This window comes from Mirounga angustirostris, unplaced genomic scaffold (genome assembly GCF_029215605.1).
Source record: "Mirounga angustirostris isolate CCGP_5_RB_7025 unplaced genomic scaffold, mMirAng1.0.hap1 SCAF_3, whole genome shotgun sequence".
NCBI lineage: Eukaryota > Metazoa > Chordata > Mammalia > Carnivora > Phocidae > Mirounga > Mirounga angustirostris.
Genome location: NW_026991711.1, coordinates 189845128 through 190921490, shown reverse-complemented (window position 1 = coordinate 190921490; position 1076363 = coordinate 189845128). Strand labels below are relative to the sequence as shown.

General features: G+C 49.2%; 4 protein-coding genes and 1 pseudogene across 26 annotated transcripts; 2 read left to right on the top strand and 3 right to left on the bottom strand.

The window, feature by feature from the left end:
• The first annotated feature begins 52489 nt into the window (after positions 1–52489).
• Positions 52490–113473, top strand: ASB18 (ankyrin repeat and SOCS box containing 18). Of its 2 annotated transcripts, XM_045867670.3 has the most exons (6): positions 52490–52724; positions 72199–72318; positions 76049–76316; positions 94890–95394; positions 111140–111253; positions 111986–113469. In XM_045867670.3, the coding sequence occupies exons 1-6, from the start codon at positions 52517–52519 to the stop codon at positions 112169–112171; spliced, it is 1401 nt and encodes a 466-aa protein (XP_045723626.2). In that variant the 5' UTR covers positions 52490–52516; the 3' UTR covers positions 112172–113469. The 2 variants fall into 2 exon arrangements, with proteins under 2 accessions (XP_045723626.2, XP_045723625.2); XM_045867669.3 differs by lacking the exon at positions 72199–72318 and having other exon boundaries at positions 52490–52721; positions 111986–113473.
• A 16694-nt stretch (positions 113474–130167) lies between these two features.
• GBX2 (gastrulation brain homeobox 2) lies at positions 130168–134474 on the top strand. Its single transcript, XM_045867310.2, has 2 exons — positions 130168–132061; positions 133079–134474. Exons 1-2 carry the CDS (start codon positions 131539–131541, stop codon positions 133600–133602), a joined length of 1047 nt encoding a protein of 348 aa, XP_045723266.1. The 5' UTR covers positions 130168–131538; the 3' UTR covers positions 133603–134474.
• A 34238-nt stretch (positions 134475–168712) lies between these two features.
• AGAP1 (ArfGAP with GTPase domain, ankyrin repeat and PH domain 1) lies at positions 168713–686292 on the bottom strand. 20 transcript variants are annotated; one of them, XM_045867676.3, is made up of 19 exons: positions 686056–686292; positions 506866–506924; positions 500529–500616; positions 479139–479224; positions 475979–476120; positions 471469–471603; positions 431829–431956; positions 430532–430687; positions 423866–423958; positions 362605–362709; positions 341902–342070; positions 323712–323870; positions 292485–292646; positions 259238–259315; positions 240747–240901; positions 237571–237661; positions 228850–229072; positions 170515–170770; positions 168713–169053 (listed from the first exon to the last, which is right to left on the bottom strand). In XM_045867676.3, the coding sequence occupies exons 1-19, from the start codon at positions 686216–686218 to the stop codon at positions 168850–168852; spliced, it is 2652 nt and encodes an 883-aa protein (XP_045723632.1). In that variant the 5' UTR covers positions 686219–686292; the 3' UTR covers positions 168713–168849. The 20 variants fall into 20 exon arrangements, with proteins under 20 accessions (XP_045723632.1, XP_064443363.1, XP_064443364.1 ...); XM_064587293.1 differs by lacking the exon at positions 500529–500616 and adding an exon at positions 647139–647280 and having other exon boundaries at positions 686056–686193; XM_064587294.1 differs by lacking the exons at positions 500529–500616; positions 686056–686292 and adding exons at positions 647139–647280; positions 649931–650093.
• Positions 686293–927741: 241449 nt separating this feature from the next.
• LOC123838455 (large ribosomal subunit protein uL14-like) lies at positions 927742–955287 on the bottom strand (annotated as a pseudogene).
• A 35041-nt stretch (positions 955288–990328) lies between these two features.
• On the bottom strand, positions 990329–1075309 carry SH3BP4 (SH3 domain binding protein 4). Of its 3 annotated transcripts, XM_064587287.1 has the most exons (8): positions 1075127–1075309; positions 1046992–1047122; positions 1043539–1043709; positions 1039075–1039150; positions 1008419–1008664; positions 1001705–1004061; positions 993115–993303; positions 990329–992370 (listed from the first exon to the last, which is right to left on the bottom strand). In XM_064587287.1, the coding sequence occupies exons 5-8, from the start codon at positions 1008534–1008536 to the stop codon at positions 992146–992148; spliced, it is 2889 nt and encodes a 962-aa protein (XP_064443357.1). In that variant the 5' UTR covers positions 1008537–1008664; positions 1039075–1039150; positions 1043539–1043709; positions 1046992–1047122; positions 1075127–1075309; the 3' UTR covers positions 990329–992145. The 3 variants fall into 3 exon arrangements, with proteins under 3 accessions (XP_064443357.1, XP_045723638.1, XP_045723637.1); XM_045867682.3 differs by lacking the exon at positions 1043539–1043709; XM_045867681.3 differs by lacking the exons at positions 1043539–1043709; positions 1046992–1047122.
• Between the last annotated feature and the right edge of the window lie 1054 nt (positions 1075310–1076363).

Below are 1076363 nucleotides of genomic sequence, written 5' to 3'. Positions count from 1 at the left end.
AAGGCCTCCCGCCTGGCCTGGCCCTACTGTTGCTGATCCCAAGAGACTCAGCCCAAGCTCCAATTCCCACAAACATAGCCATGGGCTAGTGTTATTCCGGTAAGAAATGAAGGCCTTTGGTGGCAGAGTCTTTGCAGTGGACAAATCGGACCTTTGTTCTGTCCAGCTCCTCATTAGAAGAGTCTGTCATCTGTCAGGGGAATTAACGGTGCTGAAGAGCATGAATCACTTCCCTGGATAATTCCCAGAACACCTGAGGGTCAGCAAACAGAAGAGCTCCTTGGGTTCCCAAACGTCCTGAGCCATCCCACACAGACAGAGCTGCAGGGGGGTGGGGTGATCACTGAGTGCCTCCTCCAGCTGTACATGGGAAGAGGTGTCCCCGCTCACCCCCCAAGTCCTGCCCCTCAGGCTGCCCCTGCTGCCTTCCTGGAATTCCGGGGTCAGGGCTGGACCACCTCTGGTCTCCTTCCCCACACCCAGCCTCTGACTTAGGCTCTTACCAAGTCCCTCAGCCACCAAGGCCGGAGCTGTCTGGAGCATTGTCCACCTGCCTTCTGAAGGTAGCCACCAAAAGCCAAGGGCAGCACCTGCATCCACAGGTGACAGGAAAGCCGGAGGCATCACAACCAGGTTCTCATTGCTCCCTTGGCCACCCCTGGGAAAGCCAACAGCCTTCCTTCTACCATGGTCCAGCCTCTGTCCCAAAGGTTCCACGATCCCAAAGACACTGAGGCACAGAGAAGAAGGTCCATCTGCAAAGAAACTAGGAGGCTGCCAAGCCCATCACCCACAGCTACAACACAGACCCCCCCCCCCCCCCCCCCCGCCTGCCCTCTGCCACCCCGCAGTGGCTGCCGCCTGCATTGGAGGGATTCCAGAATCTCCCTTTAGGAAAAAAGTCTCACTCACAGTGACTTACTCCCTGCTTGATGCCTCAACCTTTAGGTTAAGGATCCCAAGGTGGTGAAATGTATGAGAATCACCCAGTCATCAGCAGCAAAGCAAGAAAGAAGTCCAGGCTGACCGCGATGGCTACTGAGCTTGGCTCTGCCCTGGGAAGCTGAGCTCCCTGGTGCAGGGACCCCAGGCCCAACACCTAGGACAGTTGTGAAAAGGAAGAGGTTCCCAGGGGTACAACTCCTATCAACTCCTATGTCAAGGAAGCTTCCAGCAACTCTGAGAAGGAAGCCGTTTTCCCCTGTTTTGCACAAGAGGACAGAGGTTCCAAGGGAGCCACAGTGTGTTGGGGATAGTGCTGGGACCCAGAAACAGGTTTGTCTGAATGCAGAGGCCAAGCCCTTCTCCCCATTTGGATGGCGCTCCCAGCTGGGATGCCCTTGAGTGCCAGGCATTCTACCTTCCTGCATGCTTCCACCCACAACGTGGACACCCATATCTGCCCACCACACCTCCTCAACCCCCGGGCCACTCCAGACCACATCCTGAAAACTGCCTGTGGGGCCCTCTGGTCCTAGAGACGAGATGCCCTGCTCCAGAGTTCCCGCACTCCTACCCACACCCTCGTCCTCTCCTGTTGTCCTCCACACCCTGAAAAGTACTTCACCTCTAGAATTTCGGCAATGTCCAAGCTCCCAGCAGGCCCCACCCCGGCCACTCTCAGGAACAGCCGCCCAGACAGACACCTGGACGCAGCCCGCTTCCTTTCTCCTCCTCCTGGGAGCATCTTCTCCACCATCTGCGGCTCACACTCAGCCGGGCAGGTGTCTGTGGACGAGGCGAAGGTAGTAAAGAATGAGACCAGACAGGCTGCGGCGGCATTTTCTGCACCATTACCCTTCGTCACTCCATCGAGCAGGAGCCTTCCCGACGTCGCAACAGGCCTCCCTGAGGGACGCTCCTGCTTTGCTGGAGCTGGCTGCAGTAGGGTTTTGTGGAGGCCGACTGCGGAACAGCAAACGGAAATTGCTGTGTGGATGCTAAGCCCTAATGTGAGACTGCCCCCTGCGGGGACTGGCAGGACCGGCCATAGAGGCGGTGGCTGTGGAGGTCGCCGGGTGACTGTGGGGATGTTGGCTGGTGTGATGGATGGGCGCCAGGGTCTCGTGCATAATGGACAGGCCTCTGAACTGGAACAGGGGTGGCCCGGGTGCAGGGGAGTGCTGATTGAACAGACTCGCCTTTCATTCTCACCCCCTCCTAATGAGACTACGCCTCACCATCAGCAAGGATGTCACCCTAGATGCGGCCCAGGATCAACATTTGTTATCCAAACAGGCTAATTAAGTGCAGGTGTCCCTGCCATTTCAGGACGTGCAGGTAACAATATCACCTGCCTCCGAACAGGCAGACGGCCCTACCATCACCATGGCAACTAGGCTGCTGGGGATGGGCTCAGACCACACAAGCATGTCTCTCACCACACAGAGTGGCAGTCTCCAGCATCACTGGGGCCCTGGGATCAGTCCTGCTTCCACCAGCCTTTGGGCAGCCCCCACATGCGCCCCGCACATCCCAGTCACCCCTGACATCTGCTTTGTTCTCCATCAAGCTTCTTAAAAGACCAATCCGTTGTCACCATCCCCGCTCACTCCTCAACCCACCACCATCTGTTTGCTACCTTCCAACTCCTTAGAAACTGCTCTCAAGGAGTTTTTCTTTGACATCCATTTTGCCAGCAAACACTTTGGTTCACTTGCTCTCCCTTTATGCCACGTTCAAGATGGTTAAATTCCACTATTTCGAAAAATTCTCTCTTCCCTTAACTTCCGTAGCCCTGGCCTCCTCATACCCCACCAACACTTTTTTCTGTGTCTCCTCCTGTGTCTTCTGTATCTCCTTCTGTGTCTTCTGTGTCTTCTTGAGTTTCCATCCCAGGCCTGCGGCCCCTTTCTCTCCCCTTGCCCTCCTTGGGCACCATCTCATGGCTTGAAAAATCACACCCAAACCAGTGACTGCCCCACCCCATCCCCAGCCCAGGGCTCTCCCCTGAGGCTCAGGTGCCTGCATCCTTGGGGAACCTCCCGTACGGTGCTGCAAAGCCCGCCAAACTCTCCTCCCTCACTACCCACCACCCAAACTGCCACTGCTCCTGCATTTGCAAAAGGTTGGTTTTATTTAAAATAACCACTCTTCATAAGAGGGCTTTGGATTCACTCTGGTAAAATGAACCCTGAATATCACCAAACTCTCTAAGCCTCATCCAAATGCAGTAGGATATTTCCTGGCATAGATATAGATATTCCTATGAGGTCTCTTCTTCCAGAATCTCAGCAGAGGGCTTTCTTCAGCAGCATGGAGCCCAAAGGCAGTTTCTCAGAGCTAAGTAGATGAAGAATTATCATTTACCATAATGGAAACCGATGGGAGATTTTTAGACAGTCATTTTGAGCTCTGTTGGCAAATTGCTAGTTTCCTCCAAATAGCAAAGCCCCCAGCTTTTCTGTCTCTTAAAAACCTTGCTCTTCAGTAGAGCAGACCTGGCATTGTTTCCTACCAGCACTTATACTGCAGAATAAGACACCGATTATCCCTTAGTAAGCACTTTGTCAGACAGACACATTATGCCATGCAATCCTCACAGCATCCCTGTCAGCTAGGCTCTATAATTATCCCCATTTCTCAGATGTAGGGACTAAGGCTCAGAGAAATTGAGCAATCTGCTCAAGGTCACACAGCTGTTAAGAGCAGAGCCAAGACTGCGATCAAATATGTCTGAATCAAAATCTATGCATTTAGCTATTTGCCATACCATCTGCCTATTATTATGGAGTTTCTTCCCTGGGTTTTGTTTTGTTTTGTTTTGTTTTTTGTTTTTTTGGTGGGGAGGGGAGGGAGTTTGCACATAGCCTGGCCCCCAGGTTAAGTTCAGCATCAAAGTAAAGGCCCAACAAACACCACTCCCTGGCCCAGGACAGCCCAGAGGCTGAGTCTGAGAGATGGCAGGTTTCTGCAAAGACCTGGGGTGGGGATTAAGGAACAGCCTTTTCATGAGCAAGTCTTCATCCTTATTGTCAGAGCTGTCCATTTCTAGGATTCCAGGAAGTCTCATTCCATTATCCCTCTCCTGTGCTTTCCCCTCTTTTAAGCTCCTCTGTTCTCCTGGGTGGAGTCATACAGGGCCATTGCTTCCTCCTGGTGGAGCTGAAGCAGGCTCCAGATTCCTGTGGGTGCAGGCGGAAATGATAGGAAGATGCCTGGTGGTCTGGCCTCAGGCCCAGCCTCTGGGATTTATTTTGCTGTAAAAATTCCATCTCTTTCTCTGCTGTGAATTACATTATAAAAAGTTTCCTCTAAACTGACTCCAACAACATAGAAAAAGGATTATACACCATGACCAAGTGGGATTTACCCTGGGTTTAACATCCAAAAATCAATTAATGTAATACACTACTATGTCATTAGAAGAAAAGACAAAAACCATCTCATCTCAATGCATGCAGAAAAAGCATTTGACAAAAATCCAGCACCCCTTCATAATAAAAGACTCAACAACATAGGAAGAGAAAGGAACTTCCTCCACCTGATAAAGGGCAACTACAAAAAATCCACAGCTAACAAACAACAAAAGACTGTATGCTTTTCCCTTAACATCACCTCTTCTCCCCCGTATTATATTGGAGGGTCTCACCTGGGCAATTAGGGTAAAAATGAAATAAAAGACATCCACAATGGGAAAAAAAAGGTAAAACTATCTCTATTTGCAGATGGCATGATCTTATATATAGAAAATCCTACAGAATCCACTAAAAAAGCATTAGAACTAATAAACAAGTCCAGCAAGGTTGCAAGATACAAGATCAATACACAAAAAGCAACTTACTTCTATACACTTGCAATGAAAAATCAAAAATTAAAATTAAGGAACAACCGTTTATAATAATGTCAAAAAATAAAATATTTAGGAATAAATTTAACAAAGGAAATATAAGATTTCGACTCTGAAAGCTACAAAAACATTGAAAAAAGCTAAAGAAGACCTAGATAAATGGAAAGATACATCAAGTTCATGGATTTAAAAACTTAATATTGTTAAGATGGCAAGAATTCCCAAACTGACCCGCAGATTCAGTGAAACTCCCATCAAAATGCCATCTGACATACTGGCAGACATTGACAAGCTGATCCTAAAATCCATATGGAAATTCAAGGGACCTTCAATAGCCAGATCAATCCTGAAAAAGAAGAACAGAGTTAGAGTACTTACACTCCCCAGTGTCAAAACTTACCACAAAGCTGCTGCAATCAGGACAGTGTGGGGCTGGCATAAGAAGAGACATATAGAGCAACGGGATAGAATTGAGAGTCCAGAAATAAACCCTCCCTTATGTTTTCAGTCAACTGACTTTTTAACAAAGGTGCCAAGACAATTCAATGGAGGAAGTATAGTATTTTCAAAAAATGGCGCTGGAACAATTGGCTAGCCACCTGCAAAAGAATAAATTTGGACCCTTAACTCACACAGTATTCAAAAATCAACCCCCAATGCATCAAAGACCTACAAGAAAGAGCTAAAACTCTAAAACCCTTAGAAGAAGGTAGAAGCATAAATCATTGTGACCTTAAATAAAGCAATGATGCCTTAGATATGACACCAAAAGCATAAAACAAAAGAAAAAATAAGTTGCACCTCATCAAAACTAAAGACTTTTTGCTGTAAAGGGCATCATCAAGAAAGTGGAAAGATGACCCACAGCATGGAAGAAAATATTTGCAAATCATAGATCCAATAAGGGACTTGTGCCTAGAACATATAAAGAACCCTTACAACTCAATAATAAAAAGAAAAATGACCCAATTTAAAAAGTGGGCAAAGGATCTGAATATGCATTTTTCCAAAGAAGATAACAAATGGCTGATAAACACATGAAAACATGCTGAACATCATGAGCCATCAGAACGACACAAATCAAAACCCCAATGAGATACCCCTTCACATCCACTAAGGTAGTTAAATTTAAAAAAAAAAGGGGGGGGGGAAGAAAGAGAAAAGAAAAACACATAATAACAAGTGTTCACAGGAGGTAGGGAGACGTGAACCTCAGCCACTTTGGAAAGAAGTCTGACATTTCCTCAAAAGGTTAAATATAAAGTAACTCTTTGATCCATAGCGACTCAATTCTTGTGTGTGCCCAAGAGAAATAAATGTTCACGGCAGCACTATTCACAATAGCCAAAAAGTAGAAACAGCACGATACCCATCAACTGATGACTGGATGCCAAAAATGTGGCCTATCTGGACAATGGATATCATGCAGCAAGTAAAGTGAAGTATGAATGCACAACATGGGTGAACCCCGAAAATGTTCTGCGAAATGAAAGAAGCCACCAACACATACAGGCTCACATGCATGCCACATATTGGATGATCCTATTTCTATGGAATATCCAGAATATACAAATCTGTAGAGATAGAAAGTGGATAACTGGTTGCCTAAGTCTGGAGGAAAGGGTTAGGGTGGAAACATTCAGTGACTGCTACTGGGCAGTCTTTTGGGGGTGATGAAAATGTTCTAAAATAGACTATGGCAATGTTTGCACAACTGTGTGAATATACTAAAAGCCACTCAATTATACAGTTTAAATAGATGAATTGTATAGCATGTGAATTCTACCTCAATAAAGCTGATATGGATACATCATAATAATATATATCTAATAATAAAATATGACATAACACAATATAATAATAATAAATATATATTTTAAGTCTCCTTTGCAGCCCTCAAGTGAGATAGGCCCTTACCCAGGAAGGGCGCTGGGGGGGCACGCAAGCTCCCGGCACATCCCCTGTGGGAAGGGGGGACCCCAGCAGAGCAGAGGGAGGAGCGCAAGTCTGGGAGTCCAGGTCATGCTCGTCAACTCTGGGACTCAGGACATCACTCCACCTCTCTGGGCCCCAGGTTCTCATCTCTGAGTGAGGGGAGGACTGTCCCCTCCCAGGGAGGTTCTGAGGACTCAGTGGAGGAATCCATGTCATGGAGAGAAAAGTACCTGGAACCCAGTAAGCCCCCACCAGCTGCTACTTACTAGGATTATTCAGCTGGAAGATGCATAATCAGCCTGGACAAAAGAAGTGGCAAGTGCAGGGTCGACGTTGGAGAGGACCAGCTTCCTGCCTTATCCTTGGATAGCAACGGAAGCCCCTGGCCTCGTGCCGTGTTGGGTCCAGAGCTCCCCATGTTTCTGCAGCTTGCCATCACTCTTTCCTCCTAACGGCCGTGCGGCCTCCGGGCGCCTGCCCTTTCCTACCCAGCCTCCCTCCTGCACCTTGTCAATGCAGACGTGGAACTGGGCCTCCTCGCTGGTCAAAAGAAAGGAAAAAGAAGAATGCCAACCACTGCTGTGGACATGCACGGCCAACAGCCTCACGGTGCAGAGCGGTCACCCCTGGGCTGTGCAGCTCCCCCGGGGCGCCCCTGCCCTCCAGGGTGCTCGATCATACCTGACTCCCCTTCCACTGTGCAGAGAAGTTGGTATGCCCAGCTCTGACTCCCAGCTCTGCTGGGCCCACCCAGGGCCTTCTGCGGAACAGGGTATCATAGCACATGAGTATCCCTGTCCCAGGGGCCCTGCAAACCATCCCCAGCACTGTCACCCCACCCACCAGCTGTGGTTCCAATCCCCTGCTGCTCACTGTTATTCCTGAGCGTTGGGTTTATGAAACACCTGCTCTCCCCCAGGTGTAACGGGCCCTGCCTGCCTGCAGGGTGTCTCTGGGCTGGGCTGGGCTGTGCAGGGACCCATGGGGACACCAGGGCCGGGCAACAGGGGCCGGTCTCTGCAGGATGTTCCAGTGAGCTCAGGCCCGCTCTGCTCCAGGAAAGCCATGCACTGGCTTCTTTCAGTCCTGCTCAACATTCAGATTCTAATTGGCTCAATCACCCCTGAGCCAAGTGGGAGCAAAAACAGCCGAGACCCTCGGGGCTCCTCTGCGGAGGCTCTCTCCATCACCCCAACCATCCTCCTCCCCACACTTCCTCCTCACGAGGCTGTGCCAGTGGAGACTAATTGAAAGCTGGTGCGTTGCCATGGCAATGTGGCCAAATCTGACCCCCATGGGCCAGAAGTCATCTTCCCTGGGGTACCCCGCATCTTGCTCCTCTCCCTCATTGCTCATCTCCCTCAAATAATACAGGTTCAAACTCTTTCCAAACTGCTTCAGAGAGAGAAGCGTCACGCTCTTTTGTAACCAGGTGCTTTTCAGACACGAGAACCAGACCCTCGGAGGCTCGCTGTCAGGGCCGTCGGCGAAGGCAGTCTTGGGTTCACCCTCAGAACAGTTCAGAGGAATTGGGATCACCACCGGCGAGGCCCCGCTCCAGCCAGCTTCCTTCTGCTTGGAAGCCCGCCCTGCTTCCCATTCTGAGGGTTGAGGTGTTAGAAAGATCAGTCAGGTGCTTCCTTCCTTCCTTCCTTCCCCCTTTCCAAATCCGAATGCCAGAGGTAGAGGAAAGGAAGATCATGCAATTCAAACCACCCAGACCAGGATGAACTCTGAGAATCGTGTTTATCTGAGCTTTGAGGTTCACTCTAATACATGCATGCCGCGGTGCCTTCTAAGAAGTATTCTTCCATCCATAATTCTTTTTTCTGTTCATGGGCTCATTTTCCCCCTCTCCCTCTTTCTCCCAGATTGAGCCTAAACGCCTCAAAAAACAGCTTCCCAAAATCCTGAGACTCCTGAAACCGGACGACAGGATTCTGATTGTGGGAACAACACAGCGCCCTTTCGATGCTGAACTTCAATCTTTTTGCAGAGTTTACCAAAAAATTATTTTGGTTCCCAGACCAGACTATGCTTCCAGATTGGGCAAGTACCCCTGGCCCCTTCCCGTGTGTGGTGACGGAGGGTGGGCCGGGTGGCGTCGGCTTGCAGGCATGTGGCGCTGGGGCAAGGACCCCACCAGAAGGCGGTGGACGTAGAGCCCATGCACTGGAGGAGGCACCAGACGTGGGCAGAGCCTGGGCCGTAAATACAAACGACGAGGTTGTAAGAGCAAAACATGCCTGTCTGTTCTGTTGTTAACCTCGTTCGTGTACCCAGGACCAAAGGAAACTGGACAGGGATTATTATTTTGGGCCCTGAAGGTGACCAAAGTCGTTGCGGGTGCTAATTTTTCTTCCGACAGGTGGATTAGGATGAGTTGTCTTGGACCCACAGTGACGGTGCCTCTCTCAGAGAACATCATTCTTTCCACAGGTTGACTTTTTTTTAGTTTTCCAGTCTCAAAGTATTAGTCCAGGAGCATGTTGACTTACTTAAAATAACCATGAAAGATAACAAGAGCTCTTTTTTTAGTTTTTTCCTCTTGACCAGACAAATTCAAAATCTCCTTCTTTTGAAACATATTTTTAAGTGGGACTAACACTAAAAATGTGATTCTGGAGGCAGTGCAATGAAACTGTAAAGAGCCATGAGATACTAGCCCTGAGGAGACGTGGTTCTGAATCCCAGTTCTGCCACAGGATGGCTGGACGACCTTGACAGCTCAGTGGACCTCCTGAGTCCTCTACTGTTTCCTCGGTAAAGAGGACTGTTTAGTCCCCAGGGCTGTCGCTGACCCTTATGTGAGGTGGGCAGCAGAACACCCAGCACCATAGCAGCCCCTGGGAGAGCCCGGGTGGTGCTGGGCAGGGAGGAAGCCAAGATGGTGGCCACGGTTATGGAAAAGGAGTACGTGACCCAGCAGTGAGTGGCCATGGTGGTGCGGTGGTGGTTTCTATTATCTGCTGCCGTGGAACACACCACCCCAGTAGCTTAAAACAAGAAATTATTCCATCTCATGATTCAGAGGGTTCACAGGCTCAGCCAGCAAGTATCTCTGGATGTTGCAGGCGGGTGTCCATTTGGGCTTCATCTGAAGACTCGACAGAGCTGGACATACATGGTCATTCACTCCCGTGACTGGAGTTGATGCTGGGAGCTCAACGGAGGCTGCCAACCAGGTAGCCTACACCTGGCCTTTCCATGGGTCCCACGAGAGAGCATCCTGAGAGCAAACGTTTCAGGAGGTTCAGGCAGAAGCTGGGAAGATTCTCGTGACCCAGCCTCCGAAGTCGCACAAAGTCCCTTTCACCAAACTCTACGGGTCAAGAGCAACTCCCAGGCCAGCCCAGATTCAAGGGAGGTGGACTACACGAGGGTCTGAATACTACAGCGTGGCTCAGTGAGGGGTTGTCTTTACTTCTTGTGGTGGTGGTGATGATGGTCGTGGTAGTCACAGATTCGGTGGTGATGATGGTCGTGGTAGTCACAGATTCGGTATAGATGGGGATGATGGTGTCAGTGTTGCAAATGGCCGTGATGGCGGTGGCCGCCTGGTGCTAAGGAAGAGGAAGGGGGTCACCTGGGCAGGGTGGTGGCAGCGGTGGTGGTGATGGTGGCCGTGGTGCAGGGTGGTCTGGACAGGAAGGTGCTCCCAGTGGAGCAGGGCTAGAGGTGAGACAGCCTATGGTAGCAGTTAACATTAATAAGAGGAATGAGAATGACCAGATCAGACGTGGTTTCTATGCATCCTTCTTCAGTCATAATAGCACCCCCAAAACAGAGTGACTCTGTGACCCTTTCTGGTTGGTTTTAAGTTTCTGGCCCATGCTATCTGCTAGAGAACAACCAGCCACTCCATTAGCAGTGTGAGCTCATTTCTGTCTTGATGAACTGTGATTGTGGCTTCACAAATCCATGTCATACACGAAGTACAGGAGGACGTTGGTTCGATTATTTCTCCATCGTTCTAGTGGCTTCTCCATCTCCTGGAGCCTCCAGGCCCTCCACTGGGTCCTTTGCATTCAGCAAGCACCAAAGGAAAAGAGAGACGACAGTAGAGAGTATCTCACAGGAGATTTTAGGGATAAGACCCAGAAGGGCCAGCTGTTGTCTCATTCATGTTGCATTGGCCAGAATGACTCCCACGGCCTCACTGAAGTTCAAGGGCGTAGGGCTGTGCAGTCCCACCAAGGAAAGGTTTGGCACGGAGCTTGGTGGGTGCCAGCAGTCTGCGCCCACTGGGAGTCCACACAGAGCATCCCCACTCCTGGCTTTCCCGCTCTCATTTCTGTTAGTCAGATTTCTTCTCACGATCCCAGGGCTTGGTTTGGTTTGGGTTTTTTTTGTTGTAGATATGTATTTTAAGCTATCTTAATGGAATAAGGTAGGGTGTTATTTTCAGGGACCAGAGCATTATTCTTGACTTTGGATTGAATAGTTTCTATTGTTTGACAAAACCATAAGCCCTTTAAAAATGAAGTTATTGATGTATAACAAGGACAGTTGTGTTGTTTTGATAAAATGCCAGGCATCTCTAACGACACAGATCACATTACAGATTCCAACCTGAGTCCCCCCGTGGCAGCATCATAGGGGAGGAAGGAGAAAGCATCCCCTCACCTGTGGGCAGATGATAAACCTGCATGCAGGAGTTCTCTTGGGCCCAGGGCGCTGTCCACTAAACCTCATGCTTCTCACATATTTCTTCCATGGTGGGTGATTTGTTTAGGTCGCCATTCCCGCTGACATCATAAATGCTGTCCAGCATTTCCTCCAGTGACCTTGAAGTTTTCATAGCCACAGTGGCTGGGACATCTATCTTAAAAAAAAGACTGTTCCTGTCTTTGCAGTGATCAAAAATAGTCTCTTCCAGCCCATAAAGCATGGGCTGCAAATCCATAACCTGGGCCTCTGCTTGGCCATCTATCTACCAGCCATGGAGCGTGGAAGGTGTTGGGGAACATTCACCATCGGGCTTCTCAAATCCCTCCAGGCAGGGTGGAGGAGTAACAGCACTGAGAAGGGGAGGGTGGGTCAGCCTGAGGAAGCACGATCCTTAAGATTTACCATATAGAATTCAGTATCTACCTTCTTTCCCCAAATCAAGCTGTTTCCTTCAAAATGTCTGCAAAGAAAATCCACCCGCAAGGTTGATTAATGCCTCATCTAGTCCCCAGAAATCCCTCTGGGCCTCCTCTTCCCACATTCCTAATGCTTCCTGCTCTCGCCTCTCTTCTCGGGGGTCTGTTTCGCTAATAGCCCAATTCATCATAGGCCCCCACCCCCAGACCCAGTGTCTGGTCAGATGAGTTCAGTCCACGTCTTCCGATTCTTCTGGAATTCTAGTCTTCAGAGGCCAGAAGCTCATCCAAATCATATTATCATTTCCTGGGCTTTTGTAAAATCACAAACAACAAATGAATTTTAAGAGACTACGTCATCTCCAGAACACAGTTGGAAGCCAGGACAGAATCCATTTGGAACGTCAAAAGCAGAGAAGGAGATCCAAAGACCAGATTCTTTTCGGTCTAAAGAAGGGAAAGAGAAGGCAGAGTAGGCCGAAGAAGTGAGGAGCCTTTGCATCCAAGAGAAGGAAGGTAAAACACAGCACTCAGTCTGGAGAGCACCTCAGCTGCCTTCACCATGTTCCATTCGCTGATCCAGTCCTCCCCACACACCCACAGCCAGCCCTTACGTCTCTTGTGCTCTCGTCCTCTCCACCTGCACTGCTGGGCCAAAGACTCAGAGGCCGTGGCTCCAGAGCTCACTGTGGGGTTCCCACCTCCATGAGCCCTCCAGGCTGTGACTCACTCTGCACCTGACACCCTTCCTAGCCCCACTTTGCAGAAGCAGTAGAAGCTATTCTTTTAAAGGCAAGTCTAGTTCATCAATATGAGAAGTCAAAGTGATTCTCTTTCCCATTCTGGACCTTGAGAAGACTGTGGGCAAGTGGCGAAGTCCCACTGTAGCTGTGACTGCTTTCACCGTTTCCCTTATGGTGCCTCCATTAACAAATGGTGAGCTTTGGGGGAAAATCAATGATGTGTGTATTTTGAGGACCTTTGGCCAAAACTCTACGTAAGTATTAAGTACCATACATTTTAAAGTGTCAATAGTGTGTTCCCAGGTACTTGCTAGACCAGAGTAATTACAGTTTTTTGCTCTGTTTCTAAAGAATCTTTACTTATAGAGAGACCTCTCGTGTTGGGAGGCTGGACGGCCGTGACCGTCATAGCTTAGCAGGGAGGCAGGGATGGGAGCCCTGGCCCTCCCCGTTTGCTTACCCACTGGTCCACTCCGTGCCGTGGGTAAGAAGTGTGCCTGGGATGCACAAGGCTGAAGCTGTCTTGAGTTTCCAGCCTGGGATATCTACTGGGTCCTCAGCTGGAGGAACTGTGCCCTGTGCTTCAGCATAAAGCATTCTCCCTTCACAGCTTCCAGAGTCACCATCCAGATCTGTTCAGGCTTTTTTTCGATGTTATAAATCTGGGCAGGGGCACGCTAGATCCCAAGGGATGATGCTGCCTGGTCATTGTTCTTATTTTTCCCATGGGTTATATTTTCTGATTTCTAAGTCTTCCCCAGTTATACCCAGGTAAGGGTAATCTGTTTTACAGAAATATTCTTTGGTATATTTTGTATTTATGCTTTAATGAGCATTAGGAAACTTCGGTACAAAATGGAATGACTAATGATAATTACAAGAACAACAGTAACACCACTACAAGAAAACAAACTGCCCACCATAAGCTAGATCAGCGCTCTTCCAAGCACTTCCTCTACATTCTTGTATTTATTTCTCACAGCAGCCTTCTCACACAGAAGTAAATCTTTCTACTTGCATTTTATAAGTAAGCCTAAGATGGATTCGAGCTCAAACAGTGCCACTAAGGAAGTAGCCGAGTAGATCTAGGGGATTAGATGTTGCTTTAGGTCAGTTTGGTGGCCCATGTGGCCCTTGATACCCAACCTTACACAGCTGGAAGACACAGTATGGCCCCACGGTAATATGCACCCCTCCCAGCAACTCCGCTCACCACAAGGCCAGGGACCACCCACCCCCCATCACCACCAAAGTCGATGGTGGAGGTGGATTGTTAAAATGACTCATGACCCAAAATCCCACTCTATGATGTGGCTCATAGATATACGGCAGGTCATTCTATTCCTGGGCAATAATTAGACCTTTTCATTTTATCAAGTATTTGTGGATCAATGTATTTGGATGAGCAGTCATTTAACAGACCTGACAGTGTTCAGATTATATAATAATGGTCATTTAAAAAAAAAAAACTGTTTCAAGTATTCCTTGAAGAAGGTCAAAATGGTTGGGAGACATTTGACTAGATCCTCCCAGCACTCCGGCCCTGAGAATGGCTCGGAGACAGGTGGCCTTGGCAAAGTCTCACCTTTCTCACAGTCTGGATACAACGAAACAAGCCATGGTGAATCTCATGTACTTCCCTCTCTTTGTGGAATGGATGTAATTCCTTGAGTGTAATATTATTTCAAATGCTGTGTGGGAGTCCATTCTATCTCTTAAGTTCAGTAATTCCATAATTCATTTTCACGGTATCCCTGTGTTCTAAGAGAAATCTCTCTGTTACCCCAGGTCCCAGTAACCCGAAGAACCACCAGGGATCCACCCACGGGATTTCAGTCAACCTCTGCCTGTTTACAATTGTTGGGGATGGAGAATAAGGGTCAAACTGCACCCAAAGGGAACTGAGCCCGCTGGTGATGAATGGAAATTGGAATCTGCATTCCAATTCCACATGTAAAAATAATGCACAAAAACTTTATAATTAAAAAAAAGTCAGGGGCGCCTGGGTGGCTCAGATGGTTAAGCGTCTGCCTTCGGCTCAGGTCATGATCCCAGGGTCCTGGGATCGAGTCCTGCATCGGGCTCCCTGCTAGGCGGGGAGCCTGCTTCTCTCCCTCTGCCTCTGCCTCTCTCTCTCTGTCTCTGACTTTCATGAATAAATTAAAAAAAAAAAAAGTCAAACTCCTACTCCTACAAACACTTTGGAAAATATAATATTCTGATGAGCAGAGATCTTATATGTACCTTATCTGAATTTCCAATTTTGAAAGATTTTGAACATCTTTGAAGATACCACACTGAAACTATACTGAACATGTTCTTTTTTTTCTTGTTTTGTGGGTCTAGGACCTCAGGGCCATTGACATGTATGTCTTATGGTTGAAAATCACTCAGAGGAAAAAAAGCATTTAGTTACATGGCTTCCTGCTCATTTGAATTGCAATTAAGATGGAGTGTTCCTCCCTGTACATTCCTTTCTTGATGACATGCAACTTTGTACCAAGACTAGATAATATTGCTTTCTCTGTGGTGACCTTTGTTCTCTGTGTCTTTTCCACCATCTTGGATACCACAGTTTTGTGGAGACAGATCATTCAACGCCATGGAGGCATCATTACCAATGCCTTGAATATAAGTTCCCTGGCAAAGGTCACCGATGGCTTCACCCAGGGACACATAGTCGAGGTGGTTCAAGGTGTGCTCACAGACCGCAGAACACGGCAGCAAACTTACAAACCGCTCACAGCTGCGGAGTTTGTTACAATGTTAACCAGCATGAGTCCCGTGTACCAGGAGGAAGAAGACAGCTTTAAGGTAAACGGGTCTTAGGCGCAAACACTTGTCACGTGACCTCCTCCCTCTGGTTCCTGAGTCTCATGAATTTGTTATATACAATGAAATTGGGAAACCTGAAATTTTTAGATCACAAATTCGTCCCAGCCTTGCCAGTAAAGCATGTGCCTTCCAAAATTTAGGAAAAATTGTGATCTGTGACCTCATAAATTAACAGCCAAATTGCAGAATTAAATAGAAGCTTTGAAACCATTGGATCCAAACACACACACACACACACGCATACACATACACACAATATGTACGTGTACACGTGCCTTCCCCTTGGTTCTCACTGGTTTTTACTTCATAGTTCATGTAACGGAACAAGCCCTGCGTGCATAAGGAAAACCAAATAGTGCATTTCAAGCCCATGCTAGTTTTGTCCCAGATTCGCTGTGGCGTGCTTCATTTCTCAGTGCATTTGCAATAGGAAATCACGAGAACTCACCAAAGTGTAATTTTCTAATTTTGCATTATATTCTGTGATGTTCGTGGAATTTTTTAGATCTAGAGGAAACTGAGAACCAGCTCTTCCAAATCCCTCTCTTATAGAAGGAAAAGAAGTTGCAGAAAGCGATGTGTCTTATCCAAGCAAATCAACATGAAAGCCTAGATGCCCAGGCCAGCAGTCATGTCTCACACTCCTTTTAATCAAAATGAATACGGTTGTGTTCACTTTCTAGACCTGGAGGCAGTTTCCTTGGCCAACTGGGAAAAGAAGGGAGAAAAATTATATCCATGCAATTATACCCACCACAACATTGGCCATGCAATCATCAGAAAAAGAATCAGAATTCTCGTCTAAGCCTTGTGTGTCTGGAAGCCTGCTTAAGATTAGGAAAATTTCCCTCTGCAATGTATCACTTTTCCACCAACTCTAAAAACCCTATTTCCCTCCTGATTTGCTACTAATGTTTCAGTACAAGGTGGAAAAGAGTCACAATACTGATTCCCCCCCAAAATCAGCATAGGGATTGGCAAACTTTTCCATAAATGGCCAGAGAGCAAATATTTTAACCTTTGAGAGTTCCGCAGTCTCTGTCACAACCATTCAATCTTGTGTCATAGTACAAAAACATTCATACACAGTATGTAAATGAATGGGCATGGCTGTGTTCTAATAAAACTTTAGTGCAAAAACAGTCAGCAAGCCAGATTTGGACCATCAGCTATAGTTTTGATGACAGGGGTCTAGCAAAACTGCAAAGAAATATTTCCAACTCCAAGCTGGAGTTTTTGTCAAGGATTTGAATTAATGTTCTTGTTAACTGTTTAAACCTTGTTAGAATTAATTGCAAATATTTATCCTCTTCATGTGATAGATCCTATCCTCTTCTGAAATTCCCAGTTTTTTTTTTCCTTTGTAAAATAATCATTTTCCTTCTTATTCTGAGGAGCTAGGTTTAGGGTATTAAAATCTATGCTTTCTCTTAGCTGGGTTTTTAACTTTCCGAAGTGATTTGTTTTTCTGTTATAGGTACTGGAGGCCCAGTAACTACAACTGATCACACTATTCAGGAGAAGGAAATCTTACCATTGTATAACCTGAGATAAGAACACATATGCTTCTCACTTCCATTCTTGGCAAATTTGATCATTTTATTCTTTTTTTTTTTTTTTTGAGCAAACTAAATCATTTTTCCACCATCACTACTAGCCCCCTTCCCCATCAATTTCTGCTTCTTATCGTGGCTCAAGACCTTGGCACAGCACTCGGCCCCAACTAGATGTTCAATAAACGTTTTTAGTGGCAAATTTATTGAGCAGATGGATAGGTGGGCTGCCACTTCTCACCAGTGAATAATGTGATATTATCGCTGTAGTTGCCTGGGATCATGCCAATCATTTCTGCCCTGAGAAATTGGACCTAACCGTGCTTCTGACAGTGTATCAGACTAGGATCTTGCAGAGTCTCCAAACACATCATATCTTGCTCTGTGGACATGATGGAGAAAATATTTAAGGATAAAGATGGTAATAATCATAATAATGTTAGTTGATACTTACTGACTACGTATGTGCCAGGCGCTGTTACAACTCATTTAGACCTCATAATTTCCCTGTTTTACAAATGGAAATTGAGTCATAGACAGGTATGGTAGGCAGAATAATGGCCCTCCAACGATGTCTACATCCCAGTCCCTAGAACCTATAAATATGTTAGGTCACATGGCAAGAGGAGTTAAGGTTGCAGATGGAGTAAGGTTGTTAATCCACTGAACCTAAAACAGATAATCCTTACTTATACTGGTGAGTCCAACATAATCATAAAAAGTAGAAAAGGGAATCAGAAGAGAGCACCAGAAAGTTAGCAGCGTGGGAAGGATCCATTGGTACTCCAAGTAGCCCCGTGTTGCTAGCTTGAAGATGAAGGAGGGGCCTCAAGCCAGGAGAGCAGGTAGTCTCAGGAAAGTGCAAAAGATGAAGGAATAGATTCTCCCCTGGAGTTCCAGAAAGGATTACATCCTGCAGACACCTAGATTTTATCCCAGTGAGATCCATTTTGGACTTTCGACCTTCAGGACCAAAAGATAATAAATGTTCTGTTTTACATCACCAAGTTTGTGGTAATTTGTTGCAACAGGAAAAAAAAAAAAAAGGAGGCAAAGTGACTTGCTCCTAGTTACACAGCTAAAAAGGAGCAGAGCTGAAATTCAAACCACAGTCCAAAGACAATTTTATTACCCATATTCTATACCAGGTCTCAATAAATTAGGAGTTCATCACCTTACATTTAAAACAGAGCCAAAGCAAAAAGAAAGATGAGAATAATCCCCAAGTGCCAGAAACAAAGATAAATCTCAAACAGGGACAACCATGTGCTTGACATGCAGCATAGAGAAAAGTCAAGGCTAGGAAACAAAAAAGAAACCAGGGCCATGGAGGATAAAGTGGCAATACCTGCTGCTTCTGTGACCAGATCTGTGGTATGTCGACATCACCAAGGAGCACTGACTTCAAAGCATCACTACAAGATGTGTTTCTGCATCTGGCTTCCAAGGATTGCGTAGAAGCAGTACTGTGGGGGAGGGAGAAATCATGAGAGAGATGGAGACCACAACAGAGCCTCCTACTCAGAATGAACCTGAAAATAAAAATTCCAAGACATTTTAGGAAATCTAGTGCTAAGTACAGCCTTACAAAGATGTTTAAATTAATATAATTCAGATGTTCAAAAAAATAAATGAAGGCATCATTTCTAATAGAGATGTACACTAAGTTTTGAAACAAAGACAGGCAGAAATGGAATAAGAAGAGATAATTATGGGAAAAGGCACAAAAAGAAAGCTTGGAAATTAAAAATACAATAATTTGAAATGGCAAAAATAAAAGAGGTGTGAACTCTAGACTAGACATGGTCAAAGAGCAAATTTACGGACTGGAGGATACTCCCTCCGGAAGCAGCACAGAAAACCAAAAAGGTAAAATCTATAAACTGCAATTAAGAATCTTTGAAGACATTGACACATAACTTATAGAGGCTCTAAAAGAAAAGAATAGAAGAAATATTAGAGGAACAATTATTTGAAGAAAGATTTGCTGAAAATATTCTTGAATTAAAGACATGAGTTCTTAGATTAAAAATGACCTCCAAGTGATCAGCAGAACAAATTAAAAAAATCCACACACACATACATTATTGTGAGCCTAGGACTAAGATAACAAACTAGTCTTCAAAGATGCCAGATTGCCTACAAAGAAACAACAATGGGGAGGTCCAGCAGCTCTTTGATAGCAATCTGTTCCAGAAGACAGTGTGATCATTTCTGCAAAGTGCTGAGGAACCGTAACTGTGTACCTACATTTATCCCCAACTAAATTACTACCCAAGAGACAGGAAACAATAAAGACATTTAAGACTTAAAAAGACTGAGCTAGCCTCTCACTCAGAGCAATTTAGAAATATCCAGTAAAATTAAAGATGCTCATGCCCTACCCACCCCCCAGGAATTCTATTTCTATGTCTATGCCTTAGAGAAGTTTGCTCATAAGTATACAAGGAGATATGTACAAATTCCTAATGACAAGCTGGAAATGGCCCATATGTCCATTAATAGGAGAATTGATAAACAACTTGTAGTGTAGTCATTCAGTGAAATATTATTACTACTACAAAGTTTATAAATGAAAATGTTTCTCAGCTTTCAAATGAAAAGTGAAAGTTGAGAAAAATGCATTCACGGGGCCAGCTGGAACCACGAGGTGCTCGGTTGGTATGTTGGCTGCAGTATTTCTGCCATGTCTTCAATAGTCCCCCTCCGAGTGTTTGTGTGGCCACCCATGGCTCCCACGTGGCCACCGGTCCAGCTTCTGGTGGCCATGTGTGAACCACAGAGGATCATTCACATTACCAAGCCCACGCCCTCAGGATAGAGTAAGATCCCCCAAAAGATAGGTGACTAGTTGATGGGAAGAGCTGCCGGTTAGATCTGGTCTGTGATTCTCTGAAACTGTTAACTCCTTGAGGTAGAAATTTCAAGTTGTGTCAAAATACAGGTTGGAAAATCCCCCGAAAAAGAATTTGTATTAAATATATATTAAATGTCCAAAGTTTAATGGCTGCTTGTCCCTTCCTTCCTTAGCAAGCTTTTCTTTATTTTTAAGAATATTCCAATGATTCGTGCCATTTTGATATTTTCCTAAACATCTGTTTTATTTCAGGACTGGTATGCCAAAACCCCCATGGGCAAAAAGCGAGCCTCGGCGCTAACAGGAGGGGACACCGAAAAAGAAAAGGATAAAGGGAAAAAGAAGGAAAAGAAGGGGAAAAAGGAGAAGAAAAAGTAATGCCCTTCTGAGGAACCATCCTTGAGTGTCTCAGGGATGGAGCTGGTCCTGACCTGCCGGGAAGAAGGCTCACCATTGCCTATCTAAAGAAGACCCCGGCCGATGCCTTGAACTCATCTGCCCCTGCGTTCACTCAGATCTTGAGTAGGCTGCACACCAAGTTCGATGTCCATCACAATTGTTTCTAGAGCTCATAATTGTTTCTCAGTCTGTGTAAAGTTTGTGTGTAACGGAAATCCACTCCACACACAATCTTTCCATCTCATCAGTACTAGTCACCAAATTTACAATGTGATAGTTAGAAAATACTCTAATTTGACAATTAGTAAGTAATTTGAGTGTGTAACCAACACTCTGGCTTTTTATTAATCCAGATATACTGTATATTATCTTGCACATATTTTAATACAATAATTCTTTGCTCTATTAATCTAGTTTATATAATGGAATAAAAACTGTTGTCTTTGAACAACTCAGTAATTTGGTTGCTGGAGCCAAAAAAGATGTTTAAAATTAGCAAGCTTGGGGGCACAAAGGTGGCTCCATCAGTTGAGCATCTGACTCTTGATCTCAGCTCAGGTTTTGATCTCAGGGTTGTGAGTTCAAGCCTCATGTTGGGCTCCATGCTGGGTGTGAGCCTACTTAAAAAAAAAAAAATTAACGAGTTTAATCTTCTGATTTTGAAGATGGAGGAACCTAAGCCCAGGATCACACAGTGGACATCTGGGACAGAGGGACTGAAATCATCCTCCCTCCCAGCCTGGTGCTCTTGAGAAGCATGGGAATATGAGCAGGCTGAGGGCTAGATGAAAAGTACTACATAAACATAGGGTAAATGTGGAAAAGAGGAAGCCTGCATGAAGAAGCAAGAAATGCTAAATGAGAACAAGACTAAAGAATAGAAAAATAATTGTCAAAGATAAATTTAAATTTTGTATGAATATGAAAGTTTGTTTGGTGGAAGATGGCAAGTAACTGGCTTCTAAGTTGTAGTGAGAATGCCATCAGAGGAAGCATACTGAATTTATTTGAAATTTAATTAATTTATTTATTTAAAGATTTATTTATTCTTTTTTTTTAATTTTATTATGTTATGTTAGTCACCGTACAATACATCATTGGTTTTTTTTTTTTTAAAGATTTTATTTATTTACTTGAGAGAGAGAATGAGAGAGAGAGAGCACATGAGAGGGGGGAGGGTCAGAGGGAGAAGCAGACTCCCTGCCGAGCAGGGAGCCCGATGCGGGACTCGATCCCAGGACTCCAGGATCATGACCCGAGCCGAAGACAGTCACCTAACCAACTGAGCCACCCAAGCGCCCAACATCATTGGTTTTTGATGTGGTGATCCACGATCCATTGTTTTCGTAAAACACCCAGTGCTCCATGCAGTACGTGCCCTCCTTAATACCCATCACCGGGCTAACCAATCCCCCCTCCCCCCTCCCCTCTAAAACCCTATTTGTTTCTCAGAGTCCATAGTCTCTCATGGTTCATCTCTCCCTCCAATTCCCCCCCGCATTTTTCCCTTCCTTCTCCTAATGTCCTCCATGCTATTCCTTATTTATTCATTTGAGAGAGAGAGAGAGAGCACGCACAAGCAGGGGGAGTGCAGAGGGAGAGGGAGAATGTCAAGCAGACTCCCCACTGAGCACAGAGTCCGACATGGGGCTCGATCCCATGACCCTAAGATCATGACCTGAGCTGAAACCAAGAGTCGGAGGCTCAACCAACTACACCACCTAGGTGCCCCAGACTTAAACTGAATTCCATCTCAAATTTAGGAATACCCTATCTGACAGTTTTGGTCACACCAGAGAAGGTTGTAGAATCTCCCTCTCTGTAGACCAAGCTAGCTCTCTGGGTTTTCCTGGATTCCTGGTAGGTTAGCTCTTCAATAACCCCTGCTTTCCGGGTGTCTTCTGGTCCCCAGCACGTCCCCCCCTCAGCTGGTGTCTGCGTGGGAGACAGACACAGATTAGGACAGAGACAGCCATAGGCCCGTGTGCTGGGGACATGCTCTGCACACACCAGAAGGCAGTCTCCCAAATCTGCATTCATAAATGACCTCAGCTTTCTAACTGGCCTCCTGCAGACTTGCCTCCTCTTCCCAAAGGAACCCCGGTCTCCACAGACAGTGGGCCTGCCCCCCACTACCTGCTTCAGACTGCATCTGGCCAAGGCCCAAAGTGGCTTGACAGATGGACAGACTCCCCACCCCAACTTCAGAGAGCAGTTCAACTTTCATGTGTTCTGGACAGTCACCCCAAGACCCTTCCTGTCACATAGCATGGGAACCAGACCGTTGATTATGACCCAAGAACAGACTTGAAGGCTCTAGCATTTGATGCTCATTACAAAAGAGTAGGATCTGCATTGTCAAGAAACGAAAATCATGAGAACCGTAAAGAAATAAACACTGTTAACATGTTACAAGTAGACAAGATCGTGCAACTTGGTCTTGGTTTAACGACAAGCGCCCTTGGTCAGAACTCATACAAATTTGTGTTGGTAAAGCTTAATAAACAATAATTAAATGGCAGGAATATAACGGATACACATGCGTTCCAGCAGCCCCATCCAGGAGGACTACCCACAATGACCAAAATGGTGGTCCAGGTCTGTGCTCTCCCACAGCAATAGCCAACAGTCACACGCGGCTACTAAGCACTTGAAGTGTGGCCAGTCCAACTGAGGAACTGGTTTTTTTATCTAATGCTAATTTAAACAGCCTCATGTGGCTAGGGTGATTACATATTGGATAGTCCGGCTTCAGAGTAATTGGTAAGGTTAGCCTAATAACTATCATCCTGCCGTCCCCTGCTCTTCCTCATGGCACCCCCACACTGAGACAGGATTGTTCCAGGAGACACGGTCTCCTCCCAAACTATGGCCTCCTGCCCCTCACAGTGCTAGATTTTCGCTTGAGTTCCCCACAACTTGACCCGCCCCGCTCCACCTCCTGGTCCCCGAGAACGACGATGTTGCCTCCCACCCCAGCGAGCTTTGCCCTGCTCACAGGAGCCCTCTGCTCTGCACAAGCGGACCCCCCGTGTGTCACTGCCAATCCCACAGGAGCCTGGCACGCTATAGCCCAGCACAAGTGATATTCACACCATGGCTCCTGCTTTGGATGTGTGGCAGGAGATGTGTATGTATGCACGCATGCTCACACATACGTATACTCTACTGTTTTTACACACAGGATTATATATCATAGATATATTGCTTTACCCCCTTGCTCTTTTCACTTAATAATATACCTTGGGTATTGTTTTGTATCAGCACATGCAGATTGGCCTCATTTTATGTCAGCTACATAATGCCCCACTTTATGGATATAGCATAATTTAGATGGATGGATGGATAGATGGATAGATAGATAGATGATAGATAGACCAAATATAGCATAATTATTTATTTATACAGCATAACCAGTCTCTGACAGACATTTAGATTATGTCCACCCTTTTGCTGTTCCATCAGTGCCCAATGGTATTTTTATACATTCTTTTTTCTCGGTAGGTATGGGGGAAAAAAATCTGTGGGATAAATTTTTAGAAGAGATGTTACCAGATCAGATTACCTGTGCATTTAAATCTGAGTAGCTCTCACCAGGTTGCCCTCAGAAGAGGTGCCCAGGGGTGCCTGGGTGGCTCAGTTGTTAAGCGTCTGCCTTCAGTTCAGGTCATGATCAAGCCCTATGTTGGGCTCCCTGATCAGCAGGGGCCTGCTTCTCCCTCTGCCTCTGTCCCTCCCCCCTGCTCGTGCTTGCTCTCTCTCTCTCTCTCTCTCAAATAAATAAAATCTTAAGAAGGAATGGAGAGAGGGAAGGAAGGAAGGAAGGAAAAGGAAGAAGAAAGAAAGGAAGGAAGGAAGGAAGAAAGAAAAGAAAAGAAAGAAAGAAGAAAGAAAGAAAGAAAGAAAGAAAGAAAGAAAGAAAGAAAGAAAGAAAGAAAGAAAGAAGAAAGAAAGAAAGATAGAAAGAAAGAAAGAAAGATAGAAAGAAAGAAAGGAAGGAAGGAAGGAAGGAAGAAAGAAAGAAAGAAAGAAAGAAAGAAAGAAAGAAAGAAAGAAAGAAAGAAAGAAAGAAAGAAAGGAAGGAAGGAAGGAAGAAAGAAAAAGAAAGGAAGGAAGAAAAGGAAAGGGGTGCCCAACTAGCACACCTGTCCTGCAGGAGAATGCCCATTATGTTATCATCCACTGGTGGGCAGGTTACCAAACTATGATCCTGTCAGTGGTCAGTGCAAAAAATCCCCAGTCCCCAGGACAGGTGATGCAGCAATGTGCAACCTTCCATTTCTAACAGACAGAGACATGGGAGAAATGACGGGAGGAAAGCGAAATAGGAGGTGTGTGGGGTGGAGGGCAGTGGGGCTGGAAGAAAGAAGAGCAATAGGCTCTTCTGGGGAGTTCTGCTGGGGCTTGAGCTATTCCTGGGCCATTATGTGACATTTAGCTCCTCTTGAGCATGTTCTTAAGTGAAGGGGACAGTAATTAATGTCATTAACCCTCATTAAGGGAGTGTTCTATGGAATGGAAACTGATTAAAGTGGGATTAAAGCTCTTGGTGGCTCTGCACTCGGCCTGCCCTGAGGAATCAGCAGGTTTCAGGTTCAGAAGCCTAATAACACGGCGTTTCCTATAAGGTGTCCCCGAGACCACTGGGGCTTACACAAACACCTCCATTTAGAACTAGCAAGTTTAGAATGCTCTCATGCTATTCAGAGGCTCTTCCTAAGCCCACGTCCACATGTAACACAAAGGCAGTCATTGAGAAAGTTGTCACAGGGCTATTTCACAAGAGTGACACTATTTTCAGCCACTGATGACCCTAGGGGACCCAAACCTCTGAGAGAAGTGGCTTCCGATGTCCTTGAAAGTCCAGACTAGAAGAGACACATGGGGTGATGCTAACGACAACAGAGGAAGTAAGAGACAGTGGACTTGGAACCAAGGGAGCAGCCACCGAGGCAGCTAGATTTGGAAAACCAGAAGGACCTTGGCCCAAAGCAGTGGCTCCCAGCCCCTGAAATCCCTCTCTTAGAATCGTCCGTGAATGCACGGTCCTGGAACAATTCCGTCTCATTAGAATTCACAGCCCCAGCAAAGCAGCATTCTTTTCTCATCTTGCAAGTCTTGTACTGAGCGCCTTCTATGTGCGGCACTGGGACACAAGGCGAGCGAGCTGCTTTGCAGTCGAGCGGGGGAGGAAGCATGAATAAAATGGTTGTGCAATGAATGTGCAAGGCCAGATTGCACAATGGGGGTGTGTAACCGAGAACCCGAGCTCATCTCCGGGGTCAGGCTTGCGGCTGCCTGGCTTCGTCCCTGCAGGGACCCCTCTCGGTTGGAGAATCTGAGACTCCAGGCAGAAGTGGCAGGTCTGTCTGATGCTATAGCTTTTCCCAAGGGCTGCTCTTTGTGCCTCTGTAATTACCTAAGACAGTATGTTTGGGGGCCCTGGCACCGAATGAGGATGCCCTCAGTAGGGTTTGCTGCCTCGTAGCTGTTCAGGAGTACACTTCTCCCAGTGGGCTCTGGGGAGGGAAATGGGAGCCCAGGAGTCGGAGGGGGGCATTCTGGCCTCCCCCACACTCTGATTTGTTGTCAGATCACTGTCTTTTTGCCTGAAGCAACTAGCCCAGTTCCTCCACATGGCAACCAGGCGCAGTGCCTCACTCTTTCTTTTGGCCTAGGGATTACGATCTTAGAAATTAAATCCCTGCAGTCAATTCTAGTGGTTTAGAGCAAAGGCCCTGGCAGACCCCAGGGCCGAGTCTCATCCCAGCTCTCGCTGTTACAGGCAGTGCACAGTCCGAGTTCCCAGTGGGCATGCGTTCAGTTTCTGCCTCACTGGGCTGCTGGGAGAGGCAACCAGCCATGCCCGATGCACCTGCCACGGTGCCTAGCCCCACCCATGTTCTCCGTGAGCATCGCTTGCTGTTCAGTGACTTCTGATGCCCAAGGTAGATCCTGCCCAGCAGAGCAGGCGCCGTAGTGGAGGTGTCCACATGCGTGAGATAACAGTGCTGTGCTGTGACAAACGAGGGCTGGGGGGGGTGGTTGGGAAGCTCCCCCCTTCTCAGGGCCAGGGTGAAAGGAAGGGTCCTGTGAGAAGCCTGGGACTCTCTGCAGGGTCCCACCACCCCCCTCCATCTCCAATCGTTTCACTCAGCTCTGTTTCCCTTGTTGGGGGCCAGTGTGGGGGTCCGGGGGGCCGCCATGCATTGCCTCTTGGATCCCCGACTCCATCTCTAGGGTCCCTGGCTAGCCGCGCTCCAGCTCTTCCTCAGGCCTCCCCCCAGCCTGCCTGGGAATGCGCGTGGCTTCTTGGGACGCCGTGCAGGCTGGGCGGGGTTGGGTCCAAACTCACAAACCAGCTGAGTGACCTTGGGCCAGTCTAGCCACACACATACATACAAATATACAACACATGTACACACTACACACAAACACACATGACACGCAAACACACACGCAGCTCATGACACATATTAGACATATAAACACACATGCATAGATACATGTATACACACATCCCACACATATCAACACAAACACACACATGCACATACATATACACACACCTCCCACAAGTGCGCATTTCCTCAGCAGGGCTGAGAGAACCACATACCCTTGAGCCTCAGGCTTCGCCCTGGGCTGCAGCAGGGACCGGAAGCAGCAAATGTGGGAGATCCCCAGGCAGGTGCTCCTGGCCCCAGAGGGCGGGGGTGCTGAGCTTACACCGAGTGAGTCTGCCATGAAAACATCCGCTTCCTGCTCCTCACAACAGGAAAGGCTGAGCAGACGTCCCCAGGGCTCCCACTCAGCAGCACCTGGAGCAGGGAAGGGCAGGAAGGACCCACTGCTGCAGGCCAGGAGTTCACCGTGGACGTCACCTGCCGGAAGTGCATCTCCACCGAAAACCAAAACCGTTATCCCCACTTTACAAGCAGGGCTCAGAGAGGCTAATGATCTTCCCAAAGTCACAGAGCTGCTCCCCAATACCACAAGACCATACACGTGACTCAGAGAAGTAGGATGGTGACTGAACATGGGGTGATCTGGGACCCATCCTGTGGGCCCCTGGGGTGCCATGTGTGTTTCCTCATCCATAAAAGACCTGGGGTGAACTCCATAAAAGATAAAGATCCTTCTAGCTCTAAGTTCCTACTGCCCTTAGGACAGAAGCATTCCAGAGATAGTGATTTGTAAACCCTTAACCTGTGACAGTCATCAGGGACAGTTGTGATAAAAGGACCATGGCGAGGTTCACCACGTCTCCCAAACAACTGGGCTCCAGATGCATCCTTGAGAAGACACAGCACAATGTCCTTGGGACACCACCGAATGTTCAGCGTATACACAGCAAATGGCACCAGAGTGCCAAGGTTTTTATCCTAAGAGATGCAAGACCCTGTGCTTACAAATAAGGTGAACAGCGAGAGCTCAGAGCTGCTCACCCCAGAGCATCCTCAAGTGTAGGAGGCAGTCCCAATTTCCCCATGCCACTCCACAACCTTCCCAAACATGGCGTAGCTGGCCCTTTGGGTGTTCACCACTCTGGAGTGGGTGTCCTGGCACCAAACAGTGGCTTTAACTTCCTTCTCCCTGCTGACTGCCAAGGTTGCTCACCTTTTCATATGCTTAGGGACCCATCTGGATCTACTCTTTTGTACAATGCCTGATAAGCCTCTTGCCTGTTTCTCTGCTGAGTTGTCTATCTTTTCCTTAACCAGCCTTAGAGTTCTTCCTAGATGTTCTAGAGAGAAGCTGTTTGCAGGTACGTAGGCTGCAAATACTGTCTCCCACTCTCCAGCTTACCCTTTCACTGCCTTCATGGCATCTTGATGAACAGTTCTTAATGTGAATGTAACTAAGCTTATCAATTTTTTCTTTGTGGTTACACCTTTTTGTGTCCTATGTAACAGCTAGTTGATTCTTTGTGTCCTATGTAACAGCTAGTTGATTCTTTGCGTCCTTTGCTACAGTCTTTCTGTCCCATTTATGTCCTATTGCCACCATGCTATAATTTACTTGTTCTGACTCATGTGTAGTAACTGATGTTTTGAGTGTTAAACCAGCCTTGCATTTTCAAATAAAAGGTTGCATTTGAAGTGTGCTTTTTATAATAATTGTATTATCTTTGTTAATATTTTGCATAGAATATCTCCAGCTATGTTCTTAAATAAAATTGCTCTATAATTTTCTTCTCTCACAATGCTCTTGTTGGCTTTTCATATCAACACCTCATTAAATCAGTAGGAAAGAATTCTTTCTTTTTCTATCTGTCAGAATTTGTGCAAGATTAGCATTACATCTTTAAATTTTTGGTAGCATTACAGGCAAATTGAGTTTTCTTTGTGGAAAGGATTTCAGTTTCCAATTTAACTTCTTAAAGTATTATAAAGCACTTCAGAATCTATTTCTTCTGGTGTCAGTTTGGTAAGTTGTATATTTTAAGGAATTCATTTAATTTATCTAAATGTTCACATGTATTGGCATAAAGTTGTTCCCAGTACCCTCTAACAATCCTTAAATCTGTAGGATGTGAAGTAGAATCCCTAATGTCAGTTATTTATGCATTTTCTCCATTTCCTTGGCTCGTCTCTTCAGGCCTTCATCATTTTCAAGGAGTCGCTTTTGTAATGTTTAAATTGTATTGATTTCTGAGCTTATCTTTACCATTTCTTCCTTTCCACACTTCTTAGGGGTTAATTTGCTCTTCTTTTTCTAACTTTTTGAGGACAATTATCTCATTGATTTTAGCCTTTTTTCTTTTAAATATACACTGTTAGAGCTACAAATTTCCCTCTGAAAATCTCCCTTGGTATTTGCCATGTTTAACAAAACAGCTCCAAGGATGAAATATGATCAGGATGATGCATTTTAGGGTGCACGCACATATACATAGAATGAGAAGAGCAGGCACCTCTAGGAAGTGGTGTACAAGAATGTTTATTTTCCTTGTCATTTGGAGTTTTTCCCAGACTTTTCTCATTTACTGCATACCACAATTAATTAACAAATGCATTTGCAGTTAATTAACTAATGCATTTGCAATTAGAATAAAATATTTTTTTAAAAACTAGGATTTTAAGGAATCAATTGACTATGAGATCAAAGTCTAAAAATGGAGGCTCGGGCCTCTAGCCTGCTCTGTATGAAAGCAGGCTAGAAAGAAAATAGCTCTAAAATGCCATAAATTTAAAAGATTTAGTATAATACATTCTATAGCATCTCTGCCCTGTTGTCAATTTTGATTACAATTTTTGTGCCAAAAACCTTATCTCTGCATATGTCCTTAGGGAGCTCATCTGGAATCCTATGGTATGTTTTTTAAAAGCAGGTAACAGGGGCAGCTGGGTGGCACAGATGGCTCAGCATCAGCTCTTGGTTTCTGCTCAGATCTGATCTCAGGATCTTGGGATCAAGCCCCACATCAAGCCCCACACAGGTCTCCGTGCTCAGCAGGGAGTCTGCTTGGGCATTCTCTCTCTCACTCTCCCTCTGCCCCTCCTCCCCGCACTCTCTCTCACTCTAAAATAAATAAATAAATCTTTTAAAATAAATAAAAATCAGGTCACATTGAACCATGAAAAATGTAAGTTGTAAGGAATCAATTGACAATGAAAAAATTCATGGGAAACAAGCATGCTTTACTCAGCTAAATGGAGGCCCAGGAAGTAAGGGGGCAGAAGCACCTTACAATATCCGAAGAGTAGAAATTCTAGAGGAGAAGAAATAGACACAGGGGGGCTACACAGTTTACTGGTAACCCCCACCTGCATCCCCAGGTAACAGTCACTGCCCCCTCTGGGCCTGGCTTGGCATTGTGTCACACTCCAAGGCCTGTGTGGGTCATCCAAGCATGAGTTGGCCTCAAAGAAGAGACCCAGGGAGCCAAAGGGGAGCCCCAGTTACCATCCCCACACACACATCCCTACCCATCTGCCAACCCCGCAGTCCCTCTGGTCTTCCTCATTCCTTTTGTTCTCTGTGCTATCTTGACTCTGAGTCCAGTAGCCTCATATCTGCTAAACTGTGATGACTGTCACCTGCCACCACAGCCCTTGGGCCTTGGGGACCCCTATGAAAGTGGGAATATTGGATCAAAGTAGTCAGTTCAGCTCTGGTCTGGAGAAATGTGAATGATGTGGGGAAGATGGAGGACAAGCTCGTCCTTGACAAGAAGGCTAGGAGGGAGGGCCAGCCGGGAAGCAGGTGCAAGACACCCACTCTGAGCCCTCTGACCTGGGACAGGGAGAAACTGGGGAGCAACATTTCACCCTAGGTATGAAGTAGCATGGACCACTTTCAACCCATCCTCCGTGAGATGTGGTGCTTCACCCCACCAGCCAGGCTCCAATGTTTATGAGGCTCAGAGGGTGGGGAGCTCTCATTATGCTGCACTCCAGCAGCACCTGGCCTGCGCATAAGCTGATACCAGCCCAACACCCAGGTCTCCCTAGCACACATGGTGGGGCGGGGGAGGGGGGGAGCGGGTCTGTGCTCAGCAGCCCAGACCCACAGGAGTCTTGGGGGCTCCCAGGGCCCTCTGAACACATCATCCCCACAGGTGAGTTGGTGCTTGATCAAACAGCCAGAGAAAGGATGACATCCTCCCTCTTGAAAGGTAGATTTTACTCCCCATGGAAATTAATTGATCCTGTGTGAATTCTGCGACTGGCAGATCAGCTGATGAGGAACGTTACCGTTATACAAAACAGTTAGCCTCCTACTTCAAAGTGTTCTCTAAGGTAAATGCAATTACATCCTCCCCAACAAGACATCTAAAATACCCACATTTAGCTTTTGTGTGTGTATTTATTCTAAGCACAATGCCCACGTCCTGTGACATTAGTATTTCTCTTCACATCATTGAAAATATGAGTACTTTGGAACTAGTTGGAGCAAATTATAATGTACCCAGCCAGGGCCTTTTGTTACGCAGCTCTTCAAAGGGGGGCCTGTGTGGACCTCTGAAAGCTGTGGGTCCACTGGAGTTCATTTGAGAACACTCTTACCCAAGTCGGCCTTGCAAATTATTTCTGCCCTATGCAGAGTTTTTATTTTCCTCATGGCATCAGGTGACTTTGGATCTTGCATAATACATATGCACACATACACAAGGGAAGGATTATTGTGCCATTGGATTAAATAATGCTTATGGAAATGAGCTGATGGAAAATGGAATGACTAAGGTTTTGTGTTTGTCCCTGGAGCATGGTGGTGCCATGTCCAGCGGGCGGAGAACTTCAGGACTGCCGGGGAGCACGTTGCTCCTACAGAGGCTGGCCTGTGCCATCTTCCAAATGTTCAAAACCTGAATTTGGACTACATTTGGCCTTGGTGGGGCCTATTCCTAGTTTTTCTCCTCTCTCCAGGAAGGGAAGGAATGATAGGTCTTCCTGAGCTCAACTGATACTGAGATGACCCCAGGATGACAGGATTCTGCTGCTACTTCAGGCCTGGCTTCTGAGGCTGGACACTCCACCCGGGCACTCGGCCCTGGGAGCAAGGTAGGCCCAGCCCCTCCCCCACCAATCAGAGATCAACCTGGGGTAGCCACCCCTGCATTGGCAGCACCAGAGAACTACCACCCCTGCAGAGATTGGACCAACTCTTCTCACTCACACGGCTCCCCAGTGGCCAAGGACATCCAATGTTGTCTCTGTGCAGAGATACCGGGCATGCCAGTCACCTGCCTCAAGGCCTCCATCCTTGAGGAAAATGGAAAATGCTCTCATTTCTCAACCAGCACATTGAGAGTTTGATGAAGAGGTGGACCAGTTGGCCACCAGCCCAAGGGCCCAGGTGAAGGGGACACCAAAACAATACTGGGATCACAGTGCCCTCAAGTGGAGATTTGTAAGCACTGCCATAGCTCAAGGGGCAGAGGCCTGCACTAACCAGCCTCCACCTTTACCCCTCCCCACTCTCTGGATGGTGCTCTACCTTCCCACCTGCAATTATGACTGGTGCACCATAGGACAGAGAGAGGATGCTGGAGATGGATGCTCTAAAGGGGCTTTTCTTGTGCTAGATGCTTAAGGGGCAAATCCTTAGCACCAAGAATCCAGGAATAGATGAATCCATCTTAATGTCTCCCCTTGAGTCCTGAACACCCTAAGGGACCAGATGCTTCATGTAGGCAGTACCGCATGCACAAGGCTGAAGGAGGACAAGACTCACCTCTGAAAACAAACATTCTGATGGTCAAGTGAAGATTCCATTGCAAGCTCAGTCCCCCATCTTCATAAAGATACCCCACTTTATTACAGGGGCATGTGTCATAATGGCGGAGAGAATGGGCTGTGGGATGAGAGGGGGTTATGCTGTGAGGAAGGGGATATTACCTATTTTAACGTCTATGATAATTTATACACAGGGTAATAGTAGCAAGTTAAGGCTGCAAAGACCCGATATTTCAAGAGATGAATATTAACTGGACAGGCTTAATATTCAGAGTTCGAAGAAATGCCGAAGAATAGAAAACTTGACATCTGCTTTTCTCCTTCTCTCCTTATCAGAACTAGGACTGGATGGGACTTCTCCAGAGCCAAATAATTATGTTTGCCCATGATCTTCTTTTTGTCTTGGCCATTATACTGGAATACGACCGCTGCGTTTACCTTATCATCCCACCATCATTGCCAAATGTAGATGCATGTGCACCTGCATACACATGCACACACATCTCAGCTGACATACATAATTTGGAAGCGCTAAATCCTAATGACTTCCATCAAGTGTGGAGGGATGAGCTTAGGCCCCTGTCATAGGAAACATTTGTCAAAGCCTTCCTCCTGGTTGCCTTGATGAATCCCTATGAAATGGAGGTTGTCTTGGTGATAAGAAGGAAGCCAAACCAGGAGAGTGGAGGGGATATTAGTATATTGGGGCCAATAAAATCTTCTTGAAAAGTTGGCTACTTGGAGACACAAGGGGACCCCATAGTGCTTTCACCTAGGTGTCATGCTGGCATTATTAGGTCAATAAACTCTCCTAAGATTTCTTCCTGCACATCATCCCCAGAGCCCAGGGCCTGACTTCTGTGAAGGGCAGCTGAAACTAGATGCTGGTGGCACGTGGCTGCCCCCAGGGTGCCTTAGGGTGGCTATAGGTCAACAAAATGTCCTCAGATCCTACCCACCAGACCCCATCTCTCCCTGGGGTCTCTGGAATTTTAGGGAACACAGATAGCAAGGTGGGGAGAAGGCCCACTGCACAAAACAGATGCCTACTAAGTAGAAAGAGTTCATAGTGGACCATGGCAGATTTGGAAAGTGTTTATGCAATAGGAAACATACCACCAGGGATGGGAAGAGTAGGGAGGGGTGGTGGGTCATCAAAGTCACCTGAAAGGTAAAGGAGGACTGATCCAGATTGGTCTTAAGGGACTTGCACAGCATGAGAGGGCTCCCAGCATAACCCAATGCAGTTGCTCTGTGTATAGGGTCACCCGCCAACGGGCCTCTTACAGTGGCTAGCACTGCTGCATCCCCGAGCAGCGCCTCTTCATGCTGGTTTGTGCACTTGAATCTCCTATGAATCTTGTTAATATGCAGATTCTTTATCTGCAGGTCAGGATTGGGGCCCAAGATTCTGTATCTATGACAAGCTCTCAGATGATACTGATGCAGCTGGTCCCCAAAAAAGTTATTAGAAATACATCATCTTGGGCTCCACCCCAGACCTACTAAATCAGAATCTGCAGTTTATGACACCCCAGGTGACTCAAATACACATAAAGTTTCAGGAGTTCTGTTCTAGGCACCACTTATGCACTGGGAATCAGAAAGGGGGCAAACCAGAGATCATTGTGGGCATTATTGCCATTAGATAAATAGCCAAATGACCACATGCGTGGGCCACACCCAGGAGCACCTGAGACAAAGTATATAACCAGGTGCCCTGCCTAACCATGTCCAGTTAGACAGCCATCTGCACAGCAGCATCTTCAGGATGATGGACTCACTCCCTGACAGAAGAAATGTCACGATAATGGTCCATATGGTCCCATAGTTTGCTTGTTTCAGAGGGACCAAGTCATGGGTGCTCAGACATTTGCCAGAGTGAAGACAGTAACTGGCACCCAATGGAGATGGATCAGTGGCCAAGAGGAAGTGGGTTCTGCCAAGCTGGGTACCACCTGACATTGAAGACGGGTTTTCCAGGTGGCAGGGCCTGCAGGAAACGGACGTTCTACTCAGAAAGATTCTGACTTTCAAAGATAACCCTCGGAGTGCTCAGATCTTCCCAAAGATCACCACTGTGGGGAATAAAACAGGTGGGGCAGTGTTGCAGGCTGTGACAGGTGACAAGGTGCTAGAGGCCACTGGCCTGTGTGGCCGCGATGACCAAGAGCTTAAAGGAGACTCGGTGATTCTGCCTGGTGGAGCTAAGAGCTGATGATTACTTTCATGATTAAGAAATGTTACAGAGGGGTGCCTGAGTGGCTCAGTTGGTTAAGCGACTGCCTTCGGCTCGGGTCATGATCCTGGAGTCCCGGGATCGAGTCCCGCATCGGGCTCCCTGCTCGGCAGGGAGTCTGCTTCTCCCTCTGACCCTCCTCCCTCTCAAGCTCTCTGTCTCTCATTCTCTCTGTCTCAAATAAATAAATAAGATCTTAAAAAAAAAAAAAAGAAATGTTACAGAATGTGCAAAAGAAATGGGGGAAATGGGTGAAGGGGCTCAAAAGGTACAAACTCCCAGGTATAAATAATACATCTTGGGGATCAGTGCATAGCATGGTGATGCTAGTTAATAATACTACTGTATTGTGTATTTGAAAGTTGCTAAGAAAGTAGATCTTAAAAGTTACCATCAAAAGAAAAAAACTTTCTAACTATGTATGATGACCAATGTTTACTAGTCTTACTGTGGTGATCATTTTGCAAACACCAAGTCATTATGCTACACACCTGAAATTAATAGAATGTTATATGTCACTTATACCTCATGAAGGTATAAGTTCTGCTTGGCCTCCACCCTGGCACAAAAGCTGCAGGGCTGGCAAAATGCCCTGTCCTCTGAGCCCTGGGCTGCCGGCTTAAGGCCGCCTGTCTCCACTCCCACGCACAATATACCTCGTGGCACTTGTTCTTCCCCTGTCTTTCTCCCAGCTGGAAATACATGACGACAAAGGTTTGAAAACAATCTATAGGCTCCTTGTTGAATCTTGATAATGAGCAACACATTTTTTATGATTCAAAACAAGGATACAATCTTAACTTCCATGTGGCTAATTGTCTCTAGGTAACATGAAAAACTATGGAAAACTTCACTGGAAATAAGCCTAAGTTATAAATCTCTTTTTATACACTTCACTCAAAGAGGATACTGTGAAGTTCAAGGAATGGTTATATCTGGAAATTGTGCAATTAAAAACTTATTAGGTTGAACCCTATTCGATGGGCTATCCTCAACCACTTTGACCTATGAAACCGATTTCATAGGACTAGACCGAACACATGCTGTTAGCTGCAGCAGAAACATCTGCTCTTCCCCCTTCCCCTGTCCTCACCAAAGAAGTAAAGTGTCAGAAAAAGGCTAGACTTCCATAATACCACCAATTAGAACATTATATTAAATAAGAAGTAATGAGGCACCGTGGAAGGTAATCACTCTTATATTGTGGTGGCTTTTCTCCCCAATTTTTTCATGATGTTATACTATCATTTATCTATTTATACTAATAAACATATCTCAGTAAAGCTGTTTGTGAAGGAAAGAATGCCACGATATCCCTATATCTATTTTCTATATCTATTTTGAATCGGCATATAACACATAACGAGAAAGGACCCATGTGATGAATGGACAAGTCAAAGAGTTTTCACCATCCGAAGCTCCCTGTGTAAGCAGCATCCAGAAGCCGCTTGTTCCCCTCTCCAGTTACCCCCCTTCCAGGCATAACCGCTGTCATGATTTCTAACCCCGCCACTTACTTTTGCTTTGTTTTGAACCTTATATAAAATCACACTCTGTGTACTCTTGGTTCTGGCTTCTTCTACTCAAACCTTCTGCAGGGTTCATCCATTCTGTGCATGTAGCTGCAGATTGTTCATTCCCACTGCTACAGACTATCCCATTATGGGAACATGTTTATTTAACTATGCTACTGGTGCTATGTGTCTGTGTGATTTCCAGCTCCTTCTTCATGTCACGAAGAGCATTCTCATAGAAGACTTTCGGTTAAAGAGTGTATGTATATAAGATGGACATACACCCAGGAGTAGAATTGCTGGGTGTATGCTTTACTCTATGTTTTCAGTGTCAGTAGATATTGGCCAAACAGTTTTCCAAGGTGGTTATTGCAATTTACACTTGACCAGCAAAGTATCTGAGTTTCGGGTGCTCCGTACTCTTACCTACAGTAGGATTGCATGTGTGTGTGTGTGTGCGCGCGCGTGTGTGTGTTATTTGTTGTTGTCGTTTTGAGCTTGCTATTTGCCATATATATTTTTTTAACCCTGTACTCATCCATCTGGGCTGTTACAATAAAGGTATCACAGATTCAGTGGCTTATAAACAACACCCTTATGAACTAATCACCTCCCAAAGACCCCACCTCCCAATACCATCACATTAGGGGGTAGATCTCAAAACAGGAATTCTGGGGGGACACAGACTTGCAGTCTATGGCCAACCCCATTGATAGAGTATTATAAACAACTTCACCAAGAACATGAAACGATCCCCAAGGTTCTCCAAGATCTTCCTCTGCATTAATTGAGGTCATCAAAAGGCTAAGTAAGTGGACAAAAGGGCTCCAGCCCCTGCAGAAGTGATAAACACAGCCCTCATAAACCTCTGCTTTTGTTACAAGTCCGTTTATGGACAGTTTCGCTGTTTTGCGTAGAACAACAGTAAAGACAACACCCACATTACTGTCTCATATTCTTTCTCTAATGTATTCTCTATCCTTATGTGTCCTCCTTCTGCAATCTTCTTTTGCTCAGGTAACCAGACACATGTTAGAGCTTTGACTGCAAATACAATCGCATGGCTCCACCTGCAAATTAAAATATGTTCAAGACCCTACACACCATTCTTGCAGATAGTTGTGTTTTTCCTTTTCTCCCGAAACATCTGCAAATCCCAGAGAGAAAAGACCTGGTTCCTGGAAGTTTTACCCATTGGTGCAACTTGCCCATAAGTGTTTCCTTGTCTACTAAGTCAATTGCTGATGCTGACCAGGCTTGTCCCCATTCCTTGGTGACTTTACGGGCACCGTAAGCATCAGAATGGGCGGGGGCCACCCTCGGGTGGAGCAAACGTCCATCTTAAAGGTAGTAAACGAAGTCTGACAGCTCAGCCCTCTCCTTTTTTTTTAATTAACCTTTCTACTTTGAGATAATTGTAAGTTCACATGCAGTTGTAATAAATAATACAGACAGATCATGTGCACCCTCCACCGGGTCTCCCCCAGTGGTAACGTCTTGCAAAATTATAGCACAACGTACCATGTCACAGCAAGAACACTGACAAAACACACTCCACTGCTCCTCTTCAGATTTCTCCAGCTTCACTTGTAGTCGTGTGTGTGTGTGTGTGTGTAGTTCTATGTAATTTTTTACATTCACGTTGCTGCGCCCACCACCACACTCAGGACCCAGCACATTTCCATCACGACCATCCTTCGAGTCACCCCAGCCCCCTCCCCACTGCCTCCTCCATACCTAACCCCTGGCAACAATGAATCAAAATTTACGCTACAGTTCATTCCTTTTTATTGCCGAGTAGGGCTCCGTGGTATGGATGTGCTACAGATTGCTTACCACCTACCTGTTGAAGGACATTTAAGTTATTCTATTTGAGGTTATTACCCCGCCCAAAAAAAAAGTTGCTGTGAATATTTGTGCACAGGTTTTTGTGTGAACACAAGTTTTCATTTCTCTGGGATAAACGCCCCAGGAATGAAATCTCTGGGTCTGTGAAAATGTCATGTTTAGTTCTACAGGAAATTGCCATGATGTTTCCCAGAGTGGCTGCATCGTTTTAAATTCTCAGCAGTGATGGCTGAAGGATCCAGCCTCTCTGCAGCCTCGCCAGCATTTGGGGTTGTCATTATTTCTTACTTTAGCCCTCCGGATTACGTGTGCAGCGATATCTCATTGTCATTATAATTTGCGTTTCCCTGATGGCTAATGATGTTGAACCTCTTTTCGTGGGCTTATTTGCCATCTGCATCTCCTCTTCAGGGAAATGTCTGTTTGCATCTTTTGCCCACTTTCCCTCCTTTTAACTAAATTTAATTAACTAAAAAACTCAGTGCTGTTTTTAGAGGAATAGAAAGCATGCATCCCTGCCGGGAAAAAAAAAATCGGGAGATGTGCATCCTCAAACATTCACAGAAAGACCTGCAAAAACAGCCTTTAGAATAAGCTGCACTTACTGGACAACTATTGTCAAGAAGAGCATCCAAACACACAAGCCAAAACCTCAGTTGTTTCTGCCAGATCTCTGAAGGCTCTGGAAGAATATTTCTGTGCAATGCTCTTCAACAGATTAATGTCTGTACTTACTTGAAGGGGGTGGGTGTGTTCATAACGTGGCTAATGTGTCCTGGAGGCTCCATTAGGATGTGGTCCTAATCCTAATACCCCGTGCCGACTCTAACACACGGTGCTATCGCCAGCATATTAAGACTCTATTTTGGTAGAAACGGACCTTAAGGAATTCTTGGCTTACAATTTTCCAGACCACACTCCTTTCTTCTCTGTTCTATGTTGCAGCATTTTGGAAGACACCTGGGTGTTTGAGAAAGTAAACAGATTGGAATCACTTTGTTTGCGAGAAGCCCCAGCTCTGGGGATAGGAACTTTTGCAGCTCCTCTGAGCAGGGGTAAGGGCCCACGGTGAAAGGAAGGAGCAAGACGGGCTCCAGGCATGTCCACACCCGTGTTTACAACAGCGATATTCATGAGAGCTGAGAGGTAGAAGTAATCCAAGTGCCCATCAACAGATGAGTGGGTAAACAAAATGCGGTCTATCCATACAATGGAATAGTATTCAGCCTTACAAAAGGAGGAAATTCTGTCCCATGCTACAATACGGATGGGCCTTGGAGACCTTATACTAAATGAAATAGAAATAAGCCAATCACAAACAGGCAAATATGATTCCACTCATGTGAGATCCTAGCATAGTCAAGGTCACATAGAAAGTAGAAAGGTGGTCACCAAGGGCTGGGGAGGGGCAAGAGGGAGCTAGAGTTTACTGCGTACAGAGTTTCCGTCTGGGAAGTTTCAGTCTGAGAGGGGTGGTGGGGATGGTTGCATTAACAGTGAGAATATACTGAAAGTCACTGAACCATACACTTCAAATTAGTTAAAATGGCAAATTTTATATTGTGTATACTTTACTGTAATTTTTTTAAATGGGCTATTTCCTTTCAAACACACTTCGATCTGCTCTTCTTGGTTACAGCCTTGTGTCCATTCCCCAAACCTCCAGGAGAGAGTATAACAACCTGGCAACCACTTCTCATTGCCTTACAAAGCGAAGCTTGTTCTATTTGCCGGCAGTTGGGTCCAGCTTGGCAAGTTAGGTCCACCTGGCAACACTCCTCTGGCCTTCAGAGCAGCAGAAAAAGCTGGCTTTGGAGCAGGGATTTAACGGAAATTCAGGTCCTGTTGGCAGAGGAGATGTTCACTGATTTTTTATCTTCGTCCTACCTGCCTTGCGAAGTACGAACTTGTTCAGACATCAAGGGCTTCTGAACTAAAATGGACCCTAGAGATCATTTCATCCAAGCCCACCTGGGGAAGCAGACCACACATCCCAGCAAGAGGGGACAGACCCGAGCCACCACCCCGTGTCCTGCAGCCAGCCTTGGATATTTTGTGCTGTTCGTTACACCGTCCCCCCCTCTGCCCTGGTGAGGTTGTCACTACCGTCCAAGAACCCTGGGAGGACAGGGCCTGGACTTCTTACCTGGGGCCGCCCGGGGGTAAGTACGGAGCACTGTCATGCACACGAGCTATGAGCTGAATAGATCCACTGTCCCCTGCAAGGAAGGGGAGAGGCTCCTGTGCCCCTAAAGGTCCTCGTATGCCCACTGTTCACAGAGGGTGTGCGTTCATGCCTCACTGAACAACGTTCACAGAACCATAAAGGAACATTCACTGAGTCCTTGTCATGGGCCAGCACTGTTCGTGTATCAGAACAAGAAAGCACTCCATTCCTCCCATTTTATGGATGAGACAACGAAGGCACAGAAAAATCAGTTAACTGCCCAAGGCACCTGGCTGGTGAACCGTAAACCTGGACTGGCTCTAAAGACTGACTAAGATGGCAAGGGGGTTCTGCCCCATCTCAAGTTGACGGATTTAAATCCCAGGCCCTTGTGGTTCCAACTCCTACAGCCAATCCCACTCCTCCTTCAGACGGACAGACAGTATCCTGCTGAGTGTACCCGGTCTCTCTCCTACCAGGCCTTTGTGCTGAGCCTTCTGAGCCTGGGCGTGAGCCAGGCGATCGGCCGGAACAGCCGAGATTGACGGCTGGCCGCTGGTGCCCCCTGCCGGGAGGCCTGGGCTCAGCAGCCACGACCGCGGGACCCACAGCAGGAGTGAGCGGCTGGATGGAGGCAGGTCTGCGTGTGGCCAGGGATGGGGGAGTCATCTGTCCCCACTGTTGGCCCGAGGCCTGCCAGGGAATGGGTGAAGGAGCTGCGAGCAGATTTCAGAGCACCCTGAAGACATCCTCCCCAGCCCCCCACTGAGGTCTGCCCCTCTCAGGGAGCCCTGGACGGGAGCTCTCGTTCATCCTGGGGAAGGGTTTCCACCTCACGTCTCCTCCGTCTTCCACCTATATTCAGATCCCCAATTCCTGCCATGCCCTCCATTGCCAATGCCCCAGTCCACGCCATCGACTCTCCCCTGGATTGCTGCAGTAAGTTCCTACTTGTCTCCCTGGTTCTACCCTCGTCCCTGCAGCCTGCCCTGAGGTCAGCAACCAAGGCAGTGAGTCACCACTCTGCTCCAGACCCTCCAGCCACATCCCATCGCTCCCCCGCAGAGGAGCCGGCATCCATACAGTGACCACCAAGCCCCTCCAGGACTCAGGCCCTGTTCACTCTTTCGCGGCACTGCAGCCCGCGGAGTCCTGGCTGCTTCTCGCACACACCTAGCGTGTTCCTTGCTCAGGGACCTTCGCACCTGCTGTTCCGCTAGCCTGGGATGCTCTTCCCTCCGCCGTCTGCAAGGCTCTCTCTCCCCCCACCCTCCCTCCGCGTTGCTCAATGTCACCTCATCGAAGGAGCTCTCCTAATCACCCACAGCAAACAGAAACCATCCTGGACACCTGCGCTTCCCACCCTGTTATTTTCCTCCGGGGCACCCTGCACCCTCTGTCTCCCACGTGGTGGACACTCGCGGAGGGTGGTGACCTTGCTGCTTTGGTTCACAGCTGTGCCCCCACCCCCGGGGCTGGACCAGAGGATCACTGGTGGAGTTCATAAATTGATCAGTCAGTCCTGGTCACTCCTTTGCCCTCCACCCTGGCCCTGCTTCTGCCATGGTGTCCCGACCAGGAAGCCCTCCCCTGTCTCTCCAAACCATGCTCTGCTCTAAGGCCAGGTTCACTCTCACCTCCTCCAGGAAGTCCTCAGAATAAATCCCAAAATCACATTAATCTTTCTTCCTATGAACTCCTTCACTTACACATCATCTCTTCCACCTTTCCCTTTGACGTAGTCCATTAAAAACATTCCCTAGATTTATGACTAGTTGTCTAGCTGTCTTGTCGATGGGTTATAAAACCTAGGGAGGAGAGACTCTGTGGTTACTGTCTCCACCCTCTTACAGGGTCAGGAACAGAGAAGGCATTGAGTGCAGACTCATGAAAGGTGGCAACTCTTCTGCCCTGACCTCCACACATGGGTGGGGTCCCAAACTCAGAAGTGTTGGACTCCCACTCAGGGAGAGCTATCCTAGGAAACAAGTGGCCTGGATTGTTGCAACCCCAGACCATCTGGCAGGACACCAAGAGAAAGAGCCCCCTCTTCTTTCCCGGCACACACTTCTCCCTGCAGGGGTAGAACGGGTGAGGCCACAGGATTCCCACTGCATGACAGATTAGCCCCCTGGCCCATCAGTCTGCAGGGAAGCAGCAAATGGGCAGAACCACAAGTTCTCGCATGCACGGGAGGCTCTTGCACATTTATATGAAACCAGTGTCCCCTCCTTGCTGTGTTCCCTCTCTGATTCTACCCAACTTTCCCTTCAGAGAGTCTGAAGCACCCATAGAAGTTCAATGGTGCTGCTCATCCCCCCCACCCCAGCTGGGTGTGGACGTCCCCTCCCTGATGGAAAGATGTCCTAGATGACCCTGGTTGGTGCCTGGAAATACTTCTTGGTGATCCTGGGCTTCTGATTTCCTCCAGACATGGAGACCCCAGAACCCTTCCGCACCACACTCCAGCTGGACTCTGCCATGCTCTCCTCCTGCGCCCTTCTGCCTGCAGACGTGGGGGGAGCGGAGGGAGTTCCGCTAAGAACGCAGTCCATATCCTGGAAAGGCAACCTCTCAAAGAAGGTCAAAATCATCCAGGATGGCAAAGGGCGAGCCCAATTTAAAAGATAAGATACCTGGGGAACGGCTGCATGCCTTCGAGGCTCAGTGGTAGAAAGTACAAACAATTCTGATTGTTGGCTCGTGCTCACTTCCCCTCCGCCCTCCTCCCCTCTTGCCACCAACAGAGAGGGGGCTTCAGGCCAGAATACATTTGAATGGCAAAATAATTTATGCCTAATTAGGGTGCTGGATTTAAAATTAGAAGTTTAAATGCATAATCACATGGATTGTTTAATCTCATTGTTTTGCCACTCATTAGCCACTCTTTAGATGTCGCGACACCGAGGCCTGCCCCCTATTCCGAGGCTCCCCTTCCTCTCTTTCCTATAAACTATGCCAAATTAATCTGCCTAAAGCATCACTCTGGTCATTTTGCAAACATCCTCTAAGTAATTGAAGAACTGCTCATAACAGCCCATCCCTGGCACTTAGGACCCCGCATGCTGACCCACGCCCCCTTCCCGTGACACCATGCCCACACACACCTTCCACCCCTGCTGGCCTGGTCTACACACCAAGTGGTCCCTCCACATCCCTTTGCTCATTCTCTTCCTCCATCTGGGAGGGAACCTTGCTATCTATCAAAAGCTTCCCTGTTCCACAAGAATCCATTCAAATGCCACCTGCCCATAAATTCTCTGACGATTGCAACAAGAAGTCATCTCCCCACCATTACTGGTTGGGCCGATCAAGTTCCATGGTATGCATTCTGTCTACCTGGCCCCAGAACCAGGAGCCTTGCTCTACAAGCCTTTCTGTAGCCTAAAATCGGAGTTCCCTGAGCTGATGGTTTTGGATTAAAGATTACTGAGAGAGAGACCATGTCCCTCCTTAACCCTTCCTGACAGGTAAAAGAAGAGTAAGACATGATGAGCTCAGAGCAGGATGCTTCCTCCACTGTAGGTGCCACTAAAACTCACCGGCTTGCAGTGCCATCCACCAATTTTCCCTTTGCTCCTGACCAACCTCTTCCATTAGCCACAACATATATTTCTAATTTCCACTGCTGTGTTCACACTCCCTTCCCAATCCCCTCTTCCCCCTCTCAGCCACAGACTCTCACTCTTATTTCACGGAAGACAAGACACCATTAGACCTCCTCCCACAAGAATCTGGACTCTCAGGACAAACTTACCTTGTCTTTGGGACACCTGTCCCATCCTCCCTCCCTCAGCATCAGGGATGTTGCTGCTCATCTGCAGCCTGAGCCTTACATTCACTCGTGTCACCAGCCCTTGTGCTCATCACCGGCCCCAACTCAAGCCCCTCACCAGCCCCACTGTTCAGTCACCAGCCCTAATTCCATCACTTTCTTCCCCTTTCCGGAGAATTTTTAATATTTCTCTCTATATAAGGTTTTACCTCCTAGAATATAAAATGCTCAGATCTCTGCATCTCACAATTACAGGTTCATCCTCGTGAAGGTTAATTTTATGTGTCGACTTGATTGGGCCCATTGGAGTGGTTGAGCTGGGATGTTGGTCTTGCCCCCGCCATCAGTCTGGAATTTGCCCCAGTGGTCCTCCTTGTTCTCAGGACTTCAAACAGACTGGAAACACACCATCAGCCTTCCTGGATCTCCAGTTTGCAAACCACAGACTGTGGGGCTTTTCAGTCTCCATAATCATGCGAGTCAACTACCTGCACCAAATCTAGAAAACTAAAGGGGTGATTGGAATGTGTCACAGCACCAGGCTAGGGTGCCCTCAAACTTCCATCTTGAAAAGTAGATGGAATGACCTGTGGGTCTTTACTATTTGGGGTCCAGAGGCCAGAGATCTTCTCCCTTGAGCAGGACTTGGCATTAGCATTTTCCTCTTGTCTTCTGCTGATCAACCCTCTTCTAACTGATTCCTTCTTGGATGTATTTATTCATCCAGTCATTTTAGAGCTGATTCTTGCTGACCGGAGAACAATTCTCCCTTTTTACATTTTTATATAAACTCTATCTACTGTGTGTTCTCTTCTGAAATAGATGCTCATTATACCAAAAAAAAAAAAAAAAAAAAAACGCAATTAAGTGAGCAGAATAAAATATGTTCTTCAAGTCTTTAAATAAATGCGTGTTTTTATAAATATTGGTTCACAATATGCATTGTTTTGAAACAAGATTTTCACTAACAATAAACTTTAAACGAATTTCCATGCCATTAAATATTCTACCATTGCAGCATTTTTATAGCTTTGTACAACTCCACTGAATCAATGTACCATAATTTATTTAGCCAAATCCCTATTGTTGGATATTTGGGTTGTTTCCAATTTGCAGAGGTTCACCAAGTGGACCCTCCCAGAGATAAATCCCACCACAGAAATGGCTTGCAATCATCCCAGTGACAATATTTCAGCTTCAACAATTTTAAGATCTAATATCCACTGAGGACTATTTCTCCACCATCTCCCCCGCTCCGTTGGTCTGTTAATTCCCACACTGCACCACACTTCTAATCACCGTCCCTGTGTACCTTCAGGGGAAGCTCTCGTCTTTTACTCGTTCCTCAAAGTTTCCTAAACTAGAACACATATGTATTCTTTTCTTTAAAAAAATTAGTGTTTTCAGCATGATTACAAAAGTAATCATTTCATCGTGGAAAACAGAAAATACAGATAAAAATCTAAAATACTCATTTAGAGATAACCACTGTTAATATTTGAAATCTGTGTTTCCAATCTTTCTCTAAGCATACTATCACACATACTGTACCAAAACTAAAATCACACTATACATTCTGACCTCCAGAAATTTTATACCCACCAGAAGTGTTTGTAAATGCCCCTTTTCTTACAGTCACTTCAACACACAAATAAACATGTTTTTGAAACCTTGTCAGTTTAATATCTTGTTTTAATTTGCATCGTTCTGAATGTTCATGAAGTTTAACATTACTTAAAGCAATTTATTGGCATGTTAACTTATTTTTTGTGAAACATCCATAAATATTCTTGGCCTTTTTTTTTTTGCCATTGGAGATTTGGAGTTGTGCTTATTGACTATTAAGAAGTCCTTTACAGGGCACCTGGATGGCTCAGTCGTTAAGCGTCTGCCTTCGGCTCAGGTCATGATCTCAGGGTCCTGGGATGGAGTCCCACATCGGGCTCCCTGCTCGGCGGGAAGCCTGCTTCTCCCTCTCCCGCTCCCCCTGCTTGTGTTCCTGCTCTCGCTATCTCTCTCTCTGTCAAATAAATAAATACAATCTTTAAAAAAAAAAAAAAAAGAAGTCCTTTACATATGAAGGTTTGATCATCTTTCCTATTTCTCACAAGTGCTCTTCCCATTTGCTTTTAGGGCTATTGATATTTAAAAGTTTAAACTTATTTGTTTGGGCAAATCTGTCTTCTTTCAGATTCTGCCTTTATTTTAATATTTAGAGAGATCTTTTTCATCCCAAAGTAATGAAAGTATGCATCTATATTCTCCTTTAATGGTTACATGGTTTTATTTTCCTTATTTAAATTTTTAGGGGCAACTGGGTGGCCCAATCAGTTAGGTGGCTGCCTTTGGCTCAGGTCACGATCCTGGGGGCCTGGGATTGAGCCCCACATCGGGCTCCCTGCTCATCCGGGAGTCTGCTTCTCCCTCTCCTCCCTGCTCATGCTCTCTCTCTCTCAAATAAATAAATAAATAAAATCTTTCTTTTAAATAAATAAATAAATAAATTTTTAAATCATCTGGGATTTCTTTTGGTGTATAATATGACAAATTTGACATTTTATTTTTCCAATTATCTCAGCTCTATTTATTGAAATCTTTCCTTTCCTGATGACTTAAATGTCTGATTTCATATTCGAAACCTTATTGGTTCTGTTTCTGAACTTTCTATTCTCTTCCATTGATCTTCCTTAGATTCTTCTGCCACAACCACACTACAAATTACTGTAGCTTCTTGGACATTGGAATGAATTTATTTTTCCAGGATTCCCTCCCCCACACCTTGCCCAGTTTTCTAACTCTGCTGTAATATATAAATAAGTTATTAATTTTTTCATTTGGGGAGGGCAATAGGCCTGCTTACCGAACATTTCTGGAAGTTCAAATGAATATTTTTTTCAGTTAATTCACTTGGGTTTTCCAAAGAGCTGCATCATCTGCAGATAATAATTGGTCATTCTGATTTATTTAAAGATATTTATTGTTCTTATTTCTTTTTCTGCTTATCACACTGGCTAAAACTTCTCGAGGAGCACAGAATACTGTCAGAGGTCCCCTTGGCCTCATGCTGCCATATGTAAAACTTAAACTTTTATAGAGCTCCTGGCCTCCCTCTCATCTCCTATCTTTTCCCTTGGGAACATTTTATTGGTATCTTTGGGAAAAAAGAATTAGCTCCCATGGCTCAACCCCTTCTGGATTCTCTATGGGTCTGCCCATCTGAGAAGGTACTCTGATCTCTCTGCTTCCTGGAAAGAGTCAGTCCTAGTCGGGTGTGGGTGGGGAAAGGAAGGTCAGAGCTGCCGGTGACTATGCATCTTGCCTAATTCAGGGATTGCTAGCCAGCTTCTCTGGCTTCAGATCTGAAACCACCTTCTTCAGTTGGCTTTATCATAATGAAGCTGACCTTTTGGGCTGCATCTGTTTGATGCCTCCACTCAATTGATTCCAAATGAGACAGGGAAGAAGTGATGATGGTGAGCTTGCCTGTTTCGTTCTTGATCATAGTAAAAATATCTCTGTTTCAGCATTAAATATGAAGTTAGTGGTTACCTTTAGAAAGATAACCTCTATCATGTAGGAGAACATTCTTTAATTCTAGCTTACTAGGAGTTTTAATAAGAAATGTCTGTTAGGTGGTGCCTGGCTGACTCCATCGATAGAGCATGTGACTCTTGATCTCAGGGTCCTGAGTTCAAGCCCTGCACTGAGTGTAGAGATTACTTAAAATAAATAAATAAATAAATGAAAGCTTTTTAAAAAAAGAAATGGGTGTTAGATGCCATTAAATGTTATTTTAGCATCTATTGAGATAACGATATTGTTTCTCCTTTGACATATTATGAGATAAAACATATTAGTAAATTTTTTAAAGTTAAATTTTGCAATCCCACAATAAACACTGCTTGGTCACATGTATTATTCTTTCAATACATTGGTGGATTTGATTTGTCGATATTTTACATAGCATTTTTATAATTGTATTTGTAATCGATGTTGGTCTATCTTTGTTGTTCCTGCTATGATTACTATTACTTTCTCTGGAAAAAGTCATCACTGTCTTGACTTCTATCCCTATAGTTTACCTTTGCCTGTTTTAAAATTTTATGTAAATGGTGTCCTACAGCATTTATTCTTTTGTGTCTGGCAACTTTCATTTATTCAACATTATATTTGTGAGAGTCAAGCACTTGTTGCAAGTGACTGTGGTATATTCCTCCTCATTACTCTATCTTTTCCCCTGCAGGAATATACCACATTTTATCTATCCATTCTACTGTTGATGACTTTTGGATTGTTCCTAGTTTGAAATGGCTAATATGGGGCCCCTTTCTGAAACATGCATGACTATCCCCCCGAGAAACTACCTGCCTCTGCCTGCGTGTGCCGGGCACAGGAATGGAATGTGACGGGAGATGCTGGTGTTCTGGAAGCACTGTGGTTCTCGGGGCCCCTCTCTGAACCCGCTGATGAGGCAAGATCAGCCCCATACTCACCCCAGGGCTCCTCTCTGCATTTCCTTCCACTCACGCCCACAGTGAGCTGGTCAGCCCTTTCTCAATCTTGCCTGCGCTATTTCTCACAGAAATTGCTCAGCATTTTTGTCATGGTGATGCCCTCTGCCCTAAGTTCAACCACTGACATAGATTTTCTCCATTTTTCTCCTTTTCCTTTGTTGCTAATATTATCTGAAATGGGAAGAGTTAAAATTTGAAAGCAGATTACTGCCCTCAAACAGTTCTTCTGCATCCCCAAAGACTGCACTATCTGTTGATTTTCACGTTCACTCCTCAGAAGGCAAACTTCTCACCTCCCATCATTGCACTTGATGGATGCTTCGCTGTCTGTCTCCCAGTCAATGGCACTGATACCCATAATTAGCTGGTAAGACTCTTAAAAAGCCATGCCCTGGTGGTCCAGTCTCAACACAATGTCTGGCTTAAGGGAACACCATCCAGCAACCAAAGATTCCTTCTTTCTTTGTCCACTTCCTGCATACATGAAAGTTGCTCCTAGTCCTTTTTCTCCCAAAGTTCCCCCAAATACTCCCAGTCCATACCTTGCCCTTGTGCTTTTCTCCTTCCTCCCACTGTTTCCTCATCTTTCCTCACAAGACTCCATCTCAAAAAAGGCAAAAGAACAGAAGGAAGGATGAGAAAGAAACAGATTACAAGAGAGCAGAATGGGAACTGCAGGGAGGGGTCAGACAGCCGAGAAGCTTGACCCGGAGTTTTAAGGAGAACACTTAGACTGCACGTATTTGCATCTTAGCTTTGCCACTTAGCAGCCATGTGACTGCAAGCAAATTGTCTCCTCACTCAGCTTCTCCCTCTGTCAAGTGGCAATGATAGCGCTACCTCACAAGACTGTTGCGAGGAGAAGATAAGCTTATAGACGCGATACCTCTAGAAGAGTGCCTGGGTTGTGTCATGAACCCTATAATCAGTATGTAGTATAGAGTAGCTTATACTCCTGGCATATGCTCGGGCTCCAGAAGTGTTTATTGAATGAAACTCATTTGTTACTTTGTCTTTGAGGGTTTCATTAATGGAAATGTCTGCATCTCCAATTGTACAACTCCATCCTTGGGCCATCATAAATCATGCCCCAATAGGAAAAAAAAAAAAAAAAAACAACCTTACAAAAGTTGTAAATGGCTTTCATCACATCTCGTTTGTGCCCACAACCCATTGTGTTGTTTCAAGCCTTCGAAAATACAAAGGGAATGAAAGGGGCTTCTGTTTCCTTCTTGCACAAAGAGCTGCCCATAAAGACCACATAACAATGTCACTTCACAAAGTGGCTCCCCGTGGCCCAGTGGGTTGATGGGCAAGCCAGTCCAGCCACACAATGGTAAATACATTCACACAAATGTTCTGGTTGAAACCATCAGGCCTGAAAAGCTATCAGAGACCCATTAAAAACGGATTTAGAGGAAACTTCAGCGAAATTAAAAAGCTTCTGACCACAGGGAGAAGCATCTAGGTTGCTGGAGCAGGGAAGTGGGAGACTCTGGAATCAAGCGGCAGGAACCAGAGAGAGGACAGAATCGTGAGAGATAGGAGCATGGCCTGGGAAGGGAGCCCCAGGGCAGCCCCGAGCTGGAAGCCTCTGCAGCTGGACTTAAAGGTGAGGTCTGAGCTAAGAGCACTTGGGGGCCAATAGTGGGGAACGTATATGTCAAAGGAGCAGCTCTCTAGAATCTCAGGAAATAGCAGGGGCATTTCAGGGTCAAAGAAGAAAATCAGTCTCAGAAATGGATCCTCTTCATGGTCACTTTGAGTTAATCCAAATATGCCCAGTGCTTGTCCCTTACCCTGAGGTCACAATGGGGTATGAGTATTTGGGACTGGCCATTTCTCCCAGACCACGATCCTCCATTGGCAGCTGACTCTCACTGATGGTGTTGAGACTAAATGAGACCCACACTGTACCCATTTATTCAACAAGCTTGTTATTTTGCTGCAAAATAATTCAAAACCAAAAATACTGATTTTTTAAAAAAGCTCTATGGCTGGCAGTCTCTGAAGGCATGCCAGTGGGCTCTGCACAGCTCCACCAATTTCTGTACCAGCCTGATCTCATTTGGATGCAAGCTCAAATGACATTAAAAAAAAAAAAAAAACCCTCTAGATAATGTTTGTGCTTTTCTGTGAGGATCTGTGTTATTAGTTCTCAACTAAACACATTTGTAAACAAATTGACATAAGTCACATAAAATATATCACTGAAAATACGTGAATTATGGTACCCTCTGGTGATTATTTAAACATTAAGGTAGAACAATGAAGCAACCTTTATCTGATTCAGAGAAAGCCAGTGTCTGTCTACCACTGATTGCTTAAATACATTCTGCACCTTTCAAGGACAATCACTGAAGGAGATAGTCATATATAAGATTTCCAAGAAGTCAGGGGGAGGATATTGGTGCTGGGCTCCTTTCTCCTCAAATAAAGGTCAGGTTGTTGGGCACTGAGGCAGGGTGGGCAGTGGAGGGGGCGGTTCACATGGGCTAATCAAAAAAAGGAAAGATAAAGAAATAAAGATTAGAAGATTTCACCCTGAAATAAAAAAACTCATGTTGCCTTAAATATAATTTGTGTTAGTTACATTTCAATTCCTAATTTATACATAGCAGGGTTGATAAAGAATTACATTATAACAAAATTAGCCAGAATAATTAGCATAGTATATGTGCTACTGATTAAACACCCAGCAGATAGCTTGGTAATTAAGATCAGTGAGTGCCATATTTTGAGGCTTTGTCATCTTATTATCTGCCTAACAAGTGCTTCATCTTTACCTCCCTTCTGATTTGAAGTTTGATAGCAATCTCAGTAATTCTTGGGTTTTTTCTTTAAATTACCTTACCCAAATTCCGGTAATTTTCCTATGGCCACTACCCTCCCTCTCTTTGTATTTACACAAATGGTGCTGGTGTTGTTATATTTCTTTCTAAACATAAGGCATTTGATAGTGCCAAGCATTTCTGCATGGAAATTCAGGTTCAAAAATCCCTCTCAAAACATAATTCTTTGGCGGAAGGAAGAATCAGAGGCCAACCACCCTCTCTACAAGTTGATCAGACATCTGAACTGAAGACTGATCCACTGAGTTAAGATCTCAAAAACACATTGCCGAGGATTCCCAGAATGTCTCCAGCAAGGTCCATTTTCAATTCCTGTGACCCTGGAAGGCAGTCCATTAAGTGGCCTTGGCTACTTGCTCATTGATGAGCAAACCCACCATGCCACTGCCCCTCCTTCAAGGACTTTGGGGTTGGCTGCTGTCCAAGCAAGATACAGTGGGATTTTATCTAAGGAAGGCAAGAGTTCAATTGCCAAAGACCAGAAGGCTTGGGGAGATCAACCACATTCTTTATGTCAGGCTGAGCCACTTCCGCTACATCTCTGTAGACTAAACCAGGACATTCCCGTGACTTTAAAGGTAGACTGAATACACTACCTACATCAACCAGGAACACTTTGAGCTGCAAGTCCTTGAAAACTCGTGAACCGTGCTCAAGGAATAAAGACGGGAAGTCTGGTAGTTGGCGGCCCAGAGCTGAAGCAAAGGTCCAGAAATGTTACTGAGAAGCCATCTCTTCCCCTCCTTCTATTCCATTCTCCTCGGTATGTTAATCCTTCACTCTTGACTGTCACCTCATGGCTATAACATGGCTGCCACACCTCCACACATCACGTCCATGTTCAAGGAAAGAAGGAAAGGGGACCTCCAGCTACTACTTCTCCTTTCAATCCGTTTAAGGACGGAATCTCACTTTAGCTAAAAGAAGTCATTGTTCAACAGTACCTATGAGAGTTCTCTTTTAAAATGCTGTCCCCTTTTCTTCTTCCCCCACTTACCACTTGTCTACTGCCCCATGTCTAGAATAATCCTTAACCGAGACCTTCAGGAAGCCGAATTCCCATGTCCCCGTGAAGAAAAAGGCCTCCAGCCAGTGGCCCTCCCCAGCCCCTGAAACGCGAGCCAGGTTTGTCCTATTTATAGCAAGGCCCACAGTGCCCTGCGCGGCACAGCTGCTACCTTTGGACTCCACTGAGAAGAGAAGTGTGGTCAATGCACAAACAGCATCACCATGTCCAGCTCTGACCGCCTTCCGGATTACCCGCTCCACTCAGACTTAGTGAGGAGACTAAAGTCTGCCCTGGACGCCAGGGACGACGAGACAGTGAGCCGCCTGATCTGCACCGAAGTGGGGCACGTGGACGCCACCATAGAACTGGCCAATGACGACTGGATGAAGGACCCCGCGGCTCCGCTGCCCGCCGGCGTGCTCGTAGGTAGTCAGAACGATCTGTCGCGACATTCCCCATCCCGAGCGTGTGTCCGGGGCGGGCCATTCCTGGAGGTGCAAGGGTGAATGGGTGAAAAGGCACCTGCTGGGGGCTTGCCTGTCTGGTTCTGGTTCATATCCGTACACACGTGCGGCATACACTGTGTGTGTCTCTATGTGACCCCTGGCCCGCGCTGCAAACAGCTTGAACAGAGGGAAAGCACCCGCATCCTCCCACAGGCCCTGTTTTCCTTTCCCCACTCCTAATGCATGTGTAAATCCCCCCTGCCCCCCGCCCACAGCCATGCCTTCGATGTAATTTTGTGTTCTGCTCTGTTGAGTTACTATATCTAAAGTATTTTCCATGATGCTACATAGTCTTCTTAATTTCAATCACCTATTGAGGCGATTAATCACAAAATACTTAAACCAAATGCCTACAAGAGAGGAATATTTGTTTACATTTTTACTACTATCAATAATGCCATAATTAGCATCTTTATTAGCATTCGTATGGCTTTTGTTTTTCCTATTCAGGTTATATCCTTAAAATAAATTCCTAAGAGCAGAATTCCAAGGACAAATAAACAAGGACAGAAAAGTTGCCCAACTGTTTTCTGAAAGGGTTTCTATTTCCTCTGACAGTGAGTGTGTGTGTCTCACCACACCCTGAACCTTGCTGGTGAGGAGTATTTATCCTTGAACTGAAAAAGCGTGCACTGGTCCTTGTCCACTGCCTGCCCACCTGTCCTTCCTCTGCTGCTCTGGACAAGGTCTTAGCCACAAGGCTTTGTTTTTCTTTGTAGACCTCTTCACATGGGACCTGTCTATTCAGAAGGGCAATCTCTCCCCATTTCTTTTTTCTTTTTTTTTTTTTTTTGTCAAATTTTTGCGGAACTTCTTTGTATAACAAATGGAACTATTTGCCCTGGTGCAAGATTTACTTTATTTTTTTTTTATTATGTTATGTTAGTCACCATACTACTGTAATGGAGTACTCTTCATTAGGTTTTGATGCCGTGTTCCATGATTCATTGTTTGCGTGTAACACCCAGTGCTCATTGCAATACGTGCGCTCCTTAATACCCATCACCGGGCTAACCCATCCCCCCACCCCCATCCCCTCTGAAACCCTCAGTTTGTTTCTCAGAGTCCCTCGTTTCTCAGGGTTCGTCTCCCCCTCCGATTTCCCCCCCCTTCAGTTTTCCCTTCCTTCTCCTAATGACCTCCGTGCTATTCCTTATGTTCCATATATGAGTGCCGTGTTCTAGCTTGTCAGGTGTGCTTGGCCCGGACAAGGTGTACAGAGGGCTCTTCCCCACCCACTAGACTCAGTCCCTCCTGACATACATGTGTGCGTGCACATACATGTACACCTGCATATACACACACACACAAACACACACATTCTCCCACGTGCAGAAAGTATATCAAAAGGGAGTGTGCCTGGGGCATTGGTGCTAGCCAGTGGGGCTTCCGTGTGATGCAGAGGGAGATCCAGATCCGTCCCGCGAGGGGGTGACAGTCCTTCTGCTCCCTCATGGCGTGTGTGTACCCCCTCTGCTGCCTTTCACTGGGGACTTAAGCAAGTTGCATTAGGTTTTAGGGAGCAACCGTCTCCTGCTTCTTCTTTTCCTTGGTCTTCCTAATATCTGTGGCCACGATCAGGGTGAGGGCCCAGGAGCCACGAGCCCAAAGAACAACACACCTTTGTTCCGACCTTAGCTTTACGCAGACAGGCACTGCAGTCTCGCCAAGCCAGCGCCCGGTACGCTCCCCAGTGCACGAGATTGCACTGGGCTGTGAGGAGGGAGATTGTCATCATAAACTGCAGTTTCGCCAGGAGCATTGAGCTCTATGTCTTGCATTTGCCACCCTCCCCACCGCACACTGCCTGCCCTGTGCCCACCTGTGAAGCTGACCTTATGAACTGTATCACCTGCCGCAAGCGCTCTGACTCTTGTTGGAGGCAGCTAAGGGAAGGTGCTAAGAGGAGCAGGGAAAGTGGGTATTTGCTCCAGATCCCTGCTGGATCTCTGCTGCGATTTGACTTCATCCTTGTGCCAAAGGCTCAGCTCCTGGCTCACAGTTCTCACCTCCCTGCCTGCCCCTTCAGACGCAGGGATGAGGGTGCCCACTTCGGCTGTGCCACCCCTAGTTGGCTTCCCTGAACTGCACCTACCTTTGTTACACCCCGTGGTTAAGCCCTCTGTTTTCTGCTATGCTTAAAAGCAAGTCCCCTCTCTCCACATCCCCCTTTACAAAGCCCCTTTACGAAGCTGGTTGGGGATCTGTGTATTTGAAATCCCCAATTTAAAATATCATTCTTTTCACATGACTAATTGCCCTGCACCATCTTTACTGTCCCCGTGCCGCAACTTTGCTGAACACGTGAAAGCAATGACATTTGTGTTAAGAGAGTTTCATTCCTTCCCACGATGAACCCATTACGTTCTAAATCACATATGTATATACTTTTCCCCGCCGAACTGCACCATTCAGAAGGGCAAGAAAAGTTCATTGCTGGTGACATGTTTTAAGGGCTTGGGTTAGTTCAGGGTTGTTTTCATTTCAGGGCGATCATACCCTGAATGATTAAGGCACACCAATGAGCTGTGTGACCTTAGGAAAGTCACTTCCCCTTTCTGGGCCAGTGACATGAAATTCAATTAGGGCTTCCCAAACAGAGGTCCATGGTGGAATGAGCTTGGAAGATGCTTCCTGCTGAATCACACGCTTGGAGTTCGACACAATCGTATAATCAAGGCTCGTTGTGGTTTTGCCACCACGGGAATTGGTAGGTTGTAGATGCTTTTTTGGGAGACGCTGACTTGATTCACTGTTGAAGTCCCGTCCATCTCTGCGCTCCTCTGAGGCTATGACCCCAAACACTCATTGTCACAGCCTGCAATGCAGCGTGGGTTCCTTTTTGCTGAGTGTGGGAGCAAATGAGCTCTTTCTCAAGGTCACTGTGAGTCCTTGGGGACCGTGCTTGGCAGGAACAAGAACTGTTTGGATTTAAATATACATGTGGGGTCTTTAGAATGCTTGAAGAGTGGTCAGAACTTATGGCAATACCTTGAAATGCAGCCCATACCGGGAATGGATACTGTGAAGAACTGATGGGGATTGGGGCTGGGCAGCGAGGACCAACACGGACCGGGAGAGGGAGGAGCCAAGCAGCATGCTGGCAAGTGCATTTAGGGGAGAGGAGGAAAGTTTCCATCCCAAGGACAACCCTGGTTGACAGGTTCCTGAGTATTGTTCAAAGATGACGATTTGCAGAAAGAAGACAAAGAAAAGTAACCATTCTCTCCTGTGTTCCCGTCACTATGAACACACAAGGACCTTTTATCTTTCAGTGAAATCCCCATGTTCATTGCACTGTGAACTTATTATTCCACCAAAGGGAACACAAAAAATAATAATAATTTATTCTGATGCATCCATGTCAGTGTCATAATAAAAGCATAGAGAAAAAGAGGCACCAGCTGAGGAAACGGTGGGAATGGCTTTTTCTGAAGAAGCCTCCCCAGGTGTACATGTCCCCCCTTGATGAGGGCAGAGGTCAGAGGAACTTGAAATTTTAAGCCCTAGCAGATCACGGGGCAAAGTACAGCATGGATCCTCCCTACACAGTTGGTAGAGAGTCAGAGGAATGGTCATCGACTGGGATTTCGCTAAAGACACAATTCCCATGTCCCCTGAAGAGCCACCTGCCCCTGCAAGGAGGGACTGGGATGGACTGGGAGTGGGGCATGCTGTGTGTGTGTGTGTGTGTGTGTGTGTGTGTGTGTGTGTGTGTGTGTGAGAGAGAGAGAGAGAGAGAGAGAGAGAGATAAGCTGAACAGGGCTGAGCACACAGATCCCCCATGATCAGCTCCCCCATTTATGCCATCCACCCCATTCCAATAGGAACCTTCCCACCAGGGCTGCACCCAAATTCTGAGGCATGTGAGGACCTCCTCTGCTCAGGCCACCCCTTTCTTCCAGACCCTGCTTGGTCGATGGCCTCTGATGGAGACTCTCCTCCCTCCACGAGGACATAATGCCCTCAGTCTCCATTAGTTACTGAAACACATGGCCTTGCTGGGCTAACTGTTATACCCACCAGATATTTAAAACTTAAAAACAACTCCTTGAAGGTGAGATCCTTGCCGAATGCTTATTGGTATCCAGCGCCTAGCACAGGGTCTCTGCCCTGAGAAGGAGCTCAAAATCTGTGCATCCTGCCTGGCACCGACAGGCTAAGCTCCTTTGCTGACATTAGGTGGGTGGGCACAGATTGCTTTCCCATAGATACTACTGGGGTTAGTCTTTCTGCAAAGAAATATTTAATTCTACTTTTGGCTAAAACCTAGTCTCTGCTGTTTAATATTAGTGACATTTGTATCATTTGTCCTTGCCTCTCTTCAATGCCTATCAGCTCACTAACCACTAAGACATGGGAAGGGAGAAAGGATGGCTGGGGGAGGGGTGGCGAGACCCTTCTTGCCCCCAAATGCATCAACTATACAATTTGGTAACTGGCGTAATCAAACTACTTAAGAAACAACTGATTACTAATTGCTATTATTAAGGATGTCAGCATTCCATGATTTTGCTGCTGATATATTATATACAAGTCAAGATGCTACTTGAATTCTTGATTGAAACAGAAAACTAGAGACATTATGTTGTGTTTGGGGTAATGGTATTTAAGCATCTGGAGGCAAGTTAAAGAAATACTAATTGGGTTTTTATTAAGAGATCGCATCCAGCAGCAGGTATATAGGTGGGGAATGAGTGTGGGGAACGTGTGATAGGCATGTGCTACACGTCAAGATGGGGTCTATTTGTGGAATTCAACTTCGCATCCAACCAGCACCCCTGCAGGCTTAACACCGAGTCCACCATCACATTAAGGCCACATCCGCCACCCCTTCCCCACGCATGGAGGAGAATATCACCCAGGACAAACCCAACAGTCAAATGTCAGTTAAATGAGCACAGCCCCTCCCTTGTAGGAGTCATATTTGAACTAATGACAGAAGCATGCATGCTGCTGATGGCTCTGAGACAGGGTGTATTGGGAACGGCAAGAGACTAACAGTGAGATGACCCTGGTTCTTGCCTTGGCTCCATCACTGCCTCTGTGGTCTTGAACTTGTCAGTCCATCTCTCTGAACCTTATATCCTTATATCCTCCCTATCTCTCAGGGTCTTTACAAATTGTGCTAAGGTTTTGAGACCAATGACTTGTGTTTGTGGAGGACATTGACAAAACCCCATTGCCTTTGGAAGTGCAGTGCATCCTAACAGAGGCCAAAGAGATGGCTGATTCCACACCAGTGAGGGAAGGAAGGTATCTCCTGGAGGGCTGGTGGGAGACTGGTTTGTGAACTTGAATGCACCAAATAAGCAGCAGCTTGGCACAGGGCCAGCCCGTTCTAATTGTTAGGGAGAATACGTCTCCAAACCAGAACATGCTAGAACTGGAACCAGCTCTAAGTGGAGGCAAAGAGAGAGGAATCACAGTTAGCAGGGACCTTCATGAAGTATGCATTTCCCAAGGGCTTTTGTCTTTCCCACTTACCCAGCTGAGGAAAACAAGGCTCTAAGAGGTGATGTTACATGCCCGAGGTCCCAAAGCTGTAGGAAGTATCGATCCAATGCTCTTCCCAGCATTCCGTGATGCCTGTAGTTCGTCCGTCTTACAGCTGCATTTTACAGGTGGGGACACTGAGGCTCACATTTGTTCCTCCACTGGTCAATAGCCAGTTAGCAGCAGTGTGTTAACAAGGTATGTTTCCTGAGTTTTTGTCAAGGGCTCTTCATACCCACCCAGACACATTTTGCAGGAAGATCCATGAACAAATTTCCCCACTGAAGCTGCATACAACCCTTTTACTTTACCTTACACACACATATACTCATACCCACACACATCAATAGCATGGAGTCTCTGATTTCAAATAATTCAAATAAGAGTATTGAGAAAAAAACATGGATGAATAAGTGGGGTCTTTGGCTGCCAAATAAAACAGAAATGGAAAGCAGGAGGTCAGCGGCGACAGGGAAGGATAGAGAGGGAAACGCTCCGCCATCTCGGCTGCACACCCTGAGCCGACAGTGTGGGGGCAGGGAGACCCTGCTCGAAGCAAAATGAAATTAAACCTTTCTAAGTACTTATAAATCAGCACCTAATGACACTATCCCACCACCAGCCGGAGCATTGCTCTTATTACTTTGATTCACAAGCCAGGAAAAGATCCGGAATTATGCACAAATTATTGTCCCATCTTCTTAATTAACACTGATTGCAAAATTCTTGCTAAAGTCCTTGCTAACAGACTCAATTATGCGCTGCCTGAATTGATTCACCCAGATCAAGTGGAATTTATTAGAAATACACTTTCCTACAATAACATCAGATTATCTTTGAATATAGTTAAATTATTTAGGAATAAAATGGCTCCAGCTTTTGCCTTAGATACAGAAAAATATCTCCCACCACCTAGAATAAAGATAGTTCTTTGCTTTCAACCAGATACACACCCTAGGCTCTTTTCTTTCCCAGAAGCAGGTTGAATCACTGTGATGAGATGAGATGCATGTCTTAGAGCTAATGGTCCAGCTTCAGAGCATATGGGGCAGGAAGAAGAATCCTACAGGGTCACGTCTCAGCTCCCCCCAGTATGAATTGTCACTGCCTGTGGAACACAGTGAAATTGCAATTAGACTAAATCAGGATATTTTCAGAATCAAAATTGAGAAACAGCCTAATAAAGAAATAATGTATGCTGATGACATACTTCTATTAGCATCACTCCCAAGCACGCTAGAGTTTTGAAAGGACAAAAAGAAATGAGGATGATAGGAACGAGGCTTTTCTCCTTCTCAGGAGGATTATGGTTCCTGCAACGGTGTGCTCTGCTCAGGAAAAACATTCCTAAGGCACTAACTGGAAGTGGCAAATTCACTACCTGGCTCTACTTCTCCGTCCCATTGCCCATTAATTTCCAATACCAAAGTCAGCAACTGGATATGAACAGGGATTGGGTTTGTCCTAGTCACCAAATCCTGGCACACAGTAGGTACATAATAAATATTAATTAGACCAAAAAAGCGTATGGGGGACACTAAAATTCTCTTGGGTTGGCTCTTGATAGATGGACATGTTCTTAACAGGCTATGATCGAAAGGAAGGGAATCCAAATAGAGGGAGCAGAGGGAGCAAACGTGGAGCACACAGGGGCATACCACCCTGTGCAAGGAAGAGGGACCTGCCTGGAAGTGAGGGTGTGTAAATCAGAGCAGAGGGAGAAAAGTCAAGGCAAGTAAGTTGGGACAGTACTTCGTGAGACTACAAATTTTAGACAGGTGTTTACACTTACCTGGAAAGGTAGTGAGGATCCATTCAGCAGTGGAATGAGATCATCTAATTTGGAAAAAACAAAAACTCTTTCTACATAGGAGGGATGGCAGTGGAGAGACTGGTGCCAAGAAGGTGCCTCCTTCTTTACTGAGTCCCTGAGGCAATACAATGCGCCCACCACCCTTGAAGCTAGAGTTGGCCTTGTTCGGCCTTGTTCTAGTCAACAACGGGCTTAACAGAGGAAGGTCTGTGAATTTGAAAATAGATCAACAGAAACTATCCAACCTGATGAACAGCAAGTAAAATGATAGAAAATAAAACGAACAGAGACTGTGGGACAATTGAGAAGATCTAACATATCCAACTGGAGTCCAAGAGAGAGAGAAGGAAGATAATGGAGCAGAAAAAATATTTAAAGAAATAGATACCAAACATTGCCCAAATTTGATGAAAGACATAAATTTACAGATTCAAGAAGTTCAGCAAACCGGAACCAGATATAGGTGAGAGCAATAGGCCAAATGTGTGCCAGGGTATCTGTATGCTCTGCTGACTGTTGTTGAGTCGAGTTGGCCTTGAGAATAGAGAGCAGGTTTGCTGGAGTGAGGGGTGGGAAAGGCACACAGAGAGAAGGGTGCAACGACAGTTTCCTATTTGGAGGTACATGTCTCTCCCCTTCCCACAAACCTGCAGCAGCTCCCTACTGTCTACAGCAAAGGTCAGCAAACTATAGACTGAGGGCTGGCTGCCTGTTTTTACAAGTAAAGTTTGATTGGCCATGCTCATTCATTTACATTTTGTCACTGACTACTTTCATGCTATCATGGCAGAGCTGAATAGTTGCCACAGGGACCATATGACCTACAAAACCAACAATATTTGCTATCTGGCACTTTACAGAAAAAGCCTGGTGACCCCTGTCCAACAGCTTCCCATTGAAATTTTATAGCAAGTGTTCAAGGGCCTGAAAGATGTGCCAGGAGCTAACTTACCCCACAACTTCTGCCAGCACCCTTTCACCCACCCTGTACCCCAGTGAGTGATGGATAACAGCACTAGTCAGAGCACAGCAGGAGGCAGATGATGCTTTGTCAAGTGTTTGCCATGGAAATTGATAGTAAGCTTTTAAAAATATTGACAGCAACTTGACAGTACAACAGTGTGTGATCAATGGACTTTTTTCTATTATATTTTTTCTTGTAATTAAGTTTAATTGTATATTAAAAAAAGAATCAGCCCATGGCAAATTGAGACCAAAAAAAAATCCCAGGTCCTTTACCAGTGGTTAGAAACTGTGGTCAAAACCATACCCGAATGACACCATCAATCCTTTACACCCTTCTTGGCTCTTGGGCAGGCCATCTCTCTGCTCTCCTGTCTTCATCTGCTCTAATAACACACACCCCCCCCCCCCGCATCCTTCCAGGGGGCCCAGGAGCCTCAGGGGCTCACAGTCTGAAGCTGAGTGGAGTTTGCATCACAGGATATTTGCAGGGCATGAACACCTACGAAGAGAGGGAGAAAATCAGACTGACAGAGGAGAAGTTGATCTGTGACATGGACCCCACAGTGCCATGCGTGGCCAGCCCCGGGGGAGCTCTGGAGCTGAGACCCCTGTCACAGTGTATTCTGGAGTGAGGAGGCTCTCTGCAGCTGAGGCAAACCCCGAAGGAGTTACCATCTGGGGCGACAAGTCTTCCCTAACAGTGGGGTCTGGGCGGCCCATCTCCATGCCTGCTGAAGGTCTAGTCCCTGCCACTTACCTCGGCTCTGACCCCCTGGGCCCACTGGCCGCTGCTTCTTTCCTACCCACATCCCCCCCTCTGCCTGACCCCCCCTTCCAGACGGCACCCATGGCCCCATGTGATGCGGTACTGAGGCTACACCTTGCCTCTTGCTCAGCCAAAAATAATAGGATACAGTTCCTCACCCCCACCATAGGCCAAGGAAAGGAAACAGATACCCTCCAGGGGACATGAGCCAGCCTTGTCCCTCAGCCCCCTCTGTGCTTTGCTCAGATGTCACCTGTGGAGAAAGCCTGTCCCATCCCTATTCCCCGTCACTATAATGCTCTGCTTGATGCATTCTCCCCATCGGACCTGTGCCTCTTGTTGGCAGTGATCTCATCCTGCTCACTAGTTACTGGTTGCCTCTCTATCTCGCCCACGAAGTGCAACACTTCCTACAGGCAAGGACTTCTCCTCTTTGCTTCTGTAGTCTGCTAGGCTGCTGGCACCTGAAAAAATCCCCTGTATGTATAAGCTCAACATAGAATACTTCCAAATTGCACAGAAATTTACCCTTCCACCTGCAAACTAAGAAGCATCAGTTTCAGCAAAGTTTTCCAAAATTTGACTTTTAAAAAATCTTATTTTTAACTTGCATTTGAAATTAGTAAAATTCTATATTGTGTATGTCTTTAATAATCATTTACATGTCTTAGAATGTTTTTTTCCTATCTTTCTGTTGGAAGCCCGAAGTTCTCATCTTTTACCAATGGAAGAATAAGTGAAGTCGACTTTAAATCCATTGGGTAAAAACTGGCCCCACTCTGCTCCATGCAGAGTTGCAAAGCAACCAAGCAAGCCCACCAGGAGCCCTCCCTCTTCAACTGCAGGATCAGCCAAGGTCTCATTTCTAGAAGGTATATGAAGGGTGACAGGATATAATGATCAGATCAAAGCAACTTCAAGAGAGAAGTATTTTGCTCCCTGTGTGAGATTCATAAAAAACCGATCAGTCTTAACATGCAATTTGTCTCAAGAGGGCAGGAGCTGCAATTTTATCATGTAATTAAATCCCCATGACAGTCGTAAAGAAACTTTGTCACCTTTATCAGGGAAAGCTTCGATAATATGCTTTCCAGCAACGTCCCCAGAGTCTATAAATGTCCTTCCAGGGCTATTTACTCGTGGCTATGCACGCTGAGGATCCGGCTGTTCGGTCTCACACTCCACCACCGTGGCTTTGCGGCACTCAAGGGCACCTTTGTTTCTGAGCTTCCAAAAAAGCCCTCCTGGGCTATGGATGAAAGCAGCACTTGACCTTTGGATAAGACCACATTCGTAAGGAGAAGTGACTCTGTTGTCTGGCGTGATCCTCGTTGGGCTGGGTAGCAATGTCCGGAAAATAGGTTAGCGAGGTGTTCCCGCTGCACCCCCCCCCCCCCCGCCATATTGTGTTCTTCCACATGATGGGAATGAGATTTCTTAATAATGTGAAATCAGTACAGACAATTTAAGTCATTATTAATAGATATACTTGATCTGAGGAAGTAAAATGTTTTAATGTTTTGTTAAATGAGGTGTGCTGTGCTAACATTGTTATTCAGAGAAAAGGTTGAGATATTTTAACATTTTTTATATTAATGTCTGTGTGACTAACTCTGGTAGATGGGTGAATGTGTCCTGGAGCTCTTAAAAGCAGAGCCTTACACACCCGCCTAGCTTATTATTCTAAAAACTTTTTTTTTTAATTTGAAAAAGCTACAGGGAGTGGGGATGAAGGAGGAGTGGGTTTTAGAAATTAAATGGGAGAGTGGGGACTGAAACAAGAAAAAATGCTTTACAGTGAAAGTAGTTCACTGTAAGACCTTAACTACTGGCCAAGCAGTAGTAATGTGAGTATCCTAGGGTCTGATCGGATTTCATACATGACCATTTATAGAAATGATCCATGTAGGAAGTATGAATTGACCAGGCTAACAATACACATTCGCATATTTGAGAAAGTGCTCAGAATCTCACAATGTCCACCTGGGGAATGACTTGCTGTCCTAGCTTGTCCATTTACTTGGACACTTGATCCCAGAAGGAAGCAGACATTTGCCCAATGGCCCAGGAAAGAATCCATACGTTTGGCTCTCTCCAAGAACACAAAGAAATGGCAGAGCATCTTGCAGCCTGGAAACTCTACCTCGTGGCCTGAACACATGGAAAGTCTCTGTCCTGGAGAAACAACAGCCTGAGCCTGTAATAAAACCCACATTTCAAGCTCAACTAGATTCTTCCACCAACTACCAGCAGAGCTCATCCTCAGATACCTCTGAGCAAAAGAAAATCATTCATCAGTTCAATGGCAGGATACAAAGATCCTGACATCACTTGAGAATAATAACTATAATTCATTCAAACACTTACCATTTGTATATCTCATTATAATTTTAAGGTGGATTTTACTTTTTCATCTCATTTGACCCCGAGGCCAGAACTCCCTCTCATTAGTTACCTACCCTTCAGTTTTTGTGTCTCCTATGGATAAAACATTATGTTTATCATTTAAGTCCCAAAAATATTCTTTGCAAAATTATATTTAAATCCAGTTGACTACCTGGGTAGTTATTAGAGATATTTAGTCCATTCACTGAGTTGTCCAGATAGAAGCTGGGTACCGACCCCTATTTGGATTTTTGTCCTTCTTTTCCCAAGATTACTCCACCATATGCAATAAAAGGCCACCAATCAAGTTTGTTTCGTACTCTAAAGTGGTCCACAGATACAAGTGAAGCTCCTCCATCAAATAGGTACCGTTTGATAGTTCTTCTGAAGAACTAAAACCAATAAGCATACTGATTTGGAGAAGATTATTTTCATCAGAATCCCTCTCTTTCAAGACGGGTGCTGTATTTGCTCAGAAGAATTTCCCTGGACCAGGTCCCTGGAGGAGAAGCTGAAACTGGCAGGTTCTGAGAATGCATGCAACTACAGTGAAGGGGAAGGAGGGAGGGGGGCGGACGTTAGTGGTCGCGCCAGAGACAGAGGAAGTGCCCATGGAGGAGAGAGGAGGGGTAAGACTGTGCACATGGTGCCAGGCCCTTCATATCTTCAGGATAGTCACCAAACTCCCTACATAATGTTGGTAGTGGGCTTAAAAGCAAACAAACCAAACCAAAAAACTAAGGAGCTAATTTTGTGCCCCAGCTTGGGGGCAGGGCAGAGCATACACAGCCTGAGCGGACAGGGAGGTCAAAGAAAAACACAAGGAGGCAAAGTATGGGTTCGGTCAGGGCCCCAGGGAGGAAGGGAACTCAAACTGACACCTGACTGACACAAGTTACTCTGTACCGATATGCTCTCTGAACGGCTTAAAATACCGTCAAATAATTTGCTGCATTTATGTCACCTAAATTTGGGTATAAATATCAACAATAGCACCACTAACCTCTGACCCTAAAATCAAGAGGAAAAGTCTAGTATCATAAACAGGAGCCCCCAGCATCGTGCGAAGGTCTCAGCCACCTGACTCAGAGGACAATGGGATCCTATATGACTGGGATTTTAATGTCACCTTGGGGCATCTATATTCTATATGTTCACTTAAATCATCCATAAGCATATATCCTACGGGATCAGAATGAAAACCTTGTCTGCACATTAGAAGCGCCTGTGGGGTGGGGGGAGGGTGTCTAACAGACCTGCTGGCCAGGCTGCACTCCCCAACCCGTGACACCAGGTCCTCTCAGGTTGGGATTCAGACATCCTTATCTTTTTAATGCCCCCCAGATGGTTCCACTTTACGGCCAAGATTTGAACCATCGCTCTGCACATACCATGTGTATTATTTCTCAAGTTGGAGTTTTTAGCAAGACTTTCCTAAAAGAAGACCCATATTTTTTTCCACCTTCTCTAAAAGGTTTCCAGGAAACTTTCCACTGCAGGTAGAACTATACCCCATGCCTACATCCCCTCTACATATTAATGAATAATTCCATGTCACAAAGGAAAATTCTTTTATCCACGGTGACTTGTTCCTAGTGACCCAGAAAGCTCCAAGGACCCCCACTCCCTTTTCTAAATGTTCCCAGACCATCTTTTTCATCCTTTCTAGGGATCTTGCCCAGCATTGACGTCAATTCAGGCTTTGAGGAAGCAAATTCTTTACTTATCTGAAAACTAAAACTCTAGTCTTTCTGGTCCTTCTGTTATATCACAATTCCTCAAGGATTTTGGTAATTGTTCAGCAACATCATATACAAATTCACTCTTGGAAGAAGTTGAGTTTTCATAAGGACTGAAATAGGCAGAGAAGATAAGGTTCGAGTCATATCTTGAAGCTTATGCATTGGCTCTGACTAAGCTGAGAAGGGTGAGGACAATGAAAATGAAATTAAAATGGCCAGACCCGAGCAAGGTATGGATGGAGAGAACTGTTGTACAATGGGCAAGAAGGAGCCCAGTGCTGGATCAGGAAACAGTGCCGTTCACCTGTCACTTAAGGACATCATTCGGCTGGTGGGAAGGAGGACTAAAAAACTCCTATGTGTTAGGGTCCTGTGGTCACTGCTCTTTCCTGTGTGATCCTTGGGGGCAGGATTATTGTATTTTTTGTCTCTGTATCCCCAAAACCTAACCACACACCCTAGAGCATAATATTCCATGAATGCTTATGGAATGAATAGATGAATGAATGGATTGGTTTATAAGTGTTTGTAGGGTCTTTGGGGTTTTATTTTGTTTTTTTTTTTAATGTAATAATCACACATATGGTTATTATTGCTCTTTAAAAAAACAAAAACAAGACACCTCTGTCATGCTCCTGAAGTAATCTACATGTCCTACTTGTAAAATCAACTCTGTCTCCCACGAGCTATTTTTAAAGCTCTCACAAAGAACCGTGTCTGTTTCTGGACTACTACTCCCTACCCACCGAAATCAAGCTTGGATATTTAGGGCACTATTGACAAATATAATGCATGGAAAGCTAAATTTACCACAGAACACGGGCCAGAATGGCTCTTATCCCTGGACTTACCTCCAATTTTCCCACCCCTTTTAAAAATAACCCATGACAAAACATATCAGGAACAAAGGAATTCTCTGGTTTAAAGTGAAGTCCAAGTTGGATCATTCTATAGTTGTGTGTATTATAGTTGTGTATGAATAAGTCCTTCAGAAATGAATCTAATCACAATCCATCTGAGAAAAATAACATGGCAAAATGGCTAAGCTTATAGAGATGAAAAATCTGAAGAACTAATAGAGTGACTGCATAGTATATGAATGAAGTGGGGAGAGTGGTTGGCTTTATTTTAGCATACAACTGATATGGGATATGGTCTCTGTAGTGTTGCCTTTTGTCATTTTCTGTAGGCACAAGCCTCTTATGTCTGATGGAGGATGTGAGTTCCTTGCAGACGTGGTTATATTCTTTACCACTGCCTTGTCCACAGCACCCAGCAGTGTTTTAGGCACACAGGGGGGCCTTGAAAAAAATCTCAGCTGTTCCATTGATGAAACTGATTCTGTCTTTGCCCCTGCTGATGGAGACGAGGGAGGTAAAATTTAAAACATGTGAAATGAGGTTTTAAAGAGCCCTCGTGGATCCATTCTCATGGGTTGGGAGAACCAATATTGTTAAAATGTCCATACCATCCAAAGCAATCTACAGATTTAATGCAATCCCAATACCAACAACATTTTTTACAGAACTAGAACGAATAATCCTAAAATATAAAGAGAACTGCAAAAAATAAATAAATAAATAACCAAAGAAGTCTTGAAAAAGAAGAACAAAGCTGAAGTGGAGGTATCACAATCCCAGATTTCAAGATACATTAGAAAACTGTAGTAATCAAAACAGTATGGTAGTGGCACAAAAACAGACACATAGATCAATGGAATGGAATAGAGAGTCCAGAAATAAACCCATGCTTATATGGTTAATTAATCTATGACAAAGAAGGCAAGAATATCCAGTGGGAAAGAGACAGTCTCCACCAAATGGTGCTGGGAAAACTGGACAGAAACATGCAAAAGAATGAAACTGGGCGACTTTCTTACACCATACACAAAAATAAACTCAAAATGGATTAAAGACCTAAATGTGAGACCTGAAGCCATAAAATCCCTAGCAGAAAACATAGGCAGTAATTTCTTTGATATCAATCATAGAAACATTTTTCTAGATATGTCTCCTTTGGCAAGGGAAATAAAAGCAAAATTAAACTATTGGGATTACACCAAAATAAAAAGCTTCTGCACAGCAAAGGAAACCATCAATAAACAAAAGGGCAACCTACTGAATGGGAGAAGATATTTGCAAATGATATATCCTATAAGGGGTTAAAATCCAAAATATATAAAAAACTTACACAACTCAACACCAAAAAAATAATAATAATCCAATTAAAAATGAGCAGAGGACCTGAATAGACATTTTTTCAAAGACATACGGATGACCAACAAACACACGAAAAGATGCTCAACATTGCTAATCATTAGGAAATGCAAATTAAAACCACAAAGTAATATCACTTTACACTTGTTAGAATGGCTAAAATCAAAAACACAAAAAATAACAAGTGTTGGCAAGGATGTAAAGAAAAAGCACCATCATACACTGTTGGTGGGAATGCAAATGGGTGCAACCACTGTGGAAAATAGTACGGAGTTTCCTCAAAAAATTAAAAATAGGTTTACCATTTGATCCAGTAATCAATTCCACTACTGGGTATTTACCCAAAGAAAACAAAAATATTAATTCAAGAAGATATATACAACCTTATGTTTATTGCAGCATTATGTACAAAAGATAATGGAAGCAACCCAGGTATCCATTGATGGATGAATGTATAAAGAAGATGAGGTATCTATATACAATGGGATATTAGCTATAAAAAAGACAGAAATCTTGCCATTTACAACAACACAGGTGAACCCAGACAGTATAATGCTAAGTGAATAAGTCAGTTAGAGGAAGATAAATACCACATAATTTCACTCATATGTGGAATTTAAGAAACAAAACAAAGAAAAAAGAGACCCAAAAAAAGACTCTTTTTTTTTCATTTTCAGTATTTTTTATTGTTATGTTAATCACCATACATTACATCATTAGTTTTAGATGAAGTGTTCCATGATTCATTGTTTGTGCATAACACCCAGTGCTCCATGCAGAACGTGCCCTCCTCAATACCCATCACCAGGCTAACCCATCCTCCTACCCCCTCCAAAAAAAGACTCTTAAATACAGAAAACAAAATGGTAGTTGCCAGAGGGAAGGTGGGGGGGGATGGGTGAAATAGATAAAGGGGATTAAGAGTGCACTTACCATGATGAGCACTGAGAAATGTATAGAATTATTGAATCATTGTATTGTACACTGGAAACTAATATAATGCCATGTGTTAATTATACTGGAATAAAAAAATAAAGAGCCCCCATGAAGCATTCAATAGACAGTCCTATGAAATTTGGTAAGGCATCTTTTTTATTTTTTTAAAGATTTTATTTATTTATTTGAGAGAGAATGAGAGACAGAGAGAGCATGAGAGGGGGGAGGGTGAGAGGGAGAAGCAGACCCCCTGCTGAGCAGGGAGCCCGATGCGGGACTCGATCCCGGGACTCCAGGATCATGACCTGAGCCGAAGGCAGTTGCTTAACCAACTGAGCCACCCAGGCGCCCATGGTAAGGCATCTTGACATGTGGGGAAGGGTAGAGTGTACAGTAGAGGTCGCAGATCTGAGGTAGAACCTCAGACCCAGCATCTGAGTCCCTGTCCTTGGCCAGCCAAGGGGCCTGGTTACCATCTAAATTCCCTAAGGGATAAAGGTAGCAGATGGCCAGGAACAAGAGGAATTTCAATGCACTTGAGCAAATTTCAAAGAGATCAATCCATTCATTCTTTCACCATCTGCACTGAGGACCAGACGAGGACCACAGTGACAACACTGTGCTAGGTACTAAGAAGCAGAAGCTCATGGTCAAGTAGGGGCACAGACGAGAGCAGTAACCAACAGTGAGCCAGGTAGCATGGACAAAGTGCCAGGACAGACATCAGGACTAGCCATAGAGGTGAAGGGAATCTAAGCTGAGCGTTGAAGAATGGGTGGCACCAGACAGGGGACAAGGGGAACACCAGAATGCCAGGCATAGGGCACAGCAAATGCATACACCTGGAGGCCTGAGACACCACACACCATCAGGGGACTACCGATCCCTGTGCTAAAATGTGTCATGGTCAACGGCAGCAGTGAGGGCGAGGTAGGAAGTCTTTGTGCTCACAGTGAGGTGTTTGGGTGCTGACCATCTCAGGATCAAGAAACCTTGAGCAAGTTACCTGAATCTCGGAGTCCCGGTTTCCTCTTCTTCATATGGCACCAAGGCTGCCCACCTATGGGGCCCCTGGACAGAGAGCCACTTGCTGGGGATGTTTGGGTAGAAGGAGCCTCCTCCTGCAGCTGCAGCTCACCCCACACCCTAAGAGCTGAACTCAATGGGCCCTTCTGCACCCTCTGTACTGAGCCTGGGCCCAGGCGTCAGACAACCACAGTGAGGATAATAAACCCAGTCCCCATGGCAGCCAGCTCAGGCAGTGACCATTTCCCTCCCATCCCCATGCTGTCTGTCACCAATGAGAGCCCTTCAACTTTGGGGACACAGTCAACACAGCTTATCTGCCTGCATGAAGGCATCAGACAGATGAGCACATCTCCCTCTTCCCAGGAACCCCGCAGCCCTCTTCTGCAGAGGAGATGTGAGTTCTACCATGTGAGGGAAACTCCAGGCCTTGGATCAGTCCATGCATGTACATTTATGCCTGCAGGGTAGGCATATATAACCAGGGTAGAAACATATCTTTATTAAATGATAAATGCAGGCGATTTTGCCTCCACCTTTTACCTCTTCTAAGGAAGATTGAGGGTACTCTGCTGGGCCCCCTATTGTTGTGCAAAGTGTTGGTGAAAGGGGCCCTCCAGAGGCCAAATTACTGTTCAAAACAAAGAGCCAATACGGAGAGCATGCTCAGGCTGGGGGATGGGGGGCGTGCTTAGAAGAACAGAGCAAGTCAAGGGGCACTTTGAGGTACAGAGGAGATCAAGAAACAGGAACATGGGGGAAGAGGGTGCTTAAGAAGTGTGGCTGTGAAGGATGTGCTTCCCCCGTGACCCCTATTCCTTGACTTCAAGTCTTTCTTCCTGTCATCTCTGTCGTTCCTTTGATTGCAACACCATATAGCGACAGGATCCCACAGGTGCATGTCCGACGCTGGTACCCTGTGGGTGGTGGCTCCTGTTCTTACCCTCTCTCAGCAGCTCTGTGCGTAACTGTCCCAGGCACATGCTCCAGCATGTCCCCTTTGGCCCATCCAGGCAGCACCCTCCCTGAGCCTCCGTCCTCCCTCTAGCCTCTGGTCACACGTTTTATCATCACTGACACCAGACATGGCAAAGGATGCGATCACCCAACCACAGTGGCCCATCCCAACTTCCTAGTAGGAGAAAAACAAGAATTGGGAAGAAAAGATGTAAGAATTGTGTATTACCTATATTATGAGAAAAAGATGATTTTATTAATTTTTAGACAATAAAATAAAGCCCTGCACTAAGCTGTAACAAATAACTAGTAAGTTGCTAATAAAAAGCTGTTACCATTCATTTAGGAAACAGAAATTGTGGCATTTCCCATCTTCAGCAAGGGATGCACTTTTGGGGATGAGTTCTCAACAACTGGAAGGAACTCACAGGCCACCAAGGGCCCCAGATGATGCCTTTGGGAATCCCTGGTCTGCCCTATGGAGCCTCCCACGCAGGGACACTTGCGGAGAGCCTGGCCATTTGCAGCATCCAGCTGGGGCTCCCTTATACATGCTCAGGGCTGAAACAGCCCTCAGAACACGCGTCCACCCACCCTTGTTCACAGCAGCAAAGAAAGTGATAGGCCAACTACAAGAAGACACCCTACAGAGCAGGAAAAGAAGCCCCACCCATTTTCGGGTGTCTGCCCTTGTGTGGAGAGCTGTTTTGGAGATAAACAGGTGTGTCCGTCTCTGGAAGCTGAATCTATATAATCACAAGGGGGTGGCTGAGCACTCTGGCATGTCAGTGGTCACATGATGCTGGTCATATCAAGTAACCATGATCACATCAGAGCCCGCAGGAGTTATAAATACACCACCACCGAGCCCCAACTGGATGACAATTGAGTAATGACAATAGAAATAGCTCACACTCCGTAAGACCATCTTTCCCCTTCCTGGAGAACTTTTCTGAAACCAACAGCCTTACAATGGAGAGATGGCCAGAGCCAGTTAGAGGAGAACTTCAAATCTTTCAGAAGATGGAAAAAGAGCCTCAAGCTGGAGCTGGGTCCCCAGTGCTCGAGTACCATGCTGCCTTGGTCATGGGAGATCTGAGCCGTCTGGAGCAGCTCATGAACCGGTTCTTCCAGGATGCCAACGTGGTGTTTGAGATCAAGAAGGATGAGATGGAGTGGCGGGTGAAATCCCCAGCCACATTTGGACTGTCAGGTACCCTTTTTCCTTTAAAGCTCAGCTATTTACGTTTAAGGAGCTACTAACACTCCTCTGGATGTGTAACTCTGGTGTCAGACTGCTCACATAGGCGCCGCATTTAGCGGACGCGAGTGAGGGACATCTATAAATGAAATTTGGTCCGCACAATGTTTTAGATGATGAGATGCGAGAAATCAAATTAGAAAGGCCAAAATGTGGGTGAGAAGGGGCCATCTGAGGCTGGAAGGTTCTTCTGGTCTTTAAAAGAGAACACTGGTTTGGGTGCTGATCTGCTAGGGCCTGTGTCTGCAGCCAGGGAGGCAGGTCCCCTGGCATGCAGCTCTGCTCGAGGTCCTTCTATGAACCTGCGAACACCATGGCTACAGCAGGGTGGCTGGGGGGCACAGCCAACATCAACAGAGGGAGAGCACTCAGCTGGTGCTCCTCTGGGAACCCAGGGGAGCCTGCGAGTGGGGGAGGGAGGGGGAGGGGAAGAAATCAGAGGTCCCTAAGTCATATGTCTGAGTGCCTTCTTGCGGCCTGAACACCACTACGTGCTGGGCTGGCAAGAGAGCCCGCCAAGGAGAGAGACACTCCCCTAACCGCCCCCACACCTGGGATAAAGAGACTTGCTGACCACCAGGCTGCAGCCAGGGCTTTCTCCACTGGCACTCTGCATTGGGCACCCTTTCCCTGGGGTGTCCAGATGCAAGACATTTACCAAGAGGGCTCATGTGTTGGAATCCACTGCAGCTCTGCCAGACCAAAAGGATCTGAGACCCTGTGGTCAGTGGGCCAACGGCCAATGTCCCGTGTCCCGTGTACCTGCCTTGTGGGTTCGGACAGGCAAAGAATGGAAGGTCAGCTTCCAAAGAATGGACATCATCCCTTTTATACCCCCCGTGGGGAGAAGGAAATAAGCCCAAAACTGTCAAAGGGCTAAGCAGCTCAGAGCAACCAGTGAGGCAGTGGGGGCTTCAGGGAAGGCAAGTGTAGTTGTGGTCTGGGCCACACCACCCCCAACTCAGGGGGTCCCGGAGCCTTTCTGGGCCTCCCCTCCTTCATCTGTCCCAGACAGGGGCACACATTCCTCCAAGGAGCTGGGTGGTAGTTCGACCAAGAAAGCCAACAGCTCAAATGCTCGATCAATGGCAATTTTTTTTAATCACATGCCTCCCAGCCCTGGACACACTCACCATGCTCCAATGTTGCCATTTCAAATAGGTATTAATGTTAACCCATGGTCTGAATCCAAAGGCTCCTTCCTTTTTTCCTCCTTACTCTTTCCACTCCTGAGTTCTGCTGATTTTCTACGGCACACCTGAACCACAGAAGTTAGGACATGCTGCCCACCAAGGCGATAAGCTGTTGCCACGGAAGGGGCAGCCCTGAGAGCCAGTGCTGACCTGTGGCCTCCATGGGGACTGGGAAGAGAAGGTGGGTGGTGCTGGGGACTGCTGCATTTCCTGCTCTTTTCTGCTCAGCCACTCCGCTTCCCCGGCAGCTCACCCAAGCCACAGAAATGACCAAACTCGGCTTGGGAACAGCACCCTCTCTCATACGAGAACTTGCTGGTGGCCAGTTACAGCTTCCCCTGAAGGGGGCCGTGGGCAAGGGGGTAACACTAGCAGCCCCCCAGTACCACAGTACATCCAGGATGGGATGCTGGCCTCATCCAGCTGGCAGTCTAAGGAAAGCATTGGCATGAGCAGCTGATGTCTAGAAGGATGTACCACATGGGGAGAATCCTAGGTCTCTGTCCTCCTGGTGGCAGAACCTAGACCAGGGAGTGGGAATTATAGGCAGCAGATTCAAGCTATCTGATCCAGACAGCTGCCTCAGAAGTCAGGTTTTCCTGAAGGCCTTGTGGAAGCTTATCACCATCTCCCAGGACCTGGACAGGGGTGCTGGCCCTACACAGTGGCTGAGCTAAAGGCCCACCCGAGACCCCTTCCATCAGTCCACGGGAAGTCTCAGGAATCCAGGCTGGGTGAACAGGGCTGCTGACATAGGCAGAGTTGGGCTGGGAACTTGATGTGCCCTGGAGAATGGAGCACCTCCTTCCTAGCCCCCCACCCACCCAGTAAGTAGACTTCCTAGCTCAGGAAAATGAGTACAATCAAAACCAGGAGCTGGCCCCTCTAGGAATGTAGACCACTGCTATCACCAAGAACCATATGCATCCATCCCCCTCCAAATCAGCCCCGGGCTTCCCCAGGAAGGGGAGACCAAACCCATGCAGGCCCACATCCCCAGGGCCTCTGGCCACCATCATCCACTACCAGGACAATAGGCCCCACATCCCCCACCGAGTGTGCAACAGGCTGGGCCTTGGGGACACAGGGCAGGCTGGAACTCCGCACCACATGCAGGTAGGTAATTATGAGTGGTCTTTCAAAACCTGCTCAGCATGGGTCCCAGGAAGGAGGTGGCCTGTGAAAAGGGTCTCCTCTGCAGCTCATTACAGCCATGGTATCGATTCTTCCATCATTATCAGAAGGCATTCCTGCCATGTGAAATCCTGTCCCTTGAAGTGTATTCACCGGGGACTGCTTCCCCATTTCCACGAGCGCTCCTGGCCGCTAACAACCTTCCATGGGCCTTTTGAAAGCCCAAAGTTTTCAGACAAGTACAATGTATAGCACCTGCTTCATTCATCCACCAAGAAAGAACAACCTACACACACACACACACACACAACCCTAAAAAGCGCAAAGAAACAAACCAGAATTGTGCTGAATGTGGACACCACATCAAAGAGAGCCTCTGAAACCCAGCGCTTCCAAGAGGACTAAACTTTCTAAGGCCTTTCCTTGAGCAACCTTGGCTCGGCGGGTCAGTTTATTCTGTCTGCTGTCTTCTCCTGTTAATGATAAAGGGATAAGTTTGGGGTTCAATGAGAGAGAGCTGGATTCCAGAAAAATCCACAGCTCACTTCCCTGCCTCAAGCTGTCCCTAATTCAGAGCCTGGAAAACGTGAATTCTTGCCTTACATTCTCCCACCATCCACCCGCTGGGTCAGCCCTTCACTCCTCAAATCCTAGGCAAGTCCCCAGTCACCCCCATATTTGGCAAGACTCTCTTGCTTCTCAATACCCTCCATTCCTTCTGGCTCAGTTGTGGCCCTATCAATCTCTTTTTTATTCCTTTTCTCCCCCTTGCGTCTCCACCTCCCTCCTCAGTGTGCCTCTCGTGGGCCTCCTGACTCTCCTTCTTCCAACTTCATTCCCCGTTTTCCCCCAAGATCTCTCTCTGCCTCTCGGGGCGCCTGGGTGGCTCAGTCGGTTAAGCGACTGCCTTCGGCTCAGGTCATGATCCTGGAGTCCCGGGATCGAGTCCCGCATCGGGCTCCCTGCTCGGCGGGGAGTCTGCTTCTCCCTCTGACCCTCCCCCCATCATGTACTCTCTCTCTCTCTCTCACTCTCACTCTCTCAAATAAATAAATCTTAAAAAAAAAAAAAAATCTCTCTCTGCCTCTCTCTGCCTTTGTCTTCCCACCTCCATCTCCCTGGGGTAGAAGATATCCACCCCCCTCCCTCATTTGTGGAACTCACTGGGTTTCACTGGGTTTCTTGGTCCCAACCCTCCGCATCTTTGTATATCTCTATATGGTCTATGTGTATCTTTATGTATCTACATGCCCACCTGGTAGCTACTTCTAAGAGATGGTTTCACCCTATTTCGGCCTTGACGGACACCGCCCCCCCCCGGTACCCCCACTCACTTTACCACTCCTCTCCCCCAGGCCTCTGGACCCTAGAGTACAAGCGCGAGCTCACCACACCCCTGTGCATCGCTGCGGCCCGTGGCCACACGGCCTGCGTGCGCCACCTGCTCAGCCGCGACGCGGACCCCGACGCCAGCCCCGGCGGCCAGGGAGCCCTGCACGAGGCCTGCCTGGGGGGCCACACGGACTGCGCCCAGCTGCTCCTGCAGCACGGCGCCGACCCCGACCTGCTCAGCGCCGAGGGCCTGGCGCCCCTGCACCTCTGCCGCACGGCCGCCTCGCTCGGGTAAGGACACGCGGCCCGGCCCGGCACCAGACCCGGACCGGACCCGGGCCGCGGCTCCAGAAGCAGGCCACGCCCACCGCCCCTGGCTCCGCCCCCAGGCCCCGCAGGTCCCGCCTCAGGACCCAACGGGTCCCCGCCCCATCCCTGGGCCCCGCACCCAGCCTCGGCCCATGCCCCAGGACACGGGCACACCCCGCGCCCTCACCCTACCCCGACGCCGGACCCGGGCCGCTGTCGCCGTTCCGGGACCCAGCCAGCCCCACCCACCTCCAGACCCCGCCCCAGACCCTGCGGCCCCCACAGCGCAGCAGAACCCAGCTGGTCCCGCGCCCTGGCCGCGGACCTCAGACACCTCCTGCGCCCTGACCCCACCCAGACGCGGGACCCCGCGGCGGCCACATGGCCCGCTCCACCTGGTCACCCGCCCTGACCGCGGACCGCGACCCGCCCTTGGGCGCTACCCCGGCCCCCCCCGCCCCCAGACCCTGAACCCCTGATCCTCGACCGCGGACCCCGGACGGACCTGAGCCCCTACCCCGAACTCCTAAGGCCCCAGACCCAGACCCCGCCACGCCCCGGGACAGTACTGATCCTCCTCCGGCCCAAGGCCCGGGACCCCGGACCCCGGACCCCGGACCCAGACCTCCCGGCCCCCGGCCCCCGGCCCCCGGCCCGCGGGCGGGTGTAATTAGCGCTTGATTGCGAGCGCGAGGCGGGAGGCGCCACACCGAGGTAATGAGCGCGGTGATCACAGGCCTGCAGACGCCGGCGCTGAAGAATGCTAAAAGGCCACTGGCGGGGTTGGAGGCTGAAAAATTAGGGTTTTTAATGATAATTTTATGCAGAATAATTGTCACAGTGTGACATAAATGGTTAGCTCCTCGGGCGGGGCTTCGGAGTCCCACGGGAAGCCGAGCTGTCCCCGGCGTTCGCGGGGGCACCGCAGCGCACCGAGCCCACAGCCTGCCCAGGCGCCGGGGTTCTGCCCGGCCTGCAGCTGCCTGTCCAGCCCCGCGGCTGACCTTGCAGGGTGTCGGTCCCCACGGGGCCCACGAGGGCCCGGGAGAGGCGGCGGGGGGCCACGCGTCCTAGCACAGGACATAATTATGCTTGGGTTGCCCGGCTTGCATTTTGTCATCTTGACACTTCTTTAGTCAAAATGTTCTGGTCCCTGCTCTTGGGGTTATCATTTCTTCTGTCACCGGGGTGAGGATTAAATAAAATCACCGCTGTAAAAGCAGACAGGGAGGGCTATTGGGCTCTCGGTGACCCAAGGAGGGGCACCACCTACCATTGTCACTTTAGAGGAGAACAGGAACTCAGAAAGGTTCGAGGACCCCCAGGTCTTCAGAGCTACTGAAGGAAACAATATTCTAACAATGTATTTTTTTAAGTAACTTTACTCAGGTGTGATTGGCATACAGTAAACTGCACGTTTTAAGTGTGGGATTTGATCAATGTGGACATACATATGCATTCATGAAACCATCCCCACAATCCAGATAGTGCACGCACCTATCCCCATCAGAAGGTTCCCTGTCCCACTGTTATCTCTTCCATTATCCCACTGATCTGCTTTTTGTCACTCTAATTTAGTCTGAGTTTGCCAGACTTTTATATTTTGTCTGGTCTTTCACCCAACATAATTACTTCGCGATCATGTTGCTTCACAGATCCACAGTTCACTCCTTTTCATTGCTCAGTGGTCTTCCGTGGTCTGGGAATACCACAATGTGTTTATCCATTCACATGTTGAAAGACATTTGATTGTTTCCAGTCTGAGGCCATAAGAAATACAGCTGCTATGAACATTTGTGTACTAGCCTTTGTACGGGTGTATGCTTTCCTTTCTTCTGGATGTAGACTTAGGATTGGAATGTCTGAGTCCTATGATATGATTAAAAGGTCACCTTTTAAGAAACTGCCAAACTGATTTCCAAAGTGGCTGGGTCATGTTACATTCCCACCAACGGTGTTCTGGTTCCTTCACATCCTCAGTGGTCCTTGGTATGGTCACTCTTTAATTGTGGACATTTTAATAGGTGTGTAGAAGTACACTATTATAGCTTTGATTTGAAATTCCCTAATGACAAGGGACGTTGAGCCTCTTTTCATGTACCTATTTGACATCCATATATTTGCTTTAATGAAGTATCTGTTTAAACCTTGTGTCCATGTTTTTAAATTGGGCTGTTTTCTTCTTAAATTTCGAGATTTCTTTATATATTCTGGCTGCAAGTCCCTCATCAGACATGTAATTTGTTAATATTATCTTCTGATGTGTGGGTTATATTTTCTTCTCTTAAAAGTGTGTTTTGAAGAACAGCAATTCTTTTTTTTTTTTTAAGATTTTATTTATTTATTTGAGAGAGAGAATGAGAGAGAGCACATGAGACGGGGGGAGGGTCAGAGGGAGAAGCAGACTCCCCGCCGAGCAGGGAGCCCGATGCGGGACTCGATCCAGGGACTCCAGGATCATGACCTGAGCCGAAGGCAGTCGCTTAACCAACTGAGCCACTCAGGCGCCCGAAGAACAGCAATTCTTAATGTTGGTGGAATCCAGCTTATCAATTTTTTCTTTTAGGGATTATCTTGGGTTATTATACGTTAAAAAAAAAATCTTTGCCTAACCCAGGGTCACAAACATTCCCTCCTGCATTTTCCTCTATAAATTTAATAACTGTATATTTTACATTTAAGTCTGTGACCCATTTTTAGTTAATTTCTGGATATGGTGTGAGGTATGGATTGAAGCTTTTTTCTCTGCACGTGGATGTCCGATTGTTCCAGCACCATTTGTCAAAAAGCCTTTCCTTTCTCCACTGAATTGCCTTTGTACTTTTGTCTAAAATCAACCGACTATTTATATGTGTTGGTTTCTTTCTGGACTCTCTTGTCATGTACACACAGGACAGGACAAGGTCTGACTGTTTCAGGTGGTAAAGACCCAAAGAGCCACCCTTAAATTCAGACCATTTATCACCTACAGAAGCAGTGAAGAGAGGAATAGCCAAAGGTGCCAACTCTTCCTCCCACACATCAGGAAGGACAACACCTAAATGAAAGGGGCCAGATGATTAGCAGTGGGAATTGTAGGATATCTAGTTGCTGAGCAGCCAACTATAGACTTGAGCTGAATGGTTCTATAGTCTGTGGCTCCACTCTGAGGAGGCAAGGCAGGAAGTCCATATAAATTTTAAAACCAGTTTGTCAGCTTCTACAAAAAAGGCTGCAGGGTTTTCACTGGGATTGCTATGAATCTGTGGATCAATCTATAGATCTGGGGAGAATTGATATAATAAACACAATAAAGCTCTCCATTTCTTTAGGTCTTTAATTTCTCTCTGCTGTTTCTTAGTTTTCAGTGTATGGGGCTAGCGCATATTTGTCAGATTTATCCCTAAATATTTTTTTTTATTTTTTTTGTGCTTTGTAAATGGTATTTTTTAATTTAAATTTTTAATCATATGTAGCTATTATATAAAATAATAATTTATTTTTTGCATATTGATCTCGTATCTTGCAACCTTGTTAAACTCACTAATTGTTCTCATGACTCATTGTAAATTCCATAAGATTTCTATGTAGGCGGCCATGTGATCTTTGGATAAACAGTTTTACTTCTTTTTCTATTGATGCATTTTATTCCTTTTCTGGCTTTATAGCATTGGCTAGAGCCTCCATTGCAATGATGAATAGAAGTAGTAAAGAGCAGAAAACTTTTCTTATTCCTGATCTTAGAGGAAAGCCTTACGTCTTCCCCCATTAAGTATGATATTAGATGTTGGATTTTATAGCTGAACTTTTTCAGATTGAGAGAGCTCCCTTCTATTCCTAGCTTCCTGAGAGTTTGGATATTTGGATATTGAATTTTCTCAAATGCCTTTTCTGCACATTTAGAGATGTGTGTTTTTTTAGTCTGTTAATATGATGATGATTTACAGTGATTGTTTTTCAAATATTAAACCAACCTTGCCTTCTTGAGATAAACTACAGTCTATCATGAGTATTATCCTTTTTAATAAATTCTTGGGTTTGATTAGATGGAAAAAAATTTAATCTGTATCTATGCTCATGGAAGATATTTGTCCGTAATTTTCTTTTCTTGTAATGTCTTTATCTGGTCTTGGTGTCAGAGTAATGCTGGTCTCAAAAATGAGTTGGAAAGTGTCTCTTCCTTATCTATTTTCTTGAAGAGCTAGCATAAAATTGTTATTTCTTTCTCAAATGTTTAGTAGAATCCATCAGTGAAGCTATCTGGGCCTGGAGTTTTCTTTGTGAGGTTTTTTAACTAATTCAATTTCTTTAATAGCTATAGTGCTACTCAAAATATTTCTTTCTTTTTGAGTGAGCTTTGATAGCTTGCATCTTTGAAAAGATTTAGCTCTTTCATCTACATTGTTGAATTTATTGGCATAAATTGTTCTTATTATCCTTTTAATCTGTAGAATCTATAGTAATATCACCACTCTCATTCATGATATTAGAATTCATTATATTGTTTCTTTTATTTTCTTCCCTGATCAGTCTTGCTTTTGATTTCATTGGTTGGTTGGTTGGTTTTACTGTTTTCTATTTCACTAACTTCCCCGGTGGCCTTTATTACCCTCCATTCTTTGATTATCTTGAATTTCATTTGCTCTCCTTTTTCTAATTTCTGAAGATAGAAACTAATGTCATTGATTCGATGATTTTTTTTTAATTTTCTAATATATGCTTTTGGTGCAATACATGTCCCCCATGTGTTACTTTAGTGAAATCCCACAAATTTTAATGTCATACTTTTCCACTTTCAGTTAGTTTGAAATTCTTTCTAATTTCTCTTTTTATTTTTTTTCTTTGAACCATAATTATGTAGAAGTGTGTTATTTAGTTTTCAAATATTTGGGTATTTTCCAGATATCTAGTATTGATTTCTAATTTAATTCCATGTGATTAGAGAACTTACTTTGTATCACTTTGCTCCTTTTAAATTTGAGTCTTCTTTTATTATACAAAATATATTCAGTCTTAGCAAATGTTCCATGTACACCAGAAAGGAATTGTTGTTGGGAGAAGTAGTCTATAAATGTCAACTGAGTCAAGTTGCCTAGTGTTAAGTCTTCTATATCCTCACTGATTTTCTGCCCACTTATTTTACAAGTTATTGAAAGAGCGGTGTTGAAATCTCTAACTACAATCATGGATTTGTCTGTTTCTCTCTACAGTTCTATCAGTTTTTGCTTCAAATATTTTGAAGCTTTGTTATTAGGTACATGGATGTTCAGCGGTTATGTCCTCTTGAAGAACTGGCCTCCATCATTTTTTTTAGATTTTATTTAAATTCAAGTTAGTTAATATATAGTGTATGATTAGTTTCAGGGGTAGTATTTAGTGATTCATCAGTTGCATATGACACCCAGTAATATTCTTTGCTCTAAAATCTACTTAGTCTTGGGGCACCTGGGTGGCTCAGTCGGTTAGGCGTCCAACTCTGCTCAGGTCGTGATCTCAGGATCATGAGATCGAGGCCCATGTCAGCTCCATGCTTGGTGTGGAGTCTGCTTGAGATTCTTTCTCCCTCTCCCTCTGCCCCTCCCCACCCTGCGCTCTCTCGCTCTCAAATAAATAACCTTTTAAAAATAAAATAAATTAATTTTTTTAAAACTACTTAGTCTCAGGTGCCTGGGTGGCTCAGTCATTAAGCGTCTGCCTTCGGCTCAGGTCATGAACCTGGAGTCCTGGGATCGAGCCCCGCATTGTGCTCCCTACTCCACGGGAGCCTGCTTCTCCCTCTCTCATTCCCCCTGCTTGTGTTCCCTCTCTCACTGTGTCGCTCTCTGTCAAATACATAAAATCTTTAAAAATAATAAAATAAATAAAATAAAAACTACTTAGTCTCATATTAATATATCTAGTCTGATGTTAATATAAATTGCTTCTGAACAGTGTTATCATTAGTATGTCTTTTTCCATCTATATTAGTTCTCTATTGCTGCATAACATCACCACGGGGCGCCAAGGTGGCTCAATCATTTAAGCCCCCAACTCTTGATTTCAGCTCAGGTCTTAATCTCAGGGTCATGAGTTCAAGCCCCATGTTGGACTTGGAGCCTACTTAAAAAAAATTAAAAAAAAAAATCACCACAAACTTAGAGACTTGAAACAACACACATTTATTACCTCAAAGTTTCTGTGGGTGAAAAGTTTGGGAATGGCTTAGCTGGGTTCTCTACTTCAGAGTCACGCACAAGACTGCAATCAAGATGTCACTGAGGCCTGGGGTTTCATCTGAAGAATCAATTGGAAAAGAATCTGCTGCCAAACTCAGAGGGTCATCAGCAGGATTCAGTTCCTCAGGGACTGTGGACTGAAGGTCTCAGGGGTCTTTTTTAAGCTTTATTTATTTATTTTAGAGAGATAGAGTGCTTGGTGAGGGCAGAGCGAGAGGGAGAGAGACACTTAAGTGGACTCTGCATTGAGCAAGAAGCCCAACACAGGGCTCCATCCCACAACCCCAAGATCACAACCTGAGCCGAAACCAAGAGTCCAATGCTTGACCGACTGTGCCACCCGGGCGCCCCTGAAGGTCTCAGTTTCTTGCTGACAATTGACTGAAGGCCAACCTCAGTTTGTGTCTTTATTTTTAAAGTGGATTTCTTGTAGGCAGCTTATAATTGGATCTTTCTTTAAATCCAGTCTGATAGTCTCTGCCTTTTAATGGGATGCTTAAAGTATTTACATCTAATGTGATTTGACATGGCTAGGTTCAAATCAAACATCTTGCTTTTTTTTTTTTTCTACCCATTCTTTGTTCCCTTTATCTTCTTTTTTTTACCTTCTTCTGTATTAATTGAGGATTTTGGGGGGTACCTGAGTGGCTCAGTCGGTTAAGCTCTGTCTTCAGCTCAGGTCATGATCCTGGAGTCCTGGGACCAAGCCCCACATCGGACTCCCTGCTCAGCGGGGAGCCTGCTTTTCCCTCGCCTCTGTCCCTCTCTCCTGCTCATGCTCTCTCTCTCTCTCAAATAAATAAATAAAATCTTTTTTAAAAATTGAGGATGCTTTGTGATTCCATTATATCTCCTGTTTTGGCTTATCCTATACAACATTTTGTTGTGTTATTTTAGTAGTTGCTTTGGTTTACAGCATACATCTTTACCTTTTCAGTCTGCACTCAAGTAATGCCATACTACTTCACATATAGAACAACAGTATACTTCCATTTCTCTTCTCCGAGCCTTTGTGCTATTGGTATCACATAATTTACTTCTACGTAAAAGTCCCACAATAACTTGTTACTGTTTTTGTTCAACTAGTCAATAATTTTTTAAATATATTGAAATAATAAAGAAAAAGTTTTTATGCTTACCCAGGGAGTTCCTATTTCCAGTTTTCTTCATCCTTTTGTATAGATCAAAGATTTCATCTAGTATCATTTTTTTTCTGCTTGAAGGGCTATCTTTAATATTTCTTATAGGGAAGATATGCTGGTGGTGAATCCTTTCAGTGTCTGTATGTTTGAAAAGGTCTTTATTTCCCCTGAGTGTTTGAAAGGTGCTTTTTTAGGTAGAGAATTCTGGGTTGGCAGAGTTTTTTTCCTTCAGTGTTTTAGACACAGCTCCACTATCTTTTAACTTCCATTTTTAAATGAGATATCTGTCTTTTTTATGTTTGTTCTTTTGTAATAATGTCCTTTTCCTAGCTTAACTCTTTTCTCCTTATCACTGATTATAAGCAATTTGATAATAATGTGTTTCGATGTTCATGTTTCTTGTCCTTGAGATTCAGTGAGTTTCTTGCATCTGTGGGCTTATACTTTTGATCAAATTTGGAAAAATTTTGGCAATTATTTCTTCACATGTTTTCTGTACCATCCCCTCCTCTCTTTCGGGGACTCCAATTACATGTATGTGACACCATTCAAAGTTGTTGCACAGCTCACTGATGCTCTGTTCATTTTTTTCTTATGTACTTGGTTTATCTTTTTTTCTAAAATACCTAATCTACCATTATTTCCATCCAGTGTATTTTTCATCTCAGTCATGGTTTCCAACTTTAGAAGTCCAGTGTTAAGTCTCTTATATCTTCCACACATTTACTTAATGTGTTCTGTCTTTCCTCTAGCTCCTCAAATATATGGAAATAATTGTAATGACTGTTTTACCTATCTACTAATTCTATCATCTAGGTCAGTTTTAAGGGACTGAGTTTTTTTTTTTTTTCCCTTTGTTTATTTCACTGGGTGCTGGATATTTTTGTATCCCTATCAATATTCTTGATCTCTGCCCTGGAATGTAAAGTTATTTGGAAATACTTTACAATCTTTTTGGGTCTTGATCAGAGCAGTATTTAGTCTAAGGTTGATTTTTTTCCCCACTACTGAGACAACACCCTTCTTAGTACTCTAATCCATGCCCCATTATTTCTGAGGTTTTACACTCTGGTTGTTGAGAACAGGCACTATTCCTGAACCCATACATGCTATGAGCACAATTCTCTCTAACCCTTTTGGGGGGCTATTTCCCCCAGTCTTGAGCAGTTCCCTCACAGACATACACTAATCAGTACTCAAATGCATACTCAGGGAGACCCTCTGCAAAGTTCTTTCTCTGTGAAGAACACCCCTGCCGGGTACTTTGCCTTGCAAACGCCACCTGCCTTGGCTTCGCCAGACTCCTAGATCCAGCTCCTCAATTCTGAGTCCACTGGGCTCTGTCTAGGACCCCTTCACTGAGCCCCAGTCTGGGAGCCCAGAGGTCCTTTGAGAGGTCAAGCAGTTCAGTGTTTGCCCATTATGTTGGTAAGTTCAAACCCTGTGATCCACTTCTGCCCTCAGCTGCAGGCATTCTCCACTTTCTAGCTTAACTTTAGGGGAAGCTCGGTAAGAGGCATTTGGAAATTCCCTGTGCTACCTTTGCAACTCTTCTATAAATCTAAAATAATTTTAAAATAAGAAGAGTTTTTAAAACCAAGTTGGCTTTACACCGTAGGCTCCAACCTCCCATTTTACAATATTAGAAAAGTATTGCTTTTTACTAAGAAATGAGATAGAAACACCTACTCAGAGTACAAATTATTGTGAATCCCATCAATAGCTCTTCCAACAAGCCACCAAGCTCACATCTGGGGATCATAAAGAGCTGAGACATATGCAGACCACTAGAGCGACAGCTTATACACTGTGTGATAGGAACTAATTTCCTGGCTTCAGTTGGTTTTTCAGAAATCATACAGGTCCAGAAGATGGTTTAATAAGGACTTTTAAAATGCCTCTGTATTAATGTGGAGCTTTTTAAATCTCTTTTCTTTTGTCTTCCTCTTTCTCCTCCTCTCCTTCTCACTTCTCTTCTGCCTCTACGTATCTCTCTATGTGACTATTTCTCCCTGGTGCTTTCATTTGACAGTCTTGACTTATTTAAATCCTGGTTAGTGGGGGAAAGTTTGAAATAAGTGATGAATATACCAGAAGTTCAGGCTGAACTATGCAACAGCTGACTGAGAATCCCTTCGATATCAATGATTATAATGGGAAATGCTGGTGGATTCCATTGAACACCTCTACAATAACATAGCCAACTACCTTGAAGGATAAAAAGCTAATAGATGTCAGAAAGGGCTTGGGGTTTCGACCACAGCTTTTCAGCTCTAAAGAGTCCCCCTAAAGTTAGACTCCGAGGAGGTCTGGCTTCAGGTAGTATAAACATATTATCACTTTGACAAGAAAGAGCTACTTTCTCCAGAATCTTTTTATACATAGTAGATTTTAGGTCATCCTTAATTTTTTTACCTTACAGTAGAGAGGGGGTCGTTGACCTACATACAGAGCCATTTCATTTTCTTACTCTTGATGACAATGGTCTCCACACCTAGGGACCCACTTCTGCTCCAACCCCTTTTAGTCAGCAATTCACCATGGGTGCAGGACTTTAAAACCTTTGAGTCTCTGAGTTCCTGGGATTAAAAAAGAAAAATTATCTGTGCTTCCTTCCAACCAGCAAGCTTCAGAATTCAGAATTCAACACACAAAAAGGGATATCGAAGCTTTAATCTAGGAGCCTTTTGAAGAGATTTTCCCAAAAAGAAAAGTTCCAGTAAAGTTACTCTCTTCACGTTAGTAGCCTGCATGTCAGCCTCGCCCTATTTATTATCAGACTCCTCTCGTGACCCTTTTTTAAATTCTGAAATAATTAAAATGAGAAAAGAATTAGTAGAGTCCTGATTCTTTTTTTCATATAAAGTTATCTTGACTTAAATGGAAGGAAGGACTCGCTTCCTTCACGAACATATGAGTAAAAAGCATGCATGTTTACTTTTTTTTGTCCCAGCTGGATTAATTTAACTTAATAACAAATAATTCATAAGCCAGCATTGGACTTGGGAAAGCAGCTAATTACCTTTAAAATCATTGCAGAAAATCACTGGACAATGCTTTCCTAGTTCAGACCAGGCAGGCTGAAATCTGAGCAGAGAGAAAGAGGGTATTACATTTCCTGAGGCAAGAAAGGCACACTCTGGTCAGGTTCAAGCATGGATAACTGTTCAAAGTCCCCACACCAACCCCAAAAGTCTCCACCAAATAACAGGAAGAGTTACCTGCATAAGAGTTACCAGGCTCTCGGGCATTGATACATAATCCAGAAGACTGTCCACACTTTCCATACCCTAGATGAGTGAGTGATATATTGAGGGGAGAAAACATGGCCTGATCCAACAGGAGTTGGAGGCATCAGAAGGATATTAAAGAGCAAGGTGTCAGAGAGGGGCCGTCCTCATCGGGTGATTTGATTATCTGCAGAACATCACACATTCCTGAGCACTTGCAACTAACTGTCTTACTTCCTACAGTCCTCCAGCACACCGGCAAGGCATTGTTATCCCCAGTCTTCAGATCAGGAAACTGAGGCTCATCGAAGGCCTATGTTTTGCTAGTAAGGTGGCACACAGTGGAAATTGTCAAAAGCCAAGTGTTGTAAGAGAGACCAACGCTGAAAGATCACCTCTCCCTTGAGCCTAAGGCAGACGCTTAACGACTGAGCCACCCAGGCATCCCCACCTAAGTTCTTTTCAAAAACTCTGTTATCTAGCCACCACCTTTCAGACACATACTATCATAGGTGTACTCCCCTCCCCCCAACCCTGGATGGCCTCTCAGGCAGATGTGTCAGCTTTCTTGGTCACTTGCCAAGTCCTATTTGAACATCTACAACTCATTGTCAGGAATGAAAAGAGGTAATGCAGGCCAAATCAAACCTTTACCCTCAGGGCAAAATCTTTGATCAGACACTCGAAGAAAGATATGCAAATGGCCAATAAGCAAATGAAAAGGTGCTCTACACCATTAGTCATCGGGGAAATGCAAATTAAAACCACAAGGAAAAATTCACTGTTTCACACCCATTGGAATGGCTAAAGTCAAAACCCCTGACAAATACTGAACATCAGCAAGAATGCCAAACAACCAGAACTCATGTATACTGTTGTTGGGAGTGTATAATAATATAATCACTTCGAAAAATGTTTGGCAGTTTCTTTTAGAGTTAAATATATACCTGCCAGCAATTCTACGTCTAGATATTTACCCAAGAGAAATCAGAAAATATGTCCTCAAGAAGATTTACACAAAGATGTTCATAGCAGGGCACCTGGGTGGCTCAGTAGGTTAAGCATCTGCCTTAGGCTCCGGTCGTGATTCCAGGGTCCTGGAATCAAGTCCCACATCGGGCTCCCTGCTCAGTGGGGAGTCTGCTTCTCCCTCTCCCTCTGCTCCTCCCCCTGCTTGTGCTCTCTCTCAAATAAATATTTTTTTTAAAACGATGTTCATAGCAGCTTTATTCATAATAGCCAAAAAAACAGAAATGCCCAAATGTCCGTCAATCTCAATAGAAGAGAGAATTTGAAAATTGTGGCATATCCATACAATTACTCCGAAATAAAAATGAATGTTACTCATGCATGCAACAATATGGATGAACGTCACAGACATTATGCTGAGCAAAAGACGTCAGACACCAAAAAGGAGAAAATTCTAGGAAAGACAAAATTAAATCATGAGAGAAATCAGAACAGTGGTTGCCTATGGGGGTGTTGACTGACTGGTAGCAAATACAAGGGAACTTCTTGGAGAAATAGAAACATTCGACATCTTGACCGGGATGTTACTTACACAGGTGTATTCCTTTGTCAAAATTTATACAACTCTAGTCTTAAGTCCTGTGCATTCCTCTGTCTGCAAAGTTTCCCTCACTTTAAAATCCATACACACATGCATTCACACATGCGTACATACATAAAACTTTTCTCTCATCCAATTCAAAGCCCCCCCACCTTATCCCTACACCTGCTTAAAGAAGGAGTCGAGTCTTTCCTTCTTCTTTTGCTCATTCTTCATTTTGCTTATCATTCTGATGCTTCTGGGTCTTCCTCTTCATCCAGTATATTGGGAGGAGAGAGAGGTTGTCCGTTTCTTGTTGATGAAGGGACACTAGTGAAGCTTCTAAAAAGTCAGATACTACTTCAGGGGCAAGGAAGCAGAATTCACAGTTTGTTCCTTAAATCATTTCTCAGTTCACCAAAATGCAGGGTTTCACTTGCAATTTGGGGAGAATTTGCCCAAGATACCATCACCAGCCACAGCCATCATTCACTTCAGAAAAAAATGTGATGGCCATTGCTCCGAGAGAAACCATACGGATGGAAATGGCCGGCCGATTTCTCTCTCAATCTTCCCCCTACCCTGAAGGATTTGTCCATTCACATCAGCCATTTCAACTGTAAACACGTATGCTTGTTTAGTCTCACAGCTTAGCATCCTTGAAGAAAGAGAAAGAGAAGAAAGACCGAACAGAAAAGGGCAGGTGGCAGGTCCCCAAAGGAGAACCTCAGCAGAAGGTCCAGGGAAATAAAGTGGAACTGCTCCTCCATCAAAATCTTGGGGCAGTGGCTTCCCCGTCCCTCATTCGGAGCCAGCTGGGGAGTCTAACCACAGGAGGGAAACTTCCTGCAATGGCTTCATTAGAAAACAGGGCTGTATTTTCCTCCTCAGTCTCTCCCCCATGCCCCCTGCCCCCCACAGGCTGGCTCTTGCCCAGGGCTCAGACGGTGGCTTCCACCCCAGCCTTGGGGCTCCAGCCATCCTGCCCCGGGGACCTGTCTCCAGCCCATCAGCCTGCACGTCAGCTCTGAGGAGGAAACAGAGTAGCAATGATTATCCAAGGAGACGGGTTGATAACACTCACTGTGCACATCATCGAGCGTGAGACCCCTTCTGCCTGTCAGAGGGACTGGGCAGCAGTCGTGTAAGGAGAATGGTGAAGGGCAGTTGGGGTTGTCCAAGGACACTGGCGACCTCCGGCCATAGGACACGCTGCTCAGGAGGCAGATGCTTAACACGCGAACAAAGTGCTTAGGAGCCATGTCTCTGTCCCCACGAAAAAGATGAAGCGAGGTGTCTGAATCTTGAATTTCATGTGATTTTGAATAGTTCTTTCATCTCCCACGTCCCTACCCTTGAGATCATTGCGCAAACCTCAAAAACTGAGTGCAGCTGGGAGGAATGCGATCTCGCGTGCAGAGTTGCTGGCATAACTGGGTGAGAAGCAGGCTGCTGTGGCCTCAGCACCAAGTCCCCAAGGCTGGTGACCTCCCCTGCCTTGTCCCGCCTTCTGGGTCCTGCCGCAAGTCTGTCCAGAAATTCTTAGGAAGTGCTCAGACAAGACACACTTCTCCCTGCCTTGAGGGCAGGACGGAACACAGCACGGACAGCGTCCCCCACTTACTGAATGAACGAGCGAATGCAGGAAGCACTGGCAGAAAAGTCCAGAAATAACTTACGGAAAATGCCTCGCACAGTGCCTTGCTCAGAGAGAGTGCTTAACAGACGATACCAATGGGAAGAGGCAGCAGGTGGGTGGCGTGGCTGAGAGCTTTGGAGTCAGAGGAGGAAAACCTTGGCTGTATGTCCTTATGCAAGTCACTGGCCTTTTTAAGCCTCAGTTTTCCCACCTGCGAATTCCACCCACAATGCAGATTTGTTGCAAAAACCGCAGATAACATTGTTTAAAAATAAATTGAGAAATCAAGTACTGGGAACCTCTCAGCTCAGGTCCAGAGGCTGTGAAATTCCACTGTTGAGGGCTTTGTGTAAACCGAGTAATGAGGAGGAGGGAGGATGGAAGAAGGAAAGCCTGGAGCAGGGATTGCCTCATGGGATGCAGGGAGGCTTGGCAGGTGGTCTCAAACGGTGCAGGAGCGAGGAAACAGCAGAAAAGCCCAGGTGAAGGACTGGTGTGGACTTCTGCACCTAGGAGGTAACTAGGCAGTGCCCCAGGAAGACGTTGGAAGGTAGATGGGAGCGGTGTGTGGGATGTGGGCTCAGAGTCCTACTTCCCCACTTAGAGATAAGTTAAGATGACACTGATTCAACAGCCCCTGATGGGCTCATCTCTATTAACTCCTGCCTTTTGGCTCAAGCTACTTTTTCCGTGTACTGTGAACCTTGGGCCCCTGTAACAGCCTGTCACCACGATCATTATCAAAGATAGTGATGAGGAATGGGGGGTGTTAGTGTTCGCCCCAGCTGCTTTGGATCAGGGGCTGTTCAGACAAAACAGTGTCTCCTGAATTCCTGTAAAACAGAGACAAGTCGGTTCTGACATGCTTAGATGGGAATGTACCCTCGGGTCCTGACAGTGACCATCGGACACTCGCCCCAGGCCTTCCTGATTTGCCCTTCTATCAGGATAGTAGGAAACCTGGTCACAAAACCTGCCCCCAAGGAAAGGACTCAGCCAAAGCTGAGTTGCCCACAGCCTCCTGCAAAAGCTTGGGTGGGGCTTTCCTTGCTTGGCCGTTTCCTCTTCCACTGGAGACCCTGACACCTACAAGGTCAGGTCTAGGAGGTCCCCAAGACTGTTAATCACTTTATCACTCTGCTTCTCACAGCCCCTGCCTGCCTTCAGGCTCACCTTCCCGGGGGTACTGCCATACATAGTTTCTGAGAGCACGGCTTGGACCTGGACAGAGCAGTGGAAACTCTGAGCTCATTCTGGGAACCTGGAAAACTCAGCTGACATTCTTAGAATCCAGGAATTGTTGCAACAGCCGGCGGGGGATGGGTTTGTTATTATCAACCTCTCTTGCTCCCTCTCAAACTGTAACTCTGATTCATTATGGAAATTTTGAAAATACAGGCAAGCAAAAAGGAAATCAAAGCACCCCTCACCCCATCAGCCATAGGTAAACACACATAGGCCTCTCGACTTCTGGGCTTGCTTGCTCTCGATGCCTATACGTCCCTACCCCCCTTTTTTTTTTAAACAAGACGTTCAGTGCTATTTTGTACCTACTCTTTTCACATAACCACTGCAAATAGCTTTCCATGTCATTAAACAGGCTCCCACACCTTCATTTTTGATGACTGCCCAGTGTGCACCCTCAGAGATCTGCCTCCTTGAATTGTTTGTGTTGTTTCTCTCGCGCCTGTGGTCTGCGACTTACATCATTACCTGCTCGAAGGAAGTGCCAAGGTTTAACCAATTAGAGGCTCTTCGTTAAAAACAAAAAAGGGCACCTGCAGCCCTCCGGAGGCTGGGCCGGTGCCCTCGTTCTTCTGAAGGGGTATCCTTGTTGCAAACAGCAACCTGGCCATCCGCCAGTTAGGCTCTGGATGGGGAAAAGAGGCCCAGCTGTATTTCCCAGCGGACTTCTTTGGAGAGGCTGGGCGCTTTTTAAAAAAAAAAATAGTAGAAGAAAATGTTTTGTGATTGTTTGTGAGCACACACAGGCTCAGCGGCAAAATGAGACAGAACCCTTGATTTCTCACCTCCTGCTGCACTGTTCAAAATGCCTCCCAGAGAGGCAAGGAGGAAGCAAATGTGAAGCACTCTGATTGTGAAATTTGCATCCTCTCTTAGCTGGTTATTGTCCCAGAGGACATTTCACATCAAACTGTACTTGTTTGTAAAGATTTTTCCCCCAAGACAGACCACTTCTCCAGATACTGCTATAGGGAGGCTAGAGAAATAGAGAGACAGAATTAAAAATACTGAGAGACCCGGGGTGGAGACATGAACGGATCGAAGGGCAGCAACCACTTCCTGCCTGGACATCCTTGACGGGGGATCTCGTTCGGAGCCCCAGCCAGGTAAATAACAGGAAAAACAGCAGCCGCAGGAAGGAGACCTGAAGGATGTTCATTAGCCAGATGCCTTGGTGCGACGTGCTTTGGGGAACTACCCACGGTGGGCTAGCTTGCCAAAAGGAACAGATGCGCAGAGACCAATAAAACCGCTGCTTCTACCCTCAAGCAGCCACCGGTCTTGAGAGGAGTCAGACGTGCTAGTGAACGTTTCAAATGTGGTGTGATAAATGCGATGCCCGGGCACTTCATGTATGCGGTATAGGACAACCCAGGGGTGTGACACAGGGAAGGCGACACAGAGGAGGAGGAGGGGAAGTTAGGAATGTGTGCACCGCCCTCAGGAAGGAGCGGCCTGCAGAAGGCCTGAGGGCACCACACAGCAGGTGTGTTCTAAGAACCTGGCCAGGCAGGACTGAAGCACAAGGTGGAGCTCCAGGAAATAAAGCCGGAGGCCCACGGGAGCTGGGTCAGGCCGTGTCCCGTGGGGCGGGAGCACGGGCTTTGTGCAGTGGTCAGGAGGAGCCCTCGGGTTTTCAGCTGGCGCATGTCTGAGTCACACTGGAAAGGCTCTTTCTGGGTAGTATGGAGCTCATTAGATTAGAGCAGGGCGCAGAGTACGGGTCCGTGGCCAAGGCTCAGGCTAGAAATGATGTGGGCCTCCGCAAAGGGCAGTGACAGTGGGAGGGGAGGGAGGAGGCATTTCCGGTGACCATTGCCGAGGTGGAGTCCCCGGGGCCGAGTGACCAGTTGAAATACGTACGAGGCAGCTGAGTGACAAGGAAAAGGCAAAGAACAAGTAATTCACAGAACAAGACCCCCAGGGAGGCAGAAGAGGATTGAATCTGGGGGCAGCTGCTGGAGATGGGACCCCCTTCCCCAGACATATGGGGCAAGGACAGAATGCTCGCTGCAGAAACAGATCCTAGTGGGTGTCAGGGTGGACTCGTGGGCAGAAGGCAGGACCGGTGGCCGCTCCTGAGAGAGCCCGAGCTCTGAAGGAAGCAGGACGAGAGGGCGGACAGAGTGGACAGGAGAAATACATAGGGAGCGGAGGCTAATGACCCACGTTTGGAGTCGCTATCAAAGGGCAAGGAGGGAGGAACTGGCCTTCAACAGTGGACTGCCGGGCAAACGCGAGTTCCCCTGGGCCCAGGGAGGCTGGAGGCCAGTGTCCAAGACCCCCGTTTCCTCCAAGGGCACTCAGCAGCCAAGTGGGGAAGAGCAGGTAGATGACCACTGGGCTCCCCATGGAAGACGTGGCCATCTGGCGTGGGGGACGGCCACGTCCCCTCAGTCCCAGGGGCCGCGATGCTAAGAGTGACCACAGTGCCACCCGGGAAGGAAGGATGCCAGGGAGGGCTGAGAGATGAGGGGCCTACAACTCAAGTCCCAACAGGGCGGAGATGAGAAGGGGACCAACGGGTGTGGACGAGCTAGAGGGGCCCGGGGCTCCACGGGTAAGGCAGGCACACTCATGGCTTGTCCAGACGGTGACCCGGGAGCGGGGCTCTGAAGTGGGGCTGGTGTTTTGGCAGTGCCCACGGAGGACAAGGGCTGGCCCCATGGCGGAGGATCTGTGCGGCTGGCCTCCTGCTTTCAGCCTAGAGTTTCCCACTGGGGTCCGAGGCCCAAGGCCCAACGTGAGCCTGGCCTGGTCAGCAGCCTGCCATCTGCGCTTCGGTAGGTGTGTGGGTGTTCTCCCAGGTGTCGAGGCTCTGCGGAAGCCGCTCTCCTGAGAGAGGCACTGGTCTTTGGGATCCAGCTGGTGGACCTGGAGGCAGCAGAAGACTCCCACCTCTGGGGGAGACCACAGGGTCCCATGGGAGTCTGGGACCCCCCCCCCCAGGAGACCACTGGGGTCTGTACCCAGATGGGCCCAGCCAAGATTCACCGTCTCCAAGGGAAGTCCGACTGAAACAAAGGTAGCCCCACAATTAGGCACGGTTGTGTGCTCCACAGAGTCCTCTGCGGGAGCAAGGCAAGCCTTGCCTCATACCATCACCAAAGCCCAACAGTTTACAGCAGAGATCCCTACGGGATTAGGAAGAGCCCGCCGTCCAAGGGCCCCTCTTTAGACTCGCAGGCCTCTGTGACTGCCAGCTACGACACAGAGCCCAGGCAATTAGTGCTGCCATTTGAACATTACCTTGCAAAGTGGCACCAAGCCGTTACAAATTCCTCCTAAGGTCCTACTGGGCACGGGATTCTTAGGAACGTTCCTAGCTACTTCCACCCTTTGCAGCCCCCAGGGTTGGCCATAATCTCATTTTCTCCCCCGCTCAGTCTGAGCTCCCCCAGGCCGGGCACGCAAAAGCTGAACGGAGAGCCGCCCCTGCTCTCCAGGGAGCCAAGTCGCCCCAGGGCTGGAGGGGAGCGGCGGGCGGGGCGGCCGGGCGGGGCTGTCCGGGGGCCACGCCCCCGCCTCCCGGTGACCCGCCTCGGCCTCCCCGCAGGTGCGCGCAGGCGCTGCTGGAGCACGGCGCCTCGGTGCACCGCGCGGGCGGCGCGGGCCGGGACACGCCGCTGCACGTGGCGGCGCAGCGCGGCCTGGACGAGCACGCGCGCCTCTACCTGGGCTGCGGCGCGCGCGTGGACGCGAGGAACGGCCGCGGCGAGACGCCCCTGAGCACGGCGTGCGGCGCGGCGCGGCGGCCCGACGAGCACGCGCGCTGCCTGCGCCTGTGCGCGCTCCTGCTGCGGCGCGGCGCGGAGGCGGGCGCGCGCGACGAGGACGAGCGCAGCCCGCTGCACAAGGCCTGCGGCCGCGCGCGCCCGGAGCTGGCGCGCCTCCTGCTGCGGCACGGCGCCGACGCGGGCGCGCTCGACTACGGCGGGGCCTCGCCGCTGGCCCGCGCGCTGCAGACGGCCGCCTGCGCGCCCGAGGCCGCGCCGCAGCGCACGGTGCAGGCGCTGCTCAACCACGGCTCCCCCGCCGTGTGGCCCGACGCCTTCCCCAAGGTAAGTAGGGGGCCGCAGGGGCGGGCCTGCAGCCGGGGCTCATGCGCTTGCTAAACTTTAAGGGGCCCCGCAGCCCCCCTGGGGACCAGGCAAAGGGCCGCTCCCGATTCCCAGGTGCAGGAGGTGGGGAGTGCAGCTCTCCCAGGTTCCCAGGTGAGGCCGAGGCTGCTGGACCAGACTTGCACGGGCAGGGCCCCGAAGCCTCCTAGCCAGAGTCGCTAGAAAATTCAGTTGCCTGGGCGCCTGGCTGGTGGAGCGTGCGACTCTTAATCCCAGGGGAGTGAGTTCAAGCCCCACGTTGGGTGTGGAGCCGACTTAAATAATAATAATTTTTTACATCAAAAACTAATGATGTGATGTATGGGGATTAACATAACATAAAAATAATAATAATAATAATAATTTTTAAAAGAAAATTAGTTACACTGGGGACCCCGGGCACTTAGTTGGATGACGCCATCATGGCTCAAAGTATTTTGGCAGCTTATCTAATTGGTAAACAATGAAAGTCAGTCCAGTGTTTGATCCGAAACGAAATACCCAATCTGACCACCTACCTTACTAATGACATTAATGAGAGCACTTGACACGTGTGCAGATCTCTGTCATTCAGTACAAACCACACTCCTGCGAAGTACACCAGGCACATGACCCAGGCACGTGAGGTTCTCCTGCCTGGGTTTCAACCAGGTGAAATGCCCAGTTCAGGGTCAGGGCTGTGTTGGGACTTCAGCCCCACTTTGCAGACTTGACTCTGAGCAGCCTGCCACTTTTTCCACGTGTCAGACCTACCCTGAAATGACAAAGATAAAGAGTAAAGATTGCCCAGCAGAGAAAGTACTTAGAAGATGGAAAATATTTCCAAAAGAAAAGTCCCCCAAATATTGGTTGGAATAAGGGCTCGTCCTCCTAAAAAGACTCCATTGAAGGGAAGTCATTCCATTAGGTATAAATTGAGTGTGCTCGACTTAAAAATCATACCCAGACTCACTGATCCTATGCAGGAGACATACTTTGGCTGGGTAAGTTTTGACCAAATAGCTAAAATCTTCTACTTTAAAAGGACAGCACTCTAAGTGGTCTGAAATAGTGAAATCCACACATCTCTCTCAAATGCCAACTTTGCCTTGTAGATGCGTGCCGAGTAATGCTTGTGTCTATTGAAACATGGGTGAAAGGGGGAAAATCCAACCACATAACTCCCTGGGTGTGTCCTTACCTCACAAACACTGTGACAAGATTCTTCCCCTACCTCTCACAGTATCTTTGAATTGTTCTCCATTACACTCTACTACTGCAGGATTTCAATATGGCAGATTCTGGAAAGAGAACACCAGCATTTATATTATATATGATATAATATAAATTACCTTTTATAGTCATCATTTACATTGCAATGTGTCCCAATATTAGCAGTTTTAGTTCATCAGCTGATACAGTGGAAACAGGACACCCCTGCTGCCCCTCCAGGTCACACTATGTTTGCATTACTCACTTCACCCCTCCTGGCATGAAACTGCGTACAGAAGGAACAAGAAACACACAAAACAAATGGCTTTACACAATGGGCCAAAAGTGAAAAATATTTGGGGCAAATCCTTGAAAAGAAAAAAAGTCAATATATTTCCGTAGTTACTAGTCATAATCCGCTGTTAGCCTTGGAGTCATTCGATCTGAGTGATCTTTGTAGGTTTCCAAGTCCTAGGTGCAGCCCCACGGACATCATCCCTGGGGACAGGACCTCTAGCACCTGAACTGTCTTCAGAGCTATAAGAATTACCCTACCTTCACGTTGAGATGCAGGAGAAGGCACAGTGTCTCCCGTCTGGGCCTCCAAGGGCCCTCTCCTGGGATGCCCCCATACTTCAGCCACACGAGACTAGAGCATGGTCACTGGGGGTGCAAGCTGCAGGTAGGTTTGAATTCGGAGGCCGTTTGTTATATAGCAGGGACCAAGAGGCCATGAGAAGCGCCTGGCTCCTAAAAGTGACAATGAATCTCTCAGCAATTTCACACCATTTGGGAAGGGATTGGAGCTTCCTTGAGAAATCTTAATACTAGGAAGCGTTCACAAAAAAGCGTTGCCACCTTGTCACCCACCCCCCACCCCCAGTGCCTGCGCCTGCAATTCCTCAGTCAGTGTTGATGAATGAATGAAGGGGATTCCAGCAACTCTAGGGCCCAGTGGCCTGCAGGTTAAATCTCCGCAAGTGGGGATCTGACTTCTTTACGCCGAGGTCCCCCACACCTCTAGGGGGCACCCCACGGAGGAGTGCTGCTGGGGTCCACAGCCACCAGCCCCTGCCGCTCCAGTCTGGAGCAGGTTGCAAAGGGGAACGCATCTACCACCCCACTGAGAATGCTGTAAACAAAGATACACGCGCCCCTGTTCTAGCCGTGCCCCAGGACAAACAGGGCAAACTCTGGAAATCAGGCAGCAGCATGCCCCTCCCCCCCAGGCCCCTGCACGTGGTCCACCAGGGAACGGGTCTAATCACCACGCAGGACATCAAAGGGACAGGTCCGACTCTGCTCAGCAGACTCGTGGAGTGCGCAGCCAGCGCAGACGAGCCACAAAGATGCTCTGCAGGCAAGACTCAGCGCCATGGCGGGGCGTTCGCAGAGGCACCGGGGAATGTCACAGAGCATGCCATCCGTGGGCAGCAGCCGTGCTTTAAATAGATGTAAAGAGACACCCACGGAGCTCAGAATTACTGAGGCAAAGGTTTCACAGCGAGCTTATGACATAAATCACAGCTCCCCCATGCCCAGACAAAGGCACCGTCACCGCGGCAGGCGGACTCGAAGCATCCATCGGAGCCATGCGCAGTGCTCTGCCCCGAAAATCAAAGTGGTGTCACGGCTTGGGAAGCGAGCATGTTGACAGTGCCAGGCCTTTCTGCCCGGCTGCCCGCTAGTTAACACCGGAGTCAGGCGTCGGGGTGCGAGGGCAGGTGCAGGCGCAGTGGCAGGCTGCAGCCCGGTTTGAATCCTGGAAGTTGTCAGCGTACGCGGGGGGCCCGGCCTGCAGGAGAGCGGGCAGGAGGGCAGGGAAACACACACCTGGGGACCCGAATTTGTTTTGAACTGTCACTAGTTGATTGGGGGTCGGATGCTTGGTCTGGAATAAAGGGTTTTGCCCACGTCTCTTGCTCCTTGTGCCCCTGGCCTGGGCCGTCTGAATGGTTCGGACCCGGTCCAGGAGCGGGGGAAGTGCAGGGACAGCAGCGGCAGTGAGCCTTCGTCCCCGAACCACACCCACGGGCTGTGTGTCCCACCCGCACTTACTTACGCGTTCGGCAGACCTTTCTCGGGACTCCTGTGCTCGGGGCAGGAGTTCGTGTTGGACCGCAGCATGCGTATGTCCTGCCCTCGTGGAGCTGCCTGCCACCTGAGTGGAGGCCAGCCTTGACTCAGACCACCACACACTCAGTGTGAAGTTGCCATGGTCAGAGAGCTGCTCAAACAAGGCCCTCTGCAGCTGGAAAGTGCCAAACAGGGGGCCTGAGCTGGCTGGGGCGGAGGGCGGGGTGAGAGGCTCCTCCAAGCACGGGTGGAGTGAGCCCAGACCTGAAGGCTGAAGACTCAGCCCTGTGAAGAAAGGAAGGACCCTTGCGGGCAGAAGGAACAGCACGGACAAGTGTCTTGGGGCAGAAGGAGCACTGCAATGGGCGCAGTTGGAAGATGCCCCAGTAGCTGGGAGGAATTGGTGAGAGGGGGCCAGAGGAAGGGCCTTCAGGGGTTAAGGGTTTTAGCCTTTGTCTTAAGAACAATGGGGATGTATTACATCATTTGCAGCAGGAGCAGTGACATAATCAAATGAGTACCGGGAATGATTTTCTGCTGAAGTGTAGAGAACGTGCCAGGGCAGGGGACGGGTGGAAAAGCACAGACTGCTGTGGCGATCCAGATGAGGCATGCAGATAGCTTCCGCAAGGGGAAATGAAGGTTGGCGGTGAGAATGACAGGTTCTAGAAACATCTGCAGAGCTCTAGTCTTTCCTCACCTTCTGGGCAGTGACCACGCTGGAAGGATGGACCTCAAGTTTTTGCGATTCTGTTTTACCTACATACAGAAGTAGGTAAAGTGACTTCACGGTACCCCCAATTTCACAAGCTTTTTAGTGGGAGAATCCCGGGGTTGCAGTAGTCAAAAACCAGACTCCAATTCCTGTCTCCGCCCGAGCTGCGTGTGCACCCCTCCCCAGGGGGGAGGAGGGAGGCGAGCCCTCATAAATGGCGCACCTCTGTTTTTCTTGCTCGTTTTATTTCTCCATCTACATATAGAGCAATGTGGCTGTGTGATTTTTTCCCCTTAATTTTCTTTCTGCCGCCTCATTAGCTGAGGAGAGTGTGCATGGACCCTAATGACACCAGGATGTCAGAGTCTGCATCTCTGCAGACAGCAAGGAGGCAGCCGAGATTTTTAAACTGTGTTGGCATAAAAATGATGAAAGCAGCCAGCTGCCTGGCAAACATGAGGGGGCACAGTGCCGGGGGATTGGGGAGGGCCGCGGAGCCCCAGAGAGGTGGAACAGAGGAGAGACAGGAAATGAATTCCCAGAGACAGGCAATAAGACTTGGTCACAGTCTGTGACCCAGGGAGGAGGGGCCCCAGGGAGGAGGGGGCGCATCTGCCGAGGGAGGGCAGCTCTTCCTGGGGGAAAGTGAGGGAGAGGCCTCCTTGTCTCGTGAAGTCCCTGGGGACCACTTAACATTTTTTGCAGAAAGAGGAGAGGGGGCCAACGGCAGGGTCACTGGCCGGGTGAGCGTAGCCGGGGGAAGGTCTGAAGAAGAGGAATGGCTTAGGAGACTAGATCTGGAGGAGTCCAAGGTGAACCGCTCCTCTTCGTGGCCTGGTTTCCTCCCAGCGCACAAGGGGGACAACTGAAATCAGAGACTGCCGTGCTCCAGAATATGGCATGTTAGTGGCGGCTCGTGGAAGCCAGAAATATCCACACGTCGGGGGCACACTGCGGTGGTGAAAGGATAAGGTTGGGCGAGGCTCGGGTGGGAAGACGCTTGCCTGCCTGGCTCTCGCTCTGCCATTCCATCTCTCTCCTGCTCCAAAGCCCGCTTACGTCTGACTTCAAAATAGTAATGGATTGGGACAAAAAACAAAAAAACAAATTTCGGGTAGGGAGGGACCCAGTGGTGATCATTCTTACAGTGGTAATGTGAGTACCAGCTTTTGAAGGGCAGCTGTTCCTGTCTTCCAACTGTCACATCTGCAAAGACAGGCAAGAGGAGGGAAGGGAGATAGGAAGGGAGTGGGGAGAAAGAGCAAATCTGCAGCACCAACACGATGACCTCATGTCTGAGTCAGGGAGCCCCCGCTCCTCTGCCATGCTGCCCTAAGTTTTCAGGCAAGCAGGCAGACATTACAAAAATGTTTTTAAAGTCGACCAGGCCGTAGGGGATGCCTTTGGAGATGCAGTGCATTCTAGGAGATGCAGCAAAGTGCAGAGGTGGAAACCGAGGAACTCAGGTTGCATAGCAACCTGCTAACTCTTCTGGAAAGAGGGTAGGAGAAGAGACCTCCCGGTGGGGCACAGTCACCAGGTGAATGTGGAAGCGGAACAGGGCTGGGCATCGTCCTCGTGAGCCTTCCTCCACGCGGCCCCTCCACAGGCTCCCTAGTGGAATGAGAACGGCACCACCGACTTCTCCTGCATTTTAACAGACCTCATGTCTGATCTTGCCTTAATCACAGATGAATAGGGAGATAAATAAATGGATCCGTGACAGGGAAAGGGGGCCAGAAAAACGAATAACGGGGACAGCATCCAGAGACCAGAAAGGAGATCCATACCTCCCATCAGAAGATCCAGGAGAAAATCTGAGAAACTGTGTGCCATGGGTGCCTCATCTACAGAGTGCAAGACGTAGCCTCTAAGTCCCTAAAACAGAGCCAGTTATGGGGACAAGGCAGTAGAATGGCGTGAAAAGGAAGATGGAGGACGCAAGGTTATACAGTGGGAGGGTGGAGAGCACATGAAAGGAAGCAAAAAGCAGAACTGGTTCATAAAGGGAACAGAGCCAGTGATGTAAGTGAGGGAGCTGTGCTCTTGGCATGTGTGCCTTCAGATCCACTCCCTGGTGTCCCCGCAGTCTACTCTGCATGTTGAGGGGATGGGGACAGCGCAGCTAGACCTTTCAAGCTGAGCTCAAAGTCCCATACCAGCTGGCTTCTGGCCGGCTTCAGCAGAAGGTGACACCGTGGAAAACTAGGTATGGAAGGAAAAAGAAGCCAGGGTGTTTCTCCTCTTTCTCTGCCTTGGTAGCTTTGCCAGCAGCACCTGCATCTCCAAGGCTCTGGCACCCCGACGGCTCCTCCTCATGGTCACAGCCCCCGCTGGGCAGCTCCTGACTTAGTTCCAGCCTCCACTGTATCTCATATAACAAGAAATGGAGAAGCAAGGCAGGCTTTAGGATTGGTTGTTTCTGTGTCCCCATGATGCCATCAAGAAACCAGATTTTTCCAACCTCAGTGAGTCAGCTTTATCCTCAGAATGGCTCATCTCTTGGTCATAAGATGGCTTCCAGCAACAACTGGGCCAGCCAGCTTCAAATCCAATTGCTTTTCTCTGGAAGCCCTGAGGAGGCCCTCATGTGTTTCACTGGCCCAGGCTGACTTAAACATGCACTTTCCCAGACCAGAGATGACAAGGAGAATCCCTGACTGAATTAGACTAATCCTTTGGAGTGTTGGAAAGTCAACCACAATGTGTTCACTACAAGGAGGACTAATGTTAAAAGCTCTTCCTAAGTGCAAAAGAAAAAAAAAATGAATAAATAGAAGAAAAAGTGGTGGTCATGAAAAGCAGAGGGTAGAGAGCCAACCTACAGAAAAGTGATGTTACTGAAGAAGAGCCTAGAGCAAATGGATCAGAAATAGTAATTAAAGACATAATAGAAGAAAACTTAGCTGCACTAGAAGTCTTAACTCCTAGAAGTTGAATGGATATTCTCTGCAAATCAGTGATGGGAGACGCATTCCTTTTTTTTTTTTTAATTTCTTTTTTTTTTTTTTTAGGATTTTATTTTTAAGTAATTTCTATGCCCAACATGGGGCTTGAACTTACCACCCTGAGATCAAGAGTCTCGCACTCTACCGGGAGAGCCAGCAGGGCGTCCTGGGAGACACATTCCTATATACATTCTAGCAAAAGTGTTCTAAAAAAAGCACAGAAAAATCTTGCCACGTATCCGAGCAGAAAACAGTTATTCATAAAGGAATAAAGCTCAGGCTGGACTCTGATTTCTCTGCTGCCAGAGTATCATGAGATAAGGAAATACCATCTTCAGATTTTTAAAGAAAAAGTTTGGATGCTAGAATTTTAGACTCATCCAGGTTGGTTTTCATTTTGATGGCAAAAGTAAAACACTTTTAGATATCAGGGGTTCATAAGATATGCCTTCCTAATGCATCAAAATACTAATATTTATTTGATTATTTAGTCAACAGATATTTATTGAGTACCAGCCATGTGTCAGCAACATACTAGGTGCTTTGGATATATGAGTGAACAGTTCAAGGGGGAAAAAAGTATTCCTGCCTTCGTGGGGCTTACAGTCTAAGGGGAAGACAGTCTTTAAACCATGAGCATAAAAAATGGACCAATAAAATGATAAGGACTAGAGAGAGAGAAAGTGGGGGGAAGGGTGAGCAGTTGCAGTTGTCAGTGCAGTAGCTAGGGTGGGTGACTTTGAGTCAAGACTTGAGAGAGGTGAGGACGTGGGCATTGCAAGTATCTAGGGGGGAAGGGGCCAGCCAACCAGCAGCCAGTATGCAACCTGAGACTAGAGTGGGCCTGACCTGTGTGCAGAATGAGGGGACCAGTGTGGCTGATGGTGGAGAGAGCTGGTGATAGTAGGAGATGAGACCAGAGGTGGAGGAGAGGCTCAGATGGTATGGGGTCTTACAGGGCACTGTCATGACTTTGCCCAGGGGAGGGACTTGAGCAGAGTGGCATGACCCACTAACATTTGATGGGGACACTCTGGCCTCTGTGCTGAGGAAATACATCAGGAGGAGGAGTGCAGAAGTGGAGGGACAAGTTAGGGGGCTGTTGCCAGAATCCACGTGAGGGGCGCTGGCGGCAAGCATGAGGGAGGCGCTCTGATTTTGGATGTATTTTGGAGGTGGAACCACCAAGATATCTTGGCAAATTGGATGTGCAATGTGAGAGAAAGGGAGGGGTCAAAGATGACTCCAAGGCATTCAGCCCGAGAGGCTGGTTAGATGGGTTTGCCATCAGCTGAGGTGGGAAGGTTGTGGGTAGAGTAAGTAACAGAACTCGGGGGTTGTTTTGATACCAAGGAAGCAGTAGGCTGTTACAGTCCAGAGCTTGAGGGAAGGATTTGACTGACCTGGAGATACACTTTTGAGTGCCAGGGGCATGTGGGTGGTATTTATTTATTTTTAGTCAAGTAGAATCAACACCCAGTGTTATATTAGTCTCAGGTGTACAATACAGTGATTCCACAATTCTGTACATTCCTCAGTGCTCAGCACGATGACTGCACTCTTTGTCCCCTTCACCTACTTCACCCATCCCCCCCTCGCGTCCCCTCTGGTAACAACCAGTTTGTTCTCTATAGTTAAGAGTCTGGGGTTTTTTTGTTTGTCTCTTTTCTTCTTTGCTCATTTGGTGTGTTTCTTAAATTCCACATATAAGTGAGATCATATGATATGTGTCTTGCTCTGACTGACTTATTTCACTTAGCATTATACTCTCTAGCTCCATCCACGTTGTTGCCAATGGCAAGACTTCAGTCTTTTTTATGGCTGAGCAACGTTCCATCGTGCATATGTCCCACACCTTCTTTACATACACATGGTATTTAAAGCCAGGAGACTGGATGGGATCACCAGGAAGTGAGAATACACAGAAAACAAAGAGGAACAAGGGCTGAATGCAGGGGTGTGCCAACATCAAGAAGAGGGAGTGATGAGAAGACCGCCAAGGAAACAGAAGGGGCCAGTGAGGGAGGTGGAATGAGAGCACGGGTTCCTGGAAACCAAGTGAAGAACGTATCATAGAGGAGGACTTGACTAACCATGTCAGATGTGGCCAATGCAGCACAAGGCAAGGCAGAGCACTCACCACCGGATGTAGCAGCCCATGGGTGCTCTTAGCAAGGGCAGCTTGTCTGGGGTGCCCTGGGCTGAAGGCCCGTGGGGTGGACATGCTCCGACTGCCAAAAAGATGAGGTGAAAGACCATCTCAGGGATGGGAAACTCAAGTCCACAGATTCCCTCAACTCCACCTCCTAACTGTCTTTCAGGATCTTCCTTCTCCTTCCATCCTGACTGCCACCATCTCTCCTAGCCTGTGGAGATGTCCCCTGAGCTGCACTCTGTGCCTCCAATATGGCCCTTGGAAACTGTTCTCAACATTTTAGCCATGGTGATGCTTTTGAAATTAAAATCTGATCCTGTCACTCCCTGACTTGCAATCCTCCAGGGCTCCCTTGTGTCCTCAAGGTCATGTCCAGCCTCATCACAGTGGTTGGCGCTCCTCCTGCCCATGCCCTGCCTTCGTCCCCAGTCTCCAGCTCACACTTCCCACGTCAGGCTCCATACCCGGCCAACATTTTCAGCTCCTCCTCACCTCCCAGGTTGGTTCACCTGGAACACTCTTATCTTCAGAACTCTCCTTACTTTTGTAACTCCTCCTCCTTAGCCAGGTCTTAGCTCCAATGTCACCTCCTCCAGAAATCTTCCCTGACCAACCAACTCACCACCCACTGCGAATCCAGGTCTGACTTAGGTACCATTTCTAGTACCTTGTGATTCCCCCACCACAGTACCGTGGCACCTGTTTTCTATTGTTTTTTTATTCTTTTATTATTTGGGACTGTAAAATTCCGTGAAGGCAGATCTTGTCACTGTATCACACTGACGTAACACAATCCCCAGCTTCTAGTAGGAGCTTGGGATAGAAATAGAAACAACTTCAGTAATTGAAAAGCAGGTTGTAAAACTAAACGCTAACACCAAAAATTATTTCTGGAGGAGATACATAACATAAAATACGATCTTGTAATAATCATAATCCAGGACTAAAACTCCAGATGTTATTAAGGAAGGAGAAGAATTGATTATGAGAGGAACGGGAGAGTAGAGATAATGGCACATCTAGAACACAAAAGATACAATTTTGATGTTTAGAAAATATAGGCCATCATTTTTTATTTTGAAGGTAAGCACTAGTAGAATTTTAAATAGGATACATACTTCCAAAATATAAAAATAAACACAAGGAAAATACAAATCTGTATAACATAAATCAGACAACAGGGGCGCCTGGGTGGCTCAGTCGGTTGAATGTCTGCCTTCGGCTCAGGTCATGATCCCGGGGTCCTGAGATCGAGCCCCGTGTCGGGCTCCCTGCTCAGTGGGAAATCTGCTTCTCCCTCTCCCTCTGCCTCTCCCCAAGCTTGTGCTCTCTCTCTTGCTCGCTCTCTCTCAAATAAATAAATAAAATCTTTTAAACATTTTTTAAAAAAGAATAAAGTTAAACAAAAGTAAACCCAAATAGACTATTTATAACAATAAATATAAATTTCTTATAAATTTCTTAAACTGCCCTATTACCAATACAGAGACTCTCAAACACTTTAAAACAAAACAAATTTTAAAAAGGTTAAAATTAAAGAGCAGGCAGAGGTAATTGTAGCAAAAACAAATGAAAAATAAAATGATGGATCAATATTAATATGCAACATAGAAGAATTCCTGGGAGATACACAGACTGAAGGGAAGAGAAGATTCACTGACAGATAAAAAATGCAGTCTGCAGTGAAGACGTAACCATTAGCAACCTATCTGCCAAAGAAACATTATGTTAAAATGGAGAAACTAACAAAAAATAATAATTCTGGGTGATTTTTAATTCACATCTCAGTCTTTCACAGATCAAGTGGGCAAAGTAGAAGCTTCAAATGGTAAATGAGACAAGTGCATGTTGAATTTTGAACCTGCAAACAGAATACAACTTTTGGTACTCCAAAAGCAGGCATCATTTAAAGCCGTAATACAATACACCAGAAAATTAATAGCAAACAGCTAATTTTTACAAAATAATCTTTTGAAAATTGCATGGCAAACACCCAAATAATTACTGCATCAATAGGTATTAATCGCAGAATATTTAGGAAAGATAGAACACTGTGCCTCAAAACTTAGGGCTATGACCATACCTATGTTCAAAGGAAAATCCACACCATTTTCGAAGTTGCTTGTATTATGACTCAAGGGGAGAAAAGGTTACTAAATTTTTTTTAAGAGATTTTATTTATTTATTTGACAGAGACACAGAGAGAGAGGGAACACAAGCAGGGGGAGTGGGAGAGGGAGAAGCAGGCTTCCCGCTGAGCAGGGAGCCCAATGCGGGGCTTAATCCCAGGACCCTGGGATCATGACCTGAACCGTAGGCAGACGCTTAATGAATGAGCCACCCAGGCGCCCTGAAAAGGTTACTAAATTAACTGAGCAGTCAATCCAAGGAGTCAGAAAGAGACAAAGGAATTAATAACAATGAACACAATAATCAATGGGTTAGAATATGTTAAAAGAGAACAGCCAAAAGCCAATAGGGGATTCCTTGAAAAAACAAATTAGTGAAATTCCAGCAAGATTAAACAAGGAAGAACATTGGTTCAAATGAAGAAGGGTGCTTATTTCTAGATATAGTGGGGTATCTCCCATCCAGATTTGCTCTCCACCTGCATGGACACATTGACAAGGCTCTGGGCCCTCTGCCTTCCTGGGTTTCACCAGTATAGTCTCCCAGCAGACAGCCAGAGGAGGGTGAGGTCAGAAGATGTCTCTGCTTGGACCTCTCTCTGCCTCAGGCTGGCTATGTGTCCCCAGCCCAAGATCACTACTCTTGCTGGACAGCCCACTTTACTCTCCACTCTTTAGGCCCAGAGGTGGAAATAGCTGTGAAACCAGCTCCACATTAGTGCACTGTCCCTTGACTTCCCCCGTACTCACACCTGGCTGAATAGCCCTTGTATCAATAAAATAAAATAAAATAATAAAATAAAAATCAATAAAAAATAAATTCCTTCCAGAAGGATCCTATATCAACGTGTCATCTATTTCCAATTGGAACCCTGATTGATACATATGCAATGCTAAATTTCTTTAAAATGAAGATTGTTGCCATTTGCAACAACAGGGGTGGAGCTAGAGTATAATGCTAAGTGAAGTAAGTTCAGTTAGAGAAAGACAAATACCATATGATCTAACTCATATGTGGATTTAAGAACTAAGACAAATGAACAAAGAAGAAAAGAGACAAAAAACAAAACCAAACCAAACCAAAAAAAAAAAACAAAAAACCCAGACTCTTAACTATAGAGAACAAACTGGTGGTTACCAGAGGGGCCATGGGGGGGATGGGTGAAGTAGGTGAAGGGGACTAAGGGTGCACTCATCATGATGAGCACTGAGTATAGAATTGTTGAATCACCATACTGTATACCTGAAACTAATATAACACTGTATGTTAACTATACTGGAATTAATTTTTTAAAAAATAAATAAAATAAAATGATTGTTTTTCAGGAAATATACATTAACAAAATTGATTCAAGAAGAAATCAAGGGGCACCTGGCTGGCTCAGTCAGTACAGCATGCAACTCTTGATCTTGGGGTTGTGAGTTCAAGCCCCATGTTGAGTGTAGAGATTACTTAAAAATAAAATATTTTTCAAAAAAAAAAAAATCAAAACAAAGTATACCAAATCACCATGGAAGAGAAAGTGATAATAACTTGATATTACCTGCAGCTTAAGGCCAGGCTTAGACAGTGTTAAATGCAAGATCTGTTGTGCCTTCTTAATAAGTATGTACTTTTAAAATCTTCCAGGGTGTTAAAAAGATAGAAATTTTCTAAATTGACTAAGTTGGCATAAAGTCACATTAAAACCTGACAAAAGTAGGTTAAAAAAGTGAAATGACAAACCATATTTAGTTCTTAAATACAGAAATCTTAGCAAATTGGGGCATCTGGGTGGCTCAGTTGTTAAGCATCTGCCTTCGGTTCAGGTCATGATCTCAGGGTCCTGGGATCGAGCCCCGCGTTGGGCTTCCTGCTCCGCGGGAAGCCTGCTTCTCCCTCTCCCACTCCCCCTGTTTGTGTTCCCTCTCTCGCTGTGTCTCTTTCTGTCAAATAAATAAATAAAATATTTTTTAAAAATTAGGAATAAGATGATGATGCCTGCTATCAGTATTGTTATTTAACATTGAACTTTAGGAGCGCCTGGGTGGCTCATTTGGTTAAGCATCTGACTCTTGGTTTTGGCTCACGTCATGATCTCAGGGTTGTGAGATGGAGCCCCTGGCCACGCTCTGAGCTCAGTGGGGAGTCTGTTTAAAGATTCTCTCCCACTGCCCCTCTCCCTGCCCACACGTGTGCTTGATATATCTGTCTCTCTCTCTCGTAAATAAACAAATCTTTAGCATTGAACTTTAAAGCTCTGGTCAGTGTAATAAGACAAGAAAAATAAATGTGAAATATTTATACTGAGAGGAGAAAATACTGTTATTTGTAAAAATGACTATCTGTGGGGAGCCTGGGTGGCTCAGTTGTTAAGCATCAAAAAAATAAATAAAATCTAAAAAAATATGACTGACTAAAAAATAACCTTAATAAAGTGTATTTACAAATTACTAAAGAAAATGAACATGCTATAGAAAAACTGAGCAAAAGACATAATTTAGCAATTTATAAAGGAAGACAAATGGTCAACAAAAATGTAAATATTCCATATTGTATCTATCAAATTTAAATAATGAGATGATTTGGGTAGGGGAGAAAGAGACACTCTCATACTAATTTCTTCAGAAAGTTGTGATCATTTACAAACTTACAATTTGACAGTATGTTTTAAAAACCATTAAAATGTACATAATCCTTGACCCTACATTTCTACTTCCAGGAATTCAGTGTGAGAAGGGGACAGATTTATCTTGTTATCTAAATAAGAATTGTTGGAGGCAGAAAGAGATAGAATTATATTCAAGAGTGTTCATTGTTTATAACATCCATTTACAATAGTCACTTCATTGAATACATTATAATATATTCATAAAATATATGGCTCCTGAAATGATGTTGAAATGCTCATTTGTAATTTCTGAATTGTTCACAATCGATTTTGAGTGGACAAAAATCAAGTTTCAAAATAATAGGCATAAGTATTAGTCCACTTTTACTGTATATATTAATTTTTTGTCTAAATGTGTAAAACATTAGTATATACAAAATGCTAATAGTGCTTATCTCTAAACAAAGAGATACTAATTTCCTGTTTTGTTTTAATATATTTAAAAAGGGTTTCATATCTGAAGGGAACTCAGCAAGCTGTGAATGGAGCAACCATACTGAGTGATTTAGGTCTGTCTTCTATTTGACTTTGTTCAGAGAGCCCCAGTGAGCTCAGCTGTTGGGCCTGCCTGTTAATTGTCTGCTATAGATATTTGGTGCCTGATCTTAAGAAAATTGCTTAACCTCAGTTTTCTCAATGAAGAAATACTAATTTTACAACACTTGGTAAATCTTAAACCTCAAAAACAGAAGACTATAAAGTTGCCCTGCCCCTCCCCAAAATCAAATCTGAATTTGATCAATCTTCCCAATCCAACTATGAATTTATAAAAAGTAGACAAAGAGCATCATGTTCCAAAACCCTACAGCAATACCAGGAGCAAAATCCCAACACTGAGAAACTGCTGGACAAATAACCCAGTTTCTTCAACAAATAAATAACATGACACAAAAATGAGAGCTCTGATAATACATTGACCAATCTCAACCCTGTTGGCCTTTACTTGGGTTCTTATTCAAACAATTTTTTTTTCATATAATGGCATTTAAGAGAAATTTGTGAATTTAAACACTGGCCATATATTAGAAGATGCTAAGAAACTTGTTAATTTCTTAGGTCTTATATGGGATGTTGTGTTTCTCCTAAAGTGTCCTACAAGAGTCCCACTGAAATATTTACAGATGAAATGACAGGACCCATTGCATTGGCTTTAAAATAGTCCTGGGAGAGGTGACGGGGGTGTGGATGGCACGGGACTGGCCATGGGTTGATGGTGGGTACGTGGAGGTCATCATACCATTGGGTCTACTTTTGTGCTCACTGACATTCACCATCACAAGAAATTTATTTTTTAAAAAAAGCAAATAGTGTTCTCATCTTCATGATGAAACTGATGAGGCTGAATTGTAAAACTTGCTAATAAGAAAACAGGAATCCTTTGCCAGTGGGGACGGAAAATAAAATAGAAAGGCCAAGCGAGGAGAAAATTCAACAGCAAAGCAATTCTTCTCCCTCACTGTCCTGACATATTAGAAAGTTGAGATAAGAAATTACAAACACCATCCTTGGACCAAACTTTCCCCTTTGCTCTGAGCAGCAATGCAGAGGCCAGGAGAGCCCATGGAGCTCTGGGCACTCTGCTTCTGGGCACAGGAATGAGCAAGCCATTCCTAAGCCCAGACTTGGGACGTGCAGCCATCATGGCGCTAAGACAGGGCCCCTCCCAGAGCGCTGCCTTGTGCTTTTTGGGAACTAACTCCCATGGCCCCACTGTCCTCAGTCCCATGGCCAGGAAGTGACAGAAGTGAGACCCAAACACACCGCCATATCTGCTGGCCCTTCCCCCACCTGAACCCAAAACCCAGTCAACGTGAGCTTGGTCTCCCACCACTTCCAACCAGGTGCTGAAGACCTGTGCCCGGGCTCCCACAGTTATTGAGACTCTGTTCAACGCCTACCCTCAGCTCCGCGTGTCCGAGTCCTGGAGGGAAGTGATTCCTGAGGAAGTATCTCAGGTAAGGGAGCCGCCCTTCCTTGCCCTCAGTACAAGAGCCTTGTGCTTCTGCTCACCCCCATGTGCGCCTAGACACTATCCCCAGGGAACCGTAGAGCATCTGAAGAAGGACAGAGAAAGGGAAAGCGTGGAAGCATAGCTGAGCATCGCTGGTTTTCCTCGGGAGGAATCATGCAGCCAAGAGCTGTTGTTACAGTTGGGATGCTATTGGCTGCAAGGAGCAGAAACCTGACCCACCCGGCTCGGCTTGAGGAGCATCAGGTCTTGAGTAACCCCATCCCCCCAGAGAAGGGTGGGTGCCGCCCGAGCCACCTGAATCCACAGACTCTGTTCCTACGTGTCCGCCTCCTCCCCATGAGAGCTTAGATGTGGCCGACACAGCGGCAGGCACCACATATGTACCCAACAGAGTCCACAGTCACCGTCGATTAAGAAACAGGGCATTTTTTTCCCAGAAGCCTCTAGAAGATTTCCTCTCATGTCTCACTGACTTGAGTTCTGTGCACATGGCTCAACAGCAAATGCACTGTGCGGGGGGGAGCAGAGAGGGATGTGAGGAGATTAACCTGTGTTATCTGTCTTACCACCCCAAACGGACTTCCCTCAGACCCCCACAGGAACTGTACCTCCGAAAAATATACACACCCTCTTGGTGGAGGGCACTGCACACGTGGGGTCTTCTGGCTGTCGGGTCCGTGTGCTCGGGTTTATGTTCCATCTGCCTTCCTTCCAGATGCACCAGGCCTTCTACCAGTCTTTCTTCGCCTTGGCCCACACCCCACGCTGTCTGCAGCATCTTGGCCGCAGTGCCATTCGGAAATTACTTGGCAAAAAGTGCTTTCACCTCGTACCCCTGTTACCCTTGCCAAAGTCCCTGCAAAATTACCTCCTTTTGGAACCAGAGGGTGTTTTGCACTGAAAACCAGAGCGTTCGGACTAAGGCTCTAGCTCTCACCGCTGCTATCCGTGGAGGCTGTGTGTTGAGGAGAGCACCACGGGCGAAGAGGGACAGACCCGAATGGCACCTCCCACGTCCCCTGGCCAACGCAGCGGCCTCACTGAGCTTCACTGTCACTTTGGAATGGAACTGGTAATAAAAGGCCTTTCTGCCTCTCTGGGTTGCTTATGAGGATCAAGACTGCAAATATCATAGTATTTGGATCAGAAAGTATTTTTCAACAGAAGTTGAACTAAAAGGTATACATATTTTCCCTGCAAAGTGTTGACAGCATCCATGCTGCCCCTCAGCCTTCAGACTGCCTCATAGGAGCGCCCCACCCTTCCTGAAGCCTGGCCACCTAGAAAGGCTCTGTCCCCAACACGTGACAACATACTGAGAGAGGGCACCTGTTTCTGTACAAGTGTGCCCTTCTGGAGCCCACTGGTGCTTCTCAGCACATTACAGCCCCAGAACTCCCTAAAGGACATGGGAGAGGTGGCGAACCCAACATTGTGATCCCATGTGAGTCTTCTATCTGACACCCTCACCGAACCCCAATGGATTCAGCTGCGGCCAATGGTCCAGGAAGACAGATGCCAGGATAGACGGGTTCGTGGAGGTTGCCATCAGCCTGAGCATCACATAACCAGAGAGACGTTCTAAGGGTCAAAGGTATAAACCCTATCTTTTATTTTCTGTATTCTGGTGCTTTGACATCCGGGGCCTTGCTGACCCTGGAGGGACTGCACCTCCCAGGGTCAGCCAATTCCTAGAGACAGCTCACCCCCAAGCATGCTTTTCAAATGCAAACCAACCAGTCCAGAGGACACACCGCCCCCTTAAGCACCACCTTTACTGGGCTGTCACACTCTGGGCTACCTTCCACCAGGCCTAACTGTCCCAGGGCGAGGTGCCAGAGAGATAGGGACAGCCTTTATACCCCAGAGCCTGCTGAAATTATTCAGACCAGCTGATCCTAGGCCTGTCTATCCTGCCTGGCCTGTTCCATCCATGAAAACCACAATAAAGGCTTCTGACTGCATCCCCTACCCCGACCTCCTGACCAACCCTGGTATGTCCCCATGTGGCCCCCCGTGGTATGATATGCCCCTTCTCTTGGGAATGGTGAGTAATAAACTATCTTTTCCGTGGCAATTGTCTCTTGATCTGTTGGCCTTACTAGACCTCAAATTTTCTATTAATATGCCATATTTTTTGTAGAGAGCACAAGCCGGGAAGGGGCAGAAGGAGAGAGAGAACCTTAAGTAGGCCCCACCTTCAGTGCAGAGCCCAACACGGGGCTCGATCTCATGACCCTGAGATCATGAGCTGCGTCTAAATTAAGAGTCAGACACTTAGCTGACTGAGCCACCCAGGTGCCCCTAAAATGAGAGCTCTTTATGATCATCTCTGTGGATAAGCAGTGAGTCCATTTTTCCCTCTTTGAGCCTGTGCTAGGTGTTGCTGAGACACACCTAGTGGGGCAGGGCGTGCGTCCCACTGCTGCAATCTGGAAAGGAGCGGACAGCCTCGTGAATACCTGCCCCACAGGTGGGACAGTGTGTGCACCATGACAAAGCCTACAGCAGAGCTGGAAAGAAGGCCGGACAGGGCCTACCCAGTGCGGGCAGACATCCCAAAGCGGGTGGCCAGGCTGAGCCTTGATTTCAACACAGTGGGCCAAGGGGGTGATAGGACCACATCCCCCAGCACCTGCAGCTGACCCACCCACATTCCACCCTTTCTATTAAAGATTGTATTTATTTTTATTTGAGAGAGACAGTGGAGTTTGGGCAGAGGGAGAGAGAGAATCCCAAGCAGACTCCCTGCTGAGCATGGAGCCCGATGCGGGCCTTGATCTCATGACCCTGAGATCATGACCTGAGCTGAAACCAAGAGTCGGACGCTTAACGGACTGAGCCACCCAGGCGCGCCCCCCTCCGCCCCACATCCCTAAGACAGACAACTCACCTGACCTAGAAAAGGCCTGTGTGCACATGGCTTCAGGATTCCTCACACCCCTCCTCCCAGGGAGATGGCAGCATGCCAGAAGGTACAGGACATGATGGAAGAAGAGAGATTTGTCCTGGAAGGGAAGGTCCCCACGCTTTGGCAACTAGAAGAAGAAAGGGCTGGGCGCCTGGGTGACTCAGTCAGTTGAGCGGCTGCCTTTGGCTCAGGTCATGATCCCAGGGTCCTGGGATCGAGTCCCACATCGGGCTCCCGGCTCAGCGGGAAGCCTGCTTCTCCCTCTCCCACTCCCCCTGCTTGTGTTCCTGCTCTCACTGTCTCTGTCTCTGTCAAATAAATAAATAAAATCTTAAAAAAAAAAGAAGAAGAAGAAGAAAGGGCTGGACAGCATGGGGGCCGACTAGGAAGGCCTTGGCTTCCAGACTAGGGATTCTGAACTTCACTGGAGAAGCCATTAAGATCCACAGAGCAGGTGAGTAGATGTGGTCACAGTGGGACTCTGGGGAGATGGCTTTGTCCTGGAAAGGCATGCAGCACACTGCAGGACAGGTGGGAGCCCACAGTGACCCCCCAGAGATGGGGCTGCCCCATTGAGCAAGAAGGGTTACTTAACGGAAATCGGATGTGATTTGCTCAGCTGGAAGGTGCAAGTATCTGCACCCCTCTTGTTGGATCAGAATTCCATGAGAGAACTGTTGGAAGGCAGGGCTTCTCCAACTCTAAAATGATCTTGCTGAATTGCAGATTCTGACTCTGGAGGTACGGGGGGGGGGCGGGGGGCCAGGTTGTGTGGGTCATAAGCATGAGTGGCACCCCTGCTCCTGGTGGGCTGCCCCACTGAATACAGAGACCGCAAAGCTCCAGATCCAGAGCCGGCCCAGAGTAGAAACCCAATAAATGGTTCCTTCTGTTATATGATTGCATTATTATTAGAAGAAAATGGCCTGAGAAAGAGATAAAAAGTGGAAAAGCAAAGTCATGTTATTTATAAGAACAAACAGGAAGGACAAGAGTCCAGGGTAAGAAACACAACTACAGCAGCCCCCAGGGAGCCCTGTCCTCACTGGATTTTGCACATGAGAAGCTGAGCAAACATGCTGTCCTTACAGGATGGCTTCTCCAGCCACCCTCCCCAGCCCACCCACCGTAGAAAACAGTTCGGTTGTATTTCTGAAATGCACTAACATTTACAGACGTTTTATCCTGGAACAAAGCAGAACTCCCTTAAAACATACTGACTTTATATTTCTAAAATTCTGATAAATGATGATCAATTATTGGGTTTCCCAAAACATGTTTTTTCCCAAATAACAGCTTAAATGATAACAGGATTCTCACCGGGAAGCCCAGATGGCTTCCTATAGCAGCCTGGAGGAAATTCATCCTTTTTCATTGTTTTCACCTCCAAGAACTTTCTTAGGACATGTAGATGTTCTCAGAAGAGCTAATCCCTAAAGTTCCTCGGGTTTAATTTTTCTGGGGGGTGAGGCACCTGGGTGGCTCAGTCAGTTAAGTGGCTGCCTTCAGCTCTCAGGTCATGATCCCAGGGTCCTGGGATGCAGCCCCGCATGGGGCTCCCTGCTCAGCAGGGAGTCTGCTTCTCCCTCTCCCTCTGCCTGCCGCTCCCCCGCTTGTGTGCTCTCCCTCTCAAATAAATAAATAAAATTTAAAAAAAAAAAAAAAATCCTCCGGTTTAATCATTCACTCACTGAATCAGTCCTTTGCTCATTGCTTTAACCCACCCTGACTGAGCCTGCTCATCTTGGGGCTGAGGGCCCATCATCAACAAGACAGGCTCACGGGCTCCTCCTCCTTGGGCAGCTCACAGCCAAGCAAAGAAGACCCACTTGTCAGCCAGACTGCTGGACAGACCTGGCACATGGTGGGGTGGGCTGTGGAGAGGAAGGGTCCCCTTCTGGGCCACTCCCTCTCTGGCTTTGGCTCTGCACCAAATGAGAGATGCTTATTTAGTCACAGGACAGGTGGAAGCTCAGGCACCTCCCCACCCCTCGCTCTCCCCACTGTGTCCCACACACCATAGGGAAACTTCCTTGAGAAGCATCCTCACCCCACTCCACCAGCCAGTCCCACACTCTTGGTCAGGCTGCACCAGTGCACGACAGGAACCTAGCAACGCTCACCGGGAACATGACATCGCAGCTTCACGAGAAAAGGCAGAAAATACACCGGCACTAGAGATTCATTCAAATCCCCTGGGTTCTAGTGGCCATCCATGGCCATCCATTTGCTCCCGAATGATGGTCATGACTATATGGGACAAAAATGCCTCGTGGGGTTGTTTGGGGCTATCTTAATCATCAAATCCCATGGAAGTCATTCATAGTTTTCCAGAATGCAATTACTGCTAGCAATTTGCTTTGTGTGGCCAAAAATAAAATACCTGTCAAAAAACTTGTTTTGGGACGCCTGGGTGGCTCAGTGGGGCAAGCGTCTGCCTTCGGCTCGGGTCCTGGGATCAAGTCCTGCATGGGGCTCCCTGCTCAGCAGGGGAGTCTGCTTCTCCCTCTCCCTCTGCCGCTCCCCCTGCTTATGCTCTCTCTCTCTCTCTCTGACAAATAAATAAAATCTGTATTTAAAAAAAAAAACTTGTTGTTTTGATGATTGTGTCTAGCATGTGCTACAGGTATTAGGAAATTCTCATATCAAGGGGACTGGGAAAGTCTACATAGATAAGAAAGAGAAATAGGGGGAGGGGGAGGACAGGACTAAGAGGAAGGAGGGAGGGAGAGAAGTAAGCTAGGTGAAATAAATTGTCCAAAAAGACATTCTACTTTACTTTTTTTATTTTTTAAGTAATCTCTACACCCAACGTGGGGCTCCAGTGCACAGCCCTGAGATCAAGAGTCACGTGCTCCTCCGACTGAGCCAGCCAGGTGCCCCAAGACATTCTACTTTAAAGCTAGAATTATCCTGGCTGACTTCTCTTCCAGTGAACAAAATGTACCCTGGTATATTTTTATTAAAGGATCTAAAAATGTTTTCCATTCTTAAGCAGTTCCGATGACATCATTACTTTTCCCTTTGAGTATATTACATAAACTCAATTCCATAAGACCTAAACTGTTTTTTTTCAACTTCATATTTAGTTTTTAATGATGGTTTCACATGGCTCAAGAATCAGAAGGTAACAAAAGAGTAAATGCTGTTTCCACTAAAAAAAAGATAACAGAGGAATAGTTTCCTTCCGCTTTTATTGAGTGTCTTTGACGATACTACTTGTCATCCGACCCCTGAGAGTTCAAAAATACACAAGTGAGGGTCCCCACCAGCAGTGGTCCTGAGGAGGTCCGCCTCCATGCGTCCTGGCTGTGCCCCACACAGGCCGAAGCGTCCACAGCGGGATGGCCAGACACAATCCACAGTCCACAGGCGGCCAGTATGTAGACATGGCACCCTGGGACGTGTCATGTCTAAAATTCTGAACACAGCATTGGGCCGGTCTTTTAGTGTCTTTGTGGCTGTTTAATTTTAAGTTACATGATAATCATCAATGCAGCATGGTTTTTTGTTTTTGTTTTTTTAAAGATTTTATTTATTTATTTGATAGAGAGAACAAGCAGTGGGAGTGGCAGGCAGAGGGAGAGGGAGAAGCAGACTCTCTGCTGAGCAGGGAGCCTGATGCAGGGCTCGATCCCAGGACCCTGGGATCATGACCTGAGCCGAAGGCAGATGCTTAACGACTGAGCCACCCAGGTGCCCCTATGCAGCATGTTTTGAAGAAAATCAAAACCACTGACTCCTTCGGAAGCATTTGCTAATCCCGGTTACTATATACAATTGTCACATTTTCCAATCTCTGAAATAACCCTTTAGACACACATTGATGGGGCAGGCTGTTGAACTTTTGCAAAGAACACTTAACCCTCTACAAAAATGGTATAAAATATAGGCTTGGAGAATGAGCTGGTCTGCTCCAGTGACCTGTCCTGATGCGGGGCAACTGAGGGGAAGCTTAATCACTGCAATCGCAGATATTATTAGCTTGCCAAGTGCTTTCCATCTCTTAAGGGCTGCCCAAGGACCGAGTGATAAGCCAGGAATATTGCACCTTTTATCCCATTATTTCAAGAATAAACCATTCCTTACTCAAATTTTCGATGTGCCCTTGGGATATTCAGAAACCCCAAAGTATCAACTGTGATCAATACCGCATCTTACTTGTGGATGTAAGTATACTTTTCAAACCCCAGGATTTTGTCTTGAAACTGCCAACATCGTTCTATTTTAAAACAAAAACTAATTTCACTGAATTGCTGCAACAAGCCTGAGGTGACATTCCTAGAGCCCCGCGGAGGAGTGCAAGGATTGAAACCCATTTCCATAGAATCCTGCAGGTGGCGCCATAAGCAAACGGTCTTCCCCACGACCACCAACCCACTCCCCCCAAAACTGAAGAGAAGAAAACAAGGTTTTAGCTCACAGGAAAAAGGGGAGGAGAACATAGAAAAGCTACAGAATTTTAACGTATCATATAGAATTGTGCTGCTGTAATAAAAAGCTCAGTAATTAAAATATTGATTATGGAATTGCCTACTTCTTTTGTATTAAATATGCACGTTTTATAGGCAATGTTTTATAAATAAATATAACTTTAAGAGGACTCTATTATGATGCCATAATGACAGCTAATCCTCATTTGTGTGTTAAACGCGTTCTTTAACAAAATTATACATTCACCATGGCAATGGAACGAGCCCGGCTTCAGCCTCCATCTAATCTAACAGAATGGTATTTCTGCAGTCCTAACACTCTGCTTAATCACACCAATAAAAAGAGTAGATTTCTTTGTAATGCAATTTGTAAGCAATAAACATGATTGAGAATGCAGTATTTGCTGTCGACTATGTTTAATGCAGGGTTTTAATTTGGTGTGTAATTATTCATTTAGTAGGTACTTTTTCCATTCACATGTCTTCGCCCTGCTCTAGAGAAACTTGATAAGTTTGCAGAACATTGGGGAAACAGGGTTTCCAGGTACTTTATGCAAACCGGAGTTGGATGTAGATGTTATGGAAAAAGAATTTTTTTTTTTATCTGCTAAAGACAGGAGGTCACATTAACTCGTAATACAGACACATAAAAATGTGATTATGGGTTCTAAACAGAACGCAGTAGGCTCCTAGTTAACACAATGAGATTTCTAGGAAGTGATGCATAAATTCTTCAAAAATGACACATTTCTCAAGTTTCATTCCAATTAAATTACTGAGGCAGCTAACAGCGATGAGCACAAAGTATGGGGGTAAAATGAGGGTTTCTTCTTGTAACTGTATCACTGTGAAAGTATATTTTTATGAGAAGCAGTTAATATTAAGCTGTTATTTTCAACTGTGCTGGAAGGGATGTCTCGAGCTTTCCTTGCCGAGCTCTCCCCAGAAGAGTCTGCTCCTTTGTTTCTTGGGTGTGCTAACAGGAAGAGAGAATTGCTGGGGCCCGCCCCCGCCCTCCTTTCTGGAGTCAAAGGGGTCTGCCAGGAAAGGGATCCCATGTGTCGGTCCCCAGGGTCGGGCCCGATGGCCGCCAAGAGGCCTGCGGCCCCGAGACTCCAAGGTGCCGGGCGCCCCACTCGCTCCCCGCGGCGACCAACCCGGGCACGAGCAGCAGGGCCGGGTACCCACCCACGATCCGCCAGCGCTTGGGGTCCGACCCCCCCGCGCCCCGCTCATGCTTCGGGGGTCCTGAGAGCCCCGCGGCCGCGCGGGGGGCTTGTCGCCCAGCCTTGGGGGTCTCGAAGGCGGGTCTGGGGGGGCGCGGGGGTCCCGCCCGCGGGGCGATGGGGTTCGGGACTGCTCCCCCGTGAAGGAGGACAGAGGGGCGTGGGGGCCGCCCCGGGGGAGGGGGAAGCGGGAGGGGACGTCGGAAGACAAAAGGATGTGCAGCTTTAAATTCAAAAAGATGTTTTTGAAAGCCTCGTCCTGGGGTTTGAAAGGCGCACCGAGGACAGCGGCAGAGCGATCCCAATCAGAAATGCGATTTGAAGTCCTAATGAACTTGATTGCGTGAACATTTATAATCCCCCATGGCCCTAAATGAAATCAGATATAATCAGAAGATACAGGGAAGGGAGTGTTTACAGCCGACGCCGGGCGGCTGCGGACGGGGAGATGCGGCCCCGGTATTGATGTCGAAAATGATGGATAACGCGGGAATGGCAAATATACTATTTGTCTAATGGCTCGGCAATTAAATTCCCCTGTAAATGACCCATGCCTCATTTCATCCTAATCTATGGAATTTTGATTGAATTCGTCAGCTCTAATTGAAAAATACTGCACTTTAATGTCTGCATTGCAGTTTCAGGACGAGAGTGGTTTTAATGAGACGGTGCCCCCCTGACCCGGGAATATTTGAGACTTTTATTCGGAATTTAAAGCCAGAAGATTGCTCAGCTGAGCGCTGCGATTTCCTCTCCTGTATCCACGTCCATCTATCTCCAGACGCGATTTAATAAACGCACTTGGGGATAAATGCGCCCCTGACCCTCGCGCCCTAGTGGCATCCAAAGGGCTGCCCCTCCCTGGGACGGGAGCGGGCGGGGGCCCGGGGGTTGAAGCAGAGGCCGCAGGCGCGGAGCGGGGCGCCCGGAGGAGGGGTTGCCCCCTCCGGGGGGCCTGGATGCCCCGCCCCTCTGCTGCTCTGGTCCCCGGGCCCAATCGCCGACCGCGGCCTCCGCCTTCCCGGGCCAAACCCCGGCGTTCCGCCCCCCTCCCCCCGCCCCGGAGGAGATGGCCCAGCTGCCTGCGACCTGGGCACCCCAAGAGGGGGCCGGCCCCCGACGCGCTTTATATGCAAATGGCGAGGCGAAGCCATCCCGGAGAAATTAGCTACTTGCTGAAGCATATTTACTAGATTGAAATGAGTTAAAGAGAAACATTTTAAGTCGTTTAAACGAGATAATTGGGCCACATTAAAACTGGAGATGTTTGCTCCTTTCCAAAAAAAAAAAAAAAAAAAAAAACCACCCGGGGGAGGGGGTCGGTAAAAGCGCCCCCAGCACACACACCCGAAACGAGGACTCGAGGCCCCTGCTGCTCAGAGACCAGAAGTGCGGGAGTGCGGGGGACTCCAGCCTGCCGGGACCTTGGCGGGGCGCCCCTCCCGTCGGGATAGCCACAGCCGGGCTCCCCCGCTCCGAGGGACCGATCCCGACCGCGGCCCGCAGGGGGCGCCCTCGAGCCAGGGTCCTGCCGCGAAAACGGAGCCCAGGAGAGGAAAGGAGCGGTCAGCCCTTGGTCCTGGTCGCGCACCCGCGTCCGGCCCCCCAGCTTCGTCCACCCCAGTACCCCAGCCACGTTCAAAACTCCGACGGTGAGATCGCGATGGGAGCCCTGAGGACATGGAGTTGGGGGGGGAGCAAGAGGGTAAAGTGCACGGGTTGCCTATTCCCTTCCCCAAAGAGTTGAGGATTTAGGGTCTGTTTGTTTGTTTAGCACGTTAACAGAATTTGCAGAGCTTTTATTTAACATAAAATAGTCTAAAATGACATAGAGGCCATCTCCCTAGGAAGATAGTGCTTTATGCCCTTCTGGTGCTCAATTTGGTGATGAGAGCCCACTGCAGAGGAAGCTCCCAGGGCGGGGAACTGCCTCTGCACGGGTCTCTGCGTGCGGAGGGGCTGACACTGAGCCGACCCGGGGGCGGAGCTCTGGGACCTGCAACCCCCACCCCCGACCCCAGCAGTCGTGCGTGTTAAATACTACACAGTATCCTGTTCCATTGGTGGCCTGTGGTTTGTCTTTAAATGCTCGAGAGTCTTGTGATCAGAGGCTACCCTCAAATTGACACCCTCCCTCTGAGCGCACAGGCTTGCGGCCCTGGCTGCCCCGCATCCATCCAGCACTCTGCGACGCCCCGGGCTGGCGGTCGGGCGCCCAGGGCAGCCACCCTACTGAGCAACCACTCTGGGCCGGGGCCCCTGCCCAGGAGTGCTACGTGATCTAATTCGGTTCCGCGACAACCCGAGGCAGAAGCTGTATACTAATTACCCCCGTTTTAGAAACGCAGTCTGGCCGCTGGTGGGAGAGGGCCGGGCTTCCCGCCCATTACGCAGATGGGGCAACTGAGGCCGCGGTGAGCTCGGCGGTGCGCCCATGCCGGTCAGGCCCAGATGTTAGAGGGCTTCTTATCCATCCACTTCCTGGATGAGGCTGCTCAGGATGAGTCAGAGTCAGGAAAATCTGGGTTTTAAAGAGAGCCCGAGGTGGGGTTTCTATTACCACATCCAAAATCGGATCACATCTCCTAGTACTTTGTGTGTCTGATTTTCCCCCCTCGTTTGTCACAAAGGCTCCTCTTGTGCCCTGGACGTTTATAATGAAAAGAAATTGGGAATCTTTTTCTTATGCAATTGTAGACATGAAAAAAATAGACGTCTCAGGCCTTCTTATCTCTGAGAAGGGGAGCCGGGGATCCGTCTACTCCCCTGGAACCGCGGAGCCCAAACAGGCTCTATAGCAGATGCCATTACTTCCATGGCCTATAGGGGGCGATGCGGATCCCTGAGCGCTCTGCACACCCACGTCTTTTCAGGCTGTTAATCCTTTGGAAATTGTGAAGCCTCAAATAAAAATGTTTCCTGTCATTCCCTCATTAATTTATTAAAATACATAATACACATTTGAGTTCTGTTTACAGATAGGAAATAGCCTTGTTACATCATTAAATTGAAAATGTGCAATGTGAAATTTGTGTTGCAAAATACAAGAACGTATTCAGTTCATTACATTTTAAAGTATTAATTTCCAAATAACATTCAGTGATATGGAATGAACTGAATTTGAATGTTTTGGGGGGTAGAATGAAGTTGAACTTTTAAAAGTCTCTCATTTCTTAAGTGTCCTGAGGTTTTCTTGGGTTTTGTTGTGGTGGTGATGGTGGTGGTGGGTGTTTGTTGCAATTTAAGTGGGTCTGAGAGAAACTTAGAACAGGGGGAAATTATAACAAGCAAAAGATAAGCTAGGACTATCACAGCACAATAACAGATTCTAAAATACTCATCTTCTCAAAAACAAAATTAATGACTAGAAGGAGAGGACATGGTGAGTAAGGGGGGAGGGGAAGTCCCTGAACTCAGTGAATGCATCAAATTGGTCACATGATGTCAATCACCCTCACTCTCTGAGCCATCATGATCAATTTCTGCTAGTTCTGAAGCTTCCCATTCATTATTGTCCCAGACTTCAGAGAACAGAAGGTTTGTCCGGGTGGAGACGAGCAGGATGGCTTCTGGCTTTGGCTCATTTCCCAGCAGAACCTAGTTTTTCACACTTGCCGGGGGGGGGGGGGGGCGGGGGGGGGGGGCAGGCGGTGAGGAGAGCCTGAGGCAGGGCCACCAGCCCTGCCCCTGCCCCATCCTCAGGTCTGTCACTGCGCTGGACCGCTGCTCTGCTGTGGGCTGGTTTGAACAGGCATCGGACACCCACAGGGGCCCCCAGAAGCAGCCTCCGAACCCCTCTCCTGGTGTCTGTGGCAATGTCCCTGAAGGCAGCCGTCACCTTCAGTGTGGACACCCACGTGAATAACTTCCCTTCGAAGGGTGTTTCAAAGTCACTGTGCAGAATAAACACTAGATAGTAAGGTATGAACAGCAGGCTTTCTTTAACTCTCTGTTGGAAGGAAGGAAGGAAGGAAGGAAGGAAGGAAGGAAGGAAGGAAGGAAGGAAGGAAGGAAGAAGGTGGGAGGGACTGAAGGAGGAAAAGAGGGAGGGAAGGACAGAAGGAAAGAGGGAAGGAAGGAAGGAAGGAAGAGGGAGAGGGAGGGAGAGGGAAGGAAGGAAGGAGGGAGGGAGGAAGGAGAGGGAAGAAAGGAAGGAGGGAGGGGGAGGAAAAGCAGGCACTCTCAACACACACACACACACACACACGGACAACATGCCCCACCAAAAAAAAAAAAAAAAAAAGTTTTCATTTCCTACAAAACCCAGAAGTGTCCCCTAGGACAGTATGGGGACAGCATTCGAGTTTTCTGGATTTTTTCCTGCTGGGCCTCAAAGAGCTCCTCTCTCCTCATTCCCCCTTTCTCCTGTGTGATCCACAGGTGCTCTAGCAGGTTGGCCCCTAGCTGAAAATACTTTGGGATGTCAGAGTTTGCTCTCCATTCTTGCTCTTGGTTCCTTCTTTCCCTAAAGTTCCAGAACTCTCCCATAAGGGAGATCACTGTTGGCAGCAAAATCAGGCAAACTCAGTTCCCCTGCATTTTTTCAGATGACAAGCGGGGGGAAATACCAAGATTCTTCTGTTTCCAGGGCCTGGCAGGTCAGCATATCCAATTATTTCTGCGATCACCCCACCAACGAGGGGCTGTATATTTAGGGAACCTGAGACAGCAGGGAATTAAAAGGCCTAAAAACAAGGACGGTCTCCTTCCTGTACCACTGCAAGCTTCTCATGCAGTAGCAGAGAGCAATAGACAGTGAGTGTGTATGATGAAACTAGGGAATGGTTTTTAGATTGTCCCCGCCTGGCAAATGCAGGTGGCTACTTAGATTTTCACTTCTCAAACCTCACTGAAGGAAATCGGCTCACTCCCTTATGGCCAATGGCCTACAGCTAGCCTCAGATCGGTGAGCAAAGGGGATGGGTGAGGCAAGGAGGGTGGGGAGGAGCACTAAGTCCTGTGGCCAGTCTCTACTCCCTGCCCTCCTCACTGACTATGCTGCTCAAGGTCTTTTTGGCCCCTCAAACAAGAGTCAGACATCTACCCTGGGATCCTCCTCCAATGTGGAATGCGTCCATCCCAGGGGCTTGGGAGCAAGCACGTTTCTTTTCCCCGGTTCTGTAAGCTGGGTGCTCTATTGTAAGCCAAGGGTCCCCGCCTGCCTTTTGAGGCGGGGGTGGTATCTATTGTTAGCTTCCTCCAACTGCAGGCTAATAGGAGGGTTCTCCCCAGCCCTCCTTGGCACACATCCCTTCCACCCTCTCCTTGGGAAAGCCTGACATTTAAGGTGGCCCTCCTTGAGTTGCTGTCCCTGCTAGTCACAAGTGTCCTTCTGGGAACCCTCAGCGGAGCTAGGTTGGTCAGGTACACACATATCCACCTGGAGTTTTTCTAGATGAGCCTACTGCTAAGCTCACTTTTACAAAGACCTTTCCCCCGGAAATCCACAGGAGGCACACAGGCCGTTCTCATGCTCCCTCCCCAGTTAGCCAACTTCTCTCCCCTGTGTTTACACCCAATGGCTCGCCCCAGTCTGGAGCCCTCTAGGTTCTGTTTTCCAATCGGAAGGGGCGGTAACCAATGCAAGCGCGGGCTCCGCTTAGCAAGTATTTCTGGAAGAAGGGGAAGCGGAGTTCCGTCTAAAAGCCATGGCTGCTTTTTGTTCGGTCCCCGCAGAAGTTAAAGTGGGAGCGCCGCCCCAGATGCGGGTAGCGGTTGACCCAAACACTCTCTTGCTCCCTCCAGGGTGGGTTCGAAAGGGTTAAATGGATGAAGTCGTGGTAAACCGCGTCTTTTTTAAAAGACAACCCGCCTACAAGGGTCTGGGCTATCGAGGGGCGGCGGCAGGGGCCCTGCTTGGCGAGGGCCGGGGGGGGGGGACGGGGGGACTCCCGACTCCCAGCCATCGGGGAGACGCGCGCGAGTCCTTGGCCGGCCTCTCCCCCGACCCACGGTCTCATCTTGGGAGCTGGAAGCTCGCGGGGCGCACGGCTGAGCCCGACGCTTCCGACTTCAGCATCCATCGGACGCCGGCCGTGTCCAGCCCGGGGCCTTCCAGGAGAAGGCGGGCCGACGGGCCGCGGGGACGGTAGTGGACCCCGGCATCCCAGGAGGCCTGCTCGACAGGCGGCCCCCGAGGCCCCAGTCCGGGCTGCGCCCCTCCTCACCCCTCCGTGCCCTCTGCCCGCCTCCCAGGCCGCCCGTTTCGCGGCCCCCGGATTAGCATATCTGTGAAGTCCCGCAAACAATGCCCGCTGTGCGGGGAGATGAAAGTCGGGCGCCGGGTGGCAGGGGGTCGTTTGAAGTCCCTGAAAGGTGGGGCCGCGGGGATCCGAGAGGGCAGATGCGAGGAGACAGAGCCAGGTGAGAAACGCCCCGCGGCCTGCGCCTCCCTCCCCCAGCGCCCCAGAGCCGGGGTTTCGCAGACCGCTCGGCCTCCCGGACCCCGCGAGCAGCCAGCCCCGGGCCGGACCCAAGTGGACGCTCCTCCTGTGCAGCCCAGCCCGAGCCCTCGCCGTCCCTTTTGTCGTCTGCGCCTCAGCCTCCGTTCTCCAACTGCAGCCCTGGGGCCCCGGCTCGCGCCCGGCCTCCGCCTGACGCGCCCTCTTCCCATGCTGGGAACCCCGGGGCGGCCGGGCTCAATCCCGGCAGAGGATCCCCCTTCTCCGGTTGAGCGCGGGCGCGGGGCTTCCCGGGCCATCCAGTACCCCCAGTGGTCACGCACTCCCCACTCCAACCTGTACGGGTATTCCCAAAAGGGACCCTCGAACGCCTAGGCCCGGGGTCTGCAGCCGAGCCCAGGATAGGGTGCCAGGTCGGCGAGTCCACGCCCGCAGCCCCCAGGTTCCCGGGCGGTGCAGGAACCCCTCACCCCGGCCCCTAAATCCCACGAGGGCACGGCTCGCAGGCCAGGGGGCCGTGGCTCCGCGTGTTGCTCCGCACTGGGGTGGGGAGGGCGGCGCAGGTGTTAAGGGTCAGGTTTCCCGGCCTCAGGCCTGCCGGGAACATTTTCCAACTTCCCCAAGAAAATGCACCAGGGGAAAAAAAAAAAGTCTCCTCCCCTTCACGTTTCTGGTTTGCGGTTTTGTTTCTGCTACTTTGAGGGTGGGGGACAAAAAGCAAAACTTTCTACATAAGAATGTCGCAGCACACACAGTCCCGTAAAGTGTTTCTTCTTCAGGGCGCTTTAGAAAACCCCCCTGTCCTGCTTTCTGCATGGTCAAGGAGGAGGATAATGAAACCAAAGACTTTCATTTTATAAACCACTTGATCTTTGCTTGGGAAACTCTATTAATTGAATGGGTTTGCCTTTTTTGCCAGTCCCCTTTATCATTATTTATGGGCTTTAAATTGTTTAAAGTTCCCTTGACGTTCAATTTACAAGTTTGGGGACTTTTTTTGTTCTGCCTTTTGTCCTGGAGAAAGACATCGTGTTGGAAGTGCTTTGAAAAGCCAAACAGGAGAAGTTGGCAATGAAAGGGAAGCGGGCGAGATCCCTTTTAATTCCGTCCTGTTAGTGAATGGCTCTTTTACATAATTGCAGGAGCTATTTCAAAGCCAGCCAAGGGCTGACTTCACTTAGAACCACATGGAGTCTATTTTGGGCTTTCAGATTAAAAAAAAAAAAAAAAAAAAAGGCTGAATAAAATAGTTAAAAAAGATGAGGCTTCAATGCTTTCTGCTACTTGCAAATTGGTGTGTCTGATGGGGAATTTTACACAAGCACCCCTTTGTAAGTGCGTCTTGGGCTTGGGAGGGACTGTTGTGGGTTTGCTGGGTGTGAATCCCAATTGCCCTTCCATAAATAAAACCCATCCCAAGCTATTTCCCAACGATTGCCAGGAGCAAGAGCTGCTGCAATGACCGAATGATCAGGCCACTCAAAGTCTCTATAAATAAAAACAACACGGTTGCCAGAGAAACCAGCTTGTCTCCTGGGACTGGGCGGCGGGCGGGAGCAGCCGGCCCGCTAGGTCTGCGGGTGTCTCCGCACCCACGGAGACCTGGGGCGCCCATGCTGGCCCTTCTCCACGACCGCCCGCGACCTCCTCCCTGGCGGTGGCGTGAAAAGGCGCGGTTCGCGGTGCTTCCTCCTCGGGGCTGGACTCGGCGGGCCAACGCAAGTTTGCCACATGAATATTCATTTACTTGTGCATTTAGCATTTTATATTCAACCTCCATACACCTGCATGCAAACATTGACTGGGACAGCCCCGAAGCGTGGAGACAACTTAATTACCCTCACTTTTACTGACGTCTGAGGTTTTAAGTGGCTTAATACGATCTTGACACCAGCTTGGCACCGGCCAAGGAAAGTGCCCAGGGGGTGCGCCACCTTCATCCCCGCGGGAGCCTTCCTGGGGGTGGGGGGGAGAAGTTTGCGGAAAGTTAACTAGAGTTGGAGGACCCAGATGTGCCTGAGGTTGTGTCCTTCCTTTTTTCTAATCCCAGGGAGCTGGGGGTGGGGGAACCTCTTAAGGCAAAGTTGCAAAGATCTGCGCGTGGTGGTTTTCCTGCGCAGCCTGGGCTGAGCCGAGTCACCCCAAGGGCTCTGCAGTTTGAGGCAGTTCCGAGGTAAGCAGGTAGGAATCCGAAGGATGGATAAACCATGTACCTGTCGCTCACTACCCATAAATCTCTCTGAGGAGACGAGGAAGAACTCTAGGGGCTTTTATTATCCGCAGTCCCCACGCTCTGAACGCTTTGCAGGTAGCTGAGGTGCCCCGAATGAATCTTGTTAATCACGGCGAAACACAAGAATCCTTTTATGACGCCAACAGTCGTTTTCTGAGCAGTTAAGCATTAGATGAGAAAATATTACTGCATTGCATTCGAGAAAAAGCACACTAGTAAATAAAATTCATATTGATGAGAATTCTCTGAACTCACTAATAAAAGAAGATTAGTATTATAACCCCCGCAGTCAATACTTTCCACAGCAATTTATGGATGCAAATAATATGCCATCAAATTATTTCAAGTGTAGCTATAATTCAACGGACCTGAATCTTCTTGCTGAACTTTAAATGTAGAATTATCACCAAAATAATCAAAGGAATGCCTGTCTCTCTCAGAGGGTAATCAGGCGTCGGAAGTCCCTAGAACAATATTTTTCCGGCGAAATAGCAAAGTGGATGGCAAATCTGCCTAGGTAAAATGAGTAACAGCTTACACAGGCCCAGTGTCAAGCGGCGAAAAGACCCGGCTGTAGCAACGTAAATCAAGCAAGGAGTCGAACATTTTTTCTTAGTATTCAAAAAACAAGGTAACCATACCAGAGACTCTGTGCCTGTTAACTATCTCATAATGAGATGGAGTATTTATTATGCTCATAAAGAAACCAGCCTTTTGCCCTGGGCTTCGATTTTTTTTTTCCTTTTCCTTTTCTTCTTTTGTAGGAGTGGAGAAAGAGGGATAGAGCTTAGAGACCCCACAGACACCTCCTGCCCCGCGGATTCCAACGATTCCCCTCACGCCGCCCAAGCCACCTCGGGGTCTGGGCGTGAAGGGAGTGCAGGCGGTGCAGTCAGAGGCGTCCTAATGAATTCCTTTCAAACCGCCTGCCGCCGGAGCCATCTATTACTGCGGCCTGGAGTGGGGAAACGCGCTCGAGATGTCTTTGTCCGGGTGGCGGTGGCGCGGGGGGGGGGGGGGGGGCGAGCAGGAGGAGGGCGGCTGGCGGCGGGGCCGGCGAGTTTTCCCAGCACTCGGGAGCGCCGGGGATGCACCTTCCTCTCTTTCCTCAGGGGCCCTTTGGGTGGGCAGTGGGTTCCTGGCTGAAGAGGTGGTCTGGAATTAAGACGTCCCCCTGGGGGCCTTGGGGTTAGAGCGGGAGAAAGAAGAGCGAGAAAGAAGAGCTTCAAAGAATAGGGTCGATAAATTCATAAAGATCGATTTATCTTTATCTCCCAATTAAATGTGCTTGTAAGTGATACATAACACACGTCCAACACGGGCCAACTCCCCAACCACTAGCTCCTCGGCGTGAGCTGATTTTTAATGACTGATACAACAATGCCCTTCTCTCCTCTCCTCGCGAGCCAGGTGCTTGTCAGCGGTTCCGGGCGAACGTCTAGACCCGGGAAGTTGGAGCCCAGGCCCTGGAGGCGCGTGGAAGGCCCGCGCGCGCTGGAGCGCATTGCGCGGGCTGCCCTTGCCGCGAACGATTCCGTTTTTAAAGAGAAATTCAAGCACTGGAAGTTTTTGTTTTTGTCATAGAGAAGGGCCTAAGCACCTCCCTAGCTCCCACTCCCTCCCCGCCAGTTCCCTTACTCCCAAATTCTGGGGTTTTGCCATTGTTGAGACAGGGGAAACATCTTGAGGGAATCGGCTCCATCCTGCAGTAGGCAAAGGGGAACCGCGCGCCCTCGAGTCCTCATTCAGGAAACCGGGTGGCGGCGCCGGGGTGAGCGCTCCCTCCGTTCTCAACGTGCTTAATTAGCGCCTATTTACAAAACGCAGCTTTTATTTGAGCAAACATCATAAAGCTTTCATCAGGATAATCTCACGTTATACAGTCTGGAGGCACAGCAACTCCCCCTTCCTCCCCGAGGATGGAGCAGATAAAGGACTGGCTTTATTATCATAATTATCGTGGCTGTTATTTTGGTGCGCGCAGGCAAAGTGTGTAAATAGGTGCGATGATTAAGAATGTCATGAAAAATGAGAAGGGATCGCTCACGGGAGGGCCCAGGTCGGGATGGGGGAACCAGCTCGGGGGGCGCAGCGAGCAACCCGGCCAGCTCCCGCCCGTGTCTGGGGCCTTCCAGCTCCCGGCCAGGGCCCGAGGGGCGGATGTGAAGGGGCAGGACCTTGTTGCCAACTCCGGGAACCTCTTCTGGACCACGGGCGCAGCAGCAGCACCCAGCGGTAGGGTGAGCCGCGGGCAGGTTTGTTCCAGTGCATTTGAGGAAGAAATAAAACGCCCTCGGCCCGGCCGCGGTAGGTCCTGACCCCGGAAGCTGCCCTGGGCGGAGGCCTCGACAAGGCTGTCGGGCCGCGGGGTGCGAGCCGTGGAGCTTTGGAGCCCACAGCCCGCTTTCAAGTTTGCGCGGCGCGGGCCCGGCGCGCAGGTTCCGGCTCTCGGGCCCGCGCGCTCCGCCGGTGGCGCCCGCGGCCGGCTCCACGCCAGCCCCGGTGGAAGGGGCGGAGTCCCGCTTTCGCCCCGCCCCCTCCCGGCTCAGCCAATAGGCGGTGGCGCCCGGCCCCACGTGAGGTAAGCCCGGCCGGGCAGCAGGCAAAATGTGAATGAGAAAGAGGAGCGCGATTTAAAGGTGCTGGCGGCGCCCGCCGAAGACAAGTGCGCCAGCTTCGCGCGCTCCCCAGCGGCCCGCGGGAGGCGACGGACTGCGGATCCGACAGGCGGACGCACCGACGGCTCCGAGCCGGGGCCGAGGGTGGCAGACGAGACGCGCGCGGGCTCCGACGGGCAGGCGGCGGGCAGAGGCTTCAGCGTGCCCGCGGGGCCCGGGTGCCCTCTCCACTCCCGGGCGCACGGCCTCACCCCGCGCACCGCCCACACGCGCTCCCGCCGGGCATGCAACCCGCCCGGGACTGAGGGTCGGCGGCGCCTGCTCTCAGGGTCCCGGCCGGCCCCTGCCCGGCGCACCCGGCTGTGCCCCCGGCGCCCGGCGGGCTTCCTGGCGGCGGCGCGGCGCGGGGACTTTTCGCCTCTCGCTGGCCTCTCCCGAGCGCGTCTATGAGCGCAGCGTTCCCGCCGTCGCTGATGATGATGCAGCGCCCGCTGGGGAGTAGTACCGCCTTCAGCATAGACTCGCTGATCGGCAGCCCGCCGCAGCCCAGCCCTGGCCATTTCGTCTACACCGGCTACCCCATGTTTATGCCCTACCGGCCGGTGGTGCTGCCGCCACCGCCGCCGCCGCCACCCGCGCTGCCCCAGGCCGCGCTGCAGCCCGCGCTGCCGCCCGCGCACCCTCACCACCAGATCCCCAGCCTGCCCACCGGCTTCTGCTCCAGCCTGGCGCAGGGCATGGCGCTCACCTCCACGCTCATGGCTACGCTGCCCGGAGGCTTCTCGGCGTCTCCCCAGCACCAGGAGGCGGCGGCCGCCCGCAAGTTCGCGCCGCAGCCGCTGCCGGGGGGCGGCAACTTCGAGAAGGCGGAGGCGCTGCAAGCCGACGCTGAGGACGGCAAAGGCTTCCTGGCCAAGGAGGGCTCGTTGCTTGCCTTCTCCGCGGCCGAGGCTGTGCAAGCGTCGCTCGGTGAGTCGGCGGCGCGCGCCACCCGGACGCGGGGGCGGGAGGGGGCGGGGGCGAGCCAGCTCCAGGTTCCCGCTGGGGCCGAGGGGGCGAGGCCGAGCCCCCTTCCGACCCCCGCCCCGGCTTCCCCCCTCCTGAGCAGCAGGAGGACGCGGCGGAGCTGTGCCGCGAGGCCTCCGGGGGGCATTTAGAGCCGAGCAACAAGCTAGGGGGTGGGATGGCATTTAGCTCCCGGGGCCAGCTGCTGCGCGGGGCGGCTGATCTGTCTCGCGGCGAATTTGGATGAGTCTATCCCCCCTCCCGCGCGCCGTGACCTGGGATCCCGGATAGGTTTCAGCCCTTAGGGGTGGCGGGTTGGGCTGTGCGTCTCAGCAGTGCGTGTGCTCAGGGGGCGCCCAGACCTATTAAACCCCTTCACTAGGCTTGCCCGAGAGAAGCGGATTCCTGGGAGGTTGTGCGTCTGCGTGTGTGTTGGGGTGTCTGGTGGGAACTTCTCCTAAGGCTACAAAACTTCCCTTTTACCAACATTATCTGTCTCAAAAAAAAAAAAAAAAAAAAAGACACGGTCTGGGATCTGTACCTCCCTGTGTCTCCACTTTGCGATGTAAATTGAGGTTCACTAAATTTTCATTGGGGGGGTAAGATGGATCATGAATTTCCCCCTCCGTCCTCACCCAGCCCCCACCCTGGGGACAAAGAGGACGCTCTCTTGGGCCTCACGCCTCCTGTTACTTATGCCTTAAGCTGCCGGAGGCTGGGAGGGTGCAGACGTGGCCTGGCGGCCCCTTGAGTGATGGTTCTGGGCAAAGGGCCGTCGTCTGTACTGTCTTCTTTCCTCCTTTGAGCTTTCTCACGCCCCCCCCCCCCCTTCTCTGCCCCTCAAAGGCCAGGAAATCACAATGTGTTAATGTCATAGAAAGACAATCCGCTAAGGGGGGAAAAGGCCCAAGTGAGGGTGGGAAGGGGAAAGGAAGGCCAGTGTGCGAAATGTAATAAAACGCCGTTTGGTTTTGCTTTCAGTCGGGGCTGTCAGAGGGCAAGGGAAAGACGAGTCAAAGGTGGAAGACGACCCGAAGGGCAAGGAGGAGAGTTTCTCTCTGGAGAGTGATCTGGACTACAGCTCGGATGACAATCTGACTGGCCAGGCGGCTCACAAGGAGGAAGACCCCGGCCATGCGCTGGAGGAGACCCCGCCGAGCGGCGGGGCCGCGGGCAGCACCACGTCCACGGGCAAGAACCGGCGGCGGCGGACTGCCTTCACCAGTGAGCAGCTGCTCGAGCTGGAGAAGGAGTTCCACTGCAAAAAGTACCTCTCACTGACCGAGCGCTCGCAGATCGCCCACGCCCTCAAACTCAGCGAGGTGCAAGTGAAAATCTGGTTCCAGAACCGCCGGGCCAAGTGGAAACGCGTGAAGGCTGGCAACGCCAATTCCAAGACAGGGGAGCCCTCCAGGAACCCCAAGATCGTCGTCCCCATCCCCGTCCACGTCAGCAGGTTCGCTATCAGAAGTCAGCATCAGCAGCTGGAGCAGGCCCGACCCTGAGGGTCCAGGGAGAGCCAGGGCCTGGACCACCGTGGAGAAGCCATAGCTCTGGAGGGAACCACGGTGGCCTCTGCCATGTTTGAAGCAAAACTCAAAGTCACCCCCCCCCAACTTTGGACATCCCAAGCACATTGAGAGTATATTCATTTAAAAAAAGGCTTAAAAGACTGCTTTTGAAGGGGCTACAGCTACACCTGAAGACACACTAAATATTTATTATACTATCCTACTTTGTACATAGATATCTATATAAACTGGATCTCAGCTGCAGTATTTTGAAAGTTATAGGACCAAACTACCCAGTAACATTCTCCACTCACAGTCCAGAAGAAAACAAAACCTCTGCTGTAATCCGCCACGCATAGCAGCCTCCTTTCCATACTTTTCCAAAGGTAAACATGACACTCAAGAACAAACCATGGGGTTTACGCTCATTTTTGTTTCTATCTTGGTTTGTGTTTTTTTTTTTAGTTGACTGAAAAGCAGATGTTCTGGGGCAGCCTGGAAATTTGCTTTGCTTTGGTTCTGCCTGGCTTTCTTTCCTGGGGTTGCACATCCTGAGCCATGTTTGAATCACGTCTCCGTTGTGTTTAATTTATTTCAATGTAGCTTATTTTCTTATAACTTATGACATTTAAACAATCGCAGTCTTGTGAATAATAAAAAGGAGAGAGAGAGAGAGAAGGGGAAAAAAGGACCAATCTCTGGGTCGCATAAGTGTGTCCAGATTTGACTGTTTAGAGGGTACTATTAGGGTATGGCCAGGCGGCTGGTCTGGGGCCACTACTGGATAAAGGTCCGCTGACCTGGTCTCTGCAGGCTGGCTGGACACGGGCCACCCTGCACCTTACCAGGTTTTTAAGTGGAGAGCAAGAGCTCTACTTGGGTTATAAATTTAAGGAAGCCTAATTTTCATCTTAGAAAGCTGGCATCTCCCCTTTTGCATGGTCTAATCAATACCTAGGAGGCTGGCAAACTTCGGCCAGAGGAGGAGGCGGGCGCCGGGAGGAGGGAAAGCGAGTGCGGGTATTGGCGGCTTTTCACAAACTCCTGGTGTTCTAAACCGACCACTGCCAGGGAGGAAACGCGTTTTCTTAACCAACATCCCCGGTCGGAAAAGGAGCTGTGCTCGCTCCCCAAGCTGGGCCAAACGCCCATAAATCAGGCTCCGGGCCTTATCTTGCGACGGGAGCAGAAACCCACCCAACCGAGCTGGACTTGCCGGCCGCGCTCAGCTCGAAGGAAGAGGCGGGCAGCGAGCGCAGGCGGGCCGGGCACCTCCCTCTCCCGGCGGGGTCGGAGGGGCGGGCCCCGACCACCGCCCCACCCCAAGGGCTCTGGGGCAGTCGGCCGCACAAAGAGGGTGGGGGAGAGGAACGCAGGCGGGGTGGCGGCCGGGTCCGCAGGGGTGCCCGAGAGCTGGGCAGCTCCCCGCCGTGGCGGGGCGGCCCACCGGGCGCGGGAAGGGCCCCCGCCCCCCAAGTCCCACTGCCCTCACCCCCGGGCACCGCGCCCCGGAGCCCGGCCCAGAACGCCCGCTCCTTTCCCGACCCCGAAGCGCGGGGCCAGGCCCACTGGAGATCGTCGTGGACGGGGCCGGGGCGCTCCAGGGGCGTGGAGCGAGCGAGCGAGAGCGAGCGCGGCCCGCTAACCTGCAGCCTGAAGGGCGAAGAGAAAGAAGCCAGAGGCTTCGCCACCCTCGGCCTTCCGCGTGGGGAGCAGGTTCCGAAGCAGCCGCGCGCGGTGCCCACCACGGATCTCAGCCCTAGAAGGGGAGACACGTCGCCCTTGGTCAATACCGGTATTGACTTAATTTACACGGCTTACAGCCCGTCACCTCCCCGCGCCGGAGGGCCATGGGGCCTGAGGCCTCCGCCGGCACTTCACGCACAAGGTGAGGGACCGAGGCGACCGAGGCAGCGTTTCCCGCCGTGTTCCCGAGATTTCCAGGGGCGGAAAATGGCCCAAGACTTGGTTTTCGAGCACAGTAAGACGGAGTGGCCAGTCCTCCGAAGGCCTCAGCCGGCTCTGCGGGGCGCGCAGAGCTTGGGGGCTCCTTGCGGTCCCTCCCCCCAGGGCCCTGGGGCCTGCGGTTGGGGGCTGCGCCGGGTCCGCCAGGCCCGGCCGCTCGCCGGGATCCCGCCAGTGGCCCGCCGGCGAGCGCACCCGGATCGCGCGTTGGCGTCCTGTGCTCGAGGCAGGTTTCCCCGGCCACACGCCGCTACCGCGCACTCGAGGCTAGTGGAGACGCCGCCCGCACCACGTCCCGTTCCCCCACCCCGACCCCACGCCCCGAGCCAGCCGGTCCCGGGGCGGGATGGATAGGCGCCCCCGGCGGAACGGTGGCCGGTGGTGCGGAGTCCCTGCCGAAGGAGCGGCGGCCTCCCGGGCGGGGGCGCCCCCACTCGGCCCTCTGGGCCTGCGGGAAGAACCCTGGGTATGGAGAGCCCGGTACCCGCGGCAGATCCTGGAGTGTCCCCACTTCCCATACACCTTGACACCATAACAGGTGTAACTCCTACTCATCTTCTCCAGAAGCCCAAGGTAGGGATAGAAGGCACAGAGGGACCCAGAGCCTTGGCTACACGGACCCCGCGGGAAAATGAAGCTCCCTAGAAACTGGGGGCCACCTTCAGGAATCCCCACCCGGCTGGGGGGTGTGGGGGGACCAAGTTGCCCGGCCCTCCCGCCCTTTGGAAGCACAAGGAGAGGGCCAGGGCTCCCCCAGCCTGCAGACAGGATGCGGAGCCTCTCTGTGCTCTCGGGAAGCTGTCCCCCCCTCCCCAACCCCTGAATGCCGGGGCGCCCCCGAGAGCCCGGTGCGGAGGCCGAGGCCCCAGAGACAGGCCGAGGGGAGGAAGATAAACAAGCAGCCCTTGATGGCCGCTGTCATCATGGCCGTCATCATGGCTTTCATTTGGCTGCCTAATGAGTCACATCACAGGCAGAGAGAAAAATTGTCAATCGCCCGGGCCCTAATGAATTTTTTTGCAAATTGTAATCAAGCCAGGCCGTCTCAGCTGGCTGATTAATGAGACCCACGAGGCTCGGCCAGCACCTCAGCTTTTTATTCCATCCCGTCCTCCCTGCACTAAATTAACAGCAACTTGTCTGAGCTTCAAATTAACTCCCAATGATTAATTCTGATGGGGGGGCCTGAAGAATAGCTTGTTCTAATAGGCTCTGGCCTGAGATGCTGTTGGAAATTAATACACTTCCCCTTTGGCTGCCGGCTTTAATCCAAGGTTGGGTTTTGACATCACTATATTTGTTGTTACAATAAATTCCACTTACATCTGCAGATCAAATAATTACGCTTGGGAGCTCCCGGCCCTGTGCCCCCAGCCATCCACTAGAGCCCCTCGGGGCTGCCGGCACCCCTTGTCCACCAACCTGGACAGGGGTATGTAGCAGGGGGGGTGAAGGAACAGCCACCCTACCAGGGACCCTCTGCCCTAGCTCCCCAGGGAGTTGGGTGACCCCCCCCCCCCACACACACACACCACCACCCTTTGGAGAACCAAGGGTACTTTGAAAACACATCACTTCCTTGAGCAGAGCCCTCTTGAGATTGGTCTTGGGCCCCCAAGCAACCTCTCCCACCCTCCCCAGCAGGGGCTGGGGATATCCTTGGGGCAGCCTGGGCCACCAGCGTTTGGATCCTCCCCCAACGCTAGTCCAAGGGGAATTTTTGAGATTTAGCACACGCTTCTACATCCAGCTTTTGCCTCCTAGTCTTCAGCCCCCTGGATTGTTCTTTCACAGGAGCTTTTCAGCTAACTGGGGTGGACTGGGGTGGGGTGGGGCCCTCCAGGTCTGCTGTGCCTCCCAAGATCATCCTGAGCCTATGGCTGCCTGAGCCTCAGCAGTTCCCTCTTGGTCTATGGCTGGCCCGAGCACCTGCATTCCAAGACTGCGGTTTCTCTCGGGGTCAAAGCCCGCTTAGCCTAGCGTCTGTTTGTTTGAGCTTAATTGGCTTAACCATTTCAGTTGTGTTGGGCAAGCCTAGCAGAGGGTCCCTGCGGTGGCTCCCTCTGCCTGGGTCTGTCCCAAGTGGAGTTATCCGCTGTCCCCCCCCCCCCCTTGGCAGGGGCTTCTGGATGCACTGGAAGTCAGGAGGGTCACTCTGGTGAACCTCAGGATCTGGTCACCACCTTCCCTGATCCTGAGCCTTCCCAGATCTCATCTGCCATCTGCAGCCCCGGGGGGGGGCGGGGCCCTCCGGCCGCCCAGCAGTAGAGTCCACCTCGACTGGCTCTCCTCTCGCCTGCCTGCGGGATACTGGAGTGACCATGCAGCCAAGTGACCTGCCCTCGCCCAGTTGTGGCCTCCCTGGGAAGGAGGCTCCTGTATGCGTGCCCCTGTTTTCTGTCCCGGGAGACCCCAGGCCTCTGCTCCAGCGTGCACAGCCTGAGCAGGTGGCCTGCTTGGACCCTCTGCAGGGCACGGCTTCCTGGAAGACCCTGAGGCCAGGGCCTCTTTCTCTGGAAGCTTGGCACCCACCGGGGCTCTCGGGGAGCTAGGCTCTGGGGTCGAGGGGGGAAGCTGCGGTCTGGGGTCTACAGGGAGCGGCCCTGGGCGAAGGGAGGAGGCATTAATCTTCATTTTGGGCCCTTATGGTGTAAACAGGAGAAATATGATCTTGGTAACCTAACATGAATGCAAATCACAGCGTCAGAGTAATAAAGCACCTGAAACCCCGACACACAAAAGCAACACCATATGTATGAAGACAACCTGCATAAATTATAAATTACATCATAAAAATTGATTGCCTATTTGAATAGTTCAGAAGTGAGACCTCAGCTGACTTCCGCCCTCCGTGGCTTTGGTCTGAGGTCAGGGAGCGCATGTCCCCCCGACTGGCGGCGGACCCCGTGACTGGGCCTAGAGTCTCCTGCGGGAGCTGCAGACCGGCCTGGTGGCGCCGGGGGCGGGAAGCGCACTTGACGCAGGGCGCCCACTCCAGCTCCGCGCCCTGGGGGGGTGGGGGTGGGGGACAAGCCCGCAACCATGGACGCCCTGCGAGGCGCGGTGCCGGTGGGGCGAGAGGCACTACGGGCGCTGCAGCGGCTCACCGCCCCGTCTGGGTCCCAGGACACCCCCCCACCCCCCCACCCCCGCGCGCGTGCTGCTTTAGCTGCCCTGAGGCCGGTCGGATTTCTAGCTCGGACCCAACGGTCCCTGCGAGCGCTCCCTCCCCACGGAGTGGGCTCTGTGGCGAGCGCAGGTGTGAGTGCGTATGGGTGGGGGCGTGAGCGCGTGGAGTTGTGCAATTCCCTGCTACGTCTCTACCCACCTTGCTGTGTTTCTCCGTTTTCCTGGATCCCCAACGGCCAAGAGAACCACCCCACTGGAGGAACCAGAAACGCCGTTCAGAGGCGCCCATCGAAGTTGAGCACCCACTGTGCGCTTGAGTCTCGCCTCGGGGCTCCTCGGACTCGTGGACCATACCTTCCACCGCCATAAGCCCACTGGAGGGGCCTGCGCCTCTGTGCTCCACCCTATTTCTTTCCTGCTGCATGGAGGCCCAGAGTCTGGTCTCTGGCCCCCCTACCCCGGAGTCCGTGTCCCCTCACTGCATTTGGCCTCTGCCATCTCCCCCCACACCCTTGACCTCCACGGTGCAGGCACCACCCCGCCTTCTAGTCTCTGGGATGACCGCCTCTGAGGTCCATGTCCTGCTCCGTCACACCCCCTCTGGTCTTTGAGCTATCCCCGAGTGTGGCCTCTGGGCTATCCCTCCTTCCCAACCTCGCAGCCCACCACCAACACCCCCACCTGCACCAGTGCGCAGACCCTGGCCTACTCCTTCCCACCGTGCTCTTCCTGGAACAGATCCCAATGACTCCACGTGTCCACCCTGGAGCTGCGCCAGGCGCTGGGCTAAGGAGGGGAAAGCCAAGGCCTGGGCAGCTCAGGGAGGGGTCGTCAGACCACGAGGAGAGCCTGTTCTTCCCGAACCATCCATCGTGCGCCCCATGGTCCCTAAAGGAGAGAGGAGCAGATCTGGTCGCACCGGGGCCCCCGCAGCTCAGAGCTCGATGGAGGCGGGGAGGCCGTCCGTGGGCGCGGCCGCCCATCCCGCGTGCGCTTCTCGTTCTCAACCCTAACCGACCTTGCTGGGGTAACTCTCCTGGGCCCTGCGCCCAATACTGCGGGCCCTGCCCAAAGGCGCGCCCAAGGCTAGAGAGAGCGGCCTGGTGTCCAGGCTAACGCCTGCGGCAGAGCCCAGCCTCGGAGGCGGACGTCACGCTGGGCGCCCACCCTCCCTCCTCCACCCGCCTTCCTCTCCTGATTTCCCGCCACTGGATCCCTCGGGGCCTTTGTCGTGCTGGTCTGTCTCTGGTGTGGCCGCACGTCGTCTTAAAGGGCCCGGCCCCCCAGCTCTGTCTCCGCAGCCGCCTGAACGACAAAGACTGAAATGGGATTACACCAACCTGATCCCATTAAGCCTCCCTCCCCCACCCTCGCCTCCCCAACCCCGCCGGAGGGCCCGGGCTCCGGCGGACTCAGATCCCCTGCCCGTTCCCTCTCTCCCCGCCCCCAGCCCGACTTCTGCCCAAGCCCCTGGTGTGGCGACCCCGCAGGGAGCTGAGCGCCTTGGGGGTTTGGAAGTGGCCGCTTGACCCCTGGGTGGGAGCGCCGGCCCTGGCTTTGAATGACAAAAACCGAGCCCGGCCACGCGGGGGCGGAAGGAAACCAGCGGTGGTGGGGGGGCGGGGGTGACCCCACCAGGCCTTGGACTGGCCTCCCTGCAGGCAGGGTCAGTCCAGCCCAGCCTGTCTGAACCCAAGGTGGGTGGTTCAGCCTCTTAGCTTCCAGGATACCTCTCCCAGGGCTCCAGCCAGGGTAGCTGGGGCCTAGAGTGCAAATAGAATCAGGAATGACACCACCCTGTACTCAGCGCTTTCCCTGCCCACTCAGATCTCACAGCCGCTGGGGGAGGCAGGGGTGAGGCCCCCTGTCTGCAGAGGTAGTAGCTAGGCCACTAGAAAGGCGCCTCCAGCTGGGTGGTGCTTGCAGTGGGGTCTGTCCTGGGATCACTGCAAAACCTGATTTCTGTCTCTGCACAAGACTTGGGCGCTGAGGACAAGGCCGTAGGCCCCCCAGTCAGGGGCGGAGGCAGAGCCATGGGCCTGTTGGGGAAGAGGTGGCAGACGGAGGAGGCCGGTGGAAGGAAAGGGCTTCCAGACAGCATTCTTGCTGGTGGATCTGGGATGGTGGGGTGGGTGCTGGGGGCACTTTGGTCCTGTTTCCTCTTTCCCCTTCTCTTCACAGAGTCCAGCATCTTTCCTTGGGATTGGCTAGATCTTGGGGGAGATGGAGCACAGAACAGTGCAAAGGGCACAGGAAGGGGGGGGGGCAGATCCTTGTAGACACTCCCCTTAGCTAGACTGGATCAAACCAGTTCACCCATCTGAACCGTTGTCTCTTCACCTGATGACCTGGCACAAGGGTGGAACCTTCAAGATGTCTTGGTTTCTGCGGAGGTTAATGATGTAACTCAGATGAGGTGAATGGTAACGTCCTGCCACAGTAGCAGCCCATGGAGGGCCAGGTACACAGCCTCAAATGCAGACCGCCTGGGCTCCCATCCTTGGCCAACGAAGTCTCGGACCTCAACAGGCTGCCTCTTCTGTTAACCCACGGAGACCATCTCAGCATGTGCAGGGATACCTTAGCCCCGCCCAGAGTCAGGAGCCCCCGGGGGAGAGGGGCATGGCTGTCCACGGGAGTCCTGCTCTGGCTTGTTCTCAGTCTTCAGCAGGACACCGGCAGGGGAGGTCTCGGTGGATGTGTAAATCATGACTAATGTCGTGAAGTCTCATTTCAGAAAGGCCTTCATCATCTCTAATATTTGCAGTTACTCCTTTGCATAGACACCCATCTCCCTCCAGAGGTGTCTGGAGGGATTATTTAGAAAGCTGATAGGAGCCTGAGCATTGAAAAACTCAGAATGCAAACGCCATGGTGTCACGATCCTTGGTCAGTGAATCTCCGGTTGTGTACCATCTGGCTAGACTCGTTTTCCAGGAACCTGGCTAGGGCTCTGTGCCGTCCAGAGTGTTGACCTTCATGGGGTCGTCCAGAGCGTCGACCTTCATGGGGTCATTGGAACATACTAAAGCAGTCCTTTCACATGTAGGCATGTGATTTTTGCTTTTAGACTTTAGAGGGTGGATCATTTTTTAAATGTTTATCAATAGTTTCAAAGTGGATTCTTATTTTCCATGACCATGGCTGGAATTTTCTCACCAATAATTTTCATATTTCGGCATTTTGAAAGCTATAAACTGCCAGAAAAGAATGATAATCGCCCATCTTTAAATGAGAAATTGTTAATTTGGGATTTATAAAGGACTTTCCTTAATGAATAATAGTGAAGACAGATTTGTCTTCCTGCCTCATTTTGCAAAGTCACATTTGTAAAGTCAGGAGATTTCCATTCTTCCCCCTAATTCCTCTCTCCCTCCAGAAGGAGTGGAGGCGGCCCGGGGATGAGATGAGGGGACCAAGTAGTGTCCCGGCTTCCTGAGGGCGCCCCGGAGGCTGCACTCTGCCTACCCTGGCGTCACCTGTATGCAGAGCGCCTCCCCCCGGACATTGGCGGCACAACAGTCTTTGCTCGCGGTGGTGTGGGAGTGTGCCAAGGACGCCAGAGGTGTGACCCATCATGTGACAGCCAAAAGTGCCCTCAAGGAGAGGGGAACTGTCCCCGGCTGAGAATACTTCTGTTGGCACTGTGCTAGGCATGGGGGGGCCCGACAGGACTGTCGGGGTGAGCCAAGGGTGAGAAGCAACTTTGACTGTGGGGAGACCAGTGTGCCCTGAGGCTAAAGGCAAGGCCCTCATCCCCAGCCAGCGTGGACAAAAAGGGTACACAGGCTGGGGGAGCCTGGGCAGTGGCTGTGGGATGAGCAGGTATTCACCAGCACCTCTCCCAGCTGCCCGGGCAATGAGTCTGTGCAGCGCAGCTCCAGGCCTCCTGTGGAATCCACAGAGCAGGGCTCGTGTCCAAGCCTCTCCCAGACTCACTGCCGAGAGCTCGGTGCTCTCAGGGGTCACCCAATTCTTCCACGCAGAGGCCCCCAGACGCCCCCTTGGCTCCAGTGTTCCTGCTCTGGATAAGCCGCATCCTGCTTCCGAAGCCATAGGAGTCACGTCTCCCATTTGAGCTGAGCAGCTGGGCCAGCTCCTGTGGAAACACAGCTCTCAGGGCACCTGGGCTTTGAGCTGACAACGAACCCAACCTCAGGGGCGGTCTTTCTCTCTTCAGAGACACTCCTGCTCCCAAAGGTTGAGACACACTTACTTGGTTCAGCATCCCACTTCCTGGGACTTAGGACAGCCATGCCATCAGTGTGTCTTGGGGACATGAGGGCCTCCGTGGTGGTCTGTCCCGGGCAGCCCTGAGCTCTTGGGGGCTGTGCTGGCCCCGCTCCCCACCTGCTCCTAATAACAGTACTACTACTACTAATAATAATGGTCCTTCCACCCCGCATTACCCTGCTCCCGCCACCTGGCAACCAAGTCAATGGAGGGGTTTACAGCCCAATTTGTAGACATTTAGCGAAGTCCTTGGTGAGGTCAGAGCCCACAGATTCCGAGCAATTCAGCACATGAGGCCCGTAGCCGGCCAACATCCCTGCGCCTCCACCAGCCTCAGCGGGAGGAATTCGGTGATGCTTTCAGGAAATTTTCTCATTGACGTGATTTCTCCTTGACAGGGTTGCCTTGGTCTTGAAATAATGATTTAGTAAGATGACCCCCTGTGCCCCCCCCAGCCCTTAGGTCAGATCCACGCCCCACCCCCGGACTCCCTCTCCAGGTGGGAGAGTTCCCAGTGCTTCACCCTATTCCTCCCTCAGCTCTGTGCGGAAACATGGGAGGAGACTGGAGTCAGCTGGAGAGAGACCAGCCCATGGCTGGGGAGAGCACAGGAATCTTAAGGCCGCCAGGGCTCCCCAAATGAACTGATTACCTCCATGCAGTCCCAACCAGAGTCGCAGAAGACTTACGTGAAAGTGAGCAAATGATTCCAATGTACATCTGGAAAAAACAAAAAGATGAATGTGGCTGGGGGATTTTTATTTTATTTTATTTATTTTATTTTTAAAAAAGATTTATTTATTTATTTGAGAGAGAGAGTGCACGAGCATGAGCAGGGACAGAGACAGAGGGAGAGAGAAAGGGAGAAGCAGACTCTCTGCTAAGCAGGGAGCCTGACTCAGGGCTTAATCCCCAGGCCCCTGGGATCATGACCTGAGCTGAAAGCAGATGCTTAACCGCTGAGCCACCCATGTGCCCCAAGACTGGGGAATTTTTAAAGGCAAGCATAATGAGGAGGGGCACTTGCTCTAATAAGAGCAAACAACTGATATCCATGGGTGATGGGCCCTCCTCTGAGCACTTGACATTCATTAATTACTTGAATCCTCACAACAACCTGATGAGGTAGGTATTATGTTTAACCATATGAAATGGTTGGTATTTGCTAGCATTTTGAACTTACAAAGTGGCAATTTTGTATTATTGTCACCCACATTTTGCAGATGGCAAAACCATGGCACAGAGAGGTTAAGTAATGGTCCCAAGTTCACACAGCTAGCAACTGGTAGATTCAGAATATATATCCAAACAGATGGGCTGTAGGGTTAGGGTTCATGAGATTACATTATATAATTGACAGACTAGATACTCAGAAATAGACTCTAGAATATATGAAGATTGAATCTATGATAAAGAAAGTTCCACAAATCTGTGGAAAATGAAGAATTATTACATATATGGTATTTGCTAAAACTGGCTAATTGGGAAAAAAGAGAAGATCTTCACCTCCCACCTTACCATGGATCAATTACAGATGGATTACAGAATTCAATGTATAAAAGGAAACCTTCAAAACCTAGAAAAGAGGATTAGCTAAATAATTATCTGCTGAGTGGGGAGGACACAAGGAAAGAATAGCAAAGCTGTCTACATATAAAAACGGAACCTCCTTTTCATTAAAAAGACAAAACAATTAAAAATATCAGGAGGAACTGGGAAAAATACTTTGTCAGAAACATGTTTCCACATCAATGACTAAAATAAAAGGGAAAGGAAGCTGGGAAGGGGCATGGATGGACCTTTCATGGAAGGTGAAAAGCAAACTCATTGATCCCACAAATATTTATGGGGACACATTACTTGTCAGACACTGTTCTGGTCTTGGGATGTAGCTGGCATTCCAGGGGGTGAGAGTGACATTAAGCAAACCAATAAGTGAATGTCATATAATACCAGGTGTTATGCAGACAAGTAGATGATAGGAAGGAAAACAAGGCTAGGTAAAGAGGTAGGGGGTGGGAGGTGCTATTTTAGATAAGAAAGTCAGGGGCAACCTTGTTGATAAGGTGACAGTGGGTAGCTCCCTGAAAGAAGGGAGCAAGAAATGTACAGATCTGGGGGAAAAACAATCCAGGCAGAGGGACCAGCAATGAGATTACTGTGACTGGAGCAAACTGGCAAAGAGGAGAGTGGTGGGTGGGACACTGGGGTCACAGAGGTAGTAACCAAGCATCTGATCGTGGAAGGCTATGGAGGTCTGGAAAGAAGTTTGGATTTTATTTCAGTGATACAGGAAGCCACTGGAGGGGTTTGGGCAGAGGAATGCATACTTTTTCTTTACTTGCTAATAAACATATAAAATTGGTCAAACTCAGGGGTGCCTGGGTGGCTCAGTCAGTGAAGTGTCAGCCTTTGGCTCAGGTCATGATTCCAGAGTCCTGGGATCAAGCCCCACATTGCGCTCCCTGCTCAGCGGGGAGTCTGCTTCCTCCTCTCCCTCTGCCTCTCCCCCTCTAGCTTGTGCTCTCTCTCTCTCAAATAAATAAATAAATAAATAAATAAATAAATAAATAAAATCTTTAAATTAAAAAAAAATAAGATAAAATAGGTCAAACTCAAAGAGATATAAATTAAGACCAAAATGAAATAACACTTTAATCCTTTAACAAAGTTTATAATATAAAAATAATAGGGGCGACTGGGTGGCTCAGTTGGTTAAGCGACTGCCTTCGGCTCAGGTCACGATCCCGGAGTCCCGGGATCGAGTCCCACATTGGGCTCCCTGCTCGGCGGGGAGTCTGCTTCTCCCTCTAACCCTTCCCCCTCTTGCGCTCTCTCTCTCACTCTCTCTCTAATAAATAAATTTTAAAAAATCTTAAAAAAAAATAATAGAAGAATTTACAATATAAAAAGTTTGTAAGACCAGACACTGATACAGGACAGTGAGGTGCCACTCATTCATGGCTGGAGGAAGCACATCCATTCAATAAATAATGATTGAGCAGCCACCATAAGCCAGACCTCAAGGACTCAGAGAGGTGGCTGTGGGCAAGAGAGACAAGGGATCCAGGCTCAAGAGGTAGGGCAAATTTTTCTCTCAGTCTATTTTAAATTTGTTAAGCAATAAACTTTACTATCAAAAAACGAATAAGAAGGGGCACCTGGTGGCTCAGTCGTTAGGCGTCTGTCTGCCTTTGGCTCAGGTCATGATCCTGGGAGTCCTGGGATCGAGCCCCATGTTGGGCTCCCTGCTCCGCAGGAAGCCTGCTTCTCCTTCTCCCATTCCCTCACTTGTGTTCCCTCTCTCCCTGTGTCTCTTTCTGTCAAATAAATAAATAAAATCTTAAAAAAAAAAGAATAAGAAAACCACCATTAGTACTTTTAGTCAGGATTGTAACTAGAGGTCCTAACCAAAGCAGTAAGATAAGAAAAATTAAAAGGTGTAAAGATGAAGAGGGGGAAATGAAAGCATACATGTAAAAACAATAAAGATATAAGGTAATTGGGGAAAACTACAAATTTTTCTTGAGAGACATTAGAGACTATAAAAATAAATGGAGAGGGGCGCCTGGGTGGCTCAGTCAGTTAAGCGACTGCCTTCGGCTCAGGTCATGATCCTGGAGTCCCGGGATCGAGTCCCACATCGGGCTCCCTGCTCAGCGGGGGGTCTGCTTCTCCCTCTGACCCTCCTCCCTCTCACGCTCTCTGTCTCTCATTCTCTCTCTCGCAAATAAATAAATAAATAAATAAATAAAAAGAAAGAAAAATAAATGGAGAGAGACACCATGATTGTGGATGGAAAGATTCAATGTCATAAATGTGTCAATTTTTCCCAAACTGGTTTTAAGATTCAAAGCCATTCCTATCAAAACCCTAGGAGGATTTTTGAAGAACTTGGGTTAAGAATAACCATGATACACCTGAAGAAGAAAATAGGTGGAGTGGAGGGGTATATCCTATAAGATATCAAGTCTTATAAAGTTCTGGTAATTAAGGAAATGTAGTATTGTCACGGGAGTAGACAAATTGAACAGTGCAACAGAATTGAAGGCCCAGTGCATATAATACTCCATGTATATATGGAAATTTGGTTTATCACAGCATTTTAAATAAATAGTGCTAAAGCAATTGATTATCTCTCCAGAAAAAAATGAAACTGATGCTTCCCTCATACACCACACACACAAACTACAAAGAGATTAAAGATATTGATGTAAAAGACAAAATCTAAAAGAAATTAGAAGCAGGGGCACCTGGCTGGCTCAGTCAGTTAAGTGTCTGACTCTTGATCTCAGCTTAGGTCTTGATCTCAGGGTCATGAGTTCAAGCCCCATGTTAAAAAAAAATTAGAAGCAAAAAGAGAAGAATATTGTTTTCTAAAAGATTTCTTCAACAGTTTACAAAATGTACTGCTCATGAAATGGGAGCATTTTTTAAAAGTCACAAACTACAAGAAAATCTTTGTAAGGAATTGGTATAAGAAACAATAAAAGAGCTGCTACTAGTAAAAAAGGAACAGATTAGTCAGGAAGAAATAAGAAAAGTACATATTTCATAGATGAGAAACATGATTGACAAGCAAACTTATGAGTATATGCTCAATCTAATTTGTAACCAGAGAAATTTAATTAAGGCCACTATGAAATATCATTTTACATCTATCTGATTGCCAAAAATTTAAAAGCCTGACGATACTAAGTGGTAGCAAAGGTGTGGAGACCTGGAGCCCTCACATACAGATGGTGGTGGGAATGTAAATTCATACAACCATGTTGGAAAATGACTTGTCTCTTGTATTGTGAAGTCAAACATGCACACAACCACGTGGCAATTTTACTTTTAGTTATTTATTCTAGAACAGTGGTGCATACAAAGACTTTCCAAGGAGTAATGAGAAACTGATGATTTTAAGGAAACCTATTTAATCAAATTTCCAAATGTCCTCTTTTCTACCCATTCTGCTTTCACCAAGGCACCCTCTTCCACTTTCCCTCCACCAAGCCCGGTCTTAGATGCATTACACCAGGTTGCAGGAACTCTCAAAAACTTGCGCTGGAAAAGTGTACGAGAATATTCTTGGCAGCCTGCTTGGTGATGGCAAAAACTGGAACCTCAAATCAGGAGGAGAATGAATAAATAAACTGTGGTCCATTCACTTTCTGGAACAGTACAAATGGATGAACTTTAGTGACACAGAGCATAGATAAAGCTTAGAAAATCAGTTAAGTGGAAAAAAAATAGGATTTCAGATTTATAAAGCTCAGAAACAAACAAAAGCAACGTGCTATATGACTAAAGTATTTTTTTAAAGCAAGGAAAAGATGAGCACAAAATTCAAGGTAGTGTTTATCTCCAATGGAGGCACTGGGATGGTGGGTTACTTTATTATTCATTTTCATAGCTGATTACATCTACTCCATTCTGTTATCACACCTCATCTAATTACAAATGTTTCCCGGTTTTTATTTTGAAAAGTTATAAACATATAGAAAAGTTAAAAGAACAACATGTGAACATCTGTATACCGTTTGCTTACATTCTCCATTTGTCAGCAACTTATTTTTATTATTTATGGCTGTTGAATCACTCTAAACCTTCATGCATCTTCTGAGAATAAAGACATGGGCCCACATTACTTGAACAATCACTGGCCTAAGAAGGCTAACAGGAATTCTCCAATGCCCAGCCTGTGTTTGGATTTCCTCAACCATCTCACTTCTTTTTTTAAGATTTTATGTATTTATTTATTTGAGAGAGAGAGAGTGAGCACTAGGACCCTGAGATCATGACCTGAGCCAAAGGCAGACACCCAATCAACTGAGCCACCCAGGTGCCTCCCCCACATCTCACATTTGATAGCTTCATGAAAGACCAGCATCCAATCAAGGTTCATAAATTGCACTTGGTTATTATAAATTTTAGTCTCTCTTACTCCAGATTTACACATCTGACAATGACTTTTTTTTTTAAGATTTATTTGTTTATTTTAGAGAGAGAGCACAAGCATGAAGGGCAGAGAGAGAAGGAGAGAGAATTTCAAGCAGGCTCCACATGAGCACAGAGCCCAATGTGGGGCTTGATCTCACGACACTGAGATCACAACCTGAGCCAAAATCAAGAGTCAGATGCTTAACTGCTGAGTCACCCAGGGGACCCTGACATTGACTGTTTGAAGGCTTTAGGCGAATATTCTTACAGAATGCCTTCCTGACTAGAATTGTCCAAATAGTGTTTCTTTCTCTGTCCTGTGTGTTTCTATAGGTAATTAAAGTCCTTGGGGCATGGGATGGCTCTAAGAAAAGAAAAATAATGCATTTTATTGTATAAGAACTTTTCATTTTTATGTAGTCAAACTCTGTCCATTTTTCTAAGCTTTTGGTTTTTATATCTCAATGAGACAAGGCTTCTCCAGGATTATAAAAATATTCTATACACTTCTAGTATTTTTGTACCTTCTGTTTTTATGTTTTGCTTCAATCTATCTGGAATTTATTTTTGCACATGGTGGGGTAAGAGCTGAAGTATACTTGACCTTAAATGCATAGCCAATTGTCCCTCCTCATTTATTAAATGGTTGGTATTTTCCACTGATGTGAAGTGCTACTTTGATCATATTCTAAATTCCCATGTCTCTGGTCCATTTCCTGGAACATAGATAAAACTTTGATCTCTTTGTTACAGGACAAGGAACAGAATGGGAGAGGGGACAGCATGTGCAAAGATGGGAAGGCCATCAAATGACACATTTGAGAAAGAGCAAGACCAGGGCACCTGCAGGAGGGCAGTTTGTGGAGGAGAGGTCAGGGGAGGAGAGGGGCAAGACTGCCTGGGACTTTTGCAGGACAAGGTAAGCAACTGGATTTTATTCTAGGGATGCTAGAAGCCATCAGCATTGAGAACACAAGTGTTTCAGGAGCTGACTTACATTTTAAAAGGGTTATTCTGTGGCTAAAATTAACAAGTCAGGAAATGACAGATGTTGGTGAGGAAGCGGAGAAAGGGGAACCCTCCTCCACTGTTGGTGGGAATGCAAGCTGGTGCAACCACTCTGGAAAACAGTATGGAGGTTCCTCAAAAAGTTGAAAATAGAGCTACTGTATGACCCAGCAATTGCCCTACTGGGTATTTACCCCAAAGATACAAATGTAGGGATCCGAAGGGGCACCTGCACCCCAATGTTTATAGCAGCAGTGTCCACAATAGCCAAACTATGGAAAGAGCCTAGATGTCCATCAACAGATGAATGGATAAAGAAGATGTGGTATATATACACCACATTTATATATAAAATGGAATATTACACAGCCATCAAAAAAAGCAAATCTTGCCATTTGCAACGACGTAGATGGAACTAGAGGGTATTAGGCTAAGCGAAATAAGTCAATCAGAGAAAGACAAGTATCATATGATCTCACTGATATGAGGAATTTGAGAAACAAGACAGAGGATCATAGGGGAAGGGAGGAAAAAATGAAACAAGATGAAACCAGAGAGGGAGACAAACCATAAGAGACTCTTAATCTCAGGAAACAAACTGAGGGTTGCTGGAGTGGAGGGGGATGGGAGGGATGGGGTGGCTGGGTGATAGACATTGGGGAGGGTAAGTACTATGATGAGTGCTGTGAATTGTGTAAGACTGATGAATCACAGACCTGTACCCCTGAAAGAAATAATACATTATATGTTAATAAAAAAATTAAAAAAACTAAAAGGGTTATTCTGGCTTCCAGATGGAGATTCAACAAAGAGGTCAGCAGAAGCTATGGGAGTAACCTGGCGCTTTGATAGGGGTGCCAAGCTGGAGAGAATGAGACGCAGTCAGCGCTAGGTTGTATCTTTGGAGAAGACAGAACAGGCTGATAAAGAAGGAGAGAAGTCCCTGATGGTTCCTGTGCATTTGGGCAAGAGGTGCTGGTGAGAATGAGGTGCTACTTACTAAGATGAGGCATATGTGGGAGGGTTGTGTTGGGAAGGAATACTGGATTTTTGTTTTGGAAACTGCACTTGAGATGACAGATAATAGTCATCTCTATGACTTATTGGCCATACCCAACACCTATTCGCAGCCTCTATTTTCTCTTTCCCACCCACAGAACAGAGGCTGGAAAGAGAGCTCCCATATTTTCTCTTACAATGTCTCTGCGTATGGCTACATGACCAAGTTCTGCCCAGTGAGACTGTCATATAGGGAGAATTTGCTGGAGGATGGTGGAAAATCTGGGAACATCTTTGCTTTCCTGATAAAAAGCATAGATGTGGCTTTTGCCATCCATTTATCCCATGGATGTGAATGCAATGTCTGGAGCTGTGGCAGCCATCTTGCTAACAATAACAGCATGAATGAACCTGATTTTTTTTTTTTTAATAACACTGCTGAGCCACAGCACCAGCCCTGAACTCTCTGCCTCAAAATATTTTATGTGATACAATTCAATCTCTGTAATGTTTAAGCCTCTGTTTACTTGAGTATTCTGTGTAGCCAAAAGCATTCCTAACTATCCAAATATCTACTTAGCAGTGGATAGAAGAGTCTATAACTCAGGAGAGAGGGAAGGCTAGAGATAAATTTGGAAGTTAGGGGCAAATATTGAAAGCCATGGGCCTAAATGAGGTCATTTCGGAGATCCTGAAGGTACAGAATAGCTCAAGGCCTGAGTCCTGGGACTCCAAATATTTGGAAGGCAAAAGAGGAGGAGGAACAGTCAGCAAAGGAGAGCAGGAGGGACAAGAGAGCGTGTTTTGTGTGTGTACGTGTGTACACACAAATACACCTTTGCTTTGGGGGTCACATGCTACGTGTATGTGCACTGCTCTGCAGCCTGAATTTTTGTTTTTCCCTTGTAAGACCTATCTGTCTACCTTATTCTTTTTAACGGCCAATTATTAGTCCATTACATGGAAATTCCATAATTTATGTGTCATTCATTTAATAAGGACTTCCCTCCTGTTGTTTATAAATGGAATTGGTAAAAGAAAAATGAATGGAATTGGTATGATTAGCTAACCATTTGGAGAAACATACAATTTTCACAAACGGAAGAGGGCTGAAAAGTTTAACTGTAACGAAGTACCAGAAAACAACAGGAATGTACTAGAAGAGAAATGGAGGTGAGGAAGGACGTTCTAATTGTAGCACTAAGGCCAAGAATCATAAAAGTAAACGCTGAGTTAAGGTCACAAGTGTCAAAATTCTGCACATTAAAAATTTGCAAAGTTTAAAAGGGAAATAAAACCACGAGAAACATTTTATAACATGTGACATATGAGGGGGTAAGGCCCTTCAAGTTCAAACATCATTAAGAGAAAGATAAATGCCCCAAGAGGAAAGTGAGCAGAGAAGATGCCGGGGGAACAATGACAAAATGCCAGGTGTTATTAAACATACAAAATCGCAACCCAGCAGTGTTGAAATGCAGAAAAACCAAGAGATCCTAATTTTTGCCTTTAAAATTGGAAAAACTTAAATAAAATGTTAGTGCTGGTGCTGGTGAAGTGCCGGGAACCAGGCAGCCTCCTTCCTGGCTGGTGAGTGTTTAAATCATATTAGTTTTTTTTTTTTTTGACATGAAAAGTTGTTCATGCTCATTTAAGTTTAAAGAAGTAGGTTATCGTGACAATTAAGGGCTCTGTGTGATTATTGATTGGATCTTGGATGAGAGGAAAATCAGCTATAAAAGACATTATTGGGACAATTGAGGAGATTTGAATATGGACTGCATATTATATCATATCAATGGTAACTATCTGGGGAGTGATAATGGTCTTGTAGTTACGACAGAGAAAGTCCTTGTGCTTATTTATTTAAGGGTGAAAAATCATGATGTTGGTAATTTACTTTCAAATGGCTCAGCAAGTGTGTGAACTCATTGTCATCTAGGTATCGTCTACGTACCGTCTGTGTATCATCTATCTGTACATCACCAAGATGTGAAAATGTGAATAATTGGTGAATGCAGATGAGGTTTCTCTGAGTGTTCGCTGAAGTATTCCATTCTTCAACTTTTCTGTTGGCTTGAAAACCTTCAAAACCAATATTTGAAGAGAAGAGTCAGCTACAAAATAGTTTGAAGAATGTTATTTTATTTGGTTTGAGAGAGGTGGGGAGAGACAGAGGGAGGGAGAGTGAGAGAATCTTAAGCAGACTCTGCGCTGAGTGTGGAGACCAACACGGGGCTCGATCTCACAACGCTGAGATCATGCTAAGCCGAAATCAAGAGTTGGATGCTCAACTGACTTCGCCACCCAGGTGCCCCTATTTTATGTTTTAAATAAAAGTACACATATATATGAATTTAGAAGGCTGAAAGACACACATTCAAGTGGGGGTGACTATCGGGGGGGATTGGTAATTGTTCACTTCATTTTCTTTTTTTTTTGTTAAAGATTTTATTTATTTATTTGAGAGAGAGACAAAGATAGCAACAGAGAGCACGAGTAAGATGAGCGAGCATGAGTGAGCATGAGCGGGGAGGAGAGGGAGAGATAGGGCTCCATCCCAGGACCCTGAGATCATGACCTGAGCCGGAGGCAGACACTTAACCGACTGAGCCACTCAGGTGCCCCTATTTTATGTTTTAAATAAAAGTACATATATACATGAATTTAGAAGGCTGAAAGACACACATTCAAGTGGGGAGTGACTCTCCAGGGTGGGGGGTGGTGGTAATTGTTCATTTCATTTTCTTTATTTTAAGAATAGTTATGGAAGTCATCGATGTTCAGATGAATCAGAAAATTCAAACAGGCAGAGAACAAATTAAAATCAAGATTAATCTTCGTGAGAACTCCTATTAACACTTGCTGCATGTTCTTCTGGAGGGTCTCTATGTATATAGACATTTACATGTATGTAATTCTATATATTTTCCTGCTAAGAAAGGACTCACACTATCCATGCTGATAACTTGTTTTTGCGCATTCTCCTTCTGCTTTATAAACATTTTTCCATCTTGGATAACTTTTTTTTGCTTGCATATGGATTAGGGAGAATTTTATTTTAATTTTTTAAAAGACTTTATTTATTTGACGGAGAGAGACACAGCGAGAGAGGGAACACAAGCGTGGCAGAGGGAGAGGGAGAAGCAGGCTTCCCACGGAGCAGGGAGCCGATGTGGGGCTCGATCCCAGGACCCTGGGATCACGACCTGAGCCGAAGCCAGATGCTTAACAACTGAGCCACCCAGGCGCCCCTGGATTAGGGAGAATTTCAATGTTATGTATAATGTTCCTTATTTGGATGTTCCAAATTTTCTGTGACAATAATGATGATGATGAGTTTTAATACTTACTGTGAGCTCCTGAAGGACCAAGCATGGTTCTTAGTTCTTTCCATGTATTATTAACTCATTGTCTTCACAAATCACACCCATTTGACAGATGAGCGCTCAGAGGGCCTTGGAAGCCCAGGTTGTCTGGGTGCACAGCTCCCGCCTTCACCAGCCCCGTACGTGGCTTTGGCGATGAGCATGGTATTCCCCCGTTCGAAGGTCATGTCTCTTCCATGCCCAGTAGCTCAGGGGCTGGGACGAGCTGCAGCCCCAGCTCTCTGGGGCACAACCAGGGCACAGGTCCCGGGCCACTCTCCCCAGCCTGCCCGGTGCAGAGTCACCTGGACAGACTGCCCCGAGTCGGCAGCCGCTCTGGTGCCTGATCCGTTGAGTATTTCACGGGAGAGAGCCCTGCACACACGTTAATCACCGAATTCCTCCGCCAGCAGCAGTGCCGAGTTCCCCTCAACCCTGCGTGTGTGTGTGTGTGTGTGAATGTCTGTGTGCTCTGTTTGTATGTGGGTCTGTGGTGTATATGTGTGAACGTGGATGTGGTGTGAGTGTGGTGTGTGCTGTGTGTGGTGTGTGAATGTGTCTGTGCTGTGTGTGTCTGGTGTGTGTCTGGTGTGTATGTGTGTGTACGTCTATGATATGTGTGGAGTGTGTGTGGTGTGTGTGATGTGTGTGTCATGTGTATGTATGTGTGTGATGTGTGGGGTGTGTGTGTGGTGTGTCTGTCCGGCTGTGGGGTGTGTGTGTGTCTGTGTGTGTCTGTGTTGTGTGTGTGTGTGTGGTGTGTGTCCGTCTGGCTGTGGGGTGTGTGTGTGTCTGGGGTGTGTGGTGTGTCTGTGTGTGTCTGTGTTGTGTGTGTCTGTGTTGTGTGTGTGTGTGGTGTGTGTCCGTCTGGCTGTGGGGTGTGTGTCCGTCTGGGGTGTGTGGTGTGTCTGTGTGTGTGTGTTTGTGTGTGTGTGTTTGTCCGTCCGGCTGTGGGGGGTGTGTGTGTCTGGGGTGTGTGGTGTGTGTGTGTGTGTCTGTGTTGTGTGTGTGTGTGTGTCCGTCCGGCTGTGGGGGGTGTGTGTGTCTGGGGTGTGTGGTGTGTCTGTGTGTGTCTGTGTTGTGTGTCTGTGTGTGTGTCTGTGTTGTGTGTGTGTGTGTCCGTCCGGCTGTGGGGGGTGTGTGTGTCTGGAGTGTGTGGTGTGTCTGTGTGTGTCTGTGTTGTGTGTGTGTGTGTACGTCCGGCTGTGGGGTGTGTGTGTGTCTGGGGTGTGTGGTGTGTCTGTGTGTGTCTGTGTTGTGTGTGTGTGTGTGTGTGTGTCCGTCCGGCTGTGGGGGGTGTGTGTCTGGGGTGTGTGGTGTGTCTGTGTGTGTCTGTGTTGTGTGTGTGTGTGTGTGTGTGTGTGTCCGTCCGGCTGTGGGGGGTGTGTGTGTCTGGGGTGTGTGGTGTGTCTGTGTGTGTCTGTGTTGTGTGTGTGTGTGTGTGTGTGTGTGTCCGTCCGGCTGTGGGGGGTGTGTGTCTGGGGTGTGTGGTGTGTCTGTGTGTGTCTGTGTTGTGTGTGTGTGTGTCTGTGTTGTGTGTGTGTGTGTGTGTGTCCGTCCGGCTGTGGGGGGTGTGTGTGTCTGGGGTGTGTGGTGTGTCTGTGTGTGTCTGTGTTGTGTGTGTGTGTGTGTGTATCTGTCCGGCTGTGGGGGGTGTGTGTCTGGGGTGTGTGGTGTGTCTGTGTGTGTCTGTGTTGTGTGTGTCTGTGTTGTGTGTGTGTGTGTGTGTCTGTGTTGTGTGTGTGTGTGTGTGTGTCCGTCCGGCTGTGGGGGGTGTGTGTGTCTGGGGTGTGTGGTGTGTCTGTGTGTGTCTGTGTTGTGTGTGTCTGTGTTGTGTGTGTGTGTGTGTGTGTCCGTCCGGCTGTGGGGGGTGTGTGTCTGGGGTGTGTGGTGTGTCTGTGTGTGTCTGTGTTGTGTGTGTGTGTGTGTCTGTGTTGTGTGTGTGTGTGTGTGTGTCCGTCCGGCTGTGGGGGGTGTGTGTGTCTGGGGTGTGTGGTGTGTCTGTGTGTGTCTGTGTTGTGTGTGTGTGTGTGTATCTGTCCGGCTGTGGGGTGTGTGTGTGTCTGGGGTGTGTGGTGTGTCTGTGTGTGTCTGTGTTGTGTGTGTGTGTGTGTGTCTGTGTTGTGTGTGTGTGTGTGTGTGTCCGTCCGGCTGTGGGGGGTGTGTGTGTCTGGGGTGTGTGGTGTGTCTGTGTGGTGTGTGTGTGTGTGTATCTGTCCGGCTGTGGGGGGTGTGTGTGTCTGGGGTGTGTGGTGTGTCTGTGTGTGTCTGTGTTGTGTGTGTGTGTGTGTGTGTGTGTCCGTCCGGCTGTGGGGGGTGTGTGTGTCTGGGGTGTGTGGTGTGTCTGTGTGTGTCTGTGTTGTGTGTGTCTGTGTTGTGTGTGTGTGTGTGTGTCCGTCCGGCTGTGGGGGGTGTGTGTGTCTGGGGTGTGTGGTGTGTCTGTGTGTGTCTGTGTTGTGTGTGTCTGTGTTGTGTGTGTGTGTGTGTGTCCGTCCGGCTGTGGGGGGTGTGTGTGTCTGGGGTGTGTGGTGTGTCTGTGTGTGTCTGTGTTGTGTGTGTCTGTGTTGTGTGTGTGTGTGTGTGTCCGTCCGGCTGTGGGGGGTGTGTGTCTGGGGTGTGTGGTGTGTCTGTGTGTGTCTGTGTTGTGTGTGTGTGTGTGTATCTGTCCGGCTGTGGGGGGTGTGTGTCTGGGGTGTGTGGTGTGTCTGTGTGTGTCTGTGTTGTGTGTGTGTGTGTGTGTCTGTGTTGTGTGTGTGTGTGTGTGTGTGTCCGTCCGGCTGTGGGGGGTGTGTGTGTCTGGGGTGTGTGGTGTGTCTGTGTGTGTCTGTGTTGTGTGTGTCTGTGTTGTGTGTGTGTGTGTGTGTGTCCGTCCGGCTGTGGGGGGTGTGTGTCTGGGGTGTGTGGTGTGTCTGTGTGTGTCTGTGTTGTGTGTGTGTGTGTGTGTGTGTCCGTCCGGCTGTGGGGGGTGTGTGTGTCTGGGGTGTGTGGCGGACGGGTGTGTGTTGGTAGTGGGCTCTGCCCAGTGCGGTAAATGAGCTTCGTGTCCCTCCAGCTTTGCAAATAAACAGATCTTGAACGTGAGAGGAGCTAGAGATTGGTCAATACCATATGCAAATAAATAAGTGCTAATTGCCTGCAGTGTCTCTGGGTGTCAGGTGCGGTTATTGGGCCACATTTATGGGCCAATTAGGCGCCTTGCTGGACTGGCGCGGTGATAAATGGCGGCTCCGCGGCTTCTGGGAACGTGCCGGGGACGTGGGGCCACTGGAGCTCCGTGCTCACCACGGGCATGCCCGGTGGGCGAGCAAGGCTTTTGTCCCAGTGCGGGCCGCGGCAGAGGGCAGGCCGGGACCCACCAGGGGCATCTCTGGGGGCCTGGTGGGGGGCCTCGTGTGAGGGAGGCCCGAGCGAGCTCCACACATCCAGCCCCGGATGGGGGCCCTGGCCCACCCACCACGATCGAAGTCCCGCCCGGGTGCCTTGGGATGGGGGGGGGGTGCTGTGGGACAGGCCTGGTGGGGAGAGGTCCCGAGAGGCCCCGAGCGTCCAGCAGGGGGCACTCCTCAGACCTTCCACGGTGACGATGAGGCTCAGTTTCCTGAAAAGCAGACCGACCCGAAGAACATGGTCGGTGCAAGTGGACCCCGGGCACCCCGATGCCCAGGCGGGGCAGGCCGTGGGCGGCTGGAGTTTGTTCCTTTCTTCATGCTCGCCTTGGGTCAGGGGATATTTGGCGGGGCCAGTATCCCAGACCCAGACAGACCCAGGGCCCTAGAACCACGGGAGGCGCAGGAGGGGGCTGACTTGTCCCACAGAGAAATGCACAGCGAAGGTCAGGGAGGGTGCCAAGAGCAAGTGCAGGGAGGCCTGACGGAGCCGGGGTTAGGGTGGGGGACGTCTCTCAGGGGCGTTTCACCTGAGACCCCAAAGATGAGAAGGAGCTAGCCACAAACAGTCGGATCTTCCCGGGGGAGGGAAAGGTGGGCCAAGGTCCAGAGCAGGAGAGACCAGGACGCTGGGGCATGGCTGGAGCTGACCTCGAAGGGCAGAGGGGCCCGAGGAAGCAGGTGAGGGGAGACAGGAGGGCAGAGCAAGCAGACGGCGGGGACCACCTTTAGGACTGCGGACTTGCTGTCAGAAGTGGGGAGTTGGGGGGCACCTGGGAGGCTCAGTTGGTTAAGCATCGGGCTCTTGACTTTGACTCGGGTCATGATCTCAAGGTTGTGGGATCCAGCCGAGGGTAAGGCTCCGTGCCCAGTGGGGCGTCTGCTTGTCCCTCTCCCTCGCCCCCTGCTTTCTCTCTAAAATAAATAAATAAATCTTAAAAAAAAAAAAAAGCAAAGCAAAGCAGCGGGGAGCTGTGAAGGGATCTCATGCAGGTAGCAGCGAGATCAGATCCCCAGGATTGTTGGGGGGCGGAAAAGAGCAGGCAGGGGGAGCAGCTGTGGCCCCCTGGGGGCAGGGCTGGGTAGGCTGAGAGCAGAGGGAGAGCACCTGCGAGGGGAGGGGAGGAGGCCAGGGGGCTTGGGTGGCTCGGCCTTCCAGAAGGTTCTATGTGCCGAGTCAGCAGTGAGAGGTCTCTTTGAACTTTGTTCCTCCGGATTCAGTGAATGGTTTGCTCCTAGCCCGAATGCTTCCTAATTTTTAATCAATTTGTTTCAGGCATTTATTAATCAATTAACCAACCATTTCTCCGATTTTAGTATGAGTGAAAAATGTATTAATAAAAAACCCAACCACTTTCTTCACAGTCAATGGCAAACTTTGAGCTTTAAAATGTACCTCAAAATAACTTTTTAAAAATACTTACGGAGAAAAGGTGGACAGTAACTCCCCAGAGAGATGGCACTGCAAAGATTTTGGGTTTTTTTTTTTCTCAATATGAAATAAGGATATAAAAATATCTTTAAGACACCATATACATTACTAATAGAGTATATTCTGTATCCTAATTTTTAATTTACATGGTATCATTTCCCCATGCGAGAAATACATTTGAAATGACTCATCTTTCCATTTATAGATGTACACTGATTTATTTCACTATCCCCCTCCTGTTAAGACTTTGGGCTTGTTTCCCATATTTTATTACCAATACCGTAGTCACGAACATCTCTCATGCAAATGTTGAAGTAGCCACGTTACTCCTCGGGCACATTCCGAGGCATCAAATCCATTCACGTAATCAACACATGTTTCCGGGGTGGAGGTGTTGTGTAGGCCCTGGGCTCCTGGGCCCGAGGGAAGGTTTTCAGGGCCTTTTACACGATTCCATACGGCTTTGCAGAAATGCTGTTCGACTCACGGCGTGTTCGTGTCAGTCCCACCTGAGTCAGGCCAGCGCTGACGATCGCTTTAGAGGAAACTCGGCTGTAAAATCTAGAGCTTCGGTCTTGCATGTGTTCCCTGGCCGGTCTGACAGAGTGCTCCAGGGCCTGGACGGACCCTCTGAGGTCGACTCAGGAGCGCTGGACGGAAGGTGGGGACGGTCTTGGGTGGCGCTGGCCGGCACATGAGGAGCCGCCGAGCAGGAGCAAGACCGGGGCAGGTAGCCCGCTGGGCACGTCTCTGGGTGAGCCACTGTTCTGGCTAGTGATGGAGGGCGTTTCGGGGAACCATAGGGTGGACGGGCAGAGACCATGTGCTTCCTGTGTAACACCCGCTCTCCCCCCTCCGTACCACCAGACCCTGCCCCCCTGAGCCGCCACATCCCCCGGCCTCCTTCACAGCCCCGAGTGACCTCACCCAGTGTGGCCAAGGAATGGGGGGAGGGGCAATGGAGCCACGAGTGGGGCTTTGGGGAACACTGGGTAGGAGAGGCCCGGCCGCTGCCTCTCCCCTTGCCTGTTCTCTCCTTCCCGTGTGGAATGCAAGAGCCTTATGCGAGTGCCCAGAGGGAACACGCAGCCACGGACCACGGTTGACCAGATGGCCGGGAGGAGGCTGGGCCCGGAGGGCCTTTGGGTGCCCATGCCCGCCCTGGCTTGCTGCCCAGTCCCTTACTTCATTTAAGCCACTGGTTACCAGATCCAAGAGAACCAACATGCGTGTAAGTGCAACAGATTCCTCCTCGAGCACTTTTTTGTCCTCCTTTTGCTTTGATTCCCCTGTAAGACAAGGAGCCTTTGTCACATTGTGCATGTGGCCTGCTGGCTGTTGTGGGGCCGCGTTGCCGGGGGCCGTGGGACCTCGTGTGGCCGGGTGGGATGCTGTGGCCCCCCCATGCCGTGAGAAAATCTCCGCAGCAAGTATCAGAACGGACATGTCGTGGGATCATAGAGCTTTATGTTTATGGCCCTGCGAGCGTGGGTGAGGGGGGAGGACACCTGCCTGTCTGCAGAGAGAAGCATCTGGAAGGTGCTCACCAAATTGGTGATGTCTGGGTGGCGGCAGTTGGGTGTTTTAATTTTCTGAGTTCGCTGGTAAAGATACGATGTATTTTATGTGAGAAAAATGTGATTTTTCTCACACTGCGAGTATTGATGAAGGCATTCTGGAACGGTTTTCTTTCCTAGCCACCTGGGAGTCCTTATCACACATCTGGGGCAGTGTGGCCCAGCGAAAAGACACTTCACAAGCATCGGGAACTTCCAGGCCCAGCCAATCCCTGGCTGGGGAGCCACGGCCCCTCGGAGTGGCTTGGAGATGAACAAGTGGGAAGAGATGCTCCTTATCATCCTGACGCCGTGACTACAGCAGCGTGTGCGCCGATTTCCTCTCGAGAGAGGTGGCCTGGGCCTAGCGCCTGCCTTCTGTAAGCACCGCTCCTCTCTGATTCACCGGAGCGCACACACCCAATCAGTCGTGACCAATGACCCACAGGCCCCGCCCCCAAGCCCCCCCACAAAACCTCCACGGAAGCGGTGTAGACGGATTTTCATTTCTTTATTAGAAAGAGGCCTCTATCCTATAGCCACCTCTCTCCTTTACTTTACACATTTGTCTTTTGCTCTTTTTTCCCCCTTAGAATACTGTACAGCTGACACAAAAAAAATCCCAATGCAGGAAAATACAAACCGGCATATTTAATCAAAACAAAATCATATGAAATAATAAGCAAAGTGAAATGTCTGTCAATGGTCTTAATTACAGTACAAACAATATAAATAAAGCATCATTGAGTCATTGTGAAACAAACTTGCTGAATGAGGTAATATAAAAACGACCAAAAAAACCCCCAAAGAAACCAAACCCATCTCTGGATAAACCCCGGGCCACTCTTCCATCTTCTATACACTGTTATTTACAGAAACAGAAAAACGTGCTGAGAGGTGGGCAGAGACTCGGCCGTCCCTGTTCCCTCCGAGAAACGCCTCTCGGGGGTCACCTTTGACCTGCTCGGGCTCCCGTTCAGAAACACACCCCTGACCCCACGAGTACCCCGTTCAAGGTCACGGGCAGGAGAGTGGGGGGCTGTCTGGGGGCAGGAAGTGCTCTCGGAACCCGTGTGGCCGTGCCTGGGGCTGGAGCGGCCAACTCCTCCAGCCCTTCCCAGGGCAGCCAGCTCGTGGCTCCCAAGGCTTTGTGCAGTGCCGTGCCCTTGGTCAAGGCCACACGGCCTCCCCCCAGCACATGGGTGCTCAGACCAGGACAGCGGTTGCAGCCTCAAGAGTTTGATCTATTTCAGACAAAAGCCCAGTTGGAGGAGGACACCGCTGAGGTTTTTCAGGGTTTGGAGAAGGCATTATCTCTAACCTCGAGACGTGCGACGTGCCGTAGAACAGTTTCTAAAGACACCCATCGCCTGTGCACCACGAACAGCCCGATCCTCACTCAGGTCTGCCCGTGCGCCCTGGGGCGGGACGGGGAGGGCGTGATGTGCTCCTGGGAGCGGTCAGTGAGGGCTAACTCCCCGCTCGGGCTCCAGCTCATGCACCCGTGGGCCCCTCTGTCCTCTGACCCTCCAAGAGCCCAGGCAGGATGACCCTTTCCCCCAGGCCACTCAGTGGAATGTCAGCTGCAGAGCTAGGTGCAGTGGTCATCAGCTGGGCTGCCCCCAGGGCCTTTGAAAGAGGCTGGTCACTCAGGCTCTCTACATCCGGGCGCTAGACAAGGGGTGGAAAGCCCTTCGACGTCCTTCGTCAAGCCTGGACACTCACCAGCTTACCCGGGGCATCACCGACTACGTGAGCTTCTAGGGGTGGGTGCCACATCCTGTTACTCGAGTTTGGGCCAACTCAGATATTCGCTTCCCAGGCCATCATGACACCATCTGGCACGGGGAGATCAGGGCACACTCTGATTTGGGGGCGGCTGCTCCCAACACCTGGTTGCTCCGTTTGGAAGATTCCCCAAAGCTCTTACATCTAGGATGGTTCCTTTCTTTCACCTGCGTCTCAAGATGAAGGACGAGGAATTCCCACTGACTGAATTCTAGACTAGACCTCGCTTGGCTTTGACAGGCAAGTCTCTATCCTACGGCGCCATCATGACCCCCAGGGGGCATTCTCTGCAGAAGCCACACACCTGGCCCATGAAATACAAGCCCCGAGCTGACCTGTCGCACCCCGATGAAGGTGGCTTGCCCCGCATGGGCCCCGCAGCCGCTGGGTGCCAGGTGACACCTGGCCAGACCCCTAGCTTGTCTGTCCGCTTGGCAGGAGCGGCTCATGGAGGGTCACTGCTGGGCACGCCTGCCTCACCCTGCCCGCCTCCGGGCACCGCAGGCCCTTTGCATGGGATGAGGCCTCGGACAAGGGCGTTTTTACCAACCAGGTGCGAGCCCCAGAAACCAATGCCGTCCTCTGAGAGCAAAACCAGCCCCCGGCCCCAAATGAAATGCGGAAAGGAGAGGCTTTCAAATCTGTGGTCCTGAATCCTTACTTTGGGAGGATGTTTCCCACACCGATGAAACTGAATTACTTCTAGAACTTGGGCATTTTAAAAATCACGGACTAAAACCCAGACCTTGTGGTCTCACGGAATCCTGTGCTGATGAAATGTCCCTACCTCCCACTCTGGCCCACACCAAAACACTGGAACTGGGAAGAAGCATCACTCTGTGCTCAAAAAGCAGCAGACATCAGAAATGAAATGGGGAATCCATTAATATTGCTTAAAAAAAAACTCTGTAAGGACAGCCTTTCTCCTCTAAGGGGAAGAACATCTGTGTTTTTGAAATACGAGTTCTAAGCTGTCACCTGTCCCTTCTTCCTGGAGGGGGGGAGGGGAGGGCCCGGCGGGGGCCTGCTGACCCTGAGCTGCACGGATGCTCTCTCCTCCCCAGCCGCCTGGCCGTTCTGGCTTCCAGGGATCACTCTGGGCCGCGGTGGAAATAAAAGCCTGACGCTGTTCCTGTCTGCTCGAGGGACTGACCCACTCCTTCTCTCTTCTGAGTAATGAAGCAATTCAACGTTTTGACTGAAAGGCGACCTGGTTGAGATGCTTGAACCACGAAGGACCCATCAGGGTGCAGGGCACGGAGCAGGGCAGGGAGCCCACCCCACCCCTCAGTGGGCCAGGTGGGGAAGCCAGACCCCTGCCCCCGTGAGCCACACACCTGGGGGGCCTGGCCAGGCCACAGCAGGGGCGGGGCCCACACCAAAGACTCACTGACCACAGGCTTCCAGAAGAAAGCCGCTTGGGAATTCAAAAAAGCAACGTGTCGATAATGGCCCGAAGTGAAAAAAATCCAAGTCTGGATGCCAAAGGCCCTTATTTAGCTTTTTGGTGAAGGATGAGGGTGAAAATCACTTGAAGACAGTACTTCACAGTGTGTGAAGCCCACGTTTGAGGAGGCAGTTAGAAATAAATTGTATTTCCTGGGAAAGAAAGATGTGTATCTTCAGCATATTTCTATTTGAATTCCTTCCTGACTGCTTTTCAATTTGTTTGCTTGAAGGACATAAATACAATCCAGGGGAGTTCTAGAAAGTCATGCCGACCTTGTGGGGCGCGTGAGGGATGGAAATAGAGCAGGTGGGGGAGGGGGAAACAGCCCATGGAGGGGTAATGGATTTGCTTGCCCATTATCTTTGCCTTTTGAGAAGTTTGGGAGCCTAGATCACACTTACTTGTAGAAGCTCTGCATTGGTGCAAGGCTTCTGAACCTCCCTAGGTGGCAATGTGGATTTCTTATTTCCAGAACCTTCTAAATGCGAGGAGGAAGGGATGGCAGAGCTGGAGCCACGGTGACCCATGTCACCCTGGAGCACAGCCCGGGCTGGGGGCCGGGCAGGACCCGATGGCCGCCGCCGAGGGGGGAGGATGCGTCCACCAAGCGCAGGCGCAAGACAAGCCGAGCGCCAGCCTCAGAAGGGAGAGTAGCTCAGCGCGGTGCTTGCTCACTGTGCAACCGTCCACGCCAAGCAAGAGGCCGCAGGGCCCAGAGGTCTGCCAGTAAAGCGTGCTCTTCAGCAAGCTCAGCACCCAGTGTGGACAGCAGCTTCCTGGTGGCTTCTGAAGAGTGGGAGGCCTGTCTGAGCCAACAACCCAACAGGGTGTCGGACAGAAGGGGTTTTCTTGGGCCTCAAGTGACCTTAGTGAATGCATGAGGGTAAGACTCAACCTTTCCTTTGCCTCTGGGAAAGCAAACTCAGACTACAAAAATCGGGGATGAACGCCAGGAAGTGGGGTGTGGCTCACCCCTTGGGAGCGGGGCTCTGTGGGCGTCGGGGCTCACAGAGAGCCTCACCCCTCCTCTGACGCTGCTTCCCGCCCGCGGGGGTCGGGGAGGGCCCTGCTGGCTCAGCAGGGGGGAGGGGGGCTGGCGAGCATGTTGTCCCGGGCTCCCCAGGGCGCCGGCTTGAGGAAGCAAGCTCTCCGGGCAGGCGCTCTGGCTTTGGGGCCGTCAGCATTTCTGTTCTTAGTGAACCCTTCCATTTCCTGAGCATCTAGCCCTGGCGGGGTGTCTGGTTGGCAGCGATCACACCAATTGGAAACCAACCGGTCATCGGATGCTGCAAGGCCCCCCCCCCCCAGTTTCACAGCTGAGGAAAGAGCGCCCCAAAGCTGGGTACCTGGCCAGGGCCACCCAGGAGGGGCTGCAAAGCCGAGGCCGGGTCTGCTCAGCCCCAGGGCCGTCCTTGTCATCACTGGATCCTGTTCTCCCCTCATCACGTCAGTGACCGCTCCTTCACAGATGGAGAGAATGACCCTGGGAGGGTGCAGATGTTATGAAACTGGGAAGACTGGTCCTGAGGCCAGATGGCAGAGGCTGGGTGTAAGCCGACCTCACCAGGCTAGACAAAACTTCAAAAGACAGGCGGAACAGCAAGGCCCTGCCTCGGTGCCCAGGCTCACGGGCAGAGAATGGGCTCCTTTTAGGATTCTGGTCAAGAGTAATCCAACAAGAGCCCTCCACAGCCCTGGGATCAGCAAGCACCCCACTGCCTTCCCTTGCTCTCTGGGATAGTCACACAGCGTGCTCTTACAGGGAGACATGGAACCGCGCCTGCTCATGGGGCCCAAGACTCATGAACATGTCACTCACTCACCCTCGAGCTGCTCATCTCCTGGGATGACAGGAGACAGGAGGGGCCGGGGCCCCATGACTGGGGCTCTGGGCTTGGTGAGCCATCTTCTCACCAGACCTGGGAGTCTGCTCTCACAGGATCAGAATCGAGGCTCCTTCCTCTGCAGGGCTTCTGTGGCCAACAGAAGGAATCCGGCCAGATGGGGAAGCCGCCCTCCCCGGTGCCCACGTGCACCTCTGCCTACCCTACCCCAGCAGCTGGTGTCAAGTTCAGGGGCATTTACTTCTGAAGAGAAAAGGCTACGAGGATGATGCAGTGGTGTCTTCCGTGGGAGCAGACAGTGACAACTTGGCCGCCTTCCTGAGCTGGTCATTTCTAACACCAGCCCTTGTGGCTCTTTGCTTCCCTGCCTGAGCGTTAGCAAGGCTTTAAGATGGGAATGAGAGCATTCTGCCGGTGAAGAAAGGCCTTCTGGTGTGACACTGAAATACAGGCAGATCGGCCACCAGCCACCTTTATTTTCGAGGAAAACCCTTGACACCCACCACCGCCCCTGCCCTGCTGCCCAAACTCAGGCTCAGGAAGGCTGGCCGCCTCCTGGTGCAGATCAACATTGCTAAAAGTAGCGGAAGAGGGGTCAAGTTTTCTGAGAAGGAATCAATGAAGTCCCCGTGCCGGAGAGCGTGAAGGGAGAAAAAACAAAAACAAAAACAAAAACACCCCCCCAAACCAATCTGGCATTCAGGTCGTGAAAGGCTAAGTGAAAAAAGAAGTCATTTGGGAAAATATTATATTATAAACACATATAATAATATGTACACACTCATATACATCTCAAAGAGAAGCCTTACAAGGAATTCCGTTTCTTTTCAAAACAAGGCTTCGCTATATGATAGAGCATTCCTATAGTGGGAATTAACTACAGTGAAATAATTTAAGAATTTCATTTATACTATATCTGCGTTCACTACATAAAGTCTATGCTAAAGGCTGTGCGGAGGCGAATGTGGATAGCTGGGTTAGAACAGTAACGCGTTCTTCAAAAATAGGCAGACATTTTTTTTCCTATTCACATTTAAAATAACTACACAGTGATGAAACACAGAATTAAAAGTCGTGGGGGTGGGGGTGGGGAGGGAGGATTAGGGACCTGTTGTCAAGGCTCTCAGCCTCGCGGCTTCTGCACCTGCTGTTCCCGGAGCCTCCTGGCTTCCACGCAGCGGAATCAAGGTTACAAATGTCCATGAAACACTGACCCACATATAAATTCTGTGTAAAGCTTTATTTTTTCCCCACCTACTTAAATTTTTTTTTCTCTTAAAAAGTGAAAGAAGAGGAAAAACTTACAAAATAGAAGGTTTAATGTAGGAGAGTAAGGGACCCGCCTGGAGGCTGCCGGGCAGACGTGGCCGGGCGGACGTGGCCCTGTTCCTGTGCGGCTGCAGGGCCAGGGTCGCCTGCCAGGGGGACGACCCTCTTCTCGCTCGGACTTGTTAAAGGGCTCCAGGCACGGCCCACCCCTTCCTTTTTCACCTAAGGTGTCTCGATCTGGTTTTTACTGCATTTGGCCACCACGCTGAAGGTGGCGGAAGTCTCAAGCCGCCCCACACCTCGGGGACGGCAGGTCAGGTGACCAAGTAAAGGAGACGGAGGGCCTGGCCGCCCAGGCAAGTGTTAGGGATGCCCGCGGGCCAGCCGGTGCCCCCGAGCTGTGGGCGGCCGGTCATGGCCTGCCTCTGCCCAGCTCCCGGGGCCGGGACTCAGAAACTCATCCCGGGCTTCCCCACGGCCCCTTCCTCCAGGCTGGCAGAAGCGGCATCAGATCTAAATAATGCGAAATCACATGCCTCCTCCCCATCCCCTCTTCTCTCACAGGATCTAAGTGTCTTCTTTTTCTTTCTCGATTTTAATAAGCAAACTGTACCACCATCTTCTTCGGGTAGGTTCCTTTTTCAAAGCTGTCGATCACAGTAATGGAAGTGTTTGCTGCTGGGAGCGCTTTCCATGTACGATGATCTGTAACCCTCTTATCTCAACTAGTTGCACGTTATTAGTTCACATCCAGTTCAATTTATAAATTAACAGAGGTGCCATTTGTCTGTACAAAAATCAATGCATATTTATGAACTTCTTTTATTCAAATAGATTTTCACAATCTTAGCTAAAGACATGACACAGAAGCCTGTGGGACACTCTGGTGTGGCCTGGCAGTGACCGAGACCCAAGACATCCACCTTGGCAAAAGGAAGTAAAATATCTCTTAGGTTGGGGGGATGGGGAATAGCCTTTTATGCCTTTACTGAGTTTACGACATGGCCTCAAAATGTTATTAGCTTGAATTCGTGATTTCCTTTTGAATTTCTGACTTACTCTTACTTATTTTTTCCGTTTTGTTTTTGCACCAAGGAGACTCCAGTCAAATGATACTCAGCACCTGATTCCCTCTCTTTGGACTGAAAAATTAAACAGATACTAAATTATGACAGTGAATTTAGAAAGGAGAGCTCCAAGGGCTCGAAAGAACACGTCTGGGATAATATGATGCTTCTAAGAAGTATGGCAATCACATCGTGGCAACCATCAGAGCGTGCCGCGTAACTACCTCCTCGGCTAATGTGCTTTCTTCTCGGTGATGACTAATCATGTTCTATTAAACAGCGGTGATGCTGGAAGAACTCAGCTATACAAGTGTAATGAAGCCGGTATTCTCCGTGGGCAGATTAGCTACAACGGGTTTGACACATACCATCATAGGGGCTGCAAACCTGACAAACTCTGCTTGCTTCTGATTTATGCCGTCAAGCTCCTCGGAGAGGAGATGAAATCGAGTGTTCCGCCTGGTAGAGGTGAAATGTACTGATGTGCTTAAGTGCCAGTTAAGGAGAGTTACCCTCCTCCTCGCTCCTCGCCTCCCCTCCCCCTCTGGTCCCCGGCCCTCGCGCCGCGCTCCGTGTCTCCAGGCCGCGGACGGCCGTGTGCTGTCGTCGGCAAACCAAGGCCCACCGGGCGCTCCTGCTTGTCGTTGGGCAGTTTATGAAAAGCAATCTGCTGGGCAGCCTCCGGGCCCCCTCTTCGCCCCACGAGGACAGTCAGGTTTTGTGACCTCGCGTGGGGGGAGGGCGGGTGACCACCGGGAAGAGGGTGGGGACGGACGGGACTCACGTGTGGCGGCTTCCGCGAGAGAGGGCGCGCGGCCCTCAGATGACGGTGGGCACCCTCCCGCTGCTGTTGTTGCGGTTATTGTTCTTCCGGGACAGGTTGGGCGTGGCCATGAGCACGAAGCGCTCGTCGGGGCAGCCGTACTGCAGCAGGACGTCGGTGCACTCCTGGCTGGAGGCCTGCCGCGCGTAGGCCAGCGCCGTGTTCCCGTGGGCGTCCCGGGCCATGACGTCCACCCCGTACTGCGGAGGCAACAGAGGGCCGTTAGGGCCCCGGTGGGGGGCGGCGCAGCTCGGGCAGGGACGCGGACCCCCGGGGACGGGCTACAGAGGAGCCGGAGGGGAGGCAGACGGCCCGTGCCACAACCCGCCCCACGGCGTGCTCTTTGAGAGAATGTGCTATTCGGGGTGCCCGGGTGGCTCAGTCGGTCAAGCGTCTGCCTTCGGCTCGGGTCATGGTCCCGGGGTCCCGGGATCGAGCCCCGCATCGGGCTCCCTGCTCCGCGGGAAGCCTGCTTCTCCCTCTCCCTCTGCCCCTCCCCTCCTGCTCATGCTCGCTCTCTAATAAATAAAACCTTTAAAAAAAATCATGTGCTCTTTACAAGTAAAAGCCCCTCCTGTCTGCAGCAGACCAAGGATAATTCTCGTGTTGCTATTTCTATTCTGACTTTCCAATTATAAAAACAAAAAATAATCACTTCTTGATCTCAGAGGTGATTCCTTTCCCTTGTAGGAAATACACATGTAACACGTAAGAGCACAGGAAAGTCAGCTACTACCGTGCGATTTGGTCCGACCGCTGGCAAGTGCTTCCCTCCGCGCCCGCCAGGCACCTCGCAGCACCAGCTCTCTGCCGCCTTCCATGGGGACCCGCAGTGGCCGAGCCCCAGAGGTGTGCAGGCTGCCCCCTGTGGCCCAGGCTGTGCCCTGCTCTGCACACTCTCCCTTCCCTGTCCCCATTCAGGCTTTATGACAAATGCTTCCATAGAAATTGAAGAAATAATTTTCCCTAGTAGAAGTTAACCAGAACAGGGCGCCTGGGTGGGTCAGTCGTTAAGCGTCTGCCTTCGGCTCAGGTCATGATCCCAGGGTCCTGGGATTAAGCCCCGCATCGGGCTCCCTGCTCAGCGGGAAGCCTGCTTCTCCCTCTCCGATTCCCCTTGCTTGTGTTCCCTCTCTCGCTATGCCTCTGTCAAATAAATAAATAAAATCTTTAAAAAAAAAAAAAGAAGTTAACCAGAACAGTCTAGAAGAAGCCCTTTGGTAAAGTCCTACCATATCAAACATCGAACTCTGGGTCCAGTATTCCTGTGTCTGGCCAAGGCAAAACCACATAAACTAGCTGTGTCCTCGCTCTCCACCCCGCTCCAAAACAAAGATGCTGGGAGTCTGTTGTAAAAGGAACGAGAGGGACACCTCCAGCCACGCTTGAGCCAGAGGGGTCATGAGAAACACGAACTCTGCAGACACCCTGGCCCCTGGCGGGCAGAGCGTGTCCCGCTCACCTCCTCCCTCCCTTTACTCAGTCCTCGGGGGGGTCCTCGGGCAGGGGAGCCTGAGAGCCGGGGGCCTCCACACCGAAATCCCCCATGCCCTGCCCGCATCGCTCCCCGCCTTCAGACCTGTGACCCTCCACAGGAGAGATGCCCGCAGAGCAGAACAAGGCGCCCCCGGCATCTGAGCACGGTGCGCTGGGTGACCTACCCAGATCAGGAGCTGCGCCAGGACCACGTTGCCCTTCCGGCAGGCCAGGTGCAGCGCTGTGCGGCCGTCCCCCTCCCCGCAGGTCTCGTTCACCTCCTCCCGGGAGCCGTGCGCCAGCAGCAGGATGACGGCCCGCAGGTCCTCGTCGGCGGTGGCCCGCAGCAGGTGCTGGCCCAGGGACAGCTCTGTGCAGGGTGGCGGCGCCAGGAAGAGCTTCTGCTCGTACTTGGCCCGGATCCACCGCTCCTTCTCGTCCCTGCAAGGGCCACCACACGGGCACGATCACCGCCAGAAGGACAACCGGGGCCGAAACCCCCCTCTGCTCCAGAACCTGGTGGTCCGGAGGCCTCAGGGCAGAAATGCATAGTGGGAGAGGAGTGTCCTCACAGAGCACAAGGAAGCCCCCTGAGGGACATGTTTCCCAGATCGGGGTCCCGGCCCAGCAGCATCAGCACCACCCGGAAACTTGTTAGAAATGCAGATCCCCAGGCTCTGCCCCGACCTCCTGAATCAGAACCTCTCGGGGAGGGGGGTTTCTGACGCCTGAAGGTGTGCACAGAGGCCCATGGCCTTAGATTCTCACGTGATTTCTTTTGGTTTTCGTGCAGAAGCCGTGGCCAGAGGAACCCCCTTCCTGCCCGAGGTCCGACGCAAGGCAGGACGGCCCGGAGGCCCGCTCTCCTGTAAGCAATGACAACTTCTGGTTGGGATTAGAGGACCCTGCTGGAGTTCAGGCCAGGGGACCGGATGGCCAGTGGGCTCCCCCCACCTGGGTGTGACCTGGAACTCTTAGCTCTTAACTCATCCGGGCAGGGAGTGTGTGAACTCCCTGGGGTCCCCCAGTGCTTCAGTTAAGGAACATCTTGTTACAGACCCACGTTTGAAACCAGAGACCCCAGTGGGGAGGTCTGGCAAAGACAAGCAAACCAACTCAGTTACGACTGGGTTTTGAAATCTCTCTGGAGACCTGAGGAAGGCTGAAGTGGAGAGCGTCAAGGTGTTTGGGGGTCCAGCCCAGGAGACGAGGCGGGGGGCCTGGGGCCAGAGCTGAGCTAAGGGTGCAGGAGGGGATGACACCAGGGAGGAGAGGGCAAGGGCTTGGAGACACAGACGGCAACGAGCTGCAGCGGGTGCCCCTGCCCCAGGAGCTGCGGCCTGCTAGGAACATGCCTCCTGAACTGGGGGAAGAGGGGTCCACGTGGGACAGGATGCTGCTTATGACATCCGGCAGGAGGGCTGGGCATAAAGAGGAGGGGGCAGAATGGGAAGAGAAGGTAGAGAGAGAAAGGAAGAAACCAACTGCAAGGTGTGTTCGTGGGTTTTGGTTTCTCAAAACGGGGTGCGAGAGACACTGAAAACACCTCAGGAATCCTCGCAGCTCTGCAGCTCGCCTGGGGCAAAGAGGAGGGCAGGAGCCCAAAGGGGGATTTCACTAGTAGCTCTGGAGGCGAGCGAGTCTGGGGGGCGTGCAAGTCTGGGGGGGCGAGCGCGCCGGGGTGGGGGCGGATGGGGCGCCGCTAGCCGGACAGATGCTTTTTGATGAGGACGATGAGAGATGAAAGGACAGCCCTGCAGAGCAGAGTGACTGTCATTACCGAGACTTAAATAACACACTGCTTCACCACTGCCCCCTCCTAAAATCCAGCATCTCCCCGCCCCCGGGAGAAGAATCAGGGTACATAGCTACACACCACACAGAGAATCACTTAGGGCCTCCTCGATACTCTAGAAAGAAAACTCATTAACCGTGACATTTTTCCTTCCGAAGTACAGAAGAAAGGCCTTGTTTACACCTTTTACCCGTGTTTACATTGCTCCTAGTGATCTAGTGTCGGGTTAGCCCTAATCTGTTTTTAAATACTTAGGCAAACAAATTCTTCCAGGAGTAAATCTGGATTAGTTTTGCTTCACTTCCTGGTACATGCGAGCGACCCCACAGTGACCCCCGACCCTTTTCATGGGGAGATTTCCAGGGCAAACACTCGGCTACAGCTGAGAACCCACCCCACACCCACACCCCACCGGGGACTCTGTGGCGGGAGGCAGCCCGCACCCTGTCCCTGTCCCTACTTGGGACAAAATACAAGCACAAAAGCAACGGGCAGGAGAAAGAATACTCCAAACAAATCGTGTTTCTCATGGTATTAAAAAAAACCTTATTTAAAATGTATTTAACATACGTTGATGCATTTCATAAATCACCAAAGAGAAGGAGCAAAACGTGAATGCAATGAAAAGGGACAGTGGGGAAGGATGCGTCCAGATTTTCAAGTTCCAGTTTGCTAACTCTCGTTTTTGGGGGTAGGCATTAAAATCAGAACTGTTTTATTCTGCTCTGCTGGATTTTAATGCTCATTGCCAAATCACCCAGGGATAAAACAGAGAACCGAACACGGTAACTATCATCCTCACTGTAATTATCCAATTCTCTTTTTAATATTCGGATGCTCCAGCCTAAGACAAGACAGACAGCCCGCAGCTTCTGAGCCCCGTCTGGCGGCCGGCGTGTTCTCCCAGGGAAGTGAGGGTGCCTTTCTGGACTGGGGTCGGGTCACCCCACAAACAAGCTCACCTGGCTTCATGGAAATCGACACGTGTCTCAACAATTGTTCTGTTTATTAAACTGTTCCCTGCTTTTCAAAGTTGGTGCTGTTTACAATACGTCACAAGGACCGATGCAGATTTTAGGGAGCTGAATACTATCTTGGGAGCTTCTTCAGGAGGAAGACTCTAATGTTATGTGTGTGAAATTAGGAACAGGCTTTTGGAGAGGGCTCCTGCAAGGGAAGGCCCAAGGCTTGAACTCTTCACGGCTGGTCCACCTGCGACCCCACAGAGCTGCAGCGAGGTGACTATTACCAATAGGGTTTCAGAACCTCCCCCAACTCAAACACAGGGAACAGGCTTGCTACAGGGGGCCGTCCCCGAAGGAGAACTGCAAGGACATGATGGGGACCGCCTCTTCCAGCCCCACTCCACCTGGTCCCCCCAGAGCTGTTTTAACGTGTGGCTTTTGTCGTGTGGTGGAACCAGGGCTCTTCACCAAGACTTCTTTGCCGTTCAAAAACAGAAGCTTCCCACGCTGGCTCCTGGGCCCCGCAGGATTGCAGGGCGCCAGTGTTATTCTGAGACGAAGAGGGACCAGACGGCTAAGGGCTTCGTGCCTGCCCCAGGCGCACGGCAGCTTGTAGGAGCGGGGAGCTCCGACAAGGGCATGTGGGTCTTGCTAATTCAGGAAGCCGTTATCTAGAACCCAGGTCCCCTGGTCACCGCGCACCCTGGCAACCGAGGGGGTAACCTTCGCCCTGGGCGCTTTCCACAGTGGCCAAGGGCGGGACAAGAGAACCGCCAGGACTGCAGGGCCCTGGTTTTCGGCAATGGAGATGTGGCGTCTATGTGCCTGCCTTGTTCCTCCCCCTTGCAGTGTGGACTTCCACACCTTCGGGGACCCCCTGGGCCCTGTTGCCTCGTCTGTAAAGTGGGTAAGTGACGACTGCAGCAGGGCGGGCGCAGGGCCGAGGCCGCCTGTTTGGAGTGTGCGCTGGCCAGAAGTCGGGGCTGTTGGTGCCGTCACGATGGAGCCGTAGAGAGTCTCTAATGATGCACAGCTGCTATCGAGCATCTGGGAGCTCACCCATGGGGGTGACACGTGGGACAAAGGGGGGCCGATGGCACGGGGGCCCGTGGGGGTCAAATCCGGGCTGTCAATGCGCTGGGCAGGGTGAGGTGGGGGCCCTTGGCCACGGGCCCTGACAAACCCATCGGCGCCCTGTGACTCCCCCACAACCTACCACGGGTAGAGGGGCTTGGGACACTGGGCCAGGGGTGCCCGGCTGGTGTGAAGGGCCCCGTGGCTGTCAGGGTGTCTGGGGCCAAGCATGGTTAGCCCCCGTCCACAGCCTTGAGATGTCTGATGTCTTCCCGGGTGCTACGGACTGAACTGTGTCCCCCCAAATTCATATGCCGAAGCCCTAACCCTGATGTGTCCGCATTTGGAGACCAGGACTCTAAGGAGGTCACTGAGGTTCAGTGAAATCATAAAAGTGGGGCCCTACTCCACTGGGACCGGTGTCCTTACGAGATGAGGAAGAGACACAGGGATCTCCGTCCGTGTGACGGCACCCTCTGCAAGCCAAGAAGAGCTCTCACCGGAAACCAACCCTGGCACCTTGACCTTGACCTTGCAGCCCCCAGAGCTGTGAGAAAATACATCTCCGTCATTACAGCCACCTGCTCTATGGTCCTCCGTTTGGGCAGCCCAGTCTGACTAACATCCTGGACGACCACAGTCTCCATCACTGTCATCTGGCTTCCGTGCCCACAGTTAATACATGAAAGACAGACACTCTGGTAATGACTTCTTTGCTACGAGAATATTCTAAACCATTTGCCCCCAGAAACCAGGATGCCAAAGCACAAATACGCTAATTGTTACTCTGATGTCCCAGTCTCACTTCTGGGATCCCCCGCTTGTCTTGGCCGAGCCTTTCATTTTCCCCAAGGAAGGCCAGTTCAAGAGCAGCGTGGCTAGCAACAGATCACTTCACCTCATCCCAATCCCCTGGAGGCCCGCTGCTCACAGCCTCTGTTAGCTAATGAGCTAAAAAATGACTTATTGGCATGGCCGGCCGTCAGCAGAAAGAAGGAGGCCCAGCTCCTCATTTGAGCTCCGTGCTGACACACCTTTAAATAAATCAACCGCATGGGAGCAAGAGAAAATGAGAGAACAGGCAACTCATCAGAAGAAAGACACTGACCCAATCCCCAAAAATAGAAAGAAAACATACAATTGAAGGTGCAGTAGTAAACATTTTCTTCTCTTCCTGCCTGAAATGAAACCCCTTTGTGAGGGGGCCCGCCCCCTCCTCCTGCCCAGGGGCCCAGGAAACTGCCCGGTGCGTGAGCTGAGTCGTGGGCCGGCCAGGTACTGAGCACAGGACTTGGGGATCAGAGGACAGGGAGAGGCCTGGTCCCCGGAGCCGTGTGACCACGGCGTCTTACGGGGTCTGCCGGGCTACGATGTGCTCTGGTCCTGCAGCCTGACAGACAAGGCGCTGCCACACTTGACCTTGACAAGGCCAAGGCTCCACGTGTCCCCCAAAGACGACCCCTGGGACACGTCCCACCTGCAGCCTGCCTACGTAGTACCTGCTAGATGGAAACAACCCCCCGCACCAGTAAGGACCAGTAAGGGTGCGGGGCGGTGGCGATGCTGAGGGTGAAGATGATGATGATGATGATGGAAACTGGCTTTCTTGAGCATTCCCGGTCACACTGGGCGCATGTTACGTGTTTTCACAAAGGAGCTACATTATCAAACCCTGAGCAGAAGGCACGTGTGATGGCAGAGTTGTGGCTATATTTTGAGAAATGACAAAAAGGAAAGGCCATTTCCTAAAAAGCTTCAGGGGTAAAAAGAGATGGGTCAGTTTTGTCCCAAGTTTCAGAAGAGGTCAAAGGGTGGACAGTCTGCGATGGACGGCTCCTCCAGGTAGGAGGAGGTAGGGCGGCTGGGCTGCGAAGACCCGGGGAGCTCGGAGTTGTCCAGGCAGGACGGGACGTGGAAGGAGGACGCTGCCAGCGCGAGGCTGGGCCAGAGCGAGGCCCCCGCAGCAACCCCAGCCTTCCAGGCGGGCTTGAGGGACCCGCTGTGGCCTGGACCTTGGCTGGGCCACAGCCCTGCTCCCTCTGGCCCGTACGGGGACCGGGTGGAGCGGGCAGGGCTTTCCAACCCTCTCCAGCATGGCCCGTGAGCGAGCGCCCGCTGTGCCACCAGTCACTCCCAGGGCCTAGGACTATAAGCCAGGTGATGCATGGGGGGCGGCGGGGGCAGCTTACTCGGCGGACGACACGATCCAGGCTGGAGTCAAGAAAAGGATCCAGAAGGAGGTGGGGCAGGGACACAAATGAGCACTGAGGCTTGCGAAGGAAAATGTGCACGGTCGGGTCGGGGTTGTGGGTCGGGGTAGGGCTTTACCGCGGGGTCTGGGGCCACGACCCAGGGCTGGGGCCACTTAGCGTGTGTGCGTCGCACTAGGCTCCGCCTTAGGTTCCGGGGTCCAGTCGTGGAGTGAGGGCCACCCTGCCTGGTGCTGGCAGGCCACTGCGGTGCTCAGCTCCGGGGAGACATGCGGTCGCTGACGAGCCAGAGGAGACTGGAATAGAAAGTGTCCGGAATCGAAGAATGCTGCCAGGGCGAGACGCAGACGGTGCCAGTGACTATGATGGCAAAGACCTCAGCCGTGAGGGTCACCTGCCCTCGGTAACAGAAGGGTGTCCTGGGAAGGGCCGGGCGTCCCAGCACCTGGAGCTGCCCGATACCGGGCTGGCGCCTTTCCAGCCCCGTGAGCAGAAAGGCTGCCGCGGGAGGCGTCCCGCCTGAATCCGCCAGACCACCGCCCTCCACCTTTGCAGCTATGCACCAAGTCTTGAGCCCCTCATCCTTTCTCCGCCACCGTTTACAAGTCTGCGTGAGCCACGCGGGGGCTTTCGGGGATCGACCCGTGCGCACCTGTTTATACACAGGCCAAGAGTCACTACTCAAATGGCTTGCCTCCGTCACCCGGACTAGGGGCGCGACCACTCATGTCACAGCTACTGTTTGGTAAGGACCTCTGATGTGTCAGCCATTGGGCTGAGCTTTTCATAAATTATCTGGTTCTGACGACACCTGGTGACGTATGTGGGTCTTACCCTGTTTCTTTTTTTTTTTTTTTTTAAGATTTTATTTTATTTATTTGAGAGAGAGAGAATGAGAGAGCACATGAGACGGGGGAGGGTCAGAGGGAGAAGCAGACTCCTCGCCGAGCAGGGAGCCCGATGCGGGACTCGATCCCGGGACTCCAGGATCATGACCTGAGCCGAAGGCAGTCGCTTAACCAACTGAGCCACCCAGGTGCCCGGTCTTACTCTGTTTCTGAAGGGAAGAAGGTGAGCCCCAGAGAGGTGAAGGCAGCTGCTCTGGGTCCCCCGCCGGTGAGGGCCAAGCTGCTGACCCCGGGGGTCACCGCCCGAGCTCCTCCAGGCTCCGCTGCCTCCCAAGCGAGGAGACCTGACGCCAGGTGAGCACCTGGGCAGCGGGTTCCGGCCGGGCCCGCGGCACTGCCCCGCCCGAGTCTCTCTTTGGCCATCTCCACAGCTGCTCCCTCTCCGCGGGGAAGGCTGAATCATGTTACCCAACGGGACAGCGTGAGCCACGCGCTGGCGTGGAAGTGTCATCGGGGTGAAACAGGAGTTCTCTGCTCAGCTCCCCTAGACGCCCTGCACCCGGGCCTGGTACATAGCAGCCACACGCAGCTGGCGGCGGCCGTCTGGGCTGGTGCACGTGGTCTAGAACATTCCCACCGCGGCCCGCACGGGACAGCGCCCTTCCAGACGATCTGTACTTTCTTCCCTCCCATTTTTCTCCTTACCAAAACTATTTGGCATTACAAATACAGAATGAAGAGAAAGGAAACCACACAGAGGTGAGAAAAGTGAGTGCAAGCATCACAGATACCAGGACCCGTGACAGGAGTGTGGTGAGGTGAGGGGCCCGGGGCGCCAGGGCCCCCCAGCAGCTGCGTCCCAGAGGGGCCCTCGGTCACTGTCAGCGAAGAGCCGAGTGCAGGGCAAGTCTCCCGGGCCCATGGGGGGGGGGATCCGGAGAGCGAGGAAGAGCCAGGCTAGCCCCCATCCTCAGAGAAGTGTCATCTTGACGCGGTGCCCCGTCTCCACTCCCCACGCGTCGGAGAGCTGGAGGACGCAGCGCACGCAAACTGAGATTGGCTGCATTTTAAGTCTGGCAAGGAGGGCTCAGCAGGCTGCCAAGGGGGAGCGAGGTTAATGGGTTGGATTCCCAGAAAGGGCAGTTTGTAGCAAATAACCGCAAAGCTTCTGATAGGCTCTCGGCACTGTTCTGCGGAACCCCAGGAGGTGAGTCATGCGGGGCACGGTCACCGGTGTGGTGACCAGATGCCCCGTCGGGTCCTCGAGGACCTGTGAGCCTTGGAGGATCTGGGCCCAGCCTTCCACTCCGCACCCAGACTTTCGCTGGCTGCCTCCATATGACGCGGACCAGCAACGGCCTTTCCTGAAAGCCCCCTCTGTGTCAAGTCTAATGTGTTCATTTTTATGGGAACCCCTCCCCCCAAGTGTTAAAAGGCCAAGAACATTTTTGGGGGGCCTGTCACTTGTCACATTGTTCTTTTCGGAAACATCTCTCTTCCGCCTTCATGGGCTGGGAGAGGATTTGTCAACACTAATTTTAAAGGAGATTCTGGAGCAGAGTATATGGGAGTGAAGGGCTAGCCTTAGCGGTGAGGAGACACGCTCGGCTTACACGGGGCCGGTGACAGTGATGGGAGAGGGAAGACAGGGCTAGCTAGCAGCAAGGAATTTCCAAAGTGTCTTTCTGCCTCAAGCAAAGCAGGAACTGGGAGGGAGGCACAGAAGGGGGGCTGGAACAATATGTTAGGAAAACAGGGGGCTTCCTCTCTCTGCAGGGGAAGACCCCGGCCTGCTGCAGGCCGAGCACTGAGCACTTGGCTGCCCCTGGCATGCATGCCTTCTCCCCCGGCCGCGTTGCTAAGGGAGGACGGCCAACAAAGACCGATGGATATTTATTCCTTAATTACCGAAAGCTTTTAAGAAACTGGCCACTGTAAATCCCGCATGCAGAGAGCAGGAGGCAACGGACGAGGATTTATGCTCACGGGCCAAAGACAAAATAAATATCCCGCCTGACTTCTGATCAATATTATGAGTGTTTTTGCCAACCTGCAGGGTGTTTTATGAGCTCGGAGGAACAGAACAGAATCATTATTAATTAAATAAAGTCAACTGTATTAGGCTTATTACTTCTGTGAGTCACAGGTAAGGGTGGCCAGCTGCAGGTGTTGGGGGCGGGCGGCTCCGTGGGCAGGTGCCACCCCGGGCAGCCCAGGAGGCGGGAGCACGCGCTAAGGTGCTCTGCATGCCCGGTGCACGCTGGCTCAGGCCCGCTTTGACCCAGAGGCCAGTGGATGAGAGTGCTGGTCCCCATGGGCAGAGCAGGGTCTCATCCCCACACCTCAGTCCGGGGTTCAGGCTGAGTCCTGGGGCCCCTGTGGCTTTGCTTTCATTAGCACTGGGCACCTGCCAACACCCATCTGTTCAGAACCCGGCCAGGCTGAGCAGAAGTATACTCTGGGCTACAGGTAACAGGGCAGATACAACATCATCCCTCTCTCTCAAGTTTTGGGACAACTTGCAGGGATTCTCCTTGGAAATCTCAACGTAGGCATAAAGGAGATGTGAGGCCAGGCCACAAGCTCGAGTTGGCCTGGAAAGGGGGAAACATTTGGCTAATTGCAGACCTGACCCAGCTCAATCCTCACAACCTGTTGGTTGTCTACGATGGGCCAGGCAGTCACAAAGAATGGACCCGGGCGTCTCTGGGAGGGCCACGGCTGGCCCTGGAGCCCTTCACCAGGCACCCACCCCCCCGGGCCTCCGTTTCGCCTCTGGAGAGGCTGGGGGATTTAAATGCCTACTGACTCTGAAGTTTAAGGTCCTGCGGTAACATCGGCTCAAGAGATTGTTGTCAGTGATGGGACAGCGGCGGGCATATGTCTCACTGGGTCCACTGGAAGGAGGGCCTCAGCCTAGCTTCCCATTTGGACAAATACGCCTGTGCAACACACGGCCACTCCCTCGGAGCTCTGGACCATCCATGTGGGGCCCAGCACACTCTCACTGCCGTATGCAGCCACCCGTCCGGGGCCTGTCCAGGTCCACTCCTGCGTGACCTGCAGACACCATCCTGCTGCCACCACCACTGTGGCCGGTGAAGGTGGATCACCGGCCCAGCCTGCGGCCCTCCGAGAGTCACCTGAACTGCCTTTTCAGGCCCCATTCACGGGAAATTAATCCCACAATGGGAGAATCTGCTCATGTTTCTGGTCCCTGGAATTACTGCATGGACCCCCAGGGCCCATCCCCCTCCAACCTTTAAGTGCCCACTTAGGAGGCGACCAATTAGAGAGGGTGGGTGTGCCTGGAAGGGGAGGCGGGGCCCGTCCTCCCAGAGCCCTGGACAGGGGAGAACAGGCATGGGGGCAGGTAGCGGGGGCAAGTGGGGGGCACTGACGGCAGCTCAGAGCACGTCTGACTTTCATGAAAATCCTTCTGAAAACTTGGGGTACTATGGAGAAAGGCGAAACGCCCAGACTCTTCCATAAGCAGCCACAGTGTTTTTATTTTCAGGATTTCCCCCCATTTTCTCATCTATTATAAAACAACCCAGCAAAACGTGGGAAGTTAAAGGACAAACCACCGTAGTTACAACCACCTCAACTTGCAAACTCTTTTCGTCTCTGTGCTCCCGTGTCCTGTTCCACTCCCAGACATATAATCTTGTTGGAATTTTAGCAGACACCTTTATTATTCTGTGCAAAGCTCGTTTGGCAAATTCAGTTTGTGACTTAATCTGCACACTGAGTGAGTGTTTTCACATTGTAAGCATGGCTCAGCTACGGTAGCCAGGCACACACTGGATGTTTCCGTACTTCAACATCAGAAAAAATGTCAACAACTGTTTTAGAGCCTAAATCCCGATAAATCTGTGCCAAGCGACAGGGAGCCTGCGCTAGTCAGGTGAGGCGGTCCTCAATCCCGCGTAATGTGGCATGAAACGGGACGCGCCTCGGCAGCCCTCGCGGCAGCCCTGGTGGTAGGACCCCATCACAGCGAATTAAGGTCCCCGTAACAGTGGCTGATGGGATCCGCTTTGCAACATATCGCACCATAAACAGATAAGGGAAGAGAAATGGCCCTTTTCCTCCACTCGGAATCCTGCGGAATGGATAGAAGCCTCTCCTGTGTCTGCTGCAATGGTCTTTAAACACCAGGGAGCAGACACTCCAGGGCTGTTCATCAACGCAAAACCGAGGGACAGGACGGAGTGACTGCAGAGGGCCAAGCATGACCCAGTGGCTTCCCAAAGACCCGTCCACTAAGTGGTCGTTAAACACGGAGACAGGGAAGGCTGCAGGGTCCAGACTGGAGACACGCTTGCAGAGCTCCGAGCAGGTTTCTAGGAAGAAACAGCCAGCTGGCTTTAAGAACTGCACCCTTTAGCGATATGATGTTTTTAAAGACCCAAGACTAATGATTTTGACAGTGAAGAGTCTTCTTAATGTAGTTTTCCTTTTAATTTTGGGGGGAAGGTGGGGATTGGAATAGTCATGTGGTTTCTTAACGGCCACACAAACAAAACAGATTTTACAAGGGGAAATGCATTCCAGAGGGTATGCAAATGGAAAAGGCATTTAAGATGAGTTTGCATGTTAATTTTTTTCAAAATATGAAAACATAAAAACGTGCTGAAAGATCCTACCCAGATCAGCCATCAGCTTGAGTGACACACTCGGGACGGTGGGGCTGGTCTGCCAGCGACCCTTCATACCAGCCAACATGGACTCCATTCCAACGTAACAGCAACTGAAAATCTATTAAAGACTAGATGTCCCTCTTAGAGAAACCCCAACAGATGAATAATGGCTATTTTTTCTTTCTCAACTGATCTTAAATATTGAACATATCAGACCCAATCTCCACCCCCACAAGGTACTTTCTGTTTCTAAGTTTGGTCATGTGTGTGTGTAGAGGTGATCTTGGGAATGATTCACCGCAGCGTATATGTGAATTCTCTAGAGTAAGGAAAGCATGATTCTTTAAGAAGCTAAAGTTAATTCTTTCATGAAAATCACCAAACATCTATCTAACTAACTGGATCAGGAGGCAGGAACTGGCCTGATATTTTATTTTCCACAATTGACACAGCGTTTAACTTGCTCAATGTCATTGTCTTTGATAATGCACTGTGACAATTCTGCCCAGCTTCTTCCTGGAGAGGGAATCCTAGAACAGTGGTACAGAGAAGATGTCAGGGGTTCACTAGCCCAGGCTGGCTTCATGGGGGTGAAAACTCTGCACAGGCCCTTGTCCCAAAAGGGGCCCATGCTTGGTGTAATGTTCCACTGTTTTGAAATTCCTGATGGTTCCTGAACAAAGGCCCCACAAATTCTCTGGTTGGTCCTGGATAGTCTAGTTGCTTTACATTGACTGATTTTAGAGAAAGAGAGTGTGTGAGCAGGGCGGGGGGACAAGGAGAGAGAATCTGAAGCAGAATATACACTGAGCAGTGCTGGACGTGGACTCAATCCCACGACCACGAGGTCATGACCTGAGCAGAAACCAAGAGTTGGATGCTTAACTGACTGAGCCACCTAGGGGCCCCCTGGATAGTCCAGTTGCTTTAAAGTATCAGTTGGTGGGGCTCCTGCGTGGCTCAGTTGGTTAAGCGTCTGCCTTTGGCTCAGGTCATGATCTCAGGCTCTCTGCTCAGCGGGAAGTCTGTTTCTCCCTCTCCTTCTGCCCCTCCCCCTGCACGTGCGCGCTCTCGTTATCTCAACTGAAGAAATAAAACCTTAAAAAAAATAAAGTATCGGGGCGCCTGGGTGGCTCAGTTGTTAAGCGTCTGCCTTCAGCTCAGGTCATGATCCCAGGGTCCTGGGATCGAGCCCCGCATCGGGCTCCCTGCTCGGCAGGGAGCCTGCTTCTCCCTCTGCCCTTCCCCCTGCTTGTGCTCTCTCACTTGTGTGCTAGCTCTCTCAAAATAAATAAAAAATATATATTTAAAAAAAAAAAAAGTATCAGTTGGTGGCAAAGCGATCTCTGGTCCACTGAAAAATGGCAAAACATGAACCACGTAATGGAGTTTTCATAAAGCTAAAGTTACACATTTTGGGGCACTTCCTTTTCTGAGGTTATATCCTTCCTATCTTCTAGATGCTAACGTCCTTTTACGAAATGATGGTGACCACAAACAATTTATTATGTGTCCTTAATATGACAAAGGTAGGAACCAGCTACCCTCCATCTTAACTGGGAAGCCCTGGTCCACCCAGCCCCTCTCTGCGGAGAACAGGGGAGCCCTCTGTTCCCACGACCATGCCCTTCCCTCTTTGTCCTCACGCAGTAGGATGTCTGAGGCCTCTAGAAAAAAGGGTTTCTATCCAACATTCACTATTTAAATGAGTCAAAAATCTAGAATCTGGGAAAACAGTAAGGCAGTTCCTCAAAAGATTAAACATAGTATTACTCCCATGACCCAGCAATGCGACTTCTGGGTATATAGGCAGAAAAACCGAAAGCTGGACACTGAAGAGATATTTGCACACCCATGTTCACAACCAACAGCGTTATTCACAACAGACAAAACATGGAAGCAACCTGAGTGTCCATCAGCAGATGAATGGGTAAGCACGAAGTGGTCTATCCATACAAGGGAATACTATTCAGTCATAAAAGGGAATGGGGTCCCACGCTACAGCACTGATGAACACTGAGGACGTCATGCTGAACAAAATAAGCCAGTCACAGAAAGACGAGTATTGCATGAGTCCTCTTCTGCGAGGTACCCAGAAGAGTCAAACTCAGAGACAAGAGGTGGACGGGTGGGCGCCAGGGGCGGGGGGAGGGGGATGGGAAGTTCATGTTTAATGGGGTCAGAGTCTCAGTTTGGGAAGGTGCAAAAGTTCTGGAGAAGATGGGGGTGATGGTTGCACAACAATGTAGACATATTTAATGCCACAGAACTGTACACCTAAAATTGATTAAAATACTAAATTTTATGTCTATTTTGTCACAATTAAAAACTACTCCAGAACCGGAGTGCTGTCCTGTTCCCCCCACATCCAGACACCACTGTGTGAGACTCAGGTTCTGTGCCTGTATCATGATGGGTCCTACTATTAGACCCAAGTAACTTCACATCAATAGAACGGTGTTACTGACGATATGCGGTCCATACTCCGTTTTCCCCAAGTGACTCCCAACCCGGAGAGCCGAATGTTTCTTCCAGCCCGAAGTCATTCCTGGAGGCCATGCCACATCTGATTGCTCCGCACCTCCATCTCCTTTACTCTGACGGTCCTCCCAAATCCCTTCCCTCTTTCTGGTCTTGAGTTACATGGGGACTTTTGAGGAGTCTGAGCAGTTCAGATTACACACTGTCCCCCAATCTCGTTTTGTCTGATTCAGTTCAGGTCACTTACTTTTGGTGAGGACACTAGACACGTGCCCACTGCTCCCCCCTCCCCCATCACATCGGGAGGTACAAACTGGGGGGTGCTCCCATTACCGAGTCTGAGCACAGGTGAAACAGTGGCCCCCAGACCTGTCCTCTGTCCAGAACCTTCTCCCCTTTATAACTAACAAGTGACCTGGGGCTGATCCCTTGAGACACTGCACCTCCGGTTCCTCAAGACGTTTCCCCAAAGCGCATGGCCTGACGATGCCTACAGAGTCAGCTGTTACGTCCTTGGAGACAAGACAGAGACTTCCCAGTTCTGTCAGTCCTTCTCTGATTATTAGTTGGCATTTTCTATAAAGAAGAGCCACCCCCGCCCCATACCTCCTTTTGGGAGCATCATCACAGACCCACAGGCTTTGAAAAAGTCCCTGTGTCCTCGAATCTATGACGGCCATTATTCTTTCTGAGGCTTATGCTGCTCCAGGGCTGGCCACGGGGCGCCTCCCGGAGCTGCCCCTGTTCTGTACAACAAGCCCCCTCGGTCCCCGACAGTGTCGTGCCTCCTGGCACGGCAGCGCGTCCCAGGCCGACCTCGTACTCTCCCACATCCGGGATGAGCCATTTCCCTAAGGAGTCCTCATCTTGTTACTGAAGCCGCCATTTCTTTTCCTTTACTTATTTTACTTGCATTTTGAGATTCATACGTAGTTTAAGGACATCATGTGGGGAGATCCCAGGCACCCCTTGGCTAGCTTCCCCCCAATGGTACCATCTTGAGAAACTACAGTCCGGTCTAACAACAGGATGTATCTTGACAGCCATACAGTCCAGCCATCTCATTCAGATCTCCCCACTTTTATGTGTAGTCATCTGTATGTGTGAGTGCATCCGCTTAATTCCACGCAATCTTACCCGATTCCTGGGTCACGTTGCTGTATCCCCCCTCACAGTCAAGGTAGGGAATGCTCCCCCTACAGGGGTTCCTCTCGTTTACCCTTCTATAACCACACCCCCCCCATTCCCTCCATCCCTCACCCCTGGCAACCACTAAATCTGTTCCCTCTCTCTGTAATTCTGTCATTTCCAGAATGCGCCATAAATGGAATCATACAGCATGTAATCTTTGGGGATGTGCTGTTTTCATTCAGCATAACTCTGGAGACCGCTCCAGGCTCCTGTGTGTATCAACGGCCCACACCTTTCCTTTGCTGAGCCGCGTTCCGTGGTACGGATGGACCACAGCGTGTTTAACCATCCGGCTGAGGGACACCTGCGCCATTACAAATAAAGCTGCCGTGAGCATTAGTAAAAAAGGTTTTTGTGTGAACTTAAGTTTTTATTTCTCTGGGATAAATGCCCAAGAGTGCAGTTGCTGGGTTGTATGGGACTTGCGTGCTTAGTTTTAGAAGAAGCTGCCAAACTTTTCCAGAGTAGGAGCTACGAGTTTTTAAAAACGCTATTTGACAAAACTAAATTCCATCATGAGAAAGGAACGGAGAGAGCCCTTATGATTGAGAGGAACGTGGCATCGCCTGCGTGGGAACAAGAGCATGGCATGCTGGGTGATCTGGGGCCACTGCAACCTCGGTCCTCAGTCCTCCAAAATTCCTGGACACAGAGCCACAGACGACTCCAGTTTTCTTTCTGCAAGTAGATGAGACCTAAACCTGAGTGCAGGTATGCAGATGTGTGTGTGTGGAAGGCGTGGCTAAAGACACGGGGTACAGGGGCCGGAAGCGTGTTCATCACGTACTTACACGTGAGGACTGCATTTCCAAGTCGGGCCAGCACACACGTGGGAAGCCCTGTCGCTGCTAGATTTTGATGGGGAAAAAAGTGGTGAACACAAAAATCTGGACGATTGAAAACAGAAGGGCCTCCCACACCTCACTGCCCTGAGGTCTTGGCCAAAACAGAGGCCTCGCGCCAGCCTGGCAAAGCTGTGTTTGCTTTTCTACACCTTTCTTCTGTTCCTTCCCAGTCTCTTCGGGGCACATTTGGAAATTATTTAAAAAGATAAAATGCCTCTAATCTGTTACCAATTAGAAGACACATGTGAATATTATTTTCTAATTTGTGACTCTTGAGTGTGTCTCAAACACCAGAGAGAAGTAATTGAAATAATTATGCCTGCTCCTGAATATTTCTATTATGTTCCTGAAATAAGAGGGTAGATGTGTCCTCTTTGCATGATGTGCCCGAGGGTTGCATGTATCAATAAGAACATCAAAGCCCTGGATGTGAACAACCACAAAACTGCAATTTCCAGCCAGCTCATCGGTGGCCTGAGTAGCTGGAGGCCGGTGGGGGTGGTGAGGGGGGCGGTGCTGGCAAACTGGTCAGCAAGACAGCGCCAGCCAGCGGTCTTTGTGGAGAGCTCAAGAGGAGTGCGAGCAGGGTGCAGAGAGGCGGGGGGCTTCCTTGTGAACATGGGCTCTTCCCTGCAACTCCACTGGTCCCAAACTTCCCTGCAACTCCACTGGTCCCAAATTATCCCAGTGATAATTTGCAGCCGGAGGGCTGTGCAGTACGAGGCATAAGCCTGATTTATAACATGAGCGGCGTGCACTTTTTTTTTTAAAACCTAGTTATAGTGCGACTTGAGTGACTAACTCCTGAAAATTGGTAATTTCTTGGTGGCTAACAGTAGAAAGTCCACCAATGACAGGCGAGGCCCGCTAATAAATTTATAGGGCGTTCTATGCCAATTAGACCTCGTCAGCCATTCAAAAGGCAGGGATGCCAATCAGGTCATCATTCCACAAATGCACTCTTTATTGCTGACATTCTTGCAATTCAATCCCCCATTTATATGTTTGAAAAGCAGCATATTAATGCTGACTATACAGGAATCTATAATTTCCAGAGAGCCTTTCTGGTTAAGCCACCTCCCTCTTCTGTGCAAGCTTCTCTTTGTTCTCGAGGGGTAAACAGGGACCGGAGATGACCACGAGATCGATACAGAACAAGATTCACTCCACATTTTGGGTTTCCTCGTCAGGCACCGGCCGGCGGGGAGCCTTCTGGTTTACAGGTACGGCTCACCTTCAGTGAGGCACCACGTCGTCCCCTGCCAGGTCCCGAGGCCCCGGATGTGCTCGTCTCCATCCCAGAGCCGGTGGAAAGCACCTCGGCCTGAGCGGAGCTGGCATCCTGACAACGGCGAGACCCAGAGGCACAGAGAGGTAATATCGCCCTTTCTGGAATAGTGAGGAAACACGTGGATCTGTCCAAGGAAAAAGTGTGGACGTTTGCTCTGTGCATTAAAGCAACTGACTAGGGGAACTTTAATTTTGTATGTTTCCTTTGGGGGGAAAAAAAATCACAAAAGAAGTGCATGATCTTTAAGAAGAAGTCAACTGCAAAGAAATGGGCAATGTGGACTCGGGCGTTAACCACCCGTGTGAGTGGTCTGCCTTCCACCCTTCCCTCCTGGGCATTTCCAGCTCCGCACACAACACCCCAAGTGCAGTCCCCATCCCCCCACTTTGCATTCCATTTCTGCAACTGATGGACGTCCATCCCTTCCACCTCTGGACTTTGAAACATAGAATTCTTTTCTCTTAGTTGGAGTTCTTTGAATTTGATTTGATTACCACCATCATCCAATGCCCTATTAAGCATTCATTCTTTCAAGAAATATCAATTGAGCACTCACTAGGAGTTAGGCACCGTACCAAGTTAGGTTCTGGGCTATAGGGCGAACAGAGGCCGATGGAAAAATAAAAACAGCACGATGGGGAGAGAGCTGTATTTGCCGTAGCCGCTGCTGTTCATTTCACAGGAACAAAACAAACTGAGTAAGAGAGATTCCTTCTCCTCTGGGTTTTTATTACATAGACAGCCCTGGATCTAGTTGACAAAATTTCAAGTGTAGCCGTCCAGGTGAGAAAAGCATACTATTTCTTGCAGATTAAGAACACATAAGGGGGGCGCCTGGCTGGCTCAGTCAGTGGAGTGTGTGACTCCTGATTTCGGGGCCGTGAGTTTGAGCCCCAGCTTGGGTGTAGACATTACTTAAAAATAAAATCTTAAAAAAAAAAACCCCACATAATGCACCAGTCAGTGTTAGCGTATCTACCATTTGAAAGACAGAATGACTAAAACAAATACTTAACTTCACAGAGGCATCAACCTCAAGATACACCTACCATCCGCTAACTTAATAGCAGCCTTTTGGAAATGCCAGCCAACGGACACGTGTCTCATGTTTCAAGATGCTGGTGACAGAGAGGCGACACAGACCGAACCCCACATGTGGGCCCTTCCATTTTCCAGCAGACCTGGAGTCATGAAGCCTCTTCTTCAGGGCGCATGGAAACTCCTTCAAAGCACAGCATGAGAAAACTCCTCCTTTTCTAATTCCAAGGGAATGTGCTTATGGACCCTCAACGTGGTTAACAAAGGACACCACCGTCCAAGGACAAGTGATGCCCTGTGTAGGAATCACGATGAGCAACACAGGCATGAGGGTCATTCTGAGAACCACCAAATGCAGGACTTCTCTGGACCACTCTTAGGTGCCTTCAAACAGGTCTTCCATTCAGAGAACTCAGGTGTGGGAAATCTCTGTCCCAAGAGGCGCATCCGCCAGGGAAGGTGAACCCTTAGCACCGGAGAGGCCAGAGGTCAGCACCATACCCAAACTCTGTCCCAAGGTATCAGGTCTCCCACTATTTTCCTAAGGGCCCCTTGATCCTTTCTAAACATCAGCTGCTCTCCCAGGAGTGGCCTTTCTCCCCTTCCCTTCCCCTGTGAAGACAGCATATAAGCTCTCAAACCTCCCCATCCCTTTGGTATTCGCTTCACTCTCTCATGCCTGCCCCCCACCCCCCAACCGTGCAGGTAAAATTAGAAATCAATAAACTTGTGGGGCGTCTGGATGGCTTGGTCGGTTGAGCGTCTGACTCTTGATTTCAGCTCAGGTGGTGATCTCAGGGTCCTGAGGTTAAGCCCCAAATTGGGCTCTGCACTGGTCACTGGGCGTGGGGTCTGCTTCGGATCGTCTCCCTCTCCCTCTGCCCCTCCCCCTCCCTTTGCCCCTCCTCCCTGAGCTCTCTCCCTCTCTAAAAAAAAAAAAACAGTAAACTTGTATATCTTTTCTCCTGCTTATTGTTGTAAATCTAATTCACAGCAACCCCCCGCTCCCAGCCCACCAACCCCAGCCACTGGACCTAGGAGGGTGGAAAGCCCGCCCCCCCCCTTGGTCCCACTGCTTAGTGGAGTGGCTCTGAGACCTGGCAAGGCTGGGACTGGGACCCAGGAGAGGGAGCATCGCTGGAGTTCCAGGGGTGACCAATAGGGGTGAGGTTCAAAATGAAAGGACAGTAGCAACACTCCCCAGCTTTCTGGAAATGACGATCACGGAGTCTCTCCTGCCCCAGAAGGGAGTCTTGTCAGCCCAGCACATCAACAAACTGGACAACCAGGCCTTTGGGACCCGTCCCTCAGGCCAGGGGACACCGGGCACGTCTTTTCTGCCTTCCCTCACCCTGGCCTGTGCTGATGTTGAATCCGACTGGCCATGTCCGGTCACCTTCCCTGTGGGAATGCTGACCAGCTCAAGGTCTCCTCACACCTCTGAGCAGGTGGAGGGTCTCAAGCACACGGTTGTCACGCCCCTCCCAGCAGAGGTGGCTGGCCTGTCACCTCCCAGGGCCCGTTCTAGAGTCCTGGAAAATGATTAATCCGTCTCACATAACTGAGGCCAACTTGCCCTCAGTGAGGTCCGACGTGGACAAAGGAAACGACCGTCTCTGGTTTTCTAACAGATTTGCCCCTGTAATTGGCCTTCACAAACTAGCCACAGCACCACACACAGAAAAAAGCTTTTTAAAATGCCCACGATCATGTTTTCGACCTCCAGGAGGATCCTGGTCCTGAACATCAAACCGGCCCAGGTGGGTACGAGCCATAAGGCGGCCAGTCCTGGAGAAGCATGCTCGGCGGTCCTGCCTGGTACTGCAACCCGCCGCTTCAGCAGGCTCTCTCGGGAAGACGCTAGGGAAGATTCTGGTAGATTCGTGACGGGTGGCAAGCAGGGTGTGCTGTGATAGAAAAGGGACGTGCTCCTGAAAGATGAGGTTCTCGTTTCTTGTGGTCTTTGCTTGGGGGGGGTTGTGGGGATACAGGCCTCTTTCAGTGAACACAGGACGACCCCCCACCTGGGGCTCTGGCTCCCAGGCTCCCACCTCGGCCCCTCAACAGCACTGAATGCCCCGCCCCCTGATGGGCTCCATAATGAGAAGTGCTGTCAATCACAGCTCCATTAGCCTGGACAGACTTTCACTTCCTGAAACAATTTATTGGATCCCCAGAAGCAAACGGGCCTTCTTCCTTTTCAGCTCTGCTTTTAGGGAGCTATTCAGAGGGAGTGTGTGTCCCTCCTGTTCCTGCTGAGCGGCCTTTGTTTTCCTTCATTTACTCATGAAAACAGTTTCCTGACTTTACCCGGCCCCCTCTGTCCCGGTTTCCGAGTGTTTGCCAAAACGGTGTCCCCCCACTGCTCCCATGCTGCACAAAACCCACCAGCTGTTTCCAGCTACTGAACCAGGGAGGGAGCTGCGGATTTTATCTGCAGATGTTTGCAGGGAGGCAGGGTGGGGGGCGGGGGAGGGGAGAAGCACATACTTGAAGAAATTAAATTCAGGTGAAGAAATACAGAAATGGGGCAGAAGGGTGAACCGCCGAGATGCCCTCCCTGGAGCCAGTCCGGGGTCTGGCCCTCCCGCAGTCCCCTCTTTCTGGACAAGAACTTAACCAGTTCTACAGAAAATCCTTAAAGACGCCCCAGCTAAAGTGTGTCTTCGGCATCGCTAAGATTTTTTGGACTGTCTTCACACTTATAAGGTCTATGGAACGAGCTGAGACGTTTCCAACTATTTGGAAAACCCCATGCAACTTACAAGAGATGCACCGGCCAATATGCTTAAAGGGTCTGTAATACTCTGGATAGAAAAAGATGATCCAAAATTACATAAAATAATATTTTTCCTCTCCAGCTCTTCTTAAAGAATAACATACACCGTGCACCCACACTTGAGCAATAAGGCAATACCCTTTAGGCATAAATCAGTTTAACTCTTAACCTGGGAAAACAGACTGAAGAAGGCAGAGTTATGTCTTGCCTTCTGAGAATTTCAGGTCAACAGCAAACGGGGGTGGGGCGGGGTGGGGGGGCAGACTTTAGGGCCTCAGAGATCTGAGCAGGGTAGAATTATGCAGCCAAGTTAAGAAATAATATCTATTAGGCTAATTTAATCACCGAATACTTTACAGATGAATTAGAATTTAGAATCCAATTATTTCCAACGTTCAGACTGTCAGAGCCTGTTTCTAAGCAGGAGGGAAAAAGGGAAGATTAGCGCAGGTTTTCAAGACTCAGCGAATGGAATGGACCCTCTCCCGCTCCAAGGCAGGAGAACGGAGAAATGACAACAGTGATCAGGGTTTTTGCCATCACCCCACCCCACCGGGCCCAGTGAACCCCGGGCCAGGACACAGGATTTGTTACCCCTGACAGACAGCCATTGTCCCTGCTGGGAGCCCTCCTTGAGGGCTGGTAGGCCCTCACAAAGGAAGGCGGCTGGGCCACATCCTGTGATGGCCCAAGGAGCAGTGCAGCTCCCCAGGCCTGGAAAACCACAGGGTGCCCTCAGGGGCCACCGCAGGGGCCTGGTCATGCCCTGGGCCTGCCTGGCCCTCCTTCAGCAGCCTCCCCTTGGCTCTTTTTAGGGGGGCCTTTCTTTTTAGGGGCAGTAAAGGCCGCCAGGGGATGAGGCCCTAAGAGGTAAGAAGGAAACAGTCAATGTAAAGCCTTCCAGGCCTCTGGGATCTGCAAGAGCTGGTTCCCCCACTGGGGATGGTTTCTCTTGTTCCACGTGTGGGGAAACTGAGGCCCGAGGTTAGCACTACAGACACTGAAGCCAGAACAAAAGTAACCTTGTAGAGTGTTCTTCTGCAAAGAGATTCATCTACCAGCTTGGAGGCGGCGGTGGGAGGGCTGGGGGGTCCTAGAGGAATACAAGGATTTTCTGATTTGTACTCCAGTGTTCCGAAGGGACAGAATCAGGTGTTTTCGGCATCCCTTCCGTTTCTAGGGCTGCTTCAGGCAGTAGTGGAATCGGGCAAAAATTCTTACAATGGATACCCAAGTTATTGCTAGGAAGACAGATTTGTTCCAGGGTTTGTAATTCCTTGAATCCAAAGAGGTTTCTCTAGAAGAAAACGACTGAAAAACATTTTTTTTTTTTTTTGAGAAGAGAAATCCACAGAAGACCTTTGCATTATGGCTGTTTTGCAATTCTCAAGAATCTCCCATGCTCCCAATAGCAGAGTGGGAACGTTAGGGAGGAACCTCCACTTGTAATTCATTCCAGAATAATCTTTACAGCGTGAAATGAATGCATGTACTGTGCATTTAAATTTTAATATGCCAGTGGGTCACGGGGCTGGTCGTCAGGACTGAATACACTTGTTTAAGGACCGTGAGGACCCCGCCTACTCAGGAAGGCACGCCGGAAGTCAGCCACCATCACAGCCATTACTCGCTGGGGCCTCCCCAGCCCCAGTTCCTGGCAGGAGGGAAATCTGGTGTTTACAGGCCACGGGGGTTTTATGATGGGGGTGCTTCCTGTCCAGCTGAACAGACAGGTCCAACCCTACAGACTTTGTGAGTTCTCCTGCACATCTTCTCCCACCTGGCACACAATGCGTCCTTATTATCCCTTTAATTACTGAGCTGGACCGCCCTGCTCCCTCTCGACTAGAACCTTTGTGCGTGCTGTGTGTGCGTGCACGCATTCACATTTGTCTCTTTGATTCATTTAATTGAGGGCAGGGCATTGGATAGGATCTCAGAAGAGGCACTGCTTGTTCTAGGATGATTTATTACAGCTCTGGAAAACACCTGTTCATCAATTTATCCTTTTGTACAAAACTCAGACTTATTAACCAGTTCCTTAAAAAAGATCTTAATATATTAAGTTAAAAAAAACTCACATAATTATAGGAAAAGAAAGTCTATTTAAGAATCATCCTAAGAAAGCCTCCCATATGTGGGGGATTATTTCTCTATGTATGTACGTGCACACACACACACACACACACACACATGATTATGTGGAATTCCAGTGATGATTTCTTAGTAACGGGTATTCTCTACGTAGGAAAGGGAAGCTGGAAACTGCCTGAAAATGAACAGCTCTCCAAAGCAATGGGAGAATCACCTGAATCACTGAAGCATCCATTTCGATGGGTACAGACCAGAAAGTCACTTCCTTATGTTGTAACCAAAACAACCCTTTCATCTTCCCTCCGGGGCAGAAGTCGGCCTCCAAAGTCACAGTATCAGTATCGTGAGCTCGTAAGGAAACCGACACTTCCGCGTCGCAAACTTAGCTCTTCACGGTGACGTCTGCATTATTGGCAGCCCGTAGCCTGGTTGAAAAACCCGAGACCAAAGGTGATCATCAGCTGCCGCTTTTCTCACCTGGTGCCCAGGCCAGTCTAACCAGAAGGGGAGGCCTTTTCTTCTTTCACTGCACCAGCTTTGAAGCCAATCACCACTGTGGGCCAGCTACCTGCCCTGACGGGTCCTTCAGGAGCGGTCTTCCTTTCTGGAGGGGACGGAGCAATGTTTTCCCCACCCCTAATCCTGCCTGGGTGCTCAGGAAGAGCTCTTCTTCCCGGAGAGATCACACGGGCAGCAGCCTGGAAGCGGGACCTGGTCGGTGAGCTACCGCCACATGCCTAATTAATGACCCTGCTGGTCGCAGCTGGAAGAGCTGAGCTGGGGGTGATTAATTAAATTAGCTGGCAGAGGAAATTACAGTGGAAAAGCCAAAGTTTGATTGCTCCATAATTAACCGCAGTGCAAATAATATCTGCATCTATAACTTCCAGCGATGAGATCAGAAGCCAATTGAATTTGGCACTGATTGAAGCTGTAAATATCCTGTGGCGAGAAATGATAGGTTTGTTCTAGAGGGAAAACTTACAGAAATGGACATCTAGCAAATGTGATCAGGGGAAAAGGGCAACAGCGGAAACTGCAGGAAGGAAGCCTTACCTTTCAAGCTGACTCTTTCCAACATGAAAACAACCCACTTTTTTTCATATCTCTTTTGGATTAGTGACGAGGCGTGTACCCTATACATCACATCTCTACGTTTCAGATTTGACTTCCCATGTGTGGAACCTAGGTTAGGGTTCCATTTCCCTTCCTGGTTCCAGGGGTTAAAACTCAGTTCTACAATAATTTCATAGGCTGATACAGGGGGACCACTTTCATCTCCCCCAGAAGAGGAATATTCTATGTAGACCACCAAATGCGGGAGCTATTGCTGCTTTTCTGGATAATGATATTTTTTTCTTCTTTGTAACAATTTCATGTTCAAAATATGGTTTCATTAGCAATAGGATTCTACTTGGAAAAAAAAAAGTATTTTATACAAATAATTGACTGGCAAAAACCTGCAGAACTTCAGGTAGATGGAAACATTACATTTTCTACCAATCATATATTTTCAAGTAAGTTATTCCAAGGTGGAAAGCATGCATCTCTACTAAAGAAGCTTTAACTAATGACTTGGTGGCTTTTGACCAAGAGCTGTGGCATCTGCCTGGCAACTGGTCAACATTTTATCCCACTTTAGACACCCAAAAGCTCGCAGTTAAATGGAGAGAATAGAGCGAGTGGCAACATTTTAAATGCAGTGTAGTTCAGAGATCCATCTCTGGGCATTTTTCTTTTTTTTTTTTAAAGATTTTATTTATTTATTTGAGAGAGAGAAAGCACATGAGGGGGGGAGGGTCAGAGGGAGAAGCAGACTCCCCGCCGAGCAGGGAGCCCGATGCGGGACTCGATCCCGGGACTCCAGGATCATGACCTGAGCCGAAGGCAGTGGCTTAACCAACTGAGCCACCCAGGCGCCCCTGGGCATTTTTCATTTGAGCTTTACAACCATCTAGTAAGTAGACAGGGCAAGTAGGGTTCTTCTTCTTTTTTTTTTTAAGAGAGAGAGAGACCACACATACACGAGTGGTGGTGGGGCAGAGGGAGAGAGAGAATCTTAACCAACTGAGCCACCCAGGCGCCCGAGAGAGAGAATCTTAAGCAGGCTCCACACCTAGCGAGGAGCCCGATGCAGGGCTGGATCTTACAACCCTGAGATCGTGAACTGAGCTGAAATCAGGAGTCAGACCCTTAACCGACTGAGCCACCCAGGTGTCCCTCATTTTTTTTTTTTAATAAGAAAGTTAAGGTAGTCAACAGTATGGAAGAGCCTGACCCAGCTCTCCTGCCTGATGCCCCTGTTCTAGCCTAGGATGCTCCCTGTCCTGATTGTACATGGTCTTCCCTGCAACAGATGGTTCCCTCTGTACCCCAGACTGAGTATGTCCACAAGCGCCACATCTGGGTGGACAGAAACATGCAGACAGGGCCGTGTCTGTGGTGGGGGCTTGATGATGTGGGCCACAGCATCTAGAGAGGACTGGAGAATGTGGGAGACAAAGTCTCCCCAAAGACGTCCATGTGATCATTCCCAGGAATACACTAGCCCACATGGCGATCCCACTGGGAGGCGGGAGGATCAGAGTCAGAGAACAGGGGGATCAGGGCCATGAGGCAGGGGGAGTGGGTGGCCTCCACAAGCAAATGGACTCCCTGGGAGCCTCTACAAGGGACACAGTCATGTCAACCCATGGGCTTCTGGCTTCCAGACTTGCAAGATCATAAAACTGTTACTTCAAGCCACTGAACTCGTGGGAATTTGTCTCAGCGGTGGTGGGCATCCAATTCGCACACTATCAGGAAGAGAAAGTGCGGATGAACCATGTGGAGAGTGCAGGCTGGCTGGCCTCGAGGAGCTCGCTGGGAGTGCGGCCCACTGGACTTGACGTTGGGCAGCAGGAGGCCTCGTGAAACCCTCTGCCTTTGACCTGGGGATTCCACAGAACCCCAACCCTGTCCAGCCACAAGCTGCCCTCACTTGCCCCCTGCTGCCCCTAAGGAGGGTTCTGGACCCTCACAGAATCTAGACTGGAGACGTGATGAGAGAGGCGGTCTGACCCTGTCTCCTTGCCTCTTGTTGGGAAACCAGTCTTCAGAGGTGGCTCACATCTCCACTCGTCTTCCCAGCAGAGGCTCAACCGTCTCTGTTTCCAATTCTCCTTCTAGGAGTGTTTGCAGAGGAAGCTCCTTGCACCACAGAGCATGTCCTTGGAGCCGAGGCCAATGTGCTTTCTGTCCCTCACTGGGTTCTCCGAGCTCAGGGCTCCACTCCTGCAGTGCAGCCCACCGGCATGCCCAGATGTCCCTCGCCTCGTCTCATCACCCTACGGGGACTGGGCAGAGAGGGCTGGGGAACCACACAGGTGCTGATACTTAGGCTACAGATTTTGCTCTAAGCCATAAGCTTTCCTTTGTCTCAGACGCAGGAGCTGCATGTGTTCGACTGGCTCTACGGAGTGGACTCGCCATAGTCAGGACAATTTCAGACCCAAGGCACTCTCTCTCCCAGCTACTCCCTGCCCAGGATGCCAGTCTTCAGCAACCGTGAAACCCATGTTCGTGTGTCCTGTTGGGCCCCTCTTCCACACCTCTGCATGGGCTGCTCCATCTCATCGGCTTCCTGTCTGCCGTTCCCTGCTCTCCTCGGTGAAGCTTCCCTGGACTTCTCCGTTCCCCTCTGCCTGCTTCAGTGTTTCCACGCGTCACATCATCAAACAATTTTTTTTTAAGGGGGGGATGTAGAGGGAGGGGGAGAGACAGAATCTTAAGTACGCTCCACATCCAGTACAGAGCCCCACTCGGGGCTCGATCTCATGACCCTGAGATCATGACCTGAGCCGAAATCAAGAGTTGGATGCTCAACCGAATGAACCACCCAGGCGGCCCTCGTCAAACAATTTTGAGTGTCTGTCTCCCTTCCGGGCTGTGAGACTCTGGAGGGCAGGCATGGTGTGCCTGGGCGGGGGGGCTATGGATCAGGCTCCTGCCCCGTGTCATCCCCTCATGAGGACAGGACTCACTGCTCAAGCCCCAGGTGGAATCCCCAGGTCAAAGTCACCAAATGTAGCCAGACCTCCCGCTAGAAAGAAGTGCAAGGCGTGGGGTGAAGAAGGAAGGGCGGGGGATGTGGTCACTCGTTTGAGCACACAGGATGAGGGGTGCCCCAGGTGGAGAGAAGGACATAACTGGGCCAACGGCAGGAGACAGGGCCAGAACCTCTGCAGAGCCTGAGTGCAGGGTTCCACAGTGAGAAGGGGGCTGGCGGGCTGACGGCATCCAGTCCATAAAAGCACCAAGTCCCAGGAGCCAGAAACGTATGACACCTGTCTGGTATCAGGGGATGCCATTAAGTTGTTCAAGGTGTCATTTAGCGGTCACACTTCTCCAGGGAGATCATCCTTGAAAAGGCGAAAGGGCCCAATAAAGTGCATGGCCCCAGGACAGACAGCGTGTGGCTTCTGCTGGGATGGAATCGTCTGGGCAGCTGGAGCCATGGCAGGTGTCATGGTCACTTTCATGTGTCAAGGTGTCCGCGCTGTGGCGCCTGTGATTTCATCAAACACCTGCCTACGAGTTGCCCTGAATGGTCCCATCATCTCTAATCGGTTGCTGTTAAGCAGCGGAGATCACCCTCAACAACGTGGGCAGGGCCCCATCCACCGGGCCTCAGGCTCGGGAGCCAACACCTGCGGTTTCCAGGAGAGAGGACTGTGCCCCCAGCCTGTGGCATTAACATGTGCCCGCTGCCAGCCTGTCGGCCTGCCCTACCGCTTTGCCAGCGCTTATAACCGTGTAAGCTGACTCCTTAAAAGAAATCCCTGTGCGTGCATGTGTGGACACATGCACACGCATGTGCGCTGTGCGCTCCGTGTCTCTGGAGAAGCCTGACAGACAGAGCAGGTCAGTGAGCGGACAAGCGGCCTGGCCCAAGCGCTGCTGTAGAATCATGAGCCTGGAGGCGATATGCGGGCCGGCTTCACAGGATGAGGGGCATCGGGGAACGGGTAAGGATGGGGGCGTGGCGCCCGGGCACCCCCTTCCTGGAGGGCGAAGCGATGATCCCGTTCCGTCCCCCAACAGGCGCACAGCCCTTGATGGAGCCGGCCTCCTGGGAAGCCACAGGAGAGGACCAGTCGTAAGCCCCTGAGACGCACACACAGGCTGCGCCCCCAGCTGTTCCAGTCCCGCGGGAGGACGACTCCCATGGCCAAAGCCGAATGACTAAAGGACGGCTCAGCCATTGGAAGGATTAGCATGACACCATTAAAGAGTGCTTTAAAAGAAATACATGACACGGAAGGGGGTTCACGATTTAATGCTCGCCTGAAAAGGGCTTTAAAAAAAATTTTTTTTTTTTAAAGATTTTTATTTATTTATTTGACAGAGAGAGGCACAGTGAGAGAGGGAACACAAGCAGGGGAAGTGGGGGAGGGAGAAGCAGGCTTCCCAGCGAGCAGGGAGCCCGATGTGGGGCTCGATCCCAGGACCCCGGGATCATGACCTGAGCCGAAGGCAGACGCTTAACGACTGAGCCACCCAGGCGCCCCCCCAATTTTTTTTTTTTTTAAGATTTTATTTATCTATTTAGAGAGAGTGAGCTGAAACCAAGAGTCAGACGCTCAACCCACTGAACCACCCAGGTGCCCCTGCTTTAAAATGTTTTTTAGGGGCATTTGCCTTCGGCTCAGGTCATGATCCCAGGATCCTGGGATCGATCCCTACATGGGGCTCTCTGCTCAGCAGGGGGTCTGCTTCTCCCTCTCCCTACTGCTCGTGCTCTCTTGCTCTCTCTCTCAAACAAATAAAATCTTAAAAACAACCAAACAAACAGGTTTTTGAAGCATTCTTTAAAAAAAATTTACACAGAAAGACTATATGTAATCCCTAAACCCTGACTGGGGATGGAATCACAGATGTGCTGTGTGTCTGTATTTTCAGCTCTTCACAGAATACAGTCACTTCCCAAAACATGGCCCTTGGCCTTTAATAGGTATCTCTTCTGGAAGTGTTCTGTTGTCGAGTCTGAGAGACACAGCGCTTGGCGGGGATGTCCCGGCGCCGAGCTTCACCCCTCCCTGGTTTGCGAAGTTGCACACGTCAGAAAGCAGTCCCTCAAAGTTCATTTACTTCAGTGCTCAAACACAACTCCTCTTCCAGGAACATCTGTTATCATTTGCTGGAATTAACATTCACAGCCATACATTCTGGAAATCAGGGCTTTGACTTGGCACCCTGGTTCCTTGCTGGGAGGGTCTGGACGATTTATGGACCATGTTTGAAACATTCAGGAAATAGGTATTCTCAAGTCTTGAAAAACAAACAAAAAACCCAAACCACATAATATTCTCCTGAATGTGAAAAGAATCTTATTCCCACTTTCTAGAGCTTCCTGAGACGTGCATGCGAGGGTGGGTCTTGGTGAAAAGCAGAGCTGCCCGCAGTGTCCCAAGGCCTGGGTGTAGAAGTTAGGACACCACCACGTGGTTAACGTGACCCCGCCCGTCCCAGGGCCTCGGCTCTGCTCTTCTCGTTGAGGCTCCCTAGGAATGCTTTTCTTCTCCAAATACATGTCAGATTCTTCTTCTTTTTAAGTTCATTTATTTTTTTAGTAATCTCTACACCCAACACGGGGCTCGCGCTCACAGCCCCGAGATCGAGGTCGCGTGTGCCTGGACGGCACCAGCCAGGCGCCCCGATACGTTGCAGATTCTGAACCACTCACCCCGACACGAGCTTTTAAACCTAGAGCCCGCGGTGGCATCTTCATGACACACCGGACATTTGCACGGCTGCTCCTGGGGGCCGAGGAGATGGAGATGTGCCTGCGAGGCTGAGGAGAGCGTGCGACAGGCCTGCCGCAGGGCCTGAGGATGGGAGTTCCTAGTGGGGGCCCACGGAGGGACCTTAGGCCATTCCCAGGCCTGAAGAGGCCCCCAGCAGGTTCCACATTTGCCCGAAAGGCTTTGAAAACCAGGGAAGAGAGGTCCTGCCTCCTCCTCGCAGGCGGGGGGGAATACCGGTCACTGTTATGGCTGCAGCAGGGGACCCCTTTGTGGCCTCACCCTCATTGATGCCGCCTCTTTGTCTTGTGTTTTCTTCAGTTTTCTTAATAAGCCGGGAGCCCCCCCGGGGTGGGGGAGGGCACTAAGTCTTTTGTTTCCCTCACAGCTTTATTGAGGTATAGTTCACATACCATAAAATTCACCTGTTTTAAGGATACAATTCAACGATTTTTAGTAAACCCAGAGAGCTGAGAGACTATCCCTGCTCTTCGGTTTGAGAACATCTCTGTCGCCCCCAGAAGTTGCCTCACGTGCACCTGCAGCCAGTCCTCGGTCCCACACCCAGGACCCAAGCCACCTCTCATCTGCCCTCGGTCTCTGCAGACCTGCCTCTTCCGGGCATCTCACAGAAATGGAATCATGAGCTAGGTCGGTCTTTTCTGTCTGGCTCCTTGCACTGAGGACTCTTCTTTATGTTCATTCCATACAGGACAGTTAAGTAAATAAAAACAGGAATTGCAAATGAAAAACACATCCGAGAAAATGTGTTGCATCGAAGTCATTTGTGGTTACGGTTCAACTAATTTATGTTTCATAAACTTTCTACAGGTGTACTTTGGCTCAGTATGGTTCACAAACACCTACTGTATTTAGGGGTTAGGTTTGGTGTGATTGTTCTTCAGTAAGAGCAAATGGACTCTTTTGATATTTAAAATGAAATCTCCCAAGTTTAAGCTTTTGAAAATTAGGGACAGCCTGTGTGGTCCCAGAAAAAAAACTAATTGTGAACGTTCCAGAGTGCAGGATGTGAATGAACATCTCAGAGTCTTTACATGTGAACCCCATGAAGCAGCTGTCCCATTCTGAAGGGTTAGCGGAGTCCATGGAGAATTGGAAAGTCGTTCCTATATGGCATCTTAGTCTACACTGTCTAACTCACACCAAAGAAACATCTAAGCCTTCTATAGCTGATTACAAATGGGGAGGGAGAGAAGACAGGTTCACAGATTTTCCAAGCTAAAGGGGCTCCTTGGTGGTCTTCTGCTCAACACCTCCCTTTGCAGAGTGAAACAGGGTGAACTGACCTGCACTGATTTGTGCCCAAGCGGGCCAAGAATCTGGAGATTCTCACCAGAAATCTGGGGTTTCCACATGTCCAGTTGCTCTCTCTCATCAGCTGGTACGGGAGTACTAGTTTGGAAGGACTTACTATCAAGGACGTCTGGGCAAACCTCTAATGAAAACTGTCACTGGATCTTTAATGAGAAGGAGGGTTGTCTATTCTAAAGGACTGTCTGGAAGTCAAAAATCATGGGCTATCTGTTCCCCGGGGAAGTCTATAACCTTCTCCACAATCTCCCTCCGCTTTCTTTGAGCACGGCCCTGAGTTACTCCAGGAAGCTGGTGGCTGTGATTTTCCTGGAAATGAGTCAGCAGATACGTGCAACACCTGGTCAGTACTGGGGCCACGGAGCCAGGTGTGTGTTTGGGGAAGGGGCTGGGGTTTGACGGTGGTGGTCGTCAGGGGCAAACAGACTGAGGGAGGAGGCTCTGCCGGCCCAGGAGAGCTGCGGTCACAGAGAGCTTTGCGTGTGGGTAGGTGGCATTGACACAGAAGGTCTTGGAAGAGGCTGCCGTGTTGACATACATGCACGCCGCTTATTGACCCAGGTATTATGAAAGGGTTTCACACACTTCTGAAGTTTTGAGCAGCCCTGCGAAGCAGACCTTCTCCTCCCTGGAGTACAGACAAGGACACAAGGTTGCGAGAGGCCGACGGACTTGCCCAAAGGGACACAGCTACTGCGCGCGGGAGGCAGCATTCCGACCAGGCACTCGGCAGGGGCAGAATTCTTGCTAACCCTGCCCTGACGGCACCGCTCCCATCGATTTATCCAGAGAGAGCGGGTACAGCTGCTAGGAAATCTCAAATGCGATGGAGCTCACGTTGTACGTCTGGATCGTGTTGGTGGAGACTGTGGTGATGATGGGTGAGAAATTTGAGGGGAAAATGTAAGATGTTTCTTGGATAGAAGAAACCACTTTTTGAGCAATGGAAAACGACAGGTTATAGATTTTTTTTTTCCCTCCTGTGGGTCGGTATTCATTCCCTCCTAGAGATGGCCAGGATACCCATTTGAAAGAGAATCATCATGGCCACGAGCACCGACATTTAGGGACAAGTCTCAGTTCTTGACAACGGTGGAGAATTCCAAAATCTGGCTCGGCGTTTCAAGCTGAGAAGGACTCCGGCTGTGTGCCAGCCCCACAGAGCCGTGACCCCTCCATCCACCTGCTCTGCCCAGAGCTCGCAGGGGACCCAGCAGGGCCAGCAGCAGAAAAGCTCCGCCGGGTCGTTCGGAAACACGCCCCCCATCCCTTGTCAGTTTCTCTTTCGAGTTTTGCTGTTAACACTCTCACCTTTAACTGATCTCTTCCAGACTAGTAAGCCCGCGTGGCCTCACTAGGCGGTTAGAAGTCAGCGGCAGGCAAGGTAGGCGTGTCCCGGTCCCCACACACTGGCTCACAAGCTCCCTGGACCACGGCAGAGCCGCCCATGTTTGCTGAGCTGCTGTCCCCCATGCACACAGGACACATGCTGGGGTTCAGATCACACGGCTCCGGTGCGGGTCGGGGAGGCCACTGCTGAACCAGTGCTCTGGGACGGAAATATCCATCCCGGCCTTGCCCACGGCTGGACTGGCAAACTCCTGCGGGCAGCCTCAGCCTGTCCTTGTGTGGGGACAGTCCCTCCTGCAGAGGCCAGGGTGGGGGGTGCTCCGCGGGAAGCCGCATGGACGCATGTTTGGGTTCTGACTTGGGCATGGCTGTGCGGGGAAGCCCAGGGCCCTCCTGCAGTCCCAAGCCAAACCCTGGGGGACACCTGAGAAATCCCGCATGTTGACCTTGAGTGACTCTCTGATCTTCTGGACACATTCTGCAGGGATAAGGCCACTGAGGTCAAAGGAGGAAGCCATGCTGCCTCCAGAGCTGGATGGCTGGCTGGGCGACCTTGCCTGGTCCTCTGTGTAGGCAACGCCTTGCACTCTGCAAACGCTTACTATTTACCGTGGAAACGTGATTTTTTCAGCTTCACTTAAAACTTCAGAGCCTGCTGCCCGTTCTTTCTCTTGTCACTTAAAACGGGTGGCGTATTTTTTTTTTTTAAATCTCAGTTTTATTGAGATGCAATCCACATATCATACGATTCACTCATTAAAAGTGCACAATTGAATGGTTTTCACATTTTCACAGTTGTGCGACCATCAGCACCATCAAGTTTGGCCCATTGTCATCATCCCAAAAAATAATCACGCTCCCGTCAGCAGAACTGCCCATCTCCGTCTGCATCCCCCTGGCCCTGGCCCCCAGCAGCCTACTGTCTGTCTCTACAGAAACTGCCCTAGTCTGGGTGTTCCACACAAACAGAAGCCGACAATATGGGGTCTTGTGACTGGCTCCTTTGACTCAGCACAGTGTTTTCAAGGTCATTCATGTTGCAGCGCGAGTCAGTACATTGCTCTTTTTAGGGCTGAGAAACAGTCCATCGTATGGACAGACCACATGGTTCCTCGGCTGATGGATGTTTGGTTTGTGTCCACTTTTTGACCACTGTGAACAACGCTGCTGTGAACACCTGCAAACAAGTTTTTCTGTGGACGTATGTTTTCATTTCTCTTGTGCATATGCCTAGGAGTGGAAATCCTGGGTCCTGCGGGAGCTGTGTTTACACTGAACCTTTTGAGGAACTCGTAATGTTATAGACGCTCCTCAGCTGCCAACGATGCTTCAGAATCAGTCTATTTAAATACGGCTCATTCTCATGATTAATCACGTAGGTGGGTGGACGTGGCTGTCTGGATGCCACCCCTCACCACCCACCCTGCCCCCCCCAATCCAGCTCATGGGAACAAAAAGAACAGCCAGGTTCTCCTACAAGAACGGAAACGGAGACCTGGGGAGGGGATGCTTCACGGCTGTGTGGCTCAAGTCCGAGTACCGCGGCCCCCCCAGCTTCACTGCTCCTAGCACCGGGCATACCCAAGGGATGCCGGGGCCCCAGGTGTGGGGGAGACAGCTATCTGAGGGGCTGCCTAGACAGCTGACACCATGACGCCCCTGCTCACACCCAGAGCCTGGACATTTAGAGAAGGACCTGAGCTTAGGATGCCCGTCCTGAGTTCCCGCTTGGCTCTGCCCTGGCACCTTTTAAAATAACCACTTAGAGTTGACCATGAGGAAAATTAGTGACCTCAGCCCCAAACAACTTATGTACCAGGTGCTCGCTACCCTGCTGTCTATTTCCTGCTGCCTTGGGACCTCGGATGGAAAACTGCCCTTCCCCTGGCTCACCGCCACCCCCCCAATTCCTGGGATCTGTAATAACAATATATTTTATGCTCTACTTCCCTTGTTGGGGTGCACTGGAACTGTGCCTTTAATCAAAATGACCTAAGGTTTTCACTTCCCCAAAATGGGAGCTCGGATGCTGAGGGAGCTACCTGCTGACCCTGTGTGAGGGTCTCATCCTCCTCACTCAGCAAGCCTTAATCTGCATATTCTTAATTTAATACACCAGCTACGGGCCTCTGGACACACCAGGAAAGTGTGCCCTTGGGGTGCCAATCTCACACCACCTGAGAAGCACGGTCATCTTCATGATGCTCATGCTAATAATACAAAGCTAGTCCTTCTAATAAGGCTTCAATCTCACAAACCTTTTACAAGAAAGTCAAATTAGCCATTTGGGGTACATTCCAATTTATAAGATGCTTTTAATTTAACATACTGTGACTGCCCCTCTGTGTTACTGTGTTTTTAGTGACACCATTTTTAAAGGTTTCAAAATGCTTCACTGTGTATACCGTGTACTACAATCGTAAATGCACTTTACGTTACGTAAATAGATACCTTATGTGTATACAAAATAAATAACTTATGTAATCACCTATTTTGGAATCCTGCTGTATTTAAAATTTTTAACTTTGCTACAACAATGCAATGAATACCTTTGAATGAAATCGCTCCTTACAGCCTCATCCTTTAGAACAAATGCTGGAAGTACTGCTCAGTCCAAAAGTATGAAGCCTGTTTTGAAGGCTGTTTATACATATTGCCAAGTTCCTTCCAGGAAGATTTGGCAATTCTGCCAGTTTTTACTGCCACTAGTGGGGAAGGGGGGCGGGCATGGGCACATTTCCATGAAACCCTGGATAACACTAAGCATTATTATTTTAAAAAGCATAAGTATTTTTTTTTTTACCCGTAAGTTGTCACATTGATCTGAAGCTAATCATTTGATTTCAGTAAGAGCCACCCCATCTTAGAGGACTACATGCAACCTGCTCTTCCTTTTGCTGGCCCAGGCAGCCTCAGACCAGTGGCTGTGATCTGGAACATCCATGCCCCGGGGGTGGTCCCTGCTCTCCGGCTTCTGTGACCACAGGGGAACATCTCTCGTGGTTCCCGAGTCTTATCTCATGGTTCGGAACATGCAGGCTGCAAAGGATGAGGAGGATGTCTCTCCAAGGGACAAGGCTGCCTCCCCAGAACCGGAGATGAAATATCACTTTATTCTCTTATTCAGATATGTGGCCACATGTAGTCTTAGCCACAGAACTGAACACACAGTAACACAGACTATTTTACATTATGTCATAATAACTGAATTGTCTTTTCAGAAATATTCTTGTCTGTCTCAAAGGGGTTGGCACAGTACTGGGTATTATGATAGATGCTGATGAAATGTGCTTATGACTTGATTCAGGACACTGTAGCAAATAGATGTGTGTATACTATCATTTTTAAATGAGCTTGTTGAACCAGACCCCAAAGTAACTGAACTCTTAGAATTTTTCCCCCTTTCCTAACAAGAGCTAATAGGTGACGTTTACCTAGAATTCTGATTCTTTTTTAGAAGATTTGGTATTCAGGCCTGCATTATATATATTTCTCATTTACTTCTCAAAATCTTCCTATGGGGCAGGTACTGTAATTATCCCTACTTTGCAGATGGGGTGACTGAGGCACAAACAGCCCAGGATACAAGACAAGTCAGTATAAACTAAGAGTCGAACCTGAGTCTGAACTTGAACCTCAGCTTCAGAACCAGATCCATCTAGAGTGTACCTGACATATACTAAGCTCTTAGGTCCTAGTGACTAAAAATTTATAAAATGGGAAAAACAATGGTTGATGAGAAACTATATTCTAGATATTTTTTTTAAAGAATAAGGGATGCAAAAAAATATACCAGTGATAGAACCATAACACTTTTCAATATTTTTTGAGGGACAGAAGTCAGTCATAAAAACTACATATCATATAATACTATTTACGTAAATTTCTAGAAGAGGCAAAACTGATCTGTCCTGATAGAGATCAAATCCATGGCTGCTTAACAGAGAGATGAGCTGGAAGGGGTATGAGAGTGAACTTCTGGGGTGACAGAGGGATACCGACAGAAGTGTGAGTTACACAGATGTATGTGGGACTGCATCTATGTTCAGCACAGATATTGGCCTGTCCTCCTCCTGCTCTTCCTGTGGTGTCTTTATCTGGTTTTGGTATCAGGGTGATATTGGTCTCATGGAATGAATTTGGAAGCTTTCCTTCCTCTTCTATTTTTTGGAATAGTTTGAGAAGAACAGGTATGAATTCTTTTTTAAATGTTTTGTAGAATTTGCCTGTGAAGCTGTCTGGTCCTGGACTTTTGTTTATTGGGAGATTTTTGATGACTGATTCAATCTCCTTGCTGGTTTGCGTCTGTTCAAATTTTCTTTTTCTTCCTGCTTCAGTTTTGGTAGTTTTTTTTTTTTTTTAAACAATTTATTTATTTGACAGAGAGAGACATAGCGAGAGAGGGAACACAAGCAGGGGGAGTGGGAGAGAGAGAAGCAGACTTCCCGCTGAGCCAGGAGCCTGATGCGGGGCTCAATCCCAGGACCCTGGGATCATGACCCGAGCTGAAGGCAGATGCTTAACGACTGAGCCACCCAGGCACCCCAGTTGTGGTAGTTTTTACGTGTCTAGGAATTTATCCATTTCTTCTAGGTTGTCCCAATTTGTTGGTAACAAAATAGGTTTAGAGGGAATATACCTCAACATACTAAAGATCATATATGAAAAACCCACAGTGACCATCATACTTAATGGGGAAAACTGAGAGCTTTTCCCTCTAAGGTCAGGAAAAAGACAAGGAATCCACTCTCACCACTTCTATTCAAAACAGTACTGGAAGTCCTAGCCAAAGCAATCAGACAACAACAAGAAAAAAAAGGCATCCAAATTGGCAAGGAAGAAGTAAAGCTCTGTTTGCAGACGACGTGATATTATATATAGAAAACCATGAAGACTCCACCAAAAAACTACTAGAACTGTTAAGTGAATTCAGTAAAGTTGCAGAATGCAAAAATCAATATGCAGAAATCTGTTGCATTCCTGTACACTAATAACAAAGCAGCAGAAATTAAGAAAACAATCCCATCTATAATTGCATCAGAAACAAAAATATCTAGGAATCAGCTTAACCAAAGAAGTGAAAGACCTGTACTCTGAAAACTATAAAACAGTGATGAAAGAAATTCAAGATGATGCAAAGAAATGGAAAGACATTCCATGCTCACGGGTTGGAAGAACAAATATTGTTAAAATGTCTATACTACCCAAAGCAATCTACAGATTTAATGCAATCCCTATCAAAACACTAACAGCATTTTTCACAGAACTAGAACAAACAATCCTAAAATTTTTATGGAACCACAAAAGATCCCAAATAGCCAAAGCAATCTTTTTTTTTATGTGCCCAAATGTTGATTTTTTTTGTAGTTTTTAATTTTATTATATTATGTTAGTCACCATACAATACATCATTAGTTTTTGATGTAATGATCCACGATCCATTGTTTTTGTATAACACCCAGTGCTCCATGCAGTACATGCCCTCCTTAATACCCATCACCAGGCTAACCAATCCCCCCTCCCCCTTTCCCTCTAAAACCCTGTTTGTTTCTCAGGTCCATAGTCTCTCATGGTTCATCTCTCCCTCCAATTCCTGCCCCCCATTTTTCCCTTCCTTCTACTAATGTCCTCCATGTTATTCCTTATGTTCCACAAATAAGTGAAACCATATGATAATTGACTTTCTCTGCTTGACTTATTTCACTCAGCATGATCTCCTCCAGTCCCATCCATGTTGATGTAAAAGTTGGGTATTCATCTTTTCTGATAGCCAAAGCAATCTTGAAAAAGAAAAGCAAAGCTGGAGGCGTCATGATCCTGGACTTCAAGCAATACTACAAAGCTGTAGTGATCAAGACAGTATGGTACTGGCAAAAAATAGACACAGATCAATGGAACAGAACAGAAAACCCAGAAATAAACTCACAATTATATGGTCAATTATCTTCGACAAAGCAGGGAAGAATATCCAAGTGGAAAAATTCTCTTCAATGAATGGTGTTGGGAAAACTGGACAGCTACACACAGAAGAATGAAACCAGACCACTTCCTTTCACCATATACAAAAATAAACTCAAAATGGATTAGATCTAAATGTGAGACCTGAAACCATAAAAATTCTAGAAGATAGCACAGGCAGAAATGTCTCTGACTCTGGCTGTAGCAACATTTTTTCTAGGGAAACAAAAGCAAAAACAAACTATTGGGACTTCATCAAAATAAAAAGCTTCTGTACAGCAAAGGAAATAATCAACACAACTAAAAGGCAACCTACTGAATGGGAGAAGATATCTGCAAAGACTTATCAGATTAAACGGTTAGTATCCAAAATATATAAAGAACTTACACGACACAACAAAACCAACCAAATAACCCAATTAAAAATGAACAACACAACAAAACCAAATAACCTAATTAAGAATGAACAGACATTTCTCTAAAGAAGACATCCAGATGACCAATAGACACGTGAAAAGATGCTCATCAGGGAAATGCAAATCAAAACCACAATGAGATATCATCTCATACCCGTCAGCATGGCTAAAATCCTCAACACAAAAAAGAAGTGTTGGCAAAGATGTGGAGCCAAAAGAGCCTTTGTGCACTGTTGGTGGGAATGCAAACTGGTGCAGCCCCTGTGGAAAAGGACCCTCCAGCGTCCTCAAAAAGTTAGAATTAGAGCTACCCTATAATGGCATTATTGGGTATTTACCACAAAAATCAGAAACACTAATTCAAAGGGCTACAGGCACCCCTATGTTTACTGAAGCATTATTTACAATAGCCAAGGTATGAATTTATTTGTCCACTGATAGATGAACAAATAAAAAAGATGTGGTACACACACACACACACACGGCTGAATAGTATTCAGCCATGAAAAAGAATAAAATCTTGCCATTTGCAATAACACGGATGGAGCTAGACTATATTATGCTAAGTGAAATAAATCAGAGAAAGACACGTCCCATGTGATTTCACTCATGTGGAATTTAAGAAACAAAACAAACGAGCATAGGGAAAAGAGAGAGAGAGGTGAACCAAGAAGCAGACTCAACTCTAGAGAACACTCTGATGGTTACCAGAGGGGATGGGAAACAGGTGATGGGGATGAAGGAGTGCACCTGTCGTGATGAGCACCAGGTGATGTACGGAAGTGCTGAATCACTATATTGTACACCTGAAACTAATCTAACACTGTATGCTAACTAACTGGAATTTAAATTTAAAAAATGAATTTAGTGAACGAATTTAATTTTTGAAATGAAATTTCAAAAATGAAATGAAATTTCATTAAGGAAATGAATTTAAATTTAAAAAATCCAGTGGGACCAATCACATACCCAAGATGTGTGCAATTCACTGTGTGCAAGGTTTACCTCAAAATAAATTTTTTAAAAATTTCCCCTCCCCTGCCTTACTAAATAATCTAACAATTCCAGGATTTCATGATTCACCTCAACAACCTCCAAAGGAGTCTTTGGGGGGGGGTGTCTCTGGTTTCTACTTGGACCTTTAGAATAAGGCACTCAGATTTCTGGCCTATGGACACTTGCATCAGCCCGCACATCAAAGCTTCTCGTGGTCCCTGCTTTAGTAAATGGATCAGCAACGCGGGTGGCCTCCCTGAGCTTGGGAGGATGGCCGTATGATGACGATGAAGAAGGCAGAGGAGACCCCTTTCCCCAGGGGAGAATGCAACCCTGAGACCTCAAGACCTTCCTTGGACCAGGGAAACAACCAAGGGGAGTGGGGTTTTTCAGGACGCACAGCCAAGCTGCGCTCAGGAGCATATTCCCCCCCACAGTGCTGAAGACGACACCGACATTGCTGGACGCACACCAACCACAGGACAGCCATTCCACAGGATCTCAGCAGAAGAGACACGGGGAAAAGCCCCAGCGACTTGAGAGTTGCTATTTAAGGGCAAAAGGAGTATTGCCGCTGATGAGGAGTTTGAGGGACAGTCTCCAGGCTTTGGTGGGCCATGCCAACCCCACTGCTGGGACGGGGGCCCCAGGGCTCTCCCTGAACAGGCAGCCCAGCTGCTCATGGCAGGGCTCCCAAACTCAACCCGAGGCAACCGTCAAAGATCCCCCCCTTCTAAAAGCATCAGTGAGATGAACCGTTCCAGCAACAACTGGACCCACTCCCCCGCCCTGGGAAACAGGACTTCACGGTCAATATGGACGTCGAAAGGGTTCCTTTCTACTCGCTCTGCAGCCCCTGTGGGCCTCCCTTCCATCACCACCCAATTGCCCACGGGCTGGCCAGACACCATTCCCATTCTTGAGAGCCTGCCCGAGCGTTAGCAACATGTCAGCAAAGGTTTCCAGGCTGTCGGCGAACAGAACATTTAGGGTAGCTTCCTTTGATGGCTGCTTCACAGCCAGATGAAAACCAGCCACGAGGGGAGCGCATTTCAGAAATAAAGTGCAGCCAGTGGACAGCAGAGTAACAAGCAGGCACAACCATAGGGTGGCTGGTGCTGGAGGACCCGTGCCGACACTCCTAACTCAAAGCCGACGCGTGGCCTCCCCGCGCTCGAGTAAGTGATTCAGCCTCACCTGGTTGGACGATTTCCAAACCACACGTGCAAACATCAGGGACAGAGCCTTTTCAACACTGCCGAAGCCAGGGGCTTTTCGGGAAGCCTGTGATTAAGTCGGAATGTTCGCGTCTGTCTCCCCCAAACGTTATCCACCTCGATGAGACGGACCGCCTGACTGTGGGTCTGCAAAGGGAGCCACTGAGGCGCGGCAAGGCGCTTCTGGGTTTACCTGGGGGCCTCCGGACGAGGGCTGGTGTTCCTGCCCCGCCTCGGACCGGGGTGGCCGACGCTCTCTGTGCCCACGGTGTTTCCGGTGTTGAGTGAGTTCCCTGGCCACCCCGAGGGACGCATGGGGGTCGGCGCTTGGCTGGCTCTGAGGCCCTCCCCACGGGGGACCTGCCCAGTGGGTTTTAGGTGAGGGTGAGTGTCCGAGGGACGTTGGGAGTTTTAGGGACAGGTGTAATTGGCATTCAGAGATGAGGGCAGGCAGGGCCCAGGACTGGGGTCCAGCTGTCCCGTTCTGTGGCTGCACAGCGCACCCCTTCACCCACATGAGCTGCCCCAGGGCCAGGGGAGAGCCGGGAAAAGCGGCCCAGCAGCCCCCACCAGCAGTCACCGTCAGGGCTCCGCACGGGCCAAGCTCACCTTTCCCGGGGCACCTGGCCGCGGAGTGAGCAAGGAGAGCAGTGCGCCTCCTGCCTCCCTGGAGAATCCATGGGAAAAAGTGGGAGTTAATCGAGACTCCCCACCTCTTAGCAAACATGGTTCATTCGGCAACATAGCTGGGTTAAAAGGGGCTGTTTAAGGAGGGCGGGAAATGACTCTGGAGCAAAGCTTGGTTTTCCCTTTGCTTGGAAACAACCCTTTTCCATTCACCCTATCCATAACCAGAGCCGCAGCCCCTCCCCTGGGACTTGGCCCATGACCTGGGGGCGGCTTCCACCCTCCTGGCCCTGCTGGGCCACCCTTCAGCCCCTGCAGGGCCCATGCCCATCCCAGAACGGCAGGTCCGCTGGGAGGGGCCGACAGACCCCGACTCCTACCCACTCAAGGTCATCAGGCTGCTCAGTATTTTGGGAGACGGGGCCCAAGGGATGGTCGGGTGGCCTAGACTGACCCCCAGGGGAAAAGCGGGAGGTGACTTCCATCCTTCAACTAACCAAGCCAGACACTAGGGGCTGGAGCTAGGCAGGTAGAGAGACTGGGCTGGAAGGATGTTCAAAGGCGCCTGATCCATCTCTCATCCTGCCTTGATCCCTCTCCTGCTGAGCCCAGTGCCGGTCCTGATCCTGCTCACATGTCCTGGCAGGAACCCTGATCACAGGACGGGCGGGCAGCCTTGAGTCCACAGCAAGCTGTAAGGCAGAGACTCTCCAGGCTCCAAGGGCCAGCTGAGGTGCATGCCTCTTCCCAGCCTTCCACATGCTGCCTGCTTCTATTCCCGCCTCAGGGCTTGGTGGCCTTGGCACGACTGACATTTGGGGCCAGATCACTCTGTGCTGGGGCCCCTCCTGCGTGTTTGTAGGATGTTGGGAGCATCTCTGGCCTCTATTGCTAGATGCCAGAAGCCCATCTCCCCCGCTCCAGCGGTGACAACCGTGAACATCTCCGGACGCTGCCAGATGCCTCCCACTTCGGACCGCCCCTGTTGAGAACCACCGCTCTGATTCCATGGGTCCTCTGACCCATGGCTCCACGTCATGGAGTGTGCTTTGCCGGCATCCTCCCACCCCGGAAAGCTGAGCTGACGTTCCCAGCTACAGATGCCAAGCCTGAGGCGTGGGCCTGGTCCGTGCACCTGCCAGCTCGGGGCAGCTTGCGAACCAGAAGCCAGCCTGGGCTTCTCCCAAAGCTACAGACCGCCTCTGTCCTCTTCCAAGCTGCTGTTTAAAGCTTCTACAACAGAGGAGGAAAGCCATCATGCTTGTTATCTTGGTTTTAACTTTAAAATAAAATTCAGAAAGCACCTTTCCTGATCAAGATACGTTGAGAGACTTCCCTGTCGGGAATCGGTGTTCCTTAAGTCACAGCAATACCGTCTGGGCCCTGGGAGTCGACGCATCCCCTTCCAGAAGCGCCTCCGGCCTTCCCTCGACTCCAGCCTTCCAGGCGGCTTTCGTGATTCGGAGCAAATCACAAAATAGTGATTGGGAGCAAAATCACTATTTCCAATAAGCATCACAAAACGTACCCCCTTGCCCAAAGCAGACATGGGCATCCAAGCAACAGGCAGGCTGTAAGCTTCCAAAAGCTGACCTGCGGTTCTTCAGCCCGAGGAAGGCGGGTACGACCCACCAGGCCTCGGGGGAAATCAGAACCCAGCGACTGAGATGCCGACGTTCAAGATGAACCAGTTGTCTCAGTGTTTGCTACGCCTGAGAAACGAAGTAAGTGTCAGCTACTGTGTTTTCGGCCGTGCGTTCGCCATAGCACTCAGCAGGCATTCCGGTCGCCGAGCACGGGAAAGAAGAGGACGTGCCACGTGGCAGGGGCGGGCGTGGGAAGCGGGGGCCCCCCGCCCCAAGCGGCCTGCTCCGTACGGGTGGGACGACGGGCACAGGCACTGACACACCGACCCCCTGACGTCCCACGTCCTGCAGCCCCTGGCAGCCGCTGCGCCACGTCTCACGGCTGCCCAGTGTCACCCGCAGCAACCTTCAGTCACCAGCCTGGCAGCAAAGCCTCGAGGCGCAGAGCACGGGCTGTGGGTTCCCGGCCACGGACTCCATACCACCAGGTACCTGCTGTGTGACCTTCGGGTCCTCGGTTGTAACACGGGGACAGAGCCTGCACCTCTTCAAAGAGCTGCTGGAGACCTGAGCGGCAGGCCTGTGCCAGACGCAGTCGGCGCATCCCTCCCGCAGGGAGGGCCAGGTGCTGACTGCTGGCACGAGGTGGGGTGGGAGGGGCCCCCGAAGTGTGCAGGCTGGGGATACGTGTGGCCTTTGTAGCATCAGTGGATCTCCCTGCTCCCGGAGGCTGCAGGGCGTAGAGGGAGTGCCCGCCTTGTCTAGTGACTTAGGCAAGTGCCCCTGGCGGCCCCAGGCCCTTGGGACCTGCTCAGCCTATTTCTGGCGTTGATGTCTTCGGGGTGCTGGACATGAGAGGTGAGGTGCCAGGGGCCAAGATGTGTATGTGTGGGGGGATCAAGCCCACCCTCGAAGTCACCTTGCTGTGGGCCATGGGATCTTCCGTCGGGAAGACCTCACATAAGCCCAGTGACCACGGAAGAAGCCGTGGCCTTCATGAATCACCGCACATCTGTGGTCATCACCAAACATGTGGGCCGACAGGGGGCATTTTACATCTTCTTCCAACTGCAGGACAGCATATGGCTTCACAGAACATTCCGGCCCTTCCTGACTTGTGCCCTTTCTCCCCACTGCTTCTTGGCTCTTGGTGCCTCGCCGGCTTGGAAATCGTTTTCCCGGTGTAACCACGATTACATTTCAATCCCTTACCGCTCCCTATCCAGTGGCAGAGACGCGTGTCCCTTTGGCATCGACGTCACCCAGAAAGGGTGCTCTGCTTTGTCCCGACGGAGTCTAGGGGAGGCGTCCTCCCTTCGTTTGGGTGCGTTGGTGACGTCATCCATCCTCAGATGCCGCCTCATGACGTGGCCCAGCCACTGGCTTCTGTCGCACTTTGGAAAACAGGGTTGATCCCAGTGGATTAAAAAAAAGCTCACACATGCTTTGTCAAGATGAAACATGACTGTTAAAGAACGAGACTATCTTGGACAGGAATGAACAAGGGAATGAGAACTTTTAAATCACGAGTAATTTTTTTGAACTACGTGGTTACTAATGACAGAAAATGACATAACAGCCCACCTTTCTTCCTGATGCAAAGTCTACTTTTGATTACGCATTTAAGCAATTTTACCGTTCATCTGTATTCACAATGTAGTACCCCTCAGTCTTGTGTTACCGTAGCCCCGTGGGGTCCGCTGTTCCCACTAGATTAGAGCCCCCTGGATGGGACCTGGATCCCATTTTTACCACCCACTGTCCCGGAAACACTGCTTCATCCACAAGTCTCAAGACACCCCTATGCCTTCCACCTCTCTAAACTGTCTTCTGAGATTTTAAGTGAGTTTGTATGCTACACAGCTCTAAGCGCTGGGGCACACGACGCTGCCTCGTCACCTTCTCCAAGGGCTGGCATTCACACTATTTTGCATATGGAATCTTCCATTGGACGGATACTCCCTGGGGCCTCTGGCCGGCCACTTACTTCCACTTCTTTTTTACTGATCATGTGTCATAGCCCTAACTTTAGTTTTGGGAGAAAAAAAGTAAAAAGTAACGCAGTCTCTCAAATATTTATTGAGCATCTACTGTGGTTCCTCTGGAACTTTATGGAGTGTGATTATCCTCACTTCATCTAATGCATTTAGAAAGGTACACTTTGGCATTCTAGAATGAAAATGTGTTCATCTTTCTGAGTTCATCCACTGCACACACCAAGAAGCAATTTCCCGGGAGAGGTCCTGGCTTCCCAGAGGCCTCTGCTAGAGTCTGTGGGAGGGTGCAGGCAGCTCGCAGGGGAGGGCTGATTCCACTCCGTCCGAGCAGCTCGGGTTTACTTCGTGGTTGGCTCTACTGTGTTCCTCCGCAGGGGTGTTACAGTCACTCTGGGCAAAGCGACTCCTCCTGTCCGGGTGTTAGCATCCCAGGCCCCCAGTCCTACAACCTGCCCCATGGCCCATTCCAAATGTCTCCTGGCTGAAAGCCAATGGAGTGGTGGGAAGGCATGGCTCGAGGCCGTGGTCGTTTGTCGACAGAATTCCATGCCTGCAAACCATGCGGCCGACTTTTCTTAGGGGCCCCTGGATGGTAAGTCCATGAGCTAACCCCGCTCCAAGTCTGGGTTAAATTACAGGCGAGGCATTTTGCCTGCCTGGGGGTCCCCTTCTCTGATTTCAAACAGATACCTCCCAAGCTCATTGAGATCATGAGGACCTGTGTGAAAACACACAGGGCGGCACTTGGGGGTCCTTGAGGAGAAAGTCACGGGTAAGTCATCATGATTATGTATTTGTCCCCGAGGGTCATTTGTATTAGATCATGCACATTAGAGATGCCTTTCATATGCACGAGTCCCTAGCACTGAGTGATGTGTACTCCAGGTAATGTTCAGCTTCTGGACCCAGGTTGATGACATTTTGTATGGGTTACAAATGACATTTAATTATTTGAAGCTTTAATGGCACTGCTGCTGCTGGACCACAACCAGTTTCTCGGAGAGATCAGGGCTCCGCAGTGGGAGAGGCTCGCTCTGCCTGCTGGTTTTGGAGGGTATGGTCCAGAGCTCCTGCTCCGAAGCCATGACAGGATGGCCACGGCCGGGCCACGCCATGCTGGGCAGGCTGCGTCACCACCTCATCAGCTTCCTGTGCAGCTTTTACCTTTACTAACATGCAATCGATCCTTCAGGGTCTTGTGACTTGTTACCTTGTTTGTTCTGCTCATCAGTTAACGGCCCCAGCCATCGTCCAACGGCCCAGGGAAGAACACTCTGAATGACATCGGTTCGTCATGTGGATTCCGTGACACAACGGCTGGGCTGCACCTGGTCTCGCACAGGTTCCCCGAAGGCCCTGGCAGGGATGAGCACTGATTCAGACTCGATCATTCGCCTGGATGTGAGCCATGACCTTCTTCCTGGTCTCACCCTCCTCTGTGCAGGGAGCTCCGGCTAAAGTGCAACCACTGCTCAAAGCATCACACTGGATAAACTCCTCCACTGTCTCCCCACGCCGGACGCCGGACGAGGGGCAGACGTGCTGGCCGGGGCAGCCTTTCCCCACCACACGTGCCTCTGCGCCTTTGCCCAGAATGTTCTCTCTTTGTGGAATGTCCTGCCCCATCTTTCTCCTTGGAAATTCCTGCTGGTGTTTTTTTTGTTTTGTTTTTAATTGACATAATTTATATGCCATAAAATTCATCCTTTAAATTCTACAACTTGTGGCCTCTTGTGTCTGGCTTCCTTCACTCAGCATTTTGTTTTCACCCAAGTTGTAGCATACACGGTACTTCATTCCTTATGTCTGAATAACATTCCATTGTATGGATAGATCCTACTTTGTTTATCGATTCACCAGTTGATGTACCTTTGGTGTTTTCACTTTTTGGCAATTATGAATAGTGCTTCTATGAACACTGCACGTGCAAATTTTTGTACAGAAATGTGTTTTCATTTCTCTTAGGTATATACCTAGGAGGAGAATTGCTTGGTCATATGGTAACTCTATGTTTCACTTTTTGAGAACCTGCCAGGCTGTTTTCCAAGGCACTCTGTCATTTACTATTCCCACCAACAGCGTAGAAGTGTTCTAATTTCTCCACATCCTTGCCAAAACCCACCACTGTCCATCTTCTTGATTACAGCCATGCCAGTGGGTGTAAAGTAGTCTCTCAATATGGGTTTGATTTTCATTTCCCTAGTAAGTAACGATGTTTGGCATCTTTTGGCATGTTTGCTGGCTATCTGTACATCTTGCTTAGAAAAATGTCTCTTCAGAGTCTTTGCACATTTCAAATCTGGGTTATTTGTCTTCTTATTGTTGAGCTGCGAACACTGTTTAGATGATTTGGATACTAGAGCCTTATTAAAGATATGGTTTTTAGATATTATCACCCATTCTGTGTGTTGTCTTTTTTTTTTAATAGTTTTTTAAAAAAAGATTTTATTTATTTGTTTGTCGGGGGGGGGGCGGTGTTGCACACAAGCAGGGGGAGTGGCAGGCAGAGGGAGAAGCAGTCTCCTTGCTCATGTGGGACTTGATCCCAGGATCCTGGGATCATGACCTGAGCCGAAGGCAGATACTTAACCAACTGAGCCACCCAGGCATCCCCTGTGTGTTGTCTTTTCACCTGCTTGGTATTATCCTTTGAAGCACTGAGATTTTTAATTTCCATGAAGTCCAATCTATTTTTCCTTTTGTTGCTTGTGCTCTTGGGTGTCGTATCTAGGTTGAAACCATTACCAAATCCAAGGTCGCAAAGATTTTCCCATGTTTTCTTCTATAAGTATTATCATAAAGTTTCAATCTTTATACTTAAGTCTTTGATTCATTTGGAGCTAATTTTTGTATCTGGTATATACAGATAGGAGCCCAACTTCATTCTTTTGCATGTGGATATCCAGTTGTCCATGCACCCCTGGTTGAAAAGACTGTCCCCCCGCCCCCACTGAATTGTCTTGGCATCATTGTTGAAAATCAATTGACCACAGATGCATGGGTTATTACAGAACTCTCAGCTCTGTTCTGTTGGTCTATATGTCTATTCTTATGCCAATATCACAGAGCCTTAGATTATTATACTTTTGTAGTAAGTTTTGCATGTGGGTCCTCCAACTTTGCTATTCTTTTTCAAGATTGTTTTGCCTGTCTGGGGGGGGGGGGGTCTCTTACATTTCCATAAACGCTAAAAGATCTGCTTATCCATTTCTGCAAAACAAGAAAAAAAGCAGCTGAGATTTTGAAAGAGTGATTTTTGTGTTGAATCTATGCATCAATTTGAGGAGTACTGATATCTTTACAATATTAAGTCTTCCAGTCCATGAACATGGGATGTCTTGTCAATTATTTAGGTCTTCTTTAATCTCTTCCAATGATGTTCTGTAATCGTCAGTACACAGGTTAGTGTATTTCTAAGTATATTATTTTTTTTGATGCTATACTAAATGGAATTTTGTTCTTTATTTTATTTTGGATTGTTCATTGCAAGTATATAGAAATACAATTGAGTTTTGTATGTTATTCTGTACCCTTCAATTTTGCTAAACTCATTTATTAGCTCTAATAAGTCATTGTGGATTCCTGCAGATTTTTGATATAAATATCATGTCATCTGCCAAGAGAGATAGTTTAACTTCTTCCTTTCTAATCTGGATGACTTTGGTTTCTTTTTCTGGCCTAATTCCTTGGCTTGAACTTCCAGTACAATGTTGAACAGAAGTGATGACAGAAGACATCCTTGCTTTGTTCCTGATCTTAGAAGGAAAGCCTTCAGTAGACGTTACCGTTCAGCAGGGTGTTAGCTGTGGGCTTTTCACAGATGCAGGCTAAGTATCCTTTTATTCCCAGTTTGCTGAGCATTTATATCATGAAAGGGTACTGAATTTTGTCCGATTTATTTTCTGCATTTCTTGAGATGATTGTGTACTTTGTGTCCTTCATTCTATTAATGTAGTGTTTTACATGGATTGATTTTTTGGTGTTGAACCAACCTTGCATTCCTGGAGACAATGACATTTGATCATAGTGTATAATCCTCCTGTACTGGGGCAAGACACAGAGATGTCCTCTGTGCATGGTAACACCTGCTGGGTTGGCATACTGGATATGCCAGGCCAGACAAGCGTCTGGTAAACAAAGAGGACAGACACCAGCGTCTCAAAAAATGAGGAGTGAAGTCCAGGGACTTGGGCTAAGATAGGGAGCGGACTCCAGGAAGGGCTGTGGACACTTGCTTATTCTGCCTGGTGTAGAACCAGTGCTTCTCAAATTCTAATGTGCGTAAGGATCACCTAGAGGGTTAAAGCACATTGCTGGGCCCCACCCTAGGAATGCTGACTGGGTAGGTGTGGGGTAGGGCCCGAAAACATGCACCTCTAGGTGATGTTGATGCTGCAATAAGCCACTCTACAGACATAAAGTGAAATAAACAAAACCACATTGTCTACATCAGCAGACTCTTGCCAGCACCTGAGATGGCATGGGCCACTTGTCTCTCTCACCATCAGCCTGCAGGACCCAGGTACACAGCTGATGGTGTCTTCCAGATAAAAAGGAGCCCAGGAGGGGCGCCTGGGGTGGCTCAGTTGGTTGAGCATCTGGCTCTTGATTTCAGCTCAGGTCATGATCTCAGGGCCAGGGTCCTGAGATCGAGCCCTGTGTTGTGCTCTGTGCTCAGTGGGGCGTCTGCTTGAGATTCTCTTTTACCCTCTCCCTCTGCCCGTCCCACCCCCTGCTCTAATAAATCAATCAATCTTAAAAAAAAAAGAACCCAGGAGACTTCATAAATTATTTTCTTTTAGCATTAAATCTACACAATCAAGTGGGTAGAAATAATAGCTAGTTTCATCTTACAAAGGAGAACATACCCTGTTTTTTGTTTTAAATCAAAAACCTCAGAAAATGCTGGTCATGAAACCCAAACTAGAAATGTTCTGGCTTGCCTCTGCATTTCATCATGCAGATAATAAATGTGATTGTGAGGCTTTTTGGAAATAGAAGCCGAATGTTTTCAACAGGCAATGCTAGGTCAGGGACATGGACAGAGGGAGCCTCAGGCAGGACAGGGACATAGTTACATGAAATGTTGGGGCTCGAACCACACACCTGTGATGGCTGATCCAGATACTTAGAGCTCTTAGGATTAGCACCAACTGCAGAGAATTAAGACTTTACAAACATGTCTGCATGACTTAAAAGATCAGGTTTGCCCCATGAGTGCAAACTAAAATGAATGACGCTTTATTATACCTAAGTTACTATGAGCAAGGCCACTGAATTTCACGAATGGAGAGATATGGTGGCTACATGATCCTATATTACCGCTTCACACGAGTAATATATACACGCGGAGACACAGTGCTACCAAGAGTGTGAGCTGGGGCCTCGGGGAGGAGAGGAAGGGGACACTGGTATCTCTAGATGCCACAAGTAACCGCCGGATTTGGCCATGTGAGGCTGAGCAGAGCAAGGACAGGAGCAGCAGAAGGACCAAGAGTAGGTTCCAGGGGTCCGGTCCTGAATTCACATGATCTGACCCATAGTCCTGTGTGTGACCCTGGACAAATAACGCAGGACCTTGACTCTACATTCTTTTTGCTTGGAAAATGGGGATCGTCCTGTGTCGCAGGACGGCTCCGTGCTAAGGAAAAGCTCACAGCACCAAGCAGAAAGGTTCCCCAGAAGAAAGTTTCTGGTGCAAAAGAGTTAAACGACACGGAAAGGAAAGACCCTTTGGAAAATGTTCTACCATCAAAGAAAGCAAAACAGAGGCAGTTGTCTTAGGAAGAATTCATAGGCCCGTTGTTTGGAATGTCTTCCACGATAGGAACCTGAAGCCCCACGAGGTTAATCGTAGCATGACGTTCCCTTATATACGCTCACAAACGGACAGAGGCCCAGGTGTGCCCAGGACACCCAGAGGCCGTCGGCACTGGCCACTGGCTTGCATTTTCATCTTCCAGTGGCAATAAAGATTCTTAGAAATAAAAAAACTCCTTAATTGTCTCCGTTGCTCCATTTCGGAGAGTAAACGAGAGGGATTTTCAACTTAAGACAGCTCCGTGGTAGCCACACTGGCTCCCAGGACACATTGGTTTCCTGCAGGATCAAATGAATCCCGGGGTTCGTGTGCAGCAGGTGGTCACAACACACCAAGAGCACTACATTGTCCATCTGGTTCAAAGGCAAACGGAAGGTACAGTTCTCTTGTAAAAAGCAGATCCCATTTTACTTAACCGTAAGGAGAGAATCTTCTTAAATTCGCTTTTCTTACAATTGGAGTGAGTCTGTTAACGAGAGCTTAATCGGAGACCACTACAGCTGAGCATAAATTCCCGCCAAGCTCCCCGACCGCGGTTTACCAGATGAACCGCCGTATCTGTTGTCAACTGTAATCTGGAGGCATTATTTTTGAGGCGGTGTTAATGCACTTCTCCTTTGTACACTTTCCTAATTGGCTTAATATTTATAGTGGAATATTTCTGATCCGGGAAGAGCCCCGGTAAACTCAAGCAATATTTAGCCATGTGCTGATGAGGACCAGCCAGTCATGGAGGGGGCGCCCCATGAGTTATGGTTCTCGCAGTCTGGTTCCAAGCCGGCCTGCGAGGAGCAGTCGCTAAAACGTCTCAAGTAAAATCCGAGATCCCCAAGCAGCTGTTGGGTCTGCAGAGCCGTGGCCATATGAACTTTATTGGCGGTGAGCGTCAGTCCTGCATGCAGACGGTGCCCTGTGAGCCCGCAGCTCCTCCAGGTCTGCCCGTGCCCGCCTGGCCGGGGGGGGGGGGGGCAGGCCGCTCTGCTGGCTGTGGCCCGGGTGTGCCCGCCGACAGGCACTCCGCCATGACAGAAATTCACTCTGAGTTGCAATTAGTGGTACTGTCATTTTCGGGGGCTCCTGCCAATTAATTAAGCCTGTCAAACAGAAAAACCACAGCGCTCACATGATAATTTATATTGGAAGAGACCAGCGGCTTCCTCCACACACTGAATTCTCCCTCAGAGCGCTCAAATACGTGAGAGAAAATAAATAAAATAAAACAACAAAAAAGCGCGGGTGACTGGGGGGTGGGGGAGCTCCGCACGGGCAAGAAGAAAGTTAAGCTGTCCTTGTTATAATTGTTAACTCTGATCGCCAGAGTAGGAGACAGGCTGATTAAAACTCCAAACGAGCCCCCAGCTCCCTGAACCCTCTGCGTCCGTCCGGGATGACAGAATCAGAGGAGTTTATTCATACCATTAAGCCCCAGAGAACTTAATTGAAAGAAGAGCACAGCCCGGACCTTGACAAGCGGGAGGTCACTGTAATTGCTGCCGGACATATTTAACATTAAGATAATCAGGCCATTAATTACCCTTTGGATCATTAAATCAGCCAGTTGCAAAATGAAATTTCTGCCTCTATTACTCACTTGAGAGACCACAGGGGTGGCCTTTAATTTATCAGTGAGCTTGAGATACAAAGGCTGGGGTTGGGGGAGGGCAGGCGGGGAGGGGGCCCGCGCAGTGGCATGGCGGCGGGGGCAGGGCATCAATCCGCCATGCTTGGTGATCGTGGCAAATTAACTAGGTAAGATAACCTCCGCTTCCAAAGGCAGAAGCTGGGGGTATGTAAATAGATGAGGGCAGACAGGGAGATCAGAGTCTGCACACCACTTAGCAGGATAATAAAGGAAATCATCCTTGATTATCAGTGCTAATTTGGACACTGCCGGTAGCTTGTTATGCGTGTTCTGAGTAGCATTTAATTAATTCAATTGCTTGTTAATGAGGGAAGTGACATGTGGGGAGCAGATGCCACCCAGCTGCAGATGGGTTCTGGTCATCACTGCAAAGTCCTTTCCCCCCCATCCCTCCCCCTGCAAAGTCCTTTCCCCCCCATCCCTCCCCCTGCCCTTTTTTTTTTTTTAAAGAAAGAAAATAGGAAGAGGCGTCAAGCATAGAGGAACACTCAAAAGAGACAAAACACTGACCTCAGCGGGCCAAGAACTGTTGAAAAATAATAAGATGAGATAATCCTGGGGCTGTGTGGGTACTCATGTTCCCTGAGGCCACATTTGGAACAGTGCATCTTTATGCCAGAAATTTGAGCCCGAGATTACTGTATTGTGATCTTATGATCAAACCTAACGAGACAAAGACGTGGCCAAGTGGTACTGCTTTTAATATCTCAGAGTTAACGGTAGGGATCCAATTATTTTCAGTTTGGATACATTTCCCCTTTATCAATATCTCCATGTGCATAAATAAGATGAAAGTGGCGATCCCAAATCAAAAAGGACCGGAACTCATGTCACTGGGCAGACTTGCTCCATCTGGAAGTGCACGGCCAGTCTCTCCCACACAGATTTCTGACGTCCGGCCCCAAATCTTCCTCCCGAAGGTGGCATCTTTTTATAGGTTAAAGACAAGAGGGGAGTTCGGACATGCAGGTGACAATGATAGAAAGAAAAAGAATGCTCAAAGAGGCAGAAGAGTGTATCCTAAATCAGCAACTCGGCTCCCTTCCAAGTGGGATCAGAAGGAAGGGGGATTTTGGTTGGGCTTAGAGCTTCTCCCAAGGGTTCTTTGACAGAATGGAAAACACACGTCCAGGCTCCTTTGATTTCCGAGACCAAACCGGCTGGTTCCCAGATCGCCGGGTAAATAGGATACCTGCCCCGAAATGCCAGCCACGAGGGGTCCCTACAGACCCTCGCGGGCCTGATGCCTCGACGCGGAGACCCAAAGGTGGGAGAAGGGAAGACGAAGCAGGCAGCCGAGCGGAGTCTGGCTTCTGCCAAGAGGAACATGGACTGGAGGGCTCCTCTCAGTCCTGGCAGGAAATAATGGTCACCGCAGGCAATCCCAAAAGCTTCCCAAGTGAACTGGCGACAGGAATGGAGAAGAGCAATGCACCACAGTGACACAGAGAGGAGCCCCCCAAACACCCCTGTGGGGCCCAGGAGGGGAAGAGGTCCGAGGTTTGTCCAGACGGCCTCGCTGCGTGCTGCAAACGTGAGAGCCCCTGATTTCATCCCTGAACACGCGAGCAATCCCCAGGCCCCAAGGCAGCAGGAGTACCTGGCACAGGGGTTCCACACAGCCCCATTCCCGCTTCCCCCCGTCTGCTCACCCCTTCGTCATTCACTCAAGGAGCATGGTCTTCGCAGTTTTGCTTTCTCTGCCTCCGAGCCTGCTATCCCTTGCTGTGAAAGGGGCACCAGAGAGCTCCATGACCTGGCCCTCCAGTCACATGTGTCCTAACACTGGAGCCAGGGCCCCACGTCCAACTGCACAGAACACACTGCATGGGGCGATCCGCACGCTCCCATGCTACGGGTCATGAAGTCCTTGCCCCCCACACAGCCCACTGTCCCTGCATTAGCCCTACCATCTAGCAAGTCCCATCCACTGTCACCACAGCTCTCCTGCTTCAGCATCCCCATTTATAATCAGTATTTTAAGTGTGTGCTTAAATGGTATCAATAGCAATTAGAGAGGGGAATTCGGATTCCACCCCAGATGTAGTTAATTGCTGTACCGGGCTCCTTTCTCTGAATTAAACCTCCATTACTGAGGGGGATGAAGGGTGTCCTCTCCCCTCCTGCGACAATAAATTTAATATCGAATGCACTGGGAAAAAATGGCAGTTGTTGCAGAATCCAGCCAAAAAGATATTTTTTTTCTTCCTGGGAGTAATTAAAAGACGCTTTTCTTGACTAATGATTCCCCAGTTTAGGAATGGGAAGTCAATACTGCTTCACTGCCGTCAGCTTCGATTGATCACAATGCTGCTCAAGTTTGAACGGCAGTTCTCAGGGCAGCTGAGAATCACTGGAACCAATTATGAGCCGTCCGAAGCTGCCCTAATCAGGGCGCAGGGACAACAAGCAGAAGGCCAGCCAGCTAGTCAAAGGCGCCTGTTTTCCTAACTCACCTGCGGGCCTGGGTGACACCAATTCGAGGTGGTTTCCGGGGACTGGTTGTTTCTTTGGAGAAAGACCTGCTGTGTCCCACTTCCCTGTGGTCCTAAATGTGCGTGTGCGTGTGTGCGTGTGTGCATGTGTGTGTTTGGGGGAGGAACGGCACATTTCTAATTACATTCCACTGTCAGAATGAATCTTCTGAACAAGATGGAATGGACCGAGCTTCTCGGGAAAGCAGCTGGGCCCTTTTCCAAAGAATTAGCCTGGATATATTGCACTTGGCCCTTCCTTGGATAGGAATAAAAATTTATTAAAATATTTCTTTTTAGTGTTACCTTAGGGCCACATTAAAAGACCCCTCCAGCTGTTTGTATTAACAATCATAGGTTCTGCGGAGAGACCAGAGGGCGTGGGTTGTGGGGGGGGGGGGGCTCTTTCCTTGTCTCGGAGAGGCAGGATCCAGGCTGCCTACCCATTCTCACGTCGCAGACTGAATTCCACATGGAAATTCTAGCCCAAATTTTGGGTTTCTCATTTCTGTCCGAGGAGAGCACATAAGGCCGTGAAGATGGTGGGTGTCTGAGTTGTCGTTGTGCTATTAGGCTGAGTCGTTTCCTTATATTTTCGACACTGCGTTTTTGGCTTTCCCAGGATCCACCAGGACCACAGCCTTCCAACTGGCTTCCCTGCCTCGTCTCCATCCCTTCCAACAACGCAGCCGGCTGCCTCTAGTCCTCTTGGGAACAGGCAGATCACACATGAATGCATAAACCCCAGAGCTGCTGTTATAATACAGCCCTGGCTCAAAGGCTCACCCAGGCCTTTGCTCTCCTTTGGCCCTACCCCTCCTCATTCAACTGAAGGTCCTGCCCCATGGCTGGCAACTCCCGGTTTCTACTCTTTCCCCCGAGGGCCGGACTTGGCCTAGGCCACGCCCACCCCACACTCCCCACCCCGCAGGCCTGGACTCCGCCCTGCATTTTAAAGTCCAGCTCAGATGCTGTTTCTCCAGTGCCACTTCCCTGGAGCGCACTGGTTGTGAGAACCACCCCCCACACCAGGCGTGAAAATTCTCCGGAGTCCTGGCACACTCGGCTGTGGCCCCGAGAACATTCACCGATGGCTGTGAGGGATAATCACCACGTACCACTTCTTCTCTATGAGGAAGTATTCAGTGAGTATTTGTTGACTATTAATTAAAAACAAAACCCCCCGAGAGAATGACTAAAGGCACAAGGAAACATTCAGTCCTCAAAGGCGTTCATGTTCTTTAGAACTGCTGTGACCCAGCATCACCGTCACCCTTGGGGGGGGGGGCTGCAACTCAGCACGGCCCCTTAGGACAACGAATGTGACCCATTAAGAGCTGGGACTGCGCTGCGGTCACCCCATTTGTGAGACAGGAAGACTGACACATCTCTAAAATATAAAGATGTGATGCACGTAATGCTGGAGAGAAGAGAAAGTTATGCACTCAAGAGCTTAAATCAAATACACAAGTTAGAACAATCAAGTGCCTGGACGCAGGCAACCCTCACTTAGGAATGAAGATGAAATGCATATAAAATATTTACCAGTTAAAAATATCAACCCCTATCTTCGTTACCTAAACGTTCTAAACGGTGGCTAATTATGACAAATGGAAAAACTTTTTTCCAACTCAGGATACTAAAAAATAATATATACACTCCTCTTACACATAAACAGTAAAATGCAGGAATAATTTTTTTCCCTAATTTATTTCAATGTTCTCTGCACTCCTACATGAAACTTGATCCAATTTCCAATCATATTTCATTGTTAGGCCTACACGTCCTCCAAGGAAACGACATCTATGAAAAAAATCGATACTAATATGCAAATTCGTCTTTTAAGAATGCTCCTCGCGGATGGTCTGCTACTTTCTACGCTTGTGTTAAACAGATCAAGATAAAGAATTTAAAGGAGAGTATCATTCCTCCCGTTTGCAGGAAGTCTGCCCACCTGGGTACTGCGTGGTCGAGCTCACCCGGCAAACGGAGGTGATGCCAGACAGACAAGGCTCTGGGCGCCTCTTCCTCCCCTCGCCCCCTCCCCGCAGGACACAGAACACGAAGAGCAGGTTAATAACACGCCAGCTTCATTCTCTAAAGTGAACCGAAGGTGGCACCACAAATTCATTTTTCAGCGTTCATGTAACAAAATCCACCGACTGCTCGCACAGGGTCGTGGCTTAGCGGCAGAAACCGACTTCTTACGGCTCACGTGGGGCCCGCCCACAGACCAGAGGTCTCATCGCCAGCAAAACAGGCCAGAGGAATTTAAAAAAGTGCTAATGATGGGAGACCCCTCCTCTCCCTTCACATCACACACCCGAGAAGCAAAAGCGGAAAGGGAGTCCCCCGGCCCCTCCTCCGGAGGCAGCCGCAGGGACCCGATGGCCCACTCAGTCTCTGTGAAGCAGGCTTTCTCGGAAGACATGCCATTTTATCACCTCTTAGGTACATTAAATATGTATGTGTACTCAAAAACGGTTTATAATAGCTGTAAATGAAAAATGAGAAAATAAATGGGCTCAAAATAAATGCGTTTTTTACACGGGGTAACAATTAACATTAATGAGGAGTCACCATACGTTACTCTGAACTCAGCTGCTTAAATGTGTTGGAAATATATTTTACAAAATAAAATATATTGTGTTACTGTAAGCTGGCTTACTGTAGGTCTGTGGGGGTGGGGAGGGAAACCAACTGAGTAGATGCTTTTCAAAGATAGAAGAATCACAAAATTAAAGAATCAAAAATTCATAATTAGTGTTCGCTGCACATCTTACTCCTATTAGAAATGTATTAATTAAAGTGATATATTCATAAGGTTGGAAGCTTAATACATTCCTAAGAGGGGGAGAGGAATCCCCAAGGTGTAAAAACAAACATAAAAAATCAGGGAGTCTGAATTATCCACGCCTGCTGAAAACCAATTTTAAAAACAGACGTTTCCATGCCGGGCCCCTCGGCATTCCTACAGGTCGCCAGGGCGGCTCCGGGGGAGGCCGTCGTTAAGGTCACTTCCCGTCTGGCAGAAGGCCCCACAGCCACACACCTGCCCACGTCCCTACCTTGTGGAGTCCAGTGAGGGCTTTGTCCGCCCCTGGCTGCTCTCTTCCCAGACGCTGTTGGCCAGCTCATTCCCAATGGATGACATCACCTTGATAAGCTCTATGGGCCAGTCGTCGAGGTCAAGAGAACGGACTCGAGAAAGGTGGGTGCCAAGGTTCCGGTGGATCCCTGAGCATTCGATGCACATGAGGGCTCCCAAGTTCAAACTGGCCCAGTTGGGATCTGTGGGAAGAGAGACGTCAGACCATCATCACTCATGCCAAATGCCCTCAGGATCTCCAGAACAAAAGGCCAGTTACTGGACTTCACATCCGGCTGTCCCTCCCTAGACTCACAGGGCCTACAAATGCCCTCTGGCCAGTCCTGCATGCTGATTTAGGCATCTCAAAAGGTTCGACATGTTGGGGATGCCTTTTAAAAATCTGGCTTTAGCCAAAGCTTAGGAATTTCCCACACAATAAACAGGTGCAGGCACTGGGTTGGACACAGAAATGCACGTTCTAATACCTCAATCGCAGCACCCTTGAGAGCGCAGATGCACATGGAAAAGAACCGTATATGACCTGGCATCCACAGTGGATGGCTGCTGACAGAGGGAAAGTGAGGGAGCGCTCCAGAGTATTTCCAAAGCTACAGTGTCCCTTAAAACCAGCCATTTCTGCAACTCTAGGCACATCTGAGTTTTCATTAGACATACGACCAACATGTTTGCAAAGTTCAAAGACAAAGGCAGGCACGCTACGACAAAGACATGGTTTTCAGTGATCTTACATTAAGGGCAACCACTGGAGCAGCTCCCAGCATCACTGCTGGCAAGATGGAGGGCAGGGTCTACCAGTTAGGTTCCGATCCGGCTGGATCAACCCTGACCTGCAGAATGAATGGCGATGCTTTAGGCTGTGATAACGCACCAAGGACAACAAATGAGTTTAGAGAACCCGGCTGGAACCCTTGAGCTGGGTCATTCCCTGTGTGAAAGTGGCTGGTGGCACCGAAGACAGAGGACTCAGGCCCAAGGTTGGCTTCGTGCCAGAATCCGCAGCTGATCTGCAAAGACGGGGTTCACCTGGACACTCAATGGCTTTAACCACCAACAGACGCAAGGAAGGCTTAAATGATCCAGGGATAACCAATATTTACTCTAGGTACACTTGAAGAGTCAACAAAAACCCAGGAATGGCCTTGTGCTAATTCATCAGAGATCAGCCAGCCATTTCTTTCATATCTAACACAGAGTCTGGGAGGTGGGGATGGATACCATGGGGGGGAACAGGAGAAGAGAGGTCTGTGACTCGGAGATGTTCTGAGTGGGAAGACGAAACATACGTCCCAAATAATAACAATAAATATAAATAGAACGAAGAAATGCAGACTACATGCGGAAGGGTAGAGTCAAAGGGAGAAATGCACAAACAGCGAGGGAAGGAAGAGGCCAGCCATAGCAGGTGCAGGAGGGCTGGCCTGGGCCCTGTGGGGTGGGGTGATCAGAAAAGACGGTGGGGTGGTGAACAGTTTGCAGAACAGCCCCGCCGCACCCCTTCATAGCCCAGCTCCTACACTGGCCACCTCTGAGCCTGCACCTCTCAATCCCACCTGGCCTCTACCCCCACCTGCCCCCTTGGAGCAGGGCAGCCAACGTCATGGGGCCGGGCAAGGTCAGGGCCGTGTTTAGGTATCATTTTACTTGACCTCTGGATACTTCTTCTTACAACACTGCCTTCATGTAGCTTTTTGGTCAATACCCTCCCTGGATTTTTCTAGCACTTGTCTGGCTCCCCAACTAGATTTCCTTCCCAATTCTTCTTCCTGAACCCACCCCTTACCTCAGGGGATTCTGCAGACTCATCTTCTGATGAGCAAACTCTACCCAAGCCATGGATCCCATTACGACCCAGCTGCTCACAACTACCCACAGATACCGCCCGCCTCAGGAGCGAGCACGGATAGACCCCTCTCTCCAAGCAGCTCCTGTAATGACCACTGTACGTCTGCGCTTGGAAATCTTGCAGGTACCTCCCTGTCCACATTTTGCCCTTGAACATCGTCTCTTGCCAGGGACAGCTCCCTGCCAGCGAATGGCACTGATTCACCCAGTTATTCAAGCTGGGATTCTGCGAATCGACCCTGATCCTTCCATCACCCCCAGGCCATCACCAAGTCTTGGTATTCGTCGCCTTCTTGCCCCACCACTCCCGCCCTGGTCCATGCCACGGTCACCAGCAGGACAGGACGGAGCAGCCTCCCATCTGCGGCCTCGCCTTCTAATGCCCGCAGCCTGCGTTCCGCACGGAAATGTGGTCTCCTAGGGGAATCTGACCGCGTCCTGCCCCTTCTCAAAACCCCTCCGTGGCTGCCATTTGCCCTTCGGATCTGACCCACAATCCTGACCAGCAGGATCAGAAGCGAGCCTGTCTTTGTGCACGTGTCTCTCAGGAGCCCTTCGGTTCCCTGACCCCCCAGTACTGCGCCCCTCTGCGTGGCCAGTGGCTCTTCCTGCTGGCCTCAGCACGCAGCTCGCTTCCTCTCAGCAGCTCCCAGCTGCCCCTGGGAGACCGTCACACCATGTGCGTCACTTCGCGTGTCGGGCAGGGCCAGGGGCACCGACCTCTTCTCGTTCGCCACACCCCAGAGCCCGCCTCAGTGAGCACTTTCAGGCAAAGGAACGAATGGCCCCACTAGAGCAGAGGACCCGTCCTGAGGGACCCCGACGACCCTGACCCCTGGGTTTGGGACTCGATGTACCACCGCCCCACCCCGTCCCCCTCCAAGCTTCAGAGACCAGCCTACACAGGACACATTTCAGTGACTGCGTGCAGATCTCCATGGAAATCAGAAATACCGAGGAACTGGGGCCGTGGGCGGGATGGCCTTGCCTCTGCCCCAACAGATGGGAACAACTTGTTGGCAGGTGTCAGCATGCATGTGTTGCCAGGGACACTGCCTGTGTTGCACACGTTGTTCCCTTTCGGACGCATCGGGGCGTCGCGGCCCTGGGCTGCCCCCGCAGGCCGACAGGTGAGTCCAGCGTGGCCTTAAAGCTCTGGATTGTCTCCAGTGTCCCGTCTAGCTTCAGGAGCCCCCGTCCCAGTGCAGAGACCACCTGTCAGCACACGATCCACTGCCTCTCTGCCCCCCCCGCCCCCGCAAGCGTCTTCTGCTCTGCAGGCCTCGTGTGGGACATGAGGCTACTGATGTCCATCCCCGTGGGGCTGTCCTGAGGGTTAAGCGTAGGGCTTCGATCCCACGGGGCAGACCAACGGGGAACAAACGAGATAAACATGCCACGTGTCGGGTAAGTGTGTGCTCTGAGGAAACCCGGCTAGGGAGAAGAGGGACACGGACCCGCGTGTGTCATTTTAACCCCGTGGTGGTCGGGGAAGGCTTCTTTGAGGGGACACGTGGGCAAAGACCCAAGGATGTCTTTATAGATATAGTTACATCATTTGTTTGTAATTTAAAAGTATATAGTTATATAGTTTGCGGTTTCTTTTTATGCCTGTGGGAAAAAGCAAGCAGCGGAAGAGAGAGGCTGAATGTGATCCTGCTACAGGCTTTGCTGGGACATCAAGAGACTGGGGAAGGGAGAGGGGAGGGGCGTGCCCTCCTATGCAGGTCTGGGGTACACAAAGACACGTAAGAGAGGGTCCCAGACATCCAGTGGTACAACGGAAAAGCTGCTTCCACCATTCATACGACCTGGTGCGAGGAGTTCACGCCCGGGAGTTCCATCCGGGCGTCAGGCACCAGCCAGGAGGGAGGGCTCGGCTCTGCCAGGCGAGCAGGAGGGTCTCGTGGACGAGGGGTCTCGGAGCCGTGGAAAGGCTGCATTGCCTCTCCGGGTCTGTTCGTGCAGGGCAGGCTTACCGGCGACAACCACGCCAGGGCTCCAAACTCTTGGGCTCAAGGGCTCTGGAGGATGGACTCTCCCGAACACGTCAGTTATCTCTACGGCCGGATTTCCCAGAAGCAAGATGTCTGAAGGCTGCGACTCCTCAAGGGGCAGACGCTGAGGTTCTCCGAGCTCACTACGGATGGGCACCCCCGAGCTAAGGAAGCTCAGAGCCCGTTCTGGGGCCTACCAGGTGTAGACAGGCGGCTCCCGGCAGTCTGGCACATTCTTAGGAAGAACGATGGGTGGGTGGGGGGGGTCCCTGTTGCTCCAAATCCCATGCGTCATGGAGATGCCCAAGTGCCACTCCCCCCGCCCCATGAGACACAGCTGAATGGCGGGGGCGGCAGAGTTTACAAGCCAGTAGGAATCATCCGGAGAGGGGTCTGTGGCACCCGGAGCCTGAGGTTCCTCCCATGTGACCACCGGACACAGGACCACGAAGCGAAGGGCCCGGCTCTCAGGGGGACAGAAAGCCAATGGAAGGGCCCACATCTTCAAGTTCCCCTCAATCCTCTCTTAAGATCCCTTTATAATGATAAAAGGAATGGGCTCATTTTTTTTTTTTTAAAGATTTTATTTATTTATTTGAGAGAGAGAATGAGAGAGAGAGCACGAGAGGGAGGAGGGTCAGAGGGAGAAGCAGACTCCCCGCCGAGCAGGGAGCCCGATGCGGGACTCGATCCCGGGACTCCAGGATCATGACCTGAGCCAAAGGCAGTCGCTCAACCAACTGAGCCACCCAGGCGCCCAGGAATGGGCTCATTTAAAGATAGGTTTAAGGAGTCGGGAAAGGTGTTCCAAAGAACAAGGACAGAAAATCTTTGGAATTACCACCCACTTGAATCACAGTCAACTTATTTTTTATGTGTGCATAGTTACGTGGAAGAAATGCACCACACACAAGACTTCCTCTTGCTTCTGTTCACTGAACAATCTACATATGCACTTGCTATTAAAAATAATCCTTGGTGTTGGAACACTTCATTTATCGCCTAATTCCTTCACTGCTGGTGTCGGAGCCGACCGCCACCTTTGTCCCCGACAACGCTTCGGAGGACAGGGGCACGTGCTTTGTTCCTGCTTCCGTGCTGTCCACCACGGCCGAGAGAGTGGCCACTGTCCCCTAACTTGATCCCGTCTCCGCAGAGAACACACCAAGCTATCTGGGACCCAAAAACGTCATTTTCTTATTCTCAATTTCTGCTTTCTCAAACGAAACAAAACAAAAAAACCCCCAAAAAGCCAAATAAACAAACCAGAAAACAAATTAAAAGAGGAAGTCCTTTAATCAGTAAAAAGGACAAAAACCCGCCTAGGCTATACACCAGCCAGGGGCCCGGTTCCCAGGCCCCGACGCAGAGGGCAGGATGCACCTCCCTGCGTTTCGGCTTCAGCAGCAGAGTAGGGAAGCCCCGATCCTGCTGGGGCCCAAGCAAGCATCCCACACGTTTGTGGCCTGGCCACCTCCTCCTGCCGGAACCCTCTGGAAGCATGAGCGATGACCCCCCAGCTCTGGTGCTGGGGACCCCCGGGAAGGTGCAGGCAGGACCGGGTCCCCCGGTGAAATCAGGCTTTACCGGCCCCACAGAATGCGGCAACCTCTTCTTGACCAGAAACCAGAGCCTCTCCTTACATTTAATGATTGACTACTGCATGTACGTGCACACACGGAAATACAGGCCACTCAATATCCAATTTCCCAAGACACAGGTGCTCACTATACAATTAGATGACCCGGATCACCAGAGACCCGACCAATTTCAGAAATAGGTGGGGGTCAGCATTCTGGAATACATCCTTACAGACCTTTTCTGCCTAAATTCCTAAAGTGATTCACCACGATCTCCTTGACTCACTGCCTCAATACTTTCTCATTTCCAATGCATTATAAAGTTTCTCCATCTCAATTAATATATTTTTTTACATAACTTACTTTTTAAATTTTTAACATCACTTTTTTTTTTTTAAAGATTTTATTTATTTATTAAAGAGAGAGAGCAGGGGCAGAGGGAGAAGGAGAAGCAGACTCCCTGCTGAGCAGAGAGCCTGATGTGGGGCTTGATCCCAGGACACTGGGATCATGACCTGAGCTGAAGGCAGCCGCTTAACCGACTGAGCCACCCAGGCGCCCTTAACATCACTTTTTAAGGTTGCACATTATTGCACTGAGAAGACATCACTATCAATGGTTCTTCCAGTTTTGCACATTTGGGATGTTCTGATTTTTTGCTCTGTAAACAGCGCTGTGATGAACACCTTTGAAGCTATGTCTCTGGGCCCCTTTGCTCATTCCCATGGGCTTGGTTCCTAGAGGACCCAGCTGGAGGGTAGGGCATCCACTTGCCCAAGGCTTTTTATGTACACTGCCAAACGGCTCGGGGAGGTTTTACAGGTCATCATCAGTGTAGGGGTGGTGCCCTTCCCAGCATTTGCACCAAAATTAAGTATTTTGATTTTAAAAAACAAAAAGTCTTTGCCAACGTGTCCTGGTGTCCTTGATCTCTGTAATACAGCAGAGAGGCAAGGAGCTCCGCTTGCTATTTCTGTGACCCGGGACATATAACTCGAAATATAACTCCCCCCGCAGACTCCGCATTTCCTCCCCTGTAAGTGGGGCCGTGGGGGCGACTGCAGCACCAACATTCAGTCACAAGAACTAAAAAAAACAGTGCCCTGGTGGGTTTGGCACAGGCCTGACGGAGACAAAGTGTTTAAAGAATGGGAGCTTGCGATCTCTTTTTTCTCCGGAATTGTCACACTCGGCCTCTCCCCGCTCCCTTCGTCCCTGCGTATCTGCTCAGGGGCCTCCCTTCCCCACAGCTCCGCACCCCCAACCCCACACCTGGCACTCAAGCGACCCACCTGCTCGCAGAAAGGACTCCTGACCTCCTCGTACCATGTGCCTCGTACCATGAAGCCTGCAAGCCATGGAAATCGTCCCTCTTAAGGGGCTCCGGCTGTATGGTGGAAATTATCGTAGGCACTTCTCCTAATGGAGGCTCTGACAGCTTTAAAAATTCTTACTTTAACAACTTCTTGGTAAAAACGCACACTTAATAAGTACTCTCTTGTAACTTCCTTTCATGACACATTTTGAAAGTAAAATTTAAAACTTCACACAAAAGAAGATACTTTACAGAAGTTCATCAAGACACCTGAAGAAGAGACCCCTCCTCTCCCCTGGGGGCCACAGACACTGGCCTGGTGACCTTCCCCGATCCTGCCCTACAGCACAGTGGCTGCTCAGGGGAGGCTCCCCCCTGCCCTTTACGCTAACAACCTGAGTTAGTGCCTACCTTCTCCTGTTTACCATCCCCCACAGCGGCCTCCTCCTCTCTCCACTGTCCTGTTCCAATCTACAGGAGATGGTAGGGCCAGGCCCATCTTCCCAAGCATAGCTCAGAATCCATCTCACTCCTGCTCTGAAACTCAAAGGAGTTCCCACTGTTTACAGATGAAGAGAAAGGCTCTAATGTTCTCCACTTAGCATCCTCACCTCCACTTAGCATCCTCACCCCTGCCCCCGCACTGAACATCCTCGCCTCCACCCCACTGAGCATCCTCACCTTCCCCCACTGAGCATCCTCACCTCTCTCAGCTCCAACCAGCCTCCAACCTGAGCAGCAGGTGCATGTCCTGCTATTCCCCTAACGCCATGACTCCTTCAGCCCCTCTAAACACCAACTTCTGCACAAAGTCTGCTTGAGTTGCCGTGTGCAATGTAACAGCCCTTCGCCATGGTGGCAGGTTCCGTGGTCTCTGGGTCCCACCTTGCCCACCAGGCTCGGGCTCCAGGATGGCCAGGACCATATCACATGCCTGTGATTCCCAGGTGACACCGAGCCTGGGGCCAGTGACTTTCACCTGGTCTCAACTGGATCTCCCTCTCATCAAAACTTTGTGGGCTTTGTTTGTTCTTTAAAGATTTTTACTGATTTATTTGAGAGAGAGAAGAGAGCATGCACAAGCAGCAGGAAGGGCAGAGGGAGAGGGAGAAGCAGACTCTCTGCTGAGCAGGCAGTGGGATGTGGGGCTCGATCCCAGCACCCTGGGATCATGACCTGAGCCGAAGGCAGGAACTTAACCAATTGAGCCCCCCAGGTGCCCCACATCAAAACTTTGTTTTTTAGTAACAACAACAAAAAATACGACTGGAAAAAGTTTACTGAATGCCGCTAGCATTGGGCTAAGGGCTGGGATGTAGAGAACTAAAAGTCAGTCTTTAACCTCAAGGATGACAACAAGATGACTTTCTCAGAGGGAAGAGAGTATTCCGCATTGCACGGCGGGAAGCACCAAGTAAAACTGGGTCACTCGAAGGCACGAAGCAGTTATGATGAAGTCTATCAGTTCAATAAAAGGCTTTAGTGGACAGCGAATTTCACATTAAAAAAAAGAGAAAGGCCTTTTGATGCCAAAATCCAGAATATATGATTCTGCAATGAAAAATACCAACCCCAGAAATCTCTGGGCAGGAATTAACAATTGTGCTGTATTTTCATGAGAAAGCAAACAAGCATATGATCACTGATGAAGCAAAAGGTTAATTCCTGGGTACGGCACGGAATCTGGGCGTGCGCCCACCCCCCTGGTGTGACGGCTGCTCATCCGGGGGCCGGAGGCAGAAGGCAAACCCATGCTTTCGTGTGCAGGGTACTGTGTTAGGATAAAATCCAAACACGAGTATTTCAATTCTTTAAAAGTCGTCACGTCACATCATAAACCTTACGCGCTGCATGACCGAAGTGGGTCCACTGCACTCTGGGCGTCACCAGACCACCCCACCTCCCGTGTCCCGGGCCCGGCCCCTTCCCCGGCCCACACTTACTCTGGGTCTCGCAGTCCACGCAGTGGGAGTTCCCGCGGATGTTTCGTATCGACTGCAAGGCCATGGCCTCACTCTGGCTCGTCAGTCGGGACTGGGCATAGGAAGACAAAGGCAAGAGGTAAGAACCCCGGGAGACACTGACGCGTCCCCGAGTAACGTCGGGGCAAAATCAAATCATTCGTCAGCAGATACAGGATGAGGACCGTTTAAAGCAGCCACTCCTCTTCTGAGTCTTTGGGGAAAAAGCATGACTGCCCGAGAATGCTTCGAGCCCCGTGTTAAGACCTGTCAGATGAGAGGCCTCGACCTGGAGTGAGGACAGAGGTAGTTCTGGATCATTCGCGAGTGAACACAGACCAAGCACCACCCGGAGAATGGAAGTGGTTAACGGGCCCTGTTGTGTCGGCTTGCTCTGAAGATGGAAGAATGGGAAATAATCTGCTTATGAGCCACGGGTCAGGGCTTAATCGGCGCCACGAGACACGGCTCATGATTCCTCGCCAGGAAGCCACGTCCACACCACGCTTCATGCCTTAGAGATGCACTTTTCACATTAAGAGTATCTCAGTTGCTATGGCAACGAAGTCACTAAGGAGGGTGGAGGGCAGGGAGGGGCATCTGTTCTTAAACTGATACTTAACCCCCTTCTCTCTACAAGTTAAAGAAATACCTAAGGGGAAAAGAACAACGGAAGAATTTATAAGCTATGATGTGATCATCCATACTTAAGTTTTATTGACAGTATGATATCTATTCTTCTAGCCTGTTTTTAAAAGCACATCTGTACACATATGTGTACTTAAAAAAAAGCCAGCCTGTATTGCTCTGGAACGTGCACTTTTAGCCCAGGGACACAGGGTCACTTCTCAATGCACCCCGCATTCTCCCACGTCATCATTTTGAGTGGCTGCACACCCTGCCGCTTAGAAGAACTTCTTTCTGAAGTTTTCTTTGATGGACATCTAGGTGGTTTCCAATTTTTCTCCACTGTAAATAGTGCTGTAAAGAACTCACTTATTGCTAAAACTTTGCCTGCATTTGTCATTACTTACTGATGACAAATTTTTGGAAGCAGAGGTGCCAGGTACAAGGGTATGTGCTGCTTTTAAGCTAACTTTTTTTTTTTAAGTAAGCTCCATGCTCAATGTGGGTCTCAAACTCACGACCTCAAGGTCAAACAAAAGTTGCATGCCCTACTGAACTGAGCCAGCCAGGCGCCCCAGGATACAAACTGCTCCTAAAGGCTGCCGATGCATACCCCCAAATTTCAGAGGACACTTAAAACAAGCTTCATTTTTATGTCGGAATTTATAAACTGAATCATCTCATGTCAAATCGTCTGATGTGGGATGACTGATTGCTTACTGCCTAATAATATAAATTATACTTTGTTTGCTTCCATTCTCTAATTAACATAATGCATTATGAAGATTTTATTCCTTTTGGTCGGATATCCCAGGATTCAAAGTGTATTTAACAATTTATGTTGGCATCTGGAGTATGTGTGTATGTGTGCACAGAGGGATGTGTCTGTCTGTCTACCTGACTTTCACAGCAGATGTACGTATACGTACGCCCCTGCCTGAATTATTCACAGGCAGCCAAAATTTCTTAGAGCTCACTCTCAACTGAGTCTGCATTTTCCCTTCAGCTATTCCTTGGATGGGACTTCCATACTGTGCACTCTGACACCTATTCAGCAAACACCCAAGGTGAACAGGTGGGAGCCTGTCTTCCCTGGTGCTCGTGAGTCCTCCGAGGGAGAGAGCCCCCCACCCCGAGCACACGCGGCTAGTGAAAGGGACAGCATTGTAGGCCAGTGTTTGTGTCAGGCCCAGAAGTGATGCTGAGTCCGGCAAGGGCGTGAAATGGAAACAAGAGACGGGAGATTTAGATCTTCCTGAATCCTGAGGATGTGGCATGGATTCAGGTGTGATGTGAAATACTGTGATTGTGTACAAAATCTGGAGGATGTGTCTGTCTGTTTGGCCACGTGCTCTCCCCACTCCTGTTCTGAAACTAGATTCCCATGCTTTGCGTGTGATGTATGTGGTCAATCCCCGTCCATGAGGAGATCCAGAAGCTTCCTTGCATTTGCTTCAGGAGCCCTGTCTGTGGACGTGAGTTAGTAAAGCCAAGGTTCTCAGAAGGGAGAGGCACTGATTCTCCCCACCTTGGTATAAAACACCTTTAAAGAAAAGAAGCAAATTACATTATAATAATAACGGCTGTGGTCTGGTTTACCCTGGTTAAAGAGGGTAATAAAGTAAGACACTCCATCTTTCTGAAAGATAGACTCCCTTCTTAATGCCGAAGCTGAGCATAAATCATTGGCAGAGGTTTCTTCAAATGGTCACAAATCAGGGTGCAGGTCGGTGGGCAATGCTCTTTCTCTCCTTTTCTAGTTGATCATAGTTTGAAAAATCGACATGCTCTGAGACTTTACAATGTCCCAGAGAAGGGGTTGAGAACATCCAAGCTACTAAGTAATGAATGAGAAAAAAGCCATAATGGGAATATCACTGGCAGTGGTCTAGAAAATGTGGCTTACAGTTTGTTTTGTTTTTCTGGCTGAACAATTGCAAAGAATCACCTCCGATTACTGAATAAAACACTGAGCAGGCTTTATCAGCAGAGTTTAGAGAATGGACACGGTCTCCTCCCCAAACGCCCTGCATGCTCATCTTCGGGCCTCTGCTTTTCCTTTACATCCGTAACAAGACTCAGTGCTGTAACTTGACATGGGTTTGAATTTTGTGCACTTGTGAGGAGAGAACAGTGCATCTTTTAAGCCTCCCTCTCCTCTCCTGAGTGTATGCTGCGTAAAACAAAGTAAATGTCAACGCATACACCACAAGAGTCTAAAAGATCCCATCACCCACCATAAAAAGGTCAATGCTTTCTATGTGGGATTAGTTGAGAGAGTCAAGATCTAAAACGGGATGTTCTGCCATAGGAACACGGTTAGGCTAGGATACTCATACTTGATACGTATCGACACAAAGTGTTTTTATTCTTTTCAATTATTTAGCTTTTCGCTCAGGAAGGATAACTGGGTCTTGTCAATCACACACATCATATGATGCTTCCCCTCCCTCGGGCATTCCTCTGGGCCTCCACTTCCCTTAACGATCAGTGGCTCTTGATTTCGGGGGGCAGCCGGCCAAGGGTCTTACCTTATTCTTGCTGCTCTCACACGACTGTAGGCTGGCTAGGATCTGGCTCTCGATGGCTTGGACCCACGCATCTCGCTCCTCATATGTGCTGCCTTCGAAGTGCCACGTCTGGCCGGTGAGGGACACGATGATAAACTCAAAGTTTTCTTCTTGTTCTGAAACACAGAGTGGTGGAGATGAAGAGTTTAGCTTTCATGAGACCGCAGCCCCTCTGCCCGTCCTCGGTCATAAAAGTGCCTTTGGGTTCAATCGCGCCTGCATGGGGCCGGCGGCACACACAGGACCGGCCGGCTACACAGCGGAGATCTGAATCCGCAGACCTCCCAACACGCAAGATTTGGTTCCTAAAGCCAGCGCGGTTTAGCTGGGTTTCAATCAATGCTCGGGGGATGAGGAAAAATGAAAATCAGTGTGTGATGTCCGTGTCTCTGTGCTGGGCACAGAGGAAGCCACTTGGGAAAAGAACACTGGCACTCACCGCACCATGGAGATATCTGTGGGGGTGAAAATTCAGTTAATAGCACTAATCTCAGAGTAGTCTTGATTTCTTTCAGGCACCTGCATGTAGATCCACAGATACACCAACCGCAAACAGGGATGCCTGGGGGTTTCTGTTCTCTGATGGCAGAAGACCCATTCCCGTGAGGAAGGCTTTCATCTTTCACTCCATCGTCTTCCACCTGGAGAGTGAGTGGGACTCCAGGTGATCTGAGGCGACATCACGGCTGCCACGGGGCGACCGTCTGCACAGGGAAGAGTGGGACCTGCAATCAAATCCTGCTGTACCACTTGCCACTGTGGGGTCGTTGGACGGACTTGACTCCTCCGAGGCGCACTTCCTTACCCTTAACATGGGGGAAAAGGCCGCCTACTCCACAGTGTTATCCACTCGCTCAGTGATGTGTGCCGCTCAGGCTGACACGGCCTGGGCCACGGGAGACCCTCTGCTCTCGTCTAGCCCCACTCCTGCCTCGGAGATGAAAGGGACGGGGCGCCATATATAAACAGCATGACCAGTTACCAATAACCGCGGAGAAATCTCGAGCTGGAGTTTTAGGCACATCTCATTTGAGCCGTAGTTTCCAGTCACTGGGCCATGACGCAGCTGCATTACGATCGCCCCGTGAGCAGCTATTAACCACCTATGACCTGCCAAGTGGAGCCCTGCCTAGGTGACCACTCTGTCACCTGCATGTGGTCACATCTACCGCACCAAGCCCCGATCTTCCACACTCTCGGCTCCCGAGCATCCCTCCCAGCCCCTGCCCTCCAGCCCCTGCCCTTCGCCCAGCTCCCTGCTGTCCAGGTCAGCCCCGCCCTTCTTGAGGCTGCTCGCTCAGAGCCCTGCCCCCCTGGAGCCCCTCAGCCCCGAGACAAGGAGGCTGTTCCGCGCATCATGTCCTTCCCTGCTTCCCTCTGTCTCAGGAGAGGAGCAGCCTCGGCCACTGTGGCTGATGGACCCTCCCACCTGATCCCAGGAACGGGAAGTTTCTTAATGCACAGCCAGCTCTGGGGAACCACTTCCCTAAATGAGCACCAACTGCCTTAGAAATAGGACCACGCTACTTTTACATAAAATCTTTACGCATTCTGATGATAACGGTATTGTGCTCCACGTAAAATCACTATTTTAGAACTTAGTCCCCTGGGGAGCTGTGAACAGTACCCGAAGGAGGGAAGGTGGGTACGTCCATTGGCCAAACCACTGCTGAAGGCCTTCTGTTAATGCACCCGGTCTCAGGGAATGTGAATGACGTTTGTCTGACAAGAGGGTCCAGCGCTTCCATCGGCTTCTCAAAGGTCTATGACAATCCTGGAGTTGTTAAAATCTCCTGTGATGTGGGCGCACTGTGGGGCACAGCTGCCGAGTGTGGGTCAGGCCTGGCCCTGGCTGAACCCCAAAAGGGGCCAAGCTGGGCTTCATGTGGAGAAGACCCGGCAGAGCTCGGGGAAGGGGCTGAAGGAGATGCCCCATGAAGAGCAAGGGCAGGGTCCCCGGAAGGCATTGAGAGACACGGGAGCCTCAGCTGGCGGGGTGGGGGGGTGTCTCCTGCTTGCTTGCAGGGTATGTATGTGTGCATTCCACGCTCCCTGACTCTCTTTGGCTCGAGTTCTGGAGAGATGGTGATAAGAGTTCAGACGTGAGAGGGCATCGGAAATTCTACCCCAATCTATTGTGCTCTTGAGCAGGAGAACAAATGACCCATGTGTTTACACGAAGCAGAGCAGTGCACCTGCTGTGGAACAGGGCGGGGCGGGGGGAAGGCCGGGGGGTGTCTGTCCCCCCATCCAGGGATGCCCTTGGACACCCACGGCCTTGCTGGGATTTTCAACTTAAAAACTGAGGGGGTGCCTGGGTGGCTCAGTTGGCTGAGTGTCCGACTCTCGATCTGGGCGGGGGTCATGATCTCGGGGTCCTGGGATCGAGCCCCACATCGGATTCCTGGCTCAGTGTGGAGTCTGCTTGGGATTCTCTCTCTGCCTCTCCCTCTTTCTAAATGAATAAATAAAATCTTAAAAAATGGGGCGCCTGGGTGGCTCAGATGGTTAAGCGTCTGCCTTCGGCTCAGGTCATGATCCCAGGGTTCTAGGATCGAATCCCGCATCGGGTTCCCTGCTAGGCAGGAAGTCTGCTTCTCCCTCTGCCTCTCTCTCTCTCTCTGACTCTCATGAATAAATAAATAAAACATTAAAAAAAATCTTAAAAAAAAAAAGACCCTTAAAACCTTGCTGTGACTTACAAATAGGTCTCCCCATGACTGACCCACAATTACACCTTGCAATTATTGGCTGAGACACATCTGTGGATTTTTAAAGGCCTAGTTTCTCGATCCATGGGGTTTAATGTCCTAACACTATAAATTACAAATCTCTTCTACACTGAATTTTGTAAGACAGTACCCTGACTTCATGTATTTTATGCAAAACCACCCAGTGAACTGGTAGGCGAGATAAGAAAGAAGGACATAAGTCACAGTCAGGCCATCGGGAAAACTTGCTAATTCGTGGATGCAACGTGACAACTGTTGATTACATCTACCGAACAGGCTCACACTTGTCTTAATCTGTGAAATTCAAATGCACAACAAAAGTCCTTCTGATCAAGAATTTTTGACCTCTCAGTGAAAAAAAAATTTACAACCAGTAGCTTCCCAGTTAAATTTCTGCACAACTGGCCTGCCACAAAGCCTTCCAGCCAGAATCACGAGCTACATGCCCTGGAACTAAGAGAAAGAACTGAGCTTGCCTTCCAATGATGATGTCTCAGGCACGTGGCTACCAGGCCCCAAGCGGCGGCGGGGGGGAAGGGTTCCAGCACTCGGGAGACATCGTCTGGGGGGGACCGGCGCACACATGCCCTCAGATGATTCGGCACAAAGCAGTGAGAATACTGATGGGGGTCTGTGGCCCAGGGGCACCGATATTTTTTGCTTCATTCCAATGCGGTAGCTGTTACGGAGCGTTCTCCACTGAAACACTCGCAAGAGCTCCTGCAAAGACCAGACTTTCGAATTCAACTGCGAGAGCAGAGTTGGCTTCGTCCTATTAATTACGTAAACAGGACTTACCTAGGTATGCAAAATCGACTCATGGGAGTAAATACAGTTAACTGTTGACAGGAACGTCAGACTTCATTTCTTGCAAATCTCCAAATGGGACTCTCCCTACAGCATCTCCTCTGTGGCTTCTCCATCACTTTCAAAGTCAATCCCACCACTTGTCTTCTCCCTCTACTTGGACTGGACGCAAGTTTCCTTTTCTAGCATCTTCTATGCCACCCAACATTCCTGTCTGTATTTGCGCACTATCTGCGGATGCAACAGCCAACTCTGGGACGCCACACCCTTGAGAAGTGAATCCCCCCTAGTGCGTCCTCTTCAGAGGGAGCCTGGAGGAAATTCAGCTTCTCAGAGATGACCCGTAGGCCCTTCCTACTCTGAGACGCTGTGGGAGGGAAGCAGGACAGTTCTCAACGTTTTGTAACAAGAGAGCTTTGAGCAGCTGCCCGGCATCGGTGTGAAGGGTCCCAGGGCTGGCTGCAGGCTCTTGGAGAACGAGTGCTCCACTCAGCTAGCAGTATCTGCCCTAGGGGAACCCGGGATGCACTCGGCACACCTGCCATCACTTTGCCATGCTCAGCCAGAGTTCTCTTTCTAGCTTGTACATCACAGCTGCTGCTTCTCCTTCCTGGCCCTCCTTTGCCGACCACCGGTGAATATATACCCCGGTTTAGTTCATGGCCTCCCCGCCCCCTCACCGCTCCTGAGAGTTCATTTCCTTCCAAAGCGTAGACAGTCACTTCTTTTTTTTTTTTTTTTAAAGATTTTATTTATTTATTTGAGAGAGAGAATGAGAGAGAGAGCACATGAGAGGGGGGAGGGTCAGAGGGAAAAGCAGACCCCCTGCTGAGCAAGGAGCCCGATATGGGACTCGATCCCGGGACTCCAGGATCATGACCTGAGCCGAAGGCAATCGCTTAACCAACTGAGCCACCCAGGCGCCCCAGTCACTTCTGATATACGTGGACAATTCTCAGATCTTTAGCTCTGACCCCCCAGATCCAATCATTTGGGGGATTTAAAAAATGCCCACAGATATTCTTTAAATATTTTGTCCTCGCATCAAATTAATATGCATGAGATAGATCTGCTATAATCTCCAAATGCTCCTCTTTGGTTTTCGCTATTTCTCTTAATGGTTACAATGCTATTTCTAGTCATAAACCTTCAAAAATCACCCAGATCAGCCCTCAGTTAACTGTTTCCCTGGCTCTGGCTCAGCCGGCAGGGTCCCTCAGAGTTTTCCGTGTAACAACTGTGTGCCATGCTCCTCCTAGGGGAGCACAGGCCTGGGTGTGGCTTCCATGGCCTCTTCCAACCATACTGCCCTGCAGTATGGAGGACAGACGTGTGCAGGGCTTCTCCACAAAACGTACTTGTCATCGCACTGATGGCCTAATCTCCCAGCCCCTAGCCTACCCTCTCTCCTCCCTCCTCGAGTCCCCAAGAATTAAGATGCCAGAACAGAGAGCACTGAGTGCTAAATGCCTACAAGTGAACGCCACCCTAGGGGGAAAAAACCTTTGGTGGCACAATAAATAAGGTCATAATAAGGTGGGAGAGAGAAACTTGAGAGACCTCCACCCAGCAATCAGGACGGGAAGGGGATACGGGCCCCAGGTTTGCATAGCCTCCTTGGCTCCTGGCATCTCCTCCCAAGGAAAGCTTTCCACAAAGATCAACCACGTGTGAACTCAAAACCAAGACACTAAACACACAGAAAACAGGACAGTAAATTTAGATCCAAAGGATTACGGATACAGAATTTAAAGTAACTATGCGTGAAATGTATAAAGAAACACAAAAAATGGAATCCTAAATTTTCAAGCAAAAGGAAACCATGAAAATTGATCAGGCAGATCAGAAAAAAGGGTAGCTCTTTTGGAAATTCAAATGATAGCGGTTAACAAAACAAGCCCTGACTCCCCCCCCCCCCCCCCTCCCCGGGGTGAAGGAAGAGCTGTGAGGGGATGGGGTGGGGGAGTGAAGAGCCAGAGGACAGACCTGGAGAGACTGAACAGAGGAAGGAGTGAGGACATTGTGGAACAGAGATGACGGGGTATGTGGAAGGTGTGACGCACGCCAGACCACCGGGCAAATGGTGGGAGCCTCACAGGACTGTGAATGATACAGGGCTCTAGACACGGGAAACAGCACCTACCAGGATGGATCACAGCCATGAAAACCACATCAGAAGCTTATAAAACTGTGGAAAACCAAAGACAAGAAAAGGCCCTTAATAACACAAAGCAAGAAAAGGCAGATTGCTCTTAAAAAAAATGGCAGCCATATGGATGACAGATATCTCAAGAGCAACAATCGAAACTGTAAGACAGAGGGATAATATCCTCGAGTCTTGGGAGAAAATAAAGTCAGTCTAGATGTGGAACCCAGGAAAACCTTCTTTGAAGAAAGAGTGGAATATATTTTATGTAGAAAAATAAAAAAAAGGGCGCCTGGGTGGCTCAGTCGTTAAGCGTCTGCCTTCGGCTCAGGTCATGATCCCAGAGTCCTGGGATCGAGTCCCACATCGGGCTCCCTGCTCTGCAGGAAACCTGCTTCTCCCCCTCCCACTCCCCCTGCTTGTGTTCCCTCTCTCGCTGTGTCTCTCTCTGTCGAATAAATAAATAAAATCTTAAAAAAAAAAAAAAAGAAAAAAAAGAAAAAAAACACAACAATGGGAAGAGTCTATTACCAACAGACCCTTGCTAAAGGAGTTACTAACAAATATGCTTCAAAAGCATCCAGAAAACAAGGTCAGAGCTGGGGAAGGATTGGTGAACAGGTGAACAGATAGAGATGTAGATGCATCTAAGCGAAAATTATGTCAAATACTACTTCTGAGAATAAAGTCTCATTTGAAAGTACCAGAGACAGGCTGGTGGGGTGAGGACATTGGAACCAATGTGTTCTCGGGTGGCGTACTCCTCTGCAAGGGGTGGAGGACGAACATTAGGCACACATGATAGAGTATCAGGGTCAATCTCTACAAGAAAAGAAGTAGAAGGTGCACCTTCCAAATCAGAAGGGGGAAACAGCTAAATAAGAAAAATAAATACTGTATGGTGACTAACGTAATAAAAAATTATTAAAATTTAAAAAATTATTAAAAAATAAAAAGAAATATGACTGAAATCTTTTATCAAACTAGAAGGGAACCCCCCTTACATTGGACAAAGAGTACCTATCGAACACCATAGCATCACTATTCTTTTTTTTTTTTTTTAAAGATTTTATTTATTTGACAGAGAGAGACACAGCGAGAGAGGGAACACAAGCAGGGGGAGTGGTAGAGGGAGAAGCAGGCTTCCCGCAGAGCAGGGAGCCCGATGCGGGGCTCGATCCCAGGACCCTGGAATCATGACCTGAGCTGAAGGCAGACGCTTAACGGCTGAGCCACCCAGGCGCCCCAGCATCACTATTCTTAATGATGAACTGTTAGAAGCAATCACTTCATATCAGTTCAAGGGTGCTCAAGGCAAAGATGCTCACTGTAACAACCTTTGTTCAACCCTGCTGGCCAATGCAATAAGATGAAACAGAAAAATAGAAGATCTAAACTCTAGAAAGAAAAAATTTCATGGATTGCAGGACTGTTTACATAGGAAACCACAAGTAATTTAGATATATGAGAAATAAGAACAACAATTAGTAAACTGACAGTATATAAGACCAATATAAAGAAATGTTAGTTGCATTTCTGTACACTAGAATAAAACAAATCATATAAATATATCTGTTTACAAATATATTTCTTTCCATCTGTGAGATAGGGAAGGATACAAAGAACCATGAATAAGCCCAGTTAACTTCATTGTTAAAGTAACAATATAAAGGATCACTGGAATCTGTAGTCACTCATAACAGGTGTTAAAGAGCAGACCCTACCCTGAGTTTCGAGGTGATGGATGAAGCAGAGTGTGCAAGCGGCCACAGGGCTTCAGGCCTCTCTCCTGGAAGCTGAGACCCTGGCTGGGCGTGCTAATTGTAATGAAACACCAATAAGGTTCAGCAAAGCAAAGAGCAAATGGATGCAAGACATCCTGTGACCCAGCCTGGTGGACACGGGCTCTCGAGCAGAGGTGTGGGGCTGGCAAGGTGAGGTCGAGGGGTAGCCCCAACAACCCTGGAAAGCACAAGTAAGTTTCATGACCCAATGAAGAACCAACGGTGCCAACACTCAAAACTCCAATTCATCGGAGATTCTGTGCTTTGTCCACGGGAAGGCCGGTGGGGTGACTGCCAGCCCGGGAAGGCACACAATTACAGAAATAATGAAGCCACAAATGAGGACGAAGTGTGGTGTCACAGTAAGTGTGGTCACTGTGACATCTGTGGGCGTGCTGTTTCTAAAGTGTCTGGAAGCACGGACAGAAGCCCCGGGAGTCACAGGGCAGGTGGGAGCCCCAGGACTGGCCTCCCACACGACTCACTCCGAGCCATAGCTCGATATGCAGTCAAACACTGACAAAGACTTCTTTGGGCAAGTTTTCTCTTTTAGCTCAACCGCTGGGCCTAGATGTGGCAGAAGATGGGCCCTCTAGTCTTGCCCACATAGGCTCCAGAATGGCCTCCAAATGGAGATGATGGTGCCTTTGGCGCTGGGCTGGCATCTGCCAGGTGGGCCACACTGATGGGGCTCCTTGCTGAACAGCGAACATAAACCTCTGGGCTATGTGGAGGAGAGGGGTCCGGCTCACGTGGAGAAGGCAGACGGAACTCCCGTGCTGTCCCAGAAAAGAGGCACCTCCACTGGGGGTGCCACTCCGAGCCTTCTTTTGGATTTGGGACCCCAGTCGTCTTTATAAGGAGCTGGGCAGCTGGGATGCCTCGCTGCCAAATCAGGGGTTGAGACCCGTGCACGGGGTCTACTTGCGGTCTTCACAGGGGGTCCAGCTGATGCTTACAGCCTCACGTGCTTCCCCAGATAATACTGTCTTTACGTGGCTTTATTTTTTGAAGGGAGGGGGTAATACTTTAACACTCAGAGACACAGAATTTCAGAACTGAATTATATCTGCCATATGACTTTTCCCTGCCTCCCAAGATTAAAACAAAATAAGAACAAGGATTACAGAGCAATTGCATTTTTAGTCATGTGCCGTGTAATTTCCATGAAGGGATACTTTGTTTCTTTGCAAAGAATCTACTGCATGGAGTAATAAATATAAAATGCAGTGTGGTCAGGCTCTGATTCTGTGTCAGGACAGATACTGAGACCCTATTGGCATCATCTCATTACCTTTAATTACTCTTCTCTCTTTAAAGCGGCCGGAAGTGCTCTTTCTTTGTTTCTTGAAAACAAACTTTTAAAGGAAAAGGAACTCTCTCAGGGGGTGTCCAGTGGGAGCTGGAAGGGTCTCCCCTCTTCCTAGCACCCCTTCTGCTACTTTTCCTTGCTACCTGTGTCAGACGAGCAAGGCGGGGGGTCTTTTAAAAGGAATTTCCCAGAAACCTCTACCCAGTTTGTCACGAGGATCCATTCTTTTAAGCTGGTCACGTCTGGAGAATGCCAGGGGATGGGACGACATGCATCTGCCCTGCTGTTGTCACAGCTCCTGTGACAGGATGCCCTGGATGTGGCAGTCACAGGCCAGGGACGGTCCAGCTGCCATCTTCAGTGATGGGTCAGTGCCGGGAGGAAGGACAGTCCCACATACACCAGGACCATCGGAGCATGTGACAGTCTTGGCGGTTGTGCTCTGTTCTAGTGGGGGGGGGGGCATGCGTGAGGGTTTCCGTCTCTGGTTTTCATACCCGGGCAGGGGCCGCAGAGCTCCTTCCTCTCTTACCGGGGACCTGTCTAGATGTGTCCCACAGGTGCGGGCACCTTGCCCCCACCACGCCAAGGAAAAGCTGGGGACGGAGGCGGAGTAGGACGGGTGCCTGATGCCCTCCAGGCTCCTGGGTGCAGGGGTCCCTCTAGCCAGCTGTAGCCACCTGTTTCCAAACCCAGTCCTGACTCATCCTGGGGACAGAAGACCTCGCTCTGGTGGAAGACACCAATCCGCTAACTGGCCCTCCTACTAGGGTCAACACCTAGTAAATCTCTAGACTTAATCCTTGCTTATAGCAGTGACCGTTTACACCCATTAAATAAAGAGCTTTCTAGATTTCTGGACCCAAATATTTCCCCTTCTTCTGTACGGACGTCCACGAATACGTTCCTCCTCATGTCCTGAAATGAATTTGGATCCAACGATATGGCCTTATTCAAATCACCAATGGACCAGCAGGATTCCATCCCATAATGAAGGGGCACGGTGATATTTTAGTTACAGGCAACTAGATAAAAAAATGACAAAAACAATAATTGGCAGTGGGAGGCCAATCAGTCAGAAAGAGACCGAACATTACTCTTCACTGCCACCCTCATTTAAAATGTGAAGAGCGGGCACGTGGACCCCATGAACGTACACTTGCTCTTTTTCCTTTCAAGTGGCTTCCTTTCACTAATACAAACCGACTCTTCACGACAATTACAGCGGCTTATATTTAACTCATCCTGTAGAAATAGAACTCAGGTTGTCAGAAGGCCTGCTGGCATGGACGTCACGAGTGGGCTCCCTCGTTTCGGACGCACACGTCACCGGCAGCCTTCGGTCTGCGGCCCCTGGGCTGGGAAATCAGAGGCGCCACGCACCCGCAGCTCGGGATGAAGAACTGCATTGTCGCACGGCGTGACATTCCAGGGCTGAGCTGTTGAATAAAGTTTTGTGATTGGGCTCGCAGGGATTTGAACAGTTTTCCGTGTTTAACAGTTAGCTGCGGAGAGGTCCACTATAATAGTATTTTAGCGCCATGAACCTGTCGAAATCAACCTGCCCAATTATTCCAAACGACATTAATAACACCGGATATTACACTAATTGCGTCCAGTTTCTATGCAGACGAGGCCCCATGGGGCTAATTTTGCCTCCTTAGGGGCAAGCAACTCAGCCATCAGACTGATTTCACGAGGAATCCCTCCTCATTACCCAAGTCTGGGCTGTCAAACTTTTTTTTTTTTAAAGGTTAATGGGCCAATCAGTCATCAATTATTTTTGCGGGGTCTTAGCAGACAAAGGGTTAACGGACTCAAAGCGGCTGCAACTGTTCTACATTTGGAAGCTGTTTGCAACAGGAGATGGCTTGGACCAGGGGCGCGTTTTGGGCAAGCAGGTGGAAGGGGAAAAGAGCCAGGACAGATGCGTGCATGTCTCCAGGGCTGGATCTGGGGAACAGAGCAACCGCACTGTGCTCTTGCCAAGGCCCAGGCGATCCGGACCCCTGTGCCCAGGGGATGCACGATGGCTCGAAGCTGGGAGAGGCAGGGGTGACATGAGCAAGGATACCTCTTCTGGGTTTGGAAGGACTCAGCATGTCCGTAGCTGTCTTCGCTGGCAGGACGGGGAATCGGAGTTTGTTCTCGTGGGGGCCTCCACTAACCTGGAACCCAGTCCCCCCGTGCTCAGCGCTATCCATGAGGCCGAGCGTCCTTCCGGGCACAGTTCACGACAAACATGGGATGAGAATGTGTCCTCTCAGCTGTGCAGCAGTGAGACGTTCTGCACGGAAGGGAGACATGTGCCCTCGAAGCGGCGGCCGAGGGAGGGGTCCAGGACCCACGGGGCCCGAGGGTTCCCAGGTGCTCACCGTTGAAGAGTGTTCCGACAGTGAAAGAGCCACGACTTGGCAGGGAAGCAGCTGTCTTCTCCACTCCAGACCTCCGCTGGTAAAGAATCAGGGCTTTCGTTTTAGGATATACCACAGTACCCGGATTAACAGGTTAATAGTGACTTCAACGTTTGGCCCAGTCGTTTTTTTCTTCATTATCAAGTGAGTGTAGCAGTGGGTTTCTCCCAGTTTTTGCCTGAAATGCCACGTCGTCTTTTCTTCACATCCTTCCGATTTTGGGGTCCTCTTCAGGAATGTGCTTCCCTCTCCTGCCCTTCCTGCCCTGCCACCTGCCGACTGGGAGCCACCAGCTGCCCATCCCACCCTTTGATCTCAGCTTCAAGTGTGAGGGAGGCACGAGGCTGGACCAGGATGACAGAGGTGTGCTGTCCCTCCCTTTCTTTTGCCAGGAAAGACATCCATAACGGATCCCGAAGAGCCTGACGCAGCCTCAGAATCCTTCCTAACGCAACTCTCCACACAGCCACTGTCAGTTGGCCAAAGTTGGAAACCGGGAGGGGATGCATTTGCCTTTCTGCCCGTCTCCGGGTCTACCATAATCTGCGCACTGTGAGATTACTCGAGGTTATGTTGTGTGCAGCCCCAGGCTTTTATACTAATTTTTTGAGCCATGCATTTTGTAAAATACTAAGATATTTCTGCTTCCAAAGCATGTATTACATAGGCATGTGATCTAGATATTTTACTCCATTACGAAAACCACACGTTTAAGGTTTCAGCCAAACCCACCATAATATAAAAAGTCAGTTTTTATTTATCTTCAATATTTCTCCCATTTTTGTAGGACGCAATAAATGTGAAGGAAAGCCTGAAGAATATGGTCCAGGCTTGTGCAGAACCAAGACCCATGGCCACTAAATAATACATATAAAAACACTCCCTCCTGCTCCAGAAGTCAATTTTAAGCAGAAAGGAAAAAAACAGAACAAAACAAAAAAAAAACCTCACCATTATTTCTGGTCATTATAAACACATGCAGTTTGTGGTTCTCAGGTAAATATTTTTGCAAGCTCTGAATTCGGTAAATATCTTTGTTTAGCCCAGAGTCCAACAGAGGTATTGTTCTGTGGCTTAGTTTAGGACATGAGCAGAATTAATTCTGTGAAGAAGCGAGTCCCGGAGGGAGGTCACAAAGTTAGGGATGTTTATCGCTACTGCCGCGGGAAGATTACATTAGAGAGAGCCGGGCACCACAAAACCCCATTCTATTAGCTTTGGCTTCCAGAGCCATGGGGTGCCAGGCATTTCTTAAATTAGGGAGAGTACCTAAGACAAAGCTCCTGAAAAGTAAATGGTCAGATCCCAAACTGCAAACACTTGAGGATGGAGAAGACGGATGTGCGAGCATCTTCCTGGCACCTGCTCATGGCCCAGGCACCCAGGAAAGCCTGAGGCCCAAGCTCTTGGTTTAGAAAGAGAAAAGAAACCCAGAGGCATCCGTTGTGATTCATCTGGTTCCTAAGCAGTGCTCTGCGCGTTTACCATTTGTTACTCATTCTAACTTGCGTTCATTGCTTTCCAGGGTCCCCGATCTGGTGGATGGAGTGTGCGGGCTCTGCCATGCCCGGGCGGGCCCTGCGCTGGACCCGGGGATGCCCCCAGCTACTGCTCCTCACGGGGCTGGTCGAGTGTCTAGGTCACCCTTTGAAAAGTTGAGGGCTGGAAAGACAAGCAACCTAGTTTCTCTCCCCAGAAAGTCAATTCTGGAGTTAACTTCCCTTGAAAGGGTCTCTCCAATCTTAATTTATCTGCACAAGTTCTTAATCTGTGCCATTCATCACTGACCAGTGCGTGCTTTGGCTGATCCTGCCCTCAACTAATACTAACTCAACCGGCTAGAAAATGGTGCCATGGATACTCTCCGCAGACTGTTCTTGGGAGTTATTTTCCTATTAAATAAGTCTTTCTAACAATTTCACAGTGAGCCCTGTGGTCACCCCGACCATGGGCCCAGCTCTGAGGTCAGGGCTTTGTGCGTGTCCGTTCGCTTTCTCTCCCATCATCCTTCGAGGTAGGTTTCATTGTCTTCATTCTGGGGGAAGAAAACGAGGCAGGGGGAGGAGAGACCCAGCAGGGCATCGGAACCCACACAGCTGGGAACTGGCAGAACTGGGATCGGCTCAGGCGTGTCTGTTCCCAGAGCCAAATGTCTATATTTGGTGACTCCTTTGAGGATGACAGTGAACGGAGTGGGGAGAGGTAGCTTTCAAAGTCTGGAAAAAAGGAGGTTTGATTTCAAATCCCCTCTTGCACTTTCAGGGAAACATCTCTTGCTGAACCTCTGCTCCTCGCCACGTCCGTGTTTCTCAAGCCCTGAGTTTTCCTTGATGACAGGATCCGTGGCGCTCCTGACACGAGGCAGGGACTGGCAGTGTCCGGTGTGGATGCTGAGCGACCTGCCTCCGGGTATGTTAACGCACCGTCTCCCCGGCCTGCAGACAGGGGGCCGAGGTGCCGTGGAGACTCCGGAACTGGACCCAGACCATCTGGCTCACGAGTTGGGGCTCAGAAGCACTGTCCACACTGCCACTCACAAACACAGGGTCTGCAGACTTTCTCATCGAGAATCGCTGTGGGACCGCAAGTATCCGAAGTGACTTAGAGCCGAGAGCCCTGTGTCTGAGTGCTGAAGGCAGCCTCAGACAATGGCGTCCGGGGGTTGGGGCTGGACCCAGAGATCACAGAAGAACACAACAAGAGATCACACCAGCTACAGCACAGCAGCCTCGTTTCCCTCCCTGTGGTGAGGGCTGTCCACGGAGGTCGCGGCCCGAGCAGGGCGTCTACATGTCTACACCTCTCTGCTCGAGCCTCTGTGTGCTCTACGCTTGTTACGGAGCCCCCGTCCGGGGTTCAGGCCCAGTGCAGGGTCCACCTGTCAGGGTGCTTTCTGGGGGCACGGGACTGCCCTTCCCCATGCCTCAGTTTCTCCTTTTGTAAAACGTGGAGGATACGCCCCCCCACCCCCCCGCCCCAGGGTTGCTGGGATGCAGGATGCCAGCAAAGTGTTCAGTGCTGCAGTCCATTGTGGCTCCTGTTGAGTCCCGGAGACCACGAAGCCTTTCCCGACCCCCTCCATCGCATGGAGCTTTGCTCTCCACTAACCCGCAGGGCACCCCGGGCCTCCTCTGGAACGTATCTTCCCTCACTCTGTGCTAGGGTCTTCGTCCAACATCCCTGGCCTGACTGCAAGCCCATCCCCTCTCCCTCTGCCCCAGACCCATGCAGGGCAGGGACCCGAGACCCCGGCAAGCTCGTCACTGTGTTGGGTGTGAGTGCGTAAGCATGCGCTTGTCATCTGTTTGCCTCGACCTGAAGGAGATGGATGTCTCAGCACCACAACCGGGAGCACCGGGTGGTGGACAGGGACTGTCCTGCTCATCCAGGGCAGGAGGGACACAGATGGAGGTCCAAGGCAAGCAGGCGAGCTGGCTGGTACTCTCCAAAAGGCTTGTGTTTCTCTACGTGGGGCCTGTTTGTGACCACAGTGCCGGGGATGCCTCCGTTTGGCCCACTGTGGTGCAGGGAGGCCATGCAAACAGGTTTCACAGGCCCGTCTCTGGGGCAAGTCCCAGATCCACAGAACTGCAACTTGAGACAGGGTTGAACGGGGACTCAGGCTAATACTGAACCTGGCTGGGTCCTGGGCGTGAGCATCACCTATAGTACAAAGTGGCTTGTTCAGCTCACAAAATGTGGGTGGGCCTGGCACCCCAAGAAACACCCCTTGTTCTCCAACACATCTCTCCTTTACCCATTTATGCTTTACCGCATGTCCTGGAAGAGTCCCTCTGGTCCCCCGTCTCGCAGGGGATGATAATCCCACCTGTCTCCGGGTGTGCGGGGAAAGACAGCGCAGGCATTCTGTGTGGCCCCGCTCTGGGGCTGCTTACACACAATCTGACAGGCCTTCCTTCCCTCCTTCCACGTCTCCTGACACAGCGTCCACCTTCTGCTCAGCCCTCTGTTCTTCCTTGGAAAGACGCTGACCATGGACCTGAACATCTACAAGTCTGGCCTCAGCCGACTGACGTGGCGGTCGTTCTCCCTTGGGCTCGGAGGCAGCGACGGACTGGAGAATCCCATCATCAACAGATCTTCCGTCCCATTTCAAAACCTCTGAGGTGGCAGAATGAAAGTTCGTTCTTGTTGAAGAAACTTAAATTTCACCAACCTTGGCAAAGAGTAGAATTTTTATAAAGTAACAGTGATGTAAAAAATAGTCCAATATCAGACATATACATAAAAATCAGGTTTCCATCTTGGGTTTCCGAGATAACTAACCCTGATGGACTGAAAAAAGTGGAAGAGAGCATATTTTTGTTTGTTTTCTAATCTTGTGTGTTTCCGTCATTAGTTCTGGATAATTTGTCTTTTTTTTTTTTTTAAAGATTTTATTTATTTATTCATGAGAGACAGAGGCAGAAGGAGAAGCAGGCTCCCCGCGGAGCAGAGAGCCTGATGCGGGACTCGATCCCAGGACCCTGGGATCATGACCTGAGCCAAAGGCAGACACTTAACCGACTAAGCCACCTAGGTGTCCCTCTGGATAATTTGTCTTATCCGCTCCCAACAACTATCCATTGACCCTTTCCATGAGGATCCAGGAGCAGGTCCTGGAGTTGAGCTATCTGGGCATGCGTTCTGCCTCCCGAACCCCAATTTCCCATCTCCAACAGGATACCTACCAGCAGGGTACTGTGTGGATTTGCTGAAATAATGTAGGCCAGGGATCGGGAAAGAGTAGACACAGGAGAAAAAGGGCTTTGGAGTGAGATCACCAGGTCCAAATCCTGATCCTGATCCTGCCCGTCTCCCGTCAACCTGAGCTTCCAGGCAACACCCCGTAACACCTGAGCTGCACTCCTTGGATCTGGAAAGGGAGGTGTGGGTGCCCCTGTCCTGGGTCATGCTGAGGACTGCTCAGAGGAGTAGACACACTCCTCGCACGGCACCTGGCTCACGGTGTGTGCCCTCCCCTAACGCCCGAAACTCAGGTTCCAACTCTCTCTCCAGGGATCTCGGGAGTCAACTGTACTTTTGGTGTTTTGGGGGCACCTCTGAATACATTACACAAATGGACCGCTTAAAAAAAATACTCCGTCTGGGGATGGGTATGTTTAGCGGAACACTCAAGGCCTCAGGTGACACGAACCTTGGAATGTTCAGGGTGTGAATTTTCATAGAGGATCATTTTACAGACAGAGGACATGTGATGAGATCACATAGCAAAAGACGAGGTCAGAAAGGCATTTTGATAGTTTCTGTAATTATACGGATTCAGGAATACTCGACTAAAAGTGGTATGAAATGAGATTGCGTGCATACAGAATTATCTTAAACCCAAAGTAAATAAAGAATGATCATGTCACTAAATTGAAGATTCACAGACGTAACTCAACGCTGAATGGAAATGAGAGAAAATGGGAGGGAGGATTGGCTCTGTGGTCATTATTTGCTCCAATATCCCTGGGACTGCCTTCAGTAGCTGTTGGCAGTCGACTGAGGGGCCCTGACATGCAGCCTTATCTGTATTGACGGACCCCAGCGAGGAGCACACACCGCTGTCGGTCCCCAGCCAGGGGAGCTGGGCAGGGCAGACGCCGCAGATTACCTGCTTGGTCAAGGTGAGAAGCTCCCACTTCTGCACATCGTCACAGCTGTCGTGGGCTACAGCCCACTACTGTCTCCAGGAAGGGCTGTCAGCAAGTCCCAGGGAACTGTTTCCTCACTGTCCCCCAACTTTGTATACGACCACATGGAAAACCAGACGTCACCTTTTTTTTTTTTCTTAAAGGCCGGAAGTCAATCAACAAATTTGTTGTGACAAATGCATACACACACACAAAAGAAAAACATATTTGAAAAGGACACGGGGAAAAGAAATGATATGCAGCCTAAGTCGAAAAACTAACACTAAATAGTGAACGAATATATTTAACACCCTTAAAAATACGACAAAAAATGATATTGCGTGTGACTGTTCCTCAAATTCTATTATTTTTCCCTCTCGTTTTGTCTTTCTTGACCGAATGCTTTGAAAGAAGATACCAAGGGGGGTCAAGCTCCACTGGTACCTTAACAGATGACAATTTCCCCTTGAGGAATGAAAAAAAAATCATGATTAAAAAATAGGTCTTTAACAAGCCATCGTGAAAATGTAGTTTTGTTTTCCAGATTCATTTTTTCTTTTCCTGGCTGAGAACAGGGCTTTCAGCGGCAAGACAGGAGTAATTGTGGAAGGAAGAAAAAGAGGATGGTGATATAAATCAGCAAAGGTTAATGATCGGGATGTGAAGAGAGGGACTTGTTTACAGAAATAGTGTGCAATTTAAAATTTACAAGAGATTTAATGCCGCTGCTTGGCAATCGCTAAAATCAACAGCCCAGAAAACAGTGACATTAAGAAAAATATTACAGTTATAATCATCCCCAAATAAGTCAATTAGTGTTAGGGCACGAGCTTGCGATTACTTGACCCATTTGGCCTGCACTTAAGTGAAAAAAAAATGTCCCCCTATTATACCAAGATCGCTGGATTGTGACCTATTTTGCATCGTACGCATTGTGCACCAGCCTCCCTTACAAGCGCTTGGGCTGATGGTGGTTTTCCTCTGCCTGGCATCAAAATAATTCTGACCCTTGACATTTGTAATCATAAAAAAAAAAAGGCAATTTATAATTGTGTTGTTCAAATGAAGGTGGGAAAAATTCAATCTGCTATTATACAAAAGCAGTGGTGGCTGTCTCCAGTGGAAAAAGCAACGCAAGTCAATTTGTGAACTTTGGCACCAGACGACCTTTAGAAACACAACAATATACTGAATTTACAACAATAGCAGCCCATGCAAATGACCCGGGCCTGGCTGCCTCTGGATTAGAGCTGCACGGAGCATTATGGAGTATGCGTCCACAAAACAAATTAAGACTGTTACTTAAATGTCACGGCACACTATTGTATTTGGCTACAGATCATTACACCTGATACTCACACTTTTAAAAACTGTAATAACTTGGGAAATATTACACTGAGTGCCCGCATGTATAAAGGGAAAGAAAAAAGAGGAGAAATAGGTTTCTGAAGTAATTTGAACATCGCTATTCTAGGACTGAAGCGAAAGGTCAGGATTTAAGTAAGCTGAAAGGAACATGAATGGCAAGACCAAGCACACGGACGGGAGATGGCGAGACGGCGGGGATGAGTCCGCGGACACAACGAGGGGACATGCGGCTCCGGGCGGCGCGCGGCGTTACCTTCGGTGTTGGTGCTGCCGCTGCTGTAAATATTTCGCAGGCTACCAACACGGTTTAGTTTCCAAGCCTTGCGTTTGGCTGCATCCCGAGAGCAGGGGGAGGGAGCGGGGGGAAAGAGAGAAAACAAAAAGGAAAAGAAAACAAATGAAAAGGGGAGAAAAGAAATGTCAAAGCAGCTTGGGACGTCAGCCCTGAGCTGGCGCGTCCCGGGGGGCAGGTGGGTGTCGGGCCTCGGGGCCTCGGGGCCCCCCCACCCACCCTCGCTGTCCCCCCCCAGCGGAGCTCAGGAGGGGGCGGGGGGCCCCAGCCAGTGTTACTAGGTTTGCACAAAATCAAACCACCAGGCGAGGCAGTCCATGCATCCTTTTCGCCCTGCCGGGCTGGACACGTGGCTCCTCCAGACGGTGCCACGCGGCCTTCTCCTTGGCGACGGGCGGTGCCTTCTGAAGGAGCTATGATACCAGCAGCCATAAGCCCTTTGATTTGGCCAAACACAGGGAGCATGTCAAATCAAGAGACCCCGGTGGTGAGCAGGTCACGCGTATGGTGCAGCCAGTAGGTCTAGAACACCCAGAGCTGCCAACAGTGAAGCGGTTTCTCCCCAGACCTGTTTTGATCTGGACAGTAGCCCGCACCAGCAAAACCGCGAGCATCTTGCTGTCGTCAAAGGGCGGAATCCCTTCTCCTATGGGGGCTGTCGGAGGCTCTGAATGGAGCTCCGAGGAACCCAAAGAGCACGCGCCTCAAGTTTTCAGCTCGCCCAAGGAGAAAAAAAAACGACAAACAGCGAGTTACGCACAGAAGAACCCTGGGTTTGGGAGTGAAATGCAGAAGGAATTTAACCCTGTGTGCAGTGACTGCGGGTGGGTGGGAGGGGTCCCCAGCCTTCTCAGACACTCTTCTCCAGGGACACGTTCTCAGCTCACCTGCCCCCCAAGCCCCCAGGATGGCAGACAGCCGTGGTAGAGACGCTGGTTCCCGCCAGCCCTTCAGAGGAGACATTTCACAAATGGCGAGGCGTTCCCGAGGAAGGGGCATGCCGGACCAGCCCTCTCTCTCCACCGCCACAGCCAAGAAAAGAAAGGGGCCCGACCTGCCAGCAGGCCTTTGGATAACTGCTCAATGCGGGAGGGAAGAAGCGCTCGCTCACCTGGGGAAGGCAGGTGTTTGCACTGCCGCAGGTGTGTCTGAAGCTCACCGTGGAAACCAGGCCGACCCTGTGGCTCACGGACTGAGCCAGAGACAAGGTACACCGAGGCTGGCAGGCGGTCCCTCGCACCCCAGCGCGTTCCTGACTTACGACAGGCGGGCTGTTCTTGCCCAACGTCGTGTCAGAGCCCAAGCGCTCGATCTCAAAGGGTGCGCCAAGTTCTGGCGGCCAGCACGTGACCCACGGTGACGACCAGGTCCTCACCAGGAGCTGCGCTCCGGAGTTGCATCTCAAGCCCTTCCGTGCGTATTGGTTTATTTGGAGGGACGATGTGAGCTACGTGTAAGAAATAGGTTCGTTTAAGGAAGCGAGCGCAACTCTGAAACACACACTGTATATTCAGGATGCAAATTTTATGTTAACGATGAAAGCAAAAGCCAAGCTGTAACTTAGTTGTCACCTGATTTAAAACGAGAAAAGAGCCAGCCATAACTAAACACCTAAGAATGACTTTGTAGCTTGAAAACCAACAAATAATTTAACAAGAAATGTCACCTCTACAGTTGTGGGCATTTAAGGTTGGGGACTCAGGCCCCTCCGCAGTAGATGGGCCTGGATTTAACCTTGCATGCCTGCAGAAGCTCCCCTGCCTTCTACACGCCCAGGTCTGTCCCAGGTAACAGCACGCTCCTCAGAGAAACCTAGCTGCCGGCACCCAGCAGCGCAAATGCCGGACCTTGAGACAAAGGAAACCAAACAGTCACAGTTTTCAAACGTTTACTTTAGAAATGTTCGATGAATATTTATCCACTTCCTCAGGAAGAGCAGGTGCTTTCGTAGAATTAATTGCGTGTTTAATTATTTCAACAGACGAAGCCCTGGTGGCTTGGCCCATGTTTCACAAGTTCCCGAAAGTAGTAGCTGCAAAAGAGGTTCCACTGCTCAGCATAAAACTTACCTCTTTCTCAAACATTTACATATAAATAGGCAGAGTCTAGGCTGGGCACCCCTCTGGAGAGGAGGGGCGCTCCTGTGCAAACCTCTTCCCTCGGCTGCTTTAGACCTTGCATTTTTCATGCTCCGATCTCCCATTATCGTATGGATGTATAAGCAGGAAGTGAGCTCGCACTCTGGTTTTCTATTACCCTATTGATGAAATAATCAATTTTAATGTGTAAAATGTCATGCCTTTTTCTTCCCCTTAAACAAATGGACTTTTTCTGGAGGATACCAAGGTCCTGATGTGGGCATTTGTCTCCTGGGGCATTGACTGCTCTGTGTCCACTTGTTTAGAAGCTTCTCAAAGAGAAAATACAATCGCGCTATCATCGATAAAATCTCCGGGTACGTGCAGTGCTGCTGCCTGGGCTCCCTTCTAAGGGAAAGGGAGACACTGCACGGAGCGGATGTGGGAGCACCGCAGTCCGCCTGCCACCGCCGGCCGGGCCCCGCTCCGCGCCGCCCCCGTGCCACGACCACTCCTTCCGGTGATGCTCGAGGGCTTCCCGTGGACTAGTTCAGACCTCTAAGTGTCCTGGGTTATCTTTATTTTAATGAGAAAATCTACTTTTTTTTCTTTTTTAATTTTTCAGGGATATACTTTCTTCCATTTAAACACAGGCTCACTTATTTTGATTTTGTCACGAGTGTTCCTTCTCACAAAACTACTGTTTTAATATCAGGGTTTCACATTACTGGACAGAAAGGCGGCAGGGTGTGGGCCACCATCGATGATTTCCATTCTGCTGGTGTGCTCACTGGATACGCAAGTCTCTTCTCTAAAGGGTTTTTAGTGCCTCATGCGGCTGTTTAAATGGCATGATGTCTCCGCACGGTCTTAAATGTTGGGAACACAAATGCAAATCTCAAAGGACATACAACCCTACAACATGTAATTTCAGAAGTAATGCAAACTAACGGTCAGCCCGAATGCAGATGGTGAGATTGACCTCTTCTCAGTTTAGCCTGCAAATTAAATGGGACATTCTGAACACCAATCTGGGTCAGAAGGAGAGTTGGCGGGGCCTGGGGAAAGGAAGCCGACGGCAGGACAGCATTCTCCCCATAATGGCATCAAAACGTGAACCGTGAGCTCACGGCGAATACGAGACTGTTACGTGAACACCACAGCAAGAGGCGGTACGAGGGACACGCACTGGTGGTTGAGAATTACAACAGAGAAGGTCACGGAACTCATCACTATACCGGTTGGAATGTATTTCCTAAGGATGAAAATGATCAAAATTTTTAAAAAGACAGGGTAAGAGAGTAGGGACTCATTCTCTGAACTATACGACAGAAAGTTTACTGCCTTTTAATAACAGTGGCATTGTGGACCCCCTAAAATTAACAATGAGCCCTCTGGTATCGGAGCACCGAAGAAGCACTGATTCACATTAGCAAGTGAATTTATAAGGTAATCTTCGAATTACAAAGAAAGGCAAAGAGAGGTGACTGTGGTACCTCTGATACCCAAATCCTGACGATGGCAAGTGTAGGAGCGTATGCACTCCGGAGGGCGAGTAACACGGCCCTTCCTGAAAGCTGCCCCACGGAGATGCACATTCAGAGGTGACTGATTCTCTTCGGTAGTGGGTGACCACATTGGCAGGTGGGGTGGCTGTGACCCAGCCCACCCGGCTCTCGAATGCTGCTTATCCCGAGTCATACATCTAACGAAGGGAGGCTGGCATAAACTTCAATTCACAGGATATTTCTCTAAGGTAAGGTCTGATAGTTATAAATGATGAATTCTGTGTCCGGGTGTCCAAAATGAGGTATGGCACGAAACACTCAACTCGTAATTATTAACAGACAGTCACGATCTTTTCAAAGGAGAGTGAACGAGGGGGAAAATGTGCAAATTATGGCTTTCTACTAAATTAGAGTAGATGGAATCATTTAGAGTTAACAACTCCCAATTATGACACATCTCCTTATTTTTGTAAGCTATACCTTTTCATAGGAGTTCACACGATTACGAGGGACTTAGAAATTTTATTTTAAAGGAAAATTTGTTATTTTGTTTCTCTAAGCAAAAAAAAAAAAAAGAATTCTTGTGTGTATTTTTTTTTTTAACTGCAGCTTGTGAGTGAATGCCTGAGAACTGATCACACGCAGCAGATTTCCAACAGGAGCATCTTCTGACTAGCTTTTTACAAGTGGAATAAAAATACTCCTTAGTCTGTTGGCACGCTCAAACGAGCAGGGCTTTATCCTAAACTCTTCCTCCATCATTGTACCAGGAGACCACAGACTTATATTAATGTCACCTCTGGTCTCCTTCTGACAGCGCTCTTTGTTGATTAGATAAATATTCCTCAGATAGCTGATTAAAAAATGATGCAGCCGTGAGGGTGTATGTCCAAGCCTTGTCAGCCATGTTGGATGTTCAAGTGCGCATGAATTACATCACTGGCATGAACCGAACAGGGCCGGCTAAATGAGGCACGCTGTAGCCCTCAGAATCAATTATGAGAACTAATAGGATCTTTTTACCTACACGGAGGAAGGGCTGGGTCGGAGAAGGTGTGTCAGTCATTTCTAAGAATGTCTTGTCTCCGAATGAAACAAATAACCCCCTCCATTCATACGAGGGACTGTAAACTTGTACCTCTTAGAGAAGCCAAATGATAACCTTGTCAGATAGCACCGCTCCCTGTCCACACCAGATGTATATTTATTTATTTTTCAAGATGCCATCGGTATGAATGCCACTTGTATGGCGGGGGGGGGGGGGGGCGCTCCTCAGAGCCTTCAGGACCGGACGCCGGATAAAGAGCATCCTCTAGGAGCCCCAGCAGGCGGCCGTGGATCTGGCCGGGGTTCTGTGTCACTTCCAGTTTCATGCGCCCGGCACCCCCGTGATCTTTTGTTGGTGGCGATTTCATTGTGAGGTTAGAGATTGGAGATTTCTTTTGTGCTGGTCATTTAAACGTTCATGTGCTCAACAAGACTGTGTAGATGTTCTGTTCTCTTATAAAAAGGTAGTGTTTTGTTTTGTTTTGTTTTTATAAGATGCAATCCCGACGATTCCTACGCAATGGGAACTCACTCCTTGAGCTGTGAAGGGGCTTGACAGAACGGTCGCTTCCTAGACGCTGCCACACAGAGAAGTAGTCATGTTGAAACGTCCATTAAAAGGGCCTTTGAGAGGATTAAACAAAACCGGAGGCCAGGCAAATATAGGACGTATGTTCAGAAAGCAAAAGAACTTCGTCGTTACCACTTTCTAGCAAGACTGGTGTTCTTCTCGTAATTGGGAGCTCCAGAACGCAGAAGATAAAATACCCAACTAAAGGAAACCCTGAAATTAAGTCACTGACCCTTAATTATAAAATTTTAACTCAATTTCCAATAACTCATAATGGCTTCCTTTATAGCAAATACATTTCCATAGTGGTGGCTTCTTTAACACTGCTAGGAGATGCAAGCTGCCGAGGGCCTCTGCATAGTGGCTAATGCAGATGTGCACAGAAAATACCATTAGCCCCAGAAAACAGTGAAAATAAAAACTAAGTGGAAGCTCCAGGATATGCCATAAAACCAGAAGTTCCAATTAGGTAGAGAGCTGGCTTTCCTCGTGGCCTAGAAACACACTGCGTTGCAGAGCCAGGGTTCAAGTGCACCCAAAATTAATTGGGTATTTCAGTACGATGCCGAGAGGATGACTTTTAACAGGGACTAGAATAAAATAAGAGCTGAAGTTCAGCACACCTTCGTGATAAATCTGTGTGTAGATCTTGGGTTTGGCACATTCTCAGATGGAGACTGGAAAACATGTCAATACATAATGTTAACTTCTTTCCCTGTCTTCATGGAGCAGCTGTTCATTTTGAGAAGGAAAGGCTTTTTTGGGAGGGAGGGCGGGGGGGTGACTCGTTAAGATCTTATTGACAATGGGGCCCCGTGGCTTCATGATTGGGCTACGAGAACAGACAACAGGCATGATGCCCACTGCTTGGTCCCCAGCTTTTTCTAGGTCTAGTTACTCTGTGAACGGCACTTCGTATTACAGGATTGGATACTTGGCATTCCAAACAGGAACAAGAAGCAAACCAAATTCTCACTTAAGACAAAATGAGGTTCAAATGAGTTTTGCCAAGCTGCTTGATGTGTGTGCGAAATACACCTTTTGTGAGATGGGTTCAATTGTGTTCACACGGGCAAGCGCGATGGGCCAAGGGTTCTGCCCTGGCCGCATCTCCTGGCCCCTCTCCGAGGGCCAGCCCTGGAGGACTAGCTCAGGGCTCGGGGAAGCCGGGAGCAGGCGAGGGGCCAGCCACCCTGGGAGGGAGGGGGAGGCTGGGCACCGGGTTGCCTGAGCTTCTTACCATGGAAGGAGTGATAATGGGAAACATTCATCCACCCCCCACCCCTGCTTTCCTTTCTTCTTTTTTTCTTCCCAATCTCCTCCAAGAGAATGTATTGCAGGCTTTTCTATGGATTTTTTATTTTTTTACATAAATTCTTTCTCAACAATTCCAGATAAAATAGTTTTTTAATAAAACTTTAAATTGTGCTATCATATTTCAAAGACGATGACCAGTTAAAGCAACTAATCAAAGGCATAATTATTTAATGATAGCTGCTCGCTCTCCCTCACAGGGCTGTAATTGAGGGGCTGTGATCACTGGACCACCAGCCTCCACAATGGCAGACGCCGCATTTGATCTACCATCTTTGTAGTTGACTTCCTACACCTGCCTGAGTGAAACAGGACACTTCAGGGTTATTCTGTCCGTCACAGTCCCCTTAGATGTGGCCATCTGAATCAGAGAAGACTAGTGAAAATATCTTCTAGGAAACGTTTGTAACCCTTGGCATTTCAGGAGAACTTCCCCGGAAATTCCCAACAGAATTCTGATCTGTGGCTTCGGAAACCACGGAAGCTGTGAGATACGTGGGTATTTGTTTAGGTAATGGGGTACAAAGATCAGAGCAGAAAACAGGAGAATTCTAAACTTTTGATTCTTCTTGCTGTCGTGGACATGCATGCCTTGAAACACTAACACACTGCTTTCCGTAAAACTGCTCTGATCAGAACTCTCCGACTTCGCAGCTTGCCCCTTGGCTCCTGTGAGTGAACAAACAAGGTCACGATTATCTCAGGGGGGCCTGGGAGAGGCTGTACTTACACAGAAGAGTAACAACAGAGGTCTCATTTCTTTCTGTAAGAATAATTTAAATACACCCACTTTATTCAGCCTCAAGCAAGAACGTACTGGAACACCGCTTCAATATTATTTCAGAAGCAAAGTTAATTTCATGGTAGTTTAATAATAAGAATAAACCATGAGCCATCTGACTATCCTTCCCATTGTCCTCTTAAAGTTCTTATCTTATACGTGCATAACGACCCCACTTACGAGTATGGCTTCTGCAGAGACCTGTATTACTTCTGAATGCAAGGTGTTAAGTTACCATAGTTTTCAAAATTATCCTTTTTAACAGTTGCATCATGGAGTTATAGCATATTGTAGTTATAACTGATCCTTATTGTTAACCATTTAGTTATTTCCAGTTTCATGCTACTAAAAATACTATCTTGTTTGACTTAATATAGATACAGATGGTCACATATAGAAGTATTTACAGATATGGGTACAGACACGTTAGGATACCCACATACATCTCTCTTCTCTACTGTGTCTGCGGACAGAGCCAAGGAGAAATGACAACCAGTCATAACAAGCAAATCTAGCCCACAGATCTCAGTTTCCAATACCGTTCTCCAACGAAAAGAACCAGGGCTCCTCAAAGTGGCTCATTCTAGGCCTGGGGCAGGAAATGCACAAGATGAGCCTGGGGCATTGTGTGGTCCTAGGAAGTAAGGAAGCACTAAAACAAACAAGCAGACCCATCCTACATTGCTGGGGGCGTGGGGCAGGTGACAAAAGGCACAGGAGCCAATGGGAAGGACTTCCAGTGGCCGAAGCTGGAACAATCTGAGCATGGAAATAAGCAAAAAAGAAATATCCAAGAGTCTGTGCAGATGTAAAGAAATAAGTGAATAAATAAATGGGGAGAAGAGACAAAGCTTCCATGCGGAAGAACCCCAAATAATTTATGTTGATACCCGGCCCCAGAGGAAGAGGAGGGTAACTCCCCACTCCTCAGTGACGGCTGACCAAGAGGCTTCCTCCCCAGGAGGACAGGGTGGGGGTGGGAGGGCGGCAGGGGTAACTTCACAGAGGAGCACCCTACAAACACAACCTCAAGCCAGCGATCAAGGTCAGCACTAGTGGACATAAACGGCGGCAGGAACAGGGGCCCTTGAGAGGGGTGTGATAAAAACAGCACTTAAAAAAAAAGGTTTTATTTACTTGTTTTTACAGAGAGAGAGAGGAGGAGGAGCAGAGGGGGTGGGAGAGGGACAAGCAGACTCTGTACCAAGTACAGAGCCCGATACAGGGCTCAATCTCATGACCGGAGATCACGACCTTAGCTGAAATCAAGAGTGGGATGCTTAACCAACTGAATCATCCAGGCGCCCCCCAAAAATGGTACATTACCTCTGTGGTCTTCCTCCCCAAAACCACAGCCCCAGACTAATCCTAAGAAAAACATCAGATGAATTCCAACAGCAGGGGATCCTGCAGTATACCTGACCAGCACTCCTCAAAACTGTCAAGGTCATCAACAAGAAAAGTCTGAGGAAACGTCCCAGCCCCAGGCGGAGCTTAAGGAGACACGACAGCTACGTGACGTGTGGTATTCTGAACGGCATCCTGGAGCAGAGACAGCAGCAGGTAAAAACGAAGGAAATCCAAAAAAAGTAGACTTAAGTTAATGATAACATATCAATGTTGGCTCATCAATACACCATACTAATTAAAGATGTAAATAATAAGGGAAATTGTGTGCGCACGTGTGTTTGTGCGAGGGTCATTTGGGAATTACCTGCAATAGCTCTTCGTTTTTTCTAGAAGGCTCTCTAGAAACTAAAACTTTTCTAGAAAATAAAGTCTATTAAAATACTGTAATACTATAATAAACATCTGTGGGCAGGAATATGAATATTTTTCTCCCGGCCATTTTAATTGTTTCCTCAGAATGAAATGCGAAGAGTAACATTACCAAGGGAAGGGATTATTCTGTAGCTTGGAATATGTACAGAGGAAACTATTATCTCATTGTAATATATGACTTATTCTCACGAAATCAACTTTTATAAATTAAAGACAATTTGAAATCTTTGTGTGGCACGAACAGTATGTGTCACACGCGCTCTGGAAATTCTTTTTTAAGATTTTATTTATTTGACAGAGAGAGAGAGCACAGCAGGGGGAGTGGGAGAGGGAGAAGCAGATTCCCCTGCGGAGCAGGGAGCCTGATGCGGGGCTCGATCCCAGGACCCTGGGATCATGACCTGACGGCAGATGCTTCATGGACTGAGCCACCCAGGAGCCCCAGCTCTGGAAACCCTTAACAACTTGAAAGCCTGCTCCACCTGGTGGTTGTGCTGAGATGCACTGTTTAATTTCTGATTGTGAACATGAGTTTCGGGGTAAGTTTGTGAACTAATGCTCTCTAGAGGCAGCAATTCACAAGGGCCAGCTCTTATGGATACTACGCTGTCTCCTTGTATTTCATTTGGAATTGCTGACCTGAAATTATGTTTTTTCCCCTTTAGTGAATTACAACCTATATGTAACAAAAGTGTACCATGTTTGAACAATCCTCCAGTGAATTTTCAGGATTAACTTGTAAGAATCAGCAAATGAGTTTGATCCATTGAGAAAAAATGTTTGCCCCCATGCTAAATTTAGATCTTTGCTTGTAATCAGCACAAGAAACTCACCTTTTTAACTAAAAGTGGAAGAGTTTAATAAAATTAAAGACCAGAGTCATGCTAAGCTGGTCTCATGAAATTCAGGGAGGCACAGCTATGTGAAGTTACCTGCTCTGGGAGGCTCTGAACGCAGATTCCCAAGTGTCAGGAGACAAAATCAGCACCTTTTCTTACATAGAGGAATACTGATAGAGTTATGTAGAAAAAACAAATATGTAATCACAAGTACGTCTACAAAATATTGTCCCAAATAGGTATGTTTTACCTGGGCACTAGATATGAGGTGCAATCAGCTATTCTCACAGAAGCCCATTTCATATATAAAAACCCCAAACCGACAGCAAGAAAAAGGAATACTAAAGTGGCTCATTTCCCAGAAGTACTGAGTTCACGGCCTTATGGTTTTCAACCATCAGTTTCATGAACGAATATGAGACATAGGAATCTATACCATATATGCATTCTTTGGGGGTTTTCTTTTATTATTTGTTTTTTTCTAAATTTTTTTGGGAAAAAAGTGATATTTTGTAGAGTATGCAGGATATGCAAACTTCCAAGAAAAAAGTATCAGGATGGCAACAGACTGTTCCCTTCATCGAGGAGATGTGGTCACAGGGTGTGGTGGGTTTCAGTGGGTCAGTGGCCCAACCAACTGGCATGGCGAATCCGCCCCCCCCCAGGGGTGTGGGTGCAAGGTAACGTAACAGACAACAGAGAAAAGGGGTGAGGTGGGAAAGCTGGTGCTCAGGAACCCAGGCAACCCTGTCTGGCAGAGGCACAGGGTGGCCAGGGGGTGACTCGGGGCAGAGTGCCACAGTCCCCTTCGTCCCCCATCCCAGGGCTGCCACGAGGGGTGAAGGGGACACAGCACCAAGAGGGGCACAAAGTCGGCCTCAGTGTGTGCCACCGTCCTCCCCTTCCTGCGTGCACAAGATCGAGACCGAGCAAAGTATGCGGATCCACAGAAAGAAAAGCTCAAACAGCATGAGAGACACGAGTGAGGGAAATGCTGGTTGAAGTGCTATCTGAATAATTTCCTAGTGACCTTCTGTATTAGTTCTCAGAGCCTCCACTGCTTTTTTCCAGTTAGCCACTCATCCACGAAGGACAGGGGAATGCAAGGAGTTCCACCCTCAAAGGCCAAGAACCTCTGATGAAGAGAAAATGAAACTCTTTTTCAACAAGAGCCAGGAACTCCCTCGTAGGGGTGGGGGTGGGTGTGCAAATACAGTGTCTCACACACGCATGTGAGGAAGATGGTAAGGAAGGGCGGAGGAGAGGGATCTCAACAGATGGGAATGGACTGGTACAATCCACAGGGGAGACCAGAAGCTTCTGACTGAGTGGGCCATGAGTGTTCCAGTTAGCAAGTACGGAGGTTTTTACTGGTTATCTTGGAGCCTGATTACACTGGGGAGGCTGGAGAAGTTCTCCAAATTACTTCTTCTTAAGCAATAAGTTGGACAACTTAACAGGTATCAGCATGTGACAAACCACTAATCACATATTGTATGCAGTTATCTTGACTGTTGATGCTACGGGAATCGAAGGCACAGGATACAGTCACAGCCCTCGCAAAAATGTACTACCAAGGAAAAAAATACAGATTAGTCTTAAGATGGTATGGAAATATTTTTGAAAGTAGTAGAAATATAATTCAGAATTACTTCTAAAATTATAGTATTTTAAAAAGTCTTGGGGCACTTGGGTGGCTCAGTTGGTTGAGCATCCAACTCTTGGTTTCAGCTCAGGTCGTGATCTCAGGGTTGTGAGATTGAGCCCCATGTTGGGCTCTGTGCTCAGCGTAGAGTCTGCCTGAGATTCTCTCCCCCTCTGCCCTTCCCACTTGTGCTAACATAAATAAATAAATTAAAAAAAAAAAAGTTCACTATGGGCACCTGGGTGGCTCAGTCGGTTCAGCATCCAACTCTTGATTTCGGCTCAGGTCATGATTCCAGGGTCCTGGGATCGAGCCCCGCATCAGGCTTTCTGCTCAGTGGGGAGCCTGCTTCTCCCTCTCCCTCTTTCTCCTCCCTGCTCATGCTCTCTCTCTCTGTATCTGTGTCTCAAATGAATAAATAAAATCGTTAAAAAAATAAAAAATAAAAAAAAGTCTTCACACATATGTGCGTGCACACACACACACCCCTCCACTCCTGGCCAAGTAGAGCTCCAACAGAATAATCAGGTAGGGTCTCGATGATACATAAATACACTAAGTGGTTTTTTCCCTCTTCGACATTTAGCTAGTGGTAGAATTATATTTTCTGATAGACTAGACTTGAATGAAAAAGCGAAAAAAAAAGGGGGCAAAGATCTTTCTCTCTTAGTAGCCCCCGGATTTTAAAATATTTGCAGGCCCCTTCTGATGACCATGATTTGTCAACATTCTAGAACGCCTTTGCTTCCCACGAACCCCAGTATGAGCATACACTGACTTCTGTCTGGGCGGGCACACATGCGGACCGCAGGCCCCACCCTCCGTCCTCCCTCCAGATGAACTGGGCTCTGGACCAGGCAGCCAAAGGGCTCTATCACATGCTTACACGGACATCAGGGACTCAGATGTGAGCACGAACACCACCACCTCACTTCTCTAATCAAGACGGTTGACACTGAAATGAAGAGGCACAAAGATTTTAAATAAAACACCCCCTGGGAGGCAAAAGAAAAATGCCCACCCGTTTACTGATCTCACAGCCGCAGTAGAAAGCAACTGCATGTCAAAGCCTAAGTTTCGGAAATTAGGGGATGCCCGTCAGACACCTCGCTATCTGTCATCTGTCCGGTGGCGGTGACCAGCAAGAGGATAGGCAGGAGGAAGGGGCCCGCACATCAGGGGCCGGGGACCGGGAGCCATTCGGTGGGTTGACCGAGTGACGACAGCTGGCTGCTAATCGTTGATTGAATAATGAAACTGAAACAACTGATAAAAGGTTTCAATCTTGAGAAAAATGATTTATCGTTTTTCAGTTTACTGGCACTGCTATTTGTGTGACAAACGGCTGGAAAGCCCCCAGTTAATCTCCGCACCCCTGCAAACCCGATGCGGCGGCAGCTTCGGCTCGCGCAGCCAGATAATCAGCAAGAGCTAATAACACCGCTGAGCGGAGGCTGGGAGGGCGACACACCAGTGTTTTATCAAGCCCCATCTCCGAGTCAATGTGCACAATGGAGTTTTTGGGCGATGGGCAAGGGAGAGAAGAGATCAGGGAGAGAGAACGAAGCACAACAAGAACAAACATGGATAAGCCGCGCGGAGAGAGCACGGTCCCGACACAGAGCCACGGCATCGACAGGAGGAGAGCAGAGGGCTTCCCACTGGCTCTGGGCAGCTTACAGATTTTCTCAGTGGCGACGTCTGATCTGCAGCATCCAAGTGCCCTATCGAGGCTGTGTGTCCTCCGACGGCGCGGGGCTGCCTCCTGTCCACGATGCACAGAGAGTGCTGCTTCTTGCAGCAGATCTTCTCTCCTTGCCCCCCAACCCCGCCCCCCATGGGTGGTGGGTAGTGTGGCTTTAAGTAAACTAAAGATTTTACTTAGAAACAACACTGAAAACACATTCATTTCTATGGCACCATATGCTGAATATCATTCTGATTCCAAGTATCCCTTAGTTCTGATTAAAATCAAATCCATTCAATACACTCTCCCTCCCCGAGAAATTCACGTAACATGGAAACCAACACAGCTTGGCATTTTGAGGCCTCTACTCCTGCTTAACGCCTGTCTCATCAGGTCGGGGGTAAAGTCCAGGTTAAAGAAGATAATGCACAGAGTGCAATTAGTGTACAGTTTGGCAGAGAGTAAATAATAAATATTAAATATAAGGAAGATGAGGATTCATTTCTCAACTTTCAAAACAGAAAGAAGCAAGCCTCCATTTATTATATTCTTATGTCCATCGGTAAATTCAAGATGTACAAAAGCACCAGCACTGAAAAACACGTTCTCTCCATCCACTATCACACCGCAATGAAAAAGTCGGAGAACATTCCTAAGTGTAATTAGCTTGCAGGAATACATAAAAACACATGTGTGGAAAAGATGCTAAATGCAAGGGATTCAAGCAGGGATAAGCATTCTCTACGGTTACTTGAAATGAGAAAATGAAAGTACACAGTTATTAAAAAGGACACATAAGGAAAGTGTGTTGTCTAATTTCAGGTGATCTATAATGTGAGCTGTAATTCCGGCCTGGAGCTCTGTGGGAATTGGGGGTCGGGGGCCACGGGGCAGATGTCTGTCCCAGAGCAGTCCCGGGACTGCAGCTTTCCAGAGCTGAACAAACACCCAAGACCTCCATGCCTCTAGGAATGTTCTGGGTTTTCACATGGGTGAAATCCCACGTGCTCACTCACTCTTTCCCAAATTAGCAGTGAGGAGGTTTCAGGACTTCCCACACACTGTTGGATAAGCAATTAAAACACTGTACTCCCAAGGTGCCTGGCTGGCTCAGTTGGTGGAGCATGAGACTCTTGATCTCGGGGTTGTGAGTTCGAGCCCCACGGTGGGTGCAGAGATTATTTAAAAAAATTTAAAAACCTTAAAAAAAACAAAAACAATAACTGTACTCTTTGGTTTAAACACTTCCCAAAATGTGTTCCAGAACAGAATAATGGTCCTGAGGACTGAACTAGAATTTAGATGGGGATGGCCAGGCTTGGTATCACAGTTTAAATAAGTTAAATGAGGATTTCGTTTTCCTTCTTTTAAGTGGAGGGCTTCCAAGAGCCTTCAATGTGCTAAAACTCTCAACAGGGAAACGGACTATGCGACGCTCTCCAAACTTCTCCCCTGTGTGGAATGTTTCCAACAAATGGGTCACAGACACAGGACAAGGTGCCCCAGGCGGAAAGTAACTGTTGACCCAGCAGTGTAGAAACATGAGGAAAAATCAGTGCGTTCTCCTGCCCGCCCTGCAAAGGGTTAGCCTTTTCAGCTGTACGGCTGTGACCTGGGGGGTTCCAGACCTCGCGCTGCCCATGCTGTGGAAAAACAACTCCACTCGAGTCTTGAAGGCAGAGTCTGTTAAAGTCACTGATAGGCTGTACATATAAAAATCCATGCCTGGGGCGCCTGGGTGGCTCAGTTGGTTAAGCGACTGCCTTCGGTTCAGGTCATGATCCTGGAGTCCCGGGATCGAGTCCCGCATCGGGCTCCCTGCTCAGCGGGGAGCCTGCTTCTCCCTCTGACCCTCTTCCCTCTTGTGCTGTCTCTCATTCTCTCTCTCAAATAAATAAATAAAATCTTAAAAAAAAAAAAATCCATGCCTGAACATTCAGCAGTTGTTTTTCTTTGCCTTTAATGCACTTTTGCCACTATTTTAATTAGGGAATTTCCAAAGTTTTTTTTTTTTTTTTTAATTTGTTTTTGTGTTTGTGGTTTTCTTTTTTTGGGGGGGGGGTGTCCAGCGTTAATGGCAGTCACGACAGTGCAGAGTCTCCAGTTCACCTCTGTGGCTGGACAGGCTCCCTGGAGGCGGCCGCGCCCACGGCTGTCATCTGGAGAGCAACCCCAGAGGCTGAGAGGAGTCTGTGGAGTGGGGTTTCCATGTGGGAACCGTTTCTGTCCCCCTCACAGGGCCGTGGGAGAGGCCGCTCTCTGCCACTGCCCACCATGGGCAGGTGCTCTGGGTGTTGAAGAAGCAGCTTGAAAACCTTGGTCAATGCTATTTCGTGGATAATCGCTGATTGTTCCTGCCCACGACATTGGAAAACACACAATTTAGCAACTGACCTCTTAAGTCAGAACATAACAGGGTCCCTGGGCCTTTCTCGGGTGAGTCCGCATCATCTCCAAATACATGGCGAGTAGTCTGGCTCCCAAGAGTACACTGTGGTATGTACGAACCGAATCCCGAGGAAGGAATGAGGGGCAGGTTCTGTCCTGTGTACCCAGAACATAGGAGCTCGGTGACTCCTGACAGCAGGTGGCCAGCAGTCATCTCCTTTTACAGCTAACAGCACTGTGGCGGGAGGGGTGAGGAGCCTGCTCAGGCCATCCTGCCAGTAAGAGGTAGAGCCGGATTCAAACCCAGCACGCATGGCTCCTGAGCCCAAATTCCTAACCGGCTCCTATCTGCCTGGTCGCATGACTTCCACCATCCTAGCCTCTCTTCACGCACGGCCACCTGCCTGTCCGGATTCACCACGCCCTTTGCAAAGAAAGCAAACGCCACAGGTGAGCAGAATGTTGCCAGCACCCGAGGACGAAGAGAGGAATCTGGATACCTGCCATGCCGCCTGTTTCGCCTTCGTGGGCAGTGAGAGTCTAAGCGTTTTTTAAAAGTTTGATTCTATGGAGAATCTTCATTTTTTTTTCCCTCTGACTCACAATCCAATAAGACATTAAGGAGACAATCACAAGTAAAAGGAACATTTTCCAAAGTCGGAGCAATGAGTAGAAATAACGCCCTTACAAGAAATAATTCAGCAAAAGAGAAATTTCTTCTTCATTAGAATAAGGGATTGCAGAGTGAAATGCCTTAATTACCCATGAAGCAAGATAACCTTATGTGATTGCCTTTGTTTTAAGAGCACTAGAAAGGAGAATACCCACTATTAAGTGCTCATGTCTTTCTCCCGCTGTTGGAAAACTCCTAATGCCATTCTCCCAATTCTGAAAATAATTCTATGCAAAATAAAATACTAAAAAACTTTTTCTGTATTTCATCTTCTTTATTTTAAGCGGTTTAAGTGGTATGCAGAAAAATGATCATTTTTCTTGAGCATCCTTTGTATCTGGTGGGTCTCTGGATCACCTTTAAAAACGGCACACGTTCTGGTGCCTAGTGCCACCTGGAAAGGATAAATCCCGTAATACTGGAATACAGTTGTATGTGGGGAAGAGGCTAGAAGATACTGAAATATTTTTATATTGACTCTTCTATTAAAGAATGGAGAAATAAATGTGTAACAACACTTTAAAAGTAAAATGAAATTCTTTCTCCTGTTATTTTGCCACTGAATAATTACAACACTGAAATGAAAGTAAAAGTCAGCAATGCAGTAGAACGTAAACATGCAGAGAGGTCAGCATACTGACTAGGGACAAGTGCTGAGTTTAACGAGGCCCCCGTAGCTCCAGTGAGAACATGATCCGTCTGCCAGGAACATGCCGACCCCAGGACCACCTGCTCCCAGCCTCACCTCCGCTGCATCTCTGCCCCAAGGTCTCCTCAGGGAGCCTTCCCGGCCCCTTCGCCCACCTCAGAAAATAACCTTGCCCTTCCCTGGGGTCCTGAGTCCTCCTGCTCCGCGTCATCTCGTTCCACTGCATCGATCACAACCTGACATATCACATATTTATTTACTACCCGCGGCAATTCTTCCCTAATGGGAACAGCGATGTTTGAGGTTCACACGCTCTTCTAGAACGGTGCCACACTCCAAGCAGGAGACAGAGTCTATTTCCCTGCCTGGCACCGAGGCGGGACTCTGTGACCGTGCTGACAGTTTACGGGAGAAGTGACACTGCGTGTCCCCTGAGGCTCGGGCACAGACGGAAACACGGCTTCCTCCTGGCTATGCGGCTCTCCCACGGTGCTTGGCCACTGCACCGGGAGGAAGCCCTGGCCGTGTGGAGAGGTCACGTGCAGGTGTTTTGGCTGACAGCCCCACAGAGGTCCTCACAGGCACCAACAAGTAACTGACAAACATTCCAGAGGTTTCCAGCCTCTGGACTCAGTCGTCCAGGTGAGGCCCTGGCCAGCGTGGAGCAGAGACGAGCCATCCTAGCGGGTCTCCGTCCTAATGCCCGAGCCACAGAGGCAGCTCTGAGGACCGATACCGCACCTGCTGGCCTGGGTGGCCAGAAGCAGGGGCGGGCGGAGCGGAGAGGGAGGGATGAGGCCTTTTCAAGGGCTGTGACTTGTCCTGAAAACTGCGGCTTCTACTCTAATAGTAACTTTGATTCACAGAACAGATAATATTTGAGCTTTCACGGAGAGAAACATGCAACCATGGAGCTCACAGCAGCCAGACGCATTCCTTGGTCAACCTGGACTGAAGTTTGCGACGACGCGCAGGCGAAGACGCACAGGAACTAGGAGGGCGCCAGCGCCCAGCCCCAAGTCGTCTCGAAAATTAAGTGACGGCTATCAGGGACCAGAACTCGAGTCCTGGGAAGTGCTGTGAGGAGGACAGGGAAGGTGGCGGCCGGGACACCCAACGAGGCACGCAGACAAAGGTGAACGGCCGTGGTCACTAATTCGAAAGGGAAGTGGAAAAGCCCATCTTGGCCAAAGAGGAGTCGGCAGAAGTAAGGACTGGTGATCTCTTGTCTTTCAGGTTTCACGGACCCCCCGGGCCACCCACTATGGAAGTTACAGAGGGCATGCCAGTGTTTCGGAGACAAGGGAGGAAGCTGGCCTCTGCAAATGAGCGACGACCGTGAGCCAGGCTTGTGCCCGGATGGACGGCCGGGTGTGTGGACACAGGAGCGCACCCTCTGGGGACACCGGCCCGCAGCTTCGAGTCCGGGTGGTCGGGAGGGGCCCCCACGTGGGCGCAGGACACTGGGCGGTGTGACCCAGCCGTGCAGCGGGCGTGGGGAGTCCATCAACACTCGCGTACCAGTGCAAGGAGCTTTGAACTAAAAAACATTTAGAGCTTTCTAGAAAGGAAAATAGAAAAGACTCAAACACACAATCAAGTCATATATTTAGGTTTGTGATTAAGAGGGAGACAAAAGTTGATTCACTCAACTGTGGGAGGTCCTTCAAGTCCAAAGTACAGATGAGGAAAAAAAGGAAAGGCAGAGAGCCATGTTAAGGAAAGAGGGACTCAGATATTTTATGCCAACGTTCACTGCGACATTACACAGCAGCCCAGTGGAAACAGTTCAAGTGTCCATCAGCAGGTGAACATGTAAGCCAAATGTGGTCTGTGCTCACACTGAAATGCACACATCAGCCTTAAAAAGGAAATGAGTACTGACACGTGTGCATGGCTGAGCCCTGAAGACAGGCGGAGTGCAAGGAGCCCACAGGAGGGACAAACACTAAATGGTCTCATTTATAGAACATGTCCACCATGGCAGATCCGCAGAGCCGGAGAGTAGGCTAGAGGTCACCCCTGGCGGGGGGAGGGGGCTGGCTATGGGTCTTTTGGGGCGACAAAAAAGTTTTGGAAATCAGCAGTGGTGATGGTTGGACAACACTGTGAATGTGACCGATGTCCATGAACTGTAAGCTTAAAGAGGGCAAATTTTATGTTATGTATTTTCTCATGATAAACAGAAAGTTAAAAAATTAACAAAACGCAAGGAAAGAGAGTAAGAAAGTAAGGGAGAAAAAGAAGTCGATTAAGGTGTACATGGGAAAAGAGGGAAAGAGAAAATGAGAAAAAAAGCAAGAAAAGTCCCAGATAAAGGAAGCTTGAGAAAGAAAGATAAAGAGTGAAATAAGAAGAGAAGCAAGAATGAGGGAAAATGGGAAGAGGAGCTGGAAGCGAAGGATGGGGCCTAATGCCACTCGCCCACGGAGTAGCCCTGCCCAGATGGAGTCCCTCCCGGCCCTGGTCCCCCGACAGCACCTCAGCTGCGGGTCCAGCTTCCCCCCTGTGGCCCCTAGGTCGCCCCCCCCATGCGGCCCCAGCATCCCCGGAGCCCCGAGCCTCCCCCAAGGCACGCTTCCTCTCCCAGCTTCCTTCCCTGGAGACCGCCTGCAAATGGCTTTGCAGTGCTGGGCACCCTTCCTAGACGCAGACCTCGAGCGCTTATGGAATGTTCCATCCCAGTCACACAAGGTACTCGTTGATCTGGACACTGGGGGGGGGGGGGGTTCGGAAAACAATGGGGTTTGGAAAAAAAGTTACACCAAGAACTGGATTGGGCCCATACATGAATGGTTTCAAAGCATGTCGTAGGGCTCTTCAAGCAAAGGAGCTCGGGACAAAGAAGCCTCTTGGGTGAGCTAATCTGATCAGTTGTGATCAGAAGGGGAAGGTATTGGGCGCCTGGGTGGCTCAGTCGTTAAGCGTCTGCCTTCAGCTCAGGTCATGATCTCAGGGTCCTGGGATCGAGCCCCGCATTGGGCTCCCTGCTCAGCGGGAGGCCTGTTTCTCCCTCTCCCACTCCCCCTGCTTGTGTTCCTGCTCTCGCTATCTCTGTCAAATAAATAAATAAAATCTTAAAAAAAAAAAAAAAAAGAAGTAGAAGGTATTGAAGTTACTGACGCCAGCCACCTGTTCATCTTCAAATGTTAAGAAGACCAACGGCTCTTCACCACCACTTTGGGACCATGCACAGTTTGGAGGAGACGGTGGCCGAGGGCCGGCTTCGTTGCCTGCCCTCCGTGAGTGCTCACGGTGGGGGCGTTTCTATGCTGCTCAGAACAAAACGGCCAAACCACGTCTATGTCCCTTCCCACCCCTGCTGGCAGGACTGGGGGGGGGGCGGGTGCCTCCAATCCCTGTCCTTAGCACTCCCGAGAGCCAATGATAATATGGGTTACATTCACTGTTAGGAGCTGTTCAAGAAAATGGTCCCAAACCACCAACCACAAGGTGAATCCTTCCCTCCCTCCCTCTTGCGTCCTAGCTTTAAGACACTGTTCTCCCAACCGTGTGAGGAACCAATGTTTACGGAGAGGGCGGGGAGGAATTCAAGAAAGCAATTGGTCTTAAATTGTTTACACCAATTGATTGGCCTGTTCAGGGTAAATTACACGTTAATTATAAGAGCTATTCTGCACCCACAGATGAAACTGTACCAGTCTTTCTCTTTAAATGTGAACACTAGGTTCACCTGTTCAGGTAAAATTACCGGGTTGAAAGGAGATCATACTGTATGCCACGCTCTTCTAAAGTTATGGCCTTTAAAACTTGCATTATTTGCTAGCTGTGGATTTTATATTTTCCAGTTGTTGTAAAAATACTTTTTTCTCACCTGTTGAAACGTAGCCATGGGTAAGATGACAAAAGTCTTTCACGGCTTGAATAGTAACTTATTAAAATCAAGGAATATCCTTTGATAGCCTGTTATAAAATCCTTTATTTTATATGCATTTATGCCTTAGGAAAAGTCCTAGATAAGCCAAGGTTTGGAGTGAGGATGTGACTGAGATGCACTCGTCCCCACGGGGGCTGACAGGCTGCAAACAGGCTGAATTGCCCACACCATGCACGGGGCAACACTCGGCTGCAATTCTGGCTGTAATTGATGGTCAACTTTGATTTTCTGCTTTGTGGTTTTCTCTTTTCAAGAATCATCACTCAATCTACGTTGAGAGAAAATATGTTATTTTCACCAAACTGAGAAAGGAAAAACCCCTCTGTGTGCATGTGCGCACGTGCACACAGAACATGGAGTTAGGGATTCTGGTAAGTTCTCCTAGGGCTGTTTAGTAACCTTGCCTACAGAGACTCATGGCTTCTGCAGAGAGCCACTGAAGAGGAAAATTATTCCCACCTGCAGAAAGCAAGCAAGCTCTAAATGAAAACCAAGTAAAAGAACAAAGCTACCTATTTACTCAATTAAGAAGAGTAAAGTCAGGTTACTGAGGTATCCCATGGCAAAATGGCACAGTTCCCATTTCCAGTGTCTGTCACCTCAATGGCTGGAGGCGGACTCAGGACAGATTTCTAGAAACATCTACTGACGCCCCACCTTGGCATGTCCAACTCCTCAGTCTTGTACACAACATGTCAAAAAGAACTTTGAGGTGTTCCTATCTGATGATTCTGAGACCATCTACATGCCAAGAACCTGAATTCAGAGGGTAACACAGGGAAGCAAAAATCCTGGTTCATAACCGTGTTCTCTTAGGCATATTATCATTTGCTTAACTGTGTTAACTTCATAATGGCCAATATCAAGTGATCATTCTGGCAGGAAAAATCCCATCCTTTCAAATATCACTAGGCTTCGAGATCGATAACGGGAAGTACACAACTGCATAAACCCCGAGCTAATAGCCCTCTTGGGCATCAGGGAGCAGAACACACCCAGCCCGGCCGTGGCCACGCGTGCCCCACAATTACCTGCGATGAGCCAGTCAACTGTAAGACAAATCTGCCACCTATTTTCCTGCAGACACAAAGCTCTCTAGTAATTTATGCCTTCAGGCCAGGACGGACGCTCACTGACGGAGACCCCTTGGAGCCTGGAGCCGCACCCGGACTGTCCTGGGAACTCGCACGCGGTGGCCACACGCTCCAACCCGCCCTCCACGCTCAACATGTGTGCTTGGCGGCAGAGGACGTGGACTATCTTAACTATGATCAAACGTCGTATCATTAAACAGAAATTAGACAAGAAACAAGGGAAGCCTATGGATTGACTGGGAGTTCAGATGCTCTAAATGGCTAATCCGTCCATTTTTCACCTGAAGCCCTCTCCAAATGCAGTTTTGCTATTAAGCAAAACCCAAAGAAAGGTAATCAATTCCAACTAAAAAGCACTTATCCTGGGATGATGGTGTGCAAGGCACTTCAAACCCCTGGCTGCCTGCCAAAACCCAGACAACAGCCATCAATGTTTCTGACTATCCGAGAGCACAGGGGCCATGCATAATTGACTAGAAGATGGGCTAAAACTGTGCCCAATCAGTGTGTGATCAAAAACGCGTGGAATATTCAGCACCACTTGATTACATGGAGGCTTGTCCTTTCTCTCTCCTCATGAAATCTCTTCAAGGTCCAGAGTACTGTAATAAGATCATTACTGTCAAGCGCTACGAATCGCAGGCAATGAGTCTTGGGATAGGAAGTCATACTTCACAAGCTCCCCTGGTCTCTCTCTCTCTCTCTTTTTTTTTTGTATTTTACTGCATGCAGAGGCAGCAAGGCGACGAGGTGGCAGATAATGATCACATCACTGTGTGGCAACTAGAAAGGCACTTTTAAAGAAAAAGCAGAGAGAAATCAGCTTAAGAGAAACTAAAACATTTTCCCTTCTGCTTTTTCCCCCTTAAAAAAATTAAATAGAATTAAACTGTGTGCAGTTGTCGCTCTTCATGAACTCGGATACAATGTCATTGGATTTAACCATTTGAGAGATTTTCATATTGCAGCCGAGCCCATTACCCCACAGACAAATGGCCAATTTTCTCCATGTCCCGAGTACAAAAGAAGCCCTTGGTAAGTTGTGTGTGTGTGCAAGGCAATGCCTGCTGTGGGGCTCAGGGGCCTCCCTCTTTCATCAGTGATGACACCCGGGCTCGGGCCTGGCGCCTACCGCACAGCTCTGGCGGGAAGGGACACACTTGAAAGCATGAGGGCATTAGTGAAGATCACTAAGCAAACAGTTTACCTCAGACCACACCTGCTCCGGAGCCCCACTAACATGTTGCGCCCACATGGGAGCACGCCACGATCAGACCCCGCAAGCACGTGAGGCACACATTCGATTAATCCTTGAATCCAGCGGGAGGGGGGGTTCAAGCAAATGGTGGGGGGCTTCGTCCACGGCTTCCCTCTACCCTCCACCTTCAAACTGCGTCACTCCCCTCATCCCCCCTAAAAAGGGTATCATCCTCAGAACGAACATAAAAACATGGATTCGTTGCATCCGTGATAGGGAGTTAAACATCCCTAAGTTTTAAAAAATTGCAAGACTGATGTCCCCTTGTCACAGACAGGAGACAGCCTGTCCTCCAGTCCTGCATGTTCCAACTGCCTGCAGAGGGGCTGAAGCACTGACTCCCGAATTTCCCTGGAATGTACCCGAGTGTGTGTGCATACACGGGAGAGAGACTGCCAAGAAGCTGTGCCACCACCGGGGTCCTGAGGAAAGAGGCTGAGGTCAGAAGTGGCAAAGGGATTGCTGCTTCCAAATTCCTTTTTTAAAGATTTATTTTTTATTTTAGAGAGCATATATGCACGAGTGGGGGGAGCGGTGGGGGGGGGAGCAGACCCCCCACCAAGCAGGGAGCCTGAAGCTGGGCTGGATCCCAGGACCCCGGATCTCGACCTGAGCTGAAACCAAGAATCAGAGGCTTAACCAACTGAGCCACCAGGCGCCTTGCTGCTTCTGGGTTCTTACAGGCCATGGTGGGGCATGGCAGGCGTGGCCCTGCCCAGCACTCCTCCTCATGCCCAAGCCCCTGCAGTCCTTGCCAGGTGGCCAGCATGAGCCCTCGAGGCTGGAGGCAGACCCCGAATTCACATCACCTGCAGGACTTCACTGAACCCTGTCCTTCCCCTGCAAAAACGGAGACAACCATGCCACCTGCCGACACCACCGGGGTGTCTGGAGGCTGCGATGAGTCACACGTTCAAGAGCGGGCGCTCAATCAGTCCTGGCTTCCCTCCCTCACACTTGATGACGTATCCTAACGAGGCACCCAGGGCGTGGGGAGGAAGGTGTGCGCTGCGCAGTCGAGTCCCTGGAGTATCTTCCTCCAGCGGCACAAGAGGGCACATCCCAGCCCACGGACAGGAACAGAAGTCACAAGGTTGTGTGGCCTGAATGTTTATGTCCTTCCAAAATTCATCTGTTGAAGCCTGCGGTGCTGGAGATGGAGATGGCGGGAGGTGACCAGGGTTGGTGTGGAGAGGGCTGGGCCCTCGGGACGCACTTAGTGGCCTCACAAGAAGAGGAAGAGCGAGTGTGCACGTGGAGGAAGGGCCATGAGCACACAGTGGGAGGGTGGCCTCTGCAAGCTGGGAACCAGGTGCTCGCCGAGAACCAGACGGGCCTCGCCCTGCTCTTGGACTCGCAGCCCCTGGAACTGGGAGAAATGAATTTCCACCATCTAAGCTGCCCATCTGTGGGTCTGTCCCGGCCCCGGCCGAGGGAGACACACGGTGTATGTGGATTTTATTTGTTCTTCCCGTTAACCAAGTTGTTTCTACATAGACCTAGTTCTGCATTCAGTCGCCGTCTTTATTCCGTTTTGCTTTACATCCTTAGGAATGAAGCCCCCCCGACGTGTGCATCTCATTACCGCCAGCACTGCGAGGGAAGACGCGGCGTCCTCAGCTGGAACCTCCCAAAGGCCAGTCCGTCCTGGGGTCCCCCGGACAGAAGTGTCTGAGGCCCCCAGCAGGCCGACGCTGACTCAGACACATCATCACATCTTCCTTCTGAGCATTACAGTGTCAGTTTGCCTCCGGTACTTTTGCGACAAGATACATGTAGCAAAGCAGAAGTATAAAAAGTGCCCACGCAACCAGAATGGCCAGGAAGGCCCTGCTGGAACCGCGCTGGCCCTGCCCCTCCTGGCTCGGGGGCCCCGGTCAAGCAGAGCACAGCGGGGTCTCCGTGTCGTCGCAGAGATAAGCGATAACCAAAGGTCCTGACAGCTCTGACGTTCTGAGAACGTCAAGAAAAGGACTCTGAGGGATAACCTGCAGGTGACTCGGTGTCCCAGACAGGCAGCATTCCATTCCCAGGGCGCCCAGAAGGAAACGTGCTGTCTCGCGGTCTGCCCCTGGACCCTGGAGACCATGGGCAGCTCATGCCGACTGAGCCCCACTGCAGAACAGCACCCCTAAGTCGAGGGAAAAGAAGAGCCATTGAGGTCTGTCACATCCCTGTCCTCTGGGACAGGCACCTTGAAAGGAGTCTGCATTTTTCACAGGTGAGCCCATCCCTGCTCGTGGACGGCAGGAGACCCTGGGACCCCCATTTATCCCCATTCCCTTTCTGTACTCCCCCTCCTTTCCTGGAGCAGCAGAGATCTCCTCCTCTACAAATGGCTCGCCTCCTCTGCAGAGCCTCCCGCGGGGACCCCAAGGTGCCGGGGTGCCTTGGGGTCCCTGCACAGGCTGCTCGGTGGACGCGGCCTGTTTACGGACGGGCGCGCTCCACCTGACAGCGGGCATCCTGAAGGCAGGGGTCGCCTCCGTCACAGCCAGCAGGTGACCGATGCACTTCCAGGGAACTCAGTCTAACTCTTTAGTTTGTGTGTACTTGAAAAAAAATAGTATCAAACCCACTTCTGTTGTCGTCAGCTCATCGTGATGGGGATCCTCTGTTCTGGGTCTTCCTGCTGTGGCCGACTCAGCTTTGTTTATGTCCGACCCGCCGACTTCCACAAAGGAGCCGCGGGCGCCTCCAGCTCGTGTGTGTCGGGAGGACGGGACCCTGCAGGATGGCTTTGGAGTCCACGGTGCGCCATCTATCCTGTCGACGTCTAGAGTAAACCCGGAGCTACTCAAATCCAGCAAGTCCGTTCTCGGGGGAGCTGGGGTTACAAACTGAGAGCTCGCTTTGGAAAAACGACCTGGTTTGTGGGGAGTAGCAGGTCCCTCCGAAAATGTGGTGCCTCCTCTGACTTTCAGCTCAAGGGCGAAGAAACCCAGCCACCCTGGCTCCCTTCTCCGAGCGGCTGTACTCGAGGAATATCTTCGAGGAAGAAGTTCAAATTCCTGGTTTTTCACATTCATGCTGATTAATTGCTCGACTCAGCAATTCAGATGCACTAACTAGTTTAATAATGAGGGAGTTCAATTATGAAGTCCTTACTGTTCTAAAACATGGCTGGTGATCATGGAGTTTCTGTGGAGTCGATTATGGAGGCTTCTCGTTCCCTCTCTTTTGACTCAAGGCAGCTGCCAAAATTAGAACAAGGAGCAGACGCGAGGGGTGCTGCTGGAAGGTTCTCGAAAATTAAAAGGAGGGAATCCAAGGTGATGTGTGCTAGCGTTGCCTACATGGGTTTCACACCGCCCCCCCCGGCCACCTCCAAATAATACGAAATCAAATGAGAAAACTGCACAGACAGGAGCCAACCGTGAAGGCAGTTCCTTGGCCCTGACCCCAGGCTGGCTGCGTGCACCATCATGGGCAACATGGAGGACCTGGCGTGCCAGCTGAGGCCAAGGAGGAAGGACAAGAGCATCACGGTGATGTAACGCTTCTGTAACAAACGGCCCTCTCTACCACTGAATCATCATGTGCAAAATCCCCATATGACCCAGCGATGCCCCAAACTGCACGAGAGTCAACACAACCCAATGGTCACCGATGAACGGAGCTTCAGTGCCCTCGGGTCTTGCCTTCTTGTAACCCTAAGCGCGCAGGAACAAGACCGGATGATGCGCGTCCATGGTCTTTCCTCTCCAGACTGCCTTCCAAAACCCTGCCACACGAGTAAAACACTGTTTTCCGGAGCTAAAAGGTGAACTAACTGATCAGGCACAGCAACAGCTGTTTCCTTAGCAGAAGCTAAGTGAAGGTGAAGACGGAACTCCGTTTTGCGCCAAATTAAGCACCACTGCTGGTGTTTCAAGTTGTAAACGGAGGACGTATAATGAAAACGCGATGCCTTCTGCAGCGTTTTATTAAATAACCGTATGTACTCAGTCTGCAGAAGATAAAATGAAGCTCTGTGGCATGTTCCCGTCCCCTTTCGTAACTCAACGCTCTTCCGTCCTGTTCACAACTACCCCCCGCACGCCTCATTTAAACATGGGCTGAAAAGGTAGGTGGTCTCTTGTGTATGTCTTAGTTCCAGGTTAAGGCCCTAAGAGAGGAGCTGAGTCTTACTTCTCGTGTCTCCCACGGAGCCAAACACACAGTGCTTCCTATGTGCTGGATGCTTGATACTTGACGAGAGGATAAAATGCTTCGCCATGTCAGGTTCTTCGGTGCAGGAAGGAAGGAAAACTCCATCCGGGCTGACCTTTGCAACTTGGACTTAATGAAATTCGTAAACAAATTTCAGGCTCAGGCCTTGCCTCTGATTGCCTACTGAGTGCAGCTGGGATGGGCAATTCTTTTCTTTTTTCTTCTTTTTAATCCTAACAGAGAGAGGCCATTTGTGACTTTTCCTCCACAGGATAATATTTCAGTATCCATCCAGGATCAACCATACAACGGTTCTATAAAGACCCAGAATGAACAACCAAGGGATCAGGATGAGAAGGATAAAATAAATTCCCTTCTGAGACCTTTGGAACAAAGCACTGTGAACCCAAGGGGAGGCGGGTAACACAACAGGATTTCTGTATATCCTCTTATATAATAAGATTGGGTAAATCCCGACTGGCTCTGCATTTTTAAAGAAAGATCTTTGCTACACAACTTCTAGATGTTATGATTCATATAAAAGTCAGTATCTTTACATGGAATCCGAGAAATATCAAGGAAGCTACTCTGTCTGCCCCACTCCTAGATTCAAAAGCCGCTCCACATACCTCAAAGACTTGCTTTTTGCCTGGTGGAAAGAGTTTGAGGCAGAGAATCAAGAGAAAGTTCTGTCACCTACCAGCAACCTGACCCTGGACAAGAAAGCCACTTAACCTCTCTCTACTTCCACCTTTTCACTGGGGGAACAGGGAAATTAACACTTGATGCAAACTTGCATGAATGTTATAAAACTAACGAGAACCACCAGGTTTGGGGCCACAGAGAATGCAGGACTCTGTTTCATTTCTGCAACGGTAAGCTCACTACTGGACCTGGATAAGAAGATGCCCAGAGAGCATCGAGATTCAGAGACAATGCCAAAACACAGCAAGTCATTAAAGATCTGTATCCTTTCTACTGCCCAGGGGTCTCTGGGCACATGCCCTTCAACTTGGTTCTGGTGACAAATCCAGGGCCCTGGGTGCTAGCGCCTTTCCAGGGTTGAACTCCCCTCCAGCCAGTGCTGTGGCCACCACAGGGGACAAGGTGCCCTGCTTCTTACAAAGTCTGCCTTCTCATATCTGAACCCAAATCCATCTCCTTGAAGCGTCCATCCACCGGTCCCAAAGAAGCCCACCTGGGCCACCCAGGATGTGAGTTCACGTGCCCCCAGGCTCCTGTCCTTCCCTACAGCTCTTCTAGATACTGCAAAGATTCCCTCCACATCATGGGCTTCAGTCCCCACATCCGTGCGTCTTGCCCACATCCAAATTCACCTTCATTGGTCTGTCATCATCGTGGAGTACAGAGCCCAGATGTGAACATACAATGTAATTAACTCTGAGCAAATCAAACCCAGTTTAAAATCAAATCACCGGGGCGCCTGGGTGGCTCAGTCGTTAAGCGTCTGCCTTCGGCTCAGGTCATGATCCCAGGGTCATCGGATCAAGCCCCGCATCGGGCTCCCTGCTCCATGGGAAGCCTGCTTCTCCCTCTCCCACTTCCCCCTGCTTGCGTTCCCTCTCTCGCTGTGTCTCTCTCTGTCAAATAAATAAAATCTTTAAAAAAAAATAAAGTTTAAAAAAAAAATCAAATCACCAATATTTTAATATCCAATGTTCTGAAAGGTCTATTAAATAGGAGTACAGGTAGAAATGGGATACGTGAATTTTTATTTATTTTTTAAACGTAACGACCACCTGCACCTTTTTTATGGTACAGCCAGAGGATGTTGGCTTCTATGAGGCTCGTTCTTCTCAAAGTTAAACTTACTGAGAAAGTGTCCTATTCCTGCCTAAAGTTAGCCTCAGATATCAGCCCTGGGAGCACAAGGAGGCATCCATCACCTTTCTGGGGCACTCTGCTTTCGATGACGTATGAGGTCCCTCTCACAAAGTCAGAGTTCACTGCCCCAGCTTGTACCCCACACTTCCTCCACGGCACAAGGAGGGGCTGGGTTATTTTTAATTTCTGACTTTTTTTTTCCCTAAAGGTCCTTTCATTTATTTTAGAGAAAGAGAGAATGCATGTGAGCAGAGAGAGGGGTGGAGGGAGAGAGAGAATCCTGAAGCAGACTTCCCACTGAGCGTGGAGCCAACTTGGGGCTCAATCCCAGGACCCTGAGATCATGACCTGGGCTAAAATCAAGAGTGGGCTGCTTAACTGACTGAGCCATCCAGGCGCCCCTCATTTTTGACTCTTTAAATGATACTAATCGTTTTAGATAAGCCCAGTGACTGGCTTGAATATCCAAACAAATTCTCCAGCGCTCACACATATACATACATTCCTAATCAAGTTATGACGTTAGAACCCAAAATAGTTATGAAGATAAGGAGTTCTTTTATGTTTATATTTATAAAGATCACAGTTTCTGCTTCTATAATTTACTAGATTCACTCCATTCATTTTAAGTTATACATATAAGCAAATGACTGTTCAACTCAGGTTATAGCATCTTCTGCCATCGGGTGTAGAGTTTAATCGTTTTTCAGAGTAAGAGAACTAGGGCAACGATCATGAATGCTGGTACCGCGAGAGACTGGCTGGACAGGGTGGCCTTATTTCCATCAGGTGCACCAAGAGCCCCCATGTGGACAGAGCGTTTCTGGCTTCTGAGGCAGCACAGACACTGACGATATTATCCTGTTCGCTCGTACTTTCTGGACAAGCATGCGGCCAAGGTAAGAAATAGCTGGCAACAGAATCTTTGCACTTGGCTGAGCGTCTAGGGCTCCTGTGTGGTGGGCTCGGCTGGGGAATGGTACAGAGGGGCATTCAGGAAGCTCTGACCACCCCCTCAGCTGGGCTCAGGCCAGGCCCCCAGGAGACAACGGTGGATAGCATACAGCCCCGCCCTCTCGAGAGGCTTCTGGTCTACTGCACTTACCGAGGTCAGGGCACAGACTTCCCCAGGGATTTCTCAGAGGCACTGTCAAAGGCATGAGCACCACCTTGCTTCTGTTGCTTCATCTCTACCTTCTCTCTGTCTCTGCCTTAGAGGCAGACCCATGTGGCTGGCGCCCTTTGGCTTCTGCTTGGGTTTAGTCAAAGAGGGGGGCAGGCAGGAGATCAGAGGCAGGGAGGGGAATGAAGTTTGGGCGGTCCCCCGGGTCCCTCACCCTCTGGGTTACCATAGGCTAGATAAGTCCCTCTGCTGAAGGCCATAGCTCCTGACTGGAGGCCTTGCCCAAACAGCTCTCTCTCTGGGTCCTGATAACTGGCCCCTCTGCTGCCCATTACACTCCTGGGATTCTGCACCACCCCATAGCTCTTCCCACACCTCTGTAGACAGTCCCATGGTAAATTTCCCTCGATGACCCAGCTTGAGGGTGCCATGTTTTCCCCCAGGACCCTGACTGAAGTAGCTAACTTTCAGTGATACTTTATCTTTCTTAAACTCTGAAGAAGTCTGAATTTGTCATTTGTTCCAATGGGTTATGTCAAAAACCATATAACTCAACTACTTTTCAAACATCTTCTAGAGAACTTTTTATATCTACAATTCCCATTTTTCACAATGAGGTCAGTCTAACACAGAATATAGTGGAAGCAACCAGTCATAGTGCCTTGCAGGAAAGTAAAACAGAAATATTTTCTTATAATTAAAATTAAACAATATCCTCTAAAAATAAAACATACACAACTAGCTTTAATTTCAAGAACAGATGTTTAAATTTAGATGGTTTACGCCATTTACGTAAAGAAGCTAACAGCCGTTAAGACTATTACAAAATATTGTGTATCACTAAATCTAAAATGACCTCAATTGTAGGTTGCCTTACGGCTTCAGAGATGTTAAAATATGAAAAAAAAAAAAATGAGTGCCTTAGAAATAATGAACTATAGTGCGCTTCACAAAAATGACTCATTTACTGTTTTGTATGTAACCTTTCCTAGGGAAAAATGAATCATTTTCTTTTTATAGAGAATCTGTTACCTTATTTCGAACTGGAAAGATGTCATGGCCGTTGGTATTACAGACACAATAATCCGTTAACTAGGAAGTGAGGGGCAGCTTCCCTTCTGATCACTGGTGTTGAATTTCTGAACACACGTCAACCATTACTCATCATCCATGCTTGAGGTACTGTGGCGATTTCTAATTTGGGTGTTTCTATGGTGCCTGGGAGTCTGTCTTTCTGTCTGTGTCACCACCGCGCACTAAGGCCTTTTAATGAAAGGGTCCAAGGTTGTTTTTGCCTGGAGGATCTGTCTCAGCCTTATTATACGCTATTGCTCAGAGCACAGGATACGGTCCCAGTAACTCAGGAAACGGGCTGGGAGCTTCTCGGGTGTCCAACAAGCTCACGGACACCTCTCAAACCTCGTTCAAGTCGCCACTGGCTCACCGGGACACTGGTTTGAAGAAGTAGTTCAATTAAACATGCAACCACTGATTTACCTGAAGGCTGTATCTTACTCACACAGTTTTCACTCTGTCAGGAGGTGGGTAGGATATAATTAGAAAGTGTAAAATATGTGTAATGTACTTACAGGTGGACCCGATAATCAGTTTCTACCAAGTGGTGCTTCTGAACAAAGTTTCAGAAACACGACATACCCAGTAAGATGTTTATCTGTGACACGGACAGGACGCCTTTCCCTACAGCAAATCTCCCTCTCCCCTGGGGTACGTGTGGCGCATGTCACCCACCCTGGTGAGGCGCCAGGCTTCTTCCTGGTTTCTTCCCCAACCTCCCGTTCAGGGGGGCGTGGCGGCCGGTGCATGGCCCACCATCAGCCCTGTTCCTTCCTTGCTAATGTATGCATTGTGGGCTTACAGGCTCACGGCTGGATACTAGGAGGGAAGAAGCCACTCTCTCCAACACTGCAAACTGTAGTTCTGAACAACCAAGTATAGGATTCAGGAAAAGCATGGCAGAAACAGAGAAAGAGAAAGGGTGTAAGTTATAAAAGTATTTCTGGCGCGTGTGTGGAACATGTGTTGAAAACAGACTCTTTTACTATTGATGGTGTCACAAATAACAATTAATGTTGAACAACGATGCTGCGAAATTTTTATTTTCCTTTGACTTATTTTCTTTAGCTTGTTTATTACAACTGCATTAATTTCACCTCTCAATGTGTGGGTATGTGTGTGTGCGTGCGCGCACGCACCTCCACTTTGCATCTGTGAAATAAAAAAATGTAAATCCATCTGAAGGAGCGACTTCAGAAAGACCACATCTGGCCATCACCGAGAATAAAAACTAAGGGCTCAAGAAGTCAAAGGAGGACCAAGACAAACTGTGACAAACTGTGACAACTGGAATATTAATAGAGCCCACAAAACAAAAAGAGCAGAAAGACACTCACAGAAGGAGCATTTATCATAATGTGTTGCTGAAAGCCGGGATTGGGGTAGCTATCTTGTAAGAATTAAGACCAGCCGATATCAGAAAAGATTCCTCGAGGAGGAGAGGCAACCGTCTTTCTTAGAATTAAATACTATGGCGCCCCCCCAGTTGGAGTGGACACTGTTGACCCAGGGTGCGGAGGGAGGGCAAGACCCAGAACCTGCCCAGGCGGGCGACAGGGAAACCGGATTCACCTTCTACCAGAAGACGACTGCCAGAAGGGAAGAGAGCTGATCTGGTGGAATGATCTTGAGAATCAGTCAGTGATGAGCAGCTCCAAGGCCCCTCTAGTGTCGCCTTGTACACAGAAAGCACATGCGGTGACCTGCATTGTGGTGCATGTGTGGTCCGAAGGGTAAGGGAGTTCCCCAGGTTGAAACACAGGACTCAGACTCTCACCCTGAACTCCCCAGGGAAACCTTACCTTCAGCGGTGCCGGAGAGCCCGTCGGCCTTGAAGTTGCTGGTACTTTTCTTCCTTCGGTGCTTCTTTCTGTTGGCGTGAGGGGAGGGGGGCGGGTCGAGCTTGGGGCTGGTGGTGCTGGAGATACTTGGGCTGGAGCACACGGAGTCGCCCAGCCCCGTGTCTGCCATGGGACCGGAAAAGGCAAAAGAACGCAAACGTTAACACTTACAAAGTCGACTTTGCAGAAATACGAAAGCAATGCTCCTCCAATATGCTACCAGGCCCCACAAGTACTATATTAAGCTGAGATCACTGGATTGGAGGCCCCAGAGCATCCAGTATTAAAAGTGCACGGGGCCGTTTCCTCTAACGTACCACCTGCCATTAAAAAAAAAAAAAAGACTTTATTTTTGGATCATCTGTAGGCTGTGGAGCATTTAAAATTCTCTACTTCGCATGATCGGTGCTCTAGAAAAGCAAAGTGAGGAGTCCATGCCTTTTACTAGTTTATTTTTCTCTTCCCACAGTTACCCTGATACATTAGGAGTGAAACCAAGAGGCTGAGGACGCATATGAAGGCGTCTGGCGGCCGCTCCGCTTCTGCGGGTGCGCACAAGAGAGCGGGCGTCCTGGTTCGCTCACTTCCACCCTCAGCGTCACATACGACCGCGGCACCAGTTTATGACGAGTGGAACATGGCCCGCCGTGTCTCTGTCCATAGCAGACCTGCCAATTACTGATTCACTGAAGCTATTTATAAAATTTTAAGACCGTTGCACACACGTGTGAATTCACTGCAAGTGAAACCGATTTAGTACGTCCATCTTTCTCTTTATCCAAGAGAACACGAGAGTCGTGCTTAAAAGAGCAGGGAACAAACATGGACTTCAACCAGAGAGAGTCTTCCCAAAATGTGAAGGAGAGGCACCATCCGACCGCCTGCAGGGCCTGAAGAATTCTTTATTTCACGAGTCGGACTCTCTGTAAACTCGGACGACACCAAGTGCTTTGCGATGCGCTCCATTCGTTCAACGAGTATTTTCTGAGCGCCTACTGTGGGCCACTTTTCTAGGTGCTTGGGCTCCATCACTGAGAAAAACAGGTAAAGATTCCCTCCGAGCGGCCACAGCCCAGACGCAGTAGAAGGCGGTAAAGTGTCAGGGAAACGAGTAGGACGGCGTGGGGGCCCGACCACCCCAAAGTGCCCGCAGGATAACCCAGCGGCACCGGACGGCACCAGACCCTGGAGACTGCTCAGCGGGGTCTAATCTTCTTCTAAAAGTAGCAATTCTCGTACATATTTTAAAAATACTAGATCCCACTGGATAGCAGATGAAAACTGTAAATGTCCCAGAAAAAAAAAAGGCTAATCTAATGAACAGGTGCACATCATTTCTGAGGGCTCAGAGGCCGCCTGGTGTTGCTAAGGGACCTTGGGATCCGAGAGCGTTAGCTGGTCCCGAAGCAACCCTTTTATAGCATTACTCAACGCTCACACTTCAGAAGGGATTATTTTTTGTTCGTTTCAGGTATTTTCTGCCCAGGTGGTAAGCCATCATTCACTCTCTGACCCATCCTCTCTGACTATTCGGGACCTACCCTGTGTCAGGCATGGTTGACAGACGACGGGACCATCACAATGTCACAATGACCGCCCCCCGCCCCCACCCCCGAGGAGCTGAAGCCTCACCATGGAGGAGGGTGAGGAGAACGGGCAAGGACGACCGGCCTCTGAGACAGCAGGCTGGCCTTTTGCTCTTTCAGTCTGTCCCTTGGGCATCCACTCAATTCAATGCACCATTTTCATTCCCAACTGTGTGTCTTGATCCTTAGGCCACTCCACTGCTGTAATGCTCTCTCCCGAAAGAACATTTCTCCTCTCCGCACTGGGCTGTCTGTCAGTCATCTGGATCTAAGCGGCATGCCTGTTCCCCAGGGCAGCTGCAGATGCCCACTTCCCCTGTACGATGCTGAGCACAGAGTGGCGGCACTGTTACCACATAGGCATCCCCAGGTCCCTCCTATCATCCAGTACTTCCTTTTTAAGGCACACACCAACGTCCTTTGCAAGATGTTAAGAATATACCCTTGAGTTACGGATGGTCATGTCACAGCTGCCATCCATGTGGGGTGGCTCTATGTCTGTGCTCTCTATTCCCTTCTGGGATTCCTTCCGTCTGTCTGTCCTGTAACAGCACATGGCCTTGAATGCGACGGCTAAGGCGTCCTGGTGCCTCACACAGCAGGGCACGCCCCCCGACGTTGTAGATCCTTCCCCATTGCCTTGGCTATTCATTCTGAGCACACAACTTGGTATATCCACCCAAGACACCAGAAAAGACATTAAACCGGGAGGAGTCAAAACAGCCTCCAACCTGCAGACGCAGCTGAAAGCGCCGGTGAGCGACCCCGCAACAAGACATCGTCCACGCGTCCCACTACAGATCCGTGGCCTCGCCTACGGAGAAACTGCCACACACTCTCGTCAAATGCTTTGCTGAAGGGCTACACGGCCGCCCCACTGACACACATTTTTGGCCATTTTTAAACAATAAAGGGCAATCCACTTCATGTTTTCTCTCCTTTATGAGCTATCCTGTTTACCACTGTTTCCTTTTCTGTATTCACCCAAAGCACTTCTCTAACATCCTAATTTAGGATCTGACTTGGGAATGACCTTAAACTCCCTGGAATACTAGTCATAATTCACCTTCCTGGGGAACAAAACGACATGTGTCTGTGTCCAGGGATCTCCCTCCATTCCAGATGCAGAAAACTGTTCCTAAAGTCATTAACAGGGACTCGGGCGATTTCATTCCCAAGTTTTCTGGATACCTTGGAATATCTGTAATTCAGGGAGAAATCTCTGATTCACTTGAAGCAAATGGCTGAGCAGCAGCCTTGAGGTAGGAGTGACACCTGCCTTCCCCCGACGGCCCATCAGCAGCCTCTCCAGCCTTCCTTTCCGTGGGCACCCTTCCACACCAGGGCACCCATCCACCTGTGGCTCCCGAGTCCCACTAAGCCACTGGCTCTCAACTGGAAACCCCTGCCCAGGGACACCAGATAATGTCCACAGATATTTCTGGTTATCAGACTAAGACAGGTGGAGGTGTACCAGCATCAAGTAGGCAGAAGCCAGAGATGCTGAGAAATATCCCACAACACACAGGACAGCTCCCACCACAGAAAACCAACAGGTCTAAAATGGCACCAGGGAGACCTGCAGGATCGGAATTGCTCCACTCCTCGTCACCTGCTCAGTCTCCTCCTGGTCTGTCTGTGCAAACGCCCTCACGAGAGCGAGAGCAAACCTCTCAGAATATTCCCTTCACCTGCTATGACCTGGCTCTCCCCGGGGCGGGGGGACACATACCTCCCACCCCCAGGGAGCACACAGGTGGGGGCAGGTGTCCTTCCTGCCCCCTCTGCTGCTTGCAGACCACTCCCCCTGCCCTCCAGCCCCATCCCCTTGAAGCGATGCCCTCCCGTAAGCCCACTCACACCCACGGACCCCTGGCGTCTGCCCCTTCTTCGCTCACTGACTGTTTCAGCAGCAGCTCACCCCATCCTCACTCAGGAGTGATTACGTCCAGTTCCTCCTACATGCTCACTTCAGCGTCCTGGCCTCTCATGCCTCCGCCTCGCTAAGCTCCTTCCTTCTCTCTAGCCTTCATGGTCCTGACCCAGGCCTGCTGTGGGGAACCAGCTCCTCGGAGTCTTATTTTTGTCTCCCGGCTCACTTACACCAGGACCCACACTCTGAGGGTTAATCTAGTGGCGCTCTTCTCCCTCTACCTTTCCTGATCATTCGTCCAACTTGACTTCCACCTGTACTCAGGTCCTGCTGGAGGAACAGAGCCTCATGCTCACCGGGGCTGGACCTCTGGACTGCCCTTCCATTCACTACGTTCCCAGAGTAAAGCTGCTCCCCGCTCTCCAAGAGGCTGTATCACACCTCCTCTGTTCTCCTCAAATGCCCCACACCTCACTCCCTCCCCCACAAAGACATCATTTTTCATTTTGCTGAAGATAAAAAAACCCCCAAAAGCAGCAATTAGAAGACAGCATCCTCCTTCCTGTCCCTGGTTCCCATGGACCCGGGGCCTCCTCGTCCTGGGAACTGGATTCTGCCCCATTTTGCCCCCAGAGCGACTTTGCCCCCTGCCTTTCATACCTTCTCCAGCCTGCATCAAACGTGCTGTATTATTATACCGTCTCCCGTTTCTAACAAAACCCTCCGTGACCCCATGCCCTTGCCCAGCCACCACCTGATTTCTGATCCTCTTTAAAGCAGAGCCCCCTGAGCCTCTCCCCTCTTTGCTGCTTGTGTCTGGTCACAGCTGACCCTGCTCCAGTCAAGGTCGCCCCACCAGCTGCTGCCATGCCCTCGCGGTGGCCGCCAGCACTGCCACCAGCCCCATCGGTGGACAAGCCCCGGTGGGACTGCGGAGCACCCCACACAGCTCACAGCCTCCTCCTTTGTGGGGAAGGCAGAGTGAGCTCGACGCTCGTCAGATCACAGGGAAACTAGGAGGGTGTGGGTCTAAGAAGCCAAAGGAGAGGCCCCCAGAGAGGCTTTCCCCACTCTGGCCGCTGCCCATGGCTGCCTGGCATCCAGTCCCACTGCCTTGCGGGGCAGGCGGCGCTCCCCACGTGTGACGCCCCGCCCCCCGTGTGTTTGTGTCCCTGCTGACGACGAACATCCTCCTGGCGAGATGTGATCCTTATGGAGGCAGGGACTTGCTTCAGCCTCTTCACCAGGACACAGCCTGGAACACAGCTGGAATGAAAATGGGAGCTGCATGCATATTTGTGGCATTAAGTTTTATAAAGAGTTGAGCTCCCATCGAGAAGTGCTCCCACAGGTGGACGGCGCGGCTTTCTGTTGCCTAACAGAGAAGCACTTGGTGAGTTCATCCTAAAACCACGAGCACGTGAGTTTCCAGCTGTCCAGAACCTGCTTTAAGGTGAACATCTAACTCCGTGAATGAGTCTGTTTATGTTGAGAGTCTTCCCCCTAAAGAAGCCTTAAGTGCGCCACACATAGTGCATGAGCGCGGAGTACTCCACGAGCCGGCTCTCCTAGGCACCGGGGCTTCATCACAGAGAGAAGGGCAAAACCCCCGCCCCACGGAGCCGCTTTCTAGGAGTGAAGGAACGCCTATCTACTTTCTTGCTCGATGCCTTCAGGAAAGCCTTTTTTTCTGGAGCCATGTTACCTGAACAGAGAAGGAAGGGGGGGTCATGTGTATAGTGAGCACATCAGCTGCACGCATGTGACTCGATATTCACGGCAAGCGCCCCCGCACACAGAAGGAACTAAGGCAAGGCGCCGTCTGTATGCCCACCTTCCTGCGTCGAGCAGGCCGGCCGGCCAGCCCCATGGCCCCCCTGAGAAACAGAAATGTGACTTGGGACCACTGGTTGGGCCACAAGGACTCAGAATGCGAGTGTGAGAGTGACAGGGAGACAAAGTACCACTGAGTCAGGAGAAGGCCCTGGGGTGGGAGGGTGTGTGGGGGGGAGAAACAGAACACATGAGCCCTAACCAGCCACTGGAGGGAGGGATGGAGATGAGCTTTTAAGATGACACAGGGTTGTCATAATGAAAACAGAAAAGCAGGATCAGCATTTGTAAGCCCCGTAAATTCTATTTCAGATACGGAGGAAGATGAATTAGTAACCGATGGGCACAAAGCACTTTGGAATCCACGACTCACTTCCCACCCACTGCCCGATGCGCCGCGCATAGGGCCCAGGTCCCACCGACAGAACCATCCTTGCTGGAGTTTAGAGGTGACGAGCTGGGGCAGTGACTTTCCAGGTCGCCTGCAGGGGAAGGTGGAGCCCATCTTTCGTGTCTTCTCCCCGCTCGCGCCCATGTCCCCAAACCCCCTGGCCCCAGCCCTAGGAATTTACTTCCCCAGGTAGCAACACTGTGGCCACCTAGAGGCTGGGTGTCTAGGGTGGGGGGATTGTCGGGGGTGGGGGCCCCAGGACGGTGACACAAGTATTTGGAAAAACCAGATGCCCCGGGCTGGGGTCAGTGGAAGCAGGGAGAGCTCAGGAGTGCATGGCCGGGCGAGGAGGCTGTGTGTGCGGGGACCAGGTGGCCTGGCTGTGGGAAGGGCCTGCTGCAGCACAGAGACCCCCACTGCTCGGCACAGAGAAGGCGATGGGGCCAGAGGGCAAGGATGGGCAGGACCTTTGGTTGGGGGGGGTGGGGGGTGGGTCAGGGGGGCCCTGGCAGGAGACAGGACTCCGGCAGGCTGGACTGCTCCAGAGGCCAGGGGTGGGTCATGCGGAGAAAGCTACGTTTCGAGTTAGCTGGGTCCTGAGCTGCCGTATGAACGCCCCTGGCTTCTAGATCTTGAGAACTCCCTTTTAAGAGGAGTTGTTTAAATTCCTCTGGTTTAAAATATGAGCAATCGAAATGTACTAGGCTTCCATGCTGTGCTTTTCCATTTCCGATGACTCCTCTTGCCTGACAAGGTATCCCTCAAAGTGAAGAGGCCCAGAAAGCCCGGCCTCAGACGCTGTAAATGAGCTCCAGCCGCAGCCCACGGAATGCAATCTGCTCCTCCTGGCTGAATACAAATAATGCATTTTATTTTGTATCAATTACGGGGAGCCGGGACAGCTGACGACCGTCGACAGGGCTAAGTACGGGAGGGTGGACGCGAAGAGAAGAGAGGCATGCCAAATTAAAAAAGCAAGCGCCTCATTACTCCACATCGAAACCGGTTTTGACGGAGGGACTCGGAGGCCCCCGGACACGTGGCGCCAAGCCGGGATGGGCCGGTCTGCTGCCATCCCGTGCGCTCAATGTCAGCCATTAGTTCTTCCCAATCGGGCATCAATGTTCAACGCACACCCCAAAAAATATATAATATGAGCAATAATGATAACAATCTGCAGTCTCTCCAGGCTCCGGTACGTGAAGTATGAGTCAAAGACGCGCCTCACTTTTCACTCGGAGAGCTGACAAGCATGACCAGAGGGGAATAAAATAACATTCCATTCGCATAAATATCAAGCAGCCTGCTTGAGACGGATGGCCAGGAATGTATTCTTAGCTATCATTCCGGCAGACAGGCCCAAGGACACTCATAACTTATTTTACAATCATTTAGTTTCAGCTCAAGTGGAAAACGTGACAACTTATCTCTGCTGACAAGATGCCATATCGAACCTTACAATTAACTCTCCTCCGATTATCTGCCCAGCCGATCATTATCTGGCCCATTTCTGATGAACTGTTGCAGGGAGCTTGCCTCGGTGAGAGCTGTCACTGCCAGGTGTGTAGATAGGTTTTTGATATCTCAGCTGATATTCAAATCCGCGGGGCTCTATGCATGTGACTCTCAAGACCCTGCTGCTCCCAAGGGTCTGGAAATGCGTCTGCCGGGGAAGGCGTCCTTCGGCCCCGCACTGGGAAGGGGTGGTGCACCCCCACTCCCCACCATATCCCAACAACAGCAACGGTTCTTCCTGCGGCGGCAGGGCTGGCTGTCCCAGCGCACATCCCCGGCCCCCGGCCCAGACTCTGGAGGGAGCACCTCCCACCACTCTTGCTCATGGGCTGGGTTTGAGAGAGGGGACATCAAGAAGTTGCTGCGGGGAGCCACCCACATGACCCGAGGAGCTGCTAATGGTCCCCAGGGCTGGCTGGCTGTTAATGTCCGATGTGTCGAAGACAATACGAAAACCTTCAAATGTATGTTCATAGGAAGTACGCATCTATATAAAAACAAAGAAAGCAGGAAAAAGGAGGACAGGTGTGTGCATACCAGCCCTCCCCTTCTCCTGCTTTCACATACTCCCTAACTTACTCATTTGGCAGTATAAGGTAGCATATATTCCTAGAAATCCTTTTTTTGGGGGGGGGGGTATTAAAAAAATACAAAATGATCAAAGACAGGGCTATTTGTCGCTGCTGGGTTGGGGGCAGGGGGCATCAGTCGAGGGCTAAGACCTTCTAAAAACCCAAGATGAAGTCATGTAGGAGCCAGTGAATTAAAACACATTTCCTTCGAGACAAGGCCAACCATATAAAGCTCATTTGGATCTTTAAGAAGGGCTCTGTTCTTTCTGAAGCTCAGAGACATGTGCGGGCTGGTAAATAAAGAACAGGCCACCTCTGCCATCCAAGGAAATCACAACATCCCGGCCTCTGTTAAAAGGTGAGTGTGAAGTGAAGTTCAAAACCTCGCCCCTTCTCACAGTCCTTTTGACGGGAGCTTTCAACAGGAGGAGGTTTACTTAAATCCCAATCTCTGAAGATGTTTCAGAGCCTGGTATATTGTCCGGTTCCCTTTGCCGCTCGCGGTGCTCACACAGAGGTACACGGTGTCAGAAGAAGGGGCAGCAGGGGCACGATGGGGGTTCGAGGAAGATGACAGGTGTTGGGGGAAGGAAGAGACACCACAGTGTTAGACTGAGTTACAAAGTGGGGAGGAAAGGAAGACAATAGGAGGGGCCAGAATGGAGAGAAAATGTGGGGGAGAACCATCTCCTACCTGGGCCGCGTTTAGTCGCACCAAGATGTCTCTGTAAATAAAACTCAAGTATTGGGATTGATCTTCATTTACGTGAAGCCCTTACTTACTGAAACGTGTCTGTGATGGCCTTAAAAATAGAGGCACAAATGCTGATCACGAATCAGGGTGCAGGATTTTTCTTTTTTTTTGAGGTGATGGAAACGTTCTAAAAAGGACTGTGGTGATGGCTGCACATCTCTGTGAATCCGCTAAAACTCCTGAATTGTATACTTTGAGTGAGAGAGACGTACTGCTATGTGAATTTTATCTCAATGAAGCTGTTAAAAAAAAAAAGAAAGAAAGAAAAAAGGGGGGATGGTCATTGTGTTAAATGCTACGAAGCAATCAAATAAGGAAGACCAAGTCAACGTCACAGTCTAACAAGATGCAGGGATGGTATCAGAGTGAGGGTCAGAAAGGGGCCTGGGTACAGTCACAAAGTTCAGCTGAAGCTGCCGAGCGCGGGGTGGGGGATCCATGGCACTGACGGTCTGGGCCTCCAGCCACCTGCCAGGACCTGGCTCTATGCTTTGGGTGAATGGCAGACCCCGGAATGTTCCACCCTCCTCTGAGGGAGCCATCCCAGTCTCCCCTCCTCCTGCAGAGCACAGCATATGGCTGCAGCCAGAATGGCCTTGTTCCTCTCAAGTCTCTCTAGTTTTCTTTCAGGCCGGATGGCCAGCTTGCATTGACGACCATGATCTGATCTCAGGGGATGAAAGGTAGAACGTGTTGTGGTTGAGTGAGGCCGAGAGCCTGAGGAAGGCAATGTGGGAACATGCTGGGAAGGTACATATTAGGGAACGCACGTCAGGATTTTACACCTGAGGGTCAAAAATCAAATTGTTCTCTAGTTGATTTTTAGCTGAATTAGTCCAGCATACTCCGAAAAATGCAAAGACGCTCAGAGCAGGGCCGTTAGGTAGAAATGAAATCACTTCAAGAGATGTCTGTTTCTTTCCAGCCTTCTCTCTTTTTACATAATCAGCCACAACCTTTTCTCAAGTTTGGTGCTTATGACTAGCAGCTGACAAAGAGATCCTGGTTCATGTGGGAGGCTCCGCGGTGGAGCAGGCTGGGGAAGGACTGAGCATGTCTAGAAGAAAACTCAATTACAGAAGTTAATTAAATGTACGCTCTCTCTTTGATAATGTAAATTTCCCATCTTTAGGAATTTAGCTGTTTCTATTAAAAGTCACATGGAGTCAAATTACCAACTGCTGCACAAGAAAGCGTCAGGTCTGAGGCAGGACAATCGAGCTTGTTAGGTAGGCGGGGTCATGGAGGGCTCTGTCCAGGGTCCTGCACACATTCACTCAGGGCATTCTGTTCAAGGCACGGAAATACACCAAAATAAGGCTGCTTCTTCATGACACATCCCTGTTCTTAACCTGCTGACATCATGTGGTTTGAAGAAGTAGAGTGCTGGTGTCCTCAGCTTTAAGAAAACCTGATACACAGAAACCCGGACTGAAAAAAGAGGTAATTTGGTCGTGACATATCCCACTGCTCCAGGGTCAATTACAGGTTTCAAACAAACAAACCAACCTCAGAAAGAACAGAATATGTCTCTCACTTTGCTTAATTATTATTTTTTTTAAGATTTTATTTATTTATTTGAGAGAGAGAGAGAGAGAGCACATGAGACGGGGGGAAGGTCAGAGGGAGAAGCAGACTCCCTGCTGAGCAGGGAGCCTGATGCGGGACTCGATCCCGGGACTCCAGGATCATGACCTGAGCCGAAGGCAGTCGCTTAACCAACTGAGCCACCCAGGCGCCCATCACTTTGCTTAATTATTTCTCTCCTGCTTAGGATGGATTTCAAAATTTTGACCAAAACCATCACTTCTGCATATATTTTTAATATCCGGAATTATGGCATTAAGACAGTTTTTGAGGTATGGGTACAAGAAAATAAGTATTTGTGGGGTTCTGGATCCATGCTGCTCAGCCGCTTCTGGAAACTCTATGCCTGTCTCACCAGCAGGGTGTGAAGCCATCCAAGCCACTAAGTCCCTGAAGCCTGCATGCTGGCCACTGGCCAATTTGCACTTCAGCTCCTCCCCTGCCCACCTCCATGAAGCGGCCCGTTGTCCTCGGAATGGCCTTCGGCATGTAGCATAAGATGGAAGCGTATCGAGGGCAGGGAGAGAACCATGATGTGTGCCATGAAGAGGAACCAGCACAGCTGTAGAATCAGAAAGGCAGTTCAAAATCCTAGCCTGGCCAATTGGCTGTATGACTTGGGGGAATTCATGTCTGTCAGCCTCAATCTCTTCACAGCTAAACTGGGCAAAACAGCCATCCTGAACATCTGCCCTTGGCCTGCCATGCCCCAACATGCTCCTTCTCCATCTCAGTCAACAGCAACTGAGCCTTCCTGCTGCTCAGGCCAGAGGCCCTGGGCCGTCCTGACTACCCCCTTCCTCTCACACGCTACCCCCATCTACGAGGACACAGAGATGCCAGACAAACGGACAGAGAGGCAGAATGGCTCACCAGCAACCAGCTCTCTTCCAGACTTGGAACAATGCAAGTACACAAAACACGGCTCCTGTCCTAACTGGCTTCCATTCTAGTGCAAAAATATTAACAACAGACACACAGAGAACATTCGCAGCATCCGAGGAAGGATGGTGCATGCTGTGGACAGACATGAAGCACAGAGGGCGGAGTGTGGATCCTGAACACCATGCACACACGGCCACAAAGGGTAGGCAGGTTTTCTAAAACAATAATCATCCAGTAAGTCGAAACTGAGGACTCTCAACACAGAAAACCACACGACTGATACCAAAACATTAGAAACATCGGGGGAGTCTGGTAACTATTAGAAAGGGTCCTGGGAGATTTACTTTGAGATATGCCACGACTACGGCTAGACAGACACAGTGCTGCTGACAGGCTGCTCGAGGGATCCTCAGCGGTGGGAGCGCGAGCACCACACGACCTTCACCGTGACATCTGGGCCCCTCTTCGCGCTCCCTCTCAACACAGGGCTCCTATCACCGTCTTCCTTCCCAGTGCTGTGATTTCGTCTGGGGGTGTTTCTCTTACATGGCAGTGTCCCTCCAGTAGGCACCCACCAGCAAAAATAGGTGCTCAGTAAAAAGGTCTTTCTCCCAAGACTTAACTGGCAGCACAAAGAACATAAACGTAAGATTTTTTTTTTGAACGCCAGAGGAAACAATCATCCAGTGTATCTAGAATTGTACATTTAAGACCCGGAGACTTTAAATATTATTTAAACGCCAGCTGAAAATCTGTATTAAATTTCCTCACAGTTTTGAGCACTTTGTAGAATAAATTATTACCACATGAAGGTGATAAATTTTATCTTTTTAAAAAGACCTCAATTTCCCCCAGGCATCCCATGTAACATTTTGTTATGTTTCAAGTCAATGGTGGTTATTTTCGTTTTGAATGAAATCAAATGCTAATTTGAAAAGTCAGAGAAATAATGTCTTGTCCTTAAAAATAATACTTGAAAAACTCCTTGTTCCATATGATTTCACGGCTCTCTCCCAAGCCGTGGGACACGCAGCTTGATTATGAAAAGGGACCTTTGAGCTTCCCAAGCCCTTACTGCTGGTGGGTGGCATGCCCCCATCGGGGAGCGAGAGCACCGTGGCGTCAGGTGCTTCCAACGGAAGGCCCGGCCACTTCAAAGAGAGGCCCCGCTGGCCTCCGAAACTCCATTCCCTTCCGCCACACCTGGGCCCTAACAATAGCCCCGGTCAGTGGGCTTGAGGTTACTAAGCGGGACTCCCTTGCTCCCTGAGCCACTCGGCCCGTGAGGGAACTCTGAACAGTTGGGTTCCATGGGTAATCCATCCACAGGAAGCCTGGAGCTGATGGAGGGCAACGTGCAACCACTCAGGACTACAGGTGATGAAGCTCAGCACTCAGAGGAGCACGACCTTGACTATATGTGCATGTGTGTGTGCAGACACCAGGTATTTACTGCTTCAACAAATAACTACCCAGGGCCCGCTTCGCGGGGTATACTGTTCTAGGCCCTGGGGAAAGAGCAGTGAAGAAAACAGAAAGATATGATGGGTTTAAGACACGGAAACGGCTAATAGTGCAACACCCGAACAGACTAATCCAACTGTGAATCCACACAGCTTTAGACTGATTTGTGCGGATGCTGAAGCTACCAAAATACATGAGCCTAAATCTGCATCACGAGCTGCCTTGGGTACCTGTTCTGTATCTGAACAACCTTTTAACAAAATAAACATCTTTGGGAAAAATATAGAAACACGCCCCCCCCCATTTTAAGATTTGTCCAATGAATTCTTTTTTTTGAAAAGCGTGAAATGACTCCTTTAACGGCAACTGAAAAGACAGTATTTCTCTTTCCTGCTGTTTCAGAATTTTGCTAACCTGCTGCTAATGACTAATGACTGTGCTACACATTTTATGTAGATTCCAAGGCTGGGGTTGACCTCTAACTCTTCTGCCTGCAAACTAGATATTATCAACCCACTCATGTCTCTAACTAGTGGCAGGTGAGCGGTGGCAGCACCCTCATTTGAATAAGGAAGTTGAGACAGTAAGGTCATCTGTTCAGTGAGCACTGGAATCAATCTGGTGTGACATTAATAAGAAGATGAGGTTAATGACTTCTTACTTTTGACACACTATTAAAACACTGTATTTAAAATATTTACTGGGTCACAAATAGGTAGCAGGTCCACATGGCAAATGAGTAGCTCAGGGTGGGCTGTTTGGTTCCCCTCCGAGATCTGTAGTGAAGATTCCTCCTTGTTGCAAAGGAAGCCTAATGATTTCCTACATTTGGCAAGCTCTAAGTTCTAGGGGTGCAAATACAGCCCAGTCCACGAAGGGGCTGGTGGGCTGGCGTGGCGTGATGCATCTCAAGGCCAAGATTCTGATCGTGTGACGTAAGAGGACACTGTGGATTTTGTGCTAGCATAAAGTGAGTGATTCCCATGGGTACTCTCCCTGAGAAACTAAGGCTGCCCCCACGCTTACCCAGGGTGACGTTCATCCTGCTTTCCCTGGGACAATCCCAGTTTATGCCTGTTTCCCGCCGTAAGTATTAACACATGGGCACCTCAATCTTTTTTTTTTCTCTTTTAAGATTGTATTTATTTGAGAGGGAGAGAGAGAGAGCTCGAGCACACACGAGCAGGGGGAGGAGCAGAGGGGGAAGGAGGGAAAAGAGCGTCAAGCAGACTCTGCGCTTAGTCTGGAGCCCGATGTGGGGCTCGATCCTATGACCCTGAGATCGTGACCTGAGCCGCCCAGGGGCACCCCCATCTTAATCCCACTCTGCGATTCTTTCCAAAGAACAAAGCTCAAAGGAAATCTAATGATTACGACTATTAAGATTTGGGCATGTAAGAGGTTTAGTGAAAATGGGAGAGCCCCTCTGAAACCCTGCCCTCGATTTCTGTGTTCTGTGCGGCTGGGTCTCATGACAACCTTGTGTCAATCTCAAATCAAGAATCCCGCCCGGACTGCTAAGTGCAGGAAAAGTTTGTAGCATGACAGATAATTTTAACCTGACTGAAAATCTGTCAAATTTTATACTCGGGATAACTGTCTCCACCAATAACCCCATGGATAAAGATACGAGTAATATCTTTGTTCAGAACTGCGGCCCAGAGATCATTTCATTTCTGAAACGCAGTTGAAAGTACAGACTTCTTCAACAGAATTGGTCAAGTGAGTGGCTCTTAGTTTGTCTTCTCCACAAAAATGACAAATGGCTGTCATCTCTAAAATTAATGATGGTGTGTAAAAACTCAGATTCAACTCGCTTCTGACAAAAAGCAGTTAATAATTCAGCATTAATTCTAGAACATTCTTTTAAAGAGAAGAACAGACTTCACTGCTACTACAACAGTTTTATCCTATCACTTCCAGCACTGTCTTAGAACTTGCGCTTTGTCCTGGCAAAAATAAAATAAAATGTAACACGATAAAATAAAGTGTTTGGAGAGTCTGAGTGGGATCTGCTTTGAGTTTAAAGCATTTTCTTTAACGTGGCTAAAAAATTTTGTCAATATGGTTCAATCAGACACTACGGTTGATCTCTGGGGAAATTGCTGTAAAATAAAATGAAAGATAAGATTGTGTTCCCAAACATAATAACTGACATTTTTCTCTTTTTCCTTAAGCAGAAGCCCAGCCCCCTGTGGCTGACGGCAGGGTCAGGGGAGGGTGCAGCAGCCCAGCGCCAGAAGTGGAATCTGCCGCTCGCTATTCATCAAAGAATCGCTCATTCCCATTCTTCCCTACTGCTGTCTTTTATCCCCTGGGGTGAGGTTAAAAGAAGCAACTGCCCACCAGCCTCCCCAACCAGGATGTGGGCCTCCTCCCTGCCTCCGTGCCTCTGCCCGCCCCTTTCCTCAGAAATAGATTTCTTTTCCTCTTCTCCCCCCACTTCGGCAGAAGGTTCCTGACGAATCCACAGTTTTCTCCTGAATACACTCTTGCCAGTCATCCCTGCCCACACACCCTGGGATGGTCCACCGTCCAGCTAGTGGCCGGGGCCGGCTGTCTCCAGTCCTTGGGATTCTATGGCTCACAGGCTACAGGAAACTCTGAGCGGACCCCAGGAAGTGAGGCCTTCCAGGTCATCTGGGTGTGAGACGGAAAGGGTCTCTTACTCCACTTGTATGCAGACCCCGGCATTAACCCCACTTCCACGGTCTCAAGCTCTGGCCCCAACTGGCTTTTACCAGTAAATACCTCCCTCTCCACTCCTGGCGGCCCAGGGCTCTCAGGAGCGGCCCCCATTGCTACTTCCGGTGTCCTCTCTGACTCCCTGGCTCTGGCCACAGAAAAGGAAGAAATGGATCTATGTATGTTCTTCTGTGAAATTCAAGTTTGTTTTCTCATTCTAGACCCAGGGGCACTTCTTCACAGGGGAAGCTGTCTCCCTCTTTCGAGCACACCTTGTCATTTGGCTTGACCTGAGACCCTGACCTTCAGAGGTGCGGCTGTTGGAGGGATGAGGACACCCCAAGGGCTAGGAGGGGCAGCCTGGCCGGGGCAGCTCGGCTCTGCACGCGTGCTGTGCGTGCAGCTAGAGTGACTACAGAGATTTTGCTCTTACGAGGATGAGTGGGAAAAAGAGAAAAGGAGATGCTGGTATTAGTGAAGAGAGCACGCATGTACAAGCTTCATGCAAAATGGGCACAAAAATGGAATTCACTACGTATGCTCAAAGTAACAGATCTAGATAGCCTTGGCTACGTGGGGGATTTAAGTGGATCTGCTCAATTGTGAAGAAAGAACAAAATGATGACATGGAGACAGCGCGCAGAACAGGCTGAGATGAGGCGTAATTAGGACTTTCACAGTATTTTCTAGTTCCTCTGGGAAAGCACCGCCCTCTTGTCAAGTGTTACAGTCACGATTCTTATGAATCCAACCTCAATACACATTTGCAGGAAGAAATTAAAAACGAGATCACACACGGAAGTAGGGGTCTGTTTATACCTGACTTCACGTCTGGTACTTCTCAGAAAAAGGCCTACTTGGTTCAAGGTGTGCTTCGTGGCCGAGAGAGGATGGGGCTGGCAAGAGCAGGATTCAGAGCCTTGCTCCCTGTCCGGGCAGACGAGGATATGCACAGACTATGAAACCCTGTAATTTGCTCAATATAATTAAACTCTAAGCTGAGACGCACCCTACTGTAGCCACTTGATGTTTGCAAACAATTCCACTTACTGCTGGAATGATGTCTGCCCTCCAGGAGACGGGGCAGGCTCTGCACAGTGTCCCCACGATTTGACCCAGTTGCTCTGTCTTCGGTTAGGTCCTTCCATATCTCTAATTTTCCTCACTGTGTGGCAAGCGGCAGAATGGGGGCAGGGACGCAGGTGTCCCGGCTCTCCCATGGCTGCCCCCCAGGGCCCCAAACGCCCACCCCTAGCTCTTCTCCCTTCCATAGCCAGACAAGGACCACTTCCTATTACCACAAAGAAAGACTCACTGTTCTTGGTTTTGGGATAAATTAAGGTTTCGAATTGAATATATCTACTGACAAGTGGAAATTCGCAAATGTTTACCTCTTACTTTGTGTTTTCTAACTACAGAATTCCTATTTGAACTAACTTTATTTAACACATTTTTCCATAAATAGTATGTATTTATTGCTGAAAGATGAAAAGAGAACAGGGAAAAACACTTCTGATCCTGGAGAAGTCTGTACTCTTTCCATTCAGGCGGTTTTTGCACACAGGCACACAGGTGGCCCCGCCCACAGCCCCGGGTTTCCACCTGTGGGTCACACCTGCCTCACACATGACCCTTGGCAGCTATGTGACCCTGGGCAAAGTATTCAAACTCTCTAAGACTCCGTTTTCTCACTTAAAAATGAGGATAACAGTGCCACTTCACAGAGCTGTACAGTAAATTTAATAAGCAATATAAAGAAAGCACCCAATCCAGGGCGACGACGTGGCAGATAATAACCTTCAGCTGTTCATCCCATTACATAAAACCTGACTGAACTGGGCGGATACTGACCGAGGCAGCAGACCCTGTTCTAGGCCTGGGAAACTTGGCGGAGTCTTCCCCCTCACATTCTGGTGGTGGAAGATGACAAATTAAACAGTAAAGGAGGAAATCACAAAGGTGATTAGGGGTACAGAGGAGGTAAGTCAGGGAAGAGGGGTGGGGGCACTTTTAGGTGGGGGTCACCAGGGCCTTATGGATAAGGTGGTCTCTGCTGGGACACAAGGTGGGGAGGCCACATGCACAAGGGGGGAGGTCTCTCAGCCCAGCAGGTGAAAAGGCGCTGGAGTGGTAGGGGCATGGCTGGGGTGGGCTACAGGAGAGCAAGGCTCAAGCCCCTCCATAGGACAAGGACACCTAGGAACGTCTGTCCAGAGGGAGAGACATTTTCATGGCTGCATAGTATCTCCTTGCAGGGGTTTACCATGATTTATTTAACTAGTCCCCTACTGCTGGTCATAGAGGCTGTTTCCAATTTCCAAACTGTTTTTAGAGAGTGGAAAGTTAACATATTTATAAAGTCAGTTACGATATAATCCAACTTTGGAAATAAATAAGAATACAGATACAACTGGAAGGGTGTATACCCCCCAAACTGAAAACTTAGAGTAGGGAGTTTGTTTTTAAAGCAAAAAGCTTCCCTGCATTTTCAATTTTTCTAAACTACGATGTTTTATAATTAGGGAAAAATGCAAAGTTATTATTGCAAAAATTAACAAAGGGAAATGGTAGTTAGCCACGTGCCAGAGGGAAGGCCACAGGCTTACCAGAATGGGGTGACAGGCGCATAACCAACACCACCGTGATACCACGTTCTAGCCACAGGACAGACAGCACATCCATTTACTGGTAGCACTTTTATACTAGTGCATCTGTTATCCACATGTCTAGAAATCAAAGAATCTTTTAAATGAGAAACAGACTATCAGTAACACAATTTTAAGGAAAAAAAGGAATATTGTATGGAATAATTTCTTTTTTGAAACAATTACTTGTCCAGGAACTGGTATTAATGTGACATGGTTGCTAACACTGTGGTTTACAGTTTGCTGGTGCCCCCAGAAAGTCGTGTATAAAAACCAGGTGCTGGCTCAGGTAATAACCCACACCTTGACTCCTTTAGATGATATCACATGATGATAATTTTTCTAGAATGCGTGCTCTGGATGGATGCCGCTGAAGTACAAATCTCATCTGGGGGCCTGACCCACATGTCTGGTGGGCGCTTCCACCGCCTTCTGATTGATAGGGGCTGACGTGCCCCCAGACTTCAATTTCCTCTGTATCCCCACCATAAAGGCATCTCGCGTGGATGCTGCAGTAGTGTTTCTGGACACAGGCTTTCCCAGACATTTTGATGTCAAAGGAAAGCAGTCACAAGATTTCTGAGGTCCTGTGTTTTGGGGAGCAGAGATGTTTATTTGACTTTTCGCACTAATGAAAAGCTGGATATGAAATGGGAGTCAACAGCTGGCTGGAAACGGAGTTTCTGATCTTGGAAAAACGAGCTCGATGTTTTGAAATACATTAGGTAATTCTGATTCTCATTACACTGCAGACAGAAAACATTTCTAAAGTAGTAATGCTTATCTCAGTTACGATTCGAGTCCAGCTGGGGCCTACTTATTTACAAACACTGTGAGAAAGACAGTGCCCATCTGAAAACTGGCAAGGCTGTGAGCTCAACCACAGGCTGCAGACCAGCTAGTCGGTGAGAGCAGAACTCCCGAACCTCACCAGATGGCAAGCTGGGGTGGGGGAACCGCATACCACGTTCATCGACAATGCCTGCCCCCACACTGGATCTCAAATGCAATTACAATGATTTTCCTGTAAATAAGTATACATTTTAAGAAACTCTGCAATATACATAGAAACTTTCCCCCCCGCAACTGTAGTAAGATTTTAAAAACCCCACTGCAAAAATAATGTAGCAATTAAAATAGCATTTATAACTACATTTGTTTAAAGTGTTTCTTCGTATAAAAGAATAAAATTTTAAGTCATTTAAAATAACCATCTGTTTCCTCATGATATAAAATTTTTAGTATCATTGTATAATTAATATCACTTTCTGTTAATAATCTTTTCTGTCAGATAATAAAGCAAAGATGTAACAAAAGATATATTCATTGAAAGAAGTTTAAGAATGCAAAACCAAAGCAATATACAAAAGCTAAAGGAGGAAATACAGAGGGTTTGAGGATGGCACTGATCAACCACTACACAGCTGTCAACTGAATCTATCATCTATCTACCTACCTACCTACCATCTATCACCCTACTTACTACCTACTCATCTCATCCTTCCACCCAACCACTCTATTTATCTTTATCTATCTATCTATCTATCTATCTATCTATCTATCTATCTATCATCTATCAATCTACCTACCTACCTACCTCATCCATCCACCCACCCATCTGCCCACCAGTCCATCTGTCCGTCCGTCCATCCATCCATCCATCCATCCATCCACTCTATCACTCTATCTACCTGATCCATCTCCTTCTAACCAACTCACAATTACTTATATTTTATAACCACTCCTTCCCCACTCTTACTTCCACTCCTTTCTTTCTTCTTGGCACCTAAAATGTTTTAAGCCTTTTAGGTCTTTCCGTTTTTGCATGTACTTATAAATCCTATAGTAGGGAGCATGGAAGACACTGAAACAGATTTGACCAAGTTTTATTCTGATAATGAACAAAGTCACCAAGAAGACAGTATCACTGAAGTTTTTTAAGCTACTTGATTCATGGGCTGAGAACCTGAGCAAAACACAGAAATACAAAATGAGTATTTTCCTGGCTTAAGGGTGATATAAAACCATGAGAAATAGCCCTAGACTGCTTAAAAATATACAATGTTAGAAAATCAGATGTTTTAATGTGGCCAAAAAAAAAAAAGATCACTGAAAGTTATCTTTCTAGTTGGAGTAACAGCATATCTTTTTGACAAATCTTTTTATATTGCTCTATTTTTATATATGATTGGATGCTGGGGTAGTAAATGCTGCCTTTTTTTTTTTTTTTTTAAAGAATACCCTAGAATTAAGAGTTCACAAATAAAACTACAGGGACTAATAAACAAAAATAATAAAACACTAAATAATTTCACAAAATTTTAGACTTCTATATTTTAGGAAGCTTTAAAATTTTAACAACAGCTTGTTGTGTTGAGGCCAATGTGAAATGATGTTACTAAAAATACCCAGGGGATGAGAAACGCACATCTCAGTGTCACTTCCAGAGAAGACTTCTAGACTTCCTGGAGAATCGTGACCTGCCTGGACTTGGATGTCCCTCTCCTAGCACAGCTCTGCCCTACTTCCCCATGAGTGGGGTGAGGACCCCTGCTGGCCTGAGAGGCAGCTCGTAAAATCACGTCCCTCTCCTCCTGAAAACCCACCGGGGCGCCCAACGGCCCAGGGTCAGTTCCAAGCCTTGTAGGATCCTTGCTCTTATCCTTCATGACTGAACTTGAACTCTCCTTCCAACCTCGATGCCTCACCCCCCGCTCTTCCTCTTTGTCATCCCACAGCGCTCCCTGACGCCTTGTACCTCCTCGGACTTTGCACACACTCTTGCTTCCGCACCAATGCACACACACCCTCTAGCCTCCTGGTTCTTATTAGCATTTAAGGTCCAATGAATGAATCTATCTTCCTTGGGGTCACTTCCAAATACATGTGGGGGCACTGACCCCCCACATGGTAAAGTGCTTATTGTGTATTTGCTAAATGAGTGAATGAACGAATGCATAATCTGCTTTCATAGTTTCCGTTGGAAAAATACTTAGTAATTTACACATTTAACGCCAGACCTGATTTCAGAACCCAAACATGCATGTCTTATCCGCCCCTTACCCTCAATCTACTTCTCACCACTTGACGAAGCATATTTCAATGTGTTCACTCAATGATTACCTGCCTCTTTTCCCTTCCCCTCCATAGACCAGGAATTGTGTGTGGATCCCTGCTCTCCCACCAGGGCCGGTACAAAGTAAGTGGTCAATAAGTATTTGTGAAATATATGAAGTTAAATAGAAAATGAAATAATTGCTGTGAAGTACACCTAATTTAGATTATTCCTCAATTCAGCACTGACTTTGCTTGTGATTCCCATATGGGTTGAGATAACTGAAGGCAGGAAACTCAGTTGTAAACTCTAACTGGTCACTGTACAAACATGCACATGCTTCTGACGGTCCACCGTGAATGTTCCCTGCTAGCGCCGGGATACATCTTGGCAACATACTCTGTCCTAGGTGAGGGGCATCAGCTCTGTTAGCCAACAGTTTCTGGAGCACCATGCCAAGCATCTTGTTTAAGAAGAGAAATCTTAAAAACTCAACTAATCTTATCACAGGGGATGGACAGAGGCCTTGGAGCTCCTGCAAGCCCACCACGCCGCCCCGTCACGTGGGGCCCGTTCTACTCTGGCGGTGTTCTGGTGCCATCCATGTGTGCTCATTCAAGGATCATGAGCAAGACCAGCAGTTTGGGGAGCAAACACTGGGACAGCGTGCAGGGCGTGGCCCCTGGCACCCGAGGATGGAGACAGTAAGACTCTGAAGACTCTCCTTGTGGAGTTAACTTTCTTGCAAGAGAAGTCAAACAAGAAGACAAGACGGGATGACTTCACACAATCCCACATGGTGACTGGCTAGAAAGTGGCAGGGGCAGGGAGACAAACAAGCAAGTACACGCTGTGAGCTAGGTCCCAAGAAAGCCAAGAGGAGAAGGAAGTCTGGGCAGGGGCTTGAAAGGGAAACAGGAGCCGTTGGGGGGACATGGACATGCAGGGCTCACCCAGCTCTGAGCAGAGCCGCGGGCTGGAGCCAAGGACAGGGAGACGGGAGGGGCCGGGGGGACATGGGATAAAGACACATCAGGGGCCAGACCAGCTGGGGCCTTGTCGGCCAGAAATAAAACATCAGGAACACAGCCTGTGTGCAGGGAGGAGGCCACGGCAGTGTCATGTGGGGGGCGTGGCAATCTGATTCATGTTTGTTTTCTTTAGAAGATGAGTCTGGCCAACCTCAGGGAAGCAAAGACACACGGCGGGAGACGAAACAGGGCGGACAAGGCCGAGCCCCAGTGGGAGCTGTGGGCAGAGGAGGGGCAGGTCAGTGGGCAGCCTGGTGTGCACTCAGGAAGAGGGCGCAGAGAACTAGCCGTATGAGTGGATTCAGCGAGGTGAGGGTACGAGAAACTGTGAGTGTGGCCTGAGCCCCCGGGAGGATGAGATGGTGGGTGGCAGACTGAAATCTGGAGTCCCCTTTGGAATTGCTAAGGGTGAGCTGGTCACCAGCTCTTCGAGCAGGTGGCTGGTTACACGTGTTCAATGGAGGAGAGCGTGGTCCAGCGGGGCATACGAACTTGGGCATCCTCCGTGTCTAGATAGATGGCTAGGCCCACTTGGGGAGATGGGGGCATGCAGTGAGGAGAGAAGACTGTGTCCAGAGCAACGTCAAGGATCTGAGGTCTGAAGTAGAAGACGATGATTCTGAGACAAAACCAAGAAAACAGCAGGAAAACACAGAGACCGTGTCATGGGAGAAGCCAAGAGAAGAGTTTCCAGCAAGGAGATTATGAAGGGGACCAAGGAGCACCCCGGGGCTGGCAGGGGAAGGGTCTGGCCACAGATGAGAGCAGTGTTCCAGAAGGGCTGGGATGGAGGATGACTGGGACGGGTCAGAGAGAACATGGCTGGGAGTAACTGGGCATGGGGAGTATAGACAGCTGTCCTGGGCAGGTGTGCTCAGAAGGAGAGCGGACCAAGGCGGGAGCTGCTGAGGGCCGTGGCTGGGGCCAGGAGGAGAGATGTCAGGGCAGGTGTGCACGCTCCCAGGCAGGATCTGACAACGGGGGATGGCCTAGGGGCATAGGAAGGAGACAGGAGGAACACAGGAGCAGAGTCCTCTGGACGTGGAGAGCTGATGGGTCCAGAGGTGGAAGGGAAGACACCGGCCAAGGGCAGGGGCACCTCGTCCCTCGTGCAAGCAGGAAGCAGAGCAGTCTCGGCAGCCGCAGGTGCAGCTGGGGTGGGTCTGGGCATGGGCAGTGACCCAGTGCCTTCCCCTATTTCCCTGGTAAAGGGAAAACAGGGTCATCAGGTGAGTAAGCAAGTAAAAGAGACGAAAAGAAAAAGTTGGAAACAATCATTTTGAATTATGCTGTGTCATGTTATGCTACTTTGTGTCAAAACTGTCACAATGATCCTTCCTGCAACACGGAGTCACTGCCCCTAGTTCAACAGGCTCGTCCACAGAGTAAGGCTCCCATCTCTGATCGCGGCCATGGTTCATGCATACCTGTTCACACCCCTGTTGCAGAGTGGATCTCAACTTCGGATGCACGTTAGAAACCCCTGGGGAACATTCTGGTGCTCAGGTGCACCCCTGGCCAGAGGAAGCACATCGCCAGCCCTCGGCCCCAAGAACTGGGATTTCCAAAAAGCATCCTCAAGCCTAAGATGTGCAGCCAGGTTTGTGAGGTTCCTGCCCTCCCAGTTCCTCAGTCCCTCTCTATCTGATGTGGGTTTCAGACTCCTCTCTACATCCCCATCCACAGCTCTGGACACCTCCCAAAGGTGGCCCCACAACAGCACCCAGCAGGTCCAGTGAAGTTTGGGGAGAGGTGAGCACAGGAGGTGGTCCGAAGCCTCCCGTTCTCTCAGGACACAGCTACGTCGACGAGCACCGTCTGGGTCAGCCCCACTAAGGCTGGATACCCCGCCGCACCCCTGAATTCGGGTGATCAGCTGTTTCACTCTGTGGTCTCTCAATCTGGAGGGTACCAACATGACGCCTGCCAACAGCCAAGGCCAACCCGGGCTTGCTGGGGCCTTCCCTCCCTCTCACAGTGCTCTCAGTGCCTGAGACGTAGTCCAGCCCCGGCCAGCTGGGTGGGGATCATTCTAGGTCCCCGTCTCGTGGGGCCCTTGTGCCCGGCAAGCGGCGAGTGTTTGCCGGATGCCAGGGAACATCAGAGCTGTTGAGGGCAGCAAGGCAGAGAGGAAGGGACTAGCCTCCAGCTTCTGTGGGGGGGCAGGCTGGGGGAGCAGGTCTGAGCGGAAGCCCAAAGTCTCACAGGGAGGAGACACTGCCTGGGGCTGGTGGCAGGAATTCCCTCCAGGAAGGAAGCGAGCAGGCTTCCTTCTCTCTGGGAAGGATTATTTAATTCACGAGGGAGTGCAGCGCCAGAGGCTGTGAGAAGGGACCAGAGACCGGAAGTTGTCACTGCCTAGATCAGAGTTTGTCAGCCTTGGCACTACTGATATTTTGGGTGGGATCACTTTTTGGGGCGGGAGGCTGTCCCGTGGGTTGAAGTTAGCAGCCTCTCTGATCCCAGAAATGAGCAGCACACCCCTCTGCCCCTTAGCTGTGACAACCCCAAATGTCTCCAGACATGGCCAAATGCTCCCGGGGTGTGGGGAGAGGGGACAAAACTACCCCTGGTGGAGAACCAGCGATCCAGAAGAAGATACTGAGGGCCCGAGAGGGCTGAGAGGCTCTACAGCAACTGCCAACAGTATCCCTCTCTGCCATCCGTTTACAGTGATTTCTAGACTTCTGCTGGGCAAAATGAGAGCTGCTGGCCTTCAAGCATGAAATCCACAGCTCCCTGTTCTGATATTGGGGGCAGTGTTTTCTCTGGTCAGCACCTGCTGCTAGAAATAGCTTGCAGGAAGGAACTAAGGAGATAAAGTACAAAGTAACAACGTTTTGATTGAGAGGGGAAAAAAAAATACACCTTTTCCCCCCTGTGGCCAGTTACCCTAGGAAGCTTCTGCTTTCTCCTTGGCCACATGCAGAGAAAGGAAAGCAGGCTCTGAGCACAGAGGGAACCGGGGTCATCCCTTTAATTAGGCCGACCGGTCCAGTGAGGGGAGCAGACCTCAGCCGCTGAGACAGGGTGTCCAGCTTTGAGAGATGAGAGCCCACGGGCCCTTTAACACTGCGCAAAGCTGAAGGTTGATGACAAACCCCAGGGAATGGTTTTTGAATGCCAGCCAGGATCGGGGAGGAACTGATGATAAAGGGAAAAGTTCAGGAGAAACCAGAGAAGGGAAAACGTTACTTCCTTTAAAAGCAAGCTTTATAAAGATAAACAACTTTTATGATACAATGTTTTAATATTAAGCATTCATGTCCTCTTTAAAAAAATGGCAGAGAGGGAAAGTACAAGCTTTGGCATCAGAAAGACCTGGGTTTGAATTTTGGCTAATTATTAAGAGTCTTGGGTTTCTCAGCCTTTCTGAACCTCAGTTATCAAATAGCGACAGTGATTCTCAGAAAATGAACATTAGATGTCAAGCTCCCGACACAGAGAGGCCGCTGACAACAAAGGCAGTCCCCACCTTGACCTTCTTTCCTCCTTCACAAAAACCCTCCTACAAATTAAGCCGCATGGTCTGTATCACACTACCACCACCTGCCGGCGACACGCCAAAATTGTCAGCATAATATCCAAGGAGAGAAAAAAGAGCTCAGACTTGTAAACATCCCCGCAGCCGGTCCCAGCACCCTCTCTGACCATCCCCGGGCCGGCCCCCTCCTGCACCCAGGACAGGAAAAACAGAGGAAGTGCGGAGCGCACAAGCAGGAGGGCTGAAACGTGTGTGTCCAGCCTTTATCATTAACACAGCCATGCAAAAAAAAATGTTCCGAGTGAGAAAAACTATTGAAAAGTTTAAAAAGTTCAAAGGCTTCAGATTCAGGACCAACGGTCCAATAACAGGCTCTGGTAGATGCCAGCGGGAAGACGCAGGATGAAACTGTTGGGAGATGCCCACGCACACGCACCTTCATGGAGAAAGCTGAGCGTGGTGTGTGCGCTTGGCAGCCACAAGGCTATCCGCTGGCCAGGGGTGGAGGCAGGCTGAGGGAGGGTCGAAGAGAGACGCTTTAGTCATCTGAAGCAGTGCAATATTCACGGTGATGGCCAGCCAGGGCAGCAAGGATGAACTGTTGGAGTGGGGCCATCAGGACGACCTGACAGCCGAGGCGGGGGTGGGGTGTGGGGGGAGCGGGGCTGCCGCGGCAACACCCAACCAGTTGACGCTGGCACGGGAGGCAGACGGGGTGGCAGGCCTGCCTGGCTCGCTGAGATGCTCAGGAGCGTGCCTGCACTGACACACAGGTCCGCAGCATCAGCTCTCGCCCTTGGCACAGGTGTTGCTGCATCTAAAAACGCATTTTGCCTTGGAGCAAGATAGGACAACCAAGTACCTACAAACGGCCCCCTGGGGTCCCCTGCTATACCCACAGCAATGCGAACTCTTGGCTAACGCTTCTAGAGAAAATTACCTATAGAGAAAATGATTAATCAAAAAAAAAAAAAAATTACAGGCTCCCAATAAGACTCACGAAAACTCTCAGCCAATAGTTGTTGCAGAGATAATTGTTCTGAATCTGTCAATAAAGCTAAGCTGCCCCTTCATTGACTGCAAACAACAATTTCTTTCACCCGGGATTATAAGTTGATGTTCACAGGCTCACAGCTGCCATTATGGTGATAAACAGTTTAAACCACAACAGGGTCTGACGTGTAGATCAATTCTGGGTCCATAAAGAATCTACACAAGAGGTTGCAGGACAGGAATTTACAGCCACCAGTTTTTATTCCCTCTTGCTGCAAAAATTACTTCTGTCAAACACTTAGGAGAGTGAGGAAAAATGTAAAAAAATTAATTTTTCATGTACTACGGGAACAGCCTATTCCAATGCAGAAGCCGAAGATGAATATGTTTCTGCATTTAAAAAATTATGCCGAGCAGCATGTGGTGCTTAGCCGAGGAGGGACCCAACCCTCCGTGCTGCTCGAGAGCCAGCAGACAGCAATTTAAAACCCTGAACTGAGCTGTCTGGATTTCCTCTAAGGGCAGATGCGGGTCTCATGTTAGCAACGCCAAATTATATTAGACATTTAATTTTAAACCTCAGGTACTTAATGTAAAACCTTATAACAGTAATAGTCATAAAGCAGTGGGGCATTCCATTTCACAGAATGGATTCTTCTTCTCCTCCCCTCCTTAATTTAACCAGAACCTCCTGTTTTGTAGTTTTTCACACTACAAAGTAATCTATCTAATTAGAAGTTGCCCACAGCTGCTTTAAAGAGATAACCCCCCCCCCCCCCCAGAGTACCTGTGCGTAGAGAGGGGAAGGAAGCCTTTCAAAAGTTCTCTGGAGCCTCTCTCAAAAGTCTTTAGTGTGGACGAAGGGGCAGAGAAAAAATTGAGTCCCGATGTTTTTATTATTATGTTTTCTAATAAAAGTGTATGACAATGGGAAGGCAAATTCACCAATTCAGGGACATCTGGATTCAAAAGCGGCTTAGCTTCTCCCTGTCCCTGCTGCTGGCACAGTGTAAGCTTTTATGATTCCGACATCCAAACCAGCTACTTGCGGCGGGGTGGGGGGTGGGGATAAAATGATTAAAAAAAAAAAAAGAGGGTGCGATTTGTATCAACTGCAACTTGAAAAGAAAAAAAGCATGACAGAAAGCTCTTAATCATGTTTGTTTCTTTTGTGATTATTTTCCAGCACAGCAGGGGATGTTGATGCCCAAGTTGAGGTCCGGAAATCCATTCATAAATGCGTTTTCTTGAAGTCGCCTGTCAGATCCGATGCCCTGATGTTCATTAAAAATTGCTCTGGATGGGGCGCCTGGGTGGCTCAATTGGTTAAGCGACTGCCTTCAGCTCAGGTCATGATCCCGGAGTCCCTGGATCGAGTCCCGCATCGGGCTCCCTGCTCGGCGGGGAGTCTGCTTCTCCCTCTGACCCTCCCCCCTCTCATGTGCTCTCTCTCATTCTCTCTCTCACAAATAAATAAATAAAATCTTTAAAAAAAAAAATTGCTCTGGTCTGGCGACTTGATGGATCACGGAAGGCACGGATGGTGCTAAGCAGCAGGAAGCCAGGATGTTACCCTCACTGTAGGTGGGGACAAGGCTTCTCAATGCCCAGGTGGACCAGAGTACCGGGGGGGTCCCGGTAACATGCGGCTCCCACCGAGCAAGTCTTGGCACAGCCTGGGTGGCTGCATTTCTAGCCAACTCCCAGGGGCTGCCAGATGCCAGAGCCGTGCTTCTCACACGTCAGCATGCAACATCGTCGCACGGAGGGCTTGTTCACACACAGGTTGTTGGGGCCCAGCCCTGAGTTTCAGGGTCAGTGGGTCTGCGATGAGACTAGCAATGTGCACCTGTAACCAGCTTCCGCAGCAGCGGCGGCAGCTACTGCTGGTCTGGGAAGCACATCTCGAGAAGCACTGACGTGTTCTCAGGTTTGCATTCCAGCCCCTCCCGGAGGGTGACTTTAGACAAGCGATATGTACGCGCGTCTCCCCACCCCATCAAGCTAACATCAGTTATCTACTCCCTGAAGATCAAATGAGATCATCCACATGAAGCCCTCCGTAAATATTAGCTCCCATTATTATTACCGCTGTTGTTTCCCTTTTCAACCATACCTTGGTTGTGATGTACCATCAACCCTCAGAAAAGAGAGGAACAAAGAAGGATCATGGAAAACTATAGGAATCCTCCTCCTGTGCAGCGCTCTGCTGTCTTTCCAGATCTTTGCTATTTAAGCAAGGCCAGCTCTAAGCCTTAAAATTAAGATGCTAATTCATGTTGCCATTCTGCACTCTCCCCGTCTGCCACGCACACTCCCATCGGCCCCTTCAGGTCACCTCCACTCCCTGACTGTTGCATTTCCCCTTTCCTTCCTCCCCAAGCCCTTGTCCAAATTGCCTCAATGGTTATAATTCCTCTTGTGGTTTGGCACCAAAAAAAAAAAAAAATCTATCCGGGTCTGTAAGCATTGCTCAAATTTGATTCTCTTTGGGAAGTTTTCCTTGATGGACTGTCCATCCCTCAACTACCTGCACCATCTCAGCCCGGGCTTCCCCACAAGTTCTCGGTCCTTGTCCCATGGCATGGGGCTGACATGGGGCCAGAATGGAGCTCCTCACCTCCCGTGTTCGGGGCTCAGGCTCTGTGGCGTCAGGGAGCCTAACTAGTTTCTACTGAGCGAACTATATGAATGAAGAATGGACACTCGAGGGTGTGAACAGATGAGAAATCACTGGGTAAATATAAAAACAGCATTCGTATGTAGGCAAGTGGAGTCTCTTATAGGAACTTTATAAATGTGTGTGTAGAGACCAATGCAAACATCTTCTGTGGAATGCCACTTCCAACCAAACCATGGGTCTGGAAGTAATGGAGTCCCAAGCTTTGGTGCTGTGGAGTCCCCATCGCACACATGCCTAGCTGGGCACAGAGCTGTGATGTGGGGTGGAGGCATGGTTGCCTAGCGAGTCTGTATCAAAGAGGTAAGTGTGCAGAAGGAAGGTTTGCACAGAACGGATTTAGATGAATATGCCACTTCCCATGCCTTTTCTATAAAATATTCTATTTTTTTTTAAAGTAGGCTCCACCCCCGGCGTGGAGCCCAACGCGGGGCTTGCACTCATGAGCCTGAGATCAAGACGTGAGCTGAGATCAGGAGTCAGACGCTTAAGCAATGAGACACCCAAGTACTCCCAAAAATATTCTGAGTAGAGCGGAGGCAAAGATTGGGGGTGATGGTCTCTCTCAGAAACTTCCTTTTATATCCCCCTTCTCCCCAAATAAAACTCCCACAGCACAAAAGGAGCAGAACTCCAACCCTGTCGGCCTCCTCAGGCTGGTGGCTCCATGATGCACTGGGAGGAGAAAAGTTCTAGAAGGCCCCTGCTTGACAAGGGGGGGGGGCAAGGCCGTGTGCACAACGGACTCTGGAAACACCTCCACAGAAAGGCGGCCACAGGATAAGCCCGGCTGGCTAGTGGTACTGACTGAAGAAGCACCTCGATGCGGTAATTACGTGAACTGCTCGTTTCTCCTAAAACGACAACAGCTACAGAGGCCTCCCCGAGCAGGTCCTGTGCTCACACCCAAACCACACAAGGAGGGAAGCAAGCACACCCATGCCTCAGGCCACCGGGCTGGGGGTGCAGGTGCTGACTGAGCACAGGGGCTTCCAGGCCAGGCGACAGCTGTGAACACTCAGACATCACCTTCCAAGGGACCACACTCTGGGTGCTTCGTGTCAGGGAGCCAGAACCCGCTTCGCTGGGGTTCTCAGGGCATCCCCAGGACCTCAGACAACGGGCGTAAAGCCCAGAAGAGTTGGAGGGGGACACCGGCTGCCAAGCATCCTCCTCTGGGTGGGGAAGGGGCCCCGGAGGTGGGCGCGTGCCGGGCACGGGGGCCGTGCTCTGTCCATGCACGCCGTGCCACGCGCCTGCAGACCCGCACTGCCGTGGCGCCCCTGGGTGCCGCCTGGACGGACTCCGTTTCTCCTCCGCCCCCAGTCTGGAGCCGTCCTCGTGAAAGCCCGCACTTGGCAGGGTCTGCCAGAGGGATGGGAGCAACTAGAAATAAGGATTCTGTTTACCCACAGCAAACGTCCTGCTGCAGCAGCTGGTGGGTCTACAGGGAAGACCTGATGCTCAATCTTTCAATTAGAACAAATTATGCTGAAATTACTCTAAAACCCTGTCTGATAGATGACATACAACAGTGGGCATTCCATTAAATACCGGTGAACAGGCCGCAGACAGAACCCCACAGCACAGCATGCCGCCTCGAGAGCAAGTCGTTCACGACTCCACACAAACACCCAGGCGGCTTCCGACGTCCGCACGCGTCTCCCCAAAGGCTGCCCACGCTCACCGAAAAGGGGTGACAGGGGAACTCTCCAAATTTGGAAGGTGCATCGGGAATTTTGGAAAACTGGTAAGGAGAATGAATTGTGTTTTCCTTGGATGGAAAAAGCAGAGACACGCACCCCAAGACCAGGTAACACGTGCACTGCCGGTGGAGGTGTGGGCGTGGCCCCCAGGGAAGCGTGACCGGGACACGGGCTCTGCGTTGTTTCTCGCCTCCCTGTCACGGGACCGTGGGTGTGCAGCCTCGCTTCCCACATCTGGCAGGCAACCTGCTCCTCCCTGACCGCAGGGCCACATGGGAGGATGCGAGTGAAACCTCGGTCAAGGACCAAACGCTCCGCAGATGAAAGGTGACACGCGCCCTGCTCACGCGGCTGCAGAGTGAGCCCAGTGAGGGCGCCGCATCCGGGCCCTGGCTCACACCGAGGACCGCGAGGGGGCCACGGGTCCGGGGGGCTGCGCCCTCTCTTACCACTGCTGATGGCCGAGTTTGCAATGACCGTAGCCTCACTCCACTGGTCGGCACTGGAGACAGAGTAGGAGCGCTGCTGCATGCCGTCCTGCCGGCTGCCGAAGGAGCCCAGGCTGATGCCGCTGGCCGTCTGAGACCCAGACACACTAGTGACATTCCCTAGGAATAAACAAGTCAGGTGAACACCACCTCGGACTGCGGACCCCAGAAGCCAGCATGAGTTAGTCTAGACGCCCACGTGCTTGCGCGCGGTGGCCCTCAGCACCGAGAGCAGCTAGCTGGTGCCTTGCTACGCGGAAGACGGAGCACCCTACAAAACAATACGCAAGAGGAAACGAGGGTGGAGCAGATCCTTGGGAGCCACGCAACACAACCCTAAACAGACGCTGACGCGACACCGTCTCTAGGTGGGGCAGAGGTGAAGACGGAAGACCCGCTTTTGGGAAAAGCCTCAGTCCCAGCAAGATGGACCGTACAGGAGCCACCGCTGGTAACACATCCACAGAAGGGAAAAACGACCACAAATGGCAGCCAAGCGTCATGGTGAAGCTCTACGATCAACACAGAGCAAAGCTTCTCGACGAGACATCGGAGGGCGTGCCGACCCCTGAAGAGGCCCAGCAGAGGAAGGGTGGCCTTCACCACTGCACAGGACACGGGGCCGCAATGGAACAGTCCCATCGTGTACCGGATGATACGGATCAGCTGCTCAACATCAGAATTAGTGATTTCCTGGTCATACCAATTTTAGACTCAAAATCATGATTCAGCGCCTTTCTCTAAAGCGCGGCCCATCCAACTTCTGTGAGTGAATTCGTTTGTTGGATGCAGATCTTCAGAGAGATCGGGTTTGTTTTAAACTTTCCTCTAGTTATTTTAGTTTAGAACCAATTAAGTTCAAATTGTTTTAATAGAAGGTGTTCATAGCACAAGATTTTAAATGCACAGACCGGATTCGGCCAAATTGACCAAATCTGGCCGATTACCAGCATCGCCCATGGAGCTTTTTAAAAACAGAGGGTTCAAAATATTTGCATTTTGATTCTGAAAGCTGGGGCTGGGGCTTGAGAGAATGCACCTTTCCCACAGCACTCCAGGGGTCCTGCGGAGCCCACCAGAGGTAGGAACCGGGGCTCTGCTACCAACAACCGACCTGACCCTGATCCCACAAGCATGGGGCAGTCCCAAGATCATCTGCTGAAACGCGTAAGTGAGCCACGCAACAAACAAGTGGTCCACAGGGATGAGAGATTTCGCTTCAGAAAACATATTTCTACCTTAAAAGATGATACCGACTTTATGCTATTATCCGAACTGGGCATACTTTGAATGTCATAAAGGAAAACTATTCCCAGGCTGCTCTACCCAATTCCAGAAAAAAGCCCAAAGTGACATCGCAGGAGCTGAAGTGTGGAGGGACACAGATCCTCCTGAGTGTGGTTCTCAGACCAACAGCAGCATGGCCCAGGAGCTCACTAGGAATGCAGACTCCCAGGCCCCACCCTAGCACCTGCTTTTTCAGAAGCTCCTCAGGTAATGTGGGCACACACGAATTCCGAGTGCACCTGCTAAAGCTCAGATACCCAGAAATCACTACGAACTTGGGACAGGAACACGTGAAATGTTCTAACGGAGGTATCGGACCAAGAGCTCATCTTAGGTCGAAAACTCTTCATCTCCAGGCCGAACAGCCACTGTGGAAGGAGGAGAATAGGTTCCTTAATGTACACACTGAAGTAAATCCACGTGATGGAGCTGGTCACGTATCTGCTGCTGGTCCACTGGTTCTCAAACTTCTAGCTCTTTGTCAAATGAAAATTTAAGCACAGCGAGTTCAATGTATAAAGCTGCTGGGGGAGGAGCTCTGGGGTTGGGCTCCTGAGGGGATCCCCAAGGAAACCCACTGGGACCTATGGATTGAAGAACCTTCTGGCAAGACTGTGTGCCCTGGTGTGTGACTGCCGAATCAGTGCAAGACCCAAAACCAGTACGAAGAATTCTTCAGAAAGCCGAACCTCAGGGCCCCGCAGCATGAGGGTCTCCTTCTCACAACCACACCCAACCCCCCACCGTGGACTCGATACACTACGTGACTGAGCTCTGGCCACGTGAATGTGGGTATATGGACACACAGTCACAAAAGACTCGAGGCCTGGAGTCTGGGTTGAGCTCACAGATGCATTTTTCCTGAGTAGACAATGACTTCTTTTTTAAGGTAGAATCTGGGAGAGGTCTTCTAAAAGCCTGTGGTTTCTGGCATTATTTGAAAAATAAGAGTATCTGACAGCAGTGGGCTTGCGTCTGGGACTCTCCGAATGGACAGTGGTTCGGCCAGAGCCCACACCTGCCTGCCCGGCCCACTTCACTCACCTGCACGCCTGCCCGGTTCTCATCTTTGCTAACTGCGAGTCACAAAATCTTTAAAAAATATGCTTAAGAAGAATCTTGTTTCAGAAGTAAAATGTTTCTGATTTACTCTCAAGAGAGCAAACCTCCCTTTCATATATACTCACTTTATTTTAATGTCAAATTTTTCCAAATGCCAAACAATAAAAGATCAACTAACTGCGACAGAACAAAAAAATTATGAAGGACAAAAAATCCTGTTTTTGCCCTAAATATATAGCTTGGGGATCCACACAGACAGGCACTTGCCTTTAAATGTAAACACATGAAGACACAGGTTTTAACTTTGAGGCAAACCAGTGGTCCACAGATGCGGCCACGGCCCCGTGAAAGCAGTCTCAGTGGCTTGTTGGGGCCCGCGGAGCATCTCGCTCCACAGGGGAGCAGTCCTGGGCCAGTGGTCACACTCTGAGGCATTTCGACTTGCTCAGAGTGAATCCATTAGTCAAAGAAACCAACTACGCCCAAATGTTTCATGAATATCTTAAATAACTATACAGATCTAATTACAGTATTTTATGTCAATTTCTGATGCTTATTTTTACACACATAGACGCACACACCATCCAACAAAAGCTAATGCATAATTTCATTTCTATTTCTGAATAAAGTCACGAATTGTCACCTGTCAAGCAACACCGGCCCTGCTCCTAGACTGTACGTGGACGCACCCAGCCCTGTCTGCCCTACGTGAGACACGCTGCGAGTTGTTCTCACCACTTCTGATAATGCCTCTAAAGCAGGTTAAGGGAGGTGCTGAGCTTAAACTCACTTTATTTTCTCTCAACGTTCTCTAGGCCTGCATCTTCCAATGAATGGTACTGTATTTCACGTTAACAAGTTATTAATTAAGGTTGAGGATCTGGGGTTCTCATCTGTAAAAGGAGCCACGACTGATCTGATTTCCTGGCAGCCAAGCACTGGAAGGCCAAGACCACGGAGGCAACACGGGGGGCCTGAACACTATTCTCAACGTGGCTGAGCCCAGGCAGAGGGGCCTCCGCTCCTGGCCGTCGGGCCCAACGGCTCCAGCAGGTGCCCACCCTGAACGCATGTCCGTCTTGCTGCAGAATTTCATTCGTGTGGCTGAGAACCAAGATACGGCACGGAGGTCTATGCGACTGGGGAAGAAAGAACTTGGCACGCGGCTGGAAACCACTTTCTTTGTAGGCATGCCTGTCTCTCCCTAGAGAGAAGAGCTTCTAAAAGCTGGATTGGAACGTCCTCGCTCTCGGGGACGAGGAGGAAGATCCAACGCTTAGTCTAACTCACTAAGCTCTAAGCCAGGGTCCACAGACAAGAGGCCTTAAAAGGAAGCCAATGGGACACCTGTTCCCCCCAGGGCCGTGACCTCCCGGAGGGTGGGAAGAGGGGTACCTTCTATTCTTCCTGCCCTTCCTCCTCTCCAGCCCTGCCTTCCATTCCCCGTGCCCCACCAGATGCCCACGGCACCACTGCCGATGGACTGCCGCATGGGTCTCGTGCTTGTTCGTGTCGTGAGGCATGCACACTGGCGTCCTTTTGTTCTGGATGGCCTTTTCCGGACTGTCTGTACGGTGAATAGGCTTGGATGAGAGAGAAAGTTCCTCCTCCTCCGGAGGGCAGATCCGTGTACCGCCTGGGATAACAACATTGTCTTCCATGGCACAGCTCGGGCAGGTTTGTGTGCATCCCATTAGGAAAGACGGGGTTTCCTAAACTTGGGGTTCCTCTTCCTTAATGCAGCCCAGTGTGTGTGCTGGTGTCCCTGGCCTTGGGGGAACGGGTGCGCGACCAGACTCACACTCTGGCACTGGTACAGCTGTCAGTAATGACCTGCCATTTGTCCCGACACCAGGCTCTCATCATCTAGGGCCTGGCAGGCTGGCTTGTCACCTTGCTAGCAAAGTGGAAGCAGGCCCTCCACAGGCCCACCACCTCCTCGAACACAGACCTCCTGCCCCTCCCCGTCTCCCGACACTGAACCCACAGCACGTGTGTGCTGGGCAGACTGAAGGAAACAGTCTGTGCCCTTAAGGGAGCTCCCATCTCGTCCAGCAGAAGGTATCGGACAAGCCCACATGCGGCCAGAACACAAGAGCCGTAAGGAGGTCTGAGAGGCAGGAAGAACAGCCCCTGGAAGGTTCAGGAGACGCTTCACACAACACTGCAGATTTATTTTAGACTTCGGAAATGGATGCCCCTCTCTCCAGAATAGTATGCAAAGTCTCATGCTATCCCAGGACAACCCAAACTCTCTTCTGACTGACTCACCTGCGTGAAGTGTTCCCTGAACAGTCCGATACGAGCCTCTCTCTCCAGATTCCCGTCTTCCTTCCACATCAGTCCAGTCGGAAGTCACACAGACGTGCCCAACAGTGGTGCCAGAAAGCCTGGACGAGAACGCTCGCAGCGGATTCCTCGGGGGAGCCCCGAACCAGAAATGGCGGATGTCTCCCCACCACGGGCGCCCCGTGGCAAGTCCATACGGTGGAATGCCACACACCGGGAAGGACGGACAGATGCTGACGCGGCCACAGCAGGACGAACTTCACAGACAGGATGTGCGGAGACCAACCCAAGCACCAACGGCCGTGACCCACCCAACCGTTCACCACCCACAGGTCCTGGGAGTGAGCGATCGGATGGCGACCACCCTCAGGCGTGTGCGTGTGTGTGTGTGTGTGTGTGTATGGACAGTGGGGACAGGTGGGGGCTGGTGGCCACCTGCTGCTTCCCAATCTGAGGCCGGGCCACCTGCACGCTTGGCTATCGGGATTTTGCACCTTCTTTGTGTGTGTTCTGTTGATACAACTTATCTCACCCCCCAAAAAAGCTAAAAATGGGTCATCTGAATAGTCTGTGGATACAGAGGTCAGGTCAGCAAGTGTGAGGGACAGAGCTGCGGGGGGGGGGGGGGCGAGGAGACGGGGGCACCATCTCTGCGTCTCAAAGAGGGGCCCAGCCCGTCACAGCAGGAAGTACTGCTTTCATCACAAGGGGTCATGAAAAGACCTGTTTGTTATTTGTCTCAGGATGTTTTCCCCAAATATTATCAGGAAAAAAACGGTCGACTACCTGGCCTGTTCTGAACTCAGAAGGAGGGTTTCCTCAAATACCACATCTCTGGATCAGCTGGGCCCCTGGCCTTGATTAGCAGGGGGCGGCTACATTACCATGCTAATCCACCGAGTCTCAGCGCCATCTCCTTGATATGGATATGTGTGTGCTTAGGCCGCCCTGATTAGCGCAAGCTTCCATGTGTCAAAAGCGCCAGATTCTTCCCAAAGAATAATTTTAGCTTTACTTATATCCCTAAAGTGTAAGAGTTGATTTGAAAAGGTACTTACCTCCACCATATGCTATTTTTCTTAAAACAATTTGCATTTCAAAGCGACTCTGGCATTTATATCTGAATGAATATCAGTATGTTGCCTGAACTGATCTCAAACGAACATAAAAAAGATGCTGGTTTTCTATTGAACGCGAATGTTTTCATCCACCAAATGACATCAAAGACAGAATTCTTCTTTTAAGCTACAGGCTTATTACATAAAAAATAGCTTGCTCTGATTTTTAAAAATATACTCTGAAATAAAGCTTTTCATAGCATTCAAATAAAGATTCATCAACGATCATTTCTTTTAAAATACAAAATTTTGCTCACTGCACTTTCCGCGTTGGTTCATCTTTGCAAACATAGCTTGGCCTTCTCAAAGGCCTAAAGTAGAAAAGGAATATTTGGCATTTGAATTATTGGTGAAGTAGCTTGCAGAAGAGGAGCAGTGCCTGGCAATAGGTGACAGGCCCCTAAGTTTTCAGGGCCTTGTGCGAGGGGGGCGCGACCCAGAGAGGGTCTATGAGTGCCCCAGTACAACGCGGACGTTGGTTTCCACTGTGGAATTTTATACCTTTCTAAAAACAAATTGTAATTACAGCACAGGATTGACAAGAGCTCCCCCTTCCCCTCGGAGGCCTCCCCCTGAGAAACACACAGAGATCGCTTTTGGGGGTCGGTTCTCAGTCCTACCTGGCCTCCGATGTTAGAGAAGTCTGGGGTGCAAGGCCGCCTTGCAAACCTCCAGGAGCACAGACCCCGCTGAGCGTGTGCAGGAAGACCAGTTTTCTGGAATCAGAGCAAGGCGACTGAGGCTACTCTAACGGCCACACCACGTCCAAATAGGCCTTCGCCATCTGTTCGTCCTCTAATTATAAACCCAAAAAGAATATAATTCACAACACTACCATAAAAAGTGAGATACGGATGATTTAAGTGCCTATGAGCAGGGCCGTTCAGGCACTATTTGCATTGGAAATCTGCCCTCCTTTTTGGCAATCAGGACTTGAGGCTAAGAGGATTTTTTCCAAGGACACAGTATCTTAAAGATGTAGGCGTCCAGGATCCTGCATTGTTATAAAATGACACTTGTTCTGTTAGAGTGCGTTTAACACATCTACTATGGAGATAGGCATCGTGGTGCATCTCTTCATTGGGATGTATTTCCACCCGTGCTATCCAGACAGGAGAGAATGTACGGAGTCCAGACCCGGCGGTAACAGCGGATGTGATCACCACTACATACAACAGCGTGGCCGCGCTCAGGACTATAGTCCTGCGATCAGTTCCCACTTATTTCCTAAAATGCAGAAATAGCTCATTTTGTTCAGATTTCTCCCTGCTCTGATTATGATGTCCAAGTAAAAAACCAATGAATCGTTCTTGTTGTACACCGTCTTTAAAACTTACCTTGCACAAATGACATCAATTAGAAGACTTTCAAAATCTCATGTAACACATCAACTCATTATTGAACATGAGCATCAATTCTTCCTAGTGATGGCCACAGAAATGATGTAATTTTATATTACACTTCTTTCTTATGACTTCCTAACCCTCTTCACATCTTGTTCCATAATCTTTATAATAATTTTAGATACGTGACATCTTGCTGATTCAATGCAGACAATTCATACTGCTATTTTCCTACTTTTGGATAGTTTCGTTTCCAATTCTCATTAGAGTAAACAATACTGCAAAGGACATCTTCTATTTAGACTCTTCCTTAGGATAAAATCCCAGGAGAGTCATTACTCAAACAGCATTAACGTCTTTCTGACTTGTGATGTATGTTGCTGATTTTCTGAGGCCATTGGCCAAAAGAAGATGAAACCGGGCATCTTGAAAACAATTCAGTTCGTGATTTGTAAAATGGATATAACACTAATGATGAGGACAATAATATGCCCCATGTGGCTGATTGGTATAAACATCCAATTGCATAAAGCACTTTGTAAACCACAAAGCCTCTGTGGATATTAGCTGTTATTAATTTCACCAATGCTGAGTTTACCTTTTCTCTCTAGTTTATTTTTTAATAAAAGCTTAAAATGGCGATAATGCTAATTTTGTTTGTCTTTAAAATCAAAGGGTCTGAATGTCACCCTTATGTTTTTCTCATGCTGGGGTTTCTTCGTGTTACCTGCTCACATCTGTGCTTAGCTATTGTAGAGGTCCTCGCGATGCGTGAGCCTACATGCACGTTCTCGAAGGTATCCTGAGCACCTACTGTACGGACCTGGACAGTGCTTAGCACTGGGACAATGTGATGACACTCCTACCTCTCCAGGTCTTGCAAAATTCCAAGGTATTACGACCAGTTCCGACCAAGCTGTGAGAGGCACAATTTAATAAAGGGAAAGAAAGAAATGAAAACGTGGTCTTGGGACGTGGCGCGACCAGATGGCGGAGAAAGAAAGGGGAGCCGGAGAAGCCGTGGGCCTGCTCACGCCCTGCTGCATCCTGGACATGGATATAATCTCGTGTTCAGGACAATTCAAGATGAAAATATGAAGCACATCAGAAGGTAGGCTCTCACTTAAGCGATTATATTTAGAAATCAGTCCAAATATTTATTCCAAAGTCTGTGTTTCCCCAGTTATCCAGTGCAACTCTCATCACTGTGAAAACCATGCCTGCTCTTTGCATCCTGCCCACTTTTACCTGAGTCAGGACACCTGCTCCTACGGACTCTGACGTGCTCATGCACACAGTGCGTGCATCGGGCTCACCTGCCTACCACCGGTTACTTGTATGGGCTACGCGAACCAGTTTATACGGAATGCAGTGGTAACAAGGCATGGCAACATTACACAAAAGGAAAATAAAACTAAGGATTTTCTTTTAAGGGATGCCTGGGTGGCTCAGTCGGTTAAGCGTCTGCCTTTGGGTCAGGTCATATCCCTGGGTCCTGGGATCGAGCCCCACTTTTGGCTCCCTGCTCAGCGGGGAGCCTGCTTCTCCCTCTCCCTCTCCCTGCCGCTCCCCCTGCTCTCTTTCTCCTTCTCTCTGACAGATAAATAATAAAATCTTAAAAAAAAAGGATTTTCTTTTAAGCAACAAAATATGATTATAGTGTTCACATAGTCATGTTTTGTAAAACATAAAGCCCGAGGCATCCAAATCTTATCCTCTAGTTTCGTAATTTGGTCCTATACTCGCAACAACTACATCCAACAAATGCTGAGTTTCTTCCTTTGCTTTAGACGACAGTTCCAGCTTTAAAAGGTTTTTTCTCCTTTATATGATACACAAAATAGGTGTTTTGCCCAAAATCCATTTTGAGAGCAGTACCTTCATTATCCCCTTCAGGGAGGAGACCGCGGTGGTCACGTGGGCCTACGCTCAGAAGTGCTCACTTCTTTCTCTCCCTTCAGGTCCTACGAGGTCAGCTCTTACAGAGAAACTGCAGCCGTGGTGTGGAGGTGGGCTGCCTGACTGTGGTCAGGATGGCCTTGCCTTTTACCACTCCCCGGAATATTCCAGAAAGACAAATGTTCTCTATACACGTGGTGACTACCAAACACCAGGCCACAAGGTTTGGACATGGTGAACGCCACGCCTACTCTGAAAATTCTCCTCTGCCAGTGTGGGAGCGGGAACGCAGCAAGGAGGCCAATCGTGGGCTTGGCTCTTCACAGAATGGTTCTTTCCCGAGGCCCGTGATGGCACTCAGCCGTTCTCCTGAAGGCCGAGGTCCTCCTCAGGGCCCCTCTCTCTCCTCTAGCTCTTCCCATGCTGACCAGTTGTTGGTCCTGAAAGCATCGCGTGAACAGCTGAAACACTACTCTTCACCAAGTATGTTTCTGAAAGGGGGAACAAAGTTTCTAAAGCAACTTTTATTTACTTAACCTGGATATCTGTCCCCACAGTGACAGACAGCTCAGTGTCCTTAGTGTTTTAAATGGAAATCACCAAGATCAAGGTGCTTTTGTCAGTCTTTACAGAAAAGAACACCCCACTTAGGGTTCAAACAGTTGAAGGTTTCCTTAAACTGGAAAGCAGGCTTCTGATTTATCCCTGAACTCTTCCCCAACGGTCCTGCCCATGGAGTGCTGGTCGGAGGAAAGCAAACTGTGCTTACCCTCAACGGTCGTCCCTTAGAATTTCACTTGGGGGGCGATGCTCAGTAGCACTGACTTAACGATAAAATAATTGTGAGGTCACAAAACTAGGAGAGGGTAACAAAGAAAGGGAAGTAATGGCCTCCACCTCAAAGAGCTCACAGTTTCAGGATGGAAACAACAGAACAGAAATCTGCCTAAACCTCAGTGGGAGAAACACAGAAACACAGAAACAGCAAAGCAATCAGAATGCGTTTCTCACAAAAGCTGAAGACGTTGCAACTCTTCTAAAGAATAATAACTTTAGTGTCTTTTAGTTTCAGATGTAGCGAACTTCCTGATGTTTTGGGTCTGAAAGAAACCCCCCAAAATGTTTCTTCCTTTCCCTAAAAATAGTAAGTTATTAAACAGCCATCAAAACTACTCCAAGTAGACCCTGGTTCGTGGAAGCAGATTATCACGGGATACTGATTTTTGATCCTTTTTTAGCAAAATAATTCTCACCCAGAGAATTTGCAAGCGTTCTACCGAGTGGCTAGAAGGGTGTTTAGCAGGAGCACCCAATCTATGAAGCAGACGATTAACGTGGCAAACAAAGTCCGAAGTGTGCCAAGTGTGTGACAGGAAGGGGTGACCGAGGCAGAAACGCAGTGAGAAGCAAGGCCCGGGGTGGGGGGGTCCCCTGCCCAGTGGCCCACAACCCCGGAGGCGCACGTGAGCCACGCGTCTCATTCCGTGCCCGGAACAGACTCTGGAGTTATTAAAGTTGTTTTCTAGACCGCTTGAAACTAAACAAAGAAAAACTTTGTTTCTAGGAGACAACGGATCCAGTTTTGATGTCGCGTTTCTTATTTATTTATTTTTTAATAGCTATTACCACTGTAACAGCAGCTTAGCGGCTCGGCGTCTGCAGTGTGAGCAGTTTTGATAAACAGCCTCTGTGGGCCACACAACGGGGATAATGTATCCTTAAGTACCGCCAATGAGCTGCCATTCTGCACAGCCAATTACTTCTGTGCGTCTGTCACTCAAAGGAGAAATGGCTGAGCCCATTAGATCAAACCTTTGTCACGGTTCCTAATGCACTCTTAGGCCTCATTAATCTCCGGGACGAGCAACAGAACCACTGGTGTCTCATTGCCCCCCCCGAACAGGCCCACGTGAAGCCTCTCATCTCTCCCCCAAGTGCACCGCGTTAATCAAGCTCTCCTTATTACCCCAGTCCCTGTCACGGCGGAGAGCGCGCTCCCTCTTAAATGCTCTCATTATGACCCATCTTTAGAGCCGGCTAAGTGGAAAAAAAGAGAGAGGGAGAGAGGGAGAAAGAGGACGGGAGAGAAAGAGGAGAGGAAAAAGCAAGTCCGATCACATTAATATTCATGACAATAATTAGTATTCTAGGTCACTGAATATTCATGCTATTAGTTTGGTTTTTTATGGGTTTGCTGGATGTCCTGATTACTGAAGTGTGGAGGAAAACAGCATGGTTGAGACTTTAGATGTCAACGGCAGTTCAATACTCAAAACACATCGAGATCCCCGCCCCCACCCCCGGAAAATCAGCCTCAACCCTCCCGGCGGCTTTAATATTTTTAAACCGCTGGGGGCCCAAAGCACAGGGAGGGAGGGAGAGGAGGGGGCAAGGTTTCCCGCTACAAAGGCCTACGCATGGCTCTGCTGAGGATAAAAACACAGTCACCGTTCCAAATACCCAACAAAGACACACTTTCGGGACAGGGAGGTATCTGGCATCTCAGAACAAAATGGGGCAGTCGGGGAATAAAGAGTCGGGGGGACATGGACCGGGAGCCCGGTGCCCACGGAGACCCCGGTTGGTCCTGCAGAACGCTGCTCTGCCTGCCGCTCCCACCACCGCAGGGGGGATGCTGGGGGGGGGGGCGGGTTTACTGTTGCTGACCCACGAGGGCCGCACACAGGCGAGAGAAACAACAGTGCTTGGCATGAAAACGATTCATGCAAAATTTCTGTCCCCTCTTGCTTCCTTTTCTTCATCAGTGACAAGCACAACTAAAACGATGGATTCCCAATAGAATCCAGAGACTTGCCCTGGGCCGCCGGGCTTTGCAAAGGTGCGCTCACAGAGCGAGGTAGGTCCATCAGGCCACCGTAGCAAGGAGGATGCGGACGTTCATCCACACAAGGTTCTAAGATGGGGAAGGTGGGATTCAATTTAGGGTTTCTGCCTCTCAAGGCCCTTCTGTGGACCAATATGTTTTCCTGTTACTTAAATGTCAGCATAACGTTCAGACCTGACACAACTCGGCATTCCATCATGGGTGGATACAATTCTAAACCAGCCTGGCTGACAACGTCAGAAGATACTGTGGGACATCTGACTGTCTTCTCCGCAACTATGCCTGAAATTACAACCAGGTGGATTCTCTAAAATGTTGCCTTTTTTTTCTTATATATATTTTTTAAAAGATTATTTATTTATTTATTTGACAGAGAGAGAGAGACAGCGAGAGAGGGAACACAAGCAGGGGGAGTGGGAAAGGGAGAAGCAGGCTTCCCGCTGAGCAAGGAGCCTGATGCGGGGCTCGATCCTAGGATGCTGGGATCCTGACCTGAGCCAAAGGCAGATGCTTGACATTTTAGGGGCGTCACCCAGGCGCCCCTAAAATGTGGCTTCTGATTAGAATGGCGATGTAGGTTCCAAGCCAAAGCAGGGGGAGTGGCAGATATGCGGCAGATACCTCCATGGACATCCTGAGTGAGTGACCTTGGAAGAAGCGGGAACTGAACCAGGCCTGAATAAATATCCCCCGGATTATTCTTCTTCCTCCTCTTTCTTGCTGGAGTAGATGCTTAAGTAAATTTTTCAAAAAGTTGTTTGTTTCTGCATTCTTGTACATCACCTAAAAAAAAATTTTTTTTTTTCCTATCTTCATACTTGATTGATATTAGTTTGGCCCTGCATAGACTTCTGGGTTCAAAATGATTTGTCCTTAGAAAGGCATTCTTCCATTGTCTTTAACATGTGGTGTTTGCTCTGAAGTCCACAGGCCGGAAGAGTTCCCTCTCGGTAGGTAAGCATGCTCTCCTCTTTACTGGGATGCTTTCCGGGATTCTGTCTGTGTTTCCAGAGCCTCCTCTCCCCTGAACTTGACACTGAGCTCTTCAGATGGGAAGACATCAGCATGTCCTTCATCACCTCCAGCGTGCTTTCCTTTGTCACAGGTATGATCACCAACAGTATCCTTGGCCGTGTTCTTTATAGCACTGAACCTAGCTACTGAATTAAAAATTTTTTTAATTTTTTCTTTTTTTTAAACAATTTTTCTTTAATTTTCAAGGACTCTTTCTCCCCAGGTTTTTCATGTCACCTTCGTTTCATTTTATGAACACAATAATTAGCCTCTTAAGTCTTCCTCCTTCCTCCCCACCTCTCACTCTTTCTTATAGGATCAGTGTTGCTTATCTTTGTTCCTCTCATTTTTACTGTTGGTTTCCACAAACGTCTTGGCTGCGTATTTGTGAACGAGTGCCTGCAGGTCCATCAGGCAGAGGCAGGGGCTGGCCCTGCAGCCTTTGGAAGGCGTGTGGTCCATGCTGATGGGGAGGTTTGGTTTACGTCAACAGTGCAGAGCTTGTGGGCAGGCTGGTGCACTTCAGTGACGTCCCTCACGGTCAGAACTGCCTTTCCTTGCCATTTCTTTCGGTCTCTCTGACTGTGTGGAGGTCTGAGCTCCCCAGGCTGCTCCCTTCTCTTTCAAGCATCAGCATCCACATGGGATTGGAGGCGGGGACGCCAATGGCCGGCTCCTCCTGAACGCGTCCCTCAGCTCGCCGTGCCTGCCTGTCACAGCTGCCCGATGGAGCGTGGGGCCGCCCCACCTTCACTGCGGCTCTTCTGCTCTGCATAACTTGTGGGCCCCAAAGGGAGACCCGGGCTCAGTTATCAGTACACAAGGCAGCTACTTGGACAATGTGTTTTTCCTCCTCTTCCCCAAGCCCAGGGCAAAACCTGACATGTAGATCATCACACTTCTAGCATTTCAATGTATGAAATGTAGTCAACATTCCAAGACTGGTGAAGCAAGGCCCCTGAAGGGAGGACCTCGTACCCCCCCCGAAACTCCAGAGCACTAATCGGGGCTGGACATACATACAGCTGACCCAGTAATGATGGTTCATGAGCAGTACAAGAAGCAAAGCAGTAAGGTATCCAAAAGTCAACACTGACATACATTTAGGTATTGTCATATTTGAAATGTGAGATGCATTATGAGCATATACTAGAAAATCAAGAGAAACATCTGAATAAATATTCCCACTAACAAGAGTTCAGTACGATGACTGGATATAAAAAATATAAAAATCACGAGCTTTCTTATTTCTTGCGAAGTAGATGAGATAATAGACAGCCCCCTTCTCCCCCGCCCCTCTCCCAAAAAAGATTAGCCTCACATTTCATCAAAAATTATAAACTAACAGAATGGATTGGCACGATACATCTAAATGAAGAAAAGTGTTAAAATTTTACTGAGGAATATATATATTAGGTTTGAATAAATTGGACAAGACTTGTGTTCCATGACAAGAAGCTCAATATAGTAAAGATGTTAGTTCCTCCACAATTAACTGATAGATTAAAAGCATTGCCAATTAGTCACAATGTGATTATTTTTTGGGGGAAGGAGGTTTCAAATTACTCTGAAGTTTATTGGAAAAAATAAATGAGTGGCAATAGCCAAGAACAACAAGAAAAAGAGAGTAATATTACTACCAGATATAAACTGAATCATAAATCTAAGACACTGTGGTAAATCCATATATGGTAACACAATGTGGAGACAGTAGGTCAACTGAATAGATTCTCAAGCCCAGAAACAGTGATTTCGATTAAATGAGTTAGGTGTATAATAAAGGTGCCACACACAGTCATAAGTAAACAGTTCGACAGAGAAAGGACAATTAGTAATCTATTTGAAAAAGGAGTTTAATTAGATTTCCTATTGTGCATAATTGACCCAAACAAATTAAAGGTAGATTAAAGGCTAAATATTCTTAAGAAAGAAACAATAATAAAAATGTAAAACTCAGAAATACATATATATGAATTGTGATCTGTTTTCAGGATTATTAAAGGCCTTCTAAATATCTAAAGTAGAAACTGCAGAACACTTATGATTTGATTATATGTATATATTCTTGATTACATATTAAAAAGGGGAAAACCTCTATATGTAAATAAGACCATAAACTTTAAAAAGCAAATAATAAACTGGGAAAATACCTGCAGAACATATTATAAAGTGTTAATATCCTTAACATATAAAGAGTTCTTATATACCAATAAGAAAAAGATAAACACCCCTAGTACAAAAATGGGAAAAGATACATCTAAACAATTGCAATGTGAGAAATACCTGTGATCAACAAGCATGAGATGGTCAACTTTAGCATTAACTGAAAAAATCCAAATAAACAAAGTGTGAGGTATTTTTAGTATAGATTCCAAAAACAATAACAGCAATGCTAGCAAGTGTGTGTGGGTGAAATGGGTACTCACTTTAGAGATGGAAGGGCATTTGTATAACAAAACCCCTCTAGGAATTAATTTGGAAATGTGTACCAAGAATCTTATAAATGTTTATATCCACTGACTGAATCACTTCACTTACAGACATTTATTCTAAGACAGTAATAAGTGTTATACACAAGGATTTAGGTACATGCACGTTATCATGTCTATGTAAATGAAAAAGTTACTAAAAGGGAAGGCACAGAACATTGATCTAGTCCAGTAACTGAGATAAGAAAACAAATAAAAACGAAGAGCATAAAAAGAAACATCTCCATGTTAACTTAGACCTCCAGAACAAAACAGCAGAATTCAAATGAGCTGAGAAAGAAGAATACAGTTAAGTAGCATTTGGCAAACAGCTCTAAAATAGCTAAAATAATACCTAGTTTTAGGTCAAAGTCCACCACTTAAAATAACATCAATGTACTTCAGGTTAAATTTGCTGGGTTGGAATTCTTCATGTGAGTGAGCACCTACGAACAAGCGGACAGGGGGTCACCAGCCCATGACATCACCTGCACGCAGAGACGAGGATGCCATGTCCCTGAGCACCGCCACGACCACGAGGCACTTTCTTTCCCCAAAGTGGCACTGTGCTCCTGTGGTCATACCTCCGTTTCCCTACTTGTGATCTAAAGAAGATGAAAAATCCAGCAAGCTCCCTTTAAGAGGAATTAACTTGGCTGAGGGTTGGAAGAACGTGCCGTAATCAGCTGAGCGTGGGAGCAGGGAAAGGGATTCGGCACTGCCCCAAACCCTCCCACCCACCCAATGCGAGGGCATTCAAGAGAAAGAAATGGGCACTAAAGGAATGTTCCTTTAGCTGAGGCCCAGGACATGAGCTACTCCACGCATATGGTAAGGTTACATGGCATTTTGTATTTTCTGTTTACCAAACGTTACATTTTCCTGAGGAAAACAGGGGGCAGTTCAGCACCAAAGAACATAAGTCTCAAGATTAAAAAACTCAAACTCCAAACATTACATCTGCAAAACTCCTTCAAATCACTGAGGCTCTTCCCTCATTCTCGTGCCTGGCAGACTCCCATCCTTTCTTTACACCCAGCAAAGCACCCCCCCCCAAGCCCTGAGCCTTGCCCCACCTCCTAGGGGAGACTGGACTCATCACCCCTGGGCCTTCAGGCTCCCTTATGTATTCGTACCATGACCTGCTGCAAAGCCCTGCCTTTACCTGTCTGCTGGTCTTTCTTCCCCACCAGAGGGTGATATTCTCGAGAGTAGAGATGGGGTCTTAATCTTCCGTGTCCCCAGGGCCCAGGACCATGGGCATACATCAGAAATGCCATAAATGTTTATTGACGTGAATAAATAAATGGATGGATTTGGCATGGTGGGTTAGAAGGAGAAGTGGAAAATTAGCTGGTTTTAAGGTGATGGCCTTGTGTATAAGTTCTGGAGATCAGGGTCTCCACATCCACAGCATACACAGTTCCTGGCATAGGACAGGTGCTCACTAAATATTTTTTGAATAATTAATAAATAGAAAGTAATGAAGACATCAGCTTTTCATTCAATACAGAACTCCCCCCACCCCCCGACCTACCCCGGGCACTTCTTTTCTCTCTTCCTATTTAGCACAACCATCCTGAAAAGGGAAATTTGATGTATGTCTTGGAAGGAAGGTCAGCAGGTCGTGGGAGACCTTATCACCATTCTGGAATGAACTGATGTCTCCCTTAGCAGAAAGCCCAGTTTTCTTTGGATTTTTAATAACAGCTGATGTTTGTATTATACTTTATGAGCTTCCCAAAACTTTCATATGTGTTATCTTACCTGTCATCACATCTCTGTGAGGTAGGCAGGTCAGGCAAGATCGGCCTAACTGACCGAGTTAGTGGTCCAACGCCACTTGGTATCATGCAGTAGAGCCCCAGTGGACCCCAATTCTGGCCCCTTTCTACTACCCTGCTTTCACCAATCAACGCTGTGTATGGCACAGAGCCATGGGGTCAGCACCATCCCTCTTTGAAAGCACCTGACACCTCAGAAGGGGAAAAATGCAGCAAAGACCTATCCCAGAAAGTACCAAAGGACAGTAATTTATTTTGAGAAGACTGATGTATGTCAAAGAGAAGAAAGGGACTTTTTGCTGGAGAAAACAAATCCGTGTGTGGAAGTGTGTTAGAAGGAGGACTCAGGCCTTTTCTCTGATAAGTAATCACTCGAAGGTCAAAGCCAGAGGGCAACCATTTGCAAAGATTCTTTAACAAAAACGAACCATGACATTTTGAATGGCCTGCAATTGCACACCAATGGCCAGAAATTTCTAAACACATCTAGATTTGAGAAAACACTTTTCTCTGATCCTGAATTAAAGAGCAAATTCTCCTTTCAAAAGAGAATAAAGAAAACTAAAGTTCTGTCAAAGAATGACATAAAAGTTACAATATAAAACCGAGAGAATTTAAAGTTGAGGTCCGACAGTTTCCTTTCAATCTTGCTCCAAATAGCTCTTCCACTTTCATCCACCACTTGGTCACTACAGATACACACGAGCCTGTGATACTCTCACAACTCATTTACATACTTTAGATGGCTCTTAAATCCTCAATCATATGCAAAACTCTACTTCCAACTACACAGCTCTGGGAAGACCTCGTGGTTGGTTTGAGACCGTGACTCAAGATGGCGCCACATGCTACCAGGCGGTCCCGGAACCACAGGCAGAGGGGAAACGACCACCCACAGAAGAGAAGAGGTTTCTAAACCTTAATGTACAATGTTAATGGTTCCAACCGCACTTCACCTCCGAGGCTCCACACTGTCCTGCAACCAGCCGCATCTACTGCTGCCATCACACTGGATTCTTGCGCGGGTCTGCCATAAGCTTACCTGAATTTGGTGAGATGTGTAAACTGCTCATGTCCTTGGACAGGCCGTTAGTTTTAGGGCTGGAGATGGGCGCGCAGGCCGACGTGGCTCGGGGTGGCCTCTTCCCTGGGACTTTCACAGTGGTTCTCAGAAGATCAATCTCTTTACCATGAACGTTCTGCATGTAATCCTGTTCAAAATGTTAAACATCCAAGAGAGATTAAAAAGAAAACCTCGTACAATCTAGGACACAAGGTTCTATCAGACACCACAAGCTGCAATCCTATGACCCTTCCACTGTGGCAAGCACTTTAAAAATAATGAGGTTTTGATCTGTCAAGGATGGTGGCATCATCAATATACTGAAATCACAGCCTCTGTGTCCTGAACTAGCCCAGACCCTGGAAATACAAGGAGACACAGGAAATGCTTCCATCGGGGGGATGACACACCAGCTGGAGAAAATAAGTATCCATATGAAATCGTATTTTTTTAAACTGCTGCTTATTACAGGGCACACTAGGACCCCAGGATCTTCCTCTAAGTTTCAGGTAAAATTCCATGCAATAGGAATATTTTGTAACAACTGTTCTGTCTCAGATGCCAATACCACTAAGTGCCTAGACAAGAATGAAGCTCAGGTGGAAACTAAGTAAAAGGTCAAGCATTTCACTAAGGACCAGGAAAATGTCCGAGAGGTTGGTGGTATGGTGTTGAGAAAACACGGAGCTCACGGATGGATGTGTAATAGCTGGGTGTGTGAAAAAGAAAGAACATTGAGTAAGTCTCGTACTCGAGCATTGTGTTTCTCCAAGTGGTTCACTATACTCAGAAAAAGTATCTTGCTGTTCTCTTCATGCTGGAGGTGAATGACCAGCAGCTAACAGGGAACCACAGGGAAGCTAAGACAGTGATAGTCTCTGTGGAGGTCACCTGACAACATTTAAGTGTGGAGTAAAACAACACCCAAGGATTGGTTGCTGGGTGGGGGAATGGAGGAGGCAAAGGACAGCCAGGGTAAGGGGCCTAGTGGTGAATTAGGAATTACTGGACCTCCAAATACAATTTTTGGGCAAGGTGCCCTCTTGCCTCTGTAGACATATTAAATGGACCTCACACATTAAGAAAGGACGTATTCGAAAACACTCTTGGGTAAGTAACATCTCAAGTGTTTTAAGACTAAGCATGAAATGAAATAAACACATTCCTTCCTTGGCAGAATACTGGTAGATTCCTTTTAGAACACAAAGGAAAAAAGCCAATAAATGTGTAGTTAGTATAAACAATTAAGTTCTTAGTCCATGTAATTTCAGAACTGCCAAATGAACCAGCCTGTGGGCTGCAAGGGACCCAGGGAGGCTGGAAAATTGAGCTGTTTGCTTGTAAATGCTAACCAACAGTCAAGAGATGCAGAGAGAGCCAGAGAAAGTTCTAGAAGCAAAGTGTAAGGGACAGAAGCCCCAGCCTGTGGGATGAGGAATGTCAGCCTTAGTGTATCAAGGAAGCCTGAGGGGCCAAGAGAGTGGCAGGGAAGCCGAGATGAGGATCCCAGTGGCTTCTGGGAAGTAGGCTGAGGATCTTTTAATTGTAGGAGAATGTTCACGTTCCAGCAGGTGAAGGGGTTGGGAATCAATTTCGGGTTCATCAAACAGCAGGACGACTGCTGACAGAAGCAACGATACAAAAAGGAAGCAGAAGCACAAGATTCCAACACAGGGGAAGGAACCCAAAGGTGGGACCTCAGGACGGAGAGTGTAAGAAGAGGTGTCTTCTCTCTGCCATCAAAACCCGCTACATAAGCACTTGGGGGAGGGGGTCACATGGGATCCAACCCAGACTCAGGAAAGAGGGTGCAGGAATTCTCAGCAGTGGAGGAGGGCAAAAAGAGAAACTCCAGAATGTGAGTGGCCACGGTGGGGGAGATGTTCTGATGGAGAAACACACAACTATAGAAGATTCGAAAATCACCAGCCCAGGAGGAAAAGACGCTACAGGGTCTCTAGTGACTTCCTAAGGAGAGAACTCAAATGGCCAATTCTTGGTGCAGAATGAACGCTAAAAAGCCCACGCAAGGCTGGAGCCAGGAGGAACATGGGACCAAAGACCACTGGAGAAAGGATCCGGGGCTGCACCTAAGGGTGGGCAGATACAGATCAGCTCTTCACTGGGAGTGGGGAGGCCACTGTCAGCAGTTGATAAACCATCCAGAGAGATATAGTGGGGTCCACAAATCTGCTGTCAGCCATGGCAGCCAGGAGCAGAGGCCCCAGTGCACCCTGACCCCACAGGACAGGCTAGCTGGCGTTCGTCTCTGCCATCTTGACAGACCCAAGACTCCACATGGAAGTCAAGGTGCTTGGGAAGCTCCCCAAAATATAATCGACCGTGAAAGAGCTACAGTTCTGAAAGGATGTGGACCAAAGACAGAAAGTTATTACCATTAAATTAGACTGAAAGATAAGACAGACTGGAAAAATTACAGGGAACCTCATGAATGAGCTTGGGGTGTTGAGGACGGTGAACGAAAAGCACAAGGGAAGTGATCCTTGGTTACTGTAGGGCTGAGGGTCAAGGTCATTTACAGAGAAAAAAAAAAAAAGGTTGTTCTTAAACATATTTAACTTACTTCCATTAATATCCCCCGAAAATAGGCCAACCTAAGCTTCGTCACCGAAGTTAAGGCTTGTAAATAATAAATTCATTCTCGCATAGTAACTCTTTCAAAAATATCAACTTGCTATAACTTTCTTCTTTAATGCCAATTCTTAACAAATTAAAATACAATAACAGGAGTGTAATTGAGCATTTATTGCTTATGGGCTCTAAAATGAGGCTAATCAGATAGTGACTAAAGCCTCAGCATGGGCTCTTTTAATAGGCATGTTTTAACATACAATAACCAGGATATTTTATTCAAAATTATTATAGAAATTGTACCAAGTGTCTGCTCTTTGGATTTGAATGCGGCAAGGGAACACATTTATCTTTGGCTCAGCATGGGCCAGGGAATCTGTTTTCTCGCTTGAGTTAGGCGCCGAAACTTCAGAGGAACTAGATCTAAAAAAACCAGGATATAAACTTGGCAATTCTTACAGTGCAAGCCACTAACATTTTTATAAATCTTACAAAATGCACTTCCTAATCCATAAAAGCCCTTCAACGTGGTGCTTCAGAAACAGGTGGAATGCAAAGGCGCGCGTATGCAGCTTCAGGTTTCCCCCAAGAGAAACGACGCTGAGTTTTCTGTTTTTGAAAGAATCCAGCCTTTTCATCTCTCCCCAGCTTGGTACTTGAGGAATTAAAGCTAGGACCACTAACCAATGTTGCCTCCTCAGAAGTGGGACGTGCCGCCCTACGGGTCTGAGGTAGGGACCTCGCTGGGTGAAGTAAAGACAGCAAGCTTGATTTTGATATGCAAATGTTACAGATAGTACCCTTCTCCTGTTCCTTGTAGAAAATGCTGATCGATGATAAAAGGGGAAAAAACCCTTTAACAAGGCATGAGGGTAATTCAAAGCCAAGTACTTTTAAACAGCACTTAACAAGTCCCTGGGGCCCACTCAAGAGCCAGGCCCCCCAGAGGTGTCATCTCCTGCCCCTCAACAGCTTGAAAAAGTAGTAATTGCAAACCTATTTGCATTTTTCTTCTCAAGTTGTCCGAGCTCGTCGTGCGGATTATTTTTTCCAAGCAGGTGCTGGAGCAAAGGGACCCGTTGCTGAACGTGCCGATGGCTCGGGAGCCGTGCACGGCGTCCCCCTGCAAGCCCACTCCTGCACCTTTGCATCCCTTGTTTTTTACCTCTCTCTCCTAATTATGTTGCATCTATTGCCGTACACTTAATTAGCTGCATTAATGTGATTTCTTTTCACATAGTCAAGCAATTAAGAGCTATGATTGAGTTTCATTCAATTAGCCTCAACAAACATGCTAATTGATGTCCCAGATGCAAATGAGGTGCAATGAGAGAAACCTGCTAGCAATTGAGAGCCCTGTCAGAGACCCACAGCAGCTTCCAGCTTGCTGACAGTAGCATGGCTTAACGCGGCTCCCACCTTCTGGGGGGCTGCCTTCAGAGAGGGCCATGGAGTCATTAGTGCCGTGGTGTACGGGATCTCTCCGGATACGGAGAATTAATTGATTTGCGGCTGTACAATCTAGTCCTCGAGTCTCACGGTCCTGCGTTACCAGGACCTGGAGGCCATCAACTGGCTAACACGGTGCTTGGGCAGGGAGAGTAAGCCCTCACCCAAATACCAATGAGGCTACTGGAGCAACCCAGGAGTTCTCCCCAAAACTGCAGAAGGAAGGGTGTGGAGGTCTTGGCTTGGCCATCCCAGAGCCCTCTCCGTGCGTGATGGCCTTACGGTTCTCAGTAAATGGTGAGTTCATCTTAGTCAGCTCTGGGGCATCTGGCGCTTGGACTTAAGCTCAAAATACAGCAATCCATCAATAGTCCCTAAAAATACTCTTACTATATTGATTCTCACTGCCTCCCATCCCGGCGTTACCTTTGGCTGTCTGCTGAAAGATGGGTTTGCTTGATGTGTTCACGGGGGTACCAAAAGCAGTTAACAAGATCTTAAAGCCAACCCCAAATGCAGAAATGGTATGACTGGCACCTCGGAATGAGAGCATCTGAATAAAACACACGGCTTTGCAACTCTACTTTCTTCTAAGTATAGATAACGCAATCAACACCGCTGTGATTTTACACAGACTTTTTAAACAGTATGAAGACTCTTCATTTCATCATTAAATGATGGAAAAAAAATCACAGAAATTTTTGTTCCAATTAGGTTTTGTTCCAGTTAAGTCCTGGTTTCTAATTGTACATAAGTGCTTAGAAATGTAATATATTAACACGTAACACATTTTGTCTAGGTTAGATAATCATTAGCACAAACTGATACTTGCCATGGCCAATATATTGGATTTTTCCTCTTTGCATGACCTAGCTTGGCAGTCCTCAAGGTGTGGTCCCTGATACCCTATCCAGGGGTTCACACGTTCAGGGCTATTTTCAAAACATCCCAAGACACTGGTTTGCCTTTTCCAGACTTGAAATTTGTTTTTATGGTGACTAAAACTGCTAGTTCCAGAGCATATACCCAGGCAGTGGAACCAAACTGTACTAGTCCCTATTGTCAGTATTCATTGCCATGCTCTCTAAATAAAAACAAAGTTTCATTTAAGAATGTTCTTGGGGCTCCTGGGTGGCTCAGTCGGTTAAGCGTCTGCCTTCGGCTCAGGTCATGATCCCGGGGTCCTGGGATCGAGCCCCAGGCCGGGCTCCCTGCTCAGCGGGAAGCCTGCCTCTCCCTCTCCCTCTGCCGCTCCCCCTGCTTTTCTCTGTCGCTCTGTCAAATAAATAAATAAATAAAATCTTTAAAAAAAGCAGTTATTAATTCTTAAACATTTCAACCCCGAGTACATACATGTCTTCTTAATTTTCCGGGTAATGACACGGCAAGCACGCGTGAGTGTTGGTGTCACATGCGGAAGGGGATGGGTGTCCCACAGAAACACACTTCTGCAGTTGTCTGAGTTGCAAGTCGAACTAGCGCGTTTTTGGTGGGACCCATTTTTACTTGAAAGAATGATTACGTCAGCCATTAACTATGACTATTCTGTTTTGGGCCCTCGGCAGGTATTTTCTTGAAAATGACCAATGTGAGCACTGCAGGGGAAACAGTGGACAGTATCTGTGGCTAGTGTATAATCTGAGCTTCTAGTGAGGATGAGAATCTTGGCAACTTGTATCTCTCACCATGAGCTTGACACTTTCCAAATACTGATGTTCTTTCCTGACAAGATGGGCGGTGATATAAATGAAAACAGTTTCTGGATATTATATGATGAAAAGTGTTACCATTAGGAAAGCTGCATACCTCAGTTAAACAAATTTTTTTCAATTATTTATTTATTTATTTGAGAGAGAGCGAGCATACACATAAACACACAGGGGGAGGTAGAGGGAGAGAGAGAGAGGGAAAGGGAGAGAATCTCAAGCTGACTCCATGCCGAGCATGGAGCCCAATGCAGGATTCTGGATCTCACAATCCTGAGATCAAGACCTGAGTTGAAATCAAGAGTTGGATGCTTCACCGAATGAGCCACCCAGGCACCCCTAAGCAATGTTTTTGAAATGACACATGCATGGTGTCACATGGAAGGATGAAAGGTCATTCAACAAGCAAGACAGTACAATGGATCTTCACTGAGCAGAGAAGGAAACAGTGAGTGATACTCTTTCAGATTCCTTGCTGCATTCCTAAGCTATAATCAATTGTCACATGTTGCATTTCGATAGAATACCCAAAAGGAACATCCACGATGACTTGAATGGTTATTAGAATATTAGAATTAGAATACTTAGAATTAGAATTAGAATTCTCCTCCCGCTTCCAGCTAAATAGCTATATAAGGTGAGGTTCTTGATACACTTCAATCAAAACAATGTACCTCAGAAGACTGAAGGCAGATGGCAGCTCTCTTTTATTAAGCCAGGTATCAAAGAGCTTTGGAAACAGTAAGACAATCCTACTGTTCTCAAGATTTCCTTTCATTGTGGAAAATGTGTTTTTCATAAAAAGGTTATTTATGTAATAATACCACATAGGGCGGTGTATTATTCTTTTAAATAAATTACGTGAATATTTCAAAGTTTTCTTAGTTTTGATTTCTAACGTGTTAAGTATCAATTAGATATAACCCACAGATAGGGTGCCTGGCTGGTTCAGTCGGAAGAGCATGCGACTCTTGATCTCATGGTCGTGAGTTTGAGCCCCACTCTGGGTGTAGAGAAGACTTAAATAAATAAAACTTAAAAAAGAAAAGATATAACCCCCAGAAAGAAAAGCCCTTTAGGATTCCTCAGTTATTTTTAAGTAAAGGAGTCTTGAGGCCAAAAGGCTCAAGAACCACTTGCCCAGTTCAGTATTCACAAGATGGCCAAGGGCCATGAGCACGCGACAGCTTCACGCACACAACTGGGGGAAGGGAATGAGAGCCGGGCTTCTGCAGAGATATCAGAAATGTTCTTCAGATTTGTTTGTCTTTTCCTGGAGGAAAGGATTGACTCATTCTCCCGATTTTCACTGTACTTCATGAATGTCCAGGTTCAAAGAGGAACAGTAGTTTGTATAAGTTCTATTTTTAAAAAATCCTTACTTCTGGGCTTGGGGGAAAAAAAAAAAGTATGTAAGAGAAGCCATTGTTAGATGCACTGCTATTCCCAACTCCATGTAATACTGTTTTCAAAGGAAACTAATCTATAAAGACACACATGATACCGTCCATTCAAAGAGACCTAAGCAAATGTGCCAGTCCAACATTTCTGAATAATAAACAACAGGCTCATATACAGCCCCAGGCGTGGACGAAACTGACACCCTAAAAATACTATGAAAATATCCTAAAACTAGGAGAAATCTTCTGGCCACGACCTTTCAGATCACATAACTCAGAGAGGACAATTTCTCCTTCTCTGCAAAGGACCAGTCACAATAGCAAGGCAGGAGGCACAGCTTCAAAGTGGAAAACCCAGGAGAGATGATTTTTGTTTCCCCAGACAGCCGACAGAATTCCAGGGTTTCACTTTCGGGGCTGCCTTTGTCAGGACCACTCGACCAACGCTTGCACGCGCACGCCGACGTGACGCATGGCGGTCGCCCCAGGAAGAAGGTACCCGCTGCCTGGGACACACGCAACAGTTAAGACAGCAGACGCTTTAGTGAAGAAAGGCTTTACTGGGCCCGGTGATCATGGAAGACCAGGTAGATGGGAAGGCCGGGGAAGCAGCACGGGGCCGGGCGGGGCACGCTTCACGCACCATGGACAGCTCCCACGCAGAGCCAGGGCCAACCTCCTGAGGCCCCTCTGCCGGGGAGCATCCAACACGTGTGGGCTGAAGTCCAACATCAGCCCTGGGGGATAGGTCATTATAATATAAATCAAAACAGCACAAAACTCCAGATTGAATTATGAATATACCTCTTGCTTCCTGATTGTATCTGTCTTGACTGACCTAGGATATCGAGCTTTACACTGCAAGAAAGATTTTCCTCATTTTAGGTTCAAATTGAGTATTACCCAGTTGTAACCCATTCGTGCTCAAACCCAGCCCGTACAAAATGAATGTCGGGTATGAAAATGGCTTCCTGTCTTCCCAGTCACTGTAGGCCCCTTCCAAAGGCAAGCATGAGTGAGATTTCACTGCGATGAACTTCAAGGAGCTGGCACTGTTCCCTGGCTGAGTACTTTCATAATTAATTATGGCCTGAAACAACTGGACCAGCAGTTAAACCTGGGAAGTTTTGAGTGAGATAAGAATGTTTGGCACAGCAATATTAGAGACCTGAAGCTCTTTAAAACTTCAGACTCCTTGGGGTGAATTCGCTAGAATACACAGCTCTGGAAGAAGCAGGTTTTTAAGACAGAAGAGCACACACAGTCTGTCCTTGGGGGGCACTGATGATCACTACGCCTTTTTCTCTGCCATTTGACCCATGCAGGACAGAAGTCTCCCTTATCCATTGTTGTCCACCAGCGCTGAAGGATTTCTCCTCATGCTGAATGCTCACCACAGCTGTTTGGTTTTTTTTCTGAGACACTGCTTTTCCAGGAGTAATTCTGTCTCCCTGATGCCTACTGCTGCCAAGGTGGTTTGATCAGCTTCATGTTCAATGAAGAGCAGTCAGCTGACGTTCTGATTTCCTCAACCTAAGAAGTATGCAGAGGACCAAGTCAGCTTCCTTTGGGCCAGAGGACGGCCTCGGGGACCATGCCCAGGACCCAACCTCAGGGTTTCAGGAGTTGTGTGCTCGGCGCATGCTACTTAATCATTCCTGGTCCCCGTTTCCACATCTTTAAAGACAGGGAGATGAACAGCTCCCGCCTTGTGGGGTGGCTCTGAGGATGGACGGAGACCATATGCCAACTGTTTACAAGAGTGCCAGAGTCCTCCCCAAACGACAGCTCTTCTTACCGCTGTCCAGTCTTTGCCCTCTGACTTGATGTGGGTGTGAGGGGTGACCTGCCAAGCGACCTTTCACTTCCCAGCACAGGAAAAAAGAAATCGTGTCTCCGCAGACGTCTGATATGTTCTACTTTTTATTTTTCTCCCCCTCCTCTTTCCTTCCTTTCTTTTTTCTTTTCTTCTTCTTCTTCTTTTTTTTTTTTTGGTGGGGGAGGCATGTATATGGTAGTCAGACATTTTTATTGCAAAATGCCGTCTGGAAAAGATGCAAAACAAAATTGCTAAAATGCAAGGGAGAAAAATACGGGGGAAAAACAAAAGGCGCCCTTCCCTTTGCTTATTGAGTTCAAAGGCATAACACGCAGTTCCCTGCAGCAAACGGGAAGCTACACTAATTTTAAAGCCGTAAAACGCTATCAAGTGCCCTGCGGGGCAGGACTACACTGAAGCTAGTGGTACCTAAATAAGACACGGTTCATTTACTCCGCAGCTTAGCCTAATGTAATCATCAGCGGATTTTCGCCTAGAGTTGTAACAGGCAGAGAGCCGACGCGGCCGAGGTGGCACTCCCAGCCATCGAGGGGGCCGCCGCTAGATTGCTGTTGATTAGAAAATTTTTCAGTTTTGACAAGCACTTAATGAACATAAATCGCACCTTGATTGGTTTCCATTTGGGGCCACAGGCACACCTGAGAAGAGGCAGACCCTCCACCTCCACCTCTCTCTTCCTAGCAAGACCTTCGCAACAAGCCAGCAATTGGGTTATGAGCCACAGAGGAAAATATTTATAAAATATAATAATGGAATTCAATCTCTTGGTAGAAGTGAAAGAAGATTTCCTTGCAACCCCCCACATCCATCCTCTCCCGCAGAGAGTTCTCAGTAGTGACTTACTGTCTGGGAAGAAAACCAATGGGTTTGATTTATTTACCTTTTTGCAAGAACTCTGGCTACAGTTAGGAAAACTAAAAAGACCAAAAATGGAAAACAAAATGATACAGATTGGGTCAAGGGACGAACTATCATGCTGTGTCCTGATAAGACTATGTCCCATCGACTCTACCAGAAGCTTTAAGACTCAAATCCGCAAGCTACATGGTTAAATCTGCATATTTACAGAAACACACGAATACACTATACTATTTTTTTTTTTTTTTAGAAAAGAAGGCAGAGGGATTTTTTTCAATGTAGAAAAAAATAGGTTAGGTAGGATCTAGGGTATTTGATGGTTTAGTTTTTATAGAAACATGAAGACTTTTTTTGGTCTGGTCACGCCCTACTCACACACACACTGTGTGATCAACGTGGAGACAACTCGTAACACAGTGAGCTGGCATTCTGGCCATTTTATTTGAAAATCTAAACACTTTACAAACCCTGAGGTTCTATAAAATAAACAAGAATCTCCTTAGGCAGAAATAAGACTTTGATGAAGAATCTAAGTTTTTTTGTGTATGTGCAAAAGATATGAGTTAGTAGTCATTCTTTCTAACCAAAGTTGTATGTAATTCCCCGAAAATATTTACACTACCTTGCTGGGATCATTCCATGGACTTGACAGCACTAATATTCATCACACTGTCTGAAACTGGGCGAATGCCAGAGAGAGCTCCCAGGCCGCCTGGAACACAGACGGGACAGCCTCCCCAACGCTCGGAGGGCTCCTGACAAACCCGGGGCAGTCTATGGAAACGGGGCCGGGTGACTGCTCTCATACCACATGGGCTCCTCCCTAATTCGCTCTGCTCGGGACCGCGCCCAGCAAATTCCCCACTGGGTCCTGGTGAAGGTTGGGCATCTTTAAAATTCAGTTATTCTCTATAGTTCTCTATAGTTGTAGTTTGGACAATAAAACCTCAAGATTCTAAGGGGCATCTGCACACCCGTGTTCGCAGCAGGAGTCACAACAGCCAAGAGCAGGAAGTGATCCAAATGTCCACCCACAGATGAATGGATAAACAAAATGTGGTGTAGACACAGAACAGAATATGATTCAGCCTTCAAAAGGAAGGAAACCCCATCCTGTGCTACAACACGGCAGGACGTCAAGGACATTATGCTGAGTGAAATAAGTCAGTAAAAAAAAGACAAATACTATGATTCCACACACCTGAGGAACTTAGAGCAGACAGATTCACAGACGGTGCTCCCCAGTGGCTGTGGGGAAGGGGTGGAGACTTAGTGTTTCAAGGGGACAATCTCAGCTTTGCAAGACGAGAACGTTTGGATAAGAATACACTTCACACCACTGGACTGTACACTTAAAAGTGGTTAAGATGGTCAATTTTATGTTGTGTGTGTTTTACCACAATCAAAAAGACAAAACCAAAACCTTGAATTCCTCTCCCACCTTGGAGACCTTTCCTTTAATCTTTTCTTAGAGTGAGCCTGGATATGGCTGTGACATAGTTCAGTGTTAAAGCAGCAGGAGGTGGCTTCCTCCTCCTATGATTTTGGGAACTGCAGGCCTGCAGGTGTGAGGACAGCCCAAGCATGTGGCCAAATCGTGCCTCATTCTTTGTTCAGCAAGATCTTGCCAATGCGAAGGACATGCAGCTGACAGGATCCCCGGAGGTGTCTGCTCCAAGGGACTCCTGGTCTCGTGGGTGACTCGGGCCATAGGATATGCCGAGAGAACAGAGAAATAATGGACACAGCAAGGGGAGGGGAGGGCACGCACGGCAGGTGCACCCCAACAGGCCCGGTGGAGAAAACCCCACAGAAACGTGCCCTTCTCAAGACTTTGGGGGAAGGACGAGCAGAGTCAGTCTGGCAAGGAGGAGGAACAGGAGAGGGCATTCTTGGTGGAAGAAGCTGCCAAGTGTTAGGGCCTGGAGGCCGGAGAGCATGGCAGGTGTGAGCAGCTAGAAGGGAAGTCCAGCCAGGGAGGGACATGGCGGGTTAGAGGCAGTGCGCGGGGCGGCAGATGGCGAGACCTGGCAGGTCCTGTGAAGGGGTGAGGGCCCCATCCTAAGCACGGTGGGGATCTTCTCCATCATCGACACATTTAAAAGAATCAAGTGGAGAGAAGTAAGTAACAATAGGATGAAAAGTATATGGAGAAGGGAAAAGAACCACAGGAAGAACTGCCCTTCTCTGCACAGCGGACAATTGCTGAGTTTTGGAAAACCTGGTGGGCAGGGCGCCACACCCGCTGAACGGAGCAGACAAGCAGGCCTGAGGTCAGGGAAGGGGGTGCTGGGAAATCACCTGTGTCAGCGGGACTTCTGAGGTCCTCCTGGATGAGTTCCCATGGAGGACGGAAGGCGGAGACCATCGCTACGGCAGAGGAAGAGAAGCAGCCCACAGAGCACCCGGAGCCACGGACCTCGAAGGCGCTTGGTGATCCCCACAGTGGGCTGCCAAATCCCGACGCCACTGGGCTCCATCCTGGCCACCGCGGTGCGGAAGGGCCCTGCCAGGCCCGGAAGTCACGAGTGCGGGGTCCCCCTGAGCATCAGAAAGAATCAGCACAGGACGCTGATGGAACCCGTCAGACATGAAGGAAGGAACGAGTTTTTAGATGGATGGAGGTGAGGATGTGCTGGAGGCCACAGAGATCCACAGTGTGACTTCCTTCTCTACATAAGACAAAGTAGATGGAGTTCTGTGCATGTACACGGATGGCCTAGGTTCTCACGTGACTACACAGAGGCGTGTTTTTAATTCACTCTCACGTCCGCTGTTACAAGATGCCTGAACGCCTCTCCTGGGAAGAGACAGAGCATCAAGTGCGATTGGAAGCCAACGAGATCCGGACACGGAGCTCCTGGAGGGGCTGCTCCCCCCGTGGGCCCGGGAAACCACTCTGGTGGGACAACTGGACAGCGGTTATTCCTGGGGCAGGCCGAGAACACGCGCAGACTCGGGGACAAGGCTTCTACCCCAAACTTCCCAAAGCCCCACCATATCCCCCTACACAGTCCCCATCACAACAAACTCAGGGTTTTTCTGCTGCCCCAGGGCTGACGCCGGCCACTCTAGGAACTCCCACACTGTTTTCAAACTCAGTCCCATCTGCCTGAAACAGGCGGTCAGACCAGAACAGAAAGGTTCACTTGTAGCCAGAGTTCCAGATTTCTGCTCCTCAGTATTGACATATTTTCCTAATCCACTTTAAAATGGATTATTTGGGGATTTCAGCAGTGGTTTAAGACTTTATGGCCTTTGTGTAATACCGCGTGTGTATGTTCTCCCCTACCCGACGTAAGTGGATCTGTACCCAGGGAGGTCTAGATGTGCAACGGGGTTCATTTCCTCCACCCCAGTGTCACTGGAATTTTCAAAATAGAGCCAGGATCGTCCCCCATGAGGGTCCTAGCCCAGGCAGTGCAGGAGCAAAGACACTGCAGGAACCACATGACTTGACTGCATGTGACCCACAGGTGCTGGCCTGGGTGCCTAGCCTACACCAGCCCTGGGCAAACTGGGGAACAGGGCATGGTCCTTGCTAGACGGGGTGGTACAGAGATGCTGGAGGGTACCAGGAGAAGGGCTGGTGTGCCACGCAATCAGGGAGGACTTCTCATGGAGGAAGGCCATGAAAGTCTACCCACAGGATGGACAGCAGACTGGAAGTACAAGCAGCCAGGCTGGAAAAGAACGTACAGACCAAAGGAGGAGAGCCTGCAGCACTGTGGCTTATAAAGGGGAAGCAAGATCCAATAATTGCTCATCATAAAACTAATTACGCTTCCTGCAGTAGGGTGTCAGACAGACGTCTGACATCATTCTGCTCGGTAAAAAAGCCGGTGGGGGGGGCGCTGAAATCTCAAGGTCATCAGTCAGCCCATGACTCAAACGTTCTACATCTAGAAATCTGGGCTTCGAAGTTACCTGCCTAGCCATCTAGACTCAAGCTAGTCTGACTTCTGCAATGTTTTGGGGAAACCAATGAAGAGTTTCTCTGGGTATAACTCAGTGATCACTATCTGAAGAAATCTGAGGTCTATCTTAGCAGGTATGCAAAGCTCGCTGAAGGGATTGATCACAGATTCACAGCGAATCATCAAGTAAAATGTCCTGATCTTATGTGAAGATTGCATGTATCTTAAATGATGATTACCAACAGTGGGTACGGGCAAGAGTTGTTCTCACAAGAGAAGTATCTCCCTTTTTTTCCCTGATGTTATTTCTTTTGAGATAAATACCCACTCAGGGAATCATCCCAGATCTTTTCATCATTTTTGCATCGGTAAAGGGGTAGATTTTCTGTCTGATTTTGAACCCGAAAATTAACTGAAATCAGCATTCTGATAGGACAATTCAGAGAGTCCAAGTTTGACTCTAGGACATGGGAAAAAACAAGCAAACGTCAGCAGCATCTAGAAGCAGAGATGCCGTGCAGCGGGAGCATCTCCTCCGCCCAGGCCGGAGGCGCCGTGGGAAGGAGAGGTCCAGCTCTGCAGGTCAGGGAGAAAGGACAGAACCACGGCTGTTTCCAACTCGGGCCACGTGCAGAAAGGGAGAGACATCCAAGAAGGAGGTCTTCAACAGTGTGAGCAATTCGAGCCTGTACCAGGCAGGTGGGCTCTGCCCGGGTGCCCCGCGTCCTCGTGAGGACGCCCGGGACAGCCGTCCTGGCCAGGGCCCCATGAAGCCGCCGGCCCGACCGCCAGGCCACGAGCTCCCGCTCCGGAAGCGCAGTGCACACACCTCTGTCAGCTGTGCCTTCGACAGCGCCCTCCCGACACAGAAGATGAATAGGTGGGGACACTGGACTGTGAAGCCCCCAGGTCTGAGTTCTTTCTCATTATCCCCTCCATTTTTCCATCAAGGTGCTCCCTGCGGCTCGTAGTGAAGTCCACAGAACAGGCTGCCCTTCGCCCACCCTGACTGTGATCCAGCGAGGTGTCATCAATGAGACACTCAGACCTATCTCCCCCAAGAACGGGACGCAGGGAGGGCTTTTTAAAGGTCTTCCAGACGTACAAATTCCCCGAGAAACAGAGACCCAGACCACAGAGCAGCCTCAGAGGTCCGCTCGAATACTTGAATCTTGCTAGTTTAGGGTTGTGTTTGCAGAACGCCAAGTGGAGATGGAGGCCCCGGAGTGTGGGTGACCAGCTCATCCCAGGAGGCCTCGGCCTCCCCCAGTGTTGGCACCGTCAGTCCTGCGTCCTGGGCTAAGCAGTGTGGCCAGCCGCCCGACCGGCCCCAAACCCCAAGCAGCTTCCTTAGGTTGGCTGAGCCACCTGTTACCTAAAGTGGGCTATAGTTCAACTTACTCAAAAACAGCATCTTGAGAAAGAGGCACCAAGTGACCTGGGTTCCCCAGACCGCGAGGCACGCAGTGGGCCTCACCTTCCCGTGTGACTAAGGGATCCCGCCCAGCGGCCCCGACCCCGGGATGGGCTTCTCCTCACTAGTGTCAGCCTCCGTTTTGGAGGTGCTGGCTAAGCCTCTGAAGTGAACACACGATCCTCAGACTTCCCACCCAAAGGACTCTTCTTCCAGATTTCCAGAGTGGACGCCATCCAGCCAGTTGCTCGGTGTCCACTGTGAGATGCCCCCCACCCCAAAGGAACGCTGCAGACTACGGATGTGTGCCCCAAAGGACAGGCTCCAGCTTGTGTTTAAAAGGCAGGACGGCCCCCAGGCCCAGGGTGGGGCTGTGCACCCTCTCGGCCACCCCCCAACGGGCCAGGGCCTCTCCTCGGCTACCCTGCTGCCCCCACCGCACCGGCGATGGCCAGTGTGGCGACCACCCATCCTGAGGAACAGCCAGGGCTGAGACCGTCACCTCCGCTTCCTCCTGCTCCCCCCACAGTGGGGGGACCCGTCCGCCGGAGGCCGGCCCTGCTGGCGGCCCCCGAGCCCCCGGGGACCAGCTGAAGCGGATGAGTTGCGCAGAGTGAGCACATCCGGGGTTGGGAGGCACCACCACCACCAACGTTCAGGAAACTTTCTCAGTCTGGGTTACGGTGGTCAGTCTTTTCCCTCTTTCCTCCTGGTTCCCAGAGAGACCATCACCTCCTGTGATCTGGTCACGCATGGGCCACTCCATCCCAGGCTTAGAGACAGACGTTCTCTCCTCCGTGAGAAAAATGTGTAAGGTTTCCAACAGCAGGAAACATGGCTGGGGTGAGAGGCTTCCTTCCACAACTTCCCTCTGGCGCGGAGAAAGCCTGCACTCTACAGACGACGGAGCGAGGCCAGGCTGAGTTGTCACAGCGACCGAGGACGGCTGGTCTAATTCATCTGTGCGTGCGCTTGGGGCTCAGGAGGAACCACAGACCCTGCTGGGGATGAGGCCACCAAACTGGGAAGAATGAAGCCTTGGAAGAAGATGGGGCTGGGAAAGGGTGGGAAGGAAGGAAGAGGGATCGGAAGCAAGGAGCCCAGTGGGAAGTGACATCCTGGGGCTACCACCCAGCAGAGCTCCCTGGCCTGCAGAAGTGAGTTCTGAGACAGGCGGGCTGTCCTCGGAGACCAACTTCGGGGAGCATCCCTGGCAGCCGACCCATCCCAAGCACACGGCGAGCTTGCCAGCCTCATGCCAACTCCATCGCATGCTGCGGAGCCGGGTCCCCCAGCTCATGCCCGGCAGCCTGCTTCCGAAGCCACCGTTTCAAAGCACGTGGCCCTCCGCTGGGAGCCCGGGAGCCCGGCCTGCAGCCGGGGCCACACACCGATGGTCTGGGTTGTGAAGAGGCTGCTTTCCGCCACAGCAAAGTGCACAAAGCTTATGCTAGGGCTTGAAACTTGGGGTTCGTGTCTGCAGGATGACTGTTTACATAAACATGTCCACGGACACCTGTGTAATAAGGAAACCGTACTGGTTTCTCAAGGATCACAACTCAACTCTTCTGGGAGATCTTCTTTACTTTAAACGTATCCAATGGAGACATTTAAAAACTTCCAAGATTTTTTTTTTTTTATGTGTGGCAAATTTAGGAAACGGTCCATCTCCTGCTTCCACAGTGTCCAAAGTAAGCTAATGCCGGAGTCTGTTGGTGCTCCAGCATCTTTTCCAAGCAAAGGTCTCAGGAGACTGCAGTGCCCAGGGGCTGCAGGAGCCAAGGCATCGATCTGGCAGGAGTGGGAAAGGGAGAGGCTGGCGGGGGCGGCACGCTCTGTACCTGTCCCGATACCCTCTTGGCCTGGCCTGTCGGCCTGTCCAGGAGCACTGGCTGGGGCGCTCAGCCGGGAAACCTAATTCGGCTAATGAACACTGGAGGCATCTGGAGCAGCCCCACGAACCGTGCCCTCCAATGCTGGCCACACTCCAGTGGCCGATACGCCGAGGCAATCTCAACTTTGAACGAAATGACTAAGGGCCCTCGCCATGCCAGCCTATTTCCCTCTGAACTTGATTCGATCTCTTACTCTGCCCTGTGTGCAAGAACTGGGCCCAGCTCCCTGGGTTCAGCACGATCCCCAAGCTGAAGGTGGCTGCTGGTGGAGTCTGGGTCCAGCCTCAGCGGGACTGTGAGCAGCCCACACGTGCCCAAGAAACTCACGTTTGCGCTCATGACAAGGTCCAAACAGCAACATGCTGGTTTGGAAAGGGGCCGCCGCACAGCTCTGCCTAGTGTCCGTTCCAATCCTACATGGTTCATGCCTTCTCAAGCCCGGCGCTCTCAATCCCCCACCACTCACCCCGATATAGAAGCACTGTTGTTAGACTCCCATCCTCAGAAAAGCACGCCAGGTTCCTTTTTGGTAAATACATTACCTAGTCATCGAAAGTTAGTGGTAGGCACCACAGCTGGCCCAGTTACTCCACTACTGAGAAACACTTAGTCTTTGTGGAACACTCTATCTACAGATATCAGATTATTTAGCCAGATTCTTTCCCTTCGCTCCCTGGAGAGACATGAGCTGTAGGCTATGCTATTTCAGATCAGCGCAGATGGCCATTAACAGTGATGGCCAACAGTAATGAAACCCAAAGCCACCAATCTGGGCAGATTTCCCCAATAATTAAGCACTCACAACCAACGCACGCTCGTGGGCTTCCAGCCATAACACAGCCTGGAGACCATCAAGAAAGTGGGCGTCACAGGGCAATCAGTCTAACTGATATCATTGGGTTCTACCATCTTTTGAAATTTCCTGGACTAAAATAATTGGAACATTCTTCATGGTATAGAATTTTAAGGCTTGAATTTACAACACATTTGTATGCTCCCGAATTTGTACTAAGATAAGTCTGCACTCTGCCCATGGGCATCCCTTTGACGTGTCTTCCCATTTTGAGCCAAAGAATGCCAGACTAACTCCGAGGTTAGGGATCTGTAGCTCTCTATCATCTTGGAAGAGAACACATACCTGGAACTCACTTCTTCTCCAAACTTTCATCCAAAGCTTGGTTGTGGAAATAAAGTCAAAGGAGGATTACAGTGAAGGCCATGCCATCTCTCCGTGCTCTAGTAATTAAAATCCATCCCTACATTACACCACTCCTTTAGGGAGGGGTATACCTGCATCAATAAGAGACTGTCATTCATTGAAAAGCACTTTAAAATGATATTGGCTCTTGCCTGCTATATAATTATATAGCAAAGCCCTGCTGTGCTCCTTTTGTGTACTCAAACAATATCCATGCATACGTGTGTGTGTGTGTGTGTAAAGGAACTGGCAAGCACTGAGGGGCATCACAAGAAGAAGCCCATGTGGGAGAATTTTCGAAAAACTGACTGTGATTCTATTAATTGAGGGGCTGGGATGGGAAGTAAGTGGCATTACCCCTCCTATGGGAACTTTCTGGGACATACTGATGTCACACCTTTTCCCCTTGGCAAGAAACAGCAGACGTCTCTCCGATCAAGCCTGGGCTTACCAGGAGAGTGTAAGGTGGTCCGAAATGCTCATCAGTTGGACCCCATTTTTTCCTGGTCAGTGAGTCCTAGCAAGAAGAGTATTGATTACACTTCTCTCTCTAAACAACCTCTCTCTACACAACACAAAGCAATGGGGTCAATAATCCGACCCGTGTTCCCTGACGTGGTTTTAAGAGGATGTGAGCCAGCAAGAGGGCAGCTGATGGGGCAGGGCTGGGGAGAGAACCCACCGGAGAGCCAGCCCTGCTTCGGCGTCCTGATGGAGGCTGTCCGTGGCTGCAGATGACGTGGGAACATCCACAGGCAGGCCTCCTGGAGAAGCAACCTGACTCTATTCCCAAGTCAGCCAAAATAAACCAAGCACAGAGAAGTTTTCTCAGTACACTGTACAACTGACATCGCAGAAGTCTACTTCCTGGTAAAGCATGGGAGGCATTCCCATCAACATCAGAAACAAGTCAGGGATGCCTAATGAAACACTTGTGTTGTAACACGGTTCTGAAGGGGAAGGCCATCGCTGCAGGACGCAGAGAAGAAGGGCAATTCGCCCCAGGAAGCAAATGAAACAGTAATGATACCACTTGTTACCTGTTATATTGGAAAATGATAGATACGTTACTCTGAAGGTGAATGCTCATGGGAATGAAGGTGTAAGCCCTCTGGCATGTTGCCGGCGGATAAAAACCGATACACTCTTTTCAGGAATCCGGCAAATATATCCAAAGCCATGAGCGCACAAGCACTCTTCAACTCCGGAAGCGACTGCTAGGAATCAGTCCCAGGGAAATGGAGGAGGGCACAGGGATGTCAACAGAGGACACTGATTAGTGACTTAAAACATTAAAAATAATTCAAAGTAAATTTATTTGAGAAACGTCCATTTTGGAGACACTGTTACACCAATCAGGGCATATCTGCACGATGAGTGTTACATAACCATTAACAATGGCGGCGCACAAGCATATTCTTGGGCACGGGCAGGTGCATGTGACCTGTCATCATCTAGGGAAGTGGGCACAGACAGCGAGAACGGGCTGACCCCGTGCTCGTGGGAGGAAAAAGCACCTACTCTCAGAAATGGCTGGGAGCACACACCCCAAAATGCTATCAGTCCTGTTCCACAGGTGGTCCTGTGGGAATGATTTTTCTTCAATATCCTTATGTGTAACTTCTTGTTCCTAACTGTAATTTTTAAAGTACTTAAACATCTTTAAGTTAAAAGCTTACCACAGTGATACAATCAGATGAGCAGCTAACACTATATATTCTAATCTGTACCTTTATGTACATCAAGACCAATAAATATCAAGCAAGATCCATGGAATGTGTTGTTAGAGAACTGTCATTAACACCCCATTTTCAGATTTTACTTCCTAAGACAACTCACGATGGGTACAATGTCTGCATTTTCCCCCAAAATAAAATTAATTCCGCTCTTAAATCTACCTTCTATAAATCACCAATATATCTCATTTTATGAACACATGCAGAGAAGCTTCTCTTACCTTACGAACGATTTGTGTTCTTATCTGACAATAAAAGCTGAGTCACCAACTGCTTTTAACTTTCCTGTTTGTCTCAGCTGCTCAGAGCGGAGTCCTGGGTTCTGATGTAATTGTTCAGATTTTGTTCTAGATTCTCAGGTATATGATCACTTTCTTTTTCTTTTGCTACCTGCTCTTGTCTTTTTACTTTCATTGAAAATTTTACTTCATCTGTTCCCTTTATTGTAAGTCCTTGCAGAATTAGAGAACCAGAAATGGGTGTCAGGGAGGGGAAGGGAGAGACACGTGGTCTGACGGAGAGTGAGGGGCGAATGATTTATCTCGTGATGGAGGAGACCCAAGACTACTTTAACCTCAGAGACGAGAGGCCTGATGCTCTTAGGACCCCCACCCCCGCCACACACAGCGTGGGAGCTGAGCTCCGGGCCTGTCACCTGTGTACGGGGCCACACTCACATGTAAACTTGGGTGGTACGTCAGCACGCCATTGTCACACAGGGTGACGTATTTCTTTTTCCACTCCTTGTTCAGCGATTTGCCGCTCCGCTTCAGCAGCATGCCCTAGGAGGGAAAAGGAGCCACATATTCATTCGTAAATACAAATTATAAAGCCTGCCATAAGTTTTCTTAAAAAGTAGGCACATAGGTAATTCAAGAAATTTTAAACGTTCATTTTTCTCTTGTCATTGTAAAATGGAAATCACACTTGTTTTTAGCTTGGTAATTCGGCTTTTCTCTTCTATTTTATGCATAACGTATACATTCAACCAATTTCCGTGTGTGTGTGTTTGGACTGAACGATGTGCTGTTGGTTCGACAAATGCAATACACCAGCCTCCATGACGCGCCACGTACCTTTCCTTTAACTGAGCAAGCACCTGGAACTAAAGGTATGACGCTTTAATAAAGGAAACCTAAATTTCCTTTTCTAAAAACCACTCATTAACGGAACACTGAAACTCCTGGTATTTACAAATAAGAGCATTTTGCTTCACAGTTTTTCATTCCGGATTTTTAATTTACTGAACGTGAAATTCCATTTGTAAATTTAGTAACAGCATCTAACAGACAAATCGTGGATAATGTGACCCATCTTCAATGGAACCGTGTTGGGGCTTCTTGAAAACCACTCAGCATTTGAAACCAGCTCGCTTGAGCACGTTGGACCCCGGCTTCCCTTGACACCGGGTGGGAGCTTACTCCTGCTTGAACTACTCATTCCCAGCAAACCTCCCACATCGCCTCCTTGCTTTCCTGGGGTGGAAATCCATGGCCGGCACTGAGCTCAGCCTTGACTTGGGGTTTTCCTTCCCTGGAGGGTGGGGGGAGGCTCCACGCCCTCAGGAAACAAGGGGAAGCAAAGCATCTCCTGGCCTGTTCTTGTTCTTCCTCTCACTGCCCGTTTAGAAACTCACAGGATGGTAAGGATGACTGAGAAGGCACAAGAAGAATGCACGCTAGTTAGTGCACCCGGGCCGAGGCCGAGCTAAGTTCTGAGTGTGAGAAAGAGTGTTACAGAAGCAGAGGTGCCCGTGTGTGTCCTCGTGAACTTGTAGAGCTTCGTCTGAACTCCTAATTCTGCTGTCCCCCAGGAACCACAACACGAGCTAAGAGAAAGGAAGCACTTTGGGGATAATTAGGTTCAAGTTCCAAATACCATGACAATACTGCTTTCTACACCAATTTTCACGCATATAACGGATGACGAGCCAGCTGGGAAGCCTGACTCAACCCCTGAAACGTTTCTGGGGGAAAATATTTCTAAGGTTGAAGAAACTCACAAGTGAACCTTTGGAAGGTCATCCCTTTGCATGTTCTTATTACACGAAGAAAACACACGGCCATTACTCAACATACCTTGATTTCTGAGAACCTAAGAAAAAACAATCTAAACCAAATATGGCACGGAGACCAACAGAGTCAGGCAGGCCCAGAGGAAAATGCTGGTTACAAACCCAGGTGATCTGAGGTCCCCCTGCAGAGTAAGAACTAGGGAGAGGGGCCGTCACTGCTGGTGATTCAACAGTAAATAAGTGATCACTTAAAATCGTAACATTTCCCTCTCTGGCAGATTTCTAAGATTTTTAAACTTAGCTTAACAAAACTTCACAGATGTTCTCCTGTGGGCTCATTTTCCACCATCCATTTCAGATGGAATTCCAACAATACCCAGGGGCCAGGGGTCACCTTGGTGTCACCGGTAGCTGAGAGCTGCTCCAGGCCTCAGAAAGCTTTGTCCGTCTGCACTCAGACAAAAATGCAGGCTGCACCCTCACCCAGCCCTGGGGCTCCATGCAGTTGGCCCTACACAGCTCCTGGCTAGACTGTGGGTACTTTCACAAGCAAATCCCATATGCACAATTATCCTCTCCCCAGTGGGGGCTGTCAGGACTCACTCCTAAGGAGATAGAGGGAAACAGTCCAACCAGGAGGCAACGAGAGGAGATGACATTGTCGGGGAACTGAAATAGGCTGACTTATCTTGGTGCTGGGAAAACTGAATGTCCAAATCTTGACAATCTTAAATAAAGTCTATGGTTCACCTTGCAGGATAATCTCTGATTATGATTCAAATGCTGTACAAGTCAGCAGGGCTGAAGAACACCCCGGCGTCCTAGGAGCCATGCCTCTGCTCTCTGGCCCGGGTCCCCGCTGGGTTCATTACCCAACCACCCAAGATTTCTGTGCCGATGGAGCCGCTCGGCTGCCCTGCTCCCCGCCTTGGCGCGGCACCCAAGTTAGGGCCCGCCAGCTGCACCCGCCGCTCCGTGACTGATAAAAGAGCCCATATCCTCAGAGGCATCGTGAAGAGACGCATGAGCCCCAATGAGAAGCCGAAGCAGCCACGAGGTGAAGTTCTGTAATCAGACGCTCAATCAGATGACAAATGACAAGACTCAGCAAACAGCTTCTGCGGATTAAAAACGTGTTCTCTTTTAGTTTCTTTTTCTTTTTTTGCTGAAGTTCATTCAAAAAACTGATTTTTTTTCAGAGTGTTTGTACCAAGTGAGAACCAGGGGGTTTGAGAGTCTAAAAAGAACCCAGGGGATGCCTGGGTGGCTCAGTCGGTTAAGCGTCTGCCTTCAGCTCAGGTCACGACCCCAGGGTCCTGGGATCGAGTCCCGCGTCCAGCTCCCTGCTCAGTGGGTGTCTGTTTCTCCCTCTGCTTCTGCCTCTCTCTCTGTCTCTCATGAATAAATAAATAAAATCTTTAAAAAAAAAATAAAAAGACCCCAGAGCTTAAACCACTCAGTCCCGACTCTGCTAGACTAGCATTTTTTCACGATTCGTGCCCAGAGTCACCTAGTCCTGCCTGGGCAGCCATATGCCAGGGAGCCCCTGGGTCTGGACAGCTGGAGCTGCGGGAGCAGTGGTCTGCTGCCAGAGGGGTGAGGATGAGCCTGGGTCGTAATTCTGGAGCCACACGGAGAGAGGAGGCCCCCTCTAATGTGCCCTCATTGGGAGGAACCGAGGAGCTACCACAAAGCCCCAGTGAGACATCCCACCACGTGGTTACATATCAGGAGCCCCTTCTTAGTCCCAGACTCTTCCAGAAGTACAAGGTCCCAATTGCTCTGCCACGGTGGGGCCCCCCTCTGAACAGAGTCCCCCAACATGCTCAAGAAGGAGAGAAAACCCACTGTGCCCCTTTGGGACAGACTTCTATCAGTGCCATGAGAAGCCTAGTGTCCTGGCAGCCCCTCGCTGCATCAGGCTGAGCCCCTCGGACTTCATCTACGATGCTTCTGCCATCCCGAACTTACACACTGTCTACTTAAGGACCAAGAAAATGGAAAATCTGGAAACAGTTCATTTTCAGCTTTTAAAGGCCATGAAGTCATGGTCCCGCTTGCCAGAGGATGAGAGAGGCCGGAAGGCTCCCTGCCAGAGACACACATGGGCGGGCAGTTCCCGTCAGCGGGTGCAAATGGGCCTTATGATCCTAAGTCTCTTTGATTCTGTGTTACCCAGGGCGAAACTGTGAGGGTGGATGTCACAACGCATACTTTGTCTATCTTTCAGATACCACCTCTGTACACACGAAAACAATCTCTCGCTTCAGACCGCTTCTCACTGACCAGCTACCACAGTGTGGACATCACTGTGGTTAGGGTTTTATTTAACTCATAAGTGGCTTATGCATCTATTTTTTAAAAATTTTCCGTTTCAAAACAGTATTGGGCTCACTGCTCTAAGAGCCTTACAACTATTAACCCACAGAGAGCTCACAACCCAACGTAAGCAGTTACTACGATTATCCCCATTTTGCAGGTGAGGCCACTGAGGCACCGAGAGTTTACGTAACTTCCCCCACACAGCCAGCACGGCAGCTGGTCCCCAGGGATGGCTGCCCGTGCACCCCGCCTCTAGGGATTCGTGCCCCCGTGGAAATCATCGCACACGGACTTGGAGATGCCTCTGGCTCACTTGAACCAACAGAAGCAGTGGAAGGGATGCTATCTACATGGAGTTTAAATGTTAAGATTTGGCAGCTTCTGTGCTTTGGGGAGGTCTGAGCGAGAAGCCATGCTGTGCTCTGTCTGTGGTCCTGAGCCACCGAAGCACGAGAAACAGTGACTGTTTTCTGAAATCACTAAGTAGATTAAGTAGATAGATCCTCAAGGCAGTGACAGATAAGAAACTCAGAATTAGCACCCTATGCTGCAGTAATAAAATCCGCAGACCCGTGCCACTGGCTTGGCACCAGGCAGCTGGCTGAGGCTGCAGGACCTGAACAGCTGTTGAAGGAGGCAAGAAGGACAGGGAGGAAGACGCTACCTGGGTTTGGACAAAGGGCGCCCCAGCGGAGCAAGGGCAGAGCCATCAGCCGACCTGCTGTCTGCAGGAACGTGAGGCACAGCCGGCTGGCCTGGGGAGCCCGGGAGAGGAGATTTCCGAGCAGAACGCTCACCGTGCTACTGGCTCTTAAGGGGTGGGGGGTGGGGGGTGGGGGGGAATCAGGGATGTTCAGCTTTTCAGCAGAATTAGAGAAAATATTCCCAGTTTAAACACCAACATAAGAAAAATCGTTTCTCATTCCCAGCTTCTCCTGCCAGCAGAAAACTCAGGGTAAGAACTGGCCTCAGAACAAAGATCCAATCCAGGGGATGCCAGGAGATGTGATCTCAGAATGAGGACCCAGCAAGGTTGCAGCATTTGGACCCTCGTCTTGAGAACTCAAAGATTTAAGGCACGGCCTCACGGACCCTTCCAATTAGAGAGCATGTGTGGACCAGAGACAAGGACCTGTGGGTTGGCTTTTGTCTAATGGAATAAATTACCATTTGATACAAAGGACACCCACAAGGGTTTTAAAGGAATTGTATTCTGTTGGACTAAAAGGCGCAGCGCAAGTCTAAAATGGAAAGAGGCCTCTGACCCTCAAACTAAGACCAGCAGGAAGCAGGCTGAGGGAGCCACACAGCTGCAAAACCAGGCCACTTCTTAGGGAAAAGGAAGGTCGGCTGAGACAGCAGAGCCCCGGGCGCAGGAGGGTGTCCTGGGGAGAGAACACCCCCTCCCCGCCCTGTGCCCTGAGCAGGGTGATTAGCAACATGTGCCTGGCTGGGTTCGGAGCTGCTATGGACTAGACTAGTAACTGCTACAGGCTGCGCACCCCCCTTTCCGGCTGAAGGGTTCTGTCTCGTGTGTGTGCATGTGTGTGTGTCAGGTGACTCGTCTCTGGAGTCCCCTGGTCTTCAGGTGGCAAGGATCACATCCAAGGAGGCTCATCCACATGCACCTGATGCAGATGACAATCCCGGGCTTCCAAAGCCTGAGCTGGATGCCACCATGGGATGACACTTTGAGAATCCGAGGGCAGGGGGAGGGTGCTTTGCATGTGCGAGGGCAGACTGAAGTAGCTAGTCTCCAAAGATTACCCTCAAAAAAAATCTGCTCCTATGTGGTCCCTGGGGGCCTTCTGAACCCATTTAGCCCACAGAATGTGGTGGAGACGAGGCTGGGCCCGCTCTAGCTAAGGTAAAAGTCCGACAGCTCCTGTTTTTCTGCCCCTAGGAGCCCTCAGTGGCCTCATGAGGATTCCGACTCTCCTGCTGGGGAGACTGTGAAGAGGGAGACCCCAAGGCTACGTGGAGGACAGCCCCGGTGCCAGCTACGGGATGGCCACTGAGCTGCTGGCTCGACACCCAGGAGTCTGAGCCACGTCTGTCAAGGCACTGAAGGCAGGACTGAAGGAAGGATCCTGGCTGCCCCAGCCCTGGAAGGCTTCTGTGGGGCAGAGATGTCTCCATGATGCCTGGCCGAAATGCCTGACCTTCGGACTCATGAGAAATAAAATGGGATGGTTTTAAATCACTGTGATTGGGGGTAATTACCAGCAACAGGTAACCAGCGCAGCAGGACGAGCCAGGGGTGACGGGTCTATACCCGTGAATCACTTTGCCCTCCAGACCAATTTTAAAGCTTTGAGATCTTTTACTTGTTTGCATAGTAAGAAACAGAAGGGCTTTGTGACCTCTCCTATGTTCCTCTGATCTTACTTGGAAATGGCACATGTTGATCTAATTGCTACCACCTAGTTAATTTACTGGTGCATCAGAAAGACTGCGATTTTAATGATCTACAACCAGAAGAACAGGATTTCAAGCAGGCGCTTCCTGCTTTTTTTGCTCAAGGAACTTTTCCTGTGGTGGAGCAAAGGGGAGAATTGTCTTTTGGCTGCAATCTCTTTATTAGTCGTGTGTATTCTCTGCTGAGTCCCAAGAGGTCACAGAAAGCCAAAAGCAATGTTAAGTGTACAAGCTTTAAATAACTCACAAAGTTAATGTAACGCATGTAAGTGCTATCTGAAATTCATCACTCAGTGCTTGCTGCAGCCCCAAGCTGTGATAAAACACCACTCATAAATTTATATTAAAACTCTGCTCGATAGCAATTATTTACCAACAAAGATTTACTGACTGCATTAGAGACTGGGGGTCTTAACCAGGCCAATCAGTCTTTGAGTTTGTGGGACCGAGCGGCAGTGTTGTCTGCCAGCACGGAGTTCATCGCGACCCAGGGGGACATTTAATGGCCACGGTCCTCTGTAGCGAGGGGGTACCAGCCAGCGGCGGCAGGCTGCTCCACGTGACGATCAGACCACCTTTGCTCCTGAGGGAGCATCTCTCATCGGCTCGGACAGTGGCCCGAGGCCGTGCGCGCACAGGACTGAACGTACCCCGCTGCACTGGAGTTTAAAAACAAGTTTTTCCATGGCTTAAACACATCCACACAAGCTCAGCGAGGTTCAGTGTCTCTATACTTCTAAAAAAAAAAAAAGCGATGTTTGAGTACTTCTTTGGTTCTGTAATAAACACCTGTTACGGTTCCTCCGTGTTTTATGATTCACAGTCTTCATAGTTTGGAACAGATTCTCATTACAGCAGTTAAAGTATCCAGGTATTTCTAAAACATTGTGGCGAAATGGTGGCATCTTTAACAGAGATCCAAAGAGTATGAACTCCGATCAGTCTTCACATTTGTGTTTATTACTTTTATTCTAATCAAGATTTTTCCTGTGACATGTATTAAAACTTGTGGTTTACTTAAAAAAAAAAAAAAAAAACCACCTAGAGGGGCGCCTGGCTGGCTCAGTTGGTAGAGCATGCAACTCTTGATCTTGGGGTCGTGAGATCGAGCCCCACGTTGGGTATGGAGCTGACAAAAACAAAACAACGAACCCCCCTCCCCAAAAAAAACCACAAAAAAGCACCTAGAAAAGCATGTTTATGTGGGTGGAAGGTGACAGAAGCTCATCATTAGAAACTGGGGAATGCAAAGGGGTGGTACCAGGAGCAGGGACAGTCTTTTCCCATGTCACAGGCTCCCTGTTGTCCCTCCTAATGTCCTGCTCTTCCAGAACGAAAACTACCCGTCCTGCCCCAGCTCTCCCCCCACGCTAAGCTCTCCCTTGTGAACAACAAATGCACACTTCCCAGGAGCGCACCTGGACTCGCGTGAGTGGCAAGGGACACACTGCAACACCTCTTGTGGGGGTCAAGTCTGCACAGGCCTCGCCCCCACGGCCCTCCATCGCTGACACATGATGTCCCGTCCAGTGCACTTGAATATGGACCGTTGGTGCTGGGAATCCCACAGGACTGGGGCTGGCCTAGGGGCCAAATCTAACCTTCTGCCTCTTGTAAATAAGGTCTACTGGGAATGCAGCTACTCTCACTCATAAGCATTGCCGCCTCCACCCTGCACTGGCTGAGCTCAGGAGTTGCAGGGAAGCCCAAAGTGCTTGCTACGGGGCCCTTTACAGAAAGTGGGTGTGGAGCCCAGCTCCAGGAGAGGAAACTGCAAAAGCAGCCCAGCAGACATCAATTTTATTTAAAAGTGCAAATTCTATTCTATCTCCCTGGAATGCCCTGCTCGAATCGTCCCCTTCCTCCCTGCCATCCCGGTGAACACCCCTACCCTTCAGCCCTGAGCAGCAGGGCTGTGGGCTCCAGGCTTCCATAACCTCTCCTGAAACAAGCATCATCCAGACCTTTAGATACTGGCTGTTGGGGGCGGAATTATGTCCTCCTCAAATTCGAATGTGGAAATCCTGGCCCCCATGCTTCACGATAGGACTGCATGTGCAGACAGGTCTTTAAAGAGGTGAGTAAGGTTAAATGGGGCCGTGAGACGGGCCCTCTCCCAATCTGACTGGTGTCCTTGTGAGAAGAGGGAGTGAGGACACAGACAGACACAGAGACAAGGCCATGGGGAGACAAAGAGAAGGCACCATCCCCACGCCAAGGAGACAGGCCTCTGAGGAAAACCACCCTGAGGACACCTTGATCTCGGATTCTGGTCTCCAGAACTGTGAGGAAATAAAGTCGTTGTCGGAGGCACCAGGTCCTCAGCACCTGGTCTTGGCAGCCCCAGCAGATGAACGCGGTGGCGTGTGAGCGTGCGCCTAGGCTGGGAGCTGCTGCAGGGCTGAGAAGCTCTCTTCCCCGCCAGCACACCCCACAGCAGAGGGCACAGTGCCCCACGGGCCCCTGGTCACACCTGTCCTTGCAGCGGTCACCTCCCTACTCAGGGAGTCTCACTTTTCAGTCCCAACTGGATGTCCTTCCCTGAGGGTCTATCAGGCACCTCGAACGCCCAGTCCCCAAGGGGACACATGGGTCATCTCCATCCGGGACTGGGAATTCTGTGGGGGGTGGGGGGCTGGGCTGTCCAGGCTGGCTTGGGCTCCCAGATTCCCTTATCAGTACCTGGTGCATGGTTAGTCCCGATAATAATTACCCTAATGTAGAGCCATTCCTCGTACTAAAATATCTCCAAATGTGCAAGCGCTCCATCAAAAACCTAAAACCAAAATTAAAACATGGGGAAGGAGGGGCACCTGGGTGGCTCAGTTGTTAAACATCTGCCTTCGGCTCAGGTCATGATCCCGGGTCCTGGGATCAAGTCCCATATCGGGCTCCCCGCTTGGCGGGGAGCCTGCTTCTCCCTCTCCCTCAGCCTGCTGCTCCCCCTACTTGTGCTCTATCAAAGAAATAAATGAAATAAAAAAAAAAAAACCCAAAAAACAAAAACCATGGGGAAGGAGTAGCATCTTGCCACTCAATTAAAATGCCATCGAGTCAAATCTGGATGAGCGAATCCCATGTTACAGGGTTTAAGAGAAAAAAAAAACCAAGTGTGACAAAAATGACCAAGACTACAGACACACCGTGGGTCAGAACGGCTTGTCGTTCAAGGTGTAAAAAACGCTCTTAAGTGTAAGCAGTAAATCAATAACGTAATCATTCACTGTGCGCGAGGAAGTAATAATCCCAATTAACTGGTTTCCCCAGATCCTCCTCAAATGGAAAACTTGCGGCAAATTCACCAACGTGATGCTTGGATGTAAGCTTTGGCAGAAGAGGCCGGACCAATTTGAGCTCAGCACATGTGAGCTCGGCCACAATCAGACCGTCTTAACTTTCTTCCCAGTTTAAAGTGTTTTCACAGAAACAACAGGGAGCCCCCCCCCCACCCCCCGGTCCCCAGCTTAACTGAATTCTTTTTTTTTTTTAAGTAATATTTGTCTCCCTCTCCCTCCTCCAGAGGATCTATTATACCGCAAATGGAGGCTTTTCTCCCAGCTTGTTCTGTGCCGGGAGGGAGTGGGGGAGGGGGCCGAGGAGCCGATTCTGGATCTTTCCCTGGCTCCCTCGTGGCCCCCTCCCCTCTCTGGTTAGTAATATTTCTGTTATTCTGCCAGGCTGTAGGGTACAAAGGGTTACACTTTAATTGAGCTGTCAGCATCTCCGACAATCCTAGAAAGCCCCGATTATGCACGGCAGGGTTAGTGCCACACTTGCTATTGTGGATGCCCTATTTGCGAAACCCAAACCTGCGCCACACACAGGTCAGCTCACCCGCGCGACCTTGCTGTCATTAGCCGCGTCTATTCCTACCTCACTGCTGAGAAAATCACACGGCACGGGCTTCAAAGCGCCGGCCGGGACTGGATTCGACCAGGAGCTAATCACCCACAAATCCAGCTCAAATGGCAATAATTGGCTAAACCGGTCCCCTCTCCAGAGCTCAGCAGTAATTTGGGATAATAAAGAAAGGAATTATTCAGCTAACTGCCCCGAAATGTATGCTTTGTGACCGACACACTTCACATTTTAATAATGATGGACACAGAATCTGATTTAATACCGTGTCCACTGAGTAACAAGCCCGAGAACAATGATGGCGAAGGGAGAAAAGTTTGTTGGGTTTCTCACCCCTTCCGCCACCGTGTGGGCAGGCAGGAAGGCCACGGAGATTTCCGCTTCCCGTTGGCTCGGCCTGGAATCATTAAGTCCCGACGAGAACTGAATGAATTCTAAACACGCGTGCAGAAAAACCCACCGAAGCTGCTCCATGTTGGGCCACTTACAGAGAAACACTTCCTTCGGCCAAAGACAAGCAGAGGACGCCAAGAAAGAAATGTTTTTCCACCCAGGCTGACAGATCCCGTCTTGATTTTTCCGGTTAATATCATCTCTTGAGCACCTCGTTTTTCTTGCCTTTCATCCTGCCCCTTCTGTCACCGGGTGTTCAGCAGCAGGGGTGACAGTATCTGTACTTAATGTCTGCGGGGTGACACCCCTGTGGGAGGCCCCCCGACACGGACCGGGACGCGGGGCTCCTCGGGGCTCCTCCTTGGCGGCGACCTCCCCTCCCGCCCGGCCAGCCCTGGGGGCTGGCACACCACCATCTGCAAAGGGCTCCGCGCCGCTGGGAGGGTTCTCCTCTAGCAACACGAAATGAACCTGAACTCAATCGCCTGCCCAGGGAGCCAGCGCGTCCAGGTGTCCAGGCGGTCAGAGTGAGGCTGGGGTCGTAGGGGCCCCATCGCTTCCTGCCAGGGTGGACGGGCATAGCACAAAACCGGGTCCGTGCCCCTGCACAGTGACTCAGGCACGCGGCAGAGAGGAACCCCCGTATAAGCAATAATAAGAAACCTGCAGCTGCTTCTCTGTTCAGGTAAACGATCCCTGAGCCCATCGTCACCGAAGACGCCACACGGGCCCCCGGCAACTGTTCATTAAAGTGCCTCAGAGTGCCAGGCTTGTGTGCTGAAGTCGGATCGAGTAAGAGTCCAACGCTCAGGTAAGCTGTGGAGAAGATTTCACGTCTACAGAAGCTATTTGGGAGTCTTCTGCCTGGGAGACCTGTCTTTTCTCCCCCCACCGACACCTGGAAACATGTTCTCCTTGAAATGCTCCTGTTCTTGCTCCAAGTTTCTCTCCTGTGTTCCTGCCCCTTGCTCGCCCGCTTGACTCTTTAAGGCTGCCACCCTCGGAGCTGGTTTCTCTACCAGTTACACTCTTGCCCTGTAAAATCTTACCCCACCGCGGACAGCACTAGCTGGTGCCCCACAGGTAGAGCGATCTCAACCCGCTGACACTTGAGACCAGAGCTCCCCGCCAGCGTGCTCGCTCGTGTGCCTGAGTGCCCCCCGAGCCCAGACCACCTGCCTCACTCTGCCTCCCCACTTCCTCAGCTGGTGCCGCCCCGCCCACTTCGTGCCCCCTCGCTCTGGGGGGGTGCCCCCTCGCGCCCCACGTCACCACTGCAGATTCCGCCCGGGGTCAGTTCTCAGATGTGCTGTTCCAACTGTAAACACTTCCGAAAGCTCAGGAAGAGAAGAGAACTTTCTATGTGGATTACACGTTGATACGGATACATTTTTAGATACACTTGCTGAAACAACAAATTAAAATTCATTTCACTTCTTTTTCCCTCCCTTTCTTAATGTGGCTACCAGAAGAAAACTAAGAGTTGAAACTGGACCGGTGGATCCCGTTCTGTTTGTCTGATGATGCCGTGCAGGCCGTGCCCACTCCTGCCCCGTCTGGCTCCCTAGCTTCTGCTTCACCGGCTGATCCATGGCAGAGACCATTCTTATCTTGCCCATTTCTGTTTCCTATAACCTGGCAAAGAACAAATGATCCAAAAACGCCTGTTGAATGAATGAACAAAACAGTGGAGTGGTTATAACCACTGCCGTGAATGATAAAAGCTTCCAAAAGTTAGTAACTGAGCAGGGCGACAAGACCAGTGAGGAGTGAAACCCAAATCTGATCTGTGTCATCTGGAGGGCTCCAGTCCTATTATTGTAACCACATGCATATGCCCCATGCTACATGGAAAAACTGATTTGAATGATGTTCAGTCAGAGATCTCAGCAGAGCCCAAATCAACACAAACAGTCTTACTGCACAGATTGTAAATGTAAACCGTGACTCTGGATATGGGGGGACATACACAGAGAAACGCTATCCGGGACCTGGTCCTCAGGATTCATCTATTTGTTACAGAAATGAAGGTATGGGCAGAGGAAGGCAGTTCAAGCCTGGAATAGAGTTTCTACTGGAGAAATCCAGGGAAAGAACGATTACTCACCCTCTCCCTGGTTAGGATAAGAGAAAGGTTGGTGCAAACAGCCAAGTTTCAATTTTAGGCCAGTACTTAAACAGGCATGGCAAACACTTGGCAAATGGGCTCCCTCTTCCCTCCCCTAAACTGACAGCCGACAGCACTGGCCGTGAGAGCCTCGAAGCTGTCTTAGCACAGCCCGCCAGCCAGCCTCTACTACACGTGAGAGCCGGACAGAAGAGGAGACCCAGGCGGTCCCTGGTCTGCAGAAATAGCCCACGGGCATCTGAGCAGCACAGATCCTTCCTTCCGCTGCGACTACTGACCCAAGAACAACAACGATGACCACCACCATCACTGCTGCTTAATTTCCTGGAAACTGAATACCATCACACACTCATTTAAAAAAACAATGAGACTGTGCTTCTGGAAAAACAAAGCGGATCTAGTCAGTGTCCTGTTCTGGGGTTGTGTGTGCGTGGAACTATCAGCAAACACGCAGGACAGCAGGGTCCCTGGTGGTCTGAAGACACTACAGTGGTCGTTTCCTTTATTTTCTCTCTTTTTAAAGATTTTTTTTTTTTTGAGAGAGAGAGAGTGTGTGCAAGCATTGGGGAGGGTCAGAGGGAGAGGGAGAATCTCAAGCTGACTCCCTGCTGAGAGAAGAGCCCAACGCGGGGCTCAATCCCAGGGCCCTAAGATCACGACCTGAGCTGAAATCAAGAGTCGGATGCTTAAACTGACTGAGCCACCCAGGCGCCCCATAGTCTGAGCTGAAGGGGGCATCCGTGCTCTTGGTCTTTTGCCTGAGTTCAAGCAAAGAACAGGGCAGGGTTCAAAATGGTCCTCTTCCCCCAAAAGGCCCATTTTAAGTTGTGTTATGGCAAAGATGTCAGGTAGAATTATTCTACGATTCCAAAGTCTTCCCAACCATTTTCATTTGAGGAAACGTCAGGTTGCTGGAAACTGTAATAAAATGGATATGGATATACGTGCTTATGAATACAGATATGCATAAAGAAGGTAAAGGGTCATTCGTAGAAGCATTCCCTTGGTGAGTAAGAACCGGTGTTCCTACCAGGCCCCCAGCTGCCCACAGGGGACACCAGTGGGTCTTTTTACAGACAACAACTAGCTGGCGTGTGTGGTATCTGGAACCAAGGAGAGGGAAGAGAGCCGTCAGCATGCACACCCCAAGCACAGGCAGAGGCTACCCTGCCGATTATACGCAGTGTATGCAGGTGACAGACGTGATGTTGAATGTGGGAGAACTTGGATGAAGTTCTTGTCTACCAAACATCCTCCACGATTGTCTTCTCTGCTCCAACTTAGAGGCCTTGAGAAAGATGGGACTGTTTTGCCATCAACAAGGAACACATTCTCAAATTAAGGAGTAAAATCGAATGGTGCTTAGGACAGCTTATCAATATAAAGAGTCTGGATAAAATTTCTCAGCAGTGGTCAAAAACGCAGCTATGGAAATGTCCACGTAAAACAAACGAAACCTTATTTCACTCCCAAGTCCTCAAATGTCAAAATTTAAAATACAGGGGCGCCTGGGTGGCTCAGTTGGTTAAGCGGCTGCCTTCGGCTTGGGTCATGATTCCAGGGTCCTGGGATTGAGCCCCATTGCAGGCTCCCTGCTCAGCAGGGAGTCTGCTTCTCCCTCTGCCTCTGCCTCTCCCCCTGCTTGTGCTCTCTCTCTGTCAAATAAAGAAATAAAATCTAAAAAAAAAAAAAAAAAAAAAATTTAAAATATAAAAGAGGATAAAGTCGTGTTCAACAAATCTGATTCATCACATTAAAAAAAATTACTCTATTGGTCCCACTATAGAAGTTGATTGTTAATCAGGACAATTTAATGATGAAACACTGCAAACATTGTGTCAGCAAGTTAAAAATGGCCTTGTTGTTTCAATATAAGAATCACTTAGTATATACTATATATAAAGTGTTGTATTTCATGCCCCATTTACTGTAACATATTAGTGGGTTCAGTCATCAAGTAACAATTGTTTCCTTGCGGGGTTCAGATATTGGGGAGGGGGGTCTGCAGTGGGAGAATAGCCCTTGGAGTTGCAGATGGCTGTATACATATACAGAGATTTGGTACTGTTCCTTTCATAGGCCCATCAACAATATTAAATCATCGCACATCTACATTTTAGCAAACAATACAATCTTTAATGAATACTTTTTTTTTTTAAATGCAACTAATTGAAACATTATCTGACATGTTGCTCTTCCTTTAAATTTTTAAGATGATTCAAAAAGACTGGCTAGTGGAGCCTTCCTGCAATTAATCACCTGATTGATTCGCTTCACTATTAAAATGTCAGAAATATTTACTAGAAAAAAACAGATTGCAACAACCACCACCTCTCTGCAAAGCAAAAATGCATCCAGTCTTCAATTATAAACTGTCTGGAGTCTCAGTCACTTCTTACATTAACAAAGAAAATCCAAAATTGAGAATAAGACAGGATGCTTCGCCTGCTGGAATTCTCATTTATTTAACACTACCCTAGATACTGCTAATATTTGTCTATGATGGGAGAGGAGAGGGTACAAGGAGACAGTGGTGACTGGACACCTGTGCAATCAGAAAATGTTAACTCATATATTTCTCCTTGAGGTGGGGGGGGGGGAAGTAATTGCAATCCATGGTTTCAAGTCAGTTAAGACGCAGTTGAGGGAATGCAGAAAGCTCTGTGTAGGCAATGACTTCCAGCAGAGCTCAAAACTATGGCTTCCTTTTTGCCTCCTGTGCCAGGATGCTCAGAGATCAGTTGTTTTTCTGAGTGCAGGGTTTCTAGCATAATGCCTTTTCCTTTGTTGCCTGGCACTTAACTCTGTTGTTTTAAGGAGTATCTGGGGTTTCTTTCAGTGTAAGGTACAAGTTGAAAGGAGGAGGAGGAGGAGGAGAACAATGCAGAGGCAGGCTGAGCCCCTCAGCTTAGCATGACTCAGGGCCTGAGAAAGCAATTAGGACGCTGGTTGGAGAGGGGAAGTTGACCTGTGTGGTTGGTGATCCCAGCCCAGTGCCTTCCCGAGAGCCGTCCACAGCAGCCACACGACCTCTGCTCGGTGGTGGTGGACGGCGTCAGTGCGCAGGCAAGACCCGTGCTGTCCTAGAACCCGAGCTGTTTGTGACTTCTTGCTGCCCGAAGAGGCGACGCTCCGGGGCGGAGGCATTTCAGGCTTTTGAACTGCTTGCAGCGCTGTGAAGGGCAGGCAACAGCTTTTCAGACAATAGTTGAGAACTTGTTCAGCAAAGCTTGGTTTTTTTTTCCTTCAAAGGTTGAAATTTGTTCTACAGATAAAAGTAATGCCTTTGGGGAAAATAACTCTAAGGTATTCGTGACAAATGCAAGTCTCTCCAAGCGTCAACCTCCTATTGTGTCAATGCACAGTCAGCTACAGAAATATAGTGGAAACGGATGCCAGAACTTACAAAAAAAAAAAAAAAAAAAACGTGCTGGGGGGGGGGAAAGTCCGAAACTAGAATAGGCTGTTCCTATCTGAAAGCCTGGCAGACCCCAAGAAGTTTGTGTTTCGAGGTAATGTGCTCCCATTTTAAAAGAAGGGGGAACAAAAAACGGGGGGTTTGTAGGTTTCAGGATGCAGGCTCTAATAAAACAGCCACTCTTTCCTGGGGACACAGAATGGTTCCCTGGCCTTGGCAAATAACTCCTCCCATTTAACTTCTTTTGAAACTTCTCATGGGTGGACAGGGAGTTAATAAAAGAAACAGTATGTATAAGAAAATGCAAGGTGCCCAGAGTACGGCTAATGGAATTTGATGCTGGCTTTAATTTTAATGAAGAAAGTTGCCAGTAGCAACAAAGCTGTCAGCCGCCGCCGAGCGCCATTAATAAAGATGGAGACGACATTAGCACCCAGCATCAGTACAAAAGGTCCCCCTCGCTTCATGCTGTGCTAAATTGGCTGCCCGATTTTTCTTAAGTGTCCATTCTATTTAGAAGACAATTTTTAATTTTTGCCATTCATTGTCAGTTGACAGGCCATCATTTTGTGGCCCGAATTTTAGATGAAAACTAATTGAAAAGACTGGCAGTATTTATGAGGGGTATTATTTGTCAATTACAGCGGCAAATACTCCTTGCTACCACCAACTTTGATGCCCCTGTTCTCTGGGTGTGAGGACTGCTACTGTTGGCATTAAAATATGAGTAAGTCTCTCCCGGCTCATCAGCTCATCAATTTCATAGGCATGGAAGGAAACCACCTTTCATGTTATATGGACCTTTCACGGTAGATGGATATGTTATAACGTTTGACAAAGGGGAAGTACACATCACGTAATGAGCACATATGATTGTGAACACAAAATATAATTCATTGTGAAATAATTCCAATTCATTACTTTGTAGCGTCTCTGGGGTAGGAGTCTTAAGAACTCCTCGAAAGGTCTGCTTTCTAAATTTTGTATAGTTTTAAAATAATTCCCTTCTAAATTACTCTATCTTAAATAAAATCAAGTAGATGGATATATTCTGAGTGTCAATCTTCCAACTTGAGGGCTTGATGTCTTTTGAAAAAGAAATAACAAGCCTTATGTTTTATAAGGAAAAACACTTTTTGTTGGTGAAAAGCCCTCTAGAACTTGGCAGCTATAAAGTTAGATAAATACGTTTCTCCAAAAATGCTATGTTCATATTCTATAGCAGTATCTTTCCATTTCTGAACTGCTACCAAAATGCTGGATAACATGCATCGGAGCCAATGAACAGTTGTTATGTGCTTACCAGCTGAAGCACATACTAAGTTTTCTGCCCTACTAAGTTTCCTTTCCATAGTCATGTTGATGACAGAATTTGTTAAAGATTGCTATAGAACCTGAGTTATATTCATTTTGAACTTATACAAAGTTAAAGGTCTTAGCCGAAGAGACACAACACTTGCCCCAAATGGCAAAGCCAAAGGTAAGCCTGAACAGCCATGCACCTCGTCAGTGAAAACCCCTGAGGTCACCCAGGCAGCAGTGGGGCCCGGCCGCACCTACACTCACCTAACGCATTCAAACAGTCTAACAAAAACATGCACAGGGGCACAGATCAAAAGGCGTATTTCAGGAGGAACTTCAGCAGACTTCTGGGTTCTTCAGTGCTTTTAACTGGAAAACCTGTCTTTATACTCAATTGATTCCCAAATGACTTCCGTGCTGAGTTCCTGGAAATCAGTTACAGACATACATAGAAAATGCTTGTCTATTCGTCTTTCTTTATCACTAACCGACCTTGTGTTTGCTGCTATCTGAAAGCTAGCAGGCAAACCGACATGGTGCTCTTCGGTGTCCTTCGTGCAGGGTGCATGCGTGGAGAAACACAAGGTCTGTTGTTGTTTCTGTTTGAAAAGAAATGTCGGTAAGAAGGGTGCATGCTCCTCAAAGGATGTGCTCTGGGCAACCCAGGAGGGTGGGGAGCGGGGGGGAAGGACACCGTGTCTTGAGGTCTCCTTGTGATGCTCGGGAAGGCTCCAAAGAGCAGATTCCCGTGAACATACTGCCTTTCCAGTGAGCTACTGACCGCTGAGTCGGAATCTGGGGGGCTCCCAATGACGGCACGCCACTAGGAATGCCTGGCTCCCACATAAATCTGGGCCCGTTAAATAAGGTACGACTGAGCTTGTGTATTTCTCTGCTTACCTACAGCCATGTCCTCTCAGGCACTGATGATGCCCAACCAGACTGCAGAGACCAAGCGGATTATCAGATGCCAAAGCTCATGAGCTGACCCTTAGCAAACGGTCTTCAGGGTTCAGCCTCAGGCAGGCAGCACTACCTTATGTTTTGATGTTTTGGTGGTAACTCTGGGCAGGGGACATTTTTTGGTGGCTGTCCTGCACCCTACCCCGAATTCACATGGCTGTAGGTATCCAACTTTGCGTGCAAAGTTAACCCTTTCCCATCTTGGCCTGTGTACTCTGGGCCAACACGCGGTCTTACATCAAAGTCATCGCCTTGCCACTGCATATTTCATCCCCAAAGTCACAGGGACTGGGTCAGCGTTAGGCCGCAAGGTGGCCCACGTGGGGCTGCTCACAACTAGAGAGTCATTTCTGGGACTTCTGGTTGGGTCTACTGCTGGCTTAGATGTGGAACGAGTATAGAACTGCAAGTGCCCGGGTTTCACACACGGAGAATGTGCAGGGCCCAAACCCCACAAGATCAGAGCCAAGAGGTGCCTCCTGTTGCCATTATTTGGGGTGGCCCTTCCACTTCATTGAGTCAATAAGCCCCTTCCTTGCTGACACCAGGTAAGCTGCATTTTCTTACACACACAACCATGATAATGCTGCATGAGCCAATGGGGATCCGAACAAACCGAAGAGAAGGAGCTACAGCCTCAGGAATGCTAAATTAAGATGAAAATTCTCAGTGTCGTTGGTACTTCTGAGACAAGGATGACTTCCTGGAAATGCAGCATCCTCTAACCATCAAGAGACCCCCAAAGAGTAAAGAACCCCATGTCTCTACGGCATGATGGTCAAGGAAGTCTCCTCCATACCCAGATGCATGATCATCCATTTACAACCCCACGTCTCCACTTCAGCTGGGCATCCTCAGACCTGAATTGAGAGAGGAGGCTCAGCTCTCCCGGTGGCCCCAGCGTTATGGAGGCAAGAGAATGGGGTACGAGCAGACATGTACTCACAATGCAGAAACCCACAGTTCAGGGCAATGAATCTAAAGGAAAAGAAGACAGAATTTATATCTAAATCTGGAATCACTCTATTTTTAATTTAGTATAACTCAAAGGCTTCAAAAATATATATCTGAGATAAAATAAGCTTAGAAGTAGGTTTGAAGAGTGATAAATCTGTAACTGATTTAATAACTATGTCTAAAACATATTGATGCTATTTAAATGAAGAGTAGTAAAGAGAATTTAGAATTTCAGGTGACATCTACTTTTGAATCGAACCTATTAATGGCTGAATTTGAATGCCTGCCACACTGCCATTAATTCTTGACACGTCCAAGCCACCGTTTTGCAGGTAGGCCTTTTGCAACCTGCCCGCGAGGGGCCAGAACCCGTCCCCCCACCCTGGTGCAGTGCCAACGAACAGCAACACGAGCTTCAAGCAACATCAGCCTTCCAGGTGGCCGGCCTGAGAACGCCACAAAGGGCTACCTTCACCTTTTCTCCCTTTAAACCTTTTCTGCTTTTCCTTCACAGGGTTGGAAGGGTCCATTAGCCACCCTAGATCAAAATAAGGAAGGTTGAGATTTTGGAAGTGACGACCATGGAAAGCAAGACTGAAAGGCAGGGCCTCCTCTGAGCCACCCAATCCCGCTGAGCACATCCCGAGGGGAGAGCTGACCACGGGGGCTTTGGCCGTGGAAGTGACCTACACTCTCAGGGAGGCTTCACAGAACACGGGCTCCAAACATAAGGGTGTCTCAAGAATTGCTTCTTGTCATTTGTTTCATTAACTTTAGATGGGAAAGGGGGAAAAGTAAGGCAGGGGGGAATGCAGCCATTTTTGAGACCCCACCACGAGACTGCCCATCATTCCACCAGGTCGATGGAGGATGCAGGTGAAGCTCGGACAGGGGATGGGACTTCCCTAACTCGTGGCTAATATGTGGAAGTGGCAGGACTGGGCATCAGGCTGGCGGGGTCAAAGCCCTTGTTCCCGCTGGTCTCTAGGCCCCGCTGCATCCCAATCGGCTGGTCACCTTGCATCAACTACAGCAGTTGAAGGCAGAACAAGGAGTCTGACGGTCGGCACGTCTCTGTGAGGAAGGGCAGAGCAGCCAGCTGGGAGGGGACATTCCCAGGGCGGGGACATTCCCAGTGGCTGACTCCACTGAGAACAGGCCTCACGTGCCATGAGGGGATGAGAGCGGGGCAGGACGTGGGGGAGCTCTCTGCTTTGCACCATGTGGTGTGCATGGGGCCACGAGAAGGACCACGGATGGGCTCCTGTACGCAGTGCTCTTGATCTTTTGGACTGGAACAAGGAACTGGGTCTACACTGTCCCAGCTGGGACAGCAGCTGACAGGGCTGGATCCCTGGTTTTCCCACTGGGTGTCCTGGAGGGGACCCCAAGAAGTCTGGTCAATAGGGCAGTGCCACTTTCTCCAGCTGAGTAATTTGGATTCCACATCTTGGTGTCAATCATTCCACAAGCCTACGCATCTAACACTTTTTCCTTCTTCCACAGAACCGGCAGATTCACCGTATCTGCTTCACTTAAAAACTGGAGTCATGAGGTGTGGCTCAAGGATAGCTTCCAGCATCTCTATACTGGGAGCTGATGAAGAGAGTCTGCATTTCTAACCAAACCCAACACGAACCACCTACCGCCCTCTCCCCATTGAATTAACCGTGCATCAGTCTGCAGGTTTCTCATCTTCTTCCCCACAAAAGGGAACTCGTTTGTTCTATAAATTTCAGCACTTGTAAATGCACTTATCATACTTTACTCCCTAAATGAGGTTGAATAATATATTCAGTCTGATTAAATTTTCATTAACATTCAAAATCATTACTCAGTCATATTGTCTGGTAAAACATTCTGGCTTCTCAGTCCCCAAATAATTGTCACAGGGTCTCAAGAAGTGATCCCTAGTTCTGCTAACAGCGAAACAGAGGGCTGTCTCCTGAACTGTCTACAAGGGACAGGAAAAGAAGTGTCACACCCTCTCACTTGCCACACCCCGGGGTGTCGAGGGACTTATCTGGACCTGCCTGGGGATTAATCAGAAAGAAACAACTAAAATCACAAGGAAGTTGGCATTGTAAGCCCCAAGTTTCTCTGACTCAGTATCATCAGCAGTAAGGGGGTCACGGGCTTGTTCTGTGAAAAATTCCTCACTTAACTTGTCCAAACACAAGATTTCCAATCTTCAAACAGAGAAGGCAGAGAGGTATCCTTCTCCGCGCAGTCTGTCAAATGCAGTGAAGACAGACCCCCTTACACAGTCCCGAGTTTAATGCCTTCCATGTTTATCGCTGCTCGTACCCCAAACACGCAAAGCTCCAATAAATGCGATTAAAAAAAAAGGGCTCCTCAAAGAAAGAGGGCAAATTCTCATTGATTTCCTTCCTTTGTGGCGTGAATTGCCGGGCCATAGAAATTAAGGGGTCTTTTGTAAGTCGCCCAACTTTCTGGCGAGCCCTCTATTCTTGCAGCTCTACCTTCTTTAACCTCTTTGTTGGGAGGTGTCAAAGGTCTATCAGAGATGCGCCGAAGTCGGCCGAACAGCGGCAGCCGGCGAGCTATCGGCCGATCTGGAGTCCACCTCTGTGTGACTCCCCCCGCTCATTCATCACGGCCCGGACAGCTGGGCTGATTGCGGCCCGCCAGCACAATGCGGCCCGCTGCCCACCCGCGGCCCTGGCCAGGGGAGGGCGGGCCCCACGGGCGGCCACGGCCTGAGATAAGTGCTGGCTGTCAGCGCAAGGACAAAGAAGGGCAGGCCCTGGGGAGAGAAAGGAGATAAAAAAAAAAAAATTCTTCGCAACTGCTTTATCTGATGAGGGTTATGGCTAATTAATTATAAACTCAATTACCTAACCCTTACTTCAGCAGTCTCTACTCATTAAGAGATAAAACTTGACTGACGGCTAACTTTCGCTTTGCACACGGACGCGCCCGCACCCACAGGCTCCCACCCCGGCACCCCGCCTCCTACCAGCACCCCCGGAGGCAGGGGGCGCTCCCCTGCGCGCGCTGCACCCCGGCAGGACGCAGTGGCACCCGGACACGACACAGCGGCCAGGACGCGCCTGCCCCTCGGCGCGGCTCCCCCTGGCCCCGCGGCGTTTTGAGCGGATCTTTCCGTGTGGGTGCCACCACCGGGTGGCAGGCTGCAGGGGAGCTCTCCTCTTCCTGACGACAGCTCCTGATCAGGAGGAGGGAGGAAGGAGCACGCGGGCAGGTAATATTTTTAAATACAAATTTCCATTTCCCCTCGAAATTCTGGACAGGCCTGACCTCCTTTTTCAGTTCCTAGCACCTTGTCTCAGAGCCGGCGGCAGCCCACAGGCCTGTCTCATCAATAGGCTCTATTCAGCAAAGGCTGTTAATCTCTCTCGCCCTCTCCGCTTTGCCCCTTTAATGTATTTTCATGTCTATAAGTTCTTTTAATAAGCTGGGAGGGTCCGGGAGAGAAATACTCCAGGTCTCCTTACTGCTTGTCGCCAAAACCGCCTCTGGCATAGTGCCGGCGAGGCGTGCTGGGTGCGCATCCGAACCCCCGGGCTTCTTCCTCGTCCCACCGGGAGGCCGCCGGGACCCCTGGCTTGCATCTCAGCGCGATTATTTTTATGGCGCGCTCGGGAAGCGCCTGCCACCCCCTTCCTTCCTCTGGTCACTCGCTCCTGCACTTGCATTTCCCCGGGCGGCCTCCCAGGTGGCTCCTGGCATGGACATGGCTGCCGACCGTCTGGGTTCAGAGCCCCACGCACGGAGAACCAGGGCCGATCTGGCCAACGCTGCCCGGGAGCCCTTTGGCCAAGGTTGTGTCGGGAAGAAGATGGACACAGTGCCCAGTGAAGGAGGCCGTGGGGGCAGAAGACCCTGGGTCAGGGCCCAGCACTGCCAGTGAGCTGCTAAACACCCCTGGGCAGGTCAGGCCACGGCCCCCACGTGGGCGCAGACCTGCAAGCCCACGGAACCTCAGGAATGGGCTTGACAGGAGTGGCCGGGGAGGACCCGACTCTGCAGGGAGAGCGAGAAGGCAAGGGTGGTCACGGACAGGCGTACTCAGCCACGTTGTCACGAATACACGGCGGCTGTCCCGAGTGGCCCCGAAGTGCTTCTGTGCAAAGCCCTCCCCGCCCGCAGCCTCCAGCAAAGGAAAACCTCAGCGTCATTTTTCAAATGCGGTCTCTGGCAGGAAGGCTGCCTGGAATGGGTCCCCTGCTAGCGTGATGTGTGACGTGGGGAGTTGTGTGCGGAGCCACGATGCACCTGTGCTGGGGGCCCACGGAAGCAGGTCATCGCCCCCAGGCAGGTGATTACTCTTAGAACGTGAGAAATGTCACTCATCTGGAAGTGTGATTACAAGACAGGCAGCAGTGAATAACTCGTGGTTGTTGATGTTTGTATTGTACTTAAATAAAACACAGAATTTCTCACGTCCGTATCCGACTGCTTTCTGCGCAGGTGAGAAGGGGCGGCTCCACTCCTCTGGCTCACGTGCAGCCACCTGTGTCTTCTCCGTGGTCACCGTACCCACTCCCGTCTGGCTTGTGTTCCCTGCGCCTGATGGCAGCAGCCCAGGAGTGGGGACGGGTGTCTCTGCGGGCCGGGGCTGGGGTGGCACGGAAGCCCGGGTGTTCTCAGAGTGTCAGCTCGTCTTCCTTTCTCCTCCGAGGCCTCTACTGAAGAGGACCGAAGGGAGAAGTGAAGGCAGGGCAGGAAAGGTGCTCACGAGCAGGTGAGTGGGTGCACTGGGTGCCAAGAACACATCTTCTCCCCCAACCCCAGGGGCTGGGAGTGGGCTGGAACGAGAGGCAGGAAGGGCCACGTGTCCTGGAGGAGGGCGGGGCGAGAGATCAGGTGGCGGCAGAAGCTCCAACCCTGACAGGTAACAAGCAGCAGCGGTCATTCCCCCCCGCCCCCCCCAGCCTGGAACAGGCGGGGCAAAGGAGGGCCTTGTTTCAGTGTATTCAGGGAAACTTCCGCCGTCCAGCACTGAAAACCTGCCACCCACGGGTGACGCCACGGGAGGAAAGCCCGCGAATGCAAAACGTCACGTCAGCTTGTTTACATCATCGACGCCACTCCAGCAGAGGAATCACTTTTAAATCTGATTGGAAACGATGAATACTTGGAGAGACATTCAGAAAAAACCAGTTAATTATAGTCATATGTGTGGTCATAATTGGCCCTTGTTGGCCAATAGAAGGAAGACATTTGCAACTTTTCCCAGGAAATTATATTCTAAATCCTTCACGAGGCGGACCTCGTCCTTTTTCTGAGAAAACTTGATGGCAGTCTTTAGTATTCACTGGCATAATTAGGACTGCAGTTAATTTCATTAAATTCTCTTGCTGCTAAATGAAGCAGATTATGAGACATCTTTTACTGCAAGGCGTGAAATTACAGCCTGTCAGCTGCCAATGGTGGGGTGAAACTAATGAATTACAGGGTAAATAACACCAGAATTAACCAGCCAATTTAACATAGCGCCATGGAACAAAGTCATTTTTACTTAGAGCTTCAAGGAACAACATGGTCAGGGTACCCCTAAACCATACACGTGAAGGGAGGTTTGGTCCACTGAAGACCCCAAGCCAAGGGGCAGGCGGGGGTGAGGAGAAATCAGCCATGTACACAACTCAAAACCCTCTCCAAAACTGGAAAAGCATTAGGAGAGAAACGCCTCCAAATACTTACAAGAAGGGGCAAAAAGTTCAATGAATTACCAAAATGCGACCGTGAGTTCCCACTCTGTTTGTTAGAAGACTGGTACAACTTTATCTGCTCTCGGCATGTGATTGCGCGTCTATACGCACAGTTGGGGGGGGGGTGGGTGTAAGAGCTTTGAGAAGAGCACTTCACAAGTGGACTACATTATCGGTATCACGCTCATGAGCAACGATCTCATCGTGGTCATCACAATCAATGGACTATAATGTTCACTATGAATGATTTTTCCCTTTTGCTAAATCCAAATCTTAGTTGAGACAATGATTACTTTCCTCCTTCTCTTTTTTTTTTTTTTAAGATTTTATTTATTTATTTTGAGAGAGAGAGAGAGAGAAAGAGCACAAGAGGGGGGAGCGGGAGAGGGAGAAGCAGACTCCCTGCTGAGCAGGGAGCCCGATGCGGGACTCGATCCCAGGACTCCAGGATCATGACCTGAGCCGAAGGCAGTCGTTTAACCAACTGAACCACCCAGGCGCCCACTTTCCTCCTTTTCTTAACCACGTTCTGATACGGCATAGACAGGGTACCAGCTCCAGGATAAGAACGCAACTATGTGCCTATGAGTAGGGCTTTGCCCACCAATCATCACCAAGTGCAGACTCTGTCCCAGGTGCTCTGCTGGGGAGAGGGGGTGGACATATGGCACCAGCCACTCTGAGAGGTGAGCACTCAGTGCAGATCTTACAGGATTGACCAGAAATTGTTTTAGGTCAAAGGTTTTAACACTCCCTCCCCATTGCACTGACCATACTGTGAAACTTTGAGACCTTACTATCCTGGGATGGGAATTAGCTTTAAAGGCTCCTGGTGAGGTCCAACTTCTCATACTGACCATGTAAAATGTATGCTGGGAAAAAGTGACTTTGCGGGGTTTTGCTCTACCTGGTAGAAAAAACAAAAGGAAGAGCCCCAGGGAGGCATGCTCAGGCTACCCCTGAGATGAGATGCCACAGGTCAGGTGTAGTGTTCAAAGGTCACTGTCTAGGGGCACCTGGGTGGCTCAGTGGGAAGCTCAGTGGGAAGCCTGCTTCTCCCTCTCCCACTCGCCCTGCCTGTGTTCCCTCTTTCGCTGTGTCTCTGTCAAATAAATAAAATCTTTAAAAAAAAAAAAAAAAAGGTCACTTTCTTGGAAAACAAACCCAGAAGGGCACATCTCAGGATCTGGAAACAGACTGCATGGTAGAAATGATCCCTTTAAAGGGCTAGCTGTGCTACTTCAGTTAGGAGTATTCAAAAACACTGAGAATGTTTCTTTGATAAAATGACAAATTAAATTGCTATGGTTAGAACAGTTTTATGGTAAATCTGATTCATTTTAACGCTGCCGTATCTTTTCACAGATGGAATGTGCTACGGAGAGTGGACTTCAAGCTAACGTATGAAGAGGTTCGTGCTACGCGTGAGCTTAATACAGGAACGCACACAGTGCAACACCACTATCTCCACTATGACTCATTGTCCTTCCGGACAAAACTGAAAGCCTGAGTTGTGTGAATAGAAAGAGGGCTCTGAATTTTTGGGATTGTGTGAAGAACCAGCAGGGCACTCCTGAGAGCAAACAAAAGATGATCATATGTTTTTTGGTTCCTTTCAAAAGCAGTTATTTTTTTCTGAATGGAATCCTCTTTTCACTTGATCTCAGTCCAATCCAAAAGGCCGAGAGACTATCTGAACTCTCTTTTCTTCCTTGGTTTCCAATTCTGTGAACAGAACCACCACCCTTTTGGGCACCTGGTCTCCCGAGCTGCTCCTTATTCCAACCTGAGACTCACGATGCTGCTGAGTTCTGGGGCGCTGGTCGGTCCAGAGGGGTTTGCGGCCGACACAACAGCCGCCCTCTCATTTGGCTGCACGTGGTCAGCTTGGGGAATGCCAGCCGGTCTGTGGTTCTCGGGTTCTGGGGAGGGCACAGCCCGCTGGGAAGCAGTGGGATTCCTTCTGAGAAAAGACACGCCAACTCCTACGTTCCATCTGGGCTTCAGGGGGTCTGTGCACTTCAGGCTAGGAACCTACAAATGGCCGCCTTCAAGACCTTTTTCCTCTGAGTCCTAGACCCAAATCTCCAACCATCCAGTAAAGCGTTTAACAGGATGCCTCTTTAAACTCAGATAGAAACCCTCTGCCTGGCACGTACCCGAATTCCAGCCTCAACCATGCTGTGTGCATACCGTGTGGGCACAGCGAGCCACTCTCCTCAGTCCTGGGGATGCTGGGAGGCTCCCAAAGCTCCCAGACACCAGCCAAGGGCCACCTCCCAAGCAGGCTTTCCTAGGGACAGCAGTCAGGTCAAAAAGTGGGCCAGACGTGGTGAATGTCCAGGAATGAGGGGGGAAGGACAATATGAAAAACCAAGAAGACCCTAGTTCCTGACTTGGGCAACTCCATGGATGTCACCGATAGGGAAGATGCAAAGACAAGCAGGCTCAGGAAAAGAGGTATGAGAAGGGAAGGTCATGGTAAGATCAGCAGGGCCAGAGGTGACCCATGGCTAGGAACAGGGCATCCTCGGCAAGCCCAGGCCGAGGGTTTGCCTGGCTCCCCAAGCTTCTCCCACGTGCCATTTTCCTGTTCAGGAGTGTCAGGCATAACCTGATTTTCTGCGTCCATGTCTGTAAACACCTGCATTCAGAGAGGTGGGCACCAAGCCTGTTTTGGCTTCAGGTGAACACATCCTAAATGTGGTCTGAGCTGCACTGACGACAGAAATAGCCTCATGGCCTGGTCTGACTCAGGACATGGCTGGGGTCTGGGGGTTACCCTGTGCTCCCTGCTGGCCCTCTTCCTGAGATCCTGGGACAGCCTCACTCTTCAATGCCCCCAAGGCCCCCCAACATGCCTGGTTCTTGGGATGAAGCTTCAGCTTGGTGCACATTTCTGTTCCTGGTCAGGTAACCTGCTTGGCATAAAGCCAAGCAGGGCCCATGGCTTGAAAGCTTGAAAGCTCCTTGTTGATTGTTCAACAACGGAGCCCAGCTGCCAGGCCAGGTCCTCACTAGGTCCGGGGGACACCCCAGACAGTACGCTGTAATTGGTGCCCAAACAAGAATCACAGTCTGGTGGGGGAGGCAGGAAAGACCGTGAGTTGTCATCATGCTATGTGACAAGTGCTATGGTGTTTGTGTGCAGAGGGCCACTGAGGGAATTAAGGGATGGGGCACAAAAAAGGGCATCTCCTTGGGCCATGGAGAGGCAGGCCAGGTGGAGGAGCGGCGGTCAGCGGTGAGGCAGCAGAGAGACTGGGATGCGGGTGGTGGCTGCGACGGAGCCAGAGTGGGAGGGCAGAGACAGGGCAAGCCGGCCTCATGCTGTGTGAGAGGCACGAGATCCTCGGGAAGGCGCAAGGACCTGCAGCTGAGATCCAGTCCTGGCAGCCTGGGGGCTGTTTCCACTCTCCAGTAGTGCCTCCATTAATCCCTACGAGGGCTTGCCATTTTTTGGAATCAGTTGCCAACATTTAAAAAGGACAAGATTTGATATGCCAACCCAGATTCTTGGCTTCCCTTAAACACTAGCACCATCTGGAAACATGGGTCACAAAATAGGGGGTGTGGGAGTGACTGCTGCCTTCGTAGTAGGAGCCGCCCTCCCCGTGAACCAAATCCTTAAACCCCACCCCCAGAACGCACTCGTCCAAAGTGCATCTGCCTGGCCCTATAGTGCATTGTGTCCGCCACTCCGGCGTTGGATATTTTTATTCATTGGGCCACAGACAACCCAAGTCCAAGCTGTCCACTGACATCCTGGGGTCAAGTGGAAAAGTTGTGCAGGAAACAGGACTTATGGGATCAGGAGGATCTCGAAAGGCTATGGATCCTGGAATGGGCAGGCTTAAAACAGAGGTCCCTGATTTAGGGCAGAGAGGCGCCAAGGGCTGGGAGCCCAGCGACGATGCGGTGTACTGGGTAAGACAGGGCAGGGGAAGGCTGCCCCAGAGATGGGCAGCACAGGCTCTGGGAGGGACGTGGAGGAGGAGGGGTAGCAACGCCACGTGGGGAGGAGATCCGATGCCGCCGTCACATGCTAGAGAGGTCGGGCCTCAGAAGGAAGGAGGAGCATCCTTTTCTGGAAATGGGACGGTCACCCACTGGCCCCAGCAAGAACACTTCCACGTGGGAGAGTGGGGCGTGAGCAGCAATTCTGAAACACCCACGAGGAGAGGTCAGGAGAGACAGTCTGGGGAGGGATGGGAGATACTGGGCGGGACAGGCTGGGAGGGGTGGGCAGGTGCTGGAGCCAAGGGGCAGGACCCACCCCTTTGGCTTGGAAGGGCTCCACGGGGAAAAGTGAGAAGGGGCAGAACAGAACGACAAACATCTGCATTTAGCTTTGAACACCCATAACCCTAATTTTACATGAAGCTTTATATATAAGATGAAAACATTTTCAGTTTACTCAATTGACGGGGTAGGAAAACACTGATCCACCGGGAGGTTTGCTCCCAGATGGCTGAGTCTTTGTAGGTTCGTCCCAAAGGACCTCTTCTACGAAGAGCATCTTTAAATTCACTAGAATACAAAAGACCCAACTAAATTGAAACATAGTAATCCAAATATAAAAAATATACCTGTGGTAAGTAAACAACATGCTCCTTCATTTACACTTTAGGAGCCAGCGGCAGACCTGCCATTCTTCCAAACACCGAGAGTACAAGGGACCCAGTCAAACAACCTATGACAACGACATGTGAGGTGAAATGTTCTCCACGTCCGTGGGGAACAAAGTCACAGGCTCTGCTATCGCTACTGTGGGTCGCTGCCGACACGTGGAGGAAATGCTAATTCCTTAGAGGCTGGCAGACAGAACGATGAGCCCCCCGCCCCCCATCCCACATTCTCAGGTCCCTGAATTCTCTGCAGAGCGCACATTAAGAACTCTGGCGCCCGGGCACCTAGCGTGTCCTCTGCAACTAAGCAATCACGCTAAGCACTTTCGAGCCGCAGTGGCCAGCAAGGCGCCAGGACTTCCTTGCTCTCCTACGGGTAGTCTTTGCTCCTGAACTCTGACACAAAGAACAGAAGGGAAGGGCTGCCTGGGTGGCTCAGGCTAAACATCCGACTCTTCTGCTCAGGTCATGATCTTGGGGTCATGGGTTCGGGGCTCATGTCCGGGTCCACGCTCAGCACAGAGACTGCTTGAGTCTCTCTCTCCCTCTGCCCCTTCCCCCGCCTGTGTGCATGCTCTCTAAATAAATAAGTAAATAATAAATAAATAAATAAATAAATAAATAAATAAAATCTTAAAAAAACAAAAACAGAAGGGAAGCCAAAACCAGGAGAACATGGAGGAGGCCCAACCATTGGGCGGGCTCCCACTTCCAGAGAGAGGGCCCCCTCCCCACGAGTGGCACCTTGTAGAAGTAGGTACGTCTTATCTGCCATCATCATGGAACGGGGACCACAAGATTTCTTTTTTTGTTGTTTTTAAAGATTTATTTATTTATTTGAGAGAGCGAGAATGAGAGAGAGAGAGTACATGAGACGGGGGGAGGGTTAGAGGGAGAAGCAGGCTCCTTGCCGAGCAGGGAGCCCGATGCGGGACTCGATCCAGGGACTCCAGGATCATGACCTGAGCCGAAGGCAGTCGCTTAACCAACTGAGCCACCCAGGCACCCCACAAGATTTCTTTTAAATATGTAGATGCTTCCTAATGCAGGGCTCGGCGTTCTTCACCTCACGGACAGGCGCGCAGGTGAGACCACTAGTAAAGGGCGCCTGGGGGGAAGGGAGAGGGCGGCGGGTGTGTGGGTGGGGACGGGACTCATCGAGGGGCGAGGAACGACCAGGGTGAGGCTGTGGGAAGGGGGCACATGCCTGGAATCACTGATTCTTCCAGCAACGACAGAAGTTGACAGAAACTCGCAGCTGTCGGGGAGAGTCTGGTCCGCTGTATCACAACGACTCGCCCAAGGTGCATGCTTCATCAACACTGGTAATTATTCATCAACTGCTAAGTGGTAAGCAAGTAACTATTTAAAAATACATGGGTGTCTATTCAAGAGATTCGGAAGGAGACCGCTGGTAACTCTTCTGAGCAGAAACTCACGACGGTTTCGTGTCACGTGTTCATCGAGAGCTTCTAGACTTATTTTTCTCTTCTTCACTGGTCAGGCTGCTTGTAAGTGTTGTCTACACTCACTGCCCCGCATCTCCCCCCCTGCACACTAGCGTCACTGACAGCACCGATGGCCCGGCATCCCCCCAACAGGCAGCTCTCCGTCCCCTCCCTGTCTTCAGAAGCCAAGCCAAGCTCCGTTCTCCCTCTTAGACTCCCTCCCACTTCTCTGCTCCTGTTTCCCAGTTTGGGTCTCCCTCACGTGCCCGTTCTTACCACCCTCGTGTTCCTCAGACCCCACCACCCCAGCCCTCTGCTCTCGCTCTGTGCGTATCCTCTCCCATCTACAGTCGCCACGTCTACACTAACGGTCCCCGAATGTGTACCTTCAGCCCGGGATTCCCCTGGCTGTAAAAAACATCCACCAGATGGCTTGCTGGGCTATTCCACGGGCCCCTCAGACGCAAGATGTCTAAACCACATGACACTCACTGCTTCTTCTGGGGTCCCACCCCTCCTGCCGTCTCTCATCTGGTGAATGGACCATCTTCTGTGATGCTGACCAAGCCAGAAATCTCAACACCATCCTCCTCCCTTTTTTCCCTCATCCTGCACACTTATCAACGGCTGCCATAAAATCTCCCAGGTTCGTCCCCTTCCCTCCACTCCTGCAGCCATGACCTTTATGAGCCCTGTCCAGGCCCCACCAGACTCACCTAGATCATTGCCCCGCCTGCGTTCTACCTGCGCTCCTGCTCCCCCTGATCAGCCTCCATTCTGCAGCCAGAAGGGCATTGCTAAAGGACATCAGGCTGGAATACCAGCCAGTGAAACCCAGGCCGATGAATGTTGAATTCTGACCCATCGTTTGCAAGGCTTCCAAAGGGAGGAGTTAGAAAAGGAGCCGAGAGGGAGGCCAGGAGAAAAAGGGGAGGTTTCCAGCTCTTTCTGGGCCAAGGGAAAAGGGAGGGTGGAGGACCAGCATTGTTTTCTCTCTCCCTGGGTAAATGTCACTGTGCTTACATCTCTAAGCCATTTCTTTTCTTAAATGGATGCACAGTGGTTGAAGCCAGTGGACAGCGGCGTATCGTCATGAAAGACTGGCCATCAACAGGTGAGTCACCCTGGGGAGTCTGCTTGATGCTTCCCTAACTGTAAGTCCACAAGGAGAAAGACTGACACCGTGGGCTGCAGGGTGATCATGAATTCCCCAAAGATCACAATGTGGTCTGATTCCAAACATTCCTCTCAAATGTTTTGAGTAAACAGCTAATATACTCTTAGCTGGAAAATTATTTTGCTCATAAATTATTTCAGATTTTAATTTTCCCCTTTTCTGGTTATGCCGCCTCCCTTCATTGACTTTCTCATTTTAAAAAGAAGTTCATAATTCTTTCTAAGTTTCTCTCATCCTGCGTTGGTGACATCTATTTCTGAGTGGAAATCAAGCTACAAAAATATCTTTCAAATGATGATAATCTGCAAATCAGGAATGATTGCATGTGTGAAAGCACAAATACCCCTTTCTCTAGGAATCCCAGATAGAAGGCACCAAGCAGCCTTTAGGTTTCCCTAAAGCGGTGGTTCTTAATGGGGTAGGATGGCTGTGAAAACTGATTAGCAACGAACCTCCCTCCCCACAAGCCCCCTCACAAAGCCCAGGCTCTGGCCCCTCCACCATCTCGCCGATGGAGTATACTGCATGTATGTGCACACAGATATGTCCCCAAGATCGAAAACAACCGGTCCAAGGGCTTTTCCGAGTCCCTTGTGCAATATTTAAATGGAAAAGAACTACCTTGTGTTCTCAGACACTTCACTCCAAACTCATCCTATTGTCTGTAAGCTTTTTCTACATAAGATTGCTTCATGCTAAGTGTAGATTAAGGTCCCTGGGAGAGAGAGAAATACCCACGGGCACATCTTCTGGCATCTAGACCGGTATCACATTAAATACCCGGCCCTGGTAATTTGTTCAGTACCGAACCGTCAACAACATGCCTCCTGAACAAATCCCACGTTCACTAGAGGTAGCTTAAAGGTGACTTTATATGTCAAACTTACATGCCTGCATGGCAAAATTTACCCAGAAAGTCTCAGAAACTAGATTTCTACTATAAATCCAAAAACAGTACCTATTTCTAGTTTATGCTTTAAAAACCAAGTCTTTATCAATTACGTTCGGAGAGAAAAGGCTTTCTGTTCATGAACTGTCATCTGCAGTAAACACTCGAAAGCTAAGGACAGTGCGTATAAAAAGCAGAACCAGAGGGGATGCTCCCTCTGGGTTCCCCGGTGCTTCTGTTACAGTAGCCGGGAGAGTCCGATACGTACCGCAGCGACCGGGACAGGCTGCCTTCCCTGCTAGGTTGTCACCGCCTGGACTCGCTCTCTCATTCGGGTCCCTTTCCTGGTAATTGGTGACGGTAGCTAATACACGCCCAGCCAGCAAATGCCGCCTGAAATTACCTGTAGCTAACGTAACATTTCATAATATTTTGGAGCCGACTATTTTGAATTAATTAAGTTTTCTAAACTTAACTTCTCCATGGGAAAAAACGCAAGAATGAATACTTCAGAAAGCACAGCTTTCCTAATATATGAAACGTTGCAGCAAATAATCTCTTTTTCACTTTTAACGAAATTATTTTGAAGGCGCAATCGTGACCAGTGGCGGCCTATTCTTTGCCAGTGGTGCCATTTAAAGACACTCGTCAGATGTTTCGGCTGTCCACTGGACACATTTTCAGCTTTGTAAAATAACTTTGCCCCTCCGTCCTACCACTCCCCCGAAGCTTGTACTCCCCAGTTTCCGTGTTCATGCTCGCTTAAACTTTTTTTCATTTATCTGAAATTAAAAGTAATAAATTTATCGATGAGAAAGAAGACTCTCCTACCACAGGTAATTACTACGATCTAATAAAGTTGAGTATATGGTGTTTACACGTATGTACTTTCATATGAATGGAGAGATGAGGGGGATGGTAACTGCTCTTTCCAGATCACTCTGGGCCACCTGCCATACAGAGGTTACCTATTCTCTTTCTAATGCACCCAACAACCCTGCAAGGGGGGTGTCCTCTCATCCCCATTCTACAGAGGAGTTGCGTCTGGTTCAGAGGGGTGGGGGGCATTTGCCCGAGGTGCACAGCGGGGCTGCGGGGTCTCCCTGCAAGCCTGGACTGGGGCACCCCCTAAGCGACAGTGTCCAGGCTCATGCTAGCATTGTGCATTGCCATCTCTGTAAATACTTACTAGAGCTGCTACTTCTTCTTCTTTCATGTAATGCTGTTATATTTACCCTGAGCTATTCTCAAAACCCTTGAACCCACTATCCATCCGCCTGCCTGGTTCATGACCTCCAGCTTTATACCAGCATTCTGAAATATTTGGAGAGGTAACCGTGAAAATAAATGGTCACCGGTGCAACACATTTCCCCCCTTCTTTTTCTGTTCACATCTCTCTTGCCTTCGTTCTATTTTTCTGTCCCTCAGCTCTAACCAAGGAGGCAACTGTAGAGAAAACCCCAAGGGGCTAGATTCTTCTGGAGCTGTTGGGATGCAAAAAGGCCCGCTGCACCAGCGAGGCAGGGGGCTGCCTTCATCCTCTCCCTGCAAAGTCGATGAGCCCTGAACTGCCGGAATCAGCCATCTAAACTGGTTAGTTTTAAATGCCTGCTTTTAAAAACATGCTGTGCATCCATGGGGTCTGGAACTGGGAGAATCCAAGAGAAGGGAAAAAATGTGATGGACAACAGATTTCACATTTCCGGCCGGGCGCCTTGCTGCATGGTGGACTAAGCGTCTACTCTGCTACTTTGACATGAAGTATTGTCAGTTCTGATGTGAGTTTTCTGAGGGACTGGAACGCACTTCCCGTGGGCCCGCTTCCGTGGGACTTCTCCCCCGTGGCATCCCCACCAGGTTCCCCTGGGTCACCGTCCCTTGGGGCCCCCTGCTGCGGGGCCCCAATGTGCCGATGACTCAAGGAGTGTCGCTTTTGATCACTGTCCCTTTACCAAAGAATTAAGGGAACAGGAAATTTACAACAAAATTCGTAGCGTCAGAAGTTTCCTTCGTTCAGAGAGCGGCTGAAGGGCTTTAGATGCTCGCTGTTCAGTTTACTCTTTTGATCGCTTTGCCACAATGTAAATCAATTTGTTAATGTTCTTTACAAAATGCATGAGCCAGTTACACTGACAAACACACAAAGCTCGTTCGTAATTAGCAGTTAATTAGTAAGAAGGAACAGATGCTGTTGGAGTTTCAGCAGGCGAACAGGTTCTGTAAACAATGCTTATAAATCTAAATGAATTTATTAACCACAATACAACTGTCAACATTTTGTTGGCAACCATACAAAATACGGCGGAATCCCCAAAATGTCTTTACAATGTATTAATAATCGCAGTGACAGCCAGGACCTCTCCAGTCACTGGCTGGCTCTTCTCAGCCGCTCCTCCTTTGTCTCCCTGAGACATGGTGGCTCAGTCATTCCTTTCTACCTTGATCGTCTACACGCACTGAGGAGTAAACCATAGGAACGTTGTGTGTGGTGTAAACTTTCTGCATTTTCGACATACCAGCTGCTGCAGAAGCCAAGGACCCCCAGTCCTCTGGGAACTCCCGGTCCGTCGGGAGAGCCCAACACGCACTCCCCACGGTCTCCCCAAGAGAAAGTTGATCCAATGTGCCAGGTAATTTAATAAAGGAACAAAGTGCTAAGAGGAACGGGGTGGGGGTGGGTGGGTGGGGGTATCCATGTCTTGGATAAATATGGAAGGTTTCAAAGGAGAGGGGCTTTACGGACGGCATCTTACAGATGTGAAGTTCAGGTGATGGATAAGGCTGAAGGAGCTCAAGACCCTCTCCATGGAAGGTGCAGAGGCCCGTCTGAAACCACATCAGGGCTGGGTGGTGGAGGGGGGCTCTGGACACCTTGGGGCAGGCAGGGAGGAGCCACAGAAGATTCTAAGCTAAGTGGTGACGGGATCAAATTGGCATTTTCTGAAAGCAAGCTTTGACCTCAGTGTGGGACTCCGGGGCAGGGGGGACATGGGGGCAGGCTGTCCCCCCAGGAAGTCTGTCCTGAAGCTGGGAGGGTATAGCAGAGCGAATGGGGAGAAGGTGGGGAGGCCGTGTGAAGCATTCCCTGTTGAGGTGTGAAGAATGGTCACGGCTGGCTGGGGCGGGGGTGTGGGGCCATGGTGACACCAAGATCTGAACTGATCTTCTCCACGGAGCTTCTCAGAGTTTGGCCACAATGAATGAATCAAAGGCTCTCATGCGATTATGCCATGACTCAGAGTCTGTTCTGCTTGCTTCAAGTGATTTCCACGGGGCCCCTGATGGAGACACTGCACCCTGCCCCACGGCAGAACCTCAGCTCCTGCCAAGGCCCTGAGAGTGAAGCCTCCCCCACCAGCCTGCTCGCCCCACCAGTGCCTGTCTGATTTCGGAGCTTTTCCTTCTCAGGTGACCTTTTCTTTAAATGGTGTTTTCCTGTCATCTCGTGGAGATCTCCTTTACAACATGTAATTGGTGAGAATGAACTCCAACTCCAGCAGACAGTGCCCCCCAAAACTGATGCTCCAGATAAGGCAGGTGCACAATTAAGAGTTGTTGTGATGGTGGCCTAGGAGAAATGTGGGAACTCCGCCCGCCCCCACATGGTGCTCACTGACTCGGTGCCGCTCAGCTAGGTCAACCAGCCCTGCGACCAGCCTGCAGCTGTTCCAGTGAGGTGAAATCAGAAGTCAACGTCGAGTGTGGATCCAACACGGAAAGACCTCACCACGCTTACCCAGGCCATTAGGACAGTGTTTGCAAAAAATGTGAGTTATGCCAACAGCGGGCCATGAAACCACCGTCGTGAGCTGCAACCAGCCCTTTTTATAAAGCAGGACAGAAGGGAACAGACTGGAGTACAATGCACCTAATAACTATTATTTCACAGAACTTTCAATTATACATACGTGTATGCATATATATCCTGATACAGTCACACAGAAGATCTATTTCTTAGTGGGCGTTGTGGTCACTGAAGCCTGAAACATCAGGTAAACAGAGGGCTAGCTTTGTGGTGACTTTTGTAACTATCACAACATAGGAACATGGCCAAAATGAGCTTATATAGTTACCTGCTCTAATTGCACATAAAAATGCGACGCGACCATCAAGTCACTGATTCGCTCTGAATCAGTGTGGAACTCATTTGAAAAGGCAAAGGGATGTGGTACCAGCAGGCCCACCCCCCACATAGCTCCTCTAGCACCTGCCTCCCCAGGAAACCTGGCCATTAGTTAGCCCCGGCACCCCGCGGTGCTTGGCTCTCAGGGCTGTGGTGCTAGCTCTCGAGACCGCAGGCCTTTCTGCCTGGCCCCCGGACGAGGGCTTCATGGGACCATGGGGCACAGGCAGTCACCTCCCTATGCAAGGCCACTGTCCCCTCTGCTAGACAGCCCCTAGCGTTCGTTCAGCCACCAGACTCCTAGAGACCAGGTTTCTGCGGCCTCTGCCCAAGGATCATTTCAGCCAAGGGGTGGAGAGACCCTGGAAGACCAAGGCCACAGGGACTGTCTGGACCATGACCCCAAGAGGGGCCCAGAAGACCCCAGCTTCACACAGCCCCGTTATCTTGGCCATTTCCCACAGCATGAGCTCACAGTGCTGGCCCCCAGGTGCCTGAGCTGGCGCGTCTGAGCTGGGGGACCTCGGGCAAGGGACCTCGCCTCGTATGGGCGCCTCAGGGCGCTGCAAGACCACACAACAGAAGTATAGTGGTGCTAGCCTCTGGCCTACAGCGAGTTCTCCACGAGTGCTAGTGAGAAGTGTGACCTCTAGCTGTCTCACGTTCTCCTCATTTTACCCCTTGGAAACTGACTGCCTTCCTGATCACCGGCACGTCCCATTCCTTGGGGACAGAAGGAAGGGGTGGGGCAGCACGGCTTCACTCTCCAAGGTAACCCACAAATCATTCCTCCCCACTCCTCTGTAAAAGTCCTTCTCCTGCCACATTTTGAAGCTTTAGTTCAAAACCTGCAGAAGTAACCTGAGGGAGTATGGCACAGATCCCACCAACAGAACAGAAGACAAAGTTCCCAAGATGCTACAAGTTTACCGAACACAAAAAAGGTGGCATTCGGATCAGCAGAAAATGGCTGAACTTCTCAATCGATGAAAGCCTAACTAGCTGAAAGCGTCAAACCGCTCAGGAGTAAAAGGATGTAGCTCTAGAACTTGGGAGAAGAGAAGACCTTTAAAGCATAATTAATAAAGGGGAAAACATAAGATTAAGAGGGTGTGACTCCAAAATTTTGGAAAAACTTGTCCATGCCAAAAATTACTGCAAATTGAAGCCAAAAGGTAAATGAGGAAAATGTGTAATGTATATAAAAGCGAATGGCCAATATGCCTACTGAATTTTTCTATACCAGTAGAAAAATTAGCTAACAATTCAACAGGTACTTCACACACACAAAATACAGGCAGCCGATAAAAATAATTTTTAAATTGATAATAAAGGAAGTGTGTATTTTTTAAACAGGAAAATGTAATTCTAAAAAACTGCATAAAGCTCATTAAGATTAAAAAACACATACATAAAATACCCAAATGTAGATGAAAGTATGTAGAAATATCACTTGTAAAAGAGTGAATTTTTTTTTTCTTCTGAAGAACAACTTGGAAATGTATCTAAAGACTCAAAATTCCTATGCCCTTTGACTAAGCGAGGCTGTGGTTGGAGACTTAGGCTAGGGAAGACGGGGAGAGTGAGCATGAACGTGACCTGGCTGCCGGATGTCCCTGCATCCCATACCAGGAACCAGGGGTGCGAATGGATCTATGGAGAATGTGCCTCAAAGATGCCCCGAGGCTCAAAGGCTGGAAACCAGAAGCAGGTTCCAAATGGCCTACAGAGCATGCTCTCATTTTATAAATATACGTAGACACACCAGTTACTATTCCAACCATTCATTCAAGAAACGTTTATTGAGCATCTATCATGGTATTAACCATAATCAAGAATCAAGATTCCTTCCCTGATGGGGCCCAGAGCAGATGGCACCAAGCAAGGTGACAGAGGTGTTCTGTGTGGGCCGGGGTGACAGGAGGGAGTCTGCACACGCACAGGGGATGGGGAACAAGGGGAGCTTTGGGGACTGGGGGTGGACGGGAAGGAGAAAGGTTCCAGAGACCGTGAACTAGAACAGGAGTCTGAAAGAATGTGATAACCACCGTTAGCTCAAGAGTTAGTATCATGGGTGACTTCGAATTTTTTTTTTTTGGTCCATGTACGTTTTCTAATTTTGATACAGTGAGCATGTACTACCTTTGGGTTTTTTTGTAGTTTGCCAAACAATTCCATCCAGCCCCTCCCAAACCACCCCATCCTGGCCATCTGTGGCTCCTCCCCATGCTGAGGGGAGCCTCTTCGTCGCCCCCCTCCCCAGGCATCAGGTCCTCCTTGTAGCTCCGAGTCCTGCCCTGCAACCCCCCACACTTCCTGGCCCCCCTCAGTCTTTGAGGCTCACATGGTGCTCCTGCTGACACCCCACCCTGGCTGCAGGCCAAGGGTCCGTCTGCAGCGCTGCCCCAGCTGAGACTCCCCGCACCCAGCGGCCTGACTGCTGAACGCAGCAATCCCTCCTCCCCTCTCCAAAGACCCCTGCTCTCAGTCTTCTGGTTCCCTTCCACTCAGTTCCCTAGCCCACTGGCACCCCTAGCCTCACTACCTTGTGACCATGTCCATGCCTCAAGAACCAGATGGAACATCGTCTCAGCCAAAGAAGATCCTGTCTTTTGGGGAGGGGCAATTTCCCACACTACGGGCATGAAAAAGTGGGGAGAGCCAGCTCCCCCCAAGGCTCAGATAGGCTTGGTCTGCACATGGTTACTCTCTACAATGAGCACAGAAGCAAAGAGGCAACTGGTTACTCCCCCAGCTATTACAGATGTTGACAGTAACACAAGATAGGGAGAATTATTACTCAGAAGAACTTTTACACATTCCTGAATGCTCATTAATTAGAATTAAGTTTAGAATGCCTACAATACATAACTTAGAAAATGTTTTACCTATTCTAAATGTAACATAATATATAAAGTACTTTTAAGAATTACACATGCTTCCGAGCAATTATGTAATCAAGAGTTGATGATTTTGAGGATGCATTTACATACAGTGTATACTGGCTGAAATGTATGCAAGAATTCTAACCTCTAAAGAAAAGACTAACAAAACATTACAGGCAGACCAAACAAGCCCAACATCTCAGTGAAAGGGGCACATCCATACTGAGGGCCAGGAACACTACAGGGTAGTTATTAGAAGGGAGAGCAGAAACGATCGAGAGAATGAGAAGGCAAGCCACAGGCTGGGAGAAAGTACCTGTGTCAGACACGCGTGGTAAAGGAACGTCATCCAAAATGTACAAAGAATTCCTAAAATCAACAATAAGAGGATCACCCGAATGAAAAGTGAGCAGATCGGAACAGAAACCTCACCAAGAATGATACATAGACAGCAAACAAGCATAAAAAAGGGTGCCCAGCATGATGGGTCACTAAGGAATTGCGAATTAAAACCATGAGACACTGCTCCACACCTCCTAGAATAGCCAAAATCTGAAACGCTGACACCACCAAATGCTGGGGAGGATGTGGAACAACAGGAACCTTCACTGACTGCTGGTGGGGATGCAGCATGGTGTGGACACATGGGAAGACCGGCTGGCAGTTTCTGACTAAACTAAAAATATTCTTACCATGCAATCTAGCAACCACACCCTGGTATTTCCACAAGTGACTGACAACTTATATCCACACCCAAGTCTGCACACAAATGCTTATCAAAGCAGCTTTACTGAAGGTGCTGAAACTTGGAAGCAAACAAGACATCCCTCAACAGGTGAATGGATCAACAGACTGTTATGTCCAGGCAATGCAATACTTTTTAGCACTAAAAAGAAATGAGCTATCAAGCCATAAAAAGACATGGAGGAACCTTAAATGGGTATTACTAACTGAAATAAGCAACTTTGAAAAGCAACATGCTTTATGTTCTGGACACACAGTTCTGGAAAAGGCAAAAGTACAGTCACAATAAAAAGGTCAGTGGTTTACAGCGGTGGGGAAGGAAGGAGGGACGAGCAGGCAGAGCACAGAGGATCTTCAGGGCAGTGAAACCATTCGGCAGGACGGATGCACGTCACTGTACATTTGTCCAAACCCACAGAACGCGCACACCAAGAGAGAGACCCTAACGGAAGCTGGGAACTCGGGTGGTGACGAAGGGCCAGGGCAGCCTGCACCGCTGTGGCTTGTGGTGCTGGAGGAGGCTGTGCGAGCTCGGGGAGGGCCCGGCGGAACTTCCCGTCCTTCCTGCTTGATTCTGCTGTGACTCTAAAACTGTCCTAAGAGTGAAGATCTATTGGTGAGGATGATAAGGAGGAGGAGGAGGAGGAGAAGAGTAACATGCTCAGGACCAATCAAGTTAAAGCCGGGCTGTGAGCCCCCACGAGCTCTAACCACGACGAGGAGCGTCCAAGAGGTGCCAGCACCCCCGGGGGTCCTGCGGCGGGCTCCCGGGCCTCGAGACATCCTGTGAATGGACACTACACCAGCCGCGCACAAACGCGTCGGGACTCACCTACCGCGGACACCTGGGGACGACATCACGCCCCACTGACATCTCGAGTCCCCAGCCCTATGTGGTTGTGGACAGTGACACTGAGGGGTGTGTCTGACAAGCAAGGGACTGTTACCGGCATCCGACGGAAGGCACTGGATGAAAACTCCCAAGGAAGAAATGATCTGTAGGCACGTTGCTGACCTGCCGCGAGGTGCGTGGTGAGGTGCAGATTGTGAACGCGGGGGTGACACCCATCTGCGCCAGCACACCCTCAGGCTTACCTGGGACCTGACCCCGGCCCAGAACAGCCCCCCCAGAAGGAAGCCCGAGTTCCCCTGACCTCCAAAGCATCTGGGGAAGAACATCCATCTTTCTGAACGGTCAGCTTCCCCGGTCTGCGCCACCCTGAGCGGAGGAGACTCTTTATCAGGGGCTTTCCGAATTACGGGACCTTCAGTGAAAGGAATCCTTCAAGAGGAAAACAATGAGCGTGTCTGCTGCCCCAGTGCCCCCCCAGCCAGAGGACTCCCCGGCTTGCTCCGACGGGGCCTGGCGGCAACGGTTCCTCACAGGGATTACTAATGTGCAGAGAAAAAGTCAACCCACTACACAACTGAGTGGCCTGGTTCAATACAACTCATTTACTGAGCAAACCAATCTGCCCTGCCCACCAAAATGGCCCAGTCCAGTCCCACCCGCCTGACGTCATCAAGGAAAGCTCCAGAGCCAAAGTCTCTCCCGCCCGCGTCTTCCATGGGCCTCCCCACTCGGATCTCCCTGCTCTCTCCTGCATCACGTCCTTTCTTTGGAAACTCCTGCCCCAGCTCCCTGCCTCTGTCTTCAGCAATGGCGCTCTGCCTGCTGTCCAGGCTCTGCATTACCCACTCCGAGCCCTTCCTGCTGTTTCCAGAGTGTCCAGGTAGCAGTCTGTCAGCATAAATTTGTCATTTCCTGCAGCCCCTTCCTCCTCCCCCAGCACACATCCCCACTCCACGGCACGCTGTTCACACTGCCCCTCCCGCCTCTCCCCTCCTGGCAGAGCGGGTCCCTCTGTCCCATGTCCCACACACACAGGTCTTCCTACCCACCACACTGCAAACTCTCTGGGCCCAAGGGAGCCTCCTGTCCAGCCTGCATCTGCCGCAGAGCCCAGCACAAAGCCGCTACCCAGCAAGGCAAGGACAAAAGTCGTCATCATGCTCCAACACCAAACCCTCATGTGGCTGATTTCCCCCAAAGAAAAGGATGCAGAAATTACATATAGGGTCTAAAAAATTAAAAAGCATTTATCATCAACATTGAAAAAAAAAAATCTCTTTACAATACATAAAAAGCTAATGTCATGATTCATCTTCGTGGAAGGGTAGGAAAACCACCAAACTGGCCCCACATGGAACGTCAATGAATTCTCTGGGGGCAAACAAGTACCTGTTGGGCCAACATTAACTCAGATGTCCAATCGTGGCCCTTTTCTTACTCAGAGTTCTTATTCAAGTTAGAACTTGGTTAACACAGCACAGTATCTCCGTCCTAAAAAGACCTCTGCCTTTGGAAATCAAGGTGACAGACAGCCCAGGCTGCCCCTGTGATATAAAGGACACGAAGAAAATTAATCCTTGACCAATAAAATGGAATTCTGACGAAGGTCACGAGTGGCCCAGCTCCCCCTCTTCAGGAAATAAAATGCACCATCAGTAAGAGCCACGCCAGGAACGCGGGCGACAGAAGGCGGTCATCGCGAGCCCTACAGACAATACTGGCCAAGGACGGCCAGGCTCTGGGGGGCAAGCTCCGGGGCACAATGAACCCCTGTGAAAACCCAGGCTGCAGAGAACGTCCTGACGGAACCCCCGCTGCCCACTCCCTGTCCCAGATGTTGAAACACTATGGGAACCAAAGAAAGATCGCCTCACACTGGCCTCTTCACACCAGCCCAGGAAACCGCCTCCTGAAACACTAACACCTCATCTCCAAAACCGAGGACCGGGGGCCTTGGAGTAATGGAGTCCCAAGAGATGGTCTTGCAAATGAGGACACACGCTCCGCCCTTTCTCGGAGGCTCCAGTGCCAGGAAGAACAGCAAAGGTGTTAGGAGTCCTGAAAAAAGGTACCTGTTATCCTGGTCCAGGATATCCTGGCCCAGCCCCGCTCAGCGGTTCATCACCCGGTGACGCCTGCGTCACACGTGGACTCGACTGTCCTGGTATGCCCTTTGGGAAACTTGCTTAGGTGAGCAGAAGCTCCCAGAATCCTCTCCTTGACCTTCCACCACTCTTAGGGCAACACGTGCCAAAGGAAACTCGTGCCCGAATCCTACCTTGGACTATCCCAACCCTCCAGCTCCAGACGTGTATCAGCTAAGGCACACATTCCACTGAGCCTCCCCGGGTCCTTCCAGAACAAACGTGACTCTTGAGAAGTCACATAATGCCTCAGCCCCAGCAATACCATTTCCAAGCCGTGTGACATTGAGTAAGTGGCTTAATTTCTCCGAGCACTTGTTCTGTCTGTAAAATGGGAAACACACTATCATCCACATGAGGTGGTTGTAAGAATTGAGATTTTTTTCCATTCAATAAATATTTACTAAGCGCCTACTGGTCTAGAGGCTTGGGATACACCAGTTGCCAAAGAGATTAAAAACAACAAAAAAAATTCCTGACCGTGTGATGTTGATGTTCCAGTGGGCTAACCCGTGGGCGGGTAAGCCCCAGGGCCTGGCGTGGGGAACAGCACCGGTAGGCTCTGATCTCATCATCCTCAAAGTGTTTCCACTTCTGGCAAATCTTGTGCCCAAGAAGGTACCTGAGTTTTGCCCATTACTTCCAAGAAACCCAAGAACAAACCAGAAAACACCTGTCCCCCGAAAGTCAAAATTCAGGATGGTTATCCGCACTGACCTTTCCTTGGGATACTTGTCATAATGCTGCCAAAACGCCCCCCACCCCATCATCGGGCCCCACAGTGGCCCAGGCCAGCATCAGTCCCAGGGAGGCCTCCCGCCCCCAGCAGGAATCTCACTGAGCCTACCTGCTCCAAACCGCCAGCATTTTCAACTCCTGAAGCTTCTCCTTATGGCCCCTCCTTCCATACACACCAGCAATTCCCTAGCTGGCCCTCTGCCTCCCGGCGCGGGACACGACCACTGCTGAACACTGCCCAACTGTTCCTGAGGCTTACGCTTCTAGAGGATTTGGACAGATCTTTTAGTACAGGCGAATGACTTTTAAGGGAGCTCCTCCATGACAAACCTTGGAAGTGTAACTCAACGCCTCTGACAGGGTGTAGTGATGGACTTATTTTCAAAGCTGGCAGCTGGTGTGACACCCACTACTCACAGCTCACAGACAGCAGAGATGGGGGGTCACGACTCTGGACGCTCCATTCTCACCCTTCCTTTGGGGGGCTGTGACAAAGCATCGTGGCAGAGTAGAGAACTTTTAAAAGTCATTGATAAGGCTCATTAATGTATCAAAATGTCACCTACTCAGTGTGAACCATTAAAAATTATTAGTACAAGTATTAGTAGAAATAGTCATTAAAGTGCAGAAATATGGAGAAATACGCATCACCTTGGCGCTTCACGGCCAGCCCTCACTTCCTGCTCCCAATCTCTCGGTCCTGCATGGCAGGAGATGCAGCCTACGGTCTACACCTGGGGCGCTCGGGTCAGGGTCCTGGTAAACAAGCAAGGCGAGCTTCAGTGGAACACCAACTTGGCTCAAATATTTGGAGACACTCAGCAATTGAACTAATAACAGAAAACATATTCCAGCATAAGGTATGCTTATGAAGCAGAAGACAAAAGTCACATATATACAAAATAAAATGTTTAAAGCTGTGTCCTTCCAACCTCTCAAGAGGATGCATTTCCTCTCCTCTGCAGTTTGGGGAGAAGCACAATTCAAGACCACAAAGCTGCCCAGGGTTGTGAAATCCCCCAAAGGCCCACTTTAGGGTCAGTGATGGGATCTGGTGCTGGATTCTCTAAGAAGGGAACCAATCATCCATGCCACCTGGAAACTGAAAGCAGGTTGGTCTAACTCCATCAAGGCTGGTGGCGTTGGGTGAGGAGGGTTATAAAACCATTGCTTCTGGGATTGTTAAGCTAAATTTGGGTCATTCTGAAATAATCGGTGGATGAAAGTGACACAGATAGATACCTCTCCAGGAGCCTTCATGAAGTAATTTTCAAGATAGCTAGTTCTATGAGAAAACCTTTAAAATAAGGTAGAGGGGAGTGAAGCAATGGGTATGGAATCGGAAATAAAATCGCAGTGTATGATGATGAGGCTGGAAATGCACCTGTTAGCCGTGGTCAGGTACCATGTCTGCCCAAGCAGCATCTCCCGGCAGAGACTGAGCTGCGTCTCAGGGGCCCCAAATAAACCATGAGAATGAGGAAAACGCCAGCCACCCCATTTAAGGGCAGCGAAAAGGAATGTGTCTAGAGCACAGAGCACACAGAGTATTCCTTCTCTGTCCACTGAAGCCAACAACTAGCCAGGCAGCTCTTTCATCAAAGGGCATGCTTGACAGTGGCCCGATAGAGCATGCGTCTTCGGTTCCCGGGTGAAGCTAAATTTGGGATGGCTTTCATATTTCAGGATAAACATGACTTTTTACTGGCACAACTTTGTACTTTTTAATAGAGACAAGGCTAAATGCAAACATTTTCCACTTTTCCTAAATGAATATAAATCATTACCGTACATTTTTAAGAGCAGACACCGAAATGCACATCGACTGCCTTGAACTTAGCAAAAGCATAATGATGCTTATACAGGTTGGGGATGGTGGGGGAGGGCAACAGAAAATATAACAGACTGGCCTAAAACTGGATAATGATATTTTCCAAAAAGTCTTTGAGGTTCCCTTTTGGGCCACAGGCACATCCACAAGATGAGAAATGTGTGCTTCATGCTGAAGATGGGGCCAGCATGCTGGCAGCTGTCCAAAAGGGAGTCAGTTTCTTCTCTCAAAAATCCAAAAGGACAACAGTTTCTGCCTCCTGCACAGAAGCAGCAGAAATACGTGCGTGGATCCCAATGTCATTTCCCGTCCGTCAGCCAGCAGGTGGGGAGGGGCTGCCCCCACGCAGGGAGCGGGCCCTAGAGGCTCCCCCTGCCAGCCTGGGGTTCACAGTGCTCCTGTCTGACCCACACTCAATCTCGACAGGAGAAAGAGGTCTCATCCTCTTCCAATATCATTTCTAGGAGCAATCTGCACTTTTCTACAAATGGTCTTTTGTATGGTTATTCTTGCTGAATTGCAAACAATAAGACTTCCATAAATCAAGCCTGCCAAATCTCCTCCACTGCTAATAAAATGAGGGCTTTACCATTAGGGGGAAAAAAAATCAGAGAAACATCCTCAAACACAAGACATAAAAACACACTTCCTTTTTGCTGAAATTACCAGTCCCACGAATGCACGCACCGGTTACCTTGATGAGTACACATGAAACAACAATATGCTGGGTGTAGTTAAGGCAGATATTTTTTGGTTCTGCAAATATGAATGTGAGCAGTCTGATGCAAGGACGTATCTAATCTAAGTGTGAAAAATATTTTCATTGCTCTGGGAACAGTCACTGTTAAATGAATGCAACAACAAAAAGGGGGGAAAAAAGAGCATGCAGACCCAAGGGAATTACCAAATCAATTAACAAGTAATTCAGGAACTAATTTCTATATTGCCTCTTAGCACAAAATTGTATCTTTAATTTCTCCTGCAATAAGCATCTCTATGATGGTCCTAACACACACACCGCTGTAAATGAGTTTACAAGGATCTCTTTTTGATTGGCTGTACAACATTATTTCTTCACAGTTCAATGCTACTGTAGCCAAGTGCTCTGAAATATTTAATTATACTGGTAGCTACCAGTTACCAATTTGCAAGACCCAGAGTGAGTACAGTACATTTTAAAGAACTAGTAATCAACTAATTAAAACCACAGTGAATTCCAGGTACTCCAATTACAAGCAACTACTGTGGAATACACTTAGCGGGTCTCTGAAATGGGGGAGGGAGCTCTGGGGAGGCCTGGCTGTGCCGTGGAGCTTGGGTGCCACCAACCGAAGACCCCTCGGCGCGGGCGTCCTTTGTAGCAGGGTCTGCAGCAGCCTCCGGGTGTTTGCCCTGTGCCTGAATTTTTACCGTAACCGCGGAAGTCACTCTGGAGGCTCGGCGGCAGATGAGGCCATTAAATGCCAAGACTGTGCATTTTGGAAAGAGGCAGACATGGGTTTGAATCCTGTCTCTGCCTCTCCCCGGCTTTATGAAATCGGGCACCTGAGCCTCAGCTCTCTCATCTGTAAGATATAAAGGAGAGCCCACAGAGTCTCAGGGGGCTGCTGGGGCCTCAGTGAGGCCGCAGGACAAGGAAATGCCCCCCAAAGGGATTCACCCACCCTTAGGACCCAGATCCTTCCAAATGCAGTAATTTTTCTTTATTCTCTTCCTCATTTTTACAATAGCAGGATCAAACAGTAGGGAGCTTAAGGGTTCCACTTAGAAAAAAAAAAAGGCCAGTCACAATACAGTCAAGATAGGTGCACACATTATTTCTTTCTATGTATTTTTTACGTCCAAGGGAGAAGAAAATGCCCAGGATGTTGGTATTAATAGTGGAAGGAGCACAGGAGTGAGCATCAGAGAAGATGGGACCTGGATCCCGTCACATGAGGTGCAACCCTGGGCAAGTCACGTCACCTTCCCGGGATTCCATTTCCCCATGTACAAAATGGGGACCTCCTCCAGCTTTAGAAACAGCACGTTTGCTCTGCTAGGGCTGCTGTAAGTCCAGTCTAAGCACTAACAGAGCATGCGGTTGTCTGGGCAAAAATGGGATGCTCAGAGGGAAAACCAAACCAAACCAAACCAAACCCTCTTATGGTCAATACATGGATTTTGCATATATTAATACATCACATACACATACACGTGTACAAATACAAACATACACGTGTACCCATGTATATTCTCCATTCTCTAAAATAAATTAGTTAAGAAAAATAGGTGAAATCTCAAGTAGACTTCAATTTTCATGCAAAAAAAAAAAAAAATCTGAGACCAAACCCAAGAGACCTTGGTTTGCAGAACCTCTGTGAAGCTTCCTTCCCGCTTTACCTCAACCTGACACAGCACCGGGGCCACAGCGGTGCTCTGAGCATTCATCGCTCTTAGATCTGCCAAGAACCTACCTTGTGCCCACCCTTCAAGGCCCACAGCCTCTGGTTCCCCTTGAGTTTGCAAACTGCCTCTCCATTCTCACCAGGTCCACTCACACTCCCCATGCTCTGGCTCCTCCTCACCCCTGGGGCTCCTCCTCACAACCCCCACCTTCAAGACTCCACCTCACGTCCAACCCCCTGTACACTTCTCAGGGCTCCCCCCCCCCGGGCTCCTCCTCACATCCCCCACCCCTGCCTCGGCTCCTCCCCACCCCCCCTTCATACTCCACCTCACCTCCTCCACCCCCCCAGGCTCCTCACCTCCTCCACGCCCCCTTCAGACTCCTCACCTCCTCCACACCCCCTTCAGACTCCTCACCTCCTCAACCCCCCTTCAGACTCCTCCTCACTTCCACCCCCCCAGGCTCCTCCTCAACCCCCCTTCAGACTCCACCTCACCTCCTCCACGCCCCCTTCAGACTCCTCACCTCCTCAACCCCCCTTCAGACTCTGCCTCACCTCCCCCACCCCACCCTTAGGCTCCTCCTCAAAGGCCCAGCAAGTTTCAAATTTATCCTCACTTGCCCCTTCCCTCCAACATAGGAAGGAGGAAAGAAGTACTTACTTGTTCTTAGATGGCATATCAATGGAAGATCAAAAAAAGAAAGAAAATTGCTGGGGGGGGGGGCGGAGGGATGGGGTGACTGGGTGATGGAATGAGCACTGGGTGTTGTATGCAACTGATGAATCATGGAATTCTACCTCTGAAACTAGGAATACACTATATGTTAACTAAACTCAATTTAAACAAAAATTTTTTAAAAAATTAAGAAAGAAAAAAGAACATTGGGACAATCTTAGTGATCCTTTCAGGCTGTGAAATATTTTTGCATTGTAGATATTACTAAAAGGCCAATAAGTATTTAAAAGTACCAAGTGTACATATAACTACTGCTCTTGAAATTTCCTTGATTAGAAGAGGCATTTCGTGGTATTTAGACTTCTAACTCAGTATAAAGGAGGGAAAATTTAGCTTTCCACACACACACACCCACACAGCACCCAGGGCATTTTATTCAAGATAATGCACATTTATCAGAAGGAAATCGTTTTCATTTAAAACCTACTTATTGAATACAATTTATATCATTAAAAATATTTTTACAGACTATCAGCATAGTCTTTAAGTATTTCCCCAAGATATTCATCAATTCATTGTCATCAAAGGGAAAAATAATCACTTCCGACAGAGAAGCCTGGCAGACCCCACTTGAGCCAAATGGCCACGGTTAATGCTACCAACGGTAAGATACACACGCGGCTACCTTGAGGGCGCCAAGAAGGACGGAACACCCCTGTGGTCCTCCAGCCCCAAATGCATCACCTCAACCCGGGCACAAACAGCAGGCAGTGCACACGGAGGGGCATGCCGCAGTCTTCCTGCAGCACCCCTCAAACAGCATCAAGGTCTGGGAAGGTAAGACAGACCGCAGAGCAGCCTCAGGGTGGAGGTGACCAAGGGCTGAAGTGACCCCACACACTCAGGGACCCTGGGCTGCACCGGGAGACGGAGTCGGAGTGAGGTCTGTGGCGGCACTCGGGTGTCCCGGCTACCAGCACTGTGCTGTGCTCTCGGGGACGGCTGGTGTCAGGGCGGGGGCGGGCGCACTGGAGCCCTGCGCTGGTTCTGCAGTGTGTGCAAGATTATTTCACAACAGAGAGTTAAAAACAGTAAAGCTCGGGGCGCCTGGGTGGCTCAGTTGGTTAAGTGACTGCCTTCGGCTCAGGTCAGGATCCTGGAGTCCTGGGATCGAGTCCCACATCGGGCTCCCTGCTCAGCGGGGAGCCTGCTTCTCCCTCTGACCCTCCCCCCTCTCATGTGCTCTCTCTCACTCTCTCTCTCAAATAAATAAATAAAATCTTTAAAAAAAAAAAGAAAGAAAGAAACGTGTTGGGCGCCTGGGTGGCTCAGTTGGTTAAGCGACTGCCTTCGGCTCAGGTCATGATCCTGGAGTCCCGGGATCGAGTCCTGCATCGGGCTCCCTGCTCAGCGGGGAGTCTGCTTCTCCCTCTGACCCTCCCCCATCTCAAGCTCGCTCTCTCTCTCTCATTCTCTCTCAAATGAATAAATAAAATCTTAAAAAAAACAAAAACAAAAACAAAAAAACCCAAAAAAACAGTAAAGCTCTCCTTCAATCCCCACCCCATGTCTTGTGTTCCTATTCATCCAACTTTAAACCAAATACATGATTATTTTCATGTTCTGATTATTATAAAGTTTTACACTTTCACTTATTACTTTATAAACACTTCTCACACCTCGAGACCGTCTCCAAAATGAAAGTTCTAGAGGCTGCCAGTCCCAGCACGATTCAGTGACCATCACTATTTAATTCCTTGCTCGCTGGACATCAGTAGCTCCCAGGATTTGGATATTCTAAATAATTCTGTTACAAACATTTTTGTACACTTAAGATTTTTTTCCCTTTCTCTTGGTGAATTATTCCTTGGGGATAAATTTCTAGCAGAGAGGTTAATGGGAAAAAGTGAATAACATTTTTTATACCTCCAAGAAGACCAGCAATCCATTTCTAGAACTTTCTTTTTAAACTAATTTTTACTAAAAGGACTTTATTATGCTTTGTTAGTTATAAAGCTAAGTATAAAATGATCTCTCATTGTTTTAAGTTTCCAATACTTTAGAAACCCACAAAGAAAGGCCAAATATCCATCCATGTTTATTTGCTTCCTGTGGTTTTTCATTTCCAAATCATCTCTTGCAAGTTACTTATAGCCCCAGTAGTATATTTTCATAAATTTTAATGTATATTAAAAATAATATGAATTATTTTTCTACAGGATAACTTTGTGAGGATAAACATATTCTTGTTTTTAGCACTAATTACAATCACAAAGGCTCTGGTTGATGCAGAATGAAGAATGGGGTAAAAATCCGGCAATTATAAAAACAGTCCACTGTTACTAAACTTTGCAGGTTTGACATAAAACAATTCTTATAAAGAAAAATACATAATGAAGGTATTTACTTAGATGGAATTTCTTCTGTATGAATACTGAAAAGTAGCAGAGAAGTTTTAGAAGAAACCAGTTTTCACAAATGATTTTGGTCACTGACAATGGTTTGATTCTTTGATGGTTAAAAAATGTACATTTTGTCTTTTACCTAAATATAGTATTCTATGTACCTGAAACAGAATTAAGTGTAAAGAACATTGAATTAAAATGTATTCCATTTTTTAAAAGTTGCACGTTGGGTGCAACTTCTCCAATGGAACACACTCTTTACAACAAATATGAAATTATACACTAGTGAGCTACTCCGTCTACAACCACTGCTTGCTTCCCTGCTCGACACGGCAAGGCAGGAGCTCTGCCAGGGAGCACCCCTCCTGAAGCGTGAGAGCACACGGCGGGAGCGGACGCACGAAGGATGCACATGCTGATGAGCATCAGACAAGATGGCAGCAGGATCCCAAGACCTGAGGAAGTGTCCTGGGAGGGAGGAGGGGGAAAGATGCCACATCTCCTTGAGGACAAGGTAAGTTTTTCTGGAACAGAAGGCATTCGACTTGGGCCCCAAAGACAGGAAGACTGTGACAAGCACAGGTTAAAGGGACCAGTGCCAGCCAAAGCTAGGAGCCATGCATGCCCCATGTGCCTAGGTCAGGTCAAAATCTCTCACAAGCCAGCCCTGACCTCACAGGTCAACCTCCGGGCCATGAGGCATGCTGCCACGTGGGTACCACGTCAGTCACGGGTGCTGGACAGCACACGCTTTTGAGGATGGCCCCACATGACACGTGGAACCCTATGAAGAGAAGATACCATGTACTTGATTTTTGATGTGGTTTAGAAAAGATGGTCCTTTAAGCACGTATTAAATCAGGGGGGATGGGGCATGGAAGACTTCCCTAGAAACATATTCTCCGAGACTCTTGGATTTGAATCCCAGCTCTGACACTGGTTGGTGCGGGAACCTCATCTGCTGTAGGACTTAACCCCCTGAGCCTTGGATTTCCCATCTGCTGTTGGCAAAAGCTGTGCCCTAGCTTGACAGAGAATTAAAGGTTGTAGGATCGAAGCATCTAATAGTAACTGATTCACAACAGGCATCAGTTGAGGAAGGGGGGCCAGCATTGCTGTGATAAATCTAACACAGTCATCTGGTTCATCGCGTGGACTTTTTAAGCAGGTGGAAATGTGAGCAAGTAAATACAGTGGGGTATAGGTCTCCCTGAATTGGGGAAAACAAGGTTTGGGAAGGCCCTGAGGTGTTAGTAGTATTTCTTTTTAATGTGTCTCTTTTGCCAGTCTACAAACATAATTATGATATTAGGTCCAGCAGCCAAACGCCCCACAGAGTTCCACTGCTGTTTTTATAGGAAACATGGATTTCTGACGGCCGGTGTGATTCTCCCTGCCAGGAGGAGAGGCATTCACTTGTTTTCTAAACTTTTATTCACACAGGACAAAAGCCAGCTTGGGAGAAGTCCTAGTCCACGTTCTGTGTTCTTACATGTGGAGAAATGGAGCCTTCCATCAGGAACGGCTCAACGAAGCGGAACTGAAATGAGATTGTGATGCTGTGATTTTCTCAGGCGTCTTGGCAGACATGGGTTTGCAGGTAGTATCTGCAAACGTGTGGGCCATGGTTGAGGGCTTACAGCCCCTCATCACCTTCACAGTGAGGCCCCTGTGCTCCCGCCTCACCTTCCCCTCAATAATGATGTGTCCTCTGGGCATTCTACCTGCGATAAACTGATAAAAAACACACGGCACTGTGTCTTTACCACAGTGACAGGTTAGGTAACTTGTGGACATGATGGATTTTTTTTGTTTTTTTGGAAGGGGAGCCATGTGTAAGATGAACCCCAGGACGGCAGGCACTTGCTGAATCAACACGCTTTCCCTGGCCATTCCCAGCTACAGGCCTGACATGTGCCCACGGTCCCGAGGAGCCACCTTGGGAAAGGACCCACTGAAACCACTGATTATTGCAGCTTTTCCTTTTAAAACCGACCTGAAGGGTCTCCACTGCCCCAACGATTATAAAACGTACTGCACAGAGAGGGAGCTTCATGCTTCGTGAAAGGATGTGTTCCCACCAGGCTTATTTCAAATTCTCACTTTACTGCAACTTAGGAGGATTTATGTTAAAACCTTCAAATCATAATATTTTGACTACTGTATGTTTATTATCCAGTATATGGAGCCTCACAAAGTAGGTTTTTTTGATTCCCAAAAGTATGGACAGGAACACAGTGGCCTTACCTTGTAACATTAGGAAGTCCTAAGGCAGAAGACTATTATAGGAGAGATGGCTGCAGGTGTCCCTTGTGGTCACACACACCTGGGCTCCTGTTATTAATCAGCCCCATGTTACAGGCTGAATTATGCGCCCCCCAAATCCAGATGCTGGAGCTCTAACTCCCAGTGTGACCATACTTGGAGATAGGGCCCTCAGAGAGGTAATTAAGGTTAACTGAGGTCAGAAGGGCGGGGCCCTCCTCCAGGATGACTGGTGGCCAGGAGGAGAGGAACAGACACCAGGACTCCATGCACAGGGGAGAGGCCATGTGAGGACAGAGCGGGGAGGCAGCCACACGCAAGCCAGGGAGAGTCCTCACCGGAAACTGATCCTGCTAGCCTCCTGACCCTGGACTTCCAGTCTCTAGAAATCACTGTTGCTGAAGCCCCTCGTCTGCGGTTCTTTGTTAGGGCAGCCCTTGCAGACGGATGCACCGTGTGATGCTGGGCAAGTTACTTTTTCCTTGAACCTTCCTTCCTCATCTGCCAAATGGAGACAGTCTCTGGCACTCAGAAATACTAAGTGTTGGCGACTGCTGATACTCTGGCGGATCATAATTACCCGTCATCATAAACCCTACGGGATAAATAGCAGGAGGGAAGAAACCCTCGGATTAGGGAGAACAGCAGCCAAGCGTCACTCAGTGGCACTACCCTGCAGGCGCTGTCCCCTGGGGGGGGGTCCTGGAGCCCTACGGGGATCCCAGAGCCCTAAGCTCTATACTGTCCTCAGTCTCACGACCCCACATTGCCGGGTCATGGAGACATGGCATGGCGCCCCCCCAGCTGACACGGGGAAACCAACACCCCTCCCAGCATCCCCTCAAGGCTGGTCAGAGCCTTTTGCCATGGGGTTGCCCTCCTCACACCCTCTCCCGGCACCCCTCCTTCCTGCCACTCTGCTCATTCTGCCCTCCTCCTGCCTCTGGCTGCAGCCTCCGCCTCTCCCCCACCTCCACTTCCCTCTCCCTCCTCACCCCCACACCTTTCCAGCTCAGGGGAATCCATCGTTCCTCAGCTCCTGGGGCTCCCAGGGTCCCTGCCACACAGTTCCATCCCAACACTCATCCGCCAGTCCTGGAGGGCACGGGGTGGGGTCTGAGCCCAGGCTGGCTCGTAGACTCTTCTGTTGCCCTGAGTTGTGAGCAGGGTACCCAGAGCAAGTCTGCACAGGATGGGCATGTGACTGTTCCAAGCTGACTGTGTCTGATAAGAAATAACGCCTGGAACAAATACCTTACTGATTCATCCGGACAAAAATAAACTCTAGTTATTCACACCAGCGTTGGCTTTGGGGAACTTTCCTCTATTCGTGCGTGAGCTTGCGTTACTGAGCTTGTGGGGAATTGGGCTTCACTGTCACTGCTGAACTTTTAAAGAAAATAAACATTTTGCTGAAATGAATCACTTAGTCAGATATTATCCCAGCTCCTGGATTACGGATCCACAGAGGACACACTGAGTCTCACTGGGAAGAACATCATGTCTGCATGGCAGTTTACAGCGTACAAAGCACCTGAGTGCACGCAGCTCTGTGTCCCCCTCCTATAGCCCGCAGGACTAAGGGGAGTCCCATTTTAAATTGCTTCGCAGATTTATATTTAAATGATGGATTCTGTATCTTGGTTAATGTAATTTCTTCAGGCATTTTGTTTAGACCATCCTGTCGTCCACCCATGCTGCCAAAGGGGTCTGGGGGTGGTGGGGGGTGTGTCCTCTTTAGTCCAAGACGGACGACTGTCAATTCCTAGCCAGGCATCCAGATAGTCTGAATGGTTTTTCCAATGACAGTCTGATATTTGAGGAGTCAGATTAAAAGCATGTGATGCACCCACCTGACCCATTAAATTAATAATCGTAATTGGCTAAGTCTGTCGTGAACCAGGCCAGATATGCAATACTCTCAGGGAGTTGTTCACCCAAGTGAGGTAAATTAGCTTTCAGGGCACTGGGGTCCACGTCAGTAAATTATCTGCTTCTGGGGAACTAAATGGGCCCCCGATGCCCAGGCAGAGCTGATTTGCCACATGGGTGAACAGCATATTCTCAGGGCGCCTCTCGCTCACCTTGGTTCCTCTGTGGTCAGGCCTGACAGACAGGAGCCGCGATGCTGACACCCCGCAGAGCACGAGACGGACCCTGGGACGTAGCTCCTGCTGAGCTCCTGGGAGGAAGAGCACGCCCCCCCTTCCAGGCCCCCCCAAAGTTTCAGCCTGCTCTTCAATTTTGTTTCCTCTGCAGAAGTGCTGGCTGGCAGTTGACGGGTGTCCAAGTTGGAGATGTTAAAGTGAGCGTCATTAGGTGGCTTTTATTCTGCCCGCGCCACACAATCCACCACCCCCCGCCCAGGCCGATCCCAGGTACCGGACAACACGGGTCGGTGACCTGCAGCAGGCTGGCCGAGGGGATTAACTCCAGAGGTGCCTTTCGCTTAATTGACAACTGCTTCTTTCTACTCAGCTGAGAATCAAAACTGCGCACTGCTTCAATCCGATCCCAAGCCCAGTGGCGGAGTGCTACCGGAAAGTTCCACGCAGGTCGGCCCTTCGGCTGAGGGCTTGGGGATGGTTTTCTGGTAGCTTCAGGTGGCTGTTGGAAAGTGCTCTCCTCCAGAGGGGACCATGACATCCAGGTTCAAGGTCAAAAGTAAGACTTCAAGACAGGTGTTCTGAGGACATTTCACGCCTTTGCTTGTCTCCCTGGGGCATCCATCCCAAAACTGTGTGCTGACCTCGGCCTGCAGCGCGACCTCACAGGCCCGCACACCGGCAAAGTGCTCAGCTGGACCCTCACCGTGAGAACCAACGGCCCGGGGACTCCTGAGTGACCACCACAGTGGCCACAGAGGACAGGCTGCCCACACATGCCCCTCGGCCTGCCTCTCTTCAAAGTCCACGGAGACTCGTTTCTCTCAAAATATCATCCAGTTGATGAAACAGATAAAAAAAAAAAACTTCTGAAAGCAGGAAGTACATGTTTTGCCCATAAATCTCTAAAAGTTCACAGGGAGGCCTGTTGGCAGTTGGAGCTTTAAAACACAAACCAGCAGGCAAGGGACCCCTAGTGATGACTGAGACGGCCTGAGGGGGCCCGCCTGAGGGGTCCGCACTGACGGGCGGGGGTCTCTGCCACAGTCTGACTCCGAGAGCACCCGTCCGCTTCCAGAACCTCTCATTCCCGACCAACCCTGGGAGGCCTGCCCGCTCAGGCCCACGGCACACGTGCAAAGGGGGGTTAAACACTGCTGGCCTGTCTCAAGGGGGAAGACCAGACTCCCACACGGAAGCATAATGAGACCAAGACAGCATTTCTTACTCGTTTTCATTCTTCGAAGTCTTGCAGGAGACAACATACTCTCTCCAAGTATTTAGTGAGGAGCTCGCGTATTTGTCCCACCAAGTGAAATATGTACTCTCAGTTGTGGAAGCATGACAAGACAAGCTGACCAAGATTTTAAAGATTCAAATACATCCTAGTGCTTGTTAGGAAGCGGGAGGCGAGGTGAGGCCATCGGGGCTGTTTCTGCAAGCGCGGCGGGGGCGGGAGGAGGCCGGGCTCTGGCCGGGAGTCTGCTGGGAAGGGGAGAGGCCAGGGCTGAGGCTGTGTATCTGTACTGTAATATAGAGATTAAAAAATGCCAAAGGGAAAGAAAGAAAGGAGAGCACACAGCTGCCGTCCCCCAAACAGACCTCCCATCTGCCACCCACGATTTGCATGTCACCTTCTCCGGGCTCATTTGTACTTCATTAACTGCCATTGACTTAACAAGATTTATGCAAATGACACCATAGGAGCTCCCTAACTCCCACTGCAATCAAGTGATTATGTATGTACAACTCTCCACAGCAATGAAAAATTAATACGTGACAAGCCCACTCGCCGCTGAGCTGGGCCTCTGGCTTTTTTTATTTTTCTTGCTTTGCTTTTTAATTTTTATTCGAACAGACCTTATCTTACTGGTTAAAAAAAAAAAAGAAGGAAAAATAGAACTGTCTGAATTAATTCTCCTCTAAGGCCCCATAAAGGACAAAAAAAGAGAGGTGGGCCCATGTTCTCAAAAAATGAAGTTATTTTGCAGAAAATCAGTCTCATTCTCAATGAGGAATCTTTAACTGGGGCAAAGGGAAGAGAGAAATCCTCGTCCAGCATGCTCCAGCTAGTTCCCACACTGGGGGAAGAGGTCTCTGTTCTCAAAATGAACAAGCTGCAGAACGTGAGCAAAGCATGGTTAAAATAATCCGCTGGAACACATTCAAACTGGACCAACACGAATCTGGTGGCAGAGCGTGGTGAAGACCACCTTGCTTGTGTCCTAAACCAGCTGCCACAAGATTCCTGTGAGGAGGGGGAAGAAAGAGTCTGCGATGGTCAAAAACACTGGCTGGTCCCAAACCCGTCACCATCACCAGCCCCAGGGAGTTTGCCGAGGTTCCAGGAGGGTCTCTCTGCCATGGGGGGACGGGCCCAGGAGCTGGGGTATGGGGCTCCCACGTGCAGACCAAGTCTTGAACGTGGCTGTGCGAGAAGGCCAAGGGCCAGTGCTGGGGAGAAGGGCGGGGTAGCAAACGAAACCGTGGCGGGTTGAGGCGAGCCCTCCCACGCCTGGAGGAGATGAGCACAGTGGCGTGGTCCCCGGAGAAACGTGTCGCGGCTGGCTGTCTTGGAAGTTTCTTCTACATAGGCAGAAGGTATCTGTCTGAGGTCAGAGCTCACTTGTTTACTTTAAAACACATAACTTCGCTTTCTAAGCTTTCTGAAGGCTTTTCCCCAACCGAGAGCACAGGCGCTGGGGCGAGGGGCTGGCGTCCGGATCTCGGCCCCATCGCTTCCCTAAGCGGCCTGGTCTGGAGTGCTCACCCTGCCCGGGTTTCATTTAAAGCAAGGATACCACAGCCACCTCACCTGTGGCAGTGGGGGGGGGTTCGAGGGGATGCTATATGAAAAGCTCTTAACCAATATTAAGCACTCATCTAACTGTTCATTTCCTCGACAACAGGTCTAGCGAGTGTCTAGAAAGAACATGGGCTCCTTCCTCTGCAGTCCTGCTCCTCATTTCCGCTGGCTGAAGTCACGGCACGGGGAGGGTTGGAATTCAGACTGTCTCTAATGATCTCAGATCCTTTACAAATGCGGCACACACGGGCATGTGATATAAATCTGTAGGACCGTCTATAAACTCACATCAATCCCTGCGACCCACAGAAAGGCTCCAACAAAGGTGCCCTGAGCATGACTAATTGGAAAATCCAGTTTTGCTGGAATTTAAAAAAAATTCTCTCTGGAATCTCCACATCCGGTGTTTCAAGGGACTCTGATTATCATCCAGGGCCCATTTCACAGATGGGGAATCTGAGGCCTGGAAGGTTCTGCCATGGGGGACTCTGATCCGACAGGTGTGCACTTCTTGGAAGGAGTCTGCCCGTGGCTGCACGTGGGGGGCAGCCACGAGGGACAAGGATCTGAGCATGCTCCTGAACCACGACTCATCGGGAAACCAGACCATGATTTAGATTTCATCGAGATTATTTTGAACATTCATAATCGAAAGGCTTCCGAAGACTGGATAATACTCATTTTACGCTTGATGGTCAACTCCAATCGACACACATATTGAAAACCTAGTCTGTATGGCAGGCCCCCGCTGCAGATGAGCAGGGTACAAATTGAGTGAAGGTTCCAATTACGCCAGGGGCCTGCCCAGCCCGTGTGTAGGGCAGCACCCCCCAATCGACAATAGGCATGAATCAAGGAAATGGTCGAGAATTAAGTTTTAATATTCCCAAAAGGAAATGTCCCAGGACCAATTTTTTAAATGAGAGAAAAGGAGTTAAATCATTTTCATAATTCTTTCTAGTTGAAACAGAATCAATAGAAAAATCACACATTAAAATCACCTCCTGTAGACAGCTCGGTGTATAAATAAAGGCACACAAAGAAAAGAATAAGCAATGACGTGTGTGGACTTCGACAGTAACAAAACCATTTTAGAGCAAAGACGTCACCCCCGAGAGCAAAGAGGAGGGAAGAGGATTTTTCTCAATGGCACCAGGAGCCAGTCCGCAAGTTGGTGGCCTGGGATCTGAATGTTTCTGGAGCCCCTGCTCGAGCCCTGTCCAATCTGTTCCCGTCCGTCCATGCTGAAACTGCCCAGCCCCGGCTAACGCCGCCTTCCTGCCGGTTCCAGATGGGTGAAGTTGTATTTGGGCACCGGCGCCAGCCTCTGTAAGGGCGGCCGGAGCCAACCAGAGTTGCGGAAGGGCACGGGAAACTGGGTGCCTGCCTGCAGAAGAGGGTGGCAGAGAGCAATCACCCAGAGGGACAAACTGGTCACAGCCCTGTTCTTAAGAGGCAGAGCTATTCTCCTGCCCGCAGATTTTTTTTCCCCCTTTCTCAAGCAGAATGCACTCTAAATCAACTGGACTTCTTTCACAAAGTAAAAGATGCTATTTCCAGGAGCCACAGTGCTGGGTCGAAGTCTTTATTTTTATTTTCCTCGGAACTATAACAGCAAAATACGTCACGTGAATTCCCATTTTACTTGAGACATAAAGTAATTTGGTACCCGGTTTCTGGGCTAATGAAAACCTATTCCAGGCTAGCAACATAGGCCAAAACAAATGCTTGAATTCAGGTCCTGTTGTGTAATGAGGAAGTTTAATTAAGGCCCCACATTACAGCTGTAAATGTTCCTTTATATAATAAGGTCTAAATGAAACCGAACCTAATCAAAGTTACAATTCCTTCATTAGCAAATTACAAACAAGAGTGCGCAGCTGACACACCGGCTATGATTATCACAACTAATTGCCTCGTTGTTACAAACCAGCCTGAAACAGTGTTCAGATGTCCGTCTGCGAGAGCAAATTAGGGCCACATCGGGCTATTCCTGTGATCACAAGGGGCTCTTGTACGGTGATCTGATTTACCCCTGTCGACTGGCGGCAGCGGCCCAATCAAAGCCGAGCTACAAAGGCAGCCTTTGAAGCTAGCTCAGCCTCGAAACACACTCCATATGCAGCGGGCAGACTGCACTTCATTAGATCTGTTGTCACATTTTTCCCTCTTCTTATTCTAATGATCCTATTTTAATACACACAGGAACCTCTTCTAATTGATGTCAAGTGAGTGACTTCTACATTCATCAACAGAGCACATCAAACAAACCTTGGTGCACGAGCCAGCATCATAGCAAGGAGAGACCTGAGGTGTGTCTCCAGCTCCAGGAAGGGAGAAAAGGGGAAAGCAGCGTACCTGTTTAATTGGGATGGCTCGACCGCTCCCGATGCTGTCCGCGCGGCTCTCCAGGCCTTTCTTCTCTTTGTCTGGGTCACTCCCTTTCCGAGACTGCAAAGCAAAAATAAAGTTAGCGTCTGGGTAAGGGCTGCGGCTCATGGATCTGCAGGCCTGCCCTCATCCGGACAGTGTCTGCGAATCCCTACCCAGAAGCCATGGATGATGCAGGCGCGTGCGCACGCACACACCCGAGAAGCGAGCTGTCGAGTACTTCGTTCCACTGACCCATCGTTTTACGGAGAATTCTCTAAACTTTCCCCCCTGCTTTTCCTCCGCAAAATTACCTTTTAGTTCTTTTTTTTACAGAGCTCAAAATTCAATCACTAGAAACCAATGGACCATATAGGAAAGTAACGCCCAACAGGAAAGCGCATTCTCAGGCTGCAGCTAATCCAGCCGAGGAGAAAAGGCCTCTTTGCGGCTTGTTGGGGAAACCTACCCCATAAAGGTGTATGTTGAGTTAACGTCTAAAGGATTTTTAAATTCTATGATGACGGAGAGGAGCAATTTAACCGTGCACTCTTCATTCGTATCAAGGTGCCGTGAACATTGTTTTTCTTTTTTTAAGTGCTTCTGGATGGTTAGAGTCAAACTAGTGTTAACCACACCACAAAAAAATAACAAAGGGGAAAAAAGTTGAAAAATCTCTTTTTTGACAACACAACAGTACTTGGGGGAAAATGAGCAGCTCCGTCTGCCAAGTTCGCAGAACAGTCTTCTAGGCAGTGTTGTTGACATTGTGTGACCTGCCCAGGGGCGGGCACGTGCCACCCAGGGAAGCCACGACCCAGAGCGCACGGCGACTTCAGGAAGCGGAAGGAGCACCCCAGCTCAGTCTCCATCTCTGGATGGCATGAGGAAGTGTGAGCACAGTGATTTTCTGACAGATTTATTTTATTATGAGAGAAAGATCTGAAACTCGTCCTCCTTAATAACTGTGCTGACAAGTGACAACTTCACTCCATTACTTTTCATTGGGAACATTACTCACGCAATATTGAAAATGGAGAAATATTTTCATGTGCTTTTCAAATCTGAGATGATATATGAAATGCACAGATGTCGTGGTGTCCAGTGCTGCAGTGAAGAGCTAATGAAATCCAGTTTCAAAGGGGTGTGAGACGGAGCAGCCGGTTTTTCTTTTTTTTTTTTTTAATATTAAAAGGGGCAGCGTCACCGGGTGTGAGAGAGAAAAGTCCCCATGATGTAAACTCAGATGTGGCACTTCAAGGAGCACGTATGCTCATTAGGCACCAGGCCCCTTTGATGAGTGTGAGAGCCAACACTTACTGAACACCTACTATGTGTCAGGCACTGTGCACTTTTTTTCTTTAGGCGGCAGAAAAGCCTGGAACGAGGTAATGGGAAATGAAAAAGCAACAAACCGAAAGTTGCAGAAAAATGTAAGGCAGAGTTTGTCCGTCTGGGCTGGGAGGAAATGGGAGGGACTGATTCCTTGTCATGAATTTCAGCTATAGGGTAGGGGCTCACTTTTCTCTTTAATTAATTCTTTAATTAATAATGTTCAGTCAGAGCTACGCAATAGCCCTCAATTCTCTTTTTGCCATATCTTACTGCAAATGGGCACCTGAGGTTTCCCTTTGTAAAAGAAGACTCAAGCCTCCCAATACTATAAAAAAAAAATTTTTTTTAATTAACACAGATCATTAATAGGACTGTGGGAATTTGATGAATTCCAAATTTCCCAAATTTGAAAATCCACCTTCATTATGCTCTGTTAACCAGAATAATTAACAAAACAAACATAAAAAAATGAACATCTTCCTCAAGGCAGCACATCTGTCCCCCAGTCCCTCTGTTCTCTGAGCAGGACTCCCAGATTCCAGGGGAACAGGCTGCCGGAGAGCCCACCTCTGTCTGTCCACACACGCTGCCTGAAAGTTAGGAAGACTTCACCGCCCAAGTGGCACAGAAATTCCCTGACGACTCTAAGGTTGGGCCAGCTGCTGGGCAGAGGCCCGCCACACCCCCGCCCCTCGATTACTTCTCCCCGCGCCCCAGGCTGCAGTGCCCAACAACCGCACCGAGACAAACCCCTGGACAGGAAACGCCGCGGCACGCAGGGATCTGCAGTGGGGTCTCCCGAGTCTTCCGGCAGCCCGGAGACCACATCGCCCACGGCACATGCCACGGCTCTGCTGAAACCGCTCCGTGGAATCCTCCCGCACGCAGTGGCGCTGGGCGGCAGCTGCGTGGGGCACAAGTGACAGTGCGCGGGGACCAGCCAGACGCGCGCGACTGGAAGCTACAAGGGTGGACCACGCTCAGCGCAGGGGTCAGCGGCGAGCCAGGGGAGAGACGGCGACCCTCGCCAGCCCCGGATACGGAAGAAAGAACGGTTAAAGTCAGCCTCGTTATCACCTCCTCCTTTGCACGAAGGTTTGCCTTCTCCCACGTGACACAAGAAGCCACGGAGGGACACATCGTCAACTACCTGCGTATGGGGGCAGGAAGCCACGCTGCCAGGAGCCCACACTATCACACAGAAGCCTGCCTTCCCCCTTCAACCCCCGGCGAGCCTTCGACTCGGACACCCTGTGGCAGGACCCGCGCTCTCCTCCACAACAGACAAAACACAGACGGTGCGGTGCATACCATCAGCTTTGCTGCCTTGTCTTTACGGTGGGCTTCTAGGGCTCTTTGCACAGGGTGCTTACTGGGTATGCTTGGCTCTGTCTACTGGGATTGGCGGGCATGACGGGGGGGAGCTTCTCAAAGGATCATGTAAATGACACTGCTTTTTTAAAGTCTGAAAAGAAGGCGGTGCCCAGTGACTAGAGTAAGCTTAAGATGGGCAGATGGATGACAAACACCAAATTCAAGGTGATACTGATCCTCAGGCAGGGAGCCGGGCAGGGGAGGGGGGGTGCCTATGTTTAGGAGGCACACCTGGAGGGCTTCGACTTTTACCCAAGATGTGTTATTTCTTAGCAGCAGCAGCAGCTGCGGCAAAATGCGTGCGTTTGATGAGCCCCATGTAAGTACGTGCCTGTGTTTTTTATTCCTGTCTCTTCATGAAAATATTTTCTAACAAAACCATTTAACCACGTGTACATTAGGACAACTACACTAAATTAACTGTCCTAAGAACCCACACTACAAAACCAAAAAGGATGTAGCTTTTTATTACTTCTTTTCTCAAAACAATGGTTTTTTTCCAAAGAAATGAGCAAAATAAGATAGAATTTAGATTTTGATTAATTCCTACTGCAAACAGAACATAATTTGCTACTACGGGAGCAATCTGAAGTTTATTCTAATTTGTGAAGAGTGCATGTGATTTTTGTCTAAAAATGTGCACATATGCAAATAAACATCTGGGACTGCAAAACGTGAGCCCAGAATGGTACATTACAGGTCTATTTTATAAAACTTATAAGTGCAGTATTTGAAAAATGATGTGTGTACTACTTAATTAACTCTGGCCTCTTTATGACGGTCTAATAAATAAGGTGGATAGTGCTCCTTCATCTGGGTGTTACAGTCCCAGTCTGCATGGATTTTTTACTAAGATTGTTCGGCCTAGAGCACATCTGTCCTCCTACTAGACGCTTTTGAATAAATACACGTTTCCCCAATTTAAGCCAGTAATTACCAACAATTGCCAGGGATGAAGAGTCGACGAATTTTACATATTTAAGAATAGGAGCAAACTGGAAATAATGAGAATTTAGTTTCTTAATTGCTACAATCTCAAAACTAATTTGCCTCTTCTCATTCCTTGGATGACACTGACATCTAGTGGAGTTCCTATTTCTAAGATCTTGAACTTAAAAATACCCACACGTCACCATCAACATCACCACCACTGTTTTGTTCAACGTCAAGCCCAGCAGTGATCCACATTTGGGTCCCGCCCCGGGATTTTAGCCTTCTTCCTTAAATGCCATGATGCAAACCCACTGTAGTGTTTGCTTCTTTCATAACCCCAAATTTCTATTCCCTTTAAGAACGGCTGCACGGCTGGACTCAATTCTAAAATGCTTTACTCTCAAGCTGTTTTCCAACATTGAAAGAGAAAGAGAGTAAGCAGTGAGAATGCACACGTTCACGGGGAGGTTTTTGCATTATTAGACACATTAATCACATAATTAATGGGGATTTTCAGTGACCGTAAGGATGAGTTTTTATTGGCTCCGCACCTACCCCGCCCGGCCCGGGCTACTGGGGGTCCCGGGCTCTTCTCGGATGCCTGCCCGCCACACACGCACCCATGCTCGGCCTGGAGAAGCCGGGGGGAGGGGAGGCCCTTATGCCTCACTTCCATCCTCTTGCCCCTCCTTCTTCTCCAACACACTTTGTCTTGAATATGGGTTGACTCTGGTAAGAACTACTCCTGACAAACAAGAAAACGTCTCCACAGACAGCAGTGGGGAGATATTGATTAACAGAGTTACTATTACTTTTGATTCTTCTTGCCTTAAAGTTTCTCCTTGGTATGCAACCTGGGTTGTCATGGTTACCTAGTGGGCAGGGTCCAGGATAATGTTTTCTGGCACATTCCAATTCCAGAGCCACTTTATAAAGAGTAGGAATGGCTATGTGCTACAGCTCTTTCCAAACAGCCCTATTTTTAAAGAGACTTCCTGGCTTCTCACCTCTTCCTCAGAATAGAAACCAAAGCTGATGACCAGTACATGCGGCCCCTGGCAGGTGTGGTGAGCCTGCACGTTCTCTCTCCCTGCCAGGCCCTAACGGGTGTGGCAAAGATAAAGGCGGCTCCTGGCCCATGTCGGGAGCCCTCCCTCCTCCCCAGTACGCTGGCGTCCTGCTCACCGCCAACCATCTCCGCGCCTCCGCGAGTCAGTTCCCCAGGTCGGCGAGTCACGAGTGAGCTTGCAGCCCGTTCTGCGGGTCACACCGGCCCAGCCGCAAGGCCCGGCCTGGGTGCACACAAGCGCGGCCAGTGTTGGGCGAGCTGGGAGCTGTTGCTACTCTTGGTGTGTGAATCATTTCACAAGAAAGCCTCTTACATCAGGTACCAGTTTATAACCACATCACGCACTCCCCTGCGTTTTGTAGAAAGCTGAACACCTCCCTCCCAGTGGGTCACACGGTCCTACAACTGCTTTTGCTTATTAGCACGGTCAGAAATCCTTTCCATGGTTGCAACGGTGGTGACACAAAATTGAAATCCATGCCACAAAGACCCTTCGCCCCCACGGGGGATTCTTCCAGCAGCACCACACAGAGAATGCTGCCGTTTCCGGCCCAGAGAGGCTAAGCAACTTGGGGGCTGGGGGCTGGGTCTGGTCTGTCTGCTCTGCACCCCCAGCAGCAGCGTCCGTCTGACCCGACGTGGCAGAGGACAGTCAGCAAAGGAAAGGGACGGTCCGCAGGCAGCAGATCTTGGCAATTACGACTCTCCGGTGGGAAAACCGCCTCGAACACGGTAGGACCGGCGCGGGGCTCCACTGCGCTCGGCAGCCACATACCACCCCAGGGATGCCATCTCCAAATAAGGCAGCAGGTCAGCTGAGGCTCCCAGTCACCCCTGCAGAGCCCTCCCTTAGTTCAACACAGGAAATCCTGGACTCGTCTGCATCTGAGTCAGCGGTAATCACTCCAAAGTGGAAGTCCAATGGTTTAAAACGGGGCGCGACATAACTGTGCTGCATTGCTGACCTCAGCTTGTAGGGTACTTAGCGGCACCCCCGTTGCTACCCCTGACTCAACCTGGCTCCCAGCTGTAACAACTCAGAATTTCTCCAAAACTGCCAGGTGTCCCCAGGGAGCAAAAGCACTGGTTGAAAAGCAAATCCTTGTAATGCACAGGCCTGGGCCCAGGAGGGAAAACGTTCCTCTGAGGTCAAACGACTCCAGTCACAGGCCAGCAGTCCTGCCTGCAGCTCTGGGCTCAGCGCAGAGCGTCTCGTGGTTGATTAGTAATGTCTGCTGGGTGCACAGGAAGGGATGCGGTCAGAGCACTTTTGCCTCACTAGTTTAGGGGTTCTCTGCATCCCCAATTGCCCAGGGAGCTTTTAAAAACTACACATGCCTGGGGCCCATGTATAGATTCTGAGTTAATAAACCTAAGCCCAGGGAGAGGACCTACAGGTTTAAAATGCTCCATAAACGACTCTGAAGAAAAGTCCAGTGGAGAGCCCCGTGTCGAGGAGCGTCTGAGAAACACTGAAGGCTCCTGGTGCCAAGTCCACCCTCCCCCCTCTCCGTGATAAATCCTCAGGCGCCCCAGCCCGAGAAGAGGGGGGTCCGTGCACCGAAGCGGCTGATGCCTCCCATGGGGAGGGTTAGGGGCACACGTCTGGGAATTCTGGCACAGTTTTGTAATCTTGGACCCAGAGTAACAAGGCTGTCGCTAGAGACCGGGACAATCACGAGATAATAAATACCTTCGTAAGGCCCTCACTCTTCATTCTGACACACGTATCTGGACTCCCTGCGCACAGAGAAATTCACGTTTTCCTCAGTGCCCACACCTTTGCTTCTCAGAGTTTTGCTAGACTTCCACAGAAGTCAGGGCTATTCTCGTTAACTGAATCTGGATTCTACAAGTAACACTAAACCATCTGGCAACGAGTAGATGGACAGTGCCTGAAATTCTCCGAAATCACTCAGATTTCTTCCAGGGAAGACACTCACGGTGAAAAGGTTGGAGCGGCGCTTGGACTGCTTCCGGACAGGTGTTGGCGTGTTGGCAGTGGGAGGGACGTCGATTCGCAGCTCCTTCTGGCTGGTGCTTGGCGTCGATGGGACGGAGGAGGAGTAGTCGCTTAAGCTCCCGCCTCCGTTACTGGTCTGAAACGATGGAAAACCAAAGTTTTATTAACGATACACCCCAGGAACCTGATGCCACCACCTCTGCAGGGTCATAAGTGACAAGTTAGCAAGTCACACTGAAGAGAGGCCCGCAGGACAGGTCGGGTAGCTTCTCTGACTTGGCTAGTTGATTAGCTCAAGCAGAACATGGCCTCATTCTAGAACATACCAATCATCTTGTAAAGTTGACTTGAGAAAGAGAGGTCTCTCATTTGATTTAAAAATTGGGGGGAGGGAGTTAAAATGTAATTATGTTCTATTTCTTCTGAAAAATTCAGGGGTTGGCTGAACTAAATGGGCTCTCAGGCTCCCTCACGGCTCTAGATTGGATGCGGAAAGAGTGCTGTTTGTCTCAACAGAACCTAATGCAAACTCTGAAAATCTGAATACTTTTGAAGACATTTAAAGGTTCACAGAAAATGAGATGCCTATAGGGGAGACATCCACATCCTTGCGTCTACCTTCACAGGCCCCTACCGGGAATGCCATCACTTACTGACCTCCCCAAGGAAAATGGAAGCGCCATACCAAACTGTCTTGCTGTAGCCTTTTAAAAAGTCCAATATAACGCCTGCCTGAGAAATGTTAATTAAAAACACACACTCAGGCAAACCAAGTCAATGGTTTCCTTAGCAGGCTGTGGGTTTGGTTCCTTAAAGTGACAATTATTTTGTTTGCTTCCAAGTAAATAATTTGCCAGACTGTGACTCTGGAAAGATGTAACCTAAGGGAGATGGTAATTATACTTGAGGGCTGCTACCGAATTTAAGCACACAGTGGGATTAGCCGCTGAGGTTTACCCACAACCATTCAACCCCTGAGCAGACCCGAACCAGGACCGACGCAGGGTAATATAAATCAACAGCAAAGACAGTGGTGCACACCTCGAGCCTCTGCCCAAACCAGCATGCCTCATAACCCAGGCAGCATGAAGACGGAAACGCTGAAGAATGATTCCCATAAAATCCACTTGGCTACAGCAGTTTCTCAAGGAAATGTGAAGTCAATTACCAACATGCTGTTATTTATAAAGTTGAAAAGAAAAAAAAAAGAGAGATCCAGCTTAGAACTGGCTGAGGGCACCCTTGGGAGCGGCCTGCCCCGGATCCGCCCCACGTACCTGGCTTATGTGAACGGCGGACACCTGGGCAGAACACACAGACGAGTGGCTGGGGGAGTTGGGCAGCGACTTGCAGGGCCCGATGGACAGCTGCTGCTTCTTCCTTGTGGCCACAATCTTCTGGGCAACTAGTGGACGGGAGACAAAAGGGATCCATGTGAGGCTGGTTCCAAACACAGGGAATGTGGCAGAGACTGCTAGCTGTCCCCGCGGTCCACTACTCCCTTCCTCCACAGTAACAGAGCTCCTGACTCTGGGCTGGGCACAGGACCACCAGAATAAACATGGCATTTCCCGGAGCCGCCTCCACCTTGTTCTCCTGCCCCCCGGCTAAGTGCGGCCATGCAGGCGAGCGCCGCCCGGGGGGATGCCAGTCGAGGGCTCACGTGGCAGTTTCCAGGAACCTTCCTGGAGAGGGCCCTTGGCCCATTTCTTCCTTCCACCTTTTCCTTTCTTGCTGCTGGAAAGGCACAGGTGTGAGCCACGCCTCTGCAGCTGTGTTGGGGACAGAAGCCACACGGGGTGGGGCACACGCAGGAAGGAGCGGCCCTCCGGCTCCACCAATGGCCTCCGCAGCCCTGCCCAGACCACCTCAGAAGCCTTGACCATCAAACAAAACAAAAATACACACCTGTCCTGTTCAAATTATTCTAACGTTATGATTTTTTCCAGTTACTTGCAGCAAAAATAATCTGAAATGAGATAGGGTAATTTACCCAACCCCCTCCCCCTTGAAAATCAAAAATCTATCTTTTGCACAGCCTAAAGAATTACTCTTAACTTTATAAGCTGCTGCATAGAATTATAGCCAAGGACATGTAATTATAACAAAGACTTTATTTAAATATATTACTACACACATTGGAAGTTTATCTTAATCAATACAAATCTAAATTCAACCAGCCATAACTTCTCTTGGCAAATGGGCTCGCTGATAAAGCACGCTGCATTTAATTGGAAAGGAAGTCCACAATAAGAAAACTCTTCCCACACCAATAGGTGTCACTGCAGAAGGACTGCAGCTTTTGTCTGAAGAGATGTGTGTCTCTGGGGACCAGCTGTAATGAAGTTCAACAGTATTCAATCCTTGTCTTGGTCCCGAGAGCCGCTATTTTAAAGACGTCGTGCAAAGAACACACCGTTGTCCCCGGTGATAGGCCCTAACACAGAGGCAGTGCACACAATGTCCGCAGTTTCTTTTCCAAATGAACAAAATTTTAATAGGGAACCGGTCTGTCCACAGCTTATGGCTTTCCTATAAATGAATGATCATGTAAATATGATGAAGCGAAAATGCAGGATGTAAAAAATGGCTCTCAGAGATGAAGCGGCAGCTTCATTAGTTACATCCCGCCTCCAATGGGCCTCTGATCCTGAAAGGATGATATCAATTAATTTATCTTCCCGCAGTGTATTGATCACAAGCTTCATCAGCTAATCATGTTTAAATTACAGAGGAATATCGCAGCATTCTGTCATTTCAAAACCATTGGCGTATCGATCTGGGGTCTTTGAAGACGTATATTAGAACATTTTAAAAATCATTATGTGAACTCAGAAATAAAATCTAAGCTCAGATTCCAACAGCTGCAAAACATGGGCCATGCAGGCGAAGTGAAATCCGAAGACCAAAGTCACGACTGTGGGGGTGACTGCCAATGTACTTCTTCTTTTTATTGAGGGGAGGGAGCGAAATGGGGTTTCTGATGATCAACGCAGAGGCATTTTTGTTTTACTCCCAGCCTCAGAGCTGCTATTCTGCTGGATGACCAGGCTCACTAGAGTCCTCAAGCTTGCAGAGAGCACCAAGAGCCAGAATGGAACACGGCCAGGCTGTTCGGAGAGTTCTGCAGAAACATCTATAGATGTTTTCTACACGAAGGGGAGACTTGAGAAACTTTCTAGGACAAGTCAAATGTGTTATAAAATCCTCATTTTATGAAATTCCAAGTGCAAGTGAGCATTCCACCTCTCCTGGTCGGAGGCTGGAGGGAGTGAGCTCATGGCCAAAGAGAACGATTTTACAGTGAGGCTTCTCCCTGAGCGACAAACAGCTGTATGAAGCATGAGCCGCACATTAAGTACTAAAATTCTAATTGTTCTACCACATTAATTACATAAACCGAAGTGACAATTTCTAAGAACTGTAGTATCTTGCTTTTACTTTATTAGAACTTTTATTCATGTTTGTTCCATTTTCCCATCTCCCCCATAATTTTTGTCTTCCTGACTCGATAAACAATTGGCAAAAGAAAATAATTTACAAATATTTTGTTCTAAAATACATAGACTGCTGGGCTCTGCGCTGGGCATGGAGTCTGCTTAAGAGTCTCTCCCTCCCCCTCTGTCACTCACCCCACTCACATTTTCTCTCTCTCTCTCAAATAAAATAAATAAATAAATACATCTTAAAAACAAAACAAAACATAGACTGCTTTAGAGCCATAGGATAACCCATAAAAGTAGGGGAAAACTTAATGATGAGCAATGAAAGCATGTGACTCAAGAATAAGAACAGCAAGAGGGGAAAGGGAAGACGAAGTGATTGTCTTATAAGGTGTGGCCATCCTCCCCACCAGAGTGAAAAACAGTGTCTCCCCTCCAGTTAACTGCTGCGTTGTTACTTGCTGAATGCCCCAAGGATGTGACCTGAGGGCTGGCATCTGTGTGCCTCACTTTAACACCTTCCAAGATGAATCGTTCAGGTGTGCAAAGGCTAGAATGACCACTGCCTGCTAAGATGGTGCCATGGTCCATCCCTCGGATGACCCTGTTAAAGCCAGGGTGAATTCAAAGGAGCCAGCCCCCAGGATAGCTAGAATGGATGGATGGATGGATGGATACAGGGATGGATGGATGGAGGAAGGGATGGATGGAGGGATGGAGGGAGGGAGGGATGGAGGGAGGGAGGGAGGGAGGGAGGGAGGGATGGGCGGATGGACAGATGGACAGAGGGATGGATAGATGGATGGAGGGAGGGATGGATGGATGAAGGGAGGGAGGGAGGGAGGGAGGGAGCGATGGAGGGAGGGAGGGAGGGAGGGAGGGACAAATGGAGGGACGGATGGATGAGTCTCCCTCCCCCACAACAACTTGCAGGCAGTGGGATGTCAGAGGGAGGCACTGCTCTCCTGAACTAAAATCATTAAGTACTCATGATGTTTACAACACTGAAATGTTAACAAGATTTAAAACATGTATTACCCCAGATTATAGTGGTTGGGCAATTTTTAACTATCGAGTTCTTATCTACATTTGCTCATTCAACAAGTAAAATATCTTACATGTTTTAAATAAATACATGGATGTAAATAAATGAATAACACACAATCACTTGAGCTGAGAATCTGGAATCGTTATCACTGGGAGGTGCTGTTTTCTCAATTTTGGTGACATGAGCTTCACCTAAGTCCTAAATAGTGTCACCACCATACAGTGAAACGTTCGCTCTTTCACCCAACACTGCTAACCAATTTCATTAGCATCCAGATATTTTGTACTAATGCTCCATGTTGTTTTAAAAGTCACTTCTTCCACAAAATGGGAAATTTTACTTGGATAACAGAAGATCTATCTACAATCAGGGCATAAGGGGCTTCTGGGCGGCTGGTGGTGGCCCCTACTTGATGTGAGTGATGACTTTGGGATCATTTTTTAAACCAGTCTTAATTATACTTTCATATACGTATTTCCGTCCTTCCACTAAAAAGTTTATTCAAGAACTTCAGCAACAAGAAAAGTGAGTTGCACATTTCCTTTCTCCACGAATTTAAGATTTCCTATTGTAAATGGCCCCCTTTAATTAGTGATAAAAATAAGATTCTCCGATTGTCCCAAATAAGACTTCATCAAACCCTGGCATGATGCCCAATTTCTGCTCTATTTTTTAAATCATTCACGCTGAACAAGAAGAACAACGTCTGGTGACAGTGGGAGTCAGGCCTGCCTCCCCCCCCCGTCCGTACCCTCCTTGTTGCGGCTACACCTGGACCACGGGCCACTCAGTCCCATCTGGTAACTCACTTTACCCGCACAGCTCCCGGTGCCACGGACGAGGTCGACAGAGCAGACCGGACTGGGATTCAGGTGCCGTCGGCATAGCTCTGCCATGGGGATAGCCACACCACGTGGCAACGGAACAGATCTCCCCACCAGCCTCCCCACAAGCTTCTACCTCTTCCAGAACAGGGACCATGTATCCTTTTGCTTTGTACCCTCACTCTCTCCACGATCTTCACGTTCTCTTTGGGTAACAGGTTAAGAGAGCCAGGGTGGTGACCGGCACCCAGGAGATGCTCGGCCAACGCTGCTTCGGTCAAGCTGTTGGCCAACCTCCATTTCCAGTGGGTCCCAGGAGGGACTCTCTGGACTGTTCCTCCATTCTCCTGACCACTGCAACCTGGCTCCATCGCCAGCCCCGGGCGGAAGCTGCCACTGCCCAGGCCACCATCTAACTTGACCTCTGGGCAGCATCTGGCATCGCTGATGGTTCCTTCCTTTCCTAACTCATCCATCCGTCCGTGACACCGACTTCTGGTTTGCCTCCTCTAGTTGGAACGTCTGGTCCTCAGCCTCCTTCACTGGCTCTTTACGTGTGGGTGCTTCCAGACGGCCCTCCTCAGCTTCCCTTTACCTCCATGCCCTCCACCTGGGCAGTCTCCTCCTCCCCAATGCCAATGGCTCCCAGATCTCTAGGGCAGCCTTGCTCTGAAGACTCTTTCATTCTAGAACCACGTATCTCCCCCCGGGAAGTACTTCAGAGTCCACGTGGCCCAAGCTGAGGCTTACCCTTCTGCCACCGAACTCCATGACTGGACCCCCACCAGGGATGGCCAGAGGGGACATGACAGATGACTGATCCTACCACCAGAATCTCAAATTCTTCTGCACGGCCACTGCCTTGGTCCAAGACCTCATTCTTCCATGGCTGGTTACTGAAACAGCTTCAAAGCAATCCCGTTCACCGCAGCCCCCAAAACCCAGTCCACTGCAGGCCAATCTTACCATGGCTCTGTTCTGCTTACAGCTCAGCAGCTGCCAGCAGGCAGACAACGCACCTGAAATTCCGTAGCGACATGGACCGTCCACTCCTATTATTTCCTTCCACAAAGAGAGACTCCCACTGCCCGAACACTCCTGCCTGTTTACAAGCCCCCCCTGCAAAGGTGCCAGACCCCACTGGGGACCCCACAGGGAGAAGGGATTTCCATCCGGCAACAGGCTGTCCCTTCTCAACCCTGCAATCTGGGGGCCAGTGTGCTTGGAGCTCAGGGGAGGAGTGGGGGACTCCTGCGCTGCCTGGAACCTGGTGGCAAGACCCTCTGACTCTGGTTTCCCCAGAAGGAAGCCCAGATAAGCTTTATTCTCCAGTACAGATTTACCAACAGAAAGCAGTAATTTGATCTTCCAGGGGCCCAAGCGTCTCATTTCTTAGTCGGTTCAGAACCCCAGGGAGGACAAGGATCCCTTCCAAACCCAACGCTGCTGCCTCCCCAGCCTCACGGCCAGGCCACACACAGCTCGCCACAGACGTCAGGAGGCGCTGTCGCCCGGAAGCCCGGGGCGCGTTGTCACGGCCGTCCAGAGCACGCCCCCTCCTCCTCCCATCCCTTCTCAGAAGCCACACCCGGATACCACCTCCCCTCACAGTCCAGATCCTCAGCGGAGGCCCCGCACCCCCAGGACTCCTCCGTGCGGCTACCGCGGAGTCTCCCCACGCCGGGCCGGGACACACACGCGCACGCACGCGCACGCGGTCGGGGCCGTGGTGAAGGGCTGCGGCTCTGGATCCCTAGCACCTGGCGAGCGGGAATCACTCAGTAGGCAACAATGTAACAAGTACCCCCAGCCCCACGTGAGACAGTTCCCGGCGGGCCTGGCCTCCCACTCTCCTGCACAAAGACGCCGGGGGCCAGCGGCTGCCTTTGAGGTGTGTTTACACGGCACCACCCGGCTTCTGCAACATCCAAAATTAAGCTTTTGTATTTCATTAAGGATGATAACATTTTTGGCAGAGTCCAATAAATGTTAGTAAATTTAATCAGCGAAGTACCTTCTCTGGTTTAAATGATCTGCTTGAATTAATCAATTAACAAGAACCTCAGATGTGGCAGCTGGGAGGCAGCAAAGACAGGGACAGAAGCAGGGGAAGAGGAGGGGAGGAGGACCTGGTCACCGAGCTCCCACCCCAGCCGCGGGATCCTCTTCACCCCACACCAGGGGCTCCAATGTTTCCACCGGAGATCGCGGGGCCACCGATGGAACGGCTCAACTGCTCCCTGGGCCGCCCTCCTCCCCAGTCCCTCCTTCACTCCCGATTAGCTCAGATGCCCTGACGGGTCCTGGGTGACCAGGCTCCGAGGTGGCCTGTCCCTTCAGCTCCCCTCACCCCAACTCAACGCACAGCGCAAGAGAGGTAACTAGCTGACGGATTCTGCCGTGTTTTGCTATTCAATATTCCACGTTATTACATCCTTTCCACGGTCAACTTCCTCTACCTCAGCACAGCCTCTTCTGGAGTCAGTGGGGTTCTGGGCTGAGCCCTGCACACTCAGGCTGCGCTGGGGGGCAGAGGCCTGGCAGGGAGCGGGGAGAAGCCAAGGACGGCGCCCTGAAAGCACACTGATCTGACACTGAAGAGCCGCAATTAGATGCCAAGTGGACGTTTGGTGTAAACGGAGCCAAATTTGAGGAAGATGATTCTTTAGCTGCTGCGGGAAGCTGTATGCAGCAGGCTGAGGCCGATAACAGGGGGTGGGGGGGGTGGGGGGGAAGGGAGATGAAAGGATGGAAAGCCCAGTCCGAGTAAGCGAGAGAGACAGGAATTTAAGTATGAATAAATCTAATAAAATAGTACTGAACATGTTTACAACAGACCCACTTGTAAAAACCAACTAGCATGAGCCTCTAATTTTACTCCACAGAAGTATCTTAAAAGCATGGACTGAGGAGGAGGCTGTGGCCCGGTCACCTGTCTCTGGTTGCCCCCGAAGGTACTGGCCGGGCGCCTCTCACAGAACGGCCCTTCCACTGGAACTACGGGGAGAAATCCCATAAATAACGGAAGCCACCAGGGGTTGTAAATCTTCCAGTAACAAATAAAAGATCTTCTAACGTCTCAACTCAGTTTTAAATTACAGTTCAGTGATCATTAAACTATCTTACTAATTAAGAAATTAATTACCAAATTATCTATGTAGTTCTGAATTTGTGACTTCGTGAGGAATGAAAAGAAATCCGAGGTGGCACTTTCCTCACGGTGAGCAGCTCAGTGAGCTGGTGTGAATGGAGGCGCATTCGGCACTGCTGGAACCCCTACCCCACCTCTTAGATTTGTTCTCATATTATCTCAGTTTTGAGTAGAGAGGGAGCTATGCCAGAAAAATAAGTAAAATAAAAAAGAGAGAGGGAGAGAGAGGAGGGCAGTGAGGAGAGGTGCGCTCAGAAAGGTCTCTCGGGGTCGTCTGGCGCTTGATGGCGTTAGTGAACCGGAGGGTCTACCATGTCCCACACACCTGTGGGGACCCTGCCGACTGGAAAATACAGTTTGCTCATCTTCTAAGACGATGGGTCAATTCCAGAGAGCTCCAAGCCATTCTGGAAATGCTAGATACCAAGCTTTATTTACCTTCCTGGGACCGACGTGGGCCTGACACTCAGCAAGTCCTGGCCAGCTGGGCACACGAGTGACCAGATGAATCTGCAGTGCGGACGGGGGAGGTTTTGAGAGAAGGCAGTGGGAGAGGCAGCTTAAAAGGGCAACTGGAAACCCATTTTTAAGGATCTCGTATGCAAAGAGGGGTGGCCAGCCTGGGCTTGATCCTTGAGGCAATAGGGGCCAGCAAAACTACTCAGGGACTGGTGTGACAAGACCTAGGCTTCAGAAGGACACGTGGTGTGGCATGGGAGCTGCAGGTCCTCTCCATCTGGACGGGGAGAGAGCGTGGTGGGGAGTTGTACCAGAGCCCCTGTGGCCTGGCTCACGGCTTGGAGAAGCGCATGGACCTTTTGAGACTCATCTCTAGAACTGCTGTTGCCCTGCCTTCGTACCTGACGAATATTCCACAGGGTAGAATTCTAGGCTGACCATGCATCACTGTACGATTCAAAGTGACCAGAAGGCATTCTTCTAAAGTGACTGAACCTGAGTGATGGGATTTAGATAAACCTCCACAGTTTAAAAACGTTCCAAGCAAATGTGGACACTTGAACTAGTCAAGTGTTCAAGTGCAGTTCCCAAAACCTGAGTATGTTGATCCTCTTGAGAAAGACAGCCTGGACCCTGTTCCTGTTCTCCAGCTACCTTAGTCTTCCCAGCAGCATGGGTGACCCACAAGGAGAAGCTCCTGATCCCGGATCTAGCGAGGCTCTCACCTTCTCTGCCACCAGCTGTGACCTCACCCCATTGCTCTCCGAAGTGGACGTGTCCCACCCCAATCCCACTGTTCGCACCAACGCTACATTTATCGTTCTATAAACAGGCCTGCTCGTTTCCATAAACCACCATAAACCATAAACCACCAGAACAGTTTCCTAATTATGACAAATATTAATTAAAAAAAGGATGGTTGCACTGTAACTGAACAAGTCATAAAGATAACTTAGAGGTGGATACAAAGGCAATGTTCTATGCATCTGCTTTCTGTTTCATCAGTGAAAACCTGACAGGCTTTGGACAAGAATCAAGTGAGCCCTCAGGAGAGCGGGTTGGGGGTGGGGGGTGCAGGGAAATCCTTTGATGACTTACCTTACATGTACCTAAGCACAAACCATGACAATCTTTCTATTATATTAAAAAAAAACACAAAAAAACACAAAAAAACACACCTCAAATCCAAAACAGGCCCTGGTTAAAAACCCAAGCTCACTTTTGTTTCTTCTGGGGACGCGCTCAAGTTTTCCATGAACTAATGAAGTCTGAATTCTTAATCTGAGCACAGTTCTTGTCTGTATTCTTTTTATCTCGTTGTATTAAAACAAATTTATCTTCATTTATGTCGCAATTACCTATTAGGGTTGTTAATTTGCTGGAAATGAAGCTATTGTTTAATTGCTCCTATTAATCGGGGGATTTAAATGCCGACTGTAATAAACAGTTACCTTCAGGATGGAGCAAAGTCATGGCTGCTGACATTAATTTCAGAATGAGGGGAAGTTTCTACCATGTCCAAGGCAGCTGGGTTTCCCATTTCACATAAAGTGAAAGAATATAAAATTTAGAGAAACCCAAGCTGAAATAAATATGGTCAATTTGATGTTTTTATACACACACCTAATTTTCACATAACGTTATTATCTGTGGCTGAGGGGGGCTGTCAAATCCTCCCGCAGGAAAAGCACACCTTTCTTTCAGGCGTCTCGTCACAACACAGTTGCCCCCTAAAGTCGAGTCCCAAGAGCAGCCGCCAACGAGAATGTGGGTCCCACAGTCGCTGAGGACACTGGGCTAGTGGGTGGCGGGAACCACAATGCTGACCGCTTGCTGGGTTCTAGGCTCCGAAGGACACAAGGTCCCCAGGTCCACAGAATGGCAAACATTCACGTCTCTGAAAAGTAAGGGTCTACATATCCCAACACCATACTGTCAAGTGTCCTTCAGCTGGTGCTGCCCACAGCCAGTCTGAGCACGGGGCTGCTGGGGCTCAAATCTGCTTCAACCAGCATCTCTCCCCTAGGAGGAAAGGAAGGCATTGCAAATGGCACGGCCTGGCGTCCCCCGCAGGACTGCATCTCAGGCTCCGGTCTGCCCCATGCGCCAAGAGGACAGGATGGTCAGTCCTGGACCTTCTGGGGGATCCTCCAGCCGCTCTGTCCTCCCCTCGCCATGTGCCATCTGGTCTTCCCCCGGCTCCACACTCACAGCCACGTTCTCTGCAGCTGACAGGCCCCACCAGCACCCTGTCCGAGACCTTCACCATGTCATCCCTCCTTACTGTGCAGGCTCTTGGCTGGTCTTCCTCTCTGTGCACTTCCCCAGTTTAAATCTCCTCCAGGTCTGCACTATGCTCGGGGACACGAGGTGTATTCATCCAAGTCCCTCTCCAGCTGGAAGGACCTCTTCTGTCTCTGGCTGGCTGTCCAGGACAGGAGGTCTAGAACGCACACCAGCACACCCAGTCTCTGGTGTAAATGTGAAGCTCGGTGCATGCCCGGAGAAGAGCGGGGCACCAGGCTGGGACAGGCTCGGGCTCCTGAAAGCTCCAACCACCCACAGTATACTTGTGCCTGCCGTGCTGCTTAAGGGCCCCCTGGCTCTCCAAACAGGAATGGGCACCAAGGACCTGAGTGGGGACTCTCCGGAGGAAACAGAGGGGAGGAAGGAGGCATCCCAGCTCTGTCCCCCCAACACAGGTGAGGCTGGGATAAAACCCACGAGAGGGTGCGGCACGGACACCAAGGGCCCCGAACACTCCTGGTCATGCCTGAGCGCTGCTCATTCTATGTCCACTATGTGGGGTTGGCCGCTTTTACCTTCCGTGTGTTGGGAAGGTGTCCTCACCAGCTTCATGGCATCCCTGCTCACTCCCTGCTTGTTCTTTCCTGATGTCATGGAGCGGCTGGTGTGTGCCAGGCAAGCCGCTGGGTAGGGGGGAGATCGCGAGAAGCTGCTGTCCCAGCACAGCTTCTGCCCTCTGTCAGGGCGTCCCATGGAGGAGACAATTCAGGCAACTTCCCATGACGTTTGACTAGGGGGTCAGGAAGCAGTGCTCATTGGCCTAGAACCCCCGAGCCCCTCACTCCTCGTCACAGAATCCAGCAAGATGTTCTGGGCACCGGTGTGGCAGATCCGTGACCAGCTGTGGGAGCATGAATAGCTTTAAAGGAAGGCACGTGTTTATTTTAAAGGAAGCCATATGTTTACGGTGGAAACAAAGTCGGGATAATTCTCAAAAGGGAAATACTGAAAAATTACAAATCTTGCGGGAACACTGAAGAATCCTTAAAAGCAGGAAGCACTTGGAAAAGATGTCCAGGGATACATGAAACACGAGAAGTGTCATGCCCGTGGAGTGGGCAATGAGCAGTACACGATGCGCACACCTTCCAAGGAACTCGAGTCCGGCACGGGGCCTGCGCTCAGCTCTGAGCACATACAAGCCGGGGGGAGTGATATGCTGGGTGATAGGAGCCGGTCCCTCTGGCCGGTGTGGAGACCTGGACGGGGGCTGGGATGCCGGCTGGTCCCCTGGACCTACGCACAGAGGACGTCTCCTTCAGGGGCTCGCCAGCTCAGAAGTCAGAGCGCTTCGCTCTCGTCTTAATAGGCTGCCGTACGATGACAAGACCGGGCAGCGTTTCACTCAGTGTCCATGTAGCATCCAGTGTGATTATTTCACTTAATTGAATAAATAATCATTAACTCGGCAGAGCTAGAAAGTAGCTAATGTGGGTTAGGTTAATCTAAAATGGAGAAAGATGTGCAGAAAGCGTAAATTAAAGACCTTGCAAAGAGGGACACTTTCCGGACTGGGTCACTAGGATACTCCCACCAAGACCCAGGTTAACATGGAGCTGAACACAGACCCTGAGTAGCGAACGTTCCAAATGCTACAATTAAACCCCGTGCACATCCGTTCAGAAGGCCAAGAGATGATTAACTTTCTCCCTCACTTATTCTCAAGTTGGATGCAAATCAGTGTCTTTCAAGATGAGGCACGCGAATATCCCAATAAATTGGCAATACAACTTAGATGGCAGGCAGGATCTGAAAGATAAATGGCTTAAACAAAGAAGGGAAAAATGAGCCTGTCACTTCTTCTCAATTCATCAAGCTGTCTTGCGGAGAAAGTTGATGATTCCAGAGCAGAAATGTCTCTGACACCCCCTGAAGGTGAAAGCTCATCCTGGGATTCTTCCCCGTGCCTGGCGAGGCTCCGCGCCCTTCCTGCCTTGCCTGTGGACTCACCGTGTACGTCCGTTCTTGCTTAGAAGGTGAAATCCTGGGCCATGGAACGTACGAACCCAGCTCATGGGCGGGGGGGGAGGAGACAGACACGCTCCGCTCGGGGCAAGTGTGCAGAGCGCGGGGACCCCGCAGGACACACAATCCCACAAACAGAACTGACGGAATGATCTTCAAACATGCAAACGGGGAAGGTACCTCAAAAAAAATGACAGACGCACAAAACTGATTATGCTAAGTTATTCAGGCCAAAGAAATTGCACAAAAATTTAAAGCAGGATGAGATGAGGATCAGCGAGGAACAGACAGAAAGGGCCCAAAATAAGAAGATGGGTGAGCTGTCAGGTCCTAAAACCAGGGCACCGGGCATGGATACAGTGAGGTGCCATCACCGGGTTTCCTTGTTTTTAAAAGTTAACAGACTTTGATTAATATTGGTTTAGCCCAATTCATCGGGCCTAATTTGCTTCCTATTTGAAGATACACGTTTAAGGAAAAAAGGAGCTTAGAAATGTGTCTAATCTCCCCGTTTGCCACAAGCACATTCTCCTTCAGAGATCCTGTAACTTTCGAGAAAAATGGACTTATCTATCACAACGGAAGCTGTTTTCCTATTTCCAGAAATAATTACCCTTACAACAATCTCCATAAAAAAGACATTTCCCTCTTAAAGTGGGAGAGAAGATGTCTTGGTTGGAACCGGAGAAAATTATTCCTCTCCCCCGGCTCCGTTAGTAATGAGCCAGTGGTGGTGGCCCCAGCACGAGAGGCCTTCCAGCAAGTGACAGTGACACACAGGCTGAATTATACAATGTAGTGTGATGCAATTAGGAAGAAGGATGACATGACAAAACAGATTTCCACTCGGTCTTCAGCGGGGCTCCGTGCATTAAGTCATTGTAACGCTCTCCCCGCCGCCCATCAATTATTATTATATAACCAGCACCACCACCCAGAAACCCACCCTTTCAAACACGCAAGATTCCTCTGGGCAAGTCTTGCCTTTTGTGATTATTAGGGCGACGTGAGGCATTGCAGTTACATGCATTCGAGGGCCCGAGTAAAGAAATGATGTAATAATTCTATTTCCTTAACGCAGAACTCTGAAGAATTCTTTTTCATAGACGATGGTTACTGAAGAGTTAAGTATATCATGTAGAGAAACTTCCGGTAAGTTTTTTTTTTTAACAAGAAATTAAGTTTATCAATTGCCATTGTAATTACTCACAGCACCTCAGGTAATTAAAAAGAATCTAAATCTAATTTTATTTACATTTAGAATACCGGAGGTCATCGCCGATCAAGATTTCACGTTTGTGACTAATAATGTTTAAGTGTTCATTAGAGTCCAGCGGAGAATACGGATTGATTTTGAATTTGTAATCTGCTGTGATTTAGTGACGGTGGGGAAGTCAAGCTCTCCCGATCTGTTATCGCCAGTTTCTATGAATTATGGAAATTCTTAAAAGAATCGTGCATGCATTTTAATTCCAGAAACCCTTATCTTAAAAAAAAAATTATAGCTCACAATAATAGTGCACCCCTCCACCTGGGAGTGGGAAAGCAGTTCACGTGAGATTTAGTTTCTCTGGACCCATTTTAATGTAAAATACCTACAATAATATTTTAAATGGAACAACTGTTTTGATTTTTCCTTCTAAATTTTTATAATGAAAATTTTTAAACCTGCACAAAAAATTGCAGGAAGGAGTGAGTGCCCACTGACACACCACCTAGGTTCCCCAACTGTAGCATGTTGTTGCGAGAACCGCTTTATCACATACCCATCCGTTGACCCATCCGTCTTATTTTTTGATGCATTTCTAATCCGCTGCAGACATCAGTTCCCTTCACCCGATGCATTTCAGCATGCGCATAATTAACTCATTAACTTTTCAAGGTTCTTTTTGAGATTAAATGTACATACCATAAAATGCAAAAATCTTAGCTGTACCGTTCCACTGGGAGTTTTGACAAGTCACAGAACGCATATCACCATGAAGATTCAGAAGTCTCCAGCCCCTGGGGGAGCTCCCTTGTGCCCCCCACCTCAAACAGTCCTTCGCTCTTCCCCAAATCCACCCTTCTGGGTTCTTTGGTCATCAGTTAGTTTTGCCTTTTATAGAACTTGACGTAAATGGAATCCTCCACTTGGTGGCTCTTCAATCAGAGTCATGTCTTATAGATACGTCCACAATCACAAGTTTGCAAACTAACTTCATCACTGGCACACCACGATACTAGAGTCCTAGGGGAGGGGCATAACCAAGTCTTTTTCTCATCCCAGTGAAACATGATAGTGCTTCACTGCCTTCCTCACAGGTTCCTAGAGAAGATGGGTGATGGTGAACATGACACCTAATTATCATCAACTTCTCTGGTCCTGCCAGGGATGAGAAAGGGACTAAGCACCCATATTTTTAGAAAAGCAAATTTATTTCTAAATTTGTTTGACCTCGGGTATATGCTGTAGATAAAAGGTTATAAAATGACCCTTTGGATCATAACTTCAACACCCCTTTATTTTCCTTTACTCAAAAGTACAGTGTTAGCCCACCCTCAGAACCCATCACCTTTCACTAACAACTCAGGAGTACTGTCCTGGATGACATCATGGTTCAAACTCACCAAAGAAAATGGCGTCAGAAAAACCCACGGTGGACACGTTGGAAGACAAGTCAGAGAATCACGGACTGAGTTCTCAGACAGCAACCAGCAGATCACAAAAAGTTATCATCTGTATCCCAACAGTTTAAGAGGCTAACAGCTCACACGAGTGACGGGCACTCCCGGCTAACAGACGGTCAGCTCCCACCCGACCCTGTTCTGCTGCTGCAGGAGGTACAGATCCTACTCTGAAGGCCGCACGTGAAAGACACGCCTGAGCCCCAGCCTATCCCCAGCTTTATCTTAGGGTCAAAAAACTATGAAAGTTAAATCTGCAATACTGCGGCTTCCACACCATTTAAAGAGAAAGGAAGTGACTGTGACTTTTATTAAAGAAGGTAGATTCTCTCCCCGGGGTCTGAAGTTCTTCCACTGATCCTGCTACACGAGGCATTTTATCTAATAACAAGAAATATGTTTACAGACAAGCTTTTCGAGTGAAGCTTTCGGGAATTCATTTTAAGGGGAAGAAAACCTCAACATGGACAGGTAAAAAGAACTCATGTGTGCTAGTTAATAACTCAGATCATTAACATCTATCTCAGGAATTAAGGAAATTAATTTAAAGGGAATGTTCTCTCTTCACTGCAGACACTCAAAACACACCTGTGAATGAGACATCTAAGTAAAAGACAAATTTCAGCCCCGGAAATTTAATACGTTAAATAACACGTGAAAGGAAGTTTAGAAAATCTGGGTATTTCGTATCTTTCTCCCAAAAAGGTACAATGTAAATGAGAAAAGATATTAGTATTTGTCTTTGTCTTTAAAACAGATTTCTCTTTTGACGTGCAAAAACACACCAAAAAGAGGAGGGAAAACAGAAAGTGTACAGGAGCTAAAGCTGTCCTTCAAAGGTGTTACAGATGCACCCAACAGCGGCTTTGATTCAAGCGCTTATGAAACAGAAGATGACACTCTCACCACTCTGCACCTTGACCTGGTGTCTGCCCACCACCCTGGGGCTCTTCTGGGCGGCGGCTGGGCCCTCGGGGAAGAGCCAGTCCTGCTGTCCAGTCTCGTGCCTTCAAACATCAAATCTCATTGTACCCCTGGGTCTAAAAAGTAAGGAGAACATGGCAGTGGCCATGATTCACAACAGGTACCTTGGGGCCTCCCTGATCGTACAAAAGGAAGGCCAGAATGCGTCATAAATTAAAGGCATTCCATCAGAGAAAGAGACGTCTGATGAGAAGATTATTTTACATCCCACGGGCAAACTGGTGATGGGAACAGTAATTTGCTGGTTTTGTATTTTCCGAAGCTGCTGCCGTTGGCTATGCAGGGGGTCCCAAGGAGCTCTGGGTGCTACCTGTCCTAAGAGAGCTGGCAGGTGCCTGAAAACCATTAACGCGGGGACTAACAAGTGTCCACTGGGAAGATGTCTGCATTCGGAAAGCATGATTTAGTCTCCTCTAAAGACTCAACTCTGAATTTGAGACTTTCTGGCCTTTATAAGCATTTAGCTGTCATAACATCTATAACTCAGCCCAGAAAAGGCATCATAGAGCATTTATTATAAATCTTACAGAACATATAAGGCCCCTTTGCACTTTAATCATTTGCTAACAGTTACAATAAGATTGTATTAAAAATTTAAACTGCCCTACTTAAGCAATTTACCTTCAAACGGCCATTTCCAGGGAATGAATCCAAGGGATATGAATGTCGAACCCTTGGTCAGATTTATTGCGCCAAAGAATATTTCTCCTGATACAGCTCTGATGAGTGAAGGCTAATGACTTTAGTTTTATTACTTTTTAAGCACTTAATGGGAAAATTTAGACATTTTCACAAGACTGAGCTTAAACAAGAATGGTGTATTTAAAAGTGGCAGGCAGGGAAAGCTCTATGAGATTACTTTGGACATCCCCAGATTTAATACAATCAGAAGAAATTTTAAGGCAATGACTAATAGCACAGACTTGCCTCCACCATTATTAGTATGGGCTTTTTTTTTTTTTTCCCTACCATCTTAAATGTTTCAGAGAACATCTAGCAAAGAGTTAGCCAGAGAGAATTTTATTATTATACATGTAAAATTTTAAAGCCATTTAAAAAACTCCACAGTATTTAATTTTTTTCCCCACACTTATAACCACCTACCATAGGGAGGTCACAAAGGAAATGCCATAATTTTCTCTGTGTAATTACCCACGCCCTGGCAAGAAACAACTGTTTCTACCACCAACCATACTGTCAGCAGGAAAATTATCTTTAAAATGTTCGGAAGCACATCTAAAAGTTCTCCTTTACTTGAAGTAATTTTTCCCCCTAACTTAAAAGCCCACAGCTGTGATCCCTCAGATTTCAATTAATGCCGAGACAGGAATCCTATCAATCACCAAGGACTATAAATTTCTTATCTTTCTCATTAGCTACCCCGTTGCACAGCTTAAACATAAACATACCTTACCACAGGACTGTAAATTATTCGGCGCAAGCAACTCTACCCACCATCAGAAGGGGTAGGGATGATTTGAGCAAATCCGTGGTCCTGCTACACTAAAGCTGATTTACACTTCCCCAAAAAATAAAAAAAACCACCGAGATTCACATTGACAGCGAATCTCTTTGAGTTTGCTTATTTGGCTTAAAACTGGTAATAACCTATCTCTATTAGTATTACTAAGTTTTATGTGCAAAATCCAATTTTCTGAGGAAATGTATTTTTTGCTGCATCTGCCAATAACATCTTTTGCAGTTACCTGTAGCTATTAATTTTTGTAGACCTAAATTCTTCAACTTACTTTGAAAGCTGTTTAAAAAAAAAACAAACTATCTTCTTGAAGTAAATTCGAGCACAACTGTATGAAGAGATGGCAGGCGTGGGGGTTGGGAGGGACGTCACCCCAGAGGCACCTGCTACCTTCTTTCAACACCTTTATTCTGAGCCTCATGGGAACAGTCTTAGCAAGTTTTCCCTAATGAGACTGCGTAGTCCAATCCTTTAATGAAATACGGACTACGTAAATATTTCTCTATAAAGGTGGAAACTTTATGAACTGTACATTCAGAGCAGAGTTGATGAGGGTTTTGCCTGGGATGCAAAGCAGAGCGAGAGGTCAGCACTCTGGTAGCTGACCACGCGTCTGCCCTGAGCTTCCAGCTTCCTATCACATCCACTTTGTGCCTTATCTAATTAATTGTATCTTTCAAATTAAAATTGATGTGGCACATTAACTCCCCACCTTCAGCCTGCAAGGCTGCCAGGTTGATTACCTTCCCTGAAGGAAGCCCCCGGTGGGCGCTCTGGCCGGGCCAGTGCTGCCATCTAGCGGCCCCGCGAGCAGCCTGGCAGGGTTTTGACACGGTCCAGGGCAGCCGGTAATGCTATTTAAAGAGCTTCAGGAGAACAAGCTAGGACAAGAGATATTTACCTCATGTAGCACAAAAAGTAAACTGTATTAATCACAAACTGTTTTCAGATTACAAACACCCCCAGAGAAGCTGTGGCAAAAAGCCAAGCCAAAAACAAAAACCCAACTCTGACAGGTAACTCTGCTGGCAGGTGAATCACACTTTAGTAAAGCCGTTATTTAAAAAACCCGGTTCCTCAATGTTTCTGTAAGAATTTCCTCTCCCAAGTTCTCCTGCGACAATTTGCCAAGTTCCTGAGGACTCTTTGCTAATGACTCCATTCGGATTCTTGAATTTATTGATCCCCTAACAAAGGTGGTGAGTGCGACAGTGAGGGATATGCGTGTCCAGAACCTCGGTCCTCATCTCAGCTCTGCAACTGGTGACCTGGACCGCTGGAGACAGACCGAGCCATCCCATGACTCAGTTTCCTTATCTGTATATGCCACATGAGAAGGACCATGGTGCCACGGGAGATGGTGTGGGGCTGGGGACATGGATTCGAGTCTGAACACGGTCCCCACTCCCGTGGGGATGCCACTCAGATCATGATCATCCCTAAGCCTGCTGAGCCCCTAATTCTGTTGTCAGGATCTGCTCGAGGTGTTGTGCTGTAACTAATTCACGGCATGTACCCTGCTGTCACCTGCGTTTACTGAGGACACTGCACCTCACCCCGGTCCAGGGCAGCAAGGTGGGCAGTGGGCAGGCCAGCCTGTGTTCAGGGTTCCCAGCTGAGAGCTGAACATGGGAGGAAAGAGACGTTTCCTGAGAAGGTGGCACTGGAGCTGAGGGAAAGCAAGGGCCCCAGGGAAGAAGAGGAGCCTGGATGCAGACGCCACTCAGACTGGGGTCTCCACGCCCAGCACAGCGGGGAATCCGAAAAGACACGAGGAGGCGCCTCTGATTACACATGAATTTAAAAAACCCCTCTGGCCACACTGGGAGGACTGGGGGAGGGACACCTGCAAAGTGTACAGAGTGGCAGGAACCCTGGTGGGGGGTGGATGGGGCCAGGGACCCGGCGGCGGCCATACGAGCCAGGTGACCAGATGGCCATGCATTAAAGCCAACACACCCTGATGACCGGTGGACACGGGCAGGAAGGCAGAGAGGAGAGTCAGAACGTGTCCCAGCTGTCTGAGTATCGGGGTAGATGCACACGGACCCCAAGAGGGAAGGGGCACGTGCTGAGCCAGAAGTGCCTCCAAGACGTCCATGAGACGCCAAGTAGACGGGGGATGAGTCGGTCTCAGGCTCAGCTGACACAGACCCGAAGCCTCAGTTACACACCCACGAGATGCTGGCTGGGTCAGAGGGGGAAGAGGACAGAAGCCCAGGACAGAGCCAGGAGGGGTCACAGAAAGCCCCACCCCCAAGCCCCCATCGTGTGAGGAACACTTTCAAGCATACGGTGAAACGTAAGAATACAAATGAACAGCTAAGCTACAAGCCCACCATCGCCATCCGACAAACGCAAATATTTTGCCCTATTTGTTAACTGAACAAACTAAGTCACAGACGTCATTTCTGTCGGCCCTAAATATTCCAACATGCACCTTCTCAACATAAGGACGTGTGTCTACACGGCTGCCATGCTGCGGGCAACCCTCGGGAAGGGTCTGCGTGTCCGCACCTGCGCTCGGGAGCGGCTCGGGCACGCGAGGTGACCCTTGGCAGAACAGCCAGGGTTCGGTCGGTTCTGAGCCGGCGTCTGGGCACCACCAGCCCAGGACAGTGGAGCTGGAGGGGAAGACGGGGGAGCTTCCTGCCTAGAACAGCGGCTTCTGTGTGTCCCCAAAGACGGGAGCAAGGGTATCTGTTGAGGGGGAGGAGGGGGGGGGTGAGGGCTCAACCGTGGGCAGAGCTCTCACTGTTTTTCTGGCTTGTTCCACATCTGCCCTCTCCAGTGTGAACAGCTCAGGAAATCTGTCTTTACTTGCTCATTTCTCTGCAGGGTGCAGGCTCTCCTCCCCAGAGAGCAGGTGCGCGTGTGACAAAGGGTGTGAGAACTCAAGAGTAAGGCACGCTCCGGAAGCTTACCTAGAAGGCAGCTCAGTGCACCAGGAGCACAGGTGTGCAGAGGAGGGACGGGACAGGAAGGGCCCCCAGTCTTGCTCCCACTGGACTGTCTCTGGGGGTGGGGCGCTCCACAGTCCATACGGAGCCGCGAGGCAAGTGCATGAAGCTCTCGGGGGTGCAAGGTGCTGCAGTCGGGAACCCCGGCCCTCAGTGCCATCAACCCTGTGTACCAGCCTTCAACTTAGGAAACCCTCCTGGAGAGCGGCTCACAGTCCCAACCGAGCGTGGAGACCACTGTGGGAGGCGCCAGGAAGTCGCCAAGGCCCCTGAGCAGGAATCATTACCTGAGCTCTAATCTAGGCCACAGAGAGACTGGGAGTAGGATCGCCTGCCTAGATTCAGAAGGTGGGCCAGAGGCAAGACCACCACCGCCACCGGGTTTACAAACCAGCCCCCGTTATTCCTCTTCTTCACCGAACCATATTTATGGAGAAGTCACCATATGCCAGACGGTGTGACCAAGATTTTGAAACAGATCCACCTCCTGCGCTTGTAGAGCTTATTAAAGTACAATCAGCTCTAAAGAGGATCTCGAGTCTAGTATGTCCTCAAAACAAAACAAAATGAAACCCAGTCTCCTGAGGGGTCCAACGCCCCATGTTCATACTTTTCCAAGAAACTTAGAAAACACTGTAGAAGCTTTTACAGACCAGAGTTAGCAGACGCACGCAGCAATCCAGTCACTGACTTAAATGCCTAAAAAGAATCAATACGCTGTCTTCAAAGGGAGTTGTAGGTCTGCATGACACTAAAGGACAGACAGCATCTCCTTGAAAAAAATTACGTCCCAAGTTTCTAAAATTCGTTTCCAACATTTTTCTATCTTTGAGATACTTCCAGGAGACTAATTTCTTGATTGATCACACGGGTGTACCATGGCTCGTCCACAGTCCCAGGTCCCCAGGGAAAGCCGGACACGTCAAGTGCAGCCAGTGGGTTCGAGATCCAGCCCAAGTGGCTGCACTGAACTCTTGCTCTTGGGGAGGAGGGTGAGGAAGCCCCGCTGGCTCGGGACCTAGGAAGCGCTCGCCTCTTGGAGAGTGGAGAAACCCAGGTGGTGGTACAGCCTTCCTGAACTTCCTGTGATGACTCAGCTCGTCCTGAAGATGCTGCTTTTCTTCTTCCAATGGAAAGAACGTCATTACACCCACGGTTTTTAGAGAACAGTCTTTATTCTTCTCTCAATAAAACTACCCGAACCTCCCCTCCATCTTTCCCAGAATTTTAACAAAAGGGATCCTTTCCATGAAAAAACCAATCTGGCTCTCGGAAGCTCTGAATCTTCCCAGACTGACGCTGTTGCCCATGAACTGCGGCCTCCTCGGGGCGCTGGCGGCCTCCCTCTTGGGGCCCAGGGACCGGCCAGGAGACCTGAGGAAGGGACGCATCAGGAATGTCCCACCGCTCCGTCACCTCCCGGATTTCCCTCCTGCGGTGCACACATCTCGTGCATCTTGATTCTCTTGCACAGGATGAAAAACGGTTATAATTATTTTCGAACTACATCTGTTTTCTACGGTGCAACTTCACTGAGAACACCAACGTAAGTTCATTCGAAAGCTCTGATTGGAATCAAGGCACCGCCATAAAGATAAAGGCAGCCCGCTGTAGTGGAGGTAATTGGAAGCAGCCTAGCAACTATTTTAATTACTGCATTTAAAGCGAGCTCGACTTCAGAGTACTGGCGTTATTTCCATTTTAAATGCTTCATTTCTCAATCCTTGATCGCTTTACCACCAGCGATTCTCAGGCACTGGAAGGCTATGGGTTTTGGTTTGTATGTTCCCACCGGCCTACTTGTGCCCACGCTGGAGTGACGGGGGGGCGCCCAGCCTGCACACGCTGCCCCCTATCCGTGGCACCACCCACACTGGACCAGTCCGGCCCCATCTCCGTAAGCACCCCTGTGCTCTCCTCTGGGGGGGACGGGATACACCACAGACTCTCAGAATGGCTGCTTGCCGTTCTGTGGATTTACCAGACATGGGTTCCTTATTAGACATATGCCATATTCTGGGGGGTCATGGGAATGTGCATAGTATCCAGAGAAAAGCTATTATTTAAAAAAAATTTTTTTTTAAAGATTTTATTTATTTATTTATTTGAGAGAGAGAGAATGAGAGACCGAGAGCATGAGAGGGAGGAGGGTCAGAGGGAGAAGCAGACTCCCTGCTGAGCAGGGAGCCTGATGCGGGACTGGATCCCGGGACTCCAGGATCATGACCTGAGCCGAAGGCAGTCGCTTAACCAACTGAGCCACCCAGGCGCCCCGAGAAAAGCTATTATTTGAATTTTCTCCTCAAGACTTAAAACAATAAGTTCACAGACCTGTCTGGATATTTAATTGCAAGGTCGTCTATCAGCGTGAGCCAGACTAAGGAATTCAGCTTTTGCTCGAGTACTAACTAGTAACTAATTAGTCTGTCGATGCTGCTTATTTTTGCTAAGGGCCCCAGAAAGAGCTTGGTGGAACTAACCAGCAGGTGAGATAAGTATTTATCTTCAAGCAGGAAAAAAAAACCTCTGATGAATTTTGGTAATATTTTCAAGACAGACTTTTTTTTTTTTTAGGTGCAGATACAAGAAAGGACACCAACGTCAGTATTCAATTAGTACCCGGCCATCTCAGTGAATGGTACTGGGGGGAATGCGATTCACCATCCACTTCACAGGTCCTGGGTTCGGAACCCTTCTGAATGAGTCAGGTTAGAGTAGATACCGAGTTAACCTGCTTCCGGAACACAGGGGGAAAAGTTGGTTTGTCCTACATCTGGACAGGTGCGGAGCTGACCGAGGACGGCCTCTGCCCGTCTGCTCTCGACTCTTCCCTCAGTCTATGCCGAGTGCATGAATCTTCTGATGGACACGCTTCTGCTCAGAATCATGCCCCCTTTCCAAGCTTTCCCGTACTTTATAACAAGCAGGTATTTTCTTTCCAAGTCCTTGAAGCAAGGGACAGCTATATTTCGGTTATTAAGGGCATCCCTAGAAGGAAGTGTACCCATTTCACAGGTGGGCAAACTGAGGAAGTGAGCTGCTGACCCGTCACACTCGAAGATAACGATGGAGCCCAGCTTTGCCGGCTGCCCCCGCCTTTATCCACAGACACCCAGGAGCGATGCTTTCTCAGCAACCGACTCAGCAAGACACGAGATTTCGATCCCACGTCCGCTGACTTCATGTGCCCACGGGCAGGCAGCTACTCTGTAACAGCGGTCTTTACAGAATCAAATAGGAAACTCGTCAAGAGAAATGGAAGTTTCTCAGTGAGTCACGTCATTAGCGACAACTTAGCTCGTCTTGTCGTTAGCAAAGTTATAAGAAACATCTGGGCCTTGGGATGTTCATTTACTTCAACTACCTTCTCAACAGAACAGTTAATTCCACCTGAGCTTCATGGTTTGTCTGACACCTTGGATATGGGTTTCGTTTTCCACAGTGCTGGTTTTGAAATAGGAAAGGCCAGATGATAAAATACAAAATACAGTAAAGCTAAAATGAGAACGTGTTCTGACTCCTGGACTCCTACGTGAATATTTTCCTAATGGCCCACAAAGCATACCACACCAGCCGCGCTACTCTGAACATGCTTTTTCTGTTCTGAAAAGGCTAGCGGGTGCAGAGGCCCAGCTGCTAGGCGCTGGCGAGGCGGATGGGCAGCGCATGGCCGGTCTCCACTCCCGCGGGTCAGTGCCCTGTAGACCCCGGCACTGGACAGGAGTCCAGTATCACGTGGCGAGCAGGCTGATGGACACACAGCGCTCAGCAAACACCTGCTGCGGGGCTCAGCCTAACCCCCCATTTCTCACCACTGCATGCCAGAAACCTCGCGGTTTCTTGCCCCTGAACTGCATCTCCCGCGTCCCTGCCATGGATCTGGATCCCGTCTGGAGACACTGCAGAAGGCCACGTGTAGGCCTGGGCCCAGGTCTCAGTGAAGGGCATCACTGAAAGGCTGCACACAGCAGAAACCCAGGCACAGAAGGCGCCCTGAGTTATGAAACAAAAACAAGTGTGGGGGTCAGAAGTCAGGATGAAAGGGTGCCCGTGAGTCCAGCCACCAGGGGAAGGCAGCACAGGGACCGAATTCAGGGAGAAAGGTCACTGATGAGGATGGCAAGATGGGAGGGTGGAGTGGGGTGAGGAGTGGGAGGCAAGAGCCACGGAGACGCCTGGTCGCACGAGGGGTGACAGACCCAGATGAGGATACCAGGACTGTGGAAAACAGCCAGGGGCTGGGCCGCCGGTGTCCCTGGCCTGAGTTCCCCAGGCTGGGAGGGGATGCGGGCTCTCCCCCCACCTCCCTGTTGTCAGTGAGCACACAGCCATCCGCTCCCCCGGGTAGAGAGCAGCTTCTCCCTCATCCCGCCTTGGAAAGCTGCTCGTTCGGTCCTGAGACTGCGGACACCCGGGCTGCAGTCACGTGGCCAGCCCGTGGGCTCCTGGCGATGGCCCTGCTCCAGGTGTGCACAGATGCAGTGGGGGTCAGCTCCCAAGCCCAGGGCAACCACGTGGCTCCTCAGGCCCATCAATGGGCTTCTGCGGCCACACCTCGGGCACGGCTGAGATGCGTTTCTCCCCCCGAGCTTTCATCCCTTCCTTCCCAAGTCACCTTGCCTCTTTCCATCTGTAGTAGCTTCTGGGGGCTGCTCGAGCAAGGTCCCACAGGCTGCAGGAGACCTTCTCGCCCGGGTCTGGGGGCCGAGTCCGGATCTGTATCGCTGGCCGAAATTGAGGTGCTGGCAGGGCTGTGCTCGCTCCAGACGCTCGAGGGGAGAATCTAGTGCTTGCCTCACCCGGTTTCTGGGAGCCAGGTCAGCCCAACACACCACCTCAGGCCTCGGCTCGGACACTCCGGAGCTTTGGAATCTGTTACTTAAACGCTAATATCCCTGCACTCACTGACCCACCAAAGCCATTCTTTTCTTTTTTTTTTAAACCACATCTTTCTTTTCTAAGTAGTTTTCATAAAATTCTGAAATGATTGTTTTAAGACTTGCCCTTCAATTTAAGCCTCAATTTTATATTTAAATCTCGTACTTCAGAGGACTTTATATTTGATCAAATGAACACATGAAATTTAGAAATGGATCTTTATAGAATCTGGCCTAGTTTTGTTCATTTGCCAGAAAAGGGGGTGAGGGCAGTTTGTAATTTTTGTCTAATATACATATTTAATGATACCAATTCTTTATTTCCCATGAGAAATCTTCACCAACGACGCGGACCCCCAAGGTCTTCAGGCCAGTGACTTCTGGTGGCAAAGTCTACCTGGAGCCAGCTTGTAGCCCCAAGTTCATGGTGACCATGGATGCAGCAGAGGTGGCCCATGCACACAGTGGGGAGCGGCAGACGCCCAGGCGTGCGTCCCTGTGCACCAGGGGCTCTGGGCGGGCCCAAGAAGGTAACAGGTGACCACACCCAACCTAAAAGGTACGAATCTAAAATGTTCTATGCAGGAAGTGGGCATCTCTGCCGCAACTCAGTAGGCACTCACGAATTATGTACGGAACGGATCTGGGGAAGGTGGGTCTCAAGACCAGCCTTCTGACTCCGGGATTGGTAAATCCATGCTGGTATGTGCAAGTTTCTGAAAGGAATGCTGTCAGGTCATAAAAACGCAGGCTTTAGAAGAAATGAAATAACAGAGTAACTATTCTTAGATCTTTTTAAAGCAGGCTATTTAAAAGGACATAGAATAAAGTCCCAATTTTGTTTTGAAAGTATTAAAAGTCGACTCAACAGGCATTCAATAAAACGTTTATTACTAGGTGGCGGGATCACGGTTGATTTTAATTGACTCCTTTATAGTTTTCTGTATTTTTTTTAAAGATTTTATTTATTTATTTATTTTAAAGAAAAAAGAGAGCACGAAAAAAGAGAGCACGTGCGTATATGTGTGCGTGGAGGTCGGGCAGAGGGAGAGAGAATCCCGAGCAGACTCCCCACTGAGCGCACAGAGCCCGATGCGGGGCTCTATCTCAGGACCCTGAGATCACGACCTGAGCCGAAATCAAGAGTCGGATGCTTAACCCACTGTGCCATCCAGGCGCCCCTAGTTTTCTGTATTTTTATAAACAAGTGTTATTCTCATGAGAAAAACCGAACACCTTTAAGTACACGTAAACAGATAACATATAAAATACACATCAATGTGTATTTTAACAGAAATAGACATGAAACATAACTCTGAAAAGCAAAATCCATGCAAAGGATGTGATGCTCTTTCAACAGCTGAGGGCAATGCCCTCCTGCCTCCCAGGGCCGACTCACTGAGCAGGAACCAAGCTACCTCCCTCCCCGCCTCGGTCCCTGACCAGTTCGGGAAGCCACCAAGGACCTTCTGCTTGGGCTTCCGCACTGTTACCTGACCAGGGGAGCAGTGGCACATGGAGCTGTCCATACTGATTTGATTGGGGTTTTCAACTGTCCCTCCTTACGTGAGCCATCAGATTTTACAGCAGTTCCGGTTCCTTGTGTATTACGCTGAAAGACTTCCTTTGCATATCACTTGATTACAAGGGCTTCCTCACTGTTTTCATGCTATACAGCCACGTGAGCTGGAAGAACTACCTGCCTGCATTTCTTTAATCACCGTTTCGGGACAGAGCCTGTCCAGGAGAAAGAGCACAAAACAAAGGTGTGGAGCCCACCACTATCCCCCTAACGGCAACCCTAAGGCACCAGCAAAAGCGGCCCAAGGAGCCTGGGGGACAGGAACGCCCAGCAACAGACCCAGCGCGAGCAAGTTCGGATTTCCCGGGCATTTCCCCTCACACTTCTGAATGACTGGATTCGTGAGGGTATCTGCTGAAGTCTATGATCAGGGACATATTGAGGAGTTCAATGGTTTTCAAACCGGACCGCAGCTGTTGGCTTTCCTTGTTCTGTAAAAAAAAAAAAAAAAAAAAAAAAATCCACCCCGCAGCTCTGGCGAATCAGGGTCCTCCAGAGCGGTGGGCAAGTGCCTCGCTTCGGAGCTGTGCTCCCTTCCCGCGGGTCCCGAGCACCCCCCGCAGTGCCCAGCAGATGGCTGAATGCAGACTTCACCGAGCGCAGCTGAAGCATCCAGACCCTGGGCCAGTGCTCCACCTACGTGTCCCCCCCAACATTCTCATCCGCAGGGGCTGGTCAAACACCCTTCTTTGGCGCTCACAGACTAGTCTGCGACAGCCGCCCCCCCACAGGGGACGCTGCCCTTCACTGATGAAACCGCCCCGCCTCCCTCACTTTTGTTGCTCACAGTGTCCTGGCCACGTTGACACTATTCTGGGGGCTGAAAAGGGTACCGCTCTCCAAATTAGACGTTACTTCCTTGTAGACTCTGAACACTCCATTTGTAAGTAATCTGATGAAAGATACCATCTGTATAGAATAGATTGTGATTTGACAGGTTTCTCATCTGAGGTACCAAAAGTGTAGTAGGTCCCACTGTCCACATCAAGAAATTGAAAATGTCATGATCTGAGGCTCAGTCCGTGGAGCACGCGACTCTCGATCTCGGGGCTTTAAGTTTGAGACCTGCGTTGGGTGTAGAAATTACTTAAAATCTTTTAAAAAAAAGCCATGATCTGAGATGCTATAATTTCTACTGGAATTTATGCAGTGGGAGAAAATAAAGGGTAAAAGCAAAAAAGTAAATGGAAAACAGCAGGAAAAGCCGCAACCTGAGGAGAGTGGAGGAGGGGGGAGAAACTCCAGAACTCAAACAACAAGACTCTTCTCTCTCTGCGTCCCCAGCTCTGCTGGGCGCCCAGAGAAGCAGCGGGTGCGAGCCCTCTGGAGGGGCCCTCCACTCCTTCAGAGATCACACCACTCCACAGCTCAGCACCTCCAGAACCAAGGCTCGCCTCTGTAAGAAGAGTATCTACAGTTGCCCAAACTGATCGACTCCCTTCCCTCTGCCCGGGGGTATCAGCCTGATTCTGCCACTGACCTTCTCCTCAGTACCAGGCTGCACGAAGAACCCGCAGTGTCCCCGCAGGGAGAGGTGAGAGCCGGGCAAGGAGGCTGATGGCAAAGGCCCCACCCAGCCCCGCATGGCCACCTGCTCAGCCCCGCGTGGGACCGCGGATGCGCGCCCTAGAGCGAGACACCCGGGCTGTCACCAGCCAGCAGAAGTCTTGGTGCGTTCTGTGAAGAGCGTATGAGGGACTGAAGAGTCAGTCTGTTTACTGCTCCACAGTGGTTTAGGAAAAGCGTCTCTTTTGTCAGTTTTTCTGTGAGTCGTCTCTAAAGGTACACGCAGAGCAAAAGGCGAGAAGGGACCCCCGTCCCCTTAAGCGCAGACGGTACCATCTCACCTTTCCTGCGCCCTCCCGCCCAGCGCAAAGAATGAAACTCTGCTTGCGTTCGTGTGCCGCTGGCCCGGGAACCTCACACGCTCCGCGGAGTGCGCCTTCCCCCAGGCGCAAACGGTCTCCTGAACCGCTGTCCGTTTCACCGCGTCTGCGATCTCCGCAGCGACAGCACAAGGCGGCACAGGCCAAGGCCGGCCGGCCTCCTCCTCGCGCTCCCGCGAGGCCCCCCGCGGCTTCTGCCGAGCTGCACGGCCCGGCGCTTCCCTCCCGCGCGATCCCAGCCTCGGGCCCGCGCTTAGGGGCCCACGTCCAGCCCCGCTCTCCGCCGCGCGGAGGACGCGCGAGCGGGCGAGCGTTCGCACACGGCGCACGGAGACGGAGCACCGCCGACAGGGCCGCGGTTAAGCCCAAGCCCCCCGGCGGAAATGATCCCACTCGAAGGGGCATCTTCGCCCGTTACCGGGTTTTAAGACGAAATCCGGGGCTTTCGACATTCCGGACAAAGGTGAGAGCTCGCGGCCGAGAGCGACCGACCGGCTCTCCAGCGTCCGCTCTGCGGCCGGGCGCGCCCCCTGCCCCCGGGAGCGAAGAAGCGCCGCGCTGCCGGGGTCCCGCGGCCCCGGGCGCGCCCCCTGCCCCCGGGAGCGAAGAAGCGCCGCGCTGCCGGGGTCCCGCGGCCCCGGGCGCGGCGCCTGCCTAGGCGCGCAGTCCAGGCAGGACGAGCACTCGAACGCGAGACTCCCGGCACCTCGCCCAGTAACGGAGTCTTGGCGCATCCACAGGACCGCGACAGCGCTTTTCGTACGGCCTGCGCACAAGGTAAAACGGGACGGAGCTTCCCGAAACCGCAGAAACCACACAAAAACTCTCCGCGAACTGAGGACGAGTCACGAGGGCAAGAGCTGCAGAGCGCCGCAGGGGGGCGCCGCGCCCAGCCCGGGGAAGGGAAGCCCCACGGGCCCCCCCAGCTTTGCTCAGGGCAGCAGGCCTCCCAAGGCAACAGCGAGCCAGACGACCCCAAACTAGCTCTTTTCAGCTTCTCTTCTCCCAGACAGGACGGCGGCTTAACTCATGTGCCCAAAGGAGGGGCCCGCCCCCTGGGGGCAGCGTAGGGCTGTGGCTGGAAGTGGGGGCAGCTGAATGCAGCCTGGAGAAACAGGGCCAGCACCACGTCATTACGGGCACGGGGCCCCGCCTTCCAGGGCAGAAACACCCGGGCCACAGAGCCCACCCAGGACACGCCGGGGGAAAGGAACGCATGCTTACCTTTTAACTCCTTGACCTTCACAGACTTGCGTGGGCTTCCCAGATTTTGACATTTCAAACAGGAAATAATGCAATACGATCCTTATGTTCACCAAGGGGAGATGTGCTTGGAGCGCCCGGGCCCCACCGCAGAGGGACGGTCCCCAGCGCAGCAGAGCTGTGCCCGGGCCACAGCCGCCGGGGACCTGCCACGTGACCAGGGCAAGGGGCACAGCCCGGCCCTGGAACTGCTTGTGTGTGGAAACGAGGATGGGCTTCCAGGGTCCCTCAAGCCCTCCGGAGGAGCACTGACACGACACAAAGCTCAGGGAGGTCCAAACGCCAGGAGCCGCTTCCCACCCACTCCAGGTGCCCGTCTCTAAGGCGACACCAGGAGCGAGCTGGTAGCACTGTGCGTCAGAAGGGACGGATGAAGTGCGAGGACACCCCACTCTGAGGTCACGGCTACACACGGAACTGGGGACAGTCTCCCTGGGCCGTCTGCCCTCTGGGGAGCTGGGGCACTCCAATCCAGGTGTAGAGAACCTACCAGAAACACCGAGGCCACATCTGCAAGAGCAGCAAGGCCCACCTGCTCCCATGTGTCACCAACACGCCAGACCTTTGCCCGCCCAAGGGACCGACCGCCACCTCCTAACAAAACGCCTGACTGCGAAGATGAGCTTATTTTCACATTAACGTATCAAAAGTAGTATTTGAGACAAATTTAAAAATTATGATTATTTTCTACTTCTACGTGATCAAAGTTAATCCTAAATAAAAGATTAAGGATGGAGACAAAGATTCAGGTAAAGAGCCATCCACTCAGGCACTGATCCTAAAACACATAACTGGGGGGACCCCTCAATGTCTAATAGTGGATTGGGCCAAAAAAGTATTTCTAGTCACTCAATGGAATGCAATGCAAAAATGAGAAAATACATTGTAGAGAAAGTACTGATGTGAAAAAAGCAGATTTTACCATGTCATAAGGCCCGAAAATCCGCTTTTTCCAAACACACGGGCATGCAGACAGCCACACCCCCCACACCTTAACGGTAACAGCCACTGGGGGTGGTGTGATGGGTGGTTTTTATCTCCATATTTCACAACCTTTAAAAATCATCTCCTTAGGGGCGCCTGGGACATGAGATTGAGCCCTGCATCAGGCTCCAGACTCAGCGGGGACTCTGCTTGGGATTCTCTCTCCCTCTCTCTCTCTGCCCTTCCCAACCCCACGCAAAATCTCTCTCTCTCAAATAAATAAATCTTTAAAAAAAATTTCTTTAGCAAATCTCACACAATCCAATTTAGTCATCGAAGTTTCTACAGTCTCTTTTTCTTTAGACAAACAAGTGTGCAACCCACCCTTCACAGCTGCTTTCTCCCTAAATCAGGGAAGATCCGTCCAGCTGTTTGGGTGTCATTTTCTCTTCACAGAATTTCCCGTGACTCTGCACTAACTACCCGCAAGCCGACGTGGGATCCCAGAGCCTGCCTTCGGGGAAGCCCAGCGTCTGCTCCGGCCTGGACCCCCATACACTCCTGGTCAGCCCCCCACTGCTGAGTAGCGTGCACAGACATCAGCATCCACAGGGTAAAGCTGTGCTTTCTGGTGTCAAGAACCTTCACAACTTCCCTCCTTGGAGGATTACTCTTCCTTCTCTTTCATGAACCGAACTTACTGGTGCTGCTAAACCCCATCATTGGCGGACAGTTCCTCGGTGAAGGGAGGCCACTAAGAATCTGCTATGTCTGTATTCTCTAAGGGGAAGATGTTATAAACAAAAGACTTCAAAGTAAGTTGGAAACACCAGCCATGAAGTGTAACATTTCTGACTTTTCTACTTAAGTGATATCTTCATATTGTGTTGATCAGAGGCTGCGGAGGGTTAAGTAGGTCAAAAAGTACATCACCGTTTAATCATTTAAAAAACATTAGGGAGAGCGGAATGGCGTGGCATTATGAATAGATTATGAACAAAAATAAAAGCCATTTGTATGCATTAATGATACATCAAGCTAATTCAAGCTGGCTCAAGTCATTAACAGGATCCTGGGGCAGGCCCCAGCTACGATGTATGAGGCCACAGCACGGACAAGTATGAACACAACCGTCTCCTGTGTCATTGATAAAATTAATTCTGTGAGCAGATGGGAGTCTTAACACGAACATCAGAATAGAGCACACTTACTAACAGTGTGTTTACTGATCTCGCGTTGGCAGGGCGGGGGTTAAAACAGCATCTATGGGCACACATGAGCCGTGGTGCCCGCCCAAGGTGGCCCTAAGGGAAACGCAGCAGGAAACGTTCCCGACTTGGGGTAAGAAACTGCCAGAGACAATCACAGCCCCTACTGACACAACAGTCTACAGAACTATGAAACAGAAGACTATTCACGGTCTCCTGTTGTTTGTAATAACAGCAACCTTGGTATCAAGATTTTAAGATGATTTCTTAGGATGTTACTCTGGAAAGAGTGAAAAACGTCACGGTCCTCTCTACCCCACCAGAAACTAGTGTAAGAATTACCGAGTCTCACACTTGATTCCGAGTTGTTACGGCCAGGAGCTGCAGTCTGAACCACACCCACCATGGAGATACTCCCCCTACCTCAACGCTTTCACGCTGGACAGGTGACTGTAAGCAAATCAACTGATATCCAAAAGAGTTAGTCCCTCTATAAACGTCCAGCCTCTGGGTCCACTGAATAGCTCAATGGATGAGAGAGAAACTCTCAAAAGGGGAAATTTCTAGACAAAGAGACTTTAAACAAGAAACAAGCTGATTTCATACTTGTGTCCAATTCATAATAATACCTTAAAACACTCGGGATTATTCCAGGGTCATCACTTTCAACAAATTCTCAAATGAATCCTGACAATGTTCACTTACAGCCTGGCCGTTAGTCCCACCGTAATACACTCCCCATTTGTCAAATGTGCGTGAAGACACTCGGCTGCAGATCAGCTGCCAGAGGTCTGGCTCGTCTATAAGACGCTTGTAACTCAAACTTTTTTTTCTAAAAATACTAATTTCAAAAGGTTTTTTTTGTTTTTCTTTTCGTTTTGGTTTTGTTTTTTTGGCCTCTGAAAATAGGTCTTATTACCACGAATTGTGTTCATACTTGTCTGTGTTGTACAGCCAAAGATACTTTAACTTTGGTATTAATTATTTCATTTTGTGATTTAACCCTGTTCATAGAGAAAGTTTCTCTGGTTAAGAAATAAGCTGAATTTAAAGATGCACATACAAAGGGTACCGACAATATCATGTTTTATAAAAATAAACGATGTCAATCATTCATGCACTTTCCCATCCCCACGCAAACCAGCCTACAGCACACAGAAAACCCGCCCAGACCCAGGCCTTCTTGCTCACTGTACACATTCCCTCCCCACCCACAGGCTTGACCCAAAGTCTACTTAATGTCAACACCTGATAGGTAGCTTTTCAATTTAATGAGAGGTGTGGTTCTTTTGGAGGCAACTTGCGGATTCTAATTTCCATGGGATTCGACCATGTTAGAAGCTGCCAGGCAGTGACAGCCCCTGAACGCTGGTGTTTAACGAGGACAGCAGAGCAGCCGCCAAACCGGGGCCACGCCCATGTTACAGGACTCAACCCACTACCCTCAGGAGCGTGAAGAGTGTTTTCCTTCTCTGCCTTGCTCCTCCAGGCAACTGGCTCATGTCATCCTTATTCTTAGAAGGTTTTAAAATATTAACCCCCGGGGCGCCTCAGTCGTTGGGCGTCTGCCTTCGGCTCAGGTCATGATCCTGGGGTCCTGGGATCGAGCCCCGTGTTGGGCTCCCTGCTCTGCGGGAGGCCTGCTTCTCCCTCTCCCACTCACCCTGCTTGTGTTCCCTCTCTCGCTGTGTCTCTCTCTCTGTCAAATAAATAAATAAAATTTAAAAAATAAAATAAAATATTAACCCCCCCGAATAAAGTATATAAAGCATAGTAAAGTTTCCGTTTGCCCCGTCATAACATAAACTACCCCTCTGTCCCATGAAACCTTGAATGTACAACGTTTCAAGGCAACGAGGAGGGGGCAGTGAGAGTGCGCCAAGGAGGGGGCAGGGGCGCGGGCACACGGGCACAGATGCCCAGAGAAAACCACGGGCAGAAAGGACACGCAGGCCAGACACCAGCTGTAAAGAGGGCCTATTAAGTTCCACTGTCTTACATTAGAAACCCTTAAACTGTGACATAAATATTAGTCATTATTACAAATGATAAAAAAATAGAAATTGGCAAACACTACATGACTCCTTGGCCTTTTCTCTCTCTCTCTCTCTATACACACATACACACACACACACACACACACGAAACGCCCAATGTACACATACATATGGCTTGCTTTTCATCGTGGAAGATATCATTTCTGAAAGAAATCCTTTGGAAACAGAATTAACACAAAAAGAAAGGGACTCCAGTCTACCCCTTAACACAATAAAAAGAGCAACAACAAAACAAATAATAAAATAGGCCACCCCAACAATGAAAATTAAGCGGGTTCCAAGAAGGCATGGAAGAAGCCTGACACATCCTTTAACAGCACAAACAAAAGACGGCGGTGTGAGCAAAACAAAACGGCACAGGATGATGCAGCACTCAGGAGCAAAACCCCTGGACTGCTCCCACTTACTGATGCTCTAACACATGCAATTAGGTCATACAAACCGGGCGCATTAATACAGCTACTCTTGTGCTGGACAATCCCGTAATTAGGACCAAGCAGCTGCAGAATTTAATGTGAAATGGGATTCTTTGTACATCAGGGTATCAGTCTTTGGAAGCAGAGGACAGAAGGCAAACCAAGGCTCCCTGACTTACTGCAAACCCCTGTGCCAGTCAGGCAGCCTCTCCTGGCTCAGCCCTGACGGTACAGGGCGTCCACTCGAGGGTGAGCCATCCGCAGGCAGGGGGTGGGGGGACAGCTAGGGGACAGCTTCTATGCAGGTGCTTTCAGAATGTGAACTACACAGCACGCATGTAAAGAGTTGGTGTGACCGTGCCGGGAGGCCGACGGGCCCATGCCGTCAGAAGGACGCCCGTCCACAGGACACTGCATGAAGTGTGTGATCACCGGAAGCCCGAGCGCCAGCCACCGGCGCCCAGAACCCTTCTGAGGCTGCCGTCCGAAGGGCACGTGCACCTCCAACCGAATGGTCTCTTTCTCACATAAGTAACGTAGAAGAACATCTATCCTAGAGTGAGTGGTCTTCCGTGTGAGATCACTGGACTGCCCAGTTACTCTGGGCAACAACATAGTGACAAAACCCAGCAGTCTTGGGGAGGGTCAAGCAGACAGACGGTAATCTGTAATTATCTAGATCTTGGCTTATACGGATCTCGACCAGGTCTAAACAGTTATTGTCAGAGCAGAATGTTGCGCATATGGGTTTTCCTACTGTCCTACGAAGACAAGCTTAAGAAGGTAGAAGGTTAAAGCTTCACAGGGAAGAATGCATTAATGTCTAATAGGATGCTTTCAGTTGGGATTTAACAAGTGACTACAGTTTAGAAGGTACGTGCAAGAATATTAAATTCTGTATACAAAATAGGTGGCATCAGGATGCGTAACAGGAACGACCCATATACAAAACAACACTGTTCTACAACACAGACAAATCTCTATCAGCTCATTTTAGGAGAGGGAGGGAAGGAGAAAGGAAAAGGGCGTAAAGTAGCCTGGATAAGGGAAAATTAAATATCTTGTACCACCATCAGGTTTTACTCATTCCATATGAAAGGGAAACCACTTTTCTTTATATATCAGAGATCTTTAAAATATCACACACCAGTCAGATACTGTAATCTAAAAATTATAAAATATACCCCCCAAAAAACTTAGGGGATCTATTGGCTCTACTTCACAAAATGTCAAAACAAACAAAAAACTGATTCTACATCATGCTTAGTTTGAAAAAGAGAACTACACTCTGACGCAAATCACTATGCTCATCAGACATCCGTTATACAATCACTGTCATCCAAACAAAACAAGCTATAAGCAAGGACATCCAATGTAGAGTGAGAAATCTAAAAATGATTGGAAAGGGAGAATTCATCATTTCCAAAATCCAGCTTCAGGGAACTAAAATCCCAAATGCTCCCTCGTGAACATGAGGAGGCAGAGTCCCAAGATGGCTCACAAGAACGGTCCAAGGGGTCCTTCAACCACTTACACACATGGCTGTTCACTACCTTTCAGCACGGCTTCGTCTTCTAGGAGAGGGGTTTAATTCTGTCACTAAGTTATAATCCTTTTAGGTTGTCCCTGAATATCTAGGTCAAAAAAATCCCATCACCAACACTACCCTCCTTTCCCTACAGAGACTCAACTAAAATGGCAGGAAAGATGTGCTCAGTGCAAGGACTTCTTCCATGCAGTTGGTTCCTTTACAGAGTGAGAGAAACGTCTCTTGAATAGAAATCATAGCACCAGAGAAACAGTGTCTGCAGAGAGTGAACTTTATTTTTCTGTAATCCTGTATCTTCATGAATCCAGGCCGAGAGAACAAATGACCAAGGACTTTTGAAAAATTTCATGCCAAACACAGACATTACCATTATAACGTTAAAACTACAAAAGCCCGAAGTTAATCTCGCAGACATGGCCGGCGGCGACCAGAGCTGCACAGAACTGGACAGATGGAGAGACACGGGGTGATGGGCCATGCGCAGCCTGGGCTGCCTCAATCCCCTGGTCCAGCCTGTGGGGCCCTGAGATCCCTGCAGGGCTTTTCTGGGAATCCAGACAGACGGACGGGTAACCATGCCCATGTCAGGCCCGGCAGCCCAGATGCAGTAGAACCAGGGAGTATGTGATTTCTTAGAAGGTGAATCTTATTTACTGGAACCCCCTTCGTGGAGGCCAGACATTCTGCTCCACAAGCCACACAAACTCATCAGGAGCAGGATCAACGATGATCCCGGACCACTGCGAGCAGGTGACAGAAGGCAGCCTGGTCCTTCACACCTGTCCTCCACCCTCAGGGAAAGTGCAAGCTTCCGTCTCTGGGCGCTGGCCCTCCACCTCGCGGAGGCGGGGGCCCCTCCCCGTACTAGCCCCTCTTCTCGACCCTGAACCAGAGGCTTGGCATGAGCAACGCTGCTTCTCAGATGAGGGCATCCACTGCCTCCCTGCCTCGGGACACCCCTGATGCTGACGGAGACCCTCCATCTTGGATTACTTTCCAAGAGCCATGTGAGAACTACACCCTGGAGAGAAAAGTAGACAGACATTCTATTTCTCCATTAATTCTGCAATCTGTCTCCAGTTTCAGGATACTAAGAACTCCAAGTTAAAGAAGCAAAGACTACAGTCCCTGGTATCTTAAAAAATCAACCCGGGGAGCCAGTCGACCAGAAAGCCTGGGGGGCAGAGAAAGGTGCTAGGGAGGTCTGGCTGGTGTGAGAACCAGGCCTGTTTCCTTCTTTCAGGGGTAAGTTAAATGTTACATAGAAACTACCCGCTCTTTCTCTTTCTACAATGCAAAGATATGAAAAGCACATAAATAAAGGCAAGTCCTAAGGTGTAAAGGAAGCCAGAAACTTGAAAGAGAAATCCGAATGACGTGAGTCTGTGAGTGGGTGGTGAGCCTGCCGAGTGCGCCCTCCATCCAGCCTCCCCCCGGGGACCGGGCAGGACCCACATCACTGTGGCTTTAATGACAGAATGGTTAAAGCTCTGGGCTCCTCGTCCCAGGACAGGCATCCCATCCAGATGCCTCTGGTCGAGCTTAATTTTTCCGAGCCTTGATTTCTTTAACGCTAAACCTTGTGAGGGTTTTTTTTTTTTCCCTTAAGGATTAAAATGGATCATGACTGTTCACAATTTCTAAATACTGAGCACTGTCCCCACTTGGTCAGCAACTACTTTTAACACTAACAATTACAGAGTTGACGACTTAACAAAAAGACATACCCTATAATCCCCCTACCAAATATGCAGAGTAAACCCTCATTTTATTTTTAAATCTTATCTTCATATAAACAGAAATATTTTAAGGACAAAATCACAATAGTCACAGAAACTGTAGTATCGTGGGTATTATTTCCTTTTCTGACTTTGTACAATTCAAATATTTAATGGCAATGAATTATTTCTAAAATGAGAAGTAACAAAATGTAGTGGGAATCTCCTAAACCTGTGAAAACTCACGGTACGAGCGTCATGTGTTTTGTTAAATCACAGCAATGGAAACCCTCTAGGAGCATAAAGGAACGCTGTCTGGAAAAGCCCTTCCGGTCCTCCCCCTGCTGGCACTCGGCCTGCAGACAACAAAGTGCTTCCAGTGCGGGGCCGCGGCTGACTGCCGTGCGCTCTGGATGCAGGGCAGGGAAGCACAGTATCTGGGCTTCCCTTGTGTCAACCAACTCTTACGATTATGTATGAGCTCATTTATGGGAAGGTCACATTTTCGATTTTAAATGCACATGTAAAGCAATCGTGGAGGATAAGCTCATCCACAGGATGAAATTCCGAAAATCTCCACCAGGGGCCGGCAAAGCCGCTGCAAAGGGCCAGGGAGGGACTGTTTCAGGCCTGGCGGGGCCATCACGTTTCCACGTCAACCACTGAACTCTGTGGCGGTAACAAGAGCAGCCCGCCCGTGCGCCCGAGAAAACACAGAAACAGGTGGTTGGCCAGACGTGGCCCGTGCGCCCAAGCCCAGGGACCTTCATCTGTAACAGCCCCACAGGGTCTGGGCTGCCTGCCCCGCTGGGCGCCCTCCAGGAGCCCCACGGGCCTCCGTGCGTGGCTCTTCACAGGCAAACATTCGAGGCACGGTAAGCACGGGCGTACACAGGCCACCACGGGCTCCAGCAGGGATGGGGATGGCCGGGGGGGTGGGCAGGGGCGGGAGGAAGGGCCCCCGAGCTGTCCCTCAGCAGGATGCCTCTGCGTCAGAACAGGCACCGGGGAGGCGGTGAGGACCCAGAGCACAAAGGCCTCTGCAGGACACCCGGGCTGAGAAGCAGGAAGGGCAGGCCACTGTGCGGGGAAGGAGGCCGCAAGCTGAGAATGGAACCGGCTCGTACGGAAAAGGGAAGAAAATGCGAAGTATGGAAAGGGACCCGATCTATGAAATGTCATAAAAATAGTCAAAGTGTGGAATTCTTCCCATTCCATCTGAAAATTCATCTGGACATTTAGAAGAGCATACACTGTCCGGTGTGGGGAGGTCCCAAATGCAGGTGTGTAATTACTACTTGCACTGGGAGGAACACGTCTTCGTCAGGGTTGGGGCCCAGTAAGGCCGGGATGACGGGCGGCTCGGGTGGTCTGCTCTGCCACCGTGGAGGTCAGCCAGATGGGGGGCAGCCTGGGAGTTACTCCCCACAACTCCCCGCGGACATCGGGACCCTCTGCGGGGAGCACTGCCCTTCAGGCTAGGGGAGTCGCTTTCTCCCAGACTTTCCTGACCCCTCCGGACCCAAGACCACCCCTCCCTCCCACCACCTCCCCCACGCCTTCGCCCATCCCCCTCCCGCTTCCCAGCCCGACTCTTGGCATCACGATCACGGACGTGACCGTCTCTGCCCCATGGAACCCTGCGCTTCTCCAGGAGGGTTTCCTGTCTGGTGCATGGCTGTTCCGGCTGTTCCAGGGGCGGGTGATCACTAATGAATTCAGCAACAAAGAAACAATTCTTAAATCGTGGTGTTGGCTCTCAGCCATAAGTCTTAATGTGGGATTGGGTTTTTTTTTTTTTTTTTTGGCCCAAACTTGGCTCTCTTTCCTCTTTTGGTTTATTCTCTCCAAAGCCTAAGAGCAAATATTTAGGCTGTTTTTAGAGACGGGCTTGAACTAAGAATGAGCAGCTACGGTGGAGAAGAGATGTGTAAGTGTGACCCATCACGTGCAGAAGCTAAGCGTGGGCAATGTCACACCCTGTGCACAGGTCACATCACAGCGCACCACACAGGATTCCCAGCGGACTGCTGAGTCTTCTGAACACGCACGCAGCTGAGCGCCCCCTCTGCATGAGGGGGACACTCGGATTCATGCCGGGCGGGCCCTGTGCCGCGGAAGGGGACGCGGATGCGCGGCAGGGAGCGCTTACCGTCCTGAAAGACCCGCTCCACGTTCAGCCCGTAGGTGGCGCACGTCTCATAGTAGGTACACCGCTTCAGGTCGCTGGAGAGCTTCCGCGCCCTGGCGTCGTCGATGACCCGTGGGTTACTGGAACTTATGGCATCTGGAACAGACAGCGACACGGTGACCATAAGCAGCCCTGTTGACGTCCCGCCACTTCAAGCCTCCAGGTAGCTCAAAACCTGCGCCCTGCTCCTGGGCATGTCATGTGTTTAAGAACCTGGAGTTTTTAAAACCTAGTTTACCCTCCAAGTAATAATCTCAAACATTTAGAACAGTCTCCATTTGTAAAAATGTGTTTCACAGGATGCTGCTTCTGAAACGGAGGTAAAGGATGCCCACTCACTGTTTGCAGGTGACGTCTGGTGCACAAAGCACTCTGCTCACTGCGTTCTAGCAGCATTACTCCCCAGGTGCAGCCATACACCTGTTCAGTCCGTGCCCACAAAGCTGCCCTCAGGTGTCTGGTCCTGTTCCGGGCACAGGGTTGCCCCAGTGGACAAAACAGACAAAACTTGGCTCCCTCATGGAGGGGCTACGAGGGTGGCCGGGGAGGGAGGCGGAGAACAAGATAGAGACGTGGAACAGCGATGAACGTTGTGTGGCCACGAGACCACGTCAGGCAGGGCAGGATGTTCGACGGTCCGTGTGCTCAGTGTGGATTCTCAGGGCAGCCCCACCCGCAGGAAGGAGGGAAAGGCCAACCAGCCACTACCTGGGGGGAGAGCACCTGGGGCAGGGGGGCAGCCAAGCACCTGGTGTTTACGGTAGACGGAGGCAGGAGTGGAAGAGAGGGGGCGGTGGAGGGCCCTACGTGCTGGGGTGCGAACCACCTTAGGTCTTAACGGAACCAGTCCTGGGCGCACCCACTTCCCGCAGGGTCTGTATACAGATGAGGACGTTGGAGCAACAGAACAGATGTGGGGCACCTGTCACCAGTCCCCTGAACAAAGAAAAACCAGCCTTCTTTGGCTCAGTGTCTAAGATGCCTCTACCCCACCCCACCATGCGTTCCCGTGTCCCGCACATGCCAACAGAGAAAGGCCAAGATGTTAGGAGCGAGGTGTGAGACAACAGGCACTTTTCGGGGACTTTTTTCTCCAGGGAAGTTTTCTCCGCGGGCTTGAGGCTCCTGTGCCACGGAAAACGCCAACTGCTCTTGAAACAAAAACCCACCGACGGGGTTTTCCCCACTAGTCAAAGAAGAGCACCAGACCAACAGAAACCCCAGAGATAGCAACAACCTTTCAAACTGTGCTTATTCTGGGGCTCAGGAAGTGCCCACGACATTTAATTTTGTAAGTATAAAAAAGTGGCATCTTGAGGGAATAATTTATTCATTTTTACCCCCTCTTTCTCTTGCTTCCTGTTTTATTTTTAGCTCATGGAACAGACCTGACCTGGCAGTTTCCCATAGAGAAATCAAGACTAACTCCGATTCAGGCCTCTTTCTCCAACAATGGCTTGCGCCACCTCAATAGATGTTCTAGAACATTCCCTGGGAAGGCCCCTTAGAGGGGTTTCTTCAAAGAACATCTTGTCCTGTCTCCTTGTCTTCCAGACTAAAAATTTGACTTGGATTTCACAACACTTAAGGAAAAGAAGTATTTTTTAAAGGTGCAAACATCTTTTAAGAAAACGGTAGGAAAAAGGTCGAAATCTGTAATTTTTCAATGCTCTGGTGTAAACACATGCCGTAGTGTCAACCCAGCTTAACCTGACCTGGGGTCCCCAAAAGTCCCACAGGCCCCCTTCCTCAGCAGGAGGCCCACCCCGTGCTGTCCCATCCTGACTTCCCAGGTGCAGCGACGCGTCTCCGCTCTGGCCACGTCATACCTGCACCACGCGTCAGTCGGGGCTACACCAGCCTGGTCTCTCATTCCACCTGTAACTCTGCACCTGCTCACAGCTTGTGCCTGTCCCTCAAATCGATGTCATCTGCAAGCCTTTAAAACAGAACCAGCTTAACGAACATTATGTAACTACCTCGTTCAGAAGTGTCCTGTCCACTTACGGACCCTCGCACAGCTCCTGACTACACCCGGAGAGAACACGCATTCTCGCAGAGACACTCCTCCCACCCTTGGATGAGGCCAGCGACCCCAAACACCTGGGGTAGGGGAAAGCTCAGAGTCCCTCATCTGTAACCTGACCCACCTTTTACCCCCAACACCCCACGAATCCCATGCAAAAGCACAACACACAGGCTTCACAGAGCAAGTCTGCAAGCAGCGAACAAGTACCTAGCAGTGGAACCTTCCAGAAGCCCACACTCACTCTACCCTCCTGCCACAGGGGCTTCTAGGGCACTCTGGAAATGAGAGGTGTGATTAAGGACCAAGAGGACCCCTCAGCTGAGGAATGTCCCTGCTTGGTAACAGTCATGCCCTGTTCATTTGGGATGGGGCTGTGCTGACGATGGACAAAGTCCCACAAATGAACGTGAGGAGACTGCCAGCATCTGTCCTCCACCCGGGCTCCCTGGCTCAGGTGCTCCCTCGCCTGTGGCCTTTCCAGAAAAATGCTCAGAAGACCAGCAGGAATAAAAAGGGTAAGTTCTTCCACTCGGGGACCGCATCAGGGCTTCCCTGGAGTCTCTACGGAGCCTTCCACAGGCGTCCTCTACAACCATGTGAGCCAACCTGGGAGAGGCTCGGCTCTGCCTTCTTGCACCCGTGGTGGGACACGGACAGCCACGCTTATTACCAAGGAGGGAACAGAGAGGCATGCTTCTGCACCCCAACCAGGCCCTCAGTAAAGCTGTGTGTTGAGATACAACCAAGATAACAGAAGCAACCACTTATGTTACATTTATGTGCCCATGGGTGTTACAGGAGCTCCTCCAGGGAACCCCGGCCGAGCCCGGGGAGGTGGCAGTCCAGGTCACGGGGCCAGGACGCTCTGATGCCGGGGGCTGCGCAGCCCCAACACCAGGACCAGACACTCCACTCTCTACTACCCAAACCACGGCTGCGTAAGACGACACCAGATGGATCACATATAGCCTTCTGGCCTAGACTGAGAAGTCCCTGCGTCCTAGCACAGTGAGTCCACAGAGGAAAGGCGTTCTGAGTCTGAAATACAAAGCCCTGAACCCACACAGCGTGCGAGGGGACGCCCGCACTCAGTCTCTGACTTTGCTCAGAAATGCCCTGGGCTGGCCCGCAGGGAGAGGTGCTTGCTGGAAAGGACTCGCTCCAGCTTCAGGGCAGCTCTAGGCAGATCTGCTGTAGATCCTGCCACCCACCAGAAAACACAGAATTTTCAGGATGCCAACAGAAACATGCCAGTTCTGTGTATTAGAACAAGAACCAAGGGCTTCACGCTGGCGCGCCCTTGTTTCCCGGCGGCCACTAGAGGGCGCCCTGGGCATAAAGAACCTCTTTCCCATGGAGTTGTAGGTGGAATTCACCTGCAGCTCTCCAGGCTTCAGTTCTGAGACCACCGGCCATTACACGTTCCCTAAAAGGGGGGGGGGGTGCTCCACACGAGAACCCGACTCTAACATTTTATATCCAGCGCACGGAGATGATGCTTTCAGTTGATCCCATGCTACTTCTGTTCTCACGAGACCCACCTGCCCCATGCAGGGCAGCGCTTCTCTGCCTGCGCTCACTCTCCGCACACTAGACCCAGTACCACGTGCACAGCTGACCGTTCCTGCCTCAACACAGCCAGTTTCTCGTTGAGAAAAGTCTCCCATCAGGGCACGGAAAGGCAGACCAGATGTGGACGTTCTAAAGGAATTAAATACAGCATACGAACAACAAAAGGAAGGCATAATCCAGTTCTTCTTGACGTGATTATTAAGTTACCCATACTGCTGACAAGGCAGTTTTAAAGTTAACCTGCATCTGGTTTTTAAAAACATTCTACATGGCCTTAACACCCAGATGGTGGACACCAGCGCATCCGTGGATCTGACGGAGAACAAGGACACATCAGGGATGTCACTTTGCAAGAGGCCAAGTTTTAAGTGGCCTAGCAAAAAACAAGAAATGCGCTCTTACAGGGTAATTCCAGACTCTGAGGTACCTGCTAGGTAAAAATTACACATAGATCGTAACACATAATAGAGTGAAATAGAACAAAACTCTGCTGTGTATAAGAAATCAGCAGGATTTTAAAGATGTACTAAAAGTTAAAATCGACAACCTCTTAAATTGCTTATAAACTATTTGACATAACCGAAAGAATTAAGAGATCCTACTACAGAAAAAGAAAATAGAATTTTTCTCGAGAGCACTTGGGAGGGTTTTCTTCTGAGGGTGCTGACCGAGTGATTTCTCCACAGAATCAAATCAGGAAATGGGACAATTTCAGTTTCCTGGATTCTCACTGGAAAAAGCCTTCAGGAAGAAGTTATTTCTTCTTTACACCATTTTCAAATTCCTCCAGGCCACAACTATGGGCCCTGAATCCACTTACTGCTCACCCGTGGGGTCCTTCACACCCAAGCTGCACGGGACGGCACTCACCCTGGGTCCCCACCAGAACCAGAGGGATCTCGCTCGTGTTCCGGTAGTTGGCCATCCGATTGTAGTAGTGGTAAACGGTCTGGAAGCTTATCTCATCCTCTAAGCTGAAGACAAAGATCACAGCGTCCACCCACATGGCAAACTAGGGAGAAAAGAGGGCAGAGAGGAGGAGCTGAGTGACAAGGCTGTCTGTCGGGAGGAAGGGTGGGGACAGCGTCTTCGTGAGCACGGGACGCGTGACCCCTCGCTCAGGCCAAGTCCGATGGGCGCCTGACTTCGGCCGTAACACGTGGCTGCGGCATATCCTCCTCGTAACATACCTGGAATGGGACCTTCACCCCCTTCCCACTCAGGCCACCCCAGGCTCCTAGGAGCACAATCCACACATGCTTTCCCGTGGGAACATCTACCCTCTGCCCCGATCCAGCCAGCCGCAGTCGTACAAACACAAGGCAAACCCAGCCTCGCAGAGGAGCCTCCCCAAATCGGAAGACAGGTGCTGACAGTGACCCTGGAGCTTTCGGTTTCACACTAAGTCCCTTCCACAGTACCCCCAGGAGCCTGGCTGGACTCCTCTGAGAGAGGGCGACTCCTCTCTGGGCTCCTGCGGTCTCTCAGAAATCCTCCACCCAGGCTGTGGCCCACTCCTTCTCACAAGAGGAGGTCTTTCTACTGGAAAGATCAGCTGCCACTGAATTCTTTTTTTTTTTTTTAAGTAATCTCTACACCCAACTTGGGGCTCGAACTCACAACCCCGAGATCAAGAGTCGTGTGTTCCAACAAGTGAGCCAGCCAGGCGCCCCTGCCAGTGAATTCTTAAAGCCCCCTCTGAGGTAGGATTACTTATGGTTAGAGAAATACACAAAGCTAATTAAGAAAATGAGCAAAAATCAGGGAAAAACATTAAAATCCCACAACAACCTGACTCTTGCCATTTTATTCTTATTTTACCTCCATCCAGGTGAACCCTCCATCACATCTACTTCGGGGCAAGTTACTACTGCCAGGCACGTACTATCTCATTCAATACTTATAACCACTTGTAAGGTTGGAGCCTAGTGAACGGAAGGCCCCAGAAGCTCAGCAGCCTCCCAGACTCACACGTGGTTGCAGCAGCAGAATCGAGAGCAGGTCAATCCGTCACCAAAGACCCTCCTCTTTCCCCATGAAAATGAAAAATAATAATAATCCTGTTTACTTTCTGCGAGAAGCCACTGTTCCTAGGTAAGTTTTTACCAGCCTAGGCATCAGCTCAGATATATTTGGGGGAATTTTTTGTAGGTTAAGCTCTGACTTCACATGTGACGGAAAAGTGGTTCAGTTGTAAGTGAAAATTCTACGTGATAAAATTTAAATAAACGTGAAGTCCCAAGGATAACAGTAGAATTAAATGAGATCAAGATCTTGTTAAGAATGAATCCCTGGACAGGCCTGATGCCCCTGCAAAGGGCTCAGGACCCAGGCCGACAGGGGCATCTCCTTTCCCCTTTCTCTACCTTGAGGTCTGTTTTCCCGTTCTCTTCCAAGAAGTGCGGTGAAGCTTGCCCATGCGCATGAGCACCCAGAGAGCGATCGTGGTCCTCCGGGACCAGAGGAAGGCTGTGTGAACCCCCATGCAGAGGAAAAGCAAGCCGCACCCCACTCTCCCATGGGTGGGTTCTGGCTGCCCCAGCACCTAGCAGGGGGTGAGCGCTCAGTAAGCAGCCCTACCCATCCCAATGACTGTTCCCACCAACGGCCACACACAAAAAAGCCAGTTAATCGGCACTTTTTACACAAAGCTAAGAGGACACTAGAAGCCACAAAGAAGTCTTACGATCTTGTTCATGAAGCTATTATCTTAGGTGAGTAACATGAAATATTCTGGAACAATGAAAAGAAAGACCAGGCTTCCACATGCCCGAGAAGGGTAACTTGAAAACAAGGTGTCCCCCCCCCCATGAATATTCAAGCATGCTCTGCCTAATTTTGTACAAAATTCTGTCCGTAATTTTGAAAGGCTCTGTGCTGATATCCCTGCCCACAGAAGAAATCTTTAACTAGGGTACGCTTCTGGGCTAAGTAAGGCTCCTGAACAAAGTACGGCTAGAATAAAGGACTGGTCCTCAGTGAACTGAGTAAACACGTTCTCTCAGCCAGAAGCCAAGACAGAGATCTCTGAGGGGGCCCTGGTTCTATCCCCGGGTTGGTGCCATCGGCAGGCAAAGCACCTGGGTCTGTGCCCCTCCACCACGTCCAACCTTGGGCAAGATGTCATGGCATCAGTGTCCTCCGTGAAGACAGGACTCCTAAGAGCATCCTCCCCAGGGTCTTCTGGAGGATGACATGAGCGGACTCTCACAGGGCAGGTGTTCACCCACGTAATATGTGCTTGGCTAGTAAATTATGACATAAATAAAATAATAAACTGGAGATTAAACTAAAGAAAGGTTTTCCACACCTAAGCTTTTTTATTTCCAGTATGCCCAGCCTTCAGGGAACTTCCAAAGAAACCACACTATGCCACACATTGGTTTTCAGTAGGGGTTGACTCGCGCCAAGAAGCCCGGCAAGCAGCATGGTGGCCCCCATCAGATTTCCAGACTTCAGACCAGCAACTTTCTAAATCATCCCACTGCTCTAGGGAATAAACCGCTTACAGGGAACGGGAGAGGACTGTGGACATTTCCAGATGTCACATCAGCAGTCGACAAACCAGCGCAAGTTCTGTTGTTCTTTCCATCTTAAAAACGTGAAAACCAGGGGTGCCTGGGTGGCTCAGTTGGTTAAGCAACTGCCTTCGGCTCAGGTCATGATCCTGGAGTCCCTGGATCGAGTCCCGCATTGGGCTCCCTGCTCGGCAGGGAGTCTGCTTCTCCCTCTGACCCTCCCAACCCTCCCCCCTCTCATGTGCTCTCTCTCTCTCAAATAAATAAATAAAAATCTTTAAAAAAAAAAAAAAAAAAAAACGTGAAAACCAGCCACAGAGACCTAACTTCCCCCTAGGATTTTATGTGAAGGAGCAACAGAATTAGTTTATTAGAGAAAACATGTTCGTGGGGCCTCTAGTCACCTTTCTTGCACACACCTGACTGATTTCTAGAGCCACCTGTTGAACCAGAACTTGAACAAGGGAGCCAAGGTGAGAAGCTGCTTACCGTTTTTTGCTTGTAGTACTCACCTGCGCCTCTGGGGGGCCCCCTTCATCTCTAATCAGCAGCAGGTAGCTCTGTCCATCAACAACGATCTCTTTCTTGAATCGGCCACCTGCCACACACAAAACATCCTGTTACGGAGGAAAGATGGGGTGTAACGAGGGCAAACAGACGTGGGCTTCGCTTGTGGAAAAATACACCCTCGGCTGTCGCCCTGGAGGCAACTCTCAATGTTTAGGACCAGCAACCACTGGATTTTAAAAGTCCTGAACTCAGATTTTAAGTATTTGTCTTTAAGGACCCATGTTCACTTCTGGTTAGAGTCCACAGCCTCCCAGGCAATGCCAGGGTCATCCATGGCTGAGAATGGAAGAATTTTAACGTAGGCTTTGTTTGTAAATTCAGGAATTCTCTCTTACTGGGAACACGCTGATGCAGAGTTCAGAAACACAGCACTGAAATGATCATTCTCTTGTTGGGTTCGCAAAACTGAAACGAATTTTTCATGTTCCACAGGTGCCGAGTCGACAACGTTTTGATAAATTCAAGAGCTGAGAACCGTATTCTCCTCAAGAGAAACCCAGTTTTGAAAGGAAAACACAGAACATCATGGGAATGGTGTCTCCGTATTCGCGGAGTACGGGGGGGATGCTGAACTACCACACACGTGTTAGACAGAACTACGGGATGGCTTCTCCGCACAAGTCGAGACAGAGCAGGGCAGCTGGCTGGCGACAGGGTTAGAGAGCACGCTGTGTTAGCGAGAAACCACCAGGGACCCTGCCGGGGCGCCGTCATTTCTTGGAAGGGGGATCTGGCCCTTCTCATCTCGGCCCCGCACATGCCCAGCTGGGGAGGGACACGCAACTGTCCTGTGTGTCTCCTCGTGGTGGCCCAGACCACACTGCCAGGCCTCTCCCGGACACGGGAAGGACGTCCGCTTCCGCGTCCCTCCGCATCTCCAAAGACAAAGCACCTTTCGAGATTCTGGGCTCTGAGTCCACTCCAGCTAACCCTCACCAGGATTCTGAATTGTTTTTGAGGGAAGAACGCATCAGCACCTGCTCTCATTCTCAGTCCTCGGCACAGACGCCTTCCAGAAACACTCCCTAAACCCCGGATGACCGCGCCCTGGAGAACCACGCTGGCTCCAGAGGCTGCGTGTGTGCCCTCTGCCTCCCGGGGCCACCCTGTCCCCTCCGGACGGGCGCTGCCAGGTGCCCTGCGGCTGGCCAGCCAGCGGACTAACCTTTCAAAGCGGGCCCACGTCTGCACGCACACTCTCCTCGCCTTCCTGGGCCCGCAAAACACACGTTAAGTCTGCTCAATAACAAAAACTGAAGACAGCTTTCCAACATCCAAACAAAACAGATAAACGCTCATTCTGCTCCCCTGCACGGCCAGCACTGAAGACCGCGGGCAGAGCACAGAGAACGGTCAGATGGGGGAAGGTGACGGCGTGTTTGCTCGCTGGATCCAGACAAGCTGGGCCCACTTCCTGCGCTTGTAGGAAGACTGGCAGATGACTCCTGGTCCCTGAACCACAGATTCCGTGTAGGTAGAAAAGCACAGCACCCTTTCCCCGCTGGGCTGCCGTGATTATAAAATGAGCTGGAAACCCCGGGCACCAGCAGAGCCCCCGCGCCTCCAGGGGGACGCAGCCACAAGACGCCGACGACGCCGGGCCGGCTCTCTGTGCGGATCCCAGGGCCGCCACACGCCACCGCTGGGACATCGCCGTCCTTATTCACCCCTCTCTACCTCAGTGTCCCCAGCTGTAAAATTTGGCCCCCATTCCACCTGAAGGGCAGAACCACTGGCAAGGATTACCAGTGTTATTCAAAATTTCTGCCAAGAGTTATCACTTGCTTTTATAAAAGATACACCTAACATTTAATAAACCTAACTTACAAAAGAAAAAATTTACAACAGTTGCAAGAGTAATCAGGATCATTTCTATATTTTTTAAAACCTTTAAAAAAAGAAGAGGTGCTGGAAACCTGCTATCTCTTGGTGAGAAAGAATCGCATTCAACCTTTCATGAAATAACAATGTTAGATGGGAAATCTATACTTTGAGAAAAACCTTTTCCTTCACATCTTGCTTGTAGAGATCTGACGGGTCACACTGAGGGGGACAAGGGAAAAGCCACAGGAATTTGTGTACAAGCTCACAAATCTTCCCTCTGATTCCCGGTGGGTTGATCTTGGCGCCTGAATGAGGATGACGGCCACTACAGAGCAGCCCAAGGGACCAGAGCACTTCAGATCAAGTCTGTCGGGAGCAGATCTGATGCAGAATTTAAAGCTCTCACATCACAGGAAAATACTCGTGCTCCAAGTGAAAGGATTTCAAGGCAGTTCACGTGTCACATCAGCTGGTCCCTCCGGTGGCAGGGACTGGTCTAGGCAGCACCTCGCAAATGTCCCTTCAGCAACACAGTCCTGCCTGTGCTCAGGAGAAACCGAGGAAAGGGCTGAGCTCTGGGGCCTTCAAGAGGGCACGGAAGCCTTGCTGTTCCAGCAGGTATTTAAAAACCCCCAATCATCTCTAAGCGTTCCTCAATCTGTTAGGTTGCTAATTATCACATCCTAAAAGAGCAACGTTAATTTCATGCAGTGTCCCACCATTACCTCTGTTATGGGTGGAACTGTGTCCCCCAACCCCAAATTCATATCCTAACACCCAGTACATCAGAATAGGATCTTATGTGCAAAAGAATTCATTGCAGATGTGATTAGTTAACATGACCTCATACTAGGGTAGGATGGGCCCCTTACCCAGTGACTGGAGTCCTTAGGGAAATTTTGGTGAAGATGAATGCAGGAGCTTTATAAGCCAAGAAACACCAAAGATGCCCCCAAACCACGAGAAGCCCAGAGACAGGCCTGGAACAGATCCTCCCTCACAGGTTCAGGGGGTATCAACCCTACCGACACCTTGAAGACCTTGGACTTCTGGCCTCCAGAATGGTGGGAGAATCAATCTGGGTTGTTTGGAGTGCCCCCAATTGGTGGCCGGAGCAAACTAACAACCTTTGGTACCTAGTTTCTGTCCTCATGATCCTCCTAGAGTGAGCTCACACACACACACACACACACACAGTCTCTCTCTCTCTCTCTCTCCCCCAACCCAGGTTATCCCTAGAACATTTCAAAACCCCCTTTATTCTCTCCATCCCGACTGTCTGTACTTGTTGAAATCATCCAGGAGTTTCCTGCCTGCCTCACACTTGCCCTCGGCCGCAGACCTGCCCCCACAGCAGTCCACAATCTGCAGGATCCACACCACACCACAGTTCCTACCCTGAGCCCACGCTCTTCTTCGTCGCCCCGGGACCCTGCCTCCCCACTGCCTGGCCTTGCACCCCCAGCAGCTCCCTGATGCACTAGCATCTGAGGGCACAACGGCCACACATACCTGTCACCAGTCTGGGTGGCCTCCAAGCAGGAGGTGAGCAGCGGAGCCTGTCCCTGGGGCCACCTGAGTTCCCAAACTACCAGCATCCCTCCCCGACCTCTCCCTCCCCGGGGAGCAAGAGCCTGGTGGGCAGGGGTCAGTACCCAGCTCTCCAGGAACGGAATGGCTTGGAGCTGAGCACCTCCTCCTTGCATGTCCTACCCACAGACCTTGCTGGATGAATTTCACATCCCTTCTTTCACTTTCTTCCTTTCAAGTGTGTTTGTGGAGTCTTGTTATCAAGTTATGCTTGCAGATAGTTCAATCACAGTATTCAAGTTAAGAAAGGTTTGCAAGGACCTCTCTTTTTGTTCCTTTACAATCTCCAGCTTTGTAACCTCCGCAAAGGACTCACCTAATTTACATCACCTCTAAAAGGAGGGGTGATCCTTTCTTCCACCTCTAAAGGTCCCTCCCAATTCTAAAATCACTTTATGTTTCCCCTCAAGGTATATAATTAGCATGTCTTTTCAATATCTTAAAATTACAAATACTAGACACCTGTAACTGGCTTACATGATTTTTCTGGTACTATACATACATCAGGAAAAAAATTAAATACTCTTATGCATTTGCCGTGAGCCCAAAGATTTAATAATTAGGTAAAATTCAGCCAGGTGCTGAAGTACCCAGGGTGTGAGAAGAAAGAACATGATTAATAAATGTTATATATAAATAAACTCCTACTGACCACTGTCAGGCTCCCTTGGAATGTGGCCACCAGGTACTGGGAGAAACGTGGTCTGGCACGTAAATAAAATAAGACTTTAAAACTCGTTTTCTACAGTTTAGAAACACAAAGGGGAGAGCCTCGGGAGGACAGCCTGTGAGGAACTGAGCTGCTCTGGCTTCAGTGGGAGCCATAGCTCTTGTTACTTCAATGCAAACACCCTGGTCCATCCCAAGCATTAGATCTTTTTTTTTTTTTTTTTAAAGATTTTATTTATTTGACAGAGAGAGACAAAGAGAGAGGGAACACAAGCAGGGGGAGTAGGAGAGGGAGAAGCAGGCCTCCTGCCGAGCAGGGAGCCCGATGTGGGGCTCAATCCCAGGGCCCTGGGATCATGACCTGAGCCGAAGGCAGACGCTTAACGACTGAGCCACCCAGGCGCCCCCAAGCATTAGATCTTTGCCTACCTTAAATTTAAGAGGACACCACCAAACTCTGCATCCAACTGCACTTTTCATGTAGGGTTTTTTGATGCCGACTTTATAATCCAATTTCCAATTATCTTTCTGCAGCTCTATTCTGCCCAGCTTTGTGTTCCTAACACGCAATGCCCAACCTTCCCTGTGGCCAACACTGTAAACTTGTTACGTGAATGGCATTCAACATTCTCAGCCAAATATTATTACATAATATTAAATTACTTCTGGGATGATTTTACTTCTAGAGTGTCCCCAAACCTGACCTCATCTTGGAAACAGTCAGCATGGGTTGGCCCAGCAAACCTGTGTACAGGTGTGTGGTGGGCATGGCAAGCAGGGGTGTGCAGACCCCGGGGCCACGGAGCCCACACGTGGCTGCTGGCCCGCTGGCTCGACCCCAGCACCAGGGCCCCGAACCTGGGATGACATCCCTGTGGGAATGGAAAACAGATGTCCCTCTTTCCTTACGTCGATTCCTTCCAAAGATGCGGTGAGGCCAGCAGAGGGGAAGAGCACCACGCTCAGCATTCAGAAAACAGACAGACGGGCTGCCCCACTTGCCTAAACTCAGCCTCACGTGCAATTTCTGGTTCACCCAAAGGCAAGTTTTCAGGCTTCCCAGAAAACTTCCCTGTTGACCTTTGTGTGCCCTTGAGCTTTCATTCTGAAGGGAGTCAAGGTCTTCATTTCTCCGGGTAAGAAACGGGTAAGAGGCGAACCTGGATGCTCCTACCGAGAACAAGGATGCTGAAGTGCAGGTGTTGTGAATGGCACACTGGGAAGGACACAGCCATTCTGTTTCTAAACATCTTTCAGAAAGACTTGAGAACATCTCTTACCATCCAACCGTAATAAAACACTCTAAAGGTTTCGAGGTTACTCTCCTGAGTCCTGGCCTCATTCCTGGGAGCCAGTTTAAATTTGGGATGCTGGAGTAAGTAAAACAACTGGGTTCCTTCTCATATTTAGCTCACAGTCAGTGGGCTCGATCCTCCTTGGAGGGCGAGCCCCACACAGAGGTGTAAGCGCTCATCTGTGTTGTCATTCTGCTTTAAGGGGGAAAAAGAGCACAGTGAATTTTCCTATTAAAAAAAGCTTTCTTGGGAGTGAACACTGGGAGGAACAGATGTTTGACATTTCTGTTTCTATCACTTCGGCTAATTGGACTGAAAGCTATTAATGTATCGTTAACAGTTCTCTGAGCAGAGAAAGTGATGCTAATAACAGAGACCTAGAACACTCGAGAGTCCACGAAGCGTTTTCCTTCCCACATGCTCTCTGCTGTTGCTCAGGACACCTGGTGAAGTGAACATCGTTACCGACATCCCCATCTCCTGGGGAGGAAAGGAAGGTCAGATGCTGACCGAGACCCCCCACGCCAGCATGCCGCTGGAAGGAGACCCAAACCCAGATGTGCCCACAGACCCCTGTCCTCCTCTCTCTGGCAGGGGATTCTGCTGGGACAGAGCCAAATGACACCGCCCTGTCCACAAATGAGCCTCGCAGCCTTCATGGAAGTTCCCAGCACCCATGGGGCCGATCGAGAACACAGGGGGCCAGCCTCTTCCTTGCTCTGCTCACAGCTCCAAAATCATCACTAAAAAGAAAAGAAACCTGCTTATCACGTTGTTTCCTTTTTTTTTTTTAAACTGTGGATTTTCATCTTTACTTTTTCATGCTTTGGCAAAGGATGAAAATTATTTGTGAGTTTCAATTTCCATTTGTACAGGATATTATTTCCCTTTTCCATAAGAGGGGAGGGGCATCATCCTAGCATCTGATGAAGCTGTGGCTGGGCTCAGTGCTTCCCGTGGGGGCAAGCTGGCCTCGGGACCCATCAGCGATCAAGAGCCGTGGCTCAGCGAGGACATACATCAGGGACTGGGTCTCCTACGCTCCCTGCGCAGACATTCTTGGCCATGAAGACCTTTTTAACATTTGCCTAAAATGTTCTTCTCCATACAACCCCAAGATAAAACAGAATATCTGTAAATGTTATTGTTTCCTAATTATTTAAGACAAGTGGAATGAGAGGGATACACTGAAAAAGACTATGAATTCATTTCTCCCTAGGAAAATATAAAAAAATTAATCGTGAATGTGGCAGAAACTTTTGAATTTTGCCCTTTTAAATCTGACGAAAATACCAAAGTCAGTAACTTATTAATAAGGAGGTTTTGGAGAAGTTTTGTATTGTGACATTTAAAAGGAATTTTGGACCACATATTATTTTTTCACTGGGAAAAAAGTCTCATTGGTAATGTATTAGTTTACAAAACTTAACAGAGTCAGATTTCATTTCCTCTGCCAATTTTTTTTTTAAACTTACGTTGTTTAAAAAAAAAAAAAAACCCAAACAGTAACAACTATAAAAATGTACCAGCAGTGAGGATTAATGTGCAGTGACCACTAAGTGCTTCCACGGGTGAAGCACTCGGTTACGACTCGGGTAAGATGAAGGTTCAACATGTAATTTCCTCAGGCAGCCTGTGGTCCCTAATGAGTTCACTTCACCCAGATCTAAGTAAAATAACAAAGGAAGATAGAGAAGTCAAAGTTCCAGGTTAAGATGGCAGATTTGAACTTCACTATAATTGAATTTCCTTTCCTTTATTCCTAATAAAACAAAGGGGGGGGGGAGTAAACAGCAGGAGAAAGAAAATTCATCATCCACTGAGAAAAGGGGTGAAGCTTCACAGACTAAAACCTCAAAAACAGTGACCTTTGGATAAGAAGAAGACCCAAGACTGGGCAGGGCCCCTAATCGCACCCCCCTCCCTGGGGTTAACAGCCCCCAAAGGGCGGAGGGAAAAATGGAAAATGGTAGAGAGGCAGGATAGCCTTATCCTCGACCCTCTGGAGGCAAAGAAAATGCCAGAATGTGGGGAGGGGAGGGTGCTGGGGAATGATAATATGTATTCCAACCCCCCATAAGTGAAGGGAACCCCATACTTGGACATTTGTAAAGTCAAAGGAAAAGCAGAGCCCCAGTCTATGACAAAGAGCAGATCCCTGTGGTTTGGGGGCAGTTCCCTCAGAGGGCAGAGGAGAGGGATGGGTAGGGCATGATGATGCATTTATACTGTAATTCTCCAGGAAAATAACATCCGGCCTCAGGTCCTGTGGCCCAAGCACTTCCCCGCAGGGGATCTGCATGCATGAGTGAGGTCTGGAGAACGGCAATGCAAGCAGAGCAGTCCAGCCCTCTGCTCCAGGATACTCAAGACTGGGGTTATCACCTACCACAGGAAACCAGATGGCAGGGGGTGCTCCACACCCCGTACCTGACTTGGGACGAGCAAGAGGAGCGTTCTCAGTGGCCCCAGCCAATGTCGGTGGCTGACCCTGCAGGGACCCCAGAGCAGAGTCAGGACAGCCCCAGTCTCGGCAGAGACAAGGTGTGGGTAGATGCCCAAAGTGGAGGTACGGTATGGAGAAATGGTAAGGACACCATGCACCGAAGCTACAGGAGGAGGCAGGGAGGGAGACAGGAAGGAGGAAAGGAGCATGCAAAACACAGGAGCCAACAGAGAAGAAAACAAAACTCAAAAAGCACAAGGAAATCCCTTACAATCGCTTCCCTTTCTAACGCAATTTAAGAACAGGCTCTGCAAACAACAGGAATGCCAGGGATGAGAATCTCAAATAGGAGATGAAGTGGAAAGCTCTAGAAAGGAGAACCAAAGCGACATTTTGGAACAAATGAGTAAAATTTGTAAAACAAGGTACAGAAGAGACAGTGCTCCAAGCTGAGAGTCTGACACAGAGGGACAGCTTGAAATAAACAGCTGGTGAGATGAGAAAGATGGAGATAAACCCGAGGCAGAAGTTATCGGACAGGATGAAAGACCAACCTGACAGAAGGGTAAATGGGGTCGCGGACAACAAACTCCCCAAAAGAACTACGAGACTCTTGAGAGATAAAATACAAAGGAATTTTCCAGAAATAAAGAGAGATCTGCAGATCAAAAGACCGCACGATGTTCCAGGAAAAATGACACAGGATCTTAACATCACTTTAAAGAAGAGAAAAGAGAGGCGCTGGTGGAAACTGCTCCTGCCAGCAAAGGTGGGGTTTCTTATCAAGCAGCAGGGTTTCGAAGCTTCTCAAAAGAACTTTTCTCCAGCAAGGCTTCAAGACTTTTAAAAATGGTTGATTTTTGTGTAAGGCTGATGAATCACAGACCTGTACCCCTGACACAAATAATACATTATACGTTGATTTTAAAAAAATTTTAAAAATGGTTGATTAAAGCATTTTAAAATACGGATAACTGGTTTTGGAAGCGACTCGTAGTTAACAATGAACCGAGTATGTGATGCACCGAATGAGACCAAGAACGCGTGGATTTGGCCGTGTCGGGTAAACTCCTACATAAACGCAGAAACCCACCTTTTGGAATGTTATCAGAGTGGCAGCTTTAAACCTGGCCTTTAAAAATCCTTGTCCTGCAAGTGTCTGCACCTGAAATCTATCCAGACAAGCACCTTGCTATGGGACGTGTCCCATATTCTCACGGCCGACAAGCCGGGCACGCGTGTGGGGACAGCTTTCTGTGTGATGTCAGTCAGTGGAGCAATAACTAGTTCCCCCGCTGACTGGTGGATGTGTCACGGTGCGTTTAGTGCTTACCATGACTCGGGGGGGCCCTATCTGAACAATTCCACGGGAGGAGAGCAGCTGCTTTCATTAACTTAACACGGGCATTATGAAAGTCCAGCCTTTCTTTTTACATCCATACTTGTGGATCTATTTAGTGGCCGGGTACCTTGAAATAGCGAACAGGTTGATACATATTTTTTTTAAAGGGTCACTCGTGCAGCTCAGGCTTTCCTGACATCAAGCCAACAAAACCCAAACCAGGTGGACGGAAAGGTGGCCATACCACTGGAACCCGAGAGCCTCAGGCCCTTTGTGTTCCCAAGAAGGGCTTCACGGCTGCCTGTCCAGAGCAGCAAGTATGACCTGTGGAGAGCACTGTGATGGCCGGATGGTATCGCTGCTCAGACAGAAGCTGGAAAACGAAACGTCGGAGGAAGTGGTTTGTTGCTCAACAGTGACTGTTTCTTCACATCTTAGCTTCCAAGAGCTTTGAGGAATATGCAAACCAGTAGTTTAATACATAAAACCTACTGAGAGTTCTCTCCTCCAAATCATCTCTTTTTAAGACTAAAATAAACACAGCAACTCTGTGCAGGTGTGTAGCTTGGTTTATCCAGGCCAAGCTCCAATTTTCAACATCAGCGACAGACCCAATATCACTCTCGTTAAGTTTTATGAGTTTCCCCCACCCCCCCAAAAAACACTATCTAAAATTGCTGTCAAATACTATTATCCCCCCAAAAGTTGTCTGTAATTAGAGCTGCAGAAGCTCAGCTACTGCAAAGAATAACATATGCTCTGCATTGTCATCAACTCCAGAAGGCAGGCTGGGAGGCCGTAGAGCCCAAAGGTGTCCAGGACTCCACCCTGAAATAAGGGGAACGCCGTCTGGAAAGAGACCTCTGCTTGCGAAGGGCTTCCCACCTGCCTGCCCTCGCCTCACGCTGCAGGTGTCATGCTGACCACCCAGGCCTCTCACAGTGGGGCCCACCTCTGGGATCATGAGCCAAAGCTTCCTCTAGCCCCCAGACCTGCTGGGTCTGCCCTGGTTCCACACGCTCGGGATTTTCCTGCAATGCTGTTTTGGGAAGCTAGAACCCAAAGCCCCAAAGCTCACTTACGCTCCTCCACAGAACTCAGTATTTTCCCCAATAACTTGGCAGCTGTTCCAGGGGTCAAGCCCCCTGCAGTGGACGGCAGAGCCCAGCCCTGAGGCTACATGGTGGCCCAACGTCCTTCCAAGTGCCCGGAGCCCAGCTGATGGGTCTGTCAAGTTGTGATGCTCGGTGGTGGTACTTCCAGGCAGCAACAAAGGGGAACAGACGCGACGCCGCCCACCAAGGTCAACCCCGGGCTCACACCTGCCAAGGTCAACCCTGGGCTCACACCTCGAGTGGTGCCCGTTCCTCCTGGTGCCTTCATTTCCTCATGTGAAAACTCAGGTAATCAGAGCACCTGACTCAAGTGGGCAAGGTGAGGGGACAGGAGGCCAGCCTACGTCAGCTCCCTGTCGAGTCCTTACATGTCACAAGCGCCTGGCAGAAATCAGCTAGTAGTTGCGACGTCACAATGACAACTTAGCGATTTCCAAATGCAAACTCACACTTGGAGAGTCTCAACCTGCAAACGCAGTGATACGGGAGTGCACCCAGGACCAACCAGACAGCAGGACTTTGCCTAATACTTGGTCCTAAATCCACACATTCTGGAAGATCCAGGAGAACAAGTCAAAACAGCTCATGAAATAGCAAGTCTTCAACAGTGCTTCTTAAACTGCTCCACAGAATAGATTCTCCAAGTCTCCGCTACCAGCTTCTCCATGCTTGCATAAGCCTGACGTTGTTCCTAAGCTCCAGCCAGGCCTCCACACGAGCAAAGGGACAGAATGGATCTGATCTGCACTCCGGTGACACCGTTCGGTTCTTACAGCAGCAGGCAAGAGTGTTGCTGGGTATGAGTCTTGCCCAAGGGGGTCCATGAGCAGGTGCAGACCCTGCCCCCAGAACCCACTGAGTAGGTGGGGCAGGAGGTTGGGGGGGTGCGGTCCTGAATGTGCATTCTAGAGAAAACAGTCCTACATAATGATGGCCCCCGCTCAGTAAAATCTGATTTATGACCGAATAGTAAACTGTTTATTGAAAATGTTCCAAAGCCCACCACTGTGGTTGTACTTGAACATTCCAGCATCTACTGTGGTCCCTGAAATAGCTTGTGTGGTGAACTTAATGCAATGTATTTAGTCCTAGACATTTGTTTCTTTGGGGGGAAATATACTTAGAGTTGTTTTATTTTTAATATTCTGCACATTTATTTTAAGCATCAAAAAAAAGGTAAACTTACAAAGAGTTTTGCAAATTGGGGTGCAAGAACCTAGCTCCTCACCCAGAATATTTAAACAAGGCTTCCTTGACCACTGAACGCCGTCTGGAAAGAGACCTCTGCTTGCGAAGGGCTTCCCACCTGCCTGCCCTCGCCTCACGCTGCAGGTGTCATGCTGACCACCCAGGCCTCTCACAGTGGGGCCCTCCGTGTGGCCTAGCACTGGTGTTGAGGGCCAGAGCGTCAGAGGGGGGGAGCGGGAGTGCGTCAGCAAGCACCAAACAGAAGCTGGATGCTGGGTTATTCGGCTACTAGCACATTGGCAAATGGTCTCTTCGTTCTCCACTAGTGTGATCCATATGAAAATAACTTTCCATTAAAAAAATAACCTGTCGCATAAACTCTATTTTTAAATACACAATCCTAGAATCAAATATGGAAAAGTAATGGCTTTCACCATTGCTCACTCACGGGGCACCTGGGTAGCTCAGTTGGGTTAAGCATCCAACTCTTGAGTTGAGCCTAGGTCACGATCTCGGGGTCATGGGATCGAGCCCCACGTCGGGCTCCATGCTGAGCATGGAGCGTGCTTGAGATTCTCTCTCTCCCTCTGCTGCTCTGCCCCAACTCGCTCTCACTCACACTCTCAAAAAAATAAATAAATAAATAACTACCCACTCACTACTCCCTGAATATAAGCAGGTATATGCTTCAAGAAATTAAAAAAGGCTGCTCACTGTTAGTTAGATCCAACCCTACGGAGAAACCGAGAAATCCTACATATTTTAACGAGCTGATGTTTCTACACACTGAGCATAGAGGTCCGCAAATTGTCACTAAAGGGCCAGATAATAAATAGTTTAGGCATTGTGGGCCGTATTCTCTTCTGCTGGGTTGCTGTTATTGGTGTATTTATTTTTACAAACGTTTAAAAATGCAGTGCCCCTTCCAGCTCATGGGCAGCCCCAGCCCAGGCGGGGCGAGCGCGGCCAGAGCCTGTCTCCCCTTTGACATTTCTCATGCCGATGCCTGCACTCGGTTCAGATGGCTGTTTTCCACCTTCTCTCTGGAGACTCGCTCTAACTGTTCCAGTCTTATGGAAACAGTGTATTTGTTTTAATGGAAGGGATCCAGGTTTTGTCTCCAGGCCTGTGTCCCCATCCTGGCGGGAGCTCTGGGCTGTGAGAACACCTGAGGCTAGTGCGGAGTGTGAGTTGGAGAGCACTGAACCTGCCAAGCACTGGGGTGTCCTCGCGGCTGGGGGGGTCGCTGCCTCTCCAGCTGAACCTGGCCCTGCACAAGGCCCAGGAAGCTCCTGCATCTGGAACATTCTGGAATAAGATCAGCTCGCATCGGTCCCTGGCGCACAGCGGGTGCCTGCCCAAGCTGGAGAGCACACCAGGGCACAGGCCCCGGACGGCACAAACACCCCCTGCGGCCGGTGCTTCTCAGAACGGACGCGCAGCCAGAACTCCTGACGGGGCTGCAGAGGACTCAGAGGTCAACGGGTTCCTGCAGTTCCTTCCATCGGGATGGAATCCGTTCCAACCTCCAGAGGTTGTCCGAGGACTCCTCCCCCTTGTCCCCACATCCCTCTCCAAAGCCAGGCTCCTGTAATGGCCTGTCAGAGGCCGGACCGCCGACTCCCATCATGTGTCTACATCAGCCATCCTCCCCGCCCAGGGGGCCTCTTTCTTCCCTGGGTTGCAAGGGAAGACGCACAGAGCAACCGGCCTGACCCCCTGCCAGGCTACGCGGTTACCGGGCACTTGGGTCCGGACAGTTCTTCCCCAAACCCCCACACGGGTCCGGGCGCCAAGCCTCCTCTCTTCGCTCGGCCTGAACCCGCTCCCCGCCCCCTGGAGCACAGAGGCAAGAGTACTGCAGGACGGTCTGTGCGCCAAGTCCCCAGCTCCACTCCATCCACTACTGGAGTGGCCCCCAAAGAGCAAGTGCTGTTTTCTTCTTTTGTCTCTGATGATATTTTTTAAAATAAGCAAAACAGTTTTGAAAAAACGGGGCTCGGGAAAGGGTAACAAATGCCAGCCACGCACGCTGCTCCTCGGGGTTCGCGTGAACAGAACGCAAGCCACCTTCAGACCCAGGGCAGCTGCCGCCCACTCATCAGGCCGGCACTAGATCCTGCCTCAGAGTCTCCCAACACGCTGCCTCCAGGAAGCCGCCCAGGATGTACAAAACATGACACTGAAGCTGACTCTGGTTTCCACTTCTGGCCTGGCTCAGTCATCAAAGAATTCATTTGGACCATATGAAACTGTCACCTGCAGTAGATCACTGGTAGCTCTACATGCACGCACACACACAATCGGGCCATCATCCTCACCGTGTGTGGCTGGTTCCTGCGGATGCCCCGCCTTCCAGCTGAGGGCACCAGACTCCTGCACAGTCACATGACCTGGAGGGGCGTGCAAGGACACTCTCACTTCACCCAGATTCTCCCACGTAGTTTTGGCACTTGGCCTACTTCACTGCCGCTGACTTTTACCTCCCTCATCACCATGTCCTGGTCCTTGGAGCTGGGCATGACCCCTAAGGGGAGCTCGCACTTGGAGTTCTAAGGTCAAGCGAGCATGGTCTCACAGGATGTAACGTTTTCTTCAGACAATGTCGACCGCTCCATCTCTCATCAGCCATAACTGAAATGTGAGCTCCATCCATTCAAACTAATACCCAGCCTCCTCTGGAATGTCAGTCTCTCCACCCTGACCCACAGCCACGCAGGGAGCTTCTCCTAACCCCCGCAGCCTCCTCTCTGCACCAGACATAGCGTGCCCCTCACCCTCTCTTCACCCTAAGGCTGGCCTCAGCTCAGTATTTCTCCTTTTCTGTGCTGCCTTCCACAGAAAACCTCTCAACCCCGGTGGTCAGACCACCTCAGCGAAGGCATGGTTACAAGCATCTGATGTCTCCCACTTCCTAGGACCAGTAAAACAGACTGAGGGGGAGGGAGGGGTGCCGAGTTAAGACAACAGTGGGGAGGGGGATGCAGCAAAACAGCTTTGTGGGCTGATACCTTAAGATCCAAACAAATGCGTAAACATTCCAAAGTTTGCTGCCCTTGAAAATCAAGCAGGAGAAAATGCCTGAAAAGCCTGAGGTCCACGGCCAAAGTGGGCTCGGAGAAGTCAGATTTGGCAGCGGTAGCATGGGGTGAGTTCAAACAGTGCCCAGGGCACCTGCCAGGGCAGGTCCTCATGGCGCAAAGCCAGACAGCAGATCTGTGAGTCAGAGAAGAGCTCTGCATTATGAGCCCCCGTTGGTGACCATACAGAAGAGCATGGGACTCCAGCCAGGCAACCAGAGGGGTGTCAGATCTTCTGCTGGAGCTACTGAGACAAAACAGCCAACTCTCCTCCCCATCTCCTGGGAACACTAAGGATCACACGGCCATGAGGCCACCAATGAAACGCCTGCCACCAACTGGGGAGATCTAGCTGAGCACGAAGCCCACTGGGGCAAGAAGTGGGACAGACCATTCCTCATGACCTTACATGGATCAGTAGGGTTTTCTAGAGCGAAATCCGTCCCCTTAGCTGCTCCCAGTACACGAGTTAATAAATCCCTGCTCTTCTATGCAAGCTCCTTGAAGGTGACCATGTAGGGTCTAGGCTGATACAATGAATGTGCACCCTGTGGTTTCCAAATGAGAGCATGCCACTGCCTGGGCCAGTGGTGGACAGTTCTGCTGCCATTCACACTGCCTGAGAAGGGAGCCAGCTGCCAGCAAGATGGCAGAATCAAGGCCAGAGGCAGGGACAGACGTAGCAACGGACCAGGGTGGGCTCAGCTTTGAGGGATCCAATGACTACTTTTTCATCTGCATACAGAGGTCATGCATTTAAAGCTCTAAAAAACACCTTTGGTATTAAGATTTCACTAGGAAAAAATGATCTGTAATTGCAAAGGTGAAACTTTCTGGATGCTCATCTCCTTTTTCCTAGTAAAGAAATGGTTTTGTAGCAACATGTGATGCCCTGAGAGGTCTCGGGAAAGCACCAGCTGTGTCAACAGCGTGCACCGTGCTATTTGGGGGCTCCGCATCACGTGGCCTAAGTGAGCACTCGTGGGCTGCAGGGGGAGCCTGGAGCTCTTCCCAGCAGAAGCCATCAGGCCCTCCTCTGAGTGCGCAGAGTCTCCTTCAGCCAGGTGTAATGCCTTGCATTAGAGTTATCTCAACAGAAGGCTCTTCTCTCTGGAAGGTGCCCGGCTCTCAGGATGCGCTCAATTTCTTGTCGACTTAATTATAACAACATGGGAAGATGTGCTCTGAGTTCCAAACGACCAACTCGAAAACACATTTTGTCCTGCCAGAGCTGTCAATGCCAAAAACATGACGACCTCCTCATTCTTATTTTACAGCCTTCTTTTTCTTGTTCAAAACGAAGTAGAACGTGCTTCTCTTTTATGGTTTCTTTGTGGCTCTAGGGATAATCTCGGGATCCCTCTTCTATTCTGGACATCACCTGGCCCTCAGCATGGCTTCCGTGTGAGGGGACAGAGTTAAGAGCAGGTGGAAGAAAGCGAGAGGTCAGTGATATTTCCATGGCCAGAGGTGGGTTTGGAATGATTCGAGAATGTGAAAAAGACCTGCCTTGTGCCTGACCTATTAAACCAACCTACCAGCAGGCTGCTCGTAATCTCAAGGTTTACAGATAATCCTCATTAAAAAATTATCATGTACTCATAATCACTCAGTTACAAGTAACATGGCAAAATTATGTTAAAACATTTAAATGGCTGGATTTCAAAACTACTCAACTTTTATTAGAGTTTACAGATTTTTTTCATTGGGACTTTAAACAGCTCAAGAGGACGTGTTTAGAAATAAGCCCAAACATCTGTTGAGCAGTGGTAGCTTACAAAAATTTTTTTAAGTTTATTTGATTTGGAAAGGGTTTTGGGGGCTGACGGCTTAAATGCGTTTCATGTGTCCCAGAAAATATGGCTAAGTGTTTACCACATGGTTTGTTTCTAAGCAACTAAGCAAACATTCATTAAAAAAATATTTCAGATCCTTGTGCTCCTGAGAACGTATCTCCTGCCCTGAGACAGACACATCTGCTGGGAAACTGCTGCTGGCAGAGCGCTGAGGGCAAGAACGGGATGGGGGAGCGGGGGGGACAGCAGGCACTGGCTCCTGCCAGGAGCGGCGACCACAGAACTCTCCAGCCACGTGGGGCAGCGGCAGCCAGGACCTGGGCACCCTGGCACCTTTCACCCTGTTTTGGTTCCCACGGTTCCATGAAAAAGTAGCTAAGAGCAGTTAATTTTATAATCACAGGAGGGAGGGTCCATGGACATTCTTAAGCTTGTCTCTACCGACCTTAAAATCTTCCACTCGATCCACAGGACAGCTGAGTCTGGTCTTGGAGAGCCCATGTCCTGCACCACCAACATGGCAGCTCCTGGGTGGGAGCTTCTGCAGGCTCCAGATCCTTCTGCACGAACTGTCCGCACAGTTCAGCTGGGCCCACGGCCCAAGAGAGAAGAGGAGTAACGCGGGGATGTCACAGAGACAAGGTGTCAGAGCAATGGCCCCGTTTCTAAAGCTCCAAGTCCCTCGAGGACACCACAGTCCACAACCTCCCAGTCCTTGAGGGGTACAGTAGCTCGGGGCAGGTGTCTGTCAAGTCCCCACGGACACCAAACAGCCGAGTCTCCTTTCCTTTCTCTTTTTTTTAATTTTGAGGGGAGAGAGTGAAAACCCGAGCGGCGGTCCCGTGGGGTCTATGGTGGGGAAGGTGCAGTGCACAGTGGATATTAAGCACGCACGTGAGGTGGACGCTCAGATTACATGCCTGAAATACCATTCACAATTCTAATTAGCGCCATCAACAGGGTACAGATCACAAAGGAATCATTTTCACCAGCTTGTCTTTACGCGGAGTGAGTGACAGCTATGAAATCCCCATCAGAGGTGTGAAGGTCACAGACAAGCTCCTCTCCTCTGTGTGAAGCTCCCGGACACCAGCAGTGAGCACCTCCAGGGAGAGCGGGGGCAGCTCATGTCCCTCCCGCCCCCACGGGGAACAGGACAACCGTGCTCCGTGCAGCTCCCGCCGGAACACGGGTGCGAAACACACGGAGGGTCGCTGGTGGGGGGATTCCCTCCCGTGACACAGGTGTTTGAGTCCCAGCCCCTAACACCCGTGACGTGACCTCATCTGGACACAGGGTCTTCGCAGACGTGACAGACATGAAGCCAGACAAGAGCAGGGTGGGCCCTAAGTCCAGGGCCTGCCATCCCCGAGAAGAGTGCGATCTGGACACAGAAACGAAACCCCTGGAAGAACACTGCATGGGGACAGAGGCTCGGGACAGACCCGTGCTCAGAGCCTCCAGGAAGAACCAACCCCGTCAACACCGTCATCTCGGACTTCGGGTCTCCAGCACGGGGACAGTAAGGCTCTGGGGAGTGAAGCCACGCAGTTTGCGGCCATTTGTTATGATGACCCTAGGACTCAGACACGCACACATGCACGCACACGACTAAATGGATATTTGCCTGCACAAAAATTTCACTCCCTGGATGACTTTGATGGGATCACTGGTTCCCCGCTGAGTTACCCACTTTTGCATTGCTAATTTACTCATTAAAAAACACACATAATATTGAAATCAATCCCTCATTTAAACTGTGTGAAACACAGTTAAATTAAAACTACTGAAATCGTGTTTGTCAACTCTCTTTGCTATAAGAAAATCCATGAGAACGTATCACCCGGTTCAAACACAACAGCTGTTCTCCTCGGAGACCCAGCTACAATCCATCTGATGAAAAGTACATTCCAGCAAAAGTCCGGATCATCCCGCGCCAGTTTCCGACAGAGAGAACTCTCCTGAAAACAGAAGGCCTTCCCCACCGTAAACGGCCAGCAACGTGAAGATCCCGCGGCAGGTCAGAGTGGCGCTAAGGGGCATTTACACGTTAAGGAAATCAAGGAACAACCCTGTGAGGGCAGGAGAGCTCCAGCAAACCGTGTGCACTGGCTGATCTCACGGCCACCAGCAGCAGCGAGCCGGAGCCTGAAGTCACTGCCATGTGCAGCTGGGGGCAGCCGGTCTCTCCAGCAGGTGTAGGAGGAAAGGAGGATGAGTTACAAGCGGAGAGCCCCACAGCTCACTGGATGTGCACTCCCCCAGCATGGCGCTGGAGACGCCCGTCATCAGCTCGCTGCCCCCTAACCTGACCCTCTGTCTCTGCAAGTAGTTGCGGGTGGGGCTGAGCTATGATCGGCTTCATCAGCCGCTTGCACGCATGGGACGGGATTCCATGGCTCCGACGCTCTCCACAAACCTGGGCAATGTTTCGGTACATTCCAACTCCAGAACAGCCTGAATGGAAAGCTTCTCAATGAAGTAAGCACATGTAATCAGTCGATGTTATTAACACGTTCGACAACAACCAAGATCACTTTCCAGCTACAGGCTCCCTGGCAGAATTCCAGTTCCAGAAAGAACTCCAGTGTGGACAGTGAGAAATCAAGGCTTTCCTCAATCATGTCCTTGCTGAAACAACCTGATTCTCCTGCTGCTATGAGACTCGCCCAGGCCAGGGGACAGGAAGCGGCAGTCAGTTCCCCGGCCTCCCTATGAGGCAAGGATGTGGCCACCTGCCTGGTTCCAGAAAGGCACAAGCAGACAGCCCCTGGGAAACAAAGATTCAGGGGGGCTATGGGGTTTCCAGGCATGCGGCAGCACCTGCCCGCAGTTCATTCTGCAGCCAGAGGCCCTGAAGCACGTCCACTCAGGAGCACATGGGGGCCCCACCCTTGACCCGAGTCACACGTGAGAGAACAGGTGGGCGGCCTGAGTCCCTGGAAGTCAAGAGAAAAGATCATGGAGTCTTTCCCCTGATCCAGGACACCTTGGGCACAAGCCCCACTGTGCGGGATGAGACTTTGCAGATGAGGAAAGGGATGTCCTTTGGTGTACTCATGCACGCTTCTACCCTATAGGGTATTTTTAAAACTGTACGCAATGCCATGAAATTTCAGTAGAGTAAAATGTGTTAAACAATCAAAGGAGGGGGTTCATTAGAGACCACAGTTTAAGTCACCCCACTGAGTATAATTTGCCTGAAATATGAACATTAGAGAAAAATGCCTTCATGCTCATCAAAATATAAGGGTCCCTTGCAAAGAAACCCCAAATGTGATGGAATAGACCAAAAATAGGACATGGGAAAACAGCAAAAGCCCCAGTAATGACAAAACAGCCCTACATGGGGAAGGGACGGGCGTCCGTGACTCAGGGGCTCTCGCACTGACCGCACTGGACACTGAACCAAACTCGGGAGAAGCCTGAGCACTGGCAGCAAAACCAGGGGCCCAGACCGTATCACCGGCGACCCCTGAACAGAATCGGGGCATGTAAGGAGAGTGTGGGCAGATTCACTCGAAGAGGTGATCGTGTCAAGTCAGGTTAGCCCACCCCTCAGCATCTGATGTCATCAACAATACCTAACCCCAACAAAGATGCAGAAAGGCCAAGAAAAAAGCTCCAGCCCCGGCTCCCTCAGTGCAATCAAAACGACTACGGCTAAAATCCACGCTCAGACACCAAGGAACAGACGCGTCAGCAGCGCAGCCCAGGCACAGATCCCAGGGAGGAAGTCAGAAAGACCCAGAACCTTCTCTCCCCCCACCCCTCTCCAGATCGTGCCTTTCCCAGCATCTGTGTTCATTCTCCATTGGACAGCTGGGGGCTTCTCTTCGATTCCCAGCTAGGAGCCTCCGAGTCTGATCTCCCTACGCCCTCAGCTCCACGTGGATAACGAAGAAGCGGGCCTTTCCCTGAGGTGACCACCACAAGGTTTTGATGACAGGGTTGCAAAGCTCTGCAGAATGATGGCAGAGCCCCCAGAGAGCCCCAGAACGCCAGCCTTCCGTACCCTTCTGAATGGTTACACAGTCTCCAGGACAAGAGTTAAATACTAGAACAGGTGTTACAGGGAACATGAGAAGCTACTCAGGACTACTGCTAAGGACACAGCTAAGGGACAAAACAGGGTGAAATGTGTAACTTAAATAAAAGGGTAAAATGAAACAGAATCGATGGCACACGGAACAAGGAGGAAGGGAACACTACAGTGCGAAGTTGAGCCTGTCCTCTCTCTTCAAACAAGACAAGCGCTGCCATGAAGAAAACGTATAGTTACCTGCATCCATATCTGCAAAGAATGGAACAGCCAGTAAGAGAAAGAAGGAACCAGAAATTCAGTGTCTCAGAATTGGATTTTAAAAGGTTATACGGAGAGAAAATATCATTCAGAAAGCCGCCTGTGAACTCTACATTGATTAAAGACACAGGGATTGCATGGCTTCCTGCTGTTACCGTAATTTCACTTAAAGCAAAAAATAAAATATGAGTATGTTAACTGAAGCAAAAGCCTGATGGCAAAAGAAATCTCTTACTCTCATGCAAAATGACTCTTAAGTGTTTATAATAGAATATACGGGGAAACATACTCAAACATGTGGTGGTGGTCATCTGAGAGGCTCCGATCCGTGACCAGGTAACAGTACATACAAGTTATGGATAAACTCGATATCCAGATAAGAGAACTGTCCGAGTAATATTTAAAGGGGGTGACACTGGATTGCCATTTGAAACGCCAGGACTATTACATAAGAAATAAAATCAACAGCATTTCAAGGCTCTACTCTACTGTTCTAAATGCCAAAGTAAATATGATCAGTTAGCTAAAAATACTATGGAAGAAATGACACACCTAAGGATTTTTACTGCTTGGTATTTTACTTTCTTGAAGTGTGATGCATCATCATCATGATTTAGAATATGCGACAGAAAAATTTAATGAACTAAACGCTCTCGAGCTTGAGACAGCCTGCAGACAGCATACCTTCGGGAGACTCCTCCTGGACGTACGTGCCGGTCAGATACCGGTGCACCAGGGCCGACTTGCCGCTGGCCAAATTACCCACGATCCCCTGAAACACATAATCGGACGACTGTTCATTATCATTACATCACTCCACTCGTCAATCTGCAAACAGAGAGAGGTTAACATGTACGGTAAGGCGAAGCATGATCATACCCAAGCATCGGCTGGAAGGCCCAAACCTGGCTTGTTAAATTCTCCTCCTGAGTCAAAGGAGTTCCTAAGCTCTCACTTTCCACCTCCCGTTCTTGTCGGTCTCGGGGCTCCGAGGGCGTCAACGCCATCAGAGCACACACGGACAGTGGCCTTCTTCCTGAGACTTCTTGCAGCTTGCCCATCAAGGACCCCCCCTCCCCATATTTTTACCTTTCCCTTCCCCACCAGAACTCTCCTCTCTGCGTTTAAGCATGCCCAAATCCATTCCTTAAGAAAAACAAAACAAGAGCTCTGTCTCAGGACGCAGGTCCCCTCGTACCAGAGCCAGGCTCTCGGCCATGCTCACCCTCCCGGTCCCGCGCTCCACCCTTACAATCTCAAGATTTGGTCCAAGAGCTACAAGGACGCTGCCCCTGAGGTCAGCAAGGACTACATTTCTCAGAGCACTAGCCTTTCTCTTGCTCCTGACCCAGCCCATCACCAGAAGCTGTAGATGAGCCGCGCTTTCTTCAAACTTTCCGCCCTGTGCTTCCTCCTCGAACTTCCTCTCAGCCCACATGGGCTCCTTCCAGATCTCCTAGTTTCTTCTAGATCCTTGACTCCCATGCCCCCAGTGTGCCTGGCCACATCCCTCCAACCCCCAGTAAGCTACTGATCCCAAATCTCATTCTCCAACCCCCCACCAGGAGAACTATATAAGTTCTCTGCATGCACCCCACACCATCCATGCTGGTACTCAAACCCCAGCACCCCCAGACCTCACCGCTCTCCCCAGTTTGTTCATCCATCTCTATGGCCACACCCCACCCAGCCTCTCAAACCAGAAACATGGAAGCCATCTCAGACTCTCACCCTTCCCAGTCATGGAGCCCCTGCCCTCAGGAGCACCTTCCCCGTCACGCTGGGGCAGGCCTGCCGTCCACTGAATCACGGGGCAGATGTTAGCTGGTCTCTCTGCCTACGGGCTCCCTCTTCACCCCTAGAGTACCAGAGAGATTCCTGGAAACTGCCTCATCTTGATAGGCCTTGCTGTCTGTCTCCAGACACCTGGACCTTTCCTCATCAATCACTTCCTGAAATACTATTCCTGCTCCCTGGTCAGCAAGCAGTTCAGATGTCACCTCCTCTGAGAAGCCTTCCTGATGCACAGCCTCAACTGGACACCTCTCCTCAAAACCCCCTCCATGCCCTCCTCATGACATTGTCCCATGACCTTTATTTTACCAGCATCGCTATACGGGTCTGATTGGCGATGCTGACGATTCCTGAAGGGCAGGGTCTGGGTCACCTTGTTTCTGGGTCCCAGCGTCACCCCAGCCTGGGCAGCCTCCCACCAGTACTGGCCCCATAAACGAGCCAACGAGTGAATGATCCAGTACGAGTACAAACAGGGGCACAAAGCCAGGTGATGTGGGCAGATCCTCAATAAAGATGTTTCCCCTCCCGATGTGACTCATGTCTTCTTTTTACCCGGGGGCTCCATAATCTGAGAATTTCTACCTATTAATTATTCTTTTGCTCAAGGGTACCTGCTGTTTGTCAGCTTCATGCTGAGAAAATCCAAACCAGTATGCCACAGAATTAAATTTTTAATTAAGATTAGAGTTTCTCTTTCCTGAGGAGGAAAATGCTCAGAATCAAACACTGCTCAGTCTGTGCTTTCTGTGTGCGGCAGTCATTCCTTCCTTACACACCAGTGCTCTGCAAAGAATGAGCTGACCCTTCGGGAGGAGAAAATCAGTCAGTCTTGGGGGCGCTGGGGGGAGGCATGTGCTACGGTTTAAATGGCCATTTCACAGACCTTCGTATAGTCACGCCCCATGGGCCTTATGCTAATCTGCAACACTGGCAGGAACTAACAGCCCGCTATAAGGAGGAATAAAATGAGGGACGGAAACGCTCCTGAGGCCATAAAGCTCCACTGGAATCCATGAGAGCTACTGGGTGTAAAAAGGAGAGCATGGACCCAGCCCGATCACCGTCTACAGGCTTCGTGGAGAGACACACAGGAGTGGGTCCGGAAAATCGCACACAGGCCCGCCTACATCTGGAGGCAGTCACTGTCACCGTGGGCGGGCTCCGTCCTCTGGGTGGGCCGCGAACCCTCAGGGGCCCTGCTCACATCCTCCGGTCACACGGGGGAAAAGAGTGCCCTCTCCTTTTAGACGGATTTCTCTGTCGTCCACACCTCACCACTTACCTACGAAATGTGCCGTCTGCTGAAAAGGAAGTCAAGGCTGCCAGGAAAAATCCCAGTTGCGAATTCAGGGAAAACCCCCAGATGGGCTGTGACCAGAGGCTCCCCCTACGGGCAGGATGTAGAGGGGGGGTCTCCTCGGGAGCAGCGTCCCGATCCAAGAGCCACTGGTCACTGACTGTCTCGCCACAACTTCAGAAAACCTAAGGCATGGCACCACCACTCGTGAAAGAAAGCAAACGCTGAAATTTCTCCTGACAGATTCCAGAAGATTTGTTGCAAAATATCACATAAAGAGTCCACTTGAGGCTTGCGATTATGTCATGTACTTGCTGCATCGTGCCAGTCAGGGGTTCCGAAGGCGCTGACCTAAGGGGCCACCTGTCTCGGGGGTGGTGTGTCAAACAATGAGAGCACAGAGGCTGCTCTGAACAAAGGAGCACTTTCTGCAGAGACTGAGAAGTCCTCGGTGCAGAAGGGGAACCCGCTGGGGCGGCCAGGGAGGACGAGCCGCCTGCCCTCCCACGCGGGGCGGGGCGGGGGGGGCGCCCTGACCAGAGCCAAGCAGAGCCGGCTGTCCTGCAGGGGTCCGTCCATCCACATGCAGGTCAGGGGCGGGACATACAGAACCTCCTCCGCACGACTGCAGAACCACGTTTCCTCATCTATGGGACGGGGCTGACCCTTCAGCACATGTGCACAAACCTCAAGACAGTTACGTTTTGGGAACACAAATCCATGCTGCCTATTAATGGAATCACCTCCTTCGCACACCTCTGAGCATTCACTCCAGGAAATTACACGCTTTTGAAATAGCAGCAGAAAACCAGTTTTTAGTAGTGAGCATCCCAATTATGGGCTGGTATGAACGTGTGGGCTCTAGCAGAACCCCCAACAACCTACCAAAATCAGGTCTAAATCAGAGGGTTGGATACTCAACAATCACAGTCAGACTGTAATACTGTCAAAAGGGGACCCCTGGCCTCCTGGGGCTCGTTCAAGTTCAGTTCATTAAACTTAAATGAAAATTTAAATTGGGCTCCTCGGTCGCACTGGCCACCCTCCAAGCGCTCGGTGGCGGCCACGTGGGGCCAGCAGCTAGCGGCCTGGGCAGCAAGACACAGGAGGGCCCCCGGGAGGAAGCTCAGCGGGCAGTGCTGACGCGGGAGTGCCCAGCCCAGGTTCAATCCCGGCTCCACCTGCTGACCGCCGCTCGCGGGGGAGTCCCCAGGACGCTGAGGGCGCGTCCTCCTCTTGAAACGGGGCAACAACAGGACGTGGCGCACGGGCGGCGGGCAGGCGGAAGTGAGCTGCCTGTGTGACGCACTCACAACCTGCCCTGCACAGAGGCCGTGGCCCGCGGCCTCATCACAACAGCGCTCCCGCTGCTGGGCTCCGACCGCAGACAGAAAGGCGCTTTGGCGGTTTCATGAGCTGGAGGCCGTGTCTGCAACTGGTAAATCTTCCCGAAAAGCTCCTAGTAACAGAGTTGCCAACTCTAGCATTCATTCGACAGGCATTTCCTGAAGGTGCCCACCCGGCAGGATCAATCCTGAGCCAGGCACGGCGGTCACAAAACCCGAGAAACAGGCAGTTGGCTCGAGGCCAGTCGTGCAGACCCTGGCTTCGGGAAGGGCCGCGGGACGGACAGACCCCGTTCTCCCACAAGGAGAGAAGCCTGAGGCAATGCTGCAGAGAAAGGTCACAGCTCTGGAGGGAAGGGCGAGGAGAACGGGAAGGATGGGCCCCGACGAGGGCAGCCGGCGATGGCCGGCGGGACGGGCATGTCAGACGGGACAGGAGGGCCTGAGGACCACACCTGCAGATCCCAGCGTCCCTTCCCACGTCATCCTTTATTTCTTAGGTTTAAAACATGTTTTTCCTGGTAACCGAAGTCACATACGCTCTCTTCAACGTCTAGACGTTCCTTGTAGCTCCATCTCCTCACCTCAGAGGCAAGAAATCTGAAGGGTCCTGCCCCTGCCCTGGGTCACCCACAAAGCCCCACTGCGGTTGGGGCCAGGGGGTGTCCAAGGGCCCTGGGGTGGGGGGGGCTACTGGCAGACAGGCTGGAGCGGCTAACAGCAACACGGACCTCGGAAGAAAGGGCACACGCAGGGGAAGACCGTATGTGCACAGGTATACACGAGGGGCTGGGGGAGACCAGAGCAGGCCCGTGTCCAAGCCACGTGGCACGGGGGGCATGAAACCAGGATGGCCTGCCTGCGTCCTACAGTCAGGGCTCACCACTGGAGCAGTTCGAAACACACACACACCACACACAAGCACACACACATGTACACACAAGCACACACATGCATGTATACACACATGGCACAAGTACACATGTGTGGGCACGTATGTATATGCAAGCACACACATGTGCACGCACATCACACACGTGTACACACAAATGTATATATGTATACACAAGCATAAATACACACATAAACGTATATACATACACACAAGCACACACATGTACACACACCAAACATGCACGCGCATGCATGTATACACACATGACACAAGTATACACGTATGTAGACGCAAGCACACACATGTGCACGCGTGCACACACCACACGTGTGTGTATACACATGCCACAAGTACACACATAAACGTATATACATACACACAAGCATACACACATGTACGTGCACATCACACATGTGCGCACATGCATGTATACACATCCCGCAAGTGGACACGTGTGTACACACAAGCACACACATGTACATGCACATCACACACATGTACACACAAAAATGTATATATGTATACACAAGCACAAGTACACACATAAAGGTATATACATACACACAGGCATACACACACACCACGCACAAACACACAGGTATACATATATGTACATATGCCGTACACATACATATACACACGCCATACATACACATATGCACACATACAAACATATACACACGTATACATGCATATATATACATACACATGTAAATACACCACAAATATACACCCACTTATACATACATGTACGTATCATGTGCACACACCACAAATACGCATATAAATATATACACTCGTATACATGTAAACATACACATCTCACACAAATATACATTTTTGCATATAAATATATACATGTATACATATATACACACCAAACACACATACACAGATGTACACATATACATATAAGTACACACATCGTGCAAATATACACATGCATATTTATCGTGCAAATATACACATGTATACATACATATGCATGTAAATACACACACGCTTCTCCCAAATGCCACTTACATCATGACAAAGAACATGATTATTTAAAAGTCATACTGGTCCCTTCCTTCCACCCTAAGGCAGGGAACTTGCAGTGGAAAGGTGCTCAAGGGTGTGATTGCAATAGACCCAAGTCGTTTTTTATATAAGGCAATTTGAAGCTTTAAATAATCTCACTGGAAGAATATTTAGACTTTTTAATTAAAACAAAATCTTCTTTTCTGTTATTACTTTGTACCACGGTAAGTCACCAGTCACATTTTTTAAATGATGAATTCCAAAGCTTGACAGCTCATCACAGAAACCTTCATGACATCCTGGCAAAGGATAAAGCAAGCCACATCTGTGCATGTGTGTGTGACTCGGTCTCTCTCTCACACACATGCACGGACACGAGAGAGACAATGGCGGATGGACCCTGCCCGGCATGCACAGGGCCACTCTGGCAGGCTGGCTGACGTGGTTGCCCCAGGCACACTCAGGGCTCCGGTCTCAAACTGTCAGCTACACTTGGTCCTTCCCAGGGATACACCCAGAAGTATGCCCCACGTCGGGGCCCCAGAGACAGCCAGGCCCCATCGGATGCAGGCCTGGGCGTGCTCGCAGGCCACCTCCCGCCCCTTACAGAGGCCCACTTCCTGCAGGTGAGGAACCACAACCACGGAGGCCAGAAGAACCACTCACCACTTTGAGCTCTGGGACAGATCGACTTAACGTCCATTCCTGGCTATTCACAAAGGCATCTGTAAAACAGGACATAAAGCAAGATTAGATGCCACAATCCACTTCAGTGCAGTCAAAATGCCCCCAGTGTGACACTTCCCAAACGAGAGAAACACCAAGGATGGTGAAGACCCACCTCATGAAGACTCACGCTCCTCCCATCCCATTCCTATCCCAAGTCTGTGTCTGTCTCCTAAACTAGGATGTACCCTCCAACAACCCCAAGGGGCCTCCGGAACTTAGCTCTTGTCCACCTCAAATGTCCCCATCTGAACCCCACGGGCCCACACTGTCCAAGGGGTGAGTTAAGACCCTTGTAATCGCACACACTCGCAGGCGGGAAGATCAAGGAGGCCCCCGGCTTCCTGGGAACTGACCCCCGTAGCCATCAGTCAACTTCTGGTCTTTCAGTTTGTCATAAAGACAGTCTCATCTGAAATCCCACCAACAAAGTCATGGAGAGAATGACTGAATTTTGAAAATCCAAATGTTCACAATACAACAGCCATTTATGGTTTAGGAGATTTTGTGGAGTTCTGATGCCCACAAACATATGCTACATTGAAGATGCAGTCAGAACTGTAAGACCTGTCAAAAAGGCCGGGGGAGGGAGGAGGGGATGCCCAGCCACTGTGAGGCCCTCTGCAGAGCCCAGCCCCCGCCGGCCAGCAAGCTCGTGGTGCCCCACACCCCCGCCCTGGCTGGTCGTCTCTGCCCCTCACCTCATGTGTGCGGGTCAGGTGGGCCCACCCAATACAGATGACCCAACGGCCTGACTCCCCACACCTCCCACTCACCCCTTATCAGGGAGACCCCACAACACCAGCCATACTGTGCACTTATGAACAGACGGAGTTGAGCTCACAAAAAGGTGGCAGCCTGTTCCCACCACAACCGGCCAAGGGCAAACCCCTTTCATTCCAAATGGGATTCCCTTTCCATTTTCCACAAATTCAGAAATTTCATCACTCCACGTTACATCCAAGAAGAAGTAAAGTGATTCACAAAATACCTAAAAGTCAAGGAACATCCATCATTTTCAAATACATACATGATATTCTAATACCATGGGTGCAGGAATGGAAGCAAAGGGCATAACCGTGCAGTCCCCCTGGGGCTATCGCACAGAAGGACAAGAAACGTGTCTGAAGGAAGCAAGGAGAACACGATCCACGGAGACACAAAAATGAGGTAGGCGGCCAGTGAACAAACCAGACTCCGGGGCCCTGCAGAGGTGCGCGGGAGGTGGGACAGCCCATCACGGAGGATTCTGGTGCTCAGCAAAGGACGGGTCCAGGGGGTTGGGAGAAGACAGGAGACCGTTAGCGGCTGGGGTAGACCCACAGCTGATACAGACACATCTGGTCACCTCGAAACCTTAGCTAGAAAAGGGACTGGTGTTGAATGTCAGACACACTGGGCTCTGGGGGGCCGAGTGGCTGGCCAACAGGCAGAGTGGGTGGGCAGAGGTGTGTCAGCAGGAACTCAGGAAGAAAGACACTCGTGAAGGCAAAGACCAAGAGCAGCTTCTCTACCCCCCATTGAAGCAAGCACACTGGGGGCTATCAGGGTGCACCCACTCTTCGGTGAGCCAAGCAGCCCCTGGTGTGCCACAGATAAGACATCTCCTGCAAACAGATAAACAAGGACACTATCAGCACAGAGCCTGACCCTCGGTAGGCATGGGGCAAACGGTAACGAACATCCTTCTGAGTGAACAGCACTGCTAGTTAAGTTGCAAAACACTTATTTTCTGTCACCAACGGCTCTCTTGAAAAAAATGGGAATGTGGCCTTATAGGATCTGCAGGGTGACCCCAGTGATCCAGGAAAGCCAGTGACCATGACGCTCCCACCCTGAACTGGACACTCCAGAATGTCCCAGAAGTCACCCTGTGGCTGTGTGCGTAACCAACCCAAAGCAGGTTTGCTAGATTTAGACAGATCCATGTGACGGAATACTAAGCAGCTGAAAAATCACCTGAAGCCTCAACGCACATAAACACAATGTCCCCAGGCTCTGGTCAGTGGGGCACGTGTGTGTAGGGGGCCCTGCAGGGACAAAATACACATATGGGCCTCTCCAGGCTGAGCGGGTTTCCAGTCGAGTTCCTGACTTAAGGCTTGGGAACCAGGTGGCTTAGGGACAAGGGCAATGAGGTGACGACTCTCCTTCCCTTGTTACCTCTTGGAACCTTCTAAACTTTATTCCATCTGGGATGTAAAAAAATCACATAATATAGTTTTTAATATGAACCACAACAATAAAACAGAGTAAAGAATTAAAATGAGCTCAATTCATGAATGCACTGCTGATTCTTAAACACCCACCACCGACAATTGTTTCTCACAACTAATATTAAATATTCTTTAGAAATTAAGCAGGGCCCATTAAACAAAGATACAGGGCTATATATAAACACTGGAACACACGTGTGGCACCTCTTTACTTGCAAATGCATCCTCACTCCAATGGCATGTTTGTGTTTGTGGCAATGAGATTAAATGAATAAATACATGAAATAAATGCTTCACTGATCAAAAAAAAATCATCTTCCATAAAAAGAAACATTTATTTTAAAAACTTGCATCACTGGTCAGAACATAATGCTGCTTAAGACAAGGATCAATGAAAAATAACCACAGATTTGCAGAGATGGACATCCCAGCACGCGCCTAGATCCTTCTCCTCTGTTGAGAACTTTCTGAGGACTGGAGGCTGCCGCCTCTACCTGGGGGAGCCGGTCCATCTCAGGGCGAGCAGCCCAAGGCCAGGCCAGCTGCCGTATTTCCTTTTATGTTCCCAGGGCAGCTCCACTGGAAGGATGAACGTACTTTGGGGGCACACAACTGGGAATGTGTGTGTCTGTGCATGTGTGTACACATGTGGATATGTGTTCTCAAACCAGCTAGCACCAAAAGTCACAAGATGTGTCTCACTTTCAGAAGAGACCATTCTGTGCCCCACTCAATTCCCCCCCTTAGATAGAATATTATTAAGAAAATGCTCAGGTCATGAACCTGGGGTCCTGGATCAAGCCCCCATATCAGGCTCCCTGCTCAGCGGGGAGTCTGCTTCTCCCTCTCCCTCTGACCCTACCCCTGCTTGTGCTCTCTCTTTCAAAATAAACAAAAAATTCTTTTAAAAATTAAAAAAAAAAAAAAAAAAGCCTTCTCATGGTGCCTGGGTGGCTCAGTCAGTTAAGCGTCTAACTCTTGGTTTTCAGCTCAGGTCATGATCTCAGGGTTCTGGGACTGAGCCCCACATCGGGTTCCCAGCTCAGCGTGGAGTCTGCTTGAGATTTTCTCTCTCCCTCTCTCTTTGCCCCTCTGCTCCCCCCCCAATAAATAAATCTTTAAAAAAAAAAAGAAAAGAAAACGCATTCTCATGCACTGGCTTAAATGCTACGGAATTGGGTTTTAAACTCAAACAGTGGTCACCACTGACTGACTGCTCTTAGCCTGTCAGCAACACTGAGGCTCCCTCGGCTGTGGTCCCTGTGGGGCAGCAAGGCCCCGGCCGCGTGATGCCATGGGTAATCCCAACACAGCTGAGAAAAAGAAGACATGTAATCACTTCTTACCATTAACAAGGCACCAGTTCCAATTACACTACTTAAATTTAAATCATGATATTAGGAAGAAAATCTCCCAAGAACTCCAAGATGAGGGACCATGAAGTAATAAGGAACTTTCATCAGGAGTGAAAAACCCAAACTATCAGCTTCTCTGGGACAGAACTCTGAAGGCAGTTAGAAGATGCAGCCCTATCGGGGAGGTTAAAGCAGATTCACAGGGGTGGGGCCCTGAGGACGCAGGGCGTAGTTACATGAAGAGGCAGAAAACCAAAATTACTGAACGCCGGGGGAAACAATGTATCAATTAAACAGAAATTCTCAGCCCTCATTATTCTGAATCGATAACCACAATATGTGAAGTTGAAGGAAAACACAGCAAATCCCCACAAAGTGCTATGGGTCCACAGTTTTAGTGCTCAAGAAAGTTCTAAATAACGAAACGTGGATGCCAGCAGGGTTCCTTCCGAACTTCACCCTGCATCGGGAAATAGAAATCCAACCACCCAGAGGATGTGAACATTCTCTGTACGCACAGGTGTACACATGGCGAGCCCGATGCCTCGTGGAGAGTTCCCGCAACCACACTCCGCAGGTGCAGTCCCCGAGGCGCAGGGAATTAGCACCCACAAGGAAAATTCAAAATACCTGGGTGGTCAATTAGGGGTGTCTTTAGCAGGTTTTTTGGGTTTTGGCCTACCTGTATTTTTTTTTTAAGATTTTATTTATTTACTTGTCAGAGAGCGAGCGAGTGAGCACAAGCAGGGGGAGTAGCAGGCAGAGGGAGAGGGAGAAGCAGGCTCCCTGCTGGGCAGGAAGCCCGACCTGGGGCTCGATCCCAGGACCCTGGGATCATGACCTGAACCGAAGGCAGCCGCTTAACCGACTGAGCCACCCAGGCGCCCCTAACCTGTATTTTTTAAAATCAACTGTCATCAGTTTTAACAGTCTTCTTTAAACAGGCAATGAAATAAAAAGTAAGTGGGTCTGTGTCCAGACTGTTTTCCCAAGTTGGGGGAGGCGGCTTGAGACATGGGCATATGGATACTACCGTGTTTTACTCCCGTTTGGTCTCCCGCACTCCTGAGTAAAGGGGCCACTGAACGGTCAGCACGTCCACACACGTCGCACGTCCGTGGACAGTAGCTTCAAGGCTGGAGCACAGAGACTGCCGGTCCCGGCGCTGCCCGGGTGCCTGCGATCTGGTCGCGCCCTCATGGGGGTCGGGGGTCCCGGTGCCCGTGGTGCTCTGGTCAGCTCGACTCAGCACCCCCTGAACTCCTACTCGTCCTTCTGACGGGTGAGTGGGACTCCGGACTTCCCAGCTCTGAACCTGCTCTGCTGTCGGTGCAGAGGAATGTGGGGATTACACAAACACCAAGGAGAAAGCCCCCTGCCTCCCCCCCCTCCAGGGAGGCCCCCCCTCCTTTAAGGGACGCGCGCAGAGGCCAGAGGTGCCCCTGGACCTGTGTCAATCTGGCTTCCTCCTGCTGAGGTGCAGGGCTGGCCTGCCGGTCTGCTGATCTGCAGGCTGAGTCCAAGTCCAGCTCAGACAACGTGGAAATGTAAATAAGAGCCTCCATCCACACGGCAGAGAAAGGAGCCTCCCATTCTGAGCTGTCCCGCTCTCCTGGCCCCCTACCAGCCTGCTTTGATGTCCCTGACTGCACCCCTGTATTACAGCATGATGGCACGCATCCCACTCGGCTCTGAAACAGACAGGACGGACCCTCTCCAGAGGACGCACGCAGACTGGAACCCTCGGAGCCCTCGGCGGGTCTCAGGAAAGCATCTTCAGCGCTTCAGCATCCCAAATCTTTTAAAGGAGACACAGCTACAGAAAACTCAATTTCAGAGAAAAGCTCCTCTCCCGGGAGTACAAGCTGCTTTTCTAAGAAAAGCACTAGAGGAAAGCAAAGGGGCAGGGAGGCTGTCTTTCCAGAACCTTCCCTTCCAGGGCCACCTCCAGTCACACACTGAGGCAAGACTCTGGACCCCAAGGAATGCAAATACCCACTGATGCTGACAGGTAGGAAAACGGACCTAAGAGCATCGGGGTCAGGAAGCACAGGAAGAAATAAGAAAAAAGCAAAAACCAAAAACAAAGCTATCAATTTGTTTAATTTTATTTTTACTCCAAGAAGAACAGTACTGTTTCCCTTGCCCGGATTGCCTTGAAATTCATCCTGACTCCTAATTCCCTTCATTCTCCGCTTGCTACTAACACTAATTGAGGAACTTGGCTCTAGGTTTGCCCTCAAAAATATTCATATGCAAACCACAAATGTAACCAGGAAATAAGGCCCTCATTATATGACCTACAAAATATATGCTCCAGCCTGAAAGGTCAGAAATGTTCCTCTTTGGAACCAACCTCCCCCCAACCCCCCCGGGCGCCAAAGAGCAGAAGCAGAGGCATGATGGGGCACAGACGGGTAGGTGGGGGCACACCGATCATCTACCTCCTAGTGGTAGGATCGCACGTGAAGACAGGCCCAGCAAACACACAGAAGCACAGGAATTCCTTATTAGACGTCAGAAAACCCGTTTCTGCCTTTCTGCTGTTGTATTCTGTACCGTTCCAGCACCGACTCTTCCACACTCTTGACTTGACGTATCCAAGGCAGAAATTCAAGTCTTGAAACTGACAGAATTTTGCAAACTAGCTGAAAATTACACCTTGTCCTTCACAGCATTTTCCTCCAACACCTCCGAGTTAATATAAATGCAGGGCATGAGTGAAGATGGCCATAGACCCCATTAACCTCTTGGTTCCTGGTTGTTACCAGGAACGCTGGGGTAAGATCGACCAGCGAAAGGACCTCGTTATGTCCCGTTTCTGCCGCACCTACACCAAGCAGTTACACTTTGACATCAAAAAAGCATCAAGCTGGAGAGTGACTTCCTTCATGCTAAAAATGAGCACTCTGTAAGAATAAACATGGGAATCTACTGGCAGAACAGTAAATCTCAATTAAAATAAGTAAGGATAATCTTATTAGCATATCTGGTGGGGGAGGTTAAAGTTAAAAAGAGATGTATTTTATTTTCTCCTGGTCCTCCTGCCCCACCCCCACCCCTCCCACTGACACAGATATCCTCCTGCCCCGAACACCAGTGGGAATGACTTCTCAGGAGCACAGAAATTATGAGTACAAGCACATGTCTTCTTTACACAATGCAATTAAATTTCTTTGCCATGCAGGCAAACAATGCAATTTTTCCATCACAACTAATTTGGTTTGGAGACAAATGATTTCAGTAATTAAAAAAAAAAAAAAAAGAAAGAAACTGCCCAGAGTACATGTGACTTTAGCACTGTCTATTTAACGAGTAATAACCACCCTGTACGTACGTACTGAATGAAGCACACAGGGAAGACAAAAGAGAGGGTTGCATTCGTGTTTTGTGATTGAACGCATAACACTGAAGGCGATCTCCAGAGCGCGCACCAAGCCCCGGGCTCCGTAAACACCACAGCAGTCGGTGGCTAGGTTCTCAGGGCTCCGGGCCTTAGGGTGCAGAGGTCACATCCACAGTGGCAGATTTTAAATCCCTCCCTCTTTACTTTGAGTTCCTCAAAGTCTACTCCCCACCCCACTTTGCCTCAGACCCCTCAGCCCAGACTCATCCTAACAAGAACTTCAGGATCAAGAAATACAAGTTGGCGAGGATGTGGAGAAAGGGAAACCTTTGTGCACCGCTCGTAGGAATGCAAACTGATGCAGCCACTCTGGAAAACACTATGAAGGTTCCTCGAAAAATTAAAAATAAAAATACCGTATGATCCAGTAATTCCACTACTGGATTATTTCCGCAAAGAAAATGAAAACACTAATTCAAAAGAACGCATGCATCCCCATGGTTACTGTGGCATTATTTACAAGGGCCAAGACAGGGACGCAACCCAAGTGTCCGCAGACAGGTGAGTGGATAAAGAAGATGTGGTGTATACACAATGGAATATTAATAACCATAGAAAAGAATGAGATATTGCCATTTGCAACAACATGGATGGACCTGGAAAGTATTATGCTAAATCAAGTAAGTCAGAAAGACGAATACCGTTATCATTTCACTTATATGTGGACTCTAAAAAAAAAATCAAAAACAAAAAACAGAAACAAGAATCATAAATAGAAGAGACTGGTGGACGGCAGAGGGGATGGCAGTGGGGGGAGGGTGGGAGAGGTGAAGGGGTGAAGCCGTACAGACTTCCAGGAATAAAGTACACACGTCACAGGGATGAAAAGTACAGCTGAGGGAACAGAGTCAACGGCACTGTAATAACACTGTCTGGGGAGAGAGCGGGGCCACACCGATCCTGGAAGCGCCGAGCAAGGTGCACAGCCATCCAGGCGTTTGTTTGTCCAGGCGTTACCTGAAGGTAACGTAACATTGCGTGGCACGAATACACGTCCATTTAGAAAGCACTTCAGAATCTGCACTTCCAACAAGCTCCCCACAGGAGCTCTTTACACCCAGTTGCTAGATCTAGTTCTCCAGCTTTTCAGAATTTGCTCAGCAGAATTCCAACTCTGGGGGATGGGGGCCCCGCTTCCCCCACCTGGCCTGCTGTCCTGATGTGCAGGGCCCCGCGGCAGAGGGAACTCTGTGCCAGAGCCTCGGAGCCAGGAGTCCTGGTTGGCGGTGGCCTCGACCCTGGGTGACTTTGAGTCTGACCCTCGGTGTCCTCACCGGTAAATGGAAGTAGTTCCCTCCCATGGGGTCCACAAGGACCTGAAGCCCTGATGGAGCCTGTGCCTGACTATACCCACAGCAGAGGCCCCCCGGCGGCTTCTGGGGGTGTGATAAAGGACACGGCTTCAGACGCCCCATTTCTGGGGTGGACACACGCTACCTGTGACGGTGAGCCACAGGGAGCCTGAAGTGGCACGAGCCGGTTACAAAAGAAGCACCAGCCAGGCAATCACCCCACAGCTCACACCGCAGAGCAACCCCTAAGTCTCAAGTGAGTAAAACCAGCTAAATGGTACCGTTGGTTGGTTTCAATCCCAGCCCAACTTGGGGTGCCTGAGTGGCTCAGTCGTTAAGCATCTGCCTTCGGCTCAGGTCATGATCCCAGGGTCATGGGATCGAGCCCCGCGCCCCGCATCGGGCTACCTGCTTGGCGGGGAGCCTGCTTCTCCCTCTCCCGCTCCCCCTGCTTGTGTTCCCTCTCTCGCTATGTATCTCTCTGTCAAATAAATAAATAAAATTTCTTAAAAAAAAAAAATCCCAGCCCAACTTATATTATGTTGAACCAGGTGTAACCGCTGTTTTGTAGGTCAAAGGTGGTTGAAAAATGGCAATTTCCTAATGGTTCAACCTACAGCACATGAGAATGCAAAGGCAAAAATCACAGCCACATGGTATGATTACTAACATAGATCAGGAATGCTGCAGAATTCTAAAATCCTGAAAATACCTCCAGTCAAAGGAAGAGAGCAAGAAGAGCTCTTCCAAGGGACTTGAACCGCAACAAAGCCCCACCTCCTGGATCCCCACCTCCCCAGCCCATGAGAATCTGGCTACCCAAGGACCCAGGAGGCCAGACCAGCTTCCACTGGGGCTCCCAATTCCTCTCTGGCCCTGAGCCCTTCCTTGGGGCTCAGACCCTTCAGCTAGAGGCTCATCAGCGATCTCATTAGGCAGCGGCATCTCACTCCCTCATCTCTCACTACATTAAACTCGCCATCCTTTGGCTGGTGGGCTCAATCCCCAGCAGAGCTATGGACTCTGATTTCTTCCTCCAAATTACCAACCAGAAGCACAGCATGCAGCCACAATTAGAATGACTTTATGGTCTCTTCTCCCCTCTGCGATCCCATTTGGCTCCAGTGACCACAAATATGGGTTCCAAGCAAAACTCGTGAAATTATACACAAGGGTAAAAAAAAAAAAAAGGAATCTGAAATTGCAGGTGAAAATTTTAAAACAATGCATTATCTCAGGGACTGAGATGCTTATTTAAAAAACCTCATATTTCACAAAGATTTTATTAAAAAATAAAAACTATTCTTTTTAGCAAGAGAAAAGTGAAGGAGCATTTATTTTTACTTTAAAGCATGCATAATCCCAAAACATAAACTGAAACAATGGGAAAAAAGCAAGCACATCCACACGGAACAGGAGCACTGGTGAGGACCCTGGTTCCCACTGTGGCCTCATTTCTGTGCCGAGAAGGGAAATGCACGTCCTTAATAAAATAAAGAAATCCATTTCAACGCAGCAGGAAAGAGCCACACTGAAAACTGGTTAATACGTTGATGACTCGAAAAGGGAGGACTTAAGAGAAGCTCACTGGCACCATCTGCCATAGCATGATTTCATTTCTCATTTGGAAATCTTTGGATCTCTTTAATAAATGGAATAAAGCATAAATCATTGGGATACCAGATTCATGTCAGGGTTCCCTGGAAGTTCAGGTTGCTTTTCAGTGGTCTCAAAGATCCACACACAAAACAGTTCCACCCCATCCCCCACAGTCCCCATTCATAAGCCCCTCCCAATGCGGGGTGACAAGCAGGGCCACCAAGATGCCCTAATCCCACCACCAGACTCACACCAGCAATGCAACCCCCAGCATCTCCCCCTGATGAGCCCCCATGTGACCCAGAACCCTTCGCGGTGCTATTCGCGGTGAGTTGGACCCTTTCTTCTCTCCCCTAAGGAGCCCCCCACCAAGGCAAAATGCTGCCTGCCCAGATGAACTCTGGGGAATTTGCAAGGTTTTAACTCCAGAGAATGATGACTCCCTTCCCTACACTGTCCTCAACAGTGTTCCTGAGTGCTTGACAGTGTACCTTGTTCCCAAAACCTGAGAACACCACTGCCCTGGCCAGAGTGTAAACACCAGCTCGGAAGACTGGTGTCTGAGGGTAAGAAAAGGAGAGAGTGTGAAGATCTGTGGATGAGAAAGGAGAGGAAGAAGTCTCCTTTCCTTCTTCAAGTAAGAAGAGATGCCCACCTAGAGCCTCAAGGAAAGCAGGAGAACCAGCTGGGAAGGGCTCTCTGGTGCAGGTCTGGGCCTTTGAAGACCTGTGTTTCCTTCAGAAGGACACGCATTTCCCTGCTGATGCTGCTTCTGACAGCTTATTTATGAACCAGAACAGATATCTTTCTGGGGCAGCTTTGGGCCCTGAGGTCTTGTTAACCTGAGACACAGAACATGAGATTGCCACATACACAGAACAGGTCTGTCCTCAAGCCTTGTCCCAACACTGGGGTTCCCAGAAGAACCGCCTGGGCGCAGGCCCCCGAAATACTTGCGGCTGCTCTCTTGCCTCTTCTGGAAAAACATCACCCCCTGTGTTTGCTTACTTCACCAGGGTCTTACGTCCGGTTTTAACTCCCAAACCCCGACGGGGCGTGGGGGCAAGTTTAGACACCACCGCTGGGAGCGAGATGCTTGCAGGACAAGCAGTCCTCACGAGGCCTTGTCCACTGCCCCGTCTGTGGAGAAAGAAGGGCATTCCCTCCAGGTGGTCAAGGCACCATCCAGAAAGCAGCAACTGCTTCCAGAGTTGGGTTTTGAATTATGCTAACCCTTATGGCAGCAGAATGCAATCTGGACGTGGCTGTTCACCTTTCAGAGCATATTTCACAGCTGTAAAGAGTAAACTCTGGCCATGAAATGCTCCAGGGGTTTTAGAGAGAGGGAAAGACTCAACCATGGGTTTGGGGATCCCATTTAACCAGTGGGAATTCAAAGGGGTCACAAAACTTTCAGGAAAAAAAAAAATACACATCCAACTTCAAGTATCTATCAGGGTGGCAAGCCGAAATGTTATGGAAAGCCAGCCCCAATCTCCCCAGCTAAACCAGCTGCTGCCACCCAAAACCTTATCTTCTATTTCAGGCTTTCTACACCTAGACAACCCCAAACCAAAGACACTACCCAAGTCTACAGGCGGTCTCCCTCGCCCTAGGCCCCCAACCAGCTGGACTCAGCCTGTCCCCATCCCAGGGAGTAAAACTATGGGGCAAGGAGAGCTCCAGTCTGAGTGTGGGGCTCTCTGGGACACACTGCCTAACCAGACCTCTTTCCTCCTTTTGCTCCCGCACAAGCCGGCGGTCAGAGCCTGTCGGATGCCCACAGGGGTCCCAGGCTGCCAACACCCACCGCAAAGCCCCCAGACCAGCCGCAGGGACAGGCCTCCCTCCAACTCCTCTCTACGGCCAGGGCCCTGCCGCCCCAGGGTCTCAGCACAGAGGAGGCTGCAAACTGGACTTCAGGAGGACTGGTGCCTGGGTGGGCTTCACGGAACAGCTTCTGTAATGTGTAAAGGTTAACAACTTTAGGTGTATGGCTGGTGTGACTTGAGAGTTCAGAAAGAGTAACGATCCCCACTGCACAGGGTTGTGGCATGAAGCGTCCCTGACACAGTGACCCTAGAGACACCCAGGCCACCGCAAACACGCCAGCTGGCATGGCCAAGGACACATGGTCTCCTGGCACTTCTAAGAAGCAGCAGAACCTTGTCTCTCAGACCAGTCAGGATCTCAGATTTTACAAGACTTAAAACTGTGTCGGGCACCTGGGTGGCTCAGTCATTAAGCGTCTGCCTTTGTTTCAGGTCATGATCCCAGGGCTCTGGGATCAAGCCCCGCATCGGGCTCCCTGCTCCGCGGGAAGCCTGCTTCTCCCTCTCCCACTCCCCCTGCTTGTTCCTGCTCTCACCATGTCTCTCTCTGTCAAATAAATAAATAAAATCTTAAAAAAAAAAAAAAGACTTAAAACTGTGAACAGACCTTTTAAGGATTCTTTAAAACATCTTAACACCTAAAATGGAACTGCAGGGTCCTTGAAAGGGAAGATGTTGAAATAAGGACATTTTATGAAAAGGTAGTAGGAGTCAGAAATTACGAGAGAAACCAGAATCGGTAGGTTAAATTCACAGCCGTTCTCTGAGATAGTTTACAGCTGTTTGCCTTACGGAAGTTTGCGTGGACCCAAGTATTAAAAGAGAATTTCCACTGTGCAGCTTAGGTGCTGGAGGTCAGCAACAATCATGTGTTGGTGGAAGTTAAGACAGAGCTGAAATAAGCAAAGCTTCTCCTGGTTAAATCAAATGCTGAAGAAAACAGGAGAATAGGCCCCAAGATTCACAATTCGTATGCAGAATCTGTCAGGCCTGGGCTGGGGATAAGCCGCCACGCAGTCTGAATTCTATAAAGAATTGTACACAGTAACATTTTTAAATTCATGGTGCAAATGATATTTATGATAAGGGATGGCTTGATGATGGAGGACAATGAATCCAGAGGATGATAGAGGACAAGCCATCAGACCTCACCGGCCAGGGGACTGGCGGCAGCATAGCGGGGGGCCGGGGTTCCCCGTGCCCCAGTGCAGGGAGAAAGGCACCAAGAGGCCGCTCTGTCACCATCGCCTGCAGAGAAACATCACTCCCTCTGGGGATGCGAGGAGTCCCCAACCAAGTGTTTGGGGATCCCATTTAACCAGTGGGAATTCAAAGGGGTCACAAAACTTTCAGGGAAAAAAAAATACATGCCACTTCAAGTATCTATCACTTCTGCAGGAGCTCCGTGGGGATGGCCTCCCTGACACACGGACAGCTGAGCTGGGGGGGACACTCTGCACCCAACAGCAGGGCAATTTCAGCAAGTCATTTCGGTTCCTTGGCTTCAGTCCCGTCATCGGGGGCCCTTCTGGCTGTCACATCCTGGCGTCTTCTCTTCCAGGAACAGCCTTCCACGCAGACGTATAGCTGTGAGCTCTTGGGGCCAGTCCCCAACTCCTCTCACCGACATGGGCCCACGCGAACCCCCAGGGAGGCTTCAGAGACCCCATCTTTCACGTGGCCTCATCATGGCCTTCAGCTAAAATAACCCTCGACTTAATGTCGATAAAACCAAGTCAAAACAAACTGAAAAAAAAAGGGGGGGTTATCTCCTTGTAGGGTGGGGACAGGGCTCATCTCGAGGGTTAGCTTGAATGATTCCTCCCCCCACGCAGAAGCCATCTGCAGCCCACGTACACGGAATGGGCAGTGAGGTCACGGTGCCACAGCCCATTCTGTGGCTGCGTTACAGGATGCAGGTACTGCCCCGGCCAGTGGCATCAGGGTCCCGGCAGCGGGTGGGCTGGGCCGGGCGGCCCACAAACACGAGTCCATCTCTCCTCTCCGCAGGCTCGGTCCCGGCCTCTCATCCAGGACTACGCTGGCAGCCGCAGAGCACAGAAGCTGGAGGGTCACCTCCCTCGTCATGCTTAATGCCCACTGGGCACTCCTCGACCCCGTGGGACTCCTGGGTCCCCCTCTGCCACTGATGTTCAGGGTCATTATGGGCTGTGGGCCAGAACCACAAACTGGAAAACAAAATAAGCGTGCCAACCCCCTACCCACCGTCAGGGGAGTGCCCACCACCGCACTGCCAGTCCTCGGCCCCGGGCATGCTCCTTCTCAACCCTCCTGTTCTCAGCAGAAAGCGACAGGAGCATGAGGTCCACAGGGAGGGGCTGGCGATGGTCACGGGCAGCAGCGGCATCTCGGCCTGACAATGCCACGTGGCGTCTACGAGTCTCCTCAGGAAGCCCCCTGGGAAGGACAGTGGCTATCCTGCTCATCTGCTTTGTTCCCTGGGTTTGGTTCTCACACGGTCCTATGCTACCTGCTCGACTCACGGCCCATCTCTTAGCTCTGTCCCCCAGCACGGTGCCCCCAGTGCACCCGACCCGGTGCCCTGCTCAGCTCACCGGTCACTGCTCTGATGGCACGGAGGCCCCCAGTAACTACTACGCCCTGGACCAAACCCGGCTGTGCATGGAAAAGTTCCACGATAGATTAAGTATAACACACTGAGCATAAAAACTGGGTTGCAGAACACGTCACCTGAGCCCACGGAAGTACACCAGGTCCTTAACGAGCTTGACGGCATACAAACAACTGCAAACAAGGCTGTCTGGAGTCATACCCAACTGATCTTACAGCGGGGGCTTCTCTGAGGGGCAGGATGTCGGGGGGGGGGTTGTCTTTATCTCTCTGAATGAGTTCACACACTTATTTTAATTCTCTACCGAGGGCACGTATTATTTCTGTAATAAGAAAAGGCAGTAATACTTTCTCTAGAGTAGCTCCTTTGTATGCGTCTAAGAACTACAGTGTCAGATGCCTCATCCTCGTGGTGATCAAGGAGGCAAACCGTGGAGGCTTTAAAGGTCAGCCTCGGTGTCCAGGCATCACAAAGCATAATTAAGAAGGAAACACAACGAGAAGGTCCCTGTTGTTTCTGTGATTCTTAGTCCTCAGACTATGAATGTCAGAGATTCTTACCTGGTTATGAAGTTACAAGGTCCATTTAATAATAAAATAATAGACATGAGCTCTTTTAATATATCTATTCCCCAACCCTCAGAGCGCTGCTTCGCCCTCCCCCACCCACCATCAACGCTCTCTGTCCACCTGGCACAGTTCACTGCTACTTCAGGAAACACTGCATCAGGAGGCTCTGCTGGGCATCCATTAACACCGTGCAGGTGAAACCAGGCTGAATTGGGAAGAAGGAACCTGAGTCCCCACAATTCCTGGTGCCGACTCACTCCTAGTAATGTACCCTAAGTCTGATGTGTGTCTGCTATCTAATCAAACCAAGAAACCAAGCAGGTGCAAAGAAACGGACTTCCTAATCTTTGTATTCCTTATTCTTTACACTACTAACCCTAAAGCTCAATGGACAGTTACCTATAGCCCAGTATCAGACAACGATCTGATCTCTTTTACCTTTTATGAAATGTTCATGAAATGTTTTTGCAAAATTAGTAGACATCCAAACTCTCATGTTTTCCAAATGGAAAAGCCATTAATTACCACCTGCTAGGGAGCAACTCACAGGACCTGCTCTTACTGTAGAGGAACGAAGAATATTTCTGGTAAACAGATGATTTTCTAGGTGTGAGTAGAAAAGCTAATTAAGGGGCGCCTGGGTGGCTCAGTCGCTTAAGTGTCTGCATTCAGCTCAGGTCATGATCTCAGGGTCCTGGGGTCGAGCCCCACGTCAGGCTTCCTGCTCAGCGGGGACTCTGCTTCTCCCTCTGCCCCTACCCCCCCCGTTCATGTTCCCTCTCTTGCTCACTCTCAAATAAATAAAATTCTTTAAAAAAAAAAAGCTAACTAAAATTGATCATCAGCTCGGCAGGACAGCAAGTACTACTTCTAATGAGCTTTCAAGGAGTTTTCAGCAATATCTCATATGACCACATGGGCGCAGCCCTGTCCTTCCCTCTTGCGCTCAGCGCCTGGCTGTGGAATGCTGGTGGCTGACCACTCCAAGCTGAAACCCCTCCAGTGACTGCCCAGGAGTGAAGAGAGTGGTGTAGCCCAAGGACATGACCCCTGAAGGGCACACAGATTGGTCATGGGTATAAAGGCCCAGCGCCCTTACCTAACACAGGACAACTCTGAGAATGGTCCCAGTTCGAGAGTCCCACCCTGCCTACCTCCTCAAGGTGCCTGAACCCCTCTGGTGGCTGCACCCGCCACCCTCCTCCCGAGAGCAGGCCTCAGGCAATGTCCTGCATGCCGCTCCCCTTCCAGAGCTTGCCTCCGGAGGAGCTGACCTCGCACAAGGGCTACACCCAGTGGGAAATGCTGCAGAATACACACATAGCTCCCACCGGGGTGGTTCTCACACCATAAGGGGAGGAGCTGAGTCTGACACAGGTAACTGCGCCTCCCCGGTTCACAGCACCCTGCCGACTTCCTGAGGGAGCCACCTGCGGCACGTACTACCCACTTACTGACTCATTCATTCACCCGGGATCCTGCAGCCAGGCCCCATGACAAGAATTAGTGAGATACCCAAGACCAGCTCCAACCTGATGCCACCCTCGGGGAGCATCAGTCTAGACTAGATGACCAACAAGCCCACAAAGAGATCTGTAAAGACAGACCATGAGGATGCTAGGCAGGAACACAAGAGACCTTGGTAAAGGCTACTCGGGAGAGGTTGGCCAGGGGAGGGCTAGGCGGAAAGGCTTCTCCAAGGTGCTGGGCATCTGCAGGCTGGCACAGGGAGGAGGGTGGTGAGGAGGGGAGCGGAGGGGAACAGGAGGAAGCGTGGCTGGACATTACGTTGTTGGAGTTTAGGTTTTGTCACGGTGACAGTGGAAGTCAGTTGGTGGCTCTAAGGCGGGATGATGACGTAAGCCACACATTCTGGTTGATGTGCGAGACCTGGCTGTAGAGGGCGGGCTGCTCCTGCGGACCCAGGGGGTGGAAGTATGGAAGGAGGAAAGCAGAGGGGAGAGGAGTGGAGCGGGAGAGAGTGGGGGGCAGGGGAGGGGAGGGGAAGGGGTAGGAGGAGATCAGCTCTCCCAGAACCAAGGGGTGGGGTGCACTGAGAGACCAGATGCAAGACAAGGCCAGGTGTCCAGATGATGGAGCAGAGGAGAGGCGGACACCAAGCTCTGATACGGGGAGAGGTTAGAGGTGCAGGGCTGGGGGTGAGGGGAACCTACCTGGGGTGTCTACACCTACCCACGATGGTCACTGGCCATGCACGGGCTGCTTCCCATGCAGCCTGCCAAGGAGGCCCCCTCAGTTTTTGGCTTAGAATACGAAGCCCCTTGGATAGATATGCAAAATCAAACCCAATATGCACATTTGGTGTCTGAACTCGTTCTGTTTAACTGATTTATATCCTCTGAACAAAGCTTTATGGTTTTGGGTAATTTGGTTTATCTTGCAACTAGCTATCAGGATGGCGTTCAAATCTTTGAGAAGTTTCCCGATACGCTGCAGGCTTGTTTGTATGAGGAAATTTATTTTTGCATCCTCACCTTGCCTCAAGCCTCCTGGAGGTCATCAGCCACTGTCCCCAAGCTTGGTGAGTGCTTCATCCCCATGGGTGAATGAGGGGCGGCGGGGAAGGGCCCCATGGAGGCCACCCAGAGAAGGGGAAGGAAGGGACCTTTGCACAGGGGAACCCAAAGCAACAGGTAACTGTTCCTGAGTCCTCCCTGGGCATCTACCATGTAGCACCTGCCCACAACTGACCATGGTGATCTGGCCATTTCAGACCCAGTGTTGCTCTGTGGTGGGGAGGGAGGACAGAGAGGTGAACCAAAGCTGGCCACAGACTCCTTGATGCCTCAACAGGATGCTCACACATCTCTAATGATGACCTTTAACCTGAGGTCATAAACAGATTCTCAAGATGTGTTCAGTTTACTTTTGTTTCCTACAGTGAAAATGGGTGGAAATCCCTGCCTAGGAGTCTGTCACGGGCCAGCGCAGCCTTTGAGAAGGCCCACCCGTCCCCTCCCTGGATGAGCAGCAGCAACACCCAGCCGCCCAGACACTGGACTTTCCCCCAGGGCAGCAGAGCACCCCACAGCCTGGGCCCCCCCAGAAAGGGGAGCACTTGCCTGGACCCTGCCTGGCCTGAGGAATAGGACCCAGGGGGAGAGAACCTTCTAGTAAACACCTTCCACCCCAGTGCTCTAGCTCTCGAATCTGAGCCCTCTGAGATCCCAAGCTCACAGCCTAATCAGAGGAAAACCAGCAGCAAGTGATTTCCAGGAAGGCTTCTGGCATATTTAAAATAGCAGCCGAGACTCCACGCCAAACCCTCGGGCTCAGACTCAGAAGTGTTTACGTGGCTGAATTTAGAACTCTCAAAATAAAGCCATAGTTTTGGACTTCTCAAAACCAATCTCACTACTGGACTGAAGGGAAAGGCTTCAGTCTGGGGCTAAGAATACACCATACTTTGCTTCTTGGTTATCACGTTTATTTTCCACTAAGTCTGCGCCTAAATGTCCCAAGAGCGTAGTATCAAACGCGTTGGGCTCTGCCTCTGGGACAAAACAAGCCTGCAGGCCGAGAGGGAAGGACGTGAGGGCATGTGGGACAGGCGCCCTCCTGCACCTGCCTGCAGCCTCGGGAGCCCACCTGGACGGGGCCTTTAAAAAGCCAGGTGCTGCTTTTACCTTCAAAAGGGTAGGGATTAAGATTGGGAAGTGGGAGGGTCAAGGTCCCTTCTAGCTTTAACTTTCCAAGCTGTTTGTTTTGGAAATATGTACTGAAGTCCCTGAGCACGAAAAGTGAAGCCACTGCGTTGGCCCCAGGTGTGGGTCAGGCAGCAAGATGCCTCCTCAGCCAGGACAAGGTAACAGAAGCACCTGGGGGCCCATGAGTGACGGGGGAATGCATGTGTGTCAGTACTGCCCGAAGCCAGTGAGGAGGGAGACTGAGGGGTCTCCAGTCACCCAGAAGCCAGTGAGGAGGGAGACCAAGGGGTCTCCAGTCACCCACACACGTCCAGTCACATCATACCCAGCAAACACACGCAGGCATGAGATCCATCCACCGTCACATAAAATTAGTCCAAGGAAAACAAGCAGAAGAAGCATTCTGAGAAACACTGTACACCAAATATCTAAAACCAAGGGGTCTCCAGTCACCCAGAAGCCAGTGAGGAGGGAGACCAAGGGGTCTCCAGTCACCCAGAAGCCAGGGAGGAGGGAGACGGAGGGGTCTCCAGTCACCCAGACACGGACAGTCACATCATACCCAGCAAACACATGCAGGCATGAGATCCATCCACCGTCACATAAAATTAGTCCGAGGAAAGCAAGCAGAAGAAGCATTTTGAGAAACACTGTACACCAAATACCTAAAAATAAATTCACCAAGGAGATGAAAGATCTGTACTCTGAAATCTGTAAGACACTGATGAAAGAAACTGAAGACGAAACAAGTAAATGAAAAGATATTCCATGCTCATGGATTGGAAGAAATCAATATTGTTAAAATGTCCATACCACCAAAGCAATCTATAGATTTAATGCAATCCTATCAAAATGCCAACAGTATTTTTCACAGAAGTAGAACAATAACTCTAAAATTTATATGGAACAGCAAAACATCCTGAATAGCCAAAGCAACCTTGAGAAAGAAGAAAAGCTAGAGGTATCACAATCCTCAAGTCCAAGGTGTACTACAAAGCTACAATAAACAAAACGGTATGTACTGACATAAAAGTAGACACACAGATCAATGGAACAGAACAGAAAAGCCCAGAAATAAACCGAGCTTATATAGTCAATTAACATACGACACAAAGACATGATCATACAGTGAAGAAAAGACAGTCTCTTCAATAAATGGAGCTGGGAAAACTGGACAGCTACATGCAAAAGAACGAAACCAGACCGCTTTCTTACACCACACACAAAAATAAACTCAAAATGGATTAAAGACCTAAATGTGAGACCGGAAACCATAAAAATCTTAAAAGAAAACACAGGCAGTAATCTCTCGGACATTGACCTTAGCAAGGTACTTATGGATATGTCTCCTCAGGCAAGGGAAACAAAAGCAAAAATAAACTATTGGGACTACACGAACATAAAAAGCTTTGCACAGGGAAGGAAACCATCAACATAACAAAAAGGCAACCTACTGAAAGGGAGAAGATATTTGCAAATAACATATCCAATAAGGGGTTAGTATCCAGAATATACAAAGAACTTACACTACTCAACACCGGAAAAACAAATAATCTGATTAAAAATGGGCAGAGGACCTGAATAAATATTTCTCCAAAGAAGACATACAGAAATGACCGACACATGAAAAGATGCTCGACATCACTTATCCCGGAAATGCAAATCAAAGCCATAATGAAGTATCATCTCACAACTGTCAGAATAGCTAGAATCAACAACACAAGAAACAACAAGTGTTGGCGAGCATGTGGAGAAAAAGCAACCTTCATGCACTGATGGGAATGCAAATTGGTGCAACCACTGTGGAAACAACGTGAAGGTCCTCAAAAAATTAAAAATAGAAATACCATATGATCCAGTAATTCCACTACTGGGTATTTATTTCCCCAAAGAAAATGAAAACACTAATTTAAAAGGGCACATGCACCCCTATGTTTACAATAGCCAAGACATGGATGCAACCCGAGTCCATACATACGTGATGTATGTATACTCTCTCTCTCTCTCACACACACACACACACACACACACACACACACACACGAATATTACCCAACCATAAAAAAGAATGAGATGCTGCTATCTGCCACAATATGCATGGACCCAGGAACTATTATGTTAAATAAATCACAGAAAGACAAATACCATATGACTTCACTTACGTGTGGAATCTAAAAAAAAAAAAACAAACAAAACAAACGGGCGCCTGGTGGCTCAGTCGGTTGAGCGTCCGACTCTTGATTTCGGCTCAGGAAATGATCTCAAGGTCATGAGATCGAACCCTGTGTTGGGCTCTGTGCTGCGATTCTCTCTCTCTCCTTCTGCTCCTCCCCACCCATGTGCACACACTCGCTTGCTCTCTCAAATAAAATCTTTAAAAAACAAACAAAAAACAAAAACAGACTCCCCAGTACAGAGAACTGGTGGTTGCCAGAGGGGAGGGAGGTAGTGGGGTGGACCAAGTGAAGGGGATTAAGAAGTACAAACTTCTAGGTACAAAGTAAGTCACAGGGATGAAAAGTACAGCATAGACAGTATACTCGGTGATGGGGTGAGAATGTCCTATGGTGACACGGTAACGACCCTCATCGTGGTGAGTTCGGAGTAACGCAGACTTCTCCAACCACTACGCTGTATGCCTGAAACTAACACGACACTGTGTCAACCCTACTTTAATAAAAATTTTAAAAACCAAAACATCGTAAGTACCACTTCATGTCCTTAAGTGCTCAATAACAGTCCAGAAAGCGAGTACCCAGCCTGACATCTCAGCTCTGATGACGGCCCGGCAGGGAGGGCGACGCGCGAGCCCAGGGCCCACCTGCTCGGACAGCAGCGGCCCAGCCTGCCGCCACGCGGGAGAAGCTACTGCCGGCCCATGCTCGCCCCAGGACTGCTCTGAAGAGCACAAATCGCGGGACAGTGGAAATGTGGCCAATCTTTCACTGGGCTTGAGATGGAGGGAGCCTGTTGGGGAGGTCCCCTATTGCGGCCTGCCAACATCAGAAATTACTGGCCTGAAATGACGATCGAAGGTGGGGAGGGCAGCGGCGAAACAGCCCTGAGCGCTCCGGAACCTGCACAGGACAAGGCCAGCACCCCCACACCGGACCCCCCGTGGCTTACAAACACACCCCAAGGGGCGCCTGGGTGGCTCAGTCGGTTAAGCAACTGCCTTCGGCTCAGGTCATGATCCTGGAGTCCCGGGATCGAGTCCCGCATCGGGCTCCCTGCCCGGCGGGGAGTCTGCTTCTCCCTCTGACCCTCCTCCCTCTCATGCTGTCTCTCATTCTCTCTCTCAAATAAATAAATAAAATCTTTAAAAAAATAAAAAATAAAAAAATAAACACACCCCCACTTCCCGCACGGCCTCTGTGCCTGCCTCTCTCTGAGGTCCCGAACGCAGAGGTCCTGGAGACACACCGCAGTCTGCTCGTTTCCGCACACGAGCCGAGGCGTCGATACCGTGTCAGAGACTCGGAGAGCCCACGCAGGGCGGCAAGTTCGCGTGGTGCCGCCTGACGGGCGTGCGCTCAGAGCACGGTGGCTCACTCTGTCCGAGCGTCACTCTGGCCCCAGGGCCATGGGGGGTGACAGGGAATGAAGGGGAGTGTGGGGGGCGGGGGGTAAGCAGGGCTGGCATCTGAAGGCTGAGCAGGGGGCTGATCTGTTCACCGCTCTACAGACCACCGGCTCGCTCTCCTGACCTGTGGGACAACACGCCACTTGCAGGGTGGTTGCTGGACTCAAGGACAATGGCACCCAGCCCGCAAACATCCAGAGGGTGTGCTACAGGGCAGGGACAGGACCGAGGCCCCGCCGCGTCCAGGCTCTGCGCCCCGAGCTGTCGGCACAGCAATCCGCCCAACGCCGCGACACGCTGCCTGGCACCCTGGACAAAGGACAGTTCGCCTTTCAGTGACAGCACCGCCCTGTGCTAGTCATGGGGCAAGAGCCGGCACACACACGGCCACGACACACACGTCCACAAAGGGGAAAACTTCCGTCCCCCGCCGGCCCCACCTGACACTGGAGCGCGACAGCGGAGCCCAGGGCGCCTGGGGTCTGACCAGGCAGGATGAGAGGTTCCTGAAAGCAGCCTGGGCCTGCAGCGCACACTGAAGACCTGGGGGAGGCAGAAAGTTCCAGAAGTGTGTCTGAAGCTGAGGGGCTGGCAACACGAAGGGCACCTGAGCTGATGGGACCCTCGCTGACTCCCAGGACAGGAACATGCTTCACAAACACACACGCAGGACCCCAGACTCCAAGGGACACGCCCAGGAACGGACACCTAACACGCAGGCACCTCGACCGCCTACAGAGCCTAAGGGTCCAAGAAGAATGACCCTTCTGGGATTGACGTGGCATTCCCGACCCAAGTCACACTGTCACCCCGAGGTACGCATAGTCCAAACGAGGGTCGGGCTTCAAGCCCGGCACAGGGAGGGAGTTACAGGGATGCAGGTCCGGAGCACGAAAGGTACTCATTGACGGACGCCACCCAGGAATGCTAAGCCGAACTGCTGCCTGATGGAAACACGATTTCATCTCCTGCGGCGGGATCAGTATCTACCCTAAGACTTGAAGGAAAAGGGGTGCCTGGTGGCTCAGTCATTGAGTGTCTGCCTTCGGCTCGGGTCATGATCCCAGGGTCCTGGGATCGAGCCCCGCATCGGGCTCCCTGCTCCGCGGGAAGCCTGCTTCTCCCTCTCCCACTCCCCCGCTTGTGTTCCTGCTCTAGCTAACTCTGTGTCAAATAAATAAATAAATCTTAAAAAAAAAAAAAAAAAAGATTCTCTCTCCCTCTGCCTTTTCCCCTCCCACTCGTGGTCTCTCTCTCAAATAAATAAATCTTCAAAACAAAACAAAACAGGGACGCCTGGGTGGCTCAGTCGTTAAGCGTCTGCCTTCGGCTCAGGTCATGGTCCCGGGGTCCTGGGATCGAGCCCCGCATCGGGCTCCCTGCTCCGCGGGAAGCCTGCTTCTCCCTCTCCCACTCCCCCTGCTTGTGTTCCCTCTCTCGCTGTGTCTCTCTCTGTCAAATAAATAAATAAAGTCTTAAAAAAAAAAAAAAAGACTTGAAGGAAAAGGAAATGTCACAAAAATCTCCTGCAATGTGGAAAATTAACTGCCTTGGGAATGCGGGTTGAGAGCAAACAGGTTCTTCGGTTGAGAATCAGGCTCACTGTAGAGCGAGGGTTCCTGCAGGCTCTGGACACAGGGGATCCTGTCAGCCGTGCTTGCCTGGCCTCTGACCTGCACGTCAAGGGGACGAGCGCGAAGTTACGAGGCCTTCGGGATCCATCAGGATCTCGTGGAGCCCGGGGGTGGGGGTGAGGGTGTAAACAGGAACACGGTTATTCAAAATGCCTTCCTGTGACCCAGAATTTGCAACTGCTTGTGTCGAAACCACCCCCCCCAAGTGAGCACTGTAAATACCGTAAATGCTGTAAAATACTGTAAATAAAATGCTGTAAAACACTTAGGTATCAGTGTTCTTCCCAAAGGGGCAGCACGGCAGACTCGAAACCTCCGTGCGTCACACGACCTCAGTGTTAACACGCACAAACCAAGTCAGACCCTCTGCAGGCCTCGACTCCCGTGTGTGTGCGGAGAAGAGGAAACTCCCCAGTCCTCTCGTTCTGGACCTGCTCCTCTGCTGATCCTCTGCTCTCAAAACTCAACAACCCAGCAGTGCCGGGCGTGGCATTTCATAAGCTCTGCTCACAGCTAGCGGCGCATTCGACATTAGGTTAACTGCCTCAGGTTTTTAGGTTCTGTTGCATTTGACGCCCACTTAAAAAAAAAAAAAAGATTTATTTATTTTGGGGGGGGTGTAGCAGGAAGGGTCAGAGGGAGAGTCTCAAGCGGATTCCGTGCCGAGCAGAGGCTGACATGGGCTCGATCTCATGACCCTGATCATGACCTGAGCCGACACCGAGTCGGACGCTCACCGACTGAGCCACCCAGGCGCCCCTTGACGCTCACTCGTGTCATAAACTCTGAGATCCTAGTTTAAGAATGGGTAGGCGAAGGCTTCAAACTTGAACGGGTCTGTAAAAAGACGAACGCCTTCCCGAGTGGCTGTGTCTGTTGTCCGTGTGTCTGGCTGTCCCAGTGTGGCAGAAAGGAGCTCAGGACCAAAGCACTGGATTGGAAAAAGCTCCCTTCCAGTGTGTGCTCTCCACCTGCAGGGAGAACCGTGCAACGGTCGTGCTGAGTGTGAAAGGAGCAGAAACTCTCAGGCAGGCAGCGGACCAAGCAGCTGAGAGGAGAAGGTAAGGGTAAGTGTGTGGCCACCGAGTCCCAAACCGCAGCCAAACCTCAGTGCCTCTCCAAGGACGTGAAGAGGCCACCTGGGTCCCCTTGCCCCGGCCCACTGAGGCCAGTAAACAGGCATGGGGGCATCCATCATTACCCAAGACTGGTCCCCATGAACAGGCCCAAGAGCACCTCCTAAGATGCAGCTTCCAGAGAGGTCCCGGACCCTTGATGCTTCTGCACACCGGCATTCACACCCAGACCCCCGCTCCATCCCACCACCACCCGGGCTCAGGCCCGACGCTTCCCCCACAGCCACATCAAAGCCCTAACTCTTGCCCAAAGCTGCCCAGTTTCTTAAAACTTGAGCCCCGGGCCACTGACAACGCAGATGTTCTCAATCTTATGCATGTATCTCTTTACCACTCCTCAGTCTTAAAGGGTGGGGGTCCCTACAAGGAAGCCCAGCCACGGAGTCCGCTCCCTATGCTCCATCTCTTATGTTTCAACCCAAAGGGCCTCTCACTAGGGTTTCTCGCGGGCACTAGTGATGAGCGTGTTCTATACTAGAGCGAACGGTCAAGCTCGGCACTTTCATCCAAAGCAGCAGCACCAAACGGACGGTCCCCGATGCACGAGGCTGCGAAAACGAATGCGTTCAGTAGAGACCGTGCTTGCTGTCGACGTGTGGTCCAAGCCCCTTTCGGATGCAGGCCAGCGGCGGCTCCCAGGCAGCCAGCGATCACGGGGTCAACGAGATACACACAACCGTTCTGTGTCCACAGACACTGTGTCTGTTACTCTCAGTACGGTGTTCAACACATTGCAGGAGACGGCACTTTATCACAAATCAGACTTTGTGTCAGACGATTCTGCCCACTGCAGCCTAATGGAAGTGTTCTGAGCACACTGAAGGTGGGCTAGGCTAAGCCGTAATGCTCAGTAAGTTAGGTCTACCAACTGCATTTTCGACTTCGGATGGTACCAACTTACAATGGGTTTATCAGCACCTTGCCCCATCGTTAAGCCCAGGGAGGATCTATCCATAAAAAGAGAGTCAGAACGTTGGCTTGAGAGCAACACGGGTCCAATGACACCACCTGGGTCATTATACTAGAAAACATAAACATTATAGGATAACGTGGAACGCTCCAAATGATCTTTATTACAAAATACTTCACCGAACACACTTGATAAATACTTCATACCAGTGCTTATTACTGTGAAGGCTGCAAGTCACTGCCAAGAGAACGATCAGTCACTAACGTGGGAAGGGGGTTTCTTCCTTCAGGGACGCGGGGTCCTCTGCTCTGCAGCTGATGCTCTCCAGCTGCCGGCCCTCCAGGAGGAAGCAGGAGCAGGATAAGGGAAGGCACTGCTAGGAACAGCTTTCTGAAATCAACGCATCTTGGCGTGGATCAGGAATGACATGAATTCATATGCTGCAAAGAACAGCTAATCTTCTAGTGACATGAATAAAGAAGGGGGCGAGGGGCGGGAGGAGATGATGCCAGAGACAAAAGAGGACTGCTCTCCCGGCTTATAATTTGAAGGTACAATGGTCAGTAATTTAAAAAGCAGCAGTTAAAACTGCAGATTGTGAGAAATACAGGGTGACATGCTGAAAACAAACCACAAGGTTGACTTATACTTGCCATAGCATGGGGAGGGAATTCGCCCCACCTGGGCAAATGCACATCTCACAGCACACATAAATCCAAGCATATCCACGTATTTGGTATTCTCTATCCCTGGATCTTCTGCAGAACTTCTCAGAGATAATAACTAAAGCAAGGCCAACGCCGTTGACCTGCATGGCTTAGTGCGTGCTTTCCCACTCACCCCTGGGCCTTCCTGAGAACCAGCCAGGTGGGGAGTGAACCCCTTACTTAAACGCATGAGGCAGACAGAGCTCAGGGCAGTTACGTGCTGTGTCGGGGCACGGGCGAACCTGAGTGTTGCCACCAAGATGAAACCTACCCCACCGACTCAACACTGCCTTCTCCACACGGCAACTTAAAATCTCCCACGGTACGTAGAACATTCCTTCCTGCCACCCATCATGGTACCACTCACACACCTGAGTCAGGTCACCAAGAGGAAGCGAGCAAGAAGGAAATGCCGTGACGTCATGCTCAGACATCCCCCACCACCCTGGAGCCAAGGGGACAAATGACATCTGTACCTCAGGGACCCAATGGGCCAAAAAACATGAGCCCGGGAGCACTAGCTGGAGAGGGGTGTGGGGGCAGCTGTTGGGGAGACAGTGGAGTAAGGGGGGAGCCGACTATTTCTGGCTGGCAGGCAGAACTCCTACCCTGACTCGATGAGCCAGCAGAACAAAGCGGGAGCCACATTGGGGGCCAGGTGGGGGCCAGGCAAGAAGACAAAGAAAATACAGACAAATCTCCCTTTGAGTTTGGGAGAAAGCCACTTTCTGAGAGAACACCAGGTACAAAATCATCAAAATTCTAGATCCTGAAGGGAACTCTTGACCTTAAAACTGGGAGGAGGCCTTAAGACCATCAATTCTAAGCCCCCAGACAACAAACACAGCACCCCTTCCAACATTCCCTGACTGGCCTGGGTTTGGACACCTCCAGTGATGGGAACTTTCCACATAAGAAGGCGGCCTGTTCCACAGTGTGTGGGCTTCTGAGAAGTGACTGCCTACTTTTGAGGCAAAATCCCTTTCCCTGGGAGTTTCCCTCATCGGTACTAACTGCTGGGCCCTTCTTATGTCTGCTTCTCAAATACTGGCAGACAAGTCTCCACACTCCCGGGCTTCTCTTTCAAACTAAAAATCTCCGGTGTCTTCAATGAACTTGGCTCCCAGAATCTTCCATGAACCAGATCAAGAAAGCTGATTCGGGACACACTCTTGAATGCAAGAGAGATCAGACTCTCACAAGGTGGGGATTCTAGTTTGGGAACTAAACGAATCAGAAGAATAAGCTCCAAATACCTGGGAGCTATCGAAGAGCTGGCTGCGTGGTGTGGAAGGAGACAGAAGCAGCCTTGCTCTGGGACTCCCACACCACAGGAACTGTGCCCGTTTCTAAGGTAGCGGGATGTAAGCTGCAGGAAAGCAAGTCACAGGTAAGCATCCCTAAGTCCAGAATCCTGTTTCACACACTTCACAGACCGACTGGTGCTGGGTTGTTTTAAAGCCCTTGCGAAGTGAGCAGGAAGGTACAAACTGGATAAATACCCGCCGTTCCCCACCCCCATCAACTGAAGAAGTGGCGTCTGAGCGATTCTGATGGGGGTAGGAACTGGAGAGAATGCGAGCTGCCCCAGCAAGGCTGGTGGCATTGTCCACGGACTCCCCTCTCTGGAGTGGGTCAGCAGGACCTCTGAAAGCAGCCCGGGCAATGACAGGCACGGAGAGAGCACAAGACTCCCTTTGACGACCATCTCAAACAAGTGGGCATCTACTCAAGTGAATGTGTGTCCCGCTGGTCCCACTCAAAGACAATCCACTGAATAAAGGGAGCAGTCCTGCGTGCTCCCGGAAACGCCTGGCTCACTGCGTCATGCAAAGTCTTGGACCTACTATCACACCAGAAATAGATTCAGCACTCCGTACAATCCCCAACAAAGGACTGTGTAGGAAAGTGACCCTCACTTTCCCTTTCATTCCTGCCAACTGAAATGCACCTCTTAAAATTATCTGCATTTGTTAGATAAGGACAAGCCAAAGGATCCCTTCACAAGCCTCCCACTGGGGCGGCCTGGTACAGAATGAGTGAGCAACAGTGTCCACTTTCCAACCCAGGAAAGCTGATTTCTCCATAAGCTCTGAGTCTTTGGATCCACTGGTGATGTTAGGATGGAAAACCAACTAAGAAAATGGAAATAACAAGAGATTACAAGAACACCAACCAAATGAATGGACAGGGACTAACATGTTTAATTATAGAGGCATCTACGTTAATTCTTACTTAATGGGAGAAAAGAGAACAGATGTGAATGCCTCTGTCAACTGAAAAACCTAACGAGAAACAGAATTTCGAGGGCCGTCACCTACAAACAAGTAAACATCAACACCACAGCTGACTCAGATTTGAGCTGAACAAAACCCAGAGCAAAACTATGGCGGGCAGATGGTCCTTCTCTCGAAATGATACAAAGACAATAATCTCCCTTCTTTTTGCTAATCTGTTGACCTTAATCCCAATTCTGTTCATCACCTGGGGACAGAACTGTAGCTCTACATACTTTCTCTCAATCACTGTCCTTAATAAATAAAACCTTTACTTTTCTTCATTATTTTACTCACTGTGACATCATTTTAAATTAATGATTGTTTTGAATCATTACCGAGAAAAGTAACAGCCTAAAGGAGATTTCCTATCAAAAACAAATTTATACTAAAAACAAAACAAAACAACTCATTGTGGAAGCTGTAATATCCTTTCTTATGCTTGATGTTGGTGCTAATCATATACATTTGAGGAACAGGATGACTTCTTAGATGTTAACTACAGAAATCCCAACCAACCTTCCGGCGGAGAATCTTCTCTTTTCCTGCTGTTAAACTCCTAGTGATCCTGCAAGACCCAAATCATTTTATCCCTCTGTGAGGCCTTCATTAACTCCTTCTCCTGCTCAAGGACATTTGCTCCCTTTTTTGTGTTCCCCAGTCCTCTCATTAATTCCTCCCACAAACATTTATTAAAAGTACAAGAGCCAAGCACAGTACTCTAAACTCTGTAGTATGAAGAGGAATAACACAGGCTTCATGCCCAGGAGGGAGAAGTGGCAAGTATGTAAACGAGGTTATTATTACACACTGGGATTAGCAGTGCTCTAACGGAGGTATGTTGTGCAGAGAAATACAGTCCTGCTTCCCCTAAGTATCCCATGAAGCTGTGATTCCTTAGAACTTCTCCATCCCCCAAAAGACTACTGGGCCTCCAAAGACAGGAACGATGCCTTGCTTAGCTCTAGCTCCTGCTCAGAACACACCACAGAAACTCAATAAATATCTGTTCCATGCTACAGAAAAACAAGACAACTAAAAAAAGGGTTAAGTACTACCAGTGCTTTACAGTTGAGTCTTACGCTTCCCAACAAAAGGTATGTGTTAACTCTATAACCAACCAGATTTTGCTGCAATGGGCCAACTGAGTTGAACTGTTCAGACCCTCTTTGGCAGATGTACTTTTGAACGTTCCTTTGGCAGCATGATATTCCGGTGCTCACAGGTGGGTATGCTGACACACGGGCCTCCACGTTGAGAAAATTAATGCAGCAAGACACCATCCAAGCCTCCAGCGCCTGCCTTAGAGCGTCCCTGGCTGACCTTCGTGGGGGCAGCCCTGCCTGGATCAGAGTGGGCTGCTCTGTTCTCCAGGAAAGCAATTTGACCTTATAACAAAAACAATGAAGGTTCTCCTAAATTACTATCTAGAGTCATTTATAAAAAGCCATGTGATTTCCCAAATATGGAGTACATAATTAGTTTAAACCGTTTCAAATGAGAAACTCTGAATTATACTGTTTCTTTAAAACCGTGTACGTCCTTTTCAGCAACAAATCAAGTTAAAAAAATAAAAATGTACCAAGTTATTTCAGTAATTTTATTTCATTTAATTACTGCTTCCTCTCTTTCTCCACTGAAGATTTTTGTTTTGTTTTTTTTTTAACTATAAAACAGTCTACCTAGCTGCACAAGTGGCGTGATACAAATCAAGGAAACCAGAAATTGAAGAACAAAGCCACTCAAAAAACGTGCTGTCAAAAATCAGTTGTAAACTACTAATCTGAAAAGCTAAGTCAGGGCTATCCGTGAATCACTTTATTGCTGTCATCAATCCTCAGGGACAGCAACAGAACACCCCAAAGGCACCTGCAGCCCCGCGCGGGCACTGCCTACAGCTGGCTCCAGGGAGGGCTGGCCGGCAGCAGCGGGGGACACAGAGCGCATGCGCCAGGAAGGGACCCCCCCCCCCCCCCTGCAGTGTAACTCATCACTTGTTATTCGATCTTTTTTTTGCAGTAAATTATACTTGTGTCAACAGACTCTGGCCTGGTGGGGGGTGGGGGGGGAGGGATATCAAGTCATAGGAACCTGCCCTTGATCGGACACAGGGCCGCTCTGAAACCTTCTGGGGCTCCTGATGGTTATGAACCTAAGAGAGAGAAATCGGCCACGGGTCTCTGGGAGGCAGGGGTGTAACAGTCGGAGGAAGAGGAAACGCCTAACAGGGATTAAAAGGCACAAGAGAACCATCCCACAAAAGGAGGTGCTCCGATCCTTTCATCCTGATGCTTTAAGACAAGAAAACCACACGCACGTGATGTGTGAGCCCGTGTATGCTTCAAAAGACTAACCACCTTCCTTCCCTAGTCTAGGTACCTTGTCCAAGACCAAGCACGTAATCCCAAGAAGCTAAGTAAACGACCTAGTATAATACTGACTTCGTCTTTTAAAGTTATTTTCCCAGAACCAATTGACAACTTAATAGCTGAAAGAGTCTAATGAAAGGAAAACCTGCCCCGATGACAAGGGTCCTCTAATTTCCTTTATACTTGAAAGAACTTCAAATTTTAATACACTGTGGCCCAAGATTTAAAGAAAGCTAGAGATGCTGTTCATGATGTATACTGCATTTGTCCGTAGTTCTGAAATCCATAAAGGACTGAAGATGGAAGCTTTATTCACAAATGCTTAGCAGACTCTAAATGGCAAAACATACTTATCACACTGAATGGGACTATCTCAGGCTCCGCTGCACATTATCGGTGTCTGAATGCAGGACGCTGCCCCCACTATACACACAGTGTCCTGTAATACACAGCATTTTACCTTCCTAAAATCCAAATTTTCTAAGTCTTGCAGACCTCCCTGGCCCCATGGTTTGGGCAAGGCTTTGTGGACCTTGCGCTACGGACACTTACAGGGAAACGGAGCCTGGGTTCCACTGCATCGGAATGTTACCTCAGAGCATTTTACCTTAAACTCAAAACTTCATTTAAGTAGCACCTAACTCTGAGCAATTTACATCAGAGGAAGCAAACATGTAGAAAGTAGAACAGCATAATAAAGGGGCTGCACCTTGACCGGAAGAGCCACTGACCTTACCAAACCTCGAGAACAGAGACACTGCTCCAGGCCTTTTAGCCAAAGGCAGGTGAGGACTGTGGCTTTTTATGTGATTACCTCGAACTTCAGAGTCGAGTGAGATCCTGGAATTCGGGCTGTGTGTGCTGTGACCTAGCTCATTCATAGTCCGTTCTTCCACACAACCTACAATGCTAGCTAGTGTTACGTCTCAGACCAAAGTAATTCCACCCTGAGAAACAAACAAACCAAGCGTTACTGTAGTTATTATTGTTATAATCTTACACTACCCTAGAGGAACAAATTCCAACAAGCTTTATACCTTTGCTTTCCAAATGCATCAATCCATCTGACCAGATCACCAATACCCAAACCCCAATACTTTGAACTTGTATCGATAGGGACCACGATGAAACGCGTTCATTCTAAATCGTGTGTGTGCATTTCTACTCCCCTCCCCGCCAACCATGGGTACTTGTCTGGAACCCAGGCGGCTAATCACTGTTTTCAGCAAATCCAGGAGAACAAAAAGTCAAGCCTGCTATTATAGGCAGAACTGGACCCTGCGGATTTGAACCTCCACTGAACGCAAGTCAGAACAAGAGCAACTTTACACCAACCAACTTGAACAAAATAACTCACATCATTTTTTAGTACCTTAAGAGCATGCAGGAAGGGATGGGATAATGGCTGGAGTCAATCACAGTCCCTTCTAGAACATTCCGGGTCAGGTTAGCCACGAGATGTGCAAGTTCAACTAACACAAGGCTGGCAACAGGTAACTTTGTATCACAACCTCACCGATAAAAAGAAAATTCTGATCTTAACTCTACTGCATATTCAAGTGCTTAACTTCAAATATTCTCTATCACATTCTGAGGATCATTAGAAGCATGTTACGACATGACATCACTGATCTTCAGTTTCCCTTAAAAATACTTAGGCGAGGGCGCCTGGGTGGCTCAGTTGGCTAAACGACTGCCTTCGGCTCAGGTCATGATCCTGGAGTCCCGGGATCGAGTCCCGCATCGGGCCCCCTGCTCGGCAGGGAGTCTGTTTCTCCCTCTGACCCTCCTCCCTCTCATACTCTCTGTCTCTCATTCTCTCTCTCGCAAATAAATAAAATCTTAAAAAAAAAAAAAGAAAGAAAAAATTGCTTTAAAAAAAAAAATACTTAGGCAAGCACAATGATGTCTTTGCCCTGGCTGTTTGCATACACACCCTAGGCAGTCAGCTGACCTGGGAAGTCCACTAGGGAGGAATATTCTCGGTACTCTGGGGAGGGGGGTAAGTTACCAGTGGACAATCTCTAATTAAAGCCCACACTGCAGGGCCTCAACTACCCTCATTTCTATCAGCAGCAGGGTTTGGGAATCAGAACAAGGGATGTTACTAATGATTTCTCGGTGGTGAAGTGCATGGGGACAGTATCTTTATCCATCCCCTCCAACCCCAACATGAGCAGGGTGTAACAATCCAGCCCCTCCGCTCACCCACCCCTCTTCCCTTTAGGGTGATGACCCCACATGGGGAAAGAAGGGGATCTGTGTTTTGCAACTTCTGGAGGAGTCTGACCTCCAAACACCACCAGATTACCTAGTTCTTGCAAGACAATATTGTCACCTCTGCCTCCAAAACCTTCCCTGTGAGGTCCCTGTTGGAGGGCGCAAGAAACAGGGAAGTGAAGTTTCAGAACAGGCTGTGGGGTTGTGATTTTCCTTCCCGTACGGGAGAATACATCACTAGCAAACAGAATGCCCTCCCAGACTTGCTCTCCTGCTGAGATTCCAGAGGCCGTGGGGAGAGGCCTGTCTCCCTGAGCACCGGGATGAAGCATCTTTAGCAGGAACGCGATAGGTGAGAGGGGCTAAGTCAGGGAGGCGCCACCACAGCGCTCACGCATGGCAGCACCTACAGGGAGGCCAGGCTTGGCAGGTGGAGGAAGAAATTAAGCAAGATGAACGCTGCTGCTCCTGGCCAGGCAGCACCACCTGTGTGCTAGCTTCAGGGCCAGGTCCCAGGCAGCCCACAGGCATCCCAGTCTGCGAGCGCACAGCGGGGCGGCGAGCGCACGGCTCTGCTTGAGAAGGCGGCTGCGCCGCCCGGCAAGGTGATCTCCCCCCAGACAGGCTCACAGCGGCTGAGCAGATTCCGAACGGCACCACCAGACACACTGGAGGCAGGGGCAGCCACACTTCCCGACCGCAGCGGTGTTACTGGGGAAAACCCGCAGTACGCGAGTTCACACCCGGCGTGACCACCTGCCGGCCGGTGGCTCGAGGAACGCAGGTCCCTTGGCTACTCCCAAATCCCAACGTACTCTGCTGAGCAGGCCGCTGCGGAACCAGGCCAGCTCCCACCACTGCCCTCACCTCCCTGGCCGCGCTGCCCACCTCTGCGCGGGGACCCGTCGATGCTCTCCGCGCTGGACGAGTGCGCGTCGGCTGGGGCGCGCCGCAGGCTGCTGAAGTAGCCGCGGGGCCGCGAGGCGCCGCCGCTCCGGGGAGAGGGACCGCCGCCGGGCGCGCCATCCCTGCGCGCGAAGATGCCGCTGAAGAAGCGCAGCAGCCGGTGCTCCGAAGCGGCGCCGGGGCCCGCGGCCGCCGCCCGCGCGCGCTCCAGCCGCTGCAGGTCGCTGTTGTCCAGCGTGCGGTTCTTGCTCTTGCTGCGCTCCCAGCGCTCCAGGTCCGAGAGCGCTTCGTTCTTGCTGAGCACCTCGCCCACATCCAGGGTGTTGCGCTTCTCCGAGGCGGGCTGCGCTGGCGCCGCGGGCTCCACCGCGGGCCCGGAGTCCGCCGAGGCCTCGCCCCCCGGCGCCCAGGCCAGGCTCCCGGAGCTGCTGTGGCGTCTCCCGCGGCCCAGGGTCCGACTCCGCGACGCCTCGGGCCCGCTCCAGTGCCTGAAGCTGAGGCTCCGCCGCAGGGGCGCGGCCCGGACCCCCTCCACGTCGGGGCTGCCGGGCCCCTCCTCCACGGCCGGGGCGCTGCCGGCCAAGTCCGCGGGCTCGAGGCCGCGTGCGCAAGGCCGGAGCCGCCCGAGCTCCAGCTGCCCAGTGCTGCGGGTGCGGAAGGTGCGGAAGTCCCAGGCGCGCGGCCGGCGGCCCTCGGGCTCCTCGGCGTCGGCCGCCTCCTCGTCGGCCTCCTCCGCCAGCCGTCCGGGCGCATCAGGGGAGCGCGCGGGCCGCGGCCTCAGAGCCGGGCGTGGGTCGGGGCCCGGCGCGGCCAGCTGGTCCTTCCTGACCATGGTTACGGAGATACGGTAGACCGTCTTCCTGGGGGGCGTCCCGCGCGGCATCGCGTCCGCGGGCGGAGACGCGGGCTCGCTGCTGCCGTCCAGCAGGTACATGGCGCCCAGGGCCACGGCCGCCGCCGCCGCGCCGCCCGCCGGGGCCCCGCTGCATCCAGCGCGCCGCGGGCCGGGACGCGCGGTCGCGGGCGCGACGGGGGAACGGGCACGCCCGGAGTGGGCCCACGCCCCCCGGTGGCCGAGAGCGCTGAGCTCAGGCTGCGGGGACGACAGCCCTGGCGCCCGCCGGCCCGTGCGCCGCGCGGCCCGAGTGCGCGGGTCCGGGCCCGGGGCGCCGAGCCATGGGCCGGCGGGGCGGGTGGGCGGAGCGGCGGGCGAGCCGGCGGTCAGGCGCGGGGGCGGTCTCGCCGGCAGGTGCGGCCGCAGCGCGCGGGGCCCGGGGCGGGCGGAGGCGCCCGCGGCTTCATTGTCTACGGCGCGGGGCCGGCTCGCATCTTCAGGCCTTTTCTGCACAGTTGGGCAGCTCCGCAGCCTCCGCCACTCGCTGAGCTGGGACTCGCGGGCAGCCGCGCGGCAGCGGCCGAGGGGCGGGCGGGCGGGCGGGCGGCGGTTTAAAGTGGAAATGCGCGCCGGGGCGGGGCGGGGCGGGGCGGGAGGGGGCCGACGTGCAGCGACCGCAGGCCGCGCGCCCAGCCCGGCGGCCGAGTCCCGCGAGCGCGGCGGCGGCGGAGGCGGCGGCGGGAGCGCGGCCCGGTGGGCAGGCAGAAGTGCCGGGCTGGATCGCCGCCGCGCGGACCGGAGCCTCCGGGGGGGGGGGGGCGGCCTGGCAGCTCGCCTGAACCCTACCCCTACACTACCCCTACACTCCGGGGCCTGGCCTGCAAAACCAAATACGGGCCATCTCTCACCTGTTTATCTGGAGCTCTGAAGAGGATGCAACTCAAACAATGACTTCTTTAGGAAAGCAAGGTATCTCGGGTACTTGTTACTACACTTGGGGGGAAAAAGTGCACGCCAAGATGGAGACAGCAAGGGAGAGGCGAGGGTGGTAGCTTCCCTGTGATGTGCTGCTCACACCACTGCCCTTCGGCGAAGGACCATGCAGTTTCACTCCTAAAATACCATTTGGGTGAAGGGAAGTGAAGTTTCAGAACAGGCTGTGGGGTTGTGATTTTCCTTCCCGTACGGGAGAATACATCACTAGCAAACAGAATGCCCTCCCAGACTTGCTCTCCTGCTGAGATTCCAGAGGCCGTGGGGAGAGGCCTGTCTCCCTGAGCACCGGGATGAAGCATCTTTAGCAGGAACGCGATAGGTGAGAGGGGCTAAGTCAGTATTTTCTCTAGGTGTGGGAAAAGGCCCCTGACAGTAACAGGCAGGAGAACACAGCGGTTCAGAGCAGGAGGAAAGAAGACTTGCCTGTCCAAGCCTTCCACTTCCATCTTAGATTTTACACCTGGAAGGCAGGGATGGAGAAAATCGGACCCAAACTCTGAGCAGAGAACTGAAATAGCTAAGACACCATGTGCCAAGCATTCTGTGTAAGTGCTAAATATTGCACGCTGAGTTTCTCTTCCATCAAACTTCCCCCACCTGCTGCCTCTCTTGGATGTCTAGATCCTGGTTCTTGATATGACCTGATGCAGCACAATATTCTCACGTAGTTGATCTTTTTTTTTATGATCAATCTATTAGTTCTTGATGATGTACTGAACGTAGGGGTTTCCGTTTGCTGGCTTACAAGTTTCCATAGGAAAATGTCATAAATAAAGTGTCCACTGATCAAGCTGGATGCTTACACAGGCTTCTCTAGGCCTGGAACTGCCAAAGATGCGTGAGAAGCTGTTCTGAGGGAAGGTGCTGACAGCAAAGCGTCATTCTGGGATTCCATGACTGTTTCCAAGTCCTGCTTTCCCCTCCTTTCACCAAATATCGTGTTCACGGCACAGAAGGGGATACAAAGATGAATGGTGTGGTCTCTTATGAAGGAGGTTGTGGCTTAGGAAATCTGGATTTTACTTCGGAGGGAAATTAAATATTCAGGTTTAATGAGATAGATCAGAAAGCTTGCTAGGTGATTCCATTTCTTTTTAAGAAGATACTTTAGAGCAGAGGATTTTTAGAGCAGGGAAAACACTCTATATGGCACCATAATGGTGGACATGTGTCATTATACGTTTGCCCAAACACAAAGAATGCACAACACCAAGAGTGAACCCTAAGGGGAACTATGGACTCTGGGTGATAACAATATGTCAGCATCAGTTTATCGATCACAACAAATGAACCACTCTGGAGGGAATGTGGGTAGTGGAGGAGGCCATGCGTGTGTAGGGGCAGGAGGCAGAGCAGAACCCTCTATACCTTCTGCTCAATATTGCTGTTCACCTAAAACTGCTCTAAAAAATAAAGTCCATTTAAAAAAAAAAAAGTTTAAAATGCATTTGACCACCCCCAGGGGCTGCACCTGGACATGACTGCCTCAATCACAGGGTCATTGCAAGCTCTGTCCACCTACTCCTGGCACTCAAGGGTGCAAGAGCAGTGTCTCTAACATGTCCTCAAGTGGAAAGTTAGGGAACCCCAGGACAGATCAGTCTTACCTTCAGTTTGGATAAAAAGCCCTCTTGGATAAGACCCAAGAACCAGCAACTTCCAGAGTGGGAGATGGACAGTCATCAGCTATCAGAATGAGGTTCCTAGAGCCCATCAGTTTATGTGGATGCCAAGGGCTCAGAGAGGGTGGGTGTTTTCCCCAAGGCCACACAGCTCAGTGCTGAGAGCTGAGCCTGGGGTCACATTACCTGTGCCCATCCCCATGCTACAGTGGCGTTTTTTGTCTTCGTAAGCATCAGCATTTGCTTTGATGACCGTGGAGAGACATGTGTGAATACTATTGAGCCTGGCACTAATCAAATGTTAACAACATCTAGCAAGTTTCCATTTACTCATTCACTTTTCTATTTGTTCATTTATTCTTCAAATATATTTTGGACACCTACTGCACAGGACTCGGTGAGAAAGCAGAGTCTCTGTCCTCAAAGAACTCACAAAGTTGTGAAACAATGGTGTTTTCAAGGCCATGAGATTTTACATGAAGACCGGGAGGGAGGTTGAGAGGATGGGAGATGAGCAGCGCCCTGCCGTCTGTCTGTCTGTCTGTCTACAGGGTGAGCCCCAGTAGCACTGGGTGGGATCTACGGTTTCATCGCTGCAGCTGTGTGGACAGAAAAGTCAAGCTGGCTTTAAGTGCAGACAATGGAACTCGGCCACGAGGAGTGGCAGGGACCTCTCTGCTTCGGGCCATGGTGGGATGAGAACCCAGGGTTCGTAGCTTAGCCTGGGATCCACTCTCACTTTTTAAGACCAAGGCAACCTTCAAATATTGAGATGAATTTTACTTTGAAATTAGTTAGCCCATAATTAAGACATAGATCTTGCTTGTTATATGAGCCAAAGGTAAAAAGTAACATTGCATTCCTTCAGGGCTCCAATCTTGAACTGCAGGCCTGTTCCCACTCCCGCCGGTTGGGTTGTCTAGAATCCAGCCCAGGGTTTGCACTTGGCTGTGGGAGGATGCAGTCTGCAGAGTAGAAGATTCCATTTGATCCACCTTAGATGACTCGGAATCTCAGCCTGTGTTGAATGAGGGAACCTCTTCCAGCCACAGCAGAGAGGTTCACTACCCCTCAGTGCTTTCCCCTCCCAGGAACGCGTTTCTTTTCCACACCAATCGCAATGATTCCACGCCAGGCCTGACAGTCTAGGCTGAAAGACGGGGAGAGTCACCTCTCCCCACTGCCCTGGATACATGGGCTCTTCCAATGCAAAGAATCAGAGGCTTAGACAGATCTTGTCCCTCCAAAATCTAAATCCCCTTTATGCAGCTAGACCTGCCTTTTAAAAATAGAAGCAATCATACTATATATGTTCAGGTGGCACTATGCTTTTTCTGTGCCTTCAAATATATCATCATTTTGGCTTATTAAAAAAAAAAAAAAAAAGCCTGTGGTTGATCTCACTGCTCCATCAAAATGAAGTAGCAGGGAGGCAGGCAAAAGCTCAACACTGCAGGGGCTCCAGTGCCCGACAGGGAAGGACTGCAGAGGGATCCAGGAATGGGGGCCAGCCCTACCTATCCACCCCCCTTCCATCGCCTCCTGCAGCTGGTCTTCCTCACCCATTCTGGGTTTAGGGGATCATCTGGCCACCCTCCCAAGACTTCCCTGTCCTGGGCCATTCCTAGCCATCGATAAATTAAACATCCTCCATGAGAATATTATTTCTCCAGTGTTACTAGAACTGATAAGCCTTATTTAAAGGACATCTCTGATAGTCAGCAGAGCCTTCTGCTACACAAGCTGACTTTCCAAGTAACAGAACTTGCCGGCCAGGAACACATTTACAGTATCTTAGCAGAACCGCGTGTGTGGGCCACGGCAGCGAACCAACCACTGACCCTGCCCAGGCTCTGCACGCCCACCCCAGGGGCAACAAAGCACCTCCCCCAGTTCATGGGGCACTTTAAAGACTATGTTCTGGCAGCAGGTTGACTGAAAGATACAGAAAGAAGCAAGAAGAAAGGCATTTATGCTACACCAACACTTTCCTGATGTACCTTTCTTCTGGCATCAGACTCCAGTCCGATCACCACAGGAGGAATGCTTTCTGATCTAAGACCTACTACGATGCTCAGCTTCTGCAGACCGACGACTCTGCGATCAGCCCTGCCTGGGCTGAACTCATTATTGGCCCCATTTCCCTCATTTTATAAGCTGAAAGTTAAAAGAGGAGCCAGGAAAGAGAGAAGGACTTGACGAGTCACAGAGGGACCAGTGCACTGGGTCCCTAAGGCCAGGACATTTCTGACCCAGCAGGAAGAAGGAGGTCCTCTGAGCACCTGAGGTCGGTTCTACCTACATTTTTCCTCAAGGACCAACAGTAATGCCACCGCTGCCAACAGAACCTTTCACGGTCCCCCGTGTATGAGCACACGGACATCCTAGGGCAGCACCTGGGCTCCATCCTCTTCAATTTTAAAAGGATGCCCCACAGTGTCCTCTCAATGGGCAACATCAGCGGGCGCCAGACAGAAGGAGCCAGAAGAAGAGGTCAGCAACTACTTATCAAAACCAAATTTGGTGAGACTTTACATGAAGGAAAGGGTTTTTTCAGTCCATGTCCCATCTGAAGGCATATGTCGATCAGAGAATCAGGCAGTTTTGCACAAGGAGGCCAGGAGCCGGGCGCCTCTGTGGGAAGTGGCGGGGGGTTGGGGGGCAGAGGAGGCGTGAGAGAACGCCCCCCCACTCCTGGTCCACGGTGCCCCAAGTCCAGCTCAGCGTCCCGCAAACAAAGGGCTTCTCCGGGCAGCCCTCGCCGATTCCGGATGACAGCGGAGCAGGACAAGATGCGGACGCTCGCGAGCACACCTGCGTGGGGCCGCAGCATGAATGCTTGCCGAGCACGATGTGAGGCGCATCAGAAGCGGGGGCCCTGGCAGCCGGTGGCCTCCAAGAGGACAGCAAGACGCCCACCTGCTCGTCCATTTTCTGCTCCCCAGCAGGTAGGCAGCAGTGTGGCGCACCCCGACTCTACCCAGAGCGCTCTGCTCAGGGATGGGGGAGCTGGGAGGTGAGGGGCCGGACAAGTGTCCTAAATAACCACCATCCAGCAGGAAGTGTTACCTGGGAGAGGAAGGAGGCAGGTAAGAAGGCAGAAAATGATTATTTCTAGCTGAAAGATTTTTTTAAAAGGCTCCAAGAAGGAGGTGGTCTCTGGCATTCGTCCCGGCAGGGTGGCCAAGCTCAGCACCACGGACACTCTGGGCTGGGTCCTCCTTTGCTGAGAGTCCGTCCGCCCTGCATATCAGAGGAGGTTGAGCAGCATCCCTGGCCTCTCCCTACTGGTGACAGAATACCCCACCAAAAATGTGTGCAAATATTGCCACATGTCTCTGGGGAGCAAAATGTCCCGGGCAGAGAACCAGGCAAGGCAGGCTCACATGAAAAAAGAAGGAGCGGCTCCTACGTCCTTGCAACTTCTCATTTTATTATTTTATTGATGCAACCATCCTCTCCTGCCTCTGCATATAATATTAAAAAGCTCTATATGGTCCCTCTATAAAAAAAGAAGCGATTATTTCCAGTAATCCTTCCCAAAATTGGGAGAAGAACAATAGTTCCAGATGAGGCCACTACCAGTCCTCATTCTGTGAAAGACAAGTCATCAGTTACAATTAGTTTAAATAAGTAAGTATCATGGACATGATTAAAATGCTGGAAAGGTGTGTGGGGGGTGCCTGGGTGGCTCAGTCGTTAAGCGTCTGCCTTCGGCTCAGGTCATGGTCCTGGAGTCCCTGGATCGAGTCCTGCATCGGGCTCCCTGCTCGACGGGGAGCCTGCTTCTCCCTCTCCCACTCCCCCTGCTTGTGTTCCCTCTCTCGCTGTGTCTCTCTCTGTCAAATAAATAAATAAAATCTTTAAAATAAATAAATAAAAATAAAATAAAATGCTGGAAAGGGGAAAAAAACTCAGTTTTGCCAATGTTAAGTATTTAAAATCCAAAACAATGCTGTGTTGGTTTTCATCATCAAATATCCTAAGCATGGTGCTTGAAGACTTTGGGCCGTGAGGCGGGTGCAGGGGAGACAGGCCGGCACTGATCGGGTCTCCACAGAGCACCTGAGCACTTATGATCTCAGGTAAGCTCACTGGCTGGCCCTCTGGGGAGCTCCCACCAGGAGTCCCTACCGGGACGTGTGTGCAGGGCTGGAGCTGCCTTAAGACACTGTCCCCTCCCTTGTTCCCTCTGCACTAGGTCAGCCTGGTGTTCCACACAGACTGCATCTTCGGAGAATGGGAACTCGTTTATATTACCACAACCAGGCCTAGAAGAAACCTTAATCCAACCCATTTTTCAGATAATGATGTCTACTCCATGGGGAACAGGGGAGAGATTCCTCCACACACTCTGGTACCGTGAGCCAAGAGGGAGCATGTAAAACCAAGCTGAAAACTCACGTCCACTTATATAGGCCAAGGAGAAAAAGTCTTGATTTTTAAAAACATGCCAGTAAGAGTCCCTTGTGAATAGCTTCTCACTCCCAAACAAAGGAAAAGGTCAGACATTTCTTGGTGGTCTTTCTTGCTAAATGCCAGGCAAAGATGACTTCAGGTAAAATGAAAACCAGATGTATTAAGTGTCACTTTGTAGAAACAAATGCAAGCACCACACTTTGTGGTCTGTGTGACAATACAGCCTCGGCCACCGATGGTCACTCTTGAGGTGCTGGGCGCTGGCCGAGGCCAGAGCTCCCCTGGAGATGCTCCACTTTCCTCTGCAGCCTTCAGTGCTCTGGGGAGACGCAGCTGAGGAATCAGAAGGATTTAATCAAGGGTAACACACAACTTTGCACCTGTCCCTTGGACAGCTGCAAAGAAGCTCTGGAATTTGTGTGGAGAAAAACCAAGACATTCCGGCCGATTACCTAATCTTCCCAGTCTTGGAGGGCACACAGGACCAGGCCTGTCTGGGAGCATTTTCCTCTGCAGGAAAATCTCTCCTCCTCCGGAAGAGATTCTTCTAATGACAACATCTGCACGAGCATCCAAATCTTACAACCAAATAGTTCCAGATGAGGTTACAACCTTACAACCAAAACACAGAGAACCATCTGATATGGACTCCGCCCAGAATAGCCTCCTAGAGTAGAAACAAATACCAGGAGCCGTCACAGAACAGCCACCTCAGCACGTCTGACAATTTCCGGATGTTTACCAAGTTTGTTTTTGGATGCACGGACACCCCCCCCAAAGATTTGTGAAGCCCAGGACTTCTACAAAAATAAAAAATCCCGGCCACAAATAATAATTCCCTGGGAATTTCTGTCCATACCATTAGAAAGCTCAAGAAAAAGCCTATTTTGGCAGAGTTTCACTCCTGCATCCCATTTGGGATCTGGCTGCTGAGATATCTGGAAATCTTTCCTCTGTGCCCAGGGGACCTGAAGCTTTGATAATATTTCTCTCTAAAGGTGGAAAACAACATGACTAAGATGCCTGTTCAAAGCCCAGACACACTCCCCCGAGTCAGCGGTGGGAGCCACGTGACCACCCTCCTGCCTTTATTAGCCAACGTGTCACCAGCTCCGCAGTCTCCAGGCAGAGGATAAACACACCACAGGCGGCTAGTAACTGCAGCCGCCCCCTTGCTAGTTACAATTTGCATAAGAGCTCCTGAGAAAGATGAGAAGTGGGTCACGGGGACCGGCTCTGACACAATAAGATGAAATAAAACATCCGTGTCTTCTCATCTGCTTGCCACGCACGGCTCATCAGCAACCTGCCTGCAGGGAGCAGGGGTGAGGCGGCCCTGCGGCTGGAAGACGCCGGGGTGGGGGCCAGAGAGCCAAGGCAGCTCCTGAGCCGCCTCCCCGTGCTAGGATGCACGTTGTGCTAGGCGCCCCTCCTTGAAAACATCACCACCTGCTCCAGAATCTTCCACAAGGGAAAGGGGAGGGATGAGAAATAACACAGCCCATGGTCAAACAATGTGTAGGGCCCCAGCATCATCTCTGTTCCTAGGAGTGCTGCTGAAGACGGCGATGCAGCTGGTTAGGTAGCAACACAAAACTCATCAAATCCGGAAAAGGAGGTTCGTGGCCCCTGATCACCCAGCTACAGACACGAGGGTCAGTGGATCAAAGGCAGCCCAAGACTCCAAACTACGAAGTCCTAGAGCCATCTAAGACACGGCCAAATGGCTTGGCAGTGAGTGGATGCACAGAATGAGGATGTACGTGCCATGCCCTGGGGCCCCTTTCTTCCTGTCACTGCCTCACAGACACCCTGAAGGAGGTGCCTAGGGGTGCAGCATCCATGTGGAGAGCCAGGCCACACTGTCTCCTGCATGCTGGTGGTCTTTCCCTTCACTAGTTCCTGGGGCCTCCTCCCAAGGTCACGCCCTTGAATTACCCCGGACCGTGACACCCCACCATCTTAGCCTCTAACTGTCCCCTCCTAGGCCGCAACCCTCCACAACAGCTGTCCTCTTTCTAGAACGTCCACTCCTGCTGTCAGGAGGCTCGCCTAACACATCCCGTCCTTTCCAATCTGCAGGCCCTTCTCTCTCCAGCAAAGGCCAAGGCACACCCCTTGTCTACGCCGCCTACTGCTCTGCTGGCCCCTAATGTTTCTGAGACCCCCACCTGGGCCTGCCCCAAAGTTTGGCTCCATCCAAACTCCAGCCCACTGGACCGGCGCTCAAGTGTGGGAGCACTGAGTCTACATGCCGAGGCCCACTGCAGATGCTCACACAGCTGGGGGCTGGGCGCCGGCACCCACAGGCCCTCCCTGCAGCGCTGGTCCCCCACACCCATCCCAACCCTCCAAGCCTGCAGCCTGCCCTGAAGACATGGGGGCACCACACCCCAGAGCTGCTGCACTCTGGGCCTCCCGGCCATACTCGCCTCTCCCGCTCAGAGCTGGCAAATGGACCCTGGACCATCAATCACAATCATCTGCTGTCCTTCAGCCAGCACGGAAAATACTCAATTATCTCCCACTTAATAAAAAACAGAAACAAAAGCCTCTCCTCCCTGTGTGCCCTCTGCCGCCTCCTGAAGAGTACACTCTCCTTCCTCCCTTTATATTCCATTCTCTTCATCCTTCACTGAATTCCCAGAGCTAGTGGACAGCCAGCCTCTCTGCCGGGATGGAAGCTGTAGGCCACAATTCGGCTCAGAGACTCCCTGTCACCCGCAGAACAGAATGCCCACTCCTTAACTGGCACACCAGGCCCCGGACAGCCCCCAGCCACCCATGCGGTGCAGAGGAGCTAAGGAGCTGCGCTCTGAGGCCAGAATGATGCGAACCCTGTGTGACTTGGGGAAAGTGACCTTGAGTCTCTGAGCCAGTTTCACCTGGCAGCAAGGCGGCGATGAGAGGGTAGACGTGACAATCAAATGTGATGATGTATAGGAAGCATGTGTCCCAGTGCTTAGGACAAACGTGTGCCGCCTGCTGCCTCCCACAATCCTTCGCTCCAACACAGCCAACTCCTGTCCAGTCCTGACGGCACCATACCCCGGTGCCTCCTGCTGGGGCTGGCAGGATCAGTAAAGTCCTACTCATGGTTGGGGCCTGGGCCTCCCCTTCTCAGTATCCGTCCCCCTGCTCTGACCTGACATCTGCCCTTTATATAACCAGCTCCCCCAGAAGACCAGGATCCTCGACAGAGGACCAGCATCTTTACCCCTCAACCCCAGGCCTTATCATCAGTGTTCTTAATAAATGCTGCCTGGTGGCGAACTTTACCAACCCAGGCAGCCGATTCACGATTAATTCTCCTCGCTCGTGTTGCAAGTAACAGCAGAGGTCAGCTGACGCCCCTGTTTACACGTGCTACACCACACAGCAGCACCCACCCCCCAGAGGCTTATCTCCGAAGTCTCCCAGCGATCAGGGAAAGGCATGGAGAGGAGGGTGATTCACTTCTTCCCCGGCCACAAAAATCCTCCACTGCAGCTGATCTTGGGGGGCCGCCCTGCGAGAGGTGCCCCCTCCTTCGGTGGACTCGAAGCCACATTTGGGGGTGGGGAGTCTGCCGAGTGTGACCGCCTAGGGAAGCAGTGGTCGGTCAGAAGGGAGGGGTCCGGAGCCTCGAGGAAGCCCTCCGAGGAGGGCTCTGTCCCTGCCCACCCTTCTAGCCTGGGATGTGCGGACTCTGCAGAAGCTGCAGCCATCCCAGGACGGGGGTGGTCAGCAGGCTGGCCAAAATTCAGCTGGCAAGGGCTACCTGCAGGGCACTGGGCCTTTACCAGCCCAGAAGGAAATGCATGCCATTGATCCAGGAGCTGAGATACTCCTTAAGAACCAGAACCCTTGAGGGGCGCCTGGGCGGCTCAGTCAGTTAAGCGGTTAAGTCTGCCTTCAGCCCAGGTCATGATCCCGGGGTCCTGGGATCGAGCCCACATCGGGCTCCCTGCTCCGCGAGGAGTCTGCCTGTCCCTCTCCCTCTGTCCTCCCCCTTCACGTGAACTCCCTCTCTCTCTCTCAGATAAATAAAAACCTTTAAAAGAAAAAAAAAGAACCAGAACACTTGAAATAACCTGAAACTATTTAAAAGAAGGACAATAATGGGCCTAGCCCAGAGTTAATGCAAAGATCTAACGGCCTGGCCCTTGGCAGCTCAAACTTTCAGAAGTTCTCAAAACCCTGGCTTTCATGCTTCACATGGCAGGTTCAGGGAAGCTGTGAGGAGCTGCGGGTGCGACCCTGCGCAGGGCGTGCACTCTGGGAAGCCACCTGCAAGGACGACTGCATTTGTGTGCGCAAATGCCACCCCACGGTACCGACTCCTGGAGAATTTCCAGACAAGCAATAGCTGGTACTGGACGTTTCTGAGCAGGACAAAGTGGCAATGGGCAACAGGATGTTGGCACAAAAGGACTTTTTCTCCGGAAGTATGCTCCAGGAAATCAGGAGTTCGTATGCAAGGAAATGTAACACTTGAGATGACCATTTACCCCAACAAGCTATCGAGACTCCCCACCGCCGCACACCACTGCTCTAGAACGTTCCAGCATTCACAGGATGCCACTGAATGCCAAGGCAAGGGGCTAAACATGGGGCCTCCCTCCGGCTGTTCACACCACTTCTGCACCACGCAGGTCGCCTGGGTCCGCACTTGGCCAGCCTGGCCAGAGGCAGCCTCACTCCTGAGAAACAACGTCCAGCAGTGGCCACGCTTCGCAAGCCGGGCACGCCGCACACCTTCAAGCTCACCTACTGGCTTACAGGTGAGATAGAAAAGAAGTATTTTACACTGACTGAGGATTCGCAGGCCCCAAAAAAGCCAAGCTGTGTGGGGCTACCACATACTGTATAGGGTTGGCCTGGGCTTAAAAGGCACCAGGCCATCAGCAGCCCCACCATGAACCCAGACCTTCTAGCACTTCTGCCTAGACTCCCCAGGAGCCTACTCACCCTGACCCTCCCTCTGCAGCCCAGGCCCCCCCTCAATGGGCCTCAAGACCCAGCCAGACCAACCCTCAGCTCCCCTTTCCAACCCTGGCCTAGGCCAGGCTCAGCTGGAGGCACTTCAGAGATACTAATTCGGTTAATTCAGTTTATTCCTCCCATGCTCCTATGAGATAGGTATTATCATTATACCTCTTTTATAGATATAGGAAGTTTTCATCACAAACAGGTAGAAAAGGGCCCTGGATCTCAGGGTAAGGGGTGGAGCTAGATGGGAGCCCAGCACTGCCCAGAGACTCTCAGAAAAGCACCAACTCCACCAGCTCTCTCCCCAGGCTGCAGCCCCCACAGGGGGCCTGCCTCTAAGGAGAGCCCAGCCAGGTCTCCGGATATGCAGAGGGAGGCCACAAAGGCAGAGGGCCACGAATAAAACTGTCAAAGAGCTTTGCTGGAGAAAGTGGAGCAAGTCCTTTCCTCCTTCCGCTCAGCTAGAGAGGTGGGGGTGGGGAGGGAGGGAGAGAAGAGGGGAAGGGAAAGGAGAGCAAAGTGTAAAATGCTTTGGGAACAGGCAGGCAGAAATGGTGGTTAAAATACACACACACACACACACACACACACACAAGCCCCTCGCCCTACTTCTGAGGGACAGGGCACTGAAAGATCAAGGCCCACAAGGGTAAAACAGGCTCCTTTTTTATTTGGATCTCAAGGACAGGTACCAGTCCTGAGGTTATTATTATCCCCAAATCCTACCGTCTGCTGTCCTTCCAGAGTTCCTGGAAAGATGAGTAGACCCTCAGCTAACCCCTCAACCCCCACCCCCAGCTTTAAGCTGGCTTCTGCTCCCCCCGCCGAGATTCCAGGGCAGCCCTGGCTGGCGGGAACACCAGCGTGGCCCAAAATCGCTACACCCACTGCCCATCCATCTGCTGGGCCCATCTCTGCCTGCAAGCCTTCTCCGGACTCCCCACCCAGTGCCCCCAGTGCCCTCTCACCCCTCCCCTTCCTGCCCTTGACCCTGACCCTGGAAGATTGCAGGGAAGTCTGCCAATTGTCTACCTCTCTTCCCTAAAGAGGAAATACTCATAAATAAGCCATAAATTCTTACCATCAGACACATTCTGGATATAATTAGATCAGTCCAAAGGCCTGGGCGCTTGGAAAACTGAGCATTTCTCAGAAGACATGCAGACCTTCCGAGGTTTGTCAACTCAGTAACTCCACATGTAGCATCAGCAGCATTATTTCTAAAGCAAAACCTCGTCATTTCTAGTACCAAAAGACGTTCTGCTAATAGACAAGGTGTGCACAAACCAGCAAAACTGTTTTTACAAAAGGGGGTAGAAGTGTAAAGGAAAAGTTTCCATAAATATTTCATTGGCCACCAAGGTTTTAATGACCTTGACTTTCAAGACTAACATTTCAAAGTTCATAGTCTGCTCTGGCTCCGTAACAAAGTCTCACAGACTGGAGGGGTTTAAGCAACAGGAATTTATTTTCTCAAAGTTCTAGGGGATAGAAGTCTGGAATCAAGGTGTCAGCAGAGCTGATTTCTTCTGAGGCCTCTCTCTCTGGCCTGTAGATGGTGTCTCCCCCCTGTGTCTTCACATGGTGGTGCCTCCATGCCTGTGTCCTAATGTCCTCTTATAAGGACACCAGTCACACTAGATTAGGGTCCGTCCTAGTGACTTCATTTAACTTAATGACTTCTTTAAAGACCCTGTCTCCAAACAGTCATATTCTGACATACTGCGGGGGAGGGGGTTAGGGCTCCGGCATATGAATTCTGGGAGAACACCATTCACCTCATGACAGCACCATCGTGATTAGCAAATAGCAATTCTTAAAGTAAGAAGTAAAGTAAAGCATTTGGTGTGTAACAGTCACATGTGGATTTACAAAAGGCATTTTTTTCCAGTAAAATCTCAAAGCAAGTGCAGCTCAGCTCCTGGGCTCCCCAGCGCCCCAACCGGAAGAACAGTTACCAGTTGGTGAGAAGCTCAGGACGGGGAGACCAGCTCTCCCTCAAGGATGACGATGACAAAGTATGGCCCCCTCCGACTGAAAGAAGCAGGGACCCCTCGGCTTGTCTCCCTACCACCCTCTCGCAGAAACCAGGAATGAACTGCACACGTGTGAGCTGGGATCAGTTTGGATTTCTCCCTTTCACTGGAATACTTTACCGGATTCACCTAAAACATGGTGTGTCTTGCTTGTTAAACCATCATCCATGTGTGTGGCCAGCACTGTCAACTAAAGCGCCCTAGCACAAAGCTGAACCCAATGCTCCTGCTTCCTGTGTGCCCTTATGTTAAACTGCATTATTAACATATATAGATCAAGATTTCAGGCTTGAAACAGTTGGTTTTTGATGTTTTTTTTTTTTAATGTAGCTCTAGAAACGAGGATATGATAACTGCCCCACAAAGAAAGCGTATCTTCTTCAGGCCTGAATGTCCGTTTCCATGGTAGTAATAAGACACCAAGATAAATGAAAGCAATATTCCCTCCTGTGTGGTATGCTCATTAACAATCATCATCAGGAGCACCCCCCAAGGCCAGTGGGAACAGGGACTGCTGGGGTCATGCTGGGATCTTAAAGAATGACTCCTACACCCTGGCAGGGAAGGAAAAGACATGCCAGGCACCCGCCTTCCTGGGACAGGATGCTTTCTTCACTTGCCCAGCTAAGTTTGTGCAGCCCTGCTGGCCACTTAGTGGAAGTATCTAAGCGCCAACCGCCTAGCCTCACTCTGCATGGGCCCCACCTTCCTCCTTAAATCTCCAGATCAAAGACCAGGATCTTTTCCCAACAGAGTGTCATTGTCCCCCCCTCCAGCCCTGGCCCCTCCACAGCATGCAGGGCTGAGCCTCACTGGGGTAGAAAAAAAGGAGCTTGGAAATCTCCACTGAACAAACTCAAGGATGAATAAACCATACTTTCTGAGATGTATCACATACTCACAAACATGTATATCCACGTGTGTACACACACACACACACACACACACACGATACTGTCAATTACTTCCCCACAAAGTAAGGAATCCTGCTCCAAGGAGACCAGGAAAGCAACCCAAGAACCACCTGCTCTGTGATTCTCAAATATAGCTGCTCTGCTGGGGGCCGGACTCACAACACACACACACACCCCCCACCCCCGCCTGAGAAACATTTTAGTTGTTACTAGTTGATCAGATAAAAGCACTCAGGACTGTTCCATTATCTCCACCGGCTTTCACTTTAGAAACTGGGGGTGGGGAGTATAATAGTGGTGAAATAAAGGGATGAGGACAAATATAACAGAGAAGTGAGGCCATCAAGGCTGGGAGGAGATACAATGCCAAGACTCCCGAAGAGATCCCTGGGCATCGTTAGGATTACCATTCCTAGAAACAAATTCAGGACACGTCACCTTCTGGTTTTATATCCGTCGCGGCCTCCACCTACTCAGGTTATTAATACACACCATGAAGAAAGCATATTCCACACATGACAGCCAAGTATGACCTCCCAGTGGAATAAAGTGCTTTACAGAACAAAAATGGAGGCAGTGACCCTTCTCTCTTCCAGCTTCTGTATACTTAATTAATTCCATGTTCGAGATTCCAGCATGAATAAATTTTCAAAGTGTAGGTCTGCTTTTAAATCTATGCTGACCTTGTATGGAACGCACAAATGTTTCTGCTAACACAGAACTAAAAAAAAACCAAAAAACAAAAAAACTGGGGATCACTCTGGGTACAGTAATTAATATTCCTTATTCATGAAATAGCTTTGTTTGAAATTATATGATTCAATCAGAAAGTCATTTTCTTTCCAAGTTTGCTGGGCTTCCTATATAAATGCAAATCACAGTGACAAAGACACAACATAAGGACTGAAAATGCACTGCTTACTCCTTATAAATGTTTAAACTTGCTCCCGATATAGCCATGAGAAGCAGCTCAGAGATTCTGATAGAATATGTTGAATATTTTTATTCTAATTTTCTTGAGACCATTTGCCTCCATGAAAATACAGCAGAGACCCATGATGGAGACTTTTCAGAGGCAATTACCATCAAGCACTGTCCTGTGGGAAGCAAAGAAAAGGGAAGGTCCTCAGAAAGCTCTGGGGGTTAAGACGAGAGCACATCACCTTCAGGACTGGCCCGGGGACACAACTGGCTACCAATATCCAGCTCATGTCACTTGTCATGTGTCACTGTCCTGAGATCACTGCCTCTCTGCTAAACCCACACATGGAGGTCTGAGGATGACCTTCAGCTGGCTGAACCACTTTTTACTCCAGTCTCCACAGTGGGACAGTGACGTACCTATTAAAATCTTTCTTCTCATCACACCATCAGCAATGTACGTGATGTGGCTTACGGTGTCCCTTTTCAATCCGTCATGTATTAAAATATTCAATTGGAAAATCTGTTTCCTTCATCTTAAACCATTGTAGCTACACAGTTAAGCAACCCCAGCTGTCCAGGAAATGCCACCGCAATGAACACATTATTGGGCAGAGAAGAATCAATTGGGGCTCCTGTCAACCATTTCACATGCTACACACAGAGGCCCAGGGAAGAAGGAGGAGGAGGAGGGGGAGGGAGGAGGGGAGAGGGAGGAGGGAAGGGGGAGGAGGAGGAGGAGGAGGAGGAAGAAGAAGACCCACACGACATTAAATATACGTTATGAATAAAAGTCCTCCTCGCAGTCCAGATTGAAATATGCAGCTAGGGAATATGGATTCTAATCTCTCCAGGAACCGTTAAGACTTTTCTTCTGGGGGGCGCCTGGGGGGCTCAGTTGGTTAAGCGACTGCCTTCGGCTCAGGTCATGATCCTGGAGTCCCGGGATCGAGTCCCGCATCGGGCTCCCTGCTCGGCAGGGAGTCTGCTTCTCCCTCTGACCCTCACCCTTCTCCTTCTCTCTCTCTCTGTCATTCTCTCTCTCTCAAAAATAAGTTAAAAAATTTAAAAAAAAAAAAAAAGACTTTTCTTCTGGTTCTTTCTCTGTATTTTCTAAATTTGACTTGTATTGTTGGGGCACCAGGGTGGCTAAGTCAGTTAAGCGTCCGACTCTTGGTCTCAGCTCAGGTCTTGATCTCAGGGGTTGTGAGTTCAAGCCCTGCACCAGGCTCCACAATAAAAATTAAAAAAAGAAAGTTGACTTGCCTTGTTTTTTAAAAGAAAGGTTATTTTTAATTTTTAAACTTGGATTTAGGCTGGCCTTTCAACAATTCTGTTTATGCTCTGAACACAATATAAATGATTTAAAAAGCTCTCTCTGTGGTCTGCTCACCGTGACCACCTTTAAAATCCTTCTTGGAGTTTCCCCTTTACTACTGAATCCATCCAATAACATGTAAAGTTGGAACAGATCATGTAGAAGAAACCAGTGAATCTACACCCCTTTTCCTTAAGTAACAAAGCAAGAGGTGACCCACAGAGCAGCCGGGTCCAATTTCCTTTTTGCAGAGGAGGAAAGGGTGTTGAGAGGTCAAGGACTTGCCCAGGGCCAGAGAGCTAGTAAGTGGACAGTGAGAGATGTGCAGCCAGGTGAGCTGCCTCCAAAGCCTGGCTCTGTTCCTTCTCAGGGCTCTGCTGCCATCCCACACTTGTCATGGGTGGAGGAACTGGGATCTTTCCTGCTCTTACTCGTTCCCTGACATTCAGTGAGGTCTATGAAATGACACTGGGGATCTCTGGCATTGCCATGTGCACCCCCCGTCAACCCCCACTAGAGCGCTGTTCTCTTCAGGTGTGATGGGTGTTGTCAACCCACAGACACATGACCAGCTCACTTACTTAGGACAGTTCCTTGAGGTTGGGTGAGTGTAGGAGACAGGGAGTCTCACGGACTCAGGGGAGGACCTCAGGCTGGGAGGGCAGAACCTCAGACTGTGGTAGACAGAGGCTGGAGAGTGACCAGATGACCCGGCTGGTGTCCTTGATAAACATGGAAGCAGGACCCAGCCACAGGGGTCAGGTGGGCCGGCTCCCAGGGGAGCGAGCTTGAAGCATGTCAATCAGGGAACTCATCAAGACCCTTTCCTCTGCCATCTGGAAAACGTGTCAGCGAGTCTCTTACCCAGTCAAGGCATGTTGTAAAATGAAGATCAGCCGACCCCCTTTAGTATGGTGTACTAGGTTAGCATCATTCTGTAGTTCTTTCCCAATTAAATAACCATTAAAAAAATCAAGTTCAAAAAACAAACAGGGTGCCCTAAACCTTAAGCATTTCATACTAGAAGACACTTGGTGTGATGTAAGACTAATTTTCATCAAAAGAAGACATTTTCAGAGATGGTATCTTGCCTTTAAATACCTGCCCATTCCTGTAGACTGTTTTATATCCTTTCTGGAACAAGACAGGGTAAAAATATAAACCGACCCATCAGTCACTGTGAAAATCTCTATTTCTTTAGCTTAGATTCCTAGAAGCATAATTCCCAGGTCACAGTGTAGGAAACTTTCATCGATTCAACATTTCCAAACTGCTTTCTAGGAAGGGTAAATGATTTCAACTCCATTATTGGGGGGGGTGTTTCAATGCTGCCCACCCCTGCATCCCTGCCCACCAGCACACCAGCTTCTTCTGGTAACAGCCCACCCCACCCCCACAATCAGGCCAGAGAAATGGGTGCTTCCATGTCACTGTCATCAGTGGCTTTAATCAGTTGTCATCAGTTGTCATCAGTTCGCTTGTTTGCTCAAATAATGACATCTCAGAGGAGCTGGGTTTTTGTCCATTCCATTTGTAACATTCACTGCAAATATGTTTTCCTCAACTTGTTCAAAATGGGGATCAGAGTCCATCAAAAATAAAGAATTTTAAGAATATTGCTGATGCGAAGATCCGGGTCACAGTTTCTCAGAAGCAGCAAATCTCTCTCCCGTTGGCATTACCCATCCAGTGGTTTCCATCTTGTGTTGGCTGGGGCACATGCTAGAATAAAGTGTTTCTAGACTTTTAGATGCAGCTGAAGCTAAGATCACAGATTTGTAATTTGCAGAAACCACACTTTTTTCTACTTTGAAAATTGGCACTTGTTCTCACATTGAGTTTTCTGTGTGCTATTTGCCAGGTGTTCCTCAGAGCAGCAGGGTGGGAGGGTAGAGGGCGAGTGCATGTGCAAGAACCCCCAGGACCTCAGAAGGCACCGCTGCATGCCTCAGCATGAGCATGCAGAGTTTATGTTCTTCCTCCTCTGCGGTACCCCCAGTGCCTAGAGCTGCCACGGAGAACTAACATATGATGGATGGATGGATGGATGGATGGATGGATGGATGGATGGATGGATGATGGATGATGGATGATGGATGGATGGAGAGACGGATGGACACGCTGGGCAATGGGACATGGGGAAAGAGGAGAAGGAGTAGGGGAGGGAGGGGGGATGAGTGAATGAATGAACCCACAAACCCACCCAGCTCCCAGAGCAGCAAGGGACTCCCTCCCAATGTCTTCATTCCCCCAAGGTCTGATCCATGCATATTTTCATCTTGTTCATCCAAAGATGATGCTCCAATCAAAAAGACATTTTTCTGATTGCCTACCACCATGGTCATCCAACTTGATTTACTGAATTCTGTTGCTTCAGAAACTCTGTAAATTAACCCAAGCTCGAAATTAAAAAGCCACCACTTTGATATAAGAGGCACTCCAGAATAAATAAGAGAAGCTAGCCCATGATCTAATGGAAGAGCTGAAGTATTTCTAATTGATTTCCTTTTCATCAACCCATGATGCTTAGGCACATCCCAGATCCCTAAATGAATGACACATGATGCATTACGTAGTACCCTTTGAAATCATGGAACTTCTAGGCAGTGTTCCTTGGCATGTGGTCCCCGGACAGGTAGCATCTGCAGAGTACATGGCATGGGTGTTAGAAATGCAGAGTCTCGGGGTGCCTGGAAGGCTCAGTCAGTTGAGTGTCTGGCTTTTGGTTTTGGCTCAGGGCATGATCCCAGGGTCCTTAAGATCGAGCCCCGCAGCGGACTCTGAGCTCAGCAAGCAGTCTGCTTGAAGATTCTCTCCCTCTGCCCCTCCCCCACTCTTGTGCACACGTGCTCTTTTTCTCAAATAAATAAATCTTTAAAAAATAATTTAAAAATTTTTAAAAAAGAAACACAGAGTCTCAGGCCCCATCGCAGACTCCCTGAATCAGAATCTCCGAGGGCAGGACCCAGGAATCTGCTTCAAGAAGCCTCCAGCTACCTCTTACACATCTCTACACAAGTGTGCAAAGCACCACTCTAGGGCACAGAGTGTTGATATCTTTTCTGACATTTCAGATGTAACAGATTACATTTTAGATAAACAAGTGACTCAAATGTTTTAAAATGACTGATTTAGTAAAAAGCCAAATGTTCTTTTTCCCCACCCTCCCTCATTTCCCTCATTTTTGGAAGAACGGTACACATTTAAAGGATCGTTAAAGTAACACATTTTAAAAAGACATATAAAAGTGTGAGAGGCTTTTAAAATGTTACAAAGTCAAGGATGGAATAATGGAAAAATTAAAATCTTTGGAAGCAGAGACAGAACTGCACCCAAAAGGTCACAGAGACTTAGTTTGTCATAGAAAAACAAAACCTCTCTGCTAGATTCACTCTCTGGTTTAGGAAAAACTGACGTTCCCCTCTGCCCCACCAAGTCCTCCATGAGCTCGCTGCCCCATGATCACACTCACCTCCTCCGGGGGTAGGGGGCCACCTCCTCCCGGGAGCCCTCTGCCCATCTCCCTAAACAACAAAACAACTAAATTCCAATACACATCCAGCACAGAGATTTTAAATAAACCTTCTTAAAATGTCTCACTACCCCCCTTCGGGACTCCCATGAAAGTCACCCTGTCCTGTGTCCTCCAAGATCCCATCAGAGGAGCTACTGTACTGGCCTGGTATACGGAGGGGACCGACAGTAACGCCAGGAAAGCCGACGCAGCTCAGATGCTCGGGGCACCACGGGCACAGGCCGGGTGCCTGTTACACCACCAGCATTTGGTCCCCGGCAACTTCTAGAGCAGGTACCACTGCCCTCCAACTTTTCCAAACAACAGGCTAGAGGCTTAGAAGGAGTCACTCAAGTCACACAGCAGAGCGGGAGGGGAGGGGACAGAAAGAAATCTGAGCTCAGGCCAGACCGGCTCCTGATGGAAGAGATGGAAAACATGGAGGAGGAGGGGAGGGTGTTCTGAGGAGGGCTGCGGGCACAGGCCAGCGCGTCCCTCCCCGACGTCAGCTGCAGCCTGGGGTGAGGGAAGGGTGCGTTTCTCAGGCTGTGGCTGAGCTCACAATGCAAACAGAAAACCCTCTTTCCTAGGGAGGAACAAGCTTTCAGAGTCTCACTGATGGCACTTCAGTTCAGGCAGGTTTGAAACCGTACTCCGCAGACTCTTCCCGGGCCCTGCCTCTGCGGATCTCCCTGTGAAGCGGACTTGGGCCGGCCCCCGACAGCCCACCCCTGGCCCTGATGAGGGGACGGGGGACACACTAGCACAGTTTCAGGACCCACCCTAAACAAAGACAGGGCAAAAGGAAAGAAAAGAATCTGAAGATCACCACCCTGGGACGGGGCTGGCAGATTAGGCGGAGGGCCGGGTGGCTGGGGGGTCCCAGAAGGTGCACGAAGACAGAAATAGATGGAAGTGGCAGATACCATGGACACACAGCCAAAGCCTTCCCGATACTGGCCCACGTCTGTGTGGGGCTTTCGAAGAACGACGTGGGAGGGGCTGTCCTCAAGATAAGAGGTTATCTGTGTCAATCTCGGTCACCCTGGTACCCCTGACCTTTTTTGATCACATGGGGGGGGATTTAGTTCTTCTGAAATGGCAACAATCTGCTCTCATCCGGACTGAGGGGGATGGGGGGACTGTGTGGCTGTGTGGTCCATGATGGGGGGTAGGGGAGGGATGTCAGCAGCCCAGCACCATGCTGTCAGGTCCTGGACCACAAAACAGTGATGAGATCAGACGAAACCATGGCAGAACTTCATTCCAGATGTAAGATTCCACTCTGTTAACACCAGGATTTCTTCTGTAGACCACTACAATGTGATTCCTCAACTGAAATGCTCCATAAAGCAGGTTCAGAGGCCTCCCATCAGAGCAGAGACATTCCCGTCACTCAGGTACCCTCAGGTAATATCTTCTCCCTGCTCAGCAAGTCACTTAAATACTTGAATGGCAGGCCGACTGCGATGGGTTGTCAAGATGATTACAAAATTCATTTGCATGCAGTTGTGAGCAAACCATTAGCTGGCGCCTCAAAACGCAAACAAGCCACCACCCTTTGTGCTGCTGGGTGACTTTCACCATCTGGACACCAAACCCGGGCTGACTTCCCAGGACAGGACAAACTTGCTCCCCTCACCTGCTCTTATGTTGGCTGAACCCATCTCAGGGAGCACCTCGGCACAGCTTTGTGAGCCCAGCTCTTATTTTATGCACAGCTCACGGTATTTCGCCCTTAATGCTACCGTGGGGGCCTCGTGGCAGTGCACACGTCTAATACTGGGAGCCCTGCCCCCCGATCGGCGGTGCCCCACTACACGTCAGTGTGCACTGCAAAAGTCCCCCTGCAAAGACAGAATGAGGACACACTATCAAAAAAACATCTCCATGTAAGTCAATCAATCAGAAATCTCAATCGACAGGTCCCGGTGTACCGATGGATTCGACACCTCGTGGCAGGTCCTCGCCACCACAGTCCGCCGTGCTGCATTTCAGGTCATGGGTCAAATCCCAGAGCCCCTTCAGCCAGCCTCTTCTCCAAGATCGCCTTGTGCACTGGGTGTCTGACTCAGCTTTGCCTCGTGCTTATTCAACACGGACGACTGAATGATTCCCTCCCAGTGGAGAGACTACAGTTGATCTCCAGCTCCAGGGATTCAGGCTCTGCGAGCGGACCGTTTATTCCAGAGCTGAGAATGATCACGAGCTGCTCTCCAATAAACGGGGACGCTCCTCCGTGGCTGCAGGGTGTAGACTCCTTGGAAACGCTTGTATAAGCATCAGCATGTCCGAGAGACAAACATGGACAACGAATGAGCAGGAGAAGTCCCCAGGGACACACGCATGTCAGTGAACATGCCTCATGACCGTGAAGAGGGAAAGAGAACGCACTGGCTGCGTGCTGTATCCTCCTTCCACTCCTCCTCGGTATTATCTCATCTGGAAGAAATCTAACTATGCTCCAGGATTTCTGCTCCCAGCCTCTCATCTTGCCTCCGAGGATTCCATCCAGTACTCCCCAACCACCTGCAGTGGAAGCAGCTCAAAGAGCCCCATGACACCTGCAAGGCTGACTCTGCAAGGCTTAACAAGCTCCCCATTTCCAGAACATGAACCCTGCTCTGCAGCCCAGCACCCCCACGTCGTGGCCGGGGGGAGCCGCCTCCCTGCCCTTTCCAGACCTCCTCTAACTCAGGCACAAAACCAGGGCAGAGCACCCTGGGACACCCGGGGCTCTGTCATCTGCTCACTTTGATTAGATGATTGGCTCTCCCTCAGGGGATGATCACAGGGTGCAGAAGAGCAAAATGCGCATGCTGGCTCAGATCCGGGGGGACCCTACTGAAGAGACAGTATAATGGGGACGAGAAGCCGTGTTTGCCAAAGTCTATGTCTAAGATATGCTTCAACGGTGTGCTTCTCAGTTTCTGGCTTCCTATCCAAAGTCAGGGAAATAGGATTGCTCTCAGATGGATCCGCAAGATAATCTGATCTCCCGGGGCCCCTGCAGATGGAGGTCAATTCCCAGTGCTTCCCCAGTGAAGATGTTTTGGGTCTTACTCGGTAACACCAAACAGGTAAATTTCCCTTATGTCACACAGAGAGTTAGTTTCTTCCGTTTCTTCCATGTCACTATGATCACTCTTCCCTGAATTAAAAGACAATTCAGAGAAAATCGTGAAGGTCCTCTATACTTTCCAAGAACCCATGTGTTCCCAGGTACCCTCTCCCTGGGCCTCAGTTCCACCCCCTGCATCTGGAAGGCACAGGAAGAAGATGGTTACTAAGATCATTCCCTAGCCCTCCTGAGGGAATCTGCTGCAAAGCCAAACTGATCCTCGACTCACATTTTCTTCCTTCTAAAAGCAAGAATTACGTCTGTGCTTCCTCATAAACACAGCCCTCCACCGCTGTGTGACTTCTGAAGCAAAAGGACCTTGGCTGCTGGAGCAGCAATGATTCACCTCCCAGTGAATCAGCCGAGCTGAGGCCAGGGTTCTCCTGCCCTCACCGGTGGGACAGCTGGTCCCTATGGATGCCTTTGCCGACAGCTGCTGGGACACAGGGAGGGTGGGGAGGGCAAGTTCAAGCACGACCATGCACTGCAGTCCTGGAAAAAGCAAGGCCTGAATCCCCACATGGATGCCTCTGCTGTGTGCAAAGGTTCTCCTGGAGAACCCCGGGGACGGTCCCTCCAGATAAACACAGAAGGCCCTCACGATCTCGAAGCCAGGCTTTCCCTCCCTGGTCAGGAGAAGTCTCTTCCACTCGATGCCAGTGGTCACAGCCCCAGGAGGGTGCATGCGGAAAGGCCCCAGCCACGTTTCGTTGTAAATCCTCCCCACCAAATGCCCCGAACCTCAGTGAAGAAAGAAATGCACAGTTGAGAGAGACCCCACTGCAGCAAGCAGCCAGCAGATCCTGGAACAGGAGGCCCTGGTGCTGGGCGGGGAGATGCGCGCAGCGAACAGGAATGCTCTGAGAGGCAGAGGCACAGCTGAGAGGACCCTGGGCCACCACGGACATGCTGGGCCTGAGGGCTAAGTGACCCTACAGAATGTGCCAGCCACTGTTTCTGAACAGCATACGTGAGGTCATCTCTGCACCCAGAAGATCAAGGTCAGAGTAGGACGTGGGGAAAGGAAAAGGAACACAGGTAAACTGTGAGACTGGTGAACTCAGACTGGGGGCGGGGGGGGTCTTCTTTACTGATTACTTCCTGCACTGTGGTAACGTTGTAGCAAGAACACTGTTTGTGAAATAAAATGCGTATTTCTTACACATAGAAGACAATGTCACTCAAAGGCTGAGAGAGAAAAGTGAAGCCTCTGGACAGACAGAGGACAAGCAGTTCTCTGAGGGACACTCCCCGGCAGGCAGCCCTGTGGGGGGAGAGGAGCCCCACGACGCACCCAGAGACACACTGACGTGGGCAGCTCAGCAGCTCCAGCTTCCTGACATTCACCCAAGTGCTGCTTGCATTGCTGCCCTGGAATGAAAAGGAAGGCATTCTGTGCACGCACACGCACGCACACGCACACGCGCGCACACAGTGCTTCTTTTCTAATTATAAGTTTCCCTAAAATACAACCAGGACACATTAAAAAAAAAAATCCACATTTTGGGGACATACACATACTTGTGTGTAGTTTGATTTGTCTGCGTTTGATGGTAAGATTAGAGAGTATTTTTTTAAAGTTCAAAAGTGCCATTATACATTGTTTCAGGTGATGTGTAGGTCTGCCCGACTGCATTTCTGTAATTGGCTGGTGGGCAAGGACGTGCTTTGGGTGATTTATGGGAAATGCCCTCCAGTCATAACCCGAATTAAACTCCCAGAGGGAAAAAAAGCACTATTGTGGGCGCAAGCATCAGGCTGGTCATTACACAAATGCCAGGCTCGAGACCGTGTGATTAGACCCGAGAACGCGCAGAAGCAGACGGTGCAGCTTCACCACCTGCCTCGACCCCCAGCCGAACAGACCAGGACTCCTCTCTCCCGTCTCCCAATGCGCCAAACTTCCCGCCAGTTCTCTTTCCAGCGGAAAGGAAGGAATCTGCCTCCTGCCTCACCCTCTCAGGCAAGCTGCCCAAAGGGAAGTTCAAAGGGCTTGCCTGCCAAGGTCTTTAGAATCTGCCCCCAAGCCATTCTCCAAAGGTGACGGGGGACAGAGACAGTGAGTGGCAGGTACCAGCGCCTGCCGGCTCCCCGCTTCCTCTGCAGTCCTCCCCAGTTAGACAGCTTAATTACAGACCCGCGCTTACGGACTGGAGCAGCCAGCAGACGACCTGGAAGCGCGACTCCTTACCGGCCTCTAATTAGGCTGGGCCTGCCAGTCCACCGGTGGGGAATATGGTACTTTGGAGTTTTAGGATTTCTTTGCTTTTGGGTTCTGAGATGGAGACTCATGATCTGGAAGGTAACGCACACGGTGCATTCCTCTTCTGGAAGATAATCCTTCTGCCTCTGTAGGACCAGCCTCTCCTGACCCTTGAACTTCCGAGGGAGGAACACCACCTTCCCTTCTGGCCTGGGGCCATAATGCCCATTAACCACCATTTTTCTCTCTTAACGGCACAGTAAACCAGTCAGAAGCCTGGGAGATGGGCCAGCTTGAACCAAACAGAGGGCAGGAAATGTGACAGTCATCTCGGGCTCGCACAGCACAGCATCCATGTGTCACCTGGGAATCCAGCAGAGAACAGCCGACCCCTGAGCGGCATGGCTGTCCACAATCGGCCACCTCGGGCAGGGGCTGACGGCACCGGTGAGTGATGGTGCTGGAGCACCTCAGGAGGGAAGAGGTGAAGTGCCTATGAACGGGGAACTGGAAGTAGGTGGCCCTGGAGGCAGACAGCCACCTCCCACGGGGACACCAAAAACCCCGAGGAGACCCTCACGTCAAGGAAAACCGTAAGTGCTTTTTGAGCAACCTTAGGTCCCTGAACCTCGTAAGGGACCAATCACAGCTACAAAGATGCCGATTTCCCAAAAGGGAAATGGTCTATTTCTGACAACATTACCAGGTCCTGAATATTTCAACACCTGACAAATAATCCAAAAAGAAAGTTCTAGAACAGTTTAACCTGTGCCTAAAATGTTTGTTATCTTTTTTCCACAGCTGAACAGCAGCAACAAATGGCGCGGCAACATGGGGCAGAACACACTATTTTTGGTTTGACAAACACGGCTGTACAAAAGGCCAAGCTCTGCCATTCTCTGAAAGTGAGAGAGTCTCTGTGAATCCTCCTCAAACGAAACACACCTCCCAGCTGCCCAGACAAACACACAGCTTAAGCACTGAAGGCTGGGGAGCACTGAGTGGACGCTGGCGGGGGGGGGGGGGGGGGGTATCCGGCCGCACAGGAGGTCATCCCACCACGCCTCCACATCTGCCCTGGGGCCTCGCCCTCACCGCCACTGGGTCGCTGAGCAACAGGGCCAGCCGCGGAAACAAATTCCCTCCTCAGCCTCCTCGCCCCCCGCCCACCCTGGAAACACTGGGATTCCCCGGGGCTCGATCACAGGCCCACTTCTCATGCTACACAATCCCCTGGATGAGTTCACCCACCCCCAAGGCTTGCTCTCCATCCCTAGATAACCTCAGAATGCTCCTGCTCGGATCTGAGCTTTGGAGGGCCCCTGGCCAAACAGCCGTCCGGAACAACCCCACTCAGCCACCCCCACAGGCACTTCACACTCAACAATGGCATGGCCAAAGCAGAACACAACCCGGACCCTCCCACCTAAGAGCCACCCCCGGTCATCCATCCAACCCCGAGCCTCACTCCCTCCAGGCCTGCAGCTCCTACGATGCCAAATCCCACTAGCCACTATGGCCCCAGGCCAGGAGGGAAGGTACTGTTCCTCGAACCTCCCTCTCGAATCACTCCGAATTGGCCCCCTTCCTTCATCTCCACCGTTGTTCTTAGGACAATGGTTTCCTAACAAGCCATTCTGACCCATAGGGGACACTGGACTGGACGGCCTAGAGACGTTTTTGGTTGTCACCACTGAGGAGGGCTTCCTCCTGGCATCTAACAAGTCCAGAGGACAGGGATGCTGTTACACATCCCATGAGACACAGGACAGGCCCCTCCAACAAAGAACTGTCCAGCTCAAAATGTCTACCGTGCCAAAGTTGAGAAACCCCATTTTAGGCCAGTGTCATCCCTCTCTTGGATTATTACGAGCTTCCTGGCTGGTCGCCCCTTTCCGGTCTCTCCTTGCCCGCAGCCTGCACTCTGCAGGAGAGCCAGGATAAACAACTCCAAGACACAGATGATCACAAGGTTATTCTTCCCCCAATCCTGGAAAGCAAAGCCAATGACTTGCGATCTCCCCACTCACTGATAGCTACTATTAACACTGCTGTTTTTCTTTTCAATCTCTTATCTGTGTATGCACAATTATTTTTAATTTTTTAATTTTTGTAACCAAATTGAGATAATAATTAACCTACTGTTTTGTGACTTGTTTTCAATTTAATAAAGTGACATTAGCATTTTCCCACATCATTCTCTTTATCTTGAGGTTCTTCACTATTTTTTCTGGAAGCACACTCCAATTTTCTTCACGGTTTGAGCCAATGTTTATGGAACACGTGCCACGTGCCGGGCACCAGACCAGACTAAGACCGGCACCTCCAGGGGCTCCCACTCCCGGAGCTACAACCATGGCAGTGTCAGACTCACCTGCCAAGGTCGTAACATCTTGGGGCTAAATACGGTCATCTAGCCTAACTTCCTATTTTACAGCCAAGGACACCCGGCCCAGGGAAACGAGAGGGACACAGCCAGGCCACATGGCCAGGGTGTGACACAACCTGACTGCATCTACACTTCCTGGCCACACCTCTAGGACACAGTCCTACTTCACCTTCCCGTCTGGGAAGGTCTGGAAATGCTGCCTTCCGGCCCAGAGCACCTCGTTCAAATAAAAGTAATTACATTCTGAGACACCAGGAGGTGCTGGGAACCGTACAGCCCTATCAGGCAGGTCTAACCCTCAGTGTACAGATAAAGAAACGGAGATCAAGGACGACGGCCATATAACACAAGCTGAACCACACAGTAAGTCAGGTGGTGCTTTAGTTCCCCGGGGCAGCTATGTGTAAGCCCCAGACTGGGAGTCTAAGCAATAGAAATTTACAGGCTAAGAGTCCTGGAGCCTGGAAGTCCCAGATCAAGGTGTGGGCAGGGTCGGTTCCTTCTGAGGCTGTGAGGGAGACTCTGGTGGCCTGCTGGCCATCTTTGGGGTTCCTCTGCCTTTACCTTCACATGGTGTTCTCCCTGTGGGCATACCTGTCTCCAAATTTCCCCTTTTTGTAAGAACTCCAGTCATACTGGATTAGGACCCACCCTACTCCAGTATGACCTCATCTTAACTAACAACATCTGCAAAGAAGCCTCTTCCAAATAAGATCACATTTTGAGGCAGGGGGGTCAGGACTTCAACATACGGATTCTGCAGGGACACAACTCAGCCCACAGCAAGGAGTGCTACAGGGATTCAGGGAGGCTGACTCACCGCTAAGCCAGCAGAGTGCTGGGATTCTGACATGGAGGGTCCCGGAGGCTAGAGGAGTGGGTGCCTGGGCCTCCAGAAGGGGAAGATTTGAACACGCCTCTTGGTTCTGGACAAGTCCTCTTATGTCCCTGACATTTACCCAGAGGGCTCACGGCGGGACTTCCACTGCCCTTCCCACAGCCATGACCACATCCACAATCAACGAGCTTTCCCTTCCTCTTCCTTCTCTGAGTCCAGCGGCCCCACAGCAACTCGGTGAGGGGTGTGTTTAGCTTTTAGTAGTCATCGCCAAAAGCACAGGGCACCCTGTTGTCTGCATGAGGCCGAAGTCCTAGAAAGATGCCCAGAAGGTTCATTCACTGAAGGAAAGAAAACCACAGCTGAGGTGGATGGAAATTTCAGGACCAACCTTACTCTTCAGAATCCTGTTCTCTGTAAGAGATTTTAAAGCACAGAAAGGAAAAAAACTGTCCTACCCAGGAGGACGTTCTTCAACTGTCCCCACGTCACACAAGTCCACGTCCCCCGGTGGTGGCTCCAGTTCTGGGGGAGTTCTGGAGAAGGCCCCACCCACAGACAACGCTGTCACTTAGACTAAAAAAGCCACTGATCTAGTTGATTCTTTCCAAAACTAAAATCAAAATGTATTCCCTCTTAAATCTTCTTGTTTCTCAGAGCCTTAACCCACTGTTGCCAAATCATTTTAAATAATCTCAGAAACTGGAATTTTCTGAATGATGGATGGAAGAATTAATCCACCTTACATCCCTGAGGACTATCAAATACTCAGGGCAACCTGTTTTTCCAGGCGGGTCTAAAACCAAACATGATGAAAGGCAAATCCCACGAGGCAGAGAAAAGGAGAAATGGAAGGAATACTATCTGCATTTTCAGGGAGCTTGCTGGTGAGCACAGTGTGTTCATAGAAGTATATCACTTCTTTCCTGAAATCACTTTGGGTAGGTACTGTCGTTCCTTTTACAGACAAGGAGGCAGAGGCTCAGAAAAGTTTAACAACTCACCTCCCGCCATACAGTCGGGCTACAAGGTCAAGCCTCAAACTCAGGACACCTGTTACTTATACCTCAGGTGCCTCTTGATCATCAGGTCCTGGGGCAGAAGGTCGCACGAGGTTCCCTGTCAGGGAAGAAACGTTCACACTTCCGAGGGCAAGTTGGTCCCCGAGATGAGGAAGCACCACAGAAAATCCACACGGGTCTGAGATCATACAGCTGGACCACCACCACTGACAATTCAGACAATTCCAACACTACGAGAAGATACTATTTTGACGCACATAAAAACCAGCATTCTTGGTTTCAGTTGCACAACTAAAACTGGGAGTGTGCGGAAATTGGAGAGGAAAGCCTCACTCTGAATGGGAGCACTGAGGAAGGGCTTGCCAACATTTGCAAACAAACCAGAAAGATGCCCCGCACCCCCCGGAAGGTTCAGCCTTCCTCTGACGATCCGCCGTGTCTCGGACATAGCTGGCCACAGCACAAGGTGGCAGGATTGCTTAGGGATGGGACGAGTTCACAGCCTGAGACACTCAGTTTTGACACAAGACCGAACTTTCTGATGGCCCGTGTCTGGGCTCCGGTTCCCGTGAGAAGCCGGGAAGGCGCTGCTGCTGGTGGGACAGAGACCCTGCAGACGGATGCCCTGGGGGCCTTCCCAAGGCTGGGCTCTCTATTGTTTTCTGCAGAACCACACCCGGGGTCTATAATTACTGCTGCTGTGGTTAAAACTCCTAAGGAGGCAGAGGTGAAGTGGAATCCTACAGCAATGGTGACCCTGTCCGTGCACGGGGCTGGCATGGCGCAATGCGCCCATGCAAAGTCAGGCACGGATTAAGTATTACCAGAACCGAAAGAAGAAATTCAAGAGATACGCGATTGTGGGAAAAGCCAGTGAAAAGCCCCAGCGCTGCTTTCCGTCAGTGTGCAGCCCACGCGCGAGGGCCCCCCCCCGCTCGAGGATTTCGGAAACTCAGGGCACCAGGCTGTAGCTCCCAGGGGAGGGGCTCCAGCAAAGCACAACTCGGAAGCCCCCCAAGCTCCCCCAGAGCGAGCGGCTAAGACTTCGCACCGGGCTCTGGTTTTGCAGGACACAGGGCTGCCCTCCCAGGTCTGCCAAAGTGGCCTCCTCCATTTTCCAGCCACGAAGCTCCTGCACCTTGCGCTAAGACAACTGTCGATCTCGAGGCTCCACAAAGGAAGACGATCAGATGAAGGTCGGCCTGCATGTCCCCTGACTGAACTGGCTGGCGCTGTTTCGTAGGAGAAACACGACCACCTGGACAGAGGACAGAAGACGGAGCCTCGACCCCCAGAGAGAAGCCAGGTGCCACGAGGAAGGTTCTCGTCTGCAGCCACACCCTGTAGACGCCCGCCCGATTCCAGCTCAGGAAACCAGCTGTGTGACACGTGGCCGCCAGCCCCCAGGGCACCTCTGACCGGCCAGCTCCCCAGAGCCCGGAGACTGTGCCGCACACAGAGTTCCCGCGGCTGCAGCCGGCATGGGGAGCACGGCAGAGGGAAGCCTGGGGGCTCCGGAGTCCCCAGGCCTCTGCCCTGACCATTCCCCCTCAGCCAGAGCACGGCCAGTGGGCGGCGGCCCGGGCAGTCTCCCCAGAACACTGCTCCAGAGCTGAGACCCAACATCCGAACGCCAGTTCGTTAATTCACCTGAAGACACCGACCTGCCACGGCGGCTGAGCTCCGGGGCTTGTAGAGAACACATTCCCCGCTTGCATGCTAATTCGATTCGGCCACACGTGACGGAAAACCCTCAAATAACAGTGGCTTCAGCAAGACGGAAAGGTATTTCTCTCTCACGTCTCCAAGTGGGCTGTCCCACATGGCTGGTGGCTCCATAAACCCAGACCCGTCCCAGTGCCGATGTGACTGTCCTTGTCTGGGTCCCACATGCATGCAGGCAACAGAGGGGGGAAAATGGGGGGGATGGGGCAAAGGGACCCACCCACTCTTTTGTAACGAGATTTACCAAAAGCTGCCACATAAGAACTCCACACCTACCAGCAAGAGGCTTATTCTGGACAACCCAGCTGAGGACCGGTCCGGACAACAACCTGCGCCTCATCAGCATTTCCCGTCTGCCACCTGCATGTTTAAGCTGCCCGTGCGCCCGAGTTTGCATGATGACCGTGTTTCATAGATATCGCTCCCCCCTTCTCCAGCGGAGGACACCAAGGGAGAGAGGTTGAGCCACCTCGCCAGGCTCCTGCAGACGCCAGCCCAGGGAGGCTGGCCCTGGAGGGTTTATGGTAAGCCCAGGGACTACTGGCCCTCCTGGGGAGAAGAGGCATGGGGGAGACTCGTCCCCCCAGGAAGGGTGCTCCGTGAGCCTACGGGCCTTCAGCAGGCAGGGCACGCCAGCCACAGCAGGAACAACCAGGACCCATGGCTTGCTCCTGGGGGGCACAGGCCCCCTCTTGACCAACAGTTCCCCGGGAGGGGGGGCAGCCCCCCACCCCGGCTCCCCCCTTCACCCAGCGTCAGTTTTGATTATTTCCCACAGCCTGGCGATCCACCATCCCTCCTCATGCCAGGCTCCATGCGTGGCCTTTCCCTTCAAACCTCCAGGGAATCCCTTTGTAGCCCGGGGATCTGACAGCATTGGAATCAAGTTAGCGGTTTACACATGAGAGGGGAACACTCAGAGGGTTTCAGCGTGTTTATTTGCAGGAGCGATGAACCCTGACGACGTGGGTCGCCCCTTCTGTGGATTGCTCCTCCAGTGTGGCCCCCTAGCTAGGCACCGCCAGCACATTTGCAATGAAGGAGCGAGACTGGAGGCCCTGTCAAAATATTTTTTGACAGGCCAGAGACGCGTTTCATGACACGATTCTCAGTTAGCAGAGAATGTGTTCACAATATGTTTCCACAATCTGCCCATCTCTCAGAGGCGGGCTCTTTGTTTTGATCAGGCTGTGCGCTGGCTGTCACTCGGGTTCATACATTATGCAGACCCGGCTCCGAGCTGGGGCGGCACCCGGGCCGCGGTTCAAATCATCAGGAGGAGGAAGGCGATGGAGGCGGCGGGGCAGAGCGTTGCCATGGCGGCGGCCAGGGAAGGTGGTCGCGTGGGGATGAAGGACAAACGTGCCCCCCTATGCCGCTGGAGAGCCTGAAGCCTCGCCAACAGTGACTGGAGACTGAAGTACAGTGCATCCCACTCATTCTCTATCACAGACAGACTACGGAGAGGATGGGTTTGCTGGATGGCACCGTGACGTGCAAAAGACATGCTGTCGGGCTCTAAAACCCTCTCTCAAACACCTCTAAAAAAAAATAATAATAATGTAGAGAAAAACGTCTAGGAGAAATTTCACCAAAATATTAACAAGGATGTATGACAGGACTGAGTTTTCAAAGCAATAATTTTTCTTTCAGTATGTTTTATATGGCACAAAACCCTTCTACAGTTCTCTATTTTAAAGTTTTACATTAATATATTAAGACCCTCATGGGGCAAAAAAATGCAATGAAATATTCCATACAAAGTGATGAAATGGCGAACATCTGCTTCAGAAGATGATACCTTGATCAATGGAGTGTCGTTACAATCCTCCAAGGGATGGTCATTCTCTGCCTTCCAGAAAGTTCCTCATGTCCATTATCAGTAACGGTCACCTCGCTGGACACTTGGTCCCCATGCCTGGAGACACTCCTCCTGCGTGCCTGTCCCATCCTCCTCCTCCTGGTCTAGACAGTCTGGCCGTGGCCACAGCATCCGAACTGGCCTTGTCCTCCTAGCACCCCAAGTCAGGTCATCCTGCACCTCACTTGAGCCCATCCTCCTGAACTTCCTTCCCTTCTTCCCTCGGATGCCATGCCCTGCCCTTGAAAGCTGCTGGGCCTGTCCACCTGCAGGCCCATCCAGGAGTCCATGCATAGCACTCCTTCTTTCTGCGCCTCCCCCCCCCCCCCCCACCCAGCCCCTGGGGCTGCTGCCCAGGCCCCTGAATACACGTCCAGTGTTCCTCCCGGGGTGTCTTCCTCCATCTGCCCCAAAGAACTCACTCAGCACAGTCTGGGCCCTTACTCACTCACAAGGGTCTTGCGCTCCCCTCCCCTCCCAGGAGACCCAGCCCCACCTGGGAGGGGACTCACCTGAAAGTGAGTGGGGGACTGGGCCACTGTTCTGAGCCAGTCAAGGACATGAGGTACCAACCTGGCTCACCTCCTCCTTCTTCTCCAGCAAGCATGCCATCCCCTTTCCAAGTTCACTACCAGTGACCCTCTTCCTCCTCCACTTGAGGAGATTCCAGGGTATATGTTTCTAGTTCTGACCTCATCCTCATCTCCCTTTGGCCAGAATTTAAAAAAAAAAAACATTCAAACCACGAGAAAAATTGCAAAAATAAAATAAAATCCATGCTCCGCAATAAACGTGAGCCCCAACATGGGGTCATCTCAAACAAGCCTCAATCAGAGAGAGAGCATCCCACTGTGACCATCCCGGAATTATCAGAGGGTGCTGCTACCGCCCCCAATGACCAGCAGAACTAGACTCTGTCCCATGATGTTGAGCAACCGAGACCACCGAGATCCAGCCTACGAACCCCACACAGCCCCGTGGCCTCTGCACACACATCACAAGAAAGACTGTTCCCCTTAGAAGAAAGGGTACTTTCCTCTAAAAGGGTTCTACAGTGTTAAATAACAGCGCACATTATTCCTTTTCAACGTACACAGTCTGAAGTTTAGCTTTATGAGAACAATGAAAATAAGCCCAATACATCTACAGAGTGGTTTGACCCAGCCTTGCTGGAGTTCAAATATTAAATCTATTAGAACACAGGTCAAAACTCGGGCCCTTGGGCCAAATCCCACCCACCAAGTGTTTTTGTAGATAAAACTTTACTGAGACACAGTCACACCCATGAGTCTACGTATTTGGTGCTATGACAGCAGCTGAGAGGTTACATGGGACGGGACAGAGCCGGAGAAGCCTGACAGTCACCATCTGGTCCTGTCCAGGGCTCGCCGACCGCTACACCGGAACTTGCTGCCTCAACCATCCTTTGCCCCCTTAAAAGGAAATTGTATCACTCAAGTTACTTCTTTTGAGTAAACTCTACGCCTCACATGGGGCTCGAACTCATGACCCTCAGATCAAGAGCTGCATGCTCCACCAAATGAGCCAGGCAGGCGTCCCTCAAATTACTTCTTTTTAAGTAACTTCATTTATATAAATAATATGTGCTTATTGAGGAAAAGAATACGTATTTGATTAAAAAAAATTAAAAAGGAAAAAAAGACCCATAAAACCTACCATCACTACCACTCACATTCTGGTGTATGTCCTTCTGGATTTCTATATATACAACGTGCTTTTAAAAAATGATGGCATTGGGGCACCTGGGTGGCTCAGTCGGTGTCCGACTCTTGGTTTCAGCTCAGGTCATGGTCTCGGGGTTGTGAGATCTGCCCCACATCAGGTTCTGTGCTCAGCGGGGAGTCTGCTTGAGATTCTCTCTTCCTCTCCCTCTGCCCCTCCCCGAGCACACACACTCACAGTCTCTCTCTCTCAAATAAAATAAATGAAATTAAAAAAAAAAAATGATGGCAGCAACCCCATGTCATGCACTCACCAAGTGCCAGGCACAACTCCGCAGGCCCAACCCGGGCCTCCCCACTGAGCCGCCAAACAAACCTACAAGGGAGCGTGCCCACGGTGTACTCCATGATCTCTGCCCACCGCACAATGAAGGAAGAAACCTGGCCACACACATTCTCCCAAATTTTCACTCTTATAATACGCAGCAACAGATGTCTATGCATTCTGCTGACAACTATCTCGGCTAATATTCTACTTTGCTTTAGCACCTTTCTCCACGCAGAGTTTCTGGATCAAATGTGTGAACATTTCTGAAACACTGGTCACAGGTTGTCACAGGGCCTTCCAGACAGACTGGCCGATGCCTACGCCTACCAACAGTGTGACGGTGTCCTAAGTTATTTTCATCTTCATTATACACCAGATTAAACCATGATCACAACGGAAAGTCCCAGCTGAAACTAAACATGACCGTTCCATCTTTCGGATCACACTTTCTGGAATAATACATCACAGCCAACGGTGTGTTTGGAAAGTTGTGTGAAGGCGGTCTAAACACTCACTTGCCCTGATTTATGTTGTCAATTCATAATTCCCTTACCAGTTGACATTTTTAATGAATTAAAATCTTGTGACTTGGAATTGCAAAAATATTGCTATTCAATTGGGTTAATAACAGTGCCTTTTCAAAGCACAGTTTTGTCTCTCTTTTTGGACAATCGGACCTACCAATCCCCCCACTGTACAGCTTTCTCCCAGAAACGCAGAGGCAGCCCTGACCCCAGGCGCACGGGACCCCCGCGATTTTCCTCCAGCTGCCCTGGCCTGGCTCTCCACCACCACGGCACACAGGTCATCACACTGTGTGCTCCCTGCTGCAAGACAGACATCCATCCCAGAGCCTGAGGTCTGAGTTGTCTGGATGGTATCCTGACAGGCAGCCCAGGTCTGCGTGGTTTCCTGCTAGACTCAGAGATCTCAAGGTGATGGAGGAAGAGAGCGGCACCCCAAGTCTCAACCCAGCGCCTGGGGCAACTCTCAGAGCCCTCCCATCAAACACACCCACAACGGTCTGGGGGGCTACAGCCTGATTCCCTGGGCAGCATGTGGGTCCCCCTCGGCAGCATGTGGGTCCCCCTCAGCAACCCTCAACACACCCACACAAGCATTTACAAGTCTAACACAGGTGCACGCACACACACTTCACAGAACATGCATACACAGCAAGGAAGTATTTTTAAATATGTAAAATAAAATCGTGTTAACTTTTTTAAAGGGAGGTTTCTTTCTTTTTTTTTTAGGATTTTATTTATTTACTTAACAGAGAGACAGAGAGAGAGCACAAGCAGGGGGAACAACAGCAGAGGGAGAGGGAGAAGCAGGCTCCCTGCAGAGCAGGGAGCCCGATGTGGGGCTCGATCCCAGCACCCTGGGATCATGACCTGAGCCGAAGGCAGACAGTTAACCCACTAAGCCACCCAAGCGCCCCTCATTTAACACTTTCCAAAACTACAACATAAGGCTCTCTCAACAGTTAAAAAGTTTCCTTTCGGTAAAGTGTCACTTGGGACACAGGCGCAGAGCTGACGCTCGGCCGCTAGCGCAGAGGGGGGCTGGCCATATTTCGGCACTCTTCTGTTACTAATCAGTGGTGAGAGAGTCCCCCCGAGGCCCCGCTATGGACACACTTGGTGTGATCTAACTTATCCATGAGACAGCTTGCACTGGAATCATCTTTAAAACGGAAACAAAATTTTCCTCTTGGGTACTAGATCTTATTAAATATGACCTTTTGTCATATTACAAATACTAAGTGTTCCATAAATATTGAGAAACACTACAATATTCAAAAATAAAAAAAAAAAAGAAAAAATCTGGCACAGGAAAGAATGACCTAGGGTGTCAGAAAGCAGAAATGTGTCACTCATTCAGATAAAATGTCTTAGGGTGTGGGGGGTGGCAGGGGAAAGAGCCAAAGTCACAAAATACATCCCCGATGTGTCGCTGGGAGGCATCCAGAAGTGCAAGCTCACAGTCCTACACCACCACATCCTAGCCTTCCGTTCGCAGGGAGCCCGCACGCACCGGTGTGGAAGCCAGCAGCACACGGATGGGAGCACAAGGGGCACTGCGCAAGGCGCTAAGACAAAGTCAATGACCCGAGACAGCTCACCACCCCCTGAAACCTTGAAACAGCAACTTTCAGTGTTGCCACGTGCAGAACAAATGGAGCCTAACAATCCACCATTTCCAAATGAGCTCATTTGCTGTCCCCAAAACAGGTCTTGCTAATGTTTACGTAAGTTGGCATGAGGCAAAGCAAATCTTGCTCCAGAGGCTGCCGCCCGTAGATGGGAGGTTGTGCGCAGCCCACAGAAAGTGCATCCATCCCGAGCAGCCCGTCAGTTTGGACGCACTGTTTCTGCAGCCCTATTGGAAGTTCCAAAGGAGAGGAGAGGCCCACATACGTAAAAACATCAGAGCTGTGGAGGCCTGGAGAGCGCAAGGCAATCAACAGGAAAATGAGCGCAACCCTAGAATACACTCACATAACCGAGAGCATCACTGTTCACTCCCTATTCCCCCCTCACGTCCGTCCAGGGTGCAGGTCGGGGCGGGGGTGGGGGGGAGCAGAGCATGGGTCTCAGGCCACCAAGACCTACACCCTCCCAGGTCCTATATCCCCTGACCAGCAGAACAGACTAGAAGCATCACAGTTTACTTACTGTAAGGACTGACCAGCGTGTGTATGTGCAAGAGATACATGCATTTCCTGAAAGCTCGCCATACAGCAGGGGCTGGGGTAAAGGATGGCATGCTAAGAACAGAGGCTGGCACATGTAAGTGCTCAATAAACATTATGGTCCAAAGGACTCATAAGACCTATGTGAGTGGCTTGCCTCTGTCCTGGCCAGGGGCTCCCAGTGACATCGACTAAGGGATCAAAGTGGACTTTGGCAAGTCCATGAATCGGAGTGACTAGACTACCAGAGTCAGTCATAGAAAGCAGAGCAAGGACCAACACTGTCCTCTCCAACAACTCTCTTTAGATCACGCTCACCGGGCTTTGTGGCATGAGTCCAGGAACATGGTGCGTGTGGGCCCACAGATGTGAGGAGAGTGCCCGTCTCACGAAGCTAAGAGGGCCCTGGAGGAGGACGACGCTAGGGCCACTGACTGGCCAGAAGTACAAGAGATCCTCTATTAGCTCACGCCAGAACGTGCTGACAGTCTAAACCACAGCCGACTCTCCAGAAAGCCAGCAGGAGAGCCAGGGTGGCCGACAGACACCGACCATTCCAGAAAGTTCCTTTCTCAAGGCTGGGAAGAGCAGGAAGAGAAACATCAGCTATTAACCTGAGATCTTTTACTAAATCTTATTTTGTGCAGCACAAAAAAAACAACCAAGAATGTCTAAACATTTTGGACAGTTGTCTCTGTGTGACGTATTCACCACACACCAGGGGAAGGTGAAGGCATTCTACAGCGGTAAGGAGGATTTAATGTTGGACAGCAGCAGGCTGAACACTCGACAGGAGGTGTAGTTTATTTTTTTAAGATTTTATTTGAGAGAGAGTGAGAGCAAAAGAGAGACAGAGAGAGAGAGTGCACGCGAGCAGGGTGAGTGGGAGAGGGAGAAGAAGACTCCCCACTGAGCAGGGAGCCCAATGCGGGGCTTGATCCCAGGACCCTGGGATCATGACCTGAGCCGAAGGCATACACTTAACCAACTGAGCCACCCAGGCATCCCCAGGATGTGTAGTTTAAATTCTGCTTCATCTGCTGCAAGAAAAGGGGCAGAGTCTGTAAGAGGCACCAGGAAGTCCACAGAGCAGACCACCATTCCTAGGGCTGCTGAGCAGCACCCTCTACACCCACGTGAAGCCCACTGTCCTTGGGGGTCACAACCGTGCTCCCTCCTACTACACTGGGAGCACCTCAAAAGGAACAGCTCCCATCTTCAAACACTTGGGATACAAGCCCATGGCAAAGAGCAAGCACGCCAATTCCAAACATGGACACAGGGAATGACCCATCCTCCCATCAGAGAGACCAGAGGGGTCACAGGCATGAAGTCAGAGAAGCCTTGAAAGTCACAAAGGGCAGGGGGCCTTTCCTGGTTTCCAGGGAAACCACACCAGAGACATGATGGATCCCTAAGGAGCTGGATGGGATCCCCGGATGCAGACGTAAGAACCTGGGGCGCCCAAAGTAAGGGTAACAAGAAAGACTGCAATAGTGGTCTTCCCTCACGTGTACCTGGTATTGTTCTACGTTGTGCTCGTGACGCTGAACCCCCCAACCCCATCCGAGAAGGAAGGGCTAGAACTGCCTGTTTTACTGACAGAGGAACAAACTGAGGCACAAAGAAATTAAGCAACTTTCCAAAGTCATTCAGCTGATCAGGGAATACAGCTGAGATTCAAATGGGGCCCCTAGGCTCCAGAACTCACAATGACCCCCAGACCTCATCACCTCTCCATCAGTGAGGAGGGGGTACCAACAACTTGTCATCAGTGAAGGTCAAAGAGCTACGGTTCAGGAATCATCTACCACCACTGAGACGAAAGTGGAACAAATGCAAGATTCGTTCACCTGCACACCTAACAAACATGGATGAAACACCTGCTAGGGGCTGGCCCCTCACCCGGGGGTGGGGCCGCAGCACTGGGCAGCCCTGGCGGATCTCAGACTCCATGCAGTGGGCAGAGAGGGCAAGCAGCAGCATGCGTCTGATGCTAAGCTCCATGCAGAGACATGAGACAGGTGAGGGGGATGGGCTGTGGCGGGGATGGTTGGCCATGAGTGACACCTGAATGAAGGCTGAAAAAAGGCGGGGGGGGGGGAGGGGGGGCGCTAAATCCTGAGGATATTGGGTGGAGGTTGTCCAGGAAGTAACAGCACACAACACTAAGGAGTAGAAGAGTGACTCTGGCATGTTGAAGAAACAGCAGGATCACCAGCAAAGCCAAGAGCAGCAGGTGGGGTTGGGGGCAGGGGAGCCAGAGGGGCTGGGGGTGGGGGGCAGAGGAGCCAGAGGGACTGGGGGTGGCGGGGAGGGCAGGGGAGCCAGAGGGGCTGGGGGTTGGGGGGAAGGGAGCCAGAGGGCTGGGGTGGGGGCAGGGAACCAGAGGGCTGTGTGGGCACCTTGAAGCCAGGAGGAGGTTCTGTTCAGAGGCAATCACACCCCGACTTGGGTTCTGAGGCCCCCCCAGCTGCTGTGTGAAGCCAAATGTCAGGGAGGGCAGATCAGTGGCCAGAAGACTGTAGCAATGACCCACGGGGACAACGCTGCTGCCCAGGGCCAGGACTCCAAGAGCGGGTTCCCGGAAGGTGAGGGATCTGGGCATGAGGCATGGCAGGGCTTCAGATGGGATGAAGGAGGTCTCCAGGCAGCCACGGACAGGTGCTGCAGAGGCACAAGAAGACAGCACCCCCAGGGAGGGCAAGCACAACATGGTTCTCCTGGACATGTGTCACCAAAGGCAGCCAGGCCGTATCAGAGGGGCCCAGCAGGCACCCAGGCTCAGGACAACCGAGGCCAGCACTCAGGGACATCCTGGACAGAGCCGCACAGGGTGTGGTAGAGCAGGGGGACTCGCCCACGTCTGAACACTGACTACCGACATGGGCTAAGGGGACACTGAGCAGGATGCCTGGGGACAAGTCCCTGTGCAGACGGCATCACTCTCCCGTCCCTGCTGTAACACGTCACCACCAGCTAGCAGCTTACAACAACATAGATTTCCTATCTCACATCCAAAATCAGTTGTGCCTAAAATCAAGGTATCCGCAGGACTGTGTTCCTTCTGGAGTTCAGGGGAGAAGCCGTTTCCTTGTCTTTTCCAGCTTCTAGGGAAGAAGCCCTGCTCCTTGAGTCCTGGCTCCACCACTGAGCCCAGTTTCTGCCCCACGTCTCCTCCTGAGACTCTGGCGCTCAGGCCTCCATCTTACAAAGACCCTTGTGATGACACTGGGCCCACCTGGCTAACCCAGGCTAATCTCCTATCCAAAGGGCCTTAATTTAATCACACCTGCAAAGTCCTTTTTACCATGTAAGGTCACATATTCGCAGGATTCAGGATTAGGATGTGGATATCCTTGGGGGCCATTTTTCTACCATATTTACTTCCCCAGGTTTTGTTTTTTGTTTTTGTTTTGGTGAATATTCAATGAGATTATACATGCCATTTAACCATAGTTTGATAAAATTTACATATTACCATCTAGAGCTTAATAGCAATTAAAAGACACTATTGGGCGCCTGGGTGGCTCAGTCGTTAAGCGTCTGCCTTCGTCTCAGGTCATGATCCCAGGGTCCTGGGATCGAGCCCCGCGTCGGGCTCTCCGCTCGGCGGGAAGCCTGCTTCTCCCTCTCCCGCTCCCCCTGCTTGTGTTCCCTCTCTCACTGTGTCTTTCTCTGTCAAATAAATAAATAAATAAATCTTAAAAAAAAAAAAAAGACACTATTAAAATTAAGTCTTCCAATTTTAAACATTTATGGTACATTATCTAAATACAAGTTTAATGATGGATCTTATTAATGAAAACAAAGAAAAAAATAATTGAAGCCCTTTTACTCCACAAATCCTTACCTTGAAGCTTGTTAATTTGTGCCTGAATCGTGCCCCAAAATTCTTGCAGCAATGTAAAATGGATCTATAGGAAATTCAAAGTTAAAAAGGAAAGGAGCTTCAGGAAGCCAATTAAACTGGACAGACCAGGGCATAAATTATAAGAACAGACCAGGTGCCCAATAACAGTGTATTGGCTCCGCACAGTATGGGGGCGGGGGAGGGGGGCACAAAAGCCACTGCTCTGGAAAATCACCCACAAAAACCTACTGAAAATTTTCAGCCCCTGTGGTTCAGTCATGATGACAAAGAAATCATCAGCATCCCATGAATTTGGAGTTCTGGGTCCCAACCAGAACACAGTCAAAAGCAGAGTTACTAATACATAGAATGGGTTTACAAATCAAAACTGCAGTCACAGCAAAAAAAAAAAAAGGGGGGGGGGTCAAAAATTGCAGGCATCCTGAAGACTGAATTTATACAACCCGTCAAAATGCTTATGTGCAATCAAAAATGTGAGCCCTCCGAATGCTGGTTTTCTCGAAATTAGACAAGTCCCATGTGGTTGACGCTCCATGAAATGCTACTTAACCCAGGGACCCGGACTCTCTCCCCCCACCCCCAGCCCACACCCCCTCCAGAGACCGAGGCTTCAATCCGAAAGGAAGTTCATGCATATCCTAAAAGCAGCCGCTGTCTTCACTTAGATAATAAAAGAAATCTGATTTGGGAGAGTTTAAAAAATAAGCAAACCCCCTGAAGGTAAAATGTGTTTCCAGCCAAAACCTTTAGCCACGTCACAGACCGGAGATCATGACTGCAGCAGCAGCAAGCAGAGCGCCGCAGATTCAGAATTCATTATTTCAACCACCATCCTACCCTCCTCTGAGACTCCAGCGTCTCAAAACCGTACAAAGAGTAACTCTCTGTGCTTTGCACAGAACAAAATCTAATTCTCTGGACATGTGAACCTCGTTTTTAAAAATCACTATTTGATTGCCCTTGCTCATTTATTCACATATATCTGTTCCGGGTTTTAGGAATGTTTTTTCCCCACATTATAATTAATCCTTAAAATTAAACTCATAATCCCCTGGTAAGGCCACTTCAGCATGCCAAAAAATGAAAGCCAGGGTTTCCCTTCTGCACTGCAAATTCATAAAATGTGAGCCCTGCCCAATCCCTGGAGAACTTGTGTGACTTTGACTTTTTAATTCATTCGAAGTTAAAAAAAAAAAAAAAATTAAACATTCACATTTGTTCATTTTACAAGCATCTCTAGGGAAGTTAATGGCATTTAAAAATTACACAATATATCCCCCCTCACTTCAAAGATGCAACAAAAAGGGCATCTTTCCCAAGCTTTTGTTAAATTGCATAGTGGTTTTTTTAAACGGTATATTAAAAAAATCTTCTTTTTCTTTACTGTTAATCTTACAAATCTGTTCGGAGCAAACACATTTATTAAAGGTCTCCACGCTGGGCACAGAGTGATGTCACACTGACCACAGCTGGGCAGGATGAAACCCCACGTGAGGCTGGAGGCCCTAAGCTGATGCGGTCCGCGATACACTCAACACATGTGTTTTACTTAATGGGTTGAATTAATCCAGGGTTAAGGGGTGGCAGGCAAAAGTGGAACCTGCTAGGTCAAAGGCTACATACATTTTTAAGACTTCTATTACACTGTGTCAAATGTCACATAAAAGGGACTATCCCAATTTACATTCCTTCCACTAATGAGAAAAGGGAATGCTATAGCCTGAATGTGTGTCCCCAAAATTGTGTTCTTAGGAGGTGGGGCCTTTCGGAGACGATGAACAGGATGAATACCCTTCTAAGACAGGTCAAAGAGCACCCCCTTAACCTCCTTCTGCCATGTGAGACACAGCGAGAAGTCCGCTACCTGGGAGACGGCCTTCACCAGACCACACTGGCACCATGATCTCAGCTTCCAGTCTCCATAACCGTGAGATTTGAATTTCCGTTGTTTTCAAACCACCCAGCCTGTGGTGTTTGTCATCGCAACCGAACCAGTCCAGACAGGGACCCATGTCCACATGCCTTTGCCAACACAGGGTCTTCCCGTTTTAATATTCTACTTCACTAGGTTTAAAAAAAAAAAAAAAAAAAAATCACCTCATCATTTTAAATGTTCCTTAGTAGAGCTAAGTATACTTACATACTATTTGCCCCTTTATTTCTTTTGATGAATCTGTGCCCATTCCTTTCATTGGGGAATTTCTTTTTCTTATTGCTTTATAAGAACTCTTTACATATAAAAAACAATCCTTTGCCATATGTTGTAAATATTTTGTTTCTTATTTGCCTTTTAATTTTGGTTAAAGTGTCCATCATGTTCAGAGGTCATTCAGTTGCTCAGATGCTGTCAGGGCAAACTACTTTTATTTTCTGCCTTTGATGGCCATCCCAAGAATATCGGACTTTCAAGATTTGTTTTTGAGGAAAGGATTCTGTCTCTGGAATAACAATAGGCAAAAAGAGAAAAACAATAATTTGACCTAGTTTCACAATAACCTGGCTCCCCAAGAGAGGCAGAATGCATAGTTATTCTGTGAAGTCAGGAGACCACAGCACAGCTGACCCTGCTGTCTTAAAATACTTTCTCTTGGCATAAAAAATAGGGCCACAATGGCTCAGGGAAGAGAGTAATGCCAAATGTACATCTGATCCATGTTTATGGATAAATTTAGGAAAAATGTAATAAATTCTCTGCCTAGAAACACTAGAGAGATAATCCTTTGAAAAAATATCTCGGGCTGTGAGTAAAGAATGGGATCCCTCCAATTTTAGGTCATTTTAGATCATTCCAATTTTAACAATCCTGGCAGGCTCCTCAGTGGGGTCGGCTAGAAGACAGTACAAGACAGAGTGGAAAGAGAGCAGATGCTGTCGTCCGATGCCCTGCGGAGACTGGTTCTCTCCCAGTCACATGGCCCTGCACAAACTAAGCCCGGACGCCACTCCCCACGGCCGCACTGTGGAGGGACCACACCTGCCGCTGACCAAATGGAGCAGAAGCTCCGTGTCACCCTCTCATCACCTTCATACAAGACGCTACGATCATTTGCATTTTACTAGATAAACAACCCACAGAAAACCACTCATCTCGCACAGAATTCTTTATCTGCGCACACCACCCACAGGCAGACACTGACTTGGCCTTGGGTGTTTGGAAGCTGGCCCTAGGATTACAGAGGCTGAGGGAACTGAATGTGTTGTAAGAATATCACATGTGGCATGTGCTCGTCTAAGTAGAGAAAACATCTCAGCTAAACAATGAACAGCCACAAAATCAAATTTATTCCTAAGAGGCAGAGAAAATGGAAAAAGGATAGCACCTCATGGTACCCAATGTTTTGTTGTATTTTGCACAAAAGAACTCGTGGTGAGTACTAAGGCAGCAGATCCAGCCTCCTCCCTGACCACGTGGATGCTTGAGTCTGCCCCTGTGCCTGGCACGTCCCAAATCCTATGCCAGGTTGCACAGGGGTTGGGTGGGGAGGCCCAGGCTCCTACAGGGACCCTCAGCACTCCCAAGGGGAAGCTGAAGGAAGACCTTACACCAGAAAGCCTTCGGTATCAATGACTTCTCCCTGCTCACAGGCTTTATAAGGAACAAAGTCCCTAACCCCCATACTCCATGCTTCTTGCATTCTCTATCCCCAAGGCAGATGCAACACCTCCTTCCATGTTCTCAAACACGCCCCGCCCCCCCAACCACAGGGCCTTTGCACACACTGCCCCCTTTGGGATGACACACATTCCTCCTCCCACTAGGACCTCAGAGAAGAGCAGCTGCTCACTAAGGTCTCCCTTCTCTGCAGAAGCCCATCCTGATTCCACTTCTGGCACACAAACCCCACACTAGACACCTTCCATCTGAGCAACACTGACCACACTGTTAATTTTATAGTTACTGGGGTGACTATGGCCAACGCTGCCTTCCCTTCTAGACTCCAAGGACCCCAAGGCCCAAGACCTTGTCTGCTTGCTCCCCAGCACCCACAGGGTGCCCACTAGTACATCTGCAGGGGTGCAATAAACATCTGATGAGCTAATAAACGCACAGACATCAACAAAGAAAATTCAGGGGCTTTCACAATCATCTAGCCAGAACACACATATGTATATGCTTGGGTATATATCTACACGTAAATTTTTTTTAACATAGGAAGAGAATCGTAACACAGATTTTGATTCATCCATACGTTCTAAATGACAAAGAGCTCTTGCAGCCCACTGCTGGCCAGTTGTCACCTCAGCTCCCCAACACAGCAGATGGGCAAGGACCCCCGCCGCCACACAGCGCTGCGATATGCTAATTCGCGGTTAATTACAGCCTCTCTCACCACTGCCCGAGGAGCGCCCGTCCTATGGGGAGGGCTGTGCCAATTAGGCACATTCACAAAGGAATATTTTTAAATGATTGCCAGTTTATTTTAAATACTTCTTTTAACTTATCGGGAGATCACCTGCAGTAAGAAGCAATAAAGCAGCTCCCTTCACCTATGATGTATTCATTTTTCCTTGTCCTTAGTCTAGCGGTTTTTAAGGGAGAGCAGGAGAAAAGGGAACATCCACGGGCAAGAATGCTTTAAGGTTTAGCTAAAAATTCTTTCCCTAGCCTTTTTTCTCCTTCAGAGACACATGGTGATGTTAGTTTCTGAATCCCCAGTTTCTAGTCAAATAGATGTAACACTTCTTGTTAAAGGAAGCAGAAAGGTTTGGGGGACAGGACTTCCAACATTCGCATTGAATGGAAACAAGTTTAGACTACAAGGCAGGACCCATTTTCTTTCAAGTTGCCAAATTACTAGGGCCCTTGTATTCCTGAGGCTGTCTGCCTCACACTCTCACATAAAGAGTAAACCTTAAGCTATTTCAATACAACTTCGTTTATTTGCTCACCTCACCTTGGGAAACAGGGTCAGCTCCACAGAACCACCCAACAAGACCACCACCCCTAGCCGCACGGAGAGAAGCGGAACATCGGGAAGATGGAAGACACACGGAGCCCTGAGCTAACAGTCTCGCATGGAGGCAGCAATTGGACTCCAGAGACACGGGTTTATACGTCCACAGGAGCACAGCGCTGACTGGCAGGACGAGCCTAAGGAAGCGGTAGCTATGCACTGTTGGGTGTGCATCCAGGGAGAGTGACAGGGCCCCCCTCGCCAGCCCACCACACCGCCAAGTGCCCCTGGATACGACCGCTGAGAACTCCCAAATTCTGTCCACTGGAGCCCACAACTCTTCCTACACGGGTTCCACCGCTTGGCAGGTTCTCAAGAGTCAGAGGGAAGCCCACACAGAGTCATGCTCTTTTCCCTTAGCACCTGAATGTGATTAGCTATTAAGTGTGTATTTGTCAGTCTGAATAAGCACAAAGGCAAAGACCAATTCACAGATCATCTGGAGGGGTCTGGGCACTCAAGGCATTGCCCCTGAGATCTCATTACTAGAGGCAAGAGCCCCAGCTGACATGAATTATTTACTGCGGCCCTGGCCCTTTGATTATGCACATGCGTTGCATGCGAGAAGGTGCATCTGGGCCCCACTTTAAACAGGCTACCATCCAGAGGCACCAGCTCCAAGAGGAGAGAAAGGTGCAAACAATTAACAAGCATGCTGAAGTCCCACGGAGATGAGAAGCGAGTGCTGGGATTAAATTCTCCCAACCCTCCCTCCCAGCACAGCAAACCCGCCCAACGCCCGCACTCCAGCAGCCGAAGAGGGGCTTCGCTGTGCCAAGGGGAAGTAGGAAACAATAAGCAATTTGGGAAACAAAATCCTGAAATTACCTTCGGATTATGATTATAATTAGAAAGTCAAGCATGTCTGATGGTTCTCCAGTGAGTCGGCAGGCTGCAGACCAGAATAATTTTACATAATTATCAACATCAACACTGACGAGGGCGAGGGAGCCCCCCGCCCCATGCTGGGGTTTCTGACCAGCAGGCCTAAGATGCGGTCCCAGCCCCTGAATGACGTACCCACAAACACACCAACATGTTACAGAACAGCGACAGCGTGTTCAAAAGCTGGGACAGAAGAGGGAAGCATTTCTTTGTCTACTATGTACACGTATTTATGTGAAAACTCCTATAAAGGTATGAAATTCAAATCACATTTATAATTGATGAGTGCTCTTTATTTTTTTTTTAAAGATTTTATTTATTTGACAGAGAGCACAAGCAGGGGGAGCAGGAGAGGGAGAAGCAAACTCCACCCTGAGCAGGGAGCCCAACATGCGGCTCGATCCCAGGACCCTGGGATCATGACCTGAGCCAAAGGCAGACAGCTGACTGAGCCACCAGGCGCCCCTGATGAATGCTCTTTAAGGAAACAAAGACAGGGGCGCCAGGATGGCTCAGTCAGTTGGGCGTCTGCCTTTGGCTCAGGTCATGATCTCAAGGTCCTGGGATGGAGCCCCGAGTCGCGCTCCCCGTTCAGCAGGGAGTCTGCTTCTCCCTCTCGTGCTCGTGCTCTCTTTCTCAAATACATAAAAAATGAAAGCCTTCACACCAATCACGATTTTAGCAGGAACTCAAGATTCTTTTAGTCTCACTGTAACGTCTATACGGCTGCTCTTTACCATGGGCTCAATCCCCTGCTCATCAGTGAGGCGACCCAATGAGCCTTGGACCCCCATTCAGAGAACACAGGGATTCTCTGATTACACCTGATCCATATTCCAAGCCTACGCACCCCAGTCATGCACACAGACGTGGTAAGTCTTGGCTTCAAATCCCCCACCGACACCCCCACATCAAGAAAGAAAACCAACAGGGGCGCCTGGGTGGCTCAGTCGTTAAGCACCTGCCTTCGGCTCAGGTCATGGTCCCAGGGTCCTGGGATCGAGCCCCGCATCGGGCTCCCTGCTCCGCGGGAAGCCTGCTTCTCCCTCTCCCACTCCCCCTGCTTGTGTTCCCTCTCTCGCTGTGTCTCTCTGTCAAATAAATAAAATCTTTAAAAAAAAAAAAAAAGAAAAAGAAAACCAACAAAAATAAGAAAGAAGGACAAGAAACCATCAAGCCTTCTGTAATAAGCATCCTTCAAAACGACCAAGCTCTGTGCAGGATTACTTCTGTGACCAGTGTAAGCACTACTTCCTATCTCTGGGGCCTCCTGAAGCTATTCTTCTATTTCTACCATTATATTACTACTATTACTACTACCAGTATACTACGTGACTAGCCAGAGTTACCTGGTAAGTAAAGAGAAAGCCAAGAGGCTGGATGCCCCAGAGCAGGTTCTGCCAGATCAAACCTTCCCTTACATCCTAGCGTCACCTTCAGTCATGTCCCTGGCTTCCTCCAGACCTCCAACAGACTGACTTCAAGGTGTCCTGTCATTTACAGCTCCTGGAAAACTGCTCTTGGTCTGTGACCTTGGAGAAGCCATCTAACCATGTAACCTCTCTGAGCATGGTGGCCCCCCACGTCCTTCCCACTGATCAGAGGGCAGGGCAGGCCACCCTGGGGGAAGGCAGGGGGAGGCCCAGCCACACTGGGCGGGTCAGGAGAGCCTGCTGCGGCGGCAGCTATTACGCTTGCGGACCCAGGGCCTGGCCACCTCCTCCCTGAGCATCCCTGGGGCCCTGGCCTGGGACAGCTCCACCTTCTGAGGACCACACCCAGCGCAAGCCTTGCCAGGCCCTCTCAGCTGGGAACTCTGATTAGCAGCAGCTCTGTTTCCAGAGCCAGATTAACAGGGGGAAAAAACACACACCATGGAATTTTACAGAATACCGCCAGCCAGCTCTAATGCCGAAGGTCTCCAGCACGGCTCCCCTATGACAATGAGAAGGAACCCAGAGGTGCACCAGGCAGAAGAGCATCACTGGGGCTCAACAAGGGGATGTTCCAGAGAAGGCAGCTGTGACGTCAAAAGTACAAGCGAGCAGGGGTACTTGGGTGGCGCAGTCAGTTAAGTGGCCGACTCTTGATTTCAGCTCAGGTCATGATCTCAGGGTCCTGAGATCAAGCCCTGAGTCAGGCTCCACGCTCAGCTAGGAGTCTGCTTGGGATTCTCTCTCCCTCTCCCTACCCCTCCCCCCATGCTCACACTCTCTAAAATAAATAAATCTTAAAAAAAAAAAAAATACAAGCGAGCAAACTAAGAGCTACACAGTCCAGATGCAGGAGTCCAGCCCCGAACCCCACCCGCCCACCCTGTAGGCCAGGGTGTTCCTCAGAGTACAGGCCCAGCCAGCTCTTCTCAGCTCCCCTGTAGGCATTCACACAACACATTTCTATGTCAGGCTGACAAGATGTGGGTGTGCTTTTGGTCGAATATATTTTCAAAAGATCAGTAATTATCTTGGTGGGACAAGACATCCAGATATTAAAACTCTTCAAATGCTAATAAAACCTCAAAGAATGTTCCCAGCACAGTGTCCCGGGGCTTGAGGCCCCAAACCTCCAGCAGCACAGCCGTCTCCTCTCCCTGCTGCTCCCCGTCTCCAGGAAGACGCCCTGGAGCTGGATCTTCAGAGTTCTGGGGGGGGCCCAAATCGACCCCCAACGGTGTGCTGGCTGAAGGAGGCCCCCGAGTCCAGCCCTTCGGGTGGCAGGGGGAGCAAAGGCTGAGAGGGGCCCTGAGTCATCCTCGTCCCCCCTGGCCTGCGGGCTCCCAGCAAGTCCCCCAATGCCCAGCAGGCCCTCCTCCTGCCCCAGGCGCTGTGTATTATTCCTGCGGGAGCGCTGAAGGGAGACCGCACACAACCCCGGCGCAATTGCCACACGGCGTGAGCGAGAGGGAGCTGATGAAGCACAGCGTCCGGGATCTGCAGGAATAACCGGAAGCCAAGTGTCGACCAGCTCCATCACGCGCTGCTCTTCCACAAATTCTCCCATGTCCCCCACCGAGGACCCTCCCCTGCATGGTTTGGGGACAGCCCGGGGGCCGGGGAGAGATGGCTCTGGGCTTGGAGCCATGGGAGCTCACCTGGTGCCAACTCTGCAACCTGGGGACCTGGGAAAGCCCCTCACCCACCTGACCCATTTTCTCATCCACAGGATGTAAACAGGCTTTCATACCCACTCTTCCTTCCTCCCAGCCTCAGTGGGCAAATGAGATCATGTGTGTGAAACAGATCTGTAAACAGTGATCATCTATGGTCAGAAGTGCTGCTCCTCACGTTCAAGCTCCATGGCACTGACGACTGCTTCTGCCATTTTTCCCCGAAGACTGTTTGCGCGGCTCCTTTGGTGATACGCAGGGGTCACAGTGACGCCCCATTACCTTTTCTTTTTTTAAACAGCTCACTCTGGATGCAACACTAGGCATTGGGAAGCTGAACCCCGCTGATGGCTTAATCAAACCAGGTCCTGGTGTCTGAACTGTGTATTGAGAGTCACTCCCCAAATCCCGAAGAGGATGGACAGGGGTGAATCGTGTTCATTTGGGCAGACCAATTTTGCTTTCGTTGACAACTGACACGCTACCAAGTTCTTAGCCTCCCGCCTGGGCTGTGGTGGAAAATGGCAGCCTGCTCTCTCGCCTCCAGCACCAGGCTCACCGAGAGGCTGAAAAAGGCCACGGGCAGAGCAGCGGTAAACACATGTGGACAGTAACGCCAAGCCTGACAGGCGGCACGTAAGCAACTGGCCGCAGCTGACCTTTATGATCACTCATCAATATTTACTAGCGTCCAAAGAAGTCTCTGCAGACATATAAACATATTTGCTTGTTTTGTTTTCGTCATAAAACACATGCTTATTAATGTCTAGAAAATCCTCAAAAGTAGAAGGGAAAAAATCTAATTGGAGGAGGTGAACCCATCTTTGTGTCTGCAGTGTTCAAGCACCCGGAGCTCCCAATGGGCCAACCGGGAGCTGCAGGAGGAAGACGTGCGTGCCCGTTACCATGGCAACTCGGGACACAGAGGGTGTGCACTGCTCCTGTTACACTCTTCCGATCCATGGCAGAAATTCTAGAGTCATCAACTAATTGCTGGTTGGGAAGGAATATTGCACAACAAAAATGTGCCGACCAGGCAGAGCTGGCCATTTTCGGAAAGCAGCGTCTTCAGAGACCCAATTTCTGATATAGAGACTAAAATTTTGGAATTTCTGTAAATGTGCTTCCATTTCTTAAAGGCGGCTTCCCTTACGTTCTCCCCTGGGGTGTCCTGTCTTACTTCTTAGTTGTCCATGTTTCACAACACGGCAAGGAGAAAATAGCTGATGTTGATAAAAATGATAGGACGCTAAACGATGCAGTGCTACATGATGCATCTAAAAAGGTTAAGAGCAGATTCTAGGATAAGACCACGTGTGGAGAAAGTCAGTGCCATCGGGTACGAACAGTCCAGCCCGGGCACAGGTGCAGAGCCCCAGAGCCTGGCCATCCGCACCTGTAAAACGGGGGTGGTGGTAACACTGAGATGTTTTAAAAAATTTCATTTATTTATTTGAGAGAAAGAGAGAGGGAGAGCGCATGAGCAGGGGGAGGGGCAGAAGGACAAGCGAACTCCCCACTGAGCAGGGAGCCTGACTTGGGGCTGGATCCCAGGACCCTGGGATCATGACCTGAAGGCAGAAGCTCAACGGGCTGAGCCACCCAGACGCCCCCAATAAGACATAGGCATAGCATAGAACACGGAAAGCACTCGATGTTAGGCCTGCCTGTTAAGTTTTGTTACCATAGTTTTAAATATGATTTGCCAGAGGAAATACAAATGTGCAGCCTGACACCAAAAAAAATGGCATAAAGAATAAAGTCACAAGCAATATTCCTTTTATACATACAACTAGAGAAGAAATGGCAAATCTGAACAAAAATATTTTTTAATTCTATTACAGATGCCAAATTATACCGTTGGAGATCGCCTCAATTCTGAGGGTAATGATTCTACGTATCTTAAGAGAAAAAAGTGAGCAAATGAAATGCATGGCTATAGAGCTTTTAACAAGACCCACCTGCCACACAAGTTTTGTAATCTAAATTTTTAGATGAGGGATCTACTAATAGTAAACTTTCCAAAAGCAACGGAAAAATCAAGATGGGGAACAAGCACTGGAAGGGGGCCTTGATTTCATGAATGCCTGAAGAAACCAGAGTAAGTCTTCCCACGGATGGATGTGTGTGTGTTTGTGTGTGTGTGTGCGCGTGCACGCACGCGCCCGCACGCACACGCCCCCCTGGCACACAGGGGTGCCAAACTACCGCATTTCACTAAGGGATGGGAAACCAGCCCAACGTGTCTCTTTCTGACAAAATGGGATTAAACTAAACTGATTCACTACCTAGCAAGAATCCTAGTGTTCAAATCTCCCGTGAAATCCTTCACTGCCACAGCGTCTATCAGCAGGACTTTGCAGATACGGGGAAAATACTTCACACGCATGCAGAGACACTGTGGGGAGGAAAAGATACTTCTTTACTTCTTTAAAAGAAAACACTGAAAGTTTCATACTTAAAGAATCGAACGTGTTTTTCATACACGAGAGGCGGTATCTGAGAAAAACAGGTGTATACCACGAAGACCGTTTGGAAGCATTCGATCTATGACTCATATACCAACCCAAGCACCCGAAGTGCTTGAGATTTACGCAGTGCGTTATCCAGCACATTCACACTGAGCCCCATGAAGCAGGGCTTGGTACACCTAGGGGCCCAGAGAGACGAAGACCCCCCGTCCTCGGGAGCGTACAGTCCTGCAGCAGAGGACAGCTCAAAAACAAATGTAATAATGAAGCATGTTCAATGTTGATTACTGCTTGGGAAAGGAGAGAAGAAAAGGCGGTGGGGGAGGAAGACTCGTCACAACGCTGAACCAGGTGGCTGGGCCAAGTAAGCGCTGGAAGGAAGTGAAAACCACAGAGGAAGGGCACTCCAGGCAGAGGTCACAGCTGGAGCAAAAGCCCTGAGGTCGGCACACTGAAGAAACAGCCAATTTTCTGTAAGGATGACTGGGTGTTAGGTTTGGGGCCTAACTGGAAAAATGCAGTGATTGCCAGCTGAGATGGCTGGCAGGAAAGGCTGAGACGGGGCAGGTGGGGCGGGGCTGAGTCAGGGAGAGGCGGGGCCGGGGCAGGAGGGGCGGGGCCGGGGCAGGTGTGGCAGGGCAGGTGGGGCAGGTAGGGCAGGTGGGGCTTATGAGGCAGGAGGCATGGGACTCGGGCTTCAGGCCGGGGCACACTCAGCTGATGCCTCTGCTGACCACCACAAGCTGAGCCGCATTAAGACGGGAGAAAGGTGACTCAGTGCAGCCCCTGGAGTCAGGCACATGGATAGTTGCACAGGGAAGCATGGCGATGTTCACCTCAGAGGGGATAAAGGGAAACCACAAACCACCCATCGTATTCGGTCCTCTGGGCTGGCTCTGCTGCCAAATGAGCTACAGAACAGTCCCATTCTCACCACTTTTTGCACGCAGGACAGGGACTTGACTCCACATTTGGTGAATGAATAACTGCAAAGGGTCGGGGAGCTCCCTGAAGGCTGTTTATATTTGGGTTACAAGGGTTTATTGCAGCTGCAATTTGCACCTAATCCCTATTAGTCCTTAAAGAAAACTGTCCTATTTTCAAAGGACAGTTTAACCTCTGCCTGGAAACGGAAGCCTCCTTGAGTCAGTTACACAGAATGATCGTCCTGTCACAGCCCACCATGGCCTCTGCAGCCTCCGTGTCCTGAGTGCAGGCACTGCCTTGCCCTAGATCCCCATGCATCTTCCCAGCCTGAACCCAAGCAGGTGTGAGTGGACAGGCTCTGCCAGTCACCGTCTAGGTGCTCTCTCTCTGGAATATCCTCAAGATTCGTCCCTTTCCACGCAGAGGAAGAGCTCCTACGCGTTCTGGCCCAAGCCAAACAGTGGGGTCATTAAAGGGAGCAATGTAGGAGTGAGGTCCACAAGTAACCCTCAGGTTTCTCCCTTTATTCCAGCTTCACTGAGATATAACTGACATGTAACAAAAGTTTACGGTTTACAACCTGATGATCGGACACACGTATACATTGAGAAATGACTCCCATCATGGGCTTAGTTAACACCTTCACTCCCTCACGATTAGCTTTTTTGTGCTGAGAACATTCCAGATCTACACTCTTAGCAACTTTCAAGTATACAATAGAGTGCTGTTAATTATAGTCACCATGCTGCACATTAGATCCCCAGAACTTACTCATCTAATAACTGACTGCCTGTAGCCTTTGATCCACATCTCCCCATCCCCGCCCCCCAAACACCAGCAACCACCACTTTCTTTTCTTTTACTACAAGTCCGGTTTTTGATTCCACACGTGAGATCAGTATTTGTCTCTCTCCGACTTATTTCACTTAGCACAATGCTCTCAAAGTCCATCCATAATTTTCACATAAGGCAGGACTTCCTTATTTTTTTATGGCTGAATAATATTCCATTGTGTGTATATATATGCCCCATTTCCTTTATCCATTCATCTGTCCATGGACATTCAGGTTGTTTCCGTATGTTGAATACTATGAATAATGCTGAAGTGAACATGGGGATCCTGTTTTCATTTCCTTTAGGTATACACCCAGAAGTGGGATTGCTGGATCATATGGTAGTTCTGTTTTTTAATTTTTTGAGGAACCTCCACACTGGTTTCCATAGTGGATGCACCAACTACAAAACTGGGACAGGAAGCAAGCACACACACACACACACACACACACACACACACACACCCTCAGAGTAACGTACTCCAGCCCACACACCCTCGGTGGCTAAAAATATACACCTGCACAGGCCTGTCAGCATATGAGGAAGGGATCAGCTGCAGTAAACCAGGATGTCTTCTAGAAGCAGCTAGAAGTTTCCGTCTTGGCTTCAAGTAAGTTTTCCACAAATAAAAACAGAGGAAGAATTTTAAACGGATTTAGGACAAGTATCCAGAGGCATCTAAGTAAATGCATTTTTACCTGCTCAGAGGAAAACAATGAGCTCATCTGTGTATACTACCACACGGGGAACTATCAACAAAAGGAAGACAGACTTCCGGCTCACTGCACCAGCCAATAAAGCAGCTGAGCCCATCCACAGCCCCAAATATTTGGATCAGTGAACCAAGAATTCATTTTTCACGTGCTTTTAAAATAAAGGCACTTAATCTGGTGCCCACAGCAAGTGAGGAGAGAATGGGGCCCTGGTTCATCCCTCTGCTCACAAATGAGAAATAACCAAATCACTCATCTCTCCCCAGGCATTTGGGGCTCACAAGTGAGGAATAACTCTCTAGGGACACTGAGGGTCCCCTGGTAAGTCTCTCCCATCCACCCTGGACCACCAGACCCACCTGCCTTAAGTATCACATAATTCTGGGGGAGGCAGAGGGCTCCCGATCTCATGTCTACAACGGTGACATCCTCCCAAAGCCCCCACTATCTGCCTGGGCCTCTGAATGAATTACCAGGGGCATGCCTCTGACATCTTTGGTTGATGGATTCACCTGTATGAGGTTCTCTCTGCTCAAAAGCAAGGTCCCCGCCCAATCTGAGTTTCCTACAACTCTTACTTTTTTTAAACATGGTGCCTTGATCTTAATGGGCAACGCATGGGAAGTGAAGACTGATCGATACTCCCTGAGAAGCACCTGAACGGGGTGGCCTAAAAGGCCCGCAGCAGACTCAGCTTCAGAAACCTTCAGGCGTTGTGTGCATTTTCATTTGCATTAAATATCTTAAAGAACTGAGGTGCCCAGGTGGCTCAGTCGTTAAGCGTCTGCCTTCGGCTCAGGCCATGGTCCCAGGGTCCTGCAATCGAGCCCCGCATCGGGCTCCCTGCGCGGCGGGAAGCCTGCTTCTCCCTCTCTCACTCCCCTGTTGTGTTTTCTCTCTCTCGCTGTGTCTCTCTCTGTCAAATAAATAAATAAAATCTTTAAAAAAAAATATCTTAAAGAACTAAAAACTATGTTGTGAGTGCAGCAGAGACATCTGGGAACTAAGACACCCCACACACAGAGCCCGGGCCCCCCACTGACTACTGCATGTCACACCCAGAGGCTGGCTTAGCTGCAGCAAAAGCACATCATCTGTCACATTTAAATTAAAGTGGTTCCTTCGGTTATTATGTTTAGTTTAGTCATCCTGAATTCGTAGCTGGATTATCCAAGAGTAATGAGTGTAAGAAGGTAAGATCTCACTTTGCACACTGCATTAGGTAACCATAACACAACAGCACCAGCCCATGGTGGGGCAAGCAGCGTGGGAACCCCTCCTTGGCAAGCTTGCCTTACTTGGTGCAGTGCTCAAAACCGACTGTTCTGGGGTTCGGGGCTCTCGTCCCGGGAGACGGAGTCATCACCCCACAGGAGGAAAGGAGGGAAGGCAAGAAGAGCAGCCATCCAAGGAGGGCCTGCTGGGTGGTCAGGGTGCACGGCGGGAGGCTTCCTTGCGTGTGGACTCTTCACGGGTGGTGCCGGGGTCACCGCCCTGGACAAAGTGCCCCACAGGCCCACGGAGGAAGTGAGCCTCACCCTCACCTCTGGGAGCCGCGTGCGTTCCAGGAGGGTAGGCAGTCCTAGGATACGCAGCCATGCTACACCCCACTGCTGGGCTGGCGGTGGGCCTTGACCTTGAGGCCTGGCATCGGGAGGAGCATCATTCCAAATGGAAGACCTCTGGCCCTGGAGTCTACAACCCTGATTCTTTTCCTTCCTGGTTCCCTCCATCTGATGTGCTGCTCAGCTCGAACCACTGTGACAAAATCCCACAGATGGGGTGGCCTCGACAACAGAAATTCATGTCTCACAGTTCTGGAGGCTGGGAGGCCAAGACCAAGGTGCTGCCCCTTCTGTCCCTGGGGGGAGCTGCTTTGTGGCTTGCAGACGGCACCTTTCTGCTGGGTCTTCGTGTGGAGGAGAGAGGGACAGAGCAAGGCCTCTGATAACCTCTTCTTAGCTGGGCACCGCTCCCATCACATGGGCCCCAACCTCATGACCTAATGACATTGTGGTGGGGGTTAGGGCTCCGACATATGAATCTGGGGGATCCAATTCAGTGCACAGCACTAACCTGAGCAGGTTAGAAAACCACAACACTGGTTTTCCTCTCTCTAGGACTGGGATGGGGAGAGAAGAGGTGGAGCCGGTCCCCAAGGTTCCCCCGAGATCTGAAATTCTGTGATTCCAAATATCAACTTAACAATTAACATCTACTTATACAATCCCATCTAAAATAGCAGTATACCCTGATATGCCCCTTCCTAGGTCCCTGGCTTCCAGTCAGAGACACACAGGCCCTCTCCTGGGACTCACAAAAGGGTCTACTTCAAGACTCCATAGCCCCACAGCCATCTGAACCCCCTCCCCAAGGCTGCCTCTCATTTGAGCACCTATCCTGAGCTCTGATTTCCTGTTAATCCCCTATAGAGTGGAGGAGCTTACCGGGTTCACACATAGCCGTGTACTATTCACACTTGATTTGAGATGAGAGTAAAGGCTGTGCTTGTCGGTAATTTCCAAGGAAGCGTGGCATCACTCCCCTGTCGAGAGCACAGCGCCCATCCGGGCAAACCACTGCACTCCCGCAACCACTTCCCAGAACACAACCTCATAAGCCTGAGAAATGCCTGACCCCAGCGTACAATGTATGCAAAGCAGCATGCCATTGCTTCCTTCTGAAAAGAAAACATTTTGCCCTTGTGCTTCTGCATAATATTTTAATAACCTGCCCTAGCTTATGTTGATTTACTCTTAAATGGTTCTTAGCAAAGCAAATAAAGGTACAGATTTTTCTTAATTTTCAAAAAAACACCAGAAACCTTCCAAAATAGACTTTGCCACCTCACGTTGCTGTCAACAGCTAGTTTTTGTTAATTTCACATAAATCATCAGCTACAAGTCTCTCTCTACAATATCCGACATCCACAGCAGAGCACCATTCAGCGAAGGATTTACACTGTTCCCAAGCAGGACAGGCTCTCTCCTGTTTACATGTCTCACTCCCTCCATCTACTGGTGGCTTCTGAAAATGAGTCCCAAAAAAGTCCAGGCTTAAGTTTTAAAAAAATCAGCACTGACAAATCCACATAGCATTGCTTTACTTAGTTATAAATGACAGCAGTTTGGAGTGCTATACTTATTTAACAAAACTGAAACCATATGAGCAGGCAAATTAAGCAACAGTGGTCCCATGTGTAAGAGCAAGATGAATTCTAGACTTTGATAATATGTTCTGAGAATGTACTTTGGCATTCGCATTGGACACGGGGCGCCACGGGTTAATATCACCATGCTAGCCGACCACCCCCTCCACCCCATCCCCGCAGAAATCCCTGGTTTCCCATCCACTTCTCACTTCCCCTGGGTGCTGGGCTGCCCTTTTGCCCCTCTTCCAGGCACTTTTTCAAGGCTGCCCTTCACTCTCTGAGACTCCTTTTCTGGGAAAATCCGAGTGGGCTTCTCCTCTGGACTCCACACCCATTTCATGGGGGCTGTCCCCACTCCCCAGGAGCCTCAGGCAAAAGATGTGCCTCTTCCTCCTCGTCAGTGCTCAAAAGCCAGGGTCCTGCTTCCTGCCACCTCCTCTGGATAGAGACAAAATTTCTTTGAAATTATTTTAATGGGGGCACCTGGGTGGCTCAAATGGTTGGGCATCTGCCTTCGGCTCAGGTCATGATCTCCAGGTCTTCCGATTGAGCCTCACATCGCCCAGGGCCGGCTCAGCAGGGAGCCTGCTTCTCCTTCTCCCTCTGCCTCTCCCCCTGCTTGTGTGCTCTGTCTCTCTCTCTCTCTCAAATGAATAAATAAAATCTTAAAAAAAAATTAAAATTATTTTAATGCTCTTATAATTGTGTTTATATCATAAAAAATAATGATCGGGAAAACTACACACCACATTCCCAATTCTTTACAAAAACAAAAGTGCTGTATCTCATGAGATGCCGATGACGGTGCTGGCCCATAGAGGTGCTCCATGTGTCAGCTAAAGGAAGAAGTATGCACACTAGATAGGAAAATATAATCATTTTAGAAGTCGGGACAGTAGAAAGACCAAAAAGTTATTCCCGGGTCTCATATTGCAGAAGAGGGACAGAGGAAGAGAGACCATGGCTGATTCCAGTTTTTTCTTTCAGGTTTAATCATAAAAATAACATTTAAATAGGAAAAAAATCGGAATGCAATTTTTCTGAGAACAGCCAGTATCAGAGTAAGTTTAATCACCAGACGGGGGCAGCATCTTAAAGACTATGGAAATGCTTGCTATCCTGTCTCTCCAGTAGGAAGCTCAGATATTAAAAGCCCATTTGAGAACTAAAAATATACCAGATTGCGTTTAAGTATCTCAATCTCCAAATCTCCACTTCCCGTATATTGCCTAAAAATATTTCTTACTGCACGTGAACCTACAATTAAAATTATAATTAACATAACACATGTATCTATGATATAAATTGACCTAGATAGTGGCTCACGCTTTTCCTTACATAACTGTAGCGTTCGTCTATTTTGAAAACCTCAGAGCCAAAACGCTGGGTATATATATTTAAGCATATGTCTATACGTACAGAAAAATGTTATAAATACATTTGTGACACTGTTTGCTTAGACAGTACAAATCTCCAAAATATTTCTTAGCAAAGTTCATAAACATTTAAAATGTAAACCAAGAAGGAAAAATGTGATCAAAAACAAACCTAACTTCTCCCCCTACCCCCAGGGAAGTTTAATAATCTTACTCCATTCTAAAACTAAAACAGATTTTGAAATCTAGCTGCTTCTCTCAGGGTGGACAGTCTTGTATCAGGGCCTCTGTCTTTGGAGGAACTTATAGGGAACACCATCCATCCCTGTACAAGGAAGCCCACGTTCACCCACCCATTGCTTCCATCAGCTGCACAAAAGAATCTTCTGGAAGGCTCTATGAACACAGCTGGCCTGGACGGTGCTCGGGAGCCACAGGTAACCCCAGGTCACCCACGGGTTGAGGGTGGCTGCCATCAGTACAGAATTACAGACCCACAACTTGCACCCCACTGCTTCCCAGCCATCACACACCTGGCCAGGTAAAGATGCGCCTGAAGCTCGTTCTAGAAGCTCAGTGGCCCTGGAGACCACCCTCCCCGGCCACCCTCCCAGTCCCCACACATGTTCATCTGATCATCACTGACTGGCATGCACAGCCTGCCTCTCCTTATACCGAGTCACCATGTGCCTTCCTGGGATCCCAGTAACCCCGGGAGCATGCAGGAGTTATACCCCCTTCTATTTCCCAGCTGGTCTCCTCTTGTCCAGGAAAACAGCCCACCCAGGACCTTCAGCCCTGAGAGGCCATGGCTTTCTAGCCACTACCTCCCTGAACAACCTCAGCCAAATTCAGCCTTCTCGACAGACCCCGGAAAGGTGCCAAGGGCTCACATGCCCTTGACTCAGCTCTGCAGTGACGACCAGTGTTCAGCATCCCTCCCGGGCAAGAAACACCTGTAAACTAAAGGCCTGCTGGGACTCACTCGCACCCAACAGGGGGGAGGGCCTTGCACGGATTCCTTCTGGAGAGCCCTGCGCCACCAGCCATGAACCCACCACGGTCCATATTCTGAAACTATCAGCCTAGAACCAGCCTCTTCTGGAGCCCAGCCCTCCAAAACCACTGGAAGACAGGGTCTTCTCCAAAGCAAAGGTCCCCACACTTCGTGAAGTGATTTCAAGGCCCCTCTACCATCGTGCTCATTCTAGAAGCTACGGTTTATGTCCTTATCTTCAGGAGTGCCGTGTGCAGATTAAATGCCACATCCCAGCGGTCAGAGCTGTGCAGGCTGAAGGTTTGCTCCTTTGCTGCAGGGCAGGAAAACACGCACAGCTCCCGGCCACCTCAACGACCCTCCCTGGACACAGCTCCCTGTCCAACTTGGCGTGGGCCCCTCGGGACTAGAGATGTTCTATTTATTCCCACCTCCGCTTTGCTGCCACGTCCGTGGCCATGGCCATGGGGCATACTGCTCCTCTGGAATCACACCTACTAAGAAAAAGATGGACTCTCTGAGCCCAGACCCGGCAGCCTTTAGGACATGTCCACAGCCAGGATGATGTGCTATTTCCTACTCAGCTCCATCACGGAGTCAATTCTTTCAATCTCTGTTTGCGGAATTGTAGAAAAAATGTCTGATCCCACCAGAAAGGAGTGCCCTGCACAGGCTGTGGCTGGGGATGGAAGAAGAGCGTGGCTGGTGACGGTGACCTCCGGGGAAGCCTCCCTCAGGCCCCGTCGCCTCTCAAACACAGCCTCCCAGTGGGCCCAAGCAGACACGACAGCCCTTGGGCGGGGAGGCTCTGCTGCCTCCATCACCCTCGAGGGCCCGTGCAGGGGGGTCTGCCCCCTTTGCATCTCATACCCAAACAACAGATAAAATGTGTTTTCCAAATTCACTTTTGGCTTCCTGGCCAGGCTCAGCTTTGCTAATGCTCCTCTCCTTGCTTACCAGTCTTGTCTTTCCACCAGCAGCCTCCTGCCCGTCTTTTCCATGGTCCTTCATCACCGGCTTCAGCACCCAACCCGCCCACCAGGGAATTGGGGCTCCTTCCTCATGGCTAGGACATGCAAATGCTCAGGAAGTGCCAGACCCTAGGAGATGCCGCATTCACCAAAGTGTAAAGGATGAACACCAGAGGGTTAATAATATAGCTCTCTGTGCAGAGAGATTATGGTTGCTTTCTATTTATGTTTTTATAATAAGAAAAACTAAAATAACTAGTTTTAAAAATTCAAACCTTAAAAACTTGGGAGAGGGGCACCTGGGTGGCTCAGTTGGTTAAGCAACTGCCTTCGGCTCAGGTCATGATCCTGGAGTCCCTGGATCGAGTCCTGCATCGGGCTCCCTGCTCGGCAGGGAGTCTGCTTCTCCCTCTGACCCTCCCGACCCTCCCCCCTCTCATGTGCTCTCTCTCTCTCTCAAATAAATAAATAAAAATCTTAAAAAAAAAAAAAAAAAAAAAAAAAACTTGGGAGAGGATGGCACGTTAGAGAAAAAGAAAGAAAAGACACCTCCTAATCCCCACCCCCCACCATCTCCCTTAAGGCCACACCTCTTTCTTCGCCTGGACTCCCCAGAATTCAGTGTCCCCTCGTCGGGAGCGTGCCAAGCTCTGCTTCCTGGCCATAGGGGGCAGCACAAACACCAAGACAACCATCCCTTCCGCCCATCATCTTCACTCCAGAAAAATACGAAATATAAAGACAGTTTTCCCAAAGGGAACATGACACTGTCAGCTGGCCTGGTCCTCTTCCCTGCGAAGAGCCAGGAGTTGTATCTGAAAACTTGAGATGGAGTGAAAATTCGAAACTCAGCCATTTAAAGAAAGATGTCTCTCCAAGTCTCAGCATGTCCACCAGCCTCTCAGAGGCCTTGAGGGCTGGACTCAAGAGGGGCTGGTAAAGGGCATTTCCCACGCCTCTTGCAGAAAGGGGCCCTTGGAAAATCTGGTAGAGATATTACTGTGGACTGAATGTGTCCCCACAAAACTCCTACGTTGAAACCAAACCCCCAAGGCAATGCTGTTAGGAGTTGGGGCCTGCATGGGGACGGTCAGGTCCCACGTGGGGAGCCCTAGTGAACAGATCAGAGACCCCAGATAGCTCCCGGACCTTCTGCCATGTGAGGGCACTTCGAGAAAGCAGTCGTCATGAGCCAGGAAGCAGACCCTCACCAGACCCCACACCTGCCGGTGCCTTCCTCTCGGCCTCCAGAACCATGAGCCGCCCAGTAAGGTATTTTTGTTACAGCAAACCTAACAAACTGAGACAAATACATTCAAGGTAAAGAAAACACAGCCAATTTCAATGAAGAACAGCAAGAAATCCAAACTGCTGATCACCTAGGGGCTAGTTAAAATTCTGAAATAAGCTAAGAAAACAGGCCACGTACCCCTCCTGCTGGAAGATTCTTTCGAGAGTCCCATTAGTAATAACAATCCCCAGCATGCTCTGTACAGGGAGCCCAGCTACATTCACAGAGCCTGTCAATAAACTCTACTTAGTAATGACACGGTGTGCTTAATCTATAATTTACACTACTAATCTCCGAGGAAAAGGTGGATTAAGAAAGAAACAGAAAAATAACACCTTATGTCACTCTGTGAATTTAAGGAAATCCGGAAATTTTCCCAAGAAGGAATCCAGGTGTTTGAATGAACAGGGTATAATGTAATGACCTGGCCGCTGCAGGACTGTTAGCAGCTCTACTCAAAGCCAATGACTATTTTTACTGGGTTTTTACTCCCCCGAGGGGTCGAGTGTCGGAGGCCGGGCATGAGCAGGTGTGTCGGCAGCGGTGAGCCACGGGTTCTCCTGGGGCTGAGGTTCTGGCTTGTCAGCATCAGGGATGGGGAAGAAGCTGGGTGAAGGGTGGTGGGACTGCATTACATAAAGGATGGGGTGCAGGGGCCTTAACTGTACAGAAGCGTTAGCAGGGAAGGAAATCCTAGGTTTTCCCTTCATTCTGTATTTCATCCACAATGAATTCTGAGCACTTCCCCCCACCCCGCATAATAATTTTCATTCAGTAGGGCCGAATAAAATCCTCCAAGCAGGAGGCTGGGCTCCGGATGCTGGGCAACTGCAGGGGGCGCAGGAGGAGCGGGTGTTGATGGCTGGCTCCCCTCTGGCCACAGAGGCCTCGGGCGGGTTCCTCCCCCACCTGCAGCCTCCAGCCCTCTCTTCTCTTCGGTGACACCCTCTTGGGTCAGTCAGTACTGCCAGACAAAGGAAACGACACCCTTCCAGTCCTTTGAAGAATGTCGGGCAGTGGTGAGCTCAGAACCTCAACTGTGTTTACACCTCGGATCATTCCAAGAAAGACGCAGCACGGAAAGAAGGCTGCCGTCCCTCATTTTCTTCCCCTCCGGCTGCTGGTGGCTCCATCTGCTTCAAGGGGCAAGACTCAGTCCTCCTTTGACTGGAAACACTTTCCTCCTTTTCCACCTGCTGGTGCCTCGTAGATCACTCTGCACATAACGAGGAGGTAAGAGGTGTCTGCTCACTTAACAAGCAAAAAACGTGATTCTATTATTACCGCCAGGTTTCTATTTGGGTAGAACCTTCTCCCTACAAACTGCTCAGAAATTATTCAATTCAAGCCACTGACTCATCCATCCATTCACAAAAGAATTTGGTGAGCATTTGCTCATTAAACCGCATGATAATTAACTAATGACGGAGCTCAACCGAGTTAAGTGTGTCTGTTTTCCCAGGCCTGTCCCCCCGCCCCGCCGCCCTGGTCGTTCTCGTCTTGATCTGATCACGAGTAACACATTCATGAGCTCCTTTGTGGGAGTTCTCCAAGCTGCACGCGGTGACACCGTGTGTCGTACGTGAACTACACGCCAACGGAGCACGTGCCCAGGAAACCACCGGACGCCTGTGCCTCTGGCCAAGCGCCCCCCACCACCTCCTACTGGGGATGGGGAGGACAGGACAAGCCGATCTCATCTCCTCATGGTCTGTTTTGTTCACAGATCAAAACCGAAATCTTCAAAGCACAAGAGTCCTCACACTAACAACACAAATCCTAACAGCAGTGAAGCCAGGACGGATGGCACTCGGATTCGCACCAAGAGGCCTTGGCCTGAAGGGGCTGTGGGCCTGTGCGCGGCACCCTCTGGGTCCAGCCCAGGCACCGGCCTCTGCACATCATCTGCACGCCTCCTGGCGGCTCCCAACCCGGGAGCCACACAGCAGCGACCCTCCCCCGCCTCCCCCACAGGACACTCGCTCCTCATGCTTGGGGCGGTCCCTGTCCCCCAGCACAGCCTCTGCTCCAGGCTCACCATCTCCTCTCCCTGCCAGGACCACACCCACGGGGCCCATCAGCTAAACCTGGCATTTGGGGCCTGCTTGCACCCTTCTTGACGCGAGTTTGCAGAAGTCAGCGAGGTGGTGGCCTGGTCAGTGCTGAGTGCAGTGAACGTCTATCTCTCTTCCACGTAACATGTCCGTAGTAAAGGTGGCCTGAGGGCTCACCCCACCCCAACCTGCGGGATGTGGTCTGCAGGGGCACACCCACACCATAACGCTGACTCATACTGAGCCCAACGCCTGCTAAAATGCTTACATTTACTGTTTTCCAGGTGTTTCTCTTCAGCCACCACTTGCCCGACAGGTGTGTGACTAGCAGGTTAGATTAGCTAAGATCGCAAGGCCTCCCCTCGATCCAGCCCCACATCTAATCTGTCCTCAGAACCTGTCGGAATATATCCCCAGCACGAGCTGCAATCTGATGAGCTCAGGATTTAACAGACTCTTCCAAATAGTTCTGGTGTCGACCACCCTCGGTGTGCACGGGGCTGCAGCCTGCAATCTCGAGGCGCTCTCCAAGCAAACAAAGTGGGGCATCGGCTTTGTTTCGGGGGTACACACAAAACAGTGAGCTGACCCCACAACAGAAATTCAGACAGTGGGGGACGCCAATGGGTAAAAACCGTATGTGTGACAGACCTGAACACAGCCATTGCTTTTAACGTCGAGTTTCTAGAAAGGAAAATATATATTTAGTAAAAATGGACTCCCATTTCTGTGGGATCTTCTTAGGTCCCTCCTCCAAATGTAACTATGACCATTAATGTATTTCTGAATAATGTGAACTGAAATTCACACTCAATCCATTAAAAACATGGACAATCTCCCTACTTTGTGATCAAATTCCATGTAAATCTGCGGTCAAAGCATAAGCTTTACATCTCAGCACCTGTGTGCACTCAGAGTCCCAATCTCACTAAGCATTAGTTTCTTGATAAGAAAACCTCATTCCATATGGGGCGCCTGGGTGGCTCAGTCGGTTAAGCGACTGCCTTCAGCTCAGGTCATGATCCTGGAGTCCCGGGATCAAGTCCCACATCGGGCTCCCTGCTCAGCAGGGGGTCTGCTTCTCCCTCTGCCCTCTTCCCTCTCGTGCGCTCTGTCTCTCATTCTCTCTCTCTCAAATAAATAAATAAAATCTTTAAAAAAAAAAAAATGAAGAAAAGAAAACCTCATTCCATACCTCACAGGGTTATTGTCAGGACCAGATAAAGTCCCATAGATGCAAAAGTGCTGCGTGACCCGGAAAGGCACATGTGTGAACACAACAGCTGGTAGGGTTGTTCGCTGGAACCACGTGGGGCTACGTTCTCCCACCCAGAGCAAAGGACCCACTGCTCAGAGAGAGCGACATCACCTCGCCCACGGAGGCTGAGTCAAAGGTTCTCTCCTGACTTTTTTCCTTGCCCCCCACAGGTGAGCTGTTTGGTTTTATTCAGTACTCGCACTGACGGCACTTACTGAAGGACCAGTGGCAGAACAGCAGAGGCCAGAGACGCCAAAGAGGAAAGGGAGCTATCGATTAACAAAGCAGTCCGCGGTGAACGACCCACCCAAGGATGCTCATACTCGAGGACGCCGGACGCTTGGCCACACAAGTCCTGCTCTTTACAAAACACATGTCACGTACTCTAAGAGTGAAGGACACTGGGGTTCAGTGTTTTTCATTCCAGTTGCACCACAGTTCACAGGAGTGTTACCCTGGCTTCAGGTGTTGAAGACAGCGACCTGACACTTCCATACATCACCCCATGGCCCCGGGTTCACCTGCCTCCAGACGACACCCTGAGAGTGAGAAAGTACATCGTCATCTCCGGGGACACCAACACAGAGACAGAACAAAATAAGGAAACAGCCCAATCCTACAGCAGGCAAGTGGCCCGGATTTCTACAGTCTATTGATTAAAAAAAAAAAAAAAGGGGGGGAAAGTTTGGTGGCTCCTCAAAGAGTTAAACGTAGACTTACATAAGGCCAATGACTCAGCTCTTACGTATACACCCAGAAGAGATGAAAACATGTAACGTGAGTACATACACACGTGCACGTTCACAGCAACACGATTCCGAACAGCCAAAGGCGGAAACAACGCAGACGTCCAACAGCAGATCGGGGACAGAGCACGTGCGGGCATAGGATGGCGTTAGTACTCAGCCATACAAAGGAGCAGAGTCCCGACCCACGCTACGACGTGGAGGAACCTCAGAAACATCACGCTGACTGAAAGAAGACAGACCCAAACGTCCACGTGCTGTAGGATGCCGTTCCTACGAAACGTCCAGAAAAAGCCACAGAGACAGAGCGCGGACCAGCGGTTGCCAGGGGCTGGGGGAGGGGGTGGGGTGACAGCTAACAGCTAACAGGTGCAGAGGTTTTTTGGGGGGGCGGGGGGAGCTAGAGTGGCTCTGGAACGAGACAGAGGTGGTGGGTGCACGGCACTCCGGACGTACAAACTGCCCCTGAAGCACTCACTTTAAAAAGGCAAATTTTATGTTATGTGAATTCTGCCTCCATCCCTCCGTCATTTACAAAATAGCGACAACACAAGGGCCAGTCCACCTGCTGGGAGGCTGCCCTGAGCCGGACCGAGTCCCAGGAGCACTGTGCCCAAAGATGGCTTTTCACGGGAAGAGGTCTGCGGCCACGGGGCACTGGGGTGAAAGGTCAGCTCACCAGGAAGCACCAGCCCAGAAGCAAACCTCCAAGCACGGACAACGGCTGCTTCAGGACCGTGGCCTGACTGCCCCAAAATGCTCCTTGTGTGACCTCACAGTAAGACCTTCAGATGCTTCTTGCATGGAGAAACCAGAGGCCGGCTCACCATTAGCCAGCTGCTGGTAACAGAGGACACCCTTCATTTCTGAGGTCCTCACTGGGCACACTGACACAGCATTCCCCCACACTGAAGTTTCATTACAGTGAACAAGCAGGGAACAGAAGCACATCACTGCGACAGAAAGGAGGAAAGCTGTTGCATGGTGGTAATTTTACTTCCTGATTTTCTTTCCAACATTTTTAAACTGAATACCTTTTAACTTCGGCCAGTAATAATAAAACCATTCTAATACTTTGACTATCAAAGGAAACAAATTACATATCTGTACCTACATATGGAGGCATTGCAGAAATATCTGTTAGAGACACAGACACAAATATACGACAGACGTATAATTCTGACGCTAAACACTGAAAACCAACTGCGCCTTAGCACAAATACTTTTAAAACTACAGGACTATCCTCTTTTAAACTGAGGCAAAAATATACACAACATGAAGTGTACCATTTTAACCATTTTTAAGTGTACAGATCAGTGGCATTAAGTACCTTCATGTGTTGTGTGCTCACTGTGCTTTTAAAGGTCTCAGTCCCATCAATGACTTCTCACCAGGACACCAGGAGGCCCCAGCGTCTGCGGGTTACAGGATGCAGACGGAAGTGGGTCCCAGGACCTAGGCGGCCTCGTGCTGGCGCTCTTAGAGCTCCAGTCCAGACAACAGGATGACCAGCCTGAGGCCCCCACGACGGCAGCAGCTGGGACGGTCTCAGGTGCAGGCCAGGTGCCCCTGCAGACGCTACCTGCCCCCTCCTCTGCCACAGGAGCCCCCGCCTAAACAGCCCTATTCACAGCAGGCCTGGGTTTGGGTTTTTTCAATCAGTACAAAGGCAATCTATCAGGTCCCAAGCCCGCAGACATGAGGCTTTTGTGCAGGGCTGAAAGACGGATTACATTTCAGGAATAGCCAACCTACTCTCCCTCCTGGAGGAGGCAGCCGACAAGTCTGTGCTGAATGCACTTTTTGTTTCTGGCCCAATCAGCCGAGCCATCACAGGGTGGCGGCACAGACTCCCCGCTCGGTAAATGTTCACAATGCACCAAGTTAACGGACCACGCAAAAACCACTGGGGGTGGGGGCAAGGGGGTGGCAAACTGCGTGCCTGCCCACCAGCCCTGCAGCCACACTCTGGGCAGCAAGGACTCAGGGCCACTACTGACCCCAGCAAGAGATGTGGGAGCTACTGACTTCCCCACTAGCCCGGGAGTCTGCTGACGCTCGGCTACAGGCAGCGTGTCCTCCCGCAAAGGCTCTGGGCAGAGGGTCACGAGAACTAGCCCTCAATCAAAACGCCAAGGCCACGCCGTGCAACACGGAGGCCACCGGCCACAGGCGGCTTCTGACCATCTGCAGCTGGCTGGTCCAAACCGGGACGGAGCTGCGGTGAGCAAGCCATACACCCCGTGTTCCAGAAGCTCAACACGTCCTTACTGAATTCCATATAATCTCAGAGCAACAGGGTAACAAACACCACAGGTACGTGGGATGAAACAGAATGTATTGATAAAATTAACTTCACCAGTTTCTTTTACATTTTTATGTGGCTACTGGAGAATTTTAAAGGGCTCATGTGGCTCACATTCTATTTCCACTGGACAGCTGTGTTAAGTGACCTCAAGAAAGTCCCAAATTTGACAATAATATATTCTTCCCTTGGGGGAGATGTGGAAGTGGAGGCCGGCATTCAGACCAGGGACAGGAGATGGGGGCTGGTGGAAGGAGGGCAGGAAGCAGGACCAACCAGAGGGAGAAGCTGAGGGACAGCCCAGCCCCACGGGGAGACCTGGAGCGTGTGTGCCAGTGGGCATCCCCCACGTGGGGATCCCCCAGGACGGGCCGAGACGGCGGGACCTGCGGGCCTGAGTGGTGTGTATGTGCGGCAGAGGGTGGGACAGAAGGGTCACTTATGTGGGTGTCCTCTAAAGGAATTTTTTTCCCCTCCTGTGTAGGAAATAACGCAGATTTTCCCTACTATGTCTTTCTTCCCTGTGTGTCTCCTCTACCTTCACAGAGGACACTTCAATTCTGACACTTCTGGTCACCAAACATGTGGAGGTTTTTCCCCACACCAAGCAATTCTCTGTGACACCAGCTGGATATCCACAGTTTAACTCAATTCTGACACATCTACCCTGGAGACAGTATCAGATCCCAAGGGCTCAGTCCCCCCAAGCCTACCTTGTGTGTGTGCAGTGCACACACACAAAACCATGCACACACCACACAATCACACACACCCCACGCAGATGCACACATACAACCATGCATGCACGCACAATCACACACACACCCCACGCAGATGCACACATACAACCATGCATGCACGCACAATCACCCACACACCCCACGCAGATGCACACATACAACCATGCATGCACGCACAATCACCCACACACCCCACACACATTCAAGACACCAGCAGTGAGCCATGCTGTCACCTGTGCTTCTGACCAACCAGCTATAGATCAGAGGTTCCCACCACCCCCTCCTCAGGTTTGATTAATTTGCTAGAGTGGCTCACAGAACTGAGAGAAACACTTATGTTTACCAGTTTACCAAAGGATGTGACAAAGGATACACATAACAGCCAGACGACAGACACACAAGGCAAGGTCCTGGAGGGTCTGGAGCATAGGAGCTTCTGTCCCAGTGGAGGTGAGGGGGGAGTGCGTCACCCAGTTAGTGTGTATATATATTCACAAGCCTAGAAGCTCTCTGAACCCCCGCACTATTGGGATGTTATGGAGGGTTCATTACCTAAGCATGACTGATTAAATCACTGGCCACTGGCGATTGACCCAACCTCCAAGTCCCTCCCTCCTCTCAAGAGGTGGGGGTGGAGGGGACTGCAAGTTCCAACCCTCCTGTCATAGTCGGTTCTCCTGACAAGCAGCCCATCCTACAGGGAGGGGGTGCTTCACGAACCCAACAAAGACACCATCAACTCAACACTTCCAAGAAAACCTTGGAAATTCCAACTGCCAAACCAGAGAGGTGACAGGGACAATGAGATGGACTTGAATCATTTATCATCAAATTGGTCCGTAAAAGGCTCAGCCTTGACTATGCTTCCTTGGATCTGCCTCCCAAACCTCAAGCATCATCTCCCACCTTCGTGATTCTTGCCACCATCAAGTTCCATCTGTTATGCACTTACTCTTTCAGGAACTTTAAATCTTTCACACCTGAGATCTATCCTAAGTACTAATCACTCATGAACTTAAGCTTTTGATTTCTTTCTAATATGCGTTAAAATACAAACACAAATCACCAGCGAGCACTGCATGTTACACCAGTTAAGGGAACAATTACACCAAGCTACATTTTATTCAACTCCTGAGCAGGCAAAAAAGCACTGAATCCAACCAGCTCTTCATTCTCTACGGTAGCACTTATCAGAAGTTCAGATCCTAAACCAAAGATCTCAGAAAACATTCAAAATGAGTCATCTGATCTTGTTTGATTTCACTTCATTCCTTCTTGTTGATCCTTCCCTCCTGGTTGACTTGGCTCTCCATTGCTTGGACACATCTCTTCAGAAAGCAGAAGACCTTCCCCTACTCAAGCCACGCGCACGGGCTATTTGGCAACTGTCATGCCAAAACAGACCTAAAAGGAGAAGTCTTCACTTTCTGAAGAGCCTGATGAGAACTTTCAAATCCAGAAAACCAAAGTCTTCAGTGGTGGGAAGTGTCTAAAGAGATCTGAAGGTATAATCTGATTTCAACTATGAGCAAGAAACTACACTGTCATAAAGGGTTCTTTATAGGTGGCTATAATTTCTATCAGATAATGCATCTTAACTTAATTACATTTTGTGAAACAGTTTAATGTGTTTAGCAAAGCAAAAAACAAAACAAAACTGCACAACACATACAATTAAATCTGTCCATTTATGTCATTCCATTAAGGTAAAGGAACAGGTTTGGCCTTTCTGTTTAGAAGATGGTAATGCCCACAGCAGGGGGTGGAGATTGAAGAGGTGTTTTGAGAATGACTACCCGAACAGTAGACTCAGCAGTCATGTTTAAGAAGAACCGGAAAGAGTCCAACCAGCCCTGAATTCTTTAGGTCTGAGAGTGCATTCATGCGAATACTGAACCCAACTGGGACTGAGTGCCACTAAGCAGACTGCAACTTGTAAGTGACGTCCCTGCAGACGGCAGACCTCTGAGGCCAGGCCCAGCACCATGTGCAAATCAGCGCGCAGGACCCCAAGATACTCGGGCCCTGTCTTCATGAGGAGCCAACAAACAGCTGGGGCTTGGTGAAGCTAGAGGCTCCTGGCCAACACAGGAGGGGTCAAGCTAGAAGGAGAGTTTGTGCCATTAGTGGGAGGAAGCTGAACAGAGTGCCTACCGGCCAGATGACCCTATCTGAAGCCCAGCCTCCAGCCTCTGAACTGGCCCATCCCAGCGATGAGGCATGGGGAGGACTGGCTCTCAGAAATTCACATTCCATGTATCAACAGCGATCTTGACCAACCATGCCAACCTGACTCTCCAGATTCACTGGGGCCCTTTCCTCCTAAACCCCCCCCCCCAAGCCCACCCACGCCAAGGACTGGTGGCTGGGCTGCCCACACCCTTCCGCACCCACCAGTGGAGACTGTGGTCCTCAAGAGCCTCACTGTTGTTTCCAAACCTCCTTATCCCCACCATACTTGTAACTGTAATTACATCACTTAATTAAATATTATGCATATCGATTCAATGCAAGTTTTAATAAAAGTATAATTACATCATTTGATTAAACATTACACAGATTGATTAAATAAGAATTTAAGTAAGAAGGTTTTTTCCTATGAAAATTAAGTTGAATGTTTTAGGAAGACTTGATGAAGACAAATTACTTTTAAAAAAAAGAAAAAGGTTGGGGCGCCTGGGTGGCTCAGTTGGTTAAGCGACTGCCTTCAGCTCAGGTCATGATCCTGGAGTCCCTGGATCGAGTCCCGCGTTGGGCTCCCTGCTCAGCAGGGGGTCTGCTTTGCCCTCTGACCCTATCCCCTCTCATGTGTTCTCTCTCATTCTCTCTCTCTCAAATAAATATATAAAATCTTTAAAAAATAAAAAAAATAATAAATAAAAAATAAAAAAAAGAAAAAAAGGTTTAATAAGTAAGTATGTGCAAGACAACCTTCAGGACGGGAGGAGGGGAAGGCAAAGTCTAACAGCCGCCAGCACGTGGTTTCTTATTTATTCGCACGTATCTGCTCCTGTTCCAAAAGGAGGTCAGGCAGAACGTCTGCTCACGGCTCTCAACACCCAGTCTGGGAGCCCCTGCAGGGCCAGGCCTTGGTCTTGTGCATTCCTCTAGCACATATTCAGCACACAATAGGTCCTTGTTAGCATGGCTGACGCCAAGGACCTGACACACGTGACGGTCTAGCTCTGGAGAGGAAGCCAATAGCATTTCAAAGGCTGAGAGGTGACTTCTGGCTAAGGGGGTGGGAAAGGAGGTCGCTATTACCCCCCGAGAGATGAGATCTGGGCTGTGGCGAGGTGCAGAGAACAGGGCAGGAGGCACCCATGGGACGGAACGCAGCAGCGCGTGCTGGGGTGTTGGGGACTGCGGGGCAAACAGTGCAAAGCAGGGAGGGATGTCCAGAGGGCAGGAAGGGGTGTGCAGCAGAACCTAGCTGACGGGCATTGCCCCAGTCTCCTAGAGAACTACCCCAGCCTGCTTGCAGCAAGCAGGACCCAGGTCCTGGGTTCACACGGCCACACAGGTGGATGGAGACCCAGACACCTGCAGGGGAGGCCTCCGGGTCACTGTCCCCACAGGTGCTGCAGGACAGCACTCTCAGGGGTCACACACCTGGTGATGCTAAGCCAAAGCAATTTATAGATGATGTTCCAAATGCTGGTCCCAGAATTATGTGACTATGAGAAGCTGAGTCATACGGCACATACTCGGCTGCGGCAGCTGTGAGGAAGGGCCAGGTGACACCAGGAGGAGAAGGCAGAACCTGGACCCACAGGGAAAGCAGAGAAGCATCCAAGGGCAACCTCCCCCCACTCCTGACCCCAGCGGTTCTCAGGGATGCTATGTGGTTAATGCCTTCTCACTGCAGCTGTCGAACAAAATGCAGTGAACTTCAAATGCAAACAGGCTGAGCCCACACCAGTGTTAGATCAGAGAGTAGACCATGGACCTCTGGGCCATCAGGCCTCAAGGGGAGGTCACTTTTCCTTTACCAAATGCTGACACCACCCTACGGCCCTGTTGGCCTCTTGAAGCCAATCCATCCTTCTATCTTCTAAAAAAGCTCTTTAGAACAAAAATTCACAACTTCCCTGACATAAAAAGAGTTTTCCAAGTAAAATAAATACTGAATAAGAGCCCAGGAAATTGCCTTATAAACAAAGAAAGTTCAGGATTCAACCTTAGACTAACACTGGTCAGCAGAGCACTGCAATGCTGGCTATGTTCCTTATCTGCACGGTCCAACATGGTAGCCACCAGCAACACCTGGCCACGGGACAGTAAAAATGTGGCCAGTGCCACTGAGGAACTGAATTTCTCACTTCATATTTAAATAGTTCCATATGGCTAGTGGCTACCACACTGGAGCATGCAGGGCTAGTTAATATAGAGACATATTTTAAAATATTTTACCGTAAATAGTAAGACACGTAAGATTTCCTGAGTAATGCTGCTTTGCCAGGTGCTATCCTAATCATCTATATGCATCATCACACTTAATCCTGATAAAAATGTTATCAGAGTGTTGCCCTTATCCCCACTTTACAGAAGAAGAATCGAGGTTCCATGAAGCTGGAATCTAAACAATCTCTGAACTTAAAAGAATCAGGGGATACCCTAACAAAATTAGCTTTGAAAACTACTGTCTAAAATAATGGCCAAGATCAGCACTTGATAATCAAGGGCCATAAAAACCACCACCAAACTCACCTAGAAAATAATCAAAAGAATTTTCAGTTAGTGAGTCACTTCTTTCTCTAAATCTTTGCAAAGTAGGAATGATAGGGTATGCTGACATATAATGTGCTTCTTACACAAAAAGGACCCCTAAGTTTGTGTGTAAGACTTCATCCTTCTCAGGAAGGGGCTTTCTCAGACACTCTTAAGAGGAAGGTCTGACTTTGACATTCCTCTTGGCCAGGAAGAGGAAGACCAGCCTTTATGAAGCTGCTCTGCCTTGGAAGAAACGTCCCATCCCCACCCAGGCCCCACACACAGATGGCTTTCAAATGGGGACGGGGCTGATAAGCAGGACAGCTGCCTGTTGGGAGACCAATGCACCTTCTCCACCAGGACGAACAGCACCAATCACTCCCCCAGGACAAACAATGTACGAACAGCACTGATCACCCCCCCCAGGACGAACACTGGAAGAAACAGCTCCAGGAAGAACACAAATACCACAAACCTTTCTACTCAGGCTCAACCCAGCAATAAAGCAAAGGCTCAATGGAAGGAAGTCTGCAGACTCGCTCTGGACAAAATGAAAAGTAGTTCCCCATCGGCTTTCTCTTCAAAAAGCAAACATTTCAAAGACATGGAGACAAGGAAGGAGAGGGACAAAGGACTAAAAGAGGAGAAAGGAAAGAGGACCGGTTCTCTACATATCTTTAATCGTGGGCCAGGCACACCATTTTTCCGAGTTACACAGTTCTGGTTTTAATATTTAATCCTACAAGTACCTTAAATTTATACGTATTTGATTAAGGAGGCACCAGTCTGAAAGATGATAGTGTCCATTGGGGGTATTGATTAGCAATGGGAATTCCAGACACAGGGAGCCCAAGTCGTATATGCTGTGCATGAATCAGTCTCTGAACCAGCTCCAAGAGAAGACCAGCATCTTCTGTGACCAACAACCTGGGCAGAGCCTCGGCCAGGTGGGAGGGTGGGCATAGCACACACTTGTTACACAGGTCCAACCCTCCCGTGCCCTCCCTTCTCTGAATCACCTGAGTCTGTGCACAAGGCTTGCTCCCAGACTGTTCTTAGGTGTGGGGGGGGGGGGGGGGGGTGGAGAAGGCAGAACCCTGGGTCCGGAAGCCTGAGACACCAGGTTCTCTTTCCATTTTGTCCTTGCTGCATGTGGGCCCCAACAGTCGAGCCTCAGTTTCCCTACCTGTAAAGCTGAATAACAAGCCTACTTTGGAAGGCCACTGTGCAGCTTACATAAAGAGATGCCTGGCCCCAGGTCATCCAAAAGTGGTCGTGTCTAGTGCTCTAAGGGCCCTTCTCACGGTGCGAGGTGCACTGAACAACAGGCCCCAGAGATGTCCACCTCCGAGTCCCCGGAACCCGTGGGTATGTTGCCTCCCATGGCCAAGGGACTTTGCAGGTATGATTAAGTATCTTCAACTCAATCTGGGTTACCCAGGTGGGCCCAAAGTTATCACCAGGGTCCCTACTCAAGGGGAGCAGGAGAGTCCAGGTCAAAGAAAGGGCAGGGTGACCATGGGGCAGAGGCACAAAGACAGACTAGAAGATGCGACACAGCGGGCTCTGAAAACGGAGGAAGGGGCCCAGGAGCTTCCTGGAAAAGACAAGGAAACAGCAACCCCCTTAGAGGAGGTTGCAACCCCCTCTACAAGGAATGCAGCCTTGAGGACACATTTAAGGACTTCTGACCTCAAGACTCCTAAAGAATAAACGTGTGTGGTTTTAAGTCACCGTGCGCCATGACCAGTTACAGCAGCCATAGGAAATGCACACACAAGGGTCTTCCTCCCACGGTCTCCTCAGTGACGGGGATGACCCACATCCTCCCCCCAACACGCACACAGGAAGCCACAGCTCTGGATCAACACTCACCCAGCACACGCTCACTGGCGCCCATCACCTGCCAAATGCTAGTGGCTTTGGGACACCCCTTAACCTTGCCAGCGAGCCTCGGCCTCCTTCTCAACAGGGAGAGCGCCTCCCCAGTGGGTTCTTGTGTCCACTGACCAGGAGAATGGGGTGAGTGCTCAGCACGGCACCAGCACGCCAGCTCGGATTCCAGAAATGTGGGCTGCCCGTGGATCTGTCGCCACCACCCTGCCCTCGCACTCGACAAAGGGCCACTCAGGACGAACGCCACACGGGCCTCAACCGGACAACGTGGTGCCTGCAGGCGATCTTCTCAGGACGAGCCATCACCATGAGGTCCGAGCACCAGAGAAGGAACGGCACTGGTGAGGTCATCCACCCCATCCCCCAACACACCTCGGGACGAGCTCCCAGAGGGCATCTACCCCCTGAATACCAGCGAGTACACGGGCACCGAAGCGACCTTCCAGAAATTTCTCAGCTCTGGCCTGTGGCTCCCTCCTCCCCACCCTCCCCTGGGTCTCTGGGTGAGAGTTTAGACAGTTTAACAGTCCCACACTACGGTACTGGCTGGCAAGCAGGTGGTGGGCAGCATCTTTGCAAACCTGGTCTCAACAGCCCCCAGGGTGTCTGCTGGCCGAAGACTCCCACCCTGCAGACACACGACTCAGGTGCAGAGCGAGGCGCTGCCAGCCGGGCAACAACCTCAACATGAGACGTGGGGATGAGGTGCCCAGCGCCACGACTCTGACAACCCCGCCCTCTATTTCCTGCAATAAAAAGGTTGTCAACACTCGCCGAATGGCACACACACGATCTCTGCATTTCGTCGTTTACAAATGGCTTCTCTCAAAAGAAAACACTGGTAACCAATACTGAACTCAGGTTCGTAACAGATGATATGCTCGCCACCGTGCTTGAGGGATCTGCACTGAAGTCTATGAATGGCTCTGACATGCATCCAAATAAATGAAACGACACTGGGGGGTTGGGGGGAGGGGACGACACACACAGCGTGAAAGCCAGCACAGTAGGTGTTCGCTGCAGAATCCACGTAGTAGGTAGACAAGCACTCACTGTAAAATCCCTTCCATTTCTCCGTGTTTGAAAATTGTAATAATAAAACATTGCATTAAATAGTTCAGTCATAGAACATCCTCTGAAAGTTTATAAATAGCAGTAACATGAAAAGCTTTGGTATTTATAGCTCCCAATGGCCTTTTAAGAACATTTTCATCAGAAATAACTAAGAAAAGTGTGTCTTCGTAATAATATTCAAATACACGACTGCCTGGTTAGTTCCTTCGAAAAACCGCCTTCCGCGGGCACACCCCCGAGTACTGGGCACGCAGGAGCTCTGTGGCTGCACACACAACACCGTGGAAGAGGGATAAACACAGGAACCTTTTAAAAGGACCCCCTTAATTCCCTTCAACCAAACCCCACAAAGCTCAGCAGGGCTCCTCCACCCGGGTTTAAAATGCTGGCAGGGGGCTGATGCCGGGCTCTGGATGACGATCCGGGCGGACACCTGCTCTTGAGGCTGCTCACAGCAGGCAGGCCCTCAACATGTTACATGCGTGAACAATGCAAGAACCTGAAGTTTAGGAGTGGCACTTGAAGGCATTCTCAAAAGTACCAACACTTCCCCAGAATTTGCAGAAAGCTGGTCTCAGGTACCGGGCCTGAGCAAATGGATTAAAATCCTCCCCCCCACCGGAGGCACCAGGAGGCCTCCCTGGCCTACTGCACGTCAGACAAGATCAATTTCTGTGGAAAATAATGCTCAGTAATAGTAACAGCATCCCCCGGAGTATGACTGCTCAAAAGCAAGGCTCAAGGCTGTAATTGAAACCCGATTCACCCGTCCAAGGAAAGCATCATATGATGTCACATCTTGGTCATTAGTAGCTGGACCACTTTGAGATTCAATGAATACAGGCCAGGGTCAAGATCATAAATAGATTTTAAAAGGTTGTGTGGGCTGAAAAAAGCGTGCAGGATGAAAGGTAATTGCCAAGAGGAAGACCTAGTGACTTCTCCGGAGATCATTTCCGACCCCATCATCCACCCCATTCCCCGGAGACCAGCAGCAACACACATTCTCTCTCGTGAAGAGGCGTAGGTTTGGAAACCAGAGGCTCCTACCGATCCCCCAGCTTCTTTCTGGCCATGGGACCTAAGCTTCCCAACCGGCCCCAGCCTCAGTTTCCTGACCTCTTTCCCAGGGGTTGTAATAGGGATTAAGTCAAAGGACATGTTGAAGCAGTTGGCACCGTGCCGAACACATGGCAGACGCTCAATCAACGCTAGCTTCCTTCTCTCTCTCGTGCAGGGCCCCTTCCCAACCCACGGCAAAGTTAATTAGAATGAAGAGAATATGACAAATACCTAGGATTTACCCAGGGGAAGAAAAAAAAAAAATCACCGTACCAAGAATAGGGTAATTTTACTATAACATTCCAAGTCCCCAGGGTTCTAACGTATACAGACAGTCCTAAAACTACAACTTCCTGTCCGATTGTAAAAATAGAGCAGTGTTTGTGGAAGGCCCTGGATCCAATTAATGTACCAATTTCCTCCACAGAAGGAGCCGGTGCATCTTAGTTTGCAGCCATGCAGAGGAGATGGGGGCTGACTAGCAGGGCTCAGGAAGCTGGGCGTGGGGGCAGGGGGCACTGCAGTCGCCGGGGTGGGAGTTAAGGCAAGTGTGGGCCGAAGCCACAGCCCCAGCGCTGCAGGCACCAAGGCAGATTCACGAGAGTACGTCGGGGACGGCAACACGCCCGGACGCGGAAGGAAAGGGACAGAACTTGGCCATCCTGCGGTACTGGGACGAGTGGCTCTAGAGCTGGGCAAGGCCTGGCAGCCAAGGGCACGTAGCAGAGGGCTGGTAGGAGGCCCCTCGGCCTGCAAAGCTCGCAAGTACACTGGAGATGTGTGCCGGGCCCTCACGCGCATGCACTTACGTATCTCCACGGCAGCCCCAGGAGGGAAGTACACGCACTGCTGCCATGCCCATTTTACAGATGGGGACGCAGTGTATCCTGACTTGCCCAAGGTCAGCTGGCTGCAAAGAAGCAGAGCCAGGATGAGAATCCAAGCAGTCTGGCTCCAGAGGCCTTGCTCTTAGTTAAGGATTGAGGATTTTCACAACTGAAGCTATGGGGAGGAGGATTTTAAGGAAAAAGGGACTGAAAGCCCCTGGGTCTGACGATGAGAAGGCCCCTGGAAAGCTCCAGGTGCACGGAGGGAAGGCAGATGGCTGGGAGCTGCAGGGTGGACTTCGGGGTTTAAGGGTGGGGTACGGCTGGAAGCCCAGATGAGGAAATGGGGGGTGCAGCAGGAACAACACGCTCTGCTCCAGAATGCACAGAAAGAGGCAGCCCCAACCATCCCCCCCACACCCATTAGTGATAAGCAGTATAACAAAAGCCCTAGCATCTCTTCTTCATTTCTCAACCCCACAGCAGCAAAAAATACCCTCGTACACTATAATCACTTGATTATAGGCCATAATGTGTTATGATTTGACTACACTGCTTATTATGGTAGGAGAAAATAAAAGAATTGTTCCAATGATGCCTAGTGTAACAGATGAATAAAGGAATCACTTTCACTCGTGGGGAACGGCCTTAAAAGTCAGCCACCCATTCCCCTCAAGATCACTCGAGATCCTCTTTTACGTGCAAAAACATAATACCACACACACGCCATCTCTAAGCCTAAATATTTCTCATCTTTCGGTGAGAGTTCTGTGTGTCCACCCATTTCTACAATGTCCCGGTATTAGCTAGTTTGTTTGGGAAAGAAAACCCCTCAAGCTAGCCCGTGGAAGAGCCATAAACATGAGCTAAAATTAAAAGCTGTGTTTTACAGAACACGACCAAAGTCAAACTCAGGAGGGCATAAAGGAAGTTATGTTTCAACCTGACTGGAAGTCAGTGGCTCTCCTCTGCAAACAGAAGCAGCTTAGGCTCAAATCTGTCAACAGTTTTTAAATCAAAGGCCTTCGTTTCTGCCTTAAACACTAAGTCAATTACGGTTCTAATCTGAAAAAGGTATCTAATGAGCCTCTATTTAAACTCAGATATTTTTTCCAAATACTGAATTAGCTACTTAATCCTCTCAACATCCCCACCACAGAGGCAGATGGCTGGGGCCTCAAGAAGACTGGCCTGGGGCCATGACGAGGTCGGCCCATCACCAGAGTGGGGCCGGGCAGGCCCGTCCAAGCCCCGGTCCCCCAGCATTACCCCCCACCCCAGGTTAGCAGCCAGAGGAAGCACAGGTAAATGAGGCCCCTGGTTACACAACTGAACCAACTGGGAGGGACTCAGGAAAATTCCAGCATGTTAGGGAAACTCTCTAGGTGCCACCGCCCCCCCTCCCCGGCCCCCAAAGCAGCAGAAGGGCTCTGTAAACCCTCCCCGTCCTCCCCCACGAACCCGGGCAGCCCTCCAACTGCACGGTTTCTAAAGGTTACTCGTTTATTGGTGGTTTAGAATTCAGGACACACAGCACTGGACACGGTGGCTGGGTCCACGGCCAGCCCACTGAGGCCCCTGTGGCCCACGATGAGGCTGAAATTCTACGCTCATGCAAAGAAAACAGACTCGCGGAGGCGGCCCCACGGCAAGACCAGCAAAGCCACCACAAGGCGATGGCTCTAAACACAGACGCAGGCGCGCCGCGGCTCCGGTCTCAGCACACTCTTAACCGGCACGCCACCTTCCTCCCGCAGGCCTCCTCCACGTGGCTCGGACGTCAAGGCGGCAGCATGCGCACTTCCATGGACACTCGGGCCCCAGTCTGCACGGACAGTGTGGTCAGCCGTTTGTAATGACCTCTCAGCAGAACACGAGGATTCGGATAGAGGGCAGAGTGCCTAGCAGCGACCTGACACTCCCAGGAGCATCGCCTGCTCTAGTAGAGAATGTAACACCTGAAGTCTAAAGCACCTGAAAAGCCAGGTGTGTTCATTTCCAAATGCTCCTAAACTCAGTGGCTTAAAACAACAACTTAACGATCTTACGGTTCTGGAGGTCAGAAGTCCGCCATGGGTGTGGAGGGGCTGCATTCCCTTCTGAAGGCTCCAGGGGACAATCCACTCCTTGCCTTTCCCAACAGCTTTTAGAGGCCACACGTACTCTTTGGCTCGTAGCCCCTTCTTCAGCATCAAAGCCAGCAGCATCACATCCGTGATCATTCTTCCGAAGTTATGTCTGTCTCTCTCAGATTCTCCTCTTCTACATTTAAGGACCCTTGTGATGATACTGGACCCACGAGATAATCCAGGATAACCCCCCAACTCAAGGTTCTTAACCATAATCACACCTCCAAAGTCCCTTGTGCCATACGATGTAACATAATCCCAGGTTCTGGGGATTAGGGCATGGACATCTTTGGAGGTCATTATTTTGCCTACCACAATAGTGAAAAGTGAGGTCGATGAACCCTTATGTTTAAAAATGCATTTCAGGGCGCCTGGGTGGCTCAGTTGGTTAAGCGACTGCCTTCAGCTCAGGTCATGATCCTGGAGTCCCTGGATCGAGTCCCACATCGGGCTCCCTGCTCAGCAGGGGGTCTGCTTCTCCCTCTGATCCTCTCCCCTCTCGTGCTCTCTGTCTCTCACCCTCTCTCTCTCAAATAAATAAAATCTTTAAAAATAAATAAATAAATAAATAAAAATAAAAATGCATTTCAGGGGCGCCTGGGGTGGCGCAGTCGGTTAAGCGTCCGACTCTTGGTTTTGGCTCGGGTCGTAATCTTGGGGTCGTGGGATCAAGCCCCACATGGGTCTCCAAGCTCAGTGGGGAATCTGCTTGGGATTCTCTCTCTCCCTCTCCCCCTGCCCTTCCCCACTGTGCTCTCTCTAATGAATAGATCTTTTTAAAAAAATAATAAAGAAATAAAAATGCATTTCAACCTATGCTCAAGGATGGTCCCTACAGCACTGCTTACAACTAGGGAAAACGGGGAGGATGCCTAGCGGAGCAGCACTGAACAGAAGTCTAGGTAAACAAGGGACGGCACAGCCACACAGGGAACGACACAGGTCCCTCGAGAAAGAAAGAGATGTGAACACACCGATGTGGAGGGACGTCCAAACACACTGGGAAGAGAAAACGTGAAGAATTACCCCTACATCTCACACCATACACAAAAACTAACTCAAACAGATTGAAGACCTATGTGTAACCAGGAGAGGCTTACAAGAAAACATAAGAGTAACTCTTCATGACCTTAGATTAGGCAGTGATTTCTTAAACAGGACACCAAAGCCCACACAACCAAATAAAAAATTGGTAAACTGGACTTCCTTAAACACTTTTGTACACCAGATGAGAAGAAAAGCCTGGAATGGGAGAATATATTTGCAAATCATATTATCTTCTAAGAGTCTTGTAATCCAGAATATACAAAGAACTTACAACTCAATAAAAAGACAAATAGCCCAATTAAAATATGGGCAAAAGATGTGAACAGGCAAATAGCCACTAAATACATAAAAAATGCTCAACACCACTAAGCATTAGGGAAATGAAAATCAAACCCACAATGAGATACCACTTCACACCTACTAAGACAGCTATAATCAAAAAGACAGATAAAAAACAAGTATTAGCAAGGATGTAGAGAAATGTGAACCCTTCTATGTGAGAACAGATTCACAACAGTCAAAATGTGGAAACAACCCAGTGTCCACCCATGAATGAATGTTTTAACAAAAGTGAACTCCCCCCACCCTTCTCCCCCACTCTCTCTCTCTCTACGTGAATTCGGTCTTAAAAAGGGACTAACATGGATGAACCTTGAAAGCATGTTGCTAAGTGAAAGAAGCCAGCCACAAAAGACCACATGTTCTATTATTCTATGTATACAAAATGTCCAGAATAAGCAAATCCACAGAGACAGAAATTAAAGGTTGCCAGGGCCTGGGAGGATGGAGAAATTGAATGTCTCCTAATGGGTACAGAGCGCTCTTTGGGGTGACCAAATGATCTGGAATTAGATAGTGGTGTTGAAACTCTCTGTGAATATACACAACCTTGTGAATATACTAACAACTGCTGAACTGTACACTTTAAAGGGCCCGATTTTACGGTATGCAAATTATATTTCAATAAAACTGTTATTTTTAAAAAATTATACACTGAATTCCATGGGCACAGAAAATTCGTGGAACAATCTTCAAGAAACATCACACTGGTTCTCTCTGGGGATCGAGATGAGGGCTATCCTTCACTGTTCCATCTTCTATGTTACCTAGTTTTCTCTGCAGTGAGTCCACATTACTCTTATAATGAAAACCTGATTTAAAATCTTCTCAGAGGGTAGTACTTAGAATGAGAGGCACTCCCACCATCCTCAGCAAGCCCCCAGCACAAGGCAAGCACGCGCACAGTGGTCCAAGGTCAGGCTCACTGCAAGGCCCGCATTTGGGGCCTCAGAGAAGCACATCAAGATGCAAAATAAGGGGCGCCTGGGTGGCTCAGATGGTTAAGCGTCTGCCTTCGGCTCGGGTCATGGTCCCGGGGTCCTGGGATCGAGTCCCACATTGGGCTCCTGGCTCAGCGGGGAGCCTGCTTCTCCCTCTGACCCTCTCCCCTCTCATGCTGTTTCTCTCTCACTCGCTCTCTAAAAAATAAACAAAAATCTTAAAAAAAAAAAAAAAAAAGATGCAAAATAAGACACTAGTGCTCACCTTCCCTGGACACCTTTCAGATGGTCTTAGGACACTCACAACACCCCCATAATCGTATTCTCGTGAATTCTAAGCCGGCAAATAATTATGAGAAACCTCAATGAAATGTGTAATAAACTTTTTTCTAATTACAAACAGACCCACCTGAGGCTACAGTAATGATTTCCCGGAGCCCATCTGTATACACGCTCGACTTCTACCCACAGCACCTTGGGGCTCCTCAAGAAATCAATTTGTAACAGTATATTTATGGCCGAGAGTGTAACTGTATTATTATAAATTACAGCGGTTCAAAGTTGTTGCATCTTTCCAATCAAACCTTCCAAGGCTGCGTCCTCTATGAGGAATGCAGCCCTGATCCCATCATCACATTGTTCCTGTGGGAAAACCAGCTGAGACTTCCTGGAACTCAGTGTGAGGGAAAGTGGGCTGGAATCTCCGGGGTGCTCTTATTTCTCCTCGAGGCAAAGGCTGAAGGGTAGCTGGGTTAGAGCAGAAAGAGAAAGGAAGTTGATAGAGACATCAGAACATTCTAGAAGGCTCTGAGTAGTTTCAAAGGCTTGAGAGGCTGGATTTCAACACGTATGATTTTCCGGGGCATACTTCATTCCTAGAATCTGTCACATGCATTGGAAGTACCAGGAGAGGGAAACTGAGGCAGAGACACACAGAGGCCCACAGAGAACAAAAACCTGTCAGAGACAAACAGCAGACATGCTTTCGTGGTTAACAAGGAAGAGGTAATAGAAAGGATTTCCCGGGAGAAAAAGTGGTTTAAAATAAGGAGAAAAGTAGTGGCTAAAGTCATTTGATACAGATATGCAATGAAGACAACACAGAATTAAATCAGGAAGAAGTCATGAAATGGGGGAATAAGGCAACGTGTGTCTGAAAGAGCCCCTGTACAAAAAAGTGCCGTGCTTCCCACTGAGAGGAGGCGACAGCAGGGGGGGAGGGGGGCTCACCTCCTGGGGGCATCGCTCCACAGGCACACCCAGGCTCTCACACACACACACACAGGCTCACACACACAGACTCACGCACACACACAGGCTCAGACACACACAGACACACACATACACAGGCCCCACGGCCTCCAGGGACCTGAATAACCAACCACAACTGTGCACATTTCCTGCGTGCCCTCCACGGACAGAGCCACACCCTATGTGTGTAGGGAAGGCCCCGTCCCTCCACCAGGCAGCTGCTGTGTCCCGTTCTCCTCCCACTTACAGGCTCATGAGCACTGAGCCCACGGACTGACAGACGGGTGATGTGGGGACTAGGCCCGGCAGGTCAGCCTCCACAGCAGAGCCCCGTCCATCACCTTACGGACAGGTGAGCTCACCTGCTCACGACCGAAAGCTCACTCACACGAGGAAGAGCCCACGGAAGCCCCGATGCAGACCTCAAATCTCACCGTGGCATCGACGGTTAACTGCAACCCACAAGCGCTCTGAGACGGAGCAGAAGCGAGCAGGTCCACACCCCAGCCCCAACACGCACGCACATGGTGGCGCACTCAGGCCGGCGCAGGCCTCAGAGCTGCTCTGGGGACCGGCTGGGGCTGTGCCCTGCAGTCTCCCTAACTGAACTGTGGTCCTGGGTGAGTCTGAGAAGCCTCTGCGCCTCGGTTTCTTCCTCTGGACAGCAGGGAACATGCCGGCGTGGGGGAGTCGTGGGCCCCTTCAGGTGGAGCCCCTAGCGCTCCTGGCACAGAGAAAAGGCCGACAAGGGTTCACGGACCCCACCACCGTCTCCATCACTTGTTGGTTCTCACTTTCATTAGTTCCCCAAAGCCAGAGTCTCTGGAATGAGATCAGATTCCATTCCTTTCACCGAATCAAAGGAGCTCTAGGAGCCCTATCACGGGCCTTGCCACAGTAGGCTTTGCAGCCCAAGAAAATCACCACGTTGAAGGACAGCTTCCCAGAGGAAAAGGCGTTTGTGAACCGCAAGGAAGGAGTCGGGGCCTGGGGGAGCCTGGGGGGCCCCGTGGCAGGCGGCTCAGGTGCCATGGGCCTCTCACAGGCCCCGCTCCCGGCCAGGCACCCCTGGGCACCGCGCCCGATGGGCTCCGCTCTGAAAGCCAGCAGGAAGCAGACCGGCTGGCAGGGAGTCCTTCCCACCAGGGCCCTGGCAGCTGGGAAACCCAGGACCGCCCCCTTCTTGCCTCCATGTCTCTTCTCCAGAAAGCCGGCGGCCATGCAGAGCCTGCTGGATGCTCAGGGTCGTCGGACCCAAACTAATACACACCTCGGTTCAAATCTGACTTCTACATTCCCAGTGGGAAAGCAGAGAACCACACAAGCTTGTATCAGGAATTTAGCCAAAACAAACTTCCAGAAACACACTCACACGGGGGTAAGCGCACATCTGCACAGGGCAAGTACACAGTGAGGCCGGTCTCACTTTCACGTCTAGGCCTAGCCACGGCTCAATGGCACGACCAAAATCGGTTTCTAGAGTCATGGTCTTGTGGCCTGGCAGAGAAAATGGTAATATTCAGCTTACTGCACTTTCTAAGGCAGTTGGGTCAATTAGTGTACCTTGGTCGTATTAATTTATATGTATTACTTTATTTAAACATACATCTGCACACATGGAGGGGGGGGACACAGCAGCATTAAGAACAAAGCCCCCTCCCACTGAACTGTGGAGAAGGCTCTACACTCCTCCCTCCCCAGGCAGGGGTCACTCAGGGCCCAGGCACCCAGGGGCAGTCTGCGCAGGGAAAAGGCGCAGGTTTTGGCGTCCGTGGCCTCTCTACTGAAGCCCTTCCTGGAGTTATGTCACCCCAGACTCCCACGCACCCATCCACAGGAGGGCCTGGAGTTGCCACCTGAGCCACGGCCCAACCCGCAAGGCCCAGGTGTGAGTGGCTGGGCCCCGCCTGGCTTGGGCTGTGGTGGCAGCACCCCTCCCATCTCATCTGGGGCCCCTGGAGCAACAGCTGAGTCCTCAAATGCAGAAGGCAAAGGACAAAGGGACCGTGGACATCACAGGAGCTCCTCGCGACACCAACCTCACAGTCGGCGGCTCTGAGGAACGGGCAGCAGCTCTGCCAGCCAAAAGCAGGGGACAGGTGCGGCCCCGGGGCGGGCTCCCCTCACCATGCACACTGCAGTCTCAGTCCCGTCTCTCCTCTCGGGGCGAAGCTGCAGGCCCTCACGCACTCTCCCTCACAGCTCCTCCCTCTCCCTCTCCCTCTCCCAGCAGCAGCTCCCACTTTGCCCACAACCAAACTGGAGGACAGAGGCAGGCAGGCCTGGGAGGTCTGCTTTTCAGTCTCCGTGGCCTCACGCACGTGGTACATCCACAGGGTAGTGCCCAAATACTCAACGGCCAGCAATCATCTGACCAGTCCGGTGTCCTGACCGAAACTGCAGTGGCGTCGGCCCCTGGCCACAAGCCTCAGACAACCGGCGTGCCACCTGCCAAGCGGCTTTGAACCTCAGATACTCAGATAGCTGGGGACCCCCAGTCTCTTCCCCCAGCACTTCAGCCAACTGTGGCTGCACTCAGGAGCGAGGCTGCCAAGATCGAAGCAGAAGTTCACACATTTGGGTCACTTCCTCCTATCTTGCCAAAAGCAATCTGATGAAAAGACCCCAGGACAGACTTGCTTGTGCACAGCCCGGCCCCTGAACACGACTATCCCACCTTCGGTCCAGCTGCGGGTGCAGGGGGCGGCGGGCACGCTGCATAAACCTCCCTCGCTTGCAGAGGCAAGCCCTCCAGCCCCCGTCCGGCCCGGGACACACCTGCACAGTGTGCGGCCCTGACAGGCGCACACCCGCTGAGCGGACCCAGGACACCACGAGCATCTCGCCAAGCGTGTGACCAGGCTTCAGACACTCAAGTGGGGACTGCTTTTACTCAGACTGGAAATGCAGACCGATGGGCACAAGTGGACAGCAAGCCGATCCTCGGGACTGTGTCACTGATGATTCTCGGCTGAGCAGACCCAACACGCCTGTGGGGAGGCCCACAGAGCAGGACAGCAGGCAGTATGCATCAGAGAGGGACGGGAGAGACAGAAGAGTGATATTACAGAGCAGGCAAGCCCCTGGCTCCTTTAAGGAAACATACTTTCCTCATTAACCCAGATTCCTAAGGAAATGATCCATCTGAGAAAAGAATCACACAGCCCTGGAAGCTCTGTCTAGGGGCACCAGGGCCCGGGCTCTCCCAGGGCTGCCCCAGGGTTCCAAAATGCTAAGAAACCAAGTGCTCACACCATGGGAAACCACCTCCCCGGGCCTCCCTACAATTTTATTGGCTGGAAAGAAAGTTTGTTTGGCAAACTCAAAAAATGGTTCCAAATGGCATCGAGACTTTTATGAGGCCCTGGGAACCTCCAACCACAGGCGTGTCAACAGAACGTTCTTTCCTCCCTCCCCGAAGCTGGAGGCCTCCCCGGTGGTCTCCTGAGAGGCACGGGGAGTGGAGGCCCAGGTTAGCTTCTGGTTATCGGGCTATGACCGGGCAGCCTGGTCCTCCTGGTTTGCTTCTCTTACCAGGAAGGTCCACGCGCTCTCTGGGCACCCCCGAAACAGTGCCCCTCTCCCACCCCAGGGGATGTAATCAAGAGCCCCAGTCGCAAGCAGACTTCCCACATAAGAAACCCAAACAAATCATGAGGAGCCTCTAAGCAGGCCACACTCTGCTTTGGCATAAACACACAAGCAGACCCATGCTAATTAAAACGAGATGCTCAAGATCAGGGTTCCTAATTACCTGCCAGATTAATGTAGTGTCTTATGGGCTCCCTCCTCCTCCTCCCCAAAGCCTACCTTCCAGTACACCTTTCTATCTTTTTAAATCACTTTCCCTGGAGCCCCTCTGCAGGTCTCCTGCAGGACTGGACTGGACTGAATGTTCACTACCAATAAGCTTCCCTGAATTCCTGGCCAGAGGTGACTCAAGAGAAAAGCCTTTTTGTCCACGCAGAAAAGCCTTTTTGTCCTCCGACAACAGGCCCCCAGGGCAAGTGGGGTTACACTACGGGATGGATGGTAGCTCTCTGATCCCTAAGCTGAGCTTCTTTCTCACATCAAGTGACCTCAGGTGAGACAGTTTCAGGGTGCTTCTACTGCAGAGCACAGGGAGATCCACATAGGAACATCAAACATGCTTACAGGTGCCCTGGATGGCTCCTCCACCTGCAGCCCCCACGCACACCTGCCGGAGGTCTTGCCCTCTGCGGACTCCGAATCCAAAGCCCTGGGAGGTGAGTTCTACTGTGGTTCCAGACATAAACCCTTAGCCGGCATCTCTAGGGGCCAGGCTCCATTTCACACACAGATCCCACTGCCACCAAATGTCACTGCCAAACAGAGCAGGGAGATGTGCTCACACACCAAGGCTCAGCCAGTCCTTTTAAAACCGAAGATGACAACAACAACGATGGCGGTGGTGGTGACTGCAACAGCCGTAATCATCCACGAAGTCCTTAACCGTGTACCAGCGTTCTAGAACCTGTTCTTCCTAACTAATCCTAACAACACTGCGAGACAAGTATCAATGCTACCTGCTGACAGAATGTAACTGAGGCTCAGAGAAACTACACATCTGGGGGGATGTCACACTCACACCCATATAAACTGTGTGTGCACGTGCACACTCAGGACCAAAGTGGGCCCTGCCCCTCTGTACTCCCTGATCCACAGAAAGGCCCTCCTTGCCCGGCAGAGCTAGAAGCTGGCTCGTGGCCCATCACTTCAGGCACCGCATTCTGCAGCTGTGATCCTGCAGCTCGGCTTCCTGGGCTGCAGACACTGCTCTCTCCACTGCCCCCACCTCCACGAACCCTCCTGTCTCCTCTGCCCCCGTCTCAGGGCCCGAGCCTCTCTGCATCCACAGCAGCTCTGCCTACCTCAGCCACACCTGTCTCCAGAGCTCCAGCAGGTGATCCCTGCAGACGCAGGAGCGCTCCCACCCCACATCTCCACTGCCCCGGAAATGCGGGCCGCTCCTCTGCCATCTCTGGACAGTGAAGGACTAACTGAACGGAGGAGCGATGGAAGCATTCCACACTTTCCGGAAAGTCCATTCCCCAGGGTTCTGCACGGTCTCCAAAGAACCAATGGCTCTACTTGAGGAGGTGACTTCGTTGGTCTTAGGGCCTCCGACAACAGCAAGCATTAAACACACAATGAAATCCCATTTGCATTATAAGTACACCAGGGAAGCGTTCCAAGCCTGGTTTCCTAAACTATTTCCAGTTATAAAGTGTCCCTTGATAAATTTCTTGGCTCCAGCTTCTCTCTTCTCCCCGCAGTAACTGTTTCTCAGTGCCAGCAGCATGCAGAACTTAAAGTGATCTAAGCGGAGCCTTCCAGATCCATGTGGCCAGAGGGTAGGTTAACAGCCACGCAGACGGTACTCAAACTCATCCCTGCCACACGTCTCCAAAGTCCTGCTCAAGTGGGTATCAGGGGCTAGATTTAAACCATTTATGCCATACCTCCATACCACATTCTCCAAGAAGCTTTGCAGACTTCCTGTACCTTTTTAGAAGCCGGTAGAATAAACCAGGAGAAACCGCGCACGAGAGCTCCTCCTCCCTCCCCAAAGCACGCACCCACGGCTGGAGGAAGGGTGGCAGCCACCCCGCTTTCTGCGTTACCCCAAGTGCTGGGGTGCATGATACCTCTGCAAGTCCTGCTCAGAGGACCCTCCCTGTTCCCTCCAGGACCTACTCGTCAAGGGAAGAGCAGACGTGAGCCCCCCCCCCCCCCCCCCCGCCAAACCCAAGAGAAAACTCTCAGGGTCTGTCCTTTCTATAGAGGTGCCCCACTCAGAAATCCTTGGCAAATGCCCTCCAAGACTGTGCCTAGGCAAGAAAATCAGCCTCACAAAGGGGCCTGAGAAGCTTTCTGGCTCCTCTCCCTTCACCTGCTCCGAATCAACTGGGGAGATGGGAGGCCTGGAAATTTCATTCCCAGAAGGAGGCAGGAAAAGAAGCAAACAGGGCTCCTGAAAGAGAGTGGCCAGGACAGGGCCCGATCTTTCCCAGGTGGTCTCACCTGCACTGAGGGTGGCCGCTGGGGCGCAATGGTGCCTGCCCCGTGGGTGGAGCACCAGTGGCCGTGTCCGATCCCACCAAGCCTGCCACTTTCCTCTGACATACACTCAGTTTTAGGAAAAGCTGTTTTATCAGCAGACTCGAAGAGCTCACTCTTTAGATCCACAAGAAGGATCGAGGATCTCCCTCCCATTCCAGCATCCTGTTACAGGTCCCACTTCTCAGGTGCAGGACAGAAGACGGTAGGAGTCCTGCCAAGCCCTCAGCACCACCGAGGCCAACATGCCCATCCTCAGCTCTCACTCGGGAGCCTGCAGCACTCAGTAAGCTGGCTTCCCGAGCCGGGGGGGGGGGGGGGGGGGGGCGGCGGGGACCAGCATTCCCAGCAGCTCCCAGTCAGTGGCATCTGGGATCAAGAGGCAGAGCCCGATCATGAACTGAGAAGCCCCTTCGCCCTCTCGGCTGACCTCTGCAGGATGAATGACTGGTGAGAAGCCGCCGGCAGCAAAGGATTTCAATTTTACAAAGGGCTCAAAGGGAAAAGCAGGGAGAGAACCACATAGGAGACTCTGGCTTCAGGCAGGAACGTGGGAACAAGAAGGCTTGACTGAGCAGGGCTGCCTGGAACACTGGAACACTGTGAGGACTAAGAGCCTTGGGCCAACCATCCACTCGCAAGGCCGGCCACAGGCACAGGCTGGAAGCGTGCGGGCCTGCGGGTGCGATGCTGGCCCTCCCTGCCCAGGCCCTGCCTGCCCACTCCCAGCCGGCACTCCCGAAAATCCATAGTTCTGTTCCCACATCTACTCAGCTGTGGTCATGTACTAGGTCACTAAAGCACCAAGCCCACCAGATGCCCCTAAAAATTCACCGATGCCATGAGGACACATACAGGACATTCGTCATTTCACACACAGCAGATCGTGAAAGAGGGAGCTGAGTCCACGAGGGTCCACAACAGCCGAGGGCCAATCCTCCTGCATCATGGAGGCCCGAACGGGTCAGCTCTGGTCACCTGAGAAACCCACAGCCTCTCGTCGCCCTGCACCAGGCAACGCTGGCCTTCCCGTTCACTCCAGCTGTCTGGACCCCTCCCTCTGACGTGGCAAGTGGGGGCTAGGGGACTGTCAGAGCCCAGCCCGGCACAGGGAAACCCCAAGCAAGCACTGCCTACAGTACAAGAGCCTAGAAGCTGACTAACAAGAGGTAACAAGTGGCAAGTGCCACCACACCCAGGTGACTATGAGGACTAAGCTTGCGACAAATGTACCACCTAAGGTATCTACAGAGCACTCTCTGCACAGAGGCTCCAAGAAGTGGCCCGAGCACACGTCCGTCCCGGCTCGACAAGAGGCTTTCCTGGGTGGGTGGCGCTCCCCCCAGGGCTGGTGGCAGCCCAGGAGGCGGTCAGGAATCCCTCTGCTGAGGCAGCTCAGCAGAAGGGCGGGTCTCGGCCGCAAGCAGAGAATGAGCTGCCCGTTCCCAGGCCCCCAAAGGTCCCCCGTCTTACAGAGCCAGCCTGGAATGCTTGCCTTCCAGCACCGGTGGTACCGCACCACGGACCGGAGAGGACGGAGCCGCTACCGTTTCGTTTCCTGACTCCCTCCACTCAGGGGGAACCACGTACAAAGCAGGAGGAGGAGGGATTAATGGGGCAGCCCGGAGCTTCTCAACCCTAATGTGTCCATCAATCACATGGGGATCCAAAGGCACTTATGACTCGGGCACACATCCTGCATGCCCAACAGGCTCCCAGGGGATGGGGGTCTTCCAATCACATGGTGAGCTGCTACTAGGGTGCTGTCCATATTTGCTACCTTGTTTCTGGAATTTAACAATTCTGAGTGGCTTAAATGGGGCTTCTGTATAAAACAAACTGCTCGGGGCACTCATAAAATAGATTCACAGGAGTGCTCAGAAATATCAATACTGTTGGGGCGCCTGGGTGGCTCAGTCATCAAGCGTCTGCCTTCAGCTCAGGTCACGGTCCCAGGGTCCTGGGATCGAGCCCCGCATCAGGCTCCCTGCTCGGCGGGGAGCCTGCTTCTCCCTCTACCACTCCCCCTGCTTGTGTTCCCTCTCTCGCTGTCTGTCAAATAAATAAAATCTTAAAAAAAAAAGAAATATCAATACTGTTGATATGATTCACCAGATGCTAGAACGTAAACAGTATTAGGCTTTTTTAAAAATTAGATGGTGGAAAAGGGCTTTAAAAAAATAATAATTTAAAGACAACAAAAGCTGCCCACAAGGCATGCAGAAAATTAACAGACAAACTCGTACGGGGAAAGCTAGACAGGCTGGCAGAGCTAAAAATAGAGGCTGAATGAGGAGCATTTCGTGCAGGCTGGTGAATACCCTGCATCTCCTCTAAACCTCTACAGCAGCTCTCCAAACAAGTGGCTGGAGCGAGAGCTGTTCTCGAGCCTGAGTCTGTGCAGTCTGCAAACCTGGACACTGTCCTTCCAGACGGAGGTGGGTGGCAAATGGACCTCCCGACGGGCTGCACTCACTGATTTTCCCCAACTGTCTTGGTCTTCTCCAGCCCTCCCCACCTGACTGCCTACAGGAGCCAATGCCAGACCCCATTCCTTAAATACAAAAGGTCTGGAGAACTTCATTTCTTTAGCATCCCTTCCTCCAAGAACCGTGAGGTACACAATGCCAGAGGAACAGGGAAGCCGTGCAATACTCAGTCACCTGAGTGAGCGCCACATGCCTAGAGGCTGTTCTCTCTGCGCAAGCCCCAGAAGGCAGTGCATCACAGCTGAACTGCAAGCTCCACAGTTTCTCTCTAGGGCAGGGGTCAAGGCACTTCTGCAGGGGGGCCAGATGCAAAGGCTGCCAGAGGCAATGCACAAACAAAAGGGTGTGGCTGTTTCCATAAACCCGTATTTACAAAAACAGGGGCGGTGGGCTGGATTTGGCCTAAGGGAGTTTGCTGACCCCAGGTGTGGAGCACCCCTAATCAAACACCTGGAAATCTGAGAGTGAAATATGTGTACTTTCATATGCATAAAGCCCAGAACCAGCCTCCCAGCTGAACAAACCAGGCTTTGCTACAAACTGAGGAGCTTCTGCACTTCTGTAGACCCCAGTGTTTCTGGAAGTAAGTTGCGGGAGAGGGGAGAGAAATCAAGTCGAGGAGATGAGCCCACTAAGCACCACCTTGCAGGGTTTCACCACCGGAATCTCATGACTGGAACATGGATGTGGAGCAGGTGAGCGCCTCCGGACCCAGGGCAAGGCCACCACGATTACCAGGGAAACAGAAGTTGGTTGTCTTGAGTACCGAATCAGTGCCCAGAGCACTGGGCCTCGCTCTCTGCTCCAGAATTAGCAGGAACCTTATAGCAATCACTCTGTCTTGCACTGAAATGGACAGAACTATTTCTCATGACATTTGGACAAAAATGGCAACAAGAGGTAACTTCCCCCAAGGCCTGGGCTAACAGGTAGTCATCATACCTGTTGCTGGTGTGTGCATTCCCATATTAGTTTCAAGAACAGGCTGTTACTGATCAGCGGAGAATTTTACTGGGTCTTTTCTTTTTGATGCACGGACACAGCATCTGCCTGCCTGTTGCCTCCACTCCCAAGCTTACCCCCACACCCACCAAATTCAGCTTCTCACAGGAATCATGTGAAACAAGTCCATTCCCACGGCTGAAAGGACTCACACAAGCTGAGGTTATCTAGGAGGTTGGCATCAAAGGGATTTGAATATTTCCTAGGAGAAACAGACTCCTGTCCAAATGGAACACGGAAGATACACATTCTCCATGGCATCGCTTCAAACGAGCCCCGTGTTGAATCTCAGGCACACTAGACACAGCCAGCAAAGGGGGGTGGGAGCGGGGCAGGACCCAGAAATCATACTAACGCAGACAAAGGGAACCCCAGCAGACAAGAACACCGAAGGCCCACTCACCTTCAATCGGATGTGCTCCTGGGGTTCGCTAATCTTGTGTTAATGGATTTCACAGCACCCACGGGTTCTGCTTGTGCCAGGCTGATAATCTGGCCTCACAAGTCTGTGGTCTCACTCATCTGTATTTAGTTTTCCTAGCGTGGCTGACGGAAAATGCTGGAAGAAAGGGACTCGTTTCTCTTCCTGTGTTATACGTGCTCCCAGCAGCAAAGCCACATTCACAGAACCAGGACTAGGAGGCTCACAGTGAGTCCAAGCTCATTCTCTTGAGCTTCCAAGAGTTTGGGAAAACATTCAAGAAGTCAATAAAAGCAGCATTTAACTCTCTGGAGTTTTATTCAAGTACTGGGGAAGGAAAAAAACAGATATGTGGCAAAGATTTGCTCAGAGTTCTAAAGTCTTCTAGAATCACAAGCGAAAGTACGGAACTTTGGCAGTGGGAACCAAATGGCTAAGCTAGCTCCCTGGGGCTGACAACGTAGGGTCTGACTCCCAAGACTGTTGCTTCTCTCACTTCTCTGTTCTCCACCAGAGGGTAGAGAACACCCCTCCATGGTGTCATCTTACACCACAATCCCAAAAACGGATGGTTTCTGTGAGACAGCGAAAGGCTCCTAGAGATGAGGTGTCCTTTTTCCTTCAGTGGTTCACCCCTGCACAGCCTCCCAGCTAACGTGGCAGCAGCATGTGGACCATGAGCTGACGAGTACAGAGGGCCCACCTTCTCACTCTGCTTCCGAAAACTGCTTGGTTTCCTTCTACTGGCAGGATTTTCCATAACCTTCTTTAATCTGTTTCAAGATTCACAGCAGCATCTGAATAAAACCTTCTCATTCTGTCAAAGATGCTGAAGAGCACCCGGTGAAGCAAGCTTCTGGGCAAGGGGGAGCACACTGAAGAGGTCTCCAGCCAGCAGGGCGCCGTTCGGGTCCCCATGAGGGCCCTCTCGTGGGGTGGGGGCCAAGGACCGGTGGGGGGAGGACAAACCATCACTGTCACCACCACCCACCTCCTCCCCAAGGATCGCCCTCCAATCTCCCCATAAACTCCCACCCCATCATCGCCATCAGCTGCTAAATAACCTGAGTCTTGGACAGAAACCAAAGTCATCTTGGAAGGACCCCAGCCCTGTTTCCCGACAGAGATCGGGGACAGATGCGCAGATCCCAGGCATGCTTCTGGAACCATTATTCCTTCTCCTGATAGGATGCCAGGCATCACCAGGAGTTTGACCTGGCTAACTGAAAACGAGGCTACTTCCAGACTGCAGCCTCCACTTTGCTTGTCCCCTCTGACCCTGAAAAAAGATTTTTAAGCTTCTCATTTCCATTTCACAGGATAATCAAGGCCCAAAGAAGCAGGATGGCTCTCATCAGGCTGGCCACGGGGCCTGCTGGGCACTCAGCCTCAGCGTTCCCTGCAGCCCCAAGCTTGGCTCAGAGCAACACTCACACACGATGGCAAGAAGTCAACTGAGGTATGGGAAACAGCTGTCCTCACATCCCCGGATTTCTGCCGTCTGACCCCTCTGTCACAGACAGACTGTTACAGCCCAGTGTGGAAATCACCACCTAGAGAAACTGAAGCCTGTGCTGAATCTTCAAGAATGAGGTGGGTCCGGCCAAGACCCTGGGGTGGAGGGTGGACATCCAGGCAGACAGGACCCCAGGAACAAAGGCCTGGAGGTAAGAACCACACTTAATATAAAGCAGTGTTTCTAAGCCTGTTTCTCATAATTCCCAACCTAAAAAGCCTTTTCAGAATTCTTCTGATCATCTCCCCTGTGAAACTTTGGCAGCAGAGATAGACTGCACACCTGTTTGTGTCCTGTGGCCTTTAAGGGCCACAAACCCTTGCAGCAGTGGGATTTTTCCCTCTCAAGAACGGATGTGCACCCCCACTGAGAAGGCCCGGTATAAAGGGGCTACCAGCAGCTTCACAGGGGACCTGCTCTGTCGACAGGTGGACACCTGCTGTCTGCAGCCCACCCTGTCCTCCAGGGTCAGGAGGTGTCTCCCAGGCCCTGCCTGCCCCACCTGCAGCAGAAGCCCCACCTCTCCCATGCTCTGTGTCCAACAAGGACACAGTGCCAACCAATGCTCGGTGCTTTGGCAGGTAACGGGGTTCGTCCCCGGCCACAGCGCTTTCAACACCAGCAGAGCAGGAACAGCTCAGCTCTGTCCATCCTAGAGCTATGTCCAACAGGGCCAGCAGAAGAGCGAATTACTGCAGGAGCCATCAGGGCCAGCATCCTAGGGGGGCCTGGAGCTTTCCCCAAGCAGGATCCGCAAGGACAGTTGGAGGGGACGAACTGCAGCTAACGACAGTGACGCACCCTCGCGACAGCCCAACACCCCACCGTCTCCAGCAGCAACTGGCTTCAGGACACAGTGCCTGGGTCTGACTAAATCTGACCAGGTGCCGAGAGCAGAAAACCCCATCTCCTATTGCCCCTGCTCCATTATCTGCATTGCAAGAGACCCAGACAGGTTTCAACTCTGTCTCCAGTTTCCTCTAAATAAACCTCTCACTCAGATTTCCTGCGCTGGCCCTGCAACACCATCACCAGGACGGAGGCAGTGTTTCTCCTGAACCTCACGGCCTTGCGACCATCATCCCTTCCTCGCAAAAGCAAAACGCTCAGACTTGCTGTGTGGTTGAATGAAGCTGTGTTCACTGATGCTGTTCTTGAACATGTACGCTATTCTCGACATGGGAAGGAAGAGAGAGTCAAAATGACCTTAACCAACAGCACTGTTATCAATGAGCCCTTAGAACCCGGTGGGTCACCGGAGTCAGCTCTGGGAGTGCCCACATTGCTGAGAGCACAGAATCCTAATCCCCCTAACAGACTGTGATCTACACAACAAAATGGCAACGACCCAGGGAAGAGAGGAAATGGTCTGATTCGACTCCATAGGATGCAAAAGATACGTCCGTATGTTGAAATGACTGCTTGTCTCATTAGAATACAGTTTAACTCAAACCAAAATTTAAAAACTAAACTATGAAGAACTTCCATCCACAGAATATAGGGCGAGAAAAAGGTAACGTGATCCTGGCTGGACCAGTCTCACCCACAGGAAACAGAGCAATTCTGAAACCTGACACGGAAGGTTTCTAAAGTCGACCTTCCAATAGGAAGACAGATTTTCCCGTTTAATCAACTGGAAATTCAAGTTTGACAGTTACGGCACGCGAGGGCTTCATGTGATAAGGAGCTCTAGGCATCTTAATGGGGGTGGGGTTCAGCGGGCCCCCCCACCTTCACCGGGCCAGGCACACACACACCGTCCCACCCTGGTGGCCAACAGGACATAACTCACAGGGAAAGGGCTCACGTGTTCTGCCTTCACGCTTTGAGAGCTTGACTTCCAGTGAACAAAAGCCTAGTTCCAGCCACAATGACTCTGGGAAGGATCCCATTTCTCTCCCCTGCAGGCTGGTCAAGCCCCAAAGAGCAGCCGTTCCTTCTAAGCTTCCATAATACAAACTACACACAGATCCACCTAGAGGGGAAACAGTTCCTGTAGAACCCAGGACCTGGTAAGCACTGCTGGGTAGCACAAACCTCCATCGGGTTCCATTCTTCACAAAAGCGAACTGCAGCTTCCTATGTCCCCTGCCAGCCTCACTCCGTCCTGCTACCATGCCTGATGGGCCACCGCACGGACAGCTGGCCTGCAGACCTCTGCCCCTCACTCCCGTCACGTTCCTGGAACCAGCAGAACCCACATCTGAGCAATCAGTCATCACACATGCAGATGGCCATCTAAGGTCAAATGTTCAGGAAGCACTGAACACACTCAAGGGGAAGCCTCATAAAAAGACACCCCCAGTCAGTTTGCATTCACTCTTCCTTGAACGGGGGAAGGGAAGCAACAGGGCAGGCAGCATGCAAGGGCGGGCCATAACCAGAGCCAGAAGGCAAATGTACCAACTGTCGCATCCCTGGCGGCAAGCAACAGTAGATGCCAAGCCCTGGGTGGATGTCATTTTACATCCGTCCGTCCTGTGATGTTCTTCCTGAGCCCGTGTTGTTCGGAGGGCACACACCACCACTGGCTATCCCAAAGTGCACCTGCTAGCACAGATGACGGCTCAGCGCGGCTCCTCCCCCACACCACCCAGGTCCCCCTGCTGCTCCCGCAAAGGAGGGGAAGCCTGAGCTCACTGCAGGTGCTCCCGGCCGAGGTCACATCTGCGATTACTCTGTCAGGGGTGTCGAGCAGGAAAATGAATTAACAGGACCTGGAAAAGGAACCAGAGGAGCCTAATAGAATCTGATTAGAAAAATACTTTCTGCCTTCACAGGAAAGTTCTTTCTCTTCCCAGGAGCATCCATCCCACTGAAAAGTGCTCAAGAAACTCCTAGAAAAAAGATACAGAAAATGGAGTCCCTATCTTCTCTTGCTCAATCTGTTTGGAAACAAGATGTCAAATTGTACCAAGGGACCCTACCCATGAGGAAACCATGTCCCTGGGGGCGAGGGGGTGGGGGAGGGAATATCCAAGGGAGGAGGTGCGTCAGGAGTGGGGATGCACCCAGACCTGTCCTGCACCCAGACCCATCCTGGAGCAGAGACTGGCCCTGCCTTCCCCCCATGGTGGCCATGTTCCGTGCCTTCTGTTGTAACATGGTCTGCACCCTCTGGAGGTGGCTGGTAGTTAAGAGAGATACTTTGTTTCTAAAGCAGGAAAAATGACCTTTCCAAGCAGGGATGCTCCAGGAAGCCTCCCAGGGGAGGCAAAGCCAGGGAGGCACTTCAGACTTGAAGGACAGAACAAAGGGTTAACTTTAAAGGGAAACCAACAGGAGGGCAGCCCAGGGCCACGCCAGCCCTGGAGAAGCTTCCAGCTGACAGGGTGTGGCTTCACCTCCAGCAGGCACAAAGATCCCTGAGGGACAGAGCTGCTCTTGCCTTCAAGCTGTCAGACCCCAGGGCACATCTCCAGGCCTTCGTGGGGCCCCGAAAACGACCCCAGGCAGCCACAGCCCCTGTCCTGAAGCTCAGTCCAACAATCTTCCTCCAGCTTCTCACATAGACACTCTGAGGGCCCTTCATTCCCTGGTTAAGATTCAAAGGGATGCAAAGGGACAGGGTATGTGGGCCAAAACGCCCGGCTGATTAAACAATCTCCTACTGAGCATGCTCTGCAAGAGTGGAAACTTAATAGCAATGAAGCAGATACCTTATATCCTACAGAATGGCTACACTGTAATTACCCCGGCTCAGTCACCTCCCCACTCGGAACCTGCAGGCGACACTGAGCCCCTTCAGCTGTGGTGACAGCCAGCCCTCCTCCTCAGGGCCCAGACTGTCCCCGGGACCTGCCACTGGCTTACTCCACGTGGGAAGGGGCCAGACAATGCCCAGAGAATGACAGTGCCTCCACTTACCCATCAGGTCCCAAAGAAAAGCCAGCCCCCAGCCAAGAGGTGAACAGCTCCAAATCCCAAAACTGAAGGACAAAATCCCAACTGCAATTTGGTGCCCCCTATTCTGGTGGTCCAGCTCCCAGAGGTAAAAATAAAATTCAGAGACTTTCAAAAAGGCCACTAGGGCCATTCGTGGGACAACTGGGAGCTGTAAATACAGCCAGCAAAGTAGAGGGTGGTACTGGCTTAATGTTCCCTGGCCAGCAGTTATGGAGCATTATTTCCTCATTTCTCAGGACACACAGGTGGCAGTATCTGGTGCTGAAGTGTCCCAAAGCCTCCTCCAATGGTTCAGTAAAACAAATCAAATACATATTTACAGACATAGGGAGATAAGGCAAATACATCAAACTGTTATTTTTAAAAGCCTGAAAGAAAATCAACTTTCTTTTTAAGATCATCTCACGTAAAACATACATGTTTTTATAATCACTTCTAACAATTTGCAAGGACACATTGAACTCATGTGTTAGTATCAGGTAGGGGAGGGGAATTTAAGGATCTGGGTCTTTCCTGGGTTGTATGATTGTTTTCAACAGTGAAACAGGACGAGATTTTACTTTTCAGTGGTGGAGGCTGGGGACTGATAGTCTCTTCTGATCTGACAGAGAAGCTGCCTGAAACCGCAGGAGGAAATGAGCTGTAATGGATTGCTTCCTTTTCATCTACGGACTCACTTCTGCTCCACGTGTCCACACAAGGAAGGCTCCCTGAAGGCCAAGGCCGCGACCCAGGCCTGGCACTGGCCCTTGTGCTCAGGATGGGTCCCCTCGCTCTGGCTTCAAACAGCTGACCTCGGGATCCCTGACAAGCAGCCCACAGGGCCCCACTGTTTGAACTGCACTCCACTCCCCGGGTCCTGCTCTGCAGACTCGTTATGTATGAATGTGAAAGACGCAGAGCTTGCCAACAGTTGAAGCCTGAAGAGCAGTCACCCTGCTACACAGAGAACAGTGAACCCCTCCCCGGGACAGAATGATCGTTCACAATCTGGGTCCTTTATCCATTTAAAATGCCGCAGAGCATCCCGCGTCAGCAGGAAAAAAAAAAACGGTGCATCCATTAGAGAGTAAGAACGAGCCACAGCGGCGGTCATGCTGTTTAATGCACAAAATGGACTACTATACGACCGAGCTGGATTGAAGGAACCACAGCAGCCCGTCCTACCGCGACTCGGGAACAAACATAATGGTTAGCCAAAAAAAAGCAAGTCAGAGCATCACACACACATAAATCACGTTTATGGAAAGCCTACAAGAACAGGCAACACCAAGCAATGTGCTATTTTAGGACGTATCTATTAAATGGTAACACTATAATGAATGAGAGGAAACAATGAAGAGAATACTGAGGACAGCAGTTACTGGGGGAGGAGGGAGGACGATCAGTCAATGGAGAAGGGGCTGTGTGTTTCTTCAACTGGATGGGACTGCAGGCGTCCATGTTATCAGCCCTCAAGCGGACATACTTTGTGTTCATTCATGTTTGCATGAGGTCAGTCTAGACTGACCCAATGCAGGACCCTGTCCCACAGTCACTGCTACAACAACTGTGCTCAACTGTTGGAGTTAGAGAGACACGCTTACATAGGATGAAAAAATTTCCAGAATATCCCAAAGAAAATTAACTATAATTACTTTTGGTATTTATACTCCTTAAAAACAAAAAACAACAAAAATCCATCAGCATCGATTACTTTTACTTTTTTAAATAAATGTTTCTTCAAACCTGTGTCCATCTAGACTTTGTTCAAGAATCATGCTGGGTTAAAAAAAAAAAAAAAAAAAAAAGGCTGCAAACATCCCTCTAGGTCTGCAACTTTTTTATTCCATGCCCCCGAAATACCAGAAGTCGTGTACTTCTCCATGAGGTTTATGCGGCCACCAGGAGTCGTCTCCTCACTTGTCGTCCCAGTCCTGGGACGACGAGGATCTAAATGCCCTGTCTCTATGGGCATGCTCCAATTCCTCCTGTATTTTTAATCCATTTATAATGGTCTCTGCATCCCATTTTAATTCATCGCAGATTTGCTCGTTGTCTACTCTCTTAGACACTGTAAGAAGATTTTGTAGAGATTTTTCTCCTGTCTCCTCTTCCCCTCCAAAGAGAGCGCACCCAGGAGAGTAAGCAGAGGCTTTCTGGTGTCTTTAAACACATCATTTGCTTTCCTGAGAACCAGGCTCTTTTCTTTTTGATCTAATTTAATAAAAATAACACTTTCTCCTCAACACAGATGTAGAGAAGAACTACAATGAGAACCAGAGTGCCCCCCCCACCACAGGTGCCAGTCGCCCTGCCCACCCGGCTCCCGAGGATGCTGTGGGAGGAAGCAGGACCCACCCCAGGGCCTGTCAGCCTGAATGGAGACCCAGGAGATCCGAGGTGGATCCCCAGATGTAGGCACTAGCTGCTTCCTTGCCCCGGGCTGAAAAGGGGCTAAGTTCCCGACACCCAAAACCCTGGTGAGAGGAAATCTACGTTCCCCTAGTGGCTCTTCATTCTCCTTCCACATCCACCATCTCTCCTTGCCCCAACATGGGCCCCCAAACTAACACATTTGCCCACAAAGGCCCCACGCAATCCCTCACTCTAGCATCTTTTAAGTTTCTCTCCTCAGAAACGAATGAGGAGTGTCTTCAGGGAGAAGTGAAGATGAGACCTATCTCCACCGCCTCTGCCCCCCAGTGCAGGCCCCTGGGGGCTGCTGCAGCGACCCCTGCCACCTCACATCCAGGTCTCCTCCCTCCCACGAGACAGGGGAAAACGTGGGAAGGAGGGTAGAGAGAAAACCTACAAAAGTAGGTGTAACATGAGAATAACTACTCATGGCAGCATGGCACCCTAAAAGGGACCAAGAACGGGAGGCAGGAGAGACCAGCGTCTTTTATTCTAATTGGGCCAGGAGCCCCTCGACAAGTAGCCCCAGGGAGGGACAAAATCCATCTCCCATCCCCACATCTCAAGAGTTAGCATGGGGTTAAATGTAAAAATCCCTTAAAATCAGCTCCTGGCACAGCTGAAGAAGCTTCCAAAGCACTGTTCCTGCTCTGTGCCCCTCATGTCATCTCCTACACATTGGCAATTCAATGCATCATCAAGTTCAGCCACAGAAGGGAACACTCCTGATCCCAGGAGAAGGTGCACCCAGAGTAAGCTACTAGATGCAGTCGGATGTGTACACACCAAGGGCTGCACTGCTGCAGGCGTCCTTCCAGACCCACGGAGATCACCACTGTCGGTCATGGAAAGCAGGTGCACGCACCAGTTTGCTGCGCTCTCTTACGGCGTCCGGAACTTTGTATGTAAAAACACAGGTGATGCTTTGCTACGAACAAAAAATAAACGATTTAAGACTTGTGCTTCGAAAAGTGGATGATGAGACAACACGAGGTTTTGTTTCTGCCTTCCACCAGGAAAAAAATGGTTTAAAGTGCTATAATAAAGTAATAGTAATAGTTTTCCACTTATTTTAGTGATCTTAAAATGCTACAATCAACTAATAAATTTAAAAGGGGCGCCTGGGTGGCTCAGTCAGTTAAGCGTCTGACTCTTGATTTCAGCTCAGGTCACGATCTCAGGGTCCTGGGATTGAGCCCGACGTTGGGCTCTGTGCTCAGTGAGGAGTCTGCTTCTTCCTCTCCCTCCGCCCCTCCCCACCTCGTTCTTGCGCACACGCGTTCTCTCTCTCTCAAATAAATAAAATTTTAAAAGCAATTAATTAAATTAAAAAATAAATTTAAAAAACATCTTCCCTCTTATTGTTTTCCTGGGGTAATCCAATTCTTCCCCACGTATTCCAGGCAGGCCCTCCTCCAGAATACTAAATCCTACGCTGGAGGACACACTTCAAAAATGTCCCCCAAAAAGGAAAAGGCATCCAGAGGAGGGAACTCTTGAGGACTGAACTCTGAGGAGAAGGTGGGAAGGGGAGCCCTAAGAGGAGGACGAAGGCCCTGAGATGGCTCAGGGTGGACCCAAAGGTGGGGATGGCCCCTGCTGTGGAGGGGCCTCCAGTGATAGATAACCCGCTCCGTGCATCCGACAAGAAGGCAACAAGGCATATGAAACCTGTGCACAGAAAAGGTTCCAGAGAACACAGCCCCTGGGCTCAGGAGCACCCCCATCCTCTGCACACGGTGCAGGTAAGCGCTCACACACACAATGGCTGAGGCATCCTCCTGGGCGGGAAGAGGGGGGGAGCACATCCTCAACAATCGGAATATAATCCAACAGACTCTGGGACCAAATAATGCTAACCATATAAGATGCACCTTTTTCTTCAACAACATCACCACTGAGCAGTACACCTCAGCCGAAAACTGATCTTGCCCCTGCCTCGGGAACTCGAGGTTTTACATTATATGTCAGTAACACCCATCTGCACCACCAAAAACGCTCCAAGGCTCCAAATAAGCCTCTAACCCTATTTTCTTTGCAACAAATGACAATATGGATTAGACCTTACAGTTGTTCTCTGAATTTGCTGAAAAGCAAGGCATAAGCGGAGACTGAGCATGCATTTTGAATGTGCAACAATTATGAGCGCACCGGGCCCATTAGCTGCTGCAGAAAACATGAATGGAGAGCGGACATGAAGCCACTTAGTGCGGCTGGTATAAAACATCAGAAGAAAGGCTTCAAGCCTGGTCTTTAGGAAAAAGCATGACAGCTTTACTGATGACAGAGGGACAAAGTTTAAAATGTGGCTGACTGTAAAAAAAAAAAGGGGGGGGGGGCGCCTGGGTGGTTCAGTTGGTTAAGCGACTGCCTTCAGCTCAGGTCATGATCCTGGAGTCCCGGGATCAAGTCCCGCATCGGGCTCCCTGCTTGGCAGGGAGTCTGCTTCTCCCTCTGACCATCCCCCCTCATGCTCTCTCTATCTCATTCTCTCTCTCAATAAATAAAATCTTTAAAAATAAATAAAAATAAATAAATAAAAAAAATAAAATGTGGCTGACTTGATGCTGTGCTGAAAAAACAGGAGGGCAGGAGAGCCCCCCCCAGATCACTCAGTGACTCGGGCCTTAAAACATCCATGACCCGCAGCCAAGGTATCCCGATTGCTGAGATAACTATTGGACAGGATTCAGAGTTTAATCACCTGAACTTGAAAGCTCCTATAAGTTCAGCAATAGTCATCTTAAAAGTGATCATTAGAATCAAAGTGATGGTTTTCATTCAGAGAGCTGCAAGTCCCTAAGACTGCTCCTATCGGTCGGGTGGGGGGGGGGGGTGCGGAACCAGCAGGGGGCCGTGGCTGTAACTGCACTGCCACGCCTACAGCCACCCAAGGGCCACGGAAGGCCACCTGCCCGCTGCCTGCCGCTCACTGGCCCTACAGGGGCCTCTTGATCCACCCACACTGCTCCTCAGGACATGCACAGCTCTCTCCCTGGCTCCTAAAATGGTCCTAAAATGCCTCAAGGCCCCTCCTCCTTGGGGCTCTGCCCAGAGCTCCCACCACCCCCGCCGGAGGTCTCCATCCTTCCTCGCTCCCCTCCTCCCGGTCCGTGGTCAGACGTGCTCTCTCAGCCATGCCTCCTTCCGGGACTCCACTGCGTCCTCACGCCTCCCACCTGCACACATACACTCCTCCACTATTCCCCACTGTGTTCCATTCCTTATCCGGTAAATTACACCATATACTGTACTCAATTCAGTCTTTCGTCTATCTCTTTGCCTCGCCAAACGGGACTGGCTCAGGAACGCCAGTTTGTACCTGTCCCCTTCACGGCTGAACCCCCAGTGCCTGGCAACAGGGACCTGCTAAACTGTGAGGGAGGGAGTGAATAAATGAATACACAAAGGAACTATTCGGACTCCCACACCTGCCTACCTGTTAGAGAAGCAAGGCGCTATTTGGAGGTTGGGGGGAAGGGCAACAAGGGAGGAAAACAAAGTCACTAAAACCTAAGAAAAGCTGACACACTGTCTAAACCAGGCACACAGTTAAAAATATGTCTGTGGGGGGGCACCTGGGTGGCGCAGTTGGTTAAGCATTGGACTCTTGATTTCGGCTCAGGTCATGATCTCAGGGAGATGGAGCCCTGCATCAGGTTCCGTGTTCGGCGGGGAGTCTGCTTGGGATTCTTCCTCCCTTTCTCTCTGCCACTCCTCCACCTCGTGCGCACGCTCTCTCTAAAATAAATAAACCAATCTTTAAAAAAAATATTTATGCGTGAAACTCGGGTGAGGCTCTCCTCCCAGATGGAGCTCTGCCCACACTGTTCATGGGTGCCGAGCTTAAGCACCAAGCTACACAGTGCAGGGGGACAAAGAGGACCACACACGGCGCCAGTACCTGCGGGAAATGCACCCACACACCCATGACCGTGTGCGCGCACATTCACACACGCACACGCCTATGCACAAACATGCCCACATGCGTGCATTCACACACACACCTATGCACACACAAACATGCCCATACCTGAACATACACTGCACCTGCACGAGCGTGCGCGCACACACACACAGAGCTCCATGTGATCGTGCTGTAATGAGAGAGGGCCACAGAGAAGGCAGATACCAACTCCCACGGGAAGCTAAAGGGAGACATTTTTCATGCAAAATCGTACATTTAGATCCATTGATCTGTCCTTCAAAGATTATTAGGACTTCCGCTAATGGAAATGGAAATTTTTTGTTCTTGATGAAAAAAACCATTAGGAGCAAGGAGAAATGCAATGCAATTTAGCAATCTAAGCTCTAAAAGATGAACCACTTTCAGGGACAAGCAAGTAACAGGGTTAGAAGCAAAGGCCTAAGTCCTACACAACAAGCCAGAAAGGTCTCTGTGGCCAGACCCTGGAGGGCTCTGAAGGCCAGCCAAACAGACAGACAGGGCCCTGAGCTCCAAACACAAGTGCCCCCACTCAGAAAGTTCTGGAAAGCAGACCGCGGCCTGCGGGAGCATGCAAGGGCAGGCAAGGGCAACATCATCCCACCATGCTGGCCTCACACTTGGACCATCAGAGCTCAGAGCTCAGGATGCACACAAGCTCACTAATCAGGCAGACCAAGTTTTGCTGAAGGCTGCAGACATTCAAGCCTCAGAGGGGGCAGCCTTTGCACGGGCCGTCCCCAGGGCTGCTCTGTGGCTGGGCCACACACGGAAGGCTGTGGAGCTCTGAATGCACTTGCAGTGACTGCCTAGAGGGGGCCAGGGGCCTGGGACCTCCACTCACACATGGTCCCGCCTCTTCCTGACTGCACTTCTCCCTGAAAGTTGGCAAGCATGCTCTGGCGACAGGGAGCAGCACTGGGGTCACCGCCGCCCACCCCCTCCGTGGGGTGCTCCTGCAGGGACCCAGGCATGGCAGCAGGAGGCTCAGCTCCGGGAGGTGGGGGTGTTCACCAGGTGGTGGGTCCTTCTCCATCTGCAGACACGCCAGCAGAATTCCAGGGGAGGAGGTTGGGGAACCAGATGGAAGGCATTTGCAGGAAAAAAGCATCCCTGGGTTCCTCCTTTAAGGCTGGCATTTGCTTCCCACTGTTACTTGCCTGGGTTTCTCTGCACTATTTTGTAGTGATTGATAACTCAACCAAGGAACCCTAAACAGGGCAGAATGAGGTTGAAAGCAAATGCCCCAACAATGAGAGAGAGCTGCCACCCTTTCCGGGCATTTATCTATGAAGGTTTCCCAGGGATTACCATGCTGATACTTCCCAACACAGCTCTCAGGAAGCACGACCACTATCCCAGTGTCACTGGACCAGGAAACAGGCACGGAGTGTCGCTGAGATAGACGGAAGCACTCTGTAGCATGCATATATTACGATGAACCTGAACAACAATTCAAACATGGATGTATGTGCATAAATAAACTTCTGATTTGATTAAGTTTCAAACATTTATCCAAAAAGGTAAACTTGGGTTATGGAGACAAAAACATCAGCCCAACCAGTAACAGAGGAGTGTGGCTGAGGGGGGAAGGAGCAGATGGGAACTCTCAGAGTTCCCACCCGGGAGAAAAACCCCAACAGATTTTGCACTGGCCTCCCAATGCCATCTTCCCAGCATTCCTTTTCATTAGAGCAAAGGACAAAAGAACAAAGACCCAAAAAATATAATAAAGCTTGGCTGATGATTTTAAAAATTGGAATAGGATGCTTGCCATGTGTTTAATCTGAGCCAGAGTGTAATTTTGCTCAACATTCCAAGCAAAATCTTTGTTTTGATCCTTAGCACTAAATGCCACCCAGTTTCTAATTATCTGACATGCTTCTATACAATTTTAGTTATCATATAGTAAACTAACAAGTAATGGATGTACACATTTCCCTAAGACCATTCTACACTTGTCTAATCCAGAAAAAATTAGTCATTAAACTTCCTTACATATTTCCTGTAAAATCCACTTGATTTCCTGCCTACCACAAACATCTGGATCTTCACTAATCCTAAAAAAGAAAAAAGTCAAAACCTCTTTCATCACAAGATGGCTGACTGTGGTTTTTAATGAACTTGACCATTTTTGATTTTTTAATGGACTACCAGTAGACGGGAAAAAAAACTTTTTTGGAACAAAACCTGCACAGTAGGGCCCATAATCCTATATATCGCTGATGCTCATGAACCTGGTCGTGGTTTGCTTTGCAGCCCTTCAGTCTTACCAGACTGGCACCACACATGGTTTGGGGGAGATTTTTCCCTAAGATCCGCAGCAAAGCAAACCATGTTTTTGTTTGCTTCAAACGCCATCATGCCCGGTCAGAAGCACTGAGGACGCAAAGCAAAGAGAGCAAACCGTGTGTTTGCCAACTTACAAGAGCCGCCGAGTGGAAGGAGCCCACAGCTGCCACTCACCCGCACCCGGGGGGGGGGAGGCACAGCACGCAGGCCACACCGCACAGGGTAAGACGCCAGAGGTCCACTGAGGTAGGGGCATTTGGTTTTCTTCTTACCGGTTTTAAAACATTCATTTCTCCCAATTCGTTTTTATTTGAAGCACTCGGAAAGCTCTAAAAAGAAGCCTAGTTTGGGACGAGCCATTCCAATCCATCCATGATTAAATATCTGTGCAGCTATAAGAAACAACCTGGACGAAAAGGTGAGCATGAGAAAATGTCACTGTGACAAAGATGAAGTAGCAAAAAAATGGACACACCACTGAGCAAGTGACACACGTGAACCCTCACAGAACAGAAAGGTGGGAAAAACAGACCCCCCCAACAAGTAACCATGCTTGCCTGCAGACGGAATAATTACAGGTGACTTTTCCCCTTCTTCACAGAGTTCCACATTTTCTATATTAAGCAGGTAATAGGTTAGTACCCAGAACAAGAGTAGAATTTATTCCCTACAAACTCTAACTTTTTAGGGTCAGCTCTTTTTCTCCTGTCTTCTCTTTGTCCTGTTTAAAAGTCTAAAGCCTAAACAGGCATCTGGCAAGTGTCCAGGCCAGTGGGGGCATCTACCCCGCAGGGCTGGGGCTCCTGCTTGCAGTGTAGGGGCAGAGCTGGACAGAGAACCACAGTCTCCCAATCCCCTCGTCCCTCGAGGGCCACTACATGATCAAGGCACAAGTCATTACAGCATTTCCAGGCAGGCAGTGAAAGGTTACACGGGAGAGGCTCAGTCACAAGTCATGGGATTCACAAAGAGTGGACAGGGCATGAGGACAGGCGGCACCAGGGCCAAAAGGCAGGTCGTGTTCCCACCAGCGAGCAGGAGGGGACAAGAGCAGTTGGCAGCTGGGAGCGCTGCACAGGGGAGAGCAAGCAAGACTCCTCAGTGGCGGTGAGCAGGGGCGAGGCCGGCTGCACAGGGGCAGGGGAGCCCGGCCGTGAAGGATGCCCGCAGGCATCAGCTGGACCAGGACAATAAGCCGGCATTCCAAACTCAGCCTCTCCACACTACGTCTGCATCTGCGGTGCCCGTGTGCTGCCCGTGGCCAGCCTGCGCCAAGTGCCCCAAATCATTATCCCGCTCCTCATTTTCCAATTTTTAGTCTCTAAACCACAGTGTAAGTTAGCAGATGGCGCCAAACAGCCCGATACTCAGCAGGGCCCCCCGCCCCAGCCTGAGTGGATGGCTGAGCCCCAGTAACAACAGGTATGCCCCCGACTCTGCAGGGTGGAAGAATCACCCGCAGGAACTTCAGAAACAGAGTAAGGGGACTGTTGTGACCGGCAGAAAAATGCCCCCCTACCCAAAGATGTGCACATCCAAATCCCCAGGTGCCCTGTTACATGACAAAGGGAGCCTCGCAGATTAATTTAAGGATCTTGTTCTAGAGTGTCCAGATGGGCCCAAGGAGCCATGAGGGAAGCAGGGGAGAGAGGTGACGTGTGGATGGAAGCAGAGGTCACAGAGAGACTGGAGGAAGCCACCCTGCTGCCCTCGAGGCCGGAGGACGGGCCACGTGCCAGAGAAGGCAGGGAAAGGCGGTGGGCGGGTGGCTCTCCCGTGGCGCCTCCAGAAGGAGCACAGCCCTGCCAACACCTTAACTTCAGGACACGTGTCCTCCAGAACTGTAAGAGAATAAATGTGTGCCACCGGGTTGGGGGTGATTTGGTACAGCAGCAACAGGGAACTGATACCAAGGTCACAGGGACCCTGTGCACGCCCATGTAATTACTCGCTACAGGAATTAAAAGCACAACCTAACGGCATATTTCATTTGGCAGGAGCCAAACCAACAGTGCACGGACACCCTCACTAAGGGACGCTGACATGCCAAGACCAGGGACTGGCAGCATTCACTCGGTTCAGTAACCTGGCAATAATTGGGCCCGAATTTTATGGAACTGCCTCTTGTGGAACCCATGCGGCACCGTGGTCACGGGTACTTTATAATACATCCATTTAGCGCCCTTTCTTCAACAGAAACTTCAGACTTCCAGCTCTGTCAGCTTCCGTGACCCATGTCTGCACACACAGGACAGGCGGGGCGGTGGGGGCTGCCGCGGACCTTCTCCAAGCTTGGGTGCCGATGCTTGCCTCCCCAGCCCTAGGATCCCAAAGCCACACTGAGACTTAAGACTCAGCAAGGACCTAACACGCCTCACCTCAACTCTCCAAGCCCTGGAAGACAAGTATCCCCGACCTGGCCCCATCACCCAGGGAGGCGCACACAGCCTCTGCCCAGACGCTGCGCTGTCACAGCTGCGAGCCCTGCCCTAAAGGCTCAGGAGGGCGGGCAGGCCCCGGCAGAGCGCCGCCTGCCCTGCTTCCTTCTCTCCTCCACGGCTCCACCTCCTGCTCCTCATGCTGCCAACAGCCCTCACTCACAGGTCCGGCTGCGGGGCTGAAACACATGGTGGTCCCAAAGGCTCTCGTGCACACGTGGGCACCTTATAACGTGCTTAGGGGATCCACCCAGTTGGGGACAGATGAACACAGGAATGAAAACACGCTGGATGCAGATGCCCGCTATTCGCCCCCGGTCTCAGGCTCTGCAGGAAGGGCGCTGAACTCCTCCGGCCCGAGCCCTCTGGCTTCTGTACGAACTCCCTGGAGCTGTCCGGTCAAAGGCTGGCTGTGCACCTTTCCCCCTCACCCCAAGGACACCTGACCCAGACCATCTGCAGCTCTTGCCAGTTCGGTCTCCACCCACGGGCTCTGGGATCAGGCAGCCTGGACACCAAACCTGGTTTCTCCATCCCCCACCTGGAGGACCCCACATAGTCTCTCAGTTTCTTAATCCCTACAATGACATGATAACAGAGATTGTGTGGATTATTAGAAGAGGTGGCCAACATCCAGAACTCCTGGCACCCAGGAGACGCTCACTAATTGCAGCTACTATAACCATCAGCACAGAGTAACCTCTGGTGCGCACTACAGAAATACCAGCTCCCTGGAGAGGACTTAAAACAAGCCCTTCCCACAATACAGAGCATCAGTGTCCTAACTATGACAAGGCAACACAGGGGCTTCCTGGCAGTGCAGCTAGAAAGCTTACCAGGAGGCAGAGGGGTGGCACAGAGTTAAGACTCCCGGGCAAGAGAACTAGGTGTTTCGCAGCCCTCAGCAAAAATCTGCCCTGCAGACAAGGAAGGAAAGAGAAAAACACAGTAGGACAATCAAGTAACCAACAGCCAAACAGAGATGGGAGGCACTAATCACAGCCAAGGTCACCAGAAAAGGGTGGAGACGCTCATTCTTCCGAAACTCCTGCATGAAGGAAGCCGGCTAGACCGAATCTGTGGAGAAGCCCACCTTCTTCCGCTGACCATCTCGGCCACCTCTCCTCTGCAACCCCACACACCTGGTTCTACTTGCCCCAGAGCTTTGGGCACGGCCCAAATGCCAAACCTGAAATCAGCCACAAGTCCATAATCAATATTTTTTAAAGATTTTAATCATTTATTTATTTGAGAGAGAGAGTGCGCACATGTACGAGCATGAGCAGGGGGAGGAGGAAGGAGAGAGAATCTGAAGCAGACTCCACACTGGGCACAGAGCCTAACACCGGGGCTCCATCCCACGACCATGAGATCGTGACCTGAGCAGAAACCAAGAGTCGGACACCTAACCAACTGAACCACCCAGGAGCCCCTCATAACCGATATTCTTATGAAACCTAAGAAACTGAAGGCTCGGGTGGGAGGGGGAGGAAGAGGCAGGAGGAGGGAACCTGAGTGTGCGGTGGCAGTCCGCCCCCCAGCCAGGGGCTTGCAGGATGGAAGGACTAACTCCCCCAGCAGCCACCACCTCCCTCTCAACCCAGTGCCTGGTGGGTGGAGCGGGGAGGGCATCCTCCTCACTGGAGGGTAAACTGGTACAAACTTTCTGGAGTCAATGAAACATTATTTTTATGGAAGAAAATTTTGGCAGAACAATTACCCATCTAGGACATCACAAAGAAGTACTCAATGCAATTATTTTTTTTTAAGATTTTATTTATTTATTTGAGAGAGAGAATGAGAGAGAGAGAGAGCATGAGAAGGGGGAGGGTCAGAGGGAGAAGCAGACTCCCTGCCGAGCAGGGAGCCCGATGCGGGACTCGATCCCGGGACTCCAGGATCATGACCTGAGCTGAAGGCAGTGGCTTAACCAACTGAGCCACCCAGGCGCTCCAACTCAATGCAATTATTATGAAAACATCCTATAATGTATTGTTCAGGACAGTGGAAAGCCAGAAGGAACTTAAACGTGCAACAAAGTGGCCAACTATGAAATATCCACGTGCTTGAAAGGATGACAGAAGCAATTTGGTGAAGATGCTCCAGAAGGACCGCCACGCCTGAAAACATCCTAAGAGCCTCAGTCCGAAGATGTGACTGGAAGCAAGCAAACTACACCCAAAATGACAAACACAAAACCTATATGCTGCATCTTGAAATGCTAGATTTGGGGCTTTTTTTTTTTTTTTCTGTTTCTACTTTGAATAATCCTACAATGAACACAAATCATAAATGTTTAAAGTAATAATCTGTTTAAAAATAACAGGATGGCTATTTTTCAGGCATTTTCCCACTTAATAATGTCTTCACTGAGGTCCACTTGGACACACAAACCGCACGTCCACGCTGGGACTGCTGCCTGGCCAGTGGCCTGCTAGACCAGCCGAGTCCTCCTGCTTTGGCCACACGCTGCCCCCCAAGTCCCGCTTCACAGGGACAGTGCACCCTTTCAGCCGCCGCCCATTCCTACCCATCACTGTGGCATGCTGAACAAAATACAAAGTTGACACAGAAGAAACACTGTTTCACTTTCACCGGGTAGTCTCAGGAAGACTCCAAGTTTGACAGTACTTCCAATCTGGGAAGAAAACAAGAGTAGACCACCCCCATCCCAGAAGTCTGCAGAGAGATGCCCCCCAAAAGAAGCCCGCCACCGTGGCACCGCCACTGTCTCATCCCATCAACAGAAGTCTGCCTGCATAATTTTTTGGACAAACACTACAAGAACTCACCCACTTTCACCTACTATTTGAGAGGAAAAAACAGTGTTCTTTTAAGTTTTAGGCTCATTATGCATCAAAACTATTCTCAACCCAAAGAAGCAACATGTGCCTCAAATTTCCAACCTCAGGATGGTGATGGCCTTTCCCACATCATTCCTACTGTTCACACCCACATCTGTACCTGCTTCTAATTTTAATTTATGCACAACAATCTCAAAAAGGTCCTACTGCTTGTTTTTTTTTTATTTTTTTATTTTTAGGGTTTTTTTTCTTTCCAATAATTCACTCCTTGTTACCCTCACTTATCCACAAGAGGCTTTTTTAAATGTAAACCATTTTGTGTAACAGGATTACAAGAGGAATGTTCTATATTTTCAAATGATTTTCTTGCTGAAAAAATAAAAATCTAATTCACTGTCTCCAAGTAAACAGAGACGGATTATCAGCAAAGGCAACAACCATGCCCAAGCCTGCCCTAGCAGGGGGCAAGCCAGGGCATCTGTGCTACACCAAACACCTTCCCATAGGGCTCATCTGGGGACGCTCATCATAGCTGGTCCCCAGGTTTGCATCAACCACAAGAACCCAAATGTGCCTGGATTCATCTGGCTGAGTGGCCCTGCCTTTGAAAAATAGCCATCTGGATATCAGTTCTCACTCAGTCTACCCACTTCATAACCCAGTCCTCTCCATCTTGTTATGGAGACGTCTGCTTAGGATCATCACATCAGTATCTCAAGCTTCAGAGGAGGCACGGACATAAAATACAAATTTAACATGAAACAATTACCTACCAAAAAGAGGGGAAAGTAAATGTAAGGGATCAATCTCAATTTTTCTCTGCTCAATTTCAAGCCCACCCCATCTACTCACCTTAAGAAATTTAACCCTGACATTTTAAGGTGATATTCACATTCTGCAGACTCAGGAGAAATGCAAGACGCATTTTAAAGCTTTTATTTTTTAATGAAAAATCCTACTTTGCAAAAGAGACATTGTACCTAGAATCTGTACGCAGCATCAGTTTATCTAGAATTTAATATCTAGTTAGCAGCAGTATCCAGGAATGGACCCAGAAGACGCCTGATTCTTACAGAATGCCTCCCTCCCATTGTGTGGGGTCCAAGTAAAGGGAAGGGCAACGTGCAGCCCGCTGTCCTGTTCCCTCTGATGCACGCCGCTTCCTGTGCTCAGGGAGGAGGAACTGTTAGGCGCCTCTCCAGTTACAACCTTCTGTTTTCCTACTTTGTGTGCCGAGAACATTTACGGGAAAGTGAGGTGTGTCCTGCCAACCAGGCCCTTGGGAGGGGCCTCTGGGAACGGAGGGGGGCAAGGGGACCCTGGGACCTGGTTAGAACCACAGTGGCACTGGCTTCTAAAGGAGGTTTTGAGAAACTGCCCACCCACATCCTCCTGTCCAGATTCTCAGCTGGAAGGCTCAAAACTTTCCACCAGGTCGGAGCCCCCTACGAATGTATACTTTCACGCCCACAACACACACCATTGCAGCTTCCTCGCACACTGTACCTATACACATATGCTGCCGAACCCGGCAGCCAGGCAGGACGTCTGGGGCCGGGGCCAGCCCCCACCTCACCCCAGTGCCCACTGGTTCCAGGCAGAACCTGTATCCAGAGCCGGTGTCTGTGGGCATCGCTCACAGGGTCTGCCGCGCGCACTGCAGGGACCCAAGTTCAGCCAGATGTCACGTGACAAGGATGCCCCAGGACGACCGCGGTAACAACGCTAAGCAGAAGCACAGATGACACGCGTCTGTACTGTGCCAAGCCCTGTGCTCGGAGGTGGTACCCCTTGCAGCGCTTTTCACCCCTCTCAACACTCACCACACAACGCAGAGCAAACGGGGGGCATCACCCCCCTGGATAGATAGGGAAGCAGAACCCGATCCCACGATTTGCTGAGGTAACGCAGTGGCCAGCAGGGCATGCAAACCACGCCCCCGCGTCTACACTCACGGTAGCTCCTTCCCTGCAGACACCCAGCCCAGCCGGCTCTGCAACTAGATAAACACCTGCTGTGACGTCCATGGATGGCACGAAACACTTCTCAAAACTGGCTTCACAGGAGGACTAGAGATGGGGGAGGGGAGCTCAGCAGACAGCTCCCATCCTTGAGTGGGACCTGGGCCACCTCTCCCAGGAGCCGGCTCCAGCAAGGTGCATCCACCACAGGGTCTTGTCCTCGGCACCGATACATCCGGCTTAGAGGAAACTGCTCCCTTCACCCGAAATGCCCCAGAGGTGGGCAAAGACTAGACCAGCATGAAGAAAGGTTTTCTTCCTCAGAACCTCCCAACAAGCAAACAATGAATGACAGAATCACAAACTCACCATTCTGCAACCTCTAAGCATAACTGGATCCAGGCCGTGACCACCAGCGGCTGCTACCATCAAGGTCTGTTCCTCCTGATGAAGCCCAGCCACCACCCAGGAAATAGTCTACCAAGCAAACCAGAAGTGGAACCAAAACAAGCCTTCAAAACCACCAATTTATGGGGAAACAGAGAAAGCAAGGGAGCATGTAAGTAACTCCAAGGGGATGCAGTTAAAAAAAAAAAAAAAAATCCAGACTAAGGAAACACCACAAGACACACAATCCAGCTTTGCAAACATATCACACGGGAAGAAAGGAAAGACGGCCGCGGGACCCACGCATTAAGAGACCTAGAAGGATCGTCCAGTTGCACTGTCTAGACATTTAATGGATCCTGATTCAAACAAGTTGAAGGACAAAAATTATGGTACTCCAATTTCCAACTGGACATGAATGCAGTACTTGGTGATATTAAGGAACTATTAAACTTTTTTTTGTAGATTTATTTATTTGGTGGGGGGGAAGAGGGAGACAAGCAGACTCCCCACTGAGCACAGAGCCCGATGCGGGGCTCAATCCCAGGACCCTGAGATCATGACCTGAGCAGAAACCAAGAGTCGGATGCTTACCCGAATGAGCCACCCAGGCGCCCCAGGAACTGTTACTTTGTTAAGTGTGATAATGGTAATGTGGTCATATATGCACACGGGCGCACACATGTATGCGTGTGTGTGTATGTTTTAAGTTCTCTTCTTTAGAGACAGGTACTGAAATATTTATGGGTGAAATGACATGGTGTCTTGGACTTGCTTGAAAATAACATTAATCGGTGGCAGAGTATACAGAGGAGATAACACCAGCCATGGGCTGATAATTACTGAAGCTCGCTGATGGTATCTGGGAGGTCATTATAGTACTCTACATATTCTTCATGTGTTTGAATTTTTTCCTAAGTTTTTAGAAAATAACACCTCAAGGGTACCTGAGTAGCTCAGTCGGTTAAGCGTCCGACTCTTGATTTCAGCTCAGGTCTTGATCTCAGGGTCATGAGTTCAAGCCCCAGCATGGAGTTTACTTAAAATAAATAAATAAGTGAATAAATAAATAAATAAAACCTCAAAGTTCAACTTAGACTTTCTTCTACCCTCACTCACACACACAACACATACACACATAAATATACACATAATTCTGTATTTTCTATGCATACCCTTACACCTTCGGGATGGGGGGTGAATTGTCATTCAATACCCTTGGTCTGAAGGTTCCACATCTATAAATTGGCAATTATATCTGTCTTCGAGTTGCTGTGAGGATTAAACCAATTAATAAATATAAGCTGATTAACATGATTCAGGTCACATAATCTGCAAATTGCACTCATTAACAGTGCCGGGTTCAAACATGCCAAGGTTTTTGGCTCTGACCATCCCGCTGCCTTGAACAAGGTGGGGCCCCGTGTTGCCACGGCCCAGACAAGGCCCAGGGCAGACGACCCGTCAGCTGCAGGAGCAGCATGCACAAAGAAGGGCTGTCACAGTCACCGGCTCGGAAATAAAATTAACCTAAGGATTATGGTTCCTGCTGGCTTTGCCACTACCCGTCAAGACTCAAGTATTACTATTTTGAGGATTTAAAAACTGAATAATCACTCATCTTTCTTCTTGGTTTGGTGTGGGCTGAAGGTTGTTTTCCTACTCAACACTCAAAACCTTATGTGCTCTTCTTGTCTTTGCACAACAGCAGAAAACGCCAGCCTGAGACATTCTAGAAGCTCGGCGTCCCTCCCAAATGTCAACTGTGGGGACGGCTGACACAGGCTGACGGGCACCTACCACCCTCGCTTCAGTGTCAGGACTCGGAGATCAAAGTCAATTCCAGGGAGCCAGTGGGGGCAGGGCAGACTCACAAGGGGTCTTCAGAATGTAACTGAAGGGGTATGGGATTTGGGCTGATAGCCAATTTTATTTCTGTCATCTTTAAAGTTCATGATCAAAACCCCTTTTGTAGAAGCATTCAAAGATCACCGTCAGCAGATGAAGAGTCAACGCTGTCTGCACAAAGCTGTGGAGACGAGAGATTGGATTCATTCAATCAACTGATAACCGGTGCAAACCTTTCCACCGTTCCTGCCTGGATTACATAACACAGCCACAGCAGAAACTGAACGTGGGAAACAATGTGTCAGGGCAGCGGTCTCTAGGCGAGAGGAAGATGGTCAACCCTTCCCTGTGCGTCTTCATACTGTTTCTGGGCCAGACGCGAGGTCCAGGGCCACAGGGTCAGATCAGCGCTCGGTGCCGGGAGCTGAGGCCTGGCTGAGCCCGCGGCGGCTCCCCGCCCAGAGGGGGCAGTTCCAGTCCTGTGACAGTAGTGAGAGGCACCCTGACATGAGGCCTCACCCCAGAGGCCTCCATTTTTAAGCCAAATTTTAACCAAATTTCATAATTTTTTCACAATCTGTCTTATATTTTTAAAACACTGCTCTGATCTAAACACACATTCTTTCAAATTTTCATAACATAATACCCTAATGGCTCTTACATTTTCCCAGTAAAAATGAAATCTCTACAACTTCGACTAAAATAAGATTATAATAAATATGGGAAAATACGGACGTCAGATAAATACGATTAATAAAGACATTACAAAAGGAAAAAAGATATCATAAGAAGAAATTACAATAAGGATGGAAAGTAAATAGTTTGGTTTGGGTCCAGAAATCGCTGTTCCCTGGTTCCATTCACTTTGGAAGTCCGTGTCTGAACGACCCAGTCACGCGGGCAGGATCGGACACAGCCTGCAGTCCCAGCCCCGATCCGCGTGAATAATGAAGCACCCGTCAGGCTGTGTCACCGTGTGACCCAGGGAAGGCAGGGGCAGGGAAGGACACTGTTATGGACTAACCATCCCCCACCCCCCCAATTCCTGTGTTGAAGCCCAAACCAACAGTGGGCTGTACCTGCTGGAAGGGCCTTCAAGAAGGCAACCAAGGTTAAACAAGGTCATAAGGGTCGTTAAGTGTGGGGCTCTCATCCAATAGGACTAGTGTCCTCCTAAGAGCAATCACCAGGGATGTAGACACACAGGAAAGGCCACATGAGGACACAGGGAGAAGGTGTCCATCCACAAGCCAAGGAGAGAGACCTCAGGAGAAACCAAACCAGCTGCCACCTTGATCTCAGACTTCCAGCCTCCAGAACTGAGACAATTGATGTCTGTTGCTCAAGCCTGCCCGTCTGTAACAAGACAGCCCCGCAGGCTGATCCAGACACCAAGCCCATGCCATATCCCACAGCATCCCCAGCCAATCAGATCTTGCCTGCAGGATCCTGGATGTGTCTGCCTGCAAGTACCACCAACAGCATTCGCACGGCTGCCTTGGGGTCAGTCACGCTACAGAGGGTGAATCCCACCACGGCGACCCAGCTGGTGGAGGACAGCCCTACTCAGCGTCCTCCCTCAAGCTGGGCATCCACACCGCCGACCCCCGTCATGTGGAGATGACCTTACGTCTCTTGGGGGAGCCAAATGAATGCACGTCCACTAGACAGACATCTGCCCGAGTGTCTCCAGGTGCGACCGGAGGCCAGGTGGGCGAGGGCCAGTCAGGAAGAGCCGCAGCAGGGACCACACGCCTTGGGGGCCAAGCACTTACACGCACATCCTCTGAGGACAGCAGGAAGACAGAGGCTCAGAAATCAGAGGGCCTCCCCAAGGCGCACAGTTAGAAAGCAGCATCAGACTTCCCTCAAAGACGCCCCCTTCGACATACTGCTTCTCCAGCGGTAGTCAGAAGACAGGGGAGCAGAAAATGCCGTAAGGGAGGTTCAAACAAGACTTCTGAGTTTGACAGCTGGAAAGGGCACAGCCTCTCTGTTTTGTTCGGGGAGCAGAGACCAGCACTCAGGAAAGGCCTTCCTTCCACAGGGCATTTGGGACTGCCTGGCATGCACAGAAATGGGGTGCCCCCGTGGCACGGGAAGACAGGAGGCCACAACAGCGAAGCAGGAAGGAGGAGAGGAGGGAGGCACAGCCAAGTGTGCCCCCGTGGGGACCACACGGTCTGCCCCACCACCTGTCACAGGCCACAGGACCCCTGGTCCACGGAGCCCACACGCAGCCCAGCAACGTCTCCCCACATCCAGCAGGCCCTAGGGACGCCGTGTCCACTCTAAAAAGCACCTCATGTCCACTGAGGCTTACCAGGCGGCGCGGTCCACCGCGTTTTCTCCCAGTTCCCTGCAGGTTTAGCGTCTGTCCTTTATGTGTGCAAGGAGCCACTCAAAATGTCTGAAGCCACTGGTAAGTTTGCCTGTGATGTTTATACCTCTTAAAGACTAGTATCTGTGTCAAAAGTCACCAATGAACCCAACACATTCTCTTTTAAAACCACAGTGTACAGCTCAACAGAATTTCTCCAACAGAATGACAAGGAAGTGGCAGCCTGTAGCAGAGGCATGAACAGGCTCGTGACTCCTATCTCACAGCTGACAGGACAGCCCGGGCCCATTCTCCCAGCTTTTGGAGACGGCTTCTGCACGGGCCGTCGTGGGCCTGCCCCTCCTCTCTACTACCATTCCGGAGGGCCGTCAGTCAAGGCGGCCAAGAGGTGGCTGATGCTCTCCAGGAGCAGGAGGCTCAGGTGGTGGCCGAGGAGAAAAATGCGGTGTCTCAAAGACACGGGACTTGTGCCTGCTCCCTGCACCCCACCAGTGGACCTGGCTCAGTCCAGCCCCAGGGCTGGCTCTCGGGCTGGCCTCCCACGGTGACTCGCCCCCACATCCTTCTGGTAAATTCCACATCTGCCTGCATGACCTAGAATGGGATTCTGATGTTTTCAACGAAGGACCCAAATGGACCAACTTATCATGCTCCCCAGCTTAAAGAGTAAGCAAATTCTGTTCTAAAAAGCAAAGACTATCTGCTTAGGGCAGAGACTGCCTAAATTTAAGAACTTTTTTTTTTAGTGCCCTAAATTCTGAAGGCAATTCTCAAAATGGCAGCCATGGCGACCTCAAATTCCAGGAAGCACCGCCTCACCCACTCATTACTACGATGGTGGGCCTCTTCTCTGGGATGTCTGGGTACTGGAATACGTGCATCACACATCAGGCATGCACCTGTTGCTACCCATGGACTCAGCCAAGGGACAAGGCCTTTGAGGTCCTTCTGTTGGCAGGCGGTCAGGCTCCATGGAGCTCCCACCACCCAGCAGACCCTGGGTGACCACAGGTCCAGTCCCAATGACCACAGTCCCAGAGCTCTCTGAGCCCACGCTGGGGAAGGAGATCCCACAATCAGACAAAGTGCACAGGCTACTTGCCGGGCAGGGTGTCAGGGGCTTCTGAATGACCTCGGGGGAACAGTGGCACTTGACCTGAGGGGTGCAGGGATCAGTCGGGTTAGAAGAGCAGCATGCCTGGAGGCAGGACGTGGACCGCCAGGAGTGTGAGGTGGACGAGATGGCCCCCAGGGAACTGCTGAGGGGCAAGATCAGGCAGGCCTGTGGCAAAGGGCCCTGGGTGCTAAACAAAGTAACTCCTTTTTCTTGATTTACCCCATGATTTGTTCTCAGCAGGGTTAGGGGTGAGGTCAAGGAATTTCGACTTCCTTCTGAAAGCCTGCTGAGCCATTAGAGGCTTTTAAGCAGGGCAAGACCTGGCCAGGTTTGTTCTGGAATCCACTTACGGGTGAGCCAGGCTGTCAAACGCGAATTACCACATCAACATCCTCGGACGTCCAAGCACATATGCACGGGCAAGCTGGCACGCACCGAGGGGAGACTTGATGGGAGGGCCTGTGCTTAATCACGAAAATATACACACACGTCTATCACACACACGCACACACATCCACGATGCAGGGAAAGTGCACAACCCGTCGGACTGAGCATAAAACATCTCAATAGAACCCTAGGGGTGATCACACCACTAAACCTGGAAAGGCTGTAAGATCATTATTTAGTTGGAAGAGCTGTTCTCTAGAAGGTTGAACATGCGGGGCCGTATGCTACGGGACCTTGCGGCTTTTTCACTAAGAAAGGCCTGACGACTGCCCCCGGACCCCTGGAGGCACGTGTGTGCGGGTGGAGATGGCAAGGCGGGGGCTTACGGGGCGGCACAGTGGTCCCCCCTTGGACGCAATGACGTGAACACGGGGAGGGAGAAAACTGCAGCCCACGCACTCGCAAACTGCACGAGCTCGGTCTGGTGTCGAGAAAATGCTAGTGAAGCCACATCCGAACTGGAAAAGCATCGACAGGCCCAATAATCTGCAAACTAGATTTGAAGAGAAGTGACGAAAGCTGACGTGAACATCCCCGAGCAGGACCAGGAGTGCCCAACTCCACCACCGCTGCCAACAAGCGTTTCACAACTCAGCAGAAGGACCCAGACCAGCCAGGAACCCTCGCTCCTACTAACAGGACAGCACGTTTTTCTCAGAACATCCAAAAGCATTTCCTAACATTTTCACTCACGTATGTTCATTTCCTGGCAAGGGAGGCAAAGGGCAGGCTCTCTGGCTGGCACGGAAGTTTGCAGCTCTCAGGGGACATGGGAGCCACTGAGCATGACAGGACCTCAGTGAGGCCAGCATAGGTGTCGAGTCCTGCAGTATACGTCTGTCCTGCAGCGTGCACCACGGCATGTCTTACTGGGGAAAGCAAGGCAGGAACGCAGAAGGACATGCATGGATTATTTTCTTATTGCTATGTCTAGGAAACCACTTCTCATCCTTGGTATGCTCCCCCCAAAGCTAAAAAAACGGACACCCCCAAACTCCCAACCAAGATAAAAGCTGGCTCTCCAGCATTTTGTTGATGTGGCATCAGGACAGGAAGTGATGTGGACACACCATCATCCCCCCCCACACACACTGAACCCCACCATGAGCACTTTCATAAAACTCCGTAGGAGCAAAATCCACGCTTTGAGGAAATTACACAGGGTTTTCTCCCCACCCTGTAAGTAAAGGAACTAAACTCTCCAGAATGTAGAGTTGTCAAAAAGACTTACAAATAAAAGTTTCCAGGTTTACTCTTGGCCAGAGAACAAGTGAGCAATTTCCCTGAGCCAAGCAAAGGTTAATAATCAAAGAGGTTCGTTAAGACTGTCCTGAGCTCAGGCTGCCAGGCAGTTAGTCATAAAGAGCGGGGAGGAATTTGCCTACTCCAGCAGTTGGAGGCGGGATGGGAAAGTCACATCCCCACGGGGAGTCGGTTTCCTAGAAAACTCTGGGGAGAAGAAGCCAAGGGAGGCTCAGGCAGCCCCTTACCTCCCCCTCCCCTGTCAGCCTTCCTCATGGAGAAGTCCTCCATCCCGGTGAGATCCCGGTGAGCACACAGGTACACACACCTGCGGCTGCCACCTGAAAAAGGCATGCGCCGGGTAAGCCTTGGTCAGCACAGGGCTCTGCATGCAGATCAGAAGCTGGGAAGAACCGCAGAGGTGTAGCGGGCCGGGCTGCTGGGCAGCATCCCCCGTCACCACCCACGAGAGGCCAAAGTTGTGACAATTAAAAATTTCCCCAAACACTGCAAAACTGCCCCCTCCCCCCATTAAAAACCACCAATCTGGGCCAAACACTTGGAGTACAGGCAGGGAAACTGAGGCCAGGGGGGTCATGAAGCAATGCAGAGGACGGAGACCTGACCCCTTCTGCCCGCTGCATTTCAATGCCTGCCCCTCGTGCCTGCTGCGGAGGCACCTGAGAGGCAGCTCGTGGACCTTACCCAGACGGTTTTAGTTTTTAATCTCATAACAACACCCAAATGGGTCTGATTTTTACAAACACGGATGCATGTGATCACAGCTCCTCACCCTTGGGCGTCTTCACCTGGTTCCCGCTCCACCTCAACCCCTACCTCGGCCTCCCCGCATACCTCACAGCCCATGAGACACAGACGGCACATCCTCTTTTTTAAAAGATTTTATTTATTTGAGAGAGAGCGCGTGCGCGCGCGCGCGAGAAAGAGAGAGAGAGAGAGAGAGAGAGAGAGAGAGCACAAGCGGGGGGAGGGGCAGAGGGAGAAGCCGACTCCCCGCTGAGCAGGGAGCCCGATGCAGGACTCGATCCCAGGACCCTGGGATCATGACCTGAGCCAAAGGCAGACGCTTAACCGACTGAGCCACCCAGGTGCCCCCACGTCCTCTTTCTGAAGGACAAGTGCCACCCCAAGCAGTCACCTCAGGAGCCTGCTGAGCCTGAGCCCGAAGTGGAGACTCTCACACCGCTGACAGGAGCAAAAAATCAAACGACTGATTTGGAAAAGTTGGGCAGTTCTTTAAAAGTGAGATAAATATCCACCACATCTCCCGGGCACTTCACTCCTAGGTATTTGCCAAGAGACACTGAAAGCATGCGGCCATATGAAGAACCATATTTGGATGTTCACAGCGGCTTTATTTGTAAAAAACCAAAGCCGTGAACAAGGCGATCAGTATCCATCAACAGGATAAACTGTGGTAAATCCACATAATAGAATACTAGTCGGCAATGAAAAAGAACACGCTACCGATACACCCGACAAGCTGAACGAACCTCAAAATCACCACAGTGAGTGGATGAAGCTAGACAAAGAAGGGGTCTGTTGCTACACGATTTCATTTCTATTAAATTGAAAACAAAAAATAAATAAATAAATTGAAAACACTAACCCACAGTGACAGAAAGCACATCAGTGCAAGCAGATGGGGGCAGCAGGAGGGCTGGGTCATGAAGGGGCACAGGGAAATATGTGGGGAGATAGGCATGTTCAATATCTTGATTGTGGTTTTGTGGGTGAGTCTGTCAAAACTCACCAAATTGTAAACTTTCGATATGTGCAGTGTCTCTTACATAAATCTTAACTCTCTGAAACTGATGAGTCAAATGTGTACAGAAAGGGCTCTACTGTAAAGTTCACCAGCAATTTTTTTAAAAGATTTATATGAGAAAGTAAGACACAGAGAGAGCGCGCGTGCACGTGCACAGGGGGAGGGGCAGAGGGAGAGAGAAACAGGAGCAGACTCCCTGCTGAGCACAGAGCCTGGTTCAGGGCTCGATCTCACAACCCTGAGATCATGACCTGAGCCGAAGTCAAGAGTGGGGGATACTTAACTGACTGAGCCACCCAGGTGCCCCACCAGCAATTTTCACAGTAACTGCCCACAACGCTCCGTCACATGAGGGCAGGGGTCCTGCTAAGCCCGTGAGGACCGTGTGGGTGGGAACTCTCAGGAAGCAGTGCTGCCCAAGTCCCCCCACCGAGACAATGCCAGGGAGGAAAGGGGGGGGCACAGCCTTCCCAATCACCCCTCACTGAGCCTGCAGCCCCAGGCAGGGTGCTGTGGTCAGCTCCCTGCACAGGGCGAGAGTCAGGCCCAGAACAGAGTAAGAATCCAGACCATCACCGAATGCCCATGGGAGGAATGCTGTGGACAGAGCCCTGGACGGGAATCAGAGAACCAACCCCATCCTGGAAAGTCAACCACAGCTCAACCCGGGTGAGTCAGCGCCGTTCTCCAGCCCAGGCCCCAGTGGGAAAGAGGGGTGGTGCCAGCGGACCCATCCGACCCACACCTGTGGTGAAAAGCAAACCCTGTGCCGAGCTTCCCAAATGGAAAACTGGCCACGCTCTCCCATTAACGCAGCACCAGGACAGTGCCCTGGATTCCGCCGGGCCGGCTCAGCCACCTCACTCTGTGTGACCTCGGGCGAATTCCTTTGATTCCCAGGGTGTCAATTTCTCCCTATTATGCTAATTATAGCCCCAAGGAAAAGTAACTTCTGTTTATACGTGTTAAAAATCAACTGCTTGCTAGCATCTCCATGATTAAAATGTCACATAGTTCGTGTGGCTTCAGCTTAAGAGCTATACTTCCAACCCCAGGTGCTGCAGATTTTCTGGACGTGGGTGAATTTTCTTTTTTTTTTTTTAATATTTTATTTGAGAAACAGCAAAAGTGAGAGAGATCACAAAGGGAGAGGGAGAAGCAGACTTGCCGCAGAGAGCCTGATGCGGGGCTTGATCCCATGACCCCGAGATCATGACCTGAGCCAAAGGTAGACGCTTCACCGAATGAGCCACCCAGGTGCCCCGGACTTGGGTGAATTTTCAGGGGCACGCCATCTGGAAGTTGTCCCTGTCCCAGACCACGAACCTGTCACTGCAAGCAGCCAGCCTGCCACCATGTCTCCTCCTCGTGCAACCCAAACCGCCACTCGGCATCCCAGCATCACCACACCTCAGCAACAGAGTCAACGTGATCCAGCAGCTTTTATTTTGTTTATAACTTCAGTGATAAATAAAACACTGGGTGTATGAGCTTCCAATCACAAACTGGAACCTGCAGGAGAGGTGCAGACAAGGGGGGAGGCCCCCAGTGCCTCTGCAGACCTTGGTCTGATCTGAGAGGCTTCGTTTCTGTTTTATTCAAACCTCATGACCGTGACTCGAATGACCGAGTCTGAATGCTAACTCAGCCAGCTCCAGGGTGCAGGGAGATTCAGGGAAGGCTTTAAACTCCAGCTCCTGACCTGTAAAATGAGGATTCTACCATCTCTGTCCTGGGGGGAACCTGATAAAAGGGGCAAAAATGCATGACACACACTCAGTAAACAGCTGGGGCTGTTATGGGTTATACCAGGTGAAGAGAGGGGAAGAAACTGGGAGGGAGGGTGTTCATGAAATGTCTCACAGAAATTTCTGGAATCCGGAGCAGGCGCAGCTGTCAGAGGCGCCTCCAGGCAACGAACGGTGTCATTTGCAAGGCAAACCCGGGGCCTGCCCGACTGCTGGAGCAGAGCTGCTCCCCAGGCCCGTGGGGACACCCCAGCACCAGCCTCTTCCCGGAGGCCTGCACAGCGCATAGTGACCTCAGGTAGCTCTTTCTGTCTTCTCTTCCTCAAAACAAGCTCCTAGCTAAGGTCTGGGTGGAGCAGCCTGGGGGGAGGGCGCGGGGGCTCCAGCCAGTGGGCAGCGGCCCCGGGCCCAGCACGCAGGGGTGCTCCCAACCAGCCGGACGGATTCCCAGCAGCTGCTCCATCTGGGGCTTTCCAGGTACAGAAGCTCAGCATGGAAAAAGGCCACAGTGATCGCCAACTAATTCCCCAGAGAAAGAGCAGGAAGGGCTCAGCTAGGCATTGGCCCAGCCCAAGTGACCTGGGAGCCTGGGGCTTTAGAGAGAAAGAATCAGCAAGTGGCTGTTCCAGCTCCAGCTTCCCTCAAGCTCGGGGGGGGGGGGGGGGGGGGGGGGGGGGGGAGGCTAGAGTCTCGCCTGGGATCACAACGCTCATAGAGAAACCATCAGGAAGACGCACTCTAGTCAACTCCATAAGCAGATGGCTGGGGTCTTGGTCTAACGTGCTGTCCCTTCAGCCCCTCGCCCACCAGCCCTTCCTCCCCATCTCCGCGGAGTGTGCAGGGAGAACGACCAGCACGGTCTTGGGTCAGGGAAAACAGACGTAAGCGCTAGGCTTGCGTTAGTGGCCCCAAGGCTCGGCGGCCCTGCTCCTGTGGACACAGCCTCTGACAGCTCATCAGGAGTGTCCCCAGAGGCATATTTTCAAACCAACAAAGAAACTCGTGGTCAAATAAACTCAGGTTTCTGATTACAAGTCCTGTTTTTATGTCCAGAAAGCCCCAAAAAGACAATATCATAGTCACCGTAGTTTAAGTCATGTTTTTCAAATATTAGAACCCAAGCTCCAAAACCCCCCGGAATCTAACAGGAGTTATGTAACAAGAGCCAAGGTAACAGTAACCATGGAAAATGGATCTTCCAAACACAAGATTCTAGAAAAGTTCTCTGCAATTAGCTCTTACATGGTATCTTCCTACAGAATTCTTAGGCAGGGACTGTTTTCAGAATCAACAGGTGGTTGCAGCAGGGTGAGGAACTGTTCTCCGGCGTGAGAAGGTGTAGACCCCCATGCGGACGGTCCATGCATGTCTCCACCACCCACCCTTCCTGTGAACAAGCCACTGCCAAGGCTGCCGGGCTGCTGTCAGGATAAAACAGGGGATAAACATCCTCATGCATCCACGGACACACACACCAGAGACAGAGGGAGGAGAGGGAAGGATGGATGGGGAGTCCAGCAAGGCAGACGGCCCTGGATCCCTGAGCAGTGGCATTTAAGATAAGGCCTCAGAAACAAGAGGTCTTGCAATACTCGGAGGGTGCCAAGCCGGAAGGAGAATTTGGGATGCCTGTTATGGAAATGACCAGATGAAATGTAGAGGCAAGTCTTCTGGAAATGCCTTCCACCATGATAACACATGAACGAGGCTGGAGATCATAAACTGAGCTGGAAGAACCAAAGTACCCCTGTCCCACCGCAGATGACATGTTCAAAAGCTAAGCTTTCCCACACTGTGAGAAAGGAAGGAGTGGGGAGAAAGGGAGGGGCACTTGAGCCACCAACCTTTTCTTCAGAAACTCAACCCCTCGCTGAGTGACAAAGAGGTGACAACCGAGACACATTCTGCCATAAATTCCCCTTAGCTCAAAGCCTGCTCGTGCTGAAGACAGGACTGTGACAAAAGGGAAATTAAAGCCCGAGCTCTGGCTAGAGATTTTGGACACACAGGCCCATTGAAACCGAAATCTGGCATAGAAACAAAGGCAGGACCATGAGCGAGGATGCTGGAAGTCACGGGAATGGGAGAAGAGATTCCGACTGGCCGGCAGAAGCAAGGCCCACCCGGAGATGACTCTGTGTGGTGAAGACTTCGAGAGAGGATCCGGGAAGGAATCTGCTGACTCCGTATCCACCCACCCCAGGCCGCCTGGTCGGAGGGCCAGCTCCGGGCAGGATGTGGAGAGCACTACAGGGGGCAGATGAGGAGGAGGCTGGGGACTCCACCAGCCCACTGTGAGGTCACTGCTGGCTCAAGAACAGCCCAGAAGACATGCCCCATTTGGGCCCAGTCTGGAGAACAGGAATTTGGGGCTAATCAGGTTCTATAATTAACACTGCAATTAACACTGCAGAGACAGGAATCACAGTATAATTCAGCTCCCCCATTCAGGGTCAGGATGACTCCAATTCTGGAGGCGGCTCCCTCAAACTCATGAGCCAGGGAGGTGATTGAGAGCTTAATTAGACTTCTAGGATCTGCCTTAAAATCTGCCGTATAAGTCATACACATCACAGGCGTGTTCATCACACCAGCAGCTTTTAACACGTGCCCATCACGGTGACAATGACACACCATCACCGGGTCAGACAGTGGCACACCTGCTTCTTACTGTCTCTAAGTCTGGGGACCCGAGTACTGCAGAGCGTTGGGATTATCGTCCACCAGGTTCTTCCACACGCCCCTGCCCATGCTCAGGTGTTAGAAGGAAGCCTTCAGCAGAGGTACCTGCTTCAGTGCTAGTTCTTCTACGTAGCACATGGGTTACACACACACAATATGTTTCCTTCCCTTTGCTGGATATCGCTCTACTGAGCGGGATTTCACTGAGCTTGTTGGGGGAGGAAACAATTCAACACAAGGCCCTAGGGCAGTCTGGCCTCATCTGACCATCTCCTCCCCACGCGTCCATCCCCACCTCCCCCTCCACCAGACTTGGTCATTTTGGGGAATGAGGAGCAATGGATGGGGCACTAACAGTCACTTCAGAGACAGGAGGAGCCTTGAGATCAAAGTTCAATCCCACAGATGCTAAACTGAAGGCCCAAAGGGACATGTGTGTCCCAAGAATTCCACGCCAAGTCACTGAGGCAGGAGCCTGTCTTGGATCCCCAGGCAAGAGGTGTCTGTCCGCTATAGGCCACAGAGTCACCGCGGCTGTGATCCTCCATGACATCATTCTCCTTCCAGGAAGTGATCACAAGTAACTTATTAAACAAGAAAATGCCTGTCTTCCATATCAACACATTGGCTACTCCTAAAACCAAAGTCCTCTGTGCCACCCCACCCCCAAAACCACTGAGGCCCAAAGAGGGGTTGCCCTCCCAAACACAAACACTGAAATGGGGAATTCAAGCCAGAGTTCAAGTCAGTTTCCTTTTGGGTTCACATCTGAACTGAATCAGCATTAACACAACAAAAAGCTGTCCTTCCAAAGCCCAAATTAAACCAACTCCCGTGCAAAATGTGAGCAAAATGAGAGTCCCTCACATTCGACCCACAGTCAGCACCTCGCCCCCCTCCCCCCCGCTGGCACCGCACCTCGAACCTGACACCATAACACCCTGACTGGCACCGTTTCCAGAAATCCTTTGGATTCCAAGCCAAAATTGGACGAGCCTTGGAAAACTGCTATCTAGAGAAAAAGCTAGATAACAATCCTCTGGCTGGACAGGGAGATACACAGCACTAACAAGTTAGAGAAGCAAGGCAAAGGGAACAGAACAGTTCCCTCTAAACATTCTTCCAACTCTTCTGTGTTTGAAAATTTTCATCACAAGATGCTGAGGAAAAGAAAGCCTCCTCAAGTTGCAGATAATGTGCAGATTTCGTCAGTTAGCCACAAAATGCCTTGTTCGTATGAATCCCAGGCCCTAGACTAGTGGCATATTCCCCCTCCCTAAGCAGACCCAGGAGGGGGGTGCCTGAGACCCCGCAGGTGGGTGAGGGCTCCGTCCACTCAGATGAGCAGTTGCCTCTGCTCAACACAAAGCAACCCGATGTTAATACCAACGAGAGGAGGGGTGCCTGATCTCTGCAGACGAGTAAGACTCTACCACTCTATGATTCTTTTATCTCTAAGCAGGCAATCTGAGTGCACAGCAACTTGCATCCCATCAGAAGAAGGTGGAATTCTAGAAGAACACAGGCTCTTATGTCGAACTCTGGAATTCTGAAGCACCTTCAGGAAAAGCCGCCCACCTAGCACCTCCAGGCATCCCTCGGCGTCCAGGCGGGGCCGCGGGGCCTCGGGGCCTCGGGGCCTCGGGGCCTCGGGGCCTTGGAGAGAGAAGCACAAACCACACCACCTGCCCATGATTTTAGCTCCACTCAAGATTCTCCTGGCCAGCTGGGAATTTAGGGAAAGAGCATAGGGTTTGGGGACTCTGAAGCAGGGGAAGAAAAAAAAAAAAAGCCTGTAGATTTAGACTGTGGACAAAAAGAGACAAGTAACTTTATTCCCCAGCATGAAATGACCAGAAAGGCAAACAGATTGAGAAACCTGAATAAAACTGAAATTTTCTAAATGAAAAAACGGAAGCTGACTTTTTTGCATGAAAATGGTGAGATTTCTTTGGGCAAAAATGAGAGTTTTCCAAGGCCTCCTGATAGAAGATGACAGGGTGCCATGTCAACAACAGCCCCCCCCCCCATGTCATTAGCTTCCCGCCTTCTGGGGCTCAAACAAGGCATCCTCCAGGAGCCTCCGGGCCTCTTCACAGCACCCTCACTACCTCCCTGGCCCACTACACACCTGGCCCAAAGCACACACCTGTCCTGTTTACACATGGCAAATGGCCCATTCACCTCTGTACTCCTGGCACCTGGCTCTACGAATCTGTAGATTCAAGCCATTGGGTGGAAATTATACACACCTAACAGACAGATACAGCCACAGGCTTAGGTAGAGATACGGATATAAAGAATAAATTCAGATGTAGCTATAGATGGACACATCAATCAAGCATCATAGAGTATGCACTCTACACTGCTCTGAAAAAGGCACAGTTGGCCAGGAGACTCCCTGGTTAGCCAAGCAGGACCTCAGGGGCCACCACAGACCAGGGTCTGTGAGCAACAGCTCAACCACGTAAGCTCCCCTGTGGACAGAGATGCACACCAGCCATACTCCCGAGAGACTCGTGCCTGGACACCGCAGACACCCACTGAAAGTCTGCAGGGGAGGAAGAGGCCACAATATGTTCCAGATGCCTGCCTCTGGGCCTGTTCCACAGACATATGCAAACCAACCCCACAGGGACGGGACCCTCTTCCACAAATCCCAGGGAACTGTCATGCATGGCCAAGCAACCCCCCCCGCCCCGCCCCACCTCAGGACATCTATAGATGGAATCCCTTCAACAAGGCCCCACTCTTGTGTTCCCAGGATCAAACCTCAGTCTCTCAACCCCCTCCATCCAACCTAAGGCTCCCAGGCCACTGCAGGCCTGCACCTCCCTGACCATCCCTTGGGGCCTGTCTCTGTGCTCCCACCTTCCCCCATAACAGCCTGGATGTGGTTCCCAGTTGTGAGCCCTCCCTGCCCGTCCCCGCTATTGCAGCCACCAACACTCCCTCTAGCTCGCAGGGCCACAGCTGAGCATCACGGTGCTCCCCTCCCCAAACAGAAATCCATACTCAATAGTCTCCCACTCCCCAATAAAGGTGCTCCCGACCTGCTCTCTGGGGCCTGCAAGGCTCTTCTCCATCATCCAGGACTCCTTGGTTCTCTGTAGGCTGAGGATTCAGTTCAGGTGTGTCAGTCCCGTTACCCACCAGCCGGAAAGCCCTCTCCACTGCCTGATTCCTACCGAGCTTCCAAGTGGGGTTAATCCCACTCCCTGCAAAGCAGCCCTCGCTCTCCCACATGGCCTCGAACTCCTGCGGCGGGTTATCTCAGTTTGTATTCCTGTGGCCTCCTGAGCTAGATCTGAAGTGTGCTGGAAGAAGGATTCAGGTCCCACACATCTGCCTACCCTCCCCCACCCCAGATTTAAAAACTGCCCTTCACCCCCATTGTAGGTGCTCAATAAAATCTTGCCTATTGATTCTCACACTAGCCACTTCCCATGCTAAGCAGGGAAGATAAGCACAGCCCTCCCACCCCCATCCCTCAAAATAAACATTTGCTTGTGTGAAGCCACTGGAGAAGATCTCACGCACGCACACACCCATCCTTACGATCTCCCACGTTTGGCCTCAGTCAGGGGGGCCTTTGTGGAGGAGGATGGGCAGCTCCAGGACACAAGAGAAGGAACCAAGAGAATAACCCCTTGAGAGTAACAGAGTTGGCAACACTTAGCTTTTTTTTCTTTCCTGTCCTGCACATAATTGCTACAAACAGAAACTGAGAGGTGCTAATATGTAACTATAAGACCACAGAACAGCTTAGGCCCAGAGTGGAAAATGGGTTTCCTTTCAAATGCCAACACAGATCCAAAGGTTATCTAACACCCAGGATGGGGGTGGTGAGATGGATTCTGGACCGGGCTGGGATCCTCTGGAAAGAGTACCCCAACTGATTACTGATTTGCCAAGAGCCAGGAAGAGCCCAAAGGGGCCCGTTCCAGCCTCAGGGGAACTGTGCTATCCACGTTTTAAAGAGAAGTACTTCCCGGTGAAGGATTTCACTCACACAGCTCCCTTTTCAGAGCTGTAATTATTCAAGTAACAAGGATTTAACAGTCCACCGAAAAATCCTTAAGTCTAAGACAGTGCCAGAAATTAGCCACTTAAATATTTATGAACAAACAATGCAGAGAATTAAAATCAAAGGAGGAAGGCAGTCCCTAAGCCACATGAACTGAACCTTGAACAGCAATGAAAGGTCTCTCCAGATAGGGGCTGCCCACCCACCAGATAGACTGGTTTCATGATTGGTTGTGTCCACACAGGTAACACCGCACAGCTCTCCACGCCCAGGCACCTGACAGGAACCAAAAGACAGGTATGAGAATGTGCTCAGCAGCGCTGTTCGTAGCGCTGGAAACCACGCAAACGCCCATCAATGGTAGAACACACAAATAAACAGAGGCAACATCCTCTAACTACACACAACCCAGACCCCACACAGGTCCTCGCTGTGCCAATCACCTCGTTTCTTAATCTGAATGCTGGTTACACACAGGTCCTCGGTCTGGGAAAACCTCCTCCCTAATGACTTCGGCATCTTTCTGTATTTATGCTCTAGGTGAAAAAAGAGCTCAAAACAAATTCGGGAGTTTGAAGTGGTCACAATCCCAGCAATCCCAAACTCGAAATAATAACACATGGACAATCAGAGACCCAGATGTGCTTGTTGACCCTAAAATTGAAACAATGCTCTTGTTTGTCTGAAATCAGGTTCACCAGCCCGCACTACCAGCAGCCGTGTTAGAACAGAGAGGGGATCGCGGCTCACAGCAGCACCCCAGATCCTTAAAAACAACCACAAAGGGTGGGTAGGCAGGCTTCAGGAAAGTGCCCTCCCTGGAAAATATGCCAACTCTCCCCTCACAGAAAATGACAATTGGAAACACAAACAGCTGAATCTCAGGGCCATCAGCTCTCTCCAAATCAATTTTCATTACCGAAACCAGCAAGTGATTAGCTCACCTGCAATACCAAATCTTGCTGAAGGCCACCACCCGCCCTCATGCAGAGAGCACGCTTCTGGCCTCCTACTTAAGAAGTAAAAACTCTGCCAGGAACCTAAGGTGGGTCTTGTTTTGTCGAAGGCGTTGATTAAAAAAAAAAAATTCTAATTTCTTCTTTTCCTCGATACTGTTGTCCCCTGTCAACCAAAACTCTTCGAACTTAAACTAAACTGACTTCCTAAAGACGCTCATCTCCCTTGAAGACTATTATCTGGGAACATGGTAACCGTAGCTTCGGTGAGCCTGTGTCCTAAGCTGGAAATCAACATGGTTCTGTTTGCGAGAGCCTGTTGAATGTTGACATTTCGAAGACCAAACATAAATCGTTTGTGAACATGGCCGGTAATTATTTGAATTCTTCTCCCAGAACCACGAAAAGTGTTTCCCACCCTTAAAAAATAAAAAATAAAAAGCTGCTTCTAAGCCACGATGCTAATGACAAGCAGACGGCATGAGCAGCTTTAAAGAGGAGACAGTTGCTTGTGTAGAAACACTGTACAAATACTCCAACACTGCAGCCCAAAAAAAGACAATCCCCACCAAACAGCGGGAGAAGTGTGAAATTTGCAAATGAGGCCCTGGTTAAACAAAAACACCAATCTGTTCCCAGGCAGCTCAGGGTGGCCACCTGTTCCCGGCCGGTGGCAAGTTATGAATACCAGTGGAAGAAACAATATCTGAGGGATGACAGCCCCCTCCTGGGCCCCGGTCCCCACCCTCCAGCTTATATTTAGCCTGCCCTTTATGGAAAATGTTCCGGCCTCACACACAGATAAAACTATTTGGCTGGTTACTCAAAGGGTCCATTAACAACCTCTTCTGGCGGGGGTGGTACTGCTCTCCTTCCCTCACAACCCCCAGAGGCAACCAAGACACCCCCTTTCAGGCCTTGGGCAGTTGTGAGCAGGAGCACAGGGAGGTTGGATGGATTGGACCCAAACTACCCTGCCCCTGGATGGGTCATCACTGCATCTTGAGAAAGTAACTCCACTCACAGCCCTGCGTGCGGGCTTCCCACACCATAAGGCAAGAACCCAAAATCCCTCTTAGCCCCTCAGAAGCACAGAACTCCTGGAAGAAGGGGGCCCACGGCGGCACATACAAAAAGCCCTGCCCTCATCCCCTGAACAGAAATAACAGATGCTGCAGAGACTGCAGATTAACATCTGTAGAGTGCATTCTGCTCCTCAGAGAGAGGTACTTAACAAAGGGAAGGAATTATGTAGTTAAGCACCAGATCAGAACCCCGAACCCTGGATTTTAAAAATAACTAAGTCTGATCCGCTTTGCCAAACTCAATCACTTAAGCAAAGGACTCAAAGGATCTGCAGTGTTGAGAAGAGGGGGTGCGGGGGCGCACAGGTTTTTTGAATGTTAAGAAACATGAGACAAGACCAAATCAGTAGTTAAAACAAGCCAGAGCGAGACTCACAAACTATAAACACCTGCAGGGTACACAGGAAAAAAAGAAGGATGCAAACTAAGGGATTTTAGTCTTAACCAAATAAAAAGTCTGGTTTGGACCAAAAAAAAAAAAAACAAACCAAACACAGAGGTGGTAGTAGGGCCACAGGTTTTGTTGTGAAGGTTCCTGCGGCTGCTTGAGCTGCTTCTCCCTTCTGAGTCACTTACTTCAGGCTCCCTGTCAGCCTCCCAGGCTGCGAATAACACAGTTCACCTCCTTCACTGAAATGCTTTTTTAGCTCCACGCCAGTGATAACAAAACATTATCATCTGACAAATGATCATATCAAGTGAATATTGAAGAACCCCTTCTAAAGACACAGGAGACTCCATGAAATATCAACAATCTCCAAAAGACTGGAAGCAAAGTGCACAGAACAACAGACTGGGACTTAAAGCTGGTCCTAACTCCCTACAGGATCCCCTTGATCATGTCCACCCCTCATCTGACCACTTCCCTCATGGGGCACTCGGCATTGTGGACGTAAAGTGAACACAGATGTGAACCCATTCGAACCTGGATTTAAATCCCTCCTCCACGATGTTTAAGCTGTGTGGCCCGAAGCAACTCCCCGGCAGCCAGCCCTTACCTGTCACCAGCGTGGAAGAATGTGAGCCCGAGAGTGGGCCCAAAGATGCCCTTCCCGATGGAGCTCCTCCACCCACAGCAACCCTTCTCAAAGTGCGGTCCCTGGACCAGCAGCATTGGCAGCCTCTGGAAACTCGTTCAAAAAGCACATTCTTGGGCCCCACTCCAGACCTAAAGAACTAGAAACTCGGGGACTGGGGACCAGCAGTCTGCTTTCCTCCATGTAATCTGATTGCACGTTAACTCTGAGAACCACAGATCTCAATGCTACATTGAAGATACATCACGTCAGTCACCTACATCGGAAATTCACTCTCACCGGTCACAAAGAAACGCCCTCATTTTGCAGACAGCCTGGCTGCAAAAGGTTCTAGGATTCAGCAAGCAGATCCTCCTCCCCTTCCCCTACACAAGCTAAAGAAATTTCATTTCCACCCCAAACATCACATGGTGTTTAGTATCCACCCAAGCTAAAACCCATCAGATCCAAAAGGTGCCCAGCCCTAACATCTGTACTCTTGTGACAAGTTTCAAAACGCCCTCAACTTCTGCCAGAGGATAAACACTATTCATATTACCAATGAGGAGCAAGAAGACTCAAACTCTAGAGAAAATGTTAGCCCCTCTGTCAAGTGAGCCAGTCAACAAACAATTCCTGGGCATCCTCCAAGGGCCAGACGTAACACACTGAGTCCCTGAGGACATAAAAAATGAACAGGACCTTATTTCTGCCCTCAGAAAGCTCTCAGTCCTTCAGGCTAGAGATGAGCTGAAGGACACAGAGCAGGCAGGCCATAATTCTGCCTGGGAGAGGTAGGGGAAGACACCGCCATCAGCCAGGCCAGATGGGACATCTAGATTGTGGGGGAGCTAGAGGCTGGGAAGGTATGAAATTTAACCTGGAAGCAAGGAACAGTCAACTGAGAATTATTTTTAAGGAAGAAACTGCAACATTCATATCAATAACTAAAAGGCCCCATACCTGCACCCTTTGACTAAACCTTAAATATTAGGAATTCAGTTGCTAATGGCAAAGAAAAATTATGCTCCTCCATGGCAGGAAGAAGGTATTTGTTCCCTAGACAGGTACACATGCAACAACCAGATTCAATAATTTTCTGTATGAAAACCAACTCTTAGAAGTTCTGCCATGGTAAGCAACTTCAGAGAGAACATAATACTCCCAGTTACCTGCATCATTCTCAAACCCTTCTCATCTTGGGTAAAGGCAACCCATGCTTGGGGTGGTGGCACATAAGGCCTGTGGAAACCATGAATAACCAGGAGCTCCACTCTGTCTCATAAGGAGCTACAGAGCCAGCACTGAGGTCAGGCCAACCCAGGTCAACTCTCTTGGGCAAGTCTCCTACACTTTCGGGACCTCAGAGGTGACATCTATGTCATGGGATCACTGCAGGATGAATTGAGACAATGCAGGGCAAGCACTTAGCACTCTGCTGTACACAGATGCTCAACAATTCAGCTGGATCATGGGATCAGGTGGCCCCTTACCCCACCTTCCCAGGTCCCCCACTGCAGAGGCTCAGCCCTAGAATCCCCTGTCAAAGTGCCCTTTCCAGAGGCGCCAAGCAGACCCTTCCGGCTAAGAAAAGGGCTCTCATGCCTCTCCAGAGAAAGCCACACAAACCACCAGTGGGGCCAGTGGGGAGCCTGGTTCCCCTAATCTGCCACCTGGTGAGGGTGGAGGCAATGAAAGCTGGCTGGGGGCTCAACCACTGCCCCAGCGAATGAACCCACTGCCCTGTTATTCCCACCACCGGTTCTGCTGCCAGCAAGCTGAATTACAATGTGCAATTTGCAAACAGAGGCATTATCCCTAAGAGAAAAACAAGCTTTATTTAACAAGAAAGGCAGCTGACTCATTTACCTCAGACCCATCAACCCCAGACAGACTTTTTAAAAGAGAACCAAAGAGGGAAACCCAGACAAGTTGTCCACACTGGAAGCAGCGGATCCCAGACTTGTGTCTGGGTATGGAGAATATCCATGCTACACAGCTACGTTTCAGAGCATGCCACACCCCTGTGGGACACCCCAGAAATCTAACCAGGTAAATCTGAAAACCACCAGCAACGCTTCCTTAAAATCCAGAGACTTAGGAGAAAAAATAAATCTCTCAAAGTCTGAAATAAAAATTTGGGGGCGCCTGGGTGGCTCAGTCGGTTAAACGGCTGCCTTCGGCTCAGGTCATGATCCTGGAGTCCTGGGATCGAGCCCCGCATCAGGCTCCCTGCTCGGCGGAGAGCCTGCTTCTCCCTCTCCCTCTGTCTGCCGCTTTGCCTACTTGTGCTCTCTCTCTCTCTGTTAAATAAATAAAAATCTTAAAAAAAAAATTCGAAAAAAAAACTTTTTATGAGTTAATATTTTAAAACAAAAAGAAAATCACATTTCCCAGGCCTGCAAACAGGGTCCACAGACCCATTCTTATTTGGGAATCTTGGTGAACTCTTTCAAACTCTTTTCACAGTTCAGCCCATCACTAAGAGATTTTCCAATCCAGACCCACTTAGAATCACTCTGAAATGAGCTTTGAAAGGATGTAAGCCAAACATCCTTTGACAAGGCCACTCCTCATGCCAACAGTAAAAATTCTTGAAAACACCAAAAAAATAGGAAAATTTTAAATAAATTATAGCACAGCCAAGTGCTGGGTTATTATGCCAACATAAGAAATTGTATCTCCAAAATTTTTTGTAACATTGAAAAGTGCTGACAATATGCTAATCAAGAAACTTTGTAAATAGGAATTCAACTTTGTATATGTACCCACAGAAGCAAGGGGAGGCCTAGCTGGATAGCCTCTGAAATGCAAACTGTTCTCTGTTTGGTGGGACAAATGATTTTTAAACTATCTGCTATGATGTGCACAGGCTTTCCTGATTGGAAATGGTTCTATTTTAAAATTCAGACTTGTATTTGGCTGCTGTGTCATCCTGACCTGCAAGGTGCTCGGGCGGGGCAGACCTGTGTATGTCTGAGTTACTATAATGCTCCAGGCACATGCTCACTTACAGCTCCGAACAACGTCTGCAGTCTCTGTACCCCACGGCCACGCTCTTGGTTTCCATATGAGTGAATAACCCACATGCTGCACAGTTACACAAAATTGTTTCTGCACAGTGTTCTTTTCATAGCAAAAATGTCACCCTGACACAATTGAGCAATCCTCTCAATTTCCAAAACATCAACTGTATAGACATAAATCCCAGCCAATATCTTAAATTTGGCACAGAGGGAGAAGACATTTCATTATCACAAATGAACTTACCTTTCGTTAGGAGGGGCAGTGTAAGGTGCTTTGGGAGGTACAGACCGAGGCTTTCCATTCAAACAATCCTCTGGTTCAGACCAGACTTTGCATGACCTCAGTCAAATGTTCAGGAGGTCATTATCCCTCCCTGAACTGCCATCCTTTACAAAAGGAAGATAATGAAGCTGGCCCACATTCTCACGGGGCTGGTACAGCCACACAATGACATGATGAACACAAGAGTATTTCTGCTAAAGTTCTATACAAATGAAAGGTGGTATCATTGCCACAGTAGAGCAAAGAACAGAAACGTATCTGAATGGTTCATTAACAGCCAAACACAACATAGACATTCCTTTTTCTAACAGAAAAATAATAGCATCATCAAAGCCCCAAATAGGATTCATTCACTGATTCTGAGTCTTATTAAAAATGACAAGGATTCCAGCCAAGAAAGGGCTTAACTTGTCACATGGTAAAGGCAGACATCAAGCTACCAAAAACCATCATCTAGAAACCACATAATATTTTTTTTTAAGAGAGGAAAAAAAGAAAAAAAAAAAAATGTAACCACATCCTCTTGCTAGAAAGTCAGATTGCTTTGCTGGAAGTGCTCGAGACCCCAGAGCTGGGCTTCCCGAATGAGAAATGAAAACGAGGCGTCATGAATCACACTCAGCTAGAGGTGCTCTTGGCGAGGTGCATTCAATACTTGCCACTAGCTTTCAAAGTGTTTCATCAGACTTCTGTGGATACAGCCAGAGAACAGCAAAGAGACAAGGGAAACAGGCACAGTGCCCCTTTCACGTTGACCACAACAAAGCCAGCGCTCAGGCTCTGGAGGAACCTTCATGCAACATCACCCAGCCATCAGCAGATGCGCGCAGGTCCCATGGCCTCCCACAAGTCCTGTCGGAGGTACATGGGGACTCTAGCTCTCAAGGAATCTGGAAGCATCTTAAATTGCCAACAAGGTGGCCAGGTGCTCTGACAGCCAGGTCCCACACAGGCGGAGCACTGCTCAGACCCTCCCAGGGAATCAGCAAGTCCCCTATGGATGCAGGAGGCCAATCGGCAGCCTGGCCGGGACGTGGTTCAAGTCCATGGGACTGCCAAATGCCAAGAGGATCAGCACCACACATCCACCTTCCCCATCTAACTGGCCAAGTGTCAAACCAAGACGCTTTGGGGTTAGTAGTTCAGACTGCGTGGTGCCAAAGCAAAGCCTTCCCGTGGCCGATGCCGTCACAGATAGAGGGGAGCTGGGTGACTGCCTGCACCCAGGCTTTTGGACAAACTCCTGCCAGGCCGTGGAACATCCTCAGTGTTCCTCAACAGCGGCCCCAGTGGCCTTTGGTTAGGACAGTCTGTACCATGGCCCACCCTGCAGGCCTTGTACCACCTCTGGCAACAGAGAGGAAAAACTGCTGATCTGAGTGTGGCAGGGGTAGAACTCCACACTCCACACTGACATCCCCCCTTGTCCCCCAGATCTTGGTGGGGCCAAAGGGACAGACCAAGGAGACAATCCAGAAACCCACTAGCAGAGAAATAAGAGCCGCTCATAATCCCAAGAGACCACAGGCCCGAGAGAGGCGGAACTCTGCAGCACCTCTCCTGCAGGCTCACAGCCTCGCTGGACAAGCTGAAAGGGGAGGTGGCCTCTCGGCCTGTGAAAGTGAGACCCTGAGGCTGAGGAATCCCCTGTCCTCCTGGCTCTGCTTCTAATTTGGCCCAAGGCTTTTGGTAGAAAACACCCTACGGAGACTACTAGCCTATGCACAGAGGCAGGTGGACAGGCACGAGGACACGACACAGCCTGCAGCCCGGGCTGGCTGTCTGCATGGGCTCAATGAAGCTGCCTCCACCGGGCCCCCTGAATTGGGCAAAGACACGAAGGGGGCGGCCCTGCCCCGCCTAAACACGCTGGCCTGAGCCCCCAGCCCAGCAGCTGCACTTCCCAAAACGTCTGTCAACACCTAGCAAGACGCCCGGCCTGGTAACTTGTCACGGGTCCGGCGGCACCACCCCCTCCAGCTGCCCCCGGGCATCGGCTGGGCCGGGTCACTAGGACGGCCCGGAACGCGCGGCAGCATCGAGCCACCTTCACACAGGAGAGACTCTACTGCCCATCTTGCCCCGCAGAGCTTGCGGCACCCTCGGCCTCCCCCTCCGCCGTCGCCCGGCCCTGCAGGACACGAAGCACCGCCAAGCTCCCTCCGCGGGCAGCCGCGTGCCACGGCCCGGCGCGTGTGTACACACGCACGCACACGCGCGCCCGCTCCCCCGCGCCTTCCAGAAGCCCCGCGGCGGCCCGGCCCTCACCTTCGATGGCGATGACGTGCTCCCGGATCTGGTTCTGCAGCACCGGCTCCTCCACGCGCTCCAGCAGCTCGTAGATGGAGTAGATGTTGGGGTGGACCGACTCGAAGCGCTGGATCTCGGCCCGGATGGCAGCCGAGTTGGCCAGCTGCTGCTGGTAGTTCATGGTGCAGGCGCCCCGCCCGGAGCAGCGCGCCCCCCGCCGCCGCCGCCGCCGCCGCCGCCGCCCCGCGCCCCGGGGCCCGCGGGCCGCCGAGCCCGGGGCGCCGCAACCGCCGGCGGCGGGCGGAGGAGGCGCGAGAAGAAAGGAGCGGGCGGAGCAGGCGCGGGGCCGGCCCGCGACTCAGTTCATGGCCGGGACGCGCGGCCGGCGAGCGAGCGAGCGGGCCCCGGCGCCGGTCAGCGGGCCCCCATGGAGCGCGCCGCGGCGGGCGCGGCCGGCCCCGGAGGAGGCTCGCTCGGGCGCCTTCCTGCGCCTCGGCCGCCTTCCACCCCTAGGCGCTGCCCCGCTGAGCAGCCATTAAAGCCAGGCAGCCGCCGCGCTCCGAGCGCCGGGCCGAGGGCCGGCCCCCGGGCAGTGGCCGCGCCGCTCCGGGCGCCCGGCCGCGGCGAGGGTCCGCGCGCTGCGTGCTGCGCCGCCCGGCGCGCCGGGGCCCCCGCGCCGCGCCCGCCGTGCGCCGCCCGCCGAGCCGGGGCCGAGCCGGGACCGAGCCGCAGGCGCCGCGCAAGCCGCGAGCCCGCTCCGAGCGCCGCCCGCCGCCTGCCCGGCCGGCCCCCTCCCTGGCACGCAGGGCCCCGGCCCACGTCGGCCCCGCCCCCGCCCGCGCGCCCGCCGCCCTGCGGCCGCCGCCGCTGCGTCCTCGCGGCGCTTCCCGGCGCGCCGGATCCCGGGGAATTGCGCCAGGCCCCGCCCCGCGCCCGCCGCTGGGCTTCCTGGGACTTGTAGTCCGCGCCGCTCGCGTCCCGCCCCGCCGAGGCCGCGGGGAGGGGGCGCTCGGCTGGGGCGGGGGCCGAGGGCGCGGGACGATCTCGCACCCCGCGCAGCCCTCCCCGCGGGCCCCGGCGCTGCCCCGGCGCCCCCACGCCTCGGGACCGGGCGGCGGGGAGCGGCCCGAGCCCGCGTTTTTGTTTGTTTCCAAGCGGCTGGCTCCAGGAGGCTCTGCGACTCGCCAGCGTCCCACGACCGTACTGGGTCGGCTTCCCCTAACCCGCATTTTTTAACTCTTCGCCTCTTCCGAGAGCGACCTGAGTGCTGCCTCGTAAATGAAATTTCTTCGCGAAGGGGAGGAGCCTCCTTGGTCTTTGGGGGCGTGGAGTTCACGCTCCACGAGTGAACTGAAGTTTAGACGGGGATGCGAGGGGCGTTGAAATACCACGGAGGCGTCCTAGGCACCCTTTCCCATTAAAATAAAAAGGTTGGGCGCCTGGGTGGCTCAGTCGTTAAGCGTCTGCCTTCGGCTCAGGTCATGGTCCCGGGGTCCTGGGACTGAGCCCCGCATCGGGCTCCTGCTCCGCGGGAGGCCTGCTTCTCCCTCCCCCACTCCCCCTGCTTGTGTTCCCTCTCTCGCTCTCTCTCTCTCTGGCAAATAAATAAATAAAATCTTTAAAATAAAAAGGTTGAGGTATGGATCCTACGAGTCATACGCCGCCAGCTCCGAGTGTGTTCCCGGCCCCCTGCCTGTCAACCCCCAGCCCAACCCCAGCGTAAGCTCAGCCCCGGGCCCCGCGGAGCTGGACCGCACTGCGGCAGCGGCCCCAGCGCGCAGAGGGCTCTCCCCGCAGGTTCGAAGCAAAGGGATTGTTGCAGATGTTCCGAACACCAGGGCCCATCGGCGGCCCCACAGGCCTGGTTTGTGCGCGCTGGCCGAGGCCCTGCCCCCACACATCCGAGTGGTCTTTTGGAAACAGAAATCCGCCGCCTAGGCATGCCTGAGCAAAGCCAGCCGCGTCTTCACGGGTTCACCTGCAGCCTGCATACTGCACCCTGATATCCAGCCTTGCTGAATTACCCTCTCTGGGCTCACCAGTCCCGCAGACGAATGGGCCGACCATCTTCAGCATTCTGAGCCTTTGCTCATGCCCCCCTCCCCATCCCTAAGTCCCAGCGGGGTTCTTGACACACTTAGAGTTCATTGCTCCATCTGTGATAAGCCTCTTGCTTTACACTTATTGTAAGTAACTATAATAACTGAGATGCTGGCCTGTGACCTCATTTCACTTAACCTATCAGCAGGCATTGGTCACTCCCTCTCCTGGAAACCCCTTCTTCTCCTGGATGCTGGGATAACGTGCTCATCAGGCTTTCCTACTATCTTCCTGGCTTCTCAGTCCCTTTTGTGATTCCCGCTTACTTCCCTAAACTCTTAAATATGGAAGGCCGGGGGTGGGGTGTGTGCATTCTTGGGCCTTTTCTCTTTTCTATATGCAGTGATCTCTGTCTTTAGGCTTTGAATATCATATACAGGTTAATGAACCTCAAATTTGTATCTCCAGCCCAGACCTTACCCCTGAATAATGAATGTATATCCAACTGCCTCAACATCTGTTGGATGCCCCCTGGCAATTTAAATCCAACATCTCAAGCTGAACTCTTGCTGTCCCCTCCCCCTGCTCCCCCTGGATCATCTCCATCCCAGTTATGGGCAACTTCTGGCTTCTGTCTGCTCAGGCTAACAACTTGATGCCTCTCATCTCATACACCGGATAGTGTCATCTCCCCCTCCAAAAGATCCAGAATCCCACTACTCACCACCACTCTGCCGCCACTACGGAGTCCTGATCATCTTGCCTCTGGGTTATTGCTAGGTGATTGACCTAGCCATTGATCTCCTTGCTTCTTACCTTGTGCCCTTATAGTCTATTCTCAATAAGGCAGCTTTGGTGAACCTTTATAAAACCTAAGTTAGGTCATGTGACACCCCTGCTCAAAACCCTCCTGGGACTCACATCCCACTCAGAGTAAAATCTAGCTCCCTACTCTGGCCTCTGAAGCCACAGAGGCACCAGTTCAGGGTCTGAGCATTCCCCCTACCTGTAAGCTAACAAGCTAGTCTGCTGCAGGTTCATGGATGCTGCCAGAAGACATGAGACTCCTGGGTCAGAAACAAAGGACTGTATCATTCACAGCAATAGCAGTAGGTAGAGTATCAGCATTTTCATGCACCAGTTCACCGAGCCCCTGTTCCCACAGGGCCATCAAGTCCGGATGCACACATAGTGAGTTTCCTAATAGGAGAGGAACCCTGAGCTTAGAGAACCCCAACCTTTTATATGGGAAGTGTTCTCTCAGGAAGGAAACCCTGTCTTAATTATCATAGACGGTAAGCATATATGCCCTTAACTGTGAACAGGAAACACTATCTCCATCTCCCTAGGATGTTTGCCCTCCAAAGGGTCTTAAAGAGAGGGTTCAGAGTGGGGCACCTGCATGGCTCAATCGGTTAGGTGAGTGGCTCTTGATTTCAGCTCAGGTCGTGATCTCGGGGTCCTGGGATCGGGATCGGGCCCCGTGTCAGGCTCCACGCTCGGTGGGGAGTCTCCTGGGGATTCTCTCTCTCCTTCTCCCTCTGCCCCTCCCTCCACTCACGTGCGTGAGCTTGGACTATCTTGCTCTCTCTCTAAAATAAATAAATAGATCTTAAAAAAAAAAAAGATGGTTCAGAGCAAAGACAGTCCATGTCTCTGCCCACAGATGTGCAGGATGAGAGACAAATGAAAGATGGTTTCTCCTCTTTAGCCACCCTGTGGGCCCCCATGATGTCACTTAAATACGCCAGGCACACCCCCACCCCCACCCCCGGTGTTCCACTTGGTGCTTCCTCTGTCAGGAATGTGCTTCCCCAGCAACCATGTGCGTACCCTAACTAAGATGTCATCCCTCTGGGGTGCCTGGGTGGCTCAGTCAGTTAAGCATTTGACTCTTGATTTTGGCTCAGGTCATGATCTCAGGGTCATGAGATCAAGCCCCAAGTGGGCTCTGCCTGGGTGTGGAGCCTGCTTAAGATTCTCTCTCTCCCTCTCCCTCTGCCCCTCCCCGCCAGCCCCTGCTCCTGCGTGTGCATGTGCGCTCTCCCTCTCTCTCTCTCTAAAAAAATAATAATAATAATAATAAAATGGCATCCCTCTTCACCAATATCTCATGTCTCACTTCCTTGTTGAGGCACAAGATGAAGGTGCCCACATCCTAACCCCTAAAATCTGTAAATATGTTCCCTTACATGACAAAGGGCTTTTGTGATGTAATCAACTTAAGGATACTCAGATGAGGAAATGTTCCTGCGCCATCTGTGTGCGTCCAGTGTTACCACAAGTGTCTTCATAAGAGGGAGGCAAGGGGGTCAGTGTCAGAGAAGGAGATGGGAGGACAGATGGGGGGTCAGACAGAGAGAGAGAGAGAAGTTGGAAATTGTGATGCGCTGCTGGCTTTGAAGATGGAGGAAAGAGCCATGAGCCAAGGAATGTAGGTGGCCTCTAGAAGCTAGAAAGACCAAGAAAATGGATCTTCTAGGGGTTCCAGAAAGAACACAGCCTTATTGACCTATTTCTGACTTGTAACCTCCAGAACTATAAGATAATAAATTTGTGTTTATACCACTAAGTCCCGCTAATTTGTTCTAGCAGCAATGGGAAAATAATACACTTGCTTTGTTTTTTTTTGTTTTTTTTTGTTTTTAGCACTTCTCTCTAAGACAATACATACTTTACTTGTTTATCTTCATATAGTCTGTGTCCCCCGCTAGAATATAAACTCCACAAAGGCCAGGATTTTTGTCTGTTTTGTTCCCTATTCTACCCGCAGCACCTATAAGAAGTTCCTGACACAGTAGATAACCAATAAATGCTTGTCAAATGAATGGCTTCCCAATTAAATTATAATTTCCATGAAAACAGGACCATCTTTCTTCTCTATGGTGCTTGGTCATTGCAGGGGCAATAAATATTCAATAAATTAATAAATGAACAAACATCTCTCAAATGGTAAGACTTTTTTCTTGCCACACCATGCACATAGTAGGTATTCAACAAATGTTAGCTGCATTGAAATGAAAGTTAGTTTTTCTAGCAACATGAGACCCAGTAGCACTCCCCAGAAGGTTACTTTAGATTCATCTTACGTGAATACAGGGCCATTTTTGATATGATAGTCCTTCCAAGGATTTCAATGAGAGCAAGCTGGCCCTCAAAATAATGAATTTCTCTTGTGACCAGAAGTATCAAGGAAAGGTCTAAAGACCGTCCCATTCATTCATTCATTCATTCATTCTCTCATTTATTCATCAAATCTTTTTTTGTTTACCTACTATATCCTGGGCAGGGTGCTACTTTTTTGGAACACAAAGATGAAAAAGATGATACCTGCCTTTCATGAGCTTTCATTTCAGGGGACTATCTGTAGAAGAGGCACTGCTTTTAGGGTTCAATATCTGAATCCAAGTCTGAGATCATGAACAGAGAGTAAGTGAGGCTAGCTACGGATGAAGGCAGCCATGAAGACCACCCCCCCACATACACATACACAGACACAGGGCTCACACACAAACATATTCAGTGGCTAAGTTAGAGTTGGGCGAATAATTCTGATAATGTTTAATTAAAATGTGAATTAGGGGCAGTTCTGCTAGTGACTAGACGTAGATATACATGTTCTCCCAAAGCATGGCAGTGTGAATTATGTGGTCTGTAGGAATAATTTTACAGTCATAACCTTAAGCATCAAAATGCTCCCCACCCCTCAAACCTACAGAATTGCCCTTATACATAGCTACATAGCTATTTCACCTAAATTATCTCGAAGAAGTGTTGTATAAAATTCATGAAACAAGGGCGCCTGGGTGGCTCAGTCAGTTAAGCATCAGACTTTTGGTTTCAGTTCAGGTCACCATCTCAGGGTCGTGGGATTGAGCCCTGCTTCAGGCTCCCCACTCATTGGAGAGTCTGCTTATCTCCCTCTCCCTCTGCTCCTGTTCACGTGCTTTCTCTCTCTCTCTCTCTCTCTCTCTCTCATTCTCTCAAATAAATAAATCTTAAAAAAAAAAAAAGAAAATTCATGAAGCATTATGTGTCTTTGGATTTTTTGTGTGCTCTATCCATTTGCCTGAGCTTGATTTGATTTCATTAACTTACATACATGGTTAAAGAGCTCTGAGATTTTTGTTTGACATGTGTATAGCCTGTAATATGACAGAAGTCAGTTCATTTCATGGGGTCATCTGCAGAGGGCAGTAGGTAGTTTTGGAGAATCAGTGTCTCCTAAAGGCTTTGGGTTCCTGGGGGAGGTGGGGAAGAGTCACATAGGGGTAGGAGAGAGAGTGGGGACCAGAAGGAGGGGGAATTCGGAAAGTGCCAAGATTAAATTTCCTCATCTTACTTTTGTCCCTGGGTAGATTTTCCCCTCTGGGGAAATGACTCTGGGATGCAGACCAGAACATACCCACAGTGTTTGCAGTTTGGGCCCTTGGCTGATCTTGGCTGGGCTCTCCATGGCTGTTCACCTTTACCCCACGTAGCTCTCATTCTCCACCTGGCACTGTGGGCTAGACCAGGCAAGTACATCTCTCAGTGATGGTGGAAGCTCAAGAGAACTAGCCCCAGTGGGCAAGTGTATTTCAAGCATTTGCACTCCACACCTGCGGACATCCTTGTGGTCAAAGGAAGTCACAAAACTGAGCCCAGAGTAAGGGGATGGGAGTGCTGCCCACTCGCAATTCCTACCCTAGTCTATCATGCCATCCTTGGTCAAGCAACCAAGCCGTTCTGCTGAGATAGTGTTCGTTGTTCAGTCTTTGGCCCCAGGAAGAAAGCAATAACATGTCACAGGTGGTCATGACCATGAAATGAGATGTGTGTCAGATGCTTTGTCAATGGAGGAAGGATATCTTTAAGCCTTGGTTTCCTTATCTGTAGAAAATAGATTATAACACCTAAAACACAACTTTCCCAAAGTTCACATAGCTATTATAAGTGATGGAATCCAAATCTGTTTTACTCCAGTCCTCTAAGGGAAGCATAGATGGACGGCGTCCCCGTTTTCTCTATGTGCAACTTCCCAACCCTCGAAACAGCAAAATTAGTGAAGCAGGATGTCTGAGGGTGTGTCATATAAAGCAAGACCACTTCTGCTTGTCTTTTCTTCCTCTTCAGCCCTCTTCCCATTCCCTCCACTTGCCCTTGGCCACCATGTTGGGAGGAAGCCTAAGCCACATGGAGAGGCCACATGTGAATAAAAGATCCTTCAAATGATTCTGGCTCCCCCCTTCAAGTCTTCCTTCCTCCCCAGCTTCCTTCCCCAGATATGGTTCAGTGAGAAAACCCGTCCCCTCTGTGCCTTGTCTGAATCCCTGACTCACAGAAACTCGGAAAGATAATAAATGATGATTGCCATTTCAAGACACTACATTTTGGAGTAATTTGTACTGTAGTAATAGATACTGATAGAGAGACAATCCCTGTGGCCTATGAAAGTGTCTGAGAATCATGGCATGTATGTGAGAGTACATGTAAAAGACATTTTTGTTTCTTGGCTCATCATTCATTGAGCCTTTGCCCTGAACAGAGGACCCCTTGAGGGAGAGTCCCGTTCCCCCACTGGTTCTGCTTATCCGCTCCAGGCAGCCCTTATCCAATGGCCATGACTCATCCTCTGAAGCAGCATTATTAGCTTTCTATTGCTCCGCAACTTAGGAGCTTAAACAACACAAATGTGCTATCCTCCTGTTCTGTAGGTCTGAAGCCTGCCATGGGTCTCACCAGACTAAAACCAAGGCGTCAGTGGCTGCGTTCATGTCCATAGGATCTGTGTGGGATTGTTTCTTTGCCTTTCCAGCCTCTCTAGGCTGCCTGCACTCCCTGGCTTGTGGCCCCTTCCTCCATCTGCTTCACAGCCAGCAACGGTGAGCTGAATTTTTCTCTCATCACATCACCCTGACCCCCTCCTTTGCTGCTTTCTCTTGCTTTTTGGAACACTTGTGATTCTATTGATCCCACTTGGATAATCCAGGGTGATTTCCCCATTTCAAGGTCATCTTATTTGTAACCTTAATTCCACCTGCAGTCTTCATACCTCTCTGACATATTAGGTAACATATCCACAGGGTCCTGGCATTAGGACATGGACATCTTTGGTGAGGGGTTTCATTATTCTGCCTATAACACATTAATAAACTCTGCCACAGATATGCAGTATCTAATGTTTAATATTTGGCTGATTGTAATAGCAGTTGCATTTGAACCTACACCTATGAGTAACCAGAAGAGTTTTCAAAAGAAATCCTGGGTTGTTAGAATCAGCCTTGCACCCACCCACACCACTCAATGCCAGGTTCTTTTGGGAACTCATGAGATTTGTGTAATGTGGTAAGTCACCTGCCACTAACACATTCAGAATCCTACCACAGGACTTCATAGCCCCCAAGCCAAAGTGATGGAAAACAAAATAGATGAACACAACTTTTGTTTTTTTTAAGATGTATTTATTTATCTTAGAGAAAGAGAGAAATTGAGGGGGCAGAGGGAGAGGGAGAGAGAAACTCTAGCTGACTCCCCACTACGTACAGAGCCCAATGCAGGGCCTGGTCCCACTACTCTGAGATCATGACCTGAGCTGAAGAGTTGGACACCCAAGTGACTGAGCCATCCAGGTGCCCCCAGATGAACATCGCTTTTAAAGACTCATGCCTTTATTTCTCTTACACTGACATATTTAGGTCAGTGAGTGGTTATTCATAGGGTTAGAAGAATATCTTCTTTGGGGCTCCTGGCTGGCTTAGTCAGTAGAGCACGTGACTCTTTATCTTGGGATCATGAGTTTGAGCCCCACTCTGGGCATGGAGCCTACTTAATAAATAAATGAAATTATTTTTATTTTTTAAAAGATTTTTTTATTCATTTATTTGACAGAGAGAGAGGGGGAGTACAAGCAGCAGAGAGGGAGAAGCAGGCTCACCGAGCAGGGAGCCCGATGCAGGGCTCGATCCCAGGACTCTGGGATCATGACCTGAGCCAAAGGCAGATGCTTAACCACTGAGCCACACAGGCACCACATGAAATTATTTTTAAAGAAGAGCTTTAGAAGAATATCTTCCTGTTATGAAAAGTAAATAGAGTGAGCAGCAGTATTACTTCACTTAAGGTCATTTAAAAAAGATTTTCACATGTAATGGTTAGCCTTAAAATTAATTTAATGAATGATACATGTATTTTATCTAGATTTTCAAAATCCCACTGAAAATGCAAATAGTTCCTACTTGAAATCCAAGTTTTATCCCTCCTGTGTCACTAAAATAAGGGTATGGTTGTTAAGGGCTCTTAGAAACCTTTAGGGATAACAGACATGGGGCAGGAGTAAATCAGAGTTCAAGGTGATGGGGCAAATTAAAATTGCACGCTGGACATTACTTTTCTCAAGAGTTCCTTGGTCACGGCCACTGGGAGGCCCTCACCCTTGACCTTTTCCTCAGGACCCTCCCTTGTCTTGGGGGCCATTGCTCCTCTCCTCAGCCATCTTGAATTGCCAGAAAGGAATTTGCTCCCTGCCATGATACTTTATGGTACTCGCTTTACCTCTTTGGATAAAGACCAAGGGGGCCAAAAAAAGTCCTTCGCTATATCTTCCTAAATTAAGGAGTAGTTGTCACTCAGAGATGATTTCTATGGGTCATGATTCTTCAATAGGTTGAGAAATCAATTCTATCAAAGAAGAATAAGATAGAACAGAATGTTGGTGTATCACAGGTAGTGGGGGTGAGTACTCTTTCAGGGTAATGATTATTCTGTGAACTTTTGTTATTGAGTAAAGGCAGAGAATAAGTAGCATTTCTCAGAGGACAAGCATGTAAGCAAGACGCCCACCCTGCCTTCCACCTGGGTGTCTTTGCTAAGTATAACTATTCTGGAGTCCCGTGTTGTATCAGCTTCCCATAGCTGCTGTAAGAAATTATCGCAAGCTTGGTGGTGTAAAACAGCACCCATTTATTATCTTACAGTTCTGAAAGACAGTACTCTGTAATAGGCATCACTGGCTAAAATCCAGGTGTCGGCAGGGCTGTGGTCCTTCTGGATGCTCCAGGGGAGAATCTGTTTCTTTGCCTTTTCCAGTTGCAAGAGGCCTCCTGCCTTCCTTGGCTCATGGCCCCTTCCTCCCTCTTCAAAGCCAGCACTGTGGAGCATCTTCTAACCTCCCTCTGACTCTCCTTCATCCCTCTTCCAAGGACTGCGTGGTTACATATGGCCCACTGGGGTGACCCAGGATAATCTCCCCAGCTCAGGATCCTTAATTTAGTCCCACCTGCAAAATCCCTTCTGTCACCTGACACAGTTTTCACAGGCACCAGGCATTGGGACACGGACATCTCTGGGGTCTTTGTTCTGCTGACCTCTTAGCTGAAAATTCGTGGAAACAGACACGGCTTTGCATATTTCACTGAAATAATCATGGGATGTTCCTAGGATGTATCAACATCAACACATAAATAGTGACAGACCAATAAAAAGCCAACCTCTCTGGGGAAAACTCAAGCATTGTCAGCTTTCTTCATGTTCATCTAAAATTTAATCTGATGGGGACGCCTGGGTGGCTCAGTCGGTTAAGCGTCTGCCTTCAGCTCAGGTCATGATCCCAGGGTCCTGGGATCGAGTCCCGCATCGGGCTCCCTGCTCCGCAGGGAGCCTGCTTCTCGCTCAGCCTCTGCCTCTCTCTCTCTCTCTCATGAATAAATAAATAAAATCTTTAAAAAAATTTAATTTGATGTTTTTAAATTCTTTCAGTAACATACATAAACTTATGAAAGAACCGGATATATTGACATACAGTTATCAAGATATTTAAGTTTATAGGAACATATGTGCTTCTTTATAAACATATTAATTAACAAGATAAAGCAGCCAGTCTACTAACTACTGTAACTTTGGATTACTGATAAACCTAAACAATATTTTAAGATATTTGTATTATCTGAATGTGATAGAAAATATCTGATTCCCCTTGGCGGCAAAGTCTCAGATACTGCTAATTCTTCTGTGATTTTTTGTTTACATTCATGACAGAAGGTGGTAGGACATTTCACTTAGAGCTTAGTGAAATTAGGGATGTTGGTGCTTTCCTGTCCAAGTTCACGGAACTCCCCTCCTCCTGTTTTCAGGACAGGGCAGAGCAGGCAAGCCAGGGTGTCCAGCCTTGGCAGAGGGTTAAGTCTTCTCAGGCAAGTCCTTTATTTCATTGCTTTTATTTTATTTTACTTTATTTTATTTTACTTTACTTTGTTTTAGTTTATTTTACTTTATTTTCCTTACTTTATTTTATTTTACTTTATTTTCCTTACTTTATTTTATTTTACTTTATTTTTACTTTACTTTATTTTATTTTTTGAGACAGGGTGGGTGGGGAGGGACAGAGGGAGAGAGACAGAGAGATTCCCAAACAGGCTCCATGCTCAGTGTGGAGCCTGACGCAGGGCGACCCTGAGATCATGACCCGAGCTGAAATCAAGAGTCAATCGCTTAACCAACTGAGCCACCCAGGCACCCCTTTATTTTATTGTTTTTAAATTGTGGCAAAAAAAAAAAAAGTAACAAAAAACTTACAGTCTTAACCATTTCTGTGTATAGTTCAGTGACGTTAAGTCTAATCACATAGTTGTGCATCCAATCTGCAGGACTTGCTCGTCTTACAAACTGCAATAACATACCCACTAAACAACACTGCCCACTCCCCTCCACCAGCCCCCGGCGACCACTGCTCTACTTTCCGTCGAATGACGACTGTACGAATTTGACTCCTCTAAGTGGGATCATGCAGTATATGCCTTTCTGTGTCTGGCTAATTTCACCGAGCATGATGTCCTCCAAGTCTACCCATGTGGCAGCGCGTGGCAGAATTTCCTTCCTTTGTAAGGCTAAGGAACATTCCGTTTTATATGCATGCATATATATATATATATATATACATATATATATAAAATGCTTGTTTAGATCACATTTGTTTATCCATTCATCCCTTGGCGGACACTTGGCTTGCTTGCATCCTTTGATTGTTGCGAATAATGATGCTGCAAATATGGGTGCACGAACATCTCCCGGAGACCACCGCCTTCATTTCCTTTGGGTGTATTTATCCAGAAGTGGGATTGCTGGACAAGCCAAGTCCTTGTAACAGCATGTCGAATCAAAACTCAAGCCTGCTTTCCAGGGGTCGCGAGAGAAATAATTGGAAGGCTGCAGGCTGAGAGTGTCACATAATCAAGCTGTGCAGGGGACCTCAGAGTCCCTTTCACGCACACATGAGAAAGGCCCCATGGGTGAAGTCACTTCCCCAACCTGCACTGCTTGTTAGAAGCAGACCCAGGAGCAGCAGTGAGCCTGGGAAAGCCCCCAGGTCCTAGCCCCACACAGGGGTGGGGATCAACAAGGCTGCAGATACAGCAGGTTTACGGCGTCAGAGAGCCTGGAGCAGAGAGGGGTGCCAGCCTTAGGGCAGAAATCCACTGCTCAGTAGAAATGCCCCTGCCCCTTCCCTGATGGCCATACAGCCACACGACAGTTGTCCTGGACAGGTTCCATGGCCCCAGCTGCTGTGATTTCTTTCCTTTTCCCAAAGGAATGTAAAAGGCAAAGATGCCTTATTCTCCTAGCAACACCCTCAAGCCATCTTCCTCGTGCCACGAAAACACTGGTCTGTGTTCATGTCAGCTACTGGGGGTGTGAAAATGCATCTATCCTTTGCACACTGACTTTAGATTTGCATCGGTTTTTAAAGTGGGTATTTATGGAGACACATGCTCACACAACTGTGTAAAGCATCTCCTCGGTGTATCAAGTGCAGAACGCATGATAATTCTGAGTGTATGAATTTTTCTCTCATAAAATGGAAGATTAATTTGCTTGTACACATTCTGTGCACAGAGTAAATAGCCGGTTTTATACACATGGCTTTGGCTGATGAACAAATGAGACACTGAGAAATCAGATGCAAATGAGTAGTTTACAGACACTTTTGAAATTATATAATCGTCTCCCCGATCATGTGAAAACCATGTAATGATTTAGAATGGATCTACTGAGGCAGCTAAAAGGACGGTTTCTATAATGTTTACCAACTGTATCTCTCTCATCACACTCCTCGTGTAAAGTTTTTGAAAGCATTTTCATGCTTTTTGTTTGATAGATTACCTGCTACAAGGTCTTTGGGGCTTTTGTTAAACTTGAGGATCTCATACATTGGGTAATCCGTTCCTCTCGGCGGACCCTCTGAATGCAAGTAAAACGACATCGACCAAAAAAGGATTGCTTTTCTGTTCTTCGATTTTCCCTTGGTTTCCAAATATAGGTTCCCTTTAAATATTTATCGAATCGCCACTAAGTACTTGGCACCTTTGGATGTTATCTCATTTAACCTTCTCAGACCTTGTGAGCTGGGTCGGGGGATGGTGACTCACCCAGAATTAAAGACCGATTTTCTGTTTTCTGAGTGTGAGCACGTGCACCTTCCTTCCTAACCACAGCGTCTCCCCTGATTTAAAAAAACACAGCAGAGTTTTCATCAGCATGATCACAGAGACATTTTCTGCAGTAGGGAAGACGAGCCCATTACAAAACCTCTCTGGATCGAGGGGCATGGTTATTGTACTGCTTCCTGTGAAATCAAAGGGCATTTTCTTGCCCTAAGCTTGCTCTCTCATCTCACCGGGCATGTTGGGGAGTGGGAGCTGCTGCTTTGCTAAGCTGCGACCCACCCAGCTCAGCACGCTGGCTGTAAGGATTCCTTCCCGCTGTGTCACTGTGTGCCCTCTGTCACGTTGCCCAGAGTATGAGCGTGCACTGCAAGGGGAGGCGACGGCACGTGCCTGGCTGGGATCCAGGGCATACCTGGGGTGCAGCACGCCAGCGAACTTTCCACATATCTCCCAAGATCATAGGACTGCCTTTGGAAAAGAACAGCAGACATGTGTTTGAACTCCCTTCCGCCTTTTCAGGGAACAGCAGTTGTCAAACTGGGTTCCTTGGAACCTCCAAGGAAGCCCACAGGCAGAGGTCTGAGTACGCTGGGTTATTCCACCTCCCCTCCTCCCCAATTCTGGTTCCCTCTACATAAAAGCTCCACTTTATCTTAATATATGAGGTTCCCCACCAGATTTACTTTTGGGGAAAGTTTAAGAAGCAAGAAGCACCAGCACAGGGCATCAAAATGCTTTCTAAGTATTTAAATATTTTCTAGGCTGGTGACACTTCTTCATTATCATCTGTGGGCGTTATCTGCTTGGGGCATTTTTGCTTTGCTCATCATGGAAGGAGAGAGCAAAGGGATGACATGGGCAGAATGGAATTGGTGAAGAACACTCCCCTTTGCTTTTCTTTTTGACAACACCCTCAGATTCTACTCTCCTTCCACCATTCCCTCCACCGACAGCAGAGAGGGGCTGACGGAGCACTAGGCTGTGGGTCTGCAAACTATAGCCTGCAGACAAGATCCCAGCCACAGCCTGTTTCTATAGGGCCTATAAGATAAGAATTGTGGTTACGTGTTAATGGTTTTTAAAAAGTCAAAAGAAGACAATTTCGTAATATGCAGAAGTTATATAAATTTAAATTTCAGTGTCTGAATAAAGTTTTATTAGAACACATCCATATCCATTCATTCGCATGCTCTCTATGGCTGCTTTCACACTCCAGGGTTGAGTAGCTATGGCAGAGACCATACGGCCCGAAAAGCCTAAACTATTTACTCTCAAGCCCTCTGCAGAAAGGGTTTGTTGAACCCTACATTACTTGTGGAGGGTTCTGCCTGGTTTTAGAGGGGTCTCCAGAAGATGTTGCCTTAAAGTAAACCTCTAAAGGTAACATAGCACAGGAAATCAGAGGAACGGTCTGGAATGGAAGTCAGGGAGTCATTAATCTGCACTCCCTTGGAGTTTTAGCTATTCCCGTGGGGAGACCTATGGATACATAAGGAAGGGGTAGCAAGGTAAGTGCAGAGTTTTCCTCTTGATGCTGTGGGATTGAGCACATAGGAGTTTCATAAATATGCTAACAGTATACAGCAAATTTGGGCAGCTCATTTCTAAATTTCACTAGTTACGTTGTATCAGCCAGGTCTTTGAGGCAGTTATGACCAAGAGCACCACAAAAAGCTAGATGGAGCTTGATGGGTGGCCTTGGCATCCATCCAAACCAACATTCACTAAATAGTTAATGTATGTAGATGCAAAGTTGGGCTACTCAGGAGGATAAAGAAAAAGGTGCCATGGGGATATCGTGAGCCAGCCCTGTTTCCATTCCCCATGGCTGTTCAGCTCTGCCCCAAACCTGCATCACTTATTCAGCAAAAAATTCAGCTCTGGAAGGCCCTGGAAATCACCCTCCATAGAAAAGCAGTGTGGCAACTCTCCAACTGTCCTTGGGCTTCTCATTGCAGTCCAGTTGGACTCCTTTAGGAGCAGACCTTGAGATGAGGATTTGAGTGCAAGGAGTTGATCTGAGAGGTGATCCCAGGAAGCCCCAGAGGGTGTGCTAGGAAGTGAGACGGGGAACGGGAGGAAGCCCGGGTAGAGTGTGCTCCTACGAAGGATGTTGCGATAGGCAACTGGGGTTCAGTACCCCAGGGTCCTCGAGGAGACTGCAGAGGGGTCACCCCAAAGGGTGAGGAAGCTGGGATACCTGTTCACCAATCCACTGATTAAGGACTATTTTCTGGAGCCTCAGTTACCTGACATTTCAAACTTAACACACTCCTGGGATCACAGAAATCCCTTGGGTTCCCACAGGGAAGATCCTTCTGTGTGTTTGGGCAGTGAACCTAGGGCTAAGGGAAAGGCACCACCATGTTTTCCACACCCCTCTTCACACACTGGGTGAGGATTCTGGGAATCCCCACCTTGGTTCGTTTGCAGGGGTGTTTTGGTCCCTTTCAGTCTGCTACTCTAGGAGGCACTCCATTGGTCCCACCTCCATCCATCTCTGGGGCTCCAGGAAGGGGAAGACAGTCTCACAACCAGGGAGGAGGTGCTGGGGCACAGGAAGCAACAGCGATCCTGCCTCAACCAGGAGTGAGGGGTGGGGGGCTCCCCGAACAGAGCCACCAACTTCCTGTCACCAGAGTAAATGACTTCCTCACCTGCGCTTCTGTTTGCTAACTTGAAAAACCTGGGATGGACCAGAGGCCCTGAAGGCCAGCGCTTCTCAGACTTTCACGTGCTCACAGATCACCTGGAGCCTAAAATCCCAGGTTCTGATTTAGTAGGCTCGGGAAAGGCATGAGATACTTCACTTTCCCGGGAAAGGCATGAGATACTTCACTTTCCACAGATTCCAGGGGAAGCCACTGGGCTTGTCTGCCCATCTCACAGGGAATTACTGGACTGTAGGGCACCTGTTCACCAAAAATCCCTGGTTAACCAGCATGGTGTGGGGACGGGGTGGGGGGTGCTTTACAACGCACACGGCTGTTAGTGGGAACATTTTTGTTGTTGCTGTTCTAATCCTCGCCATTAAATGTCTCTCTAAAATGTTTTAGACCACAGCTCTGTTTTAGGAAAGTCATGGTATTTTTGAAAACCAAAGCAGCTTCTAGAAGGTTCTTAGAAATGGGCGCCTGGGTGGCTCAGTTGGTTAAGCGACTGCCTTCGGCTCAGGTCATGATCCTGGAGTCCCGGGATCGAGTCCCGCATCGGGCTCCCTGCTCGGCGGGGAGTCTGCTTCTCCCTCTGCCCCTCCCCCCTCTCATGCTCTCTCTATCTCATTCTCTCTCAAATAAATAAATAAAATCTTTAAAAAAAAAAAAAAAAAAAAAAAAAAAGAAATGAATTTCCTCAGAGGACATTTCTCTGGGACTCCAGAGGTCCTGCTTGGGTCAATATCCTCAGCCACCAGGCTGGTTATTAAAAGCACCAAGTCATTCCCAGGTTTATAGGGTAAAATGTCCTAATTGGGGTGAGGTGGGCGTTCTAGCCAATTCCCCCCCCTCCCCCTCCCCCACCCCCACCAGAGCTGGGGTAGAACTTTATGGTCCTTGACTTCTGGCAGCAATGCGGGCCCAGGGCTGGTCACCTGCCTCCACCTCACTAGCAGACCGGATGCCAGCCTGGCTCGCTTTCGGCCAAACTGCCTTTCCTGGAAGTGGTAATCAGCACCACCAGTCTCGTGCTCGTGATTTCAGCAGGACAGACCTGGGCACAGCACCTCCAGATGGTTCTTATTTATGGATGAGGAAACAGTGGCTTAAAGCTAGCCTCCCGTCACCCAAAGGTCAATGGCAGAGGCAGCCGTAGGACAAAATGTGTGGTCCAGTGTGCTCCCTGGAGAACCACGAAACCAACCACAACCAGAAGCTTGCATAGGTCAGTCCTTTGTTCCAGTTCTGGCTCTGCCGCTCTTTGCTGTGTGACTCGGGTGAACTCACCGTCATCTTCAGGACTTGGTTCCCTCATCTGCAAAATGGAGCAACTAAAATACCTACCACATATGATATTAGCCTACTGTTTCTGGGAACTGACTTTTTTAAAAAAGATTTTATTTATTCATAAGAGAGAAAGAGAGAGCACAAGTAGGGGGAGGGGCAGAGGCAGAGGGACAAGCAGACTCCCCTGCTGAGCTGGGAGCCCGATGTGGGGCTCTATCCCAGGACCCTGAGATCATGACCTGTGCCAAAGGCAGACGCTTAAACCATCTGAGCCACGTAGGTGTCCCGGGAACTGACTTTACCCACAATCTTATTAGAAACAGCAGTTACTAATTTAATGTACACATGTGTAATTAACAACAATTATATTCTCAAACTCAACGTGTGTCTAACTGAGCCTAGGTTAAATATGCCCTCTGCAATTTTATTTTATTTTTTGGGATATACACATTCATAGGCTCGGATGGGGTAGCACAAATGGGGCCAATCAGCCAGTCAACAAATGTTTATTGAGCACCCACTCTGTGGGAGGCAGTGGGCCAAGGATTTGGGACACTGTAATGAACAAAATAGTCACTTCCTTCCCAGAGCTGTCCGGGTGGTCAAAGGTAAGTAAATGCTGTGTCGTGGCTACCTCACTCATTTCAAGTGTCTGCTCTAGTGGACTTGAGGTAACTTACACTTTGCATCAGCTTCAGTGTCTCTGGACCCAAGGTTGGGCCAGATTTCCATTTTCCTTTCTCCCAGCTTCATTACCTTATTACCCTGTAGCACCTGAACTGGCCTTTGACCTTGGCCTTAGTGGCCAAAATGAGCTGAAGCTGCAGGGACTGGCTTGAGGAGCAGAATCTGGTCGAGTTTTGGCAAATGATAGGATTGTTTGTTTTGAAGAGAGAGAGTAAATGTTTGCAAGAGAATGGAGTTGAAAAGCCTCAGACGATAGAAGGTAATTTTTTTGAGGTTGTGTGGGAAGAGATGGGGAGATGGGGAGAGGTCCAGTGATGGGCAGTCTGGTCAAAAACCTAAAGAGAGAAACAACGTGACTAATAGGGAAGTCTCGTTAAATTTTATTATATGACGTGATTTTTTTTTTTAAAAAAAGATATGGCAGGGCGCCTGGGTGGCTCAGTTGGTTAAGCGGCTGCTTTCGGCTCAGGTCATGATCCTGGAGTCCCTGGATCGAGTCCCGCATCGGGCTCCCTGCTCGGCAGGGAGCCTGCTTCTCCCTCTGACCCCCACTTCTCATGTGCTCTCTCTCTCTCATTCTCTCTGTCTCAAATAAATAAAGAAAATCTTTAAAAAAAAAATAAAAAATAAAAAAAGATATGGCATTCTTTTCTTTCCATGGAAAATCAGTAAAATCTACATTACTTGCACATGTGTTGGACCCAGATACGGAGTTTTTATTTTGGATGGAAGGAGTGATGAGTCTGGGTGGGGAAGTGAGTGGCAACACTCGAGGGTTCTCCCCCAGGCATGGGGTGTGGAAGGGTAAGAGTAGGGGTGCCTAGTCCTGCCATGATTGCTCTGCAGCCTCAGCCACCAGTTCTGGTCTTGGAGGCACATGTCCTTTCCAGAAAAATCCTTATGGCCAAAGCGTTGATCCACATGGGGCTGTCCAGTGCTGACTGCCCAGGGCGTATCAAAGGTCCAGCAGAGGACAAGATATGGCAAATGGCACATTTGCAGGCAAGCTTCTCTACTTTACCTTGAAAGGAACAGTCCCTCCTGTGTGGGATGTTGGGAGAGGATGGGGATGGGCTTGCGGAAGCCAATGCAGTGTGGATTCATCTTCGTGATGCTTACTTTTTGACCTCAGCCTGAGCTCATGCACCACCTGTTTCCGAGACACTGGAGATGTCCGGAGTCCACAAATGTTTTTAGGGATCCTCTAAAGCAAATAAACCTGTCTTCATGAAGCTACCCCAGGATGCCAGGGAATCTGGGAAGGTCCTGGTGGTGGTATCCAGTCAAAGTAGGGTCCCCAAAGATTGGCAGTGGAAGAACCTGAGAGCAGGTGGTTGCCAGCTGGTTCAGGTCTAGAATGTAATAGCCTCATTCCTAATTCACCAAAGCTGAGCTCATAGTCAATGATTATCATAGATTATAAACAAACCAGATGGAATGACTTCCCAGGTCTCAATATGAATATTGGAAAGCCTTCCCCTCTCCCCTGTTTTGTTGACTTTACCCCAGACTCTTGTAAGGTCGGGGCTCACATTCCCCTTCCACACACCACACTTCAGCGTTTCTCCAGAGAAAAGCGGCTGGTGTGACCATGTATCTCTGGATGGAGCTGGGCTCAGATGGTCCAGCAGCTTCCCTAGTGGTAAAGCTACTCCTGTGGATGGAGTTGGGTTCCCCCTAAATTCGTATGTTGAAGCCCTAACCTCCAGGGTGACTGTATTTGGAGCTCGGGTTTTTAGAAGGTAATTAAGGTTAAATGAGATCATAAGGATGAGGTCCTCCTGCAATAGGACTGGTGACCTAATAAGAAGAGGGAGATTTCTCTTTCTCTCTCTTCGCCAGGTGAGGACACAGCAAGAAGGTGGCCGTCTATGAGCCAACAAGACAGCTCTCACCGGAACTCAACCACGCTGCCACCCTGATCTCAGACTTCCAGCCTCCAGAACTGGCAGAAATCAATTTCCATTTTCATTAGCCACCCACCTGCGGTATTTTGTTATAGCAGCCTGGCTGACTAGGATCGCTAAGGCCTTCCTGGCTTTGTGGTTCCATCCTTGTCCCATCACCTAATACCATTATAACCCATCTGGAAAGCAATGTGACGACACGTTGCAAAAATGTTTATGTCTTTTGTCTTGTGATTTCAGTCCTGAGTATATTTAGGAAGTAATTTGATAGGAGGAAAACACTGGATACGTTGAAGATGCTCACTGGAGTACCATCTTTCAGATTACCAAATAAGAAGTATCCGGCAATGTGCAACCACCCAAAACAGGAACAGGAACAGGGTGTCAGCTTGGTGAAATAATGGACTTATAGTCCATTGAAACAATAAGTAGGAGTGCTATGCAGAGATGTGGAAAATACATTTAATATTACATGGTTTAAAGTGGCAAAATGCGGGGCGTCTGCCTACAGCTCAGGTCATGATCTCAGGGTCCTGGGATGGAGCCCGGTGTTGGGCTTTCTGCTCTGTGGGGAGTCTGCTTGTCCCTCTCCTTCTGCCCCTGCCCCTGCTCGTGCTCTCTCGCTCGCTCTCCCTCTCTCTCAAATAAATAAATAAAATCTTTAAAAAATAAAATAAAATGGCAAAATGTTATTTTTGCGGGGTGTGTGTTAATTAGAAATGTGAAAAATATGTATCCAGGGGAAGGAAGCTAGGAAGAGAATGTGTCCAAATAAAAGGCGTGAACTCAGGGTGGTGGGCTGTTAGAGAATGTGAGACATTTAAACACTTGCCCGCGCCATGGAAGCTCCATTGTTTCTACAGAGAACAAAACAAGGCTTCTACTTGTCAGCCGACGTCCCCAGCAGTGCCTGCCGCCAGCCTGTCTCGTCCAGGCTGCATTTCCAGACCCACGCGAGGCCTTCTGAGCTTCAGTCCCAGGGGCGCTGTGGGATGATAGAGAACACCCGCTTGTCCCCGAACCGTGTCCTCCACCGCGGCAGTGTGAACTGTCACAGCCGTCCCCAACAGCCCGCTCTGCGCCTTTGCAATAACCTGGCCCTCGGGTCCACCTCTGGTGCATAGAAAATCCTCCGCGAAGCCGGGAGCCAGGACCAGCTTCCATTTTCCACGGCTTTCCACGGGCCGGCTGGGTCTCTTACTGGGTTGTCACATGACTTGCTCTTGGAGACAAAATTCCCTGGAACCAGATCCTTCTCTGAGTCAGAGCTGGATCCTCTCCCCGGGTATCCGGTAGCTGGAGTTAGGTGACACCTGGCCTGGCATGCTGGCACTGAGACATGGGGAACGGCGTCCTTCTGCTTCCGTGCTCCCACGTACAGCGCATGGGTGGCAGTTTGAGCTCAGCATCTCCAAACTCACCTGGGTCCCTTTGTCTACATTACCTGGGGGGATACCACCCTTTGGGAATTAAATTTAGGTAAGAAGTGATGGCTGTGTTCCATGTATGCAGTGCCTTTAGCATTTTTTGAAACGAAATCCTTTCCAATATAAACAAATGAATGCATAAGGTAAAAAACTCCAAAGCACAAAAAGGTCTAAAGAGAAAAAAATAAAAATAAAGCTATGCCCCTCCCCCACCCCAGTTCTAGTCTTTGGGAGCATTTATGAGCAGGCTCTTGTGTCCCCTTGTGTCCATGTGTATTTGCGTGTATGCAGAATCTGTATGTATATTTTGTATATCTGAAAGCAGAACAAAACCAAGTTAGGATCACACCATGCACTGTTCTTGGCTTACATTTTTCACTTAATTATTATCTCGGGGATCTTAACTTATCAGCACATATATTTTTAATGGGTGCATGCTATCTCGCTATACAACTGTAGCATGATTTATTGAAATAGACCATTTAATAGACATTCAGATTTTGTTTTGCTGTAACAAAAAGCGCTGCGAGTGACCATCTTGTGAACATAACTTTGTACTCATTTCCAAGTTTATTTGCAGGGTAAATTCTTAATGATGGAAATACTGGTCCAAAGGTAGTGTGCATTTGAAATTTAGATTTCTGCTGACAAACTGCCTCCCAAGAGGTTGTTTTAGTTTATTCTTCTACGGACCATGTATGAACCCACCAGAAATTCCACAGTCTAGCTCATGTTACATGCAAACTTTAAAAAAATATTTTTTTATTTCTACTGAGATGTAATTGATGCACATTGCTGTATAAGTCTAACGTGCACAGCATAGTGGTTTGAATTACATATATTGTGAAATGATTGCCCCAGTACATTTAGTTACCATGCCTCATCTCATAAAGATAACCATAAAAAGAAAGAAAACAAAAAGAAGGAAAGAAAAAAGTTTCTTCTTGTGATGAGAGCTCTGAGGACCTACTCTCTCTGCAGCTGTCCTGTCTATGGTACAGCATCTCTGGCCGATATCATCATGGTGGGCATTACATCCCTAGTGCTCCTTTATCTTGTATCTGGAAGTTTGCCTCTTTGGACCACCTTCTTTCAGTTGCTCCCTTCTTCCCTCCCCGACCCCAGTAACCACAAATATGACCTCTTTTTCCATGAGTCTGGTTGTTATTGTTGTTTCAGATTCCACGTATGAGTGAGATCATACAATATTTGTCTTTCTTTGTCTGACTTATCTCATTTAGCACACTGCCCTCGAGGTCCATCCGTGTTGTCACAAATGGCTGGATTTCCTTGTTTTTCATGGCTGAATAACATCATAGCTTCTTTACCCACTCATCCATCAGGGGACACTTAGGTTGTTTTGTCATCTTGGCTATTGTAAATAATTCTGCAAGGAACACGGGGGTGCAGCTATCTTTCCAAGGTAGTGTTTCCGTTTCCTTGGGGATAGTCTCAGAAGTGGAATTGCTGGATTGTAGCGTAGTTCTGTTTTTAATTTTTTGAGGATCCTCCATACTGTTTTCCAGAGTGGCTGCACCAGTGTGCATTCTCCCCAACAGGACTAAGGTTCCTTTTCCTCCACATCCTCGCCAACACCTGTTATTTCTTGTGTTTTTATTTTAGCCATTCCAACAGGTGGGAGGTGTTATCTTGTGGTTTTGCAAACTTTTCCATTTTTTATCAATGATAGTTATAGAGTGGACTCTTCCATTAACGACAGATGGTATCATCATTATTTAATTTGCATTTCCTTAACTATGAGTGAGGTTAAGCGTCTTTTCATATATTCTTTGGCCATTTATATCTTTGGTTCTGTGACATGCCTGGCCCCTGGCAAGTTTTTTTGTTGGCATTTTTCTTATGATTTTATTAAGGATATTAGCTCTTTATCTGCTTATGGGTTATAAATCTTCCCCTGGTTTTTCACTGCGTGAAACTTAGGTTATTTTTCATACAGAGAAAATGTTAAATCTTTACTTACTGAGTTGAACCATTTTTATCTGGTGTCTATGTTTTTGAACCATTTTGAGACCCTCCTTCATTCCAATATTTTAAAATTTATGTTTATTTTTCTTCTAGTGCTTTAATAAGGTAAGATGTAGCATTTAAACATTTGAACCATCTAGACAGCTTTGTTCAACAGAACGTTCTGCGATGACACATACTGTGCTGTCCAGTCTGGTGGTCACTTGCCACATGTGGTTCTTCACCACTTGAAATGTGGCTAATGTGATTGAATAAATGAGGCCTGTTTTATTCAATTTTTAAAAATATTTGTTTATTTATTTATTTTAGAGAGAGAGAGCACACACGCGAGTGCTTGTGGGCAGGGGAAGGTGCAGAGGGAGAAGGAGAGAATCTCAAGCAGATGCCCCGCTGAGCCCTGAGCCCGACACGGGGCTTGATCCCAGGACCCTGAGATCATGACCTGCGCCAAAATCAAGAGTCAGACCCTTAACCTACTGAGCCACCCAGGCACCCCTAATTTTAATTTAGATTTAAATAGCCACGCATGGCTAGTGGCTTCTGTCTGACAAACCATATATCTTGATTTTACTTTGGTGTTAATGCCCCCTAATTGGCCAACCAGTTGTCCCAATATCATCTACTGAACCTACCTTTTCCCCCTGATTTGAAATGTCACCATTATGCTGGATTCCTGTGGGCAATGGAGTCTATTTTTGGACACTCTGCTTGGCTTCACTGATTATGCTGAACTTCTATATCTGCAAAGAACTTTCAGAGAGCCTCTCTCGTTACAGTATCTCAGAGCAGTAGGATCACTCAGCAGAAGCGTCTATTCCCCAGCCTTAGCACAGCAGATGGCAATTCATTCCTTGGTATTTCCTACACTTTTATATCCCATTCCCATCTTTTTTCACCTTAATATTTAACATCTAAAAGCTACACTAACAGTGATGGTGGAGAACATAGCAGGAGAGTTAAAGGATTGATGTGCCATTTTAAGAACTAGAGTGCGTGTGCATAGGTACACGCAAGTGCATACACAGATAGTCCCAAGTTTTCATGGGAAGCCAGCTCAAGGCAAATGGTGATGGGTGGAGGGTTAGCTTCCGCATTGTCAGCTCTACATCTGTGGGCCCTCCCACCCCAACAGCAGTCATTCCTCACCCATCTTGAACCTCTCCCAAAGCTCTTGGTCATGACCAAGTGTCTGAATGCTGGCTCTCTTGTTGCACCCAAGGCATCAGCTCTTTCGAGGGCCTGTGCTCTGGCTGACTTCCTGCCCAGGGGTCCACCCCATAGCCTCTTACTGCTGAGGTCCCCATGACCTCAAAGGCAGCCTTCTTGGGTGGGTTCCCAAGCTATCAGGTTACCTTTTCAGCATCCACTTGGCCCAGAGAAAACTGATGGATTTGTACAACCCCAAATGTTGTGGGTCTGTGCAACTGTATGGTAGCCTCTCTCCTAGACCTGTCATTATAGGTGTTCCAGTCAGCACCCCACATCAGGGCCCTCCCGTGGGGAGCAGGTTACAGTTCTCCCAAGCCCAGCCATCTAAACTCCAGCCCAGGGCAGCAGGATGGCCATGAGTTTCTGCAGCTCAGACCCCATCCAGGTGGGAGAAAGACACAGGCGGCAACACTGTAAGGAAGATTCTCTTGGAGCTTTTTGAGGTTGGGGGTTAGCACTCCCCCATCCCCACAGTTTGATTGTTCTCTATTCCCACAATTACCTCCAATACACTCTAGTCTTTGACTGGAGAGCCTGCTCATGGTGTTGGGTTTGAGGAGCAGAGCCTACGTGGTCAACTCAGGATAAGTCCCATGGGCCTATGTCTTGAAGGTCTACCTTAGAACCTGAGGTTACAATTGCCCTCAGGAATGGGACCTTCCCTGAAATTCTAAGACAACAGAGAAGAAACAAATCATTTATGATGGCATGTGAACACCTCCTTCCACTGCTTTGGGATCTTCCCTGATTTCCCTTCCCTTCTCCCTCTCTTCCTTTTAACGTGTCCTAGCTCTCTTCTCAGAGCTCCTCCAGATCCTATAGAACAAAAGTACAAGGACAACAGTTAGGGGAGCAAAAAGAGAAATTTAAAAAGTTGGCAGGTACTACAACCCACTGTGCAGTTCTTTTGGGTCTGGGTGCTGTTGGACAGGCCTGTATCCTCTCTGGCCGAAGCTGACTTCACGCCGTGCACCCCAGCTCCCCCCGGCAGGAGCCCTACCTGGCTGGCAGGTGCAGCTGGGTGGGCGCCAACCTCAGAGTGCAGGTGCAGGCGGCAGACACGCCACCGAGCTTACTGCCGCTATAGGGCCTCCCCGTGGGAACAGGCAGAAATGATGCTGCATTCAGATAAGAGGTATCTAATTAGTAAGAATTTAAAGAAGACCAATTTGCTCTCCACCGCGCACAAATTCCACAGACCTGTGGCTATGCAGGGACCATGCAGCCATCATGGATCTAATTGTCCTTTATTGAAAAACTGTGGAGCACAGTTGAGAGGCAGGAAAAAGGGCTTCGGGAAAGAGGTACCATCTGGTTTCACGTTCCGTGTTCATTTTCCTCTCTTGCTTGCGAACAGAGACATTGTCCTCACAAATGAAAAACAAAGGCTTATTTTCCTCTCTGCCAATACTGAATTTTGAAAATCAGGTTGGAGGGCTTTTAGGCTTGTATTGAACTACCAGGAGTACCAATCTATAACGGGAGGCGGGCTGCTCACTTTGTCGGCGCTGGACCGCCTGAGCCTGGCTCCGTTTCCACATTTGTATGTTTCAGCATCCCCTCTCTCGGGGGGAGCAATTGTTTTGTCTTCCTCACCCGCCCTGAGGAGTACTGATAATGAGCTCCCAAATGAGTAGAGGCAGGTGTGGGGGAGAGCAGCAGGAGATGTGGGTTCCGATCCTAGTCCAGGGTGCACCTCTGAGCCCTTTTGTATTGGTTTTCTTGGGCTGCTGAGATGAAGCACCACAAACTGGGTGGCGTAAGACAATTGAAATTCTTTCTCTCACAGTAGGGAGGCCAGAAGTCCCAAATCAAAGGTGTCAGCGGGGTTGTTCCATCCTGGAGGCTCAAAGGTCAAAGCTTCCATGCCCCTCTCTAGCTCTGCCAACAATTCTTGGTGTTGCTTGGTTTGTGGACGTATCCCTCCCCTCCCTGCCTCTATACACACGCGACTTTCTCCCTGTGTACGTCTCTGTGCCTCTTGTCCTCTTCTTGTAAGGACACCAGTCGTACTGGATAAAGGATCTACCCTACTCCAGTCTGACCTCAACCTAACTTACATCTTAATTATATCTGCGAAGACCCTGTTTCCAAATAAAGTCACATTCACAGGTACCCGAGGGTGAGGACTTCAACCTATCTTTTGTGGTGGGGGGGGGGGGGCAGCCATAATCCAACCCTCAGCACCCTTTAACCCTGGCTTCCACTGTTTGAATATTTACTGTGGGCATCATGAGGACGATCTCTGGTGCTAGGTGTGGCTCATCCAGCTTTCCTGGTCATACCCAGCTAGCCCGTGCATAACTACATCATCCCCAGAGCTCTTGAAGAGCGTTCTGGGCCTCTAATGGCAGACTGATAGTTGTAATGAATGTTCTTTGTTTGGTCACAAAAACCCCAAACTGACACATGAAGAACAAATGCAGAAGGCCACAGCTGGTAATGGAACTAGGAAGATCTATTTTCACCTCTTATCCACAAATTGCCAATTCTTTCTAACCACTGGTCTTTGGGTTAATTGAATGACAGTACTGGGACCCTGGGTGTATTTGGCTCCTTCTGAGATCTGAAATGAATTTCCCTGTGAACGCACATCCTTGCCACTTTTGTTCTGAATTCTGGTCGCTGTCATTCTGGGGTTTTGTCACCAAAACCCATGCTGTTTCCTGCGCTAACAGACCAACGGCTTTGCTCTTATCTTTGTTCCCTGGCAGCATCACCCTGGGCTGTGTCCCCAGATAAGGTGTAATTTCCACCCGTGTTTATGGAAAATTCCGTCGGTCCTGCCTCTTCCATCTGGCTCTCACTGTGTTCAGTTTGGGAACCTCAAGCTGGCCAATCCTGGTGGTCACCCAAGAGGGACACACACAGGCCACGGGCTTGCCCTCCAGGGTCACCTCTTTGCTCCATTTGCACAACTGGATCACAGTCTTCCCACCTGGCCAAACTCTTCCAAAGATTGGATGTTTCATGGGAAATTATTGATTTTGAAATCTTTAGGCCTTTTCCAGAGGAGATGCTGTGAGCATCCTACCTGAAGTCGAGGTCAGGTAGCCTATGCCCGGGAGCTGTTAGAGGAGGGGGCCCAGTGTGTCAGCCTCCAGAACGCAAGCACCTTAGCCTTCCTGTCTTCTGAGGTGGCCCTGCCCTCGAGGAAGCCTGGGGTGGCCAGTCTAGAGGCCGTCTGCCTCAGTCCCTGGGGAGGGTCCACTTCCAGGCCTTGCAGGGGAAGGGGCATTCGTTTCCTTGGTGTAGCTCTATACCACGCCCACTCACCCCACTACTGGATGTACCTGGTGCCCCAACTCCTAGACCTTCTGGGGACTCTGCTTCTTGGTTTTTAGCTCACACTGCCTGCTTCAGGTATCTCAGCCCTGCTAGATCCTGGTCACTCTTTGGTCTTCTTCCCCCGTTCCAAATCTTACTACTATTGCTGAGACTTCTGTTTGTGCTATTTGTATGCCTTTCAAATATCCTTCCAGTGTTGCATGACTCTATTTTTTAAAAGATTTTATTTATTTATTTTTTTAGAGAGAGAGAGAGAGCACAAGCATGAGCAGGGGAAGGGGCAGAGGCAGAGGGAGAGAATCTCAAGCAGACTTTGCACTGTGCCGGGAGCCCCGTCTCACAACCCCGAGATCATGACCTGAGCCAAAATCAAGAGTCAGACACTTAACTGACTGGGTTACCAGGTGCCCCTGCATGACTCTATTATAATATATTTAATTAATCAACTTTTATTTTGGATATTCAAATTGTTTCCATTTTGTCATTACAAAGAAGCTGCTTTATACATATATGTTTATACAGCTCTTTGACTCTTTCTTGGAATAAATTCTTGTAAGAGAAATTGCTGGATACACATATTTACTATATATGATATATAAGTATCAAAAAAGTATGTATTCCTGCATATGCTCATATATATACTCACAAGCTCATATGTGAGTATGTGTATATATACATTCATAAGTATCATACCCAAATTATTATATCCATATGTATTATTTATACACCCATGTGTATTTTATATACATGTACCATATAATATATAATATATGATATATATTGCCAGAAAAGGTTTTGGTACTATCCAGGTTTGCTTTTCTATCATTTACTTTAGGGTTTGGGGATCAGACTGCTTGGCTTCAGATCTCAGCTCTTCCACTCCTGGTCTGTGCAATCATACCCAGCCTATCTGTGCTTCAGTGTACTCATCTATGAAATGGGATGATAGATTGCCTTCCTTTGAGAGCAGTAGTGGAAACTCCATACGGCAATATTGTAATATTCCTGTAGGGTTCTGGCATAGAGCCCAGCATAGGGCCAGACCTCAGTAAGGGCCAGTGGCCTTTGCTTTCAGGGTCAGCAAATGGCACTCCCCACCCGCCTGATTTCTGACTAATGGTAAACTAAGACAATCAGCCGGCAGAGACCTTAATGTCACCTTTATTATGACAAGGCCAGGTTCAAGATATGGCCCGCTAGCGTCCTGCCTGCAGGTGAGACTCGGCAAAGGCTGCAGAGGGAGAGAGCGAGCCCATGCCTAGTCGATACACTTTGCACAGGTCTGGGTAGGGAGAGAGAAGGAAAGACAGACTCTCAGGGGCACAGACCCAGCAATGAAGGCCACAGAAAGCTGGCTGTACTGCGGAGGGGGTGGGGCAGGAAGCCTGGAGTGTTCTGGGGAAACCCCTTCTCGAAGGGCCAGAGAGGTGGCTTCCATCCTCCCAGCTTATATCTTTATTACCCACAGGACTTATCTGCTGGGACAGTGGTCATCCAGGCCCCATATCTCTGAGGAGGAGACCAGCAGTGTATCAGGGCAGGCCTGCATCCTGCTCCCTGCAACCGGGCTCTGCCCTTTAATGGACTGTCTTAGGAACTCGGAGCGCAGTATGCTCTGCTCCCAAATAGCTCAAAAATCAGTGGGAAAGCTGCATGAGTTAAACCAGCTCAAGGTGTCTGTTTTCCCCAAGGCCGCACACTCACTCCATCTTCCGGTTCCCTATGGCATCATACCCAGCCATGCTGTTTGACATCGCCTGTCAGAGCTTCTGCTATATGACCAAGTGATATCCTAAAGATTCTCCAAAAATTGAGGCAGTAATAAGATTCCTCATATGTGAGTACAACCTTGTCTTCGTTAAGAAGTTTCTGGGGATAAAATAAAATGAGAAGATTAGGTCCTCTTGCAAGTGAAACTTCAAAGAGGTGGGAATCCGAAGGAATAAAATTTGAAATTACTTTTTTTTTTTCCCTTGTGAGTTACAAGTCAAAGAAGTTAAAGACCAGAAATCAAGCTCCCATTTCTAATTCCTCTCTGGCTCAGCCAGACACATTCTTGATGGGATGTGCAGCGGACGGAGGGTTCTTCATGCAATTGGGCTCTCTTCTATTGGAAAGGGCAGGGGTTGCCAACATGGCCACGTGGGAACGTGAGACAGTCAACTAACTGGTGCATTATCTTCCTGGGGCTACCATAACAAAGTGCCACAAATCGAGGGACTTGAAACTACAGAAATCTATTCTCTCACGGTGTTTGACGTTAGATGTTCAAAATCAAGATGTCTTCAGGGTTGGTTCCTTCTGAAAATTTTGAGGGAGAAACCTTCCCATGCCCCTCCTAGTTCCTGGTGGTTGCTGGAAATCCTTGGGGTTCCTTGACTTGTAGACCCGCCTTTGCATCTCATCCCTGCCTCTGTCTTCACATCAACTTCTCTGGGCTCTGTGTGTCCAACTCCGTCTCTTAGAAGGACACTGCCATTGGATTTAGGGCACACCTGATGATTTTTAACTAATGACATCTACAAAAACCCAGTTTCCAAATAAGGTGATATTCTGCATTCTGGGTGTCTCACTATAACCTGGAGAGTATGTACAGCTCCCATACCTGTTCATTCAGCACCTCTGGGTCGTGAGATCCAGGCCTCAGTGCTTTCTCAGGGCTGCTCAGGTGATTCCAACATGCAGGAGGTTGCCCGAGTCTCTCATGTGTGCCTCTTTTAAATAATCCAAGAGCTAAGAGGACAGGAATAACGGAACACCCATGTCACACCCACTGCCCAGCCTTGCTGAGACCCGAGCATGTGAACAAATGTTGTGGATGGAGGCAATCTTGCTTTCATCACCCCCCCCCCAACAGGTGCCCATCAGGCTGTGTCGATTGGCTCAGTCCTTGACCTCTGAGTTTTAAACTCGGAAGAAATATGCCATTGAGACATTATTATTACATAAGTGCTGTGTTCATCTCATCTGGGGAGAATCCACCTGCACACATGCCTTCTTGTAGAGCTTCGACCTTTGTAGTCTGCAACCCAGTCCCAGTCTTGTTGGATGCTTACCCCATTCCACATGAGGAAACCTCTGGGTTGGTAGCTTGAGCTCATGCTCTGAGTTTCTCCACTGGGAGTGTTCCCTTTCCAGGACCTGATGGTGGAGCGCCGGGTGGCCTGGGTGTCCCTCTGCTGTCCCACTCTTCGGAGGCCCCTTGAGTTTCCAGCAGCTTCAACCACCTGCCAAATGGCTCCCTCTCCTTGGCTCACAGGTGCTGGGTTAGGACTGTTGCCTAGTCTGAGTGCCTTTTCTTCTTCTCTTTCCTTGTGGCTTTTGTTTTTCAGAAGTATCCCTCCATACAGACTTATGAGGCTGTCAGAGTAAGAAAAAGGAAAAAAGAAAACAAACTGTTGTAGGTCTGTGGCAAACCCCCACTGCCCATCTCCTTACAACTCCCTTCCTGAGCCAGATCATTCTGCCATCAGACAAGTATCTCAGCCAGGCCTGGACTCGACCTTCGCTGTCCTCCTGGCTCAGGGCATCTTGGCATTCTTGTTCCTGAACCTTGTCTTCACAGGGTAAGACACACTGGGACCCCATCAGCCACGTCACCCCGAAATGCACCCGAGGAGGCCGCCTTGAGAGTTCCACACTGGTCTGAGTGACCGTCTCTCAGATCTGTTCAGATTTTCTCTAACCACCTAGAATGTCTGTCTGACCACTCATGCTGGTTTCCCAGTTGCTTTTACCATTGACTCTGATGCTCTAAGTATCTTCTTCCTTACCTCCTCCAGGAGGCCGGCCTGGCATAGCTCCCGAGAGGGCAGATCTGCCAGATTTCACTGGACTCCATCACTGTTTCTGATCTGTGAGCAACCAAGATCACTATTTCCTTGTGAGAGCAGTTAGATCTTTCCTGTTTATATCTGTCTCTCCTGGCCTTAGATCTCAATACTTATTCCTTCAATACAGCTTTGTATGTCTGCTAAATTCCTGCTCTTTCTCCTGCCTCTTAAAGAAAGCTCTCTCTCCAGTTTAATCCTCCCAGGCTGCCTTATTTTATTTTTATTTTTCCAGGGCTCCTGTTCTGACTATAAGCCTAAAGCTTTTTTTTTTTTTTTTTGATGTCACTCTGATTTCTCCTTGACTTTCTGAGCAAATGTGATTCTTAGAGGCACTGGCATTTCTAGCTTTTGGGTTTGCAACAGTTTCACTGAAATGCTTCTCTACCTTAACCCAAAATGACAGCTTTTGTTTCATGAGAGACTCCTATTTCTTTTTATTTGTTTTTACTAAAAATCCACCACCTCATGCAGGTGAGTCTGCTCGGGTCCTTGAAGTCTAAAGCCAGGAGTGGGGCTTTTGTAATGAACATGTCTAGAGCCAACATGGGGCCCTGTGGGGAACCACATGATTAAAGCTTCGACCCTCCAGCTGCCTCCTCAGCCGTGCTTACAGGATGGAATCGGGTGGCCAGTCTCTTGCTGCCCATCTCCCCCGGCTTGTCACCCGCATAAAAGCTAGACCTAACTCCCTGCAGAACTCAGCTGCCTCCCAGTTTAAAAGAAGAAAATGTTCTGCCTGCCAAAGTCAAGGTCAAGGTCAAGCCTTAGCCTCACCTGCGATATTGGCATGCATGTTTAAATGTCAGCTGCGTCTGCATAGCTCAAGGTCAAGCTGTAGCAGCTGACACCCCAACAGCCACCCACACAGCTCATATTTGGCTAATGCACCTACTCAGTCCCAGACGCACCTGCCTTTGCTGAGGCCTGGGCTCTGTGACCTCCTACCACCCACCTGAGTTGGCTAAGGCTGGGAGCATTTGCTAAGGTGTGGGTAGCTTGTGCTTGGTCAAGGTCAGGGCCTGCCGTCCTTCCTTTTGAAAAACAGAACTGCCCAAAGCTGCAGTGACTCACCAAGATCAAATCTCCCTGGGATGCTCAAAACTGTTAATATTCAAAATCTGCAAGGCCTGTCCTCACTACAGCCTCAACTGACCTGCGTCTCTTGCAATCCAAAAGGTACTCCTGGACCAGATCACGGCTTAGGCTGTGGAACAGCACCAGGCTGAGAGACCTCCCTGCTCAACCACAGGCAGAGACAAGGAGCCATAACCCTCCACATACGTGACTGTGGCCTTGGAGTCCTTGGGGCTGGGAGGAGCAGACCGGCGCATCTCCTCTTTGCTGTCAGGAGTAGGATGGGCTGGCTGTGCATGCCTATTCTCTTTTCCTGACCTCCCGATCTGCTCTCGGACCCCAGCTCCCTTGGGAAAAGTAGGAGGCAGGACGAGGAACCAGAGTGTTTAGGGGAAATTCCTCTTGTGGAAATCAGTGCAGCAAGGGACAAGCTCCTACATGCTATTCCTATTATATTATTCATGAGGAGGACTTGACTGCCTTTGGGAGTATCAGCACTATGTTGGGGTCCTTGCTGATAAGTCTGGCAGCAGATTGCATGATACAGCAGGCATCACGCCACTGTGAGCCCCTGAACCCTGCGACGTCAGTCACCCCTTACTGAAGTGTTACCTCAAATTACATGCAGCTCTTTTACCTGAAGTGCAATGACTTGCTGAGGACTGGTAGAGCTCCAATGTCAACAAAGCATAATTTTAAAGATAAAATCAGCAGAATACAAGCATCTTAATTTATCTGAATGTTTGCCAGTCATAACATTTGGAGAACTGACAATGGGAATTAGGTCATTTTAATTTTATTTTGTGTCCTCGGTTTTATGAAGGACACCTATTCCCATTGGAAGGTGAGCCCTTATATCTGCTTTAAATTATGGCACTATGGGGGGGGACCTCAAATAGTGTGTACCCCTGAGAAGTATCTGTGAGACCCCACGGCTAGAGGATGGACTGGGGGTTTCCGGAGGATTGGTTTTGCTGTCATTTTTGTCACACTGGTTTGCCTCTCCCACGTATTTACCTTGGGATCAGAGGTATTAGTAGAAGCTAATTATTTTCTAGAGATAGGTAGACAGAGATAGAGAAATACAGATATGGATATACACGTGTTACTATATTTACATAAATTTTTAAAAAGTTTTTATTTTAATGCCAGTTAGTTAACATATAGTGTTATATTAGTTTCAGGTGTACGATATAGTAATTCAACACTCCCATACAACACCCGGTGCTCATCAGGACAGGTGCCCTCCTTCATCCCCATCACCTGTTTCACCCCTTCCCTTCACCCCTCTCCCCTTTGGTAACCATCAGTTTTTTCTCTATAGTTAAGAGTCTGTTTCCTGATTTGTCTCTCTCTCTCTCTTATTTTTTCCCTTTCCTTGTTTGTTCTGTTTCTTAAATTCCACATATGAGTGAAATCATATGATATTTGTCTTTCTCTGACTGACTTATTTTGCTTAGCATTATATTCTTCCAACTCCATCCATGTCATTGCAAATGGCAAAATTTCATTCTTTTTATGGCTGAGTAATATTCCATTGTGTGTGTGTGTGTGTGTGTGTACCACATCTTCTTTATCCATTCATCAATCGATGGACGTTTGGCTGCTTCCATATCTTGGCTATTATAAATAATTCTGCTGTATACATTGGGCTGCATGTATCCCTTGTATTCTTTGGGTAAATACCCAGTAGTGTGATTGCTGAATCATAGAGTAGTTCTATTTTTCACTTTTTGAGTGAACACTGTTTTCTTTTATTTATTTATTTATTTATTTATTTATTTATTTATTTATTTATTTATTTATTTATTTATTTATTTATTTATTTGACAGAGAGAGAGACACACAGCGAGAGAGGGAACACAAGCAGGGGGAGTGGGAGAGGGAGAAGCAGGCTTCCCGCGGAGCAGGGAGCCTGATGCGGGGCTCGATCCCAGGACCTGGAATCATGACCTGAGCCGAAGGCAGATGATTAACGACTGAGCCACCCAGGCGCCCCGTGAACATTGTTTTCCACAGTGGCTGCACTGGTTTACGTTCCTACCAACAATGCACGAGGGGTCCCCTGTCTCTGCATCCTTGTGAACACCTGTTGTTTCTTGTGTTTTTGATTTTAGCCATTCTGACAGGTGTGAGGTGATAGCTCACTGTAGTTTTGATTTGCATTTCCCTGATGATAAGTGATGATGAGCATCTGTTCATGTGTCTGTTGGCCATCTGGATGTCTTCTTTAGAGAAAGTCTGTTCTGTCTTCTGGCCCATTTTTTAGTTGGATTATTTAGTTTTTGGATGTTGAGTTGTATCAGTTCTTTATATACGCTGGATACTAACCCCTTATCCAATATGTCCTTTGCAAATATCTTCTCTCATTCAGGAGGCTGTCTTTTCATATATTCCTTAGCTCTGTCCTCTGAGAGAGCCTGGAAGCAGTGACACCCCAGTAACAATGGGCACAACTGCTGCCCATATCTTGGTCTCCAATAAAAGGAACCAGAAGGAAGTGGTTGATCCCAGTGCCGGGGAAGGAAAATACAAGATGAGTCTAGAACATCTTGTGGTGCCAAAAAGTAAGGGAATACTCAAGAAAAGATGAGAGCCTGTCAAAAGAACACAGGAGTCGACCTGCAGGAACCCTGAGGGGCCAAAGCTGAAATGTTTGAGCAACAAAATAAGTGATGATAGTATTGAATTTTAACATATAGAATAAAATAAAAAGCCACCATTTTCTCATACTGGTATACATAAATAATTGAATAATAAGTAAGTAAATGGGGGAGAAGAGACAGCTCTTCCTCAAAATAGAATTTCAATTGCTAAATAAAGACAAAAAAGAAGGAAATAAAGAATAACCATTAAGCAAACACCTTAGTAATAATTTTTGCAGACAAGATCCCTGACACTAAGGTTAGAGGGAGAAAGTTTGAGAAGTAGGGTCTGCAGAGTCTCAAAGCATCTCCCACAAGATTCTTATCCACTACCAAGAAAGGGAAGTTACTAAATTTATGATGGAGAAACCCAACAGACACCAACTTAACCAAAATGATCAAGGGAAGTGTCATAATTAATAGACTGGAGAGACCAGCTGGAACCAACAGCTAAATGCAGTGTGGAATCCCAGATGGGACCTTGGACCAGAAAAGGGGTATTAGAGGAAAAATCAGTGAGATTCTCCTAAGGTGTACAGTTTGGTTCATTTCCTGTTCTTGATTCAACTATGGTTGTGTTAACAGGAGCTGGAAGCAGGGTATCCTACTTTCACAACTTTATTTTACATCTGAAATGAACTCAATGCATCCAAAAGGAAAATATTTTCTCTCCCCATGAGTTCAGGCAGGGGCAGATCCAGATTTTGTGGAGCCTGCAGCTTATACGATTTTGGAGGGCCTCATTAAGAAGAATACAAAATTATGAATATAAAATTAGGCACAAAAATGAGTGTTTATAAAGAGTAAAGAAAGTACAATTGATTTTTGATTGCACATAATTTTGTAATTGAGCTGCTCTTGTCCCACAAATGCTAACTTATAGAAAAGTACTGCTTTCAGTGAGAACCTTGTTTACTTAGGGCATTTTGCTGTGTGGGCAGCAACTCTGCATTGCCATTTCACCTCAAACCATCAGACTTTGTAAGGACATGATACATCAGATACATGAAAACAGGATCCAGGAGTTGGGGTTCATAAAATATATATCTGGGTAGATATACCCCTGATGGGAGGGAGAGGGCTCCCATGTTAGCAAGGCATCCATGAGAACTGAATTCTCAGCTTATAATTTTATATACATAATGTTGGAAGGAGATTTCAGTCTAGCTCTTGCTTCTTATTTTAAACCTAGTGTTGCTCCTTTATATACATCCTTGTGATGCTGGGAACCAAAGGATTACCTTCACATAGAGAATTGGCCCCCGGGGTGGTACAGCAGGGGAGTCACAAAGAGGATGATAGGATTATTCCTGGCAGCCATTCCCATGCTGGGATAGCTAGAATTACCATAATTCTGCACAAAAGTAACCACAAACCAGATAAATGTATCCACTAAACCCCAACTAAATTATCAAAAGCACTTTCGCTCTAACAGCACTGACAGGAGGAGAAGGTGACAGAGGGGAAGGAGAGAAAGAGACAGAGAGAGATCATAAGTAACTGTGGTTAAAACATCTTGCTTTTGCAAAGTTTTCAAAAAACATATATGACCATGTCAACATATCACTTGGCCCCTCCCAGGGTCTTGGAAGGAGCCCTGCAAACCAATGACCCCAAAGCGTAGGCTCATGGGCTTCAGCTGAGTCAGCCTCTGGCTGGCCCCCTCAAGTGAAACTATGGCTTTCTCCCACATTCCACTCTCATTCCCAAACCAGCCCCTCCCAGACTTTTGGCCAGCAAGGCTTTTCTGCCTCTGTTTCCCATCTCTCTCTCTTTGCTAGTCCCACGTTATGGGGACCACCTTCTACTCTTTGGCTTCCTTTGTTCTTCTCTGCAAGACACCGCAAATAAAAATCCCTTCCCCACAGAAGCTAGAGACAGGGAGAAGACTGAGGGTGACCCTGCTGTAGGATTGCTTATCTCCATTCTACACTGATAGCTTAGTGTCAATTACGATCATAAGTTATTACTGATGGTTCGCTTGTACTGGGTGCCAGGTGATTCCTGTGCATCACCCCAAACATCCCCAGTGACTCCAGGAGATGGGCAAGAGTGCCATTGAAATTATTCAACTTTGTGAGGACACTAGTGATGGTCGATCAAAAATGGACTCAGCTACAGTAATAAAGCAGGGAGAGCCACTGATGTGCCAGGCATGAACCCTTTAGTTGTGGGAGAATGGGGGAGAGCCTGGGGGGATGGGCAGGAAGAGCTGATATGCAGAGTTTAGGCAAATTGATGAGGACAGTGGCTATTCACCCACTGGAACAGGAGCGGTTCAGCATTTTATGGCCTTCCTTATGCCAATGGCCATGGAAATACCAGCCCTGGAGATAGGAGCTGATATTGACATTCTTTATTGAGGAGAGAGAGGTTGAGAGAGGTCAAGTAACTTGCTTCAGCTCATACGATGGTAGGTGGTGGAGGCAGGAGTCTGCTTAGTCTCTTGACCACTGACCCCAGAGACTCTAAATGAAGAGTCCCCATCCTCCTGCTGTGTCATTTGTTCTATCCCTTTGGGTTGCTGCACATGGACCTACAAGCAGCTGGAGAACTAACCCCATGACTTAAAGGAGCTGAAATACAGCAAGAGCCTCTTACTGGGAACCATCTGGGACCAGAAGTAGACTCATGGCCCCTGGAGGGGGTTTCTCACCAGAGGGACACTACCCATGAGCCCTCAGCTTCTGGGTCATTGAAGGCCAAACTAGACTTTGTATAATTATTAAAAAACAAAAACAAAAAAAACCAACTGCAGATATTCCAAGAGTGCCTGACAAAATTAGCAAGAGAGCCTCTTCAATATGATTCCAGTCAGTCTGAGAATACCTTCCCCCAAATGCTCACCAGCGCCGGTTACCTTCCAACTGTTCAGTCTTTGGTAATTAGGTGGGTAAGAAATGGAACTGCATTGTTGCTTTGACTTGCAATTATTTATGAGTGAGGTTGAACACGTTTAGAGTAAATTGTAGGAAGGTATTTTGGCTATGTTTCTCAAAACTCTAAATGTCTGTGCTCTTTTACACATGGATTTTACTTACAGAGATGTATTGTTTGTTCTTGCAAAAGAACACAGAAATTTATAATAATAATAATATTCAACAATTGCTGAGCATTTGCAACATGCCAGGTGCTCTTCTCAGTGCTTTATATTATGATCTCATTTTATTCTCACACAGCCTGTTGGGAGGTACTATTTTTATTTCCATTATACAGATGAGAATATTGAGATAGAGATTAATTATCTTGGCCACAAAACACAAAGCTAATTTATTGCAGCACTCCATACAATCACAACATCGAGACATAACTTGCATAGCTAACAATTAGGGAACTGGCTAAATAAATTTTAGAACAGCCATTCAATGCAATACTGAACAGATGCTTGGAATATTAACATAGATGCTTATTTATCTACTGATAAGGAAAGATGTTTAAGATACATGTATATATCTATAGATACAGATATATATATCTCTCTCTATAGATGTATATACTATATATAAATACATAGTACATACATGTATTTGGTGCAAAAATCAAGTGGCATATAGTGTCAGCCCACATAGATAGAAAAAAGTATATATTATAAATGTATCATGTAGGGGTCTGCTTCTCTATGAACAGGCATTAACTACAAGGATAGGTAAGACACCTGTATAAGACACACAGCCTACTTGTGGTTACTTATGGAGCATGAGTGTTGGCATGGAGGATGGAAGCCTTATTTTTCACTTCATATACTTCTGTAAGGTTTGATTTTATGGGGTGCCTAGATGGGTCAGTTGGTTAAGCGTTGGCCTTCGGCTCAGGTCAGGATCTCAGGATCCTGGGATCGAGCCCAGTGACGGGCTCCCCACTCAGCAGGGAGTCTGCTTCTCCCTCTCCTGCTGCACCTCTTCCTGCTGGTGCTCTCTTGTTCTCCCTCAAATAAATAAATAAAATCTTAAAAAAAAAAAAAAGGTTTGATTCTAAGAAACAAAACCATGAGTACTACTTTAGAAATTTTAAAAAACTACAAAATTATGATTTTTTAAAAATTTATTTATTTTTAATCCCAAGCAGACTCCACGCCAAGCACAGAGCCCGATGCAGGGTTTGATCCCATGACCCTGAGATCATGACCTGAGCTGAAAACCAAGAGTTGGCTCAGCCAATGTAACCGACTGAGCCACCCAGGTCCCCCCCAAATTATGTTTTAAATGGATATAATGGTCTCTATCTCATGGCATGTCTTAAGAATTAAATGGGATGGCAATGAAAGAGTGCAGCCTGTGCCCAATCCAAGGCTGGGTCTCGTGACTACTAGTCCTGAATCTGATAGGACACCTGGCGCAGGGCACACAGCACATCATTATTGATTGAAGAGTGGGGTTCAAGAGCCAGCCTTGCACTGAAAGGCTCAGTTCTGTTCTTTGAGCAAGGACTCTAATTTCTTGAAAACCTAAGCTTCTTTTTAATTAAAATGACATAAGAACAATAGCATCTGGCTTTGTATAACTCAAGACTGTTACAAGGATAAGCATGTCATAGAGAAAATAATCATAGATTTGGCCCCGAGAGCTGGGTTAACGCCTTAGCTCCGCTGCTCACAGGCATGTGGGTCCAGGGACCACGCGCGAGTCTCGGGTTACTGTGATGATCATTAGGTCATGCACCCAAAAGAATGCGTATTGTAAATTGTAAAACACAGCTCGGAAAGTCCAGGGTTTTGTTTGATGTACGTAAAAGTATCATACAGAACAAACCACTCAACCCCTGAATGTTGTTACATTTATCAAAACCAAACCAAAACAAAATAAACTCAAAATAAACTTAATCCTATAAACCACTTTTATTCTTTGCAGACGAAGGTGGGGGCCTCCCGATTCTGCTTAGGATGCAGGAAGGTGGAGAGAACAGCGCTGCACCCTAAGAGCAAGAGAGACAGCCACTGGCCTGAAATCTGGGGGGACTCCGGTGGCCCCAGCTTATCTGGGGCACAGCGCGTGAGACGGAGGGGGCCAGCACAGAAGCAGCCAGAAGATTCCACCCGAGGTTTTAACTAACTGCCGAGGCTGAATGTGGACACTTCTGAGAGTACAGAACCCCGGGGAGCGGCAGACACCAGGGGCGTTGGCACCCACTCTTGGCTCTGCTCCACGGACCTCAGCGATGCCGCACGGCGTGCACGGGAAGGACGGGTGGGGAGGGGGAGGGCGAAACGTTCCTGACGGCTGGGCCTGGGAGAGCAGCAGCTTCCTCTACAGGAGCACCTAGAGGCCCACCCAGGACCTGCTCACTCAGGAAACAGGAGCCTCAGGCTGCTTGGGTAGGGGTAGCAAACCTTGTTGCTCCCCGGGGCACAATTCAAGACCCACTGTATCTGGAGGAAGGGAACAGGAGAAAAAAAGCCCTCGACATCTGGGAAGAGGGTCAAGAAGCCCTCCTGGACTCAGAACAGAAGAAATCTCTGGGTGGGGCGGGGTGGCTCAGTTGGTTGAGCCTCTGCCTTTGGCTCAGGTCACGATCTCAGGGTCCTGGGATGGAGCCCCACATTGGGCTCCCTGCTCAGCGGGGAGCCTTTTTCTCCCTCTGCCTGCCACTCCCCATGCTTGTGTTCTCTCTGTCTCTCTCTCTGGCAAACAAATAAATAAAATCTTTTAAAAAAAGAAAAAAGAAAAAGAAAAAGAAATCTCCGGGAGAAAATAGGCCAGATCACGCAGAAGGCTGCACCCCTAGGGACCCAGGGACCCAGGGACCTAAGGCCTGCCGGAGTTTGAGGATGAAAGAGGACAACCCAGCAAAGGCCTCCCCAACCTGGACTCAAAAGTACAACTGAGGACTCTGCAGTCCTCACTGGGAGAGGGCCAGGACAGAGGAGAGACCCCCTCTGAGCTCACCTCCCCCAGAAAGCCTATCACTGCCGATAGAAACAGCAATACCGAGAAACACTCTCTGACCCCCCGGAGGGCTTTGGCGTCTGGGTGGGGGGATGCCTGTGAGCAGCCCTCCCCACCTGCGGGGGTTTAGACTTGTCACCAGGATACAGCAAGCGTTGTGCTTTACATTTCCCCCCAAACTTCAACGTCTCTCTCTCTCAAATATAACATATATGTGCTTATGTAATGTGAATGTGCTATTTTGATGAAAGCTTTTGATAGAACAACCCAGCCAAGTCTCCTTTGCCAACAGGAATAGAAGTGACAGACTCTGATGTTTCCAACCCTTCAGGGAAGAGGCCGGTGGCGGCTCCAGCCTCATGCCACGTGCCGGCAGCTCAGTAGCTTTTTGCAAACAAACTTCCTTCATGGAAATTAGAAAAGGCGCCCGTGACATTGAACCTTCGTGTTTGCTTGTTTAATGATAAGTTGGAAGGAAAGACCTTCTTTTTGCCCTTTTGCCACCATTTTGTAACTCAGGGCTCGGCCAGCCATGCCCCGGAAGCCACAGTGTTGGAGGTGATTTCGGGGGGCTCCGAGGGCTGGCACCACGAGGTGTGAAGCGTGGCCCGGGTCCGCTGGACACGGAGCTTGTTCTCCACCTTAGCTGTGGCTTGAGCCTGAAAAAGAGCGAGCGAGAGGGGGAGAGAGGGAGGGATTCCCCAACACATGACACATGCTCTGCCCTCAAAGGAAACAGAGGTTTCTTTCTCCCTCCTGGGGCCCAAGCTTTCTCTACCCTCCTCATTTTTCCTTACCCTGACACCTATAGACTTTTAAAAAGTGTACTATTATTACTATTTAAAAATAGTGCTGGATCCTTCCTGACCACCTGGCCAACTCAGAGTTCACGCTCAGCTCTTCTGGGTCTTTCTGTCTTTACTTTTGCACATCAGTTTTTCCGCAAACAGAAAAGTTGACACTGGGGTTTCCCATCAATAAGGCCTTGGGGAAAAGAGGTGCTGGTGCTCATTTCTGACCCTCACACTGAAATGACATTTCCCAAACACTGTTTCGTGGAACACTGGGGGGTATTCATGGCTATTCCATGGGCAGAGTGCCCGGTAGTAAGACAACAACAACAAATTGGGGAAAAAATTGTGACTATTGGTGATTCATTCAGAACAAATAGTAGCATTTTAAAAGCATCTACGTATAAGTTTTGCCATAAAGAAATTTGTAACATTATTACATGAAGAATTTTCCAAACTTATTCGACTCTAGGAAGACTCTTCTTTAAAAATTCCCAATCGGGGGCTCCTGGGTGGCTCAGTTGTTAAGCATCTGCTTTTGGCTCAGGTCATGATCCTGGGGTCCTGGGATCAAGCCCCACATTGGGCTCCCTGCTCCGTGGGAAGCCTGCTTCTCCCTCTCCCACTCCCCCTGCTTGTGTTCCCTCTCTCTGTCAAATAAATAAATAAAATCTTAAAAAAAAATTCCCATTCAGTTTGAAAAACTCTGAATTGTATTGAATAAAAAAATAAATTTCTACTTGGGCCAACTTCCTTACAAGTAGTACAAACACAAGCTTGAATTCTACATAAGAAGAAATTCCAAGCCTCCATTCGTAGGCTTCCTAATGGTTCCCCCTCTTCTTCTAATGTGTCATTTGCCCTTTGGGCCCCAGATGGTTTGTTCCTTTGTTGGTTTCTTTCTTTCTTTCTTTCTTTCTTTCTTTCTTTCTTTCTTTCTTTCTTTCTTTCTTTCTTTCTTTCTTTCTTTCTTCTTTCATTCATTCATTCATTCATTCATCAATTTGCTAAGTAGTTAGGGAATCCAAATGTTTCCCTTAGGGTCTCTGCCCTTAAGAAGCTATAATCTAGGAAAAAAAAAAAGATCTAATCTAGAGATGAAAGATGTGACAAATGGCTCCACTAAAAAGCAGAATAATATGAATAGGATTAATTCATCAATTAATTAATCTAACAATTAAGTAACTACTTATTGAGTGCCCACCATGTGCACTCAAATGGAGGCACTGGGGAAATGTCAGTCCCTGCCCTCATGGAACGAACACTCCGCTGGGGAGACAGAAAACAAGTAAGTAAGACACAGGTATGTCAGGCAACAGGTGTCATGGAGAAAAGTAAAGTAGGGACAGGAGTGCCAGGTCGGGAGGGTGGGAGGTTTGGGGTGGTCAGAAGAAGCTGCACTGGGAGGTGACATTGAGCAGAGATGCAAAGGAGGAGAGGAAGGAGCTGTTCGCTCACCTGGAGATGTCCTGGTCAACATTAAGAAAAACTCTGAAGCCCCTCACTTATTTGCAGGGATGTATTCCTCTTTTAGGGACCTTGTCCTTATCACAGCTCTTGAGCTGAGATTAGCCATGGACCTGGCTTTGCACAAAGCCCCCTTCTTGGTGATCATGAACATCAAGATGGCCTGTTTCCCAGGTTCCAGTATGTCCACTCATTAGCTCTTCTTTGTTGCTTAGCCTATAATTAGCATGTCAGTTCTTCCTACAGCTTTAGCTACCTTCTTAGCAGTGAACTTGTTGTTAAAATAGCATTTTCAGAGGCTCTGCTTTTAGCCAAATGAGACATCCAGTGGACACCACACTCCTTCATACATATTTCATGCCACATGTGTTTTTTGTGACCTATTTTTGATGTTGGATGACTTCGGTGTAGGATGGAATCATACCCATCCTCTGAAAGGCCACACTCTCTGCCCTTTAGCATGTTAGTGCCAGGTGTACAATCTTCTCTCTCCCTCCTCCCTTCCTCCTTCCTCCCTTCCCCAGATTAGCTCCCAGTTCTTTATAGGGACACCTGGGGCCTCCAAATCCTGCTTAACTTAGCCAACAGGGTTTAAAGCAAGTTTAGAACAGCTCCCCTTGTGTTGGAAAATGAGAATTCTTAATTAAATGACGGTGGACTATTTAGGGGTAAACTGAAACTTTTTTTTTACAATTACACAATTATTTCCCCTATAAACATTGAAACCTGCGAAAAGGTCATGAATGTACAAGGAAGCACTTCAAAGTCACGGTGGAAATTATGTTCTGGGTTGTGGTTTGATTTTCAGTTGGGAGTAGGGCATACAGTTGAAGTAATGTCCCTTCTAACTTTGGAAGTTATTTTTATAAGCTCCAGGAAAGTCTTAGCGGGTCCTGGGCAAGTTCAACTTTTCTCAGTTGCTTTCTCTACCAGGGTAAAGAGGCTGCTTCCTTGGGAGAGAGCCCGCCTCCTTGGATGGAGTCCCATCCTGTGAAGTCGGAGTGGCGTGAGTGTTGTTCTTGGCGAAGTCCAGCTTTTGTGCCCTTAACCACCGTGGTCTTTCCCTTGGGCCCCTTCCAACAGGATGGTGTGGGCATATGGGTGCCAAATGACCCAGAAGCAGGCGGCGAGTGGCGTACAGAATGGAAAACTACCTTATATCCTGACATCCACCCAAACAACTCCACCGCACATGCAGAGGGCTTGAAGAATAGCACAGGAAGAAAACCTGCTTACGTTCACATCACGGAACAGTGCGAATTCATTCTCACAGTTGAATTTTCTATATTTAGGCTCTTCCTTCATCACAGGAAACACCTGCAGGTCATTCATGCTCTATCTCAAGGTGCTGATCTCTTTTTCCTCCAGAAATCAACACATCTAGGAGTTGATATGCTATAACGGCATATATATAGTCTGACACTTGCAATCACTAAAATATGCTAAAGAGGTGTAGAGGAGTCACATTTGAGAGTTGGCACGTTAGCACATCATTTCCTACTGAATAAAAGCTCCTTTTGGGAATTTTGTATTTCTTTATCGTGTAAGTAGTATATATGTTCACGGCTGAACTATCAGAAGACACACATAAACCAGGAAAAAAAGTGGGAAAAGTACTTGTTATCTCAATGGTAACAACATTTAATGATTCACTATACATTTTTTTAAAAGACTTATTCATTTATTTTAGAGAGAGGGAGTGCACATGAGCATGGGGCGGGGTGGAGGGAGAGGGAGAGAATGCTCAGTGTGGAGACTGCTGTGGGGCTTGATCTCACAAGCCTGAGGTCATGACCTGCCCCAAAAATCAAGAGTTGGCTGCTTAACTGACTGAGCCACCCAGGTGTTCCTATTTGCTATGCATTCTTCTGGAATGTTCTCTATTTTATGTATATATGAATCAATCATATGTACTATTTTATAATCTGCTTTTTTACTAATCAATGCATAATGAATAACTTTCTTTATCAATTAACTTATTTCTACAACTACAATACTGATTCCAGTTCCAGTGTGTGGATTTTTTTCCTCCACATACCCAAGCAACTCTCTGACACCAGCTGGGTGTCCTTCAGTTTAACTCAATTCTGACACTATTCACCTGGAGATAGCTTCAGATCTCAGATCTCACAGGTTAATGGCTCGGTCCCTTAAGACTGCCCGCCTCCCCACCCCTCTTCAGATGCCAATCATGAGTCCAAGTTGTTACTTGTGCTTCTGATGGACTGGCTACAGGGAGAAATGAATTTGCTAGAGAAGCTCACAGAACTCAGGGAAGCATCTCACTTACTAGCTTGCTGGTTTATTATAAAAGGATATAACTCAGGAACAGCCAGATGGAAGAGATGCCCAGGGCAAGGTGAACAGGAGTCTCTATGCTCTCTGAGTGCACCATTCTCCCTGTATCTCTGTGAGTTCCCTGACCCAGAAGCTCTCCTAACCCAGTCCTTTACGGTTCTGGGGAGGCTTCATTATGCAGGCACGATTGATTAAATCATTGGCTCTTGGTGATCGAACTCAATCTCAAGCCCTCTTTCCTCCCAGGAGTGGGGAGGGAGGTATTAAATGTTCCAAGCCTCTAATCACAAGGTTGGTTCCCCTGGCAACCAGCCCCCATCCTAGGTGCTCGCCAAAGCCACCTCATTAACATAATAAAAGACATCTTTACTGCTCTCCTTAGAGGAAATTTCAAGGGTTTTAGGTGTTTTGTGCCAGGAGCTGGATGTAGACCAAGCACATACATTTTAGATATCATAATATCACAGAGCTGTGTACTTTTTAATGGCTGCATATCATTTTATCATATGGATGTACCATAATTTATTTGATAGGTCTTAATTCCTGAATAAGTAAGTAGCTTCTAGTCTCTCAAAGCTATTTCTGGCTGTGTATGCTCATCATTTTCTTGCTTGTTTTACATCTTAGGTGCACAGAATTGGATTGCTCCTGGTCTCCAGCTCAGGGCACTCTGTCTTCATTAATCCATTAGAAAAATTTTGTGTTATTTTATTTCCTTCTTCATCCCATCCCAAATTTCATTCCACTGCTCCTTCACAGATCCTACTTTTGAGTGATTTATGTGTGTGTGTCCTTCTGATCTATTTTCTAGACCTTTCTTTACACAATTATGTAATTTGGGGAAACATATTACCTTGTGTGCTTTAAAACTTGCATTTCTTAATTTTCATTCAGCATTGCATGTTGAGCTTTTCTCTCGCTGATGTTCACAGTTCCTACTCCTCCCTTCCCATGTCTGGAGAGTATTTAGTCTTGTGTGTGCCCTGAGGCTGTGTATGCGTCGTGTGTTTCCTGAGAGCCCTGGGAAAAATCCCAAGGGAGGCTTTGCTTACTGGCTTGCGTCTCATACTATCCTTGGGAGTGAAGACAAATGGCTCCTTGATTTGATGCCACGCAGAAATTCCCCAGAGGAGAAATGGTTGCCCAGAAGAGGACATGCTTGACAGATAAACATATGTCCTTATTTTTAATTTTTCAGTGATTTCAGAATGAAATCAGTGATCAGTGATTTCAGAATGGTGAATCAATTTGCATTCTTAGAAATAGTCATGAGTGTCTATTTCTTGGCACCCTTCCTAACAGTAAGTAGTAGTATTCTAAAGGATTTACAAGTTTAATAGGCAAAAGATGACCTCATTATTCATTCCATTTGAATTGGTGTGATTACTACAGGGGTTGAGCGTATTTTCATAGATTTATTGGTCACCTGCTCTGGCAGGATGTGGCCCAGTGGAATCGGTTCTTTGTCTTTCCCAGGACATTATACCTAATGCGTGGAGGGGAAGCTGGCCAGTTCTCTGGTTGAAACACCTAAATCTGAGCCTGGGGGTGGAAACTAGGGCCAGTCTGTATCTCATGAGCAAAGCGGGGCCTGTTCAGCTGGAGCCTGGGGATGCTCTTTCTAATCTCTTTCACTTGCCTGATGACTAGTGCCAACTCTTCCCAGATCCCTGCAGTAGCTCATATTGTCATTTGGAAGTCGCTCTGAGTTTCCATATTCTCCATCTTCATGGAGACGGAGGGCTGTTGTCCAGGCACCATTTGAACTGGAGGCTGGGTGTTTTTAGATTCCAGAATCAGGGGAAGTTCTCCTTCCTGCTCAGTCCCACTTGGTCGTGGGAGCACAACCCTGCCTTTGAAGCATCCCACCTGAGACCCTGGGCACTTGTCGCCCCTTGACGGCCCCCGATGTCACGTGCCACATGTGTCCTGGAGGCTTCTTCCTGCTTTCCTTTAGGCAAACTCTTGGGATGGCTTTTCCCTCTGCATGCTAAGCTGTCTCCTCTCCCATGGCTAGCCACCCGCATGTCTGCTTCTGCTCTGGCCAGGATGTGGCCACTCCGGCGAGGTCCAGCTGGGCACGTGCCCATTCTGTCTTCCCTTTCTGCCCAGGGTCTACTTTCTTACCCAGAACAGATGGGGTCCCTGCATCAGGGAGCGAAGCAGGATTGGTCACCCTCTCTGCATTCACTGTTTTAAAATGCATTGCTTTCGGGGGACTGGGTGGTGCATTCCGTTCTGTGGCTGACTCTGGATTTCGGCTCAGGTCGTGATCTCAGTGTCCTGGGATCAAGCCTCGTGTTGGGCTCCGCTCTCAGCACAGAGTCTACTTGAGACTCTTTCTCCTTCTTGCTCTGCCCCTCCCCTGGTTTCTCTAAAATAAATAAATATAATTAAAAAAAAATCAAATGCTTTGCTTTCAAGTGCATCAAAATCATAATTTCCATTGAAGTCTTTCAGAGCTATGTGTTTTTTCTTTTTAAGAGAGTTAGTTCAGGGGTGCCTGGGTGGCTTAGTTGGTTAAGCGTCTGACTCTTGATCTCAGCTCAGGTCTTGATCTGGGGGTTGTGAGTTCAAGCCCTGCCTTGGGCAGAGGGAGAGAGTTGGTTCATGCCAATATTGAAAGCAACACATAGAACCTACTTAACAATGACAACAACAACAACAATAGAAACCATTGCTTTATTTATGTCCTTCTGAAAATTACTCTTGGATTGATAAAGAAGTATAAGACACGGTCCCCTTGCTCAGGGAGCACACACCTTCAATGGTGAGACAGGAACCACACACAGGTGAAACTCACCTAATCAAACAAGTTGGTGTGAGTCAGGTGCCTGGTCCTGGAGGCTGAATCCAACTGTGGGCTGATCCTCATCCTGTCTGCTTCACCTCCTGCATCTGGGAGGTTACACAGAGCTGGAGCAAAGTGACTCACATTAGCTCTGCACATTCCCGTGGACCAACCTCAGCTGGCCTCCTGATCCTGCTCCAGGCCCGCGATGCTGACCAGATGTACTTGCCCCACAGGTAAGCCAGCCCCCACCACGAAGGACAGAGCCCTCAGCCTTGTGGCATCTGCGAGCATCCTCCTGTTGCCCTGTTTCCCTCTTACCCTCTGGGGTGAGCGCTTCCTTCTGAGCATCAGAGTCACCAGGGAAGGTCCATCTTCTCTGCTTTTGCAGGAGACTTCTGGTGTGGTAGCCGCCTTCTCCAGCCCTGACAGCTTCTCCCCTCTACACATCCTGCCCTTGGCACCAGACAGAGGAAGTGGGACTGCTTTTGTTCCAAACTGACTCCCCCCTATCCCCTAAAGTGGAGTCTAGGCAGGCTGGGCTCCCTGACAGCTGTGTTCTCCCTTCTCCCAACTGTCAGGAAACCCAGAGATGCTAGAGGAGGAACCTGCCATGCGGGGTCCTGAGGGAGCTGACCAGGCCAGTCAACACCCGGGAGTCCTGGGCTTGGCACAGCTGATCCATGCTCTGACTTAGGGCTGGGTTAGCTTCTAGGTCACAAGACTGATTCTGGGGGAGTAAGCTGAAGGTTCTGGGGGGCAAGGGAGGAGGCCAGACTGTAAATGCGGCTTAATGCATAACTTGCCAGGATTTAGACTTGGGGGGTGTGGCCCTCCATTTCTGCTGAGTGTCCACAAAGGTAAGGGGATTTCTGGGTACAGAAATGCCTGGTTCTCCACACGCTCTGGCTGTATGGACTTGGGAAACCCACACCAGCCTTCATAGTGATCCAGGGTTGTTATGTGCAGACAGAGAAGACAGGGCCAGAGGCCTGCTGTGGTTGTCTGATGGCCAGGCTGCACCTGTCTGGGGAGTGATGGCAGGATGGAGCCTGCTGGGGAGAGAATGTCTTGCTGGAGAGCTGGTCCCTTGGCCATGGGGCACATGGGGCAGAGCAGACAGCCTTCCATGAGACAGAAGTTGGGTACCTGTCAGGTTGCCCAGGGGAGCTCACAGCCAGGTAATGGGCATCACAGCCCGGGACGGACTGGAGGTGCAAGGAGAGAGCTCACAGCAAACCATCTGCTCGCTCTGCTGGGTGGGAGACAGGCAAGGCACAGGAAGAGACCAAGGTTTGTCATGCATGACAGACGTGGCCAGATGTGTGAGTGGCCTGAAACGCCATCCTCATGTTCCTGATGGGCAGGAGGTGTGGGTACTGCAGTGATTCTCAAATGTGCTTTGTGAATCTTGATGTTGAGCAGGTCCAACTGGTGGACATTGGCTGGGTCCCCACAGGCAAGTTACTGTTTGTGTCTCGTGGGCTAAGGAACCCACATCCAAGGACTCATATTTTATTTATGACTGCACGCTCTTACTAATGAGGTTTCCACAGCTTACCAACTAAAGCTGACGTGTTACTAGCGTGTGCTGAGATTCATTCTGCTGGCTGCTAGGGTGTTAGAAATTTCTACCAGGCCTGCGTACATGTGGATTATCAAGATTCTTATTTTGGGGGCAGCAGTTTCGTTTTCTTCTTAAAATGTTCTTATCAGGACATAATCCACGTGACCCTCAGCTGAGTGTAGTGATTAATTTTAGCTATTTTTTTTAAAGCAACTTTAAGCCCAATTTATGTACAGTATAATGCATCTATTCTCTACTGTACAATTTGATGAATTTGGTAAGTGCATTATCCACACAACCACCTTCCCAGCCACAATCTAAGATCTTTTTTTTTTTTAAAGATTTTATTTATTTATTTGAGAGAGAGAGTGAGCATGAGCTGGGGGAGAGGGAGACGGAGAAGCAGACTCCCCAGTGAGCAGGCTGCATCCCAGGACCCTGGGGTGATCTGCATTTTAATACAATGAAACAGGTTAGAGAAAATATCAGAGTGCATTGTCCTAAGTAATAATAAATCATGTTTTATGTGTGAGTCAGGATGGAATCTGTGAACAGAAGGAGGGCACTGGAGGCCTGTCTCAATGTGGCCCGGATGCCTCAGGTGGGGACAGACTGGATGGCTGGAAAGAGCGCTGTGAGCCAGGTGAGCTGGCGGGCCTCTGGGCTCCCTTCTGGCCTCCTGCCCCTCAGGAGCAGGATAGGAAGAGCCTCTCAGACTCCTCCTCTGCTCAGAGCTCCCTTCCTCCTTCAAGCATCCTACCCAGGCCTCTGTGAGGTGCCCATCTCCTCCTGCTGTTTATTTAGACTTGGAGCATCTGAACCTAATGCAGGTGATCTAACGTGAGCTCCAGATCCTCCTTCAGAGGCCCCCTTCATGGAATTTAGAGCTTCCTATGTAAAGGCTTCAGGACATCCCAGAGTCCCTGAATCTGACCCCAAAGGAGAGTCCCAAGTTATACCCAAACAACAGCCACGGAGTGTTGGGTGGGGGGCGCGGCACGCAGGCAGGCCTGGGCCTGTGGATTCTGTGTGTTTGGGGCCTCGGGGCCTCGTCCTGCTCTCCACCCTGCAGACAGAACACAGGCTCTGCTGCTGGTCTTGCAGGAGAATACTTCCTGCCGCCCATTAACAAACACGTTGTATTTGGGTACATGCTTTCTTCCTGCTCAAAACTATATGCTCTCTGAGGCCAGAGATTTTACCTCTTTATCTCTTGTTTCCCGACCCCACCAGGGAGCTGCACGCGGCAGGTGCTACCTGAGTAGTTGTTCAATAGAACGGGAAGGTCAAGGTGAAATGTCCTTTTGTCTCACACTGGACTGTTCTCTTTCGAAATCTCCCTCGAGACCGACACCACGATCGTCCACAAGAATCGCGAGTCTGTGTTAGCTCCCACTCTTCTGGGTGCACTGAAACCACTCTTTTTTTTCTTTTTAATATAGCTGCACCTCTTATTCTGAAACTTGCCTTCGTACTGGGAAAACAGCTCAAATTTGTACAACAATGCCTTGCTGGAGAGGTGGGTGTGGGTGTTGGGTAGAGCAGGGGGAGAGAGGAGGTGTTAAATCACCACCGGGAACAGGATGCATGGAAATAAGGAAGGGCCATGGTGGTGGCTGAGTCTTCCCATTTCATTAGGTGACTGAGAGCATGGGCTCAATGGAGCTTCGTGCCCTCTTCTGTGCACTCGCGAAAGGGACAAGGCAGGCCACCACGAGGCCACCTGAGGTGCGGGAAGGGCCTGGACATGGAGAGAATAGGAGGCAGCCTGCGTTCAGCCTCTGACTCAGTGAATGACCTTGACAGGTCCTTTCACATCTCTGCGATTCAATATCCTCATCCATAAAAGGGTTGGATGAGTGACCCCGGAGGTCCCTTTCCTGGCAGGCACTTTGAGTCTGCGATTTCCAGTCTTCTCTGCTTCCAAGGCAGAACAGCAAGGAAGAAGGCACAGGTTTCCGGGGCTCCGCAGAGTTGGCGGAGGCTCGGCCGTGGCTCAGGTCAGGTGGGCGCTGCTGGAATTGTCTGGGCAAAGCACATAGGTGCAAATGAAGGTCTGACCTGCCCCTCGGCATTCTCAACCTCTCAAGCCATCAGCGCGGTTAATTATACAATTCTTCCAGTTCTCCCACAACATAGTTAGTGAGGACACTTACGAAAATCTCCTAAGGTGTGAGCAATTAGGCCAAAGATGTTTTTGCTGAGGTTCGACAAGGCATATCTCACATATAAGCACGCGTCCCAAAAGCAACTGTGCCTCGGAAAAACAACACGTAAACTTGACAGTGGCCCAATGAAGTAGCTTGTTATTAAAATGGAGCCAAAGAGAAGATATGTTCAATGTGGGCAAATAATATAATTCACACTCAAATGATATGCAATGCCTGTGGGAAAATATTTTGCATCAATCTATAGCTTCACAGAGGACACCTGGTTCCACCATGCCTCTCTCCCACCTGATGTTCCAATTTTCTCCACAAGGGGTGAGCTAAGCTGGTCTCCAGCTCCACATTCCTCAGACCTGCTGGGCTGCGAACAGACTCACCAGGGAAACTTTTTTTTTTTTTTTTAAAGACACTCACCAAAAGTGTGCTATTTGGAAAAATTCATGTCCCAAACTATAAAATCAACATAGTGTTTTGGATGTTAGTCTGAAGTTGAAAAACGGTAAGACGAAATATATTAAATGTCGATGTATTCTTACACGGGAATAAGGACAAGCTCAAGGCTTCCCAGAGTATGAGCTTCAAAAAATGTTATAAGGTATCTGTGTTCTTTAGCAACTTAGGAGACCTTGAGGGTTCCAGAAGCAGGGAGCTGTCCTGATCATGTGAAATCCCCTCTCTGAGTGCCATGGTCTCAGGAGATGTCTTTACTGTGAGGTACATGGGGTTCTTAGAAAACACCTGAAGAAAATGAGCTGTTGCTTTAAAAGCCCATAAACTATAAAGAGAGAAACAGGTGCTTTTACACAACTGCAATGGGGTACTTCAAGAGCTTTGCCCAGAAGTAGATGTATTTGTATATATGTTGTCTTACCCTGGGCCGCCATAATGGAATACCACAGACAGGGCAGCTTAAAACAAGAGAAATTGATTTCTTTCGGTTCTGGAGGCTAGAAGTCCAAGGTCAAGTTGCTGGCAAGGTGGGTTTCAATCCTAAGGCCTTCTCTTAGATTCTGGGTAGCTGCCATCTCACTGTGTGTTCATGAGACCTCTTCCCTATGTAGAAGTGGGGAGAGATCCAGAACTCTGGTTCTGTCATTGCATCATGGGGGATCCCCTACCCTGTGGCCTCCTACAGACGCCTTCTCCAAATACCATCCCACTAGAGGGTAGGGCTTCAGTATATGAATTCGGGAGGGGGACACAAACATTCAGTCCATAACATATATTTTGTATATATATATAGTACAAATATATAGACTTGCATACACATATTTCCTCAAAAGATAGACATCTTTAGACTGTTGCCTTGAAAGCCAGCGGCCAGAAAAGTCAGGAATACCCAAGCCAGGGGGCTGCCAGAGAGGAGCTGAGTGGAACGGAAGGGACAGATCCCAGCAGGGAGCCTCCCCTGGCCTGGTAATGGGAATTGGCAGGCACTGTCTCCACGACCAGCTCCGTGGGGATTTGGGAGGGGGGGCGATGGTCCTGGCAGGACAATGTTCTTTCCATTTGTCCATGAGTTGACTATGGATGAGAACAGTCACACAAACTGTGAGACAGCCATGTGGGAGAGCTCTGACAATCACACTTAAACAACCAGAGCCATATATGGTAGAAGAGTAGGAATTCGGAGAGGCTGTTTCTCACTGCTAGATTTCCTGCTTCATTCCATGTGAATTCTGCTCAACCAAAGTTTTGCTCACTTCCTCCCAACCCGCAGAGACTTTGCCAGCCTAGGCCTGGCTCACGTATCAGTTTCCTTTGGAGGGGAAGAAGAGGCCTCCTCTTTAACCATCCAATTCTTCCTCCTTTTCCCACCCTTGGCTCCAGGAACAGCTTCTCCATGACCTTCCCAGAAAACTCAGCCTTCTAGGAATCTGTTGATGAAGCACACAGCATGTATTCCCCGTACCATCCAAACCACCTTGTCAAGTCCATCCAAACCACGCTAAGATTTTGAGGTCTTTAAGGTGAGGGGAGGATATAATCAGATCTTTCTCTGAGCTTGCTCAGCTGTGGAGAACCAGGCTGGGGGGCTGGTGGGGGCACAGCTGTGTTTACTGATTGCGTCAGGCCCTAGGTCTCGGCCTTTGCCAAACAACCAATCCAGTGCAGTGGGAAAGTCCTTTCCTATATGCAGGGGCATTTTATTGTTGTTGTGAAACATTAACATGAAATTCATGACAATGTGCTATCACAAAGCCGTCCCCAGTCAAGTATTAGAAGGAAGAGAAAGAACCCGAAATTCATTGATCATCGAGTGATAGGTTTCTCTTAGTATATTTTTTAATTTTCACAATAAGCCTATGAATTAGGTATTTGTTTTCCCATATTAGAGACGAGGAAGTTGAGCCTTACAGAGATTATGTAAATTGCCCAAAGCCACACAATAGGGAATAAAATTTAGGTTTGTCTGATTTCTCTGTTTTTTTTTTTTCTTTGTATATTAAAGAGCCTTCCAACACATTGTACAGATTCAACTATATTTAATCATGGTAAATCTCAGATGAAAACAGCCTCTTTGATACCAGGAATTAAACAGATTAATGGGTTCTCAGAGCTTCCCTCCTTCACACTGTGCAGTGGGTCTTTACCCAGCTTGATAGTGGTGACCGATATCTGTGCTCTTTCTGGGTCCAGCAACCCTTTACCTACCCGATCCAAAGTGATGTCCCTTGGCTCCTTCACATCACTTCTTAAGCCAAGAAGTCAGGCATTTATTGAGCTTTAAGAAAGAACTTTAAAATAGAAAGAAAGAGCACATGAAAAGATATTCAGTATCTTTAGTCATTAGGGAAATACAAAAACCAAAACCACAATGTGGTAAGATGTCACACCTACTAGGATGGCTTTGATTAAAAACATAAAAAATAATAAGTGTTAGCAAATATACAGAGAGATTAGAACCTGCATACACTGCTGGTAGGAATGTGAAATAGTGCATCTACCTTGGAAAGTAGTCTGGGGGTCCCTCAAAACGTTAAGGGTTGCCATGGGACCCAGCAATTCCACTCCTCCGTAGGTACTCAAGAGAAATAAAAACATACTTCCACACACAACTTGTATGTGAATGTTCACAGAAGTTGAATTCATAGTAGCCAAAAAGTGAAAATAAACTAAGTGTCCATCAATGGTTACACGAAATGTGGAATGTTATTTGGCGGTAAAAGAGAATGAAGTGCTGATCCGTGCTGCTGCCTGGGTAACCTTGGAAAATGTGATGCTCAGTGAAACAAGTTAGTCACAGAAGATCCCCCGTTGCGTTATTCCATTTACATGAAATGTGCAATATTCGTAAAGCTATAGAGACAGGAACCAGATTAGTGTTTCCAGGGGTTGGGGGAGGGGAAGGGACTGCTGGGCACAGAATGTCTTTTTTGGGTGATGGAATATTTTAAAATCAGATGGTGGATGAGATGGTTGCACGACATCGTGCGTGCACTTAAAATCACTGAATAGGTGAATTGTATGGCATGTGAAATATACATATATATATCTGTTATTAAACAAAACAAAAAAAAGAAAGAAGTAAGGAAGAAATAAGATCAAAGGGTATTTCTACTTCCTGTACTTACAGGGCATGGATGGGGTCTGGTTCATTCAGGGAACTGGCCTACTAGCAGTTTCTCAAGGCCTACAAGTGCCTTTTCAACACCATGCCTCTATTCGTCTTTCTCTCCTTCCTGGAGTGCTCTTCCCATTCCTGTGTGGCAGTCCATCCAGTCCACCATCAGGGCCCTGCCCCTCCACGCCCACACTTCTCTGTGGTTTTCCTGGATCAACCTGGCATGTTGCCTCACTCTGTTCTCTGAGTGCCCGAAGACTGTACTCTTTTTGGATCATGGTTCCTGGCTACCTGTATGTCTTCCTGATGACCCTGTGAGGCTCCTGGAGGGCTGAGACACTGTCCCATTTGTCTCTGAGTACCCGGCAGCTGGCACAGGGCCTGGCAGACAGCAGGGATGGGATAGATGTGTGTGGAGGGGCACTGAGCATGCCCACACAAACACAAGCAGAATTCACTGAATTTCTTTTTAGCCAATTTCCTCCTTCCTGTTACATTTTGGACAAGCGATCAGGTATACATGTTCCTATTATGGTTGAAAAAACAAACAAAACAAAAACCAGTTTTGAAATTTAGGCAACTGCAGACTTGGCCACCTGGGGCCGAGAAAGACTGGCACATTCTGCAAGAAATTCAGAATGCCAAAAAGTTAAAGGCAGTTACCATAAAAATAGCCACCTATCTTGTGCAGTCGGCCTATGGTGGCTTGTGTACAATAAACAAAATAGATTTAATTGAATAATGTGCCAATTCTGAGAAAGCTTGGTCAGAATAGTAAATAATTTCAAGGAAGATAAAGATCTGCTGCCTGGCTGCCAAATTAATTTGCTCACAATTTAGATGCATTCTATAAAAGTTCTTGGGAGTATTGATGGGAAATTCTGATTGCTAATTGATCAATGCTGGTCTTTCTCAATTATACCTTGTATTATGGAGGAATTTTGGCTGCAGAATGCAGAAAGTCACATGAGCTGCTTAAGCAACAAAGGACATTCACTTACAAGGCATAGGGGCCTCTATGAACCCAAGGCCTGGAGGCTGCTGGTTTCAGGGTGGAAGGGAATCGGGCTCTGGAGCTTGATGGGGCCCTCTAGGAGACCACTCCCAAGGACTCTGGTTTCTCCTTCCCTTGGTTTATGCATCAGGCTTTCCTCTGCTGCAGAAGGCCCATCTCTGTATCCCACTCAAGAGAGTTCAAAATGGCGCCCCAAGAGCTCCCATGTTGGCCTCAACTCCATTCAAAGACGAGTGACAGGCTGAGGTGGAAAGCCTCACTTCCAAATCAGGTATATGTTAGACTTAATCTTGGTAAATTTTGGATTAAAAGCATCCTTTTTAACACCAGGAATGAAGTGCACTCCCGGGTCCTCAGGGTCTTCCTCCCCACCCAGACATCTTTAGCCTGCCTCCGGTCAGCCTCCCAGGGTCATGATCTCTGAATCTGGATGCTTGCAGGGGGCCCTGCAGATGGACAATGTAGGGATGGGTAGTCCCAGCAGAAGGAAGGGGACAGGGCTCAAGGCTCCAGCCCCTCCTGCAACCACATCACTATTTTTCCACTCAGCTCTGTGTCCTTAAAAAACATGCTTTGCTTCCCTAGCAATTTATAAATCCTTACATTGCAATAAGGATTATTTTATAGGCAACACTTGGAAAAGTAGACGTACAATGGAGACACTGGGGGTGCAGGGCTCTAGCTAGGGGTGGGATACAGTGGGAATTGAGACCTCAGAACTGCTGACAATATCCAAAGTTGGTCTGCATTTCCCATGGTGGATTGGTGCTGGAGTCAGGACTCGGGTGGGATACCTAGTCAATAAGACAGAAGGAGGAGAAGGGAGACAATTGACTGCTTCTGGACGTGCCTAGGGCTGGATTACTGGAACCCTGGGCTCAGAAGTTTACGAGGCATAGACCACCCCCACAAGGGATCGGGAACCGTGCTCTCCTGTGAGGCCATCTGAGGAGGTAAGATGTCACCCCTGGAGCCGGAGGTTGGAGTGTGGGGCCAGGGAGTCCAAGGCTTGGCCATAGGGGGCTGGTGGGGAGTAGATCGGCAAATCTTTATAGGTTTTCAGGCCCTGAGACCAGATGGGACTCAGACATGGGCGCAACACCCAGCAGGGAACTTGAGTTTGGATGAGGAAACAAGGGTGCTGAAGGGGTGGGGGAGGGGTCTCCTGGGAGAGTGACCACAGCACCGCCCCCTTCCCCTGGTAGGGCCGAAGTTGCGTGGGTCCCTACTGGGACGGGATCAGAAATGGGGGGCGTGGGGGTGCCGAGCTGGTTGCAGGTTGGGCAGCCAGTTACTTCTGTGGCTTCCAGGGTGGGTTATGGCAGAGGAAGAGAGAACTGAAAGATCTGCAGGGAGCTGGTAGACTCGAGGTGACCGGGGGTGGGGGCTGGCCGCTCAGAGTGGCAGATGGCACTCAGACTCAGGGTCTGGAGACCTGGGCTCTCCCGACAGCTCTTTCCTGGGCACCCTCTGATCTGGAGGAGCAGCCCACTTCTGAGCGTGCTTCCTCACCTGTCAAATGGGAGAAACACTAACACCTGTGAGACTCAAGGTCACAAAGGTCGAGTCCCTGGCACAGAGCACTTTGGTGCCTGGTACATGCTTAATCAGCCCTCACACCCTGCCCTTTGGCTTCTCTGTGATGCTGAACAAGCCACTCATCTTGTTGTCTCATACAAGGGGAAAGGAGACCTTCCCTTTTTTCTTCCCAGGGACCTTCACAGTACACATTCAGGTGCCCGGGCTGTGACTATCAGTGACTGCCCCACATTCCTCTTCTCTGCCTTTGCCGGTCTCCCTTGAAGTTAGGTTGGGGCTGGGTTCCAGCTTGCAGGATGTGGGCCAAAGTTACGGGAGCTGCCTGCAAGCCCGGCATTAAGAACATCCCTCTAGATTCCCTCCAGCCGTGACCACCTGGGAAGCCACTGAAGGAAGCCAACGTACATTGGGTGAAATCAACCTTTACTGAGAGTTCATTTGTTACTGAAGCGTAGCTGAGACTATCCTGAGGAGTTCACGTACTTTAAAATTCAAGGGTTATCCTATTTCTTACCTCCAAGACCTCCCCCCAAACAAGACATCATCTACAATAAAATGAAGACTTGAGAAAAGGCAAGGAGGTGGTAGCAGAAAAGGGAGCAGAGGAGAATCGTGGAGCGACTTTTAGTATTTATACACACATACACACAGCCTCCGGGTTCTAGAACAGGAATTCTGGAAGTGTCGAGAGGGAGATTCTAAGTCGTGCACCGCCCAGGAGTGTGAACTTCTTGCTTGAGGATGATAAAGACTAACTAGCTTGAAAATGAGAAACCAAGCACCAGTGGATACCCCTCAAAATGCCAAACAGTCTATTATTTCAGAGGCGATCTACTGATAATTCTTAGGTTGCTGCTGGCCAGACGTGAAAGACAGGATAGGAAGAAAAAGGCTTCATGCCCGCACTGAGACTCTCCTCTCAGTTCAGGAGAGGGCTGCAGGTAATTTCAGACGGAAGGTGGGCCAAGCCTGAAGACACAGCTCGCACGGATCCTACTGGTCGAATAAGAACTTGGGAGACCATGAACCGTACCAGCAGCAGGACCATCGGCAGGTGGCATCCTTCTGGGGAAGCAGCTCCAACCACCGAAGGGAGGCTGCTTCCTGGAGGTCCCTGGGGGTCCCCGTGATGGTAAGGAAGGCTCTCTGGGAGCCTGAGGAAGAAACCGGCTATGAAGGTGATGTTGTAGATAGCGGGCGGCAGGACCTAAGCATGGAGATGCTGCTGACAATGTGAGACCTAAGCCAAAGCCAGGAGGTGGAGAATTCGTTTCAGTCATCTCCTTACCAAAGAAGGACCTTCCACGGGGACTCGAGACTCCCGTAGCCGAAGAACATCTGACAGCCGACGCCAGGGTCCAGTCCTCTGCTCTGTCCCTGAAATGCAAACATGAAGCCGTTTGAGGGGCCCTTCCCGAAGTTTTAAGGCCAAAGGACAGTAGCCGTGTTTTTATGAACAAGACCACCAGGCCTCCTTTGCTAAGACTTTGGATTCAGCTTAGCTTAATGTAGGTTTGAAATTAGCTTTTCATGGAATAAAAGCAACACAGAAAAAATAAAATAAAACGAAGACTTTAAACCCTTCCTATAACGTCATGGATGCGACCTCGGAGGGCTGACGGCCCCTATCAAAAGGCTTGGTTTTCATTGTCTGGCCAGCCTGGCATTCGGACAACACTAAAGTGGCTTCTTGCTTACAGGGAACCTTTGAGCGAGCATGGCATATTGAGAGGATGTACAGCATCCTGACTTTCAGTTGGTATATCTCTACGATTTAATGTTGAGGCTAGAGGATGGTTTTATATTAGTTTTCACATTTTAAAATTAATACCTTTTATGGTATAAAATAAATCAGAGCATCGAAGGGCAGATCTTGAAAAGAAGTCACTCTCTCTGTCTTAAATACAGTTCCATTCCTGAGACAGTTTTCCTTACAGAGCTTCTCTTTAAGTAAAAGCCTGGATAAAAAGACCACCATCAGGATTATCCTGGATATATTCTTTAACAATCTGCCTTTTAAAATTGAAACTAGATTTTGAATCTGTTACATGAAGATATATTTAAACAATTACTACATAGTATCCCATCAGATGAATGCATGTGACTAATTAAACACATGGTTTTCAGACTTTTTCAGTTGCAATTAGTGCTGCAGCAGGCATTCATGTTGGCATCTTCCCACACTTGTGGGGCTTTATCGACAGGATACATTTCTGGGAGGAGAATATCTGAGTCAAAGGGTATGTGCTTTAGAAGTGCTTAGAGATTTTGCTAAATTGTACTTCTAAAACATAACACCGATTTACACTCCCGAGAAGGGCATGTCAATGCAATTTCTGTATTCATTCATGCAGGCATGCACTCAATCAATCAAATAATCAATCAGGCAGTCAACAAAGTATTTATTGAGTTGCCTCTCATTGCTGGACAGTCTGTGGATATCACACTGAGGGAAACAGAGGTGACCCCTGTTTGGATGCGATGACACCGTAGTGGGGAAAGAGATGTGAATCATCTTATTTACTTTGGTAGACGTGACCGGAAAAAGCATGGGGGACCACAAAAGCACAGAGTAGTTGGTAACATCTACGTTGCGGGTGACCACTTGCATCGTTTGTAGGAACGACTATCCAGCGTACAATATTTTGATCTTTCAAAAGCTAACAAAGAAACTCTCTGTGGTCTGCTTTTCTCCCCCTTCTTTTTCTGCTTTGGTTCATATTTATTCCTTCTGTTCTTCATCATTAGGCACCACTTAGCCTTTCATGTTTCTACATTTCCTTCTTTATTAAATAGGACCAGTATTGATGACCTGTATTTTCTTTTACTGTAAATCATTGTGCCTTTATCTTTATATGATGGTTAGACTTTGGCTTTTTTTTCATTATTAGTTAAAGAATTGTAATTACAATAAAATATACGTAACATTAAATGCACCATCTTGAGCATTTTTAAGTGTCCAATTCAAAGGTGTTGAGTAGATTCACGACGTTGCGCAACATCTCCAGAACACTTCATCTCCTCCAAACTGAAACTCCATCCCCATTAAGCAGCAATGCTCCATTCTCTGTCCTCCAGCCCCTGCAACTAATACTCTACTTCCTGCCTCTCTGAATGCCACTCCTCTAGGTCCCTCATATAGCGACATCCTACAGAATATTTCTTTGTGTGACAAGCTTATTTCACTTTCCATAATGTCTTCAAGGGTCATCCAGCATGGGATGGGGTTTCCTTCCTTTTTAAGATGGAATAACATTCCATCCTATGCATATACTACATTATCCATTCATTGTCAGTGGACGCTTGGGTTGCTTCTACCTTTTGCTTATTGTGAATAGTGCTGTTGTGAACACAGGTCTGCAAATATCTCTTGGAGACTCCGCTTTCCATTCTTTTGGGCAAATGCCCAGAAGTGGGGTTGCTGGATCATATAGAAATGCTCTCTTTAATTCTTTAAGGAGACATCATATCGTTTTTGGCAGTGGCGGCACCATTTTACATTCCCACTGACAATGCACAGGGAGTCCAATGTCTCCACATCCTCGCCAGTATGTGTTATTTTATGCTTGTCTTTGACAGTGGTCTTCCTGATGGGTATGAGGTGGCTTCTCATTGTGGTTTTGATTTGCATTTCCCTAAAGGTTGGGGATGTTCAGTATCTTTCCATGTGCTCTGGAGAAAGGTTGACTCAAGACATTTGCCCATTTTTAAACTGGGTTTTTGTTTTTATTCCTTTTTAAGGTAAGAATATGCAGAAGTGAGTAGATGAATTTTGAAAGATGCCATTGGAGCTTTTATTCTGAAATGACAGTCTTGACTCCAGGCCTTGGGCAACATTCTCAAACTAAGAAGAGTCATTTCTCCTACTCAAAGTTCAAGGAATTCAACACCCACAGAGTTGTTTTCAGAGCATTGGCCGCAGGCCAGAAGGGCCAGTATTATGTTCCTCCAAGGGCTTTATAGATGGTGCCTCCTGCAGGGTCTCCTCTTGGTTGGGAGGCTGGGAGGAGACCATTGGGCCTGCCTGCTTGGGCTGGAGGGCAAGTGGTCAGGGAAGGGGACTCCTGATAAAGTGCCCCTCCACTCCCTAGCTCCCCCATCTCCTGAGACCCTCCCTCACAACCCTGTTCCCCAATGTTCCCTGGCCTCATATTCTCTCTTCTGTCCTTCTCAAGAGTCCTTGAGAGCAATTTCTGCAAGGACTTCAAGGCTTCACTCAGTGGTGTCCCTGATCCTCACTGTTCCCCGCCTTCTGTGTCAGGGAGCTGCGAGGGACTTGGGATCTGGAGGCCCTAGTTAGTGGTTTGACCCCTGTGTTCCCTCGGCAGCACCCAGAGCAGCTGGGCTTCAGTTTTCACCTGGGACCCTCTGGTTGTGATCTAAATCTGGAGAGGCATGGAGTCTTAGTACATTATGAGAAACCTGACTGCAGGCTGACCCCGCCTGGGCACTCGTGGAGGGGTTGAGAGTCGGGGCTGGGCCTCTGCCAGGCTCAGGGCCCACCAACCCCGCTGACCCCCAGACCCCCAGGCAGCGATAGCCTCAGCCCCCCAGCCGCCCCTCCCCCCGTCTGTGCTGTGCCTCTCCACCTTCCCTTTCCCCATTTTCTTCCCTCTGTTCCTGCTGCCTCCCTGTTTGGTCCTCCAGGCTCATGGGTCCCCAGAGGGGCCCTCACATCCTTCAGCTTCTATAGCCGGAAATATTACCGGAGCAAACAACCCTTTTCCTTACAATTATTGGCCGGCGCCCTCAGCCTAACTTCAAAGTTGTGAGCTAGGCCAACAAGATTTCTGTTCTGTTCTGATACCCCATTCTGGTCGGGCCGTCGGTGGGCTGTGGGGCCAGCAAAGCTTCCTGTCCACCGCTCTCGTAATCATATATAATATTTAAATTGCGCTTTCAAGACTAAGAGTACTTCAAACCACCTCATACCAACCCTGCAACTTTGGGAGGTGCAGATTATCTTTCTCATTTTACAGTTCAGATTAAGTGACTTGCCGGCACCAAACATAAAAGGAGTGCCAGAGCCAGGATTCGAGATAAAAATCCTATCTGTTTTCTTCTATACCAGGGCTTTTCAGACTCGTCTTCCTGCTTCCACAAAAGCAGGGCTGTTTGTATATGCTTTGTACATTAGCATCTGTACCGGGAGACTTGGTCTAAATATTTTGCGTCTCAGACTACCCGTCTCCCACTCGCCTCTGCTCTGTTCCCTCAGGGTATCGAAGCCTGGGCAATCCTTCTACCGCTACAGTTTACAACGGGAGGGCTTCCTCCTCCTGAGGGCATCTGCACCCAGGAGAGTTTTGAACTTTGTGTTTAAGATCCAAAGGAAAGAATCCCAGCGATGGTAACATTCCAGGCCCGAGACAGGTGGGTGTTACCTGCAGGGACTGGGTTCAGACCTTCGGTTACCCAGAGGGTCAGCCATACCACCGTTGTAAGGCTCTAAGCCCGTTAGGACGTATTTATTCAGGGCCGACCATGTGTGGATACTCATACCAAGGTTCCAGTCCACCTTTTAATCGGTTGATTGAATAGAAAGAAGCGCACTTTCAGAGCAGATCTGTAGGGTGGCTTATCCACACGCAGCTCACATTCTGGTAATGTCCTGACATTCTCAAAGCTGGTTTGCCTTTCCGTAGGCTTGGTGAGGCAACGAGCTATTCCAGTTTGCCTGGTGCTGTGGGGTTCCTGGAACGTCGGACTTTCAGTATGGAAGCTAGAAAGATCTGGGCAAATGGGGCTGGTTGGTCAGCCTGTGACAGAAGGCCCAGAGGCCTCCTCACTCCTGAGACCCTATTTTTCAGGCCCCGAGTTCCTTCGGAGAATTAGCAGACTTTAAATGCCTTTAAATGGATCATGGTTGCTCTTCACTCTGGAAGTATTTCTGTGTGTGAAAATCTTTCAGGTTAAACAAAGAACCGACCAAAAATAGGTCGCAAGTTTGCTTGTCTATGAAGTTCAGACGGCGATTTGAAACAAACCCTCCCTTCTGACGGTTACAAAATGGTACTCGGTAAAACAGCGTTCCCCTGAATTAATGTCCACTGGAACCTATGAGTGTGACCTTCTTTGGAAATAGTCTTTGCAGACATCATTGAGCTAAGATGAGGTTCTACTGGATGAGTGAGTGTGGGCCCTAAATCCAACAGGAGTGTTGTCCTTATAAGAGCAGGGACGCTCGGACACAGAAGGCCATGCGGAGACAGACGCAGTCTGAAGTGGACAAGCCAGGGACCATAGGACCACCAGCATCACTGGAAACCAGAAGAATTGAGGAAGGACGCTCCTCTAGAGCCTTTGGAAAGAGCGTGACCCTGCTGACACCTTGACTTTGGCTTTCTCCCCTCCTGAGCTGTGAGAGCATGCATTCCTCTTCCTTTAAGTCAGCAATGTGTGGTCATTTGTTACAGCAGCTCGGGGAAACTAACGCAGATCGTCTTTTTTTTTTTTTAAGTGAAAAATTGCTAGGTGGGTAATTTGAAGAGGGACTCGTAGCTGTTCCTAATGAGAAAATGTTCCTTGACATATTTGAGGTTTTCACATTCTCTTAGTGTATGCTTCCCTTTAGGGTATACTCCTCACCCGCCCAGATGCTCTCCGTGACTGTGGCATGCATTTTGTGGTGTTAATAGTTGCTTCCTTGTCTCTTCTTATTAATCGTGGCATCCTCAAAGCCTAGCGATGGGTTCGGTCCAGAATTCATTCTTTCTTTTGTTTTGCAATATTCATGCACATATTATTCTCACACATCTGGGTGGTGGGGTTGACACAAAAATTTACACTTAATAATATTTCTTGAATAAATCAGGTTTTTTTCTTTCTCTTGAGCAATCTATATGATCATGGAAGCATTATTTTAATCTTGTCTATGCCACGGAGGATAAGTGACCTTGTTTTAGGATACTGACTTACTTTGGATGCAGAAAATTGGAATTAGGATGCTAAACTTTTCTAAAGACAGAGGCCAGACCCCAATATATTACACACATTTCTGCAGTGCCAGTTAATATAAAATCCTGCTGGCTCAGACTTCCCACGGTTAGAAAAAAGAACAACTCTGGACTGTTTTAGGATGTACATGAGGTTGAGATCACTTATTTTCCTTTAAAAAGCACCTTGGTTATTTTTAGGCTCAGAAGTTTCCAGCTCATCTTATTGCCGTGATCGCTGCTCAATAACCACCTTATCTTTGTCTTTCACATTAATTATTTCAGTGTCTATATTTCATGCTACAACCCAGTTTATCGGATTGGGTGAACTTAGCGTCTTTCAACAGAGTCTATGCTTTCATCAGTCTCATCCTAGAAAGCTGAAATTCAGGATAAAGCGAACTTTTATTGTTTAGGAAAGAAAGGGAAATAATGCAGAACTGGTGGTAACTTTCTTAAAAAGAAAGGAAAGTCACTTTCTATTTTTGACACCTAAACAGAGTTTTATTACTTATTGCCCAAGAAAGTAACTTGAACTCTGTTTAAAAACAATAACCAACCAGCCTTGTTTAATGACATTTGTTGGGAGATGTTCTTGGTGGGGGGTGGGGGGCAGGGACGGGAGTGGTACCAGCCAGGAATTCTTACTTTCATATCCGTATATTGCTTGCATTTTCTAAAGCAAGCCTGTATTACTTTTGTGATCAGGAAAAGCAATAAAGAGAAATTATTTCCTTCAGGGTAAAAATGTTGGAAGGGAATGAGACCTTTTAGAAAACAATTTCTGGAAAGCTTTATGAAATTTCAGGTGAGCTTTTGTTGCTAGGGAGTTGCTAAGGAACGTCAAGTTTCTAATAGAAACCTACTGAGCAGTGATCCATGGGTGGAAGAAAATGCCATACTCCTTTCATGGGTAGGAGAACATTCTTTCCTTCTGATTGGAAATGACCTGGGTAAAGTTCACAGTTACTGTACCAGAAGAGAATGTCTACTTTGCCTTTTGGAAGGCCAGTGAGAGGAGTTAGTGCCAGTGAGTGGGAAATAAACCAGAACTCATATGGAAACACATGTGGCAGAGCTTGGCGCAAGATAGACACTCACGTATCTCCCAGCTCACCCCCAAAATGGAAAATCTTTGGGGGATGGCTTCAGATAAAGATGGGAGTGGTGGGGCTGCAGAAATGAACTGAAATATTCATACTCAGCCAGCATAAACTTTTTGTCATTTATCGGTTCTGATGTCACAAAGCCAGGGTTAGCCTTGGAGCATCGGATTCAGGAAATAGAGAATTACAGAGATACATTTTAATCTATGTCTCATAATAGGATTGGAATTGGTTCATGACGGTTTAGGAATACTGATAAACGTACCAAATTAAAATGAGACATTTTTATAATTTCAATTGTTGGAGAAGGAGGAAAAAATAGACTATTTTGAATGCGGGGAAATTTTTTTCAGTTTTTCTGAGGGTTTCAGGAGCTGAGGTCATGGCCAATATCTGCATTAAAACCCATCTGTTACTTCATTTTGTGGGAGGACCAGGCTTGCTTGACTGGGACACCAGTGAAGCCATGAGGACAGGGAATGGTGTTGGGGAAGCAGAGAGATTCTCATTCGAGGCAACACTGGAGAAAGCCAAGAATCAGATGTTGGGGTGGCCAAAGACTTAAACTTCATGCATAAAAATTGAGAGGCAGTATTGAACTTGGGATTGTGAGATGGAGAGTATAGGGGTTCAATGTGAGATCAGGGTCATAATAAGCAAGAAAGTAACTCAGGGTGAGTGTCAGGATCATGTTAGGATGCTCCCAGTTTTCCTGTTTTGGGCTGGTGTCTATGTCCTATACGAGCTGAGCAGACTCAATGTGAAAATACAAGGAAGGTATAATTCTAGTAGTTCTTAACTGGGGCTTGGACACTGGCTACATGGAAGGGCTCTATGGGAATGTCTTAAATTTGTTCACAAGATTTTGTGCACATGCGCCTTCCTCTTTCCCGTTCTGCTGTGGCCCCCACCTGTTGGCTGTTTCTCAAGGGAGATCTCTTAGCTCCCTTAGCTGACAGTTTCCATTATGGTAAGAAGCACAGCAGTGCCCAGGCTTTTACCTTGGATGTGGCCAAAGAGGATGGTTCTTTGTGTGCCAAGAGTAGAAGGGGGATGAAAATGAAGGTGAGGAGAAGGGCCTTTCCCCACAGTTCAGCTCCAGCTTTGTCAGGTGGCCCCTCAATGCCCAGAGGCTCATGGGGCTCTTTCCTGAAAGCAACTTCATCAGCTCCCAGTCTAAATCCTCCAAACATAGGGGCTCAAGCCTCTTCAAGGGGCACGGGCTGCAGAAAGGAGCACAGACCCTATTACTCTTCCTGCTCTCTTATCTGCTTCTCCCCAAGCCAAAATCTTCCCTACAACCTCTTTACTGTGTGTGTTAGTTTCCTGGTGCTGGTGTAACTAATGATCACAAACTCAGTGGTGTAAAACAACACACATTCTTTACCTGACAGTTCTGGAGGTCAGAAATCCAAAATGGGTCTCACTGGCTAAAACTGAGGTATTAGCAGGGCTGTGTTTCTTCTGAAAGCTCCAGGGGAAATCCGTCTTCTTGCCCTTTTCCAGCTCCCGGAGGCCTGGCCCCCTGGCCTTGTGCATGGTCCTCGTCTGTCTCCAAAGCCAGCAATGTCCCATCACATATTGCTCACGTAGCATCACTCTGGCCCGGACTCTCCTGCCTCCCTCTTTCACATTTAAGGATCCTGGTTATTATATTGACGTACTCAGATAATCCGGGATAATCTTCCCATTTTAAGGTCAGCTGATGAGCAATCTGAATTCCCCTTTGCTGTGTAATATAGCAATCCCAGGTGCTAGGGATAAGATGTGGGGACATCTTTGGGGATGGTTTTTCTGCCCACCACAGTATATAAAAGTCTCCAGGCATAATTCCAGATGCCAACAATTCACGTGAAAAGCTCTACTGTCTACCCTAGGAATCTGGCCCAATATTCCTTGTTCTGCTCATAACTATGCTTGTTATTATTACATAAAATGTGCACTTTTTGTGGGATACCTACTCTTCTGTCTGTCTAGTTCTTTCCTGTGATAGCATTTCCCTTCCAGTGTGTGGTGGACTTGAGTCCTCAGAGTTAGAAAAGTCAAGGTCAAGAGCTAACACACATTGACTCACAGACGCAGTCTGCTGTGAGAACCTGACCCAAGCCAGGCCATCCAGCATCCCTGCCTGGGACCTTCCACACTGCCCCCAAGGGTGTCTGTCTCTGCTGGTGGGGGACGCAAGATATCCAATGTGTTGGTACTGGCCACCGTGTCTCCAGCCGCGTGGAGAAAGCAGCCCAGGGTAAGAGGGCATGAGTCTGGGCAGCAGATAGGCTGAGATGAGAGACATGCAACTTGTGAGTCTTGGTTCTGGTGGACTTCAGCTGTGTCCCGCCTTTCCTCCACTGGTGCTGAAAGGTCCCTCGAACCATCACTCTTCCCCAAATTCTCCCTTTCGCCGAAGCTAGTAGGTATGCATTGCTAACAAGCGCACTTATCTTCAGTAATAGCACTTATATGTGGAAATAAAGACTAGGGGTGTAAAAGGGGTGCAGGCTGGGGCTGCAGACGAGAGAACCACACCAGCTGGATGGTGATGTCTCAGGTTGTCTGTGTGTCCAAAATTTTCTCTGACCAAGATATTCCAGTAATGTTGGTTTCTATCTCCCTTTCTCTCCAAATTCCACTCCCTGGCTTCCAATTCATAAAGAACGATTCCAAAACTAGGTAACAGTCACGAATCAGAGGGGAAGAGAGCTGGATCAGACGGTGGTGACCTACTGGGCTGCCCCAAATGTGACTTCAGAAAATCTTCATTCTGGGGCTCGTCCCCCAACTTGAGCAAGGTTCTGTAGGATGAAGATGTCCCACGTGGGTCACTGTACGTGAAGACCTAGCCCAGATGTGGCAGTAGCCTGATGGCCATCTTCAGAATTGTAGAATTGGAAAATTTCAAAATGAGGGAAATCAAGCAAGTCATGGGACCGAGGGTTAGGATGGGTGTTGGTTATAGGGGAGCTTGGTGGAGTGAAAACAGAGCTTTTATTAAGGGGCTGGAAGAAGGGTGCAGGGCCAGGAGATCGTGGGGCCTCAGATATCTTCTTACCCCAGCTGGAGGCAGGGTGAGTGTAGATGGGGCAAAAGGGGAGCAATTGCAGGTATTGTGCTCACATGGTCCTCTAGCTGGTGGTGTTCATTGGCCAAAAGTTTATGAATGCCTTTGACCCCTTGCCAAGTTGGTCTTCAGGTGCTCCTAAAAACAATGGAGTCTCCTCAATCTCTGGTTCATGTCTGACCTCACAACAATGCTTCATGGTGGGGAAGGTGTGCGGGTGGTGAGACAGTGTTGTGGGTAAAAGTGTGGAGTGACCAGGTCGGGTGAAGAGCTGGCTGAGGGACAGGGCAGCAAGTGATAAAGCTGAAAATTATTTGCATGAAAGCAGTTTGGGGTAGAAAGCAAATGGGGGGTCAACACGGCCATTTGGTCAAGACAGCAGTTTTGTTGATAATGAAAGCCCACAATATTTTGAGTGTTGGTAATTTTGTGTACCACAAAGATGATTTTGCAACAGTTTTTTGGTTAATTTTTTCCAGATTTCATTCCTCATTCAATTTACTTAACATTTCAAATTCACTTCCAGTGAATTCTTCCTGGCCAGATTAGCTGGAGCTGGGGAACACAAGTGATCTCGACGTTTTGCCCCAAGGGGTGGTAGCATCTGAAACTGGCGAGAAGACAAATTCTGGAGCTTGGAAAAGAGGATGGGGTTGACATGCTGGGTTGAGAACGAAGTGCCAAGAGGGCCTCTGAGAGTTGACAGTAGAGATTGAGAACCGAACCCCAGAGCACAGGTCACCACAGGCTGGGGTCCGAAGGTTAAATGGTCAAGGTGGAGTCTTTCCAAAATCATGGCTTTTGGAGACGTTAAGTTGTGCCCCATGGGAGCATCCCTGAGTCATAAGGTGGTGGAGAGAGCGCCTGACCACTTCCAAATCCTAGGCTAGGGCAGGCTCCCAGAGGTTTCCTCTGCTCTCTTTCTGCTTTCTGGGAAAAAGGCAGGACAGGGGCTGATGGAAACCAAAAGGAATCCACCAGTGGAGGTTTCCCGAGCTGGCCGTGGTCATGCTGTCCACAGCAACGTCCTCTTGCAAAGAGAAACCTCCATTCTCCCCATCAGCTGATCGCAGGACCCTCCACCTCGTTTGGATGGCATTGGTCACTGCTGTGAGGTAAGTGTGCCAAGTACCTGCCAGCGCACGCAGCGGTGGCCCTTCTTCAGATGCCTTAGAGCCTTTTGGCTTTATTTACTTTGATTCTATCAATTCTAAGCAAACCCATTCCTCATGCCTTCCCCAGGGTTGTGTGATACATGCAAACCCATCACAGATTCTCTGCAAACCATTCTGTGGCAAAGAACTTCTCATCACCAAACTGAGGACCAGAGCTTGTGGAATGGTTGGAGGTCTTAAGAGAGTGGTTTTTAATTTAAAAAGATATACGTGCATGCATAAGGCAAAGGTTTAGACAGAACCGAAGGATACGTAATGAAGATAGAATTCTTCCTGCTACTGCAGGACCTCAATTCTCCTTCCCAGGGGAACTCCTGTTATTTCCCAGGGAATACGCTGTTGCCTGTGTGTTCTTCCAGAAATTTGCACGTATTCAGTTTTGAACTAACAACCAGCCCTTTCCAGACAATTGTTGTTATTCTCCTCTTGAAACCTGGCTACTGCAAGGAAGGACGAGGAAGGAGACGTCCCAGCGGAGCGAGTCGAGGGGGTCACTTTAGCAGCCCCGAGCTAAGGCCTGGAGGGTTCACAGCTGAGTGTCTGCACCCAGCAGAAGGCTGGCTTCCGTTCTGCTCTCTGAATGCATCACAGTATTTTCATTTGTTGCCAGTGGCTGTCTCTTTCTGTTCAAAAGTATTATTAGACTATCAGCCAGATTGAAAGAGGACTGCGCTTATGACTGTCAGCTGCCACCGCTCTATCTGGGGCACGAGCAGAGAGCCTCATCTCACTCCCTGTCCCCAGGGAGGCACGCGCTGCGGGGGAGGCTGGGGCTCTTGGCGGAGTCTTCCTCGCCTGCACCCATGCACGGTGCTGTCTCCTCAATGAATTTATGGCTCGGAAGGAGAGAAGGCTTCTGCGAGAATGCATTGTGTTCCCCAGGCTTCCTTATTTTTATGACAGCTCTTCATGCAAAGATTAAAATCCCAAGGAAGTTTGAACACCGTCCCCCCCCCCCCCCCCCCCCGCCCAATCAGGCCAGACCGAATGCTAGAATATGCTCTTATTTGTTGATTTTCCTCTTAATTCTGTGCAGGTCAGCTATGAATTATGTGTACTGAGGGAAACCCAGTTGATATATTTATACACAGTGGTGCCTAGAAAGCCACATCTTCACGGTACTTTATATATTTACAGAAAACAAACATATGGCTTGGCAGCATGTTGAATATAGATCAAATCCCTATATTTCTACTTTATGTCTGTATCTCAAACCATAGATTATTAAAATTGAAATAAACGCAGAGATCATCCTTCAACCAGTAGACTCCAGTTCTCTGGTTCATTTTTAGGCGAGGGAAACAAAAACCTAGAGCCAGTGAGAAACTTGCTGGAGAGCGGGTTCTCCTTGGTTCTCTCCCTCCAGCCACCCTAGCAAGATCCATTCTCTGCTTTTCTCTGCCCTCTCTGTGCCCCCGGAGAGTAACCCCCATCGCTGCATCTCCTGGGGTCCCTTCTGGTTGGCTTTGATCACTGGCATAAGGTGAACGGGCAGGAAGAGAGAGGGGCTGGGGTACTTCTTGCCACCCACCCAGTGTCTGTTTTGACATCTTATCTCTGACAGTAGCTTTGACCTTTTGTGATGAGAGCTCCCGCTCCCGAGGTTCCAAGTTTCACCTGGCTCCCTTGTCCCCTTGTCCCTGGGGATGCTAACACTGCCCATTGTGACAAGGCTCTGGGTTCCCCACCATCCCTTGTGTGGTCCCCTAGCCCTGCCCACACTTCTGGGCAAGGCAGGGAGCTTTTCACTGGAGTCTCTTCATTTGAACTGTGTTTCCTGCCATCTTCAGGATCGAAGGTGTCCTGAATAGTGCTGAATCCTTAAGTGACCTAGTGTCATCATCATCATCTGTCTTTTTATAGATGAGGTATCCAGGTAACAGGAAACGGGTGTCCTGAATCCCCATCGCTTTTTTTCTTACTTCTGCATGTTGACTTACAAGCATCCATGCAAATAGCACAGTGCTTGGTACACAGATGTCAGTAAACATACGTGGGATGAATTAATGGATGCATACCCAATCTAATTAATGTCTGCAGAAAAAGTGAGAAATTCTGAAAACTGCAACGCTGTCTAATTTTTGAGCCAAATGTATTCATTTTGGTTTTCCTAAAATTGGAAAATAATGTTGATGAGCAAAAGTGTTGACAACAAGGTGTTCTAAGAAAGAGGAGAAACACTACAATCTAACAGATATATAACCTCATCTGCGCTCCAAGCTAGAGAAGCATGGCCAGCAGATGACAGGTATTCATGAAGCAAATCAGAAATCGGTCTTCTGAGCAGGCTAACCGCGAGCCACAGCGGGAGAGAGTCTGTGAGGGTCTTAGGAATCTTTTTGTTCTACTTCCTCATTTTACAGAAAGAAATATGCAGTCTAGAGGAGTTAAGTGAACAATTAGGGGCTGAATATGCCCCCAAAGAGGTCACATCTTAATCCCTGGACCCTGTGAATGTCATCTTACCTGGCAGAAGGCATTTTGCAGATAGGATAGAGTTAAGGATCTAGGGATGGTAATATTATCCTGGACTATCTGAGTGGGCTCAGGGTCATCATGAGGGCCTTATACAAGGGGAGCAGGAGATCAGAGTCAGGAGGAGGAGACATGAGGACAGAGCATGAAGCTGGGGTGACCTGAGGAAGGGCTGTGAGCCAGGGAGCACAGGTGCCCCTAGGAGCTGCAAGAGACAAGGAGATGGCTTCTACCCGGAAGCTTCCAGAAGGAATGCAGTTCTGCTGAAACCTGGTGAAGCCTTGACTTTGGCCCTCCAGAACTGTGACATAGTATAATTGTATTGTTTTCAGCCACCAAGTTTGTGGCAATTTGTTACAGTATTGCCATGGACAGAATCGTGTCTCCCCCAGATTCATATGTCAACGAGTAAGACTTCCAGTATGACTGTATTTGGAGATGGAATTTTTAGGAAGTAATTCAGGTTAAATGAGGTCATAAAGGAGGGGTCCCGGTCTGGTAGGATGTGTCCTTATAACAAGAGACACCAGAGGACTCTTTCCCTCTCTCCCTCCTCCCTGCTCCATGCACTTTCGGAGAAAAGGCTATGTGAGGACAAAGTGGCCAACTGCAAGTCAGGAAGAGGGCTCTCGCCAGAAACCAAACTCTGCTGGACCTTACTCTTGGACTTCTAGCCTCTGGAACACTGAGAAATCAATGTCTGTTGTTTAAGCCCCTGGGGTGTCTTGTCATGGTGGTCCTAGTAGACCAATACAGTTATGTAGTGTAGGTAAGAAAAGCTGGGGTCTTTCCTAAGCTCTACCCATCACTCATGAGCTGTGGGATCATGGGCAATCACATACCACCTCTGCACCTCAGTTTTTCCACCTTTAAAATGGGGAGAAAAACAATACGGGGCTTTGAATACTTCATCACAAGGTACTGAGGGTCTCGTGCAATAAGTAGACGTTCTTTTAAAATTGTGCAGAGTGACACAGTTGTAAAGTGTAATATTTTCATAACCTGGAGGCCTGGGTGGTGTGTTATCCTCAACTGCCCATCCAGGTACGTCTTAGCACCTGGATACCGCATCCATAGAAAGACAGATGATGCTAGACCACAAAGGGACCCATCACTATCCAGACTGTGTATCCACACCAAGCAGTGACACTCAGGACCCCCAGGAAGAGCATGGTGTCAGCCTCGTTGAGGAGGGCATGAACCCTTGTGACAATGAAACCAGAGTGCTAGTTCACTGAAGTCATGCTTTACTGAAGTCCCTAAACAATGACTTAGGAGCTATTTGAAGACAGATTTGGCCAACTAAAACAACTGGCCCAGTCAAAAGGGCTCTTGTTAGGAGAGCATTAGCCATAAAATCACAGCAGTTTCTCCTTGGCTATATTATGGGATACCTAGAAAACTGGAGGGCACCAAAATGATCCAAGTCCTACAGGAACTCCAAAGCAAATCATTAACAGAGGCACAGATGGAGAAGAGAAGAAACTTTCCAGGGATCAGACTACAAACAGACCGCAGACTATATGTAAGACAAAACCCAAGCAAAATAAGCCTGTTGTGATTACACCAAATTAAGAGTTTATCTTTTTGGTCCAAAAAGTACACTGAACTTGTACAACTCAATAATAAAAAGATAAATAACCCAACTTAAAAGCGGACAGTGGGTCTGAATAGACATTTCTCTAATGAAGATATACACATGGACAGTAGCACAAGAAAAGATGCTCAGCAACATCAGTGGAGATAACCCTCCACCCCCACTAGGATGGCTGTCATAGAAGAGACAGATACAACAAGTGTGGGTGGGAGTGTGAAGAAATGGGGATGTTCATATATGGCTGGTGGGAATGTAAAATGGTGCAGCTACTGTGGAACACAGTTTTGCAGTTCCTGAAAATGTTAAACGTAGAGTCAACATATGATTCCTCCCTTAACGTATACACCCAAGAGAAGGAAACACATATGTCCACACAAAATTCTGTAAACACGAATGTTCACAGCAGCATCATTCATAATAGCCACTAAGTGGAAACAACCCCAAATGTCCATCAACTGATGAATGGATAAACAGAATGTGGTCTAGCCATACATATTGTTTGGTAATAAGGAACAAAATACTGACACACATTATAAGACAAATGAACCTTGAAAACATGATGCTAAGTGAAAGAAGCCAGACACAAAAGACCACATGTTGTATGATTCCATTTATATGAAATATCTAGAATGGGCAAATCTATGGAGACAGAAAGGACATCAACGGTTGCTTAACGGCTGGGTGCTTGGGGGGGGCAGGTAGTGGGGAGAACTGCTAATAGATACATGGCTTCTTTTGGGGATGATGGACATGTTATTAAAATCGACTGTGGTAATGGTTGCACAAATCTATGAATACACTGAAAACCATTGAATTACACACTTTAATTGTACAGTATGTGATTTGTATCTCAATTAAATTGTTAAAAAGAAGTGCACCATTGAGCACAGATTGGCGGTTGCCAGAGGCAGGGGTGGGGGTGGGCAGAAGGGGTGAAGGAGGTCAAAAAGTACAAACTTCCAGTTGTAAAATAAATATGTCATGAGATGTAATATACAGCATGGTGACTATAGTTAATGATACCATACTGTATTTTTGAAAGTTGCTCAGAGTAGATCTTAAAAGTCCTTATCACAAGGAAAAGAGTTTTTTATAACTATGTACAGTGATGGATGTTAGCCAGACTTATTGTGGTGATCATTTTGCAATATATACGCAAATATTGAGTCACTATGTCATACACCTGAAATTAATGTTATATGTCAGTTATACCTCAATAAAAACATTTAAAAATGTGTAATTAAAAAAGTGACCATAAAGGGAAAAAATATATAAAAGTGAGATAAAGTGAGATAAGAAGTTTGTAATGTCTACAACTGAAGAGGAAGTAATATTTAGAATACATAAGGAAATACTGCAAATCAACAAGTAAAGGATATGAACTGGCAATTTATAGAAGAGAAAACTCAAAGAATAGTGATCATATGAAGAGATACTCTGCCTCCTTTGTAAAAAGAAAAACGCAAGTTAAAACCACAGTGAGACCTCACTTTAAAACTATTAGACTGGCAAAAATTGGAAAAATAGAAGCAGGATGACGCTAATCCTGGAACATGGGGTATGGGGGCCCTTGCACACCAGTGGTGGGAGTGTAGATGGACAGATCCTCGGTGGGGGGCAATCTGGCAGAGTTCAACTGATAGACCCTAGGTTCATCATCAGTTCTGGGTTCATCAGTTGAGGAACCTGGGTCATTCCCAGTATGACCAAGAAATGCTGCTTCTGGGTACACACACACACACACACACTCACTCGCACCCTTGGGAAGAAAGTGTGTGTATGTTTGTGTATGTGTGTGTATGTGTATGTGCGTGTGTCTGTGTGTTCTGGGTGTGGGGGGAGGAATGAAAGCATCTGGAGCACCCATCCCTTTGGGGGTAGAGGTAGAACGTGAGGGACACACACATACCATGGAGCTCTGAGCAGTACTTAAAAACAACAGAGATGCTCACTAAGCAACATGGATGATCTCAAACACTCTGTGCAGCATGAACAACAGAAGAGGCAGCTATTCACGGCAACCTTGAAATATGCCCCCCCCTTTTTTTTAAAGATTTTATTTATTTATTTGACAGAGAGAGACACAGCGAGAGAAGGAACACAAGCAGGGGGAGTGGGAGAGGGAGAAGCAGACTCCTTGCTGGGCAGGGAGCCGGATGCGGGGCTCGATCCCAGGACCCTGGGATCATGACCTGAGCCGAAGGCAGACGCTTAACCGACTGAGCCACCCAGGTGCCCTAAAATATGCCCTTTTTAAGGATACATTTAAATTAAAAGATGCATAGTAACCCATTGGCATGGTTGCCTCGATGGAGTGGTTGAAACAGGAATGTGAAGGGAACAAACTAAATAAGTAAAATGAGAGAAGGACATAATTTTAAAAATAAGAAGGTTCTGCTGTCCCTACTCCCCAGAGAAAGCCAGCGAAGCTGTTCTAACGGCCATGTGCAGGCTCTAATTTCAGGCCCTCAAGCGGCCTCTCCAGAGCTCTTTTCCACAATGCAGCTTCCAAATCTTGGGAGCTTCTATTTTTGGTTTGGGAACCAGGATTTGGAATCCAGACTCACTTTGTGATGGTCCCAGCTCAATTTGAGAAACTGAGCGAGACAGACCTCAGACTCCCGGGTTCGGACACTTCCTTTCCTTGAGCTGCTGTGGGGTTTGGCTTCGGCTTGGCCTGCGGATTCTCAGCCGCTCTGGCTCCGCCGGGATCGGCCGTGTGCTTTGTGCCACGGAGGGCTGGTCTGGCCCTGACTCTGGCTTTGCCCAGCGGCTGTGGCATCAGCCCCGCCCACCACTGGTCTCATTATGGCCACAGTCCCAACTTTGTGCTCACAGCCCCCAGTGGCCTCCTCTGCAGGAGCCAAGACAGGGTGACATCTCTTGTCATCTGGGCTTGGATTAAGAGCCGCCATGGGCCCAAACAGCCTCGAGGAGCCCCTCTGCCCAAAGCAGATCCCCTGTCCTCTGTGGCTTGCACGGCCTGGGGAAAAGTGCAAATCGGAGCCCCTCCTTGCGGGTGGCACACACCATCTTGGCAGAAAAGCTAAGGGCCATCCTTTGGTCACGCAGCCACGGAGCCGATCGGAACGCAAAGAGCAAGAAATGAAATGTCCCCTCTCAGAGCTGCCAGGCCAGATGACATGCCCCTAACAGTCACCACTTTATCTGTGAAGATGAAGTTGCATAATGCACACCCCAGAATTGAACCCTATCACCCAGAGAAACAGAGGCCTTTTCTTTCACGGGCTGGTGACTTCATTATACATTCCAGGACCGCGGGAAGCCTCGGGGAAGCCTCTCTTCCGCCAGGCCTGGGACAATGCCTGGGAAATCAGAAAAGAAGCACAAGCGGGCCTTGGACCAGATCAGGCGAGAGAATTTGGTGGGAGAGGGGGAGTTGCACGTCGAAGCCCTGATTGCCACGCTGGGCACGTCCAGCCTCGGCAGGGCACAAAAATGCCCTCTGTGTGCCTGAACCAGCTGGGCTGGGGGCTGGTTTCCCTTCGCACCTCCCCAGGGGAGAGGTTGAGACAGAAAACAACAGGCTGGGCCCAGCAAGGTAGGGAGGGGTGGGGGCAGGCTTCTGTCGGCCCTGGAGTTTGTGTGACCTCGTTCCGGAAGCTCTCAGAGATTCCCACTGTAAGGAGAGACCACAGTGTGCCCCGCACGGGATGGCTACAGGGTTAGATCACATCAAGTGCACAATAGCCCTCACTAAAATCAAAGGTAGGCATAAACAAACTCTTCCCAAGCGCTCCACTGATGGGTGTGGTCAGACATTTAGGCCTTAACACCAGTGGATACAGTGTAACATCATTCACAAAACCAGTCCCTAACATCCGTGTAACAACACCTTCTCATGTAAGATCCACCTTCAGATTCCACTGGTTGCCCCAGTAAGTCCTCCAGTGCAATTTATTTTTCTGATTCAGGGTCTGGTCCAGGGTCACTCATCTCACCTGGCCGTCCTGCCTCTTTAAAGCCTTGAATCTGGAACTGCCCCTCACCCTTTCACGACATTCCCACGTGGCAAGGCGTGCAGGCTGGGTGTTCTGCAGAAGGTCCCTCCAGCTGAGTTTGTCTGGCTGCTTCCTCCCCACGCGGGCCTGGCAGCTTGTTCTGGCAGGAGCCCTGTCTAAGCGATGCTTCACATCAGGGAGCCCCTGGTACCAGGTTCTTTAGCCCCTGTGAATGTCACATCATGATGCCACCCCTCCCTCCGTGGGTGGGCTTTTAGGTTGTTCCCGGTGTCCAGCTAGAGAAAGCGATGCTGCAGTGACTGTGACCAGGAGTGTGTTCAATGTCAGAATGATCAGAATGAATGGGATCAAGGAACGGGAGAGAAGACAGACCAATGCATGCATCAGGGGTCTGAGTGAAGGGGACCGAGGTGTGAAGCCTGGAGGAGTGGAATATGTTGGTGAAATATATGATCGCCTTGGCTGCAGTGGGGAAAATGGGTTGCGGAGGCAGGGAGGTCACTTCGGAGGCTGTTCAGACAGCCTGGGGAAGAGAGATTGAAGCCTTGAAGTCAAGCACTGGTGTAGGGGATAGGGAAAGAAATGGAATGATTGATCAAAATTTAGGATAAGGACTGATGCATGCTATGGCTAGGATGAATCTTGAAAACCTGATCCTAAGTGAAAGGAGCCAGGCACAAAACGCTACGGTTGCATGATTGTTTTGCTATGGCCGGTCCAGAATAGGCAAATCCATGGAGACAGGAAGCTGATTAGCGGTTTCCAGGGGCAGGGAGGAGGGAGGAATGGGGAGTGATTATTTAATGGGTCCAGAGTGGTTTTCTGGTGTGATGAAAAGTCGAGAACTAGAGGGAGGTGGTGGTCGCACAAGGCTGTGAATGCACTAAATGCCCCTAAATTGTACGCATCAAAATGGTTATGTGAATTTCACCTCCATAAAAAAATGTGGGAGCTATAAAACATCAGGACACAGAATTTGATGGACCCTGCAAAGCGAGGGAGAGGAGAGAGAACTGGCTGTCTCCCAGCTTTCTGGTTTAGGTACATGGGGAGAAGGGGACGCTATCACTAAAATAAGACTTTTAAGAAAAGGAACAGCTCAGAGTAGAAGAAAATGATGTGTCAAGATGTTTAAAAAGCTTTGAGATGGTAAAATGTCACATACATACAAAATCACACAGATGAGGGTAATGAAACCCCTGTGCCCATTACCCAAGTTCAACAATGACCCGTCACGGCCAATAGAGCTGTTCCTGTACCTCCATCCACCTCTCGCTTTCATATTATTTTGAAATAAATCCCAGACATTGCATCTCATCATCCATTAATAGTTCGGGAAGTCTCTCTAAAAGATGAGAAATTAAAAAAAATCAAAATATGAATATTACAACAAAAAAATTAACAATGATTCCTTAATATGATCACAGTCAGCTACTGATCAAATTTCTGTTTCCTTATTTTTAAAGATTTGTGTATTTATTCATTTTTTAAAGATTTATTTATTTGAGAGAGAGAGAACATGAGTGGGAGGGGCAGAGGGAGAGGGAGAGAGAATCTTGAGCAGACTCCATGCTGACCAAGGAGCCTGACGTGGGGCTCGATCTCAAGACCCTGAGATCACGACCTAAGCCAAAACCGAGAGTCAGACATTCAACTGACTGTGCCACCCAGGTGTGGTTCCTTACTATTATTTTTTTAATGTTTTCTTTGAGTCAGGATCCACATAAGATCCGTACATTGTGGTTGAATACTGTGTCTTTCACATCTGTTTTTACCTATAGCTGTTCCCTACATCTCTCTCTCTCCCACTCTCTGTCTCTCTTTTCTTTACAATTTACTTTTGGAAAACTAGATTAGTTGTCACATAGCATCTCCTGTGGTCTGGGTTTTGCTGACTGTTTCCTTACGATGTCCCTATGATGTTCTTCTCTTTTCTGTATTTCCTATAAATTAATTGGTAGTTGGGTCAAGGCTTAATCAAATTGGAGTTCAATTCTTTAACAGGTGATGATATATGCTCCCATCGGGAGTTGCATAATACCTGACTGTAGGTGTGTGCATGTGCCTGGGTGTGTGTGTGATGTTAACAGTTGTTGATGATTAATGTCTGGTTAACCTGGACAACCTGCTCCCCAATTTCTGACCCCCAGAAACTATGAGAAAATAGGCACACCTGGGTGGCTCAGTTGGTTGAGCATCCTACTCTTGGTTTCAGCTCAGGTCATGATCTCATGGTGGTGAGATTGAGCCCTTGTTGGGCTCTGCACTCAGCAAGGAGTCTACTTGAGGTTCTCTTCCTCTCCCCTCCCCGCCCCCACCCCCCAAATGCTCTCTCTCTTTCTCTCTCTCAAATAAATAAATCTTTTTAAAAAGAAACTGTGAGAAAATAAATGTTCATTGTTATTTTAAGCCATTAAGTTTGGGGATGATTTGTTACCAATAATAGTTCAAGTAATAGTGAGGTTTGAATCCGTATTAAGGAACTCATTAATATAATCCATTACATTAATAGAAATAAGGGTAAAAATTTAAAAGTCATCTCCAAAGATGCCATAAAACAAAGCATTTGACAAAAGGCAATATCCACTTAATAAAACAGGATTTCATGGATACTTTCTTAATAAATATATTGTATCTCAGTCTCCAGACTAGCACCTTACTTCATCAGAAAACACTTGAGGATTTCCCATTAAAGGGAACAATAAAACAGGTATGCCCCTCTGTTTTCACTGTTATTTAACGACACTAGCCCATGCATTTTGGCAAAAGGGAAAGCAATAAAAGCTGGAATTCGTGCTGGAAAGAAAAACAGAAACTCTCTATTTGTAAATGTTATGCATATAATCTGGAGAACACTAAATAACTGATAGAAAAGCCACAAAAAAGAGAACTTAGTAAAGTCACCACTTATGAAATACACACACACACATATATCAATCCCTTCATGTACAAATAAGACAAACGATATAAAAGGAGAGAAAATCCAACATGACAGCAAGGAAGAAAATACAACAGCTAGAATAAACTTAAGAAATGCCTCAAACCTGCCCGGAGAAAGCTATAAAAGCTAAAACAGGAGTAGAACTCAAACACGTGGAGAGACACACATGTGCTTGAATAGAAAATGAAGATTTCACCTATTAATTTATACAGGTCACATAATCCCAGCAAAAATACCCACAGTTTTGGGGTTGTTTCTTTTATGGGAGTTAAACTATTTGATCATAAAGTTCATCGTGAAGAACAAACCAGCGAGAACAGCCAGAACGGCGTTTCCCAGGAAAAACGTGAGCAGTGGGCTGAGGCCCCCAGGAAAGACTGGTATTCAAGAGGCAGGTGAGAGGTAGGTGATGAGGCCAAGGAGCTGGAGAGGGAAGGCTGGGGGAGGCCAAGGAGGACATGCCAGGGGAAAGGAAGAGAACCCAAAGGAAACAAGGGCTTGGAGAGCGAGTTCCCAAAAGGAGGTGACAAGATGCAGCAGCTGAGATTCTGGACGTAGGATTTCACCTGGGTCTAGCAGGTGGGTGTGACCAGGGGCATGGGCTGGAGCTTGAAACCTGAGTGCGCGAGGTGGAGGTGTGGATGAGATCACCAGGGGGCACTCACTCAGATGTTTTGGTGACTTTCCTCCTGGATGTTGCTGTGTACCCATAGCATCTACACACACACACTGCAAATAAAGGCGATCTTACTGAGCACAGCATTCTATCATCTACTTTTCCACTCAGCAACAGATTGTGCAACTCGTGAAGTCATGCCTTAGTCATCTTTCTAAGTCTGATTTAACACGAGAAAAATGTGGGGGAAGTGGACTGAAATAGACGGATTCATTCATTCATTTAAATAGTTAGGAAATGGGCTTCTGTGTGGCTCAGTTGGTTAAACAACTGCCTTCGGCTCAGGTCATGATCCTGGAGTCCCGGGATCGAGTCCCGCATCGGGCTCCCTGCTCAGCGGGGAGTCTGCTTCTCCCTCTCCCGCTCCCCCCTCTTGTGCTCTCTCTCTCAAATAAATAAATAAAATCTTAAAAAAAATAAAAATAAATAGTTAAGAAATGCTTCCCATGGGCCAGGCATTATTCTGGAGGCTTGGGGTGCGCAGTGAACCAAACAAAGACCCCCTCCTTTGTGGATGTTCCATTCTAGACAGACAACAAACAGTAAACATAGCGAATAGGTGCATAGGTAGAAGGTGGTTGGTGCAATAGGAAAAAAGATCGGCAGGGGAAGGGGACTTGGGAAAGGGGTTAGGTGGGTGACAGGTGGCAGTTTTGGGAACAGGAATGAGCAGGACTTGCGGGAAGGTGAGGTGTGAGCAGAGCCTGGAAGGAAGTGCAAGGCAGGGGTGCTAGTCATGGAGAGAGGTAGTGATGGAGGTGGGGGGACAGGGGAGGGCTGAGGGGGCACAAAGATGACGTTATGTCCATGTGTAGAGTCAAGGTCCCTGTTCGACGTCAGAAAAGGGGATATCCTGTGGGGGGTTAGCAAATGGTTGGCCCAGGGAAAATGATTTGAACATTTTCATGAGATGATGCAAAGCAATGGTCCCCGAACTTTAGCATGTGTGGGCCCCAGCCCCAGAAATTCTGACTCAGTAGGTCTGGGGTAGGGCCCGAGAATCCGCATTTCTAACAGGTTCCCAGTTGATGCTGATGCTCCGAGGGGCCACACTCTGGGGACAACTCGGGTAGACCAAAGGAAGCCGCGTTTGGGATTCTTAGAAAAAAGGGAAGTGGATGAAGAGGGCTTTCAAAAAAGAAGGACAAAGATTCTGCTAGACTGACTGGTTTAAGCGTGTGTTCTTTAATGACAATTGTTGTAGCTGTTGGAAGGGACGTTTGGGTTGAGCCTGCCCACAAAGTAGGAGCCAGTTTCTTATTTTGTAGGATGTTGGGTGACTCTGAGCACCACCTGCTTTTTATATAGTCACAAAAAAATCAATGCCCTGGAAATGGCCCTTGAAGAGCAGATTCAATCAGGATTTAATCACACTGCATAAAGATAGAACATAAAATATGGGACAAAGTAGCAGAAGCTATTAAATACATAGCAGTTTAAAAATGTAATTTAGCAATGAGATGCTACCACCCAAAGCAGAAATCATCGAGCAAAATGTTGGTAGGTTTTACTATGCAGAAGACTTTAGTATCCCAAAACACATCAGATTCAAAAATAAAAGGTGATCAACAAATTAAGAGAATTTCAAATACATATATTTCCTATAAGTATTAAAGGGTCGATATTTCTACAAGATTAAAAAATTCCTTGCAATCAGTAAGAAAAAGGCAAACACTACACTACAATAGACAAAAGACAAGTGAAATTCTCAAAGGAAGAATTAAAAATTGTCAATAAATATATTTTTATAAAGATTTTATTTATTTATTCATTTGAGAGAGAGAGAGAGGGAGAGGGAGGGAGGGAGCGAGCAGGGGGAGGGGCAGAGGTAGAGGAAGAGAGAGAGAATCTCAAGCAGACTCCCCTCTGAGAACGGAGCCTGACGTGGGGCCCAGAAATCTGCATTTTAAACTCCTGGCACAGGTATGGGTGATGCTGCCAAACCAGTTCAGGGTCAAGAGCTGCCTTGCGGAAGCCCTGGGCAGAGCAGGTGCTGAGCTGAGCTGGCTGGAGGTGGAAGAAGTCAAAGCAAGCATTTGCAGGTGCGTGGGGTGGCCGTTTGGAGTTGCAGGAGGGGTGCAGATGAGCTTCTGGTAATTCTGACCTGGGGCTGCTTTATCCTGCCCTATGACTCTGGGAGGAGGGTTTCCAAGAAGGCAGGACTGTGGAAGCCAGATGGGATTTCTGCTAGAGCTGAGACGTTGACTGGGGGGTCTGTCCATCCACCCTCATGAACAAGCATGAGTGAGACAAGACTAAACTGGTTTGTTTGGAAGCTGCAGGACCCAGAGTAAGGGCAATAGACAGAAGATCTGCCTGGTGGCACTTATATTACACCGCACAAGTCCCACCTCACAGTGACGGCCCATGCCTAATGTGGCATGCTTCAGAACTACATTTTGCCTGTGGGTTTCATGTAAGTGACAATTTTAAATATAGCAATTGCAATGCTTACCTGCAATTGCAACATAATCTCAGAGTAATTAGTTTTACTTTACTTGAAAATTTTGATCCGGTATCACAGGTTAGTCTGGAATAATCGAATACTTTGCTGCTGCAGAAGGTAAATCACTTATGGAAGTGGCTCTTCTCACCTCAGGGGCCCGGCCACAGCCTCGTGTCCTGAGATATTGGGAGGAGCATAGGACGCCCATGGCTGGGCCCACACTTTTGTGTGGATGTGCCATTCCTGGGGAGTGTGAGGGCCCACCGTGGCTTTCACTTGAGTCTAACACCTAGACATAAAAAGGTCAAATGATTTGGTCGAGCCTTGAAATAGGATGACTTTGGAGGAGAGAGGCTGATTTCTGCTCAGGTTGAGTCTTGCCCAAGAAACTGCTGCATGCCCCTGAGCTGGGGTCAGGGTGAGCTCAGAAATGTGGCAATGAGAGCCTTGCTAGAAGGCAGGGCTTTCTGGAGTCTCTGGGTCTCCCTCTCTGGGGAGAACAGCTCTGTGATGCTCAGTCTGTGATGCTCAGTCTGTGATGCTCAGTCTGTGACGCTCAGTCTGTGATGGCAGTCGCCAACAGGATGAAGCCCGTAGACTCTGAATCATGTTCAAATTCTAATAGCATGCCATTCAAGGCCTCCTCTGCCTGGCCTGGCCTTGCTCTATACCCCCTCTTCCTTCTCTCTCTCTCTGTGCCTTGCACTACCCAGCAGCCAGGCCAGACAACCACCGTTCCCTAAATGTGCTTTTCTACCGTTGGCCTTTGCACATGCTGGCCCAGCCCCTGGGAGCCTCTCCTCCTCTCTGGCATTCACAACCCTTCATGGCCCAATCCAATGTCAGCTCCTCCAAGCCATCAGCCTGTATCCCACTAGCTGAACACAGCCTCCCCTTCCTCCAAACCCCCACTGAATTCTGTCTGCTCCTCTTTCTCACCCCGCTCTGCCAGGAGGGGCAGGGGCTGCCCTGCCTTTACTCCGGGACCGAGGCGTGCTCCCTGATGGCAGGGGCTCTGGAGATGCTTGCCCAAAGCCTGATGGGAAAAGGAACCGCCATTTGTAAGATGGCGGCATAGGATGATGGGCAGGATGGTGAAGGGGTGCGCTTCGGTAAGCCTGGGCTCTTGGAAGGAAGGTTTGGAAAAGCTTCCTAACTTTTACCAGGCTAATTATGAGACCTTGTGGACTTGGTCTCCCGAGCACTGCCTACATGGGGAAGGACACAACTAGATCTCTTTTCCCTTTTTTTATTTATAAACTTCTGAGCAGAGAGACAAATTGTTCATTCTAAACTATTCACACATTTATCAGCTTCCCTCTACTTCCCACTGGTGATGACTCTTGAAAATGTGATAATTTGCTTTGCTTAGAGCCCACATTTCTAGCTCAGGATGTGTTTAAAGTGTGATTTTGGAACTCTTCGTGATAACACCCTCTTCCTTGCTAGTGAAATGAGCAAGAACCTGCATTAGTGAAATTCATCTTCTCTCGCTTCAATGCAAATTCTTACAGATTGAGTTCGCTGCTCCTTTTCTTTGCAAGAACGAAAGCCTACAACTGATGGTGAGGCCTTAAACATGCCTCTGTTAGGGAGCTCCGAAAATAGAAACAGTATCTTCTGCTTTAGCTGCGCGTTTAGCTGCGCGCCGCTGTGGATATTGACAGATGCTTTTCCTTGTGGTGTTTCTAGATTTCCTCTGCCATGTGATAAAGCACGGTTTCCTTAGGCACTTCCCTTATTCCAAATCACTTCGTAAAAGGTAAACACATAAGAATTCCGTCATGAACACGTCAGCTCTCTTGGCCCACCTCAAAGAGGAGCATGGTCCCTGGTGGGCCTGCTGGTCTCCTCCCTTACCACGTCTTTACTGGGACACATCAGTGGCTGTCCTAAGGACAAGCACCCACGTATATCCATGCCTTTTTGTGGTGCTGACACCATCATGCCAAGCTGAGACTTAGACATCCCTTGGTCCTTCTGTCTGTCCTCTGCTGCCCCTGCTCCCCTGACCCTTTTGGTTGGACAGAACATAGGTATGGAGGTGTTGCAGGTCTGGGGGAGGCGAAGGGGTTTCTGACTGGTGTACTAGTGATGGGATGACATTTGCTCACACTCTGGGTATATTTGAAGGTGGGTCGACACGATCTTCTGGTGGATTGGATGAGAGGAGGGAGGGGAAAGAGCAGTCAAGGGGGAGGCCGTTGTTTTGGCCTGATCCAACTGGTGGACAGTTTGGCCTTCAAGGCTGTGGGCTAGCTGGGGGAGCAGCGGGTGTGAGGTCCTAAAATAAGAGCTCTGTCTGGACATGTAAGCTTGAGGTGCTTAGGAGACATCCATGCAGAGATGAGGAGAAGGCTGTTTGGTCTGTGTAGAAGGAAGCCCAGGGATGAGACTGGGACAGGACAAACATGCTTAGGAGCCCTATGGGCATTGGAACTAGCAATGGGAGGTCATCAGTGACCTTGACCGGGTTGGATTTGATGGAGTGGTGGGGAGAAGATGTTGGTGGAATGGGGTGCTGAGAACATGGAGGGCGCGGACCAGGAGGCACATGTTTGGACAACTCTTTCCAAGAGCTTTGCTGCAAAGAGCAGGAAAATGGGGTGGCAGGGGGGATGTGGGGTTGAGAGGTCTTTGGGTGTGTTTGGACGATTTCTAACATTTTGGAACCTGACCCTGCCCTGCCTGCTGCTTGTTCCCTCCAGTGCCCCAGAATGGCTGGTGCCCAAAGAAGCCTGACCCAGGACAGGTGTTAACGTGCATCCTTAGACTTAATGAGGTACCTCGTTAAAGCTGACACCACCAACCATAATGATGCCTTGCGTCATGATTCAAAACCCCTTGACTAAAAATAACAACACTGTAGAACCCTTACCCAGCGCTTTGCCAGCTAATGAGCTCATCCTTAATGTGTCCCTTAATGGTTGACTTACATATCTCCCTCATGAGGCAAGCACCGAGCTGAGGAAACACCGAGATCTGGTGACATGGAGGAGCTGTATGGAGCCCCAGGTTTGCAAAGCCATGTCCTGGCCTTCTAGTCCCAACTGCTGATGCCCCCTCAGGCCACAAAGTAGCCTCTCTTGCCATTCTGCTTCTGGCTGCGTGGTCGAGAAGTTGTCCTTCTTGGGGGGAGGGGGACGGGGACAGGAAGGTGCTTTAGAGTCTGGGTTGTGGAAACTATAGCCTGGGGCGTGGTTGGAGCACGTGAGGAATCTGGAAGACTCCTTCAGTGTGTGTGTGTGTGTGTGGCGGGGGGTGGGACGGAGTTGCAATGGAAGTCTGGGGTGTGAACATGCTTTGTATATTCTTGTCCCCCGCCCCCTCCCCCCGTGCTTTCACACTTCCTCTCCAGCCAACACTTCCTAATAAGACCAAAGGATGACCTTGGGTGCTGATTTAAACATTCATGTATTCATTATTTGGTTTTAAAACAAAGTGTTTAAAAGGAAGTCTTAGGGTGGTTTCCCTGTGTTGGGGCTATGAAGGGCAAGGTGCACCTGCCAGGTGCATGTTCTCCTGACCACCAAGCCCCTCTGGACTTTGTCATTCTCGGTAGCTCGGGCCACAGGGCTGTGGTTCGAGAGGAATATGCCCCTGCTTCCCGTAAGCCAAGAGCTCCCCGCTCTTGCTGGACAGGTCAACGGCTGCTGGACGGCAAGAGAAGGGGACGTTTGTGGAAGACCGTGGATTCTATCCCCGTCCTGCTGGGAGAACTCTTCCTTGAACAAAAGAGAACTTTACTACTGTTATTATCTTCCCAGGTTCATTGTTAATGGCAAATAATTACAGTCCTAATTGCCTTGAAGATAGAGCTGAGAAACCCTTCTACTGCAAGTGAAAAGGGGCCTCCCCCGTTCCCCGTGTCGTCCATGAGCCTTGGGGCTCCCTTCGCCGAGAGGCCAGTCCTGCTTCTAGAGCTCCTTGGAGAGGGAAGCTGAGGGTCTCTGCTCTTGGAGCAGACCCTGGCTTTGGCTGCCAGTGCTTCCTGCCGCCCTATGCAGCTGGAGGAGGGGGCCTGCCTCCCTTGGTTGTGTCTGGCCCTGCTGTAAGGATGCCCTTGGCTGCCCCACATTCCCTACCCTGCTTGGCGGGTCCAGCTTGCTGAATTGTATACTTCCATGCTCTGCTCTTGGGGCTGGGGTGGGGGCATCTTCCAGCATCACCTCTTCCCTGCCAGGTAGCCCTTCCCTTGAAAGGTGGCCTGCTGGCCTGGACCCCCTGCCCCACGGTGACTCCTCTCCTTGGACCCTGGGAACCTTGCCTGCCGGTGAGCCTCAGGTGGTGGGGAGGGAGATTCTTAGGGGAGCCCTGGAGCATATGATTTCACCTTCTAAACAGACAGGTGAGACTAATGCTTCAAGAACATCATTCTTAAGCAAGGAATGTCAGGCTTGCTAGGCTCTTTCAGGCTTTATGCTAAAGATCCCAGCCAAGGTCAAACAAGGTCACCCCAGAAAAGAAGTGCTTCATCAAGCAGGAAAACTTATCAGAAATCCTGCTTCCCTCCCTCCCTCTTCCTTGCCCTCCCTCCCTCCCTCCCTTCCCCTTCCTGGTCTTCCTCCTTTTCTTCCTTCCTTCCCCTTATATGGCCATCTCCATGGACAGGTTATAGAGAAACTTATCTTTTGCATCCCAAAGAGGGAAGAAGGAAGTCAAAAGCAGACTTTTACCATGGCCTTGTAGCTTTTGTTCCAGGGTCTGGTAGAAAGCTTTAGAAGCTCCCCCACCCATGTACTGGAAGGGACCCTGGGGGTCCGTGCAGGGCTCACGGGTGGGTCACCGTTGAGGCACTGGCTCATCCCATTCCCAGCCACAGAGTGACACCCTCTGTGACTCTCTGAGACACTCTGGGTCTCAGGCTTCTGCCAGCGCTGAAGGTCCCTCTCTTCAGGCAGACGTTGGGGTGATGTGGCAGCTTGGGGACAGAACATGAAGTTGCACCTGATAGGGGATGGCAGGCAGAGAAAATCCTCTTACTGGTTTCTGTCTCACTGCAATGAGCACCACTGATGTGACGGGAGCTCCCGAGAGGTGGCAGGACCTGCTCGGGCAGATCAAATGTGTCAGCTATGTCAGGAGGAAGCCTAGGTCTCGGGACCTTTAAGACACCAAAGAAGCCACTCCAGTGGTTCTTCCAGGACACAGAAGTCACTCCAGGTGCCCAAGGTAGCAGCTGTCCCCAGGCCAGAGAAGCATCCGTTGGTGTTAATGGCAGTCCTCTTGTTGGTCGTTTTAAGCCCCCTCCCCCGGCCAGGACCCCACTGAAAAGATGGTGGAGAGAGGAATATTGCTAACTTCCTACTGTCAGTTGACAATTGGACAGAGACAAACCATTGAAATCGCATATCCTTGGCCTCCGAAGGCAAATGGGAGTTTGCTAACTTAGTGGAAATATTCATAATTATAAGCCCGCTAACCACATAGGTGGAGAGCAAAGAGTATTTAGTGCTTATTATTCTCACCCCCCTCCCTAAGTAATTTTCTGGCTCGTGGAAAACAGGCTGTGATGAAGATATTAAGATGATTTAGCCGGTGACTAATGAGATTGGGCATCCGTCCCTCCATCAATCCTTCTGCAGCCATTAGGTCTGATCTTGAGTGCTACTGACCTGGAACAGGGACATGGAATCTCCTCTGTTGCTGCTTTCCCATGGGGCCTCGTAAATCCTGCATGTGGCGTTCCCGCCGCATCTCCAGCTTCTCCTGCTGCTAAGGGCTCGTGTTCCCCACGGTGGGCTGGAGAGGCAATCTCAGCGTCGCTCCCATGGAACACTGGTTCTGTGGGGTGGGCAAGGACAGGACGGAAAAGTACAGTTATTTGGGGAATGCTGGGTTAGACAGGTCTTCTCATTACATGACTACACAGGGTCCTTTGTGTGAATGTGCATCTTCGAGGGAGGGAGGACATAGAGGGCACCTCTCAAACTTACTTGCCTAAGGCAAGGAAATCTTTTGGTGGAGAACACATCCTGGGACTCGTGTTCTCAGGTACATATTTTGGGAAATGTTGCTGTCAAAGGAATGACCGGGTCTTGGTGACCTTCCAGGCCAGCGCTGTCCAACAGCAACATAATGTGAACCACAAAGGCAAGCCACAGTTGTGATTTTAATTTTCCAGGAGTCACATTAAAAAAAAAAAAACGAAATGGGTGAAATTAATTTTAATAATCTACTTTATCCTATGTTATATAATATGAAATCATGTATAAAATATATAAACTCTTAAGTATAAATATGTAATACATATACAATTACATATTTCATATGTAACTCATATCAATAATATTATCATTTCAAGATGTAATCAGTAGAAGAGTATTGATGTTTACATTTTTTTCTACCGAGTCATTAAAATCTGGTATGCATTTGACTCTCGCAGCGCATCTCAGACTCGCCACTTTCCAAGGCTCCATAGCCCCACTGGGGCTGGTGGCTGCCATATTGGACAGCGGAGCTCTCCTCCCATCCTGGCCCAGTGCAGGCTCCCCACCCCATGCAACAGCTACAGAGGCCATGCGGACTCAGTGAGACCCCTTTACACAGCGATGGGGGCTTGTTGCCAGAAGGGGTTTATGTCGCATTGGTCTTTGGTTTCTCTGAGGCTCCCCCATGGCCTCAGCCCATACTCCACGGTGCCACTTGGGAGGGAGGCTGGGGGCCGAGAGTGGAAGGGGCCATCGGCTTCCTTTCCCTTCACCCACCAGGAGGCTCAATCCTGGTTCTAGGATCGTGCGGGTGTCCCGCCCTCTGACCTGTCCGAACCTTCCTTTTCTTCAATATCTGCTTTTGATGCCTGATGTGCCTCTCCGAGGAGGTTGCAGCAGAGCCTGGGGTGACAACGTGTAACCCGCAGGTCACGTCCTTCTACCTAACTCTTGGTCCCTGTGGACCCTGTGCGGTCTGCCCCTGTAGGTCAGTGCTCATCATGCCTTCATGACTGGCAGCATGCTGAGACCCAGCAGGCACGATTCTGTTCCTCTACGGCAGAGTCTGAGATGAGTATTGCTACCACCCCTCACGCTGCAGACGAAGTCACTGAGATTAGAGGCCAGGGACGAGGCCGGCGGACAGCAGGGGTTTGGGGTGGGGGCTCATTCCCCGTCTTGTGACGCTGGACGGACGCCACGCTGAAACCCTCTCCCCTCCAGCTGCTTCCATTATCTTGGCTCAGGGGGCACATGGGCCAGGCTGTGGCCTCTTGGAAAAGACAATCCTCGAGTGTTTGAAACCCACTAGCAGGCCTTTTCCTACATTTTTGCTCATGCGCCATAGCTTTCCTCCATTGGGAGACGGGACAGTGATGGGAGAACAGGTTGGTGGCCACCATAATTTCTCTAGAAATGACACCTGCAGTCACGGTGCCTGGAGCTAAGGCCGGCCCGGCGGCCCCTTCCCACTGCACAGGGGCACTTCTGCCACACTCCTGGTCCAAAGGGCAGCCGCGGCGTCACCTACATGGAAGCGTGTGTGTCTAGAGCAGGTGCCCAGGAGTCAGGCTGGCGCACATGCCGATTCTCTGCGCCAGGTGGCGGGGGACGCGTCACTCTCCAAAGCACATGTGTCCGAAGCTAGATGCACAGCAACAGTCCTCTTGTCTCTGTAAAGAAGTCTCATCAGAGGACCTCCAAGTGCCAGCCAGGAACTGCAGAGGGCACCAGGGCGGGTCACCCGTGTCCTCGGCTGGGAGGGCGGGGGCTGGGCATGGACGTTTGCATCACCAGACCTGTGCACCTGACCTCTGTCCAAACGGCTGAGGCTTTGCGACACCAGGAGCCTCGCCTCACTTAGAAATAATGATAGTTAATGTTGTTAATGTGCTGGTCTGACATCATTGTTTCTCCCCACCTGCTGCCTCTGACGTCTCTCTAAAGTAGCACCTCCGAGAACGTCCCCGGACAGCAGCCTCGGCAGCACCATAGATGGTCATGTCCACAGGCCCCACCCAGACCCAGAAACTCTGGCTCTGGCACCCCATAACCCGTGTTTGAATAAGCCTCCCGGGCCTGCACTGACCCGCGTGGCAGCCACTGGTGATGTGGTGAGTGAACATTTGAAACAGGCTGGTAAGGTACGCTCGACTTTGCCACCTGGTATGAAGATGGTACGTCAAATACCACGTTAAATTTTTTTTTATATCGATGGCATATTGAAATAGTAATATTTCAGACATGGAGTTAACTAAAATATATTATTATTAACATTAATCTTACCTGCCTCCTTTTACTTTTTTTTTTTTTCAGCGTGGCTTTTAGAAAATTTAAAACCACCTATGTGGGTTGTTCTAGGTGATTCTGATGCACGTTGACATATGAGGACAGCCGCCTTAAGGCTTAGGGCTTGGAGAAACTTGAGAAATGTCAGAAAATCATTTCTAGGAGAAGAGGGCCACGAGCCACAGGCTAGGAAAACAAACTGATTACCTGCAGGGACCAGAAGCAGGTGGGATGGGAGAGTGACCTTTTCATCTGATACGCTCTGGTATCGGCTTTTTGTCATTTTGCTCTTACAAAGCTAAATAAAATTAACCCAAACCAAACAAATAGCCCTCGCCCCTCAAAGCCTCAAACCAACCAACAAACGAACAACTCCTAAATCCCAGTTAACAAAAAAGAGCAAAAAGCACTGACGCAGAGGATTCCAGGGCTGGGGACAGGTATCTGCAGCACTTCGTTGAAAAGAGGAGAGGAACGAAAGACACTGCTTTCATCTCTGCCTTCTACAGATTCCAAATACTCAGTAGCTGACCTACCCTCAGGGACCACTGTCATGCTTCTGCCATGCAAACTGGTCCTCTTGCTTTAGAACAAATCCCTTTGGTGAGTTGTGTGGGAACAGGGCAACTTGGGCAGTCTGATCCTTCTTGGCGGTCAATCATCACAGCCCCAAGCTTAAAAGGAGCAGCTTTGTTTGTTGTGTGTGTGTGTGTGTTTCTGGCATTGGTGGGTGAACGAAGTGAGGAGGATGGTCAACTGAGTGCACGGCTAAGGGAGGGAATCGTCATCAGGGATGATTTAAGAATAAGGAAATGGATAGATGGGATCGGTTGCAGAAGGAAGCAGCGAACACTTGAGATGGTCTTTTTGTCTCTACATGATTCTCTGTTGTGTGCAGAAATTTCAAGAGCAAGTCTTTCAAGCTTTGGAAGAAAGAGGCCCAGACTTCCATAGCTGTGAACGTGCTCAGTGCCATCCCCCAAAGTCCCAGATGGAGATGTAGAAGACCGGCCAGCCCAGGACAACTTATTTATTTACTTATTTATTTATAAAAGATTTTATTTATTTATTTACCTGATTCAGAGAGAGGGAGAGAGAGAGCGAGCATGCACACATGAGCAGGGGGAGGGGAGGGAGAGGGAGAAAGCAGATTCCACACTGAGCATGGAGCCCAGAGCCGGGAGTCTCATGAGGGGCTCGATCCCACCACCCTGAGATCATGACCTGAGCCAAAATAAAGGGTCAGATGCCCAACCAACTGAGCCACTCAGGTGCCCCAACTGCTGCCTACTTAGACCCAATGTTGTAAAATCTTCCGAATGCCAATATTATGTCATCAAAGGACAGTAGATGGGGCCGAGCAGGCCCACAGTGAGCCTGTCGTCCAGGTCTGAGGTTCTGCCACTATGAAGCTCGGTGGTGGGACAGATGTTCCCAGCTAAGCTCACGCTGCACTATTGGAGGGTCTTCAAGGTTTGTATTGTCTCTAACCATATATATTAGCGTTTTCCAGAGAAACAGACCCAGTAGGATGTGTATTTATAGAGTGATTTATTTTAAGTAATTGGCTCATGTGATGATTGAGCCTGACAAGTCCACAATCCTCAGGGTGGGCTGTCAGGCCAAAGACTCAGAGCGGACGTTGAGGTTCAAGTCCAGAGACGGTCTCGTGCAGAACTCCCTCTTGCACCTGGAAGGTGAGCCTTTCTGTTCTATTCCGGCCTGCAGCAGATTGGAGGAGGCCTGCCCAGGTTATGCAGTGTGGTCTGCTTTGCTCAAAGTCCACCGATTAAATGTAAATCTCACCCCCAAACCCTTCACGGAAACATCCAGGATAGTGTTTGACTGCATATCTGGGTACCCGGTGGCCCGGCCAAGTTGCTATATAAAATTAACTGTCACAGTGTATGAGCTGGTATAACAGGAGATGGGCTTTCCTGACAGTGTCCTGTTTATCCCTTGTGTTGTGGGGAAGGGGACTGGGAGCAGTTGAGATCCTGGCCCAAGGGCCCTCAGCTTGACCTCCCATGGCTCGTGTTCTATCTGCATGGCGATGATGCCTCTGGTGACCCGGCTCTCCTGACAAATACAGAGTGCCAGGGGAAGGGGTCCCCAGCTTGGCTTCCGAGTCGGCCTGAGGGCTTCTGTTGCAGAAGGAAAGAGTGGGAGCCTTCTCCCACTTTCTGGAAAGCATGATGTCCTTAGACCCTACTTTTTCAATTGTAAGCATTTCTCTGCTTTAATTTTGCTTTAAGCTTCAGGGCCTGCCTCGGCTACTCTGCTTGTCGGGGCCAACGGGCCATGCGGGCCGTCCTGCAGAAGCAAGCCCGCCATGGCAGCTTCTCGACCTGGTAAGCCGCCTCCTCTGGATCTGGTGCCTGGGGACCCTGGGCAAGTTACCAAACCTCGCTGTGCTTCACTATCCTCGTACAAAAATGTACCCTTCAGAGGGCTGTTGGGAGGAGTCAGTGCCTTCCTACCCCGCTCAGTGTGGGAACCCCTTGTGTTCCTACCTTTGCCTTGCCTTCTGGCCTGAAGGCCCAGCACTGGCTGTGGTTGGGAACCAGGTGGTAAGACGCACCCACAATCACAGCTCATCCTGGTCCCTCATGTGGTGGTGGCCGTGGCCTCACAGCTCTTCCCCTCGGCTCTGGCGTTGCACCCCTGGGTCTCCTATTACCATTGAGTGGTGAGAGCCCACTGGACCAGCTAGTTGCCCATGCACGCCCAGCCCAGCAGAGGCCCAGTGTTGAGGGATGGGTCAGAAGGCTCCTGGAGGCCGGTGTATTAGGATGGGTTTGCCAGGCGGGATCTGAGGGTTCAGAGGGCCAAGAGGGTATTCCCCTTGTCAAATAGAGAGGAAATGCACAAGGAAGGGTCTACTGGCATCTCTGAGGAGTTTGGAGGTGGGGTTCACCCAGGGAGGCTCCCACTGAAGTGGGGCAAACAGAGTGGGATGGAGTCCTGGGCACTTAACCAGCAGAGACAGGGGAAGGTAAACTCAGTGATGGGCGCCAAGTCCATTGTGGCAAGCAAGAGGCATTGGCCCTGGGGGATCTGTGCCCATAATGACTTGATGGATGATGGCTTTCTTATGGGAGAATGGAGATGGGCAGCCTACTAGGGTGGTGCTTGATTTCTCTGATAAAGCATTGTGGGTAGACTTGTGTCCCCCAGAAAGACATGTAGAAGGCCTGACTCCCTGTATGGTCACCTGTGAATGTGACCTTATTTGGAAACAGCGTCTTTGTAGATATAATCAAGTTAAGATGAGGTAATACTGAATTGGGGGCACCCCAAATCCAACGCCTGGCGTCCTTATAAGAGGTAGCGATTCGGACACAGAGACACGGGGGAGATATACTCCCAGGGAAGAAGGCCACGTGATGACCGAGGCAGAGATCAGAGGGATGCGGCTACCAGCCAAGGGCTGCCAATAACCACCAGGAGCCGGAAGAGATAACGGAGGATTCCCTCCAGAGCCCTCAGAGGGAGCAGGGCGTTGCCTGCACCTTGACTGACTTCCAGCCTGCAGAGCTGTGAGGGAAGGGATTTCTGTGGTTGTAAGCCACCCGGTTTGTGGTCGTTTTAGGGCCTGAAGGAAGCTGAAGCATAGTCACAGCTGGTGGCAGAAAAGGGCTATCAGCTGCTGCAGGGGAGTGTGCCCTCGAGCGGCTTCCAAATCCACGGGAGCTCACAGTGGGTCTGTGGGTGTGCAAAGCACCCTGCTGTTACTTCCCCAGCCCCCCCATCCATCCGTGGGAGAGACAGGCCTGGAAGCTGTCCCCTCGCTGAGACGTGCATTCCCCTAGGACAGTAGAAGGTGCCCCGTGGGAGTCCCGAACCGCCACTCGGGCAGAGCCTCACCGCCACTGCGGGGCCTGCTGGGGAGCTGCGCCTGGTCCCACGAACCACTGGAACCAAGACCCCACGTGCGTGCCTTTCTCCTTGCTCCCCCGTGGCGGCCAAGGGGCGCGGGGTGCCATGCCATGGGCTCTTGGGGCCAGGTAGGGAAGGCGATGCCCCTCGGGCGAATCCAACCGATGGGACCCTGGGCCGGGAGGCACACTTTCGCCCCCTCCCCCACTGCGACAGGCACGGGATTTTAGAAAGTCGCCCACAACCCAGAATGGGCTTTGGAAAGGCCTTGGTCTGGGGCCAGCCCCCTTCCCCACCATGTCCCCGCTCTGTCTGGGCAGGGGGCCAACCTCTCTGAGCCCCAGGAGCACAGTTTGCTGGCAGTGCCCACCCCCCAGGGTTGTTGGGGGGGAGGGGCGGCGGAGGGACCCCTGTGAGGCACCTTGTATAGATTCTGCGCAGGATGGACACACGGCCCCTCTTCCCTTCCTCCTCCCCTTGGGGATTCCCGTCCTCCTGCGTAGGGAGTGCTGAGCCCTTCGACACTTCCCTTCCCCACACACTCTTAGCCCTTGAAGACAGTGCCACAGAAAAGCATTAAAGTCAAGTAAACTGGTCTCGTGCATTTGAAAATTAGGACTCTCACCAGCAGAACTTTGGTCTTTTAAGATTCGTCTGTGTCCCCCGTGACCAGTGATAGTGTCATATTCAATCTTTTCACCGTCCCGATGCCCTGCTCTTTCCCCCGTCCACATCACACATCCTTGATGTGAGGTGAAGTGGAAAGGGGTCACTCCGTCAGTGACTCAGACGTACCCGAGTCTCAACGAGGAAGCACGAAGCTTCGGTGCCCGTGTGCATTATCTCAGTGGGATGTCTCTATCCAGCAAACACTCTTCCGCTCTGTATCTTGGTTGATGTTCTTCCCACCTGGGTGTTGTTCAAGGGGACCCCTCGTGGGACCTCATTACAGCTCTTTGTGAGAGAGAGCCCACCTTTGGTAAAACCAAGGCCATGGAAAATAAGTTACCTAAATAGAGCTTACTGGAGACATGGCACTCATCTCAACAATGCCAAAGGAAATAATTGCTTCTGTGTCTATCTTCATGTTATTTCCCACAGTCGACATCATCAAAAGACGAAAACCCAACACACACAATCCACAAACCTAAGAAAAAATCCTCAAACCACCAGATGTGCGTTTTAACCCTTAGCGTCTAGACAATGCAGCCTAACTGCTATACTAGCAGCAAGATGAACAAAGAGAAGCAATTTTTATAGCCAAAGACTCTCTTAATATTTTGCTACATTATTTATAGTTTGGGGAGGGAGGAGCCTTCACAGAGAGCTACCCTTCCAACGTATAAGGTGATCGTAATGTAACAATCAACTCTGACTTTATATCTACTTGAATTTAGGTTTCCATTTATTATGGAAGTAATAAAACACTGAAAAAATCAAGCTTGACATCTGATTAGAACGTTCGATTTCTTTAGCCATTACTTTATGTACAACATGAGTCTACGTTTTTACTAATGCTTCAAAGAATTTCATTGGCCAGCCTCCATTGCCTTTTTCCTTCCAATACCCTCAAGGTACCAATCTCGGGGGAAATGTTTGAATTCGGGTGGCAGAATCATCTCTGGTTCCAGCGTGAGAGGAGATGGTGTGGATGCTGAAGACGCAGAAGGTCTGTATAAAAATTCTGTGCAATTGTGTAGTGAGGTTAAAAAAAAATTTAAGGTTTGCCAGCCTCTCATTTTTCTCCTCCCATGAACCTCTGCTTTGCCAAGGTCAGGGCGTTGAAGTAGAAAAGAATAAAATATGTGTAAGCCATGCTGCTGACTCCATCACTGGTAAATGCAGCATTTATTGGAATGTTTCCTCAGGAGAGTGATGGGTTTGCTTTGATCTCTCCATATTATCTGGCTTCTTCTCTTTGGACCAAAATTTCTCTCCTTTGGCACTGGTGACATTTTGGACTGAGTCATTCCTTGTTGTGAGGTGGTCCTGTGCATGATAGGACGGTTAGCAGCATCCCCAGCCTTGACCCCCAGATGCACCTGTTAGCAGCACCTCCCCACCCCCGCTGAGATAACCAAAAATGTCCCAGATGTTGCCAGATGTCCCTGGCTGGAGAAGAGTTGTGACCCACTGTTTTGGACTGTCATGGCTCGCATGCTCTTGGAGGACACCTTCTGGTACCCTCCCCTGAGAGAAAGTAAGTTTCAAGGTCAGTGGGGCCAATTCAGTGGCTCCCTTTTTGCAGGATTTTCATGGGAGAAATGGGGAGGAAGGACCAAGGGTAGAAGAAGGGTAGTATAATTCTCCTTTCCCCTTTGCTCCCTAGTCCGAACGGGCATGGCAAGACCCTTCTTGGGTGAAGCTGCTCTCTGTCTTCCAGGACTAAAAGGTCAAGGTGAAGCCGGGGTGGGGGGGAGAGGTGGGGGTGGAAAGAGGAGAAAGGGAGCCATGTTTTATTTCATGTCTGTAGCGCTCCCACAGTTTCTGGCACATGGCGGGTGTTTGGTGATTGGTCCATCCACCGAGCTTGAGTGGAAGTTGTCTAAGTTCCATCTGGAAGCCTACCCTCTGCAGCAGCATATGGTGTCCCTCCTGACCACCCCCAGTGGCGTCCATCTTCATTATGAGCAGAGGGGACTAGAGACCTTGGGTTGAAATCACCCAGCAGGTATCATGTCTTTGATATAACTTGATAAAAATGTTCCATTCTTGCTAACTTCTTCCCACTTATAGATGTTTCCATCATTCTTTTTGTTAATAATCACTGACTGCCTGATGGTTGGGTTCGATGGTTGGCTGGCTTGCTGAAATGAATTCAGTTGCTCCCAGGACATTGCTGAGTACCGACCGGGCCCTTGTCCTCGTGGTGCTGCATCTCTGAGTATCAATCAGGGATACAACTCAGATGGGTGGGCTGCAGGTGTCACTCCTGCAGTGAGGTGATGTTTGGCATTTAAAGCATCATACATAGCACAGAATTATTTTTTGTAAATATGTGGTAATATCCAAGTCAAAGGAGATTGCAAATGACTCCTTTACGTATACGGTGTTTGTGTATACTAATTAGGTATATACTATGTTGAGATTAATAGAACACTGTCACATAACACTGCACATTCTTGATCTGGGCCAGGTGTGTGTCTGCTGACTTTCATCTTGAGACGGAGACTCTACATGTACATCTCTAGGGTTGGCCTCTTCCCGAGTTCCAGCCTTCAAACTTGACACCAGAATGTCCAATAGACATTTCCAACCTCTTATGTTTAAAACTGACTTCTGGACGCACCCTTCCAGCTTTCTCCTGTTTCAGCCTATGGCAACTTCAGCTTCCCAGCATCCCTGCCAGAAGGCTGGGAAACCTTCCCTCCTCTCTTGAGGAATCCTTTTGGCACTGGGTTGGTTTCAGAATTTCTACAGAACCTGACCCCTTCGTGGCAACCCTTGGCTGCTGCCCTGTTATATGTTGTTGCTGTCTTTCTCCTCTATTACTGGACTGGTCTCCCTGTGCCCATCCCTGTGTCTCTATTATCTCCCTGGCCCCTAATCTTTTCTCAATGCAGTAGACAGAATTTTAAAATTAAATATTGCTCAAAAGCAATCTCCTTGGGATGGTTTCCCATCTGATTAGAATAGAAGCCCAAACTCTCACAGTGGCCTCCAAGACCTGCCCATTACCTCCTGGCCTCATCAGCCCCATCCTCTCCGTCCTCCCCGTCCTCCCCATCACTCACAGCCACCCTGGGTGCCTACTGTTCTTTGGCCATGCCTGGGCTTCTCACCTTGGGGCCTCTGCACTGATTCCTCTGCCTGAGATGCTCCTACCCCAATAACCCCACGCTAGGACCCACCTTGCCAGTCTTTGTTCAGATAGTGTCTTCCCAATTTGGCCCAGGATGGCCTGCCTATTGACACCTAAACCTGCTCCTCACCCCGGGGACTCGCAGTCCCCGTACCCGCCCTGCTTCCCCCTGTTCTGTAGCATTCAATGTCTCCTAATACGCATGCAGCTTCTCTTCAAAGTCCTTCTGTCCCCTAGAATGTGAGACCCTCAATGACAGCGATCTTCCTGTCTTCTGCTCCCTGAAGCATCGTAGCACTGGCCCAGTCTGGTACCCAGCAGGTGCCAATAAGTGCTTGTTACATGAATGTTCGTGATTGAATTAATCTCTCAGTTCCCATCTTTTCTTTTCCTTTATAGTTCTGGAAGCATTTTCTCAGTTCCCATCTTTTCTTTTCCTTTATAGTTCTGGAAGCATTTTCCCATCTGTTCTGTGAAGTTACTGTATGCTCTCTGCAACATACAATCTACTGTTTCCTATCCCTGCTCAGTGAAAATACTCAGTCATCTTATTCTCTGCGTAGGTCTCTTTTTGATTTGAGATGTTTTTTTTTTTTCAAGATAGCCTGCTTTGATTTTAAGGATGTAAAGTCCTTTTGAATCATACTGAGAATATGGTCGAGTTTAAAAAATGTGTGTGCTTCTCCTCGCAGTAACTCTTTCCCTGGGCTTAAGTCTGATTGACTCACTCTTCCCTTTGGAACTGGCAAATCTAGTTAGCCTCCCGTTTTCTCCAATCCGTTCCAGTGGTGCCTCCTTCTCCACCTCCCTGCCGAGGCTGTGGTTTAGATCTTCAGTGCTTCTCTCCTGGGTCGTTGTGTCTTCTTTTATGTGGTCTACCTGCTCCCGTTCGGGCCTCCCTCCAACCTACGCACTCACCAAGGCTTCCTTTTGACCTCCCCAAATCGTAGCTCAGATCATGTTCTTTCCTCTGCGCAAAACTTTCTTGGCAGTAAAATGAAACTTGCATTCCCTAGTTTGGTGGGGACCCGAGGGGGGTTTGCTCCTTCGAAGTCCTTTCGGGGTGTTCTGCTCTGCGTACACGGCCTCCTGCCGAGCTGGGAGCTTGGTGGATCCTGGATGTGCCTTGCACGTCCCCGCTGTTGCTCTGTGTCCCTTCTGTCTGGCGTGCCTGGCGTCCTAACTCAGCGTATGGCCACCCTGCCTCCTCCGTTCCTGTTCACCCATGATTTCCTAACCTGAACACTTACCACACACTCTCTTTGTTCAGGTGCTTCTGCCATGCCTTTTTGCCCCAAGACTGCTTCTTAGCTCACTGTCTTCATGTGCATGGCGCATTGCACAGTGCAGGGCTGAGAAAGATTTGTCAAGTGAATGACGCTCCTATAACAACTATAGGACACTTGACACCAATGGGGACTGCATCTTCAGACCCAGGAGTGGCTAAGAGCTGTGGTTACGAGCATGGTATAACAGCCGTGTCACTAGCTCTGTGATCTACTTAACCTCTCTGAGCATCGGCTCCCTAAAAGTAACCACTGCCTCATGGAGATTTTGCCAGCCGAGGCAGGAAGGTCCTTAACGCAGCACTTGACATGTAGCAAGTACTCTGTAATGGTAAGTACTAATGTCACAATGTTGTCCTTCCTTCTAAACACAAAAACAGTCCAAGGCAATTGACCCCTGAGACCTGCTGCATCCAGCGGGGAGCAGAGGACGATGTGCAGCCAAGAGGCTGACACCAGGCCGCCTGCCAGGTTTCCTTCCTGGCCAAGGGACCTCTCTGCACAAGCTCTGCAGGGTGCCCCGTCCTTGCCCGGGTGACCACCTATTCACCTGGCCTGGACCTCTGGAGCCCCCCAGGAGTATCTGAAATTGAGGAGGGTAAGCCCGGGCCAGGCTGGGCACTCACTCAGGTGCCTCACTGGGGAACAGACCAACCCACCACCCATTCTGCTTTCCCAGGGCCTTGGTGGGCTGGAGCCACTGCTGCATGTGATGTGATTGGAAGCTCTGTGTCTTCTCTCATTTGTCCAGGGGTCTCCTGATGACCTACTCCATGTAGCCAGGAGCCCAGGTCAGCTCTGGAGACTTCTGTCTCTTCTGTGTTCATCTACAGTACAACGCTGTCTTCCCAGAGGTCCCCTTCCACGAAAAAGAAGCAAGTTTGCTCTCCTAAGACAAGGCATTGATTTACCAATAATATTACAATAAATCAAAGCAGGCTGTGGTCATGGTAACAAAGCTAGAAACTATTGTTCTTTTCATCTTATTTTTAGATGTTCTTAAATGCAGCACCATCACTAATAAAAAGAAAGGCATTTACTTGAAATCAAACTCATGACTGCCAGGAATGGGTAAAGTGCTCATAGCTGAAATGACAATCTGTCTCCCAAACTGTAATGCGTGTCTCATTTCCTGTTCTTGAGCAAGCCATCCACTCTTGCCTAGAATCCACAGACGGAGAGTTTCTCTTGTTTGTGCTTCACGCAGGGTCTCAGCTGGCCCTTCTGAAGCTGGATGCCAATCACTGTGGAGCCGCCTGGCTGGGGTTTCTGAGTCATAGAACTCGGTGAGGTTTGAAGGAGCAGTGACTCATCATCTTGGGGAACACAACGTGATCAGGTTTCCTAACAGATGAAGGGAAGAGTGACAATTTGTTGGAGAGAGGTTGAAGCTTGGTGATAAAGACTAGGATTAGGGAAAATGCTAGAAGGTGGGGGCAGGCCTTAAGGGGGAGGGAAACACTTGGACTTGGGTCGTTGTGTGCAGGTCGGAGTGGGAGTTGCTTCCGACGGCTTCTGTTGGTGAATAGAGATGCAGTGCTCTGGAAGCCTCAGAGGCACCCGGGAGACCCACGTTTCTGCCTTATCTGGGGGCTCTGGGGGATGAGGAACACCCCAGAGAGGGTTACCACCAAAGCATTGTCCTTGAGGGGGAGCCAGGAGGTGGTCGGAGCATTCTGTGAGGGTGTGGTGAGGTTGGGGTATGTGTTTTCAAAGGAATGAACATTCCAGAAGGCAGAACAGAAAGGTCCTGCAGGAGGAGGAAGGTTGAGGGAGCAAGGACAGAGCAGAAGGGGAACAGAGCTCAGGGCTGAGTTGGCTAGAGATGCTGGCGTGGGGTGGTGGGGGCCAAGCTGCGAGGTGCGGCACAGAGGAGTAGTAGGGGTGCAGGCGTGAGTGGCTCACTCAGCATGCTTTCCTGGAGCTTAGATGCGATGGAAATTTAAACGTGGAGAAATGAGAGAGGAGGCTTGTATGACCTGGGTGTATCGGGGGGTCCTGGCAGGACAGGTGTGCATGCAGGTTGGGTGGTGCAAGGGGAGTTTGGTAAAGGGCCGTTTACAAAGGTGTGGGAGGGACGTCGGGAGAGCGCCAGGGGGAGGTGCACCATCCTGGGACAGGTGCCTGTCAGAGTGCCACGATTGCTCCCAGGCCAGAGGGACAGAGGACCGGAGTGGGATGGGAGCCCTTCCATGAGTTCAGCTGTTGGGTCATCAGGTGAGGTGGGCAGCCAGCCTGTGCTGACGCCATCCAAGGGAGCAGGGGGACTACCCCAGTCTCACTGGGTTCCTCCTTCCCACCTCCTGCCTGGGCTCCCCTTTGGTCCAGCCCATTGGAATCCAAACACTAACGGCCCCCCTGGAGGGGGTCCATACCTACCAGGCTCCTGGGCCCGAGGGTGGGGCAAGGAAAGGAGGAGAATGGATGGGGGGAACGCGCTGGGCCTCGGCTAGCTGAGTAGCCGCTCTGGCTATTTTGGGGTGGCCGTCATCAGCCATCCTGAGCCACCTCCTTGGATACTTTGCTCAGGGACAGCTCTGTTTTTTTTTGTCAGAAGAGCCCCAGATAAACAGGCTGTCGTCAGCTCTGCTTGCGCCTGCCTCCGCCCCACTGCTCTGCCCAGAGGGGAGCTGGTGGGAGGCAACCCCAGGAGGGCAGTGTTGGTGGCTCCACGGTCCCAGCGCGTGGCCTTCCATCCTCTGTGTCTGCCAAGCTGGGGAAGTGCCTAATGCCCCCAGGGTATCAAGCACATTCATTTCTCGGCTCCATTTCTGGACTTCCTTTGCAAAGGAAAATGTGAACGTGAGCCTCCGAAGAGGCAACTGATAGGAAAACCCAAAGCTTGTTGGGGAGAAGGACAGTCCGCGTGGGCTGCGTGACCGTGGGAAGGAAGGGCTGCAGAAGCAGGGCGTCGATGTGCCCGGCAGGCCTCGCGCGGGCCCCGCCTGGCCCAGTTATGGAATTCCTCCTCTCCAGGAAAGGAGAGGGGCTTCTTACTGGGGAGGCAGCTGTTCTGATATTTCAAAATCTAACGTGTTCCTAGAAAATTGATGAAAAATTCTGAACTTTAATCTGCCCTTAAATTGCATTTGCTGATGTTGCTCAGAAGTGTATTGATTAGATAATTTCTATTTCCAGAGAAGAAATTTACCTCCGTGTCAGGTCCAACCTGGGAAAAATGACATTCAGAGAGAAAACTTGAAAAAAATTGGGAAACCTGGAAAGTAGGGTTTTGGGGAGAGACTTGCTTCTCTGTCATTGCACTGCTTCTCGGGGCACTGTCTTCACGGGCACACACACAATCGCACACACACACACACACACACCCCACACCGCGGGCACACACACTCCATGATACAGACACATAACACACACCCCGCATACCGCATAGCACAGCACTTGAACAACCGCCTCTCCCCACCTCCCCCTTCTCCCTTAAGTCAGACTGCCTGGCAGGAAATTAGATTTTCAGTATAAAGGTGAATGATTTTCTCTTGTAGAGCAAATGATCACAGAGGAAGCTGGATGAGCTGGCCACAGATCAGACCCTAGCAGTTGTCCCCACGCCCCCTGACTAGATGATCCATCACGACAGGACAAAAGTATGAGCCGATGTTGTGCTTGCTGAAGCTCAGTGATGGCTTGACCTTCCCTTCTTCCTCAGGTTCTGTAGCTGTGAGTGTGTGTTTACGTGTGAATGTGTGTGAGCGTGCAAGCGAGAGTGTGTATACATGTGTGTTTGTGTGGGAACATGTGTGAGTGTGAGCACATGCATGTTTATGTGGGACATGTGTGAGCATGCGAATGAGAGGGTCTGCACATGCATGTTTGTGTGGGAACGTGTAGCCTGATGGCGGGGGTGGGGAGAGGCAGGAATCACATGTGTGGGAGGGGAGCTGGGTAGAGTCAGTGTTATAAATGATCTAGTTAAACTCTGCTTTCCAGGGATATGTTTGAGTAAATTGCCACAACCACATTCCTTTTGAAAATCTGGGTTTAAAGCCAAAGAAGCAGCCTGATACTGAATTTCCACACTTAGACTCCTCCTGCACCCTCCAGCCCAAACCAGGGTCTCTCCTGTTGAGACTCTTTGTTACTGCATTGTGCGTGGGAGCCGCAAAGCCCCACCTACAAATCATCCTTGTGGCCACGGGCATCTGGCAACTGTGGGAATTTCCAGTGGCTGCTGCTGGGAGTTTTCCGTGGGAAGAACAAAAGGGTCACCGCCCATATGCCATGGCTTTTTCTGCCCCTGGAGTTGGGCTGTAGTGACAGGCTTAGGGGAACCTCCTCCAGGCATCCTGGGTCACAGGAGTAGGGTGGTAGTCAGGAGAAAGGAAAGAGGGAGGGGGCAGGCTGGATGAGCTTCTTACCAAGCAGATTGCCTGAGCCATTTCCAAGATGTGCTAACTCAGAATTACCAGAAGTGGGCCCCAGCATGGGTATTTCCAAGCAGCTCCCCAAGGGAGAGTGAGACAAACACTAAGCTATCATGAAGTTTTGCTGTGGTTTAACCCAGCTCACCAGGGGAGGGAAGCAGGGATTTGGGGCAGGAACTCCATCCTGAAAGATGGTCTTTTGTTGGCTTGTGCCCTGTTTCTTTGCTCTTGGTGTGAGATGCTTCCTCCCACTCTTTGCCTCATTATGCCTATTCATGCTTTAGGTCCCACTTTATGCTTTCTCTTGCACCATTACCTGGGTCAGGTGTCCCTTCTGTTCAGTCCATAGCAGCCTGATGTTTTTCTATCATAGTCTCTAACCTACAGAGTTGTTATTTCTTGTTAACTTATCAATGGTTCTCATTAGATAATAAGAGGGCAAGGGTAATGTTTTGTTTGCATTATATCCCTAGAACCTGGCAGAGTGGTATTCAATGAAGATTTTTCTGGCAGGAAACCACCCCCCCCACCCCCCACCAAGCACAGAGCACTAGAAAGGAAGCAGATACAAGGAAACCAAGCAGGACAGGAAACATGATTAACACCTGAAAGGCTTCCCTTATATCCAGGCTTTGACCCACAATAAGCTCACTGCAATGTGTATCAGTCAGCTGTTTCTATAATAATGCTGTGTAAGAAAGCAAACAACAATCATTTACCCTTACGCTCATGGGTTCACTGCAGTGAGGCTGGGCCTCAGACTCAAGTCAGTTCTACATGTCTCATTCTTGCTCCCTGGCTGAATGGGTACTGGGTACCTGGGTTACCCATGTCTCCTCCTGGTAGAGATCAGAAGATTCCAGAGACCATGACAGGCTAGGAAAGCACATCTAAAGCCTTTGCTTGCATCATGTCCACTAAAATTCCAATGGACAAACTGAATCTCAATGAGGCAGGGTGGGATATTCCAACCACAGTGTGAAGGGAAAGAATAAACATTTCCTGAATAACGGTTCAAACTACCAAACAACTTAATTTTTACTATCTTAAGATTTTGATCATTTCCTGCTGAGTAGGGATATCAGTAACAACATTTAACATTTTTGAGTCCTTATTAAGTGTCAAACATAGTTCTGGGGATTCTGTATACATTTTTCTCAGTAAATCCTCATAAAAATCCTGGGAAGTAAGCATAATGCATGTGTGGCTTGCTTGAGACACACCATTGGAAGAAGCAGATGTGAACCCAACTTTCCAAGCCCCAAGCACACTAATAGTCTCCTCTTCTTTCTTTTTCAAGCATGAGGTTGTGTAAAGCTTTCAATTTTTGGTAGTGCTTTAATCTTGGGGCATATGATCTGGCAGAAGTTATGGCAGGAAAGAGGGAGAAAGAAGTTCTAACGGGGGACCAGGGGAGTTGCTGAGGCACAGACAAAGCTCAAAGCCAAAGACAAGCTCTCCTGTTTCCTTACCTGTTCTTGAGTGAACCCAGAGCCCACATGCATATTTCCAAAACAACTAATGGCTAGTTACCAAGAATGTAGGATGTGACAGATGGCAGGTACCGGGATGTTTAGTCCAACCTCCTCATTTTACAGATGAGGAATTGGAGCCTGAGCAAGGGGAAGTAACTTGCCCAGGACATATGGCTCATTAATGGCAGGCCTAGATAGAAACTAGATTTGTAATTCCAAATGGAGTGCTTTGTTTTCCTCCTTGCTCTGCAGGAGCCATGAAAGTGGTATTGAGTACCACTGGCCTGGGAGGGTTTCTTTGTTCATTGATCATGACAGAACATTCAGTTGGTCCTAAAGAACCAGTCAAAGTATTTGCATAGTTGGGTCCAACAAAGCAAACAGACTGAAAATTTCAATCTACAGCTGCTTGCTTGGCATCCTGTAGGCACCGCCTTGATGAGTTTCACGTAACATGCAGCACCTGGCATTTGGATATGCCCACAAATTACTTAGTGGCAGTGATGTAAGTATTAACCGTCAGTTGATCTGTTTTACTTAACAAAATCAATTGAATGATAGGTTTGCAGGGGTCAAGTTACCTAGAAATGGGCGCTTCTTGTTAATATTTTTACATATTTAACATTTGTTCTTTTCAGTAGCTGTCTGTATTTATGGAGAGTGAGATTGTTGGGTTGCTTTAATTGCATTTTTGTTTTAAAGATTTATTTTATTTATTTTAGAGAGAGAGAGTGCATGAGCGGGGTGGGGGGCAGAGGGAGAGGGAGAATCTCAAGCAGACACCCCCTCCCTGCTGAAGGCACAGCCCTACGCAGGGCTCAATCTCATGACCTTAAGATCATGACCTGAGCCAAAATCAAGAGTTGGATGCTCAACCGACTGAGCCACCCAGGTGCTCCTGCTTTAATTGTGTTTTTTAAGGGCAAAGGAGGTATAGGGAAAATAAAGGGAAGTATGCAAACTTTTATACACTTGTACAAGATGAAGGTTGCAGAAAAATAGGTGATTAGAAAAGAAACATTAAAAATGGCATTGAGGGCGCCTGGGTGGCTCAGATGGTTAAGCGTCTGCCTTTGGCTCAGGTCATGATCCCAGGGTCCTGGGATCGAGCCCCACATCAGGCTCCCGGCTCAGCGGGGAGCCTGCTTCTCCCTCTGACCCTCTCCCCTCTCATGCTGTTTCTCTCTCACTCGCTCTCTAAAAAATAAATAAAATCTTTAAAAAAAATGGCATTGAAATCATATTTAAAAATTACTCACTTCTAGCACAAATCAGGTTCAGTAGATTCATAAAAACTTGTCCTGGAAATTAGCAGTTCTTCCTACTGTTTTCAGCTGTTCTGGAAACACTAGTGTGCATTCTGATATTCTGGTCTAGAGTTTTGAACTGTATCCTGAGCAATGGGCAGAGGGTCTGGTACAAAATAATTTATCAGCATATATTTGTTAAATGGGAGTTTCTTTTTCAGCTTAGAATGCAAAGATCACAACAGAACATCGCTTGCACCATAAAAACTAGAAAAAACTAAGTGAAGTAAAAAAGATAGTATATTTTAAAAAACCGTCAAAGAGCTGTGATGCAAAGAAGTCTAAAGGAACAAAATTTAAGACAGAGACAAGTCGTTTCTAGGGGAAGTGAGATCAGCAGACTCTTTCCTTTTTGAGGCAATTGCCAAGTCTGGGCAAGAGCAGACAGAGAAAATGTTCTGGGCTAAGAAGAAATCAGAGGCAATTTAATGACCATGTGGACTGGTCACACGAATGGAAATCAGAAGACCCGAATCAGCAAATTAATTCTCTTTGCCCACTTGTTATCTCTCATGGGTTTGCTGAGTGCATGGTCTGCAGAAAGCTAAAGGGAAGCTTTAAGCTGGAAAGCAGGGGGTAGGTGGAGTGGGAGGGGGTGAGGAGGAGAAACAACACCTCCCCAAGAGGGGACATAAGGTGGAAAAGTTTTGAAACAATACTTGATTAACCCAAAAGAATATAGAAAAAGAAAAACAAAGGGATAGAATAGATGGGACAAATGGAAAACAAATAATAAGATGATAAACCCAATCATATCCATACTTGTACTAAATATATATAAAAGAAACACTCTAAAGGAAAGATAGAGATTGTCACATTGGAGCAAAATCACGATCCATTATATATATATTTTATTAAACAAGATACACACTTTAGATATGGACAAAGATACACTGAAAAATAAGATGAGAAAAGGTGTACCATGTAATCACTGAGCGTAAGAAAGCTAGAGTGACTACATTAATATTAAAGTCAATTTCAAGATAGTATCACCAGAAATAAAGAACATCATATAATGATAAAAGGGACAATTTATCAGAAAGACATACTAATAAAAATGTGTGTTCACCTAATAACAACTACAAAATACATAAAACAAAAATTGACATAACCATAAGGAAAAATTGATAAATCTTCAATGATAGTTAAAGGCGTTAAAACACCACTCTTAGTAACTGATGAAAGAAGCGGAAAAATAGTCCTCATGTGGATATAAAAGATTTGAACAACTCTATTTACCAACCTGACCTGGTTGACATTTACAGAATGCCACTTTCGACAACTTCAGAATAATCGTTCTTTTCAAATGCAGATGCAACGCTTACCAAAATAAACCATATACTTAAACCACAAAGTAGGTTCCCATAAATATTTAAGGATTGAAGTAGGACAGAATGTGGTCTCTGATAAAAATGGAATTTAACTAGTTATTAATAATAAAAATAACTAAGTTTCTCCTAAATATTTGGAAATTCATCAGTATGCTGTTATAACCCATGGGTTAAAAAATAAATTATCATGGAAGTTAAAAACATAAATTTATTTTCAAATGAATAATAATTTAAATACAATGTATCAAAATTTATGGAATACAACTAGAGAAGGATTAGAGGGAAATTTATAACTTTAAATGTAAGGAAAAAGGACTTTTAATAATCAATTTTTAAGCATTCATCTCCAGAAAGTTTAGAAGTAGAAGCATATTAAAACCAAAAAAAGAAAGAGATTAATGGAAATAATAAGGGTAAAGACAGAAATCAGTGAAAGAGAAGACAGACTGTGGTGGAGAAAACAAGTAAAATGTCAGATCTTTGGAAATATTCATAAATTGGTATACTTGTGGCAAGATTGAGCATGAAAAGAAAGAGCAAAAACATAATTATCATGATTAGGAATGGAAAGGGAAAATTAATACCAATCCTGACATTTAATGGATAATAAGATATGATACTATATTTTTATGGATTTTATAAATAATAAATTTGACAGATTAAGGTGAAGTGGGAAAGTTATTGAAAAAGATAACTTATCAAACCTGAGACAGAAAATACTTATTGAATAAATGAAAGTTTCATGATATGCAGATGGGAGCTTTTTCCAGAGTTTTGACCTAGCCCTTACTTGGTGTAAAGTACAATGCTTTTGACACTTGATTTTCCCATGTTTTTACATGTTTCATCAAAAGGCTTATTTAATATTCGAGTACTCCTAATAACAGTTGCAGAGCTTCAGGCTATATATTTTTGAGTCTGGTCTTCGTCCATACATTGCACAGTTTGGGCATAATCATATCCTTCTTTCTGCATTACTCCATAGATAAAACTTGGTGGTTTATGTGAGATGCAGTGGGACTGCTTGAAGTTCTGTAATATTCTTGGATCTGTAGTTTAGAATCTTTCATTATTTTTGGAAAAGTGTCAGCTATTTTCCCCTCAAATATTGTATTTGCCTTGTTTTTCTTCTTTCACTCTTCTAGGATAGCAATTATCTGTATATAAGGCCACTTGATATCATCCCACAATTCTTCAGTGCTCTGTTGTTTTTATTTTCTTGCCTTTTGCCCTCTGTGTGTCAGTTGGGTATTTTCTATTGACCTGCCTTGAAATTTACTGATTCTTTCCTTAGCCTTATTATTAATAAAGTCTTAGTAGACCTTAGCCAAGTTAGGTCTACTGATCAGCTTGATGAAGACAATTTCATTTCTGTTGCCATGGCTTTTTTTCTCCTGTTTCTAATATTTTTGTTTGGCTTTTATAGTTTTCATTTTTCTGTTGAAATTCTCCATCTGTCATTCACCTTTTGACTTACTAATCATATTTATTTTAAACTTCCTGTCTGATAGTACTATAGTTGGTCATTTTTGAGTCTGGTTTTGTTGATTTCTTTGTCTTTTGGAATAGGCTTGATTCTTCTTGTTGTTCTTTTTGGCTCCAACTTTTTGTGTTAATGCTGGACATCATGTGTAAAAGAATAGAGATTGAAGTAAATGGCATTATGTCTGAAGTGGGTACACCTTTTCTTCTATGCTGTCAGTGTGAGTTACTCTTGTCAGGAATTGAGCTGGGTTTGGGTTTTCTTGTTGCTGTGGCTATGTCCACTGCACCACCATCCTCACTGAATTCCTCTAGTGTTACCTTATACTTAAGGAGGGACCTGGGGTGCTGGAGGGTTTTTCTGTTTCTCAGCTCCTTATTTAGCTTTAGGTTTTGTCTGTATGTGATGTGATTACAGACAGGAGTCTCTGTTCATACTCTTGCTCTTTTCCCAGTGGAAGATTCTTGTTCTTATTTCTTGGTGCTTGGTAACCTGGTGACTGGGGTGATTGGGTTCTCTGTTGTCCTGGTCAAGCCACAGGCTAAGGACAGCCTTGGGCCAGTGTCTTTATTCTGGTGCTTTTAAAGTGATGCTGTCCCTCATCCCTGTGGTGGCCACTCTCTGCCTTGTGTCTTAGGAAAGGCCTTCAGTGGTATTTGTATAGGACCCTGGGCCCAGCCCGGGAGTACAGAGTTTTTATTTTTACCCTCTCCTAAGCCCCCGTGGGTCTTCTCTTATTCTCTGTAAGAGATAGGATTTCCTGTCCCTCTCCCAGAAGCTCAAGACTTCTGTTTCCAGTGGATTAGGGTTCAGGTAGGGCTATATGTCTTTCCTGCATCTGCGACTGCTCCATTCCTCCAGGTCTGCATCACTAAGGAAGCTATTTCCTGTCTCCTCCCAAATCCCTGATCATTTTTTGTAAACATTTGCTGCAAGTCTGTGGAAAACAGCCTACCGGTGGGTGCAAATTCCCCATGTGTCTGCTGAGGTCTTACACTCTCATCCCAGCCCATGTTCAACCTTTTGCAGTTCCTTATAACTGTAGTTGGATTTGTCTTGGCTGTTTATAAGACTCAGTATCTCCTCCTCTCATGCTGTGCTTCAGAATAACAGGTGACTACACCCTAACTTGGAGCTACCTTCATTTCTATGGATTTTAGGGCACTCGGTTGCCCTGCAACTTCAGATCTCTGATAGGTCAAAGCATGTTATGATTTTGCAATTTACCCTTCTTTCATCATTAGGGTAGGAATGATGCTTTTTCCAGCTTTCTGCATCCCAGATAGAAGCAGAACACTGCTTCCTTTTTCTCTATTCAACTTTAGTCTTCTTTTGGGATTTCCCTCTAAATATTTCTGAAAAAAATCTTGATTCCTTCCCAAATTTGATGCTTGGGGCTAATGGAACTTCCAGAAGCAGCTTTAGTTTTTCAGGCCCTCTGAGTCTCTGTGAAGAGAGGTCCCAATGATTGAATTTAATTTTAATTTTTAAATCTATTGCACATTTAACCTTATAATTAAAGGTCTTAGGATAACCTTAAATTTCTTTTAAACCCATAGGCCTGACCTATTTTATTGCCTCATTGTGACAAGATCTGATTATCAAATATCTAAAATTGTCTTCCTTCCTGCCATTCCCCATATCATACAAATAGTCCTACTTTTCTTTTCTAAATATGTCCTGGAAATATAGATATTCAGGGAAACCTAGACCAAAATTAAGTACCCAGAAATCACAATCCAATGAGGCCTCATTGACCTAGGTACTCTGAAATTTCAAAGCTCTGGTTCATGTTCTTTAAGAGAAAAGTGCTTCTCCTTGCAATTTTCTCTGTGTGATTTTTTCTCTGTTGTTATAGCACAGATTACTTCACTACATCTTCAAGCTGGGAATACAAGAGGGGAACACTGCCCAAGCACTCTCGTGGGCTCATGGCCATCAAATCCTCTGATCCTCTCATAAACACAGACTTCGATGAGCCTCACTGAAGTCTGAATTTAATGGACACTGGAGTCATTTCCAGAACTGACTATTTGGGATGGCAATTAATTTATGGTTAATTAAGTTTGGTGTTAAGCTTAGTCTTGGCAATGACACTTGAAGTTTAAAGATGGAAAAAAAAGGAAGAGGAGGAGGACTTACCCGGGCAAATGACAAAAACATAACTGGAAGACTCACAAAGGTAAATATGAAGAATTTATGTGGGAGTATTTTATACTACTACTTCTGTGCTGGAATGCTTCTTTTAAGTTAATGCCCATAGTTAAAATAAAGTGGCAAAATAAACTTCTTTTGTTTGACTCAGGATATTGGCTTTAATTACTAGTATTATTAGAGCCAAGTAGTGTTCTTCATTAGGCAGTGAGAACCACTAATAACACCATTCATTGTTCTAGGGCTTCTTCTGTGAGCAGGGGGTGGGGGACAGATTTTCAGTGCATGCATTCTCATCTGCATGGCTCATGGAGACCCCACAATGGCCTCGTAGTGCTAGACCAGGGATAGGATCCAGGGCACAAAGAGGAATGTGCAGATCTCACCCCCAGCTCCAGCAGAGTGCAGAGGGAAAGGAGCCAGCCTGCAGAATTGATAAGATGGCAGCTAAGCCATTTAAGACTCAGAGGTCCCTCTACTCTCATCTGACACGGGTGGGAAGTGAGGAGCCCCACAGTATGAATATTTTAGACGGCAGTTGTAAAACTATAGCCAGGGGCCAAATCTGGACTGTTTCCAGGTTTTATAAATAAAGTTTTATCGGAACACAGCATGCCCGTTTGCTTAGTGTTGCTGATAGAGATTATTATTGCTATCGAGATTGTATAGCACACAAAGAAAAAGTCTGCCGATTCCTATCCTAGATGACTGAGGCGCCAACACATTTTGATGCTTTGAGGTACAAACCCACCCAGAATGCAATGTATATGTTGTCTTTGTCTTTAAGATGAGAATGCATAGACAATAATTTGACTTTCAAGAAAAATGGCAGCCATTGGCCATTCTGTGGAGGGATGAGCATCTTCACCCCACCCAGAGACCCGAGGGCATCATGCATGCTGATGATAATATTAAGCCATCAAGAAAATCAAGAAAAAACACCTTTTTTTTTTCTTGTTTTAGTAATTTTTTTCTTACTGTCAGGCTACTAGCATTGATTCTTGCCACTGTCCCTTATATTTGCCTCTAAATGTCCTAAACCTTCTGTTAGAGGGCTAATTTGATCTTTTAAGAAAAAAGGAAATAATCCTGTGGGGATTGTGTGCAAAGTAAGTGTGAAAAGGCTGCTTCTAGTTCCTCTATTCCAGGGCCCACAGTGAGGGCCGACGAGCCCATTCTCTCATGCAGCCAGTTCTGATGGAGGAACACTCTGCTTTGTCCCTATTCTCACTGCCTTGTGGGGGGCCTGTCATTTACCTGCTGCCTGGGTGTTTGATACAGACTCTGGAGCAGGTTCTGACAGCATGGAGCCCGGGTCTCACCTGAGCATGAAAGTGAGGAGCCTGACTTTACCTGGAGGCCTTCCATGGGGAAGGAGGAGTTGACCTGAAGAGAAGGTTGGGATGGCTGTGGGAACTGCCTTCAAGGCTCTGTTGGGGGAGGGGTCCATGGTGGAGTGGAGGCCGTGAGGCTGGGCTTGGGGGAGAGCACTGTGATGTGAGGGCAGGTGGGGGTCGTGTCAGGGCCACATCGTGGCAGGCCTTATAGGCCAGGGAGAATGGTTTTGAGTGGTTTTGGCTGAGTTTCCCCAGGGATGGTGGGCAGTGACATTGATAGATACCATTTGCATTTTGCCAGGAAGGGTCAGAGGGAGCCCAGGTAGGGACCCCAATATTTTGAAAAGTCCCTTTAATTCCTTGAAGGCCCTGAGACCCCATGGCCTGTGCTGGAGGTCGTCCCTAGTCTCATGACCTTCCTTACCAACACTCAGAGGCCAAGAGAGGCCAGTGGGAAGGTACTGATCCTCCATTCTGGTCTCAAATGTGTCAGTGACTCATTGTGTAAAACAAAGACTACCACATGTCTGAGATCCCCTCTGTCCCCATCCCCAGAACTCTTTTTTTTTTTTTTTAAAGATTTTATTTATTTATTTGACAGAGACAGAGACAGCGAGAGCAGGAACACAAGCAGGGGGAATGGAAGAGGGAGAAGCAGGCTTCCCGCTGAGCCGGGAGCCCGATGTGGGACTCGATCCCAGGACCCTGGGAACATGACCTGAGCCGAAGGCAGTCGCTTAACCAACTGAGCCACCCAGGTGCCCCCATCCCCAGAACTCTTGAGACCAGAAGATTCTCAGGGTGGGCCAATTTTGCTCAGTCCTAGGCAGGACTCGGTAGGAACCCAGATGTCAAGGCTGACCTAACTCCTCACAGGCCACATATCACAGACCCTCTCTATCAGCTTCCTTTAGGCCTGGCTGAATCTTTAAATTGTTACCGCTTTCTGCTTTTGAAAAGCAAACAAACAAAATCTCTAGATTGCACTGTTGGTGCTGCATTTCCAAGAACACAGGGGATAAGTTAGAGGAGTATTACTTGAGCATCACAATCTGGCTACCTGGACAGTCCCATAAAATGGCATACTCTTGGCCCATTCAGTAATGTCCAGGCTCTGGTTCTCAATTCCGCATCTTCAGAAACTCTATCTTGCCCATGCACTGAGGCTGAGGTTTCCCATGGCCACTGGTCTGCTCGTCTCCCTGAGGCTGGTGCTCACGTCTACTTGGAGCTATGGTCACAGGGGGCAGCCACTGGTAGGTATGCATGCTAATACATATGTACACCTACATACAGGTGTCAAGGTACTTCCTGGTCTGCACCTTCCAGGAGAAATGTGCCTGTGGCATAAATGATTGAGAAACCCGACCTCAAGGGAAGGTGGGGTCCTGGAAGTGCAGAATCAACACAAAGGAAGCTGGTTGATCTCAGGAAGGTGGCCTGAGTCACTGTCACTCAGGGGTGGCCTTGCCAGACAAGTCATTATGGTCTGAATTAGTGCAAGCTAAGGCCCTGCAGGGAAAATGTTTTGCTCCAGCTGCTGTAAGAAAGGACCACAGACCAAGTGGCTTACACAACAGAAATTTATTTTCTCACAGTTCAGGAGGCCGGAAGTCTGAGATCAAGGTGTCTGCAGGGTCAGTGCCCTCTGAGGCCTCTCTCTTTGGCGTATAGACACCATCTTCTCCCTGTGTCTTCCAGTGGTCCTCCCTCCGTGTGTGTCTGTGTCCCGATCTCCTCTCCTCCTAAGGACACCATTCATATGGGCTTGGGGCCCACACTAATGACCTTATTTTAATTTCATTACCTCCTTAAAGACTCTTTCCATGTACAGTCACATTCTGAGATACTGGGAGTTAGGACTTCAGCATATGAATTTTGAAGGGATACAATTTAGCCTCTCCAATGGTCAAATCTAGGACGCCAATAATGTTTGTTTCTAAGAATTTCTGTTTTTCAAATAATGCAATATATGTTAAAAAAAAAAAAAAAGAAGAAGAAGAGGGTGGCGGGAGGGGAAGAGTGAAGCGGGGGAAATCGGAGGGGTAGACGAACCATGAGAGACGATGGACTCTGAAAAACAAACAGGGTTCTAGAGGGGAGGGGGGTGGGAGGATGGGTTAGCCTGGTGGTGGGTATTGAGGAGGGCACGTTCTGCATGGAGCGCTGGGTGTTGTGCGCAGACAATGAATCATGGAACACTTCATCTAAAACTAATGATGTAATGTATGGGGATTGACATAAGAATAAAAAAAATAATAATATAAGAATAAATAAAAAAAAGAATTTCTGTTTTTGCCATTTATTTATTTATTTATTTATTTATTTATTTATTTATTTATTTATTTTGGAGGGGGGTAGAGGGAGAGGGAGAGAGAGAATCTTAAGCAGGCTCCTTGCCCAGCACAAAACCCGACACTGGGCTCGATCTCACACCCCTGAGATCATGACCTGAGCTGAGATCAAGAGCTGGTCGCTTAACTGACTGAGCCACCCAGGCGCCCCCCTTTTTTGTTTTTTAATATTGCCACTGCTGGCCCACCATTTCTTTATACAAACAGACTATGATACCAATTAGCATATTTCTGCTTGTTACGTGTCAGTCATGACCCAATCCTGCCTTCCTGAGATTTCTCTTGGTTGGTCTCTTGGATGTGCTCAAACATTTCCGTCACACACTAGCAACCTCTCAGTTCCTTCCTAGAGATGGCTAATCTCACCCACCACTTGAGAGTTTTATTACCTGAGCTTAGAGAGAGGGTTTAGTTCTTTGGGGTTTCTGTCCTCTCCCTCAACCACCCGCCCCAAACTGCCAACAGATACGACTTATTTCCAGAAAATAAGACAAGAAGCATAAAGAGTTATTGGACTAGGGCCATGGGAATTACAGAGAGAAAAATCTGAACAAAGAAAACATCCACTTCATGGGTGACAGTCCTGGGAGAAATCCAAAAATACCTTTGACAGCTTGGAGTGGTGGCCTGACTCTAAGATGAAGTCTGATTGGGGATAACTGTGCAGTCTGGAACTTGCATTAGGACGATTCTGTGTTAATACAAGGAGGAGATGTGGCTTCACAGCAGGGAGGTGACACATAGACTTTGGTTGGCTGTGAGTTTGCCATGAGCCAACCATGGGTCACCTCCCGAGCCCCAGTGCAAGCAGAGCCTGTTGGGGTAGCGGTTTGTCTAAGGGAGGGAGGAGACAGTCTCATATTTCTCAGGACTGATCAGATTACGTTCAGGCTCACTCTTTCCGACGTGGGCACCACACTATAAAGGGGTGATAGCAAAATGGAATGATGGTTCTTGAAAATATGTCCTGGGGGCAAGGGTGAAGGAACGAGGGTGTTATAGAGAGAAGACTTGGGAAGGAAAGAGCATGCTGTGCATATTAGACATTTGCAATTCTGGCTGATCGGACATGGATGGGATTCCTTCCATTTGGATACAACATGAAGACCACCAGATGGAAATTAAAGGGAATTTTGTATCCACCAATTTAGCATCTAACAGATACATCAGATTGGAGATGGTTAAGCAGAAACCAGGCTTGGAGAAAAATTTGGAAGAGGCATCGTCATAGAGGAGATTCAATTATTGAGAATGAAAGAAGCCATAGTTTAAAAAAATAGGAAACAACATGGAAGAAATAAGTCCAAAAGATAGCAATAATTACAACAAACATGAATGCATGAGTGCAACCATTAAAAGATGTATAATTCAAATATATGTTGTTTACGAAGGTAAAACATGGGCTGACACAGAAAGATTGAAATTAAAGAAGTAGAAAGATATACCAGAGAAATATTAACAGAAAGAAAACCAGTACTTACAGCTAGAAAGTAGGAATATATTTTTTTTGATTTTATTTATTTATTGGAGAGCGAGTGAGAGAGAAACAGCATGAGAGAGGAGAGGGTCAGAGGGAGAAGCAGGCTCCCCGCTGAGCCGGGAGCCCGATGTGGGACTCGATCCCAGGACCCTGGGATCATGACCTGAGCCGAAGGCAGTTGCTTAACCAACTGAGCCACCCAGGCGCCTGAAAGTAGCAATATTAATATAAAAGTATATATATACAATTTAAGGTTATATTGGTTTCTCTGTTCTAATTCTCTGTATGGCATTTGTCATTACCTGGTATTTTCTCTCCCCCTCTGTCCCATGCTAGACTATAAATTCCATGAGAACAGCGACCTTGTTTATTCTGTTCATTGCTGAATCTTGAGTGCCTGGAATGCTTCTTAGATCATAGGAAATATTCAATAAATATTTGTTGAACGAAGTAATAACTTCTTTTTTTTTTTTTTTTTTTTTTTTTTTTTTTTAATTTTTTTATTCTTATGTTAATCCCCTTACATTACAACATTAGTTTTAGATGAAGTGTTCCATGATTCATTGTTTGTGCACAACACCCAGTGCTCCATGCAGAATGTGCCCTCCTAAATACCCACCACCAGGCCAACCCATCCTCCCACCCCCCTCCCCTCTAGAACCCTGTTTGTTTTTCAGAGTCCATCGTCTCTCATGGTTCGTCTACCCCTCCGATTTCCCCCGCTTCATTCTTCCCCTCCCGCTACCTTCTTCTTCTTCTTCTTTTTTTTTTTTTCTTAACATATATTGCATTATTTGTTTCAGAGGTACAGATCTGAGATTCAACAGTCTTGCACAATTCACAGCGCTTACCGAAGTAATAACTTCTAAGACTTTTTTGAGTACTGACATTCTAGGATGGAGGATGTGCAAACTCGCCTTGTTCTGGTTATTGCATAGCAAACCACCCCAATGCTTAATGGCTTAAACACCAACTCATTTTATCGACTGTGGTTCTGTGGGTTGCCTGGGCTCAGCCGGGCAGTTCTCACACAGGCTCTTTCATGCAGTTGCAGCCTGCATGGCTGGAGCTGGAATCTTTTAAAGGCTTAGCTGTACCAGATATCCAAGATGGCGCACTCACATGGCTGGTCTTGATGCTGATTGTCAGCATCAGGCTCAGCTGAGGCTCTCCACCAGAGTGTCCATATGTGGCTTCTTACAGCCAGGTGGCTGGAATCCAACAGCAAGTGTTGTAAGAGACAGGAAGTGGAGGCTGCCAGTCTCTTAAGATCTGAGCCTGGAAAAGGACACAACACTATTTATGTTACAATCTATTGATCGAGCAGTCACAGAGCTGACTAGATTCAAGGGAAGGGATGCAAATCTCCTCGAGTCCCTTCTCAATGGGATACACGTCAGGAATTTGTGGTCATCTTTGATCTACCACAGATATCCAACTGAGGCGGACTTTGTTTTCATCTCTACAAATGCCAGTACTTGATAGATATGATTTGCTGGGTTTGAGGCATATCTCTTCCCAAGGAAGGAAAATTCCACCATGGAAAAAGAGTGCTATTCTAGAATCTCTGCAGGATGTGTGGGCTGGAAGAGATGCCCTCTAAGACCTTTTTCCAGTGCTGACATTCTCAGATGGAAACTTCAATGAACAGACCAGGGAGGAAGTCATAGTGACTCAGTTAAACATCAGAGGGCTGTGGGTTTCACTGAGGGAAAGAAATAGAGGTCTGTCCCTAAGAATGACACACTCCCTCCTCTCTCCCTTCACACTAGTTAAGCACTTGTGTCTAGAGCTGCCCATCTGTAATTTGATGCCAAGGACAGTACTCTAAGCAATACGATACCTGTGTTGGGGACTGTAACACCTCAGAGAGGTGCAGAGTACTCTGGGTGAATGCTGGCCCTCAGATGGTCCTTTGCGGACAGAACTGCACCTGTGACTCATGGTACTTTTCCTCTCAAAAAGCAATGGTAAAAAACAAAACAACAACAACAACAAAACTAATAGGGGTCTCTCCAATGTTTTGGGGGATGGTTAATTTGTAGATATTGGACCCATTCTGGAAATTGCTAGTTAATTTCTCTTGTTTGCTTACCACCTCTCAGAATTACTGGCAACGTGTCCTTAGGGAAGTTACTTGACATCTCCATGCCTATTCTCTCGTCTGAAGAAAAAAGAAGAATACTAGTATTTACCTCATAAAGTTGTGGGAATTCGATGAGCTGATATAATATGCCAGGTGCTTCTTTAAGGAAATTTCAAGGTGGTGCTTAATAAATTCAAACTATTACAATTTTTCCTTTAACACACATTTTAATGATTGCATGGTAACTCATGACATGAATGTTCTATAAATTATTTTACCCATTTTACTGTGAATTTTGTGTTTCTATGTCTTTGCCACTGTAAAAATGATATAATGAATATCTTTATAGGTGGTAGGTAGGTGCCTACCGCTTAGACGAAATTCCTAGAAGTGGAATTTTGGGAGCATGCTTTTTTCCTGCATAATGAAGTTGAGATAAAGGTCAAACTAACCAAGCATGTGGGTGCTTGGGTCCAACAGAATTGGTGCCTCAGTGTACATAGAAAAATCTATTCAAAACTATCAACAAAACAGGGTCTACTGTGATTCCCAGTGAGACCTGGCTCCCTTCTTCCAGGCCCCAGGCACAGGGGGGTTCGGGCTCTGCCTGGCAGCCTTCTGGTTGCCTGGACCCCGCCGAGCACTTCCATGTCTCTCTGGCCCTCATGACACCCCTATTTAGCAAGTTCCCTAGGCTTTCTAGGGGCTTTCCCTCTGATCTCCACCATATTTCAAGGCTCTTGTGATTCTGGAGGGTGGGAGCCTTTCCTTGCCTTTTCCAGCTCGTGGCCCCCTTCTAGCAGCAGCATCATCAAACCTCTGCTTCTGCTGTCACCCTAAAATTCACTCACACTATAAGATTAATTCTCTTGCCTCATTCTCCCTGCTTTCTCCACCTCCCATCCTGATCAGACTTTTGCTGGTGGAGGGAGGGGACAGGTGCTGCATTATTGCACAGAGATGTCAGTGGTCTCTTCCCACTCGCCCCAGAGGCTTACTCTATGTCATCCCGTGGCTTCCTATGATGCCAAATCCTTTTCCCCCAGAAGCCAGCCTGTTGTGGGTTTTGCTTTCCAGAGATCCAGGAGCCCACTCAGCTGTGGAGCAACATCTGGGGTTTCAATCCATTTTTAGGCTATGTTGCTGCCAGTGGTTGCCTAGGATGGCTCATCAGTGGGGAGCCCAGGGAAGGCTGAGCAGTAGGATCACCTGGGCAGCCTGAGGGGGGCCGGCAGAGACTGAGCTGCTCACCTCAGAATCATCTCTGTATGTGTAATAGAAACAGTGACAAGAGACATTACCTTATGCCTAGTTTACTGTTTACATCAGAAATGACAAAATCTATCAGCTTTGTGGACATGAAACCCAACAAGAAAAGCAGTGAGAAAACGTATGCTTGTTTTAGGGAAATCTGTAACAGGAAAGGGTAGGTCATGGTTGCCTTTGCCAACAAGTAGGGCAGAGTGAAGAGCATCTATGTCTTTTCTTCATAATCCTTAACACTTTCAACTTACGAAGTCATTTACTTCTCCTCCTCCTCCTCTTCCTTCTTCTTCTTCTTCTTCTTCTTCTTTTTTTTAAGATTTTATTTATTTGACAGAGAGAGCACACAAGCAGGGGGAGAAGCAGACAGAGGGAGAGGGAGAAGCAGGCTTCCCGTGGAGCAGGGAGCCCGATGCGGGGCTCAATCCCAGGACACTGGGATCATGACCTGAGCTGAAAGCAGATGCTTAAACGACTGAGCCACCCAGGTGCCTCTTCTTCTCCTTCTTTTCCTTCTCCTCCTCCCCATCCACCCCCTCCCCTCCTCCTCCTCCTCCTCCTCCTCCTCCTTCTTCTTCTTCTTCTTTCTTCTTTCTTCTTCTCCTCCTTCTGCTTCTCCTTCTGCTTCTCCTTCTGCTGCTTCTCATAATGCAAGCTCCTTAAGGCCAGGGTATTTCCCCCATGGGTTTATCCTAAGTACTTGAAAGAATAGATGGTACATGGCAGATATTCAATAAATACTTGCAGAGTGAATACATGTTGGCGGGTGAGTTTCTTGGAAACCATCAAGTGATGTTGATTCAAAGGCAACCAAGCCCTCACCACCTGTCCGGTCCCATAAAGGTGTGGCTGACTCCAGAAGGAAGTGGGACAGGAATGCAAGGAAATAAGTCTGTAAAGGAACCTTGATAAGAAATCACAGCATACACAGCTTCATACAATCGGTTGCCCTAGGGCATGAATTAACCAATCCACATTCCTCCAGAGAGGGCCTTCTACTGCGCAAGGACAGCCTGCAATGTACAGTTCCTCAACTGTGGAATAAGGGTTTACTTCCGCATAGTTGTCGTTGGCCCCACAGGAAGGAATCCTCTGGATATTGTAAGATTATTTCAGTAAGAGGGTCAGATGGCTCTTAACTTTGACTTGTTACGCTTGGCTCCAAAGTAAAACTCCTCTGCTGGATCGAACCTCTTTTTATAACCCTTCTGTGGAGTTTTGGTTTTTGGTAACTATAACTTTAAAACCGTACTGGCCAATTTATTTTTTTCGAAGCTGTCCTTCTGTATTGACTCTTGCTCTTTTCTTACAATTTCCATCCGTCTTGCTGTTTTAGCGTCTGCAGTCTGATGCGGGGTATTTGACCCTCCTCTGCTAGGTTTCCCTCATGGTTGATTGCTTTGTGAGTTTTTGGATTTCAAGCTCATTTTCAGTGTCCCCCCAACCCTGTGGGATCCCAGGGATTTTCTGTTTAACTCACTGGTGCCTCAACTGTGTTACTGTCCCTCTACGATGTTTTTGCTTTTTCCACTAACTTCAGAGCTTGAAGATGCCTATAACTATGAAACCAAACATCAAACCAGAGGGAGGCAAAGGGAGACATTTCTCCCCATTCAGTCTAATGAGCCATCCGTTCCTTGTCCTTTTCTGGGGCTGGCTGGCAGATTTTTTTCCCTCACCTCCACATTAAGAGCCCTGCTTATGCATGGACCTCAGTTTCCACTTTACTCCTGCGAAAGTTCTTCAGAGCTTGTCCTCTGCTTCCAGGTTTGTGTTAGGCCTACTCCTGGTGCAGGGCAGTCTGCTCGCCAACCACTGTGATGCCCGGCCTAGCTAGGCATGACCATTTTTCATACGGTCACTGTGTTTTGTTAATATAGGGCATGGTGGTAACCCCATTTGATGTACCAGATTGCCTATCATCTCTGTCCTATGTCACAACTACTCTAGACCCAGATGGGCCCATCACCCATAAGGTGACTTCTATCTCCTGACAACATAGCGACACAGTGACATCAATTTTGTGCTTTATGTATGCTTAAAAACTTCCAAAATACAACTTAAAAAAAAAGTCCATCAGACATTCTCTACTCAGTTCTCAGCTCCCTAACGATAATAAGTTACGGGATCCAACATGGGATGGAGCCTCCAGTGGGTTTAATTCCCAGCAACAGGAGGTCACACTATCCTGCTCCAGGTTCAGGAGCATGAAGAGCATCCTGGCTGGAATCTGCCGGCACTGAGTCTGGGTACAGGTCTAGTTGCTTTATGAGAGCAGGTGCACAATGGGTGGTTGCAGAGTGAGCTCGGTTTCAGTGAACATGAGGGCTGCCTTCCTCCATCTTCCCTGGCTGCAGGCTCCAGGTGGGGCAGGGATTTCAGCCCCAGGCGTTTACTTGGGAGCTAATCTTAGCGAGCACTGGTGGAAAGTGGAAAAATGAGCCAGGGAGGGGAGGAGACACAATGAAGAATGCATTATTATCACCACGTGGAATCCTGGCCCGGGAAATGCTGGGGAGCTTTGGGTGACCCATGGACTTGACTCAGCCATCCTACCTTGGGGGTCGGGGCGTTTGTGCACCAACTGTCAGTCTTTTGTTGAGAGTTGCCACCTGGGGGCTTGAATTCAGGCGCAGCTGCTGGGTGGGAGGCCAGCGGGAGGCTCAAGGGCTGAGGGAGGCCCAGACAGCACCAGCTACAGGGGCCGCAAGCACCACACGGTACACTTAGCTGTAATGTGCTCCCACCACCCTCTGGGCCCGCAATGAACCCTGCATGTCCTTGCAGCGTTCACACAGACGCTCGCCTCTTTCCCAGGTAATGGAATCTCCTGGTCTTAGTAGCCACTGCCTTCAACCTCACCTCTCCTTTCAGGGGCATCCTGCAGATTCCCAGAGAAGCAATATTGAAAATGGAAGAAAGAAAAGTACGATACAGTCTTCCGAGCTGCCCCGGACATCTATTATGCAATCTGGCTCAGTGAAAGGCAACAAGAGTGACTCATACTTTCAAGACTAAATGGAAGAATAACTCCGCTGTAACCTCTGGCTTCAACCACACTTTCTTCTGGGAAGTCTGATGTCCTGGTAGCACCATCTTCTCGGGCTTTCCAGCAGGCTGAAAAAGCAATTAGGAACTGTACGTCTGGTCTCCTGGTAGCCAAGGGATGACCCGGCCCCATGGTACACCGAAATGTTTAACCACTGGCTCTAAGCGGGGAAAGAGCCAAAGCCTGGAATTTTAAAGTGTGCCCATTTCTGTGGTGTAAATGGTCCTACTGTGGCTGATTTCAAGCCACCACTGCTTGAACAACTGGCTTGCAAAATTCCGAAAACTTTACTAATTGGCTCTTGTGAGCTGTTACCAGCTGGCTCCGGCTCACTAGGGCCACCGAGGACGACTACTCTCCTGGGCTGCTGGAGTTCAAAGCCAGTCTCTGCAAATCCTATTGGCAGCTCCAACAGCACAAAGAGGACCAGCCCTGCAGGGACCAGAGGGAGACAGTGACTGACGCATACCCTCCGCTCAGGGAACCAGAACCTCGCAGCAGCCCCACACAGACCCTGCCAGCTCTGAAAACCAAGAAAGGGGGGGACCATGAAAGCCGGAAAGACACCTGTCACTGACCAACAAAGACAACAATGCAGGAGTCTCAGCCACAGGGACGACCCTCATGAGGCCAAAGGGGAAGTTCATCATGAGGGTTGTTTTGCATTTACCCCTGGAGGTGACACAGTCCCATGCATGGAGGTGACTGAGCCTCACTTTACTACTTCCCCTGAGTGTCATAATCAAACATGCACTCTCCATGGGTCACCTTTTGCTTAACAGAAGCCAAGTTAGTTTTTGAGCATTGCTCAGAGCCCAGCATTTGGGGGAACAGCTAACAGAGCTAAAGACAAATGTCTGTTTGCAAATGAGGGTGGGCTTTTGTAACCCAGAAAAACAAGAAATTCAAATTCTGGAAAACGTCCCCTTGACCTAAATTTAACTATGGGGTTTTAGTTAAGTGAGTTGACTAATTAAATTAGTTGACTGTCTAAATTGATGTTTTGCTAGAACTCTAGGAAAATGTAGGTTGAAGGGGAAAATTGAGTTAGGAGATTTTTAAAAATACCTAAATTTAGGATAATTTGAGAAATTATTTTTGGAGATTAACCAGAAAAATGCTATAATTAAAGAGCATTCTGTTTGCGGTGACTAACGTATTTGTGCTACAAGACAGTATTTCTCCCTCATGTTAAACTGACAGGTCAGAGTATTGTGTGTTTCTGTTGCATGCAGAAAGAGCTTACTGTCAGACAGAAATCTCTCAAAGCTCAGTAATTCCTAGTTACGGGCTGAGGAAAGATCTCGACCAATAAAGCAGACTTTCTCCTGTTGTTTACTACCACAGAGCTGAGGGATTATGGTTTTATTAGCAGGTTTCCACGCCAGGAACGAGCAAGTAGTCCTGTTCATTTTTTTATCTATGCTATAATATCTCAGTTCTTTAGACTGGAACAAAATAATATAGTACAATAAAGCGAAAGAAATAAATCCTCTTCAATTAATCCTACAAAATCCCCAGAGATGACAGTTGTGCTGTTGATAGCAAATGACACACAGATAAAGGACATCATATGCAAATATAGCTTGGGGTCTCCCTTAAATTGATCTATTTTTAAGTTGATTTTAAATGCATAAAGCATCCTTTAAAAACAGTCCCACTTGCGTATGAGGTCTGCCTTATCGATTATCGCTAAGAAATGAAACCTGCCGTAGACGATTCAAAACAATTAAAATCTTCTCTTAAGCTCTGTAGCTTGCCTTCAAATATATGTGTATTTGCTTTCAGCAGACTATTGACAGGGAGGGAGGATGGGGTTGGGGGGGTGGGGTATGGAGATGGGAGATGAGAAAAACTGAGTTACTGCGGGTTCAAGAACCGGGTGCCCTGTCGAGTGGGTCATCTTGGAGGAAGGGTGCTTGGCTGTGGCGTGCAGTGGGCTGCTGGTGGCCATTTACACATGACATCCCGGGATGGTGGGATCGATTCTCTGAAACCAGATTCTGCTCCCAAGTGCTCTATCTCCTCCCTCTCTCTCTATTTCTCTTCCCTTTCTCCCCCCCTCTCTCTCAGCAGGTGTGGGACAGGGAGAAGGTGCCATGGGGAGATACATTTTAAAGGAAAAGTGATGGGGTGTGGGGAGGACAGGGGACAGACGCCAGGTTTTCGGCCCAGCCTCACCCCTGGACAAGACTTGCTGCCCCCGGTTGTCGCTGGACCCCCGCCCCGGCTTGTGCCTGGTCCCCTGCTGCCACGCTCGCCTGTTGCAGTTCTCTTGCATGCAGCGACAGCTGAAAACCTGAGGGACCCCCATTGCTTAGCCCTCCGGAGGGCTTTCCTGCTGCAGCCGGACGAGCTTGCGTGAGGTCCATCCTGGCCTCCAACTTCATCTCACCACACTTTCTCTGTGGTCACGGGGCCTTTTCTCTCCCAGGGCGGCCACGGCTGTCCGTCCACCACCACATCCATGGCGCCGAGCATGGGGCCCAGTGCTCAGCAGGATTGGGGGCTATTGGTAGAATGAGTTACTGAAGAGAGACAGGATTTCTACAGAGCAGGACACTGGGCGGATTCTAGTTTGAGGGAAAGACACTGATTCAGTCTTGAACAAAGTGTTGGCCTTGGCCTTCAGTGCTCACCCAAGCCAACAGGGAAGGGCTCATCACCCCCACTACTATGTGGGGAAAGGGGCTCGGAGAGACCCGGGGCTGCCCGAGCTTCTTGGCGAGTAGGTGATGCAGCCGGGGCTTCCCATGGGGCAGGCTCATCTCCCAAACTGGCAGCATTTCCACGCTACCTAACTCATACTGAGTTTGGGGTAGCTAGGGACTGCCCAAGTTCAAGTGCAGGTCAGGCAGTGTGGAGGGTGGGGATCCAGGCTTCGGGCCCATCGAGCTGGTGACGGTGGCTGAGTCTGTGGGAGTTAAAGAGAACACTAGAGGAGGGAGGACATGGACCCGAAAAGGTTCCAAAGTTTCTTGCAATCCTGGTCCACCCTTCACAACTCTTCAGGATGTGACGCAGGGGGGCTGCCTCCACAGCCTGTTTTCAGTGGGTCCCCAGCCTCTGGCCCTGGCTTGCAGAACAAAGTATCAATGGATGGGGTGGAATCCAAGGTAGGGTCAGTTTTAGCTCTTTCCAAAAAATAACCGGTTGAAATCTCTCTTGGCTTACGGGTCACATTGAGAATCTGATGAAAGCTAAGAACTTCCTAGAGAAATCCACATAACCTTTCATATATAACATTAGCAGGGTCTTGGTTCCGAGGATCACCATCCTGAAGTCTCCTGGGGGCCAAAGATTCAGATTAAGAATTCCCACCCTAGAAGGTCTTTTCCAGCAAGATAGGAGTAGGGTTTATGTGTGGAAACTCTCTCGATCAGAGCTCCCTCCCAGGGGTGCCCCAAAGATAAATTGTAAATTGTGTTAAGCTCGAAGCAATTTCATTTTCTAGAACAGAGTTTGGAGTAACATTGAACATGTTTTTTCACTTTGGGAATGTACCACTTGGCTGCCAACCCAGAGATGGTGGTGGTGATCAGAGGTACAGAATGGACGTCGGTTATGCACATTGGGGCGGCAACCGGCACATTATGAATTGCGTGGTCTGTTCTGTGTGGAACAGAGCCAAGAGTGCCCTGCTGGTGCCAGTTTCTGAGTGTATCCTTTGAAGTTGTTCCTTTCACTGATTTTGTGAATTCCTTCATTCCATAGTTCATGACCTCTGCCAGACTTGTTTCCAGGTGACAGCAAAGAGTCGGGGGAAGGGGAACTAGCCAGGTGGCAGAGCCCGCTCCTTGGGGCCCTCTAGTTGTCATTCACAATGAAGGCATTATTTTCAAGAGGTATCTAAACCTCAATTTTCCGGGTAGTGGAAATTTCTAATAAACTATTTCATAGTTTATATGGGAATGTTCTAGTAGGAGAAGTTTTGGAGAAGCTAAGCCTCTTTTAAGGTAGTTATATAAATATAACTACTCATAGTTAAGGGCTGGAGGAACTTAAGTTATAGTTAAGGGGATGATTTTAGGACCTGAGGAGGAGGAGAGGGAAAGGAGACAGGAGTTCTGTCCACCCAGCATGATCCTCGCTCATTTGGGGGAACTTTGCTCATCTGTGTTCCATTCTATTTCTTGCTCCCCATGGGAGCCGCCATGACAGCGCTGCATGACCCACCTCTGGCTGCAGTGGATGGGGTCTTAGGTGTGCACCTGACTCAACACAGGCAAGAGTGCTTTGTGAGGTTTTGGACTTTGAATTGATAAAAAGAAGTCAGCCTCCTTCAGGGACCCAGAGTTTAGACCTGCAAGCAGTGGTTTCTGCTATGTGGGCTAAAGAAGCAAAGGAAGCTAAGTAGGGAGATGGGCGATGGGAGACATCCAAGACTGCTGTCCCCACCCCAGATTCATTTGCTTCTGAAGTCCGGTGGATTCTTACTTTTGAGCTCTTGAAGCACCCCAGGATTTTTTAAATACACCCCCTCTTTTTGCTTATACTACTTTGAGTTGGGTTTCTGTTATTTGCAACCCAGTTCTCACTGTTGGAATCTCAAAAGATTCAGAGGCAGGTCATCCAGGGCATAACCCCAGCCCAAGTGAGGGGAATGCTGCTCAGTCAGGGCCCATGGCAGGGGGTCAGGCTTCCTAATCATTGAAGGTGGGACAGGAAAATTGGAGATGGAATGTCCCACAGAGGATGCAAAAAGGAATGGGTCTGCCATCTTGCCTAAAAAGGAGGTTAGAAAATCCTATCTCAGGAGTCTTGCCAGTGAGAGGAGCTTCAGCCTAGAGCACAGCCCTCAGACTCCAGTGTTTCTGTTTTGGTAGAAGAGTGTCTGATTAGACACGTTTCCTTTGCGAATCAACATGTCCTTGTGTGATCTAGACCAGGAATCCCACTGCTATACATACAGAACGGATGTAAAACCATGGGCTAAAATTTCTTCAATGAGTGCATTTTAGATTCATGGAGTTAGTTAATGACTCATTAATAGAACCAGAGTTGATCACCTGAAAGCCTTAGCTATAAAGATTGAAGTGATAAGAATGTTAAGTGGGCATGAGTTGTAGGGGCAAATTCAAGCTCACATCAGGAAAAAGGAAAAACAGTTTCAAAGCATGGAAATATTTGTGGTCTCAGAAAAAAATGTAAAATATGTCCAGCATCTGGCCATACCCAGTGGCCTTTTTCCTACTGGCATAATATACTTTCTTTCCCACAATTTTATTTGAATGAGACCCAGAAGAGGTGTCACAGGGGCAGTCTGCTCTTCAGGGGAAGCTGGCAGCTCTGCCCTTCCTCCAAAGGGCACCTTCTTCTTGGAAATATAAAACTTGTAAGCTTGGAGGATGCTAAGAGATCATCCAGCGTTCTTCAGTGAGGACTCTGGAGTGGGTTTCCCTTGCTCAACAATCTCCCCAAAGCTGTACATAAATGCTGTGTATTACATTTTTCTTGGGAGAAGGTCCGTAGCTTTCATCAGGTTGTCCTAGGACTTGTGACCCCAAACTGGTTAAGATCCACCATCTAACCCACTCGTTACAGATGAAGAGATGGAGGCCTAGGGAGTGGAGGGTTTGGTGATGATCCTGTGGGTAAGGGATAGCAAAGCCTGGATGAGGACTGAAACCTCCAAATCCCAGAATGCTCTTCCCCATTATTGTGCTTTGTAAAGAATCCATCCTAGGTTCTTAAGGACACTTAATTTGCTTCAAGGAAATGTGACATCTGTAAGCCATGCTTTCCTTAACTGAGAATTAATGAGTAAATAAGAGCTCTCCAGCTTCTAGAACATAAGAGGTTATTATAATGCTTCTGGTTATGACTTGTATTAAAAAAATACTACCCACCAATGTTCTCAAAGGTCTGTGTAAATATTAACTCATTAATCTTTATATTGGCTTCACAAGGCAGGATTTTTTTTTTCTTGAGAATTACACTTTTCCTACTCCCATTAGATTTAAGGTATCTTAAGAGTTAAAACTTGTAAAGCAAAACAAAATACCTAGAAATAAATTTAAAAATCTATCTAATAGGAGGGAGAGGATCTTAGATGAATTATTTTCTACAATGGGGCATTGAATTTGGCATTAAGATTCCCGGTCACAAAGGCACAAAGGAAACATAGCTTTCATTTTTCATTCATGTACCCAAGACAAACTAGTATTGATTCCATTTTGCCATAAAAGAAACACAGGAGCTTATTTAACATGTGTTCTCAAGTGAATATCTTGGCATTTCACCTTGGTTTACCTGTTTACAAAACCAGGGCAGTAATGGGGGATGCCCCCTTCCCAGAGAAAGCAGGATGCACTGTGATGAGAATATAGGAGGCTTCACTAGCCCAATACCATGCAGATAAGCCCTCCAGAGAGGTGAGGGCAGGTGAGAAGGTTTGGAATGATTGTTTTCAGCAACTCATATTGTTTCGATCTTTTGGAGTCTCCTGCAGAAATTGTCCTTCATCTAACTTCAATTCCTCAGGAACTCAGCTCCATTCGTGTGCCCACCCTTTTAGCTTCATATCTTGTCATGGTAGATGAATCCTCACTGAGATGACTCCTGGGTCTCCCCAGTTCTGTTGCCCAAACACCATGATCCCCACTGCAAACCTGCCTGTCATGGCCCTGGAAGTCAGTGCAGGGTGTCTGATGGGCCATCGTGAAGATTCCATGATGAAATAATTTAACAGCCAGCTTACTGATCAGGGAATTGGTACCCAATTACTCCCTTACTCCCTTACATCTGTCATCCATTCTTGCAACTCTGCCTTTTCCAAGGTCACCAATGACCACAAGGCATGGTGGGAAAAGTGCCAAGCTGATCAATTAATTTTTATGCAATACATTTATGGTTTTTTGTGACTGTAAACATAATATAGTTCTTTGAAAATATATGGTAAATATAAAAAGAATACAGATAATTCTGAAGTCATCTTTCATCCCATTAGAGATGTAGCAACCGTGGACGTATGTTGCTTCAATTTTCCTTCAAGAAAGAACTTGCCATTCAGCTACAAGACGCATAGTTGGCTGCTGGCCTCCAGTAGTTGGTGCCCTTAGGACCTGCCTCAGCAATGGAGAAGAGGCCATGCCCTTTTTGGGTAGCCCCTTGCTAATGATAGAGCATGGTCAGAATATTAGAACCTGGTAATTCCTGCTCAATAAGACTCTTCTAATGGACAGTCTTCACTCCAGAGCTCCGTCCTGGGTTGGCAGAGGGCAGAGAATTCTCACAAGTGTTGTTTTCCATGTTCCACGGGAAGGCCTGGGGACATGCTGTTCACCAACGCCATCCAGAATATGCTGGTAAGAGGGGCACCAGCATCACCAAGAAGCTTGAAGGAGGCTCTCCCACTTTGCCCCACTCCAGTATGCCCACTCCCCTGAGCCTCTCAATCCCTTCTTCCACCACCTGCCATGACAATCCAGGCATAGCGTCTTTGTCCCATGTGGGCTGTTAGTTTCTCCTTGGAGCTGCCCTGGGCCAGGGCTGACAGTAGGAGAGATCATCACAGAATCTGGTTCATTGACAATGAGGTTTAGGGACTTTGGAGACCCTAAAGCAACAGATAACATGGGCCAGCACTGGGCCACCAAAAGCCAGATGGTCACAATGATCAAAACAACTGATAAAATGGCAGTGAGGCATATGAGTTGTGACGATAATTTAATAAAACATGGTATTCCAGGGGGAAAACAGGTGAGCCTCCAACCTCCAAAATTTAAGTGGCATTTCATATGTAAATTCAAAAGAAAGTAAGAATGGATGGGCAGGAAGCTGAGGGCAGTCATTCCAAATAAAGTCACAAACTGTTGCCCACATCCTAGACCCAAGTCAAGCTTCAGGCTGGAAATCCATTTGATTGAAAAGCTCCTTGGGTTCCCAGAAGTAAAGGCCCCCCAACATTGTCCTAACTATATACTGTAACAATACCCCAGTCTCTCCCCAGAGGGACCATGGCCATTTACTCAAGTGCCTAGACACCGTGTAAAGGAGAATTTCAGGACTTTTTGAGGAGTAGTATTAAAAGAATCTGTGTTGACATTGTTTCTCAGAGATCCAAAGTATCACATGGTCCCCTGTTGGAGGGAGGGCATTTGGAAACCAGGTATGTGGTATCCTGGTCAAAGTACACCTTAGAAGGTGTCAAGTGGTTTGGTGAATCCATCTGGTGGTCATGTCCTTAGCTCCCCATTATATAGTTAAGATCAATATATCTCATAGGTGGAAGAATCCCCATATTGGTTCATTGGTTCATAAAATGAGAGCTATCATAGTGGGAGTGGTTAAGTGGAAACCCTGAAACTGCCCCGTCCCCTGCCAAAGATAATAATTAAAAAATAAAATTACAGAGGTTCCTGGGTGGCTCAGTCAATTAAGCATCCAACTTTGGCTCAGGTCATGGTCCCACGGTCCTGGGATTGGGCCCATGTCGGGCTCTGCACTCAGCAGGGAGCCTGTTTGTCTCTCTCCCTCTCCCTCTGCCCCTCCCCCTGCTTGTGCTCTCTCTCTCTGTCTCTAAAATAAATAAATAAAGTCTTAAAACAAATAAGATTACGGCTTATGAAGGAAGTAAGGAATAGTAGTGTATCATCAAAGACCTAAAATGCAGGGTCTTGGTCCCAACTGTAATCACTTTTAATTTGTCAACTTGGCTCCTGCAGAGAGCAGGTGGACCTGGAGAGTAAGTCTGGACCACTGCAATTTCAAAGTAGTGGCCTCATTGCTGTTGCCATGTCAGACATGCTGTTGATGCTGGAGTAGGTGGATATACCATTGATTTGGTGACTGTATTCTACCTCAGTCAAGGAAGAGGCTCGGAAACCATTCATACTCACCTTTTATGGATGATAACACAGGCTCACAGATTTTCCAGGAGCTCTATTGGTCAGAGAGCTTTGGCCTCATCTGGGCATCCTGGACCACATCACATTAATCCATTACATCAATGACAGCATGCAACAATGAACAAGAGGTGGCTGGTATGCTGGAGGCCTTGGCAAGGCACATGTGCTATGTATGGTAAACGCTGGGAAAGTCGAGGGACCTGTTACTTCAGGACAGGGTTTAGGGGCTCAGTTGTCAAGGACACGTTCAGAATGCCCTCCAAAATAGAAGGCAAATTGCTACAGCTTATATGCTTTTCTGGAAAGAAAGAAAGAAAGGAAGGAAGGAAGGAAGGAAGGAAGGAAGGAAGGAAGGAAGGAAGGAAGGAGAAAGAAAGGAAGGAGGAAAGAAGAAAGGAAGGAAGGAGAAAGAAAGAAAGGAAGGAGGAAAGAAGAAAGGAAGGAAGGAAGGAGAAAGAAAGAAAGAAAGAAAGAAAGAAAGAAAGAAAGAAAAAAAGAGGAAGAAAGAAAGAAAAAAGAAAGAAAGAAAGAAAAGAAAGAAAGCAAAGCAAAGAAAAGAACGTGTTAAGCTCCTTTGGGTTCTGGAGGCCCCATATTCCACACCTAGAAACATTGCTTTGGTGTTTGCCTGGTGACATGGAGGGCTGTCAGCTTCGAGGAGCCTCAGAGCAGTCAGCAGAGGGATCTTCCACTACCTCCATAATCTCCACTACCTGGCTCTTTTAGAAGTGCCTGATCCACAAGCCTGGAATCTCGCACAACATAGCATTTGCCCAGAAGGGTAGAGGAAATGTGGGAGTGAGTCCATGAGGATGCGATCTGAGTGCTGAGATGGCACTCGGAGGGTGGGTGCCATCCTCTAGGATGCAGTAGGCACCCTGAATCAGACTGTGCCCCTGTAGTAAGAAGACTGCATCCTGGAACCTAGAGCAAAGCAAGAATGCCCCCCCCGCCCCACCACTCTGATTTCCAATGACCCCCTGGGGACTTGGTGATTCCTGTCCCTACAATTCTGGGCTCTACAGGATAAGCTGTTCTGGCCCCTAGATGGGTCATGCTCTTGTCCAGGGACACAGTAAGAGCCCCACTGAATCACAAGATGTCCCTCCTACTTGGAATTTCTTGTGTCCACAGGTCAAGCAAGAGGAGTCTTTTTTTTTTTTTTTTTTAGAGATTTACTTATTTATTTGAGAGAGAGAGTGTGTCTCTTTCTCTCTGGAAGAGGGGCAGGGGGCAGAGTGAGAGGGAAAGAGAGAATCTCAAGCAGACTCTACACTGAGCTCTGCACACAGCTTGATCTCATGACCCTGAGATCATGACCGGAGCTGAAATCAAGAGTCAGATGCTTAACCAACTGCGCCACCCAGGCGCCCCAAGAGGAGTCTTTATGTTGACAGGAGACATCACCCAGGATACATGGGGGAAGTGGGCAGGGGAGGGACACGTATGGAACCCAGGTCATTCGCTGAGACATCTCTTGGTGGTTCCTTAGAAGAAAAAATTTCATCTTCCACTAAGTTAACTTCGAAATGGATTAAAGAGTTTTAAAAAATCAGATATTAAAAAACCATAAGAAATTTAAATCGATGACTGTAGAGAAGAAATAACTTTCTAAACTTAAAAAAAGTGATAAAAGCAATCAACACATGTGTATAAATAAAAATGGAAAATTTTGACACAAGAAAAATGCAAAAATAAAAAGGCCAATAGCAGGCTGGAGGCAAACAGTTCTAACAAATACCAAACATTCATTTCCTCACATTGGGGCTGTGGGTAATATTTTATGTTTTCCGTGTTTTCTCCAATGCAGATATGTAACCCTTCCAAGAGGTCCATATATTCATCTTAAAAAGAGAGGAAGAAAAACACAACATTTTTTTTCCTTTTCTGAAATAAATAACACTCACAGAACAGGCAGTTTAAGGAAGTATTGAGATAAAGGACTTCAGAAATCATTTTGGATACTACCTCTGAACTATGCTAATGTTAAATTAAAGAATGTAGGGGCGCCTGGGTGGCTCAGTCAGTTAAGTGTCTGTCTTTGGCTCAGGTCATGATCTTGGGGTCCTGGGATCCAGCCCCGTGTTGGGCCCTGAGCTCAGCGGGGGAACCTGCCTCTCCCTCTGCCCCTTCCCCTGCTCGTGCTCTCTCTCTCTCTCAAATAAATAAAAGCTTAAAAAAAAAAAAAAAAGAGAAAAGCTTTAAAAAAATTAAAGAGCCCAAAATTTAAGTTTTGAGGACTTCTTACTGTCCAGAAAGAAAGCACTGTTGTCACTCACACACATCGTGTCCGGGTTTCCCTCCCCTCTAAAAACGATGCGGAGAAAACTCTGGATGGAGAAGCAGGCACATAAACATTTCAAAAACTAAACATGGGATTAGGATCTTTGTAGCCCTATAGCTCAACAGATGTTAACCAGCCAACAGACAGAAAGTAGAAATTTTGGTTTTGACAGTCGAACCCAAACAAAACCCCCATCGTTCCTTGCAGGGAATGCTCTGCGGCTTGCGAGACACAAAGGTTGTGGAGCAGAACCCACAATTTCCATTTCTCTGTTTTCCCGGTTGTAATGAAGGGAGTGAGCTAGTCCTCAAGGGTGGCTCATTAATCGAATTCCCTACTAGGTTGACTTCAGGAAACGGGAAGCCCAGAGCTGGGATTAGCAGCAGGGTTGCGGATGGTTTACATGATTAAAATGATCTGGTCAGATCTGGAAGAATGTCATTATTCTCCTTCATGTCACTCAGAGATGGGGACGATAACCATATGGTGCCCACCCCAGGACTGTCTTGATATGTTTCATCTGAACGATGACAAGGAACATCCAATGTAATAAAAATGCTGCAACTCACAGGAGACCCTCTGCACTCGGGGCTCAGAGCCCGCGATTTGAGAGTTGTGATTGCATGCTTTGTGAAGAAGCAAGGCTGCTGGTGCGAATGATCCCAGTAGCTATTTCCAAGGGAGGGAATAGTCTGGAGACTGCGTAAGCCCCACCAACCCACTGGCTTGCAGAAGAACACCACTTTCTGCCGGTCAACTTGCTTCCGAGGCTTACAGCGGCAAAGCGATTCTGCTAGTCTAGAAGCTCCTACCAAGCATGTGCCTGTCCCTCTCAGACCTGTGCTAGAGTCCTGTTTGATGTGGCTAATGGTGATGAGGCTGAAGGGAAATGGAGCGCCCAGGAACAAAGACATCTCTTGTTCCCTGATCAGACGCCAGGCTTAAACTCCATCCCAATCTGCGTTCTCACAAGCCATAAGCCTGCTTGGTCTGGTACCTCTCTGTAAGTCATCTCTCTTACAGGTTAGGTGGTGCTCTGGTCCCGTCATGACAACGACACGTGGTTGTCAAAGTCACTGGTCCCATCCCGAGTCAGACTTTATTACGATGGTCTCTGGAGATTTTTCCAATTTCATGATTTCTTTCGCAAGTATTAGCTTGGCATTGTACGTTTAGGAGATTTGTCTCTTCTCCCTTTGTTGGTGTCTGTCAGTATTTTATCATTACTTGTTTTAATACACAAATTGTCCCAGATTTGGCCGGCAGGCGTGCCGTTAAGGTGCTCCTGTTGTCCTTTGACACATGCCCATCATTCTTGGAGCAATCCTTATCTTCAGATGCAACATGTTTCAGGTTCTTCTTCAAGGCCTTTTCCATCTTCAGATCCCAAACCAACGATTTCTTTAAGAAACCCTGGTTTTCTTTATTGGATAAAGGTTTTTAGAAACTAAGATTGAGGTGATAGGTGCTTATTACCACTTGGTATCATTGATTCCGTGGCCTCTCAGAGCAAAAGAAATACATCAATATCTACTCATCTATCTATCTATCTATCTATCTATCTATCTATCTATCTATCTATCTATTTATCATCTATCTATCATCTATCATCATCTATCTATCATCTATTTCTTTCCCTCCTCCCTCCTTCCCTCTCTCCTTCCTATCTTTAAAGCCTCGTGTTCATACTGTGATCTCCAATACATCACTATGGGATCACTCTAATCTTTCTTCTTTCCACATTTTTAAAAGATTTTATTTATTTATTTTAAAGAGAGAGAGAGGGGGCGGGAGGGCGGAGAGACAGAGGGAGAGGGAGACGGAGACAATCTCAAGCAGACTCCCCACTGAGCATGGAGCCCGATCTCATGACCCTGAGATCATGACCTGAGCTGAAATCAAGAGTCGGGTGCATACCCGACTGAGCCACCCAGGTGTCTCTTCTTTTCATATTTTTAATTTCTTTCTTGGATGAGAAATCTGGCTCCCATGATCCACAGTACCCTCACTCATTTCCTCAAAGCTAGACTACACAGAGTAGTTTCAGAAATGCTAACCTATGCTACTGAGAAAACCAAATCTTAGAGTTCAATTTCTGTTTACTGTTCTTTCTGTCTTTGACCTAAAGACGCAGAGTCAAAATATTGTTTCGAAATGTTATTTGGGTTTGTTCTCCCTCCTGACCCTTCAGTGTGGTTATGCTATTCATTTGAAATCACATAATAAAGTTCATTCATAAGATAAGTTCCCTGTACCCTTCACCATTAGTACTGGTCTCGTTCTTGTTGATTTTAAGTCTAGGAGACATTAATGTGCTTCCAAAAGGCAACACTAGACTCATGGTACCAGCCCTTCCTCATCCTTTCACCCCATTATCTTGGGGTGACCAATGCCATCAGCTTCTGGCTTATCTTTTTGCACAAAGGAGCAGAAATATACACATATATTTCCTTATTCTTCCCTTTTTCCTACACAAGAGGTAGCATACCTTAGTCCTCTTTTGCACTTGGCTTTTCCTGTTTTTAAATTCATGTCTCCTGGAAATCTCTCCATATCATTTGACCTTTGCCATCATTTGGACAGCTGCATAGTACTCTAGGCACTATGTGGATGCGCCAGGTTATTCGTCCACCGTCTTAGGGACGGGTGACTGGATTGCCTCCCATTATAACTGTTGCTGCAGTGAATCACCTTGTCTCCATACGTCAGATTGCTAGATCACACGACAAACGCATTTGTAGTTCTGCTAGATGTTGTCAAATTCCTCTCCTAAAGGGTTGTATTAATTCACATTCTTGCCAGCAACACAGGAGAGAGCGTGTTTCTTTATAGTTTCACCAATAGAACGTGTTGTCATACTTGTGAGTTTTTGCCAATCTGATAAGCAAGAAATGGAATCTCTCTGTAGTTTTAATTTACATTCCTTTTATTAGGAGTGAGATGGAAAATATTTTCATGTTTGTTGGCCATTTTTATGTCTTTTTGTGAATTGTTCATATCTTTTGCCCATTTTTCTATCAGGTTTTTCGTTATTTTCCTCTCTATTTTAAAGAATTCTTTATATTGTAGACATTACTCTTTATCCCTGATAAATGTTATGAATGCACCCCCCAAATGTCGTTGTCTTTTAGCTTTACTTATGATGATTTTTTTCTGTACAAAAAATTTTTTAAATATATATTTATGGAATCAAGTTGATCACTCCTTACTTTTATTGTTTTTCCCTTTGGGATCATAGCCACAAGCCTTTCAACCCTCAGGTTAAAGAGAATTCACCCCTGTTTGCATATAGAGTGTACATGCCTTCACGTTTCCTCATTCAGACCCCTGGTCCCCTTGGACTTGATTGTTGTATATGGTAGGAGGTGTGGATCTAATTTTATCTTTTCCCAAATAGTTACCTAGTGCTACTTATTAAAACATTTGTCTCTGCTATGGTGATTTGAAATATATCTTTACCATATCCTAAGTTTCCATATGCACTTGGGTCTATTTTGGGATTTTTTATTCTATTCCACCTGCCTATCAATTTGCTGTTTTATTTCCAGAAGCCTTATAGGATGTTTTCCAATGTGGAAGAGCTGGACCCCATCCTACATTTCCCTCCTCTGTCTCCCTAGCTATTCTTTCACGGTTCCTTTTCCACATGGACATCAGCATCAACTTTTCTAGCTTCACAAAACTACTTGTTGATATTTGTATTGGAATTTTGATGAATTCATAAATTAATGGGGAGAGAACTGAGGTCTTGGGGTTGAGTCACCTACTCTCACCCCATCTTTCAGCGGCTTTCTCAGATACCCTGGGTATGACTGCGTGAATTGGGTCCTTGAGAAGCAGACACTGAGACAGATTAGGAATGCCAGAGGATCATGGGGGCACAATGTCTGTGAAGGTGACGAAAAGCAGGGCCACGATGCTATCAGACGTGGGGAAGTGGGGGTGTTGATGTAACGAGACACACCATAACAGACCGCCAACGGCAGTTGATGGGTGGATAAATCAGAATTGACTGGTAGATACGTAGTATTTAGACACAAGGAAGAACCATTGGACAAGAGGAACAGAAAGTTGAATGCGGCTGCCTCCAGAACAAAAGCTGGAGAGAAAGGAGTGGAGCAGGATTTGCTGCCTTTCATGAACACTCTTCCTGAATTATTTCCCTTGTTTGGATCACGAGCAGTTTTATTTTGTTCAACAACAAATCAATGAATGACATAAATTCCAGATTACTAACGGTCCTAGACAAACCCATCATAGATAATCTACTAAGGCCTAAATGGCAGTCTGTTGGAACTCAGGTCAAAAAATTGTGACGAGAAAGCAGACACTGACAAAGACAGCAAATGAAGGCAATGGTTTAATCTGGAGGCTGGCTGAAACGTCAGGAATGAGATTTATTCCGGGCATCAGCGTTCTACCGTGAGAGGGGGATTTGTCAGCCCGCATCAGCTGGCTCTTTAATTATATCTTTGCCCATCCAAGACCCACGGAGACATCAATCACCCTTGTCCAGGACGTCATTCTGAGCACAAAAAAACCTGTCCTTTTCTGGGAAGGCTCTTTCCAGAGTTGTCAATGGACAAAACAAGCAGTTGAAGGGGGAGAAAAACCACAGTTGTTCAAGCAGCTGTTTTGCTTATAATTGTTTTGCTTATTATTTTTTGAAGCAGATGGGTTATTCTGATGTCAGGTAGCTCTGGTCTTAGCATCCCTGAAGGGCTGGAAGTCAAGTGGTGTCGGCAGAGATCAGCAGCTGCAGCTGGTGCCGCGGGAATCAGATGCTCCCAGCTGGGGCGGCAATGATCAGGCAGGGTAACACAGAGTAACACAGAAAGACACCATGCGGGCCACAAGGGCTGTTTAATCACCATCTTCTGTCCTGGTAAGTGTCAGTCTTCTTACAGTTGACCCTGGGAAGAATCAGCATCTGAAAGTTCATGCTGAACGGAAGTGCCAATCAGGTAAACTTACCCATCTATACCTTCCAAATGAGCACGATAGGTTTATTTCAAGTACCAGCATCAATCAATTTGCCCTGACCTCCCGGAAGGCAGTTTGGAAAGCATTTGGCTTCTTTTGCTTAGCATAATGCCCTCCAGGTTCATCCATGTTGCTGCAAATGCCACGACTTCCTCATTTTATGTTTTTAATGGAAATCACATACATTTCAAGTGTACGTGATTTGGTATACCTGTACATAGTGAAATACTCACTGGGGTCAAACTAATTAACACCTCATTTCCTCGTAGAGTTACTGCTTATTTTCCATGTGTGGTGGGAGCATCTGAAATCTACTCTCTTAGCAAATTTCCAGTATTCAATACAGTATTAGCAACTTCAGCCATATGCTGTACATTATTACATCTCTAGACCCATTCATCCTACATAACTACCACTTTAAACCCGTTAACCAAGGATTTCCGTCTTTTTTTTAAAGATTTATTTATTTATTTTAGAGAGAGATAAAGAATGTGAGTAGGGGGGAGGGACAGAGGGAGAGAGAGAGAATCTCAAGCAGACTCTGTGCTGAACACTGAACCCGAGTTGGGGCTTGAGCCCACACCCTGAGATCATGACCTGAGCCGAAACCAAGAGTCGGCTGCTTAACTGACTGAGCCACCCAGGTGCCCCTGGAGATTTCCTTCTTTTTAAAGGTTGAATAATAGTCTCCCATAGAAAGAAATGATTACATTAACAAAAGGTACAATCCAAAAGCAATTGTCATAGAGACCTTTATGTACTGAACACAGGTGTCTAATACAGAAAGTGTATGAGAATCAAAGGAGAATCTCACAGAAGCTATACTGGAGGACACGTATCTTTCTCATGATTCAAGAGATCAAACAGGAAAAATGATGCAAACCTGAGTAATACATTAGCAATCATTAGCAAGCACACAAATACATAATGGGTTTTAATTCGTTACTTCTATCAGGTTTTGCTGAACACCTGCTTTTTGCTCTATGTTGGGAAGTTAACAATGACTAAGACAAACGTTTCTAGCTCTCAGGGAGCTCCATTTGGCAGGATGGCAGGGCTGGCCACCTCTAAGCCACGAGGGAGGCTGGGAATAGAGTTTGAGGCACTAATGGCCAGGGCCAGCCACATCATTCTCAGGATCCCAAGCCAAATGAACATCCAAGATCTCTGTTCAAGAAGTGAGGGAAAAGCTTTTTCTTTCTTCTGTGGGTTTTCTCTCTACCTGCCATGGTGGTTCTTGTTTGCTATTTAATGTCGGAGATACGGATGCTCACAAAGTGCAGACGGACACTCCCCAGGTTTCTCAGCCCTGCCCCCAGACTCAACACTTGCAGTGCACCTGCTTTCCCCCCCTCCACACCCATGCCCAGGTCCCCAGTTACAGTTGTTGGGTCGGTGGAGAAGGTGGCTGAGAATGGGTGGGTGGTGGAGGAGAGGGTGGGAGGTGAGCCGAAGCTCTAGGACCCCAGTGCACATTCCATTGTCCCATGGCACTTCACTCACAAAGCACAAATTCAAAGAGAGAACTATTGAGAATTTTAAGACATTGGCCACAGAGACTTAAACTCCAAGTGGGGCCTCCTTCTGAGGGGCACATCCTTGTGTGATGACAGGCTCATGAAGCCAGCTCTGCTCCTGGCCTTTGTAGGGCAGGCAGGTAAGGGAGGAGGAAGCAGGAAGAGACATCAGGTGAGCCGACCCATGGCCTCCACCACCTTGTCGTATGTGAAAGCCACTGAGGCTCTGAATAGTCATCAGCATAGCAAGCCCCTGATTTCCCTGACTAGTGCTAACTCAGAGCCCAGGGTCCAGGTATCAGGTTGTATCTGAAAAGGCAACGTTAGCAATTCCTTAACGCTATCCTGATATTTTCAGCCTTACTTGTTTTATTTGGAAATACAATGGAGAGGTCGGTGAAAGAGTAGTTTTGCCTAGAATATTTAACAGGAAATATGAATATGAACATAATAGGCCCTTCCTATCTATGTCACATTTGGAAGACTCTTGCATCATTTATTTAAGGAAATATTAATGTATATTAGCCAGTCCTTTCAACACCCCCGAAAATAACTTGAGCTTTCTAATTCCCTCCTACAATTCTTATGATTCCAGGATTCCAGGATTTTTTGTTCTTGTTTCTTTTCCTGCCATTGTATCCCCAGTACCTAGAACAGAACCTGGAACACAGTGTTGGTAACTGTTTGTTGAGTGACTGCATGAATGTATTCAGAATTATCACTTGGGTTTTGTAAGGTAACTTAATATTCCTTATAAGTAAAACCAACACAGAAGGGCTGATGCCTCATGAGCCTCGTTAGAAGGGTTTTCTCTCCCCTGTTATTTTGTAATGGAAGAGTAGAATTTGTTTTTCAAGTTGCTTAAACATGGAATTTATCAGGAACTCTTGTTTATTTGTATTCTGGGTTGGGCTGAAAACAGTACTTTTGACAGCAGAATTATGAAAAGGGTCAAGTCTGGTGTCTCAGATCCTGAGTCTGAAAGTCCCATCTGGACTGCAGCTGAGACAGAGGTTAGAACTGGAGTCTACAGCCCAAGAACTTCTACGTAAGCACCCAAATAGTCCTTCTTTGGGAGGATGGCGAGCAGGTGGCATGGAAGAAACTGGCCACATACTCTTCTAGCATGGGGTCAGAGATCAATATAAATAAGAGACTGAGCTCCATTGTGAAGCCTGAACATCTATCTATTAGACAAAAGCCAAAGAATGCCATTGTAACCAATATGTCCAGTTTCCACAAGTTTAGGGTACAAGGTCACCCTTAAGTGAAACCCCAAATGCCATGCCAGGGCTCTACTATCCCTGATGGCTCTAGCAAAGGGATCTTTCATCCTGAGGTCAGGTATAGTAAGTGCTTCTAGACCTGCATCAATGGAATTGGAATTTGGATGTGCCCTTTGGCTAGAGTCCTCCCTGACTCCTGGCCAGGATGCCAGTTATTCCAGACTCGTCCTTTCTCTCTTCATGGCCCATTGAAGATTATGTACCTGAAGATGAGTGAGCCCGGTACAGAGTTATTGCACCTGGGACAGAGAGATGCCCAAGGTTACCACAGAGTGAGGAGGACATGGGTCCCTCTGGGGCTATCTTGTTAAGGGTGTTAACAGTGGAGTTGGGGTGTTCAAGATACCAGGACCCTCAGTCCAACAACTTGCAAGGAATTGATTCCTGCCAACAATCATGTGAGCATAGAAGGAGATCCTTCCCCACTGGAGCTTTCTAATGAGACCACAGCCCTGGCTCACGCCATGGCAGCCTTGTTAGACACTAAGCAGAAGACCCAGCCAAGCCATGCCCAGACTCCTGACCCACAGAAACTGTGAGATAGTAAATGCCTATGGTTTTAGGCTGCTAAATGCATGATAATTTGTTACACAGTAAGATAACAAACAGAGGGGTTTAGTCCATCTTTGACCAAGAGCATCTAAACCCTGAATTTCCTGAATATATTGGGAAAAGATCACCAGATGCCTTCTACCTTAAAAATGTGAGGCCATGCCTGATTCCAGCAAGCACTTTTTAAATACAATATGGAGCTAATCATTGACTATATAAATAACTATTCAGAGCAAATATCCTTGTTACCATACTGGTGTTCTAGGAGCAAATGCAAAATATGATCAGGTAAATCCTGCTAAGACGCTGTTAATCAGTCAAGTTTGGCATGTGTTCAGCTAAGGGAGAAATCCTGCTTTACAGGCCAAGTGTGTGGAGAAGAAACACAGTCCCTATTTGTCAGCAAAGCTGATGAAATAAATCAGGTAGGACTCTGTAAGATCTCCAAGCAAGGGACAGAGGCTCGTGGCGTCTGGACTAAGATCAAGACATGAGCTGAGATCGGGTGTCGGACATTTAACCGACTGAGCCACCCAGGCACCCCCTGTGCCATGGTTTTATCCTAAGTATACCTTTGTCTAGAAGAGGGTTCATCCCTTTTCTGAAATGTGTACCATCCTCAGAAAAAGCTGGCTTCCCAGAGATCTTTTAAAGAGATTAAAACACTACAATTTTCATGAAACATCCCAGATTAAAAAAAAAAAAAAATCTGTAACCCAGTTCCTAAAAATAACTTGATTTCAACATCAGAACTGTCATCTCAAAAGGCTTCCTTCTATGTAAGTATTAAAAATGAGAAAAGATGAGCTCAGCACACCAAAGCTTGGTTCAAGGAAAAGGTGTCTGTGATATAATATGCATGGGATAAAACTAGCATGCAGGTGAAGGACGAGTGTTGTGTAATGAATAGGCACTTCACAGCGGAAACACACACAAACGACTACATTTCCTTTACTAAAGAAGTATTTAATTGGTCCCAAATTTCTTGCTTACATACAGAAAAAGCCCTGGAAATAATTTGGAGCTCTTCCTCTGATTCCATTAAATGCTCTTGCTCACCACGCAGTTCCCATGGGTTTTTGTCATTATGGAATGGTCTATGAGGATGGGATCGGATCATTTGTCTCCAAGTCCAAGAAGGAAGTAGAGGCAAATGTGGGAGTGCCAAGAATTCCTGTGAAAATCTGAAGGGACCCACAGACACTGTCTCCAGACAAAGGCACACTCACGCAGGCCCATGTTTTGCAATGATTTTTTTCACTTGTTCTCGGTCAATGTGAACTTCGGAGTATGTGAGTCTCAGAGCAGGAAAACCCCAAATTAGAGAAAGTCTTGCTCCTGGTTCACACCCATTCTCTGGGGCGGAATTTTTGGGCTCTTAGTTTTATCATAAGACCTAGAAACATGTGCCCCTTCATGTCACTAGGCTTTATTAGGTTTGGGCTAAAGAGTGACAAATAGGCCTGGGCGTGGCTTGTCAAGACTACAGCAAGAGGAGGGCTTCCAGCTTTTCCCAGATACCAGGCCCACCCCCCACCTCCTGCCTCCCTTTTCCCCAGCCCCTTCCTCCCTCCATGCCTCCCCCAAATCCTACACCCCTTCTTTCTTTCCTTCCTTCATTCCTTCCTATTCCAATTCATTTATTATGCAGATCTACCTAGAAAGAGAAAATGCTGCTGATGTTTGTTTCATGATTTATGACACCATTCAATTTAATAACTATTCATCATTGTAGACTAATTAATACACATTATGACCACACGGATCACCTCCTGCTTCTTAGTTTGGCATCTTACATTTAGGTCTGTGATCCATTTTGGTGGAAGGTCTGTGTCTAGATTCATTATTTTGCCTGTGAGGTCCAGTTGTTCCAGGACCCTTGGTTGAAAAGACTATCCTTTCTCCACTAAACTGCTTTTGCTCCTTTGTCAGAGATCAGTTGGTGACATGTATGTGGGTCTAATTCTGGGCACTCTGCTCTGTTCCAATGATCTATCTGTCATTTCTTCCACCAGTGCCACACTGTCTTGATTACTGTAGCTTTATAGTAAATTTTGAGGTCGGGTAATGTCAGTCCTCCAACTTGGTTCTTCTTCTTCAGTACTGTGTTGGTTATTCTGAGTCTTTTGAATTTCTATATAAACTTTAGAACCTGTCTGTCCATATCCACAGAATATTTTGCCCCTCATCAAAATTTTGCCTTTCCCTTATTGACTCTTTTCTGATACAGTCCTTACCAAGGTATTTGCAAAATGATGATTTTTTTTTTTCAACCCAGTTTTCCCTCACAGCTACCAGCTTGGTCTCAGCATTTTACTGTGAGCAAGACACCTCCTATCCATTTCTCTTCAAGGATCCATGTAGGATACCATATTTTATTTACTTATATTTCTCCTTAAGATCCTCTTGACTGACACATGGACAGTTTTGAGGAGTATTGGTTAGGCAGTTACCATGCGTGGTCCATACTTATGGAGAAGGGGGCTTATGCATGCCCTCCCACTGCCTCCTTGACAGAATATTTACATAACTATTTGGAATTCTTCTCCGTGGGAGATTCGTCTATTCTCTCCCATTCATTTATTTATTGCATCATTTATTTACATCAGTATGGACTCATGGTTATTTATTTTATATTGGATTATAATGCAATACTACTATGTTTGATTGCTCAAATTATTCCAGCTTTGGTCATTGGGAGTGCTTAGAATTCTCATGGAAGAATTCAGACTTTCTCAACAACAAGCCCGAGGCAATAAGCTAAGACAAAGGGATCTAAAGGATTGGGAATGAAGGAAAGAAAATACCTCTTACGTATGTGCTTCATTCTTCTAGAATTTGAAGAAAAATGCATAAACAGATAATCTGATTTCACATGTACTCAAAAGAGAACAATGATTTTGGACAATGACTCACAGGCCCAAAGAAAATCTGCTTCTTAGTAGATGGATCACAACCATATGGCAACTTGTGATAGCGAGTTCCCTGTGGTTGCCTGTAACCAAAATCTAACTTCCTCCAAGATTCTTTGTGTTTCTGTGGCTGGCCACTGAGGTTGTGTTGGGGTTGCGGCCACCCATAGTTTTTGCTTTGCAGTTTCTCTGGCATGCCAGGTTATGGCACAATACCTGCAGAATTTAATACTCAGTGATCAACCCCCATTCTTTCCATCACCCAGGATTTTTAACATGAACCAAAGAATTTGGAGACATCCAGGAGGAAATGTTCCCAATAAATATCCAGCTGTACCAAAGTTAAGGAAGAAATATGACCTTAAGCAGCGTTCAGTGACACGAATGAGGAAAGTGCTAGTAAAATAATGTCAGTATTCAATGTCGGTTTGCTCTTTCCAATCCTACCCACAGGCTCATCCGAGGACCCCTCCTCCACATCTCTAGTGAGGTGGGTAGCACAGTGGGTGTTCCTTCCTCATTGTGAGAATGAGAAAAGAGTTGGTACTGATGGAGTAAGAGTCTCTGCCCCAGATAACTCACTGAGTAAGAAAGCCAGGTGTGCACGTTCTGGTTAGCGCGTCCTCCATCTTGCAAGGCAACGCAGAAGGGAATGGAGTGGTTGAAGCAGAAAACTAGGGCTCAGGAATAGAGTCTTTCTCCAGTGGGATATCAGCCAAGTCATATAATCTCTTTGGGTCTCAGTTTCTTCTTTTTTCAAGAGTGAGAAGATATAGACTTTAGGATTCTGTAAAATGAAGGCCCAGGCTCATCTATAGAGGAATATAATCATTCTTATTCTACCATGCTATTCATTCATTCATTCATTCATTCACTCAATACATTTTGACTGTCAAAACTGGATTACAAATCATTGGCATGCATGTGTAGACCTAAGTTGGATGGTATGAAGACACACTTCTGTTGTGGCTGGTAGCACAAGATAAACTGTTTATGAACTTGGTACCATATCCCCTAAATGCCACTTCAGGGAAGACACAGAATTATTCAAGTCTGAAAAAAACTCCCAGTGGCTTAATTTTCAGGGTTCTGGTTTCGCCTTGCTGATTTACTTAGCCCTACAAAGAGATTTCTGTTTCCAAGCTGAGTTTTTCTATTGTTAGTTTAACATTGTTTTCATGCTCTTTCTTTTTTTTTTAATTTTTAATTTATAAAGGCTTTTATTTTGACTTACAAACTGGAGTAGTTAAGAGATGGATAATAGCCACTTCACTTTTATTTTCTTGGCATCAAACCAATTAACTGATGTGTTCATGCTCTTTCTGAAGGAAAAGTAAGGTGCTACATTCCTTAGAAAGTTGACAGTAATTGACCATGAAAGCAGAGTGGATTATGGACAGACCTCATGTCAAAGAAAGACATCAGTTTATTTAGAGCATGAGGCATCTTGCAGACTACTAGAACCCCAGACTTGACAGAGCCTTGGCTGTCCTCTAGCACAAAATTCCACTGGAGGCATGGATCATCATCCCCTTTTACACCATCTGAAAGGTGAGTCTTTTGTGAATGCCATTGGAAAGACCAGGTGATCATTTAGCAGGTGTGTTCACTTACCAATGGGCAAAATTGGATTTGCATACATAAGAACAGGAATGCTGCAGCCCTTCTGGGGTGGACATTTAAGCAGAAATGTATTGAATGAATGAAGCTCTTATGAGCCCAGGCAGAATGAATTTATTACAAGTTGGCAATAAGATCGAATACATCAAATGGATAATGAGACTTTGAGAAGTGGACAGACTTCATATATAGTTCCATTCATTGGTTAAGGGTGGAGGAGAAATTTTTATTTGCAAAATGGTATTTTGATTTTTCTCAAAGTGCTCTATCCCTTTAAAGTAAACAGAAAATAAAAAGCAGAAGGATGGAGAAAATAGGGTGAAAATGAAAAAAAAAAATGTATGGTTGAAAAGAAGTCTTAAAGTAATGCTTAACCAGTTAAAAAAAATCTCATTTCTCAGTTTATAAAAGCAGAAGAGGAGATGGGCATAAGTAATAATGATAAATATAAATCTGCTAAGTGAAAATATGTTAATTATGGAAATATATTTAGCCAAGAGAAGAAGAACACTGAAAACATAGAAAAGTCACCTTAAAAATAGTAGCTGGAAGTAGAAAAGCAAAAATCAACTGGAAGATACATATGTAAGGCTTCAGGGACTTCTGAGTAGACAAGATATGTCAGCATCATGCATTTTATAACAAGACATTAAAATAATGCTTGTATTTTCTCTTCAGACCCAGAATGTAAACACAGGTTTCTCACCATAATAAAGGCTACCAACTTCCCTCTGAACCTCCACAGTCCTGGATCAGAAGCTCAGTGAAGCTGATGGGGTCCTACTATGGTTGGTGATCAAGAGATCGGGAGAAGCGTGTGCCATGCCAACTGTTGTCAACATTACAATGAACACTCACTCCTCTTTGTGAAATTTCAGGCAGGGCTCCCAGCTGCAGATACAGAGATGGGGAGGAAAGGATCGAAGGGAAGGAGACTTCCATTACATGAGCACCTACCATGTGATGCTCACTGTACTTAACACTTCACCCACATCATCTCATTGAATCCTTACCTACGTCTTGATGGATGGTGATCATCACCTACATTTGGAAGATGTGGTATTTAAGGTGAAGATTTAAGGGGGTTAAGAAATTTGCCCAAGGGTATGCAATTTGAAAGTGGCAAACCAGCATTTGAAACCATGGTAGAGGATATCATATCTGTTACGGGCTGAATTGTGTCCTCTCAAAATTCATACATTGATGACCTAACCCTCAGTATCTCACAGTGTGATGGTATTTGGAGATGGGATCTCTCAGGGGCTAATTAAGATACAATGAGGCCATTAGAGTGGGTCCTAGTCCAATCTGACTAGTGTCCTTATAGAAGAAGACATTTGGACACACAGAGATGTCAGGATGCAGATGAATAGAAGAAAGACCATGTGGGGGCATGGCGAGAAGGTGCCCATCTGCACGCCAAGGAGAGAGGCTTCAGGAGAGAGCAACCCTGCCGGGACCTTGATCTTGGACTTTAGCCTCCAGAACTGTGAGGAAGTAAATGTCTGTTGTTGAAGCTCAAGCACGCTCATACAATATCTGCTATAAAAAATGTTATCAACAGGTATTGTTCAGTGTTCTATTCCTGTTGACTGAAAATGACTGGCAAATGGCTGTAACTCTTGATCTTGGGGTTGTGAGTGTGAGCCCCACTTTGGGTGTAGAGATTATAAATAAATAAACTTAAAAAAAAACTTGGCAAATGGCATCCAGTTAGTGCTCCATGAAGCACATGGATCTGCAGAGATCAGGAGCTGTCCCAGGGCTGGAGGGAGGCTGGGCATGTCAAAATGCACCCCCACCCCATCCCACTCCTAGCTTCAACTACAGTGTCTTATTACATGGTAACACTAACTAGGAGAGAAACGTGCTCTGTAAAACAAGTTATGTTACCTTAAGATTCTGAGATTTGGAATGTGTTCATTCCAAGTTGGGAATATTTTTAATATTAAGTTCTGTTGGTCGGAATAAAATATACTGATTCCATGGAATAAGACAAATCTACCTTGGTTAGCAAACATGTGTCTTCGTCCTGAAGGGGAAGTGACTCTGTGGTTTTGGTGGTGAGAGGAAGTGAGAGTCAGGGGTGGGGATGGGAGAAGGTGCTGTGAGGACAGTCTGTAGTTAGGGCAAGAGCAGGGGACTGGTTGGGAAGAGACAGAGAGCTTCAGCCAGCGTGCCTTCCTGCCGCTGATTATCTGCCGGTGGGATGGAACCAGCAGGAATACACCTTCCTGCTTGGCTTTGCTGCGTGGAGGGACCCCGAGCCCTGGAGAGCATGGAGTTGTGAGAAACAACTCTGAGTTGTGTTTCTCTGTGAGAAACAGCTCTCTCCGTCCTCGCCACCATTAAAGAGGGTTGAACCTGCTCGTGGCGGGGGAATGAGGGTGGGGCTTTGCAGATGGGAATGTCAGCATTGGAGACTGGATTCTGTTTTGAGGCATTACACCAAGACCAGAATAGAGAAGAATTATGCATTTCATAAATGTTAGGTCTCTGTTTTTAATAAGACTGCACACTGATTTAAAATGAGATTAAGTGAGGCTGTTTAGAGCCCATGAGTCTCATAAGAAATGAGAGCAGATGACACTGATTGATGCCAGTGGGATTCAGCCGCCCAAACTGCCAGATCCGCGCTTCCTCACCCAGGGGAAGATGTGGCTGATCTTCTGCCATCCCATAGGCATGGGCTTGGGATTTCTTTTCTAATAATTCTGGCAGGTTACACTGATTCATCTTAAAGCATCCATTTACTCATTTAACAAATATAAATAGATCGTCTACTGTGTGAGTCATTGTGGCTTGTGCTGGGGCTTTAGCAAAAAGCAGGAGAGCCAAGGAGACCGCGTGACAAGGGATAGTAGGGACACTGATAATTGCGAAATCTGTTTGTAGAAGGACATTGTTATGACCCAGCGAGAATGCGGAATTCCTCTTTGGAGAAAATTGCTCTTTGTTTAGGCAAAGAACCAAAATAGCCACAAAAGGTGAGGGTCCCTTTGCTTAGTCTCAGTGTGAGAGGTTAGGACAAATAAGGGTGTAAATAATCTGCATTTTGGGAAACTGGGGTTCAGAGGCAGGAGGAGTGGCCCCAGAACACAGGAAAGAAGAGGGACAGGGAAGAAGAAGGTCACCCCAATAACACAATAAGACCTGGTTGTGGGAAATTTCCTCCGGTGAAGGATGGATTTTGTGCAGTGTTGCAAGAAAGGGGGGGGGGGGAGGGGGGAAGGAAGGAAGGAAGGAGGGAGGGAGGGAAGGAGGGAGGGAGGGAGGAAGGAGGGAGGAAGCAGACAGAGTGGAGCTGGAGGTGGGTCTGTGTGGAGTGGGAGGTACAGTACTCTGTGAAAGGTAGGAGGCCAGTTGGGGAAGACTAGGAGGGGCTGGAGCTCACAAGGAGACAGGGTGATGGTGAGTCAGCAGGTCAAGGTCCCTGTTAACCCAGCCACGGCAGCAAATAGGGACTGGAGGGCTAAGTCTTTGATGCTCTCAACCCAATTCCTGGTGGTGCCACCTTGGGCTCCCCATTTGGCACAGGGCAGAGGCTGGTCAGGCGGATCACACAGAGGCAGGAAGGATGCTGCGCTGGCTTGTGGAGACTCCGAGTCCTCGGGAAGCTGCCGTGAGAGCGGATTAGCTCGAAGCTCTCCGGCCAGTGGAGGGGATAGCTGTCCCAGCAGCTGCAGCCTCCCCTTGCTCAGGTGCATGATTTATGCTCTTGCTCATCCTTTCCCTGAGGCCCTCGGTTGAGGAGGGCTGCGGAGGGTCCCCAACAGCTCTCCCTGCTCCAGCATGGAGGGGCCAGAGACAGGGAGGTCGCTGAGGACGAGGGGGCAGGTCTTAGCTGTTGTTTCTGACTCAAGTTTGGTGTGAGCACCGATGTTCCCCGGGGGCTCTCTTACCTGCCAACCAGCCCTGAACTGGCTATTGGCAGTCTCTCTTCCCCGCCGGCCAGGCCTGCATTTGACTGAGCCTCTCAACCACGTGTCAGGTGGACACTGCTCACCTTACAAATGAGGAAGATGAGGCTGGGTGGTCACACAGGTGGCCCCAGACTGCTGGACTGCAAACTTGCTCTCGTCCCCTCTCCCCTCTCATGCCCATCTGTGCCCCGTCCCCTCCTGGACTCTGCACAGGGGTCTCTCCAGTGCCCTGAAGTCCATGCGTGTTGGCGTCTTGGGTTGCCTTCGCCTGGTTTCTCTCCCAGCTGTTTGGGGCACGGTTGGGTTCACCCCCAGGTGGTTTGTCATTCATTCATTCTGTCCTCCGCGTCCACTGGGATGGTGGTGGCACGGTGGGGGCAGGCACTGGGTGGTACACTCAAAAGCGATCAGCAAAGAGAGCCCGCTGAAGGCTTGTTTACAAGGAGTGGGCAGTGTTCCGGGGAAAGCAACAAGGTATGAGCTCCCTGGGCCTGGGGGATTGGTTCCGAGGACTGGCTGTGGCTGAGGAGTGACCATCTGGCAGGAGCTGTGGTCCTGGCAAGCGAGCCTCAGCCACGCCAACCCATAGCCCAGCAAGGCGTGGCCAAGACCGCCGGCACCCTGGCCTCTCTCCACTCTCGCCCTTTAAATTCCTGCCACTGGCACCCATGGGCCAAGCCCACCGGCCGGTGGAGGCCCAGCCCACCCTGCCTGCTGGAGTGTGGTGCAGGGTGGAGAGGGGGCTGCACCTGCGGGGGCCATCGGACAGTGGCAATGCCATTGATCCCATTATTTCACGGCTTTAATTAGCTTCCGAAGTTAATCATGCATTTCATCCTGTTGCTACAGACTCTTACTCATTGCCTTATGAACATTATACATTGAACACTCTGTCTGGGTATTTAAGGATTTCATAAAAGCATCTATTCTGTCCTGAAGGTTCCTCCTTCCGTAATTTTCTCTTCCTATGGCGTGTGACCTTCTGAGCCTTGGAAGGTCCTGGTGGTAGTTATGCTAACTTGCTTCAGGGCGTTTATCTGTCTGGTCCCGTGTGTCCAGTAGAGATGGAATGTGGACCTCAAATGGGGCCCTCGTATGTAGTTAAAAATGCATTGGTAGCCACGTGAAAACTATAAAAGAAACAGGTGGAATTATTCTTAAAATCTGTTCTATTTCGAATCATGGATCACTACATCAAAAACTAATGATGTATTGTACGGTGACTAACATAACGTAATGAAATGAAATGAAATTTAAAAAATCTATTTTATTTCACCCAGTGTATCCCACGTATTGTCATTTTGGCATATGGTCAATGTCGATGAGACATTTGCATTCTCTTTGTCATTCCCCGTGTTGGAAACCCTGCCATGTTCACAACACACACAGCACAGCCCACCCTGGGCTCACCGCACACCACGTGCTCAGCAGCCCCAGGCGACCAGTGGTCTACACTCTGGTGTAGATAGCCCAGGTCTACACTCTGCCTGCTAACCTGTCTCCATCCCTCACGTTCCCGTCCTTATCTTGTCTCTGCTTAGGCTACTTCCAAAAAGTCCCCAGTTCCCACCTGCTGAACAAAACAAGAACACAGCCGACCTATTTTGGAACTTGGAAGATGCAGTTTTGGCTTCTCTGGAACAATGATCCAAGCTGCCGAGCTAGGGGGGAAACAAGGATTCTTCCCTCACTGCAGAGGGGCAGCTGCTTCTCCCTGTTCTCCATCGGGGGCCCCTGGAGGGCAGGGCTGGGTTCCAGTCCTGGCTCCATCATCTCTGAGCTGGGCGATCCTGGGCAAGTCACTTTCCCTCTCTTGAGTCGCAGTGTCTTAATCCGTAAAGTACAAAAACATGCCCACTCATTATGGGTTTGAGGATAATTAAATGAATGAATGTACTGAAGATGCCACATGGTGGCTGGAACTCAGCAAGCGGGGGCGGCTGGTCTACTTTAGTGAGAAGCAGGTGGGAGAATAAAAAAGGAAAAGTCCCCACGAGACCCATCGCTTGCCTCTTCCGAGAAGCGCAGATCCTCCAGGTCAAGGCGATGATGTCATAGAGGCTGGTTGGATGAGGGAAGGTTTCGGGGTTCAACATGGTGGAGCAATGTGGGAGAGCTGGCTCTGCACCCTGACGCCTCGCCAGCCTCATGACAGCTCTGGGGGTGTGATTACGAACAGGAACTGCCAGGCTGCGCGCCGGATCGGGCGGCACCATTATCAGAACGACAGGCCTGGAGGACGCCGCGGAGAAGCCGGGAGTGAAAGTTGCAGGAAACATGAGTCAGAAGCACCCAGAGTGGATGGTCGTCTGTTCCTTCAGACGTGCACAGGCCCCGAAACTGCGCTCCAGAAGCCCGATGTTTCTTTTCTGCTTCCCTCCCTTGGCTGGATGTATGCCACATGCCTTGTTAAAAAAATGAAAGGACAGTCATCTTTAAAATCAATCATCATTTATAAGGAGAAATCAGTTGCATGTGATTTTAAGGACCGCGGTCAGGAAACCATGGATCATTCTGCTTTTCAAAATAAGACAAAGAGAGGTGAAATGTGGTTGGAAAGCACCTGTCAAATAATGACTGGGACTCCACAGCCCCGTGCTGTGGGGGCAAAGGAGACAAGGGGGCTCGGGGGCGGGGGAGGGGGAGGGAAAAGAGAAAACTAGAAGGAGAGAGAAGCATAAAGACCATCTAAGCCAGCGAGTTCTAACTCATCCGGGCCAATGTGCAAATGAGGGCGCTTCGTTTTTTTCTCAAGGGGCAGAAATCCAACTTGAATTTACTTAAGTAAAGAAACATATTCTTTTAAGTGCATTTACTGGGCAGTCTGAAAGTCAGCTGACTTCAGAGGCTCAACCCCACTGTCAGACTGGGCTGGTTTCCTCTCTCCTTCTCCCTCTCCCGTCTCTTGGCTCCGTTTCCCTTGGCGATGGCATCATTCCCAGGCCGATGGCATCATTCCCAGGCCGGAGGTGGCCGGTAATACCGCCAGACGGGACGAGAATGGCTCTCCTTCCCAGGTTCCCTCTGGTACACTAGAGAACTCTGCCACCCTGGGCTGATTACTGAGGCAGGAGAGGGAGGCCAGGGCCTCGATACGCCCCAGTTGGCCATACGCCCCGAGCTGGGCTGGTAGTGTGGGCGGCAAATCGGTTTAGTGGGAGCATGTGGTGGAATAAGGGAGGAGCAGCTCTGGGACCAAGGGCGCAGTTGTCACAGGAAGAAAGGGAGGAGTGATGGCACCCCAGCTTCCCTGCACCCCAGCTTGGAGGCCCGGCCCCTGATCCTTAGGGTCCCCGGGGCCCATAGTTTGAAAACCAGCCAACACCTCCCCTGCTCCCTCCTCCCGCGATATATTTTGCAAATAAGAAAACTGAGACCAAAGAAGAGAAACAAAACACAGACGATCCTTATTATTTGAAGATTACGATTTGCAAATCTGCCTACCTGGGAAAAATTTATTTGAAAGCCCCAGATCAGTGCTCCTGGTGCATTTGCGGTCATGTGCAGACATGAGCAGAGCCTTGAGGAATCTGAGTCACTCCGCTGCCCATCTGTTCGCAGGTAAGAAGGTGGCATTGGCTTCCACCCTGCCTTCCTGCTTCCTCGCTCACGCTGTAGAGAAATGTCCTCTTCACGGTCCGTGAAAGGCCACGTGTTTCACGGTTCTGTGCTTTTTGTTGGTGGTTTTGCTATTGAAAGTGGCCCCGATGCGCAGTGCTGAGCTCCTCGGTGCAAGGAGGCTGCGACGTAGGTCTCGGAGCAAACAGGAGCCTTAGCTCAGTGCGCGTCAGGCAGGAGTGACGGCTCTGGAGCTGCGTGTTCACGGCTAATGAGCCCACGGGTGTGTTAAGTAAGTTGTCTTTCAACATAAACGCACCTAAAACAAGGTCATGTCTTGACTGGTTGATGAAAATGTTGGAAAATGTGACCAGAGGCCGGCAGGAACCTAACCGTGTATTTCCCTAGGGGCAATGATCTGGTCCTCACCGATCCTGTGTTCGCAGCGACTTTATAGATGGTAACTGCTGTGAAGACTGAGAACGGCCTGGACCCCCTCCAGGCCACAGAGAGTCACCACGTAAGCCAGTCCACTGCCTTCGTGTTCTGCCATATGCAATGGGGGGGACTAGATACAGAGGGGAGGAGGAGATAAAGCAAAAATGTGAGAAAATTGGAGAAGAGAGAAGGTGAGTAAGCAAAGTTACTAAGAGGTGAAGTTGTGGGTTCAAAGGCATGCTGGGCTTGCCGCCCCAAACACTTCCAACGGCCTTGAACGTGAGCATCAGATTTGTGTCTGGGGATGAGACTCGCGTTAGCCCCAAGTACCACAACTGAGCCTTGTCTAAAAGTTGTGTGAGCCGGCCACAAGTCTCAATAGAACTTAGTGACAAGTTCCTTACGATATGTTTACGAAAACGCTTTTGAGAATGTGAAGTCTCCGGTTTGCAACACTGCCTGGTCTAGAAAATCAAGGGGGCCGAGAGGTTGTAAATACAAACCATAAAATGTAAACGAAATATGCAATTGTTCTTTATCTTTAAAAATAAACTTCTTAGTCTGCTTAATAAAAGGGGCAAGGAACGTTCCTGTGGCATTCTGAGGTTCACATCAGTGCTTACCTCGAATGAGAGCTGCTTAGTAAACTCAAGCGGGGGTAGGAATATTACAGACACTGCGTTTGTTACAATGCTTGGCGCGGAGAACTGCATTTATTAACTTCCAGCTGTAAATTCTGTGTGTCACAGCAGAGTGAATTTACTCACCAAGCTGCTGGCGTGATTAAATCACAGGCTTCACCTTCGCTGATTCTGCCTCATGTGACCCAGCAGGACATCAAACCTCCCTTGAAAGTCTCCTCCCCGGGAGACCTCTTTTGACTCGTAAATAAGTGAGTGGTCCTAGCAGACTAATATTGAAATATGATTTACATGTTCAAAGCGCTTTTCTTTCACACACATTTCACTGAATTCTCTGCTCTTTGAGACTATGACTCTAAGTTTGAATTTCAGTATCTTATAAACTCTCCTTTCTTTACCCCAAGAAGATCGTCTGCTTTTATTCTCAAACTTCAAAATTCATTTTTTTAAGTAAATGTTCATTGACTTTGTCTTCTCCAGGAGTTCTGAGATATTTGAACATGTGGGAATGGAAAATTTAGGATTTTAAAAGGTCTTATGTGGCCTTAGCATGATCCAGTGATTAGGTGGATAGATTAGGTGCAATTTCCTATTTGCGTACATGCAGCATCCAACGGCCTTCACTGTGGCTGCTGGTGGGTTTGTCCTTTGAGATTCACACCTGCCTCAGCTCAAGACACTTGCAGGTTATCTCTGGAATTAGTGTATAGTTCAATTCGTCAGCCTCTTTCTTCCAAAGCAAATCTTGGTTTTTCTCCTATGATGGTTTTAGACTGACAAGCTTTCGGAAAAATGCTGATGTTGCTGTTTTCAGCGTTCAAGAGCAGGGTTATAGAAGAGCCTCCGGTGTCCCCCATAGGCCCATGGTGCAGATCGTAAGGCTGGAGAGGGCATCTTGCCAGCACTGTCAGCTGGTGGCTTGGGTGATGTTTCTTTCTCTGATTTATATTTTTCTGTATTGTCAAACTTTTGTAAAATGTGCAGATTTACTTCAAACATGAGAAATACATATGCTTTGCTTTCTTTTCGGAATCTGTTCCAGGAATGTCAGCAACTCCTGCTTCTTCTGCCAGTCCCTGCCTTCCCCTCTCATGGGCTTTCTGCTTGCGTTCCTGTCCACACACCTGTTTGGAGCCCAGAGAGGACCCCCGTCTCCCCGGTGGCTGTGCCCCCCTTGAGGTTGGCACCCTGACACCAGTGTGTTCCCCTCTTCCATGCTGTTGCAGCCCTGCTTTGTTTCTAGCATCACCCATCCACTTCCCAACCAGGTGCCATGCCCATATGGGTGCACCATATTTGTTGGCCGGGATCACCTTCCAGAATATTCCAGAACAATTAACATATCTATCACCTCACATAAGTTACCTTTGTGTGTGTGTGTGTGTGTGTGTGTGTGGTGAGAACACTTAAGAACTATATTGTCCTAGCAAATTTCAGGGACACAGTACATTATTGTTACTTGTCAACACGTTGCACCTTAGATCTCCGGAACTTATTCATCCTGCATAACTGAGACTTTGTACCCCTTGACCAACATCTCCCCATTTCCCACCCTCTACTTCCTGGAAACCACTACCTTACTCTCTGCCTCTATGAGTTTGACTATTCAGATTCCACATGTAAGTGAGCTCATGTCAATGAATGTTTATGAAGTAAACACACACGTGATAAGCACCAGGTCAATAAGAACATTTCTTGGCCCCAGAGCTCCTCAGGTGCCATTCCCTTCATTGTTCACAAAGGTAACCATAATCCTGATTTCTAAAACCATAAGATTAGTTTGCCTATTTTAGCATTTCATATAAATGAAATCATAAACAGGCATTCTTGTGTGTCTGTGTCTTTTAGTCACTGATATTTCTTTTTAAAAAAATTTTTATTTACTTATTTGAGAGAGAGAGAGAGCAAGCATGAGTGGGGGAGAGGGAGAGTGAGAAACAGACTCCCCGCTGAGCAGGGAGCCTGACACAGGGCTCAATCCCAGGACCCTGGATCATGACCTGAGTCGAAGGCAGACACTTAACCGCCTGAGTCACCCAGGCGCCCCTCAATGATATGTTTCTGAGACTCATTCAACCCAGGGCACCTAGATTACTTTGAATTTATCACCACACACTATTTCATTGCCTTGTTATACTATAGTTTATTTATCTATTCTATATTTAATGGACATTTGGATTGTTACCAGTTTGTGACAGTTACAAATAACACTGCTATGGAGATTCTTGAATATGTCTGTCTGTGCACATATATTTGCATTTTGCTGGTTATAAATCTAGGGGTGGAAGTGCTAGATATGTTTAGTATTGCTAGAAACAGCCAAAGAGATTTCCAAAGCAGTTGCAGAATTTCTATTTCTTTCTAGCAATATGTCAGAGTTCCTATTATTTCACATCCTGCTGTCACCAGCTTTGTCAATCTTTTTAATTTTCCCTGTTCTGGTGGGTTTAGTGATAGCTCACTATGGTCTTCATCACATTTCCCTGATGACTAATGAGAATGAATATTTATTTATGTTTATTGGTCATTTGGAGAATTTCTTTTCTTTTTTCTTTTTTTAAAATTTTTTTTTTAAGATTTTATTTATTTGAGAGAGAGAATGAGAGAGAGAGAGAGCATGAGAAGGGGGAGGGTCAGAGGGAGAAGCAGACTCCCTGCCGAGCAGGGAGCCCGATGCGGGACTCGATCCCGGGACTCCAGGATCATGACCTGAGCCGAAGGCAGTCACTTAACCAACTGGGCCACCCAGGCGCCCCGAGAATTTCTTTTCTTAAGGGCTTGTTAAAATTCTTGCCATCTTTCTTTTGGTTTGCCTGTCTTTTTCTTATTAATCTGTAGGAACACTTCCTATTTTCTGGATACAAGACCTTTGTCAGTTATATGTCTCACAAATATTCTATTTCACTCTGAGGTTTGCTCTTTAAACCTCAGAACGATGTCATTTGTCGAACAGAAGCTCCTAATTAAAATGCAGTATAATTTATCAACCTTTGCCTTTATGATTAATACCTCTTGGTTCCTGTTTGATACATCTTTGCAGTCTCAAGATCATGAAGCTATTTCTTCTGGAAGTTTTATTGCTCATCTTTAGTCCTTGAGACTGAAGTTGTGGTGGAGGAATGAGATTCACTCTGCTCCCTCTGAACAACTGACCCAACACATTCCGTGAAGGATCACCATTTCCCTATTGCTCTGTAGTGCTCTTTGCCATAAATCAAGTATCCTTTTATGTGTTTGTTTTTGGACTCTCTATTTGGTTCCATTTCCTATGTATCTTTGACCCCATACTGGCTAGTAGTATTTATCTTCCAACTTCATCCTTAATCCTCAAGATTATCTTGTCTATTCCTGGGCCTTCATATTTACATATATATTTAAGAATACATTTGCCAAGGGGCGCCTGGGTGGCTCAGTCGTTAAGCGTCTGCCTTCGGCTCAGGTCATGATCCCAGGGTCCCGGGATTGAGCCCCGCGTCAGGCTCCCAGCTCCGCGGGGAGCCTGCTTCTCCCTCTCCCACTCCCACCCCCCCCCCACCGCTTGTGTTGCCTCTCTCGCTGTCTTTCTCTCTGTCAAATAAATAAAAAAAAAACCTTTAAAAAAAAAGAATACATTTGCCAATTTACACACACGTGCACACAAACACATGTCCTATTAGACCTGTATGTGGGTTGGCATTGAATCTAGAGATCAGTTTGAAGCAGACCAACATCATTATAACATTGAGCCTTTTAAAAAATGAACATGGTATATCTCTCCATTTATTCAGGTTTATTACATTTTTCTCATGAATATTAATAGCTTGCTTTATAAAGGCCTTACACGTCTTTGATGAGATCCATTCCCAGGTATTCGATAATTCTTGATGTTACTAAAAATGTTTTTTAGATTTAATTTTCTAATTGTTGTTGATATGAAGAAATAAAACTGGTTGATAAAGATTGACCTTTTCTCAGTGACTCTGATATATTTGCTCATGAACTGTGACATTTAACCTAGCTTTTCTAAATAACATGTTGTCAGCAAGCAATGAAAGTTTTATCTTCCTTTCCAATCCTTATGTCTTTTTGTTCCCCTAATTAACTGCCCTGGTTGGGACCTCCAGTATGATGTCAGCAGAAGAGATGCTCGTGGGGCACCTAGGTGGCTCAGTCAGTTAAGCATCTGACTCTTGGTTTTGGCTCAGGTCATGATCTCAGGGTCATGGGATTGAGCCCCATGTTGGTCTCCACACTCAGCAGGGAATCTGCTTGAGATTCTCTCTCCCTTTCCCTCCGTCCCTCCCTCTTTCTCTCTTTCTCTCTCAAATAAATAAAGAGAAAAAAAAAAAAGAAGAGATGCTAGCTGACATCCTTGTCTTATTCCTAGTCCAAAGGAGAAGCTTTTAACAATTTACATTTAACCATGAGGCTGAGAAGGGTCTTTTCTTTTCTTTTCTTCTTTTGTGGGTAATCTTTATCAAATTGAGAAGGTTCCCTTCATTGTCAGGTTGACGCCGACCTTTAACATAAGGAGTGTTGAATTTTGTCAGACGCTTCCGCTGCCTCTTTCGAGATGATCATCTGATGATGCTCCTTTATTCTGTTGATGCAGTAAAATGCGGTGATGTATTTTAAAATGCACTCCTGGAATAAACTTAACTTGGTTATGACATATTATTCTTTTGAAAACCGCTAGATTTGATATGAAAAGAAAACATTTCTGAAATGTTTTTCTATCTGTGCGCTTGAGTGGGACGGACCTGTAACATTCATTCTTTATCATGTCCTTGTCAGGCTTTGATATCAAGGGTAGGCTGGACCCATAAATGAGTTTTCTTATTTTCTAGAAGATTCTGTAAAACGGCAGTATTATTTCTTCCTTAAATGTTTGGGAGAATTCACTGGTGACACTGTCTGAGAATAAGTTTCCTCTCTGGTTGGAACAGAGAACTATTTATATTTTCTGTATCTTCTGTTGATTTGGGTAGTTCCTTTCTCTCTGGAAATTTCAGTTTCTTTCAAAATTCTAAAATAAATTGGCACAAAGTGAAAATAAGACTGTTAATTTCTCAACAGAAATGATAAAATCCAGGAGACAATAGATAAGCTTGAAAGTACTGAGATAGGATAACTAGCAACCTGGAATTCTAAGCACATTGCTTAAGGGCAGATTAGATACTGTGAGGAGGGAATTAGCACACAGATAATAAATGATCAAAACCATGAAAAAAAGTTCTAAGAAACACAAAAGACACAGTATAAAGGTCCTGCGTAAGTGTAGTCTCTTCAAATATGATAAATACCCCTTCAAAGCAAAGATAAAGATATTTTCAGATGAATAAGATCTGAGAGAAAAGACAGTAGGCAGCTGTACTCTAAGGGAGAGATAAATGGTGTCCTTACGCTGTTAATGAGGTGAAGAGTTTACTCTCCTAACAGAGAGGTGTTTTGGGTTGTTTGTTTGTTGCTTCTGGAAGTAGCTGCCTGTCACCTCCCCTGGTGGCAGTGGAGGATGATTCATTGCTGGCTATCCGTCCTGGTGTGGGCTGGTCCATTTCCTGTTCACTTTCCTCCTGGGGTGCAGTCTTCAGGGTCCCATTGAAAGCTTGGTGTGTTTCTAAGACCCTCCCTGCTGTTGGGTCCAGAACACCAGTTTTATCCTCCAGAGAAAGGCAGGAGAGCCTGTGAAAAGCTCATACTGAAGAGGAAGTCCCTCAGTTTGTCCTTTTGGAAAAGACCAAATGCGCCCTGGATGCGGGGGTCACCTCTTCTGATTTCATTCTTCTTCTGGATCTTTCTTCACACAAATATTTTCTATATTTTGTCCAACATTTTTTAGTCTTACTAAGTGGGATGCTTGGCCTAAGACCATTTCATCGGAATATGACAGAAGATGAACTCTGCGAGTTTATTTTAATCTATTTACACATGTAATTGATATGTAATGTTTGTAACTTTAATACATATTAAGTTTTGATATATTTAAAATATCATAGGTGCTATAGTAAATATGATATGAAGTTCATAGACATGTCATTGTGTTTCTTATTTTTCACTGTTTCTAAGATGCACCCTTAATAGTAAATATTCTTCTCCTTGATGCATAATATGCCAGAGAACATATACACCATGTTTTTCCTATTCTCTGCTGACAATGGGCACTTGAATGCCTCCAACTCACTACCCCCATAAATAATGCCATGATGAACATCTCCATGCATGCTTCCTCATGCACCTAAGGATGGATTTCTTTGGGATAATGTACCTGGGCACAGGATTTCTGCCTCAGGATTTCTGCTGTTGTCTAACCGGGCTGCGTAATGTCCCATCATTTGGAATGGCTGGTCTACCTTCCCTGAAGCAGTGTTTAAGGGAATCCTCTGACTCCATATTTGTAGCTTTTTGTTTGTGCTCATCTACAGTGGTAATTTCTTGTCGTTTTAATTTGCATTTTTAAAAGATTTTATTTATTTATTTGAGAGAGAGAGAGCGAGAGCGAGCACAAGCAGGGGGAACGGCAGGCAGAAGGAGAGGGAGAAGTGGGCTCCCCACTGAGCAGGGATCTTGACATGGGGCTCAATCCCAGGACCGTGGGATCATGACCTGAGCTGAAGGCAGATGCTTAACCAACTTAGCCACCCAGGAGCCCCTAATTTGCATTTTCCTGATTCAAACTAATGAATGTGAGCAATCATCATATATGCTTGTTAACTTTTGAATGTTCTCCTAATTTGCTTGTTCACATCCTTTTGCCATTCTGTTGTTTTTTGCCACATTTTCCGGGTAGACTTGTAAGAATTCCTCGTATGTTCTACATGTCCATCCCTTGTCAGTCTTAGACATTGTAATTGTGTGATCTGTCTAATAACATTGTCCAATGTATCCTTCCTTGAGTAGAAATCCTTAATTTTAGTGTGCACAAATTTATTAATTTTGCCATATAACTTTGCCCTTGGAGTTTTTTTTTTTTTTTCACAAATACTTTCCTAACCCAAGTCCCCAAAATGTCCTACAATATTTTCTTCTAGTTACTTTATAATTTTACCTGCCGCAGTTGGTTTTTCACCTAAGTAGAGTCCACTTTCAGATGTGGTTTGGTGTAGGCATCCAATCTGATTTTTCTTCATAGAGTGAGCCAGTTGTCCCAAGATGTCTGCTCACTGATTTGCCCATTCTTCTTGGACATGTGCGTTAAAGCGCCATATATTCCCACAACATGCTGTTTCCTGAGCTCTACCTCACTTCTCTGTTTGACTCTTCTAGGGCCCATGCCGCTTCCCTATGACCTTGAAATATGTCCTAATATCTGGTAAGGAAAATTCTGTTTCTTTTTTTGTAAGGTTGACTTACATTTTAGTGGACTTTTATTTCTTCACATAATTTTTAGTAAGTTTCTGAGTTTCTAAAAAAAATGGACTGAAGTTTTGATTGGGGTTGTACTGAATTTATGTACTAGCTGGGTGATCATTGCCATCTTCATAATATTCAATCATCTCTCCCCAAAGTATGCAGCATTTCCATTTACTCAGTCATCTTGGACATTCATCATGATTCAGAAGCTTCACTACAGAAACTCTGAATGTTACTGGTTAAGCTCATTTCTAAATTAAGCTAATTTCTGAATTTCTAAATACTTAAGAAGGTGCTGTTCTTGTGGATGGGTTATTACTTTTATGATACTTTTTGTTGTTATTGCTGATGCAGAACAATGATATTGAGGGTGGATCTTGTGACCCAAAACTTGATGAATAATTGTTTTTAGCTTCAATACTTTGTGGAGCTTTTCCAGGTAAACAAATGTTCAGTCTGAAATGATGACACTTTTATTTCTTCCTCTTTAATCCTTATATCCTTTATTCATTTTCTTTCCTTTTACCATTGGCCAGGACCTCTGACAGTATCTTCAACAGCCCCAGCAACAATGGGCATTCTTGTCTTGTAACTAATCTTAAAAGGAATGTGTCTAAGATTTCTTCATCAGGAGTAGAGGACTGGCTGCAAGTGATTGGTATAAAATTTTATCACATTATGGAAGTTCACCTTTTCTCCCAGTTTGCTAAGAACTTTTCTTTTCCATTAATAGCCATTGAGTATTACAAAATACTTTTCCTCTATCAGTTAAGACAATCACATGCTTTTTCTTCTTTAATCTATTATCTTTCTACGTTACTGTCTGAAGCTAAATCCACAGCTATGTTGAATGGATGAGTTTGGCAGCATTCTTCCTTCAACAGAGACTTAGACATGCAATTTGGTGAACCAGTCTAAAGTGTTTTTATTTCATCATTTCCAAGGTTCCAACATTCAGCCTGTGCTCAGAAGAGCACTCTCTGAGTTTATGGTCTGATCTGGATAAAATGCTCTTGAAATTCTCTTAACTATGGTCATTTTTTAAAAAAGCTGTGTCATCTTTATCTCCCAGGGCATTTTAGCAATTCTACTTACCACTGATGAGCAGAGAAAAAAAATCAAAGAGGGAAATGACTAGGAGTGCCCATGCAAACTGTCCCCTCATCCTTCCTTTGTCACGGTGCTTCTTCTAAAAGATGTGGTTCCCGGAATGAATCTTTGTGTTTATTTCTCATTTATCTGAACCTACTTTACAAACCATTTCTCAAACACCCTAACTGGTGCTACTCAGCCACCAGGACTATAATGTGGGGTTCCTCTCTTCGCAGCAGCTAAGACCTCGGTGTGACATACCCGACCCAACCCAATAAGGAGCTAGAAGTAAATTTGTGGCTTCCGAGATATGTTAAATTTCCTATAAGACTAAATTTAAGGGGCGCCTGGGTGGCTCAGTCGGTTAAGCGACTGCCTTCGGCTCAGGTCATGATCCTGGAGTCCCGGGATCGAGTCCCGCATCGGGCTCCCTGCTCGGCAGGGAGCCTGCTTCTCCCTCTGACCCTTCCCCCTCTCATGTGCTCTCTGTCTCTCTCATTCTCTCTGTCTCAAATAAATAAATAAAATCTTCAAAAAAAAAAAAAAAGACTAAATTTAAATCTAAAGCGTCATGAAAAGAAACAAACTCTCTGTTTGTCTTTAGTACCTAAAGGCCACTTCTTGTCATGTGTCCATTGTCAGAGCTCTGTGCAGTTCTCATTATATTTCGCTGTGTTCCCATTTTTAATTATCCTTTGTTGCAAAGTCTCATAAATACTGAGTTGCATTATTATACAGACTGAAGGCTGGCGGGTCACCCATTTGTCTCTTGGAAAATGAGTGTGTTTTGTGACCGTGGGAACAGCCTGTTCTCCCGAGAGGCATCCTTCACTTCCGGCGGATGGTCGGTCTCTGTCTCTGCAATGAAAGGAGGAGTCTCATCCCTCCCCGCCCCCGCCGAGCCCACGTTTGGCGGGAAGCCTTCTTCTGTCACATTTGTTCCTGCTGTGGTTTCTGTGATTTTTCAAAGAGAGCAGAAATGTTCAGCCATCCTGTTTTCCTCTTTTTCTGAAAACCCGCTGTTATCTCCTCAAGGACTGGCATTTTGTGAAATGTGTCTTTGAAAAGCACTCCGTGCTGTGAAATGCTTAGCCCCACGTCTGGAAAGATCCTTCTGTAACTTCTGCCGTCAGGCACCAGGAAAAGTTGCTGTTCGTTCCATTGGCATGAGCTCCTCGCTGCAGCTCCTCACCAGTGGGCGTGCAGAGGGCTCTGGGGTTGCCCGGGACCCCCCAGCAAGGCCGGGGGATGGGAGCAGGGCCCTCCATGGACCCACCGGCCTGGACAGATCATTTCATTTTCCGGGCCCTTGAGTTCATCCATAACAAACCGGGCGTCGTGAAATCCAAGGCTCCTCCAGCTTTAAAAAAGGAAGTGATGATTCAGGGCGCCTGGGTGGCTCAGTCAGTTGAGTGTCTGACTCTTGGTTTCAGCTCAGGTCTTGATCTCAGGGACATGAGATCAAGTCCCTCGTTTGGCTCTGTGCTCAGCAGGGAGTCTGCTTGATAGTCTCTCTCTGTCTCCCTCCCCCTCCTCCCCTCCCCCATCCTCTCTTTCTAAAATAAATAAATAAATAAAATCTTAAGAAAAAGAGGAAGTGATGATTCATAGTCATGATGGTTAATTTTATGTGTCAACCTGGCTGGGCCATCATGCTCAGATATTTGGTCAAACATTATTCTGGATGTTTTTCTGAGGGTGTTTTTTGGATGAGCTTCACATTTAAGTTGGTGGGCTTTGAATAAAGCAGATTGCCCTCCATAATGTAGGTGGACCTTATCCAATCAGTTGAAGGCCTTCATAGAGCTGAAACTGATTCTGCCAGTAGATGGCCTTGGGACTTGAGCTGCATCTCTTTCCTGAGTTAGCCTGCTGGAACTGTCCCATCAGATTTGAGACTTACTAAGCCTCCACAATCACGTGAACCAATTCTTTAAAATAAAACTCTCTCTCCCCATATATACACATCCTATTGGTTCTGTTTATCTGGAGACACTGATGAATTCAATAGTATCACATCTCCTAGAGTGCTGTGAGCTCTCTCTGGCACACTCAGGTGACGAGTACAGTGTGGGGCAGAGTAAGTTCAGTATACTTAAAAACATCCTCAAAGAGCAAAGGCCTAGACTGGTGGTTGCCGGGGCTGGGACCAGAGGGAATGGGGAGAAATTGTTTGATGGGTACAGAGTTTCCTTTTGGGGTAATGAAAATGTTTTGGAACTAGACAGAGGTGGTGGTTTCACAACATTGTGAATGCATGAAATGTCACCAAATTATTCACATTAAATGGTTAATTTCATGTTACGTGAATTTCACTCCAACTTCATAAAAACTATTCAATGTTTTGGGAAAAGCAAAACAAAACAATAGCCTAGTTTTAAAAAGCCAAAACCCTAGCCAAGTATGGTTTATGTCGGAAAAATAATATTTGTGTTAGGATTTGTCATCGGTTGAATCGTGTCCCCATAATAGATGTTGAAGTCCCAACCCCCAGCACCTGTGACTGTGAGCTTACTTGGAAATAGGGTCTTTGCAGGTGATCAGTTGACGATGAAGTCATTAGGGTGGGGGCTACTGGTGGCTGGTGTCCTTAAACCCTATAAAAAGGGGAAATGTGGGCCCAGAGACAGATGCGTACAAAGGGTAGCTGACGGGAATGTAGCTAAGGCCAAAGATGCCTGGGGCCATGAGAGGCTCAGAGAGAGGCCTGGGCCACATCCCCCCTCACAGCCTCAGAAGGAACCAGCACTGTCAACACTATGATCTTGGACTTCGGGGCTCAGACTGTGAGACACGATATCTCTGTTGTGAAGCCACCCGGCTGTGGTGCTCTGTTAGGGAGCTCCTGAACACTAACACAGCACCAGCAGCCCCCTGATGCCTCCATTGGCACCATCTAAGATCTGCCGCGTCCCGTTGACGCCACACCCAGAAGGTGGACGAATGTGTCATCTTCCACCCCCTGTGGGTTGCATGTGGAGACTTGCTTCTGACCAGTAGGATGTGGCAAAGGGGAGGGGGTGTCATCTTCATAATTAGGTTACATAAAACTGTGGCTTCTGTTCTGCTGGCAGACCCTTACCCCTTTCCAGGCTGCCCACGTTGGTGCCACATGCTGTCATGTTGGAGCGGTCCAGGGGGAAGTGAGGGCCACCTCCCTGTGACAGCCAGCAAGAAACTGAATCCTTCCAACAACCACGTGCGCCTGGAAGCTGACCCTTCCCCCGTCTGCTGTCAGCTGCTAACACCTCACTGATGTCTGGATTCTTGCCCATTAGACACCCTAGGCAGAAGGCGGAGGGCCCAGCACAGCTGAGCTCAGATTTCTGACCCACAGAAACCAGGAGACATGAGCCGTCTCAAACCACTATGCTCGGGTAATTCGTTATGCAGCAGTAGATAGCCAATACACACTCCTTAGAGCCTGTTGACTTTCCTCCCCTAAAATCCATGGGGTTCTGTTTTCTCTAATCTCCATCAATATGTCATTGTGATTCAGGGGACAACATGGCTCTCAGACTTCTCTCTTCTTTCCTGGGAACCGGCCCTCCTGCCACTAGTCATCAAGCAAGACATGTTCGTGTCCCCTCTGTGCAAAAAAGACCTTGGAGCTCAGAACTCATAAAAGAAGCACAGAATATCAGAATTAGAAGAAATTAAAACTCCTCTAGCCCCACTTCATTGTATAAAGAGACATGAATCAAGAAAATGGATTTTTCCCATCCTCCTATAGCACTGGTGTTCGTGCTGGTATATAAAAGGTCAGGTTTCTGGATTCTGGTCCAGCCTGCTTTGAGTTGCTAAGTAGAATAAGAGGATGCCTTTTTCAGGGCAAGGTCTGCTTTGAAAGCCCATGTGGAGGCTTAGACAGGGGCAGCCATCGGGAGGAAGGCTGGCAGAATAGGTCTCATCCTGGGTTGTGCTCACTTAATCATGTCAGCTCGAGGAAGCCTGAACAACGGCATTACGGGACGGGCCATCACCATCGATCCCATCCACGTTTCCTAGACAGGCTGCTGAGAATCCAGCTCAGCGATAGTGTTCAACCACATCACAAAGACCCATCGCTGCAAGCGGCAGTGTTTTTCCATCCTTGATATCTGCTTATGGCTTTTCCTGAATGCTCCTAACGCTTCCACAAATATCAATTATCCCACACCCCATGGATTGTGTTTCCTTTTTACTGTGATCCTAACATGTTATGCAGCCAAGATTATTGGTGAGAAGTACAAGAAAGGACCGAAAGCAGGTGACCTAAGTCTGCTTTGCATGGGACTCTGAACATTAGAAACTGAATATTAGTGTGTAAGGGGATGGTGTTAATTACCTGTGTGCTTCTGATCTTAGAGCTATTCTTAGTAAAAGCCTGGCTTAGGGTGCCTTTGGTTTTGGACTGTAGGTCAGGGTGGCTCCGAACACTCTTGCTGGAGGAGTTTTGAGATGTTCCAGCTTGACCAATCTGTGAAGCCAGTTCATATCAGGCTCATGTTGTTGCCAAAACTGGAATGCCTTCAAGCCTCCATGTGCCCATGCATTTGTTTGTTCACTGAGAAAATACTTATTGAGTACAAGAGGTAGATGCAACAATGCACACAATCGGACAAGTTTTTGGGCCTCATGAACTTACAGTGAGCTGGGAAGACAGACAGTAACCACTCTACAACATGCTGCAAACACAGGCCCAGGCGCTGCAGGGAAGAGTGTTTCTGGCAGTGGGAGGAGCATGGGCAAATGCCCTGTGGGAGGAGAGGACCGAGTAAGTGTATGAGGATGAGAGGTAGCTGTTTTTTTAGGGAATGTAGAGGGAATGTGTCTGGACACACATCTGGGATAAAGGAGGACCCTATTAGGGAATTCTGTACAGGTTTCTGGTTAGAAGTGCCAGGCTTAACACATGCACTGAGTAACCCTTCTTCCTGAAATACTACCGAAACAATAAAAAAAAAAAAGAGTTTTAATAAAAGATATAAGCCCACAGAGGTAGCGTGAAAGAAGAGAGAAGAGCAGGTGTGGCTGTACCAGGGAGAGCAGGAGAGCAATCCTACTTACACCACCGCCCCAGGAGGCACCACGGTGAGGTTTTCATTTCATTTTTCATTTCATTTCACTGTCCACTTGACGCCTGACACCTCCCTGGAGGAGATCAGGAGAACTTACTCTGGGGGCTCTGACCAGCCGGAGATGAACCCTTACTGCTCATCTCAGGACTCCAACACTTAGAGTACGAACATGGAGTCTCCCCAAAGATGTGGCCCAGGCGGTCACTGGACAGTGAAGACTGACCCCTACGGTGACCCCACCCATGCTCCCCGCCCACGCACACACAGCTTCCTGTCTCCTTTTTAGGGCCTGGCTCTGGAATTATAAACCGATTGCCAGAGATGATCAGACAGTCTGTGGAAACAGCTGTTTCGCATCTGGGGACTTTTAAACAAAGGCAGTGCATGGCACTACCCCCCCGAGTCTGACTTAATTGTCCTGGGGTGGGGTCGACGCGATGTTTTTTGTTTGTTTCTCCATGTTTTCTTGTTTTTGTTGTTAATGAGTTGCCTTTAAACTCTCCACATGATTCAATGTTCAGGAGGGATTGAGAATAGCTGGTAGAGGATGGAATTAGGAGTCGGAACACCTGGGTTTGCGTCCTCATCCCACCAGCTAACAGCCACGGGTATGTACGTGCTCATACGCGTGCACATGCGTGTGTCTACGTATATACACACAGAAGGATGAGAGCATTGAAATCACCCGGGGCTGGCAAAAACACAGACCGCTGGCCTCCATCCCAGAGGCTCGAATGCAGAATCCAGAGGTGGGACCGAGAATCTTCATCTCTGACGGGTTCCCAAACGCTGCCGTGGCTGCTGGTCCAGGGACCGCACTTTGAGAATTGCTGCCATAGGACCTAAGTGTGCTGGTTGTAGGTTCAGAAGCAGAACTGCTGGGTTCAAGCCCTGGTTTTTTCATTCACTGGCCGTGCAATCGTAGTAGTATTTAAATTCCCTCTCCTTCATTTCCTAATGTGTATACAATTAGCATCCCAAGGCACCTGCCCCTCTGAAGGTGCGAGCTGGAGAGGAGAGGAGAGAGGTCGCTGGTGAGCTGAGAGCGGACCGGGGAAGGCTCCGTGCTGTTAGGGTATGCACCTCTCAACCTCTCAGCTTCATTAGGGCCCATCAAATAAAGCCCACGCAGTCCCCAGAAACTTCGCAGGGCGGGAAAAGAAAGCGAGCTGATACCTTCGGAGCTTTGAAAATGACACTGCGCCATGCAAATGTGAGCCACCGCTGATTTCGTTACTGCGGCCGAAAAGCGGGAGCAATCTCGGTATTGCACTTAATGCACTTTTAAATGCTTTTCCCGGGTGTTTGTTCGGTGCATCCTCAAGATGTGGACTTGTTTTTCTTTTTCTAGCTGTTCCTAATACCCATATTTTAATTTTTTTTAAATTTAATTTAATTTTATTATGTTATGTTGGTCACCATACAATACATCATGAATTTTTGATGTAATGATCCACGATTCATTGTTTTCATATAACACCCAGTGCCCCGTGCAGTACGTGCCCTCCTTAATACCCATCACCGGGCTAACCCATCCCCCCAGCCCCCTCCCCTCCAGAACCCTCAGTTTGTTTCTCGGAGTCCATAGTCTCTCATGGTTTGTCTCCCCCTCTGACTTCCCCCCCTTCATTTTTCCCTTCCTTCTAATGTCCTCCATGCTATTCTTTATGTTCCACAAATAAGTGAAACCATATGATAATTGACTTTCTCTGCTTGATTTATTTCACTTAGCATAATCTCCTCCAGTCCCATCCATGTTGATGTAAAAGTTGGGTATTCATCTTTTCTGATGGCTGAGTAATATTCCATTGTATCTATGGACCACATCTTCTTTATCCATTCATCTGTCGAAGGGCATCTCGGCTCTTCGGACTTTTGTTAGTTGGACAACTACGGGCAAAAACACCACCGCAGCAGCTCTGCCCTGCATAGGTAAATGGAACAGATGAAGGCCCATGGTAAGGATCATGCAAATTCTCATCAAAGTCTTTTTACGGTAAAATTTACTATCTAGAAAAATGTGCAAGTTTTAAAAGAATTGTTATTACAGTGGAACTCTTGGAATGAGAATGAAAAATTAATTATCTGCCATCTCAGCTGCATTGCAGATATCGTCCCACATTCCCTTTTCAGTTTGAAAGATTATCTCGTGCTCCTCCCATGTACGGTGTTCCGGAATGCCTAACTTACAATAGGAAATTCTGGGTCAAAATTTACAGTGTCCTCAGAGGGAAAGTTTGCATTTTCTGATCAATGTGATGAAGCCATTAGAACTTCCTCTGTAGTACTAGATGTCTGAGTTCTTCAACATATACCCCAGGCCAGGCTCGGTGGTGGGAGAGGGGGCTACCTGGCCGTACCCGCTAGGGTCCGGGGGCTGTAGGCAGGGACAGGAGGCAGCCTCGCCAAGTGGGGAGAAGCAGGCTGCAGTGGCCACCCAGGACTCCTGAAGCCAGGTTGGGTGGGACGCCAGGGAAGTCCCCCCAAAGGAGGTAAGGAGACTGAAGGATGAAGCATGGGGACCCTCCAGGAGCGGAAGGGCAGGGGCCTGCTATGGCCCCAGTTAGCCCCACCAGGAGCCAGGGTGCTGTATCTGGGGCAAGACTAATGCCATCACCTGACACTGTGACAATTTATAGCCATGCCCGCTGTTCTCGCCTTCCGGGTCCCCTTCCCGTGCTAGTCTACGTGCACATGTGTTTTCCATCACTGCAAACATTCGTGTGCCTGAAATTGACGTTCTTTTCACTTACCCTATCTTTCAAGTAGCTCAGAGTTGGTTTAATTACAAATTTAATGACAATGTCAGTTCTTCGGTGGGTATAAGTTAGTTCGCATTGCCACAGTGCTGGGTGTTCACCATGATAAATCGTGCTGCGTCCACAGCTTCCCTCACACATCTTCTGTTCCCTCGACCTTGGTGAGGTAGTGACCAAGAGAGAATACACCCTAGGCTCGAAACTTGGCTTTGCCACATCCTGCTGGAAGGCCTTTGGGTGAGCCATTCCACTTCCCTGGGATTCCTTTCTCCATCCGTAACATGAGAACAATACTATCTACCGTACAGAGTGGTGGCATGTGAAATGAGTTAATAGGTCACTGCTCAGAAACATGTCCAGCATATAGGAAAACTAGATTGGTATTTAATTATGTGTTCTTGGTTATCTTTCCATCTATTATACACAAGTTCGTAATGAAGGATGCACTGTGGATTAAAACCCTTTGTCTACTTACCTGCTGGACCTTTAATTTTTTTTTTTTATTCCATTTCCATGAGCTCTTTATGGAGTCTGGATATAGTATCTCAGCGTGCCCTCATTTATATGATTTAAACTTTTTTATTACCAAATCTTTTTTTAAGATTTACTTATTTTTTGTTTTAGAGAGAGGGAGAGCACATGTGTGAGTTGGGAGAAGGGCAGAGGGAGAGAGAGAATCCCAAGTGGGCTCCCAACTGAGTGCCGGGCCTGAGGTGGGGCTGGATCTCAGGACCCTGAGATCGTGACCTGAGCCGAGACCAAGAGTCAGCTGCTCAACCAACTAAGTCAAACCACCCAGGCGCCCCTATCACCAAACCTTTCCAATGTCTGTTTTGTGATTTTTTTTCGAATTACATCAGAGCTCATGAACTAATCCTGCATTCAAAATCTAATATTAAATTATCTCTTTTAAGGCATGGTTTGATTTATTATTATAATTTATAATTTGATTTCAATATATAGTGTTTTATTTTCCAACTCAGTTACTATTACATTCTTTATTTCATTTGTTATATGTAAGTATTATTCAGGAGAGCACTTAAAAATGTTGGTGGGGATGGAGTTTCTCTGGTTTAAATATAAATGGCTAATACTAGATATTATATTGGGGTCATAAACATGGATTGCAAGGATTTCTTTAAAATTTATTGAGAATTTCTTTATGACCTTGGAAAAAATGTAATCACTTCCCATAAATATTATTTTGCATATGCTGTGTTACGGATTACAGAACCCTTCAGTATCTCTCTTGATCCCCCAGACAACAATTTGAGGTGGTTGCTATTGTCTGAGTTTGGACAACAGTGAGTTACAGTCTCATCTGATAGTTATATTTCTATCTACTTCCCTTGAATGTCTAATGAATTTTCCTTTGCTTATTTTGTTGCCATGCTGTTCAGCAACATGAAATGAAAAGGAAATTTATTGAGCAACTACTTAGGCACATTATTGCATGAGTGTTTTCACACACAGCTCATCCCAATCCTCAGCTACTCCCTGAAGTTGCTGTTGGTGTTTCCGCCATTAGGTACAAAGAAAATAGCTCAGAAAGAGACTGGTGGCCCCAGGCTTCTCTGGCTGACGGCAAGTCAGTGCAGAAGTCTGAAGACGTCCTATAATTCATTCATTAAAACTGGTAAGGTTTTTGGGGGCGCCTAAGTGGCTCAGTCGGTTAAGTATCCAACTCTTGATTTTGGCTCAGGTCATGATCTCAGGGTCTTGAGATCGAACCCTGCATCGGACTCCGTGCTCAGTGGGGAGTCTGCTTGAGATTCTCTCTCCCTCTTCCCCCTCCCTCTGTGCATCCTCTCCCCTGCCACGCCACACATGAGCTCCCTCTCTTTTTTAATTTATTTTAATTTATTTATATTTTTAAAGGTTTTATTTATTTATTTATTTATTTATTTATTTATTTATTTATTTGACACAGAGAGAGAGAGAGAGAGTACAAGCAGGGGGAGTGGCAGGCAGAGGGAGAGGGAGAAGCAGGCTCCTCGCTGAGCAGGGAGCCCGATGCAGGGCTCGATCCCAGGACCCCGGGATCATGACCTGAGAGCTGAAGGCAGCCGCTTAACTGACTGAGCCACCCAGGTGCCCCACGAGCTCCTTCTCTAAAATAAATAAAATCTTTTTAAAAAATGGCAAGGTTTTTCAGAATGCACTTTCTTAATAAGTCTCCACTTTGTCTTATGTCAATATTAGATGTCTGCCTTCTCTTTGCTTTCCTGCTGTCTCTTTCCCAGCACCTCTGGTCATTTTCTTGTGGGTCTGTCAGGTTTTTTTGTTTGTTTGTTTTGCTTTTAATCTAATCTTATTAGAACATTTTCTTTTTAATATGGGGATCTAGATTCATGGGTATACACATTTTTATTTTAATACACAAATGAGCACTAGAACAGAGCAGAATGCAGATTGCCAGGGCCAGGGATGGGGTGGGGATTAGAAGATGCTGGTCAAAGGGTATAAACTTCCAGTTAGAAGGTGAATAAGTTCTGGGATCAAACGTGCAGCATGCTGATTGCAGTGAACAATACTGGATACGTACTTGAAATTTGCCACGAGAGTAGTTCTTTTTTTTTAAAGATTTTATTTATTTATTCATGAGAGACAGAGAGAGAGAGAGAGGCAGAGGGAGAAGCAGGCTCCCAAGGAGCAGGGAGCCCGATGCGGGACTCGATCCCAGGACACTGGGATCATGACCTGAGCCGAAGGCAGACGCTTAACCATCTGAGCCACCCAGGCGCCCCACGAGAGTAGTTCTTAAATGTTCTCACGACCAAAAAAAACAAAAAGAAAAAGTTATATGAGGTGATGTATGTGTTAACTAAACTTACGTGGTAATCATTTTTAAATATGTGTGTGTGTATCAAATCACATTACACTGGATGCTTATACAATGTTATATGTCAAATATATCTCAGTAAACCTGGGGAAAATAAGTAAAAATAAATGCATAAAAGAAAACGAACCCCACAGAATTTTGTAGATTCTCTTACAAAATCTCATTGTAGAGATTCTGGAAAATACTATAAACCACCAATGATCCTTCTAGCCAGATAGAATCATTTTAACATTTTTGTTTTAGTGACATATAGGTATATAATTATAAATATGTATTAAATATATAAAATATAAATATACATAAATGATATGCTGAATATAGTTTTATGTCTCTTTTTTCCATTTAACATTACCTCATGAGCAATTTCATGTGCCATTGAAAACAGATTTTGATGACTGCATAAAGGGATGAATTATCATATCTCAATCATTCCCACCCTTTGACTTATTTATGTTTCCAATTTCTGCTTTTATAGATAAAGCTGCAATAAACAACCTTGAGTTTGAAGCTTTTATTGTATCTCTGACTGAGACCCCTTGACAGATTCCTGGAAGCGGATTGGGAATATTCTCAAGGCTCTCATAGCATATTACCTAATCACGTTTCATAAAAAATGCACCAGTTTATGATCCCATTCTCTGTGCATGAGGAAGCACCCTCCCCCTGAATCCACATCCCCACCCCCCACAACTCCTACACACAGTGTCTGAAAATGTCTGAATCGTTTGCTAAATGGCACCAAGTTCCAAACCAGGGAGGCCCAAGATCCAGGATCAACTCTGGTTCTGCTACTTAAAACCTACAAGTCACATAACCTCTCAGAGCTTCATTCTCATGATGGGCACATTTAACAGCCATGCAAAAAAAAAAAAAAATAAATAAAAAATAATAATAAATAAAATAAAATAAAATAAAAAATAAATTAAAAAAAATTATATTTCCCTCCCTGGGGAAGGACAGATGGAGGGATGATTTAAGATATGTCTGGTTGTAGTTAGCCTATACAGATCTGGTTAACTCTTTGCAGAAGGCGCTCTTCACCGGGTCCCACAGACAGGGGGAGAACATGAGCCGACTTTTGGGGGGGTCCATGAAGACTGCAGAATCTTGAAAACTACCTTTGTAAAATGCATTCGTGTTACAGGATAAAATACTGTTTCTCTCCAAACAACGTTAGATGGTTGAGAGGCTACTGGGTATAGTAAACGGTAGGGACACCCTAAGAACAGGAGCCTCGGCCACTAAGCCTTGCTGCGCACGAGCCATGGTGTCATCTCTTCTTTCCCCGTCTGTCCTGGTAGGACCGTCCCCACCGGCGCCCTTCTGGAGACACAGACACCAAGGCCAGCATCAGGGGCATATGTGACCCCGTGTCGCTCTGAGCATGGTGAGCGTGAAAAACCCTCTGCAGGCGCAGGGCCGGGGCAACTGGGGGAGCTCTGGCTGGCTGCGGGGAAGAAGAGTTCAGGGACAGGGAAAGGGGCAGCCCCCAGGCCTGGGCTTAAAACAGGCTGCAGGGAAGCCGGGCTGCTCTGGGACCACGGCCACCGCTGGCACACCACGTGGGCTGACAAGGACCCCCACACTGGGGCAGCCGTGGCGACCCGGGCCCTCGACGCAGATGATGCCCATCGCCACAACAAGGGTCCACATCCCTGCTTCCTGTGTCACCACCTCCCAAGTCCATGGATGAGATACATGCCGGATTGATGGAGCCTGGTGACATGACCATGCCCTACTGCAAGAAATGCTGGGAAAGGAAGGAGCTGGCCCTTTGGGGTCGGCTTGCTACCGAGATTCTCAAGGTGCCCCTTTCCTGAAAGGCAGATATGGGTTTTGGAGTGTGGGAACCAAAAAGAAATGACAACTATTTAATTCTCTGAGGAAATTGAATAACACCTGATGAGTATCTTTAAAATATATCACCCGGTGTGATCTGAAATATTAGGGGGACATAAGGTCTTCAACTTTCAAATGATCCAGAAATGAGAGAGAGAGTGAGAGAAAGAGACACAGAGAGAAGGTTGTGAACGCAGACACTGTGCATTCTCTGCAACTGATTGAGTTTATTTGGTCGCGCCTTCAAGTCCGGAATGACTTACTTCTCTACCCTTCACGAATATAGATCGGTGAATATTTAATTTGAAATAGTACTACTCAGATCCGTTTTAAAACGGACTCCAGTTTTCCAAGTAGCTGCCAGTTTGTCCAAATGTCACAATGTGCATCACTTAAAGGGTTAAAAATTATAATGGAGACAAAACGTGTAGTGTTTTAGAAAGCTGGGGTTTGGGAAAATAGCTTTCAGTGAGGGAAATCTGTAGTTTTCCTGTCCTCCGAACCCAGACAGCAGATCTGTAAGTGAGGGACGTGGGGGATGGGTAGTAAAAAAAAAAAAAAAATAGGGAGAAAATAATACACAGAATTTTGGGATTCAGGGCCACTTCACTGCTCATTAGTGCTAGTTGTGCTTTCTAGCCTGAATTGTTTCACATTTAGAGCAGAAAGAAAGGAGAACAGTTCCAAATGGGACTGTCCAAGGAGAATCTTGGATGAGGCTCCCGCACCCATCCCAGCCCCCTGCAAAATGCTCCCTTTTTTCTCTGTAGACTTCATTGTCCCATGGGAGCTGATTGCACAACAGGGAATATTTTCCTAAATATGTCTTAGAACATTTTGTAAAACAGCCTCTAGCTGGGTTTTTGACAGACAGTGGCTGTTTCTTTGGGCAATGTGAGTGCCCAAATGTCTTGGAGAGAGTCCTCGCCATCTTTTTTTTTTTTTTTTTAAAGATTTTATTTATTTATTTGAGAGAGAGAGAATGAGAGACAGAGAGCACGAGAGGGAAGAGGACAGAGGGAGAAGGAGACCCCCTGCCGAGCAGGGAGCCCGATGAGTCCTCGCCATCTTTGTAAAAGCCGGAACACAACTAGAAGTTGCAGATGGCCACCTCTTCTCCTATATGAACCACAGAGCCTACATTTCAGAGCGGTGGCAGCCGATTGGCTACTGGGTCCCCCCTTTGTTACTACTGAATGCATAATTGTTATACGATTAAAATGTAATTATACTGTCAAAGAATAATCCCACAGTTACTCTAGCATAGTGGTTTACAAAACTGGAGACGTATTTTTCAAAGAATAGTGAAAAGTTCCTTTTCATATGGCATTGCTAAATCCTGTAATAATTGGTGCCTTTCTGGGCATCTCTCCAAGAGCTTCTTAGCTGTCACATTTTTAAGGTCAACTGTACAAATATTAACTTATCATCTACTCAGGGCTTCTGAAAACATGATATTAGTTATCTGGAGTGATCTAATTATTGCTTTGTTTGGAAAATAGATAATAAATTCTTTGTGCTTCTGAGACATTGCACATTCCAAGAGCTCTAAACCTTGTCATAATTCCTTAAGGATGAAGAATTACCAACTTTCCCTTGAGGCTCTGAAGAAAGAAAAATTGAAAGAAGGAAGGAAGGAAGGAAGGAAGGAAGGAAGGAAGGAAGGAAGGAAGGAAGGATGGATGGATGGGAGATGGAGGGAAGGAGGAAGGGAAAGGGAGAGAGGAGGGGGAGATGGAGAGAGGAAGAGAGTGGGGAAGGGAAGACACAGGGAAGAAACAAAGGATGGAAAAGAAGGAAGGAGGGAAGGAGGGAGAGAAATTGGTTTTGCCCTCCAGGCTCCAGGGAGAGCTGGGACCTCCTGAGCATGCTGAGAATGCATGCTTCCTCTCTGCCCCCTTCTGTCTTCTCACCTGCCCTTCCTCCCCATTCTAGTCTTCCGTCTTCCTCCTTCTTCTTTGCATTTCTCCTTTCCTTCCATCTTTGCCTCCCACTAATGCTGTTAGAAGGGCAGCGTTAGAAGGGCTGCTACCAGGCTGAACTGGGAGCAGCCTTATGTTTCAGAGTGCCTAGCAATGCCGCTGGACACAGAATGCCGCTCCTTATTAGTTTTCCCGGACCTGCATCAGCACATCCTGAAAAGCTGGTGTCGTGAGCAAAGATGATCTCCATCGAGGACAGCAAGCATCCTCTCTACCACACAGTCTGCCTGTGCTGGGCTCCTGCTGCCTGACATTTGACCTCAAGCTCCTCTCCTAGAGGGGACGCCTGGCTGCTCTCCCCACTGGGACCCTGACCTAGACCGTGGATGGCAAGAAGAGCCATAGGAGGAGGGAATGATTGTACTTCCATGGTCTGGTTTCATTGTTTTGTTCTGTTTTTTTTTTTTTAATTTAATTTTATTATGTTATGTTAGTCACCATCCAATACATCATTAGTTTTTGATGTGGTGATCCACGATTTATTGTTTGCGTATAACACCCAGTGCTCCATGCAGTACGTGCCGTCCTTAATACCCATCACTGGGCTAACCCACCCCCCCACCCCCTCCCCTCTAGAACCCTCAGTTTGTTTCTCAGAGTCCATAGTCTCTCATGGTTCGTCTCCCCCTCCGATTCCCCCCCTTCATTGTTGTTTTAAAATAAAGTGCACATTCTGCAGAAAATGACATAGCATAAGAATGACTTAGATAATGATTAAAAATTTACATTCTTGTGTTCTTGTTTGTGCCTTCGGTACAAGTGAAAAACAAACAAACAAAAGTCAGGCAAACAACAGAAAAAGCTCTGTAGGCCTGTTGCTTCTCCAAATCCCCAGGGAGGGTAGGTGGGGTCTCTTTGGGGGGCCTCAAGCACACCCACACTGTACTTCCTCCCGTCCTCCCCTGACAGCCTCCCCCACCCCAGGCTCAGCTTCGGGTCTGTGCCATAGGGTATTTGAAATCAGATCATCCCAGAACATTCAGCACCGCGCGTCTAGCTGTGGGTAGTTAGAGCTGCTTCACTCACATGACAAAGCAGGGTTTGCTTGGTTTATTTCGTTGTATTTGCCAGGGGGCAGTGCCACCCGAAATTTTTCCTTCATAATGATCATTTCCTAAGCATCAGGTATCTGTAATTTTGTGCGAGAGGAAAATGAGGAATGATGAGTTTGAAGCGCTTTGCTGAGTTATATTCTTTGTGGAAACGGAATTTGCTAAACCCAACCTCTTTGTCACAACCTCAGATATTCCTTATCACCCAAGTGCCATCTAAAAAAATCTCCATTGAGATTTGAGCCTGCAAATCATGTGGAACTAGCAGATTGTCCTTGCTCAGATTCTTAAATTGTAAGCAACAGACATAAAATGAAGGTAGATTGGGGGAAAATGCGAGATTCTTTGGTTACAAGCAGCAGAAGTGACATTTGGATGGATTAAGAGAATGTGGGCTATGGGATATCGGTCAAGGGCAGAGCGAGGTGGTGTAGAACTAGGAAGCTGTAGGACTGTCTCCTCTGCTCTTCCCTGTCCCCTCTAGGGCCCTGCCTTTCTCTTTGCCGACTGCTCTCCTTTGCCTCCCTGGCCTACCTGGTGGAGTGTGGGCTCCCCTCCTGACTTTCCAAGGCGCCTTGCCCGACACTCCCTGACCGACCACACTGAGTTTCCCTTTAAATTCCCCAGGTGAAAATCTGGCCCAGCTGAGGTCCAGTGTCTGCCCAGGAAACACCCTGGGATGACCAGGTCGGGGGGAGTCAGGTAGAGCAGAGAGGGTGTGCCATGCTGGGAAGGAAGGGCTCAAGGCTGTTGTGCAGGGAAGGAAGAATCCTGGTTAACTGAGAGTCAGCCGAGGCATCACATGGATAGCATCTTGACCGAGCACAGTGGTGTAGAAACAGCCCAACCAAATCCTCCCCTTTCCAGCACATGGCCCTCCCCAGCGCATGGCTCTTCTCCCTTTGTTCCTTTGTGTGTCCATGAGATCCAAACTGTTCTGTTTAGTTCAGAGAGGCTCAAGGGAATTACATACATAAAACTCCAAAACAAATAGGATCTGAAAGCATCGATGTGCTTCTCTAAGGAGGAAAATGATTACCAGGGGCAGCTGTTGTGTGCTGGGGCATGAGGACAGGGTGCGGTTGGCCATCATGTTAAATGTGGCCGGGAACCAATGGAGTCTGCTGGTCACGCGCAATGAACACTCAGGGCCAGACACGAACCTCGAATACAAATGTGAGAGATAATTCACAGTAGTTTTCATTTAAAGAATGTTAACACTGAGTGGTAACATTAAGACGACCAAATTGAACTTCTCATAGAGAGAAAACTGAGTTCCATAGAGACCAGAATATAATGATTCTTTAAATCCTGGTTAAAAAAAATCTCTACATCATATAAAAAAATGTAATAAATGTTTATGATTTTTAAAGATCTGATAATATTTATAATCGTCTCAGCCAAGTACAATGCTATGTGCCAAGTACCCTGCTATGTGTTTTTCTTATGCTATCCTGAATTTAATTCTCAAAACAACTTAAGACATAATGCCATCTTGATTTTGCAGTCAAGGAAATCCACGAATCATGGATCTCAGGGCAAGCAGGTGAAACTCACACTCGGGGCTCACCATTGGATCAAGTGCAACAGCTGTCTAAAGGGACACAGGACACAGGCATGGGGTGCCTGGGTGGCTCAGTTGGTTGAGTGACTGCCTTCAGCTCAGGCCATGATCCCGGAGTCCTGGGGCCGAGCCCCGCATCGGGCTCCTTGCTCAGCAAGGATCCTGCTTCTCCCTCTCCTGCTCCCCCTGCTTGTACTCTCTCTCTCTCTGCCAAATAAATATGAAATCTTTTTAAAAAATTAGATAAAGACTCACAGGCCGGAATCAGTGCAAACACTGAACAATTTGTGCTTCTAAGAATGTTTTCTCAAAATGAACCTACATGTAATAGGCTAGATGGGGCTGAAGTCTTTTAAAAATATTCTGGGGGCGCCTGGGTGGCTTGGTTAAGCGACTGCCTTCGGCTCAGGTCATGATCCTGGAGTCCCTGGATCGAGTCCCGCGTCGGGCTCCCTGCTCGGCAGGGGGTCTGCTTTGCCCTCTGACCCTCCCCACTCTCATGTGCTCTCTCTCTCATTCTCTCTCTGTCAAATAAATAAATAAAATCTTAAAAAAAAAAATTCTGACCTTGGGGATGCCCGGGTGGCTCAGTTGTTAAACGTCTGCCTTCGGCTCAGGTCATGATCCCAGAGTCCTGGGACCGAGCCCCGCATTGGGCTCCCCACTCTGTGGGAAGGCTGCTTCTCCCTCTCCCACTCCCCCTTCTTGTGTTCCCTCTCTCGCTGTGTCTCTCTGTCAAATAAATAAATAAAATCTAAAAAAAAAAAAATTCTGACCTTGGAAGGAAACAGTTGCTATGAAATGGGAGCTGGAAACATCCCTGCTTTACTGAGTTTGCAAAAAGAAAACCAAAAGGACAGCAGAGGTCAGCGTGGGTTTCTGGAAGGATGGCTTTGCTAGTGCCAAGAACTGGACATTTGCTCAGAGATGGGACTAATGATCCTTTCTGGCATGTTCTGAGTGGAGAGGGGGCTTCACTGAGACCCATCAGCCCAGAGACAAGAAACCCCTGGGCTGTAAAGTTCAGGGTCTGTCTTTTCAGGGATGGCTGAAGGGCTTGCTGGTCACAGGAGGCCACTGTCCTCCAGAGTCTCTGAGGACAGGGGCTGCTTAATTACGTTGGCCAATGAGTTCATTAAGTCTGGGGCCACATACTTGAGGTTTGTCCCTCGGGAATCTCCAGTTGAGCAAGGACAAAGTGCCTTTGACTCTGAATATACAGCAAAGCCCAGTGGACAAACTCAAAGGTAGGAGAGCCCAGTGCAGGGCGAGGGGGCTGCTGAGACTTCCCTTTTTGCTGCTCTGTGCCCCTGCTCCTGCCATTGCCTACCCGTTACCTGCCTTGAATTCTTCCCTCAGCTGTCCTCCTCCCCACCAGCTTTCACTTGTTTAATACCTTCTGATCCTTCACATCTCAGGTTACGTCCTCCAGGAAGCCTTGGCAGCCCCTCTGAGTAAACCCCACTCACACACAAGCAAGCTTCCTGCTTAGGCTCATCACATTACACTGGCTGCTACTTAGGGGATGATCTTGACCTTAGAGCATAAGTTCTTCAAGGAATTATGTCTGATTTCTTTGTTGCCTCTCCAGCAACCAGCATAGTACCTGGTGTAAAGTAACTGTTCAAGAAGTTTGTTGAATTGTATGAAACCTCAGTAGCAGGGAGAGTGACACTCAATGGAAGGAAGCCTTTGGGAAAAGCGTGCACTCCTGAAGCTGTGGGATCCTTATGGTTTGCGTAATGCCAGAGGAGCACCAGCTCCACCCACCTCCCCCAGGAATTCAGGCCTGCCAGCCTACCTGTGGACTTAGCACCACCAGGTGACAAGGGCGGGAACAGGATATCAAAGTCTTCCAGCCTTAAAATGACATGATTCCCTATGTTTTGACTTTAAGGAATTGAATGATTTAATATCTTTCTCATCTAGTTAAAGTGCATTGATTTTAGGTTGCTGAAGTGGAGGGGGGAGGGAGGTATGGGGTGGCTGGGTGATGGACATTGGGGAGGGTATGTACTATGGTGAGGGCTGTGAATTGTGTAAGACTGATGAATCACAGACCTGTACCCCTGAAACAAATAATACATTATATGTTAAAAAAAATAAAATAAAATAAAAAAATAAAAAGTTGTCAAAAAGTGCACTGATTTAAAAATATTATGCTATTTCAAATTTGCATCATATAAATTCACAAACGTGGTGTTATATTGGATTGTAAGCAAAACACCGAGGTGGTCTGAGAGTCCCTGACACCGGGGCTGGGCTGGGCAGCAGGGTGGGCCACCTGCAGCTGGAGCTCAGGTTCTCCCCAGGGTCTGCCTCCTTGCACCTGCATTGGCCTTTGGGCTTTCCTAACCGGGCACGGCTGCTGGCCCCCCCAGGACGCAGATGTCCGCTCGCCGAAGAGCAGCGGTGGTTCTGACAGAGAAATGCTGGATTTGTGCCGTGGCCAAGAACCAGGACACCTTGTGTGTCTCAGCGTTCCCTTGGCTCCTCCTCGAAGCTGTTCAGCCGGTTGGACTAGAGATGGCTAATAACACAATCCGTCCATCCACTCAACCACAGCCTCTGGGGGAAATTGGCAGGGAAGGCTCTGGGATGACGATGAGAGCTCTCCAGGGTTTGTGGCAAATTATACCAAATGGGAGGTGGACTCGCCTCCAGACAGGTTCCATCCACAGCACTGCTTTCCGGTGTCTGAACCCAAGACAAACCCAAGCACAATCATACTTTCCCCTTGGACTGAACATAGAGATGCTTGAAAACTGGAACTCTGTGACTTTAAGGAGGCAGGACTTTATATCAAGTTGTTCCTAGGTTAGGATTTTGCTGGTGCAGGAAAGGACATTAGGGGTTGTTCAGGCTGAGATGGCGTGTTTCTGGGTCAAACACGTGGAAGTTGGTCACACTGTTTGCAGCCCTGTAGTGCAATAGCAGAAATCTGATGGCAGCTCTGGTGACAAAGTTGTACAGTGAGCCTTCAGGAGATTGAGGACAAGACGTGGATGGAACTTCAGAACGCCAGCCTGGTTTTTAGTCAGTTCCCGAGCACTGAACCTCTGAGTTCCATTTTCAGCACCTATAGAATGGGAATAACAATAGCGATCTACTTTGTGACATCTTTTTATATGAGACATGATTGATAAGAATGACTCAGCTGGGTCAAACATGTAAAAGGATTGAATCTAGAATGCTTTAAAAATCTCATCAAGATGGCAGAAGGTGCAAACCCCTCCACACAGCTCTGAAAGATAAAGAAGAAAAATATAAATAACCCAATAGAAAAATGGGCAATGAATAGGAACAGGCAACCAGCAGAAGAATACAAATGGCCTCTCAGTTGTGGTAGGTGTTATACAACGTGCTGAGTGTCACCAACAACACTGTGTTTTGTGTTTGCAGGTTGCTAAGAGAGTAGATCTTAAAGGTTCTCCTCACAATAAGAAAACCAATTGTAACTGTGTGAGGTGATGAACGTTAACTGATCTTATTGTGGTGATAGCTTTGTAATACATACGTATATCAAATCATTACGTTGTACACCCTAAACTTAGACAATATTATATGTCAATTATACCTCAATAAAACTGGAAAAATAAATTTAAGAAAACTGTAAAACTTGCTAGCGACTAAAGACACCCAAATTGCAGGGTTGAACCATTTACTCTGCCAGGTTGGAAAGATCCGAGACTGATACCATCTGGTGTGGTGAGGGCAATGGGCAAACAGGCATTGCTCCACACCAAATTGTGTGGATTGGGACCAGCTTTACAAAGAGCAATATCAGATTGCATATTAAAATCTTAAGTTTCTCATCCTTGGATGTGAGAGTTTCACTAATAGGAATTAATGTTAAGGAATGGTTGCATAAGTGCATAAGATATATATATATATAATAAGTTTTTGCCAGAGAGAAGTCAAGAGGGAAAAAATCCCTCATATTGCCTCTCCAAATTCCATGAGATATCAACCCCCATATATGGATGCACGTGAACTCAGGACTGGGAAATGTGTTTAAATGTCTTCCCTATTGCAATAAGGTAAACTTTATTTAGCAAGGCAAAATGTGAATTATAGCTTAACTTGATGTCACTTTGAAAATCCCACAAACTGTGGTAGAGTTTTTCATCTCTACAGTAAAGTTTTTGGAATGAAATAGAGCAAGTTTTGCCAGGAGTAGAAACTTGTGTCTGGGTACAAATTCCTCCCTGCTCATTTTGTTATGGTGACCCCATGATTTAAGAAATCGTAAACTCATACCTGGGGAGAGCTAATGAGCTCCATTAAATGGCTGGATTACATTCAGGGAAAAGATACTGGTTGTGTTTCTGAGAATACCAGTAAAATTACTGAGCAAACGGATTTCTGTGCACTCCGTGGTTTGGCCAAATTTGGTGATTAAAGAGATTCCACAGGAGGCAGGAAAGTGGTTCCATAGCCTGCTCTATAAACGAGGAAGAACTAATGCAGCTCTTGGGTGCTTATTTTCTACTCCATAAAAATGCTTTGGGATGTGTAAAGCCATGAACGTGTTTGATGCACAAAAAGCATTGCACTGAAATGTGCAAAGTGCAAATCCCTAGAATTGCTAAAAGAAATTATCAAGACACAAAAAATAATGGAAGACATTGAGGCACCGACTCAGAATTTGCCAGACGGAGACAAGAATTAAAATAAGGAAGGAAGAGGACTGCACGTTACAATTAACATGTTTATTTTAATAGGCACATATTGAATTTTGTACCCTGCAAATAGACACAAGGGTTTTTTTTCCCTCAAATAACCATGGAATATTTATAAGAGTTGGTTATATATAGGCTAAAGGAAAACGTGATTACATACTCCAAAGCTGAAATTATGTAGGTCACATTATTTAACCAAAAGGCATTAAATCTAGAAACAGACTGCAAATAAAAAATGAAAAGTGAAATTTAAGTACTAGGACATTCTGAAAGAACTCTTTCAAATAGTTTTGAGTCAAAGAGCAAATCAACTATTGTCAAAATAGATTTACAAATGAATTAGAAGTAATAATGATAATAAAATTCAGATCAAATCTGTATGTTGTCAATTTAAAGTCATAGCTCTACAATCATTTATTACTGGAGAAAAAAGATTAAAGAATTAACTAAGTATTCAACTCAAGAAGTTATAGAAAAATAAGCCCCCCAAATCAGGTATTAATCATGATAAAGGAACATGATAAGGTAGAAATAAAATGTGTAGACATAATAAATAGAGCCAAGATCAGGTTCTTTATAAAGACAAGCAAAACAGAAACTTTCAGGAAGTATGATCAAGAGAAAAAAAGAAAGAAATTAAAAACTACAGCCCTTGGATTTCAAAAAAGAGAATATACCCAAAGAGATAAAATAAACTAAAACTTTTAAGATGAATAACATGTTTTTTTTTCCCCACAGAAGAAGTGTTCTTAATAGTGACAAATAAGTAAATGTCCTTTGGTAGGATACATCAAGTGTGGCGCATCCACTCCACATAATACTGTGCTGTCATGAAAAAATATGAGACAGGATTTTATGTCCTAATCTGGAAAAATTGTATGTATATAGAATGCTTTTAATTTGTGCAAAAAAGGGTGGATACACTTTGTCTTTGCTTCCGTATGTACTGAAGGCTCTGGAAGAATGCATCGGAAATTGATGAGCTGGATGTATGTTGGATGTCCTGCATGGTGAGGACTAATCAGATGGAGACAGAGGATGGAGATCTTTATCATGCACATTTTTATACTTTTAGCTCTTCAAAACTTGTGAATGTACTACTTACTCAGCAAATTAAATAAATAAGATAATATTGCAAGCAGAATTTAAGCTAATAAATTTAGGAATCTGGATGTGGTCCATGTCTTTCCACTATATTTATATGTTGCCAAAATTGATCAAAGAAGACGTATCAAACCCAAATAGGCTGACATCTCAACCTCGCCTAGTTATATATCTTTTTTTACCCACTGCATCTACTTACAGACAGTGCTGTGCAAGTTCTATCTTGGAGGACTTTTCCAAAACCTTCCCTTCACCTTTACCCCCTGCCACTGCTCTGAGCTGCGGCCCAGAACGCCGCAGAATAGCCCTCTGACCGGGCTTCCTACTTCGGCTGCTCACCACGCTCATAGTTTGGTGTCACTGCTAAGACCACTGGCTCTAGACACTGAGAAATGGGAGTTGCCATACTGCCTCTGAGTCAATATTACCTTTCTGGGCCCCCATTCTTCATCTGGAAAATGGGACTAATTATAATAGTACCTCCATTACATCCTGCTCTGGGGGTTGGATGACATAATCAAGGTAACATGCTTGCAAGAGAGCATATCGTGCACCCACTCTTACTGTGGCAGACACGGAGCTGCATCGCTCAGCCTCACCTTCTAGAACAGTGTGGACTGCTAATGACTTCCACTTGTTGGCTCCTTCAGCGGGCACCTCAGCTTCTGAGTCCAGTCTCACTCTTCTTGGGGGGGGGGGTCCTGGACAATGACTGGTCATGTCTGTCCCCGTGGGCCTCTTTTCATGGGTAGCCCCTGTGGGCAGCAGGGGTCTAGTCTGTTCTGTACCACAAAAAGTTTCCTCACCCAGTTCTGCGTCCTCTCTTTGGTTCACAGATGTCACTCCTCAACAGACCTCTTCATCCTGTCCTCCTAACTCTGTCTCAGCATCTGCTTCCAGAAGAACCCAACCTGCAAGCTTACCAGTTCACTAGACCAGACCCCTCACAGCTGCAAGATGAAGGCCAAACTCAAAGGTTTGGTGTGTATGCTAGAACTTCTGCCTCAAGAGTCCACTCCCTCATTTCTTCCCCTACAAGTTCTACTCAGCCTTCATGAGAAATATTTCTTGCTAAAGTCTTCCGTGAGACCTCGGACGGCCACCTCCTTCCAAGCCCTTGGATCACTCCATTGTTCCTAGGGTTGCCTGGGGTGACAGGCAAAACCTGGGACTGTCATGGGCCATGGGAACACCTGCCCATTACTGCTGTAAATTCTGTGGCAATCATTTGCCTTCCTTTTCCCCAAGTACTCTACATCCCCAGCAACAGTGATGGAATTGTTGAATTTAAATGAGAAGTTTTGTTAGATAAATTTCCCTCCTCCTCTTTTAAAACAGAATTACCTATTTAATTGAATAAAAAATGTATCAGTCAATATATTTCCCCATATGACTTTAATAAATGGAACCATCCACATCCTTTAAATGCTCAGTTATGCTGGGGGTGGGGTGGGGTGGGAATGTGTTTTCTTTTACATAGTATATTGATTTTTTTTTTTTAAACTGACGTGAATCAGAATTCCCTCATACAAATACTGGTAAATATATTCGTGAGGTCATCATACATAGATCAAGCGGAAGCGGGTAGGGATCATAACCACACGTCTGTCCAGGCTGTCATTTCCACGCTAATTAACACTGCCAAATGCTGGGAAGGACACTTGGATTCCCAGTGTGTGAACAACAGGGTAGGGAAAGTCTGGAGGGAGGATCACATCAATCAAGTATGAATGCAGAAATCCATGCAAACTCTGAGGCTTGGTTTTAGCTGGATGATGGATGGGTTTCCCTTAATCAAATCTCTCTCTATAGACCTCTGAACTGAAAGGAGGATGAGGAAGGGGTGTGATGTAATGGGGCCAGCACCCAGCTCCACCTGCCCTGCTCTCCCACCTGGCGAGCCCGGTGTCCTCACCTGCGACAAGCAGACTCACGAGCACCCACTTTGGTGGGTCCTTCAGAGGGTAAATGAGGCAATGGCATCTGGAAGGTATTTGGTGGAAGGCTGAGTCACAAGCCTAGGATTTGGGAATTGGATGAGTCTTGAATGTTGTGAAGTCCAAGCTCCTGAGGTTGTAGGTGAGGGGGCTGAACCCCAGATAGGGCAAGAGCTTTCCTAGCTGTTTCTGGAAGAGTAAGACGTAGGATTCATGTCTCCAAACTTCTGTTCCTGTGCCTTCTATCACTGCCTCGTTAATGAGACCTCAAATGACAATGGTAAGAGCTGACATTTGTCACTATTTATCCTGTGCCATGTGAGTGTCACTCATTATCCTCATTAATTCTGCCAACAATCCTGTGGAGCTGGTATTATTATTACCCTTTTGTAGATGAGGAGACCCAGGCTCAGAGAGTTTGGAAGCTTGCCTAAACTTGCAGCTAGTACCTGGTGCTGTAGATCTAGGACCCAGCTGTCGTGCCCAGAACGCTGCCCGTGTCCATGACCCAATCCCACCCACCCCATGGCCCCCCTCCCCCGGGCTCTGTGCACTACCCAACCCTCAGCAGTAATGGGAACTCTGTCTCATTCTCCAAAGTACACCGTGTAATAGAGTTCATGAATAGAAATAAGAACAAATGTATTATGTCTCCAGAGAATGCATTTAAAAAGAGAATGTAACCAAATGTGTCTTTTTCAAATATGTTTTTCTTTTATGTTCATAGTTTTCCCAGTTTTATTGCCCAGGAAAGAAAACAGAAGAATTAAAGAAGCTATCCACACACATATCCACACACGTCCATGTTTCCCTCCTTACTCCTTTTTCTACTTTAAAAACATCTAACTTGTTCTGTCTTCAAAATATTTATGCTTTAATTAAAATGGCCTAAGGCGAAGTTGATTTTCATGGGACATCACTCCTCACTGATCTTCAATTATAGGTAGTTGCTATAGTTACATCTGAATTAAGCAAGATACACAATAACTTTGCAATATAGAATCTCTCCCCGACATGTGCACACCCTTCTCCCATCTATTGGGTACGTTCTAAGGCTTTTCAGGGCTCCCTTGTTCAAATTAGTTTCAAGAAAAGTTGGATATTGTAATAAACATGAGTAAAGCAAGGGAGTGGATATCAAAGGGAAAATTAGGTCATTGTAGCGGTCCTGTACTTCGGTGCTATCACTGTGTCTTTTGGGAAGGTGTTGAATAAAACAGTGACTCTAACAAAATCTATGAATTAGTCACTTCATTGGCAGCAACAAAAATTTCTGCCAAGGCTAAAGTAGGAGGGTCTTTCCCACTGTGTAACTTGGAACCTCCGTGAGGGGCATCTTTATAGTGAATGAGGACAAGACCACAAATAATTTTCAATTCTATAGAGATAGCGGTTGGAACAATAAAATGCATGCAAAAATAATTCCTCATTGACCTTGCTTATCAGAGTAGAAAACAATTATGGAGAATGTTGAAATACAAACCTCAAAAAGGAGGATTTCTTGAATATTGAAAAATATTAACCGTAAGTTAGAATCAAAGATATGGCTGCTTTTCTTTTATGCTTAGAGCATATTTGTATTTTCAAATGAATATTTAGTAATAGACATATTTGGAATATGTGTGTTTAAAATTTCGTTTTCTAAATATGTCTTGGGAGATTCCCAAGGATTTTTCCTAAAAAGTCATAGATCTTTTTTTTTTAAAGATTTATTTACTTATTTGAGAAAGAGAGAGATCACACAGGGTGGGGGGGGGCAGAGGGAGAGGGAGAATCTCCAGCAGACTCCCTGCTGAGTGCTGAGTGTGACCCTGAGATCACACCTTGAGCCGAAATCAAGAGTCATGCCCCTAAAAGTCATAGGTCTTGAGTCTGGATTTTGTACTGTTCCCTGCCCCATAGCTTTTCCTTCCACACAGAAAACTAGAGAGAAGAGGGACTAGCATTTAGGAGCCCCGTTTGCCCCAGCTCCCTATTGGTCCATGTTCCGGACACCCCAAGACAGGCTTCATGACCCTTGCTGGGATCAGGAAGTCAAGCTCCCCAGAGGTCAGGGGTTTGCAGGAAGGTGGGTGCCGGGACTCAGACCTGGAGGGCCGGCAGACAAACCACCCCCCCCCGCCCCCTGGAGTAAGTGCGTCCTTCCCCTTAGGAGCATAATGGTGACCTTAAGGTCCCTTTGATGTGCTGCTTTTATCCTGCTGTCATAGTGATGCAGACATGCACACATTTGGAGAGAGAAATCGGGTCTCTGCCACACATCTGATTTGGATGATCAGTCAGACTTGTAAATATGTGTTTGTTTTGCAGCATTTTTCCTTTTGTGTTGCCCCAATTTCCTAATCTTTATGTCACTCAATTTCTGTCTTTCTCTCAAATGCTATTGTTATTAACTACAGATCATTCTCAAATGCATTCAAACTCTTATCTCCCTTTGAGCTGTGGTTCCACCTGTGAGAGCTCTGTCAGTACTAATTGGTAATTGATGGTTGGGAGTCTGGACCCCCACAACAGGCCCTGATTATGTGTTTTTCTCTCCATGACCTACTACCCAGGTAGACAATGACTAACCTTATTAACAGAATATAAATCTTATTTTTTAAAGATTTATTTATTTGAGAGAAAGAGAGAGGGAGAGCACAAGCAGGGGGAGGGGCAGAGGGAGAGGGAGCGAGAGAATCTCAAGCAGACTCCCCACTGAGCATGTAGCCCCACGTGGGGCTCCATCCCAGGACCCTGAGATATGGCCTGAGCTGAAACCAAGAGTTGGATGCTCAAACAAATGAGCCACCAGGTGCCCCTAAATCCCATTTCTTGATTTGTTATTTCTCTTTAAACCAGATCCAGCTCCTTCAGAAACAAGAATGCATCTGTGTCCTTGATTTATCAGCCCAGTGACAAGGCTATGCTTCCCGACACCCATAAAGCCCTGGACCAGTCAGCAGCCTGAGAGGGGAGCTCCCTGGGACAAAATGCCCTCGAGGTTCCTGACCTCCCTGCCATCCCACAAGGAACGTCACTGAGCATGGCTGGCGGAGGGGGGGCGCTGAGACAGATGTCACCCGCTGTCCCTCCCAGGTCCTACCTCTTGTCTGGGGACTGGGCCCCAATAGATACAAGCCCTAAGATAGATCCACGGTGGCTATCCATTCTTCTTATATCTGTTGCCAGTGGCGCTCCCAACAAAACTGAGCAAGAGGCCATGTGTGTCCTTTGACCTGCTTGCCTCCCCCCTCCACTCAAGATCCCTAGCCACCATGCCCCCAGTCCCGCCTTCTCACACTCCAATCAATCCATCCCTCTCCCAACCACTTACTTCTGAGCACAGAAGCAGCAAGAGTCCCTTCCTTAGGATTTAGGCAGGGAGTAATGAAAGTGCTTCACAACACACACAGAAGAAAGGGCAGTAGCCCCCGTTCCCCCAGGGGAGATGCTCAAGCTCTCCTCTGTTTGTTCTGTGAAGAAGACACTGTTGAAGAAGGAGCCATGAAGATGGGAAACAACGGGACCTTCTCTGTGCTCCAGGCATGGTTCTAAGTGCTTCCGTTCTGAGATCCAACTGAATCTTGCCAAATCTTGTACCCTTGAGAATGAGAGGGAGCTAGAATCACTGTGCTGGGACATCAGGCAGAAAGGAGGACAGGAAGCAGAGGACGTAGGTCTTGAACTTGGCTGGCTTGGCATCAACAGTGATGTTAACAGTATAAACCCTTCCACGGTCCACTCTGCTGTCATCATTTCAGGGCCAGAGAAACAGGAGCAGGGCCCCGGCAAGAGGCCAGGGCATGTGGGGAATGTCCTGGGCTGAGTGCCCTGAGATGCTCTGGGCCTTCGCGGCTCGCTCCACACCAGCATGGCCAAGTGCTCATACAAGGCTGTGAAGGGCTCCCCCCTGGAAGAGACTCGGAAGCACAGCCACTACAACACCTGGGTGATCCTGTACCACGAGGAGTATGATTTGACCACGTTTTTGGAAGAGCCTCCTGGGGTGGGGGGACGTCTTTCGAGGACAAGCTGGAGGTGACGCCACTGAAAACTCAGAGGATGTCAGACACCGTACAGATGTAAGAGAATTGTCTCAAATATGTATCCCTGTCTAAAACCTGTGTCATTGTCCAAAACAAATGTCATCCCCAACATATTCACCGCGATGACAGAGCAAAGACAATCGAGCCTGAGGAAACTCTTATCACTGAGCTTTGCTCTGATTCCAGTTGGTGAGCCAGTGGGTAACCCCAGCCATCCTGGCGCCGATGGTCAGGATCTGTAGCCACTGGTCGGAGCCCTGATGTTTTGCCTCCACGTGGTGGAAGACAGAATACATTCTCAGAAGTTGAGGAAAGAAGATACCGCTTTGGACACGGAAAAAAAGAAGCCAACCTTAACTACTTTGACTAACAGAAAAATCTCACCTGAAAAAATAATTTTCATGTGCCAGCGTCTCTTTCCTCCTACACAGAAACAAACCAAAGCAAAAAGAACTGTTCTGTTTTTTCCACTCTTGTGATCACCAGGGGAAGACAGCAAATTCATGACTATGATACACAGCTTGCCTCTGATCCTCTGAGCTGTCTTCTTACAGATAGGCCACCGAGCCCAAGTGCCTTATTCTTAACCTGTGCTAAACAAAAGTCGTCTCCACACCTCAGAAATTTCTAAAATGGATATACAATAAACCGGAAAAAATAAGCCATCTTTATCATCTCCAGCCTGAGCTGCTGGGCTTGGCACTTGCTTGGGTTTCTGCTGGGGCTGACTGACAAGGCTTAATGGGAACTCCGAATAAATGAAGCTGCTAAGTCAAATATTCATCCTCAAGACTGTCCGGAAGTACTTAGTGCTTTTCTTCCAGTGTCTGCAATTCACTTAGCACGAAGAAGAATGGAAGAGCTGAATGAGCTGGGATTTCAGGGGGACAGGAGGGAGAGGGGGTCTCTCCATTCAGTTTCTTCTCTGTGACCCAGGACAGTACAGCTTAGAGCCCATGACATTCAAATGGGCCTCTGAGGATAGATTTTACAAGCAGAAGCAATTTACAAGCAATTAGGTACATTTCAATATGAAAGGGATATGGGCTGATATCAAGGAATTGAGATTCATTATGTTAGTGTTGTGATTAGGTAAGAAAATGCTCACATTTTAAAAGAAATGCATGCTGAAGAGGGTAAGGGAGAGATGATCTGATATTTAGAATTTGCGTTAAAATATTTCAGAAAGAAGGAAGGGAGGGAAGGAAAGAGGGAGGAAAACATAAATGAAATAGCAATTTCTTGCTAATACTTGAATCTGGGTGATGGCTATAGGGGGTCATTGGAGAAATACTTTTGTGATGTTTGATAGTTTCATTATAAAAACATCAGGCCTTCAATATTCCTAAACTACAAGAATGAAAGAAAACATCAGTTTTAAGAATGAGGCAAGCAGAGAGTAACAAGAAACAGGGATCTGAGATGAATATTTAGAACATAACAAATCATTGTTATAACAACCAAGAGGGAAGTTTTGCCCTGAAATAAATTAATTTCATTGAACAAAGGGAAGATTGATCAAGGGGCAGTTTTCTATTCTTAAAGAGATTTTTAAAAAGGTACATAATCTTTTAAACAAAAGCAGGATGGGGGGAGGGAGAATAAGATATATAATAAACTGAATACCATCATTGTTGGAAGAAATTTAAAAAAGAAATAGCACTTAGGAGGCTGAACTAGCAGCACGGAAAACAAAAATGGAGAATATCTTCAAAAATGGTGCATTTATTAAGAAATAAGAACATGGATAAAAACAAAACACATTTTTTTTTCTCATTAGACTTCATGCTTTGACCTTGGCCTCCAGGGTATCAGAAATGAGCACACTAGTCTGGGGCCTGTGAACGGCCCATTGGCATGATCTGTCCTCAAGTGGTCATGGCCCAGTGGCTCTCCCTGCTGTCAGGATGCCATCCCAGCCCTCCCTGGGGTGGTATCAGAAATGAGCACACTAGTCTGGGGCTCCCACTCAGTCCTTAGCCTGGGCATCTGGACCTGTGGCTGTCTGCAGGGTCATTTTGCCACCCCCCGGCCACTCCTCTGGGAAACTTCCCAGCCAAACAGCAGTGACTTCTGTGTGCCCCCACAGGTATGAACAGAAATTTCTACCTGCCTTCCATACCTGGGGGGCCCAGGGCACGTTGGGTCTCTTCCTGACCATGCATTTTCCTCCGCAGGTCCTTAAGGGGGCTGACATAAAAGCCCCTAAGCTTTTCATTATGCTTTAATGAAAAGTTTACTAAAAAATGAAAAAAGCATCCCAATGCAGAGGGGCTTGTTGGCGTATAGGGTGCTAATTAGTCATAAGCCCTAAATCCCCTCTGAGTTAAGAACTTGCTGAGAAATAAGACTCCAAAGCCATAGAGATTGAGCTTTAAAACCAACAGAAGGATTTTTGTTTGAGAAATAAACTTCTGTTGAAGAGCTCCATTTGGACTTATGGCCCCAACTGGGCTTCTCGCCAGCTTCTCTTCCAGGCCAGCCCTTAGGAGGAGGAGGAGAGTTGAGGTCTGCAGAGCAGGGAGACTCTCACAGTGCCTGCCACATCACCTACCGGTGGCCAGCCCCTGCCTTGGGACAGGGAGGGATGGGTGGCCTGATCTACACCTGACCCCACTATGCTCATGGCAGCAGAGGGGAACTGAAGTCATCCGCTGATCAGCCACTGTGCCTGTCTCCAGTCTTACCAGCCAGCAAAGTCTCTGGGAGGTGGGAGTGAATGAGGATGAGGAAGGAGGCCAATGGAGGCTCTCCCAGACTTTCCCTTCTGGAGACAGAATTGGGAATCCTTCCCACGGTGGCCCCCAGGGCTATTCCCAACATTCTGGTTCTCTCCCTCCTGGGCGTGCAGGAGGACTGCACTTCCCCACCACACGCAAGGTTGGTGTGACTGTCTTAGACCAAGGAGGTGGGAGCAGTGTGTGGATTTTGGCTGGAAGCCTTTGAGAGTGAAAGTCTCACCATGTGATGGGCAGCACCTCACTCAGTGGAGTCTCCTCCGGCATCCTGGCTGCCTGAGGAAGCGCAAGGTGGAGTAGAGCAGCCTGCGACCTGTGGTGGTCATGTAGAGAGCAAGCCAGACATAAACCCTGGTTGTTTTCAGCCCCCGAGATCGTGTACTTGTTTGTTACTACAGGGTCATCTAGCTCACACTGACTGATACATCTCCGGTCCATGAAAATGTGAGATGTGAAGGCTCAGCACTCAACCTGAACTTCGTGCTGTTAGCCTGTTGGACTCAGCTGTCAGGCTTAGAGCCTGCCGGAGGTTTGTGGCTGGACCCTGAAGGAGAAAAGATCTGGTGGTGCCCTCCATCTTCCTGAAGCCCCTTCCTAATTTCACTCCCTGCTCCTTGTGTATCCTCCGGGGACCCAGGGACCACAGGTGAGCTGTTCACCCTCTTCCCCAGGATGGTTCTGAAATGTGCAGCACAGAACGTTAATCAAATTTGCCTCATGCCATATTGTGCCTGGGGCTGAAAATATACTCTCTGTTCCAATAATTGTCTTACATAACGTCCAGCTAGTTGTGCGATACAGCTCACCAGAGGCTTTGCAATGTGACCGGAAGACTGTACAAAGTCTACATCAGGATACTCCAACTTGCAAAGCCAGCACCATTTCCAAAACTGCTCTAGAGATCTGCGTCTCTGAAAGAAAGAGAGGCAGACAGAGGCAGTGTGAGAGAACGTTCTTCTCGATTTCCCTCTTGCCAGGAGCATTGCCTATAACCGTAATCTAGAGCTTTATATTCCTTTGAGAGCAATCTCCCAACAGGAAAGCAGTCAGTTGGATGATGAGTCCCAGTCCTTTACACCCCACCCCCCCGTAATAGATTCTACGTCCAGATTTTTCCCCATGTGACTTTGCAGGGCCTCCCAGTGGAATACATGGACGATAATCTATATCTGCAGTTGATCTAGAGCTTTGTCTCCTGACTTGCTTTTGCTGGCCAGTGAGCACGCGAGATGCTGATAAAGGCCACAAGAGTGCCAGCATGGCTTGGGTTGGCTCCGTGGACGTCTGCCATGAGAGGCCCATGCCTAGCTAGCCACTTTCTCCAAGGACAAGAGAAGGTGAATGAGCAAGCCGGAGCGAAGCCCCCAGCCTGGAGCCCAGCCCAGCCCAGCCCAGCCCAGCTGAGCACAGAGCCACAGCCCGCACACAAGGAACAAGAAATACGATGCAAAGTTCTGGGCTTGTTTGTTAAGCAGCTTTATTGTAGCAACAGCTGTTTGATATAAAGAAAAGAAATCAAATCCCCATTTTCTTCTATCAAAGAATAACATGTAAACTATCCCATATTCTAGAAAGTTTTAGGACACTGAATGATGACCCTCCAATCGCCTGGTCTTAGATTTCGGTTCCTTTTTGCACATTCTAAGTATAGAAAGACTTTTTTTTTTTAAAGATTTGGTTTATTTATTTTAGAAGGAGAGAGAGAGAGCACAGGAGCAGGTGGAGGGGCAGAGGGAGAGAGAGAATCTTTTTTTTTTTTTAAGATTTTATTTATTTATTTGACAGAGAGAACGAGAGAGCACAAGCAGGGGGAACACTAGAGGGAGAGGGAGAAGCAGGCCTCCCGCCAAGCAAGGAGCCCGATGTGGGGCTCGATCCCAGGACCCTGAGATCATGACCTGAGCCAAAGGCAGACGCTTTACCATCTGAGCCACCCAGGTGCCCCAAGAGAGAGAATCTTAAGCAGACTCCACGCTGAGCACGGAGCCCGATTCCAGGCTCGATCCCAGGACCCAGGGATCATGACCTGAGCCGAAACCAAGAGTCAGACGCCTAACCAAATGAGGCACCCAGGTGCACCTTAAGTATAGAAGGACTTTTAATTTCCACTTCCCTTTGAGCTCCGAGCTCCTGGCCCCCGGGTGCTGCACTGAGGGTGGGCTGTTGAGTGATGGTGTCTTGGCCATCCTGGCTGCTACCACTGCCTCTTGTTGTGGAATTACTCTAGCCAGTAAAATCTAACTCCTAGCGGTTAATTTATTTCACCTCTTCAGCATTTATTTTGGCAGGACAATCACCCTCAACAGATTTCTGAATATCAGGTGCCATCGATGATTTTGAAGTTCCTAGTGGCCCGGTGGGATCAATGCTTCTGCTCTCCCCCAAACCTATCTTTGCTTAGCACTTAGCTCTGCAGACTGGAGGCCCAGTGTGGGAACAGGCTGTGTCCAGACTTGCCTCTCCTTGTTCAGTTCCATCGCTTCCAGAAACTTCTCTAACTGCTGCCCTAGGTCTCGGCAGGGTCTATGTATTAGAAAAACCTACCGTCTTTTCTTTTTGTGTGTATCCTTTACTTTTACACAGAACACTTCACTTCTGACCCTTCTGGTCATCAAGTATGTGGGATTATTTTTCCCCCAACAAGCAATTCTGTGACACCAACTGTGTGCCTACAATTTATCTCCATTCTGACACTATCCTCCACGTCAGATCCCGCTGGTTAAGAGCTCAGTTCTATCAGACTGCTCCTACTTCAGGCACCGCCAGCAAGTAGGTCCCCAAGTTATGTACAACCTCTGTCTGACTTGGCTACAGGTTGGAGGTTGCCATGACCTCCTCTCCCCTTGGATTAGATTGATTGTTAGAAGAGCTCATGGAACTCAGGAAAACATGTTTACCAATTTACTAAAGGATGTGGCAAAGGATAAAGACAAATAACCAGATGAACAGACACACAGGGCAAGGTGTGGGAGGGCCCTGAGCTCAGGAGCTTCTGTCCCCGTCAAGTTGGAGAGCCTCACCCTCTTAGTATGGAGGTGTCCACCAACCTGGAAGCTCTCTGAAGCCCATACTAGGGATTTTCTGGAGGCTTCCTCACTTAGGCATGTTGGATTATAAACTCCATTTCCAGCCCCTCTCCCTTCTCTAGAGAATAAGGGGTGGGGCTGAAAATCCCAAGCTTCTCATCATGGCTTGGTCTTTCTGGTGACCAGCCCCCATCCAGACGCCCATAGAGAGTCACCTCATTAGAGCAAAGTCACCCCTATCACCCGGGAAATGACAAGGGATTTAGGAGCTCAGTGTCAGGAACCAAGGTCAAAGACCAGATATTAGAACAAAAGATGCTCCTGGGGCTCTTATCACTTCGGAAGTTACAAGAGTTTTAGCAGCTCTGTGCCAGGAACCAGGGGGGAGGCCAGTGTCCATTTTCTATGATCCCGGTCTGGGACATCCCTCCAGATGTTCCTGCTACGAGGCTCATGTCCGGCTTATTTTGCCCTTCAGATTCATGTTAATGTCATTCAACCTGACTTCCGTTTCGCTCTCCCACTTGGGCCTGGTGTGTAAAGCCATCTCTGATTTCCCAAATCCAGAATCATCACGGTCACGTTTCTGGATCTCAGAGCTCGGAGAGGTTAATTTAGCTCTCTAAGTGGGAGACCACACTGCCACTGGATAAATCTGCCTTGACCTCAGATAAAGGTCAGACACAATGAAGAGGAAAACAGCAAATCTGTCTCATTGTAAACACTGAGCTGGCTATAAAACTGGGGAAAACCAATAAAAATGCCCTCTGCTCTGACCTGAGCAGCCCGTGCCTGGCTTCTCTCCTTGGCTGGGGCTGCAAAGACTCAGCCTGGTTCTGCAGTCCCTGCTGTGACCCAGCTGGCCCGGGTGAGTCAGGTCAAGGTGACTGCAGAGCCCTGGGCCCGACTCCCAGATCCCAGACTACTTGAAGGTCAGACACAGGATTCAGACAGATAGACATCATAAATGAGCTTTTGTACTGGGAAAGCTGGATGGGTCTGGGGGCCACGAATCAGCACCTCAGGATAACTGCACATGGAAGGGTTTGGGTCTGCTGAGCAGACCGACTTAACCAAGACCTCCAGAAGGCAAGATGGGGCCTGAGTCCACATGCTGAGCACAGGGACGCAGGGACACACGGGAAGACCACCGTACAGGCACAGAGAGGGAGACGAGAGAGCCCAGAAGGGCTGAGCCAAGGGGTGCATCTCCAAGCCAAGCAGAGCCAAGGATTGCTGGCAGCACCAGAAGCTAAGAGAAAGGCCTGGAACAGATTCTCCCCGAGAGCCTTCAGAGTTGGCATGGCCCTGCCAACATCCTCATTTCAGACTTCTGGCCTCCAGATTTGTGCGAGAATACATTCTGTTGTTTTAAACCACCCAGGTTTTGATGCTTTGTTATGGCAGCCCTAGGAAACTAAGACACGCATTTCAACATTCGTGGTATAAACCCTTCTAACTGGAGCTTAGCTCATGCCCACTCAAGGACCCTGACATTGAACAAGAAGAGGCGGGGATGTGACTTGTCCAGCAGGATTTTCATCTGTGCCGTAAAGGCACTAGAAGTTTGTATTACTCTCGGAGAGACTGATGGATCTGGGGAACCGAGCGGAGAGCTCGCAAACGCACTCGTGCATATTACCTATGGAGGGTTTGATGGAAGCTCACGGTTGTCCCAGGCTGGACGATGGGCTGCAGCTGTCTGCGTGAGTTTGCTGCTACCATGACCGGCTGGCTAGAAGCATCTGCGAATCAGCGAACCCCTGGAAGCCTCAGATTCCTCTTCTACACGCTGGGATGGTAAGAGTATCTGTATTGAAGTCGGTGGTGTGAATTAAAGGACATACTTAGAGTTGTTAGCACAGTGTCCGACATACAATAAGCATGCAACCACCAAACTGAGGGCGCTGAGCCACCATTGGGCGTTAACTGTGGTGCTGGGAAAGTAATAGATGCCAGCACACCATTTATAGCAAAGAAGCGTGTGTAAGCATATAATATCTGATAAAAGTGACATTTTGACTCAATAAAGAAGGGAGAGATTATTCAAACAACTGTTGGGGGGAAATTAGCTGGTGATTTGGAATTGTGTAACTATTTATACTTAACTTTAAACCTTACATTAGAACAAATTCTAGAATGATTCAAAAGTTCAGTATAAAAACTCAAACAAAGCAAACCTATTTCTTGAGATTACAGTGTAAAACAGGATTAAAAAAAAAGAAACAGATAAATTTGACTATTAAAAAAAAAAACCTGGGGCGCCTGGGTGGCTCAGATGGTTGGGCGTCTGCCTTCAGCTCAGGTCATGATCCCGGGGTCCTGGGATCGAGTCCCGCATCGGGCTCCCTGCTCCTTGGGAGCCTGCTTCTCCCTCTGCCTCTCTCTCTCTCTCTCTGTCTCTCATGAATAAATAAATAAAATCTTTAAAAAAAAAAAAACCTGTATAAAAAACTGAAGGAAAATCCTAAATTGAGGAACACATCTAAGACATTATTGGCAAGCAATAGCTAGTAATTATGTTAAATTCTCATGTAAAGCAATTAAATACCACAATACCTACCGATGAGTGGGCAAAAGGCAGGAAGAATTTTGTGGTGACCATGGAGATGCACCTCTCAGATCACCAAATGCAGGGGCCCTGACTGACCAAGGGCCCGGCTGATGCTCAAACCCATCACCATGTTCACACCTCGGCCAGCTTCCCGTGGGCTGCACTCAGCTGAGGACCTCTTTCAGAACCTTCCTTCCTTCCTGCTCTCCTTCAGTCTGCCGGCTTCCCATGTCCCCTGATCAGCTTCCCTTGCAGGCCAGTGTTCTCGTGAGTGTCTGGCATGGCCAATTCTGTCTTGGCATCCACTTCTCAGAAGATGCACATTACCAATTTTTTAAAATCACTACTGGTTTAACTGCAATTACAAAAAAATGTCCACCCTCCATGGCACTCAAAGATCCCATTCAAGTTGCAATAAATAAATAAATACCAGGATGAAAATTTTTTTTTTTTTTCTTTTAACTAGACTGCCCTAAGCTGGCCTTTTTCAAGGAGCTAAGCTCTTATACTGCTGGGTGAAACACAATGGTTCAGAATTAGCACCGTGTACCAAGAATCTTAAAAAGAATCATACTTTTGGCCCTGGAATTTCATTTTGAGAAAACTCTCTTAAGCAATAGAAATACTTGTAAATAGGCCCTAAAAATATTCAACCTGTTTTACTCATCCTAAAGAAAATAAGCAGTCATTTAACAATATTGGCAATAAAACAGAAACTGATCAGGTAAGAATGCTCAGTGTGGGGGTCCTGGAGGTGCACTGCTTGAATCACCCGCAAGGGAGAGTGCCCTCCAGCTTGAGGGCGCCGTGAGCTGCAGGCTCCAGCTCCTGGCAGCTTTGAAACTGAGGGCAGGGCTTCCTGGGGAACGGGCCTCCCCTCTGGAGCCCCTGCCTGGTTGCCCAGAGCTCCCCTGCCACATCCCCCCTTCCCTTGCACAGGAAGTCTCGTCTCCATCACTGTGGGAAGGCGGTCTTAACCAACACTTCTAATGGTAACTTTGGTTCAAGCGGTCTGGGACTCTTCCAGCCCCGCTTCTCTCTCTCTCCCTTGCAGGTGTCTGGCCTGCCAGAGCCTCAGGCTCTTTCTGCACCTGCTGCTCTCCCCCTTCGTGCTCACAGTGCTTCCAGGGGAAACTCTCTTGCATGCCTTCTCCTATCTTGGCATCTGCTCCTCAGAGGACCCTGACTGGCACACCTTCCTGACTTTTACTGCAAGTCAGGGCTCTTCAGGGTTTCTGGTTTCCAAAGGGATACTCTGCTGCTGGAGGAAACAGCCAGGGCTCCACGAAGCCACTTCCAGAGCTCCGGGGCCTCTGCACCCGGGCCTCAGCAGGTAAAAGAGGAGTCACCATCTCGGCAGGGGTAATTGGATCTGGTCACCAAGAATAGGCAGGGCCGCTTTTACAGAGTTGGGTGGGGTTGGGGAGCGGAGGAGTCCACGTGGAATCCAAGTGACCCCCTTCAAGCGTCTCTGTGCCCTGTGATGACTATGAATGGGTCACGTGTGGTAACCTCAGCCTGAGACGAAGGTGCTAACCAGGGGCTCAGCCTGCTGGCGAGAGAGTCCAGGTCACAGTCCCAGGTGAGCCCCCAGACCTGCTGAGCTTATGCCCGAGGGTAAGGGGAGCTTGTCATGGACAGCGGAGGAGCGGGAAGGGGAGCGTCAGTTGCAGCCTGCCCCGGAAAGTGGCGCACTGGAAGCCTGCAGATCCAGTTCGGGGTGATGCATGCAGAGCTGAAGCCCAGGAGCGGGGGCAGGGGCCTGGGGGGGGCGTGGCTGCGCTGGTCACGGGCGGGGACTGCTGCCTCTCCCTGCCACAGAGGCCTGCTGGTCATGCAAGAGTGCGGTCAGCTGCTATCCTCTAGCCCTCGGGGACTTCAGACTCCACCTTCGCTCCTGGAGGAGACTGCAGCCCTTCAGGGCTGCCCCAGACAGTGACCCCGCAGAGGATGGAGGCTGCCATGGTCTGGACGTTCTGCCCAGCGCGGGAACCCCTCCTGCTTGGTGGCCGAGACCTCAGCGGAGCTGCTTTGCCGTCTGCAGGCTCTCGTGCCCGATCCCGCTCCTCCCCTCTTCCGTCTTCCCCAGACGCTGGGTCCAGTAATCTTCCTGTGTCCCAGACTCCATCTCAGCGTCTGCCTCCTGGAGGACCCAAGCGGCGCAGGACGTGAAATCAGCGAAGGGTGGAACAAATGAACGCGTGAATTACACCAGGAGCCCAAGGCGGCGCTCCAGGATGGTGACAGGCACTGTCTCTGGGAGACCCTTCAAAGCAATGCGGTACGTGTCAAATTTCTCTGATGGAGAAAACAAACAAACTTTAAAAAACAGCAACAATCCCTAACACGTATTGAGTGCCTACCAGGCACCAGGCATATCCTGAGTGCTTGTATGAATTAACCCACTTCGTTTTCACACCATCTTTATGAGGCAGGGACTATGGTTATTCCCATTTTACAGATTGGAAGGCAAATGCTTTCTGAAGCTTCAACCACATGTCCAGGGTTACAGAACTGAAAGTAGAGATGTGGATTCACACGTGCTGGACTTTAGCCTGACTTTGCCGGGTGCTTACCGCATGCCCTCCACACGCCGCCGAGGCTCTGGCCCCGCTCCGAGGTTGTAGCTCGGGGCTTGGCAAACGTTGTCTGGAAAGGACCGGATCGAAAGCATTTTAGGCTGTGTGGGCCACACATGATCTCTGTCATCTGCTCTTATTTTTTTTTTGTTTTTACACCCTTTAAAAAGCATTAAAAAACAAACATTCTTAGCTTGTGGGCAGTAGAAAACCAGTCCGGGGGCCAGATCTGGCCCATGGTCCATGTTTTGCCAACCTCTGATTTAGCTTATATTTTTCTAGAAATAGACTTTTTAAGTGAATTTTACTTATTTATTCTCTTTCTTCTTTAGCCTTCTCCTCAGAAGTAATATCCGTGAAGTCCCAGGTTGGACACGCTGGTTGTATGTTTTTCACACACACCCAAATTAATACATGCCTCTGAATATAACAGTATTTGGGACCCCCCAGAAACATCCTCTGCTCCCTGGTTGTGCACCCCCGTGCTTTGGGTGACAATCTGTCTGCTCTGCCACCTGACCGATGTGGGAGCTCCCCCTGCTTGGGGACCCAGAGCCAGGGAAAAGGCTTTATGTGGAAAGGGAGTTTTGTGGTTGATGTATATCTTGGTTAAAAATATAGACCTTTTGGGCGCCTGGGTGGCTCAGTTGGTTAAGCGACTGCCTTCGGCTCAGGTCATGATCCTGGAGTCCCTGGATCGAGTCCCGCATCGGGCTCCCTGCTCGGCAGGGTGCCTGCTTCTCCCTCTGACCCTCCCCCCTCTCATGTGCTCTCTCTCTCTCATTCTCTCTGTCTCAAATAAATAAATAAAATCTTAAAAAAAAAATATAGACCTTTTGGGGAGGCTTAACAGCTGTATCCCTGACTAGCATGTGGCTGTTTGGCAAGAGGGGGAGTCCAGCTTCTAAACATGAACTGGCAGGCGTCCAGAGAGCCAAGCCTCAATGGGCGTCCTGACACCACGAACTACTTGCCATCAGTCCAGCACCAAGATAATGGACACTCGGCCTAGACTCCTTCCTTCAGGCCACAAGTGTCTTTGTGCACTCACCCACTCCCAGATGCTTGCTCAGTGCGGGGGACACAGTGGTAAGACAGCAGGTGTGGTTGTGGCTCTGTCTTCATAAAGCAGGTGGCCCACAGGGAGACAGACATTCATCGCTACTCTATAAGAAACTGTAAAATGGGAGAGTCTCACTACTCGGTGGACTGGGCATGGAGTCATATTCCAAGGCCAAATGGGGCTTTGACTTAAGGCGATAGGGATGGGTTCTTGGGGAGGTGACATGTGTCCTAAGATCTGGGGGTAAGCAGGACTCAGTCAAGGAAGGAAGGGGAGAAGGGGTCCATGCAGGAGGGGCAGTCTATGCAAAGGCCCTGGGGGGGACAGCCAAGGCGAGACGTGAGGATGAAAGTTGGTGGGGGGGGCAGAGAGGGTGTAGCATGGTGGACATGGCCAGGGAGGCTGATGGGTCAAACCACGCAGAGTCAGAGGCCACGTCCAAGGTGTGTGTTTTCAGCTTGAAGGCAGGGTGCTTTAGAAGCGATTCAAGCAGAGAGGGGACACAAGCGTAGCTGTGTTTTCCAAGGATCCCTCAGGTGGGAGGACGTGGGGGGATTTTATTGGGTTAAGCGTGACAGTGGGCAGGTGGCAGTGATATGACATCGCAATGACATTGTAATTGTCCACACAATGCCTGATGGAAGGCTCGAGAGAGGCAGGTTTGAGAGCTGCTGGGTGGGGAGGGGCATAAAACTGGTAGAACTGGGAGTGAGGAGAGGGTCCCTGACGATCCTCAGGTGCCTGCTGGGGCACACACTGAGAGGGGAACAGCTGGAAAGAAAAAGTAAGAATTAAACGTTCAGTTTTTCTTTTTGGAGAGCCAAGCCTCAAACACCCCAGCTCTCCTACTTTGCTTTCCTGATCTTGTTCCGGCTGTGGCTCTATCTTTGCTCTCAGATGAGAATCTTTTCCTGGTCCAGATCTCAGCCCTGACCCTGGAGTCCCCCTTCTCCCAGACCAGCTGTTTGCTGCCCAGGACACGTTTTCCATAATCAGCCCACATACCCCTGCTGAGGTCCACAGTACAGTCTGGTCCCCGGTGCTCCACTCAACCCAGATATGTGGTCACAGAGCTGTGTCTGTCACTATGTGGCCCTTGGAGATGTGGGTTCACATTCACCAAGCTCTCCAACTAAAATTTCAACGTGAGGGAGGGTGACTTTAACCCATGATCAATGTCTTTATGAGAGAAGGTATCCTAAATGGGGGGATGCAAACAGCTATTGACAGGTGCTTGCTTTCAAGAACTGGTTTGTCTCTGGCAAGGGTCCTTGATGATCAAACCATCAGAATATACTGAGCAGCAGCTAATGGTGGGAGCAGGCATGCAGATGTTACGGTTGGCAGTGGGTGAGCAGGCACACCCACTGTTGTGTATGATAACCTATCTAACCACCAGACAGAGCATGTCCATTTGCCCGGGATCATTGCAACGGCCTGGGAAGCAATGCTTTTGTCCCTACTTACTAGTGCCTGTGTCTGCGGCTCTGCTCCCACGAGGAATCAATGGTCATTATGAGAAGGGTGTGATACCAAAGCATTACTAATCTTCCCATGTGATCTAGGTGTCTTTGCTTCGCACCCATGAGATAGGACACAGGTACAGAGTAACAGAACTTTAATTTCTGTGCGAGGGGCTGGATGTTCGATGCTTGCAAATCTTACTGCAAATCCTATAGGCACTTCATCCTGGGTGGTTTCCCATCCTTCATTGGGCTACTGGAAAAGGATTTTGGCTTCACGGAAATAGCATGAACTTTTGATTCAGATGCACCTGCTCTAGGACCTGGTGAGTTCTGGTGGCCTCGAGCATGAATCTGCATCATCGTCTGTCGGATGGGCCTCGGGCCACCTCTTTATAGCTTGTCGTAAGGATTAGAAATTCAGTTGGTTGGTAGAGACTCTTCCGTTTCCTGTGGACTCATGACTGGTGGGTGGTGGGTGGATCAGGGACAATCTTGGATGAACTAAAGAAGAAATTGGGATATACTTTTGTGTGTGTGCACGTGCATGTGTGTCTTCAGGAGTGTTGTGTTGGAGGGGTGGGTGTCTAGAATTGTAAGTTCTTCAGAAATGAATGTTCGTTCCTAAAATGAGTAGAATGAGAATAAGTACAAATATCTTAATAAAAAGTGGCTCTGCTAGTTTTATTAACTTTTGGACGAGGGGGAGATACGTGAAGTAGAAGAAGGTCATTCCTGCTCTACACCTGATCTTCAGAAGCTGATTCTCCCCCAAAAGACCGTATTTGGTTTGGCTGATACCTGGGCACCCAGTAAATGGCTCTCCTGTCCTCCGAGTCCACTTCTTCCCTTCCATTACACACAGTTCCACTGACCCCTGGGTGGCTTCGCCAAGAGACAAAATGTACAAGCCAGAAGCAGCAGTTGATCCCATGCACCTGGAAGCCCTGTTATGTAACCCGACTTACTTTCATCATTGCTTCAAATAGGGAAGATGCCCAAGTGGCATCTTGAAAGCGAACAAATATAGAACAAATCAGAATGAAGTAGCACATCATTAATTAAAGCGAACCCCCTTCCACATCGACAGACTGGACTCTTGTAGATCAAAGTGCGGGCGGCAGCTTTGAAATGGAAGAACCAGGAAGAGTGAGCACAGCTGTGTCCAGTCCACAGGATTAACTTTGAAAAGCAATGGTGTTTATACACAGACCTCGCTGCTTGGGCTGCTGGGCGGGATGGCTGGAGGGTCGCAGCCTGGGAGGGGGCTGGAAATGCAGCCCAGGAGAGAGAGGGTGTAGTGGGGTGGAGATGGGCCCCCGGGGGGCACGGGGGCTTCCCTCCATCTTCTTCCTAGTTCATCTTTTTATTTTCCCTTGAAAGGGACTGAAACAAGTAACAGTAACATCCATGTGGAGCTGACATGACAATAAGAAGACTTGTTTATTTTTTCAACAGCTTTATAAAGACAGAGTCACATCCCAGCCCATCCACCCATTTAAAGCATACAATTCAGTGGTTTGGGGTATATTACACTGTTTTTAAAAATCATGGTAATCTCTATCCTTCTATACATCATATCATACAAAATTTGCCATTTTAACCATTTTTAGGGTACATTTCAGTGGCATGAAGTATATTAATAATGTTATGTGATCTTCATCATGTCTTTTCCCAAAACTTTTTCAACATCCCAAACTGAAACTCTATGCCTGTTAGCAGTAACCCCCCATTTGCCCAACCCCAGGCCCTGGTAACCTCAAATCTACTTTCTGCCCCTTTGAATTTGCCTATTCTAACTATTTCATATACATGCCCTCATACCACCGGTGGTCCTCTGTGACGGGCTCCTTTCACTGAGTATCCTGTCCTCACGGTTCATCCACATCACAACAGGAACCTGCTGTCCCACCGGGTAATGCAGGGGAGACGTGACAGTTATTCTCAGACATATTTACTGTCAAGTCAGTTACGCTGGGCCTGGGGGCCTTCAGGCCAACTAAACACGGGCCCCAGGGACCCTCCATCTTGCAGGAAAGCTCTGCCACTTACCTAAGCCCCCCACCTAACTACTGAAAACTCAGTCTTTCCTTCGCTCACCTCTGAGAGGGCAAAAAGAACCCCCACCCCCAATCTGGGCCACTTCATAGGCTTCTTAAAAGACATACATAAAAACATGGGATGTGTCAGTGCTTTTTAAAAAAGAACAACTTAGTCAGAAATATGCTTGGAATGATACGGTGTGTTCATCATCATGAACCACCAGGAAGGAGTGATGGCCAGAACTAGGAGGGCAGGGAAGGCCTCCTATGTAAGAAAGAATTCACCGTGCAAAAACTTAATACTCAGATATGTATCTGGGTTTGTTTTTTGTTTGTTTGTTGAGAGAGGTTGGGGGACAGAGGGAGAGGGAGAGAGAGCATCTTAAGCAGGCTCCATGTCCAGTGCAGACCCCAACGCAGGGCTTGATCCCACAACCCTGAGATCGTGACCTGAGCCAAAATCAAAAATGCTTAACCAGCTGAGCCACCCAGGCACCCCATTGTTTGTTTGTTTTAACAGCAGATAAATATATCAACATCCAGCCTCATAAAACCTAAAAGTTAAGACCTTTGTGTGAAGAAATTTTTGCAGGATTCCCCCAGAATAGTAAAGTCACCTAAAATAATTCCACTCATTAAAACTTGATTCATACTTGAATTTTCAGAAAGTGTTAAACAATGGACATAGGAACTACCAAGGACCTAGAAATGCTATCAAAACACACATTTTAATATCGCTGCAACTTATGTGATCAGTTTCACCCGTCACGGGCTGATCGACTGGCCCCACACAGCCCCTGGGGAGGACACCTCAGTCTCTTTCAAACGTTCTTGTGGGGGATCCTGCGGCGCTGCAGGACAGAGACAGTGTCTCCCTTGGATGTGTGTATGGCTGAGACCTGTGGCCCCAGTTACTGTTTGCAAAGGAAAGAATGTGCTAGAATTCCTGGCTGCTGCCTCGGGCCAGCCACGGAAGATGGAGTTGTAGAATTAGAGAAGGATGAAACTGTCCACGGAATCCAGAGGCCGGCAATCTCAGCCCTCTGCCCTCAAGCAAGACTGCCTTTCACTAGAGAGAGAGTTCTGTCTTCATTCTCAAGGATCCTTCAGGGAATAAAATCCCACAGACTTCCTTGGTAGCCAGTCACCCTTGAAAGTCTTCTCTGTCCCAAATCTCTTCCGATCTGACGTGCATTGAAATGTGAGTTCATAGGATCAAGGAATCCCCTCCTACAATGGCTAGGTGGAGCCCCAGGGGTCAGCTAGTCTTGCCTCAAATTTGACAAATTAGAGACAAAGACCCAAAGAGACTTGAGAATGTTATGAAAATCACATGGCTAATTGGGGGCAGAGCAGAAGGTCTGCCAGATGATACTTCCTACCTGTTCTCCTGTGTCAGCTTCTGGTCGTGCTCATCTGGTGGCTCCATGCATTTATTTTAAGCCTGGGGTCACTCCTTCCTGCCAGCACATCAATATCGACGGGATGCACATCCATGTGAGCCCTGAGTGGCATGAGTACCCTTACCAGCGTCTGGGTGGATCACTGCAGATGTCCCCTTGAACTCCCACGTCGGCTTCCTCCTGCTCCTCCCCTTCCTTCTTGCTTGCCATGTCCTCTTGTCTGCCCTGCGGCTGTCACAGGAATGCAGGGCCTTCCTTCAGTGCTGCAGGTGTCCTGGGGAGGGGCTCCTACAGAGGGTGGCATGTCCCCCTCACCACCCCTGGAGCTCTGTGCTCCCGGCTGGCCTTAGCTCCACAGATCATTCTGCGTGCCCCACTTCTCTTTGGGGAACATTTTTAAAAGATTTTATTTATTTATTTGACAGAGAGATAGAACCAGAGAGCACAAGATGGGGGAGCAGCAGAGTAGGGAGCCCAATGCGGGGCTCGATCCCAGGACCCCAGGACCATGACCTGAGCTGAAGGCAGATGCTTAACCGACTGAGCCACCCAGGTGCCCCAGGGAACATTTTTATTCACATGAAAAAGAGGTTCATGTGAACCTCAACAGTGGGGCACAAACCCATAAGTGAGGGGAGTTTCTCTTTGGAGAAGGGGAGAGAGGGCATGGCACTTGGGAGCAAAGACGCCTTTCTCCTGAAGCCTCCAGCACCATCTGCCTCCTCACCCACTTTTAAAAAATTGTGGTAAAATAGGGGCACCTGGGTGGCTCAGTGGGTCGGGTGTCCGACTGTTGATCTCAGCTCAGGTCTTGATCTCAGGGTCATGAGTTTAAGCTCCGCCCAGCGTGGAGCCTACTTAGAAAAAAAAAAAAAAAACTGTGGTAAAATAAACACAACATAAAATTTTACCATCTTAACCATTTTTTTTTACGTTTATTTATTTAGGGGCACCTGGGTGGCTCAGTTGGTTAGGTGTCTGCCTTCAGCTCAGGTCATGATCTCAGGGTCCTGGGATTGAGCCCTATGTTGGGTTCCCTGCTCAGAGGGGAGCCTGCTTCTTCTCCCTCTGCTGCTCCCCATGTTTGTGTGCTCTCTCTCTCTTTCTGTCAAATAAGTAAAATCTTTTTTAAAAAGTCTATTTATTTGTTTTTAGTAATCTCTATACCCAACATGGAACTTGAACTCATGACCCTGAGATCAAGAGTTGCGCGCTCTTCCGACTGAGCCAGCCAGGCACCCCTCATCTTAACCATTTTTAGGTGTACCGCTCAGGAGCACGAAATACGTTCACACTGTTGTGCAACGATTACCTCTTCATCTCGCAAAACTGAAACTCTGTCCCCATTAAACAGGAGCCCCATTCCTTCCTCCCCTAGCCCCTTGCACCCACTATTCTCCTTTCTGTCTCTATGAATGTGGCTCCTCTAAGTAGACTCATCCATGTTTAGGCATGCCAGAATTTCCTTCCTTTGGAAGCTGAAAAATATCCCAGTGTATGTGTGTGCCCCATTTTGTGACTTATTCATCCATTAATGGACACTTCCTCTTTTTGGCCATGGTGAATAATACTATGAACACGGGTGTACAAATATCCCTTCAAGTTCCTGCTTTCGATTATTTTGAGTGTCTACCCACAAGGAGAATTGCTAGATCGCACAGTAATTCTATTTTTCATTTTCAGAGAGAACTCTCTTTTTTCCACAGCGTCTGCACCATTTTGCATTCCCACCAACAGTGCTCAGGGATTCCAACATCCCCACGTGCTTGCTAGCACTTGTTGTTTGCTTGTTTTATGACAGTAGCCAACCTGATGGGCATACGGTGGCATCTCACAGTGGTTTTGATTTGCATTTCCCTCTTACTGATGTTGAGCTCATCTTTCCATGTGCTTATTGGCCACTTACCTTCCTTGTACCTCCCTCACTTTTAAAATGAGGAGCTGGTGGGAGCTGGAGGGTCATTAGGAGCTCCCTGTCCCATCTCCCTGTGATGGCTGGGCATCAGGCCTAGTCTAGGCTGCCCCAGGCCCTTGGATCTGGATGGTCCTGGTTGGAGTGACGTCCTTCCGCTTTGCAACCTCTGCTTAGCATGCCAACTTCTGCTTTAGACAGGAGCCAACATGAGGGAAGCCATGGGCCCACCTGATGTCATATCTCTAGCACCTGCAATAGCACCTGGTCCACAAGACATAGCCAGGAGCCACTTTTAAACAAGTCAGCCTGAGTGTGGCCCCAGTCCTTCAGCTCCTTAACCACAGGGCCATGCTGAGAGTAAACCCCTCAAGGAAGATCATGCCTACCAATAGGCCCAGCAGCTCCATTTTTTGCTTCTTTATTCCTGTAATTATATTCCACAACACCCCCTAGGCCAACTTTCTCTCTCTTCTCTATGTATCTGCTGTTCAGCCTCAGATGTTCTAAACCCGTGATGCTAGAAGAAGCACTTCTTTGCAGTTGGAGTCACTTTGTGTCTTTTGTCCCTATGACATCTTCGTTCACAACCTCCCCCGTCTCTCTCTCCACTGTGAGCCTATCATCGCATCCCCCAGACCAGTGGTTTGAGAACAACTGTGGGAAGACCTAGCTGGTGTCCTCTCCTTAACACCAGTTAGGAAGGTGGGACCTGGGAGCTGAGGTAATCTGAGAAACCTGCCCTTTCTCTTTTTCACCATGCGCTCTTATCTTTGCATTTTTCTTCTCAGAGAATGGGTGTCTAGTGGACATGCCCCCACCACGGGGAACACCAAGTGTGGATGCCTTGAAGACTCAACTCTGAGTTTACTGCCGTTAAATTTGGCACAATCCTTAAGTGCCATCTTCTTTCATCCTCGCATTCAGGAATTTCATCTAGAGCTACTTTGCATGCATGGGAAATTTCTCCCAAACTCTAAACCCTTAGAAACATCTTTTGCAGACAAACTGGCTGTAAGTTGTCTTCACTTAAAAAAAATGGGACCAATACCAGCCTTGAAGTGTCACTGGAGAGATGACAATAAATCATGCATTTAAAGAATGTTAGTAGCACCTCGATCAAAACTTCTCATGCAAATAGGATTTTGATACTCTGAAAAGAACAATCCCTGAAATTGAACAACACACTACAGTGTCATGGGGGCTTTCTCGCGCTTCCCCTCATTTAATCTCTGTAGCAGCCCCGCGGGGCAGTGATTGGATCCCAGGAAGAGCGCCGATGGCAGATCATCGTGAGGTTACACGTAATTCCACGCCAGGCCACGTCCATCAGTACAATTTTAAGTTCTTCAAGCTGGTGTTCTGTCCTTTTCCAGACATCTTGAATGGTGAAATCTGAAGGAGACTTCCCAATTTATTTATAGCCAAAGGCATCCAGTGCTCTATATCATCTTCCTGCCTCCCAGCCATATCCCAGCCGAGCCGCTTTTGTTTGTTTGGGATTTTGTTCTGTTTTTCTTGCCCCTTCCCACCTTTGCATTCCGCCTCATCTTGGGCAATCAAAATTTCCCCTGGAGCCCCTCCCCTGTCTGCTCACATCTTCTGGGGGATGTGAAGAAAACTCGGTTACTGACTTACAGCGCAAATCCATGCAGCTTATCTTTTCTTGAGAGAAAACAGGAAAGTCGATTTGATTGCATGGCATTCGTTCAGAGTTTGGTTTCCTAGGGGAATACTTTAGGACATATGAGGAAGATAAATCTTTCATATCAAGAGTCTACAATAAGGGCGCCTGGGTGGCTCAGTCAGTTAAGCATCTGCCTTCGGCTCAGGTCATGATCTCAGGGTCCTGGGATCGAGCCCTGCAAATGGACTCCCTGCTCAGTGGGGAGTCTACTTGTCCCTCTCCCTCTGCCCCCCACCCCAACTCGTGTACTCTCTCTCTCTCTTGTTCTGCTCTCTTTCAAATAAATAAATAAAATATTTTTTAAAAAAGAGTCTACAATAGATACAGAGCTACTAGAAGGAGCAAGATGTTCTGGTCAGGCTGCTTCTCCGGAGGAAAAGCCTGGAAGTGGATGGGTTTTCCAGCCCTAGAGTAAGTGTGGGCGGGCTGCAGTCAGGGTGACGAGACCTCGCATCTCTGGTCCAGGGAGAAATCCAGAAGCCCTGCCAAACTAGATGCTTTTTTCCCTCAGATGACTGTCAGGTGGAGATGTGGATGCATAATCCTTTCTTTGCCACAGCACACGAGGAAGCAACGCAAGGCTTGTCAGAGGGGACCTCGCTGCCTGGTGGACAAAGGAAATGACCCAACATGGATTCAGCTCACATAGCCTGGGAATATTCTGGAATCCTTTGACAGAATGCAAACCTCAACTAGCAAAGTGAACTAGAAGCTCCGAGTCTGTTGCTTACAGATACTTTTTAAGCTCACAGATTTCAGCTCGTTGGCCTCAAAAGCAAATGTTGACACCATGGGTCCAAGACTATTTCACAATTTCAAGATGAACGACAGCAGCCTTTGCACTGAAAGTCACCCCAGAGCAGATAAGTGTCCACGCCTGGCCCTTGACCCACAGAGGTGAGGGAGGCAGAGGTTGGTCTTTGCTTAGTGTTGTTGCTGTTTTTTAAGCTCATCAAGCACACAGGGAGTCCAGAAATTCCAGAAAGACTACAACACCACTCTACGTGTGAGCTGGTTTTCCCCACACCTACATGATGTGTAGTGGGAGGATTTTCCTGACTCCCCTGGCCCTCTCCCAGGGGGCTCCAGTCCTGTGACCCTGGCTCTCTGGAGGCTCCCACGGCCAGCCCTCTGGGGCCCAGGAAGGAAGAACAGGCTCTGCGTTAGACTCTTGCTCCTCTCCCCATGCCCTCCACCAAGAGCTCGTGTCTTCATCTTAGCTCCCCTCCTCCTAAAGGTTGTTCTGATCCTTCCTTTTCCTTGAAGTCCCCACGTGCTACAGTTAGTTGAACTTGTTAAAACTGCAAGATCTCCTCTAGGAGCTGATGTCTGTCCCTGCAAAAGCATCAACTAAATGTTTAAACCACATTTCCAGAAAGTAGCTTGCAATTCTTTGGTGGGAGGGAGTCACAGCTTGGATCCAGAGAGTGTGGACAGTTTAGCTCTGATTTTTTGGGGCATGCATATGGTTTGCTGGACAACGTCCCTAAAATTAGACCTGGACCCTTTCTCCCATTTGCATCCTTCCATACACATGTCCTGAGAGGCCCGAGTAATACAGAACTTGGGGTTGATCCATCACTTCAACTTCCATGTGACCCCAATGAGTCAGGAACCACTCATCTACAAGATTTACCAAGCAAATCTACTTCCCTGTCTTTTCACTCAGAGATACTACCTCTTGGGATTCATTTTCACAGAGAAGTGGATGTGTCTAGAGCTCCAGAACACTGATTTTCAGATGTTAAACCAACCTTGCATTCCTGAGATACAGCTCACTTGGTCATGGTGAATAATCCTTTCTGCATATTGCTGAATTTGGTTGCTAGTAGTTTGTTGAGGAGTTTTGCTTCTATATCCATGAGGAATATTGGTATGTAGTTTTGTTTTTTTTTTTCTTGTGACGTTTTCATCTGGTTTTGGTACCACAGGAACATTGTCCTTACAGACTGAGTTGGGATCTGCTTCACCTCTTGCCCCCCACAGCCAATTTTAAATTAGTAGCTAGAGAAATGTTTTCAGTGTAAATCAAGTCACATCATGTTCTGACCTTCCTCTCTAATGGCTGCCCATCACACTCACCATCCAGACCACTTGACTGGGCCTCCAGTGCCTAGACCCTGCCTGCACCTTGACCTTTATCTCTTACCACCTGCCCCTTTGCTCCCTTAACCGCAGCCACAAGGGTCTTCCTGAAGCTCTTCCGGTCCACCATGCTACTTTCTTCCTCAGGGCCTTTGTCCATTTTATTTTCCCTGCCTGGAATGCCATGGATGGCTCCTTACCACCATGCAGGTCTCCACCCAACATCATTTCTCGAAGGCCTTCTCTGAAGGTCTCAGCTAGCACAGCCTGTATCCCACCATCACTCTCTGTCCCACTATTCTGTTGGATTTTTTTAAGTGCTATGATCTGAAATCACATTATTTGTTTACCCCCTTACTATCATGTAAATTCCACAAAGGCGAGGATTTTGTCTTATTCCCTGTTGGACTGTCCATATCTAAGGATGTGAGGGATGCTTGACAGAAGTCCAGCGAATGTTGGGTAAATGAATAAAGTGGGCAGAGGTGTCTGTACAAGGATATTCAGCACAGTGTTGTTTATGATAGTAGCACATTTAAAATGACACAAATGCCCAACACTAGGAGATGAGTTGAGTAACGTCTAGTGTATCCAGAGGATGAAACATTATGTAGTCCCTTAAAGTGGTGTTTACAAAATTTTAATGACATGGAAAGATGTGCATAATGCTACATGAAAAAAGTCAAGTTACTCTACATACAGTTTAGCCTATTATATTTTATGTTGGAAACACATTTTTATAACACAAAATATAAAAATGAAGGGCACAACCCCAAATCTTAACAATGATGGTCTCTGGGTGGTGCATTATGGGCAATTTCAATGCGTCTTTTATACTATTTAGTATGCTCTACAATTTCTCTGATTTGCATGTATTATGTTAATAATAATATTTTAAACATTATCACTGTTATAGAATCGAATATAATATATCTAATAGATAATAATTTTGGAAAAGAAGAATTTTTAAGTGGGAAGACGTCCTCTCTCTCCTAAGCTGAAATGTTCCCTTTAGTAATGTTTTGAGTAGAAATTTCTAAATGGTTCTGAATATATGGTGGATTAGTAGCTTCCTTTGTGCTTCTTTTTGCCCTGCTTGACGGAGTGAGGAGGTCCAGGAGGTGACTTGGGGCTTTCTTTTTATAATGCTGACTGATTCACATCAATGCTCATGGTGGGCTTGGTCCTTTTCCCCTTCAGACTCTAACTCCTGAAGATGAAACCATTTTCCACGTATCTTTCTATCTCCTGAGAATGTACACCCCACACCATGCCCCACCAGTCTGCCTTCACTGGCCTTCTCTGTGGCTTCACCTGCTCACAGTAGAGATGGCAGGTGGCATTCCCATCTGACCTCAGAGCCTCAGGAGCCCTCAAATGCATGTTCCTGTACTTTACTTGAGGCAAAATCTTCTTCATGATGCCACAATGCCATTACAGTGACCCTGCTCTGAGCAAAAGGAGAGTGCCCTGTCAATGCAGGGCCGGAGAGGAAAGAACAATTAAGAAGTCTCTGTTGTGTGTGTACACGCTCTCCCCCTTCCTCTTCCTCCTCCCTTCCCCGAGGTGCGTGAAGAATCTTTCCAATTCCAATCTGGCTCTTTCTTTCAATGTGTCCAGTGCCAGTGGATGCCATGGAAACAGCTGTCCCAGTGGTCAGGGAGGCTGGCTGGAGCCTCTGCTGTGTGGAGTGACCCATCTCTGAAGAAAGAACTATGCTCCCTCCCGTGGAATGACCTCTCGTCTGCACAGGGGCCGACCTGCTCTATGGGATTGCCCTGATGTCTGAAGGTCATCTCTGCTGTGAGGAATAGCAACCCATCTACGCTATTCTGAAGGCATGGAAACATTCAAAGATTTCTGCTTAAGACACAAGCTGAGCCTGAGTTCTTCCTTCTGGGCTGCAGATGTCAGCAGAGGCTGAAGTGTCTCGTGGAATCTCGAAGGCTGTGTGCGCTCGCTTTCTCTCACCTCCCTGGAATGTTTTCTTGCATAACAGTTACCAGGCCCCTAGAATTTCTAAAGAGTTTCGAGAATTCCAGAAAGCAGCCAAATGACTGAGAAGCAGGATAAACTCTAGATCAGCAGCTTCAGAAAAACTGGGGAGCCACTCCCAGAACCATTGAACCACCAGCTCCCAGAGGGAAGAGGGTGTTTTATTATATGTTTTCTTCTCAGACTCCCTCCTTCATTTGACCATGAAATTAAATCAGCCAAGGTGTTTTCTCTTAAATGAATAAAATAGGCTGATGTTAATAATGTGCACTGATTATTAAGCACTCTTTACATACTAGACATTGTTAGACAAGTTTATGCCCCCATCTTGCTCAGAGTAGGAGCTGAGGACTTCCACTGGACATAAGACCTCACACGACTGCCCCCCCCCCCGCCAGGTCCCCCAGCGATCCTCTCCTGTCCTGGCCCCTGGCCTTCCTCTCCAGCCCCTGATCTCTTGGGTCCTCTGACTCATTGGCCGCTGCTCCTCCTGGGGCCTGTGCACCTGCATGTGCTCTACATGGACGGCTCCTCCCCACACTGTCCATGCCCAGAGCTTCCCCTCCAGGCCTCCTCAGGGATGCCTACTCACTACAGAGTCTTCTCTGGCCCCTGTACAGAAAATCACCTCTGGCCCTAACTGGAAGTTCGCTGTAGCATCTGTCACCATAGGACGCGTTTTGGTTTTGCCTCGTAGAATGGATGCCCAGGGAAGATGGGAGTTCATTTTGCTTGTGCTGCATCCCCACGCTTGAAACTGTTCCTGTCCAAAGATGACACACAGATGGCCATAGGTACATGAAAAGATGCTCAACATCACTCATCATCAGAGAAATGCAAATCAAACCACAATGAGATGCCTTCTCACACCTCATATGATGGTGACTATCAAAACAGCAGGAAATCTGTGTTGGGGAGGATGTGGAGGAATGGGAACCTCACGCAAGGCTGGTGGGGATGCAAAGTGGTGCAGCCACCATGGAAGATAACCTGGTGGTGCCTCCAAGGTAGAAATAAAACTACCATATGACCCAGCAATCTCACTTCCGGGTACACATTCAAAAGGATTGAAAGAAGGGCCTCGAAGAGGTATTTGCACACCAGTATTCCCAACAGCAGTATTCACAGTAACCAAGAGGTGGAAGCAGCCCAAATACCTGTCGACAGATGAACGGATACACAAAACGTGTTCCATGCGCACAGTGAAATATTACTCAGCCTTAAAAAGGAAGGAAATCCTGTCACACATGCTACCACACGGATGAAGCTTGGGGACATTAAGCTAAGTCACAAAAAGACAAATGCTATATAATCCCATTATATGGGGGCACCTAAGTAGTCAGAGTTCACCCCCACTTTGGGTTCTCAGAGTGATGCCTGGATGGGGCCCTGGTCTCTTGGATGTGGGCTCGGTCTCTGACATCCACAAGTTGGCAAGCTGTCCAGGTGATCCTCATGGTACTTCCAGGGAGAGCCAACCACTGCCCTATCCACGTGTTCCGGGAGGACCTTGGCCAGAGAAGCTCTGCCCCATGGAGCTGGTGGTCAGCAGGACAGTGCAGGAGCTTGTCTATAATCTGCTTCATATGAGGCAGAAATGTGCAGAAGAAAGCACCGCAGTTACAGGTGGGACCGAATCTTGAGGACTTGGAGGTACCACCCAGGGTGGACTAGAGCAAAGTCACTCGATGCCTCTTGGAGCTGCTTCCAGAGCTTTCCAAAGAGAGCAGTCAGAATGTGGGGGGCCCCAGCTACCCCATGCAGAAGCACGGAGCATGACTTCAGGCCCTCCCTGGGCAGGCAGGACATCGAAACCCCAGTGAAATCAAGCACCTTCTCAGGAGCTCTACGGTTGTCTGCAGAGGCTCCTGCTAATTTCCCCACAAAGGCTGCCTTCTCCTGCCACTTGGAGGGAGTCTAGACCAGGTGTCCTAGAATGTTCAGAAAACATTCTAGGAGCAGAATGTCAGGACCTCCTGGGAGCAGTCGGGGAGGCCCAGCTAGGGACCCTTTCGGGCAGTTCAGGACTGGGAACTGTGTCCCAGAGCATTTCACAGATCGCCTTGCGGGCCCCTGGACGACGCCATGAGGTGCATGTGATTAACCACTAGGTGCTTGGTCCACTAGCAAATGGCTGGCGAGCAGGGGAGCCAAGAGTCCAGCCAGGTCCATCTAATGTGGAGTAGAACAGTATAGAAACGCAAATTCTCAGGCCCTGCTCCAGACCTACTGCATGAGACGCTCTCAGGAGGAGCCCCTGAGACCTCTTCTAATTAACAAGTCCTCCGGGGGTTCTGATGTACCGTGAAGTGTGAGAGTTGCTGCTCTGTCCCAGCCCCTGGCGGATTCTCAGGAGGCCATCACATCCTCAGACTGGTGCTTGTACAAGCTCTCGGGGGAGGGAATGTGCTGGGGGGCCACATGGTCTTGCCCCGATGACACGTGAAATCCTTTTGCTGCACTCCCATGCTCCCTGGTGCCCAGCAGAGTTCAGCGCTCACCAGGGACTTCATTTCCATGTCATTTTTCTGGTTTCTCACTCTTTCTTTTTCGAGGTGTGGGCCATCGTCTCTGATGTGGACCTCGTGGCCTGGGCCAGGCTCCAGAGCTTGCCAGAAACCAGGGTGGGGATGGGCAAACGCACTGAGCACCCCAAGTATTTAGAAGCCAGAAGGGAGGTCATAGAGGAGCATGCCCAGTGTGGTGGGCAGGGTACAGAGCACTCGGCCTCCAGCTGCCCCGTGTGGGAGAGGTATGCATCATCCATGATGTGTCTCAGTCTTGGGTGCATGTGGAATCTCCAGGGGAGTCTAAAATTCCTGAGGACATAGGTTCCACATCCTCTTTTAATTGGTCTGGGAGCAGTCTGGGCATCAGAACGCTTAAAGCCACCCCAAGTGATTGTGATGTGCCTCCAGAGTTAACAACCGCTGTCTGGAAGCCTAAAGTCCAGAAGTTGGCTCTTGCAAAGCCTGGCCCTGGACCCGCAGCCTCTGGAGGCGAGGGGACTGGTGAGAAATGTGCTCTGTGGCCCCGTCACAGCCCCACCCCCACCCAATGAGAACCTCCCTTTCCGGTGATTTGTGTGCACACGGAAGTTGAGGGTCACCAGCAGGCTGCTCGGAAAACTTGGCTGCATTTTCGAATCCACTGGGGGCTTAAAGCACAGCCCGATGCCCGGGCCCTCCCAGACAATTAAATCAGACTGCAGGATGGGAGCTGCTATTCCTAGTGGGTAAGTTCTCCAGGTGTTATTCGTGTGCAGACACTTTCGAGAACCTCTGGTCTAGGACACTTTTCCCCACACTTGGGGCAGGGCCAGCTACATTATTTGTGGGGCCCCTTGTTAGTAGGGCAAAAAGTGGTGTTAAAGGTACCAAGGTATGAATCGTTTTCCTTTCTTCTGTGATCTCTCTCTCCTGACCTGTCATGGTGTTGTTATTTCCCTCGGGCATAGGGCTACTGGCAGGGCGAGCGCAGACTCCCACGGGCACCCCGAGTGCTCCCCACCCCCCAAGGTAAGAGTGGTTCTCGTGAGTCTCCCAGCTGCCGACGCAGGCTCCGAGCCCCAGCCAGGAGCCCGGGCTCCATCTTCCCTTCCCACAGGGCCGCCGCCCCAGCCCGCAGTGGACCCCCTGTTGGAGCGCTCTGGGTACCTGGAACGGGGGCCTTCACCAAGTCACCTGTGTGCCGTGATGTGGCACTGCTGCTCTGGGAGAGAGGTGACCACCATCATGCTAGACATAGGTGCCGACCCCGACCCCATGGGGGTCGAGCCCAGGCCTCCACCGCGGGCGGAGGGGGACAGCAGGGCAAAGCACTTCCCTCAGCAATGCAACGGCAGCTCGGTTGTTTCTGTCCCGGGCAGGAGGCTGCCACGGTTTGGGGCAGGGCAGGGGGCCAGGCAGGGCCTGGGGCACGCGGAGCCGTGAGCCGGGCGCCCACAACTCATTCTGGGGAAGCAGGGAAATGATGGGGCCATGCCCCCTTATCCCATCAGATCTTACTTACAAAACACAAATTCAGAGAGAAAGTGATTAAGGAGTGTGAGACAACAACCCAGAGTATGAAAACCCAAGCGTGGGGCCCTTCCGAATGTGCTGATCACACGCCCACGAAGCCATCCTGCCTGGGGGACCGTAAGAATCTCGTGAAGATACTTGCTAAACATTCAGATTTGTCTGACCCCCCAGACCTGAACAGAATCTCCAGAATTCTCATGACAGTGTGTATTTGGGATTCCCTGTCAGTATCCCTGTGCCCGCACCTGTTCCCCTGTGGAGGGTGTGGCATGAAATACCTTCTCTGCTTGTTTGTACTGACCCTGACCTCTATGGTCTGATTAGACCAGAGACAGGCACGTGGCAAGGTCAGGTAACCTATCATCCGGCCACCACCCTACAACGTAGCTTCACACACAAAGGACCAAACAGGGGAAATGGTGGGTTCCCAATCCAACAGAATGCTTTTCCAGGAATGCCAACTGGATAAAGACACACACAGAGAAATGAACTGAGTCATGGTGATGATGTAGGGATGGGGGCTTACCCCCTTGTGAGGAAACCTCCCCCAGAGCTCTTGGTCGGCATTCAATTCAGCTGTAGTTCCCTTAGAGCTATGGCTCGAGCCTAACACTATCCAGCCTCTTGGTCCCGTGCTCCAGATCCCTGTCATTCTTATTTCCAAGGCTCTCATCCTTACCTCTTCTGGTGTGACCTAAAAGGAGCTCTGTATTGCAACCGGAAGGGAATCATTCCCATTTGACAGATGAGAAAACCAGCTTCAGGTCGGTTCAGCAATGGGCCCAACATCCTAAAGGTAGGTGACGCCCAAACTCGGCATCATCCAGACAGCAACATCTGGAACAAAGTTGGTCTTTGGTGGGGCGTGCAAAAGGAGAGGCAAAGTAGGGAAGAGGTTACCGAGCTTTCTTGGTGAATTGTGTTCCGCACCTGAGGCCAGGAAGCAGAAAGCGGGTCGCTACCCTGGCTCCACCACCACCTCGCTGGCTCCTCCACAGCCCCTTCCTGGCTGCCTCCACTCCCCACAGCAATGCTTCAGCCCCGCAGTGCCCTAGAGGAGCCTTACAGGTAACCTGAGACAAGGACAGAACAGCCTCCCCTGAACTGCTGAGAAGGAATCTGCTTCTTCCTTTACAGTGATCCAAAGAGGGACAGGGCAGCCCACAGGCTGAGACTGTAGGCGGGGAGCCCAGGCGCTGGCACCCCAGGTGGGCTAATGGGAGGGAGCCGGCCTCTCATATGGGCCCCTCCCCTCACCGCTCCGATTTTAAGGGCTGTTTGTGGTTCACGCACAGATGCCCAGGATCTTTTCAGAATTATTCATTCCCTGCAACTCTCCCCCTGGGGTCTGGCAGACGTTGCTTGGTTTGACTTTTAATAACATTCTTAGCAGTAAATGCTGTTGACCAGGCTTCACTCTGTATGGGTGGGAAGTGATTAGTGGGATTTCTGACATGAAGCCCTGAAGGCTTGTCTTAGGAGAGGGTTTCTATCAATTGCTGGAGTCTCCTGCCCCAGTGCAGGGAGCTAGTTCAAAAGGAGAGAAATCTTCCTCTCTTCCCACCTGTCATCTCTGCAAGATGCTGGCTTGCCCTAATGGCTCATGCCAGGCCGTGGGGCATTTTTTTTCCTAATCTTCCTTGGCTGAACCTGTCTTAGAAATAAGATTATGTGGAATACTGCAGAAGTTCACTGTTGTTCCAAAAAACAGAAAGTACTCAGGCTACAAGGTATGACCTTTAAAAATCCAGTGCCCTTGAGAAAATAAAGTTGCTGAGTAAGGCCCCAAGGCCTTGAGAATTTGCCTTAAGAGGGCTTTGGGGATTAAGGGACAGTATTTTTTCTTGTCATAAGGCTCCAATTTCTAGGTCAGAGGTAAAAGGATATGACTAAGTCAAGGGACTGCTCACCACTTTTTACTTTCCATTTCCCTCAGCTAAGTGGGGTTTCCTGCTCAGGAGCATGCCATGGACAGTTGCATAGGATGGTAAGAAGTAGCTTAATGTGGCCTCGACCACCAGGGAGAAGGGCCTATGGTGCTCATCCCTTGAGCCCGCCAGGTCAAGGACTTCCTTCAGAAGCACAAGAGTAAGTAGGTGGATGGGCCCGAGGTAGTTCTCATTCTTCCTTCAAGTGCCATGTACAAGCCCCCATATCAAAGACAGAGGGTCTGTGAGCAGTGGGGCCTCCATGCTCCGATGGACACAAATATCCAGAGAATGGAGCTGCTCTTTCCACATTTACCCACCAGTCTCCTCTTGGCTATGGTCTCAAGGACAGTATAAGATAGTCCCAGGTCTGGTCTATGGAAGCAAGCTGGTCAGTGTGGGGTGGTGTTTGCATGGGGGCTGAGGGCCATCCTGGGAAAAGTCTCACACGGTGCCCTCTGCCAGGCACCGGACTAGCCTCCACTGGTAGGGCAGATGGGTGGGCTTCCCTGCAGGTACCTATGGGTGGAAGGGGCCCAAAGAGCCTGGGGGAAGAGGCTTCCTCGCAAGGAGGAAGGAGCCAAGCAGGATGAGCTGGACCAGGTAACCAAATCTTATTGGTCAGTAGGAGTGGGGATTCTGAGGACAACATCCCTGGCTTAAACAATAGAAATGGAATGTTTCACAGTCTGCAATTCTAGAAGTCCAGAGTCACGGTGTTGGTGGGGTTAGTTTCTTCCACAGGCTGTGGGGGAGCAGCTGTTCCAAGCCGTTCTCCTTGACTTGTAGGTGTCTGTCTTCACATCGACTTCCCCCTGCATGTATGTCTCTGGGTCCAAATTTCCTTTTTTTATAAGGACACTGGACATATTGGATTAGGAGCCCACCCTACTCCAGTATGACCTCAGCTTAACTAATTACCTTTGCAATGACCCTGTCTCCAAATCAGGTCACATTCTGAGGTCCTAGAGGTTAGGACTTCAATAGAAGTACCCAGGAACACACTGGGACTCTGGCACAACATAGCGTGGCCTCACTCCTCACTTGGAAAGGATGCATATCATACTGCTCCAGCCTGCAGAGCATCCAGTATCCCAGGAGTTCAGGAGAGACCTCTGTACCCTGTGAAACTCGGAGGCCAGCATGGAGCAAGAAGCACCTGTCATGTCCTCAAAGTGGCTCTGATGGGTCCTGAGCCATGCAGGGAACTTGGTGCCAGGAACTGCAGGGAAAGCAGGGTGGCAGCAGGACCACACCCACCACATCTCTCATCCCACAAGCCGGAAGTGTTTTGTGTGTATGTGGGGCTCCTGGAGATGCCCAGCAGGTGGAGAGATCTTTGTATGAGCAGAAAGGAGCCAACCACCGGGCTACTTACAGCACATGCCTCCCTTTCTTACTGATTTGCAAGATAATAAAGGTGTTTTCTATCTTAATTCCTCCTTGTAATCCTAGAAACCAGCACAGCATCAAGGCTTAATATATTTGTGGAGGATGAATGGGTGAAGGGATGAGACGAGGTGTTCCGGACCTCTTGAAGGAAAATCAGTTCATCAATTAATCATTCTATTAGACACTGTCTACCCATAGCTGTGCTGGGTGCTGTGAAGAGCACCCAGAAATAGATGACATGGCCCATTAATTCAGTCATTGTCTCAGTAAACAATTTATTGAGTGCTTTCTCTATGCCCAGAGCTCCGTGGATGGCACTCAGATTAGCCATCTTAAAAAAAATCCCCAATAAAACCGGAATGAAGCATTCAGTGCCATGCTGACCTGTGTGTTCCCAGTGAACAGGCTGCACCAGAGTTCAGCGAAGGAGAAATTGAGGCTGCGACTGAAACCCACCAAGTCTTCAGGAAAGGAGAGCCCTGCATTCTGCACTTGTCCAAGGAGGAGTGTGGGGTGGGGGCACGGGAAACAGGATGGGAGTCACACAAGTTGTGGGATGGAGTGACGAGGTCAAAGAAGGAGGCCATGTTTGCACCTTCTGGGGAACAAGTGTTGGAAAATCATGGGAAATAGGAGATGAGTTGGTGGCATCTGATCCTACAGATCAAGGCTGGACAAAATCTTCCCATAAAGGACAAAACAGTAGATATTTCGGGCTTTGTGGGCCACTTGTGGTCCCTGTCCTAACTACTCAGCTCTCTTCTTGCGGTGTGAAAAGAACCATAGAAATACATACAGGAGTGAGCGTAGCTGTGTTCCAATAAAACTTTATTTAGAGATGTTGAAATTTGATTTCGCGTAATTCTCACATCATGGAATATTTTCTTCTTTTATTTTATTTTCCTGGTGTTATAGTCTGTCAGGGCTGCTTTAACAGAGCGCCATTGGGTTGGGGTGGCTTACAAACGATAGTAATGTATGTCTGCATATTCAGTGCAGACACCTGGGGTCTCACCAGGCACCCGTGTACATTCCATGTCTGGTGAGACCCCACTTCCCGGTTCACAGACGGCTTGTCTTCTCACTGTGTCCTCACATGGTTCTCTGGGCTCTGTTTTTCTTCTCGGTTTGTTAGACTATAATTGACATATAACTTTGTACTAATTTCAGGTAAACAATGTAACACGTTGGCATAGGTGTATATTGCAAAGTGGTTTCCACAATAAGTCTACTTAACATGTATCCCTTCACGTAGTTACAGTTTTTTTTCTTGCTGTGAGAACTTTCAAGATCCACTCTCTTAGCAACCTCTCCAATAGACAATACAAAATTGTGAACTAGAGTCACCATGCTGTACATTACATCCCCAGGACTTACTTATCTTATAACTGGCATTTTTTGTCTTTTGACTGCCTTCACCCATCCCACCGACCCCCATCCACCACCACTGGTGACCACCATTCTAGTCTGTTGTTATGAGTTTGGGTTTTTCTTTTTAGATTCCATATATAAATGAGATCGTATGGTATTTACCTTCCTCTGTCTGACTTATCTCACTTAGCATGATGCCCTCCAGGCCCGTCCATATTGTCACTAAGGGCAGGATTGCCTTCTTTATGACTGCATAATATTCCATCATGTGGGGTCTCTCTTATAAGGGGCACTAATGCCATTCATGAGGCTCCACCCTTATAACCTAATCACCTCCCAAAGGCCCCACCTCCAAGTGCCATCACACTGGAGAGTACGTTTCCACATATGAATTTGGGGGGGGGGGCATACAAACATCAGTCTAGAGCACCAACCATTTAAAAACACAAAGCCCCTTCTTTGCTTGTGGACCATACAGGGAACAGGTGGTCACCAGATTTAGCCTACTGGCCATAGTCTGCGGCCGCTGTGTTTCTCAGGTTTCAGTGTGAAGCTATAAACACTGGCCAGTAGGGCTGAGGTGGGACCTGAAACTCTTGGTCTCTAACAAGCCATCTGGTGCAGCCAGCACAGCCAGTGTCCTGCCTCCCTCCCAGAACCCCCGGGGTCGAGGCCCGAAGGTGCTGCAGAAGCATCTGGGCAAGGTGCATGGGCCCTGAAGGGGCCGGGCCTGCAGAGGGATGGTGGGCACTATGGTTTCCTGTGCTGGGGAGGGGCAGCCCCACCTTGAGTACAGGTGGAATATTCCACAATGAGCACATTTCCAGGCAAGCGTTGCCAGACGCATTAACATTTGCCAAAACCCAAAACATGGCATCTTTTCCTGACTTGCACGTGTTGCCTTTAACATGGATGCATTTGGTTGTTTGATATTGTGATTTATGACAAATATGTATTTGGTCTTCGTCCCTATTTCTGGCTCCTGAAACCCTTGGATTTCCTAAGTGACAGGAGCATCAAGGTATCTTTTGTCATGTTAGCGAGGTGACTTTTGGAAAGCTCCTAAGGGTGGGGGCTAGTTGACAGAAGAACCAACTGGGCAATTAGAAGGTTGAAACTTTCAATCCCATGCCCTGACCTCTGGGGAGGGGAGAGGGGCTGGAGGTCAGATCAATCGCCAATGGCCAATGATTTAATCAATCCTATGTAATGAAGTGTCCATAAAAACAAAACAAAAGAATGGGTTTCAGAGAGCTTCTGGGTTGATGAACATGGACATGGTGGGAGCATGGAAGCTCCACGCCACCCCCCCCCCCGCCCCCGCCGCCCCTGTCTTGCCCTGTGCATCTCTTCCATCCTGGCTGTTCCTGAGTTAGATCCTTTTATTTATTTTATTTTTTTTTAAGATTTATTTATTTGAGAGAGAGAGTGAGAGTGCATGGGTGGAGGGACAGAGGTTGAGAATCTTCAAGCAAACTCCATGCTGAGTAGGGAACCCTGACGTGGGACTCGATCTCATGACCCATGAGATCATGACCTGAGCTGAAACCAGCTGACTGAGCCACCCAGGTGCCCCAAGTTATATCCTTTTATAATAAACCAGTTATCTAGTAAGTTCTGTGACCCACTCTAGCAAATTTAATGCAACCAGAGGACCGGGTTGCAGGAACCACTGATTCATATCCTGTCAGTCTGAGGCCCAGGTGACGACCTAGACTTGCAGCTGGTGTCCAAAACCCAAGGCTGGGGTGTTGGAGCCTCTGATCTGCACAGGTAGAAACACAGGCCACAATCTGAGCGTGCACCTGGCCTCTGGGGTGGGCAGGCATGGGGGATGGAGGCAGGCCTGTAAGACTGAGCCCTCAACCTGCTGGTGTCCCAATTGCCTGTGGGTGTGGGTAAGCCCCCCCACCTCACCCACGCGGGAACTGGGTCTAGCAACCCACAGAGCTAAGTATCCAAAGAGCCCTCCCCTCTTTATGACAAATGCACCTGACGGTGTGCCACCTGTCTTGGGGGGCTGGGGCGCAGTGAGGAGCATCAACCAGCAGCTCTGAAGAGAGAAGTTTCCTGCTGAGGGTCGGGGAGGCAGTAGAACCAAGACCCCGTTCTCCCATCACGATTTGCAAGGTTCCCTGAACTGAGGCGCTGGCAAGCCAGGCCTAGGCTGCACCACGCAGTGTGGGGGCAGGACGGGAGGCTTCCCGGGGGAGGGCGCTCTGAGCTCTCATCACGCATGCGCGTTGGAAAGGAAGCCTAAAACAGGTTGTCTCAACAACAGCCAATACGGATAATTTGGCTCGATATATTTAATAGACATTCAGTAACAATGAAAGCCTAGGATAAAACAAACACTTGAAGTAGCCGAGAAACCAGCTTGCTGTTCTGGGCACAGCAGGCCCAAATAATGAGTTTGTATTTTTAAAAATAATATGAATACCAATATTTTTTGTAGAAGGATGACGATACAAAAAAGCAAGACTACAGCTTGTCCTGAAAGGCTGTCCCCAGAGGCTGGCCACGAGGCTCCAGGTCTGAGCCCTGGCCCAACGCGAGCAGCCCGAGTGGCCTCGAAGCCCCCCCCCCCCCCCCCCCCCCGCCTCTCATGCACCTCTGCCCATGGCTCCAGCGTGGCCTTGGTTTGAGCAGGCTGGTGTGGATCTGGGTCTTCAGAACGTATGTTTCTTGTTTTTTTGTAATTCCTTCCCAGCTCCGGGTACAATTTCTTCTGGCCAACTTCTTGAGTGCCCTGCCCGAGACACCAGCATCTCTCCACATGGAGGTCCTGCCGGCCCCGACCGGGGTCTGACCCTCCCCGCTGCACCCAGGGGCTTTGTGGGAGACCCTGCCCAAGGCCTTGTCGAGGAGAAGAAGATGCCTGGTTTTCTTAGCTCTGGATGGAGTCAGCTCTAGAATTCTCTGCGCTTGCACTTGCATACGTTCTAGCAATTGGATCTGCATCTGGAGAAGAAGCTACCCTTTAAACGCTAATATCTCCCAAGGGTCACGCCTGGGGGCTCGAGTGAGCTGATTGATTCCAATATGCAAAGGTCAGCGGGGCTTCGGGAGCCAGCTCCAACGGAGGCGGGAAGGAAGCTGGCTGTGAAAAGCCAGAGGGCAGTTCAAGGGCACTGGCACCTCGGGCGATGGCCAGGGTTCGCCGGAACCACCATGCTCGGGGCTGCGGTGGCCACAGGCGGCGGGATCTGCGCCTGCACCTGCCCGGCCACAGGAGCAGGCAGTTAGCTGGTCGGGGCTGACTTAAGGCAACACTGCCCACCTCCCTCCCCTCTCTCATCTCCCGCCTCCACCGCCTGGAGTAGAATCCCCTCCCTCCCGCAGAGGTGGCACAGAAAGTGCAAAAGCAGAGGAGAAGCGCCCGGCGGTGGGCGCTGAGCCTCTGCCCCCGGACCGCCCCTCTGCCGCCCTTCAGTCCCCCGGGGTTTTCCTGCCCGTGAACTCAGGTGCGGCCTCACGCCGGGGGTCTGGGCTCCGCCCTGTCTCGGTGTCTCCGCAGCTGTGGTCGAATTTGCCAAAGGGCGCGTCTTTATCACCATAGTGAACATGGGGCGGGGAAAACCGTCATTGTGGTTGGGGTCTTTGGAATTCCGTTGGAATGGACACAGGCTTGCCGAGCGCTCACACGGCCAGATGCTGTCTGTGTGTCCGTCTGTCTGTCTGCACCGCCCCCCCGCCCCGCCCCTCCCGCGCTGCTCCCTTCCCTTGGGTTCGGGACAGACAGCGTCTCGCGTTTGGGGCGCTGACGGTGGTACCACTGGGAAGCCGCTGGTGTCCACAAAGAAGGAAGTTCTTTCACGTGCTCCCCGTTGCCCAGGCGACCACTTCCTTAGGATCCGAAACATTAATCTCTCTCCCTTGCATCTGTTTTCTGGTCAGATTTTTTCCTGCAGTGACATCTAGTGACCACAGGGAAAAAACCTCAGTGATTTATGCCTGACCTCCAGGGTAATTTTAGAGTAAGGAAGCGCGGGTGACCCCGCGGCTGCCGGCCCCCGCGCCCCCCGCGCAGCCTGGGGCCGCACCGCGGGGCCCCTGCAGCCCCTGGGCGCCCGGGAGCCTGTGCTCTGGGTGTAAGGTGCGCGCTGAGGCCGTGCACACGCGGCCGGGAGCTGCTTGCGGGCATGGCTTCCGCCACAGCAGCGTTTCCAGAGGGGCTCCTGCGCTTCCTCAGCTTGTGCACGGTAACCTTGCGTGTCCATGCAGGTATTTTTATTTTGTGACTCATTCTGGATCTCAGGTTGCCTTTCTCTGACACTCAGCAGGCATCTGGACTTCCTCGTCCTGCTGCCAATCACTGCCCCTAGAGGGGGATGCGGACAGGAGAGCTAAGGCGGCAGGAACAAATAGTCACATGCCATGTACCAACCATGGTGATGCAACCCTTTGCTAATCAGACCTCTCCAGTGACCTTGAGCAGGGACACCAGGCAGACAGGATCTTCCCCACAGGCCAGACACCTCTTGCCCAGGAGGAACAGCCCAACTATCTCTCATGGGGACCCAGGAGGCTCAGATGGCCAGTCCAGATGAATTCAGGACTTGGAAGGCCCTTCTGTTTCCGGGGAGATCAGAGGGGGCCCACTTTTCTGGATCAGCCCGGTTTCCATGTTGTCCACCACGTGGGGGAGTCCACCAAGGGCCACTGTCCCTCATTCCTCCTGGTATTCTCACTCTTTGCGAGATGACTCTGCGGCTGTCCCATCAAGAGGGGCGCTCACTAGCTTTCCACTGTGTTGAGACCTGCACTCAGCACTGGCTAACCCAGACCCAACAACGGTGCCATGTGAAGACATGGAGGAAAGGTCCTTCCAGGCATGGGGATATCAATGAGAAGGTTGGGAATGGGGTCAGCAAAAAGTGGGGTGGGCGAGGGCATGCAATTGGCAGGTATTGACCAATTTTCTGTGAGGCAGTGATGTGATCCGACCCAGGTTTATAAAATATCCCTCTGGATGCTTGGAGACGGCACTAGAGAGGAGTGGAAGCAGGAGCTATTCAGGAGGCCATCGTCATGGTTCAGGTGCCTGGGACTGGACTAGTGTCCGCAGAGATGGGGAGAACAGACAAGAATCCAGATCTGTCGTGGACGTGGGACCTACAGGGACACGGTAATGAATTGGAGGTAGAATCTGCAGGGACGGTGCATTGAATTGTTTGGTTGGTGTGGGGAGGTTGTTCAGATATGTCAGAGACCGGTGGACTTCCAGGTTTCCAGCTTGTGTGAACCTGTGGGTAGTGGGGCTGTTTGCTGGACAGGAAGCCTGGGGAAAGAGCAGGTGCGAGGCAGGAAAAGAGGAGAGATGGATTTTACCCCACGAGCTTGAGGGGCCTATGAAATGAAATGGAAATGCAAATATTCAAATGGAAATATCACATAGTCAACTGGACACATGATCTTGGAACTCGGAGGGAAGGAATGGACCAGAGATGTCAATTTGGGAGTCATTAGCATATACATGGTTTTGAAAGCCTTGTGCAAGTTATCATGGTACCTTACTCACAGGGCTTGACTTCGCACTCCTGCATCTAAGTTGAGCCAGGCTGTGTGGACCGAGCCCTAGCAGGGGCAGACAGCACACTCAAAATGCGGGAGGTGTAACAAGGCAGCAGTCTGAATAGCCCCAAAGAGATCGGGTCCTAATCCCTGGAACATGCAAACATTACCTTCTATGGCAAAGACTTTGCAGAGGTGAATAAGGGTCTTGAAATGGGGAGACTATCCTAGATGGTCTGGTGGGTCCTCACTGCAGTCACCAGAGAGGTGGAGGGAGACCGGACAGAGATGGGAGAAGGCAATGCCGTCCTCCAGGCAGAGAGCAGAGGTGCACAGCCCTTAGCCAAGGAGGGCCGGCCGAGGCCAGAAGCTGGAAGAGGCAAGGGACGAATTCTTCCCTGAGCCTCCAGAGGGAGAGTGGCCCTGCAGACACCTTGACTGCAGCCCGGAGATGCAGAGTATCGGCAGCCTTGCGGGGGCCCAGAGCAGGGGGGGCCCAGGGCAGAGGGAGCCAGGTGGGGTGGATGTGTGGGGAGAGAGCCCCCCAGCTCCTGACCAGCGAGGGGGTAGTCCAGGGGGCTCTGAGATGTCTGTTGGCCTGTCTGAGCCTTGGAAGGGGTGTGTGGTAAATAGGTCAACGTGCAATGCCTCTCACATATAGCAGGTAGGTGCTCAGAAAAAGTTAAGTAATAAAAAGCCTGGAGCCTTGAATCATAAATCACGGGAACAGATGTGGAACTCGACGCAGCCCAAGGAAGATGGGCAATCGGGGATGCGATGTGAGGGGATGAGAGGCAACCTTTCCAGGAATTTGAAGCATTCCGTGGAGATTTTACTTTGAAACAATTAGTTGGGAAATATCCGCCGGGTTCTTTATTAGGGAAGTTGTTTGTTCTCATGACATCGAGCAGATTTAATGACTGCGACCAGGAGGCAGGTGAGCCGCGTGTCCCTGCCACGGCTCTCCCGTCTTCCCCTCTGTGGCTGCTTCCACGTGGACACTCAGACTCAAAGCCAGCCTGCAGTTGTGCGCTCCCCTTCCATCCGCCTCCCCTCTCCGTGATCCCGCTGTCACCTCAGTGTGGTGCGATCGGAGACACCGCTGCAGATGAGGAACGAGGGAACTTCACGCGATGCGCACATGGCCTTGCGCCCCCAGGCCGCCCTCCATGCCCCAGTTGGGGCTGTGATATTGTGATTTGTAATAAGAAATATATAGTTGGTTTCCACCTGGTTCTGGCACAGAGCTGTTAAAACCCTTGGGGTTTCCTAAGTGATGAGAGTCACAAAGGTGTGTGCTTTGTTATGTTACTGAGGGGCTTCTGGAAAGCACCTAAGGATGGGGGCTGGTTGCCCGGAGGACCCACCACCATGTGAACTACAGGGATGGAACTTTCAATCCCACCAACTCCCACAAGAGGAGAGGATGACCAAATCACCAATGGCCAGTGGTTTAATCAATCGTACCCATGTAATAAAGCCTCTATAAAACCCCAAACAGACAGAGTTTGGAGAGCTGCTGGGTTGGTGACCACGTGGAGATGTGGCGAGAACGGGGCTTTCCGTGTCCCTTCACCATACCCTGTCCTATGCATCTCCTCCATCTGACTGTTCCTGAATTATAATCTGTTATAATAAACTGGTGATCTAGTAACTAAAAAGTTTGAGTTCTGAGAGCTGCTCTAGCAAATTAATGGAACTCAAGGATGGGGTTGTTGGAACCTCCAGTCTGTAGCCAGTCAGTGCGAAGCACAGGGGACACCCTGGTCTGATGATTGGCATCCGGAGTCCCCGGCAGTCCTGTGGGACTGAGTCCTCAGCCTGTGGGACCTGATGCCATCCCCAGGTAGACAGTGTGAGAACTGAGTTGAATTGTAGGACACCCAGGTGGTGTCTGAGCATTGTTTGCTGGTGCAGAAACTGCTCCCTCCCGCCACATCATGATTGGGTGCAGAATCCTCGGACTGATGGACGCCCAAGCCAGAAACCATTCAAACCATTCACAGAAACGTCTTCACATGGAATCGGGTAGCTCGCTGCAGGAAGCCCTTGCTGGTTAAGCTGGCCAACGCTAGTCAAATAAGAGTAGGTGGGCTAAAGGCAAGAAATTCGGTGTCTGAAAGGTTTCCCGAAAGACCCATTATGAACTCTGTGTGTAAGCGTGTGTGTGTGCGCGCACAGGTGTGTTTGGTTGTGTCTGTGTATTTATGTGTGTGGGTATTTGTGTATGTTTTGGTGATGGGGGAGTAACACATTTGTTTCCTCCCTTGTGCTTCCCCTGGTACATAGGTGGTCCTTGGAGTGCTGTGCTGAGAAAGGATCCCAAAACAAGATCAGAGGGAGTGGGGAGGGAGAGGGGTGCAGCGGGTGTGGAGTGAGAAGTGCGGGCAAGTCAGCCGCACATCCTGGAGCATAACACAGAGGCAGGTCTGGGTAGAATTCAGCTCCCACACCCCACCGCCAGCAGGCTAACCCAAGGAGGGGAGCACTGCATACACAGCTCTTGACTTCTATATTTATACATGTATAAATATATATCTATATATCTATAAATATATATCTATATATTTATACATGTATATTTATCTATATATTTATACATGTATAAATATATACATATTATATATATGTATATATGTATAATATGTATATACATCTATATAATACATCATGCCAATTCGAAGACCTAAGCTCGTTCATTGGATTTAATCCAAAAACTGAATTTGGATTCCTAATTAGTGGAAAGAGATCTTCTGGCTCTCTTACTGGAAGTTCAAATGGAGAGTTTGTGTAAGGAAAGCTTTTGGAAATGCATCTGGAGTCTTTTCCATTTGCTCTCCGGCTGCATGGTCTCTATCCTCGTCTCAGATAAGCAGGTCCCCAGGAGTCAAGGTGACCAAGGCTCTTGGTTTCCTTTCTGGAGGCTCAAATAGCTCTCTACTCAGATCCTCTAGAGATTCAGAAACAAGGAATATGTGCAGATCTGCATGTTAGAATCAAGGCCCAACTTGACCTCTGCGAAAGGTACTCAGAACAACTATTTCCCCAGAATCATTCTTTCTAGAACATTCTAGAAAATTCTCCCCTTCCCCCCCAAAAGACTACGAAAGAATCAGAAGTCCACTTGAGAAGAGTGAAGAATTGAGATGTGGGTGTTGGGCACCATGCCTGAGAGAAGACTTGCCACACAGCCCCCAAGGACTGTGCAGAAAAGTGGGGAACTGTTTCACAGAAATGTTTAAGAAAATGCTGAAACTCATGAGTTTGCTCCTCTCTGAGAGCCACTCAGAGGTGTACTGAGCCTTCAGTGGCTTGGACTGGTGCATAGGAGCAAATTGCTAAAGTTTCAGGAATTTTTTGAGTCAGTTGTTAAACACAGCTGTTATTAAAAATCAAAGCATATAAACTTAGAAATGAGCTGGATTAAAAAAGAAGTAATAAATATTCAAAACTCATCACTTCCTGTTTCTTTTACTAACCTCAGTGCTTTTGAGGCTATTTATGTCTATTGTGTGTGTGGCAGAAATCCTATATAACGGTGGTGGTTTCTGTGCCTTTCTTCCCAACTCCAAAGTTAGTGATGTCATGTTGATAGCTTGCAATTGGCCATGGTGGGACTATTTACACCCTAGAAATCCGCAAATGCTCATCAGGGCTTTTTCCTCCGGGGAGCTGGTTAGCTAACATTGACCAGCTCACCACCACTCGGAGTCCTTGCTTCACAAGGGGAATGAAGAAATGGACAGAATGATATGAATTCTGCAGCCCGGGCAGGGGGAGGGTGCAGAAGAGAGAACACCCATGCACACGCACGTGCATACACATGCACACGCTCCTTCCTCCAGCTGCAGGAAGCCCTTTGAGATAGATGGCTTGCACTGGGCTTGTTTCTTGGCTGCCGTGGAGAAGTCATTACTGAGTGCGGAGACGGGCCCACAGGATGGCATCCTGGGGAGCAGTTAGCACAGAATTCTAAGCCCTCCATCTGCAGCGAGCTCAGTCTGGTAGACGCTCCACCTGGCAGTGGGGACCGAGGATGGCAGAAACAGAGGTGACCTGTGCCCTGCCTGTCCGTGCCCCAGGGAAGCGGTCACCAAGTGAGACCTGGATCTAGCCGCAAGCCCGCGTGCTGAGCCCAGGACTATTTTTAGTGGCTAATGGGGACACACCAGCCTAGGAAGAAAGCAGTGGCAGAGGCAATCCTCTAGAATGAAATGGGATGGAGCTTTAGGGTCGGTCGGCATCCAACTTCAAATCCTGACATTTAAAGAACACGTGGGGGCAGAAACCCAGAGCAGAGCCCAAGTGGAAGAGCCCCAGGCCTTCTTGGAGTGGTGAGCCCCTGGGCCTGCCAGGTGATTTCAGAATACACTCAGATAGACACTGACAGATATGACGTATGTGGTCCTCAGTTAGGACAACTCTGCAATTGTGGGAAGAATGCTGTACAATTGTGACTCTAAATGTCTATAATATGTTTTTAAAAGTCTAGAAAAAGTGAGAATACAAGAATGACAAAGCAGGTTTATATGCATAGAAGGTTCTGGAAAGAAAAATACCTAACTGTTAGCAGTGCCTGCCTTTGGGATGTAAGATTGGAGAGACAGACTTTCATGTCTATTATATACATTTCCTGCCTATTGTATACATTTCATGTCTATTTGTATACATTTTGCATACATACACACACAAAATGTATAATACAAAATGTATACAATGTTTTTGTTTATTTACAAAATTTACAAAAATTAATGTTTTTGTTTATCTACAGAAACATTAAAGAGCAAGAAATGGTAGCTGGTGTCCATTCGCTCTTTGGTAGGTTGTCCAGTGTGCTTGGCCCAGGGAAGGTCAGGCGGGACCCGGTGCTCCACTCCTGTGACTCTTGGCACAGATTTCCAGGCTCTGATGCCCAGAGCAGGCAAACCCACAGATAAACAACATAGGTGAAGACCCATCCACGCCCAGCTGAGCTTTCTCTCTCTTTTAAAACCTGGTCTCTGCCCCCCAGAAACTTTAAATCTAATTTTTTTAAATGGGGCGCTGGCACAACTTACCAGCTTGAAGAGAAACTGGCCGGAGGTGGTTGGAGGGACATTTTGCTCCCCAGGGCAGGTGTGCAGCTCTGCATGGTGATGTTGTTGCTATGCTCAGAAGATCCTGGTGCTGGCCAGGGAGGGGCAGAGACGTTAGAGGAGACTCTCGCATTCTAAATCCCTGTTTTCCACTTCCACGCACCTTTCTCGAATATTTAGAAGCGTATTAACTAAGTCGACATAGCTGATCTCCACCTATGTAAATCACTTGCATCTAGAAACTTATCCAAACATGGTGTAGGCTTGCCATCGTGGGGCGGATGGAAGAGTATGCAGACACGAGAAAAGTAGCGAGAATCTGGGCACCTGGGTGGCTCAGTCGGTTAACCGTCTGCCTTCGGCTCAGGTCATGATCCCGGGGTCCTGGGATCGAGCCCTGAGTCGGGCTCCTTGCTTGGTGGGAAGCCTGCTTCTCCCTCCTCTGCCCCTCTGCCTTCTTGTGCTCTCTCTCACTCTCTCTCTCAAATAAATAAATAAAATCTTTAAAAATAAGTCAGTAACAGAAGCATTTAAAATTTAGTGGTGAGTTTATTTATTTACTTATTAGCAGGGGGTTATCTCTTTATTTTCTCAACTTTCGTGTATGTTGAGAAATGGCCACATTAAAAGTTAAGTAGGGGGGAGGGATGGAGGACAGTGAGATCCCCTAATTCAGTGTTTCTTAAAGTGCCAACCTTGGACCAGCAGCAGCAGCCCCTGGGAATGCGTTAGAAAGGCAAATTCTCAAGCCCCACCCCAAGCCCTCTGTATCAGAAACACAGCCAGTGGGGCCCGGGAGACGTTTAACACGCCCTCCAAGCAATTCCGACATACACCCACATACTCTGCTCCCAGGGTAAATTCTATCTTTCTCCACCAAAGAGAATCTTCAGTCCACCAGCCCCCTTCCTCATCCATTGGAACTACAGAGAACCCCCCTACTGGCCATACGTGCCTTGCAGGCAAAGACAAGCCCACCCCCAAAACACGCAGCCAAACGTTGCACTCTGGGAATAGCCATGACGAGAGAATTAAAACAGTGACCTTCATATCTGTGAAGGATGCTCACAACAGCCATCAATACTGATGAATCTAGATCTTCACTAATGAGTACAAACCCACATGCAAGGATCCTAAGGCATTGAAGAAAAGCCAAGCGCCAGAAAGTGGCAAGCACAGGAAACACAGTTAACACAAGGAGAGAAACAGGGAAAAAAAAAAAAAGTAACGATGATTATTTACGGAGTGAGAGGGTGTCAAATGTAGATTGGTTGCTTATCTGATTTTTCTAACTGATCAGTTATTTTTGGATGGGGAAAGAAAAGAAAGAAAGATTAATATCCTTGGAGCGTTTTGGGAACCAATACTACATTCATTAAACAAGGACAGGCTGCTATGAAAACAATCAATCCGACAAAGAGTTCTTGGAAATTAAAAACAATAAACCACACAAACTGCTAATATCAAAACGAGAACCACAGCAGAAGGATTGGATAATGAAACAGACATCACTGAAAAACAAACCAGTGTTCTAGAACACAGGACATGAAGTCAACTTACAAAGAGGTAGTGTTATGATAGAGGAGTGGAAAGAGATTTGCAAGCCTGTCATGGGCAGTTATGGGGAGGGAGGGCTTTCCTATCCCAGTGTAGATGCCCCCTAATTTTTAAAATTAGTGTAAAAAGAATTGTTAAATTGTTATTTGAATGATCTACAAAGGGCATAGGATAGCTTGTCATTTTAGAAAAGCAATAAGCCTACATTTATATTATAGGGGCCCATTTGTGAGAGTCGTATGAGTGTGTTTGTACGCACACTGCCGTGTTTAACGAATGTCCACCAATATGTGAACAGCTCTTTTCTCTAAGTGAGGGGCTTTTAGTCTGCCTCTGCTTCAATAAGTAAGTATCATTATTGGGGGGGAGCAAATAATTTTTTTAAAGATTTATTTCTTTATTTTAGAGAGAGAGAGAGTGTGTGTGTGCAAGCAGGGGAAGGGACAGAGGCAGAGGGAGAGAGAGAATCTCAAGCAGACTTTGCTCTGAGCACAGAGCCCAACGCGGAGCTGGATCTCATGATGAGATCATGAGAGGAGCTGAGGTCATGACGAGAGCCGAAATCAAGAGTCGGACGCCCAACCGACTGAGCAACCCAGGCGCCTCACAAATAATTTTTAATTTTTTTTTTTTTAACAAATGCACCAAATTATCCAGCAATGCTGCCAGCACTGGATGCAATCCTGGGCTACAAGTCTGCACACTTCTTTGCAGCTGGTCCTGAGATAGCAGAACCTTTCACCTTTTTGTTTACCATGACCCCTGCATTATCTTCAAATAGGGAAACACACCATCTTTTCTCCAGTCTGACTTTCGTGGTTGAATTCCCACTGCTGGAGGTACCTTCTTTCTGAGCTCCATGGCCATCACCATGTCACCCATTCCAGCAACAGGAAGTCTGTTCAGTCGTCCCTTGATCCCCTTCACAGAGATGATAATACAGATTTTTGGCTCCTGTGTTGTCAGCACGGTTGATCACAGTTCCTACCTGAAGACCCAGGGAAATCAGGAATTTCACACCGAAGGACCCAACCGCATCCTTGCTTTGATATCTTGAACACAGGAATGGGACAGAACGGATATCATTCTTACAGTAACTCTAAGTTTCCAGCTCGCAGATGACTGGCTATGGAACATGAGGTCAGAGATGGCTCGCTTCCGCAGTGGGGCTTGCCCGTGGGTGCTGAATGCAGGCTTTTGGTTGGGAGCTGACTGAGCCGAGGGATCTAGAGAAGGCGCTCCAGAGGAAGTTTGATTGGGATGCTTCATGTCCCTTGCACCAGCTGGGAGGAAAGCTCATTGCAGGGTTCTGCTTCATCAGTAACCACAGCTCATGCACAAGCCGGTGCTAACTGCTGTTTGGATTTTATTATGATTTTATGTCATCTGTCATCTCTCTGCCCTCTGTGAGTCTCAGTTTCTAAAGAGTTATCTAAGAGTTTCTATGTTATTGCTGTGTAGCAAACCACCCCAAAACATAGTGGCTTAAAAAAGCAATCATGTGTTACTTCTTTTTCTTTTCTTTTCTTTCTTTTTTTTTTTTTTTTTTTTTACAGATTCATTTATTTATTTTAGGGAATGAGAGAGAGAGAGAGAGAAAGTGCAGGAAGGGCAGATGGAGAGGGAGAGAGAATCTCCAGCAGACTCTACACTGAGCATGGAGCCCAACATGGGACTTGATCTCACAACCCTGAGATCATGACCTGAGCTAAAATCAAGAGTTGGACACTTAACCAAGTGCACCACTCAGGTGCCCCAATCATGTGTTACTTCTTATAAACCTGTGGTTTGCCTGGCCAGGCTCAGCTTGAGTGTACGTCTGCAAGCTGGCTGGAGAATAGCTGGTCTAGGAAGGTGTCAGCTAAGAAGACTCAGCTCTGTTCCATGTGGAGCTCATTCTCCAGCTGGTTAGCCCGGGCTTGTTCTCACAGTGGAGGCAGGGGTCCAAGAGAAAGAGCAGAAGAGCATGAAACATCTTGAAGCCTAGGTTCAGACACTTGCACCACATTTGTTGGCTAAAGCATGTCCAACACCAGTCTGGATTCAAGGGATGAGGAAACATACTCCAACTCTTGACGGAAAGAATGTAAAGCTACATTGCAAAAGGCATGAATATAAGAAGGAGTGGAAAATTGGGGTCATTTTTGTAATCCATCTACTGAAATCAGCTGTTATCCTGCTGGTGTGCCCTTCAGTCTCAGCAAGGGCTTGTAGAAACAGACCATAGTCACCCTAGTGGCCCATTTTGTGAACAGCATTGTACGCAAAGTGAAATCCTGAGAGGTGTCCAGGAGTCCTCTCTCTGTCGGGTCTGGTACCCTTCCCTTTTCCTATCCCATCTGTCTTCTCTTTCCCTCCCTTCTCCCCAGAGAGCCTTCCTCACAAGGCCATGGAGATTTCAATTTCTCAGACTCATCCTGGAAAGGCAGCACCAAGCCTTCATGCTCCTCCCAAGAACAGGCTTGTTATGCCATTCAGCTTCTTCACGCAGAGTATCTGCAGACAACACATTTTCCTCTTGCTAATGTTGTCCACCTTTCATAAGATAACTTTATTGCTTTATTGCCCTACATGACTTTGTCTGCCAAAGTTGAAAAGAGAAAGGAACAATAGAGGGAAGGGGGGAAAAAAACATCCCACCAGACTTACCATAAAAAAAAAAAAAAGAGCTCTTTTTATCTGGGGATGAAAAGAAAGCAGACGACAGATGGGGGAGCCTCTTTGGAAATGTTGAATCACTTCCACAAAGACAGACATTCCGGCAAATTCTCCCAATGTTAAAATTCCAGCCATGTTTATTGGTGGTCAGCTGCAGATGTGCCCTCTTCTTTCTGGAAAAGAAAACGCAAGCGCAGCTTCCTCTTGAACCACCCTGTCAGGGAAACAATGGTGTCCTTTGGTTCCATTGGTTCTGTTCCTAGCTGAATGATGACATCATCGAAGCATCTGATTTCCCCGCCTACATAAAAGGAGATTAATGGCTAAGACCACAAGAAGGACTATTGTTTTGCCAGCTTTGTTCAAATTGGTGGTTAAAATACTTTCTTTCACAAAATGCAACATTGCCCCAGAGGTAACAAAACCCCCTTCTTCTGTGATGTTCCTTCCCTGCTCTGAGAAAGACCACACACAAGGGACGGAGCCATGCCCACAGTCAATGCCCCTGATTGTCCCGCGTCTAGATTCCCCACCATTAGCCCCAGCTGCCAGGAAATCAGAACTTCATATGGAAAAGCCAAGGTGAAACAAAGCTATTGGGGCTGTGGTCAGAAAAAACAACTCTATTTGTTAAATCCCAGGCTCTTTAAGGATGCTGGAACTTGAAACCTCGAGTGTCAAGGCTGACCAGTGACCTACGTTCTATCAGTTGGGTTTCATGCCGTTGTTTTAAAGAGCGATGAAAGAAGAGGCCAGATCGTGATTCCCATCCGTTATGACATTACCTGTCACAGAGCCTCTAGTATCCTCCCAGCTATGAGCAGAGCCCCCTCTCCATTCCATAGGGTCCCTGGGTCTCGCAGCTGTTTACAGGACTTTGCCGAGGCTGGGAGGGCTGGGGGTCCTCGTGGGTGGCTGCTCTAGCATTAACAATAACTTCTTCAGGCTGTTGGACCCTTTGGTCCTTGGACTGCTCCACACATTAGTTCTGCAAAATGAGTACAAGATGGGAATGTGCCACTTGTCAGTAGATTTGGCAAGGATGTTACTGTTTATGTAAACAACGGTGAGAAAGACTACCCCCGCCCTTTAAGAATCCTTTTGTTCAAGTCAATGAGAAACTTTCTATTCTGAAACTCAAGGTTTGAAGTTCGATGCCCGTGCTGTCCAGTGATGGTGGAAATATTCCCTGTCTGCGCTACCCCGTACCGTGACCACTAGTCACATGTGGCTCCTGGGCACTTTGCCACCTAGTTACTGCAACTGAGGAACTGCCTTTCACTCTTATTTAATTTTAATTAGTTTAAATGTGGATAGCCGCGTGTATCATCTAGACACCTTGTATAATTATGTAGTTCTCTTATAAAGCGTAAGGGACACTTACCCCAGCAAGTCTGCTCCCAGGTATTTGTGCAAGAGAAAGGAAACATATGAACACACAGAGAAACGTATTCAAATGTTTGTGGCAGCTTTATTCATAATCTCCGGAAATTGGAAACAACTCCAAAGTCTATCAACTGATGCAAGGAAAAACAAATTGTGATACATCCGTAGAGTGAAATACTAGCCAGAGATAAAAAGGAACACATTTCTGATACACAGTAACGTTACACTAAATGAGAAAAGCCAGACTGTATAATTATATGATCTGTTTATCTAGAAAAGGCAAGCTCCAGTGATGGAGAACAGTCAGCGGTTGCCTGAGGGTGGAGGACAGGAGAAGAGAGCACAGGGAGACCCCCAAGAGGCACAGGGGTGCTCTCCAGCGATGCAAACATCCTGTATCTTGAACATCGCTGACCACACACAGTTGTTGTAAATCTCACTGCGCTGTACGCTTAAGATAGGTGAGTTTTATTTTATTTTATGTAAGTTACATGGTGGTTTTTAAAGACTCTCTACAGCTTTTCAAATGAAAATTGTGGAATTTATGTCCCATAGGTTCCTTGCTTCTCTACTGACCTACTGAGGTCACTGCAGAAAACAGCCCGGGGCAAGTCGGTGGTGGTTGCCCCAAGCCCTCTGGTGAACTTCAGGCTGCCGAGCTCTCTCTCTCCAGTCATGATGTGAAAGCATATACATGATTTTTTAAGGAACTATTTACGCGCTCATAATTGAGCTTCCACGGACATGACGGGGAAGTCAAGCCAACACCAAACATGAGGCTTTCATGAGCCACCTTTGCCCTCCCTGAACTGGACTGCTTCCTGCTCCGTGTCGACCCCAGCCCAGAGGCAGAGACTAGCACCCTGGGGGGACATGCCATGCCTGCTGGACCACAGCACAGAGAGACCAAGCCAGGGTCCAGACACTCTTCCTTCTCCAGGGCCGGGAGTGACCTGCTCTACTGTGAATGCTCACAGCCCCCGGCATCCTATTTCATTACTAGGAGGAAGCTCCCTTTGAGGGAAGGGGTTGAGGCGCCTGTCTCCTGGGGAGGCACATTCGGAGCTGAGGGTACAGGAAGGGTGTTGGATGTGAGCTGTGGAAACCGAGCACCGCGGGCATCCCCTTGGAAGGAGAATTCCTTATGCCTAGACTTACTTCCTAACATGAAGGGCTCTCTGGCCAGGAAGAGTGTCCTTACAGAAGCCAGCCTCCCTTGGAAGCTTCAGGACATGTGCTGCTAAGGCTACAGAAAGCGTGTGAAGGAAGCATCCTGTAAGAGTCCAAGACTTGAACATACGCATTCACCCCCAGTTCCCTTCTGAAACCCCACTGGGACAACAAGGAAGGTTTTCACTTTGGTTGTTTGTTCTGTTCCTTGGTCATGAGTCTCTAAGAGCAAATGGAACAGAAGATAAGAGCCAACAGAGAGAGTTGAACACCGAAGAGCAGAGGTGTGGGTCATAACTGATACAGCCAGAAAGTATGGGGAAACCTAAACTGGCCGCAGAGGCACTCAAGCGCCAGCTGGTTTCGAGCCATAGAGCTGAGACGCGCAGGGAGGGGGGCACCGAGGACTCTCGAAGAGGGCTGAGGGTGGGTTAAACACAGGAGGATGGCATGGAAGTCAGTCACAGTATTGAGACCCCTAAACCTCCTCCCCCTGCCCCCCTCGGCCGGGCGACCCCTCTCCCCTCCAGCAGAAGACTGGAGGTTAGTCTCCTGAGGATGGAAGACACAGGTGCTGGGCTGGGGAAAGCAGCACCTCCCCGGTCAGGGGCACCGTCCTGAAGTCACCCAGGGGAGTCGGCGGACACCCATCCTGCTTCTGCGGGGAAGCTTCTAGAACCTCAGGCTTTCAGCCTCCAGGAAAGAGGCTGTTAGAGTCTGGGAATCTGAAACAACACCGAAAGCATCCCCCAAACAGAGCAGCTCGCCCAGACCACCCCATACGGGCCCCATCCACCTACACAGGGGGTCTGGTCGGCTTGCTAGAATACGCATGGAGACAGAAAGTTACAATAAATACATGAAGCTATCAAAGTCCCCAGAAGGACTGAAGAGCTATTCTTCCCATGAGATATAAATATGAATGCTTCAAAAGTAATTTTAGAAAATGAATGTAAGAGGGTAACAACAAAGATCTTGGGATTAAAAAGAGAGAGAGAGGGTAGAAAGTTAATACCTGATAAAAAATTTTGAAACTGAAGTAAAAAAAAAAATCCCCAGAAAGCAAAGCAGAAAGACAAGAGATGAAATCAAGAGGAAAAAAGATGAGGACACGAGAGAACTGGCTGGAAGGAATCATGGTCCAAATAATGTGAATTCCAAAGGGGAGACGGGAAGGGAGGCTGGAGGGCCACCCTGTTCTGGAACTGAGGGACCTGACTTCCCATGTGAAGGACGGCCAGCGCCCAGCTGGGGGGATCCAGGTAGCCCCCCTGAGCCACAGCGTCAGGACATCCCAGAGCACTGGGGACAAAAAGAACCTCTTTCAGAGAGCGGGCGACAGCTTTCTCACAGGGATCCAGAATCAGAAGGCTTTAGGACTTGCCAAGAGCCACACTGGGAGCTAGCAGACCATGAAGCAATGTCCTCGACCCCATGAGGAAAAGTGATTTCCAGCCTCGAATTCCCCCACCCTTCAGTCGGAGGAGAGAAAGAGACATTTTCAGATATTAAAGATTTCGGAACAATTACCTTCTGGTCACCTTTTGTCAGGGTGCGATGAAGATGTGCTCTGCTGAACTGAGGGAAGAAAGAAGGCATGAGAAGGTGGGAATCCAGGAAGGGGGTCCCCAGGAGAAGCAGGCTGCACGGACGCCCCCGGTCTTGGAGCAGGAGCGTCCCAGGAGGCCAGCCCTGTGGGGCCCAGAGAACTGCCTTGGGGGTAAGTTGAGGTTTTGTATGGCAGCACCAGCGGAGTGGTAGGAGAGGACGGCTGTGCTCCTTGGGGGTTGGGGGTAAATGAGTGTTAACTAGGTCCCAAGCCAGGCAAACCAAAACCAAACCATCAGTAACTCCAAGAAAAACAGAATGATGTAGAAAAGGAAGTGTTAGCATCGTGTGCTATAGGCTTAGCATGGTAGGCGTCAAGGTCCCCCGGAGAAAACAGCTAGGAAGACAGTATTATCCTGTATGTGCCAATAAACAAACGTATTTATTTATTCGCTTAAAGGAATGGGCTTGTGCGGTTGTGGGGCTGGTGAGTCCAAAACCTGTAGAGCCCCTGCTAGAAGCTCGGGCAGGAGCTGGTGCTACCGTCTGGAAGGAAGCATCTGCTACCTCAGGGTAACCTCTGTCTTGTTCTTAAGGCCTTTCACCTGATTAGATGAGGCCCACCCACATCCTTGAGAATTATCTCCTTTACTTAAAGGCAAGTGACTGTAGATGATGTTTACCTTCACAGCAACACCTACATTAGTGTTTGTTTGGATAACTAGGTACCATGTTCTGGCCGAGTTGACACAAAACTCACCATCACAGCTGGGAACTGCATTTATGAACTTACTATATTAAGGCAGATACTAGCTATTGATCTCGCCAAAGTTACTGCATCACCTCATTGGGAAGGATGAAGGAGAGGACATGGCACATGCATGCCGTACAGAGACCCAAGTCCTCAACCACTGAGGAGAGTCACCAGCTGACCACTGGGGTTAATAGATCCCAAGGGCACAGTGTGATTTCAGACATGGAGGCCGATACCGAAAGGATCGACTGCCGTTGGTGAGGGTCGCTGTCCCTGGGAACTAGTTCATGGGGAAGCAGGGAAGGGCCTATTTATAATAGGACTTGTAGAAGAGCAGGACTTTTCAAGCTGTGGGCATGTGAGACTTGGATTATATAAGGACTAAGTGAAAAAAAAAAAATGAACTGTAAGCCATGACCACGGTCTTGCCCCCAGTTCCTCTGGATCCTAGTGTTCATTAATCTGCTTTCCTCGGAGCCATGCCCCTGGAAATTCCTAATTCCTAAGGTGAGGAGGCTGACCCTCCGGCCAGATGCAAAAGGCCTATTAGACATGCCTCTGTGCGTGTTTATCCCAGGGTCTCTCCAGGAGGCCCCGCTCAGATGAGAAAGAGCAGGAGTTCTTGCACTGGGATGGGCCATCCCACCATGGGTTTCTCCTTTTATTTCTCCTTCTTTCTCTCTAAGCTGTGAGCAGTGGGGGTCAGGCATCCCCCATTCAGGTGTTGAAGGCATCACAGTGAGGTCCCTGCGATGATGCCACTGTGCCCATGGGCCTGACAGGCCACGGAGGCTCAGGAGGACAGTGACTTCCTGGAAGGAATTCAAGAGTGGGTCTTCTCTGCATTCACTGTGAGCAATGGCAAGGCCCCCTAGGACCAACCATTGATCCTGGAAACCTTGTTCCATAAAAGATCATGGAAACCTTTATTTCTGGAAACCTTCTATTAAAGTTGAGTTTAAAACATTGCCATAAATATGATCTGACACCATCATGGGGCTACACTACATATTTGATGGCATCCCCGTCATTTCTGGGTCCCCAGGACTGGGTGCAGTGCCCGACACACAGTAGGTGGTCTAGAAATGTGTTTGCATGAAAGCATGCACAACACAAAGCAGGTTATTTTTCATTATGTCCTTCCAAGGAAGGTGACATCTGAGAAAAATAGGACTTCCAGTTGGCACGACAGAAGTCCCAGATGTGTTCAGTCCCTCCATGCCCCAGACGCTAGGAACAGAGAGGTGAAGAACCTTTAAAATACAGCGTATGCGGGGCCCCCGGGTGGCTCAGTCGGTGAAGCGTCTGCCTTCGGCTCAGGTCACGATCCCAGGGTCCTGGGATCGCGCCCCGCTTCGGGCTCCCTGCTCAGAGGGGGTCTGCTTCTCCCTCTGCCTCTCCCCCCACCCTGCTTGTGCTCGCTCTCTCTGTCTCAAATAAGTAAATAAAATCTTGAAAAATAATTGAATAAACTAAAATACAACAGGTGTGTACCCTCCTTGCCTGCCAGGTGTTCGTGGCGCTGGAGCAAAATCAGTCAGGGAAAGAAACACTTTCTTTCCTCCCTCCTTTCTGGAGGGAGGGGAAACTCCACTGGGCGCTTCTCCGTGAGGTTGGAGGCAGGGACTTCAGAGAGAAATGCAGGTGGCTCCTGGGAGGGCAGGAAAGGTTTGGAACAGCACGGCACCGTGGGGTGTGAATTGTGCGAGGCCCCCGGTGCTGAGATGGGGTTGGTGAATTCCTGCAGCCTCGCCTTGCAGTCGCTGTGTCCGCGTGGGAATGGGGTGCGCCTGTGAGCACCGGGCTGTGATGTGACCCTCGGGGTGGACTGAGCATGGGGAGGATGCCCAGGAGGTCCCCGCGGGAAGGTGATGGTGAGAATCGCCTGAGCAGGAGCAGGGTGGGCCTGTGTGTCAGTGGTAAGGGAGGGGCATGGGGCTAGGCCCTGTAGGAGTGGACTTGCACCTTCAGGATAAGCTTCCAGGCAGGTGGGCGTTGGGGAATGGCGCCAAGGTGGGGGCTCAAAGAGGGGGAGTCTGGGATCTGCATGTAGCCCAGAGAATGTCGATCTCCCACACCTCACCCCCAGCCCTAGCTGTGGGCTTTAGAAGAACAGAGAGCCTCCACTAAGCAGCATGGAGGGCAGGTGCGGGACCCACGGGGGAGGTTCAGTCTAGGTGAGGAGGCGAAGAGGTACCCCAGTGAGGGATGTTTACTAATCTCTGGATGAGGGCTCCAGGGAAACTGCTGGGGAGGAAGCTGGAGCAGCGCTGGGGGGAGCCTTGAGCAGGGGAAAGGGGGTTTGCTTTGGGGACAGCAGAGAGGAAGAGGGGAGAGGAGAGGGTGAGATTATCTGGAGATGGGCTTTCAAGGCCCAGGTGTGGAGGCCTGAGGACACACCAGAGGGGAGCCTGGGTCTCGGGACATCCAGAGACACCTCCCAGAACCCAGGCCTGGGCATAGGTGTGTGCTTGACCACGTGACCAGGAAGCATAATGGACTCATCTTTTAACCCAAACCATGACAGACCACCAGCCAGACCACCTTGAAGTTGTGTCCCTAGTCACTATCTCCAGGTGCCTGGGAAAGCCTGCGTACCTCTCTAATTGAGCCTTATTTTTGTTTTAATTTAATTCATTCTATTTTAAGTTTGTAAACTACCTCAATCGTTTTTTTATTATTCTTACGTTAATCCCCATACATTACATCATTAGTTTTAGATGAAGTGTTCCATGATTCATTGTTTGTGCATAACACCCCGTGCTCCATGCAGAATGTGCCCTCCTCAATACCCACCACCAGGCTAACCCATCCTCCCACCCCCCTCCCCTCTAGAACCCTGTTTGTTTTTCAGAGTCCATCGTCTCTCATGGTTCGTCTACCCCTCCGATTTCCCGCGCCTCATTATTCCCCTCCTGCTACCTTCTTCTTCTTCTTTTTTTTTTTCTTAACATATATTGCATTATTTGTTTCAGAGGTACAGATCCCTCAATCGTTTTTAAAGACCGATACACAGCCTAAATCAAAACAACGAACAAATTTACCAACCACTTTTACTTCAGTGAACAAGTACAGCCCAAGTCCCAAATCATAAATTAGCCTAATAACTAGGAATTACTTGTTCCATATTGAATTTCTTTGGGACTTAAGCTAAACATAAACTGGAGCAAATTGCTTTCATTTAAGAGACAGAGAAATGAGCAGACCAGAGCTAATTTTTAAGATTATTTTTCAAAAATGGCAAGCAGGCCCCCCCCCCCCCCCGATCCCAGGCCCACATCCTAATCCCTGAAACCTATCTCTAATGGCCTTACTTGACACTTTGGACTTTCAGGATATGATTAAGCAAAGGATCTTGAGATGGGAAAATCTTTCTGGATTATCTGGGTGGGCCCAAAGCAATCACAAGGGATTTTATAAGAGGGAGGCAGGAGGTCAGAGTCAGATGTAAGAAGAGACGTGCTTGAAGATGGAGGGTGGTCCCTGGAGCCCGGAGAAGTAGGCAGCCTCTCTGGCAGGAAAAGGCAAGGACAGATTCTGCCCTAGAGCCTCCAGAAGGAGCACAGTTCCGCTGACACCTTGATTTTAGCCTGGTGAGACCCATGTGCAGACTTCTGACCTCCAGAACTATAAGATAATATATTTGCGTTATTTTAAGCCACTGAATCTGTGGTAATTTGTTACTGCAGTAATAGGAAACTGCTTTGAGCCATATTACCATTAGTATTAAAATATTAAACCTGAAAACTGATCCTGACCCCAGCCTTAAGGTAAACCACGGTTCCTCTCCAGCCCAAGTAGCTGGTGTATTATCTAGACTGCAAGGTATGAGAACATTCCATATGAGACTGGTCATCACCTTAGTGAAGAGATGATGGCTTCCATGGAAGGCCTTAGGTCCAGCTCTCTCCCAGAGCTGCGAGGTTGGAGGGACCCAGGGCTCCGGGACACCCACTCGCGATGGAGGTCCTCAGAGTCGGGTCGAGCCTCAGCCCACCCTTTGCAGATTCGCAGGCTCCAGGGATTAGGACGCAGGCATCTTTGGGGAGCTATTACTCTGTTTACCACAGGACTCTAGTGCCAGTTTTAAATAACTTTAATTCACTTTAAAAAAATGTTCTATCTGGTCTGTTTATTTCCCTGTCTTCCCTTTTAGAACAATTTATTCCAGTTTATGTTTAGCTTTAGTCCCAAGGAAATCCAATATGCAACTAATGATTACCAGTTATTAGGCTAATTTTTCATTTGAGGTTTTCGGGAATTGGAGAATTCGTGGATATATGAACACACTTTTGGCAGGAAGGTGAGGACGCGAGGCCTGGGGGTTCGGGGACGGAGGAGCAGACCTCTTCAGACACGGGAGGCCTTTCTCTGCAGAGAGCTCACTCCCAGCAGACCTCAAGCCTTTGCTGAAGCCCTGCTCAAGGAACGCCTCATGCCCACACTCCTGGGATTTCAGGAGCTCAGGGCATATATTAACCATGGTGGAGCTGTGGCCTTGGATGTTTCTGTGCCTGGGAGGTTCGGGAAGAGTTTTTTTAAGATCGGTATTTGGAAAAAGCAGGACTCCTCGTGAGACAGGGAAACGGAAGGCCTCCATAAAATTCTGCTTTTTGCTCCTTTCCCTGATTCTGTTCTTGCCAGGATCTGCACCTGCACCCCACTCTTCGCATGCCTCAGAAGGCCAATAGCATGTACTCCTTGTAAGGGGCAAGGAGTTGATGATTTCTCTAGAACAGTAACATCTAAGGCGGGACCAGGTGAGAATGACCGTAGGAAGCCATCCTATGCGTATCCCAGACCACCGGCGCTAGACATCTCGATGCCAAGACCCTCGGCTCCAGGAGATGACACCTGGGCCCTCGTCTGTGTTCTAACCACTTCCGGGACGCTGAGGTTCCACGTACACTGGACCACCATCCTCAGTAAAAGCCCCCAGGCTCCAAAGTCGAGGCTCATGCTCCTTTCCTCTCCGAGTCTCCCTGATGCTCCATCTCTCTCTCTCTCTCTCTCTCTCTCTCTCTCTCTCTCCTCAGTAAACTCTGCTTTCACCTCCTGCTGGCTCATGTTTGATTTCCATCCTGCATGAAGCCAAAGACCCTCTTGGCTGGTCCTGCAGGACCCCCTCTGGGTCCTCACCCGGCCTGCCTGCATCGCTTGCACACATTCCTCCTCCTTACCAGATCCTGGGGGTGGGGTTCTCGTTTCTTGATTTGTTTATTTGTCCTAAGCTGAAGCCACATTCCCCAGGCAGTGGGAGGGTCTGTGCGGAGCAGACAGTAAGGGGAGGGGATGGCATTGTCTGAAGCGCTTTGAAAAGAATAATAAAACCAACTAAAAGCCAGTCTGGTTTTTATCGTCTCGATGTGCAGGCGGTTCTAAACAGGGTCAGTGATGACAATACTCCTACATGAACTGGAATCTATTTTTGGTATAAATTGCAGACATCTGCTACTATCACTGTCTCAGTAATAGATAATAAAGCTTCAAATTGCACATTAATAACACTGTATTGCACATGAAAGTCACCGCGGAGAAGCCGTGGTTTTGCTCGCCGACTCTGGGGGTGCGTCCTCCTTCACCCCGAGACTTGAAGCAAACTGAGAGGTACCCGGGAAGAACCAGGCTCTGGTTATGCCCCTTCTTTCCTGCTTATTTTAGTTCCTACCAGCAGCTGTGTGCTGAATTTGAATATCTTGAAAATGCAACGTATTCTCTTGTCATTGCTTATTTTAAAACTAAAGAGTATATCGAGAACATAAAATGCACAAAAGTGGTGTGATTTAGTAGTTGCTTGAACTGTGCCTTTTGCAGATGCTTCAGTTTTATTAAAACCTGCTTGTTGGTTACTGGACAATTATTGACATAAACTATTGTATCAGACTGTCCCAGACATCTGCGGCTAAGAGAGTAGATGTTAAAAGTTCTTAAAAGTTCTCAGTACAAGAAAAAACTTTGTAACCAGGCGAGGTGATGGATGGTAACTTACTGGGTAATCATTTTGCAACATACACATATACCAAATCGTGACATTGTACAGCTGAAACTCAGACCATGTTATATGTCAATTGAGCCTCAATAAAACTGTTAAAAAATAATAAGGTAACAAAAAAATATTCTACCAGACCATAACCAAAGGATCGAAGTCTAAACCATTATGTAGATTTTGGAACCATTGAAAAAAAAGAAGTGTGCTTATTTTCCCTTTTTTGTACCACAATACTTATTTTATTTTTATGATTTAATTTTCACCAATTATGTTTCTTTTCTGGTCATTATTATTGTTTGTTCATTTTGAGACAAGGAAACTGAAGGGATTCCATTTTTAAAAAGCCATTTTGGGGCACCTAGGGCGCTCAGTCGGTTAGGCGTCTGCCTCTGGCTTGGGTCATGATCACAGGGTCTCGGGATCGAGCCCTGCATCAGGGTCTCTGCTCAGCGGGGAGCCTGCCTCTCCTTCTCCCTCTGCCTGCCTCTCTACCTGCTTGTGCACGCTCTCTCTCTGTCAAATAAATAAAATCTTAAAAAAAAAAAGCCAGTTTTTTTTTTCCCTTTGCTCCTTTTCAGGCTTCTATTCTTGCTAGCACCTGCACTCCCACCGAACTCTGCACATGCCTTGTAATGCAAATAGCATATGTCCTCCTTGTAAGGGACAAAGAGATAATGATATCTTTGGAGGCTTCCAGAACAATAGCCAACATCTAAGGAGTAACCAGGTGGGGTCGTCATAAACATTCTCCAAGACCTTTGCTCCAAACACCTTGAGGCCAAGACCAGGAATGAGTTGAATTTTGGAGGACACCTGAACCCTGTCCTTGTTCTCACCAGTTTCTAGATACCTAAGAGGGCACGTGCAGCAGAGCACAATCTCCAATAAAAACCCCAGACCCCAAGCAAAGATGAGACTCATGCTCTCCTTTCTGAGTCTCCCAGATGCTCTGTCCGCGTCTTTCTCTCTCTGTATCTTCAATAAACTCTGCTTTCACTCCTGCTGGCTCATGTTTGATTTCCATCCTGCGTGAAGCCAAGGACCCTCTTGGTTAGTCCTGTGGGACCCTCCCTCTGGGTCCTCGGACCCCGCCTACCAGCATCAATTTCATAATTATTATGAAAAATAATTTTGTTGTATAAGAAGGGAGGTGTTGAGATGCAAACCGCTCTGGTGGTCAAACATGCTGGGTACTCCCTGGGACTGCCCTGCGTCAGTGTCCCCCAGGGTGCCCGTGACCCTTGGGGTTCGACCCCTTACGCCCTGCGGTGGATGGGTGCATGTTGGCTATAGGGAGAAACTGCTCCCAAAAACCCCACCTGATCATGTGTCCTCTCAAGAACAGAGCGTCGGATGGAACTCGCAGTGTGGTTGTCCTACTACCTAGCGGACTCAGGGCTCCTGGCTCCCACTGACACTTGAATTGGGGGCTGTTATCTTTACAAGGGTGGAATTACCTGAAGCCAAAAGGGCACTGAGGGCCACTCCCCTTGACCTTGAGCCTTGACCTCAGGCTCAAAAAACAGGGGGGTGGGTATGGGGTGCCGGACTGGCCCTAATGGGACGGATTGAAGGAAGTGAGCCCACGGTCCTTCCTGTGGGACACCCCTGACTCTGTATCCTCCTTCTCTTGAGGAACCATCACTATCCGGAAACAGAGGGAAGATCTCCTCCACCGCTGAGGGGAGCAGGCAGCTATGGGACAGCTCCGACGCTGGGCTGATTCATGGCTTTGTGCAACTCTGGGATTATCTGGTAATATTTGAGCAGGGAAATATTCAGGAAAGCTCGGAGACATTTCAGAAGCGCCAGTGGGGGCCATTATGGTCTGGGCATAAATGTCACTGTGGCCTCATTTGTATTCCAGGCTGGCGAAGCCTGCAGCAAAGTGTGGGTCACAAATTGTGAAGCCAAACCCCAGGAGAGATGGGGTAACGTCAGCCTCCCCAGGACTGAGCTGCTTAGAGGAACTGATTAATTTAGCCATTTGCAGGCCACTTCTAGAGAAACTGCTGTGTCCAAGTGTTACAGGACTTTTGTCCCTTTAGTGCCCACGGTTCTTGGTCACGCCACTTCCAAGAATGAAGAGGTAGACCAGACGAAGAGTGGAGGGCACCAAAGCTAAGTTTATTGAGCATGAATATAAAGCTCCCGGAGAGGGAGGGGTGCCGAGTGGGTTGCCCCCAGAGTTTCTAAGCTTAGGGGTTTTTATGAGATCTGTTGCAGAACTATCTTAAGCAACCAGGGTGTGCTGAGTGGTGCCAATCAGGGCTTTGGTCACGTATCTGTCTACCTATTAGGTTAATGTCTCTGTGCTGATGGTCTTTTTTTGCTGACATCTGGGGGCTTAGGTCTTAAGTGCCTCTTGCCCGTGATATTGACAAATGCTTGTGGTTAATTGTCTTATTTTAGGACGTTTTGCCAAAGTCATTGTTGCAAAGCAGAATGTCAGTGCTGTTTTATCTTAGCTGTCCTGACTCTTTTATTTTCTTGTTGGGGACTCTGGCCCTGCCTCCCTAATGGTCCAACTCACCCCTAACATAAGCACTGGGCTGTATTTAAGCTGTAAACATGCTTGATTTTCAAAAGAGACACAAACATTTTTTTTTTTTAAGATTTTATTCATTTATTCATGAGAGACAGAGAGAGAGAGAGAGAAGCAGAGGGAGAAGCAGGCTCCCAAGGAACATGGAGCCCGATGTGGGACTCGATCCCAGAACCCTGGGACCATGACCTGAGCCAAAGGCAGACGCTTAACCATCTGAGCCACCCAGGCGCCCGAGACACAAACATTTTTGATCCATATAGACTGCATCCAGAAGAGCAGGAGGAAGCAAGAGGGCTTCCTGGTGACAGGTTTTAAGAGATCAGAAACAGAGGAGGTACGAGGGGGAGAGGAGGAAAGAAAGGGTAAACCCAACCCAGGGAAAGTGCACGCTGAAAATCCAGCAAGCAAACCTAGAAGCCTGGTTGCAGAGTTCCGGGACAAGAGAAGAGGAAGAAGCTGCTGAAATGCACCCCAAAAGCACAACCTGGGCTGGACCCCACGTTGCCAGGACAGGGCAGGAGGCACCGCTGCACCCCAGCACCCCCGGGGGGCGCCGGTCTGCTCTGGCGCCAGCAGTGCAGCAAATGGTCCCCTCCCTCCCTCCCTCTATCATCCCTCTGGCTCCCCACAGCCCCAGCTATGGTCTCAGTCCCTATCCTCCCCACGGTGACCCCTCCCCAAACAAAAACTGTACGGCTTCACGGGGTCTCCCAGCAGCGAGGGGGGCCCTGCTCCCGCCCCTTGGGCTCCCTCCTGGATGTCTCCGATCCCTGGGGACTCAGGGAGCAGAGGGGCAGAGCTGATGGGGGCGAGGGGAGGAAGGAGGTGCTCTCAGCAGGTGAGTTGTGGGGGTCTTTCAGCGGCTCCAGCAAAGCTGCAGGTGGAGAAAACGAAGGCCCCCAACAGTTTGTTACGTGTGCTTTGAATGTAACCCATAGCAAAAATGACAATTAATGAATGTAATTGGAAAACAAGTGTCCTGTAATCACCCTAAGCAGTAATGAGGGAAACAAATACTGAGCGAAATTTAAAGTCCTGATGAATATGACAAATAACTAGATAGTCAAAAGATTCTGGTTTTGCTCACTAAAAGCGCTTTAACCTTGTTAAGACCCAAACCAAATAGACCATATCTCTTTAAAGAATAAAATACTCAGGCCCCTGAGGCCTGGACTTCCCCAGGCCGCTGCCGACCTTTGACCCTGAGGCACCACCCGTCATGCAGCGCTCTGGAATCTTCCAGGGACCTGGCCTCCCCAGAGACTCCCTCAGAGGGAAATTTCGGACGTGGAAAGAGAAAAGACAGAAAGGAAGAACGCAAGTCATATGGGCTCCGGGGGAAATAAGAGAGGCCATAAAAGTCACTCTGCGCTTTGTTTTGGGTTCCTGGGAGGTGGGGGGGCGGGGCAGGAAGCTGCTTGGAGAAATTCATGACTTTAATATTGAAAGCAGTTGCTAAATTTTCTTTCCATGCCTAGGGAAATCGCTTTATGACCGATAACCAATCAGCAACCCAAACACACTGACTTCTACTCGAAGAGAATCCACCAAGTGTGAATTCATGGTCCCCCTCGAGCCCTTGTGAAATCACAGGCGTGTTCGAAGCAGTCCGTCAACTCCAACTGGCTTCAGAGCTTTTAAAATACCAGTCCTGAGGCTACATGAGCAAAGCAACTGCCCTCAAATAGTCTTTATAAAAAATAAATGCATTTAAATAAAAGGCTTACCGGACCCACATCCCTTCAGAGTCTGTAGGACAACAGTTCACACCTGTGAATTTTACTGAGAGGGGGTGTTTTGTAGTAGAAAGAACACCAGTGTCATCCTAGTCCTAATGATCTTTAGCTACATGACTGACAGATTCTGTTTCCCAAAGATGGCCCCAACAGTGTGCCCCATTCCGCATGTTCTTCCGGGGTGTGACCACGTCATGCTCCATCAGGAGAAAGAGCTAAGTGCTCTCTTCTGGAATCTGGGCTGCTCTTACTGACTGGTTGGCCAATGGAAGGTGGTGGAAATGATGCTCTGGAATTTTTGAGGCTCTTCTGGAAGATGTGCCCCTTCTGCCCAGGGCTCTTGTAAGGCTCACTTCTAGTAGTCTCTCTCTCTAAGAATCTGGCGTCTGTGCTGCCAGAGGGGCTCCTGTGAGCCTTCGGGCCAGGGCCCAGCCAGGGTCCCAGCACACGGCCAGCATCAGTGGTGGTCACTGGAGTGTGCCATCTTGACCTCCAGCCCAGCGGCCTCCAGAGGCGGCAACCCCAGGAGAGACTCCCAAAATAGAGCCACCCAGCTGAGCCACTAGGTTTTGGACAAACAGATCCTGGGAACAGTGACCATGGGCTAGCCCCTCAGCTTTTTGGATCCTGTTTTTGCATCTGTTTAAAAGAGAAAGAAGATGGTCTTCTGGAGTAGCTGATACCTAAGACTTTTGTAAAGATCAAATAAAAATGTTTTAAGATCTGTATAGTACTGTAAGTTATTACTGCTTTTGTTTATCACTTCTTCCTTTCTCTACTTTTAATTTTATTAGTACTTCTTATTTTTTCCATTAAAAAAAATTTCCCCTCTGGTTACAAGAGCAACACAAACTTGCCATAAAAATGTGTCAAATAGACGGAAGCTGCAGGAAGATATAATCCTTTCACAGAACTAGAACTACTGTTACCATTTTAGAATATTGGCCATCAATCTTTTTTTATAGATATTCTAATATTCACATGAATAATATGCAGTAGGTGCCTTTTTATCTAACACAGTTAAAATGATTCATCAGTGGGTTAAATCAAAAAACCAAAAGTCGGAAGTCATAAAAAATACATATATAATTTAATTTTATTTTAATTTAAAACCTATCATAAATAAAAATAGACAATGTTTTCATATGATGCCTTGGCTCTGACTGGAGTTTTAAGTCGTCTTTCCTACATAAACTGTACCCAGGATGCATTTTTTAGGATGGATGGTTTTGTTTTCTGTGAAGTCAAGTATATCCTTAAGGCTACCCACACAAAATCTAAGTGTAGAATCCTTCTAGATGTCACTCTTTTCTCCCCAACCTTTACAGTGATCTCACTAACACCTCGTCACTGAATTCCATGTGCATTTTTATGCAAATTGCTTTTATTTTCCTTTCTAAAGGAGTCTTCGATGTTCCTAAGAACATAGTTTAGGTGGTCATATTTCATTTGTTTACTTTGGTCATCGTATTTCGTCTGTTTGTTGTAATTAAGCATATATAAAATTGCTTAAGTACAATAAGTAAGACCAGATTTGGCAAAAAATAACTTGCAATGGTCAAGTTTAATTATGAGAGCTGAACAGCACAATTATTGAGCTTGAAATCTACCCCCAACACTAGAGAAAACACATTGCTTTCAGGCCCATAAAACATCCACAAAAACATGTTTTAGACAAAAAGACTTCTTTTGTCTAAAAAAGAAGTCTTCATAAATTCTATAATAGAATATATTTTGAAATAATTAACAAAACCTAAAAAATCCCAAGTGACTGCAAACCAAACAAATTTTTCAAAATAAAGATCAGATTTCAAAGTAAGCGTCCTTAAAATAATGAAATATTTAGAACCCAATAATAACGAAAACCCTGTGGGTTAACATGTTTTGGAAAACAGAGAAATTAGTACTTATAGAAAAATGGATAAATGTATTTATTACAAAATAGGAAAGATTACAAACAAACAAGTTAAGCATTGTACCTGGAAAGTTAAAAAAGAACATCACATCAAACACAAATCAAAAGGGAGTGGAATAATAGAGATAATGCAGATGTCTATAACAATGACAAAGCCAGAAATAGGAGAATAAAAACAGATAATTAGCAACAAGTAGTTGATTTTATGAAGAGAAAAATGAGAGAAACCTCTAGCAAGAGTAATTAAGATAAAGATTAAAAAGTGCAAATAAACTATATATAGAGAGAGTGGATAGATGGAAACCCACAGATTTTAAAATAAGAGAATATTATGAACAACTGCATTCAAATTAACTTTAAGAGGTAAATTTCTGGGAAAATGTAGAATGTGAAATTAGATGCAAGAAGCAATAGAAAACTTGAATAGAAGAACAAAAACGTAAACATTTGAAATGGTCATTAAAGACCATTCGCTCCCCAAATAGGCCCTAGGTTCAGCTGGACAGTTAACCAAGCTTTCAAGGAGCAGATAATTTCTATTTTATATAAATTATTCCAGAAAATGGAAATCTGTTAAATTAATTTTATCATGCTGTGTAACTTTTATTCCAAAATTGGATAAGGTAGTACCCAAAACAGTATTTTATACTCCTGCTTCACTTCTGGATACTCATGCAAAAGTCTCAAATAATATATTCATCAACATAAACTAAGATATTTGTAAAGTTATATTCTGATCCAGCGAGGTTTGCCTGAACACTGCAAGGATAGTTTAATATCAGAAAAATCAGGGGCGCCTGGGTGGCTCAGTCAGTTAAGTGTCTGACTCTTGACTTTGGTTCGGGTCATGATCTTGGGGTCATGAGATCGAGGCCCACTTTGGGCTCCTTGCTCAGCATGGAGTCTGCCTGTCCCTCTCCCTCTGCTTCCCCCACCCCTCACATGTGCACATGCTCGCTCTCTCTCTCAAATAAATTAATAAATTAAATCTAAAAAAAAAGATCAAAGGATATAGTTTACCACATTATTAGTTCAATGAGACAGTCCTTAGAATTATTTATCTCTGCAGAGTCAGAAACTCCTTTTTATAAAATAAAACTTGTGATTGCAACATTTAAAACACCTGTTTATAATTAGTCTTCTCAGCAAACGAGGAAATGCAGAACTCCACAACCTTCAGCCAAAGTCCCACTTAATGAAAACACTTTAGACACATTGGCTTTAAAAATACAGATTGGAGTAAGGGTGTTTGGTATGGCTCAAAGAAATACTGGTGGTATTGACCTGTAAGACAACTATAAAAAATAAGTAACATTGAATTGGAAGGGTTGATATAAAATTGCATTGTTTGCAGATGATATTGATGTAGGAAAGATGCTGGGGTCTGGAGCAGATGGCCAAGAAAGAACTCTTGAGACGTCTTTGGTGCAAAAAGGTGATTTTATTAAAACACAGGGACAGGACCCTGTGGGTAGAAAGAGCTGCCCTGGGGTCATGAAGAGTGGCCATTGTAAACTTTCAAGTTGGGAGGGGATTAAGGACAGCGTTAAGTCTCTAGGGAATTCTGGAAGCAAGGTTTCCAGGACCTGAGGGAGCTAGCTGCTGTTAGGGAAAGGTCATTTATTACCGTCTAATAAAACCTGAGTCATGAGACCCTTCAGAAGTGTATGGGTAGGTCATATGCTTGGAGGATGATTGCCGACATGTATCTTGGGGGTAGAGATAAAGGGAGTTTCCAAAGGGATTTTTATATGTTAAAGTAGACTTACAGGATCCCCGGGGGTCAGGCTAAGATTGCCTTTTGCCCTTAGCAAAGTATCAACATTGAGGCAGTTCAGTCCCTAGAGGAATGTCACTCTGCCTGTTTCCAGGACTTGTCAATGGGCTGTAAGTACTAAGGAAATTTAACTTTTCTTTGCCTTTGTTTCCCACATCAATATGATCCTATTGATAAAGATGCTGTTCTTGACCAAACTCCTGAGACGCCTCTGAGTCCTTTTTGGGACCTTGGCCTATAAGAATTACAAACTCTCATCACAAATGGTCTCATGTCTGCCTCCCTGTCTCCGGGGAGGGTGGGAGCCTAACTTACTAAGTGCAAGTTAGTAGACACAGATGGCCTAATCTCATTGACCAACTCCCTACCCACTTTTCGGACTTGTCTACATCCCATCTTCCCTCTTCTCCTCCTCCTCCTCCCTCTGAAATACTGGGTCACCTCTGCACACATCGGAGATGAGCTCAGTTTTATACTGAAAACTCTCCTCTATAGCAGTAGTCTAAATAAAATCTATCTTGTTATTTTTAACGAGAGTCTGGGGAATAATTTCTCTTTGACTCTCTCTCTCTAAAACAAACTAACTATTTAGAAATAATGACTTTAGGAAGGTTTCTAGACCAAAACAAATTGTAAAAACTCAATGACATTTTTGTACTGGAAAGAAAAGACAATTCTTGATATTATTACAACTGTACCAAAGACTTTCCTTCTACATGAGAACTCTATGAAAGAAAAAGTTTTAAAGAATACATAGGAAAATTGAAACCAAAAAGGCGAAACTGTTCTTTGGAAAAGATGACATCCCTTTATAAACACATCAATTCTCCCCCCAATTTTTCTGTAAATTCCAAGAAGTTAGATTCAAATTTTCAGATAGATTTTTTCAACTTTCAACCATCTTCCTCATTTAATAATACATTTCCTGATATATGGAAGAATAGAGATTCACAATAGTGAAGGGAACCTTGACAGACGTGTCCTACCAAATTAGCACAAAGACACAGTAATGTGGCAGGTGTGGTGTGGCCCTGGCTGTGGGCAGAGAGTGGCTGAGGGGACACAGAGATCTCTTGCCCTGTAAATTGAGAACCTGATGTATTACAAAGATGGTTTCAATGGGGAAAGACAGATGATTTAGCAGATAGTGCTGGGAGAACTGGCCCATTATGTAGAGGAAAACAACAGTGGATCTTAAATAACAGCCTACATAAAGGCACACCCTAGTATATACTTCTGCTTCCATTTATGGAAAATTCTAGAAAATTCAAAATTATCTGTGGTGACAAAAAACAAATCCGTGATTTCTAAGAATGGGGGTGGGAGACAAAGGGATGGATTACAAAAGGTTGTAAGAAAATTTCGGGGAGTGGTAGATAGGTTCATTACCTTCATGTGATTATTTAATAGGTGTATATATTAAATTTATCAAATTGTACAATTTAAATTTGCACGGTTTATTATACATCAATTATACCTCAATAAATCTATTTTATTATTTTTTATTTTTTTTTAAAGATCTTATTTATTTATTTGACAGAGAGAGAGAGAGATAGTGAGAGCAGGAACACAAGCAGGGGAGTGGGAGAGAGAGGAGCAGGGATCCCAATGTGGGGCTTGATCCCAGGATCCTGGAATCATGACCTGAGCCGAAGGCAGATGCTTAACGACTGAGCCACCCAGGCGCCCTCAATAAACCTATTTTAAAAAGGCAAAGAGATAAGAGAGAAACTTGACCTAGGCAAAGAAAGCCAAAATAGTACAAATATCAGGAGAAAAATTAGGATTTGATTATATCAAAATTTAAATTTAATTTAATGATTTGATTATATCAAAATTAGAGATTTATGTTCACTAAAGTACCAAATAGATAATGTCAATAGGCAGAGGAAACATTGGTTAAAGATCTTTGCAACATGTATAATTGGTACTGGAACACTATCATGAAATTACAATCGTGTTTATTTTGTGAATAAGTAAGAAGACAAAAAGCCCAATAGAAGAATGGGTGTAAATAAATTCATACAAGGGGAAATCCCCTCCCCTCCCCTCTACCTCCTCTAAAAAAACAAAAAAACCCAAAAAACAACAACAGCAAAAACCCCAGTTGAACTTAAATAGGACAAAAATCCAATTCCTCAATCACACTAGTCACATTTCAAGTGCCTCCTAGTCACCTGTGGCCACCGACCACCGTTATCAGACAGCTCAGATGCTGAGCATTTCCATCACCACAGAAGTTCTCTGGATTGTGCTGGTTTGGAAGCTTCATTGTTTGCCTTTTTCATATAGGTCTATAATTCACCTACAAGCGACTTGATTTTTTGTGATGGTGTAAGGGAGAGGTCACTGTGCACTGTCCAGTTGTATAGATCTACAACTGACCAAGCACCAATAAGACAAAAACAGTGCCATCCATCCACTGCTGTATCGTGACAACTTTATCATAAGTCAAGTGTCCACATATGTGCAGGTCCCTACCTGGGCTCTCCACTTTGTTAGTTTGGTCTCCGTTTGTTTGTTGCAATTTGGTCTGTTGTCTCATTTTATACCTACTCTCCATAATCTTAATTCCTGTGATTTCATAATAAGTATTAATAACCAGTAGAGTATATTTCTCAACTTTATTATTCCCCTTCGAGATTATCTGAATTATTTTTGGCCATTTGCATTGCCATAAAACTTATAGTGACCTTGTCGATGTGCGCAAAAATGACCTGCTGATCTGCTGTCTGGGATTGCATTGAATCTATAGATTAATTTCAGTAGACCTGACCTCTTCACACGTTGGATCTTCCCATCCACAAACACGTTTATAGTCTTATGTGGAGACACCTTGCAAATCTTCTGGTAGATATAGTTCCTTGTTGTTAAAGAAGCAAAATTCAACTGAGTAAATTTAAAAATCTAATCAGCTTTATCCAGTGATTTATGAATCAAGCAGCATCCCATTAGCAAGTAGGAAGGAAGGGATGCATCAGATAGAAGGATTTTATAGGCAGAAAAGCAGCAGAACAATCAATGAAGAAAAGAAAAGATTGCTTCGGACAGGGTCACCATCCCTTAGGGGGAAGGGTAAGGGGTCTTATTAGGCGGATCACCTCATCTTCTTTTGGGGAATGGAGAGGGCCCATGTGACTTATCTCACTAGCACTGGTCAGAAACTTCTAACTGATCAGTTAAGACTACATCTCTGGGGGAGACTGAAACTACATTTAGTTAAACCCTGTTTGGTATCTCGGCCCAAGTGACTCCATTTTGGGCCTGTGGTTTCTTTGGTACAGTGCGTATTATATTTTGATGCTCTTTTAAGTTGCATCATTTTTAATGTTTCACATTGAACAAATTTGTTAGTTTTTTCAAAGAACCAACTTTTGACTTTTGAGCCTTTTTATTACCTGATTACGATTTTATTTCTTTCTGGTTTTGTTTATTATTTCCTGTTTTCAAGTTATTTTTCTAACTTACTGAGATAGAAATAGACATCATTGATTTTTTTTACCTTTCTTCTTTCCTAATATATGTATTTCAGGTTATAAAGTTCCCTTGAAACATGGTTTCATATGCAATCCACAAGTTGTCTTTGTTTTTGAATCAAACAGTTTTAATGAGGGGTTTCGGGGGAGGGTCGAAGGGCTGGGAAGCCGATGAGATCAGAAGTCCTCGGCTGGGCAAGGGTCTCTCTGGGCTCACAGTCACACAAAGCAATCACAGGTTTTATATGTAATTTTTTCTTATATCTTAATTAAAAAACATTTTCTACTTCTTCCTTGACCCGTGTTATATAGAAAAATAATGCTTGGAGCACCTGGGTGGCTCAGTTGGTTAAGTGTCTGACTCTTGATTTCAGCTTAGGTCATGATCTCAGGGTCTAGGGATCGAGCCCCGAGTTGGGCTCCTCACTGGACATGGAGACTGCTTGAGATTCTCTCTTTCCCTCTTCCTCCACCCTTACCCTGACCCCTGTCTCCACCACCGTGCATGTGTGTGCTCTTTCTCTCTCTCTCTCAAAAAAAAAAAGAAAAGAAAAATAGTACTCAATTTTCTTAAATTGGGATTTTCTAGTTATCCTTTTGTTTGCAGTTTTTGGCTGAAATCCACTGTAGCCAGAGAATATTCCTATCTAATCCAATCCATTGAAATGGGTTGAGATATGTTGTGGCTCAGCATGTGGTCAGTTTAGATAAATGTTCCCTTGCACTTGAGAAAATGAATATTCGGCAGCGTGGTTGGAGTGATATACATATTAACAAACAACCCGATTTATTAATTTTCATACATAAATTAGGTTCATTTGTTAATTGCATTGTTCACTTCCTCTATATCTTTTGTAAATTTTTAGTCTGCCTTTGCTATTTTTTATTAAAAGAGGCAGGGAAAACCTCTATTACCATGGATTTATTTATTTCTCCTTTTAATCTGGTCTACTTTGGCTTCATATACACTGAGGCTCTATTAATTAGTAAGACGTCTATACATTTAAAATCCTTATGTCTTCCTGGACAAGGGACCCTTTCATCAGTATGAAATATTCCTCTTTTTCTCTAATAATACTTCTTGCCTTAAATGTTCTATGTCTCATATAATATAAACAATTAACTTTTTTGGTTAATGTTTGCCATATAAAAATATATATATATATATTTGCCTCCAAAGGTAAAAACATGATTAATTATTACATGAAATTTGGGGAGATAAAAATATCTTTCAAAATATATACCTTTCCATTTGTATAACACCGTGAAAGAATTGCAAGACCATACACGGATATGTGAAGTACAGTGGAGGAAATCTAGTTAATCATATTGTAATAATGTTGTATAAGGGAAAGACGGTAACCAGACTTATTATGCTGGTGAGCATTTTGTAATGTATATAAATGCTGAATCATGGTGTTGTCACTCGAAGCTAATATAATATTGTATGTCTACTCTAATAGGAAGATGAATTAAATAGATAAATTGCAAGAGTATCTACAACATCATAAGTAGGGAGGAAAATAAAGCACAAGAGCATATTTCAAACATGGGACTGAAGGAGATGAAATGATTAGTTTTGGGGTGAAAAGTCTAGAAACGGACTAGATTTTGCTCCCTGGTCCTTTTGTAATATGCCCACAGATTCAGGAAAAGGAAGATTACAGTTGTTATGGCTGGCTTATTTCCACCAGGGGGAAGTATAGTATTGTAGATAAAGTAACATAACTTACCAAGCAGGGTCATGAAATAGCTAGGACTCAGAATGTCATGTTGGCTGGTTTTGCTAAGAGAATGTAGGGAGAGAGTAATTGTAAGCCTAAGTGGATGGGCCTTTCATGCTTCATTCTTGTGCCACATGATAAGGATTAGGGAAACTCCTGTGGAGAGATTTGATAAAATTTGTCCTGTTTCTTCAGAAAAAGACATACTATGATTTTGAAAAAAAAAATGTATGTATTGATCTAAACCTCACCATTCTATTATTCTCTTATATATATCCTTTCCAATAACATCAATGACAACTTTGATCAAGGCTAACTGACCTGTTACAAGAGTGGAATGATAATAATAGTGGATTAATAATTTAAACAATTTAAAATTTACCAAGCTCTGGTCCATAAGGCACCACACAGAAGGCACCAGCTTTAAAGGCTGAGCTAGTTAGTGCTCCAGGGGACCTAAGGGATGAGAGAATAAAGCTCCCAAATGTGGGAGACAGATTCATGGAAGCTCCAGAGCCTGGGAAGCTCCCATCAGAAATGGGAGGGGCTGCAAGCAGGGGGGCGGTGAGGGGCAGGCCTGGGGGAGTGGTGAGCCAGAATGGAGGATGCAAGCCTCGGTAGGACCACGGTTTCACTGTAGGGAGCAGGGCTGGGGAGGTGGGTGCGGATATGGATGACTTTGAAGGCGAGGCCAAGGACGAAGGATGTGGCCAGACGTGGCTGGGAAAAAGTAGGGTTCTGCAGGGGTGTGGGTGGGCTAGGACTGTGCACAGTGTTTCTGAGTCTCACCCAGAGAGCCAGGCTCAGTCAACAATTTCTCATGCTCACATCTGATCAAGTCAAAAAGACCTCACTTACATAAGTCTCAACAATGGACAGGTCATGAATGCTTGTTCAGCTGACTTTCTCTGCCTTGTGAAACCCCAGTATGTCTTAGCGCCCACGTGGCCCAGTCCGGCCACCCGTGGTGTCCTCCAAGGACTCCAACCACGGTGTGTCAGGGAAAGAGCATGCGAGGTCATAAATCTCACCCACTCCAGCACTTCCTTTCTTCTTTTCTGTGTGCTCTCCCTCTCTACAAACCCCCAAACTTCTCAAACACCCACCCCATCTGCCTTTCTGCTCTTCTCTCCTGCATTCTTCAGCTCTTTAAGACTCAGCTTGGTCTTCCTGCTTTCTCTTAGCTTCCCTCTGTGAGCATCACCACCGACGGGACCTTGGATCTGGCTCAAGGCAAGCACGGCATCTGCCCTGCAGCTGACGCTATTCATATTTTTCACTGCCCTTCCTGGATTATATATTTTAAATGTAAAGCATCACCTATCTCAACACTACTTTTATTTTCCCAGCACCATCCCTAATCTTTGCAGTGGCCTCTCCTAAAATAGTAGCAAGGCATACAATAATGTTTTAGCTTCCTTAATTGCCAGTATCCCCGTGTCTTGTTTTAAGGGCGTGGATTTTCTCCTGTACCTTTCAACACTGCTGTCACCACTGGAAGGCTCAGCCGGCATTCCGGCAGGAAATACCAACAACATGAAAGTCACGGAGGTCCAGATGCAAATGAACAGCAATGTGGTTTTAAATTTTTTAAATGCAATTTTTTAAAAGGAGGGATGGGATTGCTGTTGACAGTTAAAGTGTCCCTACTATATGACAATAGCCTGAAGACAAGCTAGAATTCACTCTGCTTGCCAGCTTTGGAATTACAGAGTGCAATTCTCAGTGATTTTTTTTTAATTTAAATTTTATTTTATTTTTTTTACGTTTGGGGAGGATCGCTCTTACTTGGAGCGGGATTTTATCCCTCCTTTCTATATCCTTTGTTTTTGCTTCACATAATTCGAATACCAAAAGAGCACTGCATAGACGGCTTTGCCTTGGCAGCATGAAGGGGGTGGTGGAAACAGGTGAGGATGGGCTGGACAAAGCCTAAAGAAATCTGGAATCTGACCCCAACGATGACGCACAACATGGGGGGCTGGGTGGAGGTGTGGGCTCTGCCCAGGTTGGGGAACCAAGAGAAGGGCCAGCCAGCAGGGAGAACTGAGTGCCTGAGGCAGAATCCTCACCTCCTGTCACCATCATCCCCTGCCTACAGTGGGACCAGGGATGGGCCAGGAGGGTGCCAGGCCAGCCTTCCCACAGCTCCCTGCCCAGAGATATCCTGGCTCTAAGACTGACTGAAATTAACAGATATTTATTTTAAGGAATTGCCTCACACAATGCTGGGGGCTGGCAGGTCTGAAATTCTCAGGAGGGGCCAGTAGGCTGGAAGTTCTGGCAAGAGTAGACATTGCAGCTCAAGCCCAAAGGCCGTCTGGAGGCAGAATTCCTTCGTCTTCAGGGGACCTCCATGTTTTTGCTTAAGGCCTTCAACTGATTGGATGAGGCCCACCCACGGTATGGAGAGGAATCTGCTTTACTCAAAGTCTGCTGATTTAAATATCAATTGCATCTAAAAAGTACCTTCAGAACAACATTTAGATTAGTGTTTGACCAAACATCTGGGTACCATAACCGAGCCAAGTTGACACATGGAATTAACCATCACACCAAGCCAGTCTTGGTGTGGGTACTTTTTAATCTAGTGAGTCACATATTCCCTGTCTGAATGTTCACAACTTTCACTTTGGGAGGACACGAGTAAAGAATTTTGGAAAGGACCAGGAAGGTCAGGGCACTTTAAGATGAGCCTGCCCCCAGCTATGGCCTGCTGGTATGTTTCCCAGATTTCTAGTTCAAAAGGATATAAAGGATCCATTTGCATTTTTATCCTGCATACCATAAAAGCTCCACCACCTCCAGAGAATAAAAGGCCAGTCTTGGTTTTATTAAGATCACAAATCTATGCTGGCGGTCTAGGCTGAAATGGTAGCTTCACCGTGAAATGGCTTTCTGCTACGGAGCTGGAAATGGGACTCGCGAGAGAAAGGCTGCCATGTAATTAACAGTTTCAGCATCTGAGCACTCTCTGCGGGGCTTTGTGTCCAAGAAGCGAGTGGGTTGGCCAGCCCTGGGTTATCACTGCACATCATTCCCCCTCCTGCCGGCTAGAGTTCTTCCCGAGAAATCGGGAGACCTCATTTCACAGGACATTCCACAGGATGATGTTTACTTCTCCACCGACAAGCACATTGACCACAACATAGGAAGGAAAGCTTTACAGAAAAATATAAAAACTACTGCTACGTACCTCTTAAAATAGCCAAAATCTAGAACAGTGACAACGTCAAATATTGACGAGGATGTGGAGCAAGGGGGAACGCCCCCACACTGTAGGTGGGAAAGCAAAATGGCACAGCCGGTTTGGAAGACAGTTTGAGGGTTTCTTACAAAACTACACATACTTTTACTGTATGATTCAGCAATGGTGCTCCTTAGTGTTTACTCAAAGGACTTGAAAACTTACGTCCACACAAACACATGCACACTGATGTTTATAGTAGCCAGGAAGGAGCCTTATTCACAGCTACAAAAACTTGGAAGCAACCAAGATGTCCTTCAGGAGGTGAATGGATATTACTCAACCCTCAAAAGAAATGGAGCATCAAGGTATGAAAAGACCCGTAGGAAACTTCCATGCATGTTGCTGAGTGAAAGAAGCCAGTCCGAAAAGGCTACATGCTCTATGATTCCAACTATGTGACCTTCCGGAAAACGTACCGACGTCACCATTTTTAAGTGTGCAATTCACACGCATGAAGTACATTCACACTGTTGTGCAACCGTCACCACCATCCATCTCCAGAATTTTTCATCTTGCAAAACTGAAACTCTGTATCACAGTGCCCCCCCCCCTTGTCCTGCAACATCTGTATCTGCGAATCTGATTTCTCTAGGCGCCTCATGGAAATGGCATCAGAGTATTGTTCTTTTATGTCTGGCTTATTTCACTTAAGGTAATGTCTCCAAGTTTCTGTGTTATAGCGGGTGTTAGAATTTCCTTCTTTTTTAAAGACTGGATAATATTCTGTTGTATGTATATATCACACTTGGTTTATCCACTCATCATCTGATGAATACTTCAGTTATTACTGTGAATAATGCTGCTATGAATACGATTGTACAAACATCTCTTCAAGACCCTGCGTTCAGTTCGTTTGGGTATATGCCTAAAGGTGGAACGGCTGGGTCATGTGATAATTCTATTTTTAATTTTTTGAGGCACTGCCATCCTGTTTGTGGCTAGTGGCTTGGAACTATGCCGTTATAATCAATATTTTCATATATTCTGCATTTTGTTGATAGTAATGACAAAGTAGACAAATGTTCTTGAGTCACTGGGGTTCTCAGATCTTTTTTTATTAGTTTGATTTTTAGGCAACTTCCATCTGCTAAAGTGTAGCAACTGGAATGTCCATAAAAGTCTTAAAGCAATACTTCACTTCAGGAATGTACCGGGAATTTACATGTTTTGTTCAGACATTGTAACAGGGCTTTATAAAATAGATCATCATGTAGCATAAAACATTGTAAAATGTTTGAATCTGATCATATAAATTGTCATGTCAATCATATTATTTCCACCACCACTTCAAGCACTATCAAGCTTCATAGAGAAAGATGAAGAAGTGGTTTTAGCTTCGCATGTGTTCCATCAAGGACTCGTGTGGGCAAATGAAAAGTGAAATGAATGGTTTGGTATTGAAAATTGTTCCCCTGCTGCCGTCTGTAAGCGCTCCGAGCACCTGCTTATCCGGGAATATTTCCAGAAGCACCAACAGGAACACAGGGAAGTAAGAAAACGGATGTTCGTACGGTTGGAAATGATACTTGGTTATGCAAGAGGCGCTTGGATCCCTGCTTCTGCAGGGGAGAACGTGACAGGGGATTTATCTTGTATTTTCTCTCCTCACTGCTCACAGGGCTCCCTGCGCTCATGTCTGTGACAGCTCATCTGCACAACCTACAAACCTTCGTCACTTTGGGATAAAGTCATCTTTGGTCTCGAGGCCAAAGACCTACGGAGAAGCAATTCCCTGGGACCCGGATGGCACTATTCACAAGAAGAGATGTTTAGGGCTTAGGGTCTCTCTGTGCCAGAGCCAAGCGCCAGTGTCTGAACGAAAGGGGAGCCTGTGTGTTCTTTACTATATTTACTGGGTCGGGAGGAGTGTTTGTAATAATTGTGGCCCTCAGTAGCTGGGGGTCCAAGGACCCGCTCCCTTTACTTCCGTCAGAGGCAGAATCCATCAGGAACTTTGCTAGAGAACCAGAGGGGCGGGATCTTAGGACTCGGTCCTTAAGCAGAGACTGACTGAAAAAAAAAAAAAAAATGAGTTTCCGGGGCCGGAAGGTGGCGCCCGCTCTGCGCCCTGAACCGAGGAGCACAGAGGGGCAGCCTTCTTAATGGGAAGGGGAGGGGGCACCATCCAAATGATTGACTAGTGTGAATCTTTGCTGGATTCCCAGAGGCTGTCACCACACTCGTGAGATTCCCAGCAGTATATTGTGAGAGGGGCCACACCAGACGTGGCTCACTTCTGTGCCCAGGACAGGCTGCAGTAGTAGAATTATCAGCCAGGGGTTCATTGAAGAAAAATGCCTTTGGAAGAACAGTTAGTAAGAAGGGAAGAGAGGGAGAAAGTAGAGTGACCATATTTGATGGTGATCATTCAACCACAGAAATCCTAAGAGCCCAGAGGCTCCTTGGAGCAGGCGCGGTGTTGGGTGACCCGTCAGAAGGGCCAGGGCAGCGGGTCAGTGGCGAGCCATCCTCTGGGCCGCGGGCCAGCGTCCTATGGCCCGGCCTCCCCACAGAGGCCCAGGGCAGCCAGGTACATGGGTTGCTCGCTCTGAAGTGCGTTTTCCCAGGACACAATTTTCCTTTCCCATCCGTATGAGTTGGTATCATCCACATCCCTGTCCTTTAAATAGAAAACACTTATCTTTGCCCAAACTTCAGCGAATATTGGCTTAAACCTGATCGCCCATTGTTGAGGGCCAAGGAAAGAGCTGAATGATACTCGGCCCATATTTAGGTGACTGTTGCAAGTAACTTCAAATGCCCCGATTAGATCTTCTTCTCCTGTTTATCGGTCAGGGTAGGACAAAATAAAGATAAGAGAAAGCCAGAGAGCAGGCTGGTGTGAGGCCTGTTCCAGAGTAATGACAGCTGGAAAATTGCCCCATGAAACATCACAGGAGGGCACAGAAGGACTGAGTCCTGGGCGTCCTTGGGGAGCATGAATTCAGGCAGCAGAGCCTCCAAGGACAGAGGTGGGTCCTCCAGCTCCAAGTGATTCAACACTTCCTTACATCCACTGGTGCTGATCACAATGTGCTCCTGAATCCCCATCACTGGTTTCCCCCCTCCTCCCCCACCTCCCTACTAGTAACCATCAATGTGCTCTCTAGAGTTAAGAGTCTGTTTCTTGGTTTGTCTCTCTCTTTTGTTTCCTTTGCTTGTTTGTTTTGTTTCTTAAATTCCACATATGAATGAAATTGTATATTTGTCTTCCTCTGATTTATTTCACTTAGCATAATACTCTCTAGTTCCAACCATGTTGTTGCAAATGGCAAGATATCATTCTTTTTTACAGATGAATAATATTCCATACACACACATACACACACATACCACATCTTCTTTTACTGTTCATCAGTCAATGGACACTTGGGCTGTGTCCATAGTTTGGCTATTGTAAATAATATATGCCCCTGTATATAATACATATGCCCCTTCCAATTAATATTTTGTATTCTTTGGGTAAATATTTTGTATTCTTTGGATAAATACCTAGTAGTGCACTTGCTGGGTCATAGGGCAGCTCTATTTTTAACTTTTTGAGGAACCTCCATACTGTTTTCCACGGTGGCCACACCAGCTTGCATTCCCACCGACAGTGTAAGAGGGTTCCCCTTTCTCCACATCCTCGCCAACACCTGTTGTTTCTTGTGATGTTGATTTTGGCCATTCTGATAGGTGTGAGGTGAAATCTCCTGTGGTTTTGATTTGCATTTCCCTGATGAAGAATGATGTTGAGCATCTTTTCATGGGTCTGTTGGCCATCTGTATTGCTTTTTTGGAGAAATAGCTGTTCGTGTCTTCTCCCCTTTTTTAAATTGGATTATTTGTTTTTTGGGTATTGAGTTGTATAAATTCTTTATATATTTTCAGTACTAACCCTTTATCAGAGATGTCATTTGCAAACATCTTCTTCCATTCTGTCGGTTGTCTTTTAGTTGTATTGATTGTTTCCTTTGCTGTGCAGAAGCTTTCTGTTTTGATATAGTCCCGATAGTTTATTCCTTTTGTTCCCCGTGCCTCGGGAGACATCTCTAGAAAAATGTTGCTACAGCTGATGTCAGAGAAATTATTGTCTGTGCTCTCTTCTAAGATGTTTATAGTTTCTGGCCTCACATTTAGGTCCTTAATCTATTTTGAATTTATATTTGTATACGGTGTAAGAGAATGGTCCAGTTACATTCTTTTGCTTGTAGCTGTTCAGCTTTCCCAACACCATTTATTGAAGAGACTGTCTTTCCCATTGCATAGTCTTGTCTCCTTTGTCAAAGATTAATTGACCACATAAATGTGGGTTTATTTCTCGGCTTTCTATTTTATCCCATTGACCTATGTGCCTATTTTTGTGCCAATACCATACTGTTTTAATTACTACAGCTTTGCAGTATAACTTGATATCTGGAATTCTGATACCTCCAGCTTTGTTTATTTTATTTTTTTTTCCAGCTTTGCTTTTCTTTTTCAAGATTGTTTTGGCTCTCCGGGGTCTTCTATGGGTCCATACAAATTTTAGAATTGTTTATTCTAGCTCTGTGAAAAATGCTGTTTGTATTTTGATAAGGATTGCATTAAATCTGTAGATCGCCTTGGGTAGTGTGGACATTTTAACATTTGACATGTAACATTTTATTTTTTTTAACTTTTTTTCTTTTTAAAATTTTATTTAAATTCAATTAGCCAACATATAGTACATCCCTAGTTTCAGATGTAGAGTTCAGCAATTCATTAGTGACATGTAACATTTTAATAAGGCATCTTCCTACTGCAGACCTTCCCAGGGGCCGGGCCCTCCATGCCTATGTCCTGTGAGTTTTACCAAGCCCCCTCCTCTTCCTCTGGTTTCCTTGTCTTCTGTGGGCAACTGTAGGAACACACACTCAAACACGTACACACACACATGCACACACAACACACACAATTACATATAACACATGCACACAGACCACACATATACACACCACACATGTACCCGCAATTGCACACATGCGCACACCACAATACCACACATACACCCACGTGTGGCGCATGTACATATAATTACATACACAGATGTGCACATACAACACACACACGCATGCACTCACACATGCATGCACATACACGCATAGGTCCATATCCATGCATACAATACTTACACACATATACACACGTGTGCATTCATGGACGTGTGTGCACACACACATCTCAGAAGAGCCGTAACTCTCAGAGACAGGGCAGTCTCCAGTTCCATTTAAGAAGAGGAATGCTCTTGCAATGTCCACAATAGCCCAACTGTGGAAAGAGCCAAGATGTCCATCGACAGATGAATGGATAAAGAAGATGTGGTATATATATATACAATGGAATATTATGCAGCCATCAAAAGGAATGAGATCTTGCCATTTGCAACGATGTGGATGGAACTGGAGGGTGTTATGCTGAGCGAAATAAGTCAATCAGAGAAAGACATGTATCATATGACCTCACTGATATGAGGAATTCTTAATCTCAGGAAACAAACTGAGGGTTGCTGGAGTGAGGGGTGGGGTGGGAGGGCTGGGATGACTGGGTGAGAGACATTGGGGAGGGTATGTCCTCTGGTAAGCGCTGTGAATTGTGCAAGACTGTTGAATCTCAGATCTGTACCTCTGAAACAAATAATGCAATATATATTAAGAAAAAAAAAGAAGAAGAAGGTATTCGGAGGGGAAGAATGAAGCGGGGGAAATCAGAGGGGTAGATGAACCATGAGAGACAATGGACTCTGAAAAATAAACTGAGGGTTCTAGAGGGGAGGGGGGTGGGAGGATGGGTTAGCGTGGTGGTGGGTATTGAGGAGGGCACGTTCTGCATGGAGCACTGGATGTTATGCACAAACAATGAATCATGGAACACTACATCTAAAACTAATGATGTAATGTATGGGGATTAACATAACAATAAAAAAAGAAACAAAAAGAAGAGGAATGCTCTTCTAAAGGCAGAAGGAATGCTGAGTATCTCCCCCCACAGAGGCAGTGCTCCGTGTCATTATGCAGAACTGATGGACCTTCCTCTTCCTCAGGCCTCAGACCATGCAGGGGCCGCGGGGCAGCTACCCATGCACCAGGGGTCAATGCTGGCCCCACCCCGATCACCCCCCTCAATTATACAAAGTGCCGTGAAACTCTGAAAGGACCTTGCTCTACCCGGGGCTCAGGCAAATGCTCAGAGCAACACAGCTCTTCAGGATGTGGCTCTCTTTCCTGCACTGTTCGGTTTGTGGCCCTCAGAGTTCCAAGTGCCCGGGTTGGAAATCACTGGCGGAACCCAACTCCTTCCTCTCATGAAGGACGCAACACAGCTTCCTCAGGGTTGCCCAGCAAGCCAGTGGCAATGGCCACAGCTCACCAAGAATAGGCTAGGACTGTCATCCCCCAACCCCCCCCACCTGTGATCTAGCAAAGCTCTCTGACCACCCCCCCTTGGAAGAGTAAACCTTCTTTACCTCTCTCAACAGGATGAGCTACTCATTACTTCTTTCCTTTTGGGTGATGGCGCTCTCCCCAGGAACAGTCCCCCCAGTGCTCAGGCCTGCCAGAGCCATCCTGGTTCCTACAAATCACAGAGGCTTCTCACCTACCCCAGCCCAGCCTCCCACTGCCCCAACACGCACATCCCAGCCTCCATCCTCACCGCTCCCTGTGCCTGATGCCCTCACCCCAGATACTTGCACAGCTGTGAGCTCACTTCATTCAGGACTTGCCCCAGTTTCGTCTTATCAGAGAGGCCTTCGTGGACCATCCTTTACAGAACATAAGCTCCAAAGGGCAGGGGGTTTTGTATGGGTTGTTCATTGTTATAACCCGGGCACCTAACGAGGGAAGGGCACAGTGTAGGTCCTCAATCGATCATTGTTGAATCAAAGGAAGACAAGACAGTATTATCACCTGCATTTCATAGACAAGGAGCATGAGACCCAAAGAGTTTAGGTAGTTTGCCCTGGCCAGGGGCGGGTGGTGGATGCACAGATGTGTAGAGGTGTCACACCTGTATTAGAAGGGGGACCCTCCAAAGGCTGTTGGCTGAGCTGGCATGTTAGGGGGCAAGGGAGGGACAAAATACAAGCTGGAAACACTGATGAGGCCACACAACGTGGACTTTTACAATGTACCAGGGAGGCCAACTGCTATGGGGGTTTAAGCAGGTAAATAAATGCTCCTATACGTAATTTTAATAACTGAAAGAGACAGACTTGGGAATGACTGGCATGGTGTTTTCAAGCCAAAAGAAAACTTAGGGAGCACTTTTGATACATTTCATCATTTAACAAGGTCTAAACGGAACCCCTGCCGTAATGAAGTTATTGGTCCCAGTTAACCTGCCAGTAAAGACAGGGCCAGAATCACATTTTTTGACTCTCAACATGGTGCTCTTTGCTTTAAGGGATGCACTGAGGTTTCTCAAGTTTTTAATCAAGCGCCTATAATCCTCTCTTCTATGATAGATGGGTAAAATTCTTGCTTAAAGTTCTTCCTAAGATAAATGAGACTGACTTTCTGATATGATCTCTATTAGTTTTCCATGTGGTGTCACAAATTGGCCCAAACTCTGCAGCTTAGAGCAACACGCATCTTTTATCTCATAGTTTCTGTGCGTCGAGAGTCCCTGGATGGGTTAACGGGGTTCTCCACCTGCGGTCTCCATGGGCTGAACTCAAGGTGCAGCTGAAAAACCTGTGCTTCTCATCAAAGGTTCTGGGTCCGCTTCCAACTTCACCGGGTTGATGGCAGTGTGCAGAAGCAGGTGCCTGCAGCCTGGAGGCCCCCGTCTTCTTGCTGGCTGCCTGCCGGGGTCACTCTTAGCCTCCTAGGGGTGCTAGAGGTGTGGCCGTCATAAGACAGACATGGCAGCTCACCCCACAACTGTCTGCTTCTTCAAGGCCCCTCAGTGTGATGGAATCCTGGACAAGGTCACATACTCACAGGAGGGACTATGCCATCACCTGGTCATGTGATGTAACCTCATCCTAAGAGCGAATAGCCCCTGCGGTTCATAGTCCCCTGCGTTTCCCAGGAGGGGACTACACACAGCACCCACATGGAGGGGGCTGGAATCTTGGGGACCACCTTAGAATTCTGCTCCCACACACCTGTCCTACACACTCTTTTCCATTGCATTGCATTGGGATTGTTTTTAGTTCAATTCTCACATGATTTCTGAGAGAAACTTCTGCTCACATATTTGTGAAGACCTCCCAGTCAACTTTTAGAGTGTCCCCTGCTCTTTAACAATATTTCATGCAGATACCAAGCAGACCCTTCTTTGAAGCTGGTTTTACTGAATGTATTTACTCCCCACCAGAAACGGCATGTTTGGAATGTGATTTCGTTTTGTATCATCCATACCCCCAGCTGCCAGCCCTGGCAGAGATAGCTCTCGGGGCTGCTCAAAGCTCTTATTTGAAAAAAACCAAAAACCAAACCAAAACAAAAAAACCCTTTCAACCACATTTGCCAGAGCCACCGTCCCCAAAAGCACTAGACTGTCCTCCCTGCTCACGGGGAGCCCCCTCCTCTGGGGTTGACCTTTAGCCCCCTTCACTGGTAGAACCCCGGAGGGGGAGGAAGATGGATGGAATCAAAGAGCAGTGCTAAACTTCTTTGTTCACTTTGATGTTTTGGAAATTCCATGATTAAAGAATACAAAGTTCTTTTGTTTTTAGAGTGTGTAATTAATGAAGAATCACCAGGAGGCAGAACTGTAGGATTAAACCAACAAATCCCAAATCTAGGAAGCAGACCTATTTATTTATTCAGACGTGTGGTGTTTGGGACTTGGCTCCAGAAACACCAACACAGGAGGGGAAATCCTTCTCCCAGAAGGTTTGCTTGTACTTTCAAACAACAGAAGGAAAGAAAAGTCTACTTCCCTGCCCCGGCTTCGTAGGCGTTCCTTTGATGCTTACCACCGGTCCCCAGCCCCACATGGTGCCACGTGACCTGCAGCTGACAGCCCAACTGGTCCCAGCAGACTTCTGGAGAATGACCACCGGCTGCTTACGTCTGTCTGCGTCCATCCCCGCGAGGAAGCCATATTTCTCCATTAAAGAAAAATGGCCTTGCACTGAAAAGCTATTCTCCCGCAAACTGCTGCCAGATAAGTTTTACCAGAATAATCAGCAATGGTTTTAGAAAGTTTAAGGGATTGTAAGGGAGCAGTCACTATAAATCCGCAAAAGAATGACTTTTATTTGTCTAGATCAGGATTTCATACTAAAATAAAACTCTGATTCTCAGAGGACGTGGGGATTGGATGCTCTGGTTCATTTAATTTTCTGGTTGCATCAAAGCCAATCTAAATGTTTGCTTTCAGCTTTTCTAAAACGTAATGTTGGAAAACAGAGAAAAAGAAAACGTGGTTAACTCTATGGCTCTCATAAGTTCATCGGACTGAGCATAAGGCGCTTTAAGGACTTCTGTGACTGATACACTGTGAGATGCCCGCCCAGCTCACAGGGAGCCCCTCAGACCGCGGCATTCTGCGGGGCTCTGGCCAGCCTGTGAAAAGTGACCCTGCATGCTGGCCACGGTGGCGAGGGCACCCGGCCCCAGGAGACCCAGTCAGAACTTCCCCCCACCCCTGCCCGAGGATTTGGGAGCAAGGCCAATAGCAAGAGGTCAGTTTCTCCCACAGGCTGGAATTATCACACACGAACTGGGAGCTGGGGACAACCATTCTGAACACAGTGTGTAGACCAAGGCACAGAGAAAGCCAGCCTGTTAAGGGAAAAGACTAAAACAAAGGTACAAGATACAGAGTGCGTTCACCCTCGTCCTGGCCCTGGCTCTGCCTCGGGCCCAGCTGCATTTCTGCTTTGGCTTCAATGGGTCTGCCTTCCAGCCTTAGATGCACTGGTCCATTTCTGCTTCGGCAGGTTCCAGCGGGCTGATGTTCCTTGCATCCCGAAGAAACAAGTGCTTCCAGTCCCCAAAGCCCATCCTACTGACCTCGCTTCCCCTAGCTTGGCCCTGGGTTTTGCTCCTCCTTTTCCTGTCCTTGGTTTTGTTCTGGTTCTAGTATCTCGCATCATCCCTGCATGAAACCATGACGCCACCTCCAGCCTGTCATTCTGCCTGCAGCTAATCAGACACCAAGATCCACGGACTCCTCCTCCCTCAGTCTCTCTGCCTCTGCCGACTTCACAAAGAAAACAGCCTTTTTACTTTGGGGTAACTGTACGTTCCAATACAGCTGTAAGAAATACTACAGAAGGATCTCCTGTACCTTCCACCCAGTGTCCCAGACGGGAGCATCTTGCCTGATGGAGTACCATATCACGGCCAGGAGAAAGGCACAGAGAAGACAGCCACGTGGGGACAGAGGCAGAGACAGGAGTGATGCAGCCACCAGCCGAGGAAGCCGCAGCCGCCTGAGGCTGGAAGAGACGAGGCTTCTCGCCCAGAGTTTTCAGAAGGAGCCTGGCCCTGCCGATCCCTTGATTTCCAACTGTCGTTGCCCTGCAGAACTGTGAGAGATGAAAACCTGCTGTTTTAAGCCACCTAGTTCAGGGAAAGATAAGGAAGATAACCTAGTTTTTAACTTTACCCCAAAATTTTGTATTGAAAATGTTCACACTTGCAGCGAAGCTGAAAGAATAATCCACATGTTGATCCATCAATTAACGGTTTGCCCCATTTGTTCTTTCTCTGTGCGTGTGAACTGTAATATGGCCCGTATTATATATCTATGTATGTACATGTCCGTGTCCGTGGCCTCCCCCCGGAGCTACTTGACTATTTGGAAGTTGCAAGTGTTCTGATGCTTCACTCTTAAGTACTAAGAATGAGGTCATTGTCTTTTATAAGCATCTCTACCACTATTGTACCCAAGAAATTTAACTTTAATATATCATATGACCTAAGAGTCAACCCATATTCAAATCTTCCCAATTACCTCCTTCCTGATTGTTTTAAAGAGAGACTGTGATCAAGAGCCACGAATTGCGTTCAGTTGTCCTGGTTTTTTCTTCATCTTTATTCTTAAGCAGCCAATCTGTTTCCTGTCTTTCATGACTCATATTTTCAGAGTCCAGGCTGGCTTTTTGTTTTCTTTTTCCCGGTGTCCCCTAATTTGGCTCCAATTTGTCTCACTGTCTGCTCAAGGTAGGACTTGAGGATAGACATTTTGGCAGGAACGTCACATGTGTGACGTGTGGATCAGCGCCCCCCATCAAGAAACACACACACGACTGGGCACCTGGCTGGCTCAGTCAGTCAAACATCCGGCTCTTTGTTTCTCGGCTCAGGTCATGATCTCAGGGTCATGCCCCATGTCAGGCTCTGCGCTCAGCGGGGAGTCTGCTTGAGATTCTCTCCCTCTGCCCCTCCTCCCTCACCGAGTAAGTAAATAAATCATAAAAGAGACACGCATGACAAACATGACTTATCCCATTACGAGGGATGAGAAGTTACCATTTTTAAATATACATTATCCTTTAATCTGTGGAGTGACATTTTGAGCCCATGTGACTATGTTCCACAAAAGCCTTCCACCTAATGATTTTAAACATCAAGTGTGATCTCCACCTGAGTAATTAAATCTGTGATTTTTCTATTCTATTCTATTGTTTCTTCTCTATTTATGAGTATATTATTTCATAAAGAGGACCTGTCCCCTCGCCGCTTTTTAAAGTATTGTTTTGGATTCATGAATACCTTTCTAAAAAATTCACTGTGTTTACAATCAAATTTTTTTTTTAAAAACTCAAATCAGCCCAAATTTGTACAGGGAGAGGCCCCTCAAGAAAGCTGTTTTTGTATGCCCACATCAGTCTTTGGGCACCTCCTTCTTTCTGACCCTGTAAGATATTCCAGGCTCACTTTGTACTTTCTAGGCTGCAGGCCTAGAGTCAGTCACCCTTCCCTTTGGTGGAGAAAGGAATTTAGAAACCAAGTTCTGGGCAGCCGAGTGTCCTTGTTTCTGTATCCTGTCGGTGGAAAGAGATTCAAAATATATATATTTTTAAATTATGAGTTTGAGCTGATGATGTCTTTACCTCCAGCCCAACATCAGAGGGTTCTTGCTCACATCCCCACAACTCATATTCGTTTATCCCCTCCCATAGCAAGATTCCTTGTTTCCAACATTTGCATATTGACTCATTTGCCCAATCCTAGAATACACATGAAATAGTATTTTGTAATTACTACACCAGTCTCACTACTGAAAACAAACCTATTATATAAATTTTAAGATTTCTTTGCAGCTCTTTTGTCCTCAAAAAATATCCCACCCATGGGTGTACAGCCAAAGTAAAATTTTCAAAAGTTCCTTGAATTATTATTTGTCTGCGTGCTTATGATATTAATTTGATATATAGTTAGATTCATCTGTTTCTTCTCCATAGTCATTGAATTTGATTCCAATAAGAAAAGCCAGGGAAAATAGAAGACGGTCACTTTATGTAAAGAATGTGCATAGCACCATGACAATGAAAAATATTACTTAGGAAATTAAAATATAAATTTTAATTTTAATTACACAGAAGAAAATTCCCAAGAGAGGTGGTGATATGAGGTTGCCCAGACCTAGAGCATGTTGGCACTTTGTTCTTCCATTCTGATTCCTTTGAGCAGCCTTCAGAGAGCTAGGGAGACTTCCTAAATATTCACACAATAAATAAGGGCAAAGGTGAATTTGAGAGGTGGAAGTGGGATGATAAGAGAGATGATCAAGGACCAAGTTGGAAACACGTTGCTTGCCGCGGGAATGCAAAAGCACCCAGCAATCTCAGTGGATGCAAAAAGAAAACCAAAAGTGCATTAAAGCCCAGTTATCCATGAGGGAGCAAGACTTGCCAGACACGGTTTTGACTGGTGAGTAGGGTAGGAGGGATGGACAAGACAGAGTCACAGCCTGGACGGTCTGGGAGGAAACATCAAGGGTTGTGGTCATTTTGCCCTGAGCCAACTGGTCATTACACCATTTGATTTACAGAGTGTTCTGCCCCAAATTTGGCAGCTGAGTTGCTAACTTTTGATCTTTATTTTCCCAAAGTGTAATATATACTGTTAATTAAATTTCAAGTCCCATGTGATTCACAAATTTCATGATTTTTAAACTTTGCATAATTTCTTACACTGTGGTCCAAATGCTGCTGACCTCCCCAAGGAGTTAATTCACATTAGCCCGAGCTGGCAATAAAATTAAAATGTCAGATGTGAGTGAGATCTATAGTTTTCTGCCTTAGTGAACAGCTGAGTCCTTGCGTACTGTGACTTCAGATACGTTGTCCCACGCCTCATCTTAAACTTACCTAGCAGAGCCTCGATTCCTCATCCTGGGTTTCCCTGGAAACCATTGATAAGATTTCAAAACACTTCAAAACAACATAACCGCTCTCTTGAGATGTTTCCTCTGTTGCTGAGGAAACCCATCTCTTATTTTGGCTTGGGAGTGGAGGGAAGGGAGATTCTTATGCTGGGGGCAGAGAGGGATCTGAAAATTCCTGAGAGGAGCACCAGCCCTGAGTACGAGGGCCCTCAGAAGTTTCCATCCTTCCGCCCACTGGATGTGGTCCCCCGCCCTCCCACGGGGGTCCCCATGCACGCCCCAGGCTGGGAACGCTGTGAGAGACCTCTGCTCTGAAGACCCCAGCCCTGCTTCCTCAACTCCCCCTGCACAGCTAGAGATGCAAACTTTGGGGAAATGTATGGGCGGTGTAGCATGCAGTACGCTGCTGGGTCCCTCTGGGGTTTTCTTGTCGCTCTCCAGATCCTTCATAGAAACCAAGATGTAGAACCAGGTCCCATCTTCTCCTGCTGCTCCAGCCCACCTTCCTGGGTGTGGGGAAGGTCTGGGGTGGGAGGCAAGGAGGAAATGGAAGCTGTCCTGGAGAGAGGAAAAATCAATTAGAGGCCTTTCCTATCCCCTCCAGCCAGGGTTCATTCTTGTGCCCAGTTCCCCAGGGAGCAGAAGGGAGCGCCGTGCCAGGGTCAGCCTCCACCCCTGGTCTGGGCATATGGTGCAGGGGGGCTGCTAGGGCTGGGTGGGGGGCACCTATCACCGGGAGGGGTGCGAGGGGGGAGCTCAGGGAACAGTGGGGATGCCCACCTGGATCCAGGCATGGGCATAATTGGGCGTTGGGCCAGGGCAAGGTGAGGGCTGAAGCAGGGGATCCCAGCCCCCACTGGCAGGAAGCTCCATGCGGGAGGAGGCGGGAGAGGGTGCTGAGGAGGGCGTTCCCAGGATGAGCCCTGGAGGAATGTTCCAGAAGGAGTCAGAGGTATCTGTTTCCAACTTCGGGTTCAGAACCACCTCACAAACAGAGAAGTCCACTTTTTAAAGAACAAAGATTTTCAGGAAAGTAAAACCATAGGTCACTCAGGCTCAGTTCTGACTGATGACTTTGACTCAGGATTAGTTAGGCCTGATTCCCGGCTCCCCCAGCCTCTCTCTGAGGGGGAGCATCAGGACCCCTGCTTCTTGGGAGGGCAGAAGAGGGCCTTGGGAGTCTGGCTGCTGGCCAGGACACATGAGCCACGGGCGGCCGGGGAGGGGAGAGGCCGGGCGGGCTGGGGCAGGGAGGCGGGGGATGCTTCATGTGGGAGACAGCTTTTGAACGAAGCCTAAAATGGTGTGTACTGTTTCTTACAAATGAGAAGGAAGCAAGACCTTCCGGGAGCAGCATGCTGGAGACTGTTGAATGCTCAGCTGTCTGGAGCTCGGGTGTGTGAAGGGGGAGGTGCAGGTGGGTCTGCGCAGGTACAGGGAGCCTGGGTCCCCCTTTGTTCACAGATTGGGAAGCCCACAGCCGGGTGGTGGCTTAATGGCTGCTGAGCATGCTCCCCTTGGACACGGGGCATATCTTCCTTCTCCCAGGAGGATGCGGGCAAAGGCAGGATTTGGAGGAACGGCAGGCAGGTGGAGGGGCATAGTTTGGGTCTGTGGCTTTTCAGATCCGTGCAAGTAAGAAAATGCCTGCTGTGAGAACGATCGGCCTGTAAGCTGAGCTGCCTGGGCACAAGGGAAAAGTCTCAGTTAACACTCCTCCTGCTGGAGCCAGTGCCCTGCCAGGTGGGGAGAAGGAGAAGAATTTGCTCCAAAGAGGGGTACTCACCTGGCACCAGGTCACATTCCCTCTTGCCTCCTCAAGGATGCCGGTCCCCAACCTCCCTCGCTCCAGCATCATCAGTTTTTCTAGCTGTTCGATTATTCCCGTTAGCCCACAGACTAAAAACGGACACCCACAGAAGCACCTTGTGAACTTGTCCACTCCCCTGGCGACCGTCCTTGTTTTATCCCCGCCTCCAGGGCTCAGCGTCCAGAAAGAGTTGTCCCGACCTGCTCTCCAGGCTTCCCTCCTGCCACAGTCATGCTCTCTCTTTGCTCTGTTGGGCCTCACGCAGCCAGAAGTGGATAAAGCCCCATCCTTGCTCCTGGACACACACTCAGCCTTGGCCCGTGGGTGACCCACTCTCGGTTATTTGCTTATTTAGGTATTTGTAAGTACCTGAGAACTCAGGAGCTGGTGCGTTAGCAATGACCTACACGAAGCCTGTAGTTTTGCTGCCCTTCACATCCTGCTGCCTTCGTCCACCAGAGGCTGATCATCACCCGAATCTTGCTTTTGCTTTCTGCATAGCTTTACCACAGTGCTATGGACTAATTGAGTTCACCTGTCTGCTCTTCTGTCGCTGGCCTGGGGTTGTTTCCATGGCTTTGCTAAGGCCCCCAGAGCCGTGGGGAATATTCTAGTCCAGGTTTCCTGTGGTACGTGAGCACTGTGTCCTGGGTTTGTCTCTCTTCTTCTAAAATTGTTCTCAGAACTATTTTCAACGCACACGTGGCTGGTTTGCTCGGGAAGTGCACAGTGCAACGTCCTGCCGCAGACTCTGCTGTCCCCACGCCATCATTTTAAGTGATTGCAAACTCCGTCGCATGGATGAAGCCATTTCCCTGACAGCCGCCTCTATGCATGACTCATGGAGGACGCAGAGAAATCCACCACGAGCGTCCTGATGGCATAACTTCCCTCGTATTCAGATTCATTTCTTCTTTTCTTCCATATCATCTCAGATCTTCGAAAACGAGGGTCAGGGAAGCAAATGGCCACACACGGACCTCCCTTCCCCCACCAACCACCTGTGCCCCTGTGGGCTCGCTCTTTGGCGTATTTCTACAGATTTGTAAAAGATTGACTATCTATTGTTAAACAATTGAGAGATGCTCCTTTGGCTTTTCTAGAAGGGACTGGAAGAGTTCAGGATTTCTGCAGACATAACAGATGTTGGGTGAAAGAGAGGGAAGACACTGGAGGAGAAGATAAAAGAGAAAGACTGTCCCCACATATGTGGAGACTAAGGAGCAGAGCCATCCAGCGAGTGGTGTTCTCGTTATTGGGTGCCATAGAACAAAACTCCCAAGACGTGGAGGTGGAAGACAACAGCCACTTTATCATGTTCTTGGATTTCGTGGGTCAGGAATGCATGCGGGGCACAGTCAGGATGGCTTGCCCCTGCTCCACAATGTGAAAAGCTTGAGTGACTGGAACCTTCTGGAGTGTTATTCACTCACCTGTCTGGTGCCTGGGCCGGGGCGACCAGAAGGCTGGGCTGAGTGGGGACAGTTGACCAGAGCGCTTCCTCATGGCCTCCTTGTCATGTGGACCTGCTCAGAGCACGGCGGGGCGGGGTGGGGGGTGGTGGTGCTCAGAATAATAGGACTTTTTACATGGCAGTCAGGACTTCAAGAACAAATGTTCCAGAAACCACGTGGCCTCTTGTCCTGGTCTCAGCTGTCATACAGCCTCCCTTTGCCATATTCTACTGATTGAAGCAGTCACTGTCCTTCCAGCGCCAAGGGGGCAGCTGCCGAGAATGCATGTCTGCATGGGAGCAATGGCAAAGGGCCACTTGACAAACTGCGGAGAGCTAGGAAGGGGAGGAAACCGAATCTGGGAGAAAGGGTAGCTCGGCCATTCTGGAAGTCCCAGGAGAGAGCAGCAGTAGTGGGATGGAGATGGGATGTGGTAGCCCGACCTGGGGAACTTGAAGACTTGGCGCCCATGGTCACGTTCTCCCAGAAGACAAGAGCTGGGGAGCTGCATAGCGCCCCAATCCAGCTACATATGGTGAAGGGCCGACCATCCAGACACAAAATTGCTCAGCGGCCCATGGCTCATACTCTTCAGATGTCCTCACCAACTGTCATTTGGGCTTGGCAGTTCTTCCCTGAGTGAGATAAAATGAGCCGAGATTCAACTGGAATAAATTCATTCTAATGAAGAAGAGGAGACTCTATGCCAGCTATAGTAAAATAGTATTTGGGATCCACCGGCTTTTTAGTTGCAGAAAGGAAGCAGCCCTGGGCACTGGCCGTGGGTAAATCAGACTGAGGAAAGAGGTGTCCGGTGGTCTTGATGAAGCTGTGGATCCAGGAGCACAGTGGGAACTGATGGTCTCTGTTGCTAAGATGGAAATGAATGTCTCTACTATTCCAAAGATAAAATAAAGTCTTATGTGAATGACTAGTAAGAGAGTCCCGTATTCTTCACTTGACGGGTTTCCAAGGTGTGAACATTTACTCCTTGGCGTGGGGTGGCTGGAATCAGAGCCTGGCATCCTATACTTTTTTGAGAGAGGTGTCTGTGACCCAAGGCTGGGCTGGGGACAAAATTCTGACTTAAGGTTGGGCTGATCTCGCCACTCTCCCCCGGGGTGCTCTATGAATGCTTAAATGTCACTGCGACTGTGGTCATGGCAGCGAGCAAACTTGGGTCCATCCTGGCGCCCCCACCATTCCAACCATGACTTTGCATTGGAATTTCCCCAAAGTAGCGGATGACACAAACAGGTAAAAAATGCACCAAACGCGAAGCATGTCTTTGATCAGGACCTGAGGCTTGAGGGAGTTTCCCATGGGGGAAAACAGAAGCAATTGCCTTGTGGGTGTCCTGCAGGGTCCCAGAGGAGAGTGCTCCTTGAGCCTTGCAGGCTTCCTAGGGAGATTCATAGGAATTCCTGGGGGAGGGGGTTCAACATTTTTCACAGAGTTGCCTGGATTACGAAAAAGATTTTTTACATTGTTTTCCTTTAAAAAAAAAAAAAGAAAGAAAGAAAAAGAAAACCTTTTGGAAAAGCATTCTTTTGGCAGCACATTGCATCTTTCTGTGGGTAGTGACCTCACTGCTTCCTGTTACTGTGTAGGCAGAGGCAGGACTCCCGCAGGCCAGCCTAACCTGTGCTCATCTTAGGATTCTGTTAAATCTTGGCATGTCTCTGTGGCCCATGTATATGGCCTCTGGAGTGAACCCACCAAAGATACATTTGGAAAAAACTCATCTTAAGATGAAGGAGAGTAGAAGAATACAGAGTGGCCCAAACCCAATGACCCAGCTGGGGAGGGGAGGCCCATTCTGATTCAGGACAGCATCTGTCCCACAAACTGGTCCATGGCCCAGCCTGTGTAGACTCACACCTGCATCTTAGGAAGAGGATCTGGAAATTAAAAAGTGGCTAGGAATGAACAGACTTGCTGCTTCACTAAACTTCCCCCCTCTGCAGTATTGACTGTGGTGGGGAAAGGGTGTGCAGTTGGTGGCTTGGCAGCCTGCCCACAGACGTTTCATGGTGACCTCAGTGGTTCTCTTGCAGCACCATTGGCTTCAAAGACATTACTGACCCCCACTTGCACAGCTGGAATCAGGGCCTGGCATCTCATTCCTACCTGTGGACTGGGACGTGGAGACAATTCCTAGGAGCTGAGCACACAGAATGATTTCCACATCAAGTAGTCCAAAGGGCCCTGATGAGATGGGCAAGACAAAGAGTGGCCTGGAGATGACGAAGACCCAGTGAGGAGGCCTACCCAGGGGGTGGGGAGCTAAATCAAGGAGGAGTTCTCCGAGTCAAAAAAACAGGCAATGAATCAACACTGACCAACTAAAACAGGTCTAACTTCTCAGCTATTAGATGTCAAAGATATTTTAAAATTATAATTCCAAGGGAGATCTAAAACCAGAGTCAATGGGGAACTTTATAATGGATGGATCAGGCTGGCAACAACTAATTCCTCTCATCTAATTTAATGTCACCAAAGGAGGGACAGCCAGACATCCTGTGCCTCCCAAAGCTCTGCAATGAGAAGTTTGCAGCACCACCTGTGAAGTATTGTTATCCATAAATTGAACTTGAACCCAATCAAGCCTCTAGATCTACCCATTCACAGAAAATATGAGGTTTAGAATAAATTTAAATGATGCCCCAATGATTCAGCCAGCCAAATCAGGAAGTGAGACATTCTGTCGGGCAAATGACCTGGAAAATGATCGGCTTGTTTCCAACAAATAACTGGCATGGAGAAACCAGAGGAGGAGACAAAACTGTTAAGATTACAAGAGAATTAAGAGACACATCAGCTGAAAGTAATAAATAGAGCAAATGAACCATAAAGGCCAATTCCAATTTCCTAAGACAATCAGGAAAGTCGAAAAGAGATTAGTTATTAGGTTACAGGAACAAATTACTGGTAATCTTTTCAGTAGGATGATGGTATTGTGTGTACATTTAAGCTTTGATCACTTATTTGTTAGACATAAATATTGGGGTATTTATGAGTGAAATGATATGATATCTGGGATTTATCTTAATTGTTCCAGAAAAAAAAAGGTTTTAGGAAGACAGATAAACACAAGGAACAGAGTGTGGGTGATTGTCAAAATAGGTGATGGGTGCTGAAGTTCACTGTATTTTTCTCTATATTTTTGTGTGTTTGAAATGTTTTCATATTAAAAGTTAAAAAAAATTGTTCCCCTGGATTAGCAAAGGTGTAGAGAATTTTTTATTTCAGATATTTTATTATCCAGCCTGTCAGTTTCCTATGGTTCTATGTTCTATTTCTCTCCTTATTATATTCTTGCTTTCCTTAAAATGTTGGGGCACATTTATAATAACTGTTTTAAAGCCCTTCTCTGCTAAGTCCATCATCTCTTCATCATCTGTAGCATTTCTGGGTCTGTCTCTATGACTGATTTTATCCTTACTATGTGTCACATTTTTCTCACACCTTTGTATGTCTAGTAAGTTTTGATTGGGTATTGGACATTGTGAGCATTACATTGTTGTCCTGATTTTGTTGTCTTCCTTTAAATAGTATTCCAGGGTTTTTTTGTTTGGTTTTTTTGGCAGGCATTTAAATTATTTTTGCATCAAATTGATCTTTTTGAGTCTTGTTTTTAATTTTTTTGGTAACAGGTTTAGAGTCGTCTTTATTCTGTGGCTAGTTTTGTCTGTGACTAGAGCATGACCTTTCTGAATTCTTTTCTGAAAGCCCTGTGGTGAGGCCTCTCCACTTGACTGGCGGGAACTGGATGAGCCCTGGAAATTAGTTGGCTTACAAGTCTCTAGAGTTGCTCTTTAAAAAAGGTTTTTTTATGTGGCTTTACTGGAGACGTAGCTGCTAGTTATCACTTTGTTGGTGATATTTCTAAGGAGGAGCAAATGGGAGTCTGAGGCCACAAATTAAGGATGGGGCCTGGGTGAGACTCTGTAGTTGTTCTTTCCCTGAAAGCTCAACTTTCAACTTGGAGAGGAGGTCTTCATGTACACAATATAGTGTTTGCCCAAAGACACAAGGACACTGAAGGAGAGCTTCCAAAGGGCAATTTTTCTGGGTAGCTTATTCCATTCCAGTGCTCTGCTCCACAAATCCTGAACTCCCTGAACTCCAGTCCCTGACCCTTAACTCAGTGGGATCTTTGTGATTCACTTGGATATCTTTTCCTTGTGCTGTGCTCTGGAGAGTACCTCCAGGCAAAAATCTGAGGCAATGGTGGCATTCACCTTATTTGTTTTTCTTCTCTGAAAATCCTGCACTGACTTTGGTCCAATGTCTGAACACTGTTGTCGCCTACCTTTTGTCCAGTTTTATAGTTGTTTAGTTTATGGTAGGAAGGCAAGTTCCGTATTGGTTACACCTCATGGCTGGAAGCAAGAGTCCAACTTTGCCATTTCTTTAAAAAAAAAAAATTTAACCAGTCTAGAAACCTCTTCTATTAAACGAACCAAGGCAGAGATGAGGTCTAGACAAAGTATAATTAGTGTTTTATGGCCAGTATACACCTAAGGGAAAAAGTGACCATGACTCATTATATTGTCTTATTCTTAAATTACATCTGTTATCTTTGCAGGAAGAAGGAGAAAAAAAAGGACAAATAGAAAAACAAAACAACCATAAACCAGAATAGAAAAGGGAACCAGTTCCTATGGGCCTCTAAGTCTTTTAAAGGAAATCCGATCGTTAGAGTAAATAACGAACAAACTAACCTGCAAAAACCCGGAAGTCTCCCTCCTCCCCCATAGGACACATGCATTACCCACATATAAGAGTGTCTGGATCCAACACTTATGAACATGCACTGGTCTCAGTGGCATGCAGAAAGCTTTGAATTTCCAATAACAGTCTTTGAGTGGACAGATGTTGGTATAAACCACTTTTATTATGAGTGTGAGTTCGAAACAAATGAGCCTATTCAAGAACAAGGACAGAGAGGAGGGGCAGTAGAATTCCCATACATTTTCTCTTCACAACTGTCCACCCTGCTCTCTCAGGCCCTCAGGTCCAGAGCAAAGCAGGCTTCTCTGTGTGCTGGTGGAGTGGTTGGCCTGGTCAAGGTCACATCTGACCCTTCTGAGTAGAAGGGAGTATCCCACGATGCAGGGCAGGCAGGACGCCAGCCATCAGCAACCACTCACATTAACGGATGTAGCTGTATCTCCAGCATTCTGAGATGGGCCTCCTCACTGATTTCCACTTGCAACACAGAGGATCATATTTCCCTTGATGTGCGGTTTAGGTTGACTTTGCAGAGGTTAGACCTTATTTTGTCTTTCTTCATTTAACTCTGGATAATGTATGGATAACTCGGGAAGCAAAAGTGGCAGTGGAAAATGTGTGTTGCAAAGCAAAAGGTGGTTAAGTGCAGCTAAAGGCCATAAGTTTTCCCAGGAGACTAAAAGGAACTTCTACTGAGTTCCTGTTTATGGATGGCAGCCCTTCATTTTGACAAAGTTGAGCTATAAAGCCACAGGTAATGATATTAGAACCAGACGCCTGCAGGTAGTTTTCAGGAGCCTATCATACATTCAGATCTCTGGGTATGAAATGGTTTTATAATATATGATGGCAGTTTTGTTCCTTTAAGCAATTCTAAGTACAATAGAGGATGCCGCTTAAAAGTGAATGAGCGGCAAGGAGGTGGGCTGAGTTCTTCAAATGAGGGAGATTCTCACTGTTTGTGTGTGGATAGAATCAAGGGAACCAACAAATTAAATACTGTGCTTAGCTTTAGTTTCGGGCTCTGTAGAGTGGTCAGACCATCCCTGTGAGAATTTGAGCGACTCAGCAGTGGGTTCCTCTCATCCCTTCCCCTTCCCTTCCTACAAGTGTTTATTGTGCTGCCCAATGCTGGCCACCGGGGCACAACGGGGAGCAGAGCCAGACAAGGCACCTGCCCAGAGTCCTGTAGGAGAGGAGGACGTCAGGGAAGTAGTTACATTAAAGACGTGTAAATTACAAAGTGGGCAAGTTCTCAGGGGGTTGGGGGGGAAGGGTCATGGATCTACATGAAGGAACCTGGCCAAGGCCAGGGACTGGAGGGGAACCCCGGGGAGGTGCTGGAGAAGGAGTCTCCCAGGGGAAAGCCAGGAGGCGCACAAGGGAGAGAGCCATCTCCAAAGAGGGGAGCCCGCTTGTGCCTAGGAGCCCGCTTGTGCCAGTTCAGAGAACTGAAAGCAGATCTCACACGTAACCCTCCTGTTCCTCTTGTCCTCAGGAGGTCTCTGCTAAGGTTTAGTCTTCTCCGGGTTGACCAGATACCATTTTGGTCTTCTCTCATCTATCCAGAGAAGAGAGTTCTGGTTATCTCTTCTCAGAGCGACTGGAGCCCGTGAGGAGGGGCCGTGCAGAACCCCCAGTAAACGTTTGTGCAAGAGCACTTACAGCTCCCTACATTTTTTTATTGGTTGTCTCTTTAATTTTTCATGCAGCTCCCACAGGGACATTTTAAAGATTCACAAGCTGTCAGAGAATGTTTCAAAATACTCGAAAGAATCAGACTACATGAAATCTACCTCTTTAACATATTTTAGAGCTGTGATAAACAAAGAATATTTATGTTAGAGAAACACAGATTTAAATTTATCTTCAGAAACTAAACGAAATGGAAGTAAATGAAACTAAATGAAAGAACGGGTATCTCTCCAAATGACAGCTTTTGGATCACCCTACCGTTATTCCTTTGGGTGTGTAGAAAACATAAATCAAAGGTGCTTTGTATGATTTAAAAAATAGCATCATGTGTGACCATGAAAGAGGAGCTCAATCTGAACTCATTCTCCAATCATTTCGCCAGAAGGCGGAGCAAGTACCATGTAATTGAGGGTGTATTTTCTCTTTTGGAAACGAAAATCTCACTCTTTTTCCTAAACTGTAGGTATTTCGGCAAAGATAGACCCAAATAATTTTTCCTCCCGTATTAAATCTGGATCCAGACAAACCCTTCACGTTTAGGACAAATACTGCATTGTAACAAGACAGGAGGGAAAAATCTGAAGACTTGGCTTTCCTGTCGCATCTCTTTAAAATACAACGTTTTCAAATTAAAGCTTCAGAGTGACTGTAAAGAAAATGGAAGATTTCCAAGGTGGAGGAGGGTCTTCAGCTTATATTCATACTTAATTTCTGGTGAGACGTCATTGTTCATCAGTGGGTTCTTGGCCTCTGGAGAAATACCACGTTGCAGATATTGCTTAGCAAAATATCCCCAAAAGGCAGCTCAGCCGAGAAGTTCTCTGGCTGTTTGATGGTGCAGCTTGCACTGTGTGTAGGCGGCTGGGGTCGGGAGAGGGATGGGGGTGGGAGGTGTGATCCCAGGAGGCTGGCTGCTAGTCCACAAGGAGGATGCTTCTGGTTAGAACTCAAGACCACATCACGGTAACGATAAGTCAGGACCACTTCATTAGACTCTAATCCTGTGTGAATGGGGATCTATTGCTTCTGTGGACCATCACTGTCCATACCTCTAAAGGCCTATTTGGTCATCTGGTTCAAGACTACATCACGTCACTTCCGGCTCCCACTTTCTCCAGTCAAACCACCTCACTGTTCACAGGCTCATTCCCTGCTGCAGCCCCAACCCCAGGCCTCCTGCCCTTAGTTAGGAGGAGCTCTGGTATCTGGTGGTGAATAGGAAAAGAGCGCAGATAAAAGGCATCCTTGCTCTTTTTCACAGCAAAGAATGCAAGCAAAATCTGCAAATGGGCCAGGCCCCTAGAATGTTTGGTTGATAACAGGTGCACTCAGTTTAGTCCAAACTGGAACGCTGGTTGTGACTCCGAGTGAACCAAACCCTGCTGGCTGTTTCGTTGTATGCCTGTTTTACTAAAATGCATTTGGCATTAAACTTAACTCATTAAACTCATAAGGCTTACATGTGTACAGTGCTGTGTGTCAGTGATATCTGGCTGCACGTTCACAATGAGGCTATTAGGCCAGTTTTTTTTTTTTTTCTTGCCAGCTCACGGCAGAAAAATCGGTCCATCCGCTTGGGATCTCCACTGGCATCTGTGCCTCTTCCTAACGGGATTTCTGGGTGGTTTATGGTTATTGCAACCAACTATCGGACCACCCCCAGCCTCCCTCCTCCAGTGTACTGGCTAATGAAATGGAGGGAATTCTACTGAGAGCGACTGCCAGGAGAGTTCTCGTTTCCTTTGTAAAAGGAGACAAGCTTCGTTGGATGACCCCATGCCCTTTGCCCTCTCCCCTTAGGACTGCCTGGAAAATGGACCTGGCACCTAGAGATCTGAAAGCAGTCTTGACCAGGGCGCAAAGCCACGTTAAGGATGGCTGTGGGGGGAGAGAAGGAGCCTGGCTCCCTGAGCAAGTGCATCAGCCCCCAAACACTCACCCGCCCTGGTCAATTTATCAGTGAGAAAAACAAACCCTTTCCTCGATATAGCCACTCTTAGTTTCTGTGGCATGCAGCCAAGTGCAGTCCCAGCAGATGGGCAGAATGATGCATGTCGTATGTAAGGTATGCATGGTGTGTGGTTGCTGAGAGCCTCTGGGTGGGGTGTGCCCTGGGTGCAGGCTGGCAAGCTGCACGGGGCCATGGCCAGCAGGCTGGCCTCTTCTCCCTTACCCCTCCTTAGCTTTACGCTGCTGGATCCCTCTGGGATACTCATTAAAACTCTGAATAGTATAGTCTTTTACAGGGACATCATCTTTTCCCATGGCTTCTAGGCCAGTGGTTGTTGCACTTTTGTGGATTACCAGCCTGTATGACAATCTATTAAAAACTCCAGATACCCTCCTCAGGGAATGCACAGAGCAAAATGAACAAAAAATCAGCACACTATTTGAGGGTCTCCTAGACGCCCCCAGAAACCCATCGAGGTACCCTGCCTGAAAACATCCAGTTCTAAGCATATAAATCAATTTTGATTATCTGCCTATCTATACCCACTTTACTGATTAAAATATGCAAATTAGGTACTTGTTTGATTTTTTAATTTTGCAAATTTAGGTATTCGTTCTCTCCCCAGAGCCAATTCTAAATGACTCTCATTTCATACATTATTATCTGTAGCAAAAAATATATGGAATTATGAAAATACCAGCATTCCAAGGTAAGAAATCAAAAGGCACGAAAAAGATATGCAACAGAAAGTTCTTCCCCCAAATGCAGATCTCCAGGCCTCAGAGACCCTTCTTGGACATCTGTGCAGATACAACCCACACGCTCACACGCTCATGCACAAGTGCACACATAGAAGAACGCCCCACACCTCCCGGGTACCTCTGAGCCCATTGAGCCCACACTGGCCAGCAGGAGGGACTTCTCCAGAGTCCTTGCCTAAGGACCAGCATTAACCAAATGAGAGGACTTGCTTCTGCCCTCACGCGGGGCCTCCTACGGAGGGAGGAGGCAGCTGGAAATCCCCACGCCTGGCCGTGAACGTTAGCCCCTGAATTCGGAACACTGGGCGGGGCCCAAACCTCAGGCCGGGCTGCGGAGCTCGGTCTCCGGCAGCGGGTAGGAGGCCCTGTCTGCCGAACAGGAAGCCCGAGGAGGCCCAGGGCTGGCAGCGTGTGCCCGCTAAGCACCAGCCGGCGGCCCCTTTATGCCTCTCAGGGTGGGGACAGCCCAACAGGTGCCTGAGACATGGTCCGTATAGAGAAGCCTCCCTGAAAACAATTGCCTGGATTTTAATTAAAGTTCAGCAGGAGGCGGATGAAAGTGGGACAGTGTGGGGAGGCCAGGTGGCTCAGGAGTCTGGAGCCGTGGTTACAGAGATACGTGGACGTCACAACACAGAAGCCGTGCCCATCGGCTCCTATCCAGAAACGGGAAATCCCTTCCATTTCGTCTCTGCCTAGTGTTTTGCCATACAATTAAAAATTGAGCCTGCCCTCACACTTCAGCACACCTCGGACTCAGATGAGAAGCCTGGGAAAATGCAGATTCCCGGGCCCCCACAAGCAGCTGATTCTGAAGGTCCGAGAAGGCCTTGCAACCTGCATTTTTAAATGTGCTTCCTCCTGGTGAGTCTCCTTCAGGTGGTCCGTGGACTTCACTTAAAAAAAAAAAATCAGGCGAGTGGTCATGGCAATTGGTTTAAAAAATGATCTTATATAGCTGACTTTTTTCTCAGGATCCCTAGGCTGGTACCCGCCTCACTCCCTCCCAGAGCTCTGGGCGGAGGAAGACATAGAGGAATCCGAAATATGAATGATATTTTAACCAGACCTCTGTTATAATCTGGTTGACTTGCAAAATAACCAAATAGGAGTGAATATTAAAAACATTGGAATAACACAAAGTAAAGTTTTATGTTTTGAAGACATTTCGAAAATAATGATGCTAATCGCCTGCCTTGTTGGAAGGGCAGTGTGAGCACTGTGCAAAGCTCTTCCGTTCAGGAAGAAATGCTGCCTGAATGCATCAAAGATATCCAGTAACATTTTAAGCATAATTTTGGAATATAGTACATGTCGCAAAGAGAAAACTGAGTTGCTTTTACTCGGGTATGAATTTCTGAATGCAAAGCAGATTTATTTTTGTTTTGATAGCCCTGGATATCCTGTGCATGGCATCATGACCCCAGCCCTTGGTACCTCTCTATGTATTTTGCACAAACCTCATATTTGAAAAATGAGAGCTATCTCCCAGGGTCTGGGAAAAAGACATAAATCTCCAAGGTCTGTATAAATTATTTCTAACTAGGTCAAGTGCCTGTGTCCCTCACCCATCTCCATTACCTTTTCTGTCTTTAATTTCTCGACTCATCTCTCACATGGAAAATGTGATAATTAGGTATACGTAAAGGTGTTTTGCAAAATGACTTGGAGAACTGGAATCTGATTTTCCAAAGAGATTTTTTTTTTTTTAACACATCAAGGTATCCTTATGAATTTACTAGTTGCGCAAAGAACAGACCTGCATCCGGCACATCTGTCCACACACAGCATTGCATTTGTGTATTTCAGTGTGTCAAGGCATGAAGCTGACTCATCAGCCTGGATCCTACTCTAAAGTCTTCATTCTGTAGATGTTGATTCTAACCAGGCTCAGAGTCCAAAATGAAAGTGAGTCACTTCTCCAGATCCCTTCTCTTCTATAGGAGGATGGCCCTGGGAGTGCTGGAGTTGCCAGGCAACCACCCTGCTTGCCCGGCCACCTGCGCCCTCCTTGCTCAGGTGTCCAGGGAGGCCTGACAAGACCGCTCCCCGGGAGCTATAGATGTTCACCAAGTGTCTCCACGTCTGCTATTCTCACCTAGGTGCGATCATCCACAACTTGGGTGTGAAATGACTTTGCATTTGGAATGTAGAGAAAGACGCGGATGTGTGAACAATAAAGCTAACACTTGTTATTCCAAGTGTGAGCTTCGGCTGAGCTGAACACATGTGATGTTACAGCGGGAAGACTGGTGAACTAAAACGAGTAGAGATAAAAATTTGTAGAAAAATATCCAGAATAGACTCCCCATAAAACTTGCATTTGTTTGATAAAAAGAAATCCCTACAATTACACACAAAGCTATTCGGGCTCTAGTGCTAGTCTCCCTTCCCCTGGATGGTCTGCAGTGAACCCTGGGAGTTCATTCATCCAGCCATGCACCCGAGAATTTACTGAGTGTGAGCTTAAACGTACTGTGAGTTGGGCACCGTGGCATCTTCCTCACTCAGTTTATGGTCTGTGGGGCACAACTCGCAAATGCACGGGAAGACTCGGATTATATTTGCTGTAAGGGCGGAGGGCTGCTGGAAGACAGAGGTGGGGTTTTTTCTTGGTGCGTCCAAGAAGACCTCCCAGGGAAGTCTGATGATCAGAGCAGAACTCTGAAGGAATAAAATTCATCAGAAGCCCAGGTGCTTGTTTGCAAGCAACAGGAACTGGCCCTGGCTGATTCTTCTGGGAGGGGTATTATTAAAAGATAATTGAGTCAGAGCCAAGATGTCCATCGACAGATGACTGGATAAAGAAGATGTGGTATATATATACAATGGAATATTATGCAGCCATCAAAAGGAATGAGATCTTGCCATTTGCAACGACGTGGATAGAACTGGAGGGTATTAGGTTGAGTGAAATAAGTCAAACAGAGAAAGACATGTATCATATGATCTCACTGATATGAGGAATTCTTAATCGCAGGAAACAAACTGAGTGTTGTTGGAGTGGGGGGTGGGGTGGGAGGGATGGGGTGACTGGGTGATAGACACTGGGGAGGGTATGTGCTCTGGTAAGCGCTGTGAATTGTGCAAGACTGTTGAATCTCAGATCTGTACCTCTGAAACAAATAATGCAATATATGTTAAGAAAAAAAAAAGAAGAAGAAGAAGGTAGCGGGAGGGGAAGAATGAAGCGGGGGAAATCGGAGGGGTAGACGAACCATGAGAGACGATGGACTCTGAAAAACAAACAGGGTTCTAGAGGGGAGGGGGGTGGGAGGATGGGTTAGCCTGGTGGTGGGTACTGAGGAGGGCACCTTCTGCATGGAGCACTGGGTGTTATGCACAAGCAATGAATCATGGAACACTACATCTAAAACTAATGATGTAATGTATGGGGATTAACATAAGAATAAAAAAAAAAAACAGAATCACTTAAAAAAAAAAAAAAAAGATAATTGAGTCATTGGCCAGAGGGCTGGGAGAGGAGCCATGCTCCACGCTGATGTCCAGAACAGGCCTGATGAGGATGGTACCACTTATGTCTTGGTGGGTCAAGGACCCAGGACCACTGCTCTCCCGAATGTTCCACCACACCCCTCGCTTCCTTCTGCAAGTTGCTGGTCTCTGAGTCAGAGATCCAATAGTCACATGCCTGCATTTAGCTGCAAGAGAAGCTGTGAATTTGTGTTGTCTGGGTTCCAAATATAGCGAAAGAGTTCTCAAGATGCCGAGCACCTAGAAAATGTGATAAAGCCATTATTACCACAGTGAGGAGGGTGGTTGAGGAAAAACAGCCACAAAGGCAAAGGGCCGAGGAAATAGACAGTCTCATGTTGTTTCTCCCTTATTTGTCCAAAACTTCAAGCCTTAAAAAATGCATGGCTTTTGGTCATCAGCCAACATTTCACTTTGCCAAGACAGGCATTAGAACCACAACTCCTACAATTTACTATCGTTATCAGTTACCAAAATAAAGGACATTTTAACACCAAAAAGGAATGGAGGGCTTAACCTCAGGACCAGGAGCGATGATTTGATTTGCATAAGTTTGGCTGAATGGAAATCCTCAGTCCACTGTGCTTATTTCTCTCATTTTGAGTGGACAGGTGGAAGCATCGTCAGGGCCAACAATGACCCATGGGTGGGCGTGGGGGCACCCCGCCCGTTCATCTGCTTTAAACCCGGGGGCCACTGAAGGTGGGCGTTAAGCAGAAAGGGGCATGGGTTTCTATTTTAGAAGGACCGTCTTGGTGGCCATGTGGAGGATGATTTGAGGGGACCAGCATGGGGTTGTGGGTCCGGGGGAGACACGGTGGTGGCCAGGATTAAAAGAGAAACCCCCTGAGAGAAATGGAAGGGTTTGAATCAGAAGCCTTCATTAATGATCAATATAATGGGAGTGGGTGTGTGGGGAGAGGGGAGGGGAGAAGCACTGTGGCTTCTCAAATCCTCTCTTGGTCTGCTCTGATGAAAACACTTCCATCTTCCTTCGATTTCAAAGGTCTGCATCTTCCTTATTGGAATACGGATCCTGGAGGGCCAGGAGCTGGCTCTTCTCTCCCTTGATGCTCTGTATGCGCAAGCCTGGCTTCCAGGCACACACCGGACGACCAGCCCTCTGGTCGGCCCTCCCGCCAAGCTGCCCACATCTCACGAGGCTTACGCTGCATGCACACTCTGTTCTGGCCGTCTCTTGCTGACCCCCCTGGAGTGAAGATTACAAAGAGAGTTGTGTTGCATACGTAGGACATGAGTATACAGATATTCTTCCAAAAAGCAAACCATACTGAATTGGGAAATTAAGAAAAATGACTTCAGATATTTAAAAAGTCTCAGACATGACCAGTGCATTTCTCCGATCCCCGTCTCCCTCGTTAGGTAGTACATGGGCTCAGAGAAGCAAAGCTTTAAAAACACTATTTTGGTAAACTGGAGCAGAAAACATCATGCAAACCCTTCGAAGCAACTGGCAAAGCAAATCTGATTTCAGTTTCCTTAGGATGAGCTCCCTGTTTTTTAAATAAGGAAAAAAAAGATTACATCTTCCTTTTCATTAACCTCTAACGAACATTAGCATCTCCTCTGGGCATGCATGGAGGCAAGGGACCTGTATTAGAAATCCCTGTGATTTTGTCAATGATTTCTCAATCTCAGATACTCGCAATGCTCATCACTATTCCGTGAGTTTATGGTAGATGAGACCTGCTACTAGGGTGTTATCTAGTGCATAAAATAGCATATATAACCTCATGACAATTAAAAAACCTTTTGCTAACTGTATGTAAATATAATTGCTTTCATTTGTGAGCTCCTGGTTTCCTTATTTTATGCATTTATTTAATTGTAAGGACTCTACAGCTTTATTCAACTGCCAAGGGGGTCCATGACACAGAAGGGGTTAAAGCTGCACCGTACCCACCCCGATCCTCTCCCTGGTTTCCATAACAGGACGCTGGGCTTGCCAGCAACAGGGGTTCTTTCTTCACTTAAAAAAATGTGGCAAAAAACACATAACAGCTCAGGTCCTGATCCCAGGGTCCTGGGATCTAGTCCCGCATGGGGTTCTCTGCTCCACAGGAAGCCTGCTTCTCCCTCTCCCACTCCCCCTGCCTGTGTTCCCTCTCTCGCTGTCTCTCTGTCAAATAAATAAATAAAATCTTAAAAAAAAATGCCTGGGTCTTAAAAGTGGAAGACATTTGTTTCTAGGTCAAGTACACCTCAATCAAGCCGAATTTTTTTTAAAAAGAAAAATTTGGGCTAAGTGCAAATATTTTAAATACTTGAGGTTTTAGGGAAATGGACCCCAAATCGTAAGGTTTAACTACTGTGCACGCACGTTCCAGCAGAGGCCTGTGAGGGGTGGAGGGACAACCTGGCTGGCTGGTCCCCCAGCCCTGTCCCCGGGGCCCAGCCTTCAGAGGCACGCCCCGCTCCCAGGCACCTGCTTCTTAGACAATGGCCTGTGTGCTGTCGGGTTTCTCTCTGCTTCTGATGCGGAGGGAGGGCACAGCTGGGGGTGGACAGAGCTCACATTGGCAACTGCACCAGCTGGGCATTTGCCGCCCCCCCCCCCCCCAGCTGCTTTCCTTCTCTTAAACCAAGGTCCTCACAAAGATTAACTGGGGCAAACCTTTCATAGACTACAGGTGTGAAGCAAAGCCTGGGCACTTGGCAGCAGTCTCTTTTTCCCCCCAATTCAGGTTACTGTTTCAGATGATGCCATTTCAATCTATTTTACATAAAACTGAATTTTATTACAACATAAATCATGGACCAAACTGACAGTGTTTCCCTCATGCCCAGAAAAGAACTATTTTAGGGAAATTAATTGCTTTTGTTATATACTTGAGTTCCAACTACCATGTTCTCCCCTTTGAACGCTTCGAAAACTAAGCTGGGTCTGATGCCCTCATCATTGGCCGAATAGGTTTTATATTGGTTGTAAACCCAGTACAAAGCCCATTCTAGCCACTCCCAATAGCCAAGCTATCCGCATTCAGGGATGCGTTTCTATCAGTCGTGGTCAATTCCCTCCCACAATACATTTGTGGCACCAGGCTCTGGGGACTCAGCGATGAGTTCAGACGCTCGATGACCTCAAGGAGCTCAGTGTGGCTGATGGAGAAAGGAGAGGTGTTCCAGCATGGGGAAGCAGCTCGAAGGCAGGGAGGTATGAGTGTGGGGGATGCCCCAGGAGCTCTGCCGCTGATGGTGTGTGGGATGCGCAGCCAAGGGTGAGCGTGAGCCCGGAGCAGACCGTACAGTGGGGAGAGTGGCTAGGAGGCGGGGAGGGGAAAGGGGCCAGGTGGCCGAGGTGGGGGCTAGGGTGTTGAGAGGAGTAAGGAGAGCAGAGGGAGAGAAGGCAAAGGTTGTAGTTCTCTCGCGGCAGTAGGAATGGTTGGGAGACTACAAGGTGCTGGGATCTGGTGACCACTGTAGGGAAGGTCCCAGGACCAAGCCTGGGCTTGGCTGCTGTACCAGGTGACACAGGGGGTGGGGGCTTGATGTGGCACCTGCCCCATGTGACATGACCGCATGACGGTCAAGTGAGGACCAAGGCGGGCATTTATTATGGACAAAACTGTCGTCTTCTTGGTAAATTGTTTTTTTTTTTTTTCTTTTTTTGCAGCCAAATCCTTTTCCTGAATATTTGGTCCTCAAAAAACACCTGCAAACACCATAATTTTATATGCAAATGACTATTATTTTGAATATGAGAATTAACATCGATAAAGAACTGGAGATTTTTTTTCCTTTTTTTAAAATTTTTTTATTTTAAGTAGACTCCATGCCCAGGGTGGAGCCCAACGTTGAGCCTGAACTCACAACTGTGAGATTAAGACCTGAACTAAAATCAAGAGTTAGATGCCTAACCAACTGAGTCACCCAGGCGCCCTGAGAACTGGAGATTTTAACCGAGCTTCTTGGACCGGACTACAGAACATTCAGTAAAAAAATAAAAGTTATCTGCTAAACCAATGGTCACACTGTCATCTAGGGGTGGCTCTTGGGGGAGGGAGCCATTATTCACAGATGCTTTCACTAGGTTTTATTGTTTTATTTAAAGTTTGGTTGGGTACAGAAAAACAGACACACACACTTAATAGGTTAAAATATCCAAATAAAATTTACTGCAACTTTTGTAGAATTTAATTTGTGCTACAAGACATGTTGCATAGGAAACTATTTAAAGCCCCTGAGGAAAAATATCCACGGTTTAAGGTGCAAGTGGTTTTGCTTCTTCTTTGGGGAGAAGGCGAGAGATGATCTCTGGAAAGAATGAAGGTGGAAATGAGAAGCAGAATTTAAGGTTATTTCATGGGATGAGTGGGGAATTGTGTGTCCTGCTTCTTGCAGCATAAAAAACATAGTGTTTTTCTGTGTGTGTGTGTGTTTTTTTTTTCTAGCCAGTTGGTCTTCAGGATCTGAATCAATAGATACATAAAAATGTTTCAGCCCAATAGGGATCAACCACTGATTACACTAGGTAATTAACATAACATGTTTCAAGACAGATTTAGAGAACGCGTTCCAGGTATCCCACGGTCCAGGAATCCCCACATCACTTCATACAAGCAAGCTGCGTGTCCCGGCACATTCCCGGGGATCAACTCTCTTGATTTGCCAGACAATTCTCCCCCCCTGCCCCTTCCTCCCTCCCGAGCTGCCACCTCCGCAGTGCGATCCTGGAGCCCAGCACGCGGGCCCACACACAGCCACGCCGATCTACAATGGTAAGGTCCTCAACGCAACGCTCTGCCAAGTCCCTGACTTGAGGTGGGAAACATTTTCATTTTTGGAAAACGTTCATCCTGCTTGCATAATCTTTCTATCGTACACAAAAAAGATGGTGTCCCCTATGTGATTTCCTAGGCCCTGGGGGCCTAGCAGCAAGGGAGAGGGGTTGATTTCATATGGAATGAAGCGGGAGTTACCAGCCACAGCGGGCACCTCTGTGCACACGGTAGCACAGGGCACCCCTCCCCGCCCCCGGGGAGAAACAGGACAGTGGTGGCTGGAGGCTGCGGGAACCACCGCATGGCAAATGGCACTGTTCTCTGGAATGACCGACTGCACACAGGTGGGGGCCATGACGAACGCCAGCTCCCAGCTGCCTTTTCATCTCGAGGGCACCTGCTTGCTCACGTAGGAGTTGACTTTGCCCACTAAAGCTCGAAGACGGTCCACATGTGCTGTCGCTGATCACTCACTGTAACACGAGGCAAAGGTACAGAAGAGAATGAAGTCGAGAGGGGACAGCAGGGGCTAGGACGCTCTCAGAAAGGATGGGCAAGAGCTGGACTCACCTACCGAAAAACCACATTCCTATTTAATTTATCCTTTTCACAAGCAGAGAGCAAAAGAGGTCCAACACTTGAACAAGCGTCTCTCCGCGCGCTAAGTGTTGAAATGCAAAGTGTGGCTGGGAATCGCAAATGCCCCCAGTGACCTTTAAATACATATATACATCTGTAACATAATTTAAAAAGGTCTCTTAGAACATAAAAACCTCAAAGCATCCTCCCCTATTAAGGTGTGGATTTTGTGTATGTGTGTGTTTTTAACCTTTACGGTCCATTAAAAAAAATGAGATACCACCTTTTTCATATGCCTGCCCCCCCATACTTTAAAAAAAGTGATTTTAAATTTACATTTATACCTAACAAATAGAAAGCTATTTGATTGGCAACGACCTGTGGTAGAAATCCCCTTCAGGCCTCCCCCAACCCCCCCGTGATGGAGGAGGGTGGTGGAGCATTGTGTGTGCTTGGTCCTCGGGTGTGGGTCCGGCCCTCGAAGGACCCCGGACGTGTGTGAGCAGCGGCCCTTCCTCCCTCCCCGGTTCCACGTGGCGGCGCGGGCACCCGGGACCGATGGAGGGCGTGTGGCCCAGAGCAGTGGCAGCTGCCAGGGTACCCGCTCAAATCACAAAGTCGTCGTGGTCCATGGGACTGAAGGCAGCAGCTCTCAGAATGTCCAGGGAGTTCACCAGGATCAGGGTCCCCGTGAGGTGTTTCCAGCGCTTGGTGATGGGGTTTTTCATCTTGTCCAGGCCTATGTGTAGTTCCTGGATGACATCCCGGTAGCTGTCCCCGATCTGGTGGCTCCAGGTTAATAAAAAGTCATAGGCGGGTTTCCACATGGCCTGCATGGTGGAGTCGCCCAAAATAAAAGGGGGGGGATAGAGAAGATTAGGGACAGTAAGAGATTTGATCCTATTATTCGAGCCTATTAACTGCAGTCCCTTTGCTCATTATTTATGCTTCTCAGTGGAGAGCGAGACAAAGCCGGAGAAACCGGTGGAATGGACTCTGTCCAGAGCCAGCACATTTCTGAGGGAAGAAGGTGTTTTGTGCAAGAGCAGATAGCAGAGGGTGCCTGAGCCAACAGGAAGGACTGCTCTCCTTACAATCCCTACACCCCTGCAGCACTTTCTAGGTGGGCCATTTCTTTAGAAATTCGTTGCATTAATAAAGGACACCCTTATTCTGGGATTTCCTCCTTCCTAGGTCTCCCAGGCCCGAACCAGCTTTCCGGAAACTTAAAGCAACCTCCGCCAACCAGTGAGACTACAAAGAACCTCTGAGCAGGAACCCAGCCGGCTCTGCCCGAAGTTGCACGACATACCAGGTATTTAGCCAACACAGACCTGGCCAGAGGTCGAGCAGAAGTGGCCACAAAGGGCTCCGTTCATGCGCTGCTCCGTCTGATGGAAGGTCACTGAAGTTTGGGACGCGCAGCCAACAGTCCCGGGAAGGGGGAGACTCGCCCCACTCAGGGAGAGCCTACTGTGTGCTGGGCGCATGCTTTCTCACGTCAACTCACTCATCCCCAACCACACGCTGTCAAGTAGACAGCGCTGTGATGGAATCTCAGAGCCCAGGCTCACCTCGCTGTCCACGACCCCATTCCTGTCCCGGTGCGGAGACTCGTATGCGTCCATTTGCTGCTTGGACACCTTGGCGAGCTTCTCGGCCAGCTCCCTCCAGCGCTGCGCCACCTCAACCGCCGTGGTCAGGAGCACGAAGTCCTGGATGAGCCTGACCACCAGGCCCTGGCAGTCCATTTTCAGTAAGGCCTGAGGAGGAAGGAGCAGAGCACGAGGCAGTCAGAGGACAGGTCTGGTTTCATGTTGGAGTTTCATGCGGAGGCAATGCGCTCTTTACCCAGAAAGTTCTAAGGCCTAGAGAGTGCCCCCTGAACTCCAGCACAGCCGACACCACAGGATGGAGGGAAAGCAATGAGTTTTACAGGGCGGACTGGGTTTGCCAGTGTTCTCTCCCCAAAGTCATGTCCACCTGGAAACTCTGAGTGACTATATTCGGAAATAGGGTCTTTGCGGATGTTACTAGTTAAAACCAGGTCATCATGGACTAGGGCAGCCCCTCGTCCAATGACTGGCTGTCTTTATAAGGACAGAGACAGAGACAGAGGGAAGAAACCCATGTCAGGACGGAGGCAGAGACGGGGTGAGGCAGCCACAAGGCAAGGGGTGCCAAGGACTGTCGGCGCAACCGGGAGCCAGAGGCAAGGACCAGACCGTCCCTCGGAGCTATAGGAGCAAGCTGCCTGCCAACACCTCCCGCAATGGCAGAGAACACGCCTCTGTTGTTCTGGGCCACCCCGTCCGTGGAGCGTCGTCTCGGCAGCCCTGGATGCTGACCCACGGGCTGAGGGCGGATGCTGCCTGCTGGCCCTGTTCGCACTCCCTTGGAGCTGCTGGACATAGTGATGCTTCGCTGAGATGGACCGGGCGCCCGGGGCTCAGGGGCCCGGACCAGGAGCTGGGCTGAGGTAAGGTGCTGCGGGCATCGGCCGGGCGCAGAGCTCCACGGGCAGAAGGACTCAGACGGGGGCTGAGGCGCACACTGACATCTGGGCTCTCAGGTTTTGGGGACAAGGTGAGGACCCCGTGCGGAGGATAAGGAGAATGGAGAGGGCCAAGGCTGAACCCCAAGAGCCCATCAGAACACTTCCTGGAGTCAATGATTGCTCGCTTGCCAAAGCTGAAAAAACTTTCTAGTGTGTCTTCAGGACAGGAGTCACCAACTGTGGAGAGACTCAGGAGGGAAAGGAATGCCCACCACCCTGGGAAGGAAGGAGGCAAGGGGGCCGAGGCCGGCCCAAATGCCCACCTGGCCCCGAGCCAGCAGGTGGCCACCTTGGGACTTGCTTCCCTCCTAGGAAAGGGGCCGGATCACGCAGGCTTCCAACATAAAGCTCAACAGTCCAATGTATTCTGTGAGACCCCGGGCTGGGGTCTTAAAGGAACAAAATCAAACCAGCTAGCACCAACCAGCAGGCCCCCAGGTCTGCCCACCGTGAAATGCAAAAGGCTGCCACCCAGCTCTCATGATAGCTGCTGGGTGCATGTGGGCCTGGCACCGTCCACGAAGGCTCTGTCGCCCAGCAGTCTCAGACTCCACCCCAACAGTGGGACAAGTGGGCCTCAGAGGCACCCTGGAGTCGGTTTCCCAGGCCCTCGGACAGGTGAGCCTAAGACCAGAGAGGCTAGAAGCAGAAAAAGTCACCTGGTGTTCTTTCTCTCCTTCTAAGCTCTATCCGAGCACCTGTTGTTGTCACTCCAAGACTCCAAGAGCACGTGCTAAAAAAACCCACCCCACCAGCCCCTTCCTGACTGAGCCAAACACGCAGCTCCTTGTGAGAACTCTGTCCACTATTCCGTGAAGATGGTGGGTGGCCTTGGCTGCATGCAGTTATGGTCTGCTGGGTCCCTTACTGAGACTGAGTATCCTCATCTATAGTCCATGTTTATACTGGGGAAGCTTAACAAGATGGAGGAATTGTGGCTTTTTTGGCAATTTGCTGAATGCATTAGCTGGACGCCCCAGCAGGTCAATTTCTGCAATTTGCAACAGGGGTGATGGGTCAATCTGGTTCTGTCCCGGGTCCGAGGATTGGCAGCTAGCTGGAACTACGGTTAGCTGGAAGGGAGCTTGAGGATCCCGTGGTCCTGTTCTGGTTTGTTTTGTAGTGTTTTGGAATAAGCTACTACGATTGAGCACTTACTGTGAGCCGGGCATGGGCTCATCCACTCCTCAGAACCCCTGCGAGGAAGGTGCCGAGCTCACCCCAGTTTGCAGATTAAGCCGAGAGAGTGATGGAGAAGCCCCCACACCTGCAGGTGGCCTGTCCAGGATCCCTCGAGATGACAGAGCTGCAGGCAAGCCTTTGCAAAAGTTCTGCAGGCTCTCACTCCTCGACATCAGGGATGGAACCAAACAAAACAACCGATCTGGATTACGCAACATTTCAACTCTATGTATTTCAGAAAAGGGTCTGTTTTCACTTGAATTTTGATGCATTCAAGTGAAATTGTTTAAAAAAAAAATCAATGTTTAGTAGATCCGTCTTTCAGAAGATATAAATACACCTACGTCCCCATGTATGGCAGGGGGACATGTGATCCATTGGTTGAATTCTGGATTTAAATTTTTGTGGTGTGGTGGGGCTGAAGGCCCGAATGCGCTGCGGCTGGTGGAGTCCCCTGCTCCTCAGGGTGGACGGTCAGTCCCTCTGTGTCCCTGCTCAGCTTTTGCCCACGGCTTCCCAGCACACACAGAGAGAACGTTCCAGAGGCGGCCTCCTTTTCTAGGCAGCAGAACGCGCCAGAATCATGCTTCTGATTGGGGTCACCCCTGGCAGGAGCGATGACAGCGGCTCTGTCCCCAGGGGCACTGGGCAAGGACCGGGGCTCCATTGCGAGGAGCACGGTGAACACCGGGACGGGGGCTCCTTCATTTACTAACTTCAGCTCTGCTCACACTTGGATCAACCAGTATGGGTTTTAACGGTCACAGAGCGGCCACACCACCCAAGGGGCATTTAGGCATTTTTTTAAGGGCACATTTTGGGTGCCACCGGGTCCTAGCAGTAGACAGCTTCCTGTAGGAGGTTCCGGCTCCCTTTCCTGTAGCTTCCTCTTTAATTTTCGCACACACACTAACACCCACAGGTAATCCCAGAAAATCCCATTTGAAACGAGGCTGACTCTGGCAGCAGTCCCATGGAGGGAATGGGAATTTGAGCCAGGTGACCAAACCTGTTCGACACAGGGCTAGACAGGGAAGAGGTTTCGGCTCTGTCGCAAGCCCTGAATCGGCCGGTGTGGGGTAAAGGAGCACGGATGGCCTCTGAAGCGACGGGCACGGGCTCAGTCTGGTGTGGCTTCACTGACAAAGGCAGGCGACCCCGAAGCCAGTCCACCAAGCCCTGTTTTCGGAGATATTCTTTTTTTTTTTTTAAGATTTTATTTATTTATTTGACAGAGAGAGAGAGAGCAGGAACACAAGCAGGGGGAGTGGGAGAGGGAGAAGCAGGCTTCCCACCGAGCAGGGAGCTCGATGCGGGGCTCGATCCCAGGACCCTGGGATCATGACCTGAGCCGAAGGCAGATGCTTAACCGTCTGAGCCACCCAGGCGCCCAGGAGATATTCTTATAAGAGAAAAGACAATGCGGTATCATTTGGGGTTTGCTGTGCATTAATCCCACCCATGCTTCTACTCCCAAGACGGGCAAACATCAGAAGGGCCATCCTCCCCCGTGTGAGCTGCGGGCAGCAGAGCCTCCTGCTTTGGGGCCGCCCGGCAGGAACCCCAGGAGCTGTCCAAACGTGCCGTGGTTAGCGAACTGCCCCCACTCTGGGGGGGATAAGGAGGCTTTTCTCCCGACTCTCAGAGAATCACTCCACATGGTCCTCTCCAACCCCCGCCCCTCCCCTGGAACCTCCCAGTTCGCCCCTCATTTCCATCAGCTTGCGGTTTATTCCACTCCTGCAAACAGCTGCCCTTCCCTTGATTTGTATCCTACAGTAACTTTCTCTTTCTCAGAGAACCTTCTCCAAAGAGCCTGCCCCGGACTCAAATGACCCCTGGTTGCCACGCTCTGAGCGCCAGCCTCGGCCCCTTCGGGGAGGCCCGCCCACGCCCCTGATGGTTCCCTCCCCGCCCCAGCTGACCCCCCGTCCCTCCCCACCATGAGGAGGGACCCTGCGTCTCGTGCCTGAGGGAATCCCGGCTATCAGGAATAACCTCTCATCGGGAAAGCACGTCGCTGAACCAAGATACCTCCTGCTGTTAGACAAACGGGTCCCTCGGGGTTCCGTCCGCCACCTTCCAAGCACATACTCCCGGGGGGCGGCCACCCAGATCTACTCCCGTCTCCAGCTTGAGCCAAGCCCTCTCCTTCAGTGTTGTCATAGTTCTCGGTACAAATCACACGAGCTCGTGTTTGCCACCAAGTGCACCGAAGACGCAGGAAAGAACTATGCCACGCCAAGAGCGAAGAGCAGGCTCTGGTTTCTCCCCTTCGTGAAGAAAACAAGAGGCCCAACGGGGGACCCACGGTTGGCAAAAGGGAGGAGGGGTCTCCCGGGAGTCTGTCACCACAGTAACAGCACCTGCACTCGCTTCCTGTCCCTCCCAGCTGTGCACTCCCCAGTGACAAAACCATTTTCCACTCAGGACCCAACAAAACCTGGGATGAGCCAGGACAGCTGTGCAAACGCAAGCCCCTGAAGCTGTGAAGGTCCACACCACCGTGCACGCGGCAAGAGAACAGAGCCTGTCACCCATGACGTGGTGAGAGTGGCCGCAGGCCCCGGGGCCAGCCAGCCACCTCACGCCGACCTGCCAGGGGAGCGGGGAGAGAGCACGTGGCAGCCACAAACGAAAGGCCTGGCTGCAGAAGGTGCCCTTTCGCGTGGCTGCCAAGTGTGAGAATCAGATGGAGGCTAAGTGGCCAAGGGGATCTCTGCAAACCTGGAAGGGTGTTTCCCCCCGGCAGTCCTCGGAGTTGGCCGCACCGCTGACCTCTGATAAAATGCAGTTGCCTGTTCGTTTCCTTCACACGAGTCTATCTAGCAATGAGTATCTAGAAAGTTAGGTCCTCCACCCCCAGCCGTCCTCCTGATGTTCCACAGGAATGGCATTCAGAGTAGGGTACCCCACTGACGGCAGCTTCTGAGGGGCTCGGGGACTGTGGGGCATGGCAAGGGTCAGGGACACACCTGGATCCAGCTTGGCTCCCCTTCGCTTCCCCTAAAACTCTGTACCTCTCTGTGCCTACAGATCAAAGCACAGGTGTTATCTGGGCCAGGTGGCCCCACACGTACCAACTTCTTGGATCACCGCGGCCTCTGGTCTGCCCCCATCTCGGCTCTTCCGAACCCTGGCCCTTGCCCACGCTGAGGCTCCCCCCTGACAGCCCCCCCACCCCCATCAAATGGGCGCCTGCACTTCCTTCCCGCATCAGTACCAGCCCCCACCCCCAGACCTGCTCGCCTTTCCCCGGTCTACCCGGGGGCCCTTCTCTTCGGGGTTCACGGCCAGTATGTCCTGCACTCATGTTCACTCCGTGCCTTGCTCAAGTCAGGGGCCCGCGTTCTCGGGGAGCCCAGCAGCTGGCATCGCCCCCAAGCACATGGTAGGCAGCCCAGAAACGGCGAGTGAACTTCAAGTACGAACACTCGCTCTGGCTGCCCGCAGCCGCTCTTCCCTGCTCTGCGTCAGAAGCTCCAGTCCCATACCTTCCACTCAGTAATCCTTGAGTGCCCATTCCGACATCTCCCTGGCCTGCCCGCAAGTCCTACCGGCAGAGGAGGTCCCCGGGGGCTCCGTCCACCCTGGCTACTCGCCTCGGTCAGTGCCGGTCACGCCCACTCCCTGTAGCAGCCCCGCATCGCCCCTCCCCTCCCCGCCGCGTTCGATCTGGCCTGGGGGGCGCGGTCGGCGGGGTGGCCGTCCTCTGCCAGGGACAGTCGCGGCTTCCACCGCAGGGCTAGGCGAGCCGGGGGCAGGAGGGGCATTCTCTGACGGTGGTCGCACACAGTCTGGGTGGGAAAGGGCAGGCAGGGGCACGCCGGGAAGCCCACGTGCTTGTTCAAGACGCCCCTCGAAGCAACGATGGAAGGAGGGGACGGAAACGGAGACCCAGAGCAGAAGCACGGTCTGACCGCAGGACACGGCATGCTTGCTTTCATTCCTCGGACGTCAGAGTGTTTCCGCTCCTTTCTCTCACGACGTTTAAATCCGATGAGGACAAGAGCAGGAAACACAAACGCCAGGCACCAAGGCCATCTGGGATTGGGGAAAGCATCATGCAGACAGTGATCTGGGCCGATGAAGGGCAGTGACCCCGAGCACCAGGCTGTGGGAAAGGTCTGAGGGCACGACCTGCGGACTGGCACCGAGGGACAGGAAGAGCCTCCCTCCCGAGTCCACGGGGCAGAGTTCCGGGATGAGGGAGCAGCGCGGGCCAGGCCTGACCCCACTCCGATGGGACGACTGAACGACTCTGTTCTCCCTTCCCATCTCCCTGCAAACCCACCATCCTAAAACTTTACCCCTTCAAGTGCGTTCACTGTTTCCAGACCAGGGAGTCCCATCTGATCAGAAAACTGTCATCACCACGCGAGGGGCCGAGACAGCTGCAGGGCGGGCGGACCCACCGAGGCTGCGGGAAGCCACCGCTCAGAGATTTGAGCATGGGGAGAAATGAAACCCAGCTTCCAGCGACCCCTGAAACACGCGGGGACAAATCAGCCTGTGGTTTCTAGAGATTTGGCCAACATTCTAATCTGCCCGCTCTCAGGATGGTGATGGATTTAGTCCAGGAACCGAGCAAGGGAAACACTGCAAACCTCCGAGCAAACCTGCCTGGGGATGGGACTCCCATCCCTCACGATAGGAACCCAGGGACGGCCCCCAAAACATGTGCTGTCAGAGAAGCCCCCCACGTGGAAGAGAAAGAGCCACCATTTAAGTCTGAAAAGACCTGAAAGGAAGTGAGGCAACGTGGGTAAGCAAACAGCTTCCTTAGTCATCACTCTTCCACAGTGGGGAAGGGCCACTCCCACTGTCCCGTTTCTCTCCTCTACCCACTGGAGGTGAGGGTTTCTTAGGCTGTAATGAAGGAACCATCAATATTGTTTATGTTCCATGAAAGCACCCGATTTTATAATCCACAGCGAATCCCAGCTTGAGGCCCTGGAGAGGGCCCTGCGCCCCTGCCTACTGAGCCGGGTCCATCCGAGGGGACACTAGGTCTTGCGGGCTTGCCACAGCTCAGGGGGTGCATCCACAGCCGCAGGGCCGGTGAGAGGAGGAGCATCCTGCAGGGAGGGGGCGGGGATGCTCCCCTGCTGCCTCCGCCCCTCCCCAGCCATGATAATCCAGCGTCCTCCCCACTGATGCTGCCATCACCAGGGCCCCCCCACCACCTCCTTGTTGCCAAGATCGCCCCTCTACTCGCCACTTCCGGTTCCCACCTCCTTCTCCTGGGCAACGTCGGGCCTCATTCTGCTGCATGCACCTGGCATTCTGTATTTCCAGGAGCCACTGGCAGGCTGCAATGCCTTCTCCCCGCAGTGGACTGCATCCCTTCTGGCTCCCGGCTCCCAGGACGGACCTCAGCTGCACGCCCACGTCAACACGTGCACGCGCAGGTCGTGCATACCCGGCTCATCCGGTCCTAGAGGCGCTCTCCCCGCATGGCGGGTGCCGGGTAGAAGAGGGAAGAGTACAAGTGGCAGAAATTCTGGGGGTGCCGAGGCTCACCTCTTACAAAAGTCAGGAGGCAAAAAGGCTGTGTGGAGCCTGGTGGAGCAAGGAAGGAACGCCTATGACCAAATCACAAGGGTGTCCGTAGGAAAAAGCCCAGGGATGTGTCCCTATCGGGAAGATGGGGAAGGGAACAGAGGTGGCTTCTGCCATAGACAGAACATCCACCAGAGGCAAGGCGGGACGCCAAGAGAAGAACATTATCAAGCTTCTCCAAGTCAGCTACTCCAAGACAGGCCACTGGAAGCACACGAACAGTTGGGAGAGGGTGGCAGAGCCCAGGCCGTGGGAGGCCATTCGGGGTCGAGCGAATGCTTTCCCCGTTGGCTAGCAGCCCAGGTGTATCCTATAGTGTGACACCGACCTCCCCCTTTCCGCCTCTCAGGATCGCCAATTCCCAGTCGTGCTGGAGAAACAGAGGCTGTCCTCAACTCCTACTCACACACACAAAAGGGAGGCAGAGGAAGAAACATGGAGGCCTCGAGGAGAGGAAAACTCGTATCAAGGTAAAGCTAGACTTTGGGGCGGCAGTTCTGAAAAACGTCAGAGTCCTAGATCCTGGTGGGAATCTGATGAAACATGGATCTTCTCCCAAGAGATCAAAACAGGGGCGACTGGAATGCAAGTCTCGCTGTGCCCCCCACCCCCACCGGGCACTCGGGGATCCATCGGAGACCTCCGAGGAGCTCGCGAATCCAGCAGGAAGCCACCCGGACGGTGCTCTCCGTGGTGGATCTTGAGCTGTTTGGGGCTCCCGAAAGGCCCCGCACAAACACACCACCCTGTGCATCTCGGGGAGCAAAGATGTGCCCGGACGCCGGTCCGGTGATTCACCAGACGCACGCGCAGGGAGAGGCGGTGAGACCGGACTTGGCCCCGGGCCCCTGCTGAGCACTTACCATCATGAGCTCTTTCTGGAAGGATTTTCGGTCTTTGTTCTCCGTGTTGTTACAATCCTCCTTCAGCTTCTCCAGAACAGAGGCCACCCGCTCGGGCTCGCTGTCCAGCTCTGCCCGGCAGAAAAAGGTGAGCGGCAGATTCCCGTAGCCCAGGGCGTCGGCGAAGGAGCGCCAGCTGCCGATGTTCTCCATGAGCAGGGTCCTGACGGAGGCGTAGATGTAGGTGAGGAACTTACACGGCCGCAGGATCTGCTCGAGCAGCACCGATGTGCTCAGCTCGGGCCCCGAGAGGAGGCTCGGCCTGGCCTTGCCCACCACCAGCACGTTCTTGGCGTGCACGAGGCCGACCTTGCCCTGGTGGTAGCCGATGTACCACTCCTTGGTCCACAGCTGCCCCTTGAGCCGGATCTTCTCCTCGCTGAGCAGAGCGATGGTGTCGCCCTTCTTGTACTCCAGCAGGTAGTGGTTTTTGCTCTGCCGCACCACGGTCTTGAGCAATTTGCCGAACTTGAGACTGGCCACCGGGCGGTCCTGAAAAGTCGGGTACTTGGTGGGGGCAGCAAATGGGGACAAAATGATCTTCCCGACCTCGTTCTTCTTGAGGAACCGTCTTTGCCCGGACGGCTTGATGGTACTTTTAGGGGGCGGCTGGGGAGTCTGGACACAGAACTGGGTCAGGATGGCCTCCTGGTCGCCTCTCACCTGAACCCGCAGGGTGAAGTCGGACAGCTCGCTGGGGTTCTGGCAGGTGATGGGGAAGATGAGGCGGCTCACCTTGCCCAGCTTCATCTGGAACCCCCTCACCACTTTGGCCTGCTCACTGCCTCTGACCTCGTAGTTGGTCATGTTGGAAAACATGCAGACGTGGAGGTCCTGGGGCCTGGACAGGACGAACTGGTGCTTACCCCAGAGCTGCAGGGCCACTGGGGCGGGGCTGGGGGCCTGGCGGGTGACCTCGCTGACCAGTAGTGTCTTTGGGGCGCAATCGTGCCCAAAAATGGTCACCACGGTCTTGAAGGACGGGTGAATGTGTTTGGGGCCGTAGAGCCCCACAGTGATCTTTTTATTGATGAAGTCCCACACCGTGGAAGGGTAGAGAATGTTCGGGCCGTGGGCAACGATGGCCAGGTACATACAGGGCTCCAGGTTGTCCAGCTGTACCTGGACCGTGTCCCCATAGCTGTAGGTGAGGGGGATGGGGACATAGGGCCCTTCCTTCAAGTCGCTCCTCAGGCACTGGAGGCCCACTGTGCTTTTGCTAAAAATGTCATTTTTCACCTCGGCTGACACTTTCATCTCCAAGATGATGTAGGTTTTCACCTCCAGGGTGCTCAGCTTCACCTCCAGCACTGGGCTGACGCTGCTGACCCGGTCACTGTTGAGCTCCAACGGGGGGTCCAGCAGCGCTTTCATGGAGATCTGCTGCGTCTCGCCAGGGGCCACGTGGCCTTCGGGCACGTGGATGCTGATGTTGGTGTCGGGCAGCTGCACGGCGCCCCCGGAACTGTCCAGCTTGCACGCGATGCTCGTCTCCACCGCCTGCGTCTGGCCCCAGCCGGGGCTCTGGCCCAGCAAGTCCAGATCGTGGCAAGAGCGGGCCAGCTTCCGGTGGCTGAGCCAGGCGGCGCGGAAGTCCTCCCGGCTCTGGAACTGCTCCGGGGCCGGGGATTTCAAGCCCGTGAAGAACCCCGATGAGTCGGGAGCGTCCGACTTGGCCTGGAGGACCGACAGCTCCGACAGGCTGTAGGAGCGCTTGCTCCTGAAGAACGGGTTGTCCCGCTTGCCCGGCACCTCCGCCTGCAGGCGGCTCGCGGCCGGCAGCTCGTCGAAGATGTTGCTGGTGCTGTTCATGGTGGCGGAGCTGGACTCCGTGAACGAAGACGCGCCCGTATCAAAAAGGAGCAGATCCACGGTACTTTTGGGAGTCAGCTCGTCCACGCCAGGCGTCACCGGCACGTTCCCGTTCAGAAATGGGTTTGTCTGGGCCCCGTTCCAGAAAGGGTTATTGCTGTAGGTTTTGCTGCATCCCTTGTCATCCGTCCACCCCCCGAGCAGGTCTAACTCCTTGGCCACCTCCTCTGGGCTGTCTGGGAGATTGTCGATCACCCCGCTGTCGCTCAGAGTGGAGTTCCGGTAGTTTAAGGGCTGCACGTAGGAGGAGGGGATGTAGCCCATCTCCGTGGTGTTGTGTGCGTACCACCACTCCCCGCCGGACGTGTCCAGGACGTAGAGGTGGTCCCCCTTGGAGAACTTCAGGGTGGTGAAGTTGGTAGGGCAGTAGTCCTTGATTGCGATCACTTCCTTTGCATTTCCAAAAGGTGTGGGATTGTCTACTAGCAAGGCACTGGGAGAAGGCACTGCACAAAACACAAAGAGACAGGAGGTGAGGGCGAGGCCCACGAGCGTGCGGAGCACTGAGCAGAGCGAGGGAGGAGGGCGCTCTTCGCGAGGTGCACAGGGCGCCAGGCAATTAGCAGAAACCAGCCGAAGCAAACTCTGGCTTCGCTCAGCAGGGCCAGCACGGCAGTCCTCTAACTCAGCACAGCGGGATCACTAAGATGCCGTCTCATTTTTAAATGTTTTTCATTTTTAAAGAACTCTTTTTAAAGAATTTATTTTTAAGTCACCTCTACACCTAACGTGGGGCTCTAACCCCCAAACTCGAGATTGAGAGTCTCAAGGTCCACCGACTGAGCCAGCCAGGCGCCCCAAATACCGTCTCATTTTGACTGGCCCTCTCTTTACTGTACCTAACTTCCCAGAGCTGCCGCCGGGTAGAGGGACAAGCTGAGTGTGACTGACTCAGCCACAGTGACGTTCTGAGCAGAGTGACCCACCACCTGTAGCCGAGCACGGGCAATGAAGAGCTTCCAAAGCAGCTCTCAGTGTTTCTGAGCTGGTGCCCCGCTCTGCCCTCAACACAGAACACACGAATGGGGTGGGGGAAGGTTCCCTTGACAAGGTGAACCCAGTCTTCACCAAAATAAGCCTTTTGAGGCTAGCCTCTTCCAGCCTCCTTTAAATGATCACTCAGGATGACAACTTGGAAACCGCCTCCCCCGCGTACCTTGAAAAGCAACGGTTTTACGTTTGGTGTCATTCGCGTTATTTCTGAGCCAACGTTCAAGTCTGAAAAACCCCAACGCTTTAAACAGCGACTCGAGCTAATTTATGGTTCGTGGCGTTCAGCTACGTTACCCATGTAGACAGCAGTCGGAGAGGTCAAAGTCAGTCATCTCAACCAGGGGTGTGTGTTTTGAAAAGTAACGGATAATTAAATACCTAAGTGTTTTTTCTCCCTCTCATACACGACAAAGTATATCCAGAGGATGAAGAAAGTTCCTTCGGAGAGTAATAAGCCCCCACCCCAACTGTGCCTTGTTTCACAGAATTTGTAAATATTCTGAGGTCCTGTAACTAACAACTGTAAGAAAGGACCGTGTTTTTAGTGGGACTACCCCCACTTTGTCTCTAATACGTGATTAAGTCAATACGCATTCTGTTCTATCAAACGGGCCCTCCAAAAACACCATCTGCCAGTTTCTTTTTCCTTTGAAACAAGATAATGCAAATTGAATTATAGTTCCTTAGCACAGTCTTGGGAAATAAAGCAGGAAGTTTCTCTTTATTTCCATGAACCAGGTTAGAGGGATATGCTTGGCGGAAAGCTCACCTGGGCCGTGAAGGCTGTCACCTCCTACCTTCCGTGTGGGGTGTTGGGGGGTGGAATCTGGCCCTGGGTTCACTGGGCCTGGGCTGTGATCCAGGCCTTTAGAAGCCGTGTGGCCTCAGGAGTCTGAGTCTTTCCTCAGTGGGCTCTGCTGAAGATAAGGTTCTGATCGTGTCCTTAGCATAATGATGCTGAGCCCCAGGTAAGGACTCACAGAGGGTTATGTTAAAGTGGACATCTCCACCCCCCTCCTAATTTTATTTTCTCCATGGCACTTATCATTAACCGATATTCATATGTCTGTTTTGCTCACAGTGGTAATCCTGGAAGACAGCCTGTCACATAGCAGGTGTTCAACAAATATTCTTAGAATGAATGTTCGTTCACTACAGAGAGGCCATATCCATGTTATGGGGTCAAGGTGTTCTCCCTGGCTGTGCCCCAAAGAGGAATCATTCACAGTGAAGGGAGGGGAGTGAATAAAACAGCCAAGAAAAAGAGAATGCTTTTGAGGGAGAGGTGGGGTGGGGGGAGGGAGATGGGTCAGGCTGGGGTCAGGGGACAACAAGATCTTTCTCGCTTTGTTTTCCAGGCACTGTCTCCAGTAATATAAACCACTTTTTGTTTCTTTGACTCATCTAATGATAATGTCACATAAAAATTAAAACCAAATGAAAACCAGAGAGCTTGCCAGCTATTAAAATCTTGTTAGAATCCCTCAGAAGTTATATCCCTATTATGTTCCCCAGAACAATTCCCTTAGAGTGATCTTTTTAAAATTAAAAACCCAAAGCTATTAAGCAGGCTTTGTATATAGCCCACGAAAATGTATCCATGCAAATTACCACTTTAGTTTCACCAGGCTGAAGAATAAAAATGGTTTCACTTAAAATTCCAAGCACTCTCCTTAGCAGAGAAGCAGTTAACTCATTTCACTCAAGGATCAGGCTCATCCAATGGGAAATGGCGCTCCTCCCTGCAGGGCCACCCCGTGGAAGAGGACTCTGGTGTGAGCTCCTTCCAGACGGGTCCCTCCATCAGTCACCTGTCACTGGGCACCCGGGGACACCAGGTGGGGCATCCATCCACTCAAATGCAGGAGGATCCTTATCAAATCCCATCTTAATGAATTCTGAGGAGTGCTGCCCAGATTTACAGCTATCCTGGATTTTAATACAAAGAAAATCCCCGCGTGTCAGGAAGTTGGAGTGCACTGAGTAATACAATTTTTACCCCTTTGCCTCAGTTCTGCTGCAGGTGGAACGCTAATGAGGAGGTGGAGGACTTTGCAGTGGATGTTTTGGCTGGAATAAATCCCCACCGTGAAGCCTTTTGACCATCGGGTCGCGCATGCAGCTGCCTGGCTGGAGAGCTGCCTTGGCGAGTGGGTCCAGGGGCTCCGTGGGCATCGCGCCCTTGGCTAATCAGCCGCAGCTCGTGTCCCGGGTTTGTCTTTTTCCTACAACTGTGGGAAACTGTGGTGTTCTGTTAGTACCCTAACACCTCTCAGATCGTCATCATTACTTAAAAAGACCCCAGCCCGAATCCCACAAATGATGCTCCCATTTTCCAGCTTTAACCATAATTAGCTGGGCTATAAAGTAAGAAAACGATGCCCATTACTGGACTGTGAAAAACGAAGGGTCCCATTATTTATGGCAATACCTGGTAACTCTGCTGCTCTTATTAATAAAATCTCATGACCTCCTTTGCCAAGTCCGTTCGTGTGAAGAACATTTAACGCAATGCTCAGGGCTCTAAGCATAAAACACCAACAGGAAAAGGAAGAAGTTAGGATACAGTGACAGGAGAAGAGATTCGGAAGAGACAAACGGGGTGCGTATCGTTTTTAGGACATCGGGGAAGAGGGCCACGATGTTACCTGGGAGACAGCAGTTTGGTTCAAGGACTATTTACTTAGCACTGACGTTGTGTCAGGGGCTCAAGATACAAAGGTCAAGAGCAGCTCCCACCGCTCAGCTTGTACTCTGGATGGCCCAGCGGTTCACTTCAACACATTGCAGTAAACGCCACAGGGAAGCTGCCGGACGCTGCCGCTTCAGTCACGACGCACCAGCAAGCACCTACTAAGGTCAGAGGGGACTTCTAGGAAGAAAATGACCCACCAGTACCCGTCACCCATCTCACTGACCTAGCTCTATGTGGCTGTTACAGAAAACCAGAGGCTCAGGGTGATGCACCCCAGGGCCACCTCTAAAGCAGGGGTCGGCAAACAACGGCCCCTTTGCTGTTTTTGTAAATAAAGTTTTATTGGAACACAGCCGTGTCCACTGCTTACTGTCTTCTCTGACTGCTCTCGAGTTGCACCAGCACAGAGGAAGAGCTGTGATGGAACCCTTAGGGCCTGCAAGAATTACAATATTTCCTGGGTGACCCTTTACAGGAGAAGCTTGCTGACCCCACTCTCAGACCACCTTTTCCTCTCTAGCGGTTCTCAATATTTCATTGGCTGACCATACTCTCTCCTTCCCCCTAGTATCCCGAGCACCCAGCTCCCTACCTTAATGTCACCAAAACTCTCAAAAAGAGAAAACACAAACACATTCTGTATGAAGTTGCATTACCAAGGGGAATATTCAAAACCTCCCAACACACCAAAAAACCAAAACAAGACAAGTGGTTATTGTTCTAGGGCTGGATTTATCGTCAATGAAGTTTAGAGAGCTGAAGTTTAACTGTCTGGGAACTTGGCAGCCTTGAAGGTGGAGAAGCCCTTAGGTCTCAGAGCACTTGCAAATCCCGATCTGCCGCACCATCCACCCCCTCTAGCCACAGTTCTTTCCCCGTGAGCTCACTTTTTTTTTTAAGATTTTATTTATTTATTTGACAGAGAGAGAGAGAGAGAGAGCGCGCGAGAGAGTGCGTGCGCACAAGCAGGGGGAGCAGCAGAAGGAGAGGGAGAAGCAGGCTCCCCACTGAGCAGGAAGCCCAGTACAGGGCTCGATCCCAGGACCTTGGGATCATGACCTGAGCCGAAGGCAGATGCTTAAAGACTGAGCCACCCGGGTGCCCCGCGAGCTCACCTTTGACATCATTAAAGCTCGCTTCTGAAAACCCTTCGCTCAGGTCAATCAGGGTCCCCTCGGACTTGCACCGAGGGAGGCCACTGGAGTTGGCAGCTCGGATCCGTTGAGCTGCCATCTTGAACTCTCTTCTTGGGAGGATGGCTAAGGTTTCATCTCTCTTCCTCCAGGTATCCCAGTGCTTGCTGAAGCTCTTCTCAGGCAACCATGCTGCACGATGGGGTCAACTTGGCAATGTGCTTCTTCCTGAAAGCGGGGGAAGAAAACACGAGAATTTCCCGTGAGCAAGTGAAACATGGGTTGAACAGTAATTTTATAGGAAGTGGGACTGCTCTTTCTTCCAGAGGCTATTCCAATAAAGACACTTATCCTGGCCCAGGAGAGCAGAGTAGGGCTCGCTCCCTGGAGTCTCTGTGCACCTCATGCTCATCCCATCGGTTCTGTTGGTACACAGAGCCAGGCTGCTTTTCCTGGCCTGCTGTCTGCACCCCTTCTCCCTGGGGCACCATGGGGTTTGGGAAACTTGTACCAGCACCTGGCCAGCCTGCTCATCACAGTGAAAAAGGAAGACAAACAGGATCCGTACAGTTTCAGGGTTCAGGAAAGAAGAACTAAATCTGTCTGCTGGTCCCATTACAGGTACAGCCCCAGCTGCGACCCCCACATCTGGAAGAGGGGTGCTCAGCACTGAGCCTCTTGCGGCCCAGCCTCGGCGGGGTCAGAGGGGACTGCTCCCTGCCCACACTCCCCTGAAATCCTCCCTGGAGCCCTAACAAACAACAAGCCTAAGGAAAATAAACACGCTGCCCTTTCTGCCTCTAGGTCATCCCTGGGTACCATGTGCAGGTGCAGCCGCGGAGGAAGGTTCTGTGGACGGAGTACACGAATCATTGCTCCAAGGCCTGTTTCTTTCTGGAAGGGGCAGAGAGGGGGGCTCTGGAGATGGTGACATGACTGGCTGTGGGCAGACCCTCACCGGCCCGCGGGCAGGAGCGAATTCCCCATGCCCTTCAAGGGAAATGGGCAGAGAGCAACCTGAGGGCAGGCAAACTTCACGCCATTGTAACATGGCTCACATAACCCGGTCTCGGGTTGTTCCTTGAGACGGCTGGAAAGGTGGCCTCTGGCCCAGGTGTGTCACCTTCGCTCATCAGAGGGACCTGGAGGGCCCAACACCGCCTTCTGCACTGGGGGGTGACTTAGTCGGTCCACGGCCGCCCTTCCCCCACGCTCCGCATGCAGCAGCCGAGGCTGAGCGCCACCGTGCAGAGGGCACACCCAGCCTTGCCTCCAAATGCCACCATTCGTGGGGATGTCTGGTGTTCAACGTTTAACTCCACGACGCCTCAGTTTCTGTACTTGTCACATGCGGTGACGACAGCACCGTCCTGATTGATTCGTGTGAAGAATAAATATGATAATCCGTGTAAGGTGCGCGCAACAAGGAGCAGAGGCTCAATGTCGAGCCCCGCGGCTTGACCATAACAGCCAGGGCCTCAGCAGTCCCCGTCCTGGCTCAGGATGATCGCTGGCAGTGGCCAGCGGGATTTCTTTCCTTCTCTCCCACAGAACACCACATTCCTCACTGGAATGATCCCGGAGGGAAGGTGGCACGGAGCTGGACGCAGAGACCGGTTCCCGGGCCAGAGACGGCGGTCACCGGAATGTAAGCGAAGCCCACCTCTGGGCAGCCCAGCTCCAAAAAGGAATCGTGACATTAAGCTACATCACTGAGATGAGAGAAAGTGAAAATCCTTTGGATCTGAAAGACGAGTCTCATTGGCTGGAAACAGAACTCGTATATGGGGAGTGGGGCTTGGGGAGGACAGGCAGCGGGGAGGGGAGCTATAGGATGGTTTTGAGCCCATAACCTGTTGGCAGAGTGGACTTTCAAATTTAATGATGATTCCTACCCAAGATTCTCAGTCTGACTGTGCCCCCTGGGGAAGGAGCAGACATTCAGACACAGCCAAAGAAACTGGGGGTCGGATGGAGGGTAAAGCCAGTTAGCTGTGAAATCTGTGAGGGGCCCCCCACCAAGTGCAGAGCAGCTCCAAGGACTGGGTGAGCACGAGGGCAAGTGCTCTGGACCATACTCGCACCAAAGGATGCTCTTCCTGCGGCACCCACCCCACGTCCCTGCACCCACATGTGCTCCTCGTTCTGGCATTCCTGTTCAGGACACACGGACCCCAGTACCCCTGGTGTGCTTTAGGAAAGGGGGTCCAGGCGTTTCCCAGGGGAGTCCATTCTGCCTGAGCTTCAAGACAGACCCAGAACTAGAAAGGGGCTGCGCACCTGCCATCCCACCTCCTTTTCAATGCATATTAGCGGATTTTCCACTAACAGCCAGAAGAAATTATTTCACAGACGGTTTAAAGGAAAAGCCAAAATGGGCACCGTCATGAGACATTACTGCGAAGTGGTGCCCTCGCTCCCACGCTGGTGCGGCCCCGAGGACCCCGAGGCTGGCTGGGGGAGCCTGACTAGCTACCTGGTGGAGGCCCGGTGAGGGGGGTGCAGGTGCACACGGCGATGGGCAGGGGGCCCCTGCATGAGCCCCACCTCCCTTGAAGTCCTGTAGGGCAAGTTGGTGGGGTCGGATGGGGCTGATTTTATCCCGGGCGGGGACAGCGGGAGCCAGCAGCTCACCTGAGGCACCTACAGAACAGGACACAGCTTCCCAACGAGCACCTGGAAGAATCTGGAGGTTGGCAGATAAAACTAGAGATAAACATGCTAAGAGCGATTGGATTCTTGCATTCCCTATCACGACCGAGAAGGTAGCTTGGGGGTGAATCAGGGCCTTAGCGGCGGGCAGAGGCGAAAGCATCACCGGATGCCACTGGAATTTTTGGAGACTGATCACTGTTTTTGTTTAGTGTGGATGGGGACATAGTTTTTACACTGAGCCAGTGGAGAGCCAAAAAGCATGTTAGCAGTTACATAAAGAGATCTGCAGTCCTTGTAAAAACACAGAGACCCTCACAGAGGGTGCCATTCAAGGAGCAGATAAGCTACTAAGTGTACCGTTCTGACAACCTCACTTCATGAGCCAGAATGATGCCAAGGCACCGAAGTGATTACGAGACAGCCACCGAGCCTCAATGCACTATTCACGCTGCCCCTTCCACGGGCTGGGGGGGCATTTGTCCCATGGAGCTCAGTGCCCTGTGTGAAGCCCAGAATGGCCACTTTCCTTGAGGGGCAGTGGGAGACGGTCCTCGGACAAGGCCTGACCCTCACCCCTGCCCCTCGGGGATGTTATTGTACAGCAAAGCGGGCAGCAAGCCCCCGCCGGGCAAGGCTGGCAGACTCTCTCCCCCTAGAATCTGGAACCTTCTCTGACCAGATAACCATCGGGGTGAGGGTTCACAGAGCAGCTCTGCACCGCCAGGAACCTGCCCAGGAGGCAGCGGCCGGCAAAATGCTCCGTGCTCTACCCCCTTGCTAACCACTTCTTTCCAAACCCAGAGTGCACCGGGCCTTGGCTGCCGGCGGCCGTGGGATCACTGATTCCGCCCGCCGTCCGTGCCAGAGTGGGCCCTTGGCTCACAAAGCTGTCCTTCGAGGTCAGGTCACTGCCCAGCTCAAAACTCTGCAGTGTTGCTCGCTGCTTTTATTTTTTTTTATTTATTTTTTTAATTTGTTCAATTAGGCACAGGATTGTTATTTTTTTTTTTTTAAGATTTTATTTATTTATTTGACAGAGAGAGACACAGCGAGAGCAGGAACACAAGCAGGGTGAGTGGGAGAGGGAGAAGCAGGCCTCCCGCGGAGCAGGGAGCCCGATGTGGAGCTCGATCCCAGGACCCCGGGATCATGACCTGAGCTGAAGGCAGACGCTTAACGGCTGAGCCACCCAGGCGCCCCTGCTCGCTGCTTTTAAATCAGCAAAAGTTCGACTTCCCTGCCCCGGCATTCAGAGCCCTCCACGACTTGGTCTCCACCTGCCCTTCCAGGCTTGTCACTCACCTCCACACCCAGGTGAGTTGGTGACCACACGCGGGCCCGCTGCCTCTCAGATGTGCCTGGCGCTCTTCAGCGCCTGCTCCCCAAACACACGCCCCTCACCTGCGCCTCCAGGAAAACGGTCCTCTCTCTCCACCCTTTCCGCTCCACCCTCCTGCCCACGGGCCTGCACGCTTCTCTGGTGACTCATGCGTTGGCCTCAGATCTGCAGTCAACGTCCCCGAGCTCCAAGTTCAAGTCGCTGGGGCTCAAGGAGCAGGCCCCTTGAATTAGTCCCTGCTGTATCAGAAAAGTCATGTTGGGGGGAAATGACACAATGCTTGGATTTGCTTTATAATGAGTGCATGAAGGTGTGAGACTCTATTTTATGGTACATAATACGACTCTATTTTATGGTACATAATACGACTATTACTATATTTACCATACATTATACTGTCTACCCAATGTATTTCCTACTATTTCCCTATTTTATTAGTTTTATTTACTTTATTTTTGCTATTTTCCTATTTACGTACATGTTTTAAGATGCCTGCAATCAAACCAAAAAGCCCTAGGAAAGTAGTACTAGGGAACATTTATCACCTGCCTTCCCAGACACGGGTCAGGAATGATGTGCATGCATCTCCCTCTGACTAGGAAAAGCTCCAGGGTCAAATGCCCGAGCAGCTGGGCCCCCTCACAGCACAAGGAGACACGGCCGGCTTCTTGCTCAGTTGACACATGACCCCTGGACCCCAGACCCAGCTCACTGAGGGTCCCCTTAGGACTGAGGGGTGTCCATCCTGAACCTCCCAGGTCCAAACTCAGCTCGGGGGCTGCCCCAAGCCCCCTCCAGGCTTCACCAACTCAGTCATGGCTAAATGGCACATTCATGCAGCCAAAAGCCAGGTCTCCCCCACCAGAAGCCCCCCCTCCCTCCGAGGAGGGCGGCGTGCATGCCGATATGCATACACCCCTCTGCCACACACACACCCCGGTCAGAACATGACCTCTGCCGGACCTCAGCACCTCCACAATTACAGTCATCAGCTCCTTTCCACCAAGTCCACTGTGTCCAACTCTGCTCTCCGGGAGCCTGCCCCTCAGTTAGCAGTCAGAATGTTTTTAAAAGTCAGGACTCTATTCACAACATTTTGAAAGCTTCTTAGCGTGCTTACAGGGCCCTCAAGGTCCTCGCCAGCTCTGTGGACCCTTCTCCTGAAGTGCTTCCTCAGGGCCTTTGCACTTGCTATCCCCTCACCTGGGAGGCCCATGCCTAGATATTCACCAGACTTGATCCCTCAATTCATTCAGGTCCTGCTCAAATGTCACCTAATCAGCAGGGACAGGCATCTGCTGCAGCAACATCCCTAACTCCACCCTTTTTCCCTACTTTTCTTATCAACACGACGTATCAAGTGCTTTCCTGTGTCTGGCCGGATGAATGCAAGCTCCAGGAGGCCACAGGGCTCGATCTGCTTCCGTCCTCACTCTGCTGTAAGAGACCTGCACTGACCACGAATGAATGAAGTCTATTTTAATAGACGGAGCGCCTGGGTGGCGCAGTCAGTTAAGCGTCCAACTCTTGATTTCAGCTCGGGTCTCGATCTCAGGGTCGTGGGATCGAGCCCCGCATCGGGGTCTGCGCTCAGCGTGGAGTCTGCTTGAGGTTCTCTCCCTCTGCCTCTCCCCCTGCTCTTGCTCTCTCTAAATAAATAAATAAAATATTAAAAAAAATAAAGACAAAGGCTTCAGAGATATTTTCACAGGTATCCCTAGGATAACCTCTCTCTTTTTTTTTTTTAATTTTTTTAATTCTTATGTTAATCCCCATACCTTACATCATCAGTTTTAGATGTAGTATTCCACGATTCATTGTTTGTGCATAACACCCAGTGCTCCATGCAGAATGTGCCCTCCTCAATACCCACCACCAGGCTAACCCATCCTCCCACCCCCCTCCCCTCTAGAACCCTCAGTTTGTTTTTCAGAGTCCATCGTCTCTCATGGTTCGTCTACCCCTCCGATTTCCCCTGCTTCATTCTTCCCCTCCTGCTACCTTCTTCTTCTTCTTCTTTTTTTTTTCTTAACATATATTGCATTATTTGTTTCAGAGGTACAGATCGGAGATTCAACAGTCTTGCACAATTCACAGCACTTACCAGAGCACATACCCTCCCCAGTGTCTATCACCCAGTCACCCCATCCCTCCCACCCCACCCCCCACTCTAGCAACCCTCAGTTTGTTTCCTGCGATTAAGAATTCCTCGTATCAGTGAGATCATATGATACATGATAACCTCTCTTTTTAAAGAGTCAAAATCCCCAGTGAATGTCTAGTGTCCCCCGGATGGCCTTGTGACTTGATTCTACAAGGCAGGGTGAATTTAGGAATCCTAGCCTATTCTGGAAATCTAAGCTACGCATTCCTAATCACTGACGGGTTCCCTGGGGGGCACCTCAGACGTGCCCGGATGGCCTGGCCTCCAAGTCCGGCCACCCTCCACTAGGCTGGGTCACTTCTCCAGGACAGCCTGCAGCTGTGTGCATCCATGCGCAGGGTGGCTGGCCCAGGACCTCCAGAGCTCTCTGAAGGGTAGGGGGCAACCACTCCACCCCCCAACCGCCCATCCTCCCCACGCCATGCCTATACCCGGGAAGTCACCCTCCACCCTCCTTGGTAGAAGTCAGGTCTGGGAAGACAGGAAGGGGCATTAAAGCTTACTTGTGTCTGAGTCACAACTAATGAGTTTTTCTTTGCTTGAGTATAAAGGCTGATTCATGAGGGGAGAAAAGAGCCTGCTCCTGGCTCCTCCCCAGGAACGGGGAGGCCGGCCTCCGAACAGACAACAGTGTTGTGCATGCACAGAATTATTTACAGACTCCGGTGGCAGACTCGGGAACCTACACACAAGCCCTCAGCCACCCGTGCGACCCACCACTTGCCTCGGACTCCAGAATCACAGAACGTTCGTGTGGGGGCTGATCTGCCAATGTCCTGCCCAAGAATGTTTCAAGTACAAAGCCACCAAGAATAACCGAGGAACCTGAGCATCTGTGGGGTCCCTTACTCAGGGCCCCAGGGTGTGCACAGTGACCCCCAGGTTCCTCCGGGGGCCTGACCCGAAGATGCAGGAGGAACAGGGCATACAGCCTGCTCTGGGTTCCTCCCTCGCGAGTTTGGTTCGAGCCTCATTTGAGATGACTCACCCCCACATTTGATTTTAATTTCTGGAGTAAGAGTGTTGTGTTGATTGCATCAGATTTCCTCCGGTTTAAAAAGAAAGCATGAGTTTCAACCCGCTCTAGGTGATTTCAGTCACCAGACTGTCGACAGAAAACTCCATCCCTTCTGCTCACCTTGCTCACTCCCTAAACAACAGCGAGCTCCAGAGAATCAAAATAATTTGAAGACACCCTCCCCAGCTGACCTATCTCCCTGTAAGCACCTGCCTGGAGCCCCAACACCCTGGGCCCCTGACTCCCCGGGCCGGCTGCAGAGAAGCCCACAGGCATGCCAGTGAGCCTACGGGGCCTGTGGGGGCCAGCGGGGACTCCTAGCTCTCACACAGTCACACTGAGGACACTGTAAGGTGGGGCTGGTGGTGACCCAGCGAGGCCAGAGGGAGCCTCTGTTTGTCTGCCTGCAAACGTCTCCAACACTTCTTGCCTCTGAGGCCAGTGGCCCTGGAGGCCGATTCCTCAGCCTGCAAACCAGCTCCCAGCTCTCTGCATCTTGACCCTTGACCCGACCGGTCTGGGCAATAACCCAAGTGGAAAGCCAACACGTGACTGGTGTCCCCTTTCCAGGCTCTCCCTCTGTGGGCAGCGACAGCCCAGGATCCAGTTACAAGAGAGGACCAGCTGGGCCCAGCGAAACCCAACCTTCCGCACCACGGTGGCAGGAGGCTTCGTACGTCAGGAGTCTCATCTCTAGAACCCTCCCTGCTGTGGGCACCTGTAGCACGAGACGAAAACGCTGTCCTGGACGGGAGCCTTGCCCCCTGACCGGCAGCCCCAGGCCAGTGAGTGGGGCTCTCTTCTCACTGCTGTTGGAACGGTTCAGAGAGCACTACACTCGTTCCTCCTGGTCCCTGGCTGGGGACCGGGGTTGGTAAGTATTTCTCACTTGGGCTGGTCACAAGGGCCCCCCTCACAGCCCGTCTGCCTCCAGCCGTGTCACACGGTGGGCTGGCCTCCCCGGGGACTAGCATCATTCACCAGCGTCCGAGTGTGCTTCACTTCAAGTTCAACAACCAAGTTTAGTTTAGAGCGGTGGCCCGCTGCCATTCAGAGCCCCTGGCAGGCCAGCTGTGAGGGTCACGCGCCCCAGCCCTGAGTCTGTCCAAGAATCGTGGGCATCTTCCAGGCAGGGGGCCCCGTCGCCTCTGTGAAGATCTGCTGTGCTCAGCTTCTAGGAACAAGCCTGGGCGCTCAGCAGAAGGAAAGCTAAGAGCAGATGTGTTCAGGGAAGCTGTGCTGAGACAACGTGGAGAGCCTGAAGCTTGGAGAGCGAAGGTTCTGTGCGCCGGGCACTGGGTTGGGGACATGCCACACTCAAGCCCTTATCGGATACTCCAAAGCTCAAGAACCACCACCCGGGGCCCCACGGGTGGTGGGGGGCCCTGAGGTTGCAGGGTGCCCATGCACGTCTGCACGTCTGACTCGCTGCTTCTATCATCCGAGGAGTGAGGGCTGGGGGGAGCCGGCAGCACCACGTGTTTCACCGGCCAGTGACAAAGAGGACACTCCGGGTCTGGAGCGTCACAGGGCCGGGCCTCCTCCTGCCAGTGACCTGCTGCCCAGCCAGGGGACGACTCCTCCTGGCATTCAGGATCCATCCCACCGGGTAAAAACCACAGTCTCAGGCTCTTCTCTCCACAGTCCGTAGAAGACAATCCCCCGCCCCCACCCGGCCCCCGGGCTCATTCTTCCAGACCCTCCACACACTCACCTGCCGACCACATCTGCATCACACCTCCCTTTGTCTTTCCAGTACTCTGGCCAAACCCAGCTGCTGTGCCTTCATCTGGCTCCGAGGCCCCTCCCAGCCAGCTCCTGGACTCTGCCGGCTTTTCCCCCAACCTCGTTCCTGAAGACCCAACAGGGTTCCTACTTTCTCCTCCATTAAAACCTGCCCATCTGAGAGGGAACCCCATCCAACAGCGCCTTTGCCAGTAGAATTCCATCTCTGTTCCGAGCTCTGCGGGGACTCCCCCACCGGCTTCTTTGGGCGCTCACCGCTTTGATCCTGAGCACCACAGACGTTAGGATGTGCGGGATTTCTTTGTTCCCTAACAACGACACTCATTTCCTCAAAAGCTGCATACGTGGTCTCTCTAATTCCCAGGCGCTACACAGGGTGCTTGGCCCGCGTTGTGTCTGGTGCCACCTGCTGAACGGACAGATGTCTCAGCGGGCCCATTTCTGAGCACCACCGTGCACAGCAGATGGAGGACCCGGTCCCTGCCCTCCGCTGCTGATCATGCAGCTGTCGGGCACATACATGTCACCGGCAGCACGAGGAGAAGGAGGTGGGTTCGGCCACGTCTTCCTGGCCAGCACAAGACCCAAAGCCCACGGACCACTCGGTTTGCCCGTCACACCATGTAGGCTCTGATGGCTGGCCTTTGTCTGTCCTGTGACCCTGCTGCTGCTGATAGTTCAAAGAGTAACCCACGTGTGGCCCGTTGAGTGCTCCTCCAGCATGGGGTTCAGGAGGTCTGGTGGTTTGCGGTCTGCCCCCCGGAGTCACATGGGGAGGCCAGCCCACCGTGTGACACGGCTGGAGGCAGACGGGCTGTGAGATGAGAAATACTTACCAACCCTGGTCCCCAGCCAGGGACCAGGAGGAACGAGTGTAATGCTCTCTGAACTGTTCCAACAGCAATGAGAAGAGAGCCCCACTCACTGGCCTGGGGCTGCTGGTCAGGGGGCAAGGCTCCCGTCCAACACACTCATCAAAGCGGCAAAACACCAGCACTCAAAGGGGATGTGGTTTGTAAATGTTAGTCATTGATTCACTGTCTTCTTAAAAAAATAAAAATCAAATGGATACTTCTCTTTAGAGCAACACCCTTTTTATAACTGAAGTTTATTTAAGGAAGTTATTTTAGAGAAGGCAGCTTTTGATTGCTTTAAAAAGGAAGCCAGTCTATCCTTTAAAAAGATCTTCCTTAGATGCACTGGGGTCTTTTCTAATATACATTAACTTAAAAAAGCTTTGTAAAAGTTCATGTTAGGGGCGCTCAGTCGGTGAAGCGTCTGCCTTCAGCTCAGGTCATGATCCCAGGGTCCTGGGATCAAGTCTCGCATCAGGCTCCCTGCTCAGCAGGGAGCCTGCTTCTCCCTCTCCCCCTCTCTGCTCGTTCTCTCTCTTTCTCTCAAATAAATAAAATCTTTAAAAAAAAAAAGTTCATTGGGGCGCCTGGGTGGCTCAGTTGGTTAAGCGACTGCCTTCGGCTCAGGTCATGATCCTGGAGTCCCTGGATCGAGTCCCGCATCGGGCTCCCTGCTCGGCAGGGAGCCTGCTTCTGCCTCTGACCCTCCTCCCTCTCATGTGCTCTCTCTCTCTCATTCTCTCTGTCTCAAATAAATAAATAAAATCTTTAAAAAAAAAAAAGTTCATCTTAGATACCACTCTGGGACGTGAACATCTGGCTGGTGCCACTCATTTTACAGATGAGTAAACTGAGGCTTATTTGGTGTTAGTGAGAGGGCTGTTCTCCGGAGGTTTTTTTTTTTTCTGAGACTCAGATTGAAATGCCAGATTCAGACAAGGAAGAGACGGGACGCAGCTTCCAGGGTTTCGTGCTGGGCCGATCCGACTGAGCGCGCTCGCTAATGACATACAGATGCCATGTCTGAGGCTCGAATTCAAGACAGGAATTTCATGCCCTGAAGACATGGCAGCAGCCGCGGACACCAGAAGGGTCTTGGGGATGAGTGACGGTGTTTGCCCGACTCCACGGGCGGAAGAACGGGGCCAAGCCCCCTGAAGAGCCCAGCTGGAAAACAGCCCCAAATGCACATGGATGCCAGACATGCTGGTCAGCGCAATCCTGCTCGTCCCTGTGCTCTAGCTAACCAGCAAACACGGGCTGCCTGATGGAAAGGAGCGTGAGAAGGGAAAGTCAACACAGTTTCATGAATGGGCCAGCTCTGAGCCGGCCAGCAGCCGGGGAACAGCCTGACCCTGCTTCTCCCCGTGGGAGCCAGATTCTTGCTGCTATGAACGGCCCTCGTGGTAGTGACCATCTTTATAACTCATCTTCCTCAGCATTTTGGATTACCCTCTTAGGATGACTTTCTAGTACAGTATGAAGCATTGCCAAACACTTTCCTGGAAGGTTGTAGCAATTCAGACTCTGGACAGTGGTGGGTGCCCAGTAAGCCCCCCCGGCACCGCCCCCCCACCCCCCGCCACTGCTGGCAGTTCAAAAAAAGCCTTGCTAAATAGGACAAGCGGGGAACAGAATACCAAAGTTCAAATTCATATTCCTGGGACCGTGACAGTCAGAAATTTCTCAAAACTACTTCTTACTTCCTGTTTTATGACTATTATTTTGTATCCTTTGCTCAATGGGAGTCTAACATTTCATCATCTCCGCTGCAAATATCTTCCCCACTCTGTCGCTCGCACACGCTCAGATCCATTTGCTAACTTGTGACCAAGTCTCAATTATGCCAGCCCTATCAATCTTTCCTTTGTGATTTTGCCTTGAAATACAGAGAGGCCTACCTTCATGAAAAATCTGATAAACATTCACATCTATTTTCCTTTATTTAAAAAAATGATCTGTCTGCTGACATTAATGTACAATATTTATTTTGCTGCCCAGTGAGGAACTTTATGAGATTCATTACCGAAAGGCTAAGCAATCACCCCTCTGTCAGGTCCCGAACAATTCGTCCCCTCCTGACTGATGTGATGTCATTTCAATGCATTCTGCATGTGTGCAGATGCTAGGTTTGAATCTGGTCTATTCTGTGTCACTAGTCTGCATATTTTTAGAACCACATCGGCCTTATGTACTACGGTAGTCTGATCACATCTGGTTACCTGTAAGGACTAGCACTTTTCTACCTCAAAGTCTCTTATCAGCTATTTTTACCTATTTTTTTCTTCCAAATGAACTTTAAAATAATTTAATAAGACGTCTTCCCACCTCATCTTCCCTCACAAAGGGAACCCCACTGGGATTCTGTTGGCATGGCACTGGTAAGAAGTGACACCTTTATATATTTTATTCTTTTCTTCCAGAAAAATGGTAGGGCTCATTTATTTAAAAATGAGTCTTAGGCCAGTGTAGATCAAAGACTGGCAAACTCTTTCTGTAAAGGAACAGAGAATAAATTAAACTTTGGGGACCACATTCTCTGTCACAAAGACTCAACTCTGCCCTCAAATCCAGGCAATTCTGCCTTCAAAGTGAGTTGATCTGACCCCTTCTATTACCTGCTTCTAGCTGAGCACTTGATCTCTCACCTGGACTCCCTGCAGCAGCCTCCCACCTGGTCTCCCACATCCCATTCCCTTCACCGCCACCCCCCCCAGCCCCAAACACACACAGCTAAGCCACTCTCCTTAGAAGAGCTGGGGGCCTCTTTACAAATTAAGTCTCTCCAGCAGCAACTCCCTGCACTTAGAATAAATCTATCCGACCTACTGGGACTCCATGAAATCTAGCCTCCTTAGGGGGACTGGACGATCTGGCCCCGCCCAGCCCTCCATGACCTCCGTTTCCTTCTCGGTACATTCATTTTCCAAATGTAACTCATTTCTGCCCCAGGACCCTTGCACTGACAGTTCCCTCTGGCAGGCAAGCTCTGTCCCCACAAACTTCACTTTGCTGACCGCTTTTGCCATTCAGGTCTTGCTTACTGCTTCAGAAAGGCCCCAATCTAACCACTCACCACCGCAAATACACTCACCCTGACCTCTCTGTGCCCTACTGTCCCCACCCACAAGAGAAAGGGACAACGGTATTGAGAGCTCGCACAACAGACGATGCCCATACACACTGCACAGGGCCTGGGGCACGGTAAACGGTCCACAGAGGTAAGAAGTGATGCTGTCATCATGACCCAGCATCCACACAAGCCTTGTACTTTCCATCAGCAAGTGCTCTGAGCCTGTGCAAGACACATCCTTTTTTTTTATTTTTATTTTTTACCTGGCCTCGCTGCTTCCTAAAGGCACCACCGTGGTCCGGAATGCTGCGATTTGGCCGCAGCAAAGAACTGCACCTACTTGGCTTCATAGGTGCTTTATTAAATGAGCCAGTGTAATTTCTCTGTAAGCCACTCATCCCTTCGTGAACTCTACCTCCATTGCTAGAACCCCAGGTTCCGTGGAGCGAAGCTTTGACAGTACTCACCGCCCCTTACACAGCTACTGCAGGCCCAACCGTGAGTCTGGGTTTTAGGATAACACAGCAAGTCATGCAACACATGCAAGTCATGCAAGAAACAAATGTCTTTTGGTGAAAACCTAAATGCCACCAGGCCAGGGAGGGGATGATATTGTGGAGCCATCCACATTCCCATTTTTCTAATACCCTCTGTAAGGAGCCTGAACTGTGTAGCTGTCCCTGCAAGATGCTGCTCCCCTCTCATGCCTGCAAATAGGGCCTGATTTGGAAATAGGATCTTTGTGGACGATCAAGTTCGGATGAAGTGATTAGGGTGGGCCCTCGTCCACTACGACTGGGGTCCTTATAAAAAGGGGAAGTTTGAGCACCGAGGGGAGGCCATGTGAGGACACAGGGAGAAGGCAGCCGTCCACAGGCCGAGGAGAGAGGCCTGGAACAGCTTCTCCCCCACAGCCTCAGAGGGAACCAGCCCCGCGGACACCAGGATCTCGGACTTCTGGCCTCCAGAACCGCGAGAGTGAATTTTTGTTGTTTTTAGCCGCTCGGTTTGTGGTACTTGGCTGTGGCGCCCCAGGAAAATACACATCCCCGGCGTACCTCTCTTCATGTCTCCCTCTGTCACATCTAATATCACTGGAATGCCGAGACACAAACAAAAGTCAAGCTCTCAAAACAGAGAGTCACGGACCCTACTGAAAAATGTGACCTTGTCTCCACACTTCCAGAACAATCCATCCTAGGATCCCAACTACCAGGCCATCGCCGACGACCGCTCAGCACAGTCTTGAAGGAGTCTGATGTCGGCAGACAACGGGTAACTTGACTTTGACATCCTAAGTGTTACTGTAAAATTCTTGCCAAGTCACCCCAGGGGGCTTGCAAAGGCATTTCTAAGTGGCAACCAAGTAATTGGGGCTTTGGAACAAGCTGCTCACATTAAGACACTGGAGGGGTCTGGGCATCACGGTTAACCGAGAACAGGCTCGGACCATTGGAAAACAGGAGGCAAGGGAAGAAATAGCAGGGCGGAGTGGAATGGTGGCCCCTCGGCCGCAGGCAAGGCTGGGGAAGGCTCCCCCCCAACCCAGGGCGCCACCCCTGGATCTGGCAGCTGGTGTCAGGTGCCTTCTGGTGGGCCTGGCCAGTCTCAGGAGTACAAATCAACACCCAGGGACTCAGCACTGAAACCAAACACAGAGGCAAAACCCCGTTCAGAAGTTTCCAGCAGCTGCTAGGAGCCGAGTGGAACAGCAGCTGAGGGCCGGAGATAAGGCAGCGGGGGCCACTGGGGTTCCCCCCAGAGACACAGAGCTGGACCGGGCAGGAGAGCCCAGCTCGCCCCGGACGGTGGCAAAGATGCTCCAGGGCCCGCCGCCAGGGAAGGAGAAGGGGGGGCAGCCGCATGCACGCGCAGGCGGGGAGAGCAGAGGCCCGGAGGCTGCACCGTGCGGCGAATCGGTGTTGAGGGTTTGAATGTCTCCTGGCCCAAACTGGATCTCACCACTATGGATGCATCCAGAGAAAGTAATTCTGGAAAAAGACCAGGGAAGAAAAGGCAGTTCTGGAGCATCTGCTGTTCTGGTGAGTTGATCTGCCCTTGCCTTCTCCCTGGAGGCCCCCCCCTTGCCTGCAGCCTGGGGGATAAGCAGGTCCTTTCCTGCCCTCTCTCTCCGAGCAAAACTGCAGTGTGCACGCTGAGCCCCTGGCCTCCAGCCCCATGGTGGGCAGGCGCAGGCCCTGCCAAGTCCCTGCTTGGTCTTCTGCCGCAGGCCATGGTCTCCTCACCTGGTGCTGGGGAAACTGAAATGATCACCCCTGTCTTCCTCCTCCTCGCCCTCGGACCACAGTGGGGGCTGAACTGCGGAGAAGGCGCGGCGCAAAGGAGGAAACACAGGGCCCCAGGGTCGATCTGAGTGTATGAACACCGGCTCTAGCTGTAGTTACTTAACCTCTCTGAGCCTCTGTCACCCGCAGGGCAGTAAACCCGCTCTGCCAGATGAGCACACAGTAGGCACTCAGTGACTATCGTTCCTCACGGTGCTCCCGGGAGAATGAAGACGAGTGGCCACAGCCATGGTACCCCCCAGACGGCTCTGAACCACGGACTCGAATTCACGGTCTCCCACAAACCACACACTCTCTGCATTTCCACTTGGAGACGTCTTCGTTTATTCAAAACCGAAGTCACCACTTTCCCACCTCTGATGACCTCCCCTGTCATCAGTGGTGTCCCTGAGCCTGCAACCGCTCAGTTTGCGCAAGTTACTTAGCTTCCTGGTGCTTCCAGTTCCTTTCTATAAAAGGGGGATAATACTATCCACCTCCCTGGGGGTGAGGATAAAATCTGCTCCTATGTGCCAAGTGTCAGCTCCCCTAGCTCGGGGTCCCCAGTCCTGGCACATTAGCATCTTGGACGGGATCACGCTCTTGTCACGCGCGCGGCAGGGCATTCAGCAGCATCCCTGGCGTCTCCCTGCTCGGAGCTGGGAGTGTCAGCCCACGCCCACGCGTCTGAGCCCCAAAGGGCTCCCCGCAGCAGTATGTGCCAGTCCAGAGATGTGTCAAGGTTCGCAGGTAATCCTGATGCACAGGCAGGACAGGTAATCACCGCACAGCCTGGACCCGAGCAGCCACCCACCAAAGAATCGCCAGCAGGCCCTCCACGCAGACCCCAGATCCCATTCCCCTAGCCTCGACTGCAGATGGCGGGTCCCCCGCCTGGCCTCCTCGAGGCCCCAGCAAACTCTACCTGTAAGAACCTGGCCCTTCTCCAACGCCCTCTCAACCCCCCATCTACGTGACATCATTGGGAAAAAATCCGCACTAGTTCAACCCCCAAGATACCATCTTCATCCCCACCATCCCCCACCTGGCCTCTCAACTGTGACAGTCCCCCTGTCTGACGCTGCCTGCCTCTGTCTACCCTCTGACACTCAGCCAGGTGCGCTGTTTCCCCCACCCGGAAGGTTCTTCCTGCCTCTGCTGGCCAAACCCTTCAACCGATGCTCCGTAAACAGCTCTGCTGTCACTGACGCCCCCCCCAACCCCCACCACGAAGGCACTGGAAAACAGCCGCACTTCCGGGTGTTACACACCGGTCCTGAGTCAGCACACCCACCACACTAAACTCTCGGAGGTTAACTTCTTTTGCAGGTGTGCACAAGACACACACAGGACTCTTGAAATGACTGGTGCCCCGTAGGCTGCAGACCCCAAATGCCCAGGTGATGTGAGCTCCACAAATCAACGGGCAACTTTGTCTTAAAGAACACTTTGACCTTGAAAAGATCAAGGTGTGTCCTCAGAGCTAAGTGACACAGTGGGCCCCAGCAGAGCTGTCCGTGTGGCCCCGGAAATCCGGGGACCCTCTGCTGCTGTGGTTATTGCTGTGTTTAGATAAGCCTTGCCATCTACCTGCAGAAGAGAGCGAGCCAAACCTCCCTGGGTGTGAGTCTGAACTGATGCAAACTATATAAATACACCGTCGACAGGTGGGAAAACGGTGTATCAGGAGGCCCGGAGGACCCCACAGCACACAGCGATTCATTTTTAGAAGTAGAACACACTCTTTGGGCCTTGCAGAAACCCAAGCAGCGGCGAGGTAAATATGAAGCACTCTACTTGATGGTGGAAAGGGGGCACGGGAATGGGTCTGCAGGAGGAGTTGGGTCCCACCCATTTGCCCACCTGCTGCCCCTGCCTGGTGCCACCCACTCCATCCCCGATGGAGGAATCACGCAAGATCCACCCGACCAGAAGTATGAAGCAGAACCACCACGCTGGAACACTTCACACGCTCCACACAGCAATTCCACTGCTAGGCATGCATGCCCAAGAGAAAAGGAAGGGTCTGTCCATAGAGAGGCTTGTAGAAGGATGTTTGCATTGATTTTATTCATGATAGCCCCAAACTGGAAACAACCCTTGTGTCCACCAACAGGAGAATGCACAAAACCGATGGTGGGACGTCCCACAGCACCACTGATAGGGAACGCTCATCCAAGCAACAACACAGAGGAAGCCCACAGGCACGATGGCGAACAAAATGCCAAACACGAGAAAGCACACATCACACGATGTTTTCACATGACGTGCAAGAATGAAGCAACCAGAGCAGAAACATGGAGCTTCTGCCTAAAGTCAGAGAACTAATGACTCATGCAGAGCTGGGTGGAGAGCCTGGGGCTCTGGGTCCCAGGCTGGGGCCTTTCAGAGGGAGCTACATCCCCCCATGGCACCTCCAAAGCCGGGAGAGTTTCCTCTGGTATCACCTAGAATCACCTGCAGCTGATACCCTGAGCCTGGACCCGACTTGCCCACATTCATCAAGGGAAGCCAATGACGGGCCTTCCTCCCAGTCAAGGTTGAGGGGTGAAGGCTTCCTAACCACAGACAAAGACTTACCTGGCCAGCACTGTTCATACCCCACACGCCCCACTCCCCAAGCCCCACAGGCCACGCTGTCTCGTGCCTCCCGGTGGCACCCTGGGCTCAGCGAGGCTGGGACACGGCAGATGAGTCTGGAACAAATCACCACGTTAAGCCACCACGGTGGCTTAAAACAAAGGAACTGCTCTCTCTCAGGTGTGGATGCTGGTGGTCTTACCGTAAGCAAGGTGTCAGGGGGCCACGTGCTCTCAAAAGCTCTAGAGAAGACTGTTCCAGGCGTGAGGTGTCAGGGGCAAGCGTGTCTCCTCGGCTTATGTTCTATCTCTGCTTCTGCAACCACGTGGCCTTCTTCCCTGTCTTCTATGGACACCACTCATGGGATTAGGGCCCACCCGACTCCCGCAGGACCTCCTCTTAACTGAACGGATCACCTCTACAAAGACCCTATTTCCAACAAGCTCACATTTTGAGGTTCCTGGTGGACAGGCCTTTTGAGGGACACCAGTGTGCCTTGTACATGGAGGAACACGGTGAGAGAGGGGGTCTTGGGTTGGCTCTTGTCCGAGCAGCCGCGTGGGCACCTGGGTCCAGCAGGCAGGGCAGGTGACAGAGGAAATCCGTGTGTAGCTTGGGATCAGGCCAGGCCTCGTGCGCACAGCATTCGCTGTGAGTAAAAGCAAGAGCCCACTTTCCTAGTGAAGTGCCTCACCCGCCCCACTCAGGAACGAGAGATGTAAACCCATCTTGGAGCATTCTTCACGTTAAGACACACATGTTGGAGAATACAGTAAAAGGTGACACCTGACAGGTAACTCTGGTTTCTCCCTCAGCTCCCATGAAAAGAACTTTATGGAGCCTGCTCCTAACCAGCACACTTCTCAACCATCGCAAACAGAGCCCATTCTGATGACCGCCTGTCCTGCAAACTGGGTCATCCACCCCGGTCCTCAGTCCCTGAGCTGTGCTGTGATGCAGGGGGCCCCGCGGGCCCCTTCTGCAGAGGCCAAGGAACATTCCTGTCCCACCCACTGTCCTTGCTGTCTCCTCCAGCCAGCTGTCCCAGGCTGGCACCTGCCAGGGCTCTGTGAGCCCATCCTAGGGCCCAAGGAAGCTGCCGGGGATGTCCAGGCTCCTTAAACCAGTAAGCATCTCTCCGAGTCAATGCCACATCTGCGGTCAGCAGCCCTGGCGCCCTGGGCTCCCCTACAATCGGACCTAATCACTGAGTGAGGCTGTATTTAATTGTGTGCCTCTCCAGCCAGGCTGTCCCTCTGGGTCAGCAAGGACGGTATCCTTCAGCAGCCCCTGCGGCTCTCTGCCCACGGTAATGATCACTCAGCAAATACCCAGACCAGTGAAGGGCCTGGGGGCCGTCTCCGCCTCACCATTCGGGAATGTGGCCGCTTCCCCAAAGCAAGACTTCTTCCGTTCACAGCCTTCCTGATGTCTGCTTAGCACAGAATGCTGTTCTGAAAACAATAAATGTTATGCGAGGGGGTGTCTTCCTTAACTTAAGCCAACCACGTAGGTACGGGGCATCTGCCCCGTGTCAGGACAGCTGCTACAAGAACACAGCGCAGAGAAGACCGTTCCCGCCCGGAGCCGGCTCACAGGAGTGCCGAGGACAAGGACGGGCACTGCAACAGAGGCCGAAGCACACGTAACGCCCACCGCCGCCCGCTAAATGGTCTGTCCCTGCAAAGGATACATTCAATCCTGACGCCCGGTGTCTGCGAATTTGACAACAGGAACCAGGGAATCTGCAGGCGTGATCAAGTTAAAATAAGGTTATCCTGGATGAGGGTGGGCCCTAGATCCAATCGCGGGTGTCCCCATGAGAGAAGGGAAATCTGGACGTGGGACCCAGACACACACCGAGGGGAGCCGGCCACGTGAAGACAGAGACGGATCAGAGACACAGCCACCGGCCAATGATCAGCAAGACCACGGCGAAACTGCCGGACGCTGGGAAGAGGTAAGGATGGGTGCTTCTGGAGGAAACATTGCCCTGTGGCCTCCAGGCGGCGAGAATGAATTTCTGTTGTTTTAAGCCACGCACTTTGTGGTCACTGTTCCACGGCCCCGGGACTAGCACATACCTCTGCTGGACGCTGCGTGTGCGTCAGGCACATTCTAGGTGCTTTCCCGAGACTGACGATTACTGCCTCCAACATGTAGTCGAGAAACTGAGGTTCGGAGAAGCTAAACAACTGGGCCAAGGTCTCCCAGCTCCCGAGAGGCAGGGCCCACAGTGTGAGCAGTGGCCGGCGTGAGCCTAGCACCAGGACCGGGGGGATCAGTTCATTTCTAGACAATTCCAAGAACATGAGCTGTCTCTCCACCTGCCCCACTGGGCAAACAGCAGCCCGGCTCCTAGAGACCAGAGCAGGATCCCCAAGGTCCTGCTCTTGCAGTAGAGCTAACAGGATAGTCAGACGGTTGCTCCCATGTTTTATTTTATTTTTTAAAACTTTCTTTTTTTTAATCAAAGCATACATTAGCAAACCTCTCGTGAATCATTCTCTGTCTCTCCATACAGCCTCTGCTACAAGTCTGTACCAGGCACAGATAAGACGGACCTCAACTGACCTGACAGTTTCCTACGAGAGAGAACTCACCAGAGGCTCTGGAAGCCAGGACCACGTCCCTTTGGTAATTCACGGCTTGTTTTCCCAGCCATTCTGATGGGGACACAAGGAGAGGCGCTTGGACGGGGAGCAGGTGACCTGGAGCCAAAGGTAGCTGGGAGCAGCTTTTCTTCTGCCTCCAACTAAAAATCAAAGGGACCTGAGGATGATTATTCCATACAGAGGCTCAGAAAGAGGGTCGGGGGAAGAGAGAAACCACTCCCGGGTAGAAAGGGCACCGCCAGGGATGCCTCTGTCCTCGGCTTTGTTTGTCATGGTTCGTGCCCAGACGGCGAGCTGATGCTTGGTGGCCTGTTCTCCCCGGCCCTCACTGTCCTCTGCAGGGAGGCTGTGCTGTCCACTATCCCAGAGCCCCGTGGATCGCTGGCCCATGACAGGGCTCCACGCTGGTGGGCGCTGGGGGATGGGGCTGCAAACGGGCCTCCCGCCTTTGGGCTTGGAAACCCTGGTGCAGCCCCCACCCTGCCCTGGGCTCCCCGCGGTGGCCCTCCACCCCCTACCCGCCCCCGGAAGTCGCTCCCGCCCACAAGCTCAGACACTGTTCTCACTGGGGTTGGCAGTGAAGGCCACAGGGAGCCCAGGTCCTAAGGTGCTTTCTTGTGTGTGTGTCTCATCGGGCAGCCTTCTGACCGCTGACCGCTGGTGGCCTCCCACACGTGTGACCACTTTCTCCTTTCTTTCTGGGCTGGCCTTTGAGGGTGTGTCTTGCAGGGGTCTCCTCAGCAACCCCCCATGGCTGGTCCTCCCACCTTCCTTCCCAGAATCTCCTTCTCCGCCTGCCCAGAGTGCCCAATGTCCCCACTGTCCGTCCCTGTCCCTCTGCTGCCTTCATCCTACAGGTTCCTTTCTGGGATGTTTTAGTATCACACTTAAAAACCCACTAAAAATAAAGGAATACGCATTGTTTCCCCATAGAAATGCTACTGTGTAGATTTCTGATTGATCTATTCTTTACCAAAACCTGAGAATGTTAGGTAGGATACTGCCCAAAGTAGCAAGGAGCCCTTCTGAGATTTCCTTGGAGAAAGGAAAGGAAAGGAAAGAAGGAAAGGAAAGGAAAGGAAAGGAAAGGAAAGGAAAGGAAAGGAAAGGAAAGGAAAGGAAAGGAAAGGGAAAGAAAGGAAAGGAAAGAAAAGGGAAAGAAAGGAAAGGAAAGGAGAGGACGGGAGGGGAGGGGAAGAGAGGGAAAGGAAAGGAAGGAAAGGAAAGGAAAGGAAAGGAAAAAGCCCTGTTGGCACACAGTGGGAAGAGACAAAGGAGGCCAAGTCCAAGGCCGCACGGCCCACCTGCCGTCCCGTCTCCATCTGCACCTGCACCCTGGGTGGGAAGAGCTGGTGCCCAGCCCACTCCCAGTACAGAGAGGGCAGCATTCTCTGGTTTCCTCCATCTAGCAAGCCCAGGACAGGATTAGTGCCTGGAGCCAGGGGGAGAGAGCTAGACAGCTGCAGGGGCTCTGCCTGCTCCCCACCCCCCAGAGGTCAAACCCCCACTGCTGAGGGCACGGGGATGCGACCTTGGGATGCCCAGCGCAGCTGCTTAACGGAAGCTAAGGGCTCAGGCACGCAGGGACCCTGCAGTAGGCCATTGTTCTGAAAGCCAACAGGCTCTGGCTCCCCCTTCTCCCTTTCCACCCCGCAAAAACTGGTTGTCAGGAAGGATTCAGTAAACACCTGCTGCTTCTGAGGGGTCCTCCAAAAGGCAGAGAAGGACCAGTGGGGACACAAGGCAGTCAGCAACGGCGGGGACCCACCATCAGTCAGGTCTGTGAAGTGCAGGTTCCTGGGCCCTGCCCTGTTGCTTCATGGGTGGGGACAGGCTGAGTTGTCACTCCAGAGTCCCGCCAGAAAGGGGACGGTGTACTCAGCTCAGCATTTGAGGGGACTTTCATCAAGAGGCAATTAGGTCAAGTCCTGGCTCTTGGAATTTTAATAAATATTGGGGGCTGGCATGGGGGCCAGATGGGGGAGCCGGAATCCAAAGCCAGGGGTCTCTGCAAGAAGCAGGAGACCAGAGAAGACAGCTCTTAGAATTTTAGTCAGAACATCAAAATAGAATCAGTCTTAGCACTATGAGCAATCACCAGAAGGCAGAAACAGTCCAGTGTCCATGAACGGAGGAACAGGCCAACAAAACATGCCTAGCCATACACACAATGGAGCCTTACTCTCCATAAAAAGGAGGAAATTCTGACCCATGCCACACCATGGATGGCCCCTGAAAACATGGGAAATGCAGAAGATGGTCACAAAAGGTCACATATCGTAGGGTTCCAGAACAGACATATCCAGAGAGACCGAGAGCAGGTTAGTGGTTGCCGGCGGCCAGGGGCAGGGAGGGATGTGGAGAGACTGCTCACAGGTCTCTTTTCAGGTAAAATGTTTTGGAACCAGATAGAGGGGGTGGTTGCACAACTTCGTGAATCTGCTAAGTATCACGGAATCGCGACACTTTAAAATGTGCCCATCAGAAACCCATTTGGGGCTAAAATGTGTGTGTGCAGAGTGAAGAGTCGGAAAACATACCTTCACCAAAAAACTGGTGCACAGTGAGCTCTATCTTAGTTATAATCAGCAATAAACCACTAAAGGACAAAAGGAATGTACGGGCGGTCAGGAAAAAGGAAAGGAGGCGTCAAAGGAAAAGCGAGCGAAGGAAGAAGCCGCGGACAGGAGGGATGGAGGCGGTATTGGTCAGAGGCGCTGACCGAGAGCCTGGAGCACGCATCCCCGCCTCAGCAGTGACCCCGTACAGGGACGGGCTGGGACCACCCTGGGTGCTTTTGAGGTCCAATTCCAACTCACTAAAGCAAAAACAGGAACCGACTCCCATAAGTAAGCTGACGGAGGCCAGGGGTGTGGATGCAGACACTCAGTGCCTCCCAGCCTCCAGCCGAGTCCCCCTCCCTGCGGGTTCAGCTCTAGCCACAGATGCACTTCTGCACAATGTGGGAGTGCAGTCAGAGCTGTGAAGGGGCCACACACGTGCAACTGCACCTTCTCATTCCCATTTTACAGATGAGCAAATTGAGGCACAACAGAGGGTCGGTTAGTGGGGCCTCATCGCTGTTAGTCACCCAGACAGGTTTGCTCCAGAGTCCAGGCCACACCCCTCCAGAGCCACACTGGTCAAGTGGGAGCAAAAGGTTCTCCCCAGGAGGGCCCCGTTTTGCACAGCCAGGATGAGCTCACCAAAGTGTCTGCTTTTCTCATATCGAGATCGATGAACTGGTAGCCTGGCCTCCGAGGCCTGGGTCTGTAGGATCTAAGCCCACCCCCGAGTCCAGTGTTTGGGGGCCAGACCCTGGCCAGGAGAAACTGTCTGGGTCACGTTGGCCCAGTCTCACTGGAGGACTGCAAAGTGGGGTTGCTGTTGGCTCCTGCCGCCCAGCCCCACCCTGTCCACAGGGCCCCTCGCCGGGGCACCCACAGACTCATTCAGATTCACTCTGACGCCCACTCACATGTGGTACCCGGAAGAATTTCCACAGTAACTTGGCATCCCAAGATGCGCAAACTAATTTCTAGTGACTTATACCCAAACCTGCCCCCTGACAAATATTTAGGCCCCGGCAGATGGAGGCCTGATTCTGAAGTTACATTAAATCCCTCTGAAATCAAGCGATCCAAGCCAGGTGGGAATCTGGTGAGTGACACTCCTGTCGGGTCCATCCAGGGGCCCTTGGACAATTTTAGAACCCTGCTTAGCCTTCCACCATCTGACCGCAGATCTCCTGCTATGGGGCCCCTGTGTGATGGTGCTGAGTTCGGAAGCTTCTGTCTGACCTCGCTTTAATCACTGTTCAGCTTCTCCGAGGCACGAAGCTCCCTCACCTGTACGATGAGGTTAGTAATTAATATCTGGCTCGCCCTACCTCTCCCTGAGAAGATCAAGAAAAAATCTCAAGAGAGCTTTGCAAACTGTAAAGTGCTGTGCAAAATTTAAATATAAAACGAAGTTACAAAGGACCTCTTCAAACACTGCACAATACATTTCTCTCCCTGGAGCTTCCTCTGCCAGGTTTGACTTGGGCCCCGGAACCTCGTGCACCATTCATTAAAAAACCAGCCTCCTTTGGAAGACAATTCATTAACTCCACTTCAAATGCCGCTTTAAGACCTCAATACCATGTAGCCTGAACAACTTGGGAGGACCCATGGACGGCCTGGTAGTAATGTGGACGCTGCCCCTTGACCTGGACGCTAGGTTCCCATTAACCACCTGCAGAGCGCCTTTCGTTTTCAGGTGTTGTTCTGAGTAAGCCCGAGTTCAACTAAAATCCAAAGAATTTCCATAAGCCAAGTCTCTCTCATTCTGTAAGTGAGCAAATTTAATATCTGGATTTAACAAAAAGCAAAAGAATTAATGAGGAGATAAAGGAAAGAAGAGATTTAACTGGTTTCTGTCCAGTTCGACATTGATTTCAGCTGAGCACTCCAGCCCAGGGGAGACATTTGGTGCCCCTGTCGGATCCTACCCCCGCTCCTCTTAACTCCTCCTTATCCCCAAGCCTGTCTTTGGACTTCTTCCGAGTCAGGAGCTATTGCCCTTTTTGAGGGTGCCGATACTCTGAGAAATGCGGTAAGGGCGACAGGCTTTCTCTGCAGAAAACCACCTGTACCTGTAAAGTTCTGCTGCAGACCCCCTAGAAGGACCATGCTAGGAGGTCACGGGCCCCGGGTTAAACACACCTGCTCACTTGATAAAAATGATGTTCAACAGAACAAGACCCAAAACAGAGGGTGGACACGATCCGAGGACACTGCAGGCCAACCTAAAGCATCCATTGATGATCATTAATTTCACCGACAACTGAAGGCAGAGAGGGGGCTGCACATTCCGGCTCCCACAGGGAACAGCGAGGGTAAACAGATTTATGGTGACGACAGGGAAGAAAGGAAAAAGGATCAAGCTGTGTTTACTGAGCAGAGTCCAGGGCGGCCCAGGGGTGGATGGGGGTGGGGGCGGAGGTCCCTGTTCACAAGAAGCCAGGGCCACAGGCACGAAACACAGGTGCTGAGCGTGGCAGACCCTCACCGGGGGTGGACAGCGGAGCGGGCGAACCCCCGACCTGCTGGGACTGAGGATGGCCAGGTTGTAAGGGAAGACACTGTGACCTTGGGAAGACACTGTGCGAGACCTTGGGAAAATGCTGAGCTCAGACTGGTGCCGGCTTTTTTAAAGTCTCTGCTTCCTCTTCTGCCAAATGCAAAGCTTTCCTGCTGCCAACAGAGTGGAAAGGAGGTTTCGGATGCATCACAAGTGCAACTCGGTACCTGCGTCTGCCTGATGACGATGGAGCCTACAAAACACGACCAGGGTGTGCCAGGAAGATCCAGCTGGTCCCTCTGCGCAGCCCTCCTGCAGGCCAGCTGCTCACTTCTTGGAAAGAGGGGCCCCACGTCATTCACTCTGGCCAGTGGGTCACGTTAATCCTTCTTCTGACCTTTGGGACCCCCGGGACCGCATGAGGTGGGGAAGGCAAGGTGCTTGACAAACAGCATGAACCGCAATGTCAGGGGAGGGCGGCCCGCCTTGCCCACATCACCCCCGTGTTCAGAGAAGCCCCATGATGGATGCTCCGGGGGGCCCTCAATACAGACACAAGAAAAGAAAGGTCCAGAGAGGCTAAAGGGCTTGCCCAAAATGATGGGGTGGTGCCAGATTCCAAAAGAAGGTGTGGGGGAGGGAGAGGGCAGGAAGGAAGTAGGGAAGGAGGGAAAGGCAACTGCACATAAATAAGCCCAGGTGAGGATGAATGCAGGTCACCTCCTCGACGGCCCAGGAGTACCACCAGCCGTCACTGCCTGGCCCAGGGACACCCCCACAGCCCTGCACGCTCCCCCTGATGGATCGGCAACGGACAACTGTGCAGGGAAGCCAATCCGCAGCCCGCCTGCTGACCCAGCCGCGGAGGACTGGCTCAAAAGGCTGAGCTGGCCTAAGCCGCTTCTGAGCACTGGAAGCCGGGGAAAGCAAAAGTGGCCCCGGGGGCAGGTCTGGCCAAGGACTGCTGTGCACTGGCTGGCAGCCATCCCTGGGCCAGGTGCATGCTGGGTGAGCGGCACAGACCAGGTGACGGGGCGGGGGGCGACACGGGACGTGCAATTCCTGCAAAGCAGCTTCATTTCTCAGATCCTGGTTCTCAGGTCCTCCTCGACCCGCTGTGCTTGGTCTGGATCCTTCCAATCACCCTCCTATTTCTCTTGAGCAAGTCTGAGAGCATATTTAATTCCTTTTCATCTTTAAGAACTTTCTAGACACTGGTTCCATTCTTACAGACAAGGAAACCGAGGTCCAAAGGAATTAATTTATGCAAAATGCTCATGGATTCATGACTGAAATTCATCTACACTTAGAAAAGAGGAAAGTGCTAAAGCTCTTTGCAGAGACACTTACTTTTCTAGCCCAAGAAGAAAATACATTCACTCTGCCCTTCCCAACGCCCCGTGAGCTTTAAATAACGAACTAACGAAGGGGAAAACTCAAGCCGGAGAGATAGGGTTATGTGGGGTTTTCTGATTGGCTTGGGGAGTTCTTTGTAGTCTGAGCGGGTTTCAGCACGAGATTGGGAGGCTCTTGAAATAAACGATGGTGGAGTCTTCCTTCACTCACACCTTTATCTCCAAACCAAGTATGTTAAAAATTTCTCATCTGTCCTCAAGACTTCCCTGCTTGAAGGAGGCTGAAGAGGGCGGGCCGGGGACAAGGCTAACACACAGGCTTTTAAGAACGCAGATGCCGTTTTGGGTGTAACTCAGCGCCGGGAGTGATGCTCGGCTCTCATCTGTCCGCATTCCCCAGGTTCCCCAGAGCCGGCTCATGACCTCACTCAGATTCAACCGCACTCTTAATGAGGCACCACTGATGGGAGACATTTGCAGGCAGAGGTTTTGAAAGAGGCTGAGCCATGTCTCAGGTCCGATGCATGGCTGGGGGGCTGCCCTCTGGGACAATGTGAGGTCAGACCTTGCCCCCGGGGGTGTCCGTGCAGACCTCAGCAGGTGCAGAATCGCGGTGGCCCTGGGTCACCTGGCCAGCGACAGTCCCAGCAGGCCTCGGCGTCCTGCCATGAAGGATGCCGGACTGAGCTCTGTCTTGAGGACATGTGAAAGTGGGAACCCCCTACATACAGACTGGAGCCCAGTTCCATCCTCAAGAGCCACCGCTTAGTAGGTGCCAGGGGATGGGGGCAGGGGCGATGGGAATAATTACCTCAGGGTACAGGGGATTCTCCTGGGGTGATGAGAAAGCAGTACAGCAGGGAGAGCCGGTGGCTATGCAACGCTCTGAAGGCACTCGATGCCAGGAAATGGCACACTTTAAAATGGTTCATTGGATGTTATGTGAATTTCACCTCGGAACAAAACAAAAGCCCCCAAACCCCACCCCATCAGAAAGGTCTGGAGAAGCCTGGTCTGAAAAGTAGCCCCTGAAAAGAAGAATTCATTGGTGCTTCTCCACATGGTCCAGGCCGAGGGTGCCTGGCCAGAGTGGGCCCTACACCGAGACAGAAGAGGGGTCCAGGTAGCCGAAGGGTAGCTTCCTTTAAGATCAACTCATTCCTGAATTGTATCCTTGACTTTCAAGCAAATGGACAGTTCTATGAGAAAAAGTTGGTTTCACCTCTAAAAATTAGCTCTGCGGCTCACATTTGTGGCTTGCCATTTGTTCTTATTGGTTAGCACCGGACTCGGGGATCCTTGCCTGCGTGAGGCATGTGTCCTCCCAGGAACCAGGTAAAGAGGGGGGGTGGGCCACAAAGGAGTGGCTTAGGGCATGAGCCTCACCTCTTATCTGTCAAATGGGCAGGACAGGGCCCTCCTGCAGGGCTGGAGGAAACAAAACAGGGGCGGGTGGTTAGCTGAAGCCTTCCCAGGCACTGGCAGAACCGTGGGAACGAGCCACGGCCTCCCCCAGAGGAGGGACGGGGCTCTGTCCTTGGCTGGCACGCTCCCCGAGGAGCTGTGGGACCAAGTTCTGGTATCTGCCGGTTACACAGTCATTCACACGGGTCTTCCAGTAAAGAGAAGCAGAGTCAGGGCTCATTTCTGCTCCCTCACTTGGTCCATCATCTTGAGCAGTAGCCCTGCAGCAGGTGCTTTAATGAACTATTTCTGGTGGTGCTAACAAGGGCGTCACTAAAAGGTTGAGACTCTAGCCGGGACTTGCGGGGACGACACGCGCCAACCACACAACGAGGCAGCAGCAGAACTCTGGACATAGGCACTGAAACCCTGGGAAGAGCCACCTCACGATGAACTTCAGATAAATCAGATCTTGAATATTAAAGATGCACAGAGAAAACTGCATTTATGTTCCTGGGAGGGGATGTGCCACGATCCCTTTTTCTGCCACAGCCAGTGGATGATTTCTCTAAATGCTGTAGGACACATGTCCAGTCCCCTAAAATCTCAGCCTGATGGCACGTCTGCCACCCCCCAAAACAGGCAAGGCTGAGCCTCCCTCCCCAGGCTCCTAGGAACCCTTTACACCAAGATGGAGGCAACGGGGACCACTCTGGCTCACCTCCAGGTGGAAGGCTCTGTCCCACCAACCTGCTTCCTCTTCCCAGACATTGTGCTGCCCCCGGGAACCCTGGTTCAGTGCCAGAGAAAGCAAGCCACATAAATACTGCTCAGGTTACTGCTGGAGCAGGCGAGGGGTCCCAGGCAGAGGTCCCCGTTAACCTCCTCCGGCCTTATTCAGGGCAGGGTGGCCCCCACTTGCCAAGCTGCACCCGAAATCCAAACCCAGAGGGGAGACCACGTGAGGGGTCAGACAGCGAGTCATGTTGTACAACCCACTGGTGTCTATCAAGTTTATCTAGAGAAAAGAACCGAGCCACGTATTTGCTGGTTGATTTCAGAAACCCTGGCATTCCGGCCTGTGCCAGGCCAAAAGAATGCAAGGAATTTGGATGCCTTTCGCTGGGTTTCCCCGCAACCCAAACAGACCACAGCCTCCAGGACAAGGGGCTGTACTTATAAGGCAAGGGCAGAAGTATTTTAAGTCCCGAGACCTCAGTGTGGGGAGGACAGACCCTGGGACCACAGAGCTCCCGAATTCCTCACATCATTGAAAGCCCCCAGGGCGTAACGTGCAGGCATCCCAAACATTCTTTCTGTCCGAAAGCAGATACTGGAAAACAATGAGACCTGATAGAAAAGGTGGGGAGAGAAGAACGTTGGAACAAAATCCAGTCATTCATCCCCCAAGTTGACCAGAGGATGCGGAAGACTTAGAGAGAAACCTGGAATAATCCAGGCAGCTGTCCCTTTATGTGGAAGGGTTTTTATTATTCAAACGTGATCAGGAGGGAAGCAGCCTCTGAGTGGCTCCTAATGAACTCCCCTCTTCCACCCGGTGTATGCAGAGGACCCATTTAATTCTACCCGATCCTTTCACCTGGTAAGGACACAGGGTGGCTTTTCAACCCAGGAAGGCCGTGTAGATGTCCCCATTGAGGTGACTGTTCTATTGCTGGCCAAGGGAGTAAGAATCAAGAGCCGCTAAGATCCCACCCCTGGGTGAAATGAGATGGGGACCACACTGATCCTGGGAGCACCAAGCCCTGTACAGACTCGTCCCATCACGGTGCTGTACAACCTGAAACTAGCATAACGTTGTATGTCGGCTGCGCTCCAATAATAAAAGAAGAAGAAGAAGAAAGAACAGCCAAGAAAACACCCGAGAACATTCTACGAGGAGAGCATTCGCTCTGTCCTGGCTGCTGCAGAATGCCCGTTCTGCCAATGTGTTCCCAGGACAGACGCCCTCCCCGAGCCCCTCCCCGAGCCCCAGCGTGGGTGAGCCATGACCGCAGCCTCATGGAGCTCTCTCAGCCCGCACCTCGTCACTGGTGGCCATTGTTTGGGAGCTCATAACCTCTTGCGTTGTAAGAGTAACTCCTTTGTGCAAACACGAAGGGGACGGCCAACCTGGGCTCTGCCCCACGGCTGTCAGGGCAGAGAACGAGCTGCCCGTCTGGTTTCTGGGTACAGTGTTCCTTTGGTGGCGCCAGAAAGGGAAGTCCCCGGTGCCATCTGACCTTCCCGGGTTGGGGACACTGAGAGCTGACGAGGATATGAAGACAGAGCCGTGAGGGAGATGTTTGCAGAACTGTAAAAGGCCAGGAAGCTTCTGGAAGTGACTCCTTCCTTCCAGAGCTGCTCTGCAGGCGTACGGGGCCCATCTCCCCATCTGGGTCCATGCACATTGGCCACGACAGTGGTCTCCGCGCAGCAGGCCGAGACCAGCTGCTCATCCCAACAACCCAGGCTGCACGGCTTACCTCCAACAGGTCACCAGCTTCCTGACGTCAGAGTGAAAGTCCCAGGACCCGGCCTCCCGTCCACAGAAGGCAGATGCTGCAAGACAAAAGGGGAACACAGGATTCAGAGACTTTGTCACCGAAACCTCTCCACGTTGCTTTCCCTCTTCCACGTCTAGGGTGAACCGTGCCCTGAGCCACGTTCACACGGTAAGGTGGGGACAGTGGCGGGCGCTGCGATGTGGCCCCGGATGCGCCTTCCATCCCCGCTGCTGGACGCCTGGAACCGCCCCCTGGAGGCCCCTCCCAGCCCCTCCCTCCCTCCCTCCCCTCCCTGGGTAGCTGCGCAGGGGTGAGAAGCTGCCCCCTCCCCACTCCCTGCTGCTGATAACATGATGCAGGGCCGCCAGGGGCTTGGAGCTCCTGTGGGGTCTCAGAGGCACACCCTGGCCTTCCAGGGGCGCTGACCCCAAGCATGAGCCTGCATGCAAAGACCTGTGTCAGACCTGGCTCCCTGGGCAGCCCAGCCTGCAACAAGGGCTTTTTATTTGTGATTTTTTTCCCCCAGTGCCGTGTCATCCCTCATCTGCTGTCACTTCTGCAGAGACTGGCAGTTCAACAGAATAATTTTATCGGCCGATCCCAGTCTCCCTGCGAGCAGTGGGGCTTCCTGGGACGGCTGACTAGTTTACAGGACGCTGTCCCCCCAAGCCCCCCGCCTTGGGGCTTCAACAGTAAAACAAACTCCAGAGGTACAGAAAGGCGTGGAAATAGGAAAAGAAATCAACCCGAAGCCGAGAGAAAACTGCGGCGTGGACACAGTTAATCTCCAGGTAGACAGAACTTCGTGCAAGCGGCGTCCGAAGTCGCAAAGGCAAAGGGAAGAGCTCCATCAAAGTCAACCAACACTACGAGAAAGGCACCAACGTGAGAACATTTATTCAAACACGACAAAAGATTCAGATCCCAAAGGAGACAGGAAAATGCGGGCTGGGGGCGGGATGTTCAAGACACAGGGAGCAAGACGCCAAGGTCCAGCCGGCGCACTGATCGTGGACGTGTCTGCCTCGCTATCCGCGGGCCCAAGGAAGACTCGCGGGACTCCCGAATGTTCGTCCAGGTGCCCGCGGTACTCGGAAGATCCATGCCACTTGAGAGCCCTCATCGTGTTAAAAAGGGGAAAACGTGCTGAAAAGGGACAAGAGGCGGTGATGATATTAACAGACGTGGCTTCTCAGAACAGGGTTGGCGGGGGCTTCTGCGTCTTCGGACGTCTCCACTCTTGCTGATCTGTTCTACAGTGAGTACGGCATTAAGTAGAGCACGCACTTTTTTTTTCCTGATTGTTAAGAGTCATTCCTCCCAAGTCACAATACCAGCCTATATAAAACTGGGGTGCCTCCTTTCCTATTCCCCACCGCTCCCCCAAATCTTGGCTGGGGTTGTGGGAATCTCTCGTCTCGTTCTGACGGGGTGCCAGCTCTGCTGGGCCTCGCTCCCCTGCTCTGGTCCGTGCGCAGGCCCCTCGCCTCGGCCTCCTGCACCTTTATTGCTGCTCACCCCGCCCCAGGCTGCCCAACGCCCATCTCGCAGCTACGAAATACACGTTTGCTGAGAAACTGCGGACTGCTACCTCGTCTGAACTCCAAAGAGTTGCCAGTTTTTCTCTTTTTGAAGAGCTTACCACAACACTCGTATTCACTGTTGTTTTAAGGGCTGAGTCACTTAGCATTTTTGGGGAAGGGCCTTGCAAGCTCTCTGGGGCTTGTCATTCACTCCTTCCAGAGGATCATTTAGGTAGAGAGTTTTATTTCATCACGTGAATCTCTGGCAGGTTCCCCAGACTGGGGGTGGCTGGGTCAACTCCTACCTCATACCTAATATGGGAGGACCCAACGTTGCCCAACAAGCTGACTCAGAGATGGCCATGCTGGACTTTGGGCAGGTACAGGAGTGCGGGGGCACACACACACGGAACCCTTCGGCCATCTGGTGCGGGGGTGAGGGGAGGGAGGGAGATCTGGCTGTGAACGGTCCGGCCGGTGAGGTCTGGGGTGCATGGATTAGGTGGACAGGACCCACTGGCCCCTCTCCAACCCCCTAGCTCCATGGTCTACCTCTGACAGCCCTATGTTTCGCACAAAGACCAGAGTTCCTGAGAGGAGAGTGGGCATGATCTTTTGACCGAGCACTGCTGTCCCCAGGGAGTGGCCACACACCTGTGTGGGCTCTCCAGTCCCCAAGGCCCCCAGAAGAAACCACAGGACTTCATGTAGGTTCATCGAGTTGGCATCAAGTCCCAAAGTCTAGAAGATGCCGAACTCCCGGATACTGTTTCAAGAAACATCACTGCTGTCATTGGACAAAATGAAGGGAAATCTCCAAGAACCACTGAGCTGTCAAAAAGCAACGTGGAGGGCGCCTGGGTGGCTCAGTCGGTTAAGCGACTGCCTTCGGCTCAGGTCAGGATCCTGGAGTCCCGGGATCGAGTCCCGCATCGGGATCCCTGCTCGGCAAGGGAGTCTGCTTCTCCCTCTGACCCTCCCCCCTCTCATGTGCTCTCTCTCTCAAATAAATAAATAAAATCTTTAAAAAAAAAAAAAAAAAGAAACGTGTTGGGCGCCTGGGTGGCTCAGTTGGTTAAGCGACTGCCTTCGGCTCAGGTCATGATCCCAGGGTCTTGGGATCGAGTCCCACATCGGGCTCCTGGCTCAGCGGGGAGCCTGCTTCTCCCTCTGACCCTCTCCTCTCTCATGCTGTTTCTCTCTCGCTCGCTCTCCAATAAATAAATAAATAAAATCTTAAAAAAAAAAAAAAAAGCAACGTGGAGAACACAAGCTTCTGTTGTTTTTGGGAGTCTCCGAACACGTGTCTTCACCCACAGTCCAGTGTCCCCTCTGCATCTGTCAGGAGCTGTTTTAACAGTTTATAGTCTCAGCTGAAGACACAACTATAGAGGGTTTACCCTACTTGAGGGGGTCTGGAAGGCTGGGTGCATAAATAGTAAGAAGCTCCTGACATTTAGAGAGGAAACTATATTCATACAAAGACAGAGGTGACAGCTTTGCCCTACATTCTCACTCCGGGACAGTCACCAACAAGACACTCAGCCAGGCTTTCCACATCCCCTCTTAATAGATAGAACTGTGTCCCCCCAAATTCTTATGTTGGAGTCTTGCCCTAACCCCCAGGACCTCAGAATGTGACCTTATTTGGAAATAGGGTCTTTACTGGGGTAATGGAATTAAAATGAGGTCCTTAGGGTGGGCCCTGATCCTATCTGACTGGCGTCTTTACAAAGGGGGAAATTTGGGGGGGTACACACACACACGGAGAAGAACGCCATGTGAAGATGAAGGCAGGATTGGGCTGAACGCTACGGGCAGCCAGCAAATCACCAGAAGCAGGAGAGACTGGAGCAGATGTTCCCTCACAGCCTCAGAAAGAACCAGCCCTGCCGATACTCGACCTTAGACTTCCCGCCTCCAGGCGGGTGTAAGAACACATTTCTGGGGGCACCTGGGTGGCTCAGTCGTTAAGCAACTGCCTTTGGCTCAGGTCATGATCCCAGGGTCCTGGGATCGAGCCCCACATCGGGCTCCCTGCTCGGCGGGAAGCCTGCTTCTCCCTCTGCCACTCCCCCTGCTTGTGTTCCTGTTCTATCTCTCTCTGTCAAATAAATAAACTCTTGGGGAAAAAAAAAAAAAAAAAGAACACATTTCTGGTGCTCAAGCCACCCAGTGTGCACTTCGCTATGGCAGCCCTAGGAAATTTTACGCTCTATCTGCAAAGTGGGAAAAGGAATTCTCACGATCCCCCCCATCTCGGGGGCTGCTGTGGGCATGACAGACTTTTTTTAAGGTTTCCAAGCCACCGTGACGGACACATATGGCTCCATCAGCCAAGGATTGCTCGTACCCTATGTCTGCCGATCTCTGGAGTCTCTCCACGGCAGGAACTGGCTTTCCCTCATCCCTACTCCTTATCCTGAAGGACACCAAAGTGAATAGAAAGTAGAACCAGATAAATTAGTGTCCTCCACCGGAGGCAAACTTTGGCCCAAGGGCCAAATCTAGTTCATCATCTGTCTTTGTATGGCCCATGAACAAAGAATGTTTTTGTATTTTTAAATAGCTGGAGGTGGGAGGTAAGAATAAGAGTGTTCTGCGACGTGAATATTACATGAAATTCAAATTGCAGTGTCCGTAAGTCAGGTTGTCTTGAACAGAGCCACGCCCATTTGTGTACGAAGCCGGAAACATTCCGTCTGACCCTTTACAGAGAGAGTCTGCGGACCCCATCGCTATACCAGCCCTACCCATGCAACGGGGCAAAGAGCCAGGCCGTATTGGGCTCTGGGCAAAGGGAAGTGGGCACGTACCCACAGGGGCCTGGTTAAGCGCCAGCCGCGCTGGCCAAGCCGATGGGCATCGTGGCTAGAAACACAGACAGGAATGGCCCCGAAGGCAAACTCCATCAACTCACAATGGCTATCGAGAGCTGCTACCCCTGGACCTCAGTCGGGGAGGCACTGCTCCGCCCCCAAGAGCAGCTGAGCACCAGGAGTCTTGTTGCAAGCGACCCTCGGAACAAAGTGGGATCTCATGGCCTGACTTCACTCCGCGCTCTTCATTGTGATGGGAGAAAATCAGTCCCCTATAAGAGAGCCAATTAATAGAACTAAAATAAATAAGTAAATAACACTCTGGCAGACTGGCAATGGCCTCTATATTTAATGTTATCAACATCAACACACATGACACCGTTAACTGAAAGCCTATTTAGGCAGGTGGTGGATGATTACCGCCAAGTCAAAGTGTCTGAAATCTCACCTGATTTAGGTGGTGACATTTTCTCACCCAGAATGCAGAGCTGGTTCACTGATGTTTCCCATAATTACACAACATTTCAAATTTTACCGAGTATGTGATTTATGGAGTATGTGATCCTTTTCCCTCTCCTGTATGAAACCTGTACTGAATATTAAGCACGAAGGGAAAGGGGTTTATTGAGATGAACAACCAGACGCCCGCGGTGGTTTATTTACGCGTCTGTCCATTCACGCCCCCGGCCTGTGGGTTCCTACGGGGCACCTGACGCAGAAGCCAGCCGGTGGTCTTAGTCGCTGTGTGCTCAGGTAATGATTTCAGGGTCTTGGGATGGAGCCGGGTCGGGCTCAGCAGCGGAAGCCTGCTTGTCCCTCTCCCTCTGCTCCTCCTGATCCCCCCAAATAAATAAAATCTTAAAAAAAAAAAAGAAAAGGAACTTTATTCTTCTTTCAGGATTTGACTAACTTTTCCAACTAGCTGAGTGGTCACTTAAGGATGTTTGCAATCTGACCCAGCTCGCAAGCCTGGGCTTCCCCAGTGAGACCGGAAGTTTAAGTCCAGTGTCTGGACAATGAAGGAGAGCTGCCCAAGGGCGGCATCCTGGGCTTTTGATTCTGACTTTTGATTCTTTTTCATTCTAACTGTGCCCGTGGATAAATGGGCGATGGCTCCAGTCAGGGAGCTGTGTCTGGGAGCGGGCTGTTGGCAGGAGGCAGCCAGGTAAATGGAGGATTTCTGTGGGTTCGCATTTCAGCTCAGCCCTTCACGAGCTCAACGGCCTTGGTTACATGGCCTAACTCGAGTCTGGGCCTTGGTTTCCTCAAGTGTAAAACCAGGCTCTCCATATCATGCAAGAGTCTATCCAATTAGACTTGTTCTTCTTTGGAACGTGGAAGACCAAATACTTAGTGCCAACTACATAGTAGAAACCCCACAAAATGATTGGGGAATAAGTAAAAGGTTGAGAACCTAACTGCTAACATTTGCATCAGGCCGTGGTTCTTGTCCTAGCGCCAGGCAGACTCCTGGAGGCCTCATTAGAACAGATGGCTGGACTCCACCCCTGGGGCTTGGGGCTGGCCTGACAGCCTGCTCTTCTCCCTTGCTCCCAGGCGATGGTGACGTTCCTGGTCCCTGAACCACACTTTGAGAACCACTGGTATCACGCATGATGGTTGATGACGTACTTTCCCACTAGGCCTCTTGGCTGTTTCCCACAGTGATGCCATGAGGTGGGCAAGCAGGTATCGCTGTGCCCATTTCCGAGATGAGACAACCGAGACCAGACACTTTTGACCACCGACCTGAGGTCCGGAAGTGGGAAGCCGGGGTCACCAGGCATGGTGCTGGGCCAGCACCAGTGACTGATACACAGAAGATGGTCAAATGCAAAGTGAACAGAGGAAGACAAAGCAGGTTGCGGTAAGACCAGATGGCTCAGGGTGAGGGCATAAAGATGCCACACTGGGCTCCGATATCACCCTTCCTTCCTTCTTTCCTTCTTCTGAGACATAAATTATAAAACCTCCCAAGGGTTTTAAAGTAGGAGGAAATTAAGTACCCTGCCTGCACCAGGTGAAAGGAGTTCAGGTGTGAGTCTTGGGAGAGGGTACAGAGTCCAGAGCACCACCAACCCCCCCACCCCCCCCAGCAAATGCTGAGAAGGCTGAGAATATTTCGGATAGCTTGGTGTGTTGAAGACTCAGACCCTGTTAGGACCGGGACTCGAGTCCTGGCTCTGTCTGAATGCTGTGCTGAATGTTCTTCTCAGTGGCAGGCAGGGTGGGGAGTCACCCGGCCCGGGCGTGAGTGCTGGCTGCTTCTTCCAGAGCCCCACGGCCACCTGCTCGCCCCTCCTCGGCCAGGGCCACCAGCCTGGTGACCTCTCGGATGCTCCTTCCTGGGGTCAAATCGTCACCCTGGCAACCTGTCACCTGGGCAACAGTTTAAGAGGCAAGAGAGGGAGACACGCAGCTCCACGCCTGACTCATCCCAAACTAAGACCCTGGGAAGCCTCCCCTCCCTATTCAGCTTTGTAAAAGGGCTGTTGAGGGGGAGAGGCACCGTCCTCCCCATGGGACTGTGGTTTAGAAAACCCAGCCAAAGTGGTGGAGCAAAGGGCAGAATACTTATACTCTCTAAGAGCATGAAATGATCCATCATTCATTAATCCAACTACGTATCACAGACCACTCCCCTCCCCCTGCCTCTGAGAACAAACCATACCCGCAAAGCGTATCTAGAAACTGGGTCAGAAACAGAAGCGCTGGGACACACACTTTCTGAAGCCCGAGACCTGAATAAAGTAATAAGGGGACCATTCTGTATTTTTAAATATTTATCCAAAATGAATCTGCAGTTTCTAAATCTCTTTGTTGAGATAAGCACAATGTTATCCAGAAATGCAAAGCAGTCCCCAACCTCAGGGAATATCCTACTTTTTAACCAAGACGTTTTAAAAAATGCAATCTTCAAAAAAAAAAAAAAGTTACGAAAACCCTGCAAACTCGAAAAAGCCACTGGAGCGGTGTGTGCCTCGGGAAACGTTTCCACTGATGGCACTGGGCTGGGGGACTACCATCCCCCTGGCCACCAGCAAGGCTGCGTGGAAAGTCACCTCCCTCTGGGTCCCCCCAGCTTCCTGCTACAGCGTGAACTCATGGAATGGGGTCCTGGAGAGAACACAGCAGGCCAGGTGGTTATCATGGGGCCTGAAAGGTGGTTCTGTCTGCCATCTCTCTTCCCGACAAAGCCATCTGCCCCTGCATGACCCGTCTCTCTGAATGCCGGCTCCGGGTTATTTACTTAGGCTTGCCTTCATCATAAGCAACCGAAAACTAAGCATGAGAGGTGAACACGACTATAAACGCAGCTCGAGCTTCTGTGGCTGGTGCCCCTTTGGTTCAGGAGACAGCAGGAGGTTAGAGTATCAACGGGCCACTCTGTGTCATCTCACAAATCCCCATGGGCCTCTGCTCCTCGTAAAGCACCGAGGGACAGCAAGGGAAGGAAGAAACTCGGGTCCTGCATTCTGGAACTGGAAGGAAGAGCAAGCAGGCACAGAAATTCAAGCCTGGAAACGGAAGACACCGAGGGACAAAATGCTCACCCGAGCGCAGAACCGGGTGTGGGGGCTCTAGACGGGGAAGGTGCCGGCCAGCAGGTGCCCAGGGAGGACGCCAGGTGCACGAAGCGGAAGTCCCTCTGCAGGTGGGAGTCCCCAACTCCTTACGTCAGGCTCTGCATTCAGAGGTCAAATCAAAACAGATGGATTCACAAATGTGAACCTGGCAGCTGACCACTGGGCCTTCTGGCCAAGGCAGAGACACAGCTGGGTGATACGAATGAGCACGTTCAGGCAGCTCTGGTCCAAGCCAGTGGGCTATTCTATAGCGTCAGAAATTCCCAGTTTAGAAAGCCAAGGAAATATTTTGTTCCATTAATTAGATACATTGGGCGCCTGGGTGGCGTCTGACTCTTGATTTCAGCTCAGGTCATGATCCCAGGGTTGTGGGATCGAGCCCCGTGTTGGGCTCTGTGCCGAGCCTGGAGCCTGCTTGAGATTCTCTCTCTCCCTCTCCAGACCCCTCGTCACTCACGTGTGCTCTCTCTCTCTAAAAAAAAAATAAATAATAATAAGATACATTTACACTCTGCTAAACTGGAGAAAAGCAAAGGGTATTCACGCTCCAACGGACATTTTACATTAAAAATAAATACATTTGCCCTGGCTTGAGTCCAGGCTGAAGGCCAAGGCCATCAGAGCTCACAACTCCCACGGAGTTCCTGACCTTAGGTTGGGCCTGGATCCAGTTCAGGCCCCGCAGTCCCAGGCCACATGTCAGCAGGGAAGCCCATCGCAGCCTTCTGAAGGCGCCAGGAGCTATGACCTTCAGTCCCCGGCGTTCAGGGCTCTGCCCAAATGTCACTTCCTCAATCCCTCGCAGGAACTTGGTGGCCTGAAATGCCAACTCATTCTCTTTCAGTCTGGAGGTGAGAAATCTGAAACCAGTCTTAAAGTCAAGGTACTGGCAGGTCTGGTTCCTTCTGGAGGCTCTAAGGAGAGAATCCGCTTCCCAGCCTTTTTTGGCTTCGAGTGGCCACCTGTGTTACTGGCTTGTGGCCCCTCCTCTATCCTCAAAGCCCACCACCCTGATCCCTGTCTCCTTCATCACAAGGCCTTCCCTGGGGTCAGATCCCCTTTGCCTCCCTCTCTTAAAATGACACTGGCCATTACATTATATTTAGGATAATCCAGGGTAATCTCTCCTTAAATGAATCATATCTGCAAAGTCCTTTTTCCGTATAAAGTAACATTCACAGGTTCTAGGATTAAGATGGGAATATCTCTGGGGGGGGTGTAAAATTCAGCCATCCCATATCCCATCCAAACCAGCACACTTCCACCCCCCTCCCAATCCCTCAGGTGACTTATCACTCCTGACATTCTCTGTTGATCGTTTTATTTCCCTTCTCTTCTACTAAAGAAAATGCTCCATGAAGGCAGGGACATCGTCCTGTTCAGCTGGAACCCCCTGGAGCACAGCAGGTGCTCACTCAGTCGAACTACAGAAGCCCCCAGAGGAGTCACATCCATGTCTGGAACAAGCTAACCTGCTCCATCCGTGGGGGCAGGAACCCACCCGTCTCAGTCACTGCTGTGTCCCCAGCCCCAAGCCTGCACCTAGCACATAGTCAGATGCTCCATTACTAGTACCTGTTCCCTGAACGTTCATACCTACCACCTGCAGTTTGATTTTGGAGCAACTCATCCACACCCAGGGGGTCCCAGCTGCCCTGTTCTTCCGCCAAACCTACCCTCCTGCTGCCTCACCTGCTTTCCCCGCTCACCTGCTTCCCCTGCCACCTGCCCACCTGGGGCCTGGCTTCCCCGAGCCATTTCAAGGCTCTCCTCCGTTTGGCCCTATTCCATCTCCAGCCTCCTTAGTACCCACGGCCAATTCCCTTCATGACCAGGTCAGCCGCCCAACCCCAAAACCCCTGCACACACATCCCACCTTCTCCTGTAGGGAATGCCTCCTCAGTCCCCTCCCTGCCCATGCAAAAATGACCCAAGGTCCAGCTCCTTCCCACCTCTCCCCCAAAGCCTGTGACTTCACTCTCGGCAGCACGCCCCGCCCCCACTTCGAGGCTGGCACTTCCAGGCCAGCCAGCCCAGGTGAGCTCCTTCCGGTTGCCTGGGGGTGAGTCTCTGATGAGCACTCGTGCTCTCCAGAGGATGACGCTACATTTCTCCAGTGCCCTCCTGCTCCCGGACCTTCCATCAGGCAGACCAGCAGGTCAAGCCCCCACTCTGCATTTATGAGCTACATGCCGCAGGACAGGCTGTGGGCCCTGCAGCGCTCTGCCAGATGCCAGCCCCGTGCCAGCACCAGGAGGCGTCCACGCTCCGCACGGAACAAAACTGGGGAAGCCACAGGTGTGTCCCCGAGTGGCGCAAGCAAGCCAGCCCAGAGCAGGTGATGCCCCTCCGCACCTGAGAGAGGCCCAGGCACCACGTGAGACCCAGAACGAGGACGGCAAAGAACAGCCGGGGCTGAGGGGGGCATTGGCTCTCCAGAGAAAATACAGGACACCCAGTTAAATTTGAATTTCAAACGCAGAACAAATAACTGTATTAGTGTAAATATGTCCCAGATAGTCAAATACACCTGGATGTTGTGCATTTTTATTTGCTAAACCTACACTCCTACGGGGGTGGGGGGTGTACAAGGGTGGGCACCCCAGGCTGTGCCTCACCTCCGGGGAGGGGTGGGGGGTGGCCTCCCAGGAAGGAGGAGGGGCGATCAGCCGCCAAGCCCGCTGTGGTCCACTCCTTCCGGACTTCACTAACAAAGATAGTAACTTCCCACTAAAGAACTTTAAAATAAATAAATAAAACAATTCTTGCTGGCTGGAGAAAAAGGTTGTTTCAGTAATATTTTTCCATTCCCGCATCATCTGCAAGAACTCACAAACAAAGCAGCCACTTTCCAACAACAAAGATCGCCATGGAAACAGATCACCTCCATCCCGAAAACCATGACTTCACCTCACATTCCACCAGAAACCGACTACAGACTGTTACCAGAAAAATCCCTGTGCAAACAAACAGAAGCCAACTGCCACTGAATGGCAGGAAATGGAACCGCTTTTTCTAATTTTAACTTTCTCTAGGAACGTACTTGTTCTAAACATGCAGGGCACAGTCTCCCCGGACCCACATTCCATCAGTGGAGGGATCACCTCCAGAGTGCAGAGCAAAATGCAGACTGAGAGTGGCTGGCGGGCAGGGCGCACCCCGAGCCCCAGGCCCGGTGCTGACTCACGGATTTCTCCAAAATGACGGAGGCTGACACCAGCTCCTTGAGCAAAAAGTACTCCCAGGCCAGGGGGGTGGCCCACAGGAGACCCAGCAGGCAGACTCGCCACAGGGATGCAGAGTCAAATAATTACAGTAAGCAGGAGCCTAATTTCACAGGGACAGCCAAGGCTGCCCAAAGACTGGACCTCGATGGGCCAGAACCGGCACCCTCGAAAGTAATTCTGTAAATGAGCCCCCTGCGACAGGATTCGGCTTTTGACTTATTGGGACTGTGAAAGTCTGCGAGGCCAAATGACAAACGGGGAAGCTTGCACCACTCCAAGCCAAGAAAGGCTCTTTTTCCAGAAAATTCAAAGAAATCCTGCCATTCAGTAAGGAAAAGGAGTTAAAAACCATGAAAAGGACCTTCACCTTGGAAACACCAGGAAAGCCGATAAACAAGGTTACGGTGATTTGTCCAGAAGGAAGCATAAATTAAAACAAATCGGATACCCTCTCCCTTCCATCAGACCTCCTCCCAAAATGACAAGTCCAACCACAGGGAGCGGTGGTGGGGATGCAGAGCAACCTGAATGACCCGAACGTTGTTTGTGGGGCTCCCCAGGGCGGGACCCCCCGAGAGAGGCATCTGCATGCAGGTGGTAACAGCAAGAGCTATGAACAAGCTCTGGCCCCTGAGGGCAAAGGAGTAAGTAAACGGAGGTATGAGCGTACAGTGGAAAACTGTAGTAAGAGTCAATAAACTACAGCTAGACCCCATCCCCACAGGTGAACCTCAGGAACATGATGGGCAGCCAAAAAGGAACTCTCAGAAGATTACGCATCGGGTACCCCGCGATGCGTAACAAATGACCACACACAACACACCTACTTCACGGTTTCTGTAGGTCGGGGATCCAGATGAGGCTTGGCTGGGTCCTCTACTTCAGGCTACAGTCAAGACCTGAGCCAGGCCTGGGCCTCATCTGAAGGTTCGCGTACTTACTGGCAGCTTTCAGTCCCTTGCCGGCTATCGGACCACAGGCCAGGTCCTTGCCAAGTGGGACTCTCTCTATGGCATCGTGCGTGATCAAAGCAAGCAAGAGACAGAGTCTGTCTTCAAGAAGTAAGTTATAATCCTATGTAACCTAACCACGAAGGGATGTCCATCACTGGACAAACCCTATCAGAAGTGGGATGCCAGGCTAGCCACAGCAGGGGAAGGATTACTCAAGGGTGTGAATAACAGGTGGGGACCCCTGGGGACCACATCAGGGTTGGCCAGCCACAAACAGAAAGTGCATGCTTCCACGTACATGTACGTTGCAAACACGAAAAACAATGGACAATGCTTAAGGACCCAATGTTTATTGGCTATGTGGAAAAACTATAAGTAGCAGGGGAAAACCACCAAGTTCAAGTTAGGGGCTACTTAAAAGCTTACGCTAGACTGGGTAAAACACACTGGGGACGGAGTGAGAGGACATGGGCATGGAGGGGGCAGGAATTCAAAGGTGAAGTTCTACTTCTCGGCCCGGGTAATGGCTACATAAGTCTCTACAGGCATTCATTGTATTCCTCATTTTTCTGTTCACCCCCCAAAGTGTTCTTTGTATCTACTCAACATTTAGGGACCCCAGGGCTGGCCTTCTGGCACCTCGTGGAAGAGCGAGGACGGGCGCCTTGCACACTGCCGCAGCCCCCCACGCACCCTGCCCCGCAAACAAAACAGACCAGCCTCCACCCAGAAGCAGGGCCCACCTGGAAATCCTTCTCTCTCCTCCCAGCAAACCAAGTTCAAAGGCCTCCAAGCTTTACCTGGAAGCCTTCTCCTCCAGGGCTGGATTATGACTCAGAATCCGCCCCACCTCTTCCCTGACTCCCTTCCCTGCAGTTAAAGGTGGGGTCAGAGGCCCTGCAGAGTTCACCCCCCCTCATCAGGCCAGGGGCTCCCCTCCAGGGCCCCAAAGTGCCCTGCGCCCACGGTGGTGGTGGTGGTGGTGGTGGTGGGTGTTACCTCTTGAGACAACTAAAAACAAGAACCATCCATGGCTGCAAGCTGGGAGTCACCCAGACCACATCCTGTTTGGCTACAGCATTGATTCAATCATGCCAATATTGCCGAACAAAAGAACTTTCTACGCAGACTTACAGAAGAGAGACGTGACGTCAGCGGCAGGGAACCAGCCCAGCCAGAGTTCCTGCACTGGTCAGTGGGCACAAACAGCCCGAGGGCAGGCCAGCGAGGCCTCCAAGGTTTCGGTGGGGGGGAGGGGGAGCAGGGACAGAGCATCTGGTCCCTGAGCCCACGGGCTGAGAGGGAGGACAGTGCCTGGGACCTTGCATTTTGCCCGGCCCTGCACACCCTGGTCGTAGCAGGATCCCAAATAGTTGTTGAGTGAATGAATGAACGAAGCACCTCTCCAGATGACATGAGGAAATGCACACTATGAATGGATCATTGGAGGGGGACCAAACCACTGGCGGCAGAGACCCCCCACCCACCCACACCCTGCGAGGCAGCGGGAGCCACCCGCTCTCCTGACTCCTGTCCCACGGCCAGGCAACACGTTGAAAGGGAGGAAGGAACACAAAGGAATAAAGAACTCTCCAAGTCCAGCCCCCTAAAACCCAGGCCTTCCCTGGGAAAATCCTCCACAAACCGCACAGCCTGTTCTTACTAGAGAAGGGACCAGAAACTGTGTTTTCTCTAAGGTACCTTAAGCACGTGAGGAATCTGGACGAGTTTCCTCCATGACCCTATGGGGAATGTTGTGGTTTTTAACTGAAATGTGTCGTGAGTCTCGGTTGGGGATGGAGAGACAGACACCCGGGTTTGAGAAGCAAAGGGAGGCCGGGGGAGGACCTGCTGGAGAGCCTCGCCAGCCATGAAGGGGGTCCCCGGTGCAGTCAGGACCCTAAAAAAAGGGGCCATCCTAGCTCTGGGTCACCTCACGTGAGCCCTCGGGGCCCCGGGGCTCGTCTCTGAGAAGGGTGGACCCCAGAGGCTCACAGTGGCTGGTGCTCATCCAGTGCAGGGCCTGTAAACTCTGGTTCGATGCACATGAGTGCAAACACATCCCCCGGGAAACGCCACCTGTCCCACCTGAGCGCTGATGTGCAGACTTGGGACTGCCCAGGGTTCAGGACCCGGTTCCCACCCTCGCCTAACTGCAGGGCCTTGAGCAGGCAGGCGAACCACCTTCCTCTCTGAAAAGGGGCAAAAACGGTGTCCACCTTGTGGGGCTGTTGTGGGGAGTGAATCATAGGTGTGGAGTGTTGGAACAGTGCCACGTCCACGGTCAGAGCCACGTCCGTGCTCACAGGACAGAACCCCACGTGCGCACACACACACACAAGCCACCTCGGACGTTCCCGGCTCTCCCGCTCCTCCCACCTGCCACCTCCTCGTCTCTGCAATCTCCCTTTACTCAGGCGCAGGCTTATCTCTCAGTTCATCCTTCTGACAAAATTTCTGACAAGTTGTGAAGCATGAGCCCTCTCCTCCCAGAGGGCACCACCACTGCCAGCCCAGACGGAAACTCTGCCGACCGCGGAGGCCCTGCCACTCGAAGTGCAGTCTCAGGTCAGAAAAGCACCTCCCCGAGACCTCCTGTGCCAGAATCTGCATTTTAACAAGATCCCCCGGGTGATCTCTGAGCACAGAGATCTGAGAAGCGCTGCGCTGGAAGACGGCAGGTGCAGCCGGAGACCAGCGTTTGTCCACACGCTCTCCTCACGTCAGGTCCTGTAAAAAAGACTTCTTGCCTGAGATTCCGAACCCCGTGTCTGTGAGTGCGTGCATGCGTGCCCCTGGAGGCTTTCCCGGTGCTGGGCATGTAACAGTGCTCGATCCCTGTGCCCCGACTCACTGCATAAACCGAAAACACCTAAAGGACAGAGGCCTCAAAGCAGCCGTGTGTATTCTGTACATACGTTAATCGGCCATCTTCAGAGGAGACAATCTCATCCTGTTGTCCATACATCAATCTCGAGTTGCTAAAAGGATTAGTGGGGTCCTGGGACGCCACCCCAGCACCTGCAGCCCCACTCTGAAGCCCGACGTTCTGGACTCTGAAAGTCAGAGCAGCTTATAAATGGGCCCATTGTCCCTGCTGCTCTGCTCCCTTTCTCAAGTTCACCTGGCAAAAAGATGATCTGTGTTTGTGTTTGGAAGCCAGCTCGCTCATTGGCCAGGAGAGCGGCTCACCTCTAAATGTCTGGTCCAGGGGAGAACAAAGAACGTGCTGACGGAAAGAGTCAGGCCACGGCCCGAGCCGGAGTGGACCGGGCCCACTACTGCACTTGGCTTTGTAGAGAAGGGCTGTTTCTGGCCAGGGCGTGGGGGCCCTGGGCTCCCCCTGGCAGGGGGCGCCTGGTACCACTGGCCGGCATTAGCAGGCTACCCGCACCCCAACATCAGTAGGGGTGGGGCCTCGTAACGCAGACATGCCTGCAGAGGGCCAGCCCAGCCGAGAGCCACGCCAGGGGCCCCCACTGCCCACTGCCTTCCCTAACACTCTTTTGTCTATTCTTAAAGATAAGCTTTCTTTTAGAATAGTGCAGATTTACAGAAAAGATGTGAAGATAATGCAGGGAGTTGCCATATACCTCCCGACACCCAGTTTCCCTATCACTAACCTCTCACATTAGGATGACACATTTGTCCAGAGGATGAACAGATGCAGACACATTATAATAAACTAAAGTCCATTCTTTAACCAGATTTCCCTGCCGCCCTCCCCCGCCCCCCCCTGCCGGCTATCCTTCTTCGGTCCCATCCAGGACACCACGTGACATTTAGGCGGTCTCCTGAGGCTCCTCGTGGCTGTGATAGTTCAATTCCTGCCTCGCACCCCAGGCTTCACCTGTCCAGGCCCCGAACTCTGCAAGGCACCAGGCAGCTACTGGCTGGGCCACGCTCGGCCTGCTCCCAGGGGCAAGACCAAGATGTGTGCCAGACGCATGTCACACGCGCCTGTAATCAGGGTAAGTTTTACGATTATCCCCATTACAAATTGCCACGTGTCCCAGCCGGGCAGGCCTGCTGTGGTTCGAGATGAACTGTATCCCCCTCCAGTGTGGGCGCAACCAACTGGCTCGGATCCACCTAATTCCCTCCCTCCTCCCACTCATTGGCCAAAAAGCACCCCAACACCACCCAGTCAACACACGGGGCGCCATGGGGAGGGAGGAAGTAGCAAGAAGCCGGAGAAGCTGTGCCCAGCAATGACTCCCTTGTTTATTTCTGAGCTAGGAAAGCTCGTCCATGCCAGCAAGGGCAGGAGCCCCCGGTCTCCCTGAGCACCGAGAGGGCAAAGCCCATCCCTAAGGCAGAAGCCTCAGGGCTGGTCAGGCTGAAGCTTCCAGGAGCTCCTGCCTCAAAGTCGTGCCTCAGGATCGCTGTTAGCCTAGAGCCCTGTGTCCTCCTAGAGCCACCCTACCCCCTCCGCCCAGCGCAGTCTCCTACCGGGAGCACGTGGGGTCAAGTTCACGGATCTCTGAACGCGTTTTCCCATGGCTGGTGAGGAGCTGGCCCACAATAAAGGAAAACATTCCTTCTCGGGGGTTCAGGAGAAGTTTCCCAACCACACCTGTCAAGCTAGACCCAGAAAAGCCCTTCGAAAGGGGCTCACATTCCATGTGGGCGGTGCTACCTGGAGGCCCCCCCCAAAGCCAGGCTTCAGAAAGGGGAGCAGGGCGGAGGGAAGTGAGAGAAAGCATTCACTGTCTCCTCCAGAGGGCCCGAAGCATGTATTTCTTCCCCCAAAGCTGGAGTGGCTGCTAGGCTGGTGCCTGCCCCATGAAGGGTGGTTGACAATGCCTCGCTGGCTTGCTTTCAGAACAGAGGGCGCACTGCACGGCTTCTGCCCAGCGAGGGTGTCTATCGAGCTGGGGACGCCTGCCGAAATCGCAAGCAAGGCTGGCCCGGGTGCGCAGGAGAGGGTGCACTCCTGCTTTTGGTCACCATGCAGTGCGTGAAGAGCTACCGCCAACAATGGCCCTGGGAAGACAGCGTTCCACCTCACGCTGGGATGGCGATGTCGCCGAACACGTGCAGGGGACGCCAGGGGGGCCAGCCAGCACTTTCCCACCACTGCTGAGCGAAAAAGCAGGTCTGCAGGACTGAGCGCGAGTGACCCCATTTCTGAAATAATGTCCAAGTGATATTTATCTCACAGTGATGGAGCTATAGGCAGTCAGGGGACTTTTAATGAGTCTACGAGAAGCACGGATCGCTCACACACAAACAGACCGGACAATGAACGACCAGCCTTCATGGGCCCTGGGCAGCCTCGAGCCTCAGGTTCCAGGTCCCCAGGGCGATGTGGGTGTTTTAGATGTTATTCCTCACACTGGACTTCCATTATATGGGTTCTTGAAACAATCTGCAAGGGGGGAGGTGGCTTTCTGAGAGTAATGCCAGGAGAGGGCTTATTCCCTCTTTTCATGAAGAAACGTCTCCTTCTAAATGGTCTCTTCCAGAAATAAGCTCCCCCAGCAACTGTGTGATAGGAGAAAACCCCGGACATCTCGAACAATTCACTAGAGTCTTCATTTTTACCCCAAGCCCTGTTTGTACCTATATAGTAAAGAAAAAGGCTTGTCGAAAACAATTTATGGAAAATCTAAGTAACTAAGTGCCATTGAGAAGGAGCAGACTTGCCCACAAGCATGAAAAGACACTCACCGTCAATAATCCCTGAATGCAAATCAAAACCACAAGGAGGTACCACCTCACCCGCATTAGGGTGGCTACCATCAAACCGACAGAACACAGCAGGTGCTGGGGACCCTGCGGAGCTGGGACCCTCGTGCCCTGTAGCTGGGAATGTAAAAAGGTGCAACCGTTGTGCAAACAGCATGGCAGTGCCTCGAAAAATTAACAACAGAAGCACCAATATGACCCAGCGATCCTACCTCTCGGTATATACATCCAAAAGCATTGAAAGCAGGGTCTCAAAAGATATTTGCACACTCCTGTGCATAGCAGCGTTATTCACAAGAGCCAAGAAGTGCAACCCAAATGTCTGTGTGCAGATGAACACATAAAGAACATGGGGTCTATCCTCACAATGGAATATTATCCTGTCTTGAAAAGAAGGAGATCCTGTCACCCACTCTGCCACGGGCGCACCTTGAGGACATTATGCTGAGTGAAAGAAGGCAGTCACAAGAGGACAAATACTGCACGATTCCACCCAGAGGAGGGATTTAAAACAGTCACGTTTATAATAGAGTCAGAAAGCAGAAAGGTGGTTACCAGCGGCTGGGGAGAGGGAGGAATGGGGAGATGTGGTTTGATGGGTAAGTTTCAGTTTTGCAAGACGAAGAAAGTTGGGGGATGTAGATGTCTTTACACTACGGAACTGTGCACTTAAAAACCATCAAGATGGCAAATTTCATATTATGTGGTTGTTTACAATTAAAAATAAGTCAGTAAGATTTTTAAAAAGAGAGGGAGGTCATAGGGGCACCCGGGTGGCTCAGTGAAGCATCTGCCTTCGGCTCAGGTCATGATCTCGGGGTCCTGGCATTGAACCCCAGGTGGGGCTCTAAGCTCAGCGGGGAGGTCTGCTTGTCCTTCTCCCTCTGCCCCTCCCCCATCTTGTGCTCGCTCTCAAATAAATAAAATATTAAAAAAAGAGAGAGAGAGAGAGGGAGGTCATATATACCGTAGCCTACTTCGTTTGCTCAGGTTGCTTATGAACAAATGTGTATCTGGCAGCGCCCTGCAGCTAAACACACACACTCTTTTCAGTTCGGGCCTGGTACCCACAAGACAGGTCTGAAGCAGTTAAAAAAAAAAAACCCTCCACTCCCAGTTGTTTGATGTGGCAAAAAGTGACCCTGCTCCCCCAAAGCTAATAAACAAAAAAGACAAGTCTACCTGCACGCCACCTGGGAACACACAAACACAGAAACCTGAGCAGTACAGGTCAGCAGAATCCACCGCGGACGGAAGGAATCAGCCAAGGTCAGTCAAGGTCACTTAACCAAGGAAAGTGGTCTAGACCCTGGGAGACAGCCTGCTCGGGGGGAGAAGAGAGACTCACTTTTCACCCTCTATTGTCTGTAATACTTGGAATTGCTACAAAAGCACTTGTTATTCTTATAAAACGGATTTAGGTACACCAAAAGCTTAGAAAAACATCATCTTGGGAATGATACCCGAGATGCGTATTCCAATGGGGTGGGCGGGTGGTCACTCTAACCTGGTGATTTTCTGTCTTGGCTGGGCAGAGTCACCTTAAGATGCTCTTAAATTTAGAGATGCAGAGGCCCCAGCCCCAGGCCAACTGACTCTCTAGGGGAGGGACCTGTGCGATAGTTTTAACCTTCACAGGTGATATTCTAAACCCGCTGAGGTTTAGAGATTCACCAAGACCTCCCCTATGGTCACAAGAAAAGTAAGGATGCTGCCTGTGCCCCGTCTCAGTACTGATGCTGGAGACTACAGGGTTCTGCCCAGAGCAGCCGGAACTGAGACACCAGGACGCCGAGGCTCACTGTGTGTGTGTATGTGTGTGTGTGTGAGAGAGAGACAGACAGACAGACAGACAGAACGGGGCGGGAGGACTGTGGAGTTCTGCCCAGAGCAGCCAGAACTGAGACATCAGGACGCCGAGGCTCACTGTGTGTGTGTGTGTGAGAGAGAGAGAGAGAGAGAGAGACAGACGGACAGATGCCACAGGGAAGGGGGGATATTTAGCCTTAAGGCCTTGGGAGGAGAGTCCCACCGGGCAGGAGGCAGCAAAAACAAGGACCAGCGGTACAAACACGCATCACTTCCGGAACCACGGTGGAATCTTAGGGACGGCCTGGAGGATGCAGGGAAGAGCAGGCTGGAGATAAAAGTGCTCAAAGGCCAGCCTGCCCGTCCCTGTAGGCATGTCACGCCGAAAAGTTTAGGCTTATTCTACAAAGCCAGGAAGGCCTCAGAAGTCTGCAGGCCACACCGTGCTTTCAGTACCTGGGAAAGAGCAAAGGCCACGGGTGAACCGTGTCCAGCACGCTGAAGCCGCTGGTGTGCGTGAAGGACTCAGTCAATGAATGGGCGGCAGGAACAAGGGGGGGCGGGGTCGCAGAGCCACTCCGCTCACAGCTGACGTCAGCACACGCGGGACGGGACGGGACTGCGGAGTCCCACAGAAACCCAGGAGTATACGTAGCACACAGCATCCCCAATACAGAGAAGGGGGTGCTTTGAGCACTGGGGTGGGGGCTGGGACCCAGACCCTCACCATAGCCCACAGTCATCCCCAGATGAAAGCATTAAACATACACCATCAAAACCATATGCACACAATGGGCGCCTGGGTGGCTCAGTTGGTTAAGCGACTGCCTTCGGCTCAGGTCATGATCCCATGGTCCTGGGATCGAGTCCCGCATCGGGCTCCCTGCTCGGCAGGGAGTCTGCTTCGTCCTCTGACCCTATCCCCTCTCATGTGTTCTCTCTCATTTCTCTCTCTCAAATAAATAAATAAAATCTTTAAAAAAAAACAAAACCATATGCACACAAGACCGCAAAACCCACCTAATTAGATATCCCCACACAACAAAAACTGGGTAACGACAGACGCAAACACACACACGTCAAACTTCTCCGTGAAAACTGGGCCGTGGGAAGAGGACGGATGGAGGACGGGAGCCTGGCCAAGAGTCTCACGTGGCCCAGGGAACAGAGTCCCTGAGAACCAACCCCGCACACACTCTTGACACTCTGGTGACTCCAGGGGGCATGCTCTCCGTTCTAACCCCAAACCAAGGAGAAGGAGCTCACCAAGAGGGCCGAGAAGCAAAGTCTTCAGATCAGGTGGCAACAAAAGCGATTGGAGCATCATTATACCGAAGAAAAACAGTCCAGAAAGGGGGCTTTCAGCCAGTGAAAAGAATCGCTTACACACGGCATGAAATCCAGCTAAAGCAAGACGACCCACAAAGGGGGACAGCGGAGTATCAGAAAACGGGACTGGAAATGTCGAACACACGCTAGAGAGCATTTTTACGCTGACAAAACCGTAAAGTGACAAAAAGATCTGATTATCATGCTGAAGACACGGTTAGCGGTAATCCGGAGAGAAGGACGTTCCCCGCGGTCACGTGAGGGAACGTGAGCCCAGCTCCCGAAATCCGATAGTCCCCCAGACAGAACATATGGCACCCACCACAAAACACAACATCACCGATGAGCTGAATTTAATCGACCTACATCAAACTTCCTATCCTGGAGAAAATGCGATTGCCGTGCGAGTACCCAAGGAATACCCGAAAACACTGGAAGCAGTCTTGAAGCCTTTAGGGAGCCCCAGTGCAGCCATACCAGAAGTTAACCAGAAAATAAGGGGGAAGAAAGAGGGAAAAACATGAAATACTTGAACAAATAACTCCCGGTTAAGGAGGATATTAGAATAGGAGCCGAGGACTCCTCAGAAAGAGCAAGCTCAGGGTCCTGCTGGCTCCAGGCAGTCATCACATGACGATTTCCGGGGGGCCCCACCATGGAAACACAACTGTAACCATGCATCCCCACCGGGGTTCTACTGGTGCTGCCCCTTCCGTTTATACCCTCTGGGTTCAAACATTCTGGAGCCTTCCATCAGTCATCACCTTTACCACAAAGCTAATCTGGGTTCCAGACCTTCTGGGCAACTACAGCCTGCCATTCATTCCATCAGCCGTGGCCCGGTTATGAAGGACCAGGTGGCCCTGGGCCTGAGGGAGGGAAGGCCCAGTGGGGCTTCTCATCTTGTACTAATTCTTAGTTCAGTATATAGTGGCTACTCAGAAAGGCACCACAAAATGGGAGGTATCTGAGAGCAAACTTCTTAGGTATAAAGACTTATCTCTGAGCATCTACCACTCAGGGTCGTGAGGATCCGTGATTCCAGATGATCTCAAACAAGAGCGCCGTGCGGTGCCTGATGCGGTGTGCATCTTGACAGATGACAGCTTGGATGGAAACAAGGGGGACGTGGTCACACAGCCCCACGTCACGCGGGAAGGCTCACGTGTGCTTGCCAAGTGTGAGGGCGCAGTGGGGAGAGAGAACGGACACTCTCTCCTGCCCAGCTCCCCACCCTCCCGGCATTAGGGTCTCCTCCACCCCCACCCCGCAATCCCTCAAGCCTTGGCTCCTGCTGGTGGACTGGAATCATCCAGACCACCCATGTGGCCATCACCTGCCCCTTCTCATCTCAGCTGAGACCTCACCTTGCCTGCCTGCTCACACCACTGCCCCCCACACTGCTCCCGGGTCGGGTTCTGGTTAGCAGCTTGTTCATCCCGGGGTTTCTCTGCCCTGGGGGAGACCGGACGCCCAGTGTGGGGCAGAGCAGTTGGTGGTTGATAGCCTGGACTCAAATCTGGCTTCTGCACACACAGCTCAGACAAGTCTCCTACCCTCCTGGTGCCTTAGTTTTCCCCTGTTCCACAAGGATGGCAAGAGTCCCTCCCCACACCCACCGGTTGTAAGGACAAAGCCATGGGATGGCACACAGCAAAATGTCAGTGACGTCTTAACTACCACTATTAGCTATTACTACTATTATAAGCATCACATATCTGCGTTATGCAAGACGCCCAGGAAAAATTCAAAGAAGAGAGGAACTACAGAAACACGATTTGTTAGCAAAGTGGCATTCCATAGTTTTTTAATACTTCTATTATCAAGTATAATGTTCACTTAATTAAAGAGGCTGTTTATACTTTCTCTGCCAGACAGGCGACGTTCGCATTAATTTGCCGTCTACGAAAACGACTTTATTTCTGAAGTTTCTGAGGATCCTTACAGTTCAAAGCCAGACACGGGGGTCAAGGACGCAGAAGCCCCGCAACCTGGGAAGCGAGATGGGAAATGAGGCGCTCGTCAAACTGAGTCAACCCCGCTGCAGTGCTTGCGAGCAAATGCCCTTCGGCGACACGTCTGGGGTGGAGTCATTCGCGGTGATCTCTGTCCTTCCGCGCCGACGGTCTACGTATCCATGGCCCACTGCTGCACGTGCAAGCCCCGGGTTCACGGTCAAGTGTTTGGGTAAACATCCCTCCCCTGTCAGTTAACACCCAGGCATCAGTGCCGCATAATAGTCTTTACTCCCTTGTACTGCGTATACTCGCTGGTCCGTGGACACATTCATGAGCCTCTTGGCTTCGGTGTCATCATGGGTAAGAAGGGAACGATGCCACTTACCCCCTGGGTTTCCACAAGGGTCCACTGGGCGAGAGGCCCCGGAGCAGACAGTATTAGCTACCGCTTCCGGGTCTCCTCTTCTCTCCCCAAATATTTTAAATGTAAACATGACTTTGTTTCATTGAAGACAATGGAGGGGGCTGGGGGCAGACAGGTGGTGACCACCCCAATCCCCGCCCGCCAATTTTCATATTCAAACAACCATGATTTCTGTGCACTCCCTTCCAGGCCTGTCTGCGGGCTTCACGGAGCTGCCTATTTGTAATTCCCGGCAGTAAAATCTGAAGGCAGAGGACAACCACAAACAACCTGACATATTCAAAGTCACACTCGCTCAAGTATTCCCCGTAGTGCCTAATTTACAGTCCTCCTCAAAGCCATAAATGGGCATTTTGTCGTGCATGCCTTGTTCACCTGTTACTCGCGGCCTCCAACACCACACTCCCCTCGGGGATCCCTGCCATTTTCTCCAGGCTCCTGCTCATTGAAATAACCCGGCTTCTTCCCAGAAAAATCATCAGGCTCCCAATTTAGCAAGCAGCCAATTTCTCGACAATTCCACTAATGACAAAAAAGTGGTGTTTATGACATCATGTTCCAGCTCTTAGATAAGTTCTTTTAACCTTGAAAAAGGCATGGTTTTACTCCGAGCACGTTGAGGACAGTTGGTTGTCCTCCCGGGGCAGAAGGCGGCACGGAAGGTCCTCCCCAAGTAGAACCAGGATTAGCCGGGTCAATGTGGGTTAAACACAGAAATCCGCTGGATGGCCAGCAAAGCCGCCACCTCCCAGCAGCTCAGGCTCCTGTGGCCCGAGAAGGAGGCTGTCAGGAGGGGAAGGACGGCCCAGCCTGGTGGGTTTCAGAACCTGACAAGGAAGGCCGGGGATCATCCTGTGTGCCACTCTGAGGGCCATGGGCCAGGGGCACAATTCGAAACAGCCGACCCCGGAGAGGTGCTCCGATCTATCTCTCGGGGTCCCTCCCATGCTGCTTTCACTGGAAAACCTCCCCTTCTTTCTCAATACCTTTTCCTTTCTGGAATATAAAAATGCTGTGGCTCTCTTAATCATCTGACGGCTGGCTTAGTTTCCAGTGTCATTTTGCTAACAAAGGTAACCCTCAGCACTGTGCAGAGGGGTCATTCAATCAGATGATCTTATGAGACTCTCCGAGTAAGTCGGGAGGGAGAGGCAGCCGTGTGGGTCACAGGGTGGGGTCACGGGAGCCCCCCAGGGGGGCAGGGGTAGGGGAGATGAAGGGTGTGAGGAGGTGTCCAGGATGAGGGGCGGGGTGTCAGGGCACCTCCCAGGTCCCTTTCAAGTCATGACTACACGTTTAATGAAGTTTTTCCAGTGCCTGAAAGTTCAAAGCTGAATGAAGCCCAGAAGGGCTGTTCCCTCCAGCCACTTGCCCCTCGCATCCCCTGACAAGTGCTTCCAGAAAGCTGTCACCTGGTTTGGTTCCTGGCACTGACTCAACCACCCAGGGCCCCCCCAAAACCCCTGCAGGTGCCTGCCCAATTCTTTCACCTCTCACTTAGTGGGGCTCTTGCACGAAGCGTGTCCTGACCCCCCAGTACACCCCGTGAACCCTGACCTCTCCTCCTGGGTACTGGTGGCCACTTGCCCGGCAGAGACCTTCCCCAGTGGTTACTCCATCACCCGCCTGGAACACAGCGGGCTCAGTGCGAGTGAGGGAATGAAGGCTTGTGAGTCCCACAGCTCATCAGGAGAGGAAGAGGGCCAGGGACAGCGTCCCAGACAGTTACAAAAGGCTCAGCTCTCAGACCCAATCTAGGGGCTCTCCGCCCCCCGAAACCAACCACCAGTGTGAATGAGCAGTCCTCCGGCCTTCCCAGCAGCCCCCAAAGTGCTGCCTCATGTCAAAATAGGTGAGCAGTGACTCATGGACACAGTGGTGCCAAGACCAGAGGCGGCAGCCAGGCCCCTCTGCAAAGCCACGCTCAGGAGGCGGGCCAAAATATATTCAACCCATAATTTAGTTTTCCTCTCTTGCCAGAATGAAGAAGTCCTGTGACACCAGACCGCAGTTAGAAATCAAAAGGATGGCCTCCCTGTCCGGGGAAGGGATTAAGCACGTTCTCCTCTTAATGAACCTGGAAGTTGTAAACCAAGTCTGGGGTGAGGCCCTGCACCAGATCCAACTGCAGTCCACCTCGCCGGAGCGGATCCAAGACGCCGCCTCACACAGCACTCCTGACACCCAGAAGGACGTGACCCCGGCGGCGCACAGTGACCGTTCATGCAGCTGACCGCAGGGAAATCATCAGCCATTCACCTCTGGGAGGGAGGGGGCCCTGAGGACCTCCGGACAGAAACACCTCCTGTGTTCTCAGACACACACCTTCCCCATATGTTGATGTTTCTGAAACTGGTGTGTAAGGGGCGACTGGGTGGCTCAGTCGTTAAGCGTCTGCCTTCGGCCCAGGTCATGGTCCCGGGGTCCTGGGATCGAGCCCCGCATCGGGCTCTCTGCTCGGCGGGAAGCCTGCTTCACCCTCTTCCATTCCCCCCTGTTTGTGTTCCCTCTCTCGCTGTCTCTCTCTCTGTCAAAATAAATAAATAAAATCTTTAAAAAACAAAAAACAAAAAACTGGTATGTAAGTAGGGTGCCTGGGTGGCTCAGTCGGTTGAGCATCTGCCTTCGGCTCAGATCATGATCTCAGGGTCCTGGGATGGAGCCCCGTGTCAGGCTCCCTGCTCAGCGGGGAGGGAGCCTGCTTCTCCTTCCCCTCTGCCACTCCTCCTGCTTGTGCTATTTCTCCCTCCCTCCCTCCCTCCCTCTCTCGGTCAAATAAATGAAATCTTTAAAAAAAGAAAAGACACTGGGTGTAACTGTACATCCTAAAATTGAGCTGTGCTTTCCCAACCCCACCCCAAAAGCTCACAGTGCAGAGCGTGAGCAGTTGGACAGTCAGGAAAGAATCCCCACAAATGTGGTACAGGAATTTCTAAGCCTGGTCTTTTTTTTTTTTTTAAAGATTTTATTTATTTACCTGACAGAGAGAGACATAGCGAGAGAGGGAACACAAGCAGGGGGAGTGGGAGAGGGAGAAGCAGGGGGAGTGGGAGAGGGAGAAGCAGGCTTCCGCGGAGCAGGGAGCCCGATGCGGGGCTCGATCCCAGGACCCCAGGATCATGACCTGAGCTGAAGGCAGACGCCTAACGACTGAGCCACCCAGGCGCCCCAAGCCTGGTCTTAAAGTTCACCCAGTTGTATACAATAGTCCTAGAAACTCTTCCCAAGGTCACTGCCTTTGGAGATGCTTTTCTAAGTAGCGATTACACATTCATCCAACTATTAATATAATTAGAAGTTCTTTGTAGATTTTAAGCACAATAGTGGCAAAAAACAAAAATTCATTCGAAGGAAAAACTTCCATGTATTGAAAGATGTATGCATCAAGATATTCACTGCAGAGCTCTTTATAATTTCAAAGTGACTGGAAACTGTCTATGAATAAGGATTTTTAAATAGGGTGCATCCCGGTACCATCTGAGGATCTGAATCTGTGTTTATTGATGTGAAAATATGTCAACAACAATTTTAGATAAAAAGCAGTTTTGTTTTTTTTTTTTTTAAGATTTTTATTTATTTATTTGACAGAGAGAGAGACAGCCAGAGCAGGAACACAAGCAGGGGGAGTGGGAGAGGGAGAAGCAGGCTTCCCGCCGAGCAGGGAGCCCGATGTGGGGCTTGATCCCAGGACCCTGGGATCACAACCTGAGCCGAAGGCAGATGCTTAACGACTGAGCCATCCAGGTGCCCAGATAAAAAGCAGTTTTTAAAAAGCGTAGCATTCATTCGGAAGATCCGTATAAAAAGAATTGCTATGCACAGAACAAGTCCCCACTCTTATGATCCCGCTTTGTTTGGAAGTTTCTAGACTTACATGTGACAAGACTGGAAAGTCAGAGAAAAACACCCAGTTCAGACCAGACTGGTTCTCGTGGGTGGCAAAGTTCCAGCGATGTTAACTTTTTTCTCCTTTTGCATTTTCTAATATCTCCAAGATGAACATATAATTACTTGGGTAATTAGAAAAAACTCAAGTGGAAAGGTTTTCCTTTCCTTTTTTTTTTTTTTAAGAAAAAAGAAGGAAAAATCACAAGAAAATATCCCCTAAACAATTCGTTTATCTAGAAAGTACTTGTATTGATCCCAACACACTTCTCATCCTCTGCTCACAGTCAGGCCTTGGAAGACCCAGGCTCAGTGGCCTCGACCGATTGGCTGTTGGTCCCCACACACTCGATCCGACGTGTGAGCCTGGGGCACAACCTGTTGACTGTATCCCTTGCATTTCCTCCAGCTCCCAGAAATCTGAGGAATGGGGCAAGGATTGGGGGAGCTAATCCTTATTGAGACATTTACCAATACATCATGCAACTAGTCTGCGCCCGCACACATTTCAAAGGTCAGACTGAACACCTAAAAATATCAAAGCCCTGCACTCCTGTTTAATGCAGATGGTGAAACATCACCAAAAAAAATCTCTATTTACTCAATTTTTAAGAAAAAATCCGCCGTGCACACAGGACTCACAAAAAACTCCCCAGGATTGGTACGGGGCCCAAGGCTCAACACAGGGGGATGATGCAGCAAAATCCACATCTCCACGTTGACATCTCCCAGGCCCCAGAAGTAAGTACTATCGCCACCATGTTACAGATGAGAAAACGAGGTCTTGAAGGAGTCCAAAAAGTTGTCCAATGTCAAAACCGGAAGTATACAGAAACCCAAGATTCGAACACAGACCGGTGTGTGGGATTGAGAGAGAGAGCACAAGTAGGCAGAGAGGCAGGGAGAAGCTGACTCCCTGCTGAGCGGAGCCCAACGCAACTTGGGGCTCGATCCCAGGACCCCGAAATCATGACCCAAGCCGAAGGCAGATGCTTCACCCACTGAGCCACCCAGGTGCCCCTAGCCACTTAATTCTTAATAAGGATTCTCCTTCAAGCACATACGACTTTCGGTTGTGCAAATCGGACTGTTTCATCATGGATTGATTGAAAAGAAAGAGCCATTTACAGAAGACTCCGGCACAGTGCCTGACACAGAGGAAAAGCCCAATAAATGGGTGAAACCACAGAAAAATCCCTATGTGAAGAGGTGGGTAGGAGTATTTCAAGGGTGTGTGCGCGTGTATGTCCTCAAATAGTAACTATGAATCTGAGAGATTCTGAGCATCTAAGTGTCAAATTACCTGAAACTGAATTTCTCAAGCTCTTAAAATATTTATAAATAAAATACCAAGTGAAGGAACCGACGAAGCTCCCGCCTGGAGAAAAGGAATTCCTGGGGGCCATTTCCCTCCTTTCCCGGGACTGGCTGGGCCAGCGTCTGCCACCGCCCGGATTACGGATTACAGAGCAGAGAAGGTTCTAGCATCTGTCTCTGAGACGAACACACGCTCTTCCCCAAATGAACAGCCCCGAAATCACAGGTGGTTCTAACAAAATACAAGCCAACTATGTGCACTACGTAAACTCTAAAGAACTCATTTTTGATGTGCGGCCAGTGTCCCGTCTCCCATGACATCCCCCAGAGTCGGCAGCCTCTGACAAGGGCTGGAAAGGTGAGCGAAATGGGAAATTTGGGTTTCCTCGTCTGGCACTATAAGGGTAAGATATCCAACAGCTGCCTACCAGCACAAAACCAGGACCCCAAGGGATAGGGCTCTCCTCTTGTGAACATCTTGAACCCTGATTTCTGAAACCACAAAGGGAAAAAAAATATCCCAACTTCTGCGAGGGGAATTGGGATGGGGGCCACGGGGAGGAACAGTGAGATCGGACCAGAGCCGACGACCCGGTTTACCTACCACCACCACCCTCACCACCGTCCACTGAGTGACTCTGGTCTTAGGTCTCGGGCCCAGCACTTTACATGAAGTATTTATAAGTATTATATCAGCTCCAATAATTATTTCCAGTGAACTTTCAACCCAGTGCTTTTATTTTCCATTCCCACGAAGGACACATACAAATATCGGACACCACTTCTCAAAGCGACGATTCTCAGGGTAATAAAAAATATTTGAACGCACATGCATTTTTTCAGATATTCCACTTACTTCTTTGTATCCAAAACTTATTAAAAATTCAAATCCTTTCAAAGTGGGCAGCGGCGTAAAATGGGTAAACAGAGGTGGGGCGAGCCTCTCTGAATGAAACGTTAAATGTCAGAGCAACCGGGGTGCCACTTGACAGAATTTATGAGTAAGCTGATTACTATTCACAGGCCAGAATTCTTAAAAGGCAGAAATTACTTCTGTCACATATTGTGCATTTGGAACTGCTAAGACGTCTAAGAAGAGACTATTAATGCTGCCTCCGAATGGTTATACGGTAAGTCACCACCCAAAGTGATCACCTGGGTCAGCCCCTGTCTCCACCTGTCAATCTCCTCATCCATGGGACGTGCTGTCTGGCACTGAGGATGCAGCCATCAGTGAAATGTGACCGGTGCCCAGCAGCGCCCAGCCTAGCAAGACAGCGGACATGCAAGAAGCTGCGGGTCAGCTCCCGACCTCGGGGACTCAGGAGAGATTTCTTGAGAAGGAGTCTAAACTGGGTCTTAGGGACCAAGGAGTTCCCCCAGCCACAACAGCCTGAAAAGGCATTTGGGGAAGTCTCTTAACCTGTTCTTCTGAAGACAACCACCCACATCCATCTCCTTCTCTCACAGGGCGTGGGGGCACTCACCGCCCTGCACCACTGTGGGCTGGCCCCCGCAACCCAGGCCCTCCGTCTGACCCAGCCCTAGGTCCCTCCTGTCTCAACACCATCAAATGACAGTCCCGTTTCTTTTTACCACTAATATTTTCCCATATTCTCTATTTTTTCTAGAATCTTTCAACTACCACACTCACACGGTTCTGACAAGCCAAACCCAGTGGCCTTCTGTCTTCCCGTTGTTGCTTCTTCGATCAACCCCACAACTGTCCTGTTTGCACTGGGCTCCCAACCGCCTTCCTCTACACCCCCACCTTCTGCCTGGCTTCAGGGACACACACCCCGCCTGTTCTCTCCTCCAGCTGCTTCTCCACTCCCTCTTTGGCCTTCCCGCCCCATCTTCATGAGGTGAGCCAGAAGCGTGCTCCCAGGCCCCCCGGCTCATGCTCCAGTCTCCAGGGAGCTCTTCCACGCTCATGGGCTCAACCCTAAGGAAATGAGGCCCAAGTCAGCCCTCTCAAAGGGTTCTCGGTCCTCCTCGGATCAGCAGGCAGACCCTGCAGGTGAACAACCCCAGGGACGCCTCCTTAAATTCTACACCCCAGGGGCCTGGCTTCCCTCTTGCTAGTGTCAGACCTGCTAACAAGGCTGGCTCAGACGTTTAAGGACCCTCCCCCCTTCCCATGTGCTTGCTGCCTCCCAAGGAGCTCTCACATTGTAAAATAATTTTACTGCTAATTGTGATAGAGAAAAAATAATCAGAGTTATGTGTGCAACCAGTTCAGACTGACAAAGCCCTTAACCAGTGAGTTTCTCTTGTCTTCACTTGGGTGGTCCCGGGAAGCTCCTCTAGACTCTGGCTCTCTGCTTTAACACCAGAGATCAGCTCATCAAACCCACCCAAGGAGCGGTCTCTCCAAGGACAGAGCTCCTGGCTTCATCCTGACCCCTTCTCTGTTCTAGACCAGCAAGAGTAACCAAGGCAGAACAAGTATGTCGATCACCACCCATGGAAGGAAAGAGTCAATGAATGGAGTAAGGTCTCCAATTGGCAGCTGGAAAGATCTGGGCCTCTGCCTGCCTTTCCAAGAACCTGGCCCTGAAAACCTTCCTTGGCTCCTCAAGGGAAAGTTGCAAGTCCACCTCAAATACAGGGTCTGCCGTCCCTAGTCCCATACCACTCCTCCAGTCTCCTTCCCACAGACTCCCTACCTCAGCGTGGAGGAACCTGGATACATATGAAAATGGGGATTCTGATGGGGAGGTTTTAGAAACTGCCGGGGTCTGGGCCCCGCCCTCAGAGATTTGCATTCCCCTGGGGATCAGGCTGGCAAAGGTGGATTTTTAAAAACCTCCCAGGTGATTTCAACATACGGTATGTTTTGAAGTTGGCCAAAGCACGGCACCCAGTGACGTCCGAACCCTCTCCCCGCCCACCTGCTGGGCAGACATGGTCCCCGAAGAAGCCAGTTAACCATGTGGCCGGCTCTGTAAGGGGGGCCAGCAGGTGGGCCCAGTGTGGTGAAGGGCGAGCTGCAGCCGGCTCTCGCTGGCTCACACGGGTGGTTCAACAATGCCAGCCCTGGGAGCTTCCCAGTGGCCACAGTGCGGATGTTTAGACCACACCACCGAAACCAGCAGGTGCAACAGTGAGAGTTCTTTGTTCCTTTCCTCCGAGCAGGTTTATCAGCACACGGGCCTCCTACACTGGGAATCCAGGAAAGGACACCTATATTCCCTTCAGGCCTGGGGACTAGAACAGGCTTCCATGTTCCTAAAAATGGGGCAGGGTTTCCCTCAGTCCCATAGCCTGGGGGAAGGGGGAAGAGGGAGAGAGGAGAAGATGAATCACAGGAGTCTGGAACCACAAAAATCCTTCCACAGGAAGTATTCTTTTCAATTTGTTCAAAAGCGCTGGGCTAACAGGAACCAGCAGAGAGTTTCTCCAGAGATGAGCTTTTAATGAGCAGATAAGAATAATCTCCTCAGTGTGTCATTTATTTCATTGTGAAGTGGAAGGTGGAATCCTTATCTTACACTTACTTGAGAGACTTCCCATAATCTTTATCTTATTCTTGTGACCTCGGTCTGCCCGGAATACCCTCACTTCATGGTAAAAGGACAGACTTCACGGGGGCTCCTGTGTGAGTTACCCCAACTGCAACGCCTCAGTCTTCCAAAGAAACCAACCTGGACCCTGCAGACAGGGCGAGGACAGATCAGACCCCCAGGAATAAAGGTACAACCCGGCTGCCTTCCCCTTAGGCTGCAAACATTTTACAGGTTTTAAAGATTCCGTCGCCTTCAGAGTACAAGTTCTATAACTGTGTAGGGGAGGCTTCACGCGCCTGTCATCATGCCACCCGAATGCAGGAGCGTCTTTGCTCTCAGCACCCTGGGAGATGGGATTAAGAGCGCTGGGCTCAGGCACTTTCAGGTTCAATTCCCGGCTCTAGCACTTTGGGACCACTGTGCTGGGGGACTACTTAAATCCTCATAGCTTTCCTGTATAATGGAACCCCACACGGTTTGGGTGAGGATCTTAAAGTGTGCATGCCAGGCCCGGTGCTTCGTAAGCCCTCGGTATCAGCAGATGATACCTCTTTCTACCCCTAAAGCACCCCAAATCTCAACTTAAGTTAGGTGAGCTCAGTACACCGCTCTCCTTCCTGACATCCTATTGGCTTACTGCCAGTTCGGTCTGGGCAGGCACCAGGCCACCTGGCGGATGGGGGGGTGGGGGCTGATGCCCTCTGTGGGATTCACCCTTCCCTCCTTGGAACACATCACCCGCCCCTTGATTTCTAAAATACCTTCTGTGTGCTCTGGCCTTCGGAAGGCTGAATACTGACAACCTTTCCCTTAGGATGCTTGGCCAGGTGGCATCAGGTGCTGTTCCGTAACAAGAGGATGCCCCCGGGGCCCACTGAAAAGCAGGCTCAGGCTTCCTGAGACATCCTGCATAAGTAGCAGGATTGTTCCCTGGGTGTTTGGGGACTCGGTGAATTATGTTCCTGTCACTCCTCCAGAGGGTGATGGCGGAATGTGGGGCTTCTGCTGTGCCAATAGCTGGGAAGGCAGGCGGCCTGGCGCTGCACTGGGTGGCCCCGGGCTCCCCTCCAGGCCAGGAGCAAAGCTGGGCAGAGCACTCTGGGTGAAGTCTCCGTAGCTGTTTGGGTTTGGTGACCCTTCCCGGTTCCGGCTAATCAGACAGCGACCTCAAGACAAAGAAGTCCTAGCGCCCAGCTCCAGGGCCTTCGGAAATATCACAGGGGCCTGCCTCGAATTCTCAGAAGAGAAATCACACCACGGTCCAAATTCAGGTGTTGGACTTGAAAAATAACAAAGCTAAGGAAAACCCACATGGCTGGACCAAAGCCCCATTTGCTAAAACAGCAGCTGCTACTCAGTCAAAACAAGGCTGATATCCGAAACAGGGAGCCAGGCAGGAGGTCAGCAAGGGTCGAACTCCGTGGTTCTTCACCTTGTTCAGGCCAAGGACTCCCCTAAGAAGCTGAGGGAAGCCAGGAGGCCTCCTCCCACAAGTAACTGGCTGGGATCGGAAGATTTAAATGGGGGAGGGAGTGGCCTCCCAGGACCCAGGGGCGTAAACCCCATTCATATTAGCGTCACCTCACAAACAGAAGAGAAACCATTAGAATAAGAAAAAGTCCATTCCAGCAGCCACAGGAAAGCACGTCCAGCCTGCTGGGTAACCAGCAATCAAGTTAGCAAACAACAGCAAGGGAGAAAATCCAGGAAGACTCCCTCTTCCTCCCTCCACCAAGAAAATTAAGAGCATAATACTAACTGGCAGAGAGCCCAGTTAAGGACACTTAGCAGCAACTTGTCCAGCCCCCTTTCTGGGTGCTTCTGGAAATCCCCCTGTGTCTGGGCTGGGATCAGCCACTAGACCTCGGGCAGATCAAAGTGCCGGTGGGATCCAACAATAAAATAATGAAAACTATCAAATGACAGACTGAAGCCCCGCAGACCTGCTATGGAGAGGCTCTTCCAGCATTGTTTCTATGCCAGGAGAACAAAAGGCAACCTGTGTGCTCCTCTCCCCACTCGGGCTTTGCATACCTGACATTAACAAATGGTGTGAGTCCCTATTCATTGTTTGAAAGGGCCACAGAGTGTGGTGCCTGAGTCCTGGAACAACAGGAAAAAATTAAAGCTCACAGAAGCTTCTGGGGCACCGCAGATCTGAGCTGCTCATTGTTCATTTAGTAAACAAGTGAGCCGTAAGACAAATCCCTAGGAAGCCAGGTTTGTTCACTTTCCGAGTCCTCCCAGAACTAACTGTTCCCTCTCGGATCAGCATGGCCTTGGCATTCCACAGATGGACAAGCATCGGGCCTGGGCAACGGGGGACCTGTCCCTTACCCTCTCCACGTCCACCCATACGCAGAAAGCAGAAGGGAGAGGACCATCGGGGAGTGTGGTCTCCTTCCAAGCCCCCACCCACGCCCACCTCCCTTTGTTGAGCAGAATGCACAGAGCCGGGAACCAGGAACGTTCTCCAGGATCCACTGGACATTCCTGGAGTCTGTTTCCTGGTCAGGACGGCCAGGTGGGAGGTAGACTGCTTAACTGGATGACGGCAACAACGTGGAAGAGCAAAATGCTCCCTAGCCCCTTAAAGTACAGTCGCTGTCCATCCAAGGATGTCAAAACGCTTCACAAACCACCCATTAATTTTTATGGTGGCCTGAGAAGCAGATTGAGAATCATTACCTTCATTTTTACAAGGCAAGTAACCAAAACCACAGTGGAAGGTGGAGAGGCACCAGGCCAATGCAGTCTTAGCCAGCGTTCGAGGCTGACTGCTTCCTTCTCTCTCCACCTCAGGCCCACAGAAAGGGAACTGGTAGCCAGCTGAGAAGGCAGCCAGGCCAATAAAGCTGAACTTAGGTGTTCAGAGACCACCATGCTTGGAAGGGTGGGGAGGGGAGAGTTGCATGAAGGATTACTTTGATTAAGGCAAGAGAAGCTCCGGCTGTAACTTACTCATTAAATCGGTAAGCCTGTGACCCCAAGAATGCAAACATTAAAGGCCGATAGGAACAGTGGGATCACGGATGGCTTCTGTCTTACTGTTTATATTTGCCTTCATTTTTTCCACGTTTTCTACCCAAAGCATATTACTGCTTTTGTGACCAAACAAAAGTTATACGAACTTATTACTGATAAAGGACACAGTACAAATCTGCAGCACTGACTTGCCAAGAAAAAGCACGAATAAAATCCAGCCCGGCGTCCCCTTTCGAAATCTCACTGATGGTGAGGCGCCGCAAGCCTCTTCGCGCGTAGAGGGCCCGCCGCTCTCGCACCGCCCAGCACCCCGGGCAACGGCCAGCGCCGGCCTGGTCCCCCGGCTGCAGGAGCGGCCCCGGGCCAGGAGCCGCCCGCACTCCCGGGCACCACCAATCCGCAGCGCGGAGCGGGCTTCCCGGGAAACATCACTTAGAGAACAACGTGCCTCTCTTCCAGCCGTCCCCACCCGCCGGCAGCCCGCGCTGTCAGCTCGCGGCAGCTCGCTCGCCGGACGGCCCAGCCAGAACCCGGGATTTGCATTACCATCCTAAAACCAGGCATCTCCTAAGTTGAAATATGCATTGTCACCGACAAGTTTAACCCGGGACCGCTCGCCCCCTCCCCTCCCCAGAACCGCGCGAGGGGGCGCCCCGGGGACGCGTGCGGTCGCCGCGCCGGGCCACCCCGCAGGGCCGGCCCGGGAGGCTCCAGGGCCGGGGAGAGGGCTCCGCGGGCGCACGCGGGGGCTCCGACAGAGGCTCGGCGCCGGGAACCCCGGCCCGCCCGCCTGCACCTAGGTGACCCAGGCGCCCGAGCGGCGGCGAGGGGCGCGAGGCTTCCCAAGCCCGGCGCCAGCTGTGCCCGGGCACCCGGAGCCCCGAACTCAGGCGGCGGGGGAACGATCGGCGCCCACGAGGGTGCGAGCCCGCCGAGCCCCGGCAGGCGCCGTGGGAGGGGGCCGGGCAGGGGCGGGAGCGGCCCGCAGGGGACCGCCGGACTGCCGCCCGCCTACCTGGCTCGCATTGCGTCCCCGCGGGCTCCTGCGGCTCTCCTCGCGGTCTGGGAGCTCGGCCCCACCGGGGGCGCGCGCGGCTCCGCCGGAATCTCCGCGCGAATGTCCGCGCGGCGGCGGCGAGCGGCCAGGACCGCCGAGAGTGCCCCGAGCGCTCGGCCCGCGCCTCCCCGGGCCGAGGGTGGTCCCCGCGCCGGGGCGGGGCCGCGGGGGCGGGGGCGGGGCGCGCGGGGCGGGGACCAGGGAGGGAGGGCAGGGGTGGTCTCCGCGGGGGTGGAGCGTGGGGGCCGGGCGGAGCCTGAGCCGAGGCCACTTGGGAGACGGGGCGGGAGGGAAAGGGGGACGCGGAGGGGGAACCAAGCGCCCACCTCCCGAGTCAGATCGGGCGGGGCGGGGCAAACATGGAGGGGGCGTGGCCGATCTGGGGAGGCCCAGAAGGCCGGGCGGGGTGTGGACGAGTTGGGGGGGTCTGGGGGGTGTGGGGGCAAAACGCCGAGGCCGGAGGGGGCGGGGCTTAGCCAAGGAGGCTGCGAGACCGGGGCGGGGTGGGAATAAGTAGGGGGCAGGACTAAGTAGGGGCGGGGCTTAGCTGAGGCCGCCGACAGGCCGAGGGGGGAATGTGGATAATTAGGGGGCGGGGCCGAGCCGTTGGTGCCCGGAGGCTGGGGGTGGGGGGGCGAGTGCGAAGGGGGCGGAGCCGAGCGGGGGCCCTCCGGAGGCCCGGGCGGGGTGTGGTTTGCCGGGGCTGGGCGTGCGCGCAGGGGCGAGGCCGAGCCGGGGCCGCGGGGAGGCCGCCCGGGAGCGAGCGCGCAGGCAGGGGGTGGCGCCGCGTCTCCCGGAGCCCCAGTTGGGACCCCGCCTTGGTGCTTGCTCATCTTCCTCCTCCGGGCGCCAGCCGGGGAATGGGGTACCGGCCGCTGGGCGCCCCCGGGGTCTTGGTCCCTGGAACAAGCAGATCTAGATACAGCAGCTTCATCCTTACGTTTTGGTCGCGCTCCTGTGTTCCTTGCACCCCCCATCCTCCCATCCCTTCTCGGGGAACCCCACGCGGGTGAGGTACGGCTCCGCGAGCGTCGGCCAGGACGCGGAGGGTGGTACCTAATGCTGAGAATCCTGCTTCCAACACACGGTGGGAGGAAGGCAGTGCAGGGCTGTGGTAAGTAAGGCGAGAAGGGCAGTCACATTGAACATTACGAAGAAGGAGAACTTCCTGCTGAGCAGAGTGCAGGAGGAATTC

Bases quoted from the DNA above. Each gene is read 5' to 3' on its own strand.
- ASB18 (XM_045867670.3), top strand. From the start codon at position 52,517: ATGTCCAGCTCTGACCGCCTTCCGGATTACCCGCTCCACTCAGACTTA. The intron at 52,725-72,198 runs GTCAGAACGATC...TGGTCATGGGAG, and splicing joins CGCCGGCGTGCTCGTAGGTA to ATCTGAGCCGTCTGGAGCAG. The intron at 72,319-76,048 runs GTACCCTTTTTC...CCTCTCCCCCAG, and splicing joins AGCCACATTTGGACTGTCAG to GCCTCTGGACCCTAGAGTAC.
- GBX2 (XM_045867310.2), top strand. From the start codon at position 131,539: ATGAGCGCAGCGTTCCCGCCGTCGCTGATGATGATGCAGCGCCCGCTG. The intron at 132,062-133,078 runs GTGAGTCGGCGG...TTTTGCTTTCAG, and splicing joins GGCTGTGCAAGCGTCGCTCG to TCGGGGCTGTCAGAGGGCAA.
- AGAP1 (XM_054505934.2), bottom strand. From the start codon at position 542,130: ATGTACCTGCTGGACGGCAGCAGCGAGCCCGCGTCTCCGCCCGCGGAC. The intron at 259,316-292,484 runs GTAAGGTTTCCC...CTCGGGATGCAG, and splicing joins GCTCTCCGGCACCGCTGAAG to CCAAACGCAAGGCTTGGAAA. The intron at 237,662-240,746 runs GTAAGACCCTTG...TCCTATGCCCAG, and splicing joins GTGAGAGCAGCAAGAATAAG to TCCCGACTGACGAGCCAGAG.
- SH3BP4 (XM_064587287.1), bottom strand. From the start codon at position 1,008,536: ATGGCAGCTCAACGGATCCGAGCTGCCAACTCCAGTGGCCTCCCTCGG. The intron at 993,304-1,001,704 runs GTAAGTGCTCAG...CTTCCTCCTCAG, and splicing joins TCCAGAAAGAGCTCATGATG to GCCTTACTGAAAATGGACTG. The intron at 992,371-993,114 runs GTGAGCCTGGGC...TCCACCATGCAG, and splicing joins ATGGGGTCGTGGACAGCGAG to GCCATGTGGAAACCCGCCTA.